This window comes from Ovis aries, chromosome 9, assembly GCF_016772045.2.
Source record: "Ovis aries strain OAR_USU_Benz2616 breed Rambouillet chromosome 9, ARS-UI_Ramb_v3.0, whole genome shotgun sequence".
Taxonomy (NCBI): domain Eukaryota; kingdom Metazoa; phylum Chordata; class Mammalia; order Artiodactyla; family Bovidae; genus Ovis; species Ovis aries.
Window position 1 is genome coordinate 5,007,455 of NC_056062.1, and position 1,153,433 is coordinate 6,160,887.

The window sequence follows — 1,153,433 nt, forward strand, 5'->3', positions numbered from 1 at the left end:
AACAAGTAATCATTTTGTTTGACACATGTTAGTGGAGGAGTTTAACGGCTCTGAATAGATTGTTATTATTTATTATGATTTAACCTTGATTGCATTCTACTAGGAGCTTCCCAAGAAAAAGAGATGAAAAAAAGGCAAAATGGTGTCTGACGAGACCTTAGAAATAGCTGAGAAAAGAAGAGGAGCAAAAGTCAAAGGAGAAGAGGAAAGATATACACATTTGAATACAGAGTGCCACAGAATAGCAAGGAGATATAAGAAAGGCTTCCTCAGTGATCAATGCAAAGAAATAGAGGAAAACAGTGGAATGGGAAAGACTAGAGATCTCTTCAAGAAAATTAGAGATACCAAGGGAACATTTCATGCAAAGATAAGCACAAAATAAAGAACAGAAATGCTATGGACAAACAGAAGCAGAAGATATTAAAAAGAGGTGGTACAAATACATAGACAAACTATACAAAAAAGATCTTCATGACCCAGATAACCAAGATGGTGTGATCACTCACCTAGAGCCAGACATCCTGGAATGTGAAGTCAAGTGGGCCTTAGGAAGTATCACTATGAATAAAGCTAGTGGAGGTGTTGGAATTCCACTTGAGCTATTTCAAATCCTAAAAAATGATGCTGTTAAAGTGCTGCTCTCAATGTACCAGCAAATATGAAAATCTCAGCTGTGGCCATAGGGCTGGAAAAGGTTCATTTTCATTCCAATCCCAACGAAAGGCAATGCCAAAGAATGTTCCAACTACCACACAATTGCACTCATCTCACACACTAGGAAAGTAATGCTCAAAATTCTCCAAGCCAGACTTCAACAATACATGAACTGTGAACTTTCAGATGTTCAAACTGGATTTAGAAAAGGCAGAGGAACCAGAGATCAAATTGCCAACATCTGTTGGATTATCGAAAAAGCAAGACAATTCCAGAAAACATCTACTATTTGCTTTATTGACTACGCCAAAGCCTTTGACAGTGTGGATCACAACAAACTGTGGAAATACCAGATGGGAATACCAGGTAAGCCTGCCTCCTGAGAAATCTGTATGCAGGTCAAGAAGCAAGAGTTAGAACTGGACATGGAACAACAGACTGGTTCCAAATCAGGAAAGGAGTATGTCATGACTGTATATTGTCACTCTGCTTATTTAAATTATATGCAGAGCACATTATGTGAAATGCTGGTGGATGAAGCACAAGCTGGAATCAAGACTGCTGAGAGAAATATCAACAACTTCAGATATGCAGATGACACAATTATGGTAAAAAACAAAGAAGAATTAAAGAGCTTCTTGATGAAAGTGCAAGAGGAGAGTGAAAAAGTTGGCATAAAACTCAGCAGTCAGAAAACTAAGATCATGGCATCCAGTCCCATCACTTCATGGCAAATACATGGAGAAACAATGGAAGCAGTGACTGACTTTATTTTGGGGAGCTCCAAATCACTGCAGATGGTGATTGCAGCCATGAAATTAAAAGACCCTTGCTCTCTGGAAGAAAAGCTATGACCAACCTAGACAGCATATTAAAAAGAAGAGGCATTACTTTACCAACAAAGTCTGTGTAGTCAAAGCTTTTGTTTTTCCAGTAGTCATGTATGGATGTGAGAGTTGGACTATAAAGAAAGCTGAGTGCTGAAGAATTGATGCTTTTGATCAATTGCCTTTGGTATTAGAGAAGAATCTTCAGAGTCTCAAGAGTCCCTTGGACTGCAAGGAGATCCAACCAATCCATCCTAAAGGAATTCAGTCCTGAATATTCATTGGAAGGACTGATGCTGAAGCTGAAACTCCAATACTTTGGCTACCTGATGTGAAGAACTGACTCAGTGGAAAAGACCCTGATGCTGGGAAAGATTAAAGGCTGGAGGAGAAGGGGACGACAGAGGATGAGATGGTCGGATGGCATCATCAACTCAATGGACATGAGTTTTAGTAGGCTCCATGAGTTGGTGATGGACAGGGAGGCCTGGCGTGTTGCAGTCCATGGGGCTGCAAAGAGTCAGACACAACTGAGTGACTGAACTGAACTGAGGGACTTCGCAGGTAGTATTAGTGGCAAAGAAAGAATCTGCCTGGCAATGCAGGAAACATCAGCGACTTGAATTCGATCCCTGGGTCCAGAAGTTTCCCTGGAAGAGGGCATGGAGACCCACTCCAGTATTCTTGCCTGTCTATCCCATGGACAGAGGAGCCTGGAGGGCTACAGTCCATGGGGTCACAGTCAGACATGACTGAGGTGACTTAGCATGCATGTACGTGCTCCACTAGCATTATTATTCAGTAAGACATTCTTTGTACTTTAAGAAAGATCTAGTATGTTATTTAAACTCATAAACATGTATGTGAAAATCTGGGGGTGGGGAAAGGGTGGGAGAGATTTAGGGAGAAGCTTGCCTTATCTGGAGGTGGGGGGCTTCCCTGATAGTTCAGAGGATAAAGAATCTCTCTGCAATGTGAGAGAGCCAGGTTTGATCCCTGGGTGGGGAAGATACCCTGGAGAAGGAAATAGCAATCCACTCCGGTATTCTTGCCTAGAGAATTCCATGGACAGACCATGAGGTTGCAAAGAGTTGGACATGACTGAGTGACTAATACTTTCACTTTCATACCTGCCTTATCTGGGGTTTGGGTGGGGGGAGCGGTAACCTTTCAGTAATTACCAACAACAAATTGCCTTCCTCAATCAGAAAAGTATGATGTGTTGAAGAACCTCCTCCAGCCTATGTTGAATGTTCTGCAAAGACAAATTATTTAAAACATACACTGATGAGTCAAGGAAGTTTTAAAATGAAAATGAAATGTTCACCCAACAGGTTATGAAGGCATTGCAAAGCACCAACTGGATGATGGTTTACAAAAAGTTTAGAAAAATGTCAATGACATGGAACAAAAGGGTAAGGAGATATACAAAATTAAAATTATGAATCACCCTTTCTAGATAAGTCACTTTAGCTATGTAATCTTCGGCTGGCTATACATTGGCTGCGATAACAAGACCATCTTCACCTAGAGTGTTGTTACCATTGTGATTTAGACATTCTCCTTGAGATCAGCTGGCCTCCACCACACTTCGCAAACCCACACGTTCATCTCTCATCCAAATGTAACAGATCCAAGGCATGTCCCCCGAAGAAGACACAAAGAATGTCCACCCTGAGCTCATCCCCTTCTGAGGACAGATTTCTTAGCCCCTCTGAAAAAAAGATAGGTTTATATTTGAAAAGATGTGATAGTATTATGGACAGGTCATTTCATACAGTAAATCTGATTTCAGATCTCTTTATTAACATAGGATGAAGGATACAGCAACACAGAAAACAATAATGTGAAGTGTAAAATAAAACACTTGTCTTGCTAAGGATCATCCATTAAGATAAAATTTCAGTATTCTCCTGACTCTAATATAAAATTTCTAGTTTTTATTTTCTTTTACTTTTGAAATGTATGCATGACTCAATGCCCTTCGATCTATCTTCTTCCATTTGTATTATCATATTATGGAAAGAAAAGATGCCAAATATATGCAGAGGCCAAGTCCACCCAATTTGATATTCTAAAATACAGAGGAAAAATAACTCCTGATGATGTGCAGAAGAGAGGATTCCTGGTTCTGGGGCAGAAAGTCTTCAGCTGCTTCTCTACCACTTATTTCTCTGGGCCTGCTTAAAATATATAGTAAATACATATTTTTACAAAGGCACCACAAAGATTCAGAAATACATGGATAAGCTGAGCTGGAGAGATTTTATGCCTACCTCTCTCTTTTCCTATGTTGTGAGCTTCCTCAGTGTTGCATTTATTTATTTAATTTTATCCCCAGCACTTAACAAAATGTTTGGCACGTGAAAAGTTGGTGCTCAAAAATGTTTGAATGGATGAATATAAAATATGTAGAGATGAGAATTAATAAGAAAAAATGAGACAGGGACAAGTCAGTTTGCCATCTTTTACAGATACACGTTTTTGCTGGAAGTACGGTGAACAGGAAGGTCTGGGTTCCCTCTCTTTCTCCTTCTCCTATTTATCATCATAGAAAAATAAATCACATTTGCTATTCACTCTTGTTTTTGCCAATTGTCTGCTGCCTGAAGGTTCTGACTCCTGTTCCAAAACAAAGTGCATTCTCCTGGTCTTGCTCTTTTTGGTAGGTCTGTGCTTCCTTCTCATGCTCAATCGCTTCAGTCATGTCTGACTCTTTGCAACCTTGTGGACTGTAGCCTGCCAAGCTCCTGTGTCCATGGAATTATCCAGGCAAGAATACTGGGGTGGGTCTCCATGCCCTCCTCCAGGGGATCTTCCCCACCCAGAGATCGAACCCGGGTCTCATGTGTCTTCTGCATCACAGGCGGATTCTTTACCACTGAGCAACCAGGGAATCACAATTACCTTGATCCCCATCTGAATGTGGCAGGTACTCATGTTGGAGACTCAGGAGAGATCAAGAATACACACACACACACACACTCATACACACACACTCACACACACACACTCACACACACACACACTCACACACACACACATTGAATTACTGAATAAACCTAGTTTTGCTCAGGGTTCTCAGTGATCCATTTCCAGCTAAAATCTTCTTCCTATTTTTTTCCATAAATTTGTTTAACAATGGGTCACATATCTGGTTTTTATTCATCACTGGGGAACTTTATTGATGAGAATATCACCCTGAATTCTTTGAGTTAACCATCTTTGCAATTATTTCACTAAGAAAAGCCATGACATTTATTTAACTATATTTTTGCTCATATTTTATGATTTCTTTAAAGAAAACTTCACTGTAGGAGAACTGGCATACAACAAACTGCACATATTTAGGGTGTATAGTTGGTTAAGGTTTGATGTATATATTCACAGGTGAGGCAACCATACTCCAGAGAATTAGCATACCTAATTGCCACCCCAAATTGTCATCCCAAATTGCTGTTTGATCTCCAAGCCCAGTATCTTCAGGGTCTTGGATCATTTTTGAAAGAAGTGACGTAAAAGAGTGGATCTATTTTTTAAAGTTATTCTCTCTGTCCTATTCCATTCCTGGGGTATAAGTAAAACTCATGAGAGACACGTTGTTTTTATAGGTTGTTGTTGTTGTCCAGTTACTAAGCAGTGTCCAGCTCTTTGAGACCCAATGGACTGCAGCACACCAGGCTTCCCTGCCTTTCACAGTCTCCCGAAGTTGATTCAAACCCATGTCCATTGAGTCGGTGATGCCATCCAACCATCTCATCCTCTGTCGTCCCCTTCTCCTCCCGCCTTCAATCTTTCCCAGCATCAGAGTCTTTTCCAATGTGCTGGCTCTTCACATCAAGCAACCAAATGACTGTAACTTCTGCATCAGTCTTTCCAATGAATATTCAGAGCTGATTTCCTTTAGGACAGACTAGTTTAATTCTCCTTGAAGTCCAAGGGATTCTCAAAAGTTTTTTCCAGCACCACAATTCAAAAGCATCAATTCTTCAGCATTCAGCCTTCTTTATGGTCCAATTCTCATATCCATACATGACAAGTAGAAAATAGCTTTGACTATATAGATCTTTTAATATGTTTAATAGGATTGAATTCTTTCGATTTCATGGCTGTAGTCACCATCAGCAGTGACTTTGGAGCCCAAGAAAAATCTGTTACTGCTTCCACTGTTTCCCCTTGTGTTTGCCATGAAGTGATGGGATCAGATGCCATGATCTTAGTTTAAGACTTCATTAGTTCTTTTTTACAGCACTGCTGAGGGTTGCATTGGTTTCTTCATGTGGCAGAGAGAGCTGGTTGTCTCCTAATATCCATGTTTCTGCTTTTGCTTAATAAAAGCTGCCCTGCATTGTAGCTGGGCGGGCACATATCTTCTCGATTGACAACCAGGTTTCACAGTTTTCCTTGCAGTTGGGTGTGACCAGGTTCAGTCCCATGGGATGTAGACAGGAGGAGTGCCCAACAGTGTCTTGAAGGAAGGCACGTATGGCTCCTTTAGCCTCCTTATTGGCCAGATGCATTTCAGTCCAGGAGACGGAAGTTGGAAGCTGAAGCTGGGAAGACAAAAAACAGAAGACACTATCTCAGTTTGGGACTCTTTTAGCAAATTGTAATGTGGGAGAAAAATAACTTTCTGTCTTCTTTAAGATACCGTTACTTGGGGATTTCATTGTTGTTCTTGTTACCATATCCAAACATATTCTAATTAGTACCCTTCTATTTTATAAATAAGGAAAACTTGGACACAGAGTGGCTAAGTTAACAAAACTGCTTTGAACTATCTTATTATAATAATTATTTGTTTCCTGTAAAATTCAAGGATAAAGTCTACAATTTGAAATCATTCCAGTGAGGGTCACAGAATCTCAGACATCTATTTAGGAAAATGTTTCAGCAAGATTGGGAACTTGAAATGCTTGCATTGCTGTTTTTTTGCAGGCTTCAATATAAATCCATAAAGTCTGTTTCTAAGAATTGTCCTTTGGACAAATACTTGGCTAGATATACTAGCATCATTTATTATATACAGAACATTAATATTCTTCTTATTTCTCTAGGCCTGTGCTGTTTTGCCTTCATGAGAGTGAAGTTAGAAACTTTTGTAGATTGACAATGAGTTGATTTGATATCATCAAGGAAATGGCCCCGGAACGATGGTTCCTTAATGCTCTGCCAGGAAAGACTGAGTGTTAAATATGTCATCATTTTATACTTTTTATACCCAGAAAGTCTCATCTGACATTATCTCAGTGCCACAGCTGCACTGATTTTCCTTGCTACCCTCACACCCCTCAGCATTTGGAGCTCCTTTATTAGAACGGTAGATATTATGTAATGAAGGTGGTTCTGAAAGACCATAACATAACAGACGTTTACTGCTGCTGAATTGAAATATCAGGTTCAGCAGATGAACATGTTGCCTAGCAACTGATACTGCAGGCTCCAGCGACTGCTCATGCCCACTGAGATTGACAAGGGAGTCATCGCAGGCTGTCTGTACCTTCCTGTTTACCAATCTGACAGTGAGACCAAAGCCCCTGAAGTAAAAGGGAGTGATTAAATATTCATATTTAAAGAAAGAAATATTTATGTATATATCATGTATATACAAAATGAACTGTCTATAATATAGTTAGAAACTTTTCTTAAGAAAACCCTATATTGATTGAGAGAGAGCGGGAATGAGAGAGAGAGAAAGCCTGGAGATGAAGGAAGTAGATTCGGATTTGAAAAAGATCAAGATGGAACAGGGACCTACCACGGCCTTTGGCTGTCCATCTTACACTGAAGTGCAGTTTATTTTGGCTGTGAGCCTTATCTGATGCATGCATGACTAGGCATGTCCAGGAAAATTTATCTTTGACTACAGCAACCATGAAATGACTTTTGAATATCTGAGCAGGTGGAGCTCCGTGTTCTTTGCGCTGCTTTATATGCAATCATAGCTATGATGTGTCTACCCCAATTGTCCAGCAGTATCAGCCATCTGACTGAGCACTGCACATTTTCATCCAACGGGAATGAGATTTTTATGTTTTCTAATCGTTCAAATAATTACTATGAAGGATTTCTTTTCTACACTGTTTCACAAAAGATATTTATTCTCTGAAGTTTGTAAAACATGTAAACATGAAGCACCATTTAAAATGTATTTCTTTGAAATAAGTATAGGGTTTATTGTGCATCACAATCCTTTTGTAAAACGTTCAAACAGAGAATTAAAACCTCTTTTGTTTAAGGGAAAAGAAAATTTCACTTTAAGATGCCCCATATTTTGGAAGTAAATCATTGATTATAAATTCTGTCTTATATCAAATAAAATTAAATCCATGTTTTGCTCTCTTGAAGTTAATATTCTTAACCTCATGGATATAAGGCACATAACACAACTAGAGTGTTTTAAAAATACATATACCTTCAGGCCTAACTGGAATTTATCTTAGAATGTGTTTCTGATTCTTGGAAACATATCAATAAAGTACTGATAATAACAAAAATTTGATAACTTGTCTATTAATAGAGTACTAGTGACATAAATTATTGTATAACCATAAAATGGAGTACAAAGAATCTATTTGATATATACATATATATGTGTAAGTGTATATATGTGTATTACATATATGTATGTGTATATATGGGCTTCCCTTGTGGCTCAGCAGGTAAAGAATCCACCTGCAATACAGGAGACCTGGGTTCGATCCCTGGTTGGGAAGATCCCCTGGAGAAGGAAAAGGCTACCCACTCCAGTATTCTGGCTTGGAGAATTCCATGGACTATATAGTCCATGGGGTCACAAAAAGTCAGACACAACTGAGCAACTTTCACTATTATTCACTATGTATATATATATATATTAATATACATACACATACCTACAATCTAAAAATGGACATTTTTGCAGGAAATATATTCAAAATGCATTGTTAAGACAAAATTTGAAGAAGACAATATACAGAAAAACAAAATACATAAAATGTTTATATGCCTTTACAACAGTTATTTTTGGAGAAATTTTTAGGGTACACTGAAAGGTGAGTACGGGGCTATATTTTGCTGTTTACCATAAGCATTTATGCCTTTTAAAAAAGAATCACAAACATGTATTCCTTTTATAATAAAATATGCTAGAACATGCATTGCTTAGTACCAATACATTGTTTCATTTCTGCTTTGAGCAGACATGTGCAAACTGAAAACAATTTTTTCATATCATTTCAGCACAGCATCTTTACAATCATCTTGTCTTCAATAATCCTATTAAGGAAAAGATCATAGAGAGTGTCTCAAGGTCTTCCTTGGGTCTTATGTGTGTTTCTGGGGTCTTAAGTAAATTAACTCATGAACTTTCTGAATTACAGGCAATTATCTTTTTTAAAAGTCTTGAGAAGAGTTAGGGGATTAGGAAGGAACACATGTAATACTGATCTCTTTCTTTGGAGCACCAAAGCCAGTAATATAATTACCTTCTATTGAGTCTATTTCATTCCCCAGTAAAATAATGAAGCAAGCAGCAATGAAGTGGCCCTGGAGCCTTGATGATCTCTTGTGCAAAGAGCGATTATTCAGGGATCTGCAGAGTCAATATTCTAATTGGGAGGAAACCCTGTGTCCGCCCTGGATGGTGTCTCCCCACTGACTGCTCCTATGGAAACAGAGCGCACGCATCTATTAGAGAAAAGCCATGGACGACTTTGGTGCTGGAATTTTGACTGCTTACAAGAATAGTCTGAGTTTTTGGTGGTTTCCTAACCCTGATCTAAAATGAGATGGTTCAAATATCATCAGTTGTTTGTTTGTTTGTTTGTTTGTTTGTTTTTACAGCCAGAGCATCTAGCATCTGGTTACCAAAGGTTTTCCAGAAGGAATGTTAAAGTACAGGAGCTCCTAAAGGTATGTGGTAGCCAGTCTGTGACAGGCTAAAGGAGAAAAGCGTGAGCTATTTAAGAATTTGCACAAACTAACTCCAGTTCCTTTGTAATATCCAGATTACCCCGTGGAAAATCTGAGTCACCCAATGTGAAATGAATGAATGAAGAATATAGCTTATCTATCCCATACTGTCCTCCAAATGGGGATTACTTCAAAGCAGGTTTTCTTGCATCTGGAGAGGTCTGTGTTAAGCCAGACGTTAAGGGGACAGTGGACTGTCCCCTCCCATACGCCATCAGCACTTCCTGACTACCTGTATTCATGGCATGCTTACTGTAGTAATTGACCTTTCCTCCCACACAGGTCCAGAAATGTTGCTTATAAACATCAAGTGTTGTTCTGTCCTGGTCATCATTGCAATGTAACAAACAACTCAAAACGTAGTGGTTCGAATCCATTACCATTGATGGTGGTCAGAGATTCTGTGGGTCAGGAACTTGAAAAGGGCACAGCAAGGGTGGCTTGTCCCTGCTCCTTGTCTGGGGCAGCAACTGGGGGAACTCAAGGGTTTGGGGGGCACTGGCTTGTTTTGAGGCTCTTTCACTCACATGTCTGTGCTGGGGGTCAAAGACCCACACCAGGCCCGGTGTGCCCACTATGTGACCTCTCCAAGTGGCTTGTTTCCTCAAGGCATGGGGGCCGCAGGACAGTCCAGCTCATGTGGCCATTCGAGATTCTAAACACAGGCCTCCAAGCACATACCTGAAGCTCACAGTCCCTTTATGGCCCTGCCCTAAGTGTCACATGGTGTCACCCCTACTGAGCACTGTTGGCCGAGGCAGCCACCAGCCTGCACAGATTCCCGGGCTAGAGATGCAGACTCTGCCTCTGGGTTGGAGGAATAGCATGGGGTTTTGAGATTGTGTTTTAAATTACCACATTCTCATTTACAGAAACATAGCGACATGTTTTGTTGGCTGTGGAAAGTTTCTGAACACAAACAAAAATCATCCACAACCAGACCTCTGAAGGCATAATTATGGAGCATCTGCTCTTTGCCAGCCCTCTGTGAAAAGCCTGCTATGTAACACCTCTACTTAACTGTAGCATTTTCAAATTGGACTCTGGAAAACGAACCTTAGAGTGGGTAGGCTAGATTGGAATTTAGGGAGCCATTTTGTGTAACCTTCCATGTAATACAGAAACCCTGTCTGCACAGCCCTCCCTGTCCTCAGTTAAATTTCCCTTGAATCTCCCTGCCACGGGGAGCGCATGCGTTTACGAGGAGAACTGCTCCACCACTATAAATACTGTGACTGTTTTCATTACAATGAAATGCATCTTCATTTTCATCTTTGGTCCTGATTTCGTCTGTTACAGCGATACCAATAAATATAGTCCTCTCCTGTGTGATTGGTTCTTCTTAAACAACTGAGAAAACTGATATATTTGCTGTGAGTTTTCTTTTCTCGAAGCTAACTATCTTCAGAGCTTCAAGCTTCAGTCAAATATCTGAATTTCAGGACATGTATGTTCCGAATCAACTTCCTCTGAGTGCTTTCTGCTTGGTCCATGTTCTTTCTAAAATGCAGTTCCAATACTAAACAGCATCCACATTTGAGTTGATCAGTGAAAAATCAGCTACAGCTGAAAATCACCTCCTGTAATCTGGACAGGATATTTCTATGAATACAACCCAATATGGCATTTGCTATTTAAATTAAATTAGTCACATCCTACAACTGGCTTAGCATTACTCATGCCAGACAGCTCTGCCCAGTAATTGTGCAGCCCCAGAGTCAGAAGCTTGATTTGACATCTTAGGTTCATTTTTTTCTACCTATATGACCTTAGATTAAACACTCTGCACCTCAGCCTCCTCATCTGTAAAATTAAGATGGTAGTAGTATGGCTGTGACACTGCATATAAAGTATTTAGTGCTGTACTCGGAACAAAATCTATAATCTGTAGATACTAGCAATTCAACCAAATCCAATTTTCATAAATTGCTATTAAGCCAGCCCCCAGTCCTCCCAGAACACCTGCCTTGTGCAGGGTTTTGAATATGAAGTGACCAGGTGGATCAGTGGTAAAGAATCTGCCTGCCAATGCAGGAGACACGAGAGGCGTGGGTTCAATCCCTGGGTTGAGAAGATCCTCTGGAGTAGGAAATGGCAACCTGCTCCAGTATTCTTGCCTGGAAAAGTCCATGCACAGAGGAGCCTGACACGCTTAGTCCATGGGGTTGCGAAGAGTCAGACGAAGCTGAGCATGCACGGACATACCTTCAAATTATCCCTGTATATTCCATTATGTTAGCTTGGAAATCAAACCAACTGGCATATATTTTATTCTTGTTCTGCGTTCTGTTGTCTTAGGCATTTTCCCTCTTTTGTATCATCTGCTGACTTCTTTGCTGTGTCTTCTCTGTCTTTGTCAAAGCCACTGATAAAATATTAAATGCGCCAGGACATTAGGTCAAAGAACCAAGCCACTGCAAACCCTTCTCTCTTTCTCCCGCCCCCTCATCCCCAAAACCCTCCTCATGCTGTGAATGACCCTCCTGGAATGTCCTGCCCAACCACCAATACCGGCACCCAACAACCTCAACTGTATTATTCCTTCCAAGTCTGCATCCCTGAGGCTCTGAACAGTCCTGGTCCATTGCAGGCACTCAGGAAAGAACCAAGCCATCACTGCAATGAAAGTAGAGTTCCCTACTCAAGTCAATACTCTGTAATGACCTATATGGGAATAAAATCTAAAAAAGAATGCATGTGTGTATATGTATAATGGATTCACTTTGCTGTACACTTGAAATTAACACAATATTATAAATCAACTAGACTCCAGTAGAAATTAGATTTTTAAAAGTGCTGTGGACACATGAAAAAGACATCCATGAATACAGCCTTCAGGAGCCAGGGAGGACTTCTTGGTGGTGGTGATGTTAGAGCTGGGCCAGGGAATCAGGAGAGTTGTTCCTGATGCTGGTGCTGTTTATAGACAAGAGTACAGTAACTCCAAACCCACAGGGACAGTCCTGTGCTGCGGCTCTGAGGATAAACGCTTGCTACTTACATTCAGAAAACAGCCCTAGGTGATTAGAGTCGATGGAGGCAGTGTGTGTGTGTGTTTGAAAGGAGGGAGGGAGAGAAGCAGGGAGGGAAGGAGAGGGTAGGAGATGAGGCTGGAAAAGCAGAACTCGATTTTTAAGGGCTTTACTTCAGTTCAGTTCAGTCGCTCAGTCAAGTCTGACTCTTTGCGACCCCATGGACTGCAGCACGCCAGGCCTCCCTGTCCATGACCAATTCCCGGAGTCTACTCAAACTCATGTCCACTGAGTCGGTGACGCCGTCCAGCCATCTCTTCTCTGCTATCCCCTTCTCCTCCGCCCTTAGAGCTTTGCTGAAGAGCTGGGCTCCCTCCAGTGGGCAGAGTGGCACTGTGGAAGGTTTCCTAAAGCATGGCTGCGGAATAATCAGGCATTTGGTTTAGAAAAGCAACTGGAATGGGTAGAGGACCGAACCGGGGCGGTGCCAAAGGGAGAGATGATGGAGCTCACTGATGCAAGAGGGTTTTGCAGGTGGAATCCACAGGGCCTGGTGGCCCACGGAAGCGGGGTGGGGAGTGCAGGCAGAAAGTGGTGCGTACCCCGCGGGCCTCAGTGAGGGTAGGTGGGACGGGTGAAGGCGAGCGGCCACTGACCAAGGGAGCGGCCGGGGCTGGGAAAGACAGGGCCTTCAGCCCTGTTGCCTTGGGAGTCTGCGTCAGCAAAGGCAGACAGACAGCAGTCAGGCGTTCAGGACAGGGAGGAGGTGACTACCCATGGGCTCAGAGGGCCCAGCGTGGACCCGAGGAGCCTAGAAAATCAGTGCCTGGACGTCTCCCCCCATTACCTGCCCTGCTCAGTCCGGGCAGCAGACTCACGTGCTTATACAGATGTGGGCGCTTATAACATCACCTACAGGGTGTCTTTCTTTAGGATGTTAAGAGGAGACTATAAGGAGGAGTTGAAAATAGCAGCCCCCACACTAGGAAAGGGGAACTAAACACAAAGTTCAACCCAGTGGTGGGAAATCGGTAAATAGCAAGCTTGGCACTCAGCTACATCCAAGACTAGATGGTTTTTTTGTTGTTGTTGTTATGAAACTGGTGAAAGTCTTCAGTCAAATGGGGCAAAGGTAATTATTTCTTTTCCTCCAGGTTCTACTGATCCTATTCTATATTCCCTGCGGTTTTTGTCCCACACCAGAAAGTGCTCGACACCAGTATTGAGCAATTGGTCTGTAATTGCTCAGATTCCAATCAGAACAGAGCCAGTATTGCATTCAGAGGTTCTTTATGTCAAATGCCTTATGCTAGAGACACGCTTTCAGCTGTTACTCACTCCTGGGTTTGCTTTCCCTCATGACTGGTCTCTCCTCACCCCTCTGTCTTGACTACTTCCTCTTTATTTTGCCCTCAGGAGCTTGGTATTCATCCCCTAGGGGAGTTACAAGGAGCTAAGGAATACTGAATAGAGAATAAAGAAAATATTCCTCCTCCCTTTTCCCAGAAACAGATGAATTCCCAATTGTAATCAAATTGTGTTACCCCCACGGGCCTGACATTTGCAGGTTATAATGCTCCCTGCATGATTTATTAAAATGTTTTACTCTCTCCTGTACTTGTGGGGTTTCACCATCTTCTTTGCTACCCTCGAGTTATAGCTAAAGGCAGAAGTGTGCATGGACATCCTGCTGAGTAGACTGTAGAGGTGTGAGGGGCCCTGGTAAACAACCACACGCACCTAAAGAGGAGTGTGCAGCTTTCCACTCTGGTTCTTGAGAATCGTTAGTTCCACTTCTTTTTCTCTGAAATTATCATAAGCCATTCACTTAATAGCCTGTTCCAGAATTCTGTGGAGACAGATATTAAGTACACTGATGTATGGTTTTTGGAACTCCTGGGATTCCTGCCCATCTTGCCAGACACATCCCTCAATGAATACACTCAGAAGCACTGAGCTCAGCATTTCTCTGCACCATCCATCTGTTCCCCGAGGCTTGTGTCCATGCAGAGGATTGGTGCTCTATCACCATCTTCTTGCCTCTCTTGAAAATGAAAAGTAAAAATGAAACTTTCTCAGTCCTCTTTGCGACCCCATGGACTATACTGTCCATGGAATTCTCCAGGCCAGAATACTGGAGTGAGTAGCCTTTCCCTTCTCCAGGGGATCTTCCCAACCCAGGTCTCCCACATTGCAGGTGGATTCTTTACCAGCTGAACCACAAGGGAAGCCAGAGAATACTGGAGTGGATAGCCTATCCCTTCTCCAGCAGATCTTCCCGACTCAGGAACCAAAGTGGGGTCTCCTGCATTGCAGGCAGATTCTTTACCAACTGAGCTATCAGGGAAGCCCTCTTGGCTCTCTTATGAAATCTATATCCTGAAACTTCATATTAATCTTAGAAGTTATCTTTTAACTCTATGCTATGAAACAGAAAATGTTGGGGAGAAATGAGATGATCTTAAACTCTATAAAAAAAAATATAATGCAAAAGTTACATGTAATGGTCTGTATAGTCAAGGTTATGGTCTTCCCAGTGGTCACATGCTGTTGTGAAAGCTTAAACAAGGAAGACTGCAGAATTCCAGAGAACTGATGCCTTCAAAATGTGGTGCTGGAAAAGACTTCTGAAAGTCCCCTGGACAGCAAGGAGATCAAACCAGTCAGTCTTAAGGGAAATCAACCCTGAATACATGTTGGAAGGACTGGTGATGAAGCTCCAGTACTTTGGCCATCTGATGTGAACAGATGACTCATTGGAAAAGTCCCTGATGCTGGGAAAGACTGAGGGCAGAACGAGAAGAGGGCATCAGAGGATGAGATGGCTGGATGACATCACTGATGCAATGGACATGAACTTGTACAAACTTCAGGAGGTGGTGAGGGACAGAGAAGCCTGGCGTGCTGCAGTCCATGGGGTCATGAAGAGTTGGGCACGACTGAGCAACTGAACAACAACCACAACAGTGGGAAAGTTATTTGATCTACTTATGAAGTTTAATACTCTAACATTGTTATATTTTAGAGCATAGAGTCCTTCTCTAAATCTGTTTTACTTAATGTTCTTTTAGAACATTATTATGTCAAACTATCAAGTTGTATCTCCTCTCCTCACCCTTAAAGTCTCATCTGGATTTTACCTCAGCTGTAATTTTTTCTTGGGATCTTCTTAAGACAATTACTAGCAGGTATAAATGCATACACTCAAAGGCCCATCAAAACAATGCTTAAACTACCTGGACCATTCTCTTCCTTACAAGTCAGAGAAGCCCAGTAGCAGCAACAATTCTTATGTGTGTTCAAGTTGTCAGGGACCCAGGTGCCTCCTCTCCAGCTGCTCCTTTCACTCTTAGGATTTGGTTTCACAGCCCCTGATGCAGCTTCACACTTGTATTACAATCAGCAGAAAGGAGCCATGGGCAACCTATCCTTTTCATGGGGCTTTCTAGGAGCCCCAGGTAATATAGTAACTTCTCCTCACATCACATGGCCACACAGCTGTGAAGAGCTTTGGGACACATAACCCTTTGACAAGATAATACTGTAACCAATTAAAAATCTAGATTTTATTTAAGAAAGAAAAGGAAAGGGAGTTCCCGGCAGGCAACCTGCTGTCTTTGCCATATTGTTGTTCCTAAAGTCACCTTATACTTGTCAAGTGAAGTAAAGTGAAAGTCACTCAGTCGTGTCCGACTCTTTGTGACCCGATGGACTACAGAGTATGTGGAATTCTCCAGGCCAGAATACTGGAGTGGGTAGCCATTCCCTTCTCCAGAGGATCTTCCCAACCCAGGAATTGCACCCAGGTCTCCTGCATTGCAGGCGGATTCTTTATCAGCTGAGCTATGGAGGAAATCCTAAATAAACAAAATTTCTGTGAAGTGAAAGTCGTTCAGTTGTGTCTGGACACTTTGGGACCCCACGGACCATAGAGTCCATGGAATTCTCCAGGCTTGCATTGCAGGCAGATTCTTTACCATGTGAGCCACCAGGGAAGTCCCTCTTGAGTGTTGTTTTTTTTTTTTTTTTGTAGTCTTACTCTCCTTTCCATAAGACATGCAGCTTCATGGGTACATCTTAGCTTATCATTGGATGTGTCATTCTCAGCTCTTCTTACAGCCCCTCACAGGAGTCAAGGATGTTGGGGGTGAGTGAGAGTCCCTTGATCTTTATTAAGATTCTCATGATGGACTGTATGTGATGGGTAAGCTCCTGTTTGGATTTGGTAAACACTGGAGAGCAAGTCATTAGAGAAGAGCAACTTTAACTGTCACCTAGGGGTTCTCCTGTGTTTCTCCAGGAGAAACTCCAGACCTTCCATATGTAGAAACACAGAAACGTGGAAACCTATGCTGGTGTTTCTTCCATCACAGGAAGTTGCCATGTGGGATGCACATACCACATCTGACTGTTTCCTCGCCCCGCTTTAGCTGTTCTGTCTCTGACACTCAGTGTTTCTCCCTCTTCCTTCCTCACTGTGTTAGAGGTCGCAGTTCCTGAGTTCTCATGTCCCTCAACTCTGGGGCTGAGGGACACAGGTTCAGGACCTCCGTGGCTGAATGTTCACACAGTGTCCCTGAAGTGCAAGCCTTTCCTCTGCATTGCAGACTGAGGACCCCTCTTCTGTTGACTGTCCCCAAAGACATCTAAAATTAACTAAGCTGCCAATTAAACTCTCCAGACCCTCACTCATCACTCTACTTTACGACCTTCTTCAGGTGTCATCTATCGGGTGACTGCCACCACCATCCATGTGGCTGCAGAACCTAGACGTAAGGAAGCATCTCTGCACCTTCTTCTTCCTCCCAACCCTAAGTTCTGTTGATCTTACTCCCTTAAGTCCAATCACTCTTCTCTGTCTCTTCAGCCACGTGACAGTCACCTTTCACATACTCTGCCACTTCCTGATGTGTTTTTCACGTCTACCCCTACCTAGCTTGTCTCTATGTCATACCCGGAGTAATGCCTTCAAAAGACAAATCAGAAGACAATCACTCTCATGTTTAAAATACTCCAAAGCTTTCCCCATTTTCTCTTGGGTTTAAAGACACAGTTCCACAGCATCACTTACCACACTCCATTTAGTGGAGGCTCAAATGCATCCTGAATGCTCACATATTCTTCAGCACAGATCCCCCTCTGGATATTTCATTCCGGTTTACCCTTGACCACAGAAACTTTGCACACATTGCTCTCTCTGTCCTCAGCCTCCACCCAAGTCGCAGGAACTAGCTCTTCAGCGTCACATCACTGCTCCATCATCACTACGGATATGCTCTTGGAGTCTGCAACAAGGTCAAATACTGCTTTTCTTTGCTCTCAGGGCACTGATACTAGCCTTTCCCTTTTTCATGAAGCTTGTTTTAGGAATTCCTTTTTAACAGCAGTCTCCAACATGAGACTGCAGGCTCCCCAAGGTCTGGGACCATATTTGTTTTCTCCATTGTGTCATCAGTCCTTAGAACAGCTCCCAGCTCATAGGGGACATTCGATACCTGCTTGTTGGATGCATGGACTGCTCTAGTAATAACGAGAGCACATAATGATGAGAACGCACTCTGTAAGACCTATGCTGCTTTTTGATGACATGCAGGAGTTTAAGGCAATCTCCAAGCCAGTGGGCAGCATCGGGAGTGGAGGTTTAGGAGGCTGGGTGTCTACCTGTGGTTCATACTTATTCACAGGAGTCTGATGGTAAACACAGCTGACTCTAAGCCAAATTGAGATGATTTTGATCTCTTTCTGTGCCCCTTTTCTGCCTCTCGTTCTGTCCCTTTTGCTTCCTGTTTTCAAATTCCTTGCTTTCTGTTAAAACTGGAATGTACCTGACAGCAGACACTTCACTTATCTTCATCACCAGTCTCTGCTTTCTGTGCCATTTTTGCCCATTGGTATTGATCCTGTACCTTCTCAATTTCAGGCCCTGTTTTCAGGATCTGTCTTCTATTAAAAGAAGTATGGTTCTGAGTGGGGTCATGCAATCCTTCCTTGCCCTCCCCTTTCCTAAGTTTTGTTCTAGATGGGAGCCAGGCCCTTCATGGGCCAGAGCTACTGGACACTTATCACAGGGGTGTGTGAATGATGAGAAGTGAAAGTGATAGTGGCTGCATCGTGTCCAGCTTTTTGTGACCCCATGGACTGTGGCCCACCAGGCTATTCTCTGTCCATGGAATTCTCCAGGCAAGAACACTGGGTGATGAAAAGGATGGGTCCCCTATTACAGACTCCCCCAGGACTCTGCCTATCGAAGCAGCTGAGTATGCTTGGGTGCAGAATTTTCCCTACAAGAACATTTGGCCAAGTGGGAGCATGAAATCCAGTGCATGCCCTGTATGTGTGGGAGCCCTCACCCAGGAAGGGGGTGTCACTGTGAGAGCCACAGGCCCTGCTGTGGCCTCAGCTCTGATCCCAGGGGGAGCTCCCAGACAGGCTCCCTCCAGCCGCAACCTTTGGGCTGCTCCAGCCCAGTCCTCTCTGCCTTTCTCCACCCTCCAGATTCCTCTCTTCAGCTCCTCTCCTGTCCTTTCTCATTCTTGCACCCACAGCTCCCACATCCATATTCTATGTTTTTTTTCCAACTTCTGGTACATTTTTATTTTCTATTTCTTCCTATAAATTTGCCTCTTAGCTTTTATTAAACTCATATGTACACATTTCTCCAACGAAGACATACAGATGGCCAATAGGCACATGAAAAATGTTTCTTATTGCTAATTATTAGAGAAGCGCAAATCAAAACAGCAATGAGATATTATCGCACACTGGTCAGTATGGCCAACAACAAAACAGCTATAAACAATACATTTTGGAGAAGGCGTGGAGAGAAGGAAACCTTCCTACACTGTTGGTGGGAATGTAAACTGGGGTATCCACTATGGAGAACAGCACAGACGTTCCTTGAAGAACTACAAATAGAATTACCATATGATTCAGCAATCCCCCTCCCAGACATATGTCCAGAAAAAACTATAATGCAAAAAAGATACATGTACTCCATGCTCATAGCAGAATTATTTATAGTAGGCAAGACATGGAAACAACCTAAGCGTCCACTGGTTGATAGATAAAGAAGATGTGGTGTATATATATATGTGTGTGTGTGTGTGTGTGTGTGTGTGTGTATACAATGAATGCTGTATACCGTGGAATACAATGGACTACAAATGAAGCTTCGGCTTTATATATTTTATAGATGTATAATATATACATATATATGCACAGCAGAATACTACTAAGCCATAAAAGGAATGGAATAACATCATCTGCAGCAGCATGGATAGATCTAGAGATTATTATACTAAGTGAAGTAAACCAGACAGAGAAAGACATATATGATATCACTTATATGTGGAATCTAAAACATGATACATGGATGGGTGTATCAGATGTAACAGAAGAATGGATAAAGATGATGTGGTTGCTTGTTGTTAAGTCGCTTCAGTTGTGTCTGACTCTGTGCGACCCCATAGACGGCAGCCCACCAGGCTCCCCCATCCCTGGGATTCTCCAAGCAAGAACACTGGAGTGGGTTACCATGTCCTTCTCCAATGCATGAAAGTAAAAAGTGAAAGTGAAGTCACTTAGCCGTGTCCGACTCTTAGCGACCCCATGGACTACAGCCTGCCAGGCTCCTCTGTGGTGCATACATACAATTATTCAGCCATAAAAAGGAATGAAATTGGGTCATATGTAGTAATATGGGTCTGTCATACAGAGTGAAGTCAGTCAAAAAGAGAACAACAAATATCATATATTAACATGTATGTATAGAATCTAGAAAATTAGTGCTGTTTGCAGGGCAGGAATAGAGACACAGATGTGGAGAATGGACTTCAGGACACAGTGGGGGAAGGAGAGGGGCTGAATCGAGGGAGTAGCATTGACGTGTATACACTGCCACACGCAAGATAGCGAGTAAGAGGCTGCTCTGTAGCACAGGGAGCTTAGCTCAGTGCTCTGTGATGGCCTAGAGCGAGACCCGAGAGGGAGGGGATGCACGTATACTTACAGCTGATTCACACTGTGGTACAGCAGAGACTAGCACAACACTGTAAAACAATGATTGTGCAATTAAAACACTTTAAAAAGTTAAAAATGATACAAACAACTTATTTATAAACAGAAATAGATTCACAGACATAGGAAATAAACTGATGGCTACCAAAAGGAAAGGAAGTTACCAAGAGGAAAGAAAATAAGCTGATGGTTACCAAGAGGAAAGGCTAAATTAGGAGTTCAGGATTAACAGAAACACACTACTGTATATTAGGTAAACAACAAGGACTACTGTGACACACAGACTCAGTATCTTGTAATCTATAATGGAAAACAATCTAATATATATACAAATCATTTTGATGCATATCTGAAACTAGCACATTAGAAATCAGCTATGTTTCAGTAAGTAGTTTTTTAAAAGTCATACGTACACACACTGAAATGCCAAACGGTTTTGTAATCTTCTTGTGAAAAACTGCAGACGCTTCCCTGTATACCTCACTCTTCTGCTCATTCAAGCACGTATGTGTGAGCACTTTCTGCAAGCCACATAGCACCCCAGGTGCTCTGGATACATCGGTCATAGAGGTCAGTCATTCAGCTGTGTCTGACTCTTTGCAACCCTATGGGCTATAGTCCACCAGGCTCCTCTGTCCATCAAATTTCCCAGGAGAGAGGAGGTTGTCATTTCCTTCTCCAGGGGATCTTCCCGATGCAGAGGTTGAACTTTCTCCAGATACATTAGTATGTAAGAGTTGAAACCCCCTGCCAGCATGGGACTTCTGTTCTTTCAGATTGGGAAGGCACAGATGAAAAACAATACCAGTGACAAGCAAGTAAATTATATAGGATGTGCCATGGTGGGCAGAGCTGTGGGGGAGAAAACAGAGCAAGCGGAGGGGACTCTGAGTGTGGGAGCAAGGTGAGGCTAGAACTCCTAGATGAGCCTCACTGAGGAAGAGTTGAGGGGGTGAGAGGATCAGTTCAGCTCAGTTGCTCAGTCGTGTCCGACTCTGCGACCCCATGGACTGCAGCACACCAAGCCTCCCTGTCCATCACCAATTCCCGGAGTTTACTCAAACTCATGCCCATCGAGTTGGTGATGCCATCCAACCATCTCATCCTCTGCCATCCCCTTCTCCTCCTGCCTGCAATCTTTCCCAGCATCAGGGGCTTTTTCAATGAGTGAGTTCTTCACATCAGGTGGCCAAAGTGAGAGGTTAGCCTGCGAAGTACGGCCCACGCAGACCAGACAAGGCAGCAAAACAAATCAGGCAGCAGAGATGGTGCAAACAAGGGAAGCTAGGAAGCCAGTGCAGCTGGAACCGAGCCAGCAGAAGGCAGAGGAAGGGATGAGAACAGACATGCGAGGGAGTCAAACTCAAACCTCGGAGAGCAGTCCAAGTCGGAACAGCAACTTACAACTCTTGGAGCAGTTTCCTTTGTTATTGAGGAGGTACTGTAAAATAATAATCTGGTTAGTTTTGATTTTTAGGTTTTAAATGATTATTTCTTTACCCTCCATTTTAGATGCCAGAGTTTAACTCTTTCAGGGGCTTCCCCGGTGACTCAGATGGTAAAGAATCTGCCTGCAATGTAGGAAACCCAGGTTCAATCCTTGGGTCAGGAAGATCCCCTAGAGAAGGGAATGGCACCCCACTCCAGTACTCTTGCCTGGAAAATCCCATGGATGGAGGAGCCTGGCAGGCTACAGTCCATGGGGTCATAGAGTCAGACAGGACTAATACTTTCACTTTTTTTAACTCACCTACCCACACCCACCACCAACATACATTTCACCCCTTCCCCTTTCCCAATATAGTTATGTTGTAATTTATTTAAATCCATATCAATGACTTCATTATGAAAACCGTGTAAGTGCTCTTCACAGTTGAGCTATGTGGTACATTTTATCATTTGATTTCTGTGGAGGGTTTGCTACCTCAGTGGTTTCTCTTTGCATGGTTCCTGTACCCTGAGGGTCCCCAAGATCTTTTCAGGATGTCCAAGAGACAAAACTGCTCTAACACCAAGAGGTTATTTGCCTTTCCCACTGGGTTGCTATTTGTATACTGACGCTGTAACTGCAACAGCGATGAAACTTCTAGTGATTTTTAGCTTCTGTTTTTCTAACCTGCAAGGCATTCTCAATAGAAAAACAAAAGAAAAATGAGTGCACGAAAAAGCAAAAAGGGCACAAAGCCAGTTTCACGTGAGAATGGCATTCATGAATCTGTAAAAATTAACTGTGTTAAATCTTGACCCTGAGCACATGTTCTTTTAGTGTTGTGTAAGATAGAATCCTGAAGTACTAACCTGTAACTCACTTGCAACTGAGATATAAACTGAATGATCTACTTGATTTGGAAAGTAACATGTTTACTTGAAAGAATGAATTACAAATAGCTACCCTTGGGCATTTGGGAGACATTTTCTTGAAACTGAACAAAATGAGCCTGCCACTTCAAGGAAACCGACTGACAGGATTTGTTGCCAATGGTAAAATTTTAGTGTGCAAGTGAAAACTAGAATTTTGAAAAACTCAGGTCTGCCACCACAAACTTTATAGCTTCCCCAAACTTAAAGACTGGCGGTGATATGAATAAATGTGATTTTTTGACAGTATATAAGTGAAGTATTTTAACATTAGGAAGAACTTCATAACTTGTCCTATATTTTCTAAATGATCAGAGTACGATATTACAAAACCATTCAGTGTGCAAGATACATTCAAAGTACGAGACAGACCAATGCATTTAATGTAAGAGAATATGAAAGATTTATAGCTATGATTTCAGATTCCACGTTAAACTAACTTTTAAGATACTCTTGCTGCTGAGTTTTGGTATAGTATCAAAGGAGAATATCCAGAAGAATCAGAAAAGACTCCTTCCTTTTCCAGTCGCATACCTTTGTGGCCTTGATGTTTTTCATCTACTTCAACCAAAGCCATGTGTCAGAACACACTAAATGGGCGCATTGAAGGAATACAGAACAGACCTTAGAATCCAGCAGTCTTCTCTTCATCCAGGCATTCAAGATATCTGCAAAATATCTAAAATACTGCTATTCTTCTCAGTAAGTTTTATTCCTTTTTGGAAAATAGATTATTTCTAAAATATGTGACTTATGCTAACAGGTTATGGATTTATTATTATTTTTTTAATTTTTACTTTTTGCCACATGATATGCAGAATCTCAGTTCCCTGACCAGGGATCAAACCTGTGCCCCCTACATTAGAAGCACAGAGTTTTAACCATTGGGCCAATAATAAAATATTATTGTTACTTTTAAATAAATACAATTTGAAGTGATCACATTAGATTTCTAATCTACATACTTCAGATATTTTAATAAAGAAACTGTTTGGGGGATGGTCAAGAATTTTTAAGAGGTCCTGAGAACAAGAAGAATTGGGGAGCCAGTGTGTGTGAAGGACCCAGGACTGGGTGCCCACTCTTCACAGCCCTGCAACCTGTCCTAGTACCCCAAGAACTTGACATGCGAGCTCTCCTCCGATGATGCACTAAGGAACAGGTACTTTGAGATCGTTTAAGTGTAAGAGGAATTGTTTTAATTCTAAGAAACCTGAAAATGATTTCTGTATGTGGCAGAATCATGATACAAGCCTCATCACTCTGGCAGCCACAGCTCCGGGGTTTGTATGGTTCCAGGTGGGTGAAACTCCCAGAACACAGGTGAGGGTCAGCTCCACGGCTAAAGCAAAGCAGAGGTCTGAACCACTTGTTCAGAACCTTTTTTTAACCTTTAAATTTTCTTAAACATCTCTCTTTCTGTAGTAGGTGATACTTCAGAAACAGTTTGCTGCTCAGTGTCTTTTCCTTCTTATTTTACTTGAAATACTTGGGCAATGATCAGGGGGAGAGTGAGGCCCTTGCTATGGCAAATTTTTGTTCTACAGTAAATTGTGCAATCAGTGTTTGGGGATTTTAATGAAAACTTTTTTTTTCTTTTGGAAATTGAAGAATTCAGTTGGAGGTTACGCTGATCATCAAATGGTGATGAAACCACCTCTGTGAAACTAATTTTAATCATTTGATTGGAAGCAATTTGCCAATAGAAAAATCTGTGAAAAGTTTTTTCAAACCTGTTTTAAAAAGTCTTTTAGAAAAATCTGTAGTTTGATAACATTTTTAAGGGCAGCACTAGCTCTCATTGTTGGACAGTAAGTGGCTGAAGGGAATTCTCTGCATTCCTTGAGCAGATCAAGGTCCAAGAAGCCTGCTCGTGGATGGAATTTCAAATCAACACTGACAGATTTTTTTTTTCTTTCTGTACAATGTTCTTTTTCTAAGAAATAAGAAATCCTTGTGTTTGTTTTTAGAAATAATAGATCAAGCTCAGAGGTCAACAAAACATAATTGCTGTGCTATTTGCAAATATTCCATTATGTCCAGAGAGTCTGGAGTCAGTCACTGAGGTGGAGGAGCTTTTCTAGAATGTTCCTGGGCATGGTGTGGTGGACAAGGTGAGACTCAGGTTTAGGGAGAAGTTGATGATGGCTGCCTTTGAGCCTCAGAGCTTGGCAAGACAGGTTATGCAGGGCTCAACTCATCAGGAACAGACTAGGTAGAAAGCAATTACTTAAGTGAACACCATCACTTTGTGTTAGAAGAATTGATTTGAGAAGCCAGATTCAACTTGTAATCAAATGGAGAACAGGCCTTTTAGAGATAAGGCAGAGGAAATAAACAAGCACACCTCACAGGGTCTGTGCTCCCTGTCACCAAGCAGTATTGGTGAGTCATGGCATTCTGTCACTTCCAATCCTTCCCAGCTGATGTCCCCAAGCACCCTTTCAGCTTGCTGATCACATCAGGAGATGAGTTGGATACCTAATAATCTGCTTTTTAATAACTTAGTTCCTAAATGCATTTGTTATCCTTGTCAGAAAAGAAAAAAGATTTCTTTATTCTCAGGAAAAGGAGTAAATCATTGCTGCTAGTGGGTATCTGAACAGTCTTATCTTGTATTTCAACAGCCTTTTACTCTCTCCAAAGAAACACAACATTTTCACATCACTTCTCCAGTAAGATTATGTAACCAGATTATGTTACGAAAACAGCAATGGGCTCAGTGTTGTTTCCTGTAATGTGGTAGTGTGTGATGATGCTCTTAAAGTGTTTGCAGTCCAGTTTGGGAGCATATATAGTTTCACTTTCATTAAAAACAAACATTCAGTAAAGGAAAAAAAATGTATAAACTTCCAAGGGCCTTATCAAATAGTAAACTGAGGCATGTACTATGAACTTCTCTCCCAAGGCAAAAACAAGGGGTACTTTTACATTACTTATAAGCTATGGGCTGGTAATGAGATGGCATAGTCCATGAAGAAAATTTATATTCCAGAAACTTCTGCCATGGAATAAAAAATCACATGGCCTCTTTAATGACATACATTTCCTCAATATGTATTTTGATAATATGATTCATCAGAGTATTTATTTTCTTGGATTCCAAAACCCCTGTCAACAGTGCCTGCAGCCATGAAATTAAAAGACTCTTGTTCCTTGGAAGAAAAACTATGACAAATCTAGACAGCATATGAAAATAGTAGAGATATCACTTTGCTCAGAATGATCCATATATGACTAGAATGGGCCGATTTAATTCAGATGACCATTATATCTAGTCCTGTGGGCAAGAATCTCATAGAAGAAATAGAGTAGCCATCATAGTCAAAAAAAGAGTCAGAAATGCAGTACTTGGGTGCAACATCAAATATAACAGAATGATCTCTGTTCATTTCCAAGGCAAACCATTCAGTAATTCAAATCTATGCCCAATCCAGTAATGCCAAAGAAGCTGAAGTTGAATGGTTCTGTGAAGACCTACAACACCTTTTAGAACTAACACCTAAAAAATAGGTCATTTCATCATAGGGGACTGGAATGCAAAAGTAGGAAGTCAACAGATACCTGGAGTAACAGACAAATTTGGCCTTGGAGTACAGAATGAAGCAGGGCAAAGACTAATAGAGTTTTGCCAAGAGAACTCACTCATCAAAGCAAACACCATCTTCCAACAATACAAGAGAAGACTCTACACATGTACATCACCAGATGGTCAATACTGAAATATTGAAATCAGATTGATTATATTCTTTGCAGGTAAAGATGGAGAAGCTCTATATAGTCAACAAAAACAAGACCGGGAGCTGACTGTGGTGAGCCTTAAAATTCAGACTTAAATTGAAGAAAGTAAAGAAAAGCACTAGACCATTCAAGTAGGACCTAAATCAAATTCCCTACAATTAAACAGTGGAAGTGACAAACAGATTCAAGGGATTAGACCTAATAGTGTGTCTGAAGGACTATGGACAGAGGTTCATGATATTCTACAGGAGGCAGTGATCAAGACCATCCCCAAGAAAAAGAAATGCAAAAAAAGGCAAAATGACTGTCTGAGGAGGCCTACAAATAGCTGTGAAAAGAAGGGAAGTGAAAAGCAAAGGGTAAAAGGAAAGATATACCCATTTGAATGCAGAGTTCCAAAGAATAGCAAGGAGAGATAAGAAAGCCTTCCTCAGTGATCAATGCAAAGAAATAAAGGAAAACAATAGAACGGGAAAGACTAGAGATCTCTTCAAGAAAATTAGAGATACCAAGGGAACATTTCATGCAAAGATGGGCTCAATAAAGGACAGAAATGGTATGGACCTAACAGAAGCAGAACATATTAAGCAGGGGTAGCAAGAATACACAGAAGAACTGTACAGAAAAGATTTTCATGATGCAGATCACCACGATGGTGTGATCACTCATCTAGAGCCAGCATTTCTGGAATGCAAGTCACATGGGCCTTAGGAAGCATCACTAAAATAAAAGCTAGTGGAGGTGATGGAATTCCAGTTTAGCTATTTAAAATTCTGAAAGAAGATCCTGTGGAAGTGTTGCACTCAATATGCCAACCAAATATGGAAAACTCAGCAGCGGCCACAGGACTAGAAAAAGGTAAGTTTTCATTCCCATCCCAGAGAAAAGTAATGCTAAAGAATGCTCAAACTACCACAAATTGCACTCATCTCACACACTAGCAAAGTAATGCTCAAAATTCTCCAAGCCAGGCTTCAACAGTACATGAACTGTGAACTTCCAGATGTTCAAACTGGATTTAGAAAAGGCAGAGGAACCAGAGATCAAACTGCCAACATCCACTGGATCACAGAAAAAGCAAGAGAGTTCCAGAAAAACATCGACTTATGCTTTATTGACTGTGTCAAAGCCTTTGACTGTGTGGATCATAACAAACTGTGGAAAATTCTTAAAGAGATGGGAATACCAGCCCACCTTACCTGCCTCCTGAAAAATCTGTATGCAGGTCAAGAAACAAGAGTTAGAACCAGACATGGAACAATGGACTGGTTCCAAATTGGAAAAGGAGTATGACAAGGTTGTATATTGTTATGCTTATTTAACTTATATGCGGAGTATATCATGCAACATACCAGGCTGGATGAAGCACAAGTTGGAATCAAGATTGCCAGGAGAAATATCAATAACCTGAGATACACAGATGACACCGCCCTTATGACAGAAAGTGAAGAAGAAATAAAGAGCCTCTTGATGAAACTGAAAGAGGAGAGTAAAAATGTTGATTTAAAACTCAACATTCAGAAAATGAAGATCATGGCATTCGGTCCCATCACTTCCTGGGAAATAGATGGGAAACAGTGGAAACAGTGTCAGACTTTTTTTGGGGGGGCTCCAAAATCACTGCAGATGGTGACTGCAGCCATGAAATTAAAAGACGCTTACTCCAGGGAAGAAAAGTTATGACCAACCTAGATAGCATATTCAAAAGCAGAGACATTACTTTGCCGACTAAGGTCCGTCTAGTCAAGGCTATGGTTTTCCTGTGGTCATGTATGGATGTGAGAGTTGGACTGTGAAGAAGGCTGAGCGCTGAAGAATTGATGCTTTTGAACTGTGGTGTTGGAGAAGACTCTTGAGAGTCCCTTGGACTGCAAGTAGATCCAACCAGTCCATTCTGAAGGAGATCAGCCCTGGGATTTCTTTGGAAGGAATGATGCTAAAGCTGAAAGTCCATTACTTTGGCCACCTCATGCGAAGAGTTGACTCATTGGAAAAGACTCTGATGCTGGGAGGGACTGGGGGCAGGAGGAGAAGGGGAAGACAGAGGATGAGATGGCTGGATGGCATCATGGACTCGATGGACGTGAGTCTGAGTGAACTCTGGGAGTTGGTGACGGACAGGGAGGCCTGTCGTGCTGCAATTCACAGGGTCGCGAAGAGTCAGACACAACTGAGTGACTGAACTTAACTGAACTGAAAATCACTGCAGATGGTGACTGCAGTCATGAAATTAAAAGATGCTCACTCCTTGGAATAAACACTATGACCAACATAGACAGCATGTTAAAAAGCAGAGACATTACTTTGCCAGCAAAGGTCTGTCTAGTCAAATATATATTTTTTTCCAGTAGTCATGTATGAATGTGAGCGTTGGATTATAAAGAAAGCTGAGTCCCGAAGAACTGATGCATTTGAACTGTGGTGTTGGAGAAGACTCTTGAGAGTCCCTTGGACTGCAAGGTAACCCAACAAGTCAGTCCTCAAGGAAATCATTCCTGAATATTCATTGGAAGGACTGATGCTGAAGCTGAAGCTCCAATACTTTGACCACCTGATGGGAAGAACTGACCCCTTGGAAAAGACCTAATCTTGGAAAGATTGAAGGCAGAAGGAAAAGCAGACAACAGAGGATGAGATGGTTGGATGGCATCACCGACTGGATGGACATGAGTTTGAGCAAGATCTGGGAGCTGGTGAAGGACAGGGAAGCCTGGTATGCTACAGTCCATGGGTCGCAAAGCACTGGACATGACAGAGCAACTGAACCAAACTGATGCTTTTTCCAGTAGTCATGTACAGATGTGAGAGTTGGACCAGAAAGAGGGCTGAGCACTGAAGAACTGGTGCTTTCAAATTCCAGTGCTCTAGAAGACTCTTAAGAGGCCCTTGGACTGCAAAGAGATCAAAGCATCAATCCTAAAGGAAATCAACCCTGAATATTCATTGGAACGACTGATGCTGAAGCTCCGATACTTTGGCCACCTGATACGAAACGTCAACTCATTGGAAAAGACCCTGATGCTCAGGAAGGCTGCAGGTAGGAGGAGAAGAGGGAGACAGAGGATGAGATGGCTGGATGGCATCACTGACTCAATGGGCATGAGTTTGAGCAAACTCTGGTATATAGCGACGGACGGCGAAGCCTGGTTACAAAGAGTCAGACATGACTTAGTGACTGAAGAGCAGCAGCAGCAGTGATTATAAATTGAATATGTCAAATCCTTCTTTGGAATTAGAGACACTTCAAGTGAGAAGAGACCCTGAAACATCCTCAGATTCAGCCACACCCTCCCTCGGGTAGTATAGTTATTATTAGATCTAATTTGCCGTCCCTCTTTCTACATAGATAGAAAGTGATCACGTCCATGTACACATGGCCCCTTCTGTTTTCCTTTTCCTATTCTTTTTCTCCTCGGCCACATATTTTCCTGTCCAATGGACTCTTTTCATCTCTTACACACAAGAAATCAGAAATCCTTTGGGCCATGGGGAATAGTAGTGTTTACTTTTGTAACCTAGTCAAGAGTTTAGACTGAATGAACTCCTGAAGGTAAGAAAGTTATTCTTAATCTTGATCAGTACTTTGGAAAAATATAAAAACAGACTTCAAGCAGATGGAAAACATTCAAGCATTAGTTTCTAGATACAATATTTCTGTGGTGCCATAAATATGTTTCCCCAGTGAGTTTATACCATTTACTAGAGAACCAATTTTCTCTAGACACGGAGGTAAAATATCTGTATTGGAAAAGCAATTAAGATGCTTTATTTCTTGTTCCCAGCCACAGCTCACCCACAGCTGGAAGGTCCCTGGACACTGGTCCTCACAAAGGATCTGTCGCTGAATATCCTGGTCAGTGTCTCGGTGTGTCCTCCACATTCCGTTACCTCCTTGTTTCGTCCCTTCCTGCCCTGCCCTTTGCCTTCAGGACACTAATAGTGCTTCTTGCCTTTCCTTTGGTGCAGCATTTCACAAGGACTAGATTCTTTTTGATTGCTGTGAGTCTGCATGCTCTGGGCTAGCAGAGAAGGTCATGTTTGCTTGTTCGTCCCCCAATGCTTTCTACGTTTGTCTCTCCTATTTCTCCCAGCTTTGCTCTCAGTTCTCATCCTGATTGTCTCTCTCCCTGTTTTCCTACCTCCCCCTGCCTCTTCCATTTCCCCCCTCTTCCTCCACCAGCCCCTAAAGTTAATGGTCGTGTTTTGAATCCGTGTGTTGCTGGAAAACACAGGTCACCATGCAAAGTGGCAAAGCAATATTCAGTCTCTAATTTACATTTTTGAGGCCTTCTGAAAAAGGCTTTTAATATATTTTTGAATAGCAGGAAAACTTTGATATACAAAAATTCAAAACATCTAGGCTTATCTAGAGGCTTCGCTAGTGGCTCAGATGGTAAAGAATTTGCTGGCAATGCAGGACACCTTGGTTCGATCCCTGGGTCAGAAAGATCTCTTGGAGAAGGGAATGGCAGCCCAGTCCAGTATTCTTGCCTGGAGGATTCCATGCACAGTGGAGCCTGGTGGGCTGCAGTCTGTAGGGATGCAAAGAGTCAGACATGACTGAGCAACTAACACTTTCCTCCCCAACCTCCAACAGGCTTATATAAGTATAACTTGAAACTTAGAAGAAAAAGGAGTCATTTCTACATGACTTGTATTCCTGCATTTGTGGTTGTGAACAGGAAGTAGACTGGCTTGTTTAAGCTCCTTCACCCTGTACATTGCGAGCATTTTTGAGGAGGCTCTGGTTGGACTATGCAATTTTGCAAGATTATGATCTGTGACTAGATAGATGCCTGTGAATGCCTACTGGGTTTGCTTGGATGCATAGTTAAAAGAAGGAAGATGATGTCTTTTAATGATGAAGTCATTTTTAGAGACTTTTCTCTTTGAATGTCAAATAATAAATTCTGGGGTGGGGGGAGCAAGGGAAACAAAACCTACCATGCTAGAATTATAACATTGGAAGTTAATTACACTAATTCAGATGGGGTCAGAAAGGTCTCAGCAGAGCTGTAGTGAAGTGAAACATTGGAAATTATGGACAAGGGCTAGCCTCTTGCTATATAAACATATGTCTTCGTGATGTTGATGTCAACAGGAAGATGTGCTCTGCCGCCTCTCAGGAAACATATCAGGTAAACACTTAGAAAGGGTCTCTGCTTGGGCTCCTGAGAAATCTGGATGCTAAATGCTTACTTACCATTTCTTGGCTGCTCCAAAATAGCATGTACACGATTACCTTTAAAAATCAAGATACAAAATAATCTCTAGAATATGACGGCCTTTTGATAACATCATAAAAATTATTTTAAAAGCCTGCATCCCTCCTTACAATTCAAGTATTAATATTTTGAAGAGTCTAATACAGTTTTTTTTACACGGTAAATGATCTGCTCAGTCCCAGGAACCATACTGAAGACAAATGCCTGAGGCCTGCTCAGGAGGCCCCAGGGTGGTCTTCTGTTAAGTCATGTCTAATTTGCTACCAGACTTATCAGGGACAGAGGTGGTCTCTTCCCCGAGGCCTCTCCACGGCCAGAGGAGAGAACCTGACCCACATTAGGCTGCTGCCTTACCCCAGCTCAGTCGGACTCAGCCACTCAGTTCTGGACAGTTTCAGACGCACCTGGCAAGTGGGCTTCCCAGCCACTGAGGACGCAGCTGGGGAAACTGGGGACCATGATTTGGATGGGAGAGCCTCAGTTCACAGCGTGAAAGGGTGTGCTTTAAATTTGCACCAGGCCCCAGGAAGAAAAGTGAGTCCACTTTTCACCTGTCTGATAAATGAACGAGTGAAATTGTGCAAAGAAAGGGCTTAATCCAAAATCTCCCATGGGCTGGGCCATTTGATACGGCTGACGTGTCTGGAGCTTGGGTCTAAGGAATCCTGGAAGTGAAGAGGAAAGGGAAAGGTACCCAAAAGGCTTCTGTACTCCAAGATCCAAAACAAAGAGGTAAGAAAAATCATCTTCGTGATGGCCTCAGAGGGGAGGCCATTTCGTCAGAGCGTTCTGTGGGATCATCTCTCTTTTTTAAGGAAGTCTGTCTGCTGAGATGATGAGATGGCTGGACTCGGAGATGAAGAGGCCTTGCCAGGAGTTCACTTAGTTCTTTCTTGTTTTCCTGAACTTTTATCTTTTGGTCTTGCTGTGTCGTCTGTGGGATTTTAGTTTCCCTGACCAGGGATCAACCCGAGCCCCTTACAGAGGCAGTGCAGAGTCTTGACCCTGGACCACCAGGGAAATCCCTCCCTTTGTTCTTTACTCCGCTTTCCTGATCCTTAGGTCCATGGGAAGTTTAGGCAGCAAAAGAAAATATATATATGTTGTCGTTCAGTCACTAAGTCACGTCTGACTCTTTCTGACCCCATGACTGTGGCCCACCAGGCTTCTCTGTCTATGGAATTCTCCATGCTAGAATATTGGAGTGGGTTGCCATTTCCTGCTCCAGGGGATTATCCCAACCCAGGGGTCAAACCCACGTCTCATGTCTCCTGCATTAGCAAGCAGGTTATTTGCCACTAGTGCCACCTGGGAAGCCCCATGAGTATATGTATGTATGTATATATATATATGCCTATATAGAGAAATAGATGCATAAATATGATCTGCTTTAGTAACTTGATAACACTCTCTAAGCGAAGCTCATTTTGAGGGAAACCCTGGTCTCTCTCTCTCACCTTGGGCAGAACCAGGCCCGGTTTTGTGTTCTGGGGAGATTTCTGGTGGTTCTTCTTCAGCATCTCTCTGCGTAGAAGAGGAGAGGTCTTCTGGATGCCCATGTCTTTGGTTGATTCTGCAGGTCTGCCCTTCATTCATTCCAAATACCTGCCAGTAAGTTTACCCTTGAACTTCCTACCCCCTGAACCTTATTCAGTTTTCAGCAGAATAATTGGGAGCTTCGTTTCTGGGGTCAAACTCTGAGGACATGTCCTGGCTCTGCCATTTGCTGTCTTGTGTGGTGTTGGAGGAGTTATGGATCCCAAATGGGAATAATGATAGAACATGCCTCCTAGGCTTATTTTGAGGATTAAATGAATATTTATACATATTCACAAGCATTCAGAAAGAACTTAAGAGTATTACCAAAATCTTGGTTTTTGGAAAGTCATCTTCATGGGTGATTTCTGGAAGTAGAATAATATTCTCCATTTTTTTTTTTCATTCAACCAGATAATGGGGAAGCTTTGTTCTTGCAGAACAATATTCTGACTGTGAGAAACTGGTTTTAGTGATTGTACTTAAGTCTTAACTATTTACTTGTATTAGGAGGCTCTAAAGGAAGAGAACCAATAGGATGTGTGTATGTGTCTATGGGTATAATTTTTTTAAAAGAGAGATTTGAGAAATTGATTCAGGTGATGGAGAGGGCTAGTGAGTCTGAATCTGCAGAGCAGGCAGCAGCTGGAGACTTGTGGAAGAGCTGGTGTTACAGCTCTAGTTCTGAAACCATTTAGGGGAAGAATATTCCCTCTGTTGGGGAGCCTCAGTCTTTATATCTGAAGGCCTTCCCTGATTTCATAAGGCCCACCCACATTATGGAGGATAATCTGCTTTAATCAAAGTCTTATTGATTGAAATGTTGATCTTTTCCAAAATATACCTTCATCATGATAACCTGACTGGTGTTTGGCCAAATGTCATGGTCTAGTCAAGTTGAGACATAAATTAATCATCACATTATCCTTCAAGAAGAGACATGTCAGACACAGAAAGACAAATACTCTATGATATCACTTATGTGTAGAATCTAAAAAGTACAACCAACTAGTGATATAACAAAAAAGAAGCAGACCCACAGATATAGAGAACAAACCAGTGGTTATCAGTAGGGAGAGGGGAGGTGGGACAGCAGTATAGGGGTAGGGGAGTGGGAGGCACAAGCTATTGGGGTTAAGACAGGCTCAAGGATGTACTATTCAACAAGGGGAAGATAGCTGATATTTTGTAATAACTGTCAATGGAGTGCAATATTTAAAATTTTAGTAAAAAAATAACAAAAATATTTTCATGATCTCCTATATATGTATATTGGGCTTCCCAGGCGGCACAGGGGTAAAGAATCTGCCTGCCAAAGCAGGGGACAGAGGAAACATGGGTTTGATCCCTGGGTGGGGACTATTCCCCTGGAGAAGGAAATGGCAACCCATTCCAATATTCTTGCCTGGAGAATCCCATGGACAGGGGAGCCTGGTAGGCTACAGTTCACAGGGTCACAAAGAGTTGGACACACTGAGTATGCATGCATATATGTGTACATTTAAAATAAAACAGGGTTTGCATAAAGACAAAAGGTGGGGGGATGTGAGAATTATGTCTATAATGTTCAGGAAATTTATAAGGATGCTATTTATATAGAATTCACCTGCAGCATGAGGGTTCATGAGAAGCACCTCTTGCCTTTTGTGTTTACAGAGGAGATGTTGGCTTTGATCTTAGGGACACTGTGAACTACAGAATGAATTGCAGTTTCTATATTTGCACAGGTTTCTAGGGAGCTCAGAGCTGTCACTTGTTTGTAGTCCCAGAGAAGAGTCTAAAACCTTGAGGCATATATTTTAAGTGTTAAGTTAGCCTCTGGATCACCTTGATTGTCTTTCTTCATGTTTTTTACTTATGTATCAGTGTCTTTCCCAAGAGTTTGCTAGCATAAATCCATCAAATTATTGTAATTCTCTTTCTTGGTCTGTCTGTTCTCAAAGATACTAAGTCCCTGAAAATAAGGATCATGTTTTGTTCACTGTTGAATCACCCCTCTTAGATGCTATGTTAGTATCTAGTGTGCAATAGACTCTATTTATTGAATAAATATATTTATGTATATATATTTTATAAACTATCCCAGATTCACTTCAGAATGAAGTGCAATACAATTACTACATAAAATTACCTTTTAGTCTCTATGTAAAATTCTCTATGCATTTTAGGACTGCAATTCTAGATTTGACAGGGAGAAAAAGGGAGCTACTGGGTGATGCCAGGCATTCATTTGAGAATTTGAAACAATAATCTTTGTGACTCTTTCATGGAGAATTGATTATTAAAAGTGAGCTAGCTCCTCTTCCTGGAGTTTAGTGGCTTTGGTGAGGAGGAAGCTCTAAGCAGACTCTCCTCAAGAGGTCTTGAGGCCTCTGACATTGGTGGTTGCCACCAGAAGAGTCATTTTCAAGATGAATTGCTGTCTTTGGGAGGGAAGTGCTTGATGCTTTGAGGTGATGAACACTAGTGGATTAAGCTTGTGGATGTCTTAATAGTTTAGTTAGTTTTCAGGTGTCAATGGATGAGTTTACCTGTGACCAGGAAGATCTTAACCTTCCCCTCACTTGACCAAACTTCAGACAGGATTCTCCTGGACTCTAGGTCCTTGACCTGCCTTGTCTTGGAGCTCTTATTAGAATTTGGAATTCCACCTGCGCAGACTTGACTTATTTGACCCCCTGATGCTGGGAAAGATTGAGGGCAGGAGGAGAAGGGGACGATGGAGGATGAGATGGTTGGATGGCATCACCGACTCAATGGACAGGGGTTTGGGTAGACTCCGGGAGTTGGTGATGGACAGGGAGGCCTGGTGTGCTGCAGTTCATGGGGTCACAAAGAGCTGGACACGACTGAGCGACTGAACTGAACTGGAATTGTAAATTCTCTGCCTCTGTGAGATGTAGGTATTTTAAAAAGCATCTTTCAGGTTTTACAGGCCAGGAATATTTCTCAAGCACCTGCACCAAGTCTATGAAAGTGCAAGAAGGTGACCCCTCCATCTCCCAGTCTGGAGGGAGGGGGTACAGGAACCTAGCATCACCAGGAGCCTGTGTCAAGGGAAAAGGTACTTCCTCATCTGTACCCATATCCCAGCTCTATTTGAATTACAAACCAAAGTGCCTTTTTTTTTTTTTTTTTTTTTTTTGCATTTTGGAAAGTTTGTATTTCTAAACCAACACCTCAAGACCAGCAAGCTGTGTGGTGGAAAGATACAAGGAGTCAAGCTGAACTTTAGCCCATCCTTGAGTTTAAAAATCTATGAGATTAACAGGTGGTGCTAGTGGTAAAGAATCTGCCGGCCAAAGCAGGAGATGCAAGAGACATGGGTTTGATCCCTGGGTCGAAAAGATCCCCTGGAGTAGGAAATGACACTTCACTCCTGTATTCTTGCCTGGGAAATTCCATGGGCAGAGGAGCCTAGCAGGCTACAGTTCATGGGGTTGCAAAGAGTCGGACATGACTGACCATGAGCATGAGTGTGTGCAGGAGATTAAATGTGGAAGATGGAACAACCTCCCCTACCTGTCTGTCTGTCCCAGAATTGTCTGGCCACCAAGAAAGACACCCCCTGTTCAGTTGCCTGGTCCCCCCATCCGCTCATCCCACTCTCTGACCCAGTTCTTTCCTGTCTTGCTCAATATTCCCTCCTGCATGATGTCTGGGATGCGCTGGATCTCACAGGTGGAGTGTTCTCCCTGGGTCAGCAGTTCTCGGTCTTACTGCAATAGTTTTTGTAAATAGAGGTACTCCTTACCTACATCTGGACTTGTTTTATGACACCGAAAATATGACTACCATTTTCATCAGTTGCCAAAATTTCTTCAGCCTCTATATTCTTCTGGTTCTCTTCTTATTAAACCTCTTTTCTGTTGCACTACACCAGTTACAGGTAACTATAGAAGTATCTCAGGAGGGCAAGGTGATTTTTTCATCACTTAAAACTCTGTGTAGACTGACATGCCAGAGACATGTTTGTCCCATGTTCTTCAATGAAGTGCTCCAACATGATAGAATTTCATGAATTAATTTTGACATAGATACCTCTGGAAAATTAAAACTAATAGTTTTCCTAAGAAGCGGAGAATGATTCAAAATTTACAAGATGAATTTTCTGAAACAATGGCTTATTGACTACACCTTAAAAAAAAAAGTTCTTGTGATTGTGTATTTTTACCAGGTGTCTGAATCCAGTCTGAGAACTCGGGTTGGATTCTCTCTTCTAACTCCTGTTGCATGTGTCCAGGTAATAACACAATGAGAGGAAAACTAAATACATTTCAAGTGGGTTTGAGAAGTCAAGCAGGTGCAAGTAGAACCACACGATGGATTCTAGATCCAAATCTCTTTAAGACCACGTGTTGTTTTGGATCAGCCATGCTTTCCTGCTCCCAGAAGCTCCCAGTCTCAGCATCCCCAGGGCACCTAACGCGTGTTTTCAGTTTTCTGCCTCTGTGACTCGCCTGAAAAACATCTCCACTTACCATTGTTTGACTTGGGAACTTAGTAATCTAGAAGAAAAAACTGGAAACACTATGGCATCACAGGAGTGGTCCCAGAGCAGAAGTCAGAAGACCTGGGCCCTAATATTGGGTTGTATTTATTTATGGTGATCTTAGGTCACCTGCTAAGGTGGTCAGCTGCTTCTGAGCTGCATCTTGGATAATTAATTCTTTCCCATGTGGTAATCTGAAGGACAAAATGATAATATGGGGGTTATAGGAGCTTCTTAATATTTAAATAATACGAATACTTGTTTCACACGCGATCTCATATTTATTTATTTATTTATTTTTGGTTGCACTAAGTCTTCATTGCTGCTTGCGGGCTTTCTCTAGTTGCGGCGAGTGGGGACTCCTCTTCATTGTGATGGGAGGGCTTCTCATTGTGGTGGCTTCTCTTGTTGCAGAGTGCATGCTCTAGGTGCAAGGACGTCAGCAGTTGTGGCACACAGGTTCAGTAGTTGTGGCTGTGGGCTCTGGAGAGCGGGCTCAGTAGTTAACACGGGCTTAGTTGCTCTGCAGCATGTGGAATCTTCCTGGGCCAGGGATAGAACCCTAAACAGAGTATAGACTTACAGAAATACACACATAGTGACTGTTCAGTAAACTTTTGGGGCCATGTGACTTGATATGTATAACTGTAAGCAAAACTAAAATAAATTCCACAAATAATTCAACACTTTTATTGTGTGCACATTATTGTGGTAGATCCCTTATGAGGTACAAAAATGCATCAGACATGAATCCTGCCCTCCAGGCACTTACAGTCCATCAGAGAATATCAGAAATGTATATAAGTAACAAGGTAGAAGATCCAGATCTTAAAAGTCCTAGGAGAGGTACAGAAGCAGTGCCAGAAGATTCACAGGAGAAATTATTTTCTAGCTTGGTAAATCATGAAAAAGTTGGTGAGGATGAAATGTGAGGTGTAACTTGAAGTGAAAGTGTTAGTCGCTCAGCCGTGTCTAACTCTTTGTGACCCTATGGTCTGTAGCCTGCCAGGTTCCTCTGTCCAGGAATTTTCCAGGCAAGAATGCTGGAGTGGATAGCCATTTCCTTCTCCAGGGGATCTTCCCCACCCAGGGATCAAACCCTGGTCTCCTGCATTGCAGGCAGAAACAATACCATCTGTGCCACCAGGGAGGCCCCATAGGTCAAATCTGGTCATGAGGCAGGGACTGTCTGGTCCAAGGGCACCAGGACTCTGGCAGGTGCTGAGTGGGCTTTGAGGTACGTGCCCAGATTGTCAGGGGACCGCTGTACTCAGCACTGTGACTGAGTCCATGTATTTAAGGACAGTACACACTCAGAAGGCATGGACTGGAAGAGGGCTGCCTTAAAATGATGATTCCGTGATACTGACTGATTTGCATTTTCTTCTTACAGATTTAAAAACAAACAAAAGCACCACTATGACTTGGCATCCTTCTTAGAGTAACCAAAATATTTACCCTAACATTTTTAAGTATGCAATTTTTGGTTAGGTTTCATGTATTACTCTAGTATTTAGAATGATCAAAACTAGGGAAAAATGGTGAAAAAAAGTAAGTTTTTGTTTCATGCCCTTGAATATTATGATTTTAGAAGAAATATTAGTCTATTATATTGAATTTATGTTTTAAACACATAGAATTTTCAAACCTATACTTGTGGTTTTTTACTTTCCATCAGTATTTTACGGTTTGGAATGGAGAACTGTGTATGTGAATTTCATTCTCTCTAGAGGGTACTAAGATGGAGCTGAGTGTTACGGATTTTATATACATACACACACCTATGTATAGGTGTATATATGTACATGTGTATGTATATATGCACACACGCATATATGTGTGTGTTTATACATAATAAAGTGAGAGAAATTACTAAATATTATTCCTGTCACCAGAAAGTCACCTGATAAACTTAATAAGCATCAAATATTACAGTTACATTATAATTAGCATCAAGTTTATTTTATTAAAAAACAGTGCTTTGTTATATTATATGCATTTTAGCATGATTTTGTCACTTTATTTTTAAAATCTGTTTAAAAATATACTTCTCACACCTGGAGCACAGGAAAGGTGTCTGACAGGAGTTGGGTTTTAAGGCTCGGCTCAGAGGCATGCCTGAGATTGAAGCACCTTGGCGTCTGCCTCGTGGCCCGTGGGCTGGGGTCCCCGAAGACCATGCAGTGCAGGCTTAACCAGCAAACTAATCTAAATAAACATCCGAGAAGTTTTGAAGCCCCCAATCTCCTCCCCACTCCCTTTATTTTTCCCTCAGACTGTAAAGCACAATCTCCTCATTCCCTGAAAGGATGAGGAAATTGCCCGAATCCTCCCCACCCCAGGGCTCCCAGGTTCCCCTGGTGCCGCTCTGCAGGGTGGGGGGGGGGGCATCTCTGTGCAGCTCCAAAGCCAGACAGAACACCAGGAAGCCTTCTGCAGTTGGCTCATCTCAGACTCTTCACATCAGATAAAGCATCTGCCAAGTACATCCACTCCCCTTTCCTTCTGCTAGAGGATGTACAGATAGGAGGTTTTTTTTTAATCCCAAGTTAAGTTCATCTTCCCATATGCTATGAAGAACAGCAGTACAAGTAGTTTCTTTTGTGGAACATGCAGTGAGCTTCATTACTGATAACACACATTGTCTCTGCATTATTTTTTTGTATGGTAACTTACTGTTTTCTATTAGCAGTTGTCTTTTTTTTTTTTTTGCCACAAGAATAGAAAAAACATGATATTTATGTAAGAGTATGATGCCAGCAGATTTCGGACAAGCCCCATTTACATGGTACATTGTTCCAAAGGGTGTTTGAGTAGAAAACACAGAAGCACTATACAAACCTACTATTACATTGGAGAAATCATAAGCCTCAAAGGAGTAATAACGGTATGCTATTAAAACCATGAATACATTTTCAGTATCTGTAATGAAAGAAAAAAACTTTATAAATATGTAAATTTCTGTTCAACAAATCCAAAATAAAATGCACTAAAAAACTGATATATAGACAAAAGTTTATTTACACCATACAACATTTTAAATATTTTATACACAGCTGCAGCAGAGAAAGCTACTCAGAGCTTTCTAGAGAAAACTGCAATAATAAAGATGTGAAATATATTATTCATATAAAAGTGAGATTATTACTTTATTGCATTTAAAGCAATGAAGAATGTAGCTCAACAAACATTCATTTAATGACAAAAACTTTGCTTTTATATTATAAAGTAAAAAGTGTAGTAATGGCCAAACAGACTGTTATAAACTTTAAAAACTGCATAAATATGTACATTGTGCTTCATGGTGAAGTTTTTTGAAAACTAAACCATATGAAGCGGTTACAACATGAATCGTTGCTTGAGGTTTATCTATAAAGATTACCTTACAAATCCATTCCACGGGTACTTACAACACAGGGCAGTCAGGGCTGTACACCTGGGCCTCTCTCCACTTGCCTGACCAGGGAGAAGTTACCGAAACAAACACCACTGACATTTGGCACATGGAGGTGCTGACGTAGGAGAGTCGCATTGTCTGGAGAGAAATGTCAGGCTTCCCAAGTCTTAAGCGTCAGTGCAAATACATTTTGTCTCCACCACAGTCCATTTTGATTCTGTTAAACTTCTGTTTGAAAGTCCCCCTCCTGCACGTCCAGAGGCAAACTCAGACATTTCTCCCACTCTGCTGGTCTCAGTTCCAAAGCATCTTTTGCCTCTGTGTCTAAGACATTGATTGTGGTGTAATGTTGGTATTCACTGGGGTTTTTGAAAGTGTCCCATGGATTCTTGTTTGGTGCTGGGTTTTCCTGTCAAGAAGAGAGGGGAAGGGAATCATTTATTTGATGACTTGGGTGGCCACTTGTTGAAATTTCCAGGAAGAGAGCCTGTTTTAAGCTTAATCCAGTTTGTGTGATTCAGAGATGATTGGAAATTGTGGCCAGCTGCAGGAAACGGTTTTGATTTGTTTTCTTTCATTGAACAAACTGATGAACACCTTCTTTGAGTTACCCTGAAGTGTTCCAGCAATCACAGGAAGTGAATGGTGATATAGAAGGCAATGTAGATCATGTTTTGTTTGGGAGCGTGTTGTGAAGTGTCAGGATGGCTGTAGGTTCAGGTAGGAAGGAGCATTAACACAAAACGTAGAACACTTACATATTTTGGCAGAATTTTGGGTGTGATTAAAAAAAATTGAAGCTGTGTCATAGGGCATGTTGTGTAATATTAAAAACTATAACCCAAACTAGCCTTATTTTATACAATTTTAGATCTCTATCTTTGCTTGGTTTTTCAAGAAATTACCCTTTTTAGAATATGAAAATGCTATGTGTGATTTATTTTTTTCTGCTGTATATTCTTCACAATTTCCTATATACCTGTATGACACACTAACAAAAATCCTTTCAAAGAGCACAGCTTTTTGGAAGACATATCCAGCAATATGAGGGTTTAAAAAGAAATATCTACAAGCCATTTCTTCTGAAGTTTCATAGTCCACACCCTCTAATCACCTAAGATTTAAGGTCTGCCTAATTATAACTCCACCAAGAACTTCAATGTTGTAGGTGCTTGAGAAATGCATGAACAGACATCATTTGTGGTTTTTATATCCTGATATTGGCTAGAAGTTAGCAGTAAAATTGCTTTATTTTAACTGCTAATTTCTAGCCAATATGTTGTAAAGTAATTAGCTTCTAATTAAAATAAATAAATTTATATTAAAAATAAACACTACCAAAAAAAGATAAATAAATAAATAAATGCCATTTAAAGCTTTCTATAAAGTGAGGGGCTTTGGACAGGATTTACTAAACTGTGTAACATCAAAGACAAGAAGAGAATCATGACTGAAATCTCCTTAGGAAGAAGAAAACAGTTCATGGTTGTTGAATCCGTTCCTTACCCCTCCACACCCAAATTCTGGCCTTCAACTAACTACAATCAATTAGCAGGGGGAATAGAAAACATGTACTTGAATAATTGTTTGGATTCCACTCAGCAGATTAAACATCATTCTCCAGTATAGTCAAAAGACACAGCCTATAGAAATATTTATAACTAGATTCTTTTCTTTTTTTAAAATTATTTTTAACTGGAGGATAATTGCTTTACAATATTGTGTTGATTTCTGCCATTCATCAGCATGAATCAGCCATAGGTATACATATGTCCCCTCCCTCTTAAACCTCCCTCTAGAACCTCCCACCCCATCCTACACCCTAGGTCATCATGGAGCACCGGTGTGAGCTCCTTGCATCATACAGCAAATTCCCACTGGTTACCTGTTTTATATATGGTAATACGTATATTTCCATTGTACTCTCTCGATTCATCTCACCTTCTCCTTCCCCCATTGTGTCCACAAGTATGTTATCTATATTTGCATCTCCACTGCTGCCATCAGTACCATCTTTCTAGATTCCATATATATGTGTATAAGTAGAAATGACATTATTAAAATTCTCAATATGTTAGCTATTTCCAGCACTTGTTAGCCTTAATCATGAGGACATACAAGAAAAAAAAAAAAAGCTAATAGTAAAGATTTAATAAAAAGTAAAACTTTAGGGCATGTACAGGGGGTTAATTCTGATTTAGCTGAATACCCTAAAATCTCATGAATTATAGTCCTAGAATTCTCCCCTTCTCTCTCTCTTTTCTTTCCCTCTCTCCCTCTTTGCTTCCTTTCAATCCATGTTTATTTATCAGCTGCTCTATGCTGGCATCATGTTAGGTGCTCGGGAGAGAAAGGTGATACATCAAATATAGAAAAGCACATGGTCCACGAGGGAACATAGATTTAGAGCTCAGTACACACAGGTCCAAATCCAGTTGCTCCATTCCATATGCATGTGACCTGGAACAACTGACTCCATTTCTCTGAACCTCAGCTTTAACATTTGCAAAACAGGTATGCTTTGTCTTTTGGGCCAAAGCACTTGGCAAAAGGTGCAGCTCGTCACCTAATTTATGGGTTGCAAAGATTAAAAAAAAAAAAAAAAGTGGAGAAGCTGAGCATAATATTTGATTTCAATAAATACTCACTAGATAGTAATTATACTTGTTATAAAGGTGTTGATAGTTAAGTGGAGGTATAAAATATATAGATATAAACACACCTACAATCCAGAAAAAGTACTGTGGGAGTTTGGAGGAGGGAGGCAATACAGCTTCCTTTTGTGGACAGCACAGAGACCTTTTTGAGGAAAGTGACTTTAGGCCTGGCAGAGAAGGATGCACTTTGTCAGGAAGACATATGAGTGGCTGGAGGTCAGGTGGCTGGAAAAGTATGTGTACTAACTTCAAATCCAGACAGCGTAGAAATGGCCTCTTGGAACACAGACTAATTTATTTCAGTTGTAGTGAAAAAGATTATTAGAAAAATAAAAAAAACAAGCAAAGATGACTGAAAGTCAGATCATAAGAGGCTTTGTCTGCCAGGCTACTTCTCAATTTGGAATTTATTTTGTAGGCAATGAGGAATGGTTGGACCTTCGGGGGCACTATAGGGATCAAAACCATCAGTCATCAATGGAAGGGTTCAAGGGCAGAAATTCTGCTGAATCAAGCCATGGAGTGGATTTATCCATCTTGGAGGAGGGCTGTCTCAAGGAGCTTTCAGGGAATCTTAAGTTTGACAGAAAGCTAATTAGCTCAATCATAAAAGAAGTCAAGATATGTAAAGTGCTAGTTCATTTGCTTTAAAAATGACTTTCACAAATATTGCATATTAATGCTTATGTGTGGAATCTAGAAAAATGGTATAGATGATCTTATTTACAAAGCAGAAAGAGAGACACACATGTAGAGAACCAACATATGGACGCCAAGGGGAAGGGAGGGTGGGAAGAATTGGGAGATTAAAAGTGACATATATACCCTATTGATATTATGTATAAAATAACCAGTGAGAGCCTATTGTCTAGGACAGGGGACTCTACTCAGTGTTCTGTGATGACCTACACGAAAAGGAAATCTGAGAAAGAGGGGATAGATATATGCGTCTGTGTGTGCATAGCTGATTCACTTTTCTGTACCGCAGAAACTAACAACATTGCAACATTGTAAAGCAACGATACTCTAATAAATATAATTAAGCGCTTCACCACGTTTAGAATAAGTGTGATTTTCCTTTTATGTTTTAAAGATCTAGCACTGTGGATACAGGACATACAAAGGCTAATTTTAAACTTTGTCAGGATGTCTTGTTTCTAATTTCAAAGAGTACTGTTGCCAGTACACAGCTGATTGAATTTCTGAGTTAGGAATACATTAATGAATGAGGTTCATCTCCTCTGGCAACCTACAGCACTCCCTGCTGAGCTGTGGTTCCCAGCACGGCTCATAAATGTGTGGACACCCTTGAGTGGAGAAGGACCACGACACCCAGCAAGCAGGGCAGGAAGCCGGAAGTGGGGGACAGCACCCCCGGGGCCACCCATCTTCCTCTGTGGTCGGCGGGTGATGGACTGTCATGGAGAGACGGTGACCTGTTCAATGGTCCAAGGAACGATCAACCCTGGAACAGCCTATGGGGGTTACTGAATTCAACAGGGAGAGCCACCTGGGCCAGGAAAGCTTTCAATGGAGGCCTGAATCTTGATACAAAATTCAGAGTTAGAATAAGTTCCTGAATTGATGCAGTTATATTACATTTATTTGTTTTTGAGCTCAAGTGTAGAATGGAGATGTACTTAAACTGAAGCACGTGTGATAAAGGACTAATAAATTATAAACTCAATATAAGCCAACATGCATGAGGCTTCCAAAAATGCTAATGTGGTCTTAGGCTGTACAAATAGAAAGAGGACATTCATAGAATATGAGAATTCAGAGCCACCCGAAACATGCCTGTTTGTTTCCCCAAATTTCCTCACCAGGGCAGACAGGTAAGTAAGACAGATGGGTAAGTCCCTCTCGCCTCCATCCTTCCTTCTTTTCCCCCTTCACTGATCTTTTCTTCCCTCCCTCTCTTCTTTCTTTCCTTCTTCCAACCTTTTTTTCTGGGAGAAAAGTGAAAGACCCCTATGCTTATTCTATATGATGATGGGGCTGTTAACCATACCTATTCCTTGTAGGAGATTCAGCTGCTGTCCTGCCTAGAGGCAGGGAGATAGAGTGGTCTTCTCGTTTCCCTTTTATTCCCCAGATTCTACATAATTACAGTCATTTGCATTGAAAGGCAGGTGTTGTGAGTTAGTAGCCAGAAGAAAAAAAAGGAAACAGACCTTATTGAGGTTTGTGTTTTGAACATCTCTTTCTCCACCTAATTAGGCACTGTTTCATTAGCAACATGCCACTATGAATTATAGGATAATAAACTCACTCACATGTTCCTTATTAATCAAAATGGAATAAGGGTGTTTTTTCCCTCTGTTCACATGTATTTAGGACAATAGTGAAGCAGCATTGACAACTATCCTCCCCACTCCAAAACCTCCCAAATGATAAATATTTATAAATCTTTTCTAGAAAAGGCAGGCTGCTGCAGAGATGTGCTGTAATTAGGATGCTATTTTGGTTGTCAGGAAACTGAGATACAGATATTTGTGCCATTAATGATTTAATATCCAGACCATACAAGGGGAAATTACAATCATATTATAGCAGTCAGCCAGCTGTATCTGTTGCCCAAGTCTTTCAAATTTGTAAGCATAACCTTCTCCTTTTAAAAAGAAAACAAGAACTTTCTTCAATTCATTTCAATGTTAGCTTTCAGGATTTCAAAATGAGTAGCTAATGAGGTTAGAGCTAATCTCAATGGTGCAATTTTCATTTTCCTGCTACCTAAAAATTGACAGTTTAATATTTGGTGGTGTGTGTGTGGGGGATGGGTAGATGAGAAAGAACCACTCACTACATACAGTGTTTTCTGTATGCTTCTTGTTAATGATTTCACATAATGCATGATTCTTGCGGTATGGAGGAAAATAGATTGATATACGCAAGCTGTTTAGAGACCGGTGAAGAGTTAAAGTCTATAATATTTCATTTAACAAATGCAGATTAAACTATGTGACATGTAAGAAATCAAGAGTGGCCATTTATTGGTAACTTATCATGTATGGCCATCATGCTTTTTAGTACTAAGAGGAATACAAGCAAAACACAAAGACACATAAATCCTTCCTCTTGATAAGTAAATAGCATGAATTAGAAAGCCAGGACTAAGACTCATACATATATGAAAGAATTACTAGCATGAGAAGGTGACCAGAAACACCTCAAAGGATGTGTATTTCAGAACACCAGAGGCTGGGAGGAGGACAGCTGGCCAGGGTCTGCAAACGTGTGAAGCTGAGAAAAAGTGCCACACTTGGAGAGAAGAGTGGTCAGAGGGTGGACCATCCCAGCTCTAATTCTCAGAGCTGAGTCAGAGAGTTAGCTAGTGGCTGGTAAGGCCACTCCACTTTGTCAAGGTTCAAGGGGCACATTATCAGACTGCTTTCTATGCTCAGTTTAGGAGAAAACTGAGCTTCAGAAATTGAGCTGGGTAACTTGCTCAAACTCAGATAGTTCTTGGCTGAGCTTTCTAGTACAGGTCTTCCTCAACTTACCATGGATAAATGGTAAGTTCATTCCCATGAATCTCATCACAGTTGAAAATAACACAAGCTCAAAGTGCATTCAGTACACCTAATCAACTGACCACCATAGCTTAGCCAGGCTTTGTTGTTGATGGGTCACTAAGTCATATCCAACTCTTTGCAAGCCCAGGGACTGTGGCACACAAGGCTTCCCTGTCCTTCACCATCTCATGTAATTTATGGAATACTGCACTGAAAGTGAAAAACAGGGGGGCTGTCTGGGTAGAGAATGGTTGCCAATGTGTGGTTTTTCATCCTTGTGGTCTCAGGGCTGACTGGGAGCTGTGGATTTCTGTCCCTGCCCAGCATCATGGAAGAATCCTGGACCACACATCACTAGCCAAGGAACACACCAAAATTCAAAATGTAAAGTGTGACTTCCTCTGAATGCACATTGCTTTTGCACTATCATAAAACTGAAATATCTTGTTGAGACATCATACCGATTTCTAGACCCATGATCCAGTGCTTTCACAAATAATGACATAGCCTTCTCCGGAGCTCTGACCGTGCCACACACATAGCAGTTGCCAAGTATCCTTGTATTTGATTAAGTCCTATGCTAGGATTGTAGTTAGAAGAACTGAGCGAAGAGAGTGGTCAAAACCAATGATCAAAGCCCCCAGTGCTGATGTGTATCTGAAACTCTGGGAGAAAACCTACCTCTCGAGTTTCAGGTAATAACTCTCTTTCTACAGATAGGCGTGCTTATTATCTACATGTTATATATTTATAATACATCTTATTTATATTATATAGGTTACATACATTACATGTTATGACCTTAAAATGCCAGGCATTCAAATGAAAATATTTAATCAACTCTTTGGAAATTTGAATTAATTGGCTTTTAGCTCTGATTATAAAAGGGCCAGGTGAATCCAGCACATTTTTTAAAAAAATATATAACTCATTCCAATTAGACCTTACACTTGAGAACATTTGAAATATGAACAAAAAACTTTAAAATTCTGTTATTCCTAATTTGCCTTTGAGTACAATTCAAAGCACTATTGTTTTTTTTTTTTTCAATTTTCCATTCTTGTATTCCCAAGATAGCATCAGCACCAATGAAGCGATGTACACTCACCAGACTGCTTGTATTTGGTATATCCCGAAATCTGTCCAAAGTTTGAAATTTCTGATTGAGTTCCTGAAACAGCTCCATGTGCCTCTTCCTTGTATGCATAACCTTCTGCAAAAGAAAGTATGATGGCTCACATTTCTAATCTGATTTATGCATTTAAAAAAGAGATTTTAATATTTTACTACACTAATAAGGGAGGGAAATCAAGTTTTGCAGGTACTAGGAGGTCCCATAAGATGCCACGAAGGCAAATGAGCTGTACCAAGCCCTTGTCTTATAGTCAGCACTTCTAGAACGTGAAGAATTGGCTTTTTCTTCCACTTACAAGATTAGCAAAAAATAGTATTCTCTTGTGGGTGAATAAAAATGTAGCAGTCTTTTCTGTGTAAGATTTTCATCATTTAAAGTTAAAGCTGTTTTACAAAAACTGCTACAATATAAAGAATGTTTAAAAATTTCAGACTGTAAAGCACCAGAGTCTCTCAGTGTTTGTCATGGGAAATATTACTTTTTATGTTTCATTTCTATGAACACTAAAATCTTGGCTGGCTCTACTAAAGAGGGAGCAAAGTCCCAGGCTATGCCAATTAAAGCTAACTCAAAGCAATAAAGTGTCTGAAATATAATGTTAGAACTAAAAATCTTACACTTTCTCTGTGAATAATGATTGAGCTTCACAGAAGGAAAATCTGACCCAGAAGTTTCATATATTTGTTTACAAAATGGTACAGAATCTTAACAATCAGAATTCAGAGCATAAATTGTATGGTTGATGAGGTTCTAAAACCACAGATACAAATACATTAATATTCTTCATCCCCAATTATATCCTTTCTTTCAACTTAATCACAACTCAACAAATAGAGTCAGAAATAAAAATGACCTTGGGGTAAGTATCATGAGCTGAATCTTTTTCTATTACAGAGCATTTAAAAGAGTACTAACAAAGGAGGGCTGGGTAAAAGTTCCCCTGTATTTATAAGTGTTATGTTAAAGGAGAAAATACCTTCCTCAATTGTGATATTTGAAAGTTTAAAATATCAAAGTTTTGGTGATTCTCCAAGATTATGCCCTCATGTTTACGTAAGATTTTAGAGTCTTTTTAAGCATGGGCTTCATAACTCACCATTTGCTCTTGCAGACTGAGCAGGTATACCATATTCATGTCTGAGCTATGATTTGAACATTTGGTCTATTGTTTTAATTACCAAATATTTTCAAAAGTAAGAATTTGTTTTGAAAAAGAAATGCAACTTTGGGGAAAGATTTATAATGCCCAATTTTGTTCTCAAAAGACACGTGTAGAAAACTTTATCTCCTGGAGAACAAAAAAGGCAAAAGAAAAATGCAAATGGTATCTTTAACATTCGAAAAAGGCCTGTTCTCTCTTAAGCCAACTTTACTTTCCTATATTTAATGAATCTGTGTTTAGGCAATGCTTTGTTTAGCTAATTTTTCTTTTTTCACTAGCCTACTTTAATATGAGAGTATTCGGCCGTTTTAAGTGTTGCTCTCCTGGATTATTTCCACCTTGGCTCCTCTGAGTTCCAGGAGTTTGCTGTTGATGAATCAGGTCGGGAGGATGGGAACACGGCATCATCACTCATGAAAGGAGCATAAACACAGCATGAAGCTGCAGGGTGATTTACCTCTCTTCAGTTTTGGGGAGAATACAAGAAACAGATCTGTAGGATTTGCAGAGAAACACTGGGCATACACCACTTGACTAGTGACGGCTGATGCAGATTGCTGTGAGGCGAGGGTTTGCAAAAGCAACACAATGGAGGGATTCTGAGGACCAAGTAGCTGGCAAACAACGCTGTACATTCTATCCTGAGGGAGGTAAATATTCCCAGGCAGCAGCTGGTCCTAAGACATTGTCTAAATTATGGGTCTGAGTCACAATGAGTGCTTTAAAACAAACACACAAAAAAACCCCTACAGTTGTCAGTATATTGACTTCGGCTTGAACTACCATATAGTGCTTTTCATGATAATGAATCTTATCACATAGTTATTTTGTGTTAGGGTGCAGTAGGAGTGATGTCATAGTACCGACATTTCTCTAAAGAGATTTCATTCTGTCAGCTAATACATATTCATGACATCACATATTGAGCCAGACACTGAAGTAACAATACTGTGCAAAATCTGGTAGAGTCGCTGCCCTTTTATAGCTTGCACTATAATGGGGGACACACTTCAATCACATAGTTTAATTAGACTGTGGTGAGGAAAAACAAGACATGCTGTTATAGGAGTAAGTGATTGGGGAATTTGCTAACAGAAATCCAAGTGACTCAGATTCCAAAATATTTACATATTAATTTTTTTTTTTCATTTGGCCATGCTACATGGCACGTGGTATCTTAGTTTCCTGACCAGGGATTGAAGCCACATCCCCTGCACTGGACGCATGGAGTCTTAACCACTGGATGGGCAGGGAAGTCCTACATATTCATTTTTAGGTTGCAAATTCTCAAATCAGTTATTCCTGCATTTTGGTTTTTTTTCTCCTGTTTTATAAAAGAGAATTCCTACTGCAATTTTTAATCTTATGCCCCAATCCCCTTTCCTCAGGGAGATCATTCCTTTCCAAAGAGGACTCATTCTCTTCTAAGATGGTTGATGTTATTGGTACCACTTGCCGGCTCTGAGGTGACCCTGTGCTGAGTTGGTCTGGGCTGTCTCTTTCCACTCACGTTTTATCTCATGAGAGGGGTCTGACTTTGTTTTGGGAAACTGTCAATCAAGGTCATGACCATCCCCTGCCAAGAGGTGAATTTTTAGGTATCCTTCCAACAAATTTCTCTTTTGTCTATCAGTCAAAGTCACTCTGTCTCTTGCAACCAGATGTCTGTAACGGATAAAGCATCCGTTTAATAAAGCCAAGCATCAAATATATTCCATGGAAATAAGGATACTGATAGGCGTTTTTAAATCATATGCTCTGATGGAATGAGGAGCACCTTTTCCTGAATCGGGTGGATTTTGAAGAGTTGGATTGCTATGACATTCTTACGTATATGGTGGGCACCAATCTGATGTAACCAAAGTTTATGATGTTTTCCAGAAGCTCATAAAAGCTACTCTGAACAATAAAGCTCAAGGGCCCTGAAATGAATATAAAATCAAATGAAAAATTTAGATGCTGAAATCTGGGCCCCTTCCTACCTAGAAAGATAACTGCAAAAACATCCTCAAGCCAGATCAGCCTCGTTTGAAACTGCCACCTTGTCACAGCCTGAAATCACCACAGCAGTGATGGCCTGCTGGTACCACATTACGGTTGCCAAGGGACAGCTCGTGTATCCGTCTCAGTCTCAGTGTGACCTTCCAGGCATGATTGTCTTGTTCAAAGGCTCAAGTACGTCTTTTCGCTTTTTCAGTGGGGAAAGATCCATTGACAGTAAAGCCAGCATCACAGTAAACACTGGGCAGTGTCTAACCCAGTGATGTTCTGGGATAAAAACTTAAGCTGCAGTTTTAGTTGTCACAGGTGATACGGGATTCGCCTTATTCGTCTGCCTAAATATTTAATTATTTGAAGCAGTTACAGCTTTGATGATTTTAATTACCTAATGAGAGAGTTTCATCCTTATAAATCTTACTGATCCATTTTGATGGCTCTTTCTGAATTTGGCTTTTTTGCTGTTGTTGTTCTTGGGGTTTTTTGGTTTTTTTCTTTCTGGACTTTTACTGACCTTACGGTTTATCCATTTACCTTTTTCATTCTTTTGTGAACCAAACATCTTGTGTTGCAAAGAAATTGATTTCTGTGACAAAACTGCAACTTAAATAAGTGGAGTATTTAAACAGTCAAATACATTCTAATTGGCAACACCACAGAAAAATCAGTTCCTTTAGTTATAATGCCTGTCAGATATTACAGGCATCTTTTGCAATAAAGACAGCTACTAGACAAAGCTCACCTTCACTTAGATTATTATCACTATGCCTTTTTTTCAAAGCTGTGCTGCTATCCCATTCTAAAAGGACCAGCCACCTAACTGCACAAATGTAGTGTCTGCCAAATAGCTTTTTTAATAGGACTTTTATCCTTCATTTATATCTTTGTAACTCAAGGAAGATAGTCTTTGTGGCCTTTTAATTTTGAAATTAGGGGGGAACTGATATGCTTTCAAGCACTTTCATGAAATTTCAGATATTTGAGAAAAATTAGGATGCAAATAAACTTCATGTCTTGAGGTCCTACTATATTCCAGGTGGTCTCCTTGATTAAATGCTTGTCAAAGCTAGTAGTTTTAGATCTGGACAAGCTTGGATTTGGGTCTTAGTTCCATGGCTTTCCAGTTGTATGGTAAGAGACAAAAAACTCAAATCTCCTTTAGCTAGAGTTTCAGTTGTCAGAATAACCTTGTAAGATTGCTTTGAAGATTTAAAAAGGGTTCTAAATCACTTATCACTGGAGCACACAGATAAGAGCCACTTAAGAAAAGGTAGCTGTTATTATCTTTCCTAATCCTCACAATAACACTGGGAGGTAGTGGTCATTATCTCACTTGACTGATTAGGAGATTTAACTTGAGAGGTCAGTAAAGCTTGCAGCTCACACAGGTGGTGGGAAGCTGAATCCATTCTGAATCCAAGTGAATTCTCTCTGCATGCTGCTGTGTTAGGTGGACCCCATGGATTCAGGGAGCATCCTTTATCAGACTATCCAAGCTTGTGATGATGCCATCTCATTTTTCAGATGAAAAAGAGATTAAAAAATTGAGGGTGGATGAGAGGGCTTCTGTTGAGAGCTCATGAACTCTGTGAATATCAATCACCCTGCAATGGTCTCAGCAAGCACTGCAATTTTGGCTTGAAGGCTATTCTCCTCATCTTGTTCTCTGAACATCTTGTGGGCAGTAACTTTGAATCCCTGACACCCAGCACAGTGCTTGGCATTCCGCTGGTGCTCCACAGACAGGTACGGAATAAATTAAATGAATGAGGTGTCATAGATACATAGGTAGACAGACACAGAAGGCCATCACAAACCTCGCCTTCTCTCCTGTTTGAAGGTTTTCTCTTCCAAATTCAGAGTCTAGAATTATAGAGTTGGAATCTCTTTAAGTTTGAATTACAGATTAGGTATTACCACTGCATATATTAATTTTTTAGAAATGGAAGGAAATGATTAGAAAAAGTTGGAGAATCTCCCAACTATAAACTTTAGACTATGGGGCTGGTAAATCGTGTGCTGTTAGGAATTAGACACCACTTGGCCTTATAGAGCTCTTCTGCCATTGTCCATATAATTAGTATAAAATTAGGGTTATTTTTCTTCTTCTTGCTGCTTTGCATGTGAGCCTTTAATTCAGCTGCTGCTGCTGCTGTGGCTGCTGCTAAGTCGCTTCAGTCGTATCCGACTCTGTGCGACCCCATAGACGGCAGCCTACCAGGCTCCCCCGTCCCTGGGATTCTCCAGGCAAGAACACTGGAGTGGGTTGCCATTTCCCTCTCCAATGCATGCATGCATGCAAAGTCACTTCAGTTGTGTCTGACGCTGTGTGACCCCATGGACAGCAGCCCTCCAGGCTCCTCTGTCCACAGGATTCTCCAGGCAAGAGTACTGGAGTGGGTTGCCGTTAATTCAGGGTGGGCTGTTGAATACTAGTCTGCAGTGGTGTTAAAACTCATGTGAAGGAAATAACACATACCACAGGAATTAAACTCGATTCTCAAAGTCATATTGTGGGAAGGGGATGACTTAGGTACCTTTCTTCGGTCAGAGTCCCAGTGTACCCATAAGACAGAATCTGTTGACCCTTGAAATGCCTGGCATTACAGTGTCAAATATGTTTCTATTTGAATAAATATGTACCCAGGGCTTAGAAGAAACCAGACAAAAAAATGAAAGAGGTGTGTGTATATATATACACACATGTATATATATACACACACACACATATATATGCATGCATACATACATAGATATATATATATATGCTGCTGCTGCTAAGTTGCTTCAGTCATGTCCGACTCTGTGCAACCCCAGAGACGACAGCCCACCAGGCTCCCCCATCCCTGGGATTCTCCAGGCAAGAACACTGGAGTGGGTTGCCATTTCCTTCTCCAATATATATATATATGCATACAAATATATCTGAGTGACAGTTGCTATCACTCAGAGTATACTTGGTTACAGATAAATAATTTTGCAACAGTAGTTTGAATTTAGTAAGCTAGAAGAGAAGCATATAGCCAAGTTTTCAGTGCACAAACTTTTCCTCCCAAAATATACTGATTGTATAACAGAAGGCACACATGGCTAGGGGTTGGATCAAAGCATGAAGGGGTCTTTTGTGAATAAAACATTTCTAAGAAATCATATGCTTTCAATTTAGAAATTAATATAAATATTTTCTTTTATATCACAGCTTAGCTGCATTCATAAATAATACAAGATTAGTATAAAATAATATTTTATCTTACTTGACTATATTCCCCCAAATCTTCCAATAAAATCAAGTGCCCACCGAGACAGGTCACAATCACCCAGGGTCCGTGCTGTCTTGTGCCCTCTGCCAAGTGGGAGAAGCGTGGATTGACTGGGTGTGGGGACTCACCAGGAACTTCAAAGGTGTGTTTAAGAGGCTGCATGGTTCCCATAGAAGAATGTGACAAGGTTTATCCCCACATTTTTGCAAGAGAAGATACAAAAAAGACACCTCTCTCTATGTATTTTTAACATGGAAATGATAAATATATATATTACAGTTTCAGGAAGGGAGTTTGTAATTGTATTCTTAAGAATTCTTTGAGCTTTGTCCTCATTCCAAGACAGACAGTTTAAACCACCTGCCAAATATTTTTAGTTTCACATAATATGAGGTGCCTTAATCCCCCGAGTATTAAAATACAATTCATCCTAGCTAGATGTCTCCTTGGCTTCCCTGGATCTGTTTGTGCTACTAGCAGAAGCTCAGGCTCAGACCTGCAGAGCTGTCTTTCTTTGGCTTCACTGCCCTTTGACCTTGACTCTTCAGTGTCCTTTTATCCTACCACCTCTGCCCTCCTGGGCTTCCCTGGTGGCTCAGAGGGTAAAGCATCTGCCTCCAATGTGGGAGACTCGGGTTCAATCCCCGGGTTGGGAAGACCTCCTGGAGAAGGAAATGGCAGCCCACTCCAGTACCCTTGCCTGGAAAATCCCATGGATGGAGGAGCCTGGTGGGCCACAGTCCATGGGGTCACAAAGGGTAGCGCATGACCGAGCAGCCTCACTTCTGCTTTCCTACCACCTCTAGGAGGTGGATGCTCATTTCTTCTTTCCTAGTTTATATTTCAACTTCCTCCCTCACCACACTACCATCTCTCCTCCCTATTACTGCCATATTCATCTTTCCATAGCCCAGATCAGAGCTAAAAAAAATCCTCATTAAAAGTAAACAAAACAAAATACAACAGAAAAAACTCAGGGACTTTTGGTAATGAATTCGGTAAAAATTGTTCCTAAGGTATACAAGCCCTTCACTAGATGGTTTATAAATTGCCTCCTCTTGTCTGTTCTTGTCTTCCATACGCTCCAGGTTACACTGAATTTTGACGTGCTTCTTGCTCACTAAACATGCAAGGGCAACCTCCATGCTTTTTCGCCCTCTGGGGATTTCTATCTGACATTACTAGTTCCTTGAATTATATATGACGTGGATATCTTTGAAGTCTAATGTGGCTATCTTTGAGGTGTTGCCTCCATTGTGGTCCATTTTCTATACTGCTCTCTGCTCCAACTCAGATGTAGTGTTTGACCATGTTTTATTCAAGTGGATCACATTAAAAATTCAAGTTTTCATCACTCACGTGCAAACACTTACTGGAGGGTTACATATGTATTGTACCACCTCTCTGCTTAGAGTTGGGAATACAAATTTAATAGACTGTTTGGTCACAAAACATAAGGTCAATACTACAGCAATTTCTGGATACTTTCCAGAAAGTAAGAATCTATATTCTACAGTTTTATGACAAGTTAACTTGCCGTGTTCTTTGCTCAATGCTGTCTTGGACATCAGCACTGTGAAATGGCTCCTCCCATGTATGATACTTACCCACAGGGTTTTTTGGATATGTGAGTTAAGAGAATGTTGTTATCATGTGTGGATTCTGGGGAGTGAGTGAGGCCTTCACCTAAAGGGAAGATGCTTTTAGGCATCCAGGAGGCAAAGTTTGTCAGGCAGTGGTTTAAATGTCTGAGTTGGCCATTGTGTGGGAAAACTAGCAGGCGCAGGTGGGCGTTATCAGAAAGTTTGACATCAACATGTTTAATTTATCCAGCCTGAATTAAAACAGGGAGGAGACAACTTGGACTCCTCCTCAAGGACTATCCACAGAGAACAGATAGATTGTATTAAAATTCATCAGCATTTAAATGCAGCAATAATTTCTCTGGACACAGTCCATGAAACATCTGTTATATAACTGTAGTTGCACATATACTAAGGGGAGCAGTATTAAACCATTCAAATCATACATCAAAGACATTTTCTGGCAAAACTTGACACCAACAGAAGTCATGCAAGAACCAAAGTAATTAAAGAGCACAGGAAAATATCCAGAGTTGCAGTGCTGCAACTTTTTGTTATCTTTTTGTCATCAGCAGATGTTTTGATAATAACCTGGTTATATGTTGGAATCCAAAGCACAGGAAGAAAGACCAGCTTAAGGAGTCTGTTACCAGTTGCCACAGAGAAAGTTTAAAAAAAGAACAGTTTTTCTAATTTTCCAAAGGACATAGATTTCTTTTCAGTGCTGGCAATTACATAACTTTAGTTGGTTACACTAAGGCTTTTTTAGATCTAGATTTTTACTATATTTTATCAGTGATGCCTAGTGGGATAATCTCACTTCTTCCCTTCCCTACTAACACAACAACTAACTGCTTTCAGGAATATGTGTATTTGCAGACACACACACACACACACACACACATATAAATATATACACACACATACATACATCAGGAACATATACAGGATGGTCCTCTCTTTTGGCTACCTGAAGAATTAATAGGAAAAAACCCTAAAATATCTGTTCCTTAAAAGGTACTAAAGAATCTAAAAGTGAAGAGTTTTGCTTATTTTCTCTTTGAGTTTACAGTCTTGATACTTTTACCTTAAAAATTTAGGCTATAAAGAAATATCCATCCTGTGCCAGTTTAATATTGATGCAATTGAGCCACATCATTACTAAAATTTGCCATATCATCACTGAAGTCAGACTCATCATCACTATCTTGTATCTTATACAAATTCTACTAAAATATGTCTTTAAAAAATCCAGTTCTTCTTAGACTCCATTCAAGGTAAATTCTGGGCTTGCTCACCACTGTAGTAAACAGAAACGACTGTCTCCCTTTTGATACTTGATATGCATTGCTGGGTTACAATAGTCATCTACATAAATGAAATGATTGAATTATGAATTTCCATGTTCTGGGAGGCTTCTAAAATTTTAGGATATCAGCTAAGAGTATGAGGTTCTATGTAGGCATCACAACAGTACAAATATGCTGGAAAAATTGATAATGCTTTATATCCAATTATGTCAGCAGGCTATGAATCATATCCAATTATCAAGATGCATAAGTGCATTTTATGTGATGCTCAAACATCATTAATTTTGTGCTTAGCACAAGCTGCTCAAATGGTATGATTTCAGTAATTTCTAGCATCAATATTACAGCATCAATATAAATTCAATGCAAATTGGAAAATGAACATCTTCATCTTGTTTATATCTGTGAAAAAGCATTTACCAAACAGAGGAGCACGTTGAAACAACACTTGCTATTGGAAAAACGAGTCTGTAATGTACCACAGGGAGCCTGAGTCTGGCAAGTCAGTCCCAAGGAAACCTAGCTACCGAGCCAAAGACCCCTCACAGGTGCTCTTCACATCATCACTGAAGTGGAACAAACATGACCATTTTAAATATGAAAAATATTTAGAATATCAAGAAGCTAAAATGCCTGCTTCCCAACAAACTGAGAGATTTAAACAAATTGACCAGATTCAGCTCTCACCATAAATAGCCCACATGTCTTAGCATTATGAAATGGAATCTTTAATTGTATGTAATATCTTAGACTCAGCACACATTTAAAGCAATCAGAACTTACATTTTTTTCTCTAAAACTAGTTATACATTATGGATTTTAATGAAAAACACTGGACTTCTCATTTTAATTAAAAAATGTAGAACTCTTACATAGCTGTACAGAGTGATATGCTTAAGTAATTCTACACCAATTTCAAATTCAAGTAATTAAAATGAAAACAAAAATAATTCTTACTTACCTCAAAGTCAAGGTCTGAATATCGTGATTTTCTTCTCTGTTAGATATTTTTTTAAAAGAAGAAAAACCAAAAAAGTATATTTAGTATTAAAATAAACATGATTATTTTCAATAAGATAATCCTGTTTCTTTGTGATATAAACATTTCCTTCACAAAAGAATCTCAACATTTTTATGATCTCAATCTATGCCATCCACATTATTCCATTTTCACTTTGGATTTCCTTTAAAATTGAAGAATATAAATGTATAATATATTTCTTATCTTGGCCTCAAGTCTAATTTTTTTTCAATACAGAGAAATTTTTAAGGGAAAATTCACTTAGAAAGTTCAATCTTGAAGGAAACTTGAGGCCTTGACAGCAAAACTACTTTACAGACACAAAGGATTCAAAGCCGTGGAGGAAAAGCATCCAGTCATCTCAACACTTTCCAGCCATCATTCCCCCCAACCTTCATTTCTACCAAATTCTACCTAACCTTCTGTCTACATGCCAAAATTCTCCATAGGTCTCATCCACAAATTTCTCCATATTTGGTAATCTTCCTTGACAGCACAATCTTTCTCAGAGCTAGGCATGAAAGTATTTGCTCTTAGTTTTCTTGCCTGCAGAATCCCCACAGAGGAACTTGACAGGATGCAGTCTGTGGGGTTGCAAAGAGTTGTACACGACTGAGCAACTAAGCACAGCACAATAAAACAAGTAACAAACAGTCTACACCCCCACAGAACACAGGTATAGACGCAAATACCTCACTATGCCTCAGAATCTGTTAAACACTTCCTGAATCTAGTTACAGATAAATGTCTTGATAAAATCAGGAAACATGGTTAAAAGAAATTAATGTGATTATTTAATATTAATATAGGGCAGGTATTCTTAACATCTTCTCTAAAGCATTCACTGAATTCTTAGAATTATTAAGTATAGAAGGAGCTAGCTGATAAATATAGAAAATGTCCACCAAATTATTGGAGCTCAAAAGTTTCCAATACAGGCTTTTTTTGTTTGTTTGCGAAAGTAGGAATGAAAAACAGAGGAAATTAATAAATATTAAAAAGATGAACTATCCAGGCAGTAGGGAAGATATATAAAATTTCTTGTGTTTTTTTTTCTTTCCTCTTCTCCTATCCTAATAGCTACAGTGTGAAATTCAATAACCTGAGGGAGTCATGTCCAAGATAACGGAGAGATTCCTGTAACTGTTGAATATTAGGAGAGAAAGAAAGGAACTAATGCAGTTCATTGGAAAACATGACTAAATTTCTGCAGAGTTAAAATTGTCCCTATACACCCTGAACATTCCCTGATAACCAACTTTCCAAAGCATGTTGCAGTAAACAGAAGGTGATATAACCAAAGAAATATTATGTTTAAAAAAAAAAAGTTTAAAAGTTCTGAAATAATTTAATTTTGGTGAGCTGCTGAAGATTGAGCATCACATCCTTCAGTACAGTCAAAGAGAGGCAGAGAAGGAACTGCTTTATTCAAAGGAAAGTCACCCTGCTGACCCAGCTCTGCTCTGTGTCCCAGTTCTGGGAGCATTCTGGAAGGAGAGGTGTGCGGCGGAAGCCGTGTAACCCAGGCTTCCTTGGCCAACCCCCGCCGCTGTTTCAGCTGCCCGTGATGTATGAGCCAGGCCACAGCGCCCTTCATCCCCTTTGCTCTGAGAAGTTAGACCAAAGGTCAGGGCATCCCTCCTGTTCTTGGGCGCTTTGCCTTCTCGGTGCCGTGACTCACCAGGACACTTTTGCAACTGTACATTAAGCAAATTTCTTTCCTAATACAGCAAAATTCAAGCATGGAAACACTTAGTGTTAAGCAATTATTACAGAACATTAGTCATGCGCTTTAGGTTTCATTTAAAAATTAAATAGTGAGACCTGATGGAAAAGGTTCAATTATCCAGCAAAGAGGCCCTGCCACTGCATGGGCTGAGGGCTTCTCTGTTGCAAAGATCCCAACAGCTATATGCTGCTCTCTTGTTTCTGAATGCAACGGTGTGTTGCCTAAGAACCGGAAATGCGGATGGATACATATTGCTGTAAGCTCCAGATTTCAGGCCCAACAACAAAAGATGGGAACCCAGAGGAGCAGGAGAGAGGGGCTCTCCCTGAGAGAGCAGGTGCCGGTTATGCGGCTGTGAAATATGGGAAAGAAGATGGATATACATCCATAAGTAAGTTTCTCTCTGTTTCATTTCATTAAAATCACATTATAATGTAAAGGTATAACAGAACTAGCAACTTTGAGGGATTAGGCTAAGAAATGAGTACGTGAAGCAGACTTCAATTAAATAAGTTCAAAAGATAGTTGGGGGGAAGGGGGTAGGTAGGCTGGAAAATTCAGCAGTGAAGACTTGAAATTCAAGAGTTGAAAAAATGTGGCAGATTTTTAGAGCCCAAGGGTAATAAAATATCTGTAATATTGACCAAGTGTTTCAACCTTTTATAAAGTGCTTTCACGTTTGAACATGCTAGCTGGCCTGTGGGTTGGTTAGGAAAGAATTATGCATTTTCCCTGTTTATGAATGAGGAAAACTGAGGACCAGAGTTCAAATAACTCGCCTGCTTCACCAGGGTAGTAATCGCATGAGCTAGGATTCCCACTCAGCTCTCTGACCGCAAAACCCTGTGTTTTTTCTCCACTGTTGCCCAGTGACTACCCCATGGTACAAGGTTCATAGGCAAGATTCATATGATAGTTTGCTGACTTTACCTGGAACTCAGCAAGAATAACGTTATAGGATCCAGTCATCCCCAGGATGACAGCAGGAGAATGAGATGCTTTGCAAGCCTGAAGCAGAATCAAGCATATGAACTGCTACATGTCAATTATATTTTAAAAGAGAAAAAAGTCTGATAAAGTGATTCTAACATGGGCTAGTTTATGAGCCAAGATGCAACAACACAGTGGCAGACTTCACTCCGTGATGGGTCTCCCATTGCAAAATCAATTTTATCTTAAGGAAGTATTTGCATTGGAAAATCTGTGATGGAATGGAAGGACCAGAGTGTTAACTTCTGTTCTTCACTTCCTCATGATAACACTCACCATCTCTCAGTCTGTTTTGCAGCGTGTGGAAGAGTTTTTCAAAGCACTGAAGTCTGTGGAAACTGTGACTGCCTTACATGCTTATTCAAATATACCTCTGAGCTTTCTGAGTGTTATTATAAGGTAGGAAAGTGGTTAGAAATAACTGTCACATGTTTAAAAGATAAGAATCAATGAAGAAAAGTGATCAAGTCAAAACACCTTTTCTGATAAGTTGATAATTGAAGAAATGCTACATATAAATTTAAAATAAGTCAGGATGTGGCTGCAGGCATACGCAGTCATGTCTGATTCCTTGCAACCAGATGGACTGTAGCCTGCCAAACTCCTCTGTCCATGGGATTTTCCAGGCAAGAATACTGGGGGAGGGGGGTTCCTATTTCTTACTCCAGGGAATCTTCCCAACCCAGAGACTGAAAAGTCAGGATGGTGCCAACATATTTTATGAAGATAAAAATACCCCTCTCTCTATGCCCCAAGTTCCCAAATAACTTGATACAAATTATCCTTTTCGCCATAGTAGATGATGTTTCTTCTATGCTCTTTCCTTTTCTTAATTTCCCACTTAGAACTCATCCCAACTTGTATTCTGTCCTCAATATTCCATTAAAATTCTTCTTATTGAGGTCTCAGAAGAGATCCATCTGGTCAATTTCCAAGGTTATTTTTCTCTCCTCATATTACTGGACTCTCAGAAGCTTTTGAGAGTTAATCACTTCCTCATTAAAGCACTCATCTGTCTCAGCTTTTCCATTTATTTTCTTTTCCTCCCTCTTATGTACTGCAGCTCAGCCAAGTCTCCACTGCTGGCTCTTTCTCATCGCCCTGCCTTCTAAATGGTGAGCTGCACAGCTGTCTTTTTTCTCATATTCTCTTTTGGATGAACTCATCCATTCCCATGGTTTTAAATACCATCTCTTAAGTTGCAAACACCTTTTATTCCCATGTCTTCCCATCACAGGAAATGTTGCATAGTTTGTCGAGTGAGACTCTTTGGCATCACTCTTTACCCCTTCTTACTTCTCGTCCTGCACATCAAATCCACCAGCAGACCCATCTGTTCTATGTTCAAAACACATCTTGATCTGCCCAATCTTCTCCACCTCTGCTTCTCTTGCATAGTTAAAGACATCCTTATCTCTCATCTGGATGACCTCAGTGGTCTCCTAACTGTCCTTCCATTTTCTGTTCTACAACTTCTCCCATTGCCACGGGGTCCTAATCCTCTCTCTTCCACACTATCAAAGTGATAGATAAATGACCAGGACAAATGCTTCTCTCTGTCTCATTTGCGTCTCTTCTTTTACAAGGCTAAAAAGTCTGGTCTCTTCTTCCTACTCCAACTCCATAAGAAGCTTGCCCCTCACTTCACAAGTCTTCTAACCCTATGAGAATATTCCAAGCTCTTTCCTACCTCAGAGCCTCTTCACTTGCAGTTTCTTTTTCTTGAAACATCACCTGATCCCTTAGCACCTCACAAACCATGTTCGTTCTTAACTTCACTTTTCACTCTATGGAGTTTGGAAGCCTTCTCAGGGCTCCTCATCTAAAGAAGCCTCTCTCTCACACATTCCACGGTTGTTGACCAGCACAGCACACTTTCAGATTATTCATTTGTTAACAGTTCACCTTCTATCTCTTCCATAGGGTTTATTCACCAAAGGGGCAGGATCCACATCTGTTTTGACCACTTTTATATCTCAAGCACCTTAGCCTAGGGCCTGGCACAGTAGTAGACACACACAAAATTATTGCTGAAAGATTGAAGGAGCTTCATTATGGAAGCCAAACAAATTCAAAAGAATGTGACTTGTTTTTTTTGGTTTTATTTTTCTAAGGAAGACTCCAGGAGATTTTGTATAAGCAGGCGGACTATATACACAAAGGAAACCATTTTGAATAGATCAGCTGACAGCCAAGTGGATCAAGACCATTTAGAGGAGTGCAGGCCTGTCACTAATAGAAGGGAACATTCTTTAGGATGAATTCTGAGTAAGAAAATGCCCACCAGTATGGGGCTACTCAGGGGAATAGAATGTGCGCAGAGGTGTCTCTGCACAGTGAAATCTTGTAGAATGATAAATAATTTCTCAAAGGAAATACTTCATTGTCTGTGTCTTTGCAGATTAAGCTGGACAAGATCCTAGAAGATTCACAGTGAGGAATAAATTCCATGGACTAATAAATGCCAATATGACTGCCATTAAAAGTTTCCATTATAGACTGAGCAATGAACTCACTCAAGTGAAAAAGCTTTGATGTCATATCCATTCAAAATATCTGAGTAAATGAAACTTGAGAATCATTCATTTTGAAAAATGACTTATTAGAGCTAATTTTGCTTGCCTAATTTTGTGTGCCTGCATAAAAGACAAAATCCCCTAACCCAGCAGCAAAAACAAAACACTGAAGAAGGAAAAGGCTTTCTTTCACCACAGCTACACGTGGGAAAAAAAGGTTACATAAGAAAAAGGTGCTTCTGCCCAATGGTCAGTTCTATAATTGTTTCCATTAGTGATGGGAGTCTCTAGTTCTCAAGCATGGCCATAATATTTTGTCTAGTATCCTGAATATTGACTTAATTATAGCAATCAAGTTTCTGCAGCAATATTCAAGGTATAATGGTAATCAAATAATAATCACACAACCTTACATCTAAAGTGCTCCTTACAATTTTCAAAGGATTTTTCACATACATTATCCAATTTGATGTTCACTGCAGCCATAAGTGAGGCACCTATGATTTGACATTATAGCTAAAATGTTTTACCTTTCAAAACCATTATATTGAGATCTCCAGAATTCATGTCCAGAGGAAAACTGGCATATAAAAAGTTAGCACAGAATGCTGTCCCTTTTTACGCACTTATAAACTGAGAGAGATTTGGCTGAGCATGTTTTGAGATACATCACTAAATTTATACCTGAATACTCAGAAAACCTGGAGCAGCAAAACTTTGTTCAAAACAGCAATTGTATGATTGACTATCTAATTCTGTTTAGTTATGAGAAAAGCTTTGGCCAGATATGTCAGGAGAATAAGAGAAACCACTTAACGTGCTTCCCTGGAGCAAAGCATTTCACAGGAATTCAAGCGATGGAGGAGCCGAGAAGCCACATAAGGGGCCACAGAGGAACCCAGGGATTCACAGGAGAAGCAGCTAGTGCCCCCCTCCCACAGGGACGGACAAGGGAGATGGCACAGCGACCTGACCCCGGGGGCTGAGGCATCTAGCCAAGCCTGGAGGCACCACAGAACTGCAGATAAAGATACAAGGTGCTGCCCAAAGCAGAGCGAGGAGGAGAAACACCTTGGCTTCCCTCTTCTAACCAACCTCCAGCCTCACAGTGTTCCCTCGCGGCCAGTCCTCTCACCTAGCCAGAAGCCTGCATCAACCCCCAAGAGACCCACGGGGACGGGGGTCTCTTGACTTGGAGCCACACCCAAGTTGAGAATTTTGAGGAAGGAAATATGTCCTATTTAGATATACCAGCTACCAGACACAGTGTAAAGAGCAGTGTGCCATGAGTCCAAACAAATACTGACTTATCTTCTTACACTGATATATCTATAATTAAAAAAAAAAATGGAGCCACAACCCAAGGTTTAAACTGTATCTCACAGTCCTCCATGGCTTGAGAATACAGACCCTTCTTTTCCTCGCTTGCTTCACAGTGCCTTGTAGTTGTCTATATACACACCATTCACTCGACACATTTTGTTCCTTAAATCCTAATAATAACCTCATCTTTCTTAGCTTTAAGAAAAGCAACTAGATGATATCCAGGCCTGAAGCCATCATGAGAAATTCTACCATGGGCATATTGCAATGAATCCGTAATTGTGGAAATTAAAAATTTTCAGAATTGCTTAACAAGTCCATTCTGGGAATGGATACAGTTTGGAAAATGGCAGCTAACATATTTCGTGAAAGAAACAAACCAGAAAGTATTAAGAGGGGAGACAAGTTGGGTGTGCTTTTATGCCAAAAACAAAACAAAACAAAAACACAACTCGATGCATTTATGAAACTTTCTGCATGGAATAACTGGAGGTTAGCTGCACAGGCTCCCCTGGAGGTCGAGCCTGTTCTGCGGGCACTGCCTTGGGTTTGGGGAGCTGCCCTCTCGCTTTGGTGCCTCCTGCTTACTTGAATAAACACTTTTGCCCACTCTTCGGCTTTGTTTTCTCTCCTTTGCCTCTTGCTGATCCTCGCCTGCACTTCTCCTCAGCAATACTGTATTCTGGGCAGCACTGGCAGCTTTCACCCTCTTCTCTTTCTTCCCCCGACCACTTCCCACCTCAGCAAATTGTGACCACCCACTCCTCTGGAGGCAACTTTCTGAATCACTGTGAACATCTTTTCATGACACCCTTGAGAGGCTCCGGCGGCATCTGGCTGTCCTCTGCTGCCTCAGCTTCCCAGGCAAGAGGCCCCTGAGGCTGGGCCCTTCTTTCTCACTCTGGGAAGACTCAGATTGCGCCACAGCCTCATGCCAGTCGGAGGGCCGCTCCCTTCTGTCTTCATACGCTCTCCAGGTCTCAAGACACCTCCTGGCCGCTACTGCTCCCCACGCTCCATGTTGATGCTCTAGGCATCTTTCCGCTTCTCCTCTAGCGTCAGAATATCATCTTCCCTGACGGTTGGCTACAGACAGTGTGGCAGTTAACCACTCACTCTGTCCTCAGAGGAAATCACACCAGACTGGACCTTCATTGCCACAGTCCTGTTCCCAAACTCTGCTAGCTGTACACATCTACGCTTCATCCATTCCATGTCATTATTCCATATGACCAAGTGTCTGACCTGGGGTAAATGAACTTTGTAAAGTGACTCTCATGCTAACATTCAGGCACATGACTGTCTCTTTGAGTCAGTGTAAAATTGGTCAGGATAGAAAGATTCAGGTCCCGGCCTCTCTGTGCGCTTGCACGGTAACCTTGAACAAATGACTTTACTTCAAGGATTAGAACAACTTATGCATTGTACAGAGATGTTGTGAAGATTAATTAATTCATATTTTAAGGTGATTTGATGATCAGCTAATGAAAGATGCTATATAAATGCTAATTTTATTATTCATGCCCACATCTATATATTCAACTGCCTCCTAAAATGGTCACCCTAAGCAATTACTGACTATTAAACTCTTCGAAAGAATGAAAATGAAAAACTGAATTTTCATTCTGAATCCTGAATTTTCTTCCTTTTCAAGATGGAAGTCTTGTGATTTCTAAGTCATTTAAATGCAGAGCTTTCGGCTGAATTGTACTTATACATGATGCTTATATTTAATACAGAGATTTGGAAAAACTACCATGGAACAAAGCAGCACTGGGAAATCCAGTCTACTGTTCAAGCACACACAATCTATACAATATCAAACCCAGAAAGGGTTTTAGGCTTTTAGACATAAAACATTTTTAGGAAAAGCAAAATATTGTAATGTTTCCATTCTAACCCCTCTAGCACATTTTAAAGAGTCATTCTATGCAGAAAAACCTCATACGGTCATTACGATTATTTATGGCGTTATGTTCTTATATTCATAATCACTGAAATTCTTTGAGAAACTTTTCTGACTTTGAATAAATGCTATGTGGTTTGTGTTTACGTGGTCGTTATTGTCACAGACCTGCGACTGTCAGGGATATGCCAGTTAGAGACAGACACGGTAGCCCTTCTGCTAGTTCAGAATGATGGCCTGTTTTTGTCTTGAGGGAGCTCTAGCCACTCAGGACTCAACTTGGACTCACCGCCCCTATGCCTATGGTTCCAAGGAATGATTTTTCCTCAGAAACTGTATTTTGTTTAACACTGATTTAGAATTTGGGGATTTATCCTAGATCTCGTCTGCATGCCTATTTTGGTCTAGAATTTCCTCAACTCAGTTGGGAAGAACCTCAAAATTATACCACACAAGTTACTATCAACTTTCAAGATCTCTTTTCATCTTGACATAGTACAAGGCACAGCTTTGTGGGGAGAAGGGAGAGGTAATTTGCTCTGGGCACTTTTGAACACTAGAACCTGAGATTATCAGTAAACATCTGATAGAAAGAGCAGGCAACCAACTATAATGTAATGGGAAATAATTTGTTATGTTAAAACAATTGGAAATGCATATAAAATAACGCATGTATTGCACTGTATACTGAACATATGCAGTATATCAGTAGTGTCGTTGTCGTTGTTTAGTTGCTAAGTCATAACCAACTCTTTTGTGACGCTGTGGACTGCAGCCCACCAGGCTCCTCTGTTCGTGGTACTTCCCAGGCAAGAATACTGGAGCGGGTTGCCATTTCCTTCTCCGGGAGATCTTTCTGACCCAAGGAATAAACTCATGTCTCCTGCACTGCAGGTGTATTCTTTACCACTGAGCCACCAGGGAAGCCCATATAAATAGTGGGTTTATAGAAAAATTTCAAGGTAAAGAATATAAAAGTCACATACAAAACAGTAGCAGGGTATCTATCAAAGACTATTATACATGAGTTGTCTTATTTGACTTAGATATTACTTGATTAATTGTTATAAAATATGAGTGATATTGATACCTATTGACTACTCTTTGCATCACTTTGTGGGTAAGAAAGAAGCTGAGGGGGGCTTGCTTTATTGCAAAAGTCATGTGGTTGGACCTCAGAGTCCTGACTCTTGGCCTGCTTAATTTACATGCCTCCCAAGAGTTCACAATTTAAGACCAAAACATTTAGTGGTCATAATTCTGCAAGAGCTAAAAGCAAAATACTTATTCTGAGAGATATCAATCTATGGTAATCATATGTTTATAATCAGCGTAATGGTAGACCTCATGGAGACATTCCAATTTTGTTATTTCAAGAGCTGCCATCACACAAAAAGTCCAGACCTTGGTTAAAGTCTAATGTCATCCAGAAACTACTTTAACCATCAAAGACCTCTGGTACCCAAGAAACATCAGGAAGGTTTTCTGTTTGTTCAGGAATGCACTTATTAGTTCCCATTATGAAAAAATTATTACATATAAGTATGTTTTTAAAATAAAGAGGTTTTTTTTTTTTTAAATGCAGTCTTGAGAAAGGGGATTCTGATGCTCTACTGGAAAAAAACAGAATTTTAATCCCAACATAGCAATACAAAAGTGCAAAAGCTAAAGCTAAGGGTGTTGCACTTCTCCCCAGTGCAGTGTCCCATGACTCAGTTTATCTATCTATCTATCATCTATCAATCAGTCTATCTACCAGTCTCTCTATTGATCTATCAATCTATTTATTGATCTATTTATTGACCTATTTATTTATCTATCAGTCTATGAATCTATCAGTCAGACTATCAGTCTATCTGTCTTTCAAATATTAAGGGCAGGCTTGGTCCATTGCTTACTTCTAAAGAACTCATCGATATTGTTGATCCAGTTTCACTTCTTGATAATCCTGCATTTTCATCCAACTCAGAGGCCATGAAGTTCTTCACAGCTGTGCGAGGCTCAAAGGGCAAATTCTGCATATGTTCCTGGGGTGCGAGATGTGGCTCTAAGTTCATATTGAACTGGTCCATGACAGGAGGATTCATGTTGAATTCAGGATTCACTTTGTAGTGCAATAACCTTTCATGGGGCAGGGTTTCCATGCCGATATTCATTTTGCTTTCTTCTTTCATTGATGGCTGGGTATTTACAGAACTTCTGGGCATCACAATATAGTCACTCTCCATCATTCTCTCTTGAGGATGGACGATATCCATATCCGCCCCTCTCAAATTATCATCCGTACATAAGTACACAGTCCTCCGCAATTCACTGTTCTCTTTTTTCAAACATTGATTGCCTAGCTCATTCATACCCATGGGCATGTGTAGACCTGTGGGCTGCTGAATAATGACTTTGGAAATGACGTTTCCAGGCAATGTTGAATAGCTAAGTGCTTCAGTGTTTGTTCCTTTTTCTTCTTCATCATCATTCAGAGAAATCCTAGAGAGGGTGCCTGTTATTGTTGCTGCTCTGCAGGGACCAATATCCTTATGAAGAACTGTGAAATAGAACATAAAAGCAAAAAAAGAAAGTTAATGCATGCCTATCATTTATTATTATATTCTGTTGCTCCTCATTTTACTAAACATTTTCCTTAATAAAATAAAAATTATCAAAAATTACGTTTCTATTTTTTGTACCCAGTCCAGATAACTGAATCTTTGTATATTGATTCTGATATGCTCTGATTCTGATATGATAGATCTCAGGTGGCTAAAGCATGTCTGAAAACTGATAAACAGATTTTCAAAAATCTCAGTGCCCTAACCTTAAATAACTCTGCCTTACTTTCACAGGAAAGGAAGTTTCCCTGAGAAATTTTCTCCGTCAGTGTACTGCAAGGGCTTTATAAAATTATGGCTACATTCACAAGAGTTTGACCTTTTCTTACAGGGTTCCCCTCTGAAGTATTCTACAAGTTCTGCTCATTAAAATACTTCTTGAAAGAGGTAATCAATGAGAATTTCATCCCACTGTGTCAGAAATACCTTCAAACTTTATGCATGTGGAAAACTAAGGAGTATTTATCTATGAAGTCCATATGGTCAAGTAGATACAGGGTTCAAATGTATTTATAATTTTCAGTCCCATGAAAAGCCAGGTCATTTCTTTTTACAAGATCAATCCATCCATATACTCCAATGCTCATGAGGGGGTATTAAAAGTGCCAACTGACTTTAAGCAGAAAAAACTGTATGAGCCTCTAAAACTTCTATTTTAAGACTGTGAAATAATGGCTTAGAAAAGTTAAAAATGCGTGATAGCTTGCAGTAAGAAAGAGAACAAAATGAAAACATAAACCACATCAAAGAAAAAACCATCAACAGAATAGTTCAGAATTGTTTATTAAAATAGATTTTAGTTGTTTCTCTTTTCTGCCTCTCTATAAAGGAGGAAGTCATATTTTATGTGTAATGGAGGCAGAATGACTTGAGGTCTGGTTAGTTGTGAACAGCTGTCAGTTTCAAAGTCTAAGAGAATGAAGTTCTGAAGAAATATTCTTGGTGATGGACATGTTGAAAACAGACAGACCAGCACTGTGTGCATATTGGTTCAACATGGATGTCCAGTCTGCCTTATCAACAGGCAGAGCCATTTTCACTGATTGTTTCATTAGGCATAGATAACTAAAGTATTTGGTTTATTATCTTCTCATGAAAAGTCTCAGATATATTCAGGGTTACCCATCATTATCAAGTTTTCAAATAGCATCCTAATTATTATGCATTAAAGCAAGGGTTCAGAGAAGGCAATGGCACCCCACTCCAGTACTCTTGCCTGGAAAATCCCATGGATGGAGGAGCCAGCTGGGCTACACTCCATGGGGTCGCAAAGAGTTGGATACAACTGAGCGACTAACACTTTCAGTTTCAATCTGGATTTGTAAAACATTTATTTAGTTCGTATAAATATAATTTGTAGTTATAGTAGCACATTTTTATCAGTGATACAGCCATCTTTATTGAAAATTTGTATATCAAATATTTGGGGAAATACAATTCTTCTTATGAAGTAGTGTTGACTCTATATGAGAAATGTAACTATTTCTTTGACATGCTCAAAATGTGGATATCCAACTTTTGAATATACAACATAAACAAATCAACACCACCTACACATACAGACATGATGTTGAAGTGATGAGACTTTTGAGAGAAATAAATCAAGTAGTGAAAGGCAAAATGCAGACAAAACCAAAACAAAGCAAAAAGCACTTGAATATTTTGCATAATCAGATATATGCACCACTCTTTCGGAAAGCAAATTTCAACAAACTTGGAGAAAGATTACTCAGAGACCAGGAATTGAGGCTTTGACACTGAACATACAACGTGGAAGGAAATCTTCAGAAAAACACAAGAGCAACTTCTTGATAAGCTCAGTTAAAAAAGGGTACAGACTGAAAGTGAAAACATTAAAAGATTTTTTTTTGAATAAAATAATGGTACTGGCCTAATATTAAGAATACTAAATCTCTGGATACAGTGAATCTGGGGAAATGCATACTTTTAACAAAAGAGAACAAGATGAGTATCATTCCTTTATTTGTAAAGTTTGGAAGAAGACTTATTTAGAAGGCATTCTTATCAAAGTTTCAATGGCCAAACAATTTCAAATGGATAGAATGGTAACTTATAACTGCTGCTAAGTCACTTCAGTCATGTTCAACTCTGTGCGACCCCATAGACAGCAGCCCATCAGGCTCCCCTGTCCCTGGGATTCTCCAGGCAAAAACACTGGAGTGGATTGCCATTTCCTTCTTCAATGCATGAAAGTGAAAAGTGAAAGTTAAGTCGCTCAGTCGTGTCCGACCCTCAGCGATCCCATGGACTGCAGCCTTCCAGGCTCCTCCGTCCATGGGATTTTCCAGGCAAGAGTACTGGAGTGGGGTGCCATTGCCTTCTCCGAACTTATAATTAGTAAGATAATAGCAAATAGAGATAAATGCAAAGGCTAGTTTTTCTTTAAGGGAAAAAGAAAAAAAAAGCAGAACCTTTACATAATCATAGACTAGGAAATCCCTGAAAGCTACTACAAAAAGTCTTGGGGATTTTAAATGATAAGCAGTTGACATTATTATTTTGCGAGCTGCTATGAAATCAGATGTGAATGTACACAACATTGATATAAGGAAAAGAGACAACTGTGATAAATGTTGGCTAAAATGGGCACCATAGTTAAAATTTGGGTACCATAATTTTAAATGACTGACCCCAGGGGGAGGATGCTGAACAATGAGTGAAGGAACACAGTTTGCTTAATCTTAAAAAAAAAAAAAAGACCTGGATTGAGCTAAATAGTATTTGCTTTCTACTATCTGGATGAAGGTTAGGTGGATATTCACTCTTATTCTCAAAGGCACCATTAGAACAAATGTATAAAAAATAAAAGAAAGTATATTTTTTCCCAGTATAAAGAAGTATTATTCATCCGCTTTTGGTGGTGTCTACAGGCTGTATATTGTCACCCTGCTTATTTAACTTATATGCAGAGTACATCATGAGAAATGCTGGGCTGGATGAAGCACAAGCTGGAATCAAGATTGCTGGGAAAAATATCAATAACCTCAGATATGCAGATAACTCCCTCTTTATGGCAGAAAGTGAAGAAGAATTAAAGAGCCTCTTGATGAAAGTGAAAGAGGAGAGTGAAAAAGTTGGCTTAAAGCTCAACATTCAGAAAACGAAGATCATGGCATCTGGTCCCATCACTTCATGGGAAACAGATGGAAAAACAGTGCAAACAGTGGCAGTCTTTATTTTCTTGGTCTCCAAAATCACTGCAGATGGTGACTGCAGCCATGAACTAAAAAGATGCTTACTCCTTGGAAGGAAAGTTATGATTAACCTAGACAGCATATTAAAAAGTAGAGATATTACTTTGCAAGCAAAGGTCCATCTAGTCAAAGCTATGGTTTTTCCAGTGGTCATGTATGGATGTGAGAGTTGGACTATATAGAAAGCTGAGTTGTGAAGATTTGATGCTTTTGAACTGTGGTGTTGGAGAAGACTCTTGAGAGTCCCTTGGACTGCAAGGAGATCCAACCAGTCCATCCTAAAGGAAATCAGTCCTGAATGTTCATTGGAAGGACTGATGAAGCTGAAACTCCAGTACTTTGGCCACCTGATGTGAAGAACTGACTCTCTGGAAAGGACCTTGATGCTGGGAAACGTTGAAGGCAGAAGAAGAAGGGGACGACAGGATGAGATGCTTGGATGACATCACTGACTCAATGGACATGAGTTTGAGTAAACTCTGGGAGTTGGTGATGGACAGGGAGGCCTGGTGTGCTGCAGTCCATGGGGTCACACAGAGTCTGACACGACTGAGCAGCTGAAGTGACAGGATGGAGGGCAGCTATTGGGGACATGGTCACCAGGATCCAGGTCTCTAAGTAGGGCATGCGCATGCTCTGTCGTGGTCCCCTCTGCAAATACAGCAATAAAGCTATAGTACACACACACACACACACACACACACACACATACAATGGTGTTTCATCCTTCCAACATGGATGATGAACCTGAGGTACAGAGAGACATCAAACTGACTGGCCTTGCACATGACAACCAGTGAGAGATGGATGGAAGGCTTCCATCTCCAAGTGAGTGCTTTCCTGGAATCTGTGCTCCCAGTCAACCATTTTCACCTCCTCCCATTCCCCATTCATATTCTCTCTCTCTCATTCCCTCCTCCTCTCCCACATTTGGTATTACAATGCTTCCATCTGACTCAATTTGCTCATCTATAGGAAGATATGATGTGTAAACTACAGTACTTTCTTTAAAACCAAAAGAAAACAAAACAAAACATAAAAATGATTCAACATCTAACGGTTGCATTTTTAAAATTCAAATATTCTTACCTGATCGACAAGCAATGTCTACATCCTTTTCAAAGTCTGTCTGTAACAAGAAATAATAAGATATAGAATCATCATTTAATGAAGGCCTCAAGCTTATACTGATCAGAGTATCTGAAGTTAACAAATATCTGACTAGGCAGTACCAGGATATTATTAATACTTTGTTCAAAGGAAGTTTCTCAAGGAATAATCAAATTGCTTTCAAGAGTATTTTCTAGCAACCATATGTTAGGTAAAATCAGTTGGAAATATGTTGTACAGTTTTAATAAGGCAATATTGTACCTATGGTCCTCTAACACCAGATATGAAAGAACAGAATTTTAAGGCAATTCCTTAATGAAATTAATTAAGGAATTTCAATTCCACAATGAAAATACTAGAATGTGAAATATTGTGAAGATACTTAAATAAATGTCCTTGTTATTTACATTTTTTAAAGTTCACTTGGAATATATTGTTAATAATGTAATATCTTATAGCTTTGTCAAATCTTTAACAATCAAACTAGGGTTTTCTGATGATCCCCTTTTATGCAAATCTGACAAAAGACTTAGGGTTAAGGGATTAAAGTTGAAGATTAAACAATACTAATCTGGCCCAGAACCTACTAGAGTTTAGTTCCATCCTCATATTTTCTCCAGACTTTTATTGTAAACAAATAGTTGTTGCTATTCAGTTGCTAAGTTGTGTCCAACTCTATGCAACCCCATAAACTTCAGCATGCCCGGCTTTCCTGCTCCACTATCTCCTGGAGTTTGCTCAAACTCATGTCCATTGAGTCAGTGATGCCACCCAACCATCTCATCCTCTGTCACCCCCTTTTCCTTCTGCCCTTAATCATTCCCAGCATCAGAGTCTTTTCCAATGAGTCAATGCTTCACATCAGGTGGCCAAAGTTTTGGAGCTTCATCTTCAGCATTAGTCTTTCCAATGAATAATCAGGGTTGATTTCCTTTAGGATTGACTGTCACTATTTGATTAGTTTGTTTTTAATGGTGAAATTATATTAGCCTGTTTTAATCAATATTTAGATTTAAGATATCAGTATTTATCTCTTTATTTTTAAAAAGAAATTAATTACTCTTTCTCCTGTTTTAGTTACTAGCATATCATTTAGGCTATTTTTGTGTTGCTTAATACAAACACATTGATAATAAATCAGGTATATTATGAAGAAAACTCTATTAAGCCTTGCTGTTAATGACACAGCTTCAAGCTCACTTCATTTTTAAAACGTACAGAAGTGCTTAAGTGTAAAGTATCTCTTATCCGAACAGCAGTCAGAACTCATGTACAGTGGTTGACTGTTCTGCTGGGAGCATGTTTGCCCTTCCTGCTTTTAGGGCGGTGGTCCTTGTAGTGGGTCTCCCCCCAGGCCAGGTCCCACCCCAGGGATCCTGGTTTCCTTGGTCTAGAGTGCAGCTCCTCTGAGGAGTTTGAAGGGCAGGCAAGGTGAGGACCACGGCAAGTCTGGCTTTCAGGCCAGAACTGCAGGAGCAGCATGCTTTGATCTGTAAACAAACCTGATCCTACAGATATACTGCTAACCCTAATTCTGTGTGAGGATGAACATACCCCACCCCCACCCCCCGCCCGGTGTTGCCCAGAAACCCCACACTCAACACACCAGTCTGCCAGTAACACATCCAGGACTCCCAACCAGTCCGTACGCAACCATCATCTGGTATCGAAGCTCCAAGTCCGTGACTGAACTAGAGTCAAACTCAGAGAACTCTGACACTATTTTACTAGTAAGAATAATTGTTTATTCCCTTGAGAAACCATGACGGAATCAACACTCAGAGGGGAAGTTAAAGCTCACCATGATTTGAGCATGCCCATTAGGAAACGAACTGGAAGAATCGGCATTGATCGGGTCCTGACAGTTTCGCAATCGACATCGAAATGCATCCTGAACCTGTGAAAAAAGCACAAACGTTCATTTTCGTCTCTCTTGGTAATTACCAAATACTGTCTATATTGGCAATTGGCTGAGAAAACTGTTATTGCTGCATTCATGATCTAACACACATTTTGTTTGCTGTTTTCTACGACCAGAGAATTCATCACTTGCCATCATCATAGACGGAGATGCTGGGGACTCCTGAGCTGTGCCTGTGGCTGTGTCTGGCTCAATACTAATCATTCTCGCCAGAGGGCAGGCTTATTTCCATTGCTACAAACAATATGCCTGTTTTTCAAGGGGACATTTACTATTTGGTATGGCATAATCTGCACAATGGCTTTAAACATTGTGAAAAACGAGATGATCTGTTGGCTAAAATTGATTTGGGATTTCCCTTTTGTTGCCTTATGTAAGACATACTGGGGAGACCCTTTCTTGTCTCCCTTCAAGTACTATGTGCCCTGATGTCCAAAACAAACAAACATATAAACAATGACGCACAAAGATAACAAAAATGACTGTTTCTGGTTGAGCCTCATAAAAAAAAAAAGAAAGAAAAGAAAAAAAAGCACTTTAGCAAAGCCAAACTTATTTACAACTGGATTCTGAGCAAAGAGCAAACACATTGAAAGGAAATCAAGATCGTTAAAGCCGTCATTAAACACAATGTGGGTAAACCTGAATAGATGAAAGCAAACACACAAATCAACGACAGCCACTCTGATCCCCTGGCGCCTCCTGGCCAGCCAGTCCTCTAGATCCTGTGACTCACCAGGTGGGTGGGCATGAGCACAGGCTGAGTCAAGGGCGAGGTCAGTTTATGAACTTCTGGCTTTTCCAACCTCATACCATTAATATTTCCTCCTTGTTTATTATGATCTGTCTTTTGGGGTTACAAAACAAAGCCCAGATGATATGGCATTTTACTTTCCTGAAGCACATGGTAGAGCCCACACAGGGAAACACATAATGATGCCCAGTTTTCAGAAGCACTGGCATAAAATATCCTATCATGGTTTTGTTTGTGAGATGTGCAAAGCTTATCTATTGGCCATGGAAAACTCTGAGCCTATTGTTTTCAGCTACTCTCATCCATCTCATAAACTGTTAGCAGCCTCCTTCCCAAATGGCAAGACTTGGAAAGTGATATGAAGCTTAGTCACCACTGAGCCCTGGCTGAGCTCCATCATAAGAGCTCCACCCACATGGATTTCGCCCCTCGGGTTCTGATCCTGGTGATGCAACCACTGCGTGCGTGCTCACTCACTCAATCGTGTCCAGTTCTCTGTGACCCCCATGGACTGCGGCCCACTAGGCTCCTCTATCCTTGGAATTTTCCAGGCAAGAATACTGGAGTGGGTTGCCATTTCCTCCTCCAGGGGATCGTCCCGACCCAGGGATCAAGCCCCTGTCTCTTTGTGTCTCCTGCATTGCCAGGCGGATTCTTTACCACTGCACAACCTGGGAAGATGCTTACTTAGTACATTGCTCTATGTTATTACATTATAAGGCTTCCCGAATAGTTCAGTTGGTAAAGACTCTGCCTGCAATGCAGGAAACTCGGGTTTGATTCCTGGGTCAGGAAGATCCCCTGGAGGAAGGCATGGCAACCCATTCCAGTATTCTCACTTGGAGAATCCCATGGGCAGAGGAGCCTGGAAGTTTACAGTCCATGGGGTTGCAAGAGTCGGACACGACTTAGCAATTATATTCTAAGGTGTCTGCTACTCAAATCATTTTGAAAAGCAAACTGAGTCACTGGCAGTACCAGCTATGATTTCATAGATATGGTTCAAACTTACATCTCCTGCATTGGCAGGTAGATTCTTTACCACTGCCCTACCTGGGAAGCCAATGTAACCACTATAGCTGTGAATTAAGAAAGGTGGGGCTGGGCTCCAGATCCTCTGACCTCTCTTCCACTCTCTGATTCTAACTTTTCTTTTTTCAACCATTTTTAATTGAAGCACAGTTCATTTACAATGCTGGGTTAGTTTCAGGTGTACTGTGGGGTGATTCAGTTATATATCCCTATGTGTATGTGTGTGTGTTAGTCACTCAGTCTTGTCCAACTCCTTGCGACCCCATGGATAGTAGCCTGAAAGGCTTCTCTGCCCAAGGAATTCTGCAGGCAAGAATGCTGGAGTGGGTTGACATTTCCTTCTCCAGGGGATCTTCCCAATCCAGGAATTGAACCTGGGTCTCCTGTATTGCAGGCAGAGTCTCTACTGTCTGAACCACCAGGGAAGCCCATATTTATACATACTTTTTCAGGTTCTTTTCCATTATAGATTATTACAAGATATTGAGTATAGGTCTCTGTGCTATACAGTAGGTCCTTGTTCATCTATTAACATTTTATATACAGTAGAGTGTATATTCTAACAGGTTTTCCAGGTGGTATGCAGGAGACATAAGAGACCCTGGTTTGGTCCCTGTGTTGGGAAGATCCCCTGGAGGAGGGAATGTCAATCCACTCCAGTATTCTTGCCTGGAGAATCCTATGGACAGAGGACCCTGGCGGGCTACAGTCCATAGGGTCGCGCAGAGTCAGACACGACTGCTGCGGCTTAGCATGCACACATATTCTAATATTTCTAAATCTGGAATTTTCTGGAAAAAAAAGAACAAGGAGTTGCCTCACACAACCAGGTGAGGTAATTTCCCAGTCTCTTTCAGACACATCAGCAGAGGTTTAGGCTCAGGGAAATTTAGCCTGGACGTGTTTTCCTGAAGAACTGGATAAACATTGGGAAATAAATCGTCCAGCTTCTCCTTTGAAGGAGACATCCTGTGGACAGCTAGACTCTTTAGAAGCAAATACTTCTTAGATTAAGAAGCCATAGCTGTAGGTCACAAAAAGATACAATTAATAATCAAAAAGATCATTACACACTAGGGTAATGAGTCTACTGTTAGATGATCTGTGTTTCTGCTTCACAAAAATTTGCATTTGGGGGACAGCACTAAGAGAGTATACGTTTGTAGAAGAAAAATTCTAAGTACTAATGTCAGAAAAATAGGTACTTGCTAATTTTCTGTTTGTGCCCCAAGGCAACTGTTAAAGAAAGACAACTTATAAAGGAAGATAAGCAGTATGTTAGAAATGTTGCCTTCCAGGGGCTGGTCACATGAATATTTTTCAAGTCTGCTTCTAAACACCAGCATATATAAAATATGAAAGTGGCCCCTGGTAAAACAAAAATGATAATTTAACTCTTCCTCACCAGCCACTCTTAGGCCTTTGAAGTGCAGCTGTCAAAGATATTTTTGTCTGACAATGAAACATGGAAAACTAACTCCTCTAAGTTTCTCTTCAAAATCCACTCTCTGATTGCTTGAAGGAAATATAAAAGAAATCTCTTTTTCATAACACACATACAAAAACTCGATACCTTAAACTACCAAACTTTCAAATATGACAATGGATTAAGGGTATGTCTCTCCTGGAGAATGATGTCAGCCGCATGAGTCAGTCAATGCTAGTCAGAAGGAATATAGAACAGAAAAGCATGAAAATTCTGCAGTAAATTCAAAGTTATTTTAATGGTCATATATCAATAAATGCCATGATTTAAGTGTTGAATTCTCTGACACTTTTAGTGCCTCTGTTCCTTTTAATTCAGAAAGATTTGTAGCAGAAATTCCTCTGATTTAAAAAAAAAAAAAATCTTAAGATTGCATTCAGGCAATCTACATGAGCTAGCCTTAAATATTTCTTGAATACTGACAGGGAATCACACCACATACTTTATCACAGAAAAGGATGTTTCAAGCAAGACAGTACCTGGAAGATGCATCTGTAGTTATTTGGAAACATTTTGATAATTAAATGAATGTTCTATCAAGTAAGCAAAGAGACTTTTATCTTTGGTGAGTTAATTTAAATTGTTTTTGTGAAGAACAACTAAAAGTTTTAAAAAAACAAGTCTCTGAGGACTTCAATTCCAAACAAGGAGAAAGCATAAAAACAAACAAAAGACAGAATTCAGATATGACTACTGCAGGCTGAAATTAAAGATTTCTGTGTCAAAAGTCATATTTACAAGACTGAACAATAGTCCTGACGTTTTTCCTGCCTCGTGATTAAGATGGAAGAAAAAAAATTATTGCTGCTGCTGCTGCTAAGTCGCTTCAGTCGTGTCCAACTCTGTGCGACCCCATAGATGGCAGCCCACCAGGCTCCTCCGTCTCTGGGATTCTCCAGGCAAGAACACTGGAGTGGGTTGCCATTTCCTTCTCCAATGCATGAAAGTGAAAAGCGAAAGTGAATTCGCTTAGTCATGCCCGACTCTTAGCGACTCCATGGACTGCAGCCCACCAGGCTCCTCCGTCCATGGGACTTTCCAAGCAAGAGTACTGGAGTGGGGTGCCATTGCCTTCTCTGAAAGAATTGTTAGAAGATTCATATTCACTATTTAAGCAGAGTCTTCCCTAGTGGCTCAGATGGTAGAGAATCCACCTGCCAATGCAGGAAACCCAGGTTTGATCCCTGGGTCAGAAAGATCCCCTGAAGAAGGGAATGGCAACCCATTCCAGTATTCTTGCCTGGAGAATCCCATGGACAGAGCGGGCTCCAGTCCATGGGGTCGCACAGGGTCTGACACAACTGAATGACTTTAACTTCACTTTACTCCTTAAGTTGACTGTCTGTGGAGAACAAGTCACTTACTACCAATTTAAAGGTTCTTTTTAAATATTAAAAGCCTTATACCTCCGAGTTCTTCCAACATCAATCAAGTTTTAAACTTCTGTAGGAGGAGTAAATATAATTCTTAAAACTGTCTAGAATAATTATTTAACACAAATTGTGGCACAGTTAATATCTAGATTTCAAAATGTCCTATTTTTATAATACTCTGCCACAGATATTTCACCTTAATTGACAGCCAGACAGAGGGTTAAAAAGCATCTGTGGTGTAGCAAAGAAGAGATATGTGAATAGCCTTGGAATATTTAGGAGACTTTACAGAAAGCTGACATCATTTTGTGAAATAAAAAAAGTGTCAAGAAACATCTTCAAATATATAGTGAGGTGACCACAGCAAGCTATCAGGTGTCTTCTGAGAGGACCCACCAGGCACAACCAAAGTTACCTTGGCCAGATCTTTCTGGGGGCGGCTCTAAGATCTCCTGAGAAAGCTATCCCCCCTTTTCCTGTGGACGGGTTCCTGGGAAAGAACAGTGTTCAGAGGTCTGCCGGGTATATCTCGCTCCTGCCCCTCCCCTGGGGACAGTGACTCAGTTCATCTCAGCAGCAGCTAGCAAGAGCATCTCTGCTGGTCCTTGCTCTGAAGACAGCGGGCAATGTCACCATGAAAGTCAGTGCCAGATTTAGAGTCTGCTGGGGAAGAACACGGAGCAATGCTTGGCAGAGCTGCGATTTAGAGGGAGCTCCGGGAGAGAGCTGCACTGCTGGAGACTGGCTCTGTATTTAGCTACAGGCCCCAAATCTTTACCTTTTACGAAGACAGCTTTACCTCTGGGTTGTCTCCCTTACTTTCCAATTTCCGAGGATCATTTATTTGAGATTGTTAGACTAGAAGAGCTTAACTTTTTTTTTTTTTTCCTTTCTGAATCTAATATCAACTATCGTTTCTATTGATTCATAGTTGAACAAATGGCTTTTAAATTACATTAAATTTCATATCATTTCACGAGTAAATGAATGAGCGTTGTCAGTTTCATGTGTATTATACCAGTTCACAGAATAACTACACATAATTAAAGTATTATTTGACCTCTCTGATAGGAAAGGAAATGAACAAACATGGTTAATCATTTCCTATATGTTGAAGGAAAAATATGGACTCTGGTCCCAGATTTCAGTCCTAATGACTTTCTATTGGAATTCTCTAACACTCAAGGGATTGTCACTTGGCCTCAAAATTGTTGCAGAGTTTTACATTCCCTTGTATTGGATTTAAGGGTCACCGGAGCTGCCCTCGACAGCATTTCACATGTGTGATCTGAAAAAGTGTAACAGCATTTCTTCAGCACAGGAGGAGAAAAAAAGGAAAGGGAGTCACAAACCAGACACCTCCACCCACGCCTTCCCCTGAAGATACTTTGAGCTTCCTGCTGTCCATGTCAAGGCAGAAAACAAAAAGTTTATTTGTGACCTCTTACTTCTTACATTCATTTTAAACCTTTATTCCAGATGTACTCAACTTCTCCTCACCGGTTTAACACTGTTGCAAGCTGGGGCTCTGCGGTCTGAAAGGAGAGAGAAGGGAGCTAGAAAGCCGTGGCTGGATGCTACCTGGCAGACATGCCAGAGTTTGCCAATCTCTGCCATGACCTCTGTGTCTTAACTTGTTCACTGATGCTATCCTGTGAGTCAACCTGGTTTCACCCTCTTGCGAAGCTCCCTGTATGGAGTTGGAGAACCAGAATGCGGATCAAGATGGACAGAAATATTCATGACAGAACTGAAAGTATGCTCCAATCAGAAAAACCGAACTTGGAATGAAAGATAAGACTAACAGTCTGCTGACTAAGAAATGGGATCACTCCTGAGTGCAGGGAGGCTGCTGATATCTGGGAGAAGCTACACAAGGTCTTTGCTTGCTCCTGTCCACCTGCCTATTTAAAGGCATCTCTGTGTTTCCTACCCCCGGTTCCAACTAAAATCCAGCTTTACTGTGGTACCTTTAGCCATTCTCCATTTCCAGACACACATTCTGTCTTACTAAAAACTAGACAAACAAAATAAATCTTTAAATGCATTTTTTTGAAGCTTCAATTCAACCTGACAAAGATGAAACTCTTAGCAACCCACCTCACTCTCTTTAACCCAACTCCCCTCTGAGCAAGAACCATGACCCTCCCCACCCTGAGCTACTCACGCATTTTCTGAAATCTCTTCCTTGTGACATACAGTGGCCTCTTTTCAAGGCCTCTGCTCACCATAAAGAGAAAGCTCTAAAACACCATTTAGTGCTGTGCCCTTAAATGTTGACAGTTCTGTTTTTCTCTTGGTGCCACGGTCAGAGACATTAAAAAAAAAAATCATCCTGATTTCCAGGATCATGTCATCACTTGCTTTATGCCTCCATGGGCCCGAGGTGGTCTCAGAGGAGAAGCAACTCTCTGCAACTCACCACAAGCTTCATTTCTAGGAAGCCGTACGTCCATGACCCTCTCTCGATTTTCCTCCATGTGAAACTTTCACTTTCTTCCTCAGGACACCTTCAGGTTCTGAAGTCTTCTATCACCCGTCCCCTCATCTTCCAAGACCACTGAAGCCCCTGCCCTCCTTCCACAGGGGACTACGATGTACCTTTTTCTGTGGTACACGGGTCCTACCTAATTTCCCTGCAAATCAATCTGGGAGAGTCATGCAACTCTCCATCTGAACTATATTATGTGCAATACACCTCTTTTCAAATTGCCATCAAGTACCACTACTGGTTTCATTTTTAAAAAAAATAGTATATTTGGGAGAGAATATTCGTTTTAACTGAGATAGTTAAGGTGGCTTGTCTGCTCCATATATTCACTGTCATATGCTTGTAAATAACTTTGCTCATCTGTAGTTTTATGAAAATAATAAGTCAAAATGAGAAGTTAACAGAAAAAAAAAAAAGGAAGGGGGACTGGGAGTGGGAGAAAGAAAATCCTGTTCATGTTTATTTTAAGCATTTGCTACAAAATCGCTTCCCAGGTTTGGATGAAGCTTCTGGGACCTCATCTGGTGCAGCCCAGCCCTCCTGCCAGCAGCAGGGAAAGAAGAAAGACGAGCTTGGCCCTGCCACTGAAGCTTCGGAGCGGCCCCAGCATCCTCACACACCGACACGACAAAATGATCCATTTAGGCACTCTCTGTTCCCCCTTCCTTTCAGCGAGAGGGTGTTATTGTAGCTTATTTCGTACCACAGTCTTGTTATTTTCCCCCTCTGCCATCAAGCTGTACGATTGTCTTAGATCCAGGCACAGCCAGAGACAGCAGCCATGAGAAGAATGGGCAGCACCAGGGAAGCGGTTTCCTAGCAACCGAAACTATTTGAAAGCGTTCATGGCTCTGGTGTAGTTAGGCCTTCCATAGCAATGCAGAGAATAGTAAACAGTGGGTATGTCGTTATGTGCTTAATGCAAATGAGTTCTACTCAAGAAAGCACACGGAACTCTCCTGCGTGCTCTGTGGCGACCTAAATGGGAAGGGAATCCAAAAAAGAGGGGATACATGTAAACATACAGCTGATTCAGTTTGTTGTACCTCACAAACTAACACAACATTGTAAGGCAGCTCTACTCCAATAGAGGTTAATACAAAACACTAAGATGGAAAAAAATGATGGGTAAACGAAGGAAACACCTATTTTTTCTATTTTCTATTTTATCCTTATTATTTTTTATTAGATCCTTATCCTTCTTAGGTATGACACATTAGCTTTCAAGATGTGGGTTTCTGAAAGTCATGTGTTGTGATCAGATGGTTTAATTTTTTAAAAATTCTCATTCCCTCTTTGCATTTTCTCTTTTGTCAGAGACATCTGCTAAAGCAATTTAAAAGAGAAAGGGGCTTCAGAAGAAGAAACCATACTTCAAGAATATACATGTTATGAAATGTAAACATTAAGATCTCAGTTTGGAGTCACAACCAACTACTAGGCAAATAATCCATCTGATTTATTTTTTAGAAAAGTGAAATATAATTAAGTTGAGATCGTACCAGAATGATCCTTTCTCCTTTCTTTCTTGACTTGTAATAGTTTAGAAAAATTTGACCCATTGAAAGCAGTGGTGCTTTAAAAATGAATGAAGAGACTCTCCCCTCCCCCCCCCACCACCAGCTTAACATTTAAAATGCCAGTGTTTTACAGTATTTCATTTAGTTTCTACTTCTTAACCTGCAAAGCTCCCTTCCTCCCCTGTGCATACCCACCTGGTTCAGAGAAGACTGTGGAAATAAACATGGGGAAAGCCTTTTGAATCATATTGGATGAAACATTAAGGACTAAAGACAACCAAATTATGTTAGCATATACCAAAATACGCAGACACAGAAATACGTTTATTTTTTATCCAGCCTCTCTCTACATTGAAGGAACTATTCCTTAATTTGCTCATATACTTTTTTTGTTTGTTTGTTTTTAAAAACAGCTGTATTGGGATGGGATTTACGTATCATAAATGTCACCCATGTAAGGTGTATAAAGGCTCTTAGTAACCACCCTAGAATCCAATTTGAAAATATTTTCATCACCCTCAAAAGAAACCCAATGCCCACTGACAGTCGCCCCTTATTTTCTACCAATGTGCACCCCAGCTCTAGGCAACTACTGATGTCCTTTCTTACTATATACTTTTAAGAAAGAAGACGTCCAGGGAATTCCCTGGCTGTCCAGTGGTTAGGACTCTGTGCTTTTACTGCTAAGGGTTCAGGTTTGATGGCTGGTTGGGGAACTAAGACCTTATTAGCCATGTGACACAGTCAAACAAGTAAATAAATTAAAAAAATAAAAAAAATAAACATCTAGCCTAGGTGCTGGCACATAGCAAGAACACCATAAATTTTAAAGAAATAAAAAGAACAAAGAGTACATATAAATTATTTTGAATTGTGAAGGAAATGTTTTAAAGTGAAAAAAAGCAGTAGATATAAAATTCCTATCAGATTATCAAGTAGAGTGATAGATCTGAGTCATTACCCAATATTTTACAGGTAGCTACTGAGTTCATTTGCTCTGGTGTGTTTTTATGAAATGTTTGTTCACAGGAGACACTAAGGACATGGAAAGATGCCTTGTTCTCTTGGACTGTGGTTAATGCTAGAGCTGTGTGTCCACACACAGCCAGATAGACACATTGCTAGTGTCTGGCAATACACATTTAGAAGGTCAAACAAACAAACAAACAAACAAAAACTTCTATGAATTCAGTAAGATATGCTTATGATGCATTCTTTGGAATTTGCAAAATTTAAGAGGCTCTTTGGGTTTTCCAGTAACAATTTCCACTGAAGAATTCTGAAAGAGACTTGCCTGTAACTGAAATACTCTCTGTGTATTTTAGCAACGTTACAGCGTATTTTTAAGGGTCAGTGTAAAACTACTGAATGTGAAATTTATGATTTCAGTGTTAAAATGAGAGACATGATACTCTGTTATTAATTTATCAACAATAAAATTATTCAATTTGAACTAATCATTGAAAATACAACAGGGCCAAAAGTCCATATTTTGCTTCCTATTAATACAGAAAATATATATTTACAGACATGTATTTAACAGAAGTATTTATATATGATTTAATTTAATTACTCTTAAGAGAGTCACTTGGACAGTAAGGAGATCCAACCAGTTCATCCTAAAGGAAATCAGTCCTGAATATGCATTGGAAGGACTGATGCTGAAGCTGAAACTCCAATACTTTGGCCACCTTATGTGAAGAACTGACTCCTTGGAAAAGACCCTGATGCTGGGAAAGATTGAAGGTGGGAGGAGAAGGGGATGATAGATGATGAGATGCTTGGATGGCATCACCGACTCAATAGACATGAGTTTGAGTAAACTCCGGGAGTTGGTGATGGACAGGGAAGCCTGGCGTGCTGCAGTCCATGGGGTCGCAAAGAGTCGGACATGATTGAGCAACTGAAACTGAACTCTTAATTCATGTTTTTGATAATTTTTAATCCAATTAGCAAGTATGGAAAAGTTCTGGTTGAACTGAATTTTTGTGCCAAGTATTTTTCTTCATGTAAGCAGCACAAATTTGATAATCAGCCAACAAAATATCTGTCACTTTAAAACCTGAATATTTTGATCATAGCCTAAGGCTTTTTAGAGAGCTTATTCTTGAAGAAAAATAAAGACTTAATTTAGAGATGGGACATTTTCTCCTCTTTAACACCTAAAGTATTAATATCTTCTGAAAATCTTATGCAGATAAATCATGTCTCTTCCTTACAGCCCACATTGTTCACCCTGAATCATCAATCAAAGAAGTACAGTGTCCACACACTTAGAACAATTTTGTTACATAAACATTTTAGAGATAATATTAACACAGAAAACTCTCAGGATAGTGAGAGAGTCAATTCCTAGGCAGACTGATAAGAAGTCCAGGGTCCCCAAGAAGGAGAAAGGGGTTTGGGGCTCTTGAAGTGGAGATGCGGCTGCTTCTGCTGCTGCTAAGTTGCTTCAATCCTGTTCGACTCTGTGCGACCCCATAGGCGGGGGCCCACCAGGCTCCCCGGGAGTGGAGCTAGGGGTCTGGAATTCTCAAGGAGGAGAAAAGGACAAACTTTTTTTTTCCCCTCTATATTCCTTGCTGCTGCTGCTAAGTCGCTTTAGGCGTGTTCGGCTCCGCTGTCCCTGGGATTCTCCATAGTCTTAGTCAATTACACAACTCAGTTTAAACTGTACTAGGGATTATAAAACAACAATGTATTGGGCTGGAGGACAGTTTCTCCTTCCTGAAAACCTGACTAATCCTGATATTTTAGAAGGTATTATGGGAGTGGGTCCGGCAGGATCTTTCTATTGTTAAATTCTAATCTTGTTATCCGAAAATGTAAACTGTGGGAGTGGGTCTGGTGAAATTTTCACAAACTTGAGACATTCTTTTGATTCATTGTAATAACGAATTAAAAGGTATATAACTCCATTGCTAACACTAGCAAGAGGGTACTCTTTCTGCCCCCTTTTGATGTCTATGTCAGAAGCTTTCTCTGTCTCTTTCATACTTTAATAAAACTTTATTACACAAAAGCTCTGAGTGATCAAGCCTTGTCTCTGGCCCTGGATTGAATTCTTCTCCTCTGCAGACCAAGAATCCCGGCATCTTTTTGCGGTTCAGCAATAACCTTTTAATAGTTATGGTCAGAGAAGAACATTTTCATGCGACTTTGGTCTATGAAAAATTCAACACTTAAAATGTTTTTAATACTGATATTCTAGGTAGTAATTTGTGATGTCCTGGCAACGGTGAGCTAGGTCAGATCTTTTAAATGATGAAATTCCCTTTCCCCTTGAAATGTGAAGTCATTCTTCTGTTTTCCTTGTGTTTCATCATACAATATTACTGGAATATACTTGTGGGTTTATGGCTGACACCTGTATTATACTAAAGGAGCTCAGAAACATTGTTCTTCTCATTTGGTAAATGAGGTAAGAACTTTGCTTACCTTCACACATCACTGTAAAAGCTATGGGATGTGTACTCAGATGCACATGCGCCATTTCGCAATATGCACATCATAATAAAGCTATCATGAAAGCTAGATAATACAAATGACAATGGATAATCTAGAGCCAGACATCCTGGAATGTGAAGTCAAGTGGGCCTTAGAAAGCATCACTACAAACAAAGCTAGTGGAGGTGATGGAATTCCAGTTGAGCTATTTCAAATCCTGAAAGATGATGCTGTGAAAGTGCTGCACTCAATATGCCAGCAAATTTGGAAAACTCAGTAGTGGCCACAGGACTGGAAAAGGTCAGTTTTCATTTCAAATCCAAAGAAAGGCAATGCCAAAGAATGCTCTAACTACTGCATAATTGCACTCATCTCACATGCTAGTAAAGTAATGCTCAAAATTCTCCAAGCCAGGCTTCAGCAATATGTGAACTGTGAACTCCCTGATGTTCAAGCTGGTTTTAGAAAAGGCAGAGGAACCAGAGATCAAATTGCCAACATCCGCTGGATCATGGAAAAAGCAAGAGAGTTCCAGAAAAACATCTATTTCTGCTTTATTGGCTATGCCAAAGCCTTTGACTGTGTGGATTACAATAAACTGTGGAAAATTCTGAAAGAGATGGGAATACAAGACCACCTAACCTGCCTCTTGAGAAATCTGTATACAGGTCAGGAAGCAACAGTTAGAACTGGACATGGAACAACAGACTGGTTCCAAATAGGGAAAGGAGTACGTCAAGGCTGTATATTGTCACCCTGCTTATTTAACTTCTATGCAGAGTACATCATGAGAAATGCTGGACTGGAAGAAAGACAAGCTGGAATCAAGATTGCCGGGAGAAATATCAATAATCTCAGATATGCAAATGACACCACCCTTATGGCAGAAAGTGAAGAGGAGCTAAAAGCCTCTTGATGAAAGTGAAAGAGGAGAGCGAAAAAGTTGGCTTAAAGCTCAACATTCAGAAAACGAAGATCATGGCATCTGCTCCCATCACTTCATGGGAAATAGATGGGGAATCAGTAGAAACAGTGTCAGACTTTATTTTTCTGGGCTCCAAAATCACTGCAGATGGTGACTGCAGCCATGAAATTAAAAGACGCTTACTCCTTGGAAAGAATGTTATGAGCAACCTAGATAGTATATTCAAAAGCAGAGACATTACTTTGCTGACTAAGGTCCGTCTAGTCAAGGCTATGGTTTTTCCTGTGGTCATATATGGATGTGAGAGTTGGACTGTGAAGAAGGCTGAGAGCCAAAGAATTGATGCTTTTGAACTGTGGTGTTGGAGAAGACTCTTGAGAGTTCCTCGGACTGCAAGGAGATCCAACCAGTCCATTCTAAAGGAGATCAACCCTGGGATTTCTTTTGGAAGGAATGATGCCAAAGCAGAAGCTCCAGTACTTTGACCACCTCACGCGAAGAGTTGACTCATTGGAAAAGGCTCTGATGCTGGGAGGGATTGGGGGCAGGCGGAGAAGGGGATGACCGAGGATGAGATGGCTGGGTGGCATCACCGACTCGATGGATGTGAGTCTGAGTGAACTCCGGGAGATAGTGATGGACAGGGAGGCCTGGCGTGCTACGATTCATGGGGTCACAAAGAGTCGGACACGACTGAGCAACTGAAGTGAACCGAACCATCTTCTCAAAGTTACTAGCATGGCACTGTGTCACTGTGTGTTTTAGTCACCACCATCCCCAGAGTAAATGCTAAAATGACTCAGAAACCTTGTAAACACTGTGTCACTGCTTGCAAGCACTCAGAATAATTTTTGCACTAGTTGGAAAACAATATTTTATCCCTAAACAATTTAAGTGTGAACTCCATCACTCATCTGGATAGATTTGGTGCAAGTCAGTCTCAGTACATGAAGGATGACTTCCTTCTCTCAGTGCTACCAGCAAACCTCACCAGAACCTGGAGAAACGCTGTGATTATAGACCTACAGTCCTTGGGGACTGTCCATCATGCTCCACTGTGGCCATTTTTGGGGGTGTGTGTGTGTTTTCCAAGCATCAAATCCATATCGAAACCATCCCTTTTGAGTAACCTTAACCATACCTTAGTACAGAGACAAAAGAATTGCTCATTCATCTTCAAAATTTTCCATCTAAAACAAAATTAGTGAAGTATGAGGAATGGGGTTATGCCGTGTGTAGAAGCTCAAGTTAGGGAACAGCTTTAAGAAACAGCATCATATTATCTTTTACAGACAGGCCGCCCACACTCTTATCTCTACCTGTGATTGTATCATAGCCTCTCTTGGCACCTCTGCTGGTGTTTCTCCTTGCTTGGTGCCATTTGCTTTAATCTGTCATTTTCAGAGTCCAAGGAGTCCCGTTTGCCTTAACCTTTTCCTTGAGCATTGATGCTCCAACAATTGTCTTTGGAGGAGACCGGCTTTAATCTTAAGATCCAGTTATTAAAAGAAAAGATCCTATTTATTAACATGGAAAATACTCTTGTAAGTATCATTCCTCACTCCTGCAAGAAGGATCTTTCTCACCTCTCTTCGAAGAATGCAGTGGACCATGACTATCACAAAGCCTTGTAATGAATCAAACACAGCAAAAAGAATCTGGAACAGGATGGAGCGTTTGTCTGTCATAGCCAGAACCGCAGACATCCACGTCAGAGCCAGAAGGGGCAACACCACACAGGAGCTCCAGAGAGACGCCCTGTTGGAAGAGAAGAAGCGACATTATGTAGCTGCACGTACGCCTCAGGCTATAACCTAATCCCCGCTCAACAAAGCATTCTTGTATGTGGCACCAATATATTAACTTGGAAGCCACAAAGCAGATAAGATTTCACAGTTTTACTTATTTTTTGATAAGCAATCCCACAACAGTTATAAAAGCAGTTGCAAATTACAAACATTTACGTATGTTCTTAGTTCTAATATTAGCGAATATGATTTATTTTCCATCATAGCATTTTCTCACATGCACGGTAAAACATTTGTAACAAGAAGATGTAAATGATTGGGACTAACATGGCATTACTGGCGGTGGTGGCTGATAAAGCTGTTGTTGAAACTACTCCACACTTGGCACATTTGAGCGTCAAACCGCTATGAGGCTCACTCATCTGACTGCAAACAAACAGAACACCCACAAAAAGAACAAAATATTGAATTGTCACCAAAAAAAGTTGCTGCTATAAGTTAGCTTTTAAACATGATTTCATGCAGAAAAGCATATTTATCAAAGAGGAATTCTCTTCGTTGTGTTTAAAGATGCATTTACACTACACATTATTTTTGTAACATTTACCTCTTAATAATATGGCCCTTTGTTACATGCAAAGCATATTTTGATCACTTATACCACAAATGGGCCTTGTATCTACAGGTCAAAGTTGCTCAATACACTGAGTTAAACGTAAGTATGTATTTGTGTGGACATACAGTGAAAACCCTTTATTCAGAACCTTGATAATCAAACAGGTAAGGATTCCTAGTTTCAGAGATTTTCAATGTCATTTACAAGAGGAACATAATACCAATTAAAACCTTCTGAAATACACACAGGTATCTCAGAACTCCAACATAAGGACATACATATTATGAGCCTTTAGTCCTATGAGGAAGATGTAGCCTTTAACCAAACATATTTACATTTTGAAATTTCATTTAGCATCAATGAATTGATCCTATATTTTAGGATGATCTGAATATAGAGATCGATAAATTTGATGAAGTATTAGTTGCTAATAAACAGAGTGACAGTTTAACTTTAATAAGACACATTTAATATAGTTACTAAGTTCAAAACGTTCTTTCTGAACATTTTGTCACAGACATAATATAATAGTTTTTAAATGGTATATTCAAGTCTAGAGGATTCTGCGGATAAATTCAGATACATGATGTAGAAAAACTTGACATATTTTTTTTTAGAAAAGAGTATTTTGTAAACAAATGGTTTAACAGAACCTTACCCTCTTAGGAGAAACCAAAATGAAATTATTTGAATCAAACTTCAGAACACCTTGAAATGATCTTCTGTGGTCTCTCATCCATTACCATGTGATGTTTATGTGTAAAATACAGGCTTTCCCTGTATTTCGACATTTTAGGAATCAGTGAACTAAAATGTATTGGAATGGGTGAATTTAATTCAGATGACCATTTTATCTACTACTGTGGGCAAGAATCCCTTAGAAGAAATGGAATGGCTCTCATAGTCAACAGGAGTCTGAAATTCTGTACTTGGGTGCAATCTCAAAAATGACAGAATGATCTCTGTTCGTTTCCATTCAATATCACAGTAATCCAAGTCTATGTATGCCCTGACCAGTAATGCCAAAGAAGCTGAAGTTGAACGGTCCCATGAAGACGTACAAGACCTTCTAGACCTAATAGCAAAAGAAGATGTCCTTTTTATCACAGGGGACTGGAATAAAAAAGGAGAAAGTCAACAGATACCTGGAATAACAGGCAAATTTGGTCTTGGAGTACAGAATGAAGCAGGGCAAAAGCTAACAGAGTTTTGCCAAGAGAACATACTGTCATAGCAAATACCCTCTTCCAATAACACGAGAGGACTCTAAACATGGACATCACTGATATCCATACTGAAATCAGACTCATTATATTCTCTGCAGCCAAAGATGGAGAAGCTCCATACAGTCAGCAAAAACAAGACTGGGAGCTGACTGTGGCTCAGATCATGAACTCCTTATTGCCAAATTCAGACTTCAATTGAAGAAAGTAGGGAAAACCACTAAACCATTCAGGTATGACCTGAATCAAATCCCTTATGATTATACAGTGGAAGTAACAAATCAAATCAAGGGACTAGATCTGCTAGACAGAGTGCCTGATGAACTATGGACGGAGGTTCTAGACATTGTACAGGAGGCAGTGATCTAGACCATCCCCAAGAAAAAAGAAATGCAAAAAGGCAAAATCGTTGTGTGAGGAGGCCTTACAAATAGCTGAGGAAAGAAGAGAAGTGAAAGGAAAAGGAGAAAAGGAAAGATATACCCATTTAATGCAGAGTTCCAAAGAACAACAAGGAGAGATAAGAAAGCCTTCCTCAGCAATCAATGCAAAGAAGTAGAGGAAAATAATAAAATGGGAAAGACTAGAGATCTCTTCAAGAAAATTAGAGATACCAAGGGAACATTTCATGCAAAGATGGGCATAATAAAGGACAGAAATGGTATGGAGCTAACAGAAGCAGAAGATATTAAGAAGAGGTGGCAAGAATACACAGAAAATTTTCATGACCCAAATAACTATGATGGTGTGATCACTCACCTAGAGCCAGACATCCTGGAATGTGAAGTCAAGTGGGCCTTAGGAAGTATCACTATGAACAAAGCTAGTGGAGGTGATGGAATGCCAGTTGAGCTATATCAGATCCTAAAAGGTGATACTATGAAAGTGCTGTACTCAATATGCCAGCAAATTTGGAAAACAGCAGTGGCCACAGGTCTGGAAAAGGTAGTTTTCATTCCAAACCCAAAGAAAGGCAATGCCAAAGAATGCTAAACTACCACAAAATTGCACTCATCTCACATGATAGCAAAGTAATGCTCAAAATTCTCCCAGTGAGGTTTCAATAGTATGTGAACCAAGAACTTACAGATATTCAAGCTGGATTCAGAAAAGGCAGAGGAACCAGAGATCAAATTGCCAACATCTGTTGTATCATAAAAAAGTGAGAGAGCTCCAGAAGAACATCTACTTCTACTTTATTGACTATGCCAAAGCCTTTGACTGTGTGGATCACAGCACACTGTGGAAAATTCTTCGAGAGATGGGAATACCAGACCACCTGATATGCCTCCTGAGGAATCTGTATGCAGGTCAAGAAGCAACAGTTAGAACTGGACATGGAACTATGGACTGGTTCCAAATTGGGGAAGGGGTATGTCAAGGCTGTATATTGTCACCCAGCTTATTTAACTTATATGCAGAGTACATCATGAGAAACGCTGGACTGAATAAAGTACAAGCTGGAATCAAGATTGCCGGGATAAATATCAATAACCTCAGATATGCAGATGACACCACAATTATGGCAGAAAGAGAAGAACTAAAGAGCCTCTTGATGAAAGTTAAAGAGGAGAGTGAAAATGTTAGCTTAAAACTCACATTCAGAAAATTAAGATCATGGCATCTGGTCCCATCACTTCATGGCAAATATATGGGGAAACAGTGGAAACAGTGACAGACTTTATTTTTTTGGGCTCCAAAATCACTGCAGATGGTTACTGCCGCCATGAAATTAAGACACTTGCTCCTTGGAAGAAAAGTTATGATCAACCTAGATAGTATATTCAAAGCAGAGACATTACTTTGCCAACAAAGGTCCATCTAGTCAATGTTCTGGTTTTTCCAGTAGTCATGTATGGATATGAGAGTTGGACTATAAAGAAAGCTGAGCACCAAACAATTTATGCTTTTGAATTGTGGTGTTGGAGAGGACTCCTGAGAGTCCCTTGGACTGCAAGGAGATCCAACCAGTCCATCCTAAAGGAAATCAGTCCTGAATATTCCTTGGAAGGACTGGCGTGGAAGCTGAAACTCTAATACTCTGGCCACCTGATGTGAAGAACTGACTCATTTGAAAAGACCGTGATGCTGGGAAAGATTGAAGGCAGGAGGAGAAGGGGACGACAGAGGATGATATGGTTGGATGGCATCACCGACTCAATGAACATGAGTTTGAGTAAATTCCGGGAGTTGGTGATGGACAGGGAGGCCTGGTGTGCTGCAGTCCATGGGGTCACAAAGAGTTGGACTGAACTGAACTGATCAGGTTTTCCAAGTAGGTTTTTTAAAAGACTAATATTGTGGTGGACCTATAGTACCATGTTTAAAATAAAAATGGTAAAACAGAGAAAGTGACAAGGGGCTCATAATTCAGAATGTCTGGTTTCTTTTAAAGAGGTGCCTTCATTGGTGAATCGAACTTTGATAAGATGATAAATATGAAAGTTATTAAGGAAGCAGATTTATCAGTAGACCCCATGAGAAAGATCAAAACTCTCAGAGTTAGATGTGGGGGTGGAGAACATGATTCTAAACTATTCACTTTACTAATTCAAAATAGGGCAAAGGTACTAGCCACAAGTATCCAGACTTTTCCAAGGAATAACTAATAACAGTCTACCCAGTTTGGTTCATGAATGGTTCAAGAAGTGGCCAGTGTGTTTGCATCTGCTCCCAGGAGAATGCCTATACCAATATTCTTCACATTATATACTTCATAACAGTAGATAAGAAAGTTCCATTGCAGGAAAAAAGGAGAAAATGAAATATCTTGTTTGAGATGTTCTAAAAAGATACATGTCATTTTATCTTATTCTCACTCTTTTCCAAATATCACTTAATATATGTTGATATTTGCAATAAATTCCCCCTTGGTAACTAACTATACTTTATGTATTAGAAAAAAGTTTTTCTAGTTTGGGTATTACAAAACTTGTCAAATTATTATATTATTGTTTTAATATTCATTCACCCATTCTTTTATCAATCTTTATTGAGCATAAACTATTTGCTTGGCAATAACTGATGATGAAAAGAAGAAAGGAGATTAAGAAGTAGGTAAAATGGGGGGAGGAATATGTTGATACAATAGAACATGTCACTCAGTCATGTCCGACTCTTTGCGACCCGTGGACTGTAGCCCACCAAGCTCCTCCGTCCATGGGATTCTCCAGGCAAGAATACTGGAGTGGGTTGCTATTTCCTTCTCCATGTTGGTACTATATTTGATTCCAAATTATAATGTTTCAAAAGAAACACTTGGTGTATATATATATATACATATATATATATACACACACACATATGTATATGTATATTTGTATTTATGTATGTATATATATATTCTAATAACCTGAAATGGTCTATATTTACAATTAGAGTATCAATTAAATTAATCAGCTAGCTTCTTGACTGATGTTTCTTTAGATAATTCTGATTATCTGTTCTTCACTGAAGTCTGTGTTATTGGCCTCACTGCTTCTCTGGGAACTAAAAATTCGCTGCAAATGTTCAGATCTGAAAAATTCATTCAGTCACACATTGGAATAGAGAGCAAATTTCAATCTTTAAGCTAAAATAGCATTTTCTATTATAAAAAATTAAGCCTAGAATCATTAATTTATTAATAATCTTTTTCTGCTTTGGACAGTAACCAACATTCTGCTGTTTTAACTTGTATTAACTTTATTTGTATTTCTCTAGTAGCGGCCTTTGAACAAGGAAACAACAACAAAAAAAACTGTTTGACTCAGTTTTCCCAGTAAAACAGATGCAACTTCTATGACATTTTTAGAAACAGGGATTTTAAAATTAATATGTAGACTGAAATGGATAATTTCTATATTCATAAAGATAATGTCATTTCTCCTACACCTATGTTCTGCCTTACAAAGAGTTACATGAATCAAACTGCATATTACATATAAAACAATCAAATGAGGAAAACAATACTGACTGACTTTAATAAATCCTTAGCATTATGCTTATTCTGATAATCTCATCTCTTTTTCTTTTTTTTTTTTTTTTCATCTCTTTTTCTGATCTCAGTGTCATGAATGGTGGTATCATGAGTGCTTGCTTGACAGTAGTTCAGGGTCCTTTGCAAACAAGCTGTCCTCCTTGGCTTCTTCATCTCACCCATCATAACAAGAGTCACCAATGGTGAGTGAGTGCTTGCTTGCTATTTGCTAGATACTCTAGTGAATGCTTTATACACATTTTTTTTTATATACTCTATCATGAAGTAAGAGTTACTACCCCCATTTTACAGGTAAGAAGACTGAGCTGTAGAAAGATGAAATAACATGCCCAAAGACACACAGAGCTAAGAAACTGCAGAGCTAAGCATGATTAGCTGATTTTCTGAGCATGATTTTCTCTTTACTTCCAAGCTTTATCTTAACCACTAACCCACTCCACCCTCAATTTTAGCAAGTAATTATACAACTTTACACCACTAGTGGCAGAAGTGAGTTTCTATATCCAGTACCCAGTATGAATTATTCTAACATGATTAACCTAGGCAGAAATAACTGAAGTAGCTGTTGCTCCAATTTAACCACTTCAAACTATCGATTAATAGTGTGAAAGTTTCAAATTTAAATGGCATAGGAAGCTCAGTGTCTATGCAAGCTCAAGTCTGCCTGTTTCAAGTTGCCTTAGAGACTTATCTGAAATGAAAGAGGTCTCCAGATGGGAAGTGATTTCCGCTCAGAAAGGAATCGCCAATTATGTGTTTATTACATCATTGCAGTTCTAATGTTTGATGTAAATGATATCTAACTTCATACTGAAAGCCATTAAACCTAATCTTTTAATAGGGGGAAAATGCCCAGCCTATCTTGTCTCTTAAATTCTTACATGGATTATAAACACACGAACGATTTAAAATTCCCACCAGCCAGTGATAAAATACTATGACCATTAAGGATACCATAGATTATTAAAGAAATGAGAACATCTGGGGTAAGCTTTGAATGGGGATACAGTTAAACAGAAAGGGGAAAGCTATAAACTGTTTATAAGAAAAGATTCAAAGGGAAATTTAAAAACATTACTATTTCATTCAAGGTTTTACAAATTTATGAGTTAATGATATAACTTTAAAAAGATGCTACCAACCTGCTTATAAAATGTTATTGTCATTAGATATGGTGATATTATAATAACAGTAAAATTAAAGGAGATATTTTGCATTATTTTATAAGTGGTTAAAATGTACAAGTGAAAATTATGAGTAACTTTCTAGCAAGTTATAGTGAAAACATCATAAAAATGAATGTATGATAAAACTAGTGTTTTCTAATTATTTCGAGTGAAGAATTTTTCTGATATATACAATGAACAAATAAAATGCAATATTTTTGCCCTACTAAGGTTTGCTTGTCCTTATTCTGTCATGTCCCATACTGTAATTAGGTTCAATCTATCCTCCTGTCCTTTGTGACTAAAACTAGGAGGTCTTTGAAACTCTCACCCAAGAACAATTATTTCAAGTCTAGCCTTAATATTTAATCTTCTTATCTTACAAACAGGCAATACACACAAACAAATCTAGATTTTCTTAACAGACTCTTTAATTAATTTCAGATTTTGCTGATACCTCTTAAGAATAGCCCATTGGAAGCTCGAATGGCATAGTCCACCATACACACCAGTTTCTCAAGAACAAAGTCCAAGGCCCAGTCAAATGCAGTCGGTGATCTGGGACTGGTGTATGGGACATGCTGTAAACACCCTTCAAAATCCACCAATTGCAGCTTACCCGGCTCTGTGTTTGAGCTTTTTATCTAGGATCCCATCTCTTGAAACAAGTTTATTAAATACCAAAATGCCAATCACCATGTTGACCTGTCAGACAGAAACAAAGGTTGAAGGGAATCAGGTCCCTGATTTTTCTTGAGAACCCACTTTTATCCATTCACAACCTTGGCAGAATTCTATACTCACAACGGTAGTGACAGGAAGCCCTTCTCAAGTATTTTATAAGTGCATACAGGAAAACAGGGCAATTTACCAGTAGTGTTAGTGTCCATCTCTTAAAGGATTCCCGTGAGTTGGCTAGGTGGGTTACTTTAATGTTCTGAAGTATTTTCAGCCCATTTACTGTCCATGTTTCAGCCCATTTACTGTCCATGTTTTGCAGTTAATACTGAGGAAATTAATAGTGCACGGCCTAACTTTTAAATTGCCATATTATGCCAATCTAGCATTCTTTTCTCTGAATCATCCCTGAATAACACAAATGGACTAATGAGCTTTACACTATGTCTGGGTATCAGAAGATTATGTCTTGCAAAGTGCAGCCAGGGTGAGTCCTGCCAGGCAAAGGTGCTAAGGTTTGTCATTGCCTGGAACTGGGAGAACAGAATGCCTCAGTTCTTCATGCTGTGCAACTGTTTTCTCCCATGAGACTGGGGGCATTTTAATGCACCTTGGTTTTCTGGACAAAGGGGAAAGGCTATTCAATTCACCAGCATCCTTTCAGATGGACACTTACACTAATTTTTATAATGTGCTCTATTGAACCAGTCTCAGCATCTCTAAGACTCTTCTATCCATTTAAAAGGTCTCTTGCATAACACAGCTGAGATGAAATCACACATATTCATCTTTCTCAAGTCAAACTGTAAAATGCTGTAGAGAGAGCTGTGGTCTAGTTGTAGCGGCTTTATTATAAGTGCGCTGGGTTCTCTAGCCTACTAGCACTTCCTGATAAAGGAATCCAGTACAATGCTGAAACCAAGATAATCGAGGAAAAATATATTCTCCTTTTTGCCTTCCTGTCCCTTACCCTCCACGGTCAAAAGAATCTTGGTGTGACACCCACTGCAAATGGTGAAGCCTGTACATTGCAACTAGCAGCTTGTGAAAAAGATGTTTTAAATGAAGCAGGAACTTCTACTTCTCCAATATACTTTGAGCAGATGGAATATAAAGCTAGAGTCTGCTTAATTACTGGTGTAAAGAAGATCCAAAGAAACTGTTAGGTAAAGACTTAGAAGGGGTCACTCTTCATAGCTCCCTAACAAGATAAAATTCGATCAAGCGAAAGACTGACTCATCTTTGTATATCTATATTTGAACTAAAAAACCCTGTATTCTGTGGATTCTATTAATCTACAATTTAAACATGAGAGAATTCATCACCACTCCAAAGACCTTTTGTCTTTCAATTACACACATACTCATTGTTTCTTCACTTTAGGGTTATGTGTATATTAATCTAGAAGCCTAGGGAAGTAACTCAGTCGATTAAATAAAAATTCAATGCAGTGGCTAGAACTATGTCTGAGAGTTTTAGTTTTCCTATGCTCTTCTAACACTCATGCCTAGATTGTTCTTGTAAATCACCAAGTTTCTGCTCCCTTTTATAATTTAGAGGAGGAAGAACAAACTTTAAAGAAAGAAAACCACATGGAGCTATTAAGAAAGATATCTCCAGCTTCCAACTTATTGACTGATTCAAGAATCGAAAAGGTAACTTTTCAATTAGAAATCTGATTGTACAGTGAAACGCATCTTTGTATTTAATTCAGATTGTTTCTTTCTTCTCTGACATTTTTCAAAGATTTATTAGATAAGAAAGATCTGTAATCAATAAATTCAGAGACACAGAGGAAAAGCAAGTTTGTGGAAAATTTTCATGTTCCTATAAATAAACATTCAAAGGAATTATTTTGTGATTCAAAAAAGAAAAATTTGTAAAACTTCATGCATAAATATGGTACGGGTTCTCAACTAGAGGGGGGTGACTTGTACCCTCAGCGAACATTGCAAAATCTCTGGAGACATTTTCTGATTATTACAACTTGAAGGGTACCATTGCTATTTAGCAGGTAGATGCCAGTGGTTCTGATAAATACACAGGACAACCCCACAACAAAGAAATGTCCAGTTCAAAACATCTGCAGCAGTGAGGAGGAGAAACGTTGACACATGAACATACACTTTCTTGTTGATATTTGGTGTCAGCCCCAGACACCAAATTAAGAGATCTGAATAATTATGTAGATCATATTATGAAAGTATAAAGGTGTAATCGTGTAAAGGTGAAATAATAATAAATGAGGAAATTCTATATGTTAACAAGGAAGAATTTACTGAAACTTACTCACACTTCTTCACAAATGTGAAATTCCTGAAAGAGAAATCCCATACTCTCATGCTTAGTATTCGTCAGGCTTCAAAATAAGAATATTTTAGTGTAATAAAGCACTGGATAGACGTCAACATTAAAATTTAAGTAACAATTCATCAAACTTTAAAATGTCTGCACAATCAATACGAAAGTGTCGCTCTAATGGAAGCAAAGTAGACTTTCTTTGCTAAGAAAAACAATTAAGCTGATTTTGGTGTTTACCAGGACAACAGCAGCTGCAGGTCCCACAAAGGCGTAGAGTAGACCTCCTTCAAGAGAGAGCCAGCAACTGGAAAGAACATCAGATAAAAACTAACACCAATTAGTGATATGTATTAGATCACTAACGTGTGACACAAATAGTTTGGACTATGTGCTTAGTCTTGGAATTCTGGCATATTTCAAAGGTTCATAGTTTTTTAAAAAATACATGGAAGATATGAAAAAAAGCTAAAATTAGCATACTTCGTAAGTAACATATACCACATACCTCTCACAGGAAAGAAACTCTGATTATAAGGCTTTACTGTCAGGCAGTTAAAACATTTTAGACAAATTACTGTTGCAGTGAGATTTTTACAGTGACTTTCAGTACAAATGTAACTATTAAGTTATACAAAATGCTCCTTTATATCCATTATGGAATTTTTCAAGTATACTCTGAAGCAGGAACAGTGTGTTTTTAGAGACTTATACATGGCATTTACCTGTTCTTCCTTGAGGCCATTGAGATAGTGGAAGATATTGGTTTAAAAGCCATCATTGTAGGGAACAGATAATCTACATTTTGCATGGTTTTTTTTTTCTTTCTTCCAATTTGACTTTTTCCCAGACTGCTAAAAAATCACTAAAGATAAGCTTTTGAATGAAAATAAGTGTAGCTGTGTTTGTTTCAATTACTAGATTACCCAAGAAGTGCAGGTTTTCATGGACAAAGACAGTAACCATTTAGGTACAAATGCTCATTCTGTCGCAGCAAAGGACTGTCAAGAGGTCTTCCGGATCAGAGCCATGTCTATCACTTCATGCACCTCTCCTTGACCTCTGACCCTTTCATATTAGCTCTCAGTCCCCTGAATCAGCATGCTGCCTCCAAAATGAACAGCAATCAACAATCAACAATACCTGGGGCTTCCTTGATGGCTCAGTGGTAGAGTCCACCTGCCAACGCAGGAGACCCAGGTTCGATCCCTGACCCAGGAAGATCGCACAGGCCACAGTGCCACTAAGTCTGTGCGCCACCACTGTTAAGCCTGTCCTCAAGAGCCCAGGCGCTGCAACTACTGACCCCACGTGCTGAAACTACTGAAGGCATTGCTCCTTAGAGCCCATGTTACGAAACAAGAGAAGCTCCCCCAGTGAGAAGCACCACAGCTCGAGATGAGCTCCTGCTCACCGCCACCAGGGAAAAGCCCGTGCAGCAACAAAGACCCATCACAGCCAAAATAAATAAACAAACTTATTAAAAAGAATGCTTAACAATACTGTTCTCTCCTCTTCTAAGAACTTTTTTATATTGGCTGTGGTGGTGGTTACATGATTCATGCATTTGATAACTCACAGAATTATATACATTTAATAGTGGATGCTACCATGTAAGTCAGTGTGTGTGTATGTGTGTGTGTGTGTTATGTGTTTTCCAAGTCTGCATCTAGTTACTGCTCCTTGGTCATAACAGCAAATTAATAAAATTCTACTTTCCCACTTTGAGATCAACAATTTAATGTCTATTTTTAAAACAAAACACCTAGAGGAAAAGCCCTTAGGTATGATAGAACACTTCAGTTTGGCGTCTCCAAGACTGCCACTAAACTTCTGCAGTTTTGTGTAAATTCATCTTCAAATTGGTACTCTCCTGCTTGTACTGCATTCATTTTCAATCAAACACTCCTTGAGAGCTGGAACTGTGCCATCTATAATCCTACTTCTTTCCATATCCCCACCACAGTGGCTTTCAAAAGGAGTCATGCTGTTTTGAAAAATAATAGATTAAAGAGAACAGTGGTATAGGAAGACAGCTCTACAGCATAAACTATCAGTTCCATCCTGTAGGTTATATGAGAAAAGTGCTCGGATGATGTGAGTTCTTGCAATTCTTTGGAAGTTTCCTTGGGATGGCAGGTCCAGTGGTGTCTCTTGGCACACTTTCGACTTAGATGAACCCACCAAGGGCCTAATTAGCCCCAAATCCTATCTCAAACCCGAGGATAATTAAATAGGACATCTCCTTTTAAGACTTAAACTTCTAACAAGATGCCATCCTTCTTCCCATTTCTCAGCTGTCTCCTCTACTTTAAAGAGCAGATGAAGCAAAATATGAGACTGTACTGCTTTACATTTGAAATATTACATATAAACTTGACAAATTCTCCCACAGAATGTTCTCAGTATTACAGGTCTGATTAGGGTAGGCTGGTACCACATCCCCCTTTTACTCCCTTCTAATTTATTCTGTAGCCTGGGCATTCTATAATGTGATCTATTGATCCCCTGGCCTTTGAATTTGAATACATATCTCCCTAATACAGCAACAAAACTTGAAGTAACATGATAAAATATGGTTGCTGCCAGTATATATTATCATCTGTGAAATCAGAAGCTCAGATCAGAGTCCTATTTTAAAATGTAAACGTGTCAAGATTTATCCAGGTCTTTAAAAATGCATCTGAGATGGAACATGCAAAGTAAATATAGAAATATTTTACAAATTATGATTCTACTTAATCATTAATACTGGAATGACCTATATGGGAATATAATATAAAAAAAGAGTGCAAATGTATATATATATACATATATATATATATAACTGATTCACTTGTTATACAGCAGAAACTAACAGAACGTTGTAAATCAACTATATTCCAACAAAAATTAATTTCAAAGAAAGAAAGAAATTAAAACTCTGGTGTTACAAAGAAATGGGAAATTGAAAGAATTCTGAACAGCCCTGCAGCATTTAATGCCGAACTTTTGTGCATTTAAGGCACCTTACATCATTCCTCGTAATGTGACTTCAACCACTGTTAATGACTCAGTGACAGAGTACAAGCCATCAGCAGTGCCAGCCAAGACTAATGAAGCATATTTGACAGTTTACTTAATTATAAATAAGATTTATCACCGTGGACGGACTTACTAGTGATCAGTGCCATATCCTTTTGTCCTGGTGAAGCCTACGGATGTGGCCACCACTAACGCTGGTAAACCTGCAAGAAAAGCATTGTCACATTTCACATTTGGCTACCGCCACTGTGCACACAGGCTCAAGCAAAGCCAGGAAAGACCTGGGACTCCAAAACTGGAGGAACTACCTATGGATGGATCACTTTATAAAGCAGTAGAAATTTTTTTCCAAGTACAAAAATATGAGCATGATAGCTGGGTTTTTAAGTCAGTGCATTTCTCTGATGTTGCTAGGTTACCACTGCATTTGACATGGGTTTAAAAGAAACTCATAACAGAGATTTAGTATATCTTTTTAAGTTATTTTTTCCCCAGGGGTTTACATTCCTATAAAGGAATTTATAGTTATAAAATCAGAAAGGCAAAAAAAAAAAAAAAAAAGAAAACAATGGATGTTCTGGGGTGATGGAATATCACAGAAGTGGAATGTACAGTTGACCTCTTATTGATCCACATCAAGCTGTACTTGTAATAAGACAGAAAAAATATATCTCATCATTTAACTCTTTATGATTTACTTATACTAACAAGAATGTAGGAACAAGGTTAAGGGCCCTGAGGAATGGGCTTCCTACCCATCCTCTTTTCACAATCCTGATTGAAGGTCAGAGATTTATACCAATTTTTCCTCATGAACCTCTAGGTAGGTAATACTCCATGCCTTAGTCCCTCTTGGCGTTCAAGTGCCAGCATCCCTGCAGCAACTCTGACCTGACATCTTTTACTTTATGCTTCTATGAATCATGCTTACCTTGCTCAAGTTCAACAGAAACTCCCTGTGTTTGGTGAGTGGGATTCAGTCTGACCTAAGCTGCTAACTTTTTTTTTTTTAAGTTCTAGAAGACCATGCTTTTTTTTCAGGAAGCCCATGCTTGTTTTTTTCCGACTGAAAAGTTCATCTTCTGATCATCGACCTGTGTCCCCTCCACTCATCATTTTCCCTCCTATCATTTTTCCTTATTCTGGCTATTTTCTTCTGGAAATTTTCAAATGATACCACACCCCTTCACGAGGTTTAAATGATGGGAACCCCAAGGGACACAACATTTTTTTAAAACAAATGCTGGTCTGTGTGTGTGTATATATATATAATATATACATATACACATAATATATAAAGTATATGTGTGTGTATGTATATTTATACATGTGTATATATACACAGGTGCATGCATGTGCGCCCCCACACACATATGTAAAATATCTCCTCCCTTTTTCTTTTCTTCCTTCTGTCCTTCTCTTCAATATAGTTGACTTTTTTGATTGACTAGACCAAGTCTGTCAGAAAAAAATCCTCTTCTGGGTCCTAAGCTGAAAAGCTAACAGTCTTCATTCCATATAATTCAGATTAATTTTTTTCTAAATGATGATGTTGCACTTTGCCATCATGAAACTCATATGCCACTATTCTGCCCACTCTCAGACTTCCTCACAGTCTAGAACCATTGGTTTAGCTTTTACACTACCCAGAATAGTTTAATATTAGCTGTAAACCTGGAGACCCTATAAAGCGGTACACCCTTCTCCTCAAGATCACCTTTGGTGATGATGTTAAATAATTTAGCTAAGGTTCCTGTAAATTGCTATTCTTCATACTTCAAGGGAAGTCTTCATTTCTCTACATACTGTAGTTCTTGGATCTAGTCAAACCCTGATTCAATACCATTCCAGCTTAGGGTGGTCTTTATCATGAAATTCAGACAAAAATTGTAACACAGTGTTAGAGTATTGCATTCTCCAGTCTCTTCTTAATGGGTTTCCCGCTTGCCTGTGCAGACATAGTAGCCCCTGGCTGAAATCTGATGGATAACCTTGGTGCTCTTGGTCTTGTGTTTTTCTAGAATGAATTATTCTGACATGGTAATAAGTCCACTTATTTGTGATTCTTCAGGCTACCTCTAGCATTCATTTGTTATATCTTTGGTCCAAATTTCCTCATTTTTTTTAGTGCAAGTCTTTTGAAACTCAAAGACAAACGTGAAAAAATCCTGAGCTTTTCCTAAAACTAGTTCTTTAATTAATTAATTCTAATTAAACTAAATGAATTCATTAATTCCAGTTAAACTTTAGAACTGGCCCTCTGAAATGTATAGGTCCTCCAGATTCCCATTTCATATGGCACTGTGCAAGGAACGTGTTCTAATGAAAAATTAATTCATCCTCATCCTGTCAGCAATTTTTGTGTTTCCTTTGAGAACTCCATGGACTAGCCATGTGGTTTCATTCATGGTCTAGATGGCTTTCTCTTGTGTCGTGAATAGCTCTCTTGAAATGGACTCTTCAAGGCTTTCTTGTGGGCAGTACAAGGTTAGTGTATAAGACAAGAACATCATGTTTTGAGCACTGAACTTCTTAAGACATTTTGCATTTTCAGAACCTATAGTAGAGAATACTTTTGATTTCTTGCTTGTAGATACCTTAGATCTCATTTACTACCATGTGGGCACTATTGATTACCAACTGATCAGCTACGTGGCCATCCAGTATTCACTCTTTTTAAAGTTCCACAACCTCAAAGAATGTTCCAATATGACTAATATCCTATATTTCCACTTCGACATACTGAATTAGACACAAAGAAAAATAGCCTGGGGATAATCACAGTTTCCAACTTCATTCATTACAGCAGTGTTCAAAGTCATTTTAACAAGAGTACGAAAGGGAATAGCAATATGCTTACCCCATCCAAGGCACAAAAAGCGTTTCCTTATAAGCCGTGTTCTAATTTTTCCGGTTACAGCCATATATGATTGCCACGCTTCCGTCAAAACCCAACAGAATGAAGCCAGGAAGAAAAAGTGCAGAAATGCTGTGGTGGTCGTACAGATGCTCTGTGGAAACAGAAAAGACTCAGCTCAACACGGTGGGGGATCATGTGTCTTTCAGGGGGTTGTTAATCTCCAACTCATTGCTTTTACTTCAAATATCTACTTCTTTGTGACAGAATAATTGTTTACAGAAATTAGAAACCCTGGAGTCTTTAAGCTGTACAGTATCTTACAGAATAAAAGTTCTAATGTCATTTGTGTATTCAATTTTTTATGAGAAGAAGCTTGAATGTAAATTTAAACTCAAGGGAGATTAAAATTACTACTTTCCTTGATGTTTTTTTTTTTTGAGTCATAATTATGGGAATGGTCCTTTCTTTGGTGTAATATAAGTTACAGACATCTTGCATAATTCTTTTGGCTACACTGTTCATCCCTCCTTTTAAACCAAAAATGCTTTGCTGTTTTATCTGCTGATGTTCAGATTATATCACCACAATTTCTCAAAAGAAAAAAAAATTGCTTTTATACAATGTGATATTCAAAGTGTAAGAGCAAAGTACAAAATGAGGTTTGGCTAATAGCCTAGAACAAAAATAACATATGTATTTTAAAGTACTCAGTACATTGTGTGTGTGTGCACAGTTGTCACTCATGTCCGACTCTTTGCATCGCCATGGACTGTAGCCCACCAGGCTCCTCTGTCCATGAAATTTTCCAGGCAAGAATACTGGACTGGGTTGCCATTCCCTTCTCTAGGGGATCTTCCCAACCCAGGGATCAAACCTCTGTCTCTTTGCGTCTCCTGCCTTGAAAGGTAGCTTCTACCATTGCACCACGGGGGAAGAGACTTACTTAACACATTGCTCTGTGTTATACATTGCTCTGTGTTATTATATTATAAGGTGTGTCATAATCAAATCATTTTGAAAAGCTAGTCACTGGCCATGATTTCATAGATATGTTTCTTTCTGTACTTAATCAATTAACTGTGTCACCATTAGTTACTTATGACTCATCTGCAAAGATGAGCAGCTTCATTTGGCTAAAGGCTGCTACTTGCTTCATTACTGGTATAATTTCTTTGTGTAAATCTTGTTAAAATGTAAGTCTTTGTAAACTTTCCTTTGTCAGTTTCAGTCTTGATTATTTCCAAAAATTGAAAAAAGGAAAACATGGAGCTACAAAAAAGATCACTAAAATCTCATAACAAAGAATTAAAAGTATTAATACAATCCCACCCTTCTCCCTCCACTCTGATCCACTGTCTTTAATACCTTAGCCCAAATTATTCATGTTTTTAATTCTTTCAAAATTCACCAGATGTTCAGTCCTTCTTATCCTACAGAAAGACCTTGATCATGTTTATCTCATCAGATTGTTCTAATGAGGAGGGATAATATACAGATGCTGAGTAGGACTATAGTAGGCACTCAGCAAGTGCTTAACCAATGATGACCATAGTCATCATTATTTTAAGTAGAACAAAAAAAGGGCGTTATCAGTTTTCAGCATGGGGTTCCTTATCACATGTGGTACTAAATATATTTGGTGCTTAAGCTTATTCTTATAAAACTAATAATTTTCAGTCTGAGAAAGTCATGGATTTCCAGCATCCTCTTCCTCATCAGTTTACTCCTGTTTCAGCCAGAATGTAGGCAATTTACCCAACTCTGATTCCTTCTGTACGTGAGACACTGAGACTTTTTCCAAGTTGAAGTTTAAACGTCTGCAGGCTGCTTACTTTGCTCATTCCTGATCTGCAGTCTCTTGCAGATTTGAACTTCAAAGATAACTTTTTCATTCAATTTCTGGACTAGTTACACGTTCTAATTTACCTGTCATTTCTTTCCATCCTTTTGGATCACCTCAGTAGCTTGTGTTTATTGATTTATAAACTGTCAATACAGGGTTATCTAAAACAATGTAAAATCCTGAATCATTTAAATGCTAAGTTTTCACTTTCCTGCATTGGAGAAGGAAATGGCAACCCACTCCAGTGTTCTTGCCTGGAGAATCCCAGGGACGGGGGAGCCTGGTGGGCTGCTGTCTATGGGGTCGCACAGAGTCGGACAAGACTGAAGCAACTTAGCAGCAGCAGCAGCAGCAGATGCATGGAAATTTTGTAAGAAATAATAAAATGCTCAAGATCTCAATACAGAGACTTTTAATTTGCTCTCTCTATATTACGTTTATTACTTTGGGATTTCCTTTAATTCTGATACAAATTGACATACTACTAATAAAAATAATTTGGGGCTATTGACATTCATATTTTAATAATTCATGTCTCTCTTTACAAAGATATGGCCACAACATGTAGGGGAAATAAACAGTAACTAGAGAAGTAAGACCCTATGGGTGACTGCATTCTTCTATGATCAGGTGAATATTCATAAATGACTAGAAAGTGCTCTAAGTATGGAGTTAAGCTGTCTCAACCTCAGCAAAGTGTATATGTGAACTGAGAGGTCTAAAGTCAAGGGTGCAGCAAAAACCTATGATGCTGGGAGAGAGAAGGAGCTCCATTCTGCTTTATTATCATATGAAGGGTCAGTATAAAGTCAGATACCACACTTCACGAAACACACATTGATCTTTCTACTGGTAGGGCGAGGGAGGAGGGAGGGGGGTTCAGGATGGGGAACACGCGTATACCTGTGGTGGATTCATGTTGATATATGGCAAAACCAATAAAATTTTGTAAAGTAATTCACCTCTAATTAAAATTAATGAATTTATATTAAAAAAATAAAATGAACAAAAATATAAACAAAGTACAACTTTTATAAACAGCAATCTTCAAGTAAAGTCTGTTATTTGCACATTTGTTACATCAGTTTCCACAAAGTGGCTATTCTAAGTTGGGTGCTCAGGATTTTTAAATTTCTTCTCTGGTAGAACCTAAGTCCCACCTCGGTAACCCACAGAGATCAACCATCCTTTGGATCCTGCAGATTTTTCCACTTATAAAGTCAAACTTTGATGTTCCTTTTCTGCAGATGGCAAGTGTTGACATCTTGCCATCTGCTCACCTCTTCCTACCCAGAGACACTAAGGTGACCTTTGCTCTCACACTGTCTTCTCATCCAGCCTGCGTGTCTGCTCTCAGCTCCACCGCAGCTGGGAGTTCACAGCTCACCACTCCGAACACAAGACTCACTAGCTCCTCCAGCTCTTCAGTCAACTTTTCGACTCCTCGCCAAACCTCAGTGTGGTCCTGCTCTACAAATGACGAGTGTTGCTGACAAATATTAGAAAGCTTGGAAAGGTACTTAAATTGGCAAACTGATGGTGGTTTATACCTACAGACTTCACATACACTCTTCATCCCAAATCCTTAGGAATGATAGAAAATGTTTCATAAAATAACTGGAAAGGAAATTATGTAAACAGTGGTAGACTAACTACTACAAGGAGTGCCTGAAAAACAGAAAGCCAATGAAGGCAGGATGAATACCAGGGTTAAAGCCACCCATTAGGAGCAGAGATTAAGACATGGAAAGTAGGAGATTTAAGATATATGCAGTATATAAAGTATTTCCAGAGGGGAGAAAAAGGGAATTCTGGAAAAATGGAGCATTTAAAGAAATCTTATGGGGAAATTTCTCAATAACATTAAAAATTCTTTAGCTGCAAGATAGCTAACACACATACACATACACCCACCCTAAGATAGATTGCAATGAAATTTGTGAACATTAAGAATAAAGAGAAAATCTTAAAAGCTGTCAGAATCCAAAGGAAGATCACTTACAAAAGGATAAGAATCAAAATGACATCAGACTCCTTGTGAGCAACCCAGGATACAAGAAGACAACAGTCTATCTTCAATACTTTAAGGGAAAATAACTTTGTTGAATTCAACACATAGCAAAACTATTATTCAAGAAGAGGTAGAAATAAAGATATTTTTAGAATGATAAGGAACTTTGAAGTTTATTACCTTAAGATTCTCTCTGAAAGAATTGCTAGACAACATAAACCAATAATAATAAGAAATCCAGAAGTGCAGAATGAGACAAAAGCTAGTCTCATGAGTATCCATATTAAAATATATTCAATCTAAACAAATGCTTATTAAACAATAAAAATATATTGATAACATAGCCACTTGGTTATAAAACTCAATTTATATCCAAAAAGAAACTCAGTCTTATTTTATTTGCAGGAATATTTCAGATACTGATTAACTCTAGATTAGAAAAGGATGTTTGAACATCTATGTTAATAATGTTAAGGTTACCACAAAACGCAGGAACAAATAATATATTTGCAAAATAGTAGAAAAATAGAACTAAGAAAAATTTACCAGTTCAATTAAAGGTAAGCAAAAGGACAACTAGTAAATATAATAAACAGAAAAATCAAATGATGGTACAGAAATTTCCAATTACAGAAATCACAGTAAATAGGACTGCTTTAAATTCACTAGTTAAAAGTTAAGAATTTTTATCCTGGATAAAAAAATCCAGTAATGAATTTATAAGAGACCTCAAATGCAATGACATAGGAAGACTGAGAATAAAGAGATGAAAGAGCTATATTAAGCAAATGCTAATATGCAAAAATCAGATGTCACGATGTTAATATTGAAAAGAGCATTAAAAGAGATGAAGGACTTTTCATACTGACAAAAGGAGCAAGCCATAAAGAAGTTTCCAAAGTAACATGTATCTATGAAACTCATAAAAATTCTCCAAAGTCAGTTCAGTTCAGTCGCTCAGTCGTGTCCGACTCTTTGCGACCCCATGAATCGGGGCACGCCAGGCCTCCCTGTCCATCACCAACTCCCGGAGTTCACTCAGACTCACATCCATTGAGTCAGTGATGCCATCCAGCCATCTCATCCTCTGTCGTCCCCTTACAAAATATATGAAACAAATATACAGATATACTGAGAAAACTGCAAGGATAAATGTCAAACTAAGTTTAAAATGAAATATAACCTATAGCTCTCAGAAAGTCATGGAAAAAGTGGAGAAAAATAGTAATATGGAATACTATGACAATCATAAAAGTGATTAATCTTTTAAAAATATTATAGATAAGAAGCAGAGCATGTGCAATTCTTTAAAATGCAAATAGAACATTTTCAGAAGTTAACTAGTCCTAGGACAGAAAGGAGAATAAGATAAACTTGATAACACAGAACATTTTCATAAACTATAGTACAATGAATTTAGAAATCAACATTAAAATTCTGTACATCTTGGCGGGGGAACTTTTAATAACTAATTATTTAAAGAGAAATTAATATCCAAATTACAAACTATTTAGAACTGAAAAACAAAAGAAAAATTTGTGCAATTTTGGTATGACAGTACTCAGGGTTGTAAAAGCTTTAGATAGAAAACAATACAAAATGAAAATAAATAGGCCACTTAAAGAAATCAGAAGGAATTTAACACAGGCAAAAGCAGAAATTACAAATGAAAAATCTTAAAGACAGTAAAATTGATCCATAAAATCTAAGCTGATTTGAGAGGCTGACAAAGCAGCTAAATCTTTGGCTATTGTGATTTTTTTTTGAGGGCAGAGGAGAATGAAAAATAAGTGACACTGGGAATATAAAAAGTTTTTTAAATTATCGTAAAAGAACAGCAGGCACTGTATATATAAAATTGAAAACCTACGTAAGATGGACATTCTTCAAGGAAAACATAAATGATCTAAATAAGACTGAGAGATGAAATATTAATCTTACATAAAATGGAAAGTTAATAAAATATAATAAAAGAAATCTTCAAAAATGATAAAAATTGCAGAAAATTTTACAGGAAAATTCTAACAAATGTATATATAAGCCCCATTTTATAAAATATTACCAGGTCAAAAAAATAAGAAAAAGATTAGATGTACCTGACTCATTTGACAAGGCTAGTATAACAATGACACCAAAATGAACAAGAAAAATATAAGCTTTGATACTTTTACTTATCTACATAAATGTGAAGATATTAAGTAAAGATAAAATCTATAGATACAGAAAAAAGATAATAAATCACTATCAAGTAAAAGTGTGTTTACGAAACCAGGATGATTTCAATATTAAAAATGTCCTCAATATAATTTATTATATTAACAGACTAATGAAGACAAGTGATCATATCAATAAATGTGAAAGAATTTGATAAAATTCCAGTTATCACTCAAAATATCTTCATCATCTATTATGAATAAAGGAAAACATTCATACTTCATAACTATTATCTCTCCAAAACTATGATGAAAATTGTACTTAACAGTGAAATATCAGAAGCATTCCCATCACAAATAAAAGCAGTATGGCCAACATCATCTCAACTATTCTAAGTTGTTATACGAGGTCCTCACTAAAAGAATACAAGAGAAAGCAATATGAAAGGAAGAAATCATATTGTCATTATTTTATAAATATATCTCCTTACTAGAAAACACAAGAGGATCAATTTTTTTAAACAAATGGAAACAATAAGGAGAATCAAGAATGTGGCTGGAAATAAGATCAGCAAAGTTGTGTTGTACAATGAGATCAATACACAAAACTAACTTCCTAATGCACCAACAATGTCCACTGGAAAATGTAATATAAAATTTATAATGAATCATGAAAGATTCATATCTCTTCTCCTTCCCAAGCTGTGTTGAAATGACCAAGTTTCAAGCCCCAGGAAAAAAAGAGACTAGAGGTTGTAGATAGGAGTGCTGACATTCAGAAGATGCTGAGGGAAGAAGGGTGACTGACTTAGAGTGGCAGAGAGACTTACATCCTAAGTGCTTGTAGGGGGTAGACAGCGGGGGTGGAAATTAAAACTGTAATGGAGCCAATTCACTCTGAAGACCTTCTGTGGGTTTAACACTTATACATAACGCTTTACTCCTCCAGAAGCAGAAGGAGGACCTAGTTTTGCATGGGACTGAAAAAGAGCCAGGTTGGCTGAAAAATCTACATACAGAAGAACTGAAACTGTTCCCTTCCTGCTCAGGGCAGCCTAGTGTAGTCACAGTGAGGTTGAGTTTCTGGAAAATTCAGTGGCTGGGTTCTGAATCCAGACACCAGTTTCATTAGGGATACAAGGCAGATACAAATGTCTGCATTAACTATTGGCTCCTCCCTCTAATTCTCCTTCATTTCTACTCTCAAATTGCCAGCAGGTCAGACGTTAAATTTCTCCCCGAAAGGGGAAAAGTCTTCATACTCTGGCTCATCTTTGATTAACATACTACACGACTTTTCAAAAAAATCCATCTACCCTAGTAGAGAGCTTCAAGTCACTTTTGAGGACCTTGCTTTTATATATAAATATACAGTCAAGGATAAACAGATAGCTGAGGTTATCTTCCAACATGACAGGAAGAAAAACAAAGCCAAGTAAAGAAAAAAAAAAAGAAAAAGAGGAGTGAGGAGAGATAATAGGGGCAACCAAAAAATAAAAACTTCTAAAACAGATTGAGTTATTCAGAAGCTGATAAAAGATATTGCACCAAAAACCAAAATCGCTAGGGAAAGATTATCAGATGAAAGAAAAATTCCTTATTCATATTAACAACTACAAAACACCTCAAATACATTTAAAAAAATGTATAGGAGGTTTACATAGAAAATTATAACACTTAATAGAAGAACATTAAACAAGACATTACTAGCATGTGAGATGAGTGCAATTGTGCGGTAGTTTGAGCATTCTTTGGCATTGCCTTTCTTTGGGGTTGGAATGAAAACTGACCTTTTCCAGTCGTGTGGCCACTGCTGAGTTTTCCAAATGTGCTGGCACATTGAGTGCAGCACTTTCACAGCATCATCTTTCAGGATTTGAAAGAGCTCAACTGGAATTCCATCACCTCCACTAGCTTTGTTTGTAGTAATGGTTTCTAAGGCCCACTTGACTTCACATTCCAGGATGTCTGGCTCTAGGTGAGTGATCATACCATCGTGATTATCTTGGTCGTGAAGATCTTTTTTGTATAGTTATTCTGTGTATTCTTGCCACCTCTTCTTAAGATCTTCTGCTTCTGTTAGGTCCATACCATTTCTGTCCTTTATCGAGCCCATCTTTGCATGAAATGTTCCCTTGGTATCTCTAATTGTCTTGAAGAGATCTCTAGTCTTTCCCATTCTGCTGTTTTCCTCTGTTTCTTTGCATTGATCGCTGAGGAAGCCTTTCTTATCTCTCCTTGCTACTTTTTGGAACTCTGCATTCATATGCTTATATCTTTCCTTTTCTCCTTTGCTTTTCACTTCTCTTCTTTTCACAGCTTTTTCTAAGGCCTCCCCCAGACAGCCATTTTGCTTTTTTGCATTTCTTTTCCATGGGGATGGTCTTGATCCCTGTCTCCTGTACAATGTCATGAACCTCAGTCCATAGTTCATCAGGAACACTATCTATCAGATCTAGTCCGTTAAATATATTTCTCACTTCCACTGTATAATCATAAGGGATTTGATTTAGGTCACAGCTGAATGGTCTAGTAGTTTTCCCTACTTTCTTCAATTTGAGTCTGAATTTGGCAATAAGGAGCTCATGATCTGAGCCACAGTCAGCTCCTGGTCTTGTTTTTGCGAACTGTATAGAGCTTCTCCATCTTTGGCTGCAAAGAATATAATCAATCTGATTTCGGTGTTGACCATCTGGTGATGTCCACGTGTAGAGTCTTCTCTCGTGTTGTTGGAAGAGGGTGTTTGCTATGACCAGTGTGTTCTCTTGGCAAAACTCTATTAGCCTTTGCCCTGCTTCATTCCGTACGTATTCCAAGGCCAAACTTGCCTGTTACTCCAGGTGTTTCTTGACTTCCTACTTTTGCATTCCAGTCCCCTATAATGAAAAGGACATCTTTTTTTGGTGTTAGTTCTAAAAGGACTTGTAGGTCTTCATAGAACCGTTCAACTTCAGCTTCTTCAGTGTTACTGGTTGGGCATAGGCTTGAATTACTGTGATATTGAATGGTTTGCCTTAGAAACGAACAGAGATCAAAGAATCCTCAAACTACTGCACAACTGCATTCATCTCACACACTAGTAAAGTAATGCTCAAAATTCTCCAAGCCAGGCTTCAGCAATACATGAACCATGAATTTCCAGATCTTCAAGTTGGTTTTAGAAAAGGCACAGGAACCAGAGATCAAATTGCCAACATCTGCTGGTCTGCTGGATCATCAAAGAAGCAAGAGAGTTCCAGAAAAATACATCTACTTCTACTTTATTGACTATGCCAAAGCCTTTGACTGTGTGGATCACAATAAATTGTGGAAAATTCTGAAAGAGATGGGAATACCAGACCACCTGACTTGCCTCTTGAGAAACCTATATGCAGGTCAGGAAGCAACAGTTAGAACTGGACATGGAACAACAGACTGGTTCCAAACAGGAAAAGGAATACGTCAAGGCTGTATATTGTTACCTTGCTTATTTAACTTATATGCAGAGTACATCATGAGAAATGCTGGGCTGGAAGAAGCACAAGCTGGAATCAAGATTGCTGGGAGAAATATCAATAACCTCAGATCTGCAGATGACACCACCCTTATGGCAGAAAGTGAAGAGGAACTAAAACGCCTCTTGATGAAAGTGAAAGAAGAGGGTGAAACAGTTGACTAAAAGTTCAACATTCAGAAAACAAAGATCATGGCATCTGGTCCCATCACTTCATGGGAAATAAATGGGGAAACAGTAGAAACAGTGTCAGACTTTATTTTTTTGGGCTCCAAAATCACTGCAGATGGTGATTGGAGCCATGAAATTAAAAGATGCTTACTCCTTGGAAGGAAAGTTTTGACCAACCTAGACAGCATATTAAAAAGCAGAGACTTTACTTTGCCAACAAAGGTCTGTCTAGTCAAGACTATGGTTTTTCCAGTGATCTTGTATGGATGTGAGAGTTGGACTATAAAGAAAGCTGAGTGCTGAAGAATTGATGCTTTTGAACTGTGGTGTTGGAGAAGACTCTTGAGGGTCCCTTGGACTGCAAGGAGATCCAACCAGTCCATTCTAAAGGAGATCAGTCCTGGGTGTTCATTGGAAGGACTGATACTAAAGCTGAAATGCTGATATTTTGGCCACCACATGCAGAGTTGACTTATTGGAAAAGACTCTGATGCTGGGAGGGATTGGGGGCAGGAAGAGAAGGGGACAACAGAGGATGAGATGGCTGGATGGCATCACCGACTCGATGTACATGCGTTTGATTGAACTCCAGGAGTTGGTGATGGACAGGGAGACCTGGCGTGCTGCGATTCATGGGGTTGCAAAGAGTCGTACATGACTGAGTGACTCAACTGAACTTAAACAAGACACAAATGGATGGAAAATATGTACATGAATTGGAAGCTTCAATATCATGTAAATGCCAATCTTCTCCAAATTGATAAATACGCTCAGTGCAATTCCCATCAAAAATTAAGCTTGGTAAGTCAATTTTAAGTCATGGAGAAAACCAGATATAAAGAATTGTCTAGAAGTCTAAAATGAAGAATAAAGCAGAATAGAGGTTTTCCCAAAGGCATAAAACAGAATAACATATAGTCAGATGATTGCCACCTGTACCAGGCACACAATGCTTTAGAGACACTAAATAACTTGGCCAATGTCTCATGGTTACGAAATGAGGAGGAGGGGTTAACACTGACTCTAGAGCTTGTGAAAATCGCTCATTCTGTCTGATTCTTTGTGGACCCACGAGCTGTAGCCTGCCAGGCTCCTCTGTCCATGGAATACTCCAAGCAAGAATACTGGAAAGGGTAGCCATTCCCTTCTCCAGGGGTCCTTCCTGACCCAGGGATCAAACCCCAGTCTCCTGCATTGCAGGCAGATTCTTTACCATCTGCAGGTAAAGACAGCAGGGAAGCCCCAGAGTTTGTGCACTTCCTTAACTACCATAAGTACACTGCCTTTAGATGATATTTTTTGCTCATTAATAGCCTAATCCTCACAGTTTTTCATTCTTTTCAGGCCTCAATTTCCTCCTAACTCTTATATCAGATGAGTTTGCCTTCAACATTGCTGATGAGGTACAGACCACCAATAGTACTGACACTCTTCATATTCCCTGGGACCCTTAGCTTCCTCTACACCCTCCTCCTTTCCAGAGCTGATGTAATAGAGCTAAGACAAAGGTTCACACACTGCTTCGTTTACTGTAAAAATGAGGATACTGACAGCACCTACATTGTAGGATTGTTGCAAAGATTAAATTGATATGATCTATGTGAAGAGCTTGATACACAGTAACTACTCTGGAACTTACATTTGGTCAATTCTATATTCTCTCCCTTTAATTAACTCCTATATGCTTATAAACATAATCTCCTAGCCTACAAATCTGTTAAAATATTTATCTTCAACCAACAAACTAATCAATCAACCTTCTTTTTATTGCCTTTTTTTGCACTGGTTCTCATTGGGTTGTTTTCTCTTTCCAACTGTCAAATTTCTTGAAAGGACAATCTATCTATCAATTTATGACCAGCTAATGCATTTTCTTCCTGTCATCCAGCATCAGCCCTGAATTGCCCTTCCACAAGAATCACCCACAACTTCCTAATTTCCAAAGGTCATGAATGAAATTTCTTTTTAGTTTGCCACAAAACTTTGGACCTCAACATTCTCACTTGTGAATCATGAGATCTTTACTATATGACCCTTAAAGGCTTCCCTAGCTCTAAAATTCTACAGAACTATGAAACTCTCTAATGAAAGATTTTGTCAAGATACTTCTTCTTGAACTAATTTAGTTCTTAATTAACTTTGGACATTTATGTTTTCCCAGTAAATTATTTGGACTTCCCTGGTGGCTCAGTAGTAAAGAATACATATGCGAATGCAGGAGGCAAAAAAGATGTGGGTTTGATCCACATGAAGTTTCCTTGGAGTAAGAAACATCAATTCACTCCAGTATTCTTGCCTATGAAATCCTATGGACAGAGGCACCTGGCCAGCTTCAGTCCATGGGGTCACTTAAGAGTCGGACAAGACTTAGTGACTAAACAACAAATTATCCATTTCATATATATTTTCCAATGTCTTACTATCTGATTGTTTATAATGTTCTCATAAGTTTTAAGAAATACCATTTGTTTATTTCTAAGATTGCATATCTGTTCATTACTTCTTACTAGGTTTATCAAAGATGTCTGTTTTACTAATTTATTTCAAACCTTAATGATTCTTTAATTCCAACTTGAAAAATATTTTACATTATTACAGTGATGAATTTTTCAAAGTGTGAAATATAATTATTTACTCTCTTCATTTGGCAGATCTTCAAAAATTCTAAGAACAAAATACTGTGTTTACCTTATTTTCAACATTCAAATAAATCAGAGAGAAGGGTGTTAACACTGAAAAGTAAGTAATCTTAGAAAATTATTTTATAAATGTTTCAAAAAGCTAAAGAGAAAAAATGCTTTTGATGAGAGATACATGATATAATAAAACATCTATAGAATAGAGAACGCAGATAAACCTGATTTTGTTACACACATGAAAAACAGACTATTAAGATGAAGCATTCTAGTAAAATACTTATAAACTCTCAAATGCAATCAATATCTGTATACTTTAATTGCAGTATTTATGGAAAAATCAAGAATTATTGCAGTGATCACAACATTTTAGCAACATTAGACAAAGTGAAATAATCTTTACTATAAACAAATTCTTGTTTGAATTGTTTTAACTTTCCTGTATTCACACATGGAATTGCCCATAATAAATGAATTATAAATATGTATATTTTGCTATTACCATGCAATAAAACAAGACACATACAATATAATTTTTGGATGCACCTATAACTCTTTCCATATGAATATTTCTATGGAAAGAAATTACAGCTCATCACCATCACGATTTTCAAAGATAGTTCTTTAGAGGCTACACTAATCACTTCCTATTTATAGTATTCAGAAAGTGGTAGTTCTTAGACTGAAATGAATTATTGTGAGGATGAAATAAGATGATGGATAAAAAGGGTTTTACAAAAAGGAAATAAATAACCACACATACAGTAAGTACACAATAAAATTCTAGGTGCTAATTTGGCAAAACAGACTTATTTAAAGATGTTTTACTACACTGTAAAAGATGAAGAGAAAACTAACTTGTCAAGACTCTCCTCTATCTTAAACATCAATTTTACAGCAATGCTACCGGGTCAATATTTATAATGACTAAATGAAGCCCCAGGAGGTTGCGTCTGTGGCTGCACAGGTAGCAGGTGAAGAAGCATGGGATCTTTTCATGCAATACACTGCCTTGTGCTGTGAAGGACCTGATTTCCCTAATACTTATAAATATAAATATGGTGTTACCATATCATTTCAAGCCACCAAAAGTTCTTTTTGAAATAAGTGTATAGGTTTTAAATAAACAGAGGTTACTAGAAACTAACAAGATGATATTATATGATTTGTCCTCACTGTTCAAATCACTATCAACTCAAACAAAAAAATGCACCATTTAAAAGTATAACTTTCCAGTAACAAACTTTGGTGAGGACATAGAAGAGGGAACCCTAGGACACTCTTGGTGGGAATGTAAGTTGGTGCAGCCATTGCGGAAAACAATATGGCAGTCTCTCAAAAACCTAAAAGTAGAGCTGCCCTATGATTCGCCAATTCCACTCCTGAGTTTATGTCCAAAGAAGACGAAAACACTAATTCTGAAAGGTACATGCACCCCAATATTCACTGCAGCATTATCTACAATAGCCAAGATATGTAAGCAGTCTAAGTTTCCCTCAACAGATGAATGGATAAATACTCAGCCATAAAAGCAAATGAAATGTTGCCACTTGCATGGATGGACCTGGGGTATCATGTTTAGTGAAATGTCAGATAGGTAAAGACAAATAATGTATATTACCACTTATGTGGTAAAAATAAAACAAATAATGTATATTACCACTTATGTGGTAAAAATAAAACTAAAGAATATATAAAACAAAACACAAACAGACTCACATATATAGAGGACAATCTTGTGATTAAAAGTGGGGATAGTGTTGGGGCAGAAGCTGGGGACTAAGAGTTAGGCAAGCTAAAATCTTAGGTAAACTACAAGGACATATTGTACAGCACTGGGAATCCAGCCAATATTTTTAAGTGGAGTGTAATCTAGGAAAAGATTGCATCAGTATATTGTACATCTGAAACTAATACAGCAATGCAAGCGAAGTGAAGTGGCTCAGTCGTGTCCGACTCTTTGTGACCCCATGGACTGTAGCCTACCAGGCTCCTCAATCCATGGGATTTTCCAGGCAAGAGTCCTGGAGTGGGTTGCCATTTCCTTCTCCAGGGGATCTTCCCCACCCAGGGATCAAACCCAGGTCTCCCACATTGTAGGCAGATGCTTTACCATCTGAGCTACCAGGGAAGCCATAGTAATGTAAATCAGCTATATTTTAATCAAAAGAAAAAACTGCTGAGAGAGTAGATTTCATACTAAGTCCTCTATTAAAGAAAACAACAACAAAGGGACACAGGCAACTTTGGAAAGCGTTTGGTGTATCCACTACCTTGACGGTGCTGATGGTGTCATGAGTATTTGTGTATCTTTAAACTCCTCATATTGTGCACATTAAGTATGTACAGTGCTTTATTTATCAATTAGATCTCAATAAAGCTGTTTTATAAAAGCATAATTCTTGTTATATAGATGTCATTGACACATATGCAAATATTGAATGGGATGAATCAATAAAACCAGTAAGCACTATGGCCTTCAGTTCAGTTCAGTTCAGTTCAGTTCAGTCGCTCAGTCGTGTCCGACTCTTTGCGAACGCATGAATCGCAGCACGCCAGGCCTCCCTGTCCATCACCATCTCCTGGAGTTCACTCAGACTCACGTCCATCGAGTCCGTGATGCCATCCAGCCATCTCATCCTGGTTCGTCCCCTTCTCCTCCTGCCCACAATCCCTCCCAGCATCAGAGTCTTTTCCAATGAGTCAACTCTTTGCACGAGGTGGCCAAAGTACTGGAGTTTCAGCTTTAGCATCATTCCTTCCAAAGAAATCCCAGGGTTGATCTCCTTCAGAATGGACTGGTTGGATCTCCTTGCAGTCCAAGGGACTCTCAAGAGTCTTCTCCAACACCACAGTTCAAAAGCATCAATTCTTTGGGGCTCAGCCTTCTTCACAGTCCAACTCTCACATCCATACATGACCACAGGAAAAACCATAGCCTTGACTAGGTGAAACTTAGTCGGCAAAGTAAAGTCTCTGCTTTTGAATATACTATCTAGGTTGGTCATAACTTTTCTTCCAAGGAATAAGTGTCTTTTAATTTCATGGCTGCAGTCACCATCTGCAGTGATTTTGGAGCCCCCAAAAATAAAGTCTGAGACTGTTTCTACTGATTCCCCATCTATTTCCCATGATGTGATGGGACCAGATGCCATGATCTTCGTTTTCTGAATGTTGAGCTTTAAGCCAACTTTTTCACTCTCCTCTTTCACTTTCATCAAGAGGCTTTTAACTCCTCTTCACTTTCTGCCATAAGGGTGGTGTCATATGCATATCTGAGATTATTGATATTTCTCCCGGCAGTCTTGATTCCAGCTTGTGTTTCTTCCAGTCCAGCGTTTCTCATGATGTACCCTGCAGAGAAGTTAAATAAGCAGGATGACAATATACAGCCTTGACATACTCCTTTTCCTATTTGGAACCAGTCTGTTGTTCCATGGCCAGTTCTAACTGTTGCTTCCTGACCTGCATACAGATTTCTCAAGAGGCAGGTTAGGTGGTCTGGTATTCCCATCTCTTCCAGAATTTTCCACAGTTTATTGTGATCCACATAGTCAAAGGCTTTGGCATAGTCAATAAAGCAGAAATAGATGTTTTTCTGGAACTCTCTTGCTTTTTTGATGATCCAGCGGATGTTGGCAATTTGATCTCTGGTTCCTCTGCCTTTTCTATAACCAGCTTGAACATCAGGGAGTTCACTATGGCCTTAAACATCATCATTTCACACAGTTAAATGAAAATTGTATAGTATTAAGGATTCAATCAGAAACTTTCTGTTAATGTCACTTTATTTGACCTCCCTCAATCTATAGTTGCTGTGACATGCTACATCAACAGCAATGCCACTTGTAAATAACAGACAAATGTCTCTCATAGTCCCAAATACTTAGATTATGCATTCTTCTCTTTTAGGCAATGGAAAATATCAACATAAGAGATGTGATGGACTTCAGTTCTCTCTTGGAAACTCTTGGTTCACCATTGAAAGTTGTAATACCCACTTAAAACCAGTGGCACAAAACTACGATGAGGAAACATTATATTATTATCTCTCTGATTCATTGTTTCTGACAAAACATTGAAGAACAGAAGACATTGCTAATAAAAGAAATTGCTAAATAGACATGTATGATATGCAATAGTTGATGAGTGCTGCTGCTGCTGCTGCTAAGTCATTTCAGTCGTGTCTGACTCTGTGTGACCCCATAGACGGCAGCCCTCCATCCTCCGTCATCCTTGGGATTCTCCAGGCAAGAATATTGGAGTGGGTTGCCATTTCCTTCTCCAATGCATGCATGTGACCCCATAGACGGCAGCCCACCAGGCTCCTGCGTCCCTGGGATTCTCCAGGCAAGAATACTGGAGTGGTTTGCCACTTCCTTCTCCAGTTAATGAGAAAAGGAACCATATCAACATTTGCTAAACATGAATACCCCAAACAATGGTAACTCTTATTTCCTAGATTTATATAATTTCATATTAAAATAAAGCAGTACTATTAAAAAGAAAATAAATGCTAGATATATGTCAGAGACAAAAATCTATTCCACAGTTGTCAAAAATATGGATCTTGCAAAAAATATGCTCATAATTTGCAGACCTTGGAAAGTTTGTCACATATAACAGGGAAATCTGGTTCTTTGAAACATGTCCTTTGGGAATCTGAACATTTGTACATCACACACAGCAGATGCTTCATTATATACTATTATCTCCAGGCTTAGGAAATAAAAATTTTATTCAAAATAAAATTTAATTAGGCCACTTACTAAATAAGGCCAAGAGTTCATCTAAATCTTTACTAATAACTTGAAATCTTCAAAATGTGTTATAATCTCTAGGATATCCTTAAAAAATAACTCACATTATATTCTGTATCTATAGAGGAAATAATTCATCAGTGAGTTTGCATCCTCTGGTGTAAGCAAGCACCATATACAGTTGCTCAAAAAGGGGTTATAGTAACTCAAGTGTAAAGTTGCCTTCAGTGTATAATAGCAGAGCAAATAAAACCCTATAGCCTTGTTGCTAAGGTTTCTATGTTTTGAAGACAGTTCTTCAATGACTTGGAAGGCAGAGGACAATGACAAGAAGACATTTTTATATCAAGAAGACATTTATTTATTTACTGCTTATCAAGTTTAATCAACAGTCTATTTTGTGTTACGAGACTATTTCAGTATGGACTGAAAACAATTTTTGATCCAGAGACACCATGGTGTGAAAGGGTCCCAGATTCTGGAAGCATGCCAGTATTTATCAACCTTGAGTGGACACTGTTATCACTTAGGGAGCTCTGAAAAAAATATGCATCTATTAGTGCTATTCCCTAAGACTCTGATGTAATCAGTCTGGGGTGCAACCTCACCATTTTAGAATTGCTAAGGCCCCCCTTATGATTCCAATATGCCTGTAATATAGTCAATAGCTCCAAACGTGACCCTGCACCAATTACTCAACCTCTCATAGCTTCAATCATCTTTCATCTGTCAGATAGAAGTGAAATATCCACTACATAGGTTCGTAAATTTACATATAACAGATGCAAAGTGCTTAGCTCTTTGTGGGTTCTAAAAAGGATTAATGACAATGACTATCCATGAGAATTCTCAACCCATTACAGTAACTTCTCTAGTCTTAGTTGGTTCCTAAAATTCTAGAAAGACTAACAAAAATGGACCCCTCTGCTATGCATTCGCGTTTTAATTTATAATGCCATGAGAACTGATACACTTCTTTATAGAAACTCTTATGAAAAGAGAATCAAGCACCTACCAATGAACAGTGTGGAAAACAAAAACAAGCAGAGTAATGCTGTCCTTTGTGGTGTTGACGCAGAAGACACACTCTGCAAATACCTGAGGGAAAAGGCCTGATGCTGAACAACGACCCTCACAGCTAAGTTGCACAGTTCACTCAGCCAGTTATGGGACTCTGGGAATGAGGAGTTACAGAAATCCCAAAGAACTCCACAGGACCAGTTTCGATCTTGAGATTGATTGCATGGTTCCATATGTGCTCGCCTTTTAGATATCTATTTCCTGATCTCTGAGCCATTCAGCTCCAGAGATTTGAAGTCCAGTACGTCTAAAAACAAACCCTTTATCCCTTCCTCTCTAGTTAGCTTCTCTTTCTGTGTTTGCTATCAGTGAAACAAAACCCTCATGCTCAAGTAGAAGTCTAGATATCATCCTTATAATACCACCACGTCCAACCAATTATCCATTCCTATTTGAATACATTCAATTGGGAATATCTTTCCCTTTCTTGCTTGCCTTTTTTTTTTTTCCTCAGCTACTTTTGAGGCATCCTCATACAACCACTTTGCGTTCTTACATTTCTTTTTCTTGGGGATGGTCTTGCTCCCTGTCTCCTGTACAATGTCACAAACCTCCATCCATAGGTCTTCAGGCACTCTGTCTACCAGATCTAATCCCTTGAATCTATTTGCCACCTCCATAGTATTATCAAAAGGGATTTGATTTAGGAGTTCCAGGGGATAGCAAGGAGAGATAACAAGGCCTTCTTCAATGTACAATGCTAAAAATTAGAGGAAACCAATAGAATGGGAAAGACTAGAGATCTCTTCAAGAAAGATATCAAGGTAGCATTTCATGCAAGGATGAGCACAATAAAGGACAGAAATGGTATGGACCTAACAGAAGCAGAAGAGATTAAGAAGAGGTGGCAAGAATACACAGAACTATACAAAGAAGGTCTTAATGACCCAGATATCCATGATGGTGTGGTCACTCACCTAGAGCCAGATATCCTGGAGTGCAAAGTTAAGTGTGCCTTAGGACATGTTGCTACAAAAAAAATAAGCTAGTGTGGGTGATGGAATTCTAGCTGAGCTATTTATATCCTAAAAGATGATGCTGTTCAAGTGCTGCAATCAGTATGTCAGCATATTTGGAAAACTCAGCAGAGGCCACAGGACTGGAAAAGGTGTTTTCATTCCAATCTCAAAGAAGGGCAATGCCAAAGAATGTTCAACTACTGTGTCATTGTGCTCCTTTCACATGCTAGAGAAGTTATGCTCAATATTTTTCAAACGAGGTTTCAACAGTACATGAACAGAGAACTTCCATATGTATAAGATGGATTTAGAAAAGGCAGAGGAACCAGAGATCAAACTGTAACATGCGATGGATCATAGAACAAGCAAGAGAATTCCAGAAAAACATCTACTTCTGCTTCATTGATTAAACTAAAGCCTTTAATTGTGCAGATCAGAAGAAACTGTGGAAAATTCTTAAAGAGATGGCAATATCAGACCATCTGAGAAATGTGTATGCAGGTCAAAAAACAATAGTTAGAACAGCGGACTGTTTCATAATTGAGAAAGGAGTACAACAAGAATATATATCACCCTGCTTATTTAACTTCTATGCAGAGTATACCATGCAAACTGCCAAGCTGGATGAATCACAAGCTGGAATCAAGATTGCCAGGAGAAATATCAATAACCTCAGATATACAGACAGTATCATTATATGATGGCAGAAATTGAAGAGGAACTAAAGCAGCTCTTGATGAGGATGAAAGAGGAAAGTGAAAAAGTGGGTTTAAAACTCAACATTAAAAAAAAAAGACAAAGATCATGTCATCAGGTCCCATCACTTCATGGCAAATATAAGGGGAGAAAGTGACAGATTTTATTTTCTTGGGATCCTAAATCACTGTGGATGGTGACTCCAGCAATAAGACTAAAAGACACTTGCTTCTTAGGAAAAAAAAGCTATGACAAAACCAGACAGTGTATTAAAAAGCAGAGACATCACTTTGCCAACAAAGGCCCGTATAATCAAAGCTATGGTTTTTCCAGAAGTCATGTACCAATGTGAGAGTTGGACCATAAAGAAGGATGAGTGCAGAATTGATACCTTTGAACTGTAGTGCTAGGGAAGACTCTTTGAGAGTCCCCTGGGCAGCAAGGAGATCAAACCAGTCAACCCTAAAGGAAATCAACCCCGAATACTCATTGGAAGGACTGATTCTGAAGCTGGAGCTCTAATACTTTGGTCACCTGCTGCAAAGAGCCAACTCATTGGAAAAGACCCTGATGCTGGGAAAGACTCAAGGCAGGAGGAGAAGGTGGCAGCAGAGGATGAGATGCTGAGATAGCATTGCTGATGCAACGGACATGAACTTGAGTAAACTCCAGGAAACAGTGCAGAAAAGAAGACTGGTGTGCTATCATCCATGGGGCCACAGACAGTCAGACACAAGCTAGCGACTGAACAACAACAAAAATTTGAATACATGAAATAACAACATATTGACTCCACTGACCTCTTTCTCCAGCCTTAGCTGGAACCACTATGCCCTCTCTCCTGAACTCCTAGTGATGGAGTGAGATTTGCCTGGAGAGAGCACCCTTCTGCTGGCTGCACCTCCAGCTCCGTCAGCAGCTCCAGAGTAACATCAGCAAGATACCCCTGTCCCCTCCCCTCAACAAATTAATCGAGGAAAGGTTTCAGGATATCCTGGGCAGGTACAAAGAGCAAAGATGAAGTGGAGCTCTCAGTACTTTCATATTTGTTCGAAGGGGGTGTGAAGACAAGATTTATTTTCACAATCAGAAATACTAAATTCTGTGTGAATGTGATGTGAAGAATCCAATAGAGAGGGCAACTGTGAATCTGGAGTGAGAGAAAACTGATTACATCAAGTTTGGGAAAAAATTTGACGGAAATGCAATCTGAAGCACATGAGAAGAACAAACCTTTGAGAAGGGCCTGGTTTAAACCAGGGAAGAAGAAAGACTGAGTGAAATGCAGATAAGGTGGCATATTTGTGGTGGGAAGGTAAGATCATTCCTCTCTGTGATGGCTGGCAGGTTCTTTCTGGAGGAGGGGTTAAGACAGTTTAAGTAGGAAGGGGGTCAGAGGTTTGAGTACATTCAAAGAGTCAAATTCTCTCTGTTGAAAACTGGAGAGTGAGATAACATGGAATTGCTAGACAGCTTTGAAGCCTCTATCCAGCGGAATGACCATGCATTTATCTGCTCATCACCACCAGAAAACCAAAGACCTAGAGCGCAGACCCCTGTCCAACTCTGAAACAAGAATTCCAGCCCCCTGCAAAGGATTCTTTCTGGGTATTTTATTGGGTTCCATCTTCTGTGGACCACCCAGTACATTCTGAAATCACACTGTATCAAACCCCTCATTCTGAAGCAGGATGAAGATGTGTCTCAAGCTGCTTATCTTTTAATAAACAATTACTTTTGAAAGTTCGGACCCCTACCAGGCTAGGTTCTCAGCTTCTCAGCATGTGGGACAGGCGACTATGGTCAGAGTGCTGTAGTCCAGACTGGACAAAAATAACAGCTGGCAGAACAAACTATTTCTAGTATCATTACTTTTATAAGAAATGACTAGTATTTATGGAACCCATTCATATATTAGGAAAGGATAGTTTAGCTCAGACAAAACCAAGGTAATCTTTTCTTTTTCTTAACCATGTCTTAATAGGCTTTGCTGTTGAGGAATTTAGGGTCAAATATTTCTTGAGGATCCAGTGTATGGAAAATCTTGTATTAGGCAAGTTATAAGCATTTTATACAAGAACATAAACATATAAATTATTTAAGTATAACATACACCTGCAAGCAGTTATTACATATGTGTGTATTCAGAAGGATTACTAAAAGGAGCAAGATCAAGACGGTAAGGACACTTCAAATACTGAATTTAAGTTGTTGGGGGTTTTTTTGTGTGAATAAAACACATTCTTAAAATCACTTAATTTCTTTTGTCAATACAGAATAATAGCTAAATTTTATGAGGACAATTTACTTTTAAATCTGGAGCTCAAATGACACTAGCAAAAAGTTGATTGAAAAGAAGGAAGTAAAAACATTACTTTGCTTTATTTTCTGGGCATTAAAAATTAGCAGCATATTACATAATAGCCTCACACTTTTGTTAGAAATGGTGACAGCTGAATCACAATGTTTCTGGGTTGGCCAAAGTTTTGTCATTAAGTTCCTTTGGTTTTAATATGACATGTCATACCTATACCATTTGCTTTTATCATATTTTAATTTTTTATGTAAAACCAAAAAAGCAAAAAAGTGTCAACAGGAAAAGAAGCAAAATTCAAAAGGCCATTAAGTCAAAAATAGGTCTCACTAAATATTTTAAGTGTAGTCCTTTATTCTTATATCACGACTTTAAATTATACAGTTTAAAGTAATGTGGATGAGCTGAGAAACTCCCTGTGTTTACTGGCAAGGAGAGCACGCATGATCGAGACACGGGCTCAAGGCTGAGGGGGAGAGTGTGAGGAGGGGAGGAGGAGGAGTTGAAATGTGTTCCCAGTCTCCTCGAGAGAGCTATAATTTCATTCCCCTCATCCTGAGAGGGTAAAAACTGCTCCTCTCTGCCCACCTCCGACCTTGCCTCCTTCTATTCTGCTGCACGCATTGTGGCCTTCTGAGGAGAGGCATGGCAGCAAAGTTAGTATTGGAGGAAGAAAGAGAGAAGAAAGAAAACGCACTTATATCCGGCAACCTGTCCTCCTTCTTTGACTACAACGTCTTAATGCCAGGATTCCTTAAGAAGAGAGCTTTGCTGCAGAATCAACTCAACTCCAAGAAACCAGATATTATATAAATAATGGTATCATTTCAAATCCAGCTAATATTACATAAATAATATCTGTCTTTTCTAAGTACCTACTTATTTATCTTATTCAATTCAAAATGAATCGCCAAGTGTACATTTCTAAGAGAAATCAGATTATGATTCATATTCAGTTCTGAATTACAGGCTCTCAGTGCTTGTAATATTCTCTTATAGTAAATGAAGCATTTCCAGAGGAATACGCATTCTTTCAGGTTTCTAGGATCCCATTTAATCCATGACTATAGCAAATAATGATTTTATCTCAGAATAACATAACACCTATGAATTGAAAATAACTTTTCTGTTGTTTATTATTGCATGATCTGCTGGAAACATATTTTTATGCCAATTTCATAGATTATAGCTTCTAAGGATCAGGGAATTTTCATTTTTTTTAATGTCCAGTAGAATATCTGGTCCATAGATTTTATCTACTAATTATCTGCAATATTAAAAAGTTAAGAAAATAGCTCTATTAACAATAATTTTATTTATTTATTTTTTAGGATTTTATTTTTTTTATGTTTTTATTTTTTATTATTATTTTTTTACTTTACAATATTGTATTGATTTTGCCATACATCAACATGAATCCACCATGGGTGTACACGTGTTCCGAATCCTGAACCCCCCTCCCACCTCCCTTCCCATACCATCTCTCTGGGTAATTTTAAAATTATTGGTCTGAATATTTAATCTGTTCCTTGGTGGTGATTAAGTGTGAGCAGTTACCTATCATTACTTGGTGGGGATGATAAGCTTCCTTTGATACTTGTTCATACCTTGCTTTCATAACAGAATCTCAAAAGCAAAACAACAACAACAAAACATGTGGGCACGCGGGGCTCCAGAATAAAGACTGAATTTCTCAATCCTTTAAGATTATATGATTAATCTTATAATTGTAAGGTTATGATTCTTGCCAATGGAAGATACATAAAAGTACTGTGGGAAAATAGTATGGGAAGTGCGGAAAATGTCTTTTTTTTTTCCCCCTTTTCCTTTTTGTTGTAAGATGGAAGGTTTACATCATGGTTAGAGTTGGAGCAGCCAGCTCCAACTCTAACATTGGGAGGAAGTTGCAATGACAAAAAATAGTTGGTATGACAGAAAATAGTCTGAAGGAATTTGGTCCCTAATGACAAGGAGCTGCCTATACTTATGTTAAGTATGGAAAAACTTTTATGTCTTTTAAATCACTCTTGTTTTGGGTTTTCCCATAACTTAGAGCCAAATTTAAGTCTAAATATTACATTTGGTTGTTGCTGTTCAGTTGCTCAGTCAGGTCTGACTCTTTGTGACCCCATACACTGTAGCACTCCAGGCTTCCCTGTCCTTCACAACACCCAAAGCTTGCTCAAACTAATGTCCTTTGAGTCGGTGATGCCATCCAACCATCCACCCTGTCATCCCCTTCTCCTGCCTTCAATCTTTCCCAGCATCAGGGTCTTTTCCAATGAGTCAGCCCTTTGCATCAGGTGGCAAAGTACTGGAGCTTCAGCTTCAGCATCGATCCTTCCAATGAATATTCAAGACTGATTTCCTTTAGGATTGCCTGGTTTGATCTCCTAGAAGTCCAAGGGGGTTTCAAGAGTCTTCTCCAACACCACAGTTCAAAAGCATAAATTCTTTGACGTCAATTTCTTTATGGTCTCACACCCACTCATGACTAGTGAAAAAACCACAGCTTTAACTATGCAGACTTTTGTTGGCAAAGTAATGTCTCTGCTTTTTAAAATGCTATCTAGGTTTGTTGTAGCTTTTCTTCCAAGTAGCAAGCATCTTTTAATGATATTTGGTATCAATATGTAAAAGAAAGATATATATTACCATGCTCTTAATTTATAAAATACTATATATTGCATTTAATGCAATCTGTGAACCAGTTGGAATGAATTTCACAAACTTGCCAAGCACTGAAGTAAATCCAAATATCTGCACCCCATTTAATGTACTCTGAATCATATCATCCTTGACTCCACTAAATCTCCCTTTCAGTTCAGTTCAGTCACTCAGTCATGTCCGACTCTTTGCAACCCCATGAACTGCAGCATGCCAGGCCTCCCTGTCTATCACCATCTCCCGCAGTTCACTTAAACTCACCGACTCGAGTCGGTGATGCCATCCAGCCATCTCATCCTCTGTCGTCCCCTTCTCTTCCTGCCCCCAATTCCTCCCAGCATCAGAGTCTTTCCCAATGAGTCAACTCTTCGCATGAGGTGTCCAAAGTACTGGAGTTTCAGCTTTAGCATCATTCCTTCCAAAAGAACACCCAGGGCTGATCTACTTCAGAATGGACTGGTTGGATCTCCTTGCAGTCCAAGGGACTCTCAAGAGTCTTCTCCAACACCACACTTCAAAAGCATCAATTCTTCAGTGCTCAGCTTTCTTCACAGTCCAACTCTCACATCCATACATGACCACTGGAAAAACCATAGCCATGACTAGATGGACCTTTGTTGGCAAAGTCATGTCTCTGCTTTTGAATATGCTATCTAGGTTGGTCATAACTTTCCTTCCAAGGAGTAAGTGTCTTTTAATTTCATGGCTGCAGTCACCATCTGCAGTGATTTTGGAGCCCCCCAAAATAAAGTCTGACACTGTTTCTACTGTTTCCCCATCCATTTCCCATGATGTGATGGGACCAGATGCCATGATCTTAGTTTTCTGAATGTGAGCTTTAAGCCAACTTTTTCACTCTCCTCTTTACTTAGCAATAAATTATATTTGTGAAGTTTGGTAGGCTTTACATAGTACCTTAAAACCCAGTATCTGTATTCATGTACAGACGTAGGAGTTGGACCATATAGAAGGTTGAGTACTGAAGAATTTAATGCTTTGAAATTGTGGTGTTGGAGAAGACTCTTGAAAGCCCTTTGGAAAGCAAGGATATCAAGTCAATCAATCTTAAAGGAAATCAACCCTGAATGTTCATTGGAAGGACTGATGCTGAAGCTGAAGGTCCGACACTTTGACCACCTGGTGCAAAGAGCTGACTTACTGGAGAAGACCCTGACGCTGGGATAGATTGAGGGCAGGAGGAGAGGGAGCAACAGAGGATGAGGTGTTTGGAAAGTATCACCGACTCAATGGACATGAATTTGAGCAAACTTTGGAGGATGGTGAAGGACAAGGAATCCTGGCTTGCTCCAGTCCATGGGAATGCAAAGAATCGGACATGACTTAGCAACTGAACAACATTTCCTTTGATTCTTTCACTTCACAGAAAAAGAAGATATACTTACTATAATTTTTATTAAAAAAAAAAAAAAACATGCCCAGTGAAACTGAGTGACTTTCCCAAAGTCACACAGTAGGCGCTAAGTGAGGATCCAAAACCATGGCTTTTGATTTATTCCAGGAGTCATTTGCTTTTTTGGATTTGTTTCAGTTGGAAATGACCAATATAATCTAAAATTTATACACTGGAGCAGATCCTAGACATCTAAAACTTCTTGCTAAGCAAAATTCTCACCTTGTTACTCCCTGCCTTTCTAGCAGATGGAAGTCAAGATTCCTGGGCTTCATATTTTTCCTAGTGTGATACTGCCACCAGAATTTACACATAGTTTCAAATTTAGTTCATAACTTGGGATGAATATTTTACCAATATATTTGAGACTGGGTTCTCTGTGGCAAAGAGAATAACATTTGTGCAGCCACATACCCCAACTATTCCCCCATCTGCAGGACCAGTGACCTGAGTTCTCCAGTGGGTTGACCAGTTGGGTTGGACTACTGTAATGGATTAGAGCAGCTCGGTATGTGATCTTTATTACAGATCTCCACCCCAGAACTTGGTAGGTTCGTAAGGAAAAAAGTTCTTACTTGCTTTAGCATATAAAGGCAGAACTAGGACAAACAGAGAATTTCCAAAAGGGTCAGGGAAGGGTGAAGAAGAGCCATCCAGAAGATGTGGTTACAATTCAAGCTCCCTTAAGCAATTAGTTTAAATAGGATGCTGCAGGAACTCAAAATGTATCAGTGTTCAGATTATTCAAAAACCAGAGATTATGATGTTTGATACTTTTTTGACCCGGCTTATTTTTATTTTTTAATTTTTTTTAAAGTTTTTATTTTTAAATTTTAAAATCTTTAATTCTTACATGCATTCCCAAATGGATTACTCAAGCATGAAGACATCTCTTAGCTTTGCTTAAAATGTAACACTTAGCACAAGTGTGGCTCTGAAATCCATTAGAAATTTAACTACATTTTTAATCAGTTTCCATGTAATTGGTTCTCTAATATGATAACTTTACAGAAGATAATGACATTAAGAGAGTTTTGGAATCAAATACATGCCAATGGAAAGGAGTAATTGCTGAGAATGCAATGAGACCGGGCTTAGAACTCCAGCTTGAATAGAGCAAGAGCACAATTAGGAAAGCAAGAAAGCTGTCAGTGGCATAAAAAAGTTATATTTACAAATATAACCTATACAACCCCTTGAGAACAAAGCACAGAGTAAGCAGAAGGAGCGGGTAGCACTGCCCTACAACGTGACAGGGCTATAGCAAGAAGCTACAATCTCACAGTGAGTAGGAGTGAATGAGATGGGAAACTGGGAAACCTTGCTGGATCTCCAAAGCCTACCACCTGTCTTTCTATGTTCCTAGGCCCCATCCTCTAGCATAAGCACCACTGTGTTATCACAGCTTGTTTAATTTTCTGTCCACCCCTAGCCACATACACATTAAGATGACAGGACCAAAGAAGGAGCTTCCGTTTGCTGTAATTTTATTGCTGTTCATCATGATTAGCCTAGAATCAAGCCTAACCTGTGTTAAGAAATAAAGACCTGCAGTTGCTGAATGAATGAGTGAGTGAGTGAGTGAATCACTGAGTGAATGAGCACTTTCTCTCTTCATGCCGCTGTTTCTAGCTGCTAAGGTGCCCGGCTTCTCTCCCTGGACGCAAACCTCCTGAAGCAGCTCTGTCTCTAGTTCCCTTCTCTATATGTTCCTGAGTCTAGCATACAGGTTCTCAGTTGATGAACCCGTGATGAGAAGATATTCTTAGCTGTCCCATAACTGGGAAGAGGCAGCATTTTATGTTCTATGTTTGACAAAGACTGGTGACTTTGGATAAAGGCAAAATGAAAGATAAGTGTTATTGGTCTTGCTTTTACAAAGAAATTATATGCTGGATGACAATACATCAAGACATCACTGAGCTTACGGAGATAATATTATGATGTGCTGGGTGATTACCGACACACTCCTGATTTCTATGGAATAAAAGAAAATTCATGGTGATTTACCAATCCCCATGCAAACAGCAACAAATAGTTAGAATCAATGAAGACAGACTATATGAGGAATTGAAGAGCAGAAAAAAGCTCTGTGGTCAAAGAAAAAGCCTGATAGAGATTCCTCTGAGGTCAGGTGGACTATTCACCTGCAGCTCCACAAATGTGACCGCAGCCCTAGGTCTGGTCCCCGTGTGGGCTGGTTGACTCTGTTTTACTCTCCCGCTGCTTCACACACTCCGATACACTTAAACTTGATGGGCCCAGAGTAACTATGAAGGAATTTATGTGTAGAAAAGTGTAAATCTAACCTGAGTTCTAGAAAAAAGATGAAAGTGACCTGGGAGCCTCTACTTTTCAGCAGAAGGGCTACAAGCAAAGAGAAATAAATGATGACCTGATCATTCAAACAGGAAAGTAACTCATCTTAGATCAGCCAGTCATCTCTATTAACCAGGAAAAAAGCAGACTCTGGAGTTGTCACAATTTGAACATCTTGTAGTTAATAATCAGTTCAGTTCAGTTCAGAAACTCAGTTGTGATGGAATAAATGATGTTACTTTGTCTTAGGATCAGATATATTTGGAATATGTATAAATTTAGGAATATTGTATCTTCATTAAATGCCTTTGTTTTATTTTTATTTTATTTCATTTTGAATGGCTGCTCTGGGCTTAGACTTTACAATGGTCCTTCAAGGAAGTATTATCACTTGTTATTATTATTACCATATACAGATGGGGATAGTGAGGTCAGACAGGTTAATCAACATGCTCTAAGTCCAGTAAAATGTAATGAGCCATGTTGAGATTCAAATCCAGACTCACAGAACTCCTTAAGCCATGCTCTTATATGACTATACTTCCTTTGAAGTATTTGAAAATTATGATTAATATATGGTACACAACAGGCTTAGACACCAGAACATGCTATTAATTAGAACACTTCGTTTGAAAGTCATTTTAGAAAATAGACTACTACATGCCTTCAAAACTGACAACGCTGATAGAAAGAGCTACCCTTACTCTAGAGGCAGATAAACTGAGAAAAACAAAGAAATACTATACCTCCAAATATACAACGAGCTAAAATAGGAGTATAATTCATTACCAACTTCTGAATAGTCAACTGTAGCACTCAGTATGGCAAAAATGGAATAGTATAAGAAACAACTGTTTTGTCATACAAAGACTGATCAAATATAACTACCAAAGGAAAAAAAAATTAACTTTCACTTGAGTTTAAAGTAGCCAAGATTTCAAATCAATAGCCAGCTGGTTCCAGACTTATGGTTCAATTTACAATTTTTAAACATTATGATGGAGTGAAAGTGACAGTATTCACTTCACTTTGAACCTTACTTCAAAGTTTGATTTTGATCTTTTTCTGGGCTACGGACATGTGGTCCGATACTCTTCCATGATGCTGGGCAGGGGCAGAGATCCATAGCTCCCAGTGAGACCCAAGGTCAACAACTGATACACTGACAACTATTCTGTACCCAGACAGCCATTCTGCTTTTCATTTTCAGTACAGTATTCCAGAAATTACATGAGATACTCAGCACTTTATTATAAAACAGACTTTTCATTACATGGTTTTGCTCAGCTGTTATAAATGTCTGAGCATGTGTAAATTCAGCTGGGCTAAATGATGATGGTCGGTAGTTTAGGTGTATTAAGTGCACCGTCAGTTACAATATTTTCAATGTATGATGGGTTTTTCAGGACATAAGCCCATTTTAAGTCAAGGAAGACCTGCAGTTAAAACAGAAAGAAGACAGTTGCAGCATCTAAGATATTTATTAATAATTTCATTTTAAGCTCCAGGAGTTGTACTTGCACTCCCATATGAGTAGGAAAAGAGTCTAAGAAACAGACTGTCCAGGGAGAAGACAGAACATTTGATTAAAAAAAATTTATTTGAAATCTTAATATCAGAGGATTGAATTTACTTAATATGTTCAAGCCACATGGATGATATATTTTTGTTTTGATTCAAAGTCTGGAGAAAACAAAGGAGGTTTTCTATGAAGATTTAATAATGCACTAAATAAAAATTTGAGAAGAAAACCTACCACACTAATAACCCAAGGATTAAAAGTTTGAGTTGCTTTGCTATTCAGTTATGAAAGTGGTAAAAATGTGGTTAGAAGTGTATAAAACCCCTTTTCTTTAAACTTATGATTTGTCTAAAATGTTTTGATTAGAAGAATATTATTGAAAGAAAAAAAAACCAGAAAAGTCAAAATCATATAAAATTAAAAGTCTACAGTGGAGCTATAGCAGCATTTGAGCCTTGAGAACAATTACAGTGTGAGGAAAGTGCACTGAGGTCAAGGACAATGTCCTTCAGAGAAGAAGCACAATTCATAGATTATAATTAAGCTAATGATGTGGTTCTAGTTTATGACTAATGCAAACACCAAAGTCTTGAAAAATAAAAGCTGTTATTCCTAGGGCTCCCACGAAACAAAAGTCATCTAGAGATAGGTCAGTTTTACAGATCATTTTAAAAATAATACTTTTTCTTGCGTAGGACAGAAGACCTAGAATGAAAGTCAACAAAACAAAACAACCAAGAAAAGCTGAAGAAAAAATGGACTCCAAAAGGATCAGATGATGTGAAAGGAAGTGAATAAAAGCCACAACTTTGTGAGATGGAAAAACGCTGAGTGTAAGGTGCCCAGGACACCCATGGTGAGAAGGATCACCAAGGTCTTCCCACCCTATCCTGGACTAAACTTCAGACAGACTTCCTTTAACTGCAGGGAGGCCCACCTCCCTTTCCTTAGACCATTCACTTTAAAAAAACTTGGAATTGAAACTGTTTCTCTGACTCCTGGAGATGTAAGTCTTTTCTGCCACTCAGGAATGTCTTTCTCAAGGACCTGGGAGCCATGTCAGGAAGGCAGCACTTGCTCCCAGTCTCTGTGGGAAGAATAATTAACCTTCCCCACCATCCCCCAGGGCTTCTCCAGTCACTAACCCCAGTGTTCAACAATCCTCTCACTTTTTGACTCAGCAGAGTTAAGTCAATCTCTTTGTCCCGTTGCAAGTGTCCTTTTCCTCTATTTCAATAAAAACTCTTCCTTGACATTTTTAATGATTGTCCAGTGCATTTATTTCTTTTTCTTTTTAAAAATTTATTTATTTTAATTTATAAGAGGAAGAGACTTAGTGCCATGGACTGCCTTGTGTATGGTTTCATATGACTCACAACAGAAACTCCCTGAGGCCAAGTAACAAAACTGAACATACTTAATAAGTGGAGGAACAGGATTTAAACCATGAGCTCTCTCTATAGAAGGCCAAAACTAATGGCAGGAAGGATATACATTTTTTAAAAAGTGATTTGACAGAAACTTACTTGGAATGAATCTTTCCTATTAAAAACAGTATCATAAATAAGCAAAACTAAAATGCCTATTTCAATTGCAACTCAGAAAGGACCCCTCCTGTTCATTTGCTTGGCTCCTTCTCCTGAAAACCAGCTGGTGCCCTTCCTTCTGAGTCCATCTTATAGGATACATGAAGCATCTCTTGCAAATGTGCAGTTCTCCTCTCATTTAAGGCCAAACCCAACATCCATCCTCCCTCTATCTATACCAGCTTTAGCCACCTGACTGCTGCGGTGGGGGGACATGTCAGAGCTTTTCCTTTGACTTCCTCACGCCCTAGTGATAGGAAATGAATGAACTTTAAGTAACTTAACCTTAAAAAGCATCCTCAAATAAAGTTTTCTTGAGGTAGAGGTTTCCATAAACTTTTAAAAGTGATCCATAGTATTTTATTAATTAAAAGCAGGCAGGAATTTACAGACAAATTTCCTTAGTATTTATTGGGCTGGAATATATTGGCTCTGTCAATGTCACATAATGAGAAATGCTGGAATGGATGAAGCACAAGCTGGAATCAAGACTGCCGGGAGAAATATCAATAACCTCAGATATACAGATGACACCACACTGGTAGCAGAAAGTGAAGAAGAACTAAAGAGCCTCTTGATGAAAGTGAAAGAGGAGAGTGAGAAAATTGGCTTAAAGCTCAACATTCAGAAAACTAAGACCATGGCATCCAGTCCCATCACTCCATGGCAACATGAAACTTGGGGAAACAGTGGAAACAGTGGCTGACTTTATTTTATGGGGCTCGAAAATCACTGCAGATGGTGACTGCAGCAATGAAATTAAAAGACACTTACTCCTTGGAAGGAAAGTTATGACCAACCTACACAGCATATTAAAAAGCAGAGACAAAGGTCCATGTAGTCAAGGCTAAGGTTTTTCCAGAGGTCATGTATGGATGTGAGAGTTGGACTATAAAGAAACCTGAACAGTGAAGAATTGATGCTTTTGAACTGTGGTGTTGGAGAAGACTCTTGAGGGTCCCTTGGACTGTGAGGAGATCCAACCAGTCCATCCTAAAGTAGCTCAGTCCTAGGTGTTCATTGGAAGGACTGATGTTGAAGCTGAAACTCCAATACTTTGGCCACCTGAGGCAAAGAGCTGACTCTTTTGAAAAGACCCTGATGCTGGGAAAGATTAAGGGCAGGAGGAGAAGGGGACGACAGAGGATGAGATGGTTGGATGGCATCACAATTCAATGGACATGAGTTTGGGTAAACTCCGGGAGTTGGTGATGGACAGGGAGGCCTGGTGTGCTGTGGTTCATGGGGTTGCAAAGAATGAGACATGACTGACTGAACTGAACTGAACTGAACTGAACATATTGACAAATAATCTCCATAATCTCTATTGGGGACAGCCATGATCTCTACTATCATCACCACAAAACTCAAAGTACCAAGTGTTGTTGACCAAACTTGTAGTTTCTATGGTTGATTCAGATGTGCATCAATCAGGTTGCATTTATCCCCAAGTAAAGGCCCAAAAAAGATGAGAGTTGGGCCAAATGTTGCTTCAATGTGGCAAGACAATAATCTAAGCCTGTGATAACCAGGTTTCCCACGTGTTGTTAGTAGTAAAGAACCTGCCTGCCAATGCAGGAGCCGTAAGAGACGTGGGTTGAATCCTCTGGTTGGGAAGATCCCCTGGAGGAGGTCATGGCACTCCACTCCAATATACTTGCATAGAGAACCCCACGGACAGAGGTGCCTGGCCAGCTACAGTCCACAGGGTTGCAAAGAGTCAGACATGACTAAAGTGATGTAGCATTAAAGTGATGTAGCTTGTAGCATGCATGATATAACCAAACTCTGATTTTACTCTGTGGACATGCAGTTGATATCCTCAGAACAACTTTTTAAAAGGTCACAAATTTTCACAATGAAGAATGTATATGAATGGGTCAATTGTAATACTAGTATGGGGTCTAATGAGCCGTGAAAGTGAAAGTGGAAGTGAAGGCTCTCAGTCGTGTCTGACTCTTAGCGACCCTGTGGACTGTATGTAGCCTACCAGGCTCCTCTGTCCATGAGATTCTCCAGGCAAGAATACTGGAGTGGGTTGCCATTTCCTTCTCCAGGGAATCTTCCCAACCCAGGGATCGAACCTGGATCTCCTGCATTGGAGGCAGATTCTTTAACCTCTGAGCCACTAGGGAAGCCTAATGAGCCATGAGGTCCCATGAAATTGAGGACAAATTGCAAGGTGGTTTCAGACTTTTCTCTTGAGGGTGCCATAAAGTATCATATCTTGGTCTCCTCTTCCTTATGAAGAAGGAGGACAGGACAGGTATGAGGAAAACACAATTCAAGTTGTTTTTTTTTTTTTTTTTTTTAAGCTTGTTAAGTAAGGGGAGTTATTTTTATTACTTTGAGAGTGGCCACCTGTTTTTGAGGAACTCAAGTGAGAATATGACCATTCACTTGACACGGAGTAATTTTCAGATAATAAATTTTCATCATCTTCTGTGCTGGAACGTTACTTGAGCTGAAAGATACTCTGTCTCATATTTCTCTGACATGTTGAGGGATCTAATTATTTTTAAGAAAGACATAAATTCCTATTAAAGCTTGAAAAATATTGCCATGTCCCAAAATGTGCATTTGGGAGAAGAGGGGTTGGCAAGAAGAAATGAAATAAGTAAGAAAATAATGATGAGACTGGAAATAATGCTGAGTCTCTTGTTTGTAACATTATTATAGGAAATAAACATCTATGCTGGTTATTTAACATGACTAATCTTCCTGAGTTCATTTAATTTCTTGAAATGTGTAGTGCAATTCTGTCGATTGTACTTATTACAGCTATTAACAATAATAACCCCATCTCACTTTGAGGATTCATCAACTTAGTTAACATGGATATTATGACAGATGGTTCCATGTTTGGTGGGAGTCACCAACAAAGCACAATTTATCAGTTGGCTTAAATGCCAACAGAAGTAGTGAGGGTAACACAGAAACTCAGACTAGCTGGAAGATATCATTAACACTCTACATATGCAAACATGATGCTACTAGTCCATCCAACAGGAAACACATTCTCTGATCCCCCACCAAGATGTCAACATGACTTCTGGCCAACATTTGGAACAGGACAAACAACTGGAGAAAATAAATATGAGCACACAACTCTTCATGATTTTGCAGTTGATTATATAGCTTATAAATTATTGATTTTCCTTCTTTGACTCCTTGAAGAATGGTCTAGTACTGTCAACAGTAAAGGTAGGATATTGCATATCTTTAACAGTTCAGGGAGAAGGAAATGGCAACCCATTTCAGTGTCCTTGCCTGGGAAATCCCGTGGACAGGGGAGCCTGGTAGGCTGCTGCTGTCCTGGTAGGTCACAAAGAGTTGGGCATGACTGAGCGACTATCACACACTTAATAGTTCAGATACAAGTGTTATGGAGCTGTGCTCCCTGCCCTGGTGTTGGCATGAGGAAGCATCTTCTCCCAGGATGGAAGAGTAACCATGGTGATGATTACAATCACCTCTTTTCTCTCTCTGCTGAGTGGTTTAAGGGGTTAAACATTATTGTTCCCATATGGTATGCCTTCTCTCAGCGTTGGGGGCAGGCTGCCCACTCTCAGATCACTTAGCCCTCTGGTGAGAAAACTCAGGCCCTCTCTCTGATCTGCCTGTGTGTCCAGGAGAGGAAGTTCAGTCTGGAGACGGTGGGGGGAGCAGGATTACTAGTCACCTAAAAATGAAGGCCAATTTCCTCAGGCCAGTTTTACCTGACCCAGTCCTGACCTACAGCTTGATCTGTTTCTCAACCACAAGGCTCTGATGACTACTTCAGAAATCCTGACTAAAAAATACAGGAAATGTCTGTGACTATTGATCACACGCAGCTCTAGTTGTTTTGTTTCTACTGTTGTTTGTTATTTATAGATTAGGTCTTGATTTCAAAGATCGTTTCATCTCCTAACATGGATAACTGAAAATTGGCTGCAGTTTTTAGTATTATCCAGCAGTCAAGCTGATAACTTTCCTTTTACCTCTATTGTCAAGTCTTGGCAGTGTCTGCCGGGTCAGCAGAGCATGCATGCTGCAGTGAGAAAGGGTTATGAGCAAAGACACAGAAGAGGAGAAACAGTACATGAAAAACAGATCATGATTTTTATCAGTAACCATGTTCCCAGTGATGATTTGGATCTGGTGACACAGAATACAGAATAGAAGTTTTCGCACTCAAATTAGGATTTTTTAAAAATGTAAAATCTTATTCTTTAGTTAAAAAAAAAAAAGATCAGAAGTCAGATATATGTCAAATTCTTGGGCCTTCCAGGAAAAAAAACAAAGAATAACAAATCTAGGAACTGAATCATTATGTAATTCAGCAGCATATCTCCTGAAGCGTTATCAAGAGAACAAATGTGAACATTTTCAGGCCCACTGCACAGGTTTTATTTCCATTATATAAGTACCATATGTGTAAGTCTTATTTTAAGAACTAGCAGTGCACTGCCCCAGTAGAATGACACGTGAAAGAGGGCCAATGTGGGAAGTGTCAGAGCGAGTTGCAGAGAACCCAAAGGCTGCTGCTCACCATCAAAGGCTCTATATTAGGTAAGAGGCAGCATTTAGTTGAATCACTACCACTTTCCCACCCCTCTGCCTGGCATGCTGAAATATCCCACTTCTATTTTTCTCCATCTGTCCTATTTACCTTGTAACTGCACAGCAAATTTAGGTACATCTAAATATATAATGCCTTCTGAAATACAAATTATGAAATGTGCATGTGTTGGTAAAAGATTTCAATTGTCAGAAAACATTTTATATCTCTGACTCTATCTCTATCAAGGGGCCTGTTCTCTTTAGTTCAGATACATGCACAGAATGATCAACTGTGCACAGAAAAGATCACTTCAATCTACACTTTTTAAAAAGCTTTTCAATGAGCTATATCAATGATAGTGCAGTCAGGAAAACAGAAAACTTTCTAAGTGTTTCAAATAGAAGTAATTCAGTACAGGGGACTGGTCAAACACGGGTGAGACGAGCTGAGGAGACCAGCAGAGGACAATGATGGGACCCAGATGGGACACGTGTGGGAAGCTGCCATCATCAGCATCTGCAGGGGACTCCTCAAAGCCTTAGACCTGGGCAAAGTGAAAGCTGATCTGGGCTCTTCACGTTATAAGGCCTCTCTCTGCTCCTCCTCAGTGATATTTCTTCCTAGCTGGAGAGAACTTTCCTACCTTTCAGAGGGAAAAAAAAAAAAAAGACCTCTGAGTCAAGAAGACATACCTTCCCAGAGTACAAGCTCTGCCCCTTTCTAGACCATGTTCTAGGCAAACAGGTCCTGGCCTTCCCATCTGAATGGACAAAGCTTGCTTCTAGGGCTGGAAAGGGTCTTTCGCCAGGGTCTGTTCTCCCTCAGATGGCACAGATCCCTGGAGCCAAGAGCAAGCAGTTATTCTCAAGAGAGGAGTTGCTGGGAGTGTTCGGCAGGGTGAGTGTGGGGCCTGCAGTATCCATGTAAGTGTAGCTGAAGCTCCTCACAGTGTGGACAGGAACCAAGAGGGACAGGGAAGGGGGTGGGTTGCAAACTTGTGGCCTGAGAGTTCTGAACCTGAACCTGGTCTTCCAGCTCCAGGTTCCTCTGAGGAACATAAAGCATCGGTGTCAATGTAATTAGGGGATTAGTGGACACCTGTGGGCAGATAATTCTTGGATTGTACTGGCTAGAGTAAAGCAAAATCTCCACTCATGGGATTCCCAGAGATCCTAGATGTAGAGAAGAGGAAGTACAGACATAAACTGTAGTGTGTGGGAAGTAAATGCCCCACCCTAAGGAGCAAGGAAAAAAGGGGTATTTATCCTATGGATTCCCAAGCAAATGATTTTATTTTTAAATCTGTCATCATACAGGTGTATTTGTCAAACAGGAAAGTGGGAAATGCTTTGAGCTTTTATTTGCTTCATATAACTTTTGATTATTTGCCATATTTGGGGGCATCATTTTGCAGCCTCACCCTGGGTCCTGCAAATGTTGAGACAGAATGGCCAAAGTCCATTGCTGGAGCCTTCCAGTCGGAGCCGAACACACGTGAGGGCTGCTGGGTGGGAAATGGGACAGCCCAATGTGAACCAGAATCCCAGAGGTGGGGCAGCCACTGTAAGCAGAGAAAGACTGTCTTCTCACCACCTCCTCTCTCTAATCCTCCTCCAGAGTGTCCCACGAGCCAGCCTGCCCAGGAGGCAGGAGGCAGTGGAGTGTGACAAGTACAGTTCCCTGAGATCTGGAGCAGAATAGAGTGGAACCAGGGGCAAGGAATGGAAGCGAGAGATGACAAAGCATATCCCACAAAACAAGCAAACAAACTAATGCATTCTGTTCAAGACTCCTTGATCTGCTTCAGAAACCTTCTGAGACCAAAATAGATACTATGTACACATTCTTTTCAAGTCTACATTGGAGCAGTCTCCAGGACAGATCACATGCTAGGCCACAAAACAAATCTCAACAAATTCGAGAAATTTAATCAAGCATTTTTTTCTGGCTTCAGTGGTAGGAAACTTGAACTCAGTTACAGAAAAAAAAGGAGAAGCGAAAACATCTGCAGACTAAACATGCCACTAAAAAACAATTGGTCAAGCACAAAATCAGAGAAGAAATCACTTATATGTGGCATCTGAAAGATAAAATGTATATAGCAAAACAGAAACAAAGTCAAAGAAAAAAAACTACTGGTTACTAGCAGTGGAGAGAGCGGGAAAGGGCAAGATGGGAGTACAAGATTAAGAGATATAAACTACTGTGTATAAAATAGATGAGCAAGAAGGATATAGTGTATTAATACAACACAGGAAATTACAGCCATAATCTTATAATAATAATTTAATGGAGTATAACCTGTAAAAATACTGAACTACTATGCTGTGTACCTGAAATTAATATAATATTATAAATCAACTATGCTTCAATAAACAAAAAGAACTGTACACACAGACACACACACACACATACACACACACACACACATACACATACTATGTCTTCTATATTTATTGTTTTCTAAACAAGGGAGAGAGTTGGGGTGACCCAGGGAAGAATCTGCAACCTCTCTTAATAAGAAGCTTTCATTCTACTTCCACTGTCTCTAGGAAATGTTTGCCATTAAGTTAGGCGTTGCTACAGGCTTACCTCATGGAAGAAACTACAATCCATACAAAACTGGGGAATTTCTGTAACCTGGGCTTCATGTTAGAAAAATATGGAAAATATTATGAGTCACTCCATTCTGAATATTAAAAAATAAATGCAGTTATTTAATTCTGATGGTACTAAGGAAGCTGAATTCATAATAACAATTAAGCAAATGTAAAATAAGGAGCAGCAGAGTCTTTAGGGGAAAACTATGTATTTCTATGTTTGAATCCTAGTTCTGCTGCTTAACAGTAGGCATTGCATATCTTTCAATGAAATACTAAAACTCCTTCAGCCATTGTTCTCTACTCCTTCAAATAGGGTTAATAACATCCACCTGTTTAGTGACAAGTTATAATCCATGCATGTAAGCACACATCTGTTATGTAGCAGACACACTCAAATGATGGTTATTAATATCTGATGATAAGAATCACATTCATAATAGAGATCATTGATAGAATTCTGAGGTTTATCACAAGGAAGACACATACCCACAGGCTAAAGTAGCCTTCATTTCTATTTTCCAGAAAAGCAAACAAAGCCATTCTCACAACAGTGTGAGAAACATTAAGAAGAGGATGACTAAGTTTCCTTAGAAATCCATTTCCAGTGTTCAATATTTTATTTCTCATTGCTAATCTTAATGCTTCAGTCAAAGCTTTTTCTGTCTATACAACCAGTTTTGACTAAAGTGAAAGCTGAACATAAATGGAATATCTGCTATCATTCCAGTAAAGGTCATAAACTTTGGCTTAGAATTATCCTGGGGGAAGAAATACTAGATGTTTAGAAAATGTATTTTGAGTAAAGGTCAGCCTTTTTAGGAGCTTGCTTTAGATATTTTCATGTTAATGTTACTTTAACGTATCTTTGACAAAATTATATTATTTCCTTAATGGATGTCACAGGATTTTGCTTGCGGCACTGATATATACAGTAAACACATATTTAGAAAATTCCTTAGCTAGGATTTTAGATTTTGCTATGAAATGTATTTACTTATTTGTTTGATATAAAGACTCTGTTTTTATTACAACACTAATGCTTGTCAGAGAGTAAAAAGGAGATAGAGCTACATGAGTGTGTTTGAACATCACACACTTTTGAATTTAAGGAGCATTAGTTGTATACTGATGAATTAAAACCTTACTCAAGTCAGGAAGCAGTTATCCATATCTGCAGAACAAGCAAAACGTGAACTGAAGCCACTAGTGACCTATGCTTGGGGGGTCCTAACTGTCTCCCGGGCTTTTTCCTCTGCATCTCCTGCCTTCAAGGGTTAATGTTTTGACAGCCTCACCACCAACCTTGTTACTAAGTATGCTGCAGCACTTCTGCTGGGTGTGATTGCTGCTTTCCTGTTTCTGTCACTCCCTTCTGTAATTAACCTTGCTATTTTTAGCCACAAAGCACAAATCTCGAGCCAGGCTCCTCCAGGATTCTATTTTCTATTTCACTGGCCTGTTCTGTCTGATTTTCTCCTGGGAAAGGATCTGTAATCACTCAGTTATATTAATGATCTTGCCCCATCACACCCTTTCACTCTGATAATCTTCCACACAATTCATCCTCTGAATTTACCAACTGGAACTGAATCGTTGACTTGCAGCCACAATTCTGGTCCCGAGGTGTGTGAGCATTAATAACTGGTGGCAATTAAAGTGCCTACTAAGAAAATTCAGTGTTTCCGTGGGGTTTTAACAGGCTTCTTTCCTGTTAACCAAGAAGATGAGGTCATTTTGCAATGGTGGTATCTTTCACAAGCATGCGTCATGCAGCTGCTGACCTTCTGTAAATGAGGTGCACAGGACGCAGGGCAATTTGTTACAGACAGAAGCATACCTGAAGGCCAGGCCCTCTTCTGGGCTTGGGCTGCAAGGCCCTATTTGCAGCGGAGCCAACAGTGCCTGGCCGGGGGTGATGTGGGAGGTTATGGGATGGAAAGGCACACCTGCATTTGTCGCAGATCCTATGCTGAGGCCTGGGGGAAGGGGCATCAAGACCATACACACCTGGCAGAAACTCTCTTTGGTGCCATGTGCATGTAAGTATCAGTGAGTCGCAAAGAGGCTGTGTAAATGGGTAGCTGGGAGATACAGCTGCAAAGAAGTCTGAGGCAGAGCTACAAAGCTTGAAACAAATCTATTCTTACTGAATTACGAAGGGGAACAGGCAGTGAAAAACATCCCCCCCCCCCAACCCTTTTCTTTTTCCTTTTGGTCAGAGAAATATAAAAGTGCAAAGATGGAATTTTAGCGGTTTTGACAACTTGGGCCTTGACTGAGGTCCACCCTTGTCTAAGGAGTAGCAGCTCTGTGGGGGCTCTGGTGCCTGGAAGTATATTCAGGTGACTTAGGCTGCGAGGTGTGTGGCAGCTGAGGCTCTAACAGCTGGCAGCATCTGATTCCCTCCTTCCTCAGTGATTGGTTTAAAATTCACACAATTGAGGTCACACTCTTGGGGAGAAAACTGGGCTCTGTACTGGGAGGGAAGTCAACGATGGAGAGTCCTTGTCTTACTCGGGAGCCACAGAACAGACATGGCTCTCTCAAGCTATTTTCGTATTTCATTAGCTACCTGCTTTTCCCTTTGGTTGTTGTTTGAGGAGGTTGCAAACATACCACAAAGGAAATGAAGGTATGCTGGAGACGGTTTGCATTCGGAGTAGGGGTGCACATAGGGATGGAAGGCCATGGAAGTGAGGAGGAGGTCAAACAGAGTGGGCTCGACTGCAGGAGAGATGGCTCTGCTTGTACCAGCCATGGTGCCTCAACACAGTAAGAAAAGTAACTTGGTAGAAGACATTTTTTTCTACCATCCCACATACAGAGGTGCCATCACTATCAACAAAAATTGTGAAGCAGGTCTTTAATTTCAAACAAATAAATGAATAACCACAGTGGGAAAGGGCTAACCACAAACTTGCCCAGAAAGTACACCAGTGTTGAAGCTAATGACTCCCTCAGGGAGATAAATCTGCAAGAATTGTCATTAGACTGTTGAACCTTAAGCCAATCCATTAAGATGTAATAATGGAAGAAGATTAGAGGGAAACTTCATTTCAGCCTGTAGAGAATGGTAACAGTGAACCTGAAGGAAAGCAAACATTTTCAGTCGCAATGTAAAAGGTACTGTCAGAAAACATGTTGGACTGCTGCACACGGAGAATTCAAATATCCACCTTTTTTAAAAAAAATATTTTTAAAAAAAATATCCACCTTTTTTGTTTCTGAAAGTTGCCATGTGCTTTAAAATAATTTACCCTAGACATTGGAAAACAAAATGATTGTCCTGAGACTTTTGGAGATATACTTTTGGGTTTTGCAATTACAGATTCACACAGAAATTCAGGCAGTCATACAATTTACTTTGATCCACAGACCACAATTTGGTTTATCGGAGGAGAGACTGAGGCAAGTTTATATTCAGAGAGGAGTGGACAGTGGAAGAGCGTGTGGGGTTGGGGTCCAGGTGACAGGATTAAGTCCTGGCTCTCACATGTATCCCTCTGTGACCTTGGCCTTTATGAGCCTCAGTCTTCTCAAGAGGGGAAAGATGGGGCAATTACACTGTCACTGGGCTGTCGTGGAGTTTCAATAGATCAACATTTGCGAAGGTACCTGGCTCGACGCCCACCACATAATCGCCTCATTTTTCTCTCCTACTGCAAAAGTTTCTTCACAAGAAATGGTGGTGAGTGCTGATGCGACTGATTTCAGTTTTAAACGGGATCCACATGTAAAAATGTTCCCATTATCACCTCTGCTCAGAGGAAACTTTAATCCACTGGGAGACTAGAGTTTGTGGCCCTTCCTCACCTAGGGTCCTCTCCACTCTAGGGCAAGTGTCCAAGGCCAGACACAGCACCCTCAGTCAGTGAGGACACAGCACAGCCAGAAAGAGCCTGCACACGTGCGCCACACACGCGTCAAACCACACACACCACACACATCAAACCACACACCACACACACCACACCCCCCACACATGCCTCATACCACACACACCACATAGTACACACACCACACACGCGTCAAACCACACACACCACACACACGACACCCCCCCACACAAGCCTCATCCCCCACACACCACATAGTACACACACCACACACACGTCAAACCACACACCACAGACACACCACACCCCCACACACATGCCTCGTACAACACAAACCACATAGTACACACACCACACACACGTCAAACCACACACCACAGACACACCACACCCCCACACACATGCCTCATACCACACACACCACATACCACACACACCACACCCCCCACATGCCTCATGTCTCACAGTACACACACCACTCACCCCACATACACATGCCTCATACCATACATACCACAACATGCCACACACACCACAGACACACCACACAAACCACAGACACACCACACGTACCACACACATCAAACCACATAGACCACACACACACCACACTGCCACATGCCTCATACCACACACACCACACACGTCAAACCACACACACCACATACCACACCCCCACACACATGCCTCATACCACACACACCACATACCACACACACCACACCCCCACACACATGCCTCATGCCTCACACTACACACACCACTCACTCACACACACACAGGCCTCATACCACACACATCACAGACATACCACACACACACCACACCCCCACATGCCTCATACCATACATACCACACACACGCATACATGCCTCATACCATACACACCACACACACGTCAAACCACACACACCACAGACACACCACATAAACCACACCCCCACACACATGCCTCATGCCTCATACTATACACACCACTCACCCACCCCCATACACATGCCTCATACCACACATACCACACACATATCAAACCATACACACCACAGACATACCACAGCCCCACATGCCTCATACCACACAACACATACCACACACACTCCACATACACTATACACACACCCCTCCCACACATACCACTCATACCACACACACCATACACATAAAGCCTCATACCACACACACAACACCCCACAAACCCCACACATACCTCAAAGCACACACACCACACACATCCCCTACACACCCCACAAAACCTCCCCACATACATAACCTCATACCACACACATACCTCATACCACACACACTACACACCATACACACATCTCACATACCACACAACCTTCCCATCCCACACACATCCCACAAACACCACACACACCTCAAACCACACAAACCAACATATACCCCACACACTCACACACCACATAACTCCCCCACATCCCGTATCTCACACACACACACATACCATATACACCTCTCACCAACACATGTACTGTACACACAAACATACTCAAAAACTACAGCCTTCAAAGCATTTTCATTTTTCTTTGAGAGCACCTAATGTTCGTATATTATGAACAAAACATTCTGTGATGTGGGTATAAGATCTAAAGCTGCAGACTTTGAAATGGTTGCTCAAGTGCAATGACTGAACAGACTTCACAGAAGCTGTGTGTTACATGGGCTTGATAAACAGTAAGTTAAAGAAAAATGAGCAGCATGTTAGTCATCCCAACTTTAATCTCATCAGAGAGGTTAACAGAGTTGGTCACTAACACTATGTATGTAATAGAACAGGTATTATATGGTCATTTAATTCCTGAGAAGACTGTGAAGATTTTACAGGAACTCGATTCAACCTCCATTTTTTGAGTTATATTTCTGATTCCTTTTGCTTATAATAAGTTACTCCCAAACTAACAGTAAAATGGATTCCATGGTAGATTTAAATATTAAGGCTTTGAAAATAAAGCATTTATCCACATTTCAGTTTTGAAAAGGCTCCAACACAATTTCTCCTGGTTTAATACTTGTAGGGACAACAACTGCCTCCTCCACTTGGATCTAAGGGTGCTCTCTGGAAGACCCTCTTCTGGATCATTCTACCTCTTCTGGATCATTCTACCTCACTTGACAGCCCAGTCCCCTGCACTGGGGGTGTCTGGCACCCCCACATGGCCGTGGTGACAGAGCTAAAAAGGGACAGGTCAGTAGCATCTCCTTTTCAGCTTGGGGCTCCCACAGTGCCATCAGAAATGAGCCCTTGTGACGAGGAGGAAAGAATATGCCCAGCATTAATCGTGGAAGAATTAGGATAAACAAGTAGGTGAGGAGATATTAAAGCAAAGGATTACGAGAAAGGAAAAAATATGTAAAGTGTATGAGGGACAGTGAGATCAGGCAAATGTTAAAGAGATATGGGAAAATATAAGGTTTATAAATGAAGGGTTTATTTCTGAAAGGTGTCTAGAACCAGAAGGAAAAAAATCATGATTAAGAATGAGGACTGTCAGGAAAAGCTAGCCAATGTCAGCCTTTCCTTGGAAAATCTTTGTTTGTTTGTTTGTTTGTTTGTTTATCTATCCCCCTCCTTTTTTTTAGCAGCCTGTCTTGGAGAAGTACTAGTGGAACAAGAGTAGGCCAGGGTAACAGGGAGGCCCATGATTCAGAGGCGAGAAACCAAGTTTGGGCAGAAGCTTTATAAGGAAGCAGAAGCATGATTCCTTTGCCTCCTTTCATCAGGGAAGAATTTAATCAACGTAAAGCTCTTGATTTGCTTGGGGAGACCAATGTTGGTGGTAGAACTAAGCTGGTGTCTGCCTCAAGATAACAAGCAAGCACACAGGCCCAAGTCCAGGAGAAGGTTCATGTAAGGAAGAAGTAAGAGGCAAGGCTGGACAGGGGAGGTGTGGATGGTGACACAGAGTCTCAAAGCACAGAGAGAGGCTGGCAGGTGCTGTCACCGGTGCTTCTAGGGGAGGAGACTATCACATCGAAGTCCTACTTTAATAACCCAAGTGCTCATTGACAGAGGAGTCAATAAAGAAGATGTGGAACATAGATACAATTAAACTCAACATAAAAAAGAATGAAATCTTGGTATCTGTGACAACATGGATGGACCTAGAAATTATCATATTGAGTGAAGTAAGTAGGTCAGAAAAAGACAATATGATATCACTTATATGTGGGATCTAAAAAGTGATACAAATGAACTTATTTACAAATCAGAAAAAGACTCATACACATAAAGAAAAAAGCAACTTATGGTTAAAAAGGGAGAAAAATGGGAGACGGCTAAACTAGGCATTTGAGATTAACAATATATGCTGCTGCTATGTCACTTCAGTCGTGTCTGACTCTGTGAGACCCCGTAGACAGCAGCCCACCAGGCTCCCCTGTCCCTGGGATTCTCCAGGCAAGAACACTGGAGTGGGCTGCCATTTCCTTCTTCAATGCATGAAAGTGAAAAGTGAAAGTTTAGTTGCTCAGTCGTGTCCGACTCTTCGCGACCCCATGGACAGCAGCCTACCAGGCTCCTCCTCCGTCCATGGGATTTTCCAGGCAAGAGCACTGGAGTGGGGTGCCATTGCCTTCTCCGAACAATATATCCACTACTATAAATAAAATAGGCAACCAACAGGGGCCTACTATATAGCACAGGGGACTAGACTCAGTATTTTTTGATAATCTATAAGAGAAAAGAATCTGAAAATTTTATATATTCAGTTCATATATATAAACTGAATCACTTTGCTGAACACTTTAAACTAACACAGCATTGTAAATCAACTACATTTCAATTAAAAAAAAAAAAAGATTGGGAAGTGAGTGGGGTGGAGGACTGTGTGGAAGGAGGGCTGTGTTGAGGCTGTTGCTGGAAGATGGGCCTGTGGAGATGCAGGTAAAGGAGCCAGGCCACAAATGAACTTATGAGAGGAGGTTCACGTTCTCGTCCCTCACCACTCACTCTCTAGAAGCAAAGTCACTTCTGTTTCCTTTGGCAGAATTTCTCTTTAGACTTCTTAATACTGGAAAGTGGTACCACCATCTCAATCTCCATGGAATATTTTAACATTTATGCCTCTTGAGCAAACAGACCTAATTGAAGAACCCATAAACTGTAAAACTTTCTGTATCTTATTACTCCCCAAGGTGTAAATTTTTTTTATTGTCAACTTTAATCATTTTTTTTCATTTTCAGTGAGTAACTATAATCTTAATGCTTTTTTCTCTGCAATTTCTTGCCAATTTCATTTATCAAATCCAACTTTTTATTTCCTTAGTGTTTTTCTTATAATTCTCCATTCTCTCAATTGGTTTTACACACCTATCACAAAGCCTTAATAATAGTATTTTTTTTTCTTTTCTCCATGTTTTTAATGATTAAAGGTAAACTAAGTCACACTAAAAATTGGTACATACCCATGACTAGACATTTTGGGAAGCCCCTTTAGTCAGGTTAAGTGGCAAAGTTCAAATAAATCTAAATAAACCCAAGATATTTTTGAAAGCAAGATACACAATGCCAAGAGAAAGTTCCACTTCAGTTTGCATTTCTGCTCCTTTAGAAAGATTCAGATAAAGGGCCAGATGTTGAAAAGCCATAGCCAGGACTCTTTGCCCAATTTCATATGATGCTGACTCGGTCTTAGCTGGGTAAGCTATCTTCATTCTGACAGTTTGCAGCCCTCTCAAGTTGCCCGTGTGGGAATCATGATGCTGCTAGTTAAGCAGTTCAAGTCAACTGGTATGATTCTATTCTCTGACCTTTACCAAGAATACAATAAGGATCAATTATTTTCATTACCCAATAGAGTCCAGAGAAAAGCTGGACTACACACGCAGTGGGAAAATATGATGACTTTGCACAAATTATACGCCTAAAGGAAGTTGCCGGAGGAAAGAGGTGGAAAGTGGGAGCAGAATGGGGGCAGCCAAGGAAATCTCAGGACTCTATGCCAGGCCAGCACTGCCAGCTCAGGAGAGGGTGGATGGACCTTCAGTTCTGCTCTGCTGGACAAGGTTCCAAAGAGAAATCTTAAGAACAAAGGGGATTAGAGCTTCTTTGTCACCTACGGATAATAGAAGCAAAAGTAGTCTTGGGTAGAAGAAGCATCATTCCAGCGCCCCTTTTTGTGGAATAAACCAGTAGCTGATGAGTCACTGTTATTTTTCTTTTCAGGGAAGAGATTACAGATTCTAGGAAGTGTATCATGCTCTGGATTTTAGCAGGGGAATATATGCGAAGTTCAGCTATTGCTTGACACCACTCTGCCTGAATACGCTTGCTTGGTCTACAGTGTCACAATTCAAAACATGAAGGCCTTACCCACTTGGATTGAGACTTCTTTGGGATATCTGTGAATCTCTTGGAATCTGTATCAAATTAAGGAGAGTGCAGTAAACACTGAGAGTTCAGTAAATATTGGTTTACTGAAAAGGATATTCATGGACCCAATGTGAATTGACTGTCTATAGTTCCTACTTGTAGTCATAGTTGCTAGCTACTGACTTTTCTCCATATGCCAAGCAATGTGCAAAACCTTCTGATCAGAAGAAAACTGAGATGTGAAGAGCTCTGTAACTTGCCCAAATTCAAACAGTCATGGTCTGTCTGAATATAGGCTCCACCATAAGAAACCAATACAAGGTCCAGCTCCTCCAGCAGGTCTTCCCTTGTGGGCTGGAGAAGCCCCACTTCCTGCTGCACCTCGTCTGTCTGCACAGACACGGCAGCTGTTACACAAGCAGCTGGGTGGCATGATATTCATGCTCTGACCCCTGAAGAGAAGGCTGAAGCATGAATTGTCTAAGCACTAGGACTTGCCAGCTCTTTGCTGATCTCATTGGTAGATCAATCTTGATTTTCATTATAGTCTCACCTCTTGCTCAAAGCATTTTCTAATTGTGTCACTACCCTGTTACCAGACAGAAGCAAAAAAAGATATATCTTTTAATATGTCTCCCAGTCCCCCTGGCAATCTTCTAGAGAGTAAAGTTCCAATAATTTTTCCAGGTGCATCTCTCTTTGTCCCGTTTCTGACACCCTGTGTCTGGAACAGCCACCAGACTGCTAACCGTAGCTCTCTTCCTGCCTTGTTTTTCTCCTTTGTACATTTTCCTCATTCATCTACCTCAATATATTTATTTTCTGTCTACCCTTTCTTTGCTGGCTCACAGAATTTTACCTGAACTGCCCAGCTTCCATGTATCTTAAGATGCTTTGAATTGCAATATCTCTTTGCATTTCTATGTTTAAGCCACTCTTTAAGTCAGATACTGACATCTGTCCCCTTTTCCTAGTGACTCTCATCCAGTGCCCTTTTGCTGGGCAAACTGAAGGGGAAGGAGAAGCAGGACCCTGCTGGGGGGTTGGGAGAGATGGATCGCCATCCTAAGCCTCCGAGTTCCTGGTATTCAGGCAGGGTCTTGGTGGATCCATGCTGTGAACTGCCCTTGATGCCTTGTGAGCCCTGATTGCTGAAGGCAAGTACCCTCAGTGAGCCCCTATTGAGCTTTGCTTGTTCCCTTTCCCAAGAACACATCTGGATAGGGACCTGAATAAATTCACAAGGAAGCTAGCTTACCCTCACCATCAGGGAATTTATGTTTTGTTTCAGGGATATGATCTGCCATGCAGAACACAACACATTTCACCCTTGGTCATAGCTTTCCATCGTGTGGCTTTATTTGGCATACAACACAGGGCAAGGCTTTTGTATTTGCCTAAGAGTGGATTCCCCCAAAAGGAAACCTCCCACACTGTGGGTGGGAATGTAAATTGGTACAGCCACTATGGGGACAGCATGGAGCTTCTTTAAAAAACTAAAAATAGAGCTACCACCTGATCCAGCAGTCACATTCCTGGGCATGTATCCAGAGAAAAGCATAATTTGAAAAGGTACATGCACCTCAATTTTTCACAGTAGCACTATTTACAAGAACCAAGTCATGGAAACAACCTAAGTGTTCATCGACAGACGAATGGATAAAGATGTAGTATATATACACAATCAACTATTACTCAGCCATGAAAAGAGTGAAATGATGCCATTTGTAGCAACATGGATGGACCTAGAGATTATCCTAATAAGTGAAGTAAATCAGTTCTGAGAGATGGATGAAACTACCATATGATCGCTCTTACATGTGGAATCTAAAAAATGATAAAAATGAAAATAGTTGCAAAACAGAAACTCACAGATTTCAAAAACAAACTTATGGTCACCAAAGGGAATGGTAGGGGAGAGTGGAGATAAATTAGGAATTTGGGATTAACAGATAAACACTACTATATGTGAAAAGAGTGAAATGATGCCATTTGTAGCAACATGGATGGACCTAGAGATTATCCTAATAAGTGAAGTAAATCAGACAGAGGAAGACAAATACCATATGATCGCTCTTACATGTGGAATCTAAAAAATGATAAAAATGAAAATAGTTGCAAAACAGAAACTCACAGATTTCAAAAACAAACTTATGATTACTATATGTAAAAGAGGAAAACAACAGGACCTACTATATAGCACAGGGACCTATACTCAATATCTGTAGTAATCTATAATGGGAAAGAAACTGAAAAAGAATATATATATGTATGTATGTATGTGTGTGTGTGTGTGTGTGTGTGTGTGTGTGTGTGTATAACTGAATGTTTGCTATACACTTTAATAAAAAAGGAGTGGATTCTCCTAAAATGAGCCTTTCTCTGTGGCCCCCTTTACCTGGCCCTCCCTGGACCTGCTTTCTCATCCAAAGCAATTCTGGAGGGCCATGGGCGGTTCTCGTTTAGTGGAGCTTGGAGCTGGGCAGCACAGGCACTCTGAGAAGGTACTACAGGGGCTTGTTGCCGCTAAGTCATGTCTGATTTCTTGCGACTCTGTCCATGGGATTCTCCAGGAACGTATATTGGAGTGGGTTACCATTTCTTGCTCCAGCGGATTTTCCCGGCCCAGGGATCGAACCTGCGTCTCCTGTGTCTCCTGCATTGGCAGGCCGGATTTTTACCACTGAGCCACCAGGGAAGCCTACAGGGGCATGAACACTTCCCAACCTGAGTTGGGCCGCTGGGGTCTGCAGAGGGGAGACCCCTCCATGCTGGTCGCAGCTCTTCTACGTGAAGTGCCCACAGTCACAACACATTCACTGTGGGTGCCATACTTTCAAGACACTCTTTCACCAGTTTCCTTCCTCAGTCCCCACACGCTCTACTACCTGTTTCTTGGAAAGTGCGTCAAAGCACTCACGCTCTGAGAATCAGTATATGGGTCTGAAAGTGGGTTCACTGTTGTTTAGTTGCTTAGTCATGCCTGACTCTTTGCGACCCTATGGACTAGCCTGCCAGGCTCCTCTGTCCATGGGATTTTTCAGGTAAGAATACTGGAGTCGGTTGCCATTTCCTCCTCCAGGGGATTATCCCGTCCCAGGCATCCAACCTGTGTTTCCTGCATTGGCAGGTAGATACTTTACCTCTGAGCCACCGGGGAAGCCCATATCCCCTTATAAGTAGATACCAGAGCCTGGTAGTAGATGCTGTTGGTCCCTCCGGCTGAGCAGAGAGCGCTAGGTAAGTGAAAAGCAGATCGGAGAAGGCCTGCCTTGGAGCCCACGCTCCAGTGGCCAAGGACGCTCTAAATTACTATCAATACTCTTCCTTGGTCTATAGCTTAATTAAATGCTGCAAGGCTGCCTGAATTGCTCAGTTCTCCAGGTAGCATTGTCCTTTCCACTGAGCTTCATATTAATTAATTGGCCTGCTGCTGTATTTCAGGAGGGGATTCAGAAATGCTAGTTACTAGGACATTTTAGTTTGATAGAAAGGAGATCCCACTGAGATTCTGTTTCTTTTTACAGAGAATTCTGTTCCCCCCCGCCCCCCCCGCTCTTTCTTTTTCCCTCCATTTTCTTTCTTATACATTTTGGGCTTTTTTTCTGGTAGTCACAGAAACATGCAATTTTATTTTGCTATTAAAGCCTGCTGGGGTGTTCGCTGTTTGGAGATCACGGATAGCTTTGTCTTTGAGAACCAAGTTCGATAGTCATTGTGTGCCAGTCATCATGCTGGGTTCTTGGGATGAGAGAGATTGATTAAAATTTGCTGCTTTCCAAGAAAGTAACACAGACCCTTGGCTGGCACTTACTGTGTGCCAGGCACTCTTCTAAGTGCTTTTCACATATTAAGTCATTTCATCTTCACATTAATATTACATAGATATTATTCCCATTACAGATAGGTAGATGGATAGGTGGATAGGTAAACAGATGCATGGACAGACAGAAAGATAGATGGATAGATAGACAGACAAGGTAATTGGGCCTAGAGAGGTGAAAACACATGCCCAGGGTCACATAGTCACGGGTGATGGAGCCAGGATCCAAAACCAGGCATTCTGAGGCTAGAGTCCTCAATTTTAACCGTAACACAATACTGCCTCTCAGGAAGACACAGAGAAATGAACATCTGTACAGCACTGACTTTGGTTCCTCAGTGGGGTGGGACCCCAAATGGGAGCTGAAGGGTCAGTTCTACCTGGCGAGGTCAGGAAAGGCTTTAAGATTTGTGAGCTACAAATGTGAAGTGTCTTGCTTTGCCCATGAGATCCGCAGGTGATCTGGCCTCGGCCTCCTATTATAAGGAAGACTATTGCTCTGCAGAAGCCGAATAGAGAGCCAAAGTGAAAACCAGGAATGCTTACTTCTAAAAGTCCCATATCTTGCCCCCGCTCCTTCTCTGGTCATCATCCGGCCCCCGAGGAAGGCATCTCCTGCCCATCTCTAGGGGGCCTGGCCAGGAACCAGGGGCACAGACACCCCACAACCATGGGAGGCTGGTGACTCAAGCAGCAAGGGACTTTTCTCTAATATATTTTTTCCTCCTTGGAGGTTTTGTGGAAGGACAAGATACAAAGTGGGAGTACTAGCTGCCAAGTATAAGAAGAGACACGAAGGTGGTTTTAGTTTAATGCAAGTGAGCAGATCCTTCCCAACCTCACATGCTGCCCTTTAATTCTGGGCACAGGAAAAACTTAGTGTTTTTCCTTAAGAGGGCTGCATTTTATAGGCACTGCAATTTTACTATGTGGTCAAAGGGGTTCATATTCCAATTGAATTGGTTATGTTAGCAGGTATTAACCTTGACATTGGTAATGTCAAGATGAAGCCCTTTAATCACAAATTTCAAAATCAGTTGCCCTGGGAAGTACAGAAATATATATATATATGTGTGTGTGTGTGTGTGTGTATATATATATATACACATACATATAAAACCAAAAGATCAGAATCAGAGTCAAATGTAGCAAGGGGACATTATTTGAGAAATAGCTAGATAAATATACAAATATATTTTAAACGCCATGTGAGGTATCAAGGAATCAAGGAAGGGAAGTGAGAAGTGAATTCTTGGAATAGAATTCTTGTTATAGGACTGTGAAAATCAGAACACTGAAATAAAATGCTTTCATTTTCTTTCCTAAGAATTCCATGAAGTTCTTTACTTTGGAATCATATCTAAATGTGCTATTAGTGAGAGTTTAAATACAGTGAGTACTTTTCTCCATGCCAGGGACTGCTAGGTATTTTATATATCTCTTTGATTATCTTTAATCCTCCAATAACTCTATAAGACAGACAGTAGTAGTACCCCCACTTTACAGATGAGGAAATTGATACCAAATCAGAATTAGGAAAGCAAAGATACAGGAGTTTGAACCTGGAACCCACACTCTTCACTAGAATGCTGAGTTAGCTCTCATAGCTGACTATGAACACGTTTACTAATTTTTGTAAATCTGGTTGTTATATCTTAAGTCCAAAATAATTATAGATGCAAGAAGATTGATATAGGATTTATTAAATTCATGTTACGATTAGCTGTAAGTACTATTCTGCAAAAAAAAAAAAAAGATTGGATGAGCTAAAGAACAGTGCATATGTGTGTGTGCATGCTGAGTCACTTCAGTCCTGTCCAGCTCTTTGCAACCATATGGTCTGTAGCCCACTGGGCTCCTCTGTCCTTGGGCTCTCCAGGAAAGAATACTGGAGTGAGTTTTACATGGCTTCCTCCGGGGGCTCTTCCTGACCCAGGGATCTAACCCACATCTCCTGAATCTCCTGTATTGCAGGCAGATTCTTTACTGCTGAGCCACCAGGGAAGCCCAAAGAGCAATACAAGGTATCAAACAATGAGAGGAACATAATTCATGAGATAACACAGGAACTGTAACACACCAATTGTCAAAACAAACTAATTCATCACTAATATTCTACTGTTTTGCATCATGAAGAATTTATCAAAGTTCACTATGATATGTGTGATGATGAACTCTTTTCTAAGACCTTGAAATGAGGAAGAAGTCACAGTGAAGTTACTTGCTTTCTCATAAAAGCAACTGATCATAAGGTATGAATAATTTTAATGCATGACTATATAAACTGCCTTTCCAGAATTCTACAGGGTTGGAAAATGTTAAACATCAGCCATTTTCCACAGTGTCTGCATGGTGCATTGACACTGGAATTCTATGAAAGTGGTTACGAAGTTCATATTGCAAAACCCAATTATTTGAAGACACTTCTTATTAAAATACATTATTATTAAAATACATTTATTAAAATTATTAAATTATTACATTTATTAAATTATTAAAATACATCTTATTTTCCCTCAAAAACAGGTTCATCAAGCATCAATAAGAAAAAAAAGACATAGTGTGTGCAGAGCAGGATATTAGTAAAATGTAGCATGAATGTCTCCAAGGATAGAACATTATTCATGTTACATGATAAACAGCCATAACAGTAGTCATTAACATCCATCAAATAAATTCCTGCCACATTCCAGATATGATTCAAGCACTTCATTCAACTATTTCATTTAGTACTTAACACTACTACAGATGAGTTCTATGATCACTTTCCTTTTACATCTCCTGAAACTACAGGAAGGGTGGCCAAGTAAGTTGCCCCAATTCTCACTGGGACAGCCAGTGAGCCAGACGACTGGCTCTGTTCTTAATCATCATTTCTTCTGTTTCCTAATGATAATGATGGGGATGATGATGGTGGCGATCAGAGGTGAGAGGAGCATTAGCCCCCTGGAAGTCATCATTAGCAGACCACAAGTCTAAAGCGTGACAACTCATACTGTGGCAGTTTCTGAGATGACAGCGACAAACCCCTATGAAGTCCTTTGGAAAAGCTTACACTCCAAATCCACAGCCCCACTTGAACTGAGCCAGCTCCATGACAGGCCACACAATCTGATGTCCTCTCTCCATCAGTGCATAAAATGTGTTTATGCTGATACTGGACATGAAGGACAATGATCCATTCAGCTCATGAGAGGAACAGTGCAACCAGTTAAGAACAGTGTTCCAAAATCCATTCTGGGTGCACAGATGGAGCGGGGGTTTAAGACTATAGTAATGATTTTGTGTTCCTAAAGCATCCTATAAATAAGAAGACGCCAGAAGGCCAGAAGGTCCTTAGGTGGATAGACGATGAGGGGAAAGCAGTGAGGTGAACTAATTCACATCATCTGCATATGAGCAATGAATTCATCCTCAGAAAAGTCCTATTGATTCCCCACTGGTGGCTGACGAAAAGACCTGGAAAGTCTTCTATGGGCTCCAGAAGAGGAAAGGTTAAATATAATCTGTGGTTGCTGTTCACTTACTAACTCATGTCCAACGCTTTGCGACCTCATAGACTGTAGCCCGCCAGCCTCCTCTGCCCTCCACTATTTCCTGGAGTTTGCTCAAACTCATGTCTACTGAGTCAGTGATGCTATCTAACCATTTCATCCCCTGCTGCCTTCTTTGGCTTTCATCTTTCGCAGCATCAGGGTTTTTCCAATAAGTCCTCCCTTTGCATTAGATGGCCAAAACATTGGAGCTTAGCTCCAACATCAGTCCTTCCAATGAATATTCAGGGTTGATATCATTTAGGATTGACTGGTTTGATCTCCTAGCAGTCCAAGGGACTCTCAAGAGTCTTCTTCAACACCGCAATTCGAAACCATCAGTTCCTTGGTTCTCAGCCTTCTTTATGACCCTATTCTCACGTTCATACTTGAAACTTGAAAAACTATAGCTTTGACTACAGGGATCTTTGTCAGCAAAGTGATGTCTCTGGTTTTTAATGTCTCTTCTTTTTATGATAAACGCTATCTAGGTGTGTCATAGCTTTCATGCCAAGGAGCAACCATCTTTTAATTTCATGGCTGCAGTCACTGTCCATAGTGATTTTAGAGCCCAAGAAAAGAAAATCTGTCACTGCTTCCACTCTTTCCCCTTCTATTTGTCATGAAGTGATAGGACCAGATGCCATGATCTTAGTTTTTTATATAATGTTGAACTTCAAGTCAGCTTTTTCACTCTCCTCTTTCATCCTCCTCAACAGGCTCTTAAGTTCCTCCTCACTTTCTGCCATTAGGGTGATACCATCTGCATATCTGAGGTTGTTGATATTTCTCCCGCAATCTTGATTCTGGCTTGTGATTCATCCAGTGCAGCATCTCACACGACGTACTCTGCATATATACGGCCTTGTTGTAGTCCTTTTCCAATTTTGGACCAGTCAGTTCTTCAATGTAAGGCTTTTACTGTTGCTTCTTGACCTGTGTACAGGTTTCTCATGAGACAGGTACGGTGCTCTGGCATCCCCATACCTTTAAGAATATTCCACTGTTTGTTATGATCCACACAGTCAAAGGCCTCAGCATAATCAATGAAGAAGAAGTAGAAATTTTCCTGGAACTCCCTTGCTTTCTCCATGATCCAATGAATGTTTGGCAATTCAATCTCTGGTTCCTTTGCCTTTTCTAAACCCAGCTTGTACAACTAAAGGCTCTAGGCTCAGGAATTACTGAAGCCTAGCTTGAAGGATTTTGAGCAAAATCTTCCTAGCATGTAAAGTGAACGTAATTGTATGACAATTTGAACAATCTGTGGCATTATCCTTCTTTGGGATTGGAATGAAAACTGACCTTTTCCAGTTGTGAGACCACTGCTGAGTTGTCCAAATTTGCTGATATATTGAGTGCAGCACCTGAACAGCATCATCTTTTAGGATTTGAGAAAGCTCAAGTAGAATTCTATCACCGACACTAGCTTTGTTTGTAGTTAAGGCCCATTTGACTTTGCACTCCAGGATGTGTGGCTCTAGGTGAGTGATCACATCATTGTGGTTATCTGGATCATTCACATATTTTTTGTACGGTTCTTCTGTGTTTTCTTGCCACCTCTTCTTAATATCTTCTGCTTCTGTTAGCTCCTTACAGTATCTGTCCTTTATTGTGCCCATATTTGCATGAAATGCTCCCTTGATATCTTGAATTTTCCTGAAGAGATCTATAGTTTTTTCTACTCTTTTTTCCCTCAATTTCTTTGCATTGTTCATTTAAGACTATTATTTCTCCTTGCTATTCTCTGGAACTCTGCATTCAGTTGACTATATTTTTCCCTTTCTCCCTTGTCTTTTGCTTCTCTTCTATTCTCAGCTATTTGTAAAGCCTCCTCAACCACTTTAGCAGTGTGTGTGTGTCCTAGTCGTGTCCAATTCTTTGGGACCCTAAGGACTGTAGCCTACAAGACTCCTCTCTCTGTGGGATTCTACAGGAAAGAATACTGGAGTGAGTTGCTAATTCCTCCTCCAGGGGATATTCTTGACCTAGGGATTGAGCCTGTGTCTCCTGTGTATTCTTCATTGAAAGCTGAATTCTTTACCACTGAGCCACCTGGGAAACCACGGACAATCACTCTGCCTTCTTGCTTTTCTATTTATTTGGGATGATTTACTTTGGGATGTTTTGCCTCCTATACAATATTATGAAGCTCTATACAGTAAGCAAAAACAAGACTGGGAGCTGACTGTTGCTCAGATCATGAACTCCTTATTGCCAAATTCAGACTTAAGTTGAAGAAAGTAGGGAAAACCACTAGACCTTTCAAGTATGACCTAAATCAAATCCCTTATGATTATACAGTGGAAGTAACAAATAGATTAAAAGATTAGATCTGAAGAACTATGTGTTCTTCAGAACTCTCTGAAGAACTTCTTAGTGCCTAAGGAACTGTGGGCAGAGGTTTACAACACTGTACAGGAGGCAGGGATCAAGACCATCCCCAAGAAAAAGAAATGCAAAAAAGGCAAAATGGTTGTCTGAGGAGGCCTTACAAATAGATGACAAAAGAAGAGATGCTAAAGGCAAAGGAGAAAAGGAAAAATTTAATGAATGCAGAGTTCCAAAGAATAGCAAGGAGAGAAAAGAAAGCCTTCCTCAGTGACCAGTACAAAGAAATAAAGGAAAACAATAGAGTGGGAAAGACTAGAGATCTCTTCAAGAAAATGAGAGATACCAAGGGAACATTTCATGCAAAGATGGGCTCAATAAAGCACAGAAATGGTATGGACCTAACAGAAGCAGAAGATGTTAAGAAGAGGCGGCAAGAAAACACAGAAGAACCATATAAAAAAGATATTAATGACCCAGATAACCACAATAGTGTGATCACTCACCTAGAGCCAGACATCCTGGAATGCAAAGTCAAGTGGGCTTTAGGACGTATCACTACAAACAAAACTAGTGGTGGTGATCTAATTCCAGCTGAGCTATTTTAAATCTTAAAAGATGATGCTCTTCAAACACTGTACTCAATATATCAGCAAATTTGGAAAACTCAGCAGTGACCACAGGACTGGAAAAGGTCAGCTTTCATTACAATACCAAAGAAAGGCAATGCCAAAGAATGTTCGAATTGCTGCACAATTGCACCCATCTCACACGCTAGCAAAGTAATGCTCAAAATTCTCCAAGCCAGGCTTCAACAGTACAGGAACTGAGAACTTCCAGAAGTTCAAGTTGGATTTAGAAAAGGAAGAGGAACAAAAGATCAAATGGCCAACATCCATTGGATCATCAAAAAAGCAAGAGAGTTCCAGAAAACCATTTACTTCTACTTTATTGACTACACCAATACTTTTGACTGTGTGGATCACAACAAACTGTGGAAAATTCTTAGAGAGATGGGAATACCAGACCACCTGACCTGCCTCTTGGGAAATCTGTATGGAGGTCAAGAAACAACAGTTAGAACTGGACATGGAACAACAGACTGCTTATTTAACTTATATGAAGAGTACATCATGTGAGATACCAGGTTGGATGAGACACAAGATGGAATCAAGATTGCCGGGAGAAATATCAATAACCTCAGATATGCAGATGACAACACCCTATGGCAGAAAGTGGAGAGGAACTAAAGAAGCTTTTGATGAAAGGAAAACCAGAGAGTGAAAAAGCTGGCTTAAAACTCAGCATTCAAAAAACTAAGATCATGGCATCCAGTTACATCTCTTCATGGCAAATAGAAGGGGAAACAATGGAAATAGTGACAGACTTTATTTTCTTGGGCTTCAAAATCACTGCAGATGGTGACTGTAGCCATGAAATTAAAAGAAGCTTCCTCCTTGGAAGAAAACCTAATGCAAACCTAGAAAGCATATTCAAAAGCAGAGACATTACTTTGCCAACAAAGGTGTGTCCGGTAGTCATGTGTGGATGTGAGAATTGAACCATAAAGAAAGCTGAGCACCGACAAATTGATGTTTTTGAACTGTGGTGTTGGAGAAGACTTTCGAGAGTCTCTTGGACTGCAAGGAGATCCAACCAGTCAATCGTAAAAGAATCAGTCCTGAATAGTCACTGGAAAGACTGATGCTGAAGCTGAAGCTCCAATATTTTGGCCACGTGATGCCAAGTGCCAACTCTTTGGAAAAGATCCTGATGCTGGGAAAAACTGAAGGCAGGAGAAGGAGACAACAGGTGAGATGATTACATGGCATCACTGACTCAATGGACATGAGTTTGGGTAAGCTCCGTGAGTTGGTGATATACAGGGAAGCCTGGCATGTTGCAGTCCATGCAGTCACAGAGATTCAGACATGACTGAGTGACTGAACTGATATTGATACAATGTTATTTTCCTCCATCCATAGTTCTTCAGGCACTCTGCCTACTGGAATCATCTATTTGTTACCTCCACTGTATAATCATAAGGAATTTATTTTAGGTCATACCTGAATGTCCTAGTAATTTTCCCTATTTTCTTCAATTTAAACCTGAATATTTCAAGAAGGAAATCATGATGAGTTACAGTGAGTGTCACGTCTTGTTTTTGCTAACTGTACAGAGCTTCTCCACTTTCATGTGCAAGAATATAATATAGTCTGTCTCATTTTAGTGCTCACCATATGGGGATGTCCATTTGTAGAGTTGTCTCTTCTGTTGTTGTGAAAGGTTGTTTGCTATGACCAGTGTATTCTCTTTACAAACCTCTGTTAAATGTTGCCCTGCTTCATTTTGTACTCCAAGGCAAAACTTGACTGTCATTTTGGGCATCTTTTGACTTTCTACTTTTGCATTCCAATCTCCTATGATGAAAAGGACATCTCCTTTTGGAGCTAGTTCTAGAAGGTATTGTAGGTCTTCATAGAATCAGTCATATAATATGATGTATGTTAAAAAAAAAAAAAAACTTTGGTCATCATTAAAATGTCTACAAATAACAAATACTGGCAGTTGTGGAGAAAAGGAACTCTCCTATACTGTTTGTGGAAATATAAATTTGTGAAGCCACTATGGAGGTTCCTTAAGACACTAAAAATGAAGTTGCCATATGATCCAGAAATCCCACTTCTGGGCATACATCCAGACAAAACTATACTTTGAAAAGATACATGCACCCTTATGTTCATAAGCACTATTCACAATATCAAAGACATGGAAGCAACCTAAAAATCCACTGACAGATGAGTGGATAAAGAAGCTGTGATATGTATATTATTGAAGATATACTAGCGACGATAACTCAACCATCAAAAAGAATGAAATAATGCCATTTGCAGTAACATAGATAGACCTAGAGATTGTCATACTAAGTGAGGTAAGTCAGAGGAGAAAGACAAATACCATATCGCATCACTAATATATGGATTCTAAAATAGAGCAACAATGGTCAACAACAAAACAGAAATGAACCCACAGACATCGAGAACAAACTTGTGGTTGCCGAGAGGGAGGAAGGTGAGGGAGGGAGGGACTGGGAGCTGGGGATTAGCAGACACAGACTACTATATATATAGGACGGATAAATAACAAGGTCCTACTGTATAGCATGGAGAACTGTATTCCATATCCTGTGATAAACCATATGGAAAAATATGAAAAATAATATTCATATATTGAGTCATATAACTGAGTCACTTTGCTGTATAGAAGAAATTAATACAACATTGTAAATCAACCCTACTTCAATAAAATTGAAAAAACAAAGCTTTGACAATAATTCAACCATCTTCTTCTTTTATAGAAACTCCCTCTCCACCCGCCTTGGAGCATTTTTATTTTGGATTAATTCAAATGTGAACTGATGTATGCCTGAGAGGTTGTTTACTAGCTTCTTTTTTAACCTTGTTTGAATGCTACCTGATCACAACCCTGATTTAATAAGATAGCTTATTTCTTTTCTTCTCCTCCATTTGGCCCTTTGCTAATTTCTAGGTTTTCATGTCATTTGTGAACGTACTTAAAATGATTCCAGTTTTCCACTTCCTGATGGTGTCCACTGTCTCTCCTAAGTATAAATGAAGACATTTTATGGAAATAAGGTGAATACCAGATGTGATAGAAATCTAGGGGAATCCTTTTCCAAATTACCATTATCTTTTTCTATGTGCTGTCTACATTTTTTACCTTATGAGAATGTTCAGTGGGATACAAAATTTGAATGAAGGGATATTTTATTATTTAATACAATTCAGGGCCATGCAAAGGGCCACAGCTAACACTTGATTACCATGAAGATGTTGCAATTCGAGTAAAAAGGAAGAATGGCTAGGACTTATTTACTTGGATTTGGTGAAATGATACGGAAAGAAATCTTGTAGCATATGTATTGAATTTGCTTACCTCATTTTTTTTGTATTCTTCTTTCCTTTATAAAGTATTGACCACTGAAACTCAGGAGAAATTATTCCATTAACCTCAAAACACTCAGAGGTCACTATAAATAAGTATTTTCATATAATCGCATGTGCTGAGAAAATGTCTGCACATCTGCTGAATTTTGTAGAGTTTCACCTAGCCCTGGACACTATTTGACTTACAATTATCATTTTTCATCTTAAAGGTCTTCTTTAACCACAATATATCAAAGATAAATGAAGGGATGGATCATGGCATATCTTTTACAGGAAGAGATTTTCTGACTGTGTTTCACAGTGGTATCTAGATCATACAGACCACAAACTCAGATCCTTCCCCTCCTTCCCCCAACCCTGAGAGACTGAAGTTTAAGAAGCACCCTACACAGAGGCTACTGTTGGGATTTCTAGACCAATGAGGAATTATCATTACTTACGTAGTAATATGTCTTCCTCCCCTTCCCCCTCTTTTTATTTATCATGCTAATTTTAGTCTCCTGAGCAGTTTTTTCCAAAAGAATTGCAGTTGAAGTAAAGATGGATGAGAAAGCTATCAAGTAGTGACAACTCAAGATCTGAAACTTTTGAGATTTTGAACAAGGATTTTGAATTTGATCTATTCCATGTAGTGGTCAGTAGGATTCTGTAAAGAGGCAATATTGGTCAGATCTCAATGTTCTTGGCATGCCAGGCATACATTGCAACATTGGGTTGCCTACTGGAAGCACAGGATGGTTAGTCTCTATAAGCCCACAACAGCCCAAAGTGTTCACTTTCTCTGTTAAGAACAACTCTCCTCCAAATCAAAGAGGACCGTGTGCGATCTCATTAGGGAGTCCACTGAATGGAGAATATAAGTGGGGAGGATTTGCACAGTGATACATTTCTAAGACTTGGTTTCATTCCTCAGTGAAGGGTTCCATTGATGTTTTACTGTGGCTCTTTCCAGACCCTCCTCAGTGCGTGCCATGTGGCTTCAGTCGTGCCCGACTGTGCAATCCTGTGGACTGCAGCCCACCAGTCTACTCTGTCCATGGGATTATCCAGGCAAGAATACTGGAATGGGCTGCCACTTCCTTTTCCAGGGGATCTTCCCGACCCAGGGATTAAACCTGGGTCTCTTACATCTACCTGCATTGGCAGGCAGATTCTTTACCACTAGTGCTACCTGGGAACCCTGCTCAGTAAGATGATACAAAAAGCATTCCCCTTCCTTTTTTCTGATTGATTTCTATCTGTCCAGTTGGATTTAACTCCACAGTTCTTTGCTTCTTGGAATGAACATTGCAAGTCAGGTAGAAACATTTAGCTGCGTGTGACCTGGGGATGGAAGGGTAAAATCTCACAAAATTGGTTTGGCTTAGAACCCAAAGAGTTTTCCCAGAGGTGAAAGGTTTGTGTTCCAGCATCACAAACATTGATTTTTGTTTCTTTCTTCGAAGACATTTTAAAGTACAACTTGGAACTGTGAACATTTCAGGGTACGGATAATGTTTTCATCTCCTTCACCTTGTTTTGCTCAAAATGCCCATTTCAGCTCCTTTTAGGTTTAAATAGAAATTTGAGAACCTGGGATGTCTCTATTCACAATTTCATTCCAATGTCTAAAGAGACCCTCCAGCATCACACTTCCTAGCTGACTCCCACAGACACAGCTTAGAATCCAGAGCTGTCCTTCCTATTCTAACTCAATGCATCATCATCTGTATCACTGGGTAGCTGGTGAGTGATGTGAATTTACCCCAGGAAGAAACGGTTTTCCATAATCACAGTCCGTATGGAGATAAAGTTCCATGGATCACGACCCTGTTCTTCACCAGAAACGGAACCGCATCACATCTGAAGTCTCTGTAAAACCTTCCACAACTACCTGAGGCTGTCTTCCTGATTTTCCTCAGCATTAGTGATTGCATAGAGTCACACAAAAAAACCCTGAAAGTCATCGCGTTATTTTTAAGTGTTTAACATGCAACATTTCCAAAATGGGCCACCAAAGAAAATGACCAAAACCAAGGGAAGAAACAGCTTCTGATGCTGTTTGCCCCTACGCCCACCTACTGCCCAATTCTATCTTCTACACACTGACCCCAGCTGCTGGCCTGAGTCTTTGGATTCGTGGGTAACACAAATGGCCCAGACGAAGTATTTCCAGGTGTATAATAAAACCCACATAAAACTAAACTTTCCATTTTTCTAAACTACAAGCATTTATCTTTCTCATCATGCTGGATGTGGTCAATCAAATTGCAGTTCTAAGCGGCCTCCTTTTCTTTAGAGAGAACTGAATGTGGTAAATGGGATTTATACACGTTCCCATAGGTAAACTGAAACTTGAATTAGCAGAACCCTGGTGGCTCAGACGTAAAGAATCTGCCTGCAATCCAGGAGACCTGGGTTCAGTATCTGGGTTGGGAAGATCTCCTGGAGAAGGGCATGGCAACCCACTCCAGTATTCTTGCCTGCAAGATTCTGTGGACAGAGGAGCCTTGTGGGCTACAGTCCATGGGGTCGCAGAGTTGGACACAACTGAGTGACTATGCACGTGAGGCACAGAAGTGGGTTTTGACAGGAAAAAAAAATTTTTAATGGTAATAAAGCAAATAATTATCAGGAATATAATAGAGGGGAAACCTGACTTATGAAATGACTGAAAATTATTTGCTCTGTGCCCACATCATACCAGACGCAGGGGAACGGGTGAGGGTCCAGGATGATGGTGAATCTTTCCGTCCACTCCTCTACCCCCCAGGCACCCACCCCTCTAGCCGCTAGGCCTGGGGCTCATCTCTCACCTTCCGTGGCACAGGCCGCCCCTTCCTTACCCGTCTCTGCTCTCTTGACTCAAGCTCCTGCCACACACTGCAGCCAGCTTGGTTTCTCTCTAGTCCACTTCCCCCCTACATCTGTACCACGACACTGGGATCGTGTGAACCTGGCTCCCCTCCTCCCCTCCAACACACGCTCTGGGTCCTGACTGCACTTCGATGCTGGGGAGTGTTTACTGTTTACCCTACTCTGTCTTTCTTTCTTGTCAGGCAAATTGCCATGGATATATACCGGCTGAAAGTGTTAGTTGCTCCGTCGTGTCCGACTCTTTGCCACCCCATCAACTGTAGCCCTTTAGGCTCCTCTGTCTATGAAATTATCCAGGCAAGAGTACTGGAGTGGGTAGCCATTCCTTTCTTCAGGAGATCTTCCTGACTTGGGGATCGAACCCAGGTCTCATGCATTGCAGGCAAATTCTTTACAGCCTGAGCCACCAGGGAAGCCCCTTTGAAATGCCGAGTCCTTTGCCAATACCATGCCCTCCGTGGAGCGTTCCCTAACATCTTTCTCCTCCCCACTCCCGCTTGTGCTGTGCAGATTGACTTCTCATCTTCTCTCTTGAGCTAGACAACAGCTACACTGTGTCCTAATTATCTGCTGACCAGCCTGTCTCCTCCAGGGCAGGAAGTAAACCCACTTGTTTCTGCACACTTAGCACCGGAGAGAAAGGAGAGTGAAAACAATAATTCTCAGCACATGTTCCAAGTTCAGATGGAAATTTCTACAACTATTTGGACCAGATCTTCCTGTACCTATCTACTGGCCAGGATGTGTGTGTGCGTGTGCGTGTGTCTGTGTGCATCTGTGTGCACACGCATGCCCATGCACGTGTGCACCCACATGGGCATGATTGCTTTGGGTTTATATCGATTTTTCTTTACTTCTTTTTATTCTTAATTTGTTCAGAAATATTTTTGTGAGTCACTTTTCACCTTTCAGACAAAAAGAGATGTGTGGTATCTGTAACAATAAGAAATGCTGCAATTTTGCTAATAAACAAGGAAAGATTCAGACCTTCTTACTATGCTGTGCTAAGTCAGGAATGAATTCATATTTAAGAAAGCAAGTCCAAATAACAAGGCTGAAACAAAAAGCCTTTCTTATGAACCTGAAACCCTAATTATAATATTTTATCCCGATCTTTGAAGGATGTGGGTTTACCTGAGCTTTCAAACAGGACAGAGATATTCAGCCATAGTAAGGAGAAGGGGTGAAGGGTTGCGAAGAGAGAGACATGGGCTGGGAGAGGCATGGTGGGGGAGAGAGATGAATTCATTTACATCCTTTCTGATCTGCAATAAGTTAGATAATATATTTTACATGATGCTTTGGCTTTAAATAGAAAACTAAACTTCAGAATAAAATGCCATACTGCTGCAGAATTAAGGGAAAGCTGATGCTATCTTGTTGACTTATATTCTACCCCAAATATTATTTATAAACAGAAAGAGAATCTGGATGAATACATTTTAAAAAAAAATTTTATTTAACATTTTGGACATCTTGGCTTAATCTTAATCTGTGGTCTACAAAACAGTCTCATCACTGCGTGGTTCTCTTTTTTCATTCATTGACCCATTCATTCATGAATGTATTAGTAATGTAGCATGTACTTATGACCGAGCCACCCAACACAAAAGACAGAACCTTTAAAATACTTTTTATATAGCCATCTGGTCGTCTACCAACTGACCCCCTTGACTCTTACCCTACGGTAACCAAATCTAAACACATGTTTACTGTGATCACTCTTTCCTTATTCAATTTTATTTTACTTCATATTAATACTTTCTCACATTTAATACCTCTTCTGTGGGTAAAGGATGCTCTTTCAGTTTTTACGACAAAAACTGAAGAATTCTTCCATTAATAACACAGTTTGTAGCTTTTCTGATTTAAGGCAAATTACACATGCCTTTATGATAACTTAGCATTTAAAGGCAATGGCACCCCACTCCAGTACTCTTGCCTGGAAAATCCCATGGACAGAGGCGCCTGGTAGGCTGCAGTCCATGGGGTTGCTAAGAGTTGGACATGGCTGAGCGACTTCACTTTCACTTTTCACTTGCATGCATTGGAGAAGGAAATGGCAACCCACTCCAGGGTTCTTGCCTGGAGAATCCCAGGGATGGGGGAGTCTGGTGGGCTGCCATCTATGGGGTCACACAGAGTCGGACATGACTGAAGCGACTTAGCAGCGGCAGCAGCAGTATTTGAAGGAGATTGCTGTCAACTGATCTAAAGCTAAGAAAGAGACTTCTCTCTGTGTCAGCCTTTCTTCTTGTTGCTGCGTAGCCAACAGAGTGCTCCTTTACCATTAATTCATTTAACTGGTGAACGTATTTGACATTATGTACCTGAAACTCTAATCTGAAAAGCCTGGTGATCTAAAACCCAACTTTGACAAGAATTCACTGCTGGAAGTCTAATATCAAAACGTCAGCCACAGTGGAGGAACTGTGCTCATTAAGAGTAGCAGGCCTGTCACAGACTCCAAAAGCTGTCATAATCAAACATACAACTCTGATGAACCGAGATGTATAGAAAAGAAACAGTGTCTTTTATACCTTTGCATTCTAAAATACTGTCCCTTAATTAACAAAATTGCTCTCAGACCTTTAATTTTACATGCTACTTCTCACATTTAGAGAAAGGATTCTATAAGACATTGAAGTGTGATGTAGCTTCTAAAACACATCAGTTCTTTGTGTGAAGGGAAGAAGGAAGTTATTTCAGAGGGAAGTTATTATATAGAGAATCCTATTTAATAAATGTAAAGTACCAAGGATATGAATATAGTAACTAAATGAAACATTTTAATGATATAAATTTTACTTCTTGGACCATTTCTTAGTCCTTTTCCATAAAAATCACACAATACTACAAAATGATTATTCCTGTAAGCACAGCAATAATGAAAATTCTGGATTTGGTTGGAGATATAAATGATTTAATGCTAGTATTGACTATTTTAGAAATGTCAAAGCTAAACCTGTTTGATAGCTATGCATTTATGCAGTTCAAATTCTGATAAAGGAGAACCACTTGAAATATAACTAGTGTTGAATGAATGACTATAAGTGTAAACTACCTTGTCAAAATGTACATATCAGCTTATTTCAAATTACAGGAACACCTATCACTTTTAAGATGAATTTTTTACATTTAAACACATTTTTACATGATGGATCTTTTTAATATATTTTTTTAATCCTCTTCAAATGAAATCTCAAGGAATACCTGCATTTGATGAAGATAATTTACAATACCGCATTTTTCTCTGTATAATCTAACCAGCACCTTGGCATTCTGCTGTAGCTAGACAACTGTTCAGCTGTTTCTGGAGTTCCACAAACTTAAGTTTAACACTTGGTTCTGTCTGAACAGCTGTATGACCTTGGGAAAGATTGTTAAAATTTGTATGTTTCAGCATGTTTATTTATAAAAGGGGAAGGGATGAAAGAACCTATTTGAATGGATAGTTGGAGGACAGAATGTGATGGTTTATGAAAATGCTTAGCATGGTATGTCACAGAAAGTAAATGCTAAATATGTATTGGGTGTAATAACAATGCTTATGGTGATGATGATTATAAGTAGCAGGAGTAGCAGACCAACTGCACATTCGAAATATCTGAACCAAAAGAACCTTTTGACCATCTGTTCATCTCCTTTTAGAAATGAAAACATCAAGAAGCAGACAGCTTCAGCGACAACCCCACCATGTCAGCCCTCGTGTGCTCTGTAGAGTGCTCTGTTAACTAACCAGCAGACCCTCTGCTAGTCTAATTGGTGGCTCAGGTGGTAAAGAATCTGCCTGCAATGAAGGGGACTACCTACAATGCAGCAGACCTGGGTTTGATCCCTGGGTCTGGAAGATCCCCTGGAGAAGGAAATGGCAACCCACTCCAGGATTCTTGCCTAGGAGATAGATGGAGGAGCCTGGCAGGCTACAGGCTATGGGGTCATGAGAGTGGGACATGACTTAGTAACTAAATGATCACCAATGCAGGGAAATCAGCACTAATGTTAAGGTAACAATAGGCTTTACTCTAATGAACAAAGAGAGATCACGTATGATGGAAGAGCAAAGTTAAATCACTCCATAAATTGTTCAGAAAATCAACAGAAAGTTTCTCTCTAAAGAGCTGCTTCAGAGCTCAGAAAAAGGGGTCGCAAAGTCTGAGTAAAAAGGGCACAGCACCACCAGGACAGGATATGTCAACAGTTGCCATGGACGCCCACGATGCCCTGGGTGTCTGAGAGCAAACCAGCCCTCCGGCTGCTCTAAAATGCGGGGTCATCTTGTCAAAATGGTGATGGCTTAGAGAGAAGTCTAATAGGAACAGTAATAAATTCAACTTGATATAATGTCATAACCATTTAATGTAATACATTGGGCCTGACTCGGACTTCTTACTTAACTAAAAGGAAGCAGGCTCTTTGAGAATATAGCTCTTCTTCTGTTTATGATGGCATTACTTCCTGAGAAACACATCATAAGTTGAAAATATTGTAAGTCAAAATGCATCTAATACACCTCACCTACCAGCCATTATAGCTTAGCCTAGCCTACCTTGTATGTGCTAAGACATTTATATCAGCTTATAGCTGGGCAAAACCATCTAACATGAAGCCTATTGTATAATAAAGTGTGAAATACCTTGTGTAATTTTTGAATACTGTACTGAAAGTGAAAAACAGAACAGCTGTCTCAGTACATACTGGTTGTCAGCGAATCAACTGTTCACCCTCAGGATCTTGGGACTGACTGGGAGCTGCCCAGTATCATAAGAGATGATAGGACTGCACAGCACCAGCCCACGAAAAGACCAAAATGCAAAGTACAGTTTCTACTGATTGCACATGGCTTTCACATCGTCTTAAAGCAGACGAATAGAAATTCAAAACTTTATAGTTGCGGACTGTCAATGCTTAGTTCAACACCCAAGAAACTAAGATACGGTCATTACTTTGGCTTTCAAATAATTATACTCAGAACTTGGATTTAAATATTAACAATTGGACATTAGGAAAATATAAAAGTAGACTCTTACATTTAAAAACATAAAAATTATATAACACATCTTCAGCTACTTATCCAAATGCTATCACTGGACTATTCAAATTCTTGTTGTCTGATTTTTAATAAGATTCAAAAAGCTGAAAAAAATAACACAAACACACATAGATCTAAAAACATTCTAAATGCTTTCCAGGGTCAGTTATTTTTTAAAAAGGGAATCTTCACATCTTCATATTTTTTTTACAAATTGAGAGAGTTGATTATGCTTTGGGTTTGTAAATAAATATTCTACATTCCTGAGTATTTTAATACAAATCAGAAACAGACAACAATAGTGAATCAGGATTTATTTACTGATGAATCAACCATCACACAAAAGTACCATTATTATCCTTAGGCCATAATTCTCAGAGCTACTGTCAAGGTTTTACAGTCATCTAAAGGTGGCCGCAGCACTGCCAACCCTGCCGGCAGACTCACTGCTCAGTGGCCAGGCAGGGAGCGTCAGTGCTCAGTGCAGGGCGACCTGAGTTCCAAACCTAGTGAAAACTGCTTAACCTAAATCTCACTGACTAGTAAATGGAACGAAAATCAAGTTTTCAATTGTGTTAAACAACATTGATTTTATTACAGCAAGAGTTTTTAAGTCTCCAGTGGCTTCTACATAAAATAAGCATTTTATTTGATATTTCAAGTTATATGATTGTATATAATTTATGCATGTATACATATATAAATAAAATGTGGCTTTTACAAATAGTTTAATGGGAAAAGATTATTGACTAGCTCACTGTTGAATAAAATGCGACATTGAAACTGGTGAACAGATTAATACCTGGACAAGTACAAATGACTCTTACGTTCTGTCTGTCACAATAAATCTTTTGTAGACTGAGATTAGCCTATTATGCCAAGATCTCCAGAGAAAATCATGTGCATTGGCCCTCAAGGAGGGATGTTCTATCTATATCTCAGCAATGCTCCCAGAGACTCTGGGCTGTTCCCCCACTGTTGCAAAGTGTACATAGTACTGAAAAACTAAAATAAGTACCCTTGAATTAAAAACAAGCAAATATGCAAACACATTCAGATTCTGCTTTCTTTTTCTTCAACACAAAACAAGGAACACCATTCACAGCCCTTTCACACACAAATATCTAATTATATTCTTTATCTATCCAGTAAATATTTCAAGTCAGTCAATAGCTCTGAACCATATTTGCCTTTTCAATATCCTCTCTTTTCAAAATTATCAGGCAGAAAAATATAAACATAAAACTTATTGACATAAAAGTACTACTCTTTCAAAAAACTATTTCTGTAAACTCTCTTTTTCTTAATATATTTTTTGAAATATTCAAGCAACTTGAAGAATTTTTTTATGTACATTTTTTTAAAAATGTAATTTTTTTCAGTTACTAAGCATGTAAATAGTAGTCCATGGAATGAAGCAGGGAATGAGGTAAACAAGCTGCATTTGCCTTGAAGGAGTCATATGTCTTCTGTAGAAAAGCAGGTTATTTCCAAAAGGGAGGGCAATCCGTTTACTTCAGTCCATCACAGATTTGGGTTAAGCTAATTGAAAATGTGCTTCAGGACACATGTGGAGATAGCATTTGCAGAAAAGAGAAAGAAAGGAAGTGACCAGGAGCAATTTCTATTTTTAAAATTAACCAGTAAGCTCAGGTTTTTGAGATCTTGGACTAGAGAAATCATATTTGGGAGTTTTAAAAGCATTTGGTCTCCAGAGAGATGTTATGGGGAGGGGAGGTGGGAGGGGGGTTCATGTTTGGGAACGCATGTAAGAATTAAAGATTTTAAAATTTAAAAAATAAAAACTAAAAAAAAAAAACATTTGGTCAAAATCATTTATTTTTGGAACGTGTAATTTGGTAATATTCATCTAAATCGGGGTTAGATTTAGGGATGTTTTCATAAGTAGGTTAAATTTTAATCAAACTTATAAGTTTGATTTTCTTTTAAAGAAATTTTAATCAAACTTGTAAGTTTGATTTTCTTTTAAAGAAACATATCATGTTAGGCAGTTTTCTCCACCTGGAAAATGGGGGTTGTTGGAGGAATGAAACGTGAGAGGCCTTTCAGTCATGCTAAGGAAGATTTTCCTTGCGGAGGCTGGGTAGGTGCTGAGGGATGCTATGTGTAGCTCTCTGCTCTATAGATAACTGACTATCCCATCCGTGTCAATCATGCTTGTAACCTTACAGGGTCTGTTAATAAACTATGTGCCCCTCTGGCTGCAGAGCAGTAACACTTGTGATGCTTTGTATGGCCCTCATTCCCTGATCTCAGCCTCACAGGCTCTAATTTAGACAACTTCATGGATCAGTCCCAGGACTCCCAGCTTTAGAAAGCTCAGTGAGTTAACTCCAAGGAGCAACCAGAGTTGAGAACCACTGTCGAAGGCAATGTTTCAGTTAATTTGTCCCTGCTGAAAGGCTATTATTTGGACTTTAGCAAGAAATAGAAAGAGGGAGAAAGAGAGAGTAAGAAGGCTAATTATATTTTGGATAGTGATCTTACAAAGAGAGAAACCAAAGGAACCATATTTCTTGAAAGTCACGATTGAATTTCCAGAAATTTAGTGCATCAATAGAACATAAAAAATGAATAAAAAGTTGAGAATGCTTTTGGACCTCTAGTTTACAAACAAGTGGACATTTTTCTGGCAACTAGGAGAAGATGCTTCATTTTCATGTTGGAAAGAACTCTCATCTCAGTCCATTGTTGTTATTTTATATCCTACAGGATAGCTTGGTGAGTGTATGAGGCGAGCTGTGATGCCTGCCACTAACAGGCACTTTTGAGAGAAGACCTAGGGAAAGGATGCTAGTAAGAAGTCATGCAGCAGTCTGCAATAGAGCTGTAGCACCAAATGGGTTTTGTAGCAAAATATTCAAGTTATTTTATAAATCCCAAAGAAAGGGAAGAGGGAAGACATGCCTGTCTAGGGAGAAAGATGGTCATAGGACAAAGAAGAATAAAAAATTAAAAAGGTAAAAGATATACTAAGAAGATACAGTAATAAAAACAGAAGTGAGAAAGAACATATTTTTCAGACTGACAGTTCAAGTTAAGACTGATCACACTGAGAGTTTTTAACACACGAAAGCAAAGCCCCGCTGGGCTTGAAATAGCCATGGTGGTTTCCAGGTATAAATTTCCTTAGTCTATGGATCACAGATGTACTACTTGTAATTTAACTTCTGTACTGCGAGTAAAATAAATTTCCCTAGAGAGATTTCCTCCTCACTTTGTAAATTGGTTTTTCCAAGAAATTTTAATTGGATATAGTTTTTGCATAATATCTGCCTTAGATTTGATTTAGAAAATGGGGAGAAGCAGTGAATAACGACAGCAGTGAATAATGATATGTCCAATCCTGATGAGCACATTTCTGTGTCTAAGGATGTTGTTCCTGAGCCTTCAGTTTTGACTTCAGAGTTAAACTGGCTGCTATGAAACATAAGGACATCAACGGAGTGGGAGGAATATTTTATTTACACAGCAGATATCTAAGTGAGGTTCAACTGGTCAGCATACAAATGGAGGAAGATGAGGGTTTTTTTTTTTTCCTGTTTATGTTGCCGATTATTTCCTTTGATCAACTATCTACCTCTCTGCTTACTCATTTGTAAAGTGAGGTGAGTTGAGCAAAGTTAATCATTAAGACATTACAGTTAACCCTTGACGATGTGGGAGTGAGGGGTACTAAGCTTCCTCACTGCCCCAAACCTCTTATAATCAGCCCTCTGAACGTACAGTTCCTCCATATCGAGGATGCTTCATCTGCAGGTTCATCTGACTGTGCATGGAGGAGTACTACAGTATTTACTACTGATAAAATTGCTTTATAAGTGGACTCAGGCAATTCAACCCATGTTGTTCAAGGGGCAACTGTACGTAAATTCCTATGAGACATCACATCTCCTTCCTTTACCATTCAATATACCCAGAACCTCACTCTCCCATGAAGCTTCAAATTAATTAAAAAGCAGACAAGTGACCTGTCCACATTTTTAACATGAACTTGGAACTTTGAGGACTACAGTTCTTGAATTTAGCCTTAACTGATAAACATAAAGGTCACATACACAAAACTGACATATAGGCAGCTACAAAGCAAGTATCTCCGCTGGATCGTGTGGGGTCCAGAACGTGCTGCACAGAGAGGACCTGAGAATGCTGCTTAAGAGAAACTGGCTCAACCCAGGACTCATGCGACCACTCTGTGTCAAAATGCAAAAGTCCTTTAGGGGCCACTGTGCACAAATCTCCCTTATCATCGTCATGATCTTAGAAAGAAAAACTTGAAGTTTTTTGGAAACATAATTATCAATCTTAAGTGTTAGTCACTCAGTTGTGTCCAACTCTTTGCGACCCCATGGTCTGTAGCCTCTGTCCATGGAATTCTCCAGGCAAGAATAATGGAGTGGGCTGCCATTCCCTTCTCCAGGGGATCTTCCAGACCCAGGGTTCAAATCTGGGTCTCCCGCATTATAAGCAGATTCTTTACCATCTGAGCCACCAGGGAAGCCCACATCTATCTTAAATGACTACCTTAAATATCTTAAATTCCCTGGTGGCTCAGTTGTAAAGAATCTGTCTGCCAATGCAGGAGACACAGGTTTTGATCCCAGGGTTGGGAAAATCCCCTGGAGAAGGAAACAGTAACCCATTCCAGTATTCTTGCCTGGGAAATCACATGGACAGAGGAGCCTGGCAGGCTACAGGGGTCCATGTGGTCCCCAAGAGTCAGGCATGACTTAGCAACTAAATAACATCAGTATTAAATTCAGCAGATACATGAGAATGAGGACTTGTGTCCCCTACAGGCATCAGTAGTAGCATAAAGAATACTCACTGACTCAGTGACACATTACTGAGTAAAGACAGAGCTGCTTCCTTCCCTTGTGTCACAGTGAACTGAAGAAAGTCCCAGAAAAGTGATGTCCATAGCTTCCCAAGAGCTACTTTCCACTGAAGATAAATGATACTTGCAATTAACTCTAACTTTAGACTCTGCTTTTTAATAAATAGATTTATTATACTTGAAATCTTTTCAGTTTACCAAATGGCTCCCTTTGGGGGGAATTTGACATCTGTATTTAGAAAATGCTATGTCTAAAGTCTCAGATACACTCAAAATAGCCTCAGATATACTTAAAACAGTTGTTGGAATTTTCATGTGAGACTGATGAGAAAAACTGAGGACCTGCCAATAGGCGATAATTTTTTTTTGAAAGATAGTTAGAAGCAATTAAAAAGAACATGTCATGAAAACATCCTAATCACCCACAGAGAATATCATTTGAGTAAGGAAAGAACTGGTATTAATAAGAACAAGAATGAAAAAATATATACAAGTTCTCCTCCTTGAAATAAAAAACAAAACTCATCTTTCATATGCTTTTAAGTCTGCTTATGCTTTCTACTGAAGACTTCTGATTTCTAAGGTACCAAAAATTTATATGTGTCTAGGGAAAAAATGAAATAAAATGAAGATTCCAGAATTAACACAATAATAAAATTATCCATGTTTCTTTAAGGTAGTTCTATGACCAACAATGAAATTCTAAAGAAGAGCACTCTATTCTATTCACCAGAATTCATGTATCTTGGACCACATCCAAAGTGTGATGCCTTATAGAACAGAAAGGACTAGTTATGTCTGACCCTTTATGACAAATTATGTTACCTTTCTTCTTACAAAAGTTACTTTTCCCCCTATGTATTCCTAGGAGATATGGAATGCCTTTGAAGACGAGGCATGCTAACACTGACTATAAATAATTATAATCTATTAATACAGACCCTCTAATTTAATCTCAATTGTGTGATAAACATTCAATGACACTATATTTTTCTAACACTAACAAATAAATGCCAATGTACATAAGGAATTCACAGTCAGTCTTGGGTTCTTTCAATTCTGGTCATGTTTGATTGTATACTATAAAATCTTCCTTTATTCAAAACCAATGCAATATTAGAAAGCAATTCCTCCAGTTTAAATAAACTTCAAAAAACTGTTAGAATGCTTTGGCCTTCATTGGTATTGTTCAATATGAGTGATTCAAATAAATTCTACATAATCTAAACCTGGGCTTCTCAGGTGGCGCTAGTGGTAAAGAACCCACCTGTCATGCCAGAGATGTAAAAAATGTGGGCTCAATCTCAAAATCAGGAAGATCCCCTGGAGGAAGGCATGGCAACCCACTCTAGTATTCCTGCTTGGAGAATCCAGGATTGAGGAACTTGGTGGGTTACTGTCTATAGCGTCTCAAACAGTTGGACAGGACTGAAGAGACTTAGCATGCTTGCATGAAATATAATCCTACCATTAACGACCAGTATAAAATGTCATTATATATAATGACTTGGAAAATCATTCCATCACATGAAACATGGATTCACACATAGGCATGTGTTTATTCTTTTAGGGTTTTGTCATTTTACATGACACCTGAACAGAAGTATAAAAAGGTTCTTGAATGAAACACTTGAATGATTTAACTGAGACTCCACAATTTTCTAAAATATGAAATAAACATATAGAAATTGGCCTATTTATATAATAATTGGAGTTATCCTGGCAGCTCAGACAATAAAGAATCTGTCTGCAATGCAGGAGACCCACATTCAATCCCATGGTCAGGAAGATCCCCTGGAGAAGGGAATGGCAGCCCACTCCAGTATTCTTGCCTAGAGAATTCCATGGATGGATTCAGCAGGCACTGAATCTATATTATGAGGTCAAAGTTATTTTCAGATCCATACAACTGATAGTTCTTCATTCTAGATGAGCTTTGATTCCAAAAGAATATATTAAAATTTTCTTCATTTCTGCTAATATAACGTAAAAAAAGAGTACAAAAATCAGTACTGGATGCAATCTCAAAAACGACAGAATGATCTCTGTTTGTTTCCAAGGCGACCCAATCAATATCACAGTAATCCAAATCTATGCCCCGACCAGTAACACTGAAAAAGCTGAAGTTGAACGGTTCTGTGAAGACCTAAAAGATCTTCTAGAACTAACACCCCCAAAAGATGTCCTTCTCATTATAGAGGACTGGAATGCAAAAGTAGGAAGCCAAGAAACACCTAGAATAACAGGCAAATTTGGCCTTGGAGTATGGAATGAAGCAGGACAAAGGCTAATGGTTTTGTCAAGAGAACACACTGGTCATAGTAAACACCCTCTTCCAAAAACACAAGAGAAGACTCTACACATGGACATCACTAGATGGTCAATACCAAAATCAGATTGATTATATTCTTGCAGCTAAAGATTGAGAAGCTCTATACAGTCAGCAAAAACAAGACCAGGAGCTGACTGTGGCTCAGATCATGAATACCTTATTGCAAAATTCAGACTTAAATAGAAGAAAGCAGGGAAAACCACTAGACCACTCAGGTATGACCTAAATCAAATCCCTTACAATTATACAGTGGAAGTGACAAATAGATTCAATGGATTAGATCTGATAGACAGAGTGCCTGAAAAATTATGGATGGAGGTTCATGACATTGTACAGGAGGCAGTGGTCAAGACCATCCCCAAGAAAAAGAAATGCAAAAAAGGCAAAATGACTGTCTGAGGAGGCCTACAAATAGCTGTGAAAAGAAGGGAACTGAAAGGCAAAGGAGAAAAGGAAAGATATACCCATTTGAATGCAGAGTTCCAAAGAATAGCAAGGAGAGATAAGAAAGCCTTCCTCAGTGATCAATGCAAAGAAACAGAGGAAAACAACAGAATGGGAAAGACTAGAGATCTCTTCAAGAAAATTAGAGATACCAACGGAACATTTCATGCAAAGATGGGCTCAATAAAGGAGAGAAATGGTCTGGACCTAACAGAAGCAGAAGATATTAAGAAGAGGTGGCAAGAATACACAGAAGAACTATACCAGAAAGATCTTCATGACTGAGATAATCACAATGGTGTGATCACTTACCTAGAGCCAGACATCCTGGAAAGTGAAGACAAATGGGCCTTAGGAAGCATCATTACAAACAAAGCTAGTGGAGGTGATGGAATTCCAGTTGAGCTATTTCAAATCATAAAGGATGTGCTACACTCAATATGCCAGCAAATTTGGAAACTCAGCAGTGGCCACAGGACTGGAAAAGGTCAGTTTTCATTTCAATCCCAAAGAAAAGCAATGACAAAGAATGTTCAAACTACCGCAAAATTTCACTCATCTCACATGCTAGCAAAGTAATGTTCAAAATTGTCCAAGCCAGGCATCAACAGTACGTGAACTGTGAACTTCCAGATGTTTAAGATGGATTCAGAAAATACAGAGGAACCAGAGATCAAATTGCAAACATCTGGTGGATCATCGAAAAAGCAAGAGAAACTTCCAAAAAACATCTACTTCTGCTTTATTGACTATACCAAAGCCTTTGAACGTGTGGATCTCAAGAAACTGTGGAAAATTCTTAAAGAGATGGGAATATCAGACCACCTAATCTGCCTCCTGAGAAATTTTATGCAGGTCAAGAAGCAACAGTTAGAACTGGACATGGAACAACTGACTGGTTCCAAATCGAGAAAGGAGTACATCAAGGCTTTATACTGTCATCCTGCTTATTTAACTTATATGCAGAGTACATCATGAGAAATGTTGGACTGGATGAAGCACAATCTGGGATCGAGATTGCTGGGAGAAATATTAATAACCTCAGGTATGTGGATGAAACCACACTTAGGGCAGAGAGAGAAAAAGAACTAAAGAGCCTTTTGATGAAAGTGAAAGAGGAAAGTGAAAAGGCTGGCTTAAAACTCAACATTCAGAAAACTAAGACCATGGCATCTGGTCCCATCACTTCATGGCAAATAGACAGGGAAACAATGGAAACAGTGAGACTTTTCTTGGGGGGGGGGTGCTCCAAAATCACTGCAGATGGTGATTGCAGCCATGAAATTAAAAGACACTTGCTCCTTGGAAGTAAAGTTTTGACCAAACTAGGCAGCATATTAAAAAGCAGAGGCATTACTTTGCCAACAAAGGTCCGTCTAGTCAAAGCTTTGGTTTTTCCAGTAGTCATGTATGGATGTGAGAGTTGGACTATAAAGAAAGCTGAGCACTGAAGAACTGATGCTCTTGAACTGTGGTGTTGGAAAAGACTCTTGAGAGCCTTGGACTGCAAGGAGATCCAATCAGTCCATCCTAAAGGAAATCAGTCCTGAATATCGTTTGTAAGGATTCATGCTGAAGCTCAAACTCTAATTACTTTGGCCACCTGATGGGAAGAACTGACTCATTGGAAAAGACCCTGATGCTGGGAAAGACTGAATGTAGGAGGAGAAGGGGACGACAGAGGATGAGACAGTTGGATGGCATCACCAACTCTGTGGACATGAGTTTGAGTAGTATCTGGGTGTTACTGAAGGACAGGGAAGCCTGGCGTGCTGCAGTCTATGAGGTCACAAAGAGTTGGACACGACTGAGCGACTGAACTGAAATGAACTGAATAAAACCAAAAAAATCTACTGCAAGCTGAACTTATGGCATTTCTGAAACTCTATCTGTTCTAACAGCTTGAGATTTTTGTGTTACAAAAACATGCATTTCCCTGCAGGGTTTTGAAAAGTTTCCCAGCAACATTCATTAGGAAAGGCCACAGCTATAGATTAGCTTTGCTGCTACTATTTCCTTTAAAAATAGACAATTTTCTATTCAGTTCTGCATCTGCATATTATTATTCAAATACAAAAGTCTGTTGTAGAAGAATGTGAAGATGATGTAAAATCACCAAAATCAAGTGAACTGCTATGACTTTAAGACACAATTTTGTCCTTCACTGTATTTACTGACAATTACCATTAGAAAAGATTTCTGTTTAAGAGAATAGGGCAGATTTGGTCCATATGCAGATAGAGAATATTCCTAAATAAATTTTAGATTTAGGAACTGATTTCAGATGTATAAGAAACAAAATAATTTGGATCTCTAGTATGCTGATATATCATTACCAAGCTGTTAGGGAAATGAAATAGCAACTGTTAAAGTCCATATTTTAATACCAGGACACAAGGAAATTAGAATATATGAATAAAACATGCTAAAATGGAGTTTATAGAAATCACAGTAAAAATGTTAGACAAAAAATCATTTTTGCTTCTAGGTAGGAATCCTAGACTCTTAGGGCCATAAAGAAATGAAAGGCAGCTTCCATTTAACCCCTCCAAGCAGAGTCCAACTCCCCCTTACTTCATCCTGGCCATCCAACCTTCACCAAACATACACACACATATTTCCATTTTGCTGTTAGGCAAACTGCTGTTGAGATGAGCTAGACTTGCCTAAGATCATCACTTCATGAGTGACACGGTTAAGATTTGGGACTGGGACCCCTTTTTGCTGTGCCAAGCCGACTGTGAAAGGACATCTGGAAGGAAGTCTGAATACTAAGCAAGACAAGGCTAAAAGACTTATTTCTGCTCCCAATGAGTCAGGTCACTCCTTAGAGAAAGTCTGGTGAAACATATAGAAGTAAATGGCCTCACTATTTAAAAACATAGACATGATGGACTATAGCCCACCAGACTTCTCTGTCTATGGAATTTTCCAGGCAAGAATACTGGAATGGGTTGCCATTTACTATTCCATGGAATCTTCCTGACTCAGGGATCAAACCCGTGTCTCCTGCACTGGCAGCCAGATTCTTCATCACTGAGCCGCCTGGGAAGCCCCTTACACACAAAACAATTCCCCTCAAATCTGCACTTATCCAGTCTGGTCTGCTATGTATTAAAAGAAAAAGATACTTTTAAATTTATTTTTAAGTTTAACTTTTCACATGTTCCTCCCTCACATCCTCTCTCCCTCTGTAATAGAATTACCAAGAAAAAAATAAAACCCTATAACTCAGCACAAAGTATAGCATACGTATATACATTCATGAATATTATTTTATTTAAAAATAGACTTTATATAAGGTATCCCAAGGAAGAGATAGTTTCTGTTCTCAAGAATTTGAGTTTAGAAAGATTAAGGTTTTTTTTTTAACTTCTAGTTAACTTTCCTCCAGTTGTCAACTATAATTTTTGTAGTCAGGAAAATATGGATTATCATAATCTAAAAGCAAATGATTACCTAGCTTAGAAAAATCTAGAACTTATTTTTATTCTCTGATATATTCAATGCCTTAGGTCTGATTTCAGAAGCATATATAATATTTATATGTGTATATAATATTTATATATTTGGACATTATTGAAAACAGGTAGGTAGGGAGAAAAATCTACCAATTTATTTTTGTTAAACTTTTCAAGGCGAAACTAAACATGTCCCTGAACACAAGCACAGGAGAAATATTAATAAATGCAGTCAGAAGGCTGACGAAGTTGGCTGCAACAAGGCTAGTCATAGAAGATGTCTAGCTTTTAGTTAAAATTATTCTCCATGTAGGCCCAGCTATTGTAGAGTCTCATTTGCTTGGAGCTTAGAACTTGCATTAATTTTCTGTGAAAGTACTGACTCACTTTCTTATTAAGCAAATTTGAAATGATAAGATATTTTTGGCTTTGCCGAATTCCTTTGTCTTAATACCTAGTGTTTTCTCCAGGAAGGTCAAAGAGTTAGTATTAATCTTCCTGACACTGCTGTGACATATTCTTATCCTTATCTGACACATGGTAACGCTGAGGTCAGTAGAAGATTACACAGAATTGACCAACACCGGAGAAGTACTAACAGCAGAACTTCAGCCTTGCATTTCTTACCCACTTTTCCATTTTCTTGTACAAGCTCTGAGACTAGTAATTCTGAACCAGGATGCTCATCAGAACCACCCGCAGGGTATTTTCAGTTTATTCACAACATTCTTGAGGGCAAAGTTTGGGGAGGATTCAGGGACAGTGAAAACCCTCCATGTGGTTCTAAGTGCCTGAGCTCCTTCACCAGAGCTGACCGCCACTGCTGTCTCGGGAGTTCCCTAATATATGCACTTTGGTTATTTGCGATTGACATGTACACTCGTATATTTTAAATGGATAATCAACGAAGACCTCCTGCATAGCACAGGAAACTCTGCTCAAAATTCCGTGACAGCTCAAACAGGAAAAGAATTTGAAAAAGTAATAGATACGTGTAGATATATAAAACCGAATCTCTTTGCTGTATACCTGAAACTAACATAACTGTTAATCAACTATACTTTAATATAAAAGTTTAAAAAACATATTTCCCTTTATAAATCATCCTTTAAATGCTTATTCCATTATGACAATTTAATAATTTCTACATTGGGACCCTGGATTATATACTGTTTAGTCTTTAGAAAAATGATTGTGAAATCTAATATTTTTGACATATACAGGTAACTTATTTTTTATTGACTTTGTAATGTTCACTTTATTGAATGTATTAACTTTCATATTTTCATACTCTGCATAATTCTCAACCTTCTTCATTTCTATATACCTGTGGATTCGACATGCAGGCATTCTGTATGTCGACAAGTTGTCTCTTCTGTGGCTCAGACTCAGTTGTGTCTGATTCTTTTCCTGACTCAGTTGTGTCTGAATCTTTTGCAATCCCATGGACTGCAGCCCATCAGCTCCTCTGTCCATGGGATTCTCCCAGCAAAAATACTGGAGTGGGTTGTCATTTCCTCCTTCAGAGGATCTTCTGGATCCAGGGATCAAACTCATGCCTTTTGCTTCTCCTTCATTGGCAGGTGGATTCTTTACCACTAGTCCCACCTGGGAAGCCTGTCCCTTTAACTAGCATTCTGTGAAAAGGACTCCAAAATTATATCTTATTCAACTTCCGTTAAAGTTCCAAGAATAAGAAAGAAGCATGGCTGGGTGGGATTACTCTTTATATTTAAAAATATAAAAAAGCAACTCTTCTCTGTTAACAATATTTTCAACTCTGAAACTTGGTAGTTTTTCTGTAATCCTCAAGAAGTTCTTTACTGATCTTAGAATTCTCTCTACCAGCAAAAGCAGTTGTCTCTTTTCTCTCCTTCCTTGTGAATACAATTCCATTTCTGAAAATGGAGCCCGAGCATTTTCTTTATGTTGCTAGCTATGGAGATTTCATTCAAAGTCCCCTCTTTTCCAACAAATGGGCCCTGGAGGCTCAACTTGGATGCTCTTTATGACTGGACTTGAGGCTGGGGAAGAGGGGTAAACACACTCCAGCAATCTCCACTGTAGACTAATGACCACATCTCTAGAAATAGATAGATTTGCCAACAGGCATTAAGGATACTGTTTGAGTTGCCCTGTGTGAATCCCCAAAGAATCTCATTTCCCCTTGATGTGCATAGCTGAGCTCTATTATCACCACAAGAAATTACACGCGGGCATCCAGGGGAGAATGCATGCTGAAAATGCAGTTTGCTCACAAAAATCACACCATCTCCTTTGGAGACACAAACACAGACCAGTCAACTCAATCTTGAATATAAAAAGCAGACAAAAATGGAAAATAATTAACTTTCCCCCCATCTTTGGAATGCATTTTTGTCCTTTGTTTTCAATCGAGTTTCTCACTGCTTGCAAGTCATGAAAATAGGTAAACAGTATTTTGTTTACTTCAGATGGCATTTGTTTTTTACTTACAACCAATAGTTAATAAACCCCAAAATGAGGAGACTGCTGGATGCAGGACTGCCAATGATGCACGTGCGTGCAAGATGGAATCTATGCACATTTCAGGGAGAAAAAAACCAAAACATATGTCCTTATTGAATAACAAAAAACATTCAGCAAAGAAAATCTGGGAAATAACTATAAGCTTTTTAGCTGTAGGATTTAATGATCAAAGAAAATGCATCACTTTTTCTTGACCATATAGAAAGCAAAAGGAAAAATGATAACATAGAAATAGCTATGCTATATATTCCTATTTCTGTATCTCTGAAACAGCCTCTCAGGGGAAAATAGAAAAGGCTTTCTCATAGTAAAACACAATTTATACTCCATGAGGTCCTTTCTAGTATTTGGGAAAAAAATAGGCACACTCATGGTTGTACTTTATTTGGAAAGAAGGAGCAGGCCCTATTAATGATACATGGGTAACTGTCTTATTTTACCTCTTGAATAACAACATTCATTATGTTTGCATTAATAGGCAAAGAGTGGCTATTTTCAAATATGTGGATGCTGAGAAATTTACAGGAAGTCAGATAACAAAATATTACCTACACTTCAAATAAAAAAGTCAGTGAAATTTAAAACATCAATGGTTTCCAGACAGAATATTCACTTACTGGATTTTTAAGCTTATTCTCATTCATTGGAAATGAAGTCAAAGGTGGTGGTCTGCTTGGCACAGATTCTGTTTCTTATGCTCTTTTCTTCCCCTCAATCTGAGAACTGCTTTGCTCCCATGCAAAACTGTGCCTCTTACTCACTGGAGGGGAAGACAGCTGCTCACTCTCTAATTCTCTGCAAAGACTTTTTGTGCCTAGTCATTAAAAGCATCAAAAGACAGGCCTGCATGCCTAAAGAGAAAGTGGTCTGTGAACTTTTGATCTTAGACACAATTTTGCCTCAGATGGTAATTAACAAGCTCAGGCAATGTAAAGAAGATAAATTCAGTCTGTAATTGCATATGTTTTGATGAAAACAGATGCCACCTTGGAAGGAAAATGCTCCACATTTTAAAGAAAACATATGTAGGAAGTAATCAAGCGAAAAGTCCCCAAAGAGTGAAGGATTAAAAAACAAAAGCAAGGGGAGAATTGGTTGCAGAAGAATATTTTCCCTAGAGCAGGACACAGATCCCCCGATGGACCTATGATTCCTCTCAAATGTTTCTCCTGTTGAAACAGGAGCGCTACATCAGAGACAAAACAACATTGCAGTTTACAACTCTATTTTCTTTCTCAACATCCTATCCAACTGGTCACAAAATCCCAATGAGTCTACCTCATGAAGTCAATCCATACCCACTGCTACTAATTTAACAACAGTCACTAAAAGCAGATACCATTTCTTTCCTACATTAACCAGTAGCATCAGTGCAATGCCAGCGAAACAGCAAGCATTTTTGTTGTTGTTGAAATTGACATGTTGATTTTAAAGTGTATTTGGATATTTAAAGTTTCTGGATTAGACAAATCTAGGAAAGGATCTAGATTAGATAAACAATCTTGAGAAGGAATGAAATTCGGGAACTCAACCTTTGATTTCCAGACTTACTATAATTTTATTTTCTACAAAGGTACCAAAGTAGTTCAAAGGCAAAAGAAAAGTCCCTTCAACAAACGGTGCCAGACAGTTGGGTATCCATATGGAATAAAACTGGACTCCGACCCCTATATGTACAAATAATATAAAAACATTATTTTGTTGTACCAAAGACCTACATAAAAGCTAAGACTATAAAGTTCACAGAAGCTAATTTAGAAGAATATCTTTATGACCTAGAGGAGTGAGTAAGGATCTCTTACAGAATACTCACAAAATAATAATTATGAAAGAAAAAGGTGATAAACTAGACAACATTAAAAGCTACTTGGCAAAAGATGCCATTAGTAAAATACAATGGCAAGCCACAGACTGAGAGAAAATAATATGCATCTATATATATCATATATATGAAAAAAATATACCCAGGTCTCCTGCATTGCAGGCAGATTCTTTACTATCTGAACCATTAAGAAAGTGCCAAAGTGAAAATGTTAGTCGCTCAGTCATATCCGACTCTTGGGACCCCATGGACCGTAGCCTTCCAAGCTCCTCTGTCCATGGAGTTCTCCAGGCAAAATACTAAAGTGGCTATCCATTCCCTTCTCCAGGGGATCTTCCCCACCTGGGGATCAGACCTTGGTCTTCTGCACTACAGGCAGATTCTTTACCGTCTGAGCCACCAGGGAAGCCCATAAATGTGTGTGTGTGTATATATATATATACATATATATTTATATATATATACACTTCTTGGTGGCTCAGATGGTAAAGCGTCTGCCCACAATGCAGGAGACTGGGTTCAATCCCTGGGTCAGGAAGATCCCCTGGAGAAGGAAATGGCAACCCAGTCCAGTATTCTTGCCTGGAAAATCCCATGGACAGAAGAGCCTGGTAGGCTACAGTCCATGGGGTCGCAAAAGTCAGACACGACTGAGTGACTTTCTTTCTTTCATATATATATATGACTTGCATTTAGAATACTTTATTTTAAAAGCCCCTTACAAAGCAATAATAAAAAGACAATCCAATTTTTAAAAGGGAGGAAATACTTAGAGACTTCACAGAAGTGGCTCTAAAATGGCATACAAGCACATGAAAAAGAGCAAAAAGCTCTTAATAAGCTACTACTTATTAAGATGCAAATTTAAATGTTCACGAGGGTGAATACGAACTATCTTGACGGCTGGTACAAGTGTGAAATGGTACAACAATTTTTAAAAACTGTTCTGCAGTTTTGTTAAAAAAGAAAACTAATTTATTAATATTCTGTGATAAACTATATGAGAAAATAATCTGAAAAAATGGATAGATGCATTAACTTTGCTGCACACCTGAAATTAACAAAGCCTTGTAAATCAAATATACTTCAATAAAATTGAAAAAAAAATATAGTCTACTTCTTTTTAACCCAGCAATTCTACTCCTAGGTATTTAACCAAGAAAAATGAAAATACTTGTCTGTCCACAAACTTTTATAGGCAATTTAAAGCAGCTTTCTTAAAAAAAAAATTAAAGCTGGGAATAATCCAGATGTCCCTTAATTGGAGAATGGATTAAAAAATTGTGGTACAGTCACACAATGGAATAACACTCAGCAACATAAAAGAACTAACTCCTAATACATACAACATGCAGCTCAGAGACACTAAGATGAATGGAAAGGGCTGAATGGAAGGCACTCATTCTTAGACTCCATTTACAGGAACTTTCAAAACAGACAAAACTAAGGTATGATGACAGAAACCAGACCAATGGCGGCCTCTGGGCGGAGGTGGCTGGAGGCAGGCAGAGAGCGTTCCAGGTAGGGGGAATGTTTCCAGTCTTGACTGTGGTGTTGCTTACTTGATGCGTGTCGGTAACAACACCCTTTCCATCATTCACTGTACCTTCCCCTGTATGTACACTGTACCTCAAGTAAAAGCTTGCTGTTTGCCAGACATTGTCTCAGGTATCATTTTATTTGATCCCCATAACGTCTCATCCCCAACTCTAGAAGGGAGTGCTAGACCTCCTTTTCATCCATTGAGGAACATTCGAGAGGTGTCTGCTGTTACGTTGCGGGCGCTACGCTGGCACTGATTACACAGCAGACAATGCCCCCTCCCTTCTTACAGCAAGATAAGATGACCAGTCACAGTGATTATGATGAAGAAAAATAATGAGCTCCTTCAAAAGAGCATTGAGCAACTGTTCTACAGTGAAGGGAAAAAACAAATGAGCAAGAAGAAAACGTGAGAGTGTTCTGGGTTGAGGAGTGGCATTCTAGGGAAGGTCTCTGAACAGGTTAGATGTGAGCTGTAGCCCTCTGTCAGTTCGCTCAGCTGGTCCAGGAGTGAGAGGCCGAGACAAAGGCAGGGACCCAGCCCCGAGATGGCAAGAGAGCACGGCCAGGCCCCACAGACAGAGGTGAACACGTGTGAACGGCCTGCAGGCCACTGGGCCAGGACTGGAAGAGAAGCATCACTTTTTAGCCAAAGGATTTAAATCAGACAAGTTTCACAGTCCGATCTACAACTTTAAAACATCATGAGGCTGGTGTGTGGAGAAGGGTTAAACAACTGGACAAAGGACACAGAGCCAGTGGATGATAGGGCTTAAAGACTGTTCACTTGAGGATGAAGGAAGCTTCCACTCCACCTGCAGGGATGAGCCAACTCACACCACGTCCTCCATCCAGGCAGCCTCCAGATGACCGCAGCTCTCACATCTAGCTGCAGCCCCAGGACAGAGGCTGAGCACAGTGGCCCACTGAGTGAAAGGGAAAGTCACTCAGTTGTGTCCAACTCTTTGGGGCCCCATGGACTATACAGTCCATGGAATTCTCCAGGCCAGAATACTGGAGTGGGTAGCCTGTCCCTTCTCCAGGGGATCTTCCTGACCCAGGAATCGAACCAGAGTCTCCTGCATTGCAGGCAGATTCTTTACGAACTAAGCTATCAAGGAAGCCCGGCCCACTTACATCATACCCAAATTTGGGACTCAGAAACTGGGAGGAGGGCAAATAATTTTTTGTTTGTAGGGCCATTAAATTGGAGGGAATTTGTTTCACAGCAATTGGTTAACCATTTCATCTGTACAAAAGGTGCTCTTCCTTTGATATACAGGATTAATTTTGTAGCTTTCTTTCAGAAATTATGAAAATATGTAATAAAAGTTTCTAAACAGAGAAACAGATGCTCTTATTTTTAACAAAAAGAAACAAAAGTAAGTATCTGTTTGAGTAAAAAAACAGAAAACCAGAACCAATTTAAAAAGTAATATATGTCATTCTTTTCTATTAGGAAAAATCATTTAAAAATACAAATAGAATTTAATTAACAATAAGAATGCAAAATAGACACCGACAACATTCATTCAAAATTCTTTGTAGTCCTATGTGTCATCTACCACAGACACATTTATAGAGATATGCAAAAACTATGTGTATTATAGTTTGACATAGAACATATATCCAGGTCCTTATCATGAATATTTGTGAATTAAAATTTAATTTCACATATAATTTAATATTATAGGTAATTAAAATGATCATTTTATCATACAGTTCTACTATTTGAGCTAATGATTTCTTCTTTACATTACAGTTAAAACTTTAATCTTTTAGTTTGGTAGCAGCCTAGATAACTATAAATATTTTAATTTATGCACTTTGAATATCATAAATCTTAAATTTCATAGTTAGGACCTAAATGCAACTCAGTCATATGCCTAATTCATTTTTTTAAGGCTTAAGATTTTAAATGAGCCAACTAGCATCACAAAAGAAGTTTAATCTTCAAATGTGCTCATGTTTTTCTGGTAAGAGGCATTAGTGTTTGTGCTTTAGTTCTAAGTTTTGCTATAGTAATGCTTATGATCTAATATACATAATAATTATTCAATTTTTAGGCTAGAGTGAGGACCAGAGGCTGGAAGGTGAAAAAGGCCATTTATGGTTGAATTCAGTGGGATTAGCTGGACTCTGCCCCCTCCTTCCTGCGTCAGCTGTTACCTTTATGCCCAAGACCATCGGATGAGAGACACTCTTTAAAAGGGGCTTTACTACTTATTGCTGTACTGTAAGAAGCTTTCTTTTACAAAAAAGCTAGTTTTGTTGCCTGATGCACTGGGCAACTGTTAGCTGCTTTCAGCTTCTTCAATTCATAAAAGGTCCTGGTTGGTTGAGAGCGATTTGATTCACATTTTATTCTAATTTTGTATATACTGGTAACCAATAGTCACCATATGTGAAGAAACTCTGTGTTTAGTCATTGTTCCAAAGAAGGAATTCAAAGTGCTTTCCCCTCTTTTATCTCTGCAGAAGCCTTTCCAAAACCTGTCAAAACTCTCCAGTTCTAGTTCTGCAGGATATAGAGACAAATCCTTAGGTGGAGATTCAGAACTGAAGGTCATTTTTACATAAAAGTATCAGCCTAAAAATGGATTGGCCTCAGCTGACATTGTAGTTTTTCCATTTACTTGTATGGTAGATGGTTCTAGAAAACTCAAATTGCCCACAGTTGGCAAACAATGACTTCATGCCGAATCCAACCACATCCATGTCCTAATGCACATGCTGATGTAGTTTTTGAGCTACAACAGCTATGCTGAGAGTTGTGATGGAGGGTACATGGCCCACAAAGTCCCAAATATTTATCACATGGCCCTTTACCTTCCAGACTTACAAACCCTTGAATTAGATTCTGAATTATTTATGAAAGGAGTTCTCTTTGGACACAAAGTTAGCATAGCAAACTATTGAAAAATTTGTTATCATCTTATCTCAAGGGACTTTCACTTTTGTGAGAATGTGATTTAAAACGGTTCATTTTAAGGGGTCATTTTTTTAGTACTTTAGGATGTATTCAGAATTCTCATAAACATTATCAGCCATAATTATACAACACAGTTCTCTTGTTGACATTAGACAAATTTCTAACCATTTCAAGTTATGTACCAAGAAGCGAGAAAGTGAAAAAATCATACATTGGGATAAATTTGTAATTCATCTGCTGGTTTGATTCTAGGAGATAAAAACAGACAATCTTTAACCTTTTGTCATACTCTTGGAAAATCATTCAACATCTCAAATTCTCTCTTAGATAATGCAGAATCAAGTTATAATCTGACTTAAGGTCATCATTAAAAACAGCATAAATAACAAATGTTGCCAAGGATGGGAGGAAAGGAATCCTTGTATATGGTTGGTGGGAAAGCAAATTGCTACAGCCACTATGCAGAGCAGTATGGAGGTCCCTCAGAAAACTAAAAATAGAGTTACCATACGATCCAGCAATTCCACTCAATGGGCATATCTGGAGAAAAGATACAAGTACCACAATGTTCATAGCAGCACTATTTCTAATAGCCAAGATATGGAAGCATCCCCAGCGCTCGTCAACAGACGGCTAACCTAAGAAGAGGCAGTACACACACACACACACACACACACACACACACACACACACACACACACAATTACAAAAGAATGAAACAATGAAAAAAGATATAAAAAGAATGAAATAATACCATTTGCAACAACATGGATGGACTTAGGAGGATATTATGCTAAGTGAAATGTTATACAGAGAAAGACAAATACTATATGTGGAATCTAAAGAATAAAACAAACCAATGACTATAACAAAATAGAAGCCGAGTCACAGATGTAGAAAACAAACGAGAGGTTACTACTGGAGAGAAGGAATGGGGGGGCAAAAAAAGGGTAGAGCACTTGAAGGTACAAACTGCAAAGTATAAACTTAACTACAAGGATACATTATACCACAAGGGGAATATAGCCAATATTTTATAATAACTGTAAATGCAGTATAATCTTCAATAATTGTGAACCAGTATGTGGAATGCCTGAAACTTTCCTAATACTGTGTATCAACCATACTTAATTTCCAAGTAAGCACCAAAAAAAAAAAAAAAAAAAAAAGACAGCAAACCACAGCACTATAAGCTGCCCCAATATTTTGCAAAATATTTTAGCTCTCTTTGGAGAGAGGACACTATAGGAATGTGGAACCAAGTCATTTCTAAGTTTATTTGAGACTTAATCACAATATCTTTCCTACTGTCTCACTATGCTCTAATCACTGGAGAACTTGGCATTGCTAATTGTAAATCAAATGACCTTTAAACTGAAAAGAGTAGATGAGATTCAGAACATCAGGGAACTCCCAAATTATTTATTTTCCATGTATGCAAGGCTAGTATATCAAGAGAATATACAACCAAGTACTATCAGCCATGATATGTCTCCCCCTCCAAAAAAAAAAAAAAAAACAAAAAAACAAAAAAAAACCTCCAAAACTTATCAAAAACAAATTAAAAATTGAACAGAAAGCAGATGAAACCTGGAGTCAGATGCCCTACTGTTGAGCTACAAGGTCCTTAAAATATGATTCAACTAATCATCTCTTATCAAAGAAAGGTCTCAGAACCAGCCTTTAGTATTTTTCTCAACTTCTTTCTCTTATCATAAAACAACAATAACATAAAAATTGATCTAGGCTGGAATTATTTCAAATAAGCCTCCCCAACGTACAAGTGACTTTACTGCTGTTATATGACCCCTCATTTTATAGATAGAGCCACAGCTTCATTCATTCAACATTTATTGATTCCATAGCATGTTTCAGTTCAGTTCAGTTCAGTTGCTCAGTCGTGTCCGACTCTTTGCTACCCCATGAATCGCAGCACACCAGGCCTCCCTCTCCATCACCAACTCCTGGAGTTCACTCAGACTCACGTCCATCAAGTCCGTGATGCCATCCAGCCATCTCATCCTCTGTCGTCCCCTTCTCCTCCTGCCCCCAATCCCTCCCAGCATCAGAGTCTTTTCCAATGAGTCAACTCTTCGCATGAGGTGGCCAAAGTACTAGAGCTTCAGCTTTAGCATCATTCCTTCCAAAGAAATCCAAGGGCTAATCTCCTTCAGAATGGACTGGTTGGATCTCCTTGCAGTCCAAGGGACTCTCAAGCGTCTTCTCCAACACCACACTTCAAAAGCATCAATTCTTTGGCGCTCAGTCTTCTTCACAGTTCAACTCTCACATCCATACATGACCACAAGAAAAACCATAGCCTTGACTAGACGGACCTTAGTCGGCAAAGTAATGTCTCTGCATTTGAATATACTATCTAGGTTGGTCATAACTTTTCTTCCAAGGAGTAAGCGTCTTTTAATTTCATGGCTGCAATCACCACCTGCAGTGATTTTAGAGCCCCCAAAATAAAGTCTGACATAGTTTCCACTGTTTCCCCATCTATTTCCCATGAAGTGATGGGATCGGATGCCATGATCTTCATTTTCTGAATGTTGAGCTTTAGGCCAACTTTTTCACTTTCCACTCTCACTTTCATCAAGAGGGTTTTTAGTTCCTCTTCACTTTCTGCCATAAGGGTGGTGTCATCTGCATATCTGAGGTTCTTGATATTTCTCCCAACAATCTTGATTCCAGCTTGTGTTTCTACTAATACTAGTGGTTTTAAAACTTAAAAGCAAAAAAAAAAAAAACCACTGGAGAATCACAGTGAGTGGGCAAAGTTGATCAGTAAATGAAAGTTATAGAATAATGTTGTTGGTGCTAAATACAGAGGTATATACCACATGCTAGGGCTGCCCTAGTGGCTCAGAAGGTAAAGAATCTGCCTGCAGTGCAGGAGACCTGGGTTCAATCCCTAGGTCAGGAAGATGCCATGGAGAAGGGATACGACTCCAGCATTCTTGCCTGGAGAACTCCATGGACAGAGGAGCTGGGCACAGAGAGACTGACATGACTGAGTGACTAGTATGTTCACTTACTTTCCAGCACATGCTATGGAGGTGTTGAAGAGCTACACAAGGATGATTTACCAACTTGCAGAGGGTGGTAGGAGTTCTATCAGGCGAAGTAACCAGTAAGCACAGAGGCAAGGATGCGTCCAGTGCACATGGGCTAGGATGCTCCAGGAAGCACAGAAATGGGCCTGCAGAGTGGGCCAGAGAGCAGATGTAGGAGGCCAGATGCTCTGCTGGAGGCCAACTCAGCCTGGAGAGACATGAGTGCTTTCATAACTCATCAGCCCCGAAAGAGTGCCCTTTTTTATGTCCTGCAAATCCAGTTTACATACTAGAAGCAGCTCGGAATATGGGAGATGTTCAGAATGTGGGGTAAACCTCATGAGTCCTACAGACCCACTGTAGAGTTAGGAGAAAGGCTTAATCAGGTGGGTGCTTGCTTTTCCCTTACATTTAGGAACTTTTGCACAGTAATATGCTAATACAAACAAAGGCTAAGTGAGCAAACCAAAGCAGGAAGAATGTTCTGGCATTCTAGAACTAGAAATCACGAAAACCAAGTCTAAGGTGGGATGGCTGGGATAGACACCAGTGATTGGCCAATTTGAGGAGTTTCTAGGTTATCTGGAAAATATTTGTATACAACTGCCTAAGGATAAATGAGCAGAAATAGCTGGAGTATATTTGACACTCTCCAAAGCCCTGCTAGCACACAAGTCTCCCTGATTATTTCTTGGGGAGTTTTGTCCAGCTCTGGAGACTGACCCAAGCACACAAATTGAATGTCCAAACTGGCTTCCTTGTCCCTCAAGATTATCTGCTTCCTGATACTGCAACCATCTGAGTCACTCCTTACTGTCAAATCATTCCTCTTTCATCTCCACTGCTTGTTCCAAACCCATTCTTCATGTTTATCTTTTGCTCTGTTTTGAAGTTGACTTCGATAATGTGATCCTTGGCTCATGCCACACAAAATTGGAACCATAGAGTCAGGGGACAAGAAGGTTGAAGTGGGTCAAGAGAGTCTCTCTAATCCCACTGCCTCCACTCTGTGAGCCCCATGCCAACAGGATACAATAAACCTGGCTGCCAGGAGCCAGAGGAAATCAGGAAACTAACCTACTCTTCAGTTCTGTGGTCTAATGGTTTTCAGGAGCCCAGGAGAACCCTGGTAGAGTGAGTAAGATATCTCAAAACGGACTCAAATGAATCACATGTAAGCTTACTACATCCAAATCCTTTTACAAACATCATAGCAAGTCAATAAATGGGATTTAAAAAAATCTAAATAAGAAGCTTTGACTTCAGCCACAGGGATCACAAACACATTTGAGACAAAATAGACCGGCATTTGGGACATTTCTGGCAGGAAGTGACTTCTATGAGTGAAATTATGAAAAAGCACATTTCTTTTGAAGGATGAAAACATTATTTTACATGACTTCTCAAGTGAGAATATTCACATTTGTGGGCTTTCAGAGTTTCTTTAACTAAAACCCAGAAACGAGATTGCCTTTACAGCAAGTCATCAATCACTTGGAGCTTAAATCAGGTCTTAAGAAAATAGTCTTGATCACCATGTTGGCCTAGATTCTGTCTAGAGTTGGGGACCCAGATCCTCGTAAAACTAACCACAGCTTTTAGTTCCATAGATACAAGCCTAACTGATGAATTCAAATAAATGCATTTACTCATTCAACCTAGCCTTGCCCTAAGAAGTGGATAGCTTGGTTGGAAACAGGTAATAGAGTACAAGACAGTAGTCTTGCACCAGGAATCACAGAGTCTCAGAGCTGGTGAACCTAAATGTGGAGGACAGTGGAGGACTTCCCGCAGGAGGAAGAGTATCAGAGGACGAGTACGAGTCAGATGAAGATGTTTTGGAAATTGGATGCAGTGCAGGGGAGTAACAGTGTTCCAGGTTGGGAGGAAGCAAGGAATAAGCGACCTCCATGATTCCGATGAACTATAAGTAGATTGGTACTGCTACTGTGACAAAACAAAAGTCAATAAAGTAGAGCAAAAATGGAAAGGTCAGCCCAGGTCATGTTTAACATTTCTCAAGTTTCATAAACTGCAGAGCTATTTCTGAATACAATTTATTCCTGAGCCCCAATATATTAATGCAAGAAAATCAGTGACTAGAAGCCTTCATAGATAAATAAAACATGCTCACTTCCTGTGTCTGAGCAGAGTTTGAAAATCACTTCTGCAGTGAGTGAGACAATAACAAATGTTTGTCCAAGGGAGTGGAGCGGTCAGATTTCACTTTTAGCTCCATGACTTGTGTTACAAGGTAAAGAGTGGGGTTAATGATGCTGGAAGCAGTAGACTAGTGAACGTGATTCGTAGCTGACGGAGGCAAAAACCTGGATTTGAGAAATAGGCGAGGGTACACCTGGCACAGGGCTGGCTTATTCAATTTAGCAAGTGAGGGAGAAGGAGATAACTCTCAAGACTTCCAACATATGTAGCTGGGTTGGAGAGGACAGAAAACACATACAATTTATATTGTATAAGACACAGACATTTCTATATAATTTGTTTGAGTGTGGGGTGGAGACAAAAGGGGGGAATTTAGTGGTGAACAGAAAATTTGACACAAGGATATCTGAATCTCAGATGTATGTCCATGAGGCATCATCATCACCATCACTATGATCACAGCAACTGTTTCAGGAGTCTTATCAAGTGCCTCATATGTACTGTCATGTAACCTTGACAGCAATACTATAAGGGAGATACTGAGAAGAAGCTAAGGTGTAGGGAGGCTGAGTATTGAGCTCAAGATCACACAAATAGAAAGCAGGAGAGGTAGGGTGCTTGGGTCCCTCTGGCTTAAGATGCCTGATTTTTACTTTTAACCCCGAGAGATGGATGTCTCCAGGGAAACCTAGAGAGCTCTGACCTTCAAGAGATGGGCAGACTGTTTCAGAGGGTATCAGGAGAGACAGATGGGTGGATGAAAACACACAGTCAATACTTCTTCCCAGAAGCTGAACACTTATACATTCAGAGGCCAGGCATGGAAGTAAACATGTAAAGAATGGGGGTCTCTGGCAAAAGGCGGCCATGGGAGAAACGGCTGAATTAGAGAGTGCTTCGCCCAGTGAAGTGACTTCCCTGGTGGCTCAGACGGTAAAGCGTCTGCCTACAATGCGGGAGACCTGGGTTCAATCAGGAAGATCTCCTGGAGAAGATCTCCTGGAGAAGGAGATGGTAACCCACTCCAGTATTCTTGCCTGGAGAATCCCATGGACCGAGAAGCCTGGTAGGCTACAGGCCATGGGGTCAAAAAGAGTCGGACACGACTGAGCGACTTCACTTTCACTTTCGCCCAATGAAAGTATTCAAATTCAAGACTTTATTTTAGAAAAACACAATTCTGACAAAGTAAAGACATCTTCCATTAGAATAATGACAGCCTTCTAGTTTGGCTCAGTTTTACTGATTATCTCTATACAAACTATATAACAAAAATATGACAACATAGGAGTGCCAATGCCTTCTCCGGATAAAGATGAAGTAAGCACCAAATGCAGGAAGAAAACTGTGTACAGTTTGTGACTTTTAAAAACTGCTCCAACACAGTTTTTGTATTTTTTGTAAGACTGAATTAAAAGACATGGCCTATTATATAATTCAGTGGTCTAAACATAAGGAACTATGAGAGAAATTCCTTCCAAAGAGTGATAGAGATGTGTCTGCATATCTGAAATAATTTGTGAAGCTTCCCTTGACCTGTCAATGAGAACTTCTGCTAGGTCTCCTAGATCTCCCGGGATTAAAGTTAGTATCTATCTTCACCCTCTCACATTTAACTATTATTTTTTAGAATAAGGATGTCTATTCAGGATGTCTTTATTTTATAACACTTTGGTGTTCTTGGTATGATACTATATTGGTGCCTGTTATTTTAATCTTTAATTCTAGGAGCTGTCTAAGAAGGCATAGAACAAGGTGTTCAGCTGGCCTTGTATTTGAAAGGGTCATACTCCCGAGTCTTGCAGAGTCAGCTGCAAGACCTTCTGATTTAGGTAGATCTATCTACAGTCAACCAGAGAAGGCAATGGCCCCCCACTCCAGTACTCTTGCCTGGAAAATCCATGGACAGAGGAGCCTGGTAGGCTGCAGTCCATGGGGTCGCTAAGAGTCGGACACGGGACTGAGCAACTTCACTTTCACTTTTTACTTTCATGCATTGGAGAAGGAAATGGCAACCCACGTCAGTGTTCTTGCCTGGAGAATCCCAGGGATGGGGAAGCCTGGTGGACTGCCATCTATGGGGTCGCACAGAGCTGGACACGACTAAAGCAACTTAGCAGCAGCAGCAGCAGCATCCATAGTCAACACTTCAATTATGAGCTAAATACAAAAGATTGATCTTTACTGATAAACTAGTGTCTAGGCAATTATTATGATGGATGTATCAATGGCTTCCCTTTGGTGAACATAAAGGTATTCAACATATACAGATGAGATATTATAGCTAAACATGTCTTAATCTAAACGGACTGCATGGAAGATTCCATTGGCACCTATATTCCGTACTTTTTAGAGATGAGGCCCATAGTTTTATCCCCAGTTGTACTGAGTCCAGACACTGGGTTAGGAGGATTCCTGATTGGAAGATGCTGACTAAAGGCACAGATGCCTGCTTCTAGAGTGTTGCTCTGTCCACCTCAAATGAGTGTGCTTATAAGATGTGATCTAAGTATCTAAAATGACAGAGACCCATAGTTTCACTGTGTTTACAGAACAGGTTTTGCTCTTGATTTGCTAATAAATGTTTATCTAATAAATATCCTGACTGTCTGATTCAAGTTAGACTTGGCTTGCTTTCATTATAACCTGGTAGTGAGTTTGTGGTTGTGGGGAGAAGCTCTCAGAATCTTCTTGGGTGTTCACTGCTATCTAACCAAAAAAACAATTTCGCTTATTTTGGCTTCCATCAGCAAAAAGAATGCTATGAAATGGTTAATATGATAAATCATCTCAAAGTGTTCTGGGAAAAGATAGGTATACATTTTTGTGATTAAAAAAAAAAACTATTCTCTGAAAATATGTTTCCAAAATACTAGGTCCAAAATAATCTACATGGCTCAACAGAAAACATTTGCATACTTTAAAGTACAAAGGAAATTCTAAAAATAAACAACATTTGAGTGATAAAAGAACATCCTGGTTGAAATTTAAAATGCACAAAGAAATCAAAGGGCAATGACATTTTATGAGATAGCTTGAAATACAACGAAGTCAGTATAATTACATTTTATCACTGCATTTTAAGAAGAGATATAAGGAATTGCATTTGATTCCTCTCTCTGCTGCCAGCAATTGAATCTATAGTTCAAAGATTTGAATACATCATATTTTAAACAATGGATCATTTCAGCTTGTTTCCATCCCAACTCAAAAGAAGGCAGAGATACTCAGTAGTGAGATAATTGGATCAATTATAATTCGGAAAGCAGTTCAGAGAAAATTCAGTCTGACACTTCAAAACTATTCTAGACCTCAGCATCAAATACAGGTTTCTACAAAAACTACCCATGACACCTCTCAGAGGCAATACCAAAGAACCTGTTCATCAAGAAGCCCTCTCAGATGTTTCCAAGTATGGAATGGTAAAGCATTAGTCAGAGCTTATCAGGGAAATAAAAGATAGGAATTTGATCAATTACAAAACACCCAGGGCAGTGATGGGATCCTTCACACAACCTAAAAAATATACTGTACTCACTGATCATATATTACTTTTTAAAAATATTCTTTTAGAGTTTATATAGATCATAATTTCATACAGATATTTCATTTTGCATGTTTTCCTTTTTTTAAATCATTGATGTCATAACAGTGAAGCAGGTATAGCTTTTCACAAACTGCTATTTCACATAAAAAATAAGGTGTTTACTTTTTAAAAAATTTACAAGTCAATCACACTTGACCTAGCTAGATTAAGTTAAAAAAATAAATAAAGTTTTCATAATAAAATTCAAAAAAAATAATAAAGTAAGGTCGATTAAATTGAATTCAGCACGTGTATCATAATCAAATATACAATTATTTCCCCTGGAAACCTGATATTGTTGAGAGTGATTACGAATAAAATCCTAGTGAGTTACATTTTTATTTCAAAGTCACTCCATAGTGGATTGTCCTAAGCTAAGAAGATCATTTATCCAGACTTAATAAAGCAAAATTAACATAACATGAGAAAAAAAACAATAATTTTTCATTTTCTTCATCATCACCACCACTTACCACCCGCTCCTCCCCACAAGCATAAACAACTGTAGGAGCAGAAATCAGCACAGTCTGTCTGGAACAGAACCACCAGGATCCCAAAACCACATAGAATCTATTCTGCAAAAACAAAACTATGCTGACTTTTTTTTTAAAAACCAAGCCCAATGTCAGTCATGCTGCATAATCAGAAATGAAAAGTAAAATTAGACTTGTCTTATCTTGCCTTTGATGTTATAATAATCACAGATATCCAAAAGACATTCTAACTAAAAAAAGAAAAAACCAAAAACAGGACATTGAGAAACTGGAAAAGCCCAAGTGGGCAAGTAGAATGTAATTTCTCAAGACTACTCTACTTTCTAAGTATTACTATGATTTAGACCTATTCAACATAGCACTCACTTGCTACATGTAGCCACTGAGCACTTGAAATTCACCTGGTTCAAACTGATATGTACTATAAGTATAAAATACAAACCAGATTCTGAAGACTTTATTTAAAAATGTTTTAAAATATTGTATTAACATCTGAAAATGTTACTTATGTTAAAATGGTCATCTTTTGGATATACTGAGTTAAACACATTATTAAAATTGATTTAGCTTATTTATTTTTACTTATTTTAAAGTGGCCACTAACATATCACTATCAGATATGTAGCAGGCATGTGTGGCCAATACTGTATTTGTATTGTACAGCAATGATCCAAAAGAAATAGACAATAACCATTACAACATGTAGAAAACCTCGTGGGAAATTCTACTAGTCAAACCATTTGGCTCAGAACTTGTAAAAACTTTGGCACATAGTATAAAACAGTTTTTACAGCATATTTCCTACGGAAGACCATGATGTTGGGAAATAAGAGTGTTTGGAGGGTAAAACATGACAGAAAGGGAGGCTTTGGTGGGAAAAATCCCAACATCAACCACCAGCTAAAGCTAACTCTAGCTCAACTTTTTCTGGTGCCCAGATCCAGTAGGTGACTTCTGCTTCAGAGGGAAACTCTCTTTATGCGGGGAGGTTCAAGGATGAAGAGTTAAAAGAATTATGACCAGGTGAGAACAAGTATAGGAGTTCTTCTAAGATCCTGCTCAGGGAACAGTAAGAACAGGGGTGAGGTGGGTGATGATTGCCTGCTCAGCAGTCTCGGGCTTCCCTAGAGGCTCAGCTGGTAAAGAACCCCCACCCCCCCCCCCCCCACCCCCCACCCACAATGCGGGAGACCTGGGTTCAATCCCTGGGTTGGGAAGATCCCCTGGAGAAGGGAAAGGCTACCCACTCCAGCATTCTGGCCTGGAGAATTCCATGGACTAGTCCAAGGGGTCGCAAAGAGTCGGGCATGACTGAGGACTTTCACCCCACTTCACTTCCAGGCCCCTGGGGGATGGGTGTCTCCCACGCTACACCCGTACCCTCCCCCGTCACTGCCCCTCTCTCCTTTCCTCCCCAGCTAGTTTCCTCCCTAGCTGCTTCTCACACTTCTTTCTCCTCTCAGTTTCAACTGCACCTCCCTCACTCTGGCCTTTCTGTCTGACTTTCCTTTTCCCATGCATTTCTTTGCAAACTTATGTTAAACAGTCAGAAGGGAGATCTGAAATATATTTTAATAGACTTTGCATTTTCTTACCTCATCAAAGGAAAGAAATGGGCGGGGGGGAGGCGGTTGGGAAACAAACCCTAGGCACTCAGATACATGAAAGGTGGAGGCACCTTTTACTTCTGCAGGGCCCCTTGCTGAATGCTTACTTCTGTTCCCTGTTTTGTTTCTGTCTGACCCTTCACTGTCTCCCAGTCTTCCTGCAGCCCAAACAATACAGGTCAAAACAAATCTTCATCAGAATCATCTAAGTAGTTTTCCAGGATTCTCAAGACCTGAAATCAGTTCCTTTGGGTGGGAATCAGATTCCGAGGAGTGCAAGTTTAGTAAAATAATAAAACTATCCATAATTTTCTGATGTTGATGTCTGTCCTACAAATACCTAATATATTAAAAGAACCAATTGAAAAGTATATTGGATGTTCCAAGAATGACAGGGTATAGGGAAAAAATTTCAATTATTGACCTTAGTATTTGAAAAAAATTAAGAACAGGTCCAAATTGACAAATATTATCAAAGCATTTTTCAACATGATTTCTTTGAGATTAGGGTCATTTAATTTAAGATTTCTATTAGTGGTTTCTTGGAATGTGTTTCAAAGTCATTTAGTAAAAAGACTGATAATCATTTCTCAAATCACATGGTTATTTAACTCAAGTCATACATTTTTACATTCTGCTGAAAGTGATTATTCAGTTAAAGAACTACAATACTGTTTAAGTATAAAACTACTTTTTGGTTAAGTTTTTTTGAAGGGCATAACATGTAGAGTCACTTTCACCTAGTGTTCTCTTCGATTATTGTCTAAAAAAGTTTTTGGTGGATTTTCAAGAGCTATGTTACACTTGTTAGCAATTTACAGTTGAATTTAGGAATCAAAATGTTAATAAATTAGGCCAAAACACAGGAAATCTTATTACAATTAGGATAATGAATTAAAAATTCGTGCTTTTGATGTTTCAAAGTTTTGAACTCACAGAGCTTTGATATAATGTTTAATCAACACATATTTCTACTATTATAAACAGCCTCTCAATCCCCAAGAAATTAAGTCAAAGGCACGTATTTCTACACTGGAATACATAATACTTTTATTCAGAACAAGATATTTTTACTTTTAAAAATAATTTTGTCCGAAATTCCCCATTTTATTAAGAAAAAAACATTTAGATCATTAATAAGCAACTTTAGGTCACACCATAAACACAGAAAGAGAATCAAAATCATCACCAACCATACCTTATTATGTGTCTGAGTCTGTCCAACCAGGATGAGGATGTTGGATGAGATGATAGACAGGCAGAAGTTAATTAGAATTATGGACCTCTCAGAGCGGATGTACCTAACCAGAGAGAGAAAGAGTGCCCAACTTTAAAGTTCAAAGGAAAGATGAAAAATTCTCTATTACACAAATTGGCGAAACTCACCCAGAAAAAGATACACTAAGCTGCAGGCTTTACATGAGAAAACACATAAAAAACAGTCATTTTTAAGAAAGATTATGGCAAAAACCACCACAATATTGTAAAATGATTAGGCTCCAATTAATATAAATAAATTAATTTTAAAAAAGAAAGATTATTCTTTGAGACTTAATTTTATAGTGACATGTGATATCCAAAAGACCTTTAAATTTTCTTTTCTTTAGACCTTAGTGTAGACAACATGGCATTTCTGACAGAGGCTAAGTTGTACCTCTGTTATCACCATACATTTTTTTTTTTACTAGAAATAAAAAATTTCTTTGAACTACGTAAATTAGTATAAGAACTTTTACTACATATGTATATATAATATGCTAATTATCACCAAACTCATCAATGGGTAAAACTCTAGAACCAAAAAGAAAACAAATCCACACAAATTCTGAAATATCCCCCCATCCTCGCACCGTTTACTAGAAAGATGCCATTACTTTCATGAAACCACATTTTCATCCACTACGTCATTATCTCAAGTTTTTTTAAGTACTTAGGTTGTTATTCTTTACATTTTTCTTTTCCTGAGTAATTGTTCCAAACCAAGAAAACAGAAAAGGAATCTTTATTGCTAAAAACTAACCCAGTCCACAAATTATTCATCATTAGGCTTGAAAATTACTTGGCGTCTGCCATGTTTTACCCTTATGAAGAAGAGTTTATATACGGTCTGTCATATAATTTGTAAGTGCATCAAGACTGTTATTCATGGAGAAAACTGCTCAGAATCAAATGTTCTACCAGCTGTTTACCCTAACAGGGTGGAAGTTATTTTGCTTTCCTGTACCCAGTGGCAAATCACTGAGTGACAGTTAAAAAAAAAAAAAAAGATGTATTTTTTTCTTGCTGTGTATTAAGACTGTTCAATTTGTATTAGAACATGAAATCACTGTCCACAGCAGTCATGGGCTTCCCTGGGCAGGGTTACCATGGGGGTGTGAGAGAGCGGGAGACACTTTAGAAAGTAAATCTATCAAAGTTCTTTCTCTCTGTTGTGAGGAATATGAAGGCAGAGGCCCTACATTCCACCCCATAGTTCAGAAAAGAGTGCAGAACAGAAACAAGAGTAACAATAAAGTATAAAAAGCAATTTTTAATATAAGAGAAACTTCCTTTCTTCACAGAACACAGAAGGAGCCTAAGGTGACTCTCAATTAAAAAGGAAAAATGGGCTCAAGAGTAGGTTAATCTTGTCCTTGCACCATCAATATCTAAAAATATAATAAGCCACACACTGGGATACTGAAAACATCACCAAATGTTAAGTTGCTTCTTATTTTGTGGGTGGGATATGTATCACAAAAAGTTCAAGGACTACGCAAAACTGACCCTTTATGTGATATTAAAGGCTGATATTATTTGAAAGTTTTCATTGATATTATTTAGTCAGTAAATAGAAGAATCAGGGTAATAAGGACCTAGACTGACCAACCTGCAGAGTTTTTCCACTTTCATTTCCATTGTAGTATTGTTGCCTTAAAATTGTATTAGTTATCTCAACTTTGAAAACTTTTTATGAAAATGTTTTATGTTTGAAACAAAATTTGTGAATGCATCATTTCAATATATGGGCTGAAAGGACATGCTCAGTTGCTCTTTGATGCAATAACATAACTCCACAGAATATATTTGTAGGTGGAGAGAATGTCACAGTGGATTGATATTTTGATGAACATTTACAATAAGTTATATGAGATACCAACAAATTTCAAAGTAGTAATATACATAAAATAATTCTGATGTTCACACATTTTATATATCATTAGGAAAGCAAAAATTATACATCTCTTAATTAAAAAAGAGGCGGTTGGATCCTGAGCATTCATGCTATAAGAGCCACTTAATAGTTTTTGAATCTTGAAACTTCTATCTCATTATCAATATTACTTCAATTCTTCTACCTGTAGACAATGAGCTGATGGCCACTGTTAGGAATTCAAATTTATGTTGTTTCTGGGTACTGTCTTTTATACTTCTAAGTGTCATGTCAAAATTAGGTAGATAATTTCAGTTGGCAATTCCTGGAAAACTCTTACAATAGGTGATTTTCCTGGATTTTCTGTACTACAGAAAACTTTACTAGGGACTAATTAATCTCATACTTCTTGGATAAACTTTTTATATCATTTATACCAGCAGTGTTTGTGCTAGCATTAGCCATGTGTGTTGAGGTGTGAAGAAAAGGTGGAACCGGTGGTTTAACTCTATGCAATGAGAAATGAAACTTAGTCCTGAATATCTCAGTGAGTATGAATTATGATGCTACTGATGAACTGTGATACTATTACCTAGTATCCTGGCCTGTAAACACTGCCTCATTTCCTTAGAAGAACATTTTAGGCAACTGTGGGAGAAAAAGGCTTCTTTCCAGTCTTTGCCTGTCTTGCTCTTGTATTATCAGGACAACGCCTGATTGACTGAGCCCTGAACCCAGGATTCTACTGTCTACTATGCGATGCCTAGACCAAGCATCTCTTTCATTTCATGAGACTGATCATAGATTATTATATTGTCTTTCTTAGCATTTCACTACCCTTCATGGGAAGGCAGAACTTCTGTTACATATCTGCACCAACAGACCAAGAATGTATACATACTTTAGTTTTGCATGAAGTATAAAAATTTTAATACCTTTGATAATATAATATCCTTGACAATTAACTTTTGTCTTCAAAAGAGTAAAAAATGTAACAGAAAACATTTTTTTCCAAAAATAGATGTCAATCAAATGACCTTTCTTTAATAAATTATAATTAATTTTTGGACAGAATTTTTTTATATTAAGTAAAAGATAAGTAAAATACTATGGCTGGAAATCTTTACAATTTTAATATTTCAGATATTCAAACAATAATATGCAATTATGTATTTATTAATATAGCAACTGTTTTTAGAATAGTTTTAACTAATAAAAATGGATATAAAAATGTTTAACATTTAAAAATTTATTGGGAAGTTTTGTTACATACTAGCTAACAATATGTCAGTAGACATAATAAGCCTTACAAGTCTAATATTCTCATTAATAGAATAAGAACAAATCTTAGGAAAGTACTATATTTTTACCTAATATCAAGCAGATGTAATTTCACATATTATAGAACAGTATTTTTCAATCACTTCCTCTTGTCCATGTATTTTTTCTAACTTCTTTTAATCAGTTTGTCAAAATCTGACTTATTGGAAACATTCAACCAAGAAAACTTTTCTAAAGCTTTATGGTATTTATTATGTTAATATATTAATACTATAGAAGATTTTACTCATTGTCTGGGACACATTGACTGTATGTGTTTAAAACAAGAATTTGTAGACCCTATTTCTATAAGAGAGAAATTAATTTGACTGTATCAATTCAACTCTCAAACTCAGTAGCAGTTGGGATAAATAGGAACCACTCATAGACTGAATGTGGGGTATGAAGAATACTTGGGGATAAGCAACTTGTTGAAGACTACCATCATTTGAATCGAGTGTGTGTGTATGCTTCGCGTCTTTTCTTATCATAGGAAAATATAGAGAAGAAAATTAAGTAAACACTTACTTAGCACTTTTGAGTTCATTTATTATAGTTCAATCAAAGCAATTACAGCTGTTTTAAAGGTACTTTTTCCAGTAAATCAAGAAAACATGAGACATATAATAGTTATCATAGTCTCTGATTTAACTCTGAAAGCAGCACTCCATTTGAAGTGTGTTAACTGATTACATACCTCCATAATGCTGCATAGACAACTGCTAGGGTGACCAAGGCCAAGCAAGAAAGGCCACTGCCTACGATCAGGGTAACTGAAGGTGTACTAGAGGATTCCATGATCTGCAAATTAAACAAAAGAAGCACACAAAAAAGAGAGAGAAAGAGGATTTTTAAAATAAATTAAAATAACTTCTAAACTCAACCAAACTATCATCACACTCAAAAATAGCCAATATAGTTGTTATAGTAACCAGATAATTACCCAGTAACCACTCTGTTCACATATTCTCAACCCCTAAAATGACTAATTCTAGCTACTCCCTCTCTCCCACTGTGAAGTAATGAAGGCCTTAAGAGTTTTCAGTGCTTGATTGTGGCATATACCCACTTATTGCTTTCTAAAATAGATCACTGAAGTTACAACTTGGTCAGTATTAATGTGTTAAATTTTCTCTAGCTGATATTTGAAGCAGTACTCATTTTTCTTCAACTAACAACAGTTCAGTTATTTCACAATATGCGTTTTTAGCGAAATGTACCTTGATCCTCCTATTTACAATGCATTATGTTATACAAATCTGGTAACTAGATATTGAAAAATGTTCAAACTTTCTGACTTTTGACAACTTTGCTTTAAGTCAAGTAACCTCTCATTTAATTTCAGTAGCTTGGCCTCCTAGAATATAGAGGAAAATCAAATTTCAGATATAAGAGCTAGAATATATTTTGTGATTCTTTTTTCTGTGAACAAAATATACAGTTAATTTTCACAGTCAATATCATTCTCTAAATATATGACCTTGAAAAGTAAAACCTTATATATATTTTTAAAATGTATAAAGATCACAAGTAGTCACTGATTTGAGAGATTTCTTTCTTCAGACACTAACATGGTACTAACTAGTAAAATCTACTGTTTTTTCATATTTTTAGTATCGGAAGTTTAAAGAAATATACTTTAAGATCAAGTGTGTTCCAAATCTTAGATATGCACAATGAATTTTATAGATATTTTTGGTTATCAAAATAAGTAAGAGTGATGCATATTTAGGCCAGATTTAGACAGAAAGTCACATTATCTTAATAACTATTTCTTACCATTTCAATTCCTGAAATAATTTTTCAAAATACCTTTGATGAGGATATTGTTTTTCTTTCAGACAGTTTATACAGTTGCCTGTTTCAGAAACTAGTTCTGCAAACCTATATACTTCTAAGGAATGATTTTACAGTTTCTGATAGTCCATACTTTCACAAAAACTTCATTTAATGTTTTAAAAATAAATACCCAAGGACATCCCAGAAAACCTGTACTGAAAATATCCAATGCAGATATGCAATGTGTTTGGCTGTAGTGTCTGGGGTCTTCATTCTACTACTAACAGTATCCTTACAAATCCCCCAGAACAGATTTCGAGTTCTAAAATAAAGGTTAAGCTGACAATTATTTTTATTTGAAAGTTTGCAGCATATTAGCAATATGATTGGACTACATACTTAAAACTATACTGCAGAAATTTCAAGTTAGAAGACATAAAATTGAGTAGAATTTAGTTATAGCACACCAACTAGAATTCATTTCACCAAGCCACTGTAGCTAAGGAGGAGACGAACCCAATTTTGCCACCCTGCAACATTTTCCATTTCCCCATTTAAAATGCAGTTCCCTGGAGAAACACTCTCCACAACGTCCCTGCCTTTGCATTAAAGCCGTGTTTTCCCTTTGTTACTTACTATTTCTCTAGGTTGCTGAGCCAAAATGGCGAAGGTAGAGAGACGATCACATAAGCATTTCGTATGGGATGCATCGGTAAGCACAGTTCTACATCCCTGGGTGGACCACGTTCCCAAAGAATCGTTCCTGCAAAGTGTAGGGGGAAGATCGGGGTAAATATGCCTGACGGCCAATTCCGTAAAGAAGAAAATGCAGTTTAATTGAGAGAATCGTCTACTGTAATTCCCGTACAGGAAAAAGGGGGAAAAAAATCTACTTGTTGTTGAATAGGACGTAATTTAGATGCATCTCCAGTAAGGCAAAGCGAGAGTGTTTGGAGGAAGCAGGCGGGCGGCGGTGCAGCGTGCAGAGAGCTGTCCAGCGCCGGAGGTGCTGAAACCGGGACTGACTCTGTCCAGCCCTCTGCGAGGAACGGCGGCAGCGGCGGCGGCACGAGCAGCCGCCAGAGCGTTGGCAGCCACTTCCTATGCTCATCGGATCGTTTCAAACACTCAGAGTGTAAAGAGCCTTTTCACATTTCATACCAGCTCTGATTCCCGTCCCGTATTTTTGGATCGTGAATGTTGGCTTTTAAAACGAGGATTTCTCTGAAAAGCCTGCCTAAAAGGTTAGATAGCTCGTGTTGGGTGATAGAATCTTCTCCGCTGTTGGTTAGGGATTTTTTTTTTTTCCTCCCCTTAGAATTAGCTGCTGTGAAAATTTCACCCTGGAAATGGGAAGCAGCAGCAGCAGCAGCGGCATCAGCTGGTTCCGACTCTCACTGCCTTTGCCTGGTATCCAGGGGAGGGGTGGGTCTCAGACAGAAGCTTCCCACTCCACACTTCACTCAGCCCAAGCTCCTCTGAAGCCCTTGACATTGCTCCCCCCCATCCCCACCCACCTCTCTTCCCGGGGTGGGGCATTAAGCATTAAGCTAACTTGGAGTCTGCTACAACGTTTAGCAGAATAACTCCACCTCAAAGTCTGGTAGGAAAGGGGAAAGAGGGCCTGCTTCAATGTTCCCTTTGGTGTAGCCATTCAAAATTCTAAAGCATATGGTTTATTTCCCACCCCAGCAGAACAATAAAAATGGTATCAACCTACGTCTTCTTGAGGGGGTTAAAGATGGGGGAGAATCCTTCCACCCCCGACTGAACTACTCCACAAGAAGAGGAAGGAAAAAAAAAAAAAAAAGCTATGGAGTTCAACCAATCAACTTGATTATCATTACACGTGTTATATACTGAATGCACCAATTGTCACCTCCCCTCCCTCAGGCACGGAAACTCTCCGACTAGCAAACCTGTGTGTATGCGTGTGCTTAAATTTCAAACCAAGTTACTATCTATGTTAAAAATGACTCTAAAATTCCAGAAGCAGAACACATGGCTTGATGTTAATTTTGCTAAGGTACTTTTTATTTCACCTACTCCATATCTCTGAATGCCTAAAGCTATTGGGCTAAATATGAATGCAGTCTATTTTGAAGTTATTTCAATGACAGAGGTTTCACTGTGATAGCTGGACCTCCAGGTTGAGTTGTAGAATATAATTCACACTCTCCCTATTTTGGTATTTAGATGCAACATCTGTTTAACATTCATTAATTTTATTTTAATATTGATTTGATATCATTAATATTCATTACTTAAAATACTGTTAGTTACAACTTTTTTTTAAAAAGAAAGAATAGACTATATTTGGGAAGAGGCACATAAAAATTATAACTAAGTTTACCTGAGTACTTCTAAGTATTAGCCAGCTAATATGAGTCAGTTAAAAGTTTGGTAGGTCTCTTTTCTTTCTCATGATGTCATAGAACCATATATATATATATATATATATATATATATATATAATTGACTGTCTGTCTCTTATATCTTATCTTCTTGTGACAAACAGTTAAGGCCAAATAAAAAAAATGTTTATCTCAGTAGATTAAAGTTTAAAGAACAATACATTTAAGAGAATCTGACAATTTTTAAAGCATAACATTGCATTATTCATCCTGGATAGCAGCTTATTCATCCTGGAAAGCAGTATTTCTACTCTCAAAATGGAGTCCAATACTTACACTTTTCACATTATGTAGCTATGACCAATAAACCAAAACAAAGTCTTAACCAGGAAAGAACACTTTACTGCAAATAAGACCTCGTATGAGACAAAACGGCATGTTTATATTTAGGTAGCGAAAGCTTGTTTACTCAAGAAAATGTTAGGTATCACTAGCCTTTGACTGTCAAATATAGTCTATGTTCCATATAATGTTGCTATACTCTGAAGATCATGTAAATTTTATATGACATCTTTAGAAAAGTAGGTCAATTTACTTTGCTCTGCATAATGATGTAGTGCTGACCTGATCCAGCCCCAGGCAAAACTGGGAAGTAAGTGACACTGGTTTCCATTTTTTAATCTTTCATACTCCCCAAGCATGAAATGTTTCTAATCTCACTGGGCCCCTTTTGATGGGTCCCCTCTTAAGGTTACATAACCTCTGTCCTTAGTTTCCTTTGGAATTATTATCCCTTTGTTGATGTTATCTGATTAAACTAAGATAATAAAAATGACTGAGTACAGTTTGATGTGTTCTCTTCAGTTTAACACAGTCATAAAACACAAAATAATGCATCTGATGGCAGAACATCAGAATATGATCAGATGGGTAGGAGTGAAAATTTTGATAGGTGAGGGGTAACTAGCAACTTCTATACTTGGTCACTTCCAAGAGTTGAGTAATAATAAGTGTGATGCCATGAGATGTTAAATTTTATACTGTTTCACAAAACCTCTTGATATTATAAAATCACTAGCATACACATTAGTATTATTACAAAAACCATATATGTCACCATACTTTCAAACAGTTCAGAGCTATTCCGACTGTACAAAATTCTTTGAAAGAATGGCACATGTATCTGATTGATTTCAGGGAGACCTTGTAAAACAAATTGTTATGAATGTGAAGCAAAACAGCTTCCTTAGTCTGCACAGAACAAGATTTTAAAACATGTGGACTATTCCAGCAGTCACATTATTCTTCTAATTTCAGAGATTTGCATGCCATGATTAATGGTATAACTGTGAATTATTCTTAGTTATTAAGTATACCTTGTCATCAATGGGGCAAGCAAATACAATGAAATATGTATGAACATTAAAGATACAATAAGACTAACAGACTGAGGATGTCAGAAACAAACACAAAATGGTGATACTGAAAAATTACATCTTTTTTCTTTTCATAGTGTCTTTTCTGGACACTAATTTTTGTTCAAATAGTTTTCAAAAATAACTAGGCCTGCACATATAACCAGCACATTCTTTGTTGGCTACACCTACATTCACCCATGTTAGCCATTAGCTGTCATCTGTACCTCTTTTCTTCTTCCTATTATTAGGCTGGATAAAAGAAGAAAAGAATCTGCCTGTCCCAAGTACTTAAAAGTACAAACTCACCAGCACAGAATTCTGTGAAAATATAAGACCCCAAATCTATTACTTCCCAGCATACTATTTATTTGAGGCCTTTCCCAATTTTCTAAGAGTTTATATGATATTTCTCTGGATCTGAATTCATTGTTGGGTTCTTGATTTCATGGGAGAATTAAGTAATATAGCATACAATCATATTCTTTAGCATTTAAGATTAACGAAAAAGATTATCCACTCACTCCAATGAAAAGTTGTTAGTAAAAAACTTGATAGCAAAAACTCACAGTGACACATTTTAAAACTGTGTCAAGAAAACAAACTTGTATCTTTTGAAATACCAATACAGCTAAATATTCCTCTCAAATCAGTCTTTGATAAACTGTTTATACTGCTTCATGGTACATCAATATGTAAAGTGTTTATCATGAATAAGTGATACACTTTGGGCGGTTTATTATAAAAATCTCAGGATTTTGAAGGTCAGTTTATTCAAAATCAAAATAGCTACAATATCACTTCAATTGGCATGCTTCAATTCATGGGGTCGCAAAGAGTCGGACACGACTGAGCGACTGAACTGAACTGAACTGAAAAAAATTAATACATAGCTTCTGAGTACACTGTCCTTAAAACGGATGTGCACTGAAGGAACATGTTTCCCAATAATGGTCATTAATGTCTAAGAACTAGGTGAATCTGTATCACTTTTAATGTATATGATACACTCAAATGTATGTCTCTTTGTATAAATTATTCTCATAATACAGAAATTTTGGAGTACAGATAAGGGAATGTTCTCAGTTTTGAGTAGAAACAGTCTTTGAAGGTAATCTAGTTTCCAGGACATTGGAAATACTGAGAAATTTGGTATCTCTAGCAACCATTACTATGTCAGAATACAATGAATCATAAAATTAGGAAGTTTTGTGAGAAGTAACCTTAGTGATCACCTAGCCCATTGGTTTTCAACATTTATTGTATATTAAAGCCATCTGGAGACCTTTAAAAATTAAAGTCTGAGGTGGGGCCTGGAATTATTTCTTTTCCCCAAATGATTCTAGTGTGCAGTCAGGGTTGAGAAGCACTGATCTATCCCAAACACTTACTTTTACAGATAAGGAAAGTGAAGCGCAGTGAATCTAGGAAGCTTGTTGAAGGCACAGAGTGAGACACAAGGTTGTCTTTCTCATTCCTAGAGATTTTTTTCAATATTAAATTTTAGATGTAATCTGTTTTAAAACAGAATTAATGAAACAGTCCTATGAAGTATAAGGTCTGCATGTCATGTTATCTACGCTTGCAAATAACATGGCCCTTGTGTAGTGGTGATTACCAAGAATGATTTATCAGTGGATGAATTTCGCTAAAGACAGTTTATCAAACTGTTGTGTTCATCTTGTTTTTTAAGTGAAATATACTATGACATGTAACAAACACTATTTTATATCCAGTTTTTCATGACATAAAGCACCTTTCATATCTAGTGAGATCATTTATAGTTTTGGATGATATAAAAGTTGAAATTCCAAATACTGAAAACATGATAATAAGTAAAAGCAATAAGCTCCTTTTCTTTCTAAAAGTGATATCCTCTGTATTTAGGTTCAGTAGCAGATGATTTAAGATTTCATAAATTATCATAGTGGCTGCATATAGTATTATATACTAGTATACACATACGTATAAAAATCATTTTTACTGTAAAAAGAATAAAAACAACATAAAACATTAATATTTCATTCACTGTCAAGAAATTTAGGACTGAGTAAGGAAGAGCACTTATCATCCACTACTGAACCTGAAATTAGTAGTGACTTCTCCATACCTTAAATACCACCAGAATCCCAATTTTTCACCTCAGTTCAGTTCAATCGCTCAGTCATGTCTGACTCTTTGCAACACCATGGACTGCAGTATGCCAGACTTCCCTGTCTATCACCAACTCCTGGAGCTTACTCAAACTCATGTCCATTGAGGTGGTGATGACCTCCAACTATTTCATCCCCTGTTGTCCCCTTCTCCTCCTGCATTCAATCTTTCCCAGCATCAGGGTCTTTTCCAAGGAGTCAGTTCTTTGCATCAAATGGCCAAAGTATTGGAGTTTTAGCTTCAGCATGAATCCTTCCAATGAATATTCAGGAATGATTTCTTTTAGGATTGACTGGTTTGATCTTCTTGCAGTCCAAGGGACTTTCAAGAGTCTTCTCCAACACCACAGTTCAAAAGCATCAATTCTTCCGCACTCAGCTTTATAATTCAACTCTCACATCCATACACGACTACTGGAAAAACCATAGCTTTTGACTAGACAGACCTTTGTTGGCAAAGTAATGTCTCTGCTTTTGAATATGCTGTCTAGGTTGGTCATAACTTTTCTTCCAAGGAGTAAGCGTCTTTTAATTTCATGGCTGCAGTCACCATCTGCAGTGATTTTGGAGCCCCAAAAATAAAGTCTCTCACTGTTTCCATTGCTTCCCCATATTTGCCATGAAGTGATGAGACTAGATGCCGTGATCTTTGTTTTCTGAATGTTGAGTTTTAAGCCAACTTTTTCACTCTCCTCTTTCACTTTCTTTAAGAGGCTTTTTAGCTCCTCTTCACTTGCTGCCATAAGGATGGTGTCATCTGCATATCCGAGGTTATTGATATTTCTCCCAGCAATCTTGATTCCAGCTTGTGTTTCTTCCAGTCCAGCATTTCTCATGATGTACTCTGCATGTAAGTTAAATAAGCAGGGTGACAATATACAGCCTTGACGTACTCCTTTTCCTATTTGGAACCAGTCTGTTGTTCCATGTCCAGTTCTAACTGTTGCTTCTTGATCTGCATGCAGATTTCTTAGCAGGCAGGTCAGGTGGTCTGGTATTCCCGTCTCTTTAACAATGTTTCACCTAGATGTGAACTATTTCCAGGAACACCCTACAGTTAGATCTTCCCAACACTTCTCTGTGCCTATTCATGCTTTCTGTCCAACACTAGAATATTAGTTGATAAATTCACCTTACTTTATTTATAAAATTAACACTCTCCATACCACAATAAAATATTAGTGGTTTTGAGAACTGTATCCAGTATGAATTTGAATCACTGACCGACCACTTTTCGCATGCTGCTGCTGCTGCTGCTAAGTCACTTCAGTTGTGTCCGACTCTATGTGACCCCATAGATGGCAGCCCACCAGCTTCCCCTATCCTTGGGATTCTTCAGGCAAGAATACTGGAGTGGGTTGCCAGTTCCTTCTCCAATTCATGAAAGTGAAAAGTGAAAGTGAAGTTGCTCAGTTGTGTCCGACTCCTAACGACCCCATGGACTGCAGCCTACCAGACTCTTCTGTCCACGGGATTTTCCAGGCAAGAGTGCTGGAGTGGGATGCCATAGCTTTTTACTTAGTAAGGACTTAATGACAATTTTTTGTTCAGTTAATTTAACAATCATTTATATTTCAAGGGATGGATTTTTAATACTTTTGGACCCAGACAGAATGTTTTAGCTCCAAAGCATCTGCTGTCCTTCAGCATATCCTAGAAATGCAATCTGAAGACTCAATGAATCTTAATAGGCTTATCTATTTGCTTATGGTTGTTAAACATCATCCATTGATAAATTCCGAAAGATTTGCATCTTGCAGTGATTATGCTCAATCCAGCAGTAAGGCCTAAGTCTTCACTAACTAGTCAGTAAGTATTTAGTGAGTGTTTTTCGAATACCAAAGTGGAAGACACATACAAAAAACAATCTAACATTTTCTTTCCCAGGAAAGTTGACCTTCTGGTTGGGAAGACTATACAATCCAAGAATGATTTCTGTCTGATTAGTTTTACAAATTGTTCCAGAAAATGCTTCCAGTACTGCCCTTCTAATTTAAGGCACTATCATTTTCTCTTGAGATAATATTATTTATTATTTAATATTATTTAATAATATTTATTATTGGGCTCCCTGTTCCTTCCTGCTATCTACTCTCAAGTTCAATTTCAACACAGCAACCAGAGATACTATTGACACATATGTGAACTTTTGTCACTCTGTTAAAAACTCTCTCAATGGTTCTTCTCGCCTCACATGGGGTGAAAGACATGCCCGTAAGCTTGTTGTTTCCTCACCATGGCATTTTTGTGCTGTGAATTCTCAGGGCCCAGAATGCATTCCTCAAAGATAGTCACGTTGCTGATTCTCTCACATCACACAGGTCTCTGCCTTTATGTCATCCTTCCAGAGATGTCACTGACTGTCCAACTTAACATAGTAACTCCTCCTCTGTAGTAGGCTAAAATTAGCTCAACTCCTATACAGTTCTTGTCCTCAAGAGGTGGAGGTTTTCCTTCCTCTTGCTGTGAATCGTGGTAAGCCTGTGACTTAATCTGGTCAGAAAAATGCAGTGTAAGTGGTCTGCTTGAGCTGAGGGCTCAAAAGTTCTTATGGTTTCCAGCCTCATCCTGAAAGTCAGCTTTCCTGTGGGGTGGCACAGCCTAGCTTCACTGAGGGTGACAAACCAGCACCAACCACCAGGTATGCGAGTGAGCCCAGATTAGGTCATCCACCCCTAAGCAGAGCTGTTAGTTTACTGTCGCCTCGTGAATGACACCGGACGAAACTGCAGAAGAACCAACTAGCTGAGCTCAGTCAAAGAGCTGAATCATGGAATTATGAACAACATGGAACTAAGCCACTAAGATTGGAGGCGGTTTGTTATATAGGAAATGATACATTACCCAATACTTTCCTACATGCCCTGCTCTTGGCATTATTATTGATCTACTGTTGTCTGTAGCATTCACTACATCTAACACGTTTATGTATGTACTTTTTAATTCTCTTTTTCCTATCTTTGCTTACTAGAACGCAAACTTCCAGAGAATAGTGATATCTATACATTCATTTGTCTTCTTAGATCCTAAACAGAGCTTGACACACAGCAAGTGCTCAATACATATTTGTTGAATGAATACCTGGTATAGATTTTGACGTAGAGCAGCTGGACTTTCTGACTTCATCACTTCATTTCTCAACAAATATTATTAATCTTCAAAGACATTCAAACACTGTGCTAGATTATTTTATGGCCGTACAGATTTCCACTTTGCCTTTTGGAGCTTGAGAGCTTCAGTGGTAATTATTTTGCAGGTGTAGTGTCATTGCCATTTTGCCATAAAATACACATTAAAATCAAGAATATGTTGCTCTTGAGGGTGACTGAATATCATTTACAAGAATGGTAGCACCAGTTTTATTTCCAGTAATGGTATTTGTTCATTTACTTACTTATGTTTAAAAGTGTGTTAAGAACAGTTGACATGCGAGGCACAGAATACACAGCTGACAATAGCCAGAATGTGGTACACAGATCTCTGGAACTTAATCATCTTGGATAACTGAAACTTTACCCCACAGAACAGAAACTCTCCATTTCCTTTTCTCCCAGGTGCTGGCAACCACCATTTCCAAAGTATAAGCAACAAAAGCAAAAAAAAATGACAAGTAGATGATATAAACCAAAAAAAAAAAAAAAACCTGCTTAACAAAGGAAGCAAGAGAGTGAAGTGGCAGCCAACAAAATGGGAAAAAATACTCTTGAACCACTTAAATTCTAAGGAGTTAATATGTAAAATATATAAGGAACTCTTACAAATCCAGAGCAAAAAGCAAAACAATTAAAAAGGGGCAAAGTAGTATCTTTTTTGTTATTTTGTAAACTGGAAGCACTAAGAGTAGAAAGGAGTATGGGAAGTAATACCATTAAAGGGAATCAATCTACTGGCTTATAAATATGTATAAATATCTTCACCATGATGTATTAATAACTAAAGGTTAAAATATGCAAGGTGCCATCATTAATTAGTCAATAGGCAAATAAAAATAATCATGCTAATGAAAATAACAGCTAACATTTATTGAGTGTCTATTCAATGTTAGGTGCTGTGGTGGATACTTTAAACACATTTATAAAAAAAAAACCTAAAATGAAATATCAAGGTTGATAGTATTGACAAAGAGACTTAATGCCTCCATCCAGGATCATGAGGATCCTGGAGACAGAAAAAAAGCCTACAGTTGGAAGGTACCTGGATATCTCCACCTGCCTAGGATCCATGTAACCATGGAGGCTTACCTTTGTCCTTATTATATATATTTAAAATAAATAAATGTCACCAAGAGATGTTGACATTCCTAACGCCATCCAGCTGGTGCAGAGCTACACCAGGAGCTAATACTGAGCCTGTATACCTTCAGAGCAGATTCCCAACCCTCAGTTCTCTCAGCGAGGGGGACACAGGGGAGTGCACAGCTTGAGCTAGGAACATTCAAGGGGGTACTCAGAAAGGACACCGTTTTGGGAACTGAAGTCTCAGATCGTCATACTGAACGAAGTAATTCAGATGGAGAAAGAGAAATATCTTACTGCATTACTTGTAGGTGGAATATTTAAAAAATGGTACAAATGAACTTATTTACAAAACAGAAATAGAGTCACAGATGTAGAAAACAAACAAGATTATCAAGAGGGAAGGAAGGAAGGAATATATTGGGAAAATCAGATTGACATATACACACTACTGTATATAAAATAGATAAATTAACAAAGACCTACTGTATAGCATAGGGAACTTGTTCCTTAATACTCTGAAGGGGCCTATATGAGAAAATAATCTAAAAAAGAGTGGATGTATGTGTATGTCTAACTCGTTCACTTTGCTGTACAGCAGAAATTAATACAACACTGTAAAGCAATGGTCTTTGCTGTTGTTCAGTCACTAAGCTGTGTCAAATTTGTTGTGACCCCATGGACTGCAGCATGCCAGGCTTTCTTGAATTTCACCATCTCCCGAAGCTTGCTCAAACTCATGTCCATTGTGTCAGTGATGCCATCCAACCGTCTCGTCCTCTGTTGCCCCCTTCTTCTTCTGCCCTCAATTTTTTCCAAGCAGTAAGGTCTTTCTCAATGAGTCGGCCAAAGTCGCATCAGGTGGCCAAAGTATTGGAGCTTCAGCTTCAGCATCAGTCCTTTCAATGAATATTCAGGACTGATTTCTTTTACGATTGATCAGTTTGAGCTCCTTGCTGACCAAGGGCCTCTCACGAATCTTCTCCAGCACCACAGTTCAAAAGCATGAATTCTTCGGCACTCAGTCTTCTTTAAGGTCCTGCTCTCACATCTTACCAACCTACTGGAAAAATCATAACTTTGACTAGATGGGCCTTGTCAGAAAGTGATACCTCTGCTTTGTAATATGTTGTCTAGGTTTGTCATAGCTTTTCTTCTAAAGAGTAAATGTCTTTTAGTTTCGCGGCTGCAGTTACTGTCTGCAGTGATTTTGGAGTCCAAGAAAATAAAATCTCTCACTGTTTCCACTTTCCCCCCATCTATTTGCCATGAAGTGATGGGACCAGATGCCATCATCTTAGTTTACTGAATGTTGAGTTTTAGGCCAGCTTTTCCACTCTCCTTTTTCACCCTCATCAAGAGGTTCTTTAGTTTCTCTTTCTGACATTAGAGTGGTATCATCTATATTTCTGTACTCCTAAATTAATTTAATTAAATTAATTTTTTAAAATCTCACAGAAAACATGTGAGAAGGATTTCATGAAAAAGTGACTGGAAACGGCAAATACTTAAGAGAATAAAAAGAATTGTGTTGAGAATGGTCACTGTGGGCACGGAGGCCATTAAGAACATTTTAGAGAATGATTTTAGCAGAGGGCTCAGATGGAGACTAGATTTCTGGAAGTTGAAAAAGGAAGCCTGTGATATCAAAGAGTTTAGCAATAGAAGAAAAAAGATTACATGTGAGTCAACATATGAACATAAAATTTTATCAATTATGTTTTCACTTTGAGGTAGGACTAAATCTCCTAATGTCTTCCAACACAGACCTTAACAGTTCAGTGAGAGATGATTCTGAAAGGATGTAGCAATGGTGAAACAGTCACTCAGTCATGTCCGACTCTTTGAGAACCCATCAACTATATCCCACTAGGTTCCTCTGTCCATGGAATTCTCCAGGAAAGAATACTGGAGCAGGTTGTCATTCTTTTCTCCAGGGGATTTTCCCAATTGGGGACTTGAACCCAGGACTCCTACATTATAGGTGGATTTTTTACCATTTGAGCCACCAGGGAAGACCCAACTGAGGTCCCACAATTTGTTGAAACAGAGGTTCCATAATTTGATTCAGTGTTGGGATTAGAAAGAAAGAAGGAAAAAAAAATCTACTGAACCTCTAAGGGGAAAAGTATTATTCCTATCAATAAAATGAAAGAACATTCAAGAATAAAATCTCATTGATATCATTTTAAGCCTTTTTTGTCCTCAGAAATTTCCCCAAAATTTGTTTGCTACTGCTGCTGCTAAGTCGCATCAGTCGTGTCTGACTCTGTGCGACCCCATAGATGGCAGCCCACCAGGCTCCGCTGTTCTTGGGATTCTCCACGCAAGAACACTGGAGTGGGTCACCATTTCCTTCTCCATTTTAAAAGAAGAAAAAGAAGAGAGAGTCAAAAACAGAAGCAATGGACAGAAGAAAAAAGAGAGAGAGAGAGTGAGGCCATTTGAGGGATATGGAGTTTTAATTTTGAATGTAACTAAAGGGGTCTGATTTATACGTTGTAGTTTATAGATAAATTGTGTAGGGTATGTCTACTAAAATGCAAAAAGACAATTTAGTTCTATCTATAACTAATTTAAGACAGATTTCCAAAGTCATTCTAGGGTGTGGGTAAGGAAAGCTCCTAGAAATGATTGTTCTTTGCATTTCTTTCTAAAATACTTAAACATTCCTTAAACCACTGAGGGCGAGTTAATCTCAAAATCACAAAACAATTCATTCTATTTGGATATTTTCCTCCCTCAAAAAACAAAACAAAACACAACTGTTTATCTAGGCTAGTAACCAGTTTTTAGTCTGATATAATCTACAACAACTGAGTGTACAACCGTGAAACAGGAGTATTAATGAAATAAAATAGAGCAGATTTAAACATAAGTTCCTTTCCCCACTAGTTCTCAGATAATCTGGACACAAAGCAGTCCTGTGTATCCAACTAGATTGCTCATTTCCTGATTCTAATGGCTTTTGTTTCTTTTTGCAGAGGATTGGACTTCCCCGGTGGCTCAGACGGTAAAGCCAGCAGACTGTCTACAATACAGGACATCTGGGTTCGATACCTGGGTCGGGAAGATCCGCTGAAAAAGGAAATGGCAATCCACTCCAGCACCATTGCCTGGAAAATCCCATGGACAGAGAAGCCTGATAGGTTACAGTCCATGGCTCACAAAGAGTTGGACACAACTGAGAGACTTCACAGACTTCACAATTCCAAATATGTAGAATACACATATAAAAAAGACTAAATGTATATTTGACAAATTAATTACAGTAGTTGCTTCAGGATATTGAATTACAAGTATTATTTATTGCTTCTTTATATTTTTTGTACCTTTGTATTTCTCCCATTACTATATTACCTCTATAATAGAAAATTCGTTTGTAATTTAAAAAAATATGTGAAATAAGAGGAAGCTAATATATTATTACCATAAGATTAATTCTTTCATAGTCTTTACTTGTAAAAAATGAATATTTCTTTGTAAGTACTTTTATAATTTGAACCAAAATAGTCCCCTTACCAGAAAGCTCAAAGAACAACTTTAAGAAAAATATATATATGTAGCTTTCAATATGTACATGTATTAATGTGTGACTCAGGAATATAAGAGTTTCAATATTAAATGGATTATCTAAGTCTTTTATTCTCAAGTCATTTTGTAGTATATAAATATTTTCTCTTAAACTAAAGTAGCATTATGGCACAATGAACTGAATTAATAATGACTGGGTTCATAAACCAATATTTAGTTTTATTACTTTTCACTATTTACCAAGGAGGTGTAATATTATGTAAACTTCTGCTAAAGTTATATAAATAATCTATCCAGGTTTATAGTGATAAAGCAGAGTTTGCAAATTGATATTTAACCACTGACTTAGAATGGTCATCTTGGAGCTTTAGCCAGAACATCCAGTTATTACTATTTTGCAGAACATCCAGTAAAAAAGAGACAACTTATAAGAGAGCATGAAGTCCTGCGTTTGCAAGTGAAGGTCTACTGTTTATCCTGGAAATTTATGCTACATATTTTGGGATGAGATGATAAGTGTTGTGAATTCTTAGAGTTCCTAGCACCTTGAAGTCAAATCACCATACTGTTAACAAATTATCAACCAAAAACAGTTCATAAAACATTGCGAAAGGTACAACAGTTTTCTATATGAGAAAATCTTGGTTAAAAAAAAAAAAATTCAACAGCAGAATCACTGAGTAAGTGTCTAAGGCAGCTATTTGTATTGCATAACTTTTTAAAAAAATCCTATTCTATTTGAGATTATAATTATGATATGGTTTGGCTGTAAACTGGTCTAGTCATGCTTTTGGCACTGGGTCACAGGTCAGCTGTTTTCCAAGTTAAAAACTGGAGCACATGCCTGCAATGTTAATCCAAATTAGAAGAGTTGTTCTCAAAAATTTACTGTTGAGACATGAAACTGAAGTACCACTTATGAGTGGGAGCTTAATTCACTCAAAATTCTGATGCATTAAAATTCTGGAACAAAGCTAGAAATCTGTTTTTTAATATCAGAATTATCATTTCCAAGAGACAGAAATTTTAATTATTAGGTTAATCATACATCAAAAATTATGATTCACCATTGCCTACACAAAAGATGAAAAAAAAAGAGAATTCACTGAACATATATATATATATATAGATATACACACATATATAGTCAATGTGACTATTTGGGTGGTACAATATTCTCAGAACTCTGAGAAAGGGAGCCCTGCATATTAGCGGACTATTTCTCTGCTCACTTCCACAGTGTATTATGTGCAATTAGGGAACCTGGATATTAGTAGAGAGGAAATAGAAATTACTGGAATGGCAGAACAAATTATTAATATGTACAAACATGTGTCCATGAAATTACCTAGTCTCTGAAAAAACTGAATTCGATTAAAATATAAACTAAGAAAATAATCTGTTAACCTCAACCAAGTGGTTCCTGAAAAGTGAGAGTAAAGTCGCTCAGTGGTGTCCGACTCTTTGCAACCCTATGGACTGTAGTCTACCAGGTTCCTCTGTCCATGGGATTTTCCAGGCAAGAATACTATAGTGGGTTGCCATTGGTTCATGGTCATACATTTATTCAACCAACAGACTAATTTTGCATCAGCCCCCAATTCCACTCATTTGCAACTATTGAATTCTTTACAAACAAATCAATATCTCAGCATTGCAGTGTTTAAAGTGAAAAATCTCACTCAATGAAAACCAAGCTGCAAACGTTTTATGCCTACTTGATGACAGAGATGAGTTCTTATACCAAACCAAACTTTGTAATAATGGCTTCAGTAAATATTCTTTTCATCTGTTCTATTCCCCTTCTAATTAAGATTACACTTAGAATTTACTTGTGACCAGTTTCAAAAGAGCTTGCCAGTTCTCCTCCCTTCTGTATCATTTATAGACTTAATTGGAAAACCAATGTCCTTGTCCTGCATAGTTGCACTGTTTTTGTTTTTTAAAGTCACAGATGTGGCAACAGGAATCATGGTTTCTGATTTCAGCACCCCCACAGTCTTGTTATCTGGAGGAAATTCTTAGCCTAAATTGGGACTCAGTATCCTCACTGATAAAGTTAAACAATTGTATGTTCTATCTGTTTTGGGGGGATTGCTGCTGAAAACACAGAAGATAACAGACATCCTTGTCCTCAGTCTCTTCAATTGTGTCCCGCTCTTTGTTACCCCATGGACCATAGCTTGCCAGACTCCTTTGTCCTCAGGGTTTTCCCAGCAAGAATACTAGAGTGGATTGCTGTGCCCTCCTCCAGGGGATCTTCTTGACCCAGGGATTGAACCCATGTTTCCTGCATCTCCTGTACTGCAGGTGGATTCTTTACCACTGAGCCATTTATTTAGCGGTTATCTTGCCCAAGCATTATTAATGGGAACAAAAATACTTTTCTGAAAGTTAAACACTGTATATAAATGTTGTGTATCACCACAATGATGACATGTATCATTTTACCAACAAGAAAACCATATCAGAGGAGTCACGTGACATGAACAAGATTATCCATTAAGGATTATTGCTCTTGTTATAAAACTTCCAGGCTTCGGAGTCCTGGTTTGGAAGACCCAAAGTTAAAAGAAGTAAAGTCATTAATGTCCTCCATGAAGAGGAAAAGAGATGATATGAACTGATTTTTCATGAATTTTTTGATACTGTAAAGACCTTAAGAATTGAAAACAGAACCCTGAATTAGCAAATCTCTTTGTGATCACAGAATCACACAGCCAATAGCTAAATTACATATTGTTTTTAAGTCTCGGGTGGTTAATGAAACATCAAGACAAAATATGTATATACAACCAGGGAAAGAAGCAATGTCAAATCCTTAAATGAAATGCAAAGGATGTGATCTTTCTATCTCCTACACACTGCCAAGAAATTATTAATGGAAACCTCCCATTCAAACTAGTCTCTCTGGAAATTATGAATATTTAAAACAAATGCCCTCATAAGTATGATCAAGAAGAATAATGTGTAAAATTATAAAAATGTAGTAATTTCTACAAAATTCTGGCTTTATGGGAATTTGAAGATGGATCTCTTTTGTGCAAGGCCATAGATTACCCACCCCTCACAAAACAAAAGGACGTTAGGATAGAAGACTTCTACTGCTGACCAGAGTTCGCAGGGAAAGCGTTGCTCCCAAAACATCCTAGATCACCCACCTGGTCAGGCATTTGCCAAGCTGACCACTCCTGACTGTGTGTCCACATGACCAGAGAGAACCAATGGACGCCCGTGCTTAATTTCTCAGTCATAGCACAAGCGAAAGGACTGTAAAAAGGCAGGAATGGCTTTGCATGAATCATGTAATGTGGCTTTTTAAAGTTCGGTGCTTAATGATGCTTAATATGTAAGTTGATTTTTAAATTCGGACATAAAATGTGAAAGAATGGTATTTTATGAATTCATGGGTAAGTGAAATTAAGGCTTTTTCAGTGCTGATTTAAACATCATAAACTACTGACTTTTGTAATTTAGAGAATATGAAATTCTTCTTTAACCTCACTCATTTGTAAATTTATATAAAATGTTTTAATGCTTTTCTTTGTGCTCTGCACAGTATAGGTTACAGAGATTTCAGAGACTGAAAGGTACACATAGCATAAAGCGAAGACAAACACGTAGCCTGTCCACTTGCACCCCCAGTTAAGAAAACTTCAAAACTCTGTAACCCAGTTAGAGTCTGTAATGGTATGGCGAGTGAGCTGGTGATAAAGGGGATGAAGGGCATGAATTAATTTCTCCAAAGATTGGCATTTAAAGAAATATACTTAAATGTCTATGTACTTAAATGCATATACTTAAATAAGTGTGCACTATCTTTCTCTTGTGTGTGATTCTGCTGGTTCTATGGCTTCTTTATACATTAATAGGTTGAGATGTGAAAATTCACAGTTGAAGGACAAGCCCTGAACCGTCCATTGCATAATTAACATTTTAATGAGCAGTCAAGACCTTTCGTGTTTTGGATCTCAACCATTTGTCCCCTGAGTGGAACTCAATCTGTTGAGCTCAGAGCGTGAAGTGATTCTGTCTTTGTGAGATGTTTAAACAAAAGTAGATCACACAGGCCACTGTTTTTGTTTGATACTGCTCTCTCCTTTGTCAGCAGAGCTCACTTTTATTCAAAGGGGCCATGTCAGAATCCAACAACTAGTTTTCAGCTTAGCTTCTCTTCTAATAGGTTCAAAAACTGTATCTACCACACACATTTTGAAAGTGGCTAATTTTCAGTTACTGACCAACTAAATGCAGTTCTCTTCATTTGCAAAGTGCAGTGGACAACTGCTATTTGGAAACCCCGGCAACTTGAAGAGGAAGCATTGGGTGATGCTTGTAATTTAATTATCTGAAAATCAAACTTTGCCTCACACAGGAAAGGCAGTAAAATTCTTCACTGGAGACAAGTTTGAAGGTCATTAAAAAGCTATTTGGTTTGAGGTTTCAGAATACAAAGTAACTGAAAAATGTTCTAAAAAAATACTTTTACTCCTAGATAAAATCTTTCAAAAACATTAAAAAACCAATCTCCTGTTTTCATTACTAGGCAAAAAAATGTTATGAGAAAAATTCCTGTGGGAAAGTTTCAAGCATCTGAAAAATGAAGCTTATAATAGGAAAGCCTTCTCTGTCATAATTAATACAACATCACTAATATAAAACTCGAGTTGCATCTCCTGTCTTCATATCTCATTTCTGACTACTGCAGACCCATAACTACAATGCATGGTACATGTATAGCACAATATTTGTTACATTATTATTCTTATTAGATAAAGGCTGCAGAATCTCAGGGAATTTTAACATTTATTTCTTAGTGACAAGAAAGCATAGCTCTTGTTATCTCTAAAGATGTGCACATTAATAATGCACATAGATATTGAAGCAGTTCAACCACTGCTTTAAATTTCGCTTACTGATTCGGGCATAAAACCAAGGACACTATGCACACTTTGGCCATGAGTTACATAATCGTTTAGCCAAGTTGCAGACTCCAGGTGTGTTCATTGTACCCTTCAGCTTTCCTTTTTTCCTGTAAACCACAGTCAAGGATATTAAAAATTAAATAAAAAAATAAAAACCATAAATATAGAAATGTCTGCCATATTTAGTTGACTGATTTTACGAAGAATAGTTGTCACATGGTATCTGACACTGAAGAAATATCATCTGGAGAAGAAGACTCCAAGTTCTCAGAAGGGAACTTCAACATAATGCTCCACAATACCAACTACCTATTTTTGTAGCTAGCTATCTAGGATACATAGAAGATTCCAGGAAAGCAGAATTGTTCCTATTGAGGATACAGCTGGGGAGACTGGTATGAAGACTGCTCATTCTCCGAATGGCACATAAAACTCACTTTGTGCAATTTCCAACATCGCGATTCTAAAACAAAGAGACAAATTAGCTACATTAAAACTTCTCTAACTCAGGCCATTACATGTATCTTCATGTTCCAGGGTTTAACTGTGGCCACTCAGAGGGACAAACACAGGTTCAAACACAGCCCGAGAAAGTATAATAAAGACCGTCTGGAGCAGTGGTTTTACATTAGTAAGGTGGTTTCTGGACACATGAGACAAACACTGATAGAAATACTGTCACTTCCAAGTAAGAGTAATGGTATTCCATGAATTAGTTTGGGAAAATATTTAAGGACTCAGTAAATACAGAAAATCTGTTGTGGGTGACCTTGCAAATTCCTGTAGACTCCAACTATACATGCTGAGGGGTACCTCCTCCCCTTCCAGAGTTGTCTTCACTTAATTAGGCTTCTTTTGCTACCAGTCTTGCCAAACAAAGCCTCCTCTGAAGGCAACAGATTCTCTATGGAAAGTCAAGCCCAAAAGAAGAGTAAGGAGAGGGAGAACTTGCTTTTGGAATCCCATGTCTATATCCCAGGAATTCAAGATAATTTCTTTCAGGTTCTGAGTACAGACATCTTATGGTAACTTATTTATTCATATCCTTGTGAGTTCACTTTCATCCATATCTTATAAGAACTGTTCACTGCTACTCAGAGCCAAAATACAGATTAAATAGAGTCTTGTTCATATATCTACTCCGGGATGCCAACTACCCAAAGCTGCAGTGTAAACAGAATGCTGTCACAAATGGGGCTTTAGAGATGGAAAAATATTACTAATGGATTTTGAGAATGGACTGTTATTTAAAATAAGAGCAACCCCCATTTGTACAGGACTCAGTCTTAATGTTAAGGGGTTCAAACATTCAAGGACATGTACTTATGGACGATTTTGGACAGAAGAGTTCATATTAATTTAACAATGGCTGCTTCTTTTGCAATATAATACTTGAAAACCTAGTTTTTTTTTGTTGTTGTTGTTGTTTTTAGGAGATAAGTTTTTACAAGCACACCAAAAGATATTGAAGTTAAGTGTAAAAAGAACTGTCTCAGACTATCTCCTAGCTATCAGAGGCCTTGAATCCCTATTTGAAACTAAATACCTGTGTATTCCAGGGCTTCCCTGGTGGCTCAGTTGGCAAAGAATCTGCCTGTATTCAGGGAATGCAGGTTCGATCCCTGGGTCAGGAAGATCCTGTGGAGAAGGGAATGGCCACCACTCCAGTATTCTTCCCTGGAGAATCCCAAGGACAGAGGAGCCTGGTGGGCTGCAGTCCATGGGGTCACAAAGAGTCAGACACGACTGAGCGACCAACACTAACTAAACTAACTAAGCTATGTAGCTGCAAAGGGGCACATGGGGAAAAGGGCTAAGCCTTTGAATTTTTAAAATTAATTATTCTTAATTCTCCCAGATTCAAATCTCACTTTCAGATACTCCTCAGGGAAGACTCAAGGACGGAGAACTCTCTCCCACCTGATGGGCAAGGGAGCTGTGACAAGAAGCAAATGGGCTTTTGAATCAACTCAGCAGCACAAAGGAGGAAACATGCTAACGCCAAATTGCCCATGTTGCCAGGCCTCTTTCAGCCAAATCAAAGGCCCTTGCAGGGCCGATGCTGAGATCCATTCCTGCAGCTCACGGGTGTTGGGTGACACCTTGACTCCTTTGCCTTTCTGCCAGGCCACCATGAACATACCACTGCCTTCCTGCTGCATGACACAGCCTTCCTCACCAGCCATACTACTGGCTGGAGGTAATCTATGACTGCCACACTCAGGAGTAAGCGACAGGAAAAACAAAAGCAAAACCAGATGCTCAAGGCTGGGTTTTCCCAGTTTTATTCTGAGCGTGCTCTATTGCTTCATAGAAACTTTTTCCCCTAAGTTTTAACTGCAACCACTGAGCAGATGTCTCTAAGACAGCAGGAGTGAGGAGACCAGCCACTGTCACAGACTGGCCTTGGACACCTTGCTGACAAGCCTTTGCAGGCTGCCTCCAGCAATCATGCAGAGTCTCAGAGGCTTTGTCTGTGCTGATGAGGACCAAGTCTTTGGAAAGACCCTTGTGGATACGGCATCTATAGCCACTCGGGACTCAGAGAAGCTGAGGGCTGGCTGGATTGGATCCAGAGTGGCTGCAAGGAGGTGTGAAGATTTACATACCCTTCTTGTTCCAGGAAGAAAGACTCCTTGAGTGCTTCGATCTTTTCAATGAGGCCCTTCCTGGTTCCAGGACAAAACAGGCTGCGGCTTCCTTGTGAAGCTGGCTGTCCTGTGCCGTCCCAACTCTAAACCTGAGGACCTGCAGTTCCTCTGTTGACTGACAGCTGATTCCATCATCCCACTGAAGACCACTAAACACTGAAGCCCCTGGGATCCCCTGGGCCCGAAATTTAAACACAGTCACTTTCCCTACTTTCAGGTGGACTCTTCCTGGTTATTCCGTCCACACAGATTCTTTATACACTGGGATTCCATGGAACCCTTCTAGGGCTTTCTAGGTTATTTTTCTATTGACGCAGAACTGGTATCCACAGGGGTTTCCTTTTGTATGTGCTTGGAATTCCTTTGCTCAGAGTACTCCATATCCCAAGGTTTTCCTGTCCTCTGGTCTTTCACGGCGGACATTCATGCAGCCCTGGGCTCACCAGGCATTGCACACAGTGTTGGCAAAGCTCACCCACCTCTGCCTCTGTCTGGACCACTGCAGCAGGCATGCATGATGGAGGGGGGCTGCACCACTGTAACCCCCAACAAGTCCTGCTCTTCCCTCAACAAGGTGTTAAAATCCCTTCAAATTCCTTAGCCTCCTGATTGGACCCTTCATCTTGAAACAGAGGAAGCAAATTTTCTCACTACTTCTGGGTATTCAAATGCAAATGCCCCAGGCAGTAGTCTTTGAGGATGTAAAGTAGTTCTGTTTAGACCCATTAGCGCCTCTCAATGAAGTCAATTCTTTGGCCTGGGGCATCCCATCCATCCATCCACTTAAATAAAGTGTCCACTATTGTCAGGGATTTACGAGACTTTGGGGAAGATGAGAAAGATACTCTGTCACCAAAATCACCATAATACTTAAAGTAAGGTCAGTATTTAGCAACAGCTTAAAAATATGATGGGCAGAATATACATTTATTTCTAATATAATCTCCTTTGCCAGTAGAATACTTTGCATATAATCTTTGTATTCTAGAAAGTCAAGACAGATAAATCAGTTCAGGAGATTTAAATTTATTTTAACAATCTAGGTCAACTGTGAAAAAGAATTAATGTGTAGGCAACATTCTGCTTGAGTATTACTGGGACCTAAGAAATTTATTTCAGTGTGTTGTAAAAGACAACAACCCACACGTCTCCTCTAATAAGAAATGACAAAAATTTTGTTTTAATTCTGGGAGGAGGTCTTTAAATCAGTAATAAAAACCACCACTAATAAATCCTATTATGATTTTTTGCTTTTTTGTACTTTTTTTCCATAAGTCTTTAAAATGTTTAATGAGAGGATATATTAGGTCTCTTGTAGGTTCTATAATCCTTTGTTCAAGCAAAAAAGGCTTGAGTTTAGTCAGTATCTTCCTGAAAAGAAAATGCCTAACTTTTGAAAGCAACAGACATTTTATAAGATTAAAAAGTTGAACAAAATGTATATGTATACACACACACACACAGACACATGCATGCATACACACACACACGCCATTTCCTCCTCCAGGGAATCTTCCTGACCCAGGGATCGAACCTGTGTCTCCTGCACGGGCAGGCAGATTCTTTACCACTGAACCACTTGGGAAACCCTTGAAGCCAGGACTAAGAATAAAAAGAAATGGGAAGGATCATAGCTTATTTGTTCTCTCTCTTCAGCATTTCATTTTGAAATAATTTTAGACATTAAAAAGTTGCAAAACAGTACACAGACTTCTTTTTCTCCCCCATAGAATTCCTGTTTATCCTTCATCCAGCTTTGCCTAATAGGTTCATCTGACACAACCACATGAAATTAACCTGAATCATGAAATTAACATTAGAACATACTATTTCTATGCCACCAGAACATACTGGTCTGCAAAGCTTATTCCACACTCAGCACTTGTACCCCAGTGTCCTTTCTGTGATGGACCCTCCCGTCCAGGGTTCAGCCCTGCATTTAGTTTTCCTGTCTCCCTCATCTTTGGTCTGTGTCCATTCTCATCCTTTGTCTTTGTGATCCGGACCACTGGGAGAGTACTGCCCACTGACTTTTCAGAATGTCCCTCAATTTAGATCTGTGTGCATTTTCTAAAGAGTAGGTTGAGGCTGTGCATTTTTGACAGGAATGTCATAGAAGTGATGTTTTGTCTAACTTGGTACACTGCTTCAGAAAAGTACATGACGTATATAGGTCTTATTACTGGTGAAGTTAACGCCGATCACTTGGTTCAGGTTTCATCTACCAGATTTCTCCACTTTTTCCATTTGTAATTAAGAGATATCGTTGAGGCAATATATTTTCTTTTGGGATATGTATGCCCTCTTTTTGAAATTAAAACATGGGTGATTCCAGGGCAACTTTTATAGGGAAAGGAAGCGTATTTCCTTTAACACCTAGCATGTCCCACAGTCATCCTTAAGGCTCACCGGAGAGTATTCGTCTTAATTTTAAACCTCAACAGATTTGGGAGTCAAGTCTGTAGAGCTAATGTCACCAGTCTGGCTGTCATTTCAGTCACTTTTTAGGTGACTGAATTTCTCTGGTGAATTTCTTTGCCAGAAATTCCTTCCACAAATACAGTGGAGCTCTGAAATAGAATCCACAGCTCAACAACACAAAGATAGTCTCTTTGGCCTAGCATGAAAATAAAATAGATCTGAATCAGGAGGAACTCAGTACCTAGTCAAGCAGTCAGTCGACAGTGTTCAGGGGCTGCTGAGAACCCAGATCAGGTACCAGACATGGTCATTTATTATCAAGCTAACACTCCAGTGCAATACTAGCCCCAACTGACAACTGGCACAAAAAAGGGAATTGAAGATTTTCAAATCCATTGTGTGCATGCACGTCTCTGTGCCTTTGCTAATGCTGTCCTTCCTCCTTCTCCCCTCTGTGTTGGTCAGATGACATCTCCTCTGGGAAACCTTCCTTGACCTCTCACCTCAAGGATGCTGGGACCCTCCGCATCTGGAGAGCATTTATAGCAAATCACATGCTGTACAGTGGTTGTTTACTGAAGCCTGTTTCACCCCTACTCAGCTTTCAGGTCCTTAGTATCAGAAACTGCATCATTCTACTTGGAACCACAATAAATAGCTTGGAACATATCAAGTGGTAAAGATGGAGAAATTAATTACAAACTTCAAAAACACTGAAACAGCAAGTCTTATACTTTAGCTAGGAATGGGGTCTAAATTAAGCCTTATGATAAATATGAAAAAAAAAAGTAGTTCAAAAAATGCCATGAAACCTAAGGAACCATCCTGGGCAGCTACAGAATGTTCTGTTTGACGATGCTATAAAAAATTAACAGACTGAAACCTGACTTAAATAGAGGGGGTAGACCGGAAGAGGAACTCTCACACTTTGTGATGATATCAGAGTCCCATAGGAAAGAGACAGTCTCTTCTTTCCTGGCAAGGACTCAGCCAACGCAAAGCCATAGACACTTTGTTCATTCCAGCCCTCTGACCTTCCTTTTCCCTCAATAAGAGGGTTTCTTTCTCCTGCCATGACGGAACTTGCACATGTTTCACCGTGGTGGCAGACCCTGAATTGCAATATGCTGCTGATCCTGAATAAATTCATCTTTGCTGGAGAAATATTTGGCAGTCTATTTATTTTAGGTAAACAATTTCTTTACCACAAAGTCAATATATGATAAATGTTAACTTTTAAAAATAAACACAAAAATAATCCTGTGTTTGTGTAAAGGTATTTAGAGATTGCAGGTCAAGGTTGGTGAAACAGTGCACACACCTGCCTCCCATTCACAATGATGATTCTGGAACAAGGCTTCCTGGAAACCAGACATAGGAATGGCACCCATGCTGCTGCTGCTAAGTCGCTTCAGTCGTGTCCAACTCTGTGCGACCACAGAGACCGCAGTGCACTAGGCTCCCCCGTCCCTGGGATTCTCCAGGCAAGAACACTGGAGTGGGTTGCCATTTCATTCTTCATTGCATAAAAATGAAAAGTGAAAGTGAAGTCGCTCAGTCGTGTCCAATTCTTAGCTACTCCATGGACTGCAGCCTACCAGGCTCCTCCGTCCATGGGATTTTCCAGGCAAGAGAACTGGAGTGGGTTCCCATTGCCTTCTCCAATGTTGCTGCTGCTGCTGCTGCTAAGTCGCTTCAGTCGTGTCTGACTCTGTGCGACCCCATAGGCGGCAGCCTACTAGGCTCCCCCATCCCTGGGATGCTCCAGGCAAGAACACTGGAGTGGGTTGTCATTTCCTTCTCCAATGTATGAAAGTGAAAAGTGAAAGTGAAGTCTCTCAGCCGTGTCTGAATCTTAGCGACCCCATGGACTGCAGCCTACCAGGCTCCTCCGTAGGAGGAGCCATACTTCATGTGAGTATTCAGGCAAGAGAACTGGAGTGGGGTGCCACTGCCTTCTCCAAAGTTACCCATCAGTTCAGTTCAGTTCAGTCGCTCAGTCGTGTCCGACTCTTTGCGACCCCATGAATTGCAGCACGCCAGGCCTCCCTGTCCATCGCCATCTCCCGGAGTTCACTCAGACTCACGTCCATCGAGTCCATGATGCCATCCAGCCATCTCATCCTTGTTCGTCCCCTTCTTCTCCTGCCCCCAATCCCTCCCAGCATCAGAATCTTTTCCAATCAGTCAACTCTTCGCATGAGGTGGCCAAACTACTGGAGCTTCAGCTTTAGCATCATTCCTTCCAAAGAAATCCCAGGGTTGATCTCCTTTAGAATGGACTGGTTGGATCTCCTTGCAGTCCAAGGGACTCTCAAGAGTCTTCTCCAACACCACAGTTCAAAAGCATCAATTCTTCGGCGCTCAGCCTTCTTCACAGTCCAACTCTCACATCCATACATGACCACAGGAAAAACCATAGCCTTGACTAGGTGAACCTTAGTCAGCAAAGTAAAGTCTCTATTTTTGAATATACTATCTAGGTTGGTCATAACTTTTCTTCCAAGGAGTAAGCGTCTTTTAATTGCATGGCTCCAATCACCATCTGCAGTGATTTTGGAGCCCCCAAAAATAAAGTCTGACACTGTTTCCACTGTTTCCCCATCTATTTCCCAAGAAGTGATGGGACCGGATACTATGATCTTCGTTTTCTGAATGTTGAGCTTTAAGCCAATTTTTTCGCTCTCCTCTTTCACTTTCATCAAGAGGCTTTTCAGCTCCTATTCACTTTCTGCCATAAGGGTGGTGTCATCTGCATATCTGAGGTTATTGATGTTTCTCCCAGCAATCTTAACTCCAGCTTGTCCTTCTTCCAGCCCAGCGTTTCTCATGATGTACTCTGCATAGAAGTTAAATAAACAGGGTGACAATATACAGCCTTGACATACTCCTTTTCCTATTTGGAACCAGTCTGTTGTTCCATGGCCAGTTCTAACTGTTGCTTCCTGACCTGCATACAGATTTCTCAAGAGGCAGGTTAGGTGGTCTGGTATTCCCATCTCTTTCAGAATTTTCCACAGTTTATTGTGATCCACACAGTCAAAGGCTTTGGCATAGTCAATAAAGCAGAAATAGATGTTTCTCTGGAATTCTCTTGCTTTTTTGATGATCCAGCAGATGTTGGCAATTTGATCTCTGGTTCCTCTGCCTTTTCTAAATCCAGCTTTAACATCAGGGAGTTCACCGTTCACATATTGCTGAAGCCTGGCTTGGAGAATTTTGAGCATTACTTTACTAGCATGTGAGATGAGTGCAATTGTGCTGTAGTTTGAGCATTCTTTGGCACTGCCTTTCTTTGGAATTGGAATGAAAACTGACCTTTTCCAGTCCTGTGGCCACTGCTGAGTTTTCCAAATTTGCTGGCATATTGAGTGCAGCACTTTTACAGCATCATCTTTCAGGATTTGAAACAGCTCAACTGGAATTCCATCACCTCCAGATGGTCAACACCAAAATCAGATTGATTATATTCTTTACAGCCAACGATGGAGAAGCTCTATACAGTCAACAAAAACAAGACCAGGAGCTGACTGTGGCTCAGATCATGAACTCCTTATTACCAAATTCAGACTCAAATTGAAGAAAATAGGGAAAACCTCTAGATTCAGGTATGACCTCAATCAAATCCCTTATGATTATACAGTGGAAGTGAGAAATAGATTTAAGGGCCTAGATCTATAGATAGAGTACCTGATGAACTATGGATGGAGGTTCGTGACATTGTACAGGAGACAGGGATCAAGACCATCCCCATGGAAAAGAAACGCAAAAAAGCAAAATGGCTGTCCGGGGAGGCCTTAAAATAGCTGTGAATAGAAGAGAGGTGACAAGCAAAGGAGAAAAGGAAAGATATAAGCATCTGAATGCAGAGTTCCAAAGAATAGCAAGGAGAGATAAGAAAGCCTTCTTCAGTGATCAATGCAAAGAAATAGAGGAAAACAACAGAATGGGAAAGACTAGAGATCTCGTCAAGAAAATTAGAGATTCCAAGGGAACATTTCATGCAAAGATGGGCTAGATAAAGGACAGAAATGGTCTGGACCTAACAGAAGCAGAAGATATTAAGAAGAGGTGGCAAGAATACACGGAAGAAATGTACAAAAAAGATCTACACGACCCAGATAATCATGATGATGTGATCACTAATCTAGAGCCAGACATCTTGGAAAGTGAAGTCAAGTGGGCCTTAGAAAGCATCACTACAAACAAAAAATGTTACCCAGAAGTAAATGCAATATGAGAGTTAAAAGCAAAATGACTCTCTGGTTTGTTGGACTGTTCTCATTCCTAGAATTAGTATAAAGGGAAGAAAATTGTATGCATTTGAGAGCTTTTTAAAAGAATGAGAGAGATGAACAAACAGCATAATTTGTTTACATATGTTCATTTTAATCTTGTGCTAAATATTCACATTCATCACAATATAAAGTGATTTCTCTGTGAAATGAATGCTTACCTATAAGCTACTCAGGCATCTCATTAGATTCCTGGGTTAAAGTGGAACATTATTTCATCACACACACTAAGGAACATTTTTGTCAAGTAATGTCAACTCTGTTACATACGATAATATAATTTTTTCCTCACCTTTATAAATTTAAAACTAAAATAATGTCTGCTACCTCCTACCACCGATCGATTGCTGCAAAGAGGCATCTCAGGCTCACAGGTCAATGAGACATTTCTAAAACCAGCAAGATGAAACACTGGTTCAGACTTGCAGATAAAGGTTACTTGCAAAGACCCTCAATCAAACACTGACCACTCTTCTTTCCCAATCATTAAGTTTTCTTATCAAACTAGCGCTTTTGTTGTGTGCAATGGGATCTGAAATATGGATAACTAGCCAATTAAATATTTCAAATATTCTGCTTACCAAATCAAGGAGAAGTACAGTCAAGGAGTATAATTTTACAAATGTTCATTAGTTTGGAGGAATAAAAGGGCTTATAACAGTTTCTACTGGGGAGTCTTCCTTTTTCCCCTTCTTCAAATAAAACTTTTATGGAAACAGTTGTAAATTAGCCCTCTCTTGGTAGGCCACTTTTTGAAAAATTCATTGCTCCACATAAAGTGAGAATTCAGAATAGTCTGGTCTGAATTACTCTTAAATACAAAGTCTAGCATGTCTTCCATTTCAGGCTGAGGATATCACGCATTGACTTAAATTTTTAAATGCAACTACATGTGATTTATGCTTTCTCCTATTTAGCAAAATAACTGGAGGGCAGTGCTGGAAAAGGCCAGCACTGAGCACATTTCACAGGCAAATAAGCAACAAGTAGGATGAGTTTTAATTTTCAAGATGTTTTATTGTTCTCAGTGTGGTTACTTTGAACTTATTTGATTTTCTGCAAGTTTACTATGTTAATATTGGAAATTAATTGTTCTCTTACATCAGAATTTATACAAGTCAGAAAATATTAAACTTCGCAACTCCACTAAAGAGAATAATAAAAGATGGTCTTGGGTTTCTCTCTTCTTCTCTTGATACATCTCTCCAGATTATGTAATTTCTGAACATGTATCCCCAAATCAAAAAATGCTGAGATATGTAACATGTGCAGCCAAGTTGTAATGCACACAGAATTGGTCTCACAAAATCACAAGATGGAAAGTGATATAATTTGGTGGCTAAGTATTTGGTTTTTTAAGTCATGTACTCATATAAGCAACAAATACTGCTCCAGGCTCAGCTGTAGATTCTGAGGATATGGTAATGAACAAAGCAACATTCCTGACCATACATTTGAGTAGGAAGAAGATGACACTAAAAACTGATAAATATTTAGTATAATGTAAACCAGAGCAGGGTATGAAATTAAAAGACGCGTGCTCTTTGGAAAAGCTATGGGAAACCTAGAGAGCATGTTAAAAAGCAGAGAAATCACTTTGCTGACAAAGTTCCATCTAGTCAAAGCTATAGGTTTTTCATAGTCATATATGGATGTGAGAGTTGGACCATAAAGAAGGCTGACGGCCAAAGAACTGATGCTTTCAAATTGTGGTGTTGGACAAGACTCTTCGAGAGTGCCTTGGACAGCAAGGAGGTCAAACCAGTCAATCCTAAAGGAAATGAACCCCAAACATTCATTGGAAGGACTGATGCTGAAGCAGAAGCTCCAATATTTTGGCCACCTGATGCAAAGTGCCAACTCATTTGAAAAGACCCTGATGCTGGGAAAGATTGGAGGCAGGAGGAGATGGGGACGACAGAGTGTGAGAGGGTTGGATGGCATCACTGACTCAATGGACACGCGTTTGAGCAAGCTCTGGGAGGTAGTGAAGGACAGGGAAGCCTGCATGCTACAGTCCATGGGATCGCGAGGAGTTGGACATGACTGAGCAACTGAACAACAACAAGAGCAGGGTAGGACCCAGTCACTGACAGAGGGTCCAGGCTTCTACATGGGTGAGACTGGCCTCTTTAACACAGTCTTCACATTGTTTATGATATGCCTAACTCGCAGGGTTGCTGTAACACATTAAATAACATAATCCAGGAAAATGTTTTGGCAGTACCTGGCACTTAGATGAACTGAAAATGTATACATATATTATAGACTTACAGGATTAGGTTTGGCAGAAAACCCCGGATAATATTCTTTTTCACTTACAAACTGATGGAAGGTCACCCAGGGCTATGTCAGGGACCCCAATCCCTTCTTTTTTTATCACTTCATCATGGGTGACCTCTGGTTCAGCACAAAGATCCAGCTACAGGCAGACCATCTCTGTTGCAGCCAGCATGAAAAAATAAGTGGAATCAGAATTTTCTCTTTTTCTTGAAGGGTATTTCCTCGGAGTCACACACATCACTTCTGCTTATGTCTTCTTGACTAGGATGTGTTCAGATTTAGGTGAAAGTGAGGCTGGGACATGTAGAATTTTTGTTGTTGTTTGTTTTTAAACCATAATGTTGTGTTCCAGCTCAAAAGGAAATTGGCTATTTATCACAGAAAAGGGGAGAACAAGGGTAACAGTTAAAATATCAAATATGGGGGGACTCTATTACTGAAAACATTTTACATAAGAACCCAGGCAAGAAGAGTATCTTCTGGAGCAGCTTGAGAACCTCCTAACATCTTAGAGAGAAGAGAAATGTTGTAACAATGAGGACCCCATACGGTGTGAGTTAAATAAAGCTTTATTGCATGGAGTGGACATTAGCTAACTATTTGATTCAGTGTTTTTATAGTAAGTGCACTATGCAATCACCTGTTATACAATGATGTTTCATTAAGGGCTATTTCTAGCTGGGTTTGCTGTAAAAATTACACAAATTATTTCCATTAACTTGAGGGATGTTTTAAATGAAGAAAATATTTGAACATAAAATATGAAAACATAAAATAAAATGAATCCAGCTTTATTATACTAGATTTTGCTGAATATTACATTAGGTACATGTTAACAAGCACATCATAATTTTTAGAAATTGAAAATTCTATAAAGTATATGACATTTACTATCTACTTTTAGATGTTCTTAACTTTGTCCATTAGTACCAGAACTATAAAAGAAACTGGTGGTAATTTACAACAATTCCATAATTTTACAGTCTTAGAAACTAGGGGTCAGGGAGGTTAAAAGTCTTGCTCAAGGGAAAAACAAGTAACGGTGGCAACTGGAGGGTAAGTCTTCTGATGATTAGATTAGTTGTTTTGCAAAAATAATATATATATAAACTAGAGAAAAAATAGACCAAGCAGATGAATTTCATGAGCCCAGTTCTTATCAGTTTCTTTAGAACACTTAATTCAAGAGCAGAGAGCACACAAGACATCCATTTATCAAACATATATACATAGACATGCATATATGTAGCTCAATTTCTTATGAATAGGTTGTTCAGATCTTTAAATACTTTGGGCTGTTCTTAAGTAAGAATTTAACCATTTTCATTAGTATTACAGGAAAAAAAATATGATTTAAGTGCCAAGTAAAAAATTTAATGTCCAGTGAAAATACTTTTGCCTCATGAGAAAGGGAAAATATTTTGAGGGCTCTGGGCTTGTGTATTGTACACAGAATATTCAGGCTTGAGAGCCAAGGTAAGATGTAGAGAGGCTTTAGAAGTTTAAGTTAATGTGTCCAAGATAAAGGACAGGCTTGTTCTTAGTGCACTACTGGTTAGCCAGCCAGTTGGTCCAACACCATTTATCTAAACTGAGTATGTTTGGGGCGCAGCTTTGGAATGTTAAAAAATATGAGAGTTCTGTTTGTCCTATCAGAACCATTAATTATTGTAAAGGTAACTGAGAAACTTCTCAAATGAAAAACCAGAGGCAACATATATATATAATTAGTAGCAATCCTCTTAGCCTCTGTAGGTAAGACCAGAGGGATCACTGGAATTTCTCAATACAAAATTTTGGCAGTGAACTGAAGACAATTAAACCATGAGATTGAAATGGATACATCTCACCAAAAGAGATTTCCAGGTCTTCAGAATGAGGCATAATGTTCAGTTTATGCAGAGTTGTGTGCAACAATACTGATATGACTGCTAGGTTAGAAGAAAGATGTGTGAGACATGAGAGGGTAGGGGTCTTAGAGAACAATGCAAGCGCGGGAAGTAGAAAGCACTGTCCTTGGAGAAGTGATCAGGGGCTAGCTGCTGAAGGAACTTAAGGGCCATATTTCTAAGACAGGCCACCTTTTAGATGACTGGTCAACACTGAGAGGTTTCAAAGGAGAAGGACATGACTTCCACCAACTCCAATAACTCCTATAACTCCTAACATGTGTGCAGTCCTAGTATACTTAATCATGGGTAGAATAAGGGGAAGGGTGAAGACAGAATATTTAAAAAAGTAAAAGCAAAGACAAGAGAAAGGGCTCTGTCATTGTTTAGACTCTAAAGTCAAGGTCTCCACTCAGTCCTAACAATGCCTCCTTTTGCTGATAAATGATGTTGAGCAAAGTACAGTTGTTCAAAACCTACTCAAAGATAATAACGGTAAAACCATGGCACCAGACAATGCCCTGTATCCTCCCAGATTAGAGAATGACTTAAGACGGTTTCCACAATGTCTTTGCATAACGCAGTGCTAATTTCACAAGAAATTTTTGATGAAATACGTGTTTCCTTAACTGAGCTCCTCTCAAGCCTCTGTACTCGTATCCTTCAGTGTTTGGGATCAATATGTTACATTACATGATTACTATCTGTCATGGTGTTAGTTTTCACAAACTATTGGCTGTTATGATTATTCACTAGCAGCTGGGAAGACTAATTTATTACTTGGCTATTTTCATTGAAGGTCATGTAACTCCAACATTCTGTCAAAGCATTTTATCACATCCTGCAGGCTCTGCCAGAGAAAGGTTTTCTTCTGGAACACCTCAGGTTTCTGTGGAATGTATCACTTTTTCAACCAGCAAAGTTAAACAAGTATGTACTTACTTCTGGTGGCTGTCAATAAAGTATCTGATTTCTCAAATGCCTCTGCTCTCATATGCAGCTTTTTCTTAATTCAATTAGTTGTAAGAAATGGGGTTTATAAAAATTCAGCTATCTATGCCCTCAACCTTTACCTATCAGTTGGAGACTACCTTAGATTTAAATATTATATGAAATCTCGACTAGTAAAATTCACTGTATTATTTCAGTACATAGAATACTTTCAACTCTGCCTAATAAAAAGTCTATTGATATTGCAAGTGTAAATTTTGGCTTATAGGATTTTGAGACAAGCAGAGAAAGGATTTATCTATCTACCTGCCTATATAAATAAATGGAATGGAAAGCACGGATTGGAATGTTGTAGAACTTAAGATAAGTGAAATAATGCAACTGGTTAAGTGTTCATGTTCTAGATGCAAAAGACAAAAACAAAATCAGAATCCACGTCAGGAGATGGAAAAAGTATAGAAGTTCTTGGGATCTGTCATAGAAACTATAGAAAATGTTGCAATTAGACATTAGTTCAGTCTCAGAATTCCTAATGTTGAAAAGCAGAAGATGACTCAAAAGCATCAATTTCATGAGACAGCTTTCCCATAAATATAAGGATATTTATAAATAAAACATGGCCTCACTAGATTAAACGTGTGAGATAACATAATCAATATATCCTCAAAACAAGCCCAAGTTTAACTTCTGAATATAGAACCCTCATGAACCTGGCCTCATCCGGGTGAACCAAGCTGGAATGTCAGAGTCATGTCCTGCTGGCATACTTTGAACGGAGTTCAACACAAACATAATATGTTTGTATTCAAAAAAACATACAACATACAAACATATAGTAGAATTCAGCTTTTACATGGAAAAGATATTTGATTAAGATGGTAGTGTCATATTTCTAGATACCTTATTTCTGTAATTTTAAATTAAAAGAAGACAATAGAAGACATATCGGTCCTGGGGGTGGCTCAGAGGTTAAAGTGTCTGCCTCCAATGCGGGAGACCTGGGTTCAATCCCTGGGTCGGGAAGATCCCCTGGAGAAGGAAATGGCAATCCACTCCAGTATTCTTGCCTGGAGAATCCCATGGATGGAGAAGCCTAGTAGGTTACAGTCCACGGGGTTGCAAAGAGTCGGACACGACTGAGCAACTTCACCTTCACCTTCATACCTGGAGAAAACCATAATTTGGAAAAATACATGCACCCCAATGTTCACTGCAGCACTATTTACAATAGCAAAGGCATGGAAGCAACCTAAATGTTCATCAATAGAGTAATGGATATAGAAGATATGATATATATATACATTGGAATATCAGCTCAGGTCAGTTGCTCAGTCATGTCCGACTCTTTGCGACCCCATAAATCGCAGCATGCCAGGCCTTCCTGTCCATCACCAACTCCTGGAGTTTACCCAAACTCATGTCCATAGGGTCGGTGATGCCATCCAGCTATCTCATCCTCTGTCTTCCCCTTCTCCTCCTGCCCCCAATCTTTCCCAGCATCTGGGTCTTTTCAAATGAACCAGCTCTTCGCATCAGGCAGCCTAAGTATTGGAGTTTCAACTTTAGCATCAGTCCTTCCAATGAACACCCAGGACTGATCTCCAGGTTGGATCTCCTTGCAGTCCAAGGGACTCTCAAGAGTCTTCTCCAACACCACAGTTCAAAAGCATCAATTCTTCAGCACTCAGCCTTCTTCACAGTCCAACTCTCACATCCATACATGACCACTGGAAAAACCATAGCCTTGACTAGACAGACCTTTGTTTGCAAAGTAATGTCACTGCTTTTTAATATGCTATCTAGGTTGGTCATAACTGGTCGATCATAAAAAGAACAAAATTATGCCATTTGCAGCAACATGGATGAACCAAGAGGTTGTCATGAGTAAAGTAAGCCAGACAAAGAAGGATAAATATCACATGATATCACTTATATGTGAAATCCAGAAAAGGATACAAATGAACTACTTTACAAAACAGAAATAGAGTCAATGGATTGGAGAGCAGTGGGAATATTATGAGGTGGATGAAATAGTCTGTTTGGGGAAAGAGTAGGCTCCAAGCAGGAACTCTGGTATATAAGGAATCTCATGGAAAGAGAGATACAGTATAGGGGGACCTGATGCTGATGTTATCTGTGTAGCTATAATCTAGAGTGGATAAGAGTGTGGTAATGTTGACAGTGATGGAGTCAAGAACACAGCATATAAAGAAGGCAAAAGGGTCTACTTTGGATAGTTTAAATCAATAAAGGAAAGATGTATAGAAGAGAATGAAGCCAAGAATAGAACCCCAGGAGACAGACACTTAGAGGAGTTAGAAAACAAAACAAAACAAAAATTGTAGCAATCAGAGAAAATAAGGAGGAGGAAAGGATCAGAGAGAAAATACTATGAATGGGGCAAGAGACACACACATAGATACAGACACAAAGGAGGCTGGGAAAAGGCAGCAGAGACTTTCAAGACCCAGTAGTCAACAGTTCTTACATGCCCCAGGGGAGGGTTCAGAAAGAAACAGCTGAGACCAGGTCCTTAGCTGAGACTCTAAGGAGTCAGAGGAGGAAGCGAGATCCAGCCAGGGTGGGGTCAGTGTGAAGGGAGGAGGTGTCAGACCATCCTGGGAAAACTGCTCAGGAAAGCCCTTTCAGAAATGGGGTGTTAGTTCACTAGGAGCCAGGGAAATGTTTTAATATAACAGAAACAATGAACGTGCTATTTATTGTTCATGCATTTCTTCAGAGGGAAAGAATGTGGAAGTGTGTTTAGAAATAGAATGATTTATGGGGCAAAGTCCTGTGAGGAAAGACTCAGTGGAGGCAAAGCAGTGATCTCTGTGTTAAAGCTACAAAGAGGCATGCTCTGTGAAGCATTTTTGTCATCTTACATCACATAAACAAATGTACATATTTCTCATTTCTTCAACAAACCAATAACCATAGGAAAGCATGGAAACTACACAGATACTGGGTTCTAGCTTTGGCTTAACAAAACTTCTCTTCCATTTCGTCATCTCTAACCGCTTTAAAAATTTCACTTTGGGCATATAGGAACTGGCTTCTTCTAGTTTTCCCAAAGCCACCTGCTTGCAGATTTGGGGGATCTCCCAGGAGATGCAGTGAAGCAGTCTTTCTGAGGCTGCCATAGATCCATCTTCAGCTGCTCTTCTTAGATCACAATGGCCACTTGCTTTTCTACAGATGCTTAGGTTTCCATTTTGAATAAAAACATTCTATCTTGAGTCAGAATTTTCAGTTGGACAAAAATTGCATTTAGACAGCATCTTTTTGGGAGCTTAGACTCTGACACAACCTTTTTATTTTTCAGGTGTCATCAGAGTTTCTGTTCTCAGGCCTCTGCGCCTTTCTACTCCACACGTGTCTCTGTTTAGTAATTTGATCTGTCAATGTGGGTTTAATTTCATTTGTATACTGATGACAACAGATTGATGTTATAAAATTAGCCTTAATGTTCTCTCTGCCACATCTGTGCTATATGCTTGCCAAACTAATGTCAAGGATAGGGTATCTAGAGATTTTCTTCAACTGATTACTACAAAAATAGTTGTTTCCATGAAATGCAGGCACATTCTTACTCCTTGGTTTCTCCTTCCCAGTTTCTTCAAACTTCATATTGTAAACCAACACTTTGAACATGAGACTACCAGGCCTAATTGAGTTTTCTCTTTTAATTTTTCTAGTTATAAAATAATTTCTGGTTTAAAAAAGAAAAAAGAAGCAGTATGCATAGAGCAGAAAACTGGTGACATCAAGTTTTAGCAATTTAAATATTAAAAACAACACTTCATTCATATTTCAGAAAGCAAACTCCAGGGGGAAAAGCCAAGATGGCAGAGTAGGAGGGCGTTAAGCTCACCCCCTCCCAGAGGCACACCAAAATTACAACTATTTGCAGAACAATCCTCTATGAGAAGGATCTGAAGACTAGCAGGAAATATTTCCCACAGCTAAAGACATAAAGGAGGAAAAACACAAGACGGGCAGGAGGAGCAGAGAGGGGCATGGTGTAGTCAAGGCTCATGCTCCTGGAAGCAGACAACTGGCCAGTGGGAGAGGAATCACAGTGAAGAACCCCGAGGAGTGAGGGACTCAAGGCTTACACAGGGCTCCCCAGCTCAGAAGTCCAGCACCAGGAAGGGGAGCCCCCAGGATGTCAGGCTTTGAAGGCCAGTGGGGCATGCATTTAGGAGAGCCAGATGGTGGTGGGAAACTGTGACTCTGCTCTTAAAGGGCACAAGGAAAATTTCACATGCCCCAAGTTCCACCGCTTGAAAGAAGCCTGGATCAGACCCATTCTCTGGCATTGGAGAGCTTTCCTGAAAGCCAAGAGGCAACAGAGACTCCTTCTGGAAACAACGATCCTAGTGGCAGACGTTTCTGGGCGCTTGTTCTGGGAGCATGAGGACACTGATACTGGAAAAGACCATTCTGGAGACCTCCCATCAGCCTACAGTACTCCCTCCAGTAGGCCAGAACCAGCCCATGCCCTGCTGGCCCTACAGTCAGCTTCTGTGAGACTCAGCCCCATTAATCAGTGGGCTGGCAGGTACTGCGCAAGACACTCTGGCAACCAACTGGGCCAGGGAAAGATCCAGGCTACCAGTGCACCCACAGTAGTCAGTACCACCAACAGAAGGGCCCCTGCAGCCAACATGAGGGGCATCCTGAGAGCACAGATCTGGGAACCAGAGCGGAGGGTGCTTCTGGGCCCCATCAGATGTCTCCTGCACAGGGCTACTCCTCTAGGTTGAGAAATGTAACCAAGCTACCTCAAACATAGAAATAAACCCAGAAAATCAGGCAAAATGAGGAGAAAGAGTATCGTGTTCTGAAGGAAAGAACAAGACAAAACTCCAGAAGAAGACCTAAGTGAAGTGGAGATCAGTAATCTGCATGATTAAGAGCTCAAGTAATGATCATAAAGATGCTCAACAAACTCAGAAGAATAATGTATACAGCGAGAATTTTTAACAGAGAGTTAGAAAATATAAAGAAGAACCAAACAGAGACTGAAAAATACAATAACTGAAATAAAAAATATACTAGAAGGAATCAACAGTTGATTAGATGACACAGAGTAGTGGAAGAATTATAACTGGAAGACAGAGTAATGGAAATCATCCAAGATACACTGAATAAAGAAAAAAGAATGAAAAAAAATGAAAATAGTTTAAGAGACCACTGGGACCATTTCAAGCACATTAACATCTGCATTATAGGGGTCCCAGAAGAAGAATAGAGAAAGGAGAAGGTAATTTATTTAATAAAATAATAGCTGATAAATGTCCTAACATGGAAAAAGAAACAAATACCAGTCACACAAAGAACAGAATATCCCAAATAAGATAAACCCAAACAAGTCCACATGAAGAAATACTACAATTAATTATGAACATTAATTATAATTAATTAAAAATGAAAAATAAAGATTAAAGGAGAATATTATAAGTAGAAAGATAAAGTGAAAGTGAAGTCACTCAGTTGTGTCTGGCTCTTTGTGACCCGTGGACTGTAGCCCACCAATCTCCTCCGTCCATGGGATTCTTCAGGCAAGAATACTGGAGTGGGTTGCCATTTCCTTCTCCAGGGGATCTTCCCGACTCAGAGATCGAACCCAGGTCTCCCACATTGCAGGCAGACGCTTTAACCTCTGCACCACCAGGGCAGCCCAAAAGATAAAAAGCAGAAAGATAAAAGTAACTAATTATTAATACATACAAGGCTACTCCCATAATGCTATCAGCTGATTTTTCAGCAGAAACTTTATAGGACAGAAGAGTTCAGCTCAGTTGCTCAGTCGTGTCCAACTCTTTGCAACCCCATGGACTGCAGTACATGAAGCTTCCCTGCCCATCACCAACTTCCGGAGTTTACCCAAACTCATGTCCATTGAGTTGGTGATGCCACCCAACCATCTCATCCTCTATTGTCCCCTTCTCCTCCTGCCTTCAATCTCCCCCAGCATCAGGGCCTTTTCCAGTGAGTCAGTTCTTCACATCAGGTGGCCAAAGTATTGGAGCTTCAGCTTCAGCATCAGTCCTTCCAATGAATATTCAGGACTGATTTCCTTTAGGATAGATTGGTTGGGATCTCCTTGCAGTCCAAGAGACAGAAGAGAGTGGCATGACATATTTAAAGTGATGAACAGGAAACACAACCATGAATACCCTACCTGGCAAGGCTATCAGTCCTATTTGAAGGAAAGAAAAACAGAAGCTAAAAGAATTCAGTACGACTAAACCAGCATCACCAAAAAATGATACAGGGGTTTATCAAAGTAGAAAATAAATAATAACAACTAGAAATATAAAAATTATGAAAGGATTTTTCAGTTGCTAAAAGCAAATGTACAGTAAAGGTAGTAGAACATGCATGTACAAAATTGGTAGGAGAGCTAAAAGACAAAAGTAATAAACTCATCTATACACACAATAAGTAGTAAAGGGATTCACAAAACAAAAAAGATGTAAAACATTAACAACAAAGATAGTAATCAAATCACAAGAGGAAAGAGAAGAAAAAAGAGTAACAAAGGAAACCACAGTGATCATCAGAAGAAAGTGAATAGAAAGACAGTAAGTACGTACCTATCAATAATTACTCTAAATATAACTGGACTAAATGTTCCAATCAAAATACACAGCGTTGCTATATAAATAAAGAAATAAGACTCATATATGCTGTTTACAGGACATTTATTTCACGTCTAAAGACACACATAGACTGAAAGTGAACACACGGGTAAATGGAAAAAGGTATTCTATGTAAATGAAAACAAAGAGAAAAGTGGGGTAGCAATAGTTTTTATATCAGACAAAATAGACTTTAAAACAAAGACTATAACAAGAAACAAACACTATAACAAAAAACAGAGATCAATGCATAACGATGAAGGGATCAAACCAATAAGAAGGTTTAACAACTGTAAGTGTATATGCACCCAACACAGGAACACCTAAATGCATAAAGCAAATGTTAACAGACATAAAGGGAGAAACTGACAGCAACACAATGATAGTACTGGATTTTAACACCCCACTTACATCAATGGACAGGTCATCCAGACAGAAAATAACAAAACTTTGGCCTTAAATGACACATTAGACTCAATGAACTTAGTGGATTTATATAAAGCATTCTATCCTAAAGCAGGAGAGCGCACATTCTCCGTAAGTGCACCAAGAACATTCTCCAGGATACATCACATGCTAGACCAGAAAACAAGGCTCAGTACATCTATAAGACTAAAATCATATCAGGTGTCTTCTCTGACCACAATGCCATGAGACTAGAAATCACCTAAAGGAAAAAAATAAGTGCTGATAACAAACATTTGAAAACCAAACAAGCATCAGTCCTGATGGTTGCTGCTGAAGAAATCAAAGTAGAAATTAAAGAATACAAATGAAAATGAAAACACGATAAAAAATCTATTGGACGAGGCAAAAGCACTTGTTAAGAAGGAAGTTTATAGTGATTTAAGTTTACCCCAGGGAATGAGAAAAGTCTCAAAAAAAAAATAATAATAATAACCTCACCTTCCATCTAATGAAACCAGAGAGAGAACAAAGTAGAAGGAGACAAATAAGAAAGATCAGAGTGAGAATAAATGAAACAGAGATAAGATAGCAAAAGAGAAGATCGACAAAACCAAGAGCTGGCTCTTTGAAAAGATAGACAAAATTGTGCCCATCGATGGATGAGTAGATAATGAAGACGTGGTAAATTATATGCAATAGAAAATTATTCAGCCATAGAAAGGGATAAAAACTTGCCGGCTGTGACAACATGAAGATGTGGTGATCTATATACAATATAATATTATTCAGCCATAGAACATAATAAAATCTAGCCAGTTGTGATAAGATGTTTGGACTTACATTAAGTAGAGTAAGTCAGAGAAAGAAAGACAATTACTTCATGATTTCACTTCTATGTTGAATGTAAAAAAAAAAAAAAAAACCCAACGAACAAACAAAAGAGAAACCAACTTATAAATACAGAGAACACACAGATAGTTGCCAGAAGGGAAGGGAGTGTGGGCTATGAATTAAGAGGAACAAACTTCCAGTTATAAAACAAATGAGTCAAAACACAGGAATATTGTCAGTAATACTGTAGTAGCTTTGTATAATGACAAACAGTAGCTAGACTTACTGTGATATTCATTTGTCAAGTATGAAAATATTGTATCAATATGTTGGATGCCTGAAACTAGTACACTATTGTAAGTCTATTATATTTCAATGAAAATAAAGAAGGCAAATGCCAGGACTGATTGACTATATACCTTTTCATCTTAAACTGTCTTTTGATCAATATAGAAATGCTCAAAAACTTTAATAACAAAATAACTAACATTTGAATAAGGTTATGAAGATTTCCAAGGACACTGATGAAAATGCTCACTTTGACTTCATATAAAAACCTTGCAAGAGAGATGTTATTTTCACCCTCACTTTACAGCCAAAAACATGGAGAATAGAAAGGTCAGATAACCTCACAAGACCAACAATAGAGCAGGTCATTGATAAGGACCAAGTCCAGGATTTTCAGGAGTCGCTTTTGCAAAAATCAGTGGAGATTTACATTGAGCATCTAATATACCACAGTTATTCCTTTTCCATGAAATAGCATGCCCAAGGATACATGTGTTTGTGCACAGTTTCTTATCCGAAAGCCCAGAATTCAAGGTTTTCATTTAAGTCTATAAGTGGGTAACTGAAAAATCCAAGTGTAAAAAAAAAAATCCTTAGAATAATGATCATAAGAAGAAAGAACTTCTGTTAACTACTCTTATTCTACACACAAGAATAATAAATAAGATGTTGGTAAGAACTTTTAGAGGTGATGGATATTTTTATGGCATGGATTATGGTGATGGTTTTAAAGGTTTATACTTATCTCCAAAATCATCAAGTTGTTTACATTCAATATGTGCAGTTTTTTGTGTATGTCAATCATACCTCATAAAGTAGTTTAAAAAAATAAAGCACATTGTTTTCAAAATTTAGACCAAACTTAAATCTAGTTACTCAATGTAATATGCATGTATATGCAACATTATAAGCAATTACCATTTTTAAAATACATGAGTTGGTATGTAACAACCAATACTGGAATTGGTGATGGACAAGGAAGCTGTGAAAGTGCTGCACTCAATATGCCAGCTCATTTGGAAAACTCAGCAGTGGCCACAGGACTGGAAAAGGTCAGTTTTCTTTCCAACCCCAAAGAAAGGTAATGCCAAAGAATGTTCAAACTACCGCACAATTGCACTCATCTCACATGCTAATAAAGTAATGCTCAAAATTCTCCAAGCCAGGCTTCAGCAATACGTGAACCGTGAACTTACAGATGTTCAAGCTGGTTTTAGAAAAGGCAGAGGAACCAGAGATCAAATTGCCAACATCCACTGGATCATGGAAAAGCAAGAGAGTTCCGGAAAAACATCTATTTCTGCCTTATTGACTATGCCAAAGCCTTTGACTGTGTGGATCACAATAAACTGTGGAAAATTCTGAAAGAGATGGGAATACCAGACCACCTGACCTGCCTCTTGAGAAACCTATATGCAGGTCAGGAAGAGACAGTTAGAACTGGACATGGAACAACAGACTGGTTCCAAATAGGAAACGGAGTACGTCAAGGCTGTATATTGTCACCCTGCTTATTTAACTTCTATGCAGAGTCCATCATGAGAAACGCTGGGCTGGAAGAAGCACAAACTGGAATCAAGATTGCCGGGAGAAATATCAATAACCTCAGATATGCAGATGACACCACTCTTGTGGCAGAAAGTGAAGAGGAACTAAAGAGCCTCTTGATGAAAGTGAAAGTGGAGAGTGAAAAAGTTGGCTTAAAGCTCAACATTCAGAAAACTAAGATCATGGCATCTGGTCCCATCGCTTCATGGGAAACGGATGGGGAAACAGTGGAAACAGTGTCAGAATTTATTTTTTGGGGCTCCAAAATCACTGCAGATGGTGACTGCAGCCATGAAACTAAAAGATGCTTACTCCTTGGAAGAAAAGTTATGACCAACCTAGATAGTATATTCAAAAATAGAGACATTACTTTGCCAACAAAGGTCCATCTAATCAAGGCTCTGGTTTTTCCAGTGGTCATGTATGGATATGAGATTTGGACTGTGATGAAAGCTGAGTGCTGAAGAATTGATGCTTTTGAACTGTGGTGTTGGAGAAGACTCTTGAGAGTCCCTTGGACTGCAAGGAGATCCAACCAGTCCATTCTGAAGGAGATCAGCCCGGGATTTCTTTGGAGGGAATGATGCTGGAGCTGAAATTCCAGTACTTTGGACACCTCATGCAAAGAGTTGACTCATTGGAAAAGACTCTGATGCTGGGAGGGATTAGGGGCAGGAGGAGAAAGGGATGACAGAGGATGAGATAGCTGGATGGCATCACTGATGATGTACGTGAGTCTGAGTGAACTCCGGGAGTTGGTGATGGACAGGGAGGCTTGGCGTGCTGCAATTCATGGGGTCGCAAAGAGTCTGACACGACTGAGCGACTGAACTGAACTGAACTGAAGGAAGCCTGGCATGCTGCAGTCCATGGAGTCACAAAGAGTTGGACACAACTGAGTGACTGAACTGAAAACATATACATTTTAAATTAAAAATGCTTATATATTTTTGATTTGAAAAAGTAGCAAATAAACTAGTTGAATAATAGCATCACTGAATATGAAAATAGAGAATTAATATTAAGTTGACCAGTAAAAGTTCAATTTACACCAAGACCAACTATCATAATTGTCATCTTTTATCTTCTGTCTTGCATTCAAAGGATCCCAGTGTATACAGTATTAATAGTATGACAAAAGAGGGTTAAGAGCAATTATTTCAAATTCTCATAGCAACCCAGCAGGACAGTAGTAGTCTCTCTGTTGTAGCTGAAATACTGGAGCTCTGAGAGATAAAATATTTGCCTACATTCAAGTGCAGGTCCGTCTGATCCTAGAGTCTGTGCCTCTTTCATTCTCCCTTACTGCCTTTCATTAGATAAAAAAATAACCATTTGGAAAAACCAAGGATTTCTCTTTTTTTTAAGAGAAAAGGCATAAGGGATAACAAATATGTATGAAGAATTTCTCTTGTGGCAAAGCCTTCCCCATGACTAGGGTGCAGACAATGAGAATCTTTCTTATATGCCAAAATAAAATGTTTGGGTTTTATTATACATAGAGGGTTGTCATTGATCAGTGGCACCACCTCACATGTCTGTATCGGGATAGTTTGCAGGAGTTAGTGTTTGTGAGGTATTCAGAGGAGAACTTGGCACCTAAAGCTGTGTAAGAATTAAACAAACAAATCCTTCATCTTACGTTTTAACTATTTGCTAGAGGAACTCTCTTACACATGTTACTTTTTTCCTCTAGGAAATCTATCCAGCTAAATATAAAATAGTATGCCCACCTTCTGTAAAGACTTTAATTAGTTTAATCATGTGTAATTTGTTTTTATTGATGTATCATTGACCTATGACATGTTTTTCTCAGGGATACAATGCAATGGCAATATTTGTATATATTCCAAAATGACCCCCACAGTAAACCTAGAGTATCTTTTTAAACAAAAACAATGGAACCACAGAAACCTCATTTGCTCTGCTCGTCCATCATGCAAATGTTATGGACTGAATCTTTTACTCTCCAAATTTATACGTTGAAGTCCCAAACCCAAGTGTCTCAGAGTTTTAGTTGGAGAGAAAGACTTTCAGTAGGTGACTAAGTCAAAATGAAGCCCTTACGGTGAGTCCCTGATCCAACAGAAGTAGAGCCCTTACAGGAGGAGTGAAGGGCACAAGAAAAAGGCCCCAAGAAGAGACAGTGAGAGATGGGACTGTCTACTGGAGGAGGAACCAAATCTGTTTACACGTGGATCTCAGGCTCGCAGCACCCGGAACTCTGAGAAAACAAGTGTCTGGATGTTTGAGCCACCCAGCTCCCGTCATTCTGTGACAGCGGCTCTAACAAACACCACCCAGCTAGCGTGGTTCTGTGCTGGCAGCTCTAACAAACACCAGCAACAGAGTTAAACTGTGTGACATTTTATGAGGATCAACATGATGGATCTATTACTGCCTGGAATGTGGGTGAGGACTTTGGTTCAACATTAGCAATGGAGAAGATCTTTGCTATGCAAAAGTTTAGGAGTTCACATGCTGGTGCTTATGGTATACATGTCCTAAGAAGGGAAACTTCTGTTTAGCAGTGACTTGAGATTCTCTGGGCAGTGTGCAACTTTTATCAGAAGAATGTTCATTTCTCCTTTAAAATCAATAGCTGTTTCCTAAACTCCAAATTTCTCAAGATAAATAAGACCCTGTGACATGTTTATACTTTCGTGAAGCATTTAAAAAGGAGTTGGTTTAGACTGGTGTTTAGAAAAATGGTCAAGGCCAGGGAGAGAGACAGGGACTGTATGTTCAGCCAGCATTGGCACAGTGCAGCCTTGTCTGGCCTTGTGTATGGAAAATCTCTTTGTGCACTAGTTGCTCCAAACGGAAACCAATTGGTGCAAAACGTACTTCCCTGGATCCAAGAAGCATGAAGAAGGGGTAGGAAGAATGAGAGAAAGATAGGCGAGATCTGGGCTTTCAAATGCTTCATGCTGTATGAAGATAGCCAGTGTCTTAAATTTTGAGGAGTACAGTTTGCCATTTGTACAGTTTTGAAACAGTTCCACTAACAAAACTGAAACCTGAAAAAGTCTGATGTTTCCAAGTTCAGTCAGTTCAGTCACTCAGTCATGTCCGACTCTTTGCGACCCCATGAACCTCAGCATGCTAGGCCTCCCTGTCCATCACCAACTCCCGGAGTTCACCCAAACCCATGTCCACTGAGTCGGTGATGCCACCAACCATCTCATCCTCTGTCGTCCCCTTTTCCTCCTGCCCTCAATCTTTCCCAGCATCGGGGTCTTTTCAAATGAACCAGCTCTTCGCATCAGGTGGCCAAAGTATTGGAGTTTCAGCTTCAACGTCAGTCTTTCCAATGAACACACAGGACTGATCTCCTTTAGGATGGACTGATTGTACCTCCTTGCAGTCCAAGGGACTCTCAAGAGTCTTCTCCAACATCACAGTTCAAAAGCATCAATTCTTTAGTACTCAGCTTTCTTCACAGTCCAACTCTCTCATCCATACATGACCACTGGAAAAACCAGAGCCTTGACTAGACAGACCTTTGTTGGCAAAGTAATGTCTCTGCTCTTTAATATGCTGTCTAGGTTGGTCATAACTTTCCTCCCAAGGAGTAAGCATCTTTTAATTTCATGGCTGCAGTCACCATCTGCAGTGATTTTGGAGCCCCCCAAAATAAAGTCAGCCACTGTTTCCACTGTTTCCTCATCCATTTCCCATGAAGTGATGGGACCAGATGCCATGATCTTCGTTTTCTGAATGTTGAGCTTTAAGCCAACTTGTTCACCCTCCTTTCACTTTCATCAAGAGGCTCTTTAGTTCTTCTTCACTTTCTGCTATAAGGGTGGTGTCATCTGCATATCTGAGGTTATTGATATTTTTCCTGGCAATCTTGATTCCAGTTTGTGCTTCTTCCAGCCCTGCATTTCTCCTGATGTACTCTGCATAGAAGTTAAATAAGCAGGGTGATAATATACAGCCTTGACGTACTCCTTTTCCTATTTGGAACCAGTCTGTTGTTCCATATCCAGTTCTAACTGTCGCTTCCTGACCTGCACACAGATTTCTCAAGAGGCAGGTCAGGTGGTCTGTATTCCCATCTCTTTCAGAATTTTCCACAGTTTATTGTGATCCACATAGTCAAAGGCTTTGGCATAGTCAATGAAGCAGAAATAGATGTTTTTTTGGAACTCTCTTGCTTTTTCGATGATCCAGTGGATATTTCCAAGGATGCAGTGAAAAGCAGGTATAAGAGGGCAGGCTTGTCCCTTGATTCCTAGGACATTGAGATGTGTCTCTTCACCACTCAAGCAGAGTGGGGCCAAGGTGCCTGCCAGCTCTAAGTCCTCCCCATAGAGAAGCACCCATCTCTGCAATGGAATCCAAGCCTTTGTCCATAGGATGAATGAGAAACACTAACAGCTAACATTTAACATTAACAGACGGTGGTCCCAGCACTTTACACATAACAGCATGTTAAAGTCTCATAATCTTATTGGTACATTATTACGATTACTCATTATATGATTACTATTATGTATTATTATTACAACTCCCTATTCAGAGATGAGAGAAACTAAGTGCCCGAGGTCACACAGCCAATAAGCACCGAGTTGGTCCCAGAACCAGGCAGTGTAGCCCCAGAGACTCTGCTCTTAAATATCAAGCTCTATAGACTCTAAGAGGGGCTACCCAGGTGGCACAAGTGATAAACAGTACGCCTGCCAATGCAAGAGATGTAAAGAGATGTGGGCTTGATCCCTGGGTTGGGAAGATCCCCTGGAGGAGGAAATGGCAACCCACTACACTGTTCTTGTCTGGAGAATCCCATAGACAGAGGAGCCTGGAGGGCTGCAGTTTATGGGGTCACAAAGAGTTGGACACGACTGAAGTGACTCAACATACATGCAGACTCTAAGAATAGTGAAGTTCTATTTATGAGCACCCAAATCCCTCTAGTATGGTTGACGGGTTACCCTAGCTAGGGATTAAGATATTTGATCACCATTACCTGGCTCTTAAAGAGTGGAACTAGATCTAAAAGCTAATACATCTCACACTCACTCCTTCTCACACAACCAAAAGCTGTTTTGGGAAGAGGATGGAACTCAATGCTACTTCACCTTTTTGCCTTAAGCTGTCAAACCGTGCCCTTACTAAGAAGGAACCAGATGGGTATTAAGAAAGCCTGCCTATCTTCATTCTGGAACACCTGGAAAGGATGTAGTGACAACATCTGGGCCCAGAGAGAAAGGCCTCCTCAGCAGTGGTCCAACCCAGCCAGCATCTCCATCATGCCGGGTCCCCATGGGAGACAGGACGGAGCACCAAGTACTGCCATGCGCAGCCCCATGCTCGCAGTGCAAGTCTGCATGGAGACGCTCGTTCCCACCAAACTTGGGTTTGGATGAAACTTCCTTCCCCTTTTCTTCACCATCAGTCATACGCCTCATATGTCAAAGAATTAAAAGGGAATCCACGTTTCTTCTTTTGTAGACATTTACAGCGAATCCTCAGGGCTTCCCTGGGGGCTCAGATGGTAAAGCGTCTGTCTGCAAAGCAGGAGACCCGGGTTCGATCGCTGGGTTGGGAAGATCCCCTGGAGGAGGAAATGGCAGCCCACTCCAGTGTTCTTGCCTGGAAAATCCCATGGACGGAGGAGCCTGGTGGGCTACAGTCCATGGGTTCGCAAAGAGTCAGACACGACTGAGCGACTTCACTCACATAGCGAGTCCTCAGGTAAATGGAGAAGCAAGAAGGAGAGAAAATCTAAAGTGGAATTCATTGGCTCGAAGATTTACAGAGTGAGAAGGAAGAGAAAGACAGGGAGAAGAAAGCATTCTGAAAATGCAATGAATACAGTGGATGGAGGACGCGGATAAGGGATGTACTGGGAGCTGGAAGGACAGTGAGCACCAGGGGCCAAGGACCAGAACATGCTACAGATGGATCTCTTTCACTGGCTTTATTTTTCCCAACCAGACTTCACCCAGGTTTCCCATGGGTCAAGTTCTGAAAATGTGTCATCTTAATGTATATTTCATAGTTCACATGGACCTTCTCATTCCTTAATTCACAGAACAAATCTAAGACATACTCAAAGTAGGTCATTATTTGACTTTCAGGGTAGAAAATAAGATCCAAAGGGTCAAGTAGTTTTACAAAGGTCACACGGCTGGTCTGCTGACCAGCTCAGTTATCCCACAACCCAGGTATTCCACCAAGCTCAGGTTCTCTTTTCCAAAGGATGCTCCCTTGGGGTGGTGCTCTTCCATGTGGTCTCACAATGTCAGGAAAGGTAACCAGCATCTCACTGTTTCCAATTGTCTCTGTCTCTCCTGATGCTGTATGTGATTGAGCTGAGAAGACAGAACTGAGAAAAAAGCACATATACCAAGGTGTACCTGCATCCACCAACTAAGCTATTCCTTCAAAAAGTTCTCAGCTTCAGGACAACAAAGGTTAAGGGTCATAAAGTAAGCGAATACTTAATTCATTTCAGGCATTTTTTTTTCTTGCTGGTAGGTACCTACCATCTTGCCATCAAGCTGCTTTTTCATACTCCTGCATACTCAGAGAAAAGGGAGCCACAGAAGTGGGGTTGCTGAGTCAGGGGGAGCAAATGGCCTATTCAAGGAATGCAGAGGGTAGGAGCAGACAGAATGGGTCTCACAATAACCTTAAACAGTCAATTCAGGTCTTGGTTTAAAAGTGAGAAGAAATCTAGTTTAAGGTAGCTTAACTTCACGGTTTGCTTGGACTCATGATATTGAAACATAACAAAAAGGATGATCATTAGCATCAATTCCCCATTTAAGTTCCAGGGAAATAATAGCTTAGCCAAGGATGTTTCCTCCCCCAAATAATGAATTTTCAGCAAAAACCTTGCAGTTGGCAGTGAAAAGTTATAAGCATCTGTAGACAAAAGCTCTCAGTGGGTTGGGAACGTGTCTGTCTTGTTCACAGTTGCTTCAGTCCTACCAACATTAGTGCAGAATATAATGAGCTCTTGAAAATCTCTCTTTAATTAATAAAAATGAAAAAACAACTATGAAGGAAACAGAAAAAAATTTCAAAATATAAGCAAGATCTCATAAGTGGGAGTCAGTACCATACACACAAAGAAATGGATAACCCAGCTTGGTCTTCTTTGAAATAAGAAAAACCAATCATTGAAAGACTTCAAGTCTTAGCATCATTTTACTGTTTCCTACTGTAGATGACAGAGGATTTGCAGGTCAGAATTCCTGAGGCTCAGATGAACGCTAAGGATTATTAGGTTGCCAGGACCATGCTTGTCAAGTTGCCCTTCCCTTGATCCTCACAACCTAGTTTTAAATTTCCTGCTATAGACTTAGATAAGGAAACATTCACTCATAGTACTCCCAAGAGTGCATGGAGCTTACTACACAGGCAACAAGGTGGGGTGGAAAAAACATTTAACTAGGAGTAGGAAGCCTAGATTCTTGTAGTTTCACCACTACTGACTGTATAAATAGATATAAAATTCTTAATATTTGGAGGCCAGAAGTATTTCACTTCAAGGAAGTAGCAATATTTGTTGAGAGAAACACATGCAATTAAGTATATGAAAACATTCTGTAAATGCAAAAAGTACCATACAAATATAAAACACTATTATGATTATATTCGCAAAGGACCTCTCTATCTTAAAATAGGATTAGATGCCATTAGTAAATAAGATTAAATAAGTTGTATGTATCTTACAAAGTAAAGAGACCAGAATTTTATTGATGAGCAGTCTAAGGTCAACTGCTGACTCACTTTAGCAGAAATTGGCCTAAATTATAATAGATGTGTCTATTTATAATTCTGAGAGATTCCCTACAGAGTCTCATATTGAATAAAATGGTATTTTTACCAGACAGAATTCTTTTCCACAGAAATTAATTTGAATATTAATATGAGCTACTCTGGTGATAGTCACTTTAATAATTCCACAACATTTCTAACAAAGCAATAATAATAGACGTTCATGACTTTTCTTGTGCTAAGTCAAGATAAATCCTGAAATTGTTCATTGCTGATGAAAAATCTTTAATATGAAACAACTCCGTTGTGGACAAACAGTAGAAAGAATTCTATACATAAAAAGTGCTGGTGTAAAGGCAAGCATTAAAACATAGTTGGACCAATAATTTTTAGGTGAATATTTCCCAAAGGGACTGACCCTTTTGTGGTCAATAATGAACCATTCAAGTCTTGTGACTTCATGAGAGAAAAGACATTCTTGATAAATTTGACAGTTTCTGGCATTCCTGTATTATCCCCCATTGTGGAACCGTAGTTATTCTTCTACTTATATGTGTTTCTAAAGTACACACAGGGCAAAAATAAACAGAACATTATAAAGCAATTATCTTCCAATTGAAGAAAAAAAAAAAAAAGTACACACAGTTCTCCAGAACAAATGATGTTAACTTCAATGGGCATCATTTCATGAGTGACCGTGAACGAAGAATACAGACATTATTTCTGTCCCATTAAATTCAACAATTTACCTTTTACCATAAAATACCACAGATCATTTGTGATACTATCTTTATTTTATCTTACTATATGTACTTAATTATATTATATATGAAGAAGCATTGAAAATTAAATTTCACTTATTTGTGAAGTTTCGTAAAGATAAATGGAGGCTAATGGTTTCTTCAGAGGTGCCCCTTGCAAATAAATTTTGTTATACTTTTTAAAAAATTTTAAATGCTTAATCTCGACCACATAGATAATTTTAAATGAGTTTTATGATTTTTGTTTTTAATATGGTTTGGACACACAATGGCATCCCAAAATGTACTTGTTGTGAAACATCATGAATCATAAAAAGAGACTCTGGGAGGGAGACATAATGAAAATGGCCTTCAAATATTTCATGGATAGTAATCCCCAGAGTAGAAGGCTTTTTTTTTTTTTTTTTTTTTGCTACACCTTGCAGCATGCAGTCTTAGTTCCCCAGCCAGGGATTGAACTTGTGCCCCCTGTAGTGGAAGTGGAGAGTCTGAGTCACTAGACCACCAGGGAAGTCTACAGCAGAAGGCACTTCATGGAGAATGCTCCTTGTTCTATCAGGGTAGAAAGCAAAAAACAGGAAAAAAAAAAAAAACACAAAACCCTTACAGTTTTATGAAAATAATAATTCACTGAATCTGAACCTCACTCCCTTCTGCAGCCACAGCCAGAACAAGGCAATATTGATCACTTAGCCTTCCTGAGAACAGAAACAGAGAAAGACGGGAGTCTTACAAAAGAAATCACTTCTCGACAGGACTGCTGAAAAGAACCAGTCTGAGTGCCTTTGGTTTACCAGCACTTTGGTCATCACTTGGACAAGCCATAGAACAATTCATTTTCTGAGTGACCCCAAACTAAAGGGAGCCCACAGCCTCCAGCCTGCTTGCTTTTTGCTGATGTCAGGACTGTCCTGGCACAAGGAGCTTGGTGAGTGGCCAGGCTGGCTCATTCCGGGTCTCTCGCAGCTTTTCCCTTTCACATCTGCTATGCTCTCCTCTCAAGAGCCTGCTCTGCAAAGCTGTGCGAGCCTCATAGAGAGGTGGGCTCGTGGGAGTGCCTACACACAGAACATCTCCCTAGACAATGCTCTTCTTTGATCTGTGCGAAAAGTGATTTTCATTCTGCCTTGAAACTGGCTAAGTTCCAGGAAACCAAACTCATCAGGTATCAGCTTCAAAGGGGACGTGACGTCGCAATATGAAAATGTTATTGCTGGCATATGACTGCCTAAACGTCGATACTACATGAGTCATGTAATTTCAGTTGACAATCGTTTTGTTTCTGTTTTATTAGGTCACTCATCTGAAGAATGACTTGAATGCCCAATGGAGCACTGGGCACTCAGCTTCCTTTATCCCTCTGACCAGGCTTTCCCCAACTCCCTCTGTAGAAGAAACCCCTGACAAAGCTAAGTGATTACCTTCTCCCCCTATCAACACACATGCACGCACATTCACACACACACAGATTTACTCTGTGTATTTTAAAATCTAGCATTCTGATTTCCTTTCTCTGTTTGATCACTTCAGTCCTTCTAGCCTAGTATGATATGTTGTTACTAATAAAGGGACTTCTTACACAAAGATATATTTTTAGAAATATAAATCCAAAATGCATCAGTTGCCAGATTCTTGTATAGGGCTGTCATTTAACATTTAGGAGTTCACAATATGCTAATTGCTTCTCAGATCATACAGAAGTCATCTGTATTCTTTGCATCCTAAGAGTCAATGGTAAGTAGGTTCTGCCTTTGAAAGATAAGGCACAGACACATATTTTATTTCTTTCAGTTACAGGAATAGAGCCCTAAATAGAGCCTCATGAAATAAGATCAACATATGCTTCTTGTAAAAGAAACGATAAGAACGAGTTAAGAGTTCAGGAAACTCTTCACTATTCAGGGGGTATAGACAGAACAGAGGGAGACAGAACGCAAGAAGCAATTCTGAGAGAGAGGACTCTGGTGCTTGTATCATTATGCCATGTTCTGTTCTGCACTGTGCTGAAAATGTTCCTGGATTGGTTTAACCTGACGCCTTAGCTGCATAGCAGTTTTTCTTTCATGAATGATGTGGGAGGGTTTATACACTCTCCTACCAGTCCTGTGGCCAAGGAAAGGTACAGTCCAAACTTTCAAACAATACATCAGTGAATAAAAATCTGTAAATCTATAAGAAGAGTTTCCATGCTGTATTATTCTCTGTTCTGCATTTTGTTAATACTAGAGTAAGATGAGGCAGGTTACATGTACAGTACAATCATAGATTCTTGAATTTTCATTACACCCAACTTCCAAAATGGCTATACAATATATTTTCTGCCCTGTTTTCCCATACATGTTGTTTTCCTCTAAAGAAGCATTGGGGGGCTAATTCCAATTTAGAAAAAATAAGAGAATTTATATAATATTAAAAAATAAAACAATGAAGTGAGAATATGAGTGCTTCAAGTCTATGAGTGTGTAGTGTTTGAATGGCTCCTGTGCTTAATTTAAAAGAAAACAATCTTTTTGCTAGACTGCATATGAAGAAAATAACTTAAAACTTCCAAATCATACATTTAAAAATTAAATCTCAAGTATTCTTCAATGGCATCTGGTCCCATCACTTCATGGTAAATAGATGAGGAAACTGGAAACAGTGACAGACTTTATTTTATTGGGCTCCAAAATCACTGCAGATGGTGGCTGCAGCCATGAAATTAAAAGATGCTTGCTCCTTGGAAGAAAAGTCATGACCAACCTAGACAGCATATTAAAAAGCAGAGACATTACTTTGCCCACAAAGGTCCATCTAGTCAAAGTTATGGTTTTTCCAGAAGTCATGTATGGATGTGAGTTGGACTGTAAAGAAAGCTGAGCGTTGAAGAATTGATACTTTTCTTTTTTTTTTGAATTGATACTTTTGAACTGTGGTGTTGGAGAAGACTCTTGAGAATCCCTTGGACTTCAAGGAGATCCAACCAGTCCGTCCTAAAGGAAATCAGTCCTGACTATTCATTGGAAGGACTGATGCTGAAGCTGAAACTCCAATATTTGGCTACCTGATGTGAAGAGCTGACTCATTTGAAAAGAGCCTGATGCTGGGAAAGAGTGAAAGTGGCAGAGGATGAGATGGTTGGATGGCATCACTGACTCAATGCACATGAGTTTGAGCAAGCTCCGGGAGTTGGTGATGGGCAGGGAGGCCTGGCATGCGGTAGTCCCTGGGGTTGCAAAGAGTCGGACACGACTGAGCAACTGAACTGACTGACTGATTCTTCACATACCCCAAAACATACATCCCATGTAAATGGTTAATTGAGAATGACAAGGGTATTTTTCATTTACATTGTTTTCTCTTCCATCAGCAGTTTTTCTTCTAGGTTCATATGAAAGCATTTCTTATCCTTTCTACAGATCCATGTATGCATTTTTTAAAAGAAATTAATAAGATAGAAATATATCTTGAAAGGTCAAATTCTTCCAGCAAGGCAACAATGTCAGGCCAGTTTACAACATTAAACATAAAAATAATGCTTCTTTGAACTTGACAAATATTTTAGGATGGTAAATTCTACATGTGACAGAAAATTACAAAACTCCATGTGCAACTAAGGCACACTAGATTAACGATGTATTTGGCATAGGTTTTTCTTTTTTTCTTGTACATTATTTTTAATGTGTTACAGTTTTTCTTGATGGTAGTGGAAGCTATGACGGCAACAGCCATTTTTATTTGGGATGGAGGAAAGAAAGATCACATTTGCATTTTTCCAAGTCGTATGAGAAAACTCAAACTGGCACATTCATTTGCCTGTTTCTTAGAGCACGTAGGACATACACAAACAAATGATGAACATGACACGAAAAGCTGGCGGATAGGGACCCGTTTCTTTGTAATGGATGGACCTACACAGAGTCACTGGTTTCAATCATGGTTTGTTAAGGTTATTAGGATTCAAGAGTGCTTTGAAACGGCTGCATCCATTTCCTTATGGACAAACTGTCACAGCCACCAGCCTCAATTGTTATTTGATTTATGAAGAGTAAAATAGTGTTACTCCCTTTTGTCTACACGCCTAACATTTTCTAGAGTTATTGCACTAGCTTTTATTGAATTTATTTTTATTTCAACTGGAACAAGATGGCTATGTTAATTAATTTTCATAATAATTTTATCATAGGAGCATGGAGGGTGGAAGGCACAATTTTTTACATTATCTATATTCATGAGGTGTAAGAAATAATACTAGGATGTTTACTTCCATAAAATGAGTTTATTCAGACCTATGAAGTCTGTTTTCATTCCTATCTCTGCAAATCTATAGTATTTCATCCCCCTCCAGCAAGTGCTCAGTCGTATTCAATTCTTTTGTGACCCCACGGACTATAGCCTGTCAGGCTCCTCTGTCTTTTCCCAGGCAAGAATACTGGAGGGTGTCGCCATTTCCTCCTCCAGGCGAACTTCCTAACCCAGGGAACGAACCCACGTCTCCTGCATTGGCAGGCAGATTCTGAGCTACCTGGGAAGCCTGTAGTGTTTCAGAAATATAAACCTTTATATCTCAAAGGATCAGAATTTAGGGATGTGAGTTAACATTTAAGATTGAAATTTGGATCTACTTTTATTTTTCACACATATCGTGTAAGTTCTTAATTGCAGATTGAGGAAGAAAAGAAATTAGTAATGTGACCATGTCCTCGGAGAAGTAGCTGAAGGATTTTTAATGTATAATACTTCTTTGGTAAGGAGCTCTGTACCAGAATTTTGAGTCTACCGCATTCAGCAATTTAAACTTACTGGAGCACTTCACAAATTGGAATTCCAATTTGAAAGAATGAAGGTCTCCTAAAACTCCAAAGCACTCCAATAATTTTAAATTATTTTCTACTTCATAAGTTCAGAGTCCCTACTTCTTATAAAGAGGCACTCATAACGAAAAAGAAAGTGCCACAATAATTTCAAATCACCATGTATGGCGTGGGACAATTTTAAGACTGAAGTACTTACAGGTTTTCCTGTTTCATTTGAAGACTTTCAATTTGAAAGTAAGTCAAGCAGTTTTTACAATGGAACAATGCAAAATACACTCAGTGATTTCAAGCTGAAACAAAATCTATGGCAAAAAGTAGAGTGCACAAGGTTATGGGAAAATATAAACATATCACGTATCCCTTGAAATACAAAGGAAACTTAAACTGCCTTATAAATTAATGGGTATAAAATAGTGGGAATTTGGGAGGGCAACATTCATCTAACAGAATGTCATGTTTAAAGTGATACCTCAGAGGCAGCTACTGAATTTTATACTGAAGGATTAGAAGAACAAGATCTATATGCCAAGGCTGACGTTTGATCCAGTGCTGCGCTGGGATCAGCTCCTTCAGGCTCAGAAGAATTGACCATGCACAGCTCTTCCTCATTCTGGGCTATTATGTAACATTATGTTGGTAGCTTGAAAGAAGTCATGGTAGCAGTATTTATACAATGGAAATTGATAAAGGCTATCAATGAGTTCCTTTTTCTCTGAAGAGTTAGTTGTTGGACATGTATCAACACACCACTGGTGCATTACATCCAATTCATTTCTGTTAGGCTCTTTCAAGTCATAGGAGCAGGGACCCATGCAGATTGCCTCAGACAATGGAAAGGATAATGGTGGTTATGTGAAGAACAAGGGGAAAATGACTCTCAGCCAACTGAAGAGTCCCAGGCCAACTGGGACAGAGTGACCCAAATAGTGAAGAATCAAGAGCATCACACAAATAAGTGAAAGGTCCATAGCTAAGAATCCAGGGTAGCCTAGGAGCCTCAGCAGGTGCATCTTAGCTTAGTTTTCCTTGGCTAGATTTCTGTTTCTGTATGCAACTCCATGCTCATCTCCCGTCTATACCTGGTTTCTTCAGATGCTGCTTTGCAATTTTTCTCTATGTCATAATTTATGCTTACTCATGGTTTTGAATCGCTCACATCTCTGACATGTCTCTTCAAGACTCCTTATGTGTGTATCTATGTGTGTCTATCTTTTCATTACATGTCCTTGCTTCCTACCAAACATGATTATTTCTATATTTCCATGTCAAAATTACTGAGTTTGGAAATCTGTGAGCCAATTTCTGCCATGAATATCCTCTTACTGGAATCATGGAATTTTGTAGAACTGAATTATTTATTGTATATCTTCTCTAGGTATTAATGGAAACACAATGCCCAGTAAGAATACCCTTAAGAGAAATTATCAATATTTTTGAATATAAAAATCTACTTGGCTAAAGAACTATAGTAAAATGTACATGTAATAAAATAGAAGAGATGCAAAGATAGTGCCCTGGACATTCTGAAGGCAGTTTTAAGGGAAATAGTTTAAATGATATTTGCAGATGGATAATTTGGAGTAGGAAATGGCAACCCACTCCAGTATTCTTGCCTGGTAAATTCCATGGACAGAGAAGCATGGTGGGCTGTGGTTTCTGGGGCCACAGTCAGACATGAGTGAGCACACACACAGATGGATAATTATTAATGAAACAATGCTTCAGGAGATGGCATCCTAGGCAGAAGGAGGAATCTGTAAATTTTGGGGTTGAGTGCAATTCTCCATATGTCTGTCACATTTCTCCACACATTGGGAACAAATCACTGATGGCAATTTTTTCTGGAATCTGTTTCAAGATAGAGACAGAATCCCACTTTGGAGCAAGGGGTGGGGATTCCCCCTCTTCAGTGAAAACTATAGAAGCTTCCTAAGCTCGGGGTTGGTGCCTCTCCTGTAACACAACCTATCTTTACTGTCCCACTCTCTGTGCCGACCTATATAAAGTGGGGCTTGAGGAGTTAGCCCCCCAAATGCTGACACTCCGCAATTTTTCTGCGCTATATGAAGTGGGGCTTGAGGAGTTAGCCCCCACATGCTGACATTCTGCAATTTTTCGGCACTGAAACATCAGGCTTCCTTTGTTTCTCTTCCAAAGTCTCATGGAGCCCACCAGCACTTATGAAGCTATAGTAGGCCACCTTACTTGGCTGCAACTGGGAGGGAATCTTGGATTCATTACAGTTCTTGACAGAAGCGTGATGTATAGGCCATGTTCCACGTACAGACCGGAACCTGCCTATGTATGCAGGAGACCTGGAAAAAAACACTGGACAATCCACCAGGAGCCCCTCTGCCTTTGACTGTCAGGATGAGGTGTTTGCATTCAGTCAAGTAGTTGGTGCTGAGCCACTGAGAGTTTTTTGAGAGACAGATGGTTTCAGAGACATAGCTGAGAAAGGTTAGTCTGAGACCAGTGTGCATATAGGACTGATTTGAGTGAGACGAGGAAGAATTAGGGAGTAGAGAAAAGAGACAGCTAAAGAATGACGGCACCTTTGTCTTTTAGGTCTCTACTGGACCAGTGGCAAGGTAAATAAAGAGGTGGCTTGGCTTGAGGCTCAAGGCAGAAGCAGGATTTACAAGAATTCATTCTCTATTGGCCAGACTTAGAAAGGAAGGAAGAACCCAGTCAATCCCAGGAGAGGCTTAACAGAGCCGACATGTTTGTAATAATTCTTCTCTTGTGAATCAAACCTAAGGAAATAATTTTGAAGATAGAGGTCTATACAGAAAGATTGTACCTCAATATTATTTATTACAGTGAAAGATCAAAAATAATTTAAATATTCAGGTTTTAGGAAGTAATAAGAGAATTATTTCATAACCATGCAACTAAAATAGATACTAAAATATTCAAACTAAAATATTTTGTGAACTATATTTCCTTAATGAAATATTTAAAAAACACAGTTACACGTAAACTAGTTAAATATTAAAAGTATATTTATTTGATAATAGATAGAAATAAAGGAAAAAATGGTACGATCTTGTACGTGCTGTGTGCTTAGTTGCTCAGTCATGCCTGACTCTTTGTGACCCAATGGACTGTACCCCGCCAGGCTACTCTGTCCATGGGGATTCTCCAGGCAAGAATACTAGAGTGGGCAGCCTTTCCCTCCTCCAGGGGATCTTCCCAATCCAGGGACTGAATCCAGGTCTCCCGCACTGCAGGTGGATTCTTTGCTGTCTGAGTCATCAGGAAAGCCCATGAATACTGGACTGGGTAACCAATCCCTTCTGGGATCTGCCTGACCCAGGAATCTAACCGGGGCCTCCTGAATTGGAGGCGGATTCTTTACCAGCTGAGCTACCAGGGAAGTCCTTCAATTGTATAAAACTCTTCAAAAACTTCTGAGGGAATTTAGCCTCTAGATAATGAAATTAAGAGTATTTTCAACTCTACACATCTTTACATCTTAGACATTTTTATAATGTATTTTCAATACCTTTATAAGCTTAAAAAGTTATTTAAACCAACAACTGAGTTTATGAATTCAACCTGTGTGACTGTCAAAATGTAGTCTTATCTGTTAAAGAGGTATATTGTAAAGGAATAAAACATCAATAAACCTAAACGAACCATTTCATTTAAAATAATGAGAGTTTTACATATTATTTATTTTCCAGTAAATGACAAAGAATCCTTTTCTTCAGTTGTCTGGATTCTGCAGCCTACCAGCTAAAGTATTTTCTGTGAGAAGGGGTTAGATAAAACATGGAAGTGAACAAATGCCCCTTCTCCCATGTCCACCCCCAGTTCAGTCAGTTCAGTCGCTCAGTTGTGTCTGACTCTGAGACCCCATGAACCACAGCACACCAGGCCTCCCTGTCCATCACCAACTCCTGGAGTCCACCTATACTCATGTCCATTGGGTTGATGATGCCATCCAACCATCTCATCCTCTGTCATCCCCTTCTCCTCCTGCCTTCAATCTTTCCCAGCATCAGGGTTTTTGTCCAATGAGTCAGCTCTTTGCATCAGGTGGCCAAAGTATTGGAGTTTCAGCTTCAGCATCAGTCCTTCCAATGAACACCCAGGACTGATCTCCTTTAGGATGGACTGGCTGGATCTCCTTGCAGTCCAAGGGACTCTCAAGAGTCTTCTCTAACACCACAGTCCACCCGCATTTTCTGCTTTATCCTGTCTTCTCCTCTTGGCCACAAAACCCTCAGGGGTACTCCCAGCATCATTTCATTTGCCCCCCATCCTGAGGCTTTCTCCTAGCAGTGCGGATTCACATATTGTTCCACTTCATGACCTTATTTTTAATCTACTTCCAATTATATTTTCAGTATTTCTGCTGCTCTTTCCTGGTCCTACTCTCTGTTAGGTAATGACAATGAATAGTAATGACTTGGATAGAAAAAAAGGAATCAATCCTATAAGATTAATGAACTACTGGAATATCTCTTCCGTTTACCCAACACTTTCATTGTATGGAAATATATGTGTCCATAAACTTATGGTTACCAAAGGGGTGGGTGGATAAATTAGAGTTTGGAATTAGCATAGGCACACGACTATATAGACAAACTGTGCTGTGCTGTGCTTGTCAGTCAGTCGTGTGCAAATCTTTGCGACCCCATTATAGCCCACCAGGCTCCTCTGTCCACGGGGATTCTCCAGGCAAGAACACTGGAGTGGGTTGCCATGCCCTCCTCCAGGGGATCTTCCCAACCCAGGGATCGAATCCAGGTCTCCTGCATTGCAGGTGGATTCTTTACCATCTGAGCCACCAGAGAAAACCAAGAATACTGGAGTGGGTAGCCTATTCCTTCTCTAGGGGATCTTCCACACCTGGGAATCAAACCAGGGTCTCCTGCATGGCAGGCAAGCTCTTCACCAGCTGAGCTACCAGGGAAGCCCATAGAGACAAAAAACTATATATAAAATGATAACCTACAAGGACCTACTGTGTAGCACAGGGAACTGTACCTGTAGTAACCTGTAGTTTATAAGGGAACTACAATATCTTGAACTCAGTGTCTTGTAATAACCTATAAGGGAAAAAATCTAAAAAGAATAGTTATATATGTATAATTGGATCACTTTCCTTTTCATCTGAAACTAACACAATATTGTAAATCATCTATATTTCAATTAAAAAATTTAAAATATATATATATATATATATATAAATAAGTAAATAGGGTTTTCCTTGGTAACCCAATGGCTAAGACTCTATACTCCCAAATCAGAGGGCCCAGGTTCAGTCCTTGGTCAGGGAGCTAGATCCTACACACAGCCACTGTGAGCTCACATGCCACAGCTGAAGATCTCTGTGCCGTAACTAACATCAAAGATCCCATGCACCTCAGTTAAGACCTGGCACAGCCAACTAGATAAATAAACATTAAAAAAATTAAATAAGACTCAAGAAAAGAAGATACACGTGTCCATCTTCATCTCTGCCGCTTCCATCTTAGTCCAAGATGTAGCTATTCTTCACTTTCTCCTACACATAGTTTTCTTACTCCTGTCTTATCCACCAAGTGATCCATCGAAGTATAAATTATAAGTAAATAAAAAGTTACTTTAAAAACTAGATCATTTGTTCTCCTGTTTATAAGATTACTTAGTGGCTTCCCGGTTTCCTTAGGAAAGAATCTGAATAGCTTTCCTGACCTGGAGGCTAGATTTGGTCCATGCATTCCAGGCACACCCTTACGCTGTCTTCTGTCTCCTGTGGTGGGCTCCCCACCGCCCTGCAAACCACTGCTCCCCATGGAGCCCTCCCTAACTGTACTGAGCAGCCTCTTTCTGCTGTTAAGTCCCTCTTGAGCTTGTTCACTTCTTATCTTTCTTTCCCCCAAAGTGGATCACGTTTGTGTGGGCCACTGCTGCCTGCCAGAGAAAGGGCATGGCTAAACACAGGTGGAGCTGTTCTATAATGGAAAAGACTCGAAATATCAGTGGTTAAAGGAAAACAGACGTGTATCCCCTCTCCTGTAAAAGGAATGTGGTTACAAGTGATACGGAGGCTTAGGCGGTTAAGAGTGATACGCAGGTCCCATGATCTCATCCGGAGCCCAAGCTCCGTGCTTTCTGCTCTGCTATCCTCAGCACACAGCCTCCAACCTCAAGGGCACATCACAGTCCAGAAGGCGGCTATAACTCAAGCTACGAAGTGTGAGACCTCCAAGAAGTCACAGGGGACATTCTTGCAGCTCACTGGCCAAACTGAGTCACATGGTCACATCTCTCTTCAAAGAGGACCCGGAAATGTAGTGTTAATTCTGTGTGGCCATGTGCCAGAATCAAACATCAACTTGTCTTTGTAACCTTGCCAAATACCCCTGATCACTAACAACCTTCCTGACTCCCAATTAAGTAAAGATGCCCACTCCAGTAAATCCCCTATAGCGTCCCAACCAGTTACTTAACACCAAACTTCCAGCAGGAATTTTCTTTGTCTTGACACTATAAAAATTGGCTATTAACCCATGAAAATGGTCAACTTCCCCCAGTCTGTCAGGAGGTTCACCCACTGTATTTGCAAGGCCCATTTTATCTTTGCTCTTAGCTCTTAATAAACTCACTGCCTTCTGGGAGAAAAACAAAACAAAACTTGTCCATAACTAACAAAAAAGAAGAAAATGGATCCATGGATCCAGGGTTATAATCTCTCGCATGGGATACAGAGTTAAACCAGGCTTATTGATGCAAGCAAGGCTTCTTTCTACGGTTTATCCAGGCTCGCTCCCTGAGTTGTTATAAGACAGCTGCTTACAATCCTGTTGTTCACATTGAGAGAGAAACAGAGTTAGGGGAGAGAGCGAGGCATGTACCTCGGGCTGCTTTCTCAATAGACACAGGAAGCACCTTTCTTCTCCAGGCCAGGAAATATCTCCTCCAACCTCAGCAGTCACAACCAACAACTATATCCAGGGGAAGTGACTGAACACATTATCGTGGGACTAAGTCTTCTGCACCTTTCTATAGAACCAGATGTTGAATTACCAAGGCTCTAAGCAAATGGGCTGTGCCTGGCAGCCGAACAATGAGAACAGTTACCTACAGCAGGAGAAGACGGTGAGCAGGCCATTTTGGGAGCTGCATGTATTTCTCAATATATCACACAATATATACATGATGTGTGTTATCTCTTATTTTTATTCAATTAATTTCTTTATTTCTTGTCCTCATTGACTAAAATCCTCTCAAGAACTACATTGTTTAATACGAGAGCCACCAGCCACATGTGATTGCAGGAATTGATATGTGTTCTGAGTGTAAGCTACATACTGGCTTTCAAAGACTTAGGGCGAAAAAGACAATGTAACTAAGTATCTCCTCAATACATTTTACATTGATTGTGTGTGTTACAATTTTAGATCTATTGGGTTAAATGAAAGTTGTAATTAAAATTAATTTTACTTTTGAATGCAGTTACTAGAAAATGGCAAGTTACATAGGGGGCTCATGTTGTTCAGTTGCTCAGTCCTGCTGACTCTTTGCAGCCCCATGAGCTGCAGTGCACCAGGCTTCCCCGTCCTGTACTATCTCCCAGAGTTTGCTCAGATTCCAGTCCACTGAGCAGGTGATGGTGGCTCATATTATATTTCAATTAGCATTCATCAAAAAGGTTTTCAATTGTCTTCTAAGACCCCGTCTTACTTGAGCTTTCCACCTGGACTTCCTCTGCCTTCAAGCAAACCTGAGTTACTTGCAGGCTCTAATTCCATACCTAAAACCCACTCCCTACTCACTTTTCAAGCTCTTTGCGCCAAGGCCATGTCTTCCAGAAAGTGGTACTGTGATACCTTTCCAACTTTCTTCCCTTTCTCTGACTACCATCCAATTTACCTGTGCAGGTTTATGTCAGGGAACACCACTTACTATCTATTACAGTGGATGGTTTACACGGTTCAGCACCTATATAGACATCATGCTTTCTCTTCTGGGCCAAAGTTTGGCTTCTAAACGTTTGTATCGCCCCTTTAATCCCTTCCTTAGGCTCACAGGCTTCAGCACTTGCACTCGGGAATTCTAGAGGTTGGGCTTGGCAGTTGTGGCGCAGGCGCTTAGCTGCCCCGCGGCATGTGGAGTCTTCCTGCAGCAGGGATCGAATCTATGTACCCTGCACTGGCAAGTGGATTCTTAACCACTGAATCACCAGGGAAGGTACTGCGAGTCCTACTCTTGAAGAAAAGCAGTGAAAATGTTAGTCGCTCAGTCATGGCTGACTTTTGGTGATCCCGTGGACTGTAGCCCGCCAGGCTCCTCTGTCCATGGGATTCTCCAGGTAAGAATACTGGGGTGGGTAGCTATTCTCTTCTCCAGGGGATCTCCCTGATCCAGGGATCAAACCCAGGTCTCCTGCATTATAGGAAGATTCTTTACCATCTGAGCCAGGAGGGAAGACCACACTTGAAGAAAGGCTGAGAAATTCAAGAGTGATGCTAACGAAAAGCAAGGGCCTCAGGGATTTTGAAAGTGATAAAGTACTAGTTATGTGGCTTAAAGGAAAAGCACTTCTTATGAAAGCTAAAAGTATGCAGTTAAGAATCCACATTATATGGAGCCTACAGATCCAGATTTTCAGCCAAATGCCCTATTTTTCACATACACTTAGACTGAAAATGGTTCAAGGGAAAGAAATCATATACTTGGCCTTGTTATAAAAATTTGGAAAATTACTTTTGAGTGTCTCAAAGCAATTCAGTCTAAAATACTAGTAAAAATGTTCTGGGCCCCTTAAGAGCAAGGTAAAGAAAATCCATCCAAAGCTTCTCCTTTGGGTCAACTTTTGCTCATCAACGGTACTTAAAAATTGCTGTGTTCCCTGAAGTCTGAATGGTCTTCTTGAGCTGACTTTCTCGTAGAATTATCAGGTTTCAGAAGTGCACTAGAGAGCCTTCTAACCAATTCTAAATTTTTCTGCACTTAGTCAGTAAGGGACCCCAAGGCTGCTAAGACAGAATAGAAGCTGTGAGAAGGATGCAGCCCAAGGTCAGGCTGTAAACTGTCATCTAACCAGGCCATAGCTGCCAGGAGAAAGTTCATGAGCCACACTGCATTAGACAAGGTTGAACCTCCCAGAGCTTTAAAATGGAAACCAATAGTTCTAAAATATCATCCTTCATTGTATTTTCCCCAACTCTTTATATTTAAGTTCAAAACTATCATTTGTAGCAGATACAACTGGTAAGGTCCTTAATACCTATTGTATTTGACTTTTTTTTTTTCATTTATAGCACACATGTTTTGAGATAGCTTACAGCATTGTACAATATAAATTTAAAATAAATAAGAGCAACAGGCAAAGAAAATAAGGGTAGCTAAACTATAGTAGACATCACATTGAGCACATTGTACATGCCAAGAAACCTGAAAGCGAAAGTCACTCAGTCCAGTACTCTTTGCAACCCCATAGACTATACATCCATGGGATTCTCCAGGCCAGAACACTGGAGTGCGTAGCCTTTCCCTTCTCCATGGGATCTTCCCAACCCAGGGATCAAACCCAGGTCTCCCACACTGCAGGCAGATTCTTTATCATCTGAGCCACAAGGGAAACCCAAGAATACTGGAGTGGGTAGCCTATCCCTTCTCCAGGGGATCTTCCCTACCCAGGAATTGAACTGGGGTCTCCTGCATTGCAGGCAGATTCTTTACCAGCTGAGCTACCAGGGAAGCCCCTAAGAAACCTAGATAGCTGCTAAATGTGGGTGACATCTCAAAAGAATCTGCATTTCTAGTAGTCAGCTATAAAATTGTATAATGAGGGTTTATGGTAAGTGAACAATTTCTACCAGTCCATCCATCTGATCTCGTTTCTCCCACAATAGTATTTCCTTCCTTTTAGGGTATATTTATACCCTGGATAGAATGTCTGCAAAGTAATTGTCTTTTTTCCTGCATAAACTTAGATGGAAGTTTATTCACTACAGTAGGTATACATTACAATATTAGAAAAAGCCAGTGAAACTGAATTCCTTCGAAACATATCAAATTTTCATGCTAAATATCATAAAACAAAAACATCAAGTTGAGATGTTATCTTACAGTATAATAATTAATGATATGCTTTGAAATAAATTTAATTTATAATTCAACTATATATCACTTCTTATAACCACTGTAGACTGAATTAGATACTGATTTTTCAAACAGAAAATTAAGTTAGAGCAAAAGACATTTTGTCAATAATTCTGGTATGATAATAATTCTGCAACTTTGCTCACAAAACTTCATGAAATCAGATATAGCAAAATTTGAAATTTCAGTTTGTGACTGATTTGCATCAAAATTAAATTTTAAGTTAGATATTTAATATGTAATAACCAATGAGAGACTGACTTATTAAAAGGATCTGACTGTCCTGGTGCAGATAGACGCTACTGTGAAGTGGGCAGGTTGTTTCAATGGGGACCAGATTCATAGAACATGACTTTATTGAGGAACATTTTCCTTTAAGCAACCCATGGTTCTCTATCATCATCACCATAACTTGGGTACTCAGATGGTGACAATTTGGTAATTAGTATGCCCCAACATTAAATAGTCATTTAACTTCATTTGTTGCATCTCCATAGATTTTGCTCATCCATCCTAGAATTCTGCTTTTACTTCCACATTTAATTATTCTGATAACCATAGTCATCTTAGTCTGACACTGCATTTTAACTGGTGAAATCAAACTTGGCTTTTGCCCTGTACTCTCCTAGTTGGTGCCATGCTATAACAGTCCATTGATTAAACACCTTTCCTTGATGGTCGCTTGGTTGTAGTTTATTGGATTCTTAAGTGTGCATCAAGTCAGAGTTTCAGGCCACATAGTGAGGTACAGACAATGTCAAACTTCCTGAATTTTCTAAGAATTGACTCGTAATATGTGTCTTGATTCTGTATCCCTGCTCCAGGGATGAAAGTAATCTTCAATGCAAGCAGATCATTCATTGTCTCGCACTCTGGACTGCAAGGTGATTCCAATCCAAGTCCCTACCAGTTATTTCTCTGACCCTTCTTGGGCACACAGCAAAAACTCTGCTGCTGTGAGGACCTCTTCGAACTTAAACTCTGTCAGCACTAGGCACCCCGACCCCTTGCACTGGCAACTAAGAACTCTGGAGACAGCCTAAGACCCTCTGCCCAGCTCCTGTCCAGGGTGCCCAGCATTTCCATGGCACAGCCTTTGGACCTGTTGGGGGACAGAAGAACCCTGGGCTCTGGTTATTGCACTGGACTTTCTTTAGGAATATGGCCCATGTCCCTTCTGTTCACAAAGATATCTGAGGAGATGTATTCTCCTAGCTTGGAAGAGCTTATTTAAAATCAGAGGAAACCAGAAAAGCCCAAATTACTAAAGCTAGACGGTTTGGTAAAGAAATCCAGGAAAAAAAAAAACAGTCAACAATCCTAAACAAACTGAGATTGAGTTTTACACACTGGAAGGATGGAGGCATGAAACAGAAAGGACAATTAGCTTTAGAAAAAGAGTTTTTGTCCTGAGTTTTATCTGAGTTTTTGTCCTGAAATCTGTACCTTCTAAAAATTCATATCGCATTGCATCATTTGTTTTCTAAAACCAGCAATGACTTTCTCCAAATACAGACTGAAGTTCCTACACATACAGGTCCTCAGAATCCTCCTGACTTGGCCTAAAGCTACATTTTCAATCCATTCTCTCTGATTATAAGCTAGAAACACAATGATCTATTTGCCAATTTGCAAACATGTACAGAGCACAGTTCTACTTGAGCTTGTAATGCGTAGCCCCAGCAACAAAGTATGAAACATTTGGAAAGAAGGAAGTAAGGTTTCTGCCTCTCTGAGAGTTAAACTCTAAATAAATATGCAAGAGAACAGAGAAGGTATGCAAAAAAAAAAACAAAAAAAACAAAAGAAGGAAAAAAAAAAGAGAATGTCATCAGATCAAGACTTGAGTATAAACTAATTGTTAAAATAAGCATCCCTCAAGACAGAATTTCTTTTTTTAGTATATATATTTTATTGACGTCCAGCTATACAATATGTACAAGATGTATAATACTATACGACTTACAGGTATTCAATTCGGTTCAGTCGCTCAGTCGTGTCTGACTCTTTGTGACCCCATGGACTGCAGCACACCAGGCCTTCCTGTCCATCACCAACTCCCAGAGTTTACTCAAACTCATGTACATCGAGTCGGTGATGCCATCCAATCATCTCATCTTCTGTCCTCACTGTCTCCTCCTGCCTTCAACCTTTCCCAGCATCAGGGTCTTTTCCAATCAGTCAGTTCTTCACATCAGGTGGCCAAAGTATTGGAATTTCAACTTTAGCATCAGTCCTTCCAGTGAATATTCAGGACTGATATCCTTTAGGATGGACTAGTTGGATCTCCTTGCAGTCCAAGAGACTCTCAAGAGTCTTCTCTAACACCACAGTTCAAAATCATCAATTTGTTGGAGCTCTGACAAGTATGCAATGGAGTTATTCACAAATTTTAAAGGTTTTACTCATTTATAGTTATTATAAAATATTAGTGTATTCTCCATGTTGTGCCCTATAATATCCTTATAGCTTATTTCATACATAATACTTTATATCTCTTAATTCCCTTCTCCTCTTCTGCTCTCCCCACTTCCTTCTCGCCACTGATAACTACTAGTTTGTTTTCTGTATTTGTAAGTTTGCTACTTTTTTGTATTTTAATCACTAGTTCATTGTATTTTTTAGATTCCACATGTAAGAGATAGCATGCATTATTTGTCTTTCTCTAACTTATTTCACTTAGCGAAACAGCCTCCAAGTCTATCCACTTTGTTGCAAATGGCAAAATTTTATTGTTTGTGTGGCTGGGTAATATTCTATTGTGTGTGTGTGTGTGTGTGTGTGTGTGTGTGTGTGTGTGTGTGTATATATATATATATATATATATATAGATATACACACAACACTTCTGTATCCATTCATCTGTTGATGGACACCTAGTTTGCTTCCATATCTTGGCTATAATAAATAATGCTACATTCAGTTCAGTTCAGTTCAGTCACTCAGTTGTGTCCGACTCTTTGCGACCCCATGAATCACAGCACGCCAGGCCTCCCTGTCCATCACCAACTCCCGGAGTTCACTCAGATTCATGTCCATCGAGTCAGTGATGCCATCCAGCCATCTCATCCTCTGTCGTCCCCTTCTCCTCCTGCCTCTAATCCCTCCCAGCATCAGAGTCTTTTCCAATGAGTCAGCTCTTCGCATGAGGTGGCCAAAGTACTGGAGTTTCAGCTTTAGCATCATTCCTTCCAAAGAAATCCCAGGGCTGATCTTCAGAATGAACTGGTTGGATCTCCTTGCAGTCCAAGGGACTCTCAAGTGTCTTCTCCAACACCACAGTTCAAAAGCATCACTTCTTCGGTGCTCAGCCTTCTTCACAGTCCAACTCTCACATCCATACATGACCACTGGGAAAACCATAGCCTTGACTAGACGGACCTTAGTCGGCAAAGTAATGTCTCTGCTTTTCAATATGCTATCTAGGTTGGTCATAACTTTTCTTCCAAGGAGTAAGCGTCTTTTAATTTCATGGCTGCAATCACCATCTGCAGTGATTTTGGAGCCCCCAAAATAAAGTTTGATACTGTTTCCACTGTTTCCCATCTATTTCCCATGAAGTGATGGGACTGGATGCCATGATCTTCATTTTCTGAATGTTGAGCTTTAAGCCAACTTTTTCACTCTCCTCTTTCACTTTCATCAAGAGGCTTTTGAGTTCCTCTCCACTTTCTGCCATAAGGGTGGTGTCATCTGCATATCTGAGGTCACTGATGTTTCTCCCGGCAATCTTGATTCCAGCTTGTGTTTCTTCCAGTCCAGCGTTTCTCATGATGTACTCTGTATAGAAGTTAAATGAGCAGGGTGACAATATACAGCCTTGATGTACTCCTTTTCCTATTTGGAACCAGTCTGTTGTTCCATGTCCAGTTCTAACTGTTGCTTCCTGATCTGCATACAGATTTCTCAAGAGGCAGGTCAGGTGGTCTGGTATTCCCATCTCTCTCAGAATTTTCCAGTTTATTGTGATCCACACAGTCAAAGGCTTTGGCATAGCCAATAAAGCAGAAATAGATGTTTTTCTGGAACTCTCTTGCTTTTTCCAAGCTACATTTGGGGTACACAAATCTTCTGAATTAATGTGTTTGTTTTTAGTTTAGTTTTTTTTTGGGGGGGATATATTCCCTAGAGTAGAATTGCTGGGTTGTATGGCAGTTCTATTTTTAGTTTTTTGAGAAATCTCCATAGTGTTTTCCACAGTGGCTGCATCAATTTACATTCCCACCAATAGTGTACTAGAATTCCTCTTTGTCCACATTTGTATCAACATTTGTTATTTCTGTTCTCTTTAAAATTTATTTTTAATTGGAGGATAATTGGTTTACAATGTTGTGTTGGTTTCTGCTGCGCTACTGCTGCTAAGTCGCTTCAGTCATGTCTGACCCTGTACGACCCCATAGATGGCAGCCCATTAGGCTCCCCTGTCCCTGAGATTCTCCAGGCAAGAACACTGGAGTGGGTTGCCATTTCCTTCTCCAATGCATGAAAGTGAAAAGTGAACGTGAATTCGCTCAGTTGTGTCCAATTCTTACCGACCTCATGGACTGCAGCCCAGCAGGCTCCTCCGTCCATGGGATTTTCCAGGCAAGAGTACTGGAGTGGGGTGCCATTGCTTTCTCCGGTTTCTGCCATACAACACCATGAATCAGCCGTAAGTATGCACACATCTCCTCCCTCTTGAACCTCTCTCCCGCCTCCTAACACCCTGCCTTTAGGGGTCACAGAGCATCAGGTTGAGCTTGCTTTATTTTACAGCAACTTGTAATGTCTCACTGTGGTTTTGATCTGCATTTCCCTGATAGTTAGCAACGTTGAGCATCCTTTCATATGCTTATTGGCTGTCTGCATTTCCTCTTTGGATAAATGTCTATTCAGCTCTTCTGCCATTTTCTAATTAGGTTTTTTTTGATATTGAGATGTATGAAGGTGAAGTGAAAGTTCGTGGCTCAGTCATGTCTGCCTCTTTGTGACCCATGGCCTATAGCCCACCAGGCTCCTCTGTCTATGGAATCCTCCAGGCAAGAATACTGCAGTGGGTTGCCATTCTCTTCTCCAGGAGATCTTCCCGATCCAGGGATCAAATCTGGGTATCTGGCATTACAGGCAGATTCTTTAACGTCTGAGCCACTTTAGATATTAATTCTTTATTGGTCAAATTGTTTGAAAATATTTTCCCCCTGAGTGTAGATTATCTTTTCATTTTGTAGATTGTTTCCTTTGCTGTGCAAAAGCTTTTAAGTTTAATTAGGTCCCATTTGTTTACTCTTGCTTTTATCTTTATTTTAGGAGGCTGATCCAAAAAAAAAAAAAAAAAAATCCTGCTTTGATTTATGTCAAAGAGTGTATTGCCTATGTTTTCATCTAGGAGTTTTATGATTTCCAGTCTTACATTTAGGTCTTTAATCCATTTTGAGTTTATTTTTTGTGTATGGTGTTAGAGAATGCTATAATCTCATTCTTTTACATACAGCTGTCCAGTTTTCCCAGCACCACTTATTGAAAAGACTGTCTCCTTTCCATTGTATATTTTTGCCTCCTTTGTCATAGGTAAACTGACAAGAAAGAATTTGTTAAATCTGATGTGAATCTGTGATTAGTGATAGAGCCTCGATCAGCAGGCAGTCAGGAGCAAACGCTGACTGAGAGCTGACTGTACTGCTCACAGGACGGTTCCCTGTCATCACTACCAGCACAAGATGGGGCTATCCCTATAATGCAGATGGAAGAACAGGTATACAGGATATAATGGTGCAACCCCAGGATTAGATATCCGTGAGTGTAGATCTCTGCCTCTTTTGATCACTGTAGTCCTCAGTGCAGTGAGTGGCACACAGAGGGACTCAACATTTGTTGGGAAATTATGTGCTCCTGGTAATCTTTTAGTTATGATGTAACTCCTCGTGAATGTACACATCAGGGAATGGATGATGAATAATCAAAGTACCATTTAAATTTATGTATTAATATATTGGCTTGTGATGAATTTTAAGTTGAACAAATCTTCTAAAAACTGATGACCTCTAGAAGTATTAATATTCAAGTTTGTGAACCTATAAAGCTCAGAGCAAGACCATGTGCCCACACCGAGGCCTTCCTTACTGTGGGAATCTGAGAGGTCAATTGATCCTCCCTATTCAACATCCCTTCTCCAAGCTACCAGGTGGCTAGAGTGCTAAAGAATCCCCTTGCCTATGCAAGGGTACAGGTTCTATCCCTGGGTCAGGAAGACCCCCTGGAGGAGGGCATGGCAACCCACTCCAGTCTTCTAGCCTGGAGAATCCCATAGAGAGAGGAACCTGGAAGGCTAGAGTCCATAGGGTCTCGTAAAGTCCAATATGACTGAAGCTACCTAGCACAGCACATAAAAGAGGAAGTGGATGAATAATTCCGTTAAATATTTAATAACAAGTATACACACACACAGGGGCGTTCCAGGTAACTCAGTGGTAAAGAATCTGCCTGTTAATGCAGCAGACATGGGTTGGATCCCTGGTCTGGGAAGACCCCTGGAGGAGGGCATGGCAACCCACTTCAGTATTCTTGCTTGGAGAATCCCATGGACAGAGGAGCCTGGAGGGCTAAAGTCCATAGGGTTGCAAAGAGTCAGACACAACTGAAGCTCCAAGCTACAGAACCTTCCATTTTCATCATTTTTCATCCACAGACCAGGCTCTCCTAGGCTTCCCAAGGTTCACTTCTTCCATATACAGATTGCATAGGAAACACTCTGTCAGAGTTAACAGAGGGTGTTCTCCCCACACTGTTACAGGCGGAAACTAAAATGTGCCTTGCTGAAAGATGATTAATATTACTGATGACAAAAGGTAAACTTCAAAGTGCAATGAAAGTATTTGGTACTCAGCAAATGGCAGCTATTATAAGTATTATTTCAGCAATTTGCTGGTATTGCTAATACTGCCTTTTAATTCAGTTCATTCTAATAAGCTTTTCAGATAAACTTCTTGACTCAAGGAATTAAAATTTAACTTCTCTGTGCCTGGTTTTTTTCCAACTATAAAATATACATACAAATAATACCTACCTGATACATTTTTGTGAGGTTTAAATTGTTACATGTATGTATGCATCTATATATTTATATATAGGTCTTCCCTGGTGGCTCAAAGAGTAAAGAATCTGGCCTTATGCAATTACAAGCCTGGAATAAATATTAGCCATTATTATGAGTACTATTAGCAATACTTCTAAAGTTTAAAGAAGTGGCATGTGAGTGAAGATAATTATGAATAAGACAATTATAATAGTAAGACAGGGAACTGCAGAGCTATGTGAAAGGACCAGAGGTAACTCAAAGAAATAAGGGATGACTTTCATTAGGGCCCATTGAAGGCGACTTCCTGGAAGAGGTGAAATGCTAGCTTGTTTGTGAAGGCTGATTAAGGTTCGCCTAGCAGATAAGTGAAGGGGTTACAAGATGACAACACCAATCCAAGGAAGACACGTGGAGTCTAGGAGACTATGGTAAGGCTGTGTGCGAGGTGAGCTTGGGAGTATGACTGCTGGGGCAGAGGGTCCTGCCTGATGACACAGAAGTGACATCTAAACAGCTTGTGTCCTACTAAACAGTCTGCATTTTATCTTGGAATTCTTAAGGTAAAGTTCCTAGATGTCTATCAGGCGAAGGAAATGGGTTTCAGGAAGATCACAGCCACCTAGAAATTAGGTACAAAGTCTTGTGTTGTAGCTGCATTTAAGTGGGAAAATGATACTTGGCTTTCAATGATACTTGGCATTCAAAAGGGTTTTCATGACCAAAGTGAAGGACTACTGCTACCTGCTGAAGATAAAATTAAGGATTTGAAGCAGGATCACAGATGGTTTTAGAAAGGTCCCTCTACCGGCAGCGAGAAAGAAGGCTGGTTAGAGATTTGAGGGATGAGTGAGAGCCTCTGAAGGGTCCAGGCAGTGATGAGGGCCTGCGGGAGGAGACAGTAGGTATGCACCAGAAAAGATGGCCATGTTCACTTGGTTTTAGAAGGACTCATCCATTCTGCAAGAACCTGTGGATGCCTTAGATAGTCCAGTCACTGTACTAGCTGCCACAATAGAAGATCCTAGTCCTCACAGAGCTTTGAAACTAAAAGAAGACACAGACAATGGAAAATCACCTAATTATTACTGTGATAGGTGCTATGCCTAACCCTTAGATAGACATTTCCAGAGTTCAGGGACTATGTCTTAATCCTGTGTTTTCTAACAATGATTTGCCCACAGGAAATGCTTGATTAATGCCTGTTTCATGGAATAAATATCTCAGTTTATCCCTGTGTGGTGACCTGTTCTGAGGGTCATCTTTCCCAACAATAAACACATCCCCCTTTCATGGATTATAGCCTTATCGTGGTGATGGGGTTTAAATCTCAATGAAGCTATGGCCCATAGAAGGGAGAAAAGTGGAAACAGTCACAGATTTTCTTTTCTTGGGCTCCAAAGTCACTGCAAACTGAAGCTTCAGCCATGAAATAAAAAGACACTTATTTCTTGGAAGGAAAGCTATGGCAAACCTAGAAAGCATATTAAAAAGTAGAGATATTACTTTGCTGACAAAGATTTGTAGAGTCAAAACTATAGTTTTTCCATTAATCATGTACAGATGTGAAAGTTGGACCATAAAGAAGACAGAACTGAAGAATTGATGCTTTTGAATTGTGGTGCTAGAGAAGACTCTTGAGAGTCCCTTGGACAGCATGGAGATCAAACCAATCAGTCCTAAAGGAGATCAACACTGAATATTCATTGGAAGGACTGATGCTGAATCAGAGGCTCCAATGCTTTAGCTACCTGATGCAAAGAGCCGACTTATTGGAAAAGACCTTGATGCTGGGAAAGATTGAAGGCAAGAGAAGAAGGGGACGACAGAGGATGAGATGGTTACATAGCATCACTGACTCAATGGACATGATTCTGAGCAAACTGCAGGAGTTGGGAAGGACAGGAGACTGGTGTGCTGAAATCCAGGAGGTCACAAAGAGTCAGACATTTAGTGACTGAACAACAACCAACAACACAAGCTTCCTAGCTGGTGCCCATACTTGCCTTCCTATCCTTTCGGGACAGTGTTTTGCTTTGAGAAAAATATCTTTCCCTAAACTAAAATGTGCACGATATAAAATAATGAATTCATTTCTTCAGGTACATCATGAAATCATTTCAATGGCTGGATATGTGATTATATCTACACACCTCCTTTCTACTTTGGGGAAAAAATATAAGAGATATAGAACTGAATTAGACATAACTTTTACCTTCAAAGATCTCACAATCACATGTGGATGATTCTGCCTTTAAGTGAGACAGGTAATATTGAAGAAGGAACACGTTCAAACTTGTCAGTTGTCTCATTAGGCACTTAGAAATACTGGTCTAGACTTTAGGAAACATTAGAAGAAGTCAGGAGTAAAACTAGAAATGGCTCAAATAATGCAATGTTTGCTCTTAAGCTTACTTACTTACTCAAATAATGGAATACTCTCTCACTTTTACTGAAAGGGTTATGCAATATTTACAATTCAACCAGCCCCTTAATCTACCCTCAGGTGATGGGAATCTATCTTACCTGGGCTGAGGGTTGCTTTAAAGCAGTGGTTCTACTATTTCCTAAGTGAGTTGGTTAGCATCTATAAGGCCAAACTAAAAATGCATCTTGTCTCTGCCTCTTTTAATTTTTTTCATACAGTTTGCATGGTTTCACTTGGTGATTTTCTGAATAATACTTGACCTTTTCAAACTTATGTCCATTTGTACTTTACTGAGCATTAATTATCCATCTCACAGCAACATGGGGAGTACCTGGTTTCAGGGGAGTTAGGAAACATTGCTTGGTTAAAAAAAAGAATCGGCTCTTTGAAATACTTTCTGACAAGAGCTAACTCTTCTATTATTTTTGCTAAGTCTGAAGTAATGCTAAAGAAAACGTTCCCTTACACTCGGGCTGCTGTCTGCAGAACAGATTACCTGAACCTGTCTTGTGCTGACATGATGGGTAATGGTTAGGGCATCTCTGCTCCTGTCTCTCTTTTGGAGATGGTTTAAAAAAAAAAAAATTGATAACACAGTGAACTAAATGTCAGCCAAAATCAATGACTAGGAGGTTGAGAGCAGACTGAAGCAAATAAGCAAGCCAAAGAAACTGAATCCTCAGTCAGAGGGGCTAACCTGCCCCCTACTGCCGCGAAACTACTGTTGAGACTCTCAACAGTGGCCATTACTGATGGGGTGAGGCAGGCTGCCCACCGCAGCTTATAGAATAGTTTCTTGGTGCAGAGTCTCATCAAACTGCTGAGCTTTCAAAAAAAAAATTAGAACATCATGCATTCCCATGCAAAAATAATGTTATTAAAATAACATTCAAGTCTACTTATGAATTTCCCACACTTTGAAAGCCACTTATTTCTACTTGCAAATTAAAATCACTTTCCCTTTATTTTATGAAATGTTGCTCCATTTTTTAATGTCCATTTTCTTAGTAAATTTAACAGTCATTGTGTCCTTGAATATATTCCTAATTCACACCCTACTCTAAGCTTTCAGAGAGACAGAGATGTGTTGAATGTCTGTACTTATGTATTTAAAACCATCAAGTGCCTTTATCTTGGAATGTTGTTAGTGGTCAAACTTAAAGTACCTTTTCTGATAGTCTAGGTTGAAGCCTCTCTCGATTTAAATACATGCTTAATGGTAAATAAGGGGACAAAAGTGTACTGAAACCCTTAATGGAATCTAACTCCACACAAATCTTTTTATATAACCTTGAAAGTTATTTTCAAATATCTTATTTATAAAGTTTAGACCAAAACTTGGAGGCATAATTATTAAGTATGTTGATTAAAAAGAGCTAATTTTCAAAATGAAAAGAATGTTAATTATATAAAAATAAAACTCATCATGTAAATTATCAAAATAGCTTTCAGAAGTCTCACCTCTTCTTTCACCTCTTTTTCACGCGGCATGCTTCCCTGTCACTCACTAACTTACAATTATTTACAGCAATGGTTCTCAATCTATTGCCTCTAGACAAGCACAACCATAATCACCTTGGCCACCAAAGATTCCCACCTCCTGGTGTTCACAGCCTTCCACTGAGTATGGCTGGATCAAGTGACTTATTTTTACCAAACAGAATATGGTGGATATAACGGGATGCCACTTCCAAGATTAGGTTAGAAAAACACAGTGGCTTTTATCTTGGGGCTGCTCTCCTGTTTGCTGGCTCTGAGGAAAGCCAGTTGCCATACTGTGAGGTGTTCTGTGGAGAGTCTACATGATAAAGAATGAAAGGAAATCTTAATAACAAACAATGCAACCAAATAATTGGCCTAAGACTCCAGAAAAGATATTTTTCCAAAGGAGACATACAGATGGCCAACATTGCTAATTATTAGAGAAATGCAAATGAAAATAACAATAAGATATGATCTCACACCTGTCAGAATGGCCATCATCAAAAAGTTTACGAATAACAAATATTGGAGAAAATATGGAGAAAAGGGAATCTCTGTACACTCTTGGTGAGGATGTAAACTGGTGCATCCATTATGGAAAACATTATAAAGGTTCCTCAAAAACACCCCAAAAACAGAACACCACATGATCCAGCAATTCAACTCCTGAGTATATATCCAAAAATATTAAAGCACTAATTTGAAAAGATACATGCACGCCAATGTTCACAGCAGCATCATTTATAGCAGATAAGACATGGAAGCTACTTAATTGCCCATCAGTAGGTGAAAAGATTAAGAAATGAACAATGGAATATTACATGATCATGAAAAGAATGAAATTCTGCTATTTGCAATAATGTAGATGGACCTATAATGTATTATGCTTAGTGAAGTAAGTCAGACAAACACTGCATATCACTTACATGTGGGAGATATAAATAATACATAATGTATAAGCAAAACAAACAGAGTCACAGAAGGAGAAAACTAATTTGTTGTTACAAAAAGAAGAGTGAAAGAAACAGGGACAAATTCGGGGTACAGGGTTAACAGATACAAACTCAGTTGAGTTCAGTTCAGTCGCTGAATTGTGTCTGACTCTTTGCGACCCCATGGACTGCAGCATGCCAGGCCTCCCTGTCCATGACAAACTTCCGGAGCTTACTCAAATTCATGTCCATAGAGTCCGTAAGGCCACCCAACCATCTCATCCTCTGTCATCCCCTTCTCTTCCTGCCTTCAATCATTCCCAGCATCAGGATCTTTTCAAATGAGTCAGCTCTTTGGATCAGGTGGTATTGGAGTTTCAGCTTCAGCATCAGTCCTTCTAATGAATATTCAGGACTGATTTCCTTTAGGATTGTCTGGATGGATCTCCTTGGAATCCAAGGGACTCTCAAGAGTCTTCTCCAACACCACAGTTCAAAAGCATCAGTTCTTCAGGGCTCAGCATTCTTTATAGTTCAACTCTCAAATCCATACATGACTACTGGAAAAACCATAGCTTTGACTAGATGAACATTTGTTGGCAAAGTAATGTCTCTGATTTTTAATATGCTGGCTAGGCTGGTCTTAACTTTTAATTTCATGGCTGAAGCCACCATCTGCAGTGATTTTGGAGTCCCAAAATATAAAGTCACTGTTTCCACTGTTTCCCCATCTATTTGCCATGAAATGATGGGACCAGATGCCATGGTCTTAGTTTTCTGAATGCAGAGTTTAAGCCAACTTGTTCACCCTCCTCTTTCACTTTCATCAAGAGGCTTTTTAGTTCTTCTTCACATCCTGCCATAAGGGTGGTGTCATTTGCATATCTGAGGTTATTGATATTTCTCCCGGCAATCTTGATTCCAGTTTGTGCTTCTTCCAGCCCAGCGTTTCTCATGATGTACACTGCATATAAGTTAAATAAGCAGGGTGACAATATACAGCCTTGATGTACTCCTTTCCTGATCTGGAATCAGTCTGTTGTTCCATATCAAGTTCTAACTGTTGCTTCTTGACCTGCATACAGATTTCTTAGGAGGCAGGTCATTTCTTTAAGAATTTTCCACAGTTTGTTGTGATCCACAGTCAAAGGCTTTGCATAGTCAATAAAACAGAAGATGTTCTTCTGGAACTCTCTAAAATCACTTCAGATTTTGAGTGTAGCCATGAAATTAAAAGCAGCTTATTCCTTGAAAGGAAAGTTATGACCAACCTAGATAGCATATTCAAAAGCAGAGACATTACTTTGCCAACAAAGGTCTGTCTAGTCAAGGCTATTGTTTTTCCAGCAGTCATGTATGGATGTGAGAGCTGGACTCTAACGAAAGCTAAGTGCCAAAGAATTGATGCTTTTGAACCTTGGTGTTGGAGAAGACTCTTGAGAGTCCCTTGGACTGCAAGGAGATCCAACCAGTCCATCCTAAAGGAGATCAGTCTTGGGTGTTCATTGGAAGGACTGATGTTGAAGCTGAAACTCCAATACTTTGGCCACCTGATGCAAAGAGCTGACTCATTTGAAAACACCCTGATGCGGGGAAAGATGGAGGGCAGGCGGAGAAGGGGATGACAGAGGATGAGATGGTTGGATGGCATCACCGACTCAATGGACATGAGTTTGGGTGAACTCCAGGAGTTGGTGATGGACAGGCCTGGCATGCTGCGATTCATGGGGTCGCAAAGAGTCGGACACGACTGAGCAACTGAGCTGAACTGAACTTGCTTTTCCGATGATCCAGTGGATGTTGGCAAGTTGATGTCTGGTTTCTCTGCGTTTTCTAAATCCAGCTTGAACATTCGGAAATTCATGGTTCACATACTATTGAAGCCTGGCGTGGAGAATTTGAGCATTACTTTGCTAGTGTGTGAGATGAGTGCAATTGTGTGGTAGTTTGAGCATTCTTTGGCATTGCCTTTCTTTGGGATTGGAATGAAAACTGACCTTTTCCAGTCCTGTGGCCACTGCTGAGTTTTCCAAATGTGCTGGCATATTGAGTTCAGCACTTTCACCGCATCATCTTCCAGGATTTGAAATAGCTCAACTGGAATTCCATCACCTCCACTAGCTTTGTTCATAGTGATGCTTCCTAAGGCCCACTTGACTTTGCATTCCAGGATGTCTTGCTCTAAGTGAGTAATCACACCATCATGATTCTCTGGGTCATAAAGTTCTTTTTTGTATAGCTCGTCCATGTATTCTTGCCACCTTTTCTTAATATCTTCTGCTTTTGTTACATCCATACCATTTCTGTCCTTTATTGTGCCCATCTTTGCATGAAATGTTACCTTGGTATCTCTAATTTTCTTGAAGAGATCTCTAGTCTTTCCCATTCTACTGTTTTCCTCTATTTTTTTTACAATGATTACTGCAGAAGACTTTCTTATCTCTCCTTGCTATTCTTTGGAACTCTCATTCAAATGAGTGTATCTTTCCTTTTTCTCTTTAGCCTTTCATTTCTCTTCTTTTCTCAGCTATTTGTAAGGCCTCCAACCATTTTGCCTTTTTGCATTTCTTTTTCTTTGGGATGGTCTTGATCACTGCCTCATGTATAATGTCATGAATCTCTGTCCACAATTCTTCAGGCACTCTGTCTATCAGATCTAATCCCTTGAATCTATTTGTCACTTCTAAACAGATAAAAAATACTATGTATAAAATAGGTAAGCAACAAGATTACACCGTATAGCACAGGGAACTATACATGCTATCTTACTAATAACTCACGTGTATTTGCCAAGTCAGAATTTAGTCGTGTCTGACTTTCTGCAACCCTATGTACCGTAGCCTGCCAGGCATCTCTGTCCTTCAATATTCCTGGCAAGAATATTGGAGTGGTTTGCTCTGCCTTCCTCCAGGGGATCTTCCCAACCCTGGGATTGAACCTGCGTTTCTCCTTGGCAGGCAGGCTCTTCACCACTAGTACTACCTGGGAAGCTTGTGATAACCTACAATAATCTGCAAAAATGCTGCATCACTGCATTGTACACCTGAAGCTAATATAACATTGTAAAGCAACTTAACTCCAAATGGAAAAAAAAAAAAGGCAAAATGAGAAGGAAGTCTTGAAAGAAAAGAAGCAACTCATCCAGTCAAGCTTTCCTTTCCAATAAGACCACAGCAATAGCTGACACTTGATTGCAATCCTCACTGAATTCTTCATCCACAAATCTGAGATAATAAATGTTTGCTGTTTCCAGCCAGTCAGTTTTGAGATGGTTTGTGAAGAAGGCAATGGCACCCCACTCCAGTACTTTTGCCTGGAAAATCCCATGGGTGGAGGAGCCTGGTAGGCTGCAGTCCATGGGGTTGCTAAGAGTTGGACATGACTGAGAGACCTCCCTTTGACTTTTCACTTTCATGCACTGGAGAAGGAAATGGCAACCCACTCCAGTATTCTTGTCTAGAGAATCCCAGGGATGGGGGAGCCTGGTGGGCTGCCGTCTATGGGGTTGCACAGAGTTAGACATGACTGAAGTGACTTAGCAGCAGCAGTGATGCAGCCATAGTTAATGAATATATCCTGACACTTGTTAGATATGCAAATTCAAGGATCTACTGCACACCTACTGAGCCAAAAGTTATGGGGGTAGAGCTCTGCAATCAGTGTTTTAACAAGTCCTCCAAGTGATTTTAATGTGCTTTCAATGTGGAACCACTGCATTACAGGAGAAAGGCTAAAGTCCTTAGCGAAGCCCATAAGACCCTTTCTATGGGCAAAATACATTTCATAGAGAAAAGTAACGTGCCTAAGATCACGAGGAAAACTTAAGAGTGATGATCCAGCAGGAGTCTGACTGTAGCCTTTGCACATGGAGCCTCCCAGAATATGCACTGACAGTTCCGTGAGCTCCCTGTATTGTCTCAAGTCCTGAGGCCCCTTCCCTCTTGATGGCAAAGATATGTGCTCATTCATTTATGTTTATTGAAAGCTTATTATTTGCCTGGAGATATTCCAGACATTATCAATTTAGCACGGGAAGAAAAGTACACAAACCAACAAACAAAAATTATTCCTTTAAAGCCTACATTCTAGTTGGGTATTGGGGGAGACAGCCGGAAAGGAAATACGTGAAAAACAAATAGTTATTCTTGATGATTATTTTAAAATAGCATACAATAAATCAGCAAATGTATATAAATGATCTGGTGGTGGTGGTGGAGCGAGGGTGTTAAAAATAATAACTTGGAAGGTTGACACTAAAATATAGCATTGGAGCAGATTCCTGATGTAGGCAAGGGAGGCATTTTCTGACTTGGGTAGGTAAAGGATTTCCTTGGTTAGAAATAAGCAAGTCATGTGCAAAAGTCCTGAGGTAGAGATGCCTGCCACGTTGGGAAAACACCAAGGAGACCTGAGCAACTGGACTTAAGGAACAGATAGCGGGAGAGAAGGACAGCGAGAGAAAGACAGATGCCAAGAAGGGCCACATAACATATTGTAAGGAATTCTGGGTTTTCTCTGCTTGGGATCGGAGGCTGTGGAAGGGTGTTGAGCAGAGGAGACGGCTCAGTTTAGCGTACAGTTCAGTAGGTCACTTAGGCTGATGTGTTGAGACTAAACGGGTAAGGACAAGAGCAAGAAGCACAGTCAGAGTAGGTAGAAACCTATTTCAGTAATCTGGATCAAGGAGGCTTGGGTGCTTCAAGGATCATGGAAGCTTGGGGCATGATGACAGCAGTGCGATTCATAAGAAATGATCAAATTCTGGATACATTTTAAAGACAGCTGAGAGTAATTACTAAATGATTAGATATCGAGTGGGAAAGAAAAAGGGTCACATTTTCTGGTTTGAGCAACCTGAACAATAGAATTGGCTTTTACTGACACGGGAGAATGTGTGAATTGTAGGTTTGAGGGAAAAGTTCAAAGCTATGGGTTTGTAATGTTAAATTTGTGAAGCACGGTAGCTATCAAAGAAATGTCCAAATGGAAATCAGATACACAGAGACATTCAGAGGAACAATTGATGATGCAGATATAAATCCAGTAGTCATGTTACTAAATAATATACAGTATTTTAAACCACAAGACTGGCTGAGGTTATTAAGAGAATGAATACAGATGATATCCTTGGGACTCTGAAAACAAACATGTCTACTTAAATATAGCCCTTTCTCCCTGCTTCCTGTCCTTCCTAAACATCTACATAGCAAACATCTACTATCTGCTTGGCAACCAGCTGGACCTGCTTGGTCCTGCTTATTCATTTCTCTCCCCAGCTACAGCAAGAGCCCAGTGAGCCGGAGCTCATTTATATCCACCTTTCTATTCCAGATAACTGGCATATAATAAGCCTTTATTCTATGTTTTTTTGAACACGTTGTTAAATATAATCAACACTACTAAGACTTAAGGCAAGAAAATAAAACACAAAAACTTAAAAAATCAGTTATAGTCTGTACATAAGATTATGACCATGATTAAAGCGCTGGTGGCATGTAAAGGAAGGCCATTCATTTTTACTTTAGAAGCTCTAAGTTCTACTAAATGATGGAAGGCTCTTATTAGGACATGGAACAAAAGTGGGTCAAAAAGTTATGGAAAGAATTTCAGGAACAGTGAAGGAGATACACCAGAGGGAGTTGATTTATACTTACTTACGGACATCTACATTTCAGATTCTCTGTCGAAGACTAAAGGATATTTTGGAACTCTAGACTTTAGACTAAAGCCATACTTCCTCAGTTTCCTTCACTTGCAAACAGGGAATAATTTCACAAGATGAGGGGGTTTGGAGCATGAGAGAAATAAGAGGAGATGAATAATGCTATAAGCAAACTGGAATTAGGAGTTTGGTTCTGACATTCAGATCTTCTAAAAGACTGAAAAATTGTGATAATCAAGTGATATTATAGTCTGTATTACTGTATTCTTTCCTTTGGTGTTGGGAGAAAACCAGCTCACTCTGGAAAGTGCTCTTATGTTCACTTTGAAGTAGATGAGAAAAAGCTGAGTGGAAGCAAATGAAAAAAAAAAAATGATGTCTTCAAGCAGTTTTCCAAGAAAGCTCTCCTGACAGTTTAGTAATGTTGAAAAACCTATAGACAGGAATATTTCTTTCCTCATAAGATCCTCCAATGAATGGTATCAATAAGAAAAGCTTATTAGTAAGGTAAACTCAAAATAAATTTTCTTTTTCTTTCCCTACTTTTATAAAGCTTTATTTATAAGTGAAGCATAATTCCTAGTTGTAATGTCTTTCAATTAGGACAATACTCATCTATTTACACTCTTCCTGAAACTGCTCAAGCCTTGTTTATATTGCTTTCTTTGACTGAACTTTAGCTGACGGTGTGAAAATTAATACTTAATGTAATGTGTGTTTTTCAACCTAGGTTTAATCATCTTCAGTTATATGGAATTACAGATGGGAAAAAGAAGATTCAATTATCTAAAGCTATTCAAACAATTCAATAAATATTAATCAATTTCATTTAGTACCCAAGGAATTTTATTAGGTGTTATAGAGGGAAAGGGGAGGAAGAAATGAAGAAAACAACCCATGTCTTCAAATTATTTACAATATAATACAGAGGAATCATAGACTTAAATAGTGAATAAGAAAAGCATCATAAATGCTATTAATTTTCATACCTACTTTACTTGTATGATAAAATTAAGTATAAGATGGCATTAAAGAGGTTCAATTACTATTTGCTGAAAAAAAATGAATGGCTTTGGAGAGTATTTCAGACAGGATGATTCTACCTCAATTAAAAAAAAAAAAAACTAGTCAAAAGAGGCCCAGACAAGAGAAATTTGTTAATAAATTGCACTTAGAAGTAACTTCAGATATAGGTAGTTCTCTGGTTGAAGAATTCAGCAGTTCAGTGATTACAGGACTTCAGTTATTCTTTGATATACATGGGCTTTCCTCATGGTCACAAGGTGGCTGCCACCACTCCAGCCATTGATCCCTAATTCATAAACATTCAAAACCATGCCTGGATGGGAAAAGAGAATCTTATCAGGAGGATTTATCTTTCTCTCTTTTTTTATCAGAGAGAAAATTTGTTAACAGAAGCTTGAGCCTCCTCCTCATCTACACACACACACACACACACACACACACACACACACACACACACACATACACACTCTTCCCTGCAATCCCTTGCCAGAATCAGATGGTCAAACCCAGACATGAAATCTGAGAAAGAATATGTATGGCATTTGAGCTTTTGTTGTTAGACATGAGCTCCACCAAAAAAAAAAAAAAAAGGAAAGGAAATTGCTGCTGGGTAGGAAGCCAGCAGGGGATTCTCTCAGAAATGGCATCATAAAGTACAGCAGTTGCATTGAGCAATGTACAATATCCCTTCCTCTTCTTGCTGCCCACCTCCTCCCAAACTCGCTCAGGGAGTATACAAGCTCCCACACATACACGCACCCCAGGGCCTTGGTGCCTGGTGCTTGCAATATTTCACACCTCTGTACTTCTGTGGCCTACTTTTTATATTTTGTGTGACCATTTAATAGTGTTTATCAAGTACTGTTCTTAGCATTTTACAAATTTCACCTCATGCTATTCTCACATCAACTCTATTAAGTAGAATTTTGCTACTATCTTCTCTGCTTATAGACAAGGAAACAGAGGCCCAGTAAAGTAACCTTCCCCCTCTTACACAGCTAATAAAAGTGCAGGGTAGGATGTGAAGAGTAGAGTGGACCCAGAGTGGGCAACTTGACCACTTTGTTGGGCTACTTCCTCAGTGGCTTGAGGAGACCTGGTATCTGCTCTGATCTGAAGCTGAGGCCTCCTGGAAGAGAGGTTGGTTATCTGCTGCTAAGTCACTTCAGTTGTGTCCGACTCTGTGCGACCCCATAGACAGCAGTCCACCAAGCTCCCGCGTCCCTGAGATTCTCCAGGCAAGAACACTGGAGTGGGTCGCCATTTTCTTCTCCAATGCATGAAAGTCAAAAGTGAAAGTGAAGTCGCTCAGTCATATCCGACTCTTAGCGACCCCATGGACTGCAGCCCACCAGGCTCCTCCATCCATGGGATTTTCCAGGCAAGAGTACTGGAGTGGGTGCCATTGCCTTCTCTGTTGGTGATAACTAATAGACATGATGACGACACAGCTTGATCAGGAAGTAAGTTGTGCTGCCTAACATCCCTGGGCTTTATTTATTCATTTGTAAAGTGAGAAAGAAACGTGACCTCTAAGATCACTTCCTTATTAAATATTTAGCAATAGAATTGACAATTATTAACAGGAGTAAGTTTGACAAAAGTTGAAAATCAGCCTTTATTTTCTTAGCAACACTGGTCTTTCTAATATTTCCACTTGTGTCTCTCTATTGTCCACACAGCCACCTACGGGATCTTTTAAAATTAAACCTATCATGCTGCATCTTTAGCTGAAGAGTCCCTGTTGGTGATGATGTGGAGAACAGGAAACCCTCCTACACTGTTGATGGGAACATAAAATCGTGCAGCCACTACAGAGAAGAGTAGTTTCAGAAAACTAAAACCAGAACCACCACGTAATCCAGCAGTCTCACTCCAGGGCATGTATCCAAACCGAATTATAATTTGAAAAGATACATGCACCCCTATGTTCATAGCAGCACTATTTGCAATAGCCAAAAATACCAAAACAATCTAAGTGTCTCTCAACAGACAAATGGATAAAGACAATGTGCTAATGTAGTATTACTCAACTATGAAAAAGTATGCAATTTTGCCATTTGCCCAACATGGATAGACTTAGAAGGCATTTTTCTAAGTGAAACAAGTCAGACAGAGAAAGACAAATACTACATGATATCACTTATATATAGAACCTAGGAAAACAAACATGACTATAACAAAGAAATAGACTCATAAAGAACAAACTAGTGGTTACCAGTGGAGGGAAGGATGGGCGAGGGCCAGCAAAGAGGTGAGGAATTAAGAGGTACGAACTACTGTGTGTAAAATAAATAAGAGACAGGAACATATTGTACAGCATAGAGAAATATTGCCAATATTTTATAGTAACGATAAATGGAGTATAACGTTAAAAAATTGTGAACCTCGATGTTGTCTACCTGAAACATGTAAGTCAGCATACTTCAATAACAAAAAAAGAACGCACACATGAACACAGTACACACTCACACACAAGTACCTTCACAGAAGGAAGAAAACAACTGATCGTGTTGTTCCTTTAGCTAAAGGGCTCATGTGACTTCTCGTTGCTTTTAGAAAATATCCAAAACCCTTGCAATGTCCTAAAGACGCATGATCTGATGCCAGAGAAAACCATTCTCTCACCTAACGTGTCACTCCCCACAGTGGCTTGTCCTGACCTGCTGTCTCAGCCCTGCCCTCTCCCCCAGCCTCTCTGCTAACTCAGCCATTCTTCATCACGCTATCCTGCGTTTTCCTTCACAGCAGCTTTCCAAAATCATCTTGTTCATTAACTTGAGGGCATAGACAATGTCCAATTTTAAACCAACACCTTGAATAATAATACCTTGTTGAAAAGGAGCTTCTCATTTCAGTGAGAGATAATTACAATATTCGGAGACTTAATTGAGAATAAGTTCTCAATAACATATTTTTAAATTAAATCAATCAACATACATAAAAAATATGAGTGTCTCCCAAAATTACCTTTATATTTTTATTTTTGACTTTCATTAAATATACATAAAAAACATAAGGACACAGACAGTGTCATATTGCCAAATTAGTGAAAACGACTAATTTGCCTTGGGGTTTTGGTCACGTTTCAGTATTCAGATAACTACTATCATGCAATTTCTCTCATTTGCAGCTTCTGAATGAAGAAACAAACTATTCTCCTTCTTAATTATGTCTTCCTCTTCTCAGAAGCAGTTGAAGGTTTTGTAGTTTTTAGATATAGATTGGTTTATGAAAAAATTTTAGCTCATTGTAATTACTTATACTTAGCTACCATGGCTCAGAACCTGGTAAAGAATCTGCCTGTAACACAGGAGACCAGGATTCGATCCCTGGATCAGGAAGATCTCCTGGAGGCGGTCATGGCAACCCACTCCGTATTCTTGGCTGGAGAATCCCATAGACAGGAGACTGGCGGGCTATAGTCCATGGGGTCACAAAGAGTCAGACGTGACTGAGCGACACACTCACTTTTTTTCGTGCTTCAGAAACGGCTCCCTTATGAAATGACAACATTACACTGACTGGGATTGATGGCTGCTCTCAACTCCCTACTAGTGATGACTCAATTTATTCCTGCATTGAACAATCCTTTAAAGATACTATTGGCTTCAATTTTATAATGATATAGAATTTACAGTGTACCTTGGTACAGGGCAAAAAGTATGTACACTGAGATATTAATACATGATGGCATAATGTCAAATTTATATTTTGCTGGAATTTGACTTCTTGGACTCAAAACATAGTGAACTGTTATTTTTATTTTGTCAGCTAGAAACAGCCCACACCACCTATCTGGTGGCCAGCACCAAAATGTAGAGGTTTCTCTTGTCTTAAAGCTAATGGAGGCAGGATTTGGGGGAATGTGTCTGCAAGGGAAACACTGCCAAGGAGTGAGGTATTCAATTGCTTTCTTTCTTCCTTCTTCTTAAATATACTGGACACATCCTTCCACAGGAGACAGTTTGTCACATTAGGTTATTAACTACATGACAATTAGCTCTCAAATCCCACTTAATAAATTAGCTCTTAGATTTAGAACACTTGTAAAGACTATTAAGAGTTTCGGGACTACTTAAGTAACCAGATGCCAGTGAAATGCACTTTCAATGTTCTCTGCTCTCTTTATCACTTTGAAACTGTCAAAGCTACTACAATTTTAAAACCTTTACACTAGGCGTTCTTTACTTATAAGAATATGCCATCTCAGCAAGGAGCAAGGGCCTTGATAAACAATGAAATTCAATACCTGCTGTCGGAATGAGTGGATAGATGGATAGATGGATGGATAGAGACTGCTGGTCAGCTCACGTGCACCGTTCACTCCAGCTCAGCAGACAACAAGCATCTAAGGTGAGTCCTCAGGTTACTGAGTTGAAGGGTCTTTTGACATTTAGATCTGCCCTCTAGGGTGGAGACTGCTGATAACACAGAATCTCCTTACCACTTGCTGTGAGCTAAATTAGTGATAGGTATAAGCTCTGGAACCTTCCCAGGTGGCTCAGTGGTAAAGAATCCACTTGCCAAACAGGTGATGTGGGTTTGGTCCCTGGGTCACAAAGATCCCCTGGAGAAGGAAATGACAACCCACTCCATTATTCTGCCTAGGAAATCCTATGGACAGAGCCTAGTGGGCTACAGCCCATGGGGTCACAAAAGAGTCAGACATGATATAGCGACTAAACAACAACAAAAACAATGTAAGTTGCTCTGAGCAAGCAGAGGGATAGACTGAAGGTGTGACCTGAATTTGCCAAGAATAGATAAAGTATATGGAGACAGCCGTTGACAGCAGACAGAATAGCAGGGAGAAAAGTGTGAGTCAGCATGACTGTCGTGGAAATAACAGCTAGTTGACTGCTGGGATGCTGAGGCAGGTGCAGCAGGAAGAGAGAGGAGGATGGAGTCGAGGCTGGACCACAAAGGCCTCCTAAACCACACTGAGGAGCCTGCTAATTATTTAAGGAGCAAGAGGGGAACCAGAGAAAGAGAAAACAGTATGGTGGAGAAATGGAAGAAAGATTCGAAATCCAAAGACCAGGGGTCAAATCACGAGTCTTACTGCGCCTGTGGATTATAAATGCAGCTCTCTCACCATCACAGAGAGAGTAGGAACTGCCCTTAAGCCTCAACATTGATCTATTAGGCAGACAACGAATAAACAAAGAGTCACGTGCCAATGAAGCACACGTATAAAAGGTGACTACAAACTCACCAGAGACCAGTTTTGATGTGTGGATGCAGTAGTGAGGGTCGTCAGTGAATCATTACAGCTCAACTTGTTTTATTAACATTTTGCAAGGCCTACTTTCACTATGTCTCTAATGCAGCTTATTATTATTATTATTTTCTAATCGGAGCATAGTTGCTTTACAATGCTGTGTTAGTTCCCGTTGGACAACAGAGGGAATCAGCTCTATGTGCACATATAGCCCTTACCCCTTGAGCCCCCCATCCCACCCATCTCGGTCATCACAGAGCACTGAGCTGAGCTTCCTGTGCGTTACATCAGGTTCCCACTAGCTGTCTATTTTGCACATGGCACAGGACATACGTCAGTGTTGCTTTCTCAGTTCATCCCACTCTCTTCTTCCCCTGCTGTGTCTGCATGCCTATTCTCATGTCTCCATCTCTATCACTGCCTTGCAAATAGGTTCATTTATGTAATTTTTCTAGATTTCACATAGATGTATTATTACAGGATACCTGTTTTGCTCTTTCTGAGTTATTTCACTCTATATGACATCCACGTCTCTACAAATGACCCAGTTCCACTCCTTTTCATGCCTGAGTAATACTCCACCATGCACATGCACCACGCCTTCTCTGTCCACTCCCCTGTGGATGGGTACAGGGTGCTTCCACGTCTTGGCTGTTGTGAGTAGTGCTGCTGTGAACACTGGGATGCAGGTGTCTTCTTACCAAACTCCAGTGTTGGACTTTTCTTGGGGTGGGGGTCTGAGATAAGTCAAATGACATTTGTCTGTTAGAGTCCATTGGAAATGTCCCTATTTTCATAGAGGCATGCCTTGACTAATCCTTCTTGAGGACAAAGATACTGTGTTCGACGCCACTGAAAGAGCTTTCCATTTCTGTGAAAGACATCCACAACTTCTGGATGCCAAGTGCCACCTCCTCTCTTCTTGACTGTTCCCTCCATTTACCTTTCAGCCTGCTTTTCTATATTCCTTCTTAGGCTTCTAAAAAAATTCCCCAACCTCCCTTTCCCCATACTACTCCCTCTGTTATCAACCTGGACAAAATACCCCATGCGATTTCTTGAACGACAATGGTATGTGTACGGAAGCAGGAGGAAGGTAGAGTCTTGAAGGACTACTGTCTCCCACCACAGGCAGATCTCTGTCTCTATGCCACCCTTTCTGGCTTTTGTAAACTTTTTACCTTTTCATAGAGCTCATACTTGAAGATCTAATTCTGTGCTGGGTTTCTTGGTTTTTAACTGTTTAGAGATATTTCTTTCAGTATCTGGGAGGACACTGCATGCAGATTTCACTTCTAGGGCTACATATTGTTGATTATGACTCTAAACTCAGCACTTGAATTTGTTTATTGTCTTTTCCTCAAAACTATGGCTAAAATATATATTAGAAAATAAGTGTGATCATAAATTGTCTCAGTGCAGCTCCAGGACCCTTGGTTCAGCCAGAGATACATAAATGATCCCCTTAAAATTTACTTAGACTTTACATATGTTAGTACAGTACAGTATTAAACACATAAACTCAATTTCTCTACTTGCTCACAACTTGTCTAGATATTAAAGTGGATACTATTGTAGAATACTATATAAAATCAATGTAAATGTGTCACTGAAAATATCTTAACTGTGTCTCAGCTGTGAAGGGTCAAGTTTGATGTCTATAAAACAAAACGAATCCTGAATTCTGCTTCTGAATTCAGGCACTTAAATATTGTAGCTTGAAAAACTGTGTAGCCAATACAACTTCCTCTCTGAGTGACTTGGGACATACAGAATTAGCCATTTGTTTCTGTGATCAGGGGCAAGTCACTAACTGCACCTGTAATTAACCACCTGTTCACCTAATTACAGAATCACAGATCAGGTATTCTGGAAAGCAATTCACTTTCTACATTTCAGATTAAAGATACAGATTTACATAATAGGAGAACATTTATCCCACTAATGGTTTCTAATAAATTCACATTTAATTTGCATTCAGGAGAGTCACCTTTGGGACATGAATTTAAACTCTGTTTCCAAGATTTCTCTCTGGTGGTAGCTGTGGAAGCTACAAAAAGTAATAGCTCCACCAGATAAATCCATTTTGAAGAATTAAGCATGGAATAATGCAGATATTTTTGACATAAAAATAAGATTTAGAGCTTGAAAAGAAGTACAATTACTCTTTCCTCACCCCAAAAGGCCAGCTTTAAAAAAGAAAAAGAAAATTTGCTCACTTCGGTTGGGCCCTTCCAAATACATAATGGAAACAACTAGCCAAACCGTTCACAGTATCAGAAATATATGAACAAGGGCCCCTAGACAGAGATTAGCTGCATTCATTCATTCAGCAAACACTTAATGAGTACCTGCTCCATACCAGGCACTGGTTTAAATGTAGCTATAAATATGAATAAGACAGACACAAACTCCTCCCCTAATAGCTCTTGCATGAGGGCAGGAACAAGTAATAAACAAAATAATTAAGAAAAATAATCCAGTATTTGGACAGTAAATGTTAAGAAGAATAGAGAAAGTGAAAGAAGGGAGATAAGGAGCCAGTGTTGGGCCAGGGATTCATATTTCCGAAGGGTGGCAGAGAAAGCCTCCCTAGAAGGTGATATGTGAGAAACTGCTAACAGAAATGGGAGAGCAGGTCCTACAGCATCCAGAGGGAAAACCATCCAGTCAGTGCAAAGGTTGCTCTGGAAGGTGCCAGTGTGCAGGGGAAAACCAAGGAGGCCATAGAGACGTGGAGAACAAGGAAGAGAGAAGTAGGAAGCCAGGAAGAAGAGGAGATAAGGGGAGGGGAGGTTTCATGTACAGCCTTGAGGGTCATAGCACAGACTAAATATTTCGGTGAATCGTCTGCAAGATGCTTTGTCAACTCATAAACTGTAGTTGTAAAGCTTTAAAAACTGAGAAATTGGGGTATCTGAGCTGTGAGCAAACCTGAGTCCTTTATTTTAAGACTACGAAATAAAAACTCAGAGCAGGTGGGATTTACCCACGTGTTATCAGTCAAAAGCTGAATTCTAATTAGACCACATATACTATCTGAGCGTCTGAGAGATAGGTTCAGGAGGGTGTGTGTCTTAGCTTCAAGGAGGCTCAAGATTTGAAGGTCAGTATCAGTGAGTTTAGAATCAGTAACCTAGGCTGGACAATCACAGTAACAAAGTATTGAGGGGAGAAGGAATTCTCTAACATTATGCTTTGATCTTGCATTTGGCAAGTATTTCCGAACTTATTGAAAGGTTTTAATCAGATCCTGTTCCATGAGGAGATTTCAAATAGTTAGATTGATCCAAGTTAGATTGATCTATCCCTACATTTTCTCTCCTGGACTTAACTTAGACTGGTCTCAAAAACTGTTTACAGGACATTTGACAGTGGTTTGTATATGCAGAGTGCATTTGTTTTGTCTACAGTTAAGTATGAGTGACATGCGTAGATGTGCAGAGCTTTCTGGGGAGTGCTCCATGGCCGTTTGGCTCAGTGTGTGAGGCTTAAAGCTAATTAAGTTGAGAGCGTGAGTTCCATCCCATGTGGGCATGTACCTTGGCCCCGTCACAGCTGCAGAATTCATCCCAAACCCTGGCCAGCTGTCTTGAAAATGGATGTCCTTGATCAGAAGGACAGAATCACACAAGTCAATCACTGCGGATGAAAAAAAGATTGCTCAGCACACATGCCATGCTGATAGTGGAAAGCAACATCCTCGTAAAGCTCACGGTGATCAGTCTTGAGCTGGAGGAAGCTGGAGACTTTCCTAGCTCATGACAACAAAGGCAGACGGGCAGCAGCGCTGGTTTTTAGTGTGAGTGCATTCCATCCTGTGCAGGGGCCTCTGCTGAGAGTGTCTTTCTCAGTGGGTCTCTTTCTGTTGGAGCATGTACATACTCTAATCTGGGATGCGGTCAAGTAAGATTGCATATTTGTTTGTTTTCCTCGATGCTCTACTTAAAAGTCTGGGTCCAGTTACTATTTTCATGAATTATCCTATTTAATCTTATTTATGAGGCTCTTGAATTCAGAGTATAAAATTAATGATATAATACGACCAAATAGTATGTTGCTATGAAGCTTAAGAGTATTTCCACTAAGAATCTGAAAGGACAAGGTTTGAAAGAGATCAGATTCTAAAATGGCATATTCACTGAGTCATCTAGGCTATAGAACAGGAGGTAACGTCATAGCGGCAAGAATATTCATTCTAGTTCTCGTCTGTGCTGTGCGCCTGACTAATTTAACTTATGGTAAAAGGGGGGCATTTCATTTCTGTGGGTCTCAGTTAAAAAACTGCTTTAGATGAAGTGATCTTTGTTTCCTTCAAAATATGAAATATTTCTAGTTTGCTCACCTCATACTGAGAGTAAGGTGAAAATATGAAATTGAAGTCAAGATATACTAGTCGTTATTGACACAATGGGCATTGGCCCTAGACAATCCTGTGATCTAGGCTTGTCTCTTAGTTAGTAGTTAACTGGGTGAGCTTGTACAACTTACACAACTTTGAAAACTTGTCCTCTCATCTGTAAAACAAGTACACAAATATAAAAATGCAGAAACCATTTTGGGGAGGATTAACTTAGGTAACATGCTTCAGTAATTGAATGGAACATAAAAGTGAACAATGGTAGCTGTAATGATCTTTGCTCACATATTTCTACTTACAGTTTATGAATATAAATCATTTCATCATTAAGTAAGCTCCAAATCAAAACAATTCTTCACAAGAGATGACCGTATCTAACAGATGGGTCATAGTTGAGTTACAATGAAGATACACCCACAATAAAATGCCTCACTGAAAGCAGAACGCCCTGAAATTCCCGTGTCAGCAGGTACTCTCGACACCGTAAAGGACAGGGCACAGAAGGACCAGGCCTAATATCAGTGAATGGCACTGTCATTTTGGGCATTTGACCTGCTGCAGAAACAAGTCTTAGTGGCTCTGCTACTGGGCAGAGGGGCAGTGACCGAGCGGGAAGGGGCATGGGTGAGTGGAGGAAGCTGGCAGGACACTCCTTGGGGAAGCCCAGCTGCCCGTGAAACCAAGCATCTGCTGTGGGGAGAGGCTGAGGTGAAAGAGGCATGAAAAAGGGGTTGAACAGTTCCCAAATCATGACAGCCACGATATTCTGAGAGGCTGAACCTGGTAAGGTACCTGCTTTCATAACCACACGAGACACGAAGGGCCCTTGTCCCATGATGAGTCATCTTCCTCAGTACTGCTCAGTTTTCAAGCAGAAATTCCTGGACTTGTAAACTCACAAATCAAGATCTGCTTGTTCTGCACAGTGCCATGCACTGGTTAATTTTAAATTAAAGTAATATTTTCCTCTAGAGTCTTCTGATGGGCGTAAAGCAATTTTTCTCCGTGAACATTGTGCCTCTTATAACCTTTGCTTTCCTTAGTCACTTGAATTACAATGTGAACTTCATCACAGAGCTCTCTCTTTCAGTCTTAATGGCAGCTTTTCAAAGGAATATTCTTATTCCTCATTATAATTCATTAGCTTAGCATTTTATAAACTTAATGTTAATAAATCTCATTAATTTGGAATTCAAGGAAGAAAAAAAATAGCAACCCTCAGTAAAAAAGAATTCATAGTATACTGTAATTCACTTTAACCACCAGAGAGCCAGCCTCTTTTCGCCAAGGAAAGGACTTATGAAATAATCAAGTAAGTTGTAGATGAGTGTGTGGAAGTCAGGGGTTGTTAGGCAAACTTTAAGTCTCACTCTCACTTGGGCACATTAATGTGTGAACACTGGCTGCCACTGAATAAGGTTTTCAGTAAGCCATGATGATGCCAGATGGCACCAGGTAAGGACAATGAGAGAGCTGCACCTGAGCCCTAGACAGCTCTGGAAGTTGGCAGCTGAATATACCCAGACACATGGAGACACATGGAGAACCTTGAAGTAGTTACACCAAGTGCCCACAGCTAGTGTCTTCCAACTACGCCTTTCCTGATGCTGAGACAATGTCACTGAACAAAGCAGATGTAACAGAGACTGCCAGCTAGCTTTCCAAAAGCTTTTCTTTCTTTCTTTCTTTCACCTTCTTGGGGATGTAACCAATTAGGACCCTATAGGGACTTCCCAAGACAGACCTCCTTTCCCACCCACATGTCCTCTGCCAGCCTTCTGTCTGTAGAAAAGCTTTAGTCAAAGAATCAATTTAATTACAGAAGTGAGACATGCAGAAAGGAAAGCAGTCCGATTAAGACAATAGTATTAGCTTCAGCCACTGAACAAAGTTAAGGACCTTTAGTTTCTCCTCAAGGGCTACAGATATTCTGAGCCGTGTCCTTGAATTGTTTTGCAGATTGTGAAACCTCCATTAGGTGGGAGAAGTGAACTGAATACTGCCCCTAGACTGGCCAGAAATAGAAGGTTGATGATGTTGACTCCTGATTACCTCACCACCACCCAATCAGAAGAATGTCCAAAAGCTGACCACACATCTCACAACCCTTTCCCTCACCTTGTCTTTAAAAACCTCTCCTTGAAAGCCTTTGGGGAGTTTGGGCCTTTTAGGCACTAGCTACCTGCACCCCTTCCCTGGTGCCCACAGAAAATACTGCGTTTTCCTTCACCAAGACCTGGTGTCACTAGACTGGCCTCACCGAGCATGCTGGCAAATGAATCCAACTTTGGTTCAGTAAAGAGAATATCAGCTCAGTTCAGTCACTCAGTCGTGTCCGACTCTTTGAGACCCCATGAATCACAGCACGCCAGGCCTCCGTGTCCATCACCAAATCCCGGAGTTCACTCAAACTCACGGCCATCGAGTCGGTGATGCCATCCAGCCATCTCATCCTCTGTCGTCCTCTTCTCCTCCTGCCCCCAATCCCTCCCAGCATCAGAGTCTTTTCCAATGAGTCATAGTACACCATAAATTTCTAGCTTCTTCCTTGTAGCTGGGTATGGCCATTATTTGTCATTATCTTTCATACATCATGCTATGATGTTACTTTATATTATTATATATAAATATATATAATATATATATGTACATAATATATATACATATTATATTTATCATTGTTTGTGCACTTGCATGTATGGTGTATGTTTGTGTATTTTGTTTTTGTTTGTGTACTTTATTTAGGTTTGATACAGTTTTCACCAATAAAATGTACCTAGAAGTGGTGGGTACCACTTTCAGACCTGGGTCATTGAAACCTCCCACGCTTGTTCTTCCCTGTTACTCTCCACTTTCTGTTGCATCCAGTGGACCTGGTTCCAAAGCAGCTTCTGCAGATACATTGCTGATGTAAATACTTCCTCTCCTGCATTGCTGCATGACTGGCTGGAGGACGGCCATCCTGTTAGCCTCTTCATTTGTCTTCACCACATGAAATTTCAACAGAAGGGGAAAGGGATCTATTGGGTCTGAGCCATGGTAAATTAAGGGATTCTTTCCTACAGCAACTTGCATACTGAACCTAATATGGAGAATACTATTATTTCAGAAGCTGTGCTCTTAAGTCTTTGATATTTATTTGTGTGTTTAACTTACCATACTGATCATATAAACTAGACAACTAGCCAGAGGAAATATACGTTCATTGATTCACTTTAGCATTTTATGAAATGATGATGTCTTAGAAAAGGATAAAACTACTGCATAGAACATATTGGGCAAAGAGTAACATATTTGAGAGAAAAACAAGTCTGTGCAGAGACAAAGGAAAAGCATTCAGACATTTGTCAACTTTTACATGAGTCCATGCATGACACACAGAGGATACAAGAGTTGTCTGGGATCATGGAGCTCAGTAGCTCAGTTTTGTCCGATGCTTGGCTACCTTGTAGACTGACTGTAACCCACCAGGCGCCTCTGTCCAGGGGATTTTGCAAGTGAGAATATTGGAGTCAGTTGCCATTCCCTGCTCCTAGGGATCCTCCTGAGCCATGGAATGGACCCACGTCTCTTGTGTCTCCTACACTGGCAGGCAGACTTTTACCACTACTTCACCAGGAAGCCCATAAGAGATCATATTGGTCATCTACTTTAATTTCACATTGGAGATGCAAAAAGACTTTATAAAAAAAGAAATGTTACTGCATATGTGGTGTAGAGAGAGAAAAAATATTTTTTACTGGAAAACGTATTTTTTAAATTTATTTTTTTGTTGAAGGGTAATCATGATGGTGTGATCACTCACCTAGAGCCAGACATCCTGGAATGTGACGTCAAGTGGGCCTTAGGAAGTATCACTACGAACAAACCTAGTAGAGGTGATGGAATTCCAGTTGAGCTACTTCAAATCCTAAAAGATGATGCTCTGAAAGTGCTGTACTTAATATGCCAGCAAATTTCGAAAATTCAGCAGTGGCCACAGGACTGGAAAAGGTCAGTTTTCTTTCCAACCCCAAAGAAAGGCAATGCCAAAGAATGCTCAAACTACCGCACAATTGTACTCATCTCACACTCTAGTAAAGAAATGCTCAAAATTCTCCAAGCCAGGCTTCAGCAATACGTGAAGCATGAACTTCCAGATGTTCAAGCTGGTTTTAGAAAAGGCAGAGGGACCAGAGATCAAATTGCCAACATCTGCTGGATCATGGAAAAAGCAAGCGAGTTCCAGAAAAACATCTATTTCTTCTTTATTGACTATGCCAAAGCCATTGACTATGTGGATCACAATAAACTGTGGAAAATTCTTCAAGAGATGGGAATACAGACCACCTGACCTGCCTCTTGAGAAATCTGTATGCAGGTCAGGAAGCAACAGTTAGAACTGGACATGGAACAACAGACTGGTTCCAAATAGGAAAAGGAGTACATCAAGGCTGTATATTTTCAACCTGCTTATTTAACTTACATGCAGAGTACATCATGAGAAACGCTGGGTTGGATGAAGCACAAGCTGGAATCAAGATTGCCAGGAGAAATATCAATAACCTCAGATATGCAGATGATACCACCCTTATGGCAGAAAGTGAAGAAGAACTAAAGAGCCTCTTGATGCAAATGAAAGAGGAGAGTGAAAAAGTTGGCTTAAAGCTCAACATTCAGAAAATGAAGATCATGGCATCTGGCCCCATCACTTCATGGGAAATAGATGAGGAAACAGTGCAAACAGTGGCTGACTTTATTTTGTGGGGCTCCAAAATCACTGCAGATGGTGATCGCAGCCATGAAATTAAAAGATGCTTACTCCTTGGAAGGAAAGTTATGACCAACCTAGACAGCATATTAACAAGCAGAGACATTATTTTGTCAAAAAGGTCTGTCTATTCAAGGCTATGGTTTTTCTAGTAGTCATGTATAGATGTGAGAGTTGGACTATAAAGAAAGTTGAGTGCCGAAGAATTGATGCTTTTGAAGTGTGGTGTTGGAGAAGACTCTTGAGAGTCCCTTGGACTGCTAGGAGATCCAACCAGTCCATCCTAAAGGAGATCAGTCCTGGGTGTTTATTGGAAGGACTGTTGTTGAAGCTGAAACTCCAATATTTTGGCCACCTGATGCAAAGAGCTCACTTCTTTGAAAAGACCCTGATGTTGGGAAAGACTGAAGGCAGGAGAAGGGGACGACAGAGGATGAGATGGTTAGATGGCATCACCGACTCAATGGACGTGAGTTTGGGTGAACTTCGGGAGTTGGTGATGGACAGGGAGGCCTGGCATGCTGTGGTTCAGGGGTTCGCAAAGAGTCGGTCATGACTGAGCGACTGAACTGAGCTGCTTTATAAATTTTGTTGTTTTCTGTCAAACCTGAACATGAATTGGCCATAGGTATACATATATCCCCTCCCTTTTAAACCTCCCTCCCATCTCCCTCCCCATTGCACCCCTCTAGGTAAATATAGAGCCCCTGTTTGAGTTTCCTGAGACATATGGCAAATTCCCATTGGCCATCTATTTTACGTAAGGTAATGAAAATTTCCATGTTACTCTTTCATACATCTCACCCTCTCCTCCCTTTTCCGCATGTCCATAAGTCTATTCTCTATGTCTGTTTCTCCACTGCTGCCCTGTAAATAACTTCTTCAGTACCACTTTTCTAGATTCCATATATATACAGAAGGAAGCTAACAGTGAGGAATTGATATCTGTTCTGTGAGGAATTGGAATCATTGGCCCTACAGAAGATTTTATCCTTTTATATTAGATATTATGTCTATTATATAATCTGAAAACACCAGAAAGAGCTAGGCATTATTCAAAGTAGAAAGAGTAATAATTTCCTCTCAGTTTACATAAAAACAAAATAGGCTGTTACTTGAAGTTCTAAATGTAGTTCTAAATGTAAAGCTTCTAAATGTAGTCTGGGTATTAAAATAAATAAAGACAATTCAAAGAGGAACCAAAAGGTTAAAAAACCAAAGGAAACAAAAAGGTTAAAGACTGAAAAATTCTTCATTATGAAGATAGAAAAGGATAGTAGGTATGGTATAACCAAAAGGGATATAATTATGAAGGGAATTTTTAAAAGGAAATAGATGTGCTTGTGGAATTCCAAATTTATTGACCTATAGAAGTCTACAGAAAGTTTAATATTAAATATTAAATAAAAGAAGGCATTTACTTTCAAAAGCATAGGATGCATATTCTGTAGTGAAAAGCATTGTAAATATTTCCTGTGGACCAGCCACTACATAAAGAAGGACTTATTTGTAATTGTAAGTGATACATTCATAGAGAAAACTAGATGTTAGATACATATTCCTAATTTGAGGGCAACTATAGATATATAATCCAGTTCATGGGGTTGCAAAGAGTCAGACATGACTTAGCAACTGAACAACAACAATCGTGGGTTATAACTCTTTTCCCCCAGAAATTATTTTATGATGATTGTTACTTATAGAATATGGGAATGGGGAAAAATACAATTTTTTATTCATGATGATGTTTCTTATGTTCTACAGTAAGTCTCCCTCATATGAACTTTCAAAAATGTGAACATCCCCTGGTATGTCAGCTGTTATACTGCACTGCTGTACTTTTTAAGGTACTGTGGTGCTGGTTTAGTTGCTAAGTCATGTCCCATTCTTGCAACCCCATGGACTGTAGTAGCCCACCAGGCTCTTCTGTTCATGGGATTTCCAGATAAGAATACTAGACTGGATTGCTGCTTCCTTTCTCCAGGGGATATTCCTGACCCAGTGTCCTGCACTGCAGGCAGATTCTTTACCAACTGAGCTATAGATGTGCTAAACTGTAAGTTTAAAATGTTTCTTTGTTTTCTGTGTTTGTTTTTTAATATATTATTTGTGTGAAAAGTATCATAAACCTATTATAACATGGTACTATATAGCTGATTGTGTTACTTAGGTACCTAGGCTAACTTTGTTATGGACTTATGAACAAACTGGCTTACAAATGTATTCTTGGAACTGAACTTGTTCAAACACAGGGCGCTTACTGTCATTTTTTTATAGCAACAGTAGTTTACATCATATTTACAATAACACAGATGTATTTTTACATGCATTCACACACTTATATACAGACACACATGCACACACATGGATACAATACACAAACATTTAAATATATATAGAACCCTCGTGTATGCTCAGTTATGTCTGATTCTTTGCAACCCCTCCAGGCTCCTGTGTCCATGGGATTCCCCAGGCAAGAATATTGCATTGGGTTGCCATTTCCTTCTCCAGGGATCTTCCCATCTCAGGGATCAAACCTGTGTCTCCAGCTTGGCAGGTGGATTCTTTACCACTGAGCCACCAGGGAAGCCTCCATATATGCATACATACACATATACGTATACTATGCTAACTAAGGGCATATTTCTGAAATTGTTTCTTTTCATTAAAGAATATGCTAGGAAAGGCATATCACAGTTATTATTCAGTTTTGCTCCCTGTGATTTTCTTCCCTCTTCAGTGAAGACTAAATCAAAGTTATGTCTTGGTATATTTCCTTGTATTTCATTCCAATTACACAGGGAATTTCTTGTAGAGGGAAAATTTTCTGTTTTACATTCAGTTTATTGCTGCAGACTAACCTGTTATGACTTCACCAAATTCAACATTTGGCATTTTTTTCTTGTCTTAATTGTCCCTATCACCTCTTTTCTTGGTTATTATGGACCTTTTTATCCTGAGGCAGATTTTGATAATCATAAGCCAAAAACTACAAGTTGCTGAATTTTCCAAGACAGACTCAAAATTGGTCCTTTGGTATCATTTAGACACAAGATACTGCAAATTCCCAGTAATTAAGATGCTCTAACTTGCCAGACTTTTCTGTGCAAGCACACAATTTTTTTTTTAATGACATAGAAACATAAATACCATGTAATATGTACTTACAAAATTAATATGTAGAAATTAATTCTTTCTCCTTGCTTAATATGACAGAACATTTATTTGATTGAATGAAGAGAATTTTTGGAAAAATAACTACACTTTTATTGGCATTAAATTAGCTGATAGAGGACATTTTTATGGGCCTTATTGAAATCAATGTCAGAAGGTAAAAATCTGAATATACTTCACTTAAAAAGGCCTGATTAATGTATCAAATCCTTTCCACATAAAATGTAGCTGTTATTTTTGCTTAATAGTACTTACACAAGTTAGGCTACTTCTGGAAGAAACCAGAAGATAAGCCCATAATGGACAAATAAAATCTCTAACTTAGCATAACCAGTTTTGCTACTTATTTGGAATTTACAAAGCTCCTTCCTATTTTGCTTTCCTGGAGAATCCCAGGGACGGGGGAGCCTGGTGGGCTTCTGTCTATGGGGTTGCACAGAGTTGGACATGGCTGAAGCAACCTAGCAGCAGTAGCAGCAGTTCCTATTTTGACATCTGTTGATGACCCTTCATTTTGCTAAGTACTTCTAGGCTCCTCTTAAATGAAGTTCTCAATGTGTTGAAATTTATACCCCTCAGAATACACTGCAAGAAAAAGATGATCTTTCGAGAAAACCAAAAACAACATTGTCAACAGGACTGTTTGTACGCCAAAGGTGCAGTTTACATTTAGAAACATACACATTAAAGTATATGTAATCCCACCTTGTCTGACTAAATGTATTCTATGAAAATGCTACTCTTCAAATTCTTTTGATAACTAGCTTATATTTCCTTATTGTCCATCTGCTCGTGTATGCTCTTAAAATTAATTATTCTCCCATTATATTAGTTATGTAAATAGAGATGCCCCCTCAATAAGAGAAGCCACTTTACTATGCTCATTAGGGCAAAAAATGTCCTTTTTTTCAACTTGTATCCTCCTGTCCTCTCTTTCCAAAGTTGTTAATGTTTACTACTGTACTTTAAAAAATGCAGTGAAAATCATATGTGGGACATGACACAGGAAGAGCCATGATAGTTAAAGAGAAGCAAAACAGTCTTGAATTTCAATTGTGTTCTCACAATTCAGTTGGCAAATAAGACTCGCAAAGCTATCTGTCAACAATGTAATGTCTGGTGACCAGAATAAACCACAAGTGCTCTAAAAGATACAGAATTTTATGGTGATGAGGAAAAGTTTTCAAGAACTGGTGGGACTAAGCCTGACCCCTCAACAGAAAGTAGGAGTTGAATATACAGGGAAGAGTAGAGAACATGAATAAATAGTGACAGCAATATGTGAAGGGAGAAGATGGTCTGTAGGGAGAATGTTTGTTTGAAGGATATGCATGTGAAGAAGGCTGAGCGCTGAATAATTGATGCTTTTGAACTGTGGTGTTAGAGAAGACTCTTAAGAGTCCCTTGGACTGCAAGGAGATCCAACCAATGCATTGGGATTTCTTTGGAAGGAATGATGCTAAAGCTGAAACTCCAGTACTTTGGCCACCTCATGCGAAGAGCTGACTCATTGGAAAAGACTCTGATGCTGGGAGGGACTGGGGGCAGGAGGAGAAGGGGATGACAGAGGATGAGATGCTGGATGGCATCACGGACTCGATGGACGTGAGTCTGAGTGAACTCTGGGAGTTGGTGATGGACAGCGAGGCCTGGCGTGCTGCGATTCATGGGGTCGCAAAGAGTCGGACACAACTGAGCGACTGAACTGAACTGAACTGAATGCATGAGTTGGAGATAAAATAGTGGAGTAGAAGGATTGAGCTCACTTCCTCTCATGAAAGAGGAGCCTGGTGGGCTACAGTCCATAGAGTAGCAAACACTGGGACACGACTGAGCAACCAACTTTTTCTTTCCTCTCATGAAAACACCAAAATCACAACTAATTCCTGAAGAACCATTGACAAAAAAAGACTGGGATCTACCCCAAAAGATATTCTACATCCAAAGACAAGGAAGAAGCCACAAGAAGACAGCAGAAAAGGCATATGCAATATAACCAAACTGTACATCCCCTGGGTGTGCAACCCAGAAGCTGGAAAATAATGACATTACAGAGGTTCTCCCAAAGGAGTTAGAGGTCCATGCTCCACGTCAGGCTCCCCAGGCTGGGGCTTTGGCACTGGGAAGAGGAGCCCCTCAGAGTACTTGGCATGGAAGGCCGGTAGGGATTGATCACAGGAATTCCACAATACTGGAGGAAACAAAAACTCCACCCTTGGAGGACACACACAAGGTCTTGTGCACAATAAGATCCAGGAAAAAAAGGCAGTGATTTTATAGAAGCCTGGGCTAGATCTACCTGTTGGTCCTGGAGGGTCTCCTGGGGAGGTAGGGGGCAGGGACAGGCAACTGCGGCTCACTGGTAGGGACAAGGACACTTGCAGTGAGGTACTGGGAGTGCTCTTTAGAATGAGCCCTCCTGGAAGCCACCATCTTGACAACTAGATCTGACCCAGCCCAATTGCCTGAAGGCTCCAAGGCTGTGATGCCTCAGGCCAAACAACTAACAGGGAGGAGCACAGCCCAACCCATAAATAGCTCAGGGCTGCCCAAAGTATTCCTGAGCCCACAGCTACCTCCAGACATACCCCGTTACATAGCCCTGCCAAACTGAAGGACAAGACCTAGTTCTACCCACCACTGGGAAGGCACTAGTCTCTCCACCAAAAATACTGCACAAGCCTCCAGACTAGACTCACTCAATTGAGGGCAGACAGCATAAGCAAGAAGAACTACAGTCGTACAGCCTGCAGAACACAGCTTGCAAACACAGATGTTGCACAAAATGAGATGGCAGAGAAATATGTTCCCAAAAAAGGCACAAGATAAAACTCAAGAAGAATAAACCAAGTGGAGACAGGCAATCTTCCTGAAAAAATAATTCCAAGTAGTAGTACTAAAGATGATCCAAGATCTCAGAAAGAGAATGGAGGCACAGACTGAGAAGATACAAGAAATATTTGACCAAGAGATAGAAGATTTAAAGAACAAACAAAACTGAATAATACCGTAACGGAAATGAAAAATACACTAGAAGGACTAGCAGAAGAAATGAGGCTGAAGAATGAATAAGTGAGCTGGAAGACATAAGTGTGGAAACCACTGCTGCAGAGCAGAAAAAGAAAAAAGAATGAAAAGAAATGAGAGTGTAAGAGACCTCTGGGACAACATTAAAGGCACCGACATTCACATGTTAGAGGCCTCTTATAAGGAGATGAGAGAAAGGACTTGAGAAAATATTTGAAGAGATAATAGCTGGAAACTTCCCTAGCATGGAAAATGAAACAGTCACCTAAGCCCAGATGTGCAAAAAGTCCCATAAAGACTCACAAGCTCCCCAACCTTTTTGGCACCAGTTTTGTGGAAGACAATTTTTCCAAAGATGGAGAGTGGGGATGGTTCAGGTAGAAATGCATAGACCAATACTGGTCCATGGCCTGGGGGTCAGAGACTCCTGCCAAACAGGAAAAACACAATGAGGCACACACTGAGACCTAAGGTAATTAAATCGACAAAAGTTAAAGACAAAGAAGAAATATTAAAAATAAAAAGAGGAAAACCACAAATAACACAAAGGGAATCCACATAACATTATCAACTGATTTTTCAGCAGAAACTCTGCAGGCCAGAAGGGAGTGGCACAGTATATTCAAAGTGATGAAAGGCAAAAACCTACCATAAAGAATACTCTACTCAGCAAAGCTCTCATTCAGATTCAGTGGATAAACCAGAAGCTTTACAGACAAGCATAAGCTAAGAGAATTCAGCACCACCCAACTAGCTTCCCTACAAATGCTAAATGAATGTCTCTAGGGAGAAAAGAAAAAGCTGTGACTAGAAACTATAAGATTACAAATGGGAAATTTGTAATCTTAAAAGTAAAGTCAAAATATACAGCAAAGGTATGAAATCATCCACACAGAAATATAATATCAAAACTGGCAGTCATGAGGACAGCATAAATGCAAGATATTAAAAATACATCCAAAATTAAGAGACCAGCAAGTTAAAGCAATCTTGTGTATATGTGTATATATATATATATATATATATATATAGTTACTATACTATATCAAAACTTCATGGTAACTGAAAACCAAAAATCTACAAAAGATATACACAAAAAAAGAAAGAGGATTACAAACTCAACATTAAAGATAGCCATCCAATCACAGGAGAAAATAATTTTAAAAAAAAAGGGAGAGGGAGGGAAGAAAAAAGACCTTTAAAAACAAACCCAAAAAATGAATAAAATGGCAATAGGAACATACATATCAATATTTTCCTTAAATGTAAATGGCTTAAATGCTCCACCCAAAAGATACACACTTTTTGGATGGATACAAAAACAAACCCATAAGTGTGCTGTCTATAAGAGACCCACTTCAGACCTAGAAACACATACAGACTGAAAGTGAGGGGATGGAGAAAGATATTCCATGGAAAGAGAAATCAAAAGAAAACTGAAGTAGTAATACTCATATCAGACAAAATAGACTTTAAAGTAAAGACTTTTATGAAACAAAGGACAGTACATAATGATCAAAGGATCAATCCAAAAAGGAGATATAACAATTATATATGCACCCAGTATACGATCATCTTAATATTTAAAGAAAATGCTAATAACCATACAAGGGAAGAAAATCAGTAACACAGTAATATTGAGGGACTTTCATCAACGGACAGATCATTCAGACAGAAAATCAATAAGGGAACCCAGGCATTAAATGACACATTACAGCATATGGACTTAATTGATATTTATAGAGCATTCCATCCAAAAGCAACAAAATACACATTCTTCTCAAGTGCACATGGAACATTCTCCAGGATTCATCATTTTCTGGGACACAAAGCAAGTCTTGGTAATTCTTTTTTGAACACAACACTGTGTATGAGATTAGAAATCAACTACAAGGAAAAAAAAAAAAAACTAAAAAACACAAACATGGAGGTTAAACAATATGCTACTAAACAGCTAATGAGATCATAAATAAAAGAATAAATTTAAAAAGTATCTAGAGACAAATGAAAATCAAAGCATGACAATCTCAAACCTATGGGATATAGCAAAAGCAGTTCTAAGAGGGAAATTTTTAGCAATACAGTCTTACCTCAAGAACTTAGAAAAATCACAAATAAACAACCTAAATTCACACTTAAAGCCAGAAGAGAAGGAACTAGCAAACTCTTCTTAGTAGAAGAAGAGAAATAATAAAGATCAGAGCAGAAATAAATTAAATAGAGATAAAGCAATAGAAAAGATCAATGAAACTAAAAGCTGATTCTTTGAAAAGAGATAAAATTGACAGAACTTTAGTCAGATTCATCAAGACAAAAAGTGAGAGGACTCAAATCAATAAAATCAGATATGAAAAAGGACAAGTTACATCTGACACCACAGAAATACAAAGGATCATAAAAGATACTAAAAGCAACTATATACCAACAAAATGGACAAACTAGAAGAAACAAATTTTTGAAGGTACAATCTCCCAAGACTGAATGAGAAACAAATAGAAAATATGAACGGACCAATACAGTATACTAACACATATGTATGGAATTTAGAAAGATGGCAAAGACGACCCTGTATGCAAGACAGGAAAAAAGACACAGATGTGTATAACGGACTTTTGGACTCAGAGGGAGAGGGAGAGGGTGGGATGATTAGGGAGAATGGCATTCTAACATGTATACTATCATGTAAGAATTGAATCGCCAGTCTATGTCTGATGCAGGATACAGCATGCTTGGGGCTGGTGCATGGGGATGACCCAGAGAGATGTTATGGGGAGGGAGGTGGGAGGGGGGTTCATGTTTGGGAATGCATGTAAGAATTAAAGATTTTAAAATTAAAAAAATAAAAAACTAAAAAAAAAAAAAGAGTTATATACTATACTATGATCAGGGTATCAGGAAAAGTTAAAAAAATATGTATGAAGATATTTTTAAAGCATTAAACTATGATTTAAAACTGAAAAAAAAAAAAGAAAATATGAACGGACCAAATACAAGTACTGACATTGAATCTGATTTAATTTTAAGTAATTAATTAATTTAAATTGGAGGGTAGTTACTTTACAATATCGTGGTGGTTTTTGCCATACATTGACATGAATCAGCCACGAGTGTACATGTGTGTCCCCCATCCTGACCCCCCCCCCCCAGCTCTCTCCCCATCCAAATCCCTCAGGGTTGCCCCAGTGCACCAGCTTTGAGTGCCCTGTTTCATGCATCAAACTTGGACTGATCATCTATTTCACATATGGTACTAAACACGTTTCAATGCTATTCTCTCAAATCATCCCTCCCTTGCCTTCTCCTAGAGAGTCCAAAAGTCTGTTATTAATATCTGTGTCTCTTTTGCTGTCTCACATATAGGGTCATCATTACCATCTTTCTAAATTCCATATATATTCATTAATATATTGTATTGGTGCTTTTCTTTCTGACTTACTTCACTCTGTATAATAAGCCCCAGTTTTGTCCACCTCATTAGAACTGATTCAAATGTATTCTTTTTAATGGCTGAGTAATATGCCATTCTGTATACATACCACAGCTTTCTTATCCATTTGTCTGCCGATGGGCATCTAGGTTGCTTCCATGTCCTACCTATTGTAAACAGTGCAGTGATGAACATTGAGGTACACATGTCTCTTTCAATTCTGGTTCCTTGGTGTGTATGCCCAGCAGTGGGATTGCTGGGTCATAAGGCAGTTCTCTTTCCAGTTTTTTAAGGAATCTTCACACTGTTCTCCATAGTAGCTGTACTAGTTTGCATTCCCACCAACAGTGTAAGAGGGTTCCCTTTTCTCTTGAATCTGTAATTTTAAAACTCCCAACAAACAAAAGTTCAGGGCCAGATGGCTTCACTGTTAATTCTATCAAATATTTAGAGAAGAGTTAATACCTATCCTTCTCTTCCAAAACACCTATCCTCAATTTCAAAAAACTCCAAAACATTGCAGTTGAAGAAACACTCTCAAACTCAATCCATGAGATGACCATCACCCTGATACCAAAACCAGACAGAATCACCACGCACACACAAAAACAAAATTACAGGCCAATATCACTGATGAACATAGACACAAAATTTCTCAACATGATATTAGCAAACCTAATCTAACAATACATTAAAAGGATCATACACCCTGATCAAGTGGGATTTATTCCAGGGACACAAAGAGTCTTCAATATATGCTAATCAATCAATATGAGAACACCACACTAACAGACTGAAGAATCAAAATCATATGATCATCTTAGTAGATGCAGAAAAGCCTTTGACAAAATTCAACACCCATTTATGAAGAAAACACTCCAGAAAGTGGGTATAGGGGGAGCATACCTCAACATAATAAAGGCCCTATACAACAAACCCACAGCTAATATCATATTCAATGGTGAAATGTTGAAATCATTTCCCCTAAGATCACTAAAAAGACAAAGATGTGCACTCTCACCACTTTTATTCAAGATAGTTTTGAAAGTCCTAGCCACAACAATCAGAGAAGAAAAAGAAATAAATGGAATCCAATTGGAAAATAAACTGTTACTGTTTTCAGATGACATGATATTATAGATAAAAATTCTAAAGATGCTACCAGAAACCTACTAGAGCTCATCATTGAGTCTGGTAAAGTTGCAGGATACAACATTGATAGATACAAATCTGTTGCATTTCTCTACACTAACAATAAAAGATCAGAAAGAGAAATTAGGAAACAATCCCATTTATCATCACATCAAAAGTAACTAAATGCCTAGGAATAAACCTACCTAAAAAAGCCTACCTAAAAGGAGGCAAAAGACCTGTACTTCACAAACTATGAGAAATCAAAGATGATACAAACAGATGGGATGATGCATTATGTTCTTGGATTGGAAGAATTAATATTGTGAAAATGACTATACTACCCAAGGCAATCTACTGATTCAATGCAATCCCTATCAGATTACCAATGCCATTTTTTGGGCAGATTTAGGAAAAAAATATTAAAATTTGTATGGAAATACAAAAGACCCCAAACATTCAAAGCAATTTTGAGCTAGCAAAATGGAGCTGGAGGAGTCAAACTCCTTGACTTTGCCCTATAAAGCCGCAATAATCAAAAAAGTGTGGTACTAGCACAAAGACAGACTTACTGATCAAAGGAATAGGAATATAAAGCCTAGAAATAAGGCCATGCAATTATGGTCAATTAATCTATGACAAAGGAGCCAAAAATATACATTGGAAAAAAGACAGTCTCTTCAATAAATGGTGCTAGGAAAATGCAAAGCTACATGTAAAAAATGACATTAGAACATTCTCTAACTCTATACACAGAACTAAACTCAAAATGAATTAAAGATCTAAGCATAATGCTGGATGCTATAAAATTCTTAGAGGAAAATACAGGCAGAACACTGTTTGACATAAATCACAATAAGATCTTTTCTGATCCCCTTTCTAGAGTAATGAAAATAAAAACATAAATAAACAAATGGGACCTAATTAAACTCAAAAGCTTTTGCACAGCAACTGAGTTATCAGGGAAGCCTTTGCACAGCAAAGAAAACCATAAATAAAACAAAAAGGCAACTTACAGAATGGGAGAAAATATTTGCAAATAATGGGACTGACAAGGAATTAACCTCCAAAATATAAAAAGAATTTCATACAGCTCAATATTGAAAAAAACAAACAACCCAATAAAAATGGGCAAAAGATTATTTTATAAATAGATATTTCTACAAGGAAGACATACAGACGGCCAGAAAGCACATAAAAAGATGCTTACACTGCTGATTACTACAGAAATCAAAGTCAATGTACAATGAGGTCTCACCTCATTTTGATCAGAATGACCATAACCAAGAAGTTTACAAACAAAAAGTGCTGAAGAGGGTGTGGAGGAAAGAGAACCCTGCTATACTGCTAGTGGAGCTATATACTTGTCCAACCCCTATGGACAACAGTATGGAGTGTCCTTTAAAAGCTAAAAATAGACCTGCCACATGATCCAGCAATCACACTCCTGGGCATATATCCAGACAAAAGTGGATACATAATTAAAAGATACCTACACCCCAGTGATCACTGCAGCACCATTAACAACAGCCAAGACATGGAAACCACATAACTGTCCACCAAAAATTGAATGGATAAAGAAGGTGTGGTATGTATAAATGATGGAATATTACTCAGCCACAAAAAGAATAAAACAATGCTATCTGTAGCAACATGAATAGACCTCGAGCTTATCATAATTTATGAAGTCAAACAGAGAAAGAGAAATATCCTATGATATCACCTGTATGCAGAATCTTTAAAAACACAGAATGAACTTATATACAAAACAGAAATGACTCAGAGACACAGAAAACAAATTTGGTTTCTATGGTTATCAAAGGAGAAAGGTGCTGTGCAGGGGCTTAAATTAGGAGTTTGGCATTAACATACATATACTACTATATATAAAACAGATAAACAACAAGGGCCTACTGTGTAGCACAGGGAATTCTACTCAATATTCTGTAATAACCTATATGGGAAAAGACTATGAAAAAGAATAGATACACGTATATGGATAAGTGAATCACTTTGATGCACACCTGATACTAACATAACGTTGCAAATCAACTACACTCAAAGATAAAATAAAAAATAAAGCATATGTGTGAATGACTTTTCAAACAGTCCCATTTTAAATTTTTGTGCTTCAACTGCAAAGACCCACATGGCACTATACTTATTGCTATTACACACACTATGAACTTGTATTCAAATTTAAACTACTTTTTTCAATATCATTTGGTGCTAGACATAATGAGAATATCCAGTGTCATCTCTCTACTCTATTTTAAATATAATTTCCAATATTAACTTTCAGTACTCTACTGTTTGACCTCCATGATAATGCCATGATTTTTAATTAAATGTCTCATGCTGAAAGGCTATTGAGTTAAACACTCTTTTTTTCTGATTTTGAGCTAATTTACATTAGGTTTTAACTTTGAAATAATTAATGGCTATCTTCCAACACTTGAAGTGCATGGCTTCTTTTCAGAACATCTTCTGTTTTAATGATTCTTAATTCTCATCTGGAGATTTTCATAAAAATATAATTATAAATTGAGGGAAAATTAGCAAAAAACTATATCTTCTATCTTTTGCTATTGAACACAGAATAAAAACATGTGCCAGAAATGGATTGAGAGAGGTCTCTCAGTCTTCTTGGTGGAATAACTAGTGAAGAATGTCTCTCAAGCAGAAGAAAATGATACAGAAGGAAGGAGTAAATTTAGAAGGAAATAATGAGTAAAGAATTTATTAATCAGATGTAAGTAATTTTACTAAGCATGACTTTTAAAAGAAAAATAACAATGGCTAAATTTGGAACATATAAACATAATCTAGATTTAAAAGTCTCGAAAAAAATAATGAGTAAGTCAGGATGGTGTGGCAGGTGTTAACATTACAAGTCTTTGTAATGTTCTGGAAAAGGGCTGAGATACTGATCACAATAGATTCTATTAAATCAAGTTTATAATTTACAAATAATGGGCAACCATTAAATGAAAAGAGTGTACAATTACTAAAACCAGAGGTGGGGCAAAAAGGGATTACAAAGCTTCAAATTATCTAAAAGAAAGAAAAAGAAGGAGAAAAGAAGTCAAGGGCATAGGACACTTCTAAATCTGCTCAGTCCATTCAGGAAGCACCCTCTGCTTCCTTGGCAGGGTGTTGGTGTCAGTGGGTGATGTGAGCATGTCAGAGGGCACATGAGCATTGAATGAATCTGAGTTTTGAACCCTGCGGGCCCAGGTAGTCAAGACGACACACAGCAAGAATGATAACCAGGGATTTCTCATTATCTTTCAGGCCAAATGATCTCTACAAAAACTGGTTACATAATGAGTAGATTACTTACTGGGAAGGGAAACCTGTATTTAGACAGAGTCTGGAAAAGGTATTCATGTTGAGGATAGACTGTATTTCTGCACTGACAAGGATCCTTAGCGAACATTTCTTTTTCTGATTTTATAGAATATAAAGACTCAGTGAATAGTAAAAGGCCATGGTTCAGTGAGACAATTCTCCTAGCATCTCACATGAACTGTTGTCTGATATTGACTGACATGGGACCAAGATTGGGAATCTGAGTGATTATGGCAGGTGTGACTCAGGTAGCAATAACGTAACAAGTGTGTAGCTATTTAAGAAGAAATTTATTTTACATTTCCAAATTGCGCTACGTTCCTGGCCCACCGACACTGTTTTTCTCGAGACTTTTTCTGTTTAGTATTTTCTTCTTCCAATATTCCTTTCCCCTGTCCCCCAGCACTCCTTACTCTTTTTCCAGTGCTACCCTCCAACTTCCATATGTTAGCTTTTTCTCTTTCACTTTTGTTTTCATCCCGTCTGCATTATCTACAGCCTAGTGGCTCAGTTGGTAAAGAATCTGCCTGCAGTGCAGAGACCTCAGTTTGATCCCTGGGTCAGGAAAAGCCTCTGGACAAGGGAACGGCAACCCACTCCAGTATTCTTGCCTGGATATTCCATTGACAGATGAGCCGGGCAGGCTACCGTCCATGGGATCACAAAGAGTTGGGACATGACTGTGTGACTTTCACTAAAAGTTCTATTAGCTTCCAGAGGAGTTTATTTAATTTCACACACATGCTCTGGATTTCCACTTCCACTAGTTGACAGTATAAAGTAGAACTCAAGTTGCCTGGTTTCAAATGTTTGTTACCTTACATAATAGTTGTGCGGGTTTGGCCAAGTCACCTTGTGTATTTCAGATTAGGGCTTCCCTAGTGGTTCAGCGGTAAAGAATCTCTCTGCCAATGCAGGAGATGCAGGTTCAATCCCCGGGTCGGGAAGATCCCCTGGGGAAGGAAATGGCAACCCACTCTAGTATGCTTGCCTGGGAAATTCCATGGACGGAGGAGCCTGGTGGGCTACAGTCCATGGAGTCACAAAACAGACTCAACTTAGCGACTAAACAACATTTCAGATTAACTTCAGGTTAACTCAACTGTAATGATGATAATAATAATACCTATTTCATTAAGTTGTAAAGATTAAGTAAATTAATGCATGTAAACAGTGCGGAACAGTACCTGACATAGAGTCAGCATATACATGCTATCTTTCCTCACATACTCTATGTACTGTTTCAGTCTTTTTGCACACACAGAATTCAAATGTAGTTCCACGTTCATGGGGAATTTATAATCTACTGATGTTCCAGAGAGCTAAATTATCTAGCCTAGGAGGAGGATGGCTGAAACAAGCACTATACGGAGAAAAGAACTGGTCTTCTAAGTTCACTGCACCATTATTCATAATAGCTAAGAGAGGGAAGCAACTTGAGTCCATCAATAGAAGAATGGATAAAGATGATATAAAGTATTATTCAGGCATGAGAAATAACAAAATCCTGTCACTGTGACAACATGGATGGCCCTTGAGTGCATAATGCTAAGTGAAATAAATCAGAGAAAGACAAATATTATATGAGATCACTTACATTTGGTATCTAAGAGAGATGAGCTCATATAAACAGAGAGTAGATTGGTGGTTACCGTGGTGGGAGGTAAGAGAAATGGGGTGATGCTAGTCAAACAGTACAAATTTCTGATTAGGAGATTAATTCATTCTGGGGGATCTATACATAGCATTATGATTAAAGATAATACTGTACTATATACTAGAAAGTCACTGAGAGATTAGATCTAAAATGTTCTTATAACAATAAAAAGGTAATTATACAATGTGATGGAGGTATTAGCTAACACTACAGTGGTAACTGTACTGCAGTATATCTGTATCAAATTGACACTCTGTATATCTTCAAATTACATGACTCTGTATATCTTCAAATTATATGACTCTGTACATCTTCAAATTATATGTCAGGTATATTTCAATATACTGGGGTGGGAGGAGACTTGGATGTGACCCAATTGACAGCAACCCAGAGTAGGAAAATACCTCAAGTTCATCCTTCTATTTTATGAATGTCAAGTTGCATTGTTGTTCAGTTGCTAAGTAGTGTCTGACTCTGCGACTGCACGAACTGTAGCATGCCTGGCTTCCCTGCCCGTCATTATCGCCTGGGATTTGCTCAAATTATGTCCACTGAGTTAGTGATGCTATCTAACCACCTCATCCTCTGCTGTCCCCTTCTCCTTTTGATGAAAGTCAAGTATTGTAAAGCAGTAAGAATTGTGGAATTATGATTAATGTCAAACTGGGGCATTAAGGCCCCCAAACTGGAGTAACTAAGTTCTTTGAAGATAGTCTTTAAATAAACAATTTAAACAGCATCAAACTTGCACACTGAAAAAAAGGTGAGAGAAGCAAGTAGCACCATTCCATTTACATTTTTATTATCTGGCTTGTTGAGAAAGCACTAAAAATAGATTGCTTGGCTTCAAGCCTGGATCAATGATTCTTGGAGCTTTTTTTTTTTTTTTTTTTCTCTTTTCCTTTGGGGAAGAGGTAGGTTTATATCTGCCATGTAGTTTGCCAACGAGCAGAAAAAGACTTTAGAAGACATTCTGTGATTATAGTTACTATCTATTAAAGGCAAAGAGGGAACATTTTAAATTATCAGTATTATCCCTGCAGAATAAATAATTGTCTTCAAATCATGGACTACAGGATCCCATAACAGCTTTCTTCATTTAAATGGAGGGTTTAAATTTTAATAAATGACTCTAAGCTGTGGATTTTGTCATTTTGGCTTTGGAGAATTAAGTCTTTTAAGTAAGATTGATGTAGCAAAGATATAGAAATATATTTGACTTTCAAATAAAGGGTAGCCCTCAGATACTTTTTCTTATGAGCAGACAGGTGACAGAGAGGAAAAGCAGATGTGTCTTAAATACTGATAATAAGCACACACAGTGTTCACAGGCAGCCTGTGCTTTTCACAGGTTGGGTGCAGCCTAGCTACAATGACTCGCTGGAAACAGAGTACCTGGATTTTTTGCTAATGGAGAATTTGTCCATATGTGAACGCATCATGCTGATGCTTAGCATTTGATTTCTTTTCTCTGTAGGGAGACAGCTCTAGTGCCTCTTTAGGGGTGAGTATGAAGGAGACATTCAAAGGCACCTGCGTTGAAAAACCATGCCAGAAGAAACACTGTTACCTTAGCTGTAATCTTGCCCTTGCCTCACTCAAATTCCCAGGCACTGGAACACATCTGGAGCAAAATTTTAACATTTTTCTGTTGGTAGAAGCTGATACCAAGGTGTTCACAGTATCAAGACATTTTGGAATAAGAAATCACACCTAAATATGAGGTTAATATATTCTGGAATAAAATATGCTCTGTAGTGCAAACAAGTAAAGGAAACAAGGTTGCTTTTTAAATATAAATACACATTAATTGGTTGATAGTATACCCTCCATTTTATAACAGAGGGAAGGTAGACACAGAAGGCTAAGTGATATGTCACAAAGCATGCAGTGATTAAGTAGAAACTGGATTAGAAGCTACATTTGTAGTTTCAAACCTAGAAATAACCAGACCATCACAATAAGAAAGGATCACAATAACTGACTTCATGTATTTGAAGATACCTGGAAAATTGTCTAAGGCTCAGAGCTTATTTATGTTCAAGAATGAGAAACTAGGAAGCCACACGTAAGTGACATAAATATAAAACAGCATAACTTTTTCTTTTAGGATAAAGAAGAAAACAAAACTTATAGAAGTTTCCATTTAGGTGTAAGTATCAGTAGTTAGATTGAAAACGGGAGGAGAAGGGGTCGACAGAGGATGAGATGGTTGGATGGCATCATTACCTCAATGGACATGAGTCTGAGTAAACTCCAGGAGTTGGTGATGGACAGGGAGGCCTGGCGTGCTGCGGTCCATGGGGTGGCAAAGAGTTAGACACAACCGAGCCACTGAACTGAACGGAACTCATCAGTAGTTAATTTCCAAAAGAAATACACTATGTGATTTATATAACACATTTTCTCTTAGCATTTTCAAAGCAACGCTGTCTATCAAGACTTGAATATGATGATGAAGGTGGTAGTAATTACTGTGGGACAGACATCACAAAGCAAAATTCTATGGCAGATTTAGACATTATCTGGTATTAAGGCTTCAGACCTCAAAAACAATTTTATGTAGTGTATGGGTCAGACTGATTTGTACAGGATCAATTTTAACAGGAGTCAGAGATCAGAAATAGACTTATAAAGAGACAGAACACAGCTTAGGAACTGTCATGATAGAAACATACAATTTTGAATCAGAGATTTGTAGACTGCCATGCACTCTTCATACAACAGATGGCAAAGAATCCAGTTTGAAAATTGCAATTTAGGAATACCGTCTTCAATGACAAATAACTCAATTTGAAGGCAAGAGTCGTAAAATTTGCTTTGTTTCAAATTCATGTCAGCCAATACATGGATTAATCGTTAATATGAGGATGTCAAGCAGGAAATGATGCCAGCAGCACTATGTTATCATTTTCCCTCTAGTGCTGAAGCAATTCATATTTACTGATTTGCCTAAAATATGTTAAGGCAGAACCTGATTCAAAGTCTAAATAGAAATAATAATAAACAAAATGTGTCTTAGTGAGTTTGAAGTACATGTTTTAACACTACTTCTAAGCTTTGGAATTTAGGATTGAGAATGGGAAGAAAATCTGTTTCTAACCTACTCTTCAGTTTGTAAAGGTCTGAGGCAGATGACATTGGGCATCCTGTGAGTGATTTTTGATGAGTCCGTGTGATAATCACATTTGGGCCTCAGTGACTGCTGGGACATTAATGAACCGCCGTGATGGTACCTAAACCCAATCTCAGAGGGAGACACGTGGAATATTTTACCTCTTAGCACTGAAGCACAATCACTGTTTACTTAGTGATAAATTAAGCATTTTATTAGACAATATTTGTAAAGCACCCTACTATAATGTACATTACTAGGTATGAAGAGCTCAAAACTTATATAGTCAACATTAAGCTATGGGTAAACATGAAACTCCTTTATGTATTTATGTTAGAATTGTTCTTGGTTTTCTTTGACGTGGGCTCCGTCTTTTCTCCAGCCCTACAGTTCTCTCAATCACTTCCAGATTAAAATAGTGTCCTCCATGTGAATACAGTCATATTCAAACATTTCCAGGATCTCTTTCCCATTCAAGTATCTCCCCCAATTCCCTTTCCTCCAACTCAAGCTTGATGTAAATATGTATCAGAAAAGTCCAAGGACTGTTTTCACAAAAGGAGCCTGTAAACAAATTGGTGACAGGCTGTGAGTCTGGTTCAGGCCACTTCTCTGTTGGCCAGTCTTCATCTCGTTTGTCCTGTGAACGCATCCAGCTTCTGACTCCAGGCTGGCTCATTTGATGGCTTTGGGGCACCCAGTTAAGTGATCATCTACAGTCTCCTGACCTCACGGATCTCCCATCTCTCTACAGCCTGCTGGAGGTGTTAGGAGAGTGGATTAACAGGCAAGGTCCCTTCTAGCCAGGGAATAGGCGGCTAAACGTCCTTTGAGTTAAATTCCTGAAATTTGCTTTCAGGATTTCACATCCACAGGTGGGAACAGGGAAGACTAAATGTCTCACTTTTCCTCCCCACACACTGTTCTCAAAATTTCTTTTCCTCTCTCCAGCTTCTGACCCCATCTCACTTCCCTGTGCTCTTTCCTAGGATTAATATCTTCTTAGCAGCTCCAGGAGAAGGCAATGGCAACCCACTCTAGTACTCTTGCCTGGAAAATCCCATGGGTGGTTAAGCCTGGTAGGCTTTAGTCCATGGGGTCATGAAGAGTCAGACATGACTGAGTGACTTCACTTTCACACAGTGGAGAAGGAAATGGCAACCCACTCCAGTGTTCTTGCCTGGAGAATCCCAGGGACAGGGGAGCCTGGTGGGCTGCCGTCTATGGGGTTGCACAGAGTTGGACACGACTGAAGCAACTTAGCAGCAGCAAACTCCAGTGAAACCACCCTGCCTTATTTCACCTGTGGAAGAAGGGAGTCTGGGGATTAAGGTTCTCCAATTTTGGAGCTGAAGAGGTAACCACTATTGTTCTCAGCTTGGAGATCCCACAGTGTAATCAGGGAAACTCATCTTAGAGGTGAAAGGTCAAACTCTATGGAAAGAGTAAGGAGGAAGGGAAGCTCTTGATGATCTGACCCCCTTGTGCTACAAACTACTACTATGTTAGCCCTTAGACCTCTGCCACTCACGGCCCCGATTCTGAAACCCTTGCTGTGGAGTGCAGGCTAAAAGATGTGGACTTGCCTTGTGTACCCAACTGTGGGACACAGCGCAAGCTTCTCATCATTGTGCTGTTTCCCCTGTTCACTGAAATGACACCAGATATACTCTGAGGACAGGTCCTGAAGTCCAGGTAGGAATTCTGACACCACGGGTGCAGATGGGATGAGACTGGAAGGGGAACCAGCAAAGCCAGCTGCCATCAAGGTGAGAGGTGAGCCTTGTTGTTTTCAGAGGAGCTCTGGGGAGCTCTCAGAGTCACAGGAGAAATTAAATCAAGAGGGGCTGGTCAGGTCCCTCTTCCTGTTTAGATACATGTGGAATGATCGAGTTACCCTCTGAGAAGTCCCCAAGGAAAGTGACCGATCTGCCTGGGGAAGGATCTGCCTGGGGAGGGCTCCGAGACAGGGTTTGAGACCTGGAGCAAGAACAGAGTGGAGGCAAAGGGGAATCTGGGTTCCCACAAGTGGTGCGGATGGAGGGCTCACTCAGGGAAAGGGAGCCCCTCCAAGAGGGATGTCAGAGGGCAGCGGCTCGGTCTGCCTGCTTGTCCTTCCCCGGCCCTCGCAGGAAGCTTGTCTTCCTGCTATGCCTCCTCTGGTAATGGAGACCCTGCAAGGAGTCTTCCCAGCCAAGGGGAGACTATCCAGAGGATTCCCCCATGTCAGATATCTATATACAAGATACACCTTCATCTTTCTTCCATTAATATGGACTGACAACTGAGCATTTCAAGGCATGTGGAGAAAACTCATGGCAAATGAAAAAAAAAATACTAAGGAACACACATAGATTGGCAGGCTCTTGAGGAAACAGAGACAATCTGGGGAAGAAAATAACTTCCCATTTTTCTAACTGTTTTCCCCAGGGGGATCTGATAGCATATTGCATACAGAGAAAAAGGATAGGCTTCTTTGTAGAAAGAATGAGTCAAAAAGTGAGAAAATATCCTTGCAAATTGGAATTTTAATTGCTTAAATTTTTCAAAAAAAAAAAGGAACTTCTCAATGATAGAATGAAGATACTGAACACTGAAGATAAAGAGCTAACATTAATTTATCATTTCCTATGAATTCATTCATACCAAACAACATTCCTACAAGGCAAGTATCATGGTTATTATCCTCATGTTATAGATAGAGAGTCACAGACAACACGGAGATTAAGTAACTAGCCCAAGGTCATAGAGCGAGTAAGTGACAAAGAAGAAAATTCTAACTCTGGCAGTCTGTAGTGTAGAAAAAGATAAATATGTGGTAATTATAGCAAAGAAAAGTTAGCAGACATGGGAGGAGCTAGAAAATCCATCATCTTTCTTTTAGGAATGTTAGAAAGGATGAGATAATGAAGAGGAAATAATCCAAGAAATTTTCATAGAATGGAAAGATTAGACTCTTTAGCTACATGAGAACAACTTTTGGAGGCCAAAAGAGAAAAAAAAAAAAGAACAAAAACACCTACCTGGGCACTATGTAAAATATAAAGATACTGAGAAATGCTAAATATGACAGGGAGATGAAAGTCTCATCCATTAAAGATAACAAACCAGAGTGCTCCCACGTGATGATACATGGTTTGGGGCAACTGTGACTTCAGAGTTTATAGGGAGAATGACTTAACCCCAGAAGCTTATTTCCAGGCAAGTTCTCGGTCAAATGAAAATACAAAAGAAAGAGATCCTTGGACGGAAGCCAGATCATGTAAGCCCTCTGCCAAAACTCTCCAGTTCCTATTTCATACCAGGTATTTCAGTCCTGGAAAATGCCCACAGGGCTCTCTATATTTTGCATCTTATTGTCCCCATCTCTGAAATCGCAATCCCCCTCTCTGATCATACGGGCTGCCTTGTTGCTCTGAGATGTGTTGCAATTCCAGGACTTTGCAGTCCCTCCTCTGAGAAGTCTCTTCTCCAAATATGTACCGGGCTCACTCCTTCACACCTGTGAGGTCTAGACTCAAATATCACACTCTCAGAGATTTCCTTCCCCAGGCTCTGTATGTAGAATTACCTTTGCCTTACTTCTCCATTATTAATATTCTTCTCCTTGTTTAATCTCCCTTCATAGCATTTATTACATAGCACATGCAGCCTATTATAAAATCTACTGATCTTACTTATCGTCTGCCTGCACACACTGGAATATAACTTTTAGACGTGTGTCTATTTAGTTCCCAGTTTAGTTCATTGCTGGGACCCCAGGTATCCAGAGCAGTAACAGACATATATGAGATGTACAACATTCTTTTTCTGAATGATGTTGAACACACAGCATGAATATTATTAGAGAATTCCAGAGGCAGGAAATAAGTTTCCAAACCAGGCAGATAAGTTTGACTTATATTATACTTGTGTAAAACAAAACTTTGTAATATTATTATCCAATATCTATTACCTTTACTCTCTACTGAATATGTAAAAATGAAAAATGGTAGTTAATTCTTAATTTCCAAGACTAGTTAATGTTAATCTGTGTTCTGAAAATTTATTCATTTCTATGCAGACCATAACAGCTCATCAATCAAAACCCTAGGTTAATTAAGATTAGCATAACCAACTATGAGGTGGCACTTCTGTCCAGTAATCAGTCTGGTCAGCTGTCATGGCAAGAATATGTTAGTGACTTCAAATATAAAAACTCATGCTATATGACAAGTCTTTTAAACTTTAAAACATTGCTTTGCCACCATGTAGACTTGGTTTTAGCAGATAACTTGAGTATCTTATAACAAAATGAAAGAATAATGAGTTTCCCTGGAAAAAGTGGTTCCAAGACTACACTTCTCTTTATTTTTAACTTATATGCAGACTTTTTATATATAGACGTCATACCCTGTGTTTTCTAGAAAAGCAGAAAAATAAACCTCAGGTTTGCAAACCAAATGTAAACAGATGCTAAACGATAAGCACATACACTTAGAGAAGCAAATTCATATTGAAGTAGGTGTTTCTATTTTGTAGTAAAAATACAGACTTCTATTTTCTTCCCATATTAATTCAACCAATTCTTCTTTCTATTGGTTCACACAAGTAGCATCATCAATCTGAGATTTGTTAAGCAATCATTTTTTCTTGAGTGTTAAAAGTCTAGCAAAGTTTCAAGAAAAACTCTGATCTTCCATGTAATCCTTACTATTTCTTCTTGAAAGCAAGAGGATATTAGTGAAAAGTACTATACCTCCCCACTCCCAGCCTCTTGTCTCCCTTCCTAATTCTTTGAAGATGCATAGGGTTGTTAGCCCACCTTGTTTTATCAGCTTTCTGATAGCAATCCAATGGCACAGATATCAGTATCTACCCTTTAATGAAGTGAAGCGAAAGTCGCTCAGTCGTGTCTGACTCTTTGTGACTCCACGGATATAGTCCATGGAATTCTCCAGGCCAGAATACTGGAGTGGGTAGCCTTGCCCTTCTCCAGGGGATCTTCCCAACCCAGGGATCGAACCCAGGTCTCCCACATTGCAGACAGATTGTTTATCAGCTGAGCTACAAGGGAAGCCCATCTACCCTTTAAACATAGAGAAATTAAGACTCAGGTGGAGAGACCATCTTGCCCAAGTCAGGCAGGATTTTAAACCAGGTCTTCTAACTTCAGAACCCGTGGTGTTTCCATTCTGCGACAGTGGCGCAGGGTCCTTGTCAACCACACACAGTGTTTCTCGAATTTGAGAAAGCATCAGAATCTCCTGGAGGGCTGGCTATCGCACAGACCACTGAGCGCCACAGCTCGAGTCTCCCACTGAGAAGGTTTAAGCTGGAGTTCAAGAGTATGAGTCTCTAACAGGTCCCCAGGTGACACTTCTGCTGCCAGTCCAGGGACCACACTTTGAGAAGCACTGCAGTAGACGAAACATAACCTCCCACCTTCTGGATTCGAGCTCCTGTTCCCATCCCACAAACCCAGTCCATGTGTCACTTTCTCCATCCTGCTTAATGGCAATGCCATTCATTCACAGTTTTGACCCGAGTCTCTGAGGTCATTCTGGAATCCCCTTCAGTCCACACACTGTGAATCCAGTCTTTCAAACATCCTATGGTCTCAGCTGCTACAGTCCGGATAGGGACACCCAGGTCACTGAGATGGCCTCTCATTTGACCTCTCTGCTGATACCACCCAGTCTGTTGTGAATGCAGTAGCTCCAGCGAGATGCATTTAAAATGAAAGCCTATATCACTTTTGTGCTCCAGGCCCTGACATTTTCCCAGAGCCAAGCCCTGAGCCCCTGTGATGGCCTAGGAGGCCCTGCATGACACGGCTTTCAGAGTCCCTGAAGCCCACCTCCGGTTCGTCTCCCCGTGGTGCACTCCTGCCGCCCGGGGCTCCTTGCTCTGCTTGGGCAAGCCTGCTGCATTCAAACTTAATGCCTTTTACCCCAGGGCCCCCCTGGCTGAAATGCTCTGCCTCAGATGACCACAGGAATACATTTCCTCACTGCCTTTGCATCTGCTCCACTCGGCCATCTCCATGAGGGCTATGCTGAGGGTACTGCCCCATAATCCCCACCCATGTCCCACTGCTCCTTTGCGCCCCCCACCGTTTTAGCTTTTCCATGTCGTGTGTTGCCTTCTATAACCCAGTTTGCTCATGCATGAGGTTTCTTATCGCCTCTCTACCTGTGTTAGAGTTGGGGCTCTGGGAGGACTGAAATCTTTGTCTGTCTTGCTCACTGCTATGTTCCAAATCCCGACTAGGGTCTCACACGAATCAGGCATAAATAAATACTGTTTAATGAAATGAGTGAATTTCAGTGGGAATTCCTATGTGTATTCATTCCTATACACAATAAGAAGGAATTCCTATTCACCTAACATGTCATCAGATTGATAAATTTCATGCCAACAATCTGCTCTAGAATCAGCCCTCATCAATATTCTCTTGGAAATGTTTTTAGCTCAGCTAGACACAGAAAATAAAATTATCAATAATTTGTGACTTCTATGTAAATCAGAGGTTTTCTGTGACAGTGAGTAACTGGCAAAAAGGCATCTATATAGGGGCATGTGGACTCAAACCACTATTAATAACAAATGCCAGTTTTGAGAAGTCTGTAATCTAAAGAATCAGAATATGTCCATTACAGTGGCAGCTCTAATTCTTTTTGAGTAGAATAAAATATGAGCAAATTAAAGCTCAACTCATATCACTTTAGGGCATATTTATCATATACTCTTCATTTCAAGGCAAAAACAACATTAAAATATTGTCACATAAAAACAGTTTTATTATAGACAGACCAAATATAAACTTGATCACATAATCACTTTGAAAACTTTGTATGGTAATGTATTCCCATGTAAAATAAGTATATGTACATATTCAGGCCTATTTTTTGATAAAACAGTGCTCTATGGGTTTCGGGCACCAATCAGGTATTGAGAACATCTGGGACTGCAGTCTAACTCCCTAAATAATGAATCCATCCTTCTGCCTGGGGTGATACCTTTTCCTGCAGAGGCTGGAAACCTGAAATGAAACATGTCGGACAGGCCTGCAGGCAGGGCTGAGAGTCACTTAGGTTTCATCCATCACTTGCCCTCACATGAGGACTGAATTTAGAAGTGAGGGGAACAAGACACCAGACATGCAGTCTGTGGTGCAGACGGGTGTCTTGACTTTCCTGCAGGCAGCTTCTCGATCATATTAGAAGCATCACTTACCCAGGTGGCTGGCTAAGTTCTGTGCTGAGTCCTTGAGGATCTCTTCTAGGAACTCAGCTGGTGGATTCAGTGAGCCATTTAATATCACATGCTAACCTTGGGAAAGTGAACAGTTTCCTGGTAGTTTGGCTCTGATCAGAAAAGAATCCCAGGTCTAGTATCCAGTCACCAATGCTTTGGGTAGAGGAAGCTTCTGGCCTCCAAATGGGTGAATCATACTAGAAATACACTACCTGGAAGGTTCTCAGTGCTCATTTAGTTCAACTGTTTCATTTTACACACAATGAAAGTGGGAGCCAACTGCTTTCTCAATGTGATTGATGACTAAGCCACAGCTAGATGTCAGGTGCCCCTGACTACCTGTTCAAAGTAATTCTGGCTATAATCATAGACTTGGGCCCAAATCATTCATTATACTGCTACTCTGTGACTTTGTAAAATGCATATATTGGTAGAAGAGTCAGAAAAACAGGAAAGGAAAATCTGGATGTTGCAATCAGACAATGCTGTTACGTTTACTTGTCAAGAGAGTTATTCTAGAAATGAATGATTCAGCTTTGCACTGAAAACACCAGTAATTTCTGAAATAGGCAGTAGTGAAGGGGCATGCATGAAGGGACGGTGCACTCTTTCGTGACAACTACTTCATAAGTTCCTGAACTTAATTTTAATCTAATTCAATGAAACACATCATACTCAGACACAAGAAGACAACTGTCACAGGGCACTGAAAACTTGTCCTGGGTTTGAAGCCTGCTGCCATAAAGCTCAAGATAATAATAATAAAAAAAATCTGAAAAGCAAGTTGTTCTTGATTTATCACTCTTATTTCGGAACTGGTTGAGATAATTAAATTTTAAACTAATGTTTACTCCTGAAGTATTACCTGTTGCCAGTGAGAGTTTGGCTTACTGTAATATGGCTATGATATTACTTATTAGAGATGGTGATTGAGATGACAGAGGTGTATCTTTTCTCTTCTTGCTTTCTAAAGACAGAAAGAGAAATTAATCTATGCCTGATGGTCTGGGAATCAGAAAAACATCAGGCATGTATGCTCTGGAGGAATAACATATCTATGCTTTATCAAGGGATTATACACTTCAACAGTACTAGGGACTATAAATATAATGGAATTCTACACACCCCTACCAACAGTTGTAGAAATATATCTATTGACATGGAACTATATTAATTGTACAAATAATTGAGAAAGCAGGGCATAGAACTATATATAAAGCACAAATCCATTTTTGTAACTATATACTCCTTATATCCATAGCCAGATCTATAGGAACATCCTGGCTAAATTTAGAAGTTTTGAGACTGTGCATCAGCATAGGTGATGGGACTACAGATAATTTTTTGTCTGGATTTTTTTCCAGTTTCTTCCAGACAATATATATTGCTTGTGGAATCAGAAACAAATAATAGTTGGAGGAGAGGAAGGAGATTTAGAAAAGGCAGAGGAATCAGAGATCAAAGTGCCAATCTGTTAGATCACAGAAAAGGCAAGAGAGTTTTTTTAAAAAATCTACTTTTTCATTGACTAAAGACTTTCACTGTGTGGATCACAACAAACTGTGGAAAATTCTTCAAGACATGGCAATGCCAGACCACCTTGTCTCCTGAGAAACCTGTATTCAGGACAAGAAACAACAGTCAGAACCAGACATGGAACCACGGACTGGTTCAAAAATGGGAAGAGTATGTCAGGGCTCTATATAGTCACCCTGCTTATTTAACTTACATGCAGAGTACCTCATGCTAAATGCCAGGCGGCATGAAGCACAAGCTGGAATCAAGATTGCTAGGAAAAATACCAACAACCTCAGATATGTAGATGATACCACTTTAATGGTAGAAAGCAAAGAGGAATTAAAGAACCTCTTGATGAGGCTGAAAGAGAGTGAAAAAGCTGGCTTAAAACTCAACATTCAAAAACCTAAGATCATGGCATCTGGTCCCATCATTTCATGGCAAATAGATGGGGAAAAAGTGGAAACGGACTGATTTTATTTTCTTGGGCTCCAAAATCACTGCGTATGGTGACTGTAGCCATGAAATGGAGATGTTTGCTCTTAGGAAGAAAGGCTATGAGAAACCTAGACAGTGCCTTAAAAAGCAGAGATATCTATTCAAAGCTGTGGCTTTCCCAGGAGTCGTTTATGGATGTAAGAGTTGAATCATAAGGAGGGCTGAGTGCTGAAGAACTGATGCTTCAAACTGTGGTGTTGGAGAAGACTCTTGAGAACCCCTTGGGCAGCAAGGAGATCAAAGAAATCAATCCTAAAGGAAATCACCCTGATATCATCAGAAGCATTGATGCTGAAGCTAAAGCTCCAGTACTTTGGCCACCTGATGCAAAGAGGTGACTCACTGGAAAAGACCCTGATGCTGGGAAAGATGGAGGGCAAAAGGAGAAGGAGGCGACAGAGGATGAGATGGTTGGATGGTATCACTGCCACAATGGACATGAGTTTGGGCAAACTCTGGGAGATGGTGAAGGACAGGAAAGCCTGGTGTGCTGCAGTTCCTGGGGTTACAAAGAATAGAACACGATTTAGCAACTGAACAACAAGAACAATAGTTGGAGGCAGAGGAGGCTTTGACCAAAGGCTTTGACTTCTGAGGTCAGCACAGCCCAGGTGGAGTGAAGGGCCAGCTGGCCAGGAGTGCACCAGTCGAGGTACAGGCCTTCAGTGCCCCTTGAAGCAGTAATGCGGCTGTACATCAGTCAGGCACGTTAGAGCAACTGGCCTGCCTGCTGCTGTAATGTGCCCGAGGAGTTCTGCTGCCTGCCCAACAACCGTCTGTCCGTTAATGAAAGCTATCTTCTGAAAACCATACTCCCTTATTTGTTTATTTGCCCTGGCAACAAAATTTGTTTAATTGCCCATTTATTTTCAAATTACATTTTGTTGGGGTCTAGTCGATTTATAATGTTGTGTTCGTTTCAGGTGTACAGCAGAGTGAATCAGTCGTACACATACCCCCTCTTTTTTTACATTCTTTTCTCATATAGGTCATTACAGAGTATTGAGCAGAGGTCCGTATTTTCAGATTCCACATATCACATGTTGGAATCTGGATGGAAAGCAGTATCATGTGCTATTTCCCTCTCTGAGCTACTTCACTCATTATGACAGTCCCTAGGTTCATCCATGCCACTGCAAACGGCGTCATACCTTTATCTCGCTCTCGAGATGTTACCCCTAAGGAACGCTATAGCTCTCAGAAACCCCACCTTCCTCATACTCCCTGGGACAAAACACCGTCTCTAGGTTTTACCACAATCAGTGAAACCATGATTCACAATCCCCGTTTTCTCCTGTTCCCTCCTACAGCTTGTTTCGTCTCATCACAGAAGCAACCAGCAGCACCCACTGGGGCCTCTCCCACCCTCTACAGGACCTGCAGTCCCCCATCCCCCACCCCCCTGCACACCTGAAGTCTCTCTCTCTCTCTGTTCCAGTGTATCTGTCAACATACTATCGGTTCTGTTCTTCTAGAGAACCCTGACTGACATATCCACACCCACCTTGACTTAGATGTAGTAAGAGCTAGGTAATATTTAAGGTTTTTGGAGCCAGAGAAAGGAGAGCAAAGCCATGGTCTTGAATGAGCTCATCACTTTTCCGAGCCTCAGGGTCTCTACCTGTGAAATGATGCTAGTAGTCCTCACCTAAGGGTTGTTGATCCTGGAGAAGGAAATGGAAACCCCCTCCAGTATTCTTGCCTGGAGAAGTCCATGGACAGAGGAGCCTCACAGGCTATAGTCTACGGGGTCGCAAAGCGTCAGACATGACTAAGCGTGCAAAGGCTGTCGTAAGGATTAAACTGAAGTACTTAGTACAAAGCCTGGGATAGGGGACAATCCCTTGAACCAAGGGAGTAGTGGCTTAAAAAGAAAAAACGAAAGCCATGTTGAGGAGCTATTGGGATGCTCCATTTTTCCTTCCAAAATGTCACTGTTTGGGCCTGTCACTCTCCTAGGCACCAGAAATCTGCAGGATTTATATGCTAGTGTTACGCTAGGGGCCTAAGAGACCAAGTAATGCAAACGTCTGTTTTAAGATGCACTTGAAAGAGCTTCCTTGCTCCATAAACTCCAATACCCAAGCTGACTCAGGTGACATGATTAATGACTATCTAAATCAGATCTAAAGTAACAGTCATTGAATTATTTGAGACTGCAAAACAATATTAGGAAAAGCTGTACAGACAAAAACTAAGTTCATTGTAGCGCAGAAAAAGACTTTGAATACATCACTTAGCAGAACAAAATAACTGACTAATGGCCTTAATCATGTAAGTTTACCCTCTCATTTTCATGCCAGGAAATGTTTCAACAGTTCACATAAATTTCAGAACTAGGTAATATGTAAACATATTTAGTCATTTTGTATAAATATTTACAATCTATTGAAGTGAAAACTTGCTTTCTCATTTCATTTACTCAGAATTATAAAGAAACTGTAGTTATACATTCTATTGCAGTTATTAATTATAACTTTCTCTTATCTTAGCTTTTTTAGAACTTGAATTTTTGTTAGTTTGTAAAATCACATAAGTATTAGAAAAATATTTCTCTGGGAAGTAACTGGAAGGGTCCATATATGTATGTGAATGCTATGTGCATGATACATGTAATATACACATAGATATGGGTATACAGATATGTACATGAATAAGACGAATATTTTATGGTATTAATGTAATGGAGACATGGAAAAATATGACGGAGTTCCATACTTAAATTGTTACCAGTGCTCTCATTGCTCTAGTATTAGAGTCCTAGAAGGTTTTAGCCAGAGACTACACTTCTCAGCCTTATGGCTACCTGGTGGGACACATAGTTTAGAGTGAGTTTTGGTCTGGTCAGTGGGATGCAATGGTCAGAGAGGAAGTAATCAGAACACCACATTCTGTAAAGGAAAGTGTTTACCATCTACCTCTTTTCTTTCCCTTTCTGCTATTCTGCTGGGTTAAATGGAGTTTCAGTCTTTGGTGTAGAGACGGAAGGTAAGCCAAGGACGACAAAGTGGTACCCCCAGTCTGGGGGTGGTCCTCAGGTGAACTCCTGGACTGAGGCAGCTACTCACTCTGGCCTGCCTGCCCATTCACAGACTCTTAGGAACAGACAAGGTAACTTCTTCCTTGCTTGAACCCCTGCACTTTTTGTTGTGTTTGTTCTGGTAACTTAGTCTATTTCCTAAGCATCACAGAGCCCATCTGTAATCAGGAGGTCCCCAAGCCAAACGATGAGATCACTGCTGATTCTGAGAGGGTCCCACGCCCCTGGGATCTAGAACTGGTTACTGCATGGCCACTGCAAGGAACCCGCTCATCAGCACACACTGAGAGGTCACCCAGGTGGAAGGTGACTCTGTCATTGAAGCTGTCACAGACAGGTTTTGAAACTGATGCTTCTTACGTGCTCAGTGGTTCTGTTTCTTCTGCTGTTCACAAGTCGGAAGTGAAATGCCATTTTCATTAAAAACTCTTCATTGCATCAGCTGCAATTATCTTGGTTTCATGTTACAGAAAACTCAACCCAAACTGAGTAAACAAAGGGTCAAACATGTTGAGCTATTTACTGGAAGAATCCACTGTTTAAATGGAAAGTGCAGGGGTGGCTTGGGGCAGACACTCATGATGTTACTAAGGATATACTCCTATTCTTCTCTTTCCTCCATACTGTTTCCTACATGGCAGTTTTATCCCAATGCTGGCTCCCTGAGGTCACAGGATGGTTGTAGGCAGCAACCTGGGCTCCATTCCATCTTATTCAGGTCACAGAAAAGGAAGGCACGTTATTGCAGAAAAAGCCATGAGGTGCACTTTTACAAACAACGCTAGGTCCGGTACCCACACCACATCAGTCAGTTAGCTTTGATTCAGGCTAGTCAGCATCTTGGAGAAGGCAATGGCACCCCACTCCAGTACTCTTGCCTGGAGAATCTCATGGACGGAGGAGCCTGGTGGCTTACAGTCCATGGGGTCTCTAAGAGTCGGACATGACTGAGCGACTTCACTTTCACTTTTCACTTTCATGCATTGGAGAAGGAAATGGCAACCCAGTCCAGTGTTCTTGCCTGGAGAATCCCAGGGATGGGGGAGCCTGGTGGGCTGCTGTCTATAGGGTCGCACAGAGTTGGACACGACTGAAGCGACTTAGCAGCAGCAGCAGCAGCAGTCAGCATATACCACTGCCTTGGTCAGGAATGAGGTCAGCCTTACACAAAACCTGTGGCTTTATCTGGCGGAATGAGTGGTTTCCTAAGGACAGTGCGATATTCATCCCAGAAAGGGGTGAGAACACATGCTGGGCAGCAAAGCAGCACTTAATGTATTTCAGCCCCAGCGTGTATATCTGGAAGGTCCCTAAGTGACTGTAATGTGCCTAAGTGAGATATGATTCTAATAATGCTTCTGTGTGGAGAACATCCTATTTGTTGATAAAAGAGAGTCTCTTTATACTACAATATTATTTCCTAAAAATAATATTATTTCATAAAGATATTAAATCATCAAAAAGAAACCAAATCCATTTGATACTCTGAATACTGATAAAAAACATAATGCATTTTTGAGAAAATTTTGCTAAATATATTCAATTTTTGTGAGGTTGAATATCCCACAAATGGAAAGTTTAATGATGCATATTCCACAGAGAAGCTGAAGAGCAAGATTTCAAAATGTTCATCGTATGTACACTGAAGATAACAAGTATGAACATTAGGAAGGTTGTTAATTTTTCTGCTTTCTTTCTATACCCCTGGTACTATCAATGGACTGAAAATTGGGCACTAAATGTTTATAGTTTACCACTTTTGATGGCTTTTGTATTATTATACAAAATAAATGGCATTTTAAAATTACTGTAACTTTAAAAACAACTTATCTTCTACCATTTTAATAAGAAAAAGGGAAATGATAAGGATGAAAGAGTTGTTTAAAGGAAAGTGTTAGTGATATGATTACATACTCAGTATCAAAATAAATTCTGTGATAATAAGATTTCATCAATATAGGTATTTTTAAACTTCTTTATTGTAAGTTTTATTGCAATTTCCTATGTAAATTATGGTGACTTAACAAAGTCACAGCAGAGGGTACTATGTTTAATATTCTGTGATAAACCATAATGAAAAAGAATATAAGAATAATATGTGTGTGTGTATATATATATATATATATATATATATATGACAGAGTCACTTTGCTATAAATAAGACATTGTAAATCAACTATATTGTTTAGTTGCTAAGTTGTGTCCAATTCTTTTGTGACCCCATGGACTGTAGCCCGGCAGGCTCCTCTCTCCAAGGGATTCCCCAGGCAAGAATACTGGAGTGGGTTGCCATTTCCTTCTCTAGGGGATCCTTCTTCTCGACCCAGGGATCAAACCTGTGTCTCCAGCATTGAAAGACAGATTATTTACTACTGAGCCATCTGGGAAGCCCATATACCAATAAAAATTAAAAAAAAAAATTATAATGACTTATTTTCCATTTTTAACACAGAGTGACTTGGCTATCATAAATTATTCACTGCTACTAGGGATATATATCCAAAATATGGGCACATTCCATCTTCAGCTCAATACGTGAAATGTTTTAATCTCATTGTTTAGCATGGGAGCTATTCCAGAGTTCATACCACAGACTAAAATAAGTAGCAACAGTTCATATGATTTTTTAAAAAAGAAGGCAATCATTGTATCACTGTGCCATTTTCATTTTGAACGCACCATGGCTATTATAAACAACAGTAACAATAACACCTTAAGGCAGCAAACTTGCACACAGAATCGACCTTAGAAACTAGACTAGGTACACTAAGCCTAGAAAATACTAGTTAATCTTAGCACCTTCTCGGCCCACTAGGTCACCAAAACAGAGCTCTGAAAGTCACTCACCTGCCACCCCCAATTCAGGGAGCTGGAGCAGGGAATTTGCCATCAGACAATCTGGAATGAAGCTCAACTCTTTCACTGCTGGTTGGGCAAGTCACCTAATCCCGAGAAAGCTCCATTTTCTCTTCTATTAAATAAGGCTAATAGTACGTACCTCACAATTCAAGAATTAGATAAGGAACATGACACCCAATAGTAAGCTTTTTGGTAATCAACATTATCTATTACTACTGTATTATTCACTTTATTGAGTGATCTCATGTCCAGCACAGTCACATACTGAAGTACAAAGGAAACTGAGGGTCTGGGATGGGTAGGGCTGGAGCCAATATTCATTCTCACCGGCCTTCGGCCACCAATTTTGGAAGCATACCCAAACAGTCGTCAGCAGAAAATGACTTCTCCACCCCTCTTTAAAACACAAAAGACACTTCTTCTCCACTGTTTCATTAACAAAATATAACAGAAGAAATCCATCCTTGGCTAAATCATGTCATCAAACTGGCTCTTCCTTTGTTTATGCAAAGAGAAATAAAATCCCAGAATCTTATACACAGGCCTCTATGGTGGGTCATTTTATTAAAGCGCAGATCCAATAATGTCTCCCTCTAACTGAATCCCCTCCAGCGGCCTTCCGTCGCCCTTGGACACCTGCCAACCAGGAGGTGCTGTGCAGCCTGTGTGCCCAAGATGTTCCCTGTGGCTTCATAATGACCCATAGCACCCCTCCTGCAGCATTTACTCTTTACTGAATTTCCCAGCTCAGAACATACATTATGCAATCAGCTCCAAAGGAGGCCCAATTTCTTCCCCACCACACTCCATCCCCACCACACACACAGCTAGCATCTCAGATCACTGAGGGCATCAAACGCTGTCCTGCCTGAAGGGTCTACCTGCATTCCACCAAATCCCTCCCAGAATAATTCTTATCTATCATCAGACCTCAGTTTGACTTTATGTCCTCAAAAAGACCCTTAGATTTCCCCAAACTAAACTGTGACCTCCACTGCATTCTCCCCTCCCCTCTCATCTTGTCTTTACTGTTCCTGCCCACAACACAATCTCCTATCTCAATCTGTCTGTCTGTCTGTCTGTCTGTCTCTCTCGCACACACACATCAGACGTTGAGGGCCTGTCTCTCATTTCTATGCTATATGCTCAAAAGTTCAGCTGTTTTGCATGTGCTATTTGATGTCCAACTCCTCAGATCCACCGCATAGACCATATCCTCATTTCAAAGACGAGACTCAAGAAAAACAAGAAGTTCACCAGCTACAGATGGAGCTGACATCAGAACTTCATTTGATTTCATGTCCCCGCCACACACGCTAACATGCTGATCTGATACTCTAGGTACACGCTCAGTTTTCCTACACTCTTCGTACCCAATCTCAGGTGTCTAAGAATCGCAAGGTCAGGGAATCTCTTGGCCAGGTTTGGCATTTACAGTCCTTCCTAAAAGAAGGAGATATATCAGCCTCTGTGATCTGGAGCTAAGATTCCTAATCTTTTCCACTGATTTACTCCTTCAGTTAAGTTCAGTTCATTTCAGTTCAGATCAGCTGCTCAGTTGTGTCTGACTCTTTGAGACCCCATGGACTGCAGCACACCAGGCCTCCCTGTCCATCACCAACTCCTGGAGTTTACTCAGACTCATGTCCATCGAGTTGGTGATGCCATCCAGCCATCTCATGTTCTGCTGTCCCCTTCTCCTCCTGCCCTCAATCTTTCCCAGCAACACAACCTTTTCCAATGAGTCAGTTCTTTGCATCAGGTGGCCAAAGTATTGGAGTTTCAGCTTCAACATCAGTCCTTCCAATGAATATTCAGGCCTGAATTCCTTTAGGATGGACTGGTTGGATCTCCTTGCAGTCCAAGGGACTCTCAAGAGACTTCTCCAGCACCACAGTTCAAAAGCATCAGTTCTTCAGTGCTCAGCTTTCTTTATACTGCAACTCTCACATCCATACATGACTACTGGAAAAACCATAGGCTTGACTAGACGGACCTCTGTTGGCAAAGTAATGTCTCTGCTTTTTAAAACACTCTCTAGGTTGGTCATAACTTTTCTTCCAAGGAGTAAGTGTCTTTTAATTTCATGGCTGCAGTCACCATCTGCAGTGATTTTGGAGGCCCCCCCTCCCCACCGCCAAAAATAAAGCCTGTCACTGTTTCCACTGTTTCCCCATCTATTTGCCATGAAGTGATGGGATCGGATGCCATGATCTTAGTTTTCTGAATGTTGAGCTTTAAGCCAACTTTTTACTCCTTGGTCTACACAATCAAGCCAGTGTCTTCTTCCTTGGCTAACGCTTTTTAGCTCTGTGATATTAAAACTAAAAAAAAGTATATATTTTGTAACTGCTAGTAATTCACACACTCTTGATTCACTTCTCGCAATGACAGAGCTAATGTAATCTAAGACAGGAATAAGTAAGAAGGAAAATTCTTTTACTCCTGGAACCCTGCATAATGCTTTACACGCATTAGATACAATGAATACTGGTTAAGTGAATAATTTTCAAGGATTCTAATGTATATTTAATGTGATAGATTTAAATAATGTAGGTTTGAATGTGATCTTTTTCTACACATTCAGTGTACTTAAAAAAGAAACATCGACTTTAAGAAAGCTGGATGTTAAAAACTCTTCCTTTTTAAAAAACTCATACCTAAGCAGAAATGTATTTAAGGATTTTGCTATTTAAAAGACCCTAGTTAATAAGAAGAAAACACTTAAACACACCATGTAATTTTCCTGTAGAAGGTTAACAAAGATTAGTCATATTCTATTGCTTTGCTATTTATGAAGAGCATCAAAGATTTATTTAGACATTCTTTGATGAAGATAATTATTGAACAGATTCATGAATAATAGTAGCGTGAAGATCCTCAAGGAAGTAATACAAGTTTTGAGAGACTGGAGAATCAGGCCAGATTTATGTTCACATGAGTTCACGTGATTGTATCTAAACTGCTTCCACTTGTTTCTTTCTGATAGGAAGTTTTTATCCTGGCCACATGCAGAGGCCACAGATACAGGGTAAGGATCCTTCTTGGGGCACTCTAAGCACACTGAAATCCTGACGTGACCTCCTTCAGCTCTGCAGACCACTCAGTTACTCTTTTCCATGGCCGTTGGCATGCCAGTCATTCGTATACTACAGCATGGTTCAGTGGGAACAGATAATTCATGATGAATGTTTTCCAGACACACTGGTGTGTCTGACTCTTTACAACCCCATGGACTATAGCCCACAAGACTCCTTTGTCCATGGAATTTTCCAGGCAAGAAATATTGGAGTGGATTGGACTTTCCTGCTCCAGAGGATCTTTCTGACCTACGGACCAAACCTGCATCTCTTGTATCTCTTGCACGGGCAGTTAGATTCTTTACCACAACAGAGTCCCTTGAGGAAAGTGCCTTTTCTGGCTTTCCAGTATAGAATACTACTAAAGCCTCTGGAAAACAGCTGAATCCATTGAATTCTCCTGGGGAACAAATAGATCTGACCAGCTGACGATAACTGAAAATAGCTGACTGAGGAACAAAAGCTTTCACTGACTTAGTTACTCTTCAAGCAGTGACTGACTTCCTCTTGGGAGGGAGGGGGAAATACAAACGTGCTTTCTCACATTTTTGGTGCTGTTGGGACAGGAAAAATAAGGCCCAATAAAAGTAATAGGTGGCAGAACTATGACTCTACCTCCGCCTGTCGCGCTCTGCATACCACCATACAATTAAATGTAATTTACACTTCTTTACAACTTTATGACGGAAACTGCACAGCTAGATGGGCACACCTTAGCCAGGTGATGAGGACAATGGCAAATGCCAAAATGCAAAATGTAAATGACATCAACACATGTAAAAAAAAAAAAATCATTATCAGATTTGGTAATACTGTTATGAAATAATGTCCTTCAGGTTATTGCTATTTTTGACACAAAACTTAACTTTTACAGATGTGTTTGGTTCTCACAGTCTGGTTAAGAAAAAACCTTCTTAGAATCACGGTTACCTGTGTTTTACTTAAACAAGACTATTTCCATGTTCTCTAGTGAACTTTGCTTCATACTGTATTTATTGATTTCATAGTATTTTAACAACTGAGGCAAAAAAAATTAGTGAAGAAAAAACATATATTAAAAGTATATGATTTTCTGCAAACTAATCTGCCATGTGGGAAGGAAAACCAGTGCATGGCAAGAGGCTGACGGATGGTAAAGTCAACCTTAGATTATTTTAGCTACTGTACTGAGGCACATACATGGAGATGTGAGCTTTAGGTGAGATATTTCTTGCAAACCAGAGTGTAGAAATTATACCAACTATACAGCCATTCTACTTACCACTGCTATTAGTATCAACTGGCTTCCTACTTCACTTATTTAAGGATCAGTTCTTAAGCCATTTGCTGTAAACCACAGCATTAAAGCAAATTCACCTTCCAAATGTTATCAGAACCATAGAAAGCTCATCTGGTGTGACATTCAGCTTCTCCCAATAAGAAGGCACTTTATTTTCATTTTTTAAAAGTAACTGTACGGGAGTATAGTTGCTTTACAATGTGTGTTAGTTCCTACGATACAGCAAAGTGAGTCAATCCTACACATACATATTTCTCCTTTTTGGGGATTTCTTTCTCATTCAGGTCACCACAGAGCATTAAATAAAGTTCCCTCTGCTATACAGTATGTTCTCATTAGTTATGTACTTTATACACAGTATCAATAGTGTATATATGTCAATCCCATATTGTATTATTAATGCACATATATGGAATCTAAATGGTATTTGTGAAGCAGAAATAGAGACACAGACATGGAGAATAAATTATGGATACCAAGGGGGATAGGGGAAAGGTGGGAGGAATTAGGAGACTGTGAAGAACGTATTTTAAAAGAAAAATATCTTTTAGATAAAAATGGATGAATAATAAAACAGAACATACATATTTGCATAAAATTCTTTGAGCAGGCTATAAATAACTTATTTAAATATGAATTTTTGTAGACATTTCCAGGAAAGTAAATTACCAGAAGATGGGTAGATAAAAAAAATATATTGAATTACTGAGTTACTAGGGAAGTTGTACTGAAATAAATATTATGTTTTCAGTGTTACCTTTTAGTTTGTTATTACAAATGTGTTTGGTTAGGAGTTGCCATGTATTTTCTTTATTATATTATAGAAAAGGGAAGAATATTCTTCACACAATAATTTTATTATGTTCATAGATTTTTATATCAAAGGCTTCAAGAAATCTAATAAAAACAAACAAAAAAGCTCAAACTAAAATTTAACAACAAGCAAAATTTATGTTCTGTCTTAGACCTTTAACAAATTAAAATATGAAGTTTTAGGGAATATCAGATACAAATAAAAATTTCATAACATTATTATCTAGTGCCCGCATTTTCAGGTATAATTTAAATATTAATAACAGGACCCACGAACACCTTGAGAGATAGCTCCTAATTGTTAATTAGTTTGCCCACAACTTCTCCCCCCGTTACCACTTGGCGATTGTTAAACACACATGCTTCTGCCTTAATATACACTGCTTTATAATTTAAATACATTTTTCAGAAGTTCACTTGGAAATATAGATGACAAAGAGCTTTTCTGAGTGCAAATGTAAGAAGATCCATGCAATTTTCTTCTTCTTTATTTCCACAGTTCATTACAGGGTGGAACTAAGGATGGCAGCTGTAGGAAAGACTTTAAAATCTTTAATTCATTTTAGGAGCTCAGAAAACACTTTTAAAAGTTGGAGAAATGCCATAGATTTGTCATAATTAGTAAATATCCAAGGGTTCATTGGTAAATGAGATTTTTTTTTCTTAACCATGTATTAAGAAAATGTGATTATGGAGACAGAAGGTAAGGGCTTTTTACTTGATTGACAAGGGACACACTCTAGTTATGTTGTGTATAATTAAATATATAAAAATAACCTGTTTAATGTAGTCATCTAAGCAGAGCTATATAAAAGTTTTCTTGATGCCTACTTTGTTTAACAAAAATTAGCTTCTCTTGATATACTCTGTGTGTGTGTGTGTGTGTGTGTGTGTGTGTTCAGTCTCTCCGTTGTGTCCGACTCTTTGCAGCCCTATGGACTGTAGCTCACCAGGCTCCTATATCCGTGGGATTTTCCCTGCAAGAATACTGGAGCAGGTTGCCATTTTCTCCTCCAGGGGATCTTCCTGACCCAGCGATCAGATCCATGTCTCCTGCATTGCAGTTGGATTCTTTACTGCTTAGCCACTGGGAAGTTCCCTTGACATACTGGCATGATCTAAATTCCATTTCAATAAATAATGTAACGCTTTCATAGTTGTGACTTATTTATTTCAACTGAATGACATATAATTTTAGTATACCAGAAATACTCGAACTCTTCTAAAGATCAGTTTACCTGAATTTCGTATTTTATGCTCAAACACGAATTGTGCCATTTTCCTTACAGAGGTCAGCAGCTTTTTTATTTGTTAGTTGTTTTGAAGACAATATTTGAACACTTTGTAATTTTCATTTTGAGAATACCATGGAAATGAATTCAGCCTGAGCATATTTTTCCTCTTGGAATTTTAGTCATGAGAACAAATAAACAATATAACACAATGCTTTTTTTTAAAGTAAAAAATACAAGAGGAAAAGAACAATAGAAGAATGAAATGAATTACACTTTGGGTTCTATGGGTTGTCTATTCTTATGGAGAAATTTGAATACATTTAAACATAAGAATAAGCTTCAGTATAAAATGAAAAACTGCATAGTGATAATTTATTCATGAACCGACACGAAGTATATCAAAAAAGGTTACAAGTTTCTTTGAAGGAGGTCAGCTATATCTGGACTCTCATTATCAGTCCAATCTGTTCCATAAATCAGATGTGGCACCAGGTAGCGTCTTTTCTACCAAGTAATCAGTGCAAAATTACAGAAGCTCTCTTTTCCCTTTGGGCTCCACCAGGCTCCCTTATTTGTCCCACTGTTCAATGATCCATAACTTAATACCACCTTATACTTAGGTAAGCCCCTCCGCTCCTGTTAGCCCAGGAACTCGGCCTCAATCATGGAGCCAGAGACCTCTGATCCCTAACACCATGTATTCAGATGGCTATTTCTTAAAACTTAAAACATATCATAGACACAAGTTTGGACTTCTTGCAAGGAAATTCAGATGTACATGAAAACCATGAAACATATACAAAAACATGCATTATTTGTAATATCTTTGGAGGTTTATTCTAAGATGCTCACTATACTGACTTACTTAACCTTATTTGTAAAAATTTCAGGACAGTTGCATCTCTTATGTTTGAGATCACTTTATATAGTTCACTCCAGTGAATTAAATGATTCTAATGTGAAGGCTTCAAGTTGACTGACTGGGAAAATTTTGTACTTAAGTGTTTCAAGATGGAGAGTCTTAATATGTTATATCAGGAGAAAATATAGTATTTGTGCTGGAGTAGGTTGTCTGGGTTCAAATCCCATTCTACCCTTACTAGCTTAGTGATATTTTAAGAGCTTTTTAATTCTCTGTGCTTCATTTTCTGTTCTATAAAATGGTACTACTTTATCAGGCTTTATGAGATTAAACATATTTATATACAAGAAACACTTAGGAAAGTATCCTGCACCTAGGAAGTACCATATAAATGTTTCTTGGAGGTATGGTAAATAGAAGTTTGAGTCTATTCTTTCAGTCTGTTAAAAGAAAGCTATAAACAGCATGAAGACCCAAAGCTCAGTTCATCTCCAACTCTTGTGTTTCCCTCTTTAGCCCATTTTTCTGTAGCATACCTTTGTGATACTGACGGTATCCAACATTTGCACTTCAAAACAAGCAGATAAAGTTGTTTTAAGAAAAAAATACACAAAATTAATTTTGCTGTAAAGAGCTATAATCCATACACCTATATGCATAACCCTCAGTGAACCAAATTATTCAAGTAAATTTTTTCATGCTGTAAGCATTTTAGATTTCTTGAAGGGCATTGTTAAAGTGATCATATCCAATCTACCCAAACAAAGTAGGAGATGAAATCTCATTTTGAAATTTAGAAGATGCTCTATCTTCTGAGCCAACTTTGAGAGCATATCAGTGGTTTCTACACTTCTGGGGGTGCTCGCCCAGATCTGCATCTGGGACTTCACAAGGCTCCTTCTCTCTTCCTCCCTCCTTCCTTCTCTTTTTTCCCCCTTTCATTAAATATACAGTTTTTTTAAGAAGGAAATTGATCTTAAAGTCTTCTGAAATTTAACAGTATTTATCTCTGAAATTATGATACCAATTTTTAAGATATCTTCTGAAAAAGTTCAAGCAATTGGAATAGTATCAAGGCCTTATGTTACTTGAAATTAGAAACCAGTGTAATCAAGGAGACATCTGTTTATGTTCCCCTGGCCCATATACCACAAAGCATTTATTTTAGGAGAAAGGCAACTGTTTTACTTGAGTAAAAGCTCCCCAGTTATTAAAAAATTGGATAATTTAGCTTTTGCCTTTCTTCCTTCTTCCTTTCTTCCTTAAAATGAAAGCAAATTTTCTTAGGAATCTAAGTCACACACATACAATGTTAATTTAGAGAAGCAGGCATTTTTCTTCTTTCATGTTAGATGCTGAAATTCATAGCTGTGAATATCATTGTTTCTCTGGTTATCATTCCACGTACAAAGGACATAATATACACTGCAGTAAATTGGATATACCTCTTAACTGTACAATAGAATAAGCAGAAGCATAAAATACAGTTATTTGTTGGAGGTTATCCGTGCCTCAGTATACAAATAACTTTTTGAGATTTATTCTGAAGACATTATTTTCTCAGTGAACACTTTATGGACTGAAAAAAATTTTTGGTTGTTTGTTTTTATTTTCTAGCTGTTCTACATCCAGTTACAGCCCTTCAGGTGAATAATGAATATGTGTTTTTCAGAGAATATAAAGGACAAAAGCAATCAACCCCCAAAATAAGAAAGATTGAAGGAAAACATTAACATCGGAGATATGTTTAAGAATTATAGATGTAAAAAGAATGATTTACAGGGAATTCTGCACCACAGTGGAGGGAAACTCATCCACACATCTTCCTCTGCAAATGATTATTTCTAATAAAAGCTAAAATGATATCTAGAGGGAGATCAGTAGTTGTTTATTTTTTATAGGAGATACTCTTTCTTAATTTATTCAGGCAAATGACTTATGTGTCTAAATCTAATAACAAAGTTTATAAAATTGACTTTAAAAGAATTATCTTCATTTGGAATGACTCCAGTTTTTCCTTCCTTGTTCTTTACGGATATTAATTCAAGAGCCACAAATATTCACATAAAGAAACAAAGGACTAAGATATTCCATAATTCATGTGTAGATCTCTGTGGTTGATGATTTACTTAGTTCAGCTTACATGATACTGGGAGAGGACTAGTTAAGCAGACCAGCCCTTGGATGGTCTCACTCAGAGTATGTCATTGCATCTAATGGTGATGAAGACCGCATTTCTGCCTTTGGGGAATGAAGGAAATATATTTTCATCGCAAATCCCCATTGGTAAGCACAAATGTGTTCAGAGTGCATATATTTTGGGGAGGACTAATGAATGAGCACCAAGTGGTAGGAAGTATAGCAAAATGAAGGTAGTCACCCTTTTGGGGAATATGTTGGATAGAAGCAAGGCCACCCTTGGAAACTAAGGATGACAGTTTTACTGAAACTCGAGACTTTCTGCTAAGGGTCCATACTTGCCATATACTGATATAAGGAAATCAGAACTAGATGTAAGTTTTAGTAGAATCTGAAAGCAAAGAAATTTAGGTTCCGCCAGAATAGAAGCTGTCACTCTGTTTGACAGTTTGACTCCATGGTATCACCAGTACCTTGAGTTAAACTATAACAAGGGTTCAGAATCCTGTCATTATTGCCTTTTAGACTAGATAATTCTTCTCCATCGGGGACTCTCTTGTGAATTGCAGGGTATTCAGAAGCATCTCTGTCCTCTACCCACTAGATGCCAGTGCACCCTACTCCTGTGTGACATTGTCAGACGTCCACTGGGTGGACATTCACACCCTCAGCTGTGAACCTCTGGAATTGATGCTGATATCAAAACTGCACGCAGTATTTTTATAGATGTAGGAATTTAAAATTAAGTTAGTCACAGATTCCCCAAAACTGGTCCTTAGAGAGGGCACTGGGGAAGTGCCCTAATGAAGTGCACTGACAAAGTTTTCACTGAAATGAGATTAAATGAGAAAAATATAAGACAGCACGGTGACCTTCTGTCCTAAGTAAACATACCTCACATTTTTCATTAACAACTTAAAGTTATCATTTTATATGAAAATTATCCTTTATTTAACGTTCTTATCATAATAATGTACAATTTTATTTGGATTTTATTCTAGTAAAATAAGAAACTAATAGTTATTTGTTGGGAGCCAGTAATATTCCAAGCTAATACCTCCTAAGTATGATTATGTATCTCATGACGGGAAGGTATCTCATGATGTGCTTCACTCATTCTCAAAAAAATTATTGTGCAATTTTCCTAGAGTCCCAAGTGAATAACATTTGAACTTGGTGGTTCATTTTAGTCATGATTCTGGTACTTAAAGTAGTAAAACTCAGGTAAGCTGTATTCCTAATTTAATTAAAGTTGTTCATGTGTGTGAACACAGAATAAAATAAAAGGCTGGGGGAAAATAACTGAGAAAATAGAAGTAGTTTATTCAAGTCAGAAATCATTCATTTGGCAGTTCAAGAAAATAACCTGTTTTACCTAAATGATCCAGCTGTGTAAATGAGGCCACAAAATATCTGTTTCATTGCTAACATAATTATGCTTTTTATTTTTATATAGATTATTATAACTACTTCATTCAAAATAACTCATAAATGTTTAAATCTGTTTTCTAGGTTCTTTGGAGGGAAGACTATAATTTTTAGCTACAGTGAATATAATTGCGTATTAAAATAATTCTGGAAAACAGTTTCAAAATACTTGGTAGTATATGTAGCAGCCTATGATGCTAAAGCTGAAGCTCCAGTACTTTGGCCACCTCATGTGAAGAGTTGACTCATTGGAAAAGACTCTGATGCTGGGAGGGATTGGGGGCAGGAGGAGAAGGGGACGACAGAGGATGAGATGGCTGGATGGCATCACTTGATGGACGTGAGTCTGAGTGAACTCTGGGAGTTGGTGATGGACAGGGAGGCCTGGCATGCTGCTATTCATGGAGTCGCAAAGAGTCGGACACGACTGAGCGACTGAACTGAACTGAACTGATGAGATACATACTTATATCTCAGGGACAAACTGTTTCAAGCACACAGACAGGATGGGTTAGGTATATTACACTGATTTCCATAGGAAATGCTTCTTATTGAGCAATTCTAGGGATCACAAAAAAAATGCAACATGTTTTCAGCAAAAAATTAGTTATTTCATTCATGATCTAGCAGTTATTAAAAAAAATACATTCTTAAGTAAAATCATTTGACCTAAAGCTGTTCATTGAGTAATACTGTCATTCATTTGAAATGTTTAAATCCATAGAATCATTTATATTATTCTTATTAATTTGACCATTCTATAGAGCTTAATGTGAATCATAGATATTCTAATCTCATGATGTGGTGATACCCATATGACCTATCTTTAAAAATTATTCAACATTCTCAAAGATAAAAGGAAATAGAATGCAATATCTACCTCCTATTTACTAGTTAAAGCTTTTAAAGTGAAATTGCATTCTTAGTGTCCTCTTTTAATCTAATGCTTGAGGACATCAGTATTTATATACTGCAAAAATTCAAATGGCTAACTCACAGAGAGAGCTTGTGAGTTTCTTTGACTCAATGCAAATTCCATCTGGATTCCTGAGAGATCTTGCATTTCACTAAACATGTCATTTGAAATGCAGTGTGTAGTGTGGTTAAAACACAGAACAGAACCTCTGGGTCTCTGAATGGTTCCCTAAGATTAAATGAGGCTCTTACAGAGATCAGAAAGATATTACCCTCTTCTATGGCAAAGATGAGATTTAATATGTTTGAACAGAGTGTACCAGTGACTTTCAAAACTGGGTAGCAGCTATGACAACAAAGTCTTATGAGTAGAAATGACCAGAGAAAGATTTTTACAAAGGAGAAAGTTAAGCACAAACAATAAGCAAAGTTATATGGCTTGAGCTTAGGAAAGTATCAGATTTTAAGTCAAAAAGCTGAGAGTTTAAGTACTTAAGGCAGTGGGAAAGCTAATATTTAGGGTTTTAATAAATTATAAGCATTTTAGTGGCATCAAATAGTTAACATAATAGCTAATGCTCCTCTTATTCTAGGGGAAATCTGTGTGCGTGTATAGATGCATAGAATAGATGATGATATAATAGGTGATGACCACGGAAGCAGAAGTTCTCCTCTTTTCTGAGCAGAAGACCATCATCAGAAATTAAGGCAAGCTCACAGAGCTCCAGGATTTGCATTGGTTTTACGTCCTGATGTGAGGCGTCGTCACGTTAAAAAAAAAAAATTTACACGTCCAACTATGGCAGTTTACAGTGAAAAGTTAGGAAGCCTAAGATATTAATTTATGACCTAGAAAGACTTTCTAGACTTTGTTACATTAGAAATATTTCAAATGAGGCCTTTAGAAAGTTCCAGAGACAATGAAGATGTGGTACATGTATACCATGAAATATTATTCAGCCATTAAAAGGAATGGACTAATGTCACTCAAAGCAGTATGGATGGACCTAGAGATTATCATATAAAGTGAAGTAAGTCACACAAAGGAAGACAAATATATAATATCGCTTATATGCGGAATCTAGAAAAAGGGTACAAATGAAGTTATTGGCAAAACAGAAACAGAGTCACCGAAGTAGAAAACAAACTTACAGTTACCAAGGTGGGGATGGGGTGTACAATGAATTGAAAGATTGGGATTAACATATATACACTATTGATACTTTATTTTAACTAGATAACTAATAGACAGGAGCTGTGTATAGCACCGGGAACTCTATTCAATGCTTTATGGTAACCTAAATGGGAAGGAAATCTTAAAAAAGAGTGACTATCTAGTTCTCCCTGCTGTACAACAGAAACCAACAATTGCAAATCATCTATACTTCAATAAAAAGTCATTTTAAAAAATAAATAAAAATGTAAATTTCCAGAAAGAAATGGAAAATTCCACTAAAAGGTACAGTCACAGAAAATTCAGACAAAACAATCAATACAAATGTTGATTTTTAAAAATAATCTTTAGAGCTGTTCCAGGTATCCTGATCTTTATTGTATATTATTGTTCATTATTTATATCCGTTCTATGTCTACACAATATTAAAAAATCAATTGTCTGAACTAGTGTCATATGGGACATATAGCAAAGGGAAAAAAAATCTACTCAGTAAAACAGTACAAACAAGGGAAAGTTTGTGGGGGGATGGGGGAGTGGAGGGTGTACCATCCCAGGTTATTGAAATATTAAAGTAATAAATTGCAGTGGGCATCTGTTTGCCAGGTTTGGGGAACCACTTTGTCTTTCATGAGCCCAGAATTCATTCACTAAAAAGTGAAAACAATACTAAAGTATGACACTTTTTTTCCAGACAGTCAAAGCTACTAAAACATTTTGGTAAACTAAAAATCTTACTGCTAAAACCTATTTTGTTAGCCTGGACTTTAACTTTACTCACTAACCAGTCTTCTCTGACTGATCGTATTAACTATCATCGTTTTCACTAGCTCAATATGTTGGTTGTGACTCTGAGCAAACTTATTGACTACCCACACCCCAACGTCACATATAAGCTATTGTCAACCATGCCTCCCAAGGACCTCGCCCCTGTGTCTCTGCAGGGCAACACTCAACTGTCATAAAATTTAATTCAGAACTCTTTGCCGAAAGCCTTCCATGACCAAACTTTGGACTCTTACTGCCTTTTTAAAAAAATTTTACTTTACAATATTGTATTGGTTTTGCCATACAATACAATTTGAATCTGCCATAAGTGTACATGTGTTCCCCATCCTGAACGCCCTCTTACTGCCTTTTTTTTAAATTAGAAATTGCAAAACCAATTCAGTACATCTACTGTTCTTCTGCTTATTCTTGGCATTTAATCCAGATTTTCTTGATTGTTAGAGTGAGTGCCACATGTGAAAAGTAACTTGCAGAAAACCACAGGTCATTCAAAAACACAGAGTTTATTAATTCTGACTTGGATAATTAGAACAAAGGCATACACACTAAAGAGGGAATGAGTAATGAAACATCCCTGTGCTTAACAAAATCCTGAATGTAAGGCTGGACTGATGCCTTCTGAGACACCCACAGCTTTGGTTTGCTTCATGTAGCTCACTCATGTCAGAGGCAGCTTGGGATCTGCATCATTGTAAGCCCTCCTAAAAGTGTTGACACCTGCATCTTGAAATTCTCTAAATTAGTTTTCTGCCTCACACAGGAGAGGTCTAGGCTTTGGGGATTTCTCTGCAAATGGGCAGGTATCCAAATAGAGCTCTTAAACCACATTATCTGACTAGAAATTTAGATTTTTCAATGTACTTAAGCCATTTACTTAAAAAATAAACTATGATCTTATGTTCTATATAGTCAACCATGAATATCTGATTGATATATCAGAAAGAAAGTGTATTTGAAGGAATAGTGAAAGTCAACATCTGATAACCATGCTATAAACACAGAATGGTACATTGCTTTCAGTATCTGCTGAGTATTTCAATCTTTCTTCTTCTGGGTACCAACTTAACTTGGATGTATGCATACAAATGCTCAAGATTAGCATCTGTGGGTTAGTCTACTAACTGATTTGGGATTTATGCTCAATCAGAACATAGTCTAGAGTAATAAACACCAGTACTAGCACCTTTGTTAGCAAACACAGTAGCAACTAATAAAAAGAAGAGTTTTGAAAAGAAAAATCTTCATCTTTAATCATTTAAATCATTATTAGGTCAGAGTATGAGAGAATCATAAATTTGGATGTCAAAGTAAAACATATCAATTACACTTCCCTCCACGAGAGAACAATGGTCCTCAGAGAGAAGGTGAGGCAGACCCTCTGCTGTGGAGATTAGAAGCATCCTCCACCGTTCTCCGTCCCCCTGCCCTGTATCCAGGTGGCCACCAGGTCCTGTTGGTTTTCAGTCACAGACACTCCTCCTACCTGTCCACACCTCCTCATCCCCTTCCGCTGTCCAAACTCCTTCCTGTCTTGCCTGGATTTCTATGGGGCTCTGAAAAACTTTTCTGCCTGCTATCTTGGTTCCTCTGGTTCAGTTTCTTTCTCCATCACTATCTAACTTAAAAAAATAAGAAGGTTTCTTTGTATATTTCTCTGGTCTAAACACTTTTTGAGTGTGATTTTCTGTACCTTTGCTCTCCCCTCTCTTTTTCTGACCACCTTAATTCTTGGGTCTGCTTACCTCCTATATTTAGGCTCCAAGCATCCCTGAGAGGCTGGATGCTCCAACACCACCATCCACACCCTTACACATGTTGCTGACTCTGTGTTGTAAACTTCCTTCCTCTGCTCCCTACTCAACACTTCCCTACTTAATAGGATAACACCTTCAGGAAATAATTCAGGCATCACCCGCTCTGAGAGATAATCCCTGGATCTCCAAATCCTACAGGTTCTGTATGTACAATTCTGCTTTAAAAATGTATCCATGTGTTCACTTTTCTGTTTTTATCACTAATGATAACTTCTTGAAGGAAGGGTACATGATTCAGTAGATATGAGTTGGGGCAAAATCTGTGTCTTTAACAAAAGTTCTCCAATATCAATGGTTCTCAACTAGAAATGATTCTGCACCTCCCCATCCTTGGGAGCACTTGGCAACATGTGAAGTCAAGCGGGCCCTAGGAAGCAGCCCTAAAGACAAAGCCAGTGGAGGTGATGGGATTCTAGTTGAGCTATTTCAAATCCTAAAAGATGATGCTCTGAAAGTGCTGTACTCAATACGCCAGGAAATTTAGAAAACTCAGCAGTGGCCACAGGATTGGAAAAGGTCAGTTTTCATTCCAATCCTAAAGAAAGGCAATGCCAAAGAATACTCAAACTACTGCACAATTGCACTCATCTCACAAGCTAGAAAAGTAATGCTCAAAATTCTCCAAGCCAGGTATCAACAGTACGTGAACTGTGAACTTCCAGACGTTCAAGCTGGATTTAGAAAAAGGCAGAGGAACCAGAGATCAAATTGCCAACATCCATTGGATCATTGAAAAAGCAAAAGAGTTTCAGAAAAACATCTATTTCTGCTTTATTGACTACACCAAAGCCTTTGACTGTGTGGATTACAACAAACTGTGGAAAATTCTTCAAGAGATGGGAACACCAGACCACCTGACCTGCCTCCTGAGAAATGTGTATGCAGGTCAAGAAGCAAGAGTTAGAACTGGACATGGAACAACAGACTGGATCCAGTTGGGAAAGGAGTATGTCAAGGCTATATATTGTCACCCTGCTTATTTAACTTCAATGCAGAGTACATCATGAGAAATGCTGGCCTGGATGAAATAAAAGCTGGAACCAAGATTGTCAAGATAAATATCAATAACCTCAGATAAGCAGATGACACCACCCTTATGGCAGAAAACAGAGAGGAATTAAAAGAACCTCTGGATGAAGGTGGAAGAGGACAGTGAAAAAGCTGACTTAAAGCTCAACATTCAGAAAAGAAAGATCATGGCATCTGGTCCTATCACTTCATGGCAAGTAGATGGAGAAACAATGAAAACAGTGACAGACTTTATTTTGGGGGGCTCCAAAATCACTGCAGATGGTGACTGCAGCCATGAATTTAAAAGACACTTGCTCTTAGGAAGAAAAGCTATGATCAAACTAGACAGCATATTTAAAAGCAGAGACATTGATTTGCCAACAAATGTCTGTCTAGTCAAAGCTATCATTTTTCCAGTAGTCATGTCTGGATGTGAGTTGGACTATAAAGAAAGCTGACTATCAAAGAATTGATGCTTTTGAACTGTGGTGTTGGAGAAGACTCTTGAGAGTCCCTTGGACTGCAAGGAGATCCAGCTGGTCCACCCTAAAGGAAATCAGTCCTGAATTCATTGGAAGGACTGATGCTAAAGTGAAAACTCCAATACTTTGGCCATTGATGCAAAGAACTGACTCATTTGAAAAGACCCTGATGCTAGGAAAGATTGAAGGCAGGAGGAGAAGGGGACGACAGAGGATGAGATGTTTGGATGGCATCACCGACTCAATGGACATGAGTTTGAGCAAACTCTGGGAGTTGGTGATGGACAGGGAACCCTGGCATGCTGCAGTCCATGGGGTCGCAGAGTCGGACACAAATGAGCGACTGAACTGAACTGGAGATATTTTTGTTTGTGACAATTGACGATGAGTGGAAGGCTCCCAGTGTCTTCTGGGTAGAGTCCGAGTCACCACTACACATCATATAGTCCAGGTGGAGAGAAGCTGCATGTTGGGAGAGAGAGTGTTCTAGGGGCGCAGCACTATCATAGCCTGGATCACATCCCTGAGCAGATAGGAGGAGGTGAGGTGCATTCTAGAAAGATGTAGCTTAAATGAACACGACTGCAAAATGCCTCTTCAGTTACCCATAAATCTTTAACCAGGAGCACTATTTCTCCAATAATGCTGGATAAATGAGGTGTCAGTAAATCATTAATTTGCTTAATGCTCACAACAGAGGCTCAGAAAAGTTTCCGACATTCCCAGGTATACTGCAAGGGAGATACTAGTTCAGACAAAAATGATCTAATGGTTCATTCATTGATTCTTTCAACAAAAATTCCTTTTGATGTCCATTTATTGAGTACCTAATTGACATATATCAGAAAAAACTGTAATAGTCCACTTTCTTTATAAAGTTAATGATTGTGCTTAAGTTCAGGGTGCATCTCAATAAATACCCTGTGTTAATAATTTTTGACATGTTTAATGACAGTTTTAACTGATTCCTGTCCTGTTAGCATCTTATAGTACTATATATATATATATATATATATATATATATTTTTTTTTTAACCCCTTACTTTCAACAGAAAGCACGGAATTTCAGATAGAAATCTGCAGATGACTTAACTGAGCATTGTAAACTTCAGAGAGCAATACAATGCTTGATGTTTAGGACTTGAGAGAATTTCCAGTAATTAACCCTTTCTCTCCATAAAATGAACATATCACTCCCTGGCATTTCAAGACAACTGTAAGCCTCTGTAATATCAAATCATAAGAATCTTTTCTTTCACCAACTGTGGTTGATTTACCATTTAGCAGAACAAATTAAGAACTTATCAGTAATTATGAAAATAATTTCCTTCTTTTATTGAAATGCTTTGCAGCCACAGCAGCTTAGCACATTATTATTCTGGGTGGCGTAGGTGTTGTTGAAAGGCAGTGTGAAAATAAGAGTCTGAATTATGAATTCTTCCCATGAACACTGAATACAAAGTGTTGTATTTTCTGTGGCAAAAGAGGATGCATTTTTCTTTTGAAGGGAAAAAAGAATGAGAACATTTTAACTTTTAGGAATAGATAAGATTGCTATATTGAGCTAGATGATCTATCAACACTGAAATAATATTTTTCTTTATATGTCATAAAACTTACATTGTTTAACATATCTATTTGGACAAAGGAATAACCTGCACAAATTTACTATAAAATTGAACACTTCAGTTTCAACTTGGTAAGTATTTATTAAATGCCTTCTCTGCCTAGGACCTGTTCTAGGTGCTGAAAAAGCAGAAATGGCATGATAATCGGATTCTCAGAAACCAGGGATGAGGAGAGGTCTCCTAAGAAAGTGCATGAAACTGTAGAAAATGTACTTTCTTGTCCTTAGTTTTTGAAAGGTATCTTACATTTCAGGAACTTGTCATCTGTACACAGAGCAGGTTGAAAAGATCTGTCAGAATCAGACTTATATTTAGCCGAGGCATAAATGCCTTTTAGTTACAGTGATTACTCAAAGGACAGCAGCTCAGCTGTGACCTACACTCATGCATGGTCTGAGGTCATTTCAGAGGTGTTATATTTCTTTAGCTGCAACATAGGCTAATTGCCCATAAGTTGCTTTCCAACTCTATCTATAGTGTTTACATAGTTTCTTTTATTTCCCCAGCATCAGTTCAGTATGTAACAGCTATTTAGAAACCAGATATTCTATTTTCCACGTTTCTAACATGAGATGGTATATGGTAATGGATTTAGAACAGTGACGTTAAATTCTACCTTGTAGAATTCTACCTCAGCTGTCTTGTCCTGAGACTTTAAGCTGACAAAGATTAAAGAACCTAAATCAGGTTCCCTCTGTAGGCAGCAGATATGGAGGAAGACTAGGCCTGTTCTCTGACTTCAGGGTTAGTCTAGGCTCAAGTCTCAAGTTTTAAAGGGCCCATATATGTATATGATTCCCCAAAAGGAGCTTACTGGTTGTAGACTTCGGTAAGTATTATTTTATTGAGACACAATTTACATTACAATTATGTCTCTAGTAAAATAGCTCAGCAGTGTGCAAAATTTTCCTTGCTACTAGAACACTTTTGTGTGTGTGTGTGTGGGGGGGGGGGTGCCCTGCTGAATTAATAAAACTTTAAAATCTGCTTAGTTGAATGCATGTTTCAAACACACAGGAATCCACAAATAGCAATTATTGAAGTGGCTGCAACTATGATCCTGGAAATAGTTTAAAATATACTCTATTGGAAGACTTCCTTCAATGCTACGTTATTCTTCTCCGCCTACTCTCCATTATACCCCCCAAAAGCCCAGCACCGGGTTTCAAAACCTAACTATATTCTCAAATACAGTTTCATAAAACCTAGTAAACTAAACCACATTTTTAAAGACTACAACCACTCCGACTAGTGAGATGGAACAATACCACCCACTTTGACTTAGGCTTCTGAGTAAGCCACTTAGAAGAGTGCTTTTATGACACTGGTGACAATTCAGGGCAGTGAAACTCACCCAGTTCTTCTCAAAGCCCAGTAGTATAAACAGTGCTAAAAAGTGATCACACAACAAGACATACAAAAATAGCCACTTTGTAGAAAGCACAGAGTGTCCAGAAAATCTGTGTATTTTATATTGCTAATACAGTGTTTTAATCTTATATTTAAGATATTAACCTTGTTCATTATAGATTTCCAAATTGCTTTCCTTTCTATAGGCCACATTTATACATATTTTTTTTCTTTTTAGTTTTTTATTTTTTTAATTTTAAAATCTTTAATTCATATTTTTAAATGAGTTCTTTTGTTTTCCATCTTTTCAAGGTGAGGCAACTTCAATAAAAACTCAATTTGACTCCAAATAAAAATTTTAAACTATTGTGGTCATAGTTTTTACTTGATTTATACCTCTTAAGTGTACTTACGTCCATTATATCAAACAAATAAAAATGATCAGAGTAGGTTAACTTTTTAATGAAAATCATAACTACTACACATATTCTTATCCTGTTGTTTCTGCTCAGTGTTCCCCACAGTTCAATCAACAACTATGTATTTATTATCAAATCTGAAAATTATTTTCCATACCTTGATTTCACATTCCCTAATGTTCATTTGCACCTATATTTCAGATAATTTGGAAGAGAATATAATTTTAAAATTTTAAAGATATTAACAGATATATACTGAGTGTCTTGGTTAATGGGGTCTAAGGAGAGATGATATTACCTATCTTTAATTACTGAATGTCTTTAACACAGAAGTTGACAAACAATTATTAACTATGGTACAATTGAACAGTTCTGAGACTTAAATTTTTTTAATTAAATAGCAAATTAAGAAATGTCCAGCCTGTTTACAGGATATATAAGTAGGGGAAAATTTTGCTTATGTCATGCAAACAACTGGGAAAAAAGTGGGGTTCTAAACTTATCTAATACAGATAACTGGTAATTTAAACCTGGACCTTTTTAGAAACAGAACCACTGACATCAGTGAATTAAGAGAGGTTCAGTAGTGGTCTGTCCTTACCAGCCAGCTCCTTGTTAATACCAAGAATATTTTAACTGAATTTAAACCTAATATTTAAACCTAATTTTTAAAATTCTGTCAAAAGTAATTCCTGGAATCATCCCAGGGCCTGTAATAGCAGTATAAATTGGAGAGAAATGTTGGATGAATTACCAATTTTGCTATTATTGATTTTTAAAACATTTAGTTAAAGTAGATACTTTGAAAACTGACTTTAGTGACTGTGAGGATGGCTGAGAGAAGAAGGAGCTATGGGTAAGGGGCAGAGCAGGTGCCAACACCAATGAGAATTTTCCTGGTACAGACAAGTCTCTGGGCAGCATTGCTTGGCTTTACTTCATTCAGGCTATTTTTTTTTTCACTTTCTGTCCTATAATCCTACCCAAGGTATCTCGACATCTTAAAAGACTATTTTTCCAGATACATGAGGCCCATTGTTGAGACATGAGAGTATGCATAGTTATCCTTCCCTGCCAGGATAGCCCACTAACTAACCAGTAGACCAAATAGCTCACTCACCCCTCCACAAAACTTTACTGAGCTTCTGCCACGTTTAAGTCATTGAACCAAGCATGTTAGAGCAGTTTTTCTGTTGATTCTCTTGATCCTATGCAATAACCAACATTATGCTCATTTTAACTTTTTAATCATCTGGGTTTTAGAAAGATTTATTTTTATTATCATATTTTTCCTAAATTATTGATTAAAAAGTTGAAGTTAATTTTCAGTTTCATATCCTCAAATAGGTAGACAGCTTTCCTGATAAACTGAGAGCCCCTCATGGCTATAATACTTTTAATGAACTTTAAAGAGGAATATTGTGCAATGTTTGGAGTAGGCAATGGCAACCCACTCCAGTATTCTTGCCTGGAAAATTCCTTGGACAGAGGAAACTGGAGGGCTACAGTCCATGGGGTCGTAGAGTCAGACGCAACTGAGCACACAGGCATTGTGCAATACTCTTCCTTCAAAAATTGTAGTCTTTCGAGTGGGTCTGAAAAAAGTATATGAGGCCTTGAAAAGACTAGCGAGGGAGGCACTCTCAGCCTCCTTCTGATGTCTGTGTCAGAAGCTTTCTGTGTTCCTTTTTGTACTGTAATAAAACTGCTGCACACACACATACACAATTGCAGTCTTTCAAGATCATTATTCATATAATAAATAATTGACTGTAGAAAATTATAAATCTAGAAATCATTTGCAATATTTTGGATCCAGAATACCTATGGATAAGGTCAAGGAGATTTTCATTTCTAAATTTTAGTGGCAAGTATAAAATGAATTGATTCTGCCCCTTTAGTAATTTTTGAAAATTTTTCAACTGTTTCAATTTCAGAAAATATTTAAATTTAATAGCTTATGTCTACTGCTGCTAAGGGATTACACAATTTATAGCTGGGATAACGAGTGTGGTGGGGCCAGAGGGACAGACATTCAGACCAAAGACTGTGTAGATGAAGAAAGGTCATTCATCATCGATGTCACAGCTATTCAGGTAACCTAGAAAAGCATCTGGTCAAACCTGAAGACCCAGGGATATATGTTGAAGTGCTACTTTGGAAACTTGTTAAATAAATATTATATAACAAATGGTAGCATCTTGGAATAAGTCAAAGGAATAGAAAAAAATCAACTGAATTAAATGACATGCTCTATTCTCTTATCTTGATAAAAGCCATCATGACATTTTTACCTTTTAACACATCATATAATTTATATATTATGTTCTTATCACCCCTCCCTCACCCATCCTCCCATTTAAGTTCCATGATTCAGGTATTTCTGTCCGTTCACTAATACATGTGTCAGGCACCTTGAGCATCAGAACAAATAATAGGGTCTCAAGAAACATTTGTCATATTAATTAATGAATTTACTCAGCACCATTTGCAAATCTTTTTGCTATGCATAAAATCTAAAAAGGTGAATAAGACACACTTCCAGTCTTCTAGATACTCAGCTCTAAGGAAATATTAAATTGCTATAATGAGGCCGGGAGGAGCAACCCAACGTCCAAGGAGTGGTGGCTGCATGGGCGTAGGAGGGCCTAGAGGAGCTATTCCACGTTCAAGGTCAGGAGTGGTAGTGAGGAGATACCCCTCATTCAAGGTAACGAGAAGCGGCTGTACTTTGCTGGAGCAGCCGTGAAGAGATACCCCACATCCAAGGTAAAAGAAACCCACGTAAGACGGTAGGTGTTGCAAGAGGGCATCAGAGGGCAGACACACTGAAACCATAATCACAGAAAACTAGTCAATCTAATCACACTAGGACCACGGCCTTGTCTAACTCAATGACACTAAGCCATGCCCATGGGGCAACCCAAGACAGGTGGGTCATGGTGGAGAGGTCTGACACAATGTGGTCCACTGGAGAAGGGAATGGCAAAACCACCTCAGTATTCTTGCCTTGAGAACCCCATGAACAGTATAAAAAGGCAAAATGATAGGATACTGAAAGAGGAATTCCCCAGGTCAGTATGTGCCCAATATGCTACTGGAGATCAGTGGAGAAGTAACTCCAGAAAGAATGAAGGGATGGAGCCAAAGCAAAAACAATACCTAGTTGTGGATGTCACTGGGGATAGAAGCAAGGTCCGATGCTGTAAAGAGCAATATTGCATAGGAAGCTGGAATGTCAGGTCCATGAATCAAGGCAAATTGGAGGTGGTCAAACAAGAGATCGCAAGAGAGAACATCGATATTCTAGGAATCAGTGAACTAAAATGGACTGGAATGAGTGAATTTAACTCAGAGGACCATTATATCTACAATTGTGGGCAGAAATCCCTTAGAAGAAATGGAGTAGCCATCATGGTCAACAAGAGAGTCTGAAATGCAGTACTTGGATGCAATCTCAAAAATGACAGAATGATCTCTGTTCGTTTCCAAGGCAAACCATTCAATATCACAGTAATTCAAGTCTATGCCCCAACCAATAACTCTGAAGAAGTTGAAGTTGAACGGTTTTATGAAGACCTACAAGACCTTTTAGAACTAACACCCCAAAAAGATGTCTTTTTCATTATAGGGGACTGGAATGCAAAAGTAGGAAGTAAAGAAACACCTAGAGTAACAGGCTAATTTGGCCTTGGAATATGGAATGAAACAGGGCAAAGACTAATAGAGTTTTGCCAAGAGAATGCACTGGTCATAGCAAACACCCTCTTCCAACAACACAAGAGAAAACTCTTCACATGGACATCACCAGATGGTCAACACAAAAATCAGATTGATTATATTCTTTGCAGCCAAAGATGGAGAAGCTCTATACAGTCAACAAAAGCAAGACCAGGAGCTGACTGTGGCTCAGATCATGAACTCATTATTACCAAATTCAGCCTTAAATTGAAGAAAGTAGGGAAAATCACTGGACCATTCAGGTATGACCTAAATCAAATCTCTTATGATTATACAGTGGAAGTGAGAAATAGATTTAAGGGCCTAGATCTGATAGATAGAGTGCCTGATGAACTATGGATGGAGGTTCATGACATTGTACAGGAGACAGGGATCAAGACAAACCCTACGGAAAAGAAATGCAGAAAAGCAAAATGGCTGTCTGGGGAGGCCTTACAAATAGCTGTGAAAAGAAGAGAAGCAAAAAGCAAAGGAGAAAAGGAAAGATATAAGCATCTGAATGCAGAGTTCCAAAAGAATAGCAAGGAGAGATAAGAAAGCCTTCTTCAGCAATCAATGCAAATAAATAGAGGAAAAGAACAGAATGGGAAAGACTAGAGATATCTTCAAGAAAATTAGAGATATCAAGGGAACATTTCATGCAAAGATGGGCTCGATAAAGGACAGAAATGGTATGGACCTAACAGAAGCAGAAGATATTAAGAAGAGGTAGCAAGAATACATAGGAGAACTGTATAAGAAAGATCTTCAAGACCAATATAATCACGATGGTGTGATCACAAATCTAGAGCCAGACATCCTGGAATGTGAAGTCAAGTGGGCCTTAGAAAGCATCACTACAAACAAAGCTAGTGGAGGTGATGGAATTCCAGTTGAGCTATTTCAAATCCTGAAAGATGATGCTGTGAAAGTGCTGTACTCAATATGCCAGCACATTTGGAAAGCTCAGCAGTGGCCACAGGACTGGAAAAGGTCAGTTTTCATTCCAAACCCAAAGAAAGGCAATGCCAAAGAATGCTCCAACTACCGCACAATTGCACTCATTTCACATGCTAGTAAAGTAATGCTCAAAATTCTCCAAGCCAGGCTTCAGCAATACGTGAACCATGAACTTCCAGATGTTCAAACAGGTTTTAGAAAAGGCAGAGGAGCCAGAGATTAAATTGCCAACATTCGCTGGATCACGGAAAAAGCAAGAGAGTTCCAGAAAAAACATCTATTTCTGCTTTATTGACTGTGCCCAAGCCTTTGACTGTGTGGATCACAATAAACTGTGGAAAATTCTTAAAGACATGGGAATACAGACCACCTGACCTGCCTCTTGAGAAACCTATATGCAGGTCAGGAAGAAACAGTTAGAACTGGACATGGAACAACAGACTGGTTCCAAATAGGAAAAGGAGTACGTCAAGGCTGTGTATTGTCACCCTGCTTATTTAACTTATATGCACAGTACATCATGAGAAACGCTGGACTGGAAGAAGCACAAGCTGGAATCAAGATTGCCAGGAGAAATATCAATAACCTCAGATATGCAGATGACACCAACCTTATGGCAGAAAGTGAAGGGGAATAAAAAGCCTCCTGATGAAAGTGAAAGAGAAGAGTGAAAAGGTTGGCTTAAAGCTCAACATTCAGAAAACAAAGATCATGGCATCTGGTCCCATCACTTCATGGGAAATAGATGGGGAAACAGTGGAAACAGTGTCAGACGTTATTTTTTGGGGGCTCCAAAATCACTGCAGATGGTGATTGCAGCCATGAAATTAAAAGACGCTTACTCCTTGGAAGAAAAGTTATGACCAACATAGATAGTATATTCAAAAGCAGAGACATTATTTTGCCGACTAAGGTCCGTCTAGTCAAGGCTATGGTCTTTCCTGTGGTCATGTATGGATGTGAGAGTTGGACTGTGAAGAAGGCAGAGCCCCGAAGAATTGATGCTTTTGAACTGTGGTGTTGGAGAAGACTCTTGAGAGTCCCTTGGACTGCAAGGAGATCCAACCAGTCCATTCTGAAGGAGATCAGCTCTGGAATTTCTTTGGAAGGAATGATGCTAAAGCTGAAACTCCAGTACTTTGGCCACCTCATGTGAAGAGTTGACTTATTGGAAAAGACTCTGATGCTGGCAGGGATTTGGGGCAGGAGGAGAAGGGGACGACAGAGAATGAGATGCTGGATGGCATCACGGACTCGATGGCCGTGAGTCTGAGTGAACTCTGGGAGTTGGTGATGGACAGGGAGGCCTGGCGTGCTGCGATTCATGGGGTTGCAAACAGTCGGACACGACTGAGCGACTGAACTGATCTGATAATCAGGCAGAAAATATAGAGTTATTAGGAGCAGACAGAAAATACTTCAGGCAGTGCGTCTCAACAAACATGCAAGGGGATAAGGTGAGCTGTTCAGGGAATATAGGTGTGATAAGGCATTGATTTAGAGTCTAATTTCCAGCAATAAATTCTTTTTTCAGATCAGTCCTTCTATGTGAATACCGATAGAAATGCTGGGATACATGAGGAAAAAAATGTGCCAATGATCCTGCCCTCGTGTAGAACTGCAGCTTATGTTGACATTACATGGATAAGTCAGGTAGCTTCAAGAGTGATTGAAATCCTGGGTAGTAATATCACCAAGGGCTCAGAAGAAGCAAAAACAAAGCATCCTTGGAAGATTATACCTTAATAACAGGCATCAATCCTCACAAATAATATTTTATGAACAGATAGCATAATATAACCTAGCAGATTTGGAAACAAAGTCCTATGAGTAAAAATTGGAGAAAAAAATGCAGAATAGACCCACAAAAATTCAAACATAGAAATCACTAATCACCAATTATGAAGCTGTACTTACTAAGTTAAAATAAATAAAACATAAATTTAAAAATACCTGCATAAGCTAGGAAAGTCTAAAAAGTAATCTAAAAGATAAAAATGGAATTTCTAGATATGAAAAATGGCAATAAATTAAGATCAAAACTCTGTGGATAAACAAATAACAAATTAGACAGAAGTGAAGATATAGATAGTAAACTAAGTTGTTAAGATAATTTTTTTCCCCAAAATACATTACTGAGAGAAAAAAGAAACCAGAGCAGAAGATCAGGAAGAGAGTTTATGATACAAGGAAAACAGGAAAAAATATTATCAAAAACTCTAAATGCAATGAAGTATTATAGGTGAATATGTATTTGAAATGAACAATGATGGAGAATTCTCCAGGACTAATAGAGTAACGGTCCCCTCACCCTTGGGTACCTTAACCTGACTCAGCTTGCAAACATTTCGTTTGTTTGTCCCAATGTGTTGAGTAATTATTTTTTAATGTGTGCCAAGACATGAAAAATGCCAGAGAACATTTTTGGGGGCAGGATTTGGCAATTTTTTTTAAACGATCAGATAGTAAATATTTTAGGACTTGTGGGCCACATGATTTCCATTGCAATGACTAAAGGCAACAGATGCAGGACAAAAGCAGCCATAAACAATATGCAAACAAACAGACGTGGCTGCATTCCAATAAAACTATACTGAAACGGCTATCAGTCTGGATTGATCCCATACGTTTCAGGCTATACTTTCTTGAACTTGTCCTGTGAGCGCTCAGTTGTGTCTGACTCTTTGTGACCGAATGGACTATAGCCCACCTGGCTCCTCTGTCCAAGGAATTTTTAGGAAGGAATACTGGAGAAGGATGCTATTTCCTACTGGAGAGGATCTTCCTAACTCAGGGATCCAGCCCATGTCTGTTGCATCTCCTGCATTGGCAAATAGATTCTTTACCACCAGCACCACCTGGGAGGCCCCAGGTATACTTTGCCAACCCATATTTTAGAGCATCAAGGATTGCAATGAAGACTATGTGATTTCTCTCCCCATACTGGTCCTGACAGACAGAATACCTGAAGATCTGTGGACAAAGGTTCATAATATTGTACAGGAAGTAGTAATGAAAGGCATCCTTAAGAAAAAGAAATGCAAAAAGACAAAATGGTTGTCTGAAGAGGTCTTACAAATACCTGAGTAAATAAGGGCAAAAAGCAAAGGAGAAAAGGAAAGACATACTCATCTAGATGCAGAGTTACAAAGGATACCAAGGAGAGACAAGAAAGACTTCCCATGTAATCAATGCAAAGAAATAGAGAAAAACAATGGAATGGGAAAGATTTGAGATCTCTTCCAATTCGCCAAAATGAACAAATTTAATTCAGATGACCATGACCATTACATCTACTACTGTGGGCAAGAACCCCTTAGAAGAAATGCAGTAGCCCTCACAGTCAAAAGATTCCAAAATGCAGTACTTGGATGCAATCTCAAAAACAACAGAATGATCTCTGTTTGTTTCTGAGACAAACCATTCAATATCACAGTAATCCAGGTTGATGCCACAACCACTAATGCTAAAGAAGCTGAAGCTGAATGGTTCTGCTGCTGCTGCTAAGTTGCTTCAGTCGTGTGTGACTCTGTGCAACCCCATAGACGACAGCCCACCAGGCTCCTCCCTCTCTGGGATTCTCCAGGCAAGAACACTGGAGTTGGTTGTCATTTCCTTCTCCAACGCATGAAAGTGAAAAGTGAAAGTGAAGTCGCTCAGTCATGTCCGACTCTTTGCTACCCCATGGACTGCAGCCTACCAAGCTCCTCTGTCCATGGGATTTTCCAGGCAAGAGTACTGGAGTGGGTTGCTATTTCCTTCTCCTTGAATGGTTCTATGATGACCTAAAAGAACTTCTCGAACTAAGACCAAAAAAAAAAAAAAGGATGTCCTTTTTATCACAGGTGACTGGAATGCAAAAGTACGAAGTCAAGAGATACCTGTAGTAACAGGCAAGTTTGGTCTTGGAGAACAAAGTGAACCAGGGCAAAGGCTAACAAAGTTTTGCCAAGAGAATGCACTGGACATAGCAAACACCCTCTACCAACAACAAAAGAGACGACTCTACATGTGAACACCACCAGATGGTCAAGACCAAAATCAGGCTGATTATATTTGTTGCAGACAAAGAAGGAGAAGCTCTATACAGTCAGCAAAAACAAGACTGAGAGCTGACTGTGGCTCAGATTATGAACTGGCATGCGACAGCCAGAGCTGGAAGGCAGAGGGCAATCTCGGCCCCAGAGACCAGCATCCTCCACCAAACTGTGAGCAGGCTCCCAGTTGCTAACCACGTATTCCTGATATCCTGGACAGTCGACATCTTCCAGGCGGGTCACAACCTGAGGTCAGCTCCCCAGAGGAGGCACTGGGCACACTTGAGATGGCGCTCTAGGGGCACACCCAGGTAATTGAGCGGCCAGGACCAGGGAGGTGATCAAGAAGCACCATCCAGAGGGCGGTCCTAAGATGGCGGAGGAATAGGACGGGAAGACCACTTTCTCCCTCACAAATTCCTCAAAAAAACATTTCAACGCTGAGCAAACTCCACAAAACAACTTCTGAATGCTGGAAGAGGACATCAGGCAACCAGAAAAGCAGACCATTGTCTTCGAATACAGGTAGGAAAAAATATAAAAGACGAAAAGAGAGACAAAGGAGGTGGGGAGGGAGCTCCGTCCCGGGAAGGGAATTTTAAGAAGAGAGGTTTCCAAACACCAGGAAACACTCTCCCTGCCGAGTCTGTGGCGAGCCTTGGAAACACAGAGGGCAACATAACAGGAAGGAAAAATAGATAAATAATTAAAACCAGCAGATTACAGGCCCAACAGTAACTCCCCCAGCGGAAAAGCAGACGCCTGCATCCGCCACTGGGAAGTGGGGGCAGGGCAGGGACGCGCGGGAGGCGCGGGCTGCAGTGCTTTGTAAGAATCGGGCAGGAACGCCCCATGTGTAACCAGAACGATCTAACTTGGGCTAGCAAACCAGACTGTGGGATAGCTACCACGCGAAAAGCTCGAACATAAGACACCGCCAGGACCGCGCACAGAACAAAGGATGGAACGGAAATAGCCGGCTGCAGACCATCCCCTGCCGGGGACAGGCAGCCAGAGCCGTAAGGGCTGGAAAGGGGCAACTGCAGCCCCGGAGAGACTCTACCTACCAAACTGCAAGCAGGCTTCTTTGCTAAGACTTCTGGGGGTGCTGGACAGTCACCATCTGCCTCACAAAGGGCGCCAGCGGTACACCCAGAAAACTGAGCAGCAGAGACAGAAAAGGTGACTAGTCGCAATGACCGTGCTCGCCAAACTCCTGAGCTACTCGGACCCGGGAAGGGCACAAAACGCAGTCCCAGCCGAATCTGTGCCTCTGAGGGCTACCTGAGCGCCGAACCTGAGCGGCTTAGACCGGGGAGGTGCACGCAGCCTAGGGCCGGCCTCAGACGGTTCCCGGCTGAGCATCGTAGAACCGGAGCGCTTTGTGCACCGTGAGAAAGGACAGGTCAAGCGGGGCTGAGACACTGTGTGCACACGACAGTGCTATTTGTTTGCAGCATCCCCCCTCCCCACAGCGCGACTGAACTAGTGAGCCTAAAAAACCAGCAAACAAAAGAAGTTAAACAGAGGGAACTGCCTTGGAAGTGACCCCACACTGCCCACATCAGAGAAGGGCCAGAAATATCTTTCTTATTTTTACAATCATTCCTTCCCCTCCACTTTTTTTCTTTTTTCTTTTTTTTTCTTGCTTTTTTTTTCCTAACTTTTTTTTTAAATTGTTAAGTCTTCTATTTCTCCTCTAATTTTTATTTCTATAACCTACTATTACTTTTCAAAAAAAAGACTCTATTTTTTTAAGGCAAACACCATATATAGTCTTCATCTGGTGTGGTTGGAGTTTTTTAATAATTCTTGTGGCTTTTTTTTTTCCCTTCTGCTTCTTTTTTTTAATATTGTATTTTTGAAAATCCAACCTCTACTCTAGATTTTTAATCTTTGCTTTTTGGTTTTTGTTGTCAATTTTGTACATTTAAAAACCCAAACTTCACTACCCAATTTTACCTGAGAGCAAGATTACTGGCTTGATCACTCTCTCCTCCTTTGGACTCTCCTTTTTCTCCACCAGGTAGCCTCTGTCTCTTTCCTCCCCATCTCTTCTCTATCCAACTCTGTGAATCTCTGTGTGTTCCAGACGGTGGAGAACACCTAAGGAACTGGTTACTGGCAGGATTTGTCTCTCTCCTTTTCATTCCTCTCTTTTATCCTCCTGGCCACCTTTGTCTACTTCCTGCCTCTCCTCTTCCCTGTATAACTCCGTAAATACCTCGGAACGGTCCAGACTATGGAGCACACATAAGGAAGTGACTATTGGCTAGCTTGCTCTCTCTTTTGATCTCACCACATCTCATTCCAGTCACCTCTAACTACCCCCTCCCTCTTCTCTTCTCCATGTAACTCAGTGAACCTCTCTGGGTGTCCCTCAATGTGGAAAAACTTTTCATCTTAAACCTAGATGTTTTATCATCGGTGCTGTATAGATGGAGAAATCTAGAGGCTACTGTAAAAATAAAACTGAAAACCAGAAGCAGGAGGCTTAAGTCCAAAGCCTGAGAACAGCAGAGAACTCCTGAATTCAGGGAACATTAAGCAATAGGAGGTCATCAAATGCCTCCATACCTACACTGAAACCAAGCTCCACCAAAGGGCCAACAAGTTCCAGAGCAAGACATACCATGCAAATCCTCCAGCAACACAGGAACACTCCCCTGAGCTTCAATATACAGGCAGCTCAAAGCTACTCCAAAACCTTTGACATCTCATAACCCATTACTGGTCACTCCACTGCACTCCAGAGAGAAGAAACCCAGCTCCACCCACCAGAACTCCAACACAAGCCTCCCTAACCAGGAAACCTTGACAAGCCACTGATACAACCCCACCCACAGTGAGGAAGCTCCATAACAAAGAGAACTCCACAAATTACCAGAATATTAAAAGGCCACCCCAAACGCAGCAATATAACCAAGATGAAGAGAAGAGGAATACTCAGCAGGTTAAGGAACAGGAGAAATGCCCACCAAACCAAACAAAAGAGGAAGAGATAGGGAATCTACCTGAGAAAGAATTCCGAATATTGATAGTGAAAATGATCCAAAATCTTAAAATCAAAATGGAATCACAGTTAAATAGCCTAGAGACAAGGATTGAGAAGATGCAAGAAAGGTTTAACAAGGACCTAGAAGAAATAAAAAAGAGTCAATATGTAATGAATAATCCAATAAATGAGATCAGAAACACTCTGGAGGCAACAAATAGTTGAATAATGGAGGCAGAAGATAGGATTAGTGAAATAGATGATAGAATGGTAGAAATAAATGAATCAGAGAGGAAAAAAGAAAAATGAATTAAAAGAAATGAGGACAATCTCAGAGACCTCCAGGATGATATGAAATGCTCCAACATTCGAATTATAGGAGTCCCAGAAGAAGAAGACAAAAAGAAAGACCATGAGAAAATCCTTGAGGAGATATTAGTTGAAAACTTCCCTAAAATGGGGAAGGAAATAATCACCCAAGTCCAAGAAACACAGAGAGTTCCAAATAGGATAAACCCAAGGCAAAACACCCCAAGACACATATTAATAAAATTAACAAAGATCAAACACAAAGAACAAATATTAAAAGCAGCAAGGGAAAAACAACAAATAACACACAAGGGGATTCCCATAAGGATAACAGCTGATCTTTCAATAGACTCTTCAGGCCAGGAGGGAATGGCAAGACATACTTAAAGTGATGAAAGAAAATAACCTACAGCCCAGATTACTGTACCCAGCAAGGATCTCATTCAAATATGAAGGAGAAATCAAAAGCTTTACAGACAAGCAAAAGCTGAGAGAATTCAGCACCACCAAACCAGCTCTCCAACAAATTCTAAAAGATATTCTCTAGACAGGAAACACAAAAAAGGGTGTATAAACCCGAACCCAAAACAATAAAGTAAATGGTAACGGGATCATACTTATCAATAATTACCTTAAATGTAAATGGGGTGAATGCCTCAACCAAAAGACAAAGATTGGCCGAATGGATACAAAAACAATACCCCTCTATATGCTGCTTACAAGAGACCCACCTCAAAACAAGGGACGCATACAGACTGAAAGTGAAGGGCTGGAAAAAGATATTCCACGCAAATAGAGACCAAAAGAAAGCAGGAGTGGCAATACTCATATCAGATAAAATAGAGTTTAAGACAAAGGCTGTGAAAAGAGATAAAGCAGGCCACTACATAATGATCAAAGGATCAATCCAAGAAGAAGATATAACAATTATAAATACATATGCACCCAATATAGGAGCACTGCAATATGTAAGACAAATGCTAACAAGTATGAAAGGGGAAATTAACAATAACACAATAATAGCGGGAGACTTTAATACCCCACTCACACCTATGGACAGATCAACTAAACAGAAAATTAACAAAGAAACGCAAACTTTAAATGATACATTAGGCCAATTAGACCTAATTGATATCTATAGGACATTTCACCCCAAAACAGTGAATTTCACCTTTTTCTCAAGCGCTCATGGAACCTTCTCTAGGATAGATCATATCCTGGGCCATAAATCTAACCTTGATAAATTAAAAAAAATCGAAATCATTCCAACCATCTTTTCTGACCATAATGCATTAAGATTAGATCTCAATTACAGAAGAAAAACTATTAAAAATTCCAACATATGGAGGTCGAACAACACACTTCTGAATAACCAAAAAATCACAGAAGAAATCAAAAAAGAAATCAAAATATGCATAGAAACGAATGAAAATGAAAACACAACAACCCAAAACCTGTGGGACACTATAAAAGCAGTGGTAAGAGGAAAGTTCATAGTACTACAGGCATACCTCAAGAAACAAGAAAAAAGTCAAATACATAACCTAACTCTATACCTAAAGCAACTAGAAAAGGAAGAATTGGAGAACCCCAGAGTTAGTAGAAGGAAAGAAATCTTAAAAATTAGGGCAGAAATAAATGCAAAAGAAACAAAAGAGACCATAGCAAAAATCAACAAAGCCAAAAGCTGGTTCTTTGAAAGGATAAATAAAATTGACAAACCATTAGCCAGACTCATCAAGAAGCAAAGAGAGAAAAATCAAATCAATAAAATTAGAAATAAAAACGGAGAGATCACAACAGACAACACAGAAATACAAAGGATCTTAAGAGACTACTATCAGCAATTATATGCCACTAAAATGGACAACGTAAAAGAAATGGACAAATTCTTAGAAAAGTACAATTTTCCAAAACTCAACCAGGAAGAAATCGAAAATCTTAACAGACCCATCACAAGCACGGAAATTGAAACCATAATCAGAAATTTTCCAGCAAACAAAAGCCCAGGTCCAGATGGCTTCACAGCTGAATTCTACCAAAAATTTCGAGAAGAGCTAACACCTATCCTACTCAAACTCTTCCAGAAAATTGCAGAGGAAGGTAAACTTCCAAACTCATTCTATGAGGCCACCACCACCCTAATACCAAAACCTGACAAAGATACTACAAAAAAGGAAAACTACAGGCCTATATCACTGATGAACATAGATGCAAAAATCCTCAATAAAATTCTAGCAATCAGAATCCAACAACACATTAAAAAGATCATACACCATGACCAAGTGGGCTTTATCCCAGGGATGCAAGGATTCTTCAATATCTGCAAATCAATCAATGTAATTCACCACATTAACAAAATGAAAAATAAAAGCCATATGATTATCTCAATAGATGCAGAGAAGGCCTTTGACAAAATTCAACATCCATTTATGACAAAAACTCTCCAGAAAGCAGGAATAGAAGGAACATACCTCAACATAATAAAAGCTATCTATGACAAACCCACAGCAAACATTATCCTCAATGGTGAAAAATTGAAAGCATTTCCCCTAAAGTCAGGAACAAGACAAGGGTGCCCACTTTCACTGCTACTATTCAACATAGTTCTGGAAGTTTTGGCCACAGCAATCAGAGCAGAAAAAGAAATAAAAGGAATCCGAACTGGAAAAGAAGAAGTAAAACTCTCATTGTTTGCAGATGACATGATCCTCTACATAGAAAACCCTAAAGACTTAACCAGAAAATTACTAGAGCTTACAATGAATATAGTAAAGTTGCAGGATATAAAATCAACACACAGAAATCCCTTGCATTCCTATATACTAATAATGAGAAAGTAGAAAAAGAAATTAAGGAAACAATTCCATTCACCATTGCAACGAAAAGAATAAAATACTTAGGAATATATCTACCTAAAGAAACTAAAGACCTATATATAGAAAACTATAAAACACTGATGAAAGAAACCAAAGAGGACACTAATAGATGGAGAAATATACCATGTTCATGGATTGGAAGAATCAATATAGTGAAAGTGAGTATACTACCCAAAGCAATTTACAAATTCAATGCAATCCTTATCAAGCTACCAGCGATATTTTTCACAGAACTAGAACAAATAATTTCAAGATTTGTATGGAAATACAAAAAACCTTGAATAGCCAAAGCAACCTTGAGAAAGAAGAATGCAACTGGAGGAATCAACTTGCCTGACTTCAGGCTCTACTACAAAGCCACAGTCATCAAGACAGTATGGTACTGGCAGAAAGACAGAAATATAGATCAATGGAACAAAATAGAAACCCCAGAGATAAATCCATGCAAATATGGACACCTTATCTTTGACAAAGGAGGCAAGAATATACAATGGAGTAAAGACAATCTCTTTAACAAGTGGTGCTGGGAAAACTGGTCAACCACTTGTAAAAGAATGAAGCTAGAACACTTTCTAACACCGCACACAAAAATAAACTCAAAATGGATTAAAGATCTAAATGTAAGACCAGAAACTATAAAAATCCTAGAGGAGAACATAGGCAAAACACTCTCCGACATAAATCACAGCAGGATCCTCTATGATCCACCTCCCAGAATTCTGGAAATAAAAGCAAAAATAAACAAATGGGATCTAATTAAAATTAAAAGCTTCTGCACAACAAAGGAAAGTATAAGCAAGGTGAAAACACAGCCTTCTGAATGGGATAAAATAATAGCAAATGAAACAACTGACAAACAACTAATCTCAAAAATATACAAGCAACTTATGCAACTCAATTCCAGAAAAATAAATGACCCAATCAGAAACTAGCCAAAGAACTAAATAGACATTTCCCCAAAGAAGACATACGGATGGCTAACAAACACATGAAAAGATGCTCAACATCACTCATTATTAGAGAAATGCAAATCGAAACCACAATGAGGTACCACTTTACATCAGTCAGAATGGCTGTGATCCAAAAATCTGCAAGCAATAAATGCTGGAGAGGGTGTGGAGAAAAGGGAACCCTCCTACACTGTTGGTGGGAATGCAAACTAGTACAGCCACTATGGAGAACAGTGTGGAGATTCCTTAAAAAATTGCAAATAGAACTGCCATATGACCCAGCAATCCCACTGCTGGGCATACACACCAAGGAAACCAGAATTGAAAGAGACACATGTACCCCAATGTTCATCGCAGCACTGTTTATAATAGCCAGGACATGGAAACAACCTAGATGTCCATCAGCAGATGAATGGATAAGAAAGCTGTGGTAGAGATACACAATGGAGTATTACTCAGCTGTTAAAAAGAATACATTTGAATCAGTTCTGTTGAGATGGATGAAACTGGAGCCTATTATACAGAGTGAAGTAAGCCAGAAAGAAAAACACCAATACAGTATACTAACACATATATATGGAATTTAGAAAGATGGCAATGATGACCCTGTATGCAAGACAGCAAAAAAGACACAGATGTGTATAACGGACTTTTGGACTCAGAGGGAGAGGGAGAGGGTGGGATGATTTGGGAGAATGGCATTGAAACATGTATACTATCAGGTAAGAATCGAATCACCAGTCTATGTCCGATGCAGGATACAGCATGCCTGGGCCTGGTGCACAGGGATGACCCAGAGGGATGTTGTGGGGAGGGAGGTGGTAGGGGGTTTAAGTTTGGGATTGCATGTACACCCGTGGTGGATTCATGTCAATGTATGGCAAAACCAGTATAGTATTGTAAATTAAAATAAAGTAAAAATAAAAAAAAAAAAGAAAGACGCACCGTCCACCAGGGACAGTGCATTCGCCAAGCATCTGGTCACCTGAGGTGCTCAGAACTGCAAAGGGCACAAAATGCACACCCAACCGAGTCTGAGCCCTTGCAGAGTACCTGAGAATCAGAACCTGAGCAGCTTAGACCTGGGAAGTGCATGAAACACACGGTCTGCTTTCAACAGTGCCCTGCAGAGCACCCTGGAGCTTGAGCAGTGTAGACCTGGAAAGCACACATGGCTGTGAGCTGGGGCAAACCCAGGGTGGTCCACAAACTGTGAGCACTCTCCACACACGCCAGTGATATTTGTTTGCAGTGTTCCTCCCTCCCCATAACACAACTGAACAAGTGAGCCTAAATAAGTGACCACCTTCGCCCCCTTGTGTTAGGGTGCAAGTTAGACACTGAAGAGACTTGCAAACAGAGGAAGCTAAAATAAACAGAGGGAAACACTCTGCAAGTGACAGTGACAACAGAGTAAAACCCTATAGTTAACATTGATTAAGCATTGGAATTTCAGTTGAGTTGTTTCAAATCCTGAAAGATGATGCTGTGAAAGTGCTGCACTCAATATGCCAGCAAATTTGGAAAACTCAGCAGTGGCCACAGGACTGGAAAAGGTCAGTTTTCTTTCCAACCCCAAAGAAAGGCAATACCAAAGAAAGCTCAAACTACCACACAACTGTACTCATCTCACATGCTAGTAAAGTAATGCTCTAAATTTTCCAAGCCAGGCTTCAGGAATATGTGAACCGTCAACTTCCTGATGTTCAAGCTGGTTTTAGAAAAGACAGAGGAACGAGAGATCAAATTGTCAACATCTGCTGGATCATGGAAAAGGAAGAGAATTCCAGAAAAACATCTATTTCTGCTTTATTGACTATGCCAAAGCCTTTGACTGTGTGGATCACAATAAACTGGAAAATTCTTAAAGACATGGGAATACAGACCACCTGACCTGCCTCTTGAGAAATCTATATGCAGGTCAGGAAGCAGCAGTTAGAACTGGACATGGAACAACAGACCAGTTCCAAATAGGAAAAGGAGTACGTCAAGGCTGTATATTGTCACCCTGCTTATTTAACTCATATGCAGAGTACATCATGAGAAACACTGGACTGGAAGAAGCACAAGCTGGAATCAAGATTGCTGGCAGAAATACCAATAACCTCAGATAAGCAGATGACACTACCCTTATGGCAGGAAGTGAAGAGGAACTAAAAAGCCTCTTGATGAAAGTGAAAGTGGAGAGTGAAAAAGTTAGCCTAAAGCTCAACATTCAGAAAACAAAGATCATGGCATCTGGTCCCATCACTTCATGGGAAATAGATGGAGAAACAGTGGAAACAGTGTCAGACTTTATTTTTGGGGGCTCCAGAATCACTGCAGATGGTGACTGCAGCCATGAAATTAAAAGACGTTTACTCCTTGGAAGAAAGGTTATGACCAACATAGACAGTATATTCAAAAGCAGAGACATTACTTCACCAACTAAGGTCTGTCTAGTCAAGGCTACGGTTTTTCCTGTGGTCATGTATGGATGTGAGAGTTGGCCTGTAAAGAAGGCTGAGTGCCGAAGAATTGATGCCTTTGGACTGTGGTGTTGGAGAAGACTCTTGAGAGTCCCTTGGACTGCAAGGAGATCCAACCAGTCCATTCTGAAGGAGATCAGCCCTGGGATTTCTTTGGAAGGAATGATGCTAAAGCTGAAACTCCAGCACTCTGGCCACCTCATGCAAAGAGTTGACTCATTGGAAAAGACTCTGATGCTGGGAGGGATTTGGGGCAGGAGGAGAAGGCTACGACAGAGGATGAGAAGGCTGGATGGCATCACGGACTCAATGGACGTGAATCTGAGTGAACTCCGGGAGTTGGTGATGGACAGGGAGGCCTTGCCTGCTGCAATTCATGGGATCACAAAGAGTCGGACATGACTGAGCGACTGAACTGAACTGAACTGAACTGAAGCATTGGAAGGGGCCTATAGACCTTGAAGATCCCTTGGAGAAGGGAATGGTACCCACTCTTGTATTCTGACCTGGAGAATTCCATGGACTGACTGTATAGTCCATGGGGTCACAAAGAGTCAGACATGACTGAGTGACTTTCACTATAGAACTTGAGAACAAGTATAAGCTAGAACAAGGAACTATCTGAAACTGAACTGACCCCACACTGCCCACAACAGCTCCAGAGAAATTCCCAGATGTATTTTTGCTATTATCAGACTTTTTTTTTGTTTGTTTTTTGTTTTTTTTTTTTAGTTTTTTATTTTTTAAATTTTAAAATCTTTAATTCTTACATGCATTCCCAAACATGAACCCCCCTCCCACCTCCCTCCCCATAACATCTTTCTGGGTCATCCCCATGCACCAGCCCCAAGTATGCTGCATCCTGCGTCAGACATAGACTGGCGATTCAATTCACATGATAGTATACATGTTAGAATGTCATTCTCCCAAATCATCCCACCCTCTCCCTCTCCCTCTGAGTCCAAAAGTCCGTTATACACATCTGTGTCTCTTTCCCTGTCTTGCATACAGGGTCGTCATTGCCATCTTCCTAAATTCCATATATATGTGTTAGTATACTGTATTGGTGTTTTTCTTTCTGGCTTACTTCACTCTGTATAATCGGCTCCAGTTTCATCCATCTCATCAGAACTGATTCAAATGAATTCTTTTTAACGGCTGAGTAATACTCCATTGTGTATATGTACCACAGCTTTCTTATCCATTCATCTGCTGATGGACATCTAGGTTGTTTCCATGTCCTGGCTATTATAAACAGTGCTGCAATGAACATTGGGGTACATGTGTCTCTTTCAATTCTGGTTTCCTCGGTGTGTATGCCCAGAAGTGGGATTGCTGGGTCATAAGGTAGTTCTATTTGCAATTTTTTAAGGAATCTCCACACTGTTCTCCATAGTGGCTGGAATATATCTACCTAAAGAAACTAAAGACCTATATATAGAAAACTATAAAACACTGATGAAAGAAATCAAAGAGGACACTAATAGATGGAGAAATATACCATGTTCATGGATTGGAAGAATCAATATAGTGAAAATGAGTATACTACCCAAAGCAATTTACAAATTCAATGCAATCCCTATCAAGCTACCAGGCACATTTTTCACAGAACTAGAACAAATAATTTCAAGATTTGTATGGAAATACAAAAAACCTCGAATAGCCAAAGCAATCTTGAGAAAGAAGAATGCAACTGGAGGAATCAACTTGCCTGACTTCAGGCTCTACTACAAAGCCACAGTCATCAAGACAGTATGGTACTGGCACAAAGACAGACATATAGATCAATGGAACAAAATAGAAAGCCCAGAGATAAATCCACACACATATGGACACCTTATCTTTGACAAAGGAGGCAAGAATATACAATGGAGTAAAGACAATCTCTGTAACAAGTGGTGCTGGGAAAACTGGTCAACCACTTGTAAAAGAATGAAACTAGATCACTTTCTAACACCGCACACAAAAATAAACTCAAAATGGATTAAAGATCTAAATGTAAGATCAGAAACTATAAAACTCCTAGAGGAGAACATAGGCAAAACACTCTCCGACATAAATCACAGCAGGATCCTCTATGATCCACCTCCCAGAATGCTGGAAATAAAAGCAAAAATAAACAAATGGGATCTAATTAAAATTAAAAGCTTCTGCACAACAAAGGAAAATATAAGCAAGGTGAAAACACAGCCTTCTGAATGGGAGAAAATAATAGCAAATGAAGCAACTGACAAACAACTAATCTCAAAAATATACAAGCAACTTATGCAGCTCAACTCCAGAAAAATAAACGACCCAATCAAAAAATGGGCGAAAGAACTAAATAGACATTTCTCCAAAGAAGACATACGGATGGCTAACAAACACATGAAAAGATGCTCAACATCACTCATTATTAGAGAAATGCAAATCAAAACCACAATGAGGTACCACTTCACACCAGTCAGAATGGCTGCGATCCAAAAATATCAGACTTTTTAATGATGTTTAAGTTCTTTATTACTCTTTTAATTTTCAGTTTTATAACCTACTATTAGCTTGAAAAAAAAGACCCTATTTTTATGGAAAATTTCATATATATTTATTTTATAATTTTGTGATTTATTTTGTTTTGTATTTTTAATACTGTTTTTTTTTTGAGAGTCTAACACATACTCTAGACTTTTAATCTTTGCTTTTTGAAATTTGTTATTAATTTGGTACCTTTAAGAATCTAATCTACAATATCTGTTTTCACTTAGGGGTGATATTACTGGCTTGACTGCTCTCTCCCCTTTTAACTCTCCCTTTTCACCCCAGGTTACCTCTATCTCTTCCCTCCTCCTTCTCTTCTCTACTTAACTCTGTGAACCTTTCTCGGTGTTCTGGGTTGTTGAGAGCACATAGCGAATTGATTACGGGCTAGATTGCTCTCTGCCCTTTTGATTCCCCCTCTTCTCCTCCTGGTCACCTCTATCTCCCTCCTCCCTCTTCTCTTCTTCATGTAACTCTGTGAACCTCTCTGAGTATCCCTGGCTGTGGAGAATTGTTTCTCCATTAACCTAGATGGTTTGACATCTGTGCTGTATGGATGGAGAAGTCTTGAGGCTATTGTAAGAATAAGACTGAAAGCCAGATGCAGGTCTGGGAACATCAGAGAACTCCTGATTCCAGAGAACATTAATAGACAAGAGCTGAACCAAAAAACTCCAAACCTACACTGAAACCAAGCTCCACCCAAGAGCCAACAAGTTCCAGAGCAAGACATACCATGCTAATTCTCCATCACAGCAGGAACACAGCACTGAGCATTAAAAAGACAGGCTGTCCAAAGCCATGCCAAACACATAGACACCCCAAAACTCACTACTGGACAGTTCATTGCACTTCAGAGGAAGAGATCCAGTTCCACCCACCAGAACATATATGCAAGCTCCCCTAACCAGGAAACCTTGACAAGCCACTCATTCAACCCCACCCACAGGGAGCAGACTCCACAGTAAAGAGGAACCTCAAGCTTAAGAACTTCGAGCCTACAGAAAGGGCACCCCAAACACAGCAATCTAAACAAAATGAAAAGGCAGAGAAACATTCATCAGGTAAAGGAACACGATAAATGCCCAGCAAACCATACAAAAGAGGAAGAGATAGGGAGTCTACACGAAAAAGAATTCAGAATAATGATAGTACAGATGATCCAAAATCGTGAAAACAAAATGGAGTTACAGATAAATAGACTAGAGACAAGGACTGAGAAGATGCAAGAAATATTTAACAAGGACCTAGAAGAAATAAAGAAGAGTCAATCAATAATGAATAATGCAGTAAGTGAGAACAAAAGCACTCTAGGGGGAACCAACACAAGAATAACTGAGGCAGAAGATAGGATTAGTGAGGTGGAAGATGGAATGCTAGAAATAAATGAAGCAGAGAGGAAAAAAGAAAAAAGAATTAAAAGAAATAAGGACAACCTCAGAGACCACTGAGACAATGTTAAATACCCCAACATTCTAACCACAGGAGTCCCAGAAGAAAAAGACAAAAAGAATGGGCATGAGAAAATACTTTAGGCAATAACAGTTCAAAACGTCCCTAAAATGGGGAAGGAAATAGCCACCCAAATCCAAAAAACTTAGAGCATCCCAAACAGGATAAATCCAAGGTGAAACACACTAGTACACAAATTAATCAAACTAACGAAGATAAAACACAAAGAGCAAATATTAAAAGCATCAGGGGAAAACAACAAATAACACACAAGGGGATCTCCTTTCAATAAAAAGTCTTCAATCAGAAGGGAATGGCAGGACATACTAAAGTGATGAAAGACAAAAACCAGATTACTATACCAAGCAAGGATCTCATCCAAATATAAAGGAGAAATCAAAAGCTTTACAGACAAGCAGAAGCTGGAAGAATTCAGCACCATCAAATCAGCTCTTCAACAAATGATAAAGGATCTTCTCTAGACAGGAAACACAGAAAAGATTTATAAACCTGAACCCAAAACCACAAAGTAAATGGCAATGGAATCATACTTATCAATAATTACCTTAAATGTAAATGAGTTCAATACCTCAACCAAAAGACAGTTCAATTCAGTTCAGTCACTCAGTCATGTCTGACTCTTTCTGACCTCATGAATTGCAGCACACCAGACCTCCCTGTCCATCATCAACTCCCAGAGTTCACTCAAACTCATGTCCATCAAGTCGGTGATGCCATCCAGCCATCTCATCCTCTGTCGTCCCCTTCTCCTCCTGCCCCCAATCCCTCCCAGCATCAGAATCTTTTCCAATGAGTTAACTCTTCGCACGAGGTGGCCAAAGTAATGGAATTTTGGCTTTAGCATCATTCCTTCCAAAGAAATGGAATTTCAGCTTTAGCATCATTCCTTCCAAAGAAAAGCCAGGGCTGATCTCCTTTTGAATGGACTGGTTGGATCTCCTTGAAGTCCGAGGGACTCTCAAGAGTCTTCTCTACTACTGTGGTCAGGAATTCCTTAGAAGAAATGGAGTAGCCATCATGGTCAACAAAAGTCCAAAATGCAGTACTTGGATGTAATCTCAAAAATGACAGAATGATCTCTGTTCGTTTCCAAGGTAAACCATTCAATATCACAGTAATCCAAATCTATGCCCCAACCAGTAATGCTGAAGAAGCTGAAGTTGAATGGTTCTATGAAGACCTACAAGACATTTTAGAACTAACACCCAAAAAAGATTTCCTTTTCATTATAGGGGACTGGAATGCAAAAGTAGGAAGTCAAGAAACACCTGGAGTAACAGGCAAATTTGGCCTTGTAATATAGAATGAAGCAGGGCAAAGACTAGTAGAGTTTTGCTAAGAAAATGCACTGGTCATAGGACACACCTTCTTCCAACAGAAGAGAAGACTCTACACATGGACATCACCAGATGGTCAACACCAAAATCAGATTGATTATATTCTTTGCAGCCAAAGATGGAGAAGCTCTATACGGTCAACAAAAACAAGACCAGGAGCTGACTGTGGCTCAGATCATGAACTCCTTATTGCCAAATTCAGACTCAAATTGAAGAAAGTAGGGAAACCACTAGACCATTCAGGTATGACCTAAATCAAATCCCTTATGATTATACAGTGGAAGTGAGAAATAGATTTAAGGGCCTAGATCTGATAGGTAGAGTGCCTGATGAACTATGGATGGAGGTTCATGACATTGTACAGGAGACAGGGATCAAGATCATCCCCATGGAAAAGAAATGCAAAAAAGCAAAACGGCTGTCTGGGGAGGCCTTACAAATAGCTGTGAAAAGAAGAGAAGCGAAAGGCAAAGGAGAAAAGGAAAGATATAAGCATCTGAATGCAGAGTTCCAAAGAATAGCAAGGAGAGATAAGAAAGCCTTCCTCAGCGATCAATGCAAGGAAACAGAGGAAAACAACAGAATGGGAAAGACCACAAGACAAAGACTGGCTGAATGGATACTAAAACAGGACCCCTATATATGCTATCTACAAGAGACCCACCTCAAACCAAAGGACACATACAGAGTGAAAGTGAAGGACTGGAAAAAGATATTTCATGCAAAGGAGACCCAAAGAAAGCAGAAGGAACAATAATCACTTCAGATAACTAGACTTTGAATTAAGACTGAGAAAAGAGACAAAGAAGGACACTACATAATGATCAAAGGATCAATATAAGAAGATATACCAATTATACATATATATGTATCCAACATAGGAGCACCTCAGGACATAAGGCAAATGCTGACAAGTATGAAAGGGGAAATTAACAATAACACAATAATAGCAGGGAACTTTAATACCCTACTCACACCTATGGATAGATCAATCAAACAGGAAATTACCAAGGAAACACAAACTTTAAAAGATACAACGAACCAGTTAGACCTAATTGATATCTATAGGACATTTCACCAAAAAAAAACAATGAATTTCACCTTTTTCTTCAGTGCACACAGAACATTCTCCAGGTCAGATCACATCTTGGGCTATAATTCTAGCCTCGGTAAATTAAAAAAACCAAAATAATTTCAAGCATCTTAGCTGATCACAACGCTGTAAGATTAGATGTCAACTACAGGAAAAAAACTATTAAAAATAAAAACATATGGAGGCTAAACAACACACTTGTGAATAACCAACAAATCTTGCAAGAAATAAAAATGGAAATAAAAATATGCATATAAACAAATGAAAATGAAAACAGGACAACCCAAAACCTATGGGATTCAGTAAAAGCAGTGCTAAGGGGAAGGTTCATAGCAATACAAGCGTATCTCAAGAAACAAGAGAAAAATCAAATAAATAATCTAACTTTACACCTAAAGCAACTAGAAAAAGAAGAAATGAAGAATCCCAGGGTTAGTCGAAGGAAAGAAATCATAAAAAATTAGAGCAGGAATAAATGAAAAAGGAAAGAAAGGAGACTATAACAAAAATCAACAAAACTAAAAGCTGATTCTTTGAAAAGATAAATAGACAAAGCCAGACTCGTCAAGAAAAAAAGGGAGAAGAATCAAATCAACAAAATTAGAAATGAAAATGGAAAAATTACAACAGACAACACAGAAGTGCAAAGAATCATAAGAGACTAATAGGATCAACTATATGCCAATAAAATGGACAACTTGGAAGAAATAGACAAATTCTTAGAAAAGTATAATCTTCCAAAATAGAACCAGGCAGAAACAGAAAATCTTAACAGACCTATCATAAGCATGGAAATTGAAACTGTAATAAAAAATCTTCCAACAAACAAAAGCCCAGGAACAGATGGTTTCACAGGTGAATTCTACCAAAAATTTAGAGAAGAGCTAACATCTATCTACTCAAACTCTTCTGGAAAATTGCAGAGGAAGGTAAACTCCCAAACTCATTCTATGAGGCCACCATCACCCTAATACAAAAACCTGAGAAAGATGCCCCCAGAAAAGAAAACTACAGGCCAATATCACTGATGAACATAGATGCAAAAATCCTCAACAAAATTCTAGCAAACAGAATCCAACAGCATATTAAAAAGTTCATACATCATGACCAAGTGGGCTTTATCTCAGGGATACAACGATTCCTCAATATTGGCAAATCAATCAATGTGATACAGCACATTAACAAATTGAAAGATAAAAACCATATAATTATCTCAATAGATGCAGAGAAAGCCTTTGACAAAATTCAAAATACCATTTATGATAAAAACTCACCAGAAAGCAGGCATACCTCAACATAATAAAAGCCATATATGATAAACCCACAGCAAACATTATCCTCAATGTTGAAAAATTGAAAGCATTTGCCCTAAAGTCAGGAATGAGACAAGGGTGCCCACTCTCACCACTACTATTCAACATAGTGTTGGAAGTTTTAGCCACAGCAGTCAGCAAAGAAAAATAAGTAAAAGTAATCCAGATTGGAAAGGAGAAATAAACCTCTCACTGTTTGTAGATGATATGATTCTCTACATAGAAAACCCTAAAGACTCCACCAGAAAATTACTAGAGTTAATCAATAAATATAATAGGGTTGCAGGATATAAAATCAACACATGGAAATCCTGTGCACACTAGTAATCCCATACACTATCAATAATCCTATACACTAGTAATGAGAAAACAGAAAGCAATAAAGGAAACAATCTCATTCACCATTGTGATGAAATGAATAAAATACTTAGGAATAAATCTACCCAAAGAATCAAAAGACCTAAAGATAGAAAACTGTAAAATACCAATAGAAGAATTCAAAGCAGACACAAATAGATGGAGAAATATACCATGTTCACGGATCAGAAGAATCAATATAGTGAAAATGAGTATACTACCCAAAGCAATCTACAGATTCAATGCAATCCCTATCAAGCTACCAATGGTAATTTTTCACAGAACTAGAACATATAATTTCACAATTTCTATGGAAATACAAAAAACCTCAAATAGCCAAAGCAATCTTGAGAAAGAAGAATGGAGCTGGAGGAATCAAGCTGCCTGACTTCAGACCACACTAAAAAGCTACGGTCATCAAGACAGTATGGTACTGGTACAAAGACAGAAATATAGATCAATGGAACAAAATACAAAACCCAGAGATAAATCCATGCAAATATGGACACCTTATCTTTGACAAAGGAGGCAAAAATATACAATGGAGAAAAGACAATCTCTTTAACAAGTGGTACTGGGAAAACTGGTCAACCACTAGTAAAAGAATGAAACTAGAACACTTTCTAACACCATACACAAAAATAAACTCAAAATGGGTTAAAGATCTAAATGTAGGACCAGAAACTATAAAACTCCTAGAGGAAAACAGGCAAAACACCCTCTGACATAAATCACAGCAAGATCCTCTATGACCCACCTTCCAGAGTAATGGAAATAAAAGCAAAAATAAATAAATGGGAACTAATTAACCTTAAAAGCTTTTACACAATGAAGGAAACTATAAGCAAGGTGAAAAGACAGCCTTTAAAATGGGAAAAATAATAGCAAACAAAGCAACTGACAAAGAATTCATCTCAAAATATACAAGTAGCTCATGCAGCTCAATACTAGAAAAATGAAAGATCCAATCAAAAAATGGGCCAAAGAACTAAACAGACATTTCTCTGAAGAAGACAGACAGATGGCTAACAAACACATGAAAATATGCTCAACATCACTCATTATCAGAGAAATTCAAATCAAAACCCCAATAAGGTACCATCTCACACTGGTCAAATGGATGCTATCCAAAAGTCTACAAGCAATAAATACTGGAGAGGATGTGGAGAAAAGGTAACTATTGAGAATAGTGTGGAGATTTCTTAAAAAACTGGAAGTACAACTGCCATACAACTCAGAAATCACACTGCTGGTCATACACACTAAGGAAACCAGAATTCAAAGAGACACATGTACTCTAATGTTCATCACAGCACTATTTACAATAGCTAGGCCATGAAAGCAACCTAGATGTTCATTGGCAGACGAATGGATAAGAAAGTTGTGGTACACATACAGAATGGAATATTACTCAGCTATAAAAGAAAGAACACATTTGAGTCAATTCTAATGAGGTCAACGAAACTGGAGCCTATTGTACAGAGTGAAGTAAATCAGAAAGAGAAACATCAATATAGTATACTAATGCATATATATGAAATTTAGAAAGATGGTAACAATGACCCTATACATGAGACAGCAAAGGAGACACATATAATGAATAGACTTTTGGACTCTGTGGAAGGTGAGGGTGGGATGATTTTAGAGAATAGCATTCAAACAGGTATATTACCATATGTGAAATAGACGACCAGTCCAAGTTCTATGCATGAAACAGGACACTAAAAGCTGGTGCACTGGGAAAACTCAGAGGGATGGGATAGGGAGGGAGGTGGAAGCGGGGTTTGGCATGGGGGATGTACACCCATGGCTGATTCATGTAAATGTATGGCAAAAACCACCACAATATTGCAAAGTAATCGGCCTCCACTTAAAATAAATTAATTTTTAAAAAATTCTCCAAGCTAGGCTTCAAAATTATGTGAACTGAGAACTTTCAGATGTTCAAAGTGCATTTAGAAAAAGCAGAGGAACCAGAGATCATATGGACATCATCCGTTGGATCATAGAAAAATCAAGAGAATTCCAGGAAAGCATCTACTTCTGCTTCATTGACCATACTAAAGCCTTTGACTGCGTGGATCTCAACAAACTGTGGAAAATTCTTCAAGAGACGAGAATACCCTACCACCTTATCAACCTCTTGAGAAATCTGTATTTAGGTCAAGGAGAAACAATAAAAGCTGGACATGGAACAATGGACTGGTTCCAAATTGGGAAAGGACTATTTCGAGGTTGCATATTGTCACCTGCTTATTTAACTTATATGCAGAGTACATCATGCAAAACACCTGACTGGATGAAGCACATGCTGGAACCAAGATTGCCAGGAGAAGTAGCAATAACCTCAGATATGCAGATGATACCACCCTTTTGGCAGAAAGCAAAGAGGAACTAAAAAGCCTCTTGATGAAAGTGAAAGAAGAGAGTGAAAAAGCTGGCTTAAAACTTAACATTCAGAAAACGAAGATCATGGCATCCAATCCCATCACTTCATGGCAAATAGATGGGGAAACAATGGAAACAGTGACAGACTTTATTTTCTTGGGCTCCAAAATCACTGCAGATAGTGATTGCAGCTGTGAAATTAAGACGCTTGCTTCTTGAAAGAAAAGTTATGACAAACCTAGACAGCATATTAAAAAGCTGAGACATTACTTTGCTGACAAAGATCCAAAGATTAAAGCTATGGTTTTTCTAGTAGTCATATATGGATGTGAGAGTTGGACCATTATGAAGGCTGAGCATTGAAGAATTGATTGTTTTGAACTTTGGTGTTGGAGAAGACTCTTGAGAGTCTGTTGGTCTGGAAGGATATCAGACCGATCTGGTCAGTCCTAAAGGAAAACATTCTGAATAGTCATTGGAGGGACTGATGCTAAAGCTGATACCTTGGCCACCTGATGTGAAGAACTGACTCCTTTGAAAGGACCCTGATGCTGGGAAAGACTGAAGGCATGAGGAGAAGGGGACGGCAGAGTATTAGATGGTTAGGTGGCATCACTGACCTGATGGACACAAGTTTGAGCACGCTTTGGCAGTTTGTGATGGACAGGGAAGCCTGGTGTGCTGCAGTCCATGGGGTCGCAAAGATTCGGACATGACTGAGTAACTGAACTGCACTTATCAGTCCTCAGAATGCATATTAAAGGCAGAATGCAATATATCTTGAACTTTACATCTCACAATAATGGACATAATGGGTTGTTAATAGTATTAGATACACTTATGTAAATTTTAGCAGTTAAAAATGATAATTTATATGCTAACAAATCCAAAAATATGCTTTAGGAAACTAGATTAAATTGCTTAGAGTTTATGATGTAATTTTAAAACATCTATGTTTTTATTTTAAAGGATGAAACAGGAAAAATATTCTTAAATAAAGGTGAAAAAATGTAATTTTAAATTATAATGGGTTTATGAGAAAACATACAACTGTGGATACATGGAACTTCAAAAAGTAATGTACAGTCTAAGAAAAGCAACAGTGAAGAAAGCATCACTTAATGTCATACCAAAGAATCTTTAATTATATTGATAGTTTCTCAGAAAATAAGTTTTTTCTATCGCTTTTTGTAGTGCTTTTAGAATAGTATTTGTGTTTTGTGAACAGAGGCAAAAACTTTATCAATTGTAAATGTGAACACCAGTAACTATTATGACTTTGGGCATGGTTGTTATTGACCACAGTAATATACTTAATTTTTTAGAGATTGGTTAAATTTTAATTTATAAAACTCATATTTTGATAATGTAAGCATCTAATAATCTTTTTTCTGTTACCATGTGAATATTTAAGGGGAAAAAGCACATTGGCTTTATTTTACTAGAGAACTGATCGTTGAACTTGAACAATTAATGGTAAATTCCATGAAATTCTGACATCTTAAGACACAAACACTGATAATATAACTGCTTCTGCAGTTGATCCATATGGGCCCTGAATATGTCAACTGAGGCAGAATTACATCAAGCGTCATTCAGAACTAGCTACTTCTTCCAATTCTAACTGCAGAGAAGCAGACATGTACTCAGAAACTGTCCAGTAAAATTTAACTGACACCTAGGATTTACATTGGACATACTAGAAATTGTGAATAACAAAGTCAATTTGGAATACTGAATGTCAGACATTTATTATATATGTATGTAATTTCTTTCCAAAGTAGTGATTTCTATGAGGTACTCAGTTAAATTTTAACTAGTTTTCAAAGATAAATCTACCCAAGAGAGTAATAATGCTTCTTGAAGCTAAATAGTTTTAAAATCCTGTCTCTGGTTAATTGTAAAAGAAATTCTAGAAGTACTGATCTACTGGAATCATGACTGTAAGTATGCAGAATATTTTGAAAATAGATTTTCTTTTTTTATTGCTTCTGAGGAAAATGTTTCAGTTAGATAGCTGCAAGGCTGTAAAAGCTGCTTCCCTTTTACCATAAAAAGAAGACCATACATTTACTGTTTTACATAGCAGTTCTTGTTCTTTTTTTCTTCCAGTTTTACTGACATACAATTGACATGCAGTACTATATAAGTTTAAGGTGTACAGCATAATCATTTAGCTTTCATACATCATGAAATAATTATCACAGTAGTCTGGTGAACATCCATCATCTCATATAGGTAGAAAATAATTTTTCCCTTGTGATGAGAACTCTTAGGATTTGAACTCTTAGCAACTTTCATAATGATATCTGGCAATATTAATTACATTAATCACATTCTACATTATATCCCTGGAACTTATTTACCTTATAAACTGGCAATGTTGTACCTTTTGATTGCTTTCATTCAATTCACCTTCTTCTCACTCCTGCCTTTGGTAACCACAAATCTGATGCCTTTCTTGTATAATTTTGTTTGTCTGTTAGTTGGATTTTGAAGTATAATTGATCTCTTTTCTTTCTTAATTATTTTATAAAATTTCTCCAATAAGATCTCTTCGTTCTTCCTTTTGTTCCCTTATAATAATTGTAAGCCATTGCTATTATCAAGTTCTGCCTTTATCAGTTTTTCCCATCTATCTGTCAGTTCAGAGAACAATTTGAATAGAGCACATAAACTATGCCTTATCATTCAGTTATTATTCAGAGGATAAAGGTTGTTTGAAGAAGGCCTTCTTGTCTCTCCTGCTATTCTCTGGAACTCTGCATTTAGTTTGGCATACTTTTCCCTTCCTCCCTTGCTTTTCTTTTTTTTTTTAAATAAATATTATTTTAATAATAGTTATGCCTCAATCCATGGGGTCACAAAGAGTTGGACATGACTGAGCGACTAACCACACACACACACACCGTTATCATAAAAATTAAAAAGCCTGTTTAAAACCACACCCTGATACCAAGGAACCTCCCTTGCTTTTCACTTCTCTTCTTTCCACTGCTATTTTTAAAGCCTCCTTAGACAATCAGAAAGGGTAAGACTAGAGATCTCTTCAAGAAAATTTGAAATATCAAAGGGCCATTTCATCTGAAGATGGGCACAATAAAGGACAGAAATAATAAAGACCTACTAGAATCAGAAGAGATCAAGAAGAGATGGAAATAATTCACAGAAGAACTGCACAAAAAACACCTTAATGACTCAGATAACTGTGATGGTATAGTTTCTCATTTAGAGCCAGACATTCTGGAGTGTGAAGTCAAGTGGGCCTTAGGAAGCACTGATGCCAGTAAAGCAAGTGGAGGTGACAGAATTCCAGCAGAGCTATTTAAAGTCTTAAAAGATGATGCTATTAAAGTGTTGCATTCAATATGTCAGCAAATTTGGAAAACCCAGCAGTGACCACAGGACTAGTAAAGGTCAACCCTCATCACAGTTCCCAGGAAGGGCAGTATTAACGAATGTTCAAGCCACCAGATAATTGCATTCCTCTACCATGTTAGTAAGATTGCACAAAATCCTCCAAGCTAGGCTCCAGAATTACTTGAACTGAGAAATTCCAGATGTTCAAGCTGGGTTTAGAAAAGGCAGAGGAACCAGAGATCAAATTGTCAACATTCGCTGGATCATAGAAAAAGCAAGGGAATGCTAGGTAAACATCTACCTCTGTTTCAAGGACTATGCTAAAGCCTTTGACTGTGTGGATCATAATAAACTGTGGAAAACTCTTAAAGAGATGGGAATACCAGACCATCTTACCTGTCTCCTGAGAAACCTGCATGCAGGTCAAGAAACAACAGTTAGAACCTTACATGGAACTGACTGGTTCAGAACTGAGAAAGAAGTATGACAAGGCTGTTTATGGTCACCCAGTATTTTTAACTTATACACAGAATACATCCTGTGAAATACTGGGCTGGATGAGTTACAAGCTGGAATCAAGATTGCTGGGAGAAATATCAACAGCCTCAGATATGTGGATGACACCATTCTAATGGCAGAAAGTGAAGAGGAACTAAAGAGTCTCTTGATGAGGGTGAAGGAGGAGAGTGAAAAAGCTGGCTTAAAACTCAATATTTAAAAAGCTAAGATCATGGCATCCTGTCCCATCACTTCATGGCAAATAGAAAGGGAAAAGGTGGAAGCTGTAACAGATTTCCTCTTCTTGGGCTCTAAAATCACTGCAGATGGTTACTGCAGCCACAAAATTAGAAGACAATTACTTCTTGGCAGGAAAGCTATGACAAACCTAGACAATGTGCTAAAAAGCAAAGACATCACTTTGCTGACAAAGGTCTGTATAGTTGAGGCTACGGTCTTTCCCGTAGTGATGTACAGATGTGAAAGTTGGACAATAAATAAGGTAGAGCACTGAAGAATTGATGCTTTCAATTTGTGGTATTGCAGAAGACTCTTGAGCATCCCTTGGAAACAAGATCAAACAGTCAATTTTAAAGGAATCAACCCTGAATACACTTTGGAAGGACTGATGCTGAAGCTGAAGCTCCAATGCTTTGGCCACCTGATGTGAATCGCTGACTCAATGGAAAAGAGTTTGATGCTGAGAAGGCAGGAGGAAGAGGGTGATAGAGGATGTGATGGTTCAATGGTACCACCAGTTGGATGGACATGAACTGGGGCAAACTCTGGGAGATGATGAGGGATATGGAAGCCTGGCATGCTGCAGTCCATTGTGTCATGGAATTGGTCATGACTTGGAGACTGAACAACAACAACAAAGGCTGATTATCCAATAGTAGCAATGTTTTGTATAATTGCTTTGAACTTCTAAGAGCTAGCATATCTTTCTTAAAGTATATTTCCTGACAGTATATGTTTCCCTAACAACACAGGTATGTCTGTCACCTGAAGATCAAGAACAGGGATAAGAAGCTCCCTGGAACGATGAGATTTGGCTAAGGTGTTAGTTTTTTATTTTCTAGGAATCATACTGAGATCAAAGAAATGATGGCTTACAATATGAATAAGAGAGAAAGATTTCATTGGTATTAAGAAATAAGGATAGCAAACGTAAAAGAGAAGAACACTTCAATTACATGACTTTGAGATAAAACAAGCCAGTCTCAGTCAAGATGCAACTATTGCTACTTGCAACTCCAATAAATCAATCTGAAATGTAGAGACGTAAGAGTCTAGTCTGCAAAAGCTTTTGGCTTCAACTATAAGTCAAGAAAATAAGTTATAAGTGGATTTATGAACTTGTTTATCAATGATTAATAAGTTACAATGAAAAGTCATGCAATTAAAACTCTGGAGAGGGAGATCAAGATTGGCGACTAGGAAACTGTGGAACTTACCTTCCAGGAACACATCAAAAAGACATCTACATGTGGAGCAATTCTTACTGAAACTAGCAGAAAGGCTCCTGCACCACCAAGGCTGTAAGAAAGATTCCCATATAATCAGGTAGGATGGGGACAGAAGAGAGTGGGTGGGGACCTGGGCCCCTTGGAGGGGACTCAGAGGAACAGGAAGACTACACAGATGCAGATCCTCCCTTGGGAATGAGCAATGTGAACCACAGGTCAGGCACCCCAACCATGGGGTCGAACATTAATAGACTGGTTGGAATGCCAGTGGGAATAACAGGAGAACTATGGGAAGCCTGGATTCTGCTTGTAAGGAGTGTGAACATGCTTGCCTACTCCCAAAAAAGAGTGGAGAGTGTCAACTGAAACTCTGGATTTGCTGGTTAGCTTCCCACGACCACCCTGACATGTGCCCCAGCCTGGGCTGCGCAATCACTCTGGATCCTCTTGCATCCTGATGCAAGTGATTCTCCCCTTCCTTTGGGGAGGACTGCTGTGGCCAAACAGAACTTGGCAATAAGGCTCAAATGCTGCTCAGACTTGAAGAAGCATCTGAGCAGGGTGGAGGCAGCTGTTACTAACACTCACAACAGGCAGTGCACCAGAAGCAGCCTGGGGCACTTAGGGCCAGGGCCACCACCCCCCATGTCTAGATCCATGCTGAGCATGCACAGCAGTGGCTCTTGTTTGAGCACCTCTGGGGTGATAGTACCAGGGCTGGCAATGGGGAGAATACACACTTAGAGGAGACAAAGCCAGCTAAGACTCGCCCACAAGGGCTTTTCCTCTAGTAACTTGGGACTTGCCCCTGTCCCCAGTATAGTGGTGGTGGCCACTGAGCACAGGAGAAGCCCCACCTCACACCTAGGCCCTAGGCCTTCTATCTCCAGCCCCATCTCCTACCAAGGTGGTAGGCGCCAGCAAACCCCAAGGAAAAATTTGACGTTTATTCACATCAAATTCAGCCCTTCCACCAAGGCCACTGGGCACATGCAGACTGTACAGGGAAGTTCCCACATAAGGACACCCCTTCATCACTAAAATAGGTAATGATTTCACCCACACAAGGACAGAGAAAGTTAAGCAAAATGAAAAGGCAGAGGAACTATTCTCAACTGTAAGAAAAAGAGAAAAACCCCTGGTGGGGGCGGTGGGGAGGGCGCCGACACAGAAGTTAAAAATTTATCAGATGAAGAGTTCAAAGCATTAGGAATGCTAACTGAATTAGGGAAAATAATAGATTAACACAGTGAAATTATAACAAGGAACTAGAAAATATGAACAAGAACTAATCAGAATTGAAGAATATGGTAACTAAAATGAAAAACACATTAGACAGTATTAGCAGACTAAGTGACATAGAAACACACTTACATGAACTAGAAGACAGAATAATGAGAATCACCAAATAAGAACAGCATAAAGAAAAAAGATAATTGATAACAGTTTAAGGGACCTCTAAGACAACACTAAGCATACCAATATTTGTATTATAGCAGCCCCAGAAGGAGAAGATAGACCCGTGGTGGGGGGCAGGGGTGTGCCTGTCAAAAATGTATTCCATGAAATTATGGGTGAAAATTTCCCAAAGCTGAGGAATCAAACATATCCAGGCATAGGAATCATAGAGGGTCTCAAAGAGCATAAACCCCAACAGGCCCAGATCAAGACATGTCATAATTAAAATGGCAAAAGTTATAGAGAATTCTGGAGGCAGGAAGAGTAAAACAAAGAGCCATACACAAAGTAACCCCCATAAGGCCACAAGCTGATTTTCCCCTCAAAATGTTGCAAGCCAAAAAGGAGTGCTTAAAGGGAAATACTTGTAACCTAGGATAATTTACCCAGCAAGATTATCAGTTAGAATTGTAAGAGTGATAAAAAAAATTTCTCATTCAAGCACAACTTAAAAGTTGTTATCAATACTAAACCTACCTCAAAGAAATGTTAAAGGGTCTTTTATAAGTGGTAAAAAAGATTATAGCACAAATTAAATATATATATATATATATATATATATATATATATATATATGAGAAATGAAAAATCCTACTGTAAAAGTAAGTATATGGTAAAGGCTGATGTTCAACCACTTAAATAAGCTAGTACAAAGATGAAAAGAAATAAAGAGAAAAGGCAACTATAACAATAATAATCAGTATAGGGATAAACATAAAGAAGTAAAACATGTAAACAAAATGTGAGGGAAGGGAGTTAAAAATGTAGATCTTTTATTTTAAAAAAATTTTTAAATTTAAATTTATTTATTTTAATTGGAGGCTAATTACTTTACAATATTGTATTGGTTTTGCCAATATCAAGATGAATCTGCCACGGGTGTACACGTGTTCCCAATCCTGAACTCCCCTCCCACTTCCCTCTCCATACCATCCCTCTGAGTCATCCCAGTGCACTAGCCCCAAGCATCCTGTATCCTGCATTGAACCTAGACTGGCGATTAGTTTCTTATATGATATTATACATGTTTCAATGCCATTCTCCCAAATCATCCCACCCTCGCCCTCTCCCACAGAGTCCAAAAGACTGTTCTATACATCTGTGTCTCTTTTGCTGTCTTGCATATAGAGTTATCATTACCATATCTTTCTAAATTCCATATATATGTGTTAGTATACTGTATTGGTATTTTTCTTTCTGGCTTACTTCACTCTGTATAATCGGCTCCACTTTCATCCACCTCATTAGAAGTGATTCAAATGCATTCTTTCTAACGGCTGAGTAACACTCCATTGTGTATAGGTACCATAGTTTTCGTATCCATTCATCTGCTGATGGACATTTAGGTTGCTTCCGTGCCCTGGCTATTATAAACAGTGCTGCCATGAACATCAGGGTACACGTGTCTCTTCCAATTCTGGTTTCCTTGGTGTGTATGCCCAGCAGTGGGATGGCTGGGTCATAAGGCAGTTCTATTTCCAGTTTTTTAAGGAATCTCCACACTGTTCTCCATAGTGGCTCTACTAGTTTGCATTCCCACCAACAGTGTAAGAGGGTTCCCTTTTCTCCACACCCTCTCCAGGATTTATTGCTTGTAGACTTTTGGATGACAGCCATTCTGACTGGCATGAAATGGTACCTCATTGTGGCTTTGATTTGCATTTCTCTGATAATGAGTGATGTTGAGAATCTTTTCATGTGTTTGTTAGCCATCCATATGTCTTCTTTGGAGAAATGTCTATATAGTTCTTTGGCCCATTTTTTGATTGGGTCATTTATTTTTCTGGAATTGAGCTGTAGGAGTTGCTTGTATATTTTTGAGATTAATTGTTTGTCAGTTGCTTCTGCTATTATTTTCTCCCATTCTGAAGGCTGTCTTTTCACCTTGCTTATAGTTTCCTTTATTGTGCAGAAGCTTTTAATTTTAATTAGATCCCATTTGTTTATTTTTGCTTTTATTTCCAGTATTCTGGGAGGTGGGTCATAGAGGATCCTGCTGTGATTTATGTCAAAGAGTGTTTTGCCTATGTTCTCCTCTATGAGTTTTATAGTTTCTGTTCTCATGTTTAGATCTTTAATCCATTTTGAGATTATTTTTGTGTATGGTGTTAGAAAGTATTCTAGTTTCATTCTTTTACAAGTGGTTGACCAGTTTTCCCAGCACCACTTGTTAAAGAGATTGTCTTTTCTCCATTGTATATTCTTGCCTCCTTTGTCGAAGATAAGGTGTCCATAGGTGTGTGGATTTATCTGTGGGTTTTGTATTTTGTCCCATTGATCTATATTTCTGTCTTTGTGCCAGTATAATACTGTCTTGATGATTGTGGCTTTGTAATAGAGCCTGAAGTCAGCCAGGTTGATTCCTCCAGTTCCATTCTTCTTTCTCAAGATTGCTTTGGCTATTCGAGGTTTTTTGTATTTCCATACAAATTGTGAAATTATTTGTTCTAGCTCTGTGAAAAGTACCGCTGGTAGCTTGATAGGGATTGCACTGAATCTATAAATTGATTGCTTTGGTTAGTGTACTCATTTTCACTATATTGATTCTTCTGATCCACGAACATGGTATATTTCTCCATCTATTAGTGTCCTCTTTGATTTCTTTCACCAGTGTTTTATAGTTTTCTATATATAGGTCATTAGTTTCTTTAGGTAGATATATTCCTTAGTATTTTATTCTTTTCGTTGCAATGGTGAATGGAATTGTTTCCTTAATTTCTTTTTCTATTTTCTCATTATTAGTGTATAGGAATGCAAGGGATTTCTGTGTGCTGATTTTAAATGTGTTTGAACTTGAAGGACAGGTAAGGACTACCTGTTTAATACAAGTAGATACGGTTATAAGACAACATATATGAACTTCATGGTAACCAGAAATCAAAATATGTACAATAGATATACAAGAACTATAGGAGAAAAAAAAAGCATACCACAACAGAAAATCATTAATGCATAAAGGAAGAAACTAAAATGAATAAAAGAACAGAGAAAAAAGAAAAACAATCAGAAATAAGTAATACATGGAAATAAGTAATTAGTTACCAATAATTATACAAATTTCAACAGACATTGCTCTAATCAGAATACATAAGGTGGTTGATTGGGTTAAAAAGACAAGACCCATCTATATGCTGCTTATAAGAGACTCATCTGAAATCTGAAGAAATACACAAAATGAAAGTGAGAGGATGGAAAATTGTATTTCATGCAAATGAAAATTATTTAAATAAGGATAGCAGTACTCATATCTTATAAAGACAAAATACTTTATAAGAAACTCAAAACAGACAAAGAGCAGCACTGTATAAGAATAAAGTGATCAATAAAAGAAGAGGTTATATTTATTAGCATATATGCACACAACACAGGCACACAAATATAAAAAGCAAACATTAATAGATTAAAGAGAGAAATTTACAATAGTACAATAAAAATAGGGGACTTTAGCACCCCAGTGACATCAATGGACAGACAGGTCATCCAGGTAGAAAATCAGTAAAGTAACAATGGTCTTAAATGACACAATAGACCAATTGAACTTAATAGATATGTGTAGGACTTTACAACCCAAACCAGCAGAATACACATTCTTCTCAAGTGCACGTGGAATATTCTCCTAAACAGACCATATTAGACCACAAAACAAGTCTCAAAAAATTATACAGAGTGAAGTGAGTTAGAAAGAGAAAGATAAATACCATATTCTAACACATATATACAGAATCTAGAAAAATGATACTGAAGAATTTATATACAGGACAACAGTGGAGAAACAGACACAGAGAATAGACTCATGGACAGGGGGAGAGGAGAGGGGAGGGTGAGATGTATGGAAAGAGTACACATTACCATATGTAAAATAGATAGCCAACAGGAATTTGCTGAATGGCTCAGGAAACTCAAACCAGGGCTCTGTATCAACCTAGAGGGATGGGATGGGGAGGGAGATGGGGGTAGGTTCAAAAGGGAGGGGCTATAGGTATACCTATGGCTGATTCATATTGCAGTTTGACAGGAAGCAGCAAAATTCTATAAAGCAATTATCCTTCAATAAAAAATAAATTATACAAAAAAATTGGAGTTTATAGAAATTATATTATGTATCTTTTCCCCAAAGAAAATAATACAAAACTAGAATTTGACTACAGAAAGAAAAGAAAGAATGAAAATATGGAGATTAAACAACATGCTACTAAAAAAGCAGTGGTTCAATGAAGAAATCAAAGGTGAAAATCAGAAAACATGCAAAGATAAATGAAAATGGAAACACGGTTCCCCAAAACTATGGCATGCACAAAAGCATTTCTAAGAGGGAACTTCATAGTTTGCCTTCCTCAAGGTCTTATTTGGTGTCTCAGCACTAAAGAATCTGCCTGCCAATACAGAAGGAAATGGTAATTCAAGCTAGTATTTTTGTCTGGAAAATCCCATGGGTAGAGAAGCCTGGCAGGCTACAGCTCAGAGGGTCACAAAAGGGTCAGATATGTCTTAGCTACTCAACAACAAAAACAGCTACCTCAAGAAACAAACAAAAATCCCTCATATAAATAACCTAACCTACCACTTAAAAGAAGTAGAAAAATAAGAACAAAAAAGCCAAAGGTGGCAGAAAAGAAGAAAAATTTAAGGATCACAGAGGAATTTTAAAAAATAGAGACAAAAAAGAAGAAAGAAGAAATAAAAATCAATGAATCGAAGAGTTGGTTTCTTAAAAGGATTAAAAAAAATGAAAAATTTTTAGCTATCTTACCAGGAAGAAATGAGAAAGGAATAAAAAAAAAAAACAAAGTGAGATATAAAAGAGGAAGAGTAACCAATATTACAAAAATACAAAAAAATTATGAGAACCTATGCCAACAAATTGGACAACATAGAAGGAATGAACAAATTTCCAGAGACAAACACTTACCAAGAATGAAACAAGAAGAAACAGACAATTTGCACAGACCAATTACCAATACTGAAATTAAATTTGCAGTTAAAAAAAACATTCCCAGAAAACAAAAAATCTAGATCTGGACATCTTCACAGGTGAATTCTACCACACATATAAAGAAGAACTAATACTTATCCTTCTCAAAGTATTCCAGAAAAACTGAAGAGGACAGAACACTCTCCAATTCATTCCACTTCATAACTAAACCAGGCAAAGATACTACAAAAACAGAAACTTAAAGACTAATACCTGCAATGAATATAGATGTAAAAGTCCTAAGCAAAATATTAGTAAGCCAAATTCAACAATATATAAAAAGTATGACCCACCATGATCAATTTTGGATTTATTCAAGGATCACAGGACAGTTCAATATTCACAAATCAGCCAATGTGATAGACAACATCAACAAAAAGAAGGGTAAAAATTACATGATTATTTCAACGGACACAGAAAAATCATTTGACAAACTTCAGAATCCATTCATGATAAAAACTCACAGTGGATATAGTGGGAACATATCTCAACATAATAAGGGCAAGTTACGGCAAACCCACAGGAAACACTCAGTGATGGAAAGCCTTTCCCCTAAAATTAGGAATAAGAGAAGGATGCCTACAATATCTGTTTAACACAGTACCGGAAATCATAATTACTGCATGAGACAGGAAAAGGAAATAAGAGACATGTAAATTGGAAGAAAAGAGGTAAAGTTGTCAACTATTTGCTGATGTTATGATGATATACATAGAAAGCCCTAATGTTTCCACCAAAAAATCTATAACCATTAATAAACAAATTCAGTAAAGTTGCAGGATAGAAGACTATAGTGAACTATTTAAAAGAGGAAGCAGTAAAACAATTCCACTTAAATTATCCTCAAAAAGAAATAAATTTAGCACCTAGACTCTGAAAACTACAATATATTGATTAAGGAAAATAAAGATGATACAAAGAAATGGAAGCATACTTCATGTTCTTGAATTGGAAGTATTGTTAAAATTGCCACAGTAGCCAATGAAATCTACAGATTAAATGCCATACCTATCAAAATCAAATTTTTCATTGAACTAGAACAAATAATCCAAAAATTCATATTAAACAACATATTAAACAGCAATCCCTGAATTGCCAAAGGAATCTTGAGAGAAAACAACAAAGCTAAAGTTATCATGGTCCCTGAATTCAGACAATAACACAAACCTACAGTAGTCAAAACAGCGTGATACTGACATAAAAACAAACACATAGATTAATGGAACAGAAGAAACAAACTCAGGAACCTATGGTCAATTAACACACAACAAAGGAGTGAAAAATATACAATGGAAGAAAGACAGTTGCTTCAATAACTGCTGCTTTGAAAACTTGACAGCTAAGTGGAAAAATATGAAACTAGAACATTTTATCATAGCATGTACAAAAATAAACTCACAATGCATTAAGACCCAAGTGTAAGGCCTGAAGCCACAAAACTCCTGGAAAAGAACACAGGTGTAACACCCTGACATAAATTACAGCAATATTTTTTTTTTGATCTGTCTACTAAGGAAAAAGAAACAAAAAGGAAAGTAAATAAATGTAACCTATTAATAATTAACCTTAAATGTGTTTGCACAGTAAAGGAAACCACTGACAACACAAAATGACAACCTATGGAACGGGAGAAAATATTTGCGAATGATATGACTGATAAGGTGTCCATTTCTAAAATATATAAATAACTCAAACAACTCTATTTTTAAAAGCTAACAATTTAAAAGTGAGTAGAAGACCTGGATAGACATTTTTCTAAAAAAAAAACAAAAATAGATGGCCAACAGGCACATAACATCGCTAATTATTAGAAAAATGAAAATCAAAACTACAATATGGTATTACCTCACACCTCTCAAAATGGTTATCATCAAAAAGTATACAAATAACAAATACTGGTAAGGAAAGAAAAGGGAATCCTAGCACACTGTTGTAGAAATGTAAGGTGGTATAGAAACTATGGAAAACAGTATAGAAGTTCCTCCACAATGTAAAAATAAGACTACCACAAGATCCCACAATTCCACTCCTAGTATATATCCAAAAAAAAAAAAAGCCCCCAATACTAATTTGAAGATACATGCACCACAAATGTTCATACCAACAATATAAATGATAGCCAAGACATAGAAGCAACCTACACACATCAAGGACCTCCCTGATGGTTCAGTGGTAAAGAGAGAGCCCACCAATGTAGGAGACACAGGTTTGATCCCTGGGTTGGGAAGATCCCCTGGAGAAGAAAATGGAAACTCACTCCAGTATTCTTGTCTGAGAAATTGCATGGACAGAGGAGCCTGGTAGGACACAGTCCATTGGATTGCAAAGAGTTGGATATGACTTAGCAACTGAACAACAGCAACAAATTCGTTGACAGATGAATGGATAAAGATGTGAACAATGAAATACTGAAATATTACTCAGCCATGAAAAAGAACAAAATTTACCATTTGCAACAATGTGAGTGGATCTAGAAGGCATTATGCTTAGTGAAATTAGTCAAAGAACTCTGTTTTCATTTATATATGAAATATAAAAAATAAATCCAATTATATGCATATAACTGAGACTCACAGATATAGAGAACTAGTGGTTACCAGTGAGAAGAGGGATGAAAGGACCACAAAATTGGGGTATAAGATTAAGAGATACAAACTATTGTGTACAAAATAATAAGTAACAAGAACATTTTGTACAGTACCGGGAAATATTGCCATTATTTTATAATAAATTTTAATTGAGTACAGTCTTAAAATGTTATATCATTATGCTGTACTACTGAAACTAATATAATACTATAAACCAACTGAAATAAAATAAAGAAAAAATGAATCTCTAAAACATTTTCTGAGAACAAACACAATATTTCACAGACCTGTTAGCAACAAATGGTGTTGCTGAGAACAGGATAAATATTATAGCTTCAGATGAAAGGAAGACTTATGGATTTTCTAAGGAATGTCATCAACACAAGATTCAATATCCAAAAATCCAAATTTGGAGTAGCACCAAAAATGTGCAAATTATCAATCACACAAGTGTAAAAAGAAACATTTTTATAATTAAAATAAGCCTTTTTGTGATGTGAGCAAAGTATTTTCAAGTTATTCCTTGGGTCAGCCACAAAGAAGCAAGTGCCTTTTAATTTCATGGCTGTAGTCACCATCTTCGGCGATTTTGGAGCCTCCCAAAATAAAGTCTGTCACTGTTTCCATTGTTTCCCCATCTATTTGCCATGAAGTGATGCGACTGGATGCTGTGATCTTAGTCTTCTGAATGTTGAGTTTTAAGCCAACTTTTTCACTCTCTTTCACTTTCATCAAGAGGCTCTTTAGTTCTTCTTCACTTTCTGCCATAAGGGTCGTGTCATCTGTGTACCTGAGGTTATTGATATTTCTCCCAGCAATCTTGATTCCAGCTTGTGCTTCATCCAGCCTGGCATTTTGCATGATGTACTCTGCATTAGATAAGACGAGTGACAATATACAGCATTGACATATTCATTTTCCTATTTGGAGCCAGTCTGTTGTTCCATGTCCAGTTCTAACTGTTGCATCTTGACCTGCAAACAGATTTCTCAGGAGCCAGGTAAGGTGGACTGGTATTCCCATCTCTTTAAGAATTTTCCAGTCTGTTGTGATCCACACAATCAAAGGCTTTGGCATAGCCAAGAAGGCAAAAGTAGATGCTTTACTGGAACGTTCTTGCTTTTTCGATGATTCAGCAGATGTTGGCAATTTGATCTCTGGTTCCTCTGCCTTCTCTAAATCCAGCTCGAACATCTGGAAGTTCACGGTTCATGTACCGTTGAAGCCTGGCTTGGAGAATTTTGAGAATTACTTTGCTAGTGTGTGGGATGAGTGCAATTGAGTGGTAGTTTCAACATTCTTTGGCATTGCCTTTCTTTGGGATTGGAATGAAAACTGACCTTTTCCAGTCCTGTGGCCACTGCTGAGTTTTCCAAATGTGCTGGCATATTGAGTGCACTTTCACAGCATCATCTTTTAGGGTTTGAAATGACTCAACTGGAATTCCATTCTCTCCACTAGCTTTGTTCATAGTGATGCTTCATAAGGCCCACTTGACTTCCATTACAGGATGTCTGGCTCTAGATGAGTGATCACATCACCATGGTTATCTGGGTCATAAAGCTCTTTTTTGTATAGTTCTTCTGTGTTGTCTTGTCACCTCTTCTTAATATCTTCTGCTTCTGTTAGGTCCATACCATTTCTATCCTTTATTGTGCTCATCTTTGCATGAAATGTTCCTTTGGTGTCTCTAATTTTCTTGAAGAGCTCTCTAGTCTTTCCCATTCTATTGTTTCCCCCTATTTCTTTGCATTGATTGCTGAGGAAGGCTTTCTTATCTCTCCTTGCTATTCCTTGGAACTCTGCATTTAAATTGGTATATCTTTCCTTTTCTCCTTTGCCTTTAGCTTCTCTTCTTTTCTCAGCTATTTGTAAGGCCTCCTCAGACAACCATTTTGCTTGTTTGCATTTCTTTTTCTTGGAGATGTTGATAACTGCCTCCTGTACAATGTCACAAACCTCTGTCCATATTTCTTCAGGCACTCTGTCTATCAGATCTAATCCCTTGAATCTATTTCTCACTTCCACTATATAATTATAAGGAATTTGATTTAGGTCATACCTGAGTGGTCTAGTGGTTTTCCCAGCCTTCTTCATCCCACTTTCTCATCATAAGAAAAAAAAGTTTGTAACTAAATAATGGTGACAGATGGCTTCCCAGATGGCTTGGAGGTAAAGAATATACTTCTAACCAGGAGACATGGGTTTGATTCCTGGGTATGGAAGATCCCCTGGAGAAAGAAATTACAACCCACTCCAGTATTCTTGCTTGGGAAATTCCATGGACAGAGGAGCCTGGCGGGCTACCTTCTATGGGGTCACAAAAGAGTCACACATTACTTAGCAACTAAAAAACAAAACAACATTGCTGACAGATAGTAACTAGACTTATGATGGTGGTCACTTAGCAATGTAAACAAATATGGCATCATTACGTTTCATACCTGAAACTAACATAACATTATGTGTCAAATACATCTTAATAAAAATTTAAGGTAATCTGATTACTTACACCAAAATTAAAAAAAAAAATGACTTCTAATTTCAACTGTGCTACTGCAATCTTGAAAACATCATTTAGATTAATCTTTTTCTGATAAAAACGCAGGAGCCATGTCTCTTCATTATTAACTATGCTTGGTGTCTTATACTCAAAATTAACATCACTGCATCGATAAAACTATTGTGTATGTGAACATGATCAAAATAGAAGAACAGGTGTGAAGAAACAAACAAACAAAAAATTGTCTTAACCTTCATTGTTTCAAACTCACCCAGAAAAACAATTTAATGATGAAGCAGTCTGTTAAAAAGTATGACAGGATGGAATTTCTGTCACAGAGGAAAGATTTTTGATCACTCTTCAGATACATCAAGGAAACATGAACTGCACTGATCTCTGGAGATAAGATGATTTGAAAGGCAGCTAAACACACCTCCTCTCACTGAATAGTTTTCTTCAAGGACAAATACAAAGTTGAAGTTTGTAAAACCAAGACATGTTCTTTGTGATGGATAAGAGTCAGCAGATGTTAGAGACAGTAGAATGTGATTGATTTGTAAACTCAGTGCTGACCTCAAGCACCAATAGTTCCATAAATTAAACTTAACACCTTAGAAAAACTGAGAAAGCACACCAAGAGATACATAAAATAAGGGAATGCCCCCTTTTCTATAATATTCCTGTAAGTCTTAAAGGTCTTTTGAAATAACCAATGCATTCTCCTACTTGGATCAATATAGAAACATATTCTATCCACTAAAAAGATAATGAAACCATAAACAAAAATTGGTTATTATTCATGGAGATATGCAAATGCCTGTAATCACGTGTGTAAGATGGCATGCTTTTCTTGAGTAGAAAACAATTAGTTGTTTTTAGTAGACTTTTATATTTCCCTTGGCTATATAACATACTAAACAGTGACTTAGAATATACTATGAACATCTTCTCCAGCTATTGGTAAAGAGGAAATCTTGCAAAAATTTTACTACAGTAGATTTCTTCATGTGGTTTTAAAAACCAAAAAAAATCACATCAATGAGAGCATCCAACTCATGTTATAACCCAGCAAGTTGAGACTCTCTTTATGCACTAAGATTCCTAGGAAAACAGGATCCTAGAATATCTGACTCTACAAAACAAAACAAAACAAAACATGATTCATACCACTGAAAGGAAAAAAGGAAATAAAAAAACGTGATTCATATCATTTATTTTTCACCCACATAAATACTATTTTAACTTCCATCACTATCCTAAGAATTAGCACATTTTTTACCTAGAAATCTAAGAACATCCCTTTTCTAAGCTCTCCAATAACTACAAATAGGAGACAAGCAACATCATAAAACCTTGAATACACATCCAATTAAGGGGGAAGAAGACTGGGAAAATTCTTAGAACACATAGAATGTGGTACGTTAACTGACAGTATACACATGGTGGTACTACTTTTTGAGATTGATTGAAATTTATCTCTCCTTCATGCAAAACAAAGAAAAAGAAGATTGTATAATCTGGCTACTACACTGAAAGAAACTCATACAAGTACTTAAAGTATGGGAGTCTAATTAAGCCTTAATCATGGATTTTTCTGCTCTTTGAGACCTTAAAATCTCATAGCATTACCAATGAGATTAAGATGATTTTGACCAGATATATTGCAATTACTTATACAAACAAAGCAATACATGGAAGAATAATTCATCCTTATTTATTGAAATTATTTTCTTTTGTCTTCATGAATTCATAAAATATAGAAAAAGAAAATTAAATGTCACTCAATATTTTCATAAGAAAACAATTTGAATGGCCATATAAATATTGCATTACTCTGATAATAGATTCAAGGTCATGCAAGTAATGTATTGGCTAAATGACCATAGAAATTGCTATTTTATTCTGCAATGCTAAGTGGAATCACTAGGGCAAAATTTTGAAATAGCATTTGAGCTACTATAATTTCAAAACAGTAAAGCTTTTTAAAAAACCTCATGGAATTCACATCGCAATATGCCTTACACATTAGGTAATGCAGTCCTATCTTGGGATATAACCTGATGGCATCAACATACACACAAACACATTCATCATGCTGTCTTACAGCTTCAAAAAGGAGACTCTTCTCAATGAGTGTAACTCCATCCCACTAACTTATCATATTCCTGTGGACTAGAAGGCAGTTGAAATAACTTAACGTGCTTTGAATATTTAGTCCAAAGTAATGTAAAGAAACATCAGTCACTTACGTTTTTGAGTCATCCCATAACACACAATAGGGATTCAAAGTACCCTAAAAGTAAGAAGAGAAAGAATAAATGTATTTGGAATAGGTGTATTAAAAAACTGAAGTATTCTGTGAAATGCAGACAGAATGGCACGTTTCTTATCTTGCAGTAAGATACTTTCTACCTCTGTTTTGAATAAAAATTTGCATGTCCTTCCTCATAGGTTTAATGGCTCATTTGATGAAATTCTACTCAAGAAAACATATTTATTCCAAATATCATAACCCATATTTCATTTTTAAATTATAAGTGAAAGTTTCATTTACAACAGTCTATACTTTTATATTCATACATATTTTCATATACAACATGGTTTATATTTTTATGATTTCTATTTGATTTTTTTCTCTAAAATACTAACTGCTGGATTATTTCCTTTAAGAAATACCTGCAGTAGTTAAATCACAGTAAAACATTCTGTATTAGGCAACCCCCTGCCATGTCCTATTCTGTTTCTGGGGGTGTAGCTTCTAAAAGACAAGAGCACTTCCAGAGAGTCTGTGGACTTGCAATATTTTCTTAACCAACAGAGCATAGTTCCATAGAATCACATCTAATAAAGCTATGGGGGAAATATGCTAAGTTTTTATTTAGTTTAATAATCATGTACGGAGTAGCCAAGATGACCTTCAGGATGACACAATGAGTTTTCCACATTGGATAATCCACCAGGCACACAGTTTTGAAGAGCTCTGATTGTTGGAATGTTTTATTTTTTTGTTTTTCTGTCACCTTCATGGGGCCTTATTGTTCCCTTTGAAACTAACCTAGTAATTCTTCTCTGTCATATCTTTAGCTATCCACAGATCCTCTTGTCTCTTCTATTAAACATACTCTGTCACTTCCAAGTTCTCTCACTCTCCATGACACTCATCTTCTGGAGTGCTTAATTTACAGTGTGCCTAGGAAAACATCCACCTGTGCTACATGCACAGGACGAAGCAGAACTTTGCCTCTCCAGCATAGGTGCCATATTCCTAATAACACACACCAACAGTATATGGGATATTTTGGTAGTTTTCTCCTGAGCTTGACACATTGAAGTCTCTCAGGAAAGATTTCTAAATCCTGATCATGACATCCCACACACTTACTACTTCTTCTAAACTTTGGGTCACTGCAGGATGAAGACACATCACATCTATGGGCTCATCCAACTAGTCACTGATATCAAAATGATGAATAAGCCAAGACAGGTGAAAGTTCCAGTCCTGAAATAGACTACAGGCACCTTCCTGTAGGTGGACAAGCTCCCTCGGTGACTGCCAGCTATGAACTTGCCATCAGTCTTGTTTCCAAATAGATAACTACTGGGGTAGATCTGGCAAAGCAATATCTTCAAAATCTAGGCAAGTTCTTTGGGAAACACTGCCTCTCTAAGTACTGTTCACTATGTCCATTCTAGAATTCTATTAGAAAAAGAAAAAAAGAAACATAACTTTGACTCATTATTCTAAAAGTGGTGAAATCTATTCCTTGGACTACAAGGAATCCAACCAGTCCATCCTAAAGGAAATCAGTCCTGAATATTCCTTGGAAGGACTGATGCTGAACCTGAAACTCCAATACTTTGGCCACCTGATGCAAAGAACTGACTCATTTGAAAAGACCCTGATGCTGGGAAAGACTGAAGGCGGGCGGAGAAGGGGATGACAGAGGATGAGATGGCTGGATGGCATCACCAACTCAATGGACATGAGCTTGAGTAACCTCCAGGAGCTGGCGATGGACAGGGAAGCCTGGCGTGCTGCAGTCCATGGGGTTGCAAAGAGTCGGACATGACTGAGTGACTGAACTGAACTGTTCCCAATTTTATTAGCATTTTAATTGGGACATTTGACTAACTCCCATATGTTAGCACTGTTACCATTCTTCAGAATCCCTCATAGACCAGATCTCCAAAGTATCTTTCTTCTAATCAGACACTCATACCTATAAACTATGCTCTCAGAGCATAAAAAACATTCCCTTCCTTGAAATGGGTCTTATAATCTTATAGAGATTGATGAGGAACACGTGGAATGTTCATATAACAATAGAGACATGCTCAAAATAAATATCGCTAGTCATAATTTATTTTTTAGGGGACAAATGATGGACAGAGCATCATGGCCTGTGTTACAGAAAGTTCCATGAAAAAGTGGGTCCTTATCTAGTCATAATGTGAGGCAGAGATATGTAGATGTTCATGAGATGAAGAGGTGATGGCATTTCAAATGTTTCTTCCTCTGTCCTATGAGACCCTTTCTAGTTTTACCTGAAATTCCGACACAGTTTCTGACTTCCTAACAAGTCCTCAGCAGAAATACAATATTGTATCATAAAGTTATTTTGTATATATCTAGAGTCCTATTCAAAAGAACTCAAGGCAATTTATAGAAAAATTGTCCTTGGAATATGACAATAAAGGCCATGGGAGTGTGTACACTGGATATAGGCAGTAAGCATAAAACCTTGAAATTACAGGTCCTCTATATTGAGCTCACTTCGTTAGGAATGGATAAGATTAAGGTCAATCTCTATATAAAACAGCACAGGATACTGATGATAGGATTCATATTTCATAATTAAAATTCATAACAAGTTACAATAAAGTTAGAAGAGAAATAGAATATAAGCTTAATTGTTTAGATATTTCTTTCTGTTTTACCCCTCTAAGAAAACTAATTTTCACTTGGGACAAAAGTATAAAGGTGAGTAATGTCTTTTCTACTCTTACCCATACCTCTGTCAAATCTTAGTTTCACCCCTATCTTCCGCACTCTCACCCCTTAGAGCTCATGCTTTTCTCTCTCTCTGTCCTTTTGAAAATTTAGAAACAATCCACATGAGAAAGATTATAGGTTCTGATATGCACCACTCCATCTTGCTTTTTACTGTACATTCTGGGACCTACACAAAAGACAGATATGCCTCTGTGAATGTTCATTCCAGAACAGTCACCCTGTGGGGCTGTGGGCTGAGGTCAATTACATAAACATCTGAAGTTTATAGAAATATGCAGAACAAGCAGATTAGAGGATCTTAGTACCTCGATAGACCAGTCCCTTAAGGAATAAGAATGTGAGATGATAAACAAAGCAAAAACCAATGATGAATGAATTCTAAACATAGAAAAAAAAAACTGGCTAAAAGAAACCACTTGTAAAATATTTGTTATAATTTTAAGATACTTTTCTCAAAGGCACTCTGCTGTAAGATCTGTTATGAGGAATTTATGGGAAATCAATAACAGGAAATGGTGAGCTTGACAAAACAGAGAAACATAATATAATGGCAGAAGCAAGGGGAAATAGTCAGGCTGTGAACTGACTCACAGAAGTGGATTTAAGAAATTCATGAAACTAAAACAAATAAAGATTGTTGGGTAAATGAGCCAAATGGACCAGAAATTAATCTATAGAGCAGTCAATATAATTGATACTTAAATATTAAAACTGAATATATTTGAAAACTTTTGGAAAGAATATGCTGTTCTTTAAAAATAAAATTTGGCCAAAAAACTGTCTCCTGACTCCATTCAAAACTGTAAAGTTGAACAGTACAGTTGAGTTAAACATTACCACTCACCCAGTTTCAAGCATTTGAAAAGTGTACCAACAGTCACATTTTCTAGTTACCACAGATGTTTTAAACATATCATTTGTACTATCTTTAATAGTCTTTAATATTTTCTTTTACTTCTTTCCTCTGTCTCAACATCAAGCAAATCAATACAGAGCATCCTTGACTGATGATGAGTGGGTTACATTCTGATAAACCCACTGCAAGTTGAAAATACTATAAATTGACAATGTATTTCATACACCTAACCTATCGAACCTCATTGCTTAATGTAGTCTACCTTAAATGAGCTCACAACACATTAGCCAAAATTTGGGCAAAATCATCTCATGCAAAGCCTGCTGTACTGAAAGTAAAATCAAGATGGTTTTATGGGTACAGAATGGGTGTATCACAATTGTTCACCCTCATGATTGTGTGGCTGGTTGGGAGCTGTGGACCACTGCCCAGCATCACAAGAGAGTAACTGTGTATCTCTAGCCCAGAAAAAGATTGAAATTCAAAATCCTAAGTGTGATTCCTACTGAATGCGTATCACATCTCACCATCAAAAGGTGAAAAATCATGAATGAGGGGCTATCTGTTTATCTATTTAACAGTATAAATACATCACTGTTTTTGTCTACGTGTTTCCATACATGGTCCTCTTTTCCTTTGGTCTTATATAACTTCCCTAGTTTCTTGTTTGTAAACTGGGGAATTTAGATATCTTTTTTAGCCCTACCCCATAGAATTATCCTAGAATGACATTTATTAATGACTTCCTTTTCTTTATGAAAACTCTCATCCAAGTTTTTTTTTTTCACCTATGTAATATTTTCAGTACATCTCACAATGGTAAATCACTCTCACAAAGAGAAGTCAGGAGGGAGCCAAGATGACGAACAAGTTAATTGATTCACACAAAAATCGCTTAGCAAATATCTGTTACATTCCAGATAGCTTGGAGGCACTGGGGACATAGCACTGCACAAAACAAAGCTTTTGCCTTACAGACTTACCTATAATGAAGAGAGCAGGGACAGAGACAAAGAAGAACCCATGGAAATACATAATAAACTAGGTGGCAATATGTGCTGTGTTGAAAAGTAGATTACACTGAGTAGGAAAGACTGGGAACTGAATGGATTGCAATTTTGTATATTGAGAAGGCTTAACCAATAGGCTTGCCAACAAAGGTCTCTCTAGTCAAGGCTATGGTTTTTCCAGTAGTCATGTATGGATGTGAGAGTTGGACTATAAAGAAAGCTGAGCGCTGAAGAATTGATGCTTTTGAACTGTGGTGTTGGAGAAGACTCTTGAGAGTCCCCAGCCAGTCCATCCTAAAGGAAATCAGTCCTGAATATTCATTGGAAGGACTATGATGAAGCTGAAACTCCAATACTTTGGCCACCTGATGTGAAGAATTGACTCATTTGAAAAGACCCTGATGCTGGTAAAGGTTGAAGGTGGGAGGAGAAGGGGACAACAGAGTTTGAGATGGTTGGAAGGCATCACCGATTCAATGGACATGAGTTTGAGTAAGCTCTGGGAGTTGGTGATGGACAGGGAGGCCTGGCGTGCTGCAGTCCATGAGGTTCCAAAGAGTCAGACACGACTGAGCGACTGAACTGAACTGAACTGAACCAATAAGATGGTGTTTGAACAAATACCTGAAGGAGCTTGTTTACAGAAAAGATAATAGTCATAATAAAAATGAATTTTGCCCCAAGTTACTTCAAGTTTTCCTTGGAGTTTTTAAGTTCTGAATAAATTCAATTCACATGAAATCTTAATTATGTTCTTGTTACCTTAATGTTTTCAAGGTGTTTTCTCTCGAATCACCTGGGATGTTGATAAAAAAGGTAGGTTCTTTGGCTTCAGGAACTTTGAGATTGGGGCTTAACCTAGGAGCAGGCATTCTAACAACTACTCCCTCCACTCCTCATAATTTTTAATAAACATTACACTGTAGAATCATGGACACAAAACAGGGGCTTCCCAGCTGGTTTAAGTGGTAAAGAATCTGCCTGCCAATGCAGGAGCCACAGGAGACACAGGTTCAGTTTGATTCCTAGGTTGGGAAGGAAAGGAAAAAGCAACCTGGAAAGGAAAAAGCAACCCACTCCAGTATCCTTGAGGGGATAATCTCATGGACAGAGGAGCCTGATGGGCTAAGTCCATTGGGGCTGCAAAAGAGCTGGACATGACTGAAGTGATGACTAAGCATGCACACACACACACACACACACACACACACACACACACACACACGCACGCACACACACACACACACACCCCAGAAATAACATGGCTACTTTACTCTGCTTTTCCTTGAAGGGTTCAAATGTTTAGACCTCATATTTCACAGTAAATTCCTAATCTGGAAACCTCTTAACTTCCCTGTACCTTTCATAGCTCTCTTGAAACAAAAAATGCCCTCTCATCTGTAGAGGAAAAGCAAGCTTGTAGACAAAGCTTCTAAGGACGCGGAGAAGGGCAGTGACCTCCTTGTGACTGTTCCAACATTTCCAGGGCTCTGGGTCACATGTTCCAGGGCAAGTTTTTCTGTCGCATCTTCCTGTGATTGAGCGCATTGAGTTCTTGTACATGAAGAGGAGAGAGACTGTTCAACTGACATTACAAAGCCTCTATTTCTGAAATTTTATATGTAAAAGCATTACATTAAAAAGACCTGGATTTTGCTAAGCTTATCCTCCACTTCCATCACACTTTTAATTGTAACTGTTAAATCACTGTATAAACAGATTTTGGGAATTCCTAAGAACATTCCCAAAACACCTGATCTGACCCACCAAAGACTAGTTTATATCTTGCCTATAATTCAAATACTTCTTGAGAAGAGCCACATCTTAAAATGCTCAGGAATGCATTCTAAGGGAAGCAGAATTCTAGTAGAGGTAAGTCTTTCCACACTCATATCTCTGACAGGTCACTAAAATGGATCAGTGAGCGGGAGCCCTTTCTGTACATCTTTTAATAGATAAACATCTTTATAGTCCTTGAACGTATAATACACCACCTAAGGGGATGATGTCATTGAAAATAATACGCAGCTCAATAACAGGAAACCATTTGTTCCTTGTTTTCCACACTTCTTCTTAAGGTTTTCAAGAATATTTTAGTATTTTTAAATGATATTTAAAAACATCTATGTCTGGGTCTAACTCTCCTTTTTTGTTAGGGTAGCTGAGATACACCTGGAGTCCAAAGAACCTCACTGAGAATGCAACACTGTGTTATTGAGTAAAAGAGCATGGAGACAGAATTTTTCCATTTATTTGCATGCGTTTTATAGAAAGCAAAGCATTGAGAATCAGTTAAATCAAGAAGATGGAAAAGAAAGAGCTGTCTTTAGGAACAGCAGAATGGTATATAGGGCAGTGAAGTGAGAAATGCAGAGTATGGTTCTATCAGGACAAGTCACGTCCTCCAGGAGCTGGCAGCTGTTCAGTTAGTATATGGGGAGAGCATGCATCTAATTCAGCTTCTGCTATCTAGATACTCAGGAATCCACATGAACCAGATGACACTGATTTTGTGGATGTGATAACAGCTTGCTTCTCTGATTCCTTAGCTATACCACCAATCACAGAATGTACATTATTTCCTGACATATATTTTTCTATTGAAATGGAGGAAGTAGTAAAAGAAGAACCAGTATCAAAAATTATTTACATGTATATCTATCAAAGAAAATCACTGTCTTCACATATATGTCTTAGAGTAGTCTTCCTCGTATGTGACTGCTAACTAGATTCCATATAGATACAGCATACAGCTTTGCCTTCTACCTTTAAATCCAAAAGGATGTAATAATGTGTCCCAGTAGTATTTTCATGGGGTCCTGGCAGAGACAAGAGCTGGCTGGACTGTTTTGGATAGTTTCAATGTATCAGCTGCCAGCAGAGAAGTTTCCTCAGCTGCTTTAAGAGCACAACACATCTACAAATGTCAGAGTTGCTCCTGGCATCCTCCAATTTTCCCTAAGACCCCACTATCAGCTTACAGTGGCCATTCTCATTGTCTGGCATGATAATCGGCAGGCCAAAATGTAATCTGTAGTTGCTGACTGATTTTCACTGAGAAATATATGATGATTATTGTAGTTTATCTGTTAAGGTACACATATATATTATTTTCATAATAAAAACTTGATTTTGCAATGTTCCAATGCAAATACAGGTTATTAGTTTTCTATTGCTGCTACTACAAATTAACACACTCTTAGCAGCATCAGTTCAGTTCAGTTCAGTCGCTCAGTCCTCAGTTGTGTCCAACTCTTTGCGACCCCATGAATTGCAGCACGCCAGGCCTCCCTGTCCATCATCAACTCCCGGAGTTCACTCAAACTCATGTCCATCGAGTCAGTGTTACCATCTAGCCATCTCATCCTCTGTCGTCCCCTTTTCCTCCTGCCCTCAATCCGTCTCAGCATCAGAGTCTTTTCCAATGAGTCAACTCTTCGCATGAGGTGGCCAAAGTAGTGGAGTTTCAGCTTTAGCATCATTCCTTCCAAAGAACACCCAGGACTGATCTCCTTTAGAATGGACTGATTGGATCTCCTTGCAGTCCATGGGACTCTCAAGAGTCTTCTCCAACACCACAGTTCAAAAGCATCAATTCTTCAGCGCTCAGCTTTCTTCACAGTCCAACTCTCACATCCATACATGACTACTGGAAAAACCATAGCCTTGAACAGATGGACCTTTGTTGGCAAAGTAATGTCTCTGTTTTTCAATATGCTATATAGCTTGGTCATAACTTTCCTGCCAAGGAGTAAGTGTCTTTTAATTTCATGGCTGCAATCATCATCTGCAGTGATTTTGGAGCCCCCAAAAATAAAGTCTGACACTGTTTCCACTCTTTCCCCATCTATTTCCCATGAAGTGATGGGACTGGATGCTATGATCTTCATTTTCTGAATGTTGAGCGTGAAGCCAACTTTTTCACTCTTCTCTTTCACTTTCATCAAGAGGCTTTTTAGTTCCTCTTCACTTTCTGCCATAAGAGTGGTGTCATCTGCATATCTGAGGTTATTGATATTTCTCCCGGCAATCTTGATTCCAGCTTGTGCTTCTTCCAGCCCAGCACATAGAATAACACAAATTTATTATCTCACAGTTTCTCTGTGTCAGGAGTCTTTGTGAACCTAGCTAGATTTCTGCTCAAGAGATTCACAAGGCTGGAATGTTAACAGGCTTGGAGTCCTTTCTGGATATGGGGATGAATCTGCATCTAGGGTCATTCAGGTCTCAGCATAATTGAGCTCCTGTAGTTATAGGACTGAGGTCATGCTTTCTTCTTTGTTGACAACCAGGGGCTGTTTTTAGCTTTTAGAGTCTGCTCATATTGCTTGGCTTTCGGTACTATTCCTTCATCTTCAAAGTCAGCTATGGCAGGTTGAGTCCTTATTACCTTGCATCTCTCTGACCATAGCTAACAAAGGCTTTCCAGTTTTAATGGTTCGTGTGAATTGGACCGACTCACATAATTTAGGATATTTGCCCCATCTCAGCGTTCTTACCCTTAATCACATCTGCAAATTCCCTTCTGACCTATAATATATTCAAATTATGGGGGCTAGGATGTGAGCATCCTGGTGGGGGCACATTGTCTTTATCATACAGGGGGTGATAATACATGCAGTCCAGGGACTGAATCTGGCTTGCTACCTACTTTGGTAAATCATATTTTGTTGTAACAGAACCACACCCATTTTTACATACTGTCTACGGTTGCTGTCACACTACAATAGTATAACTGAGTAGATATGACAAGGACCATTATAACTCATATGCCCAAAATGCCTGACTCAACTGAAACTGTTTGCTCCCACAATAGCATAATTAGTCTAAACCATTTTGAAGAAAAACAATGTTGTATTATGAATAAAAACAAACTGAATTTGAGATGTAATTGGGAAGAATGCTTATTCAGGTTTAGGAGTTTAGGATATAACCAAAAAACTGTAGCTAGAGAATAATTTCTATCTCAACTTTAGCCGCTGGCAGAACCATCAATCTGCCTGTCTAGTTAGCATTTCAAGACTCTCCCATTAAAACTACCAAGAGTTTTGAGCAGGCAAAACATCAGAAATCTCTTCCAACTGGACACAAGCTAGGGTAGAAAAGTAACTTAAAAAGTAAAGGGATACAAATATCCCTCTGTGGAAATTACAATTGCATAGACTGAATGCATTCTTTAAGCTTTGCCAAGTGATTTGTAATTCCTTGGATTGTTATTGACCTGTGCTATTCATGAAAATACCCACTAATGAATGTGGGGATTTCTCTTTATTGTTTCTCATGCTTCCTAATGGTAAAAAGCATATTCATCACAGTTTTCCATTGTGTTTTCCACTATGATTTACAAAGCCATGGTTCATGACTAATTTTAGTTTATAAACATGAAACAAACTCCCTAATTTGTTAGGTAGATCCTATTCGTATACAAGCAAATATGGCAAAGAAAATAAAACCTACAAGCCCAATTCCCATGAGATCATTTGTAAATATGATCAATTTGAGAACTACAAGTACACCCAGTAGATTTTTCTTAATACTGAAGGATAGCAGGTTCACCCTACCTAGACCATGAGAGCTGTTATTCAGGTAAAAAAAGAAAAGGAAAGAGAAAATTTGACTGCAGAAACTGAAGTCTAGTGTGGGCCAATGTATCCCTCTACCAGAAATGGAACTCTATTAAGACATTTTGTTTGGAAAAAGGGAACCGCAGGTTAGCAAAGATGATAGAGCACAAGATAACTAAAATTCTTCTAACTCATCTTTAAAGATAAGGATGTTATATATCTTGGAAAGTCAGCAGGCCCAAATCAGTCAGAACCAAGGCATCTTAGTGGTGGGTGTATGTGTGTGTGTGTGTGTGTTTCCTTATGTGTGTGCTTACAGACCCACTCGACTCCCCTAATTTAGGTCCCAATAATTACTTTAATAACTGTATTAACTTTCCTTGCACATTATAGAGTCTAACAATACTTAAGTAATATAACATGGAAAACAAAATTACTTTTCTCAGAAAAGCAAATTTGGTATTTCTAATAATCAAGCAATTTCTGTGTGCAAGTGCTAAAGACCACAGAACGGGACTCTGCAAATTATAATAATAAAGTCATGAGCCTAGAAAACTGAACTAAAAATAGTATCTTACTCTTTAATGACTTATGAGCTGGTTAAAACTGCAAATGGCTTTGCTGAATACAGTATGGAATTTCAAGATTCTGTGTTATATTAGCTAGTCCTACCAGTTCCCAAGGGTCTCATTATATATAACATGCTTTAAATGCTATTTGTTAAAAAGCCTGTTGTTGTTTTTTTTTTAAAGAACACATTTTTTTTTTAAACAAACACTAACAGGCTTTTCCCTAGACTCATTAGAACTATTAATTTTCATTCTTCCTTTTCCTGCACATGGTATATGCAACAGATAAAATTTGTAAGTCATTATTCTCTTCTGAGCTTAGTAAAGTGCAGCAGATACATTTGCTATAAGAAAACAGGCGAAAGTAGACAGTGTTGATATTAGCAAGATGTCATATTTGAAACAGGTCAACTTTGAAGGCAATACCAGTGATCATATATCTGTGTCAATATAGTTATAATGAAATTTGTGTTTGTTGTAATCACTTTAACTTTCATGTTTGAGATACATCTTTTCTTCACATTTTAGTGAAGAATACTTTATGCTAGCTTAGGCTCTTTTGACTATCTCTTCAATGAAAATAAAATAAAGTCAGAACATACTTTATAAGACATTCAATAAACCAGTCATATATTCCTTCCCTCAGTGAACAATAAAGTCTTTAAGACAGTCTCATCTGCATGGTGAGTATAAATACAGCAGGCACAGAGACTTCAAGCAGTAGAGAGTGAAGAGGTGTGTGAGGGAGGGATTTATAAAGTGGAGGAAAGACAAGCGATGAAGCAGCAAGAGCGTCTCCACCACGTGGCCCGGAGTCAGGTGGCCTCCGAGGACCCGCACAGGTGGGTGCTGCTCTGACCAGGGCACGCCTCGAGGCATTTCTTCTCCAGAGTAAACTTCTCTTCTTCTCCCTCAGGCCCTCTGTGTAACAGACTTGTCTATATTATCTCAGATCCAGGTCTTTGGTGCTGGGATAGTATTGTTTTGGGAATCTAGTCAACTCACTCAAAATACTGAAAGAACCAATTCTCAGTGACTTGGTAATCAGCTCATCATGCTTATACTCTGACTCACTGTCACTCCAGAATCTAGCTAGGGCTTCATAAAATGTATTGACCATATACTCTAGTTTCCATACGTAGAAAATAAATTTTTAGATGTGCTGTATCTCTTTGAAATTGAATTGACAAAATAGGCTGCCAGAAAAGTGTGACTCAAAGCTTAAATATGTTCATTTCAAACAGTTCTATTCAATTGAAATAATGAGACTGTTTTATCAACACTATTTTAATCTTTCTTCAATTTATGAGAAAAATACCATTTAATTAACATGTTCTTTGAATTCTCAATAGTGATTTAATCTTTACTTAGGAAAGTTTTGTGAATGCTCATTTAGAGAAGTGTTTTCTCCCTAAGAAACAGAGAGCAATGCAGGCAATTAATATCTCTTAATATTCTTCACCAATGCTTATAACTCAATAGACGTTACCATGATAAAAATATATATACAAACAAATATGTAAACAAATATTTTATAATACATGTGGAACAAGCAAAGAAACAATTTCCTTATTCAAAAGTAATGTCGAAAGTATCTCTTAGTTTTCAGTTCAGTAGTGATATTAGAGCCATTATAAGTTATGAAAAAGTACATATAATAGAAATAAGACACATTGTCAAAGTTAGACAGAACCAGTATGGACACATTTTGGCAAAAGTGGGAAAAGACCTGAAAGTTGAAATATTAATCATAATGTTTAAAATCAGTGCTGAGAGATGTGAGGTTTACATTAAACCTCACAAACCAGAACAGCTAAACCTAAGACGCCAGAACAGCTTTTTAAAAACTGGTTTATAGGAAAGATGATTGTCATTTTTTAATAAAATGTATCTGAGTTCTTTAATATCAGAAATTATAAAATATTGGGAAAAGTACAGGTTTTATAACTAAAGGATGTGGGAATAAATTCCATTATGTCATTCACTTTGGGAAAATGACAATCACTTTGTGCTTTCATTAACTGTGTGTAAAAGCCAAGTTCATAGAAAATTTGCAAGGAGTAATTAAAAAAAAGAACTATGTATGTGCAACATTGGAGATGGTCTTACTTGAACACAGGCATTATAAAAGCATAATTAAGAAAGCCTTAACAGGAATCATCTTCTTTGCCCTTTAAATCAATGAGTTAGGTATTTGAGGTGAACGTATAAAGGGTAAGCATATGGTTTAAGTTTCCATATATGGCCTAAACAAGGTCTGAAGAATTTCATTTGCAGTTGGATGAGTTCTTATCATTCTGGATGGAAGATTTGGATTTTGATCACTGCAACACCCAGGTAGTTACAAGGAGCCTCCTCTGATCCTGAGTGTAGAACTTTAAAAAGCCACTCCACCCACTCTCCAACCCTGGGGTCCCCTGCAGGACAACAGTCCCCTTTGCATTATGTCTGCAGCTTCTGTCGCTGCAGGCATCTTACATGGTAGTCTTCCTCACCAGGTGGCGAGATTGGTTCCCACCTTGACATCCCCCACTGCCTAGCTTAGAGCCCAATAAAGATGTAGGAACTAACAAACTATTAAGTACTTATATTGGAGAAACTGAGAGTCCTATTATGAACAAAAACATAGGATAATGTCATCTTGTTTCTACATAACACATATCTTCATAACAGATAAATTCATTTGCAACTCTGAAGTGTTTAGAAAATGTGTTCTGGTCTTATTTGTCAACAGAATGACTAGTAACCTTTTTAAAAGGTCAATTCTATAAGAAACTCAAAGCTAAATGAATGATACTTACATTAGCCAAATGAGCTAGCTCTATCTCCAGGAATGAATCCGTTGTTTTGGGTTCAGGCCTTATGGTGACCACGATGATTTTGGAATTGACGACAGTATAATTTCTGAAACAGAATAATTATGATTAAAAGGAGAAAGGATTGAAAAGGAATATTAATTTGTATGCTCAGTACATGTTATGACGACACTTTTAATAAATGTATCTAGGCAAAGACATAGAAACTGCACAAACAGATTTAAAACACGATCCTGAAGTAGTATTCATGGAAAGATATAATTGACTTCTTGTTATAAATATACCCTACCTGGAACTAGAAAGCTTTAGAGGGAAAAAGCTATTGGTGACTGTTACCAGTTTAAATGCAGGAAAGATAGAAAAGCAATGGCGCTGACAAGCTTTCGATTACTTAAAGCTGATTCACCTGTGAGATAGATTGTGAATCAATTGTGAATTGTGAATTCAAACATTCAAGCATTGTGAATTCAAACCTTCAGGCAATCTTTAAAGGAATATAATCCATTTATCTCAAGGTGGACTTAACAGTTTTGCTATCCAGGAAGCCAGATACTTTTCTTGCAAAGTGCAGTCTTGGCATTTTTTTTAAACTTTTTCAAAATTCATTAAGATGAATGACTGGTAAGTAGTGTAGAATGAAAAGAAGTAGAATTTAAATATCAATAAATGTTGCTAATTACTAACCATCATTCATTTCAACAAAATAGATTTTCAAGCCACTTCTTTATCTCAATACGCTAGATAGAAGGAACACATTTGCATTTTGAAATATCTCACCAATATAGTTCACTCACAAAGAAGTTTTCAAAATAATTATAAGCTACAAAAAATACCTATAAGTATATAAATTTATAAAACTGAACCAGATGTTTCTTGCACATGTTTTTATCCAACAGGTATAAAGTGTTTTACACCTTCTATTATATAGAAATTTAAAGATTTTATTGTATTTGAGCTATTTGAAGATGTATACATTCCTTCCTTCTTGATTTGAAATAAAGCACCTGTTCTTCGATAGCTCATTTACTATTCTGGGGAACTCATAATAGGTATCAAGACAAACTCACTTAATTTTTCCTTTTTTTTTTGTTGTTTAAGGCAATATTTATAGTTAATAAAATTAATCAGTTTTAAGTCAGTAGTCAAAAGCTTTCGGTAATTGTACCAGCAAATCCAGACAACCCTCCAGTTTCCTTAAGACTCTTTATATTTGATCCTTTTTCATCTTCATGGTTCCAGGAAACCACAGACAGGTTGTCACTATAATTATGCCTTTTGAGAATTTCATTTAAATAAAATCATACAGTACATACACATGTGTGTTTGATTTAATTCACACACCATAATGCTTCTGAGATGCATCCATCCTGTTTCTCTTTATAGCTAAGTAGCATTTCATGACATGCAATTTCTGATCTACTCATCATTTCAATGAGCAGCATTTAGGATGCTTCTGATTTTTAGTTTTTATGATTTTGAGTAGCTATTCCATATTTGCCTATTATGAATAACTGGTACGCATACATTCTAGATGACACATATTTTCACATGTCTTGAGTATGATTAGAATTGCTTGCTCATGTGGTAAAAGCATGTTTAATTTTTTAAGTTACTACCATATGGTTATCTAAAATGTCTGTATCATCAAAGTCATATAATTCCAATATTGTAGAATCATGTTGAACCTCAAATTCTTTGTGAAAATCATTTCTCTAATGAGATAATCTTTGCCACAAGATTTAACCAGAAAAAAATACCAAGTATACTACACTTATCACTCAGTCGTGTCCGACTCTTCGTGACCCCATGGACTGTAGACTACCAGGCTCCTCCCTCCATGGGATGTTCCAGGCAAGAGTACTGGAGTGGGTTGCCATTTCCTTCTCCAGGGGTTATTTAGTAGCAGAGAGACTATAAACAAATTCTGAGTGGGATAATATTTTAACCCATCTCTCATGTATTTAGCAATGTCAAATAACAAAATTCTTAAACACTCAGGAAGCTTCATTGTATCCAGTCTAACAACAAAGTGAAAAAAAAAAGTAATTTGTTTTTAATATTTTTTAGAGGAGTGTGTTTGCAAACAAAGCAGGGTGGTTCATTGTTATTTATTTCATTTAATATTAATGAGTCAACTGAAGATAAGATATATTGAGAAGGATATAGAAGTAAGCTCTAAAGGCCAAACTTCCTTTGCAAATTGACTTTTTCCTGTTTTTCCATGAGCAGAAGTGATCAGGGGACCAAATGCGAGTTGATGCTAGATGATTAATTATATTAACAGATCTGACATGATTCCCAGAAATAATATATACATATATATATATATATATATCATCATACGTGTGTGTGTGTGTGTGTATAAAACGTTGGAGTTGGGGAAAATGTTCATGCGTTACCACCAAAAAGAAAAAAACTAATAAAATAAAATATGGAGATTTCTCCCACAGGACAGTCCTAGGACACAGACACAAGTTTCCTTCTCAGGAATGAATATATTTCAGCTCAGGGAGTTTACCGGAAACAAAAATATTTACACGTTACTCAAATTCAGTCTACTCCTTTATTCTGGTCTTATTTATAATCCTGTTTTCCTGCTATAAAGAAAACCAAAATATCATAAAATGTTAATTTTAACAACTTGAATTTAATTTTAACAACTTTAATCAATTAAATTTAATTTTAACAAATTTAATTTAATCAATTAAATTGATAGTATACAGAAACTGTATTATTTTAGAAGATGTATAAGTGAATAATTTATTGGAATATATAGATGTGAGGATTCCAAATAGGAATTTATACTTTGTTAAGATATTTATGAAGTTCTTTTTGTATTTGGGCTTGTGGAGATTTTAGCCTCAGGAAACTGGGCTGTGGAGAACCAAGTGGCTTAGATAAGCTACTTTCTGTAGGGTATTTAGTCTGTTGCTCAATTAGCCTGGTGGAGACTGTTTCTAGAAGATTAATTCCACCTTATGGCTTTTGGTAAGTATGTGTGTATATGTTAGGGTTAACTTATATACAGAGTACATCAAGAGAAACGCTGGGCTGGATGAAGCACAAGCTGGACTCAAGATTGCCAGGAGAAATATCAATAACCTCAGATATGCAGATGACACCACCCTTATGGCAGAAAGTGAAGAAGAACTAAAAAGCCTCTTGATGAAAGTGAAAGAGGAGAGTGAAAAGTTGGCTTAAAGCTGAACATTCAGAAAACTAAGATCATGGCATCTGGTCCCATCACTTCATAGCAAACAGATGGGGAAACAGTAGAAACAGTGGCTGACTTTACTTTCTTGGGCTCCAAAATCACTGCAGATGGTGACTTGCAGTCATGAAATTAAAAGACACTTGCTCCTTGGAAGGAAAGTTATGACCAACCTAGACAGCATATTAAAAAGCAGAGACATTACTTTGTTAACAAAGGTCCGTCTAGTCAAGGCTATGGATTTTCCAGTAGTCATGTATGGATGTGAGAGGTGGACTATAAAGAAAGTTGAACACCAAAGAATTGATGCTTTTGAATTGCGGTGTTGAAGAAGACTCTTGAGAGTCCCTTGAACTGCAAGGAGATCCAACTAGTCCATCCTAAAGGAGATCAGTCCTGGGTTTTCATTGGAAGGACTGATGCTGAACCTGAAACTCCAATACTTTGGCCACCTGATGTGAAGAACTGACTCATTTGAAAAGACTCTGATGCTGGGAAAGATTGAGGGTAGGAGGAGAAGGGGATGACAGAGGATGAGATGGTTGGATGACATCACCAACTCAATGGACATGAGTTTGAGTAAACTCTGGGAGTTGGTGATGGACAGGGAGGCCTGGTGTGCTGCGGTTCATGGGGTCACAAAGAGTTGGACATGACTGAACAGCTGAACTAAACTGTGTATGTGTAGCAGGGAGAGAAACTGTGTATTCATATGTGTAATAACTTTATTTAGAATACATTTGGGAAGGGATATGCATTAATGTATTTATGCAGTTGGATGTTCTTATCACACTTATGTGAGTACCCCCTTCAGTTTGTGTCACTAATAGGTACTAGCTCTATCACAGCATCCACTAATACTATGCATGTCTCCTTCCATAAGATTTTAGTTCAAGGAGGACAATATTAGTATCCAGCATTTATGTATCCTGAGTACATTACATTGGGCACATTTTAGTAATAACACATATTTGAAAGACATTGATAATATACCAAAAAATATTAAACTTTTGACTAAGTTTTAAAATATGTCAGTATCACAGTATCCAAATATTCAGTGAAGGAAAAGCAAGCAAATACACATTATACAATAGTTCCTTTTAAAAAATATGCAGTGTACAAAATTACTTTAATTTATTCCATTAACTTATTCTAATTTGCATAAGTGAATAGCTGGCTCCTTGTGTGTCACGTCAGACTTTGTGATCTACTAATGCTTCCTGGCTGGGTTCACATTTGTATTCACTGCTAGAAAAGCAGATCTTACAGCTAAATGGATTTCGTGACTAAAGTAATAAAGTTCTTTCTTGTCCTTGAGATTTGTGCTAGTCAGAGCCTAAAACATTATAAAATGTGTAGAGTTCTTTATTCAAAGAAGGCTCAAGTTATTCTTCACATTATTAAAAAGGCTTAAAGTGCATAGGGTACATGAACCATATCTTAAAGAGAGTAAAAATGTGAGGACAAAATGCAATGCAGCTCTTTACAAGAGACTCACTTTAGGTATAAGGTCACAGACAGGCTGAAAGTTAAAGATGTAAAATGATACTCCTTAGAGACGGTAACCAACAGAGAGCAAGAATGGATATATTTCTATTAACAAAACAGACTTGAAGGAAAAACTATAGTAAGAGACAAAGAAAACATTAGTTAAGATAAAAGGGTCAATTCACCAGGAGGATATATAACAATTATAACATATGTACCTAAAAAGAAGTTCTCACACTGTTGTAAAAGTCCTAGGATCCAAAACAGATTCCCCAACCTGAGGATCTGGCAAAGGGACTGAGAACCCCCAGGGAAACTTGACTTTGGAGGCCAGTGGAATTTGATTACAGAACTCCCACAGGACTGGGGAAACAGACTCTTGGAGAGCACAAACAAAACCTGTGCACCAGGACCAAGGAGAAAGGAGCAGTGACCCCACAAGAGACGGAGCCAGACTTGCCTGTGAGCATGTCTCTGGTGGAGGCGTGGGCTGACAGTGGCCTGCCATAGGGTCAGGGGCACTGAATACGACAGTCCTGGGGGTTGTGGGGGAGTGCTGGCATAAATCCTTTTGAAGGAGGTCACCTACTATAGTTTGGTCTCAGGCCTAACTTCCAGGAGGGAACACAGCCCTGCCTATCAACAGAAAATTGGACTAAAGATTTCCTGAGCGTGCCTCCCCCACCCCAGATCAGAGCAAGACCCAGATTACCCAATAGCAAGTCCCCCCATCAGGAAGTTTCCACAAGCCTCTTAACCCTCAGAGGGCAGACAGAATGAAAACCACAGTCACAGAAAAGTAACCAAACTGATCACATCAATCACGTCGTGTCTAACTCAAAGCAACTATGAGCCATGCTGTGTAGGGCCACCCAAAATGAACAGGTCATGGTGGAGAGTTCTGACAAAGCACAGTCCACTAAAGAATGGAATGCCAAACCACTTCAGTATTCTTCCCTTGAGAACCCCATGAACAGTATTGATAGGTAGTTAGAACAGGAAAAAGGAGTCCAAAATGGTGGTAGCTAAAAGACACAGGGAAAGCATGTGAAAAAGGAACAAAAGAAAATCCATTGACTGGAATGAGAAACTCAGATGAAACAAACACACCCCCTTCCTGGCTAACCCTAATTTGCATAGAGCAAGAGAAGGGGAAGGGAAAACAAACTTATAAAAGAGGGAGCCAAGTCAGGTTGAGGCCTCTCCTTTGGGGGTGACTCACCCTCACGCCTTGGGGGCTTACTATACTTTGTTTGCCAAATAAAGCTCTGAGCTATAAAAAAGCTGTAACACTGGTCCACCATTTCAAATCTTTGTTGCAGTGCAACAGAACCGAGGAAATTTAACCACTCACCCAACAATATGAAAAGGCAAAAGGATATGACACTGAAAGAGGAACTCCCCAGGTCAGTAGGTGCCTAATATGCTACTGGAGAAGAGTGGAGAAATAACACCAGAAAGAATGAAGAAACAGAGCCAAAGCAAAACACCACCCAGCTGTCGATGTGACTGGTGATGGAAGTAAAGTCTGATGCTGTAAAGAACAATATTGCATAAGAACGTGGAATGTTAGGTCCATGAGTCAGGGTAAATTGGAAGTGGTCAAACAGGAGATGACAAGTGTGAACATTGACATTTTAGGAATCAGTGAACTAAAATGGACCAGAATGGGTGAATTTAATTCAGATGAAAACTAAATCTACTACGGTGGGCAAGAAGCCTTTAGAAGAAATGGAGTGACCCTCATAGTCAACAAAAGAGTCCGACAGGCAGTACTTGGGTGCTGTCTCAAAAATAACAGAATGATCTCTGTTTCCAAGGCAAACCATTCAACATCACAGTGATACAAGGCTATGCCCAAAACAATAAAGTCAAAGAAGATGAAGTTCAATGGTTCTATGAAGACCTATAAGACCTTCTACAACTAACACCAAAAAAAGATGTCCTTTTCATCATAGGGGATTGGAATGCAAAACTAGGAAGTCAAGAGACACCTGGAGTAACAGGTAACTTTGGTGTTGGAGTATGAAATGAAGCAGGCCAAAGGCTAACAGAGTTTTGCCAAGAGAACACACTGGTCATAGAAAACACCCTCTTCCAACAACACAAGAGAAAACTACACATGGACATCACCAGATGGTCAATACTGAAATCAGATTGATTATATTCTTTGTAGCTGAGGGTGGAGAGGTTCTATACAGTCAGCAAAAATAAGACAGGGAGCTGACTGTAGCTCAGATCATGAACTCCTTATTGCAAAATTCAGACTTCAATTGAAGAAAGTAGGGAAAACAACTAGACCATTCAGGCATAACCTAAATCAAATCCCTTACAATTATACAGTGTAAGTGACAAATAGATTCAATGGATTAGATCTGATAGACAGAACTATGGATGGATATTCATAACACTGTACAGGAGGCTGTGATCAAAACCATTCCCAACAAAAAGAAACAAAAAAAGACAAAACGGCTGTTTGAGGAGGCCTTACAAAGTGCTGAGTAAAGAAGAAGGGCAAAAGGCAAAGGAGAAAAGGAAATATATACCCATTTGAATGCAGAGTTCCACAGAACAGCAAGAGCGGTAAGAAAGCCTTCCTCAGTAATTAATGCAAAGAAATAGAGAAAAAAATAGAATGGGAAAGACGAGAGATCCCTTCAAATAAATTAGAGATACCAAGGGAACATTTCATGCAAAGATGGACACAATAAAGCACAGAAATGGTATGGACCTAACAGAAGCAGAAGATATTAAGAGGTAGCAAGAATACACAGAACTATACAAAAAAGACCTTAATGACCCAGATTTCCATTTTAGTGTAATCACTCACCTAGAGCCACACATACTGGAATGTGAATCAAGTGGGCCTTAGAAAGCATCACTACAAACAAAGCTAGTGGAGGTGATAGAATTAAAGCTGAGCTATTTCAGTTCTAAAAGATGATGCTGTGAAAGGGCTGTACTCAATATGCCAGCAAATCTGGAAAACTCAGCAGTGGCCACAGAACGGGAAAAAAGCAGTTTTCATTCCAATCCCAAAGAAAGGCAATGCCAAAGAATCTTTATACTCCTGCACAACTGCACTCATCTCACATGCTAGCAAAGTAATGCTCAAAATTCTCCAAGCGAGGCTTCAACAGCATGTGAACCAAGAACTTCCAGATACTCAAGCTAGATTTACAAAAGGCAGAGGAGTCAGAGATCAAATTGCCAACATCCATTGTATCACAGGAAAACAACAACAACAACGACAACAACAACAACAAAACACACACACACACATACACACACACACAAACAAGAGAATTCCAGAAAAACATCAACTTCTGTTCTACTGACTACACCAAAGCCTTTGACTGTGTGGATCACAACAAACTGTGGAAAATTCTTAAACAGATGGGAATACCAGACCACCTTACCCACCTCCTGGGAAATCTTTATGCAGGTCAAGAAGCAATAGTTAGAACCACATATGAAACAATGGATTGGTTCAAAATTGGGAAAGGAGTATGTCAAGTCTGTATATTATCACCCTGCTTATTTAACTTATATGCAGAGTACATCATGAGAAATGTCAGGCTGGATAAATCACAAGCTAGAATCCAGATTGCCAGGAGAAATATCATAACCTCAGATATGCAGATGACACTATACTTTTGGCAGAAAGTGAAGAGGAATTAATGAGCCTCTTGATGAAAGTGAAAGAGGAGGGTGAACATTATCCTTAATGGTGAAAAATTGAAAGCATTTCCCTAAAGTCAGGAACAAGACAAGGGTGCCCACTTTCACTGCTACTATTCAACATAGTTCTGGAAGTTTTGGCCACAGCAATCAGAGCAGAAAAAGAAATAAAAGGAATCCAAATTGGAAAAGAAGAAGTAAAACTCTCATTGTTTGCAGATGACATGATCCTCTACATAGAAAACCCTAAAGACTTAACCAGAAAATTACTAGAGCTTACAATGAATATAGTAAAGTTGCAGGATATAAAATCAACACACAGAAATCCCTTGCATTCCTATACACTAATAATGAGAAAGTAGAAAAAGAAATTAAGGAAACAATTCCATTCACCATTGCAACGAAAAGAATAAAATACTTAGGAATATATCTACCTAAAGAAACTAAAGACCTATATATAGAAAACTAAAAAACACTGATGAAAGAAACCAAAGAGGACACTAATAGATGGAGAAATATACCATGTTCATGGATCAGAAGAATCAATATAGTGAAAGTGAGTATACTACCCAAAGCAATTTACAACTTCAATGCAATCCTTATCAAGCTACCAGCGATATTTTTCACAGAACTAGAACAAATAATTTCAAGATTTGTATGGAAATACAAAAAACCTTGAATAGCCAAAGCAACCTTGAGAAAGAAGAATGGAACTGGAGGAATCAACTTGCCTGACTTCAGGCTCTACTACAAAGCCACAGTCATCAAGACAGTATGGTACTGGCACAAAGACAGACATATAGATCAATGGGACAAAATAGAAAGCCCAGAGATAAATCCATGCAAATATGGACACCTTATCTTTGACAAAGGAGGCAAGAATATACAATGGATTAAAGACAATCTCTGTAACAAGTGGTGCTGGGAAAACTGGTCAACCACTTGTAAAAGAATGAAGCTAGAACACTTTCTAACACCGCACACGAAAATAAACTCAAAATGGATTAAAGATCTAAATGTAACACCAGAAACTATAAAAATCCTAGAGGAGAACATAGGCAAAACACTCTCCGACATAAATCACAGCAGGATCCTCTATGATCCACCTCCCATAATTCTGGAAATAAAAGAAAAAATAAACAAGTGGGATCTAATTAAAATTAAAAGCTTCTGCACAACAAAGGAAAGTATAAGCAAGGTGAAAACACAGCCTTCTGAATGGGAGAAAATAATAGCAAATGAAGCAACTGACAAACAACTAATCTCAAAAATATACAAGTAACTTATGCAGCTCAATTCCAGAAAATAAACGACCCAATCAAAAAATGGGCCAAAGAACTAAATAGACATTTCTCCAAAGAAGACATACGGATGGCTAACAAACACATGAAAAGATGCTCAACATCACTCATTATCAGACAAATGCAAATCAAAACCACAATGAGGTACCACTTCACACCAGTCAGAATGGCTGTGATCCAAAAGTCTACAAGCAATAAATGCTGGAGAGGGTGTGGAGAAAAGGGAATCCTCCTACACTGTTGGTGGGAATGCAAACTAGTACAGCCACTATGGAGAACAGTGTGGAAATTCCTTAAAAAACTGGAAATAGAATTGCCTTATGACCTAGCAAGCTCACTGATGGGCATACACACCGAGGAAAACAGAATTGAAAGAGACACGCGTACCCCAATGTTCATTGCAGCACTGTTTATAATAGCCAGGACATGGAAACAACCTAGATGTCCATCAGCAGATGAATGGGTAAGAAAGCTGTGGTAGAGATACACAATGGAGTATTACTCAGCTGTTAAAAAGAATACATTTGAATCAGTTCTAATGAGGTGGATGAAAGTGGAGCCAATTATACAGAGTGAAGTAAGCCAGAAAGAAAAACACCAATACAGTATACTAACACATATATATGGAATTTAGAAAGACGGTAATGATAACCCTGTATGCGAGACAGCAAAAGAGACACAGATGTTTAGAATGGACTTTTGGACTCTGTGGGAGAGGGAGAGGGTGGGATGATTTGGGAGAATGGCATTGAAACACGTATACTATTATGTAAGAAATGAATCGCCAGACTATGTTCGATACAGGATACAGGATGCTTGGGGCTGGTGCACGAGGATGATCCAGAGAGATGATATGGGGTGGGAGGTGGGAGGGGGGTTCAGGATTGGGAACTCATGTACACCCGTGGCTGATTCATGTCAATGTATGGTAAAACCAATACAGTACTGTAAAGCAAAATAAAGTAAAAATAAAAATTAAAAAAAAAAAACACTGAACATTCAGAAAACCAAGAGCATGGCATCTGGTCCCATCATTTTAATGGAAAATAGATGGGGAAACAATGGAAAGAGTGAAAGACTTTATTTTCTTGGGTTTCAAAATCAATGTGGATAGTGACTGCAGCTGTGAAATTGAAAGATGCTTGCTCCTTGGAAGAAAAGTTATGACAAACCTAGACAGCATATTAAAAAGCAGAGACATTATTTGGCCCACAAAAGTCCATACAGTCAAAGCTATGATTTTCCAGTAGTTATGTATGGATGTGAGAGCTGGACAATAAAAAAGGCTGAGCAAAGAAGTATTGATGCCTTCCAACTGTGGTGCTGGAGAAGACTATTAAGAGTCCCTTGGAAAGCAGGAGATCAAACCAGTCCATCCTAAAGGAAATTGGTCCTAAATATTCATTGGAAGGACTGATGCTGAAACTGAAGCTCCAATACTTTAGCCACCTGATGCAACGAGCTGACTGATTAGAAAATACCCTGATGCTGAGAAAGGTTGAGGGCAGGTGGAGAAGGACGACAGAGGAAGAGATAGTCGTATGGCATCACCAACTCAATGGACATGAGTCTGAGCAAGTTCTGAGACGGTGAAGGAAAAGGAAGCCTGGAGTGCTGCAGTCCATGGGATTGCAGAGTAAGACATGACTGAGTGACTGTACAACAACAATTGAAAGAACAAAAACTACATGATCATCTCAATTGACGCAGAAAATTCAGTTGAAAATTTCAATATTGTATCATGATAAAAACCTGGAAATAGAACTGCCATATGACCCAGCAATCCCATGCTGGGCATACACACCAAGGAAACCAGAATTGAAACAGACACGTGTACCCCAATGTTCATCACAGCACTGTTTATAATAGCCAGGACATGGAAGCAATCTTGATGTCTCTTGGCAGACAAATACATAAGAAAGCTGTGGTACATATACACAATGGAGTATTACTCAGCTAGTAGAAAGAATGCATTTGAATCAGTTCTAATGAGGTGGATGAAACTGGAGCCTATTATACAGAATGAAGTAAGTTAGAAAGAAAAACACCAATACAGTATATTAATGCATATATATGGAATTTAGAAAGATGGTAATGATGACCCTATATGTGAGACAGCAAAAGAGACACAGATGTATAGAACAGTCTTTTGTACTCTGTCGGAGAAGGCAAGAGTGAGATGATTTGAGAGAATAGCATTGAAACATGTATATTATCATATGTGAAACAGATGGCCAGTCCAGGTTCAATGGATGATACAGGGTGCTCGGGGCTGGTGCACTGGGATGACCCAGAGGGATGGGATGGGGTGGGAGATGGGAGGGGGCTTCAGCATGGGGAACACATGTACACCCATGGCTGATTCATATCAATATATGGCAAAACCACTACAGTACTGTAAAGTAATTAGCCTCTAATTAAGGTAAACTAATTAATTTAATAAAAAAATTAAAAATTAAAAAAATAGAAATGAAAATCAATGTAAACCTTAAAAAAAAAGTTCACCCATTAGGTTTAGAAGGAATGTAGCTTAACATAATAAAGGCCATTTGAAAAGCCCTGAAATTAAAAGACACTTACTCCTTGGAAGAGAAGTTATGACTAACCTATATAGCATATTGAAAAGCAGAGACATTACTTTGCCAAAAAAAGTCCATCTAGTCAAGGCTATGGTTTTTCCTGTGGTCATGTATGGATGCAATAGTTGGACTTGAAGAAAGCTAAGCTCCAAAGAATTGATGCTTTTGAAATGTGGTGTTGGAGAAGACTCTTAAGAGTCCCTTGGACTGCAAGGAGATCCAACCAGTCCATTCTGAAGGAGATCAGCCCTGGGATTTCTTTGGAAGGAATGATGCTAAAGCTGAAACTCCAGTACTTTGGCCACCTCATGCGAAGAGTTGACTCATTGGCAAAGACTCTGATGCTGGGAGGTATTGGAGGCAGAGGGAAAAGGGGATGACAGAGGATGAGATGGCTGGATGGCATCACTGACTCAATGGACATGAGCTTGAGTGAACTCTGGGAGATGGTAATGAACAGGGAGGCCTGGCGTGATGTGATTCATGGGGTCGCAAAGAGTCAGACACAACTGAGTGACTGAACTGAACTGAACTGAAAAGGAAATTAGGAAAGCAATCACATTTGAAACAGCATCAAAGAGAATAAAATATTCAGGAATAAACTTAACCAAGGAAGTGAATAATTGTGTGCTGAAAACCAAAAAACATTGCTGAAAGAAATCAAAGACGATAGTAATAAATGGAAACACATCCTGTGTTCATGAACAGAAAGACATAATATTGTTAAAATTTCCATAATACCCAAAGCAATCCACAGATCAAGGCAACCCATTTCAAAATCCTAATGACCTTTTTGCAGAAATAGAAAAAAAATTCTAAAATTCATATGGAATCTGAAAAGATTCTGAATAGTCAAAACAATCTTTAGAAAGAATATGAAAGCTGGAGGTACTATACTTCTTGATTTTAAAACATGTTACAAGGTTATAATAAGTCAGAACAGTATGGCACTGGCATAAAGACAGATGATAGAACATACAAACATCAGTTGAATAGAATAGAGAGCCTAGAAATAAACCCTCACATATATTGTCTAATTATTCTTGACAAGGTTGACCATAAAATTTGAAACAATAGAACTCCGAGATTAAAACATAGGAGAGCTTTATGACATTGAATTTAGCAGTGATTTCTGATATGACACCAAAAGTACAGGCAGTAAAAGTTAAAATAGACATATGATACTACACCAGACTTAAAAATAGTATAGTAAAGGAAATAATTGTCAGAGTGAAAAGTCAAGTATGTAATAAGACAGAATATTTATAAGCTATATATGTGATAAATGATTATTATTGAGAATATATAAATAAATTCTAAAGTGAAAACAAAGAATAAGACTGAGAAATGGACAAGAGATTTAATTATCTCTATGAAGGTTATATGTGAAAGGTCAATAAGTATATGCAAAGATACTCAACCATCACTAATTATCATGGAAAGGCAAATCAAAATCACAAGGAAATATCACTTAACATCCATTAGGATGGCCACTGTCAACAAAACAGAAAATCATAAGTGGTGAGTAGGTTGTGGAGAAATTGGAAGCCTTCTGCACTGTAGGTGAGAATGTGAAACGGTGTAGCTGCTATGCAAAACGGTACACAGATTCTTCAAAATTCAAAAGTTTACTATATGATCTAGAAATCCCACTCCTAGTTATATATCCTAAAAAACTGAAAACAGGATCCTGAATAGATATTGATACACCCATGTTCACTGCAGTACTATTCACAGTAGCCAAGAGGTGGAGGCAACCCAAATGTCTATTGACAGATGACTGGATAAAGAAAGCAAGTTAATACAAATGATGGAACATTATCCAGCCTTAAAAAAGAAGGAAATTCTGTCCTATTTTACAACATGGATAAGCTTTGAGGGCATCATACCAAGTGAAATAAGCCAGTAACAAAAAGACAGATACTGTATGATTTCACTTATACAAGGTAATCTAAAATAGTCAGATTTTCAGAAGCAGAAGGTAGAATGGTGGTTTTAGGGGTTAGGAGGTGGAGGTAAAAAGGGAGTTGCTGTTTAAGAAATACACAAAGTGAAAAAATTCTACAAATCTGTTGCACAATAGGTATCATAGAGTCAACACTACTATTCTGTACACTTTACAGTGGTTAAGATGGCAAATGTTATGTGTTTTTTACTACATTTTGGGCTTTCCAGGTGACATTAGCGGTAAAGAACTCGCCTGCCAGTGCAGGATATATAAGAGAGGTAGATTCGATCCTGGGTCGGGAAGATCCCCTGGAGGAGGGAATGGCAAGCCACTCCAGTATTCTCGCCTGGAGAATCCTATGGACAGAGGAACCTAGTGGGCTATAGCCTATCGGGTCACAAAGAGTCAGACACGACTGAAGTGGCTAGCACTAAAAAATGTAATGCAGTGTTACAAAACAAGTATCAGTAGAAGGGATTGTGGAACGAATCGTGCAAATAACATATAGCCAGATAAGATACAGTAAAAAGGAGTTAATTAAATAGTAAACATATTAAAACTACTGTAGCCTCTTTCTATTTTTAAAAGTATAGTTCGTGCAGCTTCTAACCTGAAAGCTTTCATAATTGTTTTAAATGAGCTTTTCAATTAAAATAAAACCAAAATAAAATAGGTGATTTCATAAATTCCAGGAATGAAGACTGCATCGAAATCATTAAGCTAAATACATTTACTTTAAAAAAATAGTTTTATATTGAAGTATAGCTGATTTACAGTGTTGTGTTAGGTCAGGTATACAGCACATCCATTCAGTTATATACATAAATACACCAATTAATTTTCAGATTCTTTTCCCATATAGATTAGTGCAGAGTACATTGTATATCTTCCTGTGTTATATAGTAAGTCCTTGCTGATTATTTACTTTATATGACATAGTGTGTATATCTTAATCCCAAACTCCTAATTTATTTCTCTTCCCCTTTGCTCTTTGGTTACTATAAATTTGTTTTCTATGTCTGTAAGTCTGTTTCTGTTTTCTAAATAAGTTCATCCCTATCACTTTTTTATATTCCAAATATAAGTGATATCATATGATGTTTGTCTGACTTATTTTACTTAGTGTGATAGCCTCACTTATGCTTAATACTAAAATCAGCTGATGGCTGCTAAAATTAGTTGGGCTAACTTAGAACTTGGAAAACAAATGACAATTTCAAGTTAGGTAACACCTAGATCCACAATGAAGCTAAGGGATCAGAGGTTTAAATTAACTTTAAAACAGTGTGCCCAAATTAAACTCATTAAAAAAATAATATACGGACTTTGCAATATTACAATGTTTATAGTATTAGTCATACAAATTTGTTACCCCATGGATAATTTTAATCTCTAATGTCCTCACCATAAGATATTTTAAAAAGATACAGACTATTACAAAACTACAATATTTCACTGCAAACTCAGAATGAAAAGGCAAAGTTCAAAATCTGGTCCTCAAACTGAAGAAAACATGTCCTTGGTGCAACTCAGTATTTCAGATCGATTACGTTCAAGATGTATTGGTATAAATGTGATTATGTTTTTGCTTTTCTATTATTTACAATATTTTCTGGTTCATTGCTATTCCTGTTTGCTTTTAATTCCTATAGTATTAGGAACTCAAATGGGCTCTATTTCCTAAATATGAAAAAAGTTAGCATCATTTATCTTTTATTATGTTGTTGTACTTGACAGCAAATTTATGTGATTTTGCATTATTGAATATTTTTTTCCTTTTTGAAAAAATAGTTTTCATGTTACTGGCTAATGAAAATGTTAGTTTGTTTTTGGTTTATCCATATTTTTCCTAGCACTTTAATACTATAGTGTAATTTGCATATAATTTTAATTAGGTCCTTTATAATGAATGTTAATAGCCTCGTTTATGCACATTTTTCCTTTTTTTTTTAAAGCAGGACTACATTTTCCATCTGGAGGAGGACATGGCAACCCATTCCAGTATTCTTGCCTGGAAAATCCCATGGATAGAGGAGCCTGGTGGGCTATATAGTCTGTGGGGTCACAAAGAGTCAGACATGACTGAGCGACTAACCACAGCACAGCACATCCTACAAGGAAAAGTACACATTACTCCCATACTCAAAAGTATTGTAATTTTCCTATATAGCTGGAACTTGGCTTTATTAAATGAGTTAGAAAATGGGTTGATTACAACTGTTTCTTGAACTCTTTGGCTTGAATGTATGCTTGGATATACTTTTCTTCCTTAGAGATAATTTCTATTCGATAATCATGCATTTTTACAGGCTCCTGGATTTACCAAATTGTCCTACTAAAATGTACTGCAGTTAAACCCTCAACAGGGTAAGACCTCACCAGGCTGTGGGTGGTTATTAGTTCCCTAATGTGCACAGAGCCTGTGTGGGTGCTCTCAGCACCCCCAAAGGACGCCCGACCTTTGCTGGTCAGCTTTCAGCGATCAGTTTCAAAAGCGGTCATGAGGGGTAGGAAGAGTCTGGCCCTTGGTGTCAATAGCCTTGGCTAGGGCCACCAAATTGACCCCTAGCACTTTGAAGTACCCATGCTCGGCTACCTCCCCCTGGGCCTTTCAAGTTTTTCTGCAGAAGATACACATGTATCCAAAGGAATGCAGAAGTCTGTACTGCTCAAAGAAATAGATATGTGAGCATCCAGAGGCAGCAAGACAGTGAAAGATAATGGTTTTGGAAAACCAAAGACTTGAGATGGATTAGAACCCACCCACCTTTGGGACATAACATCTTGGGCTCAATTCTCCTGTTGGCAGAATCAGATTCTGACAGAACTAACCTTTACAGGGCCGGTGACACTGGCTCTATGCTTTTTACTGTGAGATATTATTCTGAAGAATACAGTTGGGAGGCTGAGAATAGCCCTTACTTAGTTTGGACTTGAGTAGAGCACATTTCCTTCGGATAAAGTCACAATCTGAATCCACTTAATTGTAAAAGGAAAAACAATCCAACAGTAAAATTGAGGTTTCAGTTTGAAGCAGAGTTGAAGGCATATTATAGGGCAAGAGAAGAAGAACAAATATCTAAATTCAAGAGTCAACATTCAAAGTTATTGTTGTCTTTATATTAAGGGAAAATTCTAAATGATATCTATTCAAAACATTATCAAGTTCTTCTTGGTCTGCACCAGGGCAATTATGCAAAGTATTATTTTAAAAATATTGTATTAAAATACAAAACTCCTGGAGAATTTTTGTCAGCAAGCCTGACATTATTCTGTGTATGGGAAACTTGGCTCCAAACTATTCAACAGATAGTTATTAGTAAAATGATCACAGAAGAAAATGTGTCACGAATATCTGGTGAATAATAACTAAACATATAGAATAAATTTGTGTATTTTTCATGTTGAATAAGAAGATATGTCTTTTTCTATTGGATTTAGATCACACAGTCAAATTTTACATTGAAGCAACAAAATATATGTATTTTATTCCTTTGTTCCTAAAATATTTTCATGGTATAAAAAGAAGGCAAAAAGGCAAAGAATTGATGCCTTCCAACTGTGGTGTGGGAGAAGACTCCTGAAAGTCCCTTGAACTGCAAAGAGATCAAACAAGTCAATCTTAAGGGGAGATCAACCCTGAATACTCTTTGGAAGGACTCATGCTGAAACTGAAGCTCCAATATTTTGGTGCAAACAGCCGACTCATTGGATGCAAACAGCTGACTCATTGGAAAAGACCCTGCTGTTGGAAAAAGTTCAGGGTAGAAGGAGAAGCAGGCATCAGAGGATGAGATGGCTGGATGGCATCAGCGATGCAGTGGACTTGAACTTGAGCAAACTCTGGGAGATGGTGAGGGACAGGGAGGCCTGGCGTGCTGCAGTCCATGGGGTCACAAAGACTTGGGACACGACTGGGTGACTGAACAACATAAACACTAAACTTCTTTGTATCTCAATTTTTTTTAAACTGGCTTTTTATATAGAATATTTTATCATATAAGACAATAATTCCAGTAAGCATTTCTTGTGCATTTATTATTTATAACAATAAATATAATGCACTGTTCTGGGAGTTCTAAGAATAGACGAGATTTTAAAGAATTAAGACACTTGGGTGAGGAGGGATGCTGCAGAGGGAATATTTGCCGGGTGACTATATAACAAAGGCATCACTCTTGTCTTCCGAAAGGCTTCTTCTACCCACTAGACTTTCTGAAACAATTTTTTGGAAAGAAAACAAAGAAAACAAAACTGAGATTGCTTGGTGGTTTCATCATTGTACAGTGTGAAAGGGAAGAAAATGAGGAGGAAATGCTAATATTTCACCTTTCAAACAGTGCTTAAACAAACTTTTTATCCTAAGTATTCTATGGTCATTATTTCTAATGAATCTAAAGGTGAATATCGTCTTCCTATAGTCGTTTACCTAATTACTTTATTCTTAGGAAGTATAAGTGGGTGTGCATAGTCACAATTCTTATATAAAGGTTATTAAGAACTTCAAATGAGTGTGCCAGAACGTTAAAATTCTACAATTTTACTGAAATAAAGACAAGGAATTTTTGAAGTTGAAAAGAACCTTTGAGTTCAACTGCACGATTTACACACAGACAGTCAGTGACTTGCCCAGAGGCTAATCTGAATCTCTGTCACCGGTCGTACCAGTGGAGTACAGTTCTGGACTTTTTCAGTTTATGCATTAAACTGCCCACAATGTTGCCATTAATCCTTCCACAAGTGACCACTGCTTCTGTTATGACGTATAAAATTGTTGAAAGTTTTTATTTTACAAAAAGGCCCATATCCCTAGATAAATTTCCAATTCCCTTCACTCTGTGAATTTATGAAACTTAGACTAATCTGACTTTGTGTAGGTGAGCAAGTTCTGTGGTGTTACGCAAAATAAGATCAACCATAATGCAACTCTGTTTAACATGTAGCAGTGAAACTAATTCACAGGCTAAAGCATTACACTGAGTGTTTCATTTGCGTTCACTATGTCCCTCTGCAGCAAACAGAATGAATGTGGCACATAAAGGTGCTTCTATTTTAAAGCTGAACTGAAGCAGATGATGACCGAGTGGCTGAAAAGCTTATACATTTCTTGTTATGTTCAATTGAAATTAAAACCCAAATCATCTGATTTTGAGTTAGTGCCTAATCTAGAATTCTTGCAAGATTAGCTTTATACTAACAAACTGCCAATGGACATAAGAGGCTAACTTTGAGTATCTTTTAACTTTCTCCTCAAATAAATATCATCCACAGAGATAGAGGCAGTGTAACTATAAATTCGTTTTAGCTGCGAGTAACTGTACAGATCAATGTGTTTTAATAAAACCCATGGAAAAGCTGAAAGTGAAAGAATTAGCTTTGAAAAGGTATTAGCAGAACCAAATGAACCACAAACCTATTTAAATTTAGGAAGCCCAATTTCCATCCAGAGAAGAACAGAGTTAAAGAAAGCTAGATTTCTGAGTTGTCTCTGTGGAGATAACTTATGACTCCCCTTGGATGACACACCAACTCTGTCAATTTGCTCCACATAGATTTTCTCCAAATAATCTTGAACAGTCACTGCAACTGTTGTTTCTTTCTTGAGAGGTCTTTTCCTACTGGACTGAACTCTAATTGTTTTTATTTATTAGCCCACTTGTTATACCCCTGGTATAATGTACACATCAATTTGCACTCTCTCCCCTCGAAAAACAGCGCTTTACTCACAGGGAAGTGAGGAAGCGCTCACAGCCCTGGGGCTGTATTTAACTAAAATACAGTTTTGTCTCAGTTCTCCACTTCGAGCTCTGGTGGAGGAAACAAGTCTTCAAGAGTGAGGACAGCATCATCCAGACAGATGGACACCTTGCTTGCTGTGTGCGTGAGTGCTCAGTAGTTCAGTCCTGTCACACTCTGCGACCCCATGGACTGCAGCCCGCCAGGCTCCTCTGTCCATGGGATTCTCCAGGCAACAGTACTGGAGTGGGTTGCCGTGCCCTCCTCCAGGGGATCTTCCTCACCCAGGGACTGAGCCCGCGTCTCTTGCATCTCCTACATAGCAGGCAAATTCTTTACCACTGCACCACCTGGGGAGCCCATGTTTTTGTTTCTTTCTTTCTTTTTTCTGTGAAAGTGAAGTGAAAGTGAAATTCGTTCAGTTGTGTCCGACTCTTTGCGACTCTATGGACTATATAGTCCATGGGACTCTCCAGGCCAGAATACCAGAGTGGGTAGCCTTTCCCTTCGCCAGGGGATCTTCCCAACCCAGGGACTGAACCCAGGTCTCTCTCATTGCAGGCAGATTCTTTACAAGCTGAACCACAAGAGCAGCCCAAGAACACAGCAGTGGGTAGCCTATCCCTTCGCCATCGGATCTTCCAGACCCAGGAATCAAACCAGGGTCTCCTGCATGGCAGGCAGACTCTTTACCGATCTGGTAAACCAGTTAAGACAGCAGAGCAAATAAATTAATGTTGGTAGAATTACTATTTGTAATTGTTTCTTTCTAACGTCTAGGAGGAAAGAAATCAATGTATTTCTTCCAAAATTACTCCTCTAATTGAACAGCAGCATTTTTTCTTACTGTAACTGTAATTGGATATTTATTTAGAAGCAGATTGAGATCTTGTGACGATGAACAAAACGTGTGTTCTCAGCCATCATGACACTGCTTTAATTTCATGCCATGCTGGTGAACGGTAACATTAAGTACAAATAAAGCAAGAAGACAGATTAATTTTAAAATGATCCATTCTATTATAGAGCCTTGAGGTTTTCTTTTTCTTACTTTGTTTCCCTCAGTCAAGGCAAGGCAGAATTACAGGGCTATAATCAGGAACCAAAATTATCTTTCCTACTTATTTTGCAATGCCATGATATGCTAATAAGCTGTTCATTAAATTGGTATTTTCTATTTCATCTAAGAAGAGCCCTTTGTATTACCAAAGCTTGTTTGAGTATTTTCATAGAAGGAGGTATAATCACATTTTTGGAATAATTTACAGAGATTACAACAGCTTATTACTTTGTAGCTTACCTCAGAGTGGGCAAAATTAGATCTAAGTTTTTGTACAGGACTGCTCCAAGAACAAAGACCGATGATTCATCTAATTCTAGAAAGAATAAAATTTAAACATATTAGCAGAACAGCAAGAAAAATACTATGTCCTATAAAACTTTTAATCTCCTAATTACAAGGGGATTCCAGTATTTATCGATGCAAAGCCAGGAATGGCACTGAAATATATATAATATCATATAAGAAATGAATTGCCAGTCTAGGTTCGATGAAGAATACAGGATGCTTGGGGTTGGTGCACTGGGATGACCCAGAGGGATGGTACAGGAAGGGAGGTAGGAGGGGGTTTCAGGTTTGGGAACACGTGTACACCCATGGATTCATGTTGATGTACGGCCAAAAAAAAAAAAAATACAATATTGTAAAGTAAAAAAAAAAAAAAAGAAAGAAAGAACTGCCTTCTTAACCGTGCCGGGCAATTGAGCCCACATATCTATGTGTTAATCATGACCCCAGAAGATATGTTTTCAGTGGGTTTTGTCATGAAGGAACCTTCCTTCAAGCTGAGACAAGAAGTGGCTGCAGCTATAGCAAAAGAGCTTAAATTCCAGGTGATGTGGGGAGACAGCCTATGCTCTTTGGAGCTCTCAGTTAAAATGTCAGACCTCCAAGGTAAGAATTGAGACCACAGTGTCACTACTGAAAAGGGTCATTCAGTTTAAGAGGCTACCTAAGATGTTCTTAAAACTCAATTATTTCCTTAGATTTGTTTTCATGTATCAGTTTTTTAAGTGAGGCAGAAATAATTTATTTTTCATGGACTAGAAAACACAACCTATTTCAATACCTAAACTTAAAATACTGTGCCACATGCTTTACACTGGGGTGAGACTGTCAACACTGAAAATCTGACCATGTCATCAGCAGGTCTATAATTTGCACTTGTTTTTTGTGTGGTTTTTTTTTTTTTTTTTTTTTTTTTTTGCTTTTTAATAGATCTTCTACTCAAGTAAATTAAGATTTAGGTAACACCAAATTGAGTTTTCTATAGTAACAAAATGACTTTAAGGTCATGATTACAGACTAAATTGCTAGTGTAGTACTGAACTCATACTTTTTGCTCAAGGCCTAAATCGCTTCACATATTTACCTTTTGATGACACAGGAGTGAAGATGCTTTTTGGAATGACCACTCTGTCTTCTGAGTTTCTTGCCCAGTCAACCATCCCCTTCCGTCCTTTCATTGGGAAGTTGATGTCTGTTAGAACAGAGGCTGCAGGAAGCTTCTGAATGCTAGCCACTATTAAAAAAGAAGCAATGATGTCAACTAAAATCTTTCAGTGTTATCAAAATTGACCAAATTAAACCTTTCAGTATAGTCAAAAGAAAATTTCTAGTCCAAATTATGTTTATCAGAGCTCTAATATATACATACTTATTCCTTCATATTAGATGATAGTCATTAAGGCTGTGACTGTTTTTCTTATTAATTTGGTTTCTGTTGCTCTCAGTGGGGATCATACAATGATGGTCAGTGGTGCACAGTCAGAGCCCAAAATGTGCAGACATACTGGTTGTTTAGGATGGGCCTCCATTCTAATGGTTAGCAGCCCATGCCGTATTTTTTGTTAAATATTTTGATTAACACACTTGACTCACAGACTGACATTTTCATTTAAATCTGTACTTTGTCTTCAAAACAAGTTTTCTGTGCTCACCTCTGAACATTGCTATTGGAACAATTATTGCACGGATTGGCTGGGGTTCCATGAACATGAAAAACAAGCATATTGCTCTGGGAGACAAAACTGTCAGAATTCAAACAACCAAGCACCAATGCCCAAACCACAGAGACAATATAATATGCAGAATTATTTAACAAGTAGAATAGCAATAACAAACAGTTCTTAAAATGCACACCCATAACTGAAGGTAATAAATGTAATAAATATGTGAAAAGAGAATTCTGTCTGTACTCAATGAATAATATATTTGGTAATGCTTTGGTTGGTTGGTGGTGGTGGTTTAGCTGCTAAGTTTGTCTGACTCTTGCAACCCTGCCAGGCTCCTCTGTCCATAGAATTCTCCAGGCAAGAATACTAGACTGGGTTGCCATTTCCTTCTCCAGGGGATCTTCCCAATCAAGAAATTGACCCAGGCCTCCTGTATGGTAGGCAGATTCTTTACCAACTGAGCTATGTCTTAATATATTTTTATTATATATATATATATATATATCAATATATAACTATATGTAACAAAACCATGATAGTAAATACTCAAGCTATTGATTATACATATTTTCAATGATTACTTAATCTGTAACTTTTACTTAGGTCCATACTTGACTTACATTAAAGTTTCAGATGTCCTATGTATGACTGAAATGGAAAGATAGTGGGGAAACCCTAAAAGCTATCACAACAGAAAAGCTGTAGTAAGAAACCATTAGGCTCCTCATAAATGTATTTCATTTGAAAGAAACTTGTAATTTAAACAAGAAAGAATGAAAATTATGAATTTACCAATATTAGTTGTATAAATATATTACTTCACCACTGGCTTAGTTGCAAATTAAATTGGTTATGTATTACTATACTTTATGAAAGCTCTTTCAGACTATTATACACATCCATTTTCAGAACAGAACAGAATTTCATTTGGCCTGTAATTTGACATAATAACATTAAAAAAGGATTTTGTAACTAAACGTTAAAGGAAAAGGGTGCTGGGTAACATAAATTGTTATGGATGCGAAATGCTATTTTTGGATAGCATCTCTAATTATTTTAGTCTCTTTAATAATTCAAACAACATAGTCTTTATGGTCTAGAAGTCAACTCAGTTTATCTGTCCTAAAGAGTCCAAAAACTCCAGTGCAGGTAGATGGACAGACCAGCACATTGGAGCATGCTCTTTCTTAAGGGTCCTCCAGGCTTCATTCAATATCCAAAGCTAAGTGCATCTACTTCCAAATTCCTTGATTCTAACTTCGGTTGTCTTGGTCTTGAGAGGACATTTATTTCACTTCGCTGGTCTAAAAACTGACGAAAAATAATAAAGCCTTTTCTGATTTCTGGTTTCTATTATAAAGGAAAACAAAAGATAAACAGTTGGATTCTGAGGTCTAATAATTCTTATGGCTTCTATACACATTGAAAAGAAAACAAAACAAAAAATAAATAATCAAGAAGAAATAGATGTTATATGGAAGAAGCTTATTCTGTATCAATTGTATATCACTTGATCCTGAACAAATGTGGATTCAATCCATTACTCAAATATATAAAAATGAGATAATTATACATGCACGCATCTCCCTTTATGAAGTGCATTCATTCTTCAGTTGGCAGTACATTGGGTGTTAAATGATAACCATATAGATTTGATTGACTTCTGAGTCTTCACTAAAGGAATACAAAATCAGAATCACTTATCTAACTTCTGTAAGAAGTCCTTTAAATTGCGCAGTATTGCGCATAGGAAGTGTATAAAAACAAACATGTATTCATTAATTTTATAGAAATGTAGTTCATAAAGTAAGATGGCATTTTAGATAAATATATTATAAAAAGAGATATGACTTCATAGACTGACAAGAATCAAATACAGCCTTCAATTACCAGTATACAAGTTCTTTAAAATATGCAGTATTTAAATGTGCACATTTTTACCTTAAACCTACGTATGAAGATGCTTAAGGTGACACTGTCGTTCTTTATGATGGTGCCGTGATTAACAAGAAAGCCTATTTCCATACAACAAAAATGATTTAAAGACCACTTTTATTTTTCCTTTCTTTCAGTCCCTGTAACAGACACTTGGACCAACCCAGTCCTCAATTCCTTCCCTTTTTCACTCAGTTTCTCTAAAACCTTCATGTAAAATTTAAATGCAATTAGTCTTTAGGGAACCAGGGAACTCAAAAGAGGTAAGATTAAAAACAAACGCCTTATATATATATCCAGAGAAAACCATAGTTTGAAAAGATACATGCACCCCAATGTTCATAGCAGCACTATTCACAACAGTCAAGACACAGAAACATCTTATATGCCCATGGATAAAGAAAACGTGGTACATTTCTGCAATGCAATATTACTCAGCTATAAAAAGAATAAAATAATGCCATTGCAGCAACATGGATGGACCTAAAGATCATCATACTAAGTCAGACAAAGACAAATACTGTATGATATCACTTAAATGTGGAATCTAAAAAATAACACAAATTAACTTATTTTTACAAACCAGAAATAGATTCACAGGCATGGAAAACAAACTGACAGTTATCAAAGGGGAGACAGGTGGGGGCAGGATAATCTAGGCAGCTGGGATTAACAGGCCTAAAATACTAATAGATACTCAACAAGGACCTACTGTATAGCACAGGGAGCTATATTCAATATTTTATAATAACTGATATGGAAAAGAATCTGAAAAAGATATAGATATATATATGTATATATTAATATATATTTGACTCACAGTGTTGTATACCTGAAACTAACATGACATTGTAAATCAACTATAGTCAATGATGTCTTAAGACATGTCTAGGGTATATATGTGTCTAGTGCTGCCAAAGAGCATCAGTGCAGAGCATGAGAGCACAACCTGCATGCTTTGCTTCCATAAGTTGCTGCACAAAATCCCGTTGTGAGGATTCAAATAATATAGTGTCTTTCCTCAAAAACTGAGAATATGTGTTTCTTACAGAAGATTTAAGTGGTTAGAAAAAAATCTCAAAGGACACAATGTCCTTGAACACACAGGTGAGTCTTGAATGCTCGAAGAATTACCCCAAATTCACTGTGTCGTGTCATTACAATACCAGACCTTATTTCTCATGCAATAAAAATAGGTGACTCATCTTGGATAAGCCTTGGAGCAAACCCGGCTGCCTTTCATTTTGCATGTTCACTGCTTTCATTCTGCATTTGGAATACAGCATGAAACCCTCTGGGAGCACCATGTCTGTTACTGGCCAAGCTCCCAGGGGATTCGGGTTTGGTATAGATTTTTGCCCATCAGAAAGCATAAGGGAGGGAGAGGGTGGGATGATTTTGGTGAATGGTATTGAAACATGTATAATATCCTACAAGAAACGAATTGCCAGTCTAGGTTCAATGCAGGATACAGGATGCTTGGGGCTGGTGCACTGGGATGACCCAGAGAGATGGGGAGGGAGGTGGGAGGGGGGTTCAGGATTGGGAACATGTGTACACCCATGGCGGATTCATGTTGATGTATGACAAAATCAATACAATATTGTAAAGTAAATAATAATAAAATAAAATAAAATAAAATCTGAAAAAAAGAGAAAGAATAAGGGCATTTTTAAAAGGATCTAAAAGCACATGAGTCATTCTTCCTTTTTTTTTTTTTTTTTTTTGTAACCACTGAGCTCTCCTTTGGTTCATCAAAGTAGATAGGGTGCCTCTAACTTGTTCCTGAGAAAAATCATGACGTTTTAGCCCTGTGTCCTATTGACTGAGGTCCTGGACAATGGGGATTCTGTCTGATTCATCTTTGTAATGTGTATGGTCCACTACAAGTTGAATCAGCTGCATTATGAATAAGGAAAAAAAAAAGAATAAATTAGGAGCTTGAGCTTAACATATATACACTACTACTTTTAAACAGGCATCTTCCTAGATGGCTCAATGGTAAAGAATCTGCCTGCCAATACAGAAGACACAGGAGACATGAGTTTGATCCCTGGGTGGGGAGGATCCCCAGGAGGAGGAAATGGTAACCCATTCCAGTATTCTTGCCAGGAAAATACCATGGACAGAGGAGTCTGGTGGGCAATAGTTCATGGGGTCACAAATACATATATATAAACCAGATAAACAGCAGAGACCTATAAGGGGAAAGAATCTGAAAAATTATATACATATACATATATGTGTGTGTATGTATACACACACACACACACACACACACCCATATATATGAAATACTTGGTTGTATACCTGACAGTAACACAACATTGTAAATCAACTATACTTCAACTGAAAAAATACACAATGAGAAAAAATAAGGCACCTGGAAAGAAAATGCTAGGGACTGAAGTGTACAGATACATGCTGCAGGAATGAACAGAAATGGGCAAATGAGAGCCAGTGGAGTAAAGGGACAGTTTACTAGAGTCAGATAAGCGTAGACTCTGGATCTGGGCCTGGATTCAAATTCTGGACATTTTAGGCTAACTGTGATGTCCTGGACTTTCAGGGCCAGTCCCAGTTCATTTCTGTTATTTTATACGATTATGATTAACACCACCCATCACTCTCAAAAGCCTCATTTTAGAGGATAAATTTCAAGTTCATTTTACATGCTGTGTGACCCGGGGCAAATTGTCTAACCTCTCTGTGCCTCCATTTCCTCTTCTGTACCATGGGGATAATAATATTATCTATCTCACTGGAATGTTGGAGGATGAAATAAATAACTACATGTCAAGCAGCGAGAGCTGGGTGCCGAATCAGTACCTTAAGCATGAGTGGTCCTATGGAACTGTTGGCTATTCTAGTAGGTTTCCTCATAATTACTTCCAGGCGAACTAGGGAACTACCTCATCGTACATCCATAGTATGATAAAGCATTTGAATTTTGCATTAAACATTCCTTTTTGGTTGTCCTTCAGTGACCTTAGGCGTGAAATTACATAGTCAAAACTTAATGTTGAATATATTCAGACCAAAGGCAGGAACTGCACTTAAAATAAATACAGGTCATTCTTCAGTACTTTAATGCATCAACTTTAATGTACCACCTTGGGCGTGACTAACAGTTCCCTTTAAATTTCTCCTTCCCCTTCCTTCCCTCCTCCATTCATCCCTTTCTTTATCCCTTCCTTCATTCCTTTATTCTAGTAGCTTCTGACAGAGGCAAGGCACTGCCTTCTCTGGTTATTTGGTTACACAAGGTCAGTCAAGTTAAAAATCTATCTCCTCCATTGAGAAGGGAAACTACTGTATTGCGGATGACAAATTCAGTATTTCTGTTGCAGTCATGGCCACTGCCTGCACCAAGAACTTCAAAAGCACTACTTTTAGGCAGTGACCTAAGTGTTGAACGCAATGACTCATGTCCTGTAATGAACAGAGGAAACTCCCCAGGGAAGGCACGTCATAATCATAAACACAAGTGGAGGGGCATACAGAAGCTCTTTATGGGATGCCCTAAAAGCTGTCTCTCCCACTACCTCCTACTATTGATGCTTCTAATATATTTAAAATTCACACTATATTTCATGTTGATTCAGAGGGAACAACTCACAAACTGGATCCTGACTCACTAGTATTAGAAAATTGGCCGGTTATCCAAATGAAAGTGCTTGTGGAAAACATCACTCAACATTACTGGATGGTCATCTGCACAGTTTCAAAGTCCCGCACATAACACTTGGGAGGGAGGGAATGGTGCATTGCATAAGTGTGTTAGAAAGCAACTCAACCATAATGGAAAAATATGAAAGGAAAATGTAAATATATATATGTATATATATATGTATAACTAGATCACCTTTTATATGGCAGAAATTAACACAAGACTGAAAATCAATGGTACTTCAATAAAATAAATTAAGAAAAAAGAACATGACTCAGTTTTGCTCAGGAGCCCATAGCAAGCACATGGGAGCTGAGCAGAGCCTACATGTAGCGTGACCTCTGCGGCACTTAGCAGGTTAAGAAGCCATTGCTTTTATACTTCTATGGCAATGCTGAGTGGCTTGTAAAATACTGAGGGTATTTGGGAGATAAGGGAAGTACAGCTGACTTTTATTGCATGCTTGCCATGGTCTTGGCACTTGCCACTGTTCCTTAAATGATTCAGCATGTATTAATATTTATTATGTAGTTCCTCTGTGTTAGGCCCCATTCCTAGTACAGCACTTGGCTCAGATGCCTTAAACATGATACACCATTTAATATTTAAAACAACCCTAAGAGGTACTGGTTTTATCAGTATCCTTATTGTTATTATCTGTGCTTTCAGTTTAACTGAGGAAGAGGGCTCTAAGTGGTCACATTGTGATTCAAATCTCAGTTTGCCTGCTCAGAAGCACAGGATTTTGCACTGTGTGGTACAGTTTGTACCTAAGGCATAACAGCAAATTTACTTTGCCTTACTCTAATATTTTTGTGCTAAATATAAAAGACAGATATAATGATTCAACTAGAGGAAATAAAACTATCTTATTTGCCCAACAGAAGATCAAAACTAGATATCACTGAAGAACCGTGGTTAGCAAAAGGGGATGCAGATACTATACCTACACATAGCTTAATCATCCATCATAATCTTCATGTTCTAATATCTTTATGAACAATCACATTTCAGGTTTCTTCAACAGTGTTTATAGGAAGCAGACATTCAAATGGACAGATTTTTTGGTTTCCCGTTTCCCCATCCAACTTCCCTCATTTATGCTGTCTCCTTCCCAAAGGGACTGGAGTGTTAAGGGTCTTGGGGAAAGAACAGGCAATCCTGGAATAGACTGCAGCCTCCGTTTCCTGGGAAACAGAGCTGGTGGGCGGGGCGTCTGCAAGGAGAGAGTGCTGAGCTCTGAGAGCATCGATCAGTTCGGCCTCTACCATCCCTGCTACAGGGTGTAACAACCCTACAACCCAGAGAGGCACACAGAGATTTAGATGAGAAACATCTTTCCTATTAGGGAGTTCACTAATTTGTTTGAAGAGAGAATGCAGGACCCTCTGATATTTAGAAATAGACAAACTCAACAGGCAGCTGGGAAAGTGGCAAATCAAAGATCGTATGCAACCTGCTACTTTCTAATGACCTGCTGTATATATATTGAAACTTTAATTAACTGTTTTGTATATTCCTTTCTGGCATTAAAATTGAAAATCTTTTAAATTAATTGTGGATTACCAGCTTCAGATTCTATTTTTTTAATCCATTAGCCATTTCAAAGCCTGAGAGTCTCTGCACTGCAGGGTTTTTTTCTGATTTCTGCTCTTGAACTTCTGGTCGGACTTCAGTGATCTCTGCAGAAGATTCCCTCAGCTTCCTCTCAGATACTACTCAGATACTACTCCTTAGCATGTATTCCTGCTGATACACATGGTCACCCCTAGCTAGACCAACACATCACTTTGTTCAAGCTGAACTCTCTTAACCAGGGGCTGGCAGACTACAGCCCACAGGCTGGATCTGACCTTGCAGCTATTTGTGTATGATCTGTGAGCTAAAAATGGTTTTCAGAGATTTAAGTAGTTGAAATAATCAAAAGAAGAATCGTATTTCTTGGCACATGAAAATTAAATAAAATTCAAATCTCAGTGTTCACAAATTAAGCTTTATTGGGATATAGCCACATCATTCATCCACGTGAAGCCTACGGCTGCTCTCAGGCATCAGTAATAGACTTAGACAGTTATAACAGAGATTGTACTGTCCACGAAACCTGAAATATTTAGTACCTGGCCCTTTACAGAGAAGGTTTGCCTACCCCCTGTTGCAGACAAATGTTGGAGAAGCTATTATTAAATATTATAATCTTTCTTCAAAGAGAAATACATTGTAAAAGCATCTTAATTTCTGTACTTTTTCTGTTAACTACTACATGTTCTGACTGCTGTTTTCTTTCTATGCTTTGCAAAATTTAATGAGGGAAATTTTAAGCTGATTATACCAGTTTTATTTCAGTTTTTAAAAAGGGTATGTTTTGTGTACTTTTATAAAGAGGCACTTATAAATGGTGATCTTCTCTACATAAGTAGTTCATGATTTCATTTCTAACATAAATAGAAATAAAATATGATATGCAGAGCATTTTTGCATGTATATCTGAATTTTAAAGCCAAATCGATAAATAAAATGCTTTAGAAAATAAATTTTCCCTCTTCTCCGAACCTGTGAAATGAAGAGCAGTATTCTTGCAGAGGAAGGACCTTTAGATGATAATAAACCAAGAGCAGAGAAATAGGCGTGCTGGTGTATGCAGCATTGTGTGTGTATGCCTGTGTGTGACGTATTGTTTTGAGATCTATGGGTATTTAAACCTTACTAGAGGAATAAGAATCAGGCACCCATACAGGCACGAAATAGCAACTGAAGTCTAGAATCCCAGGGCTTCCCAAGATAGTGAATCATCCATCCCCAGAACAGTAACAGCATTGCCAAGTGCCAAGACTTGACAAGTGAATGATCATTGTGGACTGGAGTTCTCTCTGGAAATTCATTCCTCTAGCAAACTTCTGTTGAGCCCTGAGAGTATTCCAGGAACTGTCCCACCACTGAGGAGCTCGCAAGTGAGAAAGAGATGCCCAGTCTTTGCCTTTAACGAGCTTTCAGTCTAGTGGGAAACACACATTTGGTAAGTGAAGAAACAATTTGGATGATTCGAGGTGTGACAGGTGGTATAAAAGAAAGAACCGATGAGGTGGCATGTGGTCAGTTTGCCAAAGATGGCCTCTTTGAAGAGGTAGAACGTGAGCTGAGAGCTGATGGATAAGCATACGTGAGAGAAAGAAGAAAGACCCAGTGCAGACTCAAAGCCTGGAAGAGAGCCAAGATATCCAGGAGCATCAGAACAGCAGTGTCTGGATATAAGGTGAGAAAACTACAATGACCTTGAAAAAGAGTAACATCTTTAATAGAGCATAAAGGTTTAAGTAGAGAAGTAATAAAAGAAACGATAGAAAATGAAATTTTGGACTAAGTGGCCTGAGATCTACAGCATGATCAAATTTAGAACTTGGAGGTATGAACTGGATGTCTTCTAGTAAGAAGTAATAGTTGATAATGCAAACATGGATAAGTTCCCCCAAAGAGAGAGTACAATGAACAGATTTGTTCATTCAACAGATATTAACTGAATATCTATCACATGTCAAGCACAGTCTGGGCACCGGAAATACAGCAGTGAACAAAACAATCTAAGCCCCTGCCCTCATGTGACCAGCATCATATCAGAGGAGAGATGGACACGGAACAGACAAGAAAAACCAGACCAAATGTCAGTAACAGTAATTGATCTTCGGGAGAATGGTGAGTGGGTAAGGACCTTTCCTAAATACAGGAAGCTTTAGTGGTCAGGTGGCTTCTCTGCAGACATCAAGGAGATGGCAGAAAAGAGGTTTCAATTTGTATAGGAAAGATTCACTCTTAGAGGATAAAGAGAAGCAAACAAGGAAAGATACCAAAAATAAATGGAGGGCAAAAAAAGAAAAAATAAATCAACCACAATAGTAAAGTAGCTGTGAATAGTAATGACATGTGTGATAAGTGGCTTCAGTCGTGTCTGACTCTGTGCAACCCCATGGACTGTATGTAGCCTGCCAGGTTCCTCTGTCCATGGAATTCTCCAGGCAAGAATACTGGAGTGTGTTGCCATGCCTTCCTCGAGGGATATTCCCAACCCAGGGATAAAACCTGCATCTCTTATGTCTCCTGCATTGGCAGGCGGGTTCTTCAGAACTAGTGCTACCTGGGAGTTCAGTTCAGTTCAGTCGCTCAGTCGTGTCCAACTCTTTGCGACCCCATGAATCGCAGCACGCCAGGCCTCCCTGTCCACCACCAACTCCCAGAGTTCACTCAGACTCATGTCCATTGAGTCAGTGATGCCATCCAGCCATCTCATCCTTTGTCGTCCCCTTCTCCTCCTGCCCTCAAACCCTCCCAGCATCAGAGACTCTTCCAATGAGTCAACTCTTTGCATGAGGTGGCCAAAGTAATGGACTTTCAGCTTTAGCATCATTCCTTCCAAAGAAACCCCAGGGTTGATCTCCTTCAGAATGGACTGGTTGGATCTCCTTGCAGTCCAAGGGACTCTCAAGAGTCTTCTCCAACACCACAGTTCAAAAGCATCAATTCTTCGACGCTCAGCCTTCTCCACAGTCCAACTCTCACATCCATACATGACCACAGGAAAAACTATAGCCTTGACTAGACAGACCTTAGTCGGCAAAATAATGTCTGTGCTTTTGAATATACTATCTAGGTTGGTCATAGCTTTTCTTCCAAGGAATAAGCGTCTTTTAATTTCATGGCTGCAATCACCATCTGCAGTGATTATGGAGCCCCCAAAAATAAAGTCTGACACTGTTTCCACTGTTTTCCCATCTATTTCCCATGAAGTGATGGGACTGGATGCCATGATCTTCGTTTTCTGAATGCTGAGCTTTAAGCCAACTTTTTCACTCTCCTCTTTCACTTTCATCAAAAGGCTTTTTAGTTCCTCTTCACTTTCTGCCATAAGGGTGGTGTCATCTGCATATCTGAGGTTATTGATATTTCTCCCGACAATCTTGATTCCAGCTTGTGTTTCTCCAGTCCAGCGTTTCTCATGATGTACTCTGCACAGAAGTTAAATGAGCAGGGTGACAATATACAGCCTTGACATACTCCTTTTCCTATTTGGAACCAGTCTGTTGTTCCATGTCCAGTCCTAACTGTTGCTTCCTGACATGCATACAGATTTCTCAAGAGGCAGGTCAGGTGGTCTAGTATTCCCATCTCTTTCAGAATTTTCCACAGTTTATTGTGATCCACACAGTCAAAGGCTTTGGCATAGTCAATAAAGCAGAAATAGATGTGTTTCTGGAACTCTCTTGCTTTTTCCATGATCCAGCAGATGTTGGCAATTTGCTCTCCGGTTCCTGAGCCTTTTCTAAAACCAGCTTGAACATCAGGAAGTTCACAGTTCATGTATTGCTGAAGCCTGGCTTGGAAAATTTTGAGCATTACGTTACTAGCATGTGAGATGAGTGCAATTGTGTGGTAGTTGGAACATTCTTTGGCATTGCCTTTCTTTGGGATTGGAATGAAAACTGACCTTTTCCAGTCCTGTGGCCACTGCTAAGTTTTCCAAATGTGCTGGCATATTGAGTGTAGCACTTTCACCGCATCATCTTTCAGGATTTGAAATAGCTCTACTGGAATTCCATCACCTCCACTAGCTTTGCTCGTAGTGATGCTTTCTAAGGCCCACTTGATTTCACATTCCAGGATGTCTGGCTCTAGTTGAGTGATCATACCATCATGATTATCTGGGTTGTGAAGATCTTTTTTGTACAGTTCTTCTGTGTATTCTTGCCACCTCTTCTTAATATCTTCTGCTTCTGTTAGGTCCATACCATTTCTGTCCTTTATCGAGCCCATCTTTGCCTGAAATGTTCCCTTGGTATCTCTAATTTTCTTGAAGAGATCTCTAGTCTTTCCCATTCTGTTCTTTTCCTCTATTTCTTTGCATTGATCACTGAGGAAGGCTTTCTTATCTCTTCTTGCTATTCTCTGGAACTCTGCATTCAGATGCTTGTATCTTCCCTTTTCTCCTTTGCTCTTTGGTACCTGGGAAGCCCTTAACAATGACAGACTGGCTTTATAAGGAGACAAAGCCTTTATAAAGATTATTGAAAAGGGCCACTGGTTTAGAAAAATGAGAACCATACTCTAAAATTAGGTTCCAGACATACTCTACTGCAGAGCTAATCAGTTTTTTAGACAGAGCCAAACAAGTAAATATTTTCAGCTTTGAGGGCCAGCTAACTTATGTTTCAACCACCCAACTCTTCTAGTAAATGTGGAAGGTGCCATAGACAATTCATAAATGAATGGTCACGCAAGAAAACATTGTATTTAACTGTAGAAGAAAAAATATCTGATGTGACCTACATAGTGGCTCTTTCATTTAGTAAACAGTGTTTTGTATCAAAAGTCCCGATTTTCTGCCACCAAGCACTTCTTCATCTTCACAGAAGGTGCTGCCAGGTACTTAGATATTCACATAAAAACCTAAGGATTGTTCCAGCTTTCCTTCATTCCCAAAACCATATATCAACACCTCCTCTCAATATTATCTCTAACAAGTGTCTTAAGCCACCTCTCTTCCCTCTGTCCCCATTCCAGATCCCTCTCGAAGCCTCCAGAATCTCACCTGTAAAACTCTCATTGTTTGCAGAACACATGATCCTCTAGATAGAAAAGCCTAAAGATACCACCAGAAAATTACTAGAGCTAATCAATGAATAAAGTAAAGTTGCAGGATATAAAATTAACATACAGAAATCCCTTGCATTCCTATAAACTAATCATGAGAAAATAGAAAAAGAAATTAAGGAAACTATCCCAATAACCATTGTGATGAAGAGAATAAAATACTAAGGAATAAATCTATCTAAAGAAACAAAAAGCATATATATAGAAAACCATAAAACACTGATGGAAGAAATCAAATATGACACAGATGGAGAAATATACCATGTTCATGGATAGGAAGAATCAATATAGAGAAAATGAGTATACTAACCAAAGCAATCTGTAGATTCAACGCAATCCCTATCAAGCTACCAATGGTAATTTTTCACAGAACCAGAAAAAATAAATCCAAAATTTGTAGGGAAATTTAAAAAAAATCTTGAATAGTCAAGCAATATTGAGAAAGAAGAATGGAACTGGAGGAATCAATCTGCCTGACTTCAGACTATACTAAAGAGCTACAGTCATCAAGACAGTATGGTACTGGACCAAACCAGAAACATAGATCAATGGAACAAAATAGAAAGCCCAGAGATAAATCCATGCACATATGGACAACATATCTTTAACAAAGGAGGCAAAAATATACAATGGAGAAAAGACAATCTCTTTAACAAGTGGTGCTGGGAAAACTGGTCAACCACTTGTAAAAGAATGAAATTAGAACACCTTCTAACACCATGCACAAAAATAAACTCAAAATGGATTAAAGATCTAAATGTAGGACCAGAAACTATAAAACTCTTAGAGAAAAATAGAGGCAAAACATAAACTGACATAAATCACAGCAAGATCCTCTAAGACCCACCTCTCAGAGTAATGGAAATAAAATAAAAAATAAACAAACGGGACCTAATTGAACTTAAAAGCTTTTGCACAACAAAGGAAACTCTAAGCAAGGTGAGAAGACAGCCTTCAAAATGGGAGAAAATAATAGCAAACAAAGCAACTGACAAAGAATTAATCTCAAAAATATACAAGCAGCTCATGCAGCTCAATATTAGAAAAAAGAAAGACCCAATCAAAAAATGGGCCGAAGAACTAAACAGACATTTCTCCAAAGAAGACATATAGATGGCTAACAAACACATGAAATGATGCTCAACATCACTCATTATCAGACAAATGAAGATCAAAACCACAATGAGGTACCATCTCACACAGGTCAGAATGGCTCCTATTAAAAAGTCTACAAACAATAAATGCTGGAGAGGGTGCAGAGAAAAGGGAGCCCTCTTACACTGTTGGTGGGAATGCAAACTAGTACAGCTACTATGGAGAAAAGTGTGGCAATTCCTTCAAAAACTGGAAATAGAACTGCCATAGGACATAGCAATCCCACTGCTGGGCATACACACCGAGGAAACCAGAACTGAAAGAGACACAAGTACCCCAATGTTCATCACAGCACTGTTTCTAATAGCCAGGACATGGAAGCAACCTAGATGTCCATCAGCAGATGAATGGATAAGAAAGCTGTGGTACATATACACAATGGAATACTACTCAGCTATTAAAAAAATGCATTTGAATCTGTTCTAATGGGGTGTATGAAACTGGAGCCTATTAAACAGAGTGAAGTAAGTCAGAAAGAAAAACACCAATACAGTATACAAATGCATATATATGGAAGTTAGAAAGATGGTAACGATAACCCTATGTGCAAGACAGCAAAAGAGACACAGATGTATAGAACAGTCTTTTGGACTCTGTGGGAGAAGGTGAGGGTGGGCTGATTTGAGAGAACAGCATTGAAACATGTGTATTATATGTGAAATAGATGACCAGTCCAAGTTTGATACATGAAGCAGGGCACTTAAAGCCAGTGCACTCGGACAATCAGGAGGGATGGGGTGGGGAATAAGAGAGATGGGGTTCAGGATGGAGGACACATAAGCACCCATGGCTGTTTCTTGCCAGTGTATGGCAAAAGCCACTAAAATACTGTAATATTTTCCAACTAAAATAAATAAAATTTTTAAAAAAGAAAGAAAAATGTAAATCAGAGCATGTTGTCCTCATACTGGGAGTAATTCAATGGCTCACCAGTGCTTTCAGAGTAAACCCACACCTACCCGATGGTCTTCTTGTAGCTGGCGCCTGCCTGTTTGTGAGTCATGACTAAAGCACCATCCACTCCTCCCCCCGGTTGGCTGCACACTGTTTTTCCTCTCCACCACAGGGCTCTTCCTCTCTACCTAGAAGATTCTTTCTCCTCTTATCCTTGAATCTCTGCTAAATTGTGCTTTCCTTAGCTCAGTCTACCTGAACGACCCCATCTAAAGAGGTTCAACTCCCCCATTTCCTATCTATCATATAACTTATTTATTTTTTATGGCTCTATTAACAGGTAACCTGGAGAAGGAAATGGCAACCTACTCCAGTATTCTTGCCTGGAGAATTCCATGGACAGGGGAGCCTGGTGGGCTACGGTCCATGGGATTGCAAAGAGTTGGACACAACTGGGCACACAGCACATTGACAAGTAAATATTATTTAGTTTTACATTGATTCATTTATTATTTGCCTCCCACAGTAGACTATAAGCTCCCAAAGGAAAGGAAGTGTCCATTTTACTGCTGTGTACCAGGATCCTAACATCTAGTAGCTTCTAAGCTACTAGATGTTTTTATGTTTTTAATGAATGAGGTGTTCCAAAGGCTCAGTAGCATGCACTGGAGTTTAATGTGATATCTTTGGGCCATGAAGATAAATACACTTGGTTTTCCAATTACTTTGTGATCTTTGGCAAGTCATTTAATTGCTCTTGCTTTTGACCATCTGTAAAAAATCAATAACATTTCATGAGGATTAAGCCAAAGAGAGTTACCATTTTGCAACCTTTTGGCTAAGATCAAGTGAAGCCAAAGACAGCTCACTTTTTATACACAGTATGACATGACATATGCCAGTTTCCTTCTGTCCTTCACCTCAACCATTCTGTATCTTGTGTAAAATACTGTGGAAGATCCAAAATTTTAAAAGAAAATAACTCTTATATAGAAAGAAACTACAATAAATGCTGGAGAGGCTGTGAAGAAAAGGGAACCCTCCTACACTGTTGATGGGAATATACATATTTACAATGTGTATATATATATATATATATATATTAAAAAAACATATGTATGTTATATATATGTATAACTGAATCACTTTGATGTACATTTGAAACTAATATAACATTGTACACCAACTATACTCTGTTAAAGTTATTTTTTTTAATGAATACATAAGTTCTATATTTGTGAACATCATTTCTTTCTCTTCAAGCTCCAAAAAAACTCTTTTGTTTTTGGATTGTGAAATCAAAAACCCAAAAATAATCCCTAAACAACAATGTACTTTTACTCCTCATTTGCATGCATGCACAAATAAAAATGTACACTCTGAGAATGAATGCTCTATTTACTACAATAATCTATGTTATTAAAAACAGCATATAAACCAATTACTTCACCTATGCAGTCTAAATTATACTGCTCAATATTATACTTACTTTGCAATTAATAGATATTTTAGAAGTAAATATTATATACTTTAATATACTATGATATTTTTGAAATATTAAGGAGTATTAGAATAAGTTTTAAAGATGATTATCCTCTTTAATAAATACTAATATATTTTAGGGAATGTGAAAGAAAAAAATGAAGGAGTTAGGAAAAGTTAAAAGAAAATTAATCAGGCAATGAGTCTGGGGAAAGCAAACAGAAATTGTCTGGAAAAAAAGGAGGTAGAGATTAATGTTCTCAAATAATGAAGACCAGATGCTTCAAAAGGAGGAAGGTTCATAATTCTAAAAATAATAAAGTAGCTCAAATGGATACCAAAGTTGGATTTCATTAAAATGTTTTATAGTGGCAAAGAAAATGTTTCAGTATCTTCATCTTAACTATATCTCCTTTTTAATAATTTCTATGTATCAAGCTTTATTTCATTTCAGAACATATATTTGGATATATAAGCTATTGTCCAATATAAATCATTCCTTTGTGAATTGTTAAGTCCCTGTTATAACATCCTACTTTGTGGTTATCAGCTACAATTTGAACAAAATATTGTTCAGCATAGAAAGTTATGTGGTTTTCAAAGCCTATTGCTATTGGGTTTTCAATTCAGTATAACTTTTCTTTAAAAGTATCTTTAGTCTTTATATAACTTTAAAGGAAAAGAAACACTAATTTTCCCCTAAGCCCAGAATATCTTAGAACATATACACACAAGCACATTCCTTCACATCTGCTCTCTCATATTCATAAGCCACAGACAAAAACAGAAGATAAAATCAAAGGGAACACATTAAACTAGCCACATGTCATTACTTACCTTTCTAAAGTTAAAGTTCTTCCCATGAAAAATTTAAGTGAATAAGTAATGCAAAAAAGTAGTTTTTGACTATTCAAAGACATCATTTAAGAATAAATGAGAACTAATTCACTTATGAATGCAGGAGGTTTTAACACTACAGAATTATTTAATGCATCTACAGAGATGGTTTATACAATTTTGCAAACAACAGGTGACGTATTACATGTTAAGGGACAGAAATTATAAAATTAAAGCTGAAGAGATTTGCCTCTAGAAATCATTTAGAAGAGCTAGGATTTGACTAATGAAAAATAAATACGTGGAAGAGAGGAGCTTCTTAAGACAGCGAAGTGCAAGTACCACTGAAATGTTTGTGGACCATTAGTGGCATTCTACTACAGAAGACAGCCCTAGAACAAACACACTTCCAAACAGACAGACGTGACACCAGTGACTTTCCAGATTTAGTTATTGCATAAACCTGTAAATACAGGAATTGGTTGCCTTGTGAAGTAAACAGCATGTGTACTCTTGAGATTAAAAACAACTACAACCATTCATCTCTCAGTGGACATTTAGGTTGTTTTCATGTCCTGGCTATTGGAAGTAGTATGCAATGAACATCAGGGTTCGCACGTGCTTAAGAACTGTCGTTTTCTGAGGGTATATGCCCAAGCAGTGAGATTGCTGGGTCATATGGTAGCTTTAGTTTTTAAAAGAACTAACACAATATTGTAAAGCAATTATATTCCAAAAAGTGTTCATAAAACAAACAAAACAACAATCAAAAACTTAGAGTCTTAAAGAGTAGGTAGGTTGTAGAGCAATTATCCTTCAATTAAAAATAAATTTTTAAAAAAAAAGAGAGTAGGTAGGAACTTTAGAAGCTCCCTAGAGGAGCAGACTGTGCCTATGGGAATGGAGTGACCTAACCAAAGTCCCACATTTCATCAGTATCAGAGCCCACACCCTGCTCTATCTTGTCCACTCCCACTTACTAAGGGCCTAAGGGTCTATTACACGCCAGATGATGTGTATATATGTGTGTGTACATATATATATATGTATATATATATAGATGTGTGTGTACCTGTGTACAGATATATATATTCATCTATATATCTTTAATTTTTACTGTAACTCTTCAGGAAAGAGACCATTACTCCTACTGTTGAAAGGAGCACCCTGAGGGGTTTGGAGATGAAGCGACACAGAAAAATTCAGCTAATTGTGACACAGCCAAGATTTGCAGCCGGTCAGGCTCCAAAGCCAGCAAGTCTTTCTAGGTACAAAACAGCATCCCAGCATTCACTGAAATAAAGAGCATCAGTCTTTAATTTTGGTCAGAGTTCTCTGTCAGACTCAGATGACAACCTTTTTATTTTTATTTTTGGAATTCAGTGAAGGAAACAATGGAGACGAGGAACAATTTAGTAAATAACTCTTGGTCTGATCAAGTGAAATATTTGGAAAAGGGAAACCATAAAGAGAAAAAAAATTTTTTTAATGAAAAAGGAATTTAGCACTTCTTTTCACTGGTTAACCAGTATTAGCCATAGAGATATGCAATTATTGCCATAGAGACAGTTAAAATAGGACTGTTTTTCATATTCACACAAACTCATAGTAACATCCTTCTAATTCAGTTGAACAGCAAAATCAGAAAGATGGCCTGTGTGTGACAAATTTAGTGATTCCAAATCCTTATTGCATAAACCAGTAGAGGCCAGACATACACAAATGTTGCTTTTAGTTAGCTTTAGGTTTTCTGTTTCTATTCCGGTCTATAAATGAGCCTATCAGAGTCTGACGTTACTGTTTCAAACAGAACAATGAAGTCAGACTGAGAAGACCTATCATTCCAGCATCATATATATATATATATATATATTCTTTTTCAAATCCTTTCCCATTTAGTTATTGCAGAATGTTGAGCAGAGTTCCCTGTGCTCTACAGCAGGTCCTTGTTGGTTACCTATTCTACATACAGCAGTGTGCACATATTCGTCTTTTAGAGGCAGTGTCTCAGGGCACTAGGAAGCCATTCCGTCTCCAGCATGGCCCTGTGCTAATCTGAAAGCCTTTCCCTGACTAGAATCTTCCCCCTGATCTCCAGCTGATGGACTGAAGCAAAGCACTGATCCCTTTGGGCAAAGCTCTTTACAGCTTCCAGAAGGCACAAAAGGGACAGCAACTTCTTTGCCAAAACTCATGTTCTTTACCAAGAACAGTTAAAATTCAAATCCAGAATGTTTGTGGTTAGGACACGAGTGAAACCCAAGAAATCTCAGTCTCGTTCTCACCAGAGATCTTAATTTCTGAAACTGTGGCTTTCTGTCTCAGGGCAGCTTTTACCATCTAGTCTAACACACAAAGATGTAGCCCTAGGACACACTTCTTCATCATCCCTGTAACATGCCTTTCATACTTTCAACTTTTTTTAAACATAATTTATTGAAGTGTAGTTCATTTAAAATGCCATATTAATTTCTACTGTACAATCAAGTGACTAAGTCCTACATATATATATGTATGCATATGTATATGTATATACATAAATTTACACTTATATATTCATATTTTCCATTAGAGATGATCACACCAAGCAAAGTCAGACAAAGACAAATATCACATGATGTCACTTACATGCGGAATCTAATATACAACACAAACTATCCTTCAGGCTTTAAACTCTTCTTTCACAGACACGCACAGTGATGCTAGAAGCCAGCTTGTCCTCTGCTTTTCCTGTTCCTGCTTCTACACTGCTGAGTATCCCTATGATCCTATATGTTGTACATTTCCAACTGAGCTTTGTGTGACCTCATTAGATTTTTTCAGACAATGAGCATTTTCCCAGTAAATACAAAAATCCAAAAGAAATCCCAGGACTAGGCCAAAGATTTGGTCTTCATCTGGGCATTCTCTCCTGGACAGTTACTGAAGGGGTGGAGAATGAATGAATGACAAATAAGCTTACGAAATTTTCCCCAGCCAAGATATATCATAAAAGATTCAGAGAAAAAGCATTATTCAAGCATCCTTTAAAATGTGCAATTGGTCAGAAAAACAATTTTGAATTTTCTAATAAAATAGAAATATATGAAAATGATACAGTAAAAGAATACAAATGTTAGGACTCATTTTACTTTGATGCATAATAGAGACTGTATGAGTAAAATTCCCCTAGAATCATATCAAAAGCTATAGTGAAGTTCTTTATATAAAAGAAATAGGTTAGAATGTGGTTGGCTGAGCAAGATAATGCAACCAATCCTTAACTTTCAATTACTAAGATGCCAAGGGATAAAAATGCATCCACTCTGAACGGGAAGCACTGATGAGATCACACTGCGTGGGTGCCCTTAACGCTCTGGTAGCAAGGCTGCATTGGGAGCATTTGTGAAAGAGTTAATTTGGGAAGCACTCTAATACTAGGGATGCTTTACCAAAACATTTCCTGGAAAGCCTGAGGAATAAAAGTAGAAATAAACTAACAAAACATTTTCCTATGCATTGTACTCAAATGGCTCCACTGAAAAGAGTTCCTTAGAATAACAGTCACTTTATGGCTAGGGAATTTTCATTAAAATGTATAGTCAGATAATGTATATATAAGGTATTATAAGAAAGGAGATATGCCAAAGTAGCAACATGCTGACTCTCTATTCTTTCTTCTTGAATATATACATCTTGTTAATAGTCTTTTGGAATAGGGTAGGGATGGTTTGGGAGTTTGGGATTAGTACATACAAACTATCATATATATAGGATGGATAAACAAGGTCCTACTATATATCACAGGTAGCTATATTCAATATCATGTAATAAACCATAATAGAAAAGGTTCTATTCTTTCTTAATGGTAAATTAAACCAGGATAAAGAATAGGTATGACAAACTGAGACAGTGTATTAAAAAGCAGAGACATCACTTCTACAACAAAGGTCCATATAGTAAAAGCTATGGTTTTTCCAGTAGTCCTGTATGGATGTGAGAGTTGTAATACAAAGAAAGCTGAGCACTGAAGAACTGACACTTTTGAATTGCGGTGTTGCAGAAGACTCTTGAGAGTCCCTTGGACAACAAGGAGATCAAAGAGTCGATCTTAAAGGAAAGGAGTATATCTTAAAGGAAATCAACCCTGAATATTCATTGGAAGGACTGATGCTGAAGCGGAAGCTCCAATACTTTGGCCACCTGATGTGAGGAGCTGACTCACTGGAAAAGACCCTGATCCTGGGAAAGATTGAAGGCAGGAGGACAAGGGGTGACAGAGGATGAGATGTTTGGATAGCATCACCGACTCAATGGACATGAGTTGGAGCAAGCTAAGGGAGAGAGGGAAAGAGAAGCCTTTCGTGCTGCAGTCCATGGTGTCCCAAAGAGTTGCACATGACTTAGCCACTGAACAACAACAAAAGTAACAGATGCTATTAAGATCAGGACACCACATGAGAGATTTATAGCATAGCAGTAGTCAGGACTAGAGCTAAGAGTTGGCACAGCACAGGGACACTGCGGAAAACGTTTAGGATATCTGGGTTACTTGAAATGAGAAAGAATAGTTATTAACAAGGTTTTCTAGTTTGAGTTTTTTCAGGGACAAGAAACATTTTAAAATGACTTCATGAGTACGGATATATAAAACAGATCAGATAGATAAACCTGGAACTATGTAACTATTATTATATGTAACTATGTAACTATGATGTAAGTATTTTCACCTCAGTTAACTTATAAAAGAATATAGTTCTACTGTTAATTTGAAACACAATCACATGATAAGAATTTTCTGTGTTAAGGTCCCCAGTTATGAGAGTATTACTACTAGAAAATAATATTCTTTTATTTGGAGAGAAAAAAAGTGCCTTGCAAAGACCTTTCCAACTCAGATAATAAACTTATTTATTTTTCATGTTCCAAAAAACTTTTTAAAATTACAAAGTACTTGAAGTAAGATGGACTAACAAGTTTATGGCTGGACTTAGTTGATTCATAAGTGTTCTTTCATTCTTGAGGTCCAGTGACTTTATAAACAGAAGAGAAAAATACAAAAATGGTAGGAAAGGTAGAATTTATTTAATATGTTAACTGGCAACTCAGTCTGACAGCTTTAAAAGTCATCTTAAGGAACAGCTTCATTCTAGATTTTGACCAGATTTTGAGAGGTTGTAATGATGACAGAATGCTGATGGCTTCAATGGGTAAAGCTGCTTAAACTGTAAGAGCAAGTATTTGTGTCGGCCTCAGGAAGCAAGAGTACGTGAAAAAGAAACAGCATGGCAGCGAAACAACCTCTGTTATATATCTGAAATTTGCTAAGAGATTGGATCCTAAAAGTTCTAGTCTCACACACACACACACAAATTGCAACTGTGGTCATGAATGTTAACTGAAATGATTACCTTAATCATTCCATAAGAAATACACATATCAAATCATTATGTTGTATACCTCCAACTGATACAATGTTATATGTCAACTACATCTTAATGAAAACAATTTAGGAAAAAATAAATCAAACAACTTATTTTGGATCCTAAACTGTAGAGACATTTACATGGTCATTGAAGTAAGTTTTAGATGTTTGGTTATAGTACAGATTTGGAAATCAACTTGTCTTATTTTTGTTGTTGGGTTCTTGGAGACACAATGGAGACATTTCCTTGACTGTCTCTGTCACACCCTATTTCTAACTGTCAGGACACTTGGTCAGATCAACCATTGAAATACCTCCAGCATCTGACTTCTGGCCTTATTTCCACTGGCATCAGGTCCAAAGCACAGAGCTCTCTTGCCTGGCCTATTACAATAATTACCCTCCCATCTCTGCATGTCCATTCATAACCTCGACTGTCTCCATAAGTCAGAAGGGTCCTTTCAGGACAGGCATCAATCTGGTCTGGTTCTTCGGCTCAGATTCTTTGATGGTTTTGCATCTAGTTCAGACTTACGGTCAAAAGCCCTCCAGGGTCTGGTCCTCAGCCCCTTTCTGACTCCAGCTCCTCCACGGCCCCTCTGTCAGCCACCCACCCCCCCCCATCACTGGCCTCCTTCAGGCTCCTAAGATGTCGAGCACAAGGACACATCAGGGCGTCTGTACTTATTCCTTTTGCTGGAAATGTTCTGTCACCACAGGCCACCGCGCCTCACACACTCAGGGCATCTCTTCAATTAGCTCTTCTCCACCGTCCACCCCCTCCCCTCTCCCCTTTCTGACCCCTCCTGATGGATTCCTTTACTTGTCTTCATATCACTTAGTATCACTGGGCATGTTAGGCGGTGCTTGATTGACCTCTGTCTCTGCTATAAAACACAGGTTCCACAGAACAACAGCTTCATCTGGTCTGTTCACTGAGAAATCCCCAGAACCTAGAACAGAACCTGACACTCTCTTAATGCCAATTAAATCTACGAGTTATTACCAGACTAGTATACTGAGACTAGAGAGCATCTGAAGGGGTTTCAGTTGGGTTGAAAGGAGAGCATGAAATCCCCAGGAGCACTAGGTCTTTCCTGCCACTAGAAGCATCAGGCGTGACCTTTTCTCAGCAGCCTCCCCAGACACTCACCCCCAACCATTTGTAATAATTGGATCATAGAAAATGCAATAAGGTAATTCCTATTAAATGAAAAATTTTGTTCAAAGAACTCAATGCTGCATATCATTCCAAACCACAGTTTTAAAAACAATGTTTGAACTATCTATTTTCTCAAGGAAACTGGTGTGTTAGCATCATTAAAACAAACAAACAAACAAAAAAAAGGCAAGTATTTTTAGTTTGTTCTTTCTGACCTAAAGAAACACATACCACATGCTTCACATGTCTAGCAAGAAAAAGTGTAGTGAGCCAGGCAGATGAGGTAGAATCTGACGCTTTCAGACTCAAGTCTAGCTGACTTAACCAACATCAGGTGCTACAGATAAACAACCAAAAAGATGTTAAATTATGTATTTTTCAGGCTTGGTGTCAACTGACTGCAGGCACCTGTTTTTTCAAAAAAAGAAAGCGAAACAAGTGATGGAGATGTACAAACAACAAATGGAAACAGTGACAGGAAAATAAACCTAGAAAGAGAAGCCACTTTATTCTTATAATTACATCATCAGATTGAAGGTGGGTTTCTCAATGGAAGAACAAGATATTCTACTAAAGAAATGATTAAACTTATCTGTGAGTGTAAGAAGTAACATAGATGTGATGTTGATGAGACAGCATTGTGGGGAGAAAAGAGGTGCCAAAATTGTATTATGCCATCCTTGAGATTGAATTTGGATTCGATTCCAGAATATATCAAGTGTGAATGCTCATTATGAAAAGCCCAGTGTCTCGTATTTCTAAACCAAGAATAGACAGCAATATCTAGCTTGGCAAAGAAAAGTGTCTTAACGTTAATGTTTTAAAGGCATTGGCCTTATTGGATTAAAAAGGGAAAATGGAAACTATACTTTTCAGAATATTCTCTTAGGGTGTATATAGGAGTGACTTCTGAAATTCCTTAATAAAGCTAATAATTATAACATATATTTTGAGACTTTTTAGCCTAATAATATTCCTTTTTTATTTGATATTGCCAACTTTGAATAGTTTTGAAAGAATAGCTGTGAGACAGCGGTAAGTAACATTGATCTGTGCAAAGTAAATCCTTAGAGATAACTGTATCAGAATGTTAAAGGTGAATCCATTTCCAAGCTAAAGAGCTTGGAAATATAGTTCTTGTTCATTGGGTATGCACTTTTCCTACAAAACTGTTATGTTACACCATCAGCTATCATGCAAGATGTTTCTTAATTCTACTGTTCTGAACTTTATTAGCAATTCATATTAACTACAGTATTCATTTTGACATGGTCTCTGTCTCCTGTTAATTACATGACATTGATTTTCTATTGTCTTTTTCTGGAACATTTTATACTGACTATCTCTGACTATTCTTATTCTGACACCAGTAACCATTCTTTGTTTTTTTTTTATTTTCCCTGTCGACACTGATTTCTGTTCAATAACTTAGATGATTTCCTTTCAGTATAATGTGTAAATCTTATCTGAACATAAAGTATATTTCTTAACCTGGTTTATTACTATACCTACTTTTCCAGGTGACAATATATTCTAGAGATCTCTCCATACTCATACATAGAGATACTTTTTATTTGGATATAATTGAAATATAACATTAGTTTCAAGTGCACAACATAATGATTCAATATTTTTATATTTAGTGAAATGATGACCACAATAAGCATAGTTAACATCCATCACCACACATAGTCAGTAGTACTCTTTCTGGAGAATCCCATGGACAAAGGAGCCTGGAGGCCTACTCTCTATAGGGTTGCAAAGAGTCGGACACGGCTGAAGCAACTCAGCACACACGTGCACATACAGGTATCATCTTCCTTCTTACCCTCTTCTTCCTGTTCTGAGAATTGAAAAAGCTTCTTTGGCCTCAACTATCACTCCTCAACATTCAGAAAACTAAGATCATGGCATCTGGTCCCATCACTTCATGGGATATAGACGCAGAAACAGTGGAAACAGTGTCAGACTTTATTTCTGGGGGCTCCAAAATCACTGCAGATGGTGACTGCAGCCATGAAATTAAAAGATGCTTACTCCTTGGAAGAAAAGTTATGACCAACCTAGACAGCATATTCAAAAGCAGAGACATTGCTTTGCCAACATGGTTTTCCCAGTGGTCATGTATGGATGTGAGAGTTGGACTGTGAAGAAGGCTGAGCACCGAAGAATTGATGATTTTGAAGTGTGGTGTTGGAGAAGACTCTTGAGAGTCCCTTGGACTGCAAGGAGATCCTACCAGTCCATTCTGAAGGAGATCAGCCCTGTATGTTCTTTGGAAGGAATGATGCTAAAGCTGAAACTCCATTACTTTGGCCACCTCATGGGAAGAGTTGACTCATTGGAAAAGACTCTGATGCTGGGAGGGATTGGGTGCACAAGGAAAAGGGGAAAACAGAGGATGAGATGGCATCACCGACTCGATGGACGTTGAGTCTGAGTGAACTCCAGGAGATGGTGATGGACAGGGAGGCCTGGTGTGCTGCGATTCATGGGGTCGCAGAGTCAGACATGACTGAGCAACTGATCTGATCTGATCTGATCACTTCTCTGCAGTTGACTACCAAGCGTATATAACTGTTGCTTCTCTACCAAAGCCTAAGACTGTTAAGTAGAAAGTTGGGCATGAGCAAGGAGGGGTAGCCTCGCAGATTCAAGCTGATCTTTAAACCCCATCTCAGACAGGTCCCAGTGCAGTCCAAGAGAGCTCACAGATACACTACAAAATAACCAGATTCTGTTCCAACTCAGGTACAGGTGCCCTAGGCATACAATCTAACCACAGGGCCTTCTCCAACTCCAGGACATGTGCTGCTGTGTTCTCCAGTGACCTTAGACAGCCAGGAGCCAATTAAGCATTCATAAATATTCTATATATACATATATCTTATATGACAGACTGAATTATGGGAAAAGCATGCACAATAGAGCCTGTTGTTATGTAGGTTGTAACTGTCAATCCAAATGGTCAGTCCACACCTGCCTAGATGAATATGTAAAAGCCCTCTCTTGAAAACCCCCATACCTCATCCTTCTCAAGCCAGTGCCTCTCTTGGCTTGGCCCGCCTCTCCCTTGAGGTGTTCTTTCTTTTCTTTCCTTAATAAACTTGTTTTTGCCACATGTAAGACCTCAGATTCTTTGCGTCCTTACCAAGAGCCAAGATCCACAAAGGAGGATCCTCTTTGACCTTCCTAAAACTGGTAACAAGACTAAATTTTATTTTTCACTGGAGAGGTACCTTTGCATTTAAACACTAATATGTAAAAGACATTCTCAAATATTTGTCGAATGAATAGGATTCCAGTTCCTTCCTTCTTTACGACACTTCATTCAGTTATGGAATGCCATTGTTTCTACCTTCAGAGACTCAAACCAGTGACCACGTTTTGGGTTCTATTCTAATTATCTCCTGCATGGAGATATTATAAAAATATTATTTAAAAGGATATTATAAAAAACCTTCTAGTCTTCAAGTCATTCTCAATTTCAACAAATTCTATTGCTGCTGTAACTGTTGTCTCTCCGGGGCACAACTCTTGCATCTGGCCGAGCCTCAGGAGCTCCCTATTCTCTTCAGAACCAGAAACTGTCTTACACCAGGCCTCAGCAGGCTTCTCCAACTTAGTCTCATTTCCTTGACTTCCGTAAATGGGCATCTTTATCAAAATAGACCACTTAGCCTCTAAACACTATCTCAACTTTGAGAACTCTATTCTGTTTTCACTAGAAGAACATTCTGGAATGTCACCACCTCCTTGCCATTCACTGTCCCTCAGATTGCTACTCTGTCAACAATCTAGCCATCCTTCACGGTATACTCTAAATGAGTCTTTCTTTAAGAAAATTTTCCAATTCTTGGCGAGGAATAGCATCTCTAGGAATGAATCACTGTAACGTTTGGTTTACAAGACACCACATACCAATGTATACTTGGTATTTTATTCATCTATGAAATCCTTTTAGGGGCACAACTAGACTGCAATATCCTTGTAAGATCATTCATACATTTTAATGATGTGGATCACTGAGGAAAGGCTTTGCTTAAGAGATAAATTCTTTTCATTTTTAATTGAACACAGTCAGTAGACTGCAACATGCCTCACATCACTGATCATTGAATTCAGTTTCGTGAACACAATTCAGGTTTTATGTCCAAAATTAAAACAAGTAACTTCTAAAGAATAGGGTATTCTTACCAATAAATAAGGCAAACACAAGATGTTCCTTGAAGTGATTATGGAAATGACTAAAAATATAACAGGAAACTATAAAGCAGTCTGCAGTGACTTGCATGCAGAAAGTGAAGAGGAACTAAAGAGCCTCTTGATGAAAGTGAAAGAGGAGAGAGAAAAAGTTGACTTAAAGCTCAACATTCAGAAAACGAAGATCATGGCATCTGGTCCCCTCACTTCATGGGAAATAGATGGGGAAACAGTGGAAACAGTGTCAGACTTTATTTTGGGGGGCTCCAAAATCACTGCAGATGGTGACTGTAGCCATGAAATTAAAAGACGCTTACTCCTTAGAAGGAAAGTTATGACCAACCTAGATAGCATATTCACGATCTGATGCTTTTGAAGAATTGATGCTTTAGAACTGTGGTGTTAGAGAATACTCTTGAGAGTCCCTTGGACTGCAAGGAGATCCAACCAGTCCATTCTGAAGATCAGTCCTGGGTGTTCATTGGAAGGAATGATGCTAAAGCTGGAACTCCAGTACTTTGGCCACCTCACGCGAAGAGTTGACTCACTGGAAAAGACTCTGATGCTGGGAGGGATTGGGGGCAGAAGGAGAAGGGGACGACAGAGGATGAGATGGTTGGATGGCATCACCAACCTGATGGACATGGATTTGGGTGGACCCGGGTGTTGGTTTTGGACAGGGAAACCTGGCATGCTGCAAATTCATGGGGTCGCAAAGAGTTGGACCCGACTGAGCAGCTGAACTGAACTGAACTGAACTGAGAGCAGCTGGAACGCACGCACTTGCCCTCTCACTCTGGTCACGTGAGACTGCACACGCCCTGTTCTGTCTGGGACTGCAAACAATGTCACATCTCCTGCTCAGTGACTGGCTTTATGCTACTGGCTCCAAGAATTCTAAATAGTTCTGAGTCATGAGTTTGACTTTCATCCCCAAATTCTATTTTCTACTATAATAAATATGCAAATGCTGAAAGAATGGACAGTTTCAAGAGAGAATGGTTAACAAGGCACAGGGGACCTGAGGCTGAAGTATGAGAAGAGGTTTGATTTGACCATAGGGAGATTCCAGAAGGTTTTTCTGAGAGGCATTTCAGGAAAGTGATGAAACATGGGGCGGAAAGGAAGAAAGGAGAAAATGTTTGAAGAGAAAGGGTAAAAAGTCAGTTTAAACTCCTCAAGTCATATTTTTCTTGAACAAAAATAACTTTAATGCAAATAATAGTAAGATATAGCCACACTGAGGTAACTGATAATAAGAATATTTAAAAAAATATTTAAAAATTCAGATTTTTACTCAAAAAAATCAATAACTTACCTATTCAGTATATTTAGAACATATACAGTATATTTAGAATATAACAGTTTAATAAACTGAGGCATACTAAAATTTAAGTCTCTCTGTAGACATCAATGTTTCATATTCATTGATTTATTCAGTAATTACATAAGCTATTTAATAGTGTTTACTAATTGCTCACTAAATTTTATTCATTACAACTTATCATTTGTCTACTTTAATGTCATACTCACACATGACATACAAAAATATTCAATTACCTTATAAATTCATTGGCTTAACATCTTTGTTCATAGAATATTTTTCCCGTCTTATGTTAATAAACTTCTTCTTGAGGTCACAAGTCTTTTGAGAAAGTGATCAGGGCAAGGGACCAGTTCCCTCCCACAGTAAACATGCTACATTTATACGAAAAAGTTCACAGATTTTTAGCATGTAAGAGCATTTCAGTTATCAAACATTGATACAGGTAGGGACACTTTTCAGATAAAAGGAGCTTCAAAAGTTTTCATGTGAATTATTTCAGAAGAAAGTCTAAATCTTTCTAAGACATGTCAGTCATTTTCCTGCCATCTTAATCGATTACAGGAACTTTTATCCTGATAAACAGTGCTGCTCCCACAGGCAGTATCGGCTCCACCCTGCTAATTTCTTTCAGAGCTTCTTTTTTATCATCTCAGCTACTCCATTTGCTATGTATGTGATCCTAACAGCACCATCTCTGCTCCTAAACCCTTCTACCTAAACCGGGAACCAGGAAAAACAGAAATACTGAACCTATATTTAAAGTTGAAATAAACTAAGCTATCAGCAAGGTTCTGAGACTCTTAATCATATGGTCTTTGTTTTATATGTGGTTATTTAACTCTTTTTTTGAGCTTATCTCTATTCCCAGAAAAGTGAGGAGGCTGTGCATACTGGCTTTATTTAAAAAAAAAAAAATTGTAATCTCTGAAAACATGATGATCTTTTTTTTTTAAATTTTTTTTTTTTATGATGATCTTTTAAAGTTCTTTGTGGCGTCTTACTCTAACACACTAAACAAGAATAGCCAGAAGGAATAAGCAAACTTTATTAATTACTACTTTATTTTTCACTAACATGCTGTGTGTGTGTTTCGAGGCCTGCTGGCATGTGTGTTTAAGTTTCATGTTGAATAATTAATATTTGGACTTAGGATATAAAATGAACGCTAACTCACACATTTCACAATTTGTCACTGCAAATTATTCTCTCTGGTGTCCTTGTTGTAAAACATTGGACATACCTGACTAGACAGTATGGTCATGTTTTATTTATATAGTAGTATCAAATATGATAACATGAAGAATATGAATAGTAAGTAATTATTATTGGTATCCTCCAACTTGATATAACTGGGTTGTGATGGCTAATTTTATGTGTCAACTTGACTGGGCTAAGGGATGCCCAGGTGGCTGGTCAAACAACATTTCTGGGCGTGTCTGTAAGTGTATTTCTGAAACAGACTAGTATTTGAATCAGCAGACTAAGTATAGATCTCCCTTACCAGTGCAGGTGGGCATCATACCATCCACGGAGGGCCTGAATAGAACAAAAATGCAGAGGAAGGGAGAATGTGCTTTCTGTTTAAGCGGGGACATTCATCATCTCCTACCCTTAGACTCCAGCACTCCTGATTCCCAGGTCTCTAAATTCAAACTGGGACTTACACCGTTGGCTTTCTTGGCTCTGAAGCCTTCCGGTTTGGACTAGAACAACACCGTCATCTTTCCTGGCTTCCGGCTTGCTCAGAACTTCTCAGCCTCTGAAACTTCATGAACCAGTCTCCCAAAATAAATCGATTTCCATGTACCTACATATATTCTACTGATTCTGTTTCTCTGGAGAATTCTCACTAATCTATGGATATTCTTTGGAAAAATCTTAAATATTATTGAGGATAACCTTCTTCTGGTCATCAAACAACAGTAAGTCAGTTCCTGTGCTAGTATTTGGAACAATAACAATGAATAAAATCTCTTCTGGCTAGTGTGATAATTGGGGGATATTTACGCACAGGACATAACCTTTTCTTATATGGACAGTCAGTGCTGTAAAAGTGAGCAGAAGGCCAGACAACCACACTGTCCTTACACAAGGCTGAAGGCAATATAGGACGATATTGGTTTTATTTGCAACATTAAACTGCTTTGAGTTACCATGCTTAATATACTTCTTTAATAATGATAAAGGAAGTAGGTGAATCTAGGTAAAGCTTAATTTTAATACAAAAAATACACAAAGTTTTCAAAAATCTATTTTGGGAAGTCAAAAGAAACGTAAAGAGGAATAAACATCTGCAACTGATGGCTATTTTTGGAATTTTTGTTGTAAATAATACAAGTAACACAGGGAATTTGACATGCTGCTATTCAAACAGCCTAGTTACTAGACTCTAAGACTGGCTCTATTTTTTAAAGTTTTCTTCCAAACACATTTTGAATCAGTGCCATGTTTTGATCTGATAATACTTTTAGTCAGTAATGCATTTTAGAATTAGATGTTAACATTTACAAAAATCAAGAAAACAATAGCTCTTTGCTTTTACCCTTTATTTTTTTTTCTTTGTAAATTAGTTTGCAAATTGTCCAATTTTGCATAGCACACTTCCTGGTTCCTTCCTCCCCTCAAAAGTCACCGTCCTTTAGATGAGTGGTTCCATCTTGAGTGATCGGCAACCCCAAATCTCTGGAGGGTTTTCCTTTCATGTGCCCCCAATTCACAGACCAACATGTCACCCTCTTTTCCCAAAGACATTACCTTTCCTCTCTTTGCCCAGACACTTTTGAATGGATATTTAATTTGAATTTTCTCTCATTTCTGAATTCATCTTACTGAAAAGATACTATTTTCAGACTCTTTTTTTTTTTTCTCATTGCTCATAGCAAAGACTGCTCCCTTCATCCTTGAACCAGCACAAGATGCTAGACATGCACTCTGGGGAGAAGTCTGGGGTCTCCACCACCTCCAGAAAGTGGACTAAGACATAAGTCTAACTCATAAGACATAAGTCTAAGCCTGGGTTCGATTCCAGGGTGGGGAAGATCCCCTGGAGGAGGAAATGCCAACCCACTCCAGTGTTCTTGCCTGGAAAATTCCATGGACAGAGGAACCTGGCGGGCTACAGTCCAAGATATCACAAGAGTCAGGCGAGACTGAGCAACTAACACTTTGAGTCTCTTTCTAACTCATAAGACCCTGAGCTGCATAAAGATGGCCTAAGGGCAGGGAACCCTCTCCAGACCTTTGAGTACTCCACTATACACGTTATTCTCAACTGAAGAATACTGCCGGTAGTCAACCATCCATACCTGTTACAAGTTGAGGCTACCCTGCTGGAAGATATCTCAGAGTCAAATGAGTCCCTGTAGTTCTAAAGGACCTTCAAGTATAGAATGAACCACCATGCCATAACCATAAGGAAGTTATGTTCTATATCAGTTGAACGCCCCTAGTTGATCCCTCTACTAAGTTAGGTCTCTTTCTGATCTGCAAACTAAAACTTACAAAGCTTGTGAATACGAATGTGAGCTAAGATATCTGGATTTAAGCACATCATCACCTACAGTCAGGGGTCTTTATGTGAAGACTGCAAAAACATGACAAGTGAAAGAAAACGAGAGTCCCAGTAACGTCATGAGAGGAAGCTTTAAAGAAACAAAACTGTAAACAGTGCTGCGATGAACACTTGGGTACACGTGTCTCTTTCAACTCTGATCTCCTTGGTGTATATGCCCAGCAGTGGGATTGCTGGGTCTTATGGCAGTTCTATTTCCAGTTTGTTTGTTTTTCTTTTTCCAGTTTTTTAAGGAACCTTTAAGCCAAGACAGGGAAGCAACCTAGATGTCCATCAGCAGACAAATGGATAAGAAAGCTGTGGTACTTATACACCATGGAATATTACTCAGCCATTAAAAAGAATCCACTTGAATCAGTTCTAATGAGGTGGATGAAACTGGAGCCTATTATACAGCGTGAAGTAAGCCAGAAAGAAAAACACCAATACAATATACCAACACATGTATATGGAATTTAGAAAGATGGTAACAATAACCCTATATGTGAGACAGCAAAAGAGACACAGATATATACAAGAGTCTTTTGGATTCTGTGGAAGAAGGCGAGGGTAGGATGATCTGGGAGAATAGCATTGAAACATGTAAATTATCTTATGTGAAACAGATTTCCAGTCCAGGTTTGATGCATGAGACAGGGTGCCCGGGGCTGGTGCACTGGGATGACCCAGAGGGATGGGATGGGGAGGAAGGTGGGAGGGGGGCCCAGGATGGGGAACACATGTACACTCATGGCTGATTCATGTGAATGTATGGCAAAATCCACTACAATACTGTAAAGTAATTAGTCTCCAATTAAAAAAAAAAAGAAACAGAACTATAAACCTGTATTCACTCAACACATACTATTTAGGAAGAATATTTCTTTGCTCTTGCATTTTCTCTTTTAACCACAAGAGAAATGTGCCATTCAGTTAACATAACTGCTGAAGGCAGCAGCAGCAAACGGACCTGTGGTTTTGCTTCTCTGTGTAATGTCTCCTTATGGGAGACAGTGTTCTAGGTGGCTAAAGGAGGAAAGATGCTTCAATTTTACCTATGCTAACATTACGGATCTACTACAGAGCGATCTGAGAGACACATGGTGTCCAAGGACTCACTCAAGAAAACTTCAGCAGCAGCAGCATTATGACAACGACCCCTAAAGGTCTCTCAAATGTCATCCCACCCCCATGGAGATTGAGGACTCCCATGGGACACCCAGCAAGAAAGTGGCTCCTCATCTTTGAGAACAGTGTTCAGAAGCCCACAAAGGTTTATTCTTTATATAATCACACAGCATATACTATATATTTTCAACGTGAGATTGGACAGTAATAAATGCTTGGTATATTTCTGTGCAGATAAATACAAGTAGGCCTATGTAAATGTATACATACACACATATGCGTGCAAGTGTGTGTGTGTATGTGTGTATAACACATATGTTGCTTGGCCCATAGAAAAATCAGACACGAAGTATCCATAATACATTATCCACATTACTCAAAGATAAAGCAATGGGTATGACACTTAGAAATATATGGCTCAGATACCTGCAGTGATTTTTTTTAAATTTCAGTAAGATTTTGGGAAAACATCCTATTTCTTACCTACATTTCCAGTCATTAAGTATGAATTCTGAAAGTCCATCATCCCCATTCCAACAATGTGTATAAAATCTTCAATCACCTGCATTAACTCTATCGAGCCTGGATAAATCTACAAAAATAAACAAAGGTTAGATGGAATAAAAAAATCTACATAATAGAAAACATAACTCGAGTTAAAAAATGACACATGAAATCATAAATCAGCTCTGATCTATTTGAACACGTTTCTACAACTAGCAAAGCTGTAAGTTTTGTTACTTCTTAAATTTATGTTTATTGATTTTATTTATTAATTTTTAAACCATCTAATAGTTGTATTTCTTGAACTAGTAGTTGAGAATGATAGCAAACATCACACAACAAGAACTCTGGAGATGATATGATACCATGATTGAAGAAACCTAAAATATTGTACACTTAGAAGTAGCATGTCTTCACTTTTGATGGGCTCCTTTCCTCACTTAATTACAACATAGAACAACCACAAACATAGAACAACCTCAAATAAGAAATTTGAGGGCATTTTACATTTTCTTCTTCTTTTTTTTTTAACTTAGGATCTACATGATGAATCCTGAGAGAAACAAACCAATTATCAATACCATCATAAATATTTACATACTGTGAAGTTCACTGCAAAATAACTATCTTGGGAGAGCCACATTTCTAATAATTATAATAGCCACTGTATCAATAATAATGTTGGCAATACTTGCAAGATCGTAACAGCTCTAGTGTAGGTATCTTACACGTACATACACAAGATACCCAACACCAGACACTTCACAACCCTGGAAACAGATGTGTGTTTGCTAACAGATGACCTGATTCTGGCAATAGCTCATAACGAGTGGAATGTGAGGTCCATTTAAAAAGACACATGAATTTTAGCATGTGTAACCCATCATGCTGAAGAATTCAGCCCACATTATATAACTATATTAAAGCAGAAAGTCTTTTGAAGTTAGGTTCATTTCTTTTAGTCATTCAGCTTCACTGCAGCTTCTAGCCATAAAAAAGTCAAGTGGATTAGACAGTCTTAGTGGCTTCCTATTTGCAAAAGCTTCTGCAGAAGGACACTCTGATTAGCAGAAAGACATGTTGGGCAGGGTGGCCAGTAGAACGGTATGTATATTTTCAGGAGCTGTGGCTGCACCAATCCAAAAATCAGACACTTCAAATGCATTATAGACTTATATATAGCTGAGGACATGAACAATGGCATAGATGTATGGCATAGAGAGCTGTAATTTTTTTTAATTATGGGAAGATTTGGGGAGAAATGCTATTTCATTCCTACAGTTACAGTCATAAACTATGAATTCTGACAGTTCATCATTCCCATTCCAAAAATGTACAGGACATTTCCATCAGCTCCAAACTTCCTCCTGCTACTGCATTTTTTCTTCTGTTTTTGTGTAGGTGTATGTGTCTGTGAGTATGTGTAGTATGTGTAAACACACATTAAATAGAAAAGGCTTAATTCTCCCTGTTGAAAATAGAGAAGAGACTCCCTCTGTAATTAACCCCTTGCTCCTCTCCCTTTTCTTAGGAGCATTTACTTTAGAAAATGTTGTTGTTCAGTTGTGTCTGACACTTTGCAACACCATGGACTGCAGCACACCAAGCTTCCCTGTCCTTCACTATTTCCCGGGGCTTGATCAAATTCATGTCCATTGAATCATGATGCTATCCAACCATCTCATCCTCTGTTGCCCTCTTCTTTTGCCTTCAGTCTTTCCCAGCATCAGGATCTTTTCCAGTGAGTCAGCTCTTTACCTCAGATGGCCAAAAGCATTGGAGTACGAGAAAATGAATAACTGTTAGATCCTTTCTATGTCTTCTTTGCCGCTAAGTCACTTCAGTCGTGTCCGACTCTATGCGACCCTATAGATGGCAGCCCACCAAGCTCTGTCGTCCCTGGGATTCTCCAGGCAAGAACACTGGAATGGGTTGCGATCTCCTTCTCCAATGCATGAAAGTGAAGTCACTCAGTCGTGTCCGAATCTTAGCGACCCCATGGACTGCAGCCCACCAGGCTCCTATGTCCATGAGATTTTCCAGGCAAGAGTACTGGAGTGGGGTGCCATTGCCTTCTCCTGTCTTCTTTGAAATGTATGTAAACATTTTTGAAAGCTAAATAGCTTCTTCCCAACTTAAAGAGCCAGGGATGTCTCTCAGTGGAAAGTGGTCATCAGGGAAGGCAGGGCTCTATCTTGCATTGCTTTTGGGGGGTGGGAAGGAAGGATCCTAATTCAGAGTTGCAAAACTGTCTGCAGGCATTAAGATACAAGAGCTTATTTTTTCTTTAGATAAAGCCAATTAAATAACAAGATGGTCATCCCAATTATCAAGTGAATTTAGGATGAACTGCCTGTGACAAATGGTGTTAAGCTACTGCTAAGTCACTTCAGTCATGTCTGACTCTGTGCGACCCCATAGACGGCAGCCCACCAGGCTCCCCCCGTCCCTGGGATTCTCCAGGCAAGAACACTGGAGAGGGTTGCCATTTCCTTTTCCAATGCAGGAAAGTGAAAAGTGAAAGTGAAGTCGCTCAGTTGTGTCCGACTCCCCGCGACCCCATGGACTGCAGCCTACCAGGCTCCTCCATCCATGGAATTTTCCAGGCAAGAGTACTGGAAAGTCCACTTAAGTAAGAACTAGTAGTTACTGTTTATCTTGAGGACAGAGTGTAATGACTTGCATCCGGTTTGGCTGTTTGAAAGGGTGAAGTTACTCTGTATCTTTTAGTGAATTGCCAGTGATGCATACCACATTCTGGCTTAATGCTTGTTCAATAATAAAACTTTCTTTGTCATCTACCTTTGGGGAGAGGTTTTTCTAGGGTGGCAGCAGATTTTGTTTGTAGCAGATTTTGTTTTGTTTATATTTTCCAAACAGATTTCAAATATCATAGAACAAGGGCAGATATATATATTTTTTTTTCTTTTTTTTTTTTTTTTTCCTGTAAAGGGTCAGAGAATGGCTCTGTGGGTCATGGAGTGTCTGTTGTTCCAACACCCAGCTGTGTCCTTGCTGTACCAGAGCAGCCACAGATCCTGTGACTATGCTCCCAAACTATTTACAAAATAGGTGTCAGGCTGGATTTGGACCAATGGTCACAGTTTGCACACTCCTGTAGAGACACACGAGCTTTCAGTACAACAAAGAAATGCCAATCACAATATCATGATTGAAAATGACCCGTCCATTCCAACTACTATCTTGATCTATAAAACAGTGCTATGTAAAATGCAGCCTTTTTCCCCCTACTTTAGTATCCTGAGGTTTGGGGCTTCCCTGGTGGCTCAGGTAATAAAGAATCCACCTGCATGAAGGAGATGTAGGTTCGATCCCTTGGCTGTGAAGATCCCCTGGAGAAGGGAATGGCAAGCCACTCCAATATTCTTGTCTGGAGAATTCCATATACAGAGGAGCCTTGCAGGTTACAGTGCAAAGAGTTGGACATGACTGAGTGACTAACATATATACCGTGGTTTTTAGTAGGATGCTTTAGCTAAACATAATGGTCCTTCATAACTGGGGCTGATGTCCCATAAAAAAATTCTGAAATGACAGTTTATTGTCCAAAAGTGTGAATTCTTGATGGCAAAACCCTTCTGACTTCAATATTTACCATTTTATGCAGCTAGTTTTCTAAGTGCACCCAGAGCTATGTTTTATTGAGCTATTCCTCTAAAATAGATAAACAATTCTCTTTGTAGATTTTAAACAGCTCTTATTTTCAAAGAGTTCACCCTTAGTGTCAAAAACCTGCAGAGTCTTTTATTACGTGGGTGCATTTATGACAACACTGCTACAAAATAGTTGATTTATTTCAAATAGTTGTTTCAAAGAAGTATTAAAGATAATCACTACTGAAAATATATTTAAAAGATAAGAATATAGCTAACTCAAAATCACAAGTAAATAGGGAGATTATGAATTTAGGATTTTCCATTGACAAAAGGTTCTGCCACTGTTTGTTGATTGTTCAAGTTGGGATCTCATCGTAAATAATACCATCTGATGAATTGCAGTCTTCTTTTAAATAGGGTAGTATTCATTTGATCTAAATATATCCATAGTGAATAGTCACCAGAATTCTGATGCACTCAGCCTTTGCAGTGTATTCTACCGAGAGACACCATTTTCTCACAGTGAGTGAAGGAGGCTCGCCTCTAGAAGGAAGCCAAGGGCAAGTATATAATTCAACTTAGTAGGAAAAGATAGATTTAGGGCCTTAGACTAAGCAGTGATTTTTTTTTTTTTTCTTGCTACAGCCAGAAGCACAGCACGTGTACCTGATAACGAGGTAGACCATGCTGGACTATTTTTAGAGTTCCTATGATGGTAGAAATAGTGAGCTTTACTGCTGAAGGCCCAGAGCATGATTACAAAAGGAAAAGCAGAGAGAAGAGCCCCCCTGAACCTCAGTAAATACTCTCAGTTTCAATACTGCATTGCTGTCTTGGATTTTTTAACAAGGGTCAAGTATCAACAGAAAACTTAAAGACATTTAACATTCAGTTAAGTTAAATTTCCACAGGGTTTTTAAAAATATGCTTATTCTCCCTTCGTTAACTTCTAACTCACTTTTTCTGTGTTTAAGAAAAAATATTATTAACCATGCGTCAGTCAGTATGACACAAATGGCATTTTTAAAATAATAACTAAACTGATAAGGCTATTTGCTGCAGTTACAATGCTTAGCAGAAACAGAAAAAAGCAGAATACATTTTTTTAAATAAGAATTCATTTTTACAACTCTTGGTGTTGAATCGAAACACACATCTCTATCCGTAATTCAGATTACACATAACATTGCAGTAAATACAAATGATTTAACTAGTTAGTTAAACTAAACCCCACAGTTGAGTTTGCAATGTCTCCTTTTAGATTTGTTGTTTTCCTATCGTCTGTAGACAGGAGAGAAAATGATGGCTGGGCTGCACAGTCATTATCTGTTAATATCTCAAAGTTAGATATTAAATCTACACTATTTTTTCACATTTTAAATATCATTAATTCCATAGATTGTTATGATAAAGGAGGTTACTTGTTTTTTCTAAATTTAGTATGAAACAACCTAGAATGACTTAAAATTTTCATTTTATGCTCTTGGAATAGCAAGCCATTCCTTTTTTCACAGATTAAGAAGCTTGATTTAGCCACTTTCACTTGAAGTTCTGAAATAACCTGGTCTTACCTGCTGTGCATCTTCCCATTTTTCCTTGTTGTCTTCATCGAGAAGGTTGCTAACTATTTGAAAGAAGTTCTGTAAATTAAATTAGAAAAGAGATTTAATGTTACATGAGGGAGTATACTTGCTGACAACATCTATTTGGACTGATAATGCGCCGAAGGTCTAAACACTTGGCCATATTGCTTGATGACACCAACATACTATCCTGGAAGATCTCTGAGGATTCCCTCAAGATCCTGGGATTTCCAGTGACCTTCCTACATATCTATCCACCTCAGAAGACATCAGAATACGTACAACAGTTCTTTTCTCTCAGTTATTTGTCCCTGATTCTGCTGTCTCATGCCATCATATGATTATTCCTTACAAAGAAGCCCTCTTTGCGAGCACCTGTAAGACAGCTCCATGTTTGTCTGATTCAAGTGGCCCACTTCCCTGGGACCCACGTTCGCCTCTCACACAGCTGTGTTGAAGGGCAAGACAGTGAAGGCACAGCTGATGAGTGAAGCCTTCCTCAGTGGACCCTGGCGCTGCCCTTTTTTCTGGCTATATTAACAGTTACAACCACATATCATAAAGATGGCATGCAACTTTTCAAGTTCCTGGTATAGAAAGCACTCAGTAAATCTTGGTTCTTTCCAAATCCTTGCTTTTGATTCCCCTGTCCCTTGCAGCAAGTCAGAACCAAGGAAGGAATGGTCATGTGGTCCTGAGGATGTTCCAAATCCTTGCCCTCCCCCATGTCCCTGATGACCCGCTGGAAACCCACTGATGGCATCGTGTCCTGGGAGTGCTCACCACTAGTTTCAGAGTCCCCTTGCCAGGCAGGCAGGCACCTTGCAGGGTTCACTTTCTGTGTCACACAGCCACGTGGGCGGTGTTAGTGCCTGGCGCCTACACGAGGGGTGGTTACCAAGGATGGACCTCCCCTTCCTCTCATCCTCTCCCTGTCCTCAAAATAAGAGGCCAGGAGAAGAAAGCCAGGGTGCCAGTGACAGGGGTCACAGGAGGCCCAGGAAGTGTACAGTGAACCTGCGATGTCTGTGTAAAGCAACACGGATGGTGGTCCGTGCTGCTTCGGAGCCCATCTTTTCCAACTAGTCTGTCTGGAGTTAGCAGGATCGCTGCCTCACTGATCCACTCAATACATTCGCTTGGGAGAGGTCTCCCTTTGCGGGCTGTGGGGTGAGAGCCAGAACTTTTTCACCTCCTTAGCCCTCCTCCCTCTCCAGCTGGCTTTTCAAAACAGGCCTTTATTCAAATTCTAAATAAATTCACCTGGGTGTTTTTAGAAGGAAAACAAAGCTGCTCCATTTCCTCCTGTGTCTGAATCTGTTAGTATCTATATTTAATTGCCCTATTTGTGCTATTTATTTTAATGGTTCCTGGCAATCACATGGTTGAAACATGTTTTGAGTCACAGCCTCAATAAAAGTTACAGAATATTTTATGCAACTCTTGGGGGGAGAAAAAAAAAGGCAAGTCTGTGTGAGACCAGTTTTCTAATTCATTTAACCTTTTTGTACTACCAGCCATTTTTTCCACTTAAAATGTTCTGGTTGGAGTGATAACATTTTAAGAGCTCTGTCCACTGAGTTGTAACTCTACATAGGAGCAGAAAGAATTAACCTTCAGAGTTCTCAGATTGCCTGTGAACTCAGCAGGGGACGTGATGCTGATGAGACAAAAGTTGCAGATTGTATCTCTGTTCACACCAGTGAGCAGAGCTGAGGTCCATGACCGTGGTTGTGTCTGAGCCCCTGCCAGCTCTCACACAAAATTCACCCCGCTTCTAACGAGGGTGCCACACGAATGGGAAGCAATTTGTGCAAATGCATCTCCATTTCTGGGAAAGCATTTCACAGAACGTGTTTTATTAACAGAGAGGGTCAGTGACTCTGTGCTGTATGCCAAGGCCAGTGCGAGCACACGTGATTCCTTGATCAAAATGATAAATTCAGAGTTAGGTTTTTCAAAATCACCAGAGAGCATAATGTAAAAAACACAAATTTTTAAAATATACGTTCAAGCAAGCTGAGAGTCTATGAAAGGCTGTTGGACCACTCTCCAAAGCCAGTAAACAGTACTGGACTCTATCGGCGAGGGGAAATAGCACAGACTAAAGCTCTCCTTCCATCTTCCTGTGGCTTAGATTTGGAAACGGCCAGTTGTGGGGACATGCCGGTCACTGGAATTTTCACTTTCATGCATTGGAGGAGGAAATGGCAACCCACTCCAGTGTTCTTGCCTGGAGAATCCCAGGAACGGAGGAGCCTGGTGGGCTGCCGTCTATGGGGTCGCACAGAGTCGGACACAACTGAAGCGACTTAGCAGTAGCAGCAGCAGCAGCATGTCACAGGGGCTAAGTCAGGACATCCCAGGTGAGGGGGTGAGTAGGCATTTATGGGGATACTGAACTTTTCCGGTTTCTTAGTGTATCTTCCTCACATGCAATGCCTTTTCCACAGCAGGTGGTTAGTAGGAAATAACAGAGTTACAAAGTCAGTATACCTGCATTTCTGCAAGACTCAAGCATCATTCCTTTAAGTTGACCCTGCTCTAATCTGTCTCACAGACACTGGGGAAGATGTATATGTATAGAATCTGGAAAACTGGGGAGAGACAGACATAGAGAATGGATATGTGAATGCAGGAAAGGAAAGGGGGGATGAGTTGAGAGTGGTGTTGACATATATACACTACCAGGTGTAAAATGTTAAACAGCAAGTGGGAACCTGTTGTCTAATACAGGGATCAAGTCTGTGCTCTCTGATGGCCTAGATGGGTGGGAAAGGGAAGTGAAGGGCGGTCCATAAAGGAGGGGATATATGTACACATACAGAGGATGCTAATAGCTCAGTTGGTAAAGAATCTGCCTGCCATGCAGGAGACCCAAGTTCGATCCCTGGGTTGGGAAGATCTCCTGGAGAAAGGAGTGGCAACCCACTCCAGCATCCTTGCCTGGAAAATCTCATGGACAGAGGAGCCTGGTGGGCTACGGTCCATGGGGTCGCAAAGAGTTGGGCATGACTGAGCAACTAACACTTACTTACGGCTGACTCATGCTGTTGTATGGCAGAAACCAACGCAACATTATAAACCAAGTATACCTCAATTTAAAAAAAATATAAAGGAAAAATGTATTTCAATAGATCAATTCACCTTGACCTCTGCTCAAAGACCAGTGTGAGAGAACAAGGCAAAACCAAACAGAACAGAATTCCTAAGAGGGGACTCATAACATTTAGGTCACTGGATTGAATTTTTGAGAAAAATATAAAGAAGCTGCCACAGCAGCAGATATGCTCCTTGTAGTTTTTTTTAAGAGTGCTGCTAACTGTGGTCAGATCGCTCTTTTGATGAATTATGGATCAAGTCCCTTAGCCCCGGAAGTTCGTCTGACAGTGGGTTTCTGTTTGGTTTTGATCAAGCTCTGATCTCTATGACTTACACCAATTTGAAAATTGAGAGTCCTTGGCAGAGTCTGAGTTTGGAGCTTGAACTAGCTGACCTAGTTTAAAATTCCCCTATTACTTATTACTTGTGTGGTTATGGTCTTGTGTGGCCCACCACCGCTTGCCTTCTCTGTAAGGCAGGGATGCCAACAGCTGCTGGGGAGAGCACTTGCAAAGCTCAGAGCTCATTCTCCACACAGTTATTGGACACAAGCTAAGTACTCGATATAAGGAAGCTTTATGATTTTATCCCCTTGGTGCTTTCTTTTTTATGACTGGCTGCGTGATTTGTATTTACAGCCACATTATGGCCGTGATTCGTTCAGCAGAAAACTCTCCTTCCTGCCCTCCCCTGGGAGGGGTTTCAGAGTTGTGATGGTGAGACACCCACCGCATGCCAGGCCCTGTGTGGGCACCGAGTTCAGGAGGCAGGACTCTGCTTGTCCTGGGCAGGAAGTATTCTGAAAATCAGCACAAGGAATGCACGTCACAAAGAGAAGCGCTGATGTCCCTGACACATTCAAAGTGCAAGTCCTAGATTTAGCCACATGAGACTAAAAGGACACTCGCTTTTATAGAAAGCAGTAACTAACTAATTCTTTGCTCTTGCCTGTCTGGCTTCCACTTGACAAATTTCTTAGGGACTATCTATGATTTTCTACAAACATACTGAAGCACATCTCAGCACATGGCTTTAGCTGAATTCCTTAGAGAAGGAGAGCTGTAGATGAGGCTCCTGATCTGAATATCTGAGCCATGGGAAGCATGTTCTCCTCCCTTCAACCCAGCAGCAAATGCCTGAGCACTGAGCCACAGAGATGGGCCTGAAGGAGTAAGAGTTAGTTAGCAGAATGGAACACTTTCATGGATTGTGGTGATCCAACTAGAAATATAAGGGGATTGTAAGAAAAGCTTCAAAGACAAGCAGGGATGCAGGGACACTCCACTAGGATTGAGATAAACACCTCAGGACAGTCGTCTATCCTCAGTCCAGACAGCAACTGCAGGTCTAGTGTGATCCAGCCCCTTCCTGCCTCTTCACCCTCTCTTGAGCTATCCTGCCCCCAACTCTCTCTACTCAGGCTCAGTGGAATACTCAGCACATCCCAAACATGATTCTACCCAGCCTCTGGACCCATACAATGTGGCTCCCTTTCTTCAACCATTTTGCTGTCTGTTTGTTTACTCAAAGAGCCGTTTTTTTGTTTCCTTTTTTTTCCCTTGCCCTCCACACATATTTTACATGCCATTTCCTCAAAAAGGCTTTCAGATCACCACCACCCCCTAAAGCACATGAGGTCTGCATAGGCTCTTTATTCATTTTTTTCTGATTCAGTTCACTTCAGTTCAGTTCGGTCCCTCAGTCGTGTCCAACTCTTTGCGACTCCATGAATCACAGCATGCCAGGCCTCCCCGTCCATCACCATCTCCCGGAGTTCACTCAGACTCATGTCCATCGAGTCCATGATGCCATCCAGCCATCTCATCCTCGGTCATCCCCTTCTCCTCCTGCCCCCAATCCCTCCCAGCATCAGAGTCTTTTCCAATGAGTCAAATCTTCGCATGAGGTAGCCAAAGTACTGGAGCTTCAGCGGTAGCATCATTCCTTCCAAAGAAATCCCCGGGTTGATCTCCTTCAGAATGGACTAGTTGGATCTCCTTGCAGTCCAAGGGACTCTCAAGAGTCTTCTCCAACACCACAGTTCAATAGTATCAATTCTTCGGCGCTCAGCCTTCTTCTCAGTCCAACTCTCACATCCATACATGACCACAGGAAAAACCACAGCCTTGACTAGACCATTTTATCTTTCACTTACCAATACTGTCATCCTTCATGACTGGCAAAAAATTCATGGAAGAAGGAAACAGCCAGTCCATGGAAGTAATCACCTACAAGAATGTGACGTGAAGGAAGGGGTCCTATCTAGTTGAAGGGCCCTTGTTCTCTATTCTGTGAGCTGGTGTTCCCCAAAACCTGGAGAATCAGTATGACAGTCTCTGACTCTCTCTGTCTCTGCACCCAGGCATGAGCACTCCAGCAAAACCACCAGGAGCTCACCCAGCAACAGGTAAGAGTTCCTTCACTCTAATGTCAGGCAGGCAGCAAGCAGTTGTAAGCACCACATACAGGGCAGCAAACATGATGAGCTGCAATTGTATTGTGTAGCTTTTTTGTGTGATATATCACAATTCTTAATTATGCATTTATGTGATGATCAGCCCATCATTTAGTTCAGATTATTTCTATTTTGCTCACTCTCATGCCCCCAGCATACAGCACAAGGCCTAGGAAAATATAAATACTCAACTATTTCAAATTGACTGGCTTCATTCCTACTGTGTAGAAGACCCTGGGATGAGCACTGGGAGAATAAAGATCGTGGATAAACGGTCCCCTCCCCAATGTGCTGCCTCCTTTTAAATTCAACACCATCCTCTGATCTATACCCAGAGCTCTTGTATGTCCAGGGAAGGAGATAAGAGTGCTTAGTTTTACAAGTAAGGAAGCTGGTTTTCCTGATTCAATATAGGATCAAACTCTTCCCATTTCAATGGCATTTAAACATTTATTTTTCTTGGAATATAGTTGCTTTAAAATGTTGTATTAGTTTCCGCTGTACAATAGAGTGAATCACCCACACATATACATATATACCCCCTTCCTTGTATTCCCTTCCAATGTAAGGTACAACAGAGTGTTGACTAGAGCTCCTTATGCTATACAGTCTGTTCTCATTAGTTTATTTTATCCATAATATCAATACTATATACATGTCCATCCCAATCTCCCAATTCCTCCCACCTCCCACTTGGTATCTGTAAGTTTGTTTTCTACAGCTATGTCTCTATTTCTCCTTTGCAAATGAGATCATCTATACCATTTTTCTAGACTCCACATATGTGCATTAATTTAAAAAAAAACATTTACATACTACTATTTATATAAGGTGGGCTTCTCTTGTGGCTCAGATGGTGAAGAATCTGCCTGCAATGTAGGAGACCCAGGTTCAATCCCTGGATAACCAACAAGGCCCTACTGTATAGCAGAGGGAACTCTAGTCAATATCCTGTAATAACCTACAAGGGAAAAGAATCTGAAAAAAATGAATAAGTTTATATGCATAACTGAATCACTTTTCTGTACACCTGAAACTAACACAACATTGTAAATCAACTATACAAATTCTTTGAAAATGTCATTTTTAAGTCTCAAGGCCATCATGAGCACAGACACCCACTTTTGGGTGCCAAAATCATTGCAGATGGTGACTGCAGCCATGAAATTAAAAGATGTTTAAGAAAAGTTATGACCAACCTAGACAGCATATTGAAAAGCAGAGACATTACTTCACCAACAAAGGTCCATCTAGTCAAATCTATGGTTTTTCCAGTAGTCATGTATGGATGTGAGAGTTGGACTATGAAGAAAGCTGAGTGCTGAAGCATTGATGCTTTTGGACTGTGGTGTTGGAGAAGACTCTTGAGAGTCCCTTGGACTACAAGGAGATCCAACAAGTCCATCCTAAAGGAAATCAGTCCTGAATATTCATTGCAAGGACTGATGCTGAAGCTGAAACTCCAATACTTTGGCCACCTGACACGAAGAGCTGACTCATCTGAAAAGACCCATATGCTGGGAAAGATTGAAGGCAGGACGAGAAGGGGACGACAGAGGATGAGATGGTTGTATGGCATCGCCGACTCAATGGGCATGAGTTTGAGTAAACTCTGGGAGTTGGTTATGGACAGGGAGGCCTGGCATACTGCAGTTCATGGGGTCGCAAAGAGTCAGACATGACTGAGCGACTGAACTGAACTGAGGGCCATGGCGAATACAGAAGAGGATGTGTGGCCTTGATTCTTTCCTGGGAAGGAGCCACCCCTCTCACACACAGCTTGTTCTTTGTCCAATACTGTAGGCCTCGCCCATACACTACATCATTGCCCATCCCTAGTGGAGTGAGAGCTGCTTTGTTTAGCAGCTGAAGGGCATCAGGAGAGAGAGAAAAATCCACTGAAGGTAGCAAAGCCAGGGGCTTTGGGGAGTAAGAAGGCTGGAGAGAGTTCACAGCCCAAGGGAGAGACTGTGAGGGTGGGAGGGGACAGTGGACGTGGGATGGGTGTGTGGAAAGATGCAGGGGACACTTGTGAAGCAGAAATGAATGCACTCTTTCCAGAATACTTCCTGCATACCTGCTATGTACTTGTCCCAGTTCCGAGTGCTGGGAAAACAACAATGAGCAAGACATTCACAGGTCCTGCCCTCATGGACCTTACATGGTGCTGTGTAAGGAAAGTAAACTTAGTAGCAAGTAATCATCTAAAACATGACTTAAGGTGATGATACAAAAATAAAGTAGTGTATGGGGCCAGGGAGTCACTGGGGAGGGGAGGGGTATGCGTGTGCATGCTTATGTACATGTGTGTATGTGTGGATGGTGAGGGTGTGTGCTGTGCTAAGTCGCGTCAATGTTTCTGACTCTTTTGTGAGTCCATGGACTGTAACCCCTCAGACTCGTGTGTCCCTGGGAGTCTCCAGGCAAGAGTGCAGGAGTGGGTTGCCATTTCCTCCTCCAGGGGATCTTCTCGACTCAGGGACTGAACCCGTGTCTCTTATGTCTCCTGCACTGGCAGCTGGGTTCTTTACCTCTAGCACCACCTGGTGTATATGTGTGGGTTTTTGTGTATATGTGTATATATGTGTATCTGTGGGTGTGTGTATAAGCGCGTATGTGTGGATGTTTGTGTAATGTGTCTGTGTATGAGTGTATATGTGTGGGTGTTTGTGTATATGTGTGTCTGTGTGTATGAGTGTTTATGTGTGGGTATTTGTGTACATCTGTGTATATGTGTGTCTCTGTGTGTATATGAGTGTGTATATGTGGGTATTTATGTATATGTGTGTATGAGTGTTTATGTGTGGATGTTTGTGTAATGTGTCTGTGTGTGTGTATGAGTGTATATGTGTGGGTGTTTGTGTATATGTGTGTCTGTGTGTGTATATGAGTGTGTATATGTGGGTGTTTGTGTATATGTGTGTCTGTGTGTATGAGTGTTTATGTGTGGGTATTTGTGTACATGTGTGTATATGTATGTCTCTGTGTGTATATGAGTGTGTATATGTGGGTATTTATGTATATGTGTGTCTGTGTGTATGAGTGTTTATGTGTGGGTGTTTGTGTATATGTGTGCATATGTGTGTCTGTGTGTGTATGAGTGTGTCTGTGTGGGTATGTGTGTATATGTGTGTCTGTGTGTATGAGTGCGCATGTGTGGGTGTTTGTGTATATGTGTGTGTGTGTGTGTGTGTGTGCATGTGAGGGTGTTTGTGTATATGTGTGTGTGTGTGTGTGAGTTATGTGTGGGTATTTGTGTACATGTGTGTATATGTGTGTCTGTGTGTATATGAGTGTGTATATGTGGGTATTTATGTATATGTGTGTCTGTGTGTATGAGTGTGCATGTGAGGGTGTTTGTGTATATGTGTGTGTGTGAGTGCGCATGTGTGGGTGTTTGTGTATATGTGTGTGTGTGTGTGCGTGCATGTGAGGGTGTTTGTGTATATGTGTGTGTGTGTGTGTGAGTGTTTATGTGTGGGTATTTGTGTACATGTGTGTATATGTGTGTCTGTGTGTATATGAGTGTGTATATGTGGGTATTTATGTATATGTGTGTCTGTGTGTATGAGTGTGCATGTGTGGGTGTTTGTGTATATGTGTGTCTGTGTGTATGAGTGCATATGTGTACACATGGGTAGACGTGTGTGTACAGTGTCTATATGTGTGTGCGTGTGAAAGGCTGCATTAGGTTGAAGAGCCAGCGGGAAAGAACTTTCTGAGGAGACGACGTGTGAGCTGAAAACGGTGAGGAAGGGGCCATCAACCAGGGGCAGGCTCAGGACGGTCCGGGAAAATGACAGGCAGGTGGGCAACCTGAGGTGTTTAAGAGAGAGAGGAAGCAGATGCAGCCACGTGCCCTTCAGTAGGAGCTGAGGGGTGGAGGAGGAAGACTGTTAACACAGGATGAGAGAGAGGCAGGGGTTAGCTCAGAGGGGCCCAGATCCCACCAGAGTCTTGTCACACAAGTTTCAGGAAAAGACAAAATCCAACAGTGGCAAACAGGGGACAGGAAAGTGAGAAGGAAAACAAGGGGTCCAGGAAGGAGCCTATGTCATCCACAGAGGCCAGGGGCAGTGGCTTCATCAGGGGGACAAGGCCATGTAGCGATGCTGGTGACGCCCCCTTAATCAGGGGACGAGGCGATGGGGCGATGCTGGTGATGCCCGGTTAATCAGGGGACGAGGCGATGGGGCGATGCTGGTGATGCCCCCTTAATCAGGGGACGAGGCAATGGGGCGATGCTGGTGATGCCCCCTTAATCAGGGGACGAGGCGATGGGGTGATGCTGGTGATGCCCCCTTAATCAGGGGACAAGGCGATGGGGTGATGCTGGTGATGCCTGCTTAATCAGGGGATGAGGTGATGGGGCGATGCTGGTGATGCCCCCTTAATCAGGGGACGAGGCAATGGGGCAATGCTGGTGATGCTGCCTTAATCAGGGGAAGAGGTGATGGGGCGATGCTGGTGATGCCCCCTTAATCAGGGGGACAGGTGCCCAGGAGGCAGACGGCAGCAACGCCAGGCCCAGGCTCGAGGACGGGCAGCCCCACGCGCACATGGCAGACCCGGCGGGGCGTACCCAGGCTGGCTGGGAGCTCCGCTGTGGTGGAGCTGAGGCTCCAGGGTGGAGCTGAGAGCACATGTCCAGCCTCCACTGCCCCATAAGCCTGAAGCTCAGAATTTGTGTGTCTGTAGTGGAAATCTGGAGCCTTTCGCAGAAAAATAAAATTGCCAAGAATAGAGCCGAATGGGATAAAATCAGGGTTCAAACACTGGAGATAAAGCAGACAGAAAGAGAACCAGGTGAGGGAGGTGATGGAGGAGGCGGGGGAAGGAGAGAAGACTCTCCCCTGGGGAGACCGATCCAGATGAGACAAGCCAAGCCTGCAGCAAGGCAAGCATCCACAGAGACTCCAGGCTGCAGTCTTGGTCACCTGGGAGGGTGCATGGCACACACCTCTCTTGGCCAAAGGGGAACTCTCCCAGTCCTGCAAGATTCCCTCTGGTGGGCTCAAACTGGTGTGCCTCCTGGTCCTTACACTGAAGCTTTCAACCCTCCAAACGTCAGAAGGCAACTGTATTTGAAGGCAGGGCCTTTGAACAGGTGATTAAGTGAAAATAAGGCTGGGTCCTAACCCAGCCTGACAGGCGTGCTTGTGAGAACACACAGCAACATCAGGGGCGATGCATGCAGGGAAGAGAGCCCTGGGAAGCCACAGGAAAAGGCAGCCGCTGCATGCCGAGGAGAGAGGCCTCGGGGAAGCACACCTGCCCACACCCTGACCATGCCCTTCCAGCCTGCAGAACTGTGAGGCAACATGCTCCTGTTGCTCAAACCACCCAGTTCATGGTATCTATTACAGCAGCCCCACGACTTGACACATTCCCTGATAATTTCTTAAGAGGAAAATTTGCTAATAAATGAAATCATGAGAAAAGACTATCTGTATACTGTGCTTGTGCAAATGTCAACGTTTTCTTGAGTCTGAAGGAAATAACCAGGGATTCCAAAAGGGCAAGACTGCTTATCAGATGCCTCATCTTTTTTTCTTGAGCTCCACCAAAGCCGTTCATGTACACCACATGACGTGTACCAGTTGATAAGTGGCATTCCACAAACACCCAACTTTCCTGAGTTCCTCTCAGCTTGCAGCCATCTCCCAGATTCTGTGCACAGTAGGATTTACTCATGTTGATGGGTGAAGCAAGATGCATTCTTTACTATCTCCCCCACTGAAGGCAGGTATTCAGCACTGAATCTCTTCTTTTCTTCTGTATAACAGGGAAACACCCTCAACACTATCTACAGACAGCTTTGAATTGCATAACTTCTCTGTACTCTAGAGAAAGAATAGGAATGTTCTCAGGCTTCAAGCATTGAAAACAGCATCTGTTGTGACTCAGATTGATTGTCAGCTGGACTCAAACTGGCTTCCACAGGGCCAGGAATCCTGGCTACTGATTCAAGCCATTCTCTCATCCACTTGCTGGTTAACTATGAAACGGGCTTTTGGTGTCAGCCTTTTGGACTGATTCTTCTTTTCTGACTCCCATGCTTCTTGACACATTCCCTGCCCTTCTCCTGTGCTAAGAGTAGGGAAAGAAAAGAAAAAAAAAAATGCAGCAACCCATTCGTCCCTAGGTAGTGCTGTGAGGAACACTTGACCTTCCTCTGTTCCCAGGAGAGACAGCAAAACATATGTTGGCAGCGGCAGCAGACACGTGTGGTCCAGAGACACTTCAGGTGTTTGCTCCGTCAGAATCTCACTTTCCCCAATCATAAGGGTTGGCAGGTTTCTTGACCTTTTACTGTGTGCCATGTACAAAATTAAAAGATGCTTACTCTTTGGGAGAAAAGTTATAACCAACCTAGACAGTATATTAGAAAGCAGAGACATTACTTTGCCAACAAAGGTTCATCTAGTCAAGGCTATGGTTTTTCCAATAGTCATGTATGGATGTGAAAATTGGACTATAAAGAAAGCTGGGCACCGAAGAATTGGTGCTTTTGAACTGTGGTGTTGGAGAAGACTCTTGAGAGTCCCTTGGACTGCAAGGAGATCCAACTCGTCCATGCTAAAGGAAATCAGTCCTGAATATTCATTGGAAGGACTGATGTTGAAGTTGAAACTCCAATACTTTGGCCACCTGATGTGAAGAACTGACTCATCTGAAAAGACCCATATGCTGGGAAAGATTGAAGGCGGGAGAAGAAGGGGATGACAGAGGATGAGATGGTTGGATGGCATCACCGACTCGATGGACATGAGTTTGAGTAAACTCCGGGAGTTGGTGATGGACAGGGAGGCCTGGTGTGCTGCAGTCCATGGGGTCACAAAGAGTCAGACATGACTGAGCAATTGAACTGAACTGAACTGTTGTGCTATATAACTTTTAGACAGTGATTTAACCCTCACATCAGCACTATACATGGGTACCAGCATTCTACATGATAGAAGAGAATATGGTGGCACATAGAGAGCCAGTCACTTGTTCAACATTAGACAGGTGACAAGTAGCAGAGCCATGACCAGAAGCTCAGGACTCTGCCCACAGAGCAAGCACTCTGAGTCATCATCCTCTATTACCTTCCCTACGTTCCCATGAAATTATTAATTTATACTAATTATTATTTATTCTAGGAAATAATTAGGTGTTAGTTTGAACAGGTCTTGTAGGTCTTCATAGAACCATTCAACTTCAGCTTCTTCAGCATTACTGGTTGGGGCATAGACTTGGATTACCGTGATATTGAATGGTTTGCTTTGGAGACGAACAGAGATCATTCTGTCATTTTGAGATTGCATCCAAGTACTGCATTTCGGACTCTCTCGTTGACCATGATGGCTACTCCATTTCTTCTGAGGGATTCCTGCCCACAGTAGTAGATATAATGGTCATCTGAGTTAAATTCACCCATTCCAGTCCATTTTAGTTCGCTGATTCCTAGAATGTCGACGTTCACTCTTGCCATCTCTTGTTTGACCACTTCCAATTTGCCTTGATTCATGGACCTGACATTCCAGGTTCCTATGCAATATTGCTCTTTACAGCATGGGACCTTGCTTCTATCACCAGTCACATCCACAGCTGGGTATTGTTTTTGCTTTGGCTCCATCCCTCCATTCTTTCTGGAGTTATTTCTCCACTGATCTCCAGTAGCATATTGAGCACCTACTGACCTGGAGAGTTCCTCTTTCAGTATCCTATCATTTTGCCTTTTCATACTGTTCATGGGGTTCTCAAGGCAAGAATACTGATGTGGTTTGACATTCCCTTCTCCAGTGGACCACATTCTGACCGGAATGCAAAAGTAGGAAGTCAAGAAACACCTGGAGTAAAAGGCGAATTTGGCCTTGGAATGCAGAAAGAAGCAGGGCAAAGACTAATAGAGTTTTGCCAAGAGAATGCACTGGTCATAGCAAACACCCTCTTCCAACAACACAAGAAAAGACTCTTCACATGGACATCACCAGATGGTCAACACCAAAATCAGATTGATTATATTCTTTGCAGCCAAAGATGGAGAAGCTCTATACAGTCAGCAAAAACAAAACCAGGAGCTGACTGTGGCTCAGATCATGAACTCGTTATTACCAAATTCAGACTGAAATTGAAGAAAGTAGGGAAAACTGCTAGACCATTCAGGTATGACCTAAATCAAATCCCTTATGATTATACAGTGGAAGTGAGAAATAGATTTAAGGGCCTGTATCTGATAGATAGAGTGCCTGATCAACTATGGAATGAGGTTTGTGACATTGTGCAGGACACAGGGATCAAGACCATCCCCATGGAAAAGAAATGCAAAAAAGCAAAATGGCTGTCTGGGGAAGCCTTACAAATAGCTGTGAAAAGAAGCAAGCGAAAAGCAAAGGAGAAAAGGAAAGATATAAGCATATGAATGCAGAGTTCCAAAGAATAGCAAGAAGAGATAAGAAAGCCTCCTTCAGCAATCAATTCAAAGAAACAGAGGAAAACAACAGAATGGGAGAGAATAGAGATCTCGTCAAGAAAATTAGAGATACCAAGGGAATATTTCATGAAAAGATGGGCTCGATAAAGGACAGAAATGGTATGGACCTAACAGAAGCAGAAGATATTAAGAAGAGGTGGCAAGAATACACGGAAGAACTGTATAAAAAAGATTTTCACGACCTGGATAATCACGATGGTGTGATCACTCATCTAGAGCCAGACATCCTGGAATGTGAAGTCAAGTGGGCCTTGGAAAGCATCACTACGAACAAAGCTAGTGGAGGTGATGGAATTCCAGTTGAGCTGTTTCAAATCCTGAAAGATGATGCTGTAAAAGTGTTGCACTCAATATGCCAGCAAATTTGGAAAACTCAGCAGTGGCCACAGGACTGGAAAAGGTCAGTTTTCATTCCAATCCCAGAGAATGGCAATGCCAAAGAATGCTCAAACTACTGCACAAATGCACTCATCTCACATGCTAGTAAAGTAATGCTCAAAATTCTCCAAGCCAGGCTTCAGCAATACGTGAACTGTGAACTTCCTGATGTTCAAGCTGGTTTTAGAAAAGGCTCAGGAACCAGAGATCAAATCACCAACATCTGCTGGATCATGGAAAAAGCAAGAGAGTTCCAGAAACACATCTATTTCTGCTTTATTGACTATGCCAAAGCCTTTGACTGTGTGGATCACAATAAACTGTGGAAAATTCTTAAAGACATGGGAATATCAGACCACCTAACCTGCCTCTTGAGAAATCTGTATGCAGGTCAGGAAGCAACAGTTAGAACTGGACATGGAGCAACAGACTGGTTGCAAATAGGAAACGGAGTACCTCAAGGCTGTATCTTGTCACCCTGCTTATTTAACTTCTATGCAGAGTACATCATGAGAAATGCTGGACTGGAAGAAACACAAGCTGGAATCAAGATTGCAGGGAGAAATATCAGTAACCTCAGATATGCAGATGACACCACCCTTATGGCAGAAAGTGAAGAGGAAGTAAAAAGCCTCTTGATGAAAGTGAAAGAGGAGAGTGAAAAAGTTGGCTTAAAGCTCAACATTCAGAAAATGAAGATCATGGCATCCGGTCCCATCACTTCATGGGAAATAGATGGGGACACAGTGGAAAAGTGTCAGACTTTATTTTGGGGGGCTCCAAAATCACTGCAGATGGTGACTGAAGCCACGAAATTAAAAGACGCTCACTCCTTGGAAGGAAAGCTATGATCAACCTAGATAGCATATTCAAAAGCAGAGACATTACTTTGCCGACTAAGGTCCGTCTAGTCAAGGTTATGGTTTTTCCAGTAGTCAGGTATGGATGTGAGAGTTGGACTGTGAAGAAGGCTGAGCGCCGAAGAATTGATGCTTTTGAAGTGTGGTGTTGGAGAAGACTCTTGAGAGTCCCTTGGACTGCAAGGAGATCCAACTAGTCCATTCTGAAGGAGATCAGCCCTGGGTGTTCTTTGGAAGGAATGATGCTAAAGCTGAAACTCCACTACTTTGGCCACCTCATGCGATGAGTTGACTCATTGGAAAAGACTTCGATGCTGGGAGGGTTTGAGGGCAGGAGGAGAAGGGGACGACCGAGGATGAGATGGCTGGATGGCATCACGGACTCGATGGACTTGAATTGAGAGAACTCTGGGAAATGGTGATGGACAGGGAGGCCTGGCGTGCTGCGATTCATGGGGTTCAAAGATTCGGACACGACTGAGCGACTGAACTGAACTGATAGGAAATAATGAACTATAGGAAATATTGTAGTTATTAATTTATTACAGGAAATTATTAATCTTCCTGGTTGCACAATGTTCTTTGAGCAGAGGACCTCAAGGCATCAGGTGAGGTCTTGGATGTTAGTTAGCATTACAGTACCATCCCAAACCTAAAGAGTCCTTAGTAGATCCTATTTGGTCAAGAAAATTAGGCTAATCATTACATGAGGGCCTTGGATGATCACAGTCATAGATGCATCCCCATCTGTCAATCCACTCTTTTGTACACAGAAAACAAAAGGGCCTCATACTGAAAGCAGAAGAGAAATGATACTTAAGGATCCTCACCTAATTCTTGATGGGTACATGAGAAAGATCCAACGTACCTGCTTTCTCATCAAGTGTTTTAGGAGAGAAGATGCTTACCTTATCCAAAATCATCAGCTCTACTGAGAATTTAATTTCTTTCTGTTTTGGTTGTGTTGGATTGTCCTTGCTGCACTAGGGCTTTTTCTAGGTGCAGTGAGTAGGGGCTACTCTTTATTGCAGTGTGTGGACTTCAGCTTCTCATTGTGGTGGCTTCCCCTGTTGTGGAGCACAGAACTTCTCTGGTGCTTGGGCTCAGGCTCTAGAGCATGGTTGCTCAGGCTAGAAAGCATAGTTGTTCTGCGGTATGTGGTGTCTTCTGGACCAGGGATGGAACACATGTACCCCACACTGGCAGGCAGCGTCTTTACCACTGAGTCACCAGGAAAGCCCTCGATGTGATTTCTTGACCTCCTCATTCTGAGAATTTTCCTAAGAATATGGTTTGCATTTAAGAAACAAATTGGAAGTGGAAGTTTGTGGTGAGTTTGAGTCACCCCATGCCTATATACCCAGCTTAGGTCACAGGACCATGCTCTGAGTTTTGGTCTCAGCCCACATACTGTAAACAAGTGTGTCTCATGGTCAATTTAATGCCCAAGGGTTTTTTTCCCATATATTTTGTGCTTTTTGATGGTAATTTCACTGTTTAAAATGGCTCCCAGCATAGTGTTGGAGGATTATCTAGCATTCCTAAATTCAAGAAAGCTCTGGTATGCCTTAGAGAGAAAATATATGTATTAGATAAGCTTTGTTCAGGCATGATATATAACAATAATGATGTTTTATATAAACAAATATATAATAATGAATATATGATAACATATATATTGTTATATATACATAAATAAGTCAAACAAGGTCATGTATTAATTGGTTGATTAAATTATACTACTAGATTCTTGTAGTATTCCATCCTGTATTTTCCCTGCTAGTAAATGATTCAGTATTCTTTCACTTATAGAATATAACTGCCATGACTAATGGGAATAGACTCTACTACTATTTACTCTTTAGATATGAAGAAATAAGGTACATAAAGATTAAGAAATGTGTCTGAAAACATCAACATAGTTATTGCACAAATTTCAATTTGCATGTCTGATTCAATTTTGCAAGTTCCATCGTTCCAGGTGTGGGTGGTGTAAACTCAACTTCCACTGATAGAATGCGACTCGGTATGAATTTCCCAGGGGTGAAAAAACAAGTAAATGGATAAATCTTCTTTTTTTTTTCTTTCTTTCTCTTAATTGGAAGCTTAGAGTACTTTTCTTTTTTGTAAAGCAAATTCCTCAAATATTACTATGTTATTCATACTCACTAATTACTTGAACAAATATTTGCATGTCTACCATGCTCCAAGTGCCAGCTTAAGCCCCAGGGACCTAATTGTCTTCTCAAGAAGTTTAAAATTTACTGCTGAAAAGAGGCTTGGAAACAAATAATTTCACTGTTATGTGAAACACCTGCTCTAATAGGAGTATTTTTGTTGTTTTCTAGTCACTAAGTTGTGTCTTAGTACCAACAAAAAGACTCTTTGTGACCCAATGGACTGTAGCCTGTCAGGATTCTCTGTCCATTGGGTATTTACAAGGTTTCAAAAGTCAAGACAATTAGGAAAACACTGAATTCTGCCTGAGATCTGAAGAGAAGATTTTTGGACTAGAAATGCTTTTTGATCTGCATCTTGAAGGAATCTGCATCAGATTAGAAACAGGAAGACCAAACTACAGCAGAGAACCAATAAGAGCGGAAATATGGCCATAAGGCCAAACTCCAGGGTTTGGAAAGAATATGCCTGAAGGGAAAAAGCTTTGGAATAATTTTCTACTAGCTAGTTTCCCAAAATAAAATTATTACTATGTTCTATCCCTCCAAGACACAAAGGCACACCTTATTTTTACCCTAATTTCAACAGATTGTGGCTATTCTATCTCACTTTCATCAATGTATCAATGGAGATAGAAGATTGATCAATGTATTAATCTTTTACTGAATCTAGCCTTAGTAGGCATTTTACATAAAAAGCCTCACACAGAACTACACTTAAAAGAATGTATTCTCTCTAAAGAGTTTTAGTTAACATCTCTTTGGTCTTTGCTCTTTCCCCAGTTTTTAAAAAAAGGATAAAAATCCAGTGGTGTCTATATAATTATTAATTTTGCTGTTAATTCAACAAATATTTGTTACACACCTTGTATAGTCAAGAATCTGCTAAATCCTATTTGGATGAGGGGGACCTGGAGCTAGGCTAGGATCCAAAGATTGATCAGGACTATTTCTTCCTTTGCAAAGATTCACAAATGACTGCTAATAACTCAAGATGTAAAGAGATACAGGAGGAAATGTGCTTCTGGCATGCAGAGGCTCAGAGTATTGAGAGATTAATTTAGAAGATGGAGAGAGTCTAAGCCAGTCTGAAAGCACAGAGGAAGCTAAGGCCTGGAGCCAAGAGACACAGTACATCCAGGAGGCAGGAAGTGGTTGATTTAGCTCTAGGTCTGTGAAGGGAGAGAGTGGCTCATGTTCATGGCTGGAGAGACAGGTGATCCAGGTACTGTGTATACACTAGAAGGCAAGATACAGGCTTTGGGTTGTCTTTAAGGCAACCCTGGAGCCCAGGCGAAGGGTTCTCACTTAATCATGACATAATCATGGCCATCCTAGGAGAGCCAATGGGGCTTCCCTGGTGGCTCAGCAGTAAAAGAATCCGCCTTCCAGTGCAGGAGATTCAGGTTCAATCTGTGGGTTGAGAAGATCCCTGGAGAAGGAAACGGCAACCCACTCCAGTATTCTTGCCTCGGAAATCCCATGGACAGAGGAGGCTGGAGGGCTACAGTCCACGGGTTCGCAAAGAGTCAGACCTGACTTAGCAAGTAAACAAACTGGGCAGTGCACATGATGAGTAGGGATGTAGGGAGAGATCTGAGGGAGTATGGAAGGAAAGAGGCCATGGAACTAATGCAGGCTGGGGTCACTGAAAGAAGGCAAAGTTAGGGTACAGCAGTGGGTTAACAGAGGAAAGACAGATGGAAGAAGCACAGTATTGGCTGACCCATCAGGAAAGGAAGAGAAGGGGAAAGTCCAGATGATATTACAGGAGCACCCTAAGGACCAGTAATTCTACCAAGGTGAAAATGCAAGAGAACATGGCACTTATGATGAATTTAATTTATGTCATATGAAGTCTGATGAGCCAAGCTAATCACAGGTGCCCAGAGCCCCAGGGAGTAACGGCATAGAGGTGCTGGGTAAGGCTGTCATCAAGCAAAGACAACAAATACATCCAAAAGATTTGTGCAAAATGGTTTGTGGAAGGTAGAATAAAAGAGGTGCAAAGTCCCCTGGGATTTTAGAGATGAGAAAGGTCATTTTCAGATGAAGTCTGGGGCTTGCAGGACTGGCCTTCAGAAAGACTTGCAGCAACTGCGCCTGGAGTGGGACAGGCAGAGATGAAGAAGGACTTCCGGAAGAAGAAGGCTTCCAGGTGCCTAGAAAGACACCAGTCAAGACAGCAGAGTAGAAAAATGCAGCTCATTTATGTGAGAAATGACCAGGACAGCAACCTGCTGAGATTTTGTGTGCATGCCGCTAGCGAGTAGGACAGAAAATCAGGAAGGTGTTTCTGACCAAGATAAAACAACACAATCACATTGCTCTATTTAAGTCAAACCAGCTGATGTCCATGACAAAGCCTCTGGTTACACTAATCGTTTACGGAGTCCATGCCCTCCAATGAGAAGTTCATTCACAACATGACCCCAACACAACCTGGGTATTGTAATTTAAGTACAATTAAAACCTTAAAGTCCTACATTCTCGACAGTACAGAGAGGCCCAAGAGCTCAATGAATGCAGCTTTCTGCCTGATGTTTCCTTTGTAAACACAAGAATCTGACGTTTTTTGAAATTACAACTTGTACTTTACGTCAAGGAGTTCGCATGTAATTTTTACAATGTAAATGCTTGGATAGAAGTATTTCAGAACTAAGGAGAAAAGTTGTACTTGGCTTACTTTATTCCATTTTCAAAACTGGAAAACTTTCATTCTTTGTAAAGCAACAAAGTGTTAGTTGATTAGTCATGTCTGACTCTATGCAACCCCATGAACTGTAGCCTGCCAGGCTCCTCTGTCCATGGAACTCTCCAGGCAACAACAGAATGGGTAGCCATTCCTTTCTCCAAATCCTACTGACCCAGGGATCAAACCCCATCTCGTTGGAAAAGACCCTGATGCTGGGAAAGATTGAGGGCAGGAGAAGAAGGGGGCAACAGAGGATGAGATGGTTGGATGGCATCACTGACTCAATGGACATGAGTTTGAGCAAACTCTGGGAGATAGTTAAGGACAGGGAGGCCTGTTGTGCTCCAGCCCATGACAGCCACCGAATAACTACAACAAAGTAATAAAAGTTTTAGGAGTTCCCTGTTAGTCCAGTGTGTTAGGAACAAGTACTTTCACTGCAAGGGCCTGGGTTTAATCTTTGGTCATGGAACTAAGTTCCTGCAAGCACTGCAGTGCAGCCAAAAAACCAACAACAACAACAACAACAACAAAAAAAGAGTCGAAATGCTCAAATGACAGTATCTTCTACTCTTCCTTCCTGCAATGTATTTTTACAGTTAAAAATGTATTCCCAGACACAGGTAATATAATATTGTATATACCACAGCCCCACTAATTCTTATTGCAGCTACTATGAACAAAATATTTATATAATTTAAGTACTATATGAATCTCTATACAAATTAGGGCATAGGTATTATTTATGAATAATTCCATGATACCAAAAAGCATTCTATTCCTCTTTCCCTTCAATCTCTGGTCAAAACAAAGCAAAACAACAAACAAACAAACAAAAACACTGAAAAACCCACCCTCTGCATTCTCTAAGTGAAATGCAAATAAAACTCCCAAAGGAAGAGTGGGCTGAAAGAAAATTACCTGATGTGGGAGTTCTGCCAAACTTTTATGTTAATGAACTTCATGCAGAGATACAGAAGCACATTATGCTGGAAATACAAAGACTAACTCAAAACCAACTCAGTATTCTTGGCAGGAGTACATCTTAGCCTACAGCACAAGAAAACTTGAACCGAAATCCAAACTAGTGTTGCATCAAATATGCTTTGTTTGCCATTCAACAAGCTTGGTCTTAATGGCAAAGACAATTCTAAAATTGGATGAGTACTTAAACTGTACTATGGGAAAAAAAATGATGCCGTTCTAGAAGTTTCCCATAACAAACAGGCTGTTGAGGAGTTACTGAACTTATTTTCCTATCCAGGACAATTCTCTACTTGCCCGGCATTTTCAGGCAATAATTCCACAAAATTAAGTATGGCCTTCCCCCTTCTAATAACAAAACTCCAAACGAAACTTAAACCATGTCTTCTTTGCATGCTATAGTCAATGTGCTTTCATTATGCTTAATGTACTTTTAATAGTCTCCTATGGCAAGATTGTGTTATTAAGTGTGGGAATAAAAGATCCATGCTACAACCTTGAATTTGCTATAGTGTCTTTTAGCTAACGGCTCAAATCACTTCACACACATTCTTGCTCACTCTCTCCTTGAGGTGCATTATGTTTGTTGAGGACACTGAAGGGCAGAATGACTAAGGAATTGGGGTCACTTCCAGAGCTCGCACTGCACACAGCTTGGATTCTTCCCCAACAGGAGGGAGCATGCCCTGCGCCAGACCAGGAATCCTCCAAGGTGGCTGTACTGGCTTCTCAGGCCCATAAGTGATCCCAAGCTCACTTGGTATTCCTTCATGGAATTGCCTCCCTTACCTGGACGCCATCAGAGGCAGGGATGTAACTTGCCCTTTTAAAGGTGTCCGTCACGTTCCTGAGGATTTCAACCGACATCAGAAGATCGCCCGCATAGAAGTTTTTCCTCTGAGTTAAATCCAGCAGTGTCTTGGTGACCTGGGACATCCCATCACCCGCCAGCATTCTCTGCCCCTTTGCAAGGTGTTCTTTGATCTGTGATGGTCAACAGAACAGAATAAACATCAGAATCTTCATTACTGTTTCTCCACATAGCTTCATCACACAAATGTGTTTAAAACTATAGAGGTGACTTTCCAACAGCACTGCAAAACTTGGGAAGGTTTCAAAACTAAGTTGCATGTTTCCCACCCTAGTAAGGATAAACTGCCAGAATCTGTGTCCACATTTTGGCAGGCTTGATGGACTTGCCTTTTCTAGTTTTCAGGAAACCTAATTTAGCGTTTTGCAGGAAGCATGTATTAATTTACGGTTTTAACTGAAATAAAAATAAAAAAATAGCTTTGCACATGGTAACCATGGGAGGTTGTTCAGTGAGGTGTGAGCAGAGACGGGAGACTATAAACACGTCAAAATATCCTTTTGCATTTAAGAAGCTGAGTTTAATGATTTTTGCCTTACTTCTTAAAGTAAACACATCTTTATGTAGCAGCAAAAAAGTTTTCACAATGACATTTAGCTTAAGACAGACATTTAGTTAAACTTTAGAGGTCTACTATGATGAACATGACTGAACACTAGATTAAGTTAGCATTATTTTATAAAGGAATAAACAACAACAAAATAAAAATCTCTCAGCTAGGTTTTTAGCAGTGGAATGAATCATTGAGAGGCAAGACTTAAATTAGTTTGATGACCAGAGAAATACACTGTCAGTTTTCATATTTGTTCATCATCCAGTCCAAGGGAAGAAAAGCATCTTATCACATGGAAGAATGTTACAGTAAAAGCAGGTAAACTCATAGCAAGGATACACTATATGTTTACTTAATAGAAGGTTAATCTTTATCATCACATTGCTAAATTTGTGATAACATTAACTTATCAAAAGATCATGAAATACTTAGGAACTAACACACCAGAGAAAGACTGGCCTAGAAAGGTTCAAGTGTAATACTATAACCATCAATTTCCCATTAAGAAAAGTGTTAACAAATCCTTTGAGGTATAGCAATCAATCTGAATTAATCTCGGAGTTAGGAATTTTCTTTAAAATATATTTTTAAAAGTGCTTCCTTGACACTTCAGACATTTAAATATTCCTTAGTCTCGAAAACTCTAAATATATTTTGGGAAAATAAAAATCTTCAGAGACATGCTCTGTTATTTGTGTTACATTAAAAACATAACATGTCAATGGAGTTTCTTTCTTTCCATTTTCTAATTCCTCTCTGGTCTCCCCTTAGTGCCAGCCATCAACACCTGACCCAGAGAATGGATGGTCCAGCAACGATCCAGCGGTTGCTTATCTCTATGGTCTCAATCCTCGTCACTATGGAGTGATACTTAATCTAAGATGCAGACGCTGTGTTGGCCAATCAGAAAGAATGCTGATCCCCCAATAGAAGCAGGCTGGGGTACTGTGATGATGTGTGCTACCAGGCTGAACTCCAGGCCTGCCTCTAAACTAGTGATAACTCAGGTTACGTGTGCCATAATGTCATATTGTTTGCACTGGATATGCTACCCATTCCCCTCTCTCTCTCTCTCTCTCTTTTTTTTTTTTTTTTTTTACCCCTCAGGTAGTCCTAGTTCTTCTAAACATCTAAACTGAGTTAATCAGCTCCTTCTGTGTGTTCTTAACTCATACATTCATCAGCTACTCTATCATGTTGAATTAAATATAATCCTTTGCTTATATGTCTTCTGTCCCAGTAGTCTTTCTGAACTTTAAGGGTAGGTTTTCTGCCTTGTTCATAGCCTTAGAATATAGCACAATAAAAGTATGCTGGAGTGAACTCAGCTATGATATTCCGACTATATCTTTATGATGGAATGCGATGAAATGGGCTTTGAAGCCAGGGTTGCCTAGGTTTTTATTTAAATATTTCAACTTACTATTTATATAATTGAAGTCATCAGAGACAGTTTATCATGTCTCTTCTCAGCCTTGAAAAATATGCCTATACGGTTTCAAGTTTTAAAAATATATGTATTTTTAATTAAAATAAACCCACACAAGCCTACATAGTCAGCACAGCTATAGCATACAGAAAAGCTCCCAGTTCATCGTGATCTGTGTCCCCCAAGTGATCTAGTTCCTGGAGACTCTAACATTTTTCCTCTGATTCACTATGTTCTGGTCACTCTGGTCTTTTTCATCTTCCTCAACTTTAAATACGTGCTTGTCTCAGGGTCTTTGCCCTGCTTTTGCTTTTGTCTGAAATAGTCTTCCCACAGAGATCCACATGTGCTCCTGTCATTTCCTCACACAAGTCTTACCTGACTTCCTATCTAAAAGGCATCCTTGTCATTCTCAATTATCTCACCCTTTTATTTATTTAGGTATTAATTTAGCTTTTCAAAAAATATCTTACCTTCTTTGTGCTTAACCTCATTTATTTTTCTGCTTCCCACATTAAAACAGAAGCCATGTGAAAGAAGAGATTTTTGTGTATTATGTGTACAGTTATACTCTCAGTACCTAGTGGACTTAATATGTTGGACAAATTAGTAAATGAATTATTGAATGATTCCTTCTAAGCTCATTAAGTTCTTGGATTAAGTTGTTGTTGTTCAATTGCTAAGTCGTGTCTGACTCTTTGTGACCCCATGGACTGTAGCACGCCAGGCTTCTCTGTCTTCTATCTCCAGAAGATTCCTCAAATTCATGTCCATTGAGTCCAGGATGCTATCTAACCATCTCATCCTCTGCTGCCCCCTTCTCCTTTTACCTTCAATTTCTCCCAGCATCACGTTTTCTTTTTTTCCAATGAGTTGGCTCTTCACATCAGGTGGCAAAAGTACTGGAGCTTCAGCTTTAGCATCAGTCCTTTCAATGAATATTTGGGGTTGTTTTCCTTTATGATTGACAAGTTTGATCTCCTTACAGTCCCAGGAACTCTCAAGAGTCTCCAGCATCACAATTCAAAAGCATCAATTCTTTGGTACTTAGCCTTCTTTAAGGTCTAATTCTCACGTCTGTACATGACTACTAGAAAAACCATAGCTTTGACTAGTAGGACCTTCTTTGGCAAAGGGATATCTCCATTTTTTAATATACTGTCTAGGTTTGTCACAGCTTTCCTTCCAAGCAACAAGTGTCTTTTAATTTCTGTGGGATTAAGTTAGGCACACTTGGAAAGTTTTCCTAAGCTGTCTCACAGCATAGTCCATAGAAAACATGGTGTCAGATAAAATAAGATAAATAAACTCCCTGACCTACAGAGACAGTGCAGCTCCTGGACTCAAAAGTATCTGCTTCAGTAGGTAGAGTGTGAAATGGTAAACAAAAATGAAGTTAATAAAATCTACCCTAAATAATTTTGCAGACCTCAGTTCTCAGTTTGGTGCTCATAGTACAAATCACAGCTGAGATGTTCAAAGCCAAGGAACACTTAGACAGTTCTCCACTAGGAACATGATGTGGCAATGCTTGCCAAGGTAAACAGCTGACTAGTCAACTCAGCTGACCATCTATTGTTTTGTCAATCCCCTCCTATGCCCTGGAGGAGGAAATGGCAACCCACCCCAGTATTCTTGCCTGGAAAACTACATTCATGGAGGAGCCTGGTGGACTATGGTCCATGGAGGCACAAAGAGACAGACACGGCTGAGCGGCTGAGCATGAGCACCTCTACCGGTGAGGGTCTGATTCATATGGACATAATGCATCCTTCCCCTCAGACAAAAGCATCACAACATTGACTTGAATCTTGAGGAATGCACCATTCAGACATGTTTTCTGTTTGCAATAAAAATAATACAGAGAGCTTCAGATGCCTCAACTAATCAGAGCTAGGAAAGGCAGACTTTCATGTCTGGGTCAGTACCAAATTTGGCCCAGTCAGTAGAAATTAGTCATTGCCAGCTGACAGCTGCTTAGCAGGCTTATGTAGGATGAGCTGTTCTCAGTCCTGATCTTTGAGACAGATGACCAGACCACAAACCAGCTCTCACAACTGGTACTAATTAGCATCCTTCCTGGCATTGTCTATATATGGAAGGTGCTCAGGACAAATACCTTGTAATATCTGTACACAGTAGCATAGGCTACTGGGAGCATTTATAAAAGGTATAAAGGGTATTTGGGTAAGACACATTAAGAATGCATTTAGGTGAAAAACAATGACAGTTTCTTGACCTTCCTTCCATGACACAAGAGTTCCTACCTTGGGCCTACCCTTTCACCACTTTTTTCCAGAATGATGAATCCATGTTTATCTCCTGGACTCCTTTTCTCTTTTCTGGATCATGGAGAAATAGAGTTCAAAGTGGGTTTGCTCATCTCATCTTTCTCTGTTTCATACCGTTCCTCACTATCATCTTGTTCTCATCTCCATGATATAACCCTTTGGTTAAACCTCAATGATTTTGAATCCCACCCATTCTTCAGTCTTCATTCTTTTCCAGTCTTTCCTTCTCTTAAAATATAGCCTGACTTTGGTACCTTATTTATATGCCAATACTTTATCTTGTTTGGAGAAAGGCATGGCAACCTACCCCAGTATTCTTGCCTGGAGAATCCCACGGACAGAGGAATTTGGTGGGCTACAGTCCATCAGGTTGCAAGAGTCAAACGTAACTGAGAAACACACACAAACACATACCCCTCATCCTGCTATTTCCATTCAACTAATCTTCTTTGTTTGTCTTCAAAATCAAAATCAGAAGTATGAAATCTGACTTGAGTCCCACAACTCTTTAAGCTGTAAATTAAACTCAACAATTACCTACTAAGCATTCTCTCTGAAAACCTTACGAGCATACTATGTTTAAAGAACAGTTGGAATCATCAAACCTGGATTTCAATGTTGTCCGAGGGCTTCCCTGGTGGCTCAGTGGTAAAGAATCTGCCTGCCAATGCGGGAGACATGGGTTGGGCCCCTGATCCGGGAAGATCCCACATGACTCACAGCAACCACTGAGTCTGCTCTAGAGTCCAGGAGCTGCAACTACTGAGCCCACCTGCTCCAATGACTGAAGCCCATGCGCCCTGGAATCCCTGCTCCACAGCAAAGAGGAGCCGTCACAATGAGAGGCTCTCACACCACGACTAGAGATCAGCCTCCACTTGCCTTAACTGGAGAGCAAAGTCCTCACAGCAAGAAAGAGCCAGCACAGCCAAAAACAAACAAACAAATTAACAAATCATTTGATTTGTCTGCTAAAACAACCAAATAGTTGCTAGGGTGGGCTAATACAAAGAGATTAAAAATGGACACAGCAACTGTTTTCCCTTCTTATCTTCAATTTCTAATTTCTCTAAATACTAGCTATGTTATGTTTCTCATACCCATCCTTTTTACCTGTGAACAAGATGGCATCTGGTACAGGTTTCAAGACCTATCATCACACTCTTAAGAATACTCTCCTAACTGGTTTAACTGAGTCTTTCCCCAAGCTAATTATCCTACCTTTCACATCTTTGAACAAGTTGCTCCTCTTCGGGGTGGGGGGTGGGGGGGAAGTCCACCAAAAATCCATCCATTTTCATATTAAATCAAATATGCCCTTTATTATTTAACTTACAAGGCCAAACAAATATAATCCTGACAATTCCAATCTTTTATCTACCTCATCTTATTCATCCAAACCTTTCTATTATTTCTATCCAGTGAGTTATCATTTCAGTCTTTACATCTTTATTGCTCGCTAATAATTCAATCCACTTTAATTTTGAACTCTTCATACCAGTCTTTACTTTTGTTATTGTTGATTTTTAAAACCAGCAATAGATTTAATCTATTTATTCACTACTGCTTCTCCACCATTGATTCTTAAATTCTCTTCTTCTTTCAGAGCATATTTTCCTTTCTCCTAATCTTTTAGTAAGGTTCTATGAATGGTAACTTGTTCAATCTCTGATGTACTTTGTATAAAAATGATACTCCTTTTCAATCAATCTTTTATGTGAGAATGTTTTTATTTCCCTTTTAGCATTTTTACAATGTGATTCCGTGGCTCTCTTGTTGCAAGTTACACAGTTGATCTTTTGTAGATTACCAGTCTTTTCTGAGTGGTAGTTTTTAGTACTTTTCATTTTGTTTTTAATACAATGCAGATTAAGTTACTATGGACTTGCATATATTTATTCACAATTCTTTTAAATCTGAATATATTATCTGTCTTCCACATTGGAAAATTCTTAAGTACTAATTTCATAACGCAATCTCTATGTACTCTACTTCTGGACTACATTTCCATTATATTATATACATTTTTATTAAATGTACAGTAAACTGTCTCATTTTACTCTTATTTTTCTAAGTTCTGTATTACTATTGTCATTTCTGTATCTATTCTGGCTTCTGAGTGATCTTTTTCCAAACTAACTTCTGATCATTAATTCTTTCTTAAGTATATCTAACTGGTTCTTTATTCTGCTCATTAGTTTCAATGACATTATTTTCCACTTATAGAAGTTCTAGATCATTATTGCACAGAGCTGCATTTTTTAACTGTGTCTTCTGTTCTTTTATTGCTCAAATTATTTTCAACAAATACATGATCATTTCTTTCATATTTTCTAATATTTCTACTTGCATCACTAATTCCCTTGATTCTTGTGTTTGCTAACTCTCCCTCATGATATTTGAAATTATTGTCAACTCATATTCATTGAGGTGTGTTTATCCTTTGGGACTCTCATGCTGTTGGTTTGTGAAAGAGTTGTTAGGGACTAGCTTTGAGTGTGTTTCTCTGAGGGAGAGGGCCTCAGGCAATTCAATGATACTGTATCACTTTATGTTAATCTCCATGTTAATTCCTTCTATTTATAGTTCAGCTAGCCTTTCAGTTTCTGAAAGGTAATTTCTTCCCTCTTTTTCCTAAAATCTTGTATAAACTTAATTTTTTTAGACCTATCATTGATCTATAGAGTTTGTTTATCCATGAAGCCAGAGCAGTCAAGATAGTGCCAGCTTGTTGCAGGGAGCTTGATTCAGCTTGTTCCACGACTTAGCCTTGTACAGGCCAGCTTGCTCCACGACTCATGTGGAAGGTGCTCTTGTCACCAGATCTAACAAAGCTTTAGAAACTCAACCTCCAGTACCCAGGATTCATGTATAATCAGAAACCCCGCCAGGCTGCTATGGTATCAACTTCCCCCTATGACTCTCGCATTCATTTCTTCTTTTCCTTCACTCCTGATATCTAAATATTTTTGTCTTTCTTTTGAGCTCAGCTATCATGCACCTTTTTAAAATAGTCTTGACATAGTTTATGCAGAATCTCAGCATGATCTGTGAAGTATTATGTTGGTCCACCCCACTGTACCTCTACTGCTGCGGGTCCCTAATGCCAAACAGAATGAACTACTCACCATTCCCAAAGAAAGCCCAGGGATCCTGCTGTTACTCCCTGAATTATGCACTTCTATGACTTTAAATGTTTTCCCCAAATCCTTTTGTTAAATTGTTATCTTTCTTTTCTCCTTCCTGAATTCTTTTCAGATAACTGCAATCATGATATGATCTGTACCTTCAAACCTCATAGAAGTAATCTTGCTCTATCTTACAATATTATAGTGTTTGTGTTCTTATCTCATCCATTCTATTAGACTGTAAACTCTAAAGGGCCTGTAGTTTCTTTTTCAATTTGTTTACCCTGTAATTTCCAGCACATTGTCTGAGGCGCAAAGGTATCTTCTCAAAGTGCTTGTTAAATGAAACCAAAACCATAGAAGAATTTTCTTTTTTCCTTCTGTAACTGTGATCTTCAAAAGTAGACAATGCAAAAACATAGCTGTCCATGATTATTCAAAACAAAGAAGTATGTGATAATTAGGGAATATTTACATTTCCTGACAGAACTGCCTTTTAAGAGCTATCCAATTAATATAAATAGGCAAATTTTAAATTTCTACAGTTGTTAAATTTCTACAGTTGGAAACCTTTTGAAAAATCATAGCAATAATTACCACAAAATATAATAGCATTTATTAAGTGCCTATTTTATGGGAAACATGGGACTAAGCGTTTTACCTGATTTATCTCATTTGAGTTTTAAAACAATTAGAGGTGCTGTAATTACCCACATGTAACAGATGAAGGAACAGAGACATGCTGTGGTGAGATGCCTTCCTCAGGAACACACAGCTCCTAAACTGTCCTGAGATTTGAGCTCAGGCAGTTAAGAGTCCAGAGTCCATACACTTAACCATTACACATTTAACTCAGGTTTTATATAACACTTTTGTTAGAAACTGTCAAAATGCTTTAATAGTTAGAAGTCATCCTCAAACATGCTTGTTTTGACACTAAATCTTTTTCATATGAAAAAAGAATATAAAAATAAAGAGGCTTGGCAAGCAACTTTCCAGACTGCTGAGATGCTGTCAATTATTAAGTAGTGGTCGTTGATTTGAAATGCAGTGTGGAGGTGTTGCTAAAGTCATTTACCAATCTATAGAAAAGACTTTATAGATACTGGAGTGGCAGCTGCATAGTGCTGTGGCAGCTGCGTGGTGTTGTGGCAGCTGCGTGGCACAGGAGTGACTCTGAGGAGATATCCCACATCCAAGGGCAAAGGAGAAGCCCCAGCAAGATGGTAGGAGGGGCAAAGTCACATTTAGAATCAAACCCCATACCTGCCAGAGACGCTCAAAGGGCTCAAACATAGCTTGCGTGCACCAGGACCCAGAGAGCCCACAGAGACTGAGACAGAACTGTGTTTGAGTGTCTCTTGAGGAGGTACAGGTCAGCAGTGGCCTGCTGCAGGGGCAGGGGAACTCGGTGCAGCAGACGTGGGTATGGCATAAGCCATCTTGGAGGAGGTCACCATTAACCCCACCATAGAGCCACCAGAACTTACACAGGACTGGGAAACAGACTCTTGGAGGGCACAAACAGAACCTTGTGCACCAGGATCCAGGAGAAAGTAGCAGTGACCCCACAAGAGACTGACCCAGACTTGCCTGTGAGTGTCCAGGAGTCTCCAGCAGAGGTGTGGGTCTGTGGTGGCCTGCTAAAGGGTTGGGGGCACTGACTGGGACCTTCTGAAGGAGGTCAATATTATCCTCAGGACCTCCACCATAGTTTGGCCTTAGGTCAAATGGAGGGAACATAGCCCCACCCTTCAACATAAAATTGGATTAAAGATTTTCTCAGCATGGATCCACTCCTTAGAATAAGACCCAATTTTCTCCTCAATCAGTCCCTCCCATCAGAAGCTTCCATAAGTCTCTTATCCTCCTCCATCAGAGGGCAGGCAGAATGAAAACCACAATCACAGAAAACTAACCAATCTGATCACATGGACCACAGCCTTGTCTAACTCAGTGAACCATGCCACATAGGGCCACCCAAGACTGAAGGTCATGGTGGAGAGTTCTGACAAAACGTGGTCCACTGGAGAAGGGGATGGCAAATCACTTCATTACTCTTGCCTTGAGAACCCCATGAACAGTATGAAAAGGCAAAAGATAGGACACTGAAAGATTAACTGCCCAGGTCAGTAGGTGCCCAATATACTACTGGAGATCAGTGGAGAATCAACTCCAGAAAGAATGAAGAGACAGAGCCAAAGTAAAATCAACACCCAGTTGTGATTGGGACTGGTGATGGAAGCAGGGTCTGATGCTGTAAAGAGTAATCTTGCATAGGAACCTGGAAGGTTAGGTCCATGAATCAAGGCAAATTGGAAGTGGTCAAACAGGAGATGGTAAGAGTGAACATCGACATTCTAGGAATCAGAGAAATAAGGTGGACTGGAATGGGTGAATTTAACTCAGATGACCATTGTATCTACTACTGCAGGCAGGAATCCCTTAGAAGAAATGGAGTAGCCATCATAGTCAACAAAAGAGTCTGAAATGTAGTACTTGGATGCAGTCTCAAAAATGACAAAATGATCTCTGTTCTTTTCCAAGGCAAATCATTTTATATCAAAGTAATACAAGTCTATGCCTCGACAAGTAATGCTGAAGAAGCTGAATTTAAACAGTCCTATGAAAACTTAAAGGCCTTCTTAAAGAAACACCAAAAAAAGATTTTCTTTTCATTATTGGGGACTGGAATGTAAAAGTAGGAAGTCAAGAAATACCTGGAGTAACAGGCTAATTAGGCCTTAGAGTACAGAATGAAGCATGGCAAAGGCCAATAGAGTTTTGCCAAGAGAATGCACTGGTCATAGCAAACACCCTTTTCCAACAACACAAGAGAAGACTCTACACATGGACATCACCAGATGGTCAATACTGAAATCAGACTGATTGTATTCTTTGCAGCCAAAGATGGAGAAGCTCTATACAGTCAGCAAAAACAAGACCAGGAGCTGACTGTGGCTCAGATCATGAACTCCTTATTGCCAAATTCAGACTTAAATTGAAGAAAGAAGGGAAAACCACTAGACCATTCAGGTATGTCCTTAATCAAATCCCTTAGGATTACAGAGTGGAAGTGGCAAATAGATTCAAGGGATTAGATCTGATAGACAGAGTGCCTGAAGAACTATCGATAGAGGTTCGTGACACTGTGTAGGAGGCAGTGATCAAGACCATCCCCAAGAAAAAGAAATTCATCAAGGCGAAACAGCTGTCTGAGGAGGCTTAACAAACAGTGGAGAAAAGAAGAGACAGGAAAGGCAAAGGAGAAAAGGAAAGATATACCCATCTGAATGCAGAGTTCCAAAGAATAGCAAGGGGAGATAAAGCCTTCCTCAGTGAGCAATGCGAAGAAATAGAGGAAAACAATAGAATGGGAAAGACGAGAGATCTCTTCAAGAAAATTAGAGATATCAAGGGAAAATTTCACTCAAAGATGGGCTCAATAAAGGACAGAAATGGTATTAATGACCCAGATAATCATTGGGTCATTGTGATTCTGTGTGATTGGTGTGACTACTAACCTAGAGCCAGACATCCGGGAATGCGAAGTCAAGTGGGCCTTAGGAAGCATCACTATGAACAAAGCTAGTGGAGGTGGAATTCCAGTTGAGCTGTTTCAAATCATAAAAGATGATGCTCTGACAGTGCTGCACTCAATATGCCAACAAATTTGGAAAACTCAGCAGTGGCCACAGGACCGGAAAAGGTCAGTTTTCATTACATTCCCAAAGAAAGGCAATGCCAAAGAATGCTCAAACTACCACACAATTGCACTCATCTCACACGCTAGTAAAGTGATGCTCTAAATTCTCCAAGCCAGGCTTCAACAGTACATGAACTGTGAACTTCCAGATGTTCAAGCTGGATTTAGAAAAGGCAGACGAAACAGAGAACAAATTGCCAACATCCGTTGGATCATCGAACAAGCAATAGAATTCCAGAAAAACAAGAACTTCTGCTTTACTGGCTATGCCAAAGCCTTTGACTGTGTGGACCACAGAAACTCTAGAAAATTCTTCAAGAGATGGGACTACTAGACCACCTGACTTGCCTCCTGAGAAATCTGTACGCAGGTCATGAAGCAACAGCTAGAACCGGAGATGGAACAGACTGGTTCCAAAAAGGAGTATGTCAAGGCTGTATATTGTCACCCTACTTATTTAACTTATATGTAGAGTACAACATGAGAAATGCTGGACTGGATAAAGCAGAAGCTGGAATCAAGATTACTGGGAGAAATATCAATAACCTCAGATATGCAGATGATACCACCCTTATGGCAGAAAGTGAAGAAGAACTAAAGAGCCTCTTGATGAAAGTGAAAGAGGAGAGTGAAAAAATTGGCTTAAAGCTCAACATTCAGAGAACGAAGATCATGGCATCCAGTCCCATCACTTCATGGCAAATAGATGGGGAAACAATGGAAACATTGAGAGACTTTATTTTGGAGGGCTCCAAAATCATTGCAGATGGTGACTGCAGCCATGAAATTAAAAGACATTTACTCCTTGGAAGGAAAGTTATGACCAACCTAGACAGCATTTTTTAAAGCAGAGATATTAATTTAACAACAAAGGTTTGTCTAGTCAAGGCTATAGTTTTACCAGTAGTCATGTATGGATGTGAGCATTGGACTATAAAGAAAGCTGAATGCTGAAGAATTGATGCTCTTGAACTGTGGAGTTGGAGAAGACTCTTGAACTACAAGGAGACCCAAGCAGCCCAGGCTAAAGGAGATCAGTCGTGGGTGTTCATTGGAAGGACTGATGCTGAAGCTGAAAGTCCAATACTTTGGCCACCTGATGTGAAGAACTGACTCATTTGAAAAGACCCTGATGCTGGGAAAGATTGAAGGCAGTATTAGAAGGGGCAACAGAGGATGAGATGGTTGAATGGCATCACCGACTCAATGGACATGAGTTTGGATAAACTCCAGGAGTTGGTGATGGACAGGGAGGCCTGGCATGCTATAGTCCATGGGATCACAAAGAGTCAGACATGACTGAGCGATTATCTCAACTCAACTCATAAAAGATGTTGTCTGTAGTTTTATTCAAGTGGAGAGAAAAAGCCCCCATGGGTACATGAAGGCGTCTATTTTCCTTGGGCTGTATTTTTTAATTCTCTTCATTTAGTCACTGAAGTAGTTTACAAACAGTTATAATTTTAACATTTCTTGTAAAGTTACAATTATCACTGTTTATATCTGTACATGTTGCAGTACTTTGTGTGCATTTTTGCTCCAAAGGACAATCCTTAAAAGTTTCTGTGTCATTCACATTTAATAGTGTTGACAAGAGCAGCAGTGAAGGGCAAACATACAAACAAAAAACCTGAAGTCTAAAGATAGTAGCTTTTTATAGCTTTGGATTAAGCCTCCCTGCTATTTATGTAGAGAGATGTGGTGAGGGTCATGGTTTAAGGAGTAGCTGTGTTCCTGAAATAACCTTATTCTTTTCACTTTATGCCTCCTACTGCCAGTCACAGTTGCCTCTATTGTGTGAATCCTAAAAAAAGGTTTATCGTAGTCGCTCTGTGCAAATGACACACTTTAAAATCATATATTTATATATTATTTTCAGCATCAACTCCTACAGTCCATCTGTAAGTTATATTAAAGGTTTTTGCACCTCTAAGTGGCTTCAATTAAAATATAATTATAGAAGAAACTTCTTTTCCTAAAGCAATGGTCTAAATGTGTACTTTTTGCTTCAGTTCATAACTGCCCACTTTTAAGACAAAAATCACTCCCTAGATGATGGTCTTAAATGGTTTACAGATCTATCTGATGTCTCCATGAAAGACAGAGATCATCCTGTGTAAAAAAGAGGGCATCTCTTTTGTTTTAGTTACATGAATACTTCTTAAGTTGCTCTATATTTGTTATAAAAACACATATTCATCTTAGGGCTAGGAGTTCAAATTGAAGAGAAAATTGTTTAATGACAACATGATGGGGAGATTTAGCTAAATATTCGCTGCATAAATTAAAAATGTACTGCCCAGAATCCAGGATGGACAGCATTTGACCACAGTGCATCAAGTACCCCAATTTCTTGCCCCAGGAATTTCTGAAGTGAGAGAGATGCCATGAATTTGAAGATTGCAAGGTACTATTATGAGAACAAACTGAATCTTGAAAACGGAGCCAGGTTTATATCCACAGCCTCAGTTCAGTTCAGTTCAGTCGTTCAGTCGTGTCCGACTCTTTGCGACCCCATGAACCACAGCACGCCAGGCCTCCCTATCCGTCACCAATTCCCAGAGTTCACTCAAACTCACGTCCATAGGGTTGGTGATGCCATCCAGCCATCTCATCCTCTGTCGTCCCCTTCTCCTCCTGCCCCCAATCCCTCCCAGCATCGGAGTCTTTTCCAATGAGTCAACTCTTCGCATGAGGTGGCCAAAGTACTGGAGTTTCAGCCTTAGCATCATTCCTTCCAAAAAACACCCAGGACCGATCTCCTTCAGAATGGACTGGTTGGATCTCTTTGCAGTCCAAGGGACTGTCAAGAGTCTTCTCTAACACCACAGTTCAAAAGCATCAATTCTTCAGTGCTCAGCCTTCTTCACAGGCCAACTCTGACATCCATACATTACCACTGGAAAAACCATAGCCTTGACTATATGGACCTTTGTTGGCAAAGTAATGTCTCTGCTTTTTAACATGCTGTCTAGGTTGGTCATTAACTTTCCTTCCAAGGAGTAAGTGTCTTAATTTCATGGTAGCAATCACCATCTGCAGTGATTTTGGAGCCCAAAAACATGAAGTCTGATACTGTTTCCACTGTTTCCCCATCTATCTGCCATGAAATGATGAGACCAGATGCCATGATCTTCATTTTCTGAATGTTGAGCTTTAAGCCAACTTTTTCACTCTCCACTTTCACTTTCATCAAGAGGCTTTTAATACTCTGTAAAACCTGGACATTTACAAAGTAAGAATAAGAGTACAATAAACTTATCTCCTTGTAAAAATAAACAAATAGAAATAGTCTTAATTTCTAGTCAAAATGAAGAAGCACCATTCCTGGGCAAAGGCCTTTGGTAGGTGGAATTCCCTAACACCAAACAAATCTAGAATGATTATTATATTCTGAGCCAGCACTAGGCCCTGTGCATGAGCTCAAAGCACTTTAGCGGTCACAGGTGGGGACCCAGACTTTCAGAGACCTGCCCAGTGGGACGCAGGGCAGTAACTGATCTTCCTTCCTGGAGGCTTTTTCAATTCTGTTTCTGTTACTGGAGTTTCCTAGTTCTAGAGACATTGCATCAGTCAGAATGGGACAGGTTATGCTGTGACAACAACTCCAAAATCTCAGTGCCTAAAAGCAAAGCGATCTATTTCTCAGTCACACTACTCAGATCATCAGGGAGGCTCTGTTTATCCTAGTCACTCCAGTGCTTGGCATGACAGAGGATGAAGGAGTTTGCACTGGCAAGGACATTCTCAGGCCTGGAATAACAGAGGTCACCTCCACATACAAGCAGTGGCTGGAACTAGTCACATGTGTATGCCTAACTTCAAGGTAGTGAAGAAGCACGATCCTTCCATGTGCCCAGCAGAGGAGACTTAGGGATTACTTCACATAGCACGTCTTGTGATGGTACAGAGCCAGCCAGCACTCACTCAACTTCTCTGCATTCATCTACCAAAACTGCAACCCTAGGCAAAATCTACCACAGTGTATCTTAAATTTTAATGTGTATATGAATCACAAAGGCAAATTTTTAAGTGCAGGTCTGGCACAAGGTCTAAGAGTCTGTATTTCTAACAAGCTCCCAGGTCCTGCTTCTACTTACAGTTTTGGCAAAACATGTTAGTTCTACCACAAGCATTCACTACGCTCGCATCCAAGAAACTCAACTTTGCTGGAGAAAAGTCATGTCTATTCTGGCCAGCTGTACCCTGAGTTCTTCATGTAACCTGTGGCAACCCCCAAGCCTACCTGCTTCAAGCTATCCATTATGTTTATCAGCCTGCCTTCTCGTTTCAGAAAAGGACACAGCAACAGTCGCATGTGCTCACTCAGCCTTAATAAAGGGCACCGTCCTCGCTCTTCTGGATTTTGCAGTGAGCTCCACAGCCTGTCGTCCTGCCCCTTCAGCCTATCTTCAAGAGCCCTACAACCCTCTTTCATTATTGAATCACATCCCTCCTTACTGTCAATGGCTTCCACTGCCCTTAGAATAAAATCCATACTCTCAGCAAAGGTCTTTAAGGCACAGAAAAAAATAATAATTTTTTCCTTACCTAGTTCTCCAACTTCATCTCATGGCACTCTCTTCCTGCTCACTACCTCTGGCTACTGGATCAAGTTCCGCTTCCTTAAAGACCTCAAGGTTTTCCCATGTGCTATTCTCAATAGAGGGCTACCCAGATGGCACATTGGTAAAGAATCCACCTGCCAATGCAGGAGAGGGAAGAGATGCAGGTTCGATCCCTGGGTCTGGAAGATGCCCTGGAATAGGAGACTGGAACTCCAGTATCGTCTAGAAAATCCCATGGACACTCTCCTCAGTAGAATGTACACTCTCCTCAGTAGAATGTACACTCATGCCCTGAAAAACTCATTCTCTGCACTCCTAGTATGTCTGAATCTCTCTCATCTTTCAAGTCACAGTTGTAATGTCATTTTCTCAAAGATACATAACACCCTTCTTATCTCAATCAGTCCCCAAACTTTATTCCCTATGTTGGCACTTGGTTAAGTTCCTCTGACATGTCACGGTTTGGAATTATTTTCTCTCTTCTCTGGTCTAGTTTATTTTGTATTTGTTGCGTGTATCACTCTCATGTTGTATCCTTACACTGTGCTGCACCTCGATAAAGTTCAACGTGTATTTGTAGAATAACTTACTAGGTAGTTGAATGGATGGAGGAACAATTAAATAATAGAGTAGGCTTTCTTTTACGATATTTTCCTTTGGTATCAGCCTAAACAGGCTGCTCTGTATAGGTTTATTCTACTAAATCATTCCATGGATAAATTTCAAGTCAGTAGATTTTAATCCCTAAAGACTAACTCTAATATCTTTTCATCAAGCCACTAAATTCATAACTGGGGAGAAACTTCAAATTCTCCTGGGATTTAGAGATATGATCAATAAGTTTTTAGAAAAGAGGAAGTAAAGTATAACTTTAGAAGTATTTAATTATACATCTATTTAATACACTCCCTTACTATTTCCTAGGAAACACTATCATATGTGCCTAAAATATTTTTATATTTTATTAATATAATACAGTGACAAATTATTATTTTAGTAGAGTATAGAACATATACAGAGTATATATTCCTGTAAGGCCAATGTATTTGCCACTATAACTAGAAAAAAATTAATGGATTATAAAAATAATTTTCTTTAGAGCTTCAGAAAGTTATGGAAGAGATAAGTTACATTTCCAGGAAGAAGAGATCCTTTTTGAGATAGGAAAACAATTTCAGCCAGTTTTCTCCCCGCTTTGGAATGTCTGCTAAATTTTGGCAAGAAATGAGGGGCAGGTGCAGCCCAGGCAGAGGCTCTCTAGGGTAGAAAGAGAAACTAATGCTTTTTGGTTGCTCAGGGCTGGAGAGCTATAATGGGAACTGGAGGGTCCCTAAAAAGTCTAACTGGGATTTTTCCCAGTGAAACATTTGTTGGATCTTTGGAATGTGTAGGAAGCTGAGGATACTCCTTTTACACTTTTAAAAGGTGGAGTGCATTTTTTCCATCCTTAAGTATGCCTTTTTTTCTAAATCTGAAGAAGGAGTCCAGCTTTAAGCAACCAATTGTCTCTCACTCACGACATCTGATGCATTTGAAGTTGCCTGGACAGGAAGCTTGGACCCTCTGAAGGGTAGAGCTGAATCTTCTACACTTTCTCAGGGCTGATGGGATGGCCACACATAAGCTCTCTGTCTAAAGTGTATAACACACACAGCAGAGAAAGGAGACTAAGGGGATATAGTCTTAAGAAAACTGTGAAACTTCCTGACCCAGGTCAATCCTCGGCTACATTAAAATTTCAGTTCCTCATTATATCTGAATAACCAAGGAAAACAGGAATGCTTTTTGGTTGCCCTCAATATCGTCCCCAAATCCTACATTTGTTTTACACAATGCCTGAGATTTAATAAAAAGTGATTAGATATGACAGATTATATAACTGATGAAATAAAACAAGTCCTTCACAGATTATCCAAATAACAGATTTTGCTGATAAGAAATGTAAAATGATTGGTTAAAATTTTTAAAAATAAAGAAGAAAAGAAGAACAAAATAAAATCTGTCCATTCTTTGATGGAGAATTCTCATAGAATTGAAATGTTACAAAAGAAAAATAAAAAACTTAAAATGTATACTCTAGACCAGGAGTTAGTGAACTACATACAGCCTGTGGGCCAAAGCCAGCACATTGCCTGCTTTTGTAAGAGTTTTACTGGAACTCAGCCACGTTCACTAATTGTCTATGGTTGTTCTTATGCTACAAAACCAGAGTTGAGTATTTAGAACAGAGACCATATGGAATACAAAGCCTAAAATATTCTCTATCTTGTCCATGAAATATATTGTAAACTTTGACATATGAATTGCTTAAAATAACAAGACTTAATTAACATCTTCCTTCTGATATTTTTTTTTCCAGTCAGCTCCCTCAGGGCAGATACCATTCAATAAATGTTAGCTATTATCATTTGATGAACACTCAGGAAACTCATAATTTTATTCAAGACCTCATGTTAAAAATTTGGGGATTGTGAAGTTGAACTCAGATAACAAAACCTTAACATGTGGCCTTGAATAAAATTAAGAGACTTCTGTCCATTTTAAAGGTAGCAATGTTTTTCAACTTTTCCTTGGTATTGTTGGATTATGCAATAATTATCTGAGCTCTGGAAGTGAGGACTCTGACAAACTCAGCAGAAACTTGAAACTTCTTGAAACTTGGCATCAAAAATAGAAAGGCAGTCACATGCTATGTCTTGAGTACTTAAAAGGAGAAAAATAATGTGAACATCCATTTTTTATACATGTAAATAGAAATACATTTATATGAATGCCAAATTAATATCATTAGTAATAATATTAACATACAGTTACTGAGTGTATTCTGTAGACTGGTAATAACTCCATGTTATTGGCCTTGAGTGAACTTCCCATTGGTATTTTTTAAGAACTCCCACATGGTTGCAATGTTCAGCAAGGATTAAAAAGCTATTGATCTAACTTCTCCCAGAATTACCCCCATTGTTTGCTGTGTTCCAGACACATAATACTGCAAAAAAAAAAAAAAAAAAAAAAAACCACTGGTAGAATAAATTCTTGTTCTCTCAGGCTCACTCACCTTTATTTAATTAGTGAATATTCAAAAATTAAAATCAGGCTAGTTCCCCTGGTTGGCTAGACCATGCTGCTACTGCTGCTAAGTCGCTTCAGTCATGTCCAACTCTGTGTGACCCCATAGACCACAGCCCACCAGGCTCCTCATCCCTGGGATTCTCTAGGCAAGAACACTGGAGTGGGTTGCCATTACCTCCTCCAATGCATGAAAGTGAAAAGTGAAAATGAAGTTGCTCAGTCATGTCTGACTCTTCACAACCCCAGGGACTGCAGCCTACCAGGCTCCTCCGTCCATGGGATTTTCCAGGCAAGAGCACTGGAGTGGGTTGCCATTGCCTTCTCTGGGCTGGACAATAGCATGAGGTTATTTCTCCCAAAATTACTCACTCAAAAAACAATAAGCAAATGTAAACAAAACTATGGTACCTATTGTTTTCTTCTTTTACTGTAAATAAGCTGTAGTCATCAAATGTATTATTCTTTTTTAGGCAATGTGATGGATATTTGTGCAATGAGGTGGTAGCCAACAAAGTGTGATATGTAAGAAGTTTTGTTGCAATGGAGCAAAATTCACCTGGAAGGCAGGGAAAATATATTAATATAAAGCAAATGTTATGATGTGATCTGTTTTGTATTATGACTCCTACTCAGCTTCTATGAACTGGAAGGATAAGCTACCTTAAAGCATGATGAGAAGCTCAAAATGCATCAGTGGCCAGTGTGAACTTCCACACTAGTAGTTTTGAAACATCCTCTACAGGACTGTGATTGTCTTGGAGTGATAAAGACTGTTACTTTAGATCAGAAGATAATGGGTAATGTACTTCACTAGAAGAGAGGGAGCAACTGCGAAGACCCCTTTTCCTGGAGTAACCATTACTCCTTAAAAAGAGACCACCAAAAACAAATATATTAACACATATATATGGAATTTAGACAAATGGTATTGATGAACCTATTTTCAGGGAAGGAATAGAGACACAGATGCAGAGAACAGACTTTTGAACACAGTGTGGAGGGAAAGAGTGGGACGAATGGAGAGAGTAGCATCAACATACATACACTATCAGATTTAAGAGGCATGGCTGGGAAGAAGTTGCTGTGTACCACAGGGAGCCCAGACTGGCGCTCTGTGATGAGCTGAAGGGATGGAAAGAGGGGAAGGGAGGGAGGCTCTGGAGGCAGGGGATGATGCATAATTATGGCTGTCTTGAGTTGCATGGCAGAAACAACACACCATGATAAAAATTAAAATGAAAAAAGGAGTTCACTAAGTTGAGTGATATGAATTAACACTCTTCCCTCGAGAACCTGAGAGATGTTCCTGCTGGACAGATGGCAACTTCTAATTCATAGCGACTCCCAATTCACCTTGTCCAAGACCTGTGCCAGACCAGAAATCATTGCTTTCTTCGTGGACTTTTCCAGGAGAGATCTGTTACCCCCTTTCTATTTTCACATTTGAGGAATCAGTGGACTAAAATGGACCAGAATGGGCACATTTAATTCAGATGACCATTACATCTACTAATGTGGGGAAGAATCTCTTAGAAGAAATAGAGTAGCCCTCATAATCAACAAAACAGCCAAAAATGCAGTACTTGGGTACATTCTCAAAAATGACAGAATGATGTCTGTTTTCAAGGCAAATCATTCAATATCACAGTAATCCAAGTCTACGCCCCAAGCACTAATGCCGAAGAAGCTGAACGGTTCTAAGAAGATCTAAAAGACCTTCTAGAATTAATATCAAAAATGGATGTCCTTTTCATCATAGCAGACTGGATGTGAAAGCAGGAACCGAAGAGATTCCTGGACTAACAGGCAAGATTTTGGCCTTGGCAACAAAATGAAGCAGGGCAAAGACACACAGAGTTTTGCCAAGAGAATGCACTGGTCATAGCAAAAACCCTCTTCCAACAACACAAGACTGTAAAAATGGACATCACCAGATGGTAAAACCAAAATCAGACTGATTATAGTCTTTGCAGCCAAAGATGGAGAAGCTCAAAAAGTGAGCAAAAACAAGTCCAGGAGCTGACTGTGGCTCAGACAATGAACTCCTTATTGCCAAATTCAGACTTAAATTGAAGAAGGTAGTGTAAACCAGGAGGCCATTCAGGTATGACCCAAATCAAATCCCTTACGATTATACAGTGGAAGTGACAAATAGATTCAAGGTATTAGATCTGATAGACAGACACGGAAGCTTGTGACATTGTACAGGAGGCAGTGACCAAAACCATCCCCAAAAGGAGAAATGCCATAAGGCAAAATGGTGGTCTGAGGAGGCCTTACAAACAGCGGAGAAAAGAAGAGACACTAAAGGCAAAAGAGAAAAGGAATGATATATCCACCTGAATGCAGAGTTCCAAAGAGTAGCAAGGAGAAATAAGAAAGCCTTCCTCAGTGATCAATGTAAAGAAATAGAGGAAAACAACAGAATGGGAAAGACTAAAGACGACTTCAAGAAAATTAGAGATACCAAGGAAACATTTCATGCAAAGATGGGCTCAATAAAGGACAGAAATGGTGTGAACCTAACAGAAGCAGAAGATATTAAGAAGAGTGCAAGAATACACAGAAGAACTGTACAAAAAAGATCTTCATGACCCAGATAACCATGATGGTGTGATCACTCACCTAGAGCCAGACATCCTGGAATGTGAAGTCAAGTGGGCCTTAGGAAGCATCACTACGAACAAAGCTAGTGGAGGTGATAGAACTCCAGGTGAGCTATTTCAAATCCTAAAAGGTGATGGTGCTGCACTCAATATGCCAGCAAATTGGAAAACTCAGCAGTGGCCACAGGACTGGAAAAGTCAGTTTCATTTTAACCCCAAAGAAAGGCAATGCCAAAGAATATTCAAACTCCTGCACAATTGCACTCATCTCACACACTAGCAAAGTAATGCTCAAAATTCTCCAAGCCAGGCTTCAACAGTATGTGAACCGAGAAATTCTAGATGTTCAAGCTAGATTTGGAAAAGGCAGAGGAACCAGAGATTAAATTGCCAACATCCACTGAATCATCGAAAAAGCAAGAGAATTCCAGAAAAACATCTATTTCTGCTTCATTGACTACGCTAAAGCTGTTGACAGTGTGGATCACAACAAACTGTGGAAATTCTTCAAGAGATGGTAATACCAGACCACCATACCTCCATCCTGAGAAATATGTATACAGGTCTAGAAGCAACAGTTAAAACTGGACATGGAACAACAGACTGGTTCCAAATTGGGAAAGGAGTACGTGAGGCTGTATACTGTCACCCTGCTTATTTAACTTCTATGCAGAGTACATCATGAGAAATGCCAGGCTGGATGAAGCACAAGCTGGAATCAAGATTGCCGGGAGAAATATCAATAACTTCAGCTATTCAGATGATACCATCCTTATGGCAGAAAGTGAGGAGGAAGTAAAGAGCCTCTTGATGAAAGTGAAAGAAGAGAGTGAAAAAGCTGACTTTAAACTCAACATTCAAAAAATGAAGATCATGGCATGTGGTCTCATCACTTCATAGCAAATAGATGGGGAAACAATGGAAACAGTGACAGACTTTATTTTGGGGGGCTCCAAAATCACTGCAGATGCTGATTGCGGCCATGAAATTAAAAGACACTTGCTTCTTGGAAGAAACGCTATGATCAACCTAGACAGCATGTTAAAAAGCAGAGACATTACTTTGCCAACAAAGGTCCATCTAGTCAAAGCTATGGTTTTTCCAGTGGTCATGTATGGATGTGAGAGTTGGACTATAAAGAAAGCTGAGTGCCAAAGAATTGATGCTTTTGAACTGGGGTGTTGGAGAAGACTCTTTAGAGTACCTTGGACTGCAAGGAGATTCAATCAGTCCATCCTAAAGGAAATCAGTCCTGGGTGTTCATTAGTGGGACTGATGCTGAAACTGAAACTCCAATACTTTGGCCACCTGATGCGAAGAACTGACTCATTGGAAAAGACCCTGATGCTGGGAAACGTTGAAGGCAGGAGAAGGGGACGACAGAGGATGAGATGGTTGGATGGCATCACCAACTCAATGGACATGAGTTTGTGCAAGCTCCAGGTGTTGGTGATCACAGGGAAGCCTGGCGTGCTGTAGTCCATGGTTCACAAAGATTTGGACACAACTAAGTGACTGAACTGAACTTCTGTTTTCACAACCCTGTGTTGTGTGCTTATCATGTGTAATAAACTGAGGGACTAGTGAACAGAGTGTCAGCACTGTTGGGTGAACCTCCCACCTTCCTTTCCCTGGACCCTCAAGATCCAGCAAGTCCATTCTCCCCCTCAGCCTTTCTGTCTCTGTTGTGCTCTAGCTCCCCTGACTTCCCATTCCATCCATCTCTATCATTCTCTCTCTCCTAATAAACAGTCATAAATGTAGAGCAAAACAGAATAAACAAAGTCCTTAAACCACAAATCAAGTTCCTTGACATCCTTTCCCACAAAGTCAACCTTTCCATGACTAGACAGATTATTGCTCCAGCTTCTGTATTTATTCACTGTTAAATGACAGCTTGAAAAATAGAAAGCAGAGGTTATAAGGCACAGTGACTTTAAAGGAAACATTTATACCAATTCTTTCCATTTCTGTGAATATAGAGGAATATCTGTGGGCTTTTTCAGTCCCCCATCACACACTCCTCTCCATGGAAGAAGTGACTTTTCTGCCTGATGAATTTATGAGATGGCATTGGCATGCCTGACTCCACTCCTTTTGTTCTAGAGCTGCTAGTTCCACGTCATCTGTCATTTCAGGCGTGTGTATGTGTAAGCATGAACTCGAATGTGAATAAAACAGAGTGAGAGGGAGAGAATGAGTGAGAGAGAGAGAGAGGAAGAGAGAGAAAGAGTTATCTTGACTGTTCAGTTGTAAGAAAGACTAAATGGTCTATTTAATTTGGGTGTGGGGAACTGGCCCATTTGGCCCTCAGTACCACCCAGTTTCTCCAAATAATTTAAAAAGTTTGTTTTTTTTTTAAAGCAGTATTCTTAATGTCCCTGGCCCCTGTACCTAGTTCTCAATAGGTTCTGAAATTATTTCTTTCTTGCTGGTGTAAAATTCAAAAAGTATCCCAGAGTATGAAATTAAATATTAACATATGGAAAAAAAAAAACCCTGAATTGTCCAAAAATCCCACTACATTAAACACTCTGTTCCTTTATTCTCACTTTTAAAAATCTGTCACTTTTTTAATAAGCAGCAGTTGGATCACAGTGTTCACTTTTGTATCTTACAAAGTCTCCAAAGAGACTTCATGAAGTGGAGCTTATTGAAATTCTTCTTCAATGACCAAATTATTTCATAAAGTAAAATTGTAAATCACTCCACATTTCTAGATGGTTTTGGACTAGGAAAATTGCAGGTGAGGGATAATACTATTAATTTCATGTGGTTAAAATTCACAAACATGAAATTTTATGTATTACCTTCTTAGAACCCTCTGACTGGCACATCCCCTTTCTGATAAGAAAAGGTGCAGTCATTTATGGAATACCTAGAACACACTTAGCACTGTGTTGAACACTAGAGGAATAAAGCTTAATAGAAATGATTTCTGTCCTCAAAGAATTCAGTAAACATTCAATATGGCAGATGAGTAAGTTCATAATATTAAACTAATTAATGATTCCTTTTTACCTCAGCTGGTTTGTAAGAGGTCATAGAATGCACTCAGCTAATGTTTGTTGACAATATGTCATTTCAAACTTAGTCTTCATATAATTTTATAAAATAGGTATATAAAATATTGTAATCTGTGAGTGTGTGTGTACATATATTGTGAACTATATGTGAAAAGTTGGAAAATACAGATCTACTTATTTTAAATAAGTCTCTGCAGTGGGTGACAATGAACATTTCGTGAGTTTCACAAATGCAGAGCAGCAAGAAATTAAATACCCCAAGAAAAATAGGACATTATATTGTGAAACAACAAACTCTACTAGAAAAGAAGATGCAGAATCATCAAAAGCAATTTCAGAAGTTGGGGGAATCAGAACTAGTCTACACTGAAGTACTACCTAGCTTTGTTACTCAAAGTATGTGAAGCCATAAGCATACAAGCATGCAAAGGAAAGGATTTAATCCTCATTTCCAACTGACCTTTGAGAGTACATATGATTAGCTCCATGTATTAGGCATCCTTCGGTGCTACACAGCCCTGAATTTGTAAAGGAGAAGACCATGGTCCCCAGGTAAGCAGTAGATGAGTGTTTGTATGCACGTATAACTATATGTATGTTTCTGTATGTGCATATAAACCGTATTCACGTGCAAAACCACATAGGACATCAATCCTATCCACTGATCTATCCATTCAATTATCCACCTGCCTGCCTTTCTAACGATCCATCCATCTGTATTTGTCCATAATTTTTTCACATGTACATTTCAAGTTAAGCTGTAAAATTTTACTCTTAATTTTTTTAACTCAAAGCATTTTCTGTACCTGTAGATATTAATACCTCATAGTTACACAGCACATTGCAAACATCTCACATACAATATTTCATCTGCTCTTATTCAAAACCTCCAGAGATGCTAAGATGATGCTATCAAGTTCATCTTGCATAGCAAACCAAGACTTGAGTGAGATCACATGACTTTTCCAAAGGACACACAATCAGAAAATGGTGCCTATAGCACCAGATTCTAGGGCAGAGGATTTCAAATCAAAGACTCAGAAGGGAGCACGACTTCCAGAAAGAAGGTTAAGCTTTGGAACAATTGCACCTGGGATGCAGCTTTCACTCTTGCCTCACTTAACTGGAGTGCTCCCAGGATCTTCAGTTTCTTTCCATGGGACTAAGGCAAGGATGGCAATATTGCAGGTGGTGGTGGGAACTGGAATTAATCTGTGAAAGTGCCCAGCAGAGTTTGCTTGGTCGTCTGTGGGAGCTGAATGCCCTGAGGCTGTTTCTTATGCTGCAAAAGCATGCACTTGATTTCTGCCTGCAAGTGAGCAGGGGCACAGACACATGGGCTGTCCAATCACTAACTGAATGATTTCTACGTGAATCACAACATGAGACTCTCTCTCCTATTTCACAGTGGGTTTCTATTTCTCTCCATTAGCAGATGACATGCACTCACAGAAGGCAAGTACATTTAAGTATTACTGTACAAAATGATGAATTTAAAAAGCAAACATTTTACGCCAAGTGATATTACTCATTTTTAACAAATTTGTAAGACTTGACCTATGGTTTACTTAATTGATACAATTATTCTCATTTATTACCATGAATAAATAAGAACTAAATATGAATATTAAGATTAAGTAGATAAAGTATCATATCTAAAATTAGGTGAAAATAAAATTCATTTTAAAATTAAATTCATATGAAAGTCTTTGGTTATACTTAATTCTGAAATATTTTAATTTTGACACAAGTAAAGCTCAGTGAGGTCAAATATCACCAAATACTTATATGCATGTAAGTATATATTATTAAATATACGTATTTGTGTATAATTGTATTAATGTGTATATATATAATATCATGTAGGTATATACACATATGTGTGCTGTGCTTAGTCGCTCAGTCATGTCTGATTCGTTGTGACCCCACGTACTGTAGCCCTCCAGGCTCCTCTACCCATGAGGATTCTCCAGGCAAGAATACAGGAGTGGTTTGCCATGCCCTCCTCCAGGGGATCTTCCTAACCCAGGAACTGAACCTAGGTCTCCTACATTGCAGGCAAATTCTTTACCATCTGAGCCACCAGGGAAGCCCATGTACACATATAGATGTATACATAAATGTATATACACACGACAACAGAAATAAGGCTCTACATAGCCAAATAAATCATCAGTTTGACTACTGATTTGGAAAGTAAACATACTAAACAGCATTTGGTTTTCAGGTATTTTTAAAATGTGCTTTCTTGGTTTTCTGATAACGAGTCAAATACATTCACTTCTTTTATAAGGGTTCTACAAGCTACTTCTCCATCCACGAGTAAGAATGCTCTTTAGTTTTTATTTTTTTTAAATTATGTTTACTTGTAAGCAACAGTACCAGTACCATATTGTAAAGTAATTAACCTCCACTTTAAATAAATAAATTTATATTTAAAAAAATAAAAAGTAAATAAATAAACAAATAATAATAAAAAAAAGAAAATGAAAGAAAATATAAGCACAACAAAACTTCAGGGCTCTTAACTGCACAGCACCCCTCCAATGTTGGGTTCTCCAAGGCTCTGTCTTGTATTTTGTTCTGAGCCCCATAATGTTTGTTCACATAGGAAGCTTTCTCGACTGTCAGGATGAATGACAACAGTCTCTGAAAATGACAATGACTTGCACTGGTAAAAAACCTAGCAACACTTAACTGCGCTCAAAATATTCATACAGCATATTCTGAATAATTCAATGATGTGTGGGAGAAGAGGGGCTATTTCTGGAAATTTGTCCCATGTCATCTTTTGTGAGCAACTAATTTTCTCTGATAAAATAACTGTCTTTTTTTTTTTTTGGTATCTTAATGTCAAAATGCAGTGAAATTTTTGATACCTATATGACACAGCTTTATTATTTCCTGAGTACTAAAATATTGAAGAATTTAATTTAAAAATGTATGGTATTTTGAAATAAGTCTTATGCACTAGGTAACTGATGTGCCAGTCATGATATAGTTTAACTCATATAGATAAACCCAGGTAACAGATTTTATTCAGGACTTTGCCCCAATAGACAAGGGATCCATTCATTTAAACAGCAGGATCCAAGCAGGATCCATAAAATCCCAAACCCTTGAAATAAAACAGTTTAGCACTGATTTATGAAAGTTAGCTTTCTAGCACAGACTTTTTTACTTCAGGTGTTATTTTCAGAGATTTTATCCATTTGACTATATAGCAGCAGACTAAACGCTCACACAGAGATCATTAACAGGAATTAAACAGAGCAAGTACTAAAGCTGGCTTTGCACCTACTGAATGCTGCAAGTGTCTGTACTCATTTGATATGCATCTTGCAAAGCTCGGCTGTTCCCAGAAGGCCACTCCGTGAAGACTGAGCGAGCAGCGTCTGCTAGCGGTGCCTGCGAGTCACAAAAACAGAGAGCTTTACGACAGGGAGGCTTGGAGGCAGGCTGAAAACCTGGGTTTGTACATTTTCACGCCTTAAACATGCATGTAAATTGTTCCTTTGATTATTTCCACAATGCACATTACTCACACTGAGAAACCATTGAATCGGCAAGATTTTCCAGATCTCTTCATAGGCTCCACTTAGGAAGCCCTTTACTAAAATTGCTTTATTAACTGCTTATTAGACAGACTTAGTTTTAGATATAGGACAAAACACGACAGAAGAACACAGCAGGCTGCTGTTGGTGGGTGGTCATTGTCTGGGTTTGAGAGTCATCCTACATTACCTGTGGCATTCATCGGGCACTGATTGAAGGCCAAGTCGCCTGCTGGAGTCCTCTTCCACACCATCGACATCAGATAATCCTCTGGGCATATTTCATAAGGTGCTGCAATTTAAAACAAAGGGACTTTTAACACCCGTGGTGTTTATTTTTTAAATGCTGGCAATAAGCAATCCTGAAATGCAGCTCTCTGACTGAAGAGAGCTGTCTTTTTTTAAGTGTGGTGTTTATTGAAATGTTAGAGATGTCTTCAGAAAAAAAACCACCAACTTTCATTTCATTCTCTACAAAATCCTCACAGAAAAAAAGCACGTTTCAAAGAAAGCTTAGGCTTAAAAAAAAAAAGTCATTTGAACATGTCAATTGTGGGAAAGAGAGCAAACGAACCAAGATGGCGTGGTCAGGCTCTCTCACCGCACGTTTTGTGAATAATGACTATGTAACAATTGAGCTCATGTATAGCACTGTCCATGTGCAACACGAGTTACCCGCTCAGTCATTTGTGAGGTTCGCCTGTATAGGCTTCACCTGGAAAAGCCCAGCAGGGTTGTGTGGGGTTATGTTGTGTTATATATGTCTGCTGCTGTGGCTGCCGTGTCAGTCAGGAGAGAATAAACGTGTCTGCAGTTCCTACGGATCCTTGCATTTGCTTCCAGCCTCTTAGCTCATGCCTTGCCCACCATGGGTTCAGTGAACAGTGTGAACAGCGAGACAGCTGGTGTCATGAACAGGATCAGTGATACAACTGGTGTAGTCAACAGGATACCCAGCTGGTAGAGGAGCCTGAGGCTCCACAGAAGAGGTGGCAGGATACCCAGCAGGTAGAAGAGCAGGAGACTCCACTGGCTGGCGGGAGCCAGCGGCCACCACATAGCATGTGGTACCATGTGGCTACGATCCTCTCGGCATGGATTCCAGTGGAAGATTGGGAGGTGGTGGACGGCTCACCGGATAGCACTGAAAAGATGTTACAGGCAAGAGCTCCCACCTGCCGAACAAGGCAGCAAGGGCTGCTGCTGGCACCGTGGGGCAGATTTTACTGACTACCTGCAGGTGAGTATGGATAGTGCTCCCCATGACGCACCATCGGTGTGCAGTCTCTTGGAAGAACTAGAGCAACATACATTGGCATTAGAGCAAGAACCCGGTGGCCCTGAAGAACCCAGCATCTCTGACAACAAGACGGTAAGTGATGGCGATAATCAATGCTATGAGACCACGGGTCCCACTTGGCAGCAATGCCTATTGTGCAGCAGAAGGTGAAACATGAGCAGCCTATGGCCCAGGGTGGGCATCCTCAAGAGGCCCTGTCTGTGACTGAGTTCACAACATACAGACCATATATTCAGGTGGAGTTGGTCGACTTGGGTACGCCATTTTGGCAAAGGCGAGGGGAACCCTTGGCAGCATGGCTCTTGTGATGCTGGGACACAGGGGGACAGTATCCTGTGTTCTGGGGATGGGGCAGAACAACTGGCATCTATCACCATTCACCCCTCGTCAAGACAAAGGCTGCAGAATGCTAGGCAGCTCATGCAGGGGTCGCTCACGCACCGCACACCCTCATGGAATGGATCAACACTGCCATCTGCACCCTGTGGGTGAATGTGGGGGAGCCCCAGCATATCGGGAGTAAATGGTGTAACTAGGCTGCGTTGACCCAAGTGGTGGGAGAACTGGGCATGAGGCAGTCAATATGTAACCCAAATACCTGAGGCCCAGATGATGAGCGTTTCACTGGCGGCACTCCGGACGCCCTTTGAACAGTGCTCGCTGACCTCTTCTGGATCCCTGACTGCTATTCCTGCACCCTGTTTGGGGTGCCCCATCTACAAGGTGACCTCCATGGTTGCTAGCTTGGGAGAAGTAGCGGGATGGCGTGCCAGACGCCATTTTGAACAGTGCCCCGTTGACTTCTTCTGGATCACTGACTGCTATTCTCACACCCTGTGTGGGGTGCCCCATCTATGAGGTGACCTCCATGGTGGCTAGCGTGGGAGCAGTACAGGGATGGCGTGGCAGATGCCATTTTGAAAGTGTGAAGACCCTGAAGGGGGCCTGAGCCAGCAGGGGTTCCATCAGGTATGCAGATGCCAATGTGGGCTGATTTGTGCCAAGGCATACCGTAAGGGCTGTGTCCTATGGTGTATAGTGGAAATTTAGGCTGTGTGTCCCATGCTGAAGATTCAGTAGAACAGCTGTATTGCTAATCCTATTGGGGATACCAACTGTCTCTCTGTTCACACTGCTGAAGGCAAGGCATGAGCTAAGAGGCTGGAAGGTCTCTCCCCACAACAGTGTATAAAGGCTGTGTCCATGATGTGCTACTAACCTCTGACTATCTTGCAGATTTAGAACACCGTGAAAGAATCTTGTGGGTGAGCTGTGAATGCCCTCCTTGAAGGGGTGGACCTGGCGCCTGTGGGGTTCTAGGTCCTTAAAAAAACCCCATAGGAGTAGAGTTGCCCCTTTGGAGGCTTTCCTGCAATTTCACAAGGACAGATGGTGGACTGGACTTGGCCACGCAAGATAAAGGCACTCACATATGGTGGGTGGTTCTTCTAGCCCCATGAGGGCAAGGACTGCAACACGAGTTCCAGGCAATACCTGGCATTGGCTTTTGCTATGTATTAGGAGGGATTGGGGGCAGGAGAAGGGGACGACAGAGGATGAGATGGCTGGATGGCATCACTGACTCGATGGACGTTGAGTCTGAGTGAAGTCCGGGAGTTGGTGATGGACAGGGAGGCCTGGCCTGCTGCGATTCATGGGGTCGCAAAGAGTCGGACACGACTGAGCGACTGAACCGAACTGAACTGAACTGGGGATGTAACTGTTGTTGTAGCTAATGCTGCTGCAAGAGGTAAATCCAAGGGTCACTGTCACTCACCAAGGGAAGGAATATCACAGAAAATGGACTGCATATCAAATGTAAGGTGAGAGAGCTTGAAGGGGTGGACTGTGGGAGAGGGCAAATTAGCCAAGATGGTGTGGTCAGGCTCTCTTGCCTCACGTTTTATAAATAATAAGATATATTTGTAACTGCTGAGATCCTTTATAGCACTGCGCATGTGCGTCAGGAGCTTTAGGCTACAGCTGAGCTCGCTTAAAGCACTGCGCGTGTGCATCACGAGTTACCTACTTGGTCACGAGCTAATTTGTGTTCGCCTGTATACGCTTCACCTAGAAGAGCCCAGAAGGGTTCTGTTGTATTATGTTATGTCTGCTGCTAAGGCTGCTATTCCAGCCAGGAGAGAATAAACTTGTCTGCAGTTCCTACAGTTCCTGGCATTTTCTTCCAGCCTCTTAGCTTGCGCCTTGCCTACCGTGAGTTCAGTGAACAGTGTGAGCAGCCAGACAACTGGTATCATGAAGAGTATCGCAATACACCTAAAAACTGAACATTATATCATATTCAAATGTATAAATAGTCTTTCCAATACTCATCATTATTCATACAGTTCTGGGATGTTACAAAATAAAATGATTTCTAATAAACTGAACGTCATATCAGAGTTATTAAATGTAGGTGTCAACAGTAAATAAACATAAGGGACAAAACATATAACTTTGTTTTTCTTCATATAAGAGCAGTAATGGCAATCACACTACATCATATAAAAATAAATGAATTATTTTCTTTTCCTTCAAAAGCTCAATTTGATTTCCGAGCCAAGAAAGATAAAGGGAATTTCAAGAATAACAGATGCATACTACAGATATGAAAGAATTTGTGAAAGAAAAAAAGCATATGTTGTACTAAACCTGACACCTTACTCCTAGAAAGAGCAATTGTCTCTTTTCCAGACACACCTACTGTTCTGCTCCCACACAGCACTGACATTTATATGTTCATATATTTATCCTCGCAACTTGCCCGGGATGTTAGGTCCTTTCTATCTTACACATAAAGGTGTATCTGGCACAGAGATGTCATCCAATGTTGAATGAATACATGAATGCCTATATATGAGTGTCATACCGGTGAGAAATTTCTTGTTCTGGGGACAATATACTATTTAAGTCATTCACAATAAACTGTGGAAAATTCTGAAAGAGATGGGAACACCAGACCACCTGACCTGCCTATTGAGAAACCTGTATGCAGGTCAGGAAGCAACAGTTAGAACTGGACATGGAACAACAGACTGGTTCCAAACAGGAAAAGGAGTACGTCAAGGCTGGGTATTGTTGCCCTGCTTATTTAACTTATATGCAGAGTCCATCATGAGAAATGCTGGGCTAGAGGCAGCACAAGCTGGAATCAAGATTGCCAGGAGAAATATCAATGACCTCAGATATGCAGATGACACCACCCTTATGGCAGAAAGTTAAGAAGAACTAAAGAGCCTCTTGATGAAAATGAAAGAGGAGAGTTAAAAAGTTGGCTTAAAGCTCAACATTCAGAAAACTAAGATCATGGCATCCGGTCCCATCACTTCATGGCAAATAGATGGGGTAAGAGCAGCTGATTTTATTTTTCTGGGCTCCAAAATCACTGCAGATGGTGCTTGCAGCCATGAAATTAAAAGACATCTACTCCCTGGAAGGAAAGTTATAACCAACTTAGCATATTAAAAAGCAGAGATATTACTTTGTCAACAAAAGTCCATCTAGTCAAGGCTATGGTTTTTCCAGTGGTCATGTATGGATGTGAGAGTTGGACTGTAAAGAAAGCTGAGCACTGAAGAATTGATGCTTTTGAAGTGTGGTGTTGGAGAAGACTCTTGAGAGTCCCTTGGACTGCAAGGAGGTCCAACCAGTCCATCCTAAGGGAGATCAGTCCTGGATGTTCATTGGAAGGACTGATGTTGAAGCTGAAACTCCAATACTTTGGCCACCTGAAGCGAACAGCTGAATCATTTGAAAAGACCTTGGTGCTGAGAAAGATTGAAGGTAGGAGGAGAAGGGGCCGATAGAGGATGAGATGGTTGGATGGCATCACCAACTCGATGGACATGGGTTTGGGTGGACTCCACGAGTTGATGATGGACAGGGAGGCCTGGTGTGCTGTGGTTCATGGGGTCGCACAGAGTCAGACACAACTGAGTGACTGAACTGAACTGAATCTCGATACTAATTCAACTTCAGAGTTTAGGAGATCGTTAGGACCCATTAGAGTTGTTAGTAGATGAAGAAAGCACTTTGAGACATTGCCATCTTGAAATAATACTTTCTTGAATCACTGAGATGAGTGGTTTAAATGTGGGCATTTAGAACTGAGAGTGATATTGAAGAGCACCTAATCTATCTCCTTGTTCTTTATGGTTGCGGCACCAAGGCCCCCAAAGAGAGGCTTGTCTAAGTGATGGGACTGGTAGAGGTATCAGCAGGACTGATTCTGGAACTCTGACTCATGCACACCCTCTTTGCTACCTCGATAATCTCCCTCATATTGAGTTTATTTCTGTGTGTATAACATACATATTATCTAGATTCTCATTAAAATCTGCAGGCACCTGTCTCCGAGTCATGGAATCTTTGTTTGGTGGGTGGTTTAGCCATTGGTCCAACCTTCACCAGCCCCATATTCATAAATGCCCTGTCGTACCCACCAGTGATCTCCTAACAGCCAAACCCAACACACTCACCTTGGTCATCACTCACAGAACCTTACCCATGGCACCTGTTCCTTTGACATCTCCCTCCTACCTGGAAACACTTTATTTAAGGTCTTAGAAGGCTCTTTTGTCTCAAGCACTTGTACCATTCTTTCTCCCTGTCTCATTCACTGCATTTTTGCAGAATCATCGACCCCTTACATTTTCCTTATGTTAAAAGCTTTCCTTAGACAATTTCAAACTATTAATAGCAGTAACATTTTTGAGCCCTCACTAACCATCTTACATGAATGGACTCATTTAATTTCCCCAACAACTTTATAGGATAGAGACTATTAACTGCATTGATCAAATGGGAAAACATGCTCAGAGAGGTGAACTGATTTTTTATTCCAAATATAGATATATTTATTACATGTAAGATGCAGGATGTAAAGTACTTCTATTCTTTAGCCTCTTTCCTCTTCAATGCATTTTTTTCCTTTTTTTAAAAATTCATTTTAATTGGAGGCTAATTACTTTACAATATTGTAGTAGTTTTTGCCATACATTGACATGAATGTTCAATGCAATTTTTATACCACCTCAATAAAGTAATCTTTAAAATGCAGAGTAATCCCATAACATGCTGCATGAAATTTTCCATGGTTTTCCAGTCATCCAACAGGATAAAGATAACTGTTCTGGCTGTGACAGAAAAGGCCCTTCCAGCAAGCCCTAGCCCCGCTCTCCAATTACAATTCATATTTATTCTACCATGAACCAGCCAGGCACATAGAATTGTAATCCTCCAGATACTCCATACAAATTCACATTTCCTTGAGTTTGCAGAAGCTATATCCTCTACTTAAAATACTCACGTCCTTCCTTGTTTTTTGTTAATATTCCTGGTTATCTTTAAAACACATCTTAAATTGTGGATCCTCTGGGAAGCCTCCTCAGTACCTCAGTCACTGGATGTGCAAGTATTATAGCTCTTCCCACAGTGGATGGAAAGCATCTGGTTACATTTGTAAACGTTCTCAACTCCAAAATTTTGCCTTTTAGGAGGCTAATTATGTTTCATTAAATAAATCTTCACCTGCTGTAATGAACTGTTATGATGTCTAGCATGCAGTAAAGATTCAAAACATGTTTGTTGAGTAAATCAGTTTTACTGAGGAAACAATATAAGAGTAGTGCTGTACAGTAGAACTTTCCGCAATGATAAAGGAGAATTTCACTGTCCAGTATGGTGGCTTCTAGTCAATGTGGCCATTAAGCACTTGCAGTGTGGCAAGTAAGACTGAGAACTGAGTTTTAAATATATCTAATTTTTATTAATGTAATTTAAAATTTTAATATCTACTATCCTGGATAATACGGTAACAGACGATAATTGTGTTTTTGTAAATGTCAACCCAAACTACTATAGAACATGAAAAGGAAAATTACGTGTTAAAATGCACAGAATGTATCATGTACAGTTTATTCCATAGTTGAATTCTATATAAAGCTAGTCTATTTTAAGAAAGCTAAAGCAGTGATCAATCTAACATTACCTGACATTTGACTACTCTTTTTGCTTATCTATATACCAAGCTTCTGCTCAACATCACCTAATTAACTCTTCCTTTGTAATCTTTCACTTCACTTGTACCTTTTTACTATTTTCAAAACCAAATTTTCATCAGTTTCATTGATGAAATTTGAAATACATTTCCAAACTTGTTGCTATAGCTTTCAGTTTTCTTTCCTGATTCAGTCTTGACAAAAGTCAATGATAGAACCATCTGCACCCTGATTTCTTCATTTCCAGGTAAGGTTTCTGAAAGTTTCTCACATCCATTGTTATTCCCAAGAGTGCCCTGCCCCGGTCCACCTTGGGAGTAAGAAAATCTGGTAATTACAAGCACTCACCGATAGCTCAGCTGGTAAAGAATCTGCCTGAATGTGGGAGACCTGGGTTCGATCCCTGGGTTGGGACGATCCCCTGAAGAAGGGAAAGGCTACCCACTCCAGTATTCTGGCCTGAAGACTTTCACTTTCCCCACTAGATGGCAAGAGTGGGCCAGCAGGGCGAAACAGTTACCCAGCTCACACCTGGAACTGATGAAGTTCAAAATCAAGGTGGGCTAGGATCAGTGCTCAATTTTTTAAAAAGGTACAATACTTGGGGAAAACTTCTCTCCATAAAAGTGCAACGCTGAGCGATTCAAGGAGCATCAGTTACAAGGCTCTACAGCCTTGCTCCTTCGTCAGCTCCTCCACTTCCACTCTAACTGCCCCCTCGAGACTTCTCCAGATTCAGGAGGACCCCACTCTAGAGCCTGTGCACCTCTTCCTTCTGCCCAGGACACTGCCCCACTTCCTTCCCTAAACCTCCTCCCGGCTCCTCCCCACTGCGTTCAAGCTCCTCTGTAACCCGTCTTCTCAGAGACAGCCTGCCTGCCTGCCCTATGCATCCAGTCCTTCCTCTGCCCTTGTGTTCTCCAAGACACTCCTAACCACATACATCTGCATGATTTTCTGCTATATATATATATATATATATATATATATATATATATATTTTTTTTTTTTTTTTTTGCCTCCTCCTGCTAGAATGTGAGCACCATGAAGAAAAGGATTTTTGTTTCATCCTTAGGACACATAGCACTTACAGGTCTGCTAAAAGATAGTGGAAAACTACTCCCTGGTAGCTCAGTTGGTAAAGAATCCTCCTGCAATGCAGGAGACCCCAGTTTGATTCCTGGGTCTGGAAGATCTGCTGGAGAAGGGATAGGCTACCCACTCCAGTATTCTTGGGCTTTTCTTGTGGCTCAGCTGGTAAAGAATCTGCCTGCAAAGCAGGAGACCTGGGTTCGATCCCTGGGTTGGAATGATCCCCTGGAGAAGGGAAAGGCTACCCACCCCAGCATTCTGGCCTGGACAATTCTATGGACTATGTAGTCCATGGGGTCGCAAAGAGTCGGAAACTACTGATCGACTTTCACTTTCACAACTATAAACACACGTGTATTTTTAACCCAAAGCTACCACATATGCTCAAAAGGTCTGTTTTCCCATTACTCCAGTGCCTAAGATGACAGAGAATGAGGATGACTTGCAAAGTACTGAGGACTGTGTGTGTGTGTGTGTGTGTGAAATAAGTCAGTAGTAAATAATAAATTTCATTTAGAAGCAATAATAGTGAGCAGTTAGCTACTACACTTTTCCTAAAAATTAGCCAAAATGGGTTTCCATGGTACTGGATAATTACAAAAATTGATCTTGTATGGCTGTGCCTGACTTGGTAAGAGTCCCAGGGACCCTATTCAGAATCCTCTGATATGATCTGTATATAGCCTAACTGGTGAAAGAAAAAGCTGATTAAAAAGCTATTTTTCCAACCACACCAAGTAAGTACTAGTTCCCATTTGCCTGGTGACAAGCACAAGGGGATACTTCAGCCAGTTCAAAAACAAACAAACAAAAAAAAATCACAGTAACTTTATAAACCCAAAGAAGTCAACAAACTTTGTTCTCTGCCCTGCAAATTCATGAAGCTTAGGATTCATCATGCTTTTTGTACTGAGTTTCTACTCAGTACACAAGTGATAAGAAAGGAAGATGCCAGGGAAATCAAAGATTCAAACTTGCAAATTGGTCCAGGATTCTCAGCTTTTTAGAAGGAATGTCGAATCCCTCAGCTGTTTTAAATATTTCATCAAAAGTTATTTGGCACCTTTGAAGATTAAATCTTTAAAAAAATTAGTTCAGAAAATCATACCTAAAGCAGAACAGTGTAGATAGTCAAATGACATTTTGTTTTCTTCCATCTTAGGTTGATGAAGTTCCCAAGAGTGAGAATTTTTCTGGGGTCACACCTCAGTGGCAGGAATGGAACTCATTCATTCTATAAATATTTGAGCCCCTATCATGCCCCAGTCTCCTTGATAAATACTGCACACACACAAAAACAAACAAGAACAGTCAGGGCTTCTCAACTCCATGATAGTGAAGGACACATAAGTAGAGAAACTGCAATGCAGCTGGGCACCCACTATGATTTGGGGAGTCCGGGCTGCTCCAGGAGTACATCAGGGGAGGACTTCCTGAAGGATGATCAAGTGGAAGTGCGAAGGACAAGGACGTGCCAGCCAGTGAGGATGGGGAAGTGTGCCTCGGGAACCCCGTGCAGCAGGATCAGCAGGGAAGGAAGAGCCTGGTCCATCCAAATCTTGGGGAACCTTTCAGGATGGCAAGGAGAACTGGGGATGGTCAGAGGGGGGTTGCTGCAGGAGGGTGGGTCGAGGGAGAGCGAGACTGAAGTCAGGCAGGCCTGTGACAACTGAAATGGTGTAACCAAGGAAGTAGGGCTGGGGGAATCACAGAAGTGGCCAGGGAAGTGGGTGGATTCCAACCCGCTTAGGAGGATGGCAGGCTCTGCTCCACGGCTCATGTAGGAGGTGAGGATGAGAGAGAGAGCAAAGATGGAACTCGGGTTTCCAGGAAGAATGTCTGGTGTGCTCTGCCCTGAGCTACAGACACGGGGAGGATGCAGCTTAGGAGAGATGCTGAAAATAGTTTTGATGTGGAGTTATCTAAGCACATCCTGGCATCAAAAAGCTGGTTGGTGTACGAAACTAAAGTGCAGGAGAGAAAGAAAAGCTGGAAATAGAGATTTGTGTTATTTTTTTTTCCTGTTTAATGCTACCTGTGTGCATTTTGTAAATTACGAAATATATAATTAGTTCAGGCCACGGTTCTGTGCTCAAAATAAAAAACATATTATTGTGTAGCAATGTGAACCACTTGCTTTTCTATGTCTCAGCAAAATGGAACCACGACTCTGTTTTATCGGCTGAAAAATCCCACTGTTTACGCTCACTAGTGTAAAGATATAAAAACCCATCTGTAAGATACAACTGTACTTGAAGGCACAAGTACACAGTTAGCATGCTCCCTTAAAACAAGGTAGCAATTACCTAGTGATTAGCTGTTAATCTGTCTATTCAAACTGATTTTCTGTCTCTTAAAAATAGCAAAAATTATACAGGACTTAAATCAATTTGATGTGGAAAATTAGTTTTCCCCACTTATGCTAGAATTTCAGCATTAAAGAGAAATTGATTCTACACTGTAGAGCTGCATGCAGAAAACAGAATAAAAAATTCAAATCTGACTTGCTGGCAATTCTCTAATGCTAATGTTTCAGGAGCCCCCTGGGTTGGGGGTGCAGGGTAAAATGAGATCGATTCTGCCTCTGTGCTCACACTGCTCTAATTCAGCAGTGGAACCAACGCATATGAAGACTTCATGGTGCTGCTAAGGTCTGAGGGAAGAAGAGGGGTATTTATCAAATATGTTTCTTAAGAGCCTTCCTTATATGGAGAATGACTATTATCAGTCTCAAGCTGATACACCGTCACAACAGCAATATTTACACACCCCTATGAATCAAGTAGTCTTCCAAGCGCATTAAATATTTTTAATTCAAATAATTGTCATAACAACCTTCAAAGTGGCTGCAGTTATTTTCGTCTCTGTGATCATGGGGAAAAGAAGGGCGAGAGAAACCGCTCTGTGAGGAGGTAGTAGATCTCAGTCCATCAAACAGCTCTTTCAGCCTACACGACTTAGAAGTCTGACTTTTTAACTTGTTAAACTTGTCTCTAACAAAGACACAATATTTGTATTGATAGTGATTAATTAATCCCCAGTCCTCCCCCTGGGAATGGAGGAGAATGCAAGTTGATATGAGTGCAGACTCCATCCTCCTTCCTGACAATTCCCTGCTCCAGATATTACACAGCTGTGTGTGTCTGCAGAGTAGCTCCGAGCATGGGGACAGGCAATGAAAAAGCACCTCTGCTACAGAGGATATGTGTCCTTGAGGCACACAACTTCATCTCAAATGGGTTCCAGTGACACCCCAGTTCTTCCTGCACCAGAACTGTACAACCGAGTGCCCTGCCTAAACCATTCTTCCTTGTCCACAACAGCTGGCTAATTGCCCTATGTTTCTATTTTATTTTGGTTGAAACACCAAGAGTTGGGTAAGGGAACGTGAAATGCATTATCTGTATTTTTGTTATGAACAGATTTCAGAAATAATCCCTCCTTATTTACGAAGTGTGAATACAATAAAATCCTGCAATCTTATTAAGGTGATTTTGCAACTTGCAGCAGTGTGGCTGAAGGTGAGAACCATTTTCCATTCTTTGCTAGTTTTGTCATTTATATTTACTTACTTATACTCAAGGCCAGTGAAACCTATTGGGTCATCTGCAGCATTACCACCAACTCCTGGGAGCTTGTTAAAAATGCAGATTCCCAGGCCTAGACCAGACCTACTGAATCAGAACCTTGGGAGAGAGGACCGGCCCATGAATCTCCATCTTAACAAGCTCTCTGGGTGATTATTCTGTCCACTAAAGTTTGAGGTGCATGTATTTTTTTGAATTATAGCTTTGTTTGGATATATGCACAGGACTGGGATTGCTGGATTATGTGGTAGCTCTATTTTTATTTGTTTTGAGGAGCCTCTGTACTGTTTTCCACAGTGGGTGCACCAATTTACATTCCCACCAACAATGTGGAAGGGTTCTCTCTTCTTCACACCCTCTCCACCATTTGTTATTTGTAGTAATAGAATTTTTAGCTATGGCCATTTTGACTGGTGTACGGTGGTATCTCATTGTAGTTTTGATTTGCATTTCTCTAATAATTAGTGATGTTGAGCATCTTGTCATATGCCTGTTGGCCATCTGTATGTCTTCTTTGGAGAAATGTCTATTTAATTCTTCCGCTCATTTTTTGACTGGGTTGTGTTTTTTTGTTACTGAGTTGTATGAGCTGTTTGAACATTTGTGAAATTAAGCCCTTGCCTTCGTTGTTGAATACTGGTTGTCCATAGGTGCAGGGGTTTATTTCCAGGCTCTCTGTCTGTTCCATTGATCCATATGTCTGTTTCTGTGTCTATATCATGTTGTTTTGATTACTGTGGACTTGTAGTATTATCTGAATTCTGGGACGGTTATGCCACCTGTTTTTAAATTTTTCCTCAGGACTGCTTTGGCAATTCTGGGTCTTTTAAAGTCCCATATACATTTTAGGATTATTTGTTCTAGTTCTGTGAAAAAACGCCATGGTAATTTGATAGGAATGTACTAAATCTATAGATTGCTTTGGGTAGTATGGTCATTTAACAATATTAATTCTTCTAGTCTAACAGCATGAGATATCTTTCCATTTCTGTGAATAATCTTCAATTTCCTTTATTAATATTTTATAGTTTTTAGCATATTTTTTCACCACCTAGGTCAGGTTTATTCCTAAGTGTTTCTTGAAGCATTTTTTTTTTAAGAATTTCTGTTTTTCTTTTTTTGTTTTAATATAAATGTATTTATTTTAATTGGAGTCTAATTACTTTACAATACTGTATTGGTTTTGCCATATATTGACATGAGTCTGCTATGGGTGTACATGTGTTCCCCATCCTGAACCCCCCTCCCACCTCCCTCCCCATAACATTCCTCTGGGTCATCCCAGTGCACCAGCCCGGAGCATCCTATATCATGCTTGATGCAATTTTAAAAGGGATTTGTCAACTAAAGTTTGAGGAGCACAGCTCTGGACAATTCAGAGAGGCACTCAGAGAAGATAAAAGCTCAAAAAATGCAAGTGCAGTGATGTTTTCTTCCTACTAAAAGAAAGTTACTCAGAAACCAAATAAGTGGCTCTGAATATCTAGAGTTCAGAATCACAATAACTGCTCCATCTCTGTTTAAGTTGCTGTTATAAAGATTTTCTCAGCACATTCCACCTGCAGGCTTTGCTCATCATTTGTAGACAAAGCAATGGTGACTCCAAGAAGAACATTTTATATATAAATTAAGTATAACATCTGCCTGTGCATGGCAGGTTCCAATTTAGCAACTAATGACTAAAGATTCATGGATCCTAGAACTGGGCTCTGGGAAGCGCAAGCCCTTCCCTGTAACAGGGCAGAGAGGCCTTGGGAAGCCTTAGGCTAACATAGGCGAATCACCAGTAACTCTGCTTTCTGAATGATATTAACCAGGGGAAAACTGGGGGAGAAAAAACCAACCAAACAAAAGACTAAAAATAGTATGTTTTCACATTGTAGCAATATAACAAAATTATTCCACTAGTTTAAGCCAAAAGCTTGGGTATATAATGAGACTGAGATCAATAAAATCATTATTTGGTGAGTTTGATCAATTTAAGATTTGGGCAACTTAATTATCTCCCCTGTAGCTCCTTATTTCTTAACTAGAAGTAGTTTTTTAAATAATATTTTTCTCATTCTCTTTCTTATGAAGACAGGGACATTGATGCTCTTTTTAATACTTTTAGTTGATCTATTTACCAGGAAAGAAATATCCTAATCTTGTTAGGAAAATATTTTATATTTTCCATTTTTAGTAGATGTGATAAGAGCTTTTGATTAAATCCAGATAATTAATCATTATTTTCATTAATTACCCAAAGATGTGCATATATTATACTTTCCTTTCTTGACAACAGAGGGTCTCTTGGCAAACTTGATTAATTTGTTTTGTATCCAAATTAAGTGAAGCATAAAAATAAATACTAATTTATTTGTTTGCAGCAGGATGAATAAAATTAAGAATGAACAGTACTATAAATAGCTCTAGAAAAAGCATATTATTTCAAGAGAAACCTTCAGCTTTGACAAAACAAGAAAAAATGAGTTAGCAACTGTTAAGATAATTTGAAAGTTTTCGCAATTTATATTGCCTGTGTGCAAATTAGGAGCAATCTAGTGGAAGAAATTAGAAAACCTATGCTCCTAATTATAAAAGGAATATATACTGACCATAGAGAAATAACTGCTCTGAGTTGAAAAGCCAGTATATCATATAAATCAAGTCTACTGTGGAAAACTAAGTTATTTATTATCCCTGCCTTTTTGAAAAAAAATAATCTGGAGATGACATTGATGTGCATGGAAAAGTCAAAGGATAAATATTAAAAGAACCCTACTTTTATTTTGATAAAATTTCTATACAGAGGCAGAAGTATTATTGAAATTAATAGTCACATGTTAACGGACAGTGTGATTTGTATGAAGGTGAAAGATCAGGATATATTTTCAAAAGCTTGGTACATATGATTATCTTTTTACCCCTGTACAAGCATTAATTTGTGAATTGTTTAGCTAACTCAATAATTCATTTTAATTGAAAAATGTTATTTGCATACTTGGAGATGATTTAAATCACAGTTTTGAAAAGAGAAAAATTAAAGTATCAAGGTTAATGTCAAAAATATATATTTATATAATCTAAAAAGTGTTTACAGTTTTATATAATTTTTCAATCTCCCTGAAATCACGAAAGACAGCAAATAAGCCTAGCAAACAAGGTGTAATATCTTTTTTTTGTAAATAGATATGTAAAATGTTTTCCAAACAGCAGGTGGCAATCTTTATAAATCTGGTTGCAAGCAGCACCATCTTATATCTGTATTTGCAGATGAAAGTCAGTGTTAAAGGACTGGTTAAGAACCTTGGCATGCTCAGACTAGTTTAGATAACTTCAAATATTAAAAAGGGTCTTATTTAATTATGCTTACTGTTCCAGTGAAATTTCTCCCTGGGCAAAATAAATGCCTTTGTTTAACGCTTCTTAATTTTTATGAAGCACAGGAGAAATTTCACAGTGCTAATTGGTGAAGATATCCTTCTTAACAGAATCCTTCATGCTGGTTAGTTCTTATCATTCAGGATTCATATGGTTTTAAGAATGAACAAAACTAATTTTAGATTTTTTAAAGCTCTAAAAAGAACACAACTGACTTATTGTTGCCCTCAGAGTCTAGTTTCTGTTGCTATTATCTCTGAACCATGAAAAGTCTTTAGAATTCTCAATATGGAGAAATACAAAGTTTTGATCCCAGATAACTCTTAGAATTCATTGAGTTGTTTTTTTTTTTTTTTTAAACTGAAGTAGTCATGTTAGATAAGAGACAGAAATCCATAGTTGTCTGAACTGAAAAGGAATCTCAAACAGGGGCAGTCATCACACCCAGCAGGACCAGACAGCCAGAGTTGGCGAGCTTGCCCACAATTAACAGTGGCAACATCAACTCTAATTGGGTCTTCGAATTTCTAAGTTCAGAGTTTAATACACAGCAATGAAATCTTAAAATTTCATGCTATTAGCTTTTCTATCATGTTTACAAAATTTTGCCAATGATATCATTCTAAAATCCTAATTTTCACTTATTTATTGAGTCTTGAGTATTAACAGTATTTTATGAAATATACACACTCATAGGAAAGAGTCTCTGTTCTACATGAACTTTCAGATATATGTGATTTATAATATGGTCAATTTCTGACCTTTCCCGTATGCTATGCTTATGTGTAAAATCCTCTAATGTAGCAATACTTCCAGGCTTTCTCTATGAATTAAGACCTGATGCTGTCATTTTAAAGTGAGTTCCTCACAGGGATTTCCTTTTGCAGTGGGAATGGGGCAGGAAAACCGAGGTGTCCAAGGTCACACATCAGGATGGATTCACAGTGAAGTTTAAGTTTCTGAGTTTCAGCCTTATATTTGTATTTTCTCGCGCATCTATTTTCTACTAAAGTAATCTAAGGCAACTTGTTCTCTCAGTAAACAAATATTTTATAAAGATAGTTACAAAAATGATACCCCAAACTATCAGTAATTTCAAACTTGTCTACCCATGTTATTGTTCAATATGCCTACTCATTTTGCAGCAAACAATTTAAAAACATACAGAAAACAGTCTATGACACAGAAACAGAGGAAACCTCATACATCAGGGAAAGAAGTGAATCACCATTTATCAACAGCAATACTTTAACAGAGGAAACATTATCTTTAACCAACGGCAATATTTTTCATCTTTTTTTTTTTTTTGAGGGCCCAGCGTATCTCCCGGGGACACTCTGAGCGCACTCACCAGGACAGCGCTGCTCACTGCATCTCCGCACTTCCTCGCCTGTCCCTTCGCAAGGCTGCCCGGTCATGGCCGCGCCCTGGCAGGTCCTCATCCTTCTCTCCCAGCCTCCGTCACAGGACCTGGAGCAGCCACTCCAATGACCCCACTGATTCCACTGCCCATTGGCTGAAAGAAACATGCCACCACAGTCAACGGCGGGGTACAGTGCTCAGCGCTTCAGGTATTCAAAAGTCTGAGGACCATGACTGTTCAGTTTTTATTAATCCAACACCATGAATAAAGTATACACAAATATTTGACTTTCCGGCCAAATTTAGAGCACTGTAATGAACAGAAGCTTCTATGGACATTGAGTTTTAAAAGAGTACAAGTTCAGCTCTAGACTTCATCGATTTACATCAATATTTAGCATAATCGAATTAATTTGATCTAATTTAAGAAGCTGCTGAATTTTGTTGCCTTCTTAATACAACATACAGTAGAATGAGCTTTGGTACAATTGGCTTCATTGAACAGAAATGTATAATGATCGGTTTAGCCCATGACTGTCCTGCATGGCTCTGTCACAGAACCTAATGGCAGGCATCCTTAAAATGCAATCCTCAGGCCTCACCTGTGCACTCGGGGTTGTAACACTCTCTGCTCTCTGCCCAGGGCCCCCTGCACTCCGAGCCCCCGTGCGCAGCTGCAGTGCACAGCCGACTCCTCTGCTGGGTCCCATTCGAGCAGGTCGCCGAGCACTGGCTCCAGGAGCTCCACTCCTGCCACTGTCCATCGACTGCAAGGCAGAAACAGAGATGGTATGAGGAGGTTTCCAGGAGACAAGGCTGTACACAAAGTAGACGCAGGTCTTTACTGCACTTTTCAGATGCTGCACTTATGACAAATTAAAGTTCTTTAGGACCTCGTGTACAGCAAGTGCCCTTTTTCCAACATTTGCTTCCTGTGCCACATTTTTAGTAACTCTGACAATAATTCAAAACTTTTTATGATTATTATATTTGTTATGGTGGTCTATGATCGGTGATCTTTGATGTGAATGTTGTCATTGCCTTGGGGCACCAGGCATATACGAGACAGGGAACTCAACAGGTAAGTGTTTGGCGTTTGTTCTGACTGCTGCACCCGGCAGCTGATCCTTCATCTCTCTCCCTCTCTTTGGGCCTCCCTATTCCCTGAGACCCAACAGTAATGAAATCAGGCCAATTTGTAACCCTACAAAGGCCTCTAAGCGTTCAAGTGAAAGGAAGAGTCACACATTTCTCACCTGAAATCAAAACCCAGAAATTAATAAGCTTAGTGAGGAAGGCATGTTGAAAGCTGAGGCAGGCCAAAAGTCACACCTCGTGACAGCCAGCCAAGTTGTGGACGGAAAGGAAACTTTTAAAGGAAATTAAATGTGCTACTCTTGTGCACACTGGAGTGAACAAAGACTTCCTGATTATACAGAGAAAGTTTGACCGTTCTGGAGAGAAGATCCAACCAACCACACCATTCCCATATGCAGAAGTCTCATCCAGACATAATAGGGCCCTGAAGTGAAGTTGCCCAGTTGTGTCTGACTCTTTGTGACCCCATGGACTGTAGCCTACCAGGCTCCTCTGTCCATGGAACTTTCCAGGCAAGGGTACTGGAGTGGGTTGCCATTTCCTTCTTCAGGGGATCTTCCCCACCCTGGGATTGAACCCAGGTCTCCCACATTGCAGGCAGATGCTTTACCCTCTGAGCCACCAGGGAAGCCCAAACTACCTTCCATTCTATGAGGGCTGAGAGAGGTGAGGAAGCTGCAGATGAAAAGTCTGAAGCTGGCAGAGATGGGCTCGTGAAGTTGAAGTAAAGAAGCTGTCTCCGTAACATCTAAGTGCAAGGTGCAGCAACAAGTGCTGATGTAGAAGCTGAAGCAAGTTATCCAGAAGATGTGGCTAAGATAATTCATGAGGGTGGCTACCCTAAACAACAGATTTTCACTGTATACAAACAGCCTTTGACTGGAAGAAGATGCTAAGACTTTCATATTTGGAGACGAGAAGTAAATGCCCGGATTCAATACTTCAAAGGACATGCTGACACTCTTGCTAGGGGCTAATGTAGCTTTTAAATTGAAGCCAGTTCTCATTCACTATTCTGAAAATCCTAGGGCCCTTAAAGTATGCTAAATCTTCTCTCTCTGTGTTCTATTAATGGAACAACAAAGCCTGCATGACAGGACATCTGTTTACAACATGGTTTACTGAATATTTTAAGCCCACTCTTGACCTACTGCTCAGAAAAAAGATTTTTTTTCAAAACATTACTGCTTATTGACAATGCACTTGGTCACCCAAGAACTCTGATGGAGACAATGAGACTAATGTTGCTTTTTCATGCCCGCTAACATACTGTCCATTCTTATGGATGGAGATCAAGGCAATATTTTGACCTTTAAGTCCTATTATTTAAGAAACACATTTTGTAAGCCTACAGGCACCGGCTATAGTGATTCCTCTGATAGATCTGGGCAGTGAAGAAGAAACCTTCTGGAAAGGATCCACTATTCTAGACACCATTAAGAATATCCATGATTCATGGGAAGTGCTCCGAATAACAACACTAACAGAAGTTTAGAGGAAACTGATTGCAATCTTCACTGACTTGAAGGGGTTTGAGACTTAAGTGGAGGAAGTAACTGTAGATGTGGAAACAGCAAGAGAATTAGAATTATATGGGGAGCATTAAGATGTGACTATTGCTGCTTCTGCTGAGTCGCTTCAGTTGTGTCTGACTCTGTGCGACCCCATAGACAGCAGCCCACCAGGCTCCCCCATCCCTGAGATTCTCCAGGCAAGAACACTGGAGTGGGTTGCCATTTCCTTCTCCCAAGATGTGACTGAATCACTGCAATTTCATGATAAAACTTGAAGGGTTGAGGAATCGGTTGTTGTAGATAAGTAAAGAAAGTTTCTTGAAGTGGAATCTACTCCTGGTGAAGATGCTGTGAAGATTATTGAATGACAACAAAGGATTTACAATATGACATAAATGTAGTTGCTAAAGCAGAATGGAAGTTTGAGAGGACTGACGTCCATCTTGAAAGTAGTTCTATTATAGCCAAGATGCTATCAAACAGGATTACATGCTACAGAGAAATGTTTCATGAAGAATCAGCCAATGTGCGAACTTTTCTATCTCATTTTAAGAAATCGCCACTTCCATTTGAGCCCTCAGCAACAACCACCTTGACCAGTCAGTAGCCACCAACATGTGGGCAAGACCCTCTACCAGCAAAAAGATTACAATTTCCCGAAGGCTCAGATGATGGTTAGCATTTTTTAGCAATAAAGTATTTTAAAATTAAGGTACGTGCATTGCTTTTAAGACATAATGTTATTATTGCACACTTAAGAGACTATAGTATAATGTAAACATAATTTTTATGTGCACTGGGGAAAAAAAAATTGGTATGACTTACTTTATTGTGATATTCCCTTTATTGAGGTGATCTTGAACTGAACCTGTGATATTTCTGAGGTGTGCCTATACAAGGTGAAACCAACCTTGAAAATGAATGCTAACCAAGAGACTCTGAATGAATCCAATTAGATGTTATTACCCTCCAAACAACTATTACCTCATTCTTCATTTCTGTTTACTTTTAGGTATCTATTATTTCATTTATTGATTTATTTCTTCAAATATATTTATTGGCCACTTAAAAAGACAAGACCTTGATTTTGGAGATGGGTACAGGTAGCAATGAATATAATACATAATGATAATTACAGAGCTCATATTTTAGAAAAGGACTCCCTAGAACAAGTTAAACAGTTAGGTACACACCAAATAAATTAATTCTATAGCATTGCTGCAAAGGATGATTTCAAGACAGAGTGAGACAAGAGTTTGCAGGGTCTTGGGAGCCTTCCCTGACAAAGCAAGTTTTCAAGTACACTTGAAGGATAATAGGAAGTCCCTAAGAAAGTGCTTATTCCATGAAGATACAGAGGTACTGGGCAGGACTGAATGAGAGGCATTGTGAGCACCATCCAGACAGCCAGGTGAATAACTACCAGGGAGGTCAGGGAAGAGACAGGGGCCAGATTTCAAACCTTTTGTCAGCCTTGTTAAGGATTTTAGCTCTTTGCTCCGATTGTTAAGCAGCCATTGGAGGATTTCAATGGGACTCGGATGGTATCTGGCTCAGGGCAGAGAAAGAGCAGCAGGAGAGCAGGGGAGGGTCTGAGCTGGAGGAGGAAACCTGCCAGGGTGGCATCCTGGGGATATCAGAGACACGAGGGAAGGGCCCTGAGCGGAGAGAGGGCCAAGGGGACACCCAGGTGTCCAGGCTGGGATAGAATTCAGATGGTTGAGCCTTAGAAGTTCAAATTGAGATGCATTTATTTATTCACTAATTCAAATGACTATTGAGAATCTTTCAGTCACCAGACACTGTGATAGGTGTTACAAGAAATACTAGAATTTGATTCCAACCTCTCAAAAATCTTTTAGAACTCATCAAAAGAATTACTCTATTTACATAAATAAGTAAATAAAAAATGAAAAGTAATACCAATTTAACACAACAATAAAAACACTCGGGAAACTCATCACACCTACTAGGAGTAACTGTGTTAGACTAGTATGGTAAGATTTGGATGGTTTAGACAAAGGAGAAGCATTCATGAAGGTATAATCCCATAGGCCACAAATGAAAAGTGAGCAAAGGAACCAGGCAAAATATTTACCTCAAGGCATTAATTAGCATATAAGTGTTAAAAATGCACCAGGATATTACTGTCCACTTTTTTTCCAATGTCATTCCATTCCTTTTCATCTATTTCATAAATCCAAAGTTATAAACTAATGCTCCTGTGAAGACCCACCCTGGCAGAATAGGAATGAGTACTTTCAACCTCATTTCAGATTGTGCAGGGAGCTGTTAAAAAGAAAGTTGTTTAATATGTACCTAGTGGTACTGTGTGATTAAAAAAAAATCATAAAAGGCCAATTTAATCATTCATGTCATTAAGCATCTCACTTTCAGCACCTGACACAGTCTTAATGACTATATAATCCATTTGCCAGACAAAAAAGAAGTCTAGTGAATCCATTTCCTCTAGATGTTGGCTTTGAAGATGAGTGTGGTTTCCATTTCAGAAGTTTGCCTTTCTAAGATAACACTTATTAAGTTTGCATTCAGAGGAGAAAGGGTTTAAAAAAATAAGATTCATACCTGCACTGTAGGTACCACCTATTTGGCCTAAAACTGTACAGGTATGCAAGTTACTGAGAACATTCAGAAAGCAACACAGAAAGAAAGATGAATTAAGTGATACCAGTCAGTTCAGTGCTAAGTGACCAAAACAAAGGAATATGTGATATCCTTAAGAATTCTGCTTTAAAGTAAAAAGATTAGTAGTTTTTAGGAATGTAACACTTATACACTCACTACAAAGAAAAGAGGGTAAGTGTCTACCGCTAGGAAGATGTAAATTTAGGAATGAGTGAGATAGAGTAAGACTCACGAGTAGATAATTCAGCAGGGGGCTATATTATGGGTGAGGAGAGAAAATATCTTGCTGAAGACATATTAGACATATTAGAAAAACAGATTATTTGTGAAGTGTTTTGCTCAGTTGAATTTTTTTTTTTGAAAGAAGACTTTGCATCAGTTCAATTCAGTTCAGTCGCTCAGTCGTGTCTGACTCTTTGCGACCCCATGAATCGCAGCACGCCAGGCCTCTCTGTCCATCACCAACTCCCAGAGTTCAATCAGACTCATGTCCATCGAGTCAGTGATGCCATCCAGCCATCTCGTTCTCTGTCGTCCCCTTCTCTTCCTGCCCCCAATCCCTCCCAGCATCAAAGTCTTTTCCAATGAGTCAACTCTTCGCATGAGGTGGCCAAAGTATTGGAGTTCCAGCTTTAGCATCAATCCTTCCAAAGAAATCCCAGGGCTGATCTCCTTTAGAATAGACTGGTTGGGTCTCCTTGCAGTCCAAGGGACTCTCAAGAGTCTTCTCCAACACCACAGTTCAAAAGCATCAATTCTTCGGCGCTCAGCCTTCTTCACAGTCCAGCTCTCACATCCATACATGACCACTAGGAAAACCATAGGCTTGACTAGACGGACCTTTGTTGGCAAAGTCATGTCTCTGCTTTTCAATACGATGTCTAGGTTGGTCATAACTTTTCTTCCAAGGAGTAAGCGTAATCATTGTTAAAATTTTTTTAAACATTTTCAGTCCATACATTTGTAACATTAGTTCAGTCTTTCTGTCAAAGTACAAATTTTACGTTGTGGCTGAAGTTCAAGAACGAGTAAAATTAGATATTTGAGGGAATTTTGAACTTTGACACCACTATAAACATCAGCAAAACATATACTTTATACAGGAAGTTTTGTTTATAAACCAGTTACATAAAATAAATAAGAATGAAAATGCACCAAGTGTAAGTTTCTGATGTTTTATTTTACACTGAGAACTAGAAGTCTCTTTTTGTGACTATTCCCTGCCCAATATGAAAGAATGGCTATGACAAAGTAACTGATTACACACTGTCTTAGAAAGAAGAAAAGACCAGTATTCCCTTAGTGTGTCATATAGTGTGATAAATCAAATGTCCATTTCCAGTGGGTAAATGGAAAATTGAGAAGTCAGAAAGAGAGGGGTATGGGAATTTAATTTAAAGGATTCGATAATTGACCAATATGTATACGAAAGAATTTCTTTTAGTGTCAAGTGTGGAACATTTATTTTGTCATCTTGGAATTAAAAAAAAAAATCATTGATTATGTTCTAAGGTGGCAGAAAAGGTCACTTTTCATTCCAATTCCAAAGAAGAGCAATGCCAAAGAATGTTCAAACTACTGCACAATTGCACCCACTTCACTGGCTAGCAAGGGAATGCTCAAAATGCTTTAAGTTAGGCTTAAACAGTATATGAACTGAGAACTTCTAGATGTACAAGCTGGATTTAGAAAAGGGAGAGGAACCATAGATTAAATTGCAAACATCAGTTGGATCACCAAAAATGCTAGAGAATTCAAAAAAAAAAACAAACTGCTTCATTCACAATGCTAAAGTCTTTGACTGTGTAGATCACAAGCTGGATTTAGAAAAGGCAGAGGAACCAGAGATCAAATTGCAAACATCTGTTGGATCACCAAAAAAGCTAGAGAATTAAAAAAAAAAAATCTGCTTCATCCACAATGCTAAAGTCTTTGACTGTGTAGATCACAAACTGTGGAAAATTCTTAACGAGAGAGTAATACCAGACCACCTTACCTGTCTTGTGCAGGTCAAGAAGCAACAGTTACAACTGTACAAGGAACAGTGGACTGGTTCAAAACTGGGAAAGAAGTACATCAAGGCTTATATTGTCACCCTGCTTATTTAACTTATATGCAGAGTACATCATGCAAAATGCCAGGATGGGTGAAGCACAAGTTAGAATCAAGACTGGTAGGAGAAATATCAACAGCCTCACATATGCAGATGACACCACCCTTATGGCAGAAAGTAAAGAGGAACTAAAGAATCTCTTAATGAAGGTAAAAGAAAAGAGTGAAAAGGCTGGCTTAAAACTCAGCATTCAAAAAATGAAGAGCACAGAATCCGGAATCCAGTCCCATCACGTCATGGCAAATAGATGGGGAAACAATGGAAAGCGACAGACTTTGTTTATTTTCTTGGGCTCCAAAATCACTGCAGATGGTGACTGCAGCCATTAGGGACATGAACTCCTTGGAAGAAAAGCAATGGCAAACCTAGTCAGTGTGTTAAAAAGCAGAGACGTGACTTTGCTGACAAAGGTCCATATAGTCAAAGCTATGGTTTTCCAGTGGTCATGTACAGATGTGAGAGTTGGACTATAAAGAAAGCTGAGCACCAAAGAATTGATGCTTTTGAACTGTGGTGTTGGAGAAGACTCTTGAGAGTCCCTTGGACTGCAAGGAGATCCAACCAGTCCATTCTGAAGGAGATCAGCCCTGGGATTTCTTTGGAAGGATTGCTGCTGAAGCTGAAAACCAATACTTTGGCCACTTGATGCAAAGAATTGACTCATTGGAAAAGACCTTGATGCTGGGAAAGATTGAAGGCGGGAGGAGAAGGGGATGACAGGATGAGATGGTTGGATGGCATTACCGACTCAATGGACATGAGTTTGAGTGAACTCCAGGAGTTGGTGATGGACAGGGAAGTCTGGTGTGCTGCAGTCCATGGTGTCACAAAGAGTTGGACACAACTGAGTGACTGAACAACAACAAGGGTGGGAGGCAGAGGATAAATTAGGAGTTTGGGATTAAAATGCACTATCATATATGAAACAGATAAGCAAGAAAGACCTACTGTAGAGCAAATGGAACTATACTTCCCTGGTGGCGCAGTGGTATGAATCTGTCTGCCAATGCAGGAGACACGAGACACAATGTAGGTTAGTTCTCTGGGTCAGGAAGATGCCCTGGAGTAGGAAATAGCAACCTCCTTCAGTATTCTTGCCTGGGAAATCCCATGGACAGAGGAGCCTGGCAGGTTACAGTTCACAGGGTCACAAAAGAGTTGGACATGACTTAGTGACCAAACAACAACCATAATAACCGACAAGAGGGAAGAATCGGGAAAAAATATTGGTATATATGTGCATATAACTGAATCACTTGCTGTACACCTGAAATAAACTAAATCAACTATACTCCAATAAAACTTTTTTTAAGAAAAGAGTATCACAATATCATGAAAATATCTGAACCAAGAAGAAAAAAAGAAACGTCTTTCAGAAATGGTAGTGTTATTTCACTAAAATAAAAAAAAAAAAGCTGATGTTTTTGAGAGGTGGAAATTAAGAGCTCTGTTTTGGACATTTAAGCATTTCCCAAGCTGACATGTACATTACACTTCAGGGATAAATGTTGAGATCCTTGAAAACCAATTATCATATGATACACCTTAGGTTTCTTTTTCATAACCACTTAGCTAGCTACCACACAAGCCATGAAGATACTTTTTTCTTCTTATCTGATGCTTGCTGGAGAATCCAAAGCAGTGCTGAAGCTGTCTCTCCCAGATGCATTTAGGTTTGCTCTCCACCCGGGTGAGTTCAGACCAGAGAGACTATCAAAGCATTCCCCACTCCATCTCCACTTACTCAGATGGGACTGTCCTACACACTTGCAGGGCAAACCCAGACTCTGCAAACCCATGAGTTTGAAAACACCTCAAAGCTTTCTTTCTAGAAATCTGTGCTTGCTGCTGCTGCTGCTAAGTTGCTTCAGTCATGTCCAACTCTGTGCAACCCCATGGACAGCAGCCCACCAGGTTCCCCTGTCCACAGGGTTCTCCAGGCAAGAACACTGGAGTGGGTTGCCATTTCCTTCTCCAAAATCTGTGCCTATTGCAAGCTAATTAGTATCTGTCTTTCTGTCAGGAAAGTCTTTCTGATGGTTGGGGGAAATGTAAACAATCCAACAGACTGGTTCCAAATAGGAAAAGGAGTCCGTTAAGGCTATATATTGTCACCCTGCTTATTTAACTTATACGCAGAGTACATCATGAGAAACGCTGCGCTGGAGGAAGCACAAGCTGGAATCAAGATGGCCGGGAGAAATATCAGTAACCTCAGATATGCAGATGACACCACCCTTATGGCAGAAAGTGAAGAGGAACTAAAAAGCCTCTTGATGAAAGTGAAAGAGGAGACTGAAAAAGTTGGCTTAAAGCTCAACATTCAGAAAACGAAGATCATGGCATCCAGTCCCATCATTTCATGGGAAATAGATGGGAAACAGTGGAAACAGTGTCAGACTTCATTTTTGGGGGCTCCAAAATCACTGCAGATGGTGACTGCAGCCAAAATTAAAAGATGCTTACTCCTTGGAAGAAAAGTTATGACCAACCTAGATAGCATATTAAAAAGCAGAGACATTACTTTGCCAACAAAGCTCTGTCTAGTCAAGGCTGTGGTTTTTCCAGTGGTCATGTATGGATGTGAGAGTTGGACTGTGAAGAAAGCTGAGTGCCGAAGAATTGATGCTTTTGAATTGTGGTGCTGGAGAAGACTCTTGTGAGTCCCTTGGACCGTAAGGAGAGCCAACCAGTCCATCCTAAAGGAGATCAGTCCTGGGTGTTCATTGGAAAGACTGATGCTGAAGCTGAAATTCCAATACTGTGGCCACCTCATGCAAAGAGTTGACTCATTGGAAAAGACTGTGATGCTGGGAGGGATTGGGGGCAGGAGGAGAAGGGGACGACAGAGGATGAGATGGCTGGATGGCATCACAGACTCGATGGACATGAATCTGAGTGAACTCCGGGAGTTGGTGATGGACAGGGAGGCCTGGCGTGCTGTGATTCATGGGGTTGCAAAGAGTCGGACACGACTGAGTGACTGAACTGAACTGAACTGAACTGAAACAATCCAATATGGGCTTCCCAGGTGGCACTCGTGGTCCAGAATCCACCTCCCAATGCAGGAGACATAGAGGCCTGGGTTCAATCCCTGGATGGGGTGGATCCCCTGGAGGAGGAAATGGGAACCTACTCCAATATTTTTGCCTGCAGAACCCTATGGACAGAGAAGCCTGGTGGACTACAGTCCATGGGGTCGCATAGAGTCGGACAGGACTGAAGCAACTTAGCACGTAAACATGTATGCAGACGTTCCAAAACTGGTCTTGCAGGCTGTGGACACCGTCCTGAGAATCCACACTGTGATTGGCCTGGCTCTCCTAGACTCATGGACAACTGTGCGCATGAAGACCCACCACGCTCTGCCCTCCTGGAACCCACAGTCTGAGGGGCTGTGGTGGAGACAGATGACAGTAAACAAGGAAACAAAGGAGAAACAACAGTTTCAGCGGGAAGAGTTATGAAGACGAAATGACCACAGAAGAGCTGAGTTCCCATCACTAGGAGGAGCCAGAGACCTGAGCTCCATGGAGGGCTCCACCCAAGGAGGGCTTGAGGGCAGGAAGGCTTTGTGCATTTCAGGAAAGAGATGAGTTTGGGGCTCATGAAGAGGGGGACACAGCAGGAGGTGGGTCCTCAGGGCAACAGAAGCCAGATCTTGGGGAGTCCAGCAGGTACAGGACCAAAAAGCTAAGACGCCATGAGAGGACTTTATAGTTGTGAAGAGACAGGGCGTCATTCACATTTGAGCCCTTCTATTTTGTGGATCTGTGCAGACTGGGCTGCAGAGGGCCAGGAATTAATGTGGCAGATGTTAGCGGACTAGACTACAGCCCAGACAGGGGTAAATGGTAGGACCTGTTACTGAACTGAGTTAGAAGAACTTTCAAACAGGTCAGCAGGCATATAGCCCTGCAATAAAAATGTCTATCTGGAACATGTTGAATCTGCAGTGCCATTACAGACATAACCCAGGGAATCCTGCATTGAATAGACTTTGTTTAAAGTCGTCTCTCCCAAATTTCCTCCCTCCCTCTTCTCTTATTTTTTCTTTCATGGAATACCATTTGACATCACATTATAAGGCATAATTTCTTCTGTGAAGAGCCAACATTTTCTTGGGCTTTTCATTTTTCTCTTCATTTCTATCATCAGCATTTGCAGTTGGGCTTTTTCAGTGTCCTTTTTCAATTTAAAAACTCCAAATGCCTATCACTTGTGAACCATCGCACAAAGGCGTCCAATGATGGAGAATAGGATGCCATATTCTAAAGCTGGGAAGATGCTAAGATCAGCCAGTCCTACCTTCAGAGCAGCACTTCCTTATAAAACAGCGCCACTCTGCAGACACAAAGTTTTTTTTTCAGTAATGTGACATGTGAAGACATTTTCTGGACACAGAAAAATTAAAATTACCATGTTTAAATTGTTAGATTCCTGGGTTTTACTTTGTTATATAAGCTTCCTTCTGCAGTTGTGTTCACTTGGAAGAAAAATCTGTCTCCCATATGCAGGGGACAAGTTAGTTCCTATGATACATTTTATTTTATTTTATTTTATAACTTTAAAATTTTTATTGAAGCATAACTGATTTAATGTTGTGTTAATTTCTTTTTACACCAAAGTGATTCAGTTATACATAGATACACATCCTTTATTATATTCTTTGCCATTATGGTTTATTCAAGGATGTTGAATATAGTTCCTGGTGACTATGATACATTTTAATGAAAATACTATGCTTCAGTCTATTTTCTTATCTTGAGAATAACTAGTGACACTCTAGAATTGGCTGGATAACAATAAACCCAAGTCACGAGTATTTTGTACACTAAAACAATCATTTCAACAACTGTTCTGGGTTGATTATTGCCGGCTGATTAAGTTACCAATAGGGAAGAGTTGGGGGAGAAAAGCTGGCTTGTAGGCTATCTGACTCGGAATGGCAAAGTTGGAGAGCCTTGATTTTTATTGACTTGAGAGTTACCCAGGAAACGGGAAAGACTCCTTTGGAATACAAGACTGAAATATGGAAGAACCATATGCTGAAGAGCCTAAACTGATGTTTTGTATCTGCCATTTTTATATAAATGACAAGATAGGAGATATCAAAATGAAATACCCTTTTAAATAAATAGAATTAAGGATAGAAGCAAGTTACCATGGTAAGACTAAGGATTTAAAAAGTAAGTTAAGATGAAGTTAATATAAAGTTTAAATGAGAAAAACAGTAAATAGTAAAATAAAACAATCCAGAATTAACACAGACATAATGATTTTTTAAAAAAATTTCATAAGCTAAGCACTGAAAGATCACCAGAATAGTGCTTAAAAATCTGAAATGACACAAAATGAATACAATCACTACATAATAGACCAGAAGGTTAAGATTATAAAATATAAATTAATTAAAGACCAGGTTAATGAGGTATCATTTGTGTTGTAAATTATAACATCCTCATGCTGAGAGATCAGGGACCTCTCAGATAGTGAGTCAGATAGGGCAAAGTCTCAGCGTCTTTCCACTCACTGTCTCCTCAAGAGCTCCCTGCAGAGGGACAGTGGGAGGTCACCCTCTCACAGATGCTGAAGACTCAAAATACTAGCACCGCAGGAGACTGAAGCCTCATGCTCACGGTAACAGACATTTGGGTCCAGCTCTATTCCTCAGAACCTACTATCGGGTGGTTCTTTCCTTCTTCTTGGAGTTTATAAGAGTCTGCAAATGTATCTGGAAAGTACAACCAAATCATATCTCTCTAGAAAGGCTCCGGATCCTAAGGAATGGATTTCTCAAAGGCAGGACTGCTCAGTCCCATAGACTGACACGTACCTACTTCTCCTTAGAAAAATCCTGCCCAAGGAATCTCTTTTGAGTATCCGGTTAAGCGTGTCCATAAGAAGCAAAGCTCAAAAACTAAACTATCATAATATCCTGAGTTTATTTCACCAAATCCCTCGCTTTTCAAGTAATATTCTTATCTAAATCATGATAAATACCCTCAACTTTATGTTATTTTATACTTTTCAAGATTCTTAACCTAACTTTAATCGTAGAACATTCCTAAGATATGAAGGGTAATGAATACTGCCTCTGCTTTACAAATCAAATAGAAAATAGAATAGAAAAGAGAAAGAAGTTGCCAAAGTAAATATTTACAATTAAGGACTGGGATGAAACCTTCATCCATGTCTTGTGAATTCCAGATCACTGAACCATATTTATTCATTCAGACATAGTTCTTATAGATAAATGAAAACTTGTCAATAATTCCTTATTTCAGTCTCCTATCTGTCACTTACATATTATTTACCCCTGCCTATCTTTGCTATTATTTATCCTCTACTTCATAAATGTATACCAGAAAAAGAATTGTCGAAACAGAAACAAGTAGGGCCAAACTTGAATCACTTGTTTCTCCAGTCTTCAACTTTGGACAAAGGGTAAGAATTATTACTATTACTATAAAGCCATATACTATGAAGGAAATTATAATGAACCTTGAGACTTTGAAGTGAACACTTAAACATTTATTTTCCCCAAATAATTTAATTTTGGAAAAGATAAGGTAGATTTTATTTTGCAGATACACATCTATATAATGTTAAGGGAGGGCATTACCTAGGAAATGTAAACATTTCATAATGTCTGTTAATCTTCTCCAGCTGAATATTAATCAAAATCACTAAAAACAGAAACATCTAAAGTGACCCAGTCACCCTGGAGGAGGGGTCACCATTTAGGGGACACCCAGGCAAGGGCCTGACAAACTTAGCCAAACTTCAGTGCTATTGGCAGCCTCCTTGGTGTCGTAATGATGTGTTATCTCTTGTTGGACCTAAAACCATCACAGAGCACATGAGTACCAGACAAGGTCACTTTGAGACTGTGATCAAAATGAGGTAAACCAAAACCACTTCATGGACAAAGACAGGTCCCAGTGGAACACACATTCTCTGAACACATTCTGAGAGAGGAGTTGCGTTTTCCTCTCTCAGCTATGATGAGTGACACAGCAACTCAGCTGGTCTTCACTTGTCCTACATATTTACTAAGACACTAAATCCTAGAGCTGCCCCCCTCACCCTGACACCATCAAATGTGAAGCAAAGTCCTACTTTAATAAACTTTGTCTGAAATCACCCAGCACAAGCCCAAACCATTGACAAGTCTTTCCTAATACCCTCTTGGGCTTCCCTGGTACCTCAGTAGTAAAGAATCTCTCTGCCAATGCAGGAGACTTGGGTTTGATCCCTGGGTCAGGAAGATCCCCTGGAGAAGGAAATGGTAATCCACTCCAGTACTCTTGTCTGGGAAATCCCATGGGCAGAGGAGCCTTGTGGACTACAGTCTATGGGATCGCAAAAGAGTTGGACATGACTGAATGATTAAACAGCAAAAACAGCACCCTCTTACTAAGATGCCCTGCAGTTCCCTATGTTAATTCCCCCTCACTGTGGAGAGTGACAAACTCAACTTGTTCAACTACAAGTGTCATCCTGATGGACTCTCACTGGAGCACAGGGACGTGATAATACTACTAATATTTATTAATAGCATTTGCTAGTTTTCTAACTACCAAGTTCTCTCCTTTAGAGCACCTCATGTGGCCTTCTCATGAGGAGGGTGTTACTATTCTGTCCTCAATGTGCAGCTGAAGAAACTAAGACCAGAGGAGCAACACAGATGTGAAATGTAATATCTAAATTCAAATATGTTTTCACTTGCAAAAACCAAAGATCTTTCCACTACAACACATTAATGTATTTTTAAATAAGAACAGAAATGCCCTACAAAACATCTGGATGAGCATTAGAAATTTGGATAGGTATAGGTGGAAAGAATCCACTTAACAGTTATTCTTTGGATACGACCAGGTACAAAGTTGCACAGAGAGGTAAACAGGAAATACAAGAGCACTTCTTTGTTGTCAAATATATCAACTAATATCATTGTGAACTTGATGCTCAATTAGTGACTGCAATGAAAATGTGGAGAAAACAGAAAACACAGGTTGGACTTCCAGAAATTCTGGGTATGGTGAGGTAATAGAAACAGACCACAAAGACCACTGAACACACAAATACATACATACATCCTTCCATAGTATGACACTTGATTGGTACTATAGATGAGAAAGAGGCTACTCTGTCTATGGGGATTCTCCTGGCCAGAAACTGGAGTGGGTTGCCATGCCCTCACCCAGGAGATCTTCCCAACCCAGGATCAAACCTATTTTTCTTAGGTCTCCTGCACTAGCACCACCTGGGAAGCCCATAGGAGATACATGTGCTGTGCTAAGTCGCTTCAGTTGTGTCTGATTCTGCAACCCTACGGATTGTAGCCCACCAGGCTTCTCTGTCCATGTTCTCCAGGCAAGAATACTGGAGTGGGTTAATGTGTCAACCAGCCAAGAAGAAACACTTATTATCCCAATGATGGAGTGGATGCTATGTAGGAATGATGAGTGTTGTTCACACTAAATAATGAAATGTGTTTTATTTATGCAAATTCTGATCAGTTCAGTTCAGTTGCTCAGTCGTGTCCAACTCTTTGTGACCCAATGGACTGCAGTAGGCCAGGCTTCCTTGTCCATCGCCAACTCCCGGAGCTTACTCAAACTCATGTCCATAGGGTCAGTGATGCCATCCAACCATCTCATCCTCTGTTATCCCCTTCTCCTGCCTTCAATCTATCCCAGCATCAGGGTCTTTTCCAATGAGTCGGTTCTTCATATCAGGTGGCCAAAGTATAGCAGTTTCAGCTTCAGCATCAATCTTTCCAATGAATATTCAAAACTGATTTCCTTTAGGATTGACTGGTTGAATCTCCTTGCAGTCCAAGGGACTCTCAAGAGTCTTCTCCGACACCACACTTCAAAAGCATCAATTCTTCAGTGCTCAGCTTCCTTTACAGTTCACCTCTCACATCCATACATGACTACTGGAAAAACCATAGCTTTGACTAGACAGATCTTTCTTGGCAAAGTAATGTCTCTGCTTTTTAATATGCTGTCTAGGTTGGTCATAGCTTTTCTTCCAAAGAGCAAACATCTTTTAATTTCATGGCTGCAGTCACCATCTACAGTGATTTTGGAGCCCCCCAAATAAAGTCTGTCACTGTTTCCATTGTTTCCCCATCTATTTGCCATGAAGTGATGGGACCAGATGCCATGATCTTAATTTTCTGAATGTTGAGTTGTAAGCCAACTTTTTCACTCTCCTCTTTCACTTTCATCAACAGGCTCTTTAGTTCTTCTTCACTTTCTGTCATAAGGGTGGTGTCATCTGCGTATCTGAGGTTATTGATATTTCTCCCAGCAATTTTGATTCCCTACTGATAATATATGACATCCTATTCTTACCTGATACTTTCCTTAGTCAATGTCCAACTTTCTCCCATTCCTTTTGAGCAAAGTTAAATCACTTGCCTCCTTGCCATACAAGGAGAGAAGGAAGGAAGGAAAAGTTAAATCTGTTATTTCCTAGTTTGAGTCACTAGTAACTGATTTGTGTACTATATCTAAACATTTGTGTACTATTTGTGTGACTAGTGTTGGCTGGGGGCAGTGGGCCAGCAATATACAGAGCAATACGTGTTTCGTAAAAGCTGGGAAGCTGTTCTCACATGACCCTACACTAAAACATCACTGCCCATGATCAGAACTTGCACGATCATATCTTGCAAAAGTGGTGACCAGAGACCCAATTTTTTGTTTTGAATGTTCCCCTGCTTTCTTTTGCTCCGTGGCCCATGTTAGCCTAACCAAGGAGAACCAAGTGTGGGTCTTACCTACACTCTTCATCACAGACACGTTTCTTATCACAGCTTTTTTTTTCTTTAAGAGGATAAAACATAGGGAAAACACTCTCCGACATAAATCACAGCAGGATCCTCTATGACCTACCTCCCAGAATATTGGAAATAAAAACAAAAATAAACAAATGGGATCTAATTAAAATTAAAAGCTTCTGCACAACAAAGGAAACTATAAGCAAGGTGAAAAGACAGCCTTCAGAATGGGAGAAGAAAATAGCAAATGAAGCAACTGACAAACAACTAATCTCAAAAATATACATGTATCTCCTGCAGCTCAATTCCAGAAAAATAAATGACCCAATCAAAAATGAGCCAAAGAACTAAACAGACATTTCTCCGAAGAAGACATACGGATGGCTAACAAACACATGAAAACATGCTCAACATCACTCATTATCAGAGAAATGCAAATCAAAACCACAATGAGGTACCATTTCACGCCAGTCAGAATGGCTGCTATACAAGTCTGCAAGCAATAAATGCTGCAGAGGGTGTGGAGAAAAGGGAACCTTCTTGCACTGTTGGTGGGAATGCAAACTAGTACAGCCACTATGGAGAACAGTGTGGAAATTTCTTAAAAAACTGGAAATAGAACTGCCATATGACCCAGCAATCCCACTGCTGGGCATACACACCAAGGAAACCAGAATTGAAAGACACACGTGTACCCCAATGTTCATCACAGCACTGTTTATAATAGCCAGGACATGGAAGCAACCTAGATGTCCATCAGTAGACGAATGGGTAAGAAAGCTGTGGTATATATAGACACTAGAGTATTACTCAGCCATTAAAAAGAATACATTTGAATCAGTTCTAATGAGGTGGATGAAACTGGAGCTGATTATTCAGAGTGAAGTAAGCCAGAAAGAAAAACACCAATACAGTATACTAACGCATGTATATGGAATTTAGAAAGATGGTATTGATAACCCTGTATGCAAGACGGCAAAAGAGACACAGATGTATAGAACAGTCTTTTGGACTCAGAGGGAGAGGAAGAGGGTGGGATGATTTGGGAAAATGGCATTGAAACATGTATAATATCATATATGAAACGAATTGCCAGTCAAGGTTCGATGCATGATACTGGATGCTCGGGGCTGGTGCACTGGGATGACCCAGAGGGATGGTACGGGGAGGGAGGTGGGAGAGGGGTTCAGGATGGGGAACACGTGTATACTATGGTGGATTCATGTTGATGTATGGCAAAACCAAAGAATATTGTAAAGTAATTAGCCTCCAATTAAAATAAATAAATTTATTTTTTAAAAAGAGGATATCTTAGGAATCTCAGGTAGGATGGCTATAAGAAATGTAGGTTGAAATCACTTAATAATCAAATTACTACCTTTTATTGAAACTAGAGCATTTATTTGTGTTTTTCAGAATTGCATTCTATTTATCAATTGCATTCTATTTTTCACTGCAACCCAGTTCAATCCCTGGGTTGGGAAGATCCCCTGGAGAAGGGAAAGGCTACCACCCCAGTATTCTGGCCTGGAGAATTCCATGGACTGTATAGTCCATGCAGTGGCAAAGAGTTAGACAAGACTGAGCGACTTTCACTCTCATTTTTCACATGTGTGTTTCTAAATCCTCAGAAGACATTGCAAATTTCTAGAGATCAGGGATTCTACATTATAAGCTCAGTAGTGTTTTACATCTAGTTGATAGTTAATAATGCTTTATATTCAGTGACGATCCCTGAAATTAGCCATAAGATAATTAGTTCTAATGCTTCTTATATCTAAGATATCCAACGGTAAAGATCTTAGAATGATTTCAGTGACAGTATAATACAGGTGAAACACTACTCACTTGAAAACACACATGGTTACTAGGTGAGTGATATTTGGTGTATGTGCTTGTGAAGGAGCCAGTGGGGCAAAGCTGTGGAATTATGACTGAACATCTCTAAGTCATAACTGTATCAGCTTAGAAAAATGAATTTTCTTATCTGAATTCTAACAACTTAGTATCTCTATGTACTCATATCTAAGCTTTTTATGTCTAGATAAAGTTATGGAAAATGGTCTATGAAAAACCTGGCTGACAACATTTTATTGATCAGCGCCATTTTATCTTTGTACTTATGGGGATCAGCTGAGGTGAAGAATTAATTAAAAACAAATATATCAAAAGATATTCCATAGTTAGCTATTCTTACTTCCCAGTGTTGTCTATTTTTTTCACATTCCATAGAAAAATGAGTGAACACTGACTACCTATAAATATCACAGATTAGTTGTTAGAAAAAAATTCTAAAATTTGCATAAATTAAATCTTTGGGGAAAAGGCAGAGCATAAATATACATGCATATGTCTGGTGTGCCTATCTGTATATTTACATAGAGATAGAAATAAGAACTTAAATAGATTTTCTGGGAATTTGAAAATAAGGAATCATGATTTTGACACCTTAGTATTCATAATACCTGAATACTGAATCATATAGTTATATTCACAATTCATAGAATTTATAAAATTATAAAAGTAAAAAGTATATTACTCAATATAACTGCTACATATTTACACGTATACTCCCAAGTGTAGGAACCCTAGTCTTTGTCTGAATTAAAAGGGAACAATTAAGCTTGTTAGATGACTGTTTCTTCTCTGCATTTTGAGTGTTTTTCATAGTCCTCAGATACTTTAGATTCTTAAAATTTCCAGAATAACTTTAAAACTTTGTATTATAAGATAAGATATTAATGTGGGGAATTTAGAGGGCAAATGGGACTCAATGTGAGTTAAGTAATGTATCTGGAGTTCACTACTGGGATCCCAGCTGTTGATTGCATGGAGAGTATGCGACTGCATGGGCCAGTGAGAAACTCTCCCAAATAGACAATGCTGCTTGTTAATACTGGTCTGCTCATTTTTGTTAGACTTTGCCATTTGCCACTCATACCTGTCTCTTCCTTTAAGAAGTGTCTTTGCTTTCCTGGGAGATTCTATCATTGTTTGTGTTCATTTTCTCCCATAAATTGCAAATCCCTTCAAGCTAGAGATCAGTCTTTTTCATTTTGTAGGTATTTATGTGTGAATGTTTCAGCATCCTAAATAACAGCATTACAAAGACTTTTCTCTGGAGCAATGGGGGAAATTATCAAAAGGTAAAACAGAACTGAAACATTTTAAAGGAAAGGAAAAAAATGTAAATACACTTGAAGAACAGATTTTCCAGTCCTCATAATCACATCATATTATATATCACTTATGATCTCACCATTTTGAATACCTAGCAGTGAATGCAGAAAGTCTGATTTTCTAGCAAATGTCTATAATCCTCATATGGAAGGACCATCTCTACACCAGACTCTAGTTACAATGTGGAAGCAATAGTCCATTCAAGTCTTTGGGACGTCTTACAAATTTTCCAGGAGAGAAATCCATGTATAGGATAAAAGTCTTAGTGGGAATCATTAATATGCATATTTATAGAATTTCAATAAAGGTGAACATCCCCTGGTATACAGTATTAATTATTAATACTTCAAAATAAATGAAATATTAATATACACACCTGCATACAATAAAATCAAGGAAGGTAGCTGGTTTTATTTAAGCAAGAATCAATAAAGAAAAGGCTCATTTTCCAATGTGGCTAAATGAAGGTGGTACTCTTAAAATCTCTTAGGTATACTGGGGACCATATACAAAGATGAGAAACACAGTTCACCAAATGCAGAACAGGCTCACCGGGGCAGAGGGCGATATTACACGGCTTATGATGCGTCTCCGGCCCTTCGCACGGCCTCCCCCCATACTGGGGCGGAGTGCACGACCTCGTTCTGGTTCTCTGGCCTCGGCCACAGGTGAATGAGCAGAGACTCCACGGAGACCACTCCTCCCAGACTCCATGGACTGCAACAAAGCAAAGAAGCTTCAACAACAGGAACTGAGACACGAAGTCAAAGATTACTTTTTTAAATACATAATTAAGAAAAAAAAATCATCAAATAGACAAGTATGAAGATAATTTAAAACTTCAATTGAATTACTCTTATTTGCCATAAAATGTAAGTTAACTCAAAAATCATTAAGATAATATAAACTTGCATGTACCTTTGTATTTGAACAATTATTTATATCATATAGTTTATTATCTTTTTTTTTAATGGAAATGTATCCCTCTCTGTCATGGTAAAACAGTCATGAGTTACTTCACATACATGTAAAAATTAACTAAATTTCTTACAGTAACCTTCTGGAGTTAAAGCTGAATTTAAATAGACAGGGTCAATTTAATTTTTTCAACATTTAAAAAGTTTCAGGATTAATAAACTGGATTAACAAATTTAATCAATGTATTAAATTGATTAAGATTAAATTGATTAAATTGTCAGAGAATTGAAGGTACATATTTTAAACAGACTTTTAACCTCACATTTTAGAAAATGTATTTTTGCCATTTAAAATCTCTGGGTTTTTAAAGTCACTGTTTTTTGAATAAGAGGTAAATTTCAAAAACTCTATTTATTTGCTAAGAGTCCCCTCTTTCCCTAGGTTTAAAATGAGGGACAAATATGAAGACCTATTTCTAACAGCCAGGAAACCAGAAGACACCTTTCCTCCTCCAAGAACTACATGACACTGGTAACTCTACTAAGTAAAACTTCTTGAAAAAACAAATGATTTAATTAAGATAATGCTTCATATAACTATCAATACATCAGTACTTCAAATATGCCATTATGATTAATTCAAACTTGATTGGAAGTACTGACATAATTTGTGTTCCTCCATAATAACCACTTCTAAATATTGATATCTTTTCCCAAAAGTCCATTAGGGTTCAAAGTTTAGGTCCCTTTCTTGAACTGTCAAATCACCAATTCCATCCCAGTTTTTAACATTTGGGGCAGTAAGCAGTAACATTCCACGGATAATACATGTATTATATCTACTCCATGGATAATACAAATCAAAATAAACCAGGCAAAATGTGCTCTTCAGGTCAAAAGTTCTTGTCTTGCTATTGAAACTCTACCTTACACTTGAAAGTCCATGAGCAAATGCTTGATATAACACCTACAGACATGAGTAGGGGGAGTAGCAATTTATAATTAAATGACAAAAAAAAAGTGCTCATTTTCTTCTCAACATTGGTCAGGGCAAGTAGAAGTGACAGAAGAGTTACTCAGATAAACATAGTACGTCTAGAATCTTCTTCACTTATCTGCTGACCAAGTTGTTATTTTAAAAACACAGATACAACACCCTTAATTATGAGGCAGTCTGTTCTATTTATACTATTTATTTGCCCAAACTTGGAAGCTGTGTTCAAATATTGGAAAAATTCGCCAAATTTAGGCAATATTCAATGAAGTATTCTTTAAGATACTGTGAAACTAGCTGGTAAATATATTTCAAACATCCTGTATAGAAAAAGAGAGAGTGAGAGAAATTAAGATGTTTGCATTTTTCCCATTTAAGTTTAGGAACACCAAAATTAATTTGTATCCATTGGTATAAGAATAAATAGTAAGTCTGAATTTAAAGTCTAAGGAAAAAAATATTCAAATACCTATATTTACATATAGGAATATATGATTAATTATAGCAAAATATTTTAAAGTAACATATACAAACATTTAGTTATGTAAAATGCATACCTTTAAGCAATTTTTGCATTTATGTTTAGTTACCAAGTTTCTCCATTTAAAAAACACCATTTCTCCCTTACTTTTTGTATAAGATGTTAATAGGCTATATAGTATTTTTATTTCTTCTTCTGTTCGTTTTCTCTTCTATCAAAATGCATTGTTCCAAAAGCAGTGCACAATCTCAGAAGAAAAAGCTGCTAAACTGGCAGGTTTTTCTCTAAAGTCTTACTGAAATGTTAATTAATCTTGATGAAGCTAAATTATGAAGCTAGAATCCTTTGAAAAATAATCTTACCTCCTATTTTTTAAGTCTTTATTGTTTCCTGGTGAAATTTCATGACTCCTCCACATCATTTTTAAAACGCAAAATTACTTGTTTTTTTATTTGAAAAGGACATAAAATTATCAATAAGTTTTATATATGATACTATTGAATTAGTAGGAAATTGGGGCACAATTTTTTAAATAAATTTTATAAATTCTCTTCATAAGATTTAGGATAAAGGTTAAATATATTCATTTTAATGGGGATTTATTATATAAACTTTTATTTTTAGAAAAGTATGAAAAGTGATCTAGTTCATCTGAAAAATACGCCTAGATGCAAATCAAATTAATCTGCTTTTATTGTTTCCTCTTTAGACACCAGCTGTAATATTTCTATTTCATCTCTATTCTATCTAGAAATAAAATGAAGAATATACAATATGCAAATTATATTACTACCAGATTTTGAAATAAGTATACAAATTATGTTGTAATTTAGATTGGAATGTATAAGATAACTCTGCTAAGTGAAGGTTTTCTTTTATTTTCATTCATTTTCAAGAAAATAAATGGATATGAAAACAAAACCATTCCTTAGCTTAAATAAACATTTTTTCTAAAATACTGCAGTGCATACAGAGTAGGTTAGTAGTTCTCAACCAGGGGCAACATTGCCTCCCCAGGGAGCATCTGCAAACATCAGAGACATATTTGGTTGTCACAGCCTCAGGGGAAGAAGGAAGTCTCCTGGCATCTGAAGGGTAGGGGTCAGGGATGCTGCCAGACATCCCACACCTTCAGGCCAGCTCCCCACAATAAAGATTTATCCACATCAAAATGTTGATAGTACCAAGGTTTGAGAAACCCTGGAAGAGATCATAAAACTGTAATTCAGAAAATAGAAAGAAAGTCGCCCAGTCATGTTCGACTCTTTGCTACCTCATGGACTGTAGCCTACCAGGCTCCTCCATCCATGGGATTTTCCAGGCAAGAAACTGGAGTGGGTTGTCAAGACCAGGTCAGTAAATACACAATCTCATGTAGCTCTCTAATTTTCTCAAAATTTACTTTCTGTTTATCTCTAGCATTTTCTTCTCTGAGCATAAAAGTTTCTAAGAAACTATGATGTCAAGGCAAAAATTTTGTAAAAGGCTGTATATTTTAGGATTCATATTAGAAATAACACATTATTATGCAATTTAATTTAAAAAACTCTTTAAATGTGAATAATATGGGTGAATGGTAACTAATATATAACACTATTGATTAACCTTTAATAGAACAAATAAATATAAGCTCTAGTTCTATCATTCCATACATTTTGTGAAAAGTGACATTTAACATTCAATTTTTCCTTGTGTCATTTTCATTAACTAAATGGCAAATGCATTTCCTTATACACAGTGTGACAAGTAGGTTATTTATTTCGGAGGTAACTTTCTTCTTGTGAACAAGCTATTATTTCAGAAAAATATTTATACTATTCAAAGTACTATCTCAATTTCAAATTCATCTTTCTTTTTTGTTTTACTGTTTTCATTGTATGTTGTATAAAATCCTACATATTTACCAGCATGGCAAATAAGTGAACAAAATATTGAACAGAAAATACTTCATAAGAAGCACAATCACCATCTGAAATGTATCACGATTTCCTGCAGTGGGATAACTATTCCACATTTAAAAAATAATAAAGTTGCTAAGTTATTATTCATGTTTGGAAAATTAAAAAGAAATCAACAAAACTCTTGTCAAGATCTTTGATTCAATATCAGAACTATAACAGTGGTTAGATGATTAAAAGATACAGATTTTTTATCATCCTTCCTATTTACAAAGACAAACCTCTACGTATGTGGAGGTGAAGAGGAACCAATAATTAGTATGTACTTCTTCAGTAGGCATCATGGTAGGAGGTTTAAGATAATGAGGACAAACTTGACCATCATAGAATATTATTGTTTTCTGGACCTGAGACGCAGAGTGAAAGGGAGAGCATGCTGGTCCCACGACAGATGGTCTCCATGCCCAGGGAGGGGTGAATCAACATCATCTGGTAGGAAGATGAAGGTGTTCATCTGCCAACAAGGTTCATGTTTATGGCTAGTGTCTGGAAAGTAAGCTCTGAACGGAGAACTGTGGGAAACTCCTTAGCCCCACTCAGACCTGCACTTAGGGATCTGTTAGTCATTAGATTTTATTCCTGTACATTGAAAGGATCTTGACTCTTCAAAAGGATGCTGACAAGGTAAGTGTATAGGTCAAGTACAACCTACGTCTCTGTTGACAGTTCTCTCCTTGTCCAGTATAGAGCCCTTAACGTAAACACTGTTAAGTAGGGGTCAGATTTAAGTACTAGTCCAGACAGTGCGCTGTGCACTTAACCTACACTCAGCAGAAAATCCACTAGCATTTCCTCATGAGGTCCTTTTACCTACAAAATTTAGAAATGTTATAATTTCTAAAATGCCCATCTCCTTACTATTTGCTTTTCTGCTCTTGCGTTATGTATTGGAGTCCACTTTGCTCTGCGACTCCTGTTTTTGTCGTTTTCTTTTTTTGTCTTCCCCATCTACAACTTCCTTAAGCATTTTTCCTCTCTTTTTATTTTTCATTTGATGTTCCTTCTCATCTAGTCTGATTCTCTCTGATGCGCATTGACTTTTCTTGTTTTTAGTGGAATTATTGCTCTTTTCCTGCTAATTCTACCTTCCATTCCTCATAGATTTCTGCCCTGTTTATCTTTTTTTTTTAAATTGAAGTAGAGTTGATTTACAGTGTTTCAGGTGTACAGCAAAGTGATTCAGTTATATATGTGCGTTATGTATATATCTATTCTTTTTCCTGTTATTCTTCTCTGTTTATTCAGTTATTTTTTACTTTTTATTTTTGGCTGCATCATGGGGCATGTGGGATTTTAGTTCGGTGACCAGGCATCAAATCCACTGCCCACTGCAATGGAAATATGGAGTCTTAACCACTGGATCACCAGGGAATTCCCACTGCTTATTTTTTAATTCTACTGCTATGTGCCTTCAAAGCCCCTGACAAAGGGATCTCCCAGCTCACCAAAGTATTCCTTCTTCAGGACTGCTCACCACTTTCTTCCCTTTTTATTTTTACCAGTGTGTCTTTCCTTTTATTGTGATAAAAATATACCAAATGGAAAATTTATCTTCAGATCCTTTCTAAGTATACAATTCAGCAGTATTAAGTATATCCATATTGTTGGGAAACAAGTCTCCAGCAAATTTTCATTCTGCAAATCAAAACTCTGTCCCTATTAAATAACTCCTCCACCAACTTGTTTTTGAATGGGTTGCCCTCGCCCCTTCTGGGAAATCAGGGCTACCCCTGCCCTGGGCTGCCCACTCTGTACTTTGGCTTTTAGCAACTGCAGAATCAGCCTTCTCTGGAAGTGGAACTCGCCAGAAGCCTTAAGCACACTTAACGAGATCAGTGCAGTGCCAGGCCCTTTCCTTGTGTCCATCTCACTCCAGAGGATCTAGATGGGCTGTCAATGCAAGTCCATCGTCAGCTGCAGGGGACAATGAGTTTGCATCACCCATCTGTCAGATGGCTGAGCATAAATATAAACCTGGAGATTCACAGGATTATGTGCTTTGGACTTCTTGAAAGAATCCTGTTGGTACTCATTTTACATGAAAGTCAGAGGTCTGAGAAGAAAAAATGCTTATAATATGGATCTATGCACTGCCTGACAAAAAATGAAGCAACATGGAAAAATCAGATCCTAAGTGGGTAAGCTATTATGCTATAAAGAAGACCATCTTTTTCCATTAGTGACTTTAGGTTTACAAAGCAGAGGATGGCTTTGATGAGAGCAGTCACTTGAATGAAATAAACTAACAGAAAGTCCTTGGGTCAGGGGCACTTTTTTCCTGATGGGGTTAAATAAGTGGTATGAAAATAGCTGACTGCCTTAAAGGTTGTATTAATCACTGCCTAACCAGTGCCTACTGATCACATTTCAGGATTCTGGCAAATTTCACTGTTCATCCAACATTCAATTGGACTTTTTCACCTTTTAAAATAAGATTTTGAACCTTAAATACCATGAGAAACAGATACAGAAATATCAAGCGTATAGTTTCAAGTGGGTAGGGAGTCACTTATATAATTGCTTGACTGCTCTGAAAGCAGAAAGCAGCACATACATAAAAAAATTTCACAGCTGAAAACAAATTACAGTTATTCACTCTTATTAAAATGTCTATACCCAGTTCATATGAAAATAACATATTGTTCCAAATGCGTAGCATGACACAATTCAATAACATCCACAGTTGTAGTTGCTGCTAACACTACCTGGACAGAGGGCAGTGTTATTGCAAACCCTTGATTCTCTTAATGGGCCGCTGCAGTGTGTCCCGTAAGGTGATACACAAGTTCTGGTTCGCACCTGCGACCCCTGACCACAAGTAACTGAGCATGTGCTCCACTGGGACCACTCTTCCACGCCAGATTCACCTGTGAGCAAGACAACAAATAAACATGAAATACCGTCTTGAATATTCATCTAGTAAGCATTATACCAAAGTGACATTATGACATGCAAGAATAATCTCAATGCGAAAACATGACAGTACATCAAAGCCATACAAAAACAGTTCAGAGAAAAAGAAATGTAAATAGAGATACTATTACACTGATGCAAGGTTCACGTTAGCTATAACCTTGTTAGCAAGACTCTGCTTCACAAATCCACTGGGCCATGGATGCTATGAATGGACCAGTCAGTGTTTTTCAACCGGGAATGAATGATTGTTGGAGCGATTCTTTGCAAACCAGTCTAAGGCTCTGCACTTGCTTGGAAGAGAAAGCAAAATGCACGGCTAAACTTACTCTGGCTTTGGTGAGCAGGCATGTATTGATGCATCCTTCCCCAATTCTTTGTCGCATAATCTCCTTTCTAATGTTGAATTAGGTAGGGCCCTGGGAGTTTGGGCATATCTAATTTTTATTGTGTTGAACACTGACACTTATTTATAATTTATTCCTAGTTCTAGTTTCTCATCCTATAACAGTTATTCATTTGTGATAATTTGTTTTAAAATGTTCTGCTCACAATTTTCCTCAAAATGAATTTTAATTGAAATAAAGGAAAATTCCTCTATGATTTCTATTAATCTAACCTGGAACTAATTTTTACTAAAAACTAGGGTTTTTAAAAAAGTCCCTGAATGTCTGAATTCATTAATTTTCTTGGAGTAGGCATTACCCTGAAACTATGTCTCCATTCTACTATTATCCAAAGTCACGTCCCAAGGAGATGTAAAATCAAGAATTTTTAAGACAATCTCAAGAGCTCCTATTGATAATTATAATCTGGTCATGGTGTTCAGAATAGATTTTTGAAAACTGATTGGAAAAGTTGTAGTTGCTTTTCTCCAAATACAAAGTCGGGCCATTTACCTACTGGAAGATACTAGTTAAATTTAGACTTTGTTGAAAAGTACTTTTCCATCATTTGGCAAAGTGTTTCTGAAAGCTTTGTATCACTGATTATATAAACCAAGGAGCAATTTATATTGTATAGGTTTTGTTTAAAATTTGCCTTGGGAATAGAATTCAAAGGATAGAATGTGATAATCCATTTGTCCACCTTCTGTGGAAAGGTTAGTAAATGACTTAGAAATGACTTGGAGTGTAACTCAAGGCAGCTGATCCACAGGCGGGGACTCTAGGACAGAAGGAGATTGGATCAGAATGTAACTCAATGTTCTGATTTCTTCACTGAGAAGTTATCTTTTCCAAGAAAAAGAGAATCAGCTGAAATAAAACATGCATTTGATAAAGTAGTTCACGTTACATTCTGTTGTAAGCTTCTTATCTCAAGGCCCAGGACAATTAGGCCACAGACAAGCATGGGTCCACCAACCACACTTTGAGTATGTAGTAGAAACATTTGTTCTTATATTGGTCTGCATTATATACCCAGAAGTATAAATAATAGAATGCATTTATAACTGGATGTATGTCATAGAGTACAGTGGTAACTGGGATGACATTTTACGTTAAGTAGGACATCTTTTCAGTGTTGTGATCAATGTTCGTCTTGGTCATTCTCGAATCATCACCCTTGATTATTCCAGTATTTTTTGCCTCTACCAATTTATATATTACTAGTCCATAAAAATGTTATTGAATGATATTTGAATAATTTAAAGCTATGACTAATAGTTTATGCATTTACATTAAAGAATACTCTATCAAGGTTGAAAATCATTATTTTAGAAACCAAATAATATAACAATGGTTAAAAATATCTATACATGTATATATACATGCATATATATATAGTAATAAAAATTTAAATAAAATTTGGAGAAAGTATAATGAAATTTTTTTTTCTTGTGATAGTTGAACTGGTGTTTATGATAAGACTAAGTGAAGTAGAAATATCATGGTTGAATATTATTAATTAAAAGCCAGAAAACTTTGAACATTGTGAATTCTATAATAAGTCAATGATAAAAGTTATGAATATAATTAGGTCTATTTTTCCACAAAAGCATTGCATTGTTATGATAGCAGGAAAAAATGTTTTAATTAAAGTGAGCAATGAATCAGGATCACAAACTAGTTTTAAGTGCATTTTTGTACAAAAATTTGAAAATTCAGGTTGCCTCTGTATGTAAGAAGCTACAATGTTGTTGAACAAGCTAGACAGTGATGCCTAGGTTGGAGGGACTGATTTCTTCAGAATTGGCTAATTCACTCTTTCAAACTGATGGTTCCTTTTGTTGATCGAAACCAAGATAAATAAATGAATAACATACATATGGGCTTTCAAATTACTGATCAAACCGTGCCATTAAAATATTGGTCAACCTATAAAAATGACCTTGTTACATCTCCATCTATAATTTCAAGTAACACTTCCATGCACTAGCTGAATTTTCCATTCTGCCATGGCCTCATCCCAGAAAGGCATGAAGGCTGTTTGAGTCAGGTACCTTGGGGCTTTGTGAGAAATACTTTCCAGCAAAATTATTTTATGAAAAATTCACTGATATTAAAACAGTAAAGTATAACACAATGTATACTCTTTTTAATATATGTGTCTTTGGAGATAGCACAAACTACTAGAATTTGGTTCCTTAACTCGTAACTGAAGGCATATTACACATCGTATAGAAGAATTCAGTATCTACGGAACTTTTCAGGCTCTTCATCGTGACACAAAATATGAAGGGAAACTAGAAAAGCACTGCAAGCAGAGTCAGAAGACCTGTGTTTGATGGAAATCTATTGCATATTACTTTATTTCTCTGAATCTCTCAGTCTGATGAGTAATACATCTACCTCAAAACCTATTTGTGAGAATTAAATGAGATAATGTATGAGAGTGTGTTTTAAGCTATAAAAACATATTAATATAAAATGTTGCTAGTATGTAAAAATTATGAAATTAGAAATATATTTACAATTTTATTTTTCTGTTTTAAATAACATGCTACATATTAATGTATGCTATTTTCTCCACTGGAATAAAAGCCTAATTTCCTAAACATTTTTATAAGATCATTTTATAACTATGATGTTAAAAAAGCATCAGTGAGTATAATTAAAATGGCTTAAGCCATCTTGTTGGCATTTAATTTAGATGTCTATATATCTTATCACAGCATTTCATTTCATTTGAACATTGTACATGTATGCCCAAACTAACCTATCTCAATTACCTAACTGACTAAATGATCAAGTTATTTTGATAAAGTAATGCAACCTTACTAAATATTACTCTCCTAAAAAAATTGCCACTTAATTATTATTTCATAAAAGGGCTGAGTGATCATACTGGTTGAAGAGGCCAGGTTACTCATTTTGAAAGGAAGTCTTACATTTTAAGGTCTGATAGCTGCTGCTTTGTTTTCCCTCAGGACTAATATACAAATATATTGTATTTGATTATTCAGTTTTATATCTATTTTATTATTGTTTTCAAATTAATGTTAGCAAACGCTTATCATTATTTATATGTAATACTCATTTATTTTGTTTTATAAATAGAAAAGTTTTATACGGTAAAATAGATGTTTTATAAATAAAAGTTAACTTTCATAAAATTTTATTGTGTGATACTCAGCTGTATTTATTCCAAATACCTAAACATCTAGAGAAAGTATAACTCAAAAAATATTTAAGGGAAAAAAACCCTCTCCTTTTAGCTTTACAACTGTGAGTGTCAAATTATGCATTTTAAAAACTAATAATGCAGTTTTCTAGTCTTTTATCAGTATTATAGTAATTTAAATTTAAAATCAGTCTTATACCTGTATTTATAATTGCTTATCTTTGGATTAAAATGAAATAAATATATACTAGTTACCAATTCAAGTGTTCCATCAATATTTTCAGAAGTTTAATTCTGAAGTTCATTGACATTTCCAACTTATTGTTCACAGCATGGAGAAACAGTTTTAAAGCTCTTCATGGATCTATTTAATAAGCATTTCATCTATTTTACCAAATCATGTGTTACTATATAGTAGATACAAAACAATTCTTGGAAAATAATGAGTAAATTAAAAGGGAAATTAGTAATAAATCACTAAGAAAACATAATGTTCCTTGTGATCTGACTTTGCAAAAAGGCTTTTGGCTTAAAACTCTGAATTCTCTTGGTATGTGTCAGGCAAATCCAAAATTTGAGTTTATATAAAAACTCCTGCTACATTCCTGGAAAATTAAGACTGTGGTTCATCATTTTATTAATAAGTGACCCTAGTTTTAGGAATTTTAGTAAGCCAGTGTCTGCCACTTCCTTTGCAAAAAGTGAAGACACCTCTAATCTTAGAAGGCTGAGTAGTCAGCCCATGGTCTATGCTTTATTTAGAGACAAAAACTCCCTAATCTCTGGTCAGTAGTTGAATTTTTGATCCCTGTAAGGGAGAAAAATACATTTAGAAATTTGAAAATTTGCCCAAACCTAGTCATGCACTTTTGCTTTTGCACAGTCAAACAGTAAAAATGTAAATAAGCTTTTCTTAAACAAGAAGCTGCACAAAAAGCAATCCAGATAAGCAAGCTTTCTTCATTTCTGGATTTGGCTGTAACATGCAGTTTTAAAAAGCTAAAAATATGTTCTTAATTGTAGAATTTATTCTAAATGTTCTTCCTGTTCTGAGAATTCATTGACCTATTTGCCACTAATATATTCAAGTCTACAACTACTAACCCATTACCAAGAGCACAATTCGTTAAAAATATCTGCATTTTTAAGTTGTAGATAAAAATCTAGTGTTCTGAATAAATGTTATCTGAAGAATATATGAACTAAAAGAAACGTTCATTTTCCAAGAGAATTTCATCAAAATTTGTCTGAATGTTATATTCAAAGTTGATCACATACGTGAAACTTCTATAATAATGCTAAAACACATCGTCTAGATTGGGACATATAAGACTTTGTGAAGACATAGATAAAACCGTTAGTTTGCAATTTCCTAAAATAAAAGTGATGGCTGAAAATGGTCACAATACAGTTTAATCATATTTTCATCTTAGAACATTCTACATGCAGAACAAATAGGTGGAACTATAGCCCACTTATTATGCTGAGCCAAAAGAAGAATGTATCTATATTTGGGGGAGGGATGTATTTAAGAATAATCTAATTTATTTAAAATTAAAATGTTATAAACCAAAAAGTTATTTTTGTTGATATTAAATTATTAGGAGTGTTTTACAGCTATGAATAAAGACTGTCAACTTTTTATTATTTAGCTCATATAAGAAAACTCTTCAAATTAAAAATATTAAATTCTAAAAAAATTTCTAATTGCTATACACTTTAACAATCAATTAATAGATGATGCAAGACATTTAAAAAATATTAACAATATTAAACATTAAATTTCATCATCTAAAGTCCTACTCCAAATTTTAATTTCTGAAAAGTCAAAATAATCATTTGTTGATGAAATAACTTTGTTGACTTTCTGTAAAAGTTTAATAATACATTTTAATTAGCTAATTAACATAAGTAATAATATGTAAATCCTAAATGTCTCGCACTGAAAGCAAAATAAATCTTATACATTTTTGTGCACTTTCAATTCACAGCTACTTCATTTATGGACTTTAACTGGTGACAAAAAAAAAATGGCTCAAAAAAAATATCAGCTCCAAAAACTGACAAATGTGCAGCAAAAGATTATGAAAACATGCAGTGGTTTCATTAAATTAACAACAATAAATAGAAAAATGTAACTAACGTATTACCAGTTTGTGCCATAAATTTAGCAGCATCAGCTTGTTCCTGAGGGACCCTTTTTTCATGAACAGATCGAGGTCGCTGACTTTTAATTGTATGATCTCCCATCATTCCAAATTCTAAAGACAGAATAAAGGTATATGAAAGCTCGTGTGTAGACATTTCTCACAAATCACATCACTGTCTCATGCAATATGTTCCTACACAGATCTAGAAGTTGCTGATTCATTCCATGATTCTAAATTTTCTAGGCTCATCTGCTTGGAATATTTCTAAACTCCAGTCAAAAGAAATCTATAAACAAGAACAAGGTTTCAAGAGACAATAATAACAGTCAGTGAAATGAAACATCGGGTTTTAAGTAAGCTTAATTAACAGAAGTAGTGTATTCTTGTCTGATCATGTTTTGAAGCAATGCATCAGAAAAAATACAACCACAGTGCTAACTTGTTCTTCAGAGAGAGAATCCTGACTGCAAAGCAGTTGCTGCTTTGCCGGAGAGTGATCACCTCCACAGGTTTTTTCAGCACTTTCTTGTGGAGTGAGTAATCCTGTAACTTAGCTCACCTAAGGCAAACATTCACTTGATGAACTATTTTTCCAAAGAGAAAGTTGACCTTGGTGTCCTCCAAAGCTTACAGAAAATGGTAGCTTAAATAATTTTCATCCTCTCCTGCCTTGTCCCCACATAATTCTTCACCTCTTTTCTAAAAACTTTTAAAAGTTATGTTTAAGAATGAGAATGACTCCAGGTTTTTTCATTTAATCCTTTCAAAGTATACCTCCTAAGAAAGGAAGAAAAATCTGGGCATAACTCAGAGACAGATGGGGAGAGAAAAAAATAAGCTGAACAAAAGAATAGATTCCACATAATATTTATTTTTAATCTATACACTTAGAACTCTGTAAGAGTTCCATACTTTTCACTGCTACCGTAAAATAATTTTTGTAGCCTTCCAGGCTCCTCTGTCCATGGGATATTCCCAGGCAAGAATACTAGATTGGGTTGCTCTTTCCCCCCACCATGGGGATCTTCCTGATCCAGGGATTGAACAGGCGTCTCCTGCATTGGCAGGCAGATTCTTTACCACTGAGCCACAAAAAATAATTTTAATAAAAATAAAGCCTCCCAACACCTGAGTGCAGGTGTTGGGAGGGCATTGCGGAGGGCCAAGGGTCAGTGGTGCTCAGTGTTACAATAAAATTGCTGGGCCTTTAAGACCAGGTCTTTTATACATGACACAGATGATTGGGTAAAATATGTTCTAATGACAGTGCAGCTATATTGCTAGAACTAATAATGTCAACATTTAGGAATGGGTAATTTCACCAGCTTATTGTTTTGGCTTTTCCCATCCCTCTTTAAATAATCTTCTGCTAAAATATTACAGTGAACTTTGTGCAATTAAGCAGTGCATTTTTGTATGCACAGCTCTGATCTTTTGTGTGAGGAGAAAACATTAGCACGTGTTTTGTCCAGCCTGGCAGCTTTCCTCATAAATATTAAAAGTACGGCACCTGACAGATTGATTTATCAGAAATCCTTGCCAGACACTCTACACAAGTGAACATCCCAGGAGAAATTTGAGAAATTTAAATGTGTGTTTTTGTCAGTTTAGATAGAATCCAAGGCAGGAAATTGAAATTTTCATAAAATGTCAGTTGGTTTAATCTTGTAAAATCCATCACTGTTTCCCATTGCTGCCAACAACCTTTCAGTGCATTTGTTTATATGCACTGTAGGTTCTGCCTAAATCATGCTTCATTCTGCTAATAAGAAGCATCTAATCACATATCATTTAATGATTTTGGAAAGTGACTACTTTGAAATTTTATATCTAGATTCATGCACTACCCAATATTTTAAAATATTAAGTATAACTGAAATTTCTCTGGATCTGAAATAGCAAAGGAAATTTAGTAGTAATTTTTATTAACAGTATGCTTTACCTTCTGTCCCCTTGAATTTATCATTTAAATTGTGTATGTGTGTGTGTCTATCACTTAGGGCATCTGAATCAGAGTGCAGGTTCACGAAAATAATCTGGAGGCTCTGACACCTAGACTAAGGCAGTTTGGGCACTCGGAAAGTAAAGGATAGCAAAAGAAATTATCCCATGCCCACAACATCCTAACAAATAGGTAACTTTATTACCTGCTTTAGAGAAGGCAATTCTTCAACTCAGTGGCAGTATGATAATAGCCTGCAATTTATTTTCTAAGGAAAAACAGTTTACTGTACAGGGACAATGATCCTGAAATTTAGGAGTCTGAGGATATAGGCTGACACTGCTGAGATCATTTTAAAAGTGTCATATTCAATTTTTAATAATTCTGAAGTTTAAAAATGAGTTTACTTATTTTTTTAAAATAGGCATTAGTTATTTCAGTGAATATGTCATATTATTAGCTGGAATGTGATTGAAGTATCCCAAATATATTTATATTACAAATTAGATTTCTATATTCTTCAATCTAGTCAATTCTACTTATTAATCACCAATGCTATAAAATATTAGTGCTGATGCCTTATCATGGGTCACAGTATTTAAGAAATTCTTCAATCATATATGGACCTTATTATATAATTTTCATACAACCAAAAGTTTAAATGAAATTTTTATTATTGCCATCAAAACAACTTATCTAAAATTACTTTAAAAATTAAAACTATTATGAAGTCTTGATGTAACCAAATTCCTTACAAGACAGATGACATGTAGGCCATTTATTTCTTTTTCTCAGATGGAAAAGCAACACTATGGTGGTATTTTTTTTTAATGTTCTAGACTGACTGTTTCAGACCTAAAATAATCCCAATTTCTAAGTGACATATGTAAACTCTTATCTAATTAAATGACTTTCTTTTGCCAATGTTTATGTGCTGAGTGCTTGGAAAAAAATAAACATCTTTGTTTAAGTATTATTATCCATGTTGAGGTTTAACAACAAACGTTATGGCTCCATCCATATCTCACAATGGGATACTTTCAAATATCGGTGTTCTCTCTCAAGATGATATTATCTTCTTGACCTCTTATGAAAGTAAAGGCCAATCAAATCATCCAAACTTTAAAAATAACAAGCTATTATGTTTGCTATTATTCTCTTACTTGGTGAGTGTGAGTGAAGGGAAACCTTTAGCATGTTATACTTTGAATAAGTAAGTTCTTCGTGATTGTTGATTCATATTCAAATGATTCAAAGATCGTATACTACATTAGTTACACGAGAAAATAGCATAGCCAAATAAAAAGATGATCTGCTTCAGTGAAAGCAATGAAAAGCAAGTTATGGAATCAGATGAAGTCATGTATAGCATAATATTTTGTATATACATATGGTATATGGCTTATGAAAATACAGGGTTATTTCCTATATCTTTATGCTGATACCATCAATGAAGGGGTCAATAAACAACTGTGTTCATGTATAAAACTTATATGGCTTCCGTGTTTAGGCACATTTTCTCATACAAATTCTTTCACTGCGCTTCAAAAAAAAGCAGTAGCCTCTGGAAGTTAGATACAAATTTGTTGCTTTAAATATAGTTTTATATCTTTCATTCCCCAACCCAGGACTTACAAGTAGATGATTAAGAAACAAATACACTCGTAAACTGACTCTTGGTGTTCAATTTTCAGTTATGAATTTTTTTCTGGAAATCAAGGGTTATAATAAAGTGAAATCATCAGTAAGTTAAAACACACACATAATTCATTATTTTACCATGTGTTTATTCTTCAATGTATGGACAAGTAGAACATCAGATTATTTGATAACAATTGTTACTGCCATCTAGCTTGCAATATAAATATTAACTTCACATTGTCAGATAGCTTTCCCTCATCTTTCCACAGAAACTATTCTAGCTTACTCTTGCTTTTCAAGAAACTCTCAAAGCTATGCTCTACTTTTATGCTACAGCCCCCTTGCATGACTTTTGGTCATGGAAATGGTCAGGCCAATACACCCTTTCTCTTCATTTCCTTCACTGGAAACACCTGTTTTTCCAGGCATGCTTGCAAAAAAGCCTCCCCAAGTCCCACCTCCAATGTCACCACGGCCATGAACTACCCAACCAACCAGCATTAGCCTCCGTATGCCTTAACTTCTGTCTGTTTTATGTCAATAATGGATTTTCAATTATTAGATTAGGTGTTTTATTCCCCCAACTAGATTATAAACTTCTATGAGAAGGACGTACACCTTATGAGATTTAAAATCACCTCCTGCTTTGCATAGCTAGGGTTCAAAATTTATTCTAGAAATAAATTTTATTCTATGAATTGCTTCTTCAAAATGCAAATTTTTAGATGCTGAGAATCATTTCTTTAATATTCTTTGGTGAACAGTTCAATGGGTAAAAAATAAAATTCTTATAAAGTACTCAAAAAGTTAGGTATGTATGATTATGACGGTCAACATTTCTTTTGTCAACAGCATTTACTATATATTTTAATGTATACATATATTCAGGTTATGAAAATAATTAAAATACTCCTTTATTTAGGACCTAAATCTCAGTGCCCTAAAACAAAGCTTAATGTTTTAAAATATCACTTAATTTTTGTCAATTATTTACTATGTTAATTGTTAAAATTACAAAGACAAGTAAGAAATAGTCTCTGATACTTTCACATCCAAGAAAAGCCACTAAACATGGCTTGAGCCTTTCAAGTACATAAAATTACTTATCTTAATCGAAGTAATTAGCTACACTTACATGTTATTAAATTTGTTTATTTTTACGCTTATTGGAAATAGAGTTGGCACAGTTATTTTTATAGCAAATTATTTTGTGTGGTAAGATTGCTTGGCATTCCCTAGGTAGTAACAAGGAGCCAGATTATCAGTCATTATAATATCCTTCTGTTTTCTGAGATTTTTTTAAAAACATTTAATGTGATTAGACTTAAAAATTGTATTCTCTCCCTCACGAAGTAGTCGCTGAGTGCTTGTACAAGCAGGTGATTTATGGAAACAAATAGATGATTGAGGAAAAGACTATCATCTTTTGTAGTCTGTATCCTCAAAGACATTTCTAGAACTTACATGAACCATTGGAAACAAGGAATTTTAAGATTAGGGATCATTAGTTGAAATTCTAAAGGACACTGGTTAGGATACAGGATACAGGATGCTTGGGCCTGGTGCATGGGGATGATGCAGAGAGATGATATGGGGTGGGAGGTGGGAGGGGGGTTCAGGATTGGGAACTCATGTACACCCGTGGCTGATTCATGTCAATGTATGGCAAAACCAATACAGTATTGTAAAGCAAAATAAAGTAAAAATAAAAATGTAAAAAAGAAAAACCTTTTACTGTTAATTATAAATGTTGTTGTTGTTCAGTCACTCAGTCGAGTCCTACTGTGTGCAGCCCTTTGGACTGTAGCCCGTCAGGGTCCTCTGACCATATGACTTTTCAGGTAAGAATACTCCTGTGGATTGCTACTTCCTCCTCCAGGGGATCTTTCTGAGCCAGGGACTGTATCCATGTCTACGGCCTGTCCTACGCTGCAGGAGATTCTTCACCACGGAGTCACTGGGGAAGCCCCAATTTTAAACATACTAGTACTTTAATTTCCCCAACCAAACAGGAATAGAATAAGTGAATAAATGACAATTTCCAAAGAATTAATTCAAGAATGACCATTGCATAATAAATATCAGGAAATATTTAAATAAAATACATTTTTAGAGGATCACAAAATTAATGCTAATATTTAAAATAAATTAATTTCTACTAAGAAACACTAGAAATCTGAGCAATCCATTCTTAAAAATTAAAAGATTACTTGATATCCTTTCCTTCAATTTACTTCTTGGTTTCACTGACATAATCAGATACTTGGTTATAGGAACCAAGATGCTGTGTATTATAAAAATAGAATCTTGCTTTTGAAAATACTACCACGGAAATGATATTTTTCAACATTGGCCATTTCTCTGTTAAGTGAATGGGTGATTTTACGGCACTTCTAAATTGGACAAAAGATAGTATAATCAAAGGGTATACTGTTACTATGTCCACAGAAAAACCAAATATGATCAGGTGTTTTAAGTTGCTAAATTACAAAAACCAAACTATTTTACAGAAACAATTGTCAAATATATTTAGTATTGATACTCTTAGACAACAATGATATATTCTAATTTACTGTATTTCCAAATACAAGCTTTGAAAAACAATTACATATAATAATAGATTTTTTAATCTCTTCTTAAACATGTATTCAAAAATTATATTATAAAGCATCTTATCTAGAATGATTCCAGGACATTTGGAGTATAAACTTTTACATCATTATTTTTATACTAACTCTGACTTCTGGGAAATGTTAGTAAGTTGGGTGCACCATTCCATGTAAGAAATCATCAATGTTGGAATTATTTTTTAATATTTAGTTAGTATATATTATCCAATTGCATTTTATGATCTCATCTCTTTCTGGGATAAGTTGAATTTTTATAAACTATCAGTAATTATTTGCTTGAAAAATACTTTATTTGTTGGAGATGAGTAAAATAAATATAGTGTGTGTGTCAGTCGCTCAGTTGTATTTGACTCTTTGTGACCCTCATTGACTGTAGCCTGTGTCAGGCTCCTCCATCCACAGGGTTTTCGAGGCAAGAATCCTGGAGTGGACTGCCATTTCCTTCTCCAGTGGGATCTTCCCGACCCAGGGATGGAACCCGGATCTCCTGCACTGCAGGCAGACTCTTTACCATCTGAGCCATAGTAAGGCTTAAAATACATATAGAAACACATAAATAATAAAAGCAATTATACTTCCAATATCAAACTAGCAGTATTCATCTCTTCTTGTTGACCTGCGTTAGAATTTAATTTAACATTTTAGCACAACAGTGGCAAAATAAGATGCTATGCTCTAAGTTTTGGCACCTTGGTAGGGAACTAAAACCCTCACAGTGTAAAATGAATCTTATTGCTAATGTGACCCTATAAGATCTTAGGGAATCTGAATGAAAAGAAAGTGAACTGGGCTGTCCATGGATGAACCATTTCTGTATTTTCCTAACAATAACAAGGCTGGCTGGCTTTCTGCCAGTCTCTCTGACATGAGAGGGAATCAGGCGCACAGAAAGCCTTTTTGGGGCCTTATGAAGAACACTGGAAAGTATCTCTATCTAATAAAATGAGAAACTCTGTAGGATTTTAGAGGCAATGAGTGAGAAATCATGGTTTGATTTGCATTTAGGTAGATTATGATAACTGAAGAATGGAGAGCAGACTGTAGGGAAGAATAATTCGAGGCAGCATAAATTATGAAGAGTGGCTGCAATTGTCCACATACAACCATCTGTGATTAGGCAGAGGGTCACGTTCGATCGACAGGTTTCTGGCAGCTCCTAAAGATAGAGGAGTAGATAGATGGGGTACCCCTATTAGATAAGAACCAGAAGGACACAGAGAATGCTGGCCAGCCCCAGCTTACTGGAGGCTGAGTACATCTTTGGGTCCAAATCATCGACAATTAGAGTACACTTCAACGCCCCAAATGCTTATAGGAAAAGTGTTTTATAGAAAAGTTTTATGTTTACAAAAGTCACACATTTTAGTATAATAGTTTTATAGATGCCAACTTTGTGTACATACATATATATTATACATATTATATAATCTATATATATTATGTATTTGTTTAAAATGTTTAAGAAAAATTCCTTTATGATTTTTTAATTAAAGCACATATCCATTTGGGACTTTTCAACTTGCTAAAGTTCAATCTCATTTACTATAACAGTATACGTGCATGCGTGATCAGCTGCTTCAGTCGTGTCCGACTCTTTTGCCACCCTATGGACTATAGCCTGCCAGGCTCGTCTGTCCACAGCATTCTCCAGGGGAGAATATTGGAGTCGGTTGTCATTCCCTCCCCCAGGGGATCTTCCCAACTCAGGTATTCAACCCAAGTCTCCTGCATCTCCTGCATTGTGGGAGAGTCCTTTACTGCTGAGCTACTGGGGAAGCCCACTATCACAGTAGAGCAGAGAATAATTTAACTGAAAGAAATATCACCCTATGCATATCTACTGAAAGAAATAATTTAATAAGATACTCCATGAAAATAATTAGTGCATTCAACATTCCAACTGAAAGTTAAAAGATTAGGTAAGTGGTTGCTTGACCAAAACAGTTGAACATATATACATAGTGGGTATTCCATGAAATGACTGTTTGTTTGTTTGTTTTTATAAGCACTGATAATTCAGAAACATCTTTATTGCACTTAAATTACATTCACTTGATTCACATGATCTCAAGGTTGTATCTGGAGGTAGGAAAAGATAATTTCCTCTGACATTTACAATTTTTGACCTATCTATTTTGTTCCTACATAATCTATTTTTTAAGTAAATAGTTCTATTCACAGTTTGCTACTGCTAAGTCACTTCAGTCATGTCCAACTCTGCGTGACCCCATAGACGGCAGCCCACCAGGCTCCCCCGTCCCTGGGATTCTCCAGGCAAGAACACTGGAATGGGTTGCCATTTCCTTCTCCAATGCATGAAAGTGAAAAGTAAAAGTGAAGTCCCTCAGTCGTGCCCGACTCTTAGCGACCCCATGGACTGCAGCCTACCAGGCTCCTCCATCCATGTGATTTTCCAGGCAAGAGTACTAGAGTGGGGTGCCATTGTCTTCTCCATTCACATTTTACCATTTATCTATTGCTATATTTCTACATTTTATTACATAATATTTTAGTTTAAAGCATTATTTATACATAGTTACTGAAAGAAATAACAAAACTAACTTATTTAATGAAAATGATTAAGATGTATATAGAGTATTTATAATTATTTCTAAAAATAATTATAATACTATCTTTACTAATCCCTTAACACAGCTTATTTTTAAGGGATATGTGAACACATGTGAATGATATTTTCAGAATTTTTCTAGGATAAAAACTATCCTTATAATCAATTAACATATATTCAAACTTGTTTCCATCAGTTCAGTTCAGTTCAGTCGCTCAGTCGTGTCCGACTCTGCGACCCCATGAATCGCAGCACGCCAGGCCTCCCTGTCCATCACCAACTCCCAGAGTTCACTCAGAGTTGCATCCATCAAGTCAGTGATGCCATCCAGCCATTTCATCCTCAGTTGTCCCCTTCTCCTCCTGCCCCCAATCCCTCCCAGCATCAAAGTCTTCTCCAATGAGTCAACTCTTCGCATGAGGTGGCCAAAGTACTGGAGTTTCAGCTTTAGCATCATTCCCTCCAAAGAAATCCCAGGGTTGATCTCCTTCAGAATGGACTGGTTGGATCTCCTTGCAGCCCAAAGGACTCTCAAGAGTCTTCTCCAACACCACAGTTCAAAAGCATCAATTCTTCGGCACTCAGCTTTCTTCACAGTCCAACTCTCACATCCATACATGACTACTGGAAAAACCATAGCCTTGACTAGATGGTCAGCAAAGTAATGTCGCTGCTTTTGAATATGCCATCTAGGTTGGTCATAACTTTTTTTTCCAAGGAGTAAGCATCTTTTAATTTCATGGCTGCAATCACCATCTGCAGTGATTTTGGAGCCCCCCAAAAATGAAGTCTGACACTGTTTCCACTGTTTCCGCATCTATTTCCCATGAAGTGATGGGACCAGAAGCCATAATCTTCGTTTTCAGAATGTTGAGCTTTTTAAGCCAACTTTTTCACTCTCTTCTTTCACTTTCATCAAGAGGCTTTTTAGTTCCTCTTCACTTTCTGCCATAAGGGTGGTGTCATCTGCATATCTGAGGTTACTGACATTGTTTTCATAGGTTGTCCTTATTAGTATTGAAGCCCAAGAGGCATTCAAAAAGAGAACCAAAAACAGCTTGCAGTATCAAAGAAGTGCTTCACATACCTACAGAGAAGGAAGACCACTGAAACTCAGATGGAAGCTACAACTTAATGTCGCAGTGGACAAGTGAATGGGCTGCCAGCAGAAGCAGCTTCTGTTTGAGCATCACACCTGAGCTTCTCTTAACCTATTTCCTTCTCTTGCAAAAGGGCTTCTAGGAACAGGTTTCTGAGGTCTTCTGAAGCACTAAAACTGCATCATTTTCTCAGGTCAGAAGTTGGTAAATGGACCTGTGGGCCATCTCTCAGCAGACCCAGGGGCCTAGAGGCTGCGCCAGCTTGCCTGGAGTGCCCAGAACAACCAGGCCCCAGAGTCTAAGGAAAACATGGAGCTGTAGCTGCTTCTACACCTTTTCTCAAGTCACTCAGTGTGGAATGGAGACAGGCCTGGGACCTGGAATGCTTTGCTGAAATGCTTACACCTGGATGCACCTCTCTTGGGTAACAAAACACAAAGAAACTGTATGGGACTAAAAGTAACTGCGTGCATGCACATTTAAGGCAAATTCTGGACCCAAAAGATACAAAGAGATGGAAAAACCCAACTGCCACTTTTGAAGAGACTGGAGCAAAAACCAGGTATCAGAAGCAAAGGCAGGGTACCACACATGCCCCTGCGTGCAGCATCACCTAAGGGGTGGGCAAAGCACCTAGGTCCCTCTCTGGGTGGACTCCTCTATACACCCCTTCCCTCACCCCATATAAGGAAAAAGCTGACTCCCCCACCTGCCTTCTGAGCAAGCAGGAAACAGTTGCTTGTTCTCCCTCCCTTCTGCCTCAGCAGGGGCCCCTATAAAGTTTGCCTGAATTTCTTGGCTGGCCTCTAACAAATTCCTTTAAGGAAGCAAAAAGTCCTGGGCAGTAACAGAACAGGTCCTTGGGTGAATGAATTCAGTGGTTCAGTCTTATCTGACTATTTGCAATACCATGGACTCCAGGACACCAGGCTTCTCTCTACTTCACCATCTCCCAGAATCTGCTGAAACTCATGTAAATCAAGTAAGTGAAGCCATTCAACCATCTCATCCTCTGCAGTCCCCTTCTTCTCCTGAATTCAATCTTTCCCAACATCAGGGACTTTTCTAATTAGTCAGTTCTTTGCATAAGATGGCCAAAGTATTGAAGCTTCAGCTTCAGTATCAGTTCTTCCAGTGAAGATTCAGGACTGATTTCCTTTAGGATGGACTGCTTGGATCTCCTTGCAGTCCAAGGGACTCTCAAGAGTCTTCTCCAACACCACAGTTCAAAAGCATCAATTCTTTGACGCTTAGCTTTCTTTATGGTCCAACTCTCACATCTGTACAGGACTACTGGAAAAACCATAGCCTTGACTAGACAGACCTTTGTTGGCAAAGTAGTATCTCTGCTTTTTAATATGCTGTCTAGGTTGGTCATAGATTTTTTTTCCAAGAAGCAAGCATCTTTTAATATCATGGCTGTAGTCAGCATCTGCAGTGATTTTGGAGCCCAAGAAAATAAAGTCTGTCACTGTTTCCATTGTTTCCCATCTATTTGCCATGAAGTGATAGGACTGGATGCCATGATCTTAGTTTTCAGAATGTTGAGTTTTAAGCCAAATTTTTCACTTGCCCCTTTCACTTTCATCAAGAGGCTTTTTAGTTCTTCTTCACTTTCTGCCATAAGAATGGTGTCCTCTGCATATCTGAGGTTATTGATATTTCTCCCGGCAATCTTGATTCCAGCTGTGCTTCTTCCAGTCCAGCATTTCTCATGATGTACCCTGCATATAAGTTAAATAAGCAGGGTGACAATATACAGCCTTGACATACTCCTTTCCTGATTTGGAACCTGTCTGTTGTTTCATGTACAGTTCTAACTGCTGCTTCTGGATCTGCATACAGATTTCTCAAGAGGCAGGGCAGGTGATCTGGTATTCCATCTCTTTCAGAATTTTCCACAGTTTATTGTGATCCACACAGTCAAAGGTTTTGGCATAGTCAACAAAGCAGAAATAGACGTTTCTACGGAACTCTCTTGCTTTTTCGATGATCCAATGGATGTTGGCAATTTGATCTCTGGTTCCTCTGCCTTTTCTAAATCCAGCTTGAACATCTAGGTGTTCACGGTTCATGTATTTTTGAAGCCTGTCTTGGAGAATTTTGAGCATTACTTTGATACCTTGTGAGATGAGTGCAATTGTGCAGTAGTTTGCGCATTCTTTGGCATTGCCTTTCTTTGGGATTGGAATGAAAACTGACCTTTTCCAGTCCCATGACCACTGTTGAGTTTTCCAAATGTGCTGGCATATTGAGTGCAGCACTTTCACACCCTCATCTTTTAGGATTTGAAATAGCTCAACTGGAATTCCATCACCTCCACTAGCTTTGTTCATAGTGATGCTTCCAAAGGCCCGCTTGACTTTGCAAAGATGTCTGACTCTAGGTGAGTGATCACACCATCGTGATTATCTGGGTTGTGAAGATCTTTTTTCTATAGTTCTTCTGTATATTCTTAGCACCTCTTCTTAATATCTTCTGCTTCTGTTAGATCCACACAATCTCTGTACTTTATTGTGCTCATCTTTACATGAAATGTTCTCCTGGTATCTCTAATTTTCTTGAAGATATCTCTAGTCTTTCCCATTCTCTTGTTTTCCTCTATTTCTTTGCACTGATCACTGAGGAAGGCTTTCTTCTCTCTCCTTACTATTTTTTGGAACTCTTCATTCAAATGGGTATATAGTTCCTTTTCTCCTTTGCCTTTCACTTCTTTTCTTTTCACAGCTATTTGTAAGGCCTCCTCAGATGACCATTTTGCCTTTTTGCCTTTTTTTTTCTTATGGATGGTCTTGATCATTGCCGCCTGTACAATGCCACAAAGCTCTGTCCATAGTTCTTCAGACAGTCTGTCTATCAGATCTAATCCCTTGAATCTATTTCTCACTTCCACTGTATAATCATTAAGGGATTTGACTTAGGTCATACCTGAATTGGTCCAGTGGTTTTCCCTAATTTCTTCATTTAAGTCTGAATTTTGCAATGAGGAGTTCATGATCTGAGCCTAATCAGCTTCCAGCCTTGTTTTTTCTGACTGTATACAGCTTCTCCATCTTTGGCTGCAAATAATATAATCAACCTGATTTTGGTGTTGACCATCTGGTGATGCCCATGTGTAGAGTCATCTCTTGTGTTGTTGGAAGAGGTGTTTGCTATGCACAGTGTGTTCTCTTGGCAAAACTCTGTTAGCCTTTGCCCTGCTTCATTCTGTACTCCAAGCTCAAACTTGCTAGTTCCTCCAGGTATCTCTTGACTTCCTACTTTTGCACTCCAGTCTCCTAGGATGAACAGGACATCTGTGTTGGTGTTAGTTCTAGAAGGTCTTCTAGTTCTTCATAGAATCTTTCAACTTCAGCTTCTTCAGCATTACTATTTGGGGCATAGGCTTGGATTACTGTGTTACTGAATGGTTTGCTTTGGAATCAAACAGAGATCATTCTGTTGTTTTGAAGATTGTACCAAAGTACTGCATTTCAGACTCTTTTGTTGACTATGATGGCTACTCCATTTCTTCTAAGGGCTTCTTGCCCACAGTAATAGATATAATGGTCATCTGAATTAAATTCGCCCATTCCACTCCATTTTAGTTCACTGATTCCTAAAGTGTCGATGTTCACTCTTGCCATCTCCTGTTTGACCACCTCCAACTTACCTTGACTCATGGACCTAACATTTCAGGTTCCTATGCAATGTTGTTCTTTACAGCATCAGACTTTACTTCCATCTTCAGTTACATCCACAACTGGGCTCTGTTCTTGCTTTGGCTCAGCCTCTTCCTTCTTTCTGGTGCTATTTCTCCACTCTTCTCCAGTAGTATATTGGGCACCTACTGTCCTGAGGAGTTCATCTTTCCATTTGATAACTTTTTGCCTTTTCATACTGTCCACAGTGTTCTCCAAGCAAGAATACTTAAATGGTTTGCCATTCCCTTCTCCAGTGGACCACATTTTGTCAGAACTCTCCACCATCACCCATCCATCTTGGGTGGCCTTATACAGTGAGGCTCATAGTTTCATTGAGTTAGACAAGGCTGTGATCCAAGTGATCCGTTTGGTTAATTTCCTGTAACTGTGGTTTCCATTCTGCCTGCCCTTTGATGAATAAGTATAAAAGACTTGTGGAAGCTTCCTGATGGGAGGTACTGGCTGTGGGGGAATCTGGGTCTTGCTCTGATGGGCAAGGCCATGCTCAGTAAATATTTAATCCAGTTTTCTGTTGATGGGTGGGGCTGTTCCCTCCCTGTAGTTTGGCCTCAGACTGAACTATGGTAGGGGTAATGGTGGTAATGGCAGCTCCTTCAAAAGGACTTACACCAGGACTGTTGTATTAAGTGCCCCTGACCCCACAGCAGCCCACTGTTGACCCACACCTCCGCAGCACACTCCTGGATGCTCACAAGCAAGTCTGGCTCAGTTTCTTGTGGGGTCACTGCTCCTTTCTCCTGGGTCCTGGTGCACACAAGGTTTTGTTTGTGCCCTCCAAGATTCTGCTTCCCCAGTCCTGCAGGCAGAGAAGGCAATGGCAACCCACTCCAGTACTCTCGCCGGGAGAATCCCATGGACGGAGGAGCCTGTTGGGCTGCTGTCTATGGGGTCACCCAGTCGGACATGACTGATGTGACTTAGCAGCAGCAGCAGCAGTCCTGCAGGAGTTCTGTAATCAAATCCCACTGGCCTTCAAAGTCAAAGTCCCTGGCGGTTCTCAGTTCCTTTGCCGGATCCCCAGGTTGGGAAATCTGTTGTGGGCCCTAGAACTTTCACAACAGTGTGAGAACTTCTCTGGTATAATTGTTCTCCAGTTTGTGGGTTGTCTGTTTGGTCATTCTAAAGTGGGGCTAATGTCCTCCAAGAGGACTCAGGCCACACACCACACCTCCCAGGTCTGCTGCAGCCAGAGGTCCCCATCCCTGCAGCAGGCCACTGCTAACCTGTGCCTCCACAGGAGACACTCAAAGGCAGGTCTGGCTCAGTCTCTTGTGGGGTCCCTGGGTCCTGGTGCATACAAGGGTTTGTTGAGCCCTCCAAGTGTCTCTGGTGCATATGGGGTTTGACTGGAAACGTGACTTCACCCCTCTCACAGTCTTGTTGGGGCTTCTCCTTTCTCCCTGGGTGCATGTCTGAGCACTAAAGCAAGGTTTACTTTGCATGTGAGGCTTCAGATTATGCAGTTTGGAAAGCTGTAGCCAGCATCCTCATTGGAGAGGAATTGTTTTTGTTTTTTTTTTTTTTAGAAGACAATATGTTTTCAAAGGTTTCTGAGCATTAATACATTCCATTCATTTAATAAACATTAAATTGGCACTTATTATATTCCAGTCAGGACTCTAGACACTGATGATACAGCCATGAACTGAATAGACAATAATTTGTTTTTGTGAGAGAAAAATTTATAGTTATTCCTAGTCTGATATACAAGGCTTATAAATCTTACATAAATATTAAATTTATTAGCCAGCCCTTGGACAGCTTCATTATAAGTGGTCAACATACATTAGTCAGATTCATAACTATTAATATCATTCTTTCATTCATAAACTGCTTCAGATAAAGGGAATTTAAGTAATATCTCATCCGTATCATTTGATGGAAGATGATTAAGAGATCACTGAGATGAAAACTTGACACAAAAGCCAGGTTACTATGTCCAAAATCATGCTGTGGTCTCACTGGCTTCTCTTCTATTATCTTAGAGCTTTCTTTCCTTTCAATTTTAATTGATTTGGTTATACATGGATCTAGTCTCTATGTGCACTATGAGAAAATGCTTGCTCCCTCATTCTATTCACTATTGTCATATTATACCTCTTAAATGCTTTTATTTTTGTAAATTACCCAAGAAGACATAAATATAGTTTCATTATAGCATGCCTCTCTATTTTCACGTGGTCATATATTTACATTCATGCAGTCATCAAAGGTTTGCTCTCAGAGGAAGGAGCCATAGACACAGTTTTGATGTCACCTCCCCTCCCAAATATACTTCACAACTAAGTGCAGGGAGGGAAAATGTGAGATTTTTTTTGGTCTACTATCTTTCAACATACATCTCTCTTCAACCTGAGTAGTGCTTTTCCTTGTCCAATTTTCCTTGATATTAATGCTGTTATTGCTGCTTTGTTAACATCTTTGTCTGCTACATCTTTTTCCATATGTTTGCTACTCTTCAGTATCATTTTTGCTTTAAGCATATATTGTATATAAAACATGTATAGCTGTATTTAAAAAATCACATTGATCCTCTTCCTTTTAGTAGGAAACAAAATCACCTTAACTTATCATATGTATCATAATACTGGACTTATTTCTTGTATCTTAAGATTTTTCTTTAGCATATTTTTTTGTGTGTTTTCATTTTTCCCTTATTTAATTTTTTTGGATTGATAGCAATTTTCACTGTAATATTTTTTATTTAGATATCCTTATTGGTGTTCACCAATTTTATCACATGCATTTAAATAAAGTTTTGAATCTATCAATATCTATAGTTAATTAGAGTTTGTACTCATTCCCAAGCCAAGACAAGAATTTTAATGGTCATCCATGCTCCTCTGTCTTGATACTCATGTATCATTATTTTCCATATTCATTTCCAAATTATTGTACATCATTCTTCAATAATTAGACTTGACTATTAGTCTCAACTTGATCTAACACTAAGTATCAGTTTCTTTGTTGATCTCCTTTCTCAGATTTGCTTAATTATGCTCAAGTACATCCTTTAACAGAGAATGGTCTAACATTGATCCATCTGGCTGTCACATTTGAATGCTGGTTTTACTAGACCTAGAAACTTAAGGTCAAAGATTTTCATCGTAGTTTCTGAGGCAGGGATTGAACCTGGACCCTGGCAGTGAAAGCCCTGAGTCCTAACCACTGGAACACCAGGGAATTCCCGAGGTTGAGAATCTCTTTTCCTCAGTGAACACTGATGATAACTGGAACACAGAATGCAGGTATCCATCGTTGCCTGCGAGATGTCTACTGGTAAAATGGCAACCCACTCCAGGACTCTCACGTGGAGAATTCCATGCACAGAGGAGCCTGGTGGGCTCCATGGGGTCGCAAAGAGTCGGACACGACTGGGAGAGTAACACATACAAGAGAATCTGCTTTTCTTTCTGGAAGTTTCTTTGGGGATTTTTCCTTTTATCATTGGAGTTCTGAAATTTTACCAATGCATGTCTAGATATGGGTCTTTCTCATTCAGCTTACTTGGAACTCTGTTCCCTTTCCATAGAAGGACCAGCCCTTTAGCTGAGCATACTCAGCAGTTCTCTCTCAAGCCAACTTCCCCTTTTCTTGGTTTCTGTCCATATCTGGTGTGGAGGTTTGAAGGTGCTGCAAGCTGCCCTCTACTTGCATCCCAGACTCTCTGTATCCCTTAAGAGTCTCCTCTGAGAAAACTGAATCCTGATTTCTGACTATTAAAGTTAAGTGCAAACCATATCACTTTCCATGTCAGTCTCTGAAGAATTCTCTCTCCTACTTACATAAACCTTTCAAAAGAGTGTCCTCTGATTCCCCACTCTCTCCTCGTCCAATAATGTCAGGCAATCTGACTTCAACCCTCCTTCCCTGAATGAAATGGCTCTCTGGAAAGGCAGTTGCCCCAGAAACTGTCACATTCATCTTAATTCCTCCAGCATTTGACATCCTCCCACCCTGCCCCATCCCACAATTTTTCCTAAAATGTTCATTCCCCTTGGTTTGCAAAGCTGATGATTTGATTTTCTTCCTCCTCTTGACTGCTTTCTGTTTCCTTCACTGCCTTAGTGAATCTTCATCCTCTAAAGCTAAGTCTTCCCCTCAACATTCTCTCCTTGAGACATTCCACCCATTCCTACAGACTCAGGTATCACTTTTGGAAAAACAACCATCAGTCTCCCACTCCTGTAGGCTGATCTACATCTTGAGGCCACCCACACTACAGTGCCTCCTAGTTACAGTGATACAGTTAGGATATATGAAAAAATCTTATTACCACCTTGGTGAGAGCTGGTCCTAGGCATGCATTCCAAATTTATTTTTAAATAAATGTATGGTGCTCAGGATAAATCTTTCAGGAATAAATAAACAGCAAAATTAAAAATAAAAGTTGACTAGAAATAATGCAGAAAATTTTCTTACAGTTATCAAAAATTTCTTGATGAACCAGTTTGATTATGTAAAGATAAGCCCTAAGGTAAAATCTGGAAAATTGACAGTGATAAAAGAGAGAGGTTAGTTTGCATATTAACAAGTAATAATTTGAACTTTACTGAGGCTCCCAGGGAGACAAAGTGAGGTTTCCTGTGTAAAACAGAGGAAGGAGGTGAGATTGAAAAGAGGATTAAGTAAGGAGAGAACCACCCAGAAAATGCTTGAAAATTGAGACTGCAGGAGGAAACTGTGAGATTCCACATGGAAATAATATCAGAAGCAATTTTAATAACAGTGATATTTAAGTATAAAGGTATATACTGTGAAATAAAATCCTTCTAAACTACAACTAACTTTTATTAAAAGCCTATACCTTATATTCAGAGAAGGCAATGACACCCCACTCCAGTACTCTTGCCTGGAAAATCCCATGGACGGAGGAGCCTGGTAGGCTGTAGTCCATAGCGTTGTTAGGAGTTGGACATGACTGAGCAACTTCACTTTCACTTTTCACTTTCATGCATTGGAGAAGGAAATGGCGACCCACTCCAGTGTTCTTGCCTGGAGAATCCCGGGGATGGCGGAGCCTGGTGGGCTGCCATCTATGGGGTCACACAGAGTCGGACACGACTGAAGTGACTTAGCAGCATACCTTATATTAGTAATATTTAAAAAGAGGTGATTACAGAAATTAAAGATTGATTTCACACTGAGGTTGGCAAGGGGCAGAATAAAGAATAGCCCCACCGACAAAATACAAAGCAATGGTCAATGATATAGCTAAAATACATGTAAGATTGAACAGGCAGGAACACACATAACTCCTCCCTCAAAACATCCTTAGGGATATCGAGAGTATAATGAATTTCTAGTTGCAAATTATGTAGAAGATCAAGCTAAGTGTTTGCTTAAAACTTACACTAAAGGTAGCATTTGAAAGGATGGAGAATTTGGAAACATATTGATGGTAACTTTAGGATTACAACCTGACATTCTTATAATGGGTTCTGCGTGGCTCATGCTATAATATCCATTATACACAGTCTCTCAGCTGATTTTGTATTTTCTGTACCAAATGCAAACACCACCCTGATATAGAAGGGAGTCTAAAGTTGTTTACTAGTCATTGCTGGGTTCTACTGAACTGGTGGCTAAGTGGCCAAGTGGCCAAGGATTGGAAGAGGGAATTAAGGATGGCATCTCTTATTTGCTAATTCCTCCTGATTTTGGTTTTGGGCTTTGTCTTCTTCCCTTACCCCAACCTTCACAGGGCACAATAGTTCTGATTAGCTGATTATTGCAAACTGCTCCAACAAGACTTAAGTGAAAGATGTAATTAAAATTTTGCTTCTCAGAAGGAAACACAATGTTATCTTTGTGCTGTAGCTTTAAGTTTTTAAATGTTTTCCAATTAATTACAATATCTCTTCAAATCTATGTATTATATAAGTTATTATTTCTTTGCCAGAAGTCTATATTAGGATATGTCTTCTAGGCTGGCATACACCTGGCGTAACAAGTTATTTTAAAGTGAATATACTGGAGTTTTTGATGACTAAAGTCTGATGAGTCAACATTGTAAAATAGCTGTCAGTCAGTCAGTTCAGTTCAGTTGCTCAGTCGTGTCTGACTCTTTGCGACCCCATGAATGGCAGCATGCCAGGCCTCCCTGCTGTACCAAATCTCAATTTACACTTTTGTTGCATTTTTTAAAGTATAAAATTCAGAACTTTGGTCCACTTTATATTCAGATGTGGCCATTAGTGTTTTTAAGGGAAATACTGATAAACTATAATACGTGGAAAGAATAGTACTCAGAATGGCAAAAAACAGTGAGAATTGGCTCAAAAATTATAGTCTTATTTTGGAAATAAATTTTGAGTGCCTAATGGATATGGTGCTTTAGAGAAGAGAAACAGTCTAACTTCACTATAGAACTATAAGGGCTCCAAATGTGATAAAAATAGATTATTATAAGAATTTAAAAAAAAAACTGTGTATACTTAACTTGGGAAAAAATTCAGAAAGAAACTGATTTTCTTTGAATATTTGGAAATTCATGTGCTGAAGGATTAAAAATAAATGAACAAATAAGAAGGAATACAGGGGAAAGGGTCAAATCCATAGGAAGAATTTTCTGACAACTGGGAGTCCGTAAAAAGGAGTGTCAACATGAAGTACCAGAGTGTTGGACTAGTGGAGGTGCTTAACTAGTGGTGTGACTAGTCAGTATTCCACAGGGATGTATCTCTGATTCCTAGAATCTATGATTCTACCCATTCTGCAACATTGTATTCGACTGATTTTTCAACTGTCCTGTGTCCATCCAAACCATGTCCCAGACTTGTCAAGGTCTCTTGATCTCCACCATCACCACGCAGATACACAACCAACTAGCTTCTCGCACTGGGACCATTGCAATGACTGTCTAACTGCCTCTTCTCTACCTCCACTTCTGCTCACCATGCAGTCTCCTCATAGCAGAAAGGCAGATAATGTAAACCTCCTCTCTAAATTCATTTCATATCTTTCCAACTCTTAGAATAAAATCTAAAGTCCTTACTCTGGGTCTTACTAATAGGCCTGTGTAATCTGCCCAGCCTACATCTCAAAAACCATCTCACATTCTTCTCCCTATGATTAACCATGTTGCAGCCATATTGACCTTCTTTTATCGCCTAAAACATACACTGATTTCTTTAATTGGGAAACTCTTCTGGTCTTTGCATGGTTGTTTCATTCTTGTCATTTTTCAGTTCAGTTCAGTCGCTCAGTCCTGTCCAACTCTTTGCAAACCCACGGACTGCAGCACACCAGGCTTTCCTGTCCATCACCAACTCCTAGAGCTTGTTCAAACTCATCTCCATGGAGTCGGTGATGCCACCAAACCATGTCATCCTCTGTCGCCCCCTTCTCCTCCTGCCTTCAACCTTTTACAGCATCAGGGTCTTTTTCAGTGAGTCAGTTCTTCACATCAGGTGGCCAAAATTTTGGAGTTTCAGCTTCAGCATCAGTCCTTCCAATGAATATTCAGGACTGATTTCCTTTAGGATTGACTGGTTTGATCTCCTTGCAGTCCAAGGGACTCTCAAGAGTCTTCTCCAACACCACAGTTCAAAAGCATCAATTCTTCGGTGCTCAGTTTTCTTTATAGTCCAACTCTCACATCCATACATGACTACTGGTAAAAACATAGCTTTGACTAGATGGACCTTTGTCAGCAAAGTAATGTCTCTGCTTTTTAATATGCTCTCTAGGTTCATCATAGCTTTTCTTCCAAGGAGCAAGCATCTTTTAATTTCATGGCTGCAGTCACCATCTGCAGTGATTTTGGAGACCACAAAAACAAAGTCTGTCACTGTTTTTCCATAGTTTCCCCGTCTATTTGCCATGAAGTGATGGGACCAGATGCCAAGATCTTCATTTTTTGAATGTTGAGTTTTAAGCCAGCTTTTTCACTCTCCTCTTTCTAAGAGTGGTGTCATCTGCATATCTGAGGTTATTGATATTTCTCCTGGCAATCTTGATTCCAGCTTGTGCTTCCTCTAGCCCAGTGTTTCTCATGATGTACTCTGCATATAAGTTAAATAAGCAGGGTGACAATGTACAGCCTTGACATACTCCTTTCCCGATTTGGAACCAGTCTGTTTTACCATGTCCAGTTCTAACTTCTTTTTCTAACCTCCAGTTCTAACTGTTGCTTCTTGACCGGCATACAGATTTTTCAGGAGGCAGGTAAGGTGGTCTGATATTCCAGTTTCTTGAAGACTTTTCCACAGTGTGTTGTGATTCATAAAATAAAGGCTTTGTCATAGCCAATAAATCAGTAGTAGATGAGACTTGGACACGACTCAGTGACTTCACTTTCACTTTTCACTTTCATGCATTGGAGAAGGAAATGGCAACCCACTCCAGTGTTCTTGCCTTGAGAATCCCAGGGACGGAGGAGCCTGGTGGGCTGCCCTCCATGGGGTCGCACAGAGTCGGACACGACTGAAGCAACTTAGCAGCAGTAGCAGATGTTTTTCTGGAATTCTCTCGCTTTTTTGATGATCCACCAGGTGTTGGCAATCTGATCTCTGGTTCCTCTACCTTTTCCAAATCCAGCTTGAACATCTGGAAGTTCATGGTTCACATAGTGTTGAAGCCTGGCTTGGAGAACTTTGAGAATCACTTTGCTAGCATGTGAGATGAACGCAATTGTGCAGTAGTTTGAACATTCTTTGGCATTGCCTTTCTTTGTGATTGGAATGAAAGCTGACCTTTTCCAGTTTGTCATTCTTAGTTAAAATCTCACCATTTTCCAAGAAGCTCTCTTTGATCACCAAATACAAATACAGTCATTCTCTATGACCTGATTTTAATTCTTCACTGAACTTATCATTATCTGTGTTGTGTTTGTTTCTGTTTTGTTTAATAACTCTATCCAACAATCCACTAAAATGTGAGCTTCATAAGACTAGGAGTCTTGTCCGTCTCGTCCATCACTGTATCATGTGCCTTATGAATGACTGCAAAGTTTATTGCAATGTTGAGAGAGAGGAAAAACAGAGAAAGGAGAGAAAGCTGCTACTATTGAATATCATGATCTTAATCTTACTGCACTCTGGGTGACATCCTCTAAATCTATTTTCTGTTATGTTGCTCTGTATTTCTTCTTTATTATTTCTATTCTTTTAGAAAAATCACTTTAAACATTTCTGTTTTGTGGCCTATTTAAGGATTTTGCTTGTGTGTTTTCTCATTCAGAGTGTGCTCCTTGCATTACATCTGCTGATTCTCCTGCATGGTTTTTGCTTTCTCCTGTATTTTATTTTGTATGATTCTGTGTTATTTCTACTGAGGGTTCATCTTGCACAGCACTTTCCCTGTCCATGAAACTCATATAATCCTCACTGTAAAAATATCCTTCACAGCTATAAATTTCTTGGCTGTAGGTTGCTATATCACAAAACCATAAACGTGCATCATATACTTGCATGGCCTGTGCTGGTATTTGCTCCTTTTGTTGGGGTGGGGGTACCTTTCTTCTTTCCATCAAGGCTCTTGAGGAAGGCAAGCTTCTTTCTCACTCTTTCCTGCGGCCACTGAATAAAATTTCTCTCAACTCCCTTTGATAGAAAAGGGAATTCAGTGAGGCCTCCAGCTTTACGTAGTTTTTTTTTTTTTTTCCCCTGAGCCTATGCAGGCTGAGCATACTCTCCTCTCCCTGCAGCAACACTGAAGTCATAAATTCTTAACCATCTAGAGCTTATACTGGCCCAAAACACTCAAAAGTGCCAACTGACCCTTATACCTCACTTTGTCTTTTTATTGTTGCTGCTGTTATTTTATGGATACCTATATATATATATATATTATATATATATATTATATATATATTATTTTCAGGATGGCTCATGTTTGTTATCCTAACATTTATTTAGCCTTTCTATCAGTTTTCATCAGGGTTAGGGTCCATCCACCTCAGATCATTCTGCCATATTGTTCAAATTCTTTCCAACAAGTTAGCTACTCTATTTAAGTGCTATCATGAGTTAAGTTCTATTATTATTCCCCTTTTAGATATTGAAATGATGAAGTTACAAGAGGTTACTTGACTTGTCCATCATTATACAGCTGAAGGTGTTTTGGGTCTGGGATTCAAAAAGTCACATATAATCGATGACCACAGCAGGCTCTCAAGTATAAGGCCATATAGTTAATATAAACCCTTTCAAACTTAAAATTAATTTTGATATCCTTGCACTTTGAATGGCTTATTTTCCTAAGTTGGAATATGTGGTTTCATGGTGTTAATCATGGTGGAATATATAATCAGGCTTATGTTTGCTCAGAGCTTTTATAATCTCAGCTGCAGATCCCTTCCAATTGCTTTGTGGATTTTCCATGATACACCACGGGAAGGAAAATATGTCAAATTAACAGTTTCACAATGTGAATTAATATTAAGATGCCTCCCAAAAAGTGTAATCTCACAGTGTCATTAACATGAGTTTGGATATAATGGAAATACTTTAATGGTAAGTAACATATCATACTGCTCCTTTCCTAAAATTTTCAATCTTCATAATATTAGTCTTTTTAATTTGTGTCTAACAAAATTTTCTTTTTTGAGCATGAATAAAGAGATGCATTTATATTTTCAATGAAGAATTTAGAAGTGTGAGTACTAGGCCACATTAGATTCACTCTGGAAGAGGCGCATTAAAAAATCAGAGGTACATGTGTCTCATTCAATTCTGGTTTCCTCGGTGTGTATGCCCAGAAGTGGGATTGCAGGGTCATAAGGGAGTTCTATTTGCAATTTTTTAAGGAATCTCCACACTGTTCTCCATAGTGGCTGTACTAGTTTGCATTTCCACCAACAGTGTAGGAGGGTTCCCTTTTTCTCCACACCCTCTCCAGCATTTACTGCTTGCAGATTTTTGGATTGCAGCCATTCTGACTGGTGTGAAGTGGTACCTCATTGTGGTTTTGATTTGCATTTCTCTAATAATGAGTGATGTTGAGCATCTTTTCATGTGTTTGTTAGCCATCCATATGTCTTCTTTGGAGAAATGTCTATTTAGTTCTTTGGCCCATTTTTTGATTGGTTCGTTTATTTTTCTGGAGTTGAGCTGCATAAGTTGCTTGTATATTTTTGAGATTAGTTGTTTGTCAGTTGCTTCATTTGCTATTATTTTCTCCCATTCTGAAGGCTGTCTTTTCACCTTGCTTATACTTTCCTTTGTTGTGCAGAAGCTTTTAATTTTAATTAGATCCCATTTGTTTATTTTTGCATGGAAACAACCTAGATGTCCATCAGCAGATGAATGGATAAGAAAGCTGTGGTACATATACACAATGGAGTATTACTCAGCCGTTAAAAGAATTCATTTGAATCAGTTCTGATGAGATGGATGAAACTGGAGCCGATTATACAGAGTGAAGTCAGCCAGAAAGAAAAACACCAATACAGTATACTAACACATATATATGGAATTTAGGAAGATGGCAATGACGACCCTGTATGCAAGACAGGGAAAGAGACACAAATGTGTATAACGGAATTTTGGACTCAGAGGGAGAGGAGAGGGTGGGATGATTTGGGAGAATGGGAATTCTAACATGTATACTATCACGTAAGAATTGAATCGCCAGTCCATGTCTGACGTAGGGTGCAGCATGCTTGGGGCTGGTGCATGGGGATGACCCAGAGAGATGTTGTGGGAGGGAGGTGGGAGGAGGGGTCATGTTTGGGAACGCATGTAAGAGTTAAAGATTTTAAAATTAAAAAAATAAATAAATAAAAAAATTAAAAAAAAATCAGAGGAATTTATATATTCAATATTTAAGTTACTGAGAGTGGAAAGGCTAGTTTTGGTTCCTCTACAGACTGTAAAGGTTTTCTGACTCCAATTTTAATACAAGAATAAAATTCTCACAACAGTACTCAATTCTTCTTGGTAAATGGCTGAGAAAGAACTGAACTCTTTTACCAGACAAGCAATCTGTTAATCACATGTAAAGGTCAGGACTGATCCACACAAGAACTTGATTTTTCACTTGTGACAATGCTCTGTTCTTTCCATACCCTATGGTTTCAGAGAACCAGAATTTCCCACTACCTCAAAACACTAGGTTAACCTCAAAAACAAGTCTGAAAAAAAAAATTCTTTCAGATATTAAAAAACATGAAACACGAACAACTACCAAATGATGTTTGACATTTAAGAATGACCTTCGTGCAGCAAATAAAGCCATTTTCCAAAAAGCCAATGCTCAAACATTCCCAGAAACACATTTGCAAATGAAAAGACATCACCAGCTAAAAAAGTAATTACTAGCCATAAACCTTTTTTTTTTTTTTTTTGCAAACACCACTGAAATCAGTGAAGTTAAATGCTCAAATTAAGTAGAAATCCTTCATCAATTCTCATGCCACTTCTGTAACACTGCTGAATCAGATTTGGCAACTTCACTGAATGAACGTTTTCCTTTTACTAAACCACCTTCTCTTGCAGCCCCCTCTGAAGATGGAGAACATGTTTTGCTAGTATCCAGAGAGTCTCAGTGAATTTACTGACTTACAGATTTAAAGTAGCTTCATGGTTGACTGTCCTCAGGTTTTGAGGTCAAAATCTACTGCTTCCATAAAAGGCAATCTCTGGGCTTCCTGGAGCAGATTATCTGGAGAGGTGTAGATGGAAGCATTTTGGTCCTATCCTAAGACCAGCCAGTAAGTGATATCAGTAAATACATTAACACAGTTACCATAAAATGATTATATGAAGTTAATTTCAGAGTCCACATACATGTGTCAATGTTTTCTTTCTCTGGTGCTTAAATGAGGATACCAGCATTTCTTTGGCATTTACTATGTCACTACCCTTTGGTGAAAAGATGGAATTTGTTACCTCTTTTATATTTAAGAATTATGACCCCCTCCCCCATGTAGAGATTAGAAATCAAATGATAATGTAATAGCATGACTTGCACTATAAAGCGTGGACACTCAAAATCAGGAGTGACTATGTTCAAAGCCTATGGTTTTTTCTTTAAAGTATTAAACTAAAACAGAGGGCACAGTATCCATCCCCTGGGTAAAAGCCATTCAAGTTCATTATGATAAATAAAGATGTTAGAAAAAATATTATGTTTATCCCTATTCCACCACCAAAAAATTCTTACCATCATTATTTCCAAGTTTTAAATGCTCTTTTGGGGAGAGGCATGTGTAATAAGATGTTATGAGGTTTTCTTGAGAACTTGTACCAGAGGCAAATTACCAGTGCAAAGATTTCACCGTTGAGAATACATTCACTGAATTAAAATCTCCAATATCTCCCACAAACACAAAAACAGATTTACAACTGAAAGTCATCCCAAGGTAAGAATATTGACAATTTTTTTTTTCCAAAAGGAGAAAAAGAGGCTTCTGGAGAGTCACTAATAAATTTAGGGGTGACTGAAACACTTCCTGATTGGACATTCACTTAAATCATCAGGCTCTCTTATCAGCTGGGTGCTCTCAGATAAAGAGGAGGAAGTACCAGTGGAAGACACTTCTGTGAGACCACATCAACCACAAATGCAGAGTGTATTAGATTTTGCAGCTGAGGGAGGGGAATGAGGATCTGGATAACCTCAGGGTTTAAGGATAAGATTTAGAAGGAATGGAAATGGTACACTCAGCAAGTCACAGGAAGTCACAACACAGAAGTACTTTCGAGAATTTTATGACTTCACTTCGAGCTTAAGGTGAGAGTGAAACTTCTTAGTGGAAATGCTAGCAGATGAACTAAGGAAGTCAATATGAGGATATAGGTTTATTGACTTTTTGCTGTGATAAAGGTTGGGTAAGGTCTGCAAAGCAAAGAAGGACCAGCAGCTGCTTTTGGAGAGAGTCCACACTGGGGTGTGGAGGAGGAAAGTGGAACATTGAAGTAAGATTATGAGAAACAGCGAAAGGAGACAGAACTTAAGAGGGTGTTTTATCCAAGGAAGCCCAGCCTCCAATTAATAAAAGGGAGTTGAGAATGTTACTGGATTTGAATATTAGATAATCACTGGTGATCTTCAAGAATCAAATAATTTCCAAAAAACGTAAAAGAAAAATAACTTGATTAGCAACAGAAATATTAGAACTGAATACTGATCAATAATAGAATCACAGTCTCTTTTTGTGATTTTAATGAATGCAGTGAATAAATAAAATATGCATAAAAATTAAAAGGGGAAGAGATAACTAACATTGATTTTAATATTAAGGAGACTATTATATTTATAAATATTAATATTACAATTTCATTGAAATTAATAATTTTGAGAAAAATTTAGCAATGTTAATTCAAGAAGCAGGAAAAATATTTAATTGTCCAATAAACAAAGAGGACAGAAAATGTCGTTAAAGGACTATATGCCAATAAGGACCAGCTTCATAAACAATGGAAAGAGGCAGCTTTTAAATTTTTATAATGAAACTATTTCCTAATATAGACAAAATGTTATAGAACTTGCAAAAATTTAAAACAACCTAATTTGTTTTATAAAGTTAGGATAACAAAGGTAGTAACATATAACAAATATGGTTAAAAATAAAAAGCATGAAGCAAAATGTAGGATGAAATTAATGATACATGAGTGGAAAAATCTCTCATAATTGGGTAGGGTCCATTTGAAGAATTAATTATGTATCAATGTTGGAAAACCTTTGAGAAAAAGTATAACTGAAACAGATCTAGAAAAGCCTAAAATTCATCAACTTCTTGTAATTAAAATTCTTTTAAAACTAGTATAAAACAAAGACTGTTGCCCACCATCCAGCTCTCCAATGATCAAGTCATTAGCCAAGGCAGTCGCTGACACAGTGCACTGGAAAGGAATTCAGGATGAAAAACAGGATAAGGCTCTCTGTACTTTGAAAAAACAGCCCCCTTAGATAGTTAGGATGTATTTCTCAGGAAAAAGATCAAGTGAGCCTAGGCTTGCATCTTCCGATACTGAGAGAGCACTGAAACTATTAACTGAGATACCTGTTCCTCATGGCCAGCAGTCAGAGAAGGCGATGACACCCCACTCCAGTCCTCTTGCCTGGAAAATCTCATGGATGGAGGAGCCTGGTGGGCTGCAGTCCATGGGGTCACTAACGGTCGGACATGACTGAGCGACTTCACTTTCACTTTTCACTTTTATGCATTGGAGAAGGAAATGGGAACCCACTCCAGCGTTCTTGCCTGGAGAATCCCAGGGACCGGAGAGCCTGGTGGGCTGCCATCTATGAGGTCGCACAGAGTTAGACACAGCTGAAGCAACTCAGCAGCAGCATGGCCAGCAGTAATCTTTCCCTGTGCTGTATGCTCGGCTTCATGTGCCCTCTTCTCCAAGATCATATAGATACTGGTCTCTCCCCTTAACTCTGGAGGAATAGCTCCTCTAAGTTACTGACCAGCTGTCTCCCAGGCTATCGTCCCCTGAATAGAACTAAAGATCATAGCTCTCACATTGTGTGACTTTGTTTTGTTGTGCTATTTCAGTCAAAACTGAGAATCTTCAGATAAGGAAAAATAACTACAAAAATACCAAGTCAATTGTTCCATCATACTTAGAAATGAGACTCTAGAGACACCCTCATAAGTAAAAAGCACAAAACAAGGATGCTCATAATAACCATGACTACTTTGCATTCAGTTCAGTCACTCAGTCGTGTCCAACTCTTTGCAACCCCATGAACCGCAGCACACCAGGCCTCCCTGTCTGTCCATCACCAACTCCCGGAATTCACCCAAACCTATGTGCATCGAGTCGGTGATGCCATACAGTCATTCCATCCTCTGTCAGCCCCTTCTCCTCCTACCCTCAATCTTTCCCAGCATTAGGGTCTTTTCAAATGAGTCAGCTCTTCGCATCAGGTGGTCAAAGTGTTGGAGTTCCAGCTTCAACATCAGTCCTTCCAATGAACATCTAGGACTGATCTCCTTTAGGATGGACTGGCTGGCTCTCCTTGCAGTCCAAGGGACTCTCAGGAGTCTTCTCCAACACCACAGTTCAAAAGCATCAATTCTTTGGCGCTCAGCTTTCCTCACAGTCCAACTCTCACATCCATACATGACCAGTGGAAAAACCATAGCCTTGACTAGACAGACCTTTGTTGGCCAAGTAATGTCTCTGCTTTTTTGCACTGGTTTGGAAGTATTAATAGAATCAGCACAACCAGATTCAAAACATTTATACACCACAAAATAATGGAAAAAGAAATTAACTGTCTTTATTTGCAGACAAAATTCTTTACCTTGAAAGACCAATTTTAAAACTAGTAGAATTAATAAGATTTCATTATGTCTGCATATGTGATAAAAATATCCAAAATAATAGCCTTACTGCAATAAAAAATAATAAAGTAGAAATATTTTTTAAAATATACTAAAAATAAATTATAACACAAGTAGTTAATTTAGCAATACATATGCAGAGGCTATCTGAAGCAAAACTACAAACGTCAATCAGAATTATAGAGTGTGCTAGACACAGTGCTTCATAATATGATAATATGACATATTTATTCCTTACAATTACCCTTTGTATATTATTCCTGAGAGGCTTATAAAGATAAATAGACATGCCTAATATCTCAGAGTTAAGTGGAAGGATGAAGAGAAGGGAGGCAAGAAAATGGGAGGCAAAAGATAAAGTGGAGATTACAAAGGCAAACATACATGGACATAATAGATTTTATTGTAAAATAGTTTCTAAACACAATATTTTATTTATTATAAACATAATCAATATAATCTAAGGTTTAACAACAAACCAGTGAACATAATTGTGGTGCTATTACATGAACACACAATTAACAGACAAAAAATGATAATAACTAATACACATACTGACTCCATTAGAAACCTAGATACAATAAACTGTAAGAACAAAAAGTTATTTTAATGTATTAGATTAGCAAAAATTAAATGTTAGACAATCCTTTTAAGAGCTCATTTCACAAAATGAGCACTCAAAGAATGCTGCTGCTGCTAAGTCACTTCAGTCATGTCCGACTATGTGCAACCCCATAGACGGCAGCCCACCAGGCTCCCCAGTCCCTGGGATTCTCCAGGCAAGAACACTGGAGTGGGTTGCCATTTCCTTCTCCAATGCGTGAAAGTGAAAAGTGATAGTGAAGTCACTGAGTCGTGTCCAACTCTCAGCAACCCCATGGACTGCAGCCTACCAGGCTCCCCCATCCCTGGGATTTTCCAGGCAAGAGTACTGGAGTGGGGTGCCATTGCCTTCTCCACAAAGAATGCTATTGGAATCCAAATTATTTCCACCTTTGTCTTTAGCAATGTGGCAATTTTTATCAGGAACATTAATACTGTCAATATTGTGTATTGACTGGGCAATTCCATTTTCCTGAATATACCTGATTAAAAATATTGGAGATGTTGTCAAACATTATGATCAATTTTTTATTAAGTTCTAATAGCAAGCAATTAGAAACTAAGGAATTAGTAATTAATGAAATTAATGTAGCAAGTAAAAACTATTTCCAAGAAATTTTAGTGGCCAAGGAAAATGATCTTGCTATATTTGTAAGCACAGTACAAAAAGAAATAAACAAAAACTTAAACAAAAAACCCCAAGGACAAAAATATGCCTCTATCTATCTCTGTGACATTATAAACAACTTCTGGGTATCTTTATAATTGACTGTCTTTTCCAAGTGATCCACAATGATTATATGTTATTTCTAAAAGTCAGGAAGGGAGCATTTGAAAAAAATTTGCTTTCAGCACAATTTCTCTAGAATATACAGAGGGAAACTAAATTCATGTATTTAAGGAGGGTAGGTGGGGAGAAAATGGAGACTGTGGTCAAGGTTGTGCCTTCTATAACTGTGAAAAGAAAGGAAGAAATTGAGACAACTGCCAGAGGAAAGAATAGAGTGAATATTTGGGAAACTTTTTAACCTAATTTATAAAGTATTTCCAGATTGAAGACAATCAAAGAACTGCTGTGAATCCAGGAGGGGAGCGGGGGCTCTCCATCCCTCTCTGAGCTGAGCAGTGATGACGTGGGGGATGGAGGTCATGGGAGCCTACAGCAGGTGTCTCTGAAGTGGGACACCTGTAATTATTTGCTTGACCAGCCAAGCAGAACAAGAAGCCTGCTAGAGCCTTCACTGCTTAGCGATTAAAAGAGATCACAGCATATTTTGCTACAAACGTATCCATTCCCAAGTAGCCCTACAGCTTAAGTCCATAATAAAGGAAGTGTTTTTGCTCAATCCTTATGAACAGACAGTAAATTATGAGACCTCATGGAGAAAGAAACAGGATGAACTTATTATTTATTATTCTTAACGTCAGAGTCTTGGGAAGAGGCTTTGTGGAGTTTAGGTCAGCTGTCAGAAAGGGTAAGAGTAGCATTAATAACACAAGCTTAAGGACTAACAAGGGTTTCCCTGGCGGTTCAGCAGTAAAGAATCTGCCTGCTATGCAGGAGACGCAGGAAACACAAGTTTGATTCCTGGTTCAGGAAGATCCCCTGGAGGAGGGCAAGGCAACCCACTGAAGTGTTCTTGCCAGGAAAATCTCACAGAGGAGCTTCACAGGGTACAGTCCATGGGGTCACAGAGTCAGACACAACCAAAGTGACTGAGGTCACAAGGACTAGTAAGAGGGGCCCTTATTAGTACCCTAAATCATATGCTGTTCACTTTTAGGAATGGAGCTCTAAAAACACAACATAGGCTTGGACCTATTATTTGGGACTGTTACTAAAGGTATAAAGTATAATGATGCCGTACACTGGCCAGATTTTAATAACTAAGATATAGGAAACAGCGACGACAACCTAAACACACATTTTTCTTCATTGCAATGTCAACCAGTATGAGCTAAAGTTGGCAGCTACACACGGTGGTCATGTCCCTCTTCACAAATGGAGCAAAATTCAATTCTCATGTAACATCAGCAATTTTGTAAACATGTCTCACTTTAAACTAGAAGAAAAGATACACATTCTTAAGTGTCCTAACATCACTGAAGCGATGGCAATGACAACCGCACATCAGGCTGTATGCTCAAGGAAGGGATGACTCTGAGGATTACTTTCAGTATTTGAGAGAGGACTGTGAGAGAGAAGGACAAAACAGAAAATCACAACAGAGGGTTTTTGGACACTCATGGTTGGAAGTATGTCAATGAAAATATCCTAAATGTCCATCAACAAGCAAGGGTGAAATTAGGAGTCAGCTAAAATACAGACTATTCACAAGCAATGAATGATGAAGTAGATGCACGTGTATGGACTTGGAAGGACCTCCAAAGTACACTGTGAAGCGAATAGTGTCGGATAATTTCCACCTGATTCCATTTATTCAAAACTTCACTAAAACCTGAGTGCACTCGTGTCTGTGTGCGTGCGTGAACATGTATAAATGTCTCTAAAGAATCACACCAACTGTTAACATTGGTTACTTCTTTGTATCGAGATCAGATGGAGAAATAGCAAGGTATGTGGTCAATATATTCTTGCACTGTTGGGGTTTTTACAATAAATGTTACAATACAGATTTTACAGTAAATACTAACATTCAAGGATTCTCTAGGATAATAGCATTTAAAAACTGTCCCTGAACAGCTTTTGAAAAAAGCCCATGGATTACATTAAAAAAGGTCAAGTACAAGAAAACTCAGAAAGGTTCTAATCTTTGTAAATCTACATAAAAGAATGGGACATTGAGCACCTCACAGGCAATTAATTGTAACCTGGAGGTAGCTCTGGACTGCAGCTACATACAGGAAACATCTAAAAGCTGAGCTTTAGGGAACTTAACTGAAGAGAGAGGTTCTCAGACAAGGAGGCCACAATGTAGATTCACTCTTCATTTCTAAAACACTCCCCTCATTTCGGCAATAATGTGGGTATTTCTTCCAAGTGAGACCAACTCATTTCTCCAGTGAAAGTAGAAAGAGATTCTGGTCCCACTGAGCCCTGTGTCACTTCCACAGACATGGTTATACGCATTATTTTGTTTCTAGCATAGGTGTACTTATACGGACATTCTCACACAGTTCTTTGCAAAATATGATTCTCAAAATGAATATTTTCATGCCTATTTTGGCACTTTTTAAGCATTTTTATTGGAATACAGTTGATTACAATGTTGTGATAATTTCAAGTGTACAGCAAACTGAATCAAACATATACATATATCCACTCTTTTTAAGATTCTTTTATAATATATTGAGTAGAGTTCCCTGTGGGTACTTTTCTTAATGTTAATAATTAGACCAGGCTGATATGTGCTTTATCAGAGATCGTGTGATGCTGAAATCACGAAACCAGAAATGTGAGCTTACATAGAAGAATGTGACACTCCCATCATATCTGCCTAAAACATTCTGTGACTTAAATTTTTCTCTATTTCCTTTCATTTTCAAATGTTTAGAAGAAATAAACTTATACCATGTTTTAAAAAGTTTACATTGCCAGGGAAATATCTGTTATAGTTTTTTAAATGCTTCTCAGTGCCTAAGTCAGATCTATTGAATTTATGTTGGGGAGCCCCAGGAACAAGGATTTGTAACAAGTACCTGGTGATTCTGCAGCCCATCCCCACTTCCAAAGAATCACCGGCTCCTGAAAATCGTTTATCAGCACCACACACTGTTTACAAAATTATTTTGTTTGGTTTAAAACATGCCTTAACAATTTCACATGAAATCTGTATTTCTGACCTCTACCTATATGTCTGATATCTGGCAATTAAACCTTCTTCTATGAAAAAAGAAAATCTTTGGACAAAATATACCCTTTTCCAGTCCCTAGTGTCTCTACCAGTTCCTAAATGCCTTTCCTCTTTCTTGCTGGTTTCACTAATTAATTTTACCTGTTAGAACTTGTGACTGCCAAGGGGAAGGGGGGTGTGGGAGGGATGGATTAGGAGTTTGGGATTAGCAGGTGCAGAGTAGTACATAGTCGTGTATAGAATGGAAACAGCAAGATGTTACTGTACAGCACAGGAAACTATATTCAATACCCTGTTATAAGCCACAATGAAAAAGAATATATATATATGTGCATATATATACACACACATATATATTAATTTACCACAATTGCACTTATTTCACATGCTAGCAAGATAATACACGAAATCCTTCAAGCTAGGCTTCAATAATACTTGAACCAAGAACTTCAAAAGGTACAAGCTGGATTTAGAAAAGGCAGAGGAACCAGAGATCAAATTGCCAGCATATGCTGGACCACCAAAAAAGCAAAGCAATTTCAAAAAATAATCTACTTCAGTTTCACGGACCATGCTAAAGCCTTTGACTGTGTGGATCACAACAAACTGTGGAATATTCTTAATGAAATAGGAATACCAGACCACCTTACCTGCCTCCTGAGAAACCTATATGCAGGACAACAGTTAGAACCTTACATGGAATAATAGACTGGTTCAAAATTGGGAAAGGAGTATGTCAAGGCTGTATATTGTCACTCTGCTTATTTAACTTACATGCAGAATACATTGTGCAAAATGCTGGGCTAGGTAAATCACAAGCTGGAATGGACTGCCAGGAAAAATATCAACAACCTCTAATTTGCAGATGACACAGCTTTAATGGCAGAAAGTGAAGAGGAACTTGATAAAGATCAAAGAGGAGAGTGAAAAAGCTGGATTTAACCTCAACATTCAAGATACAAAGATCATGACATCCAGTTCTATCACTTCATGGCAAACAGATGGGGAAAAGGTGGAAAAAGTGTCAGATTTCATTTGTGTCAAAGAGGACAGTAACTGCAGCCAAGAAATTAAAAGACGCTTGCTCCTTGGAAGAATAGCTACAGCAAACCTACACAATGTATTAAAAAGCAAAGATATCACTTTGCCCACAAAGGTCCATCTAGTCAAAGCTATGGTTTTTCCAGTAGTCATGTATGGATGTGAGAGTTAAACCATAAAGCGGCACGCCCAAGAACTGATGCGAGAGTCCTTGGACTGCAAGGAGATCAAACCAGTCAGTTCTAAAGGAAATCAACCCTGAATATTCATTGGAAGGACTGATGCTGAAGCTCCAATACTTTGGCTACCTGATGCGAAGAGCTGACTCAATGGAAAAGACTCTGATGCTGGGAAATATTGAGGGGAAGGGGAGAAGGGGGTGACAGAGGATGAGATGGTTGAATGGCATCACTAACTCAATGGATACAAGTTTCAGCAAATTCCGGGAGATAGCGAAGGACAGGGAAGACTGGCATAGGGCAGTTCGTGGGGTCGCAAAGAATCAGACAGGCCTTAGCGACTGAACAACAACCATAACTATATATATCTCCCATGTGGCACTAGTGGTAAAGAACCCGCCTGCAAATGCAGCAGGAGATGTAAGATACGTGGGTTTGACCCCTGGGTTGGGAAGATCCCTTGGAAGAGGGCAGGGCAATTCATTCCAGTATTCTTGCCTGGAGCATCCCCATGGGCAGAGGAGCCTAGAGAGTTATTAGTCCATAGAGTCACAAAGAGTTGGACATGACTGTAGCTACTACGTGCATGTGCTTAGTCGCTCAGCCATGTCAGTAATTCATATATACATGAATATATGAATGACTTTGCTATACACAGAAATTAACACATTTTAAAACAAGTATACATAATAAAATTATTTTTTAATGTTAGCATCTAGACTTGAAATTTCTCACATCTACATATGACGTGGCTATTCCATTTCATAACTCAAAACTATAATGCCTGCCTTTCAGACTGAACCTGGTAGTAAAGTTTAGTTCAGTCACTCAGTTATGTCCGACTCTTTGCAACTCCATGAAGCGCAGCACACCAGGCCTCCCTATCCATCACCATATCCTGGAGTCCACCCAAACCCATGACCATTGAGTCGGTGATGCCATCCAACCATCTCATCCTCTGTCATCCTCTTCTCCTCCTGCCCTCAATCTTTCCCAGCATCAGGGTCTTTTCAAATGAGTCAACTCTTTGCATGAGGTGGCCAAAGTATTGGAGTTTCAGCTTCAACATCAGTCCTTCCAATGAACACCCTGGACTGATCTCTTTAAGGATGGACTGGTTGGATTTCCTTGCAGTCCAAGGGACTCTCAAGAGTCTTCTCCAACACCACACTTCAAAAGCATCCATTCTTCTGCGCTCAGCTTTCTTTGTAGTCCAACTCTCACATCCATACATGACCACAGCCTTGACTAGACAGATCTTTGTTGACAAAGTAATATCTCTACTTTTTAATATGCTATCTAGGTTGGTCATAAATTTCCCTTCCAAGGAGTAAGTGTCTTTTAATTTCATGGCTGCAGTCACCATCTGCAGTGATTTTGGAGCCCCCCCCAAAATAAAGTCAAACACTGTTTCCACTGTTTCCCCATCTATTTGCCATGAAGTGACGGGACCAGATGCCATGATCTTAGTTTTCTGAATGTTGAGCTTTAAGCCAACTTTTTCACTCTCCTTTTTCACTTGCATCAAGAGGCTCTTTAGTTCTTCTTCACTTTCTGCCATAAGGGTGGTGTCATCTGCATATCTGAGGTTATTGATATTTCTCCCGGCAATCTTGATTCCAGCTTGTGCTAAAAGCTGTAACTAAATTATTTGGTTTGATTCATCAAAAGGGCCTCAGAAGATCACTAGAATTTCTTCAGATTGAATAAGTGAGTGAGATTTAGTTATGGCTCCTAGGCTGTTATAATTATTGCAATTGTTATCAGGATTGCAGGCAGTAGTATCATTATGTCAAGGTTCTGATAGCAGCACTATACTTGCAGGTATCTTAATCAAGTAGGACTTCCTATTAAAAAATACTAGTAGGCATTGGGTGATTAGCTGTTTTATAATGATCAAGTCTGATCTCTAGAATAATAAATACATAATGAAGCAAATGTATGTGTTGGATAGGTTATAATGTTTTTAAAATATCAAGATCAAATTTGTACTCTTGTTCCACTCATTATAGAAATAAAACATACAGATTACCATCAAAAACATGAAAAAAATACTCATCACTCATTATTAGAGAAATGCAAGTCAAAACTACAATTGAGGTATCACTTTATACAGGTCAGAATGGCCAACATCAAAAAATCTACAAAAATAAATCCTGGAGAGGATGTGGAGAAAAGGGAACCCTCTTGCACTGTTGGTGGGAATGTAAATTGATACAACCATGACGCAAAACAGTAAGGAGATTCCTTAAATAGCTAGGAATAAAACTACCATGCGACCCAGCAATCCCCCTACTTGGCATACACTCCGAGAAAACAGTAATTTAAAAATGCACATGTACTCCAATGTTCATTGCAGCACTATTTACTAAGGCATGGAAGCAACCATCAACAGATAAATGGGTAAAGAAGATATGGTACATCTATACAATGGAATATTACTCAGCCATAAAAAGGAATGAATTTGAGTCAGTTGAACTGAGCTGGATGAATCTAGAGCCTGTTATGTAGAGTGAAGTAAGTCAGATAGAGAAAAACAAATATTGTATGTTAATGCATATATATGGAGTCTAGAAAAAATGGTACTGATGAACTTTCTTGCAGGGCAGGAATGGAGATGCAGACGTAGAGAATGGATTTGCAGATACAGCAGGGGAAGGAGAGGATGGAACGAACTGAGAGAGTAGCACTGAGATATATATATATTACCATGTGTAAAACAGACTGCTAGCAGGAAGCTGCTGTCTAACACAAGGAGCTCAGCCTGGTGCACTGTGATGACCTAGAGGGGTGGGATGGAGTGGGGTGGAAGGGAGGCTCAAGAGGGAGGGGAAATAAGTATACTCATGGATGATTCCCACTGTTGTATGGCAGAAACCAACAAAATATTATAAAGCCAAAAAACACTATAAAGTATTTTAAAACAATAATATAAAAATGTCATAAACCAACAAAATGTTATAAATTTATATTAAAATTAACCTCTAATTAAAAATTAATGAAAAGACATATGTGTTCAGTACTTTTACGATAGCTGTTCATTACAACATAGATCATTTTGGCTATTTCTCAATTTTAAGTTAGAAGATGCTGAGAGACACAGTACTTTTAAATGTCATCATCATTCTCATTATTATAACCTTGAAGCTGTTTAACTTCAGAATATTAGATCTGTTATGTACTGTTATCTTTTATCACTGACTGTTAACTTCAAAAGTTGTTCTCTCCCCAGACAATTCATCTCCTTTCCACAAAGACCATTTTAATGTTGGATCACTGGGCTTATTGATAGAAAGCTCATCAGAAAGGGAAATCATGGGTCAATCAGTTTTTCTCAATCTTTAACCCAGATTAAATTATATGCCCTGGATTTATAAAGAAGTCCAAATTTAAAAACTGTATAATCATAAATACATTCATACATATCAGAACATATGGATTGATGTGCTATACAAAAGCTGCTTCAGTCGTGTTCAACTGTTTGAGACTCTATGGATTGTAACCTGCCAGGCTCCTCTGCCCATAGGACTCTCCAGGTAAAAATACTGCAGTGGGTTGCCATGCCCTCCTCCAGGGGATCTTCTCAACCCAGGGACCAAATGCATGTCTCTTACATCTCCTGCATTGGCAGGCGGATTCTTTGCCACTAATGCCACCTGGGAAGCCCCATATGGATTGATGCTTATTTCTACATTCCATATTCAGAGAGCCTTCACAGGCAGCAGAGATCTTGCAAAGGAATACTCCCTGATATTAAACAATGTAAAAAGTACATCAAAAGCATATTACATGAGGCCAGTTGTTGTTGTTCAGTCGCTAAGTCGTGTCTGACTCTTTGTGACCCCATGGACTGCAGGATGCCAGGCTTCCCTGTCCTTCACTATCTCCCGGAGTTTGCTCAAACTCATGTCCATTGGGTCACTGATGCTATCCAACCATCTCATCCTTTTTCGCCCTATTCTCCTCCTGCCCTCAATCTTTCTTAGCATCAGGGTCTTTTCAAATTAGTCAGTTCTTCGCATCAGGTGGTCAAAGTATTGGAACTTCAGCCTCAGCACCAGTCCTTCCAATGAATATTCAACATTGATTTCCTTTAGGATGGACTGGTTTGACCTCCTTGCAGTCCAAAGGACTCTCAAGTCTTCTCCAACACCACAATTCAAAAGCATCATTTATTTAGTGCTCAGTCTTCTTTATGGTCCAACTCTCACATCCATACATGTCTACTGGAAAAACCATAGCTTTGACTAGATGGACCTTTGTTGGCAAAGTGATGTCTCTGCTTTTTAATTCATTGTCTAGGTTTGTCACAGTTTTTCTTCCAAAGAGTGTGTGTCTTTTAATTTTACAGTTGTGGTCACTGTCTGCAGTGATTTTGTAGCCCAAGGAAATAAAATAATGCAGTCAGAGAGACTGAAATCATGTTGGCTAAGTCCTTCATTCTATTCAGTCACACAGAGGTTAAGTTGAGAGTTCTAGTGCCAAGATCACTAGGTGGAATGTTTCTTCAGTTCATCAGCCAAATGGGAAAAGCAGCATATAATTATATTTGGAATTTCTTTCACATTTATAGCAAATAATATAGTTAGTCCCTCTTATCTAAACAAGATTCTAGGCTTTTTCACTGTTTTTTTTTTTCAATATTATCATACAACCAAGTATATTGATCACAATTTGGTGCTGAAGCTCAATGAACAGTATCTTATCTGCTAACTTTTTCTTTATATTATTTTATTCTATGTGAAAGTTTAGGGACATTTCTGAATTTCTTTCTGGTATAGTATGTAGAAGGACAGTGGGCAAAATTATTTCACTTTTTCACAATGAATAAAACAAAGAGTCTCCAGGCTACTTAAGAGATGACATGCTATTTATTTCTTGCTTAACAAGGGATAAATTAAAATAATTTGACACTGCCATATGTTAACAATCATATTCTAGACAGAAAAATAATTATTACAGATGGTTTGATTTAGTGTCCTACAGAGGTTGAGGGAATAAACTCTCTGTTGTTAGTACAGTTTTCGGTGTAATAATAGACACACTAGTCAGTGAATAAAATATCCAAAGTACATGTGGGTCTTCCTGTCATTTTGAATCAGAGGTAGCAAAATGAATAATGCCTAATTACTTGGAGACCGGCTTCAGAATATAGATAGAAAACATGTGGTACAAAATGTGGGTTCTATATAGACCAGGATAATCTTACTAAAATCCTGATGCCGTGAGAGATAAAAGGTGTGCTGAGAATCTTTATTTCATCATGTCCACTTTATGACAGTTCTTATGCTGAACGCATGCATTAAGAATAATATGTTTCTTACCCTTAGGTCATATAAAGGAAAGTGAAGTTGCTCAGTCGTATTCGACTCTTTGCGACCCCATGGACTGTAGCCAACCAGCCTCCTCCATCCATGGGATTTTCCAGGCAAGAGTACTGGAGTGGGCTGGCATTTCCTTCAAGTTAATATTAAATATTATCAATATAGTGGGCTTCCCAGGTGGTGGCTAGTGGTAAAGAACCCACTTGCCCATGCAGGAGGCAAACAGACACAGGTCCAACCCCTGGGTCGGCAAAATTCCCTGGAGGAAAGCATGCCAACTCACTCCAGTATTCTTGCCTGGAGAACCCCATGGACAGAGGAGCCTGGCGGGACGCAGTCCATAGGGTCTCAAAGGGTCGAACAAGATTTAAATGACTTAGCATGCACGCATTATCAATAACGTTATCACTTCTCTCATTTTATAAAATATTTAAAATATTTTTAAAATGTTAAATATTTTTGAAGGAAAAAGAAAACACTTAACCATAATACTATCATTCTAATTCAACACATTGTTTTGCCTTTTGTGACTTGCCTTCCAAGTTTTGTCCTTTGGAATGTCATAGCAGTGGATGGTGCTGGTGGTGGTTTAGTCACTAAGTCATGTCCGACTCTTGCCATATCATGGACTGTAGCCCGCCAGACTCCTCTGCCCATGGGATTTTCCAGTCTAGAATATGGTCATTTCCTTCTCCATGTAACAGTGGATAAATAAATAAATCCACAGATGACAGTGTTGGCAGGAGCCTTGTGTCTGTTCTAGGAACAATAAGTGTTGCCTCTTCTATGATGGATGTGTTTCCACTGGTAATCCTTCTGAGGAATCCTGGCACATTGCAGCCTCAGCGTTGGTCTCTACTGCTGGCAGCCAGGTGTTGTGTTAGTGTGTTAGAGGCCCATGTTGCTGAGCCCATGTACAAACTCCTTCCTTGTCATCGCGGCCACTTCAGTCATAAGCCACTTTGGCAATGAAAGGAATGGCTGGGGATGAAGACTGAAGTTCACAGAATGAGCCATTCTATCCCCTTGTTTATTAAAATTCATCTCCTCTGAGTTCACCCTTTAGTGAGCCTTCCAGTGAGAAACACATATCTTCAGACTCGTCTATCTTGAGAGGTCTATCCACATACCTCTTCCCCAGACTTTCTTGTGATCGATTTTTCAGGTACATTCCTCCCAAGTCCCTGATAACCTAGTCAAGAATTTAGCCATGATCTGTGGATCTCAACTGACTTGTACTTTTGGTTATATAGCAGTAAGTATCAAATACACTTAAGAACATCCTCAGAAATGAGATTACAGGGCTGAAGGTAATAGTTAATGACTTTGAGTTATTATTTTCACACTACCATCAAGTTTTTTCACTGCCACCAAACAGTATGTGAGCATATTCATTTTATTGCCATCTTACAGGTAATTATTATATATTTTTAAAATTGACCAAACCATTGCATGCCAGGCACTGTGTTCAATGTTTCACCTTCTAAATTTCCTTTATTACTTTCAAGACAAAATATTAAGTTTCATTTTTTGCTGTTTACCCTCAGTATAGTGTTCATGTCTTCTTAGTCATCTGTTGAACTCCCGATTTAAAATTATTAATTCACTGGAGTCTTTAAACAGTGTATTTTAATTAGTGTTACAAATGTTTCACATTGTTTAGTCAAAGCTTTAAAAATATAATTTTTCACAAAAATTAAATTACAAATTATACTTACAATTATATAATTATAAAATAGAAATATACAATTTATTTAAAAGGGAATCATTTATAACTTATCCTTTCTAAGATAATGTGTTGCCCTGTGCTGTCCAATCTTTGCAGTCCTGTCCAATCTTTGCAATGCCCTGAACTGTAGCCCTCCAGGCTATGGGGATTCTCCAGGCAAGAATACTGGAGTGGGTTACCATGCCCTTCTCCAAGGGATGTTCCCAACCAGCGGATCGAACCCAGGGCTCTTGCACTGCAGGTGGGTTCTTTACCAACTGAGCCACCAGGGAAGCCCTTGTAACAGATTAAAATCTGGAAAATATTTTTCTGAGACCTATTTGATCCTATTATTATTATATTTAATTTTTTTACATTTATATTTTTTTACATTTTTTTTTACATTTGGCTTACAGTTTGCTTCCTAATGATATAAGAATGTCAGAAGCATTTATCTAAGGAATTTTGCTGTACACAATTTTTTTCCAAAAGGCTTTTAATATTAAGTTGTAGGTAACTGTCAATTAACTTCTTAAATAAATATTTTTAGAGTAGTCTTATTTTTACAGAAAAGTTGGGGAGACAGAACACAGGGTTCTTACCACCACAGACCCAGTTTGCTCTGCCATTAAAATCTTTCATTACTATGGTACATCTGTGACCACTAGTAAACCAATGTTGCTATTAATACATTATTAATAACAGTATTAATACACTGTTAATAAGTCCATGTTTCTCAGATTGCCTTAGATTTTAACATCTATTTTTTCTGTTCCAAAATCCTAACCAGGACACCCTGCTGTTATGATGATTTCACAGACTTTCCTTGTTTTTGATGACATTAACAGCTCTGAAGAGTTCTTATCAGGTACTGTATAGAATGCTTCTCAGTTAGCACTTGCCTGGTATTTTCCTCACGATTAGACTGGAGTTACAGAACTTGGGGAAGAAGGTCGGAGGTCAAGCGCCATTCTCAAAACATCATGCCAAGGGTCCAGGCCATGTAAGTGCCTGGTCACCGCTGGAACTGACCTTGGCCACCATCTGGGGCAGTGCTGACTGGTTCCTCATCTCCGTCGTGAAGTTATTCCCCTCTCCTTTTCAAACTATGCTCTGGAAGAAAATCGCTATGCGCCGTCCACACCTAAGGAGTAGGGAGTCACGCTAGCTCTACTCTTTTTAAAATAAGAGCCCAAAGTAACTTTTCTCTCAAAACAAATACTCTGGGGCTTTGCTATAATGTGTTTCGCTGCATTTCCTGTAGTAGATACGTTAAATATCAAGTGCCAATGTTTCACAATGACATTATCTTCACTCCTTTCCTGCTGCAATCTTTTCTTGACAGTATTTAACCATGCTTCCCCCAGCAGCACACACTAGTTTGGATCACTCGGTGGGCTTATTGCTAAATGTGTCCTAACCTGGGAAAAGCAGAGCTGAGATTAAAATCTAAAACATCAAAGAATCTGGGAGGAAAATTCAAGTCAAAGGTTGATCTGGGAATCTAGGTGAGGTACCTGGAGCAGCAGCTGGGTGAGGCCAGGGGACCAGGAGATTTATTGACTTTCAGATAAATTAGTTTTTTTTCCTTGTTCATTTGTTTATTTAAAGCTGTTGGCTCTGGTTCCACAAATCATGTGTTAGAAACCATTTTCCTTATCGTTGAGGGCAGCGACAAAACCAAGGTGCCTAGCCCAGCAGACAGGTATCTTTATCTCTGATGATCAGATGGGATCAGGTGACAATCAAGAACACCACTTTTCTTTAAAATTCTTAATAAAACATCAGATATTCAATCTTCATATACATTCTCATTCCCTTTACTGATTATCTCCTTTCCCCATATATTTTATGCTTTCCAATCAATAAATAGGTTTGTGTCTGCAAAACTTCACACCTACAAGAGTTTACCTTTGCAGGTAGGATTAACTAAGGCAGGATGACAGTTGGGAGAAGTTATAGTCAATTAAAAAGAGAAGAATTGGTTTTGACTAAAGGGAAATTCATGTCATAATTTTCTGCTTGCTCCATAACTTTAGAATTGCAACTGTTTCTCTGTTTCTTTCTCTCTCTGATCTCTAAGGACAATCTTTTTCTTTAAAGGCCAATGAATTGTCTGAATTTATTTTATTAATGCCACTGGCTTACTGTTATATATTATAATAATTTGCATATTTTAGCCATTAAAATATAAAATATGTAAATATTTTATAGATACACATAAAGAATTTTTGAAAAGAGAATTTACATCATTTTACGGTAATCTCAGACCATGGTTCCAGGGTAATATGGATTTTTCATCTGATCTTCCTTCTATAAAGTGTGTATCAAGATATAAGGTACTTTAAAAAACTATTTTAAATTCTCCAGTTCTTTCATATATTTTTCAAAACTCTTTGTGATTATTAGCTGCCAGGTCAACCATTTCTAAGGGAATTATAGCTTTCAAGGGTTACTTGTACCTGAATCCCTATCCTTCTCTTACCCATCATTAAGACTTTATATACCCTTAAAAAAAGCTTCCAGTTCCATTAATCTTTTCAATCCACAGAAAGGCTGTCCTAACCTTATTTCTGACTCATATCTTTATACCAGAACTTTAAGTTCCCCATGAAACTGTTGCCCACACAAAGATTTACTGCTGTTTTCATTTTGCTCAACTCCATAAATTTCCTTTAATAATAGATGACATATTTTGTTTTTAAAGGTATTACTTTGATTCTTTATACAGCTTTTTTTTGGTCTGCTAGTGGAGAATCTGAGGGATGGGGGAGCCCGGTGGGCTGCCGTCTCTGGGGCTGCATACAGTCAGACACGACTGAAGCGACTTAGCAGCAGCAGCAGCCGCAGTGGAGAATCCGAGGGACAGGGGAGCCTGGTGGGCTGCCGTCTCTGGGGTCGCACAGAGTCGGACACGACTGAAGCGAATTAGCAGCAGCAGCAGCAGTGTAGTACAGTTTTATTATAATATAAACTGTCTCTTCAAGAATATATACACTGATAATCATTCAGCAAAGAAATGGCATCACAACATTCCTGCCATCCCCAATGTGTTCAGATCTCACTTACCTGCTCTAGGTCTTGGATATCTTGTAACAAGTTTTTTGGTTACTTTATTCACCAGGAGATACTGGGAACCACTAATCTAAATACTCGGCATACTGTGTAATACATTCATTCTCTACCAATACCTTAAGACTTGATTAATGTTTAGAGAAATGGAATATTTTCTATATAAGAAATTCAGTTTAATCCTCTTAAATGATCTAGTGCAACAAACACTCCTCCCCTCCTATAGAACACATGGCAGATCTACGGGGTAGATCAAAGACAGATTTGTTCAATTTTATCCTTCTGGTACATTCTAGAACCCCAGACTAATAAAGATGCCTTCTTAAGCATCACAAAAATTTGCAAAATCCTGGACACTAAACACACATTCCATAAAACTTGCAAAAACAAAACAAAGTTCAAATGCAAAAGACATTATATTTCAAATCAGTGTGACTCATTACAAATATTTAAACAGGAACTATAGTCTGCACATATTGAACTTAGGAAGAAAATCAGTCTCAGCAGAATCAGCTTGTGAAGTCAATGAAATATTTTCTGAATTAAGAAAACGGGGATGTAAGTACAGCTACATCTGGGAAAGGACTATTATGCTAATGATTATTGTATGTTTCAGAAGGGAACATCTTCTAGAGTTTTTGTTTCCTGTGTTTAAAAAATATGTTTAATGTCACTTCAGTTATTTCTCCCACTAACTCCCTTTACCTATGAGATCCAGGTTTTGACAACAGTGTTGTTGTTTATTTCCAAAATGATCCTTTTTGATAAACTAAAGATGAAGTCCGTTAGGATTCACCAAATGATGATGGACTTCCGTCTAATTATGTACACAATAAAACACTGAAATAAGAAACAAGTTAATTCACACAGCAGTTGAATTAATTGCTATTTGAAGTTACAAATTAAGCTTCTATCTTAACTCTTATGATTTGAAGTGAAATGTTTATGCCAAAATGACTGGGGTACACCACATGTTCCTCAGACTCATTTAAATTTTTGAGATCAGAATGAGTTAGTGTTTTGATGGAGTGATCTAAATAATTACCTCATCTGCATTTTACAAGCTATTAATGCAATTTTTTTCATACTAACCAATCCATCTGTGTATATACCATGAGTTCACATGGTAATTATCTACTTTCTGACATGCCCCTTTGGGCAAGGGAGGAAGATAAAGGAAACACATGAGTCTTTTGAGGGCTCATGTTGTAATTCTCACCACTTGAAAGTCATCTGCCTTTTATTTACTCAAGTTCTCTACCTAAGGAGGCACAGTCTAGCAAGAAATTAATGATACAAAATTTGTAACTCATGCAGCACAGAGAATCCTTCCCCAGAAGAGACATTCTAGAAGTTAACTGTTACATCAGAAAAATATTACAAAGCTCATAAAGTATGTCCCATTTTTATGTCCCAAGTTATCATTCAGAATTCTAAAACAGAGACCCATTTTGCTTTCATTCTTTAATGTAGGACATTAACAAAATGTACCATATTCCTATGGGGGGAAGTTTCATGATTATCTAATTTAATAGGCACTACCTGGTAAGTAATGGGTCATGCAGTAACTATGTTGAATCCACGGGGAAAATGAAGGAATTAGAAAAAGATTTCAAATGAAAAGCTATTTTACAGTATTATTCATAAGAGTATCTTCAATTTGGGGATAAGTTTATTGGGATATTTTTTATACTTAGGCTTAATTTTATATTACTAAAATATGTCATTTAAAAATCACATATTTTATTTATACTTAAAGACACTTGCTCCTTGGAAGAAAACTGATGACCAACTTACACAGCATATTAAAAAGCAGAATCATTACTTTGCCCACAAAGGTCCCCCTAGTCAAAGCTATGGTTTTTCCAGTCGTTATGTACTATGAAGAAAGCTGAGTGCCAAAGAATTGACTTTTGAACTGTGGTGTTGGTGAAGACTCTTGAGAGTCCCTTGGACTGCAAGGAGGTCCAACCAGTCCACAAATCAGTCCTGAATATTCATTGGAAGGACTGATGCTGAGGCTGAAACTCTAATACTTTGGTATTTCGCATCGCAATACCTGATGCAAAGAACTGACTCATTTGAAAAGACCCTGATGCTAAGAAAGATTGAGGGCAGGAGGAGAAGGGGACGACAGAGGATGAGATGGTTGGATGGCATCACCGATTCAGTGGAGACCCCTATTTGGGTGTGGCTCTAAGTTTCAGATGAAGGAATATATTTAAGTTCTTGAATAGAGTTCTGATGGCTCAGTGGGTAAGGAATCCACCTACAATGCAGGACACACAAGAGAAAACAGGTTCGATTCCTGGGTTGGGAAAATCCCCTAGAGAAGGAAATGGCAACCCATTCCAGTATTCTTGCCTGAAAAATCCCATGGACACAGACTGGCAGGTCACAGTTCAAAGGGTCGCAAAGAGATGGACACGACTGAGCACCTAAGCATGCTTGCACGCAAAATTAGAATTAGAAGGTATTTTTTAAATCCAACTTTATTTCCCAGAGACTTCGTATTTACAAAAGCTACCTATCAGCATAAAAATTAAATACACAGGATTTAACTTTTAACTTAGATTTGGAAATAAAATTAGAATCCAGTAAACACATACTTTTGAGATAAAATGTGCTCACTTCATACTAGCATACTCAGTTAAACTTTACTTCTGTTTTTTCCTTTATTTCCTTCTTCTTTCACTGCCCTTTTCCTTTTGTATTTTTAAAACATTCATAGCAATGAAACAGGAAGCATAACAGGTCGGGGGTAGGGAAGAGCTGCTTGCCCTGGAGGGGGATTTCTTCTTTTAAATCAGTAGATATGAACCGTCATTTTAAATACTAAGGAAAAATACTAGGTTTCATATACATAATTTCTTTATATTTGACTTAGACAAAGGTCTTTAAAACAGAAAAAATGCACCATCAATTTCATTCCTAGTGAAATAAAATTTTATTAACAGTATCATTCTCTGGTTATTTAAGTAGTAGAAGCAGTTCAACAGGGAAGCTACTTTATTTCACTCATACAATGAAGGTAAACAACTGTTTTTTGAGTGATAAATTGGTCCTTATTTCTCATGCATTTTCAAGCCAGAACCGGTCTTTCTCTAACAAACTGCCAATTTGAGACCCAAAGGTTTTATTTCATTTTGTTTTCTAATTGGTAATAATGGCAATGTCTACCTTACATTATTATTGACAAAATTCAACAAATACCCTGAGAAAATACAGAAGCGCTTTTAAGGATCGTAGATGTCTAAAGAATAGACCAGAAATAGGCACTGGAGGGGTAGCTAAGAAATAAAATCTTCCTCTGGGTCAGGAAGAAACTGAGAGGCTGGGAATTCCAGACTTGAGGTTTTTATGAATGTACCATTTTATTCGACATGAAGTACTACTCAAATTGTATCATTCAATATATAATTATCTTAGTTGCTTCTTTTTAATGGACTTTTCAGCTATACAATTTACCATACTGTCTGTGTAAGTTTCTCTGAGCAATTGTTCGCTGAGATGGGCTCATTTCAGAGCAACAAGACGTTATTTATGGAAACTTGCTTGCAGTTACATAGTCTTTGTCAGGCAATCCTTGTTGGTACTTGATCAACATTTGCCCAATATTTGTTGCACACACACTATAAGCCAGGGGTTCTGGGAGGTTTGAGAAACAGAACACCTGCCCTCAGTTTATAGTCCAGTGAGGAAGGTGAGGGAAATATATAGATTATTGAATACCAATTTTGACCAGTGGCATAAAGGAAATAACACCTACGCAGAGACTCCAGTACACTTGCCTGGAAAATTCCATGAACGGAGGAGCCTCGTAGGCTGCAGTCCATGGGGTCGCTGAGGGTCGGACACGACTGAGCGACTTCACTTTCACTTTTCACTTTCATGCATTGGAGGAGGAAATGGCAACCCACTCCAGTGTTCTTGCCTGGAGAATCCCAGGGACAGGGGAGCCTGGTGGGCTGCCGTCTATGGGGTCGCACAGAGTTGGACACGACTGAAGCGACTTAGCAGCAGCAGAGACCTGAAATACCGAGAAGTGACCCCAGAAAGGACAAGAGGAAATGGAGGATGAGGAGGGGGTAGGCATTCAAGAAATGAGAACACAGGCCAGGCCTGCAAAGTTTCAATCAGCGCAGGGAGCTGATGGGGCTTTGGCGAGGAAGGCGAGATCATAGATTTCTCCTCGCAACCATGATGCAGTCGCTTGGATCTTACTCCAGACACTGAAGAGCCTTTGGGGAATTTTAAGCAGGGAAAGGACACATTACGCTTTATATATTTGGAGTGTCACTTGGTGGCTGAGTGGAAATGTGATTGCAGTGAGACAACAGTGTGGGAGAAGCCTCAGAAATACTTATCAGTGCAGCAACCATCAACCACATGTGGCTGTTATACTTAAGTTTAAACTAACTGAAACTAAATCCATTGGATCATCGAAAAAGCAAGAGAGTTCCAGAAAAACATCCACTTCTGCTTTATTGACTACGCCAAAGCCTTTGATTGTGTAGATCACAACAAACTGCAGAAAATTCTGAAAGAGATGGGAATACCAGACCACCTGACCCGCCTCCTGAGAAAACTGTATGCAAGTCAAGAAGTAACAGTTAGAACTGGACCTGGAAAAACAGACTGGTTCCAAATAGGAAAATGAGTAGGTCAAGGCTGTATATTGTCACTCTGCTTATTTATCTTATATGCAGAGTAGTATATTGTCACTCTGCTTATTTATCTTATATGCAGAGTACATCATGAGAAATGCCAGACTGGATGAAGCACAAGCTGAAACCAAGATTGCTGGGAGAAATATCAATAACCTCAGACATGCAGATGACACCACCCTTATGGCAGAAAGTGAAGAAGAACTAAAGAGCCTGTTGATGAAAGTGAAAGAAGAGAGTGAAAAAGTTGGCTTAAAGCTCAACATTCAGAAAACTAAGATCATGACATCCAGTCCCATCACTTCATGGCAAATAGATGGGGAAACAATGTAAACAGTGACAGACTTTATTTTGGGGGGCCTCCAAAATCACTGCAGATGGTGACTGCAGCCATGAAAATAAAAGACACTTACTCCTTGTAAGGAAAGTTATGACCAACCTAGACAGTTTATTGAAAAGCAGAGACTACTTTGCCAACAAAGGTCCATCTAATCAAAGCTATGGTTTTTCCAGTAGTCATGTATGGATGCGAGAGTTGAGTGTGAAGAAAGCTGAGCACTGAAGGATTGATGTTTTTGAACTGTGGTGCTGGATAAGACTCTTGAGAGTCCCTTGGAATGCAAGGAGATTCAATCAGTCCATCCTAAAGGAAATCAGTCCTGAATATTCATTGGAAGGACTATGCTGAAATTAAAACTCCAATACTTTGGCCACCTGATGCGAAGAACTGACTCATTGGAAAAGACCCTGATGCTGGGACAGGTTGAAGGCAGGAGGAGAAGGGGGCGACAGAGGATGAGATGGTTGGGTGGTATCATCGGCTCAATGGACTTGTGTTTGAGTAAGCTGCTTGGAGTTAGTGATGGACAGGGAGGTATGGCATGCTGCAGTCCATGGGGTCACAGAGTTGGACACGACTGAGAGACTGAACTGGACTGAACTAAGATTTAAAGCTCGGGTCCTCATTTGTCACATGCTGGCCACCAACCTGGATGGCACAGATGGAGAACACTCCCGTCAGTGCAGGACCTTCGCGGGCAGTGACATTCGAGGACCGCATGCCCGTCTTCCCAGGCTCCATCCTCAGCTCTCCACCTTCCATGGAACCTGCCGGTGGTAAGATCCCTCTGGACGTCCCCACCTCACTCCCTTCTTCCCCACTCTGCCAATTCCATGCCCCCTGCTATGCTTTCTGCTTCATCGTCTCTTTCCTCTTCTCTTCTCTGTTCCAGACACAGCTTTTCAACAGCCTACTGTAAGCTTCCTAGAGCTGCTAGGATGGCAGTGTAAACTGAAGATGGCCATTTGTTGTTGTTGTTTAGTCGCTAAGTCATATCCAATTCTTTGGTACCGCATGGACTATAGCCTGGCAGGCTCCTCTGTCCATGGGATCTTCCAGGCAAGAATATTGGAGTGGGTTGCCATTTCCTTCTCCAGGATATCTTCCTGACCCAGGGATTGAACCTGGGTCTCCTGTATTGGCAGGTGGATTCTTTACCACTGAGCCACTTGGAAAGATGTCCATAATCATATTTTTCCCCTTGACCATTAACTCCTCCTGATCTATTTGATTAATGGTACTACGAATTTCCTAGTCACCAGATCAAAGTGCTCTGCATTCCTTCCTCAGGGAGCCATTCAATCACACATAATCTACTTTCATGATTTCTCTTACATACTTCTCATTTCCAATATTGCCTAATTAATTACTGCCTGGACTAATTTAAAATTTCCCCAATAAAATTCATTACAAATCAGCATGGGAAGATTAATCTTCTCGAATTAAAGTCTCAAAGAACTCCTTGCTCAAAGATGCATACTCTTCTTCCAGTACAGCTTTGAAAATAACATTAGACTTCCAACTTTCCTGTTTTGACCTCTTTTCAACAGCTTCTTTCCTGTTGCAGGAACTTGCCCCATACATTCCACCCTCAGACTCCATTCTCTCAATCCCTTTTCCATCCACTAAATATCTCCCCTCCACTTAGGACTATCCAAACTCGCCTTTAAGATCCATCGTATAACAAATGCTACTTGCTCTCTGAATTAATTCTTTAGATTAAAAATCTGATATTTACTCTGTTTAATCTCCAGTGCAATTTTAATGTCCTTTTCTTGAATTTAAAAACTTTCACCCACCATTACAGAGTTTATTAACATACTATGTTTGATAATTTCTAAGCTCAAGAATAGTGTAGACGTATCTGAGGCAACATCTAGCACATATTGCACTGAATTAAGTAGAATTCCACATTCATTACATATTTGTAATGATTTGTAATGAATTTTATTAGGGAAATTTTAAATTAGCCCAGGCAGTAATTAATTAGGCAATATTGGAAACATGCAATGCACTGAATTAAGTAGAATTCTACATTCATTACATAATTCCACATTCATTACATATTTCACTGTGGCTCTCAAGCAATACTCTGCCTTGATTTATCCAGGTATCAAAAAAGTGTAACATCCTTGTAAAAACTGCTCAAGTGTAGTGTCGATGAGCAGCACTGATATGCATCAAGATATGCTGACATCTTGATGAGCTAAGTGCCTTATTGTTTCCTTAGGACTTTACTGAAAGAAAGGATTTAAAGAACAAATACCTTCACCATTTACATCGTAACACATACAGAAAACATCACTGAAGTTTTATTATTTGCATATTCCTTCAAAGAAATCACTTGGACAGTTTTGAAATTCATAATTAGCTGATGGTCAGGTGTAAATGAGCTTCCCAGCTGGTGCTAGTGGTAAAGAATCCACCTGCCAATGCAGGAGATGCCAGAGATGTGGGTTCAATCCCTGGGTCAGGAAGATCTCCTTAGCAGGAAATGGCAACCTGCTCCAGTATTCTTCCCTGGAAAATTCCATAGACAGAGGAGCCAGAGGAGTCCATGGGGTAGCGAAGGGTCCGCCATGACCGAGCACGCATGCACACACGTGTAGACAGATGGAGAGACTGACAGATACAACAGAATATGGGAAGTTTGCTCCATGGTGTTGGGGTAATCTTGCAAATACTATTAATGCCATCAGCACTGCTCATTTAGATGCCAGGGATCTTTATTTGTTGTCAGCTGGAGCACCAACAATATAGCCTCAAAGGCAGATATCATATACCTGGTTCTGTTAGGTACTACTGGACAAACTCATAGTCTCAGGTCAATTAGCTGTCCATCAAAATCCAGGAATGCAATGTGGATACAACTTTATAAGACTTATTGTTCCAACATGCTACTTTTTGTTGTTGCTGTTATAACTTAAATTCGGCATGGAAATCAAAATACTGAGTTGAAATAAAGTCTCAATTTCAATTTTTGGATAAGCAGAATAATGTTGATTTATTTAGTCACTACAGGTCATTAGTCACATCACCAAGGCATTTTTGTTAAAATTTATACACTAACAAATCCTACTTTTGTCCCACTATTTTACCTATCCTATTTGAACATATCTTCTGCTGATATCTACCTTACCAGTCTTGCCTTTAGTCATGTCTAACATTAAAAAAAAGAAAATACATTAGTGAATATAATTTTTAAGTTTATTACTTTCTATTCATTTGGGCCCATTAATGGGTTTCAAGTTAAATGTGAAATATTAATTTGATAAGAAATTGAGGGAGTAATACAAAGTTTCCAAATAATCTCTGAACATGTACACTCCTGTTTCCATACCTCCTCATGTGCTCTTCACTCAGACTTAGATACACTTCAATCCAAAGATCTGTAGAGCCTTCCCAGGACGAGCTCCACTGCCAGTTCCTCCAAGTGACCATCACTGACCATCTACACAATATTAAGAACCTCAGTTTCTCTCTAACTCCTCACTGTGTAAATTTCTCTTCACAGCTCTTATCATCACCCTTCATTATCTTTTATAACAACTTATCAGTTTGCTTGTTACTGACTTTCCGCTTAGAATGTAGGTAGAGGTCAGAAGCTTTATTATCATGTATCTGACGCGATAAACATAAACTGAATAAATAAGGAGAACAAAATGATTTAATCTTTGAACAATGCAAACCTACATAATATCTACCTGTTCCATAATTAGAAAATGTATGTTCTTGAGTGGATTAAACTGTTAATTATGGAATGGATCATTTTATATTATTACCATATCTCTTATTAACACAGAAACAATTATTAAACTGCATTAATAAGTCAAGGCTATATATAGTCACCCTACTTATTTAACTTACATTCAGAGTACATCTCTGATCTCTCAGTTGGTAAAAAAAATCCACCTGCAATGCTGGAGAGCCCGATTCGATTCCTGGGTCACAAAGATCCGCTGGAGAAGGGATAGGCTACCACTCTGGTATTCTTGGGCTTCCCTTGTGGCTCAGATGGGAAAGAACCCACCTGCAATGCAGGAGACGTGAGTTCAATCCCTGGGTTGGGAAGATCCCCTGGAGAAGGGACAGGCTACACACTCCAGTATTCTTGGGCTTCCCTTGAGGCTCAGATGGGAAAGAACCCACCTGCAATGTAGGAGACCTGGGTTCGATCCCTGGGTTGGGAAGAGCCCCTGGAGAAGGGACAGGCGACGCACTCCAGTATTCTGGCCTGGAGAATTCCATGGACTGTATAGTCTATGGGGTCACAAAGCATTGGACATGACCGAGTCCACTTCACTTTCTTCGCTTCACTTTAGAGTACATCATATGAAATGCCAGGCTGGATGAAACGCAAGCTGAAATCAGGAGTGCTAGGAGAAATATCAATAACCTCAGATACGCAGATGACAAACACCCTAATGACAGAAAGTGAAGAGGAACTAAAGAGCTTCTTGATGAAAGTGAAAGAGGAGAGTGAAAAAGCTAGCTTAAAATTCAACAGTCAAAAAGCTAAGATCACGGCATCTGGTCCCGTCACTTCATGGCAAACTGATGCGGGAAAAATGGAAACAGTGACAGACTTTATTTTCTTAAGACTCCAAAATCACTGCGGACAGTGACTGCAGTCATGAAATTAAAAGAACTAGATGAAAAGCTATGAAAAACTTAGCGTATTAAAAAGAAGAAACATCACTTTGCCAACAAAAGTCTGTAGGGTCCAAGCTGGTTTTCCCAGTGGTCATGTACAGATGTGAAAACTGGACCATAAATGAGGCTCAGCACCGAAAAACTGATGCTTTCAAACGATGGTGCTGGAGAAGACTCTTGAGAGTCCCTCGGACTGCAAGATCAAAGCAGTCCATCCTAAAGGAAATCAAACCTAAATATTCATTAGAAGGACTGATGGTGAAGGTCTAATATTTTTTCCACGTGATGCAAAGAGCCAACTCATTGGTAAAGACTCTGATGCTTAGAAAGATTGAGAGAAGGAGGAAAAGAGGGCAACAGAGGATGAGATGGTTGGATGGCACCATCGACTCAATGGACATGAGTTTGCGCAAACTCTGGGAGACGGTGAAGGACAGGGAATCCTGGCGTGCTGCAGTCCATGGGGTCGCAAAGAGTCAGACACGACTGAGAGAGTGAACAACAACAAGCCTACTTTTGTCACGAATCTCCTGTACATACTTGAGAAGTGTGGTTATGCATGCTTTGCAAAAGTATTTTCTTCCTACCCCTCATTCTGTCTCCTCTTTTTGCATCTCACTGGTTCCTGAACACCATCAAATTCTGATCTTCCGCTGTCAATCTCACATTGTTCCTCTACCCCCAAGTTTCCACCTACAGCTTCAGTTTGAACCAGGACACATTTTCTTTAAGAAACTACAGTTCTGTGTAAGAGACAGAAAGGGCCTGTTCTGTCCTGCAGGAAGCAGAGCTCTTGGAAAGGGGGGCCAGAGAGAAAAGGGAAAACTCAGTTTTTGTCACCCACCAGGTGGGGGATCAGTGATTCCAATTTCTATGATTACTCACGCTAACTAACTTGGAAGTTTCCCACCCTATGCTGTCTGTTCAAATACTGGTGAATATAAGTTCTACCTTCAGTGGCAGTGCCGGGCTACCACTTATATTTTGGCTTTTACATAAAAATCTCTGTTGATATATTTGAGGTGTTTTTGTGAAGACAATTCCCATAAGAGAATGGTAAAATAAATTACATAAGATAATGTTGGAAACATCACCACATTTTTCATTTTAATTGAAACAGACATTGAATAAAGAGCTTAGGAAAATGAGAGCTACAGATGTTAAACAATACCAGGTGCTTAACACCTGGAAAATGCAAAATCATTGTTTTGCCATAAAAGAATAGATGTAAAAAATTTAATTATTTAAGTAATCTTTTAAATCTAGCTGTGTTGGCTGATGCTCATAAAAACATTTAAGCAATTGGTTTGAACTCTTGTGGAAAGTGGGCAAAGAATAAGAACAGGCAGTTCCAAAAGGAAAAATACTAATGACCAATGAAATATAATGCTCACCTACAAATAACTTACAAATGCAAATTAAAACCCTGAGATATATTTATTCAGCTAATAAGACTCCTTATGGTTTTATCATTGAAAGAGTGAGGAAATCAGTACTTATATATTCTACCCAGGGGATTATGACTTCTGTAAGACAGTTTGAAAATATGTATGATAAGACTTAAAATTGTACTTTGAAGTAACATAGTCTTTAGAAATTTACAATTTACTCCAAAGAAATAATCAGACAAGTGTGTGAATACATGCACAGGTGTGTGTATACATATACGTAGACATATATATATGCACCTATACATGTGCCTTTCTCTATGCGTGAGTATGTAAACATTTTATGATAATAACATTTATAGTAGAATATATTAAGAATCATCTAAAACATACTAGAAATGTACTGGAATAAATTTACAGAGGTTATAGGGATGATGATGCCTGCAATTATTCACTGAAAAGACATTCAACAGCTAATTTTGATTTGAGAAAAGCAGGTCACACAACAGTAGATACAAATATTACATTTTGAATACAAAAATATGATTACATTTCTGTAATAAAAGGTATTTTATGTGCATTCAGAAGCTATACGCTAACACAAATCAGTGGTTATGTCTGGATGGTATGATGATAGCTGATTTCAATTCTATTTTTTTTTTTTCCTGTTTCAGTTTGCTTAATTTGGATGAATTTTTTGAAAATAAATTTAAAGGCACTTGGAAAAACTGCCTAAAAAATAAACAAGATATTTTGGTTGGAGACACTATGTTAAACGATGAACTATTAAACTCACTGTTTGGAAAAGAACTGTGGATAGTTCCAACTATCATTTTGGGAAGCTATTACTAAAGGAGAAAAAGACAGTGTATATGGGACACAGTTCATATTTCTGACCAGTGGTCCATTTTACTTTCCAGGAAGAGAAAGGTTATCACACTTAAGGGTTATCATGGCCCAAGCCATTTCCGATGGAAGAAAACCATATAGAGGACCAAGTACAGCCACTAAGCAATGAGCACAGTCCTCCTGGTTTATGAAAAACATTAGTTAAGCAGAGAGACTGTAAGGGAACGACGCCAAGTAGGCAGACACCAGCCCGCTAACACTAGCGAGGCTGAGCACCAGGATTTGACAGCAGCAGGAATACAAGTGCTCTTCCCTACTGTCTTCACAACTGGGTGGCGGTGCAGGCTAGGACTGGACCACGTTTCCAGGCAATGGGTAAGCTCTATATCTTACTGGACAGCACTGCTCTGCTTAACTTACTGAACTAGCATGTGTCCAACACTCCAGTGGGTTAAACTGTGACAGAAACTGTTCCCCAAATTTACGAGGTGCAGATTTGCGCTTTCCTGGACTCCTCACTTTCCCCTGAGTTCCATATGCAAACAATTATCCAGTCCTGTCTCATCTTGTGTTGTTACTTTCATTTGATCTGTCAAAAATTCTCCTTACTTTCCATTTTCATATTCATCACTTCAAGCTGTATTGATGCAGGCCAGGATTCTGACTCCAGGCTTCTAAATGTGATGATTTCTTCCTTCCAATCTGTTAAGTTTTCACTGAATCCTTTTGACCTATTTGATTTCAGCATCACCTGTTCCAAAGCTAACAAGGGGTCCTGTGACCTGAGTAATGAAGCACACATCTGAAGGCAGGCATTTGATATGATTTGCAGTCAAACTGCCTGACTTCTGATTATTTCATCAAATTGCAGTGATCTCAAAACATCTTGATTCCCCCTTCTATAATCTCCACTATTAGCTCTGAGATGTCCTAAGTCCTCCACTCATATCATTCAAACTTTGTTTTTCAAGATCCCAAAAGAAATGCCTGACCACTGCAGGCCTCTGAGGCATCATTATCTGCTCAATTGACTAAGGCATTGTACACAGCTTGCATATTATAGTTCCTCTATGCCTGTCCTGAATTGTGCTTTAAATTGGTTATGATTAATTACCATTCCCTAAGTTCCAGTCTTTTCTATTCAATGAGATTGCAAACCTTCTGAGATCAGGCACAGTGGTCTTTACATAGGGTATGAGGACTCCCAGGTGGGAAAGGAAGCCTTTGAAAAAACATCTTCAGATGATTAAATTCCTCACATCTGAAAGGATGTCCTTGAGAACCCTGCCTTTTCAAAAAGGTGTATCTTCGCAAAACAAACCACCAGAGTCTCTCTTCCTCTCGGACTGCCCTTGTATTTAATGAAAGCCCTAAGCTGGCCTTAGTCATCCCATGACATACTCTCTGTCCTCTCTCTGCAGACTCATCTTCTTAGACACAGACTAGGTCCTGGATATCTAGGTGATTTCACCGCTCTGCCTGAAGCCTGGTTTTGCTTTCCTCCACCCCCTGCAGTGTCTCATTGCTCAGATTTCTATGCTGTCAGAGAAAGTCCCAACTCTCATTCAAGTTCAGGTCACCCCACTATTGTCTTAGGACATCACTGGCCGCAATGTCCACGCAGCGGCTCATTTCTGTGATGCTGTGCTGTGTCTCTTCCTGGATCCCGGGCCCCACAGCACAGAAACTGTGTCTGTCTTGTCCACTGCTTCATCCCTGCACCCAGCAAGGTCCCTGGCATGAAGAAAGTACTTAGAGTATAGAAAAGGCTGGTGTGATTCCTAAAATTACATCTGCCTTAGACTTGGATGAGCTTTGGAGATCATGAAAACCACACTGAGTAAGAGATTCAAATGCAGGACTTGAGTTCCAGTCAAATCCTCTTTGAATCCTGCCACTCTTACTCACAATACCTACCTCACTGAACAAATATCCATTGACAGAACACCAATCGAAGCAGCATGCTTAACTTCTTGTTTGAATACAAGCCTCATTAATTCTAACTGCAATTAAATAAATGCAATGTCTATGCTATTGAAACACACATAACCATAGGTAAAATTAGGCAGCCAGTGGAAATTTACTGTATGACACAGGGAACTCAAATCCAGTGCTCTGTAGTAAGCTAGAGGGGTGGGACGGGCTGGGTGGTGGGAGGGAGATTCAAGAGGGAGGGGACATACATATATCAATGGCTGCGTCATGTTGGTATATGGCAGAAACCAGAACAATACTGTTTTTATCCTCCAATTAAAAACAATTTTTTAAAAAATGAAATGTCTACATTTTTAAAGTTATCTTGCCTCAGTTATTTCCATATGTATACTATAGTGATTCTTCTAGAAAGCAGCTTGGGGAAAGCTTATCAGAAGTACAGGTTATAAAGTATCTAATTTCTTTATCCCTTTATTACTTTGAGAAGAAGGGTTTTGATCTTTCTTTTAATCATTTGCCTGAAAGAAAGATAAATATTATAACATGGTCAACTAAGAATTAAGGATAATGATTCCTCACATATGCCTTCTATATGAACAGTTTCGGAGCATCTCAGAAAGACACGTTTACCATCCTGAACATTTTTCCTGCTCTGAAGGCTGGTTCTTCACACCTAACTCACAAAACCAGAAGTAGAAGCAGTAGTTAATGGGACTATTTTCTTTCTTACCAAATTAACCTTCCAAGGAAATAAACTTCAGGGGCCTCTTTGGTATTCCATTATTTCAAAAAGTCTTTTTAGGTGTTGTTTAAACATGTTTACAGTAAAAGCAATGAAGAGGAGGAAATCTATATTGCCACAGAAAATACCTGATGTAATTTGTACAAACTAGCACAGTCCATGAGGTCCATGGGATCGCAAAGAGTCGGACACAACTCTGCGACTCAATAACAACAAAAAGCATAATTGAGGTTCCTTATGCCACAGGATAAGGGAGAAGCCTACAGATCACTGAAAAGAGGGGGTAAGCCCATCTACAGAGAAAATTCAATTCAGAGAGAGAACATAAAGGATATTATCACAGAATAGAATAAGGTGATGCAATGTGAAAGAAGGGAAACATTCGTTTAAGACTGGAAATAATCTATTTTTTAAAAATCACAACACAGCATTAGCATTCTACTGCTCATTCAATACAATAAAATGGGAACCTACAGCTGTTCACATGGAAGAACAGCACCACATTTACATGGAAAACTCCCAACAGGAAATGAGACGTCAGTATCCTGTGGCTTAAATGTTACACAGGAAAGAATAATAACTATTATTTGCATGCAAACTACATGCATTACCTATACTGAATCACTACTTCAAAAGATTTTTCTGAAATGCCTCAGGACTCTACAATCTAAATATACTTTTCCCTTGTGGTAATGGAGCAATTACTGATAATATCCATAATTTTCTGGGAAATAAGATCCATATTATGTCCCAGGTTTAGAAACAGCATTAGAGGAATATTTATGAAATTAATGGGAATGTAACATTTCTAAGTCAAAGTCAAATAATCTGTAAGAGAACATTAAAGATTTTTAATGGATCCAGTTTATCAACACTGACGAGGATACAGTAGTGTACGGAAAAGGATTCATAGATTTCACACAAGCAATTATGAATGGATTATCATAATCACAGACCTGCATACATAAAATCAGGATGTAATTTGTCAAGTGAAATAAAAACCATAATTTTAGTAATATGTAAATATACATCAAATATTTTGTTTATTCCAGGAGGGAGCAGATGAAGATGATAATCATTTTTACCACTTTAAACTAAAACACAAAGATAAAGGAAGTGAATCCTTGCTTTATTCATTTATCAAAATGGCTAATTAAAAACTATCTATCAAAAGAGAGAGCTAATTTCCAAAACACAAATCAGAATGTTCCACAATGAACTCTGATCTCCAAGAGATTCCATGACCTCTAACCTTTGAGACTAAAATCTTCTAGCCCTTTGTTTAGACTGCAGTGTTGCCTTTTAATAAGATTTATGTCATGACTTATCCCCAAACACTTAGGCACACTAACTGGAAAACTGCATGAAGAAAAGAAATGTGTCATAGCACAGAGCCTTATGGACCCAAGCTCACTTAGGAAGTATTTCCTGAAGGAGTCATTGTTCACCATTCAGCATATACTAGCCAAGCACTTACTTGGTGCCCAAATGTGCAAATCACTGAACAGAACAAACACTGTCCGTGCCCTCAAGGAGCTGTTATAGGGAAGAACAAATCTGACTCCATATTCAATCTGTTCCTTTTATTTTAACCCTTGCACTCTGTTGCCTGACCGCTGCACCTCTTGTAAAAGAATGTTGCCTATAGCCTGAAATACACAGGATAGCCCATTCTTAAGGCTCTGACCTTTAAAGGTATAATACTTTTCCATTCATATAAAGATAAAATGTTTCAGAACAGAGAATAATATTTGTCTTGGAGGTTTGTTTACAGGAACACTGTGGCGTGACCTACAGGGACAATTGCAAGAGAAAAGGATTCCTACAGCAAGAAGTTTGCAATAACCAGCCACTGCCTACCCACTCCCCAGCCCCTTTAAGTATAAAATTAAGTATGAATTAACCTAGGTAATTTGGTTCTTTGGGACACTAGTCCACCATCTCCTTGGTCTTCTGGCTATTCCTAGGCCCTACAACTCATCTCGCGATTTATCGGCCTGTTGTGTGCAAACAGAACAATTTTGGACTTGGTAATTGCTACTGCTAAATGTTGCCAACAAGTAAGAGAGAAATTGGCATAATATGTATTAGGTGCTCTGATACATGAACTGTGGGATGTCAGGGATACCTTTCTGAAGGCAGGCATCATGGCAAGTTGAACCCTGGTGAACGTGAAAGACCTTGACAGGTAAAGTTGGGTGCTTAGTGAGAATGATAGGATGCTGTAGAGTGGAACTAACAGATTTGAGTGGAGAGATGAGATCTCAGCTGAGGCTGCAAGGTTGGGCCTTGCAGTACACACCGTAGCACACACTTGTTCTACAAACAAGGAGCTGATATTAAAAGCCAAATGTATGTGTCTTCTGATGTATCTTCACAAAAATGATAGAAATCATGAATATTGCATAGTATCATTGAAATAAAGGCATCTTCACAAATATGAAGGTAATTTAGGTAATTAATATAGGTAATTACCTCTTTCCTGAAAGGTCATATTTACTAGAAGGTAGATCTAATAATTTTAATAATGAAAACCAGGTTGGTTTTGGAGAGAAATCACCCTGCAATGTAGAGAAAAGAGAGCAAGGAGGTAGAATTTGTATTTTTTTAGTCATAAAACTGGATTTGACAATGAGTAAAGATATCCAATTCATAGTTTTCAGGACTCCTTTTAAAGAACTTTTAAAAGCTGAGGCTACAGTAGTGCTGGGCAACTTCCCTCCAACTCAGTCCCCAGGTAGTAGAGTGCCAGCCCACAAGCCCTTATCAGTGCCCTTCCTGATGAAAATGGGAAATCAGATTCTCCTCATATTTTCTAACCAATAAAAGTTAGGAAAATAAACCACAAAGATGTCTTTTTTCATTATTAAAAAAATTATTTTCATTATTAATGACATTTATTTTTCTCTAATTTTAACATGAAATTTTAAAACATTCTATGTTCGTTGCAGACACCTGGAAGAACACAAAAGCATAAAGTAAGAAAATATCAATTGCTTTTCATCATCAACGCCTCAGAGATAACCACCAGTAGTATTTTGATGCATCTTCTTGTTAATGTCTCACAAACTTGACAAAGATAGTATTGGACTATTGATTAGCTTTATATTCCTTTGTCTTTTTACCTTTTAAGTAAGGATCTAAATTTTTCTGATTAAAAATAAAATGATCAACAACAATGCCTAGAATATTACAGGCAGCCAATATTTGTTGAATAAATATATGCATGAACTAAATTATTAACTTTTTCCAGAGGATGATGGCTCTTTTGATTTTCATTTTCCTGTAAATATACTATAAAAAATGCCCCGCCTTCTATTTGAATTGCAAAGTCCCCTCTGGTGCCTTCTTTAAATTTCTTCTTTATACAGTACACACTCTTCAAAAAGCACTGATTTGGTAGCTACTTATACTCTAGTATGAATTAGCAGAGTGTGGTTCCCTCATGATAAGGTATCTATCTAGCAAGCCTAAAATGAGAGTGTTGTTAGATAGCATGGGAAGAGTGGCTTTGGAGGATGGGGTAGCAAAAAAAGATAATTTAATGCAATGGAAACTTTGACTGTATAAATTTTTGAAGAAATTTAAGGGAAAAAACTGACTTTCAATGTCCTCTTTTTAAAGTGGTAACATTATGTAATAGTACATCCCTTCTTGTTTCTAAGAAGGGATGATGCAGGCCATCTTTAACACTACAACTTATGGCTAAGACTCGATTTAGTTCCAGGAGTTGTTATCAGTGGGGGTGGCCCACCCTTCTGAGTCAATGTCACAGCCAGAACCCAGTCATATCCTCGTCTTAATCCCAGGGAGCAGTTGTGTAAATCTGGAGGTCAAAAGTCAGGACCTCTGGCATACTAAACCTTTTGGCTATATAACAATATCCCACGACTTAGAAATCTTTCCTCTTTATATAGTTTCAAGCAGTCTGATCATAGCTAACTACTATTATAAAGGTGCACCAACTGTACATGACCGTTTTATAGAGACTAGTTTGCATCTCACAGTTTGTGATGCTGTCATGTAGACATGCTTTGAGTACAGCTGGCCTGGGTCAGCATGCTAGTGGGAAGAGTGAAAAGCCTCAGTATCTGCTTTGGCTCAATTGGCCTAAATTTTACTGAACATAAGAATAAACTAGTATCCCAAGATGACTTGGATGGTGCATGAGCTATAATTTTTCAAGGCCTGATCACAGTTTGAATTCAGAAAAGAAGCACATTGAAAGACTGACTCTCTGATTTATTCTTCTAATAATTGTTTTATAAATACTGTAATTTTATTTCAATCACCCAAAGTTAGCATGTAGGAAATTTAAATGAAACAGTAAGGTAGAAACAGTAAAGAACCAAAGACTCTAAAAAGGAAGTATACCTAAAGCATGAGAATTCAACATTCACTAGTATTTCATTGTCAGTTTTGATAGACGCTCGACTCTTGCAAATTTTGAAACAAACTTTGCAATCATGATGACTAATCTGAAGAGATTTCAGAACCAGCACTAAGATTCACACATTCAGTTGGTTTGCAATTGACTTGTTATCCATTTACATAGCGTATAGATAGTGTATAGATTTTTACCAGTCAGATCAGATTTTAAGGAAAGAAGTATCTTCCTGCTGATATTTCTTAGCACATAAATTTCTAAAGTACGTCAGAAAACCAAAGGCTATTGACACAAGGCTCTAACATTTGAAAATAGCAGATTCATAGAGACAGAAATTTAACGACAGGAAGCAAGCGACTGAATGCGGAGGTCTCTGAGTAAGAAGTTCACCCATCAGTAGCGTCCCTCTCCTTCCCCTCTCTCTACCATTCTTGCCTGTTGCTCTTTTCTTCTTTTCTTTTTTTTTAAAATATTTATTTTTTAATTGAAAGATAATTGCTTTACAGAATATTGTCATTTTCTATCAAACCTCAACATGAATCAGCCATAGATATACATATATCCCCTCCCTTTTGAACCTCCCCCCTCTCCCTCCCATCCCACCCCTCTAGGTTGATATAGAGCCCCTGTTTGAGTTTCCTGAGCCACACAGCAAATTCCTGTTGGCTATCTATTCACCTGCTGCTTTCTAATCTTTTTTTTTTTGTATTTTTTTAATTACTTAAATTTACTTATTTTAATTGGAGGTTAATTACTTTACAATATTGTATTGATTTTGCCATACATCGATATGAGTCTGCCACAGGTATATCTTGACTTTAAACAAGTCAGCTACAAAAAAGAAACTGTTTAATTTAGATGAGTCCAAAAAGGTTCTGACAGGTTTATATTTCAAGAATATACTGCATCTTAATTTCACTGTTATTAAGTATTAATTTTACTGTCCTTAGTTTTATATATGTATAATTAGGTATTAGTGGTAAATAACCCACTTGCCAAAGCAGGTTCGATAAGAGACACAGGTTCGATCCCTGGGAAGATCCCCCAGAGAAGGAAATGGCAATCCACTCCAGTATTCTTGCCTGGAGAATCCTATAGACAGAGAAGCCGGGTAGGCTTCAATCCATTAGGGTCACAGAGTCAGACACAACTGAAGTGACTTAGCACACACACACATTAATTATACATATACAAAATTTTGTTTTTTAAACTGATTTAAAGTCTAAAAGGTGAGTTTAATAATTTTTACACTCTTTATCACAAAACTGTTAACTCTGTCACTACCATTAAGGAAAATGTTCAGTGTATAAGTTTTTGTGAACTCATATCTTATTTAACCCTTATCCATAAATTTTTGTATTATTATATCCCATCTTGCTGAATAGGAAGCTGAGTTTTAATCTAAACACTGTATGTAACTCTATAGCAATTACAGTTAAAGTAGATGAAAGTGAATTTGAATATTGTACGTTAAGCCTCACCAATTTATAGGGTATTATCTTCTGCCATCATGCCCCTTTTACAATAGTTATATTAATACTTGCATGGAATTCTCATAGGATACATCTTTTAAAATAGTATTCTGAACCATAACTTTTAGCATGCCAATAGATATAGTTAAAATTGCCACAAATTGCTAATCATAAGTTTAATATTAGTGGAACTTTATGAAGATTTGTGCATTTTAGTAATACAGTATGATTCATACAGACATGCAATGTACTCTAATTATGCTTGACTTCAGCTAACTGTCTTGCTTTTGCAGCTGGCTTTAGTCATCAACATTTGATTTTTGTACTGGCTATGTGATCATAATGGAGGGCCCTTTCTCATCTCTGTCTCTGTCTCTCTGATGGTATCAAAGAGTCTGTTATTTCATTTTATAGGTGCCATGGCAGACACCTACTTTTTTAGTTCTCTGCTATATACAATATATACTCCTATATATATACCCATTCTCCAGGTGGAAAATTCTCCTCTTTCCTCTGGGGAACCACATTTACTCCTGCTTTAGCCCATGTCATCTGGGTGACACTGATGCTACCTGTCTTCCCTGGGGTTGCGGAGTGGATGGAGGCCTGGGATCCTGGCCCATCCATCAGAGACTCCTTGCTGGTGATAAGCTCACGGATGGGGATGAATCTCAGGCTGAGACAATGAAACCCTCCCTGGAACTTTCACTGAGGTCACTGGGAAGATGCTCGCTTAGGTGTTTTCTGCCAGGGATGCCAGCCAGAGTGGTGGAAAACTGCTTTGTCGCCAATTGGAAGAGATTCACTAAGAATGAAGCCAATCAAATGGAAATCAGAGGAGACAAGACAGAGAGTCAGATATCTGAGCGCTGGGCCCAGTCAGTAAACAAACAAATCCTCTCTCTTGTTGAAGCCATTTTAAGTAACTTATGCAAATGAAAGAATTCTGACTAAAACTGAAATGGTCACAGAATACATACATTTATGCACTTTTGTACCCTGGATTTATCAAGACTACAAACAGCTCATAAAAGCAATTAAAGGATTATCCATTATCCTACATTTGCTTCTTTAGTTATCTTCCAAAGTTTCTTTAATATAAATAGCACAGAAAAAAAGATCTAAAACATGGACTTCCTATAGTTTGTCTTATGTCTATAAATCTTTATATAATTACTAGGTAACTATTTTTTGCAGTTTTTCAACAATCCATCAAAATCATTGCAAACACTACACCCTCGGGAAAATTATTTAATTTTTTTAGACAGACAAAATAAACAGATACACATTATTTAATCTTCTATACCAGGCAGCTGTATATAAACACAGTTTTAATTAAGTTCCTTGAAATTTTGTCTCTCTTATCAGACTAGAATAGGCACTTAAAATCCTCTGAACTTAAATCAGGGTAAAAATATTGAAACATTTTCAAATAAGCACAACAGTCAAAGAATATAAAACTATTACTTAAAAAGCTACTCTACAGAGGAATGGATAAAGAGTAGATTCATACAGTGAAATACCATTCAAGCATTAAAATGAATGAAACAGTGCATCTGCAGCATCATGGATGGACCTAGAGAGTGTCATACTGAGTGAAGTCAGGCAGAGAAGGAGAAATACATGACACGTTTTATGAGTGGAATCTGAAAATAAAGGATACAAATGAACTTACTTACAATCCAGAAAAAGACTCACAGACTTACAAAATGAATTTACGGTTGCTGCGGGCAAAAGAGAGTTAGGGATTTGGGGTAGGTCATGTCCACACTGCTATATTTAAAATGGATAATCAACAAAGACCTACTGTACAGTACATGGAACTCTGTTCAATGTTATGTGCCAGCCTGGGTGGGAAGGGGCTTTGGTGGAGACTGGATACATGTGTATCTATGGTTGAGTTCCTTCCCTGTTTGCCTGAAACTACCACAACATTGTTAACTGGCTATACCCCAATACAAAATGTTTTTGGTGTTAAAAAAATTAAAATTAAAAAAAAAGTTACTCTAAAAAATTCTCTTGAATATATTAAAATCTAAAAGGAGTAAAATAAAAGAAATTTTGAGTTTTAATATAATGAGAAGTTATAGCAATGAGAATTATAGCTATCGTGGAACAGTTGACATGATCCTATGTGAAATTAGACACTGAAATTCCACTAAATATCACAGCCATTTCTTCTGATCTTGATCTCCTAATCTTGATTAGGCACTTGAATTGTGAAATAAAATTACTTGATCCCAATTTTTTAAAAAGGAAGGAAGTTTAAAGTGACAGATTTACTGAGTAATCACTTTTGCAAAACAATTTACCTTTGTGATGATAATTCTAGTTAACAACTAAGATGGTCTATGACCAGAACTGCTATAAATTAGTTGTAAACTATATTTTCCCCTTTCCTCTCTCACTATGTATCAATGTAAAATGCTTGTCAACCAATGAATTGCAAGGAAGGAAATATCATTTTATCTTCAATTCTTCAGAAGGAATATTCAGATACATTTAATGAGGTAAAATTCATTAAAACTGGGGCTATGCTGGGAACAAAGGCTACTTAGGAATCTCCATTTGGAAACACCTTCCCCCTGCTGCCTTCAATGAAATCATGATCAGTGAAGAAACACCAGTTAAAAAAAAGATGAAAGGCTTTTTATGGGGATAAAAGTCTTATGTGGACAGGAAATATTTTTTATCTCCAAATTATGAGGTTATGCAATGGCTTGTTTAGGGATTGTCTTGAATCTAAATAAATAATAAATTTTAAATAATAATAAAATTTAAATAATAAATAAATCTCTAATCCTTTCTTTTGAATTTATGTATTATGCTTCAACATATTTTTCTCAATGGTGGCAACTTTCTATGTAGACATATAACTGTTCTCAAATGCTGCCACCTAAAGGTTAAAGTTGGGCACAGCCTAATAATGTCTAGAAATCAGAAAAGTTATCTTTCTTTACCTAAGATACACAGAAATCCAATCACTTCATTATATCCAAGTACTAACTTACACACATATTTGTCTATATGAATGCTTCTGAAGAGAAATACAGAAGTCAAATATTAAATAATTAATGAGTATTTTATCAATGGCCTTACCAAAAAAAGGAAAAAAAAAATTTAAAGAATGACTTAAATATGTACCAAAACAGTATTACTGCTACTACTACTAAAAATTAATGCTTTGCAAGTCATTTTACAAATGAAAAAGTTTGAAGTATGTTTTCTGATTAAACATGTAAGGTTACATTATAAATAAATGAGACCCATATTTGATGCTGGTTACAAATTGATATTTCAGATTTTTAGAAAAGGTCAGAAAAATTCATGTATGTAAACTAGTTAAAACCATCAATAAAAAGCAGCCTTAGCCATATACAAAAATATTGAAGACACTCTGAAAACATTTCGCAGAAGACAAATGCCCAGGTCAAACCCAGCTGACATCCAGAGAAAGACAGTACTGAAATTGAACTGTTAACCTATGGAATGTTTTTATAATGGTGCTTTTGGTAACCCACAAGAATAATGATAATACAACACAGTATTCTTACACAATGGTATATGTCAATATACCTCAATAAAACCCGGAAAAATAAATCATGTAAACTTTAAATTATATCAAACATAAAGAAAATAAACAACAAAGCAAAATAAACATTTTACAGTGTTTATTCATGATTTCTCATAAGGACTAACATTATCTGGAAAATTGTGTCTACCAAAAATGTATTCTAGCAATAGATTGGTGATATTTATAATTCCCTGGAAGAAAAATTAATTATACACCTGCTGATACCATCAAAAACCATTTGGCATGATTATTTACCAAAATCTCCAATAATTTCCAGTCCCAGGCACTACCTATGAAGATATTACCTCATGTCACCTTTAGAAATCAATAAAATACTATTTTGGCTTTTATATCTCTGTCTTATGAGTTTCATTAAGACAAGTTTATTTATCACGGATTTTTGATCATCTCCTGGTAGAATAATATGTTCAGCTTCAGAACTCATAAAGAAGGCTCTCCAGACTCCACCAAGGGACTAAGCCACCAAAGAGCAGGTCACCTTTCGGCTGGATGTCTTTTTGGCTGTAAGTCATTGTGTGAGTGTGACAGCCGTTGTGAGAGAGGAGGCTCCTTAAAGGCAGAGACTGTCCGCTTGGTTCATTCAACCTCTAAGCTCTGGTACACTCCATACACATTTATTGATTGATTGGATAAATAAATATACTGTTTATATTTAATAATTAAGTTTTTTTACTATATCATATATGGACGGAAATAATTCTCAAATATAAAATCTGTATCCAAAATAACTTTTACTAAGCTTCAGTTGAGTTTATGCTTTAGCACTGAATATTAATAGAAAACATTGATAAATTACTTTCCACATACAGCATATGGACAATAACAGTGCTTGCACTTTTCTTGGGCAAACATGATATACATTATTAGCAAACTTTCTTCTTCCCTTCCTTCCTATTTTTATTATTTAAAAAATTAAAACTGCTTGCCTAATAAAATAGTCTCAGAAGAATTTTCGCCTATTGACGTCAAAACAATTTACTTGAAATAAGCGAATTTTTCTTAAATGTGATTAAAATAGTATCAACAGAATTAATACTTAAAATACTTTCACCCTTTGAAACCCAGAAGGCATAGACTCAAATCCCCCTTTTCTGTTATCCCAACAAAATACTCAATCTCCTTAATTCTTAAAACAGCAATAATAATACCGTAACCCACAGGGAGGTCGTGTCAGCAGAATGACTGAAACAAAATAAAATCTGAATAAACAGCAGGTATATATCAGGAAGAAGAATGTCTGGAAACTGACTCAGGCTCTTTCTCATAGTTCTAAGTGGACGCATGCCCTTGTTGCTAGATGTGGTCCTAGAACATGTCATCAGCTGGGGGAAACCACTTGTTTTAAGTGCAATGGCTCACTTTCAAGCTTCCCATTGAACTCTAACAAAAGTGTCACCTGGCTTAGGCAAGTATTGATAAGAAAGAGAGCTAAGACCCATTTTTTAAAAACGGTTTTGCTTTGGAGAAAGAGGAGAAAAAACATTTGTACCCACATTGATACTTGTCATCGGGCACTGCTCTGCCTCAGGACCAGTCATCCTAACAACCAGGCTCTTACTGGCAACATGAGGCATCATGGGACCAAGACTGTTCTCAGCGAACACCTTGGCTCCACTAAAAATAATGTTCAGTCATCAACATACTCTACTCATGACTCTGTAATTCACATTTCTGAAGAGCACATGTACACTGTGAATCATAATCACCAAGCCATGACACATTTGCATGGATGGACTGATTGAACAATTTAATGAAAAGTTCCATGAAAGTCACTAAAAGCTATTTAATACCCAGTCATCAATGGTATGTTAATAACATAACATAGTCATCATGTTAGTAATTAATAGAATGTGACTTCATTTGAATCTCATGTATGGAATTCTGCTAGGATCTGGCTGTATACATATATGTCACTAAAATATTAATACTGGCCTTCTCAATCTTCCTAAAATCATGCTGTTTTTGTTTTAGGTACATAAACAGGATTTGCAAGTTTGCCTAAATATGAAGCTTAACATACCAGTGCACAGAAAGCTAATTCGAGCACAGAAACATTTTTATTTATTATTAACTTTCTAAGAGGCTGGGTGTAATCCGGACTAACTGCTCCATGAGGTAGGAATTTTAAAAAGCATATTTAAGAGTCTACATTTAAATAATCCATAATCTATAACTCACAGTTTTGAAAAATTTATAGTCATGAGTCAAGCTTAAAAACTTGAGTGCTACCTGAAAGAGCAATAATATGTCATGAGGTTGTAACATGTTATTTCCCAGAAGGTTATGTTTTAAGAAAACAGTTACAGTAGTAATATTTATGTGAATTCATACATTTTCGTTCTTGTCAAAAGCACCTATATAAAACAGAATATTATCCCATCCTGTTAGAAAACCCTGACATTAGCAATAATGTGACCTGACATAAAACATACGCACAGGCAGCATTTCTGAAAATGAAATCTCAGAGTTGGTACCTACTGTGATGCGTGGTATGTTAGCACCCAGAGATCTTCAGTCTGGAATCATTATATTTATACTGCTGAATAACCAATATAATTTAAGCTTTCATTTAATATCTAGGATTTTCTGAGTAATGTTAATGAGCTCGGAATGAAGAAAGAATACATGCTAAATTTTTATAAAATAAAATAATCTTTAAAGAAATGTCATACAGCATTTTGAATATTTAATAAATTTCCTAGTATCATGAAGTTATGATTCCTTCACACTCCCCTTCCTAAGAGTGAATATTTTATTAATGCTGCTTCTTTGGTGAAAAAACTTAGATCTTGTAAGATCTTACGCTTTTCACTGCTGGGATTTAGAGTTAAAAATTTAAGGTCAAATCTTACGTATTATTACTTCAATATTCTTGAAAATAACAAGTGAAAGCATCGGGTTATCATGACATTGCCCTCAGGGCAAACAGAACCCACCTGGCCCCATTTCTCAGCTTCACTTATTTAATCCTTCGTGTGGATGAACTGACTCTTGTCTTATCACTGGCACTTACAGCACCCACATCTGTTATCCTAAACGTTGCCCCAGTTATTTCTTCTCTAGGGATTAATGGCATTACATCCACAAGATTTTCATTAGCTTTCTGGGAGAAAAATACATGAAATACAGCTGTAATCCAAACTACAATCTTACAGAGAGTAGCCAAACCTCAATCAAACTGTGTTCACCTGCTGTTCAGAAATGATTTGCATCCATTTTCTTTGCTGAGACTGGTTCAGAATTAAACAAAGCTAATGCATTTATCATACTACCTATTAATACTACATATTTTAAGACATCTTGAAGGATTTTTCATAATTTTAGTCATTTCAAACTCTTCATTTGTAAAGGGCTAACTCTGTTCTTTTGATTTCCAGCAATGCCGTTTTCCAAAAGCCTGCATGTTTTCTAGGAGATAAGGACACAGAGAAACATGGGGTTGTGGGTTTGTTGAAACTAGAGAAGGATCAGTCTGTGGCCATTAGTGCATTTATGAGTCCAAACACCCAAATATTCAATACATTTCTCTCCTAATTCCCTTTCTTTAGGAATATATATATATATATATATAATTTTCGTTATATATATGTGTGTGTGTGTATATATATATATATAGTGCTTGTGTTTGTGTGTGTTGGGAATTGATTCTAGAATATTTGAGCTTCCTCAATCAAGAATCAAATACATAAAAATTCTAACTGTGGTCCTAGAACTTGGCAAAATGTCTCAAAATGGGTCACCAATTCAGAACCAATGTGTCTTTCTTGTGCAGGGCAGCTAAGCACCACAAAGTTCATTGGAAGTCATATTTTGGGTTACACTTAAGAGCAAATATAGCCACATAAACCACAGCTTGACTAGTTATGGTTTTTCTTTTCAATTTCAAGAAGTATATCCTTAATTCAACGACAAGGTAAAATAAACCACCAAATTAATAAAGAACTCATCCTCAATGTGACCAAAACTTTTGGTGTATACAAAACAGTAGACACTGACAAAGCTTAATCTGGACACTCGTAAAACACTATATGTAGGTGAATAAACAAATGAAGCTTAAAAAATATGACACACTTCTGATGCAAAGAGTTGATTGCTCTTCTATTTCTTGCTCTTCTCATCTATTTATTTTTTTAAAAATCCCTTTTCTAGTTGTTTCTTCTGTTCAACCCGTACCTTTCTGACAATTGTTTTTACCCTCCCCATATTTTTTCTTTTTTCCTGTCAGTAATTCAACGTAGCTATTGCATTATTTAAAGTATGTAACAGGTGGCTAAGTTAGCTCACAGTATTTCCACAGGCAACAAATGCTACCTAAGCCTGGCATGCACTTAGCTTCAAAGAGGCTCTCATTTCCTGCAACCTGACAGCAGGCACTGACTGCTACAAATACAATACGTATTGCCTTATCTGAATTATAGTAAGTTTCCAAGCACTATCCAAGTGTCAGAGCCTCATATGTAAGGATATTTATAGCTTCTTTAAACCAGTGTTTGAAGTGTAATTGATTTACAATGTCATGTCAGTTTCAGGTACGCAGCATAGTGATTCAGTTATATACAGACATATATAAATTCCTTCTCAGATCCTTTTTCAGTATAGGTTTTAGTAGACTGAGTACAGTTCCCTGTGCTACACAGTAGGTCATTTTTAACCTGTTTTACAAATTGTAGGTATATATGTTAATCCCAAATTCCTAACTTATCTCTTTGGTTTACACAGCTTTTATTTATATGGAAAATACAGGAAGAGAAATGAATTCATCAAATGTAATTAAAATTATACAAATTACTTATAATCACTGAAAATAATTTAATTTGTTATATAAAATCTTAGCACAAATTAAAGCATCAGAGATGATCTTAGGAAGACACATGCTTAGTCACTCATTTGTGTCCGACTCTTTGTGACCCCATGGGCTGTAGCCCACCGGGCTCCTCTGTCCAAAGAATTCTCCAGGCAAGAATACTGGGGTGGGTTGCCATTTCCTTCTCCAGAGGAAGACACAGACCTTGTCAAAAGAAACAGATGAACTCAAGTGAAGTACTATTTACTCCACAAAAATGTTCTGTCTTGCTTCCAGGTAGATGTCGGGGTGATAAAAGCTAATATGACCAGAGGGTAATGTGGAGTCCCACTGAGTATAAGTCTGATATGGTTGCACACGTACCCAATATTGCAATTTACTGTTTGCAAGGTTAAGGGGATAACAGGGGCTGTGTAAATCTGACAGGTACACACCCCCCTAGAGGGCTCAGTTGCGGACTCAGCTTCACCAGTGGCTACACAAGCCCATTGCATTTTCATGCTGGTTTTGGTTTTTCAAAACAAGCTGAGAATCAAGATTTCTATGTGAAATTTCCAAATATTTAAAAGATTTTTAAATTTACTTTTAATTGGAGGATAATTGTTTTACAGTGTTGTGTTGGTTTCTGCCATACAGCAACGTTACTCAGCCATAAGTATACATGTATCCCCTCCCTCAAGCACAGCTACTGTTGAAAGCTGCCTATGAGTCATCAATTGGGTTTTTACAGAGTCAGTCCCCTAAACCCCCTCTACGATACCCATTTGGTGGTATATTTAATGGTTATTTCTCATGGGAAACTCAAGGCAATGATACCACTGGTTTCAGACACAGGATATATACAGTAAAAGTCTTGTGGGTACTTACATCCAGGAAGATGGGCTTGCCTTACACGGCACAAGAATATTGTTGGGTTTTTTTTTTTTTTCAAAGCTCTGTTTATGTGTGTGTCTCTTACATAAAGTTGGATTTTAAAATAGCTCTTTATGATTTTCCATACGCAAGTGATTTCAGAACTCTAAATAAACTGAAAACATAGATGTTTTTTCCTATTTTCTGTATATTAGAAACATAACTTTTGCTTTTATATTATATCCATATTGAATGATCTAGCTGACTTGACTATACAAACATTGTTTACTAGGTTTTACTGTCAGCTTTTACTCTGTGCATCATAAATGCTCAATTTGATCTTTGATTTTCCTGCATGATTTCTCTCCTTGTTTCCAGTCTAGAAAATTTAAGCTTCTACAGATATAATTATCACTCTAAATTTGAAGTATGCATATGGCATACTCAAAAGCAACCAAGGGTACTCCTTAAAATTTCTATTGCAGAAAATCTCTCTGAATAATTTGAACTGTAGTTTTAATCATAGTTAAAATGATAAATATATAAAGAACTCTATATGTCAACTATAGGCTATCACATTTCTGAAATGACTCTGAATGTGAGGGTGTTTTTCCTACTCCTATATTTAGCAAGGAAATGATAGATGGAATCAGTAATTGCAATGATAAATGCAGAATAATTGAAACGCAAGCATCTTGTGATTAGCTTCTCTCTGATGTACTTTAGCTTCCAGTTGACTGCTGAGAAGGATAAAATCTTTGAGGTTAAACTCATTACATTGGAATCTTCTGGAAATGATTCATTTTGCTTTGAGAGGCATCAGGAAAGCCAAAACATAGGAGTTTTAGAGCTGGATGGGATGCTGAGATGAAGTTAAAATGTGTGTGCGTGTGCACGCGTGCGTGCGCGCGCACACACACACACACACACACACACACAGACACACACTATCTGCCAGTCTTGTCTCCAGAGTTAAATGCAGGATATAAAACACTTCACGGTTACTGCCCTTCCAGGAGTTTATATTTTTGGATTGCAAAGCTGTATGTCATCTCACATCTGGCATATGCCGACACAGAAATATTGCACAAATGTGTACCATAATATTTATTCAAAACATCTCAGAGGATGATAATAGTAGTTATCAAGGTTATGACAATTCCTTAACTAGACTTTCCAAAATAAACCTAAACATAGCAGCACTTTATGCTCCCTTCAAAGCAGGCATTTGGGAAGCAAGGGAAAATAAACATGTTTTTTAAACGTGTGTTGTGAAGCTACTAAATAACTGCTGAAGCCAATTCTGTGGTTTTGGCTTACAAATCATATTCTGCATGAAATGATATGTGGCCCCCACATAGGAACCTCATCCTAGAAGCAACAGCATGAGAAGGCGGACCAGTGCCAAACCTGGAAGGAACTCCTCTCTCTGAAGAGAGGGCCTGGAGCTAGCGCCAGATCTCTTCCCCATGTGGGAGATAACAGGACCCCGCCTGTTCCCATTCTGGAAACAGAGGGGAAGAAGGGATGTGGCGTGCCTGTGGGGAGGTCCTGTGGAAAGCTGGTGCTATTGCTAAGGGGTCATGGTGGAGAGGAGGTAGCTGTTGTCTGACTAGCAAATCTGACCAGATTTACTCATCTGACTCAGACCCTTTGGACAAAAGAAACCAGAGGGAGACAGCAGGTAGGGTGAGCGGAGGGGGCAGGATGGGCAGGACTGTCATGCTCAGCATCTGGCAAAGGAAGATGCCCGTGTTCCATGCAGACACGCAAGAGGCTGAGGACCAGGGTCCCTGGCTGGCAGCCTGCTCAGGACGAGCCTTCATCCCCTGGATGCAGGTGCCTCTGTGGCTGGAGGGTGACAGTGCCCTATGAGGGGTGCGGGGTCACATTCCAGAAGGCTCTTGCCACAGGAAGGCCCTGCAGGACCTTCCCACGAGACACCAGCACCGTTTCCTCCCTTCAAGGAGCAGGTGGCGTGAGATGGGCTTAGACAAGGCAGGCCCATCTCTTCCACAACACTCCAGGCTCCTCAGTCGGGCCCAAGTTAGTGCTTCGAAAAGAAGAGAAAATGAAACCTAAGCATGAGAAGTGAACTACAGTTTTAATTACCAAATTCACAGGAAAAGCTAGCAACATCTCCAAAACGTTGTTAGGGGCCAGGAAAGGGTTTGTGGGCAATTAAAAAGATTAAAGAACTTAAAACCACCTTTTTTATTTTGAATTTCCTGCTGGGTTAAATGTCTCTAGAAACTGGGATTTCAGCAAGAGTCAGGTTACTTTTGGTCTCTCTTCTCTTCTATTCCATTCTATTTTACTCTATTCTGTTGTGTTCTAGTCTGTTAATCAACATCTGAAGAGGCAGCTGAAACCAGAGGTACAGGTAACTCTGCAGACCAAGGGAGGCAGGCAAGTCTGCCAGTCCTTCAAATCATTCAATAGGCCAAATATCTAAAAGAACTTAGGGTACAGTGTTTACGTTTTCAACTGGAGTCAGAGCCTAAGAAGACTAAGAAAAATAAATAGTCTTGCTCTAAACAACACCTCATTCAGGCAGTACATGCTTTATTTATCATCTAGTGAATTAATAACCTAATAACAACCAACTATCTTTAGAAAATGAATGTTTCAAAAGTCAGGGCCTGAGCAGATGAGACTGAAATAAAATCTACTGTGTTTTTACTCAGAACAGATGAACCAGCCAGTAGCTTGAGCAGAGAAGCCATCTTTACACAGTTAACTCTTCAGTTGCACTAATTAGGATTAACGAACAGAAGCACAAAAAGAGTCCAACTTAAAGAAAAAAGAAAACATTTACTTTGCCCTTAGTTTGGGGTATCTTTGTCAGCTTTCTGCTCCACCATCTTTAGGGATGATGTGACTCTCATACTCTCCTCGTCGGTCGGAGAGTTGTGAGTTCCAAGCAACTGGGCAAACAGAGGCAGAAAAGCATACAGCTTCCTTTAAGTCTGAAAACGGTACCCTCTCCCTCCACATCTTTGCCCAGAACTCCAGGCACATGGCTGCCCCTTCCTGGTAGCCAGGGCTCAGCTGAAGGTTCTACTACGGTACAAGGAGGCAGTGTCTAGGGGCCAAGTAGCAACCAATAGTTGCTACACACATACATCACTTTTACAACAAATTTAACTAGACACAGATAAAGTCATATTTAGGGACTAAGTAACCATAAACTCTGGGCAGTCCAAATAAGTATTACAAGCCCTGGTACTAAGCTTTTATTCACACTAGAGCCCTTATATCCATACTATTGGCTTTCAATCTGATCAAATAACTTTGATTATATGGAATAAAGCCCACAATTCAAGAGAAGCAACCAATTGTGAGAAAGAACAGGAGATGAAAAAGGAAGAATTACTGAATTATAATGAGCATTGGTAGCCTGAAAGTAAACGTAATTAAGAAAAATGAACAATGAAGTTCATTATGAACTTTCAAAAAAGGCAGGGCTAGTTTATAGAAGGCAGGGCTGAATGTGATACAGTTTTGGAGTGGCTCAGTTAAGCTAATTTCTGTGCTTACAGACAATAACCAGGCATTTCAAACACTCAGTTATTCAGAAAAATTCATTCTTCATCTGAGCATTTCACCTTAATATGTCCTTGTGTACATTCTTAAATATGTCCATCAGTAAACAGTTTTTATATTTTTGGACATACAGATTTTTTTTAATGCTTGAGATTGTAAATTACTGCATTACACTTAAAGTGAAGTGAAGTGAAGTTGCTCAATCATGTCCGACTCTTTTCGACCCCATGGACTGTAGCCCACCAGGTTCCTCCATCCATGGAATTCTCCAGGCAAGAATACTGGAGTGGGTTGCCATGTCCTTCTCCAGGGGATCTCCCTGATCCAAGGATCGAACCCTGGTCTCCCACATTGCAGGCAGATGTTTTAACCTCTGAGATTAAAAATAATATTGAATGTCAGTAACTAGGATTCATAATCATAGATAATAGATATATTCATTTTACCCCAAAATGACATTATAACTTATCCTAATTGCTGAAATATTCAGTTACCTTACACTTGTCAATATACAATGAGAAACATTACAGACCATTCTTATTTTATAAATATAAGGTAGTTTTAATAGCAAACATCTTTTAACATTAACCTGAGAGAATTTCTATTAATGTATTTATTTTCAGTGAATACATGTGATCATTTCTTCTCATGCATAATGATAAAATTGGATTTATGAGTATCTAAAATATCTCTGAAAATCCAAATAGGTGGCCAATACAATGTGCCAGTTAATGGAAAGAAAAGGACTCCTTTATTTGCACATCCCTTATAGAACGTCTTGTGGGAAAATGGAGACAACTGGGAGACATCTGGAGATTAAACTGGTAGAAAATATGCACCAAACTTACAATTTAAAAATCACAATAAAAATGAAAATTATATAATTATTAACTTCAGGGAAGGCAAAAAGTAGTGAATAGAAGGAAAAGTAATCACGCTGTAAACAGCATCTACATAGTCATAATAATGTATACATTTGACACTAACCTATACCGGAATTATGACCCATCCTATAAAGAATTTTCGAAGGCTGCACATTTGTGACCAGGCAGGGAAAGGGGTACCTATCCTAATCTTCTGTAGTGAAAAATTACAAAATCATTTCTAAACCTGCAAATCAAGAGGAAGCAATGCAAATATGCCGTACAAAGACTTGAAGGTAAACAATCAGTGGATCATCCAAAAAGTAGTGGCCTTAATGATAAGGAGAGGGAGAAGGATTCTTATTGTCTGAACAAGCTTTTAAATATGTTTGTCTTTTAAACTTCCCTTGTGGCTCAGCTGGTAAAGAATCCACTTGCGATGCAGGGGACCTGGGTTTGATCCTTGGGTTGTGAAGATCCCCAGAGCAGGGAAAGGCTACCCACTCCAGTATTCAGGCCTGGAGAATTCCATGGAATGTATAGTCTGCTGCTGCTGCTGCTAACTCGCTTCAGTCGTGTCTGACTCTGTGCGACCCCAGAGACAGCAGCCCACCAGGCTCCCCCGTCCCTGGGATTTTCCAGGCAAGAACATTGGAGTAGGTTGCCATTTCCTTCTCCAAAGCATGAAAGTGAAAAGTGATAGTGAAGTCACTGAGTTGTGTCCAACTCTCAGCAACCCCATGGACTGCAGCCTACCAGGCTCCTCCGTCCATGGGATTTTCCAGGCAAGAGTACTGGAGTGGGGTGCCATTGCCTTCTCCAAATGCATAGTCTATGGGGTTGCAAAGAGTCAGACATGACTGAGCAACTTAAACTTTCACTTCACTTTAAACTAAAGGCAAAAAAATAAAGGAAAGTGGTTGTTGTTCAGTCACTCATGTCTGACTCTTTGTGACCCCATGGACTGTAGTACTCCAGGCTTCCCTGTTCATCACTATTGCTAGGAGTTTGCTCAAACTCATGTGCACTGAGTCAATGATGCCATCCAACCATCTCATTGTCTGTCACCCCCTTCTCCTCCTGCCTTCAATCTTTCCCATCATCAAAGTCTTTTCTAATGAGTCAGCTCTTCAGCTCCAGTGGCCAAACTATTGGAGCTTCAGTTTCAGCATCAGTCCTTCCAATGAATATTCAGAGTTGATTTCCTTTAAGATTGACTGGTTGGGTCTCCTTGTAGTCCAAGGGACTCTCAAGAGTCTTCTCCAACACCACAGTCAAAAGCATCAATTCCTTGGCACTCAGCCTTCTAATGGTCCAACTATCACATCCATACATGACTACTGGAAAAACCATAGCTTTGACTATATGCACCTATGTTAGCAAAGTAACGCCTCTGCTTTTTAATATGCTGTTCAGTTTACACAGCTTTTCTTCCAAGGAGCAAGGGTCTTTTAATTTCATGTTTTCAGTCACTGTCCACAGTGATTTTGGAGCCCAAGAAAATGAAATCTATCACTGCTTCTATTTTTTCCCCCTCTATTTGCCATGAAATGATGGGACGGTATGCCGTGATCTTAATTTTTTGAATGTTGAGTTCTAAACCAGCTTTTTCACTCTCCTGTTTCACCTTCATCAAGAGCCTCTTGATGAGATGAAATATGGGGACGGAAATTTAACACATAGAAGCCAAGTGAGCTTGGCTAAGGTAGCTGGGGCAGACGTGGGCACCTACTGATGCTTTTCATGATGAACAGTAAGTTACTCCATCTCTATCACTGGTGTCCCACCCCCCAACTCCCCTGCTATAAGTTGTGATAATACCGTCTTCATGGAATCATGTTAAAAATGAAAGAAGGATATGTTGCTAAAGAGTTGGCACTGCTTGCTGTCCAGTAAATACACAGGGTCTTGCTTAGTTTCATCTGCTTTCTCCTGAGTTGTTACTATTGATAGAGGATAATACACAATATTATTGAATACCAGGATGAAACACTGACTGTTCCCATTTCATTCATGGTGTCTACAGAGACATTACTTTGCCAACAAAGGTCCGTCTAGTCAAGGCTATGGTTTTTCCAGTGGTCATGTATGGATGTGAGAGTTAGACTGTAAAGAAAGCTGAGCACCGAAGAATTGAGTCTTTTGAACTGTGGTGTTGGAGAAGACTCTTAAGAGTCCCTTGGACTGCAAGGAGATCCAACCAGTCCATCCTAAAGGAGATCAGTCCTGGGTATTCATTGGAAGGCCTGACGCTAAAGCTGAAACTCCAATACTTTGGCCACCTCATGCGAAGAGTTGACTCATTGGAAAAGACCCTGATGCTGGGAGGGATTGGGGGCAGGAGAAAAAGGGGACAACAGAGGATGAGATGGCTGGATGGCATCTCCGACTCGATGGACATGAGTTTGGGTAAGCTCCAGGAATTGGCAATGGACAGGGAGGCCTGGCGTGCTGTGATTCATGGGTCGCAAAAAGTCAGATATGACTGAACTGAACTGAACTGAACAGGCTAAATGCAAGTGTGCATGCTAAGTGGCTTCAGTTATGTCTGACTCTTTGTGATCCTATGGACTGTAGTCTGCCAGGCTCCTCTGTCCATGGGATTCTCCAGGCAAGAATACTGGAGTGAACTGCCATGCCTCCTGCAGGGAATCTTCCTGACCGAGGGATCAAACTCGCATCTCTCATGTCTCTTGCATTGGCAGGCAGGTTGTTTACCACTAGCACCACCTGGGCAATTACATAGAGTCATTTCTACTTTATTTAATTGGTCACACAAATCAGTCCTGATTCATTGTAGAGGGGGCCACACAGGGAGTAACTAGTAAGAGGCTGGTTACTGTGGGTTTCTAGGGAAAAATTCATCCCCTATAGGGATTTATACTTCCCTCGTGTCTCAGACGGTAAAGCGTCTGCCTACAATGTGGGAGACATGGGTTTATCCCTGGGTTGGGAAGATCTCCTGGAGAAGGAAATGGCAACCCACTCCAGTATTCTTGCCTGAAAATCCCATGGACGGTGGCACCTGGTAGGCTACAGTCTAAGGGGTTGCAGAGAGTCGGACATGACTGAGCAACTTCACTTCTTCACTTCATAGGGATTTATGGGAGAAATGCATAGAACAATAGCTTCCAAACTATGTTGGGAAGCATCCATTGACTGGACAAGCAGAAACATTTAAAATGTCTTTCTTGTTTTCTAATTTCCCATTAGGCTCGTTTGTCTGTAACTTTTTTGTCAAACATTCTAAAGCCCGTAGTAAAACTTTGTCCTGATATCAAGGTGGAAATTTCTCACAAACATGTAAATCAAGTCATATTTGAGCATTAACAGAGAGTTTTGCTTTTGATATGGAAGAGTAAGCTCTCAGTTCAGTTTAGTTCAGTCACTCAGTCATGTCTGACTCTTTACGACCCCATGAACTGCAGCACGCCAGGCCTCCCTGTCCATCACCAACTCCCAGTCCACCCAAACTCGTGTCCATTGAGTCGGTGATGCCATCCAAACATCTCATCCTCTGTCATCCCTTTCTCCTCCTGCCCTTGATCCCTCCCATCATCAGGGTCTTTTCAAATGAATCAGCTCTTTACATCAGGTGCCCAAAGTACTGGAGTCTAAGCTTCAGCATCAGTCCTTCCAATGAACACCCAGGACTGATCTCCTTTAGGATGGACTGGTTTTGTTCTGAAACCTAAAAGCCACATCTTCTCAGAGATTTAAATCAGAACCCTAAACCACAGAGTCAGGCTGGGCCACAGGGTGGGTGTGGCTCCTTGTCGTGCTTTCTGGCCCAGAGTGAGGCTACACAGTGGAGCATTTTGCTCTGCTCCGGGCAGAGGCTGTCCATTGACCGGATTGATTCAGGGCTCTGTTTCCTGAATTTCCCATACAGGTTTTACCACCTGGTGGACAGAGCTCTTCAAAACAAACAGGCTTCCCGCATCCCAGCTTTTAGCTCTGTATTGAACCCAGGCTACAGAGATGGATCATAGACTTATCATCAATGGAAGCAAATATCAGTGCTCCTTAGAAGGTTCTACATTTGTTAAGTCCTTGCTACCAGAGGTCAAGTTCCAACTACAGAAATCGGGTAAAATCCCCAAATCTAAAGAGGTGGCATTGAAAGAAACCAGGGAAAAGGAAATAGTAGCTACTGACATGCTGAGCTTTATTTCTCAGCCATAGACATACCCTGGGAACCCTGCTCTTATCTTATAGTAAGAAGTCTTTTTAGCCATTCAAAAAATGAAATAAAATTACAGTGCTATGGTATGTTCAAAGATAACAGTGCTCTGCATAGGGAACTCTGCTCAATGTTATGCAGCAGTCTGGATGGGAAGGAAGGTTGGGGAAGAATAGATGTATGTATAGGTATGGCTGAGTCCCTTTGCTGTCCAGTTGAAATATATAATTACAACATTGCTAATCAACAATCAACTATACTCCATATTGGAGAAACATTGTGTAATTGTTACTAATAAAGTATATTTTTTAATCTTTAGTAAATGAAGCCTATAATGTTATCATTTTTCCATTGCTCTTTGCAGAATAGTTTGTGATCATCTAACACGCAGGGGAGCCTGGCGGGCTGCCGTCTATGGGGTCGCACAGAGTTGGACACAACTGAAGCGACGTAGCAGCAGCAGCAGCAGCAACACCCTGTTACAAAATTATTTTGTTTAATAATGCTGCATATTGGAGAATAAAAGTGTCTGATCATCTCATATACAAAGGCAATACACTTTTAACATAGTACATTTATTTTAAGAAACTGTTAATAATATAAAGGCTTTAAACTAGAAATTGTAAGTGCTTTTAGTTGTCAGAATTTTTTTTATTTTTTGGTTTTCTTTTTCACTTAAGTATTGAAATTTTGATTTTATGGTCACACATCCTATGTTCTGGCAGACTCTCATTCAGGTAGTAGCCATGAAGCTATTAGAAGACACATAAAGCTATATCTGCTCTTTGGCAGTGGGGGCTTAGTCTCTAAGTCGTGTCCAACTCTTGTGACCCCATGGACTGTAGTCCACCAAGCTCCTCTGTCCATGGGATTTCCCAGGTAAGAATACTGGAGTGGGTTGCCACTTTCTCCTGCAGAAGACATTCCTGACTCAGGAATCAAACCCATGTCTCCTGCACAGAAGGCAGATTCTTTACCACTGAGCGACCTACGAGATCCTATATCTGCTACTTATAAGTATTCAGAATTAGAGTTCTTCTTGTCTTTAAACAGCCTAGTCCACAATCATCTTGGTTATAGATATTTAAAGATGTTCAGAGTTTGTATCTACTAAAAGGCAGGGGTCAGAGAGTTAAACAGAAGACCTAAACTTTCTTAAAGGAAATAATTAATAATGAAACACAAAGCAAAAGACATGGGACTCAAGGGAAGTTTTTATGTCAAAATAAGTTTGGAAGCAGGTTCCTTCTGTGCCCAAGCTGCCCTGCTTAGGTCTAGCTCCCCAGGCAGAGACAGGAGAAGTGAGAAGCTACATGCAGGTGGAGGGTACAGGGAGTGGTTCCCCGGGCAAGTTCAGCAAGAGCCAGGATGCCCTCCTCAGATATCCTGCCCCGAAGGAGAAATGCATCCAGCTGGGGAGAGCCTGAGTCTGCATCTGTGGGGACGTGATGGTGGAGGGCAGAAACTGGGTCATGCTCAGATCAGAAAGGCAAAGCAACCAACAGACAGGGCAATGTGCCCCAGCTTCAAAGCTGGAGAGAAGGAAGTTGAATATACAGTGGATAAGAGGTGGCAGTTGAGACTCTCAATCTACAAAACCCTGGCACAGACAATACATTACTTTTCTGCATAGCCAAACCCTTTGCCAGGTTGAAAACAATTCCTCATGGGCGAGTCCTCTCTACACCACCCAGCCCAGCTCTAAAAGCTAAGTTCTTGAACTTGCAAACGTGAAAACTAAATAGAGAAAAAAAAAACTATTTCCAGAAAACTAGCAGCCATGGGCAGAGGTCTGCAGAGATCGCTCAAGAGAAGGAAACAGTAAGTGCTATAGAGGGACTCTTGACAGGGTGTGTGTCCACAGACTCTCTCATCATACCAAGACAGAAAACCTTTAGAATGAGTCTTGATAGAGAGAAGTGGCTGTCCTTACATAGATCACTACAAAACAAACACAGCAAGAAACGAGCAGATGGTACAGAATTAAGAATCAGGATGATTAATAAAAGGTCTGTAAAGGACGAGGTTGAAGAAAATTCCCTCTGCACACGCGTGGTTAAGGAAGTCAGCAAGACTGAAAGTAAACATCACAGCTTTACTATCTGTAATCTACGCTATTCTTATTCATGTTTCAGTGAACTCTCTAATAAACTGTACACATTCTGTTCCACGTGTAATTTCAGTCATTCTCACATCATTTACCTTGTATTTTGCAAATCCAAGTTAGAACAATATCTTCAGTTAGTGTTAAATAAAGACATAAAACAGATTCCAGGTTCACAAATACTGAGAACATTCCCAAACATAGCATATAGCAGTGCTGTACTCCTCACAGAGCTATTAATTACATTTCTTTACTCAAAATATTAACAGAAATATTTCAGATTGTAGTCAGCGTCCCCATTGCCCACACGTTTCTCTGTGTAATAACATCTTTGATTTCACAGTTTTTCCAATAACAAAATCCAGCTTGTATTTTTATTTACAAAGATAAAAATCACTATAGAATGAAAAACGTTATAGAGTGTTTTTTTCAACAATTGAATGAAACCCCTACTTTATTTCAAATTTATGGTTATTAAATATTGGTATTCAAAGCCTTGGTATTCAAAATATTGGTATTCAAAACCTGAAAACAATACAGGGTATGAAATCTCTACTCAATTATAACATAAGTTAATTGCATTCTTCCCAAATGCATTTTTCTTTTTATTTGCTCTGGGTGATTCTGTCAGAAATTACTGTACAAAGATATATCATAATTTGTTCTGCTTTGGCTTGTCATGATTGCAGCAAAGATTAAAAGATTACCCATGGGTAAAGATAAATTATATACACTAATGAATTACAGTTTCAGGAGAAAAAAATATCTGGGCTCTAGAAGGTACAGAAAGGAAAGGATACATGATTTCAGGGATGAATGTAAATACTGATTCTGGTCAAATTGATCCCATCTGCACTGAGGACATTTTTGTTGCTGAGTGATTACACACAGCTCCTCATTTAATATTCTAGTCACAAAGGTAACATGGTTTCCATTCCTGGCATTTTATTCAATTGAGTCTAAGAAGTAACTCATTATTCCATACTCAGAGCCAACATTTTCTACTTGAGACACAATTTTAACAAAATTAACGGGAGAGGAGGATGGTATTAATTCATTTCCAGCTAAATTAGTTCTCCCGTCTCTGACAGCCTGCATTGTCACCATGCGCATCAGTGAAAGCTGCAGGGTTTTAGTTAAAGAAAAAATTAGCACTTAAAAGACACGAGATCATGCTTAGGTAGCATTTTTTGCAGAGGGAGACCATTAAAAAGATGCCACTAATGATGTTGACATAAATCCTAAAAGGTGGATCTTTTTTAGATGAATATGTCTAATCAAGCCAAAATGCATTTATTTACCCCTGAAAGAAAACAATTTTACATGACCTTAATGAGTTTTTTGTCAACAACTCAAATGTTTATCAACAACTCATTTTGTCAACAACTCTTTAAAGACACACAAGTTATTGGGTATATACTGACATAGTTTTCTACCAATTATATAAAATAATTTGAGCATTTTAATCAGAGATCCATTACCATAATTCTTCTATTTTTCCATATTAGGCTAACTTAATGTGTTCAACATATACTAATTTAACTACTTAAAAGACTCCTAGATCCCTGTACAAAGTACTTTTATCTGTACCTGCTGCTGCGAAGTCACTTCAGTCGTGTCCGACTCTGTGCGACCCCATAGACGGCAGCCCACCAGGCTCCCCTGTCCCTGGGATTCTCCAGGCAAGAACACTGAACTGGGTTGCCATTTCCTTCTCCAATCCATGAAAGTGAAAAGTGAAAGTGAAGTCGCTCAGTCATGCCTGACCCTCAGCGACCCCATGGATTGCAGCCTCTCAGGCTGCCCCGTCCATGGGATTTTCCAGCCAAGAGTACTGGAGTGGGTGCCATTGCCTTCTCCGTTTATCTGTAGAGACCTTACTAATTAAATATAATACACATGAAGTACAAATATGATTTTTCAAATATAGAGTTTAAGGCTGTAACAAAATAGCTGATAAATCTAGACACTCGTGATTAGAACATTTTTGTAAGTCCCTGATCTTTGAATATGATTTAATTTCATTTTTTTAAAAATAAATATAAACTATCAGTTTATTTAAAAAGTAGAACAGTAACCACTGGATTGATGCTAAAGGATTTAAAAATCTACTGTTAATAGATTATAATAATTAATGTTAAAATGAATAATAAATAGAGATTTTATATATGTGCTCTGCCTCACTCAGGTAAGAAAAGAAAACTTGGTCTTCGTACAATGCAAATAAATTGCTTATGTTTTTATGAATCAGTCAACAATACTAAGAAGAGTATAAACTGTTTCCATGAAAGTCATGTTTAGTACAACTTGTATCTACTATGCTGAAACTTTGCAAAGTCATTTTACCTACCTATCAGAGGAAAAAAATTCAAAGATCTATTTGAGGACCACCCACATTCGCTATGATAAACCTGCTGTCATTAATGAAGGACTATTTTTTTTAATGCAAGGTGTTTGACTTATTATTTAAAATTATCTATTAGTTTATTTTTGGCTGTGCTGGGTCTTTGCAGCTCCGTGTGGGCTTTTCACTAGCTGCAGTGAGCAGGGGCTACCCTTCGTTTGCTGTGCAGGCTTTTCTGACTTCTGTAGTTGTGACATGTGGTTCCTTAGAGCCAGGATCAATAGTTGAGCACAGGATCAATAGTTGAGATGCACAGGCTTAGTTGCCCCATGGCATGTGGGATCTTCCCAGACCAGGGTTCAAACCCATGTCTCCTGTATTGGCAGGTGGATTCTTTACCACTGAGATGCCAGGGAAGCTGGCAGATGTTTTAAAATGCCACAGTCCATGTAGCATAATTGTCTCTGAAATATAATGACCATTAAAGATCACATGTGGTGTTGGGAGAATCATTTGACGATGTACTACAGAACATTAAATACTAAATAGGGACCTCGAGGTTAAGAGCACTTAAATAACTTCAGCGTTTTAGAATTCCCTTCACCAAAATCAAATATGGAACAACAAAGGGTCATACAAAGAAAAAAATAACCAACATACCCAGACAAGAAACTAGGCCAAGATAATACAATAATCTTCAAAAATTAGTAAGCAAAACAGGGCAAGAGAGAACACTTAGATGAAAACGAGGAAGGGGTGAAGAAGGCAAGGGGGAGAGACAGAGATAGAGTAAGGTGAGCCCGGCACAAGCCCTCTGGAGTGTGGTTCTGATATCAGCACTGGTGCCTTCCTCTGCCTCTGAGTCACCACTGAGTCACACACACCCTTGATCTAAAGGTGCTTAATCTGCAGGGAAGCAAACTTGAACTGCCATCCCTTCAGGACTTCCCTGTAGCTCAAAAGGTCTCCATGCAGGAGACCGGGGTTCTGTTCCTGGGTTGGAAAGACCCTCTGGAGAAGGGAATGGCAACCCACTCCAATATTCTTGTCTGGAGAATCCCACGGATGGAGACGCCTGGCGGGCTACAGTCCATAGGGTCACAGAGTTGAACACAACTGAGCAATTAACACTTAGAAAAGTGGAGTAGAAGTGAAGATTCTGGAAGGTATGAAATAATTGGAGGGATGACTGACGTCCAAGATTAACCTTTTGAAAATCATATATGCCCTCATCCATAGTTAGATATAGTGAGTCTATACTGAATAATTGACAGCATTTCAGATGGAGAGAAAAATCTACCAAAGACTGTGGGTCACCTCAGCTCACCCTCCCACCTCAGGTTTTAAAAATTAGCCTATTTTTCAATAGATTAAAGAAGGCAAGAATACATAGGAAGAAAAAACAGTCTCTTCAGTAAGTGGTACTGAAAAAACTGGAGAGTTACATGCAAAAATGAAATTAGAACACTCTCTAATACCATGTACCAAAATAAATTAAAAATGAATTAAAGACCTGAATGTCAGACTATAAAACTCCTAGAGAAAAACAGGCAGAATACCCTTTGCAATAAATAGCAACAATATTTTTTGGATCCATCTCCTAAAGTAAACCCAGAGGGATAGAGTGAGGAGGGAAGCAGGAGTGGGGTTCAGGATTAGGGGACACATGTATACCTGTGGCTGATTCATGTTGATGAACAGCAAAAATCATCATGATAATGTAATTACCCTCCAATTAAAATGAAATAATTAATGAAAAAATAAAAATAAAGTGATTCTTTTCACTCCAAAAAAAAAAGAAAAGCAGGAATTAAACTTAAAACTAATCAAACTTGAAAGCTTTTGTACACTAAAGGAAAGCATTAAAACAATGGAAAGACAACCTATTGAATAGGAGAAAATATTTGCAAATGATATGACTGATAATGGGTTGATATCCAAAATATATGAACAGCTCATATAATTCAGCATCCAAAAAAAACAAACAATCCAATAAAAAATGGGCTGAAGAACTGAACAGATATTTTTCCAAAGAGGAAATGATGATGGTCAACAGGCATATGAAATCAACAGGCATATGCTAATCATCAGGGAAATGCAAATCAAAACCACAATGAAATATTACCTCACACCTATCATAGTGGCTGTCATCAAACAAACAAACAAAAACACAAAAATTAAAGAAAATGTCAGCAAGGATGTGTAGAAAAGGGAATTTCCTACATTATTGGTAGGAATGTAAACTGGCATAGCCATTGTGAAAAACAGCATGTAGGTTTCTCAAAACACTAAAAATAAACTACCATATGACTTAGCAACTTTACTTCTGAGTATGTATTTAAAAAAAAAAAAACTAATGAGAAAAAAAAAGCAAAAACAAAAGACATGCACCCCTATGTTCAAAGCAACATTACATAAAATTGTGAAGCTATGGAAACAGCGTGAGTACCCATCAACAGATGAATGGATAAGGAAGAAGCTGTGTATTTATACAATGGAATAATACTGTTCTAGTGAATAACACAACACCAAAAGACAGACTCACAGGAAACAAAATAGTGCTTATCAGTGGATTACCAGTGGTTACCACAATATAGAAGTGGAGAAGTGTGAGTCACAAGCTATTGTGTATAAGATGAGCTTAAGGATATATTGTACAGCATGGGGAATATACCTAATATTTTGTTGTAATTGCAAATGAGAAGCAATCTTAAAATTGAATATATATATATACATTTTTAATTTTAAAGTACATATAACTAAAATAAGGGGATAAGAAAACCAAAGGTATAGCCCTTGATCTGTAGCTCTGAAAGAAAACTTACCTGAAGTCAGATATAGTAGACAGAAGAGAGTAAACATTTCGTCTATATTTTATCAGAGCAGAGAACATCTCTGCAGAATTCCCAATATGGCAAATAAAGACAGAAGGACCAAGTTTCTAATAATAAAGAAAAATAACTCATGGAACAAAATGGAATTCCTCATAATTATCTCATGATATAAAATAACACTGAGAATGAGAATTCTGCAAAAATGAGCTCAAAGATGAGATGAACAGACTACATAAGATTTAAATGTCTATAAAAAACTTGATCACACAAATCAAGAATCACAATTCCACCACTATATAACAATACACACAGTTTAGGAACAGTAGAAAGAAAACTGATTAAAGATCAAATAATTGATATTTAGGAAACAATGAGGTTTATATAGGGAATGCTGACTTCTTTAATGCAAGGAATTAAAATGATTAAAGTAAAACAAATATGGAAGCAAGACCATACTCGCAAGGGAATTTTACTTGAAGATCAATAATGTTTGTGCAGTAGTGAAAAAGCCAAAGTGTTAGTGGCTCAGTGGTGTCCAACTCTTTGCAACCCCATGCACTGTACCCACCATGCACCCCTGTCTATGGAATTCTCCAGGCAAGAATACTAGAGTGGGTTGTCATTCCCTTCTCCAGGGGATCTTCCCAACCAGGCGTAGAACCCAGGTCTCCTGTACTGCAGACAGATTCTTTATCATTTGAACCACCAGGGAAGCCCAGATGCCCACAATACAAGAGAACATGCCTTTCAGCAAATCTGCAATATAAAATAGTCCCCTCCATGAAGAAGTGAATCTGTACATTAAAGAATACACTGTGTTTCAAACAAATTTAATCCAGAATCAGTTCAGTTCAGTTCAGTCGCTCAGTCGTGTCCGACTCTTTGCGACCCCGTGAATTACAGCAGGCCAGGCCTCCCTGTCCATCACCAACTCCCAGAGTTCACTCGGGCTCATGTCCATCGAGTCAGTGATGCCATCCAGCCATCTGATCCTTTGTCATCCCCTTCTCCTCCTGCCCCCAATCCCTCCCAGCATCAGAGTCTTTTCCAGTGAGTCAACTCTTCACATGAGGTGGCCAAAGTACTAGAGTTTCAGCTTTAGCATCATCCTTCCTAAGAAATCCCAGGGTTGATCTCCTTCAGAATGGACTGGCTGGATCTCCTTGCAGTCCAAGGGACTCTCAAGAGTCATTTCCAACACCACAGTTCAAAAGCATAAATTCTTCGGCACTCAGCCTTCTTCACAGTCCAACTCTCACGTCCATACATGACCACTGGAAAAACCATAGCCTTGACTAGATGGACCTTAGTTGGCAAAGTAATGTCTTGCTTTTGAATATACTATCTAGGTTGGTCATAACTTTTCTTTCAAGGAGTAAGCGTCTTTTAATTTCATGGCTGCAGTCACCATCTGCAGTGATTTTGGAGCCCCCAAAAATTAAGTCTGACACTGTTTCCACTGTTTCCCCATCTATTTCCCATGAAGTGATGGGACCGGATGCCAGAAGAGTCAAGGCCAAAGCATGGCCCAGTCAACTGACTGACTCTACAGTCCTGTATTCACCCTTAAATAATTTCTTATTAAACCTCATACTGGCAGCAAATATTTCCAACTTTCAATGCAAGAGGTAGTAAAGCAATGTCTACAATGTTCTAGGGTAACAAAAGTGAAACCTGAGAATTCTATAACCAGTAACAATATTATTTATGTAAAAAGGCAGTAAACAGACACTATTCTTAAACGGGAAAACACTGAGATAATGTCTTGCTCAGAAGTCCTTGTTGAGAATGCAAAAATGAAACAGACAATAAAAAGTAGACCATTAATACATCCAATTAGGAGATAAATGAAAACTAACAGCAAAGAACTGAAAACCTATGGGAAAAGTACTGGTGAGGGAAATGAATCCAGTTACGCACAGATCACTCCATGGATCTGAGGTTATGGAAGGAAAGATGAGAAAGGTAAAAACGAGCTGTTATATGCTTGTTAACATATGCATATATATGTTAATATGCCTTGTTAAAACAAGTGGGAATAGATTCATCTTTTAATAGAGCATTGAGAGAGTTAAAATGGAAGTAGATATTGGGTTGGCCAAAAAGTTTGTTCATGTTTTCCCGAACAGCTCACGCAAAATCCCAAACACGCTTTTTGGCCAACCCAACAGTTTGGAAAAAATGACTCTACCTTAAAAAGGGTACACTTTCTTTTACCTTCTCGCCTGTCTTCTTCTCCTTTGCCCTTTCCTCCTTCCCTGACCTCCTCCCCACTCCCTCTGCCCCCTCTCTTTAATCTTACAGGCATATTTTAACTGGTACTACACTGTAGTGTAGAATTGTTAAGGCAAGCACACTGACTGAAACTGCCCACCGTGGACAGGCACGATAGCTGCCACTTGCATGAGTTCCTTTACAACGGGTAGTCCTGGTAAGGAACACGGAACTAATAAGCCTCCACCAACCAGAAGAGTTCAGGAAAGGTCAAAAGGAGACACCACATGTCCGACCACCTCCCAGAATCCTCCTCTCTGGTGTCCATCTTGGCTGAACAAGGCCTGCACCACCAGGAAGGACTCTGAGTCAGAATGATTGGCTAAAGACAACCCGGAGACTAATCCTGTCACCATAAAGCCCAAGCCTGCAAGCCACATGGCAGAGCTATTCTCCTGGATTACCCTCCTGCTCTCCACCCGGGCGCCCTTTCCCAATAAAGCCTTTGGCTTTGTCAGCTCGTGTGTCTCCTTGGACAATTCATTTCAGTGTTAGACAAGAGCCCAATTTCGGGCCCTGGAAGGGCGTGCCCCCTTCCTGCAACAGAATCATCTATTGAACACTAAAATTTTTCTTCAATTTCATGTCAGTGTATTTTTCTTCTATGAAACTCAAATGAAACTAAAGTTGAGTTTTTAACTTAAAAAACTATTTATACTAGGCTTCCCATGTTATAAAAATATTTCCATGTTTTCATCCATCTATCCATCCACCCATGCACCCAGATGTTCGGCTGTATTTCTGGCACAGAGAGGAAACTGGTGAATTGAAAGATGGGCTGGTGGTCAGTTCATGTTAAAAATGATTATTTTAGAGTGGTAGAATTTAATTTTTCATCTTTGATTTTCAGTATTGGTTGTATTCTTTAAGCATGTATAATTATGGCCAAAAACAAACTTTTTTTTCTTTAAAAACTAGAAGCAAATGTGTCAGCTAATTTTCAGTAGCTGACTCCTAATGGGAGATCAGTGACAGGTTTGACTTGGGTAATGTGGGTGCTTGATCCCTATGTGTTTACAGCTTAGCTACTCATCCTTTGATATTTCCTCTTCTAAGGAAGAGATCACTTTAAATTTTATGAAACCACTGTAAAAACTGTAAGTCTGAATTTAACTGTGCAATTTAGCTGCCAGTATCTGGATTCTGGTCATTCCTTAGACTCTACTGCAAAATCCCCAGACACAGATTCTAAAATGATATTAACAAGAATATGTCATAAAGTACCTCCACTGGGAAAGATTTAATTTAAGGAGATTGATGTTTTCCAAAAGCCCTTTTTCATGATTCAAGAGCCATTTTTCACCTACAAAACATCAAAGCAAATATCATTCCTTTTCAAAAACTTCCTGATAAAAACTCAAACATTTCATTCACCACAACAAGCCTGACAGAGCATTAATATTTTAAGAAATTAATCAACCTTAGAGAACAATCTTCTGTTTTACATCTAAAAAGATTAAGTCAGGTTACGGCCTTTTTATTTACCGGGAAAATACATCAAAAATTGGGTTAGCCTTTGAACAGTCAATGTTCAAAATTCAACAGACAATTCACAGGATGCTAATATCACCTCAGAAAAAGCTTTTTAATGTTATTATACGTGTAATAATTGTTACATTTCATTAAATTTTGCTAGCATTGATCATTTAAAGAGTAAAAACTATTAGGGTGAAATAAATTTCAGCAAAACAAACAAAAGCGTTTTAACATTATTTTGTTCCTCAGAATTTTCCTTTTCCCTGTTGATTTCAAAACTGTGAGTCTATAAACCACAAAAACAAGTATATTTTAGTAGAATTATGTAAAACATGGTAGAAAAAATGTTTTGAGTCAGAAAGAAAAGACCCTTTAAAAATAAAAATGGCATCTTTGGCAGCTAGTTTCTTGGATTCATGCAAAACAATAGCCATTATGTTGTTTCTATAACTTTTTACTCTTAAGAGTTAAACCTGACTTTCTACCTGTCTTCCTAATTAGCATTTTCCACCCATTTTTTTTAGATGAAAGTATTTATTGTTGTTAATGGGAATAATAACATGTCCTTTGTTCATACAGTAGTTACTAAAGTGCAAGATAAAGTCAAGAGACCCTGGGGAGTGAATATCCAGCCTGGAAGATTTATGCTTTTCCTTTTACCTCTCTTTATTGCTTTTTAAAAATGTTGTTTTTTTAATAGTTATCACTGTGTTGTTTTATGTTTTAATTGCCCTAGTCCTTTTTAATGTATAAATGTTTTTCAATTCTATTCAAAATCATTTAATTTTACAATACAGTTAATAAATTTTAGCTCTTTCATTTTAAAAAACTTTTCTTTTGAGACCTTTTTTGGACTTAATTTCTCAGTAATGTGATTCAAGTTCTTAATTTTTTACTTTGTTAATACCTCTCTTCTTATCTTCTTTCTTCTTCTCTTTTGCAAATGTCATCCTCTACTGGTTCCTGTTGAACTTGTCTTTTACATTTCAGTTATGCCTCTTGATTTCATATGCTTTAAAAGTGGCCCCTCAGAGGGAGAGGGAGAGGGTGGGATGATTTGGGAGAATGACATTCTAACATGCATACTATCATGTGAATTGAATCGCCAGTCTATGTCTAACGCAGGATGCAGCATGCTTGGGGCTGGTGCATGGGGATGACCCAGAAAGATGTTATGGGGAGGGGAGGTGGGAGGGGGGTTCATGTTTGGGAATGCATGTAAGAATTAAAGATTTTAAAATTTTAAAAATAAAAAACTAAAAAAAAAAATTAAAAAAATAAATAAATAAAAGTGGCCATTTTGGAACAGGATTGCAAGCCTACAATTAGACAAAGTCTACACCACCAACAGGAAATTCGAACTTTCTTTTACAAGGATTCAAACTTTCTTCTAAAAGCATCTAAAATTAGCTCATCAAAAAGTTATATCCCTGGGTACTGCGAAGAATGATAGAGCAAACATCCCCAGGACAGTAACTGCTGTTCACATATAAATGGTAAATTTGACCTTTTAGATGGCACTGCCTCTGACATTCTACATAATCAAGTCACCATATAAGAAGCTGTACATTCTGAAGTTCATGGTTTCAGATAAACTTGGAACAAATGCGCTACAACACTAAGGTGGAATGATGGCAGATTAATATATACAACTTCACCCGACCTTCCTGAGAAGCAAGGTGATGACTAATTCCTACGAGAAAATGACATAAGAGGCTCTTGGATTTCTACCATAGGATGGATATAAAGGTCATATTTCTAATTTGCACCACTCTGTTCACAACTCGTCACAGCAAGGGAGAGAGAGACTCTCAGATCATGTGTCCATTTAGCCTTTCTTTTTCTGTTGACTTCTCAGAACTGACAGCAAGTTTAGACCCACATTTATGCTAGCATTTACCTTGACTTATTTTTGTTCCATAGGCATGGCTCAGATGGTAAAGAGTCTGCCTGCAGTGCTGGAGAACCAGGTTCAATCCCTGGGTCGGGAAGATCCACTGGCGAAGGAAATGGCAATCCACTCCAATATTCTTGTTTGGAGAATTCCAAGGACAGAGGCACCTGGCAGACTACTGTCCATGCGGTCGCAAAGAGTCGGACACAACTGAGTGACTAACACTTTTGTTACAATTATCTGTTCAAATTCTATACATCTCTGTAAGCTGTTTCAAACAGATTTTGGAATATAGTATGGTTAAAAAAGCAAGCACACACAGACCCATGAAATCATCACCAAATAGCCCTTTAAATTGGTTGAACCATCTTTCCCACTTTGCTTATCAAGATAACAGATGTAGAGAGGTGAAACCACTTACATAAAAGTCAGGGTATAAGTAACAGATCTAGGACGCTAAAATTAGGACCCTGACTCCTATTTAATGAATGAGCTATTTCAGTAGCTCATTTGGCTATGCTACAATTTTAATCTTCTTAACAAAACAGTTTACCAAACCAAAGAAATATATTGTTGTTTGCTGTTACAACCAATCCGAATAGGTAGTATTTGCCAAAGGAGGTAATGGTGGAATGAGAAATGGGGACAATGAAGTGAATCCAGTTGAGTTCAGGAATTAAAGTTGTTGTTAGTGTTTGTCTCCTTCAATACTTTATTAAGAGCAAAAAAGAAAGTGAGGCAAATTGGTGCATTATGTGTTGTGTTAGCCACTCAGTCGTGTCCGACTCTTTGCCCCCCTCATTACAGCCCACCAGGATCCTCTGTCCGTGGAATTTTCTAGGGAAACATACTAGAGTAGGTTGTCATTTGCCTCTCCAATTGCTGCATATGCCCCCCAAAACTACATTTCTGCATCTGGTGTGGTAAACAGGTGAGCTACAAGGAGAGACGGGACCAGGAATGGAGCAGGCTGCTTGTTCTGACAAGAAATTATCACGACAGAGCTGATGTCACCTTCTCTGTTTTGAGGGGATTGGGGGAAATGAGCCTGATAACACATTCAGTTTCTGAAAACCAGGTTTACTGCAGCATCTACGGACTGACGGACTGACGGACTGACTGATATCCTGGTAACAGTCTGCAGAGACCCTGGCACCCCTTTACCTATCATAGTTCATAGTTCAGGTTGGCATTTCTCTGTATATATGTATTTTTTCTGACTATTTCTTTTTCCCTCTGATTTTTTTTTTACATAAAAGTGAAAGTGTAGGTTTTGAAAATTCAAAATCCAGAACGAAAGCAATGTCAGAATGGCCTTGGAGGTTAACATGGATGGGAGATCCAACAGGTCAGCTTGAGATACTGTTTGGTAGTTGCTACTACAAATAGCTATTAAACCTGGTTAAATCCTCAGACAGCAGCATCCCCCTTAAAGAGCATGAGTGGGAGTCTTAGTCCAAGAGTGGCTCTAAATGAAAAATCCACTCAGACGAAGCTGGGCCTTCGGAAGCCATGCAGCAGACTCCAGGTCACCGAAGCAATTTTTCGAATGAGAAAGAGTATAATCCCGCTGTGGAAGGCTATCTTTAAGCTCATATTTATTTCCTGGGCTAGGACCATAAGCGATCCCTGAATGATATGACTCAGTTTTTAGCCCATGTAAGAATTAAAGATTTTAAAATTCAAAAAAAAACAAAGAAGAGCAAATGAAACTTTTTCTTGTTACCCTTCTTTCTTTAAAGGACATATACTTCAAAGAAATTCTGGCACTTATCTATCTTACATTGCACAAATTACAGATTAATTTTACCATATTATTTCTTTAAATATTCTAATAGTTGCACAAATAGCATACACATGCTATATATAAATTATTATATATATACTATATATAATATATATTTTTTATACTATATATAAAGTATAAAATATAATATATTACATAAAAGTTAACTTAAGGCAAAAACATATCAACTATTACTGACTTCTACAACCTTCGGTGCTTAAATTATAGTTTGAATTATTAGCATCTTTATTCATTCTTATCCTCTCACACATCTCATGGTGCATCACATAACAAAAGGAGTGGTCCTAAGAATCAAGATTGTTAATTAATTCCCACACCCCAGGAAAGCTTCTTAGCCAGCAAGTTCGTTACAGAACAAAGCTCTTTTTGTTTTTCATCTCATTCCTGTTTTCTGGTGTGTATGATTCTAGGAAGTCATGCATTTCTTTCCTGTCCAAGGGTCTGTGCAGGAAAGAGCTGGTGAGGTAACAGAGTCAGTGGTTGGACTGATGAGTACAGAGTTGCAGAGGGGAAAGCTAAACAGTTTTTCAAGTTCTCTAAATTAGGGTCCTCACAAAGACGCTTCCTTTTTCTGAGACACATGGACTTTGAACACCCCGAGTTCACAATCAAACGGAAACGAACGTTTAAGTTATACACAGCAAATCTGTGTGTTCACTCACTCCACACATCGTCTTTCACAGACATTTTACTCCGGAAATAAGGTCTATGGAGATGAGGAAAGAGATTATGCATTGTTGATTGTTATTCTTTAAAAGAGACTGAGAAAAATAATTCTTCCCCAGGAGCCTAAACAGCTATCAGCACCTACAGCAAGTAACTCCTAAGAACTGCCAAGGACCCGATGTGCAAATGTAACCTGGAATGTCCAGTTAAAGATGCAGAAGTAAGGCTCAGCTTTCTGAAACTAACCAACAAGAACACAAATACAGGGAAGAAAAATGTGTCTTGGTGAAGCTAGAAAATGGCCACAGTCCTGAACCATAATCTAGGAAGATGAGCAGCAAATTGGAGAAGTAAAAACTGGTCCAGGTCCAAGGAGGAAATAGAGTGAGTCCCTGCCCCTGCAGCTCTCAGGCAGCACAGAGCCCACAGGCCAGCCCTGCATCCCTCATCTGGAGAGGAGGCAGAGGTGGGTGGGCACATAGGAGGGAAATCCCTGAGCCCTCATCACAGGGCAGAAGGCCAGACGGGAAGACACTCATCTGTGCTAACTCCAGCCCAAAGAAGGCCTTCGACTGGTCATGCGGAGGAGAAAAGTCACCCCTGCACCTGTGTTTCGGTGCATTAGCGAAAAGCAAGGTGAGATGCCCAGGACGGGCAATATGTAATAACTCACTGGGAGCCTGCCCACAGTGCCACTAGCCAAGAGCTGAGGGCTCTCCCTGCAGGGTGGGGGCTAGAGAGGTGCAGCCCCCACAGGAAGGAGCTAATAATATCCCACCAGCCCACCTCCCCCACCACAATAACTACAAAATTGCTGAGCGAGAGAAAAGAAACAACCTCCACCAAATGATGAGAAATATTTGGGAAGAAAATTGATCTCAACCAAAATCAAATTTTATAAATGCCACAAGAAAAACAGAGAAAAGGACGTGAAAAACTAAAGACAGATAAAGAAGCTATGGCAGGAAACTTTTGCTGTAAAACAGACAAAAAAACTATAAAAGACTCCTTGAAATCCAAGAAATTGCAGAAGTTTATGACCTCTCTAATACATGGGAGAGAAGCAAAAAAAGAGCAGGAGACAAAATCTGAGCTGGAAGAGCCAGAGTAAAAAGAAAAAAATGGTAATAGGATTATACCTCATGCTATGTGGGGTGTAATTTGGTTTCTTAATAGCTCATTTAGACAATTTTCATTTACATTTAGGATAGTTATTTTTTTCCTATGATAATTGAAAAAGAAACATAACACACATTTCTTTCTTATGAAAATAAGAGAACAAAGAAGCACTGCACATCATTTGCATATATTTTATCTAAAAATAAGCTCCATGGGAAGATCAATCACTTCAAATCACCGAGCAACGTCCTAAGTTGATTCCAGTGATATCAATTCAAGATGAATCAGAAAATTAGTGTCAGACAGTGATAGTAAGAGCGTGTTTCTGCCTGCTCTGTGCAGCCTGGCAAGACCGAGCCTTGTCCCCAGAAAGCAGCATGTGGATACATGGAAAACATCTCATACCTCACCCAACAGCAGACCCAACAGCAAGCATCTTATCTTGAAGTCCCTTGGTATAAGGTCATACTATTTTATTTATATCTAAATATTAAATTTACTTTTAAAAATAAAAAAAATATAAAAGGTTTAAGGTAGTCTGATGATATCATTCTGTAACTAGTGTCGACAAAAATTTTTGAAGTTTCTTTTAAAATTCTCCACTACTAGGTATGCTAAATATTCTGAGGGTTGAAATTATATAAATACATATATTTTTAAAAACTTAAATGGCTTAGATGTTGGTTTCTTTCAACTGAAATATTTTCAAACTAACCATATAGTAATGCTTAGTTTGAGGAAAAAAATAACATTTATGCCCAATTTCTCCAAATCTTAAAGGCTTGAGGTCTGACCCAGATCTTCAAAACAGAATCTTGAACTTCATTTTATAAACAGTATTTCACAAGCCCTTCTGATTCCGGACGTGATGTTAGTACTTTCTTGCTTTAGTGACTCATCAGATTGAAGCAAGAGGCCACCCATAAATATATCCTTCTACGGTCCCTCCACACTGAACAGATGGAGTATCCATGAATAAATTCAGCAAACTTAACTCAGAAAATAAAAGACTGCAGAAACACTGGCTGAAGTATTTTCCTGAAGGAGTTCAAGTTGGCTGCAATCTTCTAGATTTCTGGTTCCCCACACAAGGTGGTTGTTTTTTTAATTTGTTGTGTTTTATAACTTTTAAAATCAGATATACTAGTTACAGAATGGAACCATCAGAGTACCCTGAAACCTTTGTATTATTGATTTTTAAAAGTAAATTTCATGTATGAGTGAATTTGCTCAGTCGTGTCCGACTCTGCGACCTCATGGACTGTAGTAGCCTATCAGGCTCCTCCATCCATGGGATTTTCCAGGCAAGAATACTGGAGTGGGCTGCCATTTAAACTCTTAAGCATAGGGCCATTTATTTGCCCCAAATCCAGAGACTTTGAAGTTCACACAATTATTCATACAGGGTTGATTATTCATACGGGGTTGGTTATTCGCGTTGATCTGCACCTCGGCCTGGTTGAAATCTGACCACTGTACATTATGAATGAAAGGCAGCAGAACCTGGGGATGTTAGAGCCTGCTGTGGGAGCCTGTGACTAGGTATGCTACAGAAGGGAGCTAGACAGAGCTGCACAGAATGTTGTCAAAGAATTTATTAGTCTCTGTTTACTCGTTACTGTTCTTTGTATGGCACAATTATATTGATTTATAAAAAGGAGATAGTTCCCAGATTGTCAGAGTCATTTGTATTTATTGATTGATTCTTACTAAATGCTTGTATATAGGCACTTTTCTTGGTGATGAGAGTATTGCAGAGATCAAAAAGGATAAAAATCCTGCCCATATGAAACTTACACTTGGGTGCAAAGGGAAAGGTCTTCCTCTTGACTGGTTATAATACCAAATAAATTAACATTTTTTCTCATTTTGAAAATAATTTATAATTCCAGAAAAAAATTGCTTTAATTTTTTGATGTAATAACTGTATCTTTTCTTCCAACTATACCAGAATTAAATCATGTGTAAGTTTTGAATCTTTTAGCAGAGTAATTGTCAAAAAACTAGGTATTTTTTCATTTTTAATAAATTCACAATAGTATTAATAAACTACTGTTTTAGTAAGTTAAATAATATTTACATACTGATATATTGATTTCAGGAAAATAGAAAGATAATAAAAATTCTGAGTTCAAATACAGTTTCATGTAAAAATGCTTCACTAGCTAAAATAATAATGAATATTTTTCTTTTAACTACTTGAAAATATGAATATAATAATACTTTACCCAATGCTTAGATTTCAACTTTTGGACTTGATCAAAACCACAATGTGAATGACTTGATATATTGTGCTCCTTTGGCAGTAAAAGGCCTTCAAAGTACCAATAACATTAATTTAATAACTATAATATTTTCAAGTTTTTGTTTCCATACTCATTAATTTTTTTAGTTTATGTACACTTCCTTAACATTATTTTTAATAAAAAGTTTTGCATTCTATCAACTTGTTTCATTTATAAAATAATTGAAATTTTTCTTAAACTAATTCATCATGAAATGTTACACAGAACTGGATCAAGAAACATTACAATATCTTGGATTTTTATATTGCCTACATTTACCCTTTCCTGTACAAAATGGAGATGGCTATTTTGGTTTAAAATTAAAAGCTTTTGAAATAAACATGCCTTTTTTAAAAGTCACGTTTTAAAACTTACATTTTTATAAGTTTTAAGGACTATAAAGAGACATCTTTATATTCCTTAGGTGTGGGCTGAGTGAATTTCTGAGCACTTTGCTGGAAACCGTACTCAGGAAGGTACATGGCAAGCAGATGCTAGCAGGTCAACATTGGAGGATCGTCAATACAGGAAATCCAGATATCAGGCAGGACAAAGATAAGGTGCTGCTCCTCAGAACAAATGTGCTAGCGACCAAAAAGACAGCATTCTTTGAATTCATTTTCCAGGTATATAAATGGATTTGTAAATAGTCTATCCACTTCTATCCACCCACTGCCCCTTTATTTTTACAATAATGCAAATTTGACCATGGCTAAAACTTAATTTGTGTCTCTGAGCAAAGAGTTAAGTTTCACACAGAACTCAAACCTTAGGTTGATCGCATTAGTACCATTTTAACCAATCGAATCACTAGTCAAAGTTGTAACAAGAAAAATAAAGAAGCTAATTTTTAAAACTGTAAAACACTCACTGTGCTTTGTTTTAATTTCATTTGCTGTTTCAGGAGCAAGACTTAATCTTATTCAATTAGGTAACCAATGTGTACTGATATTCTGTTGATATGATACATTGAGAAATATTTTACTGTTATCTCTAATTTTGGACTTTGGGTGTGGAGGCAAAGCAATGTGGGAAACTCAGAGATGAGTCAGAAGACTCCTCTCACCATGGAAATTAAAGATTGGCTGAAGCAGTAAAGTACCTAAATGATTACAAAACAAAGTATAAATATTATGCATATTTATTAAACACAGTAATGATAGTGACTTTTAAATAAATGGTAGCTTAATCAGCATTATAATTTATTGATGTTTTAATACTTTATTCATGAAGCATAAATAGTTATTTTAATAACTGAGTTGGATTTAGATGTAACACCATTATTTTAAAATACTTTTTGGGGACTTCGCTGGTAGTCTAAGACTCTGTATACCTAACATAGGGGGCCTGGGTTCTATCCCTGGTCAGGGAACTAGATGACACATGCCTCAACTAGGACCTGGCAGAGCCAAACAAATACATATTTTAACAATAAAATAAAATACTTTCTGAATGTCCTCAGTCTTATTTTCTTTTTTTTAACAAATACTGTTATATCAAATAACTTTAAGGATTCTAATGTTAATTCTATTCAGTTCTATTGGTTCTGTTGTTCAGTCATGGCTGACTCTTTGTGACCCCATGGACTACAGCACGCCAGGTCTCCCTGTCCATCACCATCTCCCGGAATTGACTCAAACTCATGTCCATTGAGTCTGTGATGCCACCGAAACATCTCATCCTCTGTCGTCCCCTTCTCCTCCTGGCTTCTATCTTTCCAGCATCAGGGTCTTTTCAAATGAGTCAGCTCTTCGCGTCAGGTGGCCAAAGTATTGGAGTTTCAGCTTCATAATCAGTCCTTCCAGTGAATATTCAGGAGTGATCTCCTTTAGGACTGACTGGTTGGATCTCCTTGCAGTCCAAGGTACCCTCAAAAGTCTTCTCCAATACCACAGTTCAAAAGCATCAATTCTTTGGCGCTTAGCCTTCTTTATGGCCCAATTCTCACATCCATACATGACCACTGGAAAAACCATACTTTGACTAGATAGACCTTTGTCAGCAAAGTTATGTCTCTTCTTTTTAATATGCTGTCTAGGTTATTCATAACTTTTCTTCCAAGGAGCCAGCACCTTTTAATTTCACAGCTGCAGTCACCATCCACAGTGACTTTGGAGCCCAAGAAAATAAAGTCTGACACTGCTTCCACTGTTTCCCCATCTACTCGCCATGAAGTGATGAGACTAGATATCATGATCTTTGTTTTTTGAATGCTAGGTTTTAAGCCAGCTTTTTCACTCTCCTCTTTCACCTTCATCAATAGGCTCTTTGCTTTAGTTCCTCTCTACTTTCTGTCATAAGGTTGGTGTCATCTGCATATCTGAGGTTATTGACATTTCTCCCAGCAATCTTGATTCCAGCTTGTGCTTCCTCCAGCCCAGCATTTCCTATGATGTACTCTGCATATAAGTTAAATAAGCAGGGTGACAATATACAGCCTTGATATACTTCTTTCCCAATTTTAAACTTTCAGTTATTCCATGTCCAGTTCCCACCAGATAGACTGTAACCCACCAGCCTCCTCTGTCCACAGAATTTTCCAAGCAAGAATACTGGAGTGGGTTGCCATGACCTCTTGCAGGGGATCTTCCCAACTCGGGGATTGAACCCAGGTCTCTTATGTCTCCTGCACTGGCAGGCAGGTTCTTTACCATCAGCACCACCTGGGAAGCATTCAGGGTTGATTTCCTTTAGGACTGACTGGTTTGATTTCCTTGCTGCCCAAGGGACTCTCGAAAGTCTTCTCCAGAACCACAGTTCAAAAGCATCAGTTCTTCGGTGCTCAGCCTTCATTATGGTCCAACTGTCACATCCATACATGACTACTGGAAAAACCAAAGCTTTCCCTATACGGACCTTTGCTGGCAAACTGATATCTCTGTTTTTTTAATATGTTGCCTGGGTTTGTCATAGCTTTTCTTTCAAGGAGCAAGCATTGGATACTAAGTCCAGTTTAGACTATATGCTTTAAAGTATGCATAGGTTACTAAAACAAAAGGCTCTGATTTAAACTCCTTAATATTAAGCCATCAACAAGAAAAAGGTAGCCACAGAGTTCATATTCAGTCACTGCCCATGATCCTGTTAGCAATGTCATCAGTGACTCTCCAGTCCATCTGGACTTAGATCACAGTAGGAACAGTCAAAAGTGATCTGTAAGAGGCCTTGGCATTCTAATGATGGATGGGTGGAAATATTTCTTCAGGCCAGGGGATATAATTTACAACATAATTAGTTTAAGTATAGGTTATTTTCCCTAATTTTTAAAGTACAACTTTTTGTTTCATTTGACTTTTTCCCTCTTCTGAACACTCTCCCCTCTTGACTTCCCAACTCCATCTCTCCTGGTCCTCTTCCCACCATTGGATGATTTTTCAATTAAAAGCTTTCCCAGGGATGCACACTTGACCATCTTCTCCCCAGAGCCCCATGGGCTGTCTCCAGGAGATTTCACTCATTACCTTATTTAATGACTCTGAAACCTTAACAAGACAGACTGCTGTGTCCCATAGACGGAAAAATCACAGTTTTGAATAATCTGATGAATACAACTGAGTCTTCTCTCTTGGGTTCTGCCCTTATTTTCTCAACTGCTCAATGACCTTTCACCTAAATAGTCCAGACAAATTTGCAATGCTTCGAAGTCAACTGGTCTAAAATCACTGAAACAAGGCTTTCCTAATGTCTTGTCCACTTTAACATTCATCATTCACCTCACTGGGAAAGCAGCCTTGGGGTCACTGTGCCATTTTTGCCCTCTATGCTCACAGCTGGTTCATCACAGTGGTTCTTATCATGTCTCTACAACTTCTCCAAGTGTGTCCTTCCTCTGTACTCCTTTTTGGTTGGGCAGTCCATTACTGACATTTTCACGACTATGGTATGTTCAAGTATATCATTTCTGGCCACCTAGGCACAACAATTGTCAATGAAATTACAGAAAGTTCAAGAAAGGAATTCACTTTGCTTTTCCAAATTTTTATACACCAGTTGCTTTAATTTAAACTAAAAGACATCACTGTTGTCTCTAAAAGCAAGTAACATCTAGATGTGAGAGCTGGAACAGGAAGTCCAAGTTCTATTAATATAGATTGCTTTTAGACATTGCCTCTGTGGATAGAACTGAAAAATCTAGGTTACAGAAAAAGTTGACTGACATTATAAATTCCAAATCTGAATATTAACCTTTTCTTACTTTGAGTATTTCTGCTTTTGCCCCCTTTATCTAGCATTTAATTGTCCATTGGACAGTAAAAGGCAAGGTATTTCCAGGTCTGATACCATCATAGATCTTAAAATGTCAAAAGTAATATTGTTAATGGAGACTGTTAACTGGCTCTGGTTATGAAATAATTATGATTCACAAGAAGTCAAAACTTTTTTTCAAACCAGCATCATATATTACTAGTCTGTTCAAAGGTAAAAGTTCAGACAGCTCATACTACATCTGCTGTGATAGTAAGATCTTAGTAGTTTATTACGCTTCTTAATCAAGGTATAATTCTACTCACTATGGATAATTTTGTAAACTCAGTATATCTAAAGAGCAGATGTAACTATTTCAAATATTCATTCTTCTCATTATGTTCTATTTCATTTGAGATTATTTCATCTTCTAATAATAACAAATTCCATTTAGAACTTGCTCTAATCAATGCGCAAAATAGTACTTCTGTTTTGAGATAGTCATTTAGATATGAATGTGGTAAAATTAATAAAAACCTGAAAAATCTGACTTCTAAGTGAGGTCTTTTGACTATATTTCAATTCAAAAGCAGACCCCAAGAAATAAGTGCCTGAAGTTACTGAGTGTATTTGTCAATAAAAAATGCTTTATATTTTGTATTCATCAAAAACAGGACATGCTAAGTCAATTCAGTCAAATCCAACTCTTTGGGACACTATGGACAGTAGCCCACCAGGATCCTCTGTCCATGGGATTCTCCAGGAAAGAATACTGAGTGGGTTGCCATTTCCTGCTCAAGGGGATCTTCCCAGCGATTGAAGCAATGTCTCTTATGTCTCCTGCATTGGCAGGTAGGTTATTTACCACTAGTACCACCTGGGAAGCCCAAAAACAGGACACTGGATATTAATACAGTTCTACAAATGCATGTTGAATAATTAGTATTTTCTCTTCCTCACAACTTATTAACTTCTAACAAGGCACTGCTAAGCATGATGATTTTGGTATGTTAATATTCTTCACTTTGAATCAACACAGGTCAAAGAATGTAACCAGCACATGACACCCCAAAACACTCAAATGAGCAAAGTTAATACATTTTTGAAAGTAGACATGTCTTTTTTATGTTCTTTCTAAAAAATTAAATTAGTTCTAAATGAAGGAGAATACTGGTCCCATCACTGCATGACAAATAGATGGGGAAACAGTGGAAACAGTGACACACTTTATTTTGGGGGGTTCCAAAATCACTGCAGATGGTGACTGCAGCCATGAAATTAAAAGACGCTTACTCCTTGGAAGGAAAGTTATGACCAACCTAGACAGCTTATTAAAAAGCAAAGACATTACTTTGCCAACAAAGTCCATCTAGTCAAAGCTATGGTTTTTCCAGTAGTCATGTATGGATGTGAGAGCCGGACTATAAAGAAAGCTGAGCACCAAAGAATTGAAGCTTTTGAGCTGTGGTGTTGGAGAAGACTCTTGAGAGTCCCTTGGACTGCAAGGAGATCCAACCAGTCCATTCTAAATGAGATCAGTCCTGGGTGTTCATTGGAAGGCCTGATGTTGAAGCTGAACCTCCAATAGTTTGGCCACCTGATGCAAACAGCTGACTTATTTGAAAAGACCCTCATGCTGGGGAAGATTGAAGGCAGGAGGAGAAGGGGACAACAGAGGATGAGATGGTTGGATGGCATCAATGACTCAATGGACATGAGTTTGAGTAAACTCCAGAGTTGGTGATGGACTGGGAAGCCTGCCATGCTGCCAACCGGGGGTCACAAAGAATCGGACATGACTGAGTGACTGAACTGAACTGAAGGAGAATACCAAATTTTCCTCCCCTCCCTCTATTAATGCTAATAATATAGAATATTGTATTAAAGATCCAAGTACTTTTATACAATAACTCACCCTATCTCAAGTCCTTCATTCTCTTGACTTTGTGGCATACACTTCTCTACTCATTTTATATGCCAGAAGCTGACAAGACTGAATTTTGCTTGGATACCACCACAACAACTCTAGAGCAGTTATTTAAAAGGAACATGGATTAAAGCCTCTCTGTTCTGTCTGCGATGTAGGCTATGTGATGGATCAATGAAGGGATAGCATGGACCTTGGGGCTGCATATTTAGGGATTTTTTTAACTGAATGAAAGACTCTCTAAATTCTGTAGTGCTTTGCTTCCCTGGTAGCTCAGCTGGTAAAGAATCTGCCTGCAATGCAGGAGACCCCGATTTGATTCCCAGGCTGCAAAAATCTACTAGAGAAGGGACTGGCTACCCACTCCAGCATTCATGGGCTTCCCTGGTGACTCAGATGGTAAAGAATCCGCCTGCAATGCGGGAGACCTGGGTTCAATCCCTGGGTTGGGAAGATTCCCTGGAGGAGAGCATGGCAACCCACTACAGTATTCCGGCCTGGACAGTTCCACGGTCTGTATAGTCCATGGGGTCCTGAAGATTTGGACATGACTGAGTGACTTTCACTTTAGTTTGCCCTGTCTTTTTGATTCTACACATATATGGCGTCATACGGTAGTTGCCTTTTTCTGTGTGACTTATTAATATTTTACTGGGCACAATGCCCCCCAAGTTCCTCTGTGTTGTTTCATTCTCTTTTAGGGCTGAGTATTCTATTGCATGTATATATACCACATCTTCTTTATCCACCCACCTGTTAATGGAAATTAGGTTGTTTCTACACCTTGACAGTTGTACATAGTGCTACCACGAATACTGCGGTGCCTGTATCTTTACAACTTAGTGTATTTGTTTTCTTCAGATATATACTTGGGAGTGGGATTGACAGATCATATGGTAATTATATTTTCATTTTTTGAGAAACCTTCATACTGTTTTCCATAACAGATGCACCAATACCACCAACAGTGTATAGGAGTTCCATTTTCTCCACATCCACAGAGCCAACACGTGTAGGGTTTTTTGATAACAGCCATGTTGACAGATGTGAGCTGACAGCTCACTGTGGTTTTCATTTGCATTCCTCTGATGATTAGTGATGTTGAGAATCTTTTCATTGGCCTGTTGACCATCTGCATTCCTCCTTGGAAAAGGATCTATTCAGTTCTTCTGCCCATTTTTAAATAAACTGTGAGTTTCTTTTTGTAATGTTGAGTTGTATGAGCTATCTATATATGTGGCATATTAATCCCTTATCAGTCATACCATTTACAAATAGCTTCTCCCATTCAGTAGGTTGTCTTTTCATTTTGTTGATGGTGTCCTTCATTTTAAAAAGTTATACAGCTAAGTTAGTAGGCAATCTGTTTCTGTGGAACTCAATACTTTTAATGTCCCTTTCTGTCTTGTAAACTCAAACCAGTCACACAGTGAGCTCACAGAAAAGACCAGTGCAGCCCCCACTTCAGCTGCAGAATTAGGTCTGACTAACCCTCTATTGATAACCACACAAGGAGCAAGCCTCAGAACCAAGACTATTATTTGATTCCTGACTTCCCTGGTGGCTCAGATGGTAAAAGCATCTGCCTACAATGCAGGAGACCTGGGTTCAATCCCTGGGTTGGGAAGATCCCCTGGAGAAGGCAATGGCAACCCACTCCAGTACTTCTGCCTTGAAAATCCCATGGACGGAGGAGCCTGGCAGGCTACAGTCCATGGGGTCACAAAGAGTCGGACACAACTGAGCGACTTCACTTATCACTTAAGGTTTTAGTTATTGTTGAAATTCTCCTGATTTTGGGGTATCAGTAAAATATTTTAGCTATACTCTTTTATTCCTCATTTTGCTGTTTGTATATCATTTGAATCAATGTGAAGCCACTGATTTAATTTTCGTTTAAATATAAACACATTTTCAACCACTTGCTCCCACAGGCCAGCACACACTTCAGGCTCAGAATCAACATGCTTCACTAAAGGCCAGTGAATGCTTTATTTCAGTCGGAAATTATTTTACATATTTGAGGCAGGGCTATCTCTAAATTGCAGAAGCACAATTAAAAGTTCTTAAATTGAAGCTTACTTTTGGATGTCTAAATAACTTTAGCGGCGTGAGTGCTTTTCTTTCTTCTTTGAACAAAGTGGTGGAACATCTTCTTCCAGTGTAAAACAACTTGCTGGCTTATTAAGACTGCATTTTACTCATTAAAATATGCTATCCAGGAAGCTCAGAACTAAGTACAATTATGAATATAATGAGCTTAATCTGTATACCACCTAGGCAGCCAAACTGAATAGCAGGAAGCACCTGCCTCATGTACTTTGTATAAGTTAAAAAACAGACTAAATTAAGTACATTTTTTAAAAACAAAAATGTATTTCATTCATACTATATTTGCAAATAAACAACAAATGTCACTGTTTGCTACTTAATATACTCTGTGCTTTTTATACACTTTAAGAAGTGTGGTCCAGCCTCATGGGATTAAAGCTTCATGGTAAAGGCTGTTGTTAATCAATGAGCCCAGGACTGCATAGAAGGTTACATCTGCAGAAAGTGCTCTGAAGATCTGAATGAAGTCTTGGAGTGGGTGCCCTTGCAGGCAGATGTAACTGACATGCAAATGTTCATGGCGAGTAGGAGGCTCTCAGGGACTGAAAGGTCACTGTGGTTGGACCACAGAGAAGGAGGCTGGACTACACAGAGTGCTTCATGCTGCACTACTGAAGAGGACGCATTACATTTGTGAAAATATATGTCCATTTCTGACAACATTGTAGATTATAGGAGCAAAATACTCATCTGCGTAACGCCTCGGAACATCCCTGTAAACCCTGGGTCCTGAGCACAGGCTCCTCCACTCAGGCTGCGCTGCATCCAACCTTCCTGTCTACTCCTGATCAAGGTCCTGGAAGTCTCCGCTCTCTCCTGCATCATTGGTTTTTCTCTCTCTCCACTTTTCTCCATCTACAAACATGCCACCTGAATTTCCACCACCTGAGTAATACCCTCTTTCATCCCCACTTCCCTCTCTAGCTAATGGTCCCATGTTATGCTCTGTTAAAAGAATCTTTCTTTCTTCTCCTCTCCTGCACTCCCAGCGATCAGCCTTGAACACCCCTCTGGCTCAAACACTAAGGTCAGGTCACACCCTCTGCTCCACACTCTCAGCTGCTTGCTCACTTGTCAATGCACCACTGCCCTCGCTTCCAGGACACCTGTCTCCTGGGCTTCCTTCTAACATGGGGCCTCCTCAGTGTCAATCCTGTACCCTGTGCCTTAAAAGCAGCTCCAGAAGCTGGCCGCTCCTCTCCACCTCCACTGCTCGCTCCAGTAAAGGCACCGCTGCCATCTGGGCACTATGAGGGGCCCCCAGCAGACCTCCTCAGCAGATCTCGACCCAGCAAGCAGGTAAAACCCCTTTAAAACAGACCAGATGACACCATTTCTGTTTTCAAAACCCGCCCAAAGCTCCCTGTCCCCCTAGGAGATGATGCCCAGCTCCTTCCAGTGCCTCCGCAGCCTGGCCCTGCCCTGGCTCTGAGCCCACCTTCTCCTGAAGCTCACTCCACTCCAGCCGTGCTCTCTGTGTTTCCTGGACCTAAAGTGCATTGGGGCTGTTGCTCTAATGTTGCTCTGCCTCGGGTGTCCTCCCACATAACTTCCCTGCTCAGTCCCTCACTCCCTTCAAGTCTCTCTTCTCAGCGAGGCCCTCCCTCTCTCAGTATAGTTTTCAAAGCATAATTCCTGCTGTGGCTAACACTCTCCCCACTCTGCTATTTTCTCCTCTGTGACATCTGTCCCATCGGACAAGGGCTGTGTGTTACCTACTCCCTCTAAGTACAGCCTCGACCCTACTAGAATACAAACTCTCTAAGGACAGAGGATTGTGTCTGTTTTGCCCATTTCTGAGCTTGGAACACATAAGATCATATCTGGAACACACTGGGCATTCAGTAACTCTCTGCTGAACATGTAAATAGATGAAAGATTTCCTTGTGAGAGAAAAACTGCTGGCACAAACACACGGAGGAAACACCACCAGTGTGAACTGTTAGTGCTGAAAAGTTACTGTAAGTGGTGGTCATATAAAGTTCTGCTTCTTAACCTATGGGGAGTGAAAAATGTATTAATTTCATTATTCTATTTTATTTACATATAATATATATTACATATGTATGTATTCCTTTATATACATGAAAATCCTGTATTATATATATGAAAATCGTATATTGTACAGATATGTGAAGTATTACACAATGTGAACTCTAAAGTGATCTTGGATACCTGTGGAGCACCTAGGGAAAAAAAAACCAAATGCAAACTGTCCCTCAAAGACCACTTCCACAGCAAATGTCAGATAACTGACAGGAGAAAATGAGCGAAATTATACACTCACAGTGCACATTTACAAAATACACAAACAGTAAAGCCACCATGAGCATAATTCATCAAAAACAACCAAATAAAAATCCAACCATAATTAGGCCACAAGAGGTTCAGAATATAGAACCAACTGGATGTTCATCACAAAACAAACACACCTAATATTAAGAGGGTGAGTTATTATTTATAACATACTTGGACCAGGGCTTAATACATAAGTACTATTCAAATATTTTTTTACATAAACTTAAATACATGTTATCTTCACTAACTTACCAATCACCTGGACATTTTAAAATTTATTTTTAATTGGGGAAAAACTGCTTAAAAAAACACATTGAAAAGCAAAACACACAAAACAATGAATGAAATACGTGAAGGTAATAAGATGCCATCAGAAAAGAGAAATGTTAGGAAATATACATAAAAATAAGCAATGAAAATGATTTCTATTGTGTATATACATATATAACTGTATACCTGGAATCTGTAAAGTTTATTTGATGTAAATTATATCTCAATAAAGGTGACTTTAAAGAAAGCTATAGAAAGGAAAAACTGCTATTGAAATAAAGATGCAGAGAACAGTGTAAACTCTAGGTTAATCAGCATGTAAGAATTAAAGATTTTAAAATTTAAAAAATAAAAAACTAAAAAAAAAAAAAACCAAAGATCCCACATGTGACAACTAAGATTTAAGATCCCACATGCTGCAACTAAGACCCAGAATAGCCAAATAAATATATAAATGAAAAAAAAAAAAAGAAAATTAGTGAATTAGAATGAAGTTAAAGATGCAACTCAGAATTCTTCAAAGAGACCAAAAGAAATGGAAATATAAAGAAAGGTTAGGAGACATGGAGAACAGGTACGTCCTGCCCAGCTCTAATATGACTTTCACAGAAGTTGGTAGAAGGAAAGATGGGACATATTCAAAGTGAAAATGGATAAAAGTCTCGTAAACAATGAAAGACATGACACCTCAAATGTAGGAAGGATCAAGTCCACAGCAAGTCAGACAGTTATAAAGAATTCCACATGTAGGCACACAATGCTAAAACTTTGACATAATAGGACAAAGGGAAAAAAGTGTCAAAGAAAAAATCCTGTGAAGCAATAACTATTACAGAAGAAAGAAACAACAGAAATCTAAAGATAGTGGAGTAAAATCTTTGTTCAGAGAAAATAACAAAATCAAATACCACACTAAATTGTCATATAACAATGAGGGAATCATTATGAGTTTTTTAAAATATAAAACCCTAGAAAGTTTACCAGTAACAGAAACTCATTTGGAACTTCTAATGATAGAAAGAAGCAATGATTACTTAGTTTAAGAATTTCATTTCTTATTTTATGACATGATCCCTTATTCAAAACATCTTTTCATATTTTTCCTCACATCACCAAACAGAGCACATCAAGCATGAATGGTTTTACATGAAGATTGCTAGTCACTGACATGGTTATTAACCAAAATATGACTAGTTCTTAGAAAAATCATCCCATAAACAAGTGGAAATAATATCCATGAGAGAATAAAATGTCCATTATTATTTATAATGAAGGCCTTTAAAATAACGCAGAACAAGAACACAGAAAGGCAAACATGTTTTCTTCCACATTACCTCAGTATCTTACTGCTTAAATAAATCATGGAACAGAGAGTCAGGAGAATTGCTGTCATATTTTTGAGGTAAATTCTTCTTCCGTCTTCTTTTCTAGCACAAAAGTAATACTTCCAAGTGTAAAAACGTATGAAAAGTACCCGTACTTCTTGACTGGGTCCATTTTTCTCTATGCCCAGTTTTTCAGAATCGTGATCATATTCCTTTCAATGAACATTAAGAGTTGCTTTTTAGTGGCTCCATGATATTCCACCGAGAAGACGAATGAAACCTGCCTGCCTCTGCCCCTCAGAAAACCTCTTTAGTTGCCGTGAATTATCTAACAGTAGCAATCATTTTGGTGTCTAAAACATTTTGTGCTTAACGTTTATTTCTTCCAGTCAGATTCCTAGAAGTGGAATGACTTATTCTTTAGCTCAGAAACCAATACAGCTTTCCTGTCCAATGTAAAAGGAAATGATGCTTCCAAAGACTCTTCACTTAGTGGAAACATAGCCTCTTTGAATTATTACTAACTCCAGTGAGCAGAAGGTCATTTAATTCAGGGTCTAAAATGAAATGCCTCATAAAATGCTTGGATGACAATTTATATTTCTCAAAATCACTTATAGAGCTTAAGGTACAGTCCAAGGCTCTAAACTGAAACTTTACACAGAACCTTTTAAAATTGTGTTTATCTATGACAAACTATTCCTTTGGCACATCCTTGGGGATCTGGTTCAAATAGAGATCAAATGGACCTAGCATGGCAGCTTTTGAATTTTAACAAGAAAAAACTGCTAAACAATAGGAATATTATTTTTCAGAGGACACAATAACTCTATTTGAAGACAGCTCTTAAACTATTCTTATTTGACAATGCACCTCAAATATAGCAAACAGTAGGTATTTCAAATAGAACAAAATGTCAGAAAAGAAGGAAGTACTCAAAAAGGAGCCAGACCCTCTAATATCAGAAAGATCTCGCCAGGCTGCTGATGACCACTGAGCCCTGACAAATTCCAGAATTGTATACATCAAATTATAAACAATTATTTCTTTTACCCCTAACTTCTCTTTTTATCCTTCTCCTTAACTTGATTATTCATAGATTTTGGGATGATGAAACTGGTTACATAAAAAGCTATCTGTTAAACTGTGCCTAATGTATTAGGAACACACTTGAGATCAGCCTCTCATCTCTTCATTTCCTTATGGCCATCAGCGGTGCTTTTCCTCATCTCACAGGCACATACATCCCTAGGCAGAGCCAGGAGAGCGACTTCCTAACGGCACAGAATCTAAAGTTACACTTGGTAGATTCCGGAGTTCTCTAAAGTTGAACAATTAACATGAACTCCTGGTTCTTCATGTTCTCTATCTGTAAACATGAACAATAACAGTGCTGAGCATCTAGGATTGTGGTAAAATGTTAAATGGGTTAATATTTGTCTTAAGAGTATAAGACACATAAACAAAGCACAATCTTCATTTTAACTAGTAATACCAATATCTTTCCAATTATCCAATTGCACTATGGAACTAAATTATTTTGCTTCTTAATAAGATACATGTCACAAATTTATAAATAATTTCACGAATGCAACACAAGTTTAGATAAAACACTGCAGCTTTGCTATCAATTGAGTTTACTAAAATTATCCATGTTAGCCTAAGATTTCTCAATTTATACAATAGTGTATTTTGTCAAGATTTTAAAAATAAGAAGCAAATTATTTTTATATATATATATGTATATATATATATATATACATATATATATATATATATATATATAGTTCATATCAACCACACAAGAGCTTCCAAGAACTTCCAGATATACAAGCTGGGTTTAGAAAAGGTAAAGGAACCAGAGATCAAATGGACAACATTTACTGGATCACAGAGAAAGTAAGAAAATTTCAGGAAAAACACCTACTTCTGCTTCATTGACTATGCCAAAGCCTTTGACTGTGTGGATCACAACAAACTGTGGACAGTTCTTAAAGAGATGGGAATGCCAGACCAGCTGACCTGTCTCCTGAGAAACCTGTATGCAGGTCAAGAAGCAACAGTTAGAACCGACACAGAACAACAGACTGGTTCAAAATCAGGAAAGGAGTATGACAAGGCTGTATACTGTCACCTTGCTTATTTAACTTATATGCAGAGTACATCAGTGGAATGGTGGGCTGGATGAAGCACAAGCTGGAATCAACACGGAGCGGAGAAAAATCAGCTACCTCAGATATGCAGATGACACCACTCTAATGGCAACAAGTCAAAGAGGAACTAAAGAGCCTGCTAATGAAGGTGATAGAAGAGAGGAAAAAGTTGGCTTAAAGCTCAACATTCAGAAAACTAAGATCATGGCATCTGGTCCCATCACTTCATGGCAAAAAAAAGGGGAAAAAGTGGAAACAGTGACAAACTTTATTTTCTTGGGCTCCAAAATCACTGCTGATGGTGACTGCAACCATGCAATTAAAAGATGCTTGCTCCTTGGAAGAAAAGTTATGACAAACTTAGCATATTAAAAAGCAGAGACATCACTTGCTAACAAACGTCCACAGAGCCAAAGCTATGATTTTTACAATAATCATGTATGGATGTGACAGTTGGACCATGAAGAAGGCTGAGCACTGAAGAATTGATGGCTTTGAACTGTGGTGTTGAAGACTCTTGAGAGTCCTTTGGACTGCAAGGAGCTCAGACCAGTCCATTCTAAAGGAGATCAGCCCTGAATGTTCTTTCGATGGATGTACTGGATGTACTCGATGTGCTGGATGGATACTGAAGCTCCAATATTTTCTTCACCTGATGTGAGGAAGTGACTCATTGGGAAAGACCCTGATGCTGGGAAAGTTTGAAGGCAGGAGGAGAAGGGGATGACAGAGGATGAGAAGGTTAGATAGCATCACTGACTCAATGGACATGAATCTGAGTAAAACTCTGGGCGACAGAGAAGGAAAGGGGATCCTGGCATGCTGCAGGCCATGCAGTCTCAAAGAGAGATTAAACAACAATCACAAGAAATTTTTATAGAGACAAATAATAAACAGATGAGGTCATTAACTCACGCTATTGAAAACGTATATCAAGCGCCAAAATGAGGCCACTTCCAATATATGACAACAGCATTGACTAATATTTTATCTAAGCAATAATATTTTATCTATTATTTTAAGCATTATTCTAAGTTTTACACAAATATTGCTTAGTCAATTTAATAAATATTTCAGAGCATTTTGTACTGGGCTAACCATCCCAAGGTTAGAAAAATAAGTAAAATGTAGTCTCTGACTTTTTGGTGCTTACCTACTGAAGAGGAGATGAAATAAATATACAAAGAAACACAGCATAAAGCACTATAACATAGATTCCAGAAGACGGGATAAAAAAAAAAAAAACTAGAAGATTCAATTATTTATTTGTTCAATTAATATTTATAGAGCATTCACTATAACCTCTTAAGGTATTTGAAGTTTTATAAGAGAGAAAAATGATACAAGTTGAGATATATATAGCTACAATAAAAGTAATTGGGTTAAATTAAGTCAACATGAAGGCAAGTAGTGGGTACAAGGCAGATCAGCTTTCCTGTGTAGGGCCTTGAATGCCAGTCAAAGCAGAAGGTCATGGAAGCTACTCTGAAGGAAAATTATGCAATCAATCTGAATCTTTAATAAGTCTAGCCTAGCAGAGATGTAGAATGGCTCAGGATAGGAAAAGAGATGATGCGGAACCAATTATAATGGTATTTATTACAACAGCTCAGGCTAAACGTAATAAAAGATGGAAGGCAATAGCAGGGGGAAAACAAGTAATAACTTTGAAACCAGTCAAAGATGAAAATTCCATAGCAGGAAGCAAACAAGAAGCAAAAGGGAATGAGTAAGTGAAGATTTGCTTTGTAACTTCAAAGCTATTATCACCCGTGTAAAAAAAGGAAGGAGAAATCAATTTCCATGGGGATATAGTGAGTTTTGCGTTGGGACTTTGGGCATTGACGTGTCCAGTGGTACCTCCTGGCAGAGATACCCAGAAGCAGCTATACAGACATAGGAGATGTCAGTACCGCATGTAGATATTCAGAAGACATTGCCCTAGAGGGACTGGCTAAACTCAATTAATGGGCGTGAGTGAATATACCAAGAAGGAAGGCTATAGAGAGAGCAGTCATCTGAGGATGCAATCTGATTGCAAGAAAGAGAAAGGCAGGGTAACAGAGGAGACAAGGATGGACGGGAAGTGCACAGTGGTGCAGAGGAGAAAGTGTGTGTGTGCAGGTGTGCAGAGCAGAAGGAGGCCATGAGTGCAGACACGGAGGAGAAGAGGCAGAAGCAGCTTTCAGGCAGCAGAGGACTGTGGCAGTGGGAATGATCGGTTTTAATGGAGTGAAGCTGGAGAAAGCCAGATTTAAAGGGGTGGGTGAGTGTCATGGACCTGCGGCTGTGATTGACAATAAGCAGCTAGTTACACATGAAGCAAGGTATGTCCCATTGCTTTCAGATATGAAGGTGAGAAAAATGAAAGACATCTTTATACTCAGAAGCCTGGATAATTTCTTTCGTGGAATAAACAATACTCTACTCATTCAACCATTATTACTGTAACAGATGACAGCTGTGAAATTCCAGGATAAAGAAGCATCTGCCACGTGCTTTGTTCCTTTTAAGTCAAATGTTTTATATACTGAAACATGTACTTATCAATCTTTTATAGAAACACTGTTGATTTATTTGAAATACATCTTTCCAAGGAGAGCTGACTTTCTTTAAGAATCTGAAAGAGAGAAAGTCTGGAAGATTAAATAAAGAATGGAAAGACCTTCTCGTCCTCGAATTTTCCATCTTTCAAAATTTTGTTTTGGCAAAATATTGTAACATTTCTTTGGGTCTATCAGTTGGGGATACGAAGACTGGCTTTTTTATTCTGGAATGGTAGATGATGAGAGCTGCCAAGTAGTAAACCGGCATTTTATGGGAAGAAAATGAGGTCCAAAAATATCTGAGGGTCCAAGGTCACAGAGCTAGCGGGAGAAAGCCAGGACTAGAACTTGTTTTCTTCTCCCAAGAAAGGTTTCATGCTAGTTACACAAATTCTAGATTCTCCTCCTTAGTCTTCCCCACCAAAGCAAGCTGTTTCATTTCCCCAGTAGCGTATTCTTAGATCACCGCAGCTTGGGCAGAGGGTCAGGTAGAGGATAGAGGAGGGAGAAACACTGGCGTGCCTGCCCTGTGCCATGCTGGGTGCTGCTGGTTACGTATGTCTCAGTGTTTATGTGTCCCCCGCTCCCTCACCTCTCACTCGGGGAGGTGGGCACCAGCTTCCAATTTTACATAAAACAGTGGTGGCTTTAAAGGTGTGAACAAGTAAGCGGTTTGTGCGGAATTCCACTCACACTGCAGCGAGGATGTGCGGATGGAGAGGCTCAGGGCCCAGGGAACCAGACCTGGGATTTGCATTCTTCCGCCTCTAAAGTCTTTGTTCTGTTCTTTGCCCTTCCCTCCAAACTTAGCAAAGGAGGAGGAATGGGCCCCAGTTGCTAGAAGAAAAGCTACTCTATTCCTCAAAAAAATAGTAACTCAGTTGCTCACTTTCCTTTCTACCACCTTTCACCTCCAGCCAAAGATACAAACCATGACACTAAACATTTAAATGACAAGCGCCACAGTCATTCTGCAGTAATTAGCAGGTGGTTGTTGTTGAGTCACTCAGTCGTGTCCAACTCGTTTGCAACCCCATGGACCGCAGCCCACCAGGCTCCTCCACCCACGTGGATTCTCCACGTAAGGTCACTGGAGTGGGTTGCCATTTCCTTCTCCAAATAAGCACGTAGATGGCAACAAAAATGGTGAAACTAGATTATTTTTTTTTTCAAAGTTCTATCATAAGCTGTTTTTAATTGACTCTCTGCTACTCCCAAATGCACTTGGCTTGAAATACAATCACAGCTACAATTTTATTTTTTGAATTTTTATTTGAGTATAGTTTTCTTCACAGTGTTGTGTTAGTTCCTGTTGACCAACAACGTGAGTCAACTGTACATATACATATAACCCCTCTTTTATTATGCAGCCATAAAAAGGAATCAAATCGTGCTGCATTTGTAGAGACATGGATAGACTTAATGATTGTTAAACAGAGTGAAGTCAGAAAGGGAAAATCAAATACATATTAATTCTATATGTGGAATCTAGAAAGATGGTACAGATGAACCTATTTCCAAAGTGGAAATAGAGACAGAGATGTAGAGAACAAACATGTGGATACCAAGGTGGGGTGGGAAGGCATTCAGAACGAACTGGGAGATTGGAATTGAAATATACAAACTACTACGTATAACATGGGGCTTCCCAGGAGGCATAGTAGGTAAAGAATCCACCAAGGCAGGAGACGCAGGTTCGATTCCTGGGCCGGGAAGATCTCCTGGAGTAGGAAAGAGCAAACCACTCCAGTACTCTTGCCTGGAAAAATCCCATGAGCAGAGGAGCCTGGCAGGCTTCAGTCCATAGGGTCGCAAAGACCCAGGCATGACTGAGTATGCAGGCACATGTATAAAAGAGATAACTGAGGAGAACCTACTGTACAATTTACTGAAAGCTTACCACGGATGCTAGACACTAGCCCAGAAACTGGACATAAATATTTTAACTGGAACTTGTAGCCATCTTAAGGATTATTAGAAGACCCATTTTGCAGAGGTATTTTGGGTGTTGCTGGGTGTTTTGCTAGATAATTTCTACGCACAAGACTCGTATGCTTTAACTCAACAGCCTTAATTTCACATTCCAGCAGCAGCCTACATTCAACACTCTTTTTATACTATACAGTGGTACCAGCTGGAGACGCGTAGCGAGAAAAAACTAGCTAGAAGAATGAAAGTAATGCCTTAAAGGAAACAAAGGTGAAATACAGCATTGTAGATCTTACACATACAAGGGCAAGTAGAGAGAATAAATACCTTCTCACCATTTGTTATCTCCGGATTGATTAAATAAACCCTTGATCCTCGGCATTTATATCAAGATAGTTACTGAGTCTTTTCTTCCACTCATTTATTCAAGAAATACACATAAAATGTCCACAGTAGCCAAGAGCCTAAGGCTCCAGTGGGGTTAGCCTCCGAGGAAAGTTCAGAAATGTTTAGTCTAGCAGGGAGGAATGTATGGAACACAACGATATTTTACGAAAGATATAAAAAGTATGTTGTGACAATTACAGGAGCTATTGTAACGAGTCTCTTTGGGTTAGCAAATCATCTCTGTGCATTTCTCGAATATTTGAGAGAATAGCACTTGGTGAATTCACAGTGGAAGAATGAGCTGCCAACAAGAAATCTAGAAGGACGTGGAAGGATGGTATCCAACAGAGCTCTGAGTTTAGATGGGGCCATGGGCGTCATGAGAAGCCTGCAGGCCTGGCTGAGGGGTGCGGGCTGGGTGCTCTTGCAGGGAGCTGGAGCTGATGCCCAAGCCCCTGAAGGCAGCCTACAGGGAAGGGTATTGGACACAGGACTAAAGGGGGGGTACAGGCAGTGTCAGCGCTGTCAAAAGCAACTTACAAACATTTCTTGATTTAGGTTTGGGTCTGTTTTCGTTTTCTCATTCACTGTAGCCTTTGTGCAATTCATGAATAACTTCAAGGCCAAGAAGGGAGAAACAACTGAAACTTTCCTGCAATAGAAAAGGTAGCTTGGAATCCATAAACGTTGAGAGGAAAATAAATGATGTATTTGTATCAATAAGAATTTACAAACCAAACTAATTAGGAGAAAAAAAGACCTTTCCTCTTTAATCTGGTTGTCATTAATACTACAGGAATTACTTTTGCACTCCCATAGAGCTAATTGCAAATCAATTTTATATAATTAGATATTAATACTGTTATGTTTTCTAATAACTCCCCATTTAACAGTGTCATAATTCAGTACAGATTCTTAATCATTTTCACGATAATAAATAATCATAACTTTTATTCCAATAAGTGTTGGATACTTATTTTAAACTAAATATTTCTAGGTTTATTTCAGATTTAAATATATCTCAGTATATTCAAGAGTGCTTAAATTAGTTATTCCAAGTCAATTTAACTTTGTTTGCTAATTTAAAATCAATTAAATAGCATTTATTTTCCTGTATCAACTAATTTTTATATTTTCATGGAAAGGCTGTGTGCACTGCATTTAATATTACTTGATCTTTGCCTTCTTCCAGGGATGGATCATTGTTCTTCAGGAATTTTCAAAGCTAAAATTAAAAAAATTAATTAAAAACAAAAAGCTAAAATCAGAAGAAAAGATGTTGGAAGACACGTCCCCCTGTCTGCCTACGCTGTTGAGGGTTTCCTTTCAAGCCGCACAGTTTTATCACAACTAGTTTAAAACCAAAAGCACATATGCTCCAAAAAATAGGAAAGGAAGCTGACATACCATGAATAGATCCTATTTTAAAGGCTGCTTAACTTTAAAAAATTGTAATGTCAAAAGGCAATTGTCTCTTATTACCATATTCTTTTTAAAAATATTTTGTTCCAAAGTACTTTTTTATTTTATTTTTTTACTTTACAATACTGTATTGATTTTGCCATACATTGACATGAATTCACCACGGGTGTACATGAGTTCCCAATCCTGAACCCCCCTCCCACAACCCTCCCCATATCATCTCTCTGCTTAAAATTATGACATATTGGGTCATTACTATTTCCGAGAAACTGCAAAAGATTTTAGAAGTTCTTTATTCTGAGGAGAATAATTTGCAGCTTAAAGCTTAATACTGCACTGAAAGAAACTATATAAAATGATTCTGAGTCTGGTAAATAAATCTGTCAATGTGAGTGTGATAAATATGTGTAATATTATGACATTTTTAAAAAGCATCAGATATAACATATTTCAACCAAATTCTTACAATTTTTTTGGAAATATGTAAAGCAATATTAAAGTTTTGTGGAAGATTTTTTGGCTGTGTATCTTTAACATATGCCTATTTTGTGCAATTATATATGCAAAAAAGTTTAAGGGCAGTGATTATTTTCTTTGGCTGAGTTTCATAATTCAAGAAGAGTTTTCAAGGAACCATTATCTTAAGCATGGATGACACACACATATATTCTCACAAAGTCACATGTCAATTTTCTCACAAAGTCACAAGTCAACTTTCATGAAAGTTGAAAGTGCAAAGCACTAACATTTTTTGTGGATTAGCAAAATGTACACTAAGAAAATAAATATTTCTTTTGGGAAGTTGATAAGAAGCATCTCCTAACTCAATTAAATTAGAATGCTGTTGTTTTACTTTTTCATAAAAATTAGACTATTTCAGTTGACTGACAAATTTAGCCTGTTGGCTAATAATGCCAATGCTATAATTAGCTTATATAAAGTTTCAAACTATATAAGGTCCATCTTTTGAGATTCAGTATCTAGTTTGTGAAGACAATAAATAAAGACAGAAAGTAAGAACCGAAATTAAGTCCTGACTCAAATTCTGTATTGAACACTTAAAGCATCTGAGTAACACTCTGAAGGGTTGGCTGAAGGGTATAAAACAAAGCATCCCTGATTTTTCCAGTGGTCATGTATGGATGTGAGAGTTGGACCATAAACAAAGCTGAGCACAGAAGAATTTAAGATTTTGAACTGCGGTGCTGGAGAAGACTCTTTAGAGTCCCTTGGACTGCAAGGAGATCCAACCAGTCCATCCTAAAGGAAATCAGTCCTGAATGTTCATTGGAAGGACTGATGTTGAAGCTGAAACGCCAATACTTTGGCCACCTGATGAGAAGAGCTGACATTTGAAAAGACCCTGATGCTGGGAAAGATTGAAGGCAGGAGGAGAAAGGGACAACAGAGGATGAGATGGTTGGATGACGTCACTGACGTGAAGGACATGAGTTTGAGTAAACTCCAGGAGTTGGTGATGGACGGGGAGGCCTGCAGTGCTGCAGTCCATAGGGTCACAGAGAGTCGGACACAACTGAGTGACTGAACTGAACAGAATTCATGGCAAGTCAAATTCTCTCCAGCATCTGTTTCCTTCATGTGCTAAGTTAATGTGAGCCTATATACCTGCTACAAGGTGATAGTAAGTCCACTATCTGGTATTTTTAGAAGCCTAATTATAACTGTGACTAACATATTTAGCTTATACTACATAGCACAATTTAGCCCAGTAGGTACAAAAGTGTGCTGTATTCAGGACGCTAAGAACCTTTAGATTCCACGGGCTCAATTCTTTTTTTTTTTTTTTTTTTTACCATGTTATTTATCTTTTTTTGTTTTGTTTTGTTTTGAATTTTTATTTTTACTTTATTTTACTTTACAATACTGTATTGGTTTTGCCATATATTGACATGAATCCACCATGGGTGTACATGCATTCCCAAACATGAACCCCCCTTCCACCTCCCTCCCCATTCTGGGTCATCCCCGTGCACCAGCCCCAAGCATGCTGTATCCTGCATAAGTCTCACGGGCTCAATTCCTGAAGAACACTAGGGAGCAGTCGTTGTACATCCCCTGGTGCGGGCAAGGTTCACCGTTAAGCACCCAACAAATGACTCTTTGTGATGTGAATAAGCCTTCATGTGCTACACAGGGCACCGACTTGTATACACATTCAGAAATAAGAATTCAGGCAGACTAATCTACTCTCACCATATTTAATGTAAATGTTTCTATTATCCCTAGGGCTTTCTTCTGCCCACAGGATAAATTTCAAGTCTACTAGGCTGGCATTTAAGGCTTTTTCTACCTCGGTCCCAGACATATATACCGTCCCTCACATGAGGTCACTGCAATAGCCAGGTTCATCTGCTAAACTCCGTGTCTCCCAAACCACTTTGAGTTGTTGTGTCCAACTCTTTGCGACCACATGAACTCAGCACGCCATGTTTCCCTGCCCTCTACTACCTCGCAGAGTTTGCTCAAACTCACGTCCATTGATTCAGTGATGCTATCCAACCGTCTCATCTCCCATCATCCATTTCCCCTGAAACCACTTTCCACATTGCACACCCCTACTTTTATTCATGCCTTTTCCTTTGCAGCTCTTGGCACCTGTTCAAATCCTAGGTTTGACTGGCCAAATAATTCTAATTTTGCCATTAAATAGTTTATTTACTACAACTGAAAATGATTCCATCTTCACTAAATTCTTAGAGTATTTATTGACTCAATCACTCAAAAATATTTATATGTTTAATAATAGATCAGCCTTGTGGCTCAGCTGGTAAAGAATCCGCCTGCAATGAGGGAGATCTGGGTTCGCTCCCTGGGTTGGGAAGATCCCCTGGAGAAGGGAACGGCTACCCACTCTAGGATTCTGGCCTGGAGAATTCCATGGACTGCACAGTCCATGGGGTCACAAAGACTTGGACACGACTGAGTGACTTTCCCTTTCTTTTCACTTTGTGTATGTGTGATTCTGTCTGTCATCATCATCTATTTCTGTATCTGTAGCATATCACACTTCTCCCACAACATCTTGAAAAGTACCTGGTCCATTCTGATGATCCATAAGTAACTACTAAAACAATAATTGATTTGGCATGATAGAGAGATGTGAGAGTAAAAACTTATAATTTTTATAATAAAACATGAAATACAAGCCTTAGTCAGATCCACATGATTTATGCCATACATAAACGTAGTATTTTGGTTTGTTTACACAGATGTAGAAAACTCAAAAGGTTTGCAACACACAGAAAATGCGAGTGCCTAGGAATTAAAATTTTCTTATCATTATTTTACAGACATGAGTGTAGTTTAAAAGAATGGAAGTAGAATTAGATGTTAAATTGTATTAAGATTGGATGTAGCAGAATATTCTGACATCAAAAAAATTATTGACCATGTGAGGTTAAGTGGGGCTGTTTGTTTTTAATCGATTTTGGAAATTTGTTTTTAATATTGAAAATAACTTCCATAAAAAAGAAAAGGTGAGAAAATACAAAAGGAATCTACATTGCTATTTTTGTTAAATAACTTTAAAAAACATAGTTAAAATTCCTAAAGCATATGTGTTGAAAAGCATACTTTAAAATATCATTTCATTAATCTTCTACCTACTTGCATACAAGCTTGGAAAAACACATTGCTACTCTTTTTTCTTAACGTGATCCCTCTACCAAACATTGTCTATCATTTTATACTTTTAAAGACACTCTGGTAATACATTTTCCTATTGTTCTCACTCTTATGTCTTTCCTTTCTACCCCAACATGTTTCATATTTAGATTTTCATAACATTTTTCTATCTTTTCTTAATTTTTATTCACATTTAACCTCAGTATGATCTGATTATTGCTTATCTTACCACCACATACTTTGCATTTTTCTTATCAACTCAGATGTACTGTGCAACCAAGGAAAATTCTCAAAATTGTCTACCTCAAACCACTTTCCCTAAAATGAGGAAACGGAGGCCTGGCAAGATCCATCCCCTTTCTCAGAATCTAGAAATGAGTTTCCCCACTCTCACAACCCCACCTGGCCCACGAAGCAGAACCCAGTCATTCTGGGATGAGCGCCTGTTTTGTTTGGGAGGGGCCCACAGTAAGTAACTAAAGGTCTTATCATTGCTGGTGGTGTTCAGGGCAGTGTTTCTAAATGGGCTGGTGTTTTTGACAGTGTGATAGCTTTCAGAAGCATTTACGGGACAAGCTGAGTTACAGACAACATTACTCCATCCTACCCTAAGGGCGTGACATGGCTCACTCCTCCCAGGAAGCACAGTCCACATTATTGGCCAGGAGTTAGGTGCATGTCAACCACTGATCCTTTGAGTAATTTTTCATTTATGCTCCAACATGAGGTAATAATAACAATAACAACAGAATGAAAATGAAACTGGTACAATTACAGAAAAAAAAAAAGTCAGATGCTAACATCTTTAGATATCCATGAGGAAGTAAACACTCTTAAATCATGTGGTAAAACCAGGAACCCACAAAATTCTCTTACTCCAAAGCTTAGAGCACTTTTGCATAAAAAATAAAAATGAACTTTTCACTAAATTATGTATGCTAAAATATGTATTTTTTGACATTAAATTTTCAGAGCTGTGGAAAGAATTGTCTTGATTTGCATAATATCCTGGTGTTGTGATTCAGCTTCAAACATTGGAGGGAAAAGAAGCAGAGACTAACATGTTTTAAACAGAGATTAAAATGTACAAGTCAAAAAGAGCACCATAGGAAATGTATTTTTCACTAATAATCAATAGTTTTGACACTGATATTGGGAATATTTTTTTTAAATGAAGGAAACCCAAAATTAGCATTTGACCTTCGGGGCTGTGAATTCGTTTCTTGTTTTCTTTTATGCTATTTTTTTCTTAGATGAGAAAAAATCTTTTAAAGTGTATAGAGAAATAGGCTTATGCTGTCAGAAGTTATAATTAAAATATTCCCTCAAATATATTAGCAATGATCAATCAGCACTATCTGCTATTTAGATGATATTTATAATATTTGCCTGGGCAAATTATGTTTCACCATCAATAGATTTATAGTAAATATGTTGGCATGCAAACAGTATTTGGTATTCAAATTCTTCAAATAATTTGTATGCTTCAGCAATTCAGAGAGAGGCTATACCTACACAGTTTAATTATTGTGTTACTTAAACATTAATTATACTTATCATTTAGGTTCACTTGAAAGAAAAACACTCTGTAGGTAAAGAGTCATTCTATCCTAATATGCTCCTGCTTGCATTTCAAGGATGAGCCTTCCAGCAGGAGTGAACAATATAGGGTGAATAAGTCCTCATCAGTTTCTGCTTTCCAATGCGTTTCCCATGGAACATTGATTTTCTTAGCAGGTTCTGTGCATTTACACTGCTCTTAATGCTTGAGAACAAGTCATAATATATGACTAGGTTTTCTCAGCCAATACCGTTTTTCTAAATCAGGTTATGGGTCAGAATTTTCAATTAACTTTATTTACACTTTACTGCAACAGATTTCAAACTTTAGTGGACACAAGATCATCTTTGGTGCTCCTGAAAAATACAGGTCCTTGAGTTCCATCCCAAGGGGAGCTGACTTAGCAGATATGGGCCAGCATTCAGGAAGCTCTGCTTCTAACAAGCCCAGCTGCAGGTGGTCCTCCAACCACACTTGGGGAAAAAAAAAAAAAAAAGACAAAAAAACCAACAAACTGCTGCAGCTGATTCTCTAGAGCTGCTATGCAAGAACCTTCTTTTATTCACTATGCATTCATTCTATTCCTCTCTCCCCTTGTCTTTTCTCTTTCCTCTTTTTTGCCCTTTCCTCTGCCCTCTTTCTTCCAGCCGATATCCACATTGAATGGATACAAAATGCACTTTTTGTGAGATACCTAGTATAGTATCTAAGATGGTAAGGCATTCTGAGGGAAATTATGAAACATACAAATATTGAAACTGGAGTCTAACGTGATATATCCCATTTTATCCTTTCCTAGTATACAGTATTATGAGGCAACAGCTCAGTGAAAGAAAGAAAAAAGAAACCATCTGCATATATTGAAAATGGATTAGATTTAGAAAAAAGAATCTTAAGTGTAGCCAATGTACAGCTAGGGATCGCAAGCGAAAAGTTTTGAGAAGTAAGGTGGTTTTCTCTTGCCAGACGTATATAGATAACAGTGCTGTGGGACTGAAACCAGTTTCAGAGTTATTATCTGAAATAGAAGCCCAGTTTCGACTTTGTGTCCAGCTGACAAGGTGACAGATGACATCACCAAAACAAGCACTGCTCCCTTTGATTGATCTGGCTGGACTTTTGACACTTCTAAATGCCAGGTCAGAAACTACAATCCTGGAATCCCTGGAAGCCTGATTTAATTTTATTAAATTAAAAAAAATTGTAATGGCTTCATTTTTATCAGAGATGAAGAGAAAATCAGATCCAACTGACCTTGAAGTATTCTTACTGAAATAATTTTACAAATATTTTAGAGCTTTCTTAATGTACAACAAGGTTATCATGACTAGGTGTTAAAGGAAATGCAAGTTGAAATTTACATACTTATATGTTTTTTTCACTCTCAGTCCTGGAAATTCTTTCAACTATTAATTAATGATACATTTAACTCACCCACCTATGTAAGTGGTTCCACTTATAAAGTGGCACAGTGTCCTAGACAAAAAGTTCTAGTTGCTTTTTTAAAATGTTTCACTGAGTCCTTACTTAAGTGAAATGGAGGTAAACAGTTTAAAAATTAATTTGGAAAAACTCTGTATACAGCTTACGGATAACTGAGATGCTACTGCCTAGGCATGATTACTATACTGTCTTTATTTTTATGGAGGAATTTATGCTCAAATGGCAAACAGAGACTACATCACTAATCACTGTCGTGTTAAGAGAAATTAATATTTATTTCAATTTGATACGAAAAAGTCCAATATAACCATTATCTAACCTTATATACAACTAAAACTGGGTTTTATTTAAGATATTTTGAACATACTTAAGCAAAGTTAGCAATTCATGCTAAAGAGTTCCTTTAAAATAAAAGGCTAAGCTGTGTTACATCTTTGATGTTAGAAATATAACTTTACATACCTTTTCTTGATCCTTTCCGGTGCAGATAATAAAGCCTTAAAATATGCATACCTTTAACTATATTAGAATTTATTTAAATAACTAATAAGACAGCTGCATAATGATATGGACACTTAACCACTGCAATGCAACAAAGTATATTCTAAGTGTACAATAACATATTCCAAAAAAGAAGTACTATGCAGATAACTCTGATTTATAAGTGCAAAATTGGTCAAAATATACTATCAATAATATTTCTGATTATAATTTTTATATTCTTATTATATATTATACGGTCACATTAAAAAACACACACATAATATATTAATGTGCCTGTTTGTATGAATATTTAATAAACTAATACATATATATAACATTCAAAATATATTCTAATATATTAATTGTGATAGACTGCGGGAAGTGAAATTCTAAGTACTTCTTCTTAATTCAGGTTGCTTGCTGATTTATAATTCTACAATAAACCTGAATATTTTGTAAGTAAACAGTAATGAGAATATTATGTAAATTTTAGAATATCAGATCTCTAGACTACTATGTCGGAGAAGGCAATGGCAACCCACTCCATGACTCTTGCCTGGAAAATCCCATGGACAAAGGAGCCTGGTAGGCTGCAGTCCATGGGGTCTCTAAGAGTCGGGCACAACTGAGGGACTTCACTTTCACTTTTCACTTTCATGCATTGGAGAAGGAAATGGCCACCCACTCCAGTATTCTTGCCTGAAGAATTCCAGGGACAGAGGAGCCTACTGGGCTGCCGTCTATGGGGTCGCACAGAGTCGGACACGACTGAAGTGACTTAGCAGCAGCAGCAGCAGCAGTTACTACTATGTAACCATTAGAATAATAATATAAAAGATTTTGACAATGCAGACAATTCTGTTTGGCAATATATTAATACACAGAACACTAATCTGTATATATGCTAAGATTACAACATAGTGTTATAAACTTATCTGAAATGGAACACAGAAAGGTAATACCAATGATTTATAGGTTCTGAAATTGTAAGGGCTTTTTCTTAATATTTTAAATGTTACTAGTGTAATAGTTTTTTAAAAAATCTGAACTCAGATGCATAAATCCAGACATAATCTATAATATGAAATGCCTATCCTTAAGTTCAGACATTGAGAACCTAATTATTCTGAAACTCTGATAAACAGGTAAGGTCCTTGTTGACTAAAAAGAAGAATGTGGGCTGTAATTACATAAGTCAAAGTGTTCAGATAAAAGTTAACAACTGTAATCATGAGGACGTTTTATTCATATTATGCTTACAGGAAATGCCACATGGTCTGTATTTTTTGTTTAAAGACAAAAACAAATCCTCAGGAGTTAAAAAATAATCCATCTTAACTTTAATACCCTAATTTCAGCAAATCATGAACACTGATTTTGCAAACACTCTTTTAATCCTAAAACTACACAGGAAATATAATGTAATGAATGTAAGTGTGTAAAATAGTTACCATGGTCATCATTCATTCATTCACATCTATAATCACAGCCCCTCTGCTGAGCTCTGGCATGTAACTGCCTGATGCAGTCACGTAAGACTTGGTTTCTGCAGTTGAGATGTGACCTGTTTGGTGAAGGTAAGCTCCAAACACCTGCTCAAAGGCTATAGATAATCTGAACTTTAATCTCTGGTCTCTAGGATGCAGAAAGTGAGCACTGCAGAACGTGTTAGTTTCCCTTTCGTGGGTTAAGGTAAAATAAGTTGGAAGTTGCCCCATATTAGGCTTTCTTAACCATTCAATTCCATCATTACAAGACAGAGTGTAATTCAGTAAATCCAATACGATTAGACTGAGAAAACAAATAGCTACCAGGTGAATGACCAACATTTGGGACAGAGTAAGAGTTTCTAAAATGTTCACATTCTGTTCTGTAGAGTATACAGTCAGTATAAATTCATTTTAGGCTGGCATTTTTCAGAACTATGGTCTACACATTTTAACAGAACATGACAAACCAGAGAATAGTCAGAGATAAATCATGAAAGATGAAAAAAAAAAAAAAACAAGAGCTACAGTTAATATTAACTGAACTTGAATGACTGGACTATAAACTAAAAATTTAGAAATTATATTTTAAAATACTAATTTAAAATATTTTAATTCTGTTGTCATCATTACAACAAACACTTTGTCCCTAATTACTTCAAAATCACCACTTAAATTGTAGAAAAACTATTTTTTATCCAATCTGTTTCATCAACTTATTTTATAAAGATATATAATTGGAGGAATATGGCAAAATTGTCCTCACCAAAGAGCTCTGATTGAAGACAAACTATTATTAAATAAATCAACATTTAGTGACCACTTACAGTGTGCTAAGCATTGTGAATGTAAAGGTGAATGCCGACCCTAACCTGAGGAAATAGCATGATAGGAAAGATAAAGTTTTAAAAATTCTTTCAATATGCTTCTGCTGCTGCTGCTAAGTCGCTTCAGTCGTGTCCGACTACATGAGACCCCATAGACGGCAGCCCACCAGGCTCCCCCGTCCCTGGGATTCTCCAGGCAAGAACACTGGAGTGGGTTGTCATTTCTTTCTCCAATGCATGAAAGTGAAAAGTGAAAGTGAAGTCGTTCAGTTGAGTCTGACTCAGCGACCCAATGAACTGAAGCCTACCAGTCTCCTCTGTCCATGGGATTTTCCAGGCAAAAGAGTACTGGAGTGGGGTGCCATGGCCTTCTCTGCTTTCAATATGAGACGTGTACTATTACCGAAAAGTTGTAATGCACATTAAAAAGTGTAAAAGCAACACAGAGGCAGTTACTAATTCTCCACGTAATAATTAGAGAAAGCAGGTGGTATAGTGGGAGTGACATTTGGGATATAATTTGCAAGATAAGCATGACTTTCTCAAGTTGAAAAGTGTGAAACAGCATTCTAGACAGAGAGCAATAGCATTATCCAAGGCCGGAAGGTATGAGTGTGTGTGATATTTTGGAAGCCTTCTGGTGTGGTTCTAAAAGGCTGTGCAAAAGTTAGATTGTATTAAGTTTAAGAAAGTCCAGGATATTCATTATGTAGGAAATCGGGACCCGCTGATGATAGCTCAGGAATGGCGTGTCCAACTACATTTTCAGCTCCTAACGAACAGGAAAAAAAAAAAAATCTGAAAAGTAGGAGAGGATAGTGGATAATCCATATTCTTCAAACTGGAAGAAGGTAGTATTTCATGAAAGATTGTTGGCGAAAAGTGCAGAGAGTGATAACAAAGTCAGAAAGGCCGTGGATTTGGACTTCAGAAGCACGGCAGCTGTACAGGGTGACTGACATCTGAGTGTGTGGACTGGAGGAATACACAGAACTAACGTGGTGTCATAGATACCCACTCCAGGATTCTTGGGCTTCCCTTGTGGCTCAGCTGGTAAAGAATCTGCCTGCAGTGTGGGAGACCTGGGTTCGATCTCCGCGTTGGGAAGATCTCCTGGAGGAGAGAAAGGCTGCCCACTCCAGTATCCTGGCCTGGAGAATTCCACAGACTGTATAGACCACGGGGTCGCAAAGAGTCGGACACGACTGAGCGACTCTCACTTTCATAGATACCCACTAATATTTCCACACATCTGTAATCCAATAAAAAGCAAGCACTAAGCAATACAGCAGCTGTTTGAGAAAGAAGCTGAAATAGGGGAAACACTGTGGTTTGAAATGAACAAAAATAAAAACCAGGATAGTGCAGGTTGACAGGAAGAAGGCAGTGGTAAGAAGATACACAGGCATGGGAGAGTAAAGGGCCACGTTCCAGACAAGGAAAGGGATGCGGGGGGAGCACAGGCCGGTGATCTGGAAGGGGACACTGCTAAGTGTGGGAGGGAACCGGCGTGAAGGCATGGGTGGGCCTCCTGGGCATGGGGTGCAGGCTGGTGGGGCTTGCGTCACGCAGCGGGTTTCTCAGTGAGTCGTCCGCTGAACGAGCCGTCAGGGCAGTAGGGCTGAAAAAGGTGGTACCTATGAAACAGCCACTTTGGAGAATGAAAACAGAATGCAAGCTTGGTCAGGGAAAGCGAGCGCTGAATAACCTGCAAGTCCTGTGAATAAGGGCCGACGGATTATAACGGGGGCCAGAAGGAGTCACTGGAGTCTCAGGTAAGTTGACATCTGATAGGAGTTTTTGGCGTCAGAGGCTTTCAGCTGGTCAAGAAGAACTAGAAGAGCATTCCAACAGGAGAGAGAAAGAGAAAGAGAGGTGGGAGGCAAGTGTGCGGGGTACACACGTGAAATAACTTGGAGGCAGCTATTATCAGGCACACCTGTGAATATAGGTAGGTAGTAGAATAATGCAAAGAAAGAAAAAAAGGATTTGGCTAGGAGAAAACCTGAGGAACAGGGGCCAGTGACACCATTAGAAAGGTAAGTCCAGTTAGATGGAGAGGACCCTGACTTCTTTAATGTCATATAAAGAAGTTTGACATTGATTCTGCGGCAAATAGGGACAAAGATTTTACACAAAGGGACTGAGTTAAACAAAGGATTTTTAAAAGGTAACTCCAGAAGGAATGTGGAACCCAGATAGGACTGGTGGAGATCGAGCTTATAACCACCTAGCAGCAAAATCTAGTCCCCAGCTATTTACGCAGATAAATTTGAAAATCTCTTGACATTATCTGCACAAAGTTGATTCTTTAACTGAACGATTAGTTCAGTTAGATTTATATTTCGCCTAACCAGTTGTTTCTGTAAATACACATCTCTATGATTATCGTGATACTCTGCTACCCTACACAAGATTCATGAACTTCAGAAATTCAATAGTAAGATTTTATACTACTTTTCAGTATTTATTAAGTTTCCCATCCTCTAAGCAAATCTATTCAAAACCATTGCTTCTCCATTACAAGTTCATACAATTTGAAGTTTGAAACACACAGAGAAATTAGCCAAGCATTACAGTCCTTCTCTTTCTGAGTCTGCAGTATGATATATCCAGTTATCACCATGTTTGCCTCCCAAATAGTTCTCTTGTTTCCAAGAGTACAGTAAAATTAATCGATCTACTCAATGGAAACAGTTAGACCGTATTCAAAATTCAGTTACTGTGGTATTTCCGTGTGTATCTGTGTGTTTTTGCTTTATTGGAAAAGGAAATAGCCCAAGGTTTGGAAACTTGGATACATGTCTGAGTTTTACAGAATTCAGCTTTGTAGCTTTAGATGCATCAGTTAAAATGATTAGATTTCAGTTTCTTCAAGTAAAAGATAAAGAAGTTGGATTATTTCTTTTTCTTTCCTAAGAACAGAAGATACTATTCATGTTGGTTTTTCCTATCTGCTTCATTTTCTATCTGCTGTAGTTCAGACATGTCTGGACATATTTGTCAGGCGAGGGGGACAGACTGGAGAAGAGCAGATTTATCCATTCCACGTGCACCTCTTTCTTTGGCTTAACAAGGAAGGCGCAAGTACTGTGCTCTTGGCTGAGAGGTATTGGGGAGGTCAAACATAAAGAGGGCAGGACTGAGGCACTCTGTTGAATGTGAAGTCTGTTTGAAGTCCCAAACTGAAGAATAGTGATGCTAACACAGCCTCCAGGGATAAAGGATGACTCTGAGCAGGGGAGAGAAACATTTCTGTAAAGAAGAGAGTATCTGATGAACTCGTGTTCTCTGAATGCCCAGAAATAACACAGGACAAAGGTGACTGAGATTTACCATCGAGCACACGGGTAACAGCAAGTAAAATATGGACCGCAGCCCGCCAGGCTCCTCTGTTCATGGGATTCTCCAGGCAAGAACACTGGAGTGGGTTGCCATGCCCTCCTCCAGGGGATCTTCCGACCCAGGGACAGAACCCACATCATTTATGTCTCCTGCATTTGGCAGGCGGGTCTGGGAAGCCCAACTTAGCACATGCGGGAGCTGAAGAGAAGCAAAAGGAACTCTGGCTATTATCTCAGTAGCACACAGAGTCCTTCTGTCTCAGAATCAAGTGTTTGCACCAGGCAGCTGGTGAAGCGGAGGCAGGTCTCCGTGGTCCCAGGAGCCCTGGGCTCTAAAGTCAGCTGCTTGCTCCTTCTTACCCACCAGCTGCCTGTTAGACATATTCCCCTCTTCCCTGTGCTCCAAACACAGTGGTTTGCACACAACAGGAGCAATGATACTCTTCTTTCTGAACAATAATTTTACATGCACTGGTCTTAAGTAATTTTTTTTTCATTTTTAACATCTTCTGTGGTAATTTTTTATAAGAGAACTTCTAAACTTAAAAATGAAAACCAAATACAAAATAGCTATGGTAAGGACACAGGAAAGCAAGGGAATACTCTCCCAAATATGCTTGGGTAAGAGCCAAATGACTTATTTTATTATTAAGTTATCAAGTATAGTTATTTACAGTGTTATATTAGTTTCAAGTGTACAGCAGGGCCAGAATATATATATATATGTTTATACACACACATATATTCTTCTTCAGATTATTTTCTATTATAGGTTACTACAAGACATTGACTATAGTTCCCTGTCTTGATATATACCTGTTTTATATATAGTAGTCCATATATGCTATCATAATTACAAATTTTTAAACTAGCTCATTCAAAGGCAAAATCCAGCTAATTTTTAAAATTCTTCAGGAACTCGAGATTTAATTATCTGACCTGTTAGTAGCAATTGATATAACTGATCCATACTCTCCTTCCCGTGATATTCTCATCACTGAAATTCATCAGTAAGATGCCTCAACCCTCTCTGGGTTTCTCCCCACCCCTCATTGCCAGCACCTTGTCTGATTTCTGTGTGCTTCCAGGCTTACTCCCCCCCGCCCCCGCCCTCTTCCACCCTCTATCCTCCAGTCCAGAAGATTCCATTCACATCCAGGCTGATGATTCACAAGTTCACACATGCAGTTGGGACTTGCTCAACACTCCTGGTGACATGTTCCAACCATGGACCCGACATCTCTCCATGAATGTCCAGAGGCACGCCAGGTTTCACAGGTCTGAAAATGAACTGTTCATTTCTCTCTTCCATATCCCACCAAAACTCTTCCCACGCCTTAACTGCTGAGTTCAACCATCTAGCATTCCTCCTCAAGTGGTCCTTTTCCTCACTTTGGAACTTATCCATCCATACAGCCATGCGCTGAAATACATATGGAACCTAAAGACTGCTCAAATCCTCACCATCCCCCTAGTCTAAGACATCATGATATCCTCCTGAGCTGCTGAAATCGCTTCCTAACTTGTCTCTCTGCGTCTGTTACCTTCCAACAATCCGTTCTCTGTGCTCAACAGTTGGATATTTTAAAGACATAAATCAGATCTTGTCACTCTGATGGCCAAGTTCTTCAGGGTTTCATTCAAATGACATAAAATGCCAACTGTTCTCGACAGCAAGGCCACTTCCTCTCTGAAACCCACCTACCCGTTCTCCACACTGGCTGTCTCCACGGTCTGATGAAATCAGTCCTGCTCCCCAGGGCTTGGAGTCACTGCGCCCTCTTCCAGACCTTCATATTGTTTTCTGCTTCCTACATTTCTCCAATTAAATATCACCACCACGGAGAGACGGCATTTAGTCATTTTCTAACCATCTTGCACACAGACTGTTGTAACAGCCTCCCCAGCCTACAGCCTCTATTGGCTCACCTGCTTTAGTTTTCTCTGTGGCACTAACCACCACCTGGAATTACATTATACACTCTTTTCGCACACTACCTGTTTTGTCTACAGATTGTACACTAAGAATAGGAAATTTTCCTTTGTTGTTTTTTTTATATGAACAGCACAGAGCAACGCTGGCATTTAGTAAACACTTGATGGTATTTGTTATATTCACGGGTAATTTTTCCCTCTACAACTGCTTCACTCTGCACCCCCTGTCTTGTGATACCACTTCCTCGTCTTCCTCTAGGACCAGAAACCTGAAAGTAATCTTCAGCTCTGTCTTTCTCACTATTCAAATCCTAGGAGGCACTAGTTTCTGGAGATTTTTCTTTCTAAATACTTTTCTTCTCCCTTCTCCATGGCACTGCCTTAGTGGAATGGTGGCTGTGCTGGGAGTTTATGTGTATTTGAGTTTTATATTTTATTATCTGCTTTGGGATTTTGTAACCATTTCCTAACTCAGAGGTCTCCAACCATTTGGGCAGCAGGGATTGGTTTTGCGGAAGACAGTCTTTCCAAGGATGGGGTCGGGGTGATGGTTCAGACAGTAATGCCAACAATGGGAGCAGCAGATAAAGCTTCTCTTGCTAGCCCAGGGCTCATCTCCCGCTGTGTGGCCCGGTTCCTAACAGACCAAGGACTGCTGCTGGTCCACAACCCAGGGTTGAAGATCCCTGTCCAAATTAGTCTCCCTTTCGTAAAATGGCACATCTTTCCTCTCCATTTGTGCTGTGCTCAATCACTCAGTCGTGTTCGACTCTTTGAGACCTCAGGGACCGTAGCCAGCCAGGATCCTCTGTCCATCGCGTTTTCCAGGCAAGAATGCTGGCATGGGTTGCCATTTCCTACTCCAGGGATCTTCCTGACCCAACAATCAAACCTGCATCTCTTGCATCTCCTGCACTGACAGGAGGATTCTTTACCACTGCGCCCCCTGGGAAGCCCCTATTACGTAAGTTTGTTCAACTGCCTTTCTAGCCTTAAACCCTCCTGTCTTCCCACAGCCCAGAGGGTTAAGTCAAAGCAGTCAGATGGGTATATAAGACGTTCACCAACCTTGCCAGGACCCAACTTCTGCCTGTTGTCCTTCCACAGTTGAAGTTTAAGGCTAATGCACTTAACCATTCCTGACCAATTTATGGCATTTCACACATCAACGTAATTTTTTAAATTTAAGTGTAGTAGATTCACAATGCATTTTTAGTTTCAGGCATATAGCAAAGTGATTGTTATGTGTGTGTGTGTGTGTGTGTATATAGTTGCAACTGAGCAACTTTCACGTGTGTGCGCGTATATATATATATTTTTTTAAGTATAGTAGATTTACAATGTATTGTTAGTTTCAGGCATATAGCAAAGTGATTGTTCTGTGTGTGTGTGTATATATATGTATATAGTTGCAACTGAGCAACTTTCACATGTGTATGTATATATATATGTATTTTTTTAAATGTAAGTATAGTAGATTTACAATGCATTTTTAGTTTCAGGCATATAGCAAAGTGGTGTGTGTGTGTGTGTGTGTGTGTGTGTGTGTATATATATATAGTTGTAACTGAGTAACATTCATGTGTGTGTGTGTATATATACACACACATGTGAAAGTTGCTCAGTTGCATCCAACTCTTTGCAAACCCACAGACAGTAGCTCACCAGGCTCCTCTGTCCATGGACTTCTCCAGGCCAGAATGCTGGAGGGGGTAGCCATTCCCTTCTCCAGGGGATCTTCCCAACCCAGGGATCAAACCAGGTTTCCTGCACTGTACGCAGATTCTTTACCATCCGAGCCACCAAGGAAACCCAACAATACTAGAGTCGGTAGTCTATCCCTTCTCCAGTTGAACTACCTGACCCAGGTATTGAACTGGGGTCTCCTGCATTACAGGTGGATTCTTTACCAGTTCAGTTACCAGAGAAGGCTCGCTCGCGCGCTCTCTCTCTCTCTCTCTCTCTCTCTCTATATATATATATATATATATATATATATATATATATTTACACACACAAATAAAATTTCCGATTATTTTCCATTATAGGTTATAAGATATTGAATATTATTTCCTGTGTCACACAGTAAATTCTTGTTACTTGTTTTATGTACAGTAGTTCGTATCTGTTCATCCCATTTCCTGCTGCTGCTGCTGCTAAGTCGCTTCAGTCGTGTCCGACTCTGTGTGACCCATAGATGGCAGCCTACCAGGCTCCCTCGTCCCTGGGAGTCTCCAGGCAAGAACACTGGAGTGAGTTGCCATTTCCTTCTCCAATGCACGCACGCATGGTAAATCGCTTCAGTCGTGTTCAGCTCTGTGCGACCCCATGGATAGCAGCCCACCAAGCTCCTCGGTCCACAGGATTCTTCCTGCTAGGATATCCTAATTTATCCTTTCTCTGATCCCTTTTCCCTTTAGTAACTGTAGATTTGTTTTCTGTGTCTGTGAGTCTATCGCTGCCCCATTTCTTAGATTTTACGTATAAGTGACATCATATAGTACTCGTCCTCTCTGACTTAGTATGGTGTTTTCTGTCTCCATCCATGGTGATAATGGCTTAATTAGTCCTATTATAGTTATCTCCTTTAAAAAAGCTTACATTATGTATTGGATCAATACCTAACGATATGGTCTATAAAATTTAAATATCCAATATATATTTGTTTAATTTTTGACAGGTCTGCATATAAGCATCTACATATAAGTAATATCATCTGGCATTTGTCTTTCTTTGTCTGGCTTACTTCATTTAGTATGATAATATCTAAGTCCATCCATGTTTCTGCAAGTGGCAAATTTTCACTTTTTATGGCTGAGTAATATTCCATTGTATATAGGTACCACATCTCCTTTATCCATTCACGTGACATCACTCATCAGCATCTTTAGACGAACATTCTTTCTACTGGGAAGATCCTATTCAGAATAATTTGCTCCTCCTAAAAAACTCCTTTGCTCAAAGTTTTGAAAGCATAATTTTGAGTTCCTTTCCCCAGGAAGCTTCTCCTTCCTCTCCAGGCTGAGTCACCCTCTCATCAGCATCCTCTTTGTATTTTGAATGTGTTCCCACTGCTTCACTCTGTATTCAGGGTTCCAACTCACTAGCTTAAATATTTGGTTTCCCTACCCATCTCAGAGTCCTTTGAGGGTGGGGACAATGTTTTATTCATCTTTTAATCCTCTACATGAAGACAGAGAACAGACTCAAAGCATAGAAAGCTTGGGAATACATGCATATTTGCCAAATGTAATGAAAATACACTTCCGCAAAATTTATATCATGTATAGGTTCACTGTTTTTCAATAAACCATCCATTTTAATGAGTTTATTTTAAATTTTATTTAAAACATTCAGCCTTGACTTGAAAAGCAAGTCTGTCGCTGAGGAAGGGGCAGCAGGAAAGATGTTCTTTAATCTTCAAAGCATCTTGCAGAGATCTGCTTCCAACTAGAAAGGGAACAATGGCAGTGTCACACTGAGATAGGACGAGTAGGTGGAAGGAAGCCTGATGGGCATAGAAAACACAGAGTTACCTCCACTGGTGACAGGTTAAAACCCACCAAATCAAAATGCTTTTAAGTGGCTCACTGATAAATCAAATGCTATTACATGGTTTCAGCTCTCGGCTTAAGGCCTACGGTCCAACGGAGATGAAAGGAACAAGACTGGAGAGAAATACACACATGAGGAGCATCCTTGACCAAAGAAGGGCCACTTGCCCCTAGAAGCCACAGTGGCAGGAGCACCCAGTGAGACAACCATATCACGAGTGCAGGACCTAGAAGCCTTGAGCTCAAGGTCAGTGACTTCACAAACAGAAGTCAAGCCCTTCACCACTCAGAACCTCTACCCAGGCATCTGTCAAAAAGGAATGTGATTCCTAGGGGTTTCGCAGCCGGACCCGGCGCTCTCCCACCAGTGGAGGGGTGGCTTCCACCTTTCGGGGGCAGCAGGAAGCCCTTTTTTGCTTCTGCTGAAAATGGTATCCTGACGCCAATCTCTACCTTCTGAGACTCAAAGGGAGAACAGCCCCAGAAAGCTTCCCCTTGCAGCTCTAGGAAGGATGGAATGCTTCCATATGTGGTTTGTGTGCCCCAATATACCTGTTTGTATGTCTGTCTCCTCCTCCCCATAACCAGAAGCTTCTATCTCAGCGCTTGAAGATGCTAGACACCCAAGTCACGTATGTGGAGAGAACAGAATCAGGAATGCCAGATATAAGCGGCCATCATCACGGTTCACTCCTTTCTGAGAACGTCTCACTCCAGCTGCCAGACAGGCCTTCAGATGAGGACAGGTGGACATTCTTGGTATAGAATATAGCCCCTAAAAACCCTTGAAAATCAGGGAAACAAATACTCTTCCTGTCTCTGAAAATATTGTTAAGTAGCTCTTCTCACCTGTGAGATTCCTTTCTCTTAGTTTACAAAGGAGAATGTACAGCAGAGACACAAGCGTACATAAGATGCGTATGTTTCGTTCTCCTGTAATAATTTTCTTCACAGAGGCTACCGAAGAAACTGCAGCCTGTGGTCTGGCAAACTCATTCTACTTTAGTTTATTTCCAAAATGAACTATGCCTAAGTTCTTATAAATGGGCAAAGGTATTACCTGGACTGACTGTATCAGAAGATATAGCCGCAAACATTTCATTTCACGCTTCTCTGAATCCGGGCCATAATAGTAGGACTGTCACCAAGAAAGCAGAGACGGATGGAGTGAACCTCCAAGACGGGCCCAGCATATTCCCAGAAGATCCACATTCAGAAAGTGCTTAAGCTAGGCTTTTGGAGAAAACAGGACATTCCCAGAAATCACTTGGAAAGACTGGTGGCAAAGTGACTAAAGACACTGGACAAATCTAGACACCTTGAAAGAAGAGCAAAGAAAATGGGAACACTGGTACCCCAGAATAGTAGGAAAGAGTGGAGGAGCTGTCAGGCAGAAGAGGGTTTAGACTTGCAATCTGTGAACGCAGTGCTTCAGCAACAACAACACTGGAGGCAAATGATATTTCTGCAGATTCCAGTCAATAGAGTATAAAGAAAGCATATTCTGATAAATGGTAAAACACAGAATGGAATATGGAATATCTTGGACTAAAAGTTCTGTCTGGATGCCGAATGGTATCATATATGTGTGCGTGTGTGTGTGTATGTGTGTGTACATATATATGTATGTGTGTGTATATATATATATATATTCCAATGCAGTGGACATGAACTTGGGCAAACTCTGGGAGATGGTGAGGGACAGGGAAGCCTAGCGTGCTGCAGTCTATGGGGCCATGAAGAGTCAGACACAATTCGGTGACTGAAGAAATGCACGTGTTTGTGCGTATGCGTACGCGCACTCAGTTGTTCAGTCATGTCTGACTTTTTGCAACGCCCTCAACTGCAGGCTGTTAGGTTCCTCTGTCCATGGAATCTCCCAGGCAAGAATACTGGAGTGGGTTACCATTTCCTATTCCAGAGGATCTTCTCCACCCAAGGATCAAACCTGTGTCTCTTGCATCTCCTGCACTGGCAGGTGGATTCTTTACCACTGTGCCACCTGGGAATACATATACATATACATACACACACACACACACACACACACACACACACACACACATATATATATATAAAATCTATGTTACATTTGTTATTGTTCAGTCACTACGTTTTGTCCAACTCTTTGCAACCCCATGGACTGTATGGAGGACACTAAGCTCCTCGGTCCTCCACTGTCTCCCAAAATTTGCTCAAACTCATGTCCACTGAATCAGTGATGCCATCCAACCATCTTATCCTCAGCTGCCCTCTTCTCCTCTTGCTCTCAATCTTTCCCAGCATCAGGGTCTTTGCAATGAGTCAGCTCTCCACATGAGGTGGCCGAAGTATTGGAGCTTCCGTTTCAGCAACATTCCTTTCAATGAATATTCAGGGTTGATTTCCTTTAGGATTGACTGGTTTGATCTCCTTGCAATCCAATCTCAAGAGTCTTCTCCAGCACCACAATTTGAAATTATCAATTCTTCGGTGCTCAGCCTTATTTATGGTCCAACTCTTACATCCATACACAACTACTGGAAAAACCATAGCTTCGACTAGACAGACCTTTATCAATGAAGTGATGGTCTCTGGTTTTTATTATGCTACATAATCATCATTATTACAAGTCAGGAATGATGAAATTCAAAAACTTGTGAAATCTAACCAAGTAGCAGGGGGAACTTCGAACACAAATCTACCTGGCTCAAAAGCTTTTTTCTCCTTTCACAAGCATGATTCTTAAGCATAGGCTTATTTTCACTTGGCAGCAAAAGAGAAGTGATTCACAAAAATGGAACCTGAAATTCTAGGAGCCCATGATTACAACTTTATATAAAACCATCAACACACAGTGAGTATGAAGACGTCAAGCCAGTCTAGTTCACAGCCAGGTAAAAAGGGGAAAAAAATACTGTTCTTAAGCAATAATTATTAAGAGTTTTTGGACTCTATTTGAAATCTAAAGAAAGAGACAGACTTTCTCTTCAGACGGTTTGCATATTAATTCAAGGTGTTCTTGGACACCTTCAAGCTCACTCACAAGCATTTTCTGTTTACTTATTCCTTAGCTTAACCTTTTCCCAAGGACTTACGGCAATTACAGTTTTTAGATTCCCCATAAATATTCAACCTTTAAAAATTAAAATTGACTGAGGAAAAATTCTGATGTTTTGATTTGAAGAAAAACATTGATTTAACCTCTAGCTAGCTAAGAGCACCTTAAGATTTGCATTTCTATCACTGTATACTTGCATCTGATTATTTTAAGAAATATATAACTGCTCCTATTTCTCAGAGCATCCTCTAGCTTTTTGAATGTCTTATTGATCTATATTTTAAAAGAATCTATTTCATTTATCTTAGCATTCTGTGCCTTTCTATACTGTGTTTTATTTCAAGATACATATATTTTTTCCTTCAGGACTATTTCATTTGCCTTTAGTTTATAAAAGAAGATTTTAACTTCCTATTTTTACCTCTCTTTTTTCAAAATGCCATGGACCAGTTACAAGTCTTAAGATGTTGTAGGTCACACCACACCAGATGCAAGTCTTAAGACTGCTGAAGTGCTGAGTGCCCAGGGCACGTGCGTGAAAGCCCAGGCAACAGGGAGCATCCCTGAGCTCACCTGATGGTCTGGGGACCGCGGTTCTCAATGCCACACACATGTTCACTGTCACGTGCATGGAAATGCTACTGAAAGGCCTGGCCACTTGGCTCCACCTGGGTACTTTTGGCTTTAGTCAATATTTTACATAATTACAAAGCTGGCAAAAATAATGACGGTCAAGAGTAATACAGTTTATGATATTTTCCATAAACTTTATGAAAAGTTTATAACCTTCCTCAGGAAATCAATTGAGAATGTTCTTGTTGATATATGGAAATTGAAGGGAGATATATAATATTCTGCCATCTAAGGATTCCAACAATGCCTGGTATTAAATGTTTAAATTATCTGAGCAGAGTTAACACTCAAATATAGGACTCACTCAAGCTGGATTTAAGTGATGGGTCTCCAAAACCCCTGTGATCCTTCCTGCACACAGACCTCTTGGGGAGGGCCATCTATCGGACAAGGTGTCCAATCCCTGATTCAGGGTCTTCCTGAACTGTGTTCCTAACAGGCATATAGTTCTTCACTGTAACTCTCACTGCCTTCAAAACTACCAAGGGAGATAAAGCCACTAAAATAGACAACTGGGTGGTAGATGTGCTGACTGCCGTTATCTTCGGTGAAATACTTAATTTCTTTAGGGCTCACCTCATATGCAAAGCGGGAATAACAACAGTACTCGCTTTATAGGGTTGTTGTGAATATTAAATAGATGAGCATATAAAGCGGTATGTGCCCTGAGCTCAATGTGCTGGAGCTATTACCACAGCATCAATTTCTTTCCCAGGTAGCATCTCATTCTGCAGAAGAGTAAAACATAAATGCTTGCATTTCAGAATGACTCTACAGCTTTGATAATTCTTATTTTTCATTGATCTATGTTTATATGTTACTATAAATACACACACAGTATCAAAACACGAGTTAATATCACATAGCTCTCCCTTAAGGGATTATACTTTGATTCATCTATTCACTCTGGCTAGAGCTTTGAATCATTTCCAAATTTAAATGATACATAAAATCTGCTAATATACATAAGCAATTTTTACCATGGAGGCCCTCCAATGTTGGATTGGTTATACTGTATAAAGTAAAATACAGGACATTTGAGCTGAAATACTGCTTCTCACATACAATTCCCATACTGTGATTGTTTAACAAAGAGTCCTAATGACACAGGTTTACACACATCTTGAGAAAGCAGCAGGGGAAAACTTCACTCTGTCCTGGATGCAAAGCTAGTAAATAACACACTAACTGCAAACAGTTTCCAGATTTAAAACATAAAAGACTGTTTTCAATGATAAGTGAGATTGTAACTAATACAAACTGTTAGGTAAAAGGGTGGTATTTGTATCCAATTAAATTTTAAAGGACAGAGTATAACCTTGAAGAAAATTATGACTGTCCTAAGAATAAATTCATGCATTGAGCTAAGAAAGCAATTCACACTGGACTGTGGAGATAAAGGAACAACCTATGGTTATAAATACAGTTGACCCTTGAACAACACTGGGGTTAGTGATGCTCATCTTTCATGTAGCTAAAAATCCAAGTATAAATATAGTCAGCCCTCTGTATACATGGTTCCTCCGTATCCACGGTTACACATCCCAGCACTCAATCAACCCTGTGTTGCAGTGCCGTCTTTGCTATTAAAAAAAAAAAATCCACTTATAAGTGGACCTATGTAGTCCAAACCCATGTTGTTCAGGGGTCAATTGTAGTGCATAAAAATAGACACACACACACACAGAGAGAATACAAAAGATACAGACTAATCTGACTTGGCAAAACACTGAATGTAGACATGATGTGTGATCTGTGGGTTGCTAGAATTATAACAACAGACAGCAAATTTTAAAGATCAAAACCCTAACCTCCTATGGGGCTAGGATGCCAGCAGCAGGGGCAGTAAGAGCTTGGAAGACCCACTAGGCAGGCTCCAACCACCTCCCTCTGTTCTATCACAGCTATGTGCCCGTGAGATCTTCTTTTAGGTTTATCAAGGATCCCAAACTGAATTGAATCATAAAGCCAATTTTTTTCCATGGAAAAATTTACCAGAAATAATTTAAAATGCTTGATCACGAAAAATGAGGCGGAAAAATAAACAAAAGAAGAGCAGTCACTATCTAAAATGACCAGGAATAAACACATTCCCTGGAGGTAAATGACTACATTGGCTGAGGGTTTCTTTCCTGGGTCTCCTCGGCCTGTTGGTGGTGACGCTGTCAGGAAGCGGGGAGTCCAGCCCTTTGCTCAGCTCTCTGAATGTGAGCACTCTGTCTGGGTGATAAGCACTCTTCTTAATAAGGTAGGGAAAAGGGTACCCGGAGCAGGGCTGCAGCCACCAACCAGGGTAAGCGCCAACGGCGCCCCACAACAGACTACATGATGGCATCTCCTCCTTCTTCCCTCATCCCGGTCTTGCAGCTTCACGGGGCCCATTTAGCTCCTAAATAACAAGGAGGCATATAGCTGAACAGGGAGCAGAGATGCTCCACCTGGGATACATCCCAGCTATCACAAGGGGGAGGCGTGGGGGCATAGAGAAGAGCCATTTATTGTTAATAGAATACGTGTCATCGGAATGTAAGTGTCATTGTTTCTGCTCAACTTGAGACACATTTACAGTTAACGGCTTGTGCTGAGGGGGTTTAAACAGGGAGAGGAAATGTTGATTGTGCAGAGCAAACGAAGCCAAGCCGCCAGGACATCACAGACACAGACATGGGAGAATTCATATGGGAGGGTGGAGGGCTTCAGAACTATGGACAGCGTCACTGTGTAGCTCACAGAGAAAGAAAACCAAGGGTTACTCAGGTTCTATACCACTAAACAAGAGACTAGGCACTTACTGTAACTTAGCACTGAGAGCCCCAAAGCAATCCCAGGCATCCTAGCTCTCAGGACAGGGGCCACACTGGCCACTTTAAGGACCACGAGGGAAGCCAAAGTCCACTCTCTTCTCAGGAAGAGAGGAGGAGAAGGGGACAGACAGTCACAGCCAATTAGCACATTTCTCCAAAGAAGACATACAGATGGCTAACAAGCACATGAAAACATGCTCAGCATCACTCATTATCAGAGAGATCCAAATCAAAACCACAGTGAGGTACCATCTCACGCCTGTTAGAATGGCTGCCATCGAAAAGTCTACAAACATTAAATGCTGGAGAGGGTGCGGAGAAGAGGGAACCCTCTTACACTGTTGGTGGGAATGCAAACTAGTACAGCCACTATGGAGAACAGTGTGGAAATTCCTTAAAAAACTGGAAATAGAACTGCGATATGACCCAGCAATCCCACTGCTGGGCATACACACCGAGGAAACCAGAACTGAAAGAGACACATGTACCCCAGTGTTCATCGCAGCACTGTTTACAATAGCCAGGACATGGAAGCAACCTAGATGTCCATCAGCAGATGAATGGATAAGAAAGCTGTGGTACATATACACAACGGACTATTACTTAGCTATTAAAAAAAATGCATTTGAATCCGTTCTAATGAGGTGGATGAAACTGGGGCCTGTTATACAGAGTGAAGTATGTCAGAAAGAAAAACACCAAGACAGTATATTAACACATGTATATGGAATTTATAAAGATGGTAACGATAACGCTACATACGAGACAGCAAAAGAGACACAGGTGTATAGAATAGTCTTTTGGACTCTGTGGGAGAGGGAGAGGGTGGGATGATTTGGGAGAGCAGCACTGAAACAGTATATTACCATACGTGAAATAGATCACCAGTCCAGGTTCGATGCATGAGACAGGGTGCTCAGGGCTGGTGCTCTGGGATGACCCAGAGGGATGGGATGGGGAGGGAGGTGGGAGAGGGGTTCAGGATGGGGAACACATGTACACCCATGGCTGACTCATGTCAATGTATGGCAAAAACCAACACAATACTGTAAAGTAATTAGCCTCTAATTAAAATAAATTAATAAAAAAACACCAATAGCCAAGGTGTTATTATAGAGTATGTAACAAAGTCACTGGTTCTCACAAATATGCTTACCTTAAAAAATTTTTTTCAGTAAAATCATGTTTACTCAAACTCCAGAATATTCCATATAACACTTTTACTCAAGACTCTAGAGTCTAGAGGTGATAAAGTAGGAAAATAAAGTTCATCTTTCTACCAAATTCTCTCTTTTTTTTTAAATTGGAGCATAGTTGCTTTACTGTCTGAGCCAAGGTTGTGTTAGTTTCTAAGGTACAGTAAAGTGAATCAGCTATATGTGTACATATATGCCTTCTTTTTTTAGATTTTCTTCCCATCTAAGTCACCACAGAGCATTGAGTAGAGTCCCCCATGCTCTACAGCAGGTCCTTATCAGTTTTCTATTTTATACCGAGTAGCATATATTTCTGGAGAAGGCGATGGCACCCCACTCCAGTCCTCCTGCCTGGAAAATCCCATGGACGGAGGAGCCTGGTGGGCTGCAGTCCATGGAGTCGCTAAGAGTCTGATACGACTGAGCGACTTCACTTTCACTTTTCACTTTCCTGCATTGGAGAAGGAAATGGCAGCCCACTCCAGTGTTCTTGCCTGGAGAATCCCAGGGACGGAGGAGCCTGGTGGGCTGCCGTCTATGGGGCTGCACAGAGTCGGACATGACTGAAGCGACTTAGCAGCAGCAGCAGCAGCAGCAGTGTATACTTTGACTTTTCACTTTCATGCACTGGAGAAGGAAATGGCAACCCACCCACTCCAGTGTTCTTGCCTGGAGAATCCCAGGGATGGTGGAGCCTGATGGGCTGCCGTCTATGGGGTCACACAGAGTCGGACACGACTGAAGCGAGTTAGCAACAGCAGTGTATATGTATCAGCCCCACTCTCCCAGCTCACGCCATCCCCTCCCCTCTTTGGGGTCCATATGCATGGCCTTTTTTCTGCTTTGTAAATGGGATCACCTATACCATTCTTCTAGATTTCACACATACACATTAATATACGCCATTTACTTTTCTCTCTCTGATTTACTTCACTCTGTATGACAGTATTTCCAGGGACCTGATGGACCTAGAGACCAAATTCTTTCTTAACACAAGTTCTTTCTCTGGCCAAGCTACAGGTTATGCTGGCCCTGCTCCAGTGGACCACTTTTCCAGCCCTTTTGTCAATACTTTTCAGACTTTGGACTCTAGGATTTTCATTCCTAGAACTTGTCTTTCTGGCTTTCCAAACCATAATTTGGATTTGCTAACAAACATTATTATAATACCCTTGGCTTGTATTGTCACATTTAAGTGACTTCTAATTGACGTGGTTTAAACTGTACAAAAAAAAAAAATCCAAAATGTAACGTGAATATTTTGTTCACATTTTTTGTTCACATCAAAGTCTCACATTTTTTAAATATAAATATATATATATATATATATATATTTACCTTCAAAAAACCATTTTAGGTCATAAATGTGATCACACTCTTGCTTATATGGAAAATGAGGCACAGTTTCCTCATTTAAAGTCAGCCAGCTCATCTTCTAACTCAGAGAATCTGTCTATACTATACGGCATTCAGTCTTTCCCAGTAGGAAATTAAATTCTCCTAAATACTCAATTTCCATAGAAACAACAGCAAACAAAGGAATGACAAAAGGAATAAAAAGCATCAACTAGCTTTCTTTATATTTTATATTGTACATATTCATCATACTCATATTGCATATATTTATAATTTGTACACAGATTTTTCACTCTTTTTAAATCAACACTTTCTAATTGTTACCTGCACAGTTATGAATCACTGTGAATATATATGCATATGAATACAGTGTGGAAAAGACAGAAATGAAAGTTCATTTTAGAATCATGACACTGACAATTTTAACTCTTTCCTTTAAGAAAGGCCTATTGAACGTTTGATGAAGCTATTACCAAGGAAACTTAGACAGTAGAGATATAAGTTGTCATTTAAGGATCCAAGTCCCCCCCCCCCCCTTTTAATCAGGCCTGAAAAGTGAAAGTGAAAGACTTAGTTGCTCAGACATGTCCCACTCTTTGCAATGCCATGGACTGTGGCTCCTCTGTCCATGGACTTCTCCAGGCAAGAATACTGGAGGGGGTAGCCATCCCCTTCTGTAGGAGATCTTCCAGACCCAGGAACTGAACCCTGGTCCTTGGCATTGCAGGCAGATTCTTTACCATCTGAGCCAAGTCAATTCCAATATAAGCTCATTAATACTGAATTATTACACTAAATAAATAGTGCTGATGAAGGTATAAGAGAATCAGGATGTCTTGCATTCCTCCCAACTGTGGTTATTGACCATAATTAAATCCAGCTACTTCCATTCTCTGCTCACCGAAACAACTTTAATCACAAGATGTGCCAGCTATTAATATCTAGAGAACTTTGACATTCAAATAAATAAAATGGACACTATTAAACTCTGTGAAGAAAAAAAAAAAACAAAACAAAAAAAGGACATGCACTATTTCAATACTAAGAATTCTCTCTGCTTTGCTGATATGAAGCTGCCTACATTATAACACAGATGATGCATAACTCAAATGAGTGCCTACAAGGAAGTAAATCAAAGAAGCTGGGAAAACCATTTTTCTCATGCGGTAGTGAGCAGGCCAGAAATGCATTTGTACCTCTAAAGCACCTTGCAACATAATGGAAACCAGGTGAAGCTAAGTTTAAAGCACATATAAAAGTATTCAATAGCTTTCTATTTGCTGAAGAAATTGATATCCTTGACAAGTGACATTTCTGAGATGTAGACAATTGCCAAAGGAAAAAAAATTAAATCCATCACAAAGTCCATTACTGAGAAGTAATAAATGTGTATGTAGATATAAAAGGAAATCAATACCCAGAAAAATTGGAGGAATTATATGGAAATTTAATTTCTTTAAATAAATACATGGCACAATTATAAAAGAATAATGAGGGATAATTCAATTTTGAACAAAGTTAATAAAGAGCCCAACCAAGCACTTAGCAGAAGCCTATTCAAATATCACCAACACCTTATCAAGGACATCTATTGCCAGTGATTGAGAGGAATGACTGGTCAGTGGTCAGACGGAGCTGGTGGCATTTCTACTTGACCAGCGTAACACTTAGGCTCAAGTCTGTCTTTCCAGGATTTCCTCTGACATTCACCCAGTGCCAGAACAATGACTAAGCATTATATGAACATGTCATAACAGCCACCTAACTGCAGGCAGGGGAGATCTAAAGCAAAGTGGGCCAGAGGCTGACATCCCTCTTGACTGCCCCTGCCTCTTAGTCCCCCTGGAGAAACCCTCCAAGTTCAACTTGAGTGCACTGACTCCTCTGAAGTCTCCTCTGCCCCCTGGGACAAACTGGTCACTTATTCTTTGGCACCTACCCTATACCTTGAACATAGACAAAATCCTATAAATTGACTTTATCATACTTAAGGAGGCAATGTAGCGTAGGCCAAGGAGCATGGATTTTAGGTTCAGAAGGTTTGGGTCAGAATCTCAGCTATGCAGTGTTGTGACCCTCAGGAATGCATCTGACCTCTGGAAACCTCAGTCTTATCATCTGTAAAATGGGAATAATAAGCACAATCCAAAGGGTTAAATGAAGAACTGCATTTCAATAGTTAATTATTGTTCCTGGCACATAAGTGGTACTCAGTGGGTAGTAAATACAACTGGATAGTAAATACAAGTTGGCAGCAGAGATAAGGATAGTCATTGTTTATATGATGCCCCCTCCCTTACAAAACAGAACCATTTCTTCCCTGCAGAGATAATGTGCACTTCACTGCTGACCTTCGAGCTGAGCAACATGCCAACGCGTGGTGTTTCTGTTTACGAATGAGTACACCTGCCCAACACTATTTGGCCCATTTGCTCTGAGATCAGCTCCCCACACTTCCTTTCTTCCACTTAGAACCCGTGTGGGTGTGAAACTCCATTTCCCTTCCTCACCAGCCTTTAGGCTCTGGCTAAGCTTGAGCTTCCTGGGTGGTGCAGTGGGAAAGAATCCCCCTGCCAATGGCAGGAGTTACAGGTTCAGTCCCTGGGTTGGGAAGATCCCCTGGGGTAGGAAATGGCAACCTACTCCAGTATTCTTGCCTGAAAAATTCCATGAACAGAGGAGCTAAGTGGGCTACAGTCCATAGGATCTGCAAAGATTTGGACACAATGGAATGACTGAGCACAGCAGCAGTCTTGGCTGGTGGAAGACAATGGTCTAACAAAGTACCTCTGCTTCCTGGGACCAGCCACCCCATCTCGGCTTTTTACCACTGCAGGGAAGGCAGACAGTGTCTGGTGCCTGCCAACCTGTTTGCTTCACTTTCCCCTCGTTGTTCTTGTTGCTCTCCCATCTAGTTTTAGCCATCCTATTTTAAATGCTCCATATTAAATTTCCTCTATTGATTTATCTGGCACATATATGTCTTCCTAGCTGAACCCAGTTTTTTTTTTTTTCCCTGAATGGATCTGATATTTAATCTCAGGGGCCCACAAAGCTTAAGTGGAAATAATAAAACATTTACTCAGCCTATTTCACAAGGTCCTTGTGTAGGATCCAGGAAAATGCTGCCCATGAAAGTATTTTGAAACTATCAATCGTTGCACAAATGTAACATTTTGCTCTTAATATTTTCAGTTGCAAAGGAAAAGCTTAGTTTCACTGATCTATAGCGGCAATGTTCCAAATGATACTGATGGCTTCCAATGACATCATGCTTGTAATTTGCACAGTTGAATAAAGGGGAGGATGAAGTCCAAGAGATAACTGCGTTTGGCATAGCAGAACTCCTATGAGCTCATAAGTCAGAAGACACTGATAGAAACAGTGAAAATCATGGTTTTGCGGAAGACAAGGAATTATTTGGAAGACAGCCACCTTAGAGATTTGCTCCAAGTCTTAATTTTGCAGATGAGCAATCTCATTAAACTCCACAAGAATTCAGGCAATGTCAGGTTACAGTATCTGCTTATTTGAGAACAACACAAAAACAAAGGCAAAACATAAATGCAGATAGGAAAGATTTGCTTAGGAAGTCCAATTTTCAAGCAAAGTTTTGAATTCTGAACCAGGATATATTAGTTTAAGCAGCTATCTGAAACACAGTAAAATAATTTAAAAAACAATCATTAAGACATGCTAAATAATGTTTTTCAAACTGCATACGTCTGAAATCTAAATGAAGTCTGTAGTTAATGGTAGTGTACCAATGTCACTGTCCTTGTTTTTGTAACATATTCTGATTGTATGTCATCACTAAAGGAGCTTGGAACTCTGTACTATTTTTAAAGCTTCTTTTAAAACCAAAACTATTTAATTCAAAATAAAAAGGTTTTTTTTTTTAAGGTTCTTTGTATGCCAAGGAGAATGTATCACACAAGAAAAAATCCATTAAAATCTGAAGTGCAAAGTTTGCAGCCTTAAAAGGACTATCTGGATGAAATCAGAAATACAGTTCTTACTCTGCTACACAACCAAGCTACTTATGCATTTTCTGAATCACTCCACAAGCACATACCGTCAAGTCATTAAGTGTGGTACCTTGTCACATTTTCCTTCTTAGCTCTTTTATCATTCGGGAGACGTCCTACCTTCTTTAATGAACCATCCTTCAGTTGGCCATGGGGTTCAAGAAATTTAAACTCCTGTGTTTGAAGTTTACTCACTTCCCCCAGGAACAACCAAGGACGACTAGTCACCAAATACCCTAACTCACTTTTCAAAATGTCAAACAGACCACAAACCTATCAGTCACATGTGAGGCTCTGACCATTTCCCACTGACATTTACCTCTTGGTTCATACGGAAAGTTTGTTTGAGGAATAGGAAAAGAAAACATGTGAATGTTTGGGGACAGACTCTTAGGGAGGGTCTGCCCTGGGTCCAGAGATGCCCGCAGTCACTCGGAAGGATGCCTGGAGTCCGGCTCCAATGGGGAACATGGTGATGTGATTTCTTATAACCGTCCTGACTTTCCTCCAGATGAAAAAGCTACAGAAACCTTTTCTTTGTACAATGAAACCCTTCAACCTCAAAGACATTACTTTCAAAGAAACCACCATAGTCTTCAGGAAAACTGCTCTATAGGATATGAAAGTGTCTGTCCTGGGGCTTTATCTCCTTCCAAAATGTTACTTTCCCACACAGCACAGCTTGGGCAAGAAGCAGGGAGAGTGAGAAGCCAGCAGTTTCCCTCTCATACCCTTCCTCGGATACAGAGTTGCAGAGAGTTCACCACATCCAGCATCCTTGCTGCCCTCTGGCTGGGAGTTCTTATCTCAAGTACTCTATGTTTAGTATCTGTGATTAGCTCAGATGTATTTGGTACAGCTCTTGGCACACAAGATGCCTTTTGCTTCCTGAAAACTCGGCAATCGGAGGTAGACCTATGATTCAGAAATACCTGGGCCCTGACTCCGCTTACTCCGCCCTGATGAGCGATGCTGATTTTAGTGTAAGATCAGGTGCGCCGCATGCCGTCGAGGATTCCGTCACCTAGCCCTCCACCATGTATCAGGGCAATTCTTGTGCAACGTCCACATTATCCCTGAGAGTCAGTGGGATGCACACCAAGAAGGGAACCCTCCGTGGCTTCAGAGACCCCCTACTGCTCAGGCAGCATCACATGGCCAATGAGGGGATTCCAGGGAGTGTGCCTTGTGACCGGGGGTGGGGGGGATTGCATGTTTGTGGGAAGGGAAAAGGGGGAAGGTAACTTTGCTCTATCTAGCTTTAAGCACACTTTGCTTCCACTGGGATTGCCTTTGCCTTGTCTAACACACAAACACATATATAATGTGTATACACATCCACTGTGTGTGGATCAATATAGTAAATTTTTAAAAATCCTGACAGTAAAGTTGAGCATGTGATCTCTTCTCACCTGTCCCCACGCCCCCACCATAATCACTGAGGCCCTCAGAGACAGTTACAGCTGCTCTCAGCTGTACCACTGTCTCCTTTCTTCACTGTAGGCTTATCTACATTGGAAGGCTCCCATTTTTTATGCCAGTCCTTAAGACTTGCATGGTGGTTCAGATGGTAAAGCGTCTGCCTGCAATGCAGGAGACCAGGGTTCGATCCCTGGGTCGGGAAGATGCCCTGGAGAAGGAAATGGCAACCCATTCCAGTACTCTTGACTGGGAAATCCCATGGATGGAGGAGCCTGGTAGTTTACAGTCCACAGGGTCACAACAAGTCAGACACCACTGAGTGACTTCACGTTCTTTCTTTGTTTCTTTGGAAACCTGAGCAATCGTGATCACACAGTTTTGATGAAGTCCAAATCAGAAGTGCCTTCTGTGTTCCACCAGATGGCAGTCCCGCATCAGGGAAAAGGGGGTGGTGGGGGTGGTGGTGGTGGTGGTTGTATTTTGGATACAGAAGTATGCGATTCTGGTATTTTCTGTGATGGGAAATACCGACAAGTATACAGGTTGGTTCAGTACAAAATGAAGTGTACGTGTTTTGTACAAACTCATCACAAGTGTTCTGTAAAAATACAAAAGCAAACCATGTGAATTCCCCGACTTAAAAATATTTTGATGACTAACCTAAAGTTCTGGTACATGACATAGAGTTGAAAACAAAACCCACAAAAGATAGAATATGTTCAAGTATGCAGTTATAGTCACTATCTGGATATGGTTAATATCCTAAATATACCTCTGCTTCATAGCTGCAAACTGCTTCAACTTTTTCATTTGGAAAGTGTTATGACGACATATTGCATAGCGCTAGGTTAAAACGCCAGCACACGTATGAGTAAGCAGCAAGGAATTCTCTTTCCATGGTGATTAAAGGGATTCTTTAAAAAAATCTAGTTTTACCCAGCCACAGGGTGAATGAAACCTTTCCATCTGTCTCTCACAGCAACCTTTACCAAGGACCACACAAGACAGTTCTCATCCATTCCTGGGGAATCCAGTCCAGAATCGAACGCATCTCTTGTGCCAGTAGCCTGGCTCTGCTCCAAGACCGTGTCACTCTCTGGCAGTAAGTGATGCTAATGAAATAGCATCTACTTCAGAATGCCTGATGTGATGTCCATGACGGGCTAAAGGGCCAGCTCCACGGATAAGAATGGGCAGGCTCACACTTGCAGCCTTCTGCCTGCAGAAACTGAACATGGCACCGGACCCGAGGCTCTCTGGGTGCACTGCTTTCATGATGCTTTAAGCTAACTGACAGGTGGTCTGGCATTACCCTGTTCATCAAGATAGCGTTTTTCAGGATACTGTGGATATCACCTAAATCAACATTTCGCCTCAGATTCCAATTGGGTATTTTTGAAGCAAACTATTATCCATTTCTATGCATGAATATTCTGGATCTTCATCTACTCTTAGCTTGAAGTCAGCTGTAAACCCCTGTGACAGATGGCTCAAAATCTTTTCTGTGGATCGGTGCTAACATATCATGCTTATCTTTAGTCATTTTCTTACTTCCCAAAGAGATTATTTAATTGTTCCCTATTCCTTTCGGTCCTACCAGCAGCTTTCCAGTATTAAAGAAGCTTGTGTTTCTTTCTTGCAGCCATTTGCCACCATTTTTCACATGTCCAGAGATACTTTTCCCTTGATCTTATGCCTCTTATCATGGATTATTTATTTATTCTGTTTATCAGTGGTAGGTAATATAAGTTTGTACTTTCGTTTCCTAATATATATTTATCTTGTAGGATCCAAGTGTAGAGATATTTAGAGAGAGAAATTGTTTGGAAAAATAAGTATTTTTACATTTTCCCCAGAACTTTGAGTCAAGCATATTTCTCTGTTTAGGTTATTAACAACCAAAATGTTAATTTCTACAGATACTTGTTATCTGCATCATTGCACAAGTGAACTAAAGCTAATTAACACAAATTCTATGAGCAATGATAAAAGTACTCTACCACTATGTTTTTGGAGACAACACACACTTTTGTGCACCATTATAGTACATGGTTTAATTTGCCCTGCACATACAGAAGGGCATAAAAATGGAGCTTATCAAAGCCTACGTTTACGGCAATTGAATTACATCATATCACAAAAACAAATTTCACATACTAAAGATTCAATCTTAACAAAAGAAAATGTAGGTCCGCTAGGCTGTTTTGAAAGATTATCTATAATCAAGGAGCTAAATGGGTCATAATGTAACATTTTATGTATTTTTCCTAACCCAAAGGCCCTGTAGAAAATTGACCTAATTAAGGCTCTGTAGAGAGCTTTTAATTTTTCCACTACTGTGAGTTTTACTTAGTTATGAAATGAAGCTTAATGATTTATTTTTTATTATTTCCTATAAAAATCCTCAATAAAATCAAAGTCGATGAATAACTTTAGAAACAAAAGTGCTACCCAACAGACTCCAGCCTTTCATTGTGAGGAGCCATTATAATCGGCAGTATCATTTTCCTTAGATTTGTTTATTTTCCATTACTCATGACTGCTTCTTTTAATTGGACCAAGCTAGCTTCCTTTAGACTCCCCTCCAGAGTGATGTTGGCAGAAATGATTGGCAGTTCCTTCTCCCACACGGTGCCATCCTGAAATTGCAAATGTCAGTTAACAGGCTTCCTTCTCTCTCCAGTGTTTAAGAGTGGGAGTCTGCATTTAGCAGAAAGTAGTCTGGGTGCACATATTTCTGAATAAATGCATGTGAATCTATGCATTCAAATTCTGGAATCAAGGGCTTAAAGGAAGCCAGAAAGGTCAACCACTCCATCCACGGCTTGCGTTCCCATCTGTCATCTATTTGTCAGCCACTCCAGGCAGGTGAAACTATAGCCTACTTTCAAAAATGATTACATTTAACCCCTTCTGAGTTACTTGTAGTAGAGGGTTAAGAAGAGCAGCACTGACTTAATTTTGCAAAGCATTTTTTGTTTATACCAGGACATTTTGCACTAAGGCTCTTATTAGATTTTACGGCCAGGAATAAAGTGGCATTTCGTTGTCCCTCGCCTCCTTATTTTTTGTATCCAATTAAAATTGAGGGACTATTAGCAGTGAAATGGCCAATAAGTGCAGGTAGTGTGATAAGCAGAAGCTATCAAGGTAACAGAGTCTGTGTTTGGCCCAACATTTGGCTCCTAACTGAACCTGTGCTCACCATGTACTAAAGCATGTAAGGGAGCCTCAGTCATGCAGGAGTGACAACACAGTCCCACCCTTATTTCCAAATTCTTATTTATCACACCACTAAAAAAAAAAAAAACTAAACTAAATCTATTATTAAATAAATGTAATATGAATAAAATGTTTTCATAATAAATTAGCTAAATGTTTCTTTTAAGGAAAAGAAAGAAGAAAAAAAATTATTTTGGCAGCCAGGGTGCCTTAGTTCAAAACGAACTAAGGTTAACAGAAGAGGCAGCTCCCCAAGTTTAGGTCATAGTTAGCGGTGTCTCAAGGAGAGAAATCCGCGACCAGGTGGATAAAAAGCAAGGAGATGCACAGAAAGGAGCCTTGCTATCTTTGCCATCATGGATGACATCAGGGAGAAGCTTTGATCAGTGGCTGTTATTTTATTTGAAATGGTTCCCACTTCATGGCAGCAACTGTTCTGAGTACTTTATACAGAGTAAATCGTTTAATCTCGGGCAGAGGATGAGGATGAGGTTCAGGGGCTTCCTGCCGCCCTCCGGAGGACACGTGCGCAGCAGACCGCAGGCCCGGCCTTACGCTCACGGCTGCTTCCTCAAAGCAGGCGCTGTCGGCCAGCACGCCCCAGCACACCCCGTGGCCGTCTCCACGGTGCAGGGTCGGCCTCACTCTGTGCCCCAGGAACGGGGTAGTGTCCCCTCGGGTCACACACATGCAGAAAAGCACGAACACCCCACTGGTCCTCACTCTTTTTGGGTCCTATCGCTCTTCCTTCAACCCGCTCCCCCATCCCACGTCAGGAGCCACTAGAAAATGCAGGCTGGATCTTAAATGGATGAAGGAAGGAAACACACACACACACACACACACACACACACACACACACACACAATTTTTTCTTCCCCCTGAGCAATTAGCTTGTGAGAGGCATGGATAAGGGTTTGTGGGATTTATCTCATTTAATCCTCATAAGAAAGGTTCTTATTCCCGCTTTACAGGCAAGGCTGTGTTAGTCATAAGCCTTTCTTTCCCACCCGCTAGACCTCCCTGTCTCCTACCCAATTACTCTCTTAAAAAACTGAAATATCTCTTGCCTACAAAAAAAAATATGCTCCTTTCCAGAACTCCTCTTCCCAAAACCTTACAAGATGAGGGCATATTTATAGAGCAGGATTTTGCTTAGGGGCCGGAATATATTTGCTAAATCCTGAACAGGTTTCTGCTAGAAATGTGTTTACTGCTATGATAAATACACTTGTTGATAAAATGTTGCTGTCGTAACTTTCACGTGGGTGAAAAATGTTTCAAAACAACATATTTGGGGAGCCAATTGGGATACATTCCCAGGATGCCTATTTTATTTCACATCTTCAGAAACATTTCTGAGAAAAAATTGTGTCCTGGAAGCATGACCTTTTTCTGAACAGAATAATCATTGGAAAAGAAAATAGCAATCAACATAAAAAGGCTACATTCCCCTGCATATCCTGTCTCCATAATCCTTTTCCTGTAATTAAAAGCATCTGAAAACCTGCTACAAAATAACTACAAAAGCAAAATTGGGGGAAATTAATTCCATCTGAGGTTGTTACAGCTAAATTCACCTATTCCAGGAAGAAATCCTGAGAATACTGACACCAAGGAAGTTTAATCAAAACTTCAGTGATTTTACAGCCTCCTCACCCAGCAAGAAAAAGGAAATGGGATAAAGCAGAAGATTCAACGTTGGTCTGCCGAAAAAAGGCATTAAAATACACAGAGACAGACCATTAGAATTCTGAATCCAACTCTCATCCTGTTCCCTACCCTTCTTCTGTTCTTTTACGACCTATGACTTAGCAGATGACAATACAAGGTATCACAGGGACACCTCACTTATTCAGGAATACCTTATTTCATACAAGGTCATTTTCCAGAAAAGGGAAAATTTAACAATACGCTTTACAAACAAAAAGGAAAAGAAACCTGAAATGTATTAGGCACCATTCAGGTCTCTTTAGAGAGAATTCATGACATACAGTTTTACAAATTCACCTGAAGTTTAGGTGTCAAGGCACCACTTTGTCTTCCGTTCTCTTTGAGTTCACATGTGGACAGCTCACCATCCAACCCTTTAGGTTCCTAAGCCCTCTCAGACTTCCCATCTTTATGTCTTGCTGCTTCTTTAATAAACCCAACTCGTCACATCACACTTCTGGTCGCAGCTGTCCAAGACACTGGTTAGAGACTGTCTAACCCAGCAGGACTCCACAGAGCCTTCCCAGGACAGACTCCTCCCCCATAACCCCTGCTTTAGCTCCTCTATCAAGTAAACAGATAAAAGTGTCTGGTGCACACTTAGGAGTAGTTTTACAAATGCAAAGACCCCCACCAAACAGAAGAACTTAATTTTTTGACCATGAGCATGTAGCCCCTGTACTTGTTAGAGCCTGTGGACTGATGATGTTAACCCCTGGGACCCCACTCTGTTACCACACCATCAACCAACCATCAGCTAGGCATGAGCAGATCATATATATCCTGCAACCCTTTCCCTCACGTGGCCTTTAAAATGCTTCCTGGAAGCCCAACTGGGAATCCAGGTGTTTGGAACACAAGCTGTCTGTTCTCCTGGCTGGGTGCCTGCAATAAATGCCACACTGTCTTCACTACAACCCAGTGTCAGTAGACTGGCTTTATTGTGCACAGGAGAGTGGACCCACATTTGGCTCTATAACAATATCGCCTTCCATGAGAAATCTTCCTGACTCTCCGAATCTGGGCTCCAGGTTACTCATGAGTTCTCACAAGCACTATGGACTTTCCAGGAAAGAACTGACCACACAGTCCTTATAACTGCCTGTTTACTCCTCCGAACATTTCACTGAACACCAAGCAGACCAGGAAAGGATTAATTTCTATTGTACACGCTTTCAAACCTCTAGAGTTAGTACACTGCCCAATGCATGGATATTCAACAAATGCTTATTGAGTGAATGAAATAAGCTACCTCACTATGCACTAATATTGGCTGCTATCAAGGTTTGTGAACTGGACAGGTTGGTATTGGTTTAGCTGTTATGTTCTAATTCAGGAAGTTGGCAGTGTTTAGGATGACATCAACTGTGTGAGGACAAGTCCTAACTCCACCACATATGAACTGGGAAACTTTGGGAAAATTGGTCCGTTTCTTCAAACCTCAATTTCCTTCTCAGTTAAATGAGAAGTCATATTGAACCCACAGCTTGCTATTGTGGAAAGAATTAGACGATTTATGCAAATTTTAATAAGCTATGAATAGCTACTTATGTCTTACCTGTAATTACAATTACCAACTAATATAGGGCTATCTTCGGAGAAGGCAATGACACCCCACTCCAGTACTCTTGCCTGGAAAATCCCATGGATGGAGGAGCCTGGTGGGCTACAGTCTATGGGGTCGCACAGAGTCGGACACGACTGGGCGACTTCAGTTTCACTTTTCAGTTTCATGTACTGGAGAAGGAAATGGCAACCCACTCCAGTGTTCTTGCCTGGAGAATCCCAGGGACGGGGGAGCCTGGTGGGCTGCCGTCTACGGGGTCGCACAGAATTGGACACAACTGAAGAGACTTAGCAGCAGCAGCAGCATAGGGCTATCTTTGCCCACACTATCCTGAGCTGCCTTAGTTTTATTCTACTATTTTAAATGTCTTGACTTTTCCCATTAAGAGTAACTGACAGAATAGCTTCTCTCAGAATTGATTACTTGTATGGTAATTCATTACTGGCACTTTTGTTCTTTTTTTTTTTAATCACATGTCCCAGCTATTTCTTTTTATGCTAAGCATCTTCAATTCCAAATTTGCATCCTGAATTCCACACTTTTTCACAAAATCCAGCCCATAATTGCGTGGGATTCCTGGGTACCTCAAATTAAGAGCCATAGCATTACCTCAAAAGTCTGCACTGAAAATTATCTGTCACGTTTCCAGAAACCTGCTCCAGTGTCCGCTTTCCAAAAGTCCCTTGATGGTTACACAACCCCTTCCTGTGTTCAGGTTCAAAACCTCAGAAGCACTTCTGGTGCCCTTGTGCACACATCCAGCTGCGAGACTCTCAGCTCCCTCCATGATGGCCTTACTACTCAACTGCTGGGGAGTCACTACACCCTTCTAACTGATCCACCTCAGTGGGCTTTCACAACTCTAATTTTTCCCACAAAGCAAAGTGGAACATTTTCCATTTCTTGATAGAGCTCTCTTCACAGGAACCCTCCACTTATAAATAGAAGCAAGCATAAGCAGAGCTGTTAGAGACTTTCCAGGCCCTCGGAAGGGCTGCATTCCATTCCCAAGCACTCAGGATCCCAGGCAATCTGATCCACGGTGCCTGCGAAACAACCTCTTCTCTTTCAAGTTCCATTTACTTTTTTCTGTGCTTCAACCTTCCCTTTGCCTGTCAGTCAGATGCTGAGAGGCTTGGAGACCCTTTCCCTACATGTGTTATAGAGCCAAGCACACCAAGAGCACACCATCTCCATCTCCTTTTGCTATTAAATTTCTCTCCATGGCACTGGAAACTACATGATATGAATAATCTGTTTACTTACTCCTTATCTGTCTCTCCTTTTTAGAATGTAAGGTCCCTGTACTTTGTTTTATTCACTGGTGTATTCTCATAACTTGGACTCAATGTAGGCACTCAATACTTTCTGGACGAATGGATGCACATGGCTATTATCACATGAGCCATTAAAATACAATAGCTGCTGTATTTAAATCTCTTTAAACGTATGACAAATCTCTTTATTTTTTGAGTTGTTGTTCAGTCACTCAGTTATGTCTGACTCTTTGCAACCTCATGGGCTGCAACACGCCAGGATTCCCTGTCCTTCACCATCTCCCGAAGCCTGCTCAAACTCATGTCCATTGAATCAGTGATGCCATCCAACCATCTCATTCTCTGTCATCCCTTTCTCCTCCTGCCTCCTATTTTCCCCAGCATCAGGATCTTTTCCAATGAGATGGCTCTTTGCATCAGGTGGCCAAAGTATTGGAGCTTCAGCTTCACCATCGTCCTTCCAAGGCATATTCAGGGTTGATTTCCTTTACGATGGATGAACTGGTTGGATCTCCTTGCAGTCCAAGGGACTATCAGGAGTCTTCTCCAACACCACAGTTCAAAAGTTATCAATTCTTCAGCAGTCAGCCTTCTTTATGGTCCAACTCTCACATCCATACATGACCACTGGAAAAACCATAGTTTTGATTATACGGACTTTTATATGGACCATTTTTGAGTTAAACCTTTTAAATGAATCATTTATTTAAATCATTAATTCCAATGATTTAAATAAATGTTTAGAATGTAATCTACATATGAGCATAGTCACATGTCTTACTTATATATCCGTCAATACTCAGCATGGTCTTAGCATGTTATAGATGTTCAATAAATGGTGAATTCAATCAAATCATACGCAGACCTTGGTTATATGATTTTTATGACTGCTCACATTTCAATCCCTTAAGGAAAAACATTTCCCACACTCTGCTTATTCTGTTTTTGAAGTCACCAAAATTTGACATGTGGAAACTGAAACAGTTCGATAATTAATGTAAAAGTTTACATAGCAAAAGTATACGTTAAATATTTAAGATAATTCATTACAATCTGCTCATGGCCGCGTTCTTCACTTGATCAATGTAAATGAGCTTTCACTCGGCATCCGTGGACTAAGAGACTAAGAGAAAGAAATGTGCTGTTCCAGCCGCACCACGAGGATCACCTCTCTAAATGCATAGCAATGGTAAGATGACCTCCAACAGGGGCAATTAGCTTTTCAGTGCCGAATAAGGAAGTCATGCAAAAATGTTTGCTGAATGAAGTCCCCAGTGTAAAAGCAATGAGTCAAGGATATGAAGCTAGGCGTCTCTGCCTCCAGGAAAGACCCAGCTCCCCGCGAGGCCCCCTCCCCACACCCATCCTCAGGGATCACGGCATGCAGGCTCCAGCAGTAGGCTTATGTCTCATCTCAACTTCTCTGAACTCAGTTTTCTCTTATTAGCAACTAACAGTTTGGTGATATTTGGTAAGTACTTTTCTAGTTATAATAAAATGAGACCCAAAGAATAACGTTACATTATAGTTTCAAAATGGTTTGAATAAATTTTACTCCTTTTCTAAAGATGTTCTATAATTTTATGAAGATAGGATTATTTATAATTCAAAACTATTTTAATTAAATACTGATATTCATATATATCATATATTCACCAACCAGAAATGAATTAATAGCTCCCTTTGAGGGCCTTTTTTAAAAAGCTGTTGGCAGTCTATGTTACTTGATTCTTAGAATTCAGCCTGTCAACTTCACTGCCTCACTCACTCTTATGGTAAAATTAATACTTTCATATTACACATGTTCCTTTCAACATCTTCAACCCTAATTTAAACTATTTGAATTATAGCCTACACAAGGTTATTATGGCATTTTGCAAACTTGAATTTATTCTTTTATTTTATAGAGGAGAAATTTCTTTGCATATTTTTAAAAATTCTGAGCTATTTACATAAACTTGATGTGTTCAGTGTCACAGAAATAAACCAATGTCTTCTGAATTTTCATTAGAATAATCTTCAAAAACATGCTCACTAATTCTGAGAAACTAAGGTGAAGAATGGCCAAAACAAAATTCTTTTTGAAAAACAAGGAGGGCAAGTCTGAGTAACAGGAAAAGCAAAACATGAGTCTTCCTTGTCAATTACCAACAGCCCATCTGAGTAACAGGTTCTCTCACAGAGAAAAAAATTGCTTATTCCATCTAGATTGCTTTTAGGTGTGGTATTAGCAGTTATGAACCAAGTAAAAAAAAATATACATATAAAGTTTGCCAATTGTTCTATCAAAATTTTAGTTTTTTTTTTGTTTGTTTGTTTTTTGTTTTTTCCTGGCACACATTCTAGATCGCAGATGCTAATGAGAGGCAGAAAGGCAAAGAATGATCAGAGGAGGGTCTACCGACTCCCAACCTTAGAACCTGGACAGAGACATGCAACACCAAAGTTACAGTATCAGTGATTCTGGCAACTACTTATCAGACAGTGAGTGTTGCTGTTCCCCTAATGTATTCCTTCCAGAGTGCCTGTTTTACTAGCCAAAGAATCAATAAGAGCCCTGGGATAAAAACGAGAATGAGGTCTCAGAATCCAATTACTGAGGTTTGTGTATAAAACAGCAGAAAACAAAATATGCAGATTTCCTTTTCTCATTCTATTAGGATGATAAAGACAGTAGTTGTCTGTTCACAATAAAGACAGCCAGAGTAATTCAAAATAACTGAATGCACAAAGAAATGCCATGCCATATTTTTAATGAATGAGCTTCAGTTCATTTCAATAGGAAGTCATTAAAAATTTAAGGCATTTTCTCAAGGGTGAATTCTCAGCTTCCCCCAACCAGACTTAGAATACATAGAGTTTAGAAATTACTTATTACCTGATGGACAGCTATACTTTTAAATTGCTTTAATAAAATCTATTTCAAACATTGTTATCAGAAATTCATTTCCTAAACACGGCAAGAAAAAAATACTGTTATGTGTTATTTGTTTTCATAAAATTTAGAACTTAATTTTGAATATTTAATACTTTCAAGAACAATAAACTGAGATTATACTAGATCAAAATTCATATCAATATATTTCAAATGTATTATGAACCTCTGTGTTAGAGTAGTTAATGTAGATTGAAATGTCTTTTATAAGTTTAATTATGCCGTATATCAAGTGAATTTGTTTTATAAACAAAGGCTTGCCACCAGAATAGGAACAAAAAATTGACATTTGTGCTGTGTAGATATTTTATTTGAATAAATGCTTTTTAAGTTTTGACAATGAATACACATCTTTCGTCTTCATCTTCTCTAACCTAAAGGAGATTTACACACAGTCACTAAGAAATAAACTGAAATACAGGCATACTTTAGAGATTCAGTGCAGGCTCAGTTCTTGACCACCACAATAAAGCAAATATGACAATAAGGAAAGCCTTTTTGGAATGTTTGTCTTTTTTTGTCTATTTGGTAAATTTTTACTCATTCTTCTACACTTTTTTTTTTTGACAGGAAACAGCATTTATTTGTGAGCATGATTAAGGAGGGGACAGCGCTGATGTTCTCCTGCATGCAGGGCCTGCCATCTGTCCAGGGGACCACGATTAGGGATGTATCTGATCCCACAGCCAACCAGGATGAGCAGCTTTTCTGCCACCATGTTTTCAAATTCATCCGCATTAAACTGAGTAAATCCCCAGAAGATGTGGATCTTCTGGCGCCCCGGGAACTTGAACTCAACCTGGCCGAGGGCTTGGATCACACGCTCTTCGTTCTGCAGCCTGGTGCCTTCGGGCACTATCACCTGGCCAATGTGGACCCTGGCCACTGTGCCCTGGGGCTTTCCAAAGGCGCTGCGCATCGGTCTGGAGTCTATCAGCTCCAGCACAAACAACATCCTGTTGATGCGGATAACGTGGAAGGGGTGGAGCCACAGTGGGATGTGAAAACCATCTTAACCACCGCTTTTAGCCATGTACTGTTGGCACAGATACGGGCAGCCTCCAGGGCTTCAGAGAGCTGCTCATGCGCATCTGACACCGTGGGCCACAGAGTGGGAACTCATCCAGTTAGGCCTTCTTATGCCCAAGTCGAAGATGCAGATTTCAGCATCAGGGACACCTCGGCAGAAGCGGGACTTTGGGTACAACTTGTTCTTACAATACCGGTAACATCGGGCGGGGCGGCGGCCCATGGCGACACTAGGATCTTCAGCGACATGCGGGTGGATAATGCAATAATGTTAATCACAGTGAATTTTTGGTTTCCCAGTGTATATAAAACTTATGCTTATATTATGCTATAGTCTATTAAGTGTGCATTATGTCTGAAAGACGATGTGCATATGAATGTTAAAGTATTTTGTGCATACGAATGTTAAAATATTTTATTGCAAAAAAATGCTAACCATCATCCGAGCCTTCACCAAGTTGCAATCTGGTTGCTGGTGCAGGGTCTTGCCCTGAGGTTAATGACTGCTGACCAATCAGGGTGGTTGGCTGCTCAAGGGTGGGGTGGCTGCAACAATTCCTTAAACTGAGACAGTGCTGAAGTTTGCAGCATCTTCTCATTTCAGGAATGATTTATCTGTAGCAAGCAGTGCTGTTTGACAGCATTTTACATACAGGAGAAGTTCCTTGAAGTCAGTCCTTTCAAACTCTGGCAATGCTTTATCAACTAAATTGATGCAATATTCTGAATTCTTTGCTGTCATTTCAGCAATCTTTACAGCATCTTCACTAGGAATCATTTTCTGTGCTCATCCATAAGAAGCAAATGCTCAAATGTTAAAGTTTTACCATGAAATTGCAGCAATTCAGTCAACACCTCAGGCTCTACTTCTAACTCTAGTTGTTTTTTTGTGTGTTTTTTTTTTTTCCATCTCCATGACACCTTGAGTGACTTCCTCCACGAAGCTTTGGACCCCTCATCCATGAAGGGAGTCATCCATGAGGACTGAAATCAATCTAAAGTCTCTGTTAATGTTGATGTTTGGACCTTTTCCTGTAAATCACAATTTTTTTTAATGGCACCTAGAATGGTGAATACTTTCCAGAATGTTTTCAATTGATTTTACCCAAATATATTAGAGGAATCACTGTCTAAGGTAGCTATAGCCTTAAACATGCATTATTTAATATAATCTGAAAGTCAAAATGACTCCTTGATCCATGGGCTATAGAATAGATGTTGTGTTTCCAAGCATGAAAACATTCCTCTTGTCCATCTCCACTGGCCCTCTTTGGGGACCAGGTACATTGTCAATACGCAGCAACATTTTGAAAGGAATCTTTTTCCTGGGCAGTAGGTCGCAGCAGTGGCCTTAAAATATTCAGTAATTCACGTTGTAAACAGATGTGTTGTCATGAAGACTTGTTACATTAACAGAGTTCAGGCAGAGTAGACTCAGCATCATTCTCAAGGGCCCCAGGATTCTCAGAACTGGTGAGTGAACACTGGCTTCAACTTAAAATACCAGCTGCATTAGCCCCTGACAAGAGAGTCAGCCTGTTCTCTGAAGCTTTGAAGCTAGGCAGTGTCTTCTCTTCTGCTATGAAAGTCTTAGATGGTGTCATCTTCCAATATGAGACTGTTTCATCTAAACGGAAAAGCTGTTGTTTAGGGTCGCCACCTCCATTTATGATCTTAGCTAGATCTCCTGGGTGACTTGCTCTTTCACCTTACACTTCCGTGTTATGGAGATGGCTTCCTTCCTTCAGCCTCAGGAACTGACCTCTGCTAGCTTCAGACTTTTCTTTTGCAATTTCCTCAGCTCTCTTAGACTTCATAGAATTAAAGAGAGTTTGCTCTGGATTAGGCTTAAGGGACTGTTGTAGCTGATTAGATCTTCTATCCAGAACACTAAACCTTTCTCCATATCGGCAATAAGGTAATTTGCTTTCTTATCCTTTGTGTGTCCACTAGGGTTGCACTTTTAATTTCCTTTAAGACTTTTTTTTTTACATTCAAAACTTGGCTAACTGTTTGGCACAAGAGGCCTCACTCTTGGCCAGTCTTGCTTACAACACATCTTCCTCACTGCTGCTGCTAAGTCCCTTCAGTCGTGTCCAACTCTGTCTGACCCCATAGATGGCAGCCCACCAGGCTCCGCCGTCCCTGGGATTCTCCAGGCAGGAACACTGGAGGGGATTGCCATTTCCTTCTCCAATGCATGAAAGTGAAAAGTGAAAGTGAAGTCACTGAGTCGTGTCCAACTCTCAGCAACGCCATGGCCTGCAGCCTACCAGGCTCCTCCATCCATGGGAGTTTCCAGGCAAGAATACTGGAGTGGGGTGCCACTGCCTTCTTCCTCACTAAGCTGAATCATTTCTACCTTTTGATTTAAAGTGACAGACATGCGACTCTTGCTTTCAACTGAACAGTTGAAGGGTGATTAATTGTCCTAATACAATATTGTTGCATCCCAAGGACAGGAAGAGAGACAGGAAATAGTCAAGTGGAGCAGTCAGAAGAGGCTTGATGTTTATCATTTAAATTCACCATCTCACACTGGCACAGTTTGTTGTGCCCTAAAACAATTACCATAGTAACAACAAGAATTACTGATCACAGATCACCATCAGTTCAGTTCAGTCGGTCAGTCGTGTCCGACTATTTGCGACCCCATGAATTGCAGCACGTGAGGCCTCCCTGTCCATCACCAACTCCTGGAGTTCACTCAGACTCACGTCCATCGAGTCCATGATGCCATCCAGCCATTTCATCCTCTGTTGTCCCCTTTCCTCCTGCCCCCAATCCCTCCCAGCATCAGACTCTTTTCCAATGAGTCAACTCTTCACATGAGGTGGCCAAAGTACTGGAGTTTCAGCTTTAGCATCATTCCTTCCAAAGAAATCCCAGAGCTGATCTCCTTCAGAATGGACTGGTTGGATCTCCTTGCAGTCCAAGGGACTTTCAAGAGTCTTCTCCAACACCACAGTTCAAAAGCATCAATTCTTCGGCGCTCAGCCTTCTTCACAGTCCAACTCTCAGATCCATACATGACCACTGGAAAACCATAGCCTTGACTAGGCAGAGCTCTGTTGGCAAAGTAATGTCTCTGCTTTTGAATATGCTATCTAGGTTGGTCACAATTTTTCTTCCAAGGAGTAAGCGTCTTTTAATTTCATGGCTGCAGTCACCACCTGCAGTGATTTTGGAGCCCCAAAACATAAAGTCTGATACTGTTTCCACTGTTTCCCATCTATTTCCCATGAAGTGATGGGACCAAATGCCATTATCTTTGTTTTCTGAATGTTGAGCTTTAAGCAAACTTTTTCACTCTCCTCTTTCACTTTCATCAAGAGGCTTTTAGTTTCTCTTCTCTTTCTGCCATAAGGGTGGTGTCATCTGCATATCTGAGGTTATTGATATTTCTCCTGGCAATCTTGATTCCAGCTTGTGCTTCTTCCAGCCCAGCATTTCTCATGATGTACTCTGCATAGAAGTTAAATAAGCAGGGTGATAATATACAGCCTTGATGTACTCCTTTTCCTATTTGGAACCAGTCTGTTGTTCCATGGCCAGTTCTAACTGTTGCTTCCTGACCTGCATATAGGTTTCTCAAGAGGCAGGTCAGGTGGTCTGGTATTCCCCTCTCTCTCAGAATTTTCCACAGTTTATTGTGATCCACACAAAGGCTTTGGCATGGTCAATAAACAGAAATAGATGTTTTTCTGGAACTCTCTTGCTTTTTCCATGATCCAGCAGATGTTGGCAATTTGATCTCTGGTTCCTCTGCCTTTTCTAAAACCAGCTTGAACATCAGGAAGTTCATGGTTCACGTATTGCTGAAGCCTCGCTTGGAGAATTGTGACCATTACTTTACTAGCATGTGAGATGAGTGCAATTGTGAGGTAGTGTGAGCATTCTTTGGCATTGCCTTTCTTTGGGATTGGAATGAAAACTGACCTTTTCCAGTCCTGTGGCCACTTCTGAGTTTTCCAAATTTGCTGGCATATTGCATGCAGCACCTTCACAGCATCATCTTTCAGGATTTGAAATAGCTCAACTGGAATGCCATCACCTCCACTAGCTTTGTTCATAATGATGCTTTCTAAGGCCCACTTGACTTCACATTCCAGGATGTCTGGCTCTAGATGAGTGATCACACCATCGGCTATCCAGGTCATGAAGATCTTTTTTGTACAGTTCTTCTGTGTATTCTTGCCACCTCTTCTTAATATCTTCTGCTTCTGTTAGGTCCAGACCATTTCTGTCCTTTATCGAGCCCATCTTTGCATGAAAGGTTCCCTTGTTATCTCTAATTTTCTTGAAAAGATCTCTAGTCTTTCCCATTCTGTTCTTTTCCCCTATTTCTTTGCATTGATCACTGAAGAAGGCTTTCTTATCTCTTCTTGCTATTCTTTGGAACTCTGCATTCAGATACTTATATCTTTCCTTTTCCCCTTTGCTTTTCACGTCTCTTCTTTTCACAGCTATTTGGAAGGCCTCCCAGACAGCCATTTTGCTTTTTTGCATTTCTTTTCCATGGGGATGGTCTTGATCCCTGTCTCTTGTACAATGTCACGAACCTCATTCCATAGTTCATCAGGCACTCTATCTGTCAGATCTAGGCCTTTAAATCTATTTCTCACTTCCACTGTATAATCATAAGGGATTTGATTTAGATCATACCTGAATGGTGTAGTGGTTTTCCCTACTTTCTTCAATTTAAGTCTGAATTTGGTAATAAAGAGTTCATGATCTGAGCCACAGTCAGCTCCTGGTCTTGTTTTTGTTGACTGTATAGCGCTTCTCCATCTTTGGCTGCAATGAATATAATGAATCTGATTTCAGTGTTGACCATCTGGTGATGTCCATGTCACCATAACCAGTAATAAAAATGTTGGAAATATGAGAATTACCAATATGCAACAAAGATGCAAAGTGCGACGATGCTATTGGATAACCAGTGCTGACAGACTTGCTAAATGCGGGGTTGTGAAGGTTTCTTCAACATGTAAAAAACACATTATTTTAAAAGTGCAATAAAACAGGCTTTGTCTCTATTATAGGATAAATTCAGCTTTATCTCTAGAAAAAGGAGTTTTAGTGTGCGGCAAAGATTCTGAAATACACCAAGCATGGTATTTTAATACAGATTCTCTTGTCCAAGGTTACATGTGCTGCAGCTCAGGACAAGCTGCCCCCAAATGTGCCAAAGTGGCATATTGATTATTTTGAATTAAGATTAAAGGAGAGCCAGCTGGAACAAAAAGAACACTCTGGCCCTCCTTTGTCCCCATGAGAGCAGGAAACAAAGCTCCCGTGGGAAGGTGCCCTACCTTTGGCTATGGATGGAGGGCATCCTTATTGACAGAGAGAGGGGATTCAAGGTCCCGAAAGCTGTCTGAACAAACTGTGTTACTTCTTCATTTATCTGCTACCCCAAGGAAGACCTCTTAGTTTCAACAAATGTTCACAACTACTTGATTCTTCATCTAAAAGGTATATCAACATCCTGATGCAATCACTTCTTAGCCCCCTTATGCATAGGGCCTCCACATTTATACAAATTACATTTGTTTTTCTCCCTTTAATCCATATATGTCAATCTGACTATTAGATTAGCCAAAAGACCTCAGAAGGGCAGAGGAACACCCCTCCCTCAAAACATAACCCAAGCTTCACAGTGGAACTGTTGTATCTACTAACACTTACAATTTCAGTTCCTTTTCTTTATTGTCAAAACTTAGAAAATAACCTTTGACATACAAAATGTAACAGCCATGATTTTTATAATACATGTGCATAGTACACATTTTTAAGTTGAATGATTTTTAATTTAAAGAACTGCAGATTTTTTCAACAAAAAGTTTTATTACACTATTATTTTAAAGGGAAAGATTATGCACAACTTTTCCCCTGAAAATCTTTTAAGTTGCAACTTCCCAAAGTGTAGCTAAATCAGTATTATAATGTTATTTATTCTAATTCATAAAACTTAAAAGATGGGCCAACATATTGATTATTTCGACATCAGTGATGTAAAGACACTAAAACAAATAATTTACGCTTCTAGAAACATACAATTAAGGAGCTAAAAATAAATGACCTTTAAAAAAGCACTTTTATTTTAAGGATAGCCAAGAGTTTCAGAGAATATAGACTATTAGAGAGAATGTAATTCATCCAGCATTACAAAATATGACCATGTGTAGTCAGAATGTCCATGAGAAACCTAGAAAAGCAATTTATGTTGGGAACCATGGATTATAAACCAGTGCATTACGAATGAATTATTGCTCCTTAATCAGATTTCATCAAGTTGATCTCTCCATCAGTGGCTGATTTATGTATTTATGACTCACAGTATTGTATATCTGCATCATAAATAAACTATAACTTTTTTCTATAGATAATTTCCTATTGATATCTCTTTTGGAGATTGTTCAAGTAGGATTAGTGGTTGTAGCTAGTAGTGAAGTATCTAAGAGAAGTTGGACAAGAAATAATAAAAATATTTTTTAAATGACTACTGATTGGGGTCCTTTCATGGACTTGTTAACAATAGTGTTTAAGGGAAATGGTTCATTAAAACAATCAAGAAAACATAAATCAAGTAAGTATATAATTATGTTCAAAATAGCTTTTTCTAAGAAGGCTTAGAAATTGCATCAAAGTGAAATAATGTTATTTTTGTTCATTAGGTGGCAAATTATCTATACAATCCATAATTCCAGGTAAAATCCATGCATTTCTATATGTAGAGCTATTGTGTGTGAACTGGTGTAGACTCTGTAAAACAGTGCTCAATATGTGTATACTCCTGTGAAAAGTTCATACTACACAGGAAGCAGCTAGTACAGTAACCCCAGGAAAAGGTTTAGCCAAAAGCTCATTCAAGAGAAAACATAAAAAACTGAAAATAAATAATCTGAGCATTCAGTAGAATACGCTATAAAAGAATACAAGACATGTAAGGAAGAGAAATGACTGAGGGAAAAAGTAATTAAATGAAATAGAACCTGAGAACAACAACAAAAAAAAACCACAATTGATATGGTCAATAAAAATAATTTCCTGTATTTTGAAGCAGAACCCAAAATATATCTGACAAAATTGAACAAAAATAACATAATAGCTCATATAATATAAAAGGTAGAACAGATATGTGTTTCTACATAAACTTTTTATTTTAAAATATATGTTATGATTAAAATATTCACTATATTTGAAAACATGAGTGAAATATGTTTCTAGAAATTTCTTAATATTTAGGAATACACAAGTTACCAAAATTGACCAAAGAACAAAAATAGGTGTCTCATCCAGAAGCATTTTGCAAAGATTATTTTTCTAAAATTTCAACTAATAGATAATCCTTATATACATTGTTCCATAATATAGAAAAAAATCCAATATTATCCAATTTTATGAAACTACTATAACTTGATCTTAGGATAAGGGATCTCATGTAAAGAAAATTGTAAGCTTGTCAAACTTAAAAATAAATTAAAAAGGACAAGAACCTTGCAGGGGTTGATACTGATAACACACTGTGAACTGTGCAGATTGAACGGCCCAACCTTCGACTGCAATCATATTTTTAAAATATTTGTGTATCATAGACAAGAAAGTTTTTTTCAATAATGCTCCAAATTTAGAAAATCTACCAATGCTATTTCATCACATAAATGATATAATCAAAGTTAACAGATGAAGAAAATGTATTTGATAAACCTTAGTGCCTATTCACGGAGAAGGCAATGGCAACCCACTCCAGTACTCTTGCCTGGAAAATCCCATGGACGGAGGAGCCTGGTAGGCTGCAGTCCATGGAGTCTCGAAGAGTTGGACACAACTGAGAGACTTCACTTTCACTTTCATGCACTGGAGAAGGAAATGGCAACCCACTCCACTGTTCTTGCCTGGAGAATCCCAGGGACAGCGGAACCTGATAAGCTGCTGTATGTGGGGTCGCACAGAGTCGGACACGACTGAAGTGACTTAGCAGCAGCAGCAGCAGCAGCAGCAGCAGCAGCAGCAGCAAGGCCTATTCATGACAAAAAGCACCATAAAAAAACCTAGGAGTGAAAAGTTACTTCCTTAGTCTATGAAAGATAGTTCTCCCTCTTCCTCAAGAAGAAAAATCTAAAGTAAAGATCATCTCTGACTGGTGTAACTTTACTAGCATTCAGTAAGAATAAATGTGTAAGTGCCTGGTATCACTTCTGCTGTTCAACACTGTCCTAGAGCTCCCTCTCAGAAGGACAAAACTATGGTGAAAGCAAAGAAAAGGTATGAGAATCACAAAGCAGAGTCAAAACTGACATGTTCTGCAGAAAACAGATATTTATGATCATTATATGAGCCCAGAGAATCTACAAATTCTTAGAATGAATAAGAAAGTTCAAAAGTTGCTGGATATCAGGTCAGCATGTGAAATTTAGTAGCATTCCATTAAACCAGCACTAATCGAATAGAAATTTTAGTAGAGAAATGTTGAGGAGTAAAATTTTGTAAAATAAAATGGGATAAAGTTTACCAAACTGTGATACATTTTGGAAAGGAAATTATACATTTTTATTTAAGAAAGGAAGTCATGATTAAATCAGGCATTGCAATATGTTGATATATTTAAAAATGAATTAATCAATGAACTCTGTTCTAATCAAAATCCCATCAGGATTTATTTAGAGAACTTTTTTTTTATTGATACAAGGAAAACATTATTAAAGCAAAGAATGGGATAGAATTTTATTTTTTTGGCCATGCTGTGCAGCATATGGCATCTTACTTCCCCAACCAGGGATGTAACCCGTGCTTTCTAAATTGAAAGCACAGTCTTAACCACTGGACAACCAGGGAAGTCTCGGAACATAATTGTAAAGGAAGCTTTTAAGGGGACTGCACCTCTACCACCTTGCTTCTTACATCTTCCTTGAGGAAGCGTGCAAGATTACTACGACCTTTTCCAGTGCTGCTGCTTTGGCTGCTCTTAGTAAAGTCATCTTCCTTTTGATTCTGGTTCTTCAGGAGTCATATATATTTCTTTACACTTTTTTCATTTTGAATAATGGTCTTAATCTGTTCGGCATCCTACAGTGTTACAGCTCAGTTATCATATTTTGTATCTCTTTTTTTCTAACTGAATCTTGATTTTCTCTAACACGCTGGCGTGTTTTAACTTTTACTTGCTCTAGAAATTTATTCAATAAAAGTGAAAGGTATTTTGCAGGCAAGCCTTTGCAAGAACATTAAATATTGATTATAAGAACTGTATGAGAGAACAATTGTACATGTAAGTTTTATAAAGCCCAATTTCTGCTCATATCTAAAAATATTATTTTTAAAAAGGAAGAGAGACAACTAAGGAAAAATAACTTTTTTGATCAAAAACAAGCAAATAACATGAAATAATCCTTAGTAATCAATCCTCAGGTGCATTTCTATTAAAACCAGAAATAAGACATGAATACTTGCTATCATTGCTATTAAAATCTCATTAACATTTAAAATGTGCATCCCCAACATCCAGTAATTCTTGCAGCAGGAAGAAATCCTTTAACAGGTGGGTACATGAAAATGTTTCTTTGTAATAAGGAACATAAAAAAGCAATATAAAAGTCTACCAATATGACACAAAAGAATAAAATAAGTAGTCCATTTCTATGAATCATTAAATTACAACAGTTAAATGCAGATTTCTCTCTTAAACATGTGTTTGTGTGTGTGTATCAAAAAGTTCATCTGAATGTCATAGTATTAATAAAGTAAAACAACCTAAATAACTACATACAGGAGTGTTTTATAGAAACATAAAAAGTTAGGCTAAAGTTTAAATTATGGCAGAATTTAGTGAGTTACCTGAAATCTAAGATCTGTGTCCCTCTCCTGGAAATCACAGAGACTGTAATGTGAGAGTCACAGAGGATTAAATGTGATATTGCAAGTAAACCACTTAGAGTTTGTGGCACTCTGATAAGGTTTCAGAAAAGGACAGGTGCCATTATTATTGTTACTATAATTCTTACTTTATTATTTATATCTGTAAGTCAAATTATTTGATCATTTTATTTGGATTCCAATTATCAGTGATCATATGATAACATCATTTAACTTCATTTATAATATTGCATTTAAAATATATGCAAATATGCTTATAATTTATTTAACTGCTTTCTTGTTTAGGTGAAAGGTTAGAATACATTCTTACCTTTTTTACTTCTGTTTACTTTTCAAATAGTTATTTATCAGTCCTACTTAAACAATTCATTGATTCGTCAATTTGGGGGTCACATCTATTACTTGTTACCTGTTTACTCACACTTGGGCTTATGATGCAGTGGATTTATTTTGACTGAAGCTTAGGCTTCATCTGTATAATACCAATTTAATTATTGTGCCATAGTAGGTTTTAGCACTGAGATCAAGTTGCTTATTATTACTTTTTTTTAAACAAAACATAGATGTATTTCTCACTTGTTTGCTCTTCCATATAAACTTCAAGATTCCTTTCACAAGTTCTTAAAAAATGAATCTAGAAAAAACAGAGGAAAGGAAGGATGGCAAAAAAGTAGAGAGAAGGTTATTAAAAAGAAAAAGGAGAGGAGAATGGGAAAGAGGGCAAGGATAAAAATGCTGCGATAGTAGGTAGGGTTCAGCTTCCCAGGAGGCGCAGTGGAAAAAACACCTCCACCAATGCAGGAGACTCGGGACACACAGATTTCCTGGGTAAAGAAGATCCCCTGGGGAAGGAAATGGCAACCCAGTCCAGAATCCTTGCCTGGAAAAGTCCGTAGACAGAGAATCCTGGTGGGACTGCAGCCTGCGGGGTCACAAAGTCAGACACAACTGAGCGACTAAGCACACACACAAAAACATAGGGTAGTTTGGAGAGCAGTGATGGTCATGCAATGCACAGCTTATCCAGCAAGGGACATGGTGAATCTCTCTACGATATTTAAATAGATTTGCATATTTTAAAGCAGATTTTAAATGTGGTGCTATGGCTAAAATCACTGGATGAATGATGAGAACAGAAATCTGTCATTCTTTAAATACCACTTGATATACTGCACATCACTCATATGTGGAATCTAAAATATGACACAAATGAACTTATCTTTGAAACAGAAACAGACTCACAGGCACAGAAAACAGACTTGTGGTTGCCAACAGGGAGAGGAGTAGATGAGAGTTGGACTGGGAGTCTGTGATTAGGGGATGCAAACTAGTATACAGAGAATGGATAAACAACAAGGCCTTACTCTATAGCACAGGCCTTGCTCCTACAGCACAGCATAGGAACTATCGGCAACATCCTGTGAAAAACCATAATGAAAAAGAACATGAAAAAGAGTGTATATGTATGTATACCTGAATCAAATACTCTGCCGCACAGTAGAAATTATACAATATTGCAAATCACCTCTACTTCAGAAAAACAAATTAAAAAAATAAATAGGTCATTTTTATACAAAAGTATTAGGCAATAAAATGTTCATATACAATACTTCTCAGGTAACCACAAATTTGACCACATATTATCTAGTTGGTCTCATAAAAACATCTCCCATCTTTCCATTACTATTTTGGAAGACAGGCAAGTATGATGATAAGGAGAAAAATCTGACAGTAAAATAGATTAGCAGTTTCATATTTTAAAAACTTAAGACTTAATCTGAGGAAAAACAAGTTGGATCACACAGCAGAAAAAGAACCTAAAAGAAGAGTAAGGAGAAAATAAACAGGCTACTTAACACCAACTGCAGTCTATACAATAAAACAGACCATATATGGACATGAATCAGCCACGGGTGTACACGTGTCCCCCATCCAGAAACCCCCCCACCTCCCGCCCCATCCCATCCCTCAGGGTTGTCCCAGTGCACCAGCTTTGAGTGCCCTGTATGGCAAAGACCACTATAATAGTATAATTATCCTCCAATTAAAATTAATTAATTAATATAACAAAGAAAACAGAAAATGTATGGCTGAACCATACACAATGTGATCACAGAAGCATAGTAATGCTGTGGACTCCTTGAAGGACACCTACTCAATATTCTCTAATAATCTATATGGGGAAAGAACCTGAAAAAGAATGGCTATATCTGTATGTATAAGTGAATCATTTGCTGTACCCTGAAGCTAACGGCAACATTGTAAATCCATTACACTAGTGTTGTTGGTGTGCTTCCCTGATAGGTCAGTTGGTAAAGAAGCCGCCTGCAATGCAGGAGACCCTGGTTCGATTCCTGGGTCGGGAAGATCCACTGGAGAAGGGATAGGCTGCCCACTCCAGTATTCTTGGGCTTCCTTGGTGGCTCAGCTGGTAAAGAAACCACCGACAGTGTGGGAGACCTGGGTTTAAACCTAGGTTTGGAAGATCCCCTGGAGAAGGGAACTTGCTACCCACTGCAGTACTCTGGCCTGGAGAATTCCATGGGGGTCACTAAGAGTCAGACGCGACTGACTGATTTTCACTTTCACAGTTGTTATTTAGTCGCTAAGTTGGGTCCAACTCTTTGGCGACTGCCTGGACTCTAGCCCGCCAGGTGCTTCTGTCCATACTTCAATATAAAATAAAAACTAAAAGAAAAAAAAGAAAAGAAAACCAAGCAACACCCCTGCAGGTACTCAGAGGGGCTGCCAGGGATACTGAAGGACTGCTCAGACCACATTAGATGTGGAGAAGATACATCAGTGGATGCAGAGTCCAATTCAGGCCCAAGGGAGCCAGCACCAGAGACTAGGCAGACAGAGCCTGCCCCCAGGAGGAGCCAAATAAGCACTGGTTGAGTCAAAAGATGGAACCGAATAGGGAAGTTTAGGGTGTCTGTGTAAAGTCACAAATCCGACTGGGAGGAGGGCAGCCCTGCCCTGAAGGGCATGGATCTGAGCTGGCTGCAGGAACCTCCCCAGAACTTGCTGCTCTGAGCAGCAACCTCAGGACCACCGGGCAGGAGCCAGAACACTGCGGGAGGTTGCTGGAAAGGAACCTGGTGAACTTTCTCCTTTCTCAACATGGAAATAGCCCAAGCTACTTAGCTAGAAGGCAAGTTGGGGAAAAAAAAAAAAAAAAAGCTGATATATCTTAAAAATTATGTTTGGCAAAAGAAAAATAAGAGCATTTGAATAGTTCCCCTTGCTTCCCCTCTATATTATACATCTAACTGCAACTGGCAAATGTACTCAGGGAACCAAATATGCTGCTCCTGCAGTGCGCATTGGCTCCAATCAGACGCCAAATCCTGTTAGATTTCTTTTTTAAAATTTATTTTACTTTACAATACTGTATTGGTTTTGCCATACATCAATATGAATCTGCCACGGGTGTACACGTGTTCCCAATCCTGAACCCCCCTCCCACCTCCCTCCTCATACCATCTCTCTGGGTCATCCCAGTTAGGTCTTACTGAGGGGAATATCACGGCAAATGGCACAGTCTTCTCTCGCTGGAATGCAATCAGTAACAGAGTCAAGCCCACCTGCACCGCAGCTGCTGCTTCACAGACCCTTTGCCAGAAGCCACTATTTAATAGAGCTGTGGGTATGTTATGTTTGTGGTTTTCCTTCTGACAAAAAGTAAGATGAGTTGGACTGAAGGTTTGCCTTGACTTGCTTTTATAGTTTATAATTTTTTTTTAAGGAAACAATACGTGGTAGTGTCATTTTATTTAGTTCTCTTGAAAGCAATCCTTTGATATTTTATGAATTACTTATCTCATTCTAATAAGGCTGAACATGGAAAATTAACCTCCTATATATTCCTAATTAGTTTATAATGAATTTTAGTTTCTCTGTTAGGAAAAGATCTATCCAACTAACTACTAGGAATTTAATCTCATTACTGAAGCATATGACAGCCATCCCAAGGGGAAAAACGTCCTTGAGGTGTGTGTGTGTGTGTGTGTGAGTGAAAGAGAGAGAGAGAAAGAGAGTCATTCTCAGAAATAACTAAAATACCTAATTTTTTCCCTTCAACTTTGATGGCATATCGAGCCAGGATCATTTACAACTAATGAATGACTTCATTATGAAACACTGAGAAAAACAAAAATTATGATATTCAGATATACTGAATTGCTTGCTTCTGCTTATGCCCTGTGCTTTTAATCAAGATTTAATAAAAAAAATGAAACTAACTAGCTAATTACATAATTAAATTGAATTTTCCAACTTAAAAAGACATTGACTAGAAGGAAACCAATGGCACACTATATGAACAACCATTCATGAGATTTTCTTAGGCTACATTTTATAATGTATGGTAAGGTAATGCAATAATTTGTGCTATTAACATTCATTTTCTTCAACTATAACCCTTGTTTATTTACCTCTCAATTGACCTAGTTTCTTTGACTTTTCTGGAAAGAAAAGTTCATTTTTACATATAGAGAAAATTTTCCTTAATACAATAATCTATGTTTGAACTGTATTTGAGTTTAAGAAATATTGGATATGCGTTTTGGAAATATCTTGTACACAAAAGAATCAATTTGATTTAAAGACTTCATAAGGACCATTTACATAACACTAGGCCATGTCAAAAGTGAAATGTAAAAGTAATCTGGAATAAGGAAAACAGTGGCCAAATATTTCACACAATATACTCAAAATAAAGAGAGGCCAGACTGCAACTAATACAGACAATGGAGAAAAAGGATTTGCCAAGAATTTTAGTTAATGAGGAGCACATGTTTTTTAGGCAAAGACAGGTGAATTATCTTTTAAGAACTGAATAGAATACCTAGAAAAGTTCAGAGTAATATATAAATCTTTTCTACTCATAAATAAATAGAAAATTAAATATTTTGGAATATATTGATTACATTTTCATTTTGTCTCAAATATATGGAAAATAAATGCTTTTATTGAATAGATATGTACTTTATATAATTATAAATAATAATAGGTCACAAGCCATCAAAAAACCACATATTTAAATTACCCAGATTGCGTGTAATTTAGTATCTGTTATTTTCTCAGCTGGTAAGGAAAACGTCAAGGTAGGCTGACACCTTATCATGGGGAGCCTCTCTCAACTGAATGATCATTCTGGCTTTGTAAGCCATAAGAGTTCATGGCATAGAATTTCATATTCTGGGTACCTAGTATATTTAAATAACTTTGAAATTACGCGTGTTTGCAGGCATGTATATGTAAAACTGTCAGTCTCAGAAATCACTCATTTGAGATTAAAAAAAAAAATGGTTGAAATTCAAAATGAATGAATCAATGTAGTTACCCTAAGCAGCTTTTAGGATTAGTAGAGGGGTGTTCTGGAGAAGGCAATGGCAACCCACTCCAGTACTCTTGCCTGGAAAATCGCATGGGCGGAGGAGCCTGGAAGGCTGCAGTCCATGGGGTTGCTAAGAGTCGGACATGACTGAGTGACTTCACTTTCACTTTTCACTTTCATGCATTGGAGAAGGAAATGGCAACCCACTCCAGTGTTCTTGCCTGGAGAATCCCAGGGACAGGGGGAGCCTGGTGGGCTGCCGTCTATGGGGTCACACAGAGTCGGACACGACTGAAGCGACTTAGCAGCAGCAGCAGCAGCAGCAGCAGAGGGGTGTTCAAACAGACAAATAAGTGACTCATTATCCTACAAGCAAAATAACATATATGTCATAAAGCTCAAAACCGTTCTGAATACACACAATGGAAGGAACACTTAATCATTCATTCAGTATGAGGAAATGAGTTACAATCGAAACTTTTTTAACAATAAAAGTGACACAATGAAATTAGTTCTCATTACTGATTTTGTTACAGTTGTGTTCCTGAAAGTGGACGCCTATCAGCAAGCCAGGACAACAAGTGAAAGAGAAAACTGGTGCTCCAATAACTAAGGTGCTGAAAATGCCAGTGGTGATGATAGTGGTTTCACAGGGATGCTGGGATGATGCTGCTGCTGGCGATGGCTGGACTGACCACTTACTGAGTGCTTCATGTGTATCAAGAACTTGCTAAGAGTTAATATCCATTACCTCTAATCTTTATAGCAATTTTACAAGGACAATTTTTCTCCGCTACATGAAGGAATGAGCCTTAGAATAATTAAATAGCTCTCCTAGGGTCACATTCATGTATAATCAGAGGCCAGAATGGAAAGGTGGGTTTGCAAAGCTCCACAGCCCACATATGTAATCTTTCACCAGGATATACTTTCTGTTAGTGCTAGGAGAGGGACACATTCTAAAACCCAGGAAGACATAATAAGGAGTTTCTCATCAAACCTGCAAGTGAAATCAAGCAGCAAGTAGCATAAATATTGTAAACAAATAACAAAATCAGTAACTTTAGAGGTCAGTGGTAATACTGGAGAGCATAGCCAGGAGTAGTAACCATGGCAACCAGATTGGACGCGACTAGAATGGTATTAAGCTTCCAAGTAGTTCCAAGAGATAAGGAGACGTGGTATTATTTTGAGGGAGGAAAACAAGACTAAAAGAAAGTTTTTTTTTTTTTTTTTTTTTTGCTTATTATAATAGGAAATTCTCAAGCATCTTTAGAGTTGGCAGAAAAAGAGCTGTAAAAAGCGAGGCTGAAACTTGAGGAGCATATAGGGAAATGAAGGGGCACAGAACTAGAGAAATGAAACTGCATGTGAATAAAAGCACTAGTAGATAAGCTTGCGAAACCCAAGGATTTAGAAACTCTAGATATTTTATTTTCAAATCAGTGGTCAGGTAGATAAAGAATCTTAGATTAAGAATCAGTCAGACCAATAGATGGAAATCAGGAAACTATCAAGATTCAGACAGTAACTTCAGAGGTTCCACTTAGCAAATAGAGAGTACCCAAGAATGATTTTTTTGTTTCAAAGTACAGACAAACGGAGAGTCCATGCAAAGATGAAGAGGGTGAACAAAACACAATGATGGGGGAATCGGACAATGCTCACACATCTGGGCAGGTCAGGGTCCTGGTTAAGAGTGATTCTGCTCTGGAAGAGGTTGTGCTCCTTCTGATACAGAACAGAAAGGCAGGGAAGGATGACTACACACAGATCTATGACCAAATTGGAGGGGAGCTGACGGCATGCTCAACACTTTGCTGTTTCTAAAAGCACAGGGTAGCAGGGATCTGGGAGTCTGCAGAAGAAGGCGTGAAGACTGGAGAAGAGCCAGGAAGTGTGTCCCAGGCATCCTGGGGATGGAATGAGAACCCCAGGCGTGAGAAATGGAGCTCAAAAGGGAAAGCACATGTTCTGTGATTAAATGTCCATTATCACACTGCGAGGAACACCGTACACAAACAATCATGATCACTCCTGAAAGCAAAAGCGTCCTCCGCGCAGAAGCAGTGTGTGTGCAACTATTAGAAGATTGGGGGTTTGGGAATAAACAGTCAGTGTTCCTTGCGGCAACTTCTTCCAACATTAGATACAAACGTGTGAGAAACAAGACTGCCCTGAGCTCCCATCTGGTTTCCGTGCAGGGTGGGTAGCCCATGCAGACCTGGAGAGATATGTCTGGTATTGAATATGGCCTACAGGAAAACAAACACCTACACGACATCCTAACAAACAGATTTCCTTTTTTTAAAGACTTTAAATTATTTTTATTGAAATATAGTTGATTCACAATGTTCTGTTAGTTTCAGGTATATAGCAAAATAAATTTCAGTTTATGTATTATATATATATATATATAGGCTTCTCTTGTGGCTTAGCTAGTAATCAATCTGCCTGCAATGCAGGAGACCTGGGTTTGATCCCTGAGTTGGGAAGATCCCCTGGAGAAGGGAAAGGCTACCCACTCCAGTATTCTGGCCTGGAGAATTCCACAGACTGTACAGTCCATGGGGTCACAAAGAGTCAGACACGACTGAGCAACTTTCACTTCACTTTATATATGTTTGTGTGTGTGTTTTAGTCTCTCAGTTGTGTCCAACTCTTTGCAACCTCAAAGACTGTAGCCCACAAGGTTCCTCTGTCCATAGGGTTCTCCAGGCAAGAATACTGCAGTGGGTTGCCATTTCCTTCTTCAAGGGATCCTTCCAACCCAAGTATCAAATCTGGGTCTCCTGCACTGCAGACAGATTTTTTACCGTCTGAGCCAAATTTTATATATATATATGTAAAAAATAATGAATCTATAGACTGAACAATATATATATATATATACACATATTATTTTGTAGATTATTTTCTGTGATAGGTTATTACAAGATATTGAGTGGCATTCCCATGCTATATAGCAGATCCTTTTTGATTATCTATTTTATATATAGCAGTGTGTATATATTAATCCCAAACCCCTAATTTATCCCTCCCATCTTTTCCTTTTAGGAACCATAAGTTTGCTTTCCATGTCTCTGAGTCTATTTCTGTTTTGTAAATATGCAACCCCCCATCACTCCAGCAAACAGATTTCCTAAACAATGAGCCGGATGCACTGAGTTCCCGCTTTGTGTCCGTACCTGAGCATTCACAAGCCCAGCTTTTGGTGCTGCCTCTGTGCCCACTGTTCCCCCTGGACTGCAAGTGCTCTGTATGCTCTTGAAATATTATCCTATTAAATTGTTTTAGTTCTTAACTCTCATATCCATGGGGTAGATAGGAAGGAAGCAGCGTTATTTAATTATAAAGTAACTCTCCCCTTAACCAAATGCTTTAAATTACACCAGGGCAATTTTTTCATGGTGGCATTTAAATGAAAGTTATATCCAGCTGTCTCCTCAGCAGGAGTACTCTGTCCCCTACCCTTAATTTGACCTGAAGAGATTTTCCAGAGCTGAGTTAGCCAGCATGCCCATCAACCAGAACCCCAGACTTGGAAGACACATCGATCACTGTTGTGTAAAATCTCTTTCTAACAGGGCCTGGGAAAAGGTAGAGGGGTTTTTACCCTACCTGAGAATTACCTTCCTTGAATGTGCTCATATATGAAAAGCATTTTATCTTATTGGAAATTTAAACAAAGGGACCACGTCTACAGCAGAAGGTTGACACAAACAACAGAACACCATTTATCAGAAAACAGAACGTCTTAAGAGGTAATGTTCCAAAGCAAATGCCCTCAGTTAATTCTTCAGAAAAAACATTTCCCCTGTGGCTGCAACCTTCCCACGTCCAGACAAGCAAAGCGCTCAGCCCCTGCTCGCCTCTCTTCTATCATAAAGATTTTGAATCTCCCCTTGCTCTTGTGGGTTTTGCCTCCTTCCTTCAATTCCCGAGCACTCAGCTTTCTCTGGGCTGCTCTGTGTTCCCTTCAGACTCTAACCATCCTTTTTCATCTTCAAACGGCCACCTTCCACGGGGCTCCCTGCTGGCATTTCCTTCTTCTTTCAGGTCTGTGAGTCCTGGGCAGACCTCACCATTTAATTCTCCAAGAGAGACTGAGACAGACCATCCCATCAATCATGGGCTCGTTCCTAAAATCCCCCCACTTCAATCAGTGACCCTACGGTTTCTCTTCCTTCTCTCCAAGGTCAAAAAATACACACACCCTTCCTGTTTGCTGGGGCCCAAGCTGCCACACACTGGCCCACACCCCCTCCCCAGGGCGCATCTCAGGGAAACTCATCAAAGGCAGGACATTTGCTGTCTTATTCGTCTGGCACCTTCCTTCACAGGTTTGTTGTTGTTGTTGTTGTTTTCATAATCTGCATCTATTTATTATTTTTAAATTCATTTTATTTTATTGATGTATAGTTGATTTACAGTGTCCTGCTAGTTTCAGTGTAGAGCAACGTGATTCGGTTACGTGCATGTGTGCTAAGTCTCTCGGTCTCTCTTTGCGACCCCAGGGACTGAAGCCTGGCCAGCTCCTCTGCACGTGGGATTCTCCAGGCAAGAATACTGGACTGGGTTGCCATGTCCTCCTCCAGGGGATCTTCTAGACCCGGGATATTCAGTTATATATATCTATGTATTTATTCTTCTTCAGATTCTTTTCCGTTATAGGTTATTACAAGATATTGAACATAGTTACCCTGTTCTAATCAGGACTTCATTATTTATCTCTTTTATATATAATAGCGTGTATATGTTAATCCCAAACTCCTAACTTACCCCTCACTTCCCCTTTGTAACCTTAAGTGTGTTTGTACATCTTTCAGTTCAGTTCAGTTCAGTCGCTCAGTCGTGTCCAACTCTTTGCAACCCCATGAATCGCAGCACGCCAGGCCTCCCTGTCCACTGCCAACTCCCGGAGCGCACTCAAACTCATGTCCATCGAGTCGGTGATGCCATCCAGCCATCTCACCCTCTGTCATCCCCTTCTCCTCCTGCCCCAATCTCTCCCAGCATCAGAATCTTTTCAAATGAGTCAACTCTTCGCATGAGGTGGCCAAAGTACTGGAGTTTCAGCTTCAGCATCAAGCCTTCCAATGAACACCCAGGACTGATCTCTTTTAGGATGGACTGATTGAATCTCCTTGCAGTCCAAAGGACTCTGAAGAGTCTTCTCCGACACTACAGTTCAAAGCATCAATTCTTCCGCACTCAGCTTTCTTCACAGTCCAACTGTCACATCCACACATGACCACTGGAAAAACCATAGCCCTGACTAGACAGACCTTTGTTGGCAAAGTAATATCTCTGCTTTTCAATATGCTGTCTAGGTTGGTCATAACTTTCCTTCCAAGGAGTCAACGTCTTTTAATTTCATGGCTGCAATCACCATCTGCAGAAATTTTGTACATCTTTACACATAATCATATCAGCAAACAACTCGAGGAAATCTTACCCTCTATCCTCACAACGTGCTTGAACCTGCTGTCCACTCACTTGTCCACTTAAGGACCCTCCACCCTCAGATCCATTCTCGTTAGTGCCCAAAAGCCAGCTCTGCACCAGCTCCCTTGTTGCAGATGCAAAGGAGCGTGTAGGTCTCTTCCACCACAAGCATGCGCAGTCACACGGCACACTTGAACTCCTGCGTGCACGCACATCCTGTCTTCTGAGGACTGCACCTTTGATGCTGTCACCCCAACTTGTCTCGTGTCCTGTGACACCTTTAAGGCCTCATCTGTGCAGCTGGAGGTTCTCGTTAGTGATGTCAGCCTGTGAGGTCAGCCCTCATTTCTCACCCAGGCTCCTAGCCCTTCCATCAGGAAAACAGAGCAGCGCTCCGCACCCACAGTGAACACCCATGTGTGTCACATGGCTACAATCATGAAACTTCCCAAGTGCCGGTTTGTCTAACTGCCCTCCTCCTATTCCCAGCACGTAACATTCCACATGGACGCTCCCTCCTAGATGAGGGTCTCCTCTAGATTTCCTTATGAGCTATTGGAGCTCAGGACCCATATTTTCTATTTCATACATTTCTTGCTTCTCAGGTCCCCTTTGCAGACCGCATAATAAGGAAGAACAAATCTGACTCCATGTTGGGTCTGTTTCTTTTATTTTAGCCTTTGTGTTCTGTTGTTTTCACTATAAGTTAATCACTAAAGGCAGGTTGTCTATAGCTTAAAGCACACATAATGGGCTACCTCCAAGAACCCTGCCTCCCATGCAATGAGCATTAACCTAAATATCTATGTTTAGCTCACAGCAAACATTCTGACCAGGCCCACCTGTGAATGGCTGCAGAAAAGAAGAAATTAACACTTCCCCTCTGGAGTCAGCAGGAACCAGGAAACATTTGCCACCACTTACCACCTTGCTTTTGCTTTGCCTCCTCACCTCCCACACCTCTTTGTTCTATTAAAAAATAAACAAAACAAAAGCGACAACTAGCATCCACAGCCAGGGAAGATAGTTCTTTGGGACATTAGTCCACTGTCTCCTCAGTCTGCTGACTTTCTGAATAAAGTCATTAGTTCTTGTCCCAATAACTCCTCTCTCGATTTATTGGCCTGTTGTGTGGCAAGCAGTAGGAGCTTAGACTTGGTAAAAATAGTGCATATTCATAAAAATTGTGAGCCACCTGAATAGTACTATGTTAAGTGCCAAGAAGAGAAGACAAAATACGGAGCATGGTTGGTGAGTCCCCCAGCATGGATGCAGCTCTTGGGATGGTGCAGACCTGTGTAGAGCCTGCTGTGAGAGGGAGCAGGAGGGCAAGCCCTTTCTCCTGCCTTCTCAGTTAGAGCTGGTCTCCGTCATCACCTTTAATTTAGACTCCCTGCCCCTTGACCCCCAACTTCTTGGTCCTTAAGATTCTTTTCTGCTATGCAGAGGGCTGGCAGGAAAGATGATAAATGTCTGCATTTCCTAATTCAACATGAGAATAACAGTGTTTGTTCTGCCGTAGTCATGATTAACATGAAGATCAAATAGGAATTGTACTTGAAAGCAGTTTGTAATGTTTTATCCTTGGTTTTAATCTCTGACCTTCAGAGAAAAGTAAAGCTTGCTTCCTAAGTCACAGACCCAAACCACCATGTGACACTAAGCTTTCCCCATAGGGACTTGCTTTTTTTTATAGAATTCACACCTCCTCTGGATTTATATTCACTTCATATTTTCATCTGTTACCTCAAATAATATACCTTCTCTGGATACCAAAGTCCTTCTATTCAAAGTGATTTAATTTCTAAATCTCATTTTTAAATGACCTTGTGCTTTTAAAACTTGCCTCTCTGACAGTCGAACCAAAATTTCCAACCTGGTACTGTTCTAAGACCTCCAACCAAATCTGATATGTTGCCTTAGGGATACGCCAGCCCCTCCAATCAGCACCAGGAAGCTTTGCTTTTGTCTATGACGTGCTACCTTAAAAATGCACCCAGTTAGGAAAAAACGACTTTACACTCCCTCTCCTACTCTCAGTTGGTTACTGAAATTATTTTTTTAGACTGCTTTGTTTTTCTTTATTTATATTTTAAATGTATATATATATATATATCTCCTTATTTAATCTTTTGTATTACTTGACCTACTGTTAAGACAATCGATAACGAAAAGAAGAGAGTGTATTAGCACACACAGTGTAATCAGATGAGTAGCCAGGAAACAATACCGAATGGTCCTTTGTCCACTGTAATTTCTAGAGAAGTAGATCTCATAAACTCACTTACCAAGTCCAGAAATAATGACTTCTACAGCCTTAAATATCCACTGAGACAAACGATGCCAATCGTAATCTCTCATATATATTCAAACTGCACAAAGATAAAGCTTTAAATGTGATCACTTGAAGTTCAGATCTAAATTTTCTTAGATTAAAACTACAAGGGAGTAAACAGCAAAGCCAAATGACTTACGAGCAAAACTCATTTAAACAGCACTAGATGTATCTAAATATCATGACCACAATAACATAATACATCAAACTGTGGAAGTTGGTAGAATTCTAAACAATTTAGTTAAGTACAATTTTGCCATATAAACAAAGATCAAATCAAACTTTAAGTTAATAAGAATATTATTTTTAATCTTTTAAATACAAAAAGCAATGAAAATAAAATACAGATCACAAAATCCTCAGTACGATTATTTTGAAATGTAAAAAATTTGTAATAAGGTAGCTTTCTACCCCACACCAAAAGGTAAATAAAATATTTTCCCCAGATTTATACTCCAAACTTGGGCTTCCTAGGTGGTGGTGGTGGCGCTGCTGCTGCTGCTAGGTCGCCTCAGTTGTGTCCGACTCTGTGCAACCCCATAGACAACAGCCCACCAGGCTCCCCTGTCCCTGGGATTCTCCAGGCAAGAACACTGGAGTGGGTTGCCATTTCCTTCTCCAGGGAATCTTCCCGATCTGGGGATCGAACCCAGGTCTCCCGCATTGCAGGCAGATGCTTTGCCATCTGAGCCACCAGGGAAGCTCAATACAGGAGACTAAGAAATGCAGATTCAGTCCCTGGGAAATGGCAACCCACTCCAGTATTCTTGCCTGAGAAATTCCATGGAGAGAGGAGACTGGTGGGCTACAGTCCACAGGGTTATAAAGAGTTGGATATGACTGGGTATCTGAGTAAAAATCTCCAAACTTAGTATAATCTAAAAACTGTTCAAATCTATGAAAAATAAAAATGACCGATTTAAATTACCTGGGAAAGGGAAAGGAGACGAGATTAATAATCAGAGTCAGATGCATACAGATGGAAAAAACACTTGCAGTCCCTTCCAAATACAACCCTACATATTATACAAAAGCATTAGTATCAGTCGCTCAATCATGTCCAACTCTTAGAAACCCCATGGACTGTATCCTCTGTCCATGGAATTCTCTAGGAAAGAATACCAGACTGGGTTGCCATTCCCTTCTCCAGGGTATCTTCCCAACCCGGGGATCAAACTCCAGTCTCTGGCATTGCAGACAGATTCTTTACAGTCTGAGCGACTAGGGAAGCCCCATTATATAAATCACAATGCAAATAAAAGCGCCGAAATTATGGAACTGTGACATTTGTCTAAAAATAACAGTAATAAAAATAAACAGAAATCATTGGTACACAAAGACTAATGTAATGTTGATAAGGCTGGGAAATACTGAAATACAGTTAAGACTCAAAACACAAGTTTACCCAAAAAGAGTTCTCCAGAGAAATAAAATGGTAGATAAGAAAGCAGAACTTTTCAGCAGGATGGCCTTTTAGACCAATTTGAAACACAGACATATTCTGAAAGTGAAAGCGAAAGTTGCTCTGCTGCTGCTGCTAAATCACTTCAGCCGTGTCCGATCCCATAGACGGCAGCCCAACAGGCTCCCCCGTCCCTGGGATTCTCCAGGCAAGAACACTGGAGTGGGTTACCATTTCCTTCTCCAATGCATGAAAGTGAAAAGTGAAAGTGAAGTCACTCAGTCATGTCCAACTCTTTGCGACCCCATGGACAATACAGTCCATGGAACTCTCCAGGCCAGAATACTGGAGTGGATACTCCAGTATACTTCTCCAGGTGATCTTCCCAACCCAAGGGTCGAACCTAAGTCTCCTGCATTGCAGGCAGATTCTTTACCAGCTGAGCCCCACAACCCACCATACATCCTAGTTGATATAAAAAGATAGGGGGAGGTTAAAGCAAAGTAAAAACTTCTTCCCAAATCTCCTGCCCCAGTGAATTTAGGGGACAAAGTCCCCAACACTGAACTCTGTCTACCTGTCGTATTTCCCTTTAGCAATACCACCTCCCTTTCTCTCTTATCACATTTTGTCTGTCTCTCCCAAGTAAACCCTGGCTCCTGTAATCAGTGCTTCAAAAGCATATGAGATGTCTGACGCAGGATGCAGCATGCTTGGGGCTGGTGCATGGGGATGACCCAGAAAGATGTTATGGGGAGGGAGGTGGGAGGGGGGGTTCATGTTTGGGAATGCATGTAAGAATTAAAGATTTTAAAATTTTAAAAATAAAAAAACTTAAAATTAAAAAAAAATAAAAAAAAATAAGAAGAAAAAAAAAAAAAGCATATGAGATTATTATCCCAGAGTCAACCGAAGGATGTACATTAACCAAAAGCTCTAAGTTAACTATTAAGAGTGCAAACCTCAAATTCTTACTCTGAGTCCAGCATCTGATGATCAATATTTGGCACTAACTAGATAAATGCAGTTGTAATGAGAATTTATGAGCAGAGTCAGATGTAGTTAAATCAGAACCCAATATCTGCAGCTTATGATTTGGTGTGAAAAGCAAAAGAAAGGAATAGACAGCCACAACTCAAATGCTTTTAGAATTGGAGAGGGAACATTAAGAACAAAATAAAAACAAAACCAGGCAAAGTAGTTTGACAAATAAAAATTCTCGTTAAAAAAAAGCAAATGTCATATCCATCTGATAATTAGAAAAACTGCACATTTTCCTGCCCTTAAATTAGTTTAAACACGGGCAGATACCTTTCTACTATATTAAAATTTTTCTACATGTTTTTCCTAATTCTCAGAGCTTAATGAGACATCACTTATTCTATAAAGAAATACAAATATGGCCATATATATGGCCACAGTCTAAAATATGCTTATGATAATATGAAACTTCAGTCACTTTAAAGATCCTGCACTATTACATCACGGGTCTATGGTAACCCACGTGGTGCAGGGTCTGATTTCACCAGAAAGCATGGCCGACAGGGCCCAGGGTGGACACTAACACTGCACACAGAGATATAGGAACAGCAAAGACTCTATAGAACTCTTCCTATTTATTTTACTTTGTAGGCACACTCAGTTAATGTTCCCAAATGAAAACAGTGCTGTAAATGCAATTTTAATGGAAACCAAGAAGCTGCGATGCCAGCGGTCACCTCTCCCTGCAAAGCGGGACAGAGCCCATCTGCGTGGAGAATCTGGACGGGGAGAGGCAAGCAGGGAGGCACAGGAGGCAGACTTCAGACAGACAGGGACACAAAACTGCTGTGCTGCTGGAGGTTTCATTTGAGGACGTCCAAGCTCAGGCTGAAAACACATTCCAACCTCCGCGGGTCCAGCCTGACATGCTTCAACAGGCCACGCGCAACCAGGGTGGCAGCAGGTGAACAATTCATCAGCAGAGCAATTTCTCCAAAACAATCTTCCCACTTCAACAAATTCTCTATTTTCTGACCGACGGCTCAGCATAGCAGCTGAACCCTCTAAAGCAAAGACAACTCCTTCTCTGGTTCTCCCTGCACCAGTCTTCTGCCTGTCTTTAGCCTGGACCGGTTCCATGGCACCAACTACCCTGAGATGGTCCCACTGTCCAGAGATGCTAAGATAGATCCTTTGCTAAAAGACTCCTCACACATCTTCAGGTTTCTCGCCATGCTTCCCGGGAGGATCTTTCTAGAGTTGTCTTGGGGCGATGCCTCACAACTTCACATCTGTCTCAGCCTTGAAAGTGGCTGCTCTAGGTGCTTCATGATCGAAGCAATTTCCCCAACGCTCCTTCCTTCCCCAACACTGGTTGCCCATTCACTGTTGACACAGACTTCCATTTCTCCTTGATCAATCACAAAGAAGTCATTCCCTTCATGACCTTGCTGAATGACAATCTCTCCAGCAATAAAGGAAACTGGAAACACGGCATCAAAATGATTGCTTTTCTCACTATCATCAAGATGTGAAAACAGCACATTCTTTTCAACAGCTTTAGCTAAAGCAGCCATTGCTCTTGTAACCTTCTGGTCCAACCTTCCTAACATAGGATGCAGCATCTTGCTTAGCGTAGACCTCAGCGTTGATGGCACCTTGTCACCACCAACCCCTCACCGCTGGGTTGGTTGGAGGGAGAGAGACTTCATTCTTCCTTGAGTCTGCACAAGAGCTTGCTTTCTGCAGATTCTGGATCTGTTTTGCCTCCTTCTTCTCCAGTCTCTCAAAGTATTCCCTGACGAATGCCGCGGCCTCTCGGGCCATGCAGTGCACAGCTGCATGATGGAGTCTTTGAACAGGGCCTGCATGTGTGCTTCTGCTCGTAGAGCTCACGTTCCCAGGGGCTGCGCTCCTCCTCAGCAGAGGTGCCACCAGGAGCCAGAGCTCTCTTCCGTCCCAGCGGTGGCCAGCGGAGCGCCCTCTCCTGGCCTGTCTTCACTCGGTGAGCATCACTGATATTTGTGTGTATGGATTCTGTTCGCCCCATAAATCATGGATGGTGCATGAATCTTGGATATTAATTTGCTTCTTGTTTCTCCCATCACTAAAAGGTTTTGCAGGTATGTACCAGATTTACTCATTGCACTATAACTTAATCAATCAAGACCAGAAAGTCACACATGTATAGCATATGCTTGACTCTCGGGGCAAAAACATCAGAGGTACATCTTGAACTTGACCTGCAAAGCTCAAGAGTGCCAGACAACTGGACCTATCTTCCCATTTCACATATTTCTCTTTATTTAGACTGTATATTCTGAGACTCCCTATACCTTCCTATATCAGGAATATTCTACTATAACTGAAAAGCCTTTTTTAGGCTAAGTCAATTCTTAAAATTCCAAAAAACCTTTTTTGGGCTAAGTCAATTCTTAAAATTCCTAATTTAGCTAATTCCCTATGCCAGTTTTAATTTCTTATAATACTTATAATGCATAGCTTGTGATTTATTTATATATTACCTATAGATCACCTCAATTTTTCATGTACACATTTTATCCAATTACATAGGTTCCTGAAAGCTAGAACTTTTGTTATAAATATATTAATTTTCTATGCTATCTGGCATAGGCTGATGTGAGATGAACAGTCAGCTAATGATAATTGAATTAACACAGAATTATAGAAAATACATAATTAGCACCCAGTTGTTCATGTCGCTACATCACATCCTTAGGGCCTTTATGTTACACACACAGAGGATTTACAGTGGTGTCACACACAAAGTTTGTACTCATAAATATACACTTAATACATACTTATATACTTATTAGCAATACTTAATAATAGAATGTGAAGTCGCCCAGTCATGTCCAACTCTTTGTGACCCCATGGACTGTAGACCACCAGGCTCCTCCATCCACGGAATTTTCTAGGCAAGAGTACTGGAGTGGGTTGCCATTTCCTTCTCCAGGGGATCTTCCCAACCCAGGGATCGAACCCAGGTCTCCCACACTGCAGGCAGACGCTTTACCATCTGAGCCACCAGGGAATCCCAATAATAGAATATATATTACTTTAAAAAATAATTGCAGTATGTCTTCCCCCTTAAATTCTCTCTCCACTTGAAACAGATTTTTCTAGCAGTGAATGGACTGCAATTTTGACAACGGCTCCAAACAGATGTGGTAAAGAACCCTCTTGCCAATGCAGGAGACATAAGAGAGGCGGGTTTGATCCCTGTGTCAGGAAGATCTGCAGCAGGAAGAAATGGCAACCCACTCTGGTATTCTTGCCTGGAGAATCCCATGGTCAGAGGAGCCTGGAGGGCCACGGTCCATAGAGTCGCAAACAGTTGGACACAACTGAAGGACTCAGCGCACACATAGCTCAAACAGATGGGAGACTATGGAGAGGATGTATTTTTCTTTTTAAAACTGTCAGGTTTTCCTAGTTCTCTACAGGTTGTACTTTAAATAATTTCAGTGCAAAATGCTTCCTTGATATGGGGGAAATTTTAATAAGCCTTTTGGTTATGTAAATGTGTTATAATACCTAGGAGACAGGCATTTTGCATAATAATATGTTTTAAATAAGTTTCTTCCTTTCTCCATGAATTTACATGTCTGCCGTTTTATCATTTTATTTTATTTAACTTGGAGGCTCAGCTGTGGCTGGGCAAAAGGGAAGTGAGGGGACTTATTTTCCTCTGCTTAGCCTTGGCAGATTAAGGTCAACGCAGCAGGGGGTGTGCATGGAGTCGGGGTGTGCACAGACTGGGGGGAACCTGGGTAAGGACAGTCTTATTGACAGAGGATGAACTGGCCTCTGAAATACAGAAGACGACTCAGCAAGGAATACCCAGCAAGGGACAAGTCTTGTCCTATGCAGCCTGAGAGCAGCAATATGGAGCCTGGAGTTGGAGTCATTCTTGCCCATGTGGTGCTTTCCGGAAGTCATGTGAGACAGCAGAGCTTGGATCCAGCTATGCTCTGAGTCATGCACTTGGTGAGACAGCTGTCCAAGAGAGAAACAGCCACCCCGGGAGAGAGAGTCTGCACATGAGGGGCAAGAGAAGCATCCAAAAAGGGTCAGTTCTCAGTAACCCGGTGCAGATGGGTGGGATAGGGTAGAACTCCAATTCCCAGAAATACATGGGGAATGGAGCTAGTAAAGGCCACACTTCTGCAGCCAGGCCTGCTGCAGATTAGACAGTGGCTGTTCAGGCATTAAAGGCTGAAGGCTGCAACTGCAGTTACATGCTTTGAAACTGTACATTTTTCTGGCTCATATTATACATATCATCCACCAACCCATACCTCCCTTTAGTCAGCTCCTGCACCACCAGTCTCTCCCTTTGTCAATGGTGGGTAAGAAAATACATTAAAAGAAGGCCTGAATGAATCATCCTCATGATTTATTTACAGATACCATACAGCGCTCTGATTGCAAGATCCCTATATTATCCATTATAACTGTTTCAAGGCAATCACACTCTAAGGGTTCTCTAAATATCGGTCCAAACTAACAAAACAGGTTATAAAAGAGAAAGGCAGAGGTGAATGGAAGTCTCCCAGAATAAAGAAAATAGTTAAATGCCAGAGAGAAAAAAAAAAATGGTATGGCCAAAGTTCTATGCAGAGATAAAATTAAAAATTAATTGACAAGGTATCTGTTCATACAAATCTGCTGCAGTGCAAATACACAGAACTATATCTGATAACACAGACAAATAAAGGTTAATGTAATCTATGCATTCATTTATTTATAGGCTGTAAACAATGGGAATGGGTCTTTCCTGGTGACTCAGTGGTAAAGAAACTGCCTGCCAGGAGACTTGGGTTTAATCCCTGGGTTGGGAAGATCCCCTGGAGAAGGAAATGGCAACCCACTCCAGTATTCTTGCCTGGGAAATCCCATGGACAAAGAAGCCTGGCAGGTTATAAAAGAGAGGGACACAACTTAGCTGCTAAACAACAACAGCAGCAAACAATGCGAAAGCAAAGGCGTTCTTCTTGTGGCAATAAATAACACATATGCCCTATTTTGATTGACCTTCTTCCACTAATTCCTCCGATCCTCAGTTACGTAGGCTGAAACTGTGTACTCAATATTGTATAGTTCAGAAACATATGCTGCTGCTGCTGCTGCTGCTGCTGCTGCTGCTGCTGCTGCTAAGTCGCTTCAATTGTGTCCAACTCTGTGCGACCCCATAGATGGCAGCCCACCGAGCTCCCCCGTCCCTGGGATTCTCCAGGAAAGAACACTGAGTGGTTGCCATGTCCTTCTCCACTGCATGAAAGTGAAAAGTGAAAGTGAAGTCGCTCAGCTGTGTCCGACTCTTCGTGACCCCATGGACTGCAGCCTACCAGGTTCCTCCGTCCATGGGAGTTTCCAGGCAAGAGTACTGGAGTGGGGTGCCATTTCCTTCTCCGTCAGAAACATATAAAACCTTTTATAGTAATTCAGCGATCACAAGACTCAGTATTTAATGAAAGACCCTTGTTTAAAATGAACTTCAATATAAAATATTCTGAAACTCCCTACTTCCTTTTAGAGCAATGGTTTTTATTCTTACCACAAAACATGTGGATAGTGATGTTTATGGAAGCAATGTTAATTACTGAATTTCAGTAAAGCCAGTTTCATAATACATATGCTGAAATTTTAATGTAATCTTTTTTTCAGTGAGTAGCATGGCATAAAATGGAAATTCAACCAAATATTCTGGCTACCAGAGATATTTTATGTCTATTAATTGGGTTACCAATTAATCAAGAATTAGAGCACACTATTATAGTCAATTCTTCAATTTTGATAAAGTTTCATTGTTTATGAAAATGATTGTGCTTCAGAAGCGTATATTACTATACCATCATATATGTCTATCAATATCCTTAGAGATGTTTAGAAATACTATACACCAGGTATTGAAGGCTTTACCCTAAGTTGACTACTCTCACTTATTTTTCAGTAGTCACAAAATTTGACTTAGAATGCTTTATATTCTGCAACTATGAAACTATTATTGCTGCAAATGTTAGCAGTATTTCTTTTTTCCTGACAGCCAGCCTGTCCAGTGTTACTACACAGATTCACACAGACATAAAACTTAATCATGATACAGGTATTTGCAACCACTTTTATTCAATGTTACAATACTAGACTAATTTGCATGCAGCATTGCCAACGAAATGCTAATACTGCTAATGACAATTTTTACCAAATGATAATATGAATACTGTGGGCACTTTGCTGCCAAGAAAACACTCAGCTGGATAATTTTATTTCTAGGTTTCACAATCTCCCATAAACTATTCACAGATTCTTTCATTTCACATATTTTTTTTTAAATTAACATTCTTACCTACTCTGACTACTGCCAAATGTGCAAATGCCATTGGCTAAAATGGTTCCATTTATGGTACTTAAATGAATTACGCTAAAGTATATGGAAATGGTGTATCAGTTTCTGAGTCGATTCTAGGAAAGTCCTTCTGTCAATTAAAAATGCATAGGTTCAAATGAATGAAAAGAATAACTGATTAAAAAGCATGTCATCAGACAGCAACACATTCTTAATGAATTGCTCCATTACCACAAACTCTGCCTCAAATACGAATGTTATAGAAATGCTTGCCTTTGAGTGCCTTCACTACTTTTGCTGCTCCCTGCACATGTATGGTGGAGAAGGCAATGGCACCCCACTCCAGTACTCTTGCCTGGAAAATCCCATGGATGGAGGAGCCTGGTGGACTGCAATACATGGGTTCGCTGAGAGTCGGACACGACTGAGCGACTTCACTTTCACTTTTCACTTTCATGCATTGGAGAAGGAAATGGCAACCCACTCCAGTGTTCTTGCCTGGAGAATACAAGGGATGGGGGAGCCTGGTGGGCTGCCGTCTATGGGGTCGCACAGAGTCGGATACGACTGAAATGACTTAGCAGCAGCAGCAGCACATGTATGGACAATTCATTACCCTGAGAACCAAAGGAGACTCTCACATTCTCATACAGACTATTTTTCTGTCCACATGGCCAGAGTCTTCATTTAGATAGGCTATTTTACACCAAAAGCATTTTTTCATATATAAAATACAGATTAATATATAAATTCATGCATCACATGTGACTGGATAATTTAATTCACAGAAGGTAATTTAATGTCCTGTTTCCATGGGCCTCCCTGCCTCCTGTCTGGTCCAGCTGAGCCCTGTGTAAGCCACCCTAGTACATGCTGCCATAACAAGACAGTGACTTATGGCAGCTGTGAGATGACTCAGAGCCTGCTGCTTTCATGACTCATATTCTGTCCAATAGACACAACAGCCCAATGAGAAAGCAAGCTCACTGATCCACAGGGGGAAACACTGGACCACTGGACTAACAGCATGAAGTGGAATATGAGAGGATGTGAAAGTCAAATTATCTTCAAAGAGTATTAAATAAAATTAAAATCTGTTTTAAAGGATTAGGATTAGAGAAAGTCAAAACAGTTACTAAAGAAATCAAATGAAAGTTTTCTGAGACTCTAGAAAAACTTAAAGGTGAAAAACAAAAAAAGAAGAAAGCCCAGGGATAAATAATAAAATGCTCTACTAGAAACAGAAGAGTGAAAACAGAGAACATTTTCACACCAAAGAAAGACAAGGCTGAAGGGCCAGTGAGATAACATTCATGTCCCAAGACTCTGTGGGTGAGCTGTATTAAGATACCAGAAGTAGAATTCTAATTACAACTGAGTATCACATGTCCCATTAAACAAACTCCAATTTCATTGATTATATAAAGATCACAAGCATTTCTATAAGCATTTCTAGATAAAGTTACATAAAGGGTTCCTATAAAGTAATAAAGAGATAGTAACAACCATAATTCAGAGTCCTTTAGACTGGATGAAGCACAAACTGGAATCAAGACTGCAGGGAGAAATATCAATAACCTCAGATACTCAGATGACACCACCTTTATGGCAGAAAGCGAAGAACTAAAGAGCCTTTTGATGAAACTGAAAGAGGAGAATGAAAAAGCTGGCTTAAAACTCAACATTCAGAAAACTAAGATCATGGCATCTGGTCTCATCACTTCATGGCAAATAGGTGGGGAAACAATGGAAACTGTGAGAGACTATTTTCTGGGGCTACAAAATCGCTGCAGATGGTGACTGCAGCCATGAAATTAAAAGATGCTTACTCCTTAGAAGAAAAGTTATGACCAAACTAGACAGCATATTAAAAAGCAGAGACATTACTTTGCTAACAAAGGTCCGTCTAGTCAACTACGGTTTTTCCAGTAGTCATGTATGGATGTGAAAGCTGGACTATAAAGAAAGCTGAGTGCTGAAGAATTGATGCTTTTGAACTGTGGTGTTGGAGAAGACTCTTGAGAGTCCCTTGGACTGCAAGGAGATCCAACCAGTCCATCCTAAAAGAGATCAGTCCTGGGTGTTCATTGGAAGGACTGATGCTGAAGCTGAAACTCCGATACTTTGGCCACGTGATGCGAAGAACTGACTCACTGGAAAAGACCCTGATGCTGGGAAAGATTGAAGGTGGGAGGAGAAGGGGATGACAGAGGATGAGATGGCTGGATGGCATCACCGACTCAATGGACATGAGTTTGAGTAAGCTCCAGGAGTTGGTGCTGGACAGGGAGGTCTGGTGTGCTGCAGTCCATGGGGTCACAGAGTGAGACAGGACTGAGCGACTGAACTAAACTGAACAGAACAATCATAACAAAAAAGCATAAGTTGGAAATGAACAAGAGGTATCTAGAAAATATACAAATCATATGATACATTAAAAATTACATTAGGAAACATTTATATTATGTCTTGTTAAACTACTGATATTATCCACTATTGGCAAGATTATACCAGATATGCTCAGGGTTTATGGAGGTTAATTTTTAGTACTGATTTTAAAAAAAGAAAAAAAATTATAAATATACAAATCTGTGATTGAGAGTCACCTTACAGGAACGCATCAGTAAGAAAATTTGTACTGAATTGTTGACTACAATAAGACTTTACAATCAATATGCCCATCAACAGAGGAATGACTGACTGACAAATGCTATGCTGTCACTAACTGTGACATCACTATCATCAATATCATCTTTCTTACAAACTGTAATAAACAGACATAGAAAGAGAGCTGTATTATATTGTCAAGTGCAAAAGGCCAGCCACAACACCAAAGAAATAATAAGCTCTCACTGGGAAGAAAAGACTAACTAGATAAATGCGTGTGTATATGCATATATTTTGTATATATATATATTTTCATATGTGTATATATTTATGTAATATATAGGGATTTTCTAAATTTATTCCAAAATATACAGAGATATAAGTATATGATGTAAGATATACAGGTGTATATGTACATATATGTGTGTATGTGTATATATAAATGTATAAGTATTTATACAGATATATAAAAATGACATATTATAAGTGTATGTGATTTACAAAAATCCTGTAGGATAGAAATACATATTTATTTTTAAAGTTTATTTTTTTTCAACTTCACAAAAATATTTTCTCTGTTTTTTGATGTTTATAACAACTTTATTCATAATCATCAAAACTTGGATGCAGCCAAGATGTCTTTTTAAAAATTTACATTGGAGTACAGTTGAGTCACAATGCTGTGTGAGTTTCAGGTATACAAGAAAGTGATCAGTTATACATATATATGTATCTATTCTTTTCAAATTCTTTTCCCATTTAAGTTATACAGAGTATTAAGTACAACTTTTTATGTAGTTAAGAAACACATAAAGTGAAGTCGCTCAGTCATGTCCGACTCTTTGCGACCCCGTGGACTGTAGCCCGCCAGGCTCTTCCGTCCATAGGATTCTCCAGGCAAGAATACTGGAGCGGGTTGCCACTTCCTTCTCCAGGGGATCTTCCTGACCCAGGGTCGAACCCAGGTCTCCCGCATTGCAGGCAGACACTTTAACCTCTGAGCCACCAGGGAAGCCCCTAACACAGAATGGACCATCTTAACTTCTGTTAAGTATGCAGTTCAGCAGTGTTAAGTATATTCACATGGTTGTGAAATTGCTCTAGAACTTTTTCATCTTGCAAATCTGAAATTCTATGCTTAATCTGACAGTAAACAACAGTTCCCCTTTCCCTATCGTCTTTCCATTATATCAGCTCAATTTTCAAACAAGAAACCCTACTTCTGAGAATGAAGTGTACAGACAGTGTTTTTATTGTCCTCTTCTTCCTCTGTCAGAGTCAGGTCCCACAGGAGGCAGGAAAACCATCAGATTCGTTGTTACATGTACATCACCTGTGATTGGAAGGCTCTGAAGCCCTTTTACATCATGAAGAAGCTACTCATTAGCAATGATCTGTGTTAAGACTGGGAAAAAAAAAACATCTAAGTAATTTATTTTCTAGGATTTCTCCAAAAGCCTGTTGCAAGGCAATAGTAGAGAAAGAAATCACTGACTTGTAACTCTCATTTCAGAGAAAGTGTTGCTCTATTATTTTCTTCACGTTAGGTGAAACTCTTCATACAAGATATATGCATATTCAGCCCTGTCATTAAACTTTCAACAAAGGAATCTGTTTAAAATCTTTATGAGCTTTTTCATGTTGCCCTGTGTACCAAAGCAATATCACCCATGAATGATGATGGGAGAGTTTACACACTTAGATAAAATACCGTAAGGAAAAGAATGCAAAGAAGATGGAAAAGACTTTTGAAGAGCATTTCATCAGAAGCAATGGAGAAGGACATGGAAACCCACTCCAGTAGTCTTGCCAAGAGAATCCTGTGGACGGAGGAGCCTGGTGGGCTGCTGTCCACCAGGTCACGTAGAGTCGGACACGACTGAAGCGACTAGGCGTGCACGCGTGCTTTGGAGAAGGAAATGGCAGCCCACTCCAGTGTTCTTGCCTGGAGAATCCCAGGGACAGAGGAGCCTGGTGGGCTGCCATCTATGGGGTTGCACAGAGTCAGACACGACTGAAGCGCCTTAGCAGGAGCAGCAGCAGCATCAGAAGCAAATATATTGAGGCTCTGAGGAATCAGCAACATGAATTCACAGTGCGCCCTCAAGAAGCCAGTTTGCTGCAGTAGCCCTTCTCATGTGGGATCAAAAAAGGGACATGCCATGGTGTGCAGGAAGGCCAGGCTGCTTGCGTTCAAACGCCAGCACCACTCCGTGCTAGTGGTGTGACCTGTGTGACCTTGCGAAGCTGCCTTTATCTCCGCTGCCTCAGTTTCATAATCTGAATCATGTAGATAAAAATAGTGCTTCTCAGAAAACCAAACTAGTTCATTTTTGCTGACAGTTCAGTTCAGCTCTCCAATTCCTTCAGCTAAACTTCAGATCATTGCTGCATGACAGAATGAGTGAAGTCGCTCAGTCGCGTCCGACTCTTTGCGACCCCATGGACTGTAGCCTACAAGGCTCCTCTGTCCATGGGGTTTTCCAGGCAATAGTACTGGAGTGGGTTGCCGTTTCCTTCTCCAGGGGATCTTCCCAACCCAGGGATTGAACCCAGGTCTCCCGCATTGCAGACAGATGCTTTACCATCTGAGCCACGGCCAAAAAACAACAACCAGCATACTCTCCAACTATGCTTCAGGTTCTACAAACTCACTCTTCATTAAGAGTGTAAGAGAAATGGAAGACAAGGTTGTGTTCCAAATTAAATTTTATATATTAAAAATAATTACTTCTGCCCTTCTACAGATACACTGAAGCTAGTTTTCCAAGACACACAGACACAAGTAACTACTACATTTTAATAACACATGATCTTGTAAAAGGGTAATGTTGCAACTATCGGATACATGCTTTTAAAACAAAAGCTCATGTAAAAATAGACGCCGACATTGGGGTCCATACAAAACCACAGTTCCCTGAGGTTAATGGTAAAAGCTGATTTTTTATAGATTTTATTATTTTATTTTAGGTCATCTTTAGTTGATCTTCATCTTTCTTCAAAAGATATTTTATCTCTTTTTTTCTGTTTGTTTTTACGTTTTTATTGAAGTATACTTGATTTATAACGTGTTAGTCACTCAGTTGTGTCTGACTCTTTGCAACTCCAGACTACAGCCTGCCAGGCTCCTCTGTCCATGGGATTTCCCAGGCAAGAATACTGGAGTGGGTAGTCATTCACTTCTGCAGGGAATCTTCCCAATCCAGAGATCGAACCCAGGTCTCCTTCACTGCAGACAGATTCTTTACCATCTGGGTGTACAGCAGAGTGATTCAGTTATACATACATACATAGAAATTTTTTCAGATGCTTTTCCATTATAGGTTATTATGAAATATTGAGTAGATTTCTCTATGCTATACAGTAAGTCTTAGTTGGTTATCTGCTTTATTTACAGTAGTGTGTATATATTAGGAGTTTGCGTTTAACATACACAAGTTGGTTTTTAAGGTGTTTTTATTATCTAACTTTATAAGAATGCTTTTGTTTGTTTCTTGTTGCTATTTGTTTTCTCTTTATCACTTTATGGATTTGTGTACCCAGAGCCCTTTGAAAAGCTTGCCCAGACATTTAACACTGTATATAACTATAACGCTGAATATTTATTGGAAGGACTGATGTTGAAGCTCCAATACTTTGTCCACCTGATGCGAACAGCCAACTCATTGGAAAAGACTGTGATGCTAGGGAAGATTCAAGGCAAAAGGAGAAGATGGCAACAGAGGATAAGTTGGTTGGATGGCATCACCAATGCAATGGACACAAATCTGGGAAAACTCCAGGAGATGGTGAGGAAAGGGAAGCCTGGTGTGCTAGAGTTTGTGGGGTCGCAAGCAGTCAGGCACAGCTTGGGGACTGAACAGCAACATGATTATAAGTAGTACAGACTCCCACTCACTACAATATACCCTGAGATCTGTTTTGAGGATCAGCAGAAAGCAGCAGAAACAGAAACCATTATATGTGCCCCGTCAAGTGTACAACATCTGATAAAATGGAGATGTTAGCAAGCTGCGTGAGGATCTCCTACTCTTGGATATTGGGATTCATCTCCTATGGTTGTACTTGTGTAGATAAATATTGTTGTTCACTTGAAAATATTAAATCAGCATCTCCCTTAACAAGCTACAAACTTTGGCTATCAGTAGTCCAAAAAGTTGAATAAAAGCAAAGAAAACTACAGTAAGTCTCCTACATAGAAAAGTGTTTTATTCCGATAGCACATTTCTAGACCCAATTTGTTCCCATGTCCTACAAAGTTAGACTAGGTATCCGACTAGCACAGTCAGCTAAATAGTACTGTACTGCAATAGGTTTGTAACACTTTTCACACAAATAATACATTAAAAAACAAAAAATAAAGAAAATATTTTCAATCTTACAGTACAAACCTTGAAACGTACAGAAGTACAGTACAACAGCTGGCATACAGGGACTGGTATCAAGTGAACAGGCAAGAAAAGATACTGACTGAAGAAGGGAGAGGAAGTGGGAGACAGTGGAGCTGAAGGATTGTCAGCTACAATTGTAAGCTGCAATTCAATTCATGCCTGCCATTGATAGCTCAAGTTCTGGTTCCTCGCTGGATTCAATTCTATCTAACCTTTGGCAAAAATGATTCAATGATGCCTGGGTAGCAGCTCTTTCTGTCCTTGTCATAGACGACATGGTAGCACTGGTTCGCACTCTGAACGGCTGTTGCAGCCTTCATGTACTGTTCTGAGTTCAGGTCCAGTGCCTCAAAAACTAACAGCACCTCCTCAGGTAAAGAAAACCCCCTGCCATTTCCTGCATCCTGAATCGCTTCAGTTCTTCAGTCACTTCTTCTTCCTGCTGTCTCTCTTCATCTTTTCTCTGGGCCTCCAATTCCATCAGGTCTTCATCAGTAAGCTCGTTGTGTGCACAGCAAGGAGATCAAGAAAGTCTTCCTCTTGCAGTTCTGGCTTCAGCTTCTTGCTGAGGCTCCGTGAGTTGCTCAAGACCTCTCTGGCCTCCTTACCCACCTTCTCAAATCCACAAAAATTGTGCCCAAACTGCAGACAAAGATTCTCCCAAACTCCATTCATGGTGATGGCCGTAACCTGACACCCACCAAAGTTAATGTTCTTATCACCTTGTAGTTGTTATAGTCCTTCCAAGTGAAAGTGAAAACCACTTAGTCATGTCTGACTCATGGGGATGGACTGTAACCCATCAGGCTCCTCCGACCATGGGACTTTCCAGACAAGAGTACTAGAGTGGGTTGCCATTGCCTTCTCCACGGGATCTTCCCAACCCAGGGATCAAACCCAGGTCTCCTGCGTTGCAGGCAGATGCTTTACTGTCTGAGCCACCAGGGAAGCCCATAGCCCTTCCAAAGTTGTTGCAATGTTGCTCCTGATTCATCACTCACCTTGCCTGACAAAAAGCATGACATGAATAATATATCTCCAAAGTCACTGTAACTCCCTGGTTCACAGGTTGGATAGGCAATATAGTATTCTATGGCAGACACACCGCTGTGACGTTTGGATGAGTCATCCATGGACGACAGCCGGGAGCACCGTCAAGCAGCAAAGAACCAGTTCTTCTCTACCTTAAAGATAAAGTGGTGGAAAAACAAATCCTGGAAAATGGCTCGTGTAACCTCAGCCTTGGGGTGACTCTTCCACACAACAGGAAGAGAGCCTTTGCAAGGCTCCTAGATTCTCTGAATGATAAACTAAAAGAGGCTTCAGATTCACATTGTGGAAGCCTTGTCACTAAATTATACAGTTAGCATACCCTTTGCTGTTTTCAGCCTGGCGTCAACTTTTCCTCCTTACTAATGTAAGCGGTCTGGTATCTTCTTCCAGTACAGTCCTGTCTCAACCACATTAGAAACCTGCTCAGGTAAACATGTGCCGTCATCAGTAATTTCTCAAAGCATTTCAGGACGCTCTCCGGCAGCTCCCAAATCTGCACTCGCTGCCTTGACATTTAGCTTTACATTGTGAAGGTTGGCTCTAGCCTTAAACCAATGAAACCAGCCATGGCTGGCATTAAAAGATGCTCTGATGCTTCACCGTGTTTCTTCTTCAAGTCTTCATGAAGACTTTCAGCTTTCTCTTGAATCAGCATTAAGCTGAGTAGGACTGGAGACTGATGCTGACCCTGCATCTATGCACTGAAAAGTTTCTCCATCTCCTCCGTCACTTCTCCAAGCCTCTTATATTATCATCAACATCATTGGCAAAGCAGACTTCACATGTTCCATGATTGTGTCCTTGTTCTTTAGAATCTTGCCAGCAGCTGAATGGTTCATGTTATAAGAACAAGCAACAACTACCATCTTTTTGCCTCAAGCCGCTCTCTCAATCATTTTCACTTTTGTTTCCAAGCGCTTCTTAGCATCACCAGTGCTTTTATACTTGTTCCATACATCCTGGGCTTGAAATGAAGATACTGTACTGCTGTACTCTATACATAATACACAGTAAAGTACACAAAATCATAGCCACTTATAAAGGATGCACACACGTGACAATGCATGCCAGAGACATGAACTAATTTACATGATTAGACATGCAAATGCATGTTCTCATCTCTGCAAGTCTGCAACTTGAAGGTTCGTATGTAGGAGAATTACTGCATTTAAAACCAAGCAGGGGATATAACGAAACAGAATGACCACTGATATTTTAAACTCTCCAACAAATAACAAGGTATTGTATGAGATCTATTAATAATTAACCAACAATTTGAATATGTAAATACATGTTATGTATTTTAGTCCTATGATTTTTGAAAAATAAGTCAGAGTTAAGGATAATTCATATTCCCGGACAACTAACCATACCATATGTCTTTTTTTCCTAGAACTTCAACATCTCCCTGCTTCACTTGCAGCTGAGTTTATAATCACGAATTATAAATAGGCAGAAAAGAGTTTCCAAGGGCTCTTATCTGTGTCTCTACCATCCACATGCACACATACATACAGACTAGGGTTCTTTCATCTCCTGCAAGCTCCTAACTGAAGAAGGGCTCCCCAGTTGTACACCAGGATCCATTCTTTTCTCATCTATTTAAAAATAAGCTTTTATCCTCTTGGCTCATTATATCATCAAACTGTTCTTCTCTACAGAAAAATTCTCATCAGCATAGTAAAGTATGCTCAACTTTCTCCCACCTTAAAAACAAATCACAACAAAAGTGCATGAATGCATATATTTTGCCAATATCTAGCTCATTGTCGCTTCCCAACAAAACGCCCAGAAGGAGTTGGTTCTTCCAATCACTCCCTTCCTATTCATTCTTCAAGCTAATCCACTCAGGTAGTGCAGATTTCTATCCTTGTATGATTCATCTCACTCAACATATATGCAACAAAGAAGGAAAAAGGGACATTTTCAGGGGTGTCACTCCAGACATCATAAAGGTGCTTCCTGTTGCATATATTGGCTATGTGACTTTTGAAAAAGTGAAACTATATTTGGGATTCACTTATAAGAGATATCAATTGTTTTTTGTTTGTTTGTTTGTTTCATTACTATTATCACCTATACTATAAGCACTCTTAAAATCACTGCAGATGGTGATTGCAGCCATGAAATTAAAAGACGCTTACTCCTTGGAAGAAAAGTTATGACCAACCTAGATAGCATATTCAAAAGCAGAGACATTACTTTGCTGACTAAGGTCCGTCTAGTCAAGGCCATGGTTTTTCCAGAGGTCATGTATGGATGTGAGAGTTGGACTGTGAAGAAGGCTGAGCACAGAAGAATTGATGCTTTTGAACTGTGGTGTTGGAGAAGAATCTTGAGAGTCCCTTGGACTGCAAGAAGATCCAACCAGTCTATTCTGAAGGAGATCAGCCCTGGGATTTCTTTGGAAGGAATGATGCTAAAGCTGAAACTCCAGTACTTTGGCCACCTCATGCGAAGAGTTGACTCATTGGAAAAGACTCTAATGCTGGGAGGAATTGGGGGCAGGAGGAGAAGGGGACGACAGAGGATGAGATGGCTGGATGGCATCACTGACTCGATGGATGTTGAGTCTGAGTGAACTCTGGGAGTTGGTGATGGACAGGGAGGCTTGGCGTGCTGCAATTCACGGGGTCGCAAAGAGTCGGACACGACTGAGCGACTGAACTGAACTGAACTGATGGCAGAAAGTGAAGAAGAACTAGAGAGCCTCTTAATGAAAGTGAAAGAGGAGAGTGAAAAAGTTGGCTTAAAGCTCAACATTCAGAAAACGAAGATCATGGCATCTGGTCCCATCACTTCATGGCAAATAGATGAGGAAACAGTGGCTGACTTTATTTTGGGGGGCTCCAAAATCACTGCAAATGGTGACTGCAGCCATGAAATTAAAAGACGCTTACTCCTTGGAAGGAAAGTTATGACCAACCCAGACAGCATATTAAAAAGCAGTGACATTACTTTACCGACAAAGGTCTGTCTAGTCAAGGCTATGGTTTTCCAGTAGTCATGAATGGATGTGAGAGTTGGACTATAAAGAAATCTGAGCACTAAAGAATTGATGCTTTTGAACTGTGGTGTTGGAGAAGACTCTTGAGAGTCCCTTGGACTGCAAGGAGATCCAGTTCATCCTAAAGGAGATAGTCCTGGGTGTTCAGTGGAAGGACTGATGCTGAAGCTGAAACTCCAAAACTTTGGCCACCTGATGCAAAGAACTGACTCATCTGAAAAGACCCTGATGCTGGGAAAGATTGAAGGTGGGAAGAGAAGGAGATGACAGAGAATGAGATGGTTGGATGGCTTCCTGACTCGATAGACATGAGTTTGGGTAGACTCCGGGAATTGGTGATGGACAGGAGGCCTGGCATGCTGTGGTCCATGGGATCGCAAAGAGTCGGCCACGACTGAGCAACTGAACTGAACTGATAATCACCTAATTGTAAGGTAAAACTTGGGTTGTAAAGAGAAATTTCATTTTTTCCTGTAAGGAAAGAAGTAACAAATAATTGTTAAAATATTTCCTCTTTATTTTATCTATTACAAAATCTACATATTAAATAATCACTTTGGTTAAGAAAAATTGCACAGAAGGGAAGAACACTTAGTGAGTTCATCACTGACCACCATAATGCTAGGTCATTGGTCACTGTTCATTTTACTGACCAACAGCAGAATGTGAAATGCTACCTCACATCCATTCCCTATTCGTCTCTTTCTTTTCCCTGTGGAGGCGTACAGCCTGTTTACTGCCAATAAATTACGTCTTGTTCATCACCATTTTCTCGGAACCTAAAGCACCCATGAATGGTTTCATGCTGCTCAAGTAATAATTTTAGTAATTTTTCTTTGGGTTTTACTGAGATAGAGTTGACATATATAACACTGTGTAAAGGTGTATTGCATAATGATTTGACTTAAATAGATCATGAAATGATTATCCCAATAAGTTTAGTGACCATCCATCATGTCATAAAGATATGAAATTAAACAAAAATTATATTTTCCTTGTCATGTGGTCTCTTAGGATTTACTCTAATAAAAACTTTCACACACAACATACAACAGTGTTAATGATATGAATCATGGCGTACATTGCATTCCTTTCCCTTTCTTGATTGAGAACAGCACAGTAACACACTTAGTTTTCTATCTTAGGAAGAGTTCCTTTCTGTCTCCTTCACTGTATCCTCTCAATATCTCCAAATGTTAACGCTGGACAGACCCAGCTCATACTTCTCACAGCTCTTCTCTATTTAGAGTCATTTTCTTCTCAACACCACACAATTACATTTTAAATTTTAATCTTAACTATGCACTGACAATGGCAATAGCATTGCCATGGTAATGTCAAGGAATGTTCAGACTCCTGCAAAATTGCACTCATCTCACACACTAGCAAAGTAATGTTCAAAATTCTCCAAGCTAGGCTTCAACAGTATGTGAACTGAGAACATGCAGATAGTCAAGCTGGATTTAGAAAAGGCAGAGTAACCAGAGATCAAATTGCCAATATCCCTTGAATCACAGTAAAAGCAGAAGAATTCCAGAAAAAAACATCTACTTCTGCTTCACTGACTATGCTAAAGTCTTTGACTGTATGGATCACAACAAACTGGGGAAAATTCTTAAAGAGATGGGAAGGAATATCAGACCACCTCACCTGCCTGCTGAGAAACCTGTATGCAGGTCAAGAAGCAAGCATTAAAACAGGACATGGAACAATGGATTGGTTCTAAATTGGAAAAGGAGTATGTCAAGGCTGTATACTGTCACCCTGATTATTTAACTTATATACAGAGTACATCATGCAAAATGCCAGGCTGGATGAAGCACAAGCTAGAAACAAGATTGCTGGGAGAAATATCAATAACCTCAGATACGCAGATGACACCACCCTTATGGCAAAAAGCAAACAGGAACTAAAGAGCTTCTTGATGAAAGTGACAGAGGAGAGTGAAAAATTTGGCTTAAAGCTCAACATTCAGAAAACTAAGATCATGGCATCCCAACACTTCATGGCAAATAGAAGGGGAAACAATGGAAACAGGGACAGACTTTATTTTCTTTGGCTCCAAAATCACTAGAGGTGGTGACTGCAGCCATGAAATTAAAAGACGCTTGCTTCTTGGAAGAAAAGCTATGACCAACCTAGACAGCATATTTAAAAGCAGAGGCATTACTTTGCCAAAAAATGTCCATCTAGTCAAAGCTATGGTTTTTCCAGTAGTCATGTATAGATGTGAGAGTTGGACTATAAAGAAAGTTGAGTGCCAAAGAACTGATGCTCTTAAACTGTGGTGTTGGAGAAGACTCTTGAGAGTCCCTTTGACTACAAAGGAGATCCAAGCAGTCCATCCGAAAGGAAATCACTCATGAATATTCATTGGAAGGCCTGATGCTAAAGCTGAAACTCCAATACTTTGGCCAACTGATGCAAAGAACTGACTCATTTGAAAAGACCCTGATGCTGGGCAAGACTGAAGGCGGGAGAAGGGGTTGACAGAGGATGAGATGGTTGGATGGCATTCCCGACTCGATGGACATGAGTTTGAGTAAACTCCGGGAATTGGTGATGGACAGGGAAGCCTGGCGTGCTGCAGTCCATGGGGTTGCAAAGAGTCAGACACAACTGAGCAACTGAACTTATTCACTGACAACTTCCACATTTTCATTTCTACTTGGACCTTTGTGAAACTCCAGATTAGTGTACACAGGGACCTCTGTTATACATAGACAATGTTAAATATGTTTCCCAGATTTATTATGACCCAAACCAAATATAATCTTCTTGCAAAGATTGGGCTTCCTTATCTCATTAAGGTCAGCTTTCTTCTTACAGCTGCTCATCTCAAAGTCCTCAGGCCCTTCCTCGTTGGTTACTCTCTTTCCTCTATATTCCATATTGACTATTCAGGAAATCTCTGGCTCTTGCTTCTAAATATAGTCAGTCTCTAGTAATGTCCCACTGTCTCTACCACGTCTTATCACCACAGTTACTGCTCTCATTCAGTCCATCAACATGTTCTGTCCTGGGTTATATGAATAGTCTCCCAGCTGGTCTCTTGGCTTCCGCTGTGGTCCTTCAACTGTTCTTAGCTCAAGGGCCAATGCAATTAAAATGTTTGTCAGATTACATCACTTCTCTGCACAAAATACTCTGAGAATTCCCATTTTATTGGCCCACTACAGGGACCGGAAGATGATACAAGTCCTGGACTCCGCTCATTACTCAGACTCCACCTGTGACAACTCCCTCCCCTACTCGGGTCATACACACCATGCAGACTCCCCTTCAAATCACCAGCAATGCTCTTATTTTATGTCTTTACACTCGTCATTTCATAACCATCTACCCCAAAATCTATCTGTCACGTCTACTGTATAACCCTCAGGGATATGATTTAGGTCATACCTGAATGGTCTAGTGGTTTTCTCTACTTTCTTCAATTTCAGTCTGAATTTGGCAATAAGGGTTTCATAATCTAAGCCACAGTCAGCTCCTGGTCTTGTTTTTGCTGACTGTATAGAGCTTCCCTATCTTTGGCTGCAAAGAATATAATCAATCTGATTTTGGTATTGACCATCTGGTGATGTTCATGTGTAGAGTCTTCTCTCGTGCTGTTGGAAGAGGGTGTTTGCTATGACCAGTGCGTTCTCCAAGCAAAATGCTATTAACCTTTGCCCTGCTTCATTCCATATTCCAAGGCCAAATTTGCCTGTTACTCCAGGTGTTTCTTGACTTCCTACTTTTGCATTCCAGTCTCCTATAATGAAAAGGACATCTTTTTGAGGTGCTAGTTCTAGAAGGTCTTGTAGGTCTTCATAGAACCGTTCAACTTCAGTTTCTTCAGCATTACTGGTTGGGGCATAGGCTTGGATTGCTGTGATATTGAATGGTTAGCCTTGGAAACGAACAGAGATCCTTCAATCGTTTTTGAGATTGCATCCAAGTACTGCATTTTGGACTCTTTTGTTGACTATGATGGCTACTCCATTTCTTCTAAGGGCTTCTTGCTCACAGTAGTAGATATAATGGTCATCTGAGTTAAATTCACCCGTTCTAGTCCATTTTACTTCACTGATTCCTAAAATGTCGACATTCACTCTTGTCATCTCCTATTTGACCACTTCCAATTTGCCTAGACTCATGGACCTGACATTCCAGGTTCCTATGCAATATTGCTCTTTATAGCACTGGACTTTACTTCTATCACCAGTCACATCCACAACTGGCTGTTGTTTTTGCTTTGGCTCTGTCTCTTCATTCTTTATGGAGTTAGTTCTCCACTAACCTCCAGTAACATATTGGGCACCTACCGACCTGGGGGGTTCATCTTTCACTGCTATATATTTTTGCCTTTACAGACTGTTCATGGGGTTCTCTAGGCAAGAATATTGAAGTGGTTTGCCATTCCCTTCTCCAGTGGACCACATTTTTTCAGAATTCTCCACCATGACCTGTTTGTCTTGGGTGGCCCTACAGGGCATGACTCATAGCTTCATTGAGTTGGACAAGGCTGTGGTCCATGTGATCAGATGGTTAGTTTTCTGTGATTGTGGTTTTCATTCCGTCTGGCCTCTAATGGATAAGGATAAGAGGCTTATGGAAACTTCCTGATGAGAGAGACCAGGGGGAATCTGGGTCTTAATCCAATTTTCTACTGATGGGTGGGCCTGTGTTCCCTCCCTGTTGTTTGACCTGAGGCCAAATTACGGTGAAGGTAAGGAAGATAATGGTAGGTAGTGAAGGTAATGGTAATGAAGAAACCTCCTTGAAAAGGTCCCATGCATGCAATGGGGCACTCAGTGCCCCCAACTCTGCAGCAGGCCACCACCGACCCATGCTTCCTCCAGAGACTCCTGGACACTCATAGGCAAGTTTGGGTAAGTCTCTTGTTGGGTCACTGCTCCTTTCTCCTGGGTCCTGGTGCACACAAGGTTTTGTTTGTGCCATCCAAGAGTCTGTTTCCCCAGGCCTGTGTAAGTTCTGGTAGCTCTGTGGTGGGGTTAATGGTGACCTCCTCCAAGAGGGCTTATGCCATACCCAGGTCTACTGCACCCAGAGCCCTTGCCCCTGTGGCAGGCCATTGCTGACCTGTAAATCCACAGGAGACACTCAGACACAGTTCTGGCTCAGTCTCTGTGGGGCCTCTGGGTCTTTGTGCGCACAAGGTTTGTTTGAGCCTTCTGAGCATCTGTGGTGGGTAAAGGGTTTGAATCTAAATGCAATTTTGCCCCTCCTACAGTCTTTCTGGGGCTTCTCCTTTGCCCTTGGATGTGGGGTATCTTTTTTCGGTGGGATCCAACATTCTCCAGTGACAGTGGTTCAGCAGTGAATTGTAGTTTTGAAGTTCACGCAGGAGAAGATGAGCACAAGTACTTCTATTCTGCCATCTTACACAAGATTAGCTCTGATAGACAGAGTGCCTGAAGAACTATGGATGGAGGTTCACGACACTGTACAAGACACAGTGATCAAGACCATCGCCAAGAAGAGAAAGGCAAAACGGCTGTCTGAGGAGGCCTTACAAATAGCTGAGAAAAGAAGAGAAGTTAAAGACAAAGGAGAAAAGGAGAGATGTACCCATTTGAATGCAGAGTTCCAAAGAATAGCAAGGAGAGATAAGAAAGCCTTTCTCAGTGATCAGTGCAAAGAAATAGAGGAAAACAACAGAATGGGAAAGACTAGAGATCTCTTCAAGAAAATTAGAGATACCAAGGAAACATTTCATGCAAAGATGGGCTCAATAAAGGACAGAAATGGTATGGACCTAACAGAAGCAGAAGACATTAAGAAGAGGTGGCAAGAATACACAGAAGAACTGTACCAAAAAGATTTTCATGACCCGGATAATCACGATGTTGTGATCACTCACCTAGAGCCAAACATACTAGACTGGGAAGTCGAGTGGGCCTTAGGAAGCCTCACTACAAAGAAAGCTAGTGGAGGTGATGGAACCCCACCTGAGCTGTTTCAAATCCTAAAAGACGACGCTGTGAAAGTGCTGCACGGAATATGCCAGCAAATTTGGAAAACTCAGTAGTGGCCATAGGACTGGAAAAGGTGAGTTTTCATTCCAATCCCAAAGAAAGGCAATGCCAAAGAATGCTCAAACTACCACACAATTGCACTCATCTCACACACTAGCAAAGTAATGCTCAAAATTCTCTAAGCCAGGCTTCAACAGTACTTGAACTGTGAACCTGCAGATGTTCAAGCTGGATTTAGATAAGGCAGAGGAACCAGAGACCAAATTGCCCAACAATATTTGGATCATCAAAAAAACAAGAGAGTTCCAGAAAAACATCTACTTCTGCTTTATTGACTAGGCCAAAGTCTTTGAGTGTGTGGATCACAAAAACCAGTGGAAAATTCTGAAAGAGATGGGAATACCAGACTACCTGACCTGCCTCCTGATAAATCTGTATGCACGTCAGGAAGCAATAGTTAGAACTGGACATGGAACAACAGACTGGCTCCAAAGAGGGAAAGGAGTACATCAAGGCTATATATTATCACCCTGCTTATTTAACTCATATGCAGAAGACATCATGAGAAACACTGGGCTGGATGAAGCACAAGCTGGAATCCTCAGTTAGGTTTACTCCTAGGTACTTTTTGTTTTGATGGATACAAATTTAAACAAGATTATTAATTTTTTTTTAACTTTCTCTTCCTGGTGAAAAGATATACAACTGACTTTTAAACATAGGGATGATGTACAACATCACTAATAACGAAATAGATAAAAATAGTACTGATAGTATTTTTCTACTAAAAAACAAGTTACAAAATACTCAGTGCTATGAAGAATGGGGGGAGCTGGTTCCTATTTGAAACAACTCTTCTACTTTATTCATAACTCCTAATACAGTAATTCCAGTTATGAACAATAATAAACTGCTGCTGCTGCTAAGTCGCTTCAGTCGTGTCTGACTCTGTGCGACCGCATAGATGGAAGCCCACCAGGCTCCCCCATCCCTGGGATTCTCCAGGCAAGAATACTGGAGTGGGGTGCCTTTGCCTTCTCCAAATAATAACCTGAGACTTACATAAAGATTTAAGCATAAAAATAGTCATTGTTACATTATAAAGAAATGTTGGAAAACATAAGTAATTTTTTTAAGTTAAACTAATTATGATGTATTCACAGGCTAGAGTATATCATAACCACATGTAGCATTTCCTATTACATAGAAGAAAGATCATTATGTCTTATTGAGGGAAATATTGTTATTGAAAGATATGAGACATTAAAATGCTATACATGACTAACTCAAGTATGCTTTTAAAAAGATAGACTGACAGAAAATACAACAACTATTAGCAGCAAGTGATTTTGGCTGCTGGGATTACTTTTCCAACGAACATAGTTTAATATATTTTTATTTTCATGGAGATATTCAAAGTGATCTATATTATAAATTTTTTATGAATTATTTTTCAACTTCCTGTTACTGATAATAAGAACAATAGTCACTCTTGCAATCATTATTATCATGATATCAAATATAATTCATTTCATTTTGTTATAAAATTTTGATAAGCTATTTAAAGTCATATCATTCTCCATCCATAATAAAAATTTCAAAGCCAATAATAGTAGTAAAGTAGTAAAGTATTTTGAGAGGAAAAGGAGAATTCAGTAGCTGTTTTATTATAAACATTTTAAAATCTTTTCACTGAAATGCTTCCATCAAAACTGAAGCATTCATCTATTTTAAGACAGAAGGACAAAAAACAGGTTTCCAGAGTTTGCCCCTAATATGGGATTATGCAATATCTAGTTCTTTTTCTCCATAAATTAAATCCAGTCTAATGCCTTAAGCCTCCACTGAATAGCTGTTTCAAGTAAGGCATGGTGATAGGATAACCCTTAGTATCCAGGCTAGAAACCTTCCCAGAGAATAAATTTGAAGGTGGAATTTTTCCCTCCCAATTTTGTTACATAACTTCAAAGCTTAGCATGCTAAGAAAAAACTCTATATAATCAATTCAATTAAGCTAAAATTTAGTTTCCAATGTATTTTATTTTTTCCAATATATTTTAATACAGGCACAATCACACTGTTCAACCATCACAACCTTCTCAGTACTTTCCACATTAATAGATGTATTTCTATTTTTCGTTTGAACTTATGTTTACCTGTTTTCTTCTCTATCATATACATTTGTTATTCTTCAGTCACCAAATCGTGTCCAACTTTTTGCTACCCCATGGACTGCAGCATGCCAGGCTTCCCTGTTTTTCCACAGCCTATAACTGTAAGCCAATTTAATCAATTTCTCAGATGCTAACAAATCATCAGTGTACCCTACATCATAGAAAAGTAAAATTGTGTTAGATACTCTCAACAGGCTTTTACAAACTGGAGTAAGCCTATTTTTTTCATGTCAGACACGTCTTAGATTTAACTATATATATTTTATAGTTTAATTAATAACCTCAATTCTAGAACTCGATTATTCATTCTTTCAAATAACTTTGTATCACATGCTATGTGTGTACTAAACATGACATGTAGAGCAGTAAATTAGATAATTTCCTGAAAGTATCAGGATAGAAGTGAATAAAGAAAAAAAAAAAAAAACAGAGCAGATATTCCCAGGTATGTTGTGTGTTATAGAGATGGTTATAGAGCTCATAACCAGTGATCCTAAGTAGATACATCAGTCTCAGGCAAGAGGTGAAGTTGGCAGTATCCAAAGCAAAGAGAACAGTAAAGACCATGAGGCAGAAAAAATCTCCATGAATTTTTAGTACCTGAAATGAGTCCCAGATGGTTTAAGCACATTATTGTGAATGAGGTGAGGAGTCAACAAGATTGAGGATGCACATATACAGATTTTTTTTTTTTTTTTAGTTTTTACCTACAATGGGAAACTAAGAACAGTAATTAGGAGTACGTGGGCAGTGAGATAATCATCACAGTTTTTTAGATTTTCCTTGAACTTTAGCATTAGCATTAGCCATTTTCATAGCAGTATTGACCCTGTGTGATTTCTGTATTTTATCACTTCACTTCACTCAGTCAAGTACCAGATGTCCCAGAAGAAGCCCAGGTTAAACTCCATCAATAGGGTAAGAAGTAGGAAGCCTCTCATGTGGCCTGATCAACAGACCTAATCTGAACCAAATCCTGGACTCTCCTTCCCAAATTATTCCTATAAACACTTCCAAGTTGAAGAGCTGACTATTCTTCCAAATGTTTTGTTAAAAAGGCAATCCAGCGTCCTCCTCAGTCTTCCCTGGTGGTCTTTCAGTGATAAACATGCCTCTGGCTAGACTGCCAAGGAGCCTCCTCTCCACGGAATGTCCTTGTCCTCTGTATACATCCACCTGTTCCCATTTTTAATTACCATCCTCCAGTATCTGGGACACTCCTCAGTGTTCTTACAGAATGTTCTTACAGAATCCACATTTTTCTTCTACATTACCATCACCCTGACATTTAAATATCCATATGGTGCTTTCAAAATTTCATGTCAAATTCAGTGTTTTCTTGAATCTACTCCTTTTGCACATCCCCAAGTCTGAAACCACATCTTTAGGATAACAAGCAGAACCTCTAGCACTCAACACATTTTGATCTTTTGCCCTCTGAATTTTCAAAAACCTCAGAACTCCATTACCATTAACTTCTTTGGTATTCTTGATAAGTTCTAGCATTGATAAGTATTACTTTCTCCAAAAGTATCCCCAGCATGGGTAAACTCCAGTCAGGATAAAGGCAAAAGATGCTAAATTTCAATATGAATGCCTAGCTATGAATAGGTAGTAAGAACTTGACAGAAGATAATCTGTAGGTTCGCAGAGCTCAAAAAGCCAAAATGGAAAAGAAATGTTCAAAAATGAAATGCTCTGACGCGTACTGGGAGAAGAAGGGAGGATATGTCTTTAGTCCTATCCATCTGTATTCTACATTCCTCTGATACAAGCTGTAGTGAACAGTCCTTTCTTTCTCAAGTCCTGTGAGAAACTTCTGCCCACTCTACAATTTATTTAATTAGTTTTCTGGTACTAAATATTTCTATGAACCTCATTTTATTTTCAAGTTCTTATTTATATATCTATTTGTGATCTCACCTTCTTCCATGAAAATCCCATGGGTAGAAGAGCCTGGTAGACTGCAGTCTACAGGGGTCTCAAAGAGTCGGACATGACTTAGCAGCTGAGCACGCACGCACATACACATCTTCCATGAAGAATTTGAGAAAGTTCCCTCTCTGTTTACTGATTAGCACTCTCCCATCTTCAAAGCAAAATTCTCATAAGGATGGCAAGTAGTGTTCTCAGAGTATGGACCCAGATCAACAGTAAGTCATGTATTTCTGAGATGATATCAGAAACATAAATTTGGTCCAGTCCCGGGTCCAATCAGAAACACTGGGGTGGGGTCCTGTAACTTGTACTCCGGGTGAATTTGATGTTCTCCAAAGTTGGAAAACTATCAATACTTTTCCTTAACCCTGATGGCACATTAAAAACATCTGGGCTATTTATTTATTTATTTATTCTTGGTTTCATTGGATCTTCGCCACTACCCACAGGCTTTCTCTAGATGTGGAGAGCAGAGCCTTCTCTTCCTCACGGTGCATGAGCTTCTCATTGTGGCCGCTTCTGTTGCGGAGCAGGGCTCCAGGGCAGGTGGGCCTCATTAGTTGTGGCACACAGGCTTAGCAGTTGTGACACAGGGCTTTTAGGTGCTCTGCACGCGGAATCTTCCTGGACCAGGGATCGAATCCACACCCGCTGCGTTGGCAGGCAGAGTTCCATCCACTGTACCACCAAGGAAGTCCCCCAGGCTCTTTCAAATAAGACCTTTGCCTGGGACTCACCACGTACCATGGGAAGCCCAATATGGCAGCAGCCCAGTTTTCCCCAAGACTCTGATAAACAGCGAGGTGGAGCCTCACCTCGGCTTCAGCCCTGTCCCCCACAGAGCTCCTGCACTCCAGCCTGAACCCTGTCCACCTCAGAGACACACTCTGCGAATCCTCCTGGACCCCCTGACCCAGTCCTGCAGGCCTCTTCTCCATCTGCTGGTCACACACTGTCTCTCCAGCCCCACACCACATTCCTAGCAATTGTCCTGTGATAGGACAGTATTTAGTCATCTCTGAATTTTAAATTGTTATAGCTTTTATAACTCAAAACAGCTTCCTTTAAAAATAGTTCAATGTTTAAATACTTTAAAACAATTAAAGTTTTAAAACTAGCGAATTGTGTTTTTAAATTATCAATTATGTAGCAAGGAATTATTTCACTATTATAAGGCCTAATACTCATATTAATTGATTTACAAAATACATCTATAAGGAGATAAGCTAAATATACCCATGAAGTTAGTACTGAATGTTTTTTTACACTATTAAAGAAATAAAGTCTTAGAAAACAACTTGAAAGTACAGAATAGATGTGAGTATATATGCACATATGGCAAGGTATATTGATATGTATTTAAGTTGTCAATGAACACTATTTAATTTATTCAAGTCTATTACTTTTATAAACAGTGATCAATATCTACATATAGTGATAATGTGATCCACACATCTGTAAGTTGGTAATATCCAAATATATCTCATTTCTTTTTCATTCTTGGAATTAAATCTAATTTTACATTGTAAAAGTGACTAAAATTATATTATTCATCGTTTCACTATAAATGAAAATAACTTAATTTAGGCATATGTCAGTGCAAGCTATAAATTATGCTTCTGACTAAAACATGAGTAAGCCAACAAGTTCATAAAAATCATGCATTTGATCATTAGTGCTACTTCATATTATTAGAAAGTATATTTACTTGTAGAATACCATTTTTAAAAACATTTATGTTCTGATCTTGAAGCTTCTTAATAAAAGAATCGGTACTGTAGATAATACTGTAAGGTCATAGTTTGAAATTTTAGGCTTTTGTTTTTTTCAGAAGTTCTTTTTGTGTGACTGGTCTGTACTCATTTTGATATCTTGAAATGCAACTTAAGTTATACATTAAAGTATAAGTACATTATCAGTTCAGTTCAGTTCAGTCGCTCAGTCGTGTCCGACTCTTTGCGACCCCATGAATCATAACACGCCAGTCCTCCCTGTCCATCACCAACTCCCGGAGTCTACTCAAACTCATGTCCATCGAATCAGTGATGCCATCCAGCCATCTTATCCTCTGTCGTCCCCTTCTCCTCCTGCTGCTGATGCTACTGCCTTGAAGCATAATACATAATCCTTTTAGAAGACTCAAACAGAAATAATGTAAACTCTAGTGAAGCCATGTGATTTTTTTCACTAAATAGTTGACTGATAGTAAATCAGTACCATGAGAATTAAGATATCTATGGGAAAACACTCTTTTAAGAAAAAAGAAAGATTAGTTATGAGATTACTGATCAAATATTCACTTATGTATATGTCTATTTTATCATCACTATTATTATCAAGTCTCTCTCATCTTCAGCAGACTTGAAGAAAGGACTTCTATATCATTTGTATTTCTTTCTGATACTTTCTTAAACTTGCTCAAACAGTACATCCGACTTACTTCTTACTTGGCTGTAATCCAGACAAACCATTAATTCCTTCTTGTTTCCTTCCTAAAGATTTTTTTTTCCCCTTGTTTATGTGACTAATTAAGATTTTTCTTCTTCCTTTCTGAACATTACCCTGCAGGTCTGTGATTGACATCAAAGCAGTGTGCTATCTCAATCTGTGGATTAACATCTAGGGAAAAAATTAACAGCCTCATGACTAATGAAAACAAGGACTCTCATGCATCAAGGAAAGCTACATATAATTAAAAAGACCCATTTAATCCATTAGTTTTAGCATCTTCTACTACTACTTCCCCTTGTAACTGAGCTGTTGAAGATTATGGAATCTACCCCTGAGTATTACCTCCTTCTTTCCAGCTCTCCTCCTAGAAAGGTGAGAGCCCAACAAGGACCACAAGGAAGAAAACAGGAGAACGAGAGAGGACTGCATAGCCACAGCCCTTCATCAGCCAAGAGGCAAGTGCGTAGTGTTCCTCTGGGTGGCGGGGAGCATTTCAACACTAATGAACATTGATGTGCCCATGTTTCATTCTTCCTTTTGGCTCCACAGTGCTTCTGTATTGGATGTTTGCTAGATGTGTGTCATAACACCAACATCTTAAAATGCAAATTGCTAAAGGAAAGAGACATTACAGTGTTTAAATTCTATACAGCAGCACAGACATATATTTAGAAACAAAATGCTACTCCTCTTGTAGCATTTCATTTCATTCTCTTTCCTGATGCGTCATCAACCTCTTATCATGGATCATTCCAGAAGTTTAGGGAATGGGAATGACTTGTACAAGATCAAGATTCACTGTTTACAGTTAAAAAGCTACTAAAATTTTAAGTATAACATTACCACTGTACATTTAATTGAAGATAAGAATTTAGATATATACCTGATTCAGCTTTGAAAAGATTTTAAGTGCCAGTCATTTATAAAGATAAATAAGACACTGGCCCTGTTTCCCCAAACTTTACTGTTTAATCATAGAAGGAGACAAGTAAACAAATGGGATAGGATACAGTCTTATTTCCAAACACCAACTGCCTTATTCTTCAAGCATACTTCTGCTACTAGACTATAAACTTCTCTAAGGCAAAGGCCATTTCTTATTCATCTTTGTATTCCCAGAGCCAAGGAGACAGCTTTTACCAGTTCATAACTTGGCACAATAGATTTTTGGCTTCTAGAAGTGGGATCCATACTATAAGAGTAAAGAGGAAAAAAATGTGTATTTGTAAATGGAGAATCAATAAAGCAAGGAGAAAAGCCATTATCTGACTATGCTTCCCTCAGCATGGCACTGATGTTAACTGCTCTGAAAAGTGCTACCATATCAGCAACAGTAATTGCAAGAACTACAGTTGAACAATAATGGAAACTTTGGCCGTGATTCTGTAAACAGTGCGGGAAATAGATTCTCAGGGACTCTTATGCCTGCATAAGCTAGCTCAGGGCCCTTCACTGCCTGCCCCAGAGCACAGAAGCCCCTGGGTCTCCAGAAGTCAGAGACATTCCTCCAGGCTCGGCTTCACAACAGTCACTCAGACACCCCTCCATGCAGCTTTCATCTGCAGCACCCACCCCAATCTCGAGCACTGGATAGGGCACTCTGCACTGGAGGTTACTTGGTTGAGAAATCCAATGGTGTATGTTTCCTTAAAATAACCAAGGTTCCTAAGAGAAAAGGGGTCCTAACAATAATTAACAAAAGCTCATCAATACCTCGATACTGATTCCTAGGGTGAATTGAGCATTTAGAAAGGATTTTAAGTTCAAGATGACACTTTCCAAAGAGACATTATACTTTCCGGATGACTCGTCCAAGAGGTCTCAGGGACTGACCTCTAGACTAAGCATCAGCAACACCAAGGCTTCTAACAAAGGGAGCTTCCAGGGCAGCTCCGCTATCCAAGGGTGTAGCCAGGGCAGGGCAACCAAGTGGATGAACAAGAATTCCTGTGGGAAGACTAATAGACCTATTAATGATTAAAACACACACACACACACACACACACACACACACACGCACAAACTTGATTAGAACGCAAAAAATTTTCTCAATTTACTCCTAGTTTAATGTTTGAATTACTCTATCTTTATGTCTTCTTGGTCTAGATCAGAGTGCCTTAGCTTCGCATGTTTCTCCCTAGTGGAAAGGAGAAAGGTTCATCAATGTCTGTTAACAGAAAAAAAAAAAAAAATAGTACATTGTGGAATTCTGGTTTCAGTAAAAACTTCCGATAGTATAGTTCTTTTGTCTCACTGGGAGCTACACACTATTTTGCTCATTTAAGTCATATCTGCACAGCATTGTTTAGTGGTTAGGTTCAGGGGCCCTGGGGTCAAGTTATCCTGTTTAATCCTGCTCTGTCTCGTGCTGACCATGCCAAATTGAGCTTCAGTTTCCTCACCCGAGAAATGGGGCAACAACAGTCCCTATATCCTAGGGATGCTGTCGAAAACAAATGATATGAATTTCATACATAATCTAGAAGAATGCCTTGCACAGTGCTAGGAAAGTGTTTATATTTGTGCGTTTGTGTTTTTGCAAAGCAAAATATTTTGAAAAGCAAGTTCAGTTCAGTTCAGTTGCTCAGTCGTGTCCGACTCTTTGTTACCCCATGAATTGCAGCACACCAGGCCTCCCTGTCCATCATCAGCTCCTGGAGTTCACCCAAACTCACATCCATCGAGTCAGTGATGCCATCCAGCCATCTCATCCTCTGTCGTCCCCTTCTCCTCCTGCCCCCAATTCCTCCCAGCATCAGGATCTTTGCCAATGAGTCAACTCTTCGCATGAGGTGGCCAAAGTACTGGAGTTTCAGCTTTAGTATCATTCCTTCCAAAGAACACCCAAGGCTGATCTCCTTTAGGATGGACTGGTTGGATTCCTTACAGTCCAAGCGACTCTCAAGAGTCTTCTCTAACACCACAGTTCAAAAGCATCAATTCTTCAGTGCTCAGCTTTCTTCACAGTCCAACTTGTACATGCATACATGACCACTGGAAAAACCATAGCCTTGATCAGACAGACCTTTGTTGGCAAAGTAAGATCTCTGCTTTTGAATATGCTATCTAGGTTGGTCATAAATTTCCTTCTAAGGAGTAAGCGTCTTTTAATGTCATGGCTGCAATCACCATCTGCAGTGATTTTGGAGCCCAGAAAAATAAAGTCTGACACTGTTTCCCCATCTATTTCCCATGAAGTGATGGGACCAGATGCCATGATCTTCGTTTTCTGAATGTTGAGCTTTAAGCCAACTTTTTCACTCTCCTCTTTCACTTTCATCGAGAGGCTCTTTAGTTCCTCTTTGCTTTCTCCCATAAGGGTGGTGTTATCTGCATATCTGAGGTTACTGATATTTCTCCCAGCAATCTTGATTCTAGCTTGTGCTTCTTCCAGTCCAGTGTTTCTGATGATGTACTCTGCATATAAGTTAAATAAGCAATGTGACAATATACAGCCTTGACGTATTCCTTTTCCTATTTGGAACCAGTCTGTTGTTCCATGTCCAGTTCTAACTGTTGCTTCCTGACCTGCATATAGGTTGAAAAGCAAAGTAGACTCTACATTGTCTGGAAATTCAGTGGCTGCAAAAAAGATGCCTTCATAGTTCCAGAAAGTTTTTTTCTGTTTTTTTTTTTTTTTTTTTTTTTTCAGTCCCACATTGCTAGACTGGGAGAGGAGGTTTTTGTGGTATTCACAGGCAGCCAAGCACTCAATTTGCATACAGAAATCCAGATACCGAAAGATGTACTAAAATATTACCCAATATCATCTGGACATAGAGTGGGAAGTACGGCTCTGAGAGCTACCAGACAGCAGCAAATATGTTATCAAGCTGCAAAGGAAATCAAAATGTACTTTAAAATGTCCCTTTGGTGTACTCTGTCAATATTTTATTTTTCAAAGAACACAGCCTATCTTCTAGAAATTTCATTAATGTGTTAAACCATCAAAATGTCAATTTGAATGAAACTTACAAGCAAAAAGCCATTCTCACAGAAGAGTTGGAAAAATCAAATCAAGTAAAATTCAATAAAAATGCCCAGATAAAATCAAAAGAAAGAAATTTATATTAAGCTTCTGACAAATACATGCCTGATTATTTCATTCTCAGAAACTATTAAAAGTTCAACAGTCCTCTTGGCGAAGGAGCTCAGCTTCACTCAGAGAATTGTTTTATGTCATCTGACTGAAATGACAACCCTTTTATCACCAAGAAAGATGTGGTGTCAACTAGTTGGATGCAGTACACTTAAGGGAATTCACAGAAACCATTCCTAGCATCAATTTCTAGCTTTTTCACATTAGATTTTTTATTTCCAAGGTTCATCAATGTCTGTAGAGAACTAAAAGCCCCAATGTTCCTTGTAAGACAAATATTATGACCCTTCAAAAGTAAACTGAGAAAGTCCCAATGAAAGAAAATACAGAATTGTAGTTACGCCTTATAATGAAAAATTATACCTTAGCCTAAAAAGTGAGTTTTGGGAAAAGGGGGTTAAATTACAATGTACCACCACAGATTTCTGGCTGTACTTCTTTTTTTGTTTGTTTTCTCAAATTTTATGGAACAGTATTGAAAATAATTCGGAAAGTCTGTTTAAAAACAATTCAACCAGGAAAGAGCATCCTGCTAATTACATTGTGCTACAATTTTTAAATAACCTTTAATGTTCTTTTTTTTTTTTTTAAGTATATATCTATTTATCTCTGGCTGCACTGGGTCCCCATTGCTGTGAGTGGGTTTTCTCTAGCTGTGGTGAGCGGGGATTCCTCTGCAGCTGCAGAACATGTACTTCTCGTTCTGGAGGCTTCTCCTTGCTGTGGAGCAAGGGATCTAGGGTGCTTGGCTTCAGCAGCTGTGGAGTGTGGGCTTAGTTGCCCAGCAGCAGCATGCGGAATCTTCCCAGAGGAGGGCACGAATCTGTGTCCCTTGAATTGGCAAGACAATTTTTAACCACTGGACAACCAGGGAAGTCCAAATTTAACGTTCTGATGAACTTTGATAATTATATTAAATGATATATGCTTCTAAAGGATTTTTTAAAATTTTTATTTGATTGGAGTATAGTTGACTTACAATGTTGTGTTAATTTCAGGTGTACCAAAACATGATTCAGTTATCCAAATACATGTATCTGTTCTTTTTTCAGGGGCTTCCCCAGTGACTCAGTGGTAAGGAATCCATCTGCAGTGTAGGAGACCCCAGTTTGATCCCTGGGTCGGGAAGATCCCCTGGAGAAGAGAATGGCAACCCATTCCAGTGTTCTTGCCTGGAGAATCCCGCAGACAGAAGAGTCTGGAGGGCTACAGTCCAAGGGGTCCCAAAGAGTCAGACACGACTAAAGTGACTAAGCACGCATGCATGCACATATTCTTTGTCAAGATTTTTCATTTCTAGTCTTAAATCAGTTTTCCAGGAGTTTGCAACTCTGTCACTATGGGCATTTTGAGCAACAAATAACAAGCCTGGACAACAGTTCCAGGACTCGGAATGCTGTAATGAAGAATCATGGAATATCCAAGCGGAAAGGGGGCTGGACATCAGGGTTCACAAGCTCAGCCCTACAGAGGCCGTTACCCGGATATGACAGCAGGACCTAAGGTCACCTAGTGGGGGCATTTCTGGTTGAAGATATTACAACTCCAACAGGTATGTGGGTTTTACCAAGCAAGTCTTCAAGGGACTTCAAAAGATCTCAGTTTCAAATGCTGACCTAGTCCAGTAAGAAAACTAAGGCCCACAGAGTGCGAAGGGTCCATGGGCACCAAGTACCACACCTGGGGTCAGAATTCAGCTTTCCTGAATTCCACCCCAAAGCTCTCTCTGCTTTATCCTTTTCTTCTGCTAAAAGCAATACATTCTACTCCATTTTTAACACATACAAAGCACAGCCGGTCTAATGAGAAGACACAGAAGTCCAGAATCATATACAACAAGAAGTCCAAGGCAGTTCCTGAAAAATCCCACAGCTCTAGGAATTTTCTCAGAAACATTTTGTATCTTCCATATTCCATATCTTGAAATAGCCAAACCCCTCAAGTACAAGCATTTCCTTGCCCTGTCCACACGGTCCATCTAAATTCAGCCCGGCAGTCTCAATTCCTAGGAGTCCAGACTGAGGTTCAAAACAGATGGCTGGAAACCATGCAGAACATTTCTGCAATGACACAGCTCATTTGTTTTCCTCTGCATAGAAATGACCTCTATCTTTCCGTTCACGGAGTAATGGATAATATACCAGACCAGGAATCAAGAAGATGATTGCAGAATTGGTTTTACAACTGACTGTGCACATTCTGGGCAAGACCCTTAACCTTTTTGATTCTAATTTCCTTCTAAGTTGAATAGGTAGATAAGGTAATCTATTAAGTCTTTTTCTGTATCCCTCTTTTGTTTTTATGTGGGTGTACATACCTTTGGGTGAAAAATATTCACTCAGATGACAACAAAGGAAAAAAACTTTCTAGCAAATAATCCTCATTGCTGCTGCTGCTGCTAAGTCGCTTCAGTCATGTTTGACTCTGTGTGACCCCATGGATAGCAGCACACCAGGCTCCTCCATCCCTGGGATTCTCCAGGCAAGAACATTGGAGTGGGTTGCCATTTCCCTCTCCAGTAATCCTCACTAGAGAAAATCTAATCTAGACAGCATCCCTCCAACACTTACCCTAACTCAACAATCTGCCTTTTACCCACAGATGTTATGGAAATATTTATAGCCAATAATATAAATAGCTTCCTAGTTGCCAAAACCATAGGCCTCTGTCATAGTCTTGATCTTTCTTAGACTTCTGCAAAATTTGACACTGCTATTCATCCTCCAGTTTTCCTTTATTTCCATCTTGATGTATGTGACAACACTCCTGGAATCTATTTCCTTAATTAATTTACTTTCAGACTCTCAGGTCCTTTCTGTCAGCCCTCCCCTTAAACTTCTGTCAAGTCTTCCCCTTCTCACCCTGTGCTGGCAACAGATTCACCCCTCCTCAGCATCAGCACTGCCATCTGAGTTACTAATGATTCTCAGATCTGACCCCCTCACTCTGTCCTCTCTCCTGAGAGATCCTCCCAACTGCCTCCTAAATGCTGCACAGTTCAGTTCAGTCACTCAGTCCTGTCTGACTCCTTGCGACCCCATGAACCACCGCACGCTAGGCCTCCCTGTCCATCACCAACTCCCAGAGTTTACCCAAACTCACGTCCATTGAGTCGGTGATGCCATCCAACCATCTCATTCTCTGTCGTCCCCTTCTCTTCCTGCCCTCAATCTCTCCCAGCGTCAGGGTCATTTCAAATGAGTCAGCTCTTCGCATCAGGTGGCCAAAGGATTGGAGTTTCAGCTTCAACATCAGTCCTTCCAATGAACGCCCAGGACTGATCTCCTCTAGGATGCTGTGCAGCCAATGATGCACTGCCAACTGAAAACCTGCCATCCTGAAAACAGGTCTTTGGTTCGCATCCTCCCCATCACCCAGGGTCAATCTACAGCATCATTCTCAAGTTATCTTGTTCTTACTTCTGACATCCAATCGGTCACCAATTCCTTTCAATTTGTGACAAAAATGTTGAAAAACACCCCTTCTGGGCACTGTCTCCTGACTTTGTTCTTATCTTCAGCATGTAGATAGCTACCATAAGCTTATAAATAATTTCTATCATTCTAGTTTTTCTCCTGTCTAACCCCTCAACTCAACTCCTGAATTATCATTCTAAAACAAAAATCTGATCATGCCATTCCCACTGCCTTAAAAATTTAGGATAATCTAAACTCCATGAAATAAGTCCTAAAATTCTCAGTGCATCCTACGTGTGCACGCGGTCGCTCAGTTGTGTCTGAGTCTTTGCAGCCGCATGGACTGTAGCCTGCCAGGCTCTTCTGTGCATGGAATTTTCCAGGCAAGAATACTGGAGTGGGTTGCCATTTCCTACTCCAGAGCATCTTCTGGACCCAGGAACTGAACCTGTGTCTCTGCATTTCCTGAGTTGGCAAGCAGAGTCCTTATCACTTTGCCACCTGGAAAGATAATGCATCCTATATCATCCTTCAGATTCGAGATTGAGCCCCCATTTTGCTTCCTCCTGCTTCTCCAGTGAGTAGAGGGGCACAACTTTACTCTTTTTGAAATTTGTGATGCATGATTCTATTAGACTTCCCATCCCTCTGCCTAGAATACTCCAACCCCTTCCTAATCTATGACGCTTTCTTAAGTTCCCCGAAGCAACTGATGGCACGATTCTCTTGACTCCAGCAAGACAACCAGGACATCTGACGAATATAAATATATTCATGGAAACTGAAGACTGAAGGAAGGAGGAGAAGGGAGTGACGGAATATGAGACGGTTGGATGGAATCAGGGACTCAATGGACATAAATCTGAGCAAACCTCGGGAGACAGTGAAGGACAGGGAAGCCTAGTGTGCTGCAGTCCGTGGGGTTGCAAAGAACTGGATGCAGCTTAGTGACTGAACAGTAAGTCAGATTATTACACATTAAGGTAGCATCATCAGTGCTGGGATGTACAGCTGCCGCACACGGCTGTGTGGCAGCACTTGTAATGACTCTATTTCTGTCTACCGTACAGGCCATGTCTCACCGTGGTGTGCGCTCCCTCGACTAACACACTGCCTGGGCACCTTCTCTACAAACTAAAAAAAAAATGGTTCCTGGATAGTTTCTTCCCAGTGACCAAAGTTAAAAAATAGAGATAAATTGGAAAGACTCTTCCTAAGAACTCATAAAGAACTGTGAGTTTTTAAAACTGCGAGTTAAAAAAAAAAATCACCTTTTAAATAAAATCTGTGCAGTTTTGTTATATGCTCTAGCTTGAATCTGCCATGATCATAAATCTAAAAAACAATAGGACACACAGTAAGCAGTTTTCTTCTTTTGACATGTAAAAGTTCAAATCAAAATTTTATAGTTATTTATGTATCTATTTCTTTTACTCCTAATACACAGTTTTGTGTGTGCGTATGTGTTTCAAGACATGTTGGTATCCAGGAAGTAGAAAAGCTTGTTTTCACCATGAGCAAGAATTATTAAATTAGACAGTTTTTCCCAGGACAATGAGCTTTTGAGATTTAGAGAACTGACCTACAGTTGACCGATATTTTGGCCATTCCTAAAAGTCAATAAAAGTCCACTGAACCTCTAATTTAATTTCATATTCCTCATTTTGCAGTTAAAATCTGTTTCTAGTCAGAAATTTGGAATCCATGCTGACTAAAAAGAATCAGTGTATGAAATCTGAACTTCTTCATGTGATTCCAGGACATCCACAGTTCTTGAAAGTATTTCTCAAGATTTCAGTGTTTATTGGGCCAGAATATAATAAGCAAAATATAAAATAATCAACCTGATAAAAACAACCTTTCCACTTACACTATTTCCTGAATACGTCACATGCAGAAACTTTACTACATTTTAACATTCAGGTCAAGGTTTCCCAACCTTGGCACTACTGGTCTGGATATCTTTTTGATGTAGAGGGCTGGCCTCTGCACTGTACAATGGTTAGCACGTCCTTAAGTGGCACTATATGACAATAAATGTCAGTACCTCTCCCAGGTGTGACACTCAAAGATGTCTCCAAACATTGCCAAATGTTTCCTAGGAGGCAAAATGCTCTCCAGTTGAGAATCATTGCTTCAGATAGTGAGCAAATTGGCTTCTTTTGGTATCCACCATACAGCACCTCATTTAGCACTTAATAGGTATTCAATAAATAGTTCCTGGAATAAATCGGTAAGTGTGAATTACACTTTAGACTCTATGTCATATTCTATCTCAGCAGTCCTATAATTATATATGTCTTAGCCCCAGTGATTATCCATGGCCTTCCTAGTGGCTCTGAGGGTAAAAAATCTGCCTGCAATGCAAGAGATATGGGTCCAGTCTCTGGGTCAGAAAGATCCCCTGGAGAAGAGAATGGCAACCCACTCCAGTATTCTAGACTGGAAAATTCCATGGACAGAAGAGCCTGGTGGGCTACAGTCCATGGGGTCCATAAAGAGTTGTATATGACTGAGTGACTCACACTTTCACTTCACTTCAGCCCCAAAGAATATCCAGTCCATATATACTGATGAAAAATGAGCAACCCCCACCCCCCACTCCGGGGAACAGTTAAAAAACCAACAGCATTTGACTTCCTTATGTGTAAGTATGCTGTGTAATTTTTTATCTGAGTGAGAACACCATTTACCATCAGTCTTCTTCAGAGATTACAGACTCCTCGTGCAACTGGGAAATAACACTGTCTTCTAAGAGTTAAACCGTCAAACCATCACTGAGCAGATATGACAGAAGTCACAGAAAGTCATCTTAAAGGGGTCAGATGTCTCCAAGACAGGCGGACCTTGGCTGTAACTTCACTGAATGTATTAACATCGATGGAAGATGCCAGGGAAAAGAGAGCTGCTGAAGCTGGGGAAATATCTTCAAGGTAACCATGGGGTCGGACCAATCCAGAGACGGGCTGCATGTAGTGTATCCCTCTGCCAGACACATCTTCATATTATGTTTTTACAAGTAAACTACACGGGGAGGCAAATTATCAGAAGTTTCCTTGTTGAGCATAAAATCTGAGCGAAAGAAGTTGTTTATACAACAGAAAGCTTAATATCTGCAAACATTCTTATTTGAGTATAGCCTTGGCCACAGGCAAAAATTCACCAGATGAATGTCACCATAGAGAGACCTCCAAAGACCACAGGTTGCCCCCCAAAAGCATGGTGCCCTACGGGCCTTTTGTGCAAGTAATTTCTTTCTTGGGTCTTCTAAAATATTTTTCCTTGCTTTTTGAAACTGCTTGCTTGTTTTCTTGGCTCACTTGTAAATGAACATCATCATATGCAAAAATTAAACATAGACAAGGTGGGGTCACTCCCTATATTATCTTTTAGGAAAGAAAGAATTGATTTCTATTTGAGACATTACACACTGTCTCATATTATGGGGCAACTTCTAATCACTTATTTTTCAAATTAAAGAGCTGTTTGGGAACACACGCCAGCCTGAAATGACATCAAGCAGTGACTTTGAGACACAGAAAGAACCTGATAGAAGCAAATAAAACGAGGGAAAAAATTTTAACACAAGTGATTATTCAAGGCAGTATAACCTCATCTTTCAATAGTAATAAAATTCTGGGCATCTATGAACATATATCTCATGATCAATTTCTTAAATCCCCACACTATGCAAACTGGGATCTGTGGTTTGCACTGAAATTATATATAGATTCAAAGAGTGCTGTATTTCAAATAATTTGGTAGGAAGCAATCATATTGTCAATCTACATTATATAACTCACAAAATAACCCTGGTGATGATAACGAACACATAGCTCTGTACAAGATACATATAAAAATTGCTATTTCCTAAAATATGAGTGGAGAAATTATAATAAAATTTTATTGCATAGTCAGTCACATTAATAAATATGATGAGTTAAAGAGATGCTTAATCTATATTTCTAAAAGTTTATTTAATTTGTCCTTCTCTTTCCCATTTAAAGAGTTTCACAGTGGAAAGGGAGAATTTACCTAATATTAGGGGATGACACCTTTTGAGCTCATGGATCAATTTAGTATGGCCTTCCCTTCGCTTTGCTTGGATGACTTAGAGGAGACCAGAGCACTTTATTTTTCATACATACATACATGTAGTTTAAATATACATATTAAATGATAAGAGATACATGCATGGTAAGTTGTTTTAGTTGAGTCTAACTCTCTGCAACCCTATGGACTGTAGCCTGCCAGGCTCCTCTGTAAATGGGATTATCCAGGCAAGAATACTGTAGTGAGTTGCCATGCCCTCTTCAGGGAATCTTCCCAAACCAGGGATTGAACTCATGTCTCTTATGTCTCCTACACTGGCAGGCATGTTCTTTACCACCAGTACCACCTGGGAAGCCCCAGTGATAGAGATACCTATCAGTTCAGTTCAGTCGCTCAGTCATGTCCGACTCTGCAACCCCATGAACTGCAGCACACCTGGCTTCCCTGTTCATCACCAACTCCCAGAGTTTACCCAAACTCATGTCCATTGAGTCGGTGATGCCATCCAACCATCTCATCCTCTGTCGTGCCCTTCTCCTCCTGCCTTCGATTTTTCCCAGCATCAGGGTCTTTTCCAATGAGTCAGAATTTTGCATCAGGTGGCCAAAGTATTGGAGTTTCAGCTTAAACAGTAGTCTTTTCAATGAACACCCAGGACTTATCTCCTTTAGGGTGGACTGGTTGGGTCTCCTTGCAGTCCAAGGGACTCTCAAGAGTATTCTCCAACACCACAGTTCAAAAGCATCAATTCTTCGGTGCTCAGCTTTCTTCACAGTCCAAATCTCACATCCATACATGACCAATAGAAAAACCATAGCCTTGACTAGATGGACATTTTTTGGTAAAGTAATATCTCTGCTTTTTAATATGATATCTAGGTTGGTCATAGCTTTTCTTCCAAGCGTCTTTTAATTTCATGGTTGCAGTCACCATCTGCAGTGATTCTGGAGCCCCAAAAATAAAGTCTGCCACTGTTTCCCCATCTATTTGCCATGAAGTGATGGGACTGGATGCTATAGTCTTAGTTATAGATAAATACAAATGGGTTCAAAAAACAATTCAGACAATGACTGCAGCCATGAAATTAAAAGACACTTGCTCCTTGCAAGAAAAGCTATGACGAACCTAGACAGCATATTAAAAAGCAGAGGCATTAATTTGCCTACAAAGGTTTGTACAGTTAAAGCTATGGTTTTCCAGTAGTCATGTATAGATGTGAGAGTTGGACTATAAAGAAGGCTGAGCATCTAAGAATTGATACTTTCATACTGTGGTGCTGGAGAAGACTGTTGAGAGTCCCTTGGACAGTAAGATCAAACCAGTCAATCCTAAAGGAAATCAACGATGAACATTTATTGGAAGGACTGATGCTGAAGCTGAAGCTCCAACACTTTAGCTACGTGATGTGAAGAGTCAACTCTTTGGAAAAGATCCTGATGCTGGGAACGATTAAGGCAGGAGGAGACGGGGAGACAGAGGATGAGGTGGCTGGATGGCATCATCCACTCAATGAACATGAGTCTGAGCAAACTCTGGGAGACAATGAAGGACAGAGAAGCCTAGTGTGCTGCAGTCCATGGTGTTGCAAAGAGTCAAACATGACCAAGGGACTGAACAGAAATATGTAAAAGATCTATATATAGGTATATCTATATCTGTGGATACCTACTAAGATTGAGCTGGAAATTCAGGTAGAAGCCTCACCTAATTTGAAGAAGAGAAAACATTCAGAAAGCTTGAACACCATATTATAATGACCAAGATATGAAAATGACTGCTACAAAGGAAAATATCATTTTCATTTTTCAAATGTGAGCTTTGTCTACACTGGTTGACATGACAATTCTAAGAACCCCATGAAACAATATTTAGTGGATGTTTGATTGGCCTGCTTACTCTGCAAAGTAACATCAGGAATAGCATCCCTTCCACCCTTCTCTTCATGTGCTGGGCTCTAAAACAGGTGCATATGCTTGATCAATCCTTTAATTTGTATTTTCCATACCTACACAGTTCTCATTAAATACACTCATGGCACAGGGAAGTTTAATTCAAGTTCAGTGAATACAAGTGCAGAGATGATAACTACACATGTGAGAGCCCCCCTTTCCTCACCACCAGTGACAATGCACACAAGCCCTGAGCCAGCCTCTCCACCTTCTTCTCACTTTGCCTTATGGTTCCTCTGCACGCAATCTTAGCACAAGCACACAAACTCACACATACAATTTATGTGTGAATCTTTAGGTGTCTCTAATATCTTTCTTTCATAGTTATCTTGGCATATTTCATCTTTGAAAGAAGCCAGTTCTGTAAATGCTGAAGAACCCTAGGGGGAAAAAAAAAAAAAAAGCTAACTTAAAGACTTTATATCTGTAAGAGTGGTGGTCTAACTTCTGAAATCAATTTCTTTGTTTAATTTCCAAATCACAGAATTCATAGCCAAAATACATCTAGGGATCATAACAGAGGCATAAGAGCTACCTTGTTAATTTTATTCAGTTAATTCTTCTCTCCCTCTCCCTCTTACTGCAGGCAATTTGTCCTTGGGTAGAACTATTTATAAACTTGTATGTTTTCCCTCTACCTACACGGTCCAGTATGCCTCAACTAGCTATCATATATTAACTGTGTATTAATTTAAGTTAAAATTCAGGTATTAGGTTACACTAATCCCATGGCAAGTACTCAACAGCCACATGGGCCTATGAATTTGAAGCACATATAAAGAATACTGCCCAACATCACAGAGAGACAGAAGCACTGTATGACACCAAGGACAGGGACTCAGACACAAAGGATGGCAGGAACGGAAAAAGACTTTAAGTCTGTGTTATCTTTGCTGCCATAATAAATTTATTTCCCAACTATTTCTTCATTCTTTTCACCAATTATTTTATACAGACTGTGTCCATGCTCAGTCACTCAGTCGTGTCTGACTGTTTGAGGCTCCACGGCCTGTAGCCTGCCAGGCTCCTCTGCCCATGGATTATCCTGGTAAGAATACTGGAGTGGGTTGCCATTTCCTCCTCCAGGGGATCTTCCCAACCCAGGGATTGAACTCACATCTCCTGTGGCTCCTGTATTGGCAGGCAAGATTCTTTACCATTGAATCACCTGGGAAACCCTTTATATAGCTCACAGGATAGCAAATTTCTGCAAAACATTCTCTTAAACACTAATACATAATTAGTATTCTGTATTATATACAAATATAGCACATATTCTTGTTCTGGGTTTGCCAAACTCTAAGGAACCCTGTGGTATCTACCTTTGGACCACTGGACCCTGCTGACACTACTCAGCTCTACTGTCTTAAATGATGTACCATCAAGTGGGAATGGCTATGTTCTCAAAGAAAGGCAATGCCAAAGGATGCTCAAACTACCGCACAATTGCACTCATCTCACATGCTAGTAAAGTAATGCTCAAAATTCTCCAAGCCAGGCATCAGCAATACATGAACCGTGGACGTCCTGATGTTCAAGCTGGTTTTAGAAAAGGCAGAGGAACCAGAGATCAAATTGCCAACATCTGCTGAACATTAAAAAAGCAAGAGTTCCAGAAAAACATCTTTTTCTGCTTTAATGACTATGCCAAAGCCTTTGACTGTGTGGATCACAATAAACTGTGGAAAATTCTGAAAGAGATGGGAATACGAGACCACCTGACCTGCCTCTTGAGAAACCTATATGCAGGTCAGGAAGCAACAGTTAGAACTGGACATGGAACAACAGACTGGTTCCAAATAGGAAAAGGAGTACATCAAGGCTGTATATTGTTACACTGCTTATTCAACTTATATGCAGAGTACATCATGAGAAACGCTGGGCTGGAAGAAGCACAAGCTGGAATCAAGATTGCCGGGAGAAATATCAATAACCTCAGATATGCAGATGACACCACCCTTATGGGAGAAAGCAAAGAGGAACTAAAAAGCCTCTTGATGAAAGTGAAAGAGGATGAGAGGGGGGTTCATGTTTGGGAACGCATGTACACCCATGGTGGATTCATGTCCATGTATGGCAAAACCAATACAGAATTGTAAAGTAAAATAAAGTAAAAATAAAAATTAAAAAAAAATAAAAAATAAAAAAAAAACCGCAACATTCAGAAAACAAAGATCATGGCATCTGGTCCCATCACTGCATGGGAAATAGATGGGCAAACAGTGTCAGACTTTATTTTTCTGGGCTCCAAAATCACTGCAGATGGTGACTGCAGCCATGAAATTAAAAGACACTTACTCCTTGGAAGGAAAGTTATGACCAACCTAGAGAGCATATTCAAAAGCAGAGACATTACTTTGCCGACTAAGGCCCGCCTAGTCAAGGCTATGGTTTTCCAGTTGTCATGTATGGATGTGCAAGTTGGACTGTGAAGAAAGCTGAACAACGAAGAATTAATGCTTTTGAACAGTGGTGTTGTAGAAGACTCTTGAGAGTCGCTTGGACTGCAAGGAGATCCAACCAGTTCATCCTAAAGGAGATCAGTCCTGGGTGTTCACTGGAAGGACTGATGTTGAGGCTGAAACGCCAATACTTTGGCCACCTCATGCGAAGAGCTGACACATTTGAAAAGACCCTGATGCTGGGAGGGATTCGGGACAGGAGGAGAAGGGGATGACAGAGGATGAGATGGCTGGATGGCATCACCGACTCGATGGACATGAGTTTGAGTAGACTCCGGGAGTTGGTGATGGACAGGGAGGCCTGGTGTGCTGCAATTCATGAGTTCGCAAAGAATCAGACACGACTGAGCAACTGAACTGAACTGATGTTCATAAAATATAATTTATAAACCAGGCATGGGCTAGATTGTCCACAGACGACATTTTCCAAATTCTGGCTCTAGCTGAAGGATAGCACTTATACAATAGGTAAATAATTCTATACAGATGCAAGATACACTGTGGTAAATGCTACTGCATGTTCAGTATCTTTAGGAAACATAGAGTTGAGAGACAAATTTTGATTGAATGAACTGGAGATTTCCCAGAGGAGGGGAGATACAAAATGGGTCTTGAAAGATGAACATGAGCTCGGTGAGTAAATATGAAGAGAAGGGGATTTCAGGAGGAGGAAACAACTTGCAGAAAGGCTGAACAGCACAGGACTTGCTCAATGAGTTGGTGGCAGATCACTGTGACTGGCGCTGACAGAGGCACTGGGACACATACTCCTAGGAGGCCATCAGGCTGTCTAAGACTCCAGGATGTTCTTTCCTAGCATCAACAGGAAGCAGGATTTCTCTAAGTGGTCTATGGCTCAGCTGCATTATCTCTGTTGTTTATTAAAGTTTATAGTCGTGGCCCCAAGCCCCCAAAGTGTCAATTTGGTGGATCTGTAGTGCTGCTTAGAAAGTTCTATCCTGAGCAAGCACTGCTGATTCTGAGACACATTTTGAACATGTGAGAACCACTGACATACATGGTTAGTTAAAATATCTTTAAATGCAATTCCTGAATCATTTAACACAGGCTGAACAATATTAACATTTTACATGGGCTGAATATTGAATACAATCTGAAGAGTCAGAATTATTATTGAGCTTGTTTCCAGCCTTCATCTTCCCTTCAAGTGAAAGTCAGTTTACTCTTCACTGTTTAAAGGAGTTTCAAGAAGTCTGTCCCCGAGCTAACTCATTTCAATTCACTGTAGGAGCCTGTGCTCACTGTATCTCTCCACTCCACAGATGAATTTTTATACTTTAGCTATTCCCTTTTCCAGGTCTCAGTTTTCTGAACTGAAATAACTCCTTAAAATGACTCTCACTTGCATCCCTTACTCACATGTTCTTGATCCACTGACTTGTCCAGCAGAATTTTTCCATAAAACATTCTTGAGATATATTACTGGAGTTTATGTAACATGGCAGAAACACACTATGCTTTTTATTAATTCACAAAATCATAAGAAAAGTACAGGTGAATTCCATAGCTTCATTAAAGATAGCTAGTGATGTGAAGACCTCCCTAATCAATAAAACTCCATCAAATCCTATAAAAAAAGAACAGCTTCTTCCAGCCTTCTCTTGGTACAAAAGTCCTCTTGGATCCAGGTATCTTCCAAGTAGAATCACTTTTCCATAAAAGCATCACCTTGCTTATCTACATTGAAACTCGTTTTATCTTACCCGCTCAGGAAAACTTTCTATAAAATACATTTCATTTTGAACATTTAAGACATTTATAGACCAAAATTTGTTATGATGGTGTAGCATTCTAAAACCTATCATTTTTAATGCAAAGGCTTTCATTTGAATTAGAGAAACTAACATCTGCAACTGGGGCTCTAAATTTGGAATTATTATAAAATACAGTGAATTATGTATAAATATCTCTATAAGGACCTTCTTAGGAGCTATGCATACTTAACATTTAAAACTGTTGATACAGCAGAATCAAGAACTTTCCTTAAAGATGGTCCATTATTGAAAGGCTGTTCAGGCAAATTGAAGCATTTATGAATATGTTCTAAAACATAGTGGCACTTTTAAAAAAAAGAAGGTCCTTTCAAACAAAACATTCATGGGGAGAACTTGAAAACTGCTGAATAGCCCACATAGAGAGATAAGCACCTAAGTGAGAAGTGAATAGAGCCTATCACCAGGTCTCTTCATGGAAATAAAGAACATGAGAAAATTAATCCTATAATAAAGAAAAACATTTGAATCTTAAGTTTATAGGCTAAGAGAAAGTAAATCACTTCCAAAAGTTAGAGCTTATCTCTAGGAAACAGGAGGGTAAATTGTTTTGCTTAGATGCAGACTCTTCACAAACATCCCAAATAGTCTAGCAGACTTCCCAGCAAGAGTTAAAAGCAGGGATGAGCTTGAAAACGTTTAACAACTGGTTCTCCTGGGAAGTGAGGAAGTACGAAGCTAGGATTTGCAGTGTCTGCCAATTTCTATGGTATAAATATTCCTAGTGGGTGATATCAAGCCACCAGTATGAGGTCACTGAAAGTGGAGTCAGAAAGAAATGCCAGCTCTGTGAGCTCGTACAGAATGGTTCCACTACACCTCTAGAAAAGAAACCAAGACTAAGCTGTGATACTAATTTTAGTATGTCCAAATGAATACGGAAAATGTAGTCTGCATTATAAGACCAGTGAAACACAGGTCCACAATTGAAGGGGAATTTTAATATCTCCAGGATTCTTTCATGAGCATGAACATACTAAGTCGCTCGAGCAGTTGATCAAATAGAATAATAATATTTCAAATCTACTAGACTGTACTTATACATACAGTACTTTTGAATATATATATATGTATACACACACACACATATATATGTATGTGTGTGTATGAAAGTGAAAGGCACTCAGTTGTGTCTGATTCTTTGTGACCCCATGGATTATACAGTCCATAGAATTCTTCAGGCCAGAATACTGGAGTGGGTAGCCTTTCCCTTCTCTGGGGGAATCTTCCCAACCCAGGGATCAAACCCAGGTCATCTGCATTGCAGGCAGATTCTTTACCAGCTAAGCCACAAGGGAAGCCTAAGAATACTAGAGTGGGTAGCCTATCCCTTCTCCAGGAGATCCTCCTGACCCAGGAATCAAACCAGGGTCTTCTGCATGGCAGGTGGATTCTTCCCTGAGCTCTCAGGGAAGCCCTATGTGTATATGTACATGTATGAACTGTTCTGGTTTTTTTTTTTTAAGTTGTTAAATCATATCCAACTTTTTGTGACCCCATGGACTGTAGCCCATCAGGGTCCTCTGTCCATGGGATTTTCAGGGCAAGAATACTGGAGTGGGTTACCAATTCCTTCTCCATGTATATTAACACATATTATACATTCAAACAAAATAAACAATGAAAATTTACCCTACAGCTTAATGGATGCTTCCCTGGTGGGGTGGCTCAGATGGTAAAGCATCTGCCTGCAATGCAGGAGACCTGGGCTCTATCCCTGGGTCGGGAAGATCCCCTAGAGAAGGAAATGGCAACCCACTCCAGTATTCTAGCCTGGAAAATTTCATGGACAGAGGAGCCTGGTAGGTTACAGTCCATGGGGTTGCAAAGAGTTGCACACAACTGAGCAACTGAACTTTTCACTTTAATGGAAGCAGATGACTAGATTAACTCCAGGTGTTCCCAAGGCATTTTTATAGAAGAATGGTGGTATGGTCACTGGAAAAAGCACAGATTTTAAAATCAGAAAGACAAATTGGAATGCCCTAATTATCAATCATGATTTGTGTAACCCTGAACTCATTTGACCTAGTTGTACCTACGAGTTCCTGTATTTAATCTAGATAATGCCAATTCTGATGGGATTATGTAGTAAAATGCTTGGTACTAAGAGCTCATAAAGGTTTAATGCCTTAACTGTCAACAAGCCCCAACAAACACACACATCAACACACATATTCCAGGAAAGAGTACTTAATCTCCATGTTGTCTACCATTAGTCATTTCTGCTTTTACTTTTGGATGCCGTGTTATGTCAAATAGCTTCCTTTTTTATTACAACATTTGAGTTCATTTATTTTCTGTCAGATGTGGCCAATACTGTCCTAGTAGAGACCAATAGGAATAAAATGGCTGATTTATAGGATCCTGGTGAGATTTATCACTATACACGTAAAGCACTGAGTGAAATGCCTAAAATACATTATACTAGGTGCCCACACATTTACCAAAAACTTCTGTCCTTCCTTTATACATCTGGAAGGATTAGTGGCAGAAAGACCATGCAATGGGAAAAGGCAGGACCCTAACACAGGTACACCACATATTAGTCCCATGACCTTCCCCAGCTCCTCAGTTGTTAAATTATTTTAATAGAATCCAGTATTATCAACTGCAAAATATGATTGTGAGAATTAAGCAAGAAAAAGCAAGTGAAAAGGTCTTCTAAATTATTGGTGCTTGATAAACATTGGTAAACTTGCTTCTTCAAGGCCAACCCTACATAGATGGGCACAGAAGCTGGATAAAAATACCACAGGCTCAAGGATGTACTGTACAACACTGGGAATATAGCCAGTGTTGTGTAATAACTGCAAATGGAAAACAACCATTAAAGATAGTAGAAAGGTTAAAAAAGATTTTTAAAGAAGAATGAATAAAATTGCATATATATATACATATAACTAAACATACACAGAAATAAAAAACAATGAACAACAAACGGGATAAAAAATTCTGCAGAGCTACCAACTAGAGGCTTATAGAGCCAATTACAATTCCTGGTAATTCATTCAAGTCTCTGATGCATTTCTATGCAGAGGATGAAAGGTTTATTAATATTAAAGCACATTCAATTATTTTATCAGTTTACAGCTTTGCCCTCCTACCTGCTCTTTGCCATGAAAGAAACAGCCTCAAGGCCTTGCATTTTTTTCATAAATAAAAATCATTTATTTAATGCATAAGTTTAATGATGATAAAAATCTTGTACACTTTGCTAATATACTTTGTATACTTTAACTCATTTGATTCCTTACAATTTCAAATGTGACATCGGTCATATTAAGCTTATTAATATAACCAGATAATATTTTACATATTAACATTATTTTGTAATTCCTGAGAACTTACTTTCCAAGGATTACATAGCTGGAAGTGTCAAAGAAACAGAAAGGAATTCAGATCTAACTCTAAAGTCTATATATTTTCAAACATTGACTACAATATAATAGAAGCCACTTTAAAATTCAAAAAACCAATGTTTTTATAGTTCCCCATGGCTTAGAAATAACTCATTGTTATTCCTAAGACATGCCATATCTCAAACTATAAAATATATCTCCCACAAGCCTGGCATTTTACAGACTTTTCAGTATTTCCCCCTTTATCCTGATTGCATGTACATTTTAAATTGAAACACCCTCCAAACAATGTTTCAATATGCCAACTGTATTGTGGTACACTGAACATTCCATCAACCTGGGTTTTCCTATCTGACCATTATTTCTCATTGCTATTTTCCAGATTGTGTACTAGGGAAAATAAACAAAGGAACCTAAGTGTGGTCAGTGCACACCTGTGCATCACCAACTGGTGATAAAACTTTCATGTAAACACTAACAACAGTGCCACATGACTTGGACAGAATGAAAAATACCACATTTAGTAAGTTTTAGACAAAAAGGTCTTTCCATAATTGAAATTCTACTTATTGTTTTGGTTATAGCCTCTATCTTCTTTTCTTTTGGAATTAAAGAAAAAAGTTGCCTAGACTGCACTGATGAATGCCCAATTTTTTTGAAAATAATATACCATAAACAGTAATATTTTCAAATTCGAAGGACTGTATCAAAAATTAGAGCCTTAAGTATAGATGAAAACCACACAGGCACTCAAGTATTTTACAGATGTTCCCAAGCAACTGTTTACAGTATATGGATAAGAACAAAGTACAAATTGTTTAGACTGTATGTAACCAAAGAATATTGTTTTAGACATCACTTAGCAAGTAGTTACTGCCCTTCTAATGAACAGAAATCATTCCATAATGTTCCTTCCACTGAAAACATATTATTCATATTTTAAATGCATAATATATATTATATATCTCTTCAAATAATAATATAAAAGTTTTAATGCATTAATTGGATATAGATAAATTTTATTGGGATTAGAGACATGAATTTCAACTTTTTTAGATGTAAAAACACAGTTGTAACTTCAGTTTAAGTTAGGTATGTGAATACCTAGACGGAAAGCAGTTGCCTTTGTTAGCCTTGGACTGTTCCAACTGAATATGCCTGGTCGTAGCTTATAACACAGGGGCCAAAAGCAGGCCATCTCTCAACAACAATGCTGGCAATGGAAGACTCACAACGGGTAATGAAAGTAGAAGTCAAGTTGGCAAAGCAAATGCTAAAGTAGAGATGAGAAGTTTCTATTTGATCCAGAAAGCACAGATAGTCAGAGGCAGAGACACAGACACACACAAGGTACAGAGATAGAAAGACAGGAAGGCAGAACAGAGCAGTGACTCTGGACAAACGCCTTCAGAAGTCCATCTGGGAACGATCTGGTTATCATATAAAACATACCCAATAATTAAAAAAGCACGAACTCCCAGGGTACCAGTGGAAAGGGAACTGGAATCTCCCAGGTAGGAGGGCACAGTGTTTCAGCACGAGAAGGTAGAACAGTATCTGGCTTTATGACCCAGAACGACATTCTCTGAATGATTTGTTCACAAAAATTGAAAACTATGGAAAAGTGCCCAATCCGTTTACCTCTGAGCCTTTCTGTTTCCATCAAGGCGTCGTTTTGTTATTGCTGTTTACACCACATGTTATCTATAATTAGACCGCAGACATGAATTTGATTTGAAAGAAAAGGCTGAGAAGTACAAAAGTATCTGCTGATTCAAAATATAACCTTCAGCTATTTTTGGTACAAGGTAGCCTTAATAATCCAAAAACAAGAACAATTTAAAAAAAAATTCTGCCAGTGTTCGAAAGCCAAAGGTATTTAAGCTTATATAATAAACTAACCAAAATCTATAAAGCTCCAAAACTAATTCATAAAAAAAAATTTCTCATTCTTCAGCAAAACCCATCAGTATTCAATAACATTTAATTTAGAAACACAAAAATTTTGAACTCTGAAAGTTAAAGCTAGCAAACTGCTTCCAAGGAAGAAAGTGGTATTTTTAACTATTACTGACTACTCCAAATAAGTGATTAAAGTTGAGAATCGTTATTATCGAAGTAAATCGGAAAAAGCAAAATCCATTCAACTAGTCTAAGCATCCAAAATCACAATTTACTGAACTTCCATGTTTCTCTCTGTTTCTTCTTGCCTCTGTAGTTCTCCTTTTCCCCAAGTCCTTCTTCCTATATTTCTACCTCTTTGTCTCTATCCATCCTCATTTTCACAACACTCCATTTCATGCCCTCTCATTTGTATCCCTATATTCCTTCTCCTCCTGAAATTCTGAGTCATGCAGGATACTAGTATTAAGAAAATAGAGTCCTAGTGATTATGAACAGGTAAAATAGAATACGCCCCAGGGAAAAATTCACATTTGCATTCTAGTGTTAGAAGTAGAGCTAGTGTTAGTAGAGCTAAAAAAAAAAAAAAATAGGAGTTAAAAATTTTAAATAGGAACTACTGAAATGCCTGTGGTGAAGATCAAGACCAAAACTGCTAATATAGCTGTGCCCTTACCCTCTTTGGGTCCCTTTGCAGAAACCAAGACCCTAGCCCAGGTGGAGGTTGCTGATTACAATGTTAACCCCAAGAAGATAGACTCCAGACTGGTTGAAACCAGAAACATCACCCTGTTACCTTATCACCAACTGACAAATTTATGATTACCAAAGAGTATAGCAGTGGGGGGAGGGGTAAATTAGGAGTTTGACATTAACGGGTAACATTAATACACATAAAACAGGTAAACAACAAGGACCTACTGTATAGCACAGGAAACTATATTCAGTATCTTATAATAACCTATAATGGAAAAGGATCTGGAAAAGATTATATATATATATGTGTGTATCATATATATACATATCATATATATGTATGTATAACTGAATCATTTTGCTGTATACCTGAAATCAACACACTGTGAATTAACTATAATTCAATTGAAAAAATTATAACTTTGTAGACAGAAAGTCTAGGACCTGCAACGCTTGTCCCAAATCTTGCCATTAAAAACCCTTCCCTGAAACCCATTGGGGAGTTCAGGTCTTCTGGGCAGTGTCTCTCCTTCTCCTTGCTTGGTGCCCTTCAATAAATGCTGTACTTTACTTCCCCACAACCCCATGTCATGCCTTGCTGCACAGCCAATGAGCAGACCCAAATTCAATTCAGTAACACCGTTAGGCTTCTGGACCCTTTCTGGGTCCAGTCACCAGAAATTGCTACCTCTTTAAAACCTTTAAAAAAAACATTTTTTTTTAAACCTCTGCTGAACTCAGACAAGGTGCAAAATAATGATACTCCACATATAAATTAAGCCTCTGTTCGACTTCTATTTCATAAAAAATCTTGTGCACTTAGAAAGTCAATGAATGTATTAAAAATATTTTGGCCTCAATTATTTTTGGAAGTCTAATTCATACTTTTAAAGGACATTTACCCCAGAATTATTTTTTGTTTCCATAGCATAATAATTTATGCCAAGGACAGACAAAATCTTTAAGATGTAGTCACATTAAAGCTATTGATAAATTGGAAGATTGGGATAGACATAAACACACTGCTATATATAAAATAGATAACTAACAAGAAACCCCTGTATAGCACAGGGGCTATACAATACATATATAACTCTATGCAATACTCTGCAATGGCCTACATGGGAAAAGAAGGTAAAAAAGAGTGGATATATGTGTATGTATAGGAGAAAACAATGGCACCCCACTCCAGTACTCTTGCCTGGAAAATCCCATGGACGGAGGAGCCTGGTAGGCTGCAGTCCATAGGGTCGCGAAGAGTCAGACACGACTGAGCAACTTCACTTTCACTTTTCCCTTTGATGCACTGGAGAAGGAAATGGCAACCCACTCCAGTGTTCTTGCCTGGAGAATCCCACAGTGTTCTTGCCTGGAGAATCCCAGGGACGGGTGAGCCTGATAGGCTGCCGTCTATGGGGTCGCACAGAGTCGGACACAACTGAAGCGACTTAGCAGCAGCAGCAGCAGCATGTATATGTATAACTGATCCACTTTGCTGCACAGCAGAAACTAATACAACATTGCAAATAAATTATATTTCAATTACAAAAAACGACACCTTCCCAAACTAATGTATTACTGTAAGTCAACTACACTAAGAAAAATAAAAATTAACAAAACAAACAAAAAATGTGCCTTCTAAACAAATCACATTTCCCTTTAAAGCCATTCCTTCCAACTCTATCTCATTAAGTAAGGTACTTTCCCAGCATTTAGTTCACCATGAAAAAAGAACATTCATGCTAATAAGGGACAAGAAGCATGTTTCTTAGGGCAATGTGATGAGTCACTGAACAGATATAAGTTCGGTGGTGACTAGGGCCATGGCTGTGAACTAATCAGAAAGCCTGCGGAGAATGAAAGCAGCAGTGAGCCACTGGACAGGAAGGGTTAACAGCTGACCCAAAAGCCAGGTCAGCCTCATTCTGCTGGAGCCAAAAATCTCATTGGCTTTGCTAGGCTGGCTGAGCCCCAGCTAAAAACCAGAGGCTGGCAGAGGCACCAGTGCAGGAAGTCAGTTGTGGGAAATAGTAGAAAGCGCATTTAGCTCTTATTTCAATTTGAATTAAGACTTCAGAGGGTTTGCATCTCTATGATACTCATTATTTGCTAATTTTGTCAATTCTGTTTGCTTTCCTATGAACTAACCATGAAAACTCATGTAAAACAGAAATCATCTTGTGTTGTTTATAAAAAGCTGCCTTGTGAAAGAGGGATTTGAAATTATAAACAGTTTACCAATCTTCTGGAGGGGAAAGGAGTCCAAGACAAAGAAAAGGCTTGAATAGGTATAAAAGGAGAGAGAAATGCAAGCAGTTCACAGCCTTGGTGGAAGGAAGGAAACAAGGCCCTGAGTTGTGGATCTGGGATCTGGAAAGATAATGATCATATCAACTGTCTTCATTCACAAGGACGAAGAGACCTGGCCTGGGTGAACGATGGAGAGTCCTGGGGTTAATTCACAGCAGTGGGAGGGGTCAGAATGGAGAGACAACAGTGAACTTTCTCACCAAAGTCTTTCATTTATTTCGAGAAATGGAGGGGAAGGAGGAAAGATAAGAGGGTCCAAGAAAGCAAACCACTGCAGGGAGGTGAGGTGAGACCTCAGGAAGATTTTAAATGATCGGTGCACACATCTGGGAGTTCAATTTCCATGAAGTACAGCCAGCTGAACCTAAGGTAGGGGAGGGATGGGAAGCCTGCAGGCAGAGCCGTCCCCAAATCTAAGGCTCTGAAAGGAGGGTGGAAGCCAGGGATGCTCTGATCATTAGCAGCTTCTGTAAAACAATGGCCTACAATGGAAGTCCCCAGCCCCTGCTGGGGCCTGTCAAGAACTGGGCCACAGTGGAGGTGGGAGGTATGAGGGTGAGAAGCTTCACCTGCGCATACAGCTGCTCACCATCTCTTGCGTTACCACCTAAGGTCCGCCTTCTGTCAGATCAACAGAGGCATTAGATTCTCCTAGTAGTGTGAACCCCTACTGTGAACCACACACGCACGTGAGGGATCTAGGTGGTGCACTCCTTATGAGACTATAATCCCTGATGATGTGAGGGGGTGATGCCAGTGCTAGGCAATGGCTGCAAATACAGATCATTAGCACAATATTGTAATGCGCTTGAATCAGCCTCCAAACAACCCACACCCCCAGTCCTTGGAAAAATTGCCTTCCAGGAAACCAGTCCTTGGTGCCAAAAAGGATGGGCACCGCTGGCCTCTGGGAAGATCCCTACAGACATACCTTCTGGGGTAGGGCGGTGCACCAGCACTCTTCCCAGGCCAGCCCTTCAAATTCCTTGTGGCAGCAAGAAAGAAGATTCTGCTTTGAACTAGAGACATCGTAACAGTGGTGTACAGTGGGAAACAAAAGCTCGTTCTTCTTTAAACAAAAGCAAAAGCACATCCACCACCAGGAGAAGAGCCAGATAAACCCAAATAACAGATGGCGCTAATAGCTAGAGTGCTACACTCAATACAAACTGGAGCAACAAGAGCAGACGGGAGTAACAACAGCAGAGACTCAGAACCACTCAGGATAAAAGGTGCTGCAGACAGAACAGGCGGGAAACGGCGAGCCAGGGGGCAAAAAAATGGAAATCACAAAGAGAATCCGGAGGAAAGGGGCTTGCAGGGGATGAGGGTTCTCTGATTCTTCTGATAAGAGTGTAGGTTAAAGGTCATATTTGAAACACTTTTGAAAAAACACGACCTCCATCTTTGACTCTGCTCTCTCAGCATCCACCCGCCCCTGTCAGCTCAGGATGATGGAGAAGTTGACAGTTGAAGTCCTGGAGCCAGACTAGCTCTGTGCACATTTGCTGCAGGACATCAGGTAAGTGACTCCACCATCAGTGGTCCTGGGTTCTTTGCTTAGAAAATATAGATAATAAGAATATCCCTTTTATATTTTTTTTTTTTGTGAGGACTGGGGCAGCAAGCTTTCAAAGGATTAAGCACAGAGTCCATCACTCAGGAAGTATTCAGTAAGTGTTAATATGTGTCAGTTATTTTTTACTATGGTTTTTATTATTATTAAGGTTAAGATTTGAGATAACAGGACATAAACAAGCATTAAAATAAGGGGCAGGAAGAACTAAGTGGTTTTTAGCTTCTTAGGAAACAAAGAGCATAATAATCTTCACCAAAAGGAAAACCGATTTACCAGAAGTATTAATAGTTATTTAAGAAAAATCATATATTTAGGTCACTTCTATAAACAGAAACTTCCGTTTGCCTATGTAGTCTGATATAAACAACATATCCAAGTTTAGTATTTTAATATAGGAGCTGTGTCCCTGATGAAAATGATATACCCCCTCCAAAATATCACAGTATTTTGAGAAAATAGATGCTTTCTCCTCTTGGCATAGCCAACCACACACCCTCCAAGTCCATAGGCTCTGTACTCTCAGCCGAAATGCTGAGGCCCATTTTAAACACTAAAAGTTTCTGCAGCTTGACAAAGCTAATAAAAAGCCTCCTGATTGTACCAACAAATTCATTAGTGAGAAAGCATGCACTTAGTATTCAAGTAACCTGATTGTTATGTAAAATTATTTTCTTAAATCTGATGCATATCTGCATGGGATGAAAGCAACATGTCATATAATTATTATAATTTTTGCAAAGTTAGATTAATTTAAACAGTGTGATAGGGCTTCACACACATTTTACCTCTTATAAAAGGCATTAGAATACGATTAGTATGCAGTACTTCTACCTCAACTGGAAAAGAAAGGAATCAGTGTGACCAATGGGAATGCGAGTCCCTATTAACAGGCAGACACAGCAGCGGGGCTAATGTGTTGGCATCTCATTTTGGATTTAATTATTGAAATAACATCTCATTTGCTTCAAGGTATTACAATTATCTCCTGTTTTAAATTGAAAAGTATTTCAGAATGAATGCGATTAATGAAGCAAAGGGTTCAAAATGTTCAGAGCAGTGAGCTTTAAAGCAGAACCACCTAAGTTTTAAACAAATCCCCACTCAAGGAGTGCCTGAGAAATGCATTTCCTTTCATTCCAGCCCCAGTGTATGTGCCCCTGACTGAGGCAGAACAGTTTTTTCTTGCTGCTATTAAGTAAAAAAAATTAGGTACAGATTGATAATAGGCACTGATATGAGCCAAGATCTTTAAAAAAAGGAAAAAAGCTCACTTTCAGAAGTTAACACACCAGTTATGAAACATTTGCTTAATTTTTTGTAAGATAAAACTATTTTAAAAATGAGAACAAGTGAAGCTTCAAATCTGACATATATCAAGAGTCAGCCATTATCTTTTCTTTAGTTACTCTTGAAATAATTCAAAATATTTTTTAAAATATTCAGCACAGGTGTCAGTGGTTCAGATCTTTCAAAAGGCAGAACTCTTTCATTAGAAGTATCTTTAATTTTTGTATTTTAAAAACTTACTGGGAGATGTTCCAAACTTCTGCTAACTTTATGGACTGTACGTGTCCATACCTGAACAAATGTCTCCTGAGTCAACAGAACACAAAGAAACTAAAAGGGACTAAAAATAACTGTGCACTTGTGCAGTCCTGGCAAATTATGGGCAACAAGATACAAAACAATCCAAAAAAAAAAAAAAAATCTGTCACTTTCGAAAAGCAGGGGCAGAATCAGGGTGTTGGGAGCGAAAGCAGGGTACTATGCATTTGGCCCTGCACTCAACACCACTGACCCCTGGAAACACTCCTACCTCATCCTATAAGGAACCCACTCACCTCACCCTGGGGAGACAGCAAGGGAACCTGCTACTCATTTTTACTGTCCCTCTGCTGGGTGGCTCAGACGGTAAAGAATCCACCTGCAATGCAGGAGGCCTGGGTTCGATCCCCGGGTTGGGAGGATCCCCTGGAAAATGAAATGGCTACCCACTCCAGTATTCTTGCCTGGAGAATTCCATAGACAGAGGAGCCCTGGGGCTACAGTCTGTGGGATAGCAAAGAGTCAGACACTACGGAGTGACTTTCACTCACTGCTGCAGCGGGGATCCCAATAAACGCTTGCCTGAATTTCTTGTCTGGCCACTTAGCAACTTCTACTGACTGAGGTAAACCACGAATCCTGGGTGTTACCACTCTGACCAGGGTGCAAGTGGGGCTGGGGGTGGGGGTCAGAATAATTTCTTACAGATCGTAGTATTGCTAGAATTCCTCCTAAAAATAACTCACCTAACTTTATTCTCCCATTTATCAGTTAATACAATTATAATGACTTGATGAATTTATTTTGAATAAGAACAAAGGTTATTTCTTAATAATTTATAAGTCTAATCACTTCATCTCATACTTACATGAAATATTTTAATCTTTAGCCTGTTTGATTGGATTATATTAATTGAACATGTAAACTAGAAACAACTGATATAAGGGTAAATATAAACTCATTTTCAGAGTGTAGTTTTTTATAATAATAAATTATATATACTTGAAAATCATCTCTTATAAACATACACATACACACACATATACACACGCATGCATAAATACACTAATGATTTTACTTCACATTAACAGAAAAACGTTTAACCAAAGGAGTTTCTTAAGGCATTTGGATATATAATACAGATGCAATGCTAGGAAGAAAAATATCTACAGAGCACAATTAATCCAAAAAGATGTGATTTAAACTCCATTTCAGCTTTGTTTCAAGGCTAATGTCAGTATAATCCATCAGATGATCAATTCAAATAGGCTATACAGAAACAAAAAGAGACCTGTTTGTCACTGGTATAGTTATTGTCAGCAAAATCCTTTATTCAAAACAAGCTTAATTATAAGTGAATTACTTATGGGTGGATCTATAACAACAGGTATGCATTAAAATTATTACATATCTGTGGAATAATAACATCAAGTAAATCTTTATTACATCCCAGGACTTGTTCTCAGAACTTGTATACCTCATGTTATTCCATGACAAATGACATCGGTACCCGTATTTACAAAGATGTGGAAATGAGCACACAGAGATGCTAAGTAACTTGCTGAAGGTCACAGAGGTAGTAAGTAGCAGATCCAGGATGTGAACACCCCCAGCCTGGCTCAGAGCACCACCCAATAGCCCCCGCCACACAGACACACAGACGGACCTCTGTTCTGTACACACACAGCCCCTGCCTTGTTCACAATCAGCTTCTCTTTCTCATGGGCTAGGTAAAGCAAGAGTTTAAATTCACCAAATTAAATTGTTTTTCTACGTTCATCACACTGCCGTTATCTTTAACTTCAGCCCATTCTTGATATTTTTGAAGTATGTGGTAACTCTCCAATCAGAGGGAAGTTCAAAGTTTAGAAGCTCAGAGATTCAAAATATGCCTATGCTCAGAACACCAAGAACAAGGAAATTATAGAGACTTATGCTAAGTAAGAGTTGGACTATAAAGAAAGCTGAGCACCGAAGAATTGATGCTTTTGAACTGTGGTGTTGGAGAAGACTCTTCAGAGTCCCTTGGACTGCAAGGAGATCCAACCAGTCCATCCTAAAGCAGATCAGTCCTGGGCGTTCATTGGAAGGACTGATGTTGAAGCTGAAACTCTAATACTTTGGCTACCTGATGCGAAGAGCTGACTCATTTGAAAAGGCTGGGAAAGATTGAAGGCAGGAAGAGAAGGGACGACAGAGGATGAGATGGTTGGATGGCATCACCAACTCAATGGACATGAGTTTGGGTGGACTCTGGGAGTTGGTGATGGACGGGAGGCCTGGCGTGCTGCAGTCCACAGGGTCGCAAAGAGTTGGACAAGACTGAGCAACTGAACTGAACTGATGGTAAGTGTCATATATTTTCTTTCATACTTGCGATTACAAATTAGGTTTTACTGTTCACATTTTATTGACAGGATAAAAGCTTTCAAGGCAATGAACAATCTGTCTAAAGGCAACAGCCAGTCAGAGTATGCCTGATCCTTCTCCACAAACCCCTCCTATCTCCTGTGTCCTCCTCTGCTTGGCTTTCACTCTGGAGAATGACCTCTACGCATGGGCTTCCTCACTGCCTGGCCTCCTGTTGGGTTGGCCAACTAGGGTTATCTACTCTCTACTCCCCAATTCCTTATCCTTACTGGGTCAGAATTCTGGCAGTGGTTGCCTCCTATAAGCCCCAGCTTCCTGCAATGACCTTCCCTCTGCCTCTCAGGTCTGCAGGTGGTAACAGCTTCCCTCCAGCCAGATGCCTCCAAAACCTCAAATAGACCTCGACTTTTAGACTTCCATGTCCATGTCTGTGTTGTCTATTGTAGCAAAAGTTCTGCTAAGTCACTTTACAGCGAATTTCCCATCTTCAGTATCTGATCACCTTGATATCTGACCAAGTTCCTCCTCCCTGGATCCCCCAGGTGATACCTGATCACTGTAGCCCACCTTCAGCAAAAATCTTGTTGGGTCAGTTAAGCCAAACATTCCCCTTCCTCCACTTAGTAATTGTCCATCGACTGACCCCACCCTGGTCAATAAATCCCCACTGTCCATGCTGTATTCAGAGTTAAATCCAGCTTTGTTCTGAGGACCCTCTTCCTCTATTCAATAGTTCCTGAATAAAATCTGGTTTTGCCGCCATAAGTATTGTCCAGTTTTTTTCCCTTTAATACTATTGTCCCTGAGTGAACACTTCCTATCTCAGGTTGGTCAACTCAACCCTTTCCACCTCTAAATGACCCCTTCCCTAAACTTTCTTCCATGAAAACTTCATGTATGCATCTGCTTCCTGTAAGACTCAGAGAGACTTAGAATCATATACCCAGACTCCACCATGACTTTCAAATAAACACACACATTATGGAGAAAGAAAGAGGAGGACCCTGACACTAATTTTCCCTCTTTTGAGACCACTGCAATGCTGCTTGACATCAAAATGACCCTGGAGAAGAGGGAGGCTTCAGAGGGTAAGTCAGCCCTCTGGAACATGAGAGGGCATTCCAATTCACTGAGCACTTACTGTGTTCAGAGGGCTGGAAACAGTGGCCAATGAGCCATGCATAAAAGAATACCTGCCCAAATCGGGCTAGTGCAGAAAATACAGGAGTCAACATGGTAGTAAGCACTACAGGGTGCTTACTTGGGAGGAAAAAAACATAGAGGAACCACGGTTTCCTTCAGGGACAAGGAGACAAACCAAGAGAAAGTGACTCTAAGCTGGTACCACAGAACAAAGCAAGCACATTCCAGATAAAGGAAACCAGAGTCAGAGATCTGTTCCAGCCACAACATTTCAAAAATATACCCCAGTAACTAGTTTTAAATGTATTTGTGATCTCAAAAATAATTTCCAGTATTTCTCTAGAGAAATCTATACTAGTAAAATATACTGATAAATACATGTAAAAGATATTGTGTGATATCACTAAATTACTAAGATGTTACAGCTTTCAGTGACTGGTTTTTATTTTTTCATTTAAATTCAAGACAAACATATACTTCTTCTTATAGGATTTTATTTTTCAATGGAATTTAAAACTTTCACTTTTAAAAGGTGCCCTTTGCCACAAAGTGAGGCTTCCACACAGCAAAATATTTTCACCAAATCAAAGCATAAATATATACAGTTGAGGACTGTCAATTAACTGAACATTCTGAGACTTTGGTTGTTTGCTTCTTTGCTATTTAAAGCAAACCTATATACTCTGCTTCTCTGTTTGGACTGCCCTTGAAGAGAAAGAATTTGGTTCTCATGAATTTAGTCAAGATGCAAAAATATCAGAGCATTGTGAGATGGGTCTATAAACTGTGACCTCAATAGACTTATATAATCTAAAAATTATTGACAGAAATATTTTCTAAAAAGAGTCAAAAGCTTTAAAGTAGGTGAATTCAAATTTGGTTCTGTTAAAAATAGCTGCTTCCTAGAGCATGCTGTTCTCATCTTAACTTTTAATGAACTCTTGAAAGCTCACTTGAGAATGATAATCAGGTTAGCATTATTCTCTAAATGCCCCAAATTTAAAAACAGAGCAAAATTTTTACAACAACAAAGACATATGATACATGAGGTTAATAAGCCTTGATACTTGATACCATACTTACCTCAGTATTCCAGGGGTATCTTTCTTATATTTTGTTTAAAAAAAAATTGGGGACGACCTGTAAATTAAATGCAGACAAATAGGAAACAGTATGGCGAGTCCTCAAAAAATTAAACAGAACTACAATTTTCCTCTGATTTTTAAACTCTCTGTAGTGTGTGCTCATCACCTTCATTTTTATATCTTAATTTTTTCTAACTATAAAACTAATACATTGTAAAGTGTACTACATGCATATTATAAAATATTTCAGGAATTCAAGCAACTATAAAACATTTCATTTAGAAAACTGAGGACTGATATTTTAAAACTTGAAAAAAAAAAATAAAACTACCTTACGATCCAGCAATACCACCTCTGGGTATATAACCAAATGGGATGAAAACAGGTTATTGAAAAGATATCTGTACTTCCATGTTCACTGCAGCATCATTCACAACAGTCAAACACGGGAACAACCCAAGTGTCCACCAACAATTAATGGATAAACAGAGGACCTTTTTATCCACCTCTGAGAAATTATGTGAAATGAATAATAATGTTATTTCTTACATTTCAATTATGAATCTGGCCTTTATGAATATATGATGATGCTCCCAAAATTTCAAAGTTACAGTTATTTGAAGTCCTACAAATCAGTGGTAGTGTATAAAAAAGATTGCTTAAATGGTATTTAAGCATGCTTTTCTTATTAAGTTTTAGCTAATTAGGGGCATCCCTGATGGCTCAGACAGTACAGAATTCGCCTGCAATGCAGGAGACCTGGGTTCAATCCCTGGGTCAGGAAGACTCCCTGGAGAAGGGAATGGCGACCCACTCCAGTATTCTTGCCTGGACAGTCCCATGGACAGAGGAGCCTGGTGGGCTACAGTCCGTGGGGTTGCAAAGAGTTGGACACGACTAAGTGACTAACACTTTCACTTTTCTTCCAGGAGAACAAAATATAGTTTATGAATCATAAATCATTGATTCTGAGTGTCAAAATTGAACTTGTTTTGGAATCTACAAAATGTGACTTTTTCCCAGAATTTTGTTATGAACTTTTCAAACATACAGCAAATTTGAAAGATTTTTCCAGTAAACAGCTGCAGCTGTAGCTTAACTCTACCATTACTATACTTGTTTTATTAATATCAAGCCCTATCAGTCTTTCCCAACTATCAAACCATATCATTTTTATGCCTTTTAAAGTAAACTGAGTGTTGATTTTATATCCTGCAACTTTACTGTATTCATTGATTAGCTCTAGTAATTTTCTGGTGGAGTCTTTAGGGTTTTCCATGTAGAGGATCATGTCATCTGCAAACAGTGAGAGTTTTACTTCTTCTTTTCCAATTTGGATTCCTTTTATTTCTTTTTCTGCTCTGATTGCTGTGGCCAAAACTTCCAGAACTATGTTGAATAGTAGCGGTGAAAGTGGACACCCTTGTCTTGTTCCTGACTTTAGGGGAAATGCTTTCAATTTTTCACCATTGAGGATAATGTTTGAATTGCAAATAGAACTACCTTATGACCCAGCAATCCCACTGCTGGGCATACACACTGAGGAAACCAGAATTGAAAGAGACACATGTACCCCAATGTTCATCGCAGCACTGTTTATAATAGCCAGGACATGGAAACAACCTAGATGTCCATCAGCAGATGAATGGATAAGAAAGCTGTGGTACATATACACAATGGAGTATTACTCAGCCATTAAAAAGAATTCATTTGAATCAGTTCTGATGAGATGGATGAATCTGGAGCCGATTATACAGAGTGAAGTAAGCCAGAAAGAAAAACACCAATACAGTATACTAACACATATATATGGAATTTAGGAAGATGGCAATGACGACCCTGTATGCAAGACAGGGAAAGAGACACAGATGTGTATAACGGACTTTTGGACTCAGAGGGAGAGGGAGAGGGTGGGATGATTTGGGAGAATGACATTCTAACATGTATACTATCATGTGAATTGAATCGCCAGTCTATGTCTGATGCAGGATGCAGCATGCTTGGGGCTGGTGCATGGGGATGACCCAGAAAGATGTTATGGGGAGGGAGGTGGGAGGGGGGTTCATGTTTGGGAATGCATGTAAGAATTAAAGATTTTAAAATTTAAAAAATAAAAAACTAAAAATTAAAAAAAAAATAAAGTAAACTGAGAATATCAAATTATAAATAAAATGGTTTATTGTATGTGTGTATGTATGTTCAGTTGTGTCTGATTCTTTGTGAGCTTGCGGACTAGCCAATCAGACTCCCCTGTCCATGGGATTTTCTAGGCAAGAATACTAGAATGGGTTGTCATTTCTTTCTCCAGGGGATCTTCCCTACCCAGGGATTATAACTGTATCTCCTGCATTGGCAGGTGGGTTCTTTACCACTGAAACACCTAGGAATCCCCAATAATGAGTTTTTTACATTTAATAAATTCTTTGAATTATTTTTAAAATCCATGTGTTACTAGAGGCACTTTCAATAATATTGCTACAAGTTCAACTTTTATATATTTTTTAAAAATCACTCATCTATTTTAAGTACTCTGTGAAATAATGGTCAGAAGGACACAATGGTCCTTATATATACTTTATATATACTACATATAAATGTATCCAGAATTCTTACATATTTTATATTTCAGCCAAGTGCATCAAACAATTTCCAAAACAGAAACACTGTTAGGAAAACAGAAACCACTCTGAGTGGTTCCAAAAGATGAAAATATTAACATGAGAAATTTATGATATTAATACTTTTACCTTGGCTGATTAGCTAGAGTCTCTCAGCTTCATACACCTTTATGGGTCGGAAATATTGAGACTCTTAACACTGAACTCTAAAGAAGCTCATCAGTGTTCCCTTTTGGCCCTCAGATCCCTCCCTAGCCCATTCCTGTGCTAGACTGGGTTGTAGGGGGCAGTGGTGGAAGGATTGAGTATCTCCACAACAGGCTGCCTCTCAACAAGCAAGTCTTAAGGAGTTTAAAAATAACTGGATGACTCAAGTAAATGTACTCAAAGACTTATAAAGTACATGGTGCAGATTGAAAGACAACTTACAGCTGCTTACAAACCAGAATCAATTCTCCCCAGCCTCGTTTGTTTCTTCCAGTTTGGAACAAAAGTAACTCAAACTGAAAACCTCAAGCGTGTGCGAACACCATCTCTATCTTTAAAGAGTGACTAGGACAACGGATGAAAGTGGAACAGGTGAATTTCCCTGGGGTCATGTGTCTGTGGCGTTTGATCTGGGAAACTTATGATTTCTTTTTTTTCTTCTTGAGGCAGAACAATAATGAACAGCCAATTTAAGTGGCTTTTACAGCACAGGGGAAAAAAAAAAAGGAGTTGCCAATCAAGAACTCAGAACCAAGATGTGGTTAAAAGAGAGAGAAAAGGGAAAGTCACTCAGTCATGTCAGACGCTTTGCAACACCATGGACCGTACTGGAATTCCAGTCCATGGCATTCTCCAGGCCAGAATACTGGAGGGGGTAAGCCTTTCCCTTCTCCAAGGGATCTTCCCAACCCAGGGATCGAACCCAGGTCTGCCACATTGCAGGCGGATTCTTTACCAGCGGAGCCACAAGGGAAGCCCCTCCAAAGCCATAATTTACACAGATAGATACATCAGTCTAAAATTGGCCTGAAGTGTCTGCAAATTGTACAGCATTAGTTCAAAGAATAAGTTTCCCCAGCTGTATTAAATAGGGAAGAGCTTGTGTCCATTCATATTATGGGACTCGATTCTTCAATATTTGTGGTCCAAAATACATAGTGTGTAAGGAAATTATTTCATTACAGGTAAATCTTTTCCTTTAAAACAATATTGTTAATATTCATTTGTTTTTCTGGAGGGAAAAAACTACAAAATAGTTAGAGATTTCTATGTTGAACTGCACTAGACAGGCATACAAATCACCTGGGAAGCTTAGCACAAATTATATATGTGCCCGGATCTCCTCCTATGCCTGCGTCCTTCTTGCTGCTTTGTTTTACCAGAGTCACAAAGGCTGATCACATCACCGTATCCTCCATGGACCTTTCCCTAATCCACAGACTGGAATAAATACCCATGCTATTTGCTCTCCTACCAGCCTCTCTCTCCAGTATAGTTTTATGCCATTATTAATAACCACATTCTCTCTACATTACCGGTTCAATGCCCCTGTGCCCATCTCTAACCCTCAGAAAGGTACAATGTTGCATTATGTCTATCTCGTGCTATGATGTTCAATATCATTGAAATAAACAGGAAGATTGAAAAAAATAAAATAACAAATGATCTAAGATGATTAAACAAAACAGAATGATTAATAAGACAATCATCTATGAATAAGAGTTTTCTATTTCTTATGAAAAATTTAAGTCACCATGGTATAAATTAACTTTCTTTACAATCTGGTCTTTTCTCATTAATAGCAATTCTTTGTATTATAATCTACCACATTCTTCAAGGCTTAATGTCCCATTTCAACTTTGTATACGACTTGCTTTTTCTGTTTTGTTGACCTTTCCAGTATTTCTCACCTCCAGTCACATAAAAGCTTTAAGTTCAAAACTGTTCTACACTGGAAGGCAATTCAGTAAAATTAAAATATAATTAGTATTCCATTTGTTAGTTATAAACACAACACAATTATAATTCTGTCATCATTATAATATTATACTATAATTTAACTGTAATAGCTATAACAACTTACACTTAGTAATCTATATATATGTATGTGTGTGTGTGTGAATCTATATACCCATTTGACCTTTACAATAACCTTAAACAGCAGGTATTATTCCAATTTTACAGATGAAAAAACTCGTTTACTTTACAAACAACATGCACAATACTGTCTGAATATTAATTGGTGAAGCCACAATTCAACCTCAAGTTCCTCTGATTACAAATTACATTAACTTGAAAATATTCAACAGCAAAGAAAAGTAACATGTCTGGGAATAAGGGCAATATGGAAAATCCTGGAAGTGTCTCTTAAACAAATAGCTAGGCCATTCCACTAGGATGATTGGAATTACTAATAAAATAACCAGTATCATTTATTAGAATGGCCAAAATGCAGAACAGTGACACCACCAAATGCTAGTGAGGAATGGAGCAACAGGAACTCTCATTACTGGTGGGACTGCAAATGGTATCACCACAGTGAAGAGCACTTTCGCAGCTTCTTAAAACCTAAATATAGTCCTACCACACTGTCCAGCAATCCTACTCCCTGGTGTTTACCCAAAGGAGGTGAAATTTTATGCCAATCCCGAAACTTGCACACAGATATTTATAGCAGATTCATTCTTAATTGCCAAAGCTTGGAAGATGTCATCCGGCAGATAAACAGATAAACAAAGTGTGGTCCATCCAGACACTGGGATATTATTTGGGGCTAAAAAGCAATGAGGGCTGCACTGGTGGCTCAGCGGTAAAGAATCCGCCTGCAGTGCAGGAGACGTGGGTTCAATCCCTGGGTCGGGAAGATCCCCTGAGAAGAAACTGGCCACCCACTCCAGTATTCCTGCCTGGGAAATCCCATCGACAGAGATTCCTGGCAGGCTATAATCAATGGGACCACAAAAGAGTCGGACATGACTTAGCAAGTAAACAATAACAATGACAAAAAGAAATGAGACATAAACTTAAATGCATACTAAGAGAAGGAAGCTAATCAGAAAAGGCTATATGCTCTATAATCCCAATTATTTGACATCCTAGAAAGGGAAAATCTATGAAGACAGTACAAAAAAAAAATCAACAATTTCCAGGGCTGGTTGGGGCAGACTTCAATAGATGAAGCAGAGAGGATTATTAGGGCAGTAAAAATAATCACTATGATACAATAATAATGGATAATTGTCATTACACATTTGTCTAACCAAAAAATGTATGACACCATGAGTGAACTGTCATCTAAACTATGGGCTTTGGGTGAATATGATGCGTCAAAGTAGGTTCACCAGTTTTAACGACTGTGCCCCTCTGGTGTGGGATACTCATAAAGGGGGTTATGCCTCTGAGGGCAGTAGAAATGTAGGAAACTTCCATGTCTCTCTCTCAGAGGCATTACCCCCTTTATGAGTATCCCACACCAGAGGCGCAAATTTGTTACAAATTGTTGTAAATCTAAACTGCTCTAAAAATAAAAGTCTTAAGAAATAATAATTTTAAAAATCCACAGATGGGTCAACAACAAAGAACGTTATTATGAGGGACTGAGCCTCCTAAAATTAAGATAAATGAGACAAAAAAAAAAAAAAAAACCAGCATAGAAAGGCATTTCATGTGTTTTAAGAGCTCAGATAACATAACTAAACACCATTCTGCATGCTCAAAGATAAAAAGTTGGTCATTTAACAGTTGAATTAATATAAATAAGAATAGCAATTGCAGATGACAAAAAGCAGATTGTATGTAAAAATTTTTAACTTTAAAAATAACAGAGTCCTTACTTTGAGAGGTCCACTCTGAAATGAACCATGAAACAACTGGTTAATTAAAATGAAACAGCAATTTTATGAAATGTACCTGTGTCAACATAAATGTAAAAATCATGTCCCACCAAAAATTATAGTATTAATTTTTAGGTTTATGTACTGAAAGCTGTATTCTTCTTAACATAAAATCATGGTTGGATATTTTGATCTTAGGCTTGATCCATCCCATGCTCAGTCCCTCATGGAGTATCTTCATAGGATTCTTTACGTCATCTGAAGCCTTTTTATTATTCTCCCACTAACTAAGCTGACAGGTGATAATTCTCCAAAATAACAAGCACCATACTATGATGGCACCAATTTACAGGACAATGAGCTGTCCTTTAATTAATCAAAACAATCTGGGGTTTTCTAGACTTTCTTTAAAGCTCAAATAAAGTTAACTTCATTTTGGCTAAATGTGCTTCATATCAATCTTCTATAATGTACAAATAAATGGCTAATTTTCTCAACAAAAGGACTATACACTTTATGATCTCTAAAACTGTTCAATGTTCAACACTTTAGAGGCAGATTGGAAATTGTCCCTTAATTACTTAAAATCATTAGGACTAAAATTACATGTTTATGATTCAGAATTTTTCATGTGACGTGAAACATTTGACTCTCATCATTTTAAACATTTTAAAATGAAGCTCAGGAGATTTGCTTTTTGTCAAAACAATAAGATATCAAATTCCAGGAGCTTCTTTATCCTGTTTCATCAATTCAGTTGTGGTTTGTACTTTACTTTTAAACGAGGTGGTAAAAAAATTCATAACTTTCACTTTTAGATTTTCTCCTTTTTTAGGATATAAAAGTAACAAAAGTCAATCTTCAAAAATATAGCAAAGTATAAAAAATTCCAAACCCCAAATTCAGAGATTGCAGACTGGAAAAGGTCAGTTTTCATTCCAATCCCAAAGAAAGGCAATGCCAAAGAATGCTCAAACTACCGCACAATTGCACTCATCTCACATGCTAGCAAAGTAATGCTCAAAATTCTCCAAGCCAGGCTTCAGCAATACACGAACCATGAACTTCCTAATGTTCATGCTGGTTTTAGAAAAGGCAGAGGAACCAGAGATCAAATTGCCAACATCCGCTGGATCATGGAAAAAGCAAGAAAGTTCCAGAAAAACATCTATTTCTGCTTTATTGACTATGCCAAAGCCTTTGACTGTGTGGATCACAATAAACTGTGGAAAATTCTGAGAGAGATGGGAATACCAGACCACTTGACATGCCTCTTGAGAAATTTGTATGCAGGTCAGGAAGCAACAGTTAGAACTGGACATGGAACAACAGACTGGTTCCAGATAGGAAAAGGAGTACGTCAAGGCTCTATACTGTCACTCTGCTTATTTAACTTATATGCAGAGTACATCATGAGAAACGCTGGACTGGAAGAAACATGAGCTGGAATCAGGATTGCCGGGGGAAATATCAATAACCTCAGATATGCAGGTGACACCACCTTTATGGCAGAAGGTGAAGAGGAACTAAAAGCCTCTTGATGAAAGTGAAAGAGAGTGAAAAAGTTGGCTTAAAGCTCAACATTCAGAAAACGAAGATCATGGCATCCGGTCCCATCACTTCATGGGAAATAGATGGGGAAACAGTGGAAACAGTGTCAGACTTTATTTTTTGGGGCTCCAAAATCACTGCAGATGGTGACTGCAGCCATGAAATTAAAAGATGCTTACTCCTTGGAAGAAAAGTTATGACGAAGCTAGATAGCATATTCAAAAGCAGAGATGTTACTTTGCCGACTGAAGTCTGTCTAGTCAAGCCTATGGTTTTTCCAGTGGTCATATATGGATGTGAGACTTGGACTGTGAAGAAGGCTGAGTGCCGAAGAATTGATGCTTTTGAACTGTGGTGTTGGAGAAGACTCTTGAGAGTCCCTTGGACTGTAAGGAGATCCAACCAGTCCATTCTGAAGGAGATCAGCCCTGGGATTTCTTTGGAGGGATTGATGCTAAAGCTGAAACTCCAGTACTTTGGCCACCTGATGTGAAGAGCTGACTCACTGGCAAAGATCGTGATGCTGGGAGGGATTGGGGGCAGGAGGAGAAGGAGACGACAGAGGATGAGATGGCTGGATGGCATCACTGACTGGATGATAAATTTTAGAAGTTCCCTTTGAGTACTGGGTTGCTCAAAAAGTTAATTCAGGCTTTTCCACACAGTGTTGCAGAACCCAACATTAAGACTCAAACTTGTCTAATTCAGATCATGAAAGGTTACTATAAACCACTGACAACACAATTTCAGAGAAGTTCTACCCAGGTAGGAAGATGAAGAGAAAGCCTCCAAAGGAGAAGAGGAGATTCAGTTAAACAGACCCCATCAAGTGACTTCCACTTTGACCTTAGCCAGATATCATAGGGGCAGAGAGAAGCCACAGCAGGAATTCCAGAGGTGGAGACGCCAAGAACACCTGAGCCAGCGGCTCCTTCTCCCACCGCATTTTATGTGCTGCAGGCTGTTTTTTTGCTTCTATAGGATCCAAAACTCTGGGAAATGATTCAGAGACTATTTGGACTCTCAGAGATCTTCATGAGTGCCAACTGAGACACCAGAAGTCTGATCCCCTCAGACTAGCAGAGGTGACCAACAGTAGGCACCACCGAGAACAGACTGCGAGTCCCAGCTGCTGTGGACTTTGGCACCGGGGGAGGGGGGGTGGGAAGCTGTGCCCAGAAACCAGACCTCTCCAGACCCAGTGTCTAGGAGACCAAGAGACAGAGAGATTGCATGCAATCCAGGGGACCCGTTCCAATCCCCAGAACACCTATGTGTAGGTTCTCTTTCATATCCTGATACCTTCTTGGAAAATAAAGGAAAGGAGTCGCATGAAAGATGGGGAATTTAGTCAGAAGAGATCTCTCACTGAAACTTGAGGTTTGTTCCCATCTGCTCCCCCTCTCAGCTGCCTGCACCCATCAGTGACAGAGGAGCACAGGAGTATCTACTGAGAAAGAGGGACAAGATTTTCTTGCAAGCAGTCTCAGCCGGAATGAGTCAAATTCATATCTCACACGCCATATAGCACTTCCCAGACATGATTTTAGGACTGCAAGATATTTAGCAATATAGTCATTTCTTTAAAAGCTTTGTCCTTTCTCCACATTCCAGCAGTTCCTGTGCTAGACAGTGGCCACATATGGCAATTTACCTGTAAATTAAAACCAAGCAGAATTAAAACTTCAGTTTCTGAGTCACACTGGGCACACTTCAAGCGACCATCAGGCACACGTAGCCAGGGGCTGCCATACGGGATGGCTCAGATAGAGGATCTTCACAACACATCAAATGGACAGCACCACGACAGACTATGAAATTAAAAGACGCTTACTCCTTGGAAGGAAAGTTATGACCAACCTAGACAGCATATTAAAAAGCAGAGACATTACTTAGCCAACAAAGGTCTGTCTAGTCAAGGCTATGGTTTTTCCAGTGGTCATGTATGGACGTGAGAGTTGGACTATAAAGAAACCTGAGTGGAGAAGAATTGATGCTTTTGAACTGTGGTGTTGGAGAAGACTCTTGAGAGTCCCTTGGACTGAAAGGAGATCCAATCAGTCCATCCTAAAGGAGATCAGTCCTGGGTGTTCACTGGAAGGACTAATGTTGAAGCTGAAACTACAATACTTCTGGCCACCTGATGTGAAGAGGTGACTCATTTGAAAAGACCCTGATGCTGGGAAAGATTGAGGGTGGGAGGAGAAGGGGATGACAGAGGATGAGATGGTTGGATGGCATCACCGACTCAATGGACATGAGTTTGGGTAAACTCTGGGAGTTGGTGATGGACAGGGAGATCTGGCGTGCTGCGGTCCATGAGGTTGCAGGGTCAGACATGACTGAGTGACTGAACTGAACTGAACAACAGACTATACTATGCCTGCTGCCTGATAACAGGAGATGGAAAATAACCGAACACAGAAAAGAAGTATTCCTGATTTTAATTTTTGAAAATTTAAAGACATGGTCACATAGAAGTCCCAGATGTACCCACAATATTGAGAAGAAGAAAACTTAACGAGACTGATGCGTTCTCTAAAGACAGAAACCATGGTCTGGGGCGGAAGAAGATTCCAATTCAGGGATCGTGAGATGCAGAAGTAGGCAATTGCTGGAATTTGAAAAGCACAAAGGATCTACTTCCTTTCCCTGATGTAGCTTGGGAGCAGTCAAACGACTGCCAACTGTGAAAAGGGAGAGGGCACCAGACCTGAAGAGGCTGATCTGACACAAACACAGCATGTCCCTGAGGTTCCTTGGGAAGAATGATCAAGGGCCATATGGCGTGATGGCCATCTCAGCAGACCTCTGTGTGCACAGGCAGAGGCCTGCAAACAAGACGGATAAGCCCCCACACACACCTTCCCTCCACCCCACTTCCATAACAATATCTAAACACCAGTTACCTCAAACTTGGATAAATCTCAGGGAGCTGAGAGGCAAGGGCTGGATGAGAAAGTCACTGAAGTTGGGTTTCTGCCATTCTAATTGATGATAATTCCAAGTTGATCTATATGTCTCACCACCCAAGATGAGAAATGATACTCATACCCTTCATCAGTTCAGTTCAGTTCAGTCGCTCAGTCGTGTCCGACTCTTTGCGACCCCATGAATCGCAGCACGCCAGGCCTCCCTGTCCATCACCAACTCCCAGAGTTCACTCAGACTCATGTCCATCAAGTCCGTGATGCCATCCAGCCATCTCATCCTTGGTCGTCCCCTTCTTCTCCTGCCCCCAATCCCTCCCAGCATCAGAGTCTGTTCCAATGAGTCAACTCTTCACATGAGGTGGCCAAAGTATTGGAGTTTCAGCTTCAGCATCATTCCCTCCGAAGAAATCCCAGGGCTGATCTCCTTCAGAATGGACTGGTTGGATCTCCTTGCAGTCCAAGGGACTCTCAAGAGTCTTCTCCAACACCACAGTTCAATAGCATCAATTCTTCGGTGCTCAGCCTTCTTCACAGTCCAACTCTCACATCCATACATGACCACTGGAAAAACCATAGCCTTGACTAGACAGACTTTTGTTGGCAAAGTAATGTCTCTGCTTTTCAATATGCTATCTAGGTTGGTCATAACTTTTCTTCCATGGAGTAAGCATCTTTCAATTTCATGGCTGCAGTCACCATGTGCAGTGATTTTGGAGCCCCAAAAATAAAGTAAAGTAAAAAATAAATAAATGAATAATAAATAATAGTAAAGTAATGCTCAAAATTCTCCAAGCCAGGCTTCAGCAATACACGAACCATGAACTTATAGATGTTCAAGCTGGTTTTAGAAAAGGCAGAGGAACCAGAGATCAAATTGCCAGCATCCGCTGGATCATGGAAAAAGCAAGAGAGTTCCAGAAAAACATCCATTTCTGCTTTATTGACTATGCCAAAGCTTTTGACTATGTGGATCACAATAAACTGTGGAAAATTCTGACACAGATGGGAATACCAGACCACCTGACCTGCCTCTTGAGAAACCTATATGCAGGTCAGGAAGCAACAGTTAGAACTGGACATGAAACAACAGACTGGTTCCAAATAGGAAAAGGAGTATGTCAAGGCTGTATTTTGTCACATTGCTTATTTAACTTCTATGCAGAGTACATCATGAAAAATGCTGGGCTGGAAGAAGCACAAGGTGGAATCAAGATTGCTGGGAGAAATATCAATAACCTCAGATATGCAGATGACACCACCCTTATGGCAGAAAGAGAAGAGGAACTAAAGAGCCTCTTGGTGAAAGTGAAAGAGGAGAGTGAAAAAGTTGTCTTAAAGCTCAACATACCCTTCATACTTCCTTAGAAATAGTCTTTAATATGTCAATTCACCAGGGCCCTGGCATTATGCCTTGTCCAAAAAAAAAAAAAAAAAAAAAGGCTGTTTTGTCAACAGTGCCAAATTCACAAATGATACTTTTGAATGCTTTCCAAATTTGGGGGTAGGTGCCATGTGTTCCTGGTGATTAATGTGCATCTAATTTGTCGATTAGTATAGAACATCCAGTCCTGCTGATATCATAAGTTCAGGATGAAAAAAAATTATTTTAGCAGTTCACAGGCACAAATACACATGAAAATAAAAAAAAAAAAAACAATGTACATAACTGGAAAAAACACTAAAGAATAGAGGGTATCATGCATTACTTAATTTTAATCAAATCCAAAACTGTTCCTAAGGAATCAGGAGTGACTGTGCTATGTTCTAGTTAACTGATTAATATTATAAAATATGGAAGATTCTAGCACTGTCTTTTCAACAATTTCTTAAACATTGAAGACTATCTGTGAAATACTGCAATGTTCCTCTCACGAGACTCATGACATACAGGGTATGTTTCAATAGATGGCCAAATCCCAAGCCTGGTAATTCATTTCATTTACTCTCTCTATTACACAATTCATTTTCATAAGCTGAAGCCCTAGAGTTGGAATTATAGGGACATATGAGGAAAAATGCAGTCAATGAACTATATCACCCATTAAACTCACAACAGAGTGGAGATTTTTATTAAGAAAAATCTGATCTCCAGCAATTTCCCACTATTATTTCCTTCCTTAAACTCAGTTACCTTTAAAATTGAACATGCTGTCTGTTTGCAGCTTCTAAATTTCCTTGAATTGATTCCATGAAGCAGAGCAGTCACAGAACCAACCAACAGCTTTTTTTTTTTTCTTCTGTACGTGGTTTTAGATATGTCATCTCAAGAGCCCTTTTGAAAACATTATTTCATTGTTGACATTTTTAAGGAGGGAATGCTCTCTGCACGAGTAGCTTCCACTTTCATTTCACTTTACAGCCCCCTTTGCAGTAGGAAAAATTATTTTCCAGCATCTCAAAGGCGAAGTGAGAGTAAAAAGGCAAACTTTTTAAAACAATGATATTGAGCTTCAAAACTCTATCAATTTCAAATTCTAGTAACACATACAGCAATGAAATGTCTGATAAATTCCAACAGACAATATTGGTCACAAACAACCACCACAAAATATCCCTAAGGTTTCCCTTGCTAGTTTGATCTCAACATTAGTTAAGGATCGTTGCTGATGAATGAGTGTTTCATGGGCTTTTGGGTAGCTACAGCACAACTTTAAGTAACCTCTGGCATATTTCAGGTATGTTCTAACCAGAAATGGTATAACATCTGGAACATTTCAATGCAGTTCCTAACTTCTTTAAAAAAAACAAAGCACTTGAAGTTTAGTAGCATAAACAGCATTTGAGAAGCATGGATCACATTTTTTCAATATCCAAGCTTTCAGTAGTACTCTTCTTTGCCTTTTTTTTTTTTCCCCTCTGCAATTTTAAATGTGGAAGAAAGCAGATTTCATTACTCTAAACACAAAATTAACATCCTAGGGAATAATCAAAGTAGTTATTCCACATGTAAACAGCATTTTAAATGACATCAAAGTTAATGGACTCTAAAAAAACTGATTTCAAGAGATTTTGCATAGTTACTTGAAACATTACAAAATGTTTACCCTATTTTAAGTTTCCTAGGGAATATATCTGAAATTATTCTAGGAGTAAATATTAAAATCCTCTTTCTTTCGTAATTATAGTGTGATCTAAATATTGGGATTAATACATCATAGATTTAGTATATATGAGTGTGTACATACACAGGTGTGTAAGTGTGTACATACAGCAATTTTTTTGTCAGGCCTCTACATGCTATCATTTGTGCATTAAGATCTAGCTTCTTTCATTGAATTCATCAGCATCTGTTAGAAAAAGATGTTGCATTTGAAACTTGTAAGCAATCCAGATATGTATTTTAAATGAGGGCAAAATTTACTTAGATATTTATAAATTGTGGTCCTTTTAATTAAGGCCTAGGATAGTACTCACTCTCAGACATAGAAATTGGCATTTTAATAAATGCTTGCTGTTAAATGCTTGCTATTCTTACTTCCTGTTAACATTAGACCCTACTGTAGCTCTGTGTGCTGAAATAATCTGTGATTTTAAACATGTACTTATGAATTTATTAATGACATGAAATATGAATTTAAGAAAATTATATTAATGTCTTTCCAATGACTGCCACATACCTAAGACTGCTGGATATGAAAGTAACGAAGAATCAATGCTTTTCAAATCTGTTACACTTGGGTGGGTGCATATTTAATACATTCAATTTAAATACATGGTCTTCAGTCTGGGAAGTCCACTAACTGAGATAGTTGGAGGTAACGAAATTTCCACCAGTGGATATAAGCTTCTAAGTCACAGACACATAAATTTTAAAATTTCCCCTAGAGGAATAAAACTCAGACACTGAATATTCATCTATCAATTGACCAAATGCAAGTTCCTTACTCCGAGGCTCTGGAAGGTTCCTGCAGCTGTGCCTAAGGTGCTTGCAAAGTCAGCAGCTATTTTCAGAGAGAAGAGAGCAAACAGGATGAGAAAACCACCACAATGCCTACCACGATTCAGACAGTATTTAAGAAAAACAGTCATGTCCTCTACACAACACATTCCATTTTAAGATCCATTCAAGTATTCAACAGATACCCCTACAACTAAAATGGGCACATGATCATATCTAAACCTATGAGGATTTTAATCTACTTTGTCCTAAAGTCGACAGCAATAATAAATGAATGAAAATCAGTGAAAATAATTTTTGGCAAATATTTATCAAGACCTTAAAAGACGTAAAATCATGTGGCATTTTTAAAGCACCTACTTGTCTAGAAAAAAATATTCTCTTCATTTCATAAAATGATTATTGCTACTCTTTTTTAACTGTTTGAATAATTTATTCCTTTGGTTAAGAAAAGTATAACCCAGAGGTGGAGATCAAGATGGTGGAACAGAAGGACATGGAGGTTATCTCCTCCCAAAAATACTCAAAAATACATCTACGCGTGGAACAGCTCTCACAGAATACCCACTGCATGCTGGCAGATCTCATACAATCAATGCTGAAAGAAAGATCACCACGTAACCAAGGAGGATGAAAGAAAAAAGTAAAATTAAGCAGAACCCAGAATGGCTTCTTTATGAAATGAATAGGAAAACAGACAAAATAATCAAATATGGTGAAAATATTAAAGAAGGGAACTGTCATATTTGAGGTGCCCATTGTATGCTACATACAAAACAGAATTATCAATAGTTTAATCTGTGTAAATGTATTTGTCCCTACACAAGGGAGTTCCTGTCCAAGTGCATAATATTAAAGTTAGGCCTGGGGGTCAAACTCAATCTCAGAAAACCAGTCAAGTGAATCAAATTGAAGCTTTTCTAAATCAAAGATCTACATTCATCTATAACCCCAAGTGAACCGATGATTTACTATTATTCAGGGGTTAGAAATGCAAACTTTTCTTCTAAGTTTTTCTATATATTTAAAACATAAAGGAATTTGATTTTGTTTATGGAAAGCATACCAGTGGGCAGAAACATTCATTCTGATGGCAGCAAACCTATTATTATGTCACCCAAAAAGGAGTCCTTTCAAGATTTAAATTTTAGAGGAGGAAACTTGTAGCCCCTAAATATATGTTAAGCTATATTTCCATGCTTCAAAAACACACAAACTAACAAAGGAGCATTATAATATCTCTAAACCTTTCAGGGACAACCCTCCCACATACACACCAGAATTGCAGTTAGCCCCACACATTGCTACCAGCAGCTCAGTAGCACATAAAGGCTAAGATTTGCACCCACACTAATTACTCACTTCTCAGATTGCACTATCCAGGAACTCAGGGAGGAAAGGCAAGGCCACCTCTCTGTGGCTGAGAAGGGCGTTTCTGTCACACAAATGAAAGCCTATCCTCATCAACACACTGGACAAGGACTCAGGAATGATCTCTAGGAAGTCGATGGGGCAGGTCAGACCCTCAGTCGTGTCCGACCATATCCAACTGTATGGACTGAAGCCTACCAGGTTCCTCTGTCCGTGGAATTTTCCAGGCAAGAATACTGGAGTGGATTGCCATTTCCTCCTCCAGGGATCTTCCCCACCAGAGATCAAACATGTATCTCTAGCATCTCCTGCACTGGCAAAAGGATTCTTTACCACCGTGCCACCTGGAAAGCTGATGGTGCAGGAGCTGTAATTGTAAGGACCAGGAATGTCAAAGGACATGAGAAGAGGCAGTCACAATGCTGTCTGTAGGCTGGCCAGGATGTCAGGGGTCTGTGTTTGCAGGAGGATTCATTATGTGCTTAAGATATAATTCACCGCCCTTTGATAAATATGCATTCTTCACAAACATGTTTAGTAATAAATCCCTCAATACTGCATGATTGTCAACTTCCCAACTCAGGGATGGAACTCCTGCACTCACACTTCACATTATAACCGAGCAGGCCCCTCTGGGCCTTCCCAGGACAGACCTCTCCCCACATGTCCTCTGCCTGCAGAAGAGCTGAAGTCTCCCGGGCCCGCATTAACAAATTGAAAAATAAAAACCATATGATTATCTCAATAGACGCAGAGAAGGCCTTTGACAAAATTCAACATCCATTTATGATAAAAACTCTCCAGAAAGCAGGAATAGAAGGAACATACCTCAACATAATAAAAGCTATCTATGACAAACCCACAGCAAACATTATCCTCAATGGTGAAAAACTGAAAGCATTTCCCCTAAAGTCAGGAACAAGACAAGGGTGTCCACTTTCACCGCTACTATTCAACATAGTTCTGGAAGTTTTGGCCACAGCAATCAGAGCAGAAAAAGAAATCAAAGGAATCCAAATTGGAAAAGAAGAAGTAAAACTCTCACTGTTTGCAGATGACATGATCCTCTACATGGAAAACCCTAAAGACTCCACCAGAAAATTACTAGAGCTAATCAATGAATATAGTAAAGTTGCAGGATATAAAATCAACACACAGAAATCGCTTGCATTCCTATACAGGAATAATGAGAAAGTAGAAAAAGAAATTAAGGAAACAATTCCATTCACCATTGCAACGAAAAGAATACAATACTTAGGAATATATCTACCTAAAGAAACTAAAGACCTATATATAGAAAACTATAAAACACTGATGAAAGAAATCAAAGAGGACACTAATAGATGGAGAAATATACCATGTTCATGGATCGGAAGAATCAATATAGTGAAAATGAGTATACTACCCAAAGCAATTTACAAATTCAATGCAATCCCTATCAAGCTACCAGCCACATTTTTCACAGAACTAGAACAAATAATTTCAAGATTTGTATGGAAATACAAAAAACCTCGAATAGCCAAAGCAATCTTGAGAAAGAAGAATGGAACTGGAGGAATCAACCTGCCTAACTTCAGGCTCTACTACAAAGCCACAGTCGTCAAGACAGTATGGTACTGGCACGAAGACAGACATATAGATCAATGGAACAAAATAGAAAGCCCAGAGATAAATCCACACACATATGGACACCTTATCTTTGACAAAGGAGGCAAGAATATACAATGGAGTAAAGACAATCTCTTTAACAAGTGGTGCTGGGAAAACTGGTCAACCACTTGTAAAAGAATGAAACTAGATCACTTTCTAACACTGCACACAAAAATAAACTCAAAATGGATTAAAGATCTAAATGTAAGATCAGAAACTATAAAACTCCTAGAGGAAAACATAGGCAAAACACTCTCAGACATAAATCACAGCAGGATCCTCTATGATCCACCTCCCAGAATGCTGGAAATAAAAGCAAAAATAAACAAATGGGATCTAATTAAAATTAAAAGCTTCTGCACAACAAAGGAAAATATAAGCAAGGTGAAAAGACAGCCTTCAGAATGGGAGAAAATAATAGCAAATGAAGCAACTGACAAACAACTAATCTCAAAAATATACAAGCAACTTATGCAGCTCAATTCCAGAAAAATAAATGACCCAATCAAAAAATGGGCCAAAGAACTAAATAGACATTTCTCCAAAGAAGACATACGGATGGCTAACAAACACATGAAAAGATGCTCAACATCACTCATTATTAGAGAAATGCAAATCAAAACCACTTCACACCAGTCAGAATGGCTGCGATCCAAAAATCTGCAAGCAATAAATGCTGGAGAGGGTGTGGAGAAAAGGGAACCCTCCTACACTGTTGGTGGGAATGCAAACTAGTACAGCCACTATGGAGAACAGTGTGGAGATTCCTTAAAAAATTGCAAATAGAACTACCTTATGACCCAGTAATCCCACTGCTGGGCATACACACCAAGGAAACCAGAATTGAAAGAGACACATGTACCCCAATGTTCATCGCAGCACTGTTTATAATAGCCAGGACATGGAAACAACCTAGATGTCCATCAGCAGATGAATGGATAAGAAAGCTGTGGTACATATACACAATGGAGTATTACTCAGCCGTTAAAAAGAATTCATTTGAATCAGTTCTGATGAGATGGATGAAACTGGAGCCAATTATACAGAGTGAAGTAAGCCAGAAAGAAAAACACCAATACAGTATACTAACACATATATATGGAATTTAGGAAGATGGCAATGACGACCCTGTATGCAAGACAGGAAAAGACACAGATGTGTATAACGGACCTTTGGACTCAGAGGGAGAGGGAGAGGGTGGGATGATTTGGGAGAATGACATTCTAACATGTATACTATCATGTAAGAATTGAATCGCCAGTCTATGTCTGACGCAGGATGCAGCATGCTTGGGGCTGGTGCATGGGGATGACCCAGAGAGATGTTATGGGGAGGGAGGTGGGAGGGGGGTTCATGTTTGGGAACGCATGTAAGAATTAAAGATATTAAAATTTAAAAAATAAAAAACTAAAAAAAAAAAAAAACAAAAACAAAAAAACAAAGTCTTGCCTGCATACTTAATGACTGAAAGGATGTGAACAGGTAGTGAACAAGAGTAGCAGTCAGATCAGGAGAATAAATAACAATGCAAACAGGATATCAGCCAAATGCAATCACAGAATCTTTGGTTTCTCCATGAAGTACACAGATAACAGTATGTGATGCACGTTTCCTTGGTTGTTTTATAAATGCTAAAACCTCACCCAGCAGAAGAAGTTAACAACTTGACCATGAGCATGTAGCCCCCAGACTTACTGGAGCCTGATGTTAACCCCTGTAGACATCATCCTGTTACCTTACCATCAACTAGTCAGAGAACTGTGCATAGCTGATCACATACCCTGCAACCAGCCTCCTTCAACTGGCCTGTAAACATGCCTTGCTGAAACCCCATCAGAGAGTTTGGATATTTTGAGCAATAAGTACCCCAAGCTCCTTTTCTGGTAGCCTATAATAAACGCTGCCCTTTCCTTCACCACAAGCCCAAGTCAGTAGACTGGCTTTACTGGGCACTCTGGGAAGTGGACCCAATTTGGTTGAGTAACAGTACCACCTATGAACTTCTTTTTGTATCTTTTTCTTTTAGCCCCTATCATCAAAAAAAAAAAAAAAAAAAAAAAAAGGCAACAAAATAAACCAAATAAAAACTGTAACAGTGTTGCTTTCTTTTTCATGGCGTTTCAATTAGTGGTGTGCATATGTGTGTGCTCAGTTGTGTCAGATTCTTTGCAACCTTATGGCTCCTCATGGAATTTTCCAGGCAAGAATATGGGATTGGGTTGCTACACTAGGGGGTCTTCCCAACTCAGGGATGGAACTCCTGCACTCACACAAGCTGATTCTTTACCCCTGGGCCACCTGGGAAGCCCTTCGATTATGGTAAAGAGAGCTTAGTTAATGGTAATGTTAAAAATTCACATAGACATGTACCCAGGTAACCAAACAGCAATCGGCATTATTCAAGACTTTATTGTAGGGTATTTGGTACCTACACTGGTTAATTCTGGTTTGCCCCCCCCACCCAACATTTCATTGCCTACCCTTCTCTGCTCTGCTTTATACTCAATGAACAGCAGCATACAGGGTCCCCGAGGCTCCAGCCGACCACTGCAGCAGCCAGTCAGGAGGCGGCAACCGGAGACTGAAAGTCCAGGTTCCAATTCTAGGTGAGTCTACATCTGCCCCCTTAGGGGACTCAGCCGCCCAGGCTCTGGGGCTCGGACTGCCGCCATCGGCCCTACCAGACCTGGGGTGGTTGTTGACAACTCCTCCGTGCTACACTGGGCACTTCACTTGAACCCTGGCCATACCTCCCTTCCTTAAACTGCATCAGGAAAAGACTCTGAGGGTGTCTTTTGTGTCTGCACACAAAGTGATAGAAGAAAATAAGCACAATTAAGACAATGGGAAATCATCAATAAAAGGATTACGTAATCGTGGAGAAAAGCTCGTGTTAGTTGCTAAGTCATGGCTGACTCTTTGTGACCCCATGGACTCTAGCCTGCCAGGCTCCTCTGTCCATGGAATTTTCCAGGCAAGAATACTGGAGTGGATAATCATTCCTTTCTCTAGGGGATCCTCCCAACCCAGGGATCACACCCAGGTCTCCCACATTGCAGGCATATTCTTTATCATCTGAGCCACCAGGGAAACTGGAAAAAAGCTTAGACTTCAGTAATAAACTCCAATCAGGTTCCATCATCCACTAATAAAGGTAGGTTGCAAATCTGATGTCAAACTTTCAGAGGCCAAAGGAAATTTCAGCTTTTGGGTCCCTTTCTTTGCAGGATCTTCTGTCTTGTTTTTATCTTTAAATTGAAGTTTATTTAATTTACAATATTATGTTAGCTTCAATTATATAGCAGTGATTAGTTATGCATGTATATGATCTTCAAATTCTTTTCCATTATAGGTTATTATTAACATAAGACATTGAATATAGTTCCTGATGCTATAGAGCAGTTCTCCATTGTAAATTAGGATTTTGAGACTAACATATATTCATTACTGCCTATCTCTGGAGTAGGAAAAGGCAACCTACACCAATATTCTTGCCTGGGAAATTTCATGAACAGAGGAACAGGGAGGGCTACAGTCCATGGGGTCGCAATGGGTCAAATTTGCATAAGAAAGATACTTCAGTGGCAATCAGTTAAGACCACTGTCTTTCTAAGACAGTCTTGCCTCTATCATACTGGGTGACAATATAACGACCACAGGCAATCTGAGATCCAGCTATGATGAAGGTAATTAAAGGATTCATTTAGTTTTGGTCTTCTGGGATCTATGCAAGCAGTCAGAATAATCAATATATTATCATTTCCTTCCTCAGGTAGAAATGGATTCCTGGAATCCTCCTACTGGTTACTTTCTAGGCATTGTGACACAAAGGTTTTATCACAATAAAAGCATCTCCTACCATGCCTAGCAATGGAAGGATGTGGGTAGTGGAGGAGAAAAAAGATTTAGAATTATACAGAGCATGATATGACTTCGGTGGAAAATTATTCCAATCAGCAGGTCTATAAAACTCTAAGTGGAGAATTTGGTTCTCATCAATGCCTAGTCAAAACAGAAGTTCTCTGCTATCAGCAATAAACTTGATAAACAACCATACTTCCTCTCTTATGGATGGGAATTGTATGAAACAGAATTTATCATAACCCCAGGGTTTTCAGAGCACAAACCTGAAGCAGTACTACAAACAGCACGTCTGACGTTGTGCAAAGTTGCATGTTTTATTCATCCAGGCTATCAATAATAAAATACATGCTAGAGGGAAGAATGAATTAAGCTTCTATTTTTCTCGGGGGGGATAAATATAAAATCAGTGTCTTATGAAGAGGAGATTAAAAAGCATGCAGTCAAACATTTTGGAAAAATGTTTTAAAAATCTATCTCAGTCATTTAACTTCTGAAATGATTAAAGTATTGTTCTGAATTTCATGACATTTGTGGCATTTATCAGTTTTTAAATTTGCATTTTCTTATGAATTTGTTTCCTTGTCTCAAATATTCACATTCATAGTCTGTCTTTTAAAGAGACTTCAAAATTAATTAAGGATGCAGATGCCACAAAACCCATTTTGTTCTGTTTCTTATTTCTCCCTGCCATGGTAAAGCTAAGATTACCAATTACATTAAATTGTCCCTAATATTAAAAATTATGTGTATTTTTGTTAACAGGAAGTATATGTTTCCTTGCATTAGTGTCTAATCCACAATGGTACCTTAATAAAGGAATAAAGAATTCAGATCAGTAATAATCATTATATTAAAAAAAATTTAAGAATGAATATATAATATCCAGGAGAGAAAAATTAAGTTAAAAAATTCCAGGAAATTAAACATGGAATGTTATATTTGGGGCACCGCTCTATTCAACACCTACCACATAGTTTATATGTTTGTTGGGAGTTATTAGAGACATAGATTTAGGACAGGCCCTCAAAGGAAACCAAGACAGAAACACAGGATGCATTTCTACAATCTTACAGTGAAACCTATGATTGAACAAAAATCAGTGCAAAGGACAAGCTAAGCTGTGAGCCTAAATGAATATGAAATAGCCTGGGATTTGGGGAAGAACAAACTGGAGTGGGTGAAGTGGGTGCCCTCCTTCTAACAGAAATTCCAGCAGGAGTAGAAAGAGAAACATCATGACTCAGAGTAGGTATCTTAGGCGCTACACCTCCACTGAGTCTTTCAGGCTTGGGTGACTACCAAGAATTACACCCAACAGACGGACGAAGAGAAGATTATTTTCTGTTACAGAATGGAATACTTCAATTTGAAGAGAAAGTAAAATCTTCAAAAGTTAGATGCAATCTACAATTAACCTTATTGATCATGGCATAAGGTCACAGAAGAGATCAAAAGCCTTAAGGTCAAGTCACCTTCATACCTATTCAGCTCCTGCACTTTTCTGATAGTGGACAAGTTCCTTGACTTAAACGTTATCATCTGCAAAATAATGGGGCTGCAGTTGAATTTCTTAGGTTCTTTCTCATTCCAAAAGCCAAGCCTGACGACAAGGTCCTATGACTGGTGCCTGGCTCTAAAGAGCCACAGCTTTCCTGACTTAATTTTCTTTGACAAGTTATTCAATCTCCCCTTGACTCAACTTCCTCAAGGGCCAAACAGAGATAACAATATCTTTTTATCTTTCTAATGTATTTGACAGGAATGGTGAAAAATTACACTGTTCTTAAACTAAAAGAACACACTAAACTTAGCATGCCATAGTGAATACTGCACCTCAGAAGGTCACTTTATAAATGCTAGTTTTTAGGGGAAAAATATGCTTGGGGACTTTCAGGTATTTTACATGTGAAATCAAAGTATATTAAGGCACATTTGTTAGCAATCATAGCACTCTCTCACAGAACTTACCAAATTGCTAGTTATATAATATATGTTTAAGTTATTAATATGTATTCAACATCTTCTCCTCTGAAAGGTAAGATACACAGTCAGGTATTCCTTGTTCTTCAGTCACTCAATAGTGTCCTACTCTTTGCAGGACCGCAGTACGCCAGGCCTCCCTGTCCTTCACCATCTCCTGGAGCTTACTCAAACTCATGTCCATTGAATCAGTGATGCCATCCAACCATCTCATCCTCTGTCGTCCCCTTCTCCTCCCGCCTTCAGTCTTTCCCAGCATCAGGGTCTTTTCAAATGAGTCGGCTCTTCACATCAGGTGGCCAAAGTGGTATATAATAAATATCCAATGTGTTTTTACAAACATACATGGTTGAAGACGTATGTTACATTTGAAGAACTTCAGAAAGAGAATTAGAACACTCTTCCACAATAATACATTTCATCAAAAATTGTTTTAAAAAATATTTATCTCTGCAAATTGCGGCACAGAAATGTTAGATTTCCACCTTGTACACAGGATTCTCAACTACTTGAAAATCAGCTTTATGCTTGTGTGTATGTGTGTGTGCCCAGTTGTGTCTGACTCTATGCAGCTCCGTGGACTGTAGCCCTCCGAGCTCCTCTGTTCATGGAATTTTCCAGGCAAGAATACTGGAGCAGGTTGCCATTTCCTACTCCAAGGGATCTTCCTAACCCCAGGATCAAACCCACATCCCTTACATCTCCTGCATTGGCAGGCAGATTCTTTACCACTGTGCCACCTAGAAAGACCATCATCTATCCTAATGGTATCTTTAATTACATCTGAATTCTGCAAAAGTCCCTTCACCTCTCCCCGAATTTCCAGTTTTATGGTTCCCACATCTTCCTTTCTCTTGGTTTACGTGTCATTTCACTGTATACCACTTAGAAGCTTTCTGAGAAAGAATACTGGAGGGCAAATTTTTTCAAATACTTGGCCTTAGGGTATCTTTAGGCAAACATTATGTGGGATTGACCATTTAGTTGACTACAGAATCCTCAGTGGAAAATCATTACACTTGAAGTAATTTATCTCGTACACAGTTTAGAATGTCTCCATGAAATGACACTCTTCTTTTATTCACTTGATAACAGAGAATTCTTTGTCTGTTTATTTGAATTTATTTTTTAAAGTTTTAAAAAATTTATTTTCATTGAAGTATAGTTGATTTACAATGTTGTGTTAGTTTAGAGTGTACAGAAAAGTGATTCAGTTATACATACATATATTTTTTTAAAATTCTTTTCCCTTACACAAAATATTAAGTAGAGTTACCTGTGCTAAACAGTGAATATTTATTGGTTATCTATCAGTACATAGTAGGTGTATCTGTTAATCCAAAATTCCTAATTTATCTCATATACACACACCCATCCCCTTTGATAACCACAGGTTAGTTTTCTATGTCTCTGGATTTGTTTCTGCTAAATTCATTTGTATTTTTAAGATTCCACATATAGGCACCATCATGCGATATTTATCTTTCTCTGTCTGACTTACTTTGTTGCTGTTATTCAGTAACTCAGTCATATCCGACTCTTTGCGACCCCATGAACTGCAGCACGCCAGGCCTCCCTGTCCTTCACCATCTCCTGGAGTTTGCTTAAACTCATGTCCATCCATGATGTCATCCATCCGTCCTGTCCTCTGTCTACCCCTTCTCTTCCTGCCCTCCATCTTTCCCAGCATCGGGGTCTTTTCCAATGAGTCAGTTCTTCGCAACAGGTGACCAAAGTATTGGAATTTCAGCTTCAGCATCAGTCCTTCCAATGAATATTCTGGGTTAACTTCCTTTAGCATTGACTGGCTGGATCTCCTTGCAGTCCAAGGGACTCTCAACAGTCTTATCCAACATCACAGTTCAAAAGCATCAAATCTTTGGCGCTCAGCCTTCTTTCGGGTCCAACTCTCACATCCATACATGACCACTGGGAAAACCACAGATTTGACTATAGGTACCTTTGTCAGCAAAGTGATGACTAAGTTTGTCATAGATTTTCTTCCAAGGATCAAGCAAGTCTTTAAATTTTATGGCTGCAGTCACTGTCCGCAGTGATTTTGGAGCCCAAGAAAATAGTCTATTTCCATTTTTCCCCATTTATTTGCCATGAAGTGATGGGACCAGATGCCACGATCTTAGTTTTTTGAATGTTGAGTTTTAAGTCAGCTTTATCTACTCTCCTCTTTCACCTTATTTTCCTTAGTATGATAATATCTTGGTCCACCCATGTTGTTGCAAATAGTATTATTTCATTCTTTTCTTATGGCTGAGTAACATTCTACTGTATTTAAATACCACATCATCTTTATCCATTCATCTGTCAGCGGACATCTAGGTTGTTCCTATCTATTGGCTATTATAAATAGTGTTGCTATAGACACTGGTGTGCAAGTATCTTTCTGAATTTTAGATTTCTCCAGATATATGCTAGAAGAGTGGGATTGTGGACCATAGTTTGTTAACTAAAAATGAAATAACATTTGAATTTTCTATTGTCTCTACTATTTATATGCCAGTTGTTTCTCTGTTATGCTTTTTTTTTCCTGGAAATTTTTAAAATCTTGCTTTTATTTCCAATGTTCAGAAATTAATAATGATGCATATATCTCCCACATCCTTCAAATCACTGTCCTGGGCAATTGGGCCTAAATCTGGATACCATGTCCTGTACTATTTCTGAAAAACCTAATAATCAATTACATACTTATCTATTTATATATTTTTTGCCCATGATATTTTTCTACTTTTGGAATTCCCATCAGTCATTATTTCTTATAGATTGACCCAATATCTTTTTCTTTCAGTTCTCCCTATCCATCTTTGTACTTTTCCTACTTTCTATTATCTTATTTTTATACTACCTTATATTTTGAACTTCTATTTTGCTTCTCATATCTTTAATTTCTGAGAGACTTTCAGATTTGTCAATTTTTTAAATTGTTATTTTAGGGAAACAATATATCTTCCATTCTCTCAGGATAATAATTTACAGCTTTCCTGAAGCTTTCTTTGCTCTCTGAAAGTCTTCATTTTCTGTGTTCCCTCCCTTATTATTTGGATTTGTAACATCAGAGGTTTTCCGTAGCTCAACGAGGAGTAAAGCTGAATAAGCGGCCTGTCACTGCAGCTTGTGTCCAATCCATGGGGTTTACAACATGCACTTTGAGCTTTTCCACCAGAGTTGAAGGTCCGTGTTCAAGTGTGTGAAGCTCTTTTGTCTGAGCTGGTTCAGTTCCTGCTCGGTTTCCCTGAAGGTTGTGCAAGTGTAAGAATCTGGGGTCTTGTGGAGACTGAAGGACCATCTCTTTCTTGACAAATTTTCATGCTCTGTTTTGCTGAGCACATCACCCTACCCCACCCCATAACTGTGAGACCAAATCCAAACATTCCCTGGTTCCATATTTATGTATTTTTAAAATACACAAAAGTATAGGCTCCTATTTTAAAAGAAAGATTATTTTCAAAAAGGACATTTTATGATTATTTTAATGATAAGAATTAACATAAAATTAAATTATATGGTATACAGCATCAGTTCTACTCCAAAAGAAAATCTATTTATGTGTGATTGTCTACTATTTTAAACACGTCCTCAAAATTTTTCTGAAAAATTACCCTTTTATTCATATTACAATCTTTCATAATTGCAATTTATACCATATTGCTCTCATTTTCCTCCCAGTGGAATCAAGTCCCTCTTAATAAAGGCTATATTAAAAGAGTAAGCCCTCATTAAAAGTAGGCCAGACATCTCAATTCAGATTTCAATGACCCTATTATACAATGCAGAATTAAATCTTAAGAAAGGGCCATATTCTGCATTTCTTAAGTGTTGGGAGGTCTAAAAAATACATCTTTTGTCCCTTTTTTTGTCCCTGAGCTAAAAGGTTATTATTAAAAAAAATCAGATTGAGGGTTTTTTGTCTTTTTTTTCTAACTGACTTCGAATGAACTGAAATAAACAATGCAGTGTAATCAAAACTAAGATTTGCAAAGCAGAAAGTCATTGCAGAAGCTCAAGAACAAACCAGGTTAATAAATAAGACAGACTGGTAGACAAACCAAGTACATTAAATCCAGAGTGACAGAGAAAACTGGAAGGCAGATGTGAGCGCTATCAGGGAAGTACTGGAAGAACACAAATTACTGTAAAACACAGGGAAAAAGAACAAGACAAAGCCTGCAAACAAACCTTCCAGAGCTAGACCTCTCCCACGTCTGTGTCACCACATACTGCAAAATTTTACAGTCACAGAGAAATCTAGAGTTTTCAACTCTTCTTGATAGTATGAGATCAGTCAACACTTGTCCCATTTCCAACCAGGGATTAAACCTGCATCCCCTGTATTGAAGGTGGATTCTTAACCACTGGACTACCAGAGAAGTCAAATCAAGTCATTATTTTTAATATGAATGTTTACTCGATACAAAGAAATGTGCACTCACTGCAGAAATCGTTGAAAATGTAGAATGTGTACAGGGAAAACACTCATAATTTCACAGCCTAAAATAATCGCCATGCTGTGTGCTTTTAATACACATGTATTTTTGTTAACTTGCTTGCTAAAGTTTAATAGCAAATATACAAACAGAATTTACCACGTCAGTAAAAGTTTTTGAAATAATTTTTTTCTATGACTGTATTGTATTACCTCATATTGTGTCATAATTTATTGCCCAAGGTTTGGGGACTATGTTTCTGATAGAGCATATTATAAATATTGCCATCATAAAATTATTTACTAGCATCTCAGATTACTTTTGTATACAGATAACGGAAAGAAGAATCACGAACCAATTTGTTTGAAGCTATACAGGTAAACCAACTTATATGATTTTAGCTGTGTATAACTTAAGTTATAATCTAACCAGCATTGATTAGTTTTAAAATATTTAATTATTTGGCTTTTGGAAATCACTGAATCAGCTACTCATGTGTCACCTGTCATTTATTTTATTTATGGTATTTAGTATATACCAATATATTTTAATCTTGAGGAGTCAAATATATCTTATTTTGTTAATGGTTTCTTCCTTTGCTTTCTATGGTAAAATGTCCCAATGCCACTAAAACCAGAGAATCAATAAATCTGTTGAAGAATTATAACTATTTGTTCTTTTTGAAAAAATGTATTAATACTTCTGAAATTTTATCTGTATATGATGGACAGCTTCTATACTACCTTTCTTTGGTGGCCATTAAATTTAGAGTGTGTGGCACGACTGAAAGTTAACAATATAAATAAAAATATTAAAGTAATTTATCATTCTGAATTTATTTTCTTAGGCTTAATTTCTATCATCAGGCTACTCTTATTGTTATCTTCATTTATGTAATAGGTTTAGTCTTTAAGGATATTCCCAATTTGGAGTAAAACAAAAATAAGATTATGTTGAGTATAACAGGCTGCATTAATTGAACACTTTAAGTATTCTTTGATCATCCAAGTGTCTGAAATATCACTGTTACGAGATTCTTGTAAAAGATGGTTAAAAGCCAGTAGAGTATATGTACCACATCTGGGTTCAGGAAAGAGAACTTTACCTGTCACTCACTGAATAGAAAGACACCCATCCGCACGTGGTTCCCCAAGCACAGTGCCCAGCAGTTTCATCCCTGGATCCTTGGTTTCACGGGAAGCCTCGACAGAGGAACTATCCTTGCTGGGCTGGCAAAATCTCCCAGGCACCTGCTTGTATTTGATCTGCCTGCCTCCAAAAGCCATTCTTTACTATTCATGCCTGTTTCCTCCTTACCTGGAACCCAACATTTCAATACCGTGTCACACTATGGCAAACATCTGACAGTATCTAAATCTGAAATGGATAGCTATAGAATCTCTCCTGTATTAAATGGAAAAAAGTTCTAAAGTGCACTAACCTAGTATCTAGTCCAACTGCAGTCTGATTGCTATGGTTGTTGTTATAATTATTATTACTTACTGCCAATATGCTACTGGGGAATAATGGAGAAATAGCTCTAGAAAGAATGAAGAGGAGGGGCCAAAGCAGAAATGACACTCAGCTGTGGATATGCCTGGTGGTGAAAGCACTTCTGATGCTGTAAAGAACAACACTGCATAGGAATCTGGACTGTTAGAGTCTATGAATCAAGGTAAATTGGACATGGTCAAGCAGGAGATGGCAAAAGTGAAAATCAACATTTTAGGTATAAGTGAACTAAGATGGATGGAAATGGGTAAATTTGATTCAGATGATCATTCTATCCACTTGTTTAAAAGAATCCCTTAGAAGAAATGGATAGTCATAGGTCTCATAGTCAACAAAAGAGTTTGAAATGCAGTACTTGGATGGAATCTCAAACACAACAGAATGATCTCGATTTGTTTCCAAGACAAACCATTCAACATCACAGTAATCCAAGCCTATGCCCAAACACTAAAAAAGAAGCTGAAGTTGAACGGTTCGATAAAGACCTACAAGACCTTCTAGAATTAACACCAAAAGAAAAAAAAAAAAAATAAGATGTCCTTTTCATCATGGGGGAATGGAGTGAAACAGCAGGAAATCAAGAGATACCTGGAATAACAGGCATGTTTGACCTTGGAGTACAAAACAAAGCAGGGCAAAGGCTAACAGAGTTTTGCCAAGAGAATACCCTGGTCATAGCAAGCACCATCTTCCAACATCACAAGAGACGACTCTACACATGGACATCACCAAGTGGTCAATATCGCAACCAGACTGATTATATTCTTTGCAGCTGATGATGGAGAAACTCTACAAAGTCAGATCATGAGATACTTATTGCAAAATTCAGGCTTAAATTGAAGAAACTACAGTGAATCACTGGATCTGTCATGTATGGCCTAAATCAAATCCCTTATGATTATATAGTGAAGATGATGAATAGATTCAGGGATTAGATCCGGTAGACAGAATACATACAGAACTATGGACGGAGGTTCGAAACACTGTACACAGGATAATGACCAAAACCATCCCCAAGAACAAGAAATGCAAGAAGGCAAAGTGGTTGTCTGAGGAAGCCTTACAAATAGCTGAGAAAAGAAGAGAAGTAAAAGGCAAAGGAGAGAGAGAAAGATATACCAACTGAATATCAAGACCCAAAGAATAGCAAGTAGAGATAAGAAAGCCTTCTTAAGTGAACAATGCAAAGCAATCGAGGCGAACAATAGAATGGGAAAGACTAGAGACCTGCTTTGGGAGAAAGCAATGGCACCCCACTCCAGTACTCTTGCCTGGAAAATCCCATGGACGGAGGAGCCTGGTCAGGCTGCAGTCCATGGGGCCGCGAAGAGTCGGACACGACTGAGCGACTTCCCTTTCACTTTTCACTTTCATGCATTGGAGAAGGAAATGGCAACCTACTCCAGTGTTCTTGCCTGGAAAATCCCAGGGATGGGGGAGCCTGGCGGGCTGCCGTCTATGGGGTCACAAGAGTCAGACACAACTGAAGTGACTTAGCAGCAGCAGCAGCAGAGACCTCTTTAAGAAAACTGGAGATACCTAGGGAATATTTCATGCAAGGATAAGCTTGTGCCTAAAGATAGAAACAGCAAGAACCTAACAGAAGCAGAAGAGATTAAGCAAAGATGGCAAGAATACACAGAAGAACTATACAAAAAAAGTGTCAACGACCTGGATAACCACAGTGGTGTGGTCACTAACCGACAGTCAGACATTCTGGAGAGTGAAGTCAGGTGGGCCTTAAGAATCATCACTACAAATTAAGCTAGCGGAAGTGATGGAATTCCAGCTGAGTTATTTAAAATCATAAAAGAAGATGCTGTTAAAGTGCTGTACTCAATATGCCAGCAAATTTGGAAAACTCAGCAAGGGCCACAGGACTGGAAAAAGTCATTTTCATTCCAATCCCAAAACAAGTAATGCTAAAGAATGTCCAAACTACTGTACAATTGCACTCATTTCACAAGCTAGCAAGGTAACGCTGCAAATCCTTCAAGCTAGGCTTCAACAGTACATGAACCAAGAACTTCAGATGTTCAAGCTGGATTTTAAAAAGGCAGAGGAATCGGAGACCAAATTGCCAATATCCTTTGAACCACTGAAAAATGCAAGGGAACTCCAGCATAGTATCTACTTCTGTTTCATTCACTATGCTAAAACTTTTGACTGTGTGGATCACAACAAACTGTGGAAAATTCTTAAAGAGATGGGAATACTAGACCACTTTACCCGCCTCTTGAGAGGATCTGTATGCAGGTCAAAAAGCAACCGCTAGAACCAGACATGGAACAATGAATTGGTTCCAAATTGGGAAAGGAGTACATCAAGGCTATATATTGTCACCCTGCTTATTTAGCTTATATGCGGAGTACATCATGGGAAATGCCGGGTTGGATGAATCTCAAGCTGGAGTCAAGATTGCTGGGGGAAATATCAATAACCTCAGATATGCAGATGACACCACCCTAATGGCAGAAAGCAAAGAGGAACTAAAGAGCCTCTTGATGAAGGTGAAGAGGAGAGTGAAAAAGTTGGCTTAAAGCTCAACATTCAAAAAACCAAGATCATGGCATCTGGTCCCATCATTTCATTGCAGATAGAAGGGGAAAAAATGGAACAGTGACAGACTTTATTTTCTTGGGCTCCAAAATCACTGCAGACAGTGACTGCAATCATGAAATTATTGAGTCTGCATCACAGACTAAAAATACATGAGTCTGAGCAAACTCCAGGAGATAATGTAAACACGTAAGCCTGGCTTGCTGCAGTCCATGGGGGTCGCAAAGAGTTGGACACAGCTTAGTGACTGAACAACAACTGAAGAATCTAAGCTACTCCATTTTGTTAACAGAAAAACTCCATTTTGTAAGGTTCCGGGAAAAGAGCCTTTGGAAATCCCCTGACCTCACCCCACCGCCCACAAGCCAATGGGACCCCAGACCAAAATCTGCTGACTTAACCTTCAGGAACTCATGGTCTACCTAGATAATGGGAACCAATCAGAACCCGTGGCCAGCCCAGGAAATGAAAACCAATCAGAAACCAACACCTAACCCTTCCACAGAAGGTAACCAATTAGACGTCTCCCAACCCGGAAACTCCCGTTTTTCAAATTTCTCGCGCGAGAATACCCTATATAAGCAATGTAACCCAGAGCTCAGGGCTCCTCCCTATAGCCACTGTGTCGATATGGGGGGGGCGGGGGAGCCCCAGCTCAAGCTTGGTAATGAAAACTCTCTTGCTTTTGCATCGGATATTGGCTCCCTGGTGGTCACTGGGAGATTTCGCGACTTGGGCATAACACAACAACCTGCCTAGAGGCCAGTCTGGATTTAGTCCAGCTCTATAATGAATACGCTGATACCACATTTAAAGAGGAAAAAGGAGAAAAGAGAAATAATACATCTTGAGAAAGTCATTTTTAATTGAAAGTAGTGATGAATTGTAACCATCTTTACTCTGAAAACTAGCTAAGTATATTTATATGTGGAGTGTTTAATACTGTTCTATAATTAGATTAATAATGACTCAAAAGTCAGTACTGATGCAAATTTTCCTACAAGTTTCTGATGGTACTTTTATGTGTCACCTTGACTAGACCACAGGGTGACCAAATATTTGAATAAACATTGTTCTGGGTGTGTCCCTGAGGGTGCAGCTGGGTCAAATTAACATTTGAATACACAGATCCAGCAAAAAGCCATGGTCCTCCTCAGTGCTGTTGGGCTGCACCCAATCCACTGAAAGCCTGAATAGAAAGAAAAGGCAGAGTAAATCTCACTCTGCCTATGTCTAAACTGAAACAGTCTTCTCCTGCCCTAGGACTCCGATTGGTACTGGAACTTACACCATCTGCTCTCCTGCTGGTAGACCATGCATCCTGGGACTTACCCTCCGAGCCAATTCCTTATACATACGCGCACACACGCATGAAAATATATAAGAGAACAAATCTCTCTATTTATACCTGTATATATAATAGAATGAGCAAACAAACACTAATGGTGCTGTTGCTCTGAAGAACCCACACTAACACAGAGTGGATAACAACAACATGAAAATTTTTCTTTAATACTTAGATAAAATGTGTAATTATTCTTTCTGCATGCTCAGCTGCCCAGTTGGGTCCAACTCTTGCAGCCCTAAGGACTGGAGTCTGCCAGGCTCTTCTGCCCACGGGATTATCCCAGCAAGAATATTGGAGTGGGTTGCCATTTCTTCCTCCAGGGGGTCTTCCCAATCCAGGGATCTAACCCAGATCTCTTGTGGCTCTGGCATAAGCAGGTAGAGTCTTTACCACGAAAGAGTTCTTGAGTGTGTTTATACATGTAGTAGTCATGAAATGTGCTTTTTTTTTAATCAATATAAATGTCCCAATTAATTGGAATTTTCTCATTTAAATGCCAACAGATTGCATTTAACTTAAATTTTTTCTACAAAAAGTCCTTTGGAAATGCATGTCTTCATTTTCAAAACTATGCATACCAAGCATACCATAGATATTTCTTACTTCACATCAGCATTTTGCCCATGCACTAGTGAACTGTATTGTAGTGAAGTGAAGTCGTTCAGTCGTGTCCAACTCTTTGCGACCCCATGGATACCAGGCTCCTCCATCCATGGGATTTTCTAGGCAAGACTACTGGAGTGGACTGCCATTTCCTTCTCCAGGGAACTTCCCGACCCAGGGATCGAACCCAGGTCTCCCACACTGGAGACAGACGCTTTACCGTCTGAGCCACCAGGGAATGTAACATGAGCATTACTCTCAGACTAGGGAATAGACTGGTGTCATTGGAAGAGTTCAGGTTCTGGGCACAGACAATCCTTGGTTGTATGTCCAGACCCACCTTTGGGATTTAGGAAGTCACTTACTTCGGGAATGGCTCATTTTCCCTTCAGAATTATGGAAACAGCATTAGCCCTAAACTGTAGAGTGACTAGAAAATTTCAGATACTATGTAGACAATACGTGCCTCATTACAAGACATTATTAGCATCAGAGTTTCTATTACCTCTAATCTGAAAAATCAGATGACCAATATTATTAGAACTTTTAGAAATTAAGTTAATCAATCAATCAATAAAACAGCTTTAAAAGCTCCTCTGATAAAGAATCTTTAGTAGCAACTATTATGATGATCATTTCAGCCCGATTAGAAAGTTTTTTCCCTTCATGCAAATATCCAGGTATCTTTTAAAAGGGCTGAATAGCTATAAATTCAACTTTATTAAAAGATCCTAACTTTATTAACTAATTTTACTTTAACTAATGTATTAAAGATATTAACTTATTACATCTCAAAAGATTTTGGAAAAGTTTTATGTTTTAGAATAGTGACACAATTCATAAAGAGAATTTGTTTTAGAGGAAAAAAAATTAAAGAAGTATAGTTTTAAAAATGTCCTAATAAGTTTCCAACTTTATCACCCAAACAATTTATATTTAATTTCTGTTAAAATAATAACGTCACAGAATTTGAACAAAATTTAACTTTATTTAGATAACAGATTAAGAAAGCAGTAAAGATTGAAATAGCATTACTTCATGGTATGGTTTAGAGATTTCAAAGGCAGCTATGTAACTCCTTTAACTATCACGTGTAGGCAAGAAAAGTTGCAAAGGTAATAAATAAGAAAACAGGAGCATTATTCCATAACTAGAATCTCTTTCCTTTTTGGGTGATTTTAAAGCATTGTATTGAAATCTCTTTCTCTGTGTGCTATGTCCACATATTACTGATAAACTGATCCCTTACATTCTATCTAAATTATGGGATAAAATCTCTGAGTTATCGGATGGTAGCCCTACAATTTTGAAATAGAAAATAAATTTAGCAATATCTAGCTTAATTGCCCAGAGAAGGCGATGATACCCCACTCCAGTACTCTTGCCTGGAAAATCCCATGGATGGAGAAGCCTGGTAGGCTGCAGTCCATGGGGTCGCAAAGAGTCAGACACGACTGAGCGACTTCACTTTCACTTTTCACTTTCATGCATTGGAGAAGGAAATGGCAACCCACTCCAGTGTTCTTGCCTGGAGAATCCCAGAGACGGGAGAGCCTGGTAGGCTGCAGTCTATGGGGTCACACAGAGTCAGACACGACTGAAGCAACTTAGCAGCAGCAGCAACAGCAGCTTAATTCCCAAGTATTATTTATTTATAGATATTTTTTATAAATATGAATTCTATAAATCCACATAAGATATATACAAGTTATATATATATAAAATATTCATATTTTGTTGATGTTATTCACTTGTATTCACCTGTTAGTAGGTATCTGAATGTATGCTTCAAGAGAAGGGTAAACTAACTATGAGACCAGTTTTAAATGATTTCATTCAGTCCTCCTGGCTCCTGATTCCCAGGCTTAGAAATTATTTTCTACCCTGTTGGGTCAGCCTTGTGATTCTATTCAGAGTGGCCTAAAGACTTCAGGATGAAAGGAGATGAGGCACTCGGCAGCGTTTCAGACACAGACTCTCCACAGTCCAGGATGCTCCACAGCCTGTTACCACGGCACACAGCAGAGGCTGTGCTCAGGCCCTCGCTCCAGAATTTCCCTTCTGTACCCTGTCTGCTGTCGGCCTTTCATGCCCCTCTCTGCTTGGTGTGTGTAGGTCTATTTTTACTGCCTCTATCTTTCCTTCTTTGTTCTCTTTTTTCCTGTTTCCCAGTTTATTGCTTTTTCCAGCTTTATCGTGGTATAATTGATAAAATAAAAAGTCTATATATTTAAGGCATAGAATGGGCTTCCCATAGAATGGGCTCAGATGATAAAGAACCCACCTCCAATGCAGGAGACCAGAGCTGAGAAGATCCTCTGGAGGAGGGCATGGCAACCCACTCCAGTATTCTTGCCTGGAGAATCCCATGGACAGAGAAGTCTGGTGGGCTACAGTCCATGGGGTTGCACAGAGTCAGACATGACTGAGCAACTAACACACAGGCACACAAGGCATAGAATATCCTTTTTCATATATGTGCATGTGTGTCCAGTCATGTCCAGCTCTTTGCAACTCCACAGATTGCAACCCGCCAGGCTCCTCTGTTCATGGATTTGCTAACAAGAATACTGGAATGAGTTGCCATTTCTTCCTCCAGGAAACCTTCTGGGTATCGAACCTGTGTCTCCTATCTCTCCTTACCTTGTAGGCAGTATGTTTACTACTGAGCCACTTGGGAATCATTGTTTCACATACGCATACCTTGTGAAATGATGGCCACATCAAGACAGTTAACATAGCCTTCACCTCACAGTTACAAATTCTTTGCGTGCGATGAGAACAAACAGGATCAAGCCTCTTAGAAAATTTCAAGTCATACAAAATATATAAAATCATATTAATAACTGCAGTTACTATGCTGCACAGTAGATCTTTAGATTACATAACTGAAACATAGTACCCTGGGACCAAAATCTCCCCACTCCCACCTCCTAGCACCTGGCAACCAGCATCCTGCTCTCTGCTTTTAGATGCTCCATATTTATTTTTTGGATTTCACGTGTGAGATCTTACATATGTGTCTCTATCTAGTCTATTTCCTTTAGCAAAATGCCTTCCACGTCCATCCATGTTGTTGCAGATTAACTTCTTTTTTAAGGCTGAATATATACATATATGCGGGCTTTCCCCAGTGGCTCAGAAGTAAAGAACTCATCTGTAATACAGGAGGCACCGGAAAGGCAGGTTTGATCCTTGAGTCAGGAAGATCCCCTAGAGAAGACAATGGCAACCCACTTCAATATTCTTGCCTGTAGAATCCCATGGACAGAGGAGCTTGGCAGGCTACAGTCCACTGGGTCACAAAGAATCGGACATGACTAAAGCGACTGAGTAAACAGGCACACACGTATATATAAATACACACAAATATATACATATATCTCACATTTTCTTATATATTCATCTATCAACAAACACTTAGGCTGCTTCCATATCCTGGATACTGTAAATATTGCTGCAGTTAACATGACGATGCAGATAAATCTTTTCAAGATACTAATTTCATTTATTTTAGATAGATACCCAGAATTGCGAATGCTGGATTACATGACAGTTTCATCTTTAACTTTCTGAGGAACTGCCATGCTGTTTTCCATAACAGGTATACTAAAGTACATTCCTACTAACAAGTACAAAAAGGTTCCCTTTTCTCTACATCCTTGCCAACCAACTATCTAAAAGAGAAATTAAAAACGAGTCCCATTCATAGCAGTGAACAATAAGCATAAAGTATTTAGGAATAAACTTAACCAGAGCTGAAGGAATTAAAGAAGAAACAAACAAATGAAGGTCTGTACATTTATCTCTGTCTTCTTTAACTCCTTCGTTAGTATTTTGTAATTTTTAGTGTACTAGTCTTTGAACATTTCATGGATTCCAAAATTAGTATTGTTAAAATGTCCATACTACACGTGGTGGTCTACAGGTTCAATGCAATCCTTATCAAAATCTAAATGGACAGTCTTTACCGGAAAGAGAAAAAAACAATCTTCAATTTCATGTGGACCCACAAAAGACCCAGAATAGCCAGAGCAAACTTGAGGAACAACTGAGCTGGAGGCATGATACAAAATACATTACACAGCTATAGTAATCAAATCAATATGGTACTGGCATAAAGACAAAGACCAATGGAACAGGATAGAGAGCCCAGAAATAACAATACACATCTACAGTCAACTGTTCCTAGAGAAGAAGCCAAGAAAGAAAACTAGGGAAAGAATAGTCTCTTCAATAACTAGTGTTGGGAAAACTGCACAGCCACCTGCCGAAAAATGAAATTTTATTCTTATGTCCCACTATATAGAAATTCAACTCATAAATGGTCTTAAATATAAGACCTGAAGCCATAACACAGAAAAAAAAAAATAAGTGAAAAGCTTCTTGACATTTGCCTGGGCAATGGTTTTTTGTTTTTTGTTTTTTGTTTTTTGTTTTTTTTTTAGCCATGACACTAAAAACACAGGCAGCAATAGCAAAAATAGGCAACTGGGATTGCATCAAGCTAAAAATCTGCACTCTGCATATAAGTTAAATAAGCAGGGTGACAATATACAGCCTTGACGTACTCTTTTTCCTATTTGGAACCAGTCTGTTGTTCCATGTCCAGTTCTAACTGTTGCTTCCTGACCTGCATACAGATTTCTCAAGAGGCAGGTCAGGTGGTCTGATATTCCCATCTCTCTCAGAATTTTCCACAGTTTCTTGTGATCCACACAGTCAAAGGCTTTGGCACAGTCAATAAAGCAGAAGTAGATGTATTTCTGGAACTCTCTTGCTTTTTCCATGATCCAGCAGATGTTGGCAATTTGATCTCTGGTTCCTCTACCTTTTCTAAAATCAGCTTGAACATCAGGAAGTTCACGGTTCACGTATTGCTGAAGCCTGGCTTGAAGAATTTTGAGCATTACTTTACTAGCATGTGAGATGAGTGCAATTGTGAGGTAGTTTGACCATTCTTTGGCATTGTCTTTCTTTAGGATTGGAATGAAAACTGACCTTTTCCAGTCCTGTGGCCACTGCTGAGATTTCCAAATTTGCTGGCATATTGAGTGCAGCACTTTCACAGCATCACCTTTCAGCATTTGAAACAGCTCAACTGGAATGCCATCACCTCCACTAGCTTTGTTCATAGTGATGCTTTCTAAAGCCCACTTGACTTCACATTCCAGGATGTCTGGCTCTAGATGAGTGATCACACCATCGTGATTATCTGGGTCGTGAAGATCTTTTTGTACAATTCTTCTGTGTATTCTTGCCACCTCTTCTTAATATCTTCTGCTTCTGTTAGGTCCAGACCATTTCTGTCCTTTATAGAACCTATCTTTGCATGAAATTTTCCCTTTGTATCTCTAAGTTTCTTGAAGAGATCTCTATTCTTTCCCATTCTGTTCTTTTCCTCTATTTCTTTGCATTGCTCGTTGAAGAAGGCTTTCTTATCTCTTGTTGCTATTCTTTGGAACTCTGTATTCAGATGCTTATATCTTTCCTTTCCTCCTTTGCTTTTCGCATCTCTTCTTTTCACAGCTATTTGTAAGGCCTCTCCAGACAGCCATTTTGCTTTTTTGCATTTCTTTTCCATGGGGATGGTCTTGATCCCTGTCTCCTGTACAATGTCATGAACCTCCCTCCATAGTTCATCAGGCACTCTATCTATCAGATCTAGGCCCTTAAATCTATTTCTCACTTCCACTGTATAATCATAAGGGATTTGATTTAGGTCATACCTGAATGGTCTAGCAGTTTTCCCTACTTTCTTCAATTTAAGTCTGAATTTGGTAATAAGGAGTTCATGATCTGAGCCACAATCAGCTCCTGGTCTTGTTTTTCTTCACTGTATAGAGCTTCTCTATCTTTGGCTGCAAAGACTATAATCAATCTGATTTCGGTGTTGAGCATCTGGTGATGTCCATGTGTAGAGTCTTCCCTTGTGTTGTTGGAAGAGGGTGTTTGCTATGACCAGTGCATTTTCTTGGCAAAACTCTATTAGTCTTTGCCCTGCTTCATTCCGCATTCCAAGGCCAAATTTGCCTGTTACTCCAGGTGTTTCTTGACTTCCTACTTTTGCATTACAGTCTGCTATAATGAAAAGGACATCTTTTTCGGGTGTTAGTTCTAAAAGGTCTTGTAGGCCTTCATAGAACGGTTCAACTTCAGTTTCTTCAGCATTACTGGTTGGGGCATAGACTTGGATTACCGTGATATTGAATGGTTTGCCTTGGAGAAGAACAGAGATCATTCTGTCGTTTTTGAGATTGCATCCAAGTACTGCATTTCAGACTCTTTTGTGGACATGATGGCTACTCCATTTCTTCTGAGGGATTCCTGCCCGCAGTAGTAGATGTAACGGTCATCTGAGTTAAATTCACCCATTCCAGTCCATTTTAGTTTGCTGATTCCTAGAATGTCAACGTTCACTCTTGCCATCTCTTGTTCGACCACTTCCAAGTTGCCTTGATTCATGGAACTGACATTCCAGGTTCCTATGCAATATTGCTCTTTACAGCATTGGACCTTGCTTCTATCACCAGTCACATCCACAGCTGGGTATTGTTTTTGCTTTGGCTCCATCCCTTCATTCTTTCTAGAGTTATTTCTCCACTGATCTCCAGTAGCATATTGGGCACCTACCGACCTGGGGAGTTCCTCTTTCAGTATCCTATCATTTTGCCTTTTCATACTGTTCATGGGGTTCTCAAGGCAAGAATACTGAAGTGGTTTGCCATTCCCTTCTCCAGTGGACCACATTCTGCATATTTAACTTCTATGCAGAGTACATCATGAGAAACGCTGGACTGGAAGAAATACAAGCTGGAATCAAGATTGCCGGGAGAAATATCAATAACCTCAGATATGCAGATGACATCACCCTTATGGCAGAAAGCGAAGGGGAACTAAAAAGCCTCTTGATGAAAGTGAAAGAGGAGAGTGAAAAAGTTGGCTTAAAGCTCAACATTCAGAAAACGAAGATCATGGCATCCAGTCCCATCACTTCATGGGAAATAGATGGGGAAACAGTAGAAACAGTGTCAGACTTTATTTTGGGGGGCTCCAAAATCACTGCAGATGGTGACTGCAGCCTTGAAATTAGAAGATGCTTACTCCTTGGAAGAAAGGTTATGAGCAACCTAGATAGAAAATTGAAAAGCAGAGACATTACTTTGCTGACTAAGGTCCGTCTAGTCAAGGATATGGTTTTTCCTGTGGTCATGTATGGATGTGAGAGTTGGACTGTGAAGAAGGCTGAGTGCTGAAGAATTGATGCTTTTGAACTGTGGTGTTGGAGAAGACTCTTGAGAGTCGCTTGGACTGCAAGGAGATCCAACTAGTCCATTCTGAAGGAGATCAGCCCTGGGATTTCTTTGGAAGCAATGATGCTAAAGCTGAAACTCCAGTACTTTGGCCACCTCATGTGAACAGTTGACTCACTGGAAAAGACTTTGATGCTGGGAGGGATTGGGGGCAGGAGGAGAAGGGGACGACAGAGGATGAGATGGCTGGATGGCATCACTGACTAGATGGATGTGAATCTTAGCGAACTCCGGGAGTTGGTAACGGACAGGGAGGCCTGGCGTGCTGCGATTCATGGGGTCTCAAAGAGTCAGACACGACACAGCGACTGAACTGAATTGAAAAATTCTGCACAGCAAAGCAAACAACTGACAGAATGAAAAGGAGGAAATATTTGCAAACTAAGATGTCTGATAAGGAGTCAATAAGAAAAATATATAAGAAACTCAAACAACTCAATAGCAAAAATAAATAACCCAAAATAAAAACACGGGTTTTGGACATGAATAGACTTTTCTAAAAAGAAAATCAATAGGAATTTCCCTGGCAGTCTAGTGGTTAAAGTTTCACCTTCCAATGCAGGGGGTGCAGGTTGGATCCCTAGTCGAGGAGCTAACACCCCACCTGCCTCACAGACAAAAAGTAAAAAGGCAGAAACAATACTGTAACAAATTCAATAAAGACTTTAAAAGAAAGATAGACAAATGACTATCAGTATATGTAAAGATTTTTCCTTTTCTTGCATTATATTTTCCTCCTAAATTTACCTACCAATAAAACACCTATGAAAAGTAAATGTTAACATTCACCATTCTCAATATTTTCTTATAGGACAAATAACTGAATTCAGTTTTTTTTTTTTCCTTTTGATGATGTCTTTCTGTGAGTGTGTCCTGAAGTTGCTTTTTGTTTACTTGTTTCTCCTCAATAATGTTGACCTCTTTGCTTATCAGAGCCACTGGGATCAGTATAGAATGAGATTTCAAACAGAAGGTTACAGGAACAGTGAAAGGTAGAAGTAACTATTTCTGCCAATAAAAATGTAAGCAGAAGTGATAGTCCTAATCCATAACAAACTTACAAACTTTCCCTTTCCTCTGCTTGGGTCCAAGAATCTCCATGTCCCTATGGGGTGCAAAGCCACAATAAAGGAATCTGAATCCTAATATCACCTCCTGAAGGAAAGCCACCCACAAACCAGGAACATCTTCATTGAACTGTTCTGTGAACAAGAAATAAATGTTTATTTTGTTCAGCTACTAAAACTTTGGAGTTTGTTACAACAGTAAACATTATCCAACTAAGATACTATCAGTCTCTTTTATGGTCTAGACTTAAATATATTCATAGTAATCTAACAAATATTTAATTTTATGCAAGTGCCTTCTTTACAATTTGAATGTTGAAATCCCAGCATAAATATTCACAAGATGATTCATAGAAAAGGTGAAAATCTAAACAATAAATACACTGGAATAAAATTTAAAAGAAAAGGAGGTTATAAAAGTCATTCATTTGTATTTATGTGCCTAATACTAAAACATCTGTCAGGTAAGTCACTCGAGACTTTAAAATAACATCCTTTGAAATTTTTTATTATAGTTATAATGTTCATTTTATTTTTTATTAGCATTATTGTTTTAATTTACATATTCTGATTTTCTGAATCCTGGAATTAAAGGAGTGTTAAGATTGTTAGCCTACTGACAACCTTGCATATTAAAAAATCATACTAAAGTTCAGGAGTACGAGAAATGCTAACAAAGGTAGATGAGAAACTGGCTATTAGACTCAATAAGGAGGAACCCTGAAAATAACGATCCGAACCTGGATGTACTCCCCAATGTCATACATTTCACTCCACCTAATTTTCTTCTGGTCACATCCACATTCCAAATTCCAAATGAATGCAATTGTTTCTTTAACCATCATTTTTCATTCTATACATCTGTTATTAACCTGTTCTACAGCAGGGCTCACAGATCCAAAAGCTTACAGTGTGTAGTGGCCTTGCCCAGGACTTCTGGTTATACTTCCCAGACAGCGGTGAGTCTGTGATGAAGTACGGGAGGCATTTCTACAGGGAGCAGATACCAGGCTCCAAGCAATGCTGGTGGAAATCCCTGGCTAGCGATTCTGAATCTTCTGATTTTTTTTTCCAGAAAAATTAACAATTCAGAGCTACACATGAAACTAACTTTTGAGACACTGCAAAGCAACCAACATACATGGTGAGCACAGCCCTGACCTGTGTTCTAAAGATTCTAACTGCCTGTGAATGAATGAGGGTATATTTTTAATTGCTGAAGAAAAAGCAAAGCAATGCTTTTGCTCCTCATTCAGGGGCAAAGATACTTTGGTCTCTCTTTTGATTCAACATGACCTAAAGAGACAAGATGGCATTTTCCATGACGATTTTATTAATGAAAGATCACCCACGAACAGGGGAGCCTGGCGGTGCATGGGGCCACAAAGAGTCAGACACGACTGAGCTACTAAGCACACACACATCAGTACTGTTAACTTTTACAGTGTTATATAACTGATGGCATCACTTTTTTTTTTCACATAACTGAATAAAAAATTTGGATGCATCTTTTTGTGTAGTCCCCTCTATTATGACTTGAAATTACATTTTAAATTCCTATGACTCCATGTACATGAATAAATTCCGAATGTTCCCCTGAAACATTCAGGTGGGGAAAAAACACAAAAGGGAAAAGTAGTGACATCCCATAAAAAATTCTGAGCTAGTGTCTGCAGTGACAAGAAGAAAATAACTTTGGCAAGTAATTCTTCAGAAAACTGAGAGATATCAAAGATTTGTATTGAACCAAAAGCCAGTAGAAATGCACTGAGGACAGCAAATATTTCACCAGTTAAGAAATCTATATGCAGTATAAGAAATATCTGTTGTGAACCTCTTAAGAAATGCAAATATCTGAATAAAAGAAAGTACAGAATGTTGCCATATAAAGAAAACATTCTTGCCAAAAATTAATGTATGGCGTACTTCCTGTTTATGTATGCTCTTTGCCAAAAAAGAAATGATGAGCACTAAATAGGATTTATTTAATATTTCCGGAGTCAAACAGCAAAATTCACTTAGAACAAACAATATTCTGAAATGGTTGGGTCCTGAGTAACTGCATCATTTTTTCTGCAAATTGAATTACGGACTCTTGGAATTTTTCTAAAAGCATCCTTTTAAGGAAGCTATTTGTATTTGAATGCAGGATTACTAGACTGGAAATCCTTGGTTGCTTGACTCCTTATATGCATAGAAGAAATGTATAATTAATTCAACAAAGATACATTAAAAAGCACATGGTACGCATCACTATACCAAGAGCTATGGAGAACATAAAAGCAGTAAGATACTGTACTTGTCCTGGGGGATTTTACAGTCTGTTCTGTAGGAACAGAATACTACAGAAATATTAGAAAACAAAACAAGTGCCTAATAATGTAGCTTGAAAGAGATTCACAACATAGGTAGGTGCTTAAACCACAGTTCTTTGGCTGTGAGTTAGCTTTATTACAGTTTCACTACTGCATTAGCATTCCAGAAAGACAATAGCATCCATAAAAATGGCACACTTTCCTTTGGGAAACAAACAACAAAATGTTGGAAGATAATTTTAAAGGAAAGTACTCTGTAAGTCTAAAACATTTTGAATAAACAAATACAAGGGTTTTTTTTTTAATATATAAATGATAAAATGGGACAAAGAAACTAAAGCACTTTGGGGGGGGTGAATGGAAAACAAAATAATGAGTTGGATAAGAGAATGGACCTTTCTATAATTTCATATACATGTTAAATAATGATAAATCTAACCAGAAAAAAGTAAAACTAACGAAAATCATCAAAGAGCAGAAGTGACATTCAGAAACAATGAGTTTGTCAACTACTACTTACCTGGGGATTGGGTGATTAGAAAGGGTCCAAATAACCAAGAGAGGACTTTTCCTAAGCTCCCCTTAGGGAGAAGCAGGGACCCCCATCTAGGTAAGGGGCTCTACTCTCTGCATCTTATAGGCACATTTTAGCCTCTTACTTCACTTTGGTTTCATTTTTTCCTTTGAATTATCACATTTATTTCCCTCAACTTTATTTCTCAGCTCTAACTACGATTTTTAGATTTTAAACCCAGTTGCAGTTTTTGGTTTTTTCCCCTCCCTGCTTTTGATCCTTTAGATAGCCAATCTTAAATCTTCTGTATACCTGTTTCTTTCACTACATTTTATTCCGGCTCCTGGCTTTAAGCCTGAATTTAAATTTCATAGCAATAATTTATTATTTACCTCCTTTGCTTTCTCGTCTTCTTTGAACTGACTACCAGTGAGACATAAGCTTAGATGAAGCAATGTCAACATATCAGACGAAGGACAATGGAGCTTATTTTACTCCCCACTACCTCATGCTTTGCAATCATGGCTTCAGAAGAAAATGTTTAATTTTCCCTGACAATACCAACTGTTTGTAACTGCCAAATAAAAACTGTTTCTCCCATCTAGTTCTTGAAGAAGGAAGTCACTGGCGTCTATAGTCACAGACCTTCAAAACCACCTGAAAGGACTTCAGAGAAGAGATCTGGAGTAAGGCACTCTGTGCTCTGGGAAAAACTGGCAGAACGGGTCTTCAGACAGTTAGATATTTTCCGAATATTTTATGAGCCCAATTTCTTGCCTCTTCTCATGTATAGAAAAGCACTAAAATCATTAATGATGATATCCGCTCTTTGTGACTAGCAGCAAGCCTCTGCCAAAATGTGTGGTTGACTGCAGGCACCCTATTCACCAAAATCACATGTAATACTGATTTCCACCCCTGCCCACTCCACCGGAACTCCACCCCCTCTATGGAGCAATTCCTCAGAGCTACCTGAGAGGTTCTCTCCTGGGCGACAGTCCTCAGTTCAGTTCAGTTCAGTCTCTCAGTCGTGTCCAACTCTTTGCAACCCCATAGACAGCAGCACACCAGGCCTCCCTGTCTATCACCAACTCCCAGAGTTTACTCAAACTCATGTCCATTCAGTCGGTGATGCCATCCAACCATCTCATCCTCTGTCGTCCCCTTTTCCTCCCACCTTCAATCTTCTCCAGCATCAGGGTCTTTGCAAATGAGTCAGTTCTTCCCATCAGGTGGCCACCACAAGTATTGGAGTTTCAGCTTCAGCATCAGTCCTTCCAATGAATATTCAGGACATTTATAAACAATGATATCCTTTACCATTTACTGGTTTGATCTCCTTGCTATCCAAGAAGTTCTCTCTCAAGAGGCTTCAGAGTCCTGATTAACTAATCTCTTGCCCTCAGGGAGTGATTCATCTCCCCTGCTGGAGTTTTGGGGAAGGGGCTGGTGTTGTCTACAGAAACTTTTTAATCTTGCAATCACACTTTCTCCAAGCAACCATCCCCCTCAGGTTACCTAAGAGTCACCTCACCTAATTAACATAAAAAAACATCTTTTCATGCTCTAATCACAGAAATTCTAAGGGTTTTAGGAGCTCCAACAACACAAGAGAAGACTCTACACATGGACATCACCAGATGGTCAATAGCAAAATCAGATTGATTATATTCTTTGTAGCCAAAGGTGGAAAAGCTCTAAAAACTCAGCAAAAACAAGACTGGGAGCTGACTGTGGCTCAGATCATGAACTCCTTATTGCCAAATTCAGACTTAAATAGAAGAAAGCAGGGAAAACCAACTAGACCATTCAGGCATGACCTAAATCAAATCCTTTATGATTATATAGTCACAGAGACAAATAGATTCAAGGGACTAGATCTGATAGACAGAATGCCTAAAGAACTGTGGATAGAGGTTCCTGACATTGTACGGGAGGCAGGGATCAAGACCATCCCTGTTGGGCAGTTAAAATAGGAAAACGGAGTCCAGAATGGCAACGGCTAAAAGACAAAGAAGGGAAAAGCCCACAAAAATAGAACAAAGGAAGAAGTGAGGAGGTCCTTACTCCAAGGACCTGAGTGACGACCTTCAGGTAGAACAAACAGCAAATTACACAGCAATTCAGCTAGCCAATTTACATAGGCAGGCCCAGAGGTGGGGGAAAAAACATAGAAAAAGAGGAGCCAAAGGGCCAGGCGTCCCTCTCCTGTGAGCACACGCTCTCGCTCTCTCGCTCACTCACTTGCTCTCGCTCGCTTTCCTTTATTTTCTAAATAAAACTGATTTGTCCAAGCACTATAACATGGACTGTCCGAGAGCTGTGACGTGCCGAGGGCGTTCACGTCCGTCACTTCAAATTTTTGTTGTGATGAGAGAGAACCGAGGAGATTACACACCCCTGACCATCCCCAAGAAAAAGAAATGCAAAAAGGCAAAATAGTTGTCAGATGAAGCTTACAAAAAGCTAAGAAAAGAAGAGAGGCTAAAGGCAAAGGAGAAAAGGAAAGAGATACCCATTAGAATGCAGAGTTCCAAAAAATAGCAAGGACAGATAAAAAAGCCTTCCTCAGCGATCAATGCAAAGAAATAGAGGAAAATAATAGAAGGGGAAAGACTAGAGGTCTCTTCAAGAAAATTAGAGATAACAAGGGAACATTTCATGCAAAGATGGGCTCGATAAAGGACAAGAATGGTAGGGACCTAACAGAAGCAGAAGATATTAAGAAAAGTGACAAGAATACACAGAAGAACTATACAAAAAGATTTTCAGGACCCGGATAATAATGATGGTGTGATCACTCACAAAGAGCCAGACATCCTGGAACACAAAGTCCAGTGGGCCTTAGGAAGCATGACAATAAACAAAGCTAGTGGAGGTGATGAAATTCCACTTAAGTTATTTCAAATCCTAAAAGATGATGCTGTGAAAGTTTTACACTCAATATGCCAGTAATTTTGGAAAACTCAGGACTGGAAAAAGGTCAGTTTTCATTCCAATCCCAAAGAAAAGCAATATTAAAGAAGGTTCAAACTAATGGATAATTGCAATAATCTCACATGTTCAAGGTAGATTTAGCAAAGGTAAATGAACCAGAATCAAACTGCCAACATCTGTAAGATCACCGCAAAACCAAGAGAATTCAAGAAAAACACCTACATCTGCGTTATCAACTACACCAAAGCCTTCGACTGTGGATCACAAAAACCTGTGGAAAAATCTGAACGAGATGGGAATACCAAGGCACCTGACCTACCTCCTGAGAAATTTGTATGCAAGTCAAGAAGCAACAGTGATAACTAGACATGGAACAACAGACTGGTTCCAAATAGGGAAAGGAGTATGTCAAGGCTGTATATTGTCACCCTGCTTATTTAACTTCTATGCAGAGAACATCATGAGAAATGCCAGGCTGGATGAAGCCCAAGCTGACATCAAGATTGCTGGGAGAAATATTAACCTCAGATATGCAGATAATACCACCCTTATAGCAGAAAGCAAAGAATAACTAAAGAGCCTTTTGATAAATGTGAAAGAGGAGAATGAAAAAGTTGGCTTAAAACTCAATAGTCAGAAAACTAAGATCATGGCACCCAATTCCATCATTTCATGGCAAATAAGATGGGGAAACAATGGAAACGGTGACAGACTTTATTTTGGAGGGATCCCAAATCACGGCAGATGGTGACTGCAGCCATGAAATTATAAGATGCTTGCTCCTTGGAAGAAAAGCTATGACCAACCTAGACAGCATATTAAAAAGCAGAGACATTACTTTGCTGACAAAAGTCCATCTAATCAAAGCTATGGTTTTTCCAGTAGTCATGTATGGATATGAGTCCTGTATGGAATATAAAGAAAGCTGAGCACCGAATAACTGATGCTTTTGAACTGTGGTGTTCAAGAAGACTCTTGAGAGCCCATTGGACTGCAAGGAGATCCAACCAGTCCATCTTAAAGGAAATCAGTCCTGAATATTCACTGGAAGGACTGAAGCTGAAACTCTAAAACTTTGACCACCTGATATGAAGAACTGACTCACTGAAAAAGACCCTGATGCTGGAAAAGATTGAAGGTGGGAGGAGAAGGGGACAGAGGACGAGATGACTGGACGGCACCACTAAGTCGATGGACATGAGTTTGAATAAGCTCCAGGAGGTGGTTATAGACAGGGAAGCTTGGTGTGCTGCAGTCCACAAGGTCGCAAAGAGTTGGACACTACTGAGGGACTGGACTGAACTAGGAGCTCTGTGTCAGGAACTAGATCTAAGAAAAAATAAACATTTCTTATTATAAATTATAATATCACACCTTCCTCATATGAATTCCTGGACCATGATTCTGGAGTACTAAAATCTACATTTCTCAGACTTTTCTATGTGTAGAGTTTTTGGTTTAATTTAGTTTCACATTATTAGACAGCTGCATACAGTATTTGAAAGAGAGGTGCTCTCTGCCGTAAGGATGCCCATGAGAGCATCTGCCTTCAGGGCCGTGGTCCCTCAATGATGGTTTCTGAGAGACAGCATCAAGCTTCAGATTATGGCTTTAGCAATCACTGCACAGTTTTGAGCCAATATCTGATTTAGTAAATTCCTATTCTCTTACTCGTACCAAAGGGATTATCTTGCGTTAACTTATGCTCTACAGTATTTATCAGCTTAAAAACACAAACATTTATAATTTCTCAAGATTATTTGGATCATCTGTGTGGTTCTTCTGAGCCTCGGGCATTTCCAGCTTCAGCTAGATGGTCACACACCTGAGTCCGTGGTGGGGATGGCGGGGAAGGCTCAGTACCTGAGCCTATCCAGCGTGGCTGGATCCTCTCTCCTATGGTCTCAAATTTTGCAGGAGGCTAGCCTAATTACAAGCATTTTCAATGTCCCACTGGCCAAAGCAAATCACACAGCACAGGTGATGAAAACACGGCACCTCTATCACGCAGCTTCTCCAATCTAGCATCTATTTCCCTAACTCATGGATCTGGGCTGCCCACAATGAGATGCTTACTTTGACAAATAAAATATGGCAGAAATAACATGCTGCTTAGAATCCTAGGCATAAAAATGCTGTGGGCACTTACAAGCCTTTTTGTGTTCCTAATTTATTGATTATAAGCAATATGCTTCATCCAGCCTTATTGACCCTCCCCTGAGTTCTGAGAGGCAGGCTCAGACACTTGTTAATCAGAGAATGGAGGGGATGCCAAACAAAAGGAGGAACAGTAAGGAAACAATAGAGCAGCCTTGGATGCAACCTCAAAAATGACAGAATGATCTCTGTTCTTTTCCAAAGCAAACCATTCAATATCACAGTAATCCAAGTCTATGCCCCGACCAGTAATGCTAAAGAAGCTGAAGTTGAATGGTTCTATGAAGACCTATAAGACCTTCTAGAACTAACACCCCAAAAAGATGTCCTTTTCATTATAGGAGACTGGAATGCAAAAGTAGGAAGTTAAGAGGTACCTGGTGTAACAGGAAAATTTGGACTTGGAGTGCAGAATGAAGCAGGGCAAAGGCTAATAGCGTTTTGCCAATAAAACACAATGGTCATAACAAACACCCTCTTCCAACAACACAAGAGAAGACTCTACACATGGACATCACCAGATGGTCAACACCGAAATCAGACTGATTATATTCTTTGCAGCCAAAGTTGGAGAAGCTCTATACAGTCAGCAAGAAAAAAAAAAAAAAAGACTGGGAGCTGACTGTGGCTCAGATCATGAACTCCTTATTGCAAAATTCAGACTGAAATTGAATAAAGTAGAGAAAACTACTAGACTATTCATATATGACCTAAATCAAATCCCTTATGATTACACAGTGGAAGTGAGAAATAGATTTAAGGGACTAGATCTGATAGACAGAGCGCCTGATGAACTATGGATGGAGGTTCATGACATTGTACAGGAGGCAGTGATCAAGACAATCCCCAAGAAAGATGCAAAAAGGCAAAATGGTTGTCAGAGGAGGCCTTACAAATAATTGAGAAAAGAAGACAAGTGAAAGGCAAAGGAGAAAATGAATATTACACTCATTTGAATGCAGAGTTCCAAAGAATAGAGAGATAAGAAAGCCTTCCTCAGTTAATTAACATGAAGAAATAGAGGAAAACAACAGGATGGGAAAGACTAAAGATCTCTTCAAGAAAATTAGAGATACCAAGGGAACATTTCATGCAAAGATGGGCACAATAAAGGACAAAAATGGGATGAACCTAGCAGAAGCAGAAGATATTAAGAAGAGGTGATAAGAATTCACTGAAGAACTATAGAAAAAAGATCTTCATGACCCAGATAACCATGATGGTGTGATCACTCACCTAGAGCCAGACATCCTGGAATGTGAAGTCAAGTGGGCCTTAGGAAGCATCACTATGAACAAAGCTAGTGGAGGTGATGGAATTCCAGTTGAGCTATTTCAAACAGATGATGCTGTGAAAGTGCTGCATTCAATCTGCCAGCAAATTTAGAAAACTCAGAAGTGGCCACAGGACTGGAAAAGGTCAGTTTTCATTCCAATCCCAAAGAAAGGCAATGCCAAAGGATGTTCAAACTACCGCACAATTGCACTCATCTCACAAGCTAGCAAAGTAATGCTCAAAATTCCCCAAGCCAGGCTTCAGCAGTACATGAATTATGAACTTCCAGATGTTCAAGTTGGTTTTAGAAAAGGCAGAGAAACCAGAGATCACATTGCCAACATCCACTGGATCATCAAAAAAGTGAGAGAGTTCTAGAAAATCATCTGCTTTACTGACTACACCAAAGCTTTTGAGTGTGTGGAAAACAACAAACAAATTCTTAAAGAGATGGGAATACCAAATCACCTGACCTGCCTCCTGAGAAATCTGTATGCAAGTTAAGAAGCAGCAGATAGAACCAGATATCAAACAATAGCCTGATTCCAAATTGAGAAAGGAGTACATAAGGCTATATATTGTCACCATGCTTATTTAACTTATAGGAAGAGAACATCATGAGAAATGCTGGGCTGGAAGAAGCACAAGCTGGAATCAAGATTGCAGGGAGAAATATCAATAACCTCTGATATGCAGAAGACACCACCCTTATGGCAGAAAGTGAAGAGAAACTAAAGAGCCTCTTGAAAATAAAAGAGGACAGTGAAAATGTTGGCTTAAAACTCAACATTCAGAAAACTAAGATCATGGCATCCAGTTCCATCACTTCATGGCAAATAGATGGGGAAACAGTAGAAACAATGACAGACTTGATTTTTATGACCTGCCAAGTCACGGCAGATTTTGACTGCAGCCATGAATTTAAAAGAAGCTTGCAAAAATAAATAAATAAAAGCAGCTTGCTCCTTGGAAGAAAAGCTATGAGACATTACTTTGCCAACAGAGGTCTGTCTAGTCAAAGTTATGGTTTTTCCAGTAATCATGTATGGATGTGAGAGTTGGACCATAAAGAAAGCTGAGCACCTAAGAATTGATGCTTTCGAACTGTGATGTTGGAGAAGACCTTTGAGAGTCGCTTGGACTGCAAGGAGATCAAACCAGTCCATCTTAAAGAAATCAGCTCTGAACATTCAATGGAAGGACTGATGGTGAAGCTGAAACTCCAATACTTTGGCCACCTGATGGTAAGACCTGATGCAATGGAAAACACCCTGATGCTGGGAAAGATTGAAGGTGGGAAGAGAAGGGGATGACAGAGGATGAGATGGTTGGACAGCATCACCGACACAATGGACTTGAGTTTGAATAAGCTCAGGGAGTTGGTGATGGATAGGGAGGCCTGGCGTGCTGCAGTCCATGAGGTCGCAATGAGTCGGACACCACTGAGCAACTGAACTGAACTAGGGCAGGGTGCTGGTTCCCCCTCAAGGGCTACATGTAACGATGTCTTTCAGCAACTTCACTGATACTAAAGCCCCCACCAGGTGGGAGAAGCTAACTGGATGCTCCGCATAAGCATGCAGACATCGAGCAGTTGGAATCGGAAGGTTGAGGATGAGGACTCCAACTTACCTCATCGCTAATCATGTCCACAAGCTGATCACTCCCTCCTCTTTGGACCACTACTATAAAACTCCTCCATACCCTCTCCAGGGGGGGACACACAGTTTTTAGGGCATTAGCCCACGTGGCCCCCTTAGCCTGGCAAAGCAATAAGGCTACTCTTTTCTACTTCATTACCCAAAACTGTGTCCTGGAGATTTAATGTGGAGTCAGGGTACAGAGGCCGCATTTGGCTCCAGCTTCCCCCATTGCTCTTTTGGGGCCCTGAGAATCATGCTGTGATGAAATGCGATCCAGTCTATGAGAGACGGAGGGCACATGGGGGAGAGTCGATGTGCGGTCAATCAGCTGATGTGGGAAAGCCATCTTACCTCCTCCAACTCTGTTGGGACATCTGAAGAGAGCTGTTGTGCCCTCAGGTTAGCTGTGTAACCATCGAAACTTCTCAAGCCATTTATGCTTAAATTGCTAGTTATTTAACTGAACTTATTGCAACTTTTATCATAATATATATGTATTTCAGCAACAAAGTATGTCTTCTGGGATTGGAAAGTTTTAACATTACTACACAGTACTTTCTTCTATACTCTTTGTACTCATCAGAAAAAAAAAAAAAAAACACACGTGGAAGCAAATGAAACTGATCCATAATCCTAGTAGAAGTCAGACAATAACATTTATGTGTGTTTCTATATAGTCTATACATGTAGCCATAATTTAAAACCAACCTCTGGCATCATAGTTAAAATTGTCTATCTTTTTTCACTTAACATTATATCTGGGTCATTTTTCCATTATTACATTTTCAAAACTGTGAATTTGAATATTCATATTCATATAAAATATAATTGAATTAATCATCTATTTATTATTGGGCATATGAATTTTTCCAGGTACTGACAAGCATAAAAAATACACTAGACTATTATATAAAGGGTTCTGTTAAAATTCAGCTATATTCTTAGAATGACAAATTATTGGTTTAAATCTATTGGTACATACTGCCAAAATCCCTTTTATATATTTTTTACTAATAGTAGTCTAAGAAAAGGCACCTATGACCTCACTGTTATTATCAGTATTATCTTAACATTTTTTTATTCAACAGATTAAAAAACTGGTATCCTAAATGGCATCCTAATTACTGTATCAGTCATATTTCATTATTAGTGATGCTATGTATTCTTATATATTTACTGCCCATTAGGATTTAGTTTTTTATTTCCTATTCATATCCTTTATTCTGTCATTACAGTATTTTTTGTCTATATTCATTTAAAATAATGCTATCCAAGCAGAGTAAAAAGCAAAAATTTGATTTAAAACAGAGCTATTTATGCAGTAAGGACATTAATCTATATATTTAAAATCTCTTTCCCATTTGGAAATTTGGCTTTTAAGTTTGATTATAATGTATTCTGATATGTATTAGTTTTCTTTTCCTTTTTTTTTTTCAGTTTTTGGTAGCCAATTTTGTTAAAATTTTCTTTGCATTTTCTTCTAATATGTTTTCTAATATTAAATATCCTGAGATTAAATATAAATATTTTCTTTCAAAGTTTGAAGTTATTTTTTTTACATTTAACACAGTGACTTATTTACTCCATCTATACTTTTTTTTCCATTAGCATAAGATTTAAGGGGAGATTTTTTTTTCTCTTTTTTTTTAATTTAAAAATCTTTAATTCTTACATGCTTTCCCAAACATGAACCCCCCTCCCACCTCCCTCCCCATAACATCTCTCTGGGTCATCCCCATGCACCAGCCCCAAGCATGCTGTATCTTGCGTTGGACATAGACTGGCGATTCGATTCTTACATGATAGTATACATGTTACAATGCCATTCTGCCAAATCATCCCACCCTCTCCCTCTCCCTCTGAGTCCAAAAGTCCATTATACACATCTGTGTCTTTTTTCCTGTCTTGCATACAGGGAGAGGATTGCCATCTTCCTAAATTCCATATATATGTGTTAGTATACTGTATTGGTGTTTTTCTTTCTGGCTTACTTCACTCTGTATAATCGGCTCCAGTTTCATCCATCTCATCAGAACTGATTCAAATGAATTCTTTTTAACGGCTGAGTAATATTCCATTGTGTATATGTACCACAGCTTTCTTATCCATTCATCTGCTGATGGACATCTAGGTTGTTTCCATGTCCTGGCTATTATAAACAGTGCTGCGATGAACATTGGGGTACATGTGTCTCTTTCAATTCTGGTTTCCTCGGTGTGTATGCCCAGCAGTGGGATTGCTGGGTCAGCCCTCCAACACTATAGGTTGAATCTTTGATTGAATGTGTATTTGTTAGCAGTGTTTCTCTTACTGAATATTAAATTTCTAAGTACATTAGGGTTTTAGAGCTTTATATTAAATATCACTGATAAATGTTAATTGTTGGGTAAATACAGACACTTCTTACTTATTACTTTACAATTACATGAGAATTAAATTTTCTTCAGAGCTCTTTCAATAAGAAGAACATTATTAGAATAACATTTGCAAAGTTTACATTTTAAAATCCACCAGATTAGTAATTTGACTTTGGAAAAGTTAACATTTTCATAATTCTTAGTTATATCAACTAAGAAAACAGCATAGTTTTACATTTAAAATATTGTATTTTCTCCAAAGTGGTATACTTCCTCTTCAAATTTTCCTAATAAACTTTATTAAGGTTGTCTGTTGTTATGTTATGAAATTTTGCTATTGTTGCTATTGTGAATGGACTGTTTATCAAGTTGATTTATTTCAAATTTGATTTGGAAGACATATTAATTCTAAGAATTGTTTGATTCTCTAAGGTTGTATGGGCTTTCCTCATAGCTCAGTTTGTAGATGCAAAACTCATATTGTCAGAGTTTTTAAAGTTTGCTTTATGAGTTTGTTCCCTTGAGTTAAACAGAGGAGGTACCACTGCTGACTTTGAGGAGATAAGGATCTATGAATTACCATTTTCACATTTAAATTCAATTTCAGTAGAAGTGTGAAATCTCCAAGCAGTTTGATACGTTCCCTTAAATGTGTACTATGAAATGTTTGTTTGCATCATACGATGAGCAAATAATCACTGTAAAACTTAGCAAATTGCCCATTTAATTTTTAAGCCATTCTAGAATTATAAATCAAACTATAACTTGATCTCAGCTAACAAAACCAAGTTTGATATTTCTGTTTTAGTTATATTACCTTACTCTCAAAGTAAAAAAAAAAAAATCATATCTATATGGAACACTGTCATTTGTTACAAGGTAGTCTGACTATAAAATACTCCACTGCTGCTGCTGCTACTGCTGCTGCTGCTGCTGCGAAGTCGCTTCAGTCCTGTCCAACTCTGTGCGACCCCACAGACGGCAGCCCAACAGGCTTCCCCATCCCTGGGATTCTCCAGGCAAGAACACTGAGTGGGTTGCCATGTCCTTCTCCAGTGCATGAAAGTGAAAAGTGAAAGGGAAGTCACTCAGTCGTGTCCGACTCTTAGCGACCCCATGGACTGCAGCCTACCAGGCTCCTCCATCCATGGGATATTCGAGGCAAGAGTACTGGAGTGGGGTGCCATCGCTTTCTCCAAAAATAATCCACTAGAAGCAGATAAACACTCTTAATTCTATAGGTAGTACTACTAACAGCTCTGGGTCAGCTCCACATTTATAGAATACTAAAAATAATCAATCATTAATTTGCATATGACAACTTCTTTTCCAAAGAGTATAAACCACAGTTCCTTTAAAATTACCTCATTATTTTGACCGTTAGCCTAACAAAATTCCATGACTTTTATATCAAGATATTTTACCATTTTTCTTGGAGTAATTATACTTATGGACTTCAAAAAACAATTTTGACAGTCACAAGTCTTCAAAAATTAAAAGAAAAATGAAAATAGCTAATGGGAAAATTAATAATGTTAAGATAAAATCTACAGTTGTTACTTTTTTATAGTGAATTAATAACACATTCTTTTCCTTGAAATACCTTTATAGCTTGAAAAATAATGAGCACTTACAAAATCATAATATGTTACTTTCTGGGGCCCCTGACCAAAAGAGAAACAGCCATTCTTCCCAAGAGGATTATGACAGGTAAAGGTATCCACCAAAAACTGTAATAAACAGTACAGATGGGTACAAATAAAGACCTATTTGTTCACTTCTCTACCACAGAGGAACAGTCACATAGATACACAAAATTTTTAAAGTAGGAAGTGAGCTCCAAAATACAGGTCTAGGAGTCAAAACCTCTATTTTGGCAGTGGTCACACACCTAACATAAAAGTATGAAACAGCTGTAGGTAAGCTGTTGAGAGTGAAAAGAACCGTGACTCCATGCCCTGATGAAGGCATTTAAACGAAAAAATGCTTTGAACATTGTGCTAAAACATCAAAACATTTCTCTAGGCAGATTCAGGTCTGCTAGTCTATGACTCTAGAACTCATCTATGAGATATGTCAATAATGAAGAACATGAGACTCACAGAAGTGTCTCATTTAAGGTGAGAATAAATAAAACCTATAAATATATTCTGAGATAAATTATCAATAATTAAAAGATAATTATTAATGATATTAAACCTTAGAATACATCTATTCATGTGTTGATGTTAAACTTTCAAGAGATATTGAACCATTAAACTTGGGAATACAGAAATTAAACACTAATATATTGATGCTTCTGTGATATAAATTTACTTTACGGCTGCAGCTTATAATAATATCAAATTATATTTTATGTAATATACTTATGTATCTATCCATTGTCATTAACTTTCACTCCAAAGATTAAAGATGAACTACTGGAATTATTTCATCAAGTATTACATTCAAAATATTTAGTTATTTATTTGAATTGATTCAGAATTTAAAGTGAATTCAAACAAAACAGACACGTGATATTAGCCCCCCAAAGTTCCAACCATGATCACAATGATGGTGATGATGGTGACAGCTAAACATTACTGTGCAATTATTAGAGTACGTGTGTGCATGCTCTGGAGAAGGCAGTGGCCCCCCACTCCAGTACTCTCGCCTGGAAAATCCCATGGACAGAGGAGCCTGGTGGGCTGCAATCCATGGGGTCACTAAGAGTCAGGTACGACTGAGCGACTTCACTTTCACTTTTCACTTTCGTGCATTGGAGAAGGAAATGGCAACCCACTCCAGTGTTCTTGCCTGGAGAATCCCAGAGACGGGGGAGCCTGGTGGGCTGCCGTCTATGGGGTTGCACAGAGTCGGACACGACTGAAGCGACTTAGCAGCAGCAGCAGCAGCAGCAGTGTGCATGCTCGGTCACATCTGACTCTTTGTGACCCCATGGACTACAGCCTTCTCTGTCCATGGGATTCACTAGGCAAGAATACTGTAGCCATTCTCTTCTCCAGGGGATGTTCCAGACCCGGGGATCAAACCTGCGTCTCCTGAATTGGCAGGCAGATTCTTTACGACTGAGCCACCTAGGAAATTCATTATAGCATATGGTTCTTGGCTAAGCCTCAATGCAGTTTTGGGCTACAGCTACTGTTATGTTTTTTTTTGTTGTTGTTGTTTGTTTTTTCCCTCCAGAGGTATACAAGTTGTACTAAGATATTATAATTTTAATTTGGGGAAAATTCTTCTGAGAAAATATTTTGAACTACAGTTAAAGGCTGCAGGAGAGCTGCATTTTTCCAAAACTTTCCTTGATCCCTGAAACCCAATGAGCACAATGAAACATATATACAGGGCAAGACTGACTCCATTTTCATCAAAGAAAAGAAACCACCATAACTTCCAAACACCAGCCACAGAGAGCCTACAAATACCACGAAGTGGGGAGTGTAGAGACAGAGTGATACTTCACTCCTCACCCTCCAGCAGGACACAGAGTTCCCTAGAGGGTCCTGGCCGAGACAGAGGGCTAAGCTGACGCCTGGTGAAAGTGAAAGGGGTGAGATCCTATGATTTAAACGATCTCATCTGATCCACACACTAGGCATCTGAACACACAAAAAAGAGAGACAGACCCTCAACCAACCACTGAAAAGGAATTAAATAAAATTACTAAGAATTAAATAAAATTATTAAGAATAAAATTACTAAGACTGTGAATTCTGATGCTGCTCCAATAACTCGCTTACAACCACAATCTCTCCACTCCCCAAATCAATCACTAGTCCCCCTCCTAGGAGACTTTTCAGCAAGTATCTGGGGGCAGTGAAGTGTGGAGCAGTGAAGACGGACTGCCCTGGTACAGACCAGCGATCTGGCCGATGAGTCCAACATTAATTATCACACATAACCACTGGTCCTCAACTTTCTCATTTGGGTCAGAGCAACATGAAAACACTAGGAGGACAAGATATATTATTCTAAACACCAAACACATCTTACATATTTTCATACTGCTCAAATAAATACAATTTTGAGAATGATGGTCCATCAGCTTTATGAACTGATGATATTGTAAAATATAAAAAATGTAATTAAGATTATTCTATTTTTCAAATGTAGAACACACTAGGGGAATTAAAATAAATTAGGGCAAATGACAACACTGATCATTAACAAAATGACAAATATCACTCAGCATATTTTGCTCCATTTACAAATAATCCTTTTATCCCATGAATGGAACTTCTATGTTCAAATTCTGCTGACAGGGTGATTTTCCTATTGACTCTCATGCTTTTAGTGAAAATTAAATTTCACAGAAACTGCCACAGTGCAGATGTTTTAGTTGGGTTACTTGTAATATATAAATAATGTAACTCTAAAGATCACAATCTGTGGTATGCTAAAATGCAACACTTGAATCATCTGGCTTTCACTTAATACTGAAGTTTCTAAATGAAGAAAGCACAGCGGAAGGCCAAGGACTCAGTTCAGTTCTTTGTATTTAATTCTAGTTGAAATCAAGGCAATGTGCTCATTGATAGCTGGAAATCTCTATTTTAAAATTATTTCTATTCAAAAGCCTTTAATACCTTCCAAAGAAAGAAGGAAAACATTTCAAGCAGGCAACACTGAATCCTATCTTCTTTAAAGGCAAAATGTGTCTTTCAAAAATAACTCTCAGTTCTTATATATAGGCAGAACACATACAGATATTAATGGCAGATTTTAGCAAACGCAGGCAATTTAATGAGCATAAGAGTAGCTGCATAGGTTTGGCTGGATAATTTAATTCTATCAACCTCAAATTGAAAACTGCGAAAATATAAAGATTTCTTCAAATATGAAAATGTGATATATGTGTATGTATAATTTACTGTGCAAATTTTTGTCAAATCAAGTTTTTAATCTCTAAAAAGAAATAAAATGCGATTCCAAAATCAAGAACTATTTTCAACAGAGTTTCAAAATACAAAACTGATGGGGAAATGGTAGAGTTCTAGGTAAAAATTATGTAATGAATACAAACTATGTTGTATAAAATACACCATTAAAATTATTTCCTAGAATCTAAATAGTATACTTCATATTTATGAAGCTCCGAAAAACTGGAATAACAAAGGTAAGTTAAAAGAAAAATAAGTTGTCTAAATTTTTTCTTAGCCATTTTAGTTTTTTTATTATTTTGAATAACTCGTTGAAAACTGATAAAATGATCAAAATAAAAATTTCTTGTTTATTTGACAAACAGGATTATATCATATGTGGGAAGAAACTTATAACATCTTCTTTCATGATATAAATAACACCAATTCTTAGAATTCCAGGTGTTAACTTTTTTCTCTTTACATTTTACCCCTTAAAGTGACTAGCAGATCTAAAATAGTGATTTTTTTACTTTATGAAAGAGTGCTAATAAAGATAGGCAACAAGCACTATTTTCATGATTCCCTTGTAATAAAATTAATGTTCATGCATAAGATACTTTTAACAAGACTAAAAATGATATTTTTATATATGACACATTGCAGTATAAACTTTCTATAATGAATGGATTTTATATACTATCATTATTTGAACAGTACTTTTGCAATTTCTATATAGTGTCACAAGAATAAAACCTTTAACTTAATTCAGTGACCCTTAAAACATGGTGCTGAAGAAATACTGAAATTGTGATTTGCATTTCTTTAATAATTAGTGATGTTGAGCATCCTTCTATATGTTTATTGGCCACCTGAATATTTTCTTTGGAGAACTGTCTGTTAAGATTCTCTGCCCAACTATTGTACGGAAGAAATCCACGCAATGTTTTAAAGCAATGTTTCACCAATTAAAAAATAAATTAAAAAAAATAATGCCAGAAGAGATATATTTTGACTATTCTTGGCTCTTTTTGCCTTGCATAGCACCATTTTGATTTTAAACATTAGATTTTAAGATGCTTTGGGAAAAAACACAATTTCTGAAATGAATGTCCTTCAATATCCTCACCGAAAATTCTTTTTACCTTCGCCTTAGCATCATGCTTTTACCTCTTACCACTTTGCTACACTTGAAGACTTTCAGTGATCTTGCCCTAGACTCTAGACTTGACCTTGGCTTTCTAAGTTATTGCCAATTTTGATAATATGAAATAAATTATTCTTCTGAAAATTAACTTAGAGTACTTTCTCCAATTATTTATTGTTTTCACCAAAATTATTAAGCAGAAATTACATGCAAAGAACCATTCTAAGTGTCTTAGATTAACTGATTGATTTATGTGGTAAATACCATAGCTATTAAGTGACTGAGCTACAATATAAAAGTCTATTTGCTTTTTCACAGAACAAGCCCAATTAAATTATCTGCCAAAACCACAGACTCATCATTTTTGAACCATACTGTGATTGAACTTGAACCAGGTCCCCTTTGCAAATTATGAACCTGTCCCAGTGCCACAACCATCAAAAGTCAAGCCTTTTCTTTCCCTCTGGTACTTTAGTTGAAAAATGTATCACCTCATGCCATTTTAAATCTCTCAAACTGATCATATAGTCTTCACCATTTTTTTTGTTTTTTTTTGGTTTTGATTCATCTTTGCCTTGGGGCTTCCCTGGAGGCTCAGACAGTAAAGACTCTGCCTGCAACACAGGAGACCCGGGTTCGATCCTTGGGTCAGGAATATCCCCGGGAGAAGGAAACGGCAACCCACTCCACTCCAGGCATACAGGACCCAAGCTCCCCATCCAGAGACTGAACCTGTGCCCCCTGGCAGTGGAAGCACAATCTCAACCACTGCACCACCAGGAAAATCCTCAGACAAAGGCCGTGTCGCTCTTTTCTTTCTGACCTCCTAGAGTGTTTGCTTCTTCTCAACAGTGGCTAAAATCTTAAATACTCTTCTCATCTGTGATATACTAAGTGTACTCCCTATTTCTATTGTATGGCTCTGATTTCAAGGCCAAGAACATGATATATGCAATAAGTACCTGTTCACAATACATGTGAGACCTTACCTGAGACACATCTTAGAAAGTAAAGTTTCAAAACAGATATTTTGTACGTAACATAATTCAACTCAGCAGAGCACCTTGAGATATTATGTATATGCCAACAATTATGTACTTGTGAACTATGATATACAAACTACATATAATCTTATTTTTGAAAAACTGTCTTAGGGAAGGAAAATTCCAAGGATCTTTTCCCTTTTTTCAGCAAATCCCTATAGCAAAAGGAAGCAAGAATTAATAGCAGTTAATACTTCCTAGTGTTAGTGAGTGCACTGGAGATCAGTGTAAAAGACGGTCACTGCTGCGTTAACTCTCATTACTCCAGCTGTTAACCAGATGCTCAAAACAAGCAAATTGCCCTGAAATGTTTTTCTAAATTCTTTTTCTTTTTTTTTTTTTAGTTTTTTATTTTTTAAATTTTAAAATCTTTAATTCTTTGCTAGAATATTTTTAATTATGCACCTAAAGTCCTGCTACAAAATTTGCATGATATAAGAATTCAGAAGTAATTTAAATATATTTTTTGAAATAATATAGTATAAAAATAATTAGTATTGGAGCTGACAGGATATGATATATTAATATTATAATAAGACTGTAATATTATAAAATTCAATAAGAAACACATAATAAAAAGTTATGGGAGAATATGTTTTCCTAGTACATACAAACGTGAAAGAAACTCAAGGAAATATAAAAGGTAAAAGGTAAATGAAGAGAAAATGGAAATCAACCTTAAGTCTTCTGATGTGTCTGAACTTTTCAGAAAATTTTCAGTTATCTTTTCCTTTTTGTTTTGTGACTGACATTTACCTACATAAACTCTGTGAATTCCCCTTTTTAGAATAAATGGAATAGCTGTTCTTTTTAAGAAGAAAAATAATTTTATTTTGATTACTTCCTCTCAAGAAACTCTTAAATCCCCAAGACACTGAATCACTACCATTCAGAAGGAAAAGTTAGCATCAGCTTGATTTTCAGTATTTGAAAATTATCACAAGTAAGAAAATTCCACAGAGGATGATTTTAGTCAGACTGGATCAGGATTTATTCTTTTTCCTAGTAGGATAGTATTCATTTTCAATGCCCAAGCATATGAAAATTGAGAATTTCAAAAGAACATATCAAAATTAATTTAAAGACAAAGATTAAACATTCTCTGAGCAAGGAATTGAACTTTTTACCTTTGTTTCTTTTCTCTAAATATTCTGTATTTTCTAGTATTAGAGACATTTAATCTAACTATAACCTATTTTTGTCTAATATAAATGACATCTTCCCAACTTAAAATCATTAACTTATACAAGAAAAGATAATTGTCATTCTAATTTTATTTTGATCTTCTACGATCGTAATTACAGAAAAGATTAAGCACCTCATTGTGTTAATATGGTACTAAGTAAAGTTAAAGGTAATTAAGCTGTAGTTTTTACCAACCATACACTTGAAATCTACGAAATTCATATTTTATAGAAAACTATTAAAACAGACTATACTTAAATCTAAATGAACATTTTATTGTTGCTCAGTCCCTCATCCTCTCTTTCTGCGAGCACAAGGACTGCAGCCCACCAGGCTTCCCTGTGGGAAAGCCTTTACTATTCCCCGGAGTTCGCTCAACCTCGTGTTCACTGAGTCGGTGACTGCAAATATAAACATTAAAAGTTCTATATTTATGAGCAGAAAGGATTTCATAAGCATTGGATGTCTCAGAGCAAGTCAAAATCAATACTCCTATTTTCATCACTTGAGGTTTCTTGAGAGAGTTGAGATTGAAGGGTTCTGTGAATAATGGACTCGGTTGGAGAAGAAAGCTCCTTTACTATGGACTCTGACACAGGCGATAGCTTGGGAAAGACTGAGGGCTAGCAGCATTAGCAGATCAGAGGCTACCCAAACACAGGAGGAAACGGACTTTGGAGGAATTAAAATAAAACGTTATACTCTTTAAAAACATCCTATAATTCAAGGATTGTAAGAGTCAAGCACCTTTGGCAATTACTCAAAATGTTAGATTGTTTTCATCTGCACAGAGTGAGGGTATATTGTAAGGATTAAAAGAGGGATTATTTCAGCTTTTGCCCTTCTCAGTGTGATCTTGGCAGGTCACTCAGTCAGCCCTGCTGTGTCCCAGACACCTCATCTGGAAACTGGAGGCAGTAATAACAATACACATCTCACAGGAGTTTTAGAAGCTTGAAAGAGTTGAGATCTAAAATTATACTGGACACACAGTAAAGTATCCATTACTCCTATAATTAGAAAATAAACACACAAATAGATTTAAAAATTTACAAAAAACAAAGTTAAAAATTATATAAGCTTGCTGGACTATTTTGTTCCATTTGGATTCTCTTCAAAATATCCATTATGCACGGTACCTTTCTATTAATGGATTTCTCAAGTATACACCCCCTACTGAAGTCAGGCTACCTGAAAAATTTACATTTAGTGGTTCGGTTGCGCAATACCAGGTGTAGGAAGCTCTGAGTCAAAATAAATACTTTGTTAAACCTGAATTAAGGTTCATTTTTAAAATCTGAATATAGTTTTACTGATTCAGTTTGCTATACTTGTTCAAAAGCACAAAACTGAATGTTTTTAAAAACTGTTTACCAAGTATTAGGTTTGCCGAAACTCTTTACAAGTTGATAAACTATTTCAAGTCGGCATTTTACCTAGTAAATTTGATGCGTAATCCCATCAGAACAATTGCATGTCTGGCTAGCAGATCACATTTGACCTTGGAAATATTCCCAGCTGTGACCTAGAGAAAACAGACTCCAAACTGTCGTCTTTTCAGGACGGATACAAAAATACTTCATGAAATTATGAAGCTCTCTCAGCATGTTTCTTTCCATATTTTACTCTGTTTCAAAATCCACCTTGATGCAAAATTTACCTAATTTGTATTCCTCAAAGATTAATTTCAATTACTTGATATGGCATAGAAATCTTGCTTATTTATACATAGTCTTTGTCCCCCTTGAGAAAATAAGTAGTTCTGTAAAATTACAATTTCTCCCACAGTATTTTTGGCACCGGGGATAAGGTTTTGGGCAAGCTTTCATCTACTCATTCTCCTCCAATGCTAACTCTTGACACAAAAGGGAAGAAAGGATGTGCTTATTTTCAGACTGTTCCTTTGACCAACATGGAGTGGAAAGCTTATTATGAAGTGATTCACTGTACTTCTGATCTTCATCTACAGAAGAGGAAAGCTAGACCTGCACACAATTGAAGTCATACTCAAACTTACAATGGGCAGCTGAAAACTTAAAGCTTGATTACCTAAAAAGCAGCATTAAGAGAAACTGACCACTTCTGTATTTTTCATGCTTTATCTTAACAGTGTTGGTTTTTTTTTGTTTTTTTTTTTTTTTGTACAGAATACATTTTTTAAAAAGAAATGGCATAGAGATGATCTCTATTTCACAGAGACAGAAAATGTGATTTACAAATATGAAGCAAATTGCCAAAGGTCACCAAGCTGGCGGAAGGCAGGGATGGGAATCAAACTAAAAGGTTTGAATGTGCAGCTCAAATTGTCTCTGCTTCCACTGACATCGAAAAGAAAAAGAAGAGCCAAGGGAACCCCCAAGGACAAATCAGTCTTGTCTGCAAATAAGTCCAACAATCCATCCAACCATCCATGATATTTATTATTGCAGGACAGGGCCGTTATTTCACATGCACATACACCAATGAACTAACGAATTTAATCAAATTTACATAAATAACAATAACATTTTTGGATGCCACTGTTCATTTTCTTAATGGCTTTCATACATGGTACAGTTTTACTTGCCACAGAATCCTATGAGTTTCAGTCAACCAATTTTATTTTCTATAACTGAGTAAACTGGAGCTCAGACTGACTTGCCTCAAGTTATGGCAAATCTCATCCAAAAGGCAGTTATTCAGTCTTCTAAGTGCTCTACTAAATACAAAGGATTCTAGAGAGTTAAAAATATTAGTTTCTAATGCCACATTGCTCATTCCTCTTGTTTATAAAGGCAAAAGTAAAAGTTTCAGAAAACCAAAAGTAAAAGGGTATGATATACTTAAAAATATAGTATGGATTTATATTTTATTGATATTTTCTTACAGTAGCCTTTAGAATAAATGTTAAGAAGCAGGCAGCAAGCAAGATATTTTTCTAGGAGATCTGACTCTGCTCAGAAGAAAAATGGGATTCAGTGCAGGCCAGGAGGTAATTACAGCTTGCTTCATTTTAAACATGCATACCAGTCGTGAGAAACAAATCAGAATACAGATTTTAACTTGACTTAACCAAAAAAATGGGAATCCATTTAAACCATAATGTTATGAGGAAAGGACTCAGCCAAGATACAAAAATATTTTCAGGAAAATACCCAGAAGTTGAAGCTGCTTAGGCAGACAAAATACAGTCCACAATGCTTTCTGCTTCTGATTTAGAGTGGACCCGGGCCTTTGAGAGAAAATCATCTGGGGGCAATCACTATTTGTCAAACAATCTGTGAATATCACTGGCTAGTCTGTTTTAAGAGGAAAATGATGATGTGGGGAACAGAGTGATTCACTTCTGAAATGAGTAAGAAAGAAGAAGAGATATGGCAGCTTAAGTCAGACTACTTTTCCCAGGAACGTGAAGATTCAGAGGGAAGAAAGGATTAAAGATACAGCGTGTTTTTCCAGAGTGAACGACCCAGAAGGCATTTTACTTTCTTGGAGGTCAATTAAATAAATTACTTTTTATTACAAATCAAAGTTTTATTTGTTGCACTAAAGAAAAAGCTAATGCAGGGTTTCTAAAGGGTTCCAAAACCACCCAATTAATGAAAGTTCATATTTATTGAGCCTCTATTAAACAGTCCAGGAATCATGTTAATTTTTTGCTAATTACCTCAATCTCTCAAAGAAACTGAGGTTTATAGAAATATGTAATATTCTTCATTAGAAGTTGAGAAAATGAGATTTGAACCCAGGAAGTCTGACTCTTTAATCACTATAAAATGTTGACTTGAAGCAATTTTCATTTGATATTAAGTTCTATAAGGAAATATCTAAATTAATGCCTGTCAGATGTGTGGGATCTAATATGGAACAAGTTCCGAAGGAAGAAAATAATCAATGATTAAAGAGAATTTGAAAGTGTTACTTTGTTATAACATGATACATGTAAATTTCCCAGAAATGGAAAAGTGTACACTTTTATGAATTGACATTTGTTTTCAACTTTTAGAAACCTGCTTGGCAAATGAATTTTACTCTAAAATCCTAAGTAAAAAAATTAAATAATTTCTGATAATTAAGAAGATCCACAGAATACTGATCTGAACGTATTTATTAAAAAGGCTCCAAGTGAATTTTCAAAATATCAACTTAAATGTTAAAGCTTACCTTTCAAAAGACATCTTTATTCTTTGCCATTCCTGTGATCTTCTCAATAGTGACACTAGTTAGATTTATATCTAGTAAATATTTAGTTAGTAAATGCAGTTTAGCAGGGAATATATCATCAAGCTATTGAAAAAATGCTCATCTTTTCAAATCACATTGCATATAATACTGTGAGTGTTTAATGCCACAGATTTATGCATAAGTGACTGTGTGTGTGTCTGTGTGTCCCAAAGATCAGATATAAAATACACGGGAAGGAAAAAAATTGATAATTCACGGCATACCTACATTTTCTTCAGAACACAACATAAAATGGGGAAAAAAAGAATATATTTGTGCTCAATTTTTTTTAACTTCTCAACTGCTAAGTGTTCTGTATACCCCCATCAGAGTCCTGGAATGTGTCTCTTATAAGTAACGAGCATATTATAATGAAAACTTGAGGACAGGAGAGTCAGGAAAATAAAGCAAGGCTCAGGCCAGTACAGTAAGATTTTCCCGAGTACCACCAACATTCACTCCTGAGAAGTAGCATTCAGAGGCATGTTTAAAGTTCACAGCAGCCCCGTGCTCCCTCCCACCTCTCCTGGAAGGGAAGAACGCTTCTCAACATGGCAAAAGCCCACCTACTCACAAGGGAGGTTAATTACCGCTACATAATTAACCTCACAAGAAAATTGTTAAGATTAATGAGGCAGTGTTTACTAAGTGTTTATAAGCTCCCTTTGAACGCCCATAGAAATACTTGTTTACTACAAACACCTACATGTATATTGATAACAGATTCTGTGCAAATTGTTGTGGTACAGGATCTGGGTGAACACACATACATCATGGCCTATGTATCTGGAGGGAAAAGAAGTACCCAAGGAGAAAGAGAGGAAGCGGGGAAAGGAGGAAGGAGGACTGAAGATAAAGGAGGGTGAAGGGCAGGTAACGGGCCACGTTTTCACCTGTCAGTAAGAACCATCAGACCACAAGCAATGTCTGCTACTCAGTTCTTGGACAATCATGACTCCGCAAAAGCCCACGAACCCTTTCTAATCTGGGTGAGTCTGAACATATATAAAAATCCAATCGCTGTTGAGTGTATGTCAAAAGAATGGTCTCTTGTTATCTAAACGTACAACAGTAAGTGAAGTTGCTCTGTCATGTCTGACTCTTTGTGACCCCATGGACTGTAGCCTACCAGGCTCCTTCGTCCATGGGATTTTCCAGGCAAGAGTACTTCAGTGGGTTGCCGTTTCCTTATCCAGGAGATGTTCCCGACCCAGGGATTGAACCCGGGTCTCCCGCATTGTATGTGGATGCTTTACTGTCTGAGCCACCAGGGAAGTCCAAACATACAATGCCTGTAGTTAATTTGCTATTTTAATTAGGCTACAACAATTAAATATTGATAAATACATACATAAAATGAGGTCCAGAGTGTCGTTAACAATAAATTGAAATTCAGCTATCCCAGAGTCCACTGTAGAATATTCAGGTAGGCGAGATCCTCCCCACAAAATATCACAGACCTGCCTGGCCAGCACATCTTCACAGCTGAATTACACAACAGGTTACCAGTGTGCCCAGTCACCTTTCAAAACCATCAGTTAATGCCACTGTGCCCCAATCCTCCCTAACTGAACATTTTGTTATCAGCTAGAATATGCTAGGTTAGGCTGTAGTAACAAAGACAAATCCGAATACCCAGTGTCTCAAAACAGAAATTCCTGGCTCAGCCTTCAGGCCACGGGAGGGGGCTCCTCTCAGCTCACATGTTTAAGGACACAAGCTGCCTGGGGAGGCCCTTCTCTCTGGCACAGGTCCCCTGCCAGAGGCAAAGAAACCACTCTGGTGATCTTACTCCAGCAATGAAATAACCCAACTGAGAAGCAAGCAGTAACACTTCTGCTCACCACTCATTGGCCAGAGCCAGTCACATGACCACGTCCAGGCACAGCTGGTCCAGAAATCAACCCTGACCCATGCTCAGAGAAAGGGAAGGCTAACACTACTGGAAGAGCATTAATAACACCCCAGTGTCCACTCATGTCCATAGAACAGATGCTAACATGATTTTGGTGGTTGTTTCAATAACCTGCTTCTGTTGCAGATATCCATCATACGTGAACAAAGGACCTCCAAAAAAGTTTTATGGCCTAATAACTTTAGTTTACTCCAAGATGTTTGACAGTCTGCAGCTGAATGGTTTGGGGAGTCACTAAACAATCAGGAAGAGAATCAGAATGATTAACACCCCAAAACAGTACATTTATAAAGATTTAACATGAGGGCTTCTAATTATTCATCAGATAAAGGTCCAAAAGGATCCTAATACAATATTCATATTTATCTGGGTAAACTCCAGTCTATGAGCAAGAGGTATGATTGCAATAAGCCAATTTGCAGGTTTGGAAACCTCAGGTGGAAGAGGCTCGGAATCCAGATGATGAGACAGAAAGATGGACAATTCAGGTACTAGTTCTGAAACACGACACGCAGCCCCAGGACAAACTGACCCCAAGGAAAGAGAGAGCCCAAGGAAAGTGTTCACAGGACAGGCAGTAGAGACAGGTCATGAGCAGGTCTCTTATTCCACAAGTGTGACAAAAAACCAGAAGGGATGAGGGGGGTGTCTCACCTACGGAGGTGGATTAGGCAAGCTCTGGGCTTCCTGCTCACTTCACCCAAGAAGTTCTATTTTTAATAAACTTTTTCATATATTGACTTTTAATTTGGAAAAAAAGTCCATTGCTAAGGGGGAAAAAAGCTATATTGATTCATATCCTATACATACTTACTTCTTTTGCATTAATCAGTTCTTGCTACTTAATGGACTAACTTCTAGTCAGCCATATCGCTGTGGTTTCTCTCCCCTCAGGATGCAGAGACCAGTGGCAAGCATATGTAATATTTATTACTGCCTAGAATTCACTTATGCCCTTTATCATCAACTGGACACCAAAATATGGTCATAAGAAAATTCCAGGAAAACCACTAGCCAGAGGGAAGCCATACATTTTTAAGAGAACAGACTGTTAATATATTACAAGCTAAGGAAGGCAATTAAAATGCTCTCAGTGGTACAAATGGAACCAACAACCGTGCTTCATGGCCATTTACTTCATTGTAGTTGGAAGTAAAGCCCATTGAAAAGGCTGCATTTGGTTAACATCTCAGGCACCACTTAAAAAAATATACATAGTTTGCCCTCTAAGTTACAGAAACCAAGGCCAGCCAAGGAGAGCAGACCACAAGCTGACATTTCTGTAAAGGAAGCTGACCTCTCTGGGAAGCCAAAATAAACTGAAATTTCTCAGCCCACAATGCAGAAGCAGATCTTTGAAAATTCGCCAGATTTATGTGGAAAGATTATATAAAGTAAACAGATTTCTATCTTCTCAAGGTGCCCTCTTTTCCACATTACAATTAGTATGAGGAGCCAACATTAGAAAAAAATATTTCCAAAAGCATTCACTGTATAATAAATATTTGTTATGTATCACCTATTCAGAAAAATCATAAAGCTGTATATCAACAGAAGGTCAGAAAAAAATAAAGGTTAGCCCATTTGTTTCTTTGGAAGTTATTTTCCTTTTTCCTTCTCAGGACTCTTCTGTGATGTGAAAGGCAACCTAAACACAGAAAAAGAGTTAAAAACTGCAATTTTCTTAATGAAATTAAAAGGGTAAACTTAGCTGCCTTGGTTTTTTTTGCAATGAAATGAAAGAAGAAAAATAAAGTTCTGTGTTAGTCTTGTTTGTTTGTTTTTTGGTTTTTTTTTTTTTTCGCCTTTGCTTGGAGTAGGAAATGGCCACCCACTCCAGTATTCTTGCCTGGAAAATTCCATGGACAGAGGAGCCTGGGGGGCTGCAGTCCATGGAATCGCCAAGAGTGGACACACGCACTTAAGATGTATAATGAAATCAACAGGCAAAAGGATACTTACATTAGCAACTGAAATTCGGTTTTCATTTTATATTTCCACTATTTTAATGATGTAAAATGAAAACTAAATATTAACCTGTCAGGATTTTTTACATTTTATACGTGAGCCTTGAAATGACCAACTCACAAAACTTTCCTTGAATATCCAGGCCAGTTCAAATGTTCTGTGGCCACATCACTGAAAACCTGTATATGAATGTACATGTTATGTAATTTTAAAACAGGCTAAGTAGTCAACAAGTCAACATGTACGTATAGAAAGACTATTGGAGGAGTTCCTAAACTCAATGGAGTTATGAAGATGAACATATACTGATCCTGAGTTAGGATCAAGTGTAAAATAAAACGTGTCAACTAAGCTTCTTTTTTTTTTTTTTCTTCCAAAGGATTTTTTTTTAATTTTTTTAATTTTAAAATCTTTAATTCTTACATGTGTTCCCAAACATGAACCCCCCCCTCCCACCTAGCCAATTGGTTTTCACTTTGATTAGCTCAACTCTTTCAAATGAAAGTTGTTCATTCATTTCCGACTCTGCGACCCCATGATTTTAGCCCTTTAGGCTCCTCTGTCTATGGAATTCTCCACGGAAGAATACTGGAGGGGGTTGCCATTCCCCTCTGCAGGGGATCTTCTGGAACCAGTGACAAACCGAGGTCTCCTGCATTGCAGGTGGATTCCTTCCTATCGGAGCCATCCGGGAAGCCTAGCTCAATCCTTTCAATTAGTAGGGTTAGGCAACCTGCAACTCTGCAAACAGCTAATTATTACATAAGACTGTTAGCACATTAAAAGGAACAATTTCAGACCAATCTCAACGTAATTAGTTAACAAAATCGCATACTCCTGTACCAGTAAATGTCCCAATAAGAAACAGACGATGTCTTGTAGTAAAGTAATTTGAGAAGAGAGTAAGGCATGGATAAAGCTTGGAGAAACCAGGGAGACAGAGTACAGTCCTACGGTTAGAATCAGGACATGGGCCTCAGGAGTAAAAGAGAGTGGCTTCCACAGAATCCAGGGAAGCCCACCCACAGGAGCTGTGACCTTCAAAACAGGAGTGGGTTCTGATCTGTTTCCCACATGCAATAGCATGTCTCAATGTGCAACGCGATAACTAAAAAATAGAACATGTTATTTCTTTAAAGCACAGATTGCCCTAGAGAATGATAATAAAACGAAAATCCAAGATAGACCTTGGTAAATCATCTTTCTAAATCTAGACAGGCTCTGCACTTGAAACACACTGCTCTTTAAACTTAATGTGCTTAGACTGAAAATCAATAGATTTTTGAAACTTACATCACATTTGTTTAAATAATATATACCAAATAGGGGAAAAAAAAAAACCCTAATGAATGAAAGTTCTGATTTGTAAAGACGAGTCTATATTCAGTAGTAGAGCAATATACTCTGATCATTGTTCTGGCTGGATACCAGGTCATTTTTTTTAAATAATTAGATCTATCCAACCATCCTAAATGACTGTGCCTCTTTTACATTATAGAAATGGCATTAAATATAAACTCCAAGAACACTTATGTTCAATTGAAGTAATGTTCCCATGATACATCTGCAGATTAGAATTCCTTTAGTCAGGTAAGATTTGGACGAGATGATGCTGAGAGGCCCTTATGAATCTGAGAATTTGTGATTCAGATTCAGGTGTTCCAGAAACAGAGAGAAACTCATAGCTCTAAAATTCTGTAGTTTTTCATTTGGACCAGTCTATAGTAAAATGATGAGAAAGGAAAGCCATGGTCTTTAAGGTATAATAGGCCCATGTTGATGGAGCGAATAATAGGTGCCTCACACAGTTACTGCTCAAGTAGACTAATTTGTGCCACAGACCTCTGTGAACTGGAAAGCACTGTCTCAATGCCAGGTTACCTTACATTCTTTAATTTATAAAATGTTTAACAAAACACTCCACATCTTTATTTTCTTAAAAGTGATACATAGATGAAGTTTCCTCTTTAAAAAGTTATTAGAGAACAAATTATCTTTATTTATATATGCAGTATAGATATTAATTTTCAATAAAATTTTCATCAAAACTTTAAAAATTATTTTTAAATGGAAGAACACCAGTGGAAATGTCATGAAATAGATACTCTATACCATTGACCCAGGAAAGCAAATATTTCTGTGCGCTATTTCTATCTTTTTAACACATTCATTACTAAAAAGTAATTCACCAAGGTAGACTCTGGTTAGGTCCACAATTGTTTTAATGCTTTTGATTATATCTAAGTGCATGTAAATTGCATCCTCAACACTGTAATCTGGTTCCATCAGTGTTTCAATGTCTTTCCCATGCACATATTTGCTCTGTTTTCCTAAACAATTCTCAGTTTTTAAAGAATCTTGGTATCTAGAAGTAATTTGAGAATATAATATCCAAGATTAGGTTAGTAGATAAATTACTTCACTTAATATGGGAGAAACTAAGCAGTAACCATTTTGCCTTCATATTTTATAACACGCTTTAAGCATAAGGGATGTGTCATAAGGGGAAAATGCATATCAGCAAACATGTCCAATTTCAGAAAAGATTCCTATTCAGGGAATTATTTTTGAGACAAATAGCTCCACACTAATGTATTTACTATGCATTTGTTACTTATGGCACTTTCAGTGCAAACTAGAAACATATTACTTTATTAAGAATATCTTATTAATAATAAGAAGAAATATATTAACCTTTAATAGATAAGTATTAGCTAGGTCATTCTCTGCATATGAGCAAAATTCCTGAATGACAGTTCAAAGATAATTGAAAATAGAGCATTTAGCATTTAATTGATCACAGAACATTTAGCATTTTATGCAGTCGTATAGATGGCATTCTGTAATTCAACTTTAAGAAAACATCAGAATCTTCAAATGAGTTCTAACAAATTTTTAAATGTGTTTTCAATATCTGAATATGTAAGCCTTTGGAGGACTCTGAGGGCTCATTAGTCTATAACAACTAAACACAATTCAGTGAAAAAAATTCCAAAAATGTTCTACTTCTTTCCAAATGATTTAATATAGATTTAATTGCTTCAGGATAATTCCTTTTCAAAACAGAACTAAAAACATGAATTTAATTTTGCATAATGCAGCAAAGAGTAAAACACTTGGAAACTCCCTAATTTACATTTAGACTTTACAGACTTTAAAAAGGATCAGCAATGATATCCAGAGGACAGCTTCCCAGCCCTGGGATGACTCACATTCACTGGCTTGATCTATTTGATGTATTAGTCATGCCTCCATCAACACAAAGGTATCCAGATGCGACCTTTTCTTTACATAATACAAAACAGACATTCAGTCAACTAATGACCCTTTGTTAAATGCCCTAAATTCCTAAACAAGTTCAAATAATTATATGGTAATCTACTTCATTAGTTATTATCAATCTTCTATCATTTATAGCCAAAAGATAAGAATAAAAAAGAGGTGTCAAAAACTGAATTGAGGGCCCAGCAAAACTTGAGGATTAGACCAAGCATCTTCCATATGCAATCTCATCTAATTCAGCACTTCACTACAGTACAGTCAAGCTCAGTGAAGTACTGTCCCTTGTCCAGGATGCTACGAGGTGGCTGAGTCACTCTCAGGACCCAAGGACATCTCATACCAAAATACACCTTTCATTTCAATTCAGTGACACACTTAGAAAAACTGAACACCTCTCTGATCTGTATTAGTTAACTGAATTGGTAAGAAATTTCCACAGGGCTGACAGGAACTAAAATATTCCAAGCCCTTAATTTCATTAGTTTTTTGGGATAATTTTTTTTTTTTTAACTACATGTCACATCCTGTTCTCTTGTACCCTGAGGAATAAGCATTTCTAACAACCCAAGAAGGGAAGCGGGACACAGAACAGGTTCTCAGGTGAAGGTGTGGATTCAAACCCAGCTCATGGTATTTCAAAAAAGTAACAAATGTTGATTTTTTAAGAAACTATGATTTCAGATCCAAGGGCCAGATGACTTGATCTGTATTTGTAGGTAACGCAGGTCAAACTGACTCTAAGGAACCCTGTGTTTACTAACGTATTTCGTTTAACAATAAAATCACTTCTATTAGGAAATGAAGTATAGGAATACATGAAGTTGGAATCTAAATAAATGAAATTCCCATCACAGTTTTGAAGAAAACTAATGTATAGCGCATTTATCTGCAACTAACACTAAAATTGGAATGATACACATGTGTACACACAGATTTTTCTGTTAATATTTTAATTTACTGCCTCCAAAAAAGTTGCCATATAATGGAGTTTTCATTAATACTACATATCTGAGCCAGTCCCTAAATTGCTTGACAAAATTCTGAAACGGCAAAAGTAAAAATTAGGGCCTGTTACTTGGCCAGGCCTAAAATTTTTGTAGTATTCTACTATTACTATACGTATAGATCATAATTAGGAATAAGTAACAGAAGCTTGAAATGACATCCAAATATTCTTCCTCTTTCTTGGAAAGACTCTGCATATGTTTCTCTTCAAACTGTGGAAAAAAGATTTGGAAAATGTCATTTCTGGATAAGAACTGCTAGAGCCAGAAGAAAAAAACACAGATAGAAATGAAGAAAATTTAAAAAAAACAGGTAAAAATTGGCAAATTTTCTTACTACTGTTTTCGTAGACAGCTGTATATAGAAAGTTATATTTATCGCTAATCTATTATAATAAATGCATATGGAACTAACACTATTTCTCAATGACTCCATTCTTGTTGTGCTTTTAAAAATGTTAGACAATACTTTGAGATAAGGAGCTGGCTAGATAACACCTTAATTGTACTGGAAATGTTACAAATGTTATTAACCTCAATTTATTGGTATATTTCTTATTTAAATTTTATATTTTGTTTAGCTCACTTAACATTCATTTCAACCAATCTTTACTGAAGCTCTGATTAGACTGCTAGACAACTGGAAGACCAAGTCTGTACATTTGAAGAACTCACAAGACCAGCAGAGGAAGACAGAAAAATAAATGGACATTTCCATGTCATATGATAGATGCTAGAACAGAAGTACAGTGTGTGCAAAGGGCTATGGGTCCAGCCAAGGGGAAGGACAAACTGACAAGATACCACTGACTCAGGAGATCTCTGTACATTCTGATACGGGGTGGGCTCACAGCATTCAAAAAGGAAGTAAGAGCCAGGAGGCTAAAGCAGCAAGGCAAAAGTGAGTAAAAGAGTGATGAGGCAAAAAAAAAGTAGAATGAAATGAGAACACTTGAAATTGAAGAGACACAGAAATTGCTCTGGATTTGTGCCTACAAGCTCAAACACACACACACACACATACAGGCTAGACTTTATACAGGCACATGGTGAGACTTCCTTTGGGTGGATGATTATCAAGGATTAGCAGGGGCAGAATGAAAAGACAAGGAAGTGTGTGTGTTCAGATTTCCTGGAATCTATACAGGGATCCCAACTCCCTGCACATAAGTAGCGCCATTGATGTTAAGTAGGAAACAAAGCTTCCATTAAGGCTTATTACATGATTTAGACACCCTGGTATGTAATTTCTCTCTCTTAACTCTTTTAATTATTTAAGTGAAGTAGTAAGAAATAAAATCATATATGATCTTTTATACTTTAGCTATATAGTCCATCTGTGGTAAAAGAAAGGTATAAAACATATTAAAGACCTCATGAATAAATACCAGTCTTGCCCCTACTCACATCTGAAAAAGAGGTAAACAGCAATGTTACTTTAGTTTTCTTTTAAAAACAGGTATATAGACTGTACATAAACAGTTCTTTAATAACTGCCTGAAATAAGACATTATTTTCAAGAGAGTCCCTTTTGCTGATTTACTAGACTTTCAAAATTAAACATAAAAATTAGGAAATGACAGCTAAGTTTCTATAATCACATGGCACCCTCAAATCTGTGAAATATGATCTTAAATAAGAATATATTTAAATATAATAAAATTCATGCTTTAATAAAGCATTATTTAACAATTTACTTTTATAATATATTCAAGATAACACCTGTAATTGTCAGTGTTGTCATTTCAAACAGTAATAGTCTTCTTACTGTTTTCTGGCTATGAAATAATAAGTACATGAATGTTTGTTAACAAACATCTTAGTAGAAATCCTATCTCAAAACTGACATTCTATTGCTGGGAGCCTATAGTTTTCTCAAATACAACTAAATATGATAACTCCCATGGACAGATACAAAATATTCAGTATTCAGCATCTCTTTTACCATCACTAGCAGCATTACAGAAAAAATTCTGAAACTGTATCCACTGAGCCTAAAGACCATTCTGTCAAATCTGTGCCACCTCTGTGACATAATACACTGGAAAATACTTCTACTCAAGGCTTCTGAGTCAGTACTGAAAACAGCAAATAAAATGGGAGGCAAAAACTATGGAAGACGAACTTGTAAATATTCCCCTTATGATTTACAGGATAGTTTACTTTTCACAGAAAATAGAAATCAGAAAGTAATATACAAGTGGGACTTTTAAAATCCCATTTTAGAAGTTGAGATTACATGTTACCAAATAAAATGAAGACATTTTGGAATTAAATTAGATACAAGTAGCACCACTGTATGTAATTATTACATATAGCCCTCAAGCCCTGTGAATATCATTATGTGGTAGTTTATTCAAAATAGTATTAAACAATTCTTTCATAAGATTTTACATATCATTTGTATTGACTAAGATTTAATGTACTTTTTGCATAATTTGACTAAATTAAGCATCTGCAGATTTTCACATTCCTTTCCTACAATGTAACATGGCCTGAAAGGCCTTCTTTGAATGAAGTAAGGAGTACTATATACATATTTTATAGGAATTACTTATAAATGCATCAGCCACAATTATGTCATCAGGAATTACTTATCCTTATCTTTCTGACTCAGAACACCTAAGCAATTCAAGAGCACAAATGTAGAAGACAGAGGATATAGGCTGTACAATTCTACTGATATAGCACATATTCTTCCCCTATTATATAAACTTTTCCTCTTCAGCTCTATTAACATGCTAACAATTTTAAAACAATCACTGATTTCTCTATGGAGGCATTTCTTTCTCATTTCACCAGCTAATTAGCCAAAAGAAGCATACAGCCTCCCCTAGGATTCAAACATCTAATGTCTAAAATCACTCTTAGTCATTTACTGAAACGAATGACAATCTAGTCCAACTTCTATAAATCTCAGCCCTTTCCTAACCCACACCTCATGATCATGACTAGCAAAATCTCTAAAAATCATACTCAGTGAGCACACAACAACTTTGGTTTTGTCACTTGCTACCATTCACACAAAAAAAGGGTTGTATATATACCAAGATTCTTTTTCCACTGCCATCAGCAGTCAATTTGATGATAAAATTTTAACCACTGAAGATACAAATTTTCTCCATTTTCTTAGAACAGCAATAAAACAGACAAGCAAAACCTAGATTCTGGTGTTAATTGTCTTATTAGCCAGCTTATAACATCACACTTTCCTCATGTACTATAGCTTCTTATTCTAAGGGACACTAATCGGTTTTAAATGGTGTTAAATACCATCCCTGCAGTTGCAAGTGCTTCTCTGGGATTTTTACTAGAGAAAAGAACTCCTGTAATTTAAAACCACTTTGCTTTCTTCAGTCACAGCTGTTAGGGAAACACTGACCTGTAGAAATCTTAAAGGTTTTTTACCCTTCTCCCAGCGCCATTAGTCTGAATTTATTTTCTAAGGCTTCTTTGCCCCGAGTGCCATGCCTCTTCCATAATTCCCATCCCCCAAAAGGCTTTCAGCAGAAAAATCAAGGCTTTTTGCTGGTTAAGCCGTTTTCTTTTTTTTTTCCCCACCGCCCCCCTGCCCCCTTACAAAACCTTGGCTACTCTTAAAATTCTCCAACAACGTGTCAATTTTATGTTGGCCACAAAGACAACTTCTGTTGGGGGAGGAGAGCAAGGAGGGACTGGAGCTTGGCTGTCCCTTTCCACAGACAGAGATCTTTGTGGCAATCAGAAAACATTTCCTGCATAAAAATTCAACATGCACTCTGGGTGCAGGGTTGGGGAGCAAGAGAGGCTAGATACCAGCCGTGCCCTCAAAGGAACAGAAGGCATCCCCTAACCTTCCAAAGGGGAAGGCCGTTTTCGCAAAATGTGCCAGCTTTCCAGCCTTATTAAACATAATCCACAATCTCAGATCCTGGGGCAGCTTCCCCACTAGTCGGGGTGAAGTTATAAATCACTCCTGTACTCTCCCCTTTTCTTCTGTGTTTCCGCTGCACGGCTTTCCATCTAGCTCGGCTCTGACAAGCTCAAGAGGGGACCAAGAAGACAGAACCAACAGTCATGCTAACAGGGTACCAGGTCTTGCAGGACCTGCCTGTGTTCACTTGTAACCTCACAGTCTACACTTCCAGTGGGCTTCTGTTGACCAAGAGCCTCTATGGGACTCACTGCGCAAAGCATCTTTGACACAATGCTGGGTCTCTGGGGGGAGGGGCACCCTTGCCATCCCATGTGGGGGAGTAATTTGGTCCACATCGACATGCCACTGAATCTGTGTCACTTCTCAGGAGCTTTTCCAACCCAGAAAGAGGCCGCAGATGAGACAGTGGGCTGAATGAAGCCCCAGCAAGAAGCCTACAGATCCACTCCCAGGTCTGAGTGTCTCCGTCTCCCCCAGGGGCTGCAGCCTAAGAAAGCAATAAAGCATCACCCCCGGAGCCACCCACCTCCATCTCAAACGGACTCCACATTTTTGCACCTATTTTCCCCTGAACATTCCCACTGGCATCTAAGAGCAGGTTGCTGAGCACCACCCCACCCTGCCACCCATCTAAAACCTTGAAACATAAAACTAGCTTGAGAGACCAGTGAGGACCACAAATCAATCCAGAGGTGACCCAGGGACATGGCAAGGATCTGGCTGGCGTGGGCCACAGCACCTTTCCGCCCTGTCGCCCCCCGCCCCCGCCCAGGCACCCCCTCTTGGCTGACCTTACCTTCTTTGGGCGGTCGCTTGGCCTCCCTGGTAAGATTGCAGACCTGGGTGGTTTGCAGCTCTTGGGTCAGGCAGCCCTCAGTCTGCTCATTCAGGGGCAACACCACGTTATTTAACAAAACCAGAGCCTGGTCGTCGAGCCCCCACTCTCCCAAGTGCTGAGGGCAGGTGCACTTTGTATACATGATCCCGCAGGACTCCGTTCTCCCATTTTCTGACTTTAAGCAGCTCTCCAACCAAGTGCATAACACATGGCAACCAAACTGGCTCGGGCTCACCTTGTTCAACACCAAAAATTCAAAAAACGATTTCTGATCTTCTTCCCCTTTTTTCTGTAATCCTGGGAAATCGGTTGGAAAGACCCGACGTATTTGAATAAAATTTTTGTCATACTGTAGAAAAACGAAAGCATTCTTGGATTCGCAGAGTTGCATTATAGAATGATTCTTTCTTAAAAGATCCTTGATTTTTTCATGGGAAAAATGATCAAACTGATAAGCCAGGAGGGAAAAGTTAGAGCAGCTAAGGTCCTTTTTGGAAAATTTCAGGTAAATGCTATATTTGGTTGGATCTGGATTTTCCAGCGTCCAAGTGCAGTTTGTAAAGTTTTTGGGAAACATTTCACTTACAGAATACGATCCATAAATGACTCCCTTCACCAAAGTTGAACACCAGAAGTCTTGGGCAGCATTAAATCCAAACATAACCAGGAGATAGGTGGAAAATATATAAATCAGCAGGTTACGAACAGCCTTCATCCTATGTCATTTGGCCTGTAAAAATGGCAATGAAAACGTAAAATGCAAGTAAGAGTCTACGCACATTGATAAAAAGAAACTCCTTCCAATATTACAGCCAGCTGTTTTCAAGATTTCAGTAAAAAAGCGTTTTTGAAAAAGGGCAGGTAATTTTTTTATAATGCCATAAAACTATCTGTTGCTGTGTGAACAGCGCCCTCACGTGGTCCTTCGCAATGGCCAAATTCTCTACATTCAATTTAAAAATAATATTCAATAGATTACTAATAGGAACGCTCTTATCTACCAACATTTCCTTCAAGTGCATTATGATTCTATTGAAAGAAGAGGAAAACTCTGCTTTTTAAATATAACAACCTAAATTTTAATTTCTGAGATATTGTTAAGTAACCCAGACAAACCTTTTCTCCCCCTCAGCTCTCTGCCTGCAGTAAACAACATCACACAAAATCTGATAATCTGGGAACAGCTGTCGTCATATTATTTCTTTTCTTTTAAATGTGAAAAGCACGTATGACAAATGATACCTCAATTTTAAAAGCACAAATGATAATTGGTTGCAGCTGAAACACCATCGCCCAAATGCTCCTACTTGTCTTTGCAGGGGCCACTATGTGAACTAATGGGAAATTCCTATGCAAAACTACAGGCATTCATGTAGATTAATAGAATTTGTAAACCATCATCCGAGAAAGGGCAGATACAGAAGGAAGACTTGCTTTCGGACATCATTATTGAGAACCACGATTTAAGGCAGTTATTTCAATGTGACATGCCTCCTGGGATACATAAAGTAGACCACTGTATTAGTATCTGTTTCCAAAGGCGGTACTAGTGAATAATCCCAGAACCACAGGAACTGATCTGGTTTCAGTCTTTTTTTTCTTTTTTTTTTTTTTTAATTAGGGTGATTTTACCTAGAGTTATCTACTGTAATTTAACATTTACACATGGTAGATATAAGAATTAGCATTGTCTCTTCTAGCAGATTTCAATTACTGAATTGTTGCTACCTCTCCAATATACAGCTCCAAAGCTCTTTTCTTTTCCCCCTCTATTTTTTAACTTGGCCTTACATAATACAGTAATTCTTGGTTATATTTACCTCTGTAAGTTGTTATCCAAAAGTAACTTGAATCTTTTTCAGCTTTAACCTTTAAGAAGTTATTTCTTAGAATAAATGACACTGCTTTTTTGCTTAGCCTTTGAGCTGAGAAAAGTGATGCCAAGTTAATTTTAAAAGTCTTTAGGCTGCAGTCTCTTCCACTGTTCTGTAAACAGAGACAGACATACAGACATATAGATAGTTAAGACTTTTCATGTCTTTGCCTGGGTCCTCTCTGAACCAAAGGATAAAACCCTCTTCCTCCCCGTTGCATAACACACACCAATGCATGCACACAAAATCCAGTTTTGAAGTCCCTGAAGACAGATCTGCAATCCCCAGATCATGATTCCAATTCTATGTCTTCATATAAGCAAAAACAACTCCAATTCTAAATCCCCATATAGCAGCAGTTTAAAATAACATCAGAATTGCTGGGACTATCAAAACAGTGTTCTCTGATTCAAACATACAGCTCAATGAATAATGCATTTTCTTCTTGAGAAAATTAAGCCAAAGAGGATGTAAAGGTTAAAAAACAGGGAAAGTTATGGGAAATTCTAGAAATAATCCCCCCCTTTTCCCCCTGCTGTAGCACTTTGCAGGCAATGCAGGTCTGCGCAGTGTTCTTCAGGATAGAGTGTAGGCGTTGAGCCCAATGTGACAGTGAGTGTCTAAATTAGGAATTCCATCCATGAAAGGGGGCTTCATTTTATAATCACTAACTCAAAAAGAGGTCGTATTTCTTTTCCTAATGAAACCCGGTACTTTTGCTTCCATCTATTTGACAGTGCATGTCTGCATTGCTGTGCCCATCAAGGATGAGAAACAGTGGATAAAAGGCTCTGATTTCATTCTTCGAGCCTGCTCAAGAAAGCCCCCTCAATATAACGCTCTTTATTTCGCTCACTGGTATACTCCTTCGCGTACGGAGTCTTCTTTTATTCTACATAACCACAAATGGATCGCCGAACTCTGTTACCCCCACCACCACCCCCATCCCCCGCCAGTCCCCGACTGCAGGGCCACTTCCAACAATTACATCTTTCTCTTTAAGAAAGAAAGAACCGGGTTGCGGGTGTGTAAGGGGCCCGGCCTCCGAGGATTCAAGGATGTGCCATTTATTTATTTATTTGTCTCCTGCTGAGAGGCAAACTGGCGTTTAGTTTAGCTCCCCTCAAAACTGATTTTCTGGGTGACACTTTAGTTTAGTCGAACATAGACGGCGCCATCACTCCACTGATTTTTTTTTTCTTTTTCCCCCAATAGAAGACCCACGGCCTCCCCTTATCTTAACTTCCTTTTAACCTAACATTTCCCCCCACAAAATGACCCCGATCACACGCAACCTCCAGATGTTCCAGGTCTCTCAGCCTATCCCTCCTGACCGAGCACATCTCTGGAAAATGAGACTTGCCCAACTTTTCAACTGCGGCGTTTAAGTCAATGGAGACCGTCAGGTCTGCTCGCAGCCCCTCCATCCGCCAGCAACAGCCTTGCCTTTCCCGATCCTTCCTCCGCAACACCCCCTCCCCGGGGGGAAAGCTGGTGGCTAGCGACCCTGGCGGAGGGAAGGTGACCCCCGGACCCCAGTCCTTACCTTCCTCTCGGAACGCTCGGGGCGCCTAAGGCAGCAGCGCAGGCACGCGTCCCAGCAACAACGACGGAGAGACGCCCCTTCGGTCCCGAGCCCCGGAGCCCATCTTTCCCCGGCTGAGCTTAGAAAATCAGGATGGATTTTTTTTTTTTTAACGCGCACATAAGAGAAGTAAAAGAACGCGGGGATCGGGGGTGGGGGGAGAGAGAATCAAAGAGGGGAGGGCTGGAGGAATAAAAGCCCCCCAGGAACCCGGAGCCTACGCCGTAGCCAAGTGAATCCAACCTCCCACCGAGGCGCCGGCGGGAGCGGGGAGAGCCCCCCGAAGACAGACGCTAAGGAATTAAAAAAAAAAAAAAGGAAGTGGCTTCATAGCCACTGGAGCTGTTTTTCCAGACCTGCCCCCCCTCCCCCCGCCCCCAGCAAAGCAATCGGCCAGGAAGCGCGCCGAGCAGAGGCGGCGGCGCGGCCGATGCGCCGGGGCGGCGGGTTCACTCCGCGGGCGCCCGCGGCCGCCTCGGGAGGCTGGGGCTCCTGCCTTCCCCTCTTCCCGTTCTCCTCCCGCCCCTCCGTCTCCCCCCGCCCCCCAGCCCGCAGGTACTGATAAGAGGAGCGGGGTAGGAAAAAAAAGAGCCTTGGCTGGGGATGCTGGTGATGTCGGAGAGCCGTGTGAATGCCCGGCGAGGAGGGAGGCGAGAGGGGAGCCAGATAGTAAAGCTCTGTGTCGGGCGTGCGCGCGCGACGCTCGCTCTCCCGGGCGCGCGGCGGCCGGAGCGCGCGGCCCCCCAGGCGCGCGGCGGGCCCCGCGTGTGCTCGGCGGCGACGGAAAGAGCGCGCGCCGCCCCCCGGGGCGCGCGCCGGGCCCCCGCGTGTGCTCGGCGGCGCGCGCGTGCCGCGCGGTGCACCCAGAGGCGGCCCGGGGCCGGCACCGAGCTCCTCCTGGCGGGGCGCGGGCGGCGGGAGGGTCGCGCGCGGGGGGACGGAGGGCGGCGCGCCAACCTCCGGGCCGCGGTGCCCCTCACGTCACCGCTGCTTCCAGCCCGCACATCCCGGGAGCGCGGCTGTCTGCGCCTGGGAGGTCTGTGCACCTGCAGTTCCCAGCGCCGCGGCCGGCGGGGACTGATCGCCCTAGGGAGGCCAGGCCCGGGCTGCGGAGCGCGGGAAGGCGACCCCCGGGGCTGGGGCGAAACTGCCGCACTAGGTCGCCTTTCTCTCTCTCTGTCTCTGTCTCTCTCTTTTTTTTTCCCAGCGCCGACCTGTCGCAGCTTTTCCTTTCCGCACCTGGACTCGGAGGGATGGATCTCCCACCGCGGAGGGGGCAGGTCTCGCCCCCTGCAAACGGCGCGCGTACCCGGGAGGAACAATACTAGTTTGTGGTTTTTTTTTTTTTTTTCCTCTGCGAGTCTGCAATTAACGTCTTACTCGTTCTGGCTGATACGGCGACCGAGGTTGGGCGTCTGCTTTGCTTTCTTCATGGCGATGGGATCGTGCCTATGGGGTCGAAACTTTTGTTTTCTTAATGCATCCAGTTCTTTTTCGAGTTTCCCTAGTAACAGTTTGGGCACGGGGGTGACAAGGAGGAAAGGACTGGAGGAGGAGAAGCGACCAGATTCTCGATTTAGCAGGAAAAGAGGGGTAAATGTCTGCCACTCCCCACCTTGGTGTTCTTGCCTCCTGGACAGTTGGCTGACAAGTATTTGATGAACTAGCTTCCAGTAAGTGCAGCAAAAGGTTATTTGCCTACCGGGTATGCCTCTGCTTGTAAAACGCGATTGGTACTTTGCAAAACAAGTGATAAAATAGTGTGTTGATGGAAGAGACCATGCTGGGGTAATTCATACAACGTGTGGAGTCTTCCTCTGGGTGAGTTGCTTGAGCGGCAGGTGAAGTTGAATAAAACACATTTCCATCATTTTCTCTCCTTACTTCTTCTGCATTTTTTTTCTTCCTCATGTTGTTCCTCACTCCTGGGTCGATTGGCTAGCCGGGAACATCATTTTAAAAGAGAATTGTAGTGAAAACAGGAAGGTGTCCACGATCTGTTCACAGGAGTTGTCTGAAATGTTAAAACTGGTCCTTTACTGCTTAATACATATTAATAGGGTGACCCTCTTTAAGGCTTTTTCTTTGGGGACAAATGTTCAGAATAACACTCTGTAAGGGAAACAGTTAATCATTCCCCATCCAGCCGACTTTAACCGTGTTCCAGGAAAATTCACTGCTGAGAGCTGCCTGGGTGGCGTTTTGGTTTTGTGTCATTTTGGGTTCGTTTCAATATTTTTTATTCATTTAAGAGACTGTGAAAGGAAAATAAGGTTATGTCCGGGGCGTAATCCAAAACATTGTGTTTTCAGCAAACACATTTTTTTAAATAATAATAAAAAAATTAACAATACAAAGAAGCAGCACACATTTCATTTATTTCAACTTCCACAGAGATTGTGATTATGATACTTGCAAGACATTTCGGTCAATTCTGTGATTTTGCCAGAAACGAAAAATAAAGAGACTAATGGCATGCAAAATAAATGGAGAAAAGGAGAATGTTGCGTATGATTTGTACATAAAAAGGAACCAATCTGAGGTTTAAATATACTTCTACTTTGCAACTAGAGGTTTCTCACATTATTTTGAATGGTGATTTAGTCGTTTCTTTCAAAATCTTATGGGTCTCACGACAGTGACATGAGAATAACAGCCAAAAGAAACAATTTAAAAAGCCTTCATCCTGAAGGGAAAGGAGCACTCCCTCCCAGGGTCATTTATATTCCAGAGCAATGCTGGGCTGGGTTAGGGAGAAAGCCACCCTTAATAAAGCACTTCACCCTTCACACCGTCTCCCATAACCTTCATAAATTGCAGGCTACAGAGCCGGCCTGATGATCATCCTGCTGAGGTATATTTATAGCAGATGATTTGTGGATGATAAATATGCCAAGCAAGTGGCGGGCCCCAGTAACCCTAGGCTGGTCTGATTTGCTCAGGGAGTCAGAATCAAGACTCACCAAAAGAACGGTACGAGGAGAAATCTGGTCTCTGACCCCTGACAACAGCACAGTCCCAAGAGAACCCAAGGGAGAACCACCCTGCTCCCGTCTGCAGAGTTCCACCAGGGACGGCACTGCTGATACACAGACTCCGCTCCCCACCCCAAAAAAGGAGTGCAGCAGTTGAGACTCTCTGTCCTGTCTCTCTCTTGGGATTGGACTATTTCATACTTTAATGCAATTTAAATTCACTATTTCAAAGAATAATCATCAGCCTTCCTGTGGCCTTTCATAAGAGACACAGTTTCAGTCCCTGGATTGGGAAGATCCCCTGGAGAAGGAAATGGCAACCCACTCCAGTATTCTCGCCTGTCAAATTCCATGGACAGAGGAGCCTAGTGGGCTACAGTCCATGCATGGGGTCACAGAGTGAGACATGACTGAACAAGCACTCATGGTACTCTTGCCTCTAAACTGCCAGATTAATGTATAAAGTAATTTTCATTTAAGTAACCCAGATAACCACAATGATGTGGACTTTCACCTAAACCCAGACATTCTAGAGTGTGAAGTCAAGTGGGCTTAGGAAGAATTACTATGAACACAGGATTGTTGGTATCTAAAGCCTAGCTTGAAGGATTTTGAGCATTATATTGATAACATGTGAAATGACTGTGATTGTACAGCAGTATGAACATTCTTTGACATTGCTGTTCTTTGGGATTGGAATGAAAACTGACCTTTTCCCGTCCTTGGCCACTGCTGAGTCCTTCAAATTTGCTGACATATTGAGTACAGCACATTAACAGCATCATATTTAGGATTTGAAATAGCTCAGCTGGAATTCCATCACCTCCACTAGCTTTGTTCATAGTAATGCTTTCTAAGCCCACTTGACTTCACTCCAGGATGTCAAACTCTAGGTGAATGACCATACCGTTATGGTTATTTGGGTCATTAAGACCTTTTTTGTATAGTTCTTTGGTGTGTTCTTGCCATCTCTTCTTAATCTCTTCCTCCTCTGTTTTGACCATACCATTTCTATCCTTTGTTTTGCTCATCCTTGCATGAAATTTTCCCTTAGTATTTCCAATTTTCTTGAAAAGATCTCTAGTATTTTCCATACTATTATTTTCCTCTATTTCTTTGCATTTTTCATTTAAGAAAGCCTTTTAAAAATTATTTATTTATTTTAATTACTAATTAAAGGCTAATTACTTTACAATATTGTGATGGTTTTTGCCATACATCATCATGAATCAGCCATGGGCGTACATGTGTCCCCTACCCTGAACCTCGTCCCTCCTCCTCCCCACCCCATCCCTCTGGGTTATCCCAGAGCACCAGCTTTGGGTGCCCTGCTTCATGCTTTGAACTTGCACTGATCATCTGTTTTACATATGGTGATATACGTGTTTCAGTGTTATTCTCTCATATCATCCCACCCTCACCTTCTCCCACAGAGTCCAAAGAATGTGTTCTTTACATCTGTTTTTTTTTTTTTTTTCTGTCTTGCATATAGGGTCATCAATGCCATCTTTCTAACTTCCACATATATGCATTAATATACTGTATTGGTGTTTCTCTTTTTGGCTTGTTTCACTCTGTATGATAGGCTCCAGTTCCATCTGCCTCATTAAAACTGACTTAAATGTATTCTTTTTTATAGCTGAATAATACTCCACTGTGTATCTGTACCACAACTTCCTTATCCGTTCATCTACCAATGGACATCTAGGTTGCTTCCATATCCTGGCTATTATAAACAGTGCTATGATGAACATTGCGGTACATATCTCTTTCAATTCTGGTTTCTTCAGTGTATATGCCCAGCAGTGGGATTGCTGTGTCCTATCACAGTTCTATTTCCAGTTTTTAAAGGAATCTCCACACTGTTCTCCATAGTGGCTGTACTAGTTTGCATTCTCACCAACAGTGTAAGAGGGTTCCCTTTTCTCCTTACCCTCTCCAGCATTTATTGTTTGTAGACTTTTTGATGGCAGCCATTCTGACCAGCATGAGATGATACCTCATTGTGGTTTTGGTTTGCATTTCTCTGATAATGAGTGATGTTGAGCATCTTTTCGTGTGTTTGTTAGCCATCTGTATGTCTTCTTTGGAGAAATGTCTGTTTAGTTCTTTGGCCCATTTTTTGATTGGGTCATTTATATTTCTGGAATTGAGCTGCAGGAGCTGCTTATATATTTTTGAGATTAATTCTTTGTCAGTTGCTTCTTTTGCTATTATTTTCTCCCATTCTGAAGGCTGTCTTTTCACCTTTCTTATAGTTTCCTTCATTGTGCAAAAGATTTTAAGTTTAATTAGGTCCGATTTATTTTTGCTTTTATTTCCATTACTCTGGGGGGTGAGTCATAGAGAATCCTGCTGTGATTTATGTCAGAGAGTGTTTTGCCCTTGTTTTCCTCTAGGAGTTTTATAATGTTCCATTTAGATCTTTAATCCATTTTGAGTTTATTTTTGTGTATGGTGTTAGAAAGTGTTCTAGTTTCATTCTTTTACAAGTGGTTGACCAGTTTTCCCAGCACTTGTTAAAGAGATTGTCTTTTTTCCATTGTATATTCTTGCCTCCTTTGTCAAAGATAAGGTGTCCATAGGTGTGTGGATTTATCTCTGGGCTTTCTATTTTGTTCCATTGATCCATTTTTCTGTCTTTGTGCCAGCACCATACTGTCTTGATGACTGTAGCTTTGTAGAATAGTCTGAAGTCCAGCAGGTTGATTCCTCAAGTTGCATTCTTCTTTCTGAAGATTACTTTGGCTATTTGAGGTTTTTTGTATTTCCATACAAACTGTGAAATTATTTGTTCTAGTTCTCCGAAAAATACTGTTGGTAGCTTGATAGGGATTACATTGAATCTATAGAGTGCTTTGGGTAGAATACTCATTTTCACTATACTGATTCTTCCAATCCATGAACATGGTATATTTCTCCATCTGTTTGTGTCATCTTTGATTTCTTTCATCAGTGTTTTATAGTTTTCTGTATGTACCATAGCTTTCTTATCCATTTGTTTGCTGATGGGCATCTAGATTGCTTCCATGTCCTGGCTCTTGTAAACAGTGCTGTGATAAACATTGGGTACACATGCCTCTTTCAATTCTGGTTTCCTTGGTGTGTATACCTAGCAGTGGGATTGTTGGGTCATATGGCAGTTCTATATCCAATTTTTGAAGGAATCTCCACACTGTTCTTCATAGTGGCTGTACACACTACATACCCTCTCCAGCATTTATTATTTGTAGACTTTTTGATAGCAGCCATTCTGACTGGCATGAAATGGCACCTCATGGTACCCCAATGTTCATCACAGCACTGTTTATAATAACCAGGACATGGAAGCAACTTAGATGCCCATCGGCAGATGGATTAATAAGAAAGCTGTGGTACATATACACAATGCATTGTTAGTCAACTATTAAAAATAATGTATTTGAATCAGTTCTAATGAGGTGGATGAAAACTGGAGCCTATTATACAGAGTGAAATAAGTCAGAAAGAAAAACACCAAAACAGTATACTAACACATATATATGGAATTTAGAGAGATGGTAATGATGACCCTATATGTGAGACAGCAAAAGAGGCACAGATGTAAAGAACAGTCTTTTGGACTTTGTGGGAGAAGGTGAGGGTGGGATGATTTGAGAGGGTAGCGTTGAAACGTGTATATTATCATATGTGAAATGAATCACCAGTCCAGGTTCGATGCATGAGACAGGGTGCCCAGGGCTGGTACACTGGGATGACCCTGAGGTATGGGATGGGGAAGGAGGTGGGAGGGGGGTTCTGGATAGGGAACACATGTGCGCCCGTGGCTGATTTATGTCAATGTATGGCAAAAACCACTACAATATTGTAAAGTAATTAGCCTTCAATTAAAATATATAAATTAATTTATTTTAAAAAAGACACCAAATATTTGCTGTTTCCATTTGTAAAGTTTGGGGATAGCTTGTTATGTAACAATAGATAACTGATGTATAACCCTATAGATTCCATACCCATTACTATAGTAATTTATTTAAAACCTTCAGCTCTTGCTTATATTTTCCTGGCTGAATATACTATAAAACTGCCTTCCTGAGCCAGCATCCATGCAGCAGAACATTGGTGAAGAAATCCACACCCTTGGGCACCCTAATGTCCCTGTATATTAACTGGGTTCACATGGCCTCACCCCATGGGCTATTACTCTGTCATAACTTAAGACTTGTAAGCTGACTTGCCCATTACACCCCCATAAGAATATTTTGCCTTGTCAATAAAGGTCCATCTAGTCAAGGCTATGGCTTTTCCTGTGGTCATGTATGGATGTGAGAGTTGGACTATAAAGAAAGCTGAGCACTGAAAAACTGACTCTTTTGAACTGTGGTGTTGGAAAAGACTCTTGAGAGTCCCTTGGACTGCAAGGAGATCCAACCAGTCCATCCTAAAGGAGATCAGTCCTGGGTGTTCATTGGAAGGACTGATGTTGAAGCTGAAACTCCAATATTTTGGCCACCTCATGCGAAGAGCTGACTCATTTGGAAAGACCCTGATGCTGGGAAAGATTGAGGGCAGGAGAAGAAGGGGATGACAGAGGATGAGATGGTTGGCTGGCATCACCGACTCAGTGGACATGGGTTTGGGTGGACTCCTTGAGTTGGTGATGGACAGGGAGGACTGGTGTGCTGTGGTTCATGGGCCCACAAAAAGTCGGACATGACTGAGTGACTGAACTGAACTGAACTGAAGAATATTTTGTAATTTTTACTTGATCTCTAAAACATAAAACTTCAGTTCAATACATCAACTTTGATAACTTTCTGCATTCTTCATTGATAAAGAGATGTGGTTGGATGGGAGCTCCCTCATCTTACAGAGCATATGAATTTTGAGGGTAAATTATTTAACCCATGCATGCGTGCATGCTCAGTCACTCAGCTGTGTCAGACTCTGTGTAACCGATGGACAGAGGAGCCTGACAGGATACAGTCCATGGAATTTTCCAGGTAAGAATACTGAAGTCAGTTGCCATTCCACTCCAGGGAATTTTCCTGATACAGGATTGAAGCTGTGTCTCCTCCATTGGCAGGCAGATTCTTTCCTTGGGCCATCTGGGAAGCCTATATTCAACCCATAAAACATTTCAAAGGCATGTATCTCAAATCTAACTAATTCTGCTTTCACTTACATTTTTATTTTCCAAAGCATGTCGTTTTTACTCAATTGACTGTAGTAAGCTTCTACCTGGTATCAAATATTCTTCATAATCCACTTTCAATCAATTATGCTCAAGGCAAAATGTGTTCTTTTAAAACATAATTTAAAATAGTCTTTTTGTTTAAACCCTAGTTGCTTTCCATCGTACATATATTAAATAAGTCCAAACCCTTAATCACAGCCTACAGGCCTCACACCATGTGACTCCTGTTTCCCTTTCATCCTGCTTACTTATGCTGCCCACACTACTAAATCTTTCAGTGTCTCAAAGGCGCCAAGCTTTTCCATTCCTTATAGCCTCCCCGCATAAGGAATGGACTTCCCGTCCCTTGATGTGTGACAAAATTTTATTGGCCTGTCCTATTCTCATCCTTCAGGTTTCATCTGAAAATCGTCTCTTTAGAGAAGCTTTTTTTTTTTTTTTAACCACCCAATCTATGGTTTCTTACTTTATATTCTTTCCAAGATACTTATTTGTCTGTTTCTTAGTATTTGCTAATTTAGGCAGAATGCCAAAGAATTGATGCCTTCAAACTGTGGTGCTGGAGAAGACTCCTGAAAGTCCTTTGGACATCAAGGAGATCAAACCAGTCAATCTTAAGGGAGATCACCCTGAATATTCACTGGAAGGACTGATGTTGAAGCTGAAGCTTCAGTATTTTTGTCATCTGATGCGAACAGATGACTCATTGGAAAAGTTCCTGATGCTGGGAAAGATTGAGGTGAAGGAGAAGAGGGTGTCAGAGGATGAGATGGCTGGATGGTATCACCAATGCAATAAACATGAACTTGGGCAAACTCTGGGAGATGGTCAGGGAGAGGGTAGCCTGGCATGCTGCAGTCCATGGGGTCAGAAAGAGTCAGACACCACTGGGTGACTGAATAACAACAACAATTTTTAATTATTTAATTGTTCTTTGATTTTTTAGTAGCCTACAAGCTCTGTGATTGTATACTCTTACCTAACACAGCACAAGGCACAAAATAAGTGATTGCTGCTGCTGCTGCTGCTAAGTCGCTTCAGTCATGTCCGACTCTGTGTGACTCCATAGACGGCAGCCCACCAGGCTCCCCTGTCCCTGGGATTCTCCAGGCAAGAACACTGGAGTGGGTTGCCATTTCCTTCTCCAATGCATGAAAGTGAAAAGTGAAAGTGAAGTCACTGAGTCATGTCCAACTCTCAGTGACCCCATGGACTGCAGCCTACCAGGCTCCTCCGTTCATGGGATTGCTAGATACAGTGAATTCCCTACATATGATCCTTTGAACTTTCAAAGATAAGAGCATGCCTTCTCATGTCAGGTCACACAAGTGAATCCACATGGCTGGTGTATATTGTCATGTATTGACAATACACCTGTGATTTTGTGTATTTTACTGTATAGTACTACATAAAGTACAGTAGTATAGCATCTTTAATTCGTGCCCAGAATGTCTGAAAGCAGGTGTAAAAGCAGTGGTGATGTACTTGGTACTGCTAAGAACTGCCAAGTGATAACAATGAAAAAAAAGTGAAAATAATAGAGTGGAGCGAGGCAAAAAAGATGGTAGCTGTCACTCCTCCTTATAACATGAATTGTTCAGTGATTCTAAAAAACAAGGACAAGATTATGGAACATATGAAGCTTGTTGCACTAAGGATGTCGCAATAATGTTGAAAAAGTGTGGAAAAGTGATGGAGGTGATGGAGAAGCTTCTCCGTGTGCGGGTGCAGGATCAGTGTCAGCACTGAGTCTCACTCAGCCGAATGACGATTCAAGAGAAAGCCGAAAAACTTTACAAAAATGCGAAGAAGAAACACAGCAAAGAATCAGAGGGCTCATCTTTTAATGCCAGCTGTGGCTGGTTTCATCTGTTCAAGCCTAGAGCCAACCTTCACAATGTAAAAGTCAGGGGTGAGGAATCGAATGTGGATTTGGCAGTTGCCTGAGAATTTCCCGAACTGCTTCAAGAAATTATTGATGAAGGTGGATATTTACCTGAGCAGGTTTTTAGTATAGATGAGATAGGACCAAATGGGAAGGGGAGAGGTTAATGCCAGGCTATAAAGCAACAAACAGTAGGCTAAATCTGTTGTTTGGTGGCGATGCTTACAGTGATATGAAGCTGAAATCTCACTTAGTTTAATGAGTGGCAAGGTGGTGAATGCAGCTTCGGGAGCTGCAGAGGAATTTCCTGAAATGCTTCCTGAAATTATTAATGAAGGCACATATATACATGAGTGAGCGTTTAATGTGGATGAGGCAGGACTGTACTGAAAGAGAATGCCAGACCAAAGTTATATCAAGAAGGAAGAAAAGTTGAGGCCAGGCTAGAAGCAGCAAAGGATAAGCTAACTCCTTCACTTGGTGGCAATGCTTCCGTGATATGAAGCCGAAGCCTCTCTTAGTTTATCATGCAGAGAACCCAAGAGCCCTTAAAACATAGCCAAGGGCTCCCTTCCTGTAGTGTGTAAGTGTAACCCCAAAGTCAAGTTTACACAGGCCATTTTCCAGGACTTGTTTTTCCAGCACTTTATCCTGGAGGTAGAGAAATATTTCTTGAGGAATGACATCCCATTCAACATTATTTTGTTGCTTAACAATGCTACAGGCCACCCTCCATTCATGGACAATTTTCATCCCAATATCAGAGTAGTATATCTGCCACCGAATAGTATGTTACTCATCCAACCTATGGACCGGGGAGTTACAGCGACTTTCAAGAAATACTATTTGCATCACACTCTTTGTCAGGCAGTAAAGGTGAGTGACAAATCAAGAACAGCATTGTGATAATTTTGGAAAAACTATAAAGGTCATAAAAAAATTGCTTGGTGTGAGGATATGGCCATCACCATGAATGGGGTTTGGAAGAAACTCTGCCCGCAGGTTATTCATGATTTTCCTGGATCTGAGAAAGTGGGTGAGGAGTCCAAAGAGGTCTTCAGCAACTCAGTGAGCTTCAGTGAGAAGTTACAGTCAGCCTCAGCAACAGCTGCAAGAGGATAACTTCGTTGAACTCCTTGCTGTGCACACAAGGACCTTACTGATGTAGACCCCATGAAATTGGAGGCCCAGAGAAAGGATGAAGAGGGACAGGGGGAAGAAGAGGTGACTGAAGAGATTCAGGATGCAGGAAATGGCAAGGGCATTTTCTTTATTTGATGGGGTATTGTTAGTTTTTGAGGCACAGGGTCAGAACACAGAACAGTACAGAAAGGTTGCACCAGCCATTCAGAATGCAATCTAGGCCTACCGTGTTATCTATGATAAGAGAAAAGGAGCTACAATCCAGGCATTACTGGATCATTCTCTCTCTCTCTCTCTCTTTTTTTTTTTTTTTCCCAAGAGAGTCGATAGAATTGAATCCAGCAAGGAACCAGAACCTGTGCCATCAACCTCAGGTGTGAGTGAATTTGCAGTTAGCCCTCCGTCTTCTAGTGCTGAGGATATTTCAGCTCCAATACCTTCCTTCTCTCCCTTCTCCAGTCAGTATCTCTTCTTGCCTGTTCACTGGATGCCAGTCTCTGTATGCCAGCTGTTATACTGAACTACTGTACTTTTCAAGGTACTGTACTGTCAAAAACACTTTCCTTATTTTTTGTTCTTGCTTTTATGTGTTATTTGTGGGAAAAGTATTGTAAACCTACTATAGTACGATGCTATATAGCCAATTGTGTTAGTTGGGTACCTAGGCTAACTTTGTTGGACTTATAAATAGATTGGACTTACTAACATGCTCTCAGAATGAAAATTGTTCATATGTAGGGGGCTTACTTTATTAAGTGAATGAGTTGGTTGGAATTTGCAACATGATAAACCCCATAGGTTGATATTAGCTGCGCCCACTTGAGTACTTTCTGTTTTAATAGCTGTGCAGCTCATATATGTGTCACCGCTCAGCTAGAGTTCTCTCTTCTCTGGACTTTATTTCTTGCAGTCGCTTCTCATGTGCCTTGTCTCCAGACTCTCCATCTATACGGCAGCTTTCAGTTGACTTTATTTCAGTTTGCCACATTTCTTGGATGCCCTGATTTTTAAAATTGCTCCATACTTTAACTTTCCCATGTATAGTAAGGCTGTTTATTCAGTTTAAATGAATAAACATTTACTGAGCATCTACTTAACCAACCTCTATAGTTGCAGGATGAATAATATTTCATGTTCTACCATTTACAGAGAAGAAGGCTTTAAAGATCCTGAAACAAATCAATCATTGATCTATTTAACACATAATCACTAAGCAGATACTCCCCTTAAGGCATGTTGTAACATGTTGGGGAGTCAGAGGTGGTAAGAGTCCCGCCATTGCTATGATTGTCTCTGTTGGTAGAGGTAACCAGTGAATAACTAGCCACACTTAATTATATGTTGAAAATGTATTGAATGTCTCAGAAGACAAAGAAAGCACCTTCTGAAAAGTGAGGAGCACATGTGGTGGGGGAGGAGGGTGTACAACCAGGTATGGGCGAGCAGATAATAGTTTTCTGAGGAAGAGAAATCTGAAGGACAGTGAGAGGTGACTAGTCATCTTCGCCAAGAGGAACAGAGGGTTCAAATACACTGAGGTGGGTGGGAGCAGAACAGGTTCAGAAAAAGAAAATAACAGTGTGGAGAGTGAAAAACAACAAAGAAAGCTGTCATGGCAGTTGATGCTGTTGATAGAGATGAGAGTAAAAATCAGTAGGTGTTTATCTGATAGCAATATTGATTGAAGAATTGTAAATAGAGAAGTCATTCGTGTTTACATTTTTAATAGCTCATTCTCACCTCAACTTGAGCGGTTTGAGGAGGGTAAGAATGGACATGAGGAATCAACTTAGGAGGCTACTTCGTGACAATGGTGGCTTGAGTGAAGATGGAGAGAAGGAAACGTATCCATGAGACATTTGGAGGTAAAATCAATAAAATTTGTCAATGAGTATATGCAGCAAGAATGACGATTAAGATAAGGGCAAATTTGCATACCGCTGGTTCATATTCAGTGACAGTTTGATCGATGCATTTGTGTTTGTTTTTATTTATACAATTGAGTATTTTATCCTATGTGTGTGTCTGCACGTTTCTATGAGAAGAGAAGGCAGGGGGCCCCACATGTGGTTTAATAACAGTCACTTCTTTTCCTCATAAAGACAGTCTGAGGAGGGCTCGGCCGGTGGGAAGTCTTTCCTCTGGGCCTTGCAGTGCCCACTGGGATGGACCGTTGGCCGATATTGAGATACGCTGCTTCCATGATGGTGCGCTCGGTAACTGGTGTTCGGTGTTGGCTGGAGATCGGGGCTCAGCAGGAGCCATTGGCAGAAGGTGTAAGTGCCTCTTCGCATTGACACCGTCAAGGCTGCTCGGTCTTCCAGGTAGCATTGCAGCTGAGACAGGAAAAGAAAACTGCCAGGATCTCAACGCCTATATCCGAAAACATCACATCCAACATTATTCTACTAGTCAAAACAGTCACTAAGCCTGCCCGGATTCAAGGTGCCTGTGGAACTGGTACCGGGGATGGTTAAGAGGAATGTCTTGGCTTAATCACCTCTCAGTGGAAGGAGTGTTAAAGGATATGTGATACGTGGTGCCCACTCTGTTTATTGACATCTTGTTGATGGGTAATATCATTCAACACTGTTCCATGCTCAATGACATCTGTACGTCTGATGTGCTTATCAAGTCAGCGGACTGTGTTAAATTGATCAAGTTCAAATAGAGTGTCCAATAAGATACCACTAGAAGCTTCTCCCCTTTGGAATGTAAATATCTGGAAAGAAGGGATATTGTCTTATGATTTGATGAGTATCACCTGATGATAGTTTGTTGGCTAGTCCACTAACTAGGGTTTTCCTGATGACTCAGTGGTAAAGAATCCGCCTGTCTACACAGGAGACTAGGGTTTGATCCCTGGATGGGGAAGATCCCCTGGAGAAGGAAATGGCAACCCACTCCAGAAATCATGCCTGGGAAGTTCCATGGACAGAAGAGACTGGTGGGCTACAGTCCATGGGATTGTAAAAGAGTCAGACACAGTTTAGTGACCAAACATCACCACCACCCAACTAACTGACATTCTTTTAGTTGTTATAGAATGCTTTTTAACCAAACAACCCATGCTTATCTTTCCTTTCTCCAAGAACATGCCAGATTATGCCAAAAATCTTGTAATCACAAGCATAGGCATTATTCTAATGACATTCCTCTCCTGTAACATCCTAATAAGTAACCATTAGATTAACAATATTGTTTCTTAGTATATCCAGGTTGGTTCCTATTTGTCATCATTTTATTTTCTATACAAACCACCTATTCAATAATTTATTCCATAATTTTTCCAGGGATCAAAATTGAATTTGTTAAACTATGATTTCTAGGAATTAGTTCTTTTTCCCTTTTAAGAGTCAATATGTACCATTTAAAGATGTATTCTTCCTGTGCCTATTTTTACTTTCCTGTTAGGTACAGTTCAGTCTCTCAGTCATGTCCAACTCTTTGCGACCCTGTGGACTGCAGCAAGCCAGGCTTCCCTGTCCATCACCAACATCTGGAGCTCGTTCAAACTCATGTCCATTCAGTCGATGATGCCATCCAACCATCTCATCCTCTGTCATCCCCTTCTCTTCCTGCCTTCAATCTTTCCCAATGTCAGGGGCTTTTCCAGTGAGTCAGTTCTTCTCATCAGGTGGCCAAAGTATTGGAGTTTCAGCTTCAACATCAGTCCTTCCAATGAACACCCAGGACTGATCTCCTTTAGGATGGACTGGTTGGATCTCCTTGCAGTCCAAGGGACTCTCATGAGTCTTTTCCAACACCACAGTTCAAAAGCATCAATTCTTTGCTGCTCAGCTTTCTTTATAGACCAACTCTCACATCCATACATGACTACTGGGAAAACCATAGCTTTGACTAGACGGACCTTTGTTGGCAAAGTAATGTCTCTGCTTTTTAATATGCTGTCTAGTTTGGCAATAGCTTTTCTTCAGAGAAGCAAGTGTCATTTAATTTCATGGCTGTGGTCACCATCTGCAGTGATTTTGGAGCTCAAGAAAATAGTCTCTCACTGTTTCCATTGTTTCCCCATCTATTTGCCATGAAGATCTTTTTTGTATAATTCTTATGTGTATTCTTACAACCTCTTCTTAATATCTTCTGCTTCTGTTAGGTCCATACCATTTCTGTCCTTTATTGTGCCCATCTTTGCATGAAATGTTCCCTTGGTATCTCTAATTTTCTTGAAGAGATCTCCAGTCTTTCCCATTCTATTATTTTCCTCTATTTCTTTGCAATGATCACTGAGGAATACTTTCCAGGATTCTTCAAAAATCACTGAAAATACTTTCATATGAACACTTATTCTTTTGTTATACTGTGATGCAATTTTTCGAGACTAGGACATTTGAATCAATATAAAGGATTTAAGGGTCCTTTGAATATTTTCTTGATTTTTTGAGTATCATTTCACTCAAATATTGTCATACCATACTTTCAGGGTGAAAGATCATTTTCTTTTTAGTGGGAGATAAAAGTCAAGGAAGAGATTTAATAATGCTGCTTTCCCTCTATCTCTATTATCATTAAGCATTCTGAGCTGTGAAGGCAGTATCTTCTTCAAACTTTTTATTATTACACATTTGAACATTTTGTTTCTTTTATCTTTCTTTATGTGGTCATCTTTTTCTCATCCTTACAAAATTTTAAGTTATTTGTCCTAGTGATGCAACTGACTATCTCCTTTAATTTTGGCCTTACTGAACCAGAGTTACATAGATTACCCCACTGGGGCCAATTTACTTTCTTAATACATTTTTCCTTTTCTCTTGAAGTATTGTCAATTTACAATATTGTGTTAGTTTCAGGTATACAGAGTAATGATTCATTTGTGCATATATATATATGTGTAATATCATTCCTTTTTAGATTCTTTTCCTTTATAGGTTATTACAAAACATTGAGTATCGTTTCCTGTGCTGTACACTAAGTCCTTTTTGGAATTTTCTTAATGCTCAAACATTTTTCCTGGAAGATAAAATGATCTATTAAAAATTTCAGTGTCTTTTGGAGAGAGATTTGTTTACTGAAACCTTTTGTGCATTACCTGCATTTTAATACTGTATAGAATTTGACAGTTCCAACTTACAGAGAATGCATTTCCTCACCCAGGCTGTTCTTTTATTTTGCTTTTGAAATTTAAGTCTCAGGCAAATCTGCCATTTCCATGTCAACACTGTCTCTCTATGATCTTAGTTGCTCTACTAAGGTAAAAATTGGTAAACAAACTCCTTCCAAAATTCTCTTTTCAAAAGCTACCTAACCTTAATTGATGCTTTCAGTGTCAACATCTGGAAGAATTTCTTTATATTCCAGAGTCTGCTCAGCAGTTTGTTTTCCAGATTGCAGGCAGGGCACCCAGGTGACATGTTAATCCTTAGAACACTAACTATAAAGGAATTATTCAGCAACTTAAAAAGACAAACAAAATACAAATATGGTATGAGTTATCTAAATGCATCTTCATATTTTCTTTTTAGGAAAGGGAATAAGACACACTATGGATTTTTAAAATCTTTTTTCTCTGTGCCTCTCTTGAATTACACTGAATTAGAACTGCTGCTACTGCTGCTGCTAAGTCACTTCAGTCTTGTCCGACTCTGTGCGACCCCATAGACAGCAGCCCACCAGGCTCCCCCATTTCTGGGATTCTCCAGGCAAGAACACTGGAGTGGGTTGCCATTTCCTTCTCCAATGCATGAAAGTGAAAAGTGAAAGGGAAGTCGCTCAGTTGTGTCCCACCCTCAGCGAACCCATGGACTGCAGCCCACCAGGCTCCTCCATCCATGGGACTTTCCAGGCAAGAGTACTGGAGTGGGGTGCCATTGCCTTCTCCAAATTAGAACTAGTAAAACTCAACTTAAACTTCCAAAAGGATATAAAAATGCAGATTCCTACCAATGTATTAAATTTTCTAATAGGCTAAAAATGAAGTATCCTCATTGAGTCTATTACCCTCTGAATTACTGAACATGTCAAACATAGGAAGAATTTTATGCTCCACACATTCAACTCTGTTTTATTTTACTCAAAATTTCATGCTGTCAGTACGTCAGAAACTCCAGTAACAACAGAGTATATACTGAGTCTCAGTTTTGTTTTCTTCAAGAAATTAATTTATAAAATAGAAAGAAAATCTAGATTAAGCACAAGTATTAGCAGTGATAAATCATTCAGTTTATCCACTCTCCATTTTTCTACAGAAAACTCTATGGAATTATAAGATAGATTATGGATTTTCATAAGTATAAGCAACACCAGAAGCAATTTACTCCTGAATTTCTAAAACTTGCCCCATCATCAGTGTCAATGAGGGTTTTCATTAAAATGTACACTCCTAAGACCCTTCCTCAAGGATTCTGATTCTCTAGATTATCCAGAGTTAAATTTTTGACCTCAAACTCAAGTAATTCTTATGATCAGACCAGTTCAGCTCAGTCACTCAGTCATATTCTACTTTCTGTGACTCCATGGATTGCAGCACGCCAAGCCTCCCTGTCCATCACCAACTCCAGGAGCTTGCTCAAACTCATGTCTATTGAATCAGTAATGCTGTCCAACCATCTCATCCTCTGTCGTCCCCTTCTCCTCCTGTCTTCAATCATTCCCACTATCAGGATCTTTTGCAGTGAGTCAGTTCTCATCAGGTGGCCAATGTAATGGAGCTTTAGCTTCAGCATCAGTCCTTCCGATGAATATTTATGACTGATTTCCTTTAGGGTGGACTGGTTGAATCTCCTTGAGTTCAAGGGACTCTCAAGAGTCTTCTCCAACACCACTGTTTTCTTTATAGTCCGCCTCTCACATCCATACATGACTACTGGAAAAACCATAGTTTTGACTAGACAGACTTTTGTTGGCAAAGTAATGTCTCTGCTTTTTAATATGCTGTCTAAATTGGTCATAGCTTTTCTTCCAAGGAGCAAGTGTCTTTTAATTTCATGGCTGCAGTCACCATCCACAGTCATTTTGAAGCCCAAGAAAATAAAGTCTGTCACTGTTTCCATTGTTTCCCCATCTATTTGCCATGAAGCCATGGGACCAGATGCCATGATCTTTTTTTTTTTTTTTTTTTTTTGAATGTTGAGTTTTAAGCCACCTTTTCACTCTCCTCTTTCACTTTCATCAAGAGGCTATTTAGTTCCTCTTCACTTTCTGCCATAAGGGTGGTGTCATCTGCATATCTGAGGTTATTGATATTTCTCCTGGCAATCTTGATTCAAGCTTGAGCTTCATCCAACTCAGCATTTCACATGATGTACTCTACATAGAAGTTAAAAATGTAGGGTGACAGTATACAGCCTTGACGTACTTCTTTCCCAATTTAGAACCAGTCCGTTGTTCCACATCCGGTTCTAACTGTTGCTTATTGATCTGCAAACAGATTTCTCAGGAGACAGGTCAGGTGGTCTGGTATTCCCATCTCTTTAAGAATTTTCCACACAGTTTGTTGTGATCAAAGACTTTGGCATAGTCAATAAAGCAGAAGTAGATGTTTTTCTGGAATTCTTTTGCTTTTTCGATGATCCAGTGGATGTTGGCAATTTGATCTCTGGTTCCTCTGCCTTTTCTGAATCCAGCTTACACATCTGGAAGTTCTTAGATCACATACTGTTGAAGCCTAGCTTAGAATTTTGAGCATTACTTTGCTAGCACGTGTGAAGAGTGTAATTGTGCAGTGGTTTTAACTTTCCTTGGCCTTGCCTTTCTTTGGGATTGGAATGAAAACTAACCTTTTCATTCCTGTGGCCACTGTTGAGTTGATCAGACAAATTTGGGAAATAACAGCATAGCTCAAAGTCCTCACTTTACAGATGAGGAAACAGACACAGGTTTGAACAGTGAACTGCCCAATGTTACCCAGCTGGGTGATAACCGAGCTGAGACGGGAAGATGGTTATTCATGGCCTCTTATTCTTTCCCATTTCCAAAATCATTTCTGTTTTAACATTTATATCTCAATTCCTGAAACATGATTATTCATCCAGTTCTGCTAAGTAGACTTTTTTTTTCATTGTATAAGATTATTTGAACAAAAAAAATACCGTGTTATTTTCTCTTACTTGATGCTAGGATATAGGCACTGCTTATCTTGTTGCACTGGGACCTGCATTATAGCTCCTGAGAGTGGACAACCTTCACATGGCAGGAAGCCATCTGGTGACCCCTTTTAACCGAGCTTGGACAGAGAATTGCATAAATATCTTGTAACCACTGAGAGCTTTAATGGTGCACTTTGAAATTAATTAAAATTGTTGATGGAATTCATGGAAGTAGAAGAAGGCTGTTCTTAAAACTAATAAATTTTTAATGCTTTCATTTAAGAAGAATATTTATTATGTCTTTTTTCCTGAAATATACTTGCTGTATTTGAAATTATTAAAAGATCATCATAACCTACAAGGCAAAGATAACCAAATGCATTAGTGCTATAGCATGGATTTTGAGGCAGACCAATATTTGAATTCTGACTTGGCTTTCTAGTGACTGTTTAGGCATAGGCAAGTCACTGCACATCTGAGTCTTAGTATTTTCAAAAATCAGTTATTAAAACAATACCACTTATTTCACATCATTTTCATGTAGATTAGCGATGACATGGGAAGTGCTAAATATGGTGGAGGAAAGGAGAAGGGCTTCATTTATAAGAATACATAATTATTATAATTATGGGTTATATAATTGTAATAAATTACTATTATAATAAATTGGAGAAGGAAATGGCAACCCACGCCGTTATCCTTGCCTGGAAAATTCCACTGACTGAGGAGCCAGGCCTGCTAGAGTCCATGGGATCATAAAGAGTCTGACACAACTGAGCAACTTAACTAACTTTACTTATTGTAATAAATGGTAAAAATTAGCACTATTTACAAGCATACTGTATAACTCTGAGTCATCTATATTGATGCACTCATGCTGAGTCAATCATTGGTGATATGAGTCTGAGAACAAGAGTTTCATGTTCTCAGGGCCAAGGAGAGGTTAGACTCCGAACACCAGAGCTGAAACCAAGTAGGCAGGAAGAGGGGCTCATTGGAATATTGTATGAGCCCCAGTTATATCAAATAACTGGGCTTGTTGTATCAAATATTCCAAGCACTTGACAGAGAAAGGTTAAATTGAGCTAACATCACACTGTTAAAATATAATTATTTAAGATTATTTGGCTATATATATTTTTTCCTTGAAAAACAAAATAAAATCCATATATAGAAAAATATTTGAATTATTTTTCTAGAGATGGTAGCATTCAGGTAATGAACTTTGCTATCTGAATTATTATCAATAAATCCTAAACATATTTATATTCTTTTCAAAAATATTACTTATATGATAAGATATGAATTATGTTTTCATAGTTCTAAATATCTAAACATAAATCTGTCTTTATACATGGATATAGTATTCAGTTATTGTGTGCTTGCTGAGTCGCTCAGTCATGTCTGACTCGTTGTGACCCCATATACTGTAGCCCGCCAGGCTCCTCTGTCCATGGAATTCTCCAGGCAGAAATACTGGAGTGGGTTGCCATTTCCACCTCAGGGGATCTTCCCAACCAGGGATGAAACTTGCATCTCTTGTGTCTCATAAATTGGCAGGTGGACTCTTTACCAGTGAGTCACCTGGGAAGCCCATTTAATTTTTAGTTACATATAAAACCTGTATTCAGATATGTTCCTATTTATGTTGAATATTTTTATATAATCAGACTAGGCTAATGAATAATAATTCAGGAACAATGTTATCATTTTAAACTTAACTTTTGTTTTATATCTGTGAAAATAAGAGAAATAAAATATCAAGAAATCTATTAAAATTCTTCTACAGGTAAGAAAATTATACTAGACTCTTTTAACCTACTTTTCATTTCTGATTATTTAATTATTTAATAAAACCTTAATTTTCAAGGTTGCAGAAGAATGGATTCAAGACGTATGGTAGCTAAGAATTTTTATATTTTTCAACCTATGTGATTAAAAAGTTTGCTGAAAGAGACTTTGAAAGTAAAGTTCTGGTCTGAGATGAGCATTTCCAGCTAATGTCATGCTATTCATAACCTCCTGAAAAACTTTCAGAGAATGTGACTTTGGTAGTATAATTGAGGGCTTCCATAATAAAACCTAAGTGATTGGAAAATTAAATTTCCATAGTGTTCTTACAGTAAAAAGTATATTCTAATAATCATTGAAAACTTAGCCTATATGAATTAAAATTTAATATTAAACTCTAGCTGTTTTTAGGTATGACTTTTAGAAGATGTTAGATGGTTTTAAGTGCCCACTGTTATGTGCTATGAAATAGTGACACTTTTCATGCAATTACTAGGGTAAGTGTTAATGGATATAATCACCAATATTTTCATTTTATAAAAATTGTTAAATGTATCAATTATTTTAGTGTGAAAAGAAAAAAAAAGCACTCATGGGCACTTTTGAAAAGAATGTTTTAGAAATTGTCAAGCAAATACTTCTTACCTTCTGCTGCTGCTACTGCTGCTGCTAAGTTGCTTCAGTCATGTCTGACTCTGTGAGACCCCATAGACGGCAGCCCAGCAGGCCCCCCCATCCCTGGGAATCTCTAGGCAAGACCCCTGGAGTGGGTTCTCCATAAATAATCACCATGTAACCATGACATTAAATTCTTATATTATTGCTCGTGGAATTCATAAGATTTCAGCGTTTCATTGAAATGCAATAGGAATTTTAGAATCAGGTTGTCTCCCTTGTTACCTAAAGAAAATTAACGTTGAGATCTGAATAGCATATCAGATCTAGTATACTGCAGCAGAAGACTTTTTGTTCTTCTTTGTAGTCTCATGTCTATTGCAATGTGGACTGGAGACAGATTTTAGGTTTAACAGACCTCATTTTTTATTAAAATCCTAAAACATCTGTTTTCTATTTTCAGTATTTTAATTTATGCTTTCTTTTTAACACAGGTATTTTATTTCTACTTTTTCTCAGCTTGTTTAGCTATAAATTTATCTAAGAGATATAGTTATCAGATAAAAGAGCACTTGAAACCTATGTATGAGAAGGAAATATTTGAATAAACCCCTAGTAATGAGAAAGAGCCAGTTGGCTTAAGTAATCTGGTAAATAAGGTAGCTGGAGCTTTGTTACCATAGCCTCTGCTATAACGACAGCTAGAGAAAGTGATAGGCGGAGAGATAGGTGATGGAGAGTGATGAGAGATGGATGGCAGGTAGATAGATAGATACGTACATACATACATGCAAACAGATGGATGATAAGCAGATGATAGACATAGATAGAGAGCCAGAGAAGATGTCATTAGGAGTATTCTATGGCTCCTGATGTCTTAAAAGAATACTTCAAAAACCCAATTTCACATCTGTGAAGTGATTAGATATCACAAACCACCCAACAAACAATTTGACATTACACATTCATGAGAAGGGCATAGCGACCCACTCCAGTAACTTGCCTGGAGAATCCCCATGGACAGAGGAGCCTGGCCAGCTACAGTCCATGGGGTTGCAAAGAGTTGGACATGACTGAGCCTTGGAGTATGGAATGAAGCAGGGCAAAGGCTAATAGTGTTTTGCCAAGAGAACGCACTGGTTATAACAAACATTCTCTTCCAACAACACAAGAGAAGACTCTACACATGGTCATCACCAGATGGTCAGCACCGAAATCAGATTGATTATATTCTTTGCAGCCAAAACTGGAGAAGCTCTATACAGTCAGAAAAAACAAGACCAAGAGCTGACTGTGGCTCAGATCATGAACTTCTTATCAGACTTAAACTGAAAAAAATGGAGAAAACCACTAGACCATTTGATTTAGGTATGACCTAAATCAAATCCCTTATGAATATACAGTGGAAGTGAGAAATAGATTTATGGGACTAGATCTGATAGAGTGACTGATGAACTATTGATGGAGGTTTGTGACATTGTACAGGAGACAGGAAAAGAAACGCAAAAAAGCAAAAAGGCTGTCCGAGGAGGCCTTAAAAATAGCTGTGAAAAGAAGAGAAGTAAAAAGCAAAGGAGAAAAGGAAAGATGTAAGAGTCTGAATGGAGAGTTCCAAAGAAAAGCAAGAAGAGATAAGAAAGCCTTCATCAGCGATCAATGCAAAGAAATAGAGGAAAACAACAGAATGGGAAAGACTAGAGAACTCTTCAAGAAAATTAGAGATACCAAGGAAACATTTCATGCAAAGATGGGCTTGATAAAGGACAGAAATGGGATGGGCCTAACAGAAGCAGAAGATATTAAGAAGAGGTGGCAAGAATACACAGAAGAACTGTACAAAAAAGAGCTTCACAACCTAGATAATCACGATGGTGTGATCACTCATCTAGAGCCAGACATCCTGGAATGTGAAGTCAAGTGGGCCAAGAAAGCATCATTACAAACAAAGCTAGTGGAGGTGATGTAATTCCAGTTGAGCTATTTCAAATCCTGAAAGATGATGCTGTGAAAGTGCTGCACTCAATATGCCAGCAAATTTGGAAAACTCAGCAGTGGCCACAGGACTGGAAAAGGTCAGTTTTCATTCCAATCCTAAAGAAAGGCAATGCCAAAGAATGCTCAAACTACCGTACAATTGCCCTCATCTCACATGCTAGTACAGTAATGCTCAAAATTCTCCAAGCCAGGCTTCAGCAGTACATGAACCATGACCTTCCAGATGTTCAAGCTGGTTTTAGAAAAGGCAGAGGAACCAGAGATCAAATTGCCAACATCCGCTGGATCATGGAGAAAGCAAGAGTTCCAGAAAAACATCTATTTCTGCTTTATTGACTATGCCAAAGCCTTTGACTGTGTAGATCCCAATAAACTGTGGAAAATTCTGAAAGAGATGGAAATACAGACCACCTGACCTGCCTCTTGGGAAACCTATATGCAGGTCAGGAAGCAACAGTTAGAACTGGACATGGAACAACAGACTGGTTCCAAATAGAAAAAGGAGGGTGTCAAGGCTGTATATTGTCACCCTACTTATTTAACTTATATGCAGAGTACATCATGAGAAACGCTGGGCTGGAAGAAGCAGAAGCTGGAATCAAGATTGACGGGAGAAATGTCAATAACCTCAGATATGCAGATGACACCACCCTTATGGCAGAAAGTGAAGAGGAGCTAAAAAGCCTCTTGATGAAAGTGAAAGAGGAGAGTGAAAAAGTTGGCTTAAAGCTCAACATTCAGGAAACTAATTCATGGCATCTGATCCCATCACTTCATGGCAAATAGATGGGGAAACAGTGGAAACAGTGTCAGACTTTATTTTTAGGGCTCCAAAATCACTGCAGATGGTGACTGCAGCCATGAAATTAAAAGACGCTTACTCCTTGGAAGGAAAGTTATGACCAACCTAGATAGTATGTTGAAAAGCAGAGACAATACTTTGCCAACAAAAGTCTGTCTAGTCAAGGCTATGGTTTTTCCTGTGGTCATGTATGGATGGGAGAGTTTGACTGTGAAGAAAGCTGAGGGCCAAAGAATTGATGCTTTTGAACTGTGGTGTTGGAGAAGACTCTTGAGAGTCCCTTGGACTGCAAGGAGATCCAACCAGTCCATCCTAAAAGAGATCAGTCCTGGGTGTTCATTGGAAGGACTGATGCTGAAGATGAAACTCCAATACTTTGGCCACCTCATGCAAAGAGTTGACTCATTGGAGATCCTGATGCTGGGATGGATTGGGGGCAGGAGGAGAAGGGGACGACAGAGGATGAGATGGCTGGATGGCATCACCGACTCAATGGAGGTGAGTTTGGGTGAACTTCAGGAGTTGGTGATGGACAGGGAGGCCTGGCGTGCTGTGATTCATGGGGTCGCAAAGAGTCAGACATGACTGAGAGACTGAAATGAACTGATTGAGCAACTAAGCACAGCACATTATACATTCATACTCCTAAAATTTATTTTAATTATATAGCCATCTTTCTCTCCTCATCTTCTATACTTTTTCCCTCTTCTCTAGAAACAATGACCAAAAAAATTGTTTTCAATTATGTCTCTGTAGAGAAGACTCTTGAGAGTCCTATGGACTGCAAGGAGATCCAACCAGTCTGTTCTAAAGGAGATCAGTCCTGGGTGTTCTTTTGAAGGAATGATTCTAAAGCTGAAACTCCAGTACTTTGGCCACCTCATGCAAAGAGTTGACTCATTGGAAAAGACCCTGATGCTGGGAGGGATTGGGGGCAGAAGGGAAAGGGAATGACAGAGGATGGCTGGATGACATCACAGACTCAATGGACATGAGTATGAGTGAACTCCAGGAGTTCATGATGGACAGGGAGGCCTGGCGTCCTGCAATTCATGGGGTCGCAATGAGTCGGACACAACCTAGTGACTGAACTGAACTGAGCTGACCCCTATTTTCAATTTACCTCTAAGTAGCTCACCAGTCTATTTTTCCAAATATTAATAAAAATATTTCCTCCCTTAGCAATGCTGTGGTATCAGCTATAAAGACTATTTAAATCTTATATAGTTAATTCAATATGAATATTAGAATTGGTATTGCTTATTATATTTTGCATATTGTATTGGCTAAGAGGTTGAATTCTGAAGAAAAGGATACTGGGTCTAATTTGTAGTTCTAACTCTTATTTGAGTTTCTTAACATCTCCTGAATCCCAGTTTCTCCATCAATAAAATGAGGAGAGTAATGCTTATCTTAATACAGTTGTAGAATTAATGGTAAAGTGTGTTAAGTACCAATTACTATCCTCAGTGTATCAAAAGTACTCAGTTACCTCAAATATAGAACAGAGGTAATAATAGTATCTACTTCAGAAGTGTTTTTGTGAGGAAAGAGTGAAAAAAATGCAACTAAAACACTCAGGACAGTAAGTATTACTAGCATAGGGCATGGTAGTGAGCAATATATTTTATTGCTATTGCTCTTAGGGATAACTCAATATCATTTTTTTACATATACATTTAATATGTACAGCAATTAATTGAAACAGTAATTGTTCATGATTTATATTATTTAAATAGTACTTTTGTACATAATATTAAATCAGTTTATTATTGTCCAACCTATAAATAAGTCATTCTACTGGGTTCAAAATTTCAAACTCATACATTGGCATGTATTTAATAGACAATATGACATAATTATGATAGATCAGTTGATAAAGAATTCTCCTGCGATGCAGGAGACCCCGGTTTGATTCCTGGGTCAGGAAGATCCCCTGGAGAAGGGATAGGCTACCCACTCCAGTATTCTTGGGCTTCCCTTGTGTCTCAGCTGGTAAAGAATCTGCCTGCAATGTGGGAGACCTAGGTTTGATCCCTGGGTTGGGAAGATCCCCTGGAGAAGGCAAAGGCTACCCACTCCAGTATTCAGGCCTAGAGAAGTCCATGGACTAATTCCATGGGGTCGCAAAGAGTTGGACATGACTGAGTGACTTTCACTCACTAACTCACTCACAGAGTCTCCATTTCATAATTCTTAATGTCCAAAACATTATTTAGTAGTAAGCTTCATGTTAAGAAAAAAAGATAATCTGTGATTCTTATTATCTATTCAAATATTTATAATAGAATGATAATATTCTTGATATAGTCTTCATGAAGACCTCATGTTTCTTACACATATGTATTTTATCAAGGCTAATAGAGGGAGCAATAAAATAGAAAAAATATATCAATCATGATAATAAATTATATCAAAATGGTTAACTTAATAAAGTATAGGTCATCTTAAAGGTATCATGGAAGAAGATTCAGGCAAGTCTAGCATCTGCCAAATAGTCATCAGAAAGGAAAATAACTTTAGTGATATTCTAACTAAATCCTTTGGTTAGGTTCATACTCAGTTGCTTAGTTTAGCTTTTGAAGTAGTAACCTGGAAATAATTTGTAAAGGTCTTTGCTTATTAAAAAGATTTGCCATTATAGCAACAACACAATCTCATTCTAGATAACATCCACATGAGTAAGTGCAATGCTCTCCCTGTTGCCTACAAGCTTTGGATTTAAAAAAAATTTTTTTTAAATCTCATAGCTTTATTCTCTTAGCTAAGTTCATATCCGCCTGGTTTCAAGCCAATTTTTAATTGAATTCAGTTAGTGTAACTGCTCCTCAGAGATGTCCATAAAATGTGCTTTCCCAGATTTCCTAGCAGAAGCCCCATTATCTCTGTTCAGCATTCCCAAGCAGACAGCAAAATTGCCATCAAGCTCTATCTTGCTCAACAACGACTCGTTAATGTGGTCACTTCATGGGCTCTGTGTTTCAATTATAATTTAGAATGAATTAAAATTCATTTAAATGGATAACATCCTCTCTTACTACCCCAGTGGAAATCCATTTCAGAATGTTCTATCTCTTCAAGGTAGTTCAGGATAAAGTAGGTTATATTATATATCCTTAATTTTATGCCATCACTCTTATTCTCCTTTATAATTTAATCCTCCATTTTCATTCATCAACTGAATAAAATACAGTCAAAGGTTTAAGACATATACTCTGCATAGATAAAACATCAAAAATTTACATTTAAGATAATATTTAATAATTTAGGATTTTTATTTCAGTATTTGAGTACATCAAGGCTGTATATTGTCACCTTGCTTATTTAACTTGTATGCAGACTACATCATCAGAAATGCTGGAATGGATGAAGCACAAGCTGGAATCAAGATTGCTGGGAGAAATATCAATAACCTCAGATATGCAGATGACACCACACTTATGGCAGAAAGTGAAGAAGAGATAAAGAGCCTCTTGATGAAACTGAAAGAGGAGAGTGAAAAAGTTGGCTTAAAACTCAACATTCAGAAAACTAAGATCATGGCATCTGGTCTCATCACTTCAATGCAAATAGATGGGGAAACAATGGAAACAGTGACAGATTTTATCTGGGGGGCGAGGGGTGGGGCTTCAAAATCACAGCAGATGGTGATTGCAGCCATGAAATTAAAAGACACTTGCTCCTTTGAAGAAAAGTTATGACCAACCTAGACAGCGTATTAAAAAACAGAGACATTACTTTGCCAACAAAGGTCCATCTAGTCAAAACTATGGTTTTTCCAGTAGTCATGTATGGATGTGAGAGTTGGACTATAAAGAAAGCTGAGTGCCAAATAAATGATGTTTTTGAACTGAAGTGTTGGAGAACACTCTTGAGAGCCCCTTGGACAGCAAGGAGATCAAACCAGTTCATCCTAAAGGAAATCAGTCCTGAATATTCATTGGAAGGACTGAGGCTGAAGCTAAAACATCAATTCTTTGACCACCTGATGTGAAGAACTGACTCGTTTGAAAAGACTCTGATGCTCGGAAGATTGAAGGCAGGAGAAGGGGATGACAGGGGATGAGACGATGGCATCATCGACTCAATGGACATGAATTTGAGTAAACTCTGAGAGTTAGTAATGGACAGGGAGGCCTGGTGTGCTGCAGCCCAGGGGCTTGCAGAGTCAGACATGACTGAGTGACTGAACTGACTGTAGCACAGATTTTAGAATCAAGTTGTTCAGGAAGTGAGTAAAGTTATTTGCTACAGATTGAAGGGGCTTCCCTGGTGGCTCAGAGGGTCAGAATATGTCTGTACTATGGAAGATCTGGGTTTGGTCCCTGGGTTAGGAAGATCCCCTGGAGGAGGATCTTCATGGCCACCCACTCTGATATTCTTGCCTGGAAAATCCCCATGGACAGAGGATTCTTAGGAGCCATATTATGGTGTTTCAGCATATTATAAAAGTATCTCATAGAACGAATTCTAAGGTTGTAAAATCATGGATAGTAACATCATGCAAAGGTATAGAGATTTACATTTAAGTTAGAATACATTCCCATGTATTAAATCATTTATGTCAACCCTGCGAAAGACTGGTATTTTTATTCTTATTTCATATGTCACGAGTTGGCATACTTCGGGCTGTGGGCTAAATATGGCCAGCCACTTGTTTGTGTAAATAAAATTTATTTGGATAACAGCCATGTCCAATCATTTACATATTTTAATGGCTGCTTTGGAGCTACAAAGACTGAGTTAAATAGTCATGACAGAGAAGAATAGCCCATAAAAACCTAAAATGTTTACTCTCTGATCCTTTACAGAAAAAAATTTGTCCAACTTATTATAAATGACTAAACTGAAATGCAGTTTGACTAATGTTATCAATTTATATATCTAATTGAATACAAATGTGCAATCACTCAAATGTAAATCCAACTCTTTGAATCAAAATCCTGGTTTATTTTCTCCTTAACATCATGTGACTATTAGTCTGAAACACCTGACTCAAAAATGAAAAGCCTTAAGTTATATTTTTATTTGGTATGATTACATAGATGCTATTTCAGTGTATAACTACTTAAATATCTGAACTCTACAAGGAGTAGAAATGATGTGAGAGGGAAAACCAAGACAACAGGAATCACATTCCATAACCCATGTATCGGTGCCCAGGAGCTGGCAATAAGAGGTTATATGTTTGCCATAGGGAATGCAACTTTCAGAAGCCCAAACTTAGGAATGAGGTACTCAAACAGAAGGCTATTGATGGAAGATGGAGTCAGAGGGAACTCTGAAGACCGACACTGAAGTTCCAAACAAACAAACAGAAATATTCTGGATTCCAGGGCACTGCTGTGCCATCTGGTCAAACAGCTGCTTTTTAAACTCTTTGAGCACTTGGAGGCTCTCCTCTGGTTATTGTGATAGATTTTACTGTGCTAATAATAGCTGTCTGAGTTTTTGTCATAGAACTCACTTCATCATTTCAGCAATTACTATGATAATTAAATACATTTACTTTCTTATTCCAATCTCTGTGCGTGGCTTGACAATTTTAAAGAATTTTACTGCCTTAAAGTTCAGGTTTTTTAAATGTCATTTTTTAAAAATATAAGCTACATTTTGTGTTAGCCCATTGCTTTCTTATACTTATTCAAATATTTTCTTTCTCTTTAGTGGACTAATATGCTCTATTATTATTATTATTTTTTTTGGCTCCAAGTTCACTTGATTTAATATATGTCAATACAGATCTCATATATGTTTAAATCACTTTGGCTTGTAAATTAAGTCCTTTGCAAAAACTAAAATTTCTGGACCCCATTCTCACTTGCATAATACTAACAGATGAATAAGTCCCTTAATTTGTATTTTCATATTATGGATATGATATACAAATAATATATATCATTTAATAAGAAACATGTTTGTTAAGACTATGATCAGTTTGAAGAAGAAAATATTGAGAACTAAATAAAGTAAAATTTGTATTTATAATTATTCACATTGTTGCCTTTGCATAAGTACATTTAAGTACCTTTGCACAATTGTATTATCCTGTGTATAATATTTTATATTTTTAATTAAAAATATTTTGAGATACATTAATAAAGTAAATGATGTAAAGAGATATACTTTTGGAATTTCAAAGCAATAAAGGGAAGAAACTAGCATTACACTATAAAACAATTTATGTAAAATTTCAAAATCATATAATACATGGCAAAGAATAATAAGGGTAAGGGTAAACAGCACAGTCAGAAAACAAATAGCAATTTCCAGGAAAGGGTTAACTCTAAATAACAGGAAAAACGTAAAGAATAGTGATAGGAAGGATTTAAAACTGTATCTAAGTTTTATTTCTTTGTAAGATAACCTGTGGGGTATATTGAAAAAATTTGGCACATTAAATCTGACTATAGTTGACATTCGAACAAAGATTTGAACTGTGCAAATTCAATTATATGTGGGGTTTTTTTCCAATAGTAAATTCTTTAGTACTACACAATCCATTGTGGATACAGAGGAACTGATATTTGGGAGCCAACTACAAATTATATTTCGATTCTCAGTTGTGTGGAGAGAAACAAAGCACCTAGGCATGGCATTGTTTCAAGGTTAACTGTGTTTTTATTATTCTGTTTTTATGCCAGTGCCACACAGTGTTGATTACTACAGCTTTGTAAAAAAGTTTGAAATCAGAAAGTGTGATGCCTACATTTTTTTCTTTCTTTCTCAAAATCATTTCGAGATTTTAGAGTCTCTATTGATTCCATATGAATTTTAGGTTTTTTTTTTTTTCTGTTTCTGTGAAAAATATCTGGGATTTTGATAAGGAGTATGTTGAATCTGCAGATGTTTTGGGGGTAGTATAAACTTAACAAGATTAATTCTTCCATGAATATGGTATGTTTTTCAATATATTGAGGTCTTCAGTTTCTTTCAGTCTTATAATCTTCAATGTACAGATCTTTCACCTTCCTGGTTATATTTATTCCTCAGTATTTATTCTTTTTAATGCTATTAAAAATTGGATTATTTTAATCTCTGATGGACATTGTTGTACATTAAAATGCAACAGAGTTTTGTACATTTATTTTGTATCCTTCAAATTACTGAATTTATTTATTTGTGCTAACTCATTTGTTGGATTCTTAAGATTTTCTGTATATAAGATTGTATCTACAAACCAGCAACTTTACATCTTCCTTTCTAATTTGGATATCTTTATCTACATTTCTTGCCTGATTACTCTGGCTAAGAGTTTGAGTACTATATTCAGTAGAATTGGCAAGAATGAGCATCTTTGCCTTATTGCTAATATAGAGGAAAAGCTTTTAGCTTTTCACAGCTGAGTGTTATGTTATCTGTGAGTTGTCATATGTCTTTTATTATGTTGAGATGCACTGCTTTTGAACCAATTTATTGAGAGGTTTTATCATTCAAAGATGGTGAGTTTTGTGAAATACTTTTCTTTATTATTTGAGATGATCATAGGATTTCTATCCTTTATTCTCTTAATGTGGTGGATCACATTGTTGATTTGCATTATATTGATTCATCCTTGTGTCCAGGGATAATAACACTTGATCATGATGTATGATCCTTTTAATGTTCTATTGAATTCAGTTGCTTAGTATTTTATTGAAAATTTTTGTATCTATATAAAACAGGGATATTAATACTTTTATTTTCTTTAGTGTTTTAGGCTGACTTTGATATCAGTATATTCCTTGCTTTAAATTTTTTGGAAGAATTTGAAAAGAATTGATATTACTTCCTACTTAAATATTTGGTGGACCTCACCAGTGAAGGCAACTAGTCCTAGGCTTTTCTTTTTAACTTTGTTAGGAGAATTATGATTACAGATTTAGTTTCCATACTCCCTATCGGAGTGTCCATATTCTCAATTTTTTCTTGATTCAATCTTTGTGGTTGTATGTTCCTAGGAACTTATCTGTTTTTCTCTATGTTATACAATTAGTGTCACATAATTTTTCATAGTAGTCTCTTATAATCCTTGGAATTTCTACACTGTCAGTTATAGTAACTCCTGCTTCATTTTTATTTTGATTCTTCTCTCTTTCCCCCCTTAATTAGTTTCGCTAAAGTTTTGCCCAAGCAATAATGCTGAAGAAGCTGAAGTTCAATGATTCTATGAAGACCTACAAGACCTTCTAGAACAAACATCCAAAAAAGATGTCCTTTTCATCATAGGGGACTGGAAAGCAAAAGTAGAAAGAGATACGTCGAGAAACAGGCAAATATGGCCTTGGAGTACCAAATGAAGCAGGGCAAAGGCTAACAGAGTTTTGCCAAGAAAACACACTGGTCATAGCAAACACCCTCTTGCAACAACACAAGAAAAAAACTCTACACATGGATATCACCAGATGGTCAATCCTGAAATCAGATTGATTATACTCTTTGTAGCCAAAGATGGAGAAGCTCTATACAATCAGAAAAAGACAAGATGTGGAGCTGACTGTGGCTCAGATCAAGAACTCCTTATTGCAAAATTCAGACTGAAATTGAAAAAAGTAGAGGAAAACCATTAGAACATTCAGATATGACCTAAATCAAATCCCTTACAATTATACACTGGAAATGATAAATAGATTGAAAGGATTAGATCTGATAGACAGAGTGCCTGAAGAACTATGGATGTAGGTTGGTGACATTGTTCAGGAGGCAGGGATCAAGACAATCCCCAAGGAAAAGACATGCAAAAAGGCAAAAGGATTGTCTGAGGAGGCCTTACAAATAGCTTAGAAAAGAAGAGAAGATAAAGGCAAAGGAGAAAAGGAAGGATATACCCATTTGAATGCAGAGTTCTAAAGAATAGCAAGGAGAGATAAGAAAGCCTTCCTCAGTGATCAATGCAAAGAAATAGAGGAAAACAGCAGAGTGGGAAACACTAGAGATCTCTTCAAGAAAATTAGGGATACCAAAGGAACATTTCTTGCAAAGATGGGCACAATAAAGGACAGATGTGGTATGGACCTAACAGAAGCTGAAGATATTAAAATAAGGTGGCAATAATACACAGAAGAATTATACAAAAAAAGATCTTCATGACTCAGATAACCATGATGGTGTTATCATTCACCTAGAGCCATACATCCTGAAATGCAAAGTTAAGTGGGCCTTAGGAAGCATCACCACAAACAAAGCTAGTGGAGGTGATGGAATTCCAGTTGAGCTCTTTCACCTCCTAAAAGATGATGCTGTGAAAGTGCTACACTCAGAATGCCAGCAAATTTGGAAAACTCAGCAGTGGCCACAGGGCTGGAAAATGTCAGTTTTCATTCCAGTCCCAAAGAAAGGCAATGCCAAAGAATGTTCAAACTACTGCACAATTGCGCTCATCTCACACACTAGAAAGTAATGCTCAAAAGTCTCCAAGCCAAGCTTCAGCAGTACCTGAACTATGAATTTCCAGATGTCCAAGCTAAATTTAGAAAAAGCTAAGGAACCAGAGATCAAATTACCAACATCTGTTGGATCATCATAAAACAAGAGAGTTCCAAAAAACATCTTCTGCCTTATTGAATGCACCAAAGCCTTTGACTGTGTGAATCACAACAAACTGTGGAAAATTCTTAAAGAGATGGGAATACCAGACTACCTTCCCTGCCTCCTGAGAAGTCTGTATGCAGGTCAAGAAGCAACACTTAAAACTGGACATGGAACAACAGACTTGTTCCAAATTGGGAAAGGAGTATGTCAAAGCTCTATATTGTCTCCTTGCTTATTTAACTTATATGCAGAGTACATCATGCAAAATGCCAGGCTGAGTGAAACACAAGCTGGAATCAAGATTACCTGGAGAAATATCAATAACCTCAGATATGCAGATGACACCACCCTTATGCCAGAAAGAGAAGAAGAATTAAAGAGCCTCTTGATGAAAGTGAAAGAGGAGAATGAAAAGACTGGCTTCAAACTCAACATTCAAAAAAACAAAGATCATAGCATCTATGTCACTTCATGACAAATAGATGAGTAGCTATGGAAACAGTGACAGACTTTATTAAGGTGGGGGGGCTCCAAAGTCACTGCAGATGCTGACTGCAGCCTTGAAATTAAATAAAGGCTTGCTCCTGGAAAGAAAAACTGTGACCAACCTGAATAGATTCTTTTGAACCTATAGAAGACTCTTGAGAGTCCCTTGGACCCCAAGGAGATCCAACCAGTCAACCCTAACGGAAATCAGTTCTGAATATTGATTGGAAGGACTGATGTTGAAGCTGAAACTCCAATACTTTGGCCACCTGATGCAAAGAACTGACTCATTGGAAAAGACCTTGATGCTGGGAAAGATTGAAATCAGGAGAAGAAGGGGACAACAGAGAATGAGATGGTTGGATGGAATCACCGACTCAATGGACATGAGTTTGAGCAAGTCCGGAAGTGGTGGTGCACAGGACACCTGGTGTACTGGAGTCCATGGGGTTGCAAAGAGTTGGACATGATTGAATGACTGAATTGAACTGAAAGTTTTGCCAATTTTGTTTATATCTTCAAAATACAAGTTCTTAATTTCCTTAAACATTTACATTAATTTTTAGCCTCTATTTAATTTGTTTCTGCTCTGATACTTGTTGTCTCCTTTCTGCTGTTTGGGATTAGTATGTTCTTTTCATAGGTCCTTTAGGTGTAAAGATAAGTTTTTTATTTGGCATCATTTTTGGTGTTATTAATGTAGATATTTATTACTGTAATCTTCTCTCTTAGGATACTCTTTATACCTTAACTTTTGGTATATTGTGTTTCTATTTTGTTTATGTTTTTTTTCCATTTTGGTTGTTTCTAGATATTTTTAAAATTTCCTTTTGACTTTATCTTCTATCTATTTTTTTTTTTTTTGAGGATTGTACTGTTTAATGTCTACATACTTGGGAATTTTCTAATTTTCCTTTTGCTATTTATTCTAGTGTCACACCAATGTTTTTGGGAAAGATACATGATATTAATTCAATCTTCTTGAATTTCGTAAGATTTGTTTGTGACCTAACATATGATCTATCATAGAGAAAGTTCCATGTAAAGTTGGGGCAAATTTGCATATTGCTGCTTTTGGATGCAGTACTCTATAATTGTAGGTTAGATCCATTTGGTCTAAAGTTTAAAGTCCAGTGTTTCCTAATTGATTTTCTGTCTGGAATGTCCATTCATTGCTAAATATGGGTTATTGAAACCCCCTACTTTTACTACATTTATGTCTACATCTCCCTTCAGAAATGCTAATGTTTCTTCAAACAGTCTCTTCAATAAGTGGTGCTGGGAAAACTTGCCAGCTACAAACAAAAGAATGAAATTAGAACACTTCCCAACATCATACACAAAAGTAAACTCAAATTGGATTAAAGACTTAAATTTAAGGCTGGACACTATAAAACTTAGCAAAAAACATAGGCAGAACAGTCTTTGATGTAAACCGCAGCAAGATCCTTTCTGATCCACCTCCTAGAATAATAAAAATAAGCAAATGTGACCTAATGAATATTGAAAGCTTTTGTACAGCAAAGGAAACCCTAAACAAGATGAAAAGACAACCCTCAGAAAGGGAGAAATATTTGCAAATGAAAAAACTGACAAGGGTTTAACCTCTGAAATACATAAACAGCCCATGGAACTGAATACCAAAAAATGAATGAACAAAAAATGGGTTAAAAAGGTATATAGACATTTCTCCAAAGAAGACTTACAAATGGTCAAGAGGTACATGAGAAGTGCTCAACATCACTAATTATTAGAGATATGCAAATCAAATATCACCTCACACATGTCACAACGGCCATCATCAAAAAATCTGCAAACAATGAATGTTGGAAGGGTGTGGAGAAAGGGAACCCTCTTACAGGGATTAGAAATGTTGATTGGTACTGCCACTATAAAATCAGTATGGAGCTTCCTTAAAAAACTAAAAACAGAACTCCCATATGATGCATCAATCCCACTCTTGGGCATATACCCAGAGAAAACCATAATTCCAAAAGATACATATATCACAATATTTATTGCAGCACTATTTACAATCACCAGGACATGGAGGAAACCTAAATGGTCATTGACAGAGGAATGAATATAGAAGATGTACCACATATATATGCATATATATGTATATATGTACAGTAGAATATTAGTCATATAAAGGAACAAAATTAGGTCATTTGTAGAGATGTGGATGGACCAATAGCCTGTCACACAGACTGAAGTAAGTCAGAAAGAGTAAAAACAAATATCATATGTTAATGAATATATGTGAAATCTAGAAAAATGGTACAGATGAGCTTATTTGCAAAGCAGAAATAGAGACAGATGTAGAAAACAAACATCTGTTTGGGAGGAAGGGAGGGTGGGATGAACTGGGAAACTGGAGCTGACATATATACATTGTGTGTGCTCAGTCACTCAATCATGTCCAACTCTTTGTGGCTGCATGGACTGCATGTAGCCTGCTAAGCTCCTCTGTCTATGGAATTTTCCAGTCAAAGAATACTGGAGTGGGTTTCCATTTCCACTCCATGGATCTTCCCAACCCAGGGATAAAACCAACACCTCTCACATCTGCTTCATTTGCAGGTGGATTCTTTACCACTGTGCCACCTGGGAAGCCCAATATAGATACACTACACTGCTGCTGCTGCTGCTGCGAAGTCGCTTCAGTCATGTCCAACTCTGTGCAATCCCATGGACAGCAGTCCATCAGGCTCCGCTGTCCCTGGGATTCTCCAGGCAAGAACACTGGAGTGGGTTGCCATTTCCTTCTCCAATGCGTGCAAGTGAAAAGTGAAAGTGAAGTCACTCAGTTGTGTCTGACTCTTAGCGACCCCATGGACTGCAACTATGTACAAAAAATAGATACCTAATGAGAACCTACTGTGCAGCACAGGAAATGGTACTCAGTGCTCTGTGGTGACCTAGGTGAGAAGGAAATTAAAAAAGGAGGGACTGTGTATATACTTATGAGGGATTCACTTTGCTCTATAGCAGAAACCAGCACAACGTTGTAAAGCAAAAGACAAATGTTATTGTTTCTTTAATACATTTAGATATCACAATGTTGGATGCATATATATTTACAATTTTTATATTCTCTTGATGAATCGACTGCTTTATCATTATATAATGATCTTCTTTGTCTCTTGTTATAATGCTTATTTTAAAGTCTATTTTGCCTGATATAAATAGAGTTATACCTGTTTTCTTTTGAATTTCATTTGTATGAAAAATCTTTTTCCATCCCTACACTTTCAGGCTATGTGTCCTTAAAACTAAAGTGAGCTTCCTATTTCCATACAAATCTTGAAATTATTTGTTCTAGTTCTGTGAAAAATGGCTGGTAGCTTGAGACGTCACCAAGAATTTGTAAAGCTTTGGTAGCCTCTGAAGTCTCAGCAGGGACATTGAAAGAGAAAAAGACAGTATTTCTCCATCTATTAGTGTCCTCTTTGATTTCTTTCATCAGTGTTTTATAGTTTTCTATATATAGGTCTTTAGTTTCTTTAGGTAGATATATTCCTAGTATTCACTGAACTTAGTAAAAATTTCTCATTACTTTTCTATATTCCATGCATCATATTAGGTGTATAGAATGCAAGGAGATCCCACCCATGACAAGGTCATATGGAAACACATGAAGAGATGCTCAACATCACTCATGATTAGAGAAATGCAAATCAAAACCACAATGAGGTACCACTTCACACCAGTCAGAATGGCTGCGATCCAAAATCTGCAAGCAATAAATGCTTCCTGACCACCTTCTGGAGGAATGCAACTAGCTATAGCTAATAAGTCTCCTGGACATGAGAGGAAAATTGCAAATAGAAACCTACCCCCAGCATCCAGAATTGAAAGAGACACATGTGATTATTTACAGCACTGTTTATAATAGCCAGGACATGGAAACAACCTAGATGTCCATCAGCAGATGAAAGTTATTAGAGCTGTGGTACATATAGGATTTCATTATTTGGCCAATGCTTATTGCTAAGTTCATATGTCTTATCCACTCTGCACTGGAGTGCATTATAACATAGTTGAAAGTAAGAAAAACAAGTGTAGCCTTAAATTAACCACATCAGATTTTGAGCTAATTGGTTCTTTCTTGTAATCACTGCCCTGACATTCTAACATGTATGCTATCATGTGAATTGAATCGCCAGTCTATGTCTGACGCAGGATGCAGCATGCTTGGGGCTGGTGCATGGGGATGAAACAGAGGGATGTTTGGAGGGAGGATGACTTTGCATCTTTCATTTCTCTATGTATAAGATAAGGTATAAAAACTAAAAAATAAAAATAAAAAAATAAAAAAAAAAGAAAGCAATAATAGTAAGTCCTAGATTTAGCATTGCTGAAAAAAAATAATTATAAAAAAAAAAATAAAGTGAGCTTCCTGTAGGCAGCATAATGTTGACTCTTTTAAAAGAATTATATTCATCCACTTCATCATTTGATTGGAGAATTTAATACATCTATGTTTAAAGCTTTTATTATTTATTATTTACCGATTTATCAAAAGATGATTATTTGATATTACTATCTTGTTAATTATTTTATTTCTGTTTTATAGTTACTTTCTTTGTCTATGCTATCACTGTGGTTTGATGATTTTCTATAGTGATGTGCTTTGATTCTTTTATCTTTATCTTGTGTATGTCTAGTGTTGGCTTTTGCTTTGTGGTTACTATGAAATTTACATAAAACATTGTATTGTTACACTATTCTATTTTAATCCAATCACAACTTAACTTTTATTGCAAACAAAATCTTTACCCTTTTACTCTCCCCATTCCATGTTATGTTTTGATTTTATATTTGCATCATTTTATATTGTATATTCATTAATAAACTATCATAGCTATTGTTACTTTCAATACTTTTATATTTAACTTGTTATATTAAGTAATATAAAAGTAATATTAAGTAATTACATACTACTGTCATGTTATTAACTTGAATTTGACCATTTACTTTCACTAGTGTATATTATATTTTCGAATGCTCATGTGTTATCATTTTGCCTTGAAGAACTCGTTTTAGCATTTCTTATAAGGTGGCTATAGTGGTGATGAACTCCCACAGTTTTTGTTTGTCTGGGAAAATTTTATCTTGGATTTGTTTTTGAAAGTCAGATTTGCCAGATAAAATATGTTTGGTTGGCAACTTTTTCTTTCAGTTCTTTAAATCTGTTAGCCCACTCTCTCCTTGCCTGTAAGGTTTCTGTAGAGAAACTCATCAGTAGCCTTAGGGAGGTTCCCTTGTACATGCTGTTTCTTTTTCCTTGCTGCTTTCAAAATTCTCTATTTTTCTGATTTTTGCTAGTTTTATTATAATGTGTCTCTGTGAAGTCTTCCTTAGATTGAGTCTGCTTTGGACCTAGGAGCTTCAGTTGCCTAGACAACCATATCTCTCTCCAGATTTGGGAAGTTTCCAGGCATCATTTTTTAACATAATCTTTCTGTTCATTTCTATCTCCTCCTCACCTTTTGAGGTTTCTGTGATGTATATATAAAACTTGGATATATGTATACATATATCTAATTTTGATCCCTGGGTTGGGAAGATTGCCTGGAAAAGGAAATGGCTACCCATTCCAGTATTCTTGCCAGGAGAATTTCAGGGACAGAGAAGCCTGGTGGGATACAGTCCATGGGATCACAGAGTTGGACACAACTGAGCAACTAACACTAAAACTCTTCTGTGATGGTCTATTTTATTTTTCACTGCTTACAGTGTTTGCTTCAGCTTTGGAATTTCTTTCTGCTGATATTTTAAGATTTCTGTCTCTTTGTTCAACCTCTCATCTTGTTCATGTATTGTTTTCCTGATTTTATTGAGTCATCTGTGTTATCTTATAGCTCACAGATTTTCCTTAAAGCAATCAATTGAATATTTCCTCAGGCAGTTAGTAGATCTCCATTTCTTTGAGGTCAGTTATTATAAAGTTATTTTGTTCCTTTGATGATGTCATGTTTCTTTGATTCTTCATGTTCATTGGAGTCTTGCATTGTTGTCTTTGTGATTAAAGAAGCAGTCATGTCCTCCAGTCTTTACCAACTGGCTTTAGAAGAGAAATACTTGCAACAGGCAGTTCACCTAGTGATTCTGAGGCTTTATTTGGCCTTATTGATGGATATGTCTGCTCCAACACTTCTTGTTCTCTCTTGGGCCTTCCCTTGATCCTGCAAAGTGAGAGTATTTTACAACTTCCAGTTTGTTTTTCCTTGGGCAGTGCCCCAAAATGTTCAAGTTTGTGAATCTTCTTCCAGTTTCACAGAGTTGGGAGGCTTTCTGTGTGTGTTAACCAGCTGCCTGGAAAACCTTACAAGCGCTGTCCTCAGGAGTGTGTGCTGGGAGATGACTATGGTAGAAGAGATGTGCAGAGCACTGAGGTGTGCAGAGCACTGAAGCGTTGTGAATGCATGTATGCCACTGTAGAGAAGATGTCCCCAGGAGCTTGTGGCCTGGCTCTTGGAAGCAATCCATGAGGAGACTGATAGAAAAGAATTGTGAATTGATGAGGAGCATCACTTTAATGAGTCCTGAACTCTGGTTGCTCTGCTCTAACTTCTGATCCCTCCACTTTTCAGATCACCTCAGTATTCTGAGTAGGGCAAGAAAGAATGGCGTCTTTGTGCAGTGTGCTGCAACAGGCTCTCACTCAAATATTCTCATTTTTCCCCACAGGAGAAATCATGGGCAGAGGGCTTCTCTTTTGGTACTGACCTAGGACACTTGGAGAAAGGACTGATGTGGGCAAAGTGAACTGTTTTTTTTTTTTTTTTTTACCATACTCAAATCATCTGTCTCAGACTTTTTGCTCCAGTGATGCATTGGAACTTCTCTACTGGACTCTTGCACTCCCACCAAGACATTCTCATCTGTGAATGTTTGTCAAAACTAATGCTCTGCTGAAGGGCAGGGAAGTGATGGTAGAAAACTGTTCTGTCATCTTGCTAATGTCCCATTCTTAATCCTTTTATGACATTTGAAACTTTTGTCTAACAACTTTTAAAAAAGGAATATGTGTTTGGCTGCTTTTAGAAAACATTATCTTCATGATTACATTTAATGACAATGTAATATTACATTATATGAGTGCTCTATATCCATTTAAACTTTCTCTTATTGTTGATAATTTTGAAAGTTTCCAGTATTTTGATACTATAAACCATATCGCCATGATCAAACCTTTTGCACATTTCTAGCAACATTTTAACATAAACCCCTTCTGAGTGAAACAGATGAAAATTTGTAATGATTTCTGTACGTAACACCAAATTATCAAATGTCATAAATGAATTTGTTTACTTTGTATACCAAATAACAATTGGTGAAAGTGAACAGTTCAATAAGCCATCTCCCACTGCGGTATTTGTTTCTAAAAACATTTTTCTATTGATTAATAAGTAGGATGTATCATGGTTTCTTTAAGAAATTTTACTTTTGATCATTAGTAAGAATTATTTTTAATATGTATTGACTATATATCTTCAGTGTAGTAGAATGTTTAAGGAGACAGCCTGCCTCAAAGTGAGAGATGAGTTTGAGACCAAGCTGTGATATCACTGGTTATATTTCCTTTGACATGTTATTAACCTAAGTCAATATTTTCTTTTATGTATTACTTTGTTGAAAGTGAAAGTGTTAGTCACTCTGTGGTGTCTGACTCTTTGCAACCCTATGGACTATAGCCTGCCAGGCTCCTCTGTTGATAGAATTCTCTAGGCAAGAATTACTTTGTTCAGGCTGCTGTAACAGAGTACCACAAATTGGATGGCCTATAAGCAAAAAGTTATCTTTTCACAATTCTGAAGTTAGAGATTTGAAATCAAAACGTCTGCAGTATTGATTCCTTTTGAAGGTTGTGGGGGAGATTCATTTGAGGCCTCTCTTCTGGATTATATGGCTGTCTTCTCAATGTCTCTTCACATATTCTTTCTACTATGTGTATCTACCTCTATATCAGGCTTTTCCATTTTCTAATGCCACTGGACATATTGGATTAGGGCTCACATTAATGACTTCATTTTAACCTGGTTACCTTTCTAAGGACCCTAACTCCAGATAAGCTTACATTCCAAAGTACTGGGGTTAGCACTCCAGCATCTTTTGGAGGGGATGCAAGCAACTCATAACAGGAATAATATTATCTTATGATAAGCTCATTGTGAAGATTAATTGCTGGCATGTGCTTAGCACAGAATGTGGCTGAGTAAAATCAATATCAATATCAGCTAGTATTATGAGTTAAGGTTCTTGCTCATAAAATCATTCCATTTTTCCACTAAGGTTATTTTTTTAAATTAAATTGTAAGAGATGTTTCCATATGAACAAGTAAATTATAAATGTAAACATATTTTCCTCAGTTTTCAAGTTTTTCTAGCCTCAATTTACGCAATTCAAATGTATTTTATAAACAAATCTATTGTCCTCTTTTTGTGTGTGTGATTTCTGTCTGTCTCTTTTTTCCTTTTTTTTCTTTTTACATTCAGGGAATGTTTTCCCCATAGTAGGATGAATTTTAAATGTGCATCTTTATTTTAATCTAATTATTTAAGTATTTGATTTTCTTCTCCCATGCACATCTCCAGGTACCTGTAAGATAATCCAAATCTTTGATTGTGGGTGATACCTGTGGTTATAATAAGAAAGTACTCCAATGATTAGATTAGGTAACAGGGCAAGATGAAAGTATTAATATCTTGAAGATGAAATTTGGATTTCTAATCAACTAAGTTAATCAGAAAGGAGATTATCCTGGATAAATTGGACATAAGTGAGCCTTTTGAAAGAGAGTGTAGAGGCCAGAGATGGAAGAAGTCAAAGAGATTCTAACAGGAAGAGACGCTGTTGTCCTTGAGTGAAAGGTCTGGCGTCTTGTGGAGAAGGTCATGTATCAGGAGCCACAGGTGAGATCCAAGAGTGCGGACCTCAGTCCTATAGCTGCAAGGCATTGAATTCTATAACAACCAGTTAGCTTGGATGAGCACCATGAACATCAAATAAGGTGGCAGCCTGGGTTACAGTTATAGTACAGCTTCCTGAGATCCTGAACAGAGTAATCAATGTGTATACAGCCTTCACATTCAAAGAAACTGAGATGATACATTTGTGTTTTGTAAAGCCACCAAACTTGTGGTAATTTGTTACTTCATAATGGATAATTAATACTTCTTATCATATACTTTCAGCACTATTCATGGATTCCTAATAGATAACCAAAACCCTACATTATCAATTTCTGAATATTTATATATCCTTGAGTCTCTAGGAAGAATCAATGTGTTTAAATTGCTCAACTTTATAATTATGACTTTATACATATATAAATCATATTATATGATTTAATCTTGTGATTCAAATTACACTCTTTTCTAAAATGTCTAGGCAATTTTCAACAGTTTATTCAGTTCAGTTCAGTCACTCAGTCATGTTTGACTCTTTGCGACCTTATGAATCTCAGCACACCAGGCCTCCCTGTCCATCACCAACTCCCGGAGTTCACTCAAACTCACGTCCATTGTGTCGGTGATGCCATCCAGCCATCTCATCCTCTGTCATCCCCTTCTTCTGCCCCCAATCCCTCCCAGCATCAGGGTCTTTTCCAATGAGTCAGCTCTTTGCATGAGGTGGCCAAAGTATTGGAGTTTCAGCTTCAGCATCAGTCCTTCCAATGAACACCCAGGACTGATCTCTTTTAGGACGGACTGGTTGGACCTCCTTGCAGTCCAAGGGACTCTCAAGAGTCTTCTCTAACACCACAGTTCAAAAGCATCAATTCTTTGGCGCTCAGCTTTCTTCACAGTCCAACTCTTACATCCATACATGACCACTGGAAAAACCACAGCCTTGATATTAGGTATAGATAAAAGAGTGAATAAATTATTCTTAACAATAACAATAGCAGTAAGAAAATGAAAATGCAAGCCATGAGCAGGGAGAAATTATCCACAATATACATGGGAATAGTATTTACTAGCAGAAGTTAGTATAACGTACAAAGACTTTTAAATGTTTTTACTAACAACCTTCCCCGGTGGTTCAGTGGTAAAATCTGCCTACAGTGCAGGCTACACAGGAAATGCAGGCTCAGTCCCTGGGTTGGGAAGAGCGCCTGGAAAAGTAAATGGCAACCAACTCTAATATTCTTGCCTGAAGAATCCCATGGACAATGAGCCTGGTGGGCTACAATCTATAGGGTTTCAAAGAGTTGGAAACAACTGAAGCAACTTAGCACGCACTAAAAGGCTAACATCAATAACTGCCTAGCTAGTTGAACTTTGGATTCTCTGGTGGCTTAGATGGTAAAGAATCTGCCTGCAGTGCAGGAGACGCAGGTTCAATGCCTGGAACTTCTTCAATGATTTAAGAAAGAATCTGATTAAAATAATTAGCATAGTGCCTTATCTTTGATATCAAGTTCCTTTAAAAGCAACTTTTAAAACTTTTGTAAAAAGTTGAGAAAAAAAATCAGGTGTGACTATTGTTGAGGTCTTTTAGTGGACTGGAACCTGGTGGTCTGGAGTCGACCAATAAGAAAGTAAAGGTGAGAGAAAGAGGCTGATATTCCTTGGTTTTTGCAGAAAGCCAATAAAGTCCCTGACACAGGGCTTGCTCTGTTCATGGAGGCCTCAGGCACCCTCTCGATGGGTTGAAAGCACAGAGCGCCTTCTCAAGAGGGTCTTAGAAGCTTGGGCACGAAAGTGAACTCAGAGAGCCTCTGCACTCCAAAGAAATAGCCTGAGAGAGAGAGAAAGAAAGAGAAAGAAAGACACGAGGACCAAAGCTCTGATGGAGCAAAGGTGTTTTATTCAACATTGTGTAGGTATTTATACTGTCTTACAAGATAGCTATTTTCAGCAGAGATAAAATCAAAATTTGCAAGTTATCAAGGAAACATCAGGTCATCCATATGAAAGAGAGAGGGTTGTAAATAATCACTTTTACCATGTGGTTCACAAGAAGGAAGAGGATACTTATCACCATATAGAAAAACTAATGAAGGAAATGTCTGGATTCCTCAGCCCCTGAGAGAGGCTTGCCTCTCTTCTTCTGCTAAGTTGCTTCAGTTGTGTCCGACTCTGTGCAACCCCATAGACGGCAACCTACCAGGCTCTTCCGTCCCTGGGATTCTCCAGGCAAGAACACTGGAGTGGATTGCCATTTCCTTCTCCAGCCTCTCTTCTTAATTCCTGAATATTCAGGAATTAATAAGGGACAGAGAATTCCTGACAGATCCGAAACAGCACACAGGAAGCCTCCTGATAAATGCTTCCTGGCAGACTATGAAACCTTTGACACGGGTAAAGGAAGAAATGACCAGGGTCTCACCTTTACCAGGGACCTAGTGTTATTAAAATAACCCAGTCACACAACCTCTGACCATAGAGACAAAAGAGAAACTGGCAAAGGAACTTATTGAAGCCAGGAGAAGATTGATATATTAGGAGAGATGGTTTTCTGGATTATGCAATAGCTTCCAGTAGGCCTCCAGTATACTCTCCTCCAATCAAGATCTCTTGCTGGTAAACTGCTGTTAAGAATTATATTTAGAATGTTATTTCCCAATTCATAGAAGTTTAACCACATCAAATGTATAACAGAAAACCACAAAATTCTATAAAGCAAATATCCTTCAATTAAACAATAAAGTAACAAAAAAAAAAAAAGAAAAAAATTGTACACTTTTCTGCTGCTTCTTTAAGATGTTCAGAATCTTTCTTCACCCTATCTTCCCAGGCACAGTTATGTTTCTCTTGAGTCAGACTATTCGTTTTATAGCCCATAACTGCATTATGATAATTTCTGTCTCCATTTCTTTTTTTCTGGCTATTTCTTAGCCATAAATTAAATTGAGTGTAATAAATATATTCACTGAGCTCCTCTTCTATAGAGGAAACTGTGAGAGAAGCTAAAATGAACTCAAATACTGTCTTCACTGCTGCAGAGTCTTTTACATGCTGGCTACTGAGAAGATGTCCAAGATAAAGAATGAATAAAATAATAATGCTAATATAAATATCTTTCTACCTTTCCATCTGCTCCTTCACTTTGAAAAAGAGTTATGAAGATTCATTTCCTCTCCAAAATCTTCTTTAGTTAATCTAATTCTAATTTAGTTATACTCTAATTTAGTTATTCTAATTAAAAAAATACATTTTATGCCTAAATACTGCCATTGAGCTCAAATAATTTATACAACTACAAACATTAAAATATTACCCATGGATGTAATTGAAGCAAGTGTAGGAGATGCTGTTTGTTTAAAAGTTCTTATCTTTTAACAAATGCAAATGATGAGTAATGGAAGTCAAATTGCTTTGCATTTTTCAAATAGTTGTACTGTATTGGCAAAGAATTTTAAAGAAATTGAATTAATCTGTTAGCTTTAATTATAATTTGTTTTCAAGAAACCCAATGATATATACTCTAATTCCTAAAGATTTCTTTCTTCTATAACTTACATCCTATACCGACTACTTAAGTTGTGATCCAAGGGCCAGAACTAATTAGAAATGAAGACTATCAGGCCCTACTACAGGTCTGTGCAACCTGAGTGTGCCTTTTTAGGAGATCCTTGGTAATTAATAGGTACATAAAAAATTTAAGAAGGTCTATACCATGAAACTTGATGTGTTGGGAGTTATATCGCCTGTGTATAATTGTTTATTGTTTCCTACCTATTTAACCTCTTAGCTGTCAGTCACAGAGAGTGTCACAATGCCTATGTGGCAATTGTTGACCTGGTACATAATAGGCTCTGAATAATTGCTTGTTTACTGATCATATTCAGACATTGCCAAGATGTTTATAATTCATAAAACTTGTCTTACTTGATATACAATGCTTGGCAACAATGGGAATTATAGTTATGAAACTCTATATCACAATAACCAGAAGAAATATTTAACATTGACACACTCATCTAACATACAATTTTCATTTTTCTATCAGTATTCTTTTAGCTTCAAAAAAATCCAGAATCCAATTAAATTGAAAACACTGCCTTTAGTTGTAAAGTCTCCTTATTTAGAAGAGCTATCATCCCCTTTTTTAATGCCTTACATGATGTTGGCATTAAAAAAATAACATTTCAGGCCAGTTTTATAGAATGCCCCTCAATTTGAATTTGATTAGTACCTTATTAGGACATTTGGATTAAATATTGGTTTGAAAATAACATTAAATATGTAGTGTCCTTCTCAGTGTATCATAGCAAGAAGCACACAATATTTGTGTGTTCTTTCTGTATTGAAAATATTTAATTTTGAAGGCTTTCCATTACAAAGATGTCCTTTTCACTTTTTAATTAACAAGTAATATATAAATATAAAAAATTTCAGACCTATGTGAAAATCTCATGCCCAATACTCATTCACTTAATGGTTTTAGTATCAACTGATGAATCCTGTGTACATCATTTATTATTTCTGTGGCTTCTAACGGTAATTTTTGCGGCTTCTAAAGGTAATTTTTGCATGCTAGCCAGGTAATGCTAAAAATCCTTCAAGTTAGGCTTCAGCAATATGTGAAATGAGAACTTCCAGATGTATAAGCAGGATTTAGAAAAGGCAAAGGAACCAGGGATCAAATTGCCACATCTGATGGATCACAGAAAAAGCAAGGGAATTCCAGAAAAAACATCTACACTGCTTTGTTGACTATACTAAAGCCTTTAACTGTGTGGATAACAACAAAGTGTGGAAAATTCTTAGAGAGTTGGGGATACCAGACCACCTTACATGTCTCCTGAGAAACCTGTATGCAGGTCAAGAAACAACAGTTAGAATCATCCATGGAACAGTGGACTGGTTTAAAACTGGGAAAGGAATATGTCAAGTCTGTATATGGTCACCCTGTTTCTTTAATGTCTATGTAGAGTACATCATGTAAAATGCCTGGCTGGATGAAGCACAAGCTAGAATCAAGATTGTCAGGAGAAATATCAGCAACCTCACATATGCAGATGACATCACCCTAATGGTAGAAAGCTAAAAGGAACTAAAGAACCTCTTGATAACAGTGAAAGAGGAGAGTGAAAAAGCTGGCTTAAAACTCAGCATTCAAAAAACGAAGATCATGGCATCCAGTCCCATCATTTAATGGCAAATAGAAGGGGGGAAAAGTGAAAATGGTGATAGACTTTATTTTCATGGGCTCCAAAATCACAGATGGTGACTGCAGTCATGAAATTAAATGATGCTTGCTCCTTGGAAGAAAAGCTATTACAAAACTAGACAGTGCATTAAAAAAACAGAGACATCACTTTGCCAACAGAGGTTCATATAGTCAAAGCTATGGTTTTACCAGTAGTCACATACAGATGTGAGAATTGGTCCATAAGGAAGACTGAGTGCTGAAGAATTGATGGTTTTGAACTGTGGTGCTGGAGAAGACTCTTAAGAGTTCCTTGGAAAACAAAGAGATCAAATTAGTCAATCTTAATTCCTGAATGCATTTTGGAAGGACTGATGCTGAAGCCAAAGTTTCAATAGTTTGGACACCTGATGCGAAGAGCCTACTCATGGGAAAAGACCCTGATGCTGGGAAAGATTGAGGGCAGGAGGAGAAGAGGACAGAGAATGAGACAGTTGGATGGCATCATCAACTCAATGGACATGAGTTTGAGCAAATTCTGGGAGACAGCGAAGGGCAGGGAAGCCTGGGGTCGCAAAGACTCAGACAAGAGTGAGCAACTGACCAATAACAAAATTGTAATTTTTAATCCATCTTCCTTCTACAATTATGATTCACCATTCTTCTATTAGGAACGCTTCTCTTACCCCTTCCATTGCATTTTTAAGTATCACTAATGGCTCAGTTAACACACACACACATTCCATGTATGATGCTTCATTACTATCAATATTATTTGTGATGTTCAAAGTGTTTTGGATAGAAACTCCTTCAAGCTGGCTTCTGTCTTACGACATATCCTCTCACTCAGCATAATAGCATGATATGCTGGCTTATCTTACTTTGCACCATTCACAGTTCAGTCCTGGAATCTGCCTTTTCGCCAGCATTCCTTCCCCGCTCCCTTTTTTCTGATGAAAGCAAACATGGGCCCTGGATGTGTGCATTGCAATTGCAATATGACTGCTTGAGGACTTTGCAGGGATCAGAGTATAGGAAGTCATGTTCGTGTTCATATTTCCAAGTTCAATGCCAAAGTGATGGTATTTGGAAGATAATTAGGTTTAGATGAGGTGATGATCTTCAGTCCTCATGATGGGATTCATGTCCCTTCAAGAAGAGAAAGAGATGAGAGTTTGATTCACCTGTTTCATGTGAGGACACAGAGAAAGAGCAGTCATTCCCAAGTCAGGGCGAGGGCTCTCAGCAGGACTCGACAATGCTGGGTTATTATCTCAGACTTCCAACCTCGAGAACCGTGAGAAAATGAATTTCTATTGTTTAAGCCACCCCATTTATGGTATTTTATCACGGCAGCCTGAGCAGCTTGAAACAAGGACCTTCTACATAACTATCATGCTCCTTATCTTATGTTAAAGAACCATGTTGCATGTTCCAAATTACCAGTAATAAAAATGTGTTTTCTTTTCCCAATTGCTAAACCATGCAAGAATGTAAGAATATAATCTCTGTGTACCTGTTTCAAAAAAATATATAATAGTTAAATAAATAAACTATGAGGACATATTATTGTATAACACATAGAATATAACCAGTATTTTGTTGTAACTGTAAATGGAATACAAGCTTTAAACATCGTGATTAACTATGTTGCACCTGTAACTCATGCAGTGCTGGTTGTGGTTTAGTTGTGAACTGAGCTGCTAGGAAAGCCCCAATTGATGTAGTATTGTACATCAATTATACTCTAATAAAAATATATATAATCAGTTCAGTTCAGTTCAATTGCTCAGTCATGTCCAAATCTTTGTGACCTCATGGACTGCAGCATGCCAGGCCTCCCTGTCCATCACCAACACCCAGAGTTTACTCAAACTCATGTCCATTGAGTTGGTGATGTCATCCAACCATTTCATCCTCTGTCGTCCCCTTCTCTTCCTGCCTTCCGTCCTTCCCAGCATCAGGGTCTTTTCTGATGAGTCAGTTCTTCTCATCAGGTGGCCAAAGTATTGGAGCTTCAGTTTTGTCATCAGTCCTTCTCATGAATATTCAGAACTGATTTCTTTTAGGATGTTCTGGTTTGATCTCGTTGCTGTCCAAGGGGCTCTCAAGAGTCTTCTCCAACACCACAGTTCAAAAGCATCAATTTTTCAGAGCTCAGTCTTCTTTATGGTCCAACTCTCACATCCATACATGTCTACTGGAAAAACCATAGCTTTGGCTAGATGGACCTTTGTTGGCAAAGTTATGTCTCTGCTTTCTAATATGCTGTCTAGGTTTGTCATAGCTTTTCATCCAAGGAGCTGGCACCTTTTAATTTCATGGCTGTGGTCACCATCTGCTGTGATTTTGGAGCCCAGGGAAATAAAGTCTGTCATGGTTTTCATTGTTTCCCCATCTATTTGCCATGAAGTGATGGGACGAGATGCCATGATCTTAGTTTTCTGAATGTTGAGCTTTAAGCCAACTTTTTCACTCTCCTGTTTCATTTTCATCAAGAGGCTCTTCAGTTCCTCTTTACTTTCTGTTATATGGGTGGTGTCATCTGCATATCTGAGGTTATTGATATTTCTCCTGGCAATCTTGATTCCAGCTTGTGCTTCCTCCAGCCCAGTGTTTCTCATGATGTGCTCTGCATATAAGTTAAATAAGCAGGGTGACAATATACAGCCTTGACATACTCTCCCAATTTGGAACCAATCCATTGTTCCATGTCCAGTTCTAACTGTTGCTTCTTGACCTGCATACAGATTTCTCAGGAGGCAGGTCAGGTGATCTGGCATCTCTTTAAGAATTTCTGTAATAGTTTGGATTATTCAGAAGATTCTGACTCTCTTCTGTTCCCTCTTTGAGTAGAATGTACTTCCTCTCTCAGTATGTACTGCATTTGGCCACGTGTTTTTTCTTGGCCTCGTGGTAGGCTGAATGTAACCCTTGACTCTAGGTTTGGCCATCTGACTTACCGTAACCATTGGATCGGAGTAGTCATGATGCATGGGAAATTTAGATTGTGTTCTCACAGTAGGGCTTGCTGTTCCACCACTGTCCCCCTTCATCCCAAGCCTCTGAATGAGAACATGTTGAGTGGAGGAGACATCAACAAGCCATAAGGAGACCCCTATCTGGAGTCAGTTTAACATAGATCCTCGGTGCAACTAGAGATTATATCAAACAAAGGAAGTCAGAGAGACAAATGTAATGATATCACTTACATGTGGAATCTAAAATTGGCACAAATGGACTTATCCACAAAACAGAAACAGACTTGTAGACACAGAGAATAGACTTGTGGTTGCCAATGATGCCAAGCAAGGCCCTGTGGAGCTCTTGGGCACAAAGCCCTTCTATGTCCCCCTTTTCTTTGATTATAGAAAACAGGCTTTATTCAGCCTCCATGACCTTCTCTAAGTTGCAACAGAGAGATTCAGGCAGTTGTTAGTTAGTGAAGGATAGGGATAGGAGACCAGGGAGGAGCAGTCAGGAAACAATAGCACAGCCTTGGGGCAGGGTCCTGGATACACACAACAATATCTTTGACCTGATTTGCAGATATTGAAACCTCCTCCAGGTGGGAGAGTTCAGTTCAGTTCAGTCGCTCAGTCGTGTCCGACTCTGTGCGACCCCATGAATCGCAGCACGCCAGGCCTCCCTGTCTATCACCATCTCCCGGAGTTCACTCAGACTCAAGTCCATCGAGTCCGTGATGCCATCCAGCCATCTCATCCTCTGTTGTCCCCTTCTCCTCCTGCCCCCAGTCCCTCCCAGCATCAGAGTCTTTTCCAATGAGTCAACTATTCTCATGAGGTGTCCAAAGTACTGGAGCTTCAGCTTTAGCATCATTCCTTCCAAAGAAATCCCAGGGTTGATATCCTTCAGAATGGACTGGTTGGATCTCCTTGCAGTCCAAGGGACTCTCAAGAGTCTTCTCCAACACCACACTTCAAAAGAATCAATTCTTTGGTGCTCAGCTTTCTTCACAGTCCAACTCTCACATCCATACATGACCACAGGAAAAACCATAGCCTTGACTAGATGGACCTTAGTCGGCAAAGTAATGTCTCTGCTTTTGAATATGCTGTCTAGGTTGGTCATAACTTTTCTTTCAAGGAGTAAGTGTCTTTTAATTTCATGGCTGCAGTCACCATCTGCAGTGATTTTGGAGCTCAAAAAAATAAAGTCTGACACTGTTTCCACTGTTTCCCCATCTATTTCCCAGGAAGTGATGGGACCAGATGCCATGATCTTCGTTTTCTGAATGTGGAGCTTTAAGCCAACTTTTTCACTCTCCTCTTTCACTTTCATCAAGAGGCTTTTAGTTCCTCTTCACTTTCTGCCATAAGGGTGGTGTCATCTGCATATCTGAGGTTATTGATATTTCTCCTGGCAATCTTGATTCCAGCTTGTGTTTCTTCCAGCCCAGCGTTTCTCATGATGTACTCTGCATAGAAGTTAAATAAGCAAGGTGACAATATACAGCCTTGACGTACTCCTTTTCCTATTTGGAACCAGTCTGTTGTTCCATGTCCCTTCCTGACCTGCATACAGATTTCTCAAGAGGCAGGTTAGGTGGTCTGGTATTCCCATCTCTTCCATAATTTTCCACAGTTTATTGTGATCCACACAGTCAAAGGCTTTGGCATAGTCAATAAAGCAGAAATAGATGTTTTTCTGGAACTGTCTTGCTTTTTCCATGATCCAGCAGATGTTGGCAATTTGATCTTGGGTTCCTCTGTCTTTCCTAAAACCAACTTGAACATCAGGAAGTGGGAGAAGTTAATGATTAATGATAGTATGCTGCCACAATCATTCAGAACCCAGACCAGTTGGAACATGAAGGTTGATGATGCTGACTCCTATTTACCTCACCATCAACCCATCAGAAGAACATCTGTGAACTGATCATGCCTTATTTGAATGATCACTTCTCACTCTCCTCTCCAACTGAGGACATATAATATTTTTTTGAAGCAGGAGCTTACCGTGTCCCCTTTTGCCTGGCAAAAAACCCCAAAAAACTATCCTTTTGACTTCACCTAAAACTCTGCCTCTATATTTGATTTGACACCAGTGCACAGAAAAGCTGAGCTTTCTGCTGCATCAAGGGAGAGGTGGGGAGGAAGAGGGATGAACTGGGAGTTTGGTTGATGAAAACTGTCACATTTAGAATGGATAGGAAACAGGATCCTAATGGACAACACAGGGGAATATATTCAATATCCCGTGATAAGCAATATGGAAAGAGTATTTAAAAATAATAGATATGCATATAAAACTGAATCACTTTGCGTATAACAGAGATTGGCACGACATTGTGAATCAACCACACTTCATGAAAAACTTAAAAAATGAAGTGGGCGGAAGTTGAGCATATTAATAAATAGATCTTCAGATGTATGGAAAATAAATTCTTGCTTTTTATGCCATCAAGAGTTTGTGGTTGTGTATATATAGCATTAGCTCCTTTTATTCTGAAGCAGTTTAAGTTGTTTTTAGGTGTCAATGTTGAAAGCTTAATATGATGAGATATATAATCTATTACCTTTAGAGATAAGCTGATATTCATCCATTATTCCAACCTCTAATAATAAAACTAATACACAGAAACCTAAATTATAATTGGGAGACCAGCAGGGGGAGCTCTCACACCCTGTGATGATAGCTAAACTCAACAGGAAGGAGAAAGGCTCCTCTTCTTTCCTGGCAAGGGCTCAGCCAATGAAAAACCATGGACTCTTTATTTACTCCACCCTCCCAGCTTCTTTTCCCATCTATAAAGTTATTCTCTTCTCTATTTTTGCTGGGGACTTGCTTGTGATTCTCCATGTTTGCAAATTAGGAGCTTCCCTTGTGGCTCAGCTGGTAAAGAATCTGCCTGCAATGTGGGAGACCTGGATTCCATCCCTGGGTTGGGAAGATCCCCCTGAGAAGGGACCGTCTACCCACCCCAGTATTCTGGCCTGGAGAATGCCACCAACTGTATAGTCCCTGGGGTCACAGAGTCAGGTACAACTAAGTGACTTGCACGTTCACTTTCACTCCATTGCAGACCCTGAACTGCAATTCTCTGCTGATCCTGAATGAATCAACACATTCCTAATGGAGAAATATCTGGTAGTCTGTTGGTTTCAGGTCAACATATTTAACAATTTTTAAAATCTATTTTTGTTCAGTGCTAGGAGAAAGGCTTGAAAAGCAAATTGCCGGAGGGGACTATATATATAGTGTTATTAATTTCTTTTTTATACTAACTGTACATGTCAGTTAAAAGCTGTGAGATAGGAAAGCCTAGTGGAAGGGGAAGCATAGTGTTTGAGTTCCTTGCTAGTACCAAGAAATATACATGTAACTCTAATGAACAGCTGGCTCTCTGTGGAATATTGTCACATGATACTGGTTGAAATCTGTTTGAATTCATATATAGTTCTTTGCAAAGTGTCTTTATCCTTGTATTTGTTTTAGAATGCATCTGCAAAAATCTGAAAATAAACTTTCTTTAGAAGGTGAATTTGTTAAAAATTATTCTCTCATCAACTTGTTTTTCCCATCATGAGTATATTTTCTTGTCAGTCACTTTCTTAATGTTGCATTCCCATTTTTATACCTGTCCACTCTTTTGAGAAAGTTGTATACACTGTATGTTATAGGAAAAATTATTCATAAAAAGACTCTGAATAGTTTAAAGATCTATAATGCAATATTTGTGGTCAATGTATGGGAAAATATTAAAAAATCTTCAGAAGCATACATTATGTAAAAAAAAAGACCATTGGATTTATGTAAAAATTAAGAATTTTTTTGATGTGAAAGAGATCACACAGATCATAGAATGGAAGAAGACACTGTCATAACAAAACATAATGTTATTTTTATATACAATATAACGTTATATTGTATATCTGAAATATACAATTGATTCTTATATTAAAATGAAAAAAGCATGCAAAACAGAAAATGAGCAAATGATGATGAAAAAGTAATGACCAGAAAAGCAAGCCCCAAACTTCACTAGTCTATGAAGATATTTTAAAGTTATTGTAATCATATAAATCGAAGTTAACAAAAAACTTGTAATTTCATTACAACTCTCTCAGCCTAACCCAAAATGAAAACTTTTGGTGTCTGTGTGCTCTGGTGGAGCTGTAGTTTGGTGCAGTTGTTTTTGACGAAAGTGTGCTACTGCTTAGTCATCATTTACCTTCCTGAACATAAGATCCAGAGTAACTTTTATACAGTTCCATGGCGGATTGTGTATGTGTACCAAGTTAACTGTGGAAATGAGCAGTTGGAAGCATCTTGTATATCCATTTGAATGGAGTAAAAAAGATGTACTTGATGCATAGTTAGATACAACTGATCTGCAGTCCCCATGACGATAAGGGTGAAAAAGCTGAGAAAGACTTAGCTATACAACATACAAGCTAGTCTCTTATGAAAGTGAAAAATAGCCACACACAAAATGATTATATACGTTTTGAGAAACCATAGTCAGATAGATTAAAGGATTGCCTTGGCAGAGGGATTGAGGAAGAGGAAGGGATAGAACGTTTCACTTTCATGCATTGGAGAAGGAAATGGCAACCCACTCCAGTGTTCTTGCCTGGAGAATCCCAGGGACAGGGGAGCCTGGTGGGTTGCTGTCTATGGGGTCGCACAGAGTCAGACACGATTGAAGTGACTTAGCAGCAGCAGCAGCAAGGGATAGAAGGGAATCAATAAAGCATAAAAAGATGGTCAAATTAATTAAAATTACAAGCCCTGCTCCCACATACCAGCTATGTGATTGAACCTTAATACTGATGCAAAACCACCAAATAAGAGAAAACTCCTCTGTTGTTACAGTAACAAAATATGATGTGAACACAATCTTTACATTAAATGGCTGTGACTAGGTGATTGTCTGATAGCTTTCATAAAACAGAATGGATCCTTAAATATAAAGAATTTTTAAAATATGAATTATTCTGCTTGGAAGAATTGTTAAACGAGGCACAATCTTTCAAAAACATTTACATGCAATCTATGTTTTTGTGCTCTAAAATCACTAAAGGCTCATATATGGAACATCAATTTCTGAAATGTATATGCTGGGGAATGTACTGCACAAAGGCAATTGAGATACCGTTATTAAGCATAGGCTTTGAATTGGTCTCCAATAGGAAGTTAAAGAAGGGATTTGTGATTAATATTAAATTATATTTTCCCCCAAAAGAAGTATAAAACAAAGTGGACTGTTACTTCTATGCTGAGCATTCTGTACATAAATTATTTAAAATTTTCATGTCCCAGTTGAAAGAATGACAGTATTATTACTTAAGAAAGGGGGAATTTCCTCCATGGATAGGCAATATCCAGTAATAGCTATGAGCATTTGCCTTTCTTCAGTGATGAACACTGTTTAAAGGAGAATTTGATGGACAAATGTTATTAGTCATTTCTTGGCCACAGAAAAAATTATCGAGCTTTCATCATAGAGTACCAAGCAGCTTGTGTCTTCTTGTCCAGGTACTCTACTTTGGATGTTGTTAGACTCAATTTAGAGCAATTAATGCTTTCCTCATTTTATCCAGGCAACTGAAGGAGTTAATAATTGTTACCTCATTCGAAATGATTTTTCCTACTGATTTATGGAAATTACCAAAATATATAATGATATTTACTACAGAACTGCAAAGCAATTAGCAACATTTGTCAGATATTTCACAGGATAAAATGTGTCTTGGTGATGGAAACAACTACATCATTAAATAGTGGTTCTAGTAAGCTGTTCTTATTAAGAGTCAATTTGGTCTTTAGCAAGGCCAAAATACACTCAATAGTTTGACCATAGAATGTCAGAAAAATGAAAAGAGTAATTACCCAAGTCCCTGGCCACAGGTAGGTAAGATCCTGTGCTGAAACTAATTGGACAGAGATGAATATTCTCTGTTTTACCTAATGTATTATTTTTTCTGTCTCATAGTTAGATATGATTCTTTAACAAATACTACTACACCAGTGTAAGCACAGTTTCATATAGAATTCCTGTTGTTTTCTGCTTGCTGATTTCAAACTAAACCAAAGGAATGGGTCTAGGCTAATGTGCAGTGCTATTCTCCCCTCAAACCAGGGTGAGCATAGGGGTCTGGAAAGCTAGTAGCAGAAAAAAAGACTAATATCACCAAAATATTTTCATGCTATTCTTAGAATTTAACAAATGAATGTAACTGCACTCTTAAATCTTCCCTCTCAAGTATGGACGAGGAGAGCAGAAAAAGGATAAATTCTGAGAGTTAGTAAAAAAAAAAAAAAAGTTTCTCATCGCAGATATGTGACTTTTTAAATTTTGAACAAGTGCTTGATTTAGAAGAACCATTTCTTTGGAATGTAGCATAAGCTTTTAAATATTTTAAGATCATTGTAGAACAATTATCTTTCACAGAATTAGTCCCTTTGTTGCAATATTTGGCCTTACTCCAATGGGAATTCAACCAACTAAAATGTTGTGACAAAATGATTATTTAAGCTCACTGAAAACTTTTTTTTCTTTTTTCCTTTCTTTCATTAAAGCTGAGTTATGTGTTGCACTGAAGTTTGACTCATAGCCATAAAATTTAAGATGGCAGGCACTTAGGATATCTGTAGCCATTTGCATTATCACATGGTTGCCCACCGCTGAGTCCAGTTCAGAAAAATAGGAAAACAATAGGGAAACTGCATATTCTTCAAGTGCCAATTGCTATGTGTGTGTGAAAAATATTTTCTTCTACTACCAGCTATATTATATTCAGATATTTGGTTACTACTTTTGTTAATTTTTTAAGCCAAAACATATATTTTACTTTGATAAAATAATTAAGATATGGTTGCTTTAGATTACTTTTTAATAGAATACTGCATTTAAATTAAAATGTCTTGTGAATGTGACAATTTGAACATTGTGGGGAATATAGTCAATAATCATTTAGTATCTTTCTATGGTGACGGATATTAACTGGACTTACTGTGGTGATCATTTTGTAATATATAAAAATATAGAAACATTATGTTCTAACACAATGTTATAGATCAATTATACTACGAGAAACAAACTCTTAGAAAATGAGATCAAATTTGTGGTTATCAGAGGTGGGGGTAAGTGGGTGAGAAATGAGTTTAGATAGTCAAAACGTACAAATGTTTAGCTATAACTAGAACTTAATCCTCTGCTTGAGAAATTAAGCAGGCACTATTGCACCATCTAACTTAGTCTTTGAAATCTATAATTCAGTGTCATGAGGGAATTTATACTAGGCATGCATTGTAAAGATGCTAGTTTTATTCATTCTAAAGCCTCAGAATATATTCTTTAACCTTTGAAGAAAAACTTTTATTGGTATCCATATTTTATAGCAAAAAACTGTGAATACAAATTCCATTTACAATTTTAATTGAGGTCACAGGAAATTGAAACAGTAGAATGTGAAGATTTTCTTCAGGAAAATAAAGTTAAATGGCACCATCAAACTATGCTACTTAGGCAGGAAATGATGCACTTACCTCAAAAAGAGGGAGGGAAAGTTATTAAGAAAGTTCAGCACAAGCTTTGGGCCTCCGTGGGTAACTGACATTAAAGTGGCATTAAACCTCAGGAGATAAAAGTATAGAGTTTTGCTGTCATTAGCTTGGACAAGATATTGGCTGATATAGACCTCAGTCTGGAGTCATATTATTTTGTAATTTTAAAACCTGAGAGATAGTAGCTGTAAGGGCTTTTTGCAATGGTCACCTGGAAATAACTGTCCCTGACAAGAGATTACCTGGTCTTTTCCATATGATGTTGATGATTATAATAACACCTTATAGTATTTTGCAACACTCAAATACTGTATCTCTTGCAGGTAGAACCCAGCCAACCTTGGGGCAAAAGTACTATTTCGGCCTTTAATTTTTCAGTGGAAGAGACTAAAGTTTCAGCATGAATTGTCTATGATCATATAGACAATAAGTGACAAAAAAACATAGATCATGAATCTTGTTCCTTTGAGTCTAGGTGCTTTGCCTCTTTATTTCACTAGAGTTATTGCAAAGTGTTGTCCAAAAGGATGAACTTTGACATGTTTAGACAACAGAACATATTTTTTCAATAGCATGGTTAGGGAAGCATGGTTAGGGAACATGCTTTTAAAAAATTTTATTGTATTTTAAGTGGAGTAAAATTGCTTTAAAATGCGTTAGTTTCTGCTGTACAACAATGTGATTCAGCTTTATGTGTACATATAGCCCCTCCTTCTGGAGCCTCCCTCCCCTCACCATCCCACCATCACAGACAGCAGGCTGAGCTCCCTGTGTTACACGCAGCTTTCCACTAGCTGTCGGTTTTACTCACGCTAGTGTATATACAGCAAAGCTAGTCTCTCAGTTCATTCCACACTCTCCTCCCCCGCTCTGTCCACAGGTTCATTCTTTACATTTGCTTCTCTGTTCCTGCCCCACAGATAGGTTCATCAGTAGTTGAAACTTGCTTTGAAATGGAAGTTGTGGCCATGTGAGGTCAGGTTTTGAAAGCAACACTTAAGAGTTGAGTGACCAGCATTTGTCAATGTCTTTTCTAAATCTTGGTTTGCCTCTTTATGAAATAATAATGAATACTAGCTCCATTTGTTTCTCAGGATCATTAGGAAATTCAAGAATAATATCTGTTTTATTAAGAGATATAATATCTGTACCCGCATGCAGATATATGCTAAAAACTACTCCATGAAGATACATCTGCCGACTTCACCTTTTGTTTGGACATCTAGATATTTAGTAAACAGCATTGTTGTATTGATGAGGAATCAGGGTTAAAATCTGTAAAAATGCCTTCAGGGATACAGAAAAGATGCTGCTTCTCCCTCACCCCTGCTCTCCTTTACTTCCAAGTCTCTCAAAACTTATATCACTTTAATTTTTTAGAGATTTATAGAAGAATCCATTTTGAGAACATTTTAGATGATTTTGATAATGGGTCTCAATGACACTATTGGTGTCTAACCCAGGATTCTTGAGGATCTCTTTTAACTGCAGCTGCAGGGGTTGCTAAGGGCTCTACTTTCTGCAACCTTCTCTGGAGCTGCCTTACTTACTAGGGGGAAGATCCCCTGGAGGAGGGCACAACACCCCACTCCAGTATTCTTGCCGGGAGAATCCCATGGACAGAGGAGCCTGGCGGGCTATGGTCCATAGGGTTGCAAAGAGTCAGAGACAACTGAAGCGACTTGGCACGCACACATGCACTTGTTAGGAGACCAGAAGTTTTCTGACTGTGCTGGGCTGCAAAAGCCCTTGCTTTAGGGAGAGAGACTCTGTAGTGAAATATGTGGGATTGGCCTCCCCTGAACTCACACCCTCAACTGCTCTTCTTCCCTTTCCTAACACAGCTGCAATCACACTCTTCTCCTGAGAACACGTCCTTGATACATCCATCTTTGGCATAGGAATCTCAGTCTTAGGCTCTTCTTCTAGACACTTGAAGTGAAACAGACTCTGAGCCCTGCTCCTTAACTCAAAGCTGCTTAAGGTGTGACATTTTAGGTGGTTTTCAGCAATATTTATTTATCACAAGGCCAAACTTTTGTAGGAAGTAAAAAGAAGAACTGATTATTCAGATGCAGACTAAGAAGGAAAACTTTGGCCCATTTTTTGATTGGGTCATTTATTTTTCTGGAATTGAGCTGCAGAAGTTGCTTGTATATTTTTGAGGTTAGTTCTTTGTCAGTTGCTTCATTTGCTATTATTTTCTCCCATTCTGAAGGCTGTCTTTTCACCTTGCTTATAGTTTCCTTTGTTGTGCAGGAAACACACAAGTTTATTTAAGTTTAATTAGGTCCCATTTATTTATTTTTGCTTTTATTTCCAATATTCTGAAAGGTGGGTCATAGAGGATCCTGCTGTGATATATGTCAGAGAGTGTTTTGCCTAAGTTCTCCTCTAGGAGTTTTATAGTTTCTGGTCTTACGTTTAGATCTCTAATCCATTTTGAGTTTATTTTTGTGTATGGTGTTAGAAAGTGATCTAGTTTCATTCTTTTACAAGTGGTCGACCAGTTTTCCCAGCACCACTTGTTAAAGAGATTGTCTTTAATCCATTGTATATTCTTGCTTCCTTTGTCAAAGATAAGGTGTCCATAGGTGCATGTATTTATCTCGGGGCTTTCTATTTTGTTCTGTTGATCTATATTTCTGTCTTTGTGAGACATTTCTCCAAAGAAGACATACAGATGGCTAACAAACACATGAAAACATGCTCAACATCACTCATTATCAGAGAAATGCAAATCAAAACCACAATGAGGTACCATTTCACGCCAGTCAGAATGGCTGCAATCCAAGTCTACAAGCAATAAATGCTGGAGAGGGTGTGGAGAAAAGGGAATTCCCTTACACTGTTGGTGGGAATGCAAACTAGTACAGCCACTATGAAGAACAGTGTGGAGATTCCTTAAAAAACTGGAAATAGAACTGCCTTATGACCCAGCAATCCCACTGCTGGACATACACACTGAGGAAACCAGAAATGAGAGAGACATGTGTACCCCAATGTTCATTGCAGCACTGTTTGTAATAGCCAGGACATGGAAGCAACCTAGATGTCCATCAGCAGATGAATGGATAAGAAAGCTGTGGTACATATACACGATAGAGTATTACTCAGCCATTAAAAAGAATACATTTGAATCAGTTCTAATGAGGTGAGTGAAACTGGGGCCGATTATACAGAGTAAAGTAAGCCAGAAAGAAAAACCCCAGTACAGTATACTAATGCATATATATGGAATTTAGAAAGATGGTAACGATAACCCTGAATGCGAGACAGCAAAAGAGACACAGATGAATAGAAGTCTTTTGGACTCTGTGGGAGAGGGAGGGGGCGATGATTTGGGAGAATGGCATTGAAACATGTATAATATCATATATGAAACGAATCACCAATCCAGGTTCGATGCATGATACTGGATGCTTGCGGCTGGTGCACTGGGATGACCCAGAGGGATGGTACGGGGAGGGAGGAGGAAGGGGGGTTCAGGATGGGGAACACGTGTGTACCTGTATCGGATTCATGTTGATGGATGGCAAAACCAATACAATATTGTAAAGTAATTAACCTCCAATTAAAATAAAGACATTTATATTTAAAAAACTCATAAACATTATCATTTAAAATGCATTCTCCTGTATGCATTTTTCATTTCTGCCTTTTCTTGTCTTTTTATGTTCTAATGTCTGGTAACCATAGATATGCATGACCTGTTTTCAGTGTAGAAATAGTTCATTCATGCACACATTTTGGCTTTTGGCCTGGGAGCAATGATGGATGTTTGTCCACCCCAAGAGACAATATCCACCTTTGGAGCGAGTAATGGTATGTATAACTCTATAATTGCAGTGTTGCCACGTATTATAACAGTACTTTGTTTTCATGACCCCAGACTACTTGTGGCCACGCTTCCTGTTTTGCCTAATCCTCAACTTGTCTCCAAGTCATCCACTCAGCAGTATCTCAAACCTCCTGCTTAACATCACCATCAGAACTGCACCTGGTCACCTGCTTGTATTGTCCTCACATATTGCAGCAAGTCATGTTAGGAGAGCTCCCTTGAATCCTAATAGTTACAATGACTCAAGTGTATCAGATAGATTTACTCTAATACTGCTCACTCCTTCTATTTATTTATTCTGTGCAGATGAGTGGATACTGGCTAAAGTCCTATGAGAAGGCAGAGTAAATCAGAGTTGATGTCTTATCATAGGGGATGTAAACAAAGGGAAAAAATCTTTAGCAAGGATGGATTGGTTATCTCATGGGGAGCAAGATGGTGAGGGATCCTAGCTTTGCTTCATTGTTCCTTTGTACTATAATTTCCTTGGCACTTTCTATTTAATCATTCAATCTGCAACCTCATTCTTGAGGCAGATATTACCATCTCCATTTTAAGATAAGAAAATTGGTTTCAGAAGGCTTAAATAATTTATAGTGTTGTCAACATTTAAAACCCAGATTTGTCTCACTCAAAAACATGGTTATTGTTATTATGTAACTGACTTTACAAATGTTTCTGACCCAGACATTTGAGTTGCTTATTCTCTTGACATAGAAAGAATTAGTAGCTGAAAAATATAGGCTTCATACAAAGGCCCCTTAATCACCCCAACAACCTCTCATGCCTTTTTTCTTTTTTTCTACACTTTTTTTGGATCTTAATGTAGGGTTAAGGAAGTAGTATGAATGTTCTGCTAATAATTTATTCACTTTTCAGAGTATCTTTTCTTCTTTCACCCATTCTTCTGTAGACTTACTCCCTCCCACCCCAGTTTTAATTAATTTTTTCTTCTTTCTTTTTTTCTTAGTGACAGTACAAGACTTTGTTTCAGTAAAGGACTTTTAGTTTTGAACTAGTCATCTTTTTTGTCATTTGTTTCAAGCATTGTCAGTGCCTTTATATTTTTAACTCTGCAAAGACTAACGTTAGTCTTTGAGTAATTAGTTTAGTCACTCAGTCATGTCCGACTCTTTGCGACCCCATGGACTGCAGCATGCCAGGCTCCCCTGTCCATCACCAACTCCCAGAGCTTGCTCAAACTCAAATTGCCCATCAAATCTGTGATGCCATCCAACCACCCCATCCTCTATTGTCCCCTTCTCCTCCTGCCTTCAATCTTTCCCAGCATCAGGGTTTTTTCAGTGAGTCAGTTCTTTGCATCAAGTGGCCAAAGTATTGGAGTTTCAGCTTCAGCATCAGTTCTTCCAATGAATATTCAGGGCTGACTCTACAAAAACAGAGATGTACTGTAATATCCCCGCTTGCTTGGAATTGTTCTGGCTCATAAAGAAATGCTGTATGTCGTGTTCTTCTTCTAGTCTGCAATTTTTTGATATATACAATATGCACCTGCAATCCACCTCATGGGAGAGCGAAAGAGTAGTTTGATCACAGATATTATAGCTACCAAGATAGCTCTTAGGAAATAAATAATTAAAAGCAAAATGTGGTGTTTGAAAACAAGAAGAAATATTGCAGTTATTGGATACAGTAATTTGAAAATAAAGCACTAAATTATAATTGCTAGCGGAAGAAAGACATCAGATTTTCCCTGGATATGCAGAAAACAAACATCCACTGTGGAGTTTGTCATATAGTGTTTTCAGCTAAACTCTCATAAAATAAAGTTGATTCAATACTCATAAGTCAAAATATTTTGTAATTTTAAAAGGTGGCAATTTCTTGTTGCATAAGGAATAAGTCCATGCTAATGATCAGACTCGCTTCAAGTAGAATAAAGTTACAATGAAGGCATTAAAAAGTGATAAAAAAAAAGTGATATAAAGACATTATACAATTCAAAATAAGATTTCACCAGGAGGAATACTTTGAGTCAATCTGGAGCAAGATAGTTAAACCTCTTAATGTTATAGATTATCTAAATTAGAGATACTATAGAGAATCTAACCCTGCTGGCTTGTTTGGGGGGACAGGGGTTGAAATATATATAAAGCACTTTGCATAGTGCTAGTGAGACTTTTTAAGTGTTCAGTTCAGTTCAGTTCAGTCGCTCAGTCGTGTCCGTTAAACTAGTGCTATTATGATCATCATCTGAAAATTTCATGGTTGGAATAAACACTGATTTGTTTATCATCACCCAGTGTTTAGATGTGAATAGTTTTGCATACAAAGTGTCACACTGAAAAGGTTTTTTTAAAATATAAAATTTCAAAATTCTTAGTTTCTTTTGAGTGAAAACTAAGAAATATTCATTGAGAGACAGTTTTACTCTCTAACAGAAAAAGTATATCATTTGTGAGCATCAAGAGATATGGGTTGAAGTGTGATCTCTAGTTTTCTAGCCCATTGGAGCAGTTTCACACCATTATCTTCAAGGGTTATGAGGCTATCACATATCTGTTAGTGCCCTTACCAAAGACAAAACAGGAAATTATTTCCACAGTTTATTCAGTAAATGATGAAAACTCACAGGGACTTCCAGATGGAATATCAAGAATCTGCCGGGAAAAGGAAAGTTTTTATTTGGGACATTTAGAAAACTTTAAGGAAGGAGGAAAAAAAACAACTGAGAAACTCATGATCTGGATAGAATCCCTAGTTCTAGAAAATACGAATAAACTACATGAATTATGGTCTGTCAAGATGGAGATGTTACTAAAACCGTTTTTTTTTTTACATTTTTTTGTATTTAAATTTATTTATTTTTTATTGAAAGATAATTGCTTTATAGAAGTTTGCTGTTTTCTGTCAAACCTCAACTTGAAGCTTTTAAGAATCTTACACAATGGAAGATCTGTTACAATTCTTAATTTATATTGTAATATTTTTTGTTTCTATTGTTGTTATAGATCTATAAAACCAAATTTCCAATTTGAAGTAATAGATGTGCACAAACATAAATCAAGAAAGTAAATAACTGTTCATGAAGCACAGATACATAGCTGACCTATCAAAATACGTAGTCTTTAGACAGGTAAATTCTATAACTGAATCCACTAATTTCTTTTTGACCAAATTCAAATAAAACTTCAAATTCAAAAAACACTTTTTTTGAAAGAGTCCCCTGTGCTGTATAGTAGGTTCTCATTGTTATGTATCGGAGAAGGGAATGGCACCCCATTCCAGTACTCTTGCCTGGAAAATCCCATGGATGGAGGAGCCTGGTAGGCTGCAGTCCATGGGGTCGCTAGGAGTCGGACATGACTGAGCAATTTCACTTTTGCTTTTCACTTTCATGCATTGGAGAAGGAAATGGCAACCCACTCCAGTGTTCTTGCCTGGAGAATCCCAGGGATAGGGGAGCCTGGTGGGCTGCTGTCTATGGGGTCGCACAGAATTGGACATGACTGAAGCGACTTAGCAGCAGCAGCAGCAGCATTGTTATGTATTTTATACATAATGGTGTATACATGTCAATCCCAATGTCCCAAATCATCTAAGCCTTCTTCACTTCCTTAGTGTCCATACATCTGTTCTGTAGTCTGTGTCTCCATTTCTACTTGTAAATAAGATAATCTATACAATTTTTTTCAGATTCTGCATATGTGCAACAATATACGCATTAATTAGTATGTATATTATTTGTATTTGCTTTTCTCTTTCCGACACTGTACGACAGTCTCTAGGTCCATCCACATCTCCACAAATGACCCAATTTCATTCCTTTTTATGGTTGAGTAATATTCCATGATATATATGTTATCACATCTTCTTTTGTTTCCATTCCTCTGTTGATTGCATATACCTTTCAACACACCTCAAATGGCAGTTGTCCATTTAGTTAATCACTGCTTTTATGTATAAGCATGTAATATCAGTGGGCGTCCCTGATGGCTCTGTGGTTAAAATTCCACCTGCAATGCAGGACAGATGGAGTTGATCCCTGGTCAAGATCTCCTGGAAAAGGAAATGGCAACCTGCTCTGGTTTTCTTGCCTGGGAAAGTCCAAGGACAGAGGAGCCTGGGAAGCTACAGTCCATGGGGTCACAAAAGAGTCAAACATGACTTATCCAATAAACAATAGCAAACTTGGGACAGCTATATACTGTCTAGTTTTTGTTGTCGTTGTTGTCATTGTTTAGTTAGGAGTGACCAAAGGGCTCATGTGTTCATAATTTCTCAGTACATTTTCTGCTTGTATATTTGTGTGTGCTTTCCTGCTATAAGGAAGCTGCAATATATGCACTGTGTTACTACATAGACAGTACTGTATTGTGTGATATTGTAAGACGCAGGAATGTCCACAAAAATGGTTCTGAGCCAAGAGACAGGCTCTCACAAACACACAGTTTGCGAGAGGTCTCAACTCATGGGGGTTTTGTCACTGTGAGATTTCACCGCTTTTATGAACAGTATTTTGTGGACTTCTTGATCCTACCCTTTGTTTTTTTTTTTTTTCTATATATAATGATTTTTCATTTTAACAACTTTATTAGATGCCTCCCTTTCATTACAAGCCATCACAAATCCCTTTAGATAGAGTCCCCATTATAAATAATAATAAAAACCCTTCCCTCGTCCTCAATTTCCTGTGCCCAGAGGGCTCCATGTATGACGAACCTGGGTGTCCCACATTGCAGGCAGGTTCTTTACCATCTGAGCCACCAGGGAGGCCCTATGAACCACAAAAATGGAGGCTTTTTTTTTTTTTTTTTTAACCAGGAAAGAGTACTGAAGACCTTTAAGAAAGCAATCTTACAAATTGGTTCCACTTTGTAGCTTGGGACAGAACTGGGATTTTCTTCAGGTAGTATCCATGATCATAATCTCTGACATCAAGCTGACCTTGGGCATGTCATTTACCACTGCGAGTTTCAGTTTTCTTTTCCAAAGAAGACATACGGATGGCTAACAAACACATGGAAAGATGCTCAACATCACTCATTATCAGAGAAATGCAAATCAAAACCACAATGAGGTACCACTTCACACCAGTCAGAATGGCTGCGATCCAAAAATCTACAAGCAATAAATGCTGGAGAGGGTGTGGAGAAAAGGGAACCCTCCTACACTGTTGGTGGGAATGCAAACTAGTACAGCCACTATGGAGAACAGTGTGGAGATTCCTTAAAAAGTTGCAAATAGAACTGCCATATGACCCAGCAAACCCACTGCTGGGCATACACACCGAGGAAACCAGAATGGAAAGAGACACATGTACCCCAATGTTCATCGCAGCACTGTTTATAATAGGCAGGACATGGAAACAACCTAGATGTCCATCAGCAGATGAATGGATAAGAAAGCTGTGGTACATATACACAATGGAGTATTACTCAGCCGTTAAAAAGAATACATTTGAATCAGTTCTGATGAGACGGATGAAACTGGAGCTGATTATACATAGTGAAGTAAGCCAGAAAGAAAAACACCAATACAGTATACTAACACATATATATGGAATTTAGAAAGATGGCAATGACGACCCTGTATGCAAGACAGCAAAAAGACACAGATGTGTATAACGGACTTTTGGACTCAGAGGGAGAGGGAGAGGGTGGGATGATTTGGGAGAATGGCATTCTAACATGTATACTATCATGTAAGAATCGAATTGCCAGTCTATGTCCGACGCAGGATACAGCATGCTTGGGGCTGGTGCATGGGGATGACCCAGAGAGATGTTATGGGGAGGGAGGTGGGAGGGGGGTTCATGTTTGGGAACACATGTACACCCGTGGTGGATCCATGTCAATGTATGGCAAAACCAATACAGTATTGTAAAGTAAAATAAAGTAAAAATAAAAATTAAAAAAAAAAGTGGAAAAAAAAAAAAAAAAGAAAACTGATCCTACCCTTTGAAGAAGTCATCTGAAGGCTGGAATGACCATGGTCAGAATCAGAAGGTAATACTGGGCAAAGCATTGTCACATCAGTAGGTCTTGCTCCTAGAGAGACAGGAGATGCAGGACTGAATCCCTGAGTGTTGGTCAAGTTTGTGTGGGCACCTCAATCAAAGCACAGTAAAGGATCCGGATAAAAGTGGAAATCAGCCTTATCTGTGGATCCTTCCTCTAACAAATGTTAGTGGAGAGCAATGATTAGAAATGAAACAATTAAGTTAAAATGACACATAAAAGAATGAAACTAGAACTCTTCTAGCATCATACACAAAAATAAACTCAAAATAGATTAAAGATCTAACTGTAAGACCAAAAATAATAAAACTCTTAGAGGAAAACTTAGGCAGAACACTCTTTTACATAAATCACAGGAAGATCCTCTATGACTTACCTCATAGAGTAATGGAAATAAAATAAGAAATAAACAAATGGGACCTCTTTAAACTTAAAAGCTTTTGCGCAATGAAGGAAACTATAAATAAGGTGAAAGAAGATCCTCAGAATGGGAGAAAATAATAGCAAGTGAAACAACTGACAAAGGGTTAATCTCCAAGATATTCTAGCAGCTCATGCAGCTCAGTACAAGAAAAACAAACAATCAAATCAAAAAGTAGGCAGAAGAACTAAATAGACATCTCTTCAAAGAAGATATACAGATGGCTAACACATGAAAAGATGCTCAACATTATTCATTATTGAAGAAATGGAAATCAAAACTACAGTAAGGTATCACCTTACATGGGTCAGAATGACCATCATCAAAAAATCTACAAACAATAAATGCTGAAGATGTTGTGGAGAAAAGTGAACCCTCTTGCACTGTTGGTGGGAATGCAAATTGTTACAGCCACTACGGAGAACAGCATGGAGATGTCTTAAAAGACTGGGAATAAAACTACCATATGACCACCCAATAATACCACTACTGGGCATACACCCTGAGAAAACCATAATTGAAAAAGACACGTGCCCCTGTGTTCATCTTGGCACTATTTACAATAGCTAGGACATGGAAGCAACCTATATGTCTATCAACAGATGAATGGATAAAGAAGTTGTGGTACAAATATACAATGGAATGTTACTCAGCCATTAAAAATAACACACTTGAGTCAGTTTTAATAAGGTGGATGAAACTGGAGCCTATTATACAGGGTGAAGTAAGTCAAAACATGAACAATGAACATTGTATACTAACACACATATATGGAATCTTGAGGCATGGTATTGATGAACCTATCTGCAGGGTAACAATGGAGACATTGACATAGAGAAGGCTCGTGGACACGGCAGGGGAAGGAGAGGGTGTGAGCAGCATTGAAGCATATACATTACCATATGTGAAATTACATAGCCAGTGGGAATTTGTTGTGTGATGCAGGGAGATCAAATCCAGTGCTCTGTGACAACCTAGAGGGGTGGGATGGGGTGGGAGGTGGGGAGGAGGTTCAAGAGGGAGGGGACATATGTATTCCTATCACTGATTCCTGTTGGTCTGTGTCAGGAGCCAATACAATATTGTGGAGTGATTATCCTCCAATTAAAAATAAATAAATTTAAAAATGACAATCAAATGAGAAAGAGAACAATTTTCCTTTTTTTTTTCCCTTTCTGGCCTACTTTTGCAGGTGAATATTAGTTTTCTCTTCATTTTTTCATCTTTTATTTTCTCTTCTCTCTTTAAGAATTCCAACTCTTAAACATCTACCCCACCTGTGCAGACTACCTGTACCATTTCCTTTTCCATTCTGTCAATAAAATACCCATTTTCTTATCCCTGGAACTGTTACATTCTCAGCAGAGCTCTAAAACCTTATAATTGGGATTATGTTTTTAGAAAGTAAATACATGTTTGCAACTCTTGTCACACTGTTGCCTTGTAGAGATAACTTGTGGTGACAGATTGTCAGCATCTAATGGGCTTAGAGTTACTTTAAGGTTTAAATTTTGAACAGTTCTTAGCATAATGCCTTGTGTTCAGTATATCAACTGCCAGGTGATATGTAACTGCATGCATTAATTGATACTTTTCTTTTTCCAAGAATTAGTAAATATCACCCAGAAAATAAAACTTTCTAGCTATTATGAATATCTTCATTCTTACAACTTTTTAAAAAATTAAAAATATTAACTTTTAAAAGGCAAAGACCAAAGTACTTTCATACGTATTAAAGGTATGAAATAGAAACAAAATTTTACAGTTAGAAAGACATAATTTTTTAAAATTTGTCTTAGAGCTAACTAAATAGAGATTTTGCTCTACAATTTTTAAAAACTATTTCAATGTGAAAACAATATAATAATTAAATTATAAAAGACAAAAGCTCATTTTATGATTGCTCTGAAATACCAGTGCTTTCTTTTCTTATAATAAATGCCAGTAAACATGTAAGATGTTCCTTAGTACAAAGTGCTGGTATTCCTTTCAGGCCAACACAGCCCCATGCCTTCAAGAGCTGAGTGAGGGTGGACTTCAGCCCACAGTCAACCCCTCAGACTAGTCCTTGCGCAGCTACTAGTGCTTACCAGTTAAGGCATCCCTGATGACTTTTGGGCATCACCTACGCATGTCTTAGGAGTTACAGAACATCAGAAGTATTCCCCCCTCTACCTGTACTTTCTAGCTTTATATTCATTTTCAGATTTTCTAGGCAAAATGTGGAATGGTGTGGATTGTAATTATTTCTTTTTACACAGCCTAACACTATCTTCACAAGTCTGAGGATTCAACCTATTGGTATTTTTCTAAACTGGTTTCTTCTGTGGGCTGGTAGCTGTGATATTTGTGAACAAATATTTTTCCTAAATGAATTGTGACACCCTTTAGTTCTTCAAAATTTAACTTCTTTTGGAGATTTGGGGGAGAGGCTTTCAGAGACTCTCAGAACAAGAACCAAAAATTAGGAATCCGCTCTTTAGAAAGTAGCAGCTACTACTACTACTAAGTTACTTCAGTCGTGTCTGACTCTCTGTGACCCCATAAATGGCAGTCCGCCAGGCTCCGCCGTTCCTGGGATTCTCCAGGCAAGAGCGCTGGAGTGGGTTGCATTTCCTTCTCCAATGCATGAAAGTGAAAGGTGAAAGTGAAGTAGCTCAGTCGTGTCCGACCCTCAGCAACCACATGGACTGCAGCCTACCAGGCTCCTCCGTCCATGGGATTTTCCAGGCAAGAGCACACGTTGCTAATCCTATTGGCGTTGGTTTTACTCCTTTCTTGCATCCTGGCCTCCAGGTCTGACTTTAATTGTTGCATACTAAACTGTCTGTTTCTTAGTTTGATATTTGCTGAAACTTGTCTCATGATTGCTACAGAATAACTCTGTGCTAGTCTTCCATTTACAAAGCTCAAATTAAACAACTGATTCTAGTGAAATACTTTTCTGTCCTTCTTGGGCTAATGTGTTAGTATTTATTCCAGAGACTATCCCATTTCTGACGTCAGAGCAAACTGTTTCAGGTAACCAGACTTCTCATTTTTTTGCTAGTATTAGTGACCAGACAGAATCAACATATGACATCTTTGATTCTCTTGCATTAGGAAGCCTGTCATTCCATCATAAAATGGAATTTGATCAATTTGAAAAATATTATGAAGAAATTCTGTTCTGCTCTTCTTGCTATTACAAAATTCTACAAGCTGATTTTACTTGACATATTCTTATCTAATATTTTCAACCAAAATTTGTAACAGATTGGTAGGTATCTTTCATGTTGTTAAAGGAGCAAAGATCAGGTTAAGAACTGGGTCATGAAAAAAAAAAACAAACAAAAGAACTGGGTCATGTATCCATTATTGCAAAGTTCAAGTTATAGAGTGATCATCTATCAAGTTTCTGTGGAATTGAATTTCTTTTCCACGTTCTAGATTATAGTTTCATGTACAGATATGGTGTACACTGAGGAACAGAAAATAGGAATCCTGCCTTAAATTACCTAGACATTCTCCCAGAAAACTCTTAGGCCTTAAATTCTGAATAGGTTATACAGTGACATTCAGGCAAGGATAATCTGCCCAAACTCAAAAAGTTATGTGTGAATGTATGTGTGCCTGTGGGGGTGTATAATATTTTGAGATTATATACCATATTTTTAAAATATATGATTAGGAAATATATCAAAGAAACAGAAATTATTTTCATGCTGGCATATACAAAATGTGTAATAATGATGAAAATATTCCTACTCAATCTTCAAGAATATGGGAAAGCCTTATGTATTTATTTGCTCTTAGGTGTGATCTTCATTCCCTGATCAGGATTGAACTTGTATCCCCTGCAGTGAAAATGGGGGACCTTAACCAGTGGATGGCCATGGATGTCCCAAGCCTTATCTGGATAAACAACTTAGAATTTAATTAGGAAATAGTGATGGATCTGTAGGACTGGGTCTAGGAAGGTTTTGTATTGCCTTGTTACAGACAGAATGAGATGGAGAGTGATTTGGATGGCAACTTGGAAGGGATCGGGTGAACAGGAATGGGCAGGAGTACAGTACATTTAATGGTGTAATTTACTTTGGGATGCAGCCTACTAATTAGCCCAGAGAGGAAAATCTTAATGCCATGCTATTTTTTTTTTTTCCTGGAAAACCATAGAAACAAAAACATTTGCCTTAATTTTAAATATCAGTTTAATTTTAGCTTTTGCTTGTTTTAGATGTTCATTTTCTCTAAATTCATTTTACTGACATTTTGCTTCTTTGCCTCATAGAGTTTAGGAAAAGATTGAAGACACTAAATCAGCTATCAACAACCATCCAGGACTTTGGAATGAAACAGGAAGCAAAGAAACACTCGACAAGTTATATTTAAGCTTGAGTGAAGTCTGTAGTATGGGCCACTCTTTAAGGGGCAGCTAAATTTTTACATGAAATAGGATAGCGTGACTATTCCGTAAACCAGAACTATAATATTTAATATTGTTATCACAACAAGGAATAAACAATTGCTTAAGGAAATGGGTGATCTTGGTTCTCTGAGCTACAGTGCTGACTCAGTCATGCAGAACTAATTTCCTGGCCGTCTCTGAATGCACATAAAGCTGCTCTGTAGCTGCCGCTGACAATGAACTAGTGACTGGAAAAAGGAATCTTAAACACAGTCACATCTCTTCACTGTTAAAATCCTGTTCACAAAGCGGCCTGATGTAATATGCTGCACGACAGGAATAGCATTTTTTAAAAATGGCTAAACAGTATACAAAATTTCTCATCTTCCTTTTGGGGGAGTGTTGCTAGGCAACTATATCATTTATATATATTTATTCCTCAGAGCACCAAAAGTCTGTTCTGGCTATTTTTTTCCAATGAATACTTACATGTTGAAAAGTTTGTTGGATACATGATTTTATAGTAAATATTTGCCATGACATCTTAAATGAGACAATTGTTTAAATTTTGAATGACTTTTTTTAAAGTCCTAAAATAATTTAAGTAGAGAATTTTGTAGGAAGAGAGCTAATATCTGATATGTAAAAGAAATACATCACTTTAAGCAACTTGTAACCTAATTACAAAGGCTGACTTGCTAATTAGTGTTTATCGATTGGGATGCATCACATGACTGAGTTTGTTTAAATTGCAAATATTAGAGCCACACTGATTTCTCAGACTTTACTACTTGGCAGAAAACAAAGCTGAAAGTTGCATCATACAGCCACCCCGTGTGGGATTTGCAAGGGACTGATTGTACTGGCGAGCCTTCTGGGCACATAACAGGACTTTACTGCCCTCTAGTAGTTACAGGATTTGCCATGTTCATTTGACAAATTGGTTGTATTTAGGAATTTAGAGATATCTGAAAGAAACATAGCTTCAGTATCTAAGAGGAATGATTAAATGTGTTAGATGTGAAGATAAGACTAGATAATTTTTTTTATCAGTCTCATCTGAGTTAAGCATTAATGTAAAATTCAATTAGGATATAGTCATATTGGCTCCTTCTTTCTTATCTTATTTGATTCACCTTTTCATCATGTGTGATACCTTCTAGTCAACATCAATGTTTGAAACAAATTTAATATGAGGAAATAGGTTCTTTTATGTATTAGAAAATATGGTATAGAAGAAAACAAGTTGGGTTTATAAAATACACAGTTGATTACAGCAGATTTATTAAATCCAAAATATGTGTTTAACATCTTTATTAAATTGGTTATTAATTTTAAACATGAATAAAAAATACTTTCACTTAATTTAAAAATACTAGGGCTTATTAACTTAATAATATACTCCTCAGAGTATTTTTTCAATCCATAAAGCCCTGGAAACTTGGAGTTAAAAGGAATCTTATTTAGTCCTGTAATTCAGGAAAATTGAAAAATATTCAATTTGAATATTGAATTTATAAACTGTAAATATTTGTTATTAACGTTAATTCTAACAAATATAGTTTACGTTTTGGAAATTTGAGGCTGTTTTTATTTGTATTCCTGTTTATGACCATTTTTCTGATAATGTTTTGTGGAAAAATTAAAGACATATTTTCTATTTGGGAAAATAAAAAAAAAATATATATATATATTGACATTTTCCCTTATTTGCTATGTTGTATAGGGCTACAGTCCATGGCATCACAGAGAGTCAGACACCACTGAGTGACTTTCACTTTGCTTATAGCCCTATTTTTCTTCATATTTCTACTAGATCTCTCATAGAATGATTACTAGATTTTTAGTTTTTATACACTAAGGGCATTCCTCTCAAATTTAGTATTTTTTCCTAACAGTTTTCTATCTATGTTTTGTTGTTATGTTGTTCAATGAGTAGAGGACTATCTATGTTATGCTTTCCTTACGCATTTAGCTTTCATTAACATGTTTGTTACAATTTTGCTTTTTGTGTAAATTCTTTTCTTGATGTAATATTCCGAAGTTTACTTATGTTCTCTGTAAACTTTTCACTTCTCTTTTCTTTAAACATTTTAATATCGTGGTCCTTTTGTGAGTGGTAGTAGTGGACTCTGTTACTGTTTTGTGTTTTAATTAATTAATTAATGTACTTTTTATTTCTTGGCCATGCTGCCAGCATATGGGATCTTAGTTCCCTGAACAAGGATCAAACTCACAACCCTGCAGTGAAAGCTCAGTGTTAACCACTGGACCAACAGGCAAGTCCCACGTCTGTTACTCTTCATCTGTCTTTTTCCTAAAGTCTTCCTCTCCTGCTTGTGAGGCTGTGATGAACTCGACCTTTACTTTGTGAATCCCACATACCCGGCTACAGTGCTCAGTTCAGAAAGGATTTGTAGCCATCATTGGGCTGATCAGAGATCTGCTGTTGTTAATTGTTTATTCATATGAAAATAGAATCACTACAGTTCACTCAGTTGGGCCTGACTCTTTGTGACCCCATGGACTGCAGCATGCCAGGCCTCTTTAACCATCATCAACTCCCGGAGTTTACTCAAACTCATGTCCACTGAGTTGGTGATGTCATCCAACCATTTCATCCTCTGTCGCCCCCTTCTCCCGCCTTCAATCTTTCCCAGCGTCAGGGTCTTTTCAAATGAGTTAGGTCTTCGCATCAGGTGGCCAAATTATTGAAATTTCAGCTTCAGCATCAGTTCTTCCAATGAATATTTAGAATTGATTTCCTTTAAGATGGACTGGTTGGATCTCCTTGAAGTGCAAGAGATTCTGAAGAGTCTTCTCCAACATCACAGTTCAAAAGCATCAATTCTTCAGCACTCAGCTTTCTTTATAGTCCACCTCTCACATCCATACATGACTACTGGAAAAACCATAGCCTTGACTAGATGGACCTTTGTTAGCAAAGTAGTTCTGCTTTTTAATATGCTGTCTAGGTTGGTCATAAATTTTCTTCAAAGAGGCAAGCATCTTTTAATTTCATGGCTGCAGTTACCATCGGCAGTGATTTTGGAGCATCGCTCCACCTCCCCCCCCCCCACCAAAAAAAAAAAAAAGGTCTCTCATTGTTTCCATAGTTTTCCCATCTATTTGCATTGAAGTGATGAGACCAGATGCCATGATCTTAGTTTTCTGAATGTTGAGTTTTAAGCCAACTTTTTCACTCTCCTCTTTTGCTTTCATCAAGAGGCTTTTAGGTTCTTCTTCACTTTCTGCCATAAGTGTGTTGTCATCTGCATTACTGACGTGATTGGTATTTCTCCAAGCAATGTTGATTCCAGCTTCATCCAGTCCAGCATTTCCTGTGATGTACTCTGCATATAATTTGAAAAAGCAGGGTGACAATATATAGCCTTGAGGTACTCCTTTCTCAATTTGGAACCAGTCTATTGTTTCATGTCTAGTACTAACTGTTGCTTCTTGATCTGTATACAGATTACCCAGGAAACAGGTCAGGTGGTCTGGTATTCCCATCTCTTTCAGAATTTTCCACAGTTTATTGTGATCCATACAGTCAAAGGCTTTGGCATAGTCAATAAAGCAGAAATAGATGTTTTTCTGGAACTCTGTCTTTTTTGATAATCCAATGGATGTTGGCAATTTGATCTCTGGTTCCTCTGCATTTTGTAAATCCAGCTTGAACATCTGGAAGTTCATGGTTCACGTACTATTGATGCCTGGCTTGGAGAATTTTGAGCATTACTTTGCTAGTGTGTGAGATGAGTGCAATTGTGTGGTAGTTTGAGCATTCTTTGGCATTGCCTTTCTTTGGGATTGGAATGAAAACTGACCTTTTCCAGTAGAGTAGCCATTGCTGAGTTTTCCAAATTTTCTTACATATTGAGTGCAGCACTTTTACAGCATCATCTCTTAAGTTTTGAAATAGCTCAACTGGAATTCCATCACCTCCACTAGCTTTGTTCATAGTGATGCTTCCTAAGGCCCACTTGACTTTGTATTTCTGGATGTCTGGCTCTAGGTGAGTGATCAACCATTGTGATTATTTGGGTCATGACAATCTTTTTTGTATAGTTCTTCTGTGTATTCTTACCACCTCTCTTTAATATCTTCTGCTTCTGTTAGGTCCATCCCATTTCTGTCCTTTATTGTGCCCATCTTTGTAGGAAAAGTTCACTTGGTATCTAGTTTTCTTTAAGAGATCTCTAGTGTTTCCCATTGTATTTATTTCCTCTATTTCTTTGCATTGATCACTGAGGAAGTCTTTCACTATTCTTTGGAACTCTGCATTCAAATGGGTATATCATTCCTTTTCTCATTTGCCTTTCACTTGTCTTCTTTTCTCAGCTATTTGTAAGGCCTCCTCAGACAACCATTTTGCCTTTTTGCATTTCTTTTTCTTGGGGATGGTCTTGATCCCTGCCTCCTGAACAATGTCATCATGAGCCTCTGTCCATAGTTCTCCAGGCACTCTATCAGATCTAATCCCTTGAATCCATTTGTCACATCCACTGTATAATCGTAAGGGATTTGATTTAGGTCATACTTGATTGGTCTAGTGGTTTTCCTTACTTTCTTCAATTTAAGTCTGAATTTGGTAATAAGGAATTAATGATCTGAGCCACAGTCAGCTTCCAGTCTTGTTTTTGATGATATAGAGCTTCTCCATCTTTGACTGCAAAGAATAGAATCAGTCTGATTTCTGTATTGACCATCTAGTGATGTCCATGTATAGAGTCTTCTCTTGTTGGAAGAGGGTGTTTGCTGTGACCATTGCATTTTATTGGCAAAACTCTTAGCCTTTTCCCTGCTTCATTTTATACTCCAAGGCCAGATTTGCCTGTTACTCCAGGTATCTCCTGGCCTCTTACTTTTGCATTCAGGTCCCCTATAATGAAAAGGACATCTTTTTTGTGTTTTAGTTCTAGAAGGTCTTGTAGGTCTTGATAGAACCATTCAACTTCAGCTTCTTCAGCATTACTGGTCAGGGCATAAATTTGGATTACCGTGATATTGAATGGTTTGGCTTGGAAATGAACAGAGATCATTCTATCTTTTTTGAGAGTGCATTCAACTACTGAATTTCAGACTCTTTTGTTGACCATGATGGCTACTCCATTTCTTCTGAGGGATTCCTGCCCGCAGTAGTAGATATAATGGTCATCTGAGTTAAATGCACCCATTCCAGTCCATTTCAGTTCTCTGATTCCTAAAACATGTTTATTCACACTTGCCATCTCCTGTTTGACCACTTCCAGTTTGCCTTAATCATGGACCAAACATTCCAGGTTCCTATGCAATATGGCTCTTTACTTCCATCACCAGTCACATCCACAACTGGGTGTTAATTTTGCTTTGGCCCCGTCTCTTCACTCTTTTTGGAGTTATTTCTCCACTGATCTCCAGTAGCATTTTGGACACCTACTGACTTGGGGATTTCATCTTTCAGTGTCCTATCTTTTTGCCTTTACATACTGTTCATGGGGGTTTCAAGGCAAGAATACTGAAGTGGTTTGCCATTCCCTTCTCAAGTGGACCACGTTTTGGCAGAACTGTCCACCATGACCTGTCTGTCTTGCGTGGCTCTACATGGCATAGCTCATAGTTTCATTGAGTTAAACAAGGCTGTGGTCCATGTAATTGGATTGGTTCATTTTCTGTGATTGTGGTTTTCAGTCTGTCTGCCCTCTGATGGAGAAGGATAAGAAACTTCCTGATGGGAGAGACTGACTCTGGGGCAAAATGAATCTTGTTCTGATAAGTGGGGCCATTCTCAGTAAACCTTTAATCCAATTTTCTGTTGTAGGGTGGGGCTGTCTTCCCTCCTTGTTATTTGACCTGAGGCCAAACTATGTTGGAGGTAATGAAGATAATGAAGACCTCCTTCAAAAGGTCCCATGCAGGCACTGCTGCACTCAGTGCCCCCAACAGTGCAAGGCCACCGCTAATCCACACCTCCACCAGAGATTCCTCGACACTCACAGGCAAGTCTGAGTTAGTCTCTTCTGGGGTCACTGTTCATTTCTTTTGTGTCCTGGTGCACACAGGGTCCTTTTTTTTTAACCTCCAAGAGTCTGTTTCCCCAGTCCTGTACAAGTTCTGGAGGCTCTGTGGTGGGGTTAGTAGCAACCTTCTCCAAGAGGGCTTATGCCATACCCAGGTCTGCTGCACCCGGAGCCCCTGCCCCTGTAGCAGTCCTCTGCTGACATGCACCTCCTCAGTTCAGTTCAGTTCAGTTGCTCAGTCATGTCCGACTCTGCAGCCCCATGGACTGAAGCATGCCAGGCCTCCCCGTCCATCACCAATTCCCGGAGTTTACTAAAATGCCCATTGAGTTGGTGATGCCATCCAACCATCTCATTCTCTGTTGTCTCCGTCTCCTCTCGCCTTCAATCTTTCCCAGCATCAGGGTCTGTTCAAGAGTCAGTTCTTCACATCAGGTAGCCAAAGTATTGGAGTTTCAGCTTCAGCATCAGTGGTTGGATCTCCTTGCAGTCCAAGGGACTCCCAAGAGTCTTCTCCAACACCACAGTTCAAAAGCATCAATTCTTTGGCGCTCAGCCTTCTTCACAGTCCAGCTCTCACATCCATACATGACCACTGGAAAAACCATAGCCTTGACTAGATGGACCTTTTCTGGCAAAGGAATATCTCTGCTTTTGAACATGCTATCTAGGTTGGTCATAACTTTCCTTCCAAGGCGTAAGTGTCTTTTAATTTCATGGTTGCAATCACCACGTGCAGTGGTTTTGGAGCCCAGAAAAATAAAGTCTGACACTGTCTCCACTGTTTCCCATCTATTTCCCATGAAGTGATGGGACCGGATACCATGATCTTCGTTTTCTGAATGTTGAGCTTTAAGTCAACTTTTTCACTCTCCTCTTTCACTTTCATCAAGAGGCTTTTTAGGTCCTCTTCACTTTCTGCCATAAGGGTGATGTCATCTGCATATCTGAGGTTATTGATATTTCTCCTGGCAATCTTGATTCCAGCTTGTGCTTCTTCTAGCCTGGCATTTCTCATGATGTACTCTGCATATAAGTTAAATAAGCAGGGTGACAATATACAGCCTTGACGTACTCCTTTTCCTATTTGGAACCAGTCTGTTGTTCCATCTCCAGTTCTATCTGTTGCTTCCTGACCTGCATATAGGTTTCTCAAGAGGCAGGTCAGGTGGTCTAGTATTCCCATCTCTTTCAGAATTTTCCACAGTTTCTAGTGATCGACACAGTCAAAGGCTTTGGCTGCATGGTTACCTCTGCACTATTATCTCTCCTGTACATTTGAACATCTTGCTTATTATAGTTCTCTTTTTTTTTTAGTGTTACTTTTTTACCCAATTATTTTTAAATTTTAAAATAATTTAAAAGGTTTTTAAATTTCATGTCAAATAGATGGGGGAAACAATGGAAACAGTGACAAACTATTTTTGGGGCTCCAAAATCACTGCAGATGGTGACTGCAACCATAAAATTAAAACACACTTGCTCCTTGGGGGAAGAAAATAAGATGGTGGAGAAGTAGGTGAGAGAAACTATATCTCTCTCCAAAGATACATCAGGAATACATCTTCAGACACAGAAGTGCTTGCAGAACACCAGCTGAGAGTTGACAGGAGTACCGGACCAGTGGAAAAGAATGTATAGAACCATGCAGAACTCAGTAGGATGAAGGAACTAGGGGGAAAAACAGGAGGTTAGTAGGCCTGGACCTGCCCTCAATGGGTGGGGGAACTGAAGCAAGGGTCTGATACCCACATTGAGGCAATTGTCTGAATCAGAGGGGTAACATTTAAGACTTATAATTAAACAGCTGATCTGTGGAAGCCTAAATGGAATGAGAATCAGGCAATCCTTGCCAAAGCCATATATACCCCAGATAGGGATGCAGGTTCCTTAGAAGGTCCAGTGGCTAGGAGCTGCAGCATAGGGATTTGGAGAAATCCTAGGGTGAGGGCTGCTGTTGACTGTGGAGAGACGGACCAACGGGATGTGAGGGAGGTGATAGTGGTGGGAAATGCCTGTGGAGGAAAGCCAGCCAGCCATGGTAGCAAGGCAATACTGCTGAGTCATGGGTCAGAGTGGACCATCACCATAACCTCTCTCTCCAGCTGGCCCATTAGGCACCTGATGCAATGAACTGCAGAGTAGGACCCCAGCCAGGGGGCCCCTCTATGTGCCTTAAATGCTGAAAAACAGACTAAGATCCCAGGCAAGGGAGCCCTCTAAGTGCCTAAATGTGCAGAGCTACAGAAAGGACTAGCCAAAGAGGCTTTCTGATCTCCAGCTACCAAAGTATTGAAAAAAGACTCTGATAGGGCCATAGCTCCAGTGGCTGAGGCAGTCTGTGTCCCTAACACACTTGGCACTGCCAGGGTCCTTGTAACTCAAGTGGCTGTGCCATCTTCACACTCAACTCTCAGTGGGGCAGAGCTGCCACAGGCAAAAAAAAAAAAAAAAGGTCTTGTGTCTATGCACACAGAGTCGCTTTGGTCATGTCCAACTCATTGTGAACCTGTGGCTATGGCCTGCCAGGCTTCACTGTCAGTGGGGTTCTCCAGGCAAGAATACTGTAGTGTATTGGTAAATACTGGTTGCCATACCCTTCTAAAGCACTATATTTCCTGCTGCTCTAGCCAGCAAGTCCCTTGAGTACCTGGTGCTGCCAGAACCCCTGTGACCTAAGCAGCTACACTACCTGCACACCTGGCCTTCACTGGGGCAAACCTGGGTTCTCCAGGGCAGCCTCAGGAACAAACTCCGGTGGATGACCAACATGTGAAGGTGGAAATAAAAACACAATTGAAACCCAGAGGCAGTGTGGCTGAAAAAGAAGACCCAAAACCCTCCCACCCTCTATATAAGCTGCAGATTAAATCCACATGATCAACTAGGCAGATTCTGTCTATGGAAAGTATAAAAGAATATTGGGAGCTCCCACAAAAGAAAATAGTTCTGATAGCTGTGGACATTGGAGGCAACAACACTGAGGAGTAGGACAAGATTAGAATCTGAGCTGCCCCCACAGCCGGTCCAGAGACCTGCACAGGGCTGGTCTCTCACTGTCTCTCCCTGGTCTCTCACTCTCTCTCTGGTCTCTCACCTCTCCCTCTCCTAGGGAGATGAGGTGAGCTGTGACTCTCAGCTAAGGAAAGGACCCTGACAGCAGTGACTCAAGAAAAACATTTATTATTCTTATATTTTGACTTGTTTTGTAGTTTCTTTTGGATTTTTTCCTTTTTTTCCCCTATTCCCACCCCCAACCCCGCTGTAGTTGTCACTTTTATTAGCACTATGGAAACTAATTAAACCAATTAAGCTTTGAGTTTTTTTTTAAAGTCAACCACACTTTTTATTCTTGTTGTAAACCTCTGCCTCTATGTTAGTCTTTTGCAGTTCTGTGGAGTTTTCCTTTCTTCTTCTTTTTTAATATTTTAATTAAAAAATTTTAAGCCTATTACTATTTTTCTACATTTATTCCTTAGTTGCCTATTCCGACTATTCTTTCCCCTTTGCAGTAAATCTTTAATGTATATAAACCTTCCTTATATACCTCTATTTAACTTGGCATGTCTAGTCTTTCTTTTCTTTCTTCTCACAATATTGTTAGTTTCATTTTCATTGCTTTATTTCCCACTTGGCACCTTGCTTTCCAATTTATACTTTAGTTAGTTTTGTTCTGGTAGATATAATTTTTGGTCTCCTTTGTTCACCTGGTAAATCAATAGTACTTTTTTGTTGTTGTTGTTGGACTGTTTTGATTTTGCTTATGGTGCATTGGAAAAGGTCAGTTTTCATTCCAATCCCAAGAAAGGCAATGCCAAAGAATGCTCAAACTACCACACAATTGCACTCATCTCACACACTAGCAAAGTAATGCTCAAAATTCTCCAAGCCAGGCTTCAGCAATATGTGAACCATGACCTTCCAGATGTTCAAGCTGGTTTTAGAAAAGGCAGAGGAACCAGAGATCAAATTGCCAACATTCGCTGGATCAAGGAAAAAGCAAGAGAGTTCCAGAAAAACATCTACTTCTGCTTTATTGACTATGCCAAAGCCTTTGGCTGTGTGGATCACAACAAACTGTGGATAATTCTGAAAGAGATGAGAATCTCCTGACTTGCCTCTTGAGAAACCTATATGCAGATCAGCAAGTAACAGTTAGAACTGAACATGAACGACAGACTGGTTCCAAATAGGAAAAGGAGAACGTCAAGGCTGTATATTGTCACCCTGCTTATTTAACTTATATGCAGAGTACATCACGAGAAACACTGGGTTGGAAGAAGCAAAAGCTGGAATCAAGATTGCCAGGAGAAATATCAATAACCTCAGATATGCAGATGACACCATCCTTATGGCAGAAAGTGAAGAGGACCTAAAAAGCCTCTTGATGAAAGTGAAAGAGGAGAGTGAAAAAGTTGGCTTAAAGCTCAACATTCAGAAAAGGAAGATCATGGCATCCGGTCCCATCACTTCATGGGAAATAGATGGGGCAACAGTGGAGACAGTGTCAGACTTTATTTTTCTGGGCTCCAAAACCACTGCACGTGGTGATTGCAACCATGAAATTAAAAGACGCTTACGCCTTGGAAGGAAAGTTATGACCAACCTAGATAGCATATTCAAAAGCAGAGATATTCCTTTGCCAGAAAAGGTCCGTCTAGTCAAGGCTATGGTTTTCCAGTGGTCATGTATGGATGTGAGAGTTGGACTGTGAAGAAGGCTGAGCGCCAAAGAATTGATGCTTTTGAACTGTGGTGTTGGAGAAGACTCTTGAGAGTCCCTTGGACTGCAAGGAGATTCAACTAGTCCATCCTAAAGGAGATCAGTCCTGAGTGTACATTGGAATGATTGATGCGGAAGCTGAAACTCCAATACTTTGGCCACCTCATGTGAAGTGTTGACTCATTGGAAAAGACCCTGATGCGGGAAGGATTGGGGTAGGAGGAGAAAGGAATGACAGAGGATGAGATGGTTGGATGGCATCACTGACTCAATGGACATGAGTTTGAGTCAACTCTGGGAGTTGGTGATGGACAGGGAGGCCTGGCGTGTTGTGATTCATGGGGTCGCAAAGAGTCAACCATGACTGAGAGACTGAACTGAACTGAACTTATGGGTGTATATATATATATATATTCCATTATTTTGATTATTATTTGTCTAATTTTGTAACTGCCATTTGTTTGGGGTTCATCTTTGGTTTCTCATTTTTGGGTATTTATTTTATTTTATTGGGGGGGTATTTGTTTTAATCTCACCTAATGCCATAACAAGCCACATGTGGAATCTTCATTCCTGGCCAGAGATCAAGCCCTGATCCTTTGGAGTTAGAACACTGACTCTAAGACCCTAGAGCATCAGAGAACTCCTGATTCTAGGGAGTATCAAATAGTGAGAACTCCCACAAAGGAAGCCACTTGAATAAAAGACCCAACATCAACCAACCACTAGTAGAGCACAGTGTGCAGGATGCCTCATCCAAACGACAAGCAAAACATAAATACAAACTCAATCATCAGGACGCAGGATTACCACCTCACTCAGTCCTGCCCATCAGAGGAAAAACAAAAACAAAAACAACTCAGCACAAATCTCACCCTATATGAAGCTTATATGAGCCACTGGACCTATCTTATGAGGGCAGGAACCAAAAAGAAGAAAGAATTCAACCTGGAGCCTGGGAAAAGTGGACCTCAGACACAATAAGTTTTTTTTTTTTTTTTAATGAAAAAGAGAGATATATGGCACAAATGAAGGAACAACTTAGAAACATAGAAGCCCAAATAAATGAAGAGGAAATAGGCAAACTACTTGAAAAAGAATTCTGAATAATCATAGATGATCAAAAAGCTTGAAAACAGAATGGAGAAAATGCAGTAATCAATTAACAAAGACTTAGACAAATTAAAGAATAAGCATACAGAGACAAACAACACAGTTACTGAAATTAAAAATACTCTAGAAGGAATCAATAGCAGAATATCTGAAACAGAAGAATGGATCAATGAGCTGGAAGATAAAATGGTGGAAATAACTGCTGAAGAGCAGAATAAAGTAAAAAGAATGAAAAAAAAACCTGAGGATAGTTTCAGAGACTTCTTGGACAATATTAAATACAAAAACATTTGAATTATTAGGGTTCTACAAGAAGAGAAAAAGAAAAGGTATGAGAAATGTTTTGAAGAGATTATAGTTGAAAAATTCACCAACATGGAAAAGGAAGTAGTCAAGAGCAAGAGGTGCAAAGAGTCCCATGGAGGATAAAACCAAGGAGAAACATGCCAAGACACAAACTAACAAAGATTAAACACAAAGAAAGAATATTAATAATAGCAAGGGAAAAGCAACAAGTAACATACAAGGGAAACTCCATATATTTAACAGCTGATCTTTCAGCAGAAACTCTGCAGGCCAGAAAAGAATGGCAGGATATATTGAAAGTACTGACACGGAAAAATCTACAACCAGAAAACTCTACCCAGCAAGGATCTCATTCAAAATTAATGGAAAAATAAAAAAGATTTTCAGAGAAGCACAGAAACAAACCTCAAACAATTAAGAAAATGGCAATAAGAACAAATATATCATGAATTATTTTAAATGTAAATGGATTAAATGTTCCAACCAAAAGACATAGACTGGCTGAATGGATAGAACAACAAGACCCTTATATATGCTGTCTACAAAAATTCTACTCTAGGTCTAAATACACTTATAGACTGAAAGTGAGAGAATGGAAAAATATATTCCATGCAAATGGAAAGCAAAATAAAGCGAGGGTAGCAATCCTAATATCAGAAAATATAGACCTTAAAATAAAGAATATTACAAGAGATAAGGAAGGAAACCTTAAAATGATCAAGGGATCAATCCAAGAGAAAGACATAACAATTGTAAATATCTAAGCACCCAACCTAAGAGCACCTCAATACACAAGACAAACACTAACAGACATAAATGGAGAAACTGACAGTAACACAATAGTAGGAGACTTTAACACCCCACTTACACCAATGGACAGATCTTCAAAACAGAAAATTAATAAGGAACCACAAGCCTTAAATGATACATTAGATGAGATGGATCTCATGGATATCTTAAGGACATTCCATCCAAATGCAGAGGAATTCACCTTTGTCTCAAGTGTACATGGAACATTATCCAGGATAGACCACATCTTGGGTCAAAGATAAAAAATCAGTAAATTTAAGAAAATAGAAATTATATTAAGCATCATTTCTGATGACAATGCTATGAGACAAGGTATCAATAAAAATTAAAAAAAAGGACAGGTACTGCTAAGATGGCGGAGGAATAGGATGGGGAGACCACTTTCTCCCCCACAAATTCATCTAAAGAACATTTAAACCCTGAGTAAATTCCACAAAACAACTTCTGAATGCTGGCAGAGGACATCAGGCATCCAGAAAAGCAGCCTACCGTCTTCGAAAGGAGGTAGGAAAAAATTATAAAAGACAGAAAAAGAGACAAAAGAGGTAGGGATGGAGCTCTGTCCCAGGAGGGGAGTCTTGAACAGAGGGAAATTTCCAAGCACCAGGAGGCACTCTCACTGCCAAGTCTGTGGCGAGTCTTGGAAGCACAGAGGGCAACATAACAGGGAGGAAAAATAAATAAATAATTAAAACCTGCAGATTAGAGCCCAACGGTGGCTCCCCCAGTGGAGAAGCAGCACAGATGCCTGCACCCGCACTGGAAAGTGGGGGCTGGGCAGGGAGGCGCTGGCTCCATTGCTTAGAGTGGGGATTTGGCCTGAGCGCCCCGAGTGTGGTCTAGGCGAACTAACTTGGGCTAGCAAGCCAGACTGTGGGATAACTACCACGTGAAAAGCCAGCCCTAACCTAAGACACTGCCAGGCCCACGCACAGAACAAAGGACTGAACAGAGACAGCCAGCTGCAGACCATCCCCCTCCGGTGACAGGCAGCCACAGCCGGAAGGGGGCAATTGCAGCCCCAGAGAGACATTATCTACCAAACTGTAAGCAGGCTTTTTTGCTAACTAAGACTTCTTGGGGTTCTGGACAGTCAACATCTGCCTGAGAAGGTGCTCCGGTGGTACACCCACAAAATGGAGCAGCAGCAACGGGGGAGGTGGTAAGTCACAGTGACTGTGCTCACCAAACACCTCATCACCTGAGCTGCTTGGACCTGGGAAGGGCACAAAACGCAGGCCCAACTGCATTTGCGCCTCTAAGGACTACCTGACTGCCTGAACCTGAGCGGCTTAGACCTGGGAGGTGCATGCAGCCCAGGGCCAGCCTCGGACAGTTCCTGGCGGAGCAAGCTAGAGCCTGAGCAGTGTGGGCAGGGAGGGTGCACGCGCCGTGAGCGGGGGCAGCCCCAGTGTGGCTGAGGCACTGTGAGCACACGCCAGTGTTATTTGTTTGCAGCTTCCCTCCCTCCCCACAGCATGATTGAACAAATGAGCCTAAAAAAAAGTATCCACCAGTGCCCCCTTTGTGTCAGGGTGGAAATCAGACACTGAAGAGATCAGCAAACAGAAGAAGCTCAAACAGAGGGAACCACCTTGGAAGTGACAGGTGCAATAGATTAAAACCCTGTCATTGGTACTGACTACATAGGAAGGGGCCTATAGATCTTGAGAAATATAAGCTGGACCAAGGAACTATCTGAAAATGAACTGACCCCTCAATACCCACAAAAACACCAGAGAAAGTCCCAGATATATCTTTACTATTTTTATGATCATTAAAAAAAATTTTTTAAATTAAGTCCTCTATTACTCCTTTAGTTTTCACTTTTATAACCTGCTATTACTTCATACAAAAAAATGACCCTATTTTTTAAAAGCAAACTTCATATATATATATATTTTATAATTTTTGTGACCTTTTCTCTCTCTCTCTCTTTTTTCTTCTTATCTTTAATATTGTATTTTTGAAATTCCAAACTCTACTGTAGATTTTTAATCTTTGCTTTTTGGTATTTGTTATCAACTTTGTACCTTTAAGAACCCAATCTTCAGTACCCATTTTTACTTGGGACCGGGATTACTGGCTTGACTGCTCTCTCTCGCTTTGGACTCTCTTTTTTCTCCACCAGGTCGCCTCTATCTACTCCCTCTCCCTTCTCTTCTCTACCTAACTCTGTGAATCTCATTGTGTATTCAAGATGGTGGGGAACACTTAGGGAACTGATCACTGGCTGGATCTGTCTCTCTCCTTTTGATTCCCCCCTTTTATCCTCCTGGCCACCTCTGTCTCTTTCCTCCCTCTTCTCTTCTCTGTATAACTCCGTGAACATCTCTGAGTGGTCCAGTTGTGGAGTGCACATAAGGAAGTGATTACTAGCTAGCTTGCTCTCTCCCCTATTGATTCCACCTCATCTCATTTGGGTCATCTCTAAACCCCTCCTCCCTCTTCTCTTCTCCATGTAACTCTGTGAACCTCTCTGGGTGTCCCTCACTGTGGAGAAACTTTTCATTTTAACCTAGATGTTTTATCAGTGGTGTTGTATAGAAGGAGAAGTCTTGAGAATACAGAAAAATAAGACTGAAAACCAGAAACAGGAGGCTTAAGTCCAAACCCTGAGAACACCAGAGAACTCCTGACTACCCAAGGGCCAACAAGTTCCAGAGCAAGACATACCATGTAAATTCTCCAGCAACACAGGAACACAGCCCTGAGTTCCAATATACAGGCTGCCCAAAGTGACTCCAAAACCATTGACATCTCATAATTCATTACTGGATATTTCATTGCACTCCAGAGATAAGAAATCCAACTCTGCCCACCAGAACACGGATACAAGCTTCCCTAACCAAGAAACATTGACAAACCACCTGTATAACCCCACCCAGAGCAAGGAAACTCCACAATAAAGAGAATTCCAATGTAGCAATATAAACAAGATGAAGAGACAGCAGAATACCCAGCAGGTAAAGGAACAGGATAAATGCCCACCAAACCAAACACAAGAGGAAGAGATAGGGAATCTACCTGATAAAGAATTCCAAATAATGGTAGTGAAAATGATCCAAAATCTTGAAATCAAAATGGAATCACAGATAAATAGCCTGGAGACAAGGATTGAAAAGATGTAAGAAAGGTTTAACAAGGACCTAGAAGAAATAGAAAAAAAGAGTCAATAAGCAAAATGGCTGTCTGGAGAGGCCTTACAAATAGCTGTGAAGAGAAGAGAGGCAAAAAGCAAAGGAGAAAAGGATATAGGCATCTAAATGCAGAGTTCCAAAGAATAGCAAGAAGAGATAAGAAAGCCTTTTACAGTGATCAATGCAAAGAAATAGAGGAAAACAACAGATTGAGAAAGACTAGAGATCTCTTCAAGAAAATTAGACATACCAAGGGAACATTTCATGCAAAGATGGTCTCGATAAAGGACAGAAATGGTATGGACCTAAAGGAAGCAGAAGATATTAAGAAGAGGTGGCAAGAATATACAGAAGAACTGTACAAATAAGATCTTCATGACCCAGATAGTCATGATGATGTGATCACTCATTTAGAACCAGACATCTTGGAATGTGAAGTCAAGTGGGCCTTAGAAAGCATCACTATGAACAAAGCTAGTGGAGGTGATGGAATTCCAGTTGAGCTGTTTCAAATCCTGAAAAATGATGCTTTGAAAGTGCTGCACTCAAAATGGCAGCAAATTTGGAAAACTCAGCAGTGGCCACAGGACTGGAAAAGGTGTTTTCATTCCAATCCCAAAGAAAGGCAATGCCAAAGAATGTTCAAACTACCACACAATTGCACTCATCTCACATGCTAGTAAAGTAACGCTAAAAATTCTCCAAGACAGGCTTCAGCAATACGTGAACTGTGAACTCCCTGATGTTCAAGCTGGTTTTAGAAAAGGCAGAGGAACCAGAGATCAAATTGCCAACACCCGCTGGATCATGGAAAAAGCAAGACAGTTCCAGAAAAACATCTACTTCTGCTTTATTGACTATGCCAAAGCCTTTGACTGTGTGGATCACAATAAACTGTGGAAAATTCTGAAAGAGGTGGGAATACCAGACCACCTGACCTGCCTCTTGAGAAATCTGTATGCAGGTCAGGAAGCAACAGTTAGAACTGGACATGGAACAACAGACTGGTTCCAAATAGGAAAAGGAATCATCAAGGCTGTATATTGTCACCCTGCTTATTTAACTTCTATGCAGAGTACATCATGAGAAACGCTGCACTGGAAGAAACACAAGGTGGAATCAAGATTGCCGGGAGAAATAGCAATAACCTCAGATATGCAGATGACACCACCCTTATGGCAGAAAGTGAAGAGGAGCTAAAACACCTCTTGATGAAAGTGAAAGAAGAGGGCGAAAAAGTTGCCCTAAAGCTCACCATTCAGAAAACTAAGATCATGGCATCCAGTCCCATCACTTCATGGGAAATAGATGGGAAACAGTGGAAACAGTGTCAGACTTCATTTCTGGGGGCTCCATAATCACTGCGGATGGTGACTGCAGCCATGAAATTAAAAGACGCTTACTCCTTGGAAGAAAAGTTATGACTGACCTAGATAGCATATTCAAAAGCAGAGACATTACTTTGCTGACTAAAGTCCATCTAGTCAAGGCTATGGTTTTTCCTGTGGTCATGTATGGATGTGAGAGTTGGACTGTGAAGAAGGCTGAGCACCAAAGAATTGATGCTTTTGAAGCGTGGTGTTGGAGAAGACTCTTGAGAGTCCCTTGGACTGCAAGGAGATCCAACCAGTCTATTCTGAAGGAGATCAACCCTGGGATTTCTTTGGAAGGAATGATGCTAAAGCTGAAACTCCAGTACTTTGGCCATCTCATGCGAAGAGTGGACTCATTGGAAAAAACTCTGATGCTGGGAAGGATTGGGGGCTGGAGGAGTAGGGGACGACCGAGGATGAGATGGCTGGATGGCATCATGGACTTGATTGACATGAATTTGATTGAACTCCGGTAGGTGGTGAGGGACAGTGAGGCCTGGCATGCTGTGATTCATGGGGTCACAGAGAGTCGGACACGACTGAATGACTGAACTGAACAGATACATAGATAACCCTAAAGATACTATCAGAAAATTACTAAAGCTAATCAATGAATTTAGCAAAGTCATGGAACACAGAATCAATACACAGAAATCACTTGTATTCCTATATACTAACAATGAAAAATCAGAAAGAGAAGTTAAGGAATCATTCTCAGGCACCATTGCCACAGAAAGAATAAAAGATCTAGGAATACACTCTTTAAGGAGACAAAAGAACTGTACACAGAAAATTGTAATACACTAATGAAAGAAATCAAAGGTGACATAAACAGATGGAGAGATAGTCCATACTCTTTGGCAGGAAGAATAAATACTGAGAAAATGATTATACTGTCAAATGCAATCTACAGATTCAATGTGATCCTTAATATTTTATCAATGGCATCTTCCAGAATGAGAACAAAATATTCACAATTCATATGGAACCACAAAAGACCCCAAATAGCCAAAGCAGTCTTGAGAAGGAAGGATGGAGCTAGAGGAATCAACCTTCCTGACTTCAGATTATACTGCAAAACTACAGTCATCAAGACCGTATGGTGCTGGCACAAAAGCAGAAATATAGACAATAAGATAGAAAGCCCAGAAATAAACCCATGCACCTGTGGGTACCTAATTTTTGACAAAGGAGGCAAGAATATACAATGGGGTAAAAACAGCCTATTCAACAAATGGTGATGTGAAAACTGGACAGCTGAATGTAAAATAATGAAATTAGAACACCTCCTAACACCATACACCAAAATAAACTAAAAATGGATTAAAGACCTAAATGTAAGGCCAGAAACTATAAATCTCTTAGGAGAAAACATAGGCAGAACACTCAGTGACATAAATCAAAGCAAATCCTCTATGATCCACTTTCCAGTGCAAGGAAAATTAAAACAAAAGTAAACAAAAGGTATCTGATTAAACTTAAAATCTTTTGCACAGCAAAGAAAACTATAAGCAAGATGAAAAGACAACCCTCACAATGGGAGAAAATAATAACCAATGAAACAACTGATAAAGGATTAATTCCCAAAATATACAAGCAGCTCATACAGTTCAATACCAGGAAAACAAACAACCCAATCAAAAAGTGGGAAAAAGACCTAAACAGACATTTCTCCAAAGAAGACACATAGATGTCTGACAACACATGAAAAGATGCTCAACATCACTCATTATTAGAGAAATGCAAATCAAAACTACAGTGAGATATTATGTCACACCGGTCAGAATGGCCATGATCAAAATGTCTACAAGCAATAATTGCTGGAGAGGGTGTGGAGAAAAGGGAACCTTCTTGCACTGTTGGTGGAAATGTAAATTGATACAGCTACTATGGAAGATGGTATGGAGATTCCTTAAAAAACTAGGAATAAAACCACCATATGACCCATCAATCCCACTCCTAGGCATATACACTGAGGAAAGCAAAATTGAAAAATACACATGTATCACATGTTTACTATTTACAATAGCTAGAACATGGAAACAACCTAGATGTCCATCGACAGATGAATGGACAAGGAATTTGTGCTATATATACACAGTGGAATATTACTCAGCCATAAAAAGGATCACATTAGAGTCAGTTCTAATGTGGTGGATGAACCTAGAGCCTGTTATACGAGTAAAGTGAGTCAGGAAGAGAAAGATAAGTATCGTTTTCTAATGCATATATATAGAATCTAGAAAGATGGTACTGAAGAATTTATTTGCAGAGCAGCAGTGGAGAAGCAGACATAGAGAACAGACTTATGGACACAGGGAGAGGGGAGGAGAGGGTGGGCTGTATGGAGAGTAACATGGAAACTTACATTACCATATGTAAAACAGACAGCCGATGGGAATTTGCAGTATGTTGCCGTAAACTCAAACAGGAGCTCTGTGTCCACCTACAGGCCTGGGATGGGGAGGGAGACAGGAAGGAGGTTCAAGAGGGAGAGGATATATGTATACCAATGGAGAAGGAAATGGTAACCCACTCCAGTATTCTTGCCTGGAGAATCCCATGGACAGAGGAGCCTGGCAGGCTACAGTCCACGGGGTCGCAAAGAGTCGGACACGACTGAGCGACTCACTTCAATTCAGTTCATTTCATGGCTTATTCATGTTGAGTTTTGAGAGAAAAACCACAAAATTATGTAAAGCAATTATCCTACAATTAAAAAATTAATTAATAAAAAAAACCCCACACTTGCTCCTTGGAAGAAAAGCTGTGACAGACCTAGAAAGGGCATTAAAAAGCAGAGACATTACTTCACTGGCAAAGGTCCATCTAGTCAAAGCTATGTTTTTTCCAGTACTCATGTATGGATGTGAGAGTTGGATCATTAAGAAGGCTGAATGTGAAAGAATTGATGCTTTTGAAATGTGTTAGAGAAAACTCCTGAGAATCCCTTGGACTGCAAGGATATCAAACCAGTCAATCCTAAAGGAAACAAGTCCTGGATATTCATTAGAAAGACTGATGCTGAAGTTGAAGCTCCAATATTTTGGCTCCTGATGTGAACAGCAGGCCATTAGAAAAGACCCTAATGCTGGGAAATATTGAAGGCAGGAGGGGAAAGGCATGACAGAGGATGAGATGGTTGGATGGCATCACTGATTCAATGGACATGAGTTTGAGCAATCTCCGGGAGATGGTGAAGGATAGGGGAACCTGGCTTGCTGAAGTCCATGGGGTTGCATAGAGTGGGACATGACTGTGGGACTGAACAAAAACAATTTAAAAATTTTAAGACTTTATTTTTAAGGGTGGTATTCAGTTCAGTTCAGTCACTCACTCATGTCCAACTCTTTGCGACCCCATGAATCATAGCATGCCGGGCCTCCCTGTCCATCACCAACTCCCGGAGTTCACTCAGACTCACGTTCATCGAGTCTGTGATGCCATCCAGCCATCTCATCCTCTGTCGTCCCCTTCTCCTCCTGCCCCCAATCCCTCCCAGCATTAGAGTCTTTTCCAATGAGTCAACTCTTCACATGAGGTGGCCAAAGTACTGGAGTTTCAGCTTTAGCATCATTCCTTCCAAAGATCACCAAGGGCTGATCTTCAGAATGGACTGGTTGGATATCCTTGCAGTCCAAGGGACTCTCAAGAGTCTTCTCTAACACCACAGTTCAAAAACATCAATTCTTCGGCACTCAGCTTTCTTCACAGTCCAACTCTTACATCCATACATGACCACTGGAACAACCATAGCCTTGACTAGACGGACCTTTAGATGTACAAAAACATTCAGAGGGAGTTAATAAGATTTCTTCTGTACATTCTATCCCCACAAAACATGCACAGTCTTCTTGTTTCATCAAAATCACTCACCAGAATTGTATATTTATATTTTTTAACATGAACCCAGCTTTGCACACCATAATCACCCAAAGTTCAGAGTTGACCTTAGATTTCACTCTTTTTAAAATTTACTTGTACTTTACTTTTTAATTGGAGGGAAATTGCTTTACAATGTTGTGTTGACTTCTGCCATACAATTCCCTCCCTGTTTACCCTCCCTCCCCCTCCCATCACATCCCTCTAGGACATCACAGAGAACCAGTAATGTTTTTATAGATTACAGACATATGGGTTAATATTTGTTTTTCTCTTTCTGACTTACTCCGCTCTGTATAACAGTCTCTAGGTTCAACTACCTCACTACAACTGACTCAAATCTGTTCCTTTTGATGGCTGTGTAATATCCCATTTTATATATGCACCACAGGTTCTTTGTCTATTCATCTGTTGATGGTCATCTAGGTTGCTCTGATGTCTTGGCTATTGTAAATATTGTTACAATGAACACTATATATGTATCTTTTTGAATTGTTGTAGTTTTCTCAGGGTATATGTCCAGTAGTGGGATATACCGGGCAGTTTCATTCTCATTTGTTTTAAAAGGATTTTCTATACCATTCTCCCAAGTGGCTATATCAATTTATATTCCCATCAACACTGGAGGAGGGCTCCCTTTTTTCCATATCTTCTTCAGCACTATTGTTTGTAGATTTTTTAAATGATGGTGATTCTGACTCGTGTGAGGTAATACTTCAAGGTTCACTCTTAATATTCCATATTCTATGGGGTCATACACATATATAATGATGATGGCCATTGTTATATTATCGTACAAAGAATTTTCTCTACCTTAAATCCCTCTGTGATCCACCTCTTCATTCCTCCTCTCATTCCCAGCATGGGGTAAACATTAATTTTCTTACTGTCTGCATGGTTTGCTCTTTCCAGAATGTCATATGGTTGGAATTATGTGGTATGATGGCTTCTTGTCAGATTGGCTTCTTTCACTTGAGAATATGAATTAAACTTCCTCCATATCTTTCCATGGCGTGATAGCTCATTTCTTTTTAGCTCAGAATAGTATACCATTGTTGGAATGTGCTTCAGTTTACTTACCCCTTCAGCTGACATTTAGATTGCTTCCAAGTTTTGACCATGGTAGATGAAGCTGCTATAAACATCCCTGTGCAGCTTTTTGTGTGGACATAATCTTTCAGTTCCTTTGGGTAAATACCAAGGAACATGATCTGTATTCTATGGTAAGAGTTTATTTAATTTTATACGAAATGACCAGAATGTTTTCCAAAGTGGGTGTACCATTTCACATTTCTACCAGTAATGTAGGAGTGTTCGGGTTGCTCCACATCCTCACCAGTATTTGATATTGTCAGGATTCTTAATTTCGTTTGTTCTACTAAGTTTGTAGTGGTTTCTTGTTGTTTCAATTTGCATTTCCCTCAATGTGAAAGATGGAGAACATCTTTTCCTGTGCTTATTTGCTGTCCACTTATCTTCTTTGATAAAGTGTCTGCTAAGGTTTTGGGATCATTTTTAAAGTAGATGATTTGTTTTCTTATTATTGAGCTTTAAGGGTTCTTTTTACATTTCAATAATATTTCTTTATCAGACATACATTTTGCAAATATTTTCTTGCAATGTGTAGTTTGTATTTCTAATTCTCTTTACACTGTCTTTCACAGAGCAAAACGTTTTAATTTTAATGAAATCAGCCTTAACTATTTCTTTCATGGATTGTGTCTTTGGTGTTGTATCTAAAAAAGAATCACCACACTTATAGTTATCTAAAATTTCTCCTCTGCTACCTTCTAGGGGCTTGATAGTTTACATCTATGGTTCAGTTTGTGTTAATTTTAGTGAAGTTTGTAGATTAATTTCATTGTATGTGGGTGTCCAGTTGTTCAGGTGTCATTTGTTGAAGATGACCCATCATATTGTCTTCACTAAGATCAGTTGACTCTACTTAGGGGGGTCTATTTCTGGGCTCTCTTTGCCCTTCCACTGATATTTGTTTTTATTTTTCTTTTTTTCACCAATGCCACATTATCTTGATAACTATAACCTTATAATAAGTCTTGATTGAGTCAGGTAGTTTCAGTTCTCAGACTTCTTTAATATTATGTTGATGATTTTGGATCTTTTTCTACTTCATATAAACTTTAGGGTATGTTTGTCTATATACATGGGGTTCCCTGATAACTCAGTTGGTAAAGAATCCACCTGCAATGCAGGAGACCCCAGTTCGATTCCTGGGTGGAGAAGAGCTGCCAGAGAAGGGATAGGCTACCCACTCCAGTGTTCTTCAACTTCCCTTGTAGTTCAGCTGGTAAAGAATCCGCCCACAATTGGGAGACCTAGGTTCAATCCTTGGGTTGGGAAGATCCCCTGGAGAAGGGAAAGGCTACCCACTCCAATATTCTGGCCTAGAGAATTCCACTAACAGTCCATGGGGTCGCAAAGAGTCTGACAAGACTGAGCCACTTTCACTTTCACTGTCTATATCCATAACTTGATGGGATTTTGGTGATTGTATTGAAAATATAGATTAAGTTGAGAAGAATTGACATATTACAATGTTGAAAGACTTGTTCTTACCCTTGAAAGTGGAATCTTTGTTCAGTTCTTTTTTTTATACTTTTTTTCTTTTCTTAATTGTATTTATTTATTTATTTTTGACTGTGCTGGGTCTTTGTTGCTACTAGACTTTTCTATAGTTTCAATGAGTGGAAGCTCCTCTCTAGTTGCAGCTGCAGTGACCTCTCCTGTCATAGAGCATGGGCTCTAGGGTATGTGGGCTTTAGAAGTTGGGGTGCATGGGCTCATTAGTTGTGGCCCCCAGGTTCTAGAGCACAAGCTCAGTAGTTGTAGCACATGGACTTTGTTGCTCTGTGGCATGTGGGATCTTCCATGATCACGGGATTGAACTCTTGTCTCCTGCATTGGCAGGTGGATTCTTTGCCACAGAGCTGCTGGAGAAAAACTATTCAATTCTTTAATTTTATTCATCAAAGTTTTGTAGCTTTCTTCATATAAATCTTTTACATATTTTGGTATATTTATGCTTAAGTACTTCAGTTTTTTTGGGTGCTGATGTAAATGCTATTTTGTTTTTAGTTTCAGGTTCCACATTTTAACTGCTGTTATATACCAAAAGCACTCACTTTTCATTTCTTTTCTTTTTTATTTTATAGGATTTATTATATTTTTAATCAGTGATTTCTTTTCTGGACATAATCACCACTCAAGCAAATATTATTATTATTATTATTTTAAATTATACATTAATGACAGGACATTTTGACTGCTACATTCTCCAATGCAATTTGGATGACTTGAACTTGGGGTTAAAATAAATTTTGCACTTCTTGGGAAAGTTGGTCAGACTCTCTTTCCTCAGATTCTTGTCACTTATTGTCCACCTAAGAAGATGATAGTAATATCAATTTCTTAATTGTTTTCTGGATGCTGAGTTACTTTTCTTTTTAGTTTACTGTTGTGGTGTCAGAGCACAGAAAATGTGACTATTCTGCCTTTTAGTTATTATTATACTTTTTAATACTTAAGTGAGATATACACAAATGAAACTAGTAATATATCAATAATTCAGGTTAAGGAGTTGCAAGAAAATGGGGAATATTTTTGTATTTTTTCCTCTCTTCCATACATAACAAACTCCCTTGGTATGCATCAACCCTCATCTTGTACTGGTAGAGAGCTACCTTAGTGTAATTTCATCTCATACCCCATTAAGTTAGTTTTTCCATATAAAATCTATGCTATTTATTATAAAATTTTGGAAATGTGGGAAAATACAAAGAAGAAAATGAATATCATCTTATATCTACTTCTTTTCATTTTTTACAAGTCCCTATCAACCAACTTAAACAAAACATCTACTTCTTTTAAGGAGTTTCATTATGTGATATTTAAAATATTTATTTCCTTGGACCCAAAATGAATTATATTTCCTTAGACAAAATTCAGGTCCAGCAAATTGAAAACTTCACATTTTTTTTTAGAGAGAACAGAAAAGCATTCAAGTAAAATAGTTCTAAATGTCACTTCTTTATTTTTACATAGTAATAAAAATACAATTCTAAATTTGTTTGTTGCTGTTTCAAATGTCACTCAAACCTTGTTTTTACATATTTTGACTGAAATATGCTGGAAGTCTGTAAAAGAGATTTTACAAGAGGGATTATTTTCTAAGATTATATTTTCATAACTTATGAAAGTTGGTGATGTTTGCAGTACTGCCCAGAGAAGTCATCTGAGTGGTTCTGTGGTAAGAAATGTTGTTTATCATCATTTCTCCCTGAAGCCAGATAAATCTGTATTGATAAAACTTTAAATTTCCCTAAACATGACTTTAAGAGTCACCTCTCATAAACTTTTTGGCCTTTTATACAGTTCATGTGGTTCTCACAGCAAGTATACTGGAGTGCTTGCCACTCCCTCCTCCACTGTATCACATTTTGTCAGAACTTTCTGCTATGCCCCATCCATCTTGGATGGCCCTGTTTGGCATGGCTCATCACTTCATTGAGTTATGCAAGCCTCCTCCACCATGGCAAGGCAGTGATCCTTGAAGGATATAAAGATAGGTGGGAGAAACATCAACAACCTCAGGTACGTGGATGATACCACTCCAATGAAAGTGAAGAGGAATTAAGAGTATCTTGATGAGAGTGAAGGAGAAGGCTTCAGACTAAATATTAAAAAAAAGTAAGATCATGACATCCTCCCACTACTGTATGGCAAATAGAAGGGGGAAAGGTGGAAATAGTGACAGATTTCTTCTTTTTGGCTCCAAAATCACTGCGGATGTTGATTGAAGCCATGAAATCAGAAGATTTCTTCTTGGCAGGAAAGCAATGACAAACACAGACAGTGTGTTGAAAAGCAGAGAAATTGCTGACAAAGGTCCATATAGTCAAGGCTATGGTCTTCCTAGTAGTCATGTACAGCTGTGAGAGCTGGACCATAAAGAAGGCAGAACACCAAAGAATTGATACCTTTGAACTGTGCTGCTGGAGAAGGCTCCTGAAAGTACTGTGCACAGCAAGAAGATCAAACCAGTCAATCGTAAGGGAGAGTAAACCTGAATAGTCAAAGGAAGGACTGATGCTTAAGCTGAAGCTTCAGTATTTTGGTAATCTGATGCTAACAGACAACTCGTTGGAAAAATCCCTGATGCTGGCAAAGACTGAGGGCAGAAGAAGAAGAGGGTATCGGAAGATGAGATGGCTGGACAGCATCACTGATGCAATGAACATGAACTTGGGCAAACTCCAGGAGATGTTGAGGAACAGGAAGGCCTGACATGCTTCAGTCCATGGGGTCACAAAGGGTCAAACACGACTGGGCAACTGAACAACAACAACAACTCATAACCTTTAAAAAACGGGAAAATATTGAGGCAAAAAGAGGAGAAAACACACTTAAGCTTAACAGTGCATCCATAAAGCTTCCAAGTATCTAATGATATGCAAAAATTATCTAAGTTTCACAGTTCCTTTTCCTGAATTATACAGAAAGCAATTGTATAGTGTAACCCTTTCAGAGCCAAAGTACAGACAGTTCTTCAGAAGCTATAGTCTCAAAGGACCACAGGTTTATTTTCCCTGAGTAAATGTTTGTTTCCCATTTTCACCTGTTCTTGTACTTAACACCTTCTTACCTTCCTTTCTTTCTATTTGAAGTATAATTGATATACAATATCATATTCATTTCAGGTGTGCCTCAATACAGCTATTTGATACAATTAAAATGATCCTCTTAATAAATCTAATTATCATGAATCACGATACAAAGTTATTACAATATTATTGGCTATGTACCTAATATGGTAGCTTTTCTCCCCATTACATTTATTTTATAGCTGGAAGTTTGTGCCTCATTAATCCCCTTCACATTTTTCACCTGCCTCCCCAATACCCCTTTCCTTTGGCAACTACTAGTTTGTTTCCTATACCTGTGAATCTGTTTCTGTTTTGTTGTATTCGTTTTGTTTTATAAATTTCACACATAAGTGAAATTATACTCTAATTGTCTTTTTTTTTTCTTTTTTTAAATTTTTATTTATTTATTTATTTATTTATTTTTTATTTTTTTTTAGTTTTTATTTTTAAATTTTAAAATCTTACATGCATTCCCAAACATGAACCCCCTCCACCTCCCTCCCCATAACATCTTTCTGGGTCATCCCCATGCACCAGCCCCAAGCATGCTGCATCCTGCGTCAGACATAGACTGGCGATTCAATTCACATGATAGTATACATGTTAGAATGTCATTCTCCCAAATCATCCCACCCTCTCCCTCTCCCTCTGAGTCCAAAAGTCCGTTATACACATCTGTGTCTCTTTCCTGTCTTGCATACAGGGCCATCTTCCTAAATTCCATATATATGTTAGTATACTGTATTGGTGTTTTTCTTTCTGGCTTACTTCACTCTGTATAATCGGCTCCAATTTCATCCATCTCATCAGAACTGATTCAAATGAATTCTTTTTAACGGCTGAGTAATACTCCATTGTGTATATGTACCACAGCTTTCTTATCCATTCATCTGCTGATGGACATCTAGGTTGTTTCCATGTCCTGGCTATTATAAACAGTGCTGCGATGAACATTGGGGTACATGTGTCTCTTTCAATTCTGGTTTCGGTGTGTATGCCCAGCAGTGGGATTGCTGGGTCATAAGGTAGTTCTATTTGCAATTTTTTAAGGAATCTCCACACTGTTCTCCATAGTGGCTGTACTAGTTTGCATTCCCACCAACAGTGTAGGAGGGTTCCCTTTTTCTCCACACCCTCTCCAGCATTTATTGCTTGCAGATTTTTGGATCGCAGCCATTCTGACTGGTGTGAATGGATACAAAAACAAGACCCTCTATATGCTGCTTACAAGAGACCCACCTCAAAACAAGGGACACATACAGACTGAAAGTGAAGGGCTGGAAAAAGATATACCACGCGAATAGAGACCAAAAGAAAGCAGGAGTGGCAATACTCATATCCGATAAAATAGACTTTAAAACAAAGGCTGTGAAAAGAGACAAAGAAGGCCACTACATAATGATCAAAGGAACAATCCAAGAAGAAGATATAACAATTATAAATATATATGCACCCAATATAGGAGCATCGCAATATGTAAGACAAATGCTAACAAGTATGAAAGGGGAAATCAACAATAACACAATAATAGTGGGAGACTTTAATACCCCACTCACACCTATGGACAGATCAACTAAACAGAAAATTAACAAAGAAACGCAAACTTTAAATGATACATTAGATCAGTTAGACCTAATTGATATCTATAGGACATTTCACCCCAAAACAACGAATTTCACCTTTTTTCAAGTGCTCATGGAACCTTCTCCAGGATAGATCACATCCTGGGCCATAAATCTAAACTTGATAAATTCAAAAAATCGAAATCATTCCAAGCATCTTTTCTGACCATAATGCATTAAGATTAGATCTCAATTACAGGAGAAAAACTATTAAAAATTCCAACATATGGAGGTTGAACAACACACTTCTGAATAACCAACAAATCACAGAAGAAATCAAAAAGAAATCAAAATATGCGTAGAAACTAATGAAAATGAAAACACAACAACCCAAAACCTGTGGGACACTATAAAAGCAGTGCTAAGAGGAAAGTTCATAGCAATACAGGCATACCTCAAGAAACAAGAAAAAAGTCAAATAAACAACCTAACTTTACAACTAAAGCAACTAGAAAAGGAAGAGTTGGAGAACCCCAGAGTGAGTAGAAGGAAAGAAATCTTAAAAATTAGGGCAGAAATAAATACAAAAGAAACAAAAGAGACCATAGCAAAAATCAACAAAGCCAAAAGCTGGTTCTTTGAAAGGATAAATAAAATTGACAAACCATTAGCCAGACTCATCAAGAAGCAAAGAGAGAAAAATCAAATCAATAAAATTAGAAATGAAAATGGAGAGATCACAACAGACAACACAGAAATACAAAGGATCATAAGAGACTACTATCAGCAGTTGTATGCCAATAAAATGGACAACGTGGAAGAAATGGACAAATTCTTAGAAAAGTACAATTTTCCAAAACTCAACCAGGAAGAAATCGAAAATCTTAACAGACCCATCACAAGCACGGAAATTGATACTGTAATCAGAAATCTTCCAGCAAACAAAAGCCCAGGTCCAGATGGCTTCACAGCTGAATTCTACCAAAAATTTCGAGAAGAGCTAACACCTATCCTCCTCAAACTCTTCCAGAAAATTGCAGAGGAAGGTAAACTTCAAACTCATTCTATGAGGCCACCATCACCCTAATACCAAAACCTGACAAAGATGTCACAAAAAAGAAAACTACAGGCCAATATCTCTGATGAACATAGATGCAAAAATCCTCAACAAAATTCTAATTGTCTTTGTATGACTTATTTCACTTAGTATAATGTACTCTAGGTCCATCCATGTTGTTGCAAGTAGCAGAGTTTCTTTCTTTTTATGGGTAAATTATATTCCATTATGTGTGTGTGTGTGTGTGTGTGTGTATGTGTGTGTGTGTGTATGTGTGATGTATAGAGATATACGTATCACACCATATCTTCTTTATCCATTCATCTATTAATGTGCTTGCAGGTTGCTTCTGTACCTTGGCTATTGGGAATAATGCTACAATGAACATTGTTGGCATATATATATATATTTCAAATTAGTGTTTCTTTTTTTTTTTTTCCAGATAAATACCTGTGACTGGAAATGCTGAATCATATGGTACTTCTATTTTTAATTTTTTGAGAAAACTTCATAAAGTTATCCATAGTGCCTGCACCAAGTTATGATCCAATCAGCAGTGTACAAGTGTTCCCTTATCTCTACATTCTTGCCAAAATTTAATGTTTCTTACCTTTTTGATAATAGACCTTCTGACATGTGTAAGGGGATATCTCATTGTAGTTTTGATTTACATTTCCCTGATGATTAGTGATATTACTTTGCCGACTAAGGTCTGTCTAGTCAAGCCTATGGTTTTTCCAGTAGTCATGTATGGATGTGAGAGTTGGACTGTGAAGAAGGCTGAGCGCCGAACAATTGATGCTTTTGAAGTGTGGTGTTGGAGAAGACTCTTGAGAGTCCCTTGGACTGCAAGGAGATCCAACCAGTCCATTCTGAAGGAGATCAACCCTGGGATTTCTTTGGAAGGAATGATGCTAAAGCTGAAACTCCAGTACTTTGGCCACTTCATGCGAAGAGTTGACTCATTGGAAAAGACTCTGATGCTGGGAGGGACTGGTGGCAGGAGGTGAAGGGGACGACAGAGGATGAGATGGCTGAATGGCATCACGGACTCGATGGACGTGAGTGTGAGTGAACTCTGGGAGATGGTGATGGACAGGGAGGCCTGGCGTGCTGCGATTCATGGGGTCACAAAAAGTCAGACATGACTGAGTGACTGAACTGAACTGAGCATCTTTTCGTATTCCTGTTGGCTATCTGTGTGCACTTTTTCAAAAAATATCTATCCATGTTCTCTGCCCATATTTTAACGAGGTGGTTAATTTTTTATTAAGTTCTTTTATATTTTGGATATTAACTCCTTACTGAAAATATGAAGTACAAATGCCTTATCCCACTGAGTAGGCTGTCTCTGTGTTCTGCTAGTTTTTTCCTTTGCTGTGCATGAAATTTTTAGTTTGAAGAATCCCATTTGTTGTTCATTTGCTTTTATTGCCCTTGCCTGAGAAGGCAAGGACAAAAAATAATGCTGGGACTAATATCAAAGATGATATTGCTTTTATTTTCTAGGACTTTTATGGTTTCAGGTCTTACATTCAAGTCTTTTATGCCTTTTGAATTTATTTTTGTACATGGTGTGAAATAGTGGTTCAGTTTCATTCATTTGCAAGTATTTGTCCAGTTTCCTCAATACTATTTATTGAAGAGATTACCTTTTCTCCATTGTGTATTTTTGCTTCCATTTTTGGAGATTAATTGGCTATAAGTGCATGGATTTATTTCTGGACTCTCTACTATACTCCATTGATGTATATGTCTCTTTTCATGCCAGTATCACACTGCTCTGACTATTATAGCTTGTAGTAAAATCAAGAGTAATAAACATCCAGCTTTATTCTCATCTCTGAAGGTTGTCTTGGCTATTTGGGGTCTTTTGTGGTTTGATACATACTTTAAGATTCTTTTTCTACCTGGGAAAATTTCCTTTGGTATTTTGTATTGAACATATAGATTGATTAGGGTTGTATAGCCATTTTAACAATTTTAATTCTTTTGATCAATGAGTATGGTTTACCTTTCCATTTATTTGTGTCATCTTCCATTCTTTCAATAACATCTTATAGCTTTCAGAGTATAGGTCTTTCACCTCTTTGGTTAAGTTTGCTCCTAGGTATTTTATTTTTTTAATGTAAATGAGAATTTTTTAATTTTTATTTTTATTGAAGTATGGTTTATTTACAATGTTGTGTTATAAATAGTTTCTTGTGTGAAGCAAATTTTATATATATATATAAAAATATGTGTTATATATATATACATATTCCTTTCCATTGTGGTTTATTACAGGATATTGAATATAGTGCCCTGTGCTATACAGTATGATCTTGGTTTTCTTAATCAATTTTATGTATAGCAGTTTGTATATGCTAACTCCAACCTCCTAAATTATCCCTTCCCCACCCTACCCCTTTTCTCTTCTGGTAGCCATAAATTTGCCATCTGTGAGTCTGTTTCTTTTTGTAAATAAATTCATTTATGTCATATTTTAGATTCCACATATAAATGATTATGATATTTGTACTTCTCTTCCTGACTTACGTCATTTCATATAATAATATCTAGGTTTATGCATGTTGCTACAAATGGCATTTTTATGGCTGAGTAATACTCCATTGTATATGTGTGCCATATCAAATATGACGCCATATGCCACAACAAAATTCAAAAACTGAAGATCATGGCATCCGCTTCCATCACTTCATGACAAATAGATGAGGGAAAAAGTGGAAACGGGGGCAGATATTATATTCTTAAGGGTCAAAATCGCTGCAGATAGTAACTGCAGCCACAAAATTAAAAAGATGGATGATCCTTGGAAGATAAGCTGTAGTAAACTTAGACAGCATATTAAAAAGCAGAGACATCACTTTGCAGAAAAATATCCATATAGTCGAAGCTATGGTTTTTCCAGTAGATATGTATGCATGTGAGAATTGGACCAAAATGAAGGCTGAATACTGAAAAATTAATGCTTTTGAACTGGGGTGCTAGAGAAGACTCTTGAGAGCCCCTTGGACTGCAAGGAGATCAACACAGTGGATCCTAAAGAAATCAATCCTGATTTGTTGTTGGAAGAACTGATGCTGAAGCTGAAGCTCCAATACTTTGGCCACCTGATGTGAAGAGCCCACTCATTGAAAAAGACCCTGATGCTGGGAAACACTGAAGGCACAAGGAGAAGGGGATGACAGAGGATGAGATGGCTGGTGGCACCATTGACTCAATGGACATGAGTTTGAGTGAACTCATGGAGATGGTGAAAGACAGGGAAGCCTGGCTTGCTGCAGTCCATGGGGGTTGCAGAGTTGGAAATGACAGCCTCCTCAGACAATCATTTTGCCTTATTGTATTTCTTTTTCTTGGGGATGGTTTTGATCATTTTCTCCTGTACAATGTAATGAATCTCCATCCATTGTTCTTCAGGCACTCTGTCTATTAGAGCTAATCCCTTGAATCTATTTGTCACTTCCACTCTATAATCATAAGGGATCTGATTTAGGTCATACCTGAATGGCCTAGCATTTCTCATGATGTACTCTGCATATAAGTTAAATAAGCAGGGTGACAATATACAGCCTTGACGTACTCCTTTTCCTATTTGGAACCAGTCTGTTGTTCCATGTCCAGTTCTAACTGTTGCTTCCTGACCTGCATATGGGTTTCTCAAGAGGCAGATCAGATGGTCTGGTGTTCCCATCTCTTTCAGAATTTTCCACAGTTTCTTGTGATCCACACAGTCAAAGGCTTTGGCATAGTCAACAAAGCAGAAATTGATGTTTTGCTGGAACTCTTACTTTTTCATGATCCAGCAGATGTTGGTAATTTGATCTCTGGTTCCTCTGCCTTTTCTAAAACCAGCTTGAACATCTGGAAGTTCATGGTTCATGTACTGCTGAAGCCTGGCTTGGAGAAATTTGAGCATTACTTCACTAGCGTGTGAGATGAGTGCAATTATGTGGTAGTTTGAGCATTCTTTGGCATTGCCTTTCTTTGGGATTGGAATGAAAACTGACCTTTTCCAGTCCCATGGCCACTGCTGAGTTTTCCAAATTTGCTGGCGTAATGAGTGCAGCACTTTCACAGCATCATCTTTCAAGATTTGGAATAGCTCATCTGGAATTCCATCACCTCTACTAGCTTTGTTCATAGCAATGCTTTCTAAGGCCCACTTGACTTCACATTCCAGGATGTCTGGCTCTAGGTGAGTGATCACACCATCGTGATTATCTGGGTTGTGAAGCTCTTTTTTGTACAGTTCTTCTGTGTATTCTTGCCACCTCTTCTTAATATCTTCTGCTTCTGTTAGGTCCATACCTATGGCTAAGAGTTGACTCATTGGAAAAGACCTTGATGCTGGGAGGGATTGGGGGCAGGAGGAGAAGCGGACGACAGAGGATGAGATGGCTGGATGGCATCACAGACTCGATGAATGTGAGTTTGAGTGAACTCTGGGAGTTGGTGATGGACAGGGAGGCCTGGCGTGCTGTGATTCATAGGATCGCAAAGAGTCAGACACGACTGAGCGACTGAACTGAACTGAATGACCTAGTGGTTTTCCGTACTCTCTTCAATTTAAGTCTGAATTTTACAATAAGGACAAAGCCAGTTTTATGTCATTATTACCAATTTTAATACTTTTAAATTATTTTTCTTTCTTTATTGCATGAGGAAGGACTTCCAGTATGACGTTGAAAAGGAATGATGAGGGGGCATTCTTGCCTTCTTCCTGATCTTACTGGGAAACCATCAAGTTTCTCAATATGAAGAGTGATGTTAGGTGCAGGGCTTTTTGTTGTTTGTTTTTTTGTAGCTGTTTATTAAATTGAGGAAGTTCTCTTCTATTCCTATCTACTGAGATTATTTTTTATCATGAATGAGCATTGGATTTTGTCAATGGTTTTTCTGCATCTAATGATACGATCATGTGATTTTTATTTTTTAGTCTGTTGATAATATGAGTTGCATTAATTTATTTTAAATATTAAGCCACTCTTAAATACTTGAACAAATCTCACCTACATGTGTTGTATAACTGATTTTTAATGATTTGGGAGGTTTGATATGCTAATGTTCTGTTGATATACTTTGCACCCACATTCATTAGAGATACTGTTTTTCTTTTCTTAACCTTGTAATATATTTTTCTGGTGTTGAAATTAGGGTAATGAGGCCTACTAGTGGCTCAGTGGTAAAGAATCCACCTGCTATGCAGGAGATACATATTTGATCTCTGGGTTGGGAAGATCCCCTGGAGAAGGAGATGGCAACTCACTCCAATATTCTTGCCTGGTAAACCCCATGGACAAAGGGGTTCAGCAGGCTACAGTCCATGGGGTTGCAAGAATCAGACACTACTCAGGGACTAAACACCACCACCAGTGTTGGCCTCAGAAACTGAGTTAAGAAGCATTTCCTTAACTACAACTACCCTACAACTGAGATTCTACCCTACAACTGAGATTGTAAAGAATTGGTATAATCTCTTCCTTTAATGTTTGATAGAGTTCTCCAGTGAATCCATCTGGGCATGGTACTTTCTGTTTCAGAAGTTTCTTAATTAGTGACTCGATTTGTTTAGAATATATAGGCCTATTCAGATTTCGTTTTTCTTTCTATGAATTTAGCTGGTTTGTCTTTCTAGACATTAGTCTATTTAATCTAAGGTTATCAGATTTGTTTTCCAGGTGGTGCAGTGGTAAGGAGTCTGCCTCCCAGTGCAAGAAACTCCAGAGACTCAGGTTTGATCCCTGAGTCAGGAAGATCTCCTGGAGTAGGAAATGACAACCTGCTCCAGTATTCTTGCCTAGAAAATCCCATGGACAGAGAAGCCTGGTGGGCTACAGTCTGTGGGGCTGCAAAGAGCTGGACAAGACTGAGGGAGCACACACACATATCAAATTTGTGGGCTTAGAATTATTTATAGTGTCCCTTTATTATTCTCATAATTTCCATGGAATCTGTCTTCTCTTTCATTTCTGATGTTACTAATTTATGCCACTTCTCTCTTTCTCTTATTTAGCTTGGCTAAAGTCTTATTGATTTTATTAATTGTTTCAAAGAACCAGCTTTTGTTTTGCTTATTTTTTTCAATGGATTTTTTATTTGCAGTTTTACTTATTTCTGTTCTAATATTTGTAAGTTCTTTTCCTTCACATTTTGGATTTACTCCCCCCCCTTTTTTTTTTTCTAGTTTTTTAATCTGGAAATTTACATGATTGATTTTAGATATTCTTTTCTAACATGTATTCAATGGTATAAATGTCCCTCTATTCTCTGCATTTACTATATCCAACACATTTTGGTAAGTTGTGATTTCATTTTCTTCCAAAATATTTTATTTCTCTTGACTTTTCTTCTTTGATGCATTTGTTATTTAGAAATATGTTGTTTACTGTTCAATTCACTGGGGATTTTTCATTTATCTTTCTTATAGCAATTCCTAGATTAGTTCCATTGTGGTCTGAGATCAGACATTGTATAATTTTTACTATTTGAATTTGGTAAGAATTGCTTTTTTAAAATTTAATTTATTTTTTACTAAAGGATACTTGCTTTACAGAATTTTGTTGTTTTCTGTCAAACCTCAACATGAATCAGGTATACATATATCCCCTCCCTTTTGAAACTCCCTCCCATCTCCCACCCCATCCCGCCCCTCTAGGTTGATACAGAGCCCCTATTTGTGTTTCCTGAAACATACAGCAAATTCCCATTGGCTATCTATTTTGCACATGGTAATGTAAGATTCCATGTTACTCTTTCCATACATCTCACACTCTCCTATCCTCTGCCCATGTCGATAAGTCCATTCTCTATGTCTCTTTATCCTTTGTTGCCCTGTACATAAATTCTTCAATACCACTTTTCTAGATTCTGTATATACGCATTAGAATATGGTATTTATCTTTCTCTTTCTGACTCACTTCACCCTGTATAAGAGGTTCTAGATTCATCCACCTCATTAGAATGGACTCAAGTGTGTTCCTATTAATGGTTAAGTAATATTGCAGTAAGAATTGCTTTATAACACAATTTGGGTTATTTTGGTTTATGTTTAGTGTAAACTTAAGATGAATGTATATTCTGCTATTGTTGGATAAAGTAGTCTATAAAGAATGTCAATCATACTAAGTTAATTGGTAATGATGTTAAGTTCGGTTCAGTTCAATTCAGTCGCTCAGTCGTGTCCGACTCTTTGTGACCCCATGAATCGCAGCACACTAGGCCTCCCTCTGCATCACCATCTCCCGGAGTTCACTCAGACTCACGTCCATAGAGTCCATGATGCCATCCAGACATCTCATCCTCGGTCGTCCCCTTCTTCTCCTGCCCCCAATCCCTCCCAGCATCAGAGTCTTTTCCAATGAGTCAACTCTTGGCATGAGGTGGCCCAAGTACTGGAGCTTCAGCTTTAGCATCATTCCTTCCAAAGAAATCCCAGGGCTGATCTCCTTCAGAATGGACTGGTTGGATCTCCTTGCAGTCCAAGGGACTCTCAAGAGTCTTCTCCAACACCACAGTTCAAAAGCATCAATTGTTCGGCGCTCAGCCTTCTCCACAGTCCAACTCTCACATCCATACATGACTACTGGAAAAACCATAGCCTTGACTAGATGGACCTTAGTCGGCAAAGTGATGTCTCTGCTTTTGAATATGCTATCTAGGTTGCTCATAACTTTTCTTCCAAGGAGTAAGCGTCTTTTAATTTCATGGCTGCAGTCACCATCTGCAGTGATTCTGGAGCCCCCCAAAATAAAGTCTGACACTGTTTCCACTGTTTCCCCATCTATTTCCCATGACGTGATGGGACCAGATGCTATGATCTTCATTTTCTGAATGTTGAACTTTAAGCCCCCTTTTTCGCTCTCCTCTTTCACTTTCATCAAGAGGCTTTTTAGTTCCTCTTCACTTTCTGCCATAAGGATGGTGTCATCTGCATATCTGAGGTGATTGATATTTCTCCCGGCAATTTTGATTCCACCTTGTGTTTCTTCCAGTCCAGCGTTTCTCATGATGTACTCTGCATAGAAGTTAAATAAGCAGGGTGACAATATACAGCCTTGACGTACTCCTTTTCCTATTTGGAACCAGTCTGTTATTCCATGTCCAGTTCTAACTGTTGCTTCCTGACCTGCATACAGATTTCTCAAGAGGCAGGTCAGGTGGTCTGGTATTCCCATCTCTTTCAGAATTTTCCACAGTTTATTGTGATCCACACAGTCAAAGGCGTTGGCATAGTCAATAAAACAGAAATAGATGTTTTTCTGGAACTCTCTTGCTTTTTCCATGATCCAGCAGATGTTGGCAATTTGATCTCTGGTTCCTCTGCCTTTTCTAAAACCAGCTTGAACATCTGTAAGGTCACGGTTCACATATTGCTGAAGCCTGGCTTGGAGAATTTTGAGCATCACTTTACTAGCAGGTGAGATTAGTACAATTGTGCAGTAGCTGGAGCATTCTTTGGCATTGCCTTTCTTTGGAATTGGAATGAAAACTGACCTTTTCCAGTCATGTGGCCACTGCTGAGATTTTCAAATTTGCTGGCATATTGAGTGCAGCACTTTCACAGTATCATCTTTCAGGATTTGAAACAGTTCAACTGGATTGGATCACCTCCACTAGCTTTGTTTGTAGTGATGCTTTTTAAGGTCCACTTGACTTCACATTCCAAGATGTCTGGCTCTAGATTAGTGATCACATCATCATGATTATCTGGGTCATGAATAACTTTTTTGTACAGTTCTTCTGTGTATTCTTGCCACCTCTTCTTAATATCTTCTGCTTCTGTTAGGTCCATACCATTTCTGTCCTTTATTGAGCCTATCTTTGCATGAAATATTCCCTTGTTATCTCTAATTTTCTTAAAGAGATCTCTAGTCTTTCCCATTCTGTTGTTTTCCTCTATTTCTTTTCATTGATTGCTGAAGAAATCTTTCTTATCTCTTCTTGCTATTCTTTGGAACTCTGCATTTAGATGCTTATATCTTTCCTTTTCTCCTTTGCTTTTCACTTCTCTTCTTTTCACAGCTATTTGAAAGGCCTCCCCAGACAGCCATTTGGCTTTTTTGCATTTCTTTTCCATGGGGATGATCTTGATCCCATCTCCTGTACAATGTCACGAACCTCATTCCGTAGTTCATCAGGCACTCTGTCTATCAGATCTAGGCCCTTAAATCTATTTCTCACTTCCACTGTATAATCATAAGGGATTTGATTTAGGTCATACCTGAATGGTCTAGTGGTTTTCCCTATTTTCTTCAATTTCAGTCTGAATTTGGTAATAAGGAGTTCATGATCTGAGCCACAGTCAGCTCCTGGTCTTGTTTTTGTTGACTGTATAGAACTTCTCTATCTTTGACTGCAAAGAATATAATCAATCTGATTTTGGTGTTGACCATCTGGTGATATCCATGTTGTTGGAAAAGGGTGTTTCTTATGACCAGTGCATTTTCTTGGCAAAACCCTATTAGTCTTTGCCCTGCTTCATTCCGCATTCCAAGGCCAAATTTGCCTGTTACTCCAGGTGTTTCTTGACTTCCTACTTTTGCATTACAGTCCCCTATAGTGAAAAGGACATCTTTTTTGGGTGTTAGTTCTAAAAGATCTTGTAGGTCTTTATAAAACCGTTCAACTTCAGTTTCTTCAGCATTACTGGTTGGGGCATAGACTTGGATAACTGTGATATTGAATGGTTTGCCTTGGAGACGAACAGAGATCATTCTGTCATTTTTGAGATCGCATCCAAGTACTGCATTTCAGACTCTTTTGTGGACCATGATGGCTACTCCATTTCTTCTGAAGGATTCCTTCCCGCAGTAGTAGATATAATGGTCATCTGAGTTAAATTCACCCATTCCAGTCCAGTTTAGTTTGCTGATTCCTAGAATGTCGACGTTCACTCTTGCCATCTCTTGTTTGACCACTTCCAAGTTGCCTTGATTCATGGACCTGACATTCCAGGTTCCTATGCAATATTGTTTTTACAGCATCAGATTTTGCTTCTATCACCAGTCACATCCACAGCTGGGTATTGTTTTTGCTTTGGCTCCATCCCTTCATTCTTTCTGGGGTTATTTCTCCACTGATCTCCAGTAACATATTGGGCACCTACTGACCTGGGGAGTTCCTCTTTCAGTATCTTATCATTTTGCCTTTTCATACTGTTCATGGGGTTCTCAAGGCAAGAATACTAAAGTGGCTTGCCATTCCCTTCTCCAGTGGACCACATTCTTTCAGATCTGTCCACCATGACCCACCTGTCTTTGGTTGCCCTGCAGGCATGGCTTGGTTTCATTGAGTTAGACAAGGCTGTGGTCCTAGTGTGATTAGATTGACTAGTTTTCTGTGAGTATGGTTTCAGTGTGTCTGCCCTCTGACGCCCTCTTACAACACCTACCATCTTACTTGGGTTTCTCTTACCTTGGGCGTGGGGTATCTCTTCACGGCTGCTCCAGCAAACCATAGCCACTGCTCCTTACCTTGGAGGAGGAGTATCTCCTTACCACCGCCCTTTCTGACCTTCAACGTGGGATAGCTCCTCTAGGCCCTCCTGTGCCTGCTCACCCACTGCTCCTCGGGTTGCTCCTCTCGGCCGCTGGCTGTGGCCTCGGGCTCAGGGTGGCTCCTCAGGGTCATCGCCCCTGGCCTCGGGTTCGAGGTGGCTTCTCCCAGCCGCCCCTGACCTCGGATGTGGGGTGTCTCCTCCTGGCCACTACTGGCCTCGGACGCTGGGTAGCTCCTCCGGGCTGCCGCCCCTGACCTCGGACGTGGGGTGGCTCCACCCGGCCGTTTCTGCGCCATCACAGTTGGCACTCTGGGCTGCTGTCCCTGACTTCAGACATGGGTTAGCTCTCGGCCACGCTTAGTGTGCCAGCCTGCCGCCGCCGCCTGCACTTAGTGCACCAGCCCCTGCTGAGTTTGTCCGTTTTGGATAGAAGAGTGTTGGCGACTCCAACTATAATAGTGGATTCATCTATTTCTCTTTGTCATCGTCATTCTTTTAAAAAATACATTTAATGGGAGGCTAGTTACTTTACAATATTGTGATTTATTTTTTTTGCCATACATTGACATGGATCAGCCACAGGTGTACATGTGTCCCCCCATTCTGAACCCCCTTCCCACCTCCCTTCCCACCCCCTCCCTCTGGGCTGTCCCAGAGCCCTGGCTTTGAGTGCTGTGCTTCATGCATCTAACTTGCACTGCTCTTCATGTTTTTGCTAGTTGATGCATGTTTTTTGTATGCATCGAACTTGCGTGTCTTGTCAGTTTTTGCTTCAGGCATTTTGAAACTATTCTGTTAGTCATATATTGGGTTGGATTGGCCAAGAACTTTAAGTTTTTCATAGGATCATAAAGTGAAAGTGAAAGTTGCTCAGTCGTGTCTGACTCTGCAACCCCATGGATATACAAACCATGGAATTCTCCAGGCCAGAATACTGGAGTAGGTAGCCTTTCCCTTCTCCAGGGGTTCTTCCCAACCCAGGGACTGAACCCACGTCTCCCACATTGCAGGCGGATTCTTTACTATCTGAGACACAAGGGAAGTTCAGGAATACTGGATTGGGTAGCCTATCCTTTCTCCAGTGAATCTTCCCAACCAGGAATTGAACCAGGGTCTCCTGCTGGATTCTTTACCAACTGAGGTAACAGGGAAGTCCATAGGATCATATGGAAACATCCAAACTATATATAAAAAATTATATCTAATGATATCTTCTTGGAGAAGTCACCCTTTTATCATTTTTATTGCCCTTCTTTATCCCTGATATCTTTTCTTATTTTGAAGCTTGTTTTGTTGGAAATTAATATGGCTACTCCTGTTTTCCTTTGATGAGTGTTAGCATAATATGTTTTCTCCATCCATTTAGTTTCAATCTATATCTGTTTTTTGTATTTAGATGGGTTTCTTGTAAGCAACGCATGATGAGTATTTTTGATCCACTCTGACAATCTCTTTTTAATTTGTGCATTTAGACCTTTAACATTCAAAGTGATTATTGATATAGTTGGATTAATGTGTACCATATTTGTTACTGTTTTGCATTTATTGCTTGTTCTTTATTGTTATTTTTGTCTTCCACTAGTTTTTTGCCTTTTATGGTTTTAGTTGAGCACTGTTTATAATTCCATGTTCTCTCCTTTCTTAGCACATGTTTTATTTTTTAAAGTAATTGCTCTAGAAATTGCAGAATACATTTATAAGCAATCTAAGTCTACTTTTAATTAACTATCATGGGTAGTGTGAATATCTTACAGCTACAAAATACTGCTAATATCTTTCATCTCTTGCATCATTGTTGTCATTCATTTCACTTATATATAAGCACGTATAAACATATATATGTATATACATATATTAATATATACACATAAGCATACACAATAAAGGTTACTACTATTAATATTTTGAAGAATTTTGTTAATTTTAATTTTATCATTTTGGAAAAAATGTTAGCTTAATTAAGAATAAGAAAAATACAAGTTTTGTTTTACCTTATTTTTTCTTCTTCAATTCTCTTTCCTTATGTTTATTATTCTCCTTCTCTCCAAAGAACTGTTAACATTTCTTGCAAGGCAAGTCTACTGGCAAAAAAGTTCCTCAATTTTTGTTTGACTGATAGTCTTTATTTCTCCACTAGTTCTGAAGGATAATTTCACAGGTTACAGAATTCCAGATTGATGGGGTATTTTTTCTCTCAATACTTTAAGTATTTCACTCTTTCTTCTTGCTTTCATGGTTTTTGAGAAGATGTTATTTTTATTTTGTTTCTCTTTAGGCGAGGCATTTATCCAATCTCTGGCTTCTTTCAGGATTTTTTCTTTATTTTTGATTTTCTGTAGTTTGAAGGTGAGGTGCATAAGTGTCTGTTTTTGTATTTATATTGCTTGGTGTTCTGGGTTTCCTTCCTAAGTCTGAGTTTGTTGTCTAACATGAACTTGGGGAAAATTCTTAATCATCATTGCTTCAAATATTTCCTCTTTTGCCTTTCACTTTGATTTCTTCTGGCATTTCTATTACATGCAAGTTACCCCACCATCCATGGATATTCTGTTCAGTTTTTTTCAATCTGTTCTGTTTGCTTTTTGGTTTACAAGGATTCTGGCTTTATGTTGTATAGCTCAGATAAGCTTTCCTTATTTGTGTCTAGTCTAATTAGTTCATCAAAGGCATTTTTCATTTCTGTTACAGTGTTTTTTTTTTTTTTAATCTCCAGCATTAGTTTTGGTTCTTTCCTAGGATTTTCATCTCTCCGCTTACATGGACCATCTGTTCTCACATGCTGTCTACTTTATCCATAATTCATATTTGTTTTAAATTCCTGGGCTGATAATTCCAAAAGCCCTACCATATCTGCTTCTAATGCTTACATTGTCTTTTTATTTTTATTATTTTTTTAAATTACAGTGTATTCCCCCAAAACCAGAATTTTGTCTTTTTAAAAATTCCTTTTTTGGGGATGCCTTGTAGTTTTTTCTGTGATAGCCAGAAATGTTATACCGGATCAAAGAAGCTGCTGTAAATAGGCCCTTAGTGGGGTAGTTCTGAGATGTAGGGGAGTTGAAGTGTTATTTACTCTTGTGTTACAGCTCTGGCCTTTTATCTAGTCTCTGCCTGTGGTTTGTAAATGTCACAAGTGTTTCTCAGTTTTCTCTCCCCTCTTCAGTGGGAGAAGATGCCTAGAGTTGGCTAAAGTTGGGTATTTCCTTCCTAGGTAAGCTAGGATAATACCCCAGGAGACTAGACTCTGGTTAATTAGTTTCCCCAAGCGCAGACTTTGTTAAAAACAAAGTGCTCTGGGTACTTCAAAATAGTTTCTTTTCCCCCTCCTCCTAAAAGAAATACGAGGGAATATTTCTCTGATATTTACTGTGGAAATCTGGGTGGGCTCCTAGAAGTAAATCTCACCAATTTGTGGCTCCCCACCCACCCCTTTCCCTTTACTGGGATACCCTGGAGTTGTCCACACTCATGCTTCAGTGATTTATCAATTAAAATTCCATTTTTCTGCCCCAACAGTGGTTTCCACAGCAGTTTCTGCTCATAAGTCTCTGCCTTGGTAAACTATGACTTTCTGTATTTGCTGGTCTGCCTTTCCAATCTTGGGAGCAATGGTTTGCCTTGTGTCCAGCCTCTGTCTTATGAATACAAGAGGATCTGCTGGTCTTTCAATCTGTTTGGCTTTTCACTTGTGATTAGAATGAAGTTGCAACTTCTGAGCTCCTTATATGTAGAACCAGATTGTTTTTTTTTTTGCTTATTTTTTAAATTGGTGCCTTAACTTTCTTGAGTTTCCCAACCTTAAAGGAAAGTTTTAGATAAAAAATCTGTAAACTCTCCTTAGGCAACCAGTTAGAAAAAATATTTTCTATGCATTCACTGCCAAACTACTTGAATAAGCCAACTACATTCACTTCTTCATTTTCCATCATTCACTACAATCTACTATGCCACCACTTTGTGAAGACAGCATTTGTTAGTATCAGCAATAACCTACTAACTGCCAAATCAGTGGTGTACTTTCAGCATGATCTTATTTAACCTTTCCAAATCATGAGGTAATGCTGCCCCTCTCTTCTTGAAATTCTACTCTCTTCCATTTAGTGACGCATTGCTTCTAATTCACATTTTTTTTCTGGTTTTCATATTCAAGATATCAACTTTCCACTAGTCCTTCACCTGAAAGCCCCACAACACTTAAAACTCAACATAATCCCCAAATGACTGTATGGTGACCTGCTCCCATTCTTACTCCCCAACTTATACCTGGCTCTCCTTTATTCCTCCTACATTTAATGATGGAGATTGTCAGCCTCTGCCTGTTTCTTTGCCTTTACCAGGCTTCTTTTGTTAGAATTGGGTCTACTGTCTCCCAGGTGCAGATTTTGCCACATGCCCCTTTGTAAACTAGTTCTAATTAAGGCAAGGAAACTATCAATAGTCTCAGAGACATATTCAGGAAGAGTTATACTCTCAAATCTGGGACTTAGTGGTGCAATCATCCTTTTACCTAGGATTTTTTCTACTAAACCCTTTGGGTTACCTCATCCATAGAAGTGAGTGCTTATTTTTGTCCTTCCTAGGCTTTTCCAATCTCTTTTCCCAAAGCTTCTCCCACTCTATACTTCCATTCTCATTTCATTCTCCATGGAAACTTTCTAAATCATAAATTCTGCCACATTATTTTTTTCTTTAAATTCTTTTTCCAAGTATTTTATTCTTTTTGTTGCAATGGTGAATGGAATTGTTTCCTTAATTTCTTTTTCTACTTTCTCATTATTCGTGTATAGGAATGCAAGGGATTTCTGTGTGTTGATTTTATATCCTGCAACTTTACTATATTCATTGATTCGCTCTAGTAATTTTCTGGTGGAGTCTTTAGGGTTTTCCATGTAGAGGATCATGTCATCTGCAAACAGTGAGAGTTTTACTTCTTCTTTTCCAATTTGGATTCCTTTTATTTCTTTTTCTGCTCTAATTTCTGTGGCCAAAACTTCCAGAACTATGTTGAATAGTAGCGGTGAAAGTAGACACCCTTGTCTTGTTCCTGATTTTAGGGGAAATGCTTTCAACTTTTCACCATTGAGGATAATGTTTGCTGTGGGTTTGTCATAGATAGCTTTTATTATGTTGAGGTATGTTCCTTCTATTCCTGCTTTCTGGAGAGTTTTTATCATAAATGGATAAAATACTTAGGAATATATCTACCTAAAGAAACTAAAGACCTATATATAGAAAACTATAAAACACTGATGAAAGAAATCAAAGAGGACACTAATAGATGGAGAAATATACCATGTTCATGGATCGGAAGAATCAATATAGTGAAAATGAGTATACTACCCAAAGCAATTTACAAATTCAATGCAATCCCTATCAAGCCACCAGCCACATTTTTCACAGAACTAGAACAAATAATTTCAAGATTTGTATGGAAATACAAAAAACCTCGAATAGCCAAAGCAATCTTGAGAAAGAAGAATGGAACTGGAGGAATCAACTTGCCTGACTTCAGGCTCTACTACAAAGCCACAGTCATCAAGACAGTATGGTACTGGCACAAAGACAGACATATAGATCAATGGAACAAAATAGAAAGCCCAGAGATAAATCCACACACATATGGACACCTTATCTTTGACAAAGGAGGCAAGAATATACAATGGAGTAAAGACAATCTCTTTAACAAGTGGTGCTGGGAAAACTGGTCAACCACTTGTAAAAGAATGAAACTAGATCACTTCCTAACACCACACACAAAAATAAACTCAAAATGGATTAAAGATCTAAATGTAAGATCAGAAACTATAAAACTCCTAGAGGAGAACATAGGCAAAACACTCTCAGACATAAATCACAGTAGGATCCTCTATGATCCACCTCCCAGAATTCTGGAAATAAAAGCAAAAATAAACAAATGGGATCTAATTAAAATTAAAAGCTTCTGCACAACAAAGGAAAATATAAGCAAGGTGAAAAGACAGCCTTCTGAATGGGAGAAAATAATAGCAAATGAAGCAACTGACAAACAACTAATCTCAAAATATACAAGCAACTTATGCAGCTCAATTCCAGAAAAATAAACGACCCAATCAAAAAATGGGCCAAAGAACTAAATAGACATTTCTCCAAAGAAGACATACGGATGGCTAACAAACACATGAAAAGATGCTCAACATCACTCATTATTAGAGAAATGCAAATCAAAACCACAATGAGGTACCACTTCACACCAGTCAGAATGGCTGCGATCCAAAAATCTGCAAGCAATAAATGCTGGAGAGGGTGTGGAGAAAAGGGAACCCTCCTACACTGTTGGTGGGAATGCAAACTAGTACAGCCACTATGGAGAACAGTGTGGAGATTCCTTAAAAAATTGCAAATAGAACTACCTTATGACCCAGCAATCCCACTTCTGGGCATACACACCGAGGAAACCAGAATTGAAAGAGACACATGTACCCCAATGTTCATCGCAGCACTGTTTATACTAGCCAGGACATGGAAACAACCTAGATGTCCATCAGCAGATGAATGGATAAGAAAGCTGTGGTACATATACACAATGGAGTATTACTCAGCCGTAAAAAAGAATTCATTTGAATCAGTTCTGATGAGATGGATGAAACTGGAGCCGATTATACAGAGTGAAGTAAGCCAGAAAGAAAAACACCAATACAGTATACTAACACATATATATGGAATTTAGGAAGATGGCAATGACGACCCTGTATGCAAGACAGGAAAAAAGACACAGCTGTGTATAATGGACTTTTGGACTCAGAGGGAGAGGGAGAGAGAGAGGGTGGGATGATTTGGGAGAATGGCATTCTAACGTGTATACTATCATATAAGAATTAAATCGCCAGTCTATGTCTGACGCAGGATGCAGCATGCTTGGGGCTGGTGCATGGGGATGACCCAGAGAGATGTTATGGGGAGGGAGTTGGGAGGGGGGTTCATGTTTGGGAACGCATGTCAGAATTAAAGATTTTAAAATTTAAAAAATAAAAAACTTAAAATTAAAAAAAAAATAAATTCTTTTTCCACATAGGTTATTATAGAATATTGAATGCAGTTCCTTGTGCTATACAGGAGGTCATTGCTGGTTATCTATTTTAAATAAAGCATTATTCATCTGTTTGAAAACCTTATATAATTCCCTTTAGCTTATTATCATGTATGATTAAGAAGCTTAACATTTTTAAACAGTTATAAGTTTATTTTATTTATAAAATTTCTTTTATTTGTTTATTTTTGGCTTTTCTGGGTCTTCCTTGCTGCCCATGGACTTTCTCTGGTTGTGGGAAGTGGAAGCTATTCTCTAGTACTGGTGGGTGGGCTCCTCATTGCAGTGGCTTCTGTTATTGAAGAGCACAGGCTCTAGGCATGTGGGCTTCAGTAGTTGCAACTTGCTGGCTCCAGAGCACAGGCTCTGTAGTTGTGACACATGGCTTTAGTTTCTCCACATCATGTAGAATCTTCCCAGACCAGGGATCACGCCTGTGTTCCTTGCATTTGCAGGCAGATTCTTTACCACTGGACCATTGGGGAAACCTTATCTTAACATTATAATAGCCATGTGTCTAAGCACTAGTGTCATTCCCTAGACCAACTCCCCAGATGCCTAATACACAGTTTTTGCTTTCCATATTTTATTGGTGTGGGTGCTGGTAATCCCAATAGTAGGCATTTCTGGGTAAACAATGTAATTAAAAAGCTATTGTTTCCCAGTCAAAGTTTCTGATACAGTAGATAGAGTTGGTGCATGCTCAACACTTCAATAACAGTTAAATTTGAAGCTATAGCAATTTTTAATCAGCCTTAAGAAAACTCTCTCATTTAGGACCTTGGCGATCATATGATGGCACATGTCCTGGTAAATAGACATTGGCTTGGGATGTCATCAGTTCAATGGCAAGGAAGTTTAGATTAATGTGTAAGCACTGATATTCAACTATATATAGTGAAAGCATTTATATAATATATAGTATCTCCATGTTTAACCAGAGTTGGCATCAGGAGGTCACAGAACCAGGACGAATCTGGGTCAGTCAGTGAAGATAATATTACCCTAGCTATACAAAGTAGAGAAGACATGGATCATGGGAAAGAGGTATAACTCACCAATGAAAGGCTGGATGTGATCCACCTGTTAAAAATAGGAAGCAGAGTGCAGACCTAACTAGTTGGGAAAGGCACTGTTACGACAGTATATGAGCAGGATATTCAGAGGCTCTGTGGGCTAGGGCCTCTGATTCAGCTTAACCTTTGCAAACCATTGTATCCATTGGGACAGGGAAGAAATCCGACAAGAACTTCTCCCATCAGCTTTGTAGGAGATTAATGGCTAGAACCTAATACATAAAAATGGGCTCGTTCTAGACACTACTTTTTCCTTGAAAGAATCCCAGCTTCTTGAAAAATAGTCAAATCTCTCCTAGTTTGTGAAATACAGTTCATAACGCTAAGGTTTTCATAGAAGCCTGCAGTTCAAGGTGAATCCAATCATGTGCTAATGAAGTTCTAAATACTATGGTATTGATGCAAACAGTTCTATGAATTTAAAGCATGCTCTTTATAAATCAAATTTGCAACAGTATATTTCTCTCAGGGCTTCCCAGGTGGCACTAGTGGTAAAGAACCCACCTGTCAATGCAGGAGATGGTAAGAGATGCAGGTTTGATCCCTGGGTTGTAAGATCCCCTGGAGGTGGGCATGGCAACCCACTCCAGTATTCTTGCCTGGGGAATCCCCTGGACAGAGGAGCCTGGCTACAGTCCATGGAGTTGCAAAGAGTCAGGCATGACTGAAGCGACTTGAAGTGAAAGTGAAAGTCACTTAGTCGTGTCTGACTCTTTGCAACCCCCATGGACTATACAGTCCATGGAATTCTCCAGGCCAGAATACTGGAGTGGGTAGCCTTTCACTTCTCCATTGGATCTTCCTGACCCAACTTAACATGCAGTAAGTAACTTTATATTTCTCTTAAAACTGTAAAACTATGTCTTGGGAAGTTTCATTTTACAATAATTTCTTGCTATGTGCTTTTCAATGCCAAGAATAAAATATTAAGAGTGATCTAATCTAAATAAACATGGTGAGTATTCTAGAAGAGTTAACCCAAGGGTGGCTTGAGGCAAAAGGGAAACTATTTAATTGAGAGAAATTTTATTGCACCTCTTACAAAACACTATATGTGTTATCCTTTCCAGAGACTGTTGTCAAATCTCCTTAGTATGGCTAAGAACAGGAACTTTATCTCTTAACACCCACTAGTGGTTCCTTACTTGCAATAGCATATTCAAACTTCTTGACGATACTCAAGTGCTGAACACAGCAGGTTAAAACATATTTACTATGTTTAAAATAACATCACATAGATAAGTGAATAATGTGTTTATGACCTCCAAATACAAAATAGACAAATGTTTCTTCAAGAATAGACTTTTGTATTTCAAGGTTATGGGCAGCTGGAAATGGTTATCTAAATATTTGCCATACATGTATTTATGGCCATTAAATCCACAGATTATTAAAACTCTTAGACTGATGAATACATATAGAATACACATATTTATCATGGCAAGACAACTGTTTAATGAGAAATGTAATTTTCTCTAGATAAAAAATTTAACCCATGATTTACTACACATCCAGCATAAAAGAAAAGCACTCCTAAAGGCGAATTAAGTTACAAATTAACAAAAGAGTTTGACAATACAGAATACTATATCCAACATTTTCCAAATTTCCTCTCTATTACCTGAAGACTTAGAGTCCTGTTGCATAAGTGAAAGAGTGGTTCAAAGCTTAAAAAAAAAAATTTCTGTGGAAAGAATTGCTTCAGACCTTATAGCAGGCTTTACAAAGGTAATATTAAATATTTTATATCAACTAAAATAAAGCCCACATGTATTTTAACAGGCCAGGGTTTAAAAAATTAATTTGATGATTATAATGTATGTCAATTCATTCATTAATTAATGCTTATGAACATCAAAATACTAAAAATTACTGAAAATAAGATAACATCATGAAGACTTTTTCATAAAGTCCAGTTTTAATATACCTTATAGCTATTTGTATACAATGATTACATTGTATACAATGTAATACAATGATTACATATATTCAATGATTACAACTAACTTTTTATTAATAGTACCTAAAGTATACAAAGTACTTTCATATATATTCCTTCATTTATATCTATATTCAAATTTGTAATTGGAATAAAAGCTTAGTTCAGTGCAATCTTTTCTGTTCTGGCTTTAGAAGATATCCTAAGGGAAGGACTTGTGCACACTATTAGTTTCATTTCAGCATTACTTTTTAAAGAAATATAAAAAAAGAGAAAGATATAAATAATCAGAGGGAAACTGAACAAGTATGAATTATGTGGCCATGAGTTCTTCATTACATCATTCTATGTCATTCTGTCAAATGCAGGCAACCAAAGACATGGCCAAATATAATACACTTTGATATTCAACCTACCTTGAAATCACTTAAGAATTGATGAAGGTAAGGACAAAGGATATGCACATATTTAATGCGATAAAGGACAGAAATGTTATGGACCTAACAGAAGCAGAAGATATTAAGAAGAGGTGGCAAGAATTCACAGAAGAGCTGTACAAAAAGAGCTTCACAACCCAGATAATCACGATGGTGTGATCACTCACCTAGAGCCAGACATCCTGGAATGTAAAGTCAAGTGGGCCTTAAAAAACATCACTGTGAACAAAGCTAGTGGAGGTGATGGAATTCCAATAGAGCTATTTCAAATCCTGAAAGATGATGCTATTAAAGCGCTGCAGTCAATATGCCAGCAAATTTGGAAAACTCAGCAGTAGCCACAGGATTGGAAAAGGTCAGCTTTCATTCCAATCCCAAAGAAAGGCAATGTCAAAGAATGCTCAAACTACCTCACAATTGCACTCATCTCACACGCTAGTAAAGTAATTCTCAAAATTCTCCAAGCCAAGCTTCAGCAATACGTGAACTGTGAACTTCCAGATGTTCAAGCTGGTTTTAGAAAAGGCAGAGGAACCAGAGATCAAATTGCAAACATCTGCTGGATCATGGAGAAAGCAAGAGTTCCAGAAAAATATCTATCTCTGCTTTATTGACTATGCCAAAGCCTTTGACTGTGTGGATCACAATAAACTGTGGAAAATTCTGAAAGAGATGGGAATACCAGACCACCTAACCTGCCTCTTGGGAAATCTGTATGCAGGTCGGGAAGCAACAGTTAGAACTGGACATGGAACAACAGACTGGTTCCAAATAGGAAAAGGAGTCATCAAGGCTGTATATTGTCACCCTGCTTATTTAACTTCTATGCAGAGTACATCATGAGAAACACTGGACTGGAAGAAGCACAAGCTGGAATCAAGATTGCCGGGAGAAATTTCAATAACCTTAGATATGCAGATGACACCACCCTTATGGCAGAAAATACTTCCCTGGTGGTTCAGAGGTTAAAGCATCTGCCTGCAATGCAGGAGACCTAGGTTCGATCCTTGGGTTGGAAAGATTCCCCTGGAGAAGGAAATGGCAACCCACTCCAGTATTCTTGCCTGGAGAATCCCATGGACAGTCCACGGGGTTGCAAAGAGTCGAACGCGTCTGAGCAACTTCACTTCACTTATGGCAGAAAGTGAAGAGGAACTAAAAAGCCTCTTGATAAAATGAAAGTGGAGAGTGAAAAAGTTGGCTTAAAGCTCAACATTTAGAAAATGAATATCATGGCATCTGGTCCCATCACTTCATGGGAAATAGATGGGGAAACAGTGGAGACAGTGTCAGGCTTTATTTTTCTGGACTCCAAAATCACTGCAGATGGTGATTGCAGCCATGAAATTAAAAGACGCTTACTCCTTGGAAGAAAAGTTCTGACCAACCTAGATAGCATACTGAAAAGCAGAGACATTACTTTGCCAACAAAAGTCCATCTAGTCAAGGCTATGGTTTTTCCTGTGGTCATGTATGGATGTGAGAGTTGGACTGTGAAGAAAGCTGAGCGCCAAAGAATTGATGCTTTTGAAGTGTGGTGTTGGAGAAGACTCTTGAGAGTCCCTTGGAGTGCAAGGAGATCCAACCAGTCCATTCTGAAGATCAACCCTGGGATTTCTTTGGAAGGAATGATGCTGAAGCTGAAACTTCAGTACTTGGGCCACCTCATATGAAGAGTTGACTCATTGGAAAAGACTCTGATGCTGGGAGCGATTGGGGGCAGGAGGAGAAGGGGATGATAGAGGATGAGATGGTTGGATGGCATCACTGACTCAATGGACGTAAGTCTGCGTGAACTCCGGGAGTTGGTGATGGACAGGGATGCCTGGCATGCTGCAATTCATGCGGTCGCAAAGAGTCAGACACGACTGAGCGACTGAACTGAACTGAACTGAATGGATCATAGTGCTAAAAGTTTAAAACATTATTTTGGAATAATAAATGAAATAAATCTACAGGTGAAAATAACAAAAAGTTGTTATAATATAGAATGATAACCTGGATATCTTGCCTCTTTAAGCCCGGCAGTTGCATTAATCTGGTAGATCTCCAATAGTTCACTCGCATCACACATTTTAGATAATCTCAGCACTTCTTTTTCCAGACTTTAGATAAGCAGTTCCGTTTGGTTCAGTCGCTCAGTCGTGTCCGACTCTTTGCGACCCCATGAACTGCAGCACGCCAGGCCTCCTTGTCCATCACCAATTCCCGAAGTTCACTCAAATTCATGTCCATTGAGTCGGTGATGTCATCCAGCCATCTCATCCTCTGTCATCCCCTTCTCCTCCTGCCTCCAATCTCTCCCAGCCTCAGTCTTTTCCAATGAGTCAACTCTTCGCATGAGGTGGCCAAAGTACTGGAGTTTCAGATAAGCAGTAGAAATGTACAATCTGCTAAGATGAAAATATACACAGATTCATACACATATCTGCTGTTTAGTGTTTATACCACAGAACAATTAAAATATGTAATTACTGGATGAGAAGGGATAACACAGTACTATCTTCTGCATAGCTACTGGTAACTTTGAAGGAAATAAGAATCAGTTAATAAAAATGCAAATTGTAGCCATAGATGTAATCAGCCAGCCTTTCCTCCATGACCTGTAAATTCTCCAGCAAGGTGTTCTTGTGGATGGAGAGATGGAAAAATAACTGTTTTTGGTATTCTTAAATAGGCAAACAAGTGCTTTTGTTCCGTATTTCTTCAAAACATTAAAACATATATCACATTTATCTTATTAAGAGTAAAATTCCTTTTCCCTGTATTATTTCTCATGGAGTGAGTATATAGAGAAAACATTTGCTGGCCAGGATACTATCTATAACATATTATGCTTATCTTTTTAAAAGCTAATTTTCTAGACTGAAAATATGGTTTGGGGGGAGAAAAATTTTTCCAGGCTGAAAGTATAGCTTCGTGGTGGGGTGGGGAGAAGGTGGTGTGTGATCACATGTGGGGAGACTGCATCATTTGGGAAGGTGAAATAAATTGCCGTTGAAAAATATGAAAATAGTTTATTTGTATAAATGTATGTTAATTTCTTAATATGAAAACCAACCTGTACAAAATACTGTATTAAAACCCTAGATCCAAAGTTTCCCATTCTTAACACTTTATTGCCAAAGAAACACCTTCAGAGAGGATCAATATCTGTGAATAATGAATCCCCAAAAAAGGCTTTAATTTTCAAATATTTCTGCTTTTTAATTTGAATTAGAATTGTTTTCATGTCCCTATGTGTATATGCAATCATTTACATACAAGCAATTTTTAAAAAAGGGCTTCCCTGGTAGCTCAGCTGGTAAACAATCTACCTGCAATGCAGGAAACCCTGGTGCAATTCCTGGGTGGGGAAGATCCCTTGGAGAAGGGACAGGTCACCCGCTCCAATATTCTTGAGCTTCCCTGATGTCTCAGATGGTAAAGAACCTGTATGCAATGTGGGAGACCTGTGTTTGGTCCCTGGGTTGGGAAGATCTCCTTGGGGAGGGTATGGCAACCCACTTCAGTATTCTTGCCTGGAGAATTCCCATGGACAGAGGAGGCTGGTGGGCTACAGTCCATGGGGTTGCAAAGAGTTGGACATGACTGAGTGACTAAGCACAACACATTGTTAAAAATAAAATAAATTTCCTCAGTGTCACAGATTTGAAGAGACTACCCACAATCACTGAGATGTAGTCAGTCATATCCAAAGTTTGTGCTATTAATATATTTCTTGTAACAGAAAACTAAATCAACCAGTTTTTCACTCAGGGGGACTGTGAAAGGGGATGAGATAACAGTGTAAATTGTAGATTTTATATTGGACATAAATTGAGCAAAAAAAAATTTCCATCAAGCTAAGCTTCAGCAATATGTGAACTGATAACTTCCAGATGTACAAGCTAGATTGAGAAAAGGCAGAGAAACCAGAGATCAAATTGCCAACATCTGCTGGATCATAGAAAAAGCAAGGGGATTCCAAAAAAAAAAAAAAAAGGAAAAAAAATCCCCTGCTTTATTGACTACCTTAAAGTCTTTTAATGTGTGGATTACAACAAACTGGAAAATTCCTAAAGAGATGGGAATACCAGACACCCTTACCTGTATACAGGTTTCCTGAGAAGCCTGTGTGCAGGTCAAGAAGCAACAGTTAAACCAGACAATGGACTGGTTTAAAACTGGGAAAGGAATATATCGAGGCTGTATATTGTCACCCTGCTTATTTAACTTGTATGCTGAGTACATGATGGAAAATGTCAGGCTGGATGAATCACAAGCTGGAATCAAGATTGCTGGAAAATATCAATAACCTCAGATATGTAGATTACACCACCAAAGTGAAGAGGAATTAAAGAGCCTCTTGATGAAGTGAAGGAGCAGAGTGAAAAGCTGGCTTAAAACTCAATATTCAAAAAAAACTAAGATTATGGCATCTATTCCCATCACTTCATGGCAAATAGATGAGGAAAAATTGAAAACTGTGACAAATTTTGTTTCCTTGGGCTCCAAAATCACTGTTGATGGTGACTGCAGCCACAAAATTAGAAGACGCTTGCTCTGTAGAAGAAAAGCTATGACAAACCTAGACAGAGTATTAAAATCAGAGACATCACTTTGCCAACAAAGGTCCATAGAGTTAAAAATATATTTTTTTTCCAGTAGTTATGTACAGATGTAAAATTTGGACCATAAAGAAGGCTGAGCGCTGAAGAATTGATGCTTTCCAATTGTGGTGCTGGAGAAGGCTCTTGAGATCCCTTGGACTGAAGAAGATCAAACCAGTCAATCCTAAAGGAAATCAACTCTGAATATTCATTGGAAGGACTGATGCTGAAGCTGAAGCTCCAATAATTTAGCCACCTGATGCAAAGAGCCAAATCACTGGAAAAGACTCTGATGATGGGAAAGACTGAGGGGAAGAGGAGAAGGGGACAACTGAGGATGAGACGGTTGGATGGTATCACTGACTCAATAGACCCGAGTCTGAGCAAACTCTGGGACATAATGAAGGACAGGGAAGCCTGGTGTGCTGCAGCTCATGGGGTTGCAAAGTCAGATATGATTTTGCAACTGAAAAACAATCCAGGGCATTAGTTCTCTGGAGCTTCTGTAACAAAGTACTACAAACTGGGTAACTTAAAAATATAAATCTTTAATCTCTTGTGGTTATGAAATCTGGAAACACGAATGGAAGGTGTTGACAGGGCCAGGCTTGTTCTGAGGCTTTAGGGCAGACCTTTGCATTGTCCTAGCTTCTGGTGGTTGCAGGTAATTCTTGCTCTTCCTTGACTTGTAGCTGCATCATCTAAACTCTGCCTCCTTCACACGAATGTATTTTTCCCCTGCTCATAAGAATGTATTGCATAACTACCCCCCACCAGTAAAAACTTGTATTAACTGAGTTAATTACAGTTCAAATGAGTTATTTTCAAATCAGGTCGAATCCTGAGGTTCTACAAAAGACATGAAGTTTTGACTAACAATCTTGAACTTAGTACACTGAGCAATCTATATCATCTTTTTGTAACATTTATCATTGGTTAAAAAAAAAAAAAAACCTTGAAGACCATGTGGTTAAATATCATGAAATGTCACTTCTACTTTTAGGTTACAGTAAGTCCATGTGTCAAAAATTTATTGAAATCTTGAGATGGTCCTTTATTCAATATGGACTGGAGAGTATATAAAATTACTGATATAAATGAACAGATCTATTTATTATAATTGCCTTTGTATGTTTGATAAAAGAGAAACAAAATTTGTGCCTCAAAATGGAAGAAGTGTTAATGGGATTAATAAGTCTGTGGATGGGAATAGTAGCTGAAGAACAACAGCTGAAAGCAGTATGCATGTATAAGCAGGCATTTGAAAAAAATTCATTTTCAGTGTATTTGCATAAGTATTATTAAGAAATTCAAACAAATGGGATCTAATTAAAATTAAAAGCTTCTGCACAACAAAGGAAAATATAAGCAAGGTGAAAAGACAGCCTTCTGAATGGGAGAAAATAATAGCAAATGAAGCAACTGACAAACAACTAATCTCAAAAATATACAAGCAACTTATGCAGCTCAACTCCAGAAAAATAAACGACCCAGTCAAAAAATGGGCCAAAGAACTAAATAGACATTTCTCCAAAGAAGACATACAGATAGCCAACAAACACATGAAAAGATGCTCAACATCACTCATTATTAGAGAAATGCAAATCAAAACCACAATGAGGTACCACTTCACACCAGTCAGAATGTCTTCGATCCAAAAATCTGCAAGCAATAAATGCTGGAGAGGGTGTGGAGAAAAGGGAACCCTCCTACACTGTTGGTGGGAATGCAAACTAGTACAGCCACTATGGAGAACAGTGTGGAGATTCCTTAAAAAATTGCAAATAGAACTGCCATATGACCCAGCAATCCCACTTCTGGGCATACACACCGAGGAAACCAGAATTGAAAGAGACACATGTACCCCAATGTTCATCGCAGCACTGTTTATACTAGCCAGGACATGGAAACAACCTAGATGTCCATCAGCAGATGAATGGATAAGAAAGCTGTGGTACCTATACAGAATGGAGTATTACTCAGCCATTAAGAAGAATACATTTGATTCAGTTCTGATGAGATGGATGAAACTGGAGCTGATTATACAGAGTGAAGTAAGCCAGAAAGAAAAACACCAATACAGTATACTAACACATATATATGGAATTTAGAAAGATGGCAATGATGACCCTGTATGTAAGACAGCAAGAAAGACACAGATGTGTATAGCGGGCTTTTGGACTCAGAGGGAGAGGGAGAGGGAGAGGGTGGGATGATTTGGGAGAATGGCATTGAAACATGTATACTATCATGTAAGAATCGAATCGCCAGTCTATGTCTGATGCAGGATACAGCATGCTTGGGGCTGGTGCACGGGGATGACTCAGAGAGATGTTATGGGGAGGGAGGTGGGAGGGGGGTTCATGTTTGGGAACGCATGTACACCCGTGGTGGATTCATGTCAATGTATGGCAAAACCAGTACAGTAAAGTAAAATAAAGTAAAAAAAAAAAAAAAAAACAAAACAAAACACGTAAATTATGAAAAGGCATGGGAAGTGGTATGTCATTAAATTTCACAACTTTTAATTATGTCTGGTGTTCAAAAGCAGAACAAATTTATAGATGTCTAATAACTTCATATTGGACTAGTATAGAATTTTAAAGTGAATTGTGCTGTGTTCTGCTCTCTTTCTTTTTTCCTAATGTACTTGTCAAAACACAGAATAATTTTTCGCTGTCATGAAAACATACTTTTTTTTTTTTACAATAGTTCTTGCTGAGGGAATTTGTGTTTTAGCAGAATATTTGTATGAAGTTAAGTGCTCACATGATTGTTTAAGGGGTCAGGAAATTTAGTTATATTTTAGGCTACTTTCTTCAGTTAGTAAAAACTTTTTTGCAAGTTTGTGGGTCATTTCAAGTTCTTACTTCAATATTTTAACCTGAAAGAATTACCATTTTGAAAATGTGTTGCGTTTTAGGAAAATTTAAAGAGAATTGGGTTCCAAACGATTGAAAAATATAAAGGTGAATTTGTTTTCTTCTACCTACATAATTTGAAGAGGTATTCATATGAATGACATGGTGTTGAGTAACAGGATGGGGTATTTGCACATAGACTAACTGAAACAATAGCAAAATTAATTTCTTACAAGTTCATAGTCAAGAAAATATTGTCAGATCCTGGATTTTTCATGTTACTTAAGTGAGAATAAATGATGGAGAATATGGATTAACTTTAATGTTAATTAATTTATCTATTAAGTTAGTCATTCAGTGAGTTGTATTGAATGTATATTCTGAAGCAGCCATTGTTCTGTATACTTGGGATATATCAGGGAGAAAAGCATTTCTTACTCAAGGAGCTTACTTGCCAGTATCAAGGAGACAGTGAAAAATAAAAAATAATAAATAAGCAAAATTATATAGTTTATAAAAGGATTATAAGTATTAAGGAAACAGAAAAAATAGAGTAGCATAAGGGGAAAAGAGTATGATATGTGGGGGTGTTTGCTTTAATTTACTAAATAGAATCATGTGGACAGACTGCACTGAGAGTTTGATATTTTAGCGCAAACTTGGAAATCTATGCAGGAGAAGAGTATTCAAGTGAAAGAGTTAAGTAATCACTCTAAGACAGGGTGTCTGAGGTCAGCCAGGAGGCCACCATGACTGGAATAGAGTGGGTGAAGGATAGAAGGGTGGAGACCAGGTCAGAAAAGGGAGGGGAGAGCCAGGCTAAGCAGGGCCTGCTAGGTAGGCTATGGAGAGACATTATACTTACTCTGAGTTCAACAGAGAATCGTTATAATCAGATGTGGCTTCATTTTTAACTTTTTGAAATTTTTAATTGGAGGATAACTGCTTTACAATGTTGTGCTGGTTTCTGTCATACAGCAATGTGAATGTGTATATAATCAATGTGAATATATACACTACCATGTGTGAAGTAGATGACTAGTGGAAAGCTACTACACAACATGGCGAGACCAGCCATGGGGTCTTTGGTGACCTGAAAGTGTTGGATGGTGAGGGGAGGGAAGCTCACTAGGGAAGGGATATACACATATATGGACATGGGTTTGGGTCGACTCCGGGAGTTGGTGATGGACAGGGAGGCCTGGCATGCTGCGATTCATGGGGTCGCAAAGAGTCGGACATAACTGAGCAACTGAACTGAACTGATATATACCTAAGTTGTGAGTGGATCTTATTCATGTGCTACTGGGTGGCTAGGGAAGAGCAGGGTCGAAGGGGGGAGCTTTGGGTATCTTATCCTGGTGAGAGATAGTAGTGACTCGAACTCAGTTAGTAGTATAGTAGATGTGATAATATGTGGTTAGATTCTGGGCATTCTGAAGGTAGAACTGACATGATCCCCTTACATACTACATATTGGTGGTGAAGAGAAAAGAAGAGATGTGATGCTGATAAGAATTTTTGCAATCAGAGGGAAAGATTTGGTATCAAGTGAGGTGGGAAAGCTGAGCATAGAGCAGGCTTTGGGGGAAAGATGTTCAACTTTGGAAATACTGAAACTTTCCAAAGGTAGATAGCATGTTGACAACTGAATTTCATGATTTAAATTCAGAAGAGAAGATGAGAAAGAAGATTTTAAATCAGCAATGACATAACAACTAAACAAAAACAAATAATTTCTGAATATGAAGTGTATTTAAATACTTGGGAATGAGTAACATAATTCTATGAGTCTCCTGTGGCTGCTGTAACAAAGTATCACACACTCGATTGGTCGAGATAACACAAAACTATTCTCACTGTTCTGGAGACCAGAAGTCCAAAGTCAGTTTCTCTGAGACAAAATCAGGGTGTCATCAGCCTGCTCTCCCTTTGGAGGCTCTGGATACTCTGTTTCTTGCTTCTTTCAGCTTCTCTTTTCATGGCATGGGACCACACTGCCTCGTCCTCTTCTGTGTCTGTTAAATCTCCCCTTGGCTCCCTCATAGTTGAGTATATGTGAGTGCATTTAGGAACCACAAGGGAAATTAAATAGCTCTTCCTGTATCGTGGTACTTGAGCACATATGCAGAGACCTTTGCTCCCAAATAAGGTAACAGTGCCAGGTTCCAAGGATTAGGGCCTGGTATCTTTTAAGTGTTATTCAGTTTACTACAATCACCGAGGGAAGGAATGTAGCTAGACAAGGACCAAATAATGAGCATTCATTGCCTCTTTTATTGTTTATATTTTTATGGATAAAAATTGATAGATAATAAACCTTATTCATTGTGTATCATTTGATGAGTTTTGACATTAATGTTCAAACTAAACAATGATTTAGTTTACATCATTATAGCTTACAGGCTTCCATGGTAGCTCAGTTGGTAAAGACTTGCCTATAATTCAGGAGACTGCCTGCAATGCCGGAGACCTGGGATCGATCCCTGGGTCAGAAATATCTCCTGGAGAAGGAAATGGAGACCCACTCCAGTATTGTGCCTGGGAAATCCCATGTACAAAGGAGACTGGTCAGCTACAGTCCATGGGGTCACATGGGTTGGACGCAACTAAACCACCAGCACCACCACTGTAGCTTACTTTGAATATTCTAGAATTTTAAATAAATAGAATTATGAAGACCATACCATGAGACCGTTAAAAAATAAGACAGATATTAAAAAAAGACAGAAAGACATGAACAGAAATGAATGACTTGTGAGACCTCAAGAACTGGTCCTTCCAGGTATAGGCTATGGCAACCATAGGTCTCATCTTATTCGTTTCCCTTCTCTCAAGAATCATTTTCCTGTGCTGCCTGTCCAATATCTGAAAGCTGTTGCTTCATATACTTTGGCCAGTTTATTACTGTCGAGGAAATGTAAATGTAAATCTGGTTGTTTACTATATCATGGCCAGGAGTGGAAATTCAGAAGATATTGATTCTGATCAGAGTTCTTACTATTTGGCTTTTACTTCATTCCCTTTGATCAAGTCCCTTCAGCTAGTTTTCACTTATATTCCCTCACGTCAGAGTTCATAATTGGTACTCTAGATATTTCAGAGATAGGAGTACTGCTTTTTATCTTACTTGTGATGCTAGACTAAGTTTTTTTTTTTCCATTTATCTAAGTAAGTCTTGCTAACTCCTTCCAGAATGCTCTGAAAACAATATGCCTTCTTAAACTTTTCTAACATATGCCATCTTCCTGGCCACGATCCTTTTTGCATTAGCTCATGGACCTAGTTATCTCAGTCTCTGAATTTCCCTCATCTCCTCCTCCAAGCCCAAATTGTGTGAGATCTGTCTTCCTGCATAGAATCCTCTGGTCCTTGCCAAAAGTCAGTCAGTCGTGTCCTACTCTTTGTGACCCCATGGCTGTCCACGGAATTCTCCAGGCCAGAATACTGAAGTGGGTAGCCTTTCCCTTCTCCAAGGAATCTTCCTAACCGGGGGATTGAACCTAGGTCTCCCACATTGCAGGCGAATACTTTATCAGCTGAGCCACAAGGAAAACCCAATTTTCCCACAAAAATTCCTGTTTTCTAAGATACTTGCCATTTAGGGGATGTCATATTCTCTGAACTTGGGGATTTTGGTTCTTTGTATAAATCTTGTTTGGAGATCTAGAGAGCAGTACATAATTAGGACTCGACTTTAGAACAGATGAAATATGGTGCTTGGTTTTCTGCATACTGAGTATATTTTTGTGCCAAAATAGTTTCCTCAAATCTTAGAACTTGAAAGGGAAAATGTACATTAATTTGAAAGAAATATGCTTTAGTCTTAAAAATCATTTTACTAACACATCACAAAGTAGAAAATGAACTCTGAAAGGGATAGGAACATAAACCTTAGCAACTATCACTTTGGCAAGAATTAGTTTCTTGGTTTGTGTGGTCTTCTCAGGTGGCTCAGTGATAAACAGTTTGCCTGCCAACTCAGGGAATGAAGATTTGACTCATGGATCAGGAAGATCCCATGGAGGGGGAAATGGCAACCCACTCCAGTATTCTTGCCTGGAAAATCCCATGGACAGAGGAGCCTGACAAGCTCAATAGGGTTGTAAAGAGTCAGACACGACTTAGCAAGCCTACATGCACAGTTTCTTGGTTTAATTGTTGGTAGTTACTGAAAATGATAAGGGTAAGATTATACAGTAAAGAAATAGAAAAATCTTCAGGAATGACTGAGTGAACAGGGAAGCCCTGATGTGAATATGGGCTAAAGACAAATCACCTATTTTATAAATTTGTCTTAAGTTGTTCCTCAATCTAAGAAAAACACTTGAAGTTAATGTGGTTTTCAGTAGCTATGTTGCTGAATGAATCCACAATGATCATCATAGGAACCACTAACAAATAGCAAAGAAAAAAACCTTTTCCACCTAGTTAGCTACATTACTATATCTTCTTGAGAAAGAACGAGCAAGTTTATCTAAAAGTAAACAGATTTTAAAGATGTGTACTGTCTGGCAGCTTCTAGTTCAGTTTCTATCTCAGCTATGGCTAGTTATTTTAACAGATATTTTCAGTTCCTTAAAAATGCACACATTAAGGAAACTTTTGTCTAGGAAACAACCACATATCAAGATGTTTTGTCTTATATGGTCAAAGGACATCAAGAGTAAGTGGTACATCTGAGTAAGGAAGGTATACTGGTTCTCAACTAACTTCTTATTCCTGAAAAATGTTGGGGAAGGAAAGGAGGCTAAAACAATAGTAGAATCCACCTACTCTGAATGGCTATCCGATTTTAGTAGCAGACCCAGATTTCCCTGGCAGGGCTATTAAGGGAAACATATGCTTACTGAAATCGATTCATGTATGAGAAACATGGATTTCTTGATGACACATGTGGCTGCTAGAATCACAAAATTAATATATCTACTTTCTTTTTTGTGCAAAAAAATCTTTTTCTAAAAATTCAAATACAGTTGACATACAATATTATGTTAGTTTCTGGTGTACAACATAATGATTTGACAAATACATGTATTGAATTTCAGAGAGAGAGGGAAACTTAAGGACACTAACAAAAACCTATTACTACCAATAAATGAATTCATATAAATAGGATAGGATAAATGCTGCTAAGTCACTTCATTTGTGTCTGACTCTGTGCGACCCCATAGAAGTCAGCCCATCAGGCTCTCCCATCCCTTGGATTCTCCAGGCAAGAACACTGGAGTGGGTTGCCATTTCATGCTCCAATGCCTGAAAGTGAAAAGTGAAAGTGAAGCCACTCAGTAGTGTCTGACTATTAGCGACCCCATGGACTGCAGCCCACTGGGCTCCTCTGCCCATGGGATTTTCCAGGCAAGAGTACTGGAGTGGGTTGCCATTGCCTTCTCCGTTTATGGATTGGGAGAATTAATATCATTGAAATAACCATATTCCCCAAAGCAATTTGTAGATTCAATGCAATCTGTATCAAAATAACAGAGACATTCTTCACAGAACTGAAAAAAATACTAAAATTTGTAGGGAAATACAAAAGAGCTCTAAATATCTCAAGCAGTCTTTCTTTTTTATGATTTGAATTTCTCATCTTATTTTATTCTATTTTATTTATTTTTTGGCAACACTATGTGGTTTGTGGGATCCCCACTTTCCCAACTAGGATTGAGCCCAGGTGCCCAGCAGTGAAAGCACAGAATCATAACTACTTGTTTTCCAGCAAGTTCCCAAGTAACCTTGAGAAAGAGGCATCATGCTTCCTGATTTCAAACTATACTACAAAGCTGCAGTACGCAAAACCCTACTGTACTGGCACAGAAACAGACACAGAGATCAATTATATATGGTCAACTTATCTATGACAAAGGATACAAGATTATACAAAGGAGAAAAAGACGGAATGTTTAGTAAACAGTGTTGGGAGAACTGGACAGCTACATACAAATGAATCAAACTGGAATATTGTCTCAGTTCAGTTCAGTTCAGTTCAGTCACTCAGTGGTGTCCGACTCTGTGACCCCATGAATTGCAGCACGCCAGGCCTCCCTGTCCATCACCAAATCCCAGAGTTCACTCCGACTCATGTCCATCGAGTCACTGATGCCATCCAACCATCTCATCCTCTGTCGTCCCCTTCTTCTCCTGCCCCCCAATCCCTCCCAGCATCAGAGTCTTTTCCAATGAGTCAACTCTTCACATGAGGTGGCCAAAGTACTGGAGTTTCAGCTTTAGCATCATTCCTTCCAAAGAAATCCCAGGGCTGATCTCCTTCCGAATGGACTGGTTGGATCTCCTTGCAGTCCAAGGGACTCTCAAGAGTCTTCTCCAACACCACGCTTTAAAAGCATCAATTCTTCAGTGCTCAGCCTTCTTCACAGTCCAACATTCACATCCATACATGACCACTGAAAAAACCATAGCTTTGACTAGATGGACCTTTGTTGGCAAAATGTCTCTGCTTTTCAGTATGCTATCTAGGTTGGTCATAACTTTTCTTCTAAGGAGTAAGTGTCTTTTAATTTCATGGCTGCAGTCACCATCTGCAGTGATTTTGCCGCTACTAAGTCGCTTCAGTCGTGTCCAACTCTGTGCGACCCCATAGACGGCAGCCCGCCAGGCTCCCCCATCTCTGGGATTCTCAGGGCAAGAATACTGAAGTGAGTTGCCATTTCCTTTGCTAATGCATAAAAGTGAAAAGTCAAAGTGGAGTTGCTCAGTCTTGTCTGACTCTTTGCTACCCCATGGACTGCAGCCTACCAGGCTCCTCCATCCATGGGATTTTCCAGGCAAGAGTACTGGAGTGGGGTGACATTGCCTTCTTTGGAGACCCCCAAAATAAAGTCTGACACTGTTTTCACTGTTTCCACATCTATTTCCCATGAAGTGATGGGACCGGATGCCATGATCTTTGTTTTCTGAATGTTGAGCTTTAAGCCAACTTTTTCACTCTCCTCTTTCACTTTCATCAAGAGGCTTTTTAGTTCCTCTTCACTTTCTGCCATAAGGGTGATGTCATCTGCATATCTGAGGTTATTGATATTTCTCCTGGCAATCTTGATTCCAGCTTGTGCTTCTTATAGCCCAGCATTTCTCATGATGTACTCTGCATATAAGTTAAATAAGCAGGGTGACAATATACAGCCCTGACGTACTCCTTTTCTATTTGGAGCCAGTCTGTATTCCATGTCCAGTTCTTTTTTTTTTTTGAATGGTTTTTTATTTTTATTATATTTTATTATTTTTTAAAAAATATAAATTTATTCATTTTAATTTGAGGTTAATTACTTTACAATAAAGAATTGGTTTTGCCATACATCAACATGAATCTGACACAGGTATACACATGTTCTCCAACATGAAACCCCCTCCTACTTCTCTCCCCGTACCATCCTTCTGCGTCGTCCCAGTGCAAGAGCCCCAAGCATCCAGTATCATGCATTGAAACTGGACTGGGGATTCATTTCATATATGATATTATACATGTTTCAATGCCATTCTCCCAAATCATCCCACCCTCTCCCTCTCCCAGAGAGTCCAAAAGCCTCTTTATACATCTGTGTCTCTTTTGCTGTCTTGCATACAGGGTTATTGTTACCATCTTTCTAAATTCCATATATATGCGTTAGTATACTATATTGGTGTTTTTCTTTCTGGCTTACTTCACTCTGTATAATCGGCTCCACTTTCATCCCCCTCATTAAAACTGATTCAAATGAATTCTTTTTAATGGCTGAGTAATACTCCATTGTGTATATGTACCACAGCTTTCTTATCTATTCATCTGCTGATGGACATCTAGGTTGCTTCCATGTCCTGGTTATTATAAACAGTGCTGCGATGAACATTGGGGTAAACATGTCTCTCTCATTTCTGGTTTCCTCGGTGTGTATGCCCAGAAGTGGGATTGCTGGGTCATAAGGTAGTTCTATTTCCAGTTTTTTAAGGTATCTCCAAACTGTTCTCCATAGTGGCTGTACTAGTTTACATTCCCATAACAGTGTAAGGGGGTTCCCTTTTCTCCACACCCTCTCCAGCATTTATTGCATGTAGACTTTTGGATTGCAGCCATTCTGACTGGCGTGAAATGGTACCTCATTGTGGCTTTGATTTGCATTTCTCTAATAATGAGTGATGTTGAGCATGTTGTCATGTGTTTGTTAGCCATCTGTACGTCCTCTTTGGAGAAATGTCTATTTAGTTCTTTGGCCGATTTTTTGATTGGGTCATTTATTTTTCTGGAATTGAGCTGCATAAGTTGCTTGTATATTTTTGAGATTAGTTCTCTGTCAGTTGCTTCATTTGCTATATTTTCTCCCATTCTGAAGGCTATCTTTTCACCTTGCTTATATTTTCCTTTGTTGTGTAGAAGCTTTCAAGTTTAATTAGGTCCCATTTGTTTATTTTTTTCTTTTATTTCCAATATTCTGGGAGTTGGGTCATAGAGGATCCTGCTGTGATTTATGTCTGAGAGTGTTTTGCCTATGTTCTCCTCTAGGAGTTGTATATTTTCTGGTCTTACATTTGGACCTTTAATCCATTTCAAGTTTATTTTTATGTATGGTGTTACAAAGTGTTCTAGTTTCATTCTTTTACAAGTGGTTGACCAGTTTTCCCAGCACCACTTGTTAAAGAGATTATCTTTTCTCCATTGTATATTCTTGCCTCCTTTGTCAAAGATAAGGTGTCCATAGGTGCATGTATTTGTCTCTGGGCTTTCTATTTTGTTCCATTGATCTATATTTCTGTCTTTGTGCCAGTACCATACAGTCTTGATGACTGTGGCCTTGTAGTAGATCCTGAAGTCAGGCAGGTTGATTTCTCCAGTTCCATTCTTCTTTCTCAAGATTGCTTTGGCTATTCAAGGTTTCTTGTATTTCCATACAGATTGTGAAATTATTTGTTCTAGCTCTGTGAAAAATACCATTGGTAGCTTCATAGGGATTGCATTGAATCTATAGATTGCTTTGGGTAGTATACTCATTTTCCCTATATTGATTCTTCTGATCCATGAACATGGTATATTTCTCCATCTATTAGTGTCTCCTTTGATTTCTTTCACCAGTGTTTAATAATTTTCTATATATAGGTTTTAGTTTCTTAAGGTAGATATATTCCTAAGTATTTTATTCTTTTCGTTGCAATGGTGAATGGAATTGTTTCCTTAATTTCTCTTTCTGTTTTCTCATGTTAGTGTTTAGGAATGCAAGGGATTTCTGTGTGTTGATTTTATATCCTGCAACTTTACTGTATTCATTGATTAGCTCTAGTAATTTTCTGGTGCAGTCTTTAGGGCTTTTTATGTAGAGGATCATGTCATCCGCAAACAGTGAGAGTTTTACTTCTTCTTTTCCAATTTGGGTTCCTTTTATTTCTATTCTGCTCTGATTTCTGTGGCCAAAACTTCCAAGACTATGTTGAATAGTAGTGGCAAAAGTGGGCATCCTTGTCTTGTTCTTGACTTCAGGGGAAATGCCTTCAATTTTTCACCATTGAGGATAATGTTTGGTGTGGGTTTTTCATATATAGCTTTTATTATGTTGAGGTCTGTTCCTTCTATTCCTGCTTTCTGGAGAGTTTTTATCATAAATGGATGTTGTATTTTGTCAGAGGCTTTCTCTTCATCTATTGAGATAATCATATGGCTTTTATTTTTCAGTTTGTTAATGTGGTGTATTATATTGATTGATTTGCAGATATTGAAGAATCCTTGCATCCCTGGGATAAAGCCCACTTGGTCATGATGTATGATCTTTTTAATGTGTTGTTGGATTCTGATTGCTGGAATTTTGTTCAGGATTTTTGCATCTATGTTCATCAGTGATATTGGCCTGTAGTTTTCTTTTTTGTGTGTGGCATCTTTGTCAGGTTTTGGTATTAGGGTGATGGTGGCCTCATAGAATGAGTTTGGAAGTTTACCTTCCTCTGCAATTTTTATGGAAGAGTTTGAGTAGGATAGGTGTTAGCTCTTCTCTAAATTTTTGGTGGAATTCAGCTGTGAAGCTGTCTAGACCTGGGCTTTTGTTTGCTGGAAGATTTCTGATTACAGTTTCAATTTCTGTGCTTGTGATGTGTCTGTTAAGATTTTCTATTTCTTCCTGGTTCAGTTTTGGAAAGTCGTATTTTTCTAAGAATTTGACCATTTCTTCCACATTGTCCATTTTATTGGCATATAATTGCCGATAGTAGACTCTTATGATCCTTTGTATTTCTGTGTTGTCTGTTGTGATCTCTTCATTTTCATTCTAATTTTATTGATTTGATTTTTCTCTCTTTGTTTCTTGATGAGTCTGGCTAATGGTTTGTCAGTTTTATTTATCCTTTCAAAGAACCAGCTTTGGCCTTGTTGATTTTTGCTATGGTCTCTTTTGCATTTATTTCTGTCCTAATTTCTAAGATTTCTTTCTTTCTGCTAACCCTGGGGTTTTTCATTTCTTCCTTTTCTAGTTGCTTTAGGTGTAGAATTAAGTTATTTATTTGACTTTTTTCTTGTTTCTTGAGGTATGCCTGTATTGCTATGAACTTTCCCCTTAGCACTACTTTTACAGTGTCCCACGGGTTTTGGGTTGTTGTGTTTTCATTTTCTTTCCTTTCTATGCATATTTTGATTTCTTCTGTGATTTGTTGGTTATTCAGCAGCATGTTGTTCAGCCTCCAGATATTGGAGTTTTTAATAGATTTTCTCCTGTGATTGAGATCTAATCTTACTGCATTGTGATCAGAAAAGATGCTTGGAGTGTGTGTTTTTTTTTTTTTTTTTTTAATTTACCAAGGCTAGATTTATGGCCCAGGATGTGATCTATCCTGGAGAAGATTCCGTGTGCGCTTGACAAAAAGGTGAAATTCATTGTTTTGGGGTGAAATGTCCTATAGATATCAATTAGGTCTAACTCGTCTATTGTATCATTTAAGGTTTGTGTTTCCTTGTTAATTTTCTGTTTAGTTCATCTATCCATAGGTGTGAGTGGGGTGTTAAGTCTCCCACTATTATTTTGTTATTGTTAATTTCCCTTTCATACTTGTTAGCATTTGTCTTATATATTGCAGTGCTCCTATGTTGAGTGCATATATATTTATAATTGTTATATCTTCTTCTTGGATTGATCCTTTGATCATTATGTAGTGTCCTTCTTTGTCTCTTTTACAGCCTTTGTTTTAAAGTCCGTTTTATCTGATATGAGTGTTGCTACTCCTGCTTTCTTTTGGTCTCTATTTGCATGAAAAATAGAGAGCTGGAGAGCTGGTTTGGTGGTCCTGAATTCTCTCAGCTTTTGCTTGTCAGTAATGCTTTTGATTTCTCCTTCATATTTGAATGAGATCCTTGCTGGGTACAGTAATCTGGGCTGTAGGTTATTTTCTTTCATCACTTTAAGTATGTCCTGCCATTCCCTCCTGGCCTGAAGAGTTTCTACTGAAAGATCAGCTGTGATCGTTATGGGAATCCCCTTGTGTGTTATTTGTTGTTTTTCCCTTGTTGTTTTTAATATTTGTTATTTGTGTCTGATCTTTGTTAATTTGATTAATATGTTTCTTGGGATGTTTCATCTTGGGTTTGTCCTGTTTGGGACTCTCTGGGTTTCTTCTTGGACTTGGGTGATTATTTCCTTCCTCATTTTAGGCAAGTTTTCAACTATTATCCCCTCAAGTATTTTCTCATGGTCTTTCTTTCTGTCTTCTTCTTCTGGGACTCCTATGATTCAAATGATGGGGCATTTAACACTGTGCTGAAGTTCACTGATATTGTCTTAATTTCTTTTAATTAGTTTTTCTTTTTCCTCTCTGATTCATTTATTTCTAGCATTCTATCTTCTAATCCACTAATCCTATCTTCTGCCTCTCTTATTCTACTATTTGTTGCCTCCAGAGCATTTTTTATCTCATTTATTGCATTATTCATTGTATATTGACTTTTTAATTTCTTCTAGGTCCTTGTTAAACCTTTCTTGCGTCTTTTCCATCCTTATCTCCAAGCTATTTATCTGTGATTCCATTTTGATTTCAAGATTTTGGATCATTTTCACTATCATTATTCAAAATTTTTTATCAGGTAGATTCCCTATCTCTTCTTCTTTTGTTTGGTTTGGTGGTCATTTATCCTGTTCCTTTACCTGCTGGCTATTCCTTTTTCTCTTCATCTTGTTTATATTGTTGCGTTTGGGGTGTCCTTTCCGTATTCTGGCAGTTTGTGGAGTTCTCTTTATTGTGGAGTTTCCTCGCTGTGGGTGGGGTTGTACAGGTGGCTTGTCAAGGTTTCTTGGTTAGGGAAACTTGTGTGGGTGTTCTGGTGGGCGGAGCTGAATTTCTTCTCTCTGGAGTGCAATGAAGTGTCCAGTAATGAGTTATGAGATGTCAGTGGTTTTGGAGTAACTTTGGGCATCCTGTATATTGGAGTTCAGGGCTGTGTTCCTGTGTGGCTGGAGAATTTGTGTGGTATGTCTTGCTCTGGAACTTGTTGGCCCTTGGGTGGTGCTTGGTTTCAGTGTAGGTATGGAGGCATTTGATGAGCTCTTGTCAATTAATGTTCCCTGGAGTCAGGAGTTCTCTGGTGTTCTCAGGGTTTGGACTTAAGCCTCCTGCTTCTGGTTTTCAGTCTTATTTTTACAGTAGTCTCAAGACGTCTCCTTCTATACAGTTGCATTGATAAAACCATCTAGGTTAAAGATGAAAAGTTTCTCCACAGTGAGGGACACCCAGAGAGGTTCACAGAGTTACATGGAGAAGAGAAGAGGGAGGTGGAAGTTAGAGGTGACCTGAATGAGATGAGGTGGAATCAATAGAGGAGAGACAAGCTAGCCAGTAATCACTTCCTTATGTGCACTCCACAACTGGACTGCTCAGAGATGTTCATGGAGTTATACAGAGAAGAGAAGAGGGAGGAAAGAGACAGAGGTGGCCAGGAGGATAAAAGGGGGGAATCAAAAGGAGAGAGACAGATCCAGCCAGTAATCACTTCCCTAAGTGTTCTCCAATGTCTGGAACACACAGAGATTCACAGAGCTGTGTAAAGAAGAGAGGGGGAAGGGAGGAGACAGAGGTGACCTGATGGAGAAAAAGGAGAGTCCAAAGGGGGAGAGAGCAGTCAAGCCAGTAATCTTGCTCTCAAGTAAAAATGGGTACTGAAGATTGGGTTCTTAAAGGTACAAAATGGATAACAAATACCAAAAAGCAAAGATTAAAAATCTAGAGTAGAGTTTGGAATTTCAAAAATACAATATTAAAGAAAAGAAGAAAAAAGAGAAAAAAGTCATAAAAATTATAATAAATATATATATATGAATTTTGCTTTTAAAAAGTGTCTTTTTTTGCAAAGTAATAATAGGTTATAAAAGTGAAAATTAAAGGAGTAATAGAGGACTTAAAAATTTTAAAAAAAGAATGATCTTAATAATAGTAAAAATATATCTAGGACTTTCTCTGGTGTTGTTGTGGATATTGTGGGGTCAGTTCATTTTTGGATAGTTTGTTGGTCTGGCTTATAATTCTCAAGATCTATAGGCCCCTTCCTATGTAGTCAGTACCAACGGCAGGGTTTTAATCTATTGCACCTGTCTCTTCCAAGGCGGCTCCGTCTGTTTTAGCTTCTTCTGCTGATCTCTTCAGTGTTTGATTTCAGCCCTGACACAAAGGGGGCAGTGGTGGATACTTTTTTTTAGGCTCACTTGTTCAATCATGCTATGGGGAGGGAGGGAAGCTGCAAAGAAATAACACTGGCATGTGCTTGCAGTGCCTCAGCCACACTGGGGCTGCCTCCGCTCATGGTGCGTGCACCCTCCCTGCCCACACTGCTCAGGCTCTAAGGTGCTCCACCAGGAACTATCTGAGGCTGGCCCTGGGCTGCATGCACCTCCCAGGTCTAAGCCGCTCAGGTTCAGGCAGTTGGGTAGCCCTCAGAGGTGCAGACTCGGTTGGGCCTGCGTTTTGTGCCCTTCCCACGTCTGAGCAGCTCAGGTGATGAGGTGTTTGGTGAGCGCAGTCACTGTGACTTATCGCCTCCCCCATTCCTGCCACTCTGTTTTCTGTGTGTACAACCAGCACACCTTCTCAGGCAGATGTTGACCATCCAGAACCCCAAGAAGTCTTAGTTAGCAAAGAAGCCTGCTTACAGTTTGGTAGATAATGTGTCTCTGGGGCTGCGATTGCCCCATTCTGGCTGTGGCTGCCTGTCACCGGAGGGGGTTAGTCTGTTTGTTCTGTGCACAGACCTGATGGAGTCTTAGGGCTTTTCGTGTGGTAGCTATCCCACAGTCTGGTTTGCTATCCCATGTTAGTTCGCTAAGATTTCCTTTATGGCATTCAGGCCAGATCCTTACTCTAAGCACTGCAGCCCATGCCTCACTGCCCAGCCCCTGCTTGCTAGTGGCGGGTGGAGGTGTCTGCACTGCTTCTCCGCTGGGGGATTTACCGCTGGGCTCGTAATCTGTGGGTTTTAATTATTTATTAATTTTTTCTCCCTGTTATGTTGCCCTCTGTGCTTCCAAGGTTCGCCACAGACTCGGCAGTGAGAGTGTTTCCTGGTGTTTGGAACTTCTCTCTTTTTAAGACTCTCTTCTTGGGACGGAGCTCCATCCCTACCTATTTTGTCTCTCTCTTTTTTTTTTTTGTCTTTATATTTTTTCCTACCTCCTTTCAAAGACAATGGGCTGCTTTTCTGGGTGCCTGATGTCCTGTGCCGGCATTCAGAAGTTGTTTTGTGGAATTTACTCAGTGTTTAAATGTTATTTTGATGAATTTGTTGGGGAGAAAGTGGTCCCCCTGTCATATTCCTCTGCCATCTTAGGAATGCCCCTGCCCCACCCCCCAGCCATGTCCAGTTCTAACTGTTGCATCCTGACCTGCATACAGGTTTCTCAAGAGGCAGGTCAGATGGTCTGGTATTCCCATCTCTTTCAGAATTTTCCACAGTTTATTGTGATCCACACAGTCAAAGGCTTTGGCATAGTCAATAAAGCAGAAATAGATGTTTTTCTGGAACTCTCTTGCTTTTTCCATGATCCAGCAGATGTTGGCAATTTGATCTCTGGTTCCTCTGCCTTTTCTAAAACCAGCTTGAACATCTGGAAGTTCATGGTTCACATATGGCTGAAGCCTGGCTTGCAGATTTTGGAGCATTACTTTACTAGTGTGTGAGATGAGCACAATTGTGCGGTAGTTTGAGCATTCTTTGACATTGCCTTTCTTTAGGATTGGAATGAAAGCTGACCTTTTCCAGTCCTGTGGCCACTGCTGAGTTTTCCAAATTTGCTGGCATACTGAGTGCAGCACTTATACAGCATCATCTTTCAGGATTTGAAATAGCTCAACGAGAATTCCATCACCTCCACTAGCTTTGTTCGTAGTGATGCTTTCTAAGGCCCACTCCACTTCACATTCCAGGATGTCTGGCTCTAGGTGAGTGATCACACCATCGTGATTATCTTGGTCGTGAAAATCTTTTTTTGTATGGTTCTTCTGTGTATTCTTGCCACCTCTTCTTAATATCTTCTGCTTCTGTTAGGTCCATACCATTTCTGTCCTTTATTGAGCCCATCTTTACATAAAATATTCCCTTGGTATCTCTGATTTTCTTGAAGAGATCTCTAGTCTTTCCCATTCTATTGTTTCCCTCTATTTCTTTGCTTTGATCACTGAGGAAGGCTTTCTTATCTCTTCTTGCTATTCTTTGGAACTCTGCATTCAGATGCTTATATCTTTCCTTTTCTCCTTTGTTTTTCACTTTTCTTCTTTTCACAGCTATTTGTAAGGCTTCCCCAGACAGCCATTTTGCTTTTTTTGCGTTTATTTCCATGAGGATGTTCTTGATCCTTGTCTCCTGTACAATGTCATGATCCTCAGTCCATAGTTCATCAGGCACTCTATCTATCAGATCTAGTCCCTTAAATCTAATTCTCACTTCCACTGTATAATCATACTGTCTCACACTATATTATAAAAAAAAAAAAAGAACACAAAATGGATTCAAGATTTAACTATAAGACTTGAAATCATAAGGCTCCTGGAAGAAAACTGACCTACCAAAAGTATAGTGAAGTGAAGGTTGCTCCGTGTCTGACTCTTTGTGACCCCACGGACTATACAGTTCACGGAATTCTCCAGGTCAGAATACTGGAGTGTGTTGCCATGCCCTCCTCCAGGGAATCTTTCCAACCCATGGATTGAACCCTGGTCTCCTGCATTGCAGCAGATTCTTTGCCATTTGAACCACAGGGAAGTCCTTTTTATTCATACATAATATACATATATATGTACATAATTTTAAAATGATGATTAATAAATTAATTTAACACCTTTGAAAAATACATACTAGTATCAATGTCAAATTTTATTCTACTAGCATTAAATAAATGGAAAAATAAAATCTTCACAAAAATGTACAAAGTACCTGAAGATAAATGTAACCAATAGAGATAAGAAATACATTGAAATACAAAGTACTGCAAAGAAAAATTAAAGACCCTATTAAGTGGAGAGAAATATCATGTTCATAGATTAGGATGCTCAATATTTTCCATTATTAATTATCTATAAAATGATCTATAGATTTAATAAGATTATCACAATCAAGATATTTGCAAGACATTTTTGATAGGAATTGACAGGAGAATTTTAAAATTTTTATAAGAATGCAAAAAATCTAGAATAGCCAAGACAATTTGAAACCATAAAGCCAAATTTGAATTACTGATATTACTTGTCAAGATTTACTAAAATCTGTAATAGTCAATTTAAACATGATTTTGGTATAAGAATACAAAAATGGATCAATTGAACAGTGATTAGAGTTCAGAAATAAACCAACATATATCATAAAAAAGTAATTAAAATAAGGCTATGTAGTTTTTTGCATATTTTGAGATTATTTTGGCAAATTTATCAGGGTAATAAAAATTAAGGAAAATCCACTCTTGTTTTAAATGAAATGTGTACTAAATACAGGTTTATTCTTTCCAACACAGACACTTCAACATAAGTATTTAAAATTTTCCCTTTGATATTCTATCTGTAAAGATTTTTAAAAGCATAAAGATAGGCAAATTCCTATAAGATCACCATAAATAGAAAGAATCCAAATTAAATATCCAGTTTTCCAGGTATTTCTGACAAATTGAGGGCACATAGAACAAAATTTAAGTGTAGGAAACAGGAAAATTTCAGAAATTCTCTTTCTTACAAGAAGTATGGTGTCATCTTAGGTAAAGAGAAACAATTCTGTCAGAATCACATCATGGATCTTAAGAGGAACAGTAAAGGTACTATAGATGACAGAAAGTATAGATTATAGAAATGGTGATGATAAATAGATGGAAAGCTCTTCACTTGAACTGAATTCAGTGCTACAGAAGTTGAACTGACCTAGGATAAATTCAAAATCAATAATCTTGGTTTATTAAGACCAAGTGTAGACACACAAACAGAACATAAGCTACATATTATATTTTTAAAAAGACATGACAAAATAAGAGAACTGTAAGAAGTCTTGAAATTACAGCTGAAAATGACTTATGACATGCCAGCTAAGAATTAGTCATAGTGGGGGCATTTGTTTTATAATGGTAAAGATAGCATCATATAAATCACCAGGCAGAAAAGCAACAGTTTACCATGAAGGAAGGAATGACTTTAGATTTTAGTCTGTAATATAAACATCAGAAGATAATGAGTCAAGTTGTGTTTCAATTATTCGATACCTTAAAAATCTGTCTTTTTATATCACTTCAAACAAAAAAGTTTCCAGACATGTGAGAATCAATTCTATGGTACTAGGGGATGTTGCTTGTCATTATATTATCACATACGGGCAATATTTTACTGGCATCAACTGAGTCTACAAGATCAGAATTTAGTCTGGAGCAGCCAGTTTTAAAGCAAAGATTAAAGGAGGGTTATGGGGAATTCCCAGGAAAGATGCCCAAGGGAGCCAACTAAACTGAAAAGATCACCGTTTGCACCTTTACTTTTTTTGCTAATCCTGCAGACTTTTCATGTGATGGCTGGAGTCTCAGTAACCATCTTGGGTTATTTGGAGCTCTAGAGTAAAGGCATGCCTTGGCAATGAAAGAGAGGATAATTACTTTAGTTATTGATAGCCCTGTAGAGACTTCCTTGAACTGCTTCCTTCTAGGTCTCCTTTATGTAGTAGAGAGTTAAAGTATAATATCTTTAACTCCTTATTCTTCCTTTTTTTTTTCTATATGCAATCAAATCATTTATAACTTGTAAAACTGGGTGTAATAAATAAGGAAACATAATTTTGTCCAGGTATATATTTACTGACCTCAAATAAATTTTCACAATTCAGCTATGTGAATTTCTATGCAAATCATTGCTTATTGGAAGATCAAAGTGTCCTGTATTTTCACTGATTACAACACTAACGCTTGTCACTAGGGAGCTATGTACTAAACCCCTGCGTTGTAGAACACTGATCCAAGCATCTAATTCTTTACATGAATTTTGATGTACTTTGCCTTTTCTAGGTAGTAGTAATTTCTGGGTAATCAAAGCATTCAAAATTAAAAGTTAAAGGCACCATCCATAAACACTGTAAGATGCTGCCAGCAAATTTACTGTGCAATTCAAAATGTTTTCTTCCAACTGTGAGGAAATGAGTCATATTAGCTGAGAGCAAGCTTTTTGACTTACAGCAGTAGGAAGGGTCTGGCCCCAAACTACAACTGAAACAGGTTAGAAATACTACTTTCCGTCATTCAGTTAAAAAGTGTGTTTTCCTGTTTATAAATATCTTACCGAGGAGTTGTTTAAGACAAAAATTGTTGAAATATTCATTTTCACGGAAATATTTTTCAAAACTCTGTTATACTGGGGAAATTTGGGGGAAGCACATTGGAAAATTGATATCTGCTAGAGTGATCTGTTTGGAGAAGGCAATGGCATCCCACTCCAGTACTCTTGCCTGGAAAATCCCATGGGCGGAAGAGCCTGGTAGGCTGCAGTCCATGGGTCACTCAGAGTCGGACACGACTGAGCGACTTCACTTTCATTTTTCACTTTCATGCATTGGAGAAGGAAATGGCAACCCAGTCCAGTGTTCTTGCCTGGAGAATCTCAGGGACAGGGGAGCCTGGTGGGCTGCCGTCTATGGGGTCGCACAGAGTCGGACACGACTGAAGCGACTTAGCAGTAGCAGCAGTGGAGTGATCTGTTAATATCAACTACTAGTATTTTCAATATTGATGATTCTTACAATTGCTATTACGTCTGTGTAAAAATGCTTAATATGGAAGAATTATGTTTTAAATGATTGGATAAAGATATATTAAGGATAAAAACCACTTTTGGGTGTAGGAGAATAAATTAATGAATATTAAAGTCAATCCTAAAGGAAATTAGTCCTGAATATCCATTGGAAGGATTGATGCTGAAGCTGAAACTCCAATACTTTGGTCACCTGATACAAAGAGACAACTCATTGGAAAAGACCCTCATGCTGGGAAAGATTGAAGGCAGGAGAAGAAGGAGACGACAGAGGATGAGATGGTTGGATGGAATCACTGACTTGATGGTCATGAGTTTGAACAAGCTCCAGGGCATTGGTGCTGGTGTGCTGCTGCCCATGGGGTCGCAAAGAGTCAGACACAATTGAGCGACAGAACTGAATTGAAATGAAAGTTGATAATTTGTCTATGCTAGACGTGAATTTAATGGAGAATTACATATATAAAATTGGGGTTTTATTCATGCAATTTATGCAAGATTTTAAGGTCTTAGAACATTAGTTTTAAAAATACAGTTGAAAGTTTCATTTTGGTTTAAGTAAGATCAAGATTGGAAAAGATGATGGAAATAATGACTCACAAGGCATTTATTTAAAACTATGGAAATACTATGCTTTAAATTAAAATCAGAAAATATTTTGAAAAAATGAAAATATTTTGAATTTTGCATACATTTAGAAAAGAAGTAATTTCTCCATAAATGTCAGATATATTAATATGATCTTCATATTGTTAACATATAATTACTGCATCTTCTTACATTCTAAAAAGAATATAGATTTGTAATATATCCCTAAAAGCATATTGCTGCTAAAAGTCTTCTAAATTTGTTCTTTGTCAATATTTCTCTCTATTTTAAGCTCTTTGCATTTCAATAATAATCTTAGAATCAGTTATGCATTATCTACCAAAAAAACTTCCTGGAAATAGACTTGAGATTACTTCAAACCCACAGCTTAACTGCAGAAGAACTGAATTCCTCAAAATATTGTCGTCCAGTTCATGAGTGTGGTGTATCACTCAGTTAGGTCTTCTCACAGTCTCTCATCAATAATCCCTCAGAGAGATGTTATGGGGAGGGAGGTGGGAGGCGGCTTCATGTTTGGGAACACATGTACACCCGTGGTGGATTCATGTCAATGTATGGCAAAACCAATACAGTATTGTAAAGTAAAATAAAAATTAAAAAAAAAATCTGGGGTTTTCATTGTGCTAATATTGTATTTTTTTGCTAAAATTATGTACAGTTATATTACTCCTTATGATGACTACTGAAAATGCATTCTTAAAGTTTTATTTTCAGATTGTTCATGTAATTAAACATTCTTATTGAATGTTTTCCTTGTTGAGTTCTGGAAGTTCTTTGTGTATTATCTATGAAAATACTTTAATAAATTGTTTTGCTGCTAAATCATGTCCAACTCTTTGTTACCTCATGGACTGTAGCCCGCCAACTCTGTCCATAGAATTCTCCAGGCAACATTATAAGAGTGGGTTGCCGTTTCTTACTCCAGAGCCACCAGAGAAGTCCCTTAATCAATTATAAATTTGCAAATAAATTCTCTCAGTGTATGACTTCTTTTTTCATTCTCTGCAGTGTTATTCAAGAAGCAGAGTTCTTTATTCTGATAAAACCAAACATCAATTTGTTCTTTTATGGCTTAGGATTTTGGTCTTGTTCAAGAAACTCTGCTGAACTCAAAATCACAAAGATGTTTTCTTACATTTAAAAAAAAATCTTTGTTGTCTTATTTTTCTGTTTTAGGTTTATGGTATATTTAGAGTTAATATTTGTGCACATTATAAGGGCCGAGTTCATTTTTCCACATTCATGGATAGCCAGTTATGTTCAATCATTTGTTGACAAGACTATCATTTTTCATTGATTTTCTTGGTTACTCATAACAGCAGTTTACAAGAGAAGATGGATGTGAACTTGTGGAGAGGATGGACAAACTGAAACTCAAAGCATGAGGTGGAACCACTAGGACCAGTTGAAACCCATATCAATTCCCTTACTATCTAACCTAGATGGTAGTTTTTATTTTTAATCTCTATTTTGGCTTATTAGATGTTGGTGAATGATACATTTATCATTTACCCCATATGCTCCTTGACCATGTAAAACTATATTCATTTAGAAATTTTCTCTACTTTTGCCTTAATTTTCCTGTGAACTCAAAAATGCTCTAAAAATAAAATCTAGTTTTTTTAAATGAAGCACATTCAGAGCCTTAAAGCGATGAGAGGTATGGAATCTGGAAATGGATAAAGTTTTTACTGATGACTTTGGCTTGTGTTCTATGACTGTGTTGTTCTGTCGCTAAATCATGTCCAACTCTTTGTGATCCCTTGGACTGCAGCAAACCAGGTTTCCATGTCCTAATAGGGGTGAAATAGTCACAATTTAATGTAATATATATAAAGTATATTTTTGGGGAGGGGGAAAGTTTTTTTAGTTGTTTTGGAGAAGGATGTACAATAAGTCCCCTACACAAAAATGAATTCTGTTCACAGAGTACATTTGTAAGTACACAATTTGTAAAATTAGAGATGTCAAGGGAATATTTCATGCAAAGATGGGCTTGATAAAGGACAGAAATGGTATGGACCTAACAGAAGCAGAAGATATTAAGAAGAGATGGCAAGAATACAGAGAACTGTACAAAAAGGATCTTCATGACCCGGATAATCACGATGGTGTGATCACTCATCTAGAACCAGACATCCTGGAATGTGAAGTCAAGTGGACCTTAGAAAGCATCACTATGAACAAAGCTAGTGGAGGTGATGGAATTCCAGGAATTTCAAATCCTGAAAGATGATGCTGTATAAGTGCTGCACTCAATATGCCAGCAAATTTGGAAAACTCAGCAGTGGCCACAGGACTGGAAAAGGTCAGTTTTCATTCCAATCCCAAAGAAAGGCAATGTCAAAGAATGCTCAAACTGCTGCACAATTGAACTCATCTCACACGCTAGTAAAGTAATGCTCCAAATTCTACAAGCCAGGCTTCAGCAATACATGAACCGTGAATTTCCTGATGTTCAAGCTGGTTTTAGAAAAGGCAGAGGAACCAGAGATCAAATTGCCAACATCCGCTGGATCATGGAAAAAGCAAGAGACTTCCAGAAAAACATTAATTTTTGCTTTATTGACTATGCCAAAGCCTTTGACTGTGTGGATCACAATAAACTGTGGAAAATTCTGAAAGAAGTGGGAATACCAGAGCACCTAAACTGCCTCTTGAGAAATCTGTATGCAGGTCAGGAAGCAACAGTCAGAACTGGACATGGAACAACAGACTGGTTCCAAATAGGAAAAAGAGTCATCAAGGCTGTATATTGTCACCCTGCTTATTTAACTTCTATGCAGAGTACATCATGAGAAACGCTGGACTGGAAGAAGCACAAGCTGGAATCAAGATTGCTGGGAGAAATATCAATAACCTCAGATATGCAGATGACACCACCCTTATGGCAGAAAGCGAAGGGAACTAAAAAGCCTCTTGATAAAAGTAAAAGAGGAGAGTGAAAAAGTTGGCTTAAAGCTCAACATTCAGAAAACGAAGATCATGGCATCTGGTCCCATCACATCATGGGAAATAGATGGGAAAACAGTGGAAACAGTGTCAGACTTTATTTTTGGGGGCTCCAAAATCACTGAAGATGGTGACTGCGGCCATGAAATTATGACCAACCTAGATATCATATTCAAAAGCAGAGACATTACTTTGCCGACTAAGGTCCATCTAGTCAAGGCTATGGTTTTTCCAGTAGTCATGTATGCATGTGAGAGTTGGACTGTGAAGAAGGCTGAGCCCCGAAGAATTGATGCTTTTGAACTGTGGTGTTGGAGAAGACTCTTGAGAGTTCCTTGGAGTGCAAGGAGATCCAACCAGTCCATTCTGAAGGAGATCAGCCCTGCGACTTCTTTGGAAGGAATAATGATAAAGCTGAAACTCCAGTACTTTGGCCACCTCATGCAAAGAGTTGACTCACTGGAAAAGACTCTGATGCAGGGAGGGATTGGGAGCAGGAGGAGAAGGGGACAACAGAGGATGAGATGGTAACAGTCATGATATTATTTCCAAATTACATTATCAGCCACACACATATTATATTTTAGCATTTACTCTTAAAATAAGTAATGCCTTTTAACATTATGATGTGCAATTTTACTCCATTGAAAATGTTAAGGAGACTCAACAAATTATAAGAAATATAAAAAGAAGTTTAAAATCTATTTTTTGTTTAAAAATATCTAAAAGCACTACATAACTCCATTCACTTTTCACAGATAAATAATGTCTTTTTGGGACACAAGAAAAGCTGGAGGAAGGTAAAGGAACAATAAACATAATGATAAAATGGTAAAAAAAAAAAGGTTTTGTAAGAGTATATTCATATGGTAATTTGAAAATATGATGGCAATTTCCTCACAGGATATTTCTTCCAGCCATAAAAATTAAAAGAAAGAACATAAAATTCAATCTGTATTAATGTAGAGTAGGAAACTCTAGGTTATAGAATTGCTTTCAAGAGTAAAAATAACTGTATATGGAAAACAGAGAAGACTAGCAGAACCTGCCTATTTTGCAGTTGGATTTTGGCTTTGGCTTTACATAAAGCTGTTATGAACAATTGTTTTTGGTTTTTCTGTAGACATATAGTTTTATTTCTCTTAGGTAAATACCAAGGAGTAGAATGATTGAATCATGTAATAGTATATATTTAACATTTTAAGAAACTGACTTCCAAACTGCAATATTGTACATTCCCGCAAGAGTATATGAAAGTCCAGTCCTCCACCATCTTGTCAAAACATGGTGTGGCCTGTCTTAAAATTTAGCCAGTCTGGTAAGTGTGTAGTGATATCTCATGGTTGTTTTAATTTTTAGTTCTCTAATTAATGGTGATGCTGGACATCTTTTCATTCAGCTATTTGCCATTTATACAGTCTCTTTGGTGAAATGTCTCTTCAGATATTTTGTCTGTTTAAAAAATTGGGTCATTTGATTGTTTTATTAATGACTTTCAAAGTTCTTTTTTTTTAAATTTTAGACACGTCTTTTATCAGATATATGATATTAAAATATTTTCACCTAGTCTGTGGCTTGTCAGTTCATTCTCCTAACAGTATCTTTTGAAGAATGCGCATGAGTGAGTGCTCAGTCACTTCAGTCATATCCAGCTCTTTGTGACCCTGGGGACTGTAACCCACCAGGCTCCTCTGTCCATGGGATTCTCCAGGCAAGAATACTGGATTGGGTTGCCATGCCCTCTTCCAGGGGATCTTCCCAACCCAGGGAACAAAACTACGTTTCCTGTAGGTCCCTCACTGAAGACAGATTCTTTACCATTGAGCTGCCAGGGAAGCCCATTTTTTGAAGCAGAAAGCTTTTTAATTTGGGGGAAGTCAAATTTATCAATTTGGTTTTTTGTGGAATGTGGCTTTTGTGTAATAGCTAAGTAATCTTTGCCTAATCAATTTCAGAAAGATTTTCTTCCTTTTTCCTCTAAAATTTTTGTAGTTTTATAGGTTGTACAGTTAGGTCTATAAACTATTTTGAGCTAATTTTGATATGTGGTGATTTATTTATGCTTTTTGGATTTGGATATCCAATTGGTTCAGCAAAATTTGTTGAAAAGATGATCCTTTGCTGAACTGAATTTGCACCTTTGCCAAAAATAAATGAAGTGTGAAAGTGTTAGTCGCTCAGTCATGTCCGACTCTTTTTGCCCCCATGTATTCTTTTTGCCTGCCATAGAATTCTAACCATGAAATTCTCCAGGCAAGAATTCTGGAGTGGGTACCTATTTCCTTCTATAGGGGATCTTCCCAACCCAGGGATTGAACCGGGTCTCCTACATTGCAGTGGATTCTTGACCGCTGAGTCACCAGGGAAGTCCCCTTGTCAAAGATAAGTTGTTTATAAATATCGGTCTTTTCCTGGACTGTCTTTTATATTCTGCTGCTGTATCAGTGTTTATGACAATACAACACTGTCTTTAATTACTGTTAGCACTCTAAATTTGCTGTTGTTTATCAAAGTTATTTTGGCTATTTCAGATCCTTTCCATTTCTACATGGACATTGACATGAACTTCTCAAATTCAATCAATAAGTGTACTTGTATATTGACTGGGAATGCACTGAATCAACAAATCAGTTTGAAAGAACTGCTGTTTTAGTGTTGAAGCTTCTCATCTATAATCCAGGTATGTCTCTACTTTTTAACTCATCTTTAATCTTTTCAGCAATACTTTGTAGTTCCATTGTACAAGCTCTCTAGAGTGAGCATTGAATATTTGTGTTGTAAGAAACTTATTTATTCCATTTATATGATTTAACTTATGGGCATAGTTTTACTTACCATCCATCTGCCATATGCAAAATAGATAGTAATATCACTTCTATTTATGATATGATAATTTGTATTTTCTCTTTTTTTTTGTTGTTCTCACATGGAAAAAGATTTATCAATTTTATTGTCCTTTACAAAGAACCAAATTTTGGCTTCAATACTTTTTTACAATTTAAAAATATTTGTTATATTTTCCTCTTTGACTGTTATTTTTCCGTTCTCTTGCTTAAGTTTAATTATCTCTTTTGCTAGTATCTTAACATAGAAACTGGTCTTTGGCTTTGATAGTTGATATTTTCTAAAAAGAATGATAAGTATTTTCCTAATACTGGTTTTCAATGACCTGTTTTTCAGTATCTGATATACTGTTTCTAAATAAGTTCCACACACAAAAAAATAAGTTCAAAGTTAACTATAATTTGTAGTTTTTATTTATTTTTGATCCATGGTTATATGAAAATATCATTCAGTTCAGTCGCTCAGTCATGTCCGACTCTGTGACCGCATGAATGGCGCAGCGCGCCAGGCCTCCCTGTCCATCACCAACTCCTGGAGTTCACTCAGACTCACGTCCATCGAGTCTGTGATGCCATCCAGCCATCTCATCTTCTGTTGTCCCTTCTCCTCCTGCCCCCAATCCCTCCCAGCATCAGAGTCGTTTCCAATGAGTCAACTCTTCGCATGAGGTGGCCAAAGTACTGGAGCTTCAGCTTTAGCATCATTCCTTCCAAAGAAATCCCAGGGCTGATCTCCTTCAGAATGGACTGGTTGGATCTCCTTGCAGTCCAAGGGACTCTCAAGAGTCTTCTCCAACACCACAGTTCAAAAGCATCAATTCTTCAGGGCTCAGCCTTCTTCACAGTCCAACTCTCACATCCATACATGACTACTGGAAAAACCATAGCCTTGACTAGACGGATCTTTGTTGGCAAAGTAATGTCTCTGCTTTTGAATATGCTATCTAGGTTGGTCATAATTTTATGGCTGCAGTCGCCATCTGCAGTGATTTTGGAGCCCCCCCCCCCCCAAAATAAAGTCTGACACTGTTTCCACTGTTTCCCCATCTATTTCTCATGAAGTGATGGGACCGGCAACTTTTTCACTCTACTCTTTTACTTTCATCAAGAGGCTTTTTAGTTCCTCTTCACTTTTTGCCATAAGGGTGGTGTCATCTGCATATCTGAGGTTATTGATAGGTTAAAAAAATTTATGAGTTTTTCAGATATATTTCTGTTATTGAGATTTAATTCAATTCCATTTGTTATTACTTGAATTCTCTTGACCATGTAAGGAATTGTTTTGTAGTTCAAAACATGGATTATGTTAGTAAAATGTCCTGCATGCACTTGACAATGGAATGTAGTTGCGGTGGATGGCAAAGTGTCCATAAATGTCAATTGGGTTGTTTTATAGTTTTGCATATGTCTTCCATATGTTTATTTTACTTACCTTTTACTTACTATTTATTATTTATTTATATTTTTGAAGTTTTGCTTCATATATTTTGAGGCTCTTAGATGCATCCGTTTAGAACTGTGATGTCATCTTGATTAACTGACAGCCTTTACTTTTTAATTAAAATATAGTTGATATAAATATTACATTAGTTTCAGATATACTACATAATAATTTAATATTTGCATACATTATAAACTGATAGCCACAATAAATCTAGGAACCATCTATCCCCATATAAAGTTATTAAAATAGTGGCTGCATTCCCTATGTTGTATATTGGATCCCTGTGACTTGTTTAATATATAACTGGAAATTTATGGCTCTTAATCCCCTATTCCTGTTTCACCTACTCCTATTTCACCCATAACTATCCCCTCATCCCTTCTGGATACTATCCAGTTATATTCTGTAGCTATGACTCTGTTTTTATTTTATTAGTTTTTTGTTTTGTATTTTAATATCCACTTATCTATGAGATCATGTGATATTTGTCTTCCCTGATTTATTTCACTTAGCATAATACACTCTCATTACAACCATGCTGACCTCAAATGGCAAATTTTCACTTCTCTATGGCCAATACTCCATTATCTATATTTACCACATCTTCATTGTTCATTCATCAAACAATGGACACTCAGGATATTTCCATTTATTGACTATTATAAATAAGCCTCAATAAACATTTGGGTGCATATATCTTTTTTTTTTTTTTTAACTTTATCATTACATTTATTTATTTATTTATTTATTTTTTAATTTTAGTTTTTATTTTTAAATTTTAAAATCTTTAATTCTTACATGCATTCCCAAACATGAACCCCCTCCCACCTCCCTCCCCATAACAACTTTCTGGGTCATCCCCATGCACCAGCCCCAAGCATGCTGCATCCTGTGTCAGACATAGACTGGCGATTCAATTCACATGATAGTATACATGTTAGAATGTCATTCTCCCAAACCATCCCACCCTCTCCCTCTCCCTCTGAGTCCAAAAGTCCGTTATACACATCTGTGTCTCTTTCCCTGTCTTGCATACAGGGTCGTCATTGCCATCTTCCTAAATTCCATATATATGTGTTAGTATACTGTATTGGTGTTTTCTTTCTGGCTTACTTCACTCTGTATAATCGGCTCCAGTTTCATCCATCTCATCAGAACTGATTCAAATGAATTCTTTTAACGGCTGAGTAATACTCCATTGTGTATATGTACCACAGCTTTCTTATCCATTCATCTGCTGATGGACATCTAGGTTGTTTCCATGTCCTGGCTATGATAAACAGTGCTGCGATGAACATTGGGGTACATGTGTGCATATATCTTTTTGAATTGGTGTTTTTGTTTTATTTGAGTAAATACCCAGAAATGATATTGCTGGATCATATTGAAGTTTTATTTTTAATTTGTTGAGGAAACGTCATACTCATTTTCAGCAGGACTACACCAATTTGCAATCCCACCAACAGTATACAAGAGTTCCCTTTCCTCCACATTTTTGCTGTCACTTGTTACTTGTTGCCTTTTTGATGACAGCCATTCTGACATGTAAGGTGGTAACTCATTATGGTTTTGACTTGCATTTCTCTGATAATTAGTGAAATTATTTATCTTTCATGTACTTCCTGGCCATCTGTAAGTCTTATTTAGGTCCTCTGCTCATAGGTTGTTTGTGGAGTGCTATTTTTAATGTTGAATTGTGTAAGCTGTTTGTATATTTTGGATAAACACCTAACTGGATTTGTTGTTTGTGAATATGTTCTATCATTTAGTTGGTTATTCTGTTGATAGATTCCTTCATTGTGCAAAAGCTTTTTAGTTTGATATAGTCCTCTCATTTTTTACTTTCTTTTGGTTCCCTTGCCTGAGGATATAGAAACAAAAAAAAATTGCTAAGAGTGTGCTGCCTATGTTTACTTCTAAAAGTTTTATGGTGTCAGGTCTTACATTTAATTCTTTACTCCATTTTGGGTTTATTTTTATATATGATGTGAGAAAGCTTACTTTGACTCTTTTGCATAGAGCTCTCCATTTTCCCCAATACCATTTAGTGAAAGTATATTTTGCTTCATTCTGTATTTTTGCCTCCTTGTCATGGAATAATCAACCATTTAAGCATGGATTTATTTCTAGGATCTTTATTCTGTTCCACGGATCTATGTGTCTGTTTTTGTACCAATATCATGCTGTTTGATTACTGTAGCTTTATAGTATAGTTTCATATCAAGAAGTATGATATTAATACCTCCAGCTTTGTTCTTCTTTTCTCAAGATTACTCTGGCTATTTGGGGTCTTTTGTGCTTATATTTAAATTTTATAATTATTTGTTTTATTATGTGAAAAGTGCCTTTAATACACTTTTAGTTTTATTGGTGTACGGTTAACTTAACAAAGTTGTCTTAATTTCTGATGTGCAGCAAAGTGATGCAGTCATACATGTATATTCTTTCTCATATTTTCCATCGTGCTTTATCACAGGATATTAAATATTCTTCTTTGTTTTATACAGTAGGACATTGTTGTTTATCCATCCTATATATAGTAGTTTGCATCTGCTAATCCCAAACTCTCAGTTAGACTCTCCTTACCCATTCCTCCTTGGCAAGTACAATTTTTTGTCTATGTCTGTGAGTCTATTTCTGTTTAATAGATAAGTTCATTCGTGTGTATTTTAGATTCCACATATAAGTGATATCATATGGTATTTGTCTTTCTCTTTTGGACATACTATGTTTAGCATGATAAACTCTAAGTCCATGCATGTTGTTGCAAAATGAGATTATTTCATTCTTTTTTATGGCTGGGTATTATTTCATTGTATATATGTACCACATCTTCTTTATTCATTTATCTGTCAAAATGTTCCCTTTTCTCTATATGACCTCTAACACTTGTTATTCATAGACTTTTAAATGATGGACATTCTGACTGGTATGAGATGTTACCTCACTGTAGCTTTGATTTGCATTTCTTTAATAATTAGTGATGTTGAGCATCTTTTCATGAGCCTCTTGTCCATCTGTTTGTTTTCTTTGAAGAAATATCTATTTATGTCTTCTGCCCTTTGTTTTAATTGGGGTGTCTGTTTCTTTGTTATTTGGGTTGTATAAGCAGTTTGTATATTTTGGAAATGAAACATTTGTTGATTATATCATTAGCGAATATATCCCAGCCTGTAGGCTATCTTTACACTTTTTTCTGGTTTGCTATGCAAAAGCTAATAAGATTGGTTAGGTTCCATTTGTTTATTTTTGCTTTTATTTCTGTTAGGAGACTGATAAGAAAACTTTGATGCAATTTATATCAGAGAATGTTTTGCCTATGTTCTTTTCTAGGAGTTTGATATTAAAAGTTAAGTCTTTAAGGCCATTTTAAGTTTATTTTTTATTTGATGTGATGATGTATTCTAACTTCATTGATTTGCATGCAGTTTTCCAAATTTTCCAACACTACTTGCTGAAAAGACTCTCTTTTCTCCTTTGTTCATTTTTGTTTCCTTTATTAAAGATTAATTTGCCATGGGCGTGTGGGTTTACATCTGAGTTCTATATTCTGTTCCATTGATCTGCACGTCTGTTTTTGTGCCAATAGCATACCATTTGATAACTGCAGCTTTGGGTCTGAAATTTATTAGGGTTATGCCTCCTGCTTTGTTCTTTTTCCTCAGGATATCTTTGGCAATTCTGGATCTTTTGTATAGTTTCATAACATTTTTAAAGGATTATTTGTTCTAGTTCTGTGAAAAATGTCAGGGATAAGTTGATAGAATTACATTAAATCTGTAAATTGCTCTGGGTGGTATATCCATTTTAACAATACTAATTCCTCCAATCCAAGATAGTGGGATATTTTTTCATTTCTTTGAATAATCTTAAATTTCCTTTATTAATGTTTTGTAGTTTTCAACATATAAATCTTTCACCTCCTTGGTCAGGTTTTTTACTAAGTGTGTTTTTTTGGTGCCATTTAGAAAATAAAAAGTTTGTTTACATTCCCTTTCAGTTAGTGCCAAGAAATGCAACTGATTATTGTTTGTTAATCTTGCTGCTGCTGCTGTTGCTGCTAAGTCACTTCATCGTGTCTGACTCTGTGCGACCCCATAAATGGCAGCCCACCAGGCTCCCCGTCCTTCTATTTTGCTGAATTTGCTTATTAGTTCTAGTAGTTTTTGTGTAGGTTCTTTAGGATTTTCTATATACATTATCATGTCATCTGCTTATAATGACAAGTTTACCACTTCCTTTCTAATTGAATATCTTTTATTTATTTATTTTTGTCTGCTTGCTGTGGCTAGGATTTCCAATAGTTTGTTGAATAGAAGAGATGAAAGTGTGTCTTTGTCTTATTCCAGAGTTTAGCAGACAAGTTTTCAGTTTTTAAACATTAATTATTATATTGGCTGTGGGCTTGTCATAAATAGTTTTCATTATGTTAAGATATGTCCTTACTCACTTTGGTAAGAGTTTTTATCATGAATGAATGTTGAATTTTATCAGCTGCTTTTCCTGCATCTACTGAAATAGTTAAACATTTTTTTCTATTATCTTTTATTGATGTGGTATATCACATTAACTGATATATATATGTTGAACCATCCTTGTATCCTTAGGATAAACTAAATTGGATGTGATGTATAAATTTTTTATGTTGGTGGATTAGGTTTGCTAACGTTTTGTTGAGAATTTTTGTATCTCTATTCATCAAAGATATTATTGGTGCCTTTTCTGGTATTGGTATTATGGAGATGGCTGCCTCATAGGTTGTCTATTGGGATTTTTCTTGTTTCTTGATGAATGCCTATATCACTAAGAACTTTTCTCTAAGAATTTATTTTGTTGCATCCCAAAAGTTTTGTATGGTTGCATTTTCATTGTTATTTGCCTCTTAAATTTTTTCTTTTATTTTAACATTGACAAATGGTTTTTTAGTAGCATGTTGTTTAATCTTTTCTTTTGCTTCTTTTTCTGTGGTTGCCTTCTAGTTTTATGCCATTTTGGTTAGAAAGTTTCCTTGAAATAAATGATACAATAGAACAGTTAGACTTAATTGATGCATTTCTTAATTTACATTTAACAAAAAAAAGAATACATATTCTTTTCAGGTGCACTTGGAACATGTGCTCAATCCCAGAGCATGTTCCATGTGCACTTTAAAAGAATATGTATTCATATATATATATGGATGTAATTTCATGAAATTCATCATTAAGTCTAACTGTTCTATTGTATCATTTAGTATCTCTGTTACATTAATGATTTTCTGTCTCAAGGATCTGTCAACAAATATGAGTAGGGCATCGATTTCCCCTTTGATGTCTATTAGTATTTGTTTCATGTATCTGGGTGCTCTTACATTGGGTGCATATATATTGATAAGTGTACTATCTTCTTATATAAATCCCTGGGCTTCCCAGGTGGCACCAGTGGTAAAGAACTCACTTGCCAATGCAAGTAGATGTAAGAGATGTGAGTTTGATCTCTAGGTTTGGAACTCCTTGCAGGAGTACTTGGCAACCCACTCCAATATTCTTGCCTGGAGAATCCCATGGACAGAGAAGCCTGGCAGGCTAAAGTCCATACGGTTGCAAAGAGTCAGATCGATTGAAGTGACTTAGCATGCACACATGCATATAAATACTTTTATCATTGCACACTGTCTTTCCTTATCTTTTCTTATAACATTTCTTTTAAGGTTCATTTTGGTTGTTAAGAGTATTGCAATCCCCACTTTCTTGTCCTTTCCATTTGCAGGAAATATATTCTTCTGTCCCTTCACTTTGTATGGTTTGTAAATAGAATAATATCTATTATACATATTTACCATAAAGTGAAGTAAAGTAAAGTCGCTCAGTCGTGTCGGACTCTTTGCGACCCCGTGGACTGTAGCCCACCAGGCTCCTCCGTCCATGGGATTCTCCAGGCAAGAGTACTGGAGTGGGTTCCATTTCCTTCTTCAGGGGATCTTCCCGACCCAGGGATTGAACCCAGGTCTCCCGCATTGCAGGCAGACGCTTTAACCTCTGAGCCACCATATATTATACATATACATTATTCTATTTACAAGTTTATCAGCTATAGATAAAAGAAATTAGTTTAGATTCAATGCAAAGAAAATGTTTGCCTATATTTAATCCATAGAGACCATATAAAATATTGTCTATATTTGAACATATTGATAACATTTCTAAATCAGGAAATGTACTTTTCAGAATGTATGATAAAGACAATACAATATTTTAATGCTAAAGTGAAAGAATAGTATTTGATATAAATTTAGAAAATAAAAAAATTAGTAATTTCATTACCTAAATGAAATAGAGAAAAAATATAGAGCCAAATTAGAACTATTTACTTAGATAAAGTTCTGTTTTATAAAAATACCATAACTACGGAATCATTTCTCAAAACAAAATCTTACTTGAAGTTCCCAATGTTAAGCAGGTAAAAATGAATTGTCTTTGGTTGAAAATTTAAGGAGGAATCAGGGCTTCCTCCTTTCCACTGTCGCTCCCATTCCCCAACCATACCTGCTGAATGTCTCCTCATAATGATTGGAAAAACAAAGATGAAGGCATTAATGCTTTAGGATCTTCTCTTGCTCAAAATACTTTTTTCTCCTTAAAGAATAAGTCATTGAGCCAAAGCACAACTCTGAAGGTGAGGTACTAACCTAAGGTAGATGAAGTCACTAAATAATATAAATTGGAGTGTTGAAAGTTTGATGAACCAGTTTGGAGTGTAGATCACAGCTCAGAAAAGCTTCTTTACTGAAGAGACTGCTCTGTCCTAGTGGTGTTGAGTATTAATATTAGTTGGGAGCCACAGAGAGTGGCAACAAAACTGAGATGAAAAGGGAACAAAACATAACCTCTCACCATTTCAGAAAATGAAACTTCTTGAAATGAGTCTATTAATCTAGTCCAGGTATCTCCTACATTTGTTATATCATACAGTCCTATAAGTTAATGTCTTTCAGTGTAAATGCTCTAAAAATAGGCATGTTTATGCATTATTTCAGTGTATTATAGTGTTAACAGTTTCATGCTAGCTAAGGTTATTTTAATTTTCATCAGAAATCATCTTGTAGAATTATTTAAACTCAAAGATATTTATATAGGATAACTGAATGAAAAGCAGTTTATAAGTGTTTGGCATTAAAATTATAATGTATTTTTTGAGTGCTAAGTGATTCAGTTCAGTTCAGTTCAGTCGCTCAGTCGTGTCTGACTCTTTGCAAACCCATGAATCGCAGCACGCCAGGCCTCCTGTCCATCACCAACTCCCAGAGTTCACTCTTAGGAGTTTTAAAAATTAAATGTTTTTATTTATACTTGCCATACATAAATCAAACAGAATTTTTCAAATAAGAAGTTGTGGCTCCTCGCTCTTATGGGTGATATTTTCTGTGGGAAGTAAGGGATGATTCATATCAACAGTGGACTGAAAAGGTTTTAAACTTTATTAAAAAGCTCTCCCAAGTTTGTTCCGTCACTGTGCCCTTGTTAACCTATTAGAGGCACCCTGCGGTGACACTGCAGGATTATAGGACGTACATGTGTAAGCAAACAGAACCACTGCAGATGGTGACTGCAGCCATGAAATTAAGAGATGCTTGCTCCTTGGAAGAAAGTTATGATCAACCTAGACAGCATAATAAAAAGCAGAGACATCACTTTACCAACAAAGGTCTGTCTAGTCAAAGCTATGGTTTTTCCAGTAGTCATGTATGGATATGAGATTCGCACCACAAAGAAAGCTGTGCACTGAAGAATTGATGCTTTTGAACTGTGGTGTTGGAGAAGACTCTTGAGAGTCCCTTAGACTGCAAGGAGATCCAACCAGTCCATCCTAAAGCAGATCAATCCTGGGTGTTCATAGGAAGGACTGATGCTGAAGCTGAAACTCCAGTACTTTGGCCACCTGATGCGAAGAACAACTCATTGGAAAAGACCCTGATGCTGGAAAAGATTGAAGGCAAGAGAAGGAGACGACAGAGGATGAGATGGTTGGATGGCATCACCAACTCAGTGGACATGAGTTTGAGTAAATTCTGGGCATTGGTGATGGACAGGGAAGCCCGGGGTGCTACAGTCCATGGGGTTGCAAAGAGTTGGATACGACTGAGCGACTGAACCGAAATGAACTGAAATGAAAAAGTGTTTTGCTATATTTTTTAGGAAGAAAAAGTAAAATTTTTCATTTTTCTGTTCATGCGTTTGTCATCTATTACTGTTAAGGCAGAATGTAAATGATTAGAAGTTGTTTCCCAAATAGTCATGGTACACATGTACCTACGTCTAAATTGAATTGTTTGAAACTATGTGTGAAGAAGATAATTACATTCCCAGATTTAGGCTAAGATTCTTCTTCTTTTTTTTTTTTCTTCAAACTAAAAAAGAAAGCAAACTGATCAAACAATATAAAATAGTTTGATTAATAGATTTGGGAAGGAAAAGGAAAATTTAATACAAATATATTCTAGCTAAATTAATTTTTCTTTTTTATTGAAATGTAATCGACACACAACATTGTATAAGTATAACATGTACAATGTGATGATTTTGTGCACATACTTATCGTGAAATGTTTACCACAGTAAGGTAAACACATCCTTCAACTCACATAATTGGTTGTTTTTATGGTGAGAATATTGAAATTTTGCTCTTGTAACACCTTCGAAGTATGCCTGAAGTATACACTACAGCATTGTTAACTATAGTCATCATGCTGTGCCTTAGATCCCCAGAGCTTATTTATTTTATAACTGAAAGTTTGTAAGCTTTGACCAACATTTCCTATTTTCCTGACCCTTAATCCCTAGCAACCACCACTCCATCCATTTCTATGAGTTTAATGATTTAGATTCCATGTAAAAAAAAAGCATGTAGTAAAGACACAGTTCATGTTATTGTTTCACTTTATTATCCTTCACAGATTGCACAGATTGCATTTTCCATGAATTGAAGGCCAGATGCAACCCTGTGCCAAACAAGTATATCAGCATCATTTTTACAAAAGCATCTGCTCACTGTGTGTCTCCATGTCACATTTGATGATTCTCACATTTCAAACATTTTTCTTATTATTATACTTATTATAGTGATCTGAGATCAGTAATCTTTGACGTTCCTATTGCACAGAGAATATGACTTGTTGAAGGCCTAGACGATAGTAAGCATTTTAATCAATAAAGTATTTTTAAATTAATTTATTTTTAATTGAAGGATAATTGCTTTACAGAATTTTGCTGTTTTTTGTCAAACCTCAACATGAATCAGCCATAGGTATGCATACATCCCCTCCTTTTTTTAAATTAAGACATTTACATTGTCTTTTTAGACATAATGCTGTTGCATACTGACAAACCAAAATTAATGTGACTCATTCTATTGTAAAATTTGTTTTGTTATGATAGTTTGGAAGAAAAACCACAGTATCTTCCAGATATGCCTGTGATTTGTCTTTTTCTGTCTGACTTATTTCACATAGCCCAATGCCCCAAAAGCCCACCAGGCTCCTCTGTCCATGGGATTCCCCATGCAAAAATAGTGGAGTGGGTTGCCATTTCCTTCTCCAGCCGATCTTCCCTACCCAGGGATCAAACCCAGGTCTCCTGCATTGCAGGCAGATGCTTTAACCTCCGAGCCACATGGACTGTGGCCCAAAAGTCCATTTACAGTGTCATAAATAGAAGGATTTCCTTCTTTTGTATCAGTGAATAATATTCCACTGTATGTATAAGTTATTTTGCATATTATTCATTTTCATAATTCTATACTTATAAATTTATTTGGGTATGTGTATTTCATGCACAAAGAATGCTTGAGGGGATAACCAACATTTTAACCTCAGGATGATGGGTAGGATTTACTTTCTTCTTTATACATTTATATGGTAATCAGATCTTTACAATGAGTATTTTTACATGATGCTCATATAAAAATAATAATAAAAGTATTATCAGTGTGGCAAAAAGCAGAAAAAGTGACTTACGTTAGTAACAATATCTATAAGGAAGCTTGGAACACAAATGTTTAATAAGATCTTTGTTGTTCAGTCATGGAGAATTAGCGGTAAATTATAGGAGGAACCATAGGACTAGGAAAAGAGCAGTGATAAGGAAGAGTCTTCCCTGGTGGCTCAGACAGTAAAGCATCTGCCTACACTGGGGGAAACCCAGGTTCAATCCCTGGGTGGGGAAGATCCCCTGAAGAAGAAAATGCAACCCACTTCAGTATTCTTGCCTGGAAAATTCCATGGATGCAGGAGCCTGGTAGGCTATAGTCTATGGGGTTGCAAAGAGTTGGACACAACTGAGTGACTTTGCTTTCACTTTTCGAGGAAGAGAAGGAAGTCAGATAAAGAAATCTTAAAAAAAAAAAAAAACAAAACTGGCACAACTTTGAAATAAAATGCATGTAGATGGATGATAAAGCGTAAGAGCTAAACTAACAGATTTCTGGATTGCATTATAAGGTACACATTTTAGCAAAGGAAGCCTTGAAATTAATATAATGAAACTATTAGATTCATGAAAGTTTAGCTCACCAGTTATCTAGTATCTATTTCAGTAATATATTCCCTAGGGCCTGGCATTACACCTGCCATACAGGAATTCTGTAAATATTTGTTCAATAAATGAATGAATAGATTGTGTTAAATTTGAAGTAATTGTGACTCCAAGGAAATAGATAAATGAGATACTAAGGAACAAGTCCTGGAATGAATGTATTAATGTGAAAGTCATTAAAATCAAAGTAGTAGTTAAAACCAAGAAAGTGAACAGAAGTTCAAAGGTAAGCATGTTTGCAGAGATAAGCAGCAGATTCTGACTGATGGAACACAGGGATACAGGCATTAAGGTGGTATGGAAAGAACAGTACATATAGTACCTTTCCTTAATTCGGACTTCACTGTATTTAGAGTTCCCTCCTCCCCACAACAGCCCCTCTCTCTCACTCAACTGCTACTATTACGTTTTATAATCCTTGGAAACTAGCATGCATTTAAAAGAACACAACCACGTAATCACAATCAAAATCAAGACTTTAACACTGATACACTAAAACCATCTAATCCACAGATTCCATTTAGACATAATGAATTGTTCCAATAATGTTTTTGTAGCAAATATTCCAGTCTAGGATGATATGATATGTTTATTTGTCATGTCTCTTTCAAAGTGGGATGAATTCCTCCTTTTCCCTTGACTTTCATGATCTCAACATTTAATTCTAAAATAAAATATTCATTAAAAATCATGAACTCTCACAAGTAGACCAATTAAGTGAAAATAAACAAATACTCCCCCTCAACTGAAGAAAGTATTTTTTTCTGGAAACAACCTAAAATGTTTCTAGATGAAATAATATTTGGGTGGGGCTGTCTGAGGAGCTGGAGGTGGCCCTTCAGGGTTCTTTTCACTTGTGTTTAGAAATGTCTGTGTAAGAAAATGTTAAAAGAAATACATGTCAATTATTTTATAGAAAGGTCCCCCATTTAGTTCTGTATGTAGTTTTCTAAAAGTTAGATTTGGTTGGCCAGGCAACCTAAAAAAAATAATAGCTGTAGAAGATACTATTCTTTAAAAAAATGTAGGTAAATTCATAGCATAAAAGTATATATTTTGAAGGGAACGATGTCTGTCTGCTTTTTGCTCCTTCTGGGAGTGCCATAATATTGATACATATGCTGGTTCATTTGATGGTCCCCACAGGCCCTTTGGCTCTGTCTCCTTTACTTCTTTGACTGCTCAATGGCCTGAACTTCACGTTCACTGGTTTGTCTTTTCTGCTTCCTTACATCTTTTGTTGAAGTTTTCTAGTGAATTTTAAAATTTCAGTTATTGTATGTTTCAGCTCTAGGATTTCTATGTTGTTCCTTTTTTTATAATTTCTGTCTTTTAGATGGATATTTTTACTGATATCCATTTTCTTCAGAAATTCTTTCTCTAATCTTCTTTAGTTCACTGTTCATATATATATATATATATATATATATATATATATATATATATATTTAGCTTTTAGCAAATCTTGTATTCTTTGTCATGTGTGGCCACTGAAGTCACTGTGGATCAGCCAGTGACATGACAGGAATTTACTTAAATGTCTTGAGCTAAAAGAGAGAGAGAGAAAGTACTACTTTACCTGGCCTCAGCAATTAGGCCATGAGCTGGAAATTCCTTCAATGCCAAGCTAGTCTACCAACACTCTTCCTCTTTGTAAGATTTTGTGGTTTTGTCCTTAATGTCTTCTTTGCAGGGAGATCATACATCCAAAGGTAGAAGAACAGCCTGAGTTGTGAACCCTCTCAGGTCCTTTATATCTGGACCTGCGGATGTGCATCCTGTTCTCTCTTACCCAGTGTATGTGGAGGCCCTGTGAGCTCTTATTACCTCAAGAGAGTTCCTGCTCTACCTTGTTCTTCCCAGATTTTGGGTCTCTGTGCCCCTTTCCCTGCTTGCTGTTTCATCATATGAGTGCAGACTATATATATATTTAAATATTTCAACAGCTTCCTGGAAAGCTTCTTTGCCTAAAAAGTATGGAGCAGAAGGGGCAAAAACAAAGGCCAGACTCAATGGATTATTACTCAGACATAAAAAGGAATGAAAGAATCCCATTTGCAGCAATACTATGGACTATCATACTGAGTGAAACAGTCAGACAAAGACATATCCTTGTGGAATCTAAAAAACATGGTGTAAAGGAACTCACTGACAAAATAGAAATAGAGTCATAGATGTAGAAATATTTATGGTGACTGGGAGGATATGGGAAGAGGGATAAATTGGGAGTTTGGGACTGACATATATACACTACTAAATGTTCAAGCTGGTTTTAGAAAAGGCGGAGGAACCAGAGATCAAATTGCCAACATCCGCTGGATCATCGAAAAGCAAGAGTTCCAGAAAAACATCTTTTTCTGCTTTATTGACTATGCCAAAGCCTTTGACTGTGTGGATCCCAATAAACTGTGGAAAATTCTGAAAGAAATGGGAATACCAGACCACCTGACCTGCTTCTTGAAAACCTAGATGCAGGTCAGGAAGCAACAGTTAGAACTGGACATGGAAAAACAGACTGGTTCCAAATAGGAAAAAGAGTACGTCAAGGCTGTCTATTGTCACCCTGCTTATTTAACTTATATGCAGAGTACATCATGAGAAATGCTGGGCTGGAAGAAGCACAAGCTGGAATCAAGATTGCCAGGAGAAATATCAATAACCTCAGATATGCAGATGACACCACCCTTATGGAAGAAAGTCAAGAGCAACTAAAATGCCTCTTGTTGAAAGAGTAGAGTGAAAAAGTTGGTTTAAAGCTCAACATTCAGAAAACCAAGATCATGACACCTGGTACCATCACTTCATAGGAAATAGATGGGGAAACAGTGGAAACAGTATCAGACTTTATTTTTGGGGGCTCCAAAATCACTGCAGATGGTGACTGCAGCCATGAAATTAAAAGATGCTTACTGCTTGGAAGAAAAGTTATGACCAACCTAGATAGTATATTCAAAAGCAGAGACATTACTTTTCCAACAAAGGTCCATCTAGTCAAGGCTATGGTTTTTCCAGTGGTCATGTATGGATGTGAGAGTTGGACTGTGAAGAAAGCTGAGCACCAAAGAATTGATGCTTTTGAACTGTGGTGTTGGAGAAGACTCTTGAGAGTCCCTTGGACTGCAAGGAGATCCAACCAGTCCATTCTGGAGAAGATCAGCCCTGGGATTTCTTTGGAAGGAATGATGCTAAAGCTGAAACTCCAGTACTTTGGCCACTTCATGCGAAGAGTTGACTCATTGGAAAAGACTCTGATGCTGCAAGGGATTGGGGGCAGGGGGAGAAGGGACGACAGAGGATGAGATGGCTGGATGGCATCACTGACTCGATGGATGTGAGTCTGCGTGAACTCCGGGAATTGGTGATGGACAGGGAGGCCTGGCGTGCTGCGATTCATGGGGTCGCAGAGAGTCGGACACAACTAAGCGACTGAACTAAACTGAACTGAAATATAAAATAAGACAACTAATAATGACCTACTTATAGCACAGGGAACTCTGCTCAGTACTCTATAATGGTCCTTAGAGGAAAATAATCTAAAAAAAGAGTGGATATATGTGGACATATAACTGATTTACTATGATGTATACCTGAAATACAACATTGTAAATCAACTATATTCCAATAACTTTTTTTTTTTAAATTAAAACAATGGTGAGCTTCTGTGCTTATTCCTGATAAAAATGCACATGGTGTGAATTTGGAACAAGCGATCTGCCCCAGGAACACTGACTACTATATTTACGTGAATATTTACTGTATTTACTATATTTACTGTATTCAGTTAAGTTCAGGCACTCAGTCGTGTCTGACTCTTTGCGACCCCATGAATCGCAGCACGCCAGGCCTACTTGTCCATCACCAACTCCCGGAGTTCACTCAGACTCACGTCCATATTTATAGTATATACATAAATTTTATAGAATATAAATAAATATATTTTATAGTATATAAAATTTATAGTATATAAATAAATTTATATATAGTATATAAATAAATTTATATATAGTATATAAATTTATATAGTATATAAATTTTATAATATACTAAATATTACTATATATTTATAATAAATATATTATATTTAAATAATACAGTAAATATTCAGGTAAATATAGTTTCAGTTTAAATATTAATTTTAGTCACTTACAAATATTCAAGCATTGTGGAAGTGGCATTGATACAATCTTGTGACCATTTATATGACTCCAAGAAGATTCTCATATATTTACTTCTAACATTTTAACAAAATATGCTTTGGTAGATTTAAAATTTGGACTATGGATTTCTATATAACTGATTATGAGAATGCAATGAGTAAGCATAACCTAAATTACTTAATATAGGAGTGGAGAAATCTTATTAACATTTATTTTTACCTTAATGAAGGCTGATATTTTTCCCAACTTCCTGATACAGTAGCTTAACATAGAAAAAATGTTTTTTAACTTTAATTCTGAATGAAATTGTTCAAATTAGAAAAGAATTGCATTTAGTTAATTTAATTGACCACTACCAACCATTACCTCAACCATGTGGTAACCAATAAAATACCCTGGAGGAATTAGTGCAAGCAATGATGCTTGTTATTGTCTACATGCTATTGCTCACTTTAACATACACCTGGCCTGAGTAACCATATCATGTAAGGATTCAATTTAGAGACTTAGATTCTAAATTATGTGCTGAGCTAATCAGAACAGACTCCCATTTTAATGGAAATAATAAATGAAGGGAGCTATAAAATTTCATTACAGAAAAACAGTTTTGGATTAATTGGATTGAGATATCAGTGTTTTCACTAAATTCTTGAGATCTATTTTTTCTTTTCATTTCTGCACAATTTTTACTTTATAACTGTACCTCACTCTATGACTTTCTTAAAATTAGCTGAAATATGACAATACTTATTTTTTGACCTGCAAGGTGGACATGCTTTATGACTCTATCCTCTGCTGTTTCTTCCTGACAGCTGCCAGATGACAGAGGGCCGGCCCATTTGGCTTCTACACCAAGACTTGCTCCTTCTGTCCTCTGCTCTGCTGCACTGAGATCTTTTATTAACATCTAACTGCAGCAGCCTTATGTCTGTGGACTGCAAATAAGAATGAAGCTGGGAGAGGCCTGGAATTTGTTCCATTATACACTGGAATAAGGCCAAAGGCTGACTACTTGATTTTGAGTCTAGTGACAGATATAGTATCTGCTTTCTCAAGAAGCCAAGAGACTTGAAATATGTCCAAAGCCTGTCCTTATACCTAAGATTTGAGATGTTATAACTTAAAATCTCACCCATTATCTTCTGAGTTTAACAACAAATGGTGGTAGTGAATGGAATGATTATGTGTGAGTTCACAATACACCTAAAAGAGAGGGGAAACAAAAGATTCTTTTTTCCTTATGTGGTTCATTAAAAAAAAGTCTTTAATCCCTAGATGAGGAGTTGCAGAAATTATAATTGAATGTTATTGTGGAGTCAATATGAATATTTTCAGATCTCTGTTAAAGTGGGAAAATTATAAAGATAGAAACCCAGTGTTAAAAAAAAAAAAACAGACTTCCTGGTTTCCTGGTCAAAATATACAGTCAATATCTTTCAGTTCAGTTCAGTTCAGTCACTCAGTCATATCATCTCTTCATTACCTCATGAACTGCAGCACACCAAGCCTCCCTGTCCAACACCAACTCCCAGAATGCACCCAAACCCATGTCCATCGAGTCGGTGATGCCATCCAGCCATCTCATCCTCTGTCATCCCCTTCTCCTCCTACCCCTAATCCCTCCCAGCATCAGGGTCTTTTCCAATGGGTCAACTCTTCGCATGAGGTGGCCAAAGTATTGGAGTTTCAGCTTCAACATTGGTCCTTCCAATGAACACCCAGGACTGATCTACTTTAGAATGGACTGATTGGATCTCCTTGCAGTCCAAGGGACTCTCAAGAGTCTTCTCCAACACCATAGTTCAAAAGCATCAATTCTTCTGTGCTCAGCCTTCTTTATAGTCCAGCTATCACATCCATACATGACCACTGGAAAAACCATAGCCTGACTAGACAGACCTTTTTTGGCAAAGTAATGTCTCTGCTTCTTGATATGCTGTCTAGGTTAGTCATAACTTTCTTTCCAAGGAGTAAGTGTCTTTTAATTTCATTGCTGCAATCACCATCTGCAGTGATTTTGGAGCCCCCCAAAATAAAGTCAGCCACTGTTTCTACTGTTTCCCCATTTATCTGCCATGAAGTGATGGGACCAGATGCCATAATCTTAGTTTTCTGAATGTTGAGCGTTAAGCCAACTTTTTCACTCTCCTCTTTCACTTTCATCAAGAGGCTCTTTACTACATACTAAACACTGTACTAAGAACTTTATATGTGTTAGTTTATATGCTAAATTTGTAAAGTAGGTTGTTTTCTTCCACATTTTGCACAGTGTGAAACTGAAGATTATAGATATTAGGAAACTTGGCCATACAACATTCCTCACGAGCAATATGCTAATCAGGGCAGAGTAAAAGTTCATCATCTTTTTGGTGTGAGTTTTCTATATCATAGTGTCTTTCATAGTAATAAAAGGTGAGATCTGCGTCTTCCTTTAGAGATTATGGAGCAGAAGATGTGGGAGTTAATGGAATTCAGTAATTTCCCTATAAACAAAGCCATTCTAGCCAGAAAATTTGGGGAGCATGTCCAGAAACATTCAGATAACTAAAGGATAAGTGCATTGTTTGGATGCTTGCCAAACAACAGCCTTGGGAAATTGGAGGCAGTGGTGTTGTCAATACAGAAAATTTACTGTAGGCGAGAAGGGGGCCCAAAGTTAGATACTCAGCCCATTTCAACAACGACACCCACAGTCTGCCATATGCTCTTCTCTACAAGTATAAACCATAGTCTCAGATTTTCAATATTTCATAGCATGTTATATAAGCATATTGTGATGGTTAATTTGATGTATGAACATGATTGGGCTGTGGAATATCTAAATATTTATTTAAATCTTATTTTGGATGTTTCTGGATGAGGTTAACATTTAAACAAGTGAACTAAGTTTGCTCTCCTTAATGTGTGTGGGTCTCAGTCAACTAGGTAAAGGACTGAATGGAAAAAGAAAGCAAACCTGATCATCTCTGAGTAGGAGGGAATTCCTTTACTTGGCTGCCTTTGATCTGTGGCTGGTTTTTCCTGCCTTTGAACTCAAGCATTGGGTCTTCCTGGGTCTTCAGCCTGACCACCACTGGACTAGAACTACACCGCTGGCTTTTCTGATGCTCAGGCCTTCAGACTTACACTGAAACAGTACCACTGGTTCTCCTGGGTTTCCAGTTTGACATCTTACCCTGTAGATCTTGGGGTATGTGTATGTGTGTGTGTATGAGTGTGAATACACAGAATTTCTTGGTTCTGTTTCTCTGGAGAATGCTAATGGATGATTGCTTACATTTTTCTAGTTTTAGTATTCAGAATTTTATTTTCATTATTACTCTGATTTGAGAGAATATTCTATATGTTTAAATAAAATTTAATTCTAGTAAGAAAATATTATGAAAATGACAACATTCATAAATCATATTTTTCATGTTAGGCTATATTATAAATGTGAAGTCAAGTGTAATACACTTTTCTTTTATTTTTGGCTTTTGTAATCTATATTACCGCTGTTTTCCAAGTTACCAGATATGATCATTAAGTATTATGACTTTATAAATTAACCCTATTAATAAATCTTTTGTTTACAGAAAGTAGAAAATACAAAAATTCTTCCTGTAACAATGAACCAATCCCTCATTTAAAAAAAAATTAGGAAAATACTTTGTAAATTTCATCCTTATCTAACCATTGGCCTTGTATAATTTTAACTATAATAAATATTTAATAGCATGACCTCAGTGTCATAGGCTTCCCTGATAGCTCAGTCAGTAAAGTATCTGCCTGTAATGGAGGAGGCCTAGGTTTGGTTCACAAGAGTTGGACACAAATTAGTGACTAAACTACCACTCAGTCTGTTATTTATGTATCCATATTTCAGGCTATACAATCTTATCTCATAACAAATCATGTTATAAATAAGCAAACAAATTATGTACAAAATGAGAACAGTTAACAAAGGGCATAAATATGACTGGTTCTTTGAAATTCCCCTTTGACTTAGTTGGCACATAAAACATAAAGGAATTCCAAATGCTTTACATAGCAGTTATTATTAATAATAGAAAGTGTATATACTTGAGAGAAATTTTCTGCAGATCTGCTAATAACTACTACTGTTAATTATAGGTGTGTTATGTGCCAAGCATTTCACTAAGAACTTTGTTACAGGAAATTAGAGGTGGCACCCCTACCTGGATTAGATGGCATACTGATTCTTTTAATGACTATTAAAAGGGATTTTAGGACACCAGGGAAGAGGCTGCTCAAAGGGTTTTAAACAAATATTTTATTCCATAATAAGCAATTCTTAAGTAATATGGTGATATTCCCTCAATTTCTTATAGTCTTGTGGCTGACGATGAGAGAGTCTTCAATTTAAGACTCCAAAATCACTATGGACATGACTGCAGCCATGAAATTAAAAGACGCTTGCTCCTTGGAAGTCAAGTTGTGACAAACCTAGACAGAGTGTTGAAAAGCAGCGACGTCACTTTGCCAACAAAGGTCCATAGCCAAAGCTATGGTTTTTCCAGTAGTCATATATGGATGTGAGAGTTGGACTATAAAGAAAGCTGAGCATTAAAGAATTGATGCTTTTGGACTGTGGTGTTGGAGAACACTCTTGAGCATCCCTTGGGCAGAAAGGAGATCAAATCACTCAATCCTAAAGGAAATCAACCCTGAATATTCACCAGAATGACTGAAACTGAAGCTGAAACTCCAATACTTTGGCCACCTAATGCAAAGAGCCAATTGATTGTAAAAGGCCTTAAAGCTGGGAAAGATTGAAGGCAGAAGCAGCAGGTGACAGAGGATGAGATGGTTGGATGGCACCATCAAATCAATGGACCTGAGCCTGAGCAAGTTCCAGAAGATAGTGAAGGGCAGGGATGTCTGGCATGCTGCAGTCCATGGGGTCACAGAGAGTTGGACATGAGTGAGTGACTGAAAAGCAACAAATTCAGAACTGGTGACAAAGAAAGCGCTTTCATTCTGGATCATGATTCTAAGCTCTGAATGAACTATAGAATCACCTGGACAATTTTTTTTTTTTACCTTTTTAACTTTGTAAACTTTATTTATTTATTTTTAATATAAATTTATTTATTTTAATTGGAGGTTAATTACTTTACAATATCGTATTGCTTTTACCATACATCAACATGAATTCACCACAGGTATACACATGTTCCCCATCCTGAACCCCTCTCCCTCCTTCCTCCCTGTACCATCCCTCTGGGTCATTGCAGTCGCTCAGGCCCCGTTTCTGGAATTTCTATTTAAATTGTCTGGTGTTTGCAATGGCAAAATAAGTATCACATAATAATATAATGAACAGGTGGAGTTTAGAGGTACTGGCTTAGAAAAAAGGGCAATGTGACCTCTGTTTTATTTATCTTTGTAAATTTATTTTCAGCAGAAAAGCTAGTGTTCAACTCTCACCCCAGGCTCCCCAGGGCTTATTTCTAGCAATATTGTTTCAGCAAAGACACATTATTTCTCATACTGTTGATGTTAAATAACCTTCAAGGCAAGAGCAGGCCTCTTCCTAAATAGGAGAGACAGATTCAAAGGATAAACAAGCAAAATGCTTTAACATTAGGAGCTTTAAGCATAGAATTTGCATCTGTTACTCACTATCCTCAAGTGCATATATAGCTCTTGTTCCAAATAAGGAATGACAGAAATTATAGGATGCATTAACATTTGTCATATTTAGTTTAGAATCAAGTGTAATACTATTCATGCTCACAAGAAGATCATTATATGACAGGTGGATAAGAGAAGATGGCTTAGAACTATGTAAACTTTTCCTAAGAGTCAAAAAGAATACAGAAAGCAGGAATAGCCTGACTGGGCAGTTAAATCCCTCTCAAGCTTCATTCAGCAGAACCTGTGCCCTGGCATGAACTGCATCAGTAGCAAGAATATGGTGCCTTTTCTTAATTGGTCTACCAGGACCAGAGGGAGCTGTTTCTTCTTCCTAACAATGCAGAAAAACATAAAGCCTAAGTTTTCTTAAACTATGGGATAGTTTAAGACCACTTACTGGTCTTGCTACCTCGGACAAAATAGTTAACATTTCTGAGCCTGTGTCTCATCTGTAAAATGGGAAGAATAATAAGTACTGATTAGGTAATTATAAGGATTGAATGAGTCATTATTTGGAAAGTGCTTAAAATAGTCCCCATCAAAAACTTAATCAAATATAAGGGCTCATTAAACAAAAAAATTTTTTAAAATGAATAACTCAGTTTCTCAAGAGGAAACTGTTGCTCTTCTTCAGAAAGAGAGTACTGTATGTGCACTTAGAGATCTCCAAAAATTTTTTCCATTTCTGTTCAGTTCAGTTCACTTCATTTCAGTCGCTCAGTCGTGTCCAACTCTTTGCGACCCCATGAATCGCACGCCAGGCTTCCCTGTCCATCACCAACTCCCGGAGTTCCCGCAGACTCACGTCCATCGAGTCAGTGATGCCATCCAGCCATCTCATCCTCTGTCGTCCCCTTCTCCTCCTGCCCCCAATCCCTCCCACCATCAGAGTCTTTTCCAGTGAGTCAACTCTTCGCATGAGGTGGCCAAAGTACTGGAGTTTCAGCTTTAGCATCACTCCTTCCAAAGAAATCCCAGGGTTGATCTCCTTCAGAATGGACTGGTTGGATCTCCTTGCAGTCCAAGGGACTCTCAAGAGTCTTCTCCAACACCATAGTTCAAAAGCATCAATTCTTCTGTGCTCAGCCTTCTTCACAGTCCAACTCTCACATCCATACATGACCACAGGATAAACCATAGCCTTGACTAGACGGACCTTAGTCAGCAAAGTAACGTCTCTGCTTTTGAATATACTATCTAGGTTGGTCATAACTTTCCTTCCAAGGAGTAAGCGTCTTTTAATTTCATGGCTGCAGTCACCATCTGCAGTGATTTTGGAGCCCCCAAAAATAAAGTCTGACACTGTTTTCACTGTTTCCATCTATTTCCCATGAAGTGATGGGACCGGATGCCATGACCTTTGTTTTCTGAATGTTGAGCTTTAAGCCAACTTTTTCACTCTCCTCTTTCACTTTCATCAAGAGGCTTTTTGCCTAGACAGTCACAAAAATTGTATATGGTAGGTTTTTCATAATTTGGAAGATGGAGAAACTGAAATTAGAGAAATTTAGTAACCATATACTTAATAATTTGTAGACCTGGCAATTATCACTGAGATTTAACTTAAAGATTGTGCTGTTACCCTCAAAATGATTTACTTTTTGAATCATGTATAATGACTTAGAATGAATGGCAAATGACATTAAATCACTAGTAAATGATTTTTACCAGTGATAAATAACCAACATAGCTACTTATAATTACAATTACTCTCACTTCTAACACTCTTTCTATCCTTTTTCTCTTCTTAGCATACTCTATAGTATAACTTGTTTTTCTGAATTCCTTTTAGAATGAAAACTCCATGAGGTACATATTTGGGGTCCCCTTCATTCATTGTCTAAGAGTTGGCAATCAACAAATGTTGACTGAAGGGATAATGTATGAACACTTCCTCAGCAAAGATGCAATTTTTAAGGAGCCATGAAAATACTTACTATTAATTAGAGCTTAAAAGTTCTAAATGGATGAATTCTAAAAATGGCCATGACATGACGCTTTTAGTGGTTCATGACTTTCTAAATCTTTGAAAGATAGGGAAGTTAAATCAGTTACTATTTGAAATATTTCACAAAATTATAATGGTTGTAATCCTTGTATAGTATTATGTGCCCATGATTATTCTAAAGGCTTTTTATTTATTAACTCATTTGATCCTCACATCAACCTTATGATGTAGATACTATTATACTCACCATTTTATAGCTTGAGACCTGAAGCACAGAGGTGGTAATTTATTTGACCCATTTCAGACTAGTAGGAAGTGGTGGAACCAGAATTGGAGCCATAGACTCTGTCTTCAGAATCCATACTCTTAATCACTATCCTGTGCTGTCTATTGTATTGCTGTCAGGCAAAGTCAGATGTTTAGACTATCAGGCATGAAGTAAAAAGTTCTTTGTTTTCAACTTTTAGAAACCTGACATTTTATCACTCAAGAAGAAGACCAGTCCAAGTTAGTAGAAATAACTTTATTTCTAAAAAATTTAAAATTAATTTTTATTGGAGTATAGTTGCTTTGCAATGTTGTGTAAGTTTCTGCTGAATAGCAGTGTGTATCAGCTATATGTATACACATCCCCTCTTTTCTGGACTTCCTTCCCATTTAGGTCACCACAGAGCATTCAGTAGAGTTCTCTGTGCTATCCAGAAGGTTCCCTGTTTTATGCATAGTGTCAATAGTGTATATATGTATGTACACATGTATACTGTATGTCAAACCCAATCCGGCAATTCCTCTCACCGCCCCTTCCCTTCTTGCTATCCATACATTTGTTCTCTCTGTTTGTGTCTTTATTTCTGCTTTGCAAATGAGTTCACTTGTGTGATTTTTCTAAACTCCACATATAAGTGATATTTATTTGTTTTTCTTTTTGACTTGCTTTGCTGTCTATGATTGTAGTCTCTGCAAATGGCACAACTTTGTTTCTTTTTTTCACCGTTGAGTAGTAATCCATTGTATATATGTGAAAAGTGAAAGTGAAGTCGCTCAGTCATGTCTGACTCTTTGTGACCCCATGGACTGTAGCCTACCAGGTTCCACCATCCATGGGATTTTCCAGGCAAGAATCCTGGAGTGGGTTGCCATTTCCTTCTCCAGGAAATCTTCTTAACCCAGGGAATGAACCCAGGTCTCCCACATTGTAGGCAGACGCTTTACCATCTGAGCCACCAGGGAAGTGGCTCAGGGAAGTATATATGTACCACATCTTTATTAATTCATCTTTTGATGGACATTTAGATTGATTCCATGTCCTGGCTATTGTAAATAGTGCTGCAATGAATATTGGGGTGCTTGTATCTTTTGAATTATGGTTTCCTCTGGATATACTCTTACAAGTGGGATGGCTGGGTCATATGATAGTCCTATTTTTAGTTTTTTAAGGAATCTCTATACTGTTCTTCATAATGGATATATAAATTTACATTTCCACCAAAAGTGTAAGAGGTTGGAGCTAACATTCTCCATTATATAGAAACTTTGAATGTTATCAAGCAATTCAGAAGTACTTGAGTGAGTTCTATAATTCTTTAACAAATAGTACGAAAAGGTTGACTGCTATGAATTTATAATTTTTCGAGCAAGTGTTAATTTATTATTTGCCCATAGTACAAATGCAGTAGCTTGCAGTATCTTTTTTATGAAGACCTCACTTATATTTACAAGGCTCCTTTAGTATAATTTACCTGTAAAGAATCTAATAAATTAATCTTTTGGATGGTGGTTTTGGTCATCAACTTATATATGAGCACATACCTTCCAATTACACAAGTTGTAGTTTGTTAGTCCCTATAATACTGAAGGCTTGTCTTGCTTTTATTGAGACTAAAGTTCTATACCAACACTTATATCATGGCTATAGCCAAAAATTGCTAACCTAGATAGTGTTGTCTCCTGTCTCCCTAGGTACTATACAATATATATAATAAGAAGATCATTCTGTACTCTCTGCCCTGCAATATTAGGTAAAATTGCATTGAATCTCCACTTACATCTTTTATGCATGTTCAAATCCTTTTGATTGATTTATAAAAAAAACTCAGCTTGTGGCATAGATATCGAACATTTCCTTGGGCTTGGCTCTGAACTGCATTGATCCAGAATAAAGTTCTGTGATTTCAAAGCAAATAAAACCATTATTTTTATACATGTATAAGTTTCTAAGAAGTATAATAGATAGTACTAAAGAAACTGGGTTGAAGAAAAGAGGTTATACCCTACTTAGCACAATAAGTGATTTGTTAAGTGTTATTGTCCTGCAAGGTCCTTTTTGCTCTTCTACCCTTTTCCTTACTTACTTTTCTCCATTACTACATTAATTTAATTTAAAATGAATCAAACCAAATAGAGAAGTAAAATGAAAACAAATCTGATAAAGCTTCCATTTATTATAATGTCAGGGTTACTTGTACTAGACAAATCAAATGGCAGACAACACTCAAGAAAGGGCTAAAACCTCTAACTCTTTGAAGGCACTGATAAGTAAACAAAAACAGACAGAAACTGGAATGAATTCAACTCTTGAGAGAAGAGGTGATCACTAGGTGAGGTCTTACTTTAACTGGCTTTTCTTGGAGGATATTCTCCAGTCTACTGTAATGGCAGGAGTATAATCAAACACAAACAGAAATGAAAACTATTTTTATATCAAGCTATCAGAAGCTGGAGAACAGGGCTGTCAGAAGAACTAAACGTTAAGGGGAGAAGTGTACCTACAACAGAGCTACACAACTTGGACAGTCACAATGTCTGCATATAAACTATGTTCAAATCCTTTGTGGCCCACTGAACTTCACAGGAGGAAGATTCAAGGAATCCTGTGAAAAATGGGCTTCTTCAGTTGTGCAGATGATAAAGAATCTGCCTGCAATGCAGGAGGCCCAGGTTGAATCCCTGAGTCAGGAAGATGCCCTGGAGAAGGGAATGGCTACCCACTCCAGTATTCTTGCCTGGAGAATTCCATGGACAGAGGAGCCTGGTGGTCTACAGTCCACAGGGTTCCAAAGAATTGGACACTATTGAGCAAGTAACACCTTCACTTTCCATGAAAAACAGTAGATGGTAGGCTCAAAAACAGAAGAGATCTTTGCTTTTGTACATCACGGGAAAACACTTCAGTGTTTGAGTCCAGCAACATAAAAGAGACTTTTTAACAGAGCAATATAACTCCTTATTAAAAGATAAATCAATATATTTGAGAGTCTAGGGTTTCTACAATGTATAATCTACAATGTTCAATTCAAAATAAATGCTAGGTAGATTAAGAAGCAGGAAAATATGACCATCATCAAGAAACAGTTAAGAGAAATAAAACTGGGATTACATGCTAGGATGAGCAGATAACAAACTATAATGCATTTGTTTAAGGATTTAAGGAGAAGCATTGTTAAAAGTGTTGAACAGATGAATGAAAAATAGAAACTGTAAAGTAGAACTAAATAGAAATATTTTAACTAAATTGAAATACAGGAAATGAAAACTTTATGGCATGGGATTAACACCAAATTGGAGGTAACCAAAAGAGTCAAGGAAGCATTCTTCTCAAGGACTGATGGAACATTCCCAGACAAGTCTTAATATGTTAAAAAAAGACACAAAATATCAAGCATGTTTATGATGGTATGAAATAAAAAAATAATTGCAAAAAGAAAACTGGAAAATTCACAAATATCTGGAGGTTAAATGTGTGCTACTGAACAATTAATGATCAAGGAAAAAAATAAAAAAGAAATCAGAAAATACCTTGAGAGAAATTAAAATGGAACCAAAAATTGCAGGATGTGGCAAAAAATAGTACTAGGTGGAAAGAAAGTGAAAGTGAAAGTCGCATAGTTGTGTCCAACTCTTTGGGACCCCATGGACCGTATAGTCCATGGAATTCTCCAGGCCAGAATACCGGAGTGGGTAGCTGTTCCCTTCTCCAGGGGATCTTCCCAACCCAGGGATCGAACTGAGGTCTCCTGCATTGCAGGAGGATTCTTTACCAGCTGAGCCACAAGGGAAGCCCTTATATAAAACCATCTAACTTGACACCTAAATGAACTAGAAAAATAATAAATAAAACCCAAAGTTAGCAAAAAAAAAAAAAAAAAGAAAAAACAAGGATCAAAGTGAAAATAAATTAGATAGAGATTAAAAGACAATGTCAAACATCACTGACAACAAGAGCTGGTTCTTTGAAAAGATAAGGAAAACTGAAACCTTTAACTAGACTCATTAAGAAAAGGAAAAGAGAATTCAGATAAATCAGAAAAGAAAAAGGAGACATTACAACAGATAACAGAAAAACAGAGGATCAAAGTAGACTACTGTGAATAACAATACACTAATAATTTGGATACCCTAGATAAAATTAATAACATAAGACTTACCAGGACTGAATCATAAAGAGATATAAAATTTTAGTAGATTGATTACTAGTAAGGTGATTGGGTCAATAAAAAAAAAAAAAAAAAACAAACCTCCCAACAAACACAGCCCAGGACCAGAAGATTTCACTGGTGAATTCTGCCAAACGTTTAAAGAAGTTAATACAAATTTTTGCAATCTCTTCCAAAAATAGAAAAGAGGCAAAGTTCCAAACTCATCATACAAAACAAGGATGCCATAAGAAAAACATATCTGAGATCCTAGATTTCAAATTATATTATCTAGATATAGTATAGAGGTGTTGTTGTTCAGTCGCTAAATCATGTCCAGCTGTTTGTGACTCCATGGACTACAGTATGCCAGGCTTCCCTGTCCTTCACTATCTCCCTGAGTTTGCTCAGATTCATGTCCATTGAGTTGGTGATGCTATCTATCCAGCTCATCCTCTGCTGCCTCCTTCTCCTTTGCCTTCAATCTTTTCCAGCTTCAGGGTCTTTTTCAATGAGTTGGCTCTTTGCTTCAGGTGGGCAAAGTATGGGAGCTTCAGCTTCAGCATCAATCCTTCCAATGAATATTCAGGACTGATTTCCTTTAGGAGACCTCCTTGCAGTCCAAGGGTCTCTCAAGAGTCTATTCCAGCACCACAATTTGAAGGTATTGATTCTTCTGCACTGAGCCTACTTTACTGTCCAACTCTCATATCATACATGACTACTGGAAAAACCACAGTTTTGACTATACAGACCCTAGAAATATTGCAGATTCAGTTCTAGACTACCATAATACATTCAATATTGTGATAAATTCTGGTTTCCAAGGGCATATACAAGTTATGTGTACACTATATATATATTCTATTATGTGCACAATAGCATTGTATCTAATAAACAATATAAATATTATAATTAAAAATACTTTATTGCTAAAAAATGCTAACCATCACACGAGCCTTCAGTGAGTCATGATCTTTTTGCTGGTGGAGGGTCTTGCCTCAATATTGGTGGCTACTGGCTGAATATGGTGGTACATGGTGAAGACTGAGGTTGATTATTTTGTGAAAACAGTTATATTTGCTGCATTGATTGGCCCTTCCTTTCACTCATAATTTCTCTGTAATGTATAAGTCTGCTTGGTAGCATTTTGCCCACATCAGAATTTTTTTCAATATTGAGGTTATTCTTCTTAAAACTTGCTGCTGTTTTATCAACTAAGTTTGTGTAATGTTCTAACTCTTTTGTTGTCATTTCAACACTCTTCACAGTTTCTTCACCAGGAGTAGATTTCATCTCAAAAAACAACTTTATTTGCTTTTCAATAAGAAACAACTATTCATCCCTTTAAATTTTATCATAAGATTTCAGCAATTCAGTCACATCTTCAGACTCCACTTCTAATTTTAATTCCTTTGCTACTTTCATCACATCTGTAGTTACTTCCTCCAATAAAGTCTTGAATCCCTCCAAGTCATCCAGGAGGGTTGGAATCAAGTTCTTCCAAACTCCTCTTACATTGATACCTTGATCTCTTCCCACAAATCACAAATATTTTTAATGCCATATAAAATGGCAGCTTTTCTGAAAGATTTTCAATTGACTTTGTTTAGATCCATCAGAGAAATCACTATTTATGGCAGCATAGCTGCTATATCAAATCATAAAACTTGAAATTCAAAATTGCTTCTTGATTCATTGGCTGCAGAATAGATCTTGTGCTAGCAGTCATGAAAATATTAATCTCTTTGTCCATCTCTGTCACAGTTCTTGGTAATGACCAGTAATATGTTGAGCGGAATATTTTTTTTTTTCCCCTGAGAAGTAGTCTCAGCTGTAGGCTCAAAATACTTAGTAAACCATGTTATAAATAGATGTGCTATCATTCAGGCTTTGTTGTTCCATTTAGAGAGCACAGGCTGAGTAGATATGGCATGATTCTTAAGGGCCCTATCATGCTAATTCTACCCTGCCTGTGCAAAAAGTTGATTCCAGCCCTCCTGGATGACTTGGAGTGATTCGAGAGTTTATTGGAGGAAGTAACTGCAGGTGTGATGGAAATAGCAAAAGAATTAAAATTAGAACTGGAGCCTAATGATGTGGCTGAATTGCTGAAATTATATGATAAAAGTTGAAGGGATGAAGAGTAGAGTAGACTTAGCATGATTCTTAAGGGCCCTGCTTCCCTTGTGGCTGAAGAATCTACCACAATGCGAGAGACTTGGGTTCCATCTCTGGGTTGGGAATGATCCCCTGGAGAAGGGAAAGGCTACTCACTATAGTATTCTGGCCTGGAGAATTCCATGGACTGTATAGTCCAGGGGATAGCTAAGAGTCGGACGTGACTGACTGACTTTCACCTTTGTTTAAGGGCCCTAGAAATTTGGAGTGGGAAATGAGCGTTGACTTCAACTTAAAGTCACCAGCCACGTTCAGTTCAGTCACTCAGTCATGTCCGACTCTATGCGACCCCATGAATCGCAGCACGCCAGGCCTCTCTGTCCATCACCAACTCCCGTAGTTCACTCAGATTCACGTCCATCAAGTCAGTGATGCCATCCAGCTGTCCCATCCTCTGTCGTCCCCTTCTCCTCCTGCCCCCAATCCCTCCCAGCATCAGAGTCTTTTCCAATGAGTCAACTCTTCACATGAAGTGGCCAAAGTACTGGAGTTTCAGCTTTAGCATCATTCCTTCCAAAACACACCCAGGGCTGATCTCCTTCAGAATGGACTGGTTGGATCTCCTTGCAGTCCAAGGGACTCTCAAGGGTCTTCTCCAACAACACAGTTCAAAAGCATCAATTCTTCAGTGCTCTGCTTTCCTCATAGTCCAACTCTCACATCCATACCTGACTACTGGAAAAACCATAGCCTTAACTAGATAGACATTAGTCAGCATAGTAATGTCTCTGCTTCTGAATATGCTATCTAGGTTGATCATAACTTTTCTTCCAAGGAGTAAGCGTCTTTTAATTTCATGGCTGCAGTCACCATCTGCAGTGATTTTGGAGCCCCCCCAAAATAAAGTCGGACACTGTTTCCACTGTTTCCCTATCTATTTCTCATGGAGTGATGGGACCGGATGCCATGATCTTCGTTTTCTGAATGTTGAGCTTTAAGCCAACTTTTTCACTCTCCTCTTTTACTTTCATCCAGAGGCTTTTTAGTTCCTCTTCACTTTCTGCCATAAGGGTGGTGTCACCTGCATATCTGAGGTTATTGATATTTCTCCCAGCAATCTTCATTCCAACTTGTGTTTCTTCCAGTCCAGCATTTCTCATGATGAGAAACGCTGCTTATATGCAGAAACTCTGCATATAAGTTAAATAAGCAGGGTGACAATATACAGCCTTGACGTACTCCTTTTCCTATTTGAAACCAGTCTGTTGTTCTATGTCCAGTTCTAACTGTTACTTCCTGACCTGCATACAGATTTCTCAAGAGGCAAGTCAAGTGGTCTGGTATTCCCATCTCTCAGAATTTTCCACAGTTTATTGTGATCCACACAGTCAAAGGCTTTGGCATAGTCAATAAAGCAGAAATAGATGTTTTTCTGGAACTCTCTTGCTTTTTACATGATCCAGCTGATGTTGGCAATTTGATCTCTGGTTCCTCTGTCTTTTCTAAAACCAGCTTGAACATCAGGAAGTTCACGGTTCACATATTGCTGAAGACTGGCTTGAAGAATTTTGAGCATTACTTTACTAGCTTGTGAGATGAGCGCAATTATGTGGTAGTTTGAGCATTCTTTGGCATTGCCTTTCTTTGAGATTGGAATAAAGACTGACCTTTTCCAGTCCTGTGGCCACTGCTGAGATTTCCAAATTTGCTGACATATTGAGTGCAGCACTTTCACAGCATCATCTTTCAGGATTTGAAAGAGCTCAATTGGAATGCCATCACCTCCACTAGCTTTGTTCGTAGTGATGCTTTCTAAGGCCCACTTAAATTCACACTCCAGGATGTCTGGCTCTAGATGAGTAATCACACCATCGTGATTATCTGGGTCGTGAAGTTCTTTTTTGTGCAATTCTTCTGTGTATTCTTGCCACCTCTTCTTAATATCTTCTGCTTCTGTTAGGTCCATACCATTTCTGTCCTTTATGGAGCCCATCTTTGCATGAAATGTTCCCTTGGTATCTTTAATTTTCTTGAAGAGATCTCTAGTCTTTACCATTCTGTTCTTTTCTCTATTTCTTTGCATTAATTAACTGAGGATGGCTTTCTTATCTGTCCTTTCTATTCTTTGGAATTCTGCATTTAGATGGTTAATATCTTTGCTTTTCACTTCTCTTCTTTTCATAGCTATTTGTAAGGCCTCCCCAGATAGCCATTTTGCTTTTTTGCATTTCTTTTCCATGAGGATGGTCTTGATCCCTGTCTCCTGTACAATGCCACGAACCTCATTCCATAGTTCATCAGGCACTCTATCTATCAGATCTAGGCCCTTAAATCTATTTCTCACTTCCACTGTATAATCATAAGGGATCTGCTTTAGGTAATACCTGAATGGTGTAGAGGTTTTCCATACTTTCTTCAATTTGAGTCTGAATTTGGTCATAAGGAGTTCACGATCTGAGCCACAGTCAGCTCCCGGTCTTGTTTTTGCTGACTGTATAGAGCTTCTCCATCTTTGGCTGCAAAGAATATAATCAATCTGATTTTGGTGTTGACCATCTGGTGATGTCCATGTGTAGAGTCTTCTCTTGTGTTGTTGGAAGAGGGTGTTTGCTATGACCAGTGCATTTCTTGGCAAAAGTCTATTAGTCCAGCCACGTTAGTCCTTAACAATAGAATGATCTTGTCCTTTGATGCATTGAAGCTGAGCATTGACTTGTTTCTATCTATGAAAATCTTAGATGGCATCTTCTTTCAATAGAAGGATCTTTTGTCTACACTGAAAACCAGCTGTTTAGAGCAACCACTTTCATAGGTTATCTTAGCTAGACCCCTGGATGACTTGCTGCAGTTTCTACATCAGCATGTGCTGCTTTGCCTTGAACTTTTACAAATATGGCTTCTTTCTTTAAGCCTCATTAATTAAACTCCGCTAGTTTTAAAATTTCCTTTTGCAGTTTTTTAACTTCTCTCAGCCTTCAAAAAATTGGAGAAAGTCAGGCCCTTGCTCTGGATAAGGCTTTGGTTTAGGGGAAAGTTGTGGCTGGTCTGATGTTCTATCTAGCCCGCTAAAACTTTCTCCATGTCAGCAGGAAAGCTATTTCACTTTCTCATCAATTTTGCTTTCACTGGAGTAGAACTTTTAATTTCCTTTAAGAACTTCTCCTTTGTAGTCACCGGTTGGCTAACTGGTGCAAGATGCTTAGCTTTTGGCATACATTGGCTTTTAACATGTTTTCATTGGGAAAATTAGTCATTTCTTATTTTTGATTTAAAGTGAGAGATGTTTAGTTCTTCCCTTTACTTGAATGCTTGGAAGCCATTGAGAGTTATTAATTGGCCAAATTTCAGTGTTGTTGTGTCTCAGAGACTAAGAAGGCTCCAGGAAAGAGCGGGCAAAGCGGATCATTCATTGGTGAAACAGTCAGTCAGAACACTCACAATATTTATCAAATTCACTGTCTTATAAGGGTGCAGTTTGTGCATCCCCTAAATAATTACAATGGTAACATCAGAAATCGATGATCACAGATCATAACAAATGTAATAATAAATTAAAAAGCTTAAAATGTTGTGAGACCTACTAAAATATGACATAGACATGAAGTAAGAAAATGGCATCGGAAAAATGGTGCAGACAGACTTGATTGAAGCAACGTTGCTGGGAACCTTCAATTTATTAAGAGAAAAACCCCACAACATCTGCAAGCACAGTGAAGTGGAGAGAAATAAAACAAGGTATACATGTAATTTAGACAGTATGATATTGTCATAAACACGTACATGTAGATCGGCGGATCAGAATAGAGAACCAGAAATCAATTTATGAATACATGATCCTTTAACAGATGACAAAGCAACCAAGAACATATACTGGGAAAAGGATGGTCTCTAAAATAAAAGATGTTGGGGAAACTGGACAGGCACACAAAAAAGGATGAAACTACACCACTCTATCATACCATACAGAAAATTTAGGTAAAAATAGGCTAAAGACTTGAATATAAGATCTGAAATCATAAAATTCTGAAGAAAAAAGGCAGTAAAGTTCTCAACATTGATCCTGGTGATAATATTCTTGAATTTGACACCAAAAGCAAAGTCAACAAAGGGATAAACAAGTAGACTACATCAAACTAAAAAGCTGCTGCACTGAAAGGGAAACTGTGAAATAAATGAAATGTCAACCTACTTAATGGGGGAAAGTATTTTCAAATCATATATCTGATAAACTGTTAATGTCCAAAATATATAAAAAACTCCTACAACTCAGTAACAAAAACAAAGTCCAATTTAAAAAAATGTATATTATGAGCATACATTTTCCTAAATATGATATCCAGTATCTGCATGAAAAGGTGCTCAGTATCACTAATCATGAGGGAAATGCAAATCAAAGCCACAATGAGATATCACCTCATAGCTATTAGAATGACTATCATCATAAGCACAAGATATAACAAGTGTGAGTAAAGATGTGGAGAAGGGGGTTTCCCCTGTGCACTCTTTGTAGGAATGTAGATTGGTGCTGCCACTATGGAAAACAGAATGGAGTTTCTTTTAAGATTGAAAGTAGAACTACCATAAGTGCTAAGTCACTTCAGGCATGTCTGACTCTGTGTGACCCTGTGGTCTGTAGCCCACCAGACTCCTCTGTCCATGGGATTCTCCAGACAAGAATACTGGAGCGGGTGGTCATGTCTTCCTCTAGGGGATCTTCCCAACCCAGGAGTCAAACCTTCCTCTCTTATGTCTCTTGTATTGCCAGAAGGTTCTTTACCACTAGTGCCATCATACAATTCAGCAATTTTAATTTTGGGTGTTTACCTAAAAAATGAAAAAAAAAAGATATATGCACCCCATTTTCAGTACAGTGCAATTTACTTTAGCAAAAAAGTGAAAACCACCTGCTGCTGCTGCTGCTAAGTCACTTCAGTCGTGTCCAACTCTGTGTGACCCCATAGACAGCAGCCCACCAGGCTCCTCCACCCCTGGGATTGTCCAGGCAAGAACACTGGAGTGGGTTGCCATTTCCTTCTCCAATGCATGAAAGTGAAAAGTGAAAGGGAAGTCGCTCAGTCACGTCCGACTCTTCACGACCCCATGGACTGCAGCCTATCAGGCTCCTCCATCCATGGGATTTTCCAGGCAAGAGTACTGGAGTGGGGTGCCATCGCCTTCTCCAGAAAACCACCTAAGTATCTATTAATAGATGAATGGATGAAGAAAATAAAGTATATGTATAGTGGAATATTGTTATGATAAAGAAGGTAGTAGTCCAAGTTGTGACAACATGGATGGGCTTTGAGGGCATTATGCTAAGTGAAATAAGTTAGAGAAGAACAAATATCATCTGAACTCACTCATATGTGGAATCTAAACAGAACAGAAACAAAAGCAAAAGTTATAGCTACAGAGAAGTGACTGACACTTATGGTGTTGCCAGAGGTAGGAATTTGGGGATGGGCAAAATGAATAAAGCAGATCAAAGGGTAAAAACTTCTAGTTATTAAAAAAAATGAGTGAGGAGAATGTAACGTGAGCATGCTACTAAAGTTTATAATACTATATTGCATATTTCAAATTTGCTAAAATAGTATACCTTAAAAATTCTCATGACAAGAAAAATCTTGTAATTATGTATTGTGATGGATGTTAACCAGACTTATTGATCATCATTTTGCAATACATACAAATATTGAACCAGTACGTTGCACATGTGAAACTAATATAATAGTATATATAATATTACATTGATATTATATATCAATTAAATCCTCAACTAAAATTAAGTCAGAGCTGAGAACAAAATAAATGGAAAGTGACTTTTTTTTCACACCAGAGTTAGGTTTAGCCTTTGATTTGTAACTATTAAAGCAATTACTGATGTCTCTGTTTCATAAATGGGCAGTCATTATTTTGTCTTTACCTAGATGTGTTCCTACATCATATGTGTTTCATTCTACACTTGTGGTGTGTGTGCACTTAGTCGCTAAGTCATACCTAACTCTTTTGTGGCCCCATGGACTATATCCTGCCAGGCTCCTCTGTCCATGGGATTTCCCAGTCAACTATTGTAAAGTAAAGTAAAGTGAAACAAAATATTTAAAAAAAATCAGCTAAGAAAAACAAACAAACAAACAAACAACACTGGAGTAGGCTGCCATTTTCTTCTTAAGGGGATATTCCCAACTAGCGTTGAACCTGCATCTCCTGCACTGGCAGACAGACTCTGTACCACTGAGCCACCTTGGAAGCCCACACACTTGTGGAGGAAAGATGAAGTGTTGGTTTTATGTGCTTGTTTTATCACCTCTTCCTCCCTACTTCCACTCCAGATTTTTGTTAGTAGAACCTACTAGTGTATGTGTTTTCATTAGGCAAATGCTGTTTCAAAATGTTTCACTTTTAACTTTTAGGAAATTTATGATCTGTGAGCAGTTGTCCTCCATGAATTAATAATTAGTACACATTGATTCAAGTGATTATTTTATGTCTCTTCTTTATATAATAGTTCATATCTCTCTCTCTCACACACACACTCATATATATATATATGTGTATGTGTGTAAACTACCCAGAGACCTGAGCTAACTGAGAATAAGCATGGTGATATCAAAGAGTAATTTTCAAGAACTTTGAAAAAATAAGTACTATGCAAATAATGTATAAGTATACATGATAGATTTATTTAACTTATTATGAGGGGAGCAGGATGGTAAAGTGATTCAAAAGGAGGCTTAGGAAATGAGCATTATTATTATTATTTTTTAAGATTTCTAGGTTATGTAGAATCCTGAATAAAATCCTAAAGGGCAATAAATCCATTCCCTTTGGTTATAATTTCAACCAGACAAATTATTTACATCTCTACCAAAGTCTGTAAGGTAACATGTAACATTGAATAGTTTGGACTCTGATCAGTAATAAAAAGCATGTACAAAGGTTCATGACAATAAAGATTACAATAATTCTTAGCGAGACTATTAAATAATTCTCCAATGTGACATTGAAAGCACACATAATCATTTTTCTATCTTATTTCCAAGTTTTTCATATTTTTCATAAAAGCAGTGATACCATGATATTATGAAGATTAAATAAATAATACATGTGGAATGCTTTATACTATAGAGTCTTATAAAATGTAAAATTATTTTCTGTAGTTTACTACTAAAATACACAATATTCAAAAGGCAAGTCTGATATAAAGGAGTCAAGTTAGAGTTAATAGTTTTCTTCTGAGATCCTAAAATAGAGACATTGTTGTCTCCAATGCAGGATGGTAATGAATTTCTGTCAACTGGGACATTATAAGCACAAAAGATTAGAGGAATCACAAATCCTTTTACTACCCCAGGCAGATATGTTGCAAAATAAAATTTGGCTCATTTTCTTCCCAACAGCCTGAAAATGATACTCAGCAACAACTGAATTTCCTGCTTTATTAATTCAACAAATAATGTGTTGAGCACTACCAAGGTGCCCCTTGTGTCCTGTTGTGGGGAGCTAAAAGGAAATAAGATTTTCACTCTCTCCATAAGGATTCAGGTTTAACAGCAGAGACAACACAGAAATAGCCAATTAAATAAAAGATAGGGGGATTAATTATTTCTTTTAAAATAAGGGCAACATGAAGCTTTGATTAATTCAAGTGTTTTAAAATTATTTATAAGTTGGTGGCAGTATTTCTTGTCTTTTACTAGATAAGTTCATACTGAACTACATGTGAAACTACCTATTCCTCTTTTTTTAAAATATTTTGTTCTTCTTTTTTATTTTTTCTCATATGTTTAAATATAAAGTAACTAAATAAGAAGTAGTGATTAAAAATGATTATAATTTTAAAAATTGTTTAATAAGATGAGGTTTATTGTCTGATAGAATGTTAGTTTATTTAATTTCCTGGTAATAAAAATAAGAAAATAGACTTGTGTTTGAAGAACCACATCGGAAAAAAAAAGAAAGAAATTTAAAAGGTGAAATAAGGGAACCATAAAAAATGAAAAGAAATCCCACAGAATGGGAGAAAATATTTATAAGCAAATATACTGAGAAGGGATTAATCTTCAGTACATACAAATAGCTCAGGTAGAACAATATTAAAAAAACACAAAAACAACCCAATCAGAAAATGAGCAGATGATCTGAATAGACATTTCTCTATAAATGGTATACAGACTGCCAAAAAGTACACAAAAAGATGCTCACATCACTTATTATCAGAGAAATGCAAATCAAAACTACAGTGAGATATCAGCTCACACTTGTCACAATCATTTAAGTTCAGTCGATCAGTCGTGTCCGACTCTTTGCGACCACATGGACTGCAGCACGCCAGACTTCCCTGTGCATCACCAACTCCCAGAGCTTGCTCAAACTCATGTCCATCGAGTTGGTGATACCATCCAACCATCTCATTCTTTGTCATCCCCTTCTCCTCCTGCCTTCAATCTTTCCCAGCATCAGGGTATTTTCCAATGAGTCAGCTCTTCGCATTGGGTGGCCAAAGTATTGGAGTTTCAGCTTCAGCATCAGTCCTTCCAATGAATATTCAGGACTGATTTCCTGTAGGATGGACTGGTTGGATTTCCTTGCAGTCCGAGGGACTCTCAAGAGTCTTCTCCAACACCACAGTTCAAAAGCATCAATTCTTCCATGCTTGGCAATTTTTATAGTCCAACTCTCACATCCATACATGACTACTGGAAAAATGACAGCCTTGACTAGATGGACCTTTGTTGGTAAAGTAATGTCTCTGCTTTTTAATATGCTCTCTATGTTGGTCATGGCTCCCCCCGCCCCCACCCAAGGAGCAAGCATCTTTTAATTTCATGGCTGCAGTCACAATCTGCAGTGATTTGGGAGCCCAGAAATATAAAGTCTCTCACTGTTTCTATTGTTTCCCTATCTATTTGCCATGAAGTGATGGGACTAGATGCCATGATCTTAGTTTTTGAAATGTTGAGTTTTAATCCAACTTTTTCACTCTCCTTTTTCATTTTCATCAAGAGGCTCTTTAGTTCTTCTTTGCTTTCTGCCATAAGGGTGGTGGCAGTCATCAAATCAGGTCAGAATGTCAATCATCAAAAAGCTACCAACAGTAAATGCTGGCTAGGGTGTGAAGAAAAGAAAACCCTCCTACATTGGTGGTGGTAATGTCAATTGTTACAGCTACTAAGGAAGACAGTGTGGGAGTTCATTAAAAAACTAAAAATAGAACAACCATATGATCCAACAATCCCCCTCCTGGACATATATCTGAAAAAAAAATATTGCAATAAGATACATGCAACCCAGTGTTCACTGCAGCATTATTTATAATAACCAAGACATGGAAGCATACTAAATGTTCACTGACAGAATAATGAATAAAAAAAAATTGGTACACATAGGTAATGGAATATTTTTGTTGTTTTTTAATCCCTAAGTTGTGCCCGACTCTTTTGTGATTCCATGGACTGAAGCTTGCCAGGCTCCTCTGTCCGTGGGATTTCTCAGGTAAGAATACTGGAGTGGGTGCCATTTCCTTTCTCTAGGGGAGAAGGAATTGACCCAGGGATCAAATACACACTGGCAGGCAGACTCTTTACCACTATACCACCAGGGAAGCTCATATTGGAATATTTCTGTCATTAAAAAAGATTGAAAGAATGTCATTTGCAGTAACATAGATGTACCTAGATTGTCATACTGAGTGAAGTAAGTCAGACAGAGAAGGAGAAATATTGTATGATATATGTTTATATTCGTATGTTGAATCTAGAAATAAATTATACAAAAAAAGATGTGGTACATACATACAATGGAATATTACTCACTCATACAAGAAAATGAAATAATGCCATTTACAGCAGCATGGATGGACCTAGAGATTATCACACTGAGTGAAGTAAGTCAGACAGAGAAAGATAAATATCATATGATATCATTATATATGAAATCTAAAAATTTGATACAGATGAACTTACTTTCAAGAAAGAAACAGAATCACACTTATGGTTACCAAAGGGGAGGGATAAATTAGAAGTTTGGTATTAACATACACACAGCACTCTATATAAAGTAGGTAATCAACAAGAGCCTCTCTATATAGCATAGGGGACTCTATTCAATATTCTGTAATATCTTATATGGGAAGACAATCTGAAAAAGAATGGACATATGTATAACTGAATCACTTTGCTATACACTTGAAATGAAAACAACACTGTAGATGGAATGGATAGCCTATCCCTTCTCCAGGGGATCTTCCTGACCCAGAGATTCAACCAGGGTTTCCTGCATTGCAGGCAGATTCTTTACCAGCTGAGCTACCAGGGAAGCCCTAAGTCAACTATACTTCAACAACAACAAAAAATTAGATTAAATATTTTTTTTAAAGTTAAGGATATCACATTATTATAAAAATATTTTATTTATAGCAATAAATTAAAGTGAATGGATAAAGGCCTTAATGAGAAGGTGTTTTATCAGATCAGATGGATAAGCATGATCAAAATATGTTATCTATAAGGTATAAAGGCAAGTATAAATTGAAAGCAAAAGTATGTGAAAAGATGTCAGCCTTGGCCAACCCAACATGGAGAGGACAGAGATGGGGATGTTTCACTCTCCACCACCCTCCTGCCCCTCCTGCCCACCCAGTCTAAGTCTGTGTCTGAACTTTTGCGGATCATGCAGAAGAAATTGCAGCAATAGTTACTTGACTGTATCTTGAGGAAGGGCTTGTAGTGCAAAGCCAGGCCAGTGTCATGAATTTCAGTACTATGTAAACATAAGAACACTGATTAACTATATTATTAGCAAATAAACTAGTCCTATGAAAAGGAAAACTATCAGATACAAAGAGAGAAATTTATATTTGTCTCTCAAATATAAAATCATAAAACTACAAAACTAGTAAAAGAAGTCCCTAACTAATGGAACAAAACTGGACAGAAATAGATACATTTAGAAATCTACTATAGTAGGGTATTTTCAAATCTCTCCCTGAGCAATGGAGATACAAACAAGAGAAGAAGCTTTACTTAATTAATGTTTATAGGCTACTCTAGCCAACAAAATGTAGATACAGCAATAAAGCTATGGCAAATTATATATTGATAAAATAGTGTGTATCCCAGGAAAACATAGTTTATCTAATACTTAAAAAACAAACTAAGCAAATTTACAGCACTAACAGAAATTCCAAAAACAGATTGATTATACTTTTTGCAGCGAAAAATGGAGAAGATCTATACAGTCAGCAGAAACAAGACCAAGAGCTAACTGTGGCTCAGATCATGAACTCCTTATTGCCAAATTCAGACATAAATTGAAGAAAGTGGGAAAACCACTAGACCATTCAGGTATGATTTAAATCAAATCCCTTATGATTATACAATGGAAGTGAGAAATAGATTTAAGGGACTAGATCTGAGAGACAGAGTGCCTGATGAACTAAGGACTGAGGTTCGTGACATTGTACAGGAGACAGGAATCAAGACCATCCCCAAGAAAAAGAAATGCAAAGAAGCAAAATAGTTGTTGGAGAAGGCCTTACAAATGGCCAGGAAAAAGAGAGAAACTGAAGACAAAAGAAAACAGGAAAGACATATCCATTTGAATACAGAGTTCCAAAGAAGAGCAACGACAGAGAAAAAAAGTGTTCCTCAGTGATCAATGCAAGGAAATAGAGGAAAACAAGAGAATGGGAAACACTAGAGATCTCTTCAAGAACATTAGAGATATCAAGGGAATATTTCATGAAAGAAAGGCACAATAAAGGACAGAAATGGGATGGACCTAACAGAAGCAAAAGATATTAAGAAGAGGTGGCAAGAATACACAGAACTATACAAAAAGATCTTTATGACCCAGATAATCATGATGGTGCGATCACTCACCTAGAGCCAGACATCCTGGAATGTGAAGCCAAATGGGACTTAAAAGCATCACTATGAACAAAGCTAGTGGAGGTGATGGAATTTCAGTTGAGCTATTTCAACTTCTAAAAGATGATTCTGTGCAAGTGCTGCACTCAATATGCCACAAATTTGGAAAACTCAGGAATGGCCAAAAGACTGGAATAAGTCAGTTTTCATTCCAATCCCAAAGAAAGGCAATGCCAAAGAATGATCAGACTACTGAGAGAGTCAATTCCTAGGCAGATTGATAAGAAGTCCAGGGTCCCCAAGGAGGAGAAAGGGATCTGGGGCTCTCAAAGTGGAAACAGGGGTCTGGAATTCTCAAGGAGGAGGAAAGGACAAACTTTTTTTTGGTCTGCATTTCTTAGTCTTAATAAATTGCACAACTCAGTTTGAACTGTGTACTAGGGATTATACAACATCAATGTATGCTGCTTAAGGACAGTTTCTTCTTCCTGTAAACCTTCTGGCTAATCCTGTTATTTTAAAATGTAAATTATGGGAGTAGGTCTAATAAGATCTTTAAAACTTCCAGACATTCTTTTGATTCATTGTAATAACTAAGTAAAAAGTATATAACTCCTTTGCTAACACTAGAGGCAGGGGGCATTCTCCATCCCCCTTCTGATGTCTATGTCAGAAGCTTTCTCTATCTCTTTTATATTTTAATAAAACTTTATTACACAAAAGCTCTGAGCGATCAAGCCTTGTCTCTGGCCCCAAATTGAATTATTCTACTCCAGAGGCCAAGAATCCCAGTGTATTTTGTGGTTCAGCAACCTTTCACTACCACACCATTGCATTCATCTCACATGCTAGTAAAGTAATGCTCAAAATTCTTCAAGCCAGCCTTCAGCAGTACTCGAACAATGAACTTCCAGATGTTCAAGCTGGATTTAGAAAAGGCAGAGGAACCTGAGATCAAATTGCCAACATCCGTTGGATCATCAAAAAAGCAAGAGAGTTCCAGAAAACATCTACTTCTGCTTTATTGACTATGCCAAAGCCTTTGACTGTGTGGATCACAAGAAACTGTGAAAAGTTCTTAAAGTGATGGGAATACCAGACCACCTTACCTGCCTCCTGAGAAATCTGTATGCAGGTCAAGAAGCAACAGTTAGAACCAGACATGGAACAACAGACTGGCTCCAAACAGGGAAAGGATTAAGCCAAGTCTGGTTATGATCACCCTGCTTATTTAACTTATATGCAGAGTACATCATGGGAAATTCTGAGCTGGATGAAGTACAAGCTGGAATCAACATAGTCAGGAAAAATATCAATAACCTCAGATATTCACAAGTTACCACCCTTATAGCAGAAAGCCAAGAAGAACTAAAGAGCCTCTTGATGAAAGTGAAAGAGGAGAGTGAAAAAGTTGGCTTAAAACAACATTCAGAAAACTAAGATCATGGCATCCTGTCCTTTCACTTCATGGCAAATAGATGGGGAAGCAATGGAAGCAGAGAGATACTTTACTTTTCTGGGCTCCAAAATCGCTGCAGATGGTGACTGCAGCCATGAAATTAAAAGACACTCTCTCTGGACAAAAAGTTATGATAAACCTAGACAGCATATGAAAAAGGAGAGATATGACTTTGCCAACTAAGGTCCGTCTAGTCAAAGCTATGGTTTTTCCAGTAGTCATGTATGGATGTGAGAGCTGGACTGTAAACAAAACTGAGTGCCAAAGAATTGATGCTTTTGAACTGCAGTGCTGGAGAAGACTCTTGAGAGACTCTTGGGCTGCAAGGAGATCCAACCAGTCCACCATAAAGAAATCAGTCCTGAATATTCATTGGAAAGAGTAATGCTGAAGCTGAAACTCCAATACTTTGGCCACCTGATGAGAAGAACTGACTCTGATGCTGGGAAGGATTGAAGTCAGGAGCAGAAGGGGACAACAGAGTGTGAGTTGGTTGGATGGCATCATCAACTCAATGGACATGAGTTTGAGTAAACTCTGGGAATTGGTGATGGACAGGGAAACCTGGCATCCTGTAGACCCCAAGTCCATGGGGTCTCAAAGAGTTGGACATGACTGAGCGACTGAACTGAACTTTCGTTGTTTAAAATTAGTTAACTTATTTAATTTGAAGCTAATTACTTTGCAATATTGTGTATTTTTTGCCATACATTGATATAAATCAACCATGAGTGTACATGTGTCCCTCCATCCTGAACCCCGCCCTCCCCCAACTTCCTTCTGCCTCATATCCCTCAGGGTCATCCCAGTGCACTGGCTTTGAGTGCCCTGTTTCATGCATCAAACTTGGATTGGTCATCTATTTCACGCTTACTCCTTGGAAGAAAAGTTATGACCAACCTAGATAGCATATTCAAAAGCGGAGACATTACTTTGCCAACTAAGGTCCGTCTAGTCAAGGCTATGGTTTTTCCTGTGGTCATGTATGGATGTGCGAGCTGGACTGTGAAGAAGGCTGAGCGCTGAAGAATTGATGCTTTTGAACTGTGGTGCTGGAGAAGACTCTTGAGAGTCCCTTGGTCTGCAAGGAGATCCAACCAGTCCATTCTGGAGAAGATCAGCCCTGGGATTTCTTTGGAAGGAATGATGCTAAAGCTGAAACTCCAGTACTTTGGCCGCCTCATGCAAAGAGTTGACTCATTGGAAAAGACTCTGATGCTGGAAGGGATTGGGGGCAGGAGGAAAAGGGGACGACAGAGGATGAGATGGCTGGATGGCATCATTGACTTGATGGACGTGAGTCTGAGTGAACTCTGGGGTTTGGTGATGGACAGGGAGGCCTGGAGTGCTGCGATTCATGGGTTCACAAAGAGTTGGACACGATTGAGCGACTGAACTGAACGAAACTGAACTGACTATACATGTTTCACTGCTACTACCTCAAATCATCCCACCCTTGCCTTCTCCCACAGAGTCCAAAAGCCTGTTCTTTATGTCTGCTTCTCTTGCTGTCTTGCAATCGGATTATCATTACTGTCTTTTTAAATTACATATATATGTGTTAATATACTGTATGGGTGTTTTTCTTTCTGATATACTTCACCCTGTATAATAGGCTCCAGTTTTGTCCATGTCTTTGGAACTGACTTAAGTGCATTCTTTTTAATAGCTGAGTAATATTCCATTGTGTATATGTACCACAACTTTCTGATATTTGTCTGCCTATGGATATCTAAGTTGCTTCCATGTCCTAGCTATTGTAAATAGTGCTGAATTGGACATTGGGGTATGTGTGTCTCTTTCAGTTCTGGTTTCCTTGGTGTGTATGCACAGCAGTGGATTGTTGGGTGTATGACAGTTCTATTCCCAGTATTTTTAGGAATCTCCTCGCTGTTCTTCATAGCGGCTGTACCATTTTGCATTCTCACTAACAGTTAAAGTGTAAGAGGATTCTCTTTCTCCACAACCTATCCAGCATTTATTGCTTGTAAACATTTTTTGATAGCAGACTTTTGTAGACTTTTAAAGATAGCAGCCATTCTGACAATCTGGATCTATTGAGATAATATTTTTATTTTTATCTTTCAATTTGTTAATGTGGTGTATTACATTGTTTGATTTGCAAAAATTGAAGAATCCTTGCATCCTTGGGATAAAGCCCACTTGGATTTGATATATGATCTTTTTTAATATATTGTTGGATTCTGTTTGCTAGAATTTTGTTGAGGATTTTTGCATCTCTGTTCATCAGTGATATGGGCCTGTAGTTTTCTTTTCTCATGGCATCTTTGGTTTTGATATTAGGGTGATGATGGCCTCCATAGAAAATGCTTGGGAGTTTTCCTTTCTCTGCAGTTTTCTGGAAGAACTTGAGTAAGATAGGTGTTAGCTCCTCTCTAAATTTTTGGTAGACTTTACCTGTGAAGCCATCTGGCCCTGGGGTTTTGTTTTTTGAAAGATGTTTGATTACACTTTTGATTTCTGTGCTTGTGATGTGTATGTTAAGATTTACTATTTGTTCTTGGTTCAGTTTTGGAAGGTTATTCTTTTCTAAGAATTCATCCGTTTCTTCCAAGTTGTTCATTTTATTGACCTATAATTACTGATAGTATTCTCTTATGATCCTTTGTATTTCTGTGTTGTCTGTTGTTATTTCTCCATTTTCATTTCTAATTTTCCTTTTACTTTTTAAAATATAAAATTATTTATTTTAATTGGAGGTTAATTACTTTACAATATTGTATTGGTTTTGCCGTACATCAACATGAATCTACCACAGATATACATGTGTTCCCCATCCTGAACCCCCCTTCCTCCTCCCTCCCCACACCATCCCTCTGGGTAGTCTCAGTGCACTAGTCCCAAGCATCCAGTATCATGCATTGAACCTGGACTGGAAATTCATTTCATATATGATATTATACATGTTTCAATGCCATTCTCCCAAATCATCCCACCCTCTCCCTCTCCCTCAGAGTTCAAAAGACTGTTCTATACATCTGTGTCTCTTGTTGTTTTTCTTTACTGAACTTAATGATGCAGGATTCAATATCCATTCAGACTAAACATCTTTTGTTTTCTGAAAAATGCTGTTAAGAACACAGAAATAGCATATACATGTGTGTGCAAGTGTGTGTATTCAGTATTTATATCTGACAAAGTATTTTAATTCTAAATCTATAAATAATTATTAAATATCAACAATGGACAAAATATTTAAACATACACTTCAAGTAGAAAACATTTATTTGGCCCACAAGCATGTTAAATGATGCTTGATACCATTGGTTACCAGGAAATTTCAAATAAAATTACAGTGAGATAAAATTGCAGATTCCATAGAATGGCTAGATTTTTAAAGACTGGCAACACCAAATATGAGTGGAAACCTAAAGTGTCTGGGGATCTTTTAGATCGCTTATGGTGCAACCACAATTTGGAAATGTTTTCAGAGGTAATTATACACATATCTTTTGACACACTTAGATGTCATTAACCCAATTTTAGTCTTTGTTATTTACTCAAAAGGAACTCAAGTAAAATATTTTAATGACAAAATGGAGAAGGAAAAATCAAAATATCCTCAAGAATACTTGTATAGAAATACTTAGAAAAACTTAAAACAAAACTAGCCCCTAGTTGGAGATGAATCAAATACATATGAATAGTAAAATGGGCAACCAAATTTCAGTTTATTCATACAGTGGAATTCTCTACAAAAATATAAATAATGTATGATACACTCCACATATGATTAGAGCTCATACATATTATATTGGGAGAAAAAAGTTAGAAATCAAAGAGTAAACACTGTATGGTTCCTTTTATATGAAGCTTTTGTTTACTCACTATTGTTGTGTCTGGACTCTTTTGTGGCACCATGGACTGTAGCCTGCCAGGCTACTCTTTCCATGGCATTTCTCACACAAAAGTACTGGAGTGGGTTCCCATTTTTTTCTCCAGGGGATCTTCCTGACCCAGAGACTGAACACACATCTCCTGCACTGGCAGACATTCTTTACCACTGAGCCTCCAGGGAAGCCCATATGAACCTCTAGGGAAAGCAAAATGAATTCACAGTGGTAGAATTCAAAACAGCGATTGATTGGTTGCCTTTGTTGAGTAAGGATTGACTGGAACAGGAAACTTTCAATAGTGATGTTTTAAATATATTGGTTGAGGTAGTGGTTACTCTGGTTTATGTATTTATTAAGACTCATGGAATTGACCCTTTACAATCAGTGCATTTTGCAGTGCATTTTACTTCTAAAATAGAAAAAAAAAAAAAAAGAAAGAGAGCTTTAAAAGGTTAGAAAAATCAGATGAAACTACTATGGTAGAAGGCAGCAGAAAAAGTTTAATGAGACCATAGAAAAGCAGAACACTTAAGTAAAAACATGTTTCCAAATTGGGAAATGTAAATAAAAAAGTTTTGTGGTTGTTAAAATTAAAAAACAAATGAGAACCAGCCTTAAAATTCCTTGGAGCAATGAAACCAGTTTAGTCATACAAACAAAAATTTAGCTTATTTTACAAGAATAACTCGACCAGATCATTTGTTTATACCTATAGAAATCATAAGCAAAACTTAAACTGCTTCTCCAAAGTAATTTGAAATAACCACTAGCCAATTCCCTGTAATTAAATTTATTTTTCTAATACTATAACCAACGACTGTGGAAATAAACAGTGCCTGCTTTCTCACTATATAAACTACTTTATAACAGCAGTCCTTAAGCTTCGTTCCTCATTCCTTCCTTCCTTCATTTGGCTCGAGTGCTCCTGATTTGTGAGCTGTCTTTTTGGTGTGTGCACAGTGAGCTTACTCCTTGGAAGGAAAGTTATGACCAAACTAAATAGCATATTCAAAAGCAGAGACACTACTTTGCCAACAAAGGTCTGTTTAGTCAAGGCTATGGTTTTTCCAGTGGACACATATGGATGTGAGAGTTGGACTGTGAAGAAAGCTGAGTGCTGAAGAATTGATGCTTTTGAAGTGTGGTGTTGGAGAAGACTCTTGAGAGTCCCTTGGTCTGCAAGGACATCCAACCAGTTCATTCTAAAGGAGATCAGCCTTGGGTGTTCTTTGGAAGGAATGATGCTAAAGCTGAAACTCCAGTACTTTGGCCACCTCATGCGAAGAGTTGACTCATTGGAGAAGACCCTGATGCTGGGAGGGATTGGGGGCAGGAGGAAAAGGGACGACAGAGGATGAAATGGCTGGATGGCATCACGGACTCGATGGACGTGAGTTTGAGAGAACTCCGGAAGTTGGTGATGGACAGGGAGGCCTGCCTTGCTGTGATTCACGGAGTCACAAAGAGTCGGACATGACTGAGTGACTGAACTGAACTGAACAGTAAACTTTTAACTAATTTCTACGTTGGTGATTCACTGGCTTTATTTCTGTTATTTCTGAAGATTGGACACAACTGAAAATCTGACGTAAAAAAAAAGTTTTGACCTAATATAAAATACTTAATACCAGGCAGTTGAACCTTGCAAATGGAATTCTGGAACTGGATTTCAGTTCTACTGCACTCAATCATATGGTCACAGAGATCCCTTGCCAATAGCAAGCAGAGGAGTAGTGATCCATGGTGAGCTATGGTATCAGTATTCCTAAGATTTACACATTTGTTAAATTTGGAAGAGATCCAGGATGAGAGCAATTGTTTTATAAGAATTGAGGAATTGACTGGCTCTTGTCATTGAGACTTGGAATCTCCACTGTCTTGGCAACTTTCCTGGTGGCTTAGATGGTAAAGCGTCTGCTTGCAATGCAGGAGACCCAGGTTTAACTCCTGGATTGGGAAGATCCTCTGAAGAAGGAAATGCCAACACACTCCAGTACTCTCACTTGGAAAATCCCATGGACAGAGGAGCCTGGTAGGCTACAGTCCATGGGGTCGCAAAGAGTTGGACACGACTGAGTGGCTTCACTTTCTTTCTTTCTTTGCTGTCACTGAAATGCAGAAAAGAGAAAATAACATAATCAAATTCATCAACTCAAGATGAAACTCCTCTATACAAGCCAATGTAACCTGTCTTTTGAAGTAAAAGTTTTTCTTTAGTCTCCCAGGTCTTTCTTGAGTTTCTAAGGGCTGGCTCAAGAGTTAACGATTAGGAAATGTGAAGACGTGAAACAAAAAATAGCTGTTGGGTTAGGACACGGGTAACAATTTAGACCATAAACCATTTATATGGAAGAATCACCAAACTTGGAGTTCACTGAAAGACAGAGATAAAGGTCTGACACACATTCTTAAGTTGTTCTTACAGGAAGCAGACACCACCAGAAGAAACTGCTGACTGCAAGCCCAGGAACCCTAGACTTGTTGAAACCAGATTGATAATCCTCAAAACTTCACCTTGATGCCAACCAACACAATACTTATGTATAACCTGATCACACACCTTGCAGCTCCCTCCTTCCCACTGCCTTTAAAACTCTTTCCCTGAAAGCCATCAAGAAGTTTGTGTCTTTTGAGCATGGGCTGCATTTTTTCTTGCTTGTTGCCCTGTGTTAAACACTGTATTTTTCCTTCACCACACAAAAAAGGAAAGTTGGATTTCTTAGATGACAGGGAATTCATCATGTGGAATTAAAACATGTGTTGCTGTTGTTCATGAAAGAAAGTGAACAATAAAATCCACCTAAGTCTTCTCTCTTCAAAATAAAATATTTCCCACATTAAATTATGCAGAGTGTTTCATTGTCTCCATCTTTTATTCTGAAACTTGTCACATGTATTAAGATCCTTGGTAGATAAGAGAAACTTTTACTTCATGGGAATTTTCCTACTTAAAAGAATGAAAATTTACAGTTTCACAAGAATAAAGATAGCAATTTGTCTCATTTGTATAGAAAGTATTCCATACAAAGAATTTATAATATTTATAGCTTCAAACTTGCTTTTGCATCCTTCTACATACACATTAAGTTGTTTAGACAATGCAAAGCATGTTAAAGAACACTTTTTGAGTTATAAGAAATGAACGCATTTACCTCCATTTCTATAGATATGATCATCTACTCAAGTCCTAGGACCATAAGTGACATACTTACAATATGGTTAGGTTGAGTGGCATAAAATAATTGTATAAATTGAAACTATGACTTCTCTAACTTTTCAAAAAATGGCAGATATGAATATGAGAAAATAGTTATTTTCCCTTAGCACTCTGAGTTATCTTTAGAGGCAGAGGTATTGCATTTATAGAACATGTTTTTACATGGAAATTAGGTAGAAAGTCAAGAGCTTTACATTTAGGTGTGGGGCTTTCAGACCTGTTTGGAGAGCTCATCTGTATTAGTACACTTTGTTCTTCCATTCTCGTCTGAAGTTATGAAAAATAAACTAAGCCAAGCAAACAAATACAAAAAAGAAACCAGGGAAAATAAAAATGAGATACAGTATCAGAATATACATTATCTATACAAAAATAAAGATGTTACAAAAGCCCTGACAAGGTTGAACCTCTAAAAAATAACATTTAAAATGTAAGGGATGTAAATAATCATCTCTAACAATGGAAAACCCTAAAAATTAATGTTAGATTTATTGGGGAATATAGACTACACAGTTTTTCCTGATGTGAAACTTCAACAGTGTGTTATATAGAACCATTTGGTAAACTATTATGACTCCTCTGTTTGGCGTATTGCAGAAGATGTATATATATATGTGATCAGTCAGTTCAGTTCAGTCGCTCAGTCATGTCCCAATCTTTGCGACCCCATGAATCGCAGCACGCCAGGCCTCCCTGTCCATCACCAACTCCCAGAGTTCACTCAGACTCGCGTTCATCGAGTCAGTGATGCCATCCAGCCATCTCATCCTCTGTCGTCCCCTTCTTCTCCTACCCCCAATTCCTCCCAGCATCAAAGTCTTTTCCAATGAGTCAACTCTTAGCATCAGGTGGCCAAAGTACTGGAGTTTCTGCTTCAGCATCATTCCTTCCAAAGAAATAACAGGGTTGATCTCCTTCAGAATGGACTGGTTGGATCTCCTTGCAGTCCAAGGGACTCTCAAGAGTCTTCTCCAACACCACAGTTCAAAGCATCAATTCTTCGGCGCTCAGCCTTTTTCACAGTCCAACTCTCACATCCATACATGACCACTGGAAAAACCATAGCCTAGACTAGATGGACCTTAGTCGGCAAAGTAATGTCTCTGTTTCTGAATATGCTATCTAGGTTGGTCATAACTTTTCTTCCAAGGAGTAAGCGTCTTTTAATTTCATGGCTGCAGTCACCATCTGCAGTGATTTTGGAGCCCCCCAAAATAAAGTCTGACACTGTTTCCACTGTTTCCCCATCTATTTCCCATGGAGTGATGGTACCAGATGCCATGATCTTCGTTTTCTGAATGTTGAGCTTTAAGCCAACTTTTTCACTTTCCTCTTTTACTTTCACCAAGAGGCTTTTTAGTTCCTCTTCACTTTCTTCCATAAGGGTGGTGTCATCTGCATATCTGAGGTTATTGATATTTCTCCCGGCAATCCTGATTCCAGCTTGTGTTTCTTCCAGCCCAGCATTTCTCATGATGTACTCTGCATATAAGTTATATAAGCAGGGTGACAATATACAGCCTTGACGTACTCCTTTTCCTATTTGGAACCAATCGGTTGTTCCATGTCCAGTTCTAACTGTTGCTTCCTGACCTGCATACAGATTTCTCAAGAGGCAGGTTAGGTGGTCTGGTATTCCCATCTCTCTCAGAATTTTCCTCAGTTTATTGTGATCCACACAGTCAAAGGCTTTGGCATAGTCAACAAAGCAGAAATAGATGTTTTTCTGGAACTCTCTAGCTTTTTCCATGATGCAGCGGATGTTGGCAATTTGATCTCTGGGTCCTCTGTCTTTTCTAAAATCAGCTTGAACATCAGGAAGTTAATGGTTCATGTATTGCTGAAGCCTGGCTTGAAGAATTTTGAGCATTACCTTACTAGCATGTGAGATGAGTGCAATTGTGCAGTAGTTTGATAGCTTATAGTGAACAATGTTGGATTCCTGAACTCCAAAGAATATTTAGCTTCAGGACCAGGGACCAGGCTTGATGACTCAGAGCTTTTGGGTAGCAGAGTTTTATTAAATTGTGAAAAGGGATACAGAAAGCTTCTGACATAGACATCAGAAGGGAGATGGAGAGTGCCCCTTCCCCAAGTTGCTAGTCTTATCCAGGCCTTACATACTTTTATGAGACCCACTCCCACAACATACTTCTTAAATTAACAAAATTAAAGCTAAGAATAGAAAATTCTTACTAGACCCACTCCCACATTATAAGTCTTTAATTAACAAGATTAGTCAGAAGGTTTTTGTTAAGGAGAAACAAGTCCTCAAGCAAGATATATTGTTATACCGACAAGACAAAGCATTGTGGAAAAAAACAGTTTGTCCTTTTCTCCTCAAGAGCCCTGGACTCCTTTCTCCTTGAGAGTCCAGACTCCTTATCAACCTACCTAAGGATTAGTTCTCTCATATGCTTGCTTCTTTCTTTTAACCATGTTCTTTAATCATCTTTCTTAGGATAAGAGGTTATGAATATGTTTTAATTTATTAATAATAACTACTTACATTAAATATAAATAAGTAAATGACCAACCTGATTGGCTGCACTGGAAAGTAGAGGAGTGGAGGGGAAAAGTAGAGATGGAAACACAAGAGATAGAAATAAATATATTTTGTCATTTTTGATATGTTTACATACTGAAGATAGTGTGGTTGCTTTCCTTTTAAAACTACACAGGATGCAGCATGCTTGGGGCTGGTGCATGGGGATGACCCAGAAAGATGTTATGGGGAGGGAGGTGGGAGGGGGGTTCATGTTTGGGAATGCATGTAAGAATTAAAGATTTTAAAATTTAAAAAATAAAAAACTAAAAAAAAAAAAAAACTGAAAAAAAAAACTACACAGGAAGTGCTATTTATAGGTAATCTTATTTGAAAAGAGTTTTGAAATATCATGAGATAATGCTGTTTTTTTATGTATATATTTATTTTTTATCATTATGACAATAAATATTTTCAGCCTATAGGAAGAAAAGTTCACAAACAGCATATTTCTGCATTTTGTTTCAAAATACTGCATAGTTTTCTATAAATATTAGATATGATTAATAAGGTAGTAAACTTAGTCTGAAAAATAAAATATGCAAATGTAGGAAGTCAAGAAACACCTGGAGTAACAGGCAAATTTGGCCTTGGAGTACGGAACGAAGCAGGACAAAGGCTAATAGAGTACTGGCCAAGAGAATGCACTGGTCATAGCAAACACCCTCTTCCAACAACACAAGAGAAGACTCTACACATGTACATCACCAGATGGTCAAACCAAAATTAGATTGATTGCATTGTTTCAAGCCAAAAATTGATTGTATTGATGCAGCTCTATACAGTCAGCGAAAACAAGACAGGAGCTGACTGTGGTTCAGATCATGAACTCCTTATTGCCAAATTCAGACTTAAAATGAAGAAAGTAGGGAAAACCACTAGACCATTTAGCTATGACCTAAATCAAATCTCTTATGATTATATAGTGGAAGTGAGAAATAGATTTAAGGGACTAGATCTGATAGATAGAGTGCCTGATGAAGTATGGATGGAGGTTCATGACATTGTACAGGAGACAGGGATCAAGACCATCCCCATGGAAAAGAAATGAAAAAAAGCAAAATGGCTGACTGGGGAGGCCTTACAAATAGCTGTGAAAAGAAGAGAAGCAAAAAGCAAAGGAAAAAAGGAAAGATATAAGCATCTGAATGCAGAGTTCCAAAGAATAGCATGGAGAGATAAGAAAAACTTCCTCAATGATTAATGCAAAGAAATAGAGGAAAACAACAGAATGGGAAAGACTAGAGATCTCTTCAAGAAAATTAGAGATATCAAGGGAACATTTCATGCAAAGATGGGCTCAATAAAGGAAAGAAATGGTATGGACCTAACAGAAGCAGAAGATATTAAGAAGAGGTGGCAAGAATACACAGAAAAACTGTGCAAAAAAGAGCTCCACAACCCAGATAATCATGATGGTGTGAGCACTCACCTAGAGCCAGACATCCTGGAATGTGAAGTGGAGTGGGCCTTAGAAAGCATCACTATGAACAAAGCTATGGAGGTAATGGAATTCCAGTTGAGCTATTTCAAATCCTGAAAGTTGATGATGTGAAAGTGCTACACTCAATATGCCAGCACATTTGGAAAACTCAGCAGTGGTCACAGGACTGGAAAAGGTCAGCTGTCACTGCAATCCCAAACAAAGGCAATGCCAAAGAATGCTCAAACTACCACACAGTTGCGCTCATCTCACACGCTAGTAAACTAATGCTCAAAATTCTCCAAGCCAGGCTTCAGCAATACGTGAACTTTCAGATGTTCAAGCTGGTTTTAGAAAAGGCAGAGAAACCAGAGATCAAATTGCCAGCATCCACTGGATCATGAAAAAGTAAGACAATTCCAGAAAAACATCTACTTCTGCTTTATTGACTATGCCAATGCCTTTAACTCTGTGGATCCCAATAAACTGTGGAAAATTCTGAAAGAGATGGAAATACCAGACCACCTGACCTGCCTGTTGAGAAACCTATATGCAGGTCAGGTGGTCTTTTCCAATGAGTTGTCTCTTTGCATGAGGTGGTCAAACTATCAGAGCTTCAGCTTCAAGCATCAGTCCTTCAAATGAATAGTCAGGGTTGATCTCCTATAGGATTGACTGGTTTTATTTCCTTGCTGTCCAAGGGACTCTCGGGTTTTCTCCTGCACCAAAATTCTAAAGCATCAAATCTTTGGCACTCTTTATGCTTCAACCCTGACATCTGTACAAGACTATTGGATAAAAATATAAAAGAAGTATAGCTTTGACTATACGGACTTTTGTTGGCAAAGCAATGTCTCTGTTTTAATATGTTACCTATGTTTGTTATAGCTTTCTTTCCAAGGAAGAAACATCTTTTAATTTCAAAACTGCAGTCATTGTCAATAGTGATTTTGGTGCCCAAGAAAATAAAATATGTTATTGCTTCTATGGCTCCCCTATCTATTTGCCTTGAAATTATAGGAACAGATGCCATGATGTTAGTTTTATGAGTGTTAAGCTTTAAGCCAGCTTTTTCACTCTCCTTGTTCACTCTCAACAAGAAGTCTTTAATTTCTCTTCCCTTTGTACCATTAGTGTGGTATCATCTGCACATCTGAGGTTGTTGAGATTTTTCCCAGCAATGTTGATTCCAACTTGTGATTCATCCAGCCTAGCGTTTCACATGATGTAATCTGTATCATATAAGTTAAATAAGCAGGGTGACAATATTCAAGCTTGTTTTATTTCTTTTCCAATTTTGAACCAGTCAGTTTTGCCATATTTGGTTCTAATTGCTGCTTCTTGACCCACAACAGGTTTCTCAGGAGACAGAAAAGGTGATCTAGTATTCCCATCTCTTTAAGAACTTCCCACTTTTGTTGTGAGCCACACAGTCAAGGGCTTTAGCATAGTCAATGAAGCAGAAGTAGATATTTTCCTGGAATTCCCTTGCTTTCTCTATGATCCAAGAAATATTGTCAATTCGATCTCTGGTTCCTCTGCTTTTTCTAAACTCAGCTTGTATATCTGAGAGTTTTCAGCTCACCTATTGCTGAAGCCTGTCTTGAAGGATTTTCAGCATAACCATTCTAACATGTGAAATGAGTGCAATTGCACAGTAGATCGAACATTCTTTGGCATTGTCCTTCACTGGAATTGGAATGAAAACTGACTTTTCCAGTCTTGTGATTTCTGCTGAGTTTTTCCAAAATGCTGGCATATTGAGTGCAGCACTTTAACAGCATCATCTTTTAGAATTTGAAATAGCTCAACTGGAATTCCACCATCTATACTAGCTTTGTTTGTAGTGATGTTTCCTAAGACACACTTGACTTCATTTCCAGGATGTCTGGCTCTTTCTTCCTTGGTGGCTCAAAAGTAAAGTTATCGACTTGCAATGCAGGAGACCCAGGTTTGATCACTGGTTCAGGAAGATTCCCTGGAGAAGGGAATGACAACCCACTCCAGTATTCTTGCCTGGAGAATCCCATGAACAGAGGAACGTGGCAGTCCATAGTGTCACAAAGAATCACATAAAACTGAGTGAATATACCATGCACGTGAATGACCATGCCATTGAGGTTATTTGGGTCATTAAGACTTTGTGCATAGTTCTGTGTACTCTTGCCACCTCTTCTTAATTTCTTCTGCTGCTGTTAAGTCCTTACCATTTCTGTCCTTTATCATGCCCATCCTTGCTTGCCATGTTCCCTTGATGTCTCCAATTTTCTTGAAGAGATCTATAGTATTTCTCATTCTTTTCTTTTCCTCTACTTTGCTTTGTTCATTTAAGAAAGACTTCCTGTCTATCCTTGCTATTCTCTGGAACTCTGCTTTCAGTTGGGTATATATTTCCTTTTTTCCCTTGCCTTTTGCTTCTCATCTTTCATCAATTATTTGTAAAACCTCCTAAGACAACCTTTTTTGCCTTCTTACATTTCTTCTTCTTGGGGATGATTTTGGTAACTGCCTCCTGTACCATGGTATGAACATTAATCCATAGTTTCTCAGACACTTTGTTAACCAGATATAATCCCCTGAATCTATTCATCAGTTCCACTGTATAATCATAAGGGATTTGATTTAGGTTTTACCTCAATGGCCTAGTGGTTTTCCATACTTTCAATTTAAGCTTGGATTTTGCAGTAAGTGTTAATGAACTGAGCCACAAGCAGCTCAAAGTCTTGTTTTCTGCTGACTGTATAGAGTGTCTTCATCTTCAGCTGCAAATGGTATAATCAATCTGACTTCAGTATTGACCATTTTGCAGAAAAAAATAGATATTTGGTTAGTTGATAAGGCAACCTACATGTCTGTTTCCTTGGCATTAGATATATGGGGAAATAGAAATGGCACATGCTTTATTAAGTGGTGCTCAGCTGCTTGATCTCTGGTAATGAACGATTAGAAATGCAAAAGCCTATTTCATTCTGATATTGCAATTTGAAATCCACATGAATCTCACCTCTTAAAACATAATAAAGGATCACCCTGGTCAGAATGCCCATCATAAAAAAATCTACAAACAGATGCTGGAGAGGGTGTGAAGAAAACCCAACCCTCTTGCACTGTTCATGGGAATATAATTTGATACAGCTACCATAGAGGACAATATGTTAAGAGATTCCTTAACAAAAAAGAAAGCTAGGAATAACAGTATCGTATGACCCAACAATGCCATTACTGGGCATATACCCTGAGAAAACCAAAACTGAAAAAGACACATGTACCCCAGTGTTCACTGTGGCACTATTTACAATAATTAGGATGTGGAAGCAACTTAGATGTCCATTAGCAGATAAGCAGATACAGACCTATGGTTTACATATACAATGAAATATTACTTGGCCATAAAAAGGAAAAATGTTTGAGTCAGTTTTAATGAGGTGGATGAACATAGAGCCAAGTATACAGAGTGAAGTTAATCCGAAAGAAAAAAAAAACAAATACATACTAATGCATATATAAGGAATCTAGAAAGATAGTACTGATGAGCCTGTATGTGGGGTATCAGTGGAGGCATAGACATAGAGAATAGATTTGTAGACATGGGGTTGTAGCAGGAAAAAGAGAGGGTGGGATGAATGGAGAGAGTAACATGGAAACATTTACACTACTCCATGTAAAATAAATACCCAGTGGGAATTTGCTGTAAGATTCAGGAAACTCAAACCGAGGCTCTGTGACAATGTAGAAGGGTGGGATGGCAGACCTATGAGTTATTCCTATTGATGTATGGCAGAAACCAGCACAATATTTTAAAGCAGTTATCTTTCAATTAAAAATAAATAAATTAAAATGTTAATAAACATAATAACAGGATCAGAGAGAAATGGGGAGCAATAATTTCTTAATCAATAATGAAAGAGCAAGCATATTATTCAGTTGACAAAAGCACTATAAATATAGTACTTTGAAAACGTTGTGATCACCAAAGGAACTCTCATATTTCTTTTTTGTTTTCCTAATTATCTAAATCATTTGGGGTGATGCATTTCACTGTTCCATGTGCTTAATTTTTCACAAGCCATTCTATTACCACATTTATTTGTCTAAACTTCTGTAGATTAGGGTGAATATATAAATATAATTATCCCCTTGAGTTTTAATTGTAAAGTTTTGCTCTGAAACCTATACAATCACCAGCACTCTGCTAGAAAGAGCTTCTTTGATCCAATGGAACTTATTTTTAACTTATTTAATTATTTTACTTACATATTATATCCATGTAAGTTAATATAGTCATCCTAAAAAAAAATTTCAACTTTCTTTCTTTAGCACTTTAAATCTTTAATACTGTTACCATTTTAATATTAACCAATCTTGTCTTTTGAACTGTGGTGTTGGAGAAGACTCTTCAGAGTCCCTTGGACTGCAAGGAGATCCAACCAGTCCATCCTAAAGGAGATCAGTCCTGGGTATTCATTGGAAGGACTGATGCTGAAGCTGAAACTCCAGTACTTTGGCCACCTCATGCAAAGAGTTGACTCATTGGAAAAGACTCTGATGCTAGGAGGGATTGGGGGCATGAGGAGAAGGGGACGACAGAGGATAAGATGGCTGGATGGCATCACCGACTTGATGGATGTGAGTTTGAGTGAACTCTGGGAGTTGGTGATGGACAGGGAGGCCTGGTGTGCTGCAATTCACGGGGTCACAAAGAGTCAGACACGACTGAGTGACTGAACTGAATAAAGAGTGATGTTGAGCATCTTTTCATGTTTCTTAGCCATCTGTATGTCTTTGGAGAAATGTCTGTTTATTCCCCACTTTTTGACTGAGGTGTGTGTTTTTTTTTTATTATTTTTGTATTGTGTTGTATGGATTGCTTGCATATTTTGGAAATTAATCCTTTCTCAGTTGTTTCATTTGCTATTATTTTCGCCTATTCTGAGGGTTGTCTTTTCACCTTACAGCTTCCTTTGCCTTGCAAATGCTTTTAAATCTAATTGAGGTTCCACTTGTTTACTTTTGTTTTTATTTCTGGCACTCTAGGAGGTGGGTAATAGAGGATCTTGCTCTGATTTATGTCATAGAGTGTTCTGCCTATGTTTTCCTCTAATAGTTGATAGTTTCTGGTCTTACATTTAGGTGTTTAATTTGTTTTGAGTTTATTTTTGTGTATGGTATTAGGAAGTGTTCTAATTTCATTCTTTTACATGTAACTGTTGAATTTCCCCATCACTATTTATTGGAGAGGCTGTCTTTGTGCCATCGTATATTCTTGCCTCTCTTTTAAAAATAAGGTCCCCATAGGTGCATGGGTTTATTTCTTGGATTTCTATCTTGCTCCATTGGTCTATATTTCTGTTTTTGTGCCAGTAGCTTTGTAGTATAATCTGAAGTCAGGAAGGTTGTTTCTTCCAGCTCCATCCTTCTTTCTCAAGACCGCTTTGGCTATTTGGGGTCTTTAGTGTTTACATATGAATAGTGAAATTTTTTGTTCTAGTTCTGTGAAAAATGTCATTGGTAATTTGATAGGGATCATATCGAATCTGTAGATTGCATTTGGTAGTATAGTCATTTTCACAATATTGATTCTTCCTACCCAGTAACACGGAATATCTCTCCATCTGCGTATGTCGACTTTGATTTCTTTCATTAGTTTCTTATAATTTTCTGTGTACAGTTCTTTTGTCTCCTTATATATGTTTATTCCTAGATATTTAGTTCTCTTTGTTGCAATAGTGAATAAGTTTCATTCCTTATTTTCTCTTTCTGATTTTTCATTATTAATATATAGAAATGCAAGTGATTTCTGCGTATTGATTCTGTATCTTACAACTTTGGTAAATGCACTGTTTAGCTCTAGTGATTTTCTGATACTATCTTTAAGGTTTTCTATGTACAATATGATGTCATTTGTAAACAGTGAAAGTTTTACTTCTTTTCTGATCTGAATTCCTTTTATTTCTTCTTCTTCTCTGATTTCTGCAGGTAGGACTTCCAAAACTACATTGAATAATAGTGGTGAAAGTGGACACCATTGTCTTGTTCCTGATCTTGGGGGAATGCTTTCTGTTTTTCACCATTGAGAATAATGTTTACTGTAGTCTTATTGTATATGGACTTAATTATGTTGAGCTAAGTTCCTTCTATGCCCATTTTTGAAGAGATTTAATTATAAGTGGGTGCTGAATTTTGTCAAAGGCTTTCTCTGTATCTATTGAGATTATCATATGATTTTTATCTTTCAATTTGTTAATATGGTGTATCACATCGATTGATTTGTGTATATTGAAGAATCCTTGCATTCCTGGAATAAACCCAACTTGATCATGGTCTATGAGCTTTTTGACGTGTTGCTGAATTCTATTTGCTAAAATCGTGTTGAGGATTTTTGCATCCATGTTTATCAGTGATATTGGGCTGCAGTTTTCTTTTTCTGTGTTGTCTTTGTCTGGTTTTGGTTTTAGGGTGATGGTGGCCTCATAGAATGAGTTTGGGGATGTTCCTTCCTTTGCAATTTTTGGAAAGAGTTTTAGAAGGATAGCTCTTCTCTAATTAGAAGGGTTAATTCTAATTATCTAATTTAGAAGGTGTTAACTCTTGTCTAATGTTTGATAGACTTCTCCTGTGAAGCCATCTGGTCCTGAGCTTTTGTTTTTTGGGAGATTTTTGATCACAGCTTCCATTTCAGTTATTGTAATTGGGTGGTTCATCATTTCTATTTCTTCCTGGTTCAGTCTTGGAAGATTGAACTTTTCTAAGAATTTGTCCATTTCTTCTAGTTTATCCATTTTATTACCATATATTTGTTCATAATAGTCTCTTATAATCATTTTTATTACTGCATTGTCTGGTGTAAGCTCTCCATTTTCATTTCTAATTTTATTGATTTGATTCTTCTCTCTTTTTTTCTTGATTCTGGCTAAAGGCTTGGCAGTTTTGTTTATTTTCTCAAAGAACCAGCGTATAATTTTATTTATCTTTACTACTGTTTTTATTTTTCCACTTTGTTTTCATTTATTTCTGTTCAGATCTTTATGGTTTCTTTCCTTCTATCATTAAAAAAAATTTTTTTTTGTTCTTCTTTTTCCAGTTGTTTTAGGTGTAAAGTTAGGTTGTCTATTCGATGTTTTTCTTGTTTATAGAGGTAGGAATGTACTGCTATAAACTTCCCTCTTAGAATTGCTTTTGCTGCATCTCATAGGTTTTGAGTTGTCGTGTTTTCATTGTCATTTGTTTCTTGAAATTCTTTGATTTTTGTTTTGATTTCTTCAGTAATCTGTTGGTCATTTAGAAGCATGTTGTTTAATCTCCATGTGTTTGTGTTCCTTACAGTTTTTTCCTTGTAATTCATATCTAGTCTCATAGCATTGTGAGATGCTGCTTGATATGATTTCAATTTTCTTAAATATACTGAGGTTTGATTTGTGACCCAAGATCTGGTCTATCCTGGAGAATGTTTCATGTGCACTTGACAAGAAGGTGTATTTTTCTGCATTTGGATGAAATGTTCTGAAGATATCAATGACATCTTTGTCATCTAATGTATTTTTTAAAACTTGTGTTTCCTTGTTAATTTTCTATTTTGACGATCTGTCCATTGGTGTGAGTGGGGTGTTAAAATCTCCTACTATAACTGTGTTACTTTCAATTTCTACTTTTATGTCTGTTAGTATTTGTCTTGTATTGAGGTACTACTATGTCAGGTGCCTAGATATTTACAATTGTTATGTCTTCCTCTCAGATTGATTCCTTGTACATTATGTGTTGTCCTTCTTTAGCTCTTGTAATATTCTTTATTTTAAGGTCTATTTTGTCTGACATGAGGGTTGCTACTCCAGATTTCTTTTGCTTCCCATTTGCAAGGAATATATTTTTCCATCCTCTCACTTTCATTCTCTAGCTGTCTTTAGGTCTGAATGGGTTTCTCGTAGACAGCATATATATGAGTCTTGTTTTTGTGTCCATTCAGCCAGTCTGTGTCTTTTGGTTGGAGCATTTAATCCATTTACATTTAAAGTAATTCTTGTTATATATGTTCCTATTGTCATTTTCTTAATTGTTTGGGGTTGCTTTTGGAAATCTTTTTTCTTCTATTTCTTGACTATATAAATCCATTTAACATTTGTGGTAAAGCTGGCTTGGTGGTACTGAATTCTCTTAACTTTTGCTTATCTGAAAAGTTTTTTATTTCTCCATCAATTTTGAATGAGATCCTTGCCATATTTTTTTTTTGATATTTAGATTTTATCCTTTTAGTACTTTAAATATATCTGCCATTACCTTCTGACCTGCAAAGTTTCTGCTGAAAGATCAGCTGTTAGGTGTATGGGGTTTCCCTTGTATGTTTCTTGTTGCTTCTCCCTTGCTTTTAATATTCTTTCTTTGTATTTAGTCTTTGTTAGTTTGATTAGTCTGTGTGTTGGCATGTTTCTCCTTGGGTTTATCCAGTATGGGACTCTTTGTGCCTCTTGGACTTCACTGACTATTTCCTTTTCCATGTTGGGAAAATTTTCAACTATATCTTTTCAAATTTCTCATACCTTTGCTTTTTCTCGTCTTCTGGGACCCCTATAATTTGAATGTTGTTCCATTTGATATTGTTCCAGAGGTCTCTGAGACTACCACCAATTCTTTTCATTCTTTTTACTTCATTCTGCTCTTCAGAATTTATTTCCATCATTTTATCTTCCAGCTCACGGATTCGTTCTTTTGCTTTAAGTATTCTGCTATTGATTCCTTCTAGAATATTTTTAATTTCAGTAATTGTGTTGTTTGTCTCTGTATGTTTATTCTTTAATTCTTTTAGGTCTTTGTTAATAGATTATTTCATTTTCTCCATTTTGTTTTCAAGGTTTTATCTTTTTTACTATCATTATTCTGAATTCTTTTCGGGTGGTTTGCCTATTTCTTCTTTATGTATTTGGACTTCTGTGTTTCTAGTTTGTTCCTTCATTTGCATAGTCTTTCTCTGCCTTTTCATTATTATTATTTTTTAAACTTATTGTGCTTGAGGTCTCCTTTTCCCAGGCTTCAAGTTTGAATTTTTCTTCCTTTTGGTTTCTGCCCTCCTAGGGTTGGTCCTGCGGTTTTTGTAATCTACATAGGATAAACTTTGTGCCAAGTTTTTGTTTGTTTATTTGTTTTTCCTCTGATGGGCAAGACCGAGTGAGGTAGTAATTTTATCTGCTGATGAATGGGTTTGTATTTTTGTTTTATTTGTTGTTTAGATGAGATATCCTGCACAGGGTGCCACTGGTTGTTGGGTGATGCTGGGTCTTGTAGTCAAGTGTATTTCTTTGTGTGAGTTCTCACTATTTCATACTCCTTAGGGTTAGTTTGCTGGTGGTCTAGGGTCTTGGAATCAGTGCTTGCACTACAAAGGTTCAGGGCTTGATATCTGGTCAGGAAAAAAAAATTCCCCAAGTGTTTTTTAATGGCATGATGTGAGATGAAAATGAGTACCCAAAAATGAGAAACCAAAGATGAACCCCAAAGGGTAGTTGCAGAATCAGAGAAATAATAATTAAAATAATGGAATATACACATATACATATATACCCATGAGCAAAGTCAAAACAGTCCAACACAAGTAAAGTACAGTAGATTGACCCGGCAAACAAAGCAAATAAAAAAAATTA

At 38.8% G+C, this 1,153,433-nt stretch overlaps 1 protein-coding gene and 2 pseudogenes across 4 annotated transcripts; all 3 read right to left on the minus strand.

The window, feature by feature from the left end:
• Positions 1-40,775: 40,775 nt before the first annotated feature.
• Positions 40,776-932,172, minus strand: ADGRB3 (adhesion G protein-coupled receptor B3). 4 transcript variants are annotated; one of them, XM_027972805.3, is made up of 32 exons: positions 931,686-932,172; positions 930,086-930,251; positions 928,224-928,995; positions 590,347-590,457; positions 584,425-584,586; positions 577,922-578,086; positions 557,625-557,789; positions 557,012-557,176; positions 540,510-540,611; positions 540,067-540,173; positions 512,305-512,499; positions 490,374-490,442; positions 485,165-485,273; positions 450,716-450,865; positions 449,584-449,659; positions 428,325-428,427; positions 414,760-414,803; positions 213,911-214,037; positions 212,193-212,296; positions 208,241-208,343; positions 106,754-106,904; positions 104,027-104,096; positions 101,110-101,176; positions 98,512-98,597; positions 91,236-91,334; positions 90,747-90,918; positions 76,013-76,108; positions 74,190-74,229; positions 69,178-69,821; positions 58,756-58,791; positions 48,455-48,559; positions 40,776-41,583 (listed from the first exon to the last, which is right to left on the minus strand). In XM_027972805.3, exons 3-32 carry the CDS (start codon positions 928,978-928,980, stop codon positions 41,395-41,397), a joined length of 4,569 nt encoding a protein of 1,522 aa, XP_027828606.1. In that variant the 5' UTR covers positions 928,981-928,995; positions 930,086-930,251; positions 931,686-932,172; the 3' UTR covers positions 40,776-41,394. The 4 variants fall into 4 exon arrangements, with proteins under 4 accessions (XP_027828606.1, XP_042109783.1, XP_060275915.1 ...); XM_042253849.2 differs by lacking the exon at positions 930,086-930,251; XM_060419932.1 differs by lacking the exon at positions 590,347-590,457.
• LOC132660272 (large ribosomal subunit protein uL16-like) lies at positions 757,581-772,044 on the minus strand (annotated as a pseudogene).
• On the minus strand, positions 760,959-792,644 carry LOC132660271 (cAMP-dependent protein kinase type I-alpha regulatory subunit-like; annotated as a pseudogene).
• Positions 932,173-1,153,433: the final 221,261 nt, after the last annotated feature.

Coding starts and splice junctions, on each gene's coding strand:
- ADGRB3 (XM_042253849.2), bottom strand. CDS start 928,980: ATGAAGGCTGTTCGTAACCTGCTGATTTATATATTTTCCACCTATCTC. Junction 414,804..428,324: donor AGCTAGCTCATTTGGCTAAT/GTAAGTATCATT, acceptor TCTTACTTTTAG/GGTACTTTGAATCCCTATTG. Junction 91,335..98,511: donor AAGCTCAAACACAGAGCCGG/GTAAGCTGCAAT, acceptor GTTTGTTTGCAG/TCAGATGAGTGAGCCTCATA.